Raw genomic sequence first — 1,076,090 nt, 5'->3', positions numbered from 1 at the left:
AGAAGCCACTGTTTTTTTGTTTTTTTTTTTTTTAGAAACAGAGTCTTACTCTGTCATCCAGGCTGGAGTGCAGTGGTGCAGTCATGACTCACTGCGGCCTTGACTTCCTACACCTAAGCAATCCTCCCGCCTCAGCCTCCCAAGTAGCTGGAACTACAGGCGCGCAACACCATACCTGGCTAATTTTTGTATTTTTTATAGAGATGGAGTTTCCCCATGTTGCCCAGGCTGGTCTTGAACTCTTGAGCTCAAGTGATCCACCTGCCTCAGCCTCCCAAAGTGCTGGGTTTACAGGCATAAGCCACCATGGCCAGCTGGAAAAAGCCACTGTTTTTTGTTTTTGATTTTGGTTTTTTTTTGAGACAGAGTCTCACTCTGTTGCCTAGGCTGGAGTGCAGTGGCATGATCTCAGTTGTCTGCAACCTCCACCTCCCAGGTTCAAGCGATTCTCCTACCTCAGCCTCCCAAGTAGCTGGGACTACAGGCGTGCGCCACCACGCCTGGCTAATTTTATTTTTTTAGTAGAGACGGAATTTCACCATGTTGGCCAGGCTGGCATCTAACTCCTGACCTCAGGTGATCTGCCCACCTCAGCCTCCCAAAGTGCTGGGATTACAGGTGTGAGCCACTGCACCCGGCCCAGAAGAAGCAGAAGCCACTCTTTTTTTTTTTTTTTTTTGAGACAGAGTCTCGGCTCTGTTGCCCAGTCTGGAGTACAGTGGTGTGATAGCTCACTGCAACCTCTGCCTCCTGGGTTGAAGCAATTCTGCCACTTCAGCCTCCCAAGTAGCTGGGACTACAGGTGTGCACCACCACGCCTGGCTAATTTTTGTATTTTTAGTAGAGACAGGGTTTCACCACATTGGCCGGACTGCTCTCGAACTCCTGACCTCAAGTTATCCACCCGTCTTGGCCTCCCAAAGTGCTGGGATTACAGGTGTGAGCCACCACGCCTGGCCCCAAGAAGCCACTCCTAACCCATTCACCTCACTTCTGAAAAAGATCAGAAATAAGAGGTTTTTTGCCCTGGTTTGGGAGAATTCTTTTTTCCTCCACCTTTTTGCATATGGGCAGCTGGAATTTGAGACATTTCTGTTCCTTCCAGGCAAAACAGCTAGGACATACATGTTCCTCAGAATGGGATCTATGCCAAATATAAAAGATGCGAGAGCTAGATGTAACGATGATCACTAAAGAATCGTTCATAGTGTGGTGAGAGAGAAACTTTAGCCCCCAAGCTAACAGCCTTCAATGGCCCCCTTGGCTGCTCACAGGTATCAGAGAGAATACAGTGAATTTAAACGACAGCAGCTGGAGCTGGATGATGAGCTGAAGAGTGTTGAAAACCAGATGCGTTATGCCCAGACGCAGCTGGATAAGCTGAAGAAAACCAACGTCTTTAATGCAACCTTCCACATCTGGTAATGAGAGCTAGGGGATGAGGAGCACTGCACATATCTAGACCTTAGCTGTTGACCACTAAGCCTGGGTGCCCACTTCCCACAAAAGAGGGACTGTAGGTTATCTTCACCCAACTAGGTTTCTTTCATTCATAGTGATGGGATAGGCACAGTAGGGATTGGAATTCTAGAGCTTGGTGACATCCGCCCTTCTAAAGAAAGGAAAAGGCCTGAGCCCTTCAGCCACTTAAAAACCTGGTAAGCTGTCTGGTGCTGATTTCTTATCCCCACGGTGTTTGATGTTCCATTAATTTAATAACTGTTGAGTGTCTACTCTGGAAAAGGCACTGTGCTGAGTGCTAGGAGGGCAACAGCAAAACAGTATGCAGTCAACCTTCTAGTTGCATATAATCTGGTGGAAGAGATGGATAAATAACAAGCAGTTGTAATGCAGTGTGATGATGGTAAACCCAGGGTGCTGTGGGAACACATAAGGGCACTTGATCCAGTTTGGGGAGGCCATATGGAGAGTTTCCCCATAGGGGACTTACGTTTAAACTGAGAGGTAAAGTAGAAGTCTGCAGAGAGGGGGTTGTTCCTAGCAGAGAGAACATTATGTGCAAAGAAATGGGAAAGAGGGAGTGGTGAATTCAGAGAACAGAAAGGAGCTTATTGTGACTGAAGATTGAGTGTAAAGGGGAGAGTGGCCGGATATGAAACTGGAGAGTTACCAGTTCCTGAAGGATCTCGTAGGCCTCGTTAAGAGGTTTGGACTTCATCCAAAAGGCAGAGGAGACACTGAAGCATTTTAGCTAGGGAAGTGACGTAATTACACTTGTATTCGTGAATGATGGCTTTTCCTGCACCATGGGGAATGACTTGGGGTAAAGGGGTGGAATCGTTGGAAAGGATACTCATCAGTAGGAATCTAAAGGAAAAGAATAGTAGCATTGAATTTGGAGAAAAGTGGAAAGATCCAAGATATTTAGCAGGTAGAATCAGGAGAGGTTGGCAGTTTTGCACGGAAGGAGCTGAGGGAGCATTCAAGGATACCACCCAGGTTTCTGCTTTGGCATCTGAGCAGCAGGGAAAAAGATGATGACTCAAGTTTTGGACATGTATTTAAAGTGCCAAGTACAGCTTGCATATATGGACTTGAAGATAGATTTAAGCTAGGTTTGGGGTGAGAGTGGGAAATGTCAAACTTTTTAAGTAATCCCTGTATTTCCCCCCACCTTTCTGCCTTCCTCTGTAGGCACAGTGGACAGTTTGGCACAATCAATAACTTCAGGCTGGGTCGCCTGCCCAGTGTTCCCGTGGAATGGAATGAGATTAATGCTGCTTGGGGCCAGACTGTGTTGCTGCTCCATGCTCTGGCCAATAAGATGGGTCTGAAATTTCAGAGGTAGGAAGTGTAGCCCTTTCTTGGGGAGTGATGTGCATTGATATAATTTGTATCTCCAACCTGGTACTGCTGTCCACCATGTCAGGAGCCCTTGCTGCCCACAGACTGGGAGTTTTCTGTGGCTGAAGAGCTGTCAGCATCTGATTTTCCCCTCATCACAGGGCTCTCTCCACTGATCACACAGTCACTGAGTTGCGTGACTATAGCATAGTTCCCAGCCTACAGTCCCCAGAGCCTTAGTGTTCCTCAGGATATTTTCAGTTTTTGTTTCTTAAATTTAAACCAAAACATAACATTTGTTCATGGAAGGCCCCCAGGCAATTATATAATAAATGTAGTTTGTTCATTAAACAAAATCTTTTAAACATGGATTCAATGGGGAGGTGGGAGAGGGAGTTGAGCATAATAAAAGAAGCCCTTGGCCAGAATGAAGAGTGAAATCATTGGGTTGTAACTTCCCAATAATCACTTTGGGAGGAGTCCTGTATCCATCTCTGTTTGTATCTCTATTTTAGATACCGACTTGTTCCTTACGGAAACCATTCATATCTGGAGTCTCTGACAGACAAATCTAAGGTACTCTGTGAAGCTCCATTTTCACTGGAATACAGAGTTCTTATATCTCTTAAGAAAATGGATGGTTTGCTTTGATATTGGCATTCAATTTATTTTTTAGACCTAGATATGAAGAGCCAGTATATTGTTCAATATCTTGTCTAGTTCAGGTTTAGTTTTGGGGGTCTTGTAGACAGAAATCAGGTTTTGACAGTCTGTTGAGAAGGGATATGGGCAGGTCAGAAGAGGGTGTGTGCACTAGGCTAGGAAAAGAATCACCGTGAGATAGATGTTTACAGGTTGAGTATCACCAGAAGTGTTTTAGATTTTGGATTTTTTTTTTCAGATTTTGGGATATTGGCATATAGATACTAAGATATCTTGGGAATGGGACCCAAGTCTAAACACAAAATTCATTTATGTTTCTTCTTCTGAGACAGAGTCTTGCTCTGTTGCCCAGACTGGAGTGCAGTGGCACGATCTCGGCTCACTGCAACCTCCGCCTCCCAGGTTCAAGTGAGTCTCCTGCCTCAGCCTCTGGAGTAGCTGGGATTACAGGTGCCCACCACCAGGCCCAGCTAATTTTTGTATTTTTAGTAGAGATGGGGTTTTACCATGTTGGACCAGGCTGGTCTCGAACTCCTGACCTCAGGTGATCCACCCGCCTCAGCCTCCCAAAGTTCTAGGATTACAGGCATGAGCCACCGTGCCTGGCCTGTTTTATATATACCTGATACATGTAGTCTGAGGTAATTTCATACAATATTTTAAATAATTTTGTGCATGAAACAAAGCTTGTATACATTGAATCATCAGAAAGCAAAGGGCCGGGTGCAGTGGCTCACGCCTGTAATCCCAGCACTTTGGGAGGCCAAGGCGGGTGGATCACAAGGTCAGGAGATTGAGACCATCCTGGCTAACACAGTGAAACCCCGTCTCTACTAAAAATACAAAAAAAAAAAAAAAATCAGCTGGGCGTGGTGGCAGGTGCCTGTGGTCCCAGCTACTCGGGAGGCAGTGGCAGGAGAATGGCGTGAACCTGGGAGGCAGAGCTTACAGTAAGCCGAGATTGCGCCACTGCACTCCAGCCTGGGCGACAAAGCAAGCCTCTGTCTCAAAAAAAAAAAAAAAAAAAAAAAAAAGCAAAGGTATCAGGTATGGAATTTTCCCCTTGTGGCATCATATCAATGGTCAAAAAGTTTCAGGTTTTGTAGCATTTTTTATTATTTTTATTTATTTATTTATTTTGAGACGGAGTCTCACTCTGTCACCCAGGCTGGAGTGCAGTGGCGTGATCTCGGCTCATTGCAGGCTCTGCCTCCCAGGTTCACGCAGTTCTCCTGCCTCAGCCTCCTCTCCTCCCGAGTAGCTGGGATTACAGGCGCCCACCACAATGCCTGGCTAATTTTTTGTATTTTTGGTAGTGACGGGGTTTCACCATGTTATCCATGATGGTCTTGATCTCCTGACCTCATGATCCACCCGCCTTGGCCTCCCAAAGTGCTGGGATTACAGACGTGAGCCACTGTGCCTGGCATATTTTTATTTTTTTTTCTTTTCTTTTTGTGGGTTTTTTTTTTTTTTGAAATGGAGTTTCGCTCTTGTTGCCCAGGCTGAAGTGCAATGGCATGATCTCGGCTTACTGCAACCTCCGCCTCCCGGGTTCAAGCAATTCCCCTGCCTCAGCCTCCTGAGTATCTGGGATTACAGGCATGCACCACCACGCCCGGCTAATTAGGTATTTTTAGTAGAGACGGGGTTTCTCCATGTTGGTCAGGCTAGTCTCAAACTCCCAACCTCAGGTGATCTGCCCACCTTGGCCTCCCAAAGTGCTGGGATTACAGGCGTGAGCCACTGCTCCTGGTCTATTTATTTATTTTTCTTTTCCCATGTACTCTTCCTGGAAAGGTTTTGTAGCAATTTGGATTTTTGGATTAAGGATGCTCAACCTATGGTACATTTTCATTGATAGTGAAACAGTTCTAAGTGCATTGTTACTTGCCCAAGCTTATTGTAGTTGTTCAAATCTATGGAAGATAGAGTCCAGCTACAATACAAGTTTCCAGTGGGATACAGACAGAACATGACTTGAGAGATTGATAGGATTGGGAACAATCTCTGGAAGCCTTTCTTGGTGCCAGATCCATAGCCAGTTTTCTCTTCTTGGGCAGGAGCTGCCGTTATACTGTTCTGGGGGGTTGCGGTTTTTCTGGGACAACAAGTTTGACCATGCAATGGTGGCTTTCCTGGACTGTGTGCAGCAGTTCAAAGAAGAGGTTGAGAAAGGCGAGACACGTTTTTGTCTTCCCTACAGGTCAGTATAGCGCAATGCTGAGTGAACTTGTATAGGACCAAATTGAACAGAATTGAAGCAGCAGTAATAATGGAGGCAAAACAGTATAAATGGTGGGAAAGCAAAAAAATGGCACAGAATCACATGACATTGATGGGCAGAGACTGACCCAGTACTGCAAGCAGGACAGAATGTGACCACCTAGTCCTTGGAGTAGAAGAATGTTGCCTTAGATGGTTTAGGGGGTTTTCTTGGCATAGAGCTCAAGCCTCCTCTCCAGTTTCAAGAAGGTTTTTCCCTGAAGCCCTTGGAAATACACAGGAATGCTTCTTTTGATTTTTCTAGGATCCCATTGATGGATGGAAACTCTAGTTTTTACTTAGAGTAAGGCTGCTTCTATCACCCCAAAACAAAGCATTTCTTTTCTTCTGCCTCCTTTCTCCCCCGCCAAGTTCAGGGATGCCTAGGAAAACAGCAAGAAGTACTGTAACCCTCACTCACCCCTACTCCAGGCTTCTCTTCTCTTTGGGTGTGTGTCCTGTCCCTGTACTCTGCAATGACAATGAGGCTCTTGTGACAGTCTTCTTGATTTTTGGCTTTCAAGCAAATCCAAAATACACTATCATTCCTCACCAAGTGTTCTTTAATAGATAAAATGACGTGAATGGTCCCATGATCAAGTCCCTGCCCCGAACTTACTTAACTCAGATCTCAGTTACTAATGAGTTTTGCTCTGTCCATCTGCAGGATGGATGTGGAGAAAGGCAAGATTGAAGACACAGGAGGCAGTGGCGGCTCCTATTCCATCAAAACCCAGTTTAACTCTGAGGAGCAGTGGACAAAAGCTCTCAAGTTCATGCTGACGAATCTTAAGTGGGGTCTTGCTTGGGTGTCCTCACAATTTTATAACAAATGACTTTTTTCCTTAGGGGGAGGTTTGCCTTAAAGGCTTTTAATTTTGTTTTGTTTGCAAACATGTTTTAAATTAAATTCGGGTAATATTAAACAGTACATGTTTACAATACCAAAAAAGAAAAAATCCACAAAAGCCACTTTATTTTAAAATATCATGTGACAGATACTTTCCAGAGCTACAACATGCCATCTATAGTTGCCAGCCCTGGTCAGTTTTGATTCTTAACCCCATGGACTCCTTTCCCTTTCTTCTCTGAAAAAAACTAATTTAAATTTGCTTTTCTTTTTTTTAACTGAGTTGAATTGAGATTGATGTGTTTTCACTGGATTTTTATCTCTCTCAACTTCCTGCACTTAACAATATGAAATAGAAACTTTTGTCTTTACTGAGATGAGGATATGTTTGAGATGCACAGTTGGATAATGTGGGAAAATGACATCTAAGCTTTACCTGGTCACCATGTGATGTGATCAGATGCTTGAAATTTAACACTTTTCACTTGGTTCTTATACTGAATGCCGACTCTGCTCTGTGTTAGAGATATGAAATGGTGTTTGATACTGTTTGAGACATTATGGAGAGATTTAATTATTTGTAATAAAAGATTTGCTGCAGTCTGAAAACTGCCCAGGGGTGCACTGTTGGGTTTTTCTTTAAAATAGAGTACTTTGTATTCTGGGAGAATCAAGTTCTAATGAATGCAGGTATGTGGAAATTCTGTTGAAACTTCTTTAGAGTTAGTTTTAGTTTTAAAAAAAGACTCTAGTAAAAATAGATAGCTGTTGAGGAAGCCTTGTTTGTGTAGATCTGAATAATGGAACAGAGATGTTAAACTAATTTTAAGGGGAAATAAAGGCTACCTCCTTGATGCTTAGTCAAGGTCACCCAGATAGTCTGTATTTGAGCCCCTGATTAATACTGATTGCAATGCCTGATGTTCCTCTTAATGAAATTAAGCTAAAAGTATAAATACCTTGTTAAACAAAAATGAAACAACTAATCTGTCTCCACCTAGCTTTTTAACATTTTCAGGCTGATATGACAAAAAGGGCATGCTCGTCCACCTTAACTCTCTCTGATAAAGGAAAAATAAGCATGAAATTGGCATACAAAATACAGTTCAAAAGAGACTTGGAATTTTTGTACCCTTAGTATGAAAGTAAACAGAGGGAGGCATGAGTGCAGTGACGGATGGCTGTTTATATTTGGTGGATTCAGCCTCCCTCATGTGTTAGAGGAAGCAACAGTCTTCAGAGCTCTGGCTGCCAGGTGGGGAGGAATAGACTGCTGTCTCCCCGGAGTGTTGGCTCCCACTCCGTGAGTCAGGATTGCATAAGAGAACTCAGCAATGCTTGCCAAGGCAATACCAGTGATGCTCTGCAAATGCCCCACAACCTTCAGAAATAGAGACAGATTTCTTATTACTAAAAAATCTCAACACATTTTAGTGCACAAACACACACATTACTTGGGATGTTCTCTCAAGGCAATTGTAAATTCATTTTTCTGAAATCCAGATTCCAGTGTTTGCCAATGGCCAAATTATATTAGGATACCTTTGCCCTGATAATGTTAGCATGGAAACTTTCTGGTAGACATTTCCCTCTGCTGGAGATAAGTTTTGTGAAATATAAGAATGATATTTGGGCCTTGACATTTTCATTATTTGAGAAGATATAATTGTTGGACTTTGTTTTGTTTTGAAACAGGGTCTCACTCTGTTGCCCAGGCTGCCAGGCTGCAATGCAGTGGTGTGATTTTTGGCTCACTGCAGCCTCCACCTCCTGGGCTTAAGTGATCCTCCCACTTCAGCCTCTGGAGTAGCTGGGACTACAGGCGCAAGCCACTATGTCCAGCTACTTTTGTTTATTTTTTGTAGAAATGAGGTCTCACTGTGTTGCCCAGGCTTGTCTCCAACTCCTGGGCTCAAGCAATCCTCCTGCCTTGGCCTCCCAAAATGCTGGAGTTACAGGCGTGAGCAACCCTGCCTGGCCTTTGTTGTTGTTGTTGTTTTGTTTGTTTGTTTGAGACAGGGTTTCACTCTGTCGCCCAGGCTAGAGTACAGTGGCGCAATCATGGCTCACTGCAGCCTCCAACTCCTGGGCTCAAGTGATCCTCCCATCTCAGCCAAGTAGTCCACATAGTTGTGGGACTGCAGACATGCACCACCATGCCCGGCTAATTTTTTTTTTTTTTTTTTTTTTTTAATGAGATGGGGTCTCACTCTGTCTCCCAGGTTGGAGTACAGTGGTGAAATCTTGGCTCACTGCAACCTCTACCTCCCAGGCTCAAGGGATCCTTCTACCTTGGCCTCCTGGGTAGCTGGGACCACAGGCATGTGCCACCACACCCAGCTAATTTTTTAAAATTTTTGGTAGAGACAGGTCTTTTCCATGTTGCCCAGGCTGGTCTCCAACTCCTGAGCTCAGGCAGTCCACCCACCTCGGCCTCCTAAAGTGCTGGGATTACAGGTGTGAGCCACTGCGCCCAGCCATGACTAATTTTTAATTTTTGTAGAGACAAGGTCTTGCTGTGTTGACCAGGCTGGTCTTGAACTCCTGGGCTCAAACAGTTCTCCTGCCTTGGCCTCCCAAAATCCTGGGATTACAGGCATGAGCCACCGTGCCCAGCCTGGAGTTTAACATAATAGCAGGTTATCGTTATAAAGGGAAATGAACAAGCCGAACTTGGGCCTCCATTTCCAGTTTTATAAAAGGAAAACAAGGAAACATTTCAGCCCTATCCTAGATTTTTCCCTCTCAAATCTTGCACACCCATCCTAATCCTGGGTCTTGGCACTTCTGTAGGTTGTCCTCTGTTTTCCTTTAACTGATGGGTGAAATGCTTTCTGTTAAATGAATTCTCACCATGCTGGTCCTGCTCAGTGGTGCATACCTGGCTCCAACACTCATGGTTTTGGATGAAAGCACTTGCTGCAATGATTCCTACTGCCAACAGCATGAAGTCTTCCTTCACTGAAGTAAACTTTTCCCTGAGTGATTAAAACCACATTAATTTTAAAGCTAGAATGGAACTTGATCTTCCAAATCATAGGGTCATGGAACTTCAACTATGAATTATTTGTGTCGATCATCTTGGATTTTTTAGACATGGAAGGAAATGGTCAAGTAATAGCTCATTGACCTGCTCTCCCATTCTCCCCCAACTTAACTGGGATTAACATGAGCCTTATGTCTTGAATGGTTTATAGGCCTTTTTTAGTTCTATCTGTTTCCCTAACAATTGTAACTGTGAGGCTTTTAACCAGTCTGACTTTACAGTAATCAAACACTCTTGTCCAAGTTGCAACCTTGTGACTGTTTTTTTTTTCTTTTTTCTTTTTCTGAGACGGAGTCTCTCTCTGTTGCCCAGGCTGGAGTGCAGTGGCGCCATCTCAGCTCACTGCAAGCTCCGCCTCCTGGGTTCACGCCATTCTCCTGCCTCAGCCTCCCAAGTAGCTGGGACTACAGGTGCCCGCCACCACGCCCGGCTAATTTTTTGTATTTTTAGTGGAAACGTGGTTTCACGCTGTTAGCCAGGATGGTCTCGATCTCCTGACCTCGTGATCTGCCCGCCTCAGCCTCCTGAAGTGCTGGTATTACAGGCATGAGCCACCGCGCCGGCGACTGTTTTTTTTTCTAAATGACTGACCAAAGCAGTCCAGTAACCTTGAGTTTTATGCAGCTATAAAGGAAAAACTAGGAAAGGAAATATATTAATTAAAGTAATTTAAATTTAAAAGTAAAAGCCTTTAGGGTTTTCCTGACCAGGCTCAGTCACCTGCATCCAAACAACATATTGGAACTAATGAGAACCAGGTAGCCTGAGTAGGTTATCTGGGACTGGATGCCATGCTAGGCTAATTCCATTCCCCAAGTTCTTGTGGTCTGTCTCCCCTTCCCTGTTCCTGGAAGGAGCCTACCCTATAGGAGTTGTCTTACCCTTGCAGCTGACTGGGAGTGGAGTTCTCAATTGAAGCCCTCAACAGGCTCTCATATATGGGTTCATGCAGAAGATAGACCAGGTCGAGCAGTGTCAGGCAGGTTGCATGCAGCCTCATGGCTGGAACCAAACAGCCATTGTATCCTAGATGGAGTATGGGAATGATAGGGAGAATTTATGATCATGTCTTCTCTGATCATAACCACAGTTGTGACATAAAGCTGTTGAGGTGCTAATGTGCTTCCTGGTTGCTATGTTCTACTACAAGAAACCTGTTTAGCTGGAGATCAGTTTTAAAGGACAAAGGTAGAGGTAGAGAAACCTCCATCTGTAGTATACATACAATTAGCATGTAGTTGTCCCTCTCTTATCTTATGCCTCTCTATAAAGTCACCTCTTTGATCCTGCAATAAGAGTGCCTAGTGAGTCCAAACAGAAGCCAGTTGCTAAGACCTCTGAGCTTTCCCTGACAAGTGCCGGAGGGAACACCTGTTTCAGTCATCCAGAGACACCATCAAGCTTCCTACTGTTCCTCATTGGCAGGTTCTGCCCACTGTTCCCAAACCCCTGTGCACATTTTTTTTTTTTTTTGAGAAGGAGTCCGCTCTGTTGCTCAGGCTGGAGTGCAGTGGCATGATCTCGGCTCACTGCAACCTACACCTTCCAGGTTCAAGCAATTCTTGTGCCTCAGCCTTCCAAGTAGCTGGGATTACAGGTGCCCACCACCACACCCAGCTAATTTTTGTATTTTTAGTAGAGATGGGGTCTCACTATGTTGCCCAGGCTGGTCTTGAACTCCTGGCCTCAAGTGATCCACCTACCTCAGCCTCCCAAAGTGCTGGGATTACAGGCATGAGCCATGCCCCCCCATGCACATTTTGTATTGCCTTCTATGGAAGTCTCCAACCCATATTCCCTAACACAGTAAGATACCTAAAACCTCTAGGAGCGTCTCCACATATGCCAGGGGAGTGGGCAGATTAATTCGGAAGTTCAAGGACTTCAAAACATCAAGCTCTGATTCCAGCAGTTCTTCTTTAGTGTGTAGATAGCCTAGAGCCTGGAGGAAATTCAAGACTGTAATGTTGCTGATTATCTGAGCAAAGAAAAGAGAGGGAAAGAAGAATGTTAGGATAAAGTTCATACGTCTTGACAGAGTGCACAAAGCCCTTCATAATCCAGCCTATTCCTTCATCTTCAGTCTTGTCTCTTGGTAATTCCCCCTCACACTCTGCTTGTCATTCCAAATTGCTTACAGTTCCCAAACCCACCATGCTGTCCCTCTCCAAGCCACTACACAGGCTGTTTTCTATACCTGGATCTCCCTTCCTTTCCTCCCTAATTCCTCTCCCTCTTCTCTTAGGATCCTCCCATCTCCCACCCACCCCATTTCAAGAAGTCATTTTCTCTAAATACACTTCCTTGACTCTCCAAGGCTGATGAGGTACATTTATAGCCCTCTGTATTTACATTAATCAGAGCTTTTTTTTCCACACTATTTGTATGTGTCTTTTCCCATTACATAATAGGTTCCTTGTGAGCACAGACAATATTTGTACTGTTGTAGCCATGGCACCTGGTGCAGCATCTGGCCATAGAATAAACTCAGAAAGTATTTGTTGAATGAATGATATTTTACTGTATAGGCATTGGGTAGTGATGTGGAAACATTTTTTTCCCTTATAAATGTAATAGTTTGCTTCTACTGTTGATAGGTATGCTGGCAATTCAGGCACCTTATGTAAACTGCCCTTGAGTCCAAGGGGGGAGGAAAGGTGACCAGTATGAATGATGGCATCTGTCCCAATTATACTTTGGGAACAGAACTTCAGGCTATTTAATAACTGCCTCTGTGTGAGTGAGAGGGGGAGAAAGATCATGTGTGTGCGTGTGTGTGTGTAGAAGGTATGCTTAGGAAGCATAATTACACTCTGGAATTTCCATGAGTTGTATCACCTAACCTAGGAGTAGGTTTCTTACAGCTACCTTGTTTTTTTGTTGTTAGTTTTTTTGAGACAGAGTCGCTCTGTCGCCCAGGCTGGAGTACAATGGCACGACCTCAGCTCACTGCAACCTCCGCCTCCCAGGTTCAAGCAATTCTCCTGCCTCAGCCTCCTGAGGAGCTGGAATTACAGGTGTGCGCCACCACACCTGGCTAATTTTTGTATTTTTAGTAGAGACAGGGTTTTACCATGTTGGCAAGGCTGGTCTTGAACTCCTGATCTCAGGTGATCCACCTGCCTCGGCCTCCCAAAGTGCTGGGATTACAGGCATGAGCCACCGCGCCCGGCCGTTGTTTTTACTTTGTAATTTATTTATTTTCTTCTTGTCACTGACTTGAAGCTCATCACAGCCCCCCTTTGTATAAAAGCTGGTTTCTTCCTAACACTCAGGTGCCCATGAGCAACCCCAGCTCCTTACTTTGTTTCGGAAGGAAAGTTTGCTGGCCAGCTGAACACATGACACAAGACGGAGAGTAAACTTGTTGACAAGCTGCTGTTTCAGAGCCCTCCAATTCTGAGACTCTCTCTTATTATCTCTTGGCTGGATTGTGGCTTGCCTGCAGATGTTCTCTGCCTGTTTTACCATAAACCTGTAGGGAAGGGAGGGAGAGTAAACAATCCTCACTCACACAAACTAAAGGGAGTTTAACTTGCTGGTTAAGAAATTTACATTTGAGGCTGAGCATGGTGGCTCACACCTGTAATCCCAGCACTTTGGGAGGCCAAGGCAGGCAGATGACTTGAGCCCAGGAGTTCAAGACCACCCTGGGCAACATGGCAAAAGCCCATCTCTAAAAAAAAAAAAATAGCCAAGTGCGAAGTGTGGAGGCACATGCTTGTAGTCCCAGCTACTCAGGAAGCTGAGGTGGGAGGATCACTTGAGCCCAGGAGGTCAAGGCTGCAGTGAGCCAAGATCCCACCAGGCACTCCAGCCTGGGTGACAGAGCAAGACCCTGTCTCAAAACAACAATAACAACAAAGAAATTTATATTTGCAAGTTAGAGAGGGTGTAAAACCAGGTCTCAGGGTAAGGGGCAACTACTCATACTTTCTTAAAGATGTAGGTACATTAGCCACTCTGAGAGGTGCCGTTCAAAAGGCATTATGCCAGGGCTTTACCTTTCTAGGATTTCTACAGCCTGGTAGCTCACAGATTTCTCCAGACACCATTGTTCAGACAGGAGAAAAACAAACTCTGCCAAAACAGGAAAAAAGAGCCTAATTCACAAGATGCAACCAAAACCACTCTGTGAACTCTTGGCATTGTGTAAAAGCCGTGATGGGGCCAAGGGAAGAGGGTCAGGAGGTGAGAAAGATGAGACTAAAACAACCAAAGCTGAGCTTAGTTTCTTTTGCTGCCAATAGGCAGATCAGAGACATGTAAAGGAGGCTGACTGAGTGCCAAAGACAAGGGCTTACCAAGCCCCCTCAGTGACCCTTGAGCCTTCCTGTGGGTTTCAGCTGATAAAAGGCTTGGCCAGTTACACACAAACATACCAGCTGGTCTATGTGACCTCTACACCATGCTGGGAACCCCCAGCTTCAAGGAAGATTCTTGGATGGATAAAAACCCTAACTCCTATATTCTGTTTTCTGTGGAATGTTGGCAGGAACAGAAAGATCCCTCCTGGAGCTTTGATATTCTTTATGACACTGTTTGTTTAGTAACCACCCTCTGGAGAACTCCCATTGCTTTACAAACACAAGTCACCTTACAGCTGGACACCATCTCTCCACCACCAGTTTGCTGGGTAAATCTGTGGTGGCTGAGCCTCTCCCCAGGAGCAAGTGTGTTACTGTGAAGTGGCTTGTTTTGAAGAAACATCCCCTAAATTGGAGAACATAGCCCAATTTAGGGGGAGGGAGTCATTGGGAAGGTGGGAAGGGTGAGATACCTTGGCAAGATTTTAGCCTGCCTCTGTTTCTCTTTGAAAGAACAGCTCCAGATAGAATTATATTTATCTTGCAATATCATTAGAGGGTGGAAACAAGGGTAAATGTCAGTTCTCAACAAAGAAAGCTCCTACAGACTGAAGACCTTTTAGCATTGATCCGTAGAGAATTACACATTTAGTCAAATAATCATATGTCTTCAGAGAAAACTTAACTTTCTTAGAAAATTTAGTCAAGCTTACACAAGTAACAATCTACTCAACACACATTACACATAGATAGATGTACAAAACCTCATCGTTACAGAGGCTACAGTTTGGCTAGCAATGTCCAATGCAGGACAGAATTAGTTTAAGCAATTCAGCATAATACCCTAGAACATATAATTGTGTCTCTTATTAGTCATTTTATTTGCTGGACTTTAGGCTTTATTTCTTAGTTTTGTTCTTTGTGTATGTGTGCAGTTGTTAAGTTTTGGTTTGGTTTTGCTCTGAATTATCTGAGCATTTGTTTCTGTTTTCCATTTTAATTTGCCAAAAAAACTGAGCTTGGATTAGGTGGAATGGATGAGGGTTACACCTTTCCCTTGCTATTGGCCCCACCTCCTCGATAACAAGCATACTCAGATCTGCTATTAACTAAAAGACCCTCCCCTTTTAACCTCTCTCTTTCCCATCACTGTTGAATTTTTTTTTAAATAAATAAATAAATAAATAATAAATAGACGGGATTGTCCTATGTTGCCCAGGCTGGTCTCAAACTCCTGGGCTCAAGCAATCCTCCCATCTCAGCCTCGCTGTTGAATTACTTGAAAGCCTGGCTTACACACCCACTGCTTCCACTTCATCGTTCACTTCCTAATTTTCTATCTGTTGGCTTCTACCTTTCCTAACTTGCTGAAATGATTCTCAGAGGACAGTAAATATGTCCAAATTGTTAAATATCATGGCTTTTTGCAATCTTTAGTTCTGTTGATATCCCTAAAGCATCTGAAACTTCTGACCATTATCCTTTTCAAAGTCTCCTCTTGGCTGCCAAAAGTCCCTTGGTTCTGTTCCTATCTCCTCCTTTTATTTCCTTCACAAGTCTTCTTACTCCAATTCCCTGAACACAAAGTGTTTTCCCAAGGAACTGTCCTTGACCTGCTTTTCTTTTCTCCTTCTAGGAGCTTATCCTCTGCCACAGTTTCAACAATATCATTGTGAAGATAACTTGAAAACCTTGATCTCCATTTCTGACCTCTCTTCTAACCTACTCTTTGAATAGTCTACAAGAACACTTCTTTTAGATGTTCTGCAAACACCTTAAACTCAGCAGATCCAAAACTAAAGCTATTATACACACACACACACACACACACACACACACATATATTATATATATATATATATATATATATATATATATATATTTTTTTTTTTTTTTTGAGACAAGGTCTCACTCTGTTACCCAGGCTGGAATGCAATGGCGTGATCTTGGCTCACTGCAACCTCTGCCTCCCGGGTTCCAGCCATTCTCCTGCCTCAGCCTCCCAAGTAGCTGGGATTACAGGTACCTGCCACCATGCCTGGCTAATTTTTGTATTTTTAGTAGAGATGGGGTTTCACCATGTTGGCCAGGCTCCAAAGCCATTATTATCTTTCCCAAACAAAAGTCACTTTTCCTCCTGCTTTATTTATGTAGTGTGTCTGTGTTTTTTGTGTTGTTTTTTTTTGTTGTTGTTTTTTTTTTTTTTGGGAGACAGAGTCTTGCTCTGTGGCCTAGGCTGGAGCGCAGTGGCACAATCTTGGCTCACTGCAACCTCCGCCTCCCAGGTTCAAGCCATTCCCCTGCCTCGGCCTCCCGAGTAGCTGGGACTACAGGTGCCTGCCACCATGCCCAGCTAATTTTTGTGTTTTTAATAGAGACAGGGTTTCACTATGTTGGCCAGGCTGGTCTCGAACCCCTGACCTCGTGATCCACCCGCCTCAGCCTCTCAAAGTGTTGGGAATACAGGCGTGAGCCACCGTGCCCGGCCGTGTCTGTGTGTTTCTTTTAATGACCACTATACTTCCAGTCTTCCAGGCTCAACCGTTTAGCATAGTCACGTTTTCCTCCTTCACTTCCTAAATTTATCCACAGCAGAACCCTAGACTTTGCCTCTAGAATGTTTTTAATCCACCCTCCCTTGTTATTCCCTCTGCCCTATCACCTAGCCTACTGACATTGACTCTACCTGTCTGCCTACATCCCATCTCCCTCTGGTTTAATCCATCCTTTACCTCCTTTACATCACTGCCAAAATAATGTTTACTAAGGCAGGGTTACCATCGTATCCCTTATTTTAAAACCTTCACTCCCTTATTTAAAAACCTTCAATGTCTTCTTGGTTTCCTACCAAACCAAGGATAAACTCTTCCCCTTGGCATTCAAACTTCCACATGGAATGTCTCCAAACTACCTTTCCAGTATTAATTTCAACTATTCTTCCACATGCACTGGCCAACATGGACTACACTGTACCCACATGCACCCTAAGCACCCCATTTCCATAGCTTTACTCATGCTACCTCTTTTTGGTAGAAACACTGTCTCCTTCCTCCCCCTTCACCAACCCAATGTCCTCCTTCCTTCAAGGTCTGCCTGAAATGTCCCGATGCCTGGGCCATCCCCTGAATTCTTCCTATTACCCCATCGCTCCTCTCAACCCCCATAAACGCTTGTTTTATTTCTCTCTGACGTCTCTTATCTAACCATAGTACCTAGTCATTGCATATTTGTTCTAATATCTCCCCCAAATTGCACATGGTTTGAAGGCAAGACCTCTATCTCTATTTCATCTTTCTTTTCTCTTTTTTTTTTTTTTTTTTTTTAGACAGAGTCTCGCTCTGTCACCCGTCACTCAGGCTGGAGTGTAGTGGCGCCATCTCAGCTCACTGCAAGCTCCGCCTCCCGGGTTCATGCCATTCTCCTCCCTCAGCCTCCGGAGTAGCTGGGACTACAGGCGCCCGCCACCACACCCGGCTTTTTTTTGTATTTTTAGTAGAGACGGGGTTTCACCATGTTAGCCAGGATGGTCTCGATCTCCTGACCTCGTGATCTGCCCGCCTCAGCCTCCCAAAATGCTGGGATTACAGGCGTGAGCCACCGCGCCCAGCCTTTTTTTTTTTTTTTTTTTTTTTTTTTTTTTGAGACGGAGTTTCATTCTTGTCGTCTAGGCTGAAGTGCAATGGCACGATTTCGGCTCACTGCAACTTCCGCCTCCTGGGTTCAAACAGTTCTCCTGTCTCAACCTCCCGAGTAGCTGGGATTAGAGGTGCGCGCCACCAGTCCTGGCTAATTTTTGTACTTTTAGTAGAGACAGGATTTCACCATGTTGGTCAGGCTGGTCTCGAACTCCTGACCTCAGGTGAACCTCCCACCTCAGCCTCCCAAAGTGCTGGGATTACAGGTGTAAGCCACCATGCCTGGCCCTCTATTTCATCTTTCTAGCCAAGCGGTGCCACTCAAGTATTCCATACATGTCGAAGAAATCAAGGGGAGGGCACTGTTGTGACTTATCCATCACTATATCCCCAGCACCCCACAGAGAGGTGTTAGCAAACATTCTCTGAATGAATAAAATCAACGGAATCTCAAGGTCGGTGCCTGAAAGACACAAGCCCCAGTCTCCCAAGAACCCAGCACCCCGGCCCTGCAGCCGCACCCACGATCTGGGGCTCCCTGAAGCGGCCCAGCCGCCCCGAAGCCTCCCTCACTGCTTGCTCATTCTGCTGGGCCAAGTGAAGCAGGGCGTCTTCAATCGTCTCTGTGGCGACAACTCCAAACTGAAAGTCAACGAGGGAGGCCGATCGTGGCCTCATGGGTCCGTCCATATTCACGAGCCTCTTGGGGCACCTGGACGGGTTCACTGGATCCACATACCGACCCCCTTAGCTCCTCTCCAGTCTTCTGCCACACCCTGGATTCCTCGTCCCCTTCCAATGAGTGTGTCGTCGCCTCAAGTCTGAGGAAAACCCAATTACCACCACAGCCTCGAACCCTCCACAGCTTTTTCCCGCCCCAACGGCCACGGACTCCTCAGCCAATCAGAAAGCACGTCCGCTTCTCACCTCCCGCGTCCATCCCCTGTGCCCGGGAACCGCGGCTCTGCCCCGCAAAGGGCACGCGGACTACAACTCCCAGAGTCCACTGCAGCGGCCAAGGGCTACTGTTCCCAGCGAGGCCCGCGCGGCGGCACCGCGAAGGGAGGAGTGGCAACATGGCGTCTTCGGGAGCTGGTGACCCTCTGGATTCTAAGCGTGGAGAGGCCCCGTTCGCTCAGCGTATCGACCCGACTCGGGAGAAGCTGACACCCGAGCAACTGCATTCCATGCGGCAGGCGGAGCTTGCCCAGTGGCAGAAGGTCCTACCACGGCGGCGAACCCGGAACATCGTGACCGGCCTAGGCATCGGGGCCCTGGTGTTGGCTATTTGTATCCGTCCGTGTTGTAGACTCAAGGGGACCGCATATAGGGGCAGGGGAACAGAGTGTGCAAGAGGGCTGAACCACCCGTTTAATTTTGGGGTAAAATGGGTAGTACTTTCCTTTGTTATTCCTAAGGTACTCTTTTAATTTGATTTATTAATAATAACGGAATTGGGGTTCAGGGTTTAGAAACAGCAGCGGCGGGAAGCCGGAATCACTGATTTGGGAGAGTAACAAGAGTGGTAGAGCAAATCTAGGAAAGGGGAATGTGCATATTCTGTGTGGTTTCCTGAACCTACCTCCCCAGATGGTTACACCTTCTACTCGATTTCCCAGGAGCGTTTCCTAGATGAGCTAGAAGACGAGGCCAAAGCTGCCCGAGCCCGAGCTCTGGCAAGGGCGTCAGGGTCCTAATCTGGATGGGTATTGATCATGTCCAACCTGCTGGAGCCCCTTCACATGGTGGATGATGCCCCATGACCCTGTAGAAATTGAATCCTGCTCACAACATTGTTGGCCTTCTTACTAACCTTGGACCGTGATTGAGCCCAAGAAACCAGGGACTTACGCATTTGGCCAATGTCAAAAGAACAGAACTTTGCCCACTGCACACTTGCTGTGTACAATGACTGAGCCCTTTCTTGTAGTTTGTTTCCTTGTTTGAGAGGTGTGCATGCGACCGTGGCTTTTCCCAAAGTTTCTGACTTTGTGGTTTACCCCCTTCACCTTCCAGGGACGCAGTTGTTACGAGGTTAGACGTGGCAGCTCTGTGCAGTGTTTGAGCCTACAGTGGGATACATAGGGTCAAATTGAGAATAATAAACTGAGTCATTCTCCTGGAGTCAAGTGAGTATGGAGGCTGAGAGGCAGCATATGGCACTTCATGCTGGAAAGCTTCACAAGCAGTAGCTGCAGTGGTGGCATTGCCCCAGGGAGCTGTAAATGTTTAACTAGAATTACTTTTTCCATGAGATCTTTCCACCTGATTTAAGGGAGAGATCACTGGGCAGTTTGAGACTGAACCCACGTCTTAGGGGAAGGAAGGTCACTCTTCTGTCCTCTACCCACAAGAACATACTGTAACTCTACTGCTTTTCCCATCCCCAGAGAGAGGGAGGGAGAGAGAGGTGGATGAAGGGTGAAAGACAAGCAGTCTTCATTCTTTTAACTTTCCCTGGTACCTGCCTATACAGGTCTAGGGTGGGGTCTGGAGGGGATCCTAACTTAGTCAAGTGGATCACTGACCTTGCAGTTTCCTCATTAACTGATGGCAGGAAGCCAGAGGGCTGGGCAGCTTCCACCCCTGCCTCCCATTGTGAAAAGAAAGTCCCTTTTAAATCCTCCCCTGCCTCACCCCACAAGTCTTTGCTCCCCCAATTCCTAAGGCATGGCATATGGATTCACGGCGTTCTTGTTTCCAGCATTTTTATTGGTTGCTGCTAATGTGGTGTGAGCATATCCCCTACACTCTCCCAGCTGGGAGTGGGCCCCTCTAGAAGCATCCAGGCTTGGGTGGGATTGCTTAGTGGTTGACTCTTGGCAGGGGAGGTGCTAGAGATGAAGATGGTAGGCAGCAGAACTAACACCTCCACACAGCAAACAGTTCACATATGTTTGGCTCTTCACTATAATGGAGCTGCACTCTCCATGCCCCCCTGGCCTTCTACCCCTTCAGTGTTGGGATCTTCCTTGCTCAGTTTTGTTGATCAGAAAGCATCAGATTCTGAGAACACAAGCTCCATGGTGGGCCCTGGTGTGGGGGAGATACATGGCTTCTGTTCTGAATTCACTGGAGGGAAAAGAAAAAGTGATGAAGAAACCTCCAAGGTGGGAGGAAGGCGAAGCTGCAGCCAGGTACCATTCCCTGGGCTCTCCCTCCCTTGGGCCCGCCCTCACCATCCTGCCAACATCCCCGGCGAATGTCACCCCCTTGCTTGCCCGCTGCTCCTGGGAGCCGGTGCTGCTGCCACTCAGAGAGTTCCTTCGCATGATGCCTGGGAGCAGGATGGGGGAAGGAGAGCACTAAGTGAGGAAAGGGGAGGTGGGGAGAGGGGGTCTATTCCCCCGGGGCAGACCCCCAGGGCCTGGAGAAAAACAGTCGACAGAAAGGGGTCTCAGGGAAAAGATGGAAGCTGGGTGACTGCAGTCTCACCAGGGCCTGGGGGCTCAGAGCGCTGTAGGCTGTTGCGGCGGGAGGTGGGGAAGCTGCCCTTGGAGAGGCGGCGCTGGCGGCTGGACAGCATAGCAGCTGGGGCCACAATACCCGGTGGGGGCTGCTTCCCCAGCCGGCTGTACAAATCTTCAATTTCTTTTTTCTGTAGTGTCTGTAGTGTTTCCACCTCTGACAAGTGCCTGAGGATGCACGGAGGGCATGAAAGGGCTAGCCACACACCTTGCTCTCCCAGGTTCTCCTCTCACTCCTCCATCCTCCCGAGACTCACTTCTGCCGAAGACTCTGCAGCTCAGCCCAGAACTCCTCATCTTCCCCACTGCTTTCTGACTCCTCGCTGCTCAAACACAGGCTGCTGTAGGAGTAGTTCATCCACACTGGGCTGGGATGGCTCAGGGGTTGGGGGCTGCCCCCAACTTGGGGTTCCTTCCCATCATCTCCTTCCTCCTCAACTCCAGCCCCCAGACCCTCAGCTGCACGGTCGCTCTCAGCCAGAGCTTCCCTGGTCTCTGGCCCGCCTCCAGCACTGTCCTCTGTATCTGAGCTCTCTGAAGTGAGCTGAGGGGTTGAAGGTTTTGGAGAACCAGAGAGAGTGGGGGATGTTGGCTGCAAGGGAAGAGGCTCAGCCGGTTCCTTGGATGAAGTCACTTGGAAACGCCCAACAAGCTGCGGCTTTCCCTCTGTAGGGCGACGAGGAAGAAGGCATGAGGAAAGGAGAGCAGTGACAGGACAGACAGTGAGTAGGGATAATGGCAGGGGAAGGTCAGTGGTCAGAGGCCTTACCTTCAGAGATGGGCGCCAGCCTGGCTTCCCCTGGGAGGGGCCGAGCAGGAGGTGGTGAGGCCTAGAAAGTGGGGGGCCATGAGAAGGGAAGAGTGCAGAGTGGAGTCTCCCTAATCATCCCTCTTGGTTTTCTACTCACCTCACTCTCCACCTCAGCTGTGTGGGGTGAAGGGCTTTCCTGGCCACCAGGAGCAACGGGAGGGGGAAGGGGCAGGCTAGGGAGGGGACTAGGAGGGGCTGGAGGAGACTGGGAAAGGAGCCCAGGTGAGGGGGACAGCAGGGACTGGGCCACAGTCATCACAGCCAGTGAGAAGGCACTAGCCAGAGAAAGGAGAGGGGCTGCTGTGGTGGAGGGGAAGGAAGAAGTGGAGGGGCACGGAGGAAAGAAAGGGGAACTAAGAGTGACCTGAGAACAAGTGGGAGAGAACGTAGGTGGAGAAGTCGTGGGGAGAGAACTCCAGGGACACTGAGAGAGTGGGACCGGAAACTCGGGTGTGCTGGAGGAGAATGGAAGTGGAGAGCTGGTGGGGTGTGGAGAGGGATTTGAGGAGACCTGGGAAGAAATGGGGGAGAATGGGGAGGGGCTGGGATGACATGGGGGAGAAGTGATGGGGAAGATGGGACCTGGGGAAATGGGGGTTCCAGGGGAAAATGGGTTTCCAGGAGACAAAGGAGTTCCAGGAGAAGATGAGGAGGTGGAGAAGGCTGTCCAGCTCCTGTGCTCCAGGGAGGTGCTGCTCTGGAGCTCTTCTGGGAAGGAGGGTATGTTGAGACCACAGTCCCACATGCCCTATGCCCTTCCCAGGAGCAACCCCAGGGGTTGGGATGAGCAAGGACACAACTCAGTACATACCATTGGATGGGTCTGGGAGGGGGACGGGCAGGGCAGGTAATGGTGCTGGCTCCTCCTGAGGCAGAAAAAGGAGTCCGCAGTCACAGTGGGGAAGAGCAGTCTGAGATGGAAGGTGTCAGACCGGGGTTCCTAAGCTAGGACCCATGAACCTATAGGAGTCTGTACATGAGTTTCAAGGGATTCAGAAGCATATGTGCTGAAATGTATAGAGGTAAAAGGGCATGATGTCTGCAACTTACTCTTAAGTGGTTCCGAAAAATATATTATGTATGCACACATACAGAGGGGAGAGGAAGAGACAATGATGACGCTAAGGTGGCAAAACACTAACAAGTGGCAAATCTGGGCAAAGGGTATCCAGTGGTTCTTTATATAATTCTTGCAACTTCTCTCCACAAGTCTGAAATTATTTCAAAATAATGAGTTAAAAGAAAAGTATGTATTGAACAAGTTTTCTAGAACAAGAGTCCATGGCTTTCATCATATTCTCAAATGGGCTAAGAGCCACTGTTTTAGGCCAGGCACGGTGGCTCACACCTGTAATCCCAGCACTTTGGGAGGCCGAGGAGGGCGGATCACGAGGTCAGGAGATCGAGACCAGCCTGGCTAACACGGTGAAACCCTGTCTCTACTAAAAATACAAAAAAAATTAGCCGGGTGTGGTGGCGAGCGCCTGTAGTCCCAGCTACTCGGGAGGCTGGGACAGGAGAATGGCGTGAACCCGGGAGGCGGAGCTTGCAGTGAGCCGAGATCGTGCCACTGCACTCCAGCCTGGGCGACAGAGTGAGACTCCATCTCAAAAAAAAAAAAAAGCGCCACTGTTTTAGGGTCCCAGAGATGAAGAGGAGTTAAATCCAAGGGGACCGCTGAGGGCAGAGAGTAATAAACCCTGGAGCAGAGAGTCCATTTCCCCTGGAAGTGTCCACCAAGGGGTCTGACCTGGGGGCTTAGGGTGTCTTCAGCAGCCTCCATGGGGCCAGTGTCTCTCTTCAACAGGGTCTCCACTCGCTGGATAATCTCCCGAATCCGTCTGAGAAATCCATCTCGCTCCGAAGGCAGAATGAACTCGTTATATACCTTGCGAGGGTCAACAGGATGGGGAGGGAGAGCTTGTTATCTCACTCATCCCTCTCCCCCTGCTTCTGATCTTAAAACATCAGGCTGGGCGCGGTGGCTCACGCCTGTAATCCTAGCACTTTGGGAGGCCGAGGCGGGCGGATCACCTGAAGTCAGGAGTTTAAGACCAGCCTGGCCAACATGGTGATACCCTATCTCTACTAAAATACAAAAATTAGCTGGGCATGATGGCGGGCACCTGTAATCCCAGCTACTTGGGAGGCTAAGACGGGAGAATCACTTGAACCTGGGAAACGGTGGAGCCAAGATCACACCACCGCACTCCAGCCTGGACGACTGAGCGAGACTCCGTCTCAAAAAAATAAAAATAAAAAATCCACCCTTCACACTACTGCTCCTGCCAACCACCAACCTAAAACAAGTAAATACCTATTGTGTTCCAGGCACTGTGTGGTGTAAGGAGAAATACAGCCTAGAAGGAAAGGTGCTAACATTCATAGGATGCGTATATATACCAGCTGCTTTGCGTATATTATCACATTTAACACCACCAGTAACTTTCTGGGGCCCACATTAATATTGCTATGGTAGAATTAAGATAACCAATGCTCAAAGAGGTTAAGTTCCGTCTGCCTAAGGTCACAGGATTTAAACCCACATCTACCTAAAGCCAGAGCCTGAGTTATCTTCACTGCTGCCTCCCATGTTTTGGACACAATTTCTGCCCCATAGTGTTTATAAAGTATAACACACAGGCCCACATACACCCATCCCACACGGTTAAGTCAGAATAAGGCAATAAATGGCAAATGTCACATTCAAATCCATGAATACTTATTGAGCACCTACTATGTGCTGGCATTGTGCTGGGTACTGTGGGAATACAAGGAAGCATGAAACAAGGTCCTAGGCTTAACGAAGCCCAAAACTTAGTGGAGGAGACACATAAATACGTAATTAAACTTACTGCAAGGCAGCCCGTAATACGTAAGGCACTTACAAGTGAGATATAGATAGAAATGTTGTTCCAGGGTTGGGGGGATGGGGGTGTGGAGAGGCAGAGTTGTTTAATGGGTACAGAGTTTCAGATTTGCAAGGTAAGAAAACCCCTGGAGATCTGTTTCACAGCAATGTGAATATACTTAATATTGCTGAACTGTACACTTAAAAATGGTTACGGTGGTAAATTTTATATTTATGGTTTTTTAATCACAATTTTTTAAAATGCTATTCCAAAGACAGAATACCACCCTGGGGATAGGGGGAAGCTGGAGCAGTTTCACAGAGTAAGTCTTTGGAGCTGAACATTGACAGATGAGAAAAGCAATCTCTATTGAGGACCTACCATGTGTGGACACTTCTACATTACACTGTGTCGTATCAGAACATCTTTGCAAAACAAATACTATCATCTGCATTTTACTTACATGCAACTGAAGTTTACAGAGTTAAGAAACTTGCCTAAGTTCATTGGATTAGTAAATAACAGAGCTGAAGTTTGAACTTAGGTATTACATGAAAGCGACCCCTTCCTCTATTCCAGGCTGTTCATCAGGAAGAGAAGAGCAGTCTAGGCAGAGAGAACAGTGTAGTAGCTTTGAAGCATGAAAGGCATGGTACATTATTATTTTTTTTTTTTTTTGAGACTGAGCCTTGCTCTATCACCCAGGCTGGAGTGCAGTGGCACAATCTTGGCTCACTGCAACCTCACCTTCTGGGTTCAAGAGATTCTCCTGCATCAGCCTCTTGAGTAGCTGGGACTGCCTGGCACCATGCCCAGCTAATTTTTATATTTTTAGTAGAGACAGGGCTTCATGTTGGCCAGGCTGGTCTCGAACTCCTGACCTCAAGTGATCTACCTGCCTCAGCCTCCCAAAAGTGCTGGGATTACAAGTGTGAGCCACTGCGCCCGGCCTATTCAATCTTTCTTTCTTTCTTCTTTTTTTTTTTTTGAGACAGAGTTTCGCTCTTGTTGCCCAGGCTGGAGTGCAATGGTATGACCGTGGCTCACCGCAACCTCCACCTCCTGGGTTCAAGTGATTCTCCTGCCTCAGCCTCCCAAGTAGCTGGGATTACAGGCATGCGCCACCACGCCCAGCTAATTTTGTATTTTTTAGTAGAGACGGGGTTTCTCCATGTTGGTCAGGCTGGTCTTGAACTCCCGACCTCAGGTCATCTGCCTGCCTCGGCCTCCCAAAGTGCTGGGATTACAGGCGTGAGCCACCATGCCCGGCACAGCCTATTCTTAAAATAGTGAGGACTCAAGTGTAGCTGAATGTGCTGTGAATTTTAAAGGCTTTGGAATTTGGACCTTACTCTACAACCACAAGTAGCCACTAAATAATTTCGGGTGAATATCAAGAGATCAGATCCAAGTCTCAGGAGAATTCTGCTGCAGAGGAGTGGAGGGTGGACTGGGTAAGGAGAGAAAAGAGGGCAAAGGACTCTGGGTGCATGGGGTGGGGTCACTTTGGCTGTGCAGGATCAGAGGGGACTTGAAAGCCCAATACAGAAGGCTCTACGAGTGAGAGACCCTTAAGGAGGTGGAGGCAGAGGCAGGAAGGCACCCAGCCTTTTCAGAGGCCCATTTTGAAACCAGTGTGGCTGGATGGAAGACTCTGAAAGAGTCAAGTGGTTTGACGGAAGGTGATGAGCCTTGTGTGCCAGGTGATATTGTGTCTTTGTCCTGGACACAAGGTGAATGACATGATGGAGGAGATGCTTTAGAGAGGGCTCCTGATGCCTGGTGTTTCTCCCATTCCTTTCCCTCCTTCACCCCATGGGCTGGCATCCACCACCCCCACTCCACTGAAACTGGTCTCCCACAAAGATCTCCTAACAAAAGCCAGTGTGGTCTTGCCTGAGGATTCATCCTATGCCACCTCCTTGAAACTCTCTCCTCACTCAGTTTTGACTAACATCCTCCTACGTCTCTGGCTTTGTCTCTGTGTCCTTCGATGACCTACCCTCCCGCTTCCCACTCCAGAACTGGTGGTATGCGCTGAGACACACTCTGCAACCCTCTGTGTCTCTGGCTTTGCCGGCTCATCTCCCTTCACTCTCAACTCTGTACTGACTACTCCTCCATCCACATCTCTCCAGCCCTGCCTGACCCATATCCATGGCTATGGAGGGTCTTGTCTTGGCTGTCCCTTCTTCACTCAAGCTCATCATGACCTCCTTAAAAAAAACCTTCTTTCATTTCTAATTTCCTCTCTCCTTTGGTGGCCTACTCTCCTACTCTCCTTTGGTGGCCTACAAGTTGTCCTTGACATCCCTTCTCCCTAACTCCCAATCATATCAACTCAGCAAATATTTATTGAGCATCTACTATGTACTATGTTCTCTACTACGTCAATAGGTTACTGGATTACAGAGTAACTTATTTTCCCGAAACAACCCTCAGATTCACCCTTTCTCCTCTTCCCTCCCATAAGCCACTCTCTCCTTTGTCCACAGATGGCTTCCTGGGTCTACCTCCCAGGTATTTTCCCTTCCCCCTTCCACATCCCATGGCAGATGATTTTCATAAAGCCTACTGTCACGTTACACTGTGCCTTTTTGTTTTTTTGTTTTTGTTTTTTTTTGAGACAAAGTTCACTCTGTCTTCCAGGCTGGAGTGCAGTGGCGTGATCAAAGCTCACTGCAGCCTTGACCTCCCAGGCTCAAGTGATCCTCCCACCTCAGCCTCCCAAGTAGTTGGGATGACAGGCATGTGCCGCCACACACGGCTAATTTTTTAAATTTTTTGTAGAGATAGGGTCTCATTATATTACCAGGGTGGTCTTGAACCCCTGGGCTCAAGCAATCCTCCTACTTCATCCACCCAAAGTGCTGGGATTACAGGTGTGAGCCACTGGACCTAGCCTGCTCTGCCTCTCTATTTATTTATTTATTTATTTATTTATTTATTTATTTATTTATTTTTAGACAGAATCTCACTCTTGTCGCCCAGGCTGGAGTGCAATGGTGTGATCTCGGCTCACTGCAACCTCCGCCTCCCGGGTTCAAGCAATTCTCCTGCCTCAGCCTCCCAAGTAGCTGGGACTACAGGCATGCGCCACCACACCCAGCTAATTTTTGTATTTTTTAGTAGAGACGGGGTTTCACCATGTTGGCCAAGCTGGTCTTGAACTCCTGACCTCGGGTGATCTGCCTGCCTCGGCCTCGGCCTCCCAAAGTGCTGGGATTACAGGTGTGAGCCACCACGCCTGGCCTCTGCCTAACTCTTAACATTGTCTATTCTACAATCTGGGCCCACTCTACCTACCCGGCTTCACTCCCCACAACTCTCCTATAGGAATCTTTACTTCCAGTGATAGTGGTTTCCTCATGAAGCCCTCCCAGCCCCATATTCCAAGACACTCTCTACTTGGAATGCCTTTGCTTATGCTGTCCCTGCACAGGGACACCCTTCATGGCCTTTCCACCCTTCACAGCCTTTCTTGCCCATTTGCCAAGATCCTGGGTAAGCTCATTGCCCCTGCTGCCCAGTCCATCCTTCACCTACAGCCACAGTATTGCACATCTACCAGGCACTTATACGTAGCACTTGTGTGTACCCGGTCAATGTGAGTCTCAAATTGCTCCAGCTGAGAAGCCAAACCTCACTGGATAAACAGAAATCTCCCCCAAAACAAGGGCTGAGACATCTTCAGCGTTACTGTGCTAAGTGTCAACCAGAGATTTAAAAATGCTTGCTGTCGGATCAGTGGGTTTCAGCCCCAGCGGACATCAGGAAGGAGACTCTTGTTCCAGATCCAAACACTCTGTCCTCATCTCTCTCCCCCTCACCATGGCAGCTGCAATCTCTTCCGGGCTGTCCCCATCCAGATCAAATCGGAAGGTCACCATCTTGCTGTTATGGGTCTGTAGCTGGCACTCAACCACTCTGTCATTCTGGTCTGAGACCTTCAGATTCAAAGTCAGCAGAGGGGAGAAGGTCAAGCCCTCTTCATCATGCTGTGTCTCCACCCTACCCCAGCCAAGTGACAGCAGCCACAATGGACTTGGAGATAAGTAGACCCCACCTCTAAAGTCTGGTATTAGAAACCAGACTGGCCGCCTCTTGAGTACTAGTCATACACTGCTTCTCCCGTTTTCTGGGTGACCTCCCCCGCCTCCCCCTGACACTTCCCTCCTGGCCCTGTAGGTTACTCTCTATCTCCTGTACTCCATCCTTACACTAGTGACCCGCAGCCGGGATCGGGGTCTGCGCCGGAGATTCCTCCCTGGGGGTCTCCTCATTTGTCCCATCCCTTCTCCCACATCGCTAAGGCCTGAAGCTGCATCTGAGGCATAGCTGTTAAAGAGAAAGGAGAGAGAATGACTGTCAGAGCAGACACTGGGACCCCAGTGCCCCAGGTGTCTCACCCTGGCACCCCAACTTGTACCAGAACATACCTGTCCCCGGGGGAAAAGTCACTTCCAGGGCCAGAACGTGGAATGGATAGGGCAAAAGCCTGAAACAGGATAAGGGTTCATGAGGTCAGGGGAAGATAACTGTTGAGATCTAGGGAGATGGTGTCAAGGATGCTGGGAGGATATTAGGGAGATGGAATTAGGGAAGAGGAGGGCAAGAATGGTGGATTTCCAGGGACATGGGACTGGATCATGAGATTGGGTTTCACAAGGAGGGAGATAGGTCATAGGCTTGGAATGGCTGGGAGCCCCCCATGCGACCCCCTCTCACCGAGGGCAGGCAGAGATGGGACTCAGCCAGGCTGGATGGCACCCCCCCAGGGGGCTGAAGGGCAGGGTCTGAGGCATCCAGGAAGCCGGAGGAGCTGAGGTAGCCATCAGTCTCGCAATCCGCTGGTTGGGGAGGGAGAGGATCAAAAAAAGGGGAAATAAAAGGGAATAGTGGCAGAGGATGGGGCCTGCCTAAGCAAGGAGGGGCCTGGAGCTGTGGGAGAGTTCCTTCCTGGAGGGAGCTTCATGGCTAGAGGTGGAAGGCAGGGTAAGTGACTGCTGTGGGGGTGAACTTCTGGGTAGGGGGCAGAGGCCAAGGTGTTCTGGGACCTACGTCTCAAGATCAGGGGTGACTTACAAGTGGTAGATGAGTAGCTGGCGTGGCGGAAAAGGAAGGGCTGGTGCTGGTCTGCCTCTGGCTCCTCAGGCTCAGGGGGGAAGACACTGGGGGGACCGGGGGCCATGGGCACAGTTGCTGGTGGAGGTCCTGGCTCTGGTGGGAGTGCCTCCAATTCCCTTGCTTTACGCAGCTTCTCACGCTTTCGCTGGATGGCAGCAACCCGTTCACGTACTGCACGGGCCACTGGCTGGTAATCGGCTTCACAGACCAAGCCCAGAGCCACCTGGAATTGGGGTGGGGGATGAGGAACACAGCTTGGGACCCCCTATCAAAGATCCATCAGGACGCCTTCTTGGGAACTCCAGGATATGGGAGGAAGAAAACCAACACTTACTGATTACCCACTATGTCTGTTAACTGGCAGCTCCTTACATTATCATCACTAGATCCTCCAAACAACCTTGTGGGATAAATCTTACCATTCGATTTTTAGAGATTAATGAAGTAGCTGGTTCATAGTTATACAGTAAGTCAGTGGTTTCCAATGGGAAGAAGAGATGTTTGGCACTATCTAGAGACATTTTTAGTTGCCACAACTGGAGGGTAGGTGCTACTGAATCTAGTGAGCGGAAGCCAGGGGTTCTTCTCAACATCCTACAATGCACAGGACAGTCCCTAAAACAAACATGTCAACAGTGCCAAGGCCAAGAATCCCTTGTCAGCAATGGATCAAGATTTGATCTCAGGTCAGGTTGGGCCGTGCTATGGAGACCTGCTCTAAATTTCTAACACATTCTCAGATTCTTGACCTACCGTAGGTGGTCTCCACCCTTGCAACTGTCATGTCTCTATTAAGAATCCCATACTCGGCCAGGCACGGTGGCTCACACCTGTAATCCCAGCAATTTGGGAGGCCAAGACTAGTGGGTCACTTGAGGTCAGGAGTTCGAGACCAGCCTGGCCAACATGGTGAAACCCCGTTCCTACTAAAAATACAAAAATTAGCTGGGCGTTGTGGCTTTTGCCTGTAATCCCAGCTACACAGGAGGCGGAGGCAGGAGAATTGCTTGAACCCAGGAGGCGGAGGTTGCAATGAGCTGAGATAGCGCCACTGCACTCCAGCCTGGGTGACAGAGTGAGACTCCATTACTCCCAAAAAAAGAATCCCATACTCCCTTCAGGACTTCCTAAGCCAGCCCCCAAGCTTCTGCCCTTGCATCTTATGCCTCTCCCCTTCTACCAGCTTCCATTCATCACCTCCTCATTCCTTTTAGCCGCAAGCTTTGCTGAATGAGTAAAGGAGGTGGGGAAGGGTAACCTGATTTAAAATCTGAACCACCTCAGTTTCAATCCAGCTCTTCCACTTACTTACTTGGGGCCCTGGACAAGGTATTCAACCTCTCTGAATTTCCATTTCCTCATCAACAAGTTGAGATAAAACTGCCCCCTATGCAGGATGGGTAGCAAAGATCAAATGCATGTGAAAGTGCTTTAAGCCATGTACAGATGTAGGCTATTAATGAGCTCTTACTATGTGCCAAGCACTGCCAGGGATAGAAGAATCGATAAAACACAGTCTCTGCCCTCAGGGAGTTTATAGTCTAGTGGAGAAGAAAGATAGGAACTTATTCAGGTTTAAGACAGGACCGATAGTGGGGAGTGCTGTAACCGAGAACATGCTGAAGTGGAAAGAAGCATTTAAGTTTGACTCCAAAGGGGACGGCTTCCCGAAATCGATGGTTCTGATCATATTGGAAGAAAAAGAAAAAGAAAAATGGGGAGGGAGGAAAGAAGGAAAAGATGAATTGGCAAGAAGGGCATCCCAGGAAGAACAGATCAGCTGGAGGTAAAGCAGGGACGCTGGAGGACCCAGGGCTCCCTCTGTAAAGGAAAACTGGGTGTGCGTGCGGGTAAGTTAGGGCTGGAGAGGTAGGGAGACGCTGCAGGAGATTTTGAGAGGGGTGAGGTGCCCCGCCCCCATCGCTGCCACCCCTCCTGCGCCCCATCCCTGTTGCACTGTCCCCTCGAGTCAATGTCCTTTACACGTCCAGTGGCAGCACAGTCTGTCCTCCGCTCACCATCTCCTGTGCCACCTCCTCGGCCGCGTCCCGGCCCAGCTGGAACAGGAACTCGATGGCCTGGTTGTCCCGTGGGCGCCCCCCGCGCCGCGCGTCCTCCATGCGCAGCCAGAGCTTGAGGCCCGGCTTCTCGCCGTCGTCCTCCTCCGCTAGTTCCACGTGCACACCGCGCTCCTCGCGGAAGAAGGCGTGGGCCAGGAGGTCCTGGATGGTGAACCTGAGGGTGACGCGTGGGTGAGCCGAGCCCGCCGCGGCCCGCGGCCCTATTCTACCCACGCTCTGCCCTTTCACCCCCACCTCTCGTTCTTATCCGTGCGGATGCAGCCTTCAATGATCTCCTTCACCTCGGGTATCTTCACCTTGTGGAAGCTGTTCGGCTTTCTGCCCTGGGGAAGGGGTTGCATGACACCTCCCGTCCTCTGATCCCCAGCTCTCGGCTTGACACCACCCCCCACCCCTTACTCCACTCCCTCCTTAGGCAGCTGCGCGTGCAGTTGCAAAAGCCTGACTGCTACTGGAAGATGTGATTTCAAATCCTAATCCCCGCCCCCCCCCCAAGTATTTACAGTGTGATCTTGAACAAGTCTCCCGCTGTTTGTTCATCTGTAAATCGCAGGGTGGAACATTTGCCCCGCTCACCTCACAGGGCAGCTGGAAGGATTGGATGAGAGATGGGATGCGAAATCATTTGTGAACTCTTGGGAGCACCACACATATTATTATTCTAAATAGCGTGTACTGGTGGGGGCGCGTGTGCACTCAATATCCTTCTGTGTTCACCAAGGCGACTCTGTGTCTAGCCTGTTTTCGTGCAGGCAAAGGGCATTGACTGCGGGCTGGCCGGCGCAGGAAAAGGGGAAGTGGCCCTGGAATTGCCTTTCCCGCCAGCCCCATCCCTCTCACCGAAGTGACCTTGCGGTAGATTTGCGCGGCATTCTGGCACTCGGAGTACGGGTACTCAGAGGTGGCCATCTCCAGCATGCACATGCCGAACGCGTACACGTCCACGGCCTCATCGTACTTTTCCTCGTACATCTCGGGGGCCATGAATTCCGGGGTCCCTGTAGGGTCCACAGCAGGGATCAGATTGCTGGGCACTCTGGCCTCGTCCTTCCCACTGGGCTAGGCAGCCCCAGGCAACCCTGCGAGTGCAAGTGACCCCGGCCCACAGTGGGGTTGAGGTGGGTGCCATAGGTCTCCTCAGCTTCCCTGTCGTCTGGTAGTTTTGTGGACCTTGAAGGCCCTTGCTGAGGGGAGGGAGTCCCCAGGTTCTCTTCTGAGGTGGGGGAGGAAGGAATGGCATGGACCCTCCTGGAGAGACGCACCGATGACACTCTTGGCAAAGGAGGCGCGCTTGAGCGTGGCCAGGCCCAGGTCCCCGATTTTGACAGAGCCAGTAGGTCCCGTGATAAAGACATTGTCGCACTTGAGATCCCGGTGCAGGATGGGAGGAACCCGGGAGTGTAGGAAATGAAGTCCCCGCAGGATTTGGCGGCTCCAGCGCTGAAGGACCCGCGGCTTCATCTCCCGGAACCGCCTCAGGTACCTGGGGGAGGGCGCATAGCCAGAGTCCTGGTGGGGGGACACGTCCTCCGGGAAGGAGCCCCCCACTGGGAAGTTCCCCCCTGCCGCACCCTGCTGCCGCCTCCGCATCTTCTGCCAGCATTCTCCTAGCCTATGTCTGCCCGGCCCCAGGGAGAAACTGAGTCAGGGGGCATGGTGGATAGACATGACGTTACCAAACGGGTTGGGAAGTAAATTGATAGATAGGGCCTCGGCCAAGGTGCTGTGGGAGCGCAGGAAGGGATGACTAACTGCCCCAAGCATGAGGGAGAGCTTCGGAGAGGAAATACTTTTGTGTTGCATCTTGAATGATGAGTAGGAGCTCAAAGGTGAAAGGGGGAAGGGATGGAGACTTCCCAGGCAGACAGGACACCGTGCTCAAAGGCACAGAAAAAGCCAGTGACAAGGCAGGGTGGGAGGAGGTGCCAGGAATTTGGTGTGTCTGGAGCTTAGGCTGAAAGTGAGGCTGTATCCTAAGGACTTTGTGAACAGGTGAGCCTGTGTGGGCTTTATTCCAAGGCCATGAGAAACTTTGAAGGGGTTTTAAGGAGGGGAGTGACAGTTCAGATTTTCAACTGGGAAAGATTCTCCAGGCTGCAGGAAGATAGGATCGCTTAGAGGGTGGCAGAGTTTGGGAAGGCCCTTTAGGAGGCTGCTGCAGGGCTCCAGATCAGCGAGATGGCATTGAGGTGGTGGCATGGATGAAGCAGTGAAAGCCAGGTGGGGAGAGGTTAAGGAAAGACTTGGGGACAGACTGATGAGGGGGCAGAGTGGAGAAAGAGGAGTCTGGGGAGACACCCAAGTATTTTACTGGAGTGCTGGGTGGACATTGCCACTCACCGAGGCAGGGACAAAGGTTGGGTGAGAGGGAGATGGTGAACCTGGTTTTACACCTGGATATTAGAGAGTTTGAGGAGCCTGGGAGTTCAGGAAGCAGTGGGCACACATCCCAGCCTCCCTCTCCCCACCCACTCATGCGCAGAGCTCACGTCTTGAGCGTGCCCGAGGTCATGAGTTCGGTGACCAGCACGATGCAAACCTGGCCCCTCAGCACCGACTTCCACGAATCATAGAAGCGGACGATGTTGGGGTGCTGCAGCCCCTTGAGCATCTCCACCTCCTCTGAGAAGCGCTGCCGCTCAGCTCTAGACAGTTTCCGAGTCTGTGGGATGGGGGACGGGTGTCATGTCAGGCCCAGGACACCCACAGAAAGGAAGAGGGACACCTGGAGTGGGGTTGGGGGAAGAGGTGAGGGTTGGAGCCCACAGATGGGGTGGGGTTAATGGGATTACTTGCCCAGTGGGCTGCAGACCCTGAACTCTCCAACAGTCCCGCACGTAAGCTGATCCAAGGACACACCCAACCTGGGCCTGGGGCAGCCCCCTAGACCCCCTGCTGGACACAAGCACCTTTATGCAGCCCGGTCCCAGAGCCCTGAGCTCAATAGTGCCTTTGTGGCTGCCCAGGCCGGCCATGGGGCGGGAGGGGGCACCCGGGGGCTGGCAGTGAGCAGGCAGCAGGCGGGCAGCAGGATACTGCGGGCAGGGAATTGGGGCCGGCAAGGGGGTTGGCCCCAGAAACAGAACTGCTAGATCCAGACGGAAGGCGGGAGGGATATGGAGGGAGGTACTGAGAAGGAAAGAAAAGATCCAGGACTAGGCGCCAGGAGGCTGCCCACCCCCATAGTCGTCCCGCCCCGGCTCCTCTCCCTCCCCTCACCCCCCAATTTGGCTGCCTCTCCTGGCCTGGCCCAGAGCCTGGGGCGCGGCACTGGCAGGCGCAAGGGGCGAGCCCTGTGCCAGGGCTGGAGAGGGACCCTTCCCCTAGGCTCTGTCCCCTGATCTGAATCGGAAGCTTCAGGCCCCAAGTTGACTGGGTTCTCCTAACCCATATGTAGCATGGGAGCAATGGGAGGAAGGTCCCCCTAAAGCCCATGGGCTTAGTGCCTTTAGGTCTGGGAAGGGAGAGCACAGGTAGGCAGTGGGATGAGGAGCAGAACTGGACTCACTCGAGAGCTGGAGCTCCCTATGTCCCCCTCCTCGCAGCTGTGGAGAAGTCCAGAAGTCTGACTGCTCCAGAAGGGGTTAGGGGGCCCTATTCTGCCACAACTGCCCTAAATCTTCTGGAGTTGGAGATGACCCTTGCCCAGCTCCTGGCTTCCCGCATCCCAGCCTCCTGGTCTGCAAATAGGTGGGGGACGGGAGGAGTGAGGGGATCAAGAGGACCAGGGTCATAACTGAGGATCTCAGGACTTAGGGGAGAGGAAGGGATTGCGGGTACCCACCAGCAGGAAACTGACCTGAACTGGCTCCCCTGCCTAACTTCCCATCCTATTTTCCACCTCTCAGGGTTGAGTATGGAGACTTTAAAGTGAGAATGTTCATACCCATGGGGGAGTCACCAGACACCACCTGCCTCAATCTCTCCTTCTGCAGCCCAGAGTCAGCCAGATCATTCAGGGCAAAGACAGCAGAGGTGTCTATAGACATTTGACTGGAAAAATACATGCTTCCCTTGATGCTGTCTCCCCCACCCTCTGTCTGTCATCCTAAGACCTCCAGAGTCCCATCCCAAGGTGCCACCGAGGGGGCTCCCAGCCGCACCTGCAGCTCACACCAGGCCACCTCCACTGTGGTGTCGGTGTCTAGCCCTCGATACACCGTCTTGAAGGAGCCACGTCCAATCTCGATGTCAAACTTGAGGTATCGGCCATCGGGGGACGTTGCCACAGCCTGGGTCTCCATGTCCTCCTTTTCTTCCTGCTCCCGCCGCCGCTCTAGGGCCACAGCTTCAGGGACCCTTAGCGGCTCCCTGGACCCCGGGCCCACTGCAGAGTCCGGGAGCTCGGGACGCGCGGAGTCTTCCGCAGCCTTCACAGGGGCTCCCTCGGTCCACGTGCCCTCGGGGGGTTCTTTGGAGCTAGGCGGTGGGCTCCTCGCGGGGCCAGGACCAGCGGAGTCCGGAGGATCGGGGGGGTCCGGAGCGGGTGAGGCTGGCAGGGACCAAGAGCTCAGCAGCCCCAAGTCGACTGAGCTACGGCGGCTGAGACGAGAAGAGCGCGGCCGGGGCTCAGCCTTCCCGGAGAAGCGGCGCGCTCGGCGAGGAGGGGGCCCGAGGCGGGGCTGCCCCGCGGTGCCAAGAGGAGGCGGGGGCCGCAGGGCCAGGTCGGCCTCAGTCTGGGACATGAGGACGGTGGTCTCCGTGGCCGGGGATGCCAACATGAGGAAGAGCAGGGCGCCGAAGGGTAGAAAATCAGACGGCCGGAGAGGAGGCGGCCTGACAGACGGACTCGCTGGGTGCGCTGCGCTCCGGCTGAGCGGCTGCGGCCCCAGCCCCCAGCTCGGCCTGGCCCCGCCCCCGTCGCCGCCCCGCGGCCCGCCCTTGCCCCCCAGGGCCGCCCCTCCGAGCTGCTCCCGCGGTGCGGATCCCGCGAGCAGCCCCTCACCTTAGTCACCGCCCCGCCCAGCCGCGTCCCCTTCTTTCCCGAGCCCCCGGCCGCAGTCTCACTCTGAGGCCAGAACTGAGTGGGAGACCGCGGAGCATCCTCCCGCACTAAGAGTGAGCAAACCTGTTTGTGCGCGGAGGAGGGCAGGAGAGAACGACACCCGGACCCTAGTGGGGGATTACTTAGGGGGAGGCTACCACCCTCCTGCACACCCCAGATAAGGCAGCACCACCCCCTCCTAACTGTCCGGAGTAGCCCCAGGCCGAACGGAGAGGTCAGTGGAAAGGTCTGACGTTGTTGTCCCTCTGGTCTGCATAGGGAATGGGTGTGTACTCCCCAGGATAAGTCCCTCCCCCAAACCGAGAGCCCGGTCATCCATCCCCTCCAGGCCACCTTGGCCGCAGCCTAACCCTGGCCAGAGTGGCTGTTTTTGCTATATGGGCTCTCCTTCCTCCCCTTCTGTTTGCCAGTCTCCAATAAACCAAAGTCCACATCCGGCTTACCCCCCTCAGCTCCCCTTGGCCACAGTTACCCCACCCAGACCAGATGGGTGGAGGGAGGGGCTTCAGAGTAGTTCAGGACTTCCATGAGGGAGATGGTGAGGGAAGGGGGAGCCCTTAAGTGACTCCAATTCAGAGAGAAAGCAGTCTGTCCCCAAGCTGTGTTCCATCAGCACTCCTCCACACAGCCCACCCAGCAGATGTAAAACCACAGGCTCACTGGAGCCCACAGGGCCCTGGAGGACCTTTTCTTCTACAAAAGCCATAAGCTTTCTTTTCTCTCCCCTCTCCCAGGCTGGGATTTACTCAGGTGGCAACACTTCACAGCCCTCCCCATCCCCATTCCAGTACTGTAGTAATTTAAGAGGCAGGCAGTGGGAGTTGAGATTTTAATATCATAAATCGGTGTGGGGCCACACCTCTCACTGCCAGGCCCGTGGGCCTCCTATCTTCATATTGCCTGGAAGGCTGCCTGCAGCCAGGGCTTCCCCCATCCCCTAGGAAGGATCCAGCACCAGCCTGAGAAGGGAGGCAACAGCAGCTAAAGGGGTGGGAGGAGGAGGAGACAGAAGCATGTGCTGCAGGCGCATGTGTGTATGTACTTACATGTGTGAACACATATAAAGTGTCAGGTTTACAGACCCTGGCTCAAGGACAGTCTAGGATGGGAAAGGAGGTAGGGCGAGAAGAAGCACATATTTTCTCCCTGGTGCTTCAGCCTCACCCTATCCAAGGGACAGACATATGGGGTGTGAGAAACCCATCCCCAGGTCCCAGCCTTCAGGACTGGAGTCCTTTTGAGTCTGGTGGAGTCACAGATCCAGTCTTTGGGGGACACTGGGTCTGTCTCCTTTTGAAAGCCCTGGAAAGGTGGGAGGTAAGAAGTAAAGGGAGACAGGTCCCTGCTAGAAGAACTTGACGCCTCGGCCATCGCTGACAGTGATGATCTCGGCCTTGTGCTCCTGCTGTAGGGCCTGCAGAGCCCGCAGTAGAGTGGCTTCATCCAGCCCGTGGAACTCTGAACAGGGAGAGATAGGCAGAGACAATCAGCTCCTGAGGCCCAAGGCCTCTGAGGAGAGTGCTCTGGCTGGAAGCCGAGACCTCCCAGAGGCAGGGTATGCATAAGCCATCTATACTGCTACAGCTGCCATCCACACTTCCCAGGCACTCCTTAGGAGTAAGGGGTGGAAGAAAGCCTGAATCAGCATGAAATGAGTTTGTGCTTATTTCCCCCTTCTTGGTTCTCCTCTCAGACTCAGCCTCCCCCACACCTAGCATTTGTGTCTGATGCACGAGAATGACACCATCTGCTTCAGGGCCACAAAGGGGCCGTGAAAATCAGGCCTAGGGAGATCGGAGCCATTGTCACTAGACACTGACCCTAGAGGATCTATCCTAACACAAAGAATATAGCCAGTACCCCTGGCCAGGAGACTGTTAAACTCCAGCACTATTATCTGCCCTTTTTCTAGCTTTTAGCTGGGAGCACAGGCCAGGCGCGGTGGCTCACGCCTGTAATCCCAGAACTTTGGAAGGCTGAGGTGGGAGGGTCACTTGAGATCAGGAGTTCTAGACCACCCTGGCCAACATGGAGAAACCCTGTCTCTACTAAAATTACAAAAAATTAGCTGGGCATGGTGGTGGTCACTTGTAATCCCAGCTACTCAGGAGGCTGAGGCAGAAGAATCACTTGAACCCGGGAGGTGGAGGTTGCAGTGTCAAGATCGTGCAACTGCACTCCAGCTTGGGGGACAGAGCAAGACTTTGTCTCAAAAAAAAAACCAAAAAAATTGGGGAGCCTATGGCTAGCTGAGTATGTGGAGATATGGTAAGATACTGCAGGGAGATGTGGGAGGCAGCAGGCAAGCCCTGACAGGCTTGCTTACCTCACCCCCTGTGGGGGCTCAGCTAAGTCAGGGAGCTTGCTTTCTGAGGAAACCTACAACTTTGCCCAACCTGAGTGGTGGGCTAGGCAAGGCTACAGTGCTGAAATCATGGGGTGATGGTGGGAGTAGCAAGCAGAGACCTGCAGGGCAGCAGGGGGAACAGCCAAGAGCTATAAACTCTGCTAGGGCAGCCAGGGCCTGGCAGAAAGGGGAGACACCCTCTGTTATCCCAGCTAAGATCGAAACTTGTGGTGATCCAGAGGATCAGAATCTGGAGTCGGAGAAAAAGAACTAAGAGTGTTTACGCTATGTAAAAATCAAACACTATACAAATCCTTGCCTGGCCAGAAACCAAAGTATATAAATGGGCTGGGGGTGTTGGCCTAATCTCTTCAGCTGACACCCACAGATCTTGAGCCCTCTATAAGAATAAAGGGTGAAAGAGAGCCTGAGTCAGCAAGGAATGAGATTTCAAGCTTAATCCCCTGCCCTTGTTTCTCATTCGGCATCTATAGCAGATGCTGAATGAAGAAAGTTATTTATAATTTTTTTTATTGTTATTATTTTTATTTTCTGAGACGGAGTCTCGCTCTGTCATCCAGACTAGAGTGCAGTGGTGCGATCTTGGCTTACTGCAACCTCTGCCTTCGGGTTCAAGCGATCCTCCTGCTGCAGCCTCCCAAGTAGCTCAGATTACAAGCATGCACCACCATGCCCGGCTAATTTTTGTATTTTTAGTAGAGACGGGGTTTCACTATGTTGGCCAGGCTGGTCTGGAACTCCTGACCTCAGGTGACCCACCTGCCTCGGCCTCCCAAAGTGCTGGGATTACAGGCGTGAGCCACTGCACCCGGCCTATTGTTATTTTTTAAGATAGCATCTCGCTCTGTTGCCCAGGCTGGAGTGCAGTGGCGTGATCATAGCTCACTGCAGCCTTGACCTCCTGGGCTCAAGTGATCCTCCCACCTAAGCCTTCTGAGTAACTGAGACTACTGGTGCACAGCACCATGCCCAGCTGATTTTTAAATTTTTTGTAGAGACAGGATCTCCCTGTGTTGCCCAGGCTGGTCTCAAACTCCTGACCTCAAGCAATCCTCCCACCTTAGCCTCCCAAAGTGCTAGGATTACAGGCACGAGCCACTGTGCCCAGCTGAAAGTGAAATTCTTAACTTTTCATGGGTCATAGATGCCCTTGGAAATCTTGTAATATCTAATCTATCCCTAGAAAAATGCACATGCATCCACAAAAACAAAATTTGGGATTTTTTGCATGTGAATTCAGGTGGCTTATGGAATCCTTGGACATGGGTTAAGAACTTAGAATCGCTTGAACATAGGAGGCGGAGGTTGCAGTGAGCAGAGACTGCGCCACTGCACTCCAGCCTGGGATACAGTGACTCTGTCTCAAAAAAAAAAAAAAAAAAACAGGCGGGGCACAGTGGCTCACGCCTCTAATCCCAGCACTTTGGGAGGCCAAGGCAGGCGGATCACGAGGTTAGGAGTTTAAGAACAACCTGGCTAACATGGTGAAACCCCATCTCTACTAAAAATACAAAAAATTAGCCAGGCGTGGTGGCGCACACCTGTAATCCCAGCTACTCAGGAAGCTGAGGCAGGAGAATCGCTTCAACCTAGGAGGCGGAGGTTGCAGTGAGCCGAGATTGCAACATTGCACTCCAGCCTGGGTGACAGAGCAAGACTCCATATCGGAAAAACAAAACAAAACAAAACAAAAAATTAACTATGAGTGGGAAGGGAAAGGCATTACCCTCATCCTCTGTGTCTTCCCCATTAGTCAGTTCATACAGGGTAAAGACGGAGTTGTTCTGGCCACTCCTGGAAACCTGTGAATACAGAAAATGAGGAGTGAATTAGAACCAAGAATCTCCTGGGAGACAGTAAATTCATCAGCTCCACCCCTCTGATCCAGGAATGATACCTATTCCCAAACCAGGACTCACTGTCGCCTCTGCAGAGTGGCCTAAAAGCCATAAACCCTACAAGTGCTATATTTATATGTGTACACACTCATTTGGAACCACTAAACCACAGGTCTTCACGTGTCTGAGGAGTGACCTTGACCTCTCATTCTGGTTGTTTTCCTGTTCAAGAATGGATGGTGTGTATTTGTTATATTTAGAATGTTGATGCTTCTTACCCTCTTCTCTTCCTTGGGAATGTTTGGGACTGGTGGTTTAGGGGGAAGAGTATTCTGTCCCCACACCCACACTGATTCAGAATATCTCATTCATGTTGTGGACAGTCCCATAACAGTGCAGTGGGGGAGGGGCCCCAGGTTTTTTCCCTTCCTTTCCCCATTTATCTCCTGTGGCCAGAGGCTCCAGCCAACAATAGCACTCAGGGTTCCCAGTTCTGCATTCTCCAAATATGGCCTCACATAGCCCCCGGCCTCCTACAGGCAAAGAAAGGGAGGTTCTATGCAGCCAAAGACATTGAGTCACTTAAAGAGGTTTCCCTAGAAGGCCTACACTTCCTCTTTCTGCCCCCTCCCCATTTTGCTCAGTCTGGATCTGGGAACACCGGCTATCTGCTAGGCCCTAATATAGTTAACCTTTTCCATGGGTCACTGTTGAATACTTGGCAGAATAATGATCTCACCCACTGATAGATGAGTTTCCCCCATTCTTCTGGCCTCCGCCACATGATCAGGAAGCTGGACTTGCTCTTATCCAACCACTCGAGGTTCCCTGTAAAACAGATACTTATGAAAGCATAACCAGGCGCGCAGTGGCTTACACTTTGGGAGGCCAAGGCGGGAGGACTGCTTGAGCCCAGGAGTTCGAAACTAGCCTGGGCAACATGATGAGACCCTACAGAAAATACAAAAAAATTCTCTCTATAGAAAATACAAAAAATTAGCCAGGTGTGTGGTGACACATGCCTGAGGTCTCAACTACTCAGGAGGCTGAGATGGGAGGATCACTTGAGCCTGGGAGTCGAGGCTGCAGTGAGATAGGACTGAGCCACTGCACTCCAGCCTGGATGACAGAGTGAGACCTTATCTCCCCACCCAAAAAAAAAGTATCATGAACTAAAAAGAAACAAAGAGGCAAAAAAATACCAAGGTGGGACAGAGTGGAAGAGACTCAGCTTTCAGAAAGAAAGATTCAATATTTATTTTACTATTATTATCTACAAGGCACTCATCCTTCTTCCACTTCTCTTCAGGTTTAGGGCACAGACAGAGATTTCAATTTTGTGTACAAAGAAGAAAGGACTTGGGAATTGGGCTGCCTACTTTACAGAAGACTCTGGCCTTCAAGCCAGGAGAGAGAAAAAGTTATTAAAGGGAAAAAGACTTATCCTAATTTGCCCTCAGGAAAACCCAACTAGGAAGAAAAATAAGGAATCTGGGGAACTGAACCCACCTTTCTTCCTCAGTTCCTCTAATACAATCTGGATCGACTCCACAGGAAGCTTTCCTGGTTTAAGGTTAAGGGAACGGCATACACATGAGTTGGGTAGGATAAAAATTTTCAGAGCCAGTCCCATGTTGAGAAACACCTGCCCCTTCCTCTCCCACACACATATGTGTGCAATTTCCCAACATGATATGAATTGGCATTTCCTGGATATTCAAAGGAGGAAGGTAAAGAGAAACTCTTCCAATTAAAAGGAGCTTTATGTGATTGTGCCACTGCATTCCAGCCTGAGCAAGAGAGGAAGACCCTGTCTCCAAAAAAAAAAAAAAAAAAGAAAGAAAGAAGCTTTAGAAAATGAAAGGTACTGTCATTCCTCACCCTCTGTCTGTTGCCTTCCTTCAGCCTTTCTCCACAGATATTTTAGGGATGAATCAGGCAGCAAAAACAAATGACCCTTACTTCCTGGCAGGAGGGGGGCAGAGAAAATAATTAAAGGTAGTTACCCAAGTCTGGGCCTCACACAGAAAAGGATGGAAGATACAAATAGTCAAAAGGGTTTAGGTTAAAAAACTTGGAACTTGGCTTCAGGGCAGAAATTCTAAGACCTTAATGACATCCGAGCAGTCATCACTGCCAAGAACAAGAGGGTATGGTACTGCATTTGCCAGGGGAAAATGTCAGCTACACATTTTCACTCTTTAAGTCCAGTTTGGGTGGGAATCTGCCTACCATGGGTAAAAGGGGGCTGGCGCGGGGGGGCGTCTGGGCATGTGTGAAAGCGCAGAAGTGCATGTGTATGGGCTGTGGAAGAGCCTGAGGGAGGATACGCTGTAGCTTGACGTTGTTGAAGAGCGGGCTCTCCTGAGCTTCCATCACCGTCATGCTGGACTGTTTGTGCAGGCGGCAGAAGGACAGGACCAGCGAGCACCAGGCGGCCAGCTGCTTCTGCCGAGTGTCCACATTCGGTTGTAACCTGCCGGGTGAAGGGAGTGGGGCGCAGAATTAGAGGGCGGGAGGCAGCACTTGCCCGGGACGCATTTCAGGAAGAAAGTAAGGGACTGAGGGTGTTGGCCGACGGGTCTTTTCTCCCCCTCCCCATATGAAGCATCAGGGCTGAGCCCAGGGTCCGGGGGAGGGGAGGGAGGCACAGCGGTGCTTCTTGGGGTCTGAGCCTCACGTAAAGAAGGGTGGGAAGCGATACTGCCACGGCCACTCGAAACTCATCGCCATCGTAGTAGCCCAGGAAACCCGGAAGCTACCGGCTAAGGACTTCCGGCCTTCGCTTCCGCACGTCCGGGCAGAAGGCAATGCAGAAAGGTTCCGGAAGCCTTTCTGGAAAGAGAGAGACCGGCAGGAGGAGTCCTCGTCATGACCCAGTCCCTCGCTGTTATCCTAAAAAGCCCTATCTTTTGGAGCAGGAAGAGTCCTGGGAAGTCTTCTGGTTCAACCCCAGAGAAAGGTCATGTCTTCCCCAAAGCGGCGAATTTTTGTTGCTGAAGTAGAACGGCAAATAAAGCCCAGATCTCCAGATCCCAGCCTACCTTTGTTTCCTCTATACTAGGCTTCTTTTAATATTAACATTTCTGTGAATTGCCATTTAATTTGATCAACTCACAATTACCCAAGCTCAATTCCAATGTCCTTTGTTTTATTTTTAATTTTTTATTTATTTATCTGTTTATTTATTTTTGAGAAAGGTCTCCCTTTGTTGCCCAGGCTGGAATACAGTGGCACAATCACAGCTCACTGCAGCCTCTACCTCCTGAGATCTGGCGACCGTCCGGCTTCAGCCTCCTGAGTAGCTGGGACTACAGGTGCACACCACCGCACCCAGTTATTAAATACATTTTGTTGTTGTTTTGGTACAGATGGGCGTCTCACCAAACTCCTGGGCTCAAGTGATCCTCCTGCCTCGACCTCCCAAAGTGCTGGGACTACAGGAGTGAGTTAACGCTCCCAGCAACCCGGCTAATATTTTCTAGAGATGGGCACTCACTATGTTGGCCCAGGTTGGTCTCAAACTCCTGGGCTCAAGCGATCTCCAGACCTCAGCCTCCCAAAGGGATAACAGGTGACCAACCCGGCCCTCCAATTTCCTTTGACTTCACCATTCCTCAGGCTCCTGCAGCACCCATGGGAGCACACTTTGTAGCTTGAATCACTAGAGACAGCCCTACTTCCATGATTCAGAGCTGCAGGCTTTGACCACAACCACCCATCTCTCACCTCTGCCATGACCTCGCCTTTCTTGTCTCAAGACCTAGGACCCCTTTTGGTTTTATCAGACTCCTTACCCAGCCTAAACTACTCAATTCTGTCCCCTTACCTACCTACCTACCTACAGGTCAGTTCCCAAACCAATGATCGTTGCTCCATTTCCCCCACCTCTTTTTTTCACTCCTGGGCTCTGGAGTATTGCTGGAAGAAAAATAACCAGAACATGTTTGCCAAGCCCTAGATTCCCTGACTAGCCTCACTACCGGGCTCTAAGGGCAGCTCTGTGATCCTTTGTCTTTTATTGACTCCGTCACCCTCAAGATAACTATTCAAACTTTTCCACATTCATCAAGGCACTCCACCTGTCCCCATGTCTCTGCTCTCTGCAGAACGCCTTTCATTCCTGCTTTATGAGATTGAGGCCATGCATGTGAACCCTTTAAGTTTTCCCTCTGTCTGTCTCTATACTTGATTCATCGCTCAAAAATTTCTCTCCACTTTTACTCCTTCTTTTTTTTTTTTTTTTTTTTTTTTTGAGACGGAGTCTTGCACTGTTGCCGGGTTGGAGTGCAGTGGCTTGATCTCAGCTCACTGCAACCTCTGCCTCCCTGGTTCAAGCGATTCTCCTGCCTCAGCCTCCCTAGAAGCTGGGATTACAGGCATGAGCTACCACACCCAGCTAATTTTTGTATTTTTAGTAGAGACGGGGTTTCACCATGTTGGTCAGGCTGGTCTCAAACTCCTGACCTCAAGTGATCCGCCCACCTCGGCCTCCCAAAGTGCTGGGATTACCAACCGCATCCAGCCTACTCCTTCCTTTTGGACTCAGAAGAAGTGTTGCACCCTTTGGCATATGTTCTTGCCTCCCCTTTTCAACTTCCTCCAGGACTTCTCTATCATCTTCCCTCTCGCCCTTGCCCTTAGCTCCTCTCCCATATACTATAAATATGCACAGGTCTTCCTTAATTAAAAATATGTAAACCCTTGGCCAGGCTTGGTGGCTCATGCCTGTAATCTCAGCACTTTGGGAGGCCGAGGCAGGTGGATCACGTGAAGTCAGGAGTTGTTCAAGATCAGCCTGGCCAGCATGGTGAAACCCCGTCTCTACTAAAAAATACAAAAAAATAGCCGGGCGTGGTGGTGGGCACCTGTAATCCCAGCTACTTGGGAGGCAGAGGCAGGAGAATCGCTTGAACCCGGGAGGCGGAGGTTGCGGTGACGCGAGATCGCGCCATTGCACTCCAGCCTGGGCGACAAGAGCAAAACTCCATCTCAAAAAATAATCATAATAATTATATATATATATTTTTTAGACGGAGTTTCGCTCTTGTCACCAAGGCTGGAGTGCAATGGCGCGATCTCGGCTCACCGTAACCACTGCTTCCCAGGTTCAAGCAATTCTGCCTCAGCCTCCCAAGTAGCTGGGACTACAGGCATGCGTCACCACACCTGGCTAATTTTTGTATTTTTACTAGAGATGGAGTTTCACCATCTTGGCCAGGCTGGTATCGAATTCCTGACCTCGTGATCCACCCGCCTCGGCCTCCCAAAGTGCTGGGATTACAGGCGTGAGCCACTGCACCTGGCCCAATAATAATGATATTTACATCCCTTGGTATCATAGCAAGACTCCATCTATACAAAAAATTTTAAAAATTAGCCAGGCATGGTGACACATGCCTGTAGTCCCTACACTTTGGGAGGCTGAGACAGGAGGATTATTTGACCCCAGGAGTTTGAGGCTGCAGTGTGGTATGATCGCACCACTGCACTCCAGCCTGGATGACAGAGCAAGACCCTTTCTCTTAAAGAAAAAAAAAAAGTACAGGCTGGGCGTGGTGGCTCACACTTGTAATCCCAGCACTTTGGGAAGCTGAGGCGGGCGGATCACTTGAGATCAGGAGTTGGAGAGCAGCCTGGGCAACATGGTGAAACCCTGTCTTTACTAAAAATACAAAAATTAGCTGGATGTGTTGGTGCACATGCCTGTAATCCCAGCTATACAGGAGGCTGAGGCACAAGAATTGCTTAAACCCAAAAGGTAGAAGTTGCAGTGCCTAGATCACACCACTGCACTCCAGCCTGGGAGACAGAACGAGACTCTGTATCAAATAAATAAATAAATAAATAAGTACAAACCTTGACCTTGTCATCATCTGATCTCAATTTTCTGTCTGATTTCCAACCTTTCCCTCACCCAAATCCTTCACGCGCACAGTTCCTGTGACCTTAGTTTCTGGGTAAAAGAAAAAAAAAGAAAAGGCCAGCTGCAGTGGCTCACGCCTGTAATCTCAGCACTGTGGGAGGCCGAGGTGGGCGGATCACTTGAGGTCAGGAGTTCAAGACCAGCCTGGCCAACATGGTGAAACCTCGTCTCTACAAAAAATACAAAAAATTAGCCAGGCATGGTGGTGCACGCCTGTAATCCCAGCTACTCGGGAGGCTCAGGCTGGAGAATTGCTGGAACACAGGAGGCTGAGGTTGCAGGGAGCTTAATCGCGCCACTGCACTCCAGCCTGGGTGACAGAGCGAGACTCCGTCTCAAAAAAAAAGAAATTAAAAAAAAATAAGTAAAAACACTGTGCACTGTACTTAGTCCACAGAATGACCAACAAATATTTGTTAAATGGATGAATGAATGAACCATTCAGTTGATAATACCTTCTCAAAGCTCACTATTTCCGTTGACTTTATGGCACTCCTTTTTTTTGAGATTGAGTTTTGCTCTCATTGCCCAGGCTGGAGTGCAATGGCAAGATCTCAGCTCACTGCAACCTCCGCCTCCTGGGTTCAAGCAATTCTCCTGCCTCAACCTCCCGAGTAGCTGGGATTACAGGCATGTGCCATCACACCCAGCTAATTTTATATTTTTAGTAGAGACGGGGTTTCTCCATGTTGGTCAGGCTGGTCTCAAACTCCCAATCTCAGGTGATCCGCCTGCCTTGGCCACCCAAAGTGCTGGGATTACAGGCGTGAGCCACCGGCCCAGCCTTTTTTTTTTTTTTTTTTTTTTTTTTTTGAGGTGGAGTCTCGCTCTTTCGCCCAGGCTGGAGTGCAGTGGTGTGATCTTGGCTCACTGTAACCTCTGCCTCCCGGGTTCAAGCAATTCTCCCTGTCACAGCCTCTTGAGTAACTGAGATTACAGGCACCGCACCACGCCTGGCTAATTTTTGTATTTTTTAGTAGAGACAGGGTATCACCATGTTGGCCAGGCTGGTCTCGAACTCCTGACCTCAGGTGATCCGCCTGCCTCGGCCTCCCAAAGTGCTGGGATTACAGACGTGAGCCACCATGGCTGGCCTTTGACACTCCTTTATTCTTGTTCTGCTATTACATCTCTGATCTTCCCTCTGTCCCTCTTATTTGTTTATTTATTTTTGAGATGGAGACTTGCTCTGTCGCCCAGGCTGGAGTGCAGTGGCATGATCTTGGCTCACTGCAACCTCCACCTCCCGGATTCAAGCGATTCTCCTGCCTCAGCCTCTCCATTAGCTCTCCAGACTACAGGCGCCCGCCACCACGCCCGGCTAATTTTTTGAATTTTTAGTAGAGATGGGGTTTCACTGTGTTAGCCAGGATGGTCTCAATCTCCTGACCTCGTGATCCGCCTGCCTTGACCTCTTAAAGTGCTGAGATTACAGGCGTGACCCCACCACGCCCAGCCTATTTATTTGTTTTTTTGAGACAGGGTCTTACTCTGTTGCCCAGGCTGGAGAGTGCAGTGGTGTGATCTTGGTTCACTGTAGCCCGACCTCCCAGGCTCAAGCGATCTTCCCATCTCAGCCTTTTGAGTAGCTGGGACTACAGGCATGCACCACCACACCCGGCTAACTTTTAAAATTTTTGTAGAGATGGGTTTTTGCCATGTTACCCAGGCTGGTCTCGAACTCCTAAACTCAATCAATCCTCCTGCCTCAGCCTCCTAGTGCTGGGATTATAGGCATAAACCACTGCACCCAGCCCTTTTCTCATTCTTTAAGTGTGATGTTTCCTAAGAGTGTAACTCAGCCTTCTTCTTTTCTTTTCTTTTTCTTTTTTTTTTTTTTGAGACCAAGTCTCGCTCTGTTGCCCAGGCTGGAGTGCAGTGGCATGATCTTGGCTCACTGCAACCTCTGCCTCCCAGGTTCAAGCAATTCTCCTGCCTCAGCCTCTCTAGAAACTGGGATTATAGGCGCACACCAACATGCCTGGCTAATTTTTGTATTTGTGGTAGAGACAGGGTTTCATCATGTTGGCCAGGCTGGTCTTGAACTCCTGACCTCAGGTAATCTGCGCACGCCTTGGCTTCCCAAAGTGCTGAGATTACAGGCACGAGCCACTGCTCCCGGCCAGCCTTCCTCTTTTCAATGAACCATTCTGTCTTAGAGTTCTCATCTATCTAATGGCGTTACGGCGCACTTCCGTGCAGGAGACTCCCACACCTATATTTCCAGACCCAACCTCTTTCCACTCCCATCCCCCCATTTCTAACTCTCTGTGGAACATAACAGCTTGTTCCACTGTTACCTTATAATTGTACATTCTTTTCTTCAGGACAGTTCTTCCTCCTCAATGGCTCTTTTCTATTATTACTGCCATAATTGTCCTAGTAACTCAAGTCCAAAGCCTGAGTCACCCCTAACCTCTCCTCTCCCTCAGCCCTGGCCTCTCCCTCCTGTTTTATCCAAGTCCTGCTAATTTCCTCCCTAGGGGAGAGAGTAGAAAGGGAGGTGAATTAGGAAATTATTGCAATAATCTAGGCTTGAGAAAATGAGGACATGGAGCAAAGGAGTGTTGAATGGGGAAGTGGACAATATGCCCTAAAGATATTTTGAGTTTTCACCTGAAATAAAGGTTTGCTTTATTTCCATGAATGCATCTGTTTTCCCTAAAGATATATCTACTCCCTTCATGGCATGTATTTGCCTTCATGCATTTCATGAATATACATCAAGGGTCTGTTGGTATTTTTTTTATTTTTTTTAGAGACAGGGTTGCCAGTGGTGGAGTGCAGTGGCCCAATCATACCTCACCATAACCTTGAATCCCTGATCCTCCCCACTCAGCCTCCCAAGTAGCTGGAACTACAGACATGTGCCACTACATCCAGCTGAGTTCTTATTTGTTTGTTTGTTTGTTTGTTTGTTTTTGAGACAGAGTCTCACTCTGTTGCCCAGGCTGGAGTGCAGTGGCACGATCTTGGCTCATTGCAACCTCCGCCTCCCAGGTTCAAGTGATTCTCCTGCCTCAGCCTCCTGAGTAGCTGTGACTACAGGTGCATGCCACCATACCCAGCTTTTTTTTTTTTTTTTAGACGGGGTCTCACTCTGTCGCCAGGTTGGAGTGCAGTGGCGCAACTGCAACCTCTGCCTCCTGGGTTCAAGCGATTCTCCTGCCTCAGTCTCCTGAGTAGCTGGGACTACAGGCGCGTGCCACCACACCCGGCTAATTTTTTGTATTTTTAGTACAGATGGGGTTTCACTGTGTTAGCCAGGATGGTCTCAATCCCCTTACCTCGTGGATCCACCCACCTTGGCCTCCCAAAGTAGTGCTGGGATTACAGGCGTGAGCCACTGTGCCAGCTTTTTTTTTTTTTTTTTTTTTTTTTGAGACAGAGTTTCGCTCTGTTGCCCAGGCTGGAGTGTAATGTTGCGTTCTCAGCTCACTGCAGCCTCTGCCTCCCAGGTTCAAGCGATTCTCCTGCCTTAGCCTCCGGAGTAGCTGAGATTACAGGCATGCACCACAACGCCCAGCTAGTTTTTGTATTTTTAGTAGAGATAGGGTTTCACTATGTTGGCCAGGCTGTTCTCGAACCCCTGAGCTTAGGTGATCTGCCCATCTCAGCCTCCCGAAGTACTGGGACTACAGGCGTGAGCCACCGCATCTGGCCTAATTTTGTATTTTCAGTAGAGATGGAGTTTCGGGCTGGGCGCAGTGGCACACGCCTGTAATCCCAGCATTTTGAGAGGCCGAGGCAGGTGGATCACCTAAGCTCAGGAGTTCGAGACCAGCCTGGTCAACTCAACATGGTGAAATCTCCCGTCTCTACTCCAAATATAACAGTTAGCTGGGCATGGTGGCACATGCCTGTAGTGCTAGCTACTTGGGAGGCTGAGTCACAGGAATCGCTTGAACCAGGGAGGCAGAGGTTGCAGTGAGCCAAAATTGCACCACTGTACTTTGGCCTGAGCGACAGAGCAATGCTGTGTCTCAAAAAAAAAAAAAAAAAAAGAGATGGTGTTTCGCCATGTTGGTCTCAAATTCCTGACCTCAAGTGATCCACCCACCTCAACCTTCCAAAGTGCTGGGATTACAGGCATGAGCCACCTCGCCCTGCCTGTGTTTTTTTTTTTTTTTTGTAGAGACATGGTCTCACTATGCTACCCTGACTAGTCTTGAACTCCTGGCCTCAGGTGATCCTCCCACCTCAGTCTCCCAAAGCGCTGGGATTACAGGTATGAGCCACCACATCTGGCCTCTTCCTCCCGTTTTTAATCCTATCCTCTACTTTATAATTATTTTCCATTACCCCATTCAACACTCCTTTGCCCCATGTCCTCATTTTCTCAGGTCTGGATTATTGCAATAATTTCCTAATTCACCTCCCTTTCTACTCTCTCCCCTAGAAGAACGTACTCCAGCTATGGCCTAGTCATCTACCAACTCTGCAGTCACCCTCCTGTGATCACACCCCTTGTGATCTTCTCAGCCAGATGTGATCCCTTTTTCCCTCACACTCAGATAACATTTGGTTTGTATCCCTAGCATGATTCTCATTACACTTTTGTTTTGGTTTGTTAATTTGTACACGTCAACTTTCTCACTAGATGAAAGCCACTGAGGGCAGAAAACCAGACTCTATCTAACCTATCTTTCCAACATAATACACCACACAGTGTCTTTTTTGTTTTGTTTTGTTTTGTTTTTGAGATGGAGTCTCACTCTGTCACCCAGGCTGGAGTGCAGTGGCGTGATCTTGGCTCACCACAACGTCTGCCACCCAGGTTCAAGCAATTCTCCTGCCTCAGCCTCCCGAGTAGCTGGGATTACAGGCGCCTGTCACTGCAACTGGCTAAGTTTTGTATTTTTAGTAGAGATGGGGTTTCACTGTCTTGGTCAGGCTGGTCTTGAACTCCTGATCTTGTGATCTACCCGCCTCAGCCTCTCAAAGTGCTGGGATTACACTCCCAAAGTGCTGGGAGTGCGTGAGCCACTGTGCCCGGCACACACAGTGTTTTATACCAGCAGGTCCTTGATGTATATTAATAAAATGCATGAAGGCAAATACATGCTACAAAGGGAGTAGATATACCTTTAGGGAAGACAGATGCATTCATGGAAATTAAGGAAACCTGTATTTCAGGTGAAAACTCAAAATATATATACTTTTTTTTGAGACAGAATCTCGCTCTGTCACCCAGGCTGGAGTGCAATGGAGCGATCTTTGGCCCACTGCAACCTCTGCCTCCCAGGTTCAAGCAATTCTCCTATCTCAGCCTCCTAAGTAGTGGGACTACAAACACACACCCCAACGCCTGGCTAATTTTTGTATTTTTAATAGAGACGGGTTTCACCATATTGGTTAGGCTGGTCTCGAATTCCTGACTTCAGGTGATCCACCAGCCTTGGCATCCCAAAGTGCTGGGATTACAGGTGTCAGCCACCGCGCCCGGTCAGAAAACTCAAAATATTTTTAGGGAACATATGTGTGCCTAGAAAAACAGATGCACCCTGAGAGATGTGTGTCTCAGAGAATGAATAGGCATGTTCCAGGAATCATACAAGCATATATGGAAAAGGCAGGATACCCCAAGAAATGGACATGCATGTACTCAAGAAGGCAGATATTTCAACAAGAAGGAAAGTCCCTAAAGAGGCTCGGGGTGCCACAAGGAGTAAACAGATGTATCCATGGAGAATAAAGTTGTTTTGGAGATATTTTTGGAGACCTGGCAGTTGTGTCTGATGGAGAGTTGAAGGTGTAGGTTACCTGGTAAGAAATGGGCCTCACTATCCAGGGAACATATAGGTGTGTTCATATACAGCAATGGTGACTTGTAGAGAGGGGCTGGGTATGATCCTAGAAAGTAGGAAGGTATCTGAAGAGAGTGTTGTTTGTCTCAGGAAGCTGATAGCGGGGTCCAGCTAAGAACTAGTGGTTGTGCAGGCACAGCAGGCTCATGCTTGTAATCCCAGCACTTTGGGAGACTGACTGGGGAGGAGCACTTGAGGCCAGGAGTTCAAGACTAGCCTGGGCAACACGGTGAGACCCCATCTGTATAAAAAAACTTAAAAAAAAAATTAGGCCGGGTGTGGTGGCTCGTGCCTGTAATCCCAGCACTTTGGGAGGCCGAGGTGGGTGGATCATGAGGTCAGGAGATCGAGATCATCCTGGATAACACAGTGAAACCCTGTCTCTACCAAAAATACAAAAAATTAGCCGGGCGTGGTGGCGAGCACCTGTAGTCCCAACTACTCTGGAGGCTGAGGCAGGAGAATGGCATGAACCAGGAGGCAGAGTTTGCAGTTAGCCGAGAGCATGCCACTGCCCTCCAGCCTGGGTGACGGAGCAAGACTCCATCTCAAAAAAAAAAAAAAAAAAAAAAAATTAGCTGGGCATGGTGGCTCACGCCTGTGGTCCCAGCTACTTGGAAGTCTGAGATGGGAGGATCCTTGAGCCCAGGAGGTCGAGGCTGCAGTGAGCCATGTTTGTGCCACTGAACTCCAGCCTGGGTGACAGAATGAGACCTTGTTTCAACAAACAAACAAACAAACAAACAAACAAGGAACTAGTGATTGCTGTAGAGATGGCAGTTTTCTGACCCCAGGGTCCAGTGCTCCTCAGCCTTGAGCTTCTTCCAGATCAGATACGTCTTCTGGTTGCTGGCTTTAGTGGACACCAGGGGGCAGTGTGTTGCTAGGCTGCAGGCCACACCCAGTCCAGGACAATGTAGGATGAGGGCAAGGGACATGGAGAGGGGTGGTGAACCTAGTAAAGGAAGCCCCCACTGCTTTCTCCCTCAATTGTGAGGGCCTTAGGAATGGATTCCTGTTGCTCAGTCAGGGTTCCTCTTCCCAGGCCCTGTGAGTAAACTGAAGCATGAAGAAGAGGAATAGTCAGGGCTCCTGGGCAGCCTCCTGCTCCTCTTGCAGGAGTCACAAGCAGAGATTCCTCCCTTGCCCCTTCCCCCACACCTCCCCAGTTGCAGGCCCCCAGCTGCTGTCCAGACCGGAAGGGAGTCTCTTCCTGCTTGTTTCCTGGAGCCGAGTTTGGATATAGGCAGGAAAGGCCCGCCTGGGAGGAAAGAATATAGGGGTGTGACCTTCATGGAGGCAGGGAGCAGGGGGGCAGGTGAAATGAACAGAACAATGGGCCATCCAGATTTTTCCAGTTCTACTACCCAGGGCTGAGGGCCTGTGGCAGTGGCAGGGAAGGACACAGGTTCCACTGAAATGGGGAGAAGGACATTGTACAAAAAAAAAGTTTTATTTTGAAGATTACAGAACTTGTGCCATGACCCCACCTGGCTTCCATTCCCAGCAATCCAGGGATCTGTGGTGGGGATGAGAGTGAGAAAAGGGAGTAGGAGGGGAGGAGGGAGGCCTGGTGGGGGTGGGGAAGTGGAGTAACATGGTTGTTGAGAAGCTCGTGGCCCCCTAGGCCTGGGCCTCACTGTCTTTACTCCTCCATACTACAAGAGTGATGAGGAAGGGGATGAGGCAGATGGGGGCTATGATCATGGCCAGGAGTACATCCTCTGGGGGGTCAGAGAAGGTGGGCTGCACCAGGGAGCAGTTGGCAAAGTGGATCTGGTGAGTCTCAAAGATGATCCTCTCTGCCAAGGGATTGGGGAAGCCCAGGTCAAACAACTCTGCAAAGTGCTCCAGGCAATCTCGCAGGGTGCTATAAGGCCTAGGGGCAGAAGAGGACTTGAGTGAGAGAGGGGGTGGACCCAGGGAGAAGAGTGCCCCACTCTCACTCAGGGTCTACCTGCAATGAGCAGGTCCACCCCCTGGCCTGAGCCACCCTCCATCACTGCCCCTACCTGCTAATCATGGCCCAGTCGCACCAATCCTTTTCGATAGGATCCATTTGATCCTTATAATGATTCCAGCAAAATTGGACAGCTGTCTCATAGTTCTTCACCGTCCCCCCTGTAGGTACAGATGCTACACAATGACCACACCCCTACCCCTCCCTACAAACCCTCCTGCCCAGGTGCTTGCAAGGTGAACTGCCTGTCTTCAAACGTGGGAACCCTTCAGAAAGTTTCCCTAGCAAAACATTCTGGCTGAGGACAGAGTCCCAGCTCAGGAATCCTATAATGACTTCCATGTGCTAAGCACTTTCCATCCCAGCCTGATAAGAACTTCCACGTACACCTTTTCCTGGGGTCTTCTCGCCCACTTGTGAGGTGGGCAGCTCAGAGCCGTGCAGGGGCTTTGTAGGAGGACAGGGAGAAAGACCACGAGGAACCCCAAGAAAGAACAGAGGGGAGTGTAGTGGGGCATCAGCTGGGGTTGGGCAGGCCTCGTGGGAAAGGAACCCTCCCCACTGAACTTGCTCTCGTCCTTACCCTCGGCCACCCTTCCACACCCTGGGTACCCACCTTCTGACCCTGGTGTGCCTGTGGTGGGAAGAGGCTGAGCCAGGGCCTCGTGGGGATTCAGGACAGCTGTGGGAAGAAACGGGAGAGGAGGGTAACATAGCGGGGACCCCGGCAGTGGAGCCTGCGAGGGGGGTTGGGGGACTGAGACCCTCCGAAAATAGGCTACCTTGGAAGAAAAGGAGGAATAATCTAGCCCCCACGGACGCCTCAGTGCCGGGGAGGGAGGGGCTGGCACCAGCTCCTTGTCACTCACACCCAGGCCCAAAGCCCCCTCATCTCTGGCCAGCTTCCGTCCTCCTAAGCCCTCTTCGAGGGGCCGGGGCCAGCACCCCAGCTTTCCCTGGGTGGGAAGCAGCTCATGCTGCGCCCGCCCCGAGGTGGGGTCAGGGACCGTCCGAGGGCCAGTGCTGCTAGGTACGTCGGTCCTAACCCGCACCCCAGGGCCCGTTCCGGCCTCGGCCATCCAGCCCCTCTCCCCTCTCCCCTCTCCCCTCCGGGGCCTCTCGCGCCTCCCGCCCGGGCCTCGGGGCGCCGCGCTCACCGCCCAGCAGGAGGAGGAGGCGGAGCGCTGCCGGCCGCCCGACTCGGGTCCTAGGGAGACGCGGGCCGCCGGCGCGCTCCACCCGGAGCGAGGCCATCGTGCAGCAAGGAGGCGAGGAGCGGCGGCGGCGCTGAGCCGGGCCCGGGTGTGGGGGCGCCTATATCCCCAGCCCAAGCTGCAGGAAGCCGCGCCGCTTCCTCGGAGGGGCTGGGACGGCGGCGGCCACGTGGGGGGCGGGGGCGACGCTCGGGGCCCGCGGCTGGAGGGGGAGTCGCTGCCTCACCCGCGCCTGGCGCCCGCGGCTCCCTCCGCCTCGCCGGCGTTGGCCCACCCTCTCGTAGCTCACCCCGCGAGGCTGGACAGCTCCCGGAACCCCGGAACCGGGATCTATTTCGGGGGCTCGGCTGCGTGGCGCCCAGGACTCTCCAGGGTCTCCCAGGATCGCTCCCCGAATTCGAGTCGCCCCCTCTCTCTTTCGGGTCTGGAGGGGTCGGCAAGCTGCTCTCCCAGACGTGGAGAAGAGGGAGGGGGCTGGGAGCTCCAGCGGCCTCTCGACGCCGCTGCTTCTAAGGGGCTGTCCTGGGTTGTGGGGGAAGGGGCGCCTGGAGCTGAGCCATGCAGCTCAGGGTTCCTTATCCTATCCCTAGGAATACCAGCTGATGTCAGTCCGCCAGCCAAAACCAGGGAGGAGAAGCGGGAGCCAGCCCTCTGGAGTCGGGAGAAGGTCTGGGGAGTGGGGTAGAGGGGAAAGCAAAGTCCAAATACCTTCCCTTCAGACACCTCCTGGGGCCTAGACCCCACAAACCTGTTGTGGGGAGGGCAAAATACGATGACTACGTTCCCAGGAAGAAGGTGCCACAGCTCTTCAGGACCACGGTTGGGAGAAAGAATGGAGGGGTTTTAGAACCTTCAGTGTGCGACTTCATGTGCCAGGTGAGTGTAACACCATTTTACAGACCGAGAAGCTAAAGCTCAGGGCCAACAGCCCGGGATTTGAATTCAGAAGCTCTGGGTTCTAATTCTGTCTTCTTACTCCCCAGCTATAGAGCCTTGAATGACACGTTTACCTTCAGGACTTCTCATGTGAAATAGGGACATTCCCCTCCTCACTGTATGATGGCAGCTGTGAAAGGGCACTGCACTCGCTAAATGCTAGTTTCCTTTCCTCTTTTCCTAAGTGACTTATCTAAGGTCACACTGTTAAGGAAGCAGCAAGGCTGAGTCTGGGCCTCCGGGGGTCCTGACTTCAGCCACACCACAGCTGCTTCTTGTGTCCTGGGCCAGAGGTTCATTAGTCTGAAGCAGCTGAGGAGCCCAGGAGCTGGTTTGGCCATGACGTTCAAGTCCCAGACACAGCTGTCAGCACCAAACTTTCCTAAATTACTCCCAGACACTGACCCTTGGACTCAGCTGCTGCTGTTGTCCCAGTTTACTGATTCCTGCCCACCACAAATTATCTGTCCTGATCTCTCCTGAAGTCTTCATCTCAGGATCTCAAGCTCTTGGATCATGGGCACGGATAACCTGTTGTCCTCCTCTATGGTCAAGAGGCTGCTTTTGCAAAGAATCCAGTGGGAGAGAGTCAATGGCCTGCTTGACGTGAACTCCAAAGTCCTCCTGGTAAGGATCATTTCTACAATGATGCAGAAAAGAGCCATGCAGTCTCTGAGACATTTCAGGCTGGGACCAAATCTAGTCCTTCCTGCCTGCCTAGGATTGCTCCTTTCAAGAAGGAAGCATGGGAGATTTCTGAGTGATAAGATGGGAGGAAGGAGCAAGGAGGTGCAGAAAGCAAAACAAGCCATTTTCACTGGGTTGGGGCCAGAAGCACATGAGCCCACTATGGGTTAGGACTGGGGTTGGGGTCAAGATTAAAGGGGACAAAAGCAAATGTTAGATTTAAAATAGAGCCTGGGCAACATAGTGAAACCCTGTCTCTACAAAAAAAAAACTATAAAAAAATTTTTAAAAAATTAGCCTGGCATAGTGGTGTGCACCTGTAGTCCCAGCTACTCGGGAGGCTGAGGCAGGAGGATCACTTGAGCCCCAGAGGTTGAGGCTGCAGAGAGCTGTGATTGTGCCCTATCTCAAAAAAAAAAAAAAAGGACAATATGGCATAATGATAATGGATAATCATAACGGATGAAAGAAAAAAACTGATGAGGATTCTGAAGGTAGGTTCTGCCTCTGTCTTACTGCAAGTAACTTGAGCAGGTTATTTCACATCTCTGGAGCTCAAGATTTTCATATGTAAAATGGCCTTAAGATCAAAAAAGAAAATATAGGTAACTTGGTAGGAAGTTCCTATTTTATTTTTATCTTACTTTACTTTTTAGGAACAGGGGCTCACTCTGTTGCCCACATTGGAGTGCGGTGGAAGAATCATGGCATGCTGCAGTCTTGAGCTTCTAGGCTCAAGAGATCCTCCTGGTTCAGTCTCCCAAGTAGCTAGGACAGCAGGCATATTTTTTGTAGATATGGGGGTCTTGCTTTTTTGCCGAGGCTGGTCTCGAACTCCTGGCTTCAAGCAATCTTCCTGCATCAGTCTCTTAAAGTGTTGGGATTCCAGGCATGAACCACTGCACCTGGCCCTTGGGAAGTTTTATTTTTAGCCTAGGGTTGGGGTTAAGTTTGCATCATGATGTTGAGACCTCCAAAGGAGAACTTATTGTAGTCATTCCTGAGCTCAGGTGTCCAAACTGTCTAATTGGAGAATCTGGGAATTTTCTCTCGTTTTGATTTTCCTCTTCCACTTTTCCATGCCAGTTGGATGTTTGAATGTTTTTATCGACCTCTGAGAGCATCCGGGTAACTGAGGGTTTACTTTGGGGGTCTTTGGAGATGAATAGGGACAGGAGACCTCACCTTTCTTTTCCATGTAGCCATAGGAGATAGTCCCACGATCTGATGATCTGTAGCAATGGGTAGAGGAAGGGCCGTATTAGGAACAGAAGCTAGTTTCGTCATGGGAAGTCCCCTGTTTTCCACTCCTGAGGGCCCTCACATTCCCTTTCTAAGCCCCTTTCTGCTTTTGCTATTAAAAAATACAGTTTTTAAATTGCAAGTAATATGTAAGTATATACTTGTTGCAAAATATTTAACCCAGAAAACTTTGTATCCCCACTCATATCTCATTTCCCACATATTCTGGATTTTTTTAAAGGAAAGCATAAATGGGATTTGATACTCCTATTATTCAGTGACTTTTTTTTTTCTTGAGATGGAGTCTTGCTCTGTTGCCCAGGCTGGAGTGCAGTGGCGCCATCTTGGCTCACTGCAACCTCCGCTTCCCAGGTTCAGGTGATTCTACTGCCTCAGCCTCCTGAGCAGCTGGGATTACATGTGTACGCCGCCACATCCAGCTAATTTTTGTATTTTAGTAGAGACAGGGTTTCACCAGGTTGGCCAGGCTTGTCTTGAACTCCTGACCTCAAGGGATCCACCTGCCTTGGCCTCCCAAAATGCTGGGATTACAGGTGTGAGCCACTGTGCCTGGCCTCAGTGTCTTTTAAAAAATGTGATACTATTGCTGGGTATGCAGCTCATGCCTGTAATCCCAGTTACTCGGGAGCCTGAAGCAGGAACTTGAGCCCAGGAATTGGAGACTAACCTGGGTGATATAGCGAGACTCTGTCTAAAATAATAATAATGATAATAAAGAAGCCAGGCACAGTGCCTCACACCTGTAAACCCAACACTTTGGAAGACCAAGGCAGGAGGATCACTTGAAGTCAGGAGTTCAAGACCAGCCTGGGCAACATGGCAAGACCCTGTCTCTACAAAAAATAAAAATAAATTAGCCAGGCTTGGTGGCACATGCCTGTAGTCCCAGCTCCACAGCAGGCTGAGACAGGAGGATCCCTTGAGCCCAGAATTTTAAGGCTGCAGTGAGCCATGATCATGCCACTGCATTCCAGCATGGGCTACAGAGTGAGACCTTGTCTCCAAATAGAAAAAGAAGAAAGAAAGGAAGGGAAGGGGAAGGGGAAGGGGAAAAAGGAAGGAAAGGAGGGAACACTTAGTAACATGTCTTGGATATCTTTCCATGATACTACATATGTATGTATGCCTCTTTCTTTTTAACTGTACGTAGTATTGCCTTTAGTCTTTTTTTTCCTTATGTCCAGTGAAATCTAGGGGGTTTTCTTTGTTTGTTTTTTATTTATTTATTTTTGAGACAGAGTCTTGCTCTGTTGCCCAGGCTGGAGTGCAGTGGTGTGATCTTAGCTCACTGCAACCTCCGCCTCCCAGGTTCAAGCAATTCTCCTGCCTTAGCCTCCCAGTAGCTGGGATTACAGATGCCCCCTACAAGGCCCAGCTAATTTTTGTATTTTTACTAGAGACAGGGTTTCACCATGTTGGCCAGGCTTGTCTCAAACTCCAGACCTTAAGTGATCTGCCCACCTTGGCCTCCCAAAATTCTGGAATTACAGGTGTGAGCCACCGGGCCTGGCCTGGAAATCTAGTTTGTTTGTTTTTTTGGTTGTTTGTTTGTTTTTGAGATGGAGTTTCGCTCTTGTTGCCCAAGCTGGAGTGCAATGGTGCTATCTCGACTCACTGCAACCTCCGTCTCCTGGGTTCAAGCGATTCTCCTGCCTCAGCCTCCCGAGTAGCTGGGACTACAGGCGCCCACCACCACGCCCAGCTAATTTTTGTATTTTTAGTAGAGACAGGGTTTCACCATGTTGGTCAGGCTGGTCTCGAACTCCTGACCTCAGGTGATCCACCTGCCTCGGCCTCCAAAGTGCTGGGATTACAGGCGTGAGCTACCGCCCCCGGCCATACATCTAGTTTTTACATTTCTTACACATTTCCTTATTCCTCTGCCCCCACCCCGCACCACCTAGGGCTTGGAAAGAGAGGGATCTGGTTCTTGTCCAGCTGAACATTGTCCTGAGACTTCTGGCCCCAGTGTAGGTTAATTCCTCATGAGCAGGGATCCTACTACCATCCTACTGCCACTTCCTTTCTTGTTACAGGCCAAGGGTCATCCTGCCTGGAGCAGGGCAAGAGGTGACTTGACCCTTAGGAAGAGTGGCATCTCTAATCTTCAACTTCCACCACCACCACACACACAAATGCAGAGCCACCCAGGAGGAAGTAAAAAGTGCTAGGGCCTTCTACACCTTGAAATTATATGTGGAGCATCCTGCAATAAGCATCTCTGTGATGCACAGTCATTCACACCTGCTGGTCTCTCCCCCAGCTGTCTGCAAAATGAAGAGCAGAGCACAAGAGAACATGTGAGAAAGAGGCAGGGTCGGGGAAGCCAGAAGTCCTGGCTGGCAGGGGCTGATCCTTCCTAACTAGAGAGAGGAGACACACTTCTTGAGAGGGCAGGGAGATAGCAGGGAGAACTAGAGGAGCTATAGCCAGGGAGCCAGCTAAGGGAGGGAAGACAAAGGAGTGGAGACACAACTACTCCATCTCTCCCCAGCCTCCTCATCTCCAGAATGATGGCACACCTGGGAGGGGCCTGACTACCTTTCAGGGGGAAAAATGGTCACTGGGCCTGGTGCGGTGGCTCATGCCTGTCATCCCAGCACTTTGGGAGGCCAAGGTGGGTGGATAACCTGAGGTCAGGAGTTCGAGACCAGCCAGAACAACATGGTGAAACCCCATCTCTACTAAAAATACAAAAATTTGCTGGGCGTGGTGGTGCCTGCCTGTAATCCAGCTACTTAGGAGGCTGAGGCAGGAAAATCGCTTGAACCCGAAAGGCAGAGGTTGCAGTGTGCCGAGATTAAGCCACTGAACTCCAGCCTGGGCAACAAGAGTGAAACTCTGTCTGAAGGAAAAAAAAAAAAAGCCATTGGAGAAGACGGGGTCCTTCCAGAGAAGCTGATCAAGTCATATTACTCATCAACTGCTGGGGACCTAACAGTCACTACCATGTATTGAACACTTACTATGGGCTGCATAATGTGCCTACTGACGCATGTGCTGAAAGCTTTGCATGTATGTCTTAAAGCCACACCACTATAACATCAGAATTATCTTCTCCATGTGTGAAATGGGGAAACAGGAGGAGAAAGTTTACAATCCCAGAGCTAGTAATTGGCAGAGCCAGGATTTAAACCCAGGATATCTTGATGCTAAAGTTCATGTCTTAACCATTATGATTTATCACCTCCTCTCACTGCAGATCAGAATACCAATTTCTTACTGGGTCTGGAAAGGAGGAGAGAAGGATAGAGAGTTTCTTCTAGGACCAAATTGATTCCTCCACAAATAGGAAGATCCCCAGACTGTGTGCACACACCCTCCTCCTCCTTCCTTCTCCAACCCTGGCTGGACCATGACATCACATGGTGGAGGCTGTTTTTTAAAAAGAACTCAGGCCAGATTTACAAGAATGATGCTCAGGCAGCGTGACTGTCAAGGACCGTGGCCAAGTGACCCATAGCACACACCCAGCAGTGCTGAGAACATAGCTAGTCCCTTAGCACCTGGGGCTGACTCATGGTTGCTGTAGGACCCAATGCCAGATGCCAGGATTGCTTTCTCCCTCCATTCATTAGGACTGTCCCATGAAACCCTCCCCAGGAACCCTTCTACCCCATCCCGGCATGCCAGGAGCCTGGATACTGCATAACACAGGGTACTCATATTTGTTTACCAAGCCTTGAAGATGACAGGCAATATGCTGATATGCTCAATGCATCATACAAATTGTTTTATTTAAAACTGAACTATTAAATTAAGTATCATAGCAACTCACTTTACAGACAAGGAAACTGAAGCTCAAAGGTTAAGTAAGGGCCAGGCATGGTGGCTCACTCCTGTAATCCCAGCAGTTTGGGAGGCTGAGGTGGGAGGAGGATTGCTTAAGCCCGCGAGTTTGAGACCAGCCTAGGCAATATAGGGAGACCCCATCTCTACAAAAAATTATCTGGGCCTGGTGATGTGTGCCTGTAGTCCCAGCTACTTGAGAGGCTGAGGTGGGAGGATTGCTTGAGCCCAGAAGTTGAGGCTGCAGTGAGCCATGATCATGCCATTGTACTCCAGCCTGGGCAGCAAAGCAAAACCCTGTATTGAAAACAAACAAACAGGCTGGGCACGGTGGCTCACACCTGTAATCCCAACACTTTGGGAGGCCGAGGCAGGTGGATCACCTGAGGTCAGGAGTTAGAGACCAGCCTGGCCAACATGGTGAAACCCGCCTCTACTGAAAATACAAAAATTAGCAGGGCATTGTGGCACATGCCAAGGTGGGCAGATCACCTGAGGTCAGGAGTTCGAGACCAGCCTGGCCAACATGGTGAAACCCCATCTCTACTAAAAATACAAAAATTAGCTGGGCGTGGTGGTGGGCGCCTGTAGTCCCAGCTACTCAGGAGGCTGAGGCAGGAGAATCGCTTGAACCTGGGAGGTGGAGGTTGCAGTAAGCCAAGATAGTGCCACTGCACTCCAGCCTGGGCGACAGACAAAAAAAAAAAAAAAAAGAAGTTGGAGCAGTGTGAAGAAGAGGTGAGAACAACCCCCGGACTGATCAAAGCCCACATGCCACTGCATCCCGCGTCCAGCGCCTACATCCTGCCACCGTCGCTGCCACCACCATGCCCAAGAGAAAGGCTAAAGGGGATGCTAAAGGAGACAAAGCCAAGGTGAAGGACGAACCATAGAGAAGATCCACAAGGTTGTCTGCTAAACCTGCTCCTCCAAAGCCACAGCCCAAGCCTAAAAAGGCCCCTGCAAAGAAGGGAGAGAAGATACCCAAAGGGAAAAAGGGAAAAGCTGATGCTGGCAAGGAGGGGAATAACCCTGCAGAAAATGGAGATGCCAAAACAGACCAGGCACAGAAAGCTGAAGGTGCTGGAGTTGCCAAGTGAAGTGTGTGCATTTTTGATAACTGTGTACTTCTGGTGACTGTACAATTTCAAATACTATTTTTTATCAAGTTTTATAAAAATGCAGAATTTTGTTTTACTTTTTTTTTAAGCTATGTTGTTAACACACAGAACACTTCATTGTTGTTTTTTGGGGAAGGGGCATATGTCACTAGTAGAATGTCTCCAAAGCTGGATTGATGTGGGGAAAACACATTTCCCTTCCAGTTTTGAAAGATTTCCTCTTGGCTCCCAGGAGGAGGGATTCCCTGACTTTGACACACATGGCCACCTTGGCACAAAAGCCTTGTGGTATGGAAAAACAAATTCGTTTTTATGTCCTCTTCTCCCTTTCCATCCTTCAGCATAGACTTAACTCCCTTAAGCCCAGACATCTGTTGGGACCTGACCTCTAGTCATTGGTTACCAGTGTGTCAGGCAATCTGGATTTTCCAGTGATGCCGCTGAGATGGCACCTGTCAAAAGAGTAGTGGTTCCATTTCTAGATTGTGGATATTCAGATAAATTCTGCCATTTTCATTTCACTTCATGAAAGTCAGGTTCAGCCTGTGAAAAGTTGTTAAACAACATGCTAAATGTGAAATGTCAACCCTCACTCTAAACTTTCCCTGTTCAGAGCATCAGATGAAGACTTCAGTGGCTTTCTGATTTTTGGTAGTCCATTGAAGAAGGGAGTTTGAAAGTTGTTGTATACTGTTAACGATTGTCTGCCCATGTCCTGCCTGAAATGCCATGATTGTTTATGGAACGTATCTTTAATAAAGCTGGATACAGCTTGAAAAAAAAAGAAGTCAACTTGCTACAGAGAATTGAATAGGAAAGAATGAGGAAGATTGGCTAGAAGGGCAACCTGACAGGGCCCCTCAGGGCACACAGGTCTTTCCCCACTCAGTACTGTCCCTCTCCTGATTATGCTTACTTTGTCTATAGACAGTACCTTTTCACATTCTTTCCTGCAAGACACATTAACACATTAGATGGACAATGAAAAAAAAATACATTATTTTCTAGATGATAAGCAAGGATCCAACATATGTTAAGCAAACATGACACTAGTAACATATGGGTGTTTAACACATGGGTGTGATGTCTGTAATGTGAGCATAAGTAATGTTACAAAAGGCAATATTTTCCTCATCTGTAAAATGGGGGTGATAATAATATCTGTAAGTTACAAGGTATAAAGCACTTAAAGCACAACTTGGCCCATAGTTAATACTACATTATTCTTACTACTGCCTTAGTGCTTAAGAGCACACACTTTGGAGTCAAGTAAACCTGGGTTTGCATCCCAGCTCCATCGCTTATTTGGCTGTATCAGACTTTGTGCGACTGGGCATGGTGGCTCACACCTGTAATCCCAGCACTTTGGGAGGCTGAGCCAGGCGGATTACCTGAGGTGAGGAGTTCAAGACCAGCCTGGCCAATGTGGTAAAACCCTGTCTCTACTAAAAATACAAAAAATTAGCCAGGTGCAGTGGCACACACCTGTAATCCCAGCTACTTGGGAGGCTGAGGCAGAATTGCTTGAACCTGGGAGACGGAGGTTGCGGTGAGCCAAGATTGCACCACTACACTCCAGCTTGGGCGACACAGCAAGACTTCGTCTAAAAAAAAAAAAAAGACTGTGTAAGTTACTTAACTCCTCTGAGCTTGTCATCTTATCTGCAAAATGGGATCACTAGCGTGTATCTCGCTGAGCGGTACAGATGAACTATGTAAAGCATTTGGCCCAATGCCTGGCACTGCTAAGCATGCAATAAATGGAAGTTACTATCATAATGTGTAACACATATAATTATGACAATTATATTTCCAAGATATTCTGGGATCTTTACAGTTTCATAATTTTGCTCTTTTTACTATACAACACTCCTTTTATTGAAACAAATACAGATTTTGGAGTCAGACAGACCTAGTCTGGATTTGAATTCCAGCTCTCCTTCTTACCAGCCTGGGGCCATGGAGAATGTTGTCCATTTCCCTGAGCCTCAGTGTTCTTCTCTGTAAAATGTGGATGATACCTGACTCCCAGGCATTTTGCCAGGATTACATGGGATTCCTACACAGTGCAATGTCTAGTGATAATATAAATACTAAAAGCAACTTGTTAAATGTATAAATAAATGTGATTTATTTTTGCTCCTTTACATACAGTATCATGGATATAATTTGTAGATGTGTGTACTGTGAATACAATGGCCACTTCTCTTGCTCCCAAAGTGTCTCTGTAGCCTGGTGTTTCATCCTAGCCACAGAAGGGTTCAAAAGGCCACAGCATCAGCAGTGTGGGACCCTGCTGATAGGGAAGAGAGAAGGGGAAGTCACAGAAACAGGGGACTCCCTTTTCCTGTCTGGCTAGGATTTGTTTTTCTTCCACACAGGCTGTATGTTCCCTGTTGATATGGGGGTCTGTCAAGTGTCCAGCTTTGATTGGCGTCTCCAGTACAGAGGAAGTAAGGAGCCCCTTAACTTTCAGGAGCTGTTTTCCTCTGGACTTGCAGACTAGAGTCCCAAACACGTTCTCTTTCTGGCACCACTGGTGAGAGCAGAAAGCAATGGAGAAAATCCAGAATCATGATGTCAGAGCTAGACGACCTCAGAGAAGGGAGGCAGTATAGTGGAGTGGTTCAGAGCATTGATTGGGTGGGTCAGAATAACTCAGCCCAAATCCTGGCCATACCACTTACCAGCTGGATGACCTGGGGCAGGTTATAGAATCTCTCTAAACCCTAGTTTCCTCAGCTGTAAAGTGGGGATAAGAATATTCCTGATTCAGCCGGGTGAAGTGGCTCATACCTGTAATCCCAGCACTTTGGGAGGCCGAGGCGGGCAGATCACGAGGTCAGGAGGTCGAGACCATCCTGGCTAACACGGTGAAACCCCGTCTCTACTAAAAATACAAAAAATTTAGCCAGGCATGGTGGCAGGCGCCTGTAGTCCCAGCTACTCAGGAGGTTGGGGCAGGAGAATGGCATGAACCCGGGAGGCGGAGCTTGCAGTGAGCCAAGATGTCACCATTGCACTCAAGCCTGGGCGACAGAGCGAGACTCTGCCTCAAAAAAAAAAAAAGAATATTCCTGATTCATATGAAATCAGATATAAAGCTCTCAGGACAGTGTCATGTACATAGTTAGTACTCAGTATTTGAAAGCTGTTACCATTTTCTCTTGTTCTGCCATTTCATTTTCACAGTTGAGGACCCTAATGGCCAAAAAGGAAGCACAGCTCGTTAACTGTCCACCCGATCAGAGCTACTTCCCAGGCAGGGCTGTAGCTTAGGGATCAAGACCCTGCATTAACTGTGCTGAGAGCAAGAACCAGCAGCACCACCCTAGCTGTGGGGTTGGAGGCTTGAGGGTATGTGCAAATCAAGGCATGACTTCCACCCAAATGAGTGCCCAAAAGAGAAAGTCCCTTCCTGCTGGAATTATTTATTTTGTAATTAACAAAGACTGGAAGCCCTTTCTGATATTTTGGTTTGGAGACTCAGAGTTTAAACTTATAACAGCCATGGACAAGGGTTTATTGCGGGCCTGTTCTTACTTGCTGAATTGAATTCATTATTATGATCCCTAAGCAACTAGGGGTCAGGAGCTAAGTATGTAAGACAGACAGCTAGGATTTTGCGATCAGAGGACAAAGTGTCCGGAGTGGAGAGGCTTCAAAAATTGAGCCCTGTTTCCAGGCTCTGTAATGTCCAGATCTCAACTGCTTTGGAGCTGCCTTCACCTCTAAGTGTTCAGGGAGGGGTCTGGCACTTCAACGGGCCCCACCAAGTCCTGGGCAGCAGCCCCAGTTTCTGGTGACCTTCGTGCAGCTTTTGGGTTGTGCTTTGCTTTGTTTTCTTGTTTGTTTTTTCATGGCAGGGTGGCCTTTCCCTGCTTCTGGGTTGGAACTGGGGGAGGGAGGATGGTTTGCTCCCATCTCCACAGCTGTGTTTACAGTTCCCTGTCAGGGACTGTCTGTGGCCCAGCCTTTCCTCAGTCTGCTGTGTCCCCTCTGAAAATTGCTGTTTGATATCTCTGTGGGCATTACAAGGGAGGGGCGCAACAGGCCAATGGGTCACTGTCCGAAGGGGGCTCAGGTTGGAAGGCAGGAATACTAGTGCAGAGAGCTCTGTTTGGATTCTGAGGAGCATCATCTCCTTCCCTTTCTACCAGTGGCCTGAGGACCAGCAGGGGACGAAAGTACACTTAGAACTCGCCCGTCCCAGAAGGACTAGAACACGTGACATGTCATTTCTAATCATGGGCTTGAACACAATCTTGCTTTGTGATGGGGATATGAGTGTACAGAGCAGAGCGGTCTTCCCTAAGGCTTCGCTGGGGCCAGTGGTCAAAGATACAGCATGTTAAAGCCAAGAAGATTATGCTAAAATATAAGGAAATTAAAAAGGATTTAAGAAAACGGTCAAGTAAATAATGCTCTTCTTCCCCAGGGAGCAAGTTGAGCTGGTATTAATCAGTATACTAGGGTTGCTGGACTCTGGGCCAAGCCCAGGAGAGTAGCTGCCAAGGCAAATCAGGCATCAGGTTTCAAAAATTAAACACATAATTTTATTTTTCTGCAATAGGGAACTTTCAGAAAAAGAACCAGCCCTATTAGGCTACTTAGCACACTTTGTCCAGTTTCTTTCAGCCCCAGAGGCCTCCAATTTAAAGCAAGATGAGCAACTGGAAGCCAGGAGTGACACAGTTATTCCCTTCTCCCATTAACTGCCTGGGGGTGGGGCCGGGAGGAGTGGGGCAGGGGTGATTGTACTGTTTTTCAAAGGTCCAGTTGCTGACCACTTGCCAGCAGTTTTTCTACGAATTTACAGGACAAAGACCTGAAGGGTTGCAAAAGAAAAAGAATTGTAGAAGAAGAGCTAGCTAAAGTTTGGCTGATAATGTCTCAGGAAATGTCAGCTAAGAAAGGGTCTGGTCTCAGGAAAAACTCTCTCATCACAATAAGGAGGAAGCAACTGGCAAACAAATTTTCCTCCAAGAACCTCACGCTTATTGGTGGTGTGGAAAGTTGTTTTTATTATTATTGTTAGTATTATTGAGACAGGTTCTCATTCCATTGCCCAAGCTGGAGTGCAGTGATGCAATTATGGTTCACTGCAGTATTGACTTCCCAGACTCAGGCGATTTTCCCACCTCAGTCTCCTGAGTAGTTGGGACTACCGGCCCACACCACCATGCCTGGCTAATTTTTTTGTGTTTTTTGTAGAGACGGGGTTTCATCGTGTTGCCCAGGCTGGTCTCAAATTCCTGAACTCAAGCAATCTGCCTGCCTCATTCTCCCAAAGTGCTGGGATTACAGGTGTGAGCCACTGAGCCTGGCTGAAAGTTATTTTTGTAATCCTTCCATGAATGAGGGTTACTAAGCCCTGTGTGTAGTCCTATCATGGTGGAGGTGAAAGAGATATACAGTGTAGTAGTGAGTGTAAAGTGATACTGAAGTTGAAGGGCTGGGAAATCCAGGAGGGCTAGAAGGTTTAATGAAGAGAGGGAACTTAGGTTAGGCTGTAGATCAGATTCTGATCTACAGCTTTGGCATAAATCCCTTCAACTTCCTTTCCACCTGAAAATATTTCTGTAACCATACTTTGTTATGTCAAAATGTCTTTGTATCTACTCTCTTGTTATTTGGCATCTTCTCCTAAGGCAGTGTTGTCCACTTCTGTGGCTTCAGTTACCATCAATATGTTGATGGTTTCCAAATCTCTCACTAGTCTCTCTCCTGACATTCAGATCTTCTGGACAGCTCTCCCTAGCTAAAGCCACAGTCTTTCTCCCAACAATTATTAATGTTGTGCAGTGGCTCTCAAACTTCACTACACATTGTAATCACCTGGATGCTTTAAAAACTCTTGAAGCTCAGGCCATACCCTAGATCAATTAATCAGACTTTTGGGTGTGGGAGGTGGGCATCAGTAGTTTTAAAACTCCTTGGCTGGGCACGGTAGCTCACGCCTATAATCCCAGCACTTTGGGAGGCCAAGGCGGGCGGATCACCTGAGGTCGGGAGTTCAAGACCAGCCTGACCAACATGGAGAAACCTTGTCTCTACTAAAAATACAAAATTAGCCAGGCATGGTGGCGCATGCCTGTAATCCCAGCTACTCGGGAAGGCTGAGGCAGGAGAATCGCTTCAGCCTGGGAGACAGAGGTTGCGTGCGGTAAGCTGAGATCGCGCCATTGCACTCCAGCCTGGGCAACAAGAGTGAAACTCCATCTCAAAAACAAAGTTCCCCAAGCTCCCCAAGTGTGAGCCAAGTTTGAGAACCACTTATCTTGAAGGCAGCGGGAACAGAAAGGAATGCCAGTATAAAGGAATATTTTCCTTGATTTGGTAGTTAAATGGATAGGGGCAAGGGAAAAACAGCAAAGTTTTTATATAAGGAAAAGAACACTAAATCTGGTTGGAATCCAGCGACCTGAGTTTAAGACCTGACAGAATTATTCATCTGTGTAAGGCAAGTCTTCTAACTCCTTTAGGCCAGAATAACCTGATGTGTAAACTGAAGTTGCCCTACGTACTTCATACAGTTGTTATGAAGATTACTTGAAAAAATGAACATTATAAGCTTTTCTAATTATACACTTTGAGACAAAATCAAAATCAAGATGTTATTATTTTGCATTTTAATTTGTAATTTTAAAAATTTATATTTTGAAATAATTTCAGATTTAATAGAGTTGCAAATATGGTAGAGTTCCTATATGTCCATCAAACTTCCTCAATTACAATGATTAAAACCAGGAATAAGATTGATAAAATACTATTAATTAATCTAGAGATTTTATTCTAATTTCATCAAATTATCCCACTGGTGTTCTTTTTCTGGACCAGGATTCAAGCCAGGATCACACATTACATTTAGTTGTCATATCTCCTCAGTCTCCCAATCTGAGATGGTTTCTCACCCCTTGTCTTTCATGATCTTGACACTTGAAGATACTGGCCAGTTATTTTGTAGATTGTCTCTCATTTTGGATTTGTCTGATGTTTCCTCATAATTAAATTCAGCTTATGCAGGCTGGGCATTGTGGCTCATGCCTGTAATCCCAGCACTGGGAGGCAGAGGTGGGGGGATCACCTGAGTCAGCAGTTCGAGACCAGCCTGGACAACATGGTGAAACCCCATCTCTACTAAAATTACAAAATTTGCCGGGTATAGTAGTGCATGCCTGTAAACCCAGCTACTTGGGAGGCTGAGGCAGGAGAATCGCTTGAACCCAGGAGGCAGAGATTGCAGTGAGCCGAGATTGCACCATTGCACTCCAGCCTAGGCAACAAGAGTGAAACTGTCTCAAAACAAACAAACAAACAACACGCACAAAAAATCAGCTTATGCGTGTTCGTCAAGAATACCACAGAAGTGATTTTGTGCGCTTCTCATTGCATCATGTTCAGAGGGACCTGGTAAGAATACCTCTCAGCTGGGGGCAATGGCTCATGCCTGTAATCCCAACACTTTGGGAAATCAAGGTGGGAGGATGGCTTGAACCCTGGAGTTCAAGACCAGCCTAGGCAACACAGCAAGACCCTGTCTCCTTAAAAAGAAGAGGGAGGCCGGGCGTGGTGGCTCATGCCGGTAATCTCAGCACTTTGGGAGGCCGAGGTAGGCAGATCACTTGAGGTCAGGAGTTTGACAGCAGCCTGGCCAATACGGTGAAACCCCATCTCTACTAAAAATACAAAAATTAGCCGGGCGTGGTGGCACGAACCTGTATTCCTGGCTACTTGGGAGGCTGAGGCGGGAGAATTGCTTGAGCCCGGGAGGGAGAGGTTGCAGTGAGCCGAGATCGCGCCACGGCACTCCAGCCTGTGTAAGTAACAAAGCGAGACTCCGTCCAGCCTCGCCCCCCGGCAAAAAAAGAAGAAGAAAACAATACCTCTTATCACTAGTGATGCTAACTTTGATCACTTAGTTAAGGTGGTGTCTGACAGATTCTTATCTGTAAAGTTGCTATTTTTTTCCCTTTGTAACTAGCAGGTGTCTTGTGGGGATTTATTTCGATACAAGGCTATAATTTTGATTCTAAGTGACTAGAAAACTATGAACAGAAATAGGGAGATCAGACATAAATAAAGGGCTTAGAACCCATAGACCGGTGTCTGGAGAACTGGTAGGGGTGAAGCATCGGTATGAAGGTGATCTGGGTTGGCTTCAAACGCTGAAGTGAGATGTGGCTTGTCACCAGCGCGTGGGGATGGCAAATCCGCTGAATAGGGTCTTCAGGAAGATATTAGTGGCTCTGCGAAGGTTTCCCCAGAGCCCTTCCCCTCCCCTGCCAGCGCCGCTTTGGAAGCCGTCTGGGAGGCTGCACCCGCCAGGACTCCTGAGTGCGGGGTTTTGGCGGCAAATGACAGTAGTGCGTCCGCGCGGCACGGGTAAGTCAATGCGCACGCGCCGACAGGAGGCGCGGGGCGGGGCACGGCGCAGGGGTGGGGCCGCGGCGCGCATGCGTCCTAGCAGCGGGACCCGCGGCTCGGGATGGAGGGTGAGTGAGTAAACAAGCCTGGGCCGGGCGGTGGGGCCGGGCCTCCTCCCCTCGCCGCCCTGGGCCTGAGGGAGGGAGAGGCGGAGGGATCAGGAAATTGGAAGGAATCCGAGGGACACACTGCCTGCCTGGCCGGGGGTAGCAGGCGCCCCTCCTCATTCCGAGGGTGGGGGAATGGGGGCGACGGGGCGAGAGAGACCCAGGCGAGGACAGCGTCTGGGGCTGCGAGGGCTGTGTGCCCGGGAGGAGGAGCGGCGGGGGCGGGCTCGGGGACGGGGAATCCCGTTGGATGGCGGTGTGGGCCGGTGGGCGGGAGCCCCAGCGCCCAAAGGGCGCGGGAGGGCGGTGGCACCTGCGGGGGCCTTTAGCGAGGTGGACTCTGGGGACCTGGAGCTGTGCTTGGGGAGGGCTAGAGACCGGGGCTGATCTTGCGATGGCTTTCGGGGATGTTGAGGAGGGGTAGCAGTAAAAACAAGGCCGGGACTAGGGTGAGGTGAGTAAGGCTCCCAAGGCACAAAGTGTAAAGGAGCACTGACTCAGGGTCGCGCAAGTGCAGTGAGCGCCTCCTCACGTGCGTCCTGGGTGCCTCGGTCGCCTCACCCCAGGCCTGGCCCTGAGCAAGAATCTCCTTCACTCCAGACTTTTGGTCTCACGCCAATGATCGCTCACCCCCACCATTCAACCGAGGATCAAATGATATAAATAAAAGTGCCTTGAAGCACAGACAAGGTGTTGTATTTGGGACATGCCTGTTAGGAAATGTGGGACAAACTTTTATTTCAATAAAAAGTGACTACTGAGGAATTGTTTCTTGAGCAGGGAAGGGAAGGGATACCTGAAGGATGTTAGTGCCCCCCGTGGAATGTGAAGGAATATGGAGGGTGAAATACAGGGTTGTATGTGATGTAGCCCAGGCCGATAGGAACCTGACGCTTGGCAGGGGAGGATGAAAGCAAAGGAGCTCAGGTACACTAACAATTAGGTGGGTGCAAGGATGGCAATGAAAACGCGAGTCTCCTCCACGTTTGCTGCCATACTGCCGCTGAATAAAAAAATTCCCACACCCCATGTTTTTTAAATTTAGGAAACTGATATTGAAGGAGGTTTCCAGCCTGAGAAGGTGCTAACCCTATTAGAGGTTTCTGTGAAAGCTTGTCTATTTTAAGTCTTGGAATCCCCAGATATGCCACTGATAAAAGAGATTACTTACATAGGAGAGAGTGTGTGTTAGGAGATAAGTACTTTAGACTGGGCTCGGTGGCTCATATCTGAAATCCCAGCATTCGGGAGGCCCAGGCAGGAGAATAGCTTGAGCCCAGGAGTTTGGGACCAGCTCAGGCAACAATAGCGAGACCTCATCTCTACAAAAAAAAAATAGCCAGATGTGGTGGCCTTCTCCTATAGTCCCAGCTGCTTGGGAGGCTGAAGCAGGAGTATTGCTTGAGACTGGGAGGTCAAGGTTGCAATGAGCTCTGATCCTGCCACTGCACTCCAGTCTGGGTGACAGCACCTGAGACCCTGTCTCAAGAAAAAAAAAAAAAGCCTGGCACGGTGGCTCATGCCTGTAATCCCAACACTTTGGGAGGCTGAGGTGGACCGTTCACTCGAGCCCAGGAGTTTGAGACCAGCCTGGGCAACATGGGACAACTCCATCTCTACTAAAAATACAAAAATTAATCAGGTGTGGTGGCACACGCCTGTAGTCCCAGCTACTCGGGAGGGCTGAGGCATTAGAATCGCTTGAACCGGGAGGTGGAGGTTGCAGTGAGCCGAGATTGCACCACTGCACATCAACCTGGGCAACAGAGTGAGATTCTGTCAAAAAAAAAAAAAAAAAAAGGAGGCCTGGCACAGTGGCTCAGGCCTGTAATCCCAGCACTTTGGGAGGCCAAGGCAGGCGGATCACTTGAGGTCAAGAGTCCGAGAGCTGCCTGGGCAACATGGCGAAACTCCTTCTCTACAAAAATACAAGAATTAGCTGGGCGTGGTGGTGGGTGCCTGTAATCCCAGCTATTCAGGGGGTTGAGGCACGAGAATCGCTTGAACCTGGGAGGTGGAAGTTGCAGTGAGCCGACATGCACCACTGCATTGCAGCATGGGTGACAGAGCAAGACTCCATCTCAAAAAAGAAAAAAAAAAGGGAGAGAGAAGTACTTAAAAACGCACATACATAATAGGAGAAAGGACTATCTATAAAACTGTAATAATGCTATCATTGTCAAGGTTTATGCTTATTGTTGTGTGTCACAAACATAATGAATCAACTCCAAAGGCAGGGATATATGTTTTATTCATTGATGTACCCCAAACACCTAAAATGGTAACACATAGTAGATACTACTATTAAGTATAATAGTAGGTGCTCAACATATATTTGTGGAATAAATAGTGGGGAAATTTCTGGCACTGGGAGTCAGGTGATCCGGATGCTAGTATTGTCAGTAACTGGCAGAGTACTTGTATGCTAATCGTGGAACTTGATGCTAAGGCCCAGCTTAAAATTCCTTAAAGTGTAAATGACTTCTTCATTATGATGGTTACATTAGTGCCCTTTGAAACAGCACTAGAGGCTGGGCTGATGGCTTACACCTATAAGCCCAGCACTTTGGGAGGCTGAGGCTGTTGGATCACCTGAGGTCGGGGAGTTCAAAACCAGCCTGGCCAATATGGTGAAACCCCATCTCTACTAAAAATACAAAAAATTAGCCAGACGTGGTGGCGGACACCTATAATTCTAGCTCTTGGGAGACAGAGGTGGGAGAATCGCTTGAACTTGGGAGTGGGAAGTTGCAGTGAGCTGAGATTGCACCACTGCACTCCAGCCTGGGCACGAAAGAGTGAGACTCTGTCTTGGGAAAAAAAAAAAAAAGAGAGACAGCACTGGAATAAGGAGGCTGGAACTAAAAATGAAATTTTACTCCCAAGAAGACATTTGGGAGAAGGGAAAGTTAAGAAAAATGTGGTCGGGCTTGTTTCTTATATATTTGCCTTTGGATGATACCTTCAAACAACCAATTTAAGTCTGGACACTGTGGCTCATGCCTGTAATCCCAGTATTTTGGGAGGCCGAGGTGGGCGAATCACTTGAGTTCAGAAGTGTGAGACCAGCCTGGGCAACATGGCAAAACTCTGTCTCTACAAAAACATTACAAAAATTAGCCAGGCCTGGTGGTGTGGGCCTGTAGTCCCAACTACTCAGGAGGCTGAGTAGGGAGGATTGCTTGAGCCCAGGAGGCAGAGGTTGCAGTGAGCCGAGATCAAGCCACTGCATTCCAGCCTGGGCAACAGAGCAAGACCCTGTCTCAAAACAAAATAAGAAACCGATTCAAAATATTAATTTTGTCTATTTTTAATTCCTAGGGTCTGAAACCTGGCTTCATTACTCTGTAGGCAACAGTTCCTTCCCTTTGATTTGCTGTTTATATGAAACATGTAACAATTCATGTCATTAAGTATATCTTTTTCTGGTCTTAGATTAAGTTTAAAAAGTTTCACTTTGGGCCCCCCACGTTGTGGCTCACAGCTGTAATCCCAGCACTTTGGGAGCAGGCCGAGGGATTGATCACTTGAAGCCAGGAGTTTGGGACCAGCCTGTCCAACACGGTGAAACCCCGTTTCTACAATTAGCTGGGCGTGGGCATCCCACACCTGTCATCCCAGCTACTTGGGAGGCTGAGGAACGAGAATCCCTTGAACCTGGAAGGCGGAGGTTGCAGTGAGCTGAGATGGCACCACTGTACTCTAGCCTGGGCGACAAAGGGAGACCCTGTCTCAAAAACAGTTTCCACTTTGTTCACTATTTCTATTTTGTTCACTAGTAGCGTCCCAGAAAAGATTTGAGGTAGCAACACTAAAAACACACTAATTCCATTTCTACATAGAATAAACTAAAGAGAAAAGAGAAAACAATTTGTGGAGAAAAGTGAAGATAATTAGATAGGTTGGGATTGAGGGGAAGGGTTAAAGGTTAAAAAAAGAAAAATTGTGCTTCTCCATTCTGGAAAGTCCCCAGCTTTTTCTTTGTTTTGTTTTATGTCCAAACTGTGTACATATTGGATTCTTTCCTACTCCTTAGTCTATCAGTCAATCATCAGTTGAGACTTGAGTACACTACACCCTAAAGTCATGAGTTACTTAATGGGTAGTTGGAATTCAGTACCTTTAGTGTGTTTTATTCTCTAACTCACCTACCCGAATAATTTGATTCAAAATAGACTAAAAAGTCTTATTTTTATTGGATGATATGAGCAGGCACTAAATACAGTACAGTATTAAACTTTGGGCTGACACAGTACAGAACCAGTCAAGATAGGGCTCTAGCCTGTTAGGAGATTGCTTTTACTCTTCCAAGTCAGCGTTCTCACTGGGCACGGTGGCTCATGTCTGTAATCTCAACCCTTTGGGAGGCTGAGGAAGGGGGATTACTTCAAGTCAGGAGTTCAAGGCCAGCCTGGGAAACATAGCAAGATCTTGTAGGCTGGGCGTAGTGGCTCACGCCTGTAATCCCAGCACTTTGGGAGGCCGAAGCGGGTGGATCACAAGGTCAAGAGATCGAGATCATCCTGGCCAACATGGTGAAACCTGTCTCTACTGAAATGCAAAAATTAGCTGGGCGTGGTGGCTTGCACCTGTAGTCCCAGCTACGCGGGAGGCTGAGGCAGGAGAATCGCTTGAACCCGGGAGGCGGAGGTTGCAGTGAGCTGAGATTGCACCACTGCACTCCAGCCTGGCAACAGAGCAAGACTCCGTTTCAAAAAAAAAAAAAAAGATCTTGTCTCCACTGAAAATATAAAAAATTAGCCAGGCATGGTGGCATGTGCCCGTAGTCCCAGCTACTAGGGAGGCTGGGGCCAAAGGATCCCTTGAGCCTGGGAGGTCGAAGTGCAGTGAGCTATGATCATGCCTGGTCGGCAGAGTGGGACCCTTTCTCAAAAAACAAAATAAAATGAAATAAAATTAAACCAGAGTTATAAATCCTGTGAGCCAGCATTTTCCTTTGGGTCTCATAAAAACTAATCCTGTTTATGGTGAAACCCTGTCTCTACTGAAAACACAAAAAATTAGCTGGGCATGGTGGTGGGCACCTGTGATCCCAGGTACTCGGGAGGCTGAGGCAGGAGAATGGCGTGAACCTGGGGGATGGAGCTTGCAGTGAGCCAAGATCGCGCCACTGCACTCCAGCCTGGGCGACAGCGCGAGACTCTGTCTCAAAAAAAAAAAAACTAATCCTGTTTAGATTTTTGTTACCATTACCTCCAGTGCATACGATCTAATTTTTTTTTTGAGACAGAATTTCACTCTTGTTGCTCAGACTGGAGTGCAATGGCACGATCTCAGCTCATTGCAACCTCTGCCTCCTGGGTTCAAGCGATTCTCCTGCTTCAGCCTCCCGAGTAGCTGGGATTACAGGCATCCACCACCATGCCCGGCTAATTTTGTATTTTTAGTAGAGACGGGGTTTCTGCATGTTAGGCTGGTCTCGAACCCCTGTCCTCAGGTGATCCACTCGCCTTGGCCTCCCAAAGTGCTGGGATTACAGGTGTGAGCTACTGCACCCAGCTGATCTGATTCTCTTAATTAAGCAACACTAGGAAATACTAATGTTATAATTTTATTTTAAATTAGAATTCAGAGTCACAGGTTCCTGTTAGGAAGGTTCTTTCTGTGTGTAGTGCCCAGAAGCTCAAACTAATGACAGATGAAAATACCTCAGAGAAGTTGGAGGGTATAAATTAGAGATGTGCTTTATAGATCCTAACTGAGAGATCAGGCTGTGTACCTAGTCACAGAATTGATTTTAATTGAAATGTTGATGAAATTGGTGATCACCAGAATGACCCAAAGGTGTGTTACTAGAGCTCTTTGCAGGGATAGGTTCACCCCTATCATTCAGGTTTCAATTACACTATGAATCAAAAAAGGAATAGGATGAAATATTTAAAAATATAGGCCAGGGGCCAGGCGTGGTAGCTCACGCCTGTAATCCCAGCACTTTGGGAGGCCGAGGCAGGTGGATCACGAGGTCAGGAGATGGAGACCATCCTGGCCAACATGGTGAAACCCCGCCTCTACTAAAAATACAGAAATTAACCCGGCTTGGTGGCGAGCATAGTCCCAGCTACTCAGGGGGGGTGGAGGCAAGAGAATCGCTTGAACCCAGGAGGTGGAGATTGCAGTGAGCTGAGATAGCACCACTGCACTCCAGCCTGGGTGACAGAGTGAGACTCCTTCTCAAAAAAAAAAAAAAAAAAAAAATCTAGGCCAGGCCCGGTGGCTTACGCCTGTAATCCCAGCACTTTGGGAGGCCAAGGTGGGTGAATTACCTGAGGTTAGGAGTTCCAGACCAGCCTGGCCAAGATGGTGAAACCCTGTCTCTACTAAAAATACAAAAATTAGCTGGGGCAGAGGTTGCAGTGAGCTGTTATTGCACCAACGCACTCCAGCCTGGCAACAGAGTGAGACTCCATCTCAAAAAAAAATAAAAAAAATAGACTGGGCACGGTGGCTCACGTCTGTAATCCCAGCAGAGCGAGATTCCGTCTCAAAAAATAATAATAAATACAAATAATAAATACAAATAAATAAAATTAAAAAATAAAAATCTGTAGTGCCATCTGCCTCCAAAGGCTTACTTAGCCTTGCTGGTTAATAAAATTATTATTCAAGAGAAACTATCAAAGACACTGAATTTGCCCCTAAGACAAAGAAGCTGTTTCTGCAAAGGGACACCTTATGTAGATGAAAAAATTTAATAGTTTGGAACTTTTGTATTCTGATCTCAGTCTCTCTAAGTTTAAGAACTTGTTCCTTAAATTTTTTTTTTTTTTTTTTTTTTGAGACAGAGTCTTGCTCTGTCGCCCAGGCTGGAGTTCAGTGGCACCGTCTCGGCTCACTGCAAGCTCCGCCTCCTGGGTTCACGCCATTCTCCTGCCTCAGCCTCCTGAGTAGCTGGGACTACAGGTGCCCGCCACCATGCCCAGCTAATTTTTTGTATTTTTAGTAGAGACGGGGTTTCACTGTGTTACCCAGGATGGTCTTGATCTCCTGACCTCGTGATCCGCCTGTCTCGGCCTCCCAAAGTGCTGTGATTGCAGGCGTGAGCCACCGCACCCAGCCGTTCCTTAAATTTTTTATTGCCATACAATTTCAGTAATGTTTTCCCATTTCCACCTAGTGACAGACTACATTCTAGTTTTAGCCTTTGCAGCAAATTGAGATCCAGTTTTCTGGGGAAAGATTGCTACATTTTTATAGCTTTCTTTTCCTGTAGAGATGTGACAGTAAATAAAGTGGTTCGTATTTCCAATGATTAATCTTTTTAAAAAATAAACTCTATTTTTTAGAATAGTTTGTTTTTTAAGAAAGAAAAAAAAGAAAGAATAGTTTGTTTGTTTTTGGTTTGTTTGAAACAGGGTCTCACTCTGTCACCCAGGCTGGAGTGCAATGGCGCAGTCACAGCTTGCTCCTGCAGCCTTGATCGTGCAGGCTCCATCTGTCTTCTCACCTCAGCCTCCCTGGTAGCTGGGACTAGAAGCACACGCCACCATGCCCAACTAATTTTTGTATTTCTTTTGTAGAGATGGGATCTCACCATGTTGTCCAGGCTGGTCTCGAACAACTGGGCCCAAGAGATCCACCTGCCTCAGCCTCCAAAAGTGTTGGAATTTCAGGCATGAGCCATCACGCCTGCCCTAGAATAGTTTTAGATTTATTTTAAAAATTGTAGGCTGGGCGCGGTGGCTCACGCCTGTAATCCCAGCACTTTGGGAGGCCAAGGCGGGTGGATCACCTGAGGTCAGGAGTTCAAGACGAGCCTAGGCAACATGGTGAAACTCTGTCTCTACTAAAAATACAAAAATTAGCTCGGCGCGGTGGCATGTGCCTGTAATCCCAGCTACTTAAGAGGCTGAGGCAGGAGAATCGCTTGAGCCCAGAAGGTGGAGGTTGCAGTGAGCCGAGATTGCATCATTACACTCCAGCCTGGGCGACAGAGCGAGACTCTGTCTCAAAAAAAAAAAAAAATTGTAAAGCTAGTACAGGGAGTTCCTGTTCTGCAACTGGCCAGCAGAACATCTTAAGTGGAATCATATGCAGTTATTTGCGTCTTATTTTTTTCACTTAGTATGGTGGTTTCATTTTATTATTACTATTATTATTAATGAGGCAGAGTCTCGCTCTGTTCCCCAGGCTGGAGTGCAGTGGCGCATTCTCAGATCACTGCAATCTCTACCTCCCTGCAATCTCTGCCCTGCTAGGTTCAAGCGATTCTCCTGCCTCAGCCTCCAAGCAGCTGAGACTACAAGTGCACACCACCATGCCCAGCTAATTTTTGTATTTTTGTAGAGATGAGGTTTCACCATGTTGGCCAGGCTGGTCTCGAACTCCTGATCTCAAGTGATCTGCCTGCCTCAGCCTCCCAAAGTGCTGGGATTACAGGCGTGAGCCACTGCACTCAACCAGCATAGTCTTTTAATGGTCTTGAGATGTGGTGTGAATGTATAGAAACTATTCATGGCTTTTTGTTGCTGAATAGTATTCCATTGTGTGTGTATATATCTATACACACTACATTTTGTATCCATTAGCCAATCCATTGATATGTGTGTTGTTTTCACTTTTGGCTATTATAAATAAATATGAACATTTGGGTACAGATCTTTGTGGAGACATAGGTTTTCAATTCTCTTGGATAAATAATTAGAAATTGTATGCCAGGTTCTGTGGTAAGTATATATTCAGCTTTATTTTTGAAAAACTGGCAAACTGCCTTCCACAGTGGCTATATCACTTTGCATTCCTACCAGCAGTGTATGAGGATTCCAGTTGCTTCACGTCCTCACCAACAAGTTGTATTATCAGTCTTTTTTCATTTTAGCCATGGTAGTGGTGTTTAATAGTATCTCATTGTATTTTTCATCTGCATTTCCCTAATGACTAATGATATGGAGCAACCTTTTGTGTGCTCATTTGCCATTCCTGTATCTTTTCTGGTGACATAGCTGTTCAAATTTCTGCTCTTTTTTTTTTTGAGACGGAGTCTCGCTGTCTCCCAGGTTGGAGTGCAGTGGCACGATTTTGGCCCACTGCAACCTCTGCCTCCTGGGTTTAAGCAATTCTCCTGCCTCAGCTTCCTGAGTAGCTGAGATTGCAGGCAGACGCCACCACGCCTGGCTAATTTTGTATTTTTAGTAGAGATGGGGTTTCACAATGTTGGTCAGGCTGGTCTCGAACTCCTGACCTTGTGATCCACCCGCCTTGACCTCCCAAAGTGCTGGGATTACAGGCATGAGCCACCACATCCAGCCTTCTGCTCACTTTTTATTGGTGATTTGTCTTATTATTGAGCTATAGGACTTGCTTATATAAATATTTTTTAATTTCTTGATCAAAACAGCATATGTTTTGGAGTTTATCTTCAATGTGTAGATGAACATAATGAAAGGCTGTTAAGTACTAGCTAAGTACCTAACTGGAATATAAGTGCTGTTTTGCATGTGTAAGTAACTAAATAATAGATCTGGTAGAAATATAAAGTATTTTTTTGTGTGCCACTCCCTTTGCCCAACACCAATGAATCCATCTCTCCAAATCTGCCTGTTCTAGTGAATGCTAAGTTTTTTATTTGTTCCCTTTTTTTTTTTTAACTTTGATATGATAATTGTTGGTTAGGGTCCAGCTGTGGTGAAAACTCATCTTATGGCTGAGTTTCAGGTGTGTGCCAACATGGCCTGCTAAATTTTGTATTTTTAGTAGAGTCAGGGTTTCACCATGTTGGCCAGGCTGGTCTCGAGCTCCTGGCCTCAAGTGATCCACCCGCCTCAGCCTCCCAAAGTGTTGGGATGACAGGCATGAGCCACCACAGCCAGCCAGACACGACAGCATCTGTAGATTATGTTCTATTCCATTACTTAATACTTCTTTTTTCTTTTCTTTCCCTCCCTGCCTTTCTGTTTCCTTCCCTCCCTCCCGCCCTCCTTCCTTTCTTCCTTTCTTTTCTTTTCTTTCCTCTTCTTTTTTTGAGACCGAGTCTCACTCTGTCACCCAGGCTGGAGTGCAGTGGCGCGATCTCAGCTCACTGCAACCTCTGCCTCCCAGGTTCAAGCGATTCTCCTGCCTCAGCCTCCGAAGTAGCTGGGATTACAGGCACCCACCACCACACCCGGCTAATTTTTGTGTTTTTAGTAGAGATGTGTTTCACTATGTTGGCCAGGCTGGTTTCGAACTCCTGACCTCAGGTGATCCGCCCACCTTGGCCTCCCAAAGTACTGGGATTACAGGTGTGAGCCACTGCGCCCAGCCCTTCCTTCCTTCTTTCTTTCTTTCTTTACTTTTTTTTTTTTTTTTGACAAGGCCTCACTCTGTCACCCAGGCTGGAGTACAGAGGCACAATCATGGCTCACTGCAGCCTCTACCTCCCCATGCTTAGGTGATTCTCCCAACTCAGCCTCCTGAGTAGCTGGGACTGACTGCAGGCACAGGCTACCATGCCCGGGTAATTTTTGTAATTTTTTTGTAGAGACTGGGTTTTGGCATGTTGTCCCAGCTGGTAATCTTCATTTTCAAATACGTGGAGAAACCTAAGCTTACTATTTCAAAAAGGAAAATAGGAAAAAAGGAAAATGAATGCCAAAAAGGAACGGAAGAGGGATTGCAATTTAAAACCATTATTTTGGCCAGGCGCGGTGGCTCATGCCTGTAATCCCAGCACTTTGGCAGGCTGAGGCAGGCAGATCACTTGAGGCCAGGAGTTTCAGACCAGGCTGGTCAACATGGTGAAACCTTGTCTCTACTAAAAATACAAAAATTGGCCGGGCATGGTGGTGTAATGTCAGCAACTCAGGAGGCTGAGGCACAAGGATCGCTTGAACTTGGGAGGTGGAGGCTGCAGTGAGCCAAGATCGTGCCACTACACTCCAGCTTGGGTGACAGAGCGAGACTCCGTCTCAAAAAAAAAAAAAAATCCATGTGCATGAGATATAATCATGAGCTTATTGTGGTATATGTGTGGTAATGGGTTAAATTTTGTTGTTTTCTTGTCCGTGCTGATGATTTTTTTTTTTTTTTTTTTTTTGAGATGGAGTCTCGCTCTGTCACCAGGCAGCAATGCAGTGATGCTGTCTCGGCTCACTGCAACCTCCACCTCCTGTGTTCAATCGATTCTTCTGCCTCAGCCTCCCAAGTAACTGGGAATACAGGCACCCGCCACCATGCCTAGCTAATTTTTTGTATTTTTAGTAGAGACAAGGTTTCACTATGCTGGCCAGGCTGGTCTCAATCTCTTGACCGCGTGATCTGCCTGCCTCAGCCTTCCAAAGTGCTGAGATTACAGACGTCAGCCACCCTGCCCGGCCTTTTTTTTTTTTTTTTTTTGAGATGGAGTCTCGCTCTGTCGCCCAGGCTGGAGTGCAGTGGTGCGATCTCGGCTCACCGCAAGCTCCACCTCCCGGGTTCACGGCTGTCTCCTGCCTCAGCCTCCCGAGTAGCTGAGACCACAGGCGCCTGCCACCATGCCAGGCTAATTTTTTGTATTTTTAGAAGAGACGGGGTTTCACCATGTTAGCCAGGATGGTCTCGATCTCCTGACCTCGTGATCCGCCCACCTCGGCCACCCAAAGTGCTGGCTGGGATTACAGGCGTGAGCCACCGCGCCCAGACCTTTTTTTTTTTTTTTTTGAGACAGAGTTTTGCTCTTGTTGCCCAGGCTGGAGTGCAATGGCGCAATCTCGGCTCGTCGCAACTTCTGCCTCCCAGGTTCAAGCAATTCTCCTGCCTCAGCCTCCAGAGTAGCTGGGATTATAGGCATGCGCCACCACGCCCGGCTAATTTTGTATTTTTAGTAGAGACGGGGTTTCTCCATGTTGGTCAGGCTGGTCTCAAACTCCCACCCTCAGGTGATCTGCCCGCCTCGGCCTTTCAGAGTGCTGGGATTACAACCGTGAGCCAGCGCACCTGGCTTTTTCTTTTTTTTTTTTTTTTTTGTAGAGATGGTGTCTCACTTTGTTGCCCAGGCTGGTCTCAGAGTCCCAAAGTGTTGAAATTATAGGCATGAGCCATTGCACGTGACAGAGTCTCACTCTGTTGCCCAGGCTGGAGCGCAGTGGTGCAATCTCAGTAGCTCACTCTAGCCTTGATCTCCTAGGCTCAAGTGATCCTCCTACCTCAGCTTCTTGAGTAGTTGGAACTACAGGCATGCACCACCATGCCCGGATGATGTTTTTGATTTTGTTTTGTTTTGTTTGGTTTTGAGACAGAGTCTCGCTATCGCCCAGGCTGGAGTGCAGTGGCACGATCTCGGCTCACTGCAGGCTCCGCCCCCTGGGGTTCACGCCATTCTCCTGGCTCAGCCTCCCAAGTAGCTGGGACTACAGGCGCCCGCCACCTCGCCAGGCTAATTTTTTGTATTTTTAGTAGAGACGGGGTTTCACTGTTTTAGCCAGGATAGTCTCGATCTCCTGACCTCATCATCTGCCCGCCTCGGCCTCCCAAAGTGCTGGGATTACAGGCGTGAGCCACCGCGCCCGGCCGATGTTTTTGATTTTTAATAGAGATGAGGTCTTACCATGTTACCCAGGCTTGTATCAAACTCCTGAGCTCAGGCTATCCTCTCAGCTTGGCCTCCCAAAGTGCTGGGATTACAGATGTAAGCCACTGCACCCAGCCTCTTTTCCTTTAAAAAATAACAAAAACAACAGCAAAAGAAAATTTTGAAAAATAGAGATAGGATCTGACTGTGTTGGCCAAGCTAATCTCAAACTCCTGGCCTCTTAGCAACCCTCCTGCCTTGACTTCCCAAAGTGTTGGAATTACAGGCATGAGCCACTGCACATTGCCTGATCATTTATTTTTCTTTTCTTTTCCTTTTTTTTTTTTGGTTTTGTTTTGTTTTTGTTTTTGAGACAGGGGCTTGCTCAGTTTCTCAGGCTGGATGCAGTGGTACAATCATGGCTCACTGTGGCCTCAATCTCCTGGGCTTAAGTGATCCTCTCACCTCAGCGAAAAAAATAAATGTGTAGGAAATTTTAAAAAATAGGGTGTGAAACTTTAGTTTCTGTTTCAAATTTTGGCTCTTCATAGCTCCTTGTAATGTTTTGTTTTGTTTTGTTTTGTTTTGAGGCAGAGTCTCACTCTTGTTGCCCAGGCCGCAGTACAATGGCGTGATCTCAGCTCACTGCAACCTCTGCCTCCCGGGTTCACATGATTCTCCTGCCTCAGCCTCCCGAGTAGCTGGGATTACAGGTGCCTGCCACCACACCTGGCTAATTTTTTTTTTTTTTGTATTTTTTAGTGGAAACGGGGTTTCACCATGTTGACCAGGCTGGTCTTGAATTCCTGACCTCAGCCTCCCAAAGTGCTGGTATCACAGGCGTGAGCCACTGCACCTGGCTAGCTCCTTGTAATGTTTTTAAACATTTTTAATGTTAGGTGGAATAAATAGAGCTAGTTATCTAAGAAACCCAAGTAGTTATTATAGAGTAAAAGCATCATCTTGTGGATTTTATTGAATTTTTACATGTATTTAGTGTTTGTACTTTCTCTAAAATAATTGGCAGGCCTGTTAGCTGAGCCTAGAAATTGGTTCAGAAAAGCATTATGGGCAGGTGCAATGGCTCACACCTGCACCTGTAATCCCAGTACTTTGGGAGGCCGAGGCAGGCAGATCACTTGAGGTCAGGTGATCCCCAGTAGAGATGGTGAAATCCCATCTCTACTACAAATACAAAAAAATTTGGCCGGCTATGGTGGTGCGCGCCTATAGTCCCAGCTACTTGGGAGGCTGAGGCAGGAGAATGGCTTGAACCCAGGAGGCGGAGGTTGCAGTGAGCCAAGATTGTGCCACTGCACTCCAGCTTGGGCAACAGAGTGAGACTCTGTCTTTAAAAAAAAAAAGCATTATGAAAAAATAGAATTTAATAAAGTAAAGGGCCTCTTCCCAAATGGCATCAAGTATTATAGGGACCTGTCTTAGACATACAAAAATAGTAGGAGAAACCTTGAAGTCTTTCTGATTCTGGGGGAAAATCCTACTGAGGGTGTCAGGGTCTAACTTGCTGCACTAACTTAATAGAACCACTGTCTGTTCTCTTTTGAAAAGCTGGACACCTGTTCTGCTGTTGTGTCCTGCCATTCTCCTGAAGAACAGAGGCACACTGTAAAACCCAACACTTCCCCTTGCATTCTATAAGGTAGGTAAAGTATATTAGAATACATACTTCTTGGCCGGGCGCGGTGGCTCACGCCTGTAATCCCAGCACTTTGGGAGGCCAAGGCGGGCGGATCACGAGGTCAGGAGATCGAGACCATCCTGGCTAACACGGTGAAACCCCGTCTCTACTAAAAATACAAAAAATTAGCCGGGCGTGGTAGCGGGCGCCTGTAGTCCCAGCTACTCGGGAGGCTGAGGCAGGAGAATGGCGTGAACCCGGGAGGCGGAGCTTGCAGTGAGCCGAGATCGCGCCACTGCACTCCAGCCTGGGCGACAGAGCGAGACTCCGTCTCAAAAAAAAAAAAAAAAAAAAAAAAAAAGAATACATACTTCTTTAAAACGTTGAACCTTAATTCAAATACCAAAAAGGGGGATTTGCATTGCTATCTATTTCCATATGTCTTGCTGCTGACTTGGAGATGAGATTATACTGCTGTCATATCCTACTTTTATTACTAGGCATGTGGTAAATTTAGACCATTTGGCAGTATGGTTTTGTAGCATGGGTGGATCTTTCCATGAAACCCTTGGATGCAAACTTGGTTCTTGCTGACCACTTCTCTTACTCAAAGTAAAGAGAAGACTTCCATATCTTGAAGTAATCCAAGTTCCTAGTACCTGTGGGAGAACTTCTTGAGTGCTAAATTAAAAACAAGATACCACAGGAGGACAGAGGCTAAGCTTTTTGATAATTGGACCACAAATTGCTGATGTGAAATTTTGTTGTTGTTGTTTTTTTTTGTTTTGTTTTTGTCTTTTGTTTTTGTTTTGAGACGGAGTCTTGCTCTGTCGCCCAGGCTGGAGTGCAGTGATGTGATCTCGGTTCACTGCAACTTCCACCTCCCGGTTTCAAGCCATTCTCCTGCCTCAGCCACCTGAGTAGCTGGGATTATAGGCGTGTGCCACCACATCCAGCTAATTTTTGTATTTTTAGTAGAGACGGGGTTTCAGCATCTTGGCCAGGCTGGTCTTGAACTCCTGACCTCGTGATCCACCCACCTTGGCCTCCCAAAGTGCTGGGATTACAGGCATGAATCACCATGCCCGGACTTTTTTTTTTTTCTTTTTTGAGATGGAGTCTCACTGTGTCACCCAGGCTGGAGTGCAGTGGTGCGATCTCGGCTTACTGCAACTTCCACCTCCCAGGTTCAAGAAATTCTCGTGTCTCAGCTTCCCACATAACTGGGATTACAGGCACAAGCCACCATGCCCGACTAATTTTTTTTTTTTTTTGTATTTTTAGTAGAGACGGGGTTTCACTATGTTGGCCAGGCTAGTCTTGAACTACTGACCTCAGAAGATCCACCCACCTTGGCCTCCCAAAGTGCTGGGATTACAGGCGTGAGCCACCGTGCCTGGACTTCTTGTTGTTTTTTGTTTTTTTGTTTTGTTTTGTTTTTTGAGACAAGGTCTCACTCTGTCACTCAGGCTGAAGTGCAGTGGCGTGGTCACGGCTCAATGCAGCCTTGACCTCCTGGGCTCAAGCAGTCCTCCCACATCAGCCTCCTGAGTAGCTGGGACTACAGGCACTGGCCAACACATCTGGCTAACTTTTGTATTTTCTGTAGAGATGGGGTTTCACCATGTTGCCCAAGGTTGTCTCAAATCACTGGGCTCAAGTAGTGCTCTCACCTCGGCTTCCTAAAGTGTTGGTTTTACAGGTGTGAGCCCCTGCCTCTTTTTTTTAAATTGAAACTTTCTGTTGAACTCACACATTTGGGTTCTTTAAATGTGTGTTTTTATGAGTAAATTTAATGGGAATGAAAGCATAATTGATCTTTTTTTTTTTTTTGTATTTGAGGAATGCTTTATTTCCAGGCAATAAAATGCTATTTCTCATCTCTGTCTCTCTTAGATTACAGCAAGATGGAAATACCAAATCCCCCTACCTCCAAATGTATCACTTACTGGAAAAGAAAAGTGAAATCTGAATACATGCGACTTCGACAACTTAAACGGCTTCAGGCAAATATGGGTGCAAAGGTAAAAAATAATTCCCAAGTGAAAGTTTATATATTTCAATATACTGACCCAGTGTAAAGGGGTTGGAATTTTTTTTTTTTTTTGAGACAGAGTCTCACTCTGTCACCCAGGTTGGAGTGCAGTGGCGTAATCTCAGCTTACTGCAAGCTCCACCTCGCAGGTTCACGCCATTCTCCTGCCTCAGCCTCCCGATTAGCTGGGACTACAGGCGCCTGCCACCACGCCCGGCTAATTTTCTTGTATTTTTAGTAGAGATGGGGTTTCACCATGTTAGCCAGGATGGTCTCGATCTCCTGACCTCGTGATCCGCCCGCCTCAGCCTCCCAAAGTGCTGGGATTACAGGTGTGAGCCACCGCGCCTGGCCCAGGGGTTGGAATTTCTTTTTAACTTTTGTTTTGAAATCGTAACAGGGCCAGGTGCGGTGGCTCACACCTGTAATCCCAGCACTTTGGGAGGCTAAGGCAGGTGGATCACCTGAGGTCAGGAGTTCGAGACCAGCCTGTCCTACCTGGTGAAACCTCGTCTCTACTAAAAATACAAAAATTAGCCGGGCGTGGTGTCATATGCCTGTAATCCCGGCTACTTGGGAGGCTGAGGCAGGAGAATTGCTTGAACCCAGGAGATAGAGGTTGCAGTGAGCCGAGATGGCACCACTGCACTCCAGCCTGGGTGACAGAGCAAGACTCCATCTCAAAAAAAAAAAAAAAGGCCAGGCACGGTGGCTCATGCCTGTAATTCCAGCACTTTGGGAGGCTGAGGCAGGCAGATCACTTGAGGCCAGGAGTTTCAAACCAGCCTGGCCAACATAGTGAAACCCTGTCTCTACCAAAAATACAAAAATTAGCCAGGTGTGGTGGTCTGTGCCTGTAATCCCAGCTACTTGGGAGGCCGAGGTAGGAGAATCGCTTGAACCCGGGAGGCGGAGGTTGTGGTGAGCTGAGATCGCGCTACTACACTCCAGCCTGGGTGACAACAGAGCAAGACTCCATCTCAAAAAAATAAATTATTAATTAATTAATAAAATAACAATATATCTTAATCTTTTCCATGGCTTTGCTAGGCTTTGTATGTGGCAAATTTTGCAAAGGTTCAAGAAAAAACCCAGATCCTCAATGAAGAATGGAAGAAGCTTCGTGTCCAACCTGTTCAGTCAATGAAGCCTGTGAGTGGACACCCTTTTCTCAAAAAGGTACTTTTGGGAGTTTAAGCTCAGTCTTCCTCTCTTCCTTGGGCTTAAAGCTTTTTCCTATATTTGTGACTTTTTAGAAAGTGAATAAGTAAGACAAGGTATGGTGGCTCACACAAGTATTCCCAGCTATTTGGGAGGCTGAGGTGGGAAAATCGCTTGAGGTGAGGAGTTTGAGACCAGCCTGGGCAACATAGACTGTGTCTCTAAAAAATTTTTTAAAAAAGTAGCCAGACATGGTGGTGTAGTCCTAGCTACTTGTGAGGCTGAGGTGGAAGGATTTCTTGAGCCCAGAAGTTCAAGGCTGAAATAAACTATGATTTCACCACAACACTCCAGTCTGGGTTGACAGACAAGACCTTATGTCCAAAAAAGAAAAAGGAAAGAAAGGAAATAAATAAATAAGGTTAAGGTTAATAGATACAGCTATTTTAGTCAACTTTGAATAATTAAGATAGTAAATCTGCAGCTTCAAGAATAATTACGGGGGCTGGACGCAGTGGCTCACACCTGTAATCTCAGCACTTCGGGAGGCTGAGGCAGATGGATCACTTGAGGCCAGGAGTTTGAGACCAGCCTGGCCAACATAGCGAAACACTGTCTCTACTAAAAATACAAAAGTTAGCTGCGTGTGATGGTGCACACCTATAATCCCAGCTACTTGGGAGGCTGAGGCCTGAGAACCTCTTGAACCTAGGAGGCAGAAGTTGCAGTGAGCCAAGATCACACCACTGCACTCCAGCCTGGGTGAAAGAGTGAGACTGTGTCTCAAAAAAAATAATAAATAATAAATAAATAAAAGAATTTTCTAGTTAAGAAACTTTGGCTGGACGCGGTGGCTCACACCTGTAATCCCAGCACTTTGGGAGGCCGAGGTGGGTGGATCACCTGAGGTCAAGAGTTTGAGACCAGGCTGGCCAACATGGTGAAACCCCATCTCTACTAATAGTACAAAAAAATTAGCCAGGCATGGTGGCACACTTCTGTAATCCCAGCTACTAGGGAGGCTGAGGCAGGAGAATTGCTTGAACCCGGGAGGTGGAGGTTGCAGTGATCTGAGATGGCACCATTGTACTTCAGCCTGGGCAACAAGAGCAAAACACCATCTCCAAAAAAAAAGAAACTTTATGAAAATAAATTATCATTATTATTATTTAGAGACAAGATCTCACTATGTCACCCAGACTGGAGTGCAGTGTCATGATCATAGCTTACTGTAACCTCCAACACCTGGGAAATAGATAATATTTTTAAAATATAAAAAGTAAATATTATCTAGGCATGGTAGTGTATGCCTATAATCCCAGCTACTCGGGAGGCTGAGGTGGGAGAATCACTTGAACCCAAGAGTTCAAGGCTGCAGTGAGCTATGATCTCCAGCCTGGGCGACAGCGAGACTCCGTCTCAAAAAAAAAAAAAAAAAAGAGACTGTCTCTTAAAAAAAAAAAAAAAAAGCAGAAGCTGGGTGCAGTGGCTCATGCCTGTAATCCCAGCACTTTTAGAGGCTGTGACAGGTGGATCACCTGAGGTCAGGAGTTCAAGACCAGCCTGGCCAACATGGTGAAACCCTGTCTCTACTAAAAATACAAAAATTGGCCGAGCGTGGTGGCGTGCACCTATAATCCCAGCTACTCAGGAGGCTGAGGCAGGAGAATTGCTTGAACCTGGGAGGCGGAGGTTGCAATGAGCCAAGATCGTGCAACTGCACTCCAGCCTGGGCGACAGAGTGAGACCCTGTCTCAAAACAAAAAACGAAAAGCAGATAGTGTATTGAGAGCAAATATCTTTCCTGAAGCAGAATGTTACTATAATTTCTATACCACTTTGCTTCTCCATGTACTATCCCTATCACCTATGCAGCTAAGTTGATGTCCACTGTCTTAAAGTTTAGGTCTTCAGAAAACTTCCTCATCTTTTAGGACTTTCAGAGGCTCTTTACTGTTGTGTATAACCCAGGTAGACCAACAGTTTGAGCTGAGGTAAACATCAGCTGAGTATGGGAAGTACTGTGCTGAACTCTATAGAGGACACAAAGGTGAATAAGAGTCCCTTCTTTTGGCTGGGCATAGTGGCTCACACATGTAATCCCAGCACTTTGGGAGGCTAAGGCAGGATGATTGCTTGAGTCCAGGAGTTGGAGACCAGCGTGGGCAATATAGCGAGACCCTGTCTCTACAAAAAAAAAAAAGAAAAATTAGCTGTTTAACTGGATGTAGTAGCACATGCCTGTAATCCCAGCTTCTCGGGAGGCTGAGGTTGGAGGATGGCTTTAGCCTGGGAGGCAGAGGCTGCAGTGAGCTGTGATTGCACAACTGCACTCAGCCTGGGCAACAGAGTGAGATCCTGTCTCAAAAAAAAAAAAAGAGTTTCTACTTTCCACAAGTTTGCAGTCTAGGGATTCCTTTTAGGAGATGATGTTACAAAACTCTGAATTTATTAAGTTGTTTTTAAAATTTTGTTTTTGTTTTTTTTGAGACGGAGTATCGCTATGTCGCCAGGCTGGAGTGCAGTGGCGTGATCTTGGCTCACTGCAACCTCCACCTCCCAGGTTCAAGCAATTCTCCTGCCTCAGCCTCCCGAGTAGCTGGGACTACAGGCATGTGCCACCACGCCCAGCTAATTTTTGTATTTTTAGTAGGGACTGGGTTTCACCATGTTGGCCAGGATAGTCTTGATCTCCTGACTTCATGATCCACCCGCCTCGGTCTCCCAAAGTGCTGGGATTACAGGCGTGAGCCACCATGCCTGGTCAAATTTTTTATAATTTTAAATGCCATCTGAATTTTAAAAATTTAATTTATTAGCTTGTAAGAACTAGAGGCTACTAAGATCATTTTTTTTCTCTTTTTTTTCTTTTTTTTCTTGAGACAGAGTCTCGCTCTGTCACCCAGGCTGGAGTGCAGTGGCTCACTCAACCTCTGCCTCCCAGGTTCAAGTGATTCTCATACCTCAGTCTCCCAAGTAGCTGGGATTACATGTGTGTACCACCATGCTCAGCTAATTTTTGTATTATGTTTTTGTAGAGATGGGGTTTCACCATGTTGGCCTGGCTGGTCTCCAACTGACTTCAAGTGATCTGCCTGTCTTGGCCTCCCAAAGTGCTGGGATTACTGGCATGAGCCACTATGCCCAGCCAATTTTGGAAGGAAATTACATTTCTTTCTTGGGTTATATGCCCGTCTTTCCCTCTCCATGTCATTGCTTATATTTCAGTGTACCATAGAGAGCATTTTCCCGGGATTTGCAAGCCAACATATGTTAATGAGGTCACTGAACACAGTTGCATTGGTTCCCATCATGTATTCCTGGTCCCCTCTCCAACAGAACTTTATGGTATGTATTGAAAGCACTGTGGTGGTTATTTAAACTGTATGATTGTGTTATGTTGATATGCCAGAGCTCCTCTTAGGGTAAAGATTGTCCAGTAATTAACACAGCTAGGACATGCAGGGCAGAACAAGGTTGTAATTTACTTACTCTAAACAATATATATTGCAAGTTGTTCTAACTTGTCAGATTTTATGCTCTCTGATGTGTGCTTTGGAATTGATGCTGGTTCTTTTTTAAATGAATAATATTGGGCAAGATTTCAATTTTCTCTTAGTACCTTGGCCCAATATTATGTACAGTTAAATGCAGTCTAAATCAGACTCTTGAGGCTTGAGCAGGTTGTCTGCTCCCTGTTGATGGAGTAATCCTTTCTGAATTCTCTAAATGCAAGATGCTACAAAAACAACTGAGACAACAGACGTGCACACAGTCCTTTCATCTGGGCCTTTGTGCTGACTCCTACTAGGATTATTTGTGGTTTTGATAATCATTCCTCTCTAAATACTGCCATTGCTTATCATCTGCCTGGTGACAGATAGCCGTACTACTGGTTGGAATGAGGTCGAGGTTTATAGAAGGGAATCATCTCTTAGAATAAAACTTCAGAATAATTTTACTTGCTACTTGGGGATTTTAGAATGACTATATTCTCTGCTGAGCACCCCACTCCCCCAAAATTATTTACTATTGTTTATTGCCAGAAAATATCCATAGCCTAGGCTGCAGTTGACTTTAGGTTCCCATTGAGTGTGACTGGCATGAGTTGTAATCATAATTTTTTTTTATTATTGGAGAATCTTAGTCCATCTTATAGAATACCCATGTCTTATGATTGCCCAGTTTATTTTGTAGTTAAATTACAGATCATAATCTTAGAAGCCTTCATTTTTATTTATCCATCTGTCTCTCTACTTATGAAACTTTTTTTTTTTTTGAGACGGAGTCTCACTGTGTCGCCAGGCTGGAGTACAGTGGCGCGATCTCAGCTTACTGCAACCTCTGCCTCCCAGGTTCAAGCGATTCTCCTCCCTCAGCCTCCCTAGTAGCTGGGACTACAGGCATGCGCCACCACGCCCAGCTAATTTTTTGTATTTTAGTAGAGATGGGGTTTCACCATGTTGGCCAGGATGGTCTCGATCTCCTGACCTCATGATCCGCCTGCCTCGGCCTCCCAAAGTGCTGGGATTGCAGGCGTGAGCCACCACACTTGGCCCCATTTGAGGTTTTTTTGGCCAAACAAAATGGCCAGTGTTTAAAATGCAGGAAACTCTGGGACAAAGGCATTTTCAGGAGACTCAAGCAACAAACAAAGCTCAGCAAAGATTCCACTAAATAGGAAAGAGCAGATGCATGATGGCTTCATGGAATAAATCACATCTGGTTTGGTTTCAGGTAGAAGATGAGACGGTTTTGTGCAATATTCCCTACATGGGAGATGAAGTGAAAGAAGAAGATGAGACTTTTATTGAGGAGCTGATCAATAACTATGATGGGAAAGTCCATGGTGAAGAAGGTAGTGGTACTGAACTCCTTGGAGAAAATTTTGTTAGAATCAGGCCTCTTCTTTGGTACCTCATCATCTTGCCATCTTGCTTTTATCTTCTGCCCCATGGGGTACACACTGCAGAATATTTCAATGTCATCACATGGCTGGGAGTTAATTTTTTTTTTTTTTTTTTTTTGAGACGGAGTTTTGCCTTAGTTGCCCAGGCTGGAGTGCAGTGGTGTAATCTAGGCTCACTGCAATCTCTGCCTCCTGGGTTCAAGTGATTCTTCTGCCTCAGCCTCCCAAGTAGCTGGGACTACAGGTGTCTGCCACCATGCCCAGCTAATTCTTGTATTTTTAGTAGAGATGGGGTTTCACCATGTTGGTCAGGCTGGTCTCGAATTCCTGACCTCAGGTGATCCACCTATCTCGGCCTCCTAAAGTGCTGGGATTATAGGCGTGAGCCACCATGCCTAGCCCAATTTTTTTTTTTATTTTTTTTTTAGAGACAGGGACTCACTCAGTCACCCAGGCTGGAATGCAGTGGCATGATCATAGCTTATTGTAGCCTCAGCCTCCTGGGCTTAAGTGATTTTCCTGCTTTAGCCTCCTGGGGGGCTGGGACTACAGGTGCACTCCACCACACCTGGCTTTTTTTTTTTTTTTTTTTTTTGAGACAGAGTCTCGCTGTGTCACCCAGGCTGGAGCGCAGTGGCACAATCTCGGCTCACTGTAAGCTCCGCCTCCCGGGTTCATGCCATTCTCCTGCCTCAGCCTCCCGAGGTAGCTGGGACTACAGGCGCCTACCACACCCGGCTACTTTTTTGTATTTTTAGTAGGGATGGGGTTTCACCGTGTGAGCCAGGATGGTCTCGATCTCCTGACCTTGTGATCCTCCCACCTCAGCCTCCCAAAGTGCTGGGATTACAGGCGTGAGCCACCGTGCCCGGCCCTGGCTTATTTTTAAAATTTTTTGTAGAGATGGAGTCTCACCACGTTGCCCAGGCTGGTCTTAAACTCCTGGCCTCAAGCAATCCTCCCACGTTGGCCTCCCAAAGCTCTGGGATTACAAGAGTGAGCCAACATGCCTGGCCCAAAATACCCTAGTTATTTCTTTTTTTCTTTCTTTCTTTTTTTTTTTTATTACCCTAGTTATTTCTGATTCAAGCAGCAGAAACAGAAATAAAAATTATTTAAAGTATCCTAGTTAAATTTTAAAAGGAGTTGGGACATAAAAGGATTATGTAGTAATCAGTGGCTGGAGAGAAAGTTTATTGTACAAATAAGTTTAATCTTAGGGCTTAGGAGTTTTCCATAAGGACATCCAAGACCATTTTGTTCTTTATTTCTCTTTCTCTGAGAATGGCAATGAGGCTCTCTGTCATACTTCTTTGATCCAGGCATCCCCTGAATCTCCCAGAAGTTGGTTTTAATAATCTGAATTTCCTAAAAGCCAATTGTTTGGATTTAGTCATAATTCTAGAAAAGTCTGTCCGTGTGTAAGAAATGGAAAGAGGAGAGGCTCTCCATCACTTCATAAACCAACAGCCCCACCTGCTCTTTTGACAATTGTGGGCACTGTTGTGATGCTGTTGAACTACATTATTTGTCCACAGTGCCTCCTAGTGTTCAAAGACCTCCTAAATTGTAGTACATCTCCATAAAGTACAATTTTAGGAAAAATTGCTGTCTTTTGATTTAGAGACGTCATTACTGACCCATCAGCAGCAAAGCCAAGAGAATTTTCATTTTATTATTTTTCTCTGCCCTACTTGGAGATTGTTTGAACACTTTCATGAGATTTTGAACCAGAAATTCAGAGTTGACTTGTGACTGAGGAAGTGAAGTTCTTCAGTAAGAATAAAGCCTATGGCTGGGCACGGTGGGTCACACCTGTAATCCCAGCATTTTGGTAGGCCGAGGCGGGCGGATCACCTGAGGTCTGGAGTTCACGACCAGCCTGACATGGAGAAACCCAGTCTCTACTAAAATACAAAATTAGCCAGGGTGGTGGCACATGCGTAATCTCAGCTACTCGGGAGGCTGAGGCAGGAGAATCACTTGAACCTGGGAGGTGGAGGTTGCGGTGAGCCAAGATCGCGCCATTGCACTCCAGCCTGGGCAATAAGGCGAAACTCCGTCTAAAAAAAATAATAAAAATAAATAAAGCCTATAGCTGTATTCCTACTCTAGCCAGCTGCCCACTGCATGTGTAGGAGCCAATCAAATGATTGTAATTTCCTGATCTCCCATGTAAAAATGTACACATGTGACATATCTGGGCCTCTGGAGTGAGTACAAGAAAACCTGCCTAGGAGGACTAATGGAATGTGAAGTGACCACTGCTCATCTTTCGAATCCTCATGTTTCAGAGATGATCCCTGGATCCGTTCTGATTAGTGATGCTGTTTTTCTGGAGTTGGTCGATGCCCTGAATCAGTACTCAGATGAGGAGGAGGAAGGGCACAATGACACCTCAGATGGAAAGCAGGATGACAGCAAAGAAGATCTGCCAGTAACAAGAAAGAGAAAGCGACATGCTATTGAAGGTACGTAGCACTGGCTCCCTTATTCCTTTTTTAAAGTGACAGGGATAGGGAAGAAGGAAGAACTGGAAAGATTTGTTGCCTATTAAAGGCTGTTGGTGCTTCTTGTTGGTTCACTTAAAAGGAGAACATGATCATTAAGTGATAGCTTCAGATAGCTGTGACTTGGGTGAAGAAGAAAGTAGAAGAACTGATAGAATAATCATTGCTATTCATTTCTAATTATATGTCTCATGTGAAATTGGGATCATGCCAATTTATATATATGTATATATCAAATTTTATATCCCTTTTTATTTAATCTTATGAGTACTTTTCCATGTCACTAATGTTTAATTTAAAATTTAATAGTTTAATTATACTATATGTCCAGGGACATAGTGTATTCTCTTTTATTGTATCATAATTATAGTATCAGTGTAGTTCTTCAGCATCCACTTCATGATAGGATTCTTCTATGTTCAGGCCTCTCTATGAACACTCTTTTCACCTCCAAATTCTTATTTTTATTTTTAAAATCTATTATTTATTATTTTTTTGAGACACAGTCTTGCTCTGTTACCCAAGGTGGAGTGCAGTGGCACAATCTCGGCTCACTGCAACCTCCACCTCCCTGGTTCAAGTGATTCTTGTGTGTCAGCCTTCTAAGTAGCTGGGACTATAGGCATGCACCACCATGCCCAGCTAAGTTTTGTATTTTTAGTAGAGTTGGGGTTTTACCATGTTGGCCAGGCTGGTCTCAAACTCCTGGCCTCAAGTGATCCGCTCCCCTCGGCCTCTCAAAGTACTGACTGGGATTACAGGCGTGAGCCACCTCACATCCAGATTCTAATTGGGACTGTGGATTTTGTTGTTAATATGTAGACTACTCTAACTTCCTTATTTACTGGTAGCATATATCAGATAAGTCCAGATAGCACTGATGTTTATATATCTCCAAACAATCAGTGGTTAGGTTAACAAAGCAGCTGTAATCAAAATGCTATGACAAAAGGAAAAAAGATCACACAGATTTGTTTACGTGTTCTGATAATCGCACTCAGGAGCTTTTTATCATTTCCAATTCAGGCAACAAAAAGAGTTCCAAGAAACAGTTCCCAAATGACATGATCTTCAGTGCAATTGCCTCAATGTTCCCTGAGAATGGTGTCCCAGATGACATGAAGGAGAGGTAGGGAAAGCTGTCCCACTTAGGCCATATACAGAGTGCTCGGACAAAACCTTTATTCCCTCCTAATTTTTGGTTAGTAAAAAGCTTTGTTTATGGTAAGGGCATTATGATTTGCCCGCAATTTGATTATTTCTTGCTTACTCAATTACCTCTAAATGCCCCCCTTACTATATTAAGGGTCATCGTATACTGGCTTTTGAGTGAGTCTGGGCAGAGAACATTTACTCTGCCATTTTTCTGGAGAGTTAACTCCAGCACCATCTTAACAAATCCTTCCCTCCCCTTACTTTCCAACATTTGCCCAACCCAGCATAATTACAATGGTGGACCCACTCTAGTTATCTACCATTCTCTTATCAACCAGACCTATAAAAAACACCCATCCTCCCTTGGCAGACCGTAGGTGAGCTACTGTCAGTACCCAATCTGTATTTCCTCAGTGGAGGCAGTTCCTCGGAGGAACTCTTATCTCTCTTTTCTTAAATAGGTATCGAGAACTAACAGAGATGTCAGACCCCAATGCACTTCCCCCTCAGTGCACACCCAACATCGATGGCCCCAATGCCAAGTCTGTGCAGCGGGAGCAATCTCTGCACTCCTTCCACACACTTTTTTGCCGGCGCTGCTTTAAATACGACTGCTTCCTTCACCGTGAGTGGGGCTACTCTGTTTGAAATGCTCTCCTCTCTTCCATCCCCAGCCACCATTTCCTTCTCTTTGTTCTGGTTTCTCGTATAGAGTTCCTGGCTTCTGTTCTAACGTTTTACAAAGGGCCAGTTCTATTTTCCCTTGCTCAATTATAGTGCAACATGCTTTGCATGATAGGGACAGACTAACTAGCAACTTATCTGTCCCTCAGTACCTCTTAGCTTTGAAAGCATTGTGTTGATGTCAGAAATGACTGAATTTTGTGCACCCTGATGGTAGCCGTTTATATCGAATTCTAACTCCTACAATAGCTCTCTAATTCACTTTTGTTTCTCCCCATCTTGTCAAGTGGATAGACCACTGGCAACAAGACAGTTTTTGTTTTCCAGCTTTTCATGCCACCCCTAATGTATATAAACGCAAGAATAAAGAAATCAAGATTGAACCAGAACCATGTGGCACAGACTGCTTCCTTTTGCTGGTATGTTCTTAAGCTGTTCTGGCATTATTAACTTCATTCTGGGAACACAAGCCACGTGAGCCAGTACACAGCACTCTGGGGGTCATATAGCACAAATAAAACATGGCTTTTGCTCTTAAGGAGCTCCCCAGTTACTGTGGGACCGCTCTTAAGGAACTCCCCAGACATGGTAGCACTATAAAGTTAGTCTGATGGAGTGCAGATTCGAAGATCATTAAAGGCTTGCCTGCTCTAAATATCATCTGCTTAGATTTCAGAGCCTAAAACTGTATTGTTAGAATTGGAGCAAAGTGTATGCTGGGGGGGTGGGTACACACTCTAGTTTCTTTGCTATCTTGTTATAAATGCATATAACTATGAGACGAATAGCACGTGATGATGCTGATGTCTTGTTGTGATCAACCAGATGGACCGTTCCCTGATGGACAGACCTTAAGAAGCAGCATAAATGGTCTGGCATACCTGTGGGGAAGCCATATATTGAGAGCTAGAAGGAAATAGATCAACTGGACTTGCCAAAGACACAGTTGGGCTTTTTACACAATAGGATGAGCCTAGGCGATGAATAAAATACCTTGATAAAATTTCTGCCACCTATTAAAATTATATTATACAACCAGCCAAGTGCTTTTGGAACCATCTTTAGTGGGATAATAGATGGAAAGATGGTAGAGAATGCTGTTGGGCACACATGTGGAAAATGGGCCGTACTGTAAAAGCAAAAGAATAGACGTTATTGGGTTTATTTTTTCCTAATGTGTATTGACTCCTTCCTATGTGCCAAGTATCATAGTAGACCCTTAACATACCTTGTCTTATTTTCATCCTATAACAGTGTCATGAGGTAGAGGAAACTGGATTACAAAAGTTATATATTTTGCCTAAAGTTTGTTGATAAGTCAGCGGTATGGCAGCGATGAAATTCAAGTCAGGGTCTAACTCCACAGATCATGCTTTTAAAATTACTCCATGTTTTTCAGCCAGGCGTCGTAGTGCACACCTATAATCCCAGCACTTTGGGAGGCTGAGGGAGGTGGATCACCTGAGGTCAGGAGTTTGAGACCAGCCTGGTCAACATGGAAAAACCCTGTCTCTACTGAAAATACAAAATTAACCAGGTGTGGTGGCGCACGCCTGTAATCCCAGCTACTCAGGAGGCTGAGACAGGAGAATTGCTTGAACCCAGGAGGTGGAGGCTGCAGTGAGCCGAGATCACGCCACTGTACTCCAGCCTGGGTGAGATAGTGAGACTCCATCTCAAAAAAAAAATAATAATAAAATGAAATTACTTCATCCTTAAAAAAATATATATGCCATGTTATGTCAACATACCAGCATTTATATAAGTCAAAAGGTCATTGCCCTTCTCACAGGAGTCACCTTGATACCCTGTACATGTATTACGAAGATGCTGCCAATGCCTGAAATGTATGCATGTTTAACTTACAGAGATAATGTATGCACAATTTTTCTTTTATTGCGTTTTAGGTTTGAGTGCATATTAAATATAATGCTGGACTATTTTCCCCCAACTGTTTACTAAGAACATTTTCAATCATGCAGAGTTGAAAGATACCTTCTTCCTGGATTTGATAACATTTTTTTCTGTATCTCCTTTCTCCATAAATTTGCGTATGTATATCTTTTGCTGAACCATTTGACAATAAGTTGCAGACATTGTGATGCTCATTTGGTAAATGTTTCAGCATAAAGACATTCTCTTACATAACCACATTATTACACCTAGGACAATTAATAAAAATTGTATAGTATCCTCTATTACCCATTCTATTAATATATTCAATTTTTTTTTCAGCTGTACCAAGAATAGGTATTTTTGTGTTGTGTTTTGTTTTGTTTTGTTTCCAAACCAGGATCATCCAGTCAGACATCATATTTGGTTATTATGTCTTTTTTTTTTTTTTTTTGAGACAGAGTTTCACTCTTGTTGCCCAGGCTGGAGTGCAATGGTGCAATCTCAGCTCACCACAATCTCCACCTCCCGGGTTCAAACGATTCTCCTGCCTCAGCCTCCCAAGTAGCTGGGATTACAGGCATGCGCCACCACGCCCAGCTAATTTTTGTGTTTTTAGTAGAGACAGGGTTTCTCTGTGTTGGTCAGGCTGGTCTTGAACTCCCAACCTCAGGTGATCAGACTGCCTGGCCTCCCAAAGTACTGGGATTACAGGTGTAATAAGGCGCCCGGCCTTGTTATGTCTTTTTACTCGTTTTTAATCTCAAATAATTCTATCACTTTTAAAATCTTTTTAAAAGTTCCAGGCTGGTTGTCTTGTAGGATGACCCACATCCTGGATTCATCTGTTGTTTTTTCACAGTGTCATTTCTGTGTTCTTCTGTCTCCTCTTTCTTATAACCTAGAAATTAGGTCTGGAAACTTGATTTTATTTATGTTAAAATGTTTGGCCATTATATTAAAATGGTGGCTCACGCCTGTAATCCCAGCAATTTGGGGGGCTGAAGCATGTGGATAGCTTGAGCCTAGGAGTTCGAGACCAGCCTGGGCAACATGGCAAAACCCCATGTCTATAAAAAATACAAAAATTAGCTGGACTGGACTTGGGAGGCTGAGGTGGGAGGATCAGTTGAGCCTAGAAGGTCAAGGCTGCAGTGAGCTGAGATCATGCTACTGTACTCACCTGGGTGACAGGGCAAGACCTCGTCTCAAAAAAATATATATATATATAAATACATATAATCTATTATATATTATATTATATATAAATACATATAATCTATAATATATATTATATATAAATACATATAATCTATGATATATATTATATATAAATACATATAATCTATAATATATAATATATAAATACATATAATCTATTATATATAATATATAAATACATATAATCTATAATATATAAATACATGTAATATATAGTATATAAATACATATATAATATATAAATTATATTTACATAAATTATATATATTTTATATTTATATAAATTATATATAAATATATTTATATAAATTTCATATATTTATATATTATATAAATATATATTTTATATTTATATAAATTATATAATTATATAATATATTTCCATATTATATATTATATATATAATATATAAAAATTATATGTAAATATATATAAATGTTTAAAATAGTATAATTGATACTGTATACTTCATACACAGCATAGGCACATAATATCAGGTTCAGTTAATTTTGAAACTTCTCTTTTGGAATTTCCTTTAGGCCTTACTGTATATTATTCCAAATTCCAGATACCCTTAATGATAGTTAACCTTTATTTTTTTTTCATTTTTATTACTCAAAAAAACTTCATTTTTAAATTGAGCTTTCTGACTCTGCTTGTGCCTTCAACACTTTCACAACAATTTTCTGCTGCTTGCTAAGGAAAGCACACTTGCTCCTGCACCAATACATTCAGCACACACGGATCCACCATAGGCCCTGCTGACATGCTTTTTTGTTTTGGACAATCTCATAGGAACTTTAGGTCTCATAGCACAAACCCCCCGAAGTCTGCTGGGCACACGCCACATGCAGATTTCAGTGCTTTCCCAACCCTCTTGGTATAAAGGTAATCAATTCTATTACCAGGGGCTCAGGACAGCCTAGTTTTGTTAAAAGCTATATTGTAGGAAAGCCTACATGTATGTCAAATGCTGGACCATTCTGAGTGCCTCTAGACAATGTCACTGGAAGATAAACCTTTATTTTGTAGAAATAGATTTAGTTTTCAGAAACAGCTAGGAAGTCTTTGAAAACCAAGTCTGATGAGAAAATATTGATGATCTAGGTGAGTGATAATTATTTCATTTTTTAAAAAAGGGGGTGATAGCTGTAAAATAATGAAACAATATTCTTCTGAGTTTCATACACAGATTTGGGAGGAAGTTTCAAAATTAAGTAGTAAGATTGTACAGATTAAGCATTACACATTTTATTAAGGAAACAGAGAAAGTGTGGTAGACTGGAAAGAATAGTGGCCTAGGGAGACAAGGAGCCCTGATTCCTATACCCCTCTGGAACTATTAGCTGCATACTCTCAAGCTAGTTTCTTCCCCTCTCTGAATCTCATTTCTTCATCCATAGGAGAATGTGTTCTCAAATTCCAAACAAGTAACACGCAAGTTAATTTTAGATACAACTCACTGGAAAATTGAAGACACAGATGCATAGATTATATCTTTTTTAAGATTATAGGACATTAGCTGGGCATGGTGACATGTGCGTGTGGTCCTAGCTACTTGGGAGGCTGAGGCAAGGGAATCACTTGAGCCCAGGAATTCGAGGCTGCAGTGAGCAGGCCTCTGCACTCCATCCTGGGCAAGAGAGAGAGACCCTGTCTCAAAAAAACAAACAAACAAAAAAACATTATAGGACAACTCTTTTGTGAAAAAGTACGTAAGTTTTGTTAAGCAGCTCTCATTGTTATATGATCATACTTATTATATGGTACAGAGAAAAAGAAAAGACACTATTATTGTAGACAGATGTTGTAAAGATGAAAGTTTGTGATGATGAGATCAATATGGTGATGGGCCTGTTCCTATTTCCTGTCTGTAATGTGTCCACTGCAGGAAGGAGCAAAGGAGTATGCCATGCTCCACAACCCCCGCTCCAAGTGCTCTGGTCGTCGCCGGAGAAGGCACCACATAGTCAGTGCTTCCTGCTCCAATGCCTCAGCCTCTGCTGTGGCTGAGACTAAAGAAGGAGACAGTGACAGGGACACAGGCAATGACTGGGCCTCCAGTTCTTCAGGTACGATGAACAGAAAATGAAGACTTTTTCTTTCCATGCAAGGACTCTGGTAAACCCAGGATCACTGCCTGACACTTAACTTTACTACCTCTTAAAAATTATAAATTCTTTCTACAAGTTTTGTAAACAGTAAAGATGGGGAATATTTTCTTTTTTTTTTTTTTTTTTTTTGAAACAGTCTCTCGCTTTTTTGCCCAGGCTGGAGTGCAGTGGTGCTATCTTGGCTCACTGCAACCTCCACCTCCCAGGTTCAAGCGATTCTCCTGCCTCAGCCTCCCAAGTAGCTGGGATTACAGGTGCCTGCCACCACGCCCGGCTAATTTTTATATTTTTAGTAGAGACGGGGTTTCGCCATGTTGGCCAGGCTGGTCTTGAACTTCTGACCTCAGGTGATCCGCCTGCCTCGGCGTCCTAAAGTGCTGGGATTACAGGCGTGAGCCACCCTGCCTGGCTAATTTTTGTATTTTTAGTAGAGACAGGGTTTCGCCATGTTGCCCAGGCTGGTCTTGAACTCCTGAGCTCAAGCAATCCACCCACCTCGGCCTCCCAAAATGCAGGGATTACAGGCGTGAGCCACCATGCCTGGCCTAAAGATAGGGAATATTTTCATTCCTAACTGTTCTACCTTTTAAAGTAGAATGAAGTACTTCTGAGTTTGTGACAAACTACTGATGACAACTGCATTCTACCTTCTTCTGATTCTGTTATTTCTTCCCTTCTCAGAGGCTAACTCTCGCTGTCAGACTCCCACAAAACAGAAGGCTAGTCCAGCCCCACCTCAACTCTGCGTAGTGGAAGCACCCTCGGAGCCTGTGGAATGGACTGGGGCTGAAGAATCTCTTTTTCGAGTCTTCCATGGCACCTACTTCAACAACTTCTGTTCAATAGCCAGGCTTCTGGGGACCAAGACGTGCAAGCAGGTACCATCTGGAAGCAGCAGAACAAATGGGCCCCTCCTTTCACGCATTGCTCTGTCCAGCCCTTTGCCATCTTACCAGGCTGTGTGTCTGGGTCTGGAGAGAAGTTGTCTTAAGTTCAGTCCCTGATGAGCCTGTGCTTCTGTGAGTTTCCCAAACATGGCCCTTCTGCAAGTGCCAGGCCTAATGATGTTTGGGGACCCGCCTCCTCCTTGCTGAATGCTCATTTCTGTCTGGACTCTATTTAATGCTTCTGGGTCCTACACTCTTTCGCTTCTTTTTTTTGGCTCTGGCCTCCTTTCTAAATGTGTACCCCTTTCCCAGAAGGGACTCCCAGGTCTTTCTGTGGCTCTTGTTAATGAGCACACTGCTGCTGCTGCTGCAGCTGCTGCAGCTGCTGCTCCCTCCACCACTCCGCCAGCCTCTTCAGTCATTTTATTCTCCACATTTTCTATCACTAGATTATCTTTATTTTGTCTTTGAGACAGGGTTTCACTGTGTCGCCCAGGCTGGAGTGCAGTGGCATGATCATAGCTCACTGCAACCTCCGCCTCCTGGGCTCAAGCAGTCCTCTCCCCTCAGCCAAGCAAGTAGCAAGGGACTACAGGTGCAGGCCAGTATGCCCAGCTAATTTTTTTTTTTTTTTGAGACAGAATCTCGCTCTGTTGCCCAGGCTGGAGTGGTGCAGTGGCATAATCTTGGTTCACTGCAACCTCCGCCTCCCAAGTTCAAGTGATTCTTCTGCCTCATCCTCCCAAGCAACTGGGATTACAGGTGCCCACCACCACACCCAGCTAATTTTTTTTGTTTTGTTTTTTTGAGATGGAGTCTCGGTCTGTTGCCCAGGCTGGAGTGCAGTGGCATGATCTCAGCTCACTGCAGCCTCCGCCTCCCAGGTTCAAGTGATTCTTCTGCCACAGCCTCCCAAGTAGCTGGGATTACAGGTGTGCACCACCACGCCCGGCTAATTTTGTATTTGTAATAGAGACGGGGTTTCACCATGTTGGCCAGGCTGGTCTCAAACTCCTGACCTCAGGTGATCCACCCGCCTCGGCCTCCCAAAGTGCTGGGATTACAGGCATGAGCCAATGTGCCTGGCCATTTTTGTATTTTTTTTTAGTAGAGATGGGGTTTCACCATGTTGGCCAGGCTGGTCTCAAACTCCTGACCTCAAGTGATTGGCCCAGGAAAAGACAGGAAAAGACCACAGTGAGAAGACAGACTGAAGAACAGGGACAAGGAGGCAGCTGTCAGGGCCAGCATGTCCAACAGGAAAGGAACCCCAATGCTTTGGCTTCCTACCTTCTGGAGGAGACTCTGTGGCCTCTTCTTCATGCTTCCTGTACTGAGAACAATTAATAGAACCATGGACTGGGCAAGGTGGCTCACACCTAGAATTCCAGTGCTTTGGGAAGCCATGGTGGGAGGATCGCTTGAAGCCAGGATTTCAGGACCAGTGTGGGCAACAAAGTGAGACCCCATTTCTACAAAAAAAAAAAAAAAAAAAAAGCCACGTACCTGTAGTCCTAGTACTCAGGAGGCTGAGGTGGGAAGATGGCTTGAGCCCAGGAGTTCTATACTACATTGAGCTATGATGGCACCACTGCACTCCAGCCTGGCCAAGAGTATGAGACCCTCTCTCTTAAAAAAAAAAAAAAAAAACAAACAAAAACAGAACCATGAGCTGAAGTGCCCTTTGCTTTCATTTTGGAGCTCATACCTATTTCCCTGATCACAGGTTCTCAACGTAACCATCTATGGATTTGTATGCAAGAATGTTCTTGTCTGTATTTTCCTGAGAATAGTTACAGTTTTCAAAGATCCCCCACAAAGGGCCAATAGCCCCAACAAAGAAAAGGAAAAACTAAAAACCAGTGCTTTAAGAGAAAAAACACATCCTATTGAAATGGCTGAGGCTCCGGTATCTTTATACTGACAGAGGGAGCTAATATTTAGCCCACTGAAACCATTCCTGTCCTGTCCTGTCCTGCCTTACACTCAGTTACACAAGGCACAGCGTTGCCCTTCCTAAAAAGAAGAAGATACTGTTGGTCACAGTCAGCCCACTCTTCTACCCGTGGCTTGGTAGAAAGAGTAGTAGGTGACAGCTTCTGACCAGGGGCGGTATTACTGTGCTCAGTATTTCTCCTTTCCTGAGTCAGGATAAATAATTAGGAATGAACTTCAGAGCCAGTAACCCAATGTTCCAGTGGCACTCTGTCTCTCCCTGACTGATGAGAGGCTTGGTCAGCTGCCTGAGTTTCTCAGAACCCTCCCAAGGCCAGCACCCAGCTGGGCCACTTACCTGACCCCCTTGCTCGAGGAGTGACAGGCCCGTTGGATTTCTCTTCCAGGTCTTTCAGTTTGCAGTCAAAGAATCACTTATCCTGAAGCTGCCAACAGATGAGCTCATGAACCCCTCACAGAAGAAGAAAAGAAAGCACAGGCAAGAAGGGTTGGACAAAGTGTTTTGTTTTACAGCCAGGCTGTTCCCTGTGCTCTGACCTCCCCTTGGAGTTCCCATCTGCCTCCCTCTTTAGCAACCGCACAGGCTGTGTGAGCCCATCAGCTTGGCATCACATGACTGAGAGCCAGCCTCCTGAGTGCTCCCTGAGGGTCTGTGCCTTAGATCAGCCCTCTTCTTGTCCCCCAGTGCTGTGGACCATAACTGTCTGTTTTTCTATTTAAGCTTCTGGCCAATAGGACATGAGCTGGCCTCATGGCTCCACCCTGAAGCCATTTCTCCTTGTTGGTTTTGTTACCACCTTACCCATTTCTCAACTCTGATCAGAGTTTATTTATTTGTTTGGTTTGTGTTGTTTTTCTGAGTTACATGATAGCCTTTACTTAGGTTGGAAGTTTTTAAAAAAATTCTGCACCCTGGCCCTGTTCCCTAGTGACTATCACCTATCAGAGGAAGGAGCTGACACCACTTCTAGATACAGAAGGAAATCCCTGTGGCTCCTCCCTTTCAGTTCTTTCAGAGAAGATTCCTGAAAGGCCTTCCCACCTCCCCATCTTGAAACTCCCCCATATCTCCACCTCCACAAAGACAAAGGGAGAGATTTGGAGAGAAACAATAGCTTTATAATAGACCAATAGGCTTGGGCTTTCTTTTATTTCTGTGTTGTGTTCTTTTATGTTATTTGCTTGTTTGGGAGGGGTTGTGTTTAAGTTTAACTCTTGTAGCACAGGCCAGCTGGATTTAGGATGGACTCTAGCTTCTGTGTACCAAAGTCGTCCTGTTGAGGGGTTTGGGAAGATACTCCCCAGTCATCAAACACAGTCCCTCAGAGCAAGTCACGTTGTCATTTACCTGCATTTGCAGAGCTCCCTAGGGCCGTGACTGAGACCTGTCCTTCCTGTCTTTTTCAGATTGTGGGCTGCACACTGCAGGAAGATTCAGCTGAAGAAAGGTAAGTTCTACCAGGGCATTCTTCAGCAGTTCAGCTGGAGGCCTCACTCTGTGGTCATCACCCTACCCCACCTCCAGCTGCACTTGTTGACCCTGTGCCACTTCCGCAGATTGCAGAATTCTCTGCAGCAACTGAGAACAGCTGAGCCTCTCACTGCAACTGAGAAGACCTCTTAGGAGGTAACATTAAGGGCCTTGTGGTCTGTGATTTTTCTTTTTTTTGAGATGGAGCCTCGCTCTGTCACCCAGGCTGGAGTGCAGTGGCACAATCTTGGCTCACTGCAACCTCCGCCTCCCGGGTTCAAGCAATTCTCCTGCCTCAGCTTCCCAAGTAGCTGGGATTACAGGCATGTACCACCATGCCTGGCTAATTTTTGTATTTTTAGTAGAGACGGGGTTTCACCATGTTGGCCAGGCTGGTCTCGAACTCCTGACCTCAAATGATCCACCTGCCTCGGCCTCGCAAAGTGCTGGGATTACAGGCGTGAGCCACTGTGCCTGGCCAGTATGTGACTTTTCTAGTGTGCCATTTGCTAGGTTCCAGACCTCATTTAATGTTTAGAATAGCTTCCCTGTTGTCCCAGACCATCTCCACACCCTCCCCACAAAGCAGATCACCCCACTGCAGCTTATGAACAACGGTCATCCCTGTCTTCTCACTTCAGGTGCTAAATGTGTGTCCAAGGAGATTGTTAGGACCAGCCTCCTCTGAATCAGGGCAGCTGGACACTTGGGAGGGAAGACAGCTGGAGAGTATGGTCACAGCAGCATCCTCCTCTGTTTTCTTTCCTAGATAACTCTTCCACACAAGTGTACAACTACCAACCCTGCGACCACCCAGACCGCCCCTGTGACAGCACCTGCCCCTGCATCATGACTCAGAATTTCTGTGAGAAGTTCTGCCAGTGCAACCCAGACTGTAAGTGTGCTACGTTTTCTGTATAGTCTACCAAAACAGTTGGCTCCAGTGTGCCCTAGGCTTGCCCCATTCCTGTGCCCTTTACTGCTTATGGCCTTCTGATATCCCCTTTGCTGTGTTTTAGGGATTCTACAAATGAAATAAGTGCATGAGATCTGGGAGAGTCGTTTCTGGAAAACGTTTAGGTTCATGATTCTAAAAGCAGCAATTACACAGAAATCAGATACTTTCCCAACTTTGTCTTCTAGGGGAGAATTAAGAAATGTGGGGGGCAGCAGGCGCAGTCACTCACGCCTGTAATCCCAGCACTTTGGGTAGGCGGATCACTTGAGGTCAGGAGTTCAAGACCAGCGTGGCCAACTTGGCGAAACCTCATCTCTACTAAAAATAAAAAAATTAGGCCAGGTGTGGTGGCTCACGCCTATAATCCCAGCACTTGGAAGGCCAAGTCGGGCAGATCACTTAAGGTCAGGACTCAAGACCAGCCTGGCCAACATGGTGAACCCCGTCTCTACTAAGAATACAAAAATTAGCCAGACATGGTGGTACATGCTTGTAGTCCCAGCTACTTGGGAGGCTGAGGCACAAGAACTGCTTGAACCCAGAGGGCAGAGGCTGCCAGTGAGCCAAGATTGTGCCACTGCACTCCAGCCTGGGCAACAGAGCAAGACTCTGTCTCAAAAAGAAAAGAAATGTGGGACTCTTTTTTTTTTTTTTAAGTTACAGCCCCAGTTTCCCTTTTCTGAATACTGTTTTAAAAAATTTTTTATTCAGATATTTTTTGTTTGTGATTCTGTGTATGTCTATTTTCATTTCATAGCTGGAGTTTTAATATCAGGTAGAAGACAGGGGCCTGGATGTCAGCAGAGACATCCGGGTACTTATCTTTTACTTCTTATCCCACCATGCCCTTCCCAACTCAAAGCTGAGCAGTTTGATGGCAGTCCCCACAGCTTGCAGAACTTGGTGCCCAGGCGGTTTTGCTGGAGGAAATACCTCCTAACCCATAGCAGATAGTGATCTTAGCCGCAGCAGAGAAGTGGTTGCGCTGGGTTGGGCAGTGGGTGGAGAAGGATGGCATAGAACGGATGCATTCTGTTCTCAAAATGATACTTGTTTTGATGGTGACAATTTACCAGTGAAACACACTGATTTCATATTCTCTGGGGTACTCTCCACCTCAGTGGGAGGGAGAGGATTGTTGGGGAATCTCTAGGGGACACTTCTTATTAGTATACCTGCTTTTTTTTTCATTTTTTAAATTTTTTTGAGACAGGATCTCAGCTCTGTTGCTCAGGCTGGAGAGAAGTGGCACAATTATGGCTCACTGCAGCCTCAACCTCCCTGGCTCAAGCCATTCATCCCCCTACATCCATCAAGCCTGGGACTACAGGCAGGTGTCACCACACATGGCTATTTTTTTTTTTAATTTTTTTGTGGAGACAGGATCTCCCTATGTTGCCCAGCCTGGTTTTGAACTCCTGGGCTCAGGTGATTCTCCTGCCTTGGCCTCCCAAAGTGCTAGGATTACAGGCATGAGCCACCATGCTTGACCACACCTGCTTTTTTGACTCGAAGGCATGAATGTTGGGAAGCACTCAGTTTTCTATGGACAAAACTTGTGTATTTGATTATTGGGAAGGGAGCTTCCTCTTATTTTGCCAAACATCCTTGAACACAAAAAATTTACTTCTTTGCTGTCCCTTGAGTCAACCACAAGCCCCAGTATTAGCTTATTTCCCTTCTAAGACTTACCTGTCTTCCCTTCCCAGGTCAGAATCGTTTCCCTGGCTGTCGCTGTAAGACCCAGTGCAATACCAAGCAATGTCCTTGCTATCTGGCAGTGCGAGAATGTGACCCTGACCTGTGTCTCACCTGTGGGGCCTCAGAGCACTGGGACTGCAAGGTGGTTTCCTGTAAAAACTGCAGCATCCAGCGTGGACTTAAGAAGGTGAGGCCTTTCCTCAGGACCCCACACCACATAAAATGGAGGGGGAAGGAAGGAACGGTCCCAAGCATTCTCTTTCCACTGGTTCTTTTGAGGCTTTATATGTGAAAGTGCTTGATAAATCCTAAAAGACACATATTTACTGAATTAATAAAGGCTTCAGTCCCAGTAGGGCTTAGAAAAATGGTTCCTGGCCAGGTGTGGTGGCTCATGCCTGTAATCCCAGCAGTTTGGGAGGCCGAGGCCAGCGGATCATGAGGTCAAGAGTTCGAGACCAGCCTGGGCAACATGGTGAAACCCTGTCTCTACTAAAAATATAAAAATTAGCCAGGCATGGTGGTGCATGCCTGTAATCCCAGCTACTCAGAAGGCTGAGGTAGGAGAATCGCTTGAACCTGGGAGGTGGAGGTTGCAGCAAGCCGAGATCGCACCACTGCACTCCAGCCTGGGACAGAGTGAGATTCCATCTCCAAAAAGAGAAAGAAAAGTGGTTCCTTGAACTGGCCAGACAAAAAGGAGCTGCGAGGTGTATGCACCTTTGGTGATGTCTATGTTTACCTCACACATTGCAGTGAATTCCTATAGACTAAGGCCCAGGAGGGCTCCATGGATAAAGGAAGAGATATCCTATTTCCGTTCGTCACCACCTCCCATTTTCTTTTCTCTCCCAAGCAGAAAAGAATGGGTTAGACCTTTTTCTGCTTTCAGATCCTCTTAACAGTTGCTGGTTCTTTCCACCCCACCCCCACCACACATGTGCACATCCAGCACACACCCCCTACTCATGCACACCCTGTAGTCTGAGACTTGGCCCCCTCTTCCCCAGCACCTGCTGCTGGCCCCCTCTGATGTGGCCGGATGGGGCACCTTCATAAAGGAGTCTGTGCAGAAGAACGAATTCATTTCTGAATACTGTGGTGAGGTGAGTGCTATAGTTTTGGCCCACATTCTTACTCGGGGGAGACTGATGAGAAACTCTGATTTTCTGTGGGCCAGGCTTCTTTGAATTAATCTCTAAATAACTCAGCTGTGTTCTCACGTGGCCTCTTGGGGAGATCCCACAGAACCGTTTGCAGTACTGAAACCACTGTTCAACTCTTTGGCAACTCCAGACACAAGAGATGAGGGGGGCTCTTTTCAGCCTTAAAACTGGTTGGCCTGGGTGGGAATTGGAACAGCATAACTTGAACTTGCTCTCTTGTGATTCTCATCATGATGCTCAGTAAGCACCCATGTGAGATACCACCCAGCCCTTTCTGGGGGCAGGGTACCATGCCCTGAGCAGGCAGCCTGATACTCCTATTTGTTATTTGTCTATCTCTCTAGCTCATCTCTCAGGATGAGGCTGATCGACGCGGAAAGGTCTATGACAAATACATGTCCAGCTTCCTCTTCAACCTCAATAATGGTATGAAGTCACTTTGTCTCATCCCAAGGTGGTCTTTTTTTTTTTTCTTTTTTTGAGACGGAGTCTTGCTCTGTTGCCCAGGCTAGGGTGCAATGGTGCGATCTTGGCTCACTGTAGCCTCTACCCTCTGCCTCCCGGGTTCAAGTGATTCTCCTGCCTCAGCCTCCCGAGTAGCTGGGACTACAAGCACCTGCCACCATGCCCGGCTAATATTTTTGTATTTTTAGTAGAGACTGGGTTTCACCATGTTGGCCAGGCTGGTATCGAACTCCTGGCCTCAAGTGATCCACCCGCCTCGGCCTCCCAAAGTGCTAGGATTACAGGAGTAAGCCACCGCACTTGGCCCCAAGGTGATCTTTCTACCAGATTGCCCTTGCTGTAGTCCAAGTTTAGATCAGCTCCGAATCTTCCAGCAGATGCATAGAGCAAGGGGGCAGGATCACACTTGGGGATCCCACAGGCCACAGTGCCCTTGCTTTGGAAGAACCTCCATTTCTGGGTTCTGTTTGTAATAGGAGTGCTGAGCGTCTTTACCTGAGAAATCTCCCTGCCCAGTAGATGAGAAGATCCATAATTCAAAGAGGGACCCAAAGGGAGTGCTCCCACACAAGGCTGAATTCTGAGGCTGCATGCTTTCCTCTGCTCCTGTTAGCACACTGGGCTTCAACATTCCCATCAGACTAAAGTGTTTCTGTTACCATTTAACTGATTTTAAATTCAAGCTGAGAAGCTGTGGAATTGCCTGCTGTGCTTATGGTTTTCCTTGATTTACTTTATACAGATTTTGTAGTGGATGCTACTCGGAAAGGAAACAAAATTCGATTTGCAAATCATTCAGTGAATCCCAACTGTTATGCCAAAGGTGAGTCCCAGTAACCTGGGAGGTGGGGTGGGGGATGGATGCCTCTTTACTGTGATTTCCATTCGTTGTTGAACATTTTCCTTAGCTGAGCTATTTTTTGTCCAAAGATAATCATGATTAATATCTGGTATCATTTTAGGCCCCTCTCAATCTTAGTTTTCTAATCTGCTTTTTTCAGCGAATACATTATAAACACTTTCCCACAAACATGATTTAACCAGCCTGAGCAACATAGTGAGACCCATCTCACAAAATAATAATAGGCTGGGTGTGGTGGCTTACGCCTGTAATCCCAGCACTTTGGGAGGCTGAGGCAGGTGGATCACTTGAGGCCAGGAGTTCAAGACCAGCCTAGCAAACATGGTGAAACCCCATCTCTACTAAAAATACAAAAATCAGCTGGGGGGCGTGGTGGTGTGCACCTGTAGTCCCAGCTACTCAGGTGGCTGAGGCACAAGAATCGCTTGAACCCTGGAGGCAGAGGTTGCAATGAGCCAAGATCATGCCACTGCACTCCAGCCTGGGCAACAGAGCAAGACTCTGTCTCAAAAAACAAAACAAAACAAAACAAAAAACCCCACTTATAATAATAATAAAGATAATTTTTCTGCCATAATAACAGATCTAAAAGCATAGAGGCAACTACCATATTGACTACTTTCTAATTCCATTTGATTCATGTTTTCACTGGGAATTTGGAGAAAATCAACCCAGAAGCCTACTGGTTATTGACTTGGAGTTGGGTAGGAACCTAGCCTCGGGTTTATCCTGCTTGCAGTGGTCATGGTGAATGGAGACCATCGGATTGGGATCTTTGCCAAGAGGGCAATTCAAGCTGGCGAAGAGCTCTTCTTTGATTACAGGTGAGGTGCCAGTAATGGTCCTTGGGATGTGGCCCAGGAATTGGAAAGAGTGGCTGTTGGAATAGATTTGGGGGCTCAGGGAGGGTAATGGAGATGGAGGAGAGAGTCTCCCGGTGAATAAGGCTGTGTCCCTTGTTCTGATATCTGGTGCCTTGCCTCAGAAGTGGGACCATTGTAAACAGCCCTTAAGGAGTGGGAGGGGAAGTGAAACGGGAGGGGACTCCGCCTTTTCAATCACAAAAGTCATGAGAGTAACCTGGTTCCTCTTCCCTGCTCTGGGACAGGTACAGCCAAGCTGATGCTCTCAAGTACGTGGGGATCGAGAGGGAGACCGACGTCCTTTAGCCCTCCCAGGCCCCACGGCAGCACTTATGGTAGCGGCACTGTCTTGGCTTTCGTGCTCACACCACTGCTGCTCGAGTCTCCTGCACTGTGTCTCCCACACTGAGAAACCCCCCAACCCACTCCCTCTGTAGTGAGGCCTCTGCCATGTCCAGAGGGCACAAAACTGTCTCAATGAGAGGGGAGACAGAGGCAGCTAGGGCTTGGTCTCCCAGGACAGAGAGTTACAGAAATGGGAGACTGTTTCTCTGGCCTCAGAAGAAGCGAGCACAGGCTGGGGTGGATGACTTATGCGTGATTTCGTGTCGGCTCCCCAGGCTGTGGCCTCAGGAATCAACTTAGGCAGTTCCCAACAAGCGCTAGCCTGTAATTGTAGCTTTCCACATCAAGAGTCCTTATGTTATTGGGATGCAGGCAAACCTCTGTGGTCCTAAGACCTGGAGAGGACAGGCTAAGTGAAGTGTGGTCCCTGGAGCCTACAAGTGGTCTGGGTTAGAGGCGAGCCTGGCAGGCAGCACAGACTGAACTCAGAGGTAGACAGGTCACCTTACTACCTCCTCCCTCGTGGCAGGGCTCAAACTGAAAGAGTGTGGGTTCTAAGTACAGGCATTCAAGGCTGGGGGAAGGAAAGCTACGCCATCCTTCCTTAGCCAGAGAGGGAGAACCAGCCAGATGATAGTAGTTAAACTGCTAAGCTTGGGCCCAGGAGGCTTTGAGAAAGCCTTCTCTGTGTACTCTGGAGATAGATGGAGAAGTGTTTTCAGATTCCTGGGAACAGACACCAGTGCTCCAGCTCCTCCAAAGTTCTGGCTTAGCAGCTGCAGGCAAGCATTATGCTGCTATTGAAGAAGCATTAGGGGTATGCCTGGCAGGTGTGAGCATCCTGGCTCGCTGGATTTGTGGGTGTTTTCAGGCCTTCCATTCCCCATAGAGGCAAGGCCCAATGGCCAGTGTTGCTTATCGCTTCAGGGTAGGTGGGCACAGGCTTGGACTAGAGAGGAGAAAGATTGGTGTAATCTGCTTTCCTGTCTGTAGTGCCTGCTGTTTGGAAAGGGTGAGTTAGAATATGTTCCAAGGTTGGTGAGGGGCTAAATTGCACGCGTTTAGGCTGGCACCCCGTGTGCAGGGCACACTGGCAGAGGGTATCTGAAGTGGGAGAAGAAGCAGGTAGACCACCTGTCCCAGGCTGTGGTGCCACCCTCTCTGGCATTCATGCAGAGCAAAGCACTTTAACCATTTCTTTTAAAAGGTCTATAGATTGGGGTAGAGTTTGGCCTAAGGTCTCTAGGGTCCCTGCCTAAATCCCACTCCTGAGGGAGGGGGAAGAAGAGAGGGTGGGAGATTCTCCTCCAGTCCTGTCTCATCTCCTGGGAGAGGCAGACGAGTGAGTTTCACACAGAAGAATTTCATGTGAATGGGGCCAGCAAGAGCTGCCCTGTGTCCATGGTGGGTGTGCCGGGCTGGCTGGGAACAAGGAGCAGTATGTTGAGTAGAAAGGGTGTGGGCGGGTATAGATTGGCCTGGGAGTGTTACAGTAGGGAGCAGGCTTCTCCCTTCTTTCTGGGACTCAGAGCCCCGCTTCTTCCCACTCCACTTGTTGTCCCATGAAGGAAGAAGTGGGGTTCCTCCTGACCCAGCTGCCTCTTACGGTTTGGTATGGGACATGCACACACACTCACATGCTCTCACTCACCACACTGGAGGGCACACACGTACCCCGCACCCAGCAACTCCTGACAGAAAGCTCCTCCCACCCAAATGGGCCAGGCCCCAGCATGATCCTGAAATCTGCATCCGCCGTGGTTTGTATTCATTGTGCATATCAGGGATACCCTCAAGCTGGACTGTGGGTTCCAAATTACTCATAGAGGAGAAAACCAGAGAAAGATGAAGAGGAGGAGTTAGGTCTATTTGAAATGCCAGGGGCTCGCTGTGAGGAATAGGTGAAAAAAAACTTTTCACCAGCCTTTGAGAGACTAGACTGACCCCACCCTTCCTTCAGTGAGCAGAATCACTGTGGTCAGTCTCCTGTCCCAGCTTCAGTTCATGAATACTCCTGTTCCTCCAGTTTCCCATCCTTTGTCCCTGCTGTCCCCCACTTTTAAAGATGGGTCTCAACCCCTCCCCACCACGTCATGATGGATGGGGCAAGGTGGTGGGGACTAGGGGAGCCTGGTATACATGCGGCTTCATTGCCAATAAATTTCATGCACTTTAAAGTCCTGTGGCTTGTGACCTCTTAATAAAGTGTTAGAATCCATTTTGGCAAGTTGTGTACTGTGTGCTTTGGGGCTGGAAGGATCCAGGGATGGGGTCCAGGAGCAGGTTGGGCCGAAGCATCAGCATTCTGATCCCCACTTACCCACTGAGATCTGGGAAAGGGGGAGATGGGGGTTCTGGCAAGAGCCAGTCAGTCAAGTCCCTGGAAGGTGATGCAAGGATTCTGAGAGCTCCTTCTAGAAATTCCTGAGCCCTCAGATTAGTTCCCTTAAAATCATCCCACTTATCCCCTAACCACGACGCCAGCTACCACACACAGACTGGGGCTCTGCCACTCTGCTTTATTGGAACGGCTCCGCGTCTGAGAGCACAGCAGGCTCAACCCTGCTTCAGAGTGGAGGCCGGACCAGGCTGGTGGGTGACCAGCAGGACTCACGACACTTCCAACACAGGAAAGGCAAACTACAGACTGTGGGCACAGCACAGCACAGGACAGCACAGCCAATTGAGCTTTTCTTTTATATATAAACAAATAATTTAAAAATTCGAATAATATATAGAGTTTCTCTAGAGAGACACTTTGCAACAAAAAATATATATAAAGAATATGACCTCCTGGGTAAATGAAGCAGCATCTCTGAGCGGAGGAAAGAGGGTTCCTCATGCACTGGAGGGGGCGAAGCCTTTGGGCAGGCACAAAGGCCATTGCATATCTTGGAAAAGGTTGGAGGAGTAGAGGGCTGGCTAGTCAGGGTATCTGCATTATTTTCTCTACGTTGCAGGTTTTTTATGGCTTTGGCTAAAGCAAGTGAAGCAGCGGAGGTACTAAGGTGCTAAACTGAGGCCTCTTGGTCTCTGTGTACAAAACAAAAGGAGGGGGGCAGGGGACAGCCATCAAGCCCTCTTGAGCCTCCAGCTGAGTGGAAGCAAATGGAAGATCTTCAGGGCAGGGGGGAGGCTGGGGGATAGGGTTTAGCAGCCTCCTCCCCCCATACCCTCTGCAGCCCTGCACTCCCACACATCTGTCCCTGCTGATAGTGTCTATTGGAAGGGAGGCAGTTAATCTCCCCTACACTCTGTTGTTAATCCCTGACAGCAGCTGGAACAGAGATGGCAGAAAGGACCTATGTCAACCCCATGAGGCTTCTCCTTTGGGGCAGATAAACAGCCAGGAGCCTGGGGAAACAGGGATGAGAAGGGCATTGGTTTAGGCAGTGAGGCTCGGCCACTCCCTTGGGTCCCATCTGTAGCTCTGCCCACCAAACTTGATGGGGGGGGGATGGGGGAATATCCTCTGGATGAGCAGAGCCAGCTAAGAGGAGCCAAATGTCCCTGATAGGATGGGGGAGAGGCAGGACTGGGGGAATGTCAGGAGCTGGAATTGGTCCCAGAAGCCCTTCTGACTCATTCAGACCTGGACTCCTCCAGGATCTGGGGTAGGTTCTGATCCCGGGGGCCAGGGGCTGGGGCTGGAGTTGGGGCTGGGGCTGGGGCTGAGGCTGGAGCTTGGTTGGGAGCTGCTGTAGGGGTGGGGACCTGGGCAGGGCCTGAAGTGGGTAGGGGAGGTTTGCTGCCAGGATGGTACTCGTGGGCAGCCTTGGGCTCATTGGTATGGTAGGAGCCCTTATAGCGATGATTTTGCAGATAGAAGAGCACCAACATTCCCACCAGCCCCAGCAGCAGAAAGGCCACCAAAACTGAAAAGAAGAAAAGGGACAATTCAGATCTTTGGGATCTCACCTGTATACACACACACACACACACACACACACACACACACGCACTCTTTGAGATTTCACCTGTATACATACACACACTTTGGGATTTCACCTGCACACACACACACACACACACACACACACACACACATTTACTTTTGGCCAAAAGCATAATGTATGACCCTCAGTTAGCTGTTCGACCACACTAAACTCATCTCAAGTGTCTGGCAGGTTTGAATTCCTGGCTTACCCCCTGCCACCTTCTGTTTCTAATATTCTCTTTCCACATCCCTGGTAGTTACCCCAATTTCTTATCTCTCTAGGTGTTACTGTATCCCCATTTTCCCATCCCTTAGCTATAGTCTCATTTTAATATTTTATTTAAAAATCTGTAGCATCCTCAAACATCTAAAAATCTCTGCCCAGTTATATGTCACCTTCAGCATAGCCTGTCTCATCCTCAAACATCTAAAAATCTCTGCCCAGTTATATGGCACCTTCAGCATAGCCTGTCTCATCATCCTTTGTGCCATTGTGCATCTAGTGCCTTTGCCATCCTGCAGCCTTGGGGATCAGGGGCAGGGAAAGGATGCTGACAGTCAGAGGGTAGTCTTGGGAGGTCAGCTTAGTGATCAGTGCTACTCACAGCCTAAAAGTATGGCAACCCATCCTTCATCATGGTAGTAGGGGAAGTCTGGAGAGGAGAAAGCACCAGTTAGGAGATGCCTCCTCCATGTTAAGAATCATTCCCTTCCGTGTCATCCCTCCCTTCTGTCCTCTGTGTCCTGGGAATGTACCTGGGGGCAGATACCAGGGATCAAGCTCAGGTGGCACCTCTGAAACAAGACGTGGCATAGCTCCGCAATTAGATTCGGACAGTTCTCCCTGAACTCGAAGGGCCTCAGCTAGCTCAGCAGTCATGGGTCGAGGGGTTCGGAAGTGGGTCTTGAGGGGAGCCACGTTGTTGAATCGAACACCAGACAGGCAGCCTGAGAAACCTGGGGTGTTGTAGCGCTGGATCTCCGGGTCAATGACTCCTGTCTCTGAGAGAGAGGCAGGCCCAGAAAGAGGGACTTGGACCCAAAGGCCCTGCCACTCTCACTGTCCACAGGTTTCCCACTCATCCTTCCCACTGCCCTCAGCCATTCCCAGGGCCTTCACTTTCCTTGAGGATCCAGGAACATATGCCACAGCTCCTTGCCTAAAACGCGTCCGCACCCGCAGCTTACCCATCACACGCCCTAAATACAAGGCCTTGGGTGAGTCCAACTGGCTGTCCACCAACAGCGAGAACTTCTGCTCTGTCAGTGGGAAGTAGTCCACCTGAGGTGGGGAGGGGGAGGGGGAGGGCGATGAGGGAGCGGGGACCAGAAGCAGATGCCTGTGGGCTGGACTGGAACTGTGTGGACCCTGGGAATATACTTGGGGGCAGATACTGGAGATCTCTCATTCTGTCCAAACTGGCGGTGCCAGCTGGGTGAGTCCTAGCTCAATCTGAAGTGGGCAACCCCTGGGCCTAGATGTAGGATTTGGTATATATATTTTTATTATTATTATTTTATTTTATTTATTAAATATTTTTCTTTGTGAAGATGAGGTCTTGCTATGTTGCTCAGGTTGGTCTCAAACTCCTGGCCTCAAGCAGTCCTCCCACTTCAGCCTCCCAAAGTGTTGGGATTACAGGTGTGAGCCGCTGCACCTGGCCTATATATTTTTTAAAACCCTGGTTTTAAGCCCCATCTTTGCAGCTTACCAGCGGTTTGACTTTGGGTAAACCACTTTATTTTTTTGAGATGGAGTCTCACTCTGTCGCCTAGGCCTGGAGTGCAGTGGCACGATCTCAGCTCACTGCAACCTCCACCTCCCAGGTTCAAGCAATTTTCCTGCCTCACCCTCCTGAGTAGCTGAAACCGCTTTACTTTCTGAGGCTCTTTACTGATTTGTAAAACACTTAAATAAGAATGCCTATTGTCTGGCTGGGCGCGGTGGCTCACGCTTATAATCCCAGCACTTTGGGAGGCTGAGGTAGGCGGATCATCTGAGGTCGGGTGTTCGAGACCAGCCTGACCAACATGGAGAACTCCTGTCTCTACTAAAAATACAAAATTAGCTGGGCGTTGTGGCGCATGCCTGTAATCTCAGCTGCTCGGGAGGCTGAGGCAGAAGAATTGCTTGAACCCGGGAGGCAGAGGTTGCAGTGAGCTGAGATCACACCATTGCACTCCAGCCTGGGCAACAAGAGCAAAATTCCATCTCAAAAAAAAAAAAAAAATGCCTATTGTCCCCTTGGAGCTATTGTGAGGGTTACATGAGGTGACACACGTGAAAATCCTCTATACATTCAAATGTGATCTACAAATATTAAGTATTTGATGTTTTCCTGGATGCCACAACGGAGACCATGAGGTTATGATCTGAACTGGCTCACCTCCCTCTATGCATACCTGGATGAAGAGGTTCCGGTAAACACGGGTGATATTGATGCTATGGGGCTGGCCATCGGTCACTGGTCGAGTGGTTAGCTGGTACACGTAGGGACTGGTGCCCAGCTGATATCGCAGCTGAAGGGTCCCTGTGGGGTGGGGAGAAGAAATTTGGGGTCTCAGGCCCCATGACTCCTATCTTCTAACAGCACGTGGGTCCTTGTATTTGTGAATCAATAGGAGAATTAGGGGCACCGGGGTGAAGCTGGAGTGGGGTGAGAGAGCCCGGGAGAGCTTACCATCATCCTTGATGAGCACAGCCATGTAGTCACGAACAAAGGAACTGACGTAGAGCAGGACAGCAGGGGCGGAGCTGGTGCTGAAGCTGAAGGAGACCTCCTCTCCCGTAACGTTGTAGACAGGCCCACGGTAACCGGGCACAGGCCGACCAGGCCGGGGGTAGTCGGGCAGGCGGTACCCGGGGCCATGGTAGCCAGGCACATAGCCCGGAGTATCATAGCCCGGGATGTAGCCAGGCTCATAGCCTGGCACTGGCCGGCTCAGCATGTGGGAGAACTCCCTGGCTGCAGAGCGCAGCGCTGACTGTAGGTTATAGCGCATCCAGGTGCCCGGCTCAAAGAAACCACCAATATCTGCAGGTAGAAGCAGGGAGGTTAGGGCCCCCACACTGCTCACTCCCCAATTCAGAGGTTTTATGTCATCCATACACACATCCTGAGACTTACTTCAGTTTCTGCCACCCTCACAACCCTCCATTTACTTTTAGGTCCCCTTGAGCCCCTCTGTCACAGAACAGAATCTTACAGCCATGGGAAACTGGAGATCATCTGATCCAACCCCTGCATTTTACAAATGGGGAAACAGGCTCAGAGATGAGTAGTGACTTGCTTAAAGACACGCAGTAAGGCCAGGCACAGTGGCTCACACCTGTAATCCCAGCACTTTGGGAGGCCAAGGCAGGCAGATCATCTTGAGGTCAGGAGTTCGAGAACAGCCTGGCCAACATGGCAAAACCCCATCTCTACTAAAAATACAAAACTTAGCTAGGTGTGGTAGTGCATGCCTGTAATCCCAGCTACTATAGGAAAGCCAAGGCAGGAGAATTGCTTGAGCCCAGGGGGCAGAGGTTGCAGTGAGCCAAGATCATGCCACTGCACTCCAGCCTGGGTGATGGGGATATCCTGACCCCATGTAGTATATGTGCCACTACTCACACTTCCAAACCACCACCAGAAATCTGTTGGTCCCTAAGTCTTGTATCTCCCTAGTCCCCCACACTCCTCCCACCAGTAACCCACCTGCTCATATATCCTCCCTATAGGCCAGCCTTAGGGAGGATGCAGTCTTGGCATGTGTGTAGGATCTTGCTATGGGGAATGTCAAGGCTCACCTTAACCAAGAACTGGGTCATTGACATGTTTTAGGAATGCAGCAATCATCAAATACATTGACAAGGGAGTTCGCCTGTGTTACCATGGTGATGGTGGGAAGATGGAGAAGCGATTTGCTTTTTTTTTTTTTGTAGACACAGTCCTTGCTGTGCCCCCCAGGCTGGAGTGCAGTGGCACGATCATAGCTCACTGCAGCCTTGACCTCCTAGGTGCAAGTGATCCTCCCACCTCAGCCTCCCGAGTAGCTAGGCCTAAGTGTGCACCACCATGCCCAGCTAATTAAAAAATTTTGCCAGGCGCTGTGGCTCACGTCTGTAATCCCAGCACTTTGGGAGGCCAAGGTGGGTGGATCACCTGCGGTCAGAAGTTCGTGACCAGCCTGGCAAGCGTGGTGAAACCCCATCTCTACTAAAAATACAAAAATTAGCCGGGTGTGGTGGCACACACTTGTAATCCCAGCTACTTGGAAGGCTGAGGCAGGAGAATCGCTTCAGCCCGGGAGGTGGAGGTTGCAGTGAGCCGAGATCGAGTCATTACACTCCAGCCTGGGCAACAAGAGTGAAACTCAGTCTCAAAAAAAAAAAAGAAAAAAGAAATTATTTTGGCCAGACGCGGTGGCTCACGCCTGTAATCCCAGCACTTTGGGAGTCTGAGGCAGGCAGATCACAAGGTCAAGAGTTCGAGACCAGCCTGGCCAATGTGGTGAAACCCCATCTCCACTAAAAATACAAAAATTAGCCAGGCATGGTGGTGCACATCTGTAGTCCTAGCTACTCGGGAGGCTGAGGCAAAAGAATCGCTTGAACCAGGCGGAGGTTGCAGTGAGCCGAGATCGTGCCACTGTACTCTAGCCTGGGTGACAGAGCGAGATTCCATCTCATAAAAAAAAAAAGAATTTTTTTTGTAGAGACAGGGTCTTGCCATGTTGCCCAGGCTGGTCTCGAACTCCTAGCCTCAAGCAATCCTCCCACCTTGGGCTCCCAAAGCATACTTGGTGATTTTGAGATATTTTTGCACCAGCTATCTGTACCATCCCTTCCTTGTCCATGCCTTTGGAGTCACCCATGATCTTCAACTGCCTAACTCCCCAAACTCAGAGCTCAGGAATCCAGGGACAACTCTAATTTTCCATGATATGGGCTTTACATGCTATTTCCTTCCCTGCCCTCCCTACATCCCATTACACCCTATGGCTCCCTGTTGCCCCATAACCAGCAGCACTTACCGTGGTTGCAGTATGGCCCATCAAAAGCCGTGAGGTCACAGTCACACGTGTAGTAGCTATAGCGCTCCACGCAGCGGCCTCCATGGAAACAGGGGAGCCGAGGGTGGGCACAGTGGCCTGTGCAGTTGGGTGAGGTACCCTCAGAGGCATTGGCACGGCCCTCCAGGTTCAGAGTCACTCCGTTCAGACGCATGGCCCTCAAGCAACCCACAAAGGGGCGTCTCTTAAGCTCTGCAGATCCTGGGAAGGGTAGGCAACAGGTCAAGAAATGGAGGCAGGGCCAGGCGCGGTGGCTCACGCCTGTAATCCCAGCACTTTGGGAGGCCGAGGCGGGCGAATCACGAGCTCAGGAGATCGAGACCATCCTGGCTAACATGATGAAACCCCGTCTCTACTAAAAAATACAAAAAAAATTAGCTGGGCACGGTGGCGGGCGCCTGTAGTCCCAGCTACTCGGGAGGCTGAGGCAGGAGAACTGCTTGAACCCAGGAGGCGGAGCTTGCAGTGGGCCGAGATCGTGCCACTGCACTCCAGCCTGGGTGACAGAGCGAGACTCCGTCTCAAAAAAAAAAAAAAAAGAAAAGAAATGGAGGCAGAGCCAGAGACAGGATGAAGTATTGTAGTTGGAAAGGGAGCCAAGAGGGCTGGAAGAATAGAATAGGATACAAAGGCCTGGAGGGACAAGTGAGACACTGGCTTGCTCTGAAGCAGAGGGGACTGGCACCTAAGACAGGAGGCTCCTGGAAACAAGGCGAGTGGCCTTGGAGGATGGGGAGGTAAAGGAGGCTTCAGACTTGCCTCTGGGTTGCTGCTTACCCACATAGAGGGGCTGGTCATACTCCATCCAGATGTAGGTCTGCAGTGGCATAGGCCGCAGAACCCAGGGCCGGTGATCCACTCGGAGCCGGGCCTGCTTCACGTTGATTTCAGCCCGGACCAGGTGCCACTCGTCATCATTGAACTCAAAGTCGTCTGAGTGTACTGTGAGGTTCTCATCCCCATTCCCCACATCAAAGGCGAAGACCACATCCCGGGATGCTGGACAGTGTGATGCAGGGTAGGGGAGAAAAGGACTCAGACCTACAAGACCCTTCATAGATCCTTGCCCAATATAACCTCTTTCCCTCACCTCTTTGGAGCTTCTTGAATATCCCTCCAATTTGTCTGTAGCTTGCATTGAAACTTACCAGCTGCTTAAAAACCTCATACCCTTTGTCTCTCCCCACATCACAGATCCCTGAAGCCAGCTTCCCAGCCTCACTTCCCAGGCTAGAAGCATGGCTAATCAGCGGTGAGAGGGACTCGAAGGTCCAGCTTCCTTATGGCACAAGGAAGGGGCTTAAGGCCAAGAGAGGCCAAGTGAATGCCTAGGGTCACCCAGCCAGCCGTCAAGACCGAGTGAGGGCTAGAACATAGGGTATCTCAACCCTTCCCATGCTGCCTGTCAAAAGGGCATCTGCCCTTGGCTCCAACCCCAGCCTACCCCTGTCTCCCCAGACAGCACTTTCATCTACCCCGAGGCCCTCCCACAGTCTGCCTGCTCACTGTTGAGTTCCACCCGCACATAAGGTCGGCGCCACTGGCAGTAAGGGCCCCCCATATTCTCTAGGAAGACCCCCGAGGGAGCAGAGGTCCTGAAGTAGAAGGAGACATCCAGGCTGTGGTTGGCACGGATTGGGGGGAAGCGTAGTGCAGCCCCGGTGTGGAAGGAAATGGTGTTCCAGGAATTTCCTAGAAAAGCAGATGGAGGAAGGTCTTGTCAGGGAGATTGGAGGGTGGAGGAGGAAGAGAACCTGGGGTTGGGGGCAGGGAAGGTTGGGCAAAGGGGGAGGGTTTGAGGTGACGGAGGGGAGACTAAGGAGTGGAATGAAAGAGGAGCCAGGTGCAGAGGGGTAATGAGATCGCATCACAGCAGGAGCTGGGGGTCGGGCACCCCAGCTAGAGACCACCAGTGACATGCGGCCTAGATTTTGGAAACTGGAGAGTCAGCTCTGGGAGGGCACACAAAAGGGGACTGCCACTCACGATCGCCATAGCAGCGCAGAGGCCTCAGGAAGAACTGGGCCTCAGAAGTGGAGCGGTTCGTATCCCCTATCACTACCTGAGTGACAGGCAGATGGTCCACAAAGGTCAGCAGTCCCTTGTCAGTTCTCCTGTGGGGGCAGGATGTCATGGCTCAGCCCCAGCCACTCAGCTCCTCCCACTCCCGGAGTCCTAAAAACCCTGTCCCTTTGCCCCCTCACCACTGGGGCTGGTCAGCGTCACAGTTGCAGTACAAGGCAGGGTCCACACAGCTCCGGTCCAGACCACAGGCACAGCGCTGGATCCCAGGCTGGGAGCCTCCCCAGTAGAAGTGCTGCTCCTCATTTCGGCCAATCCAAAAGCTGTAGGGGTAGCCTCCTGGGGAAGAGGTGCAGGCAGCTTCCAGGCCCTGTCCCTCCATTAGCCTCTGGGCTCCTCTCGCCCTTCCAGCGAGTTCAGACCCCTCCTTGAATCTTCCAACCCAAGGCCCCAGCTGGCTCTCTGGCTTCCTTCTCCCAGGCCCCCATTGGTGTCTCCTCCAGTTCCGCCACCTCCCTGACCCCAGCCCTAACCTGCAGTGTTGAGCAGCCGGGAATTGTAGCAGGAGAACTCGATCCACTGTTCACAATGCTGGGAAGCATTGGCAAGGGCACTGACTTCCTCCCAGGATGCATTCCAGTACTGGATAGCCCCCAGGAATGGCCGCTCCATGCTGGAACCTGTCACTCGAGTTGTCCACAGCCTGTCATGCCGCACAACTGTCCACGCTCGGTTCTCTGGCAGACAAGAGGGGACAGAGCTTTGGCTGGAGTTGGGCATTCTCTACCCATCTCCCTGCCCACCTCCACCACCGCTGCTGCAACTCAGAGCCACTGAACGTGGCCAGCAGCTCCATTCCACCTCTGCCCTGGGCACTCTGCATTGTAGGCTGGAAATAAGATAGCTGGAATGGGTAAGGAAGCTGGGATATACTTTTTTTTTTTTTTTTTTTGAGATGAAGTCTCGCTCTGTTGCCCAGGCTGGAGTCCAATGGCGCTATCTCAGCTCACTGCAACCTCCACCTCCCAGGTTCAAGTGATTCTCCTGCCTCAACCTCCCGAGTAGCTTCCCAAAGTGCTGGGATTACAGGTGTGAGCCACCACGCCTGGCTTGGGATTTACTTTTAAGGCTAGGTTACAAATTCCTCAGTATGCCCTTCCCCTCTGTCCTCCTTTACCCTCACTTGTTTAGTCTAACTGGCCCCCACCCACCACTCTATCCTTCCTGGTTCTCCCCTCACCCCCTCACCACCCAACAGAGACACTTACCTCGGATATCACAGTACACTACAAATGGCTTCAGGGGGCCACTGCCATCAGGATCAATGGTGAAGTTTCCAGAAGTTTTCCCACTGAGCCGATAAGCCTCACAGGATTCCTTATACAAAGCTGGCAGATAATAGGTTGAGACAAAGGCAGTTAGAGAGTTAGAGGGCTGGCCAGGTGCGGCGGCTCGGGCCTGTAATCCCAGCACTTTGGGAGGCCGGGGTGGTGCATCACCCGAGGTCAGGAGTTCGAGACCAGCCTGGCCAACATGGTGAAACCCCATCTCTAATAAAAATATAAAAATTAGCTAGGCGTGGTGGTGTGCACCTGTAGTCCCAGCTACTTAGGAGGCTGAGGCAGGAGAATCGCTTGAACCCAGGAGGCAGAGGTTGCAGCGAGCCCAGATGGCACCACTGCACTCTAGCCTGGGCAACAGAGCAAGACTCTGTCTCAAAAAAACCAAAAACAAAAAGCGAGAGGGCTGGAAGGGCCATCCTCGCCATCTCTAGCAGCCTGATGATCCCCAGCAACCTTCTATTGACCTCCCTTGTCCCTGACTCCCCCCATACCACATCTGGCTTACGTGTGTGGCAGGTCTCTCCCTTGTAGCCCGTCAGTTCGCAGTAGCAAATGAAGTCATCCCAAGACTGGTAGCAGCGTCCATCATGCTCACACATGTTAGGGCTGCACCTAGGGAAGGGGTCAGGACCAAGGGAAGGAGCCTTACTGGGAGCTGGAGAGTGGGGTCTGATCCCTGCAAGCTTCACTCCCAGCTCCTTGAAGCCCCAGAACCCGGTGAGACACACCCCGCCTAGCCAGCCGGGTATAAGCGCAGATGCAGGGGCACTAGGCAGTCCTCAGGGCTCAAGTACTACTATTCCCCCTTCCTGAAAACATCAAAACATGCCTTATTCTACCCCTATCATCCCCCTAGCACAAAAAACCCCTCTAGGACCAAAAGCAAATGTGTCATTTCCATCCTGAGCATGTATCACCTTAAGGGAAGAAATAGGAGGTAAGAGATCAAAGAAGAATCATCCCCAAGCAGGGGACTAAGGAGCAGAGACAAGGAGAAGGGAGATTATTGAAAGAGGCCATTCCTACTGGGAGACCAGGGAAGAGGGCTTTGGAGGGGTCATCTCTTGTTAGGGGCTTCTGGGTACCTATCAGTGATGCCACATGTATCAAAGAGGACCTCAGCATAGAATCCAAGCCGCCGGCCCTCCACCAGAGTCAGGTTGACCAGTTGACCATCCACCTTGAGCAGCTCCATGCAGCCATGGAATGCCGTCTGGTTGGAGTGGCAGTCCCATCGACTGGCTGGCTTGGGACAACCTGGAGCAACCACCCCTGTGAGATCCTCCCCAGGGGAGACCCCAAAGACCCTCCCCCAGGGACATGCTGAGGGGGAGCCAGACATAAAGGAAGAAAGGGGACTACAACCAAAGTGTAGATGGCAATGACCTTCCACTCCCTGAGGCCCCAGAGGGGAAGAGGGCTTGATCCCTCCAAAATTCTCCATGTGGCCCCATCTGGGTGGACTTAGATGGAGCCTTCCCACCCAGAAACAGAGGTCTGGTCAGGTTGGCCCCCACTTACCCCCAAAGAAATATGAGGTCCCTGTCCGGATCAGCAACGGGTATGAGACCCTGACCTCTGCCCCTTCCACATCATCAATGCTGATAACTGCATGGTTTTCCTGTGCCACAAAATTCACCTCGTGCCAAAAGCCGTCATTCAGTCGGTACCCTGGACAAGAATGGATGATGGTGTGGGTGGAGGGAAGCAGCAACTAGGGTAGAAGAATGTTCTGAGTGGGGAAGCAGCAGCCCCACTGTGTCCCAGTAGCAGCCTGTGTGCCCCCGTGATTACACTTCTCACACCCAGTGGAGACCTCTCTGAATGTCTCTTCATTATCCATGACCCAGCAACTGCCACAGAGTCTGCACAGTTATAAACGAGTAACCAAATCTCCAGGGGCCTTCTGGAACTGGAGAATACCAGGACTCCCAGGCTTCCCCCTTCTCCAAGAATACTTAGTCCCTCAGATTCGCCTCCTCACTGCCTCTAGCCACTCCCACCTTTTCCCAGTACCCTGGGGCCTCCTGCCCTGCCCCCTTCACTCCTCTCCCCTCTCCAGAATGTAAAGGCCTCAGTCCAGGCCTACAACTTTCCTGGGATCCTCTACACTTCTCTTCTCTTCTTGTGCCTCCCCCGAAACGCCCTCACCAGCAGCGAACTGAAGCTTCTTTCGGCCGCTCTGCGCGATGGACACGTTGACCTGCCCTTCGCTGAGCGTCAGCTCCACGTGGCCCAGCCCGTCCCCCAGACGGGAGAAAAGGAGAAGCCCGGTGAGGTCCCAGGTGCGGAAGCGAAATGAGACTGCCAGGCGGCCACGGCGTGGGAAACCGGGCACTTGAACGAAGTTGTGAGGGCCTCCGAAGTTGATAGGGTGCGGTACCGGGTCCAGGCAACGAAAAGCCACCTTACCCTAGGGGCAAAAGTGAAGACGCATCAACACCCGTGAGCCGCCTCTGCCTCAGCTGGGAATTCAGTTTTCACACCGGTCTAAGACCCTGGTCACCGCCCTCCTTCGGTGTTGGCGGGGGTGAGATCTCCAACCATGACGTGACCTCTTCCCCTCCAAGCTCGTCCATCTGTGGAGGGGGCCCCAACCCAGTCGGCCCTCGGAACTCTGCTCGCTTGCTCTCGCTGATCTCCACCGTCTGCGATTCGACCGCTTCTCTCCTTCCAGTATCGAGAGGCAATTTTGGACCACAGACCTGGCTCCTGCCAGCTTCCCAACAGAGCTCCAGAGTCGGAGAGGGTTGAGGGGGGCATATCAGAGAAGCCATCGGTTCAAGTCCCTACTCAGCCACCGTGCAGCTGCACGACCCCTGGACAAGCCACTCCCTGTGTCTGCGCCTTACTTTCTTCATCTATGAACTAAGAAGGTGATTGGACCCGACCACTGCTTCTTAACTAGGGGCCTGCGTGGCTCATGCACCTCAGGTGAGACCCGCTCCCCTCCCAACTTGAGCATCTGGCTGGGGACAGAGGGATTCTCCGCTTTTATCTGATGTTCAATATCTCTTCCCGCTCCACCTCTTTGCTTTCCACGACGCTTTGATATCCTGTCCTCCCAGACCCCCCTGCCCACTGGCCTCGAAGGTGATCCGGGAATGGCGCCGCACGGCCAGGTCTGCGATGTTGACGCGGTTGAAGATTACGTTTTCTATGCAGCCGCGGAAGTTATGCCGATAGGCCAGGTTCTTCCGCGCGGCGCCCACCAGACCTCCGATGAACATCTGCGGGAGGCGTGGGGAATGAGGCCTCTTGGGCACAGGAGGGCGCCTGCCTTTCTCGCGCGTCCCCGCCGTATGCTTTCCCAAATGCCAGATGGGGTTTTGTAAAAGACTTAAAACACACATTTCCCCAGTGTCGGTACTAAAGCTCGCTAGGCCTTTCAAGGCTTGAGTTCAAGCTCTGACTCCAACACAAATCGGCTGCACGCCCTTGGGCAAGTCAATTAGCCTGCCTGGGATTCTTATCTGCAGATGGGGTCAGGGTCTTTAACAACTCCACAAAGTTGTGGGAGGATCCAAGGGAACAATTTTCCTACCTTGCCTAGTCCCCAAAATCTGAATTTCCAAACCCCATCTCATTAGTTCTGAAATAGTGCCTGGGAGTCTGCATGCTAACAGCAACAACACCCACAAAAAAAAAAAAAAAAAAAAAAAACAGGCCTTTTTCTGGTGAGTGGCAAGTTTGCCAAGGGCTGCTAGGATATTCAGGAATTGGAATGCGAGGTCTTTGAAAAAAAAAATTTTTTTAAATAGAGGTAGGATGTCACTATGTTGCCCAGGTGAGTCTTGAACACCTGGCCTCAAGCAATCCTCCCACCTCAGCCTCCCAAAGTGCTGGGATTACAGGCATGAGCCACCACCCACAGCCTGAATGCCAGGTCTTTCCTCTGAGAGACAGAGGAAAAGAGAAAGGGAGAGACCGACCTGCACTCACTCATCCAGCATCTACCCTACCACGAAATAGCACCTCCCTAGTCTCTCACCTCAGTGTCCAGGTTCAGCCTCTCGAAGTCTCCATTGAGAATAAAGCGCTGCACATAGCCGTCCAGGGTGAAATTTACATCGCGGCCAAATCGGTCCACCCGCACATAGTGCCAGTGCTGGTCATTGAGGACTCCGCCTGCGCTCACGGTGGTGTGACCTGGTCTTGGCTGGATAGGGCTGCTGCCTGAGGGTGGGGCAGGACAGAGTGAAACCTCAAGCCAGGAGAACTCCATGGAGTCCAAGCTCCTAGGCAGAGCAGCAGCGTGTAACAAAGCCCAGGGCAATCAGGGAGAGTGGGCGAATAGATCAACAGCCATTGGCGAGTGTGTGACAGGGTAAGCCATTTAGCCTGGCTTCCTGTCTGTAAAACTGGGAACACATGAGCTGCTTCTATTTCATGTGCGGGTGTTATGAAAAGCTAATGAGATACAATGTGTGTGCGTCTGTGTGTGTGTGTTTACAAGGAGGGAACTGAGGCTCGGAAGTGCCCCATCCGAGGTCACATCTCTGTGTAGTGGTAGAGCTGAGACTGGAATCCAGTTCTCACTCAACTCCAGTGTTTTGCTAGCACCAAATGCTACAAGAAAGGGGCAGTTTGGTCCAGGCCTTAGAGAAGTGGAAGACCAGGCTGAGCGCGGATGCGCGGAGGAGGTGCCACGAGGAGGGCGGTGAGAGAGCTTCAGGGGTTGGCTCCGCATCGCACATGGTCGCCGAGCTCACCCAGGCTCATGTGCAGCAGCAGGTGTGCCCCCTCCAGCTCGAGCGTCACGTAGTCGCCCTGGGCGCCCTCGGCGTGCAGCAGAAGACCGTCCTTCTCCTCGGTCTTGAAGCTGAAGGCGAACACGTCCCACAGGCTTCGGCTGACCCCTCGCGGGAAGCGGTAGGAGATGGCATCGTCGCCGTCGAAATAGAGTATGTCGGCCTCTGCGCAAAGGACCGTAGGTGGGCCGGGAACTGGGGAGGCTGTCTCCCAGGCCCCCTCCGCGCTCTCTGCACACTTACTGTATGGGCAGCCATAGAGGCCGAGCCTCAGGCCGATCTTGCCGCGTGGGTTCCAGGCCAGGGGCACGATGCGGATGTAGCGCGCAGTGAAGTGGAAGTGCAGGTCATGGCGCACCACCGCCGACTCGTTCACGTTACCAAAGAAGGTCTGCGGGGGTGGAGGAGAGTAGTAACCACGTCCTGCCCTCTGCTTCTTTTTTTTATTTTATTTTTTGAGACAGAGTCTCGCTCTGTCGCCCAGGCTGGAGTGCGGTGGTACGATCTCGGCTCACCGCAACCTCTGCCTCCCGGGTTCAAACAATTCTCTTCCTCAGCCTCCCAAGTAGCTGGGATTACAGGCGCCCGCCACTACGCCCGGCTGATTTTTTTGTATTTTTCATAGAGACGGGGTTTCACCATGTTGGCCAGGCTGGTCATGAACTCCTGACCTCGTGATCCACCTGCCTCGGCCTCCCAAAGTGCTGGGATTACAGGCGTGAGCCACTGCGCCCGGCCCCCCTCTGCTTCTTTCTCCATAGCCTCCCAGCCCACAACTTTCACACCCAGCCAATCTCGACTTCTGGAAAGTAAACACTCCTTGGTCTTCCCTGCTTGGCGGCTTTGCCCGCACAGTTTCCATAAAGTGCCCTGTCCCACAATCCTATTATTTCCTCAGACCTGAAATCAAATGTCACCTCCTTAGGAAGCTCTCCCAGGTTTTACCCTAAAGTGTGTTAAACCCTGTGAACCGAGTGTTTCGCGCACGTCCTAAGCTGACAGTCCCTCTGGACAGAGTCCCTGGAGTGGAGTCACTGCTCCTTGTCCGAGCCCTCACCACCACCCCCTCCATTTTCCCAGAGGCTGGTGCCCGGCCCAGAGCCTGGAGCAGAGGAAGCTCCCCAAGTGTTACCGCCTTGGCGCCCAGAGTACCGAGTTGTGCCCTCGCTGGTAGAACGGTGTCCAGCTGTCCACTCGGTCGCCGTAGAGTAGCATGTAACGTGTGACCCAGTCCCAAGAATTAAAGGAGCCCTGTGTGGCCACGGCCCGGATCCGGTGCTTCTTCATTAAGTCTATCTGGAGCCAGGGATTCGGATCCCCAATCCGTGGTGACCACCCGCTTATGCCTATAGAAAGGACAGGAGCTTTAACCGGCTATCCCTCTCCCCGAAGTCCTCCGGAGGCCCCCACCCTTCCGCGGTGCGCTGCCAGTTGGCAGCTGATGTTCCGCGGAGCTCACCGTGCAGCCTGGCGAATCTCGGCGCAGTAAGGAGACTGTAGTAGGAGGAGGCGCCCAGGGAGCGTGCATACAGGGGACCCACCAGCTCCTCGTCGCAGCCGTCTAGGGTAGGGAAACCGACTGTTAGTCAGCGCTGGCCCCTCCCAGACCCTTCCAAAGGCCGGCCCACTTAGCGACCGAAGCTTCCCCTTCCGTGCCCCCAACCCCCGCCCCCAGAGGCACACCCAGCCCTACCTTAAAGCCATCTATTCAATCCTGGCTGCAGCAACAGCTGCATGCTCAGAGGAGGCTACCTTCTCCTTCTAGGCAAACCCCTAGGCTACACCTATAGGCCCAAGGCCAGACCCTCCCTAGCTAGCCCAATACCTGCCCTGGTTTAGTACTTTCCCAAACTCAATCCTAAACCTCAGCATCTTCCACAACCTAAGTCAACCCAAGACACCAATCCAGCTCCAACCCTAGCCTCAATCCAACTCGGCCCCCAAAACCTGCACCATCCCCAAATACAGGCCTTGCACCCAACCTCAGCCAGTGCTAGCACCATCACCAGCTCCATGTCCAGCCTTAGCATCAGTCAGGGGCACCAGCTCCTGCTTGGATCCCTGCCACAAAACCCAGCCCCAGCCACAAACCCCAGCCCTAGCCACAAACCCCACCCCTTGGCCAGCTCCAAAGTCCAGCCTTAAGCCCTGGCAAAACCTTAATCCTAGTATCGGTCACCAGTATACACTTATCCCCCAGCCCTAGCCTCAAACCCAGGCACCAGCTCCTGCTTGGATCCCAACCCCAAATCCCTGCCCGCTGACTTCATCCTCTTCCCAGAGCCCAGCCCCAGCCCCGGGCGCGCGCGGCAGCCTCAGAGCTGCAATGCGGAGCGCGGGGGAGAGGCAGGAAAAGATGAGAGCCAGCGGGCGCGCGCCGGCCGGGAAGGACCCGCGACCACCCAGCCGCAATGCGGTTCGGGGCCGCCCTGCAGGCTCTGGACTCCTGGGCCCAACCCCACCTGCCTCCAAGCCCAACACTCACAGTAGCCCCAGCCCTCGGCTCCTGAGACCGCGGCGAGCAGGATGCAGAAGAGCCGGAGATGCATCATGCAGGGCTGACGGTCCCGGCAGCCGCCTCCCTGTGAACGGCTCCGGCTAGGGCTCGAGTTCTGGCTTGGGCTCCAAGCTCTCCTCCTGGGGTTTGCAGCAGACCGCTCTCTCCTCCTTACCCACCCTTCCCTCCCTCTCTCCTTTCGCCCCCAAGCGCTCTGTCTCTCCTCTCTCTTTTCTCTCTCTCTCTCTCTGGTTCCTGGTCCTCCGCTCTTCTCTCTCTATCCTCTCCTTTCCACCCTCTTTCCTCTCACCTCCCCCCTTCCCCAGCCTCTGTCTCCTGGCACGCGCCGGTTTCCCGGACCCCGCGCAAGCGCGTGCCTCAGCCCTGCTGCGAAAGGGCGGGGGTAGAGAGCCTCTCGCCACCGGGAAAACCCCAAGTAACCCGAGGCTGCCCGGGACTAGGGCCACAGGAGTGAGGACAGGGAACCTAGGGCCAGAAGCATCCTGAAAATTTCAAGAAAAGGGAGGTGGTTTGGGGGAGGGGTGCCTGGAAATGGAATGAAGGGTAAGTAAAAGAATCTTAACATTTTCGGAAGGCAAATTATGCTCTAGGAGTGGTGCTGGGCACTGTGAATTTAGCATTTTTGCCCTACTCCACTTTGCAGATGAAAAACCTCAGGCTCAGAGAGGTCAAGAAACTTAGTCAATATCACACAGCAAATGATTATATTCCGAAGCCCGTTCTTTCTTCACTGACAAAGACAGTAAATTATTTTTTCTTTCTTTCGTTCATTCTTTTTTCTTTCTTTCCTTCCTTTTTTTCTTTCTTTCTTTCTTTCTTTCCTCTTTCCTTCCTTTCTTCTTCTTTTTTTTTTTTTCGTAAAATCCAGATCCTGCACAAGAGAGTGAAGTCTTTTGGAGGAGGTGGAATGGGAAAGTGACCCCGTAGACCCTAATCCCCACCTCCCTCTCGGCCCCTCTCCCCGCCTCTTCCTTCCTGTCCCGCTAGTAGTTTAACTTCTACCCCCTGTGGCTATACCTCAGAAACCTGTGTAGCCAGAGATGGGGACGGAGGCCACAGAGCAGGTGGGAGTGGGGGCAGGGAGGGGGAGAAGGGTTACAGAGAGGGAGGAGACAGGGAAGGAATGGGATTCCCCACCTGGCAATGGGCCTCTGCCATCCTATGGCTTATTCAGGATTCTTGGCGCTGTCTCAGACTAGGGGTCCTCCAGATAAATGGGCTGGTGGTGTGAGGCTGGGGTTGTGGGACAGGGACTAGGGCTGAGGGGAAAGGCGGGTTGAACCTAGAGGTCCAGGGTCCCACCTGGGCCCTGAAAACCTGAGTCCCAACCCTGGAGACCCCCTTGGCATGAGTGGTTCAGTGTGCTGGTATTGGAGGTACAGGGAAGGTGGGTATGGAAGGGAAAGAAGAGAAACAGAAACCCACTCCAGACGGAGGTTGGAGTCCAGGGCTCAGGTCTGAGGCAAAGCCTGCATATGGGCATCCTTCCAGGAGAGGGCGCTGCAAAGGGAACTGAAGCTGTAGGATTTATTAATAATACAAACTTTGGGCTGGGCGTGGTAGCTCAGGCCTGTAATCCCAGTACTTTGGGAGGCCAAGGTGGGCGGATCACCTGAGGTCAGGAGTTCGAGACCATCCTGGCCAACATGGTGAAACCCCATCTCTACTAAAAATACAAAAATTAGCTGGGCGTGGTGGTGGGCGCCTGTAGTCCCAGCTACTTGGGAGGCTGAGGCAGGAGAATCTCTTGAACCCGGAGGCGGAGGTTGCAGTGAGCCGAGATCGTGCCACTGCACTCCAGCCTGGGCGACAGAGCAAGACTCTGTCTCCAATAATAATAATAATAAATAATAATAATAATACAAACTTTGTATTATGGCCTTTGGAGAACACAGGTTCTCCCCATCCATTATTTTCCATATTGCCATCTTCACAGCAAACCTTGAGAGGTGGGCTGGTCAGGATTTATAATCTCAACATTACAGGTTAGGTAACTGAGGTCTAGAAAGAGCAAGTGGCTTGCTCAAGGTCACCCAGGAAGCTGGAAGCAGAGGTAGGAGGGGTGCAAGGGAAGCCAAGGCCTGCTGAAGGTGTGCTAGGAAGAGTCTGGAGAAGAGCTTATGTCTCCCCGTGTACTGTTACATCTGGCCACACAGGAGCTCTCAGCTTGGAAGGCAAGTGTGGGCGGGGGAGTTGTGTGGTCAGATGTGTCTCATAAGATCCCGCCTCTCATTTGACCCTCCCAGGTTTCCTGGGGCCATTACTCTGGGGATGAAGAGGACGCATACTCGGCTGAGCCACTGCCGGAGCTTTGCTACAAGGCCGATGTCCAGGCCTTCAGCCGGGCCTTCCAACCCAGTGTCTCCCTGACCGTGGCTGCGCTGGGTCTGGCCGGCAATGGCCTGGTCCTGGCCACCCACCTGGCAGCCCGACGCGCAGCGCGCTCGCCCACCTCTGCCCACCTGCTCCAGCTGGCCCTGGCCGACCTCTTGCTGGCCCTGACTCTGCCCTTCGCGGCAGCAGGGGCTCTTCAGGGCTGGAGTCTGGGAAGTGCCACCTGCCGCACCATCTCTGGCCTCTACTCGGCCTCCTTCCACGCCGGCTTCCTCTTCCTGGCCTGTATCAGCGCCGACCGCTACGTGGCCATCGCGCGAGCGCTCCCAGCCGGGCCGCGGCCCTCCACTCCCGGCCGCGCACACTTGGTCTCCGTCATCGTGTGGCTGCTGTCACTGCTCCTGGCGCTGCCTGCGCTGCTCTTCAGCCAGGATGGGCAGCGGGAAGGCCAACGACGCTGTCGCCTCATCTTCCCCGAGGGCCTCACGCAGACGGTGAAGGGGGCGAGCGCCGTGGCGCAGGTGGCCCTGGGCTTCGCGCTGCCGCTGGGCGTCATGGTAGCCTGCTACGCGCTTCTGGGCCGCACGCTGCTGGCCGCCAGGGGGCCCGAGCGCCGGCGTGCGCTGCGCGTCGTGGTGGCTCTGGTGGCGGCCTTCGTGGTGCTGCAGCTGCCCTACAGCCTCGCCCTGCTGCTGGATACTGCCGATCTACTGGCTGCGCGCGAGCGGAGCTGCCCTGCCAGCAAACGCAAGGATGTCGCACTGCTGGTGACCAGCGGCTTGGCCCTCGCCCGCTGTGGCCTCAATCCCGTTCTCTACGCCTTCCTGGGCCTGCGCTTCCGCCAGGACCTGCGGAGGCTGCTACGGGGTGGGAGCTGCCCCTCAGGGCCTCAACCCCGCCGCGGCTGCCCCCGCCGGCCCCGCCTTTCTTCCTGCTCAGCTCCCACGGAGACCCACAGTCTCTCCTGGGACAACTAGGGCTGCGAATCTAGAGGAGGGGGCAGGCTGAGGGTCGTGGGAAAGGGGAGTAGGTGGGGGAACACTGAGAAAGAGGCAGGGACCTAAAGGGACTACCTCTGTGCCTTGCCACATTAAATTGATAACATGGAAATGAGATGCAACCCAACAACTGTTACTATTTTTGAGTCACCGACTTGGAAGTGATTTGTGGCGGGGCAGAACCGGTGGGTTAACACCCCGCCCCCGCCCCACCCCCCGCCCTGCCCCGCGCTTGGCTCTCTGAGTGGAAGACGCTGAGGGCCTGGGTGGGGGTGGGGGGCTGCTGAGTCTGCTAAAGCTCTAGCCACTGACACCCCCTCCACCGTCACCTGGCCTCAGCCAACAGAGGTGAGGTGGGAAAGCTGCCAGGCAAGGAGGGGCGGTGGTTCCTCTTGCAATACTGTAAGGAAGAGCTTTCTAACAACCAGAGCGCTCTCCAGTAATGGCTGCCTTAGCAAATACTGAGTTCCCGCTATTGGAATGTTCAGACTGTCGGGGACGCTGTGGGCCTTTGCGTGGTGTGGGGGGAGGGGGAGGGGCAGGGGATTCCCGTTTTTGGTGGGCGTTTGGATTTCATAACCACTTTACAATCCCTTCCTAGTGTCTGTGATGGAAAGAAAAAATGAAAAAATGAATTGTAAAATTTGAGTTGAAGTTTTTCCACCTTGAAGAAAAACCTAGGAGGGATTGCAATCTGCAAATTTCCAGAGTAGTTATCACGGGTGTGGTGGGGGTGAGGGATATTTGCTGTTCTCCATCTTCTCTGGGGACTGGGTCAGAGGAAATGCACTGAGCTGGCCGGAAAGAGAGAGGTTGGATATGGGAAAAAACTTCTCTGCAGGCAAGGGCCTGGGATCCAGACCTGGAAGATGGTTGTGGTATCTCCATTCCTAGGTAATCTCTCAGTACAGGCCACTCTCATGTGGAGAGAGGCCACGGCCGAGATGGCCTCCTAGACACGCTCGCATTGATTCCTGGTCTTTGTTTTACACAATCACAACGGGCAGGATGGTGTTCACGTGCGACAGTTCTCGCGGTTTAATATCGGTCAGCAAAGCTGTCCCCACCGCTCCAGCCTGGAGTCTAGGGTCGAGAAGGGCGGGGCGTGGCGAGGAGGTCTCAAGGGAGGTGCTGGCCTGACGGCCCCGCCCGTCCCGCCCTTCCCCGCCCCTCCCCGCCCAGCCCAGCCCTGCCCAGGCTAGCAGTCCTCAGAGCCTCCCGCAGCAGCGGCGAAAAGGGGTCCCCCACGGCCTCTAGGGGCCAGGATCCAGGGAAGGCCCGGAGACGGCGCCGATCCTCAAAGGGTCCCACACGCCAGCCACTGGGGACCGACCTGGAACCCTCCATCCAAGATCTCTGGAATCGCCGCTGAGTCAGCAACGCGCGCGCGCGCCCGCGGAGGCCGCGGCCCCGCCCCGGCCGCCTAGCGCCTGAGTTAACCCCTTCCTATACAGAGCCGCAGGATATTAGCCCTAAGAGGCCTCCACTGTATTCGGAGACCACAGAATTCCTTAGAATCCAAGTCAGTCTCCCCAGCTGAGTTCGGTGAGCTGTGAGCTCTATATTCGATTTTATTTCCGGCCTAGGTCTGCACCTTCCCAGAGTGCCTGCCTCAACTCCTTCACCTCGAAAAGGAGGTGAGGCCGAGTGCAGTGGCTCATACCTGTAATCCCAGCACTTTGGGAAGCCAAGCTGGGAGGATCGCTTGAGCCCAGGAGTTAAAGACCAGCCTGGGCAACATAGTGAGACTCCATTTCTACAAAAAATAAATTTAAAAAATTAGCCAGGCATGGTGGTGTACGCCTGTAGTCCCAGCTCCTGGAGAGGCTGAGGTGGGAGGATCCCTTGAGCCGAGGAGTTCGAGGCTGTAGTAAGCTATAATGGCTCCACCGCACCCCAGCCTGGGCAAGACAGCGAGACCCTGTCTGGAAGAAAAAAAAAAAAGGGTGGGGGAGAGCTGAATCAGACCGAGAAACTGGAGAAACTGGACTCCTTCTCCCCAGACGTGGAGGGCCACCTCCAGAGCTGTGTCCTCGCAGGTCTGGACATCCTCTTAGTAGCCAAGGCGTTTCCCTTTCTCAGGGACCCTGAGACGAGACAGGGGTTCAGAGAGCGGCAGTTGGGTTTTCCTCTGTCCTGTGCCAAAACTCCTCAACAGGGTTTTTAATTGGTTGGTGAGCCAAGAGTTAAAACAAGAGCCTGAAGGCGGGCTTCCGTGACGTCACTAGCACCCCGCGTCCGACCTCAGAGACTGGGGCGTGGCTAACATAGCCTCGTCCCCTCCCTCCCTGTTTCCCCGCCCCTCCCCGCTGTCACCAAGCCAGGGGCACATGATGCAACCCAACGCGGTTTCAGCCGTCTGATTGGTAGCCGCGCCCGGCGCCAGGCACAGGGATTGGACAGAGGAGACTGTGACGAAACCTGGACCCTGCCTAGTAAAGAAGGGAGGAGAGAAAGAAGAGAGAGGGGGGGCCCCCCGGGAGGGAGGGGGCCGGGGGGGCGGGGTCCCAGCTCTGTGCTCGCGCCCCCAGCGCGCCAGTCCCGGGGCTGCAGGGAGCGCAGCGCGCGCGGCCCGGGCCCCGGCCACCGGACGCCCTACCGGACACGACCCTCCCTGGAGCTTGGACAACTGCCCACCTCGGACGCTGCACCGGACACTGCCCCCCACAGGGCTGGACACTCCAACGGACACTACTTCCCAGCTCCGGACATTGCTCCCTCCTCTCCCGGGGCCCTGGACGCTTTTCCCCCTCCCCCCTCCGGGGGCCCAGACACTGAGCCCCCCTCAGCGTCTGGCTAGCGTCCCCTTGCACCCCAGCCCAGGACACTGCCTCCTCCCTGTCCTCTTCTCCCTTCTGCTCCTCCCACCTCATCTTTCCCCTGCTCGGGTCGGAGCCCCGCCAGTTCCTCCGACCCCCTACTGCTCGGCCGCGGCTGCCCGCGCCCCCATCCGCAGCTCCTCGCCCGGATGCCTCTCCCCGGGGGACTATGGTGGCTTCTCTGCTGCCGTCGAGGCTTCACTCTTCTGCACCGGGACTACGGGGACGGCGAGCTTAGCGGGGACGGGGACGAGGACGAGGACGAGGAAACCTTTGAGCTGCGGACCCCGAGTCCAGCGGGCGGCGGGAGGGTAAGTCCCGGGGGTTCGGAGCCTCGTCTCAATCACTCTCGCTGTAACCGGCCGTCACGCTGATCCGCTCCAGCCTCCAGCCACACGCTGCGCGCTTGGCGAACTAGGGATGAGGGAGAGTTTTTTGCCTGGGGGCCAAAGCCCCCGGGAGCTCTCGGAGCAGCAGCCCTACTCGGGATGTGCCTGTGGGCCTCCCGCTGCAGGCTGGGCGCTATCCACCTGCTGGGGGCCCTGAGGCAGGGGAGGCGTCACGCGTGGCCCGACCTGGCCCTGCCTCTCCCTTCCCCGCTGGGCCCGCGTCCCATCCCGTCTCCTTCCGCCTCCGCCAGCGCCGAGGAATGTGGCGAGGCCGGCTGGGCGGCTCGAACGCCTGGGTCCCCCTCCGCTCCCAGTTCGCAAGTGCGGAGGCCAGATGCGAGAGCTCCCGCTGCGGAGACCTGGACGAGGGGGAGAAGTCATCCCAGGATTGGGGTCTGTGGCGGGGACCCCAAGGAGAGGGAGGTGGGAGCTCTTTGAGGACCCCTCCTCATTACCCTGCCACTCAGGACAGAACTCTCGGCTTTCCCGGGTGAGGCTCCTGGGAAACCCCTGAGGGGATGGATGGTGAGGGACACTGGGCTGCTGCCTGGTTTTGTCGAATCTCCCCGTGGGGAAACGGAGGCACGATTGGTGTGGGAGACCTCCATCCCTTGACGTCTCCTCCCCCATCCCTCCTGCACACTGGCGGCCAGACTCCCGTGTGCTGTGGCCCGGGTCAGGCTCCCATCCCCCGCGCAGGGGTCCCCAGCAGGCCCAGTGGCTCGGTGCCCGGGTGGGGCGGGCTGCGCCGCCGGGGCCGGCGCCAGCACCTGGCGGAGGCGGAGGGTGGATAAATATAGAGGAGGGGGGAGGGAGGGAAGCAGGGCACTGCGATTAGGGGAGTTAGCCTAAGAGGGTGGTCAGTACCTGCCACATGTGGTGTGGCTGACAGCCCCACTCAGACCTTCCAGAAAATAGGTGGAGGTTCACGTAGGAAGGGTGCAGGACCCAGGCGTCCCCAAGCTTCCAGCTTGGGCAGGGTCGGCTTTACCAGGCCATTGCCTCCCTCATGCTCCACCTCAACTCCCCCCTTCCCTGAGCCTGGGGACAGGTGTCCCTGGCCCCCTCCCCCACCTCCCCCTCTTGGCTCTAGCAGTCTGGGAGCAATATGAGGATGGCACGGTTCCCGCCTGACTGGCCTCCGGGTTGGGTTTGTGGCCTCTCTCAGACCCCAGTCTACAGTTGAAGTTCCAGGACAGGGGGAAGGGAGGAGGAGGGGGAGGGGGAGGGCAAAACCCTGAACTACACCTGCCTCCAGAGGGTGTGCCATTCCTCAGTCTGGCCCGCCCTTCCTAAGCCCCAGCAAAGGGGCAGGGTCTCTGCTCACCATTGAGTCTCAGGAGTGTCTATGGGAGAATGTAAGACGCTTTTGGAGAAAGCCCTATACTGAAAGGGTCCCTCTGCCCTTCATTCACCTCTGTGCCTACCACCTGTCCTGCCTTGGCCAGGGAGGCAGTGTGGAAGAAGGGAAAATGAGGAGGAGAGGGTGCCTTGGAGCCTGGCAGAACGAGCTCACCTCTCCTGTTTCAAAGATGGGGAAACTAAGGCCCGGAGACGGGAAGAGACTTGCCCAAGGTTCCACAGTGAGTTAGTGGTGGGGCGGGAATTGGAACCCAGGTCTCCTGACTCTCTGCCCAGTGCTCTTTCCACCCTACCCTACCCCTGATTGTATTTTCAAAGGGTAACTGAGAGGAGCCTTGGCTCCTTAGCTCCTGCTGTTCTGAAGAGCTTGTCCTGTTAAGACTGGCGGGAGGGGCGAGCCCAGGGGCTCCAGCGTGCTCCACCCTAGTCACGACCCCACTCTGTGACTCCTCCTTCCTCAATCCCCTGAGCAGCCCTGTCCTGAGGGCAGAAGGCACGAACCTTGCGCAGGAAGGGCTCTGACCCTGAGGGCTTCCCCGCCTGTCTCCCCAGGGTCCCCTGGAAGTGACGCTGACTCAGCCAGTGAGGAGCGGGCCTGTCTCCAACAGGTGAGCTACGCCCCTACGTCCCATAGTCTGGCGACCCCAGCATGTTCCCGGGACCCCCATCCTCTCTGTCTCCCCTAGCGGTTGTGCAATAAGGGAGAGGCCCTATGCCGGACGCTGTGGTTTGGCTGGGGTCCCGGGGGGCGGTCCGGCTGGGGGCGCGGGGAGAAAGAGGGGGGTCGGGGCTATTTCTGGTTCGAGGTCAGAATGGCCCAGCGGTTCCCACAGCCTGGGGGAGGGGTGCCCAGCTTGGGAGCAGACACCCGTGCGGTCTGGGGAGCCCCTACAGAGGAGCCCCCTAGAGGCAGAGTGGAGACCCAACCTTCCCTCCCCTCTGGCCCAGGCTGCAGAGCTGGGAGGAGACTTGGAGCCTCATCCCGGAGAAAGGGCTGCCGGAGGACGACCCGGACATCGTTGTGAAAGGTAGAGACCCCCCTCAGTGCACTCTGGAGGCCCCCAATCCCAACCCCCTAGGGATTAATGTCTCTACTGATGTCCCTTCCCTCCCTCTCCGGCCCCCAGGTTGGCTGTACCGGGAGCCCCGCGGAGGAGGGGCGCGGCCCTGGCTGCCCCCGCGCCGAGCCTGGTTTGTGCTCACGCGGGACTCCCTGGATCAGTTCAGCAGCAGCGGGAAAGGGGCGCGGCGTCTCGGGAGCCTCGTGCTCACCAGCCTGTGCTCGGTGACCGGCCCAGAGCGCAGGCGTAAGGAGACAGGTGAGACCTCCTGGGGACTCTCCTACCTTCCTAGGCAGGGGCCCCGGCAGACCCTAATGGCCCTCCCTGGCCTCTCTTTTCCCCAGGTCTGTGGTCAGTGACTGTGTCTGGTCGGAAACACAGTGTCCGCCTCTGCTCCCCACGCCAGGCAGAGGCTGAGCGCTGGGGGGTGGCATTGCGGGAAGTGATCGCCTCCAAGGCACCCCTGGAGACCCCCACCCAGCTACTGCTCAGGGACATACAGGTACACACCAGGGAGAGCCAGGAGAGTGGTGGACCCCAAAGCTTTCTGGGGTTGTGAGGAACTCCCTTCCCCATCAAGGTGACCCTCTCCCTGGCCCCCTAGGAAAGTTGCGGGGACCCAGAGGCCGTTGCCCTCATTTACCTGAGGAACCCGATTCTGAGACACACTAGTGGAGCCTTGTATGCCCCACTCCTGCCCCTGCCCTATGGAGTCAGCGCCCCAGGTGAGTGGTCCCATGGCCCAAGTCCCCTGGATGGGATGGGGTGGTTCAGAGGTAAGAATCTGAATCCCTTAACTGGCAGGGATCTAAGCATCCTTCATGGACCTGCCAGCTCCTCACTTTTCGAAGGATGAAGGTGAAACTGGAAGCTGGCCAGGGTGGAGGAGAGGAAGCCAGCACACACAAAAGGGCCCCCTTTGGCCACCTTCTCTATGGGTCTCATTCTGACTACTGATGTTCCTTCAGGAGTTTGTACACTCCCCTATTTTTTCATTATCCTCTTGAGACTATGCCATATTACCTTTACAAGTGGTAGAAAAGCTACCACTTTTGTAGAATGTGCTGGCCTCATCCAACTGTACTTCTCCCTAAACGGTGTAGTGACTGGCCCAGGTCCTAAAGTTAGAGGATTAAAGGGTGCTGGGAGAGGAACCCCGGTTTTCTGACTCCTAGTCCAGCCTGTTTTCTGACCTATGGTGGTGAGCCTCAGTATGGAGTTACAGAATCTGGGGTGTGAATCTACAGCCCTTCCCGGCCGTCCGTCTCCCTAAGTCCAAATGCAGGCTTAGTGGGATTGGGAAGGGGATTCCTGGGAGGCAGAGGTTGAGAGTCTGGCTCCGTGGGACCACTGCTTTCCCTTCACTCTTCCTGTCGTTCGTACCCTCCCCTCCCTGCCACCCCATCCCCTTATATTCCCTCTGACCTTCCCCTGGTTCATGCCTTCCTCCCAGGGCGCAGCTCTGTGTCCCCTCTCCAAACCGTCCCTCCGCCCCCACCCTCCCACAGGTCCGGGCTATGCACCCCTGCGCGAGGAGGCGGTGCGGCTGTTCTTGGCGCTGCAGGCGCTGGAGGGGGCGCGGCGCCCCGGGCCCTTGATGCAGGGTGTGCTCCAAACCTGCCGGGACTTGCCCGCGCTCCGGGATGAACTCTTCCTGCAGCTGGCTAAGCAGACCTCGGGCCCTGCAGGTCCCCCCGGGCTCCCGGCTACCCAAGACCCTGCGGCCCTGCGGTACTGGCAACTCCTCACCTGCATGAGCTGCACCTTCCGACCTGGGGGAGCTGTGCGGGGGCACCTCCTGGGGCACTTGGAGAGGTGAGAGGGGCGAGGTGGGGGTTACGGCCTAGGCGAGGAGCTACCGGGCTGGGAGAGAATGAAAGGTCTTTTGCAAAAGACTTGGTAGGTAAAGAACCGAGTAATACATACAGTGCCTTTGTGGGAGATACAAGATCCTATCGCAGTTGTGAGCGGATGAATTACAATAAAACGCCCCCCTTGGGCTGAGGAGTTATGAAAAGGCTGCTTTTCCTCCAGCTGATGCAGGCCAGCGCCAGGGCTTAGGAAAATGTAGTAAAGTGGCTGGATTTCGATTTCAGGCCGAAGGAAGATCACGAAGACTTTTGGAAGTGGTGGAGGCAGTTGGGAGAAAGCTGCCAGGGGACTTGAAAAGTAATTCAGCTCTATGCAAAGCACTGGGGAGAGATTTAGAAGAGCCTTCAAAGAACTTGAGTTGGGGCGGGGAGGAAATCGGCTAGATAAAATAAACTATAAGAGAAGCAGGCAAGAGGGAGGGGGAGAAGAAAGCCCTTGGAGTATTGATCCCTGGGTTCCTCCTAACCCAGGACCGAGCAGGCACTCCCGGACTCGGAACTGGCGGAATATGCGCGCTTCATCCGGAAAGCGCTGGGCCGGACGCGCGGCAGAGAGCTGGTGCCCTCGCTGGCGGAGATTTCCGCGTTGAGCCAACGGCAGGAGCTGCTGTGTACCGTGCACTGTCCGGGGGCTGGTGCCTGTGCTGTGGCCATCGACTCCCACACCACGGCGGGGGAGGTGAGGCCAGAGAAAGGCCCCATGACCTCCAACCCACCCTGCCAGCTTCTCACGCCTGTCTCTCCCTCTTCCTGGACCCTAGGTTTGCCCCGAGTCTAGATTATTTTGGTAAGGGAGGGAGTGGTGGTGACAGGACTAAGAGACCCCTTCCAATTGAATCAACCCCTCCCAGAATCCTGGCAAGACCTCTGAGTGGTCTCCCCTCACCCTCCTCTTCTAGGTGGCTCGAGAGCTGGTGGGGCGGCTGGGCTTGGCCCGGAGCCGCAACGCATTCGCGCTGTACGAGCAGCGAGGGGCCCAGGAGCGAGCCCTGGCTGGGGGGACCCTCGTGGCCGACGTGCTCACCAGGTTTGAGAAGTAAATGTCCAGCCCCAGCCCTGCTCTCTATTAGCCCATCCACTTCTCAGCTGAGGTCAGTCTCTAAGCGGACATTATCCAGCGCTTGCCCCTGGCCCTGCGCTGTGGTGTTCGCTGGTTTACAGACGGACCTGCCCGCCGCAGGTTTGCAGTCCGACTGCAGCATCACCTCCGCTGTCGGCTCCGCCCAGGCCCCGCCCCAAACACATGGCCCCGCCCCCACCCCAAGCTGCCCTCGCCGTAGGGGTCCGGCTTCTCCCTAGCGCTTCGTCCGCTCCTCTTCTGCAGCTTGGCCGCGGAGGAAGCTGGGTTGGAGGACTCGCCCGACTCCGGGTGGAGACTATGTCTGCGTCTTCACGGACCTCTGCACCCTGAGGGGCTGTCCCCAGACGGTCACGAACTGCCTTTCCTCTTTGAGCAGGTGAGGCTCTCCGGCGTTCACGCCTCCAAACAGACCCCCAAGCCTGAACCCCTGGTTTTCTAGGCCGTCTCATTTCATCACTATGGCAGCCCCGCGGGAGGCTTGACTGGAACCTAGACCTGCTCAGATTCCGCGAGGCGTTTTCGCGACGGTTCCGCCGCCGCTCGTACACTGACGCCGGGTGCCTCCCCTGCAGGCTCACGCTCTGCTGCTGCGGGGCCGGCCGCCCCCACCCGACGACACGCTGCGCGCCCTGGCGGCGCTGCGCCTGCAGAGCCTGCAGCGGGACTTCTCTCCGCGGGTGCCCCTGCCCCGCCTGGACCGCCTGCTCCCGCCCCCGGCCCCGCCGCGCGAAGACCCGCCCCGCCCGACCCCCAGGCCGCCCCCTTCCGCTGCCCTGCTGGCCGGGGCGCTCTGGAGCCCGGGCCTGGCCAAGAGGCGGGCGGAGCGGGCCCGGCGCGGCGGGGCCGGCCGCACTGCGGGAAGCATTGCCCGCGAGGGAGGAGGCGGCGCCGGCACGGCAGCTGCCGTGCTGGGCGGCTGGAAGCGGCTACGGGGCATGGGCCGAGCTGAGGCCATGGCCGCCTACCTGGCCCTGGCGGCGCAGTGTCCGGGGTTCGGCGCTGCTCGGTATGACGTTCTGGAGCTGAGCACGGTGAGGGGGAGAAGGGAGAAGGGGACTCTGGCGGCCCAAGCCCCACACCTTTGCCCCAGAGCCACAGGTCCCACGGAGTGTCACGTAATTCCCCACATCCAGAACAGCTACCCATCTCAAACCCCAGGAGTCACCAGCCCTTGGGCCCTCACATCCCTGGAGCCTCAGCCCCCTCCACACACGTGCTGTGAATCATAGGGGGATCAGGATACTCCTGCTCACAGACACCCATCTCCCCCTACCAAAAATAACGCTGGGCTCCTCCTTCCACCCTGACTCTGCCTCTCTGTCTGCAGGAGCCTGGTCGGGGTGCTCCACAGAAGCTGTGCCTGGGCTTGGGAGCCAAGGCCATGTCCCTCTCCCGGCCAGGGGAGACGGAGCCCATCCACAGTGTCAGCTATGGCCATGTGGCCGCCTGCCAGCTAATGGGCCCCCACACCCTGGCCTTGAGGGTGGGAGAGAGCCAGCTCCTCCTGCAGAGCCCCCAGGTGAGTGAGAAGAGGAGTTGTGGGAGGAGGAGAGAAGGGAAGCGATGTCAGGAAGCATTTACAGAACACCAAACCTGGGCCAGGTAGAGCTCTAAGCACTGGGGATCCAGCAGTGATCACAGACAAGCTGAAGGAGCTTACACTAGAGTGGAGTCAGACAATAAACAAGGAATCCCAGGCTATGAAGACAGTGAGAAATGCTACAAAGGAAAGAGTGATGTGACAGGAAGCCAGGGAAGGGTTCTCAAAAAGGGTGCCATTTAAGCTAGCCAGGGAAGACCTGGGAGAACAGCATTCCAGGTAGAAAGAATTGCAAGGTGGCCGGGTGCAGTGGCTCATGCCTGTAATCCCAGCACTTTGGGAGGCCGAGGCGGGCAGATCACGAGGTCAGGAGATCGAGACCATCCTGACCAACATGGCGAAACCCCATCTCTACTAAAAATACAAATTAGCTGGGGCTGGTGGCGCACACCTATAGTCCCAGCTACTCGGGAAGCTGAGGTAGGAGAATTGCTTGAACCCGGCAGGCGGAGGTTGCAGTGAGCCGAGGCACTTCAGCCTGGCAACAGAGCAAGACTCCGTCTCAACAACAACAACAACAACAACAACAAAAAAAAATGTTAGAAGAGCAGAAAGAACCAAGTATAACTGGCACATAGAAATGAAGGAGAGAAGCCGGCCGCGGTGGCTCACGCCTGTAATCCCAGCACTTTGGGAGGCCGAGATGGGCGGATCATGAGGTCAGGAGATCGAGACCATCTTGGCTAACACGGTGAAACCCTGTTTCTACTAAAAATACAAAAAATTAGCCGGGCGTGTTGGCGGGCGCCTGTAGTCCCAGCTACTCAGGAGGCTGAGGCAGGAGAATGGTGTGAACCCAGGAGGCGGAGCTTGCAGTGAGCTGAGATCGCGCCACTGCACTCCAACCTGGGGGACACAGCGAGACTCCGTCTCAAAAAACAAAAAAGAAATGAAGGAGAGAGTGGTGATAAGGAAGGAAAGGTTGCAGGGCCAGAGCACGTAGGACCCTGGTGGGGAAGCTGGAGCCCTAGAGCCTGGAGAAAGGATGAGAAAAAGAAGAGAACCTGGCAGCCCCTGTTGCACACTGACCTCTGCCCTCTCTTAGGTGGAAGAGATCATGCAGCTGGTGAATGCCTACTTGGCCAACCCCTCCCCCGAGAGGCCCTGCAGCAGCTCTTCTCCTCCATGCCAAGACCTGCCAGACACCTCCCCTCCCAGCCAGCGCCCGGGCCTGGACGAGCCCCAGGGACAGTCTGGCTGCTTGGGGCAGCTGCAGGACTGAGCCTGCCAAGAGGTCACGACTTCCCTCCTGCCTGCAGCCTGGGCCAGGACTGCTCTGAGATTTGAGGGAAACATGGACCCTTTTGGCCCTGCAGGGACAGGGCACATCCCACACCCAAGGGCTACAATGGGTGTGGGTAATTTTCTAGTTTGTTTCTTAATTTATTTGTAGAAGAGAAGCAAAAAAAAAAAAAAAGTTTCTTATTTACACAAACCCTTCCTGTGGGAGTGTTATTCAGTGGGACAAGTTGGAACCCCATAACGCAGAGCCCCGCCTCTGGGGATGCCCACACCCTGGGCTTTTACCAGGCTCTGGGGGAAGTCTGGACACCACAGCGCTTCACCCTCCCCCTCCTTGACCTTCCAGACTTAACCTCCTCCTGGCCAGTGTGCTGCCACAGGTTTGTGGGTGGAGCAGGCAAACAGGCCTCATTGGAAGCTGGCAGTTACTCACCCTCCCTTCTCCACTGAGTGGCATACAGATGGCCTCCTGGAATCCCTGAGGCTGGAGGGCAGTGAGTCATCAGATCTGGCACTGCCCATTTCTTACTCGTTGTCCACCTCTGGGCCCATCATTGGTGTGCCTAATGCTTTGGGCCTAGAATGGAGAGAAGCTTGGGGCAGATAACAAACCCACGAATTTCTCTGGCACAGAAAAGTAACTCAGGATGTGCTCAGCCCTACTCTTGAATTCTGTTTCTACTTATCAGGTTGGGTTGAACTGGATTGAGTTCCTGGAACTCTCATGGCCCTGGGCACTGGGAATCTGGAACCTTGGCTCTCCTGGCCTGCTCAGAATGTAGTGTGCCCTCCTTCAGTAGACCCCACCTCCTCTGCCCTGAGTGGAAGAGGTTGGGGCAACATTGACCCTCACTGGGGCAAAGCTTAGGCGCTGAGGAGACAGCAAACCTCAGTAAAGCTCTGTAATCTTGAGACAAGGGCTGACTCTAGTAATACTAAACAGCCTAGTTCAAGGTGAGGGATGCCAATGGAAACAGTGAACACACTAAGATTTGGACTAAGTGATAAGACGTTGGAGGAGGTGAAGGCCACCCTACTGTCAGATGCCTAGAAACTGGACCCCTTCACCACCCCCCCGTATTCACAGATCAAGCCCTGGCTATACTGACAACCAAGCTTTATTACTTTATTAGAGCTGAACAAGCATATTAAAAGTTAGGGCATGGAAGGGAGGAAGCAGGACCAGCTCACGGGCTGGAGATGAACCAAGAAGGGTTGTCCATGAGGTGAAGCTGGGTCAGAGGGAGCAGGCATGGTCGAGGCTGTGGTTACCATCTAGAAGGAGAAGGAGTAGTGGGGAGGGAAATCACTGCTCCTGGGTGCCCCAGGAAATGTAGTCTGGCTGGGTGGCCGCATGGTACTCATCAATGAGCTCCTGAACAACCTCCCTAGACCTGTCCATCTCATCAAAGTTGTCCTTGAACATGTCCTCCTTACGGAACTGCTCGAGGAAGGCATCCCGCTTCCGCAGCTTGTCAAACTGCTGGCAGGAACTTTCAAAGAGCTGAAAGAGATGAAAATCTCCAAAATGCGAGCCAGGGGGTTAGGAGTGAACTTGGGGAAGATGATGAAGGTGGCCAGTGGAACAGACTCTTCTAAGAAGAATAGAAACCTAGACTCACCGAGGAGATGCTGGTGTGGTTGGCCATCATGAGCCCGCTGACCCGGTGGGCCGAGGGCAGGTAGGGAGACTTCCTCGACAGGGCCACCTGGATGCTGGCGGGGCCCCACGGGATGAAGTTGGCCAACTTCCGTTCCCGGATCCTCTGCAGGCTCTTGTGGACCTGGGGTGGGCATAGGAGCAGTGGAGGTGGCCTCTCCTCTACCCCTGCAGGTCCAGGGCGCGGGATGAAGGGGCCTCCCCTACCTGGGTGGGGTCCACCTCTCCCTGGATGATGTTGAGGATGGCGATGTAGCAGTGGTTGGTCTGGCGGTCTCGGCCTGTGGACACCATCACGTTCTTGGGCTGCAGCAGCCGCCTCATGACATCCAGGACCGTGGTCTTCCTCACGCTGGCCACCTGATGGGACAGTGAGACAGGGACCCGGCCAGCGCTCAGGGCACAGTCCCTTTGGCTTCTCTTTGGCAGAAGCCAAAGGCAGAGGGAGGGTGGAGAGAAAGTCAGCAAGAAAGTCGCCCGCTCTGTGCCAGTCCCTGAGCGCAGTGCCTTGGGGCCTGCAAAGGGCAGCTCCTGGGGCAGTGGGGAAGAGAGAAAGGCTGGGGCAGGGCCTGCTGGGCCCAGGGCCAGCCTGGCCTGGGACACTGAAGGCTGCTCTTACTGACTGGTCTGTAGTGAGCGGGGTGTAGCCGGTCATGAGGAAGTGGAGCCGTGGGGTGGGAATGAGCGAGGCGATGAGGCCGATGAGGTCATTGTTCATGTAGCCGGGGTAGCGCAGGGTGGTGGTGCTGGCCGACATGATGGTGGACACCTGGGGACAGGCGTGCCATGTCATGGGGCTCGGCCTGGGTGGGACCTTCCTTCCCCAGATGACCCTCCAGCAAGGAGGGCTTCCAGTCCAAAGGAGTCCGGGAGTGGGGGCCCACCAGCTGGTTGATCTGGGAGAAGGACGGGTTCTGGATGTGCAGGCGGTCTGTGGCAATCCGGTTCAGGGCTGTGTTGTCCAGCACCACCTGGGGGGACAGAAGAGCATCACAGCATCTTGAGGATAAAATGGGCATAGAAATAAGATATTGGCTTAGCCCCTGCTGAACTCCAAAGCCAGGAAGTAGGTTTGTTAGTTTAAAAAAAAAAAGTACTGAGGCCGGGCGCGGTGGCTCATGTCTGTAATCCCAGCACTTTGGGAGGCCGAGACGGGCGGATCACAAGGTCAGGAGATCGAGACCATCTTGGCTAACACGGTGAAACCCCGTCTCTACTAAAAATACAAAAAATTAGCCAGGCATGTTGGCGGGCGCCTGTAGTCCCAGCTAATTCGGAGGCTGAGGCAGGAGAATGGCATGAACCCGGGAGGCGGAGTTTGCAGTTAGCCAAGATCATGCCACTGCACTCCAGCCTGGGGGACAGAGCAAGACTCCGTCTCAAAAATAAAATAAAATAATAAAATAAAATAAATAAAATAAAATAAAAGTACTGCTGGGCATGGTGGCTCAGGCCTGTAATCCCAAGGCCAAGGTGGGAGGACCACTCGAGGCCAGGAGTTGGACACCAGCCTGAGCAACACAGCAAGATGCCATCTCTGTAAAAAATATAAATAAAAAAGTATAAATATATATAATATATATATATATATATAAATATAAATAAAAAATAAAAAGAAAGAAAAGTACTGTTTCTGGGGCACCATGAGATACTCTCGGACTACGCAGGGCAGTAAACAAACACGTGAGTACCCACATGTGCCATACACTGTGCCTGGCTCTGGGAAGACCACAGAGAGGAACAGGCACCGTCTTTCCCTTCATTAGGCCTATAGTCTCGTGGAGGGAGGCACACTAAATATAAAACAGAAAATTATAGTTAACTCCCTAAAATACACATATAGGAATCTGATCTTGACTGAGTAGTCAGGAAGGGTTTTGCTAAGAAAGTTATCCTTGAGCTAAGAATACAAGCATGAGTGGGCATTAAGTAGGCAAAGGTGGGATACGTGGTGGTGTGGGGAAGGTATATTCACTTTGTTGAGAGTTTTGCTGCCTAAAAGGATTCTAAGAAACTTAGAAGTCAGGACCTTATTTCCTAATTTGGCCCACAGGTATGGCTTTGTTGGTCTTCTGTCTGTGTGTATAGGGGCTGAGGAAAGGTGGGGTGAATGAGACTCACTGGCCTGAGGAGACAGACCAAAGTCCTCTACCCTTTTTTTTTTTTTTTTAAACACAAGGTCTTGTTCCGTTGCCCAAGCTGGAGTGCAGTGGTGTGATCATGGCTCACTGCAGCCTCGACTTCCTGAGCTCAAGCAATCCCCCCACCTCAGCCTCCCATGTAGCTAGTACTACAGGCACATGCCACCATGCCCGGCTAATTTTTTTTTATGTTATTTTTTGAGGCAGAGTCTCGCTCTGTCACCCAGGCTGGAGTGCAATGGTGTGATCTTGACTCACCGCAACCTTTGCCTCCCGGGTTCAAGTGATTCTCCTGCCTCAGCCTCCAAGTAGCTGGGACTACAGGCACATGCTACCAGGACTGGCTAATTTTTTTTTTTTTTTGAGACAGAGTCTCGCTCTGTCACCCAGGCTGGAGTGCAATGCTGCAATCTCAGCTCCTTGCAACCTCCACCTCCCAGGTTCAAGCAACTCTCCTGCCTCAGCCTCCCGAGTAGCTGGGACTACAGGCATGCGCCACCACGCCTGGCTAATTTTGTTTTTTTAGTAGAGATGGGGTTTCTTCATGTTGGTCAGGCTGGTCTCGAACTCCCAACCATAGGTGATCCGCCCGTCTCAGCCTCCCAAAGTGCTGGGATTACAGGTGTGAACCACCGCACCCAGCTCTAATTTTTGTATTTTCTGTGGAGATAGGGTTTCACATGTTGCCCAGGCTAGTATTGAACTCCTGAGCTCAAGCAATCCATCTGCCTAGGCCTCCCAAAGTGCTAGAACTACAGGCATGAGCCACCACACCCAGCCCCTCAACTCTTTCTTTGCTCACCACACAATCTGCGTTCTGCGTCAGCCTCTTGAGTGTCAGGAGTGAATTGTAGGGCTGAACCACTACGTCGCTCATCTCGTCCTGGTAGGGAAACACTGAATAAGTCTGCACTAGCTTCTTGGGGTACCTGAGAGAAAAGAGGATGGTGGCATAGTGAACCGGAAGGACCCCTCCATCACTGCCCATATGTGCCATTTTGTACAAAAGGGGTGAGGGCAGAACTGAGTCTTCAGAGCCAAAAAGGATAAGCCTGAAAGCTTCAAACTCTGTAGATCCCCTCCCCTCCACAGGTAAACCCCCACCCCCCAAAATAGCTTCCAACATGGTCCTTGGGTGGGTCTGTCCCTATGACTCAAAAGGGGTAGTGGCAGACTTTCTAGCTCAAGAGAAAAAAGCAATGACATTACTCAGGGAACCAGGGTTAATGCCCTCTCCCCAAACACAGGCTTGCCTGTCATTCAGTCGCTCCAGGAGGTAGGAGCCCAGGCCAGAACCCGTACCCCCAGCGATGGAGTGACACAGCACGAAGCCCTGTGTGTATACAGGAATAAACAGACTCAGTTTCTCCTGCCACACTCTCACAACACAATTCTGATACCAGATGGGTGGGGTCTTACCACACACATCAGGTAAGCAGTCAATTCTACAGTAGATGCCAGCTGGGTATCCACTAATTCACTTCAATTCTGGACTACCTACAGACTGTCCCTGACTTAGGATGGTTTAATTTAAGATGTTTTGGCTTTATGATGGGTTTATCAGGACATAATCCCATCTTAAATCAAGAAGCATCTGAATTACAATGGTTCAATTTACAATTTTTCAACTTCATGATGGGCTTATTGGGTTATAACCTGATGCATTTCTACTTACGGTATTTTCAATTTTTTTTTTTTTTGAGACGGAGTCTTGCTCTGTCACCCAAGCTGTAGTGCAATGGCCCGATCTTGGCTCACTGCAACCTCTACCTCCTAGGTTCGAGCCATTCTCCTGCCTCAGCCTCTCAAGTAGCTGGGACTACGGGCATGTACCACCACGCCTGGCTAATTTTTTTATTTTTCGTAGATACGGGGTTTCACCATGTTGGCCAGGCTGGTCTTGAACTCCTGACCTCAAGTGATCTGCCCGCCTCGGCCTGCCAAAGTGTTGGGATTACAAGCATGAGCTACCGCACCTGTCCTCAAATTTGTTTTGGTTTTAGAGACAGGATCTCACTCAGTCCCCCAGACTGCAGTGCAGTGGTGTGATCATAGCTCACTGCAGCCTTGAATTCCTGGGCTCAAGGCATCTTCCTATCTCAGCCTCCAAGTAGCTTGGACTATAGGCATGTACCACCATGCCTGGATAATGTTTGTATATTTTGCAGAGATGGGGTTTCACCATGTTGCCCAGGCTGGTTTTGAACTCCTGGGCTCGGATGATCCACCTGCTTCGGCCTCCCAAAGTGCTGGGATTACAGGCATGAGCCACTGTGCCTAGTCAATATTTTCAATTTGTGATGTGTTTACATCCTGATAAACCCATTGTAAGTTGAGGAGTATCTGTACCTGAAGATAGCATCAGATCCCACAGAGTGAAGGCTCAGTCCCACAAGACTCTCCCACTTCCAATGCCAACACAAGCTTCAGGTTGTTTTATCTGTGCCTCTGACCAACCAGCTATAAATCGAGGTTCTCAGGACTGCTCCTTGGGTTCAATTAATTTGTTAGAGTAGCTCACAGAACTCAAGGAGACACTTACTTACGTTCATCCATTTGTTATAAAGGATATTTTAAAGGATACAAATAAACAGCCAGATGAAGAGATACCGAGGGGAAGCTCTAGAAGGGTCCGGCGCATAGGAGTTGCTGCCCTGTGGCGTTGGGTTTGCACCCTCCTGGCCTGTGGATGTGTTCTTGTTCACCTTCCTGGAAGCCCCCAAACTCAGTCCTTTTGGATTTTTATGGAGGCTTCATTACACAGGCATGACCGATTAAATCATTGGCAATTGGTGCTCTACTCAATCTTCATCCCCTCTCCCTTCCCCAGAGGTGAGGGGTGGGCCTGTAAATTCCAACCCTCAGAGCACCAGGTTTGTTCCCCTGGCAACCAGCCCCCCATCCAGTGGCTATCTGGGACTTTCCAAAAATCGCCTCTTTAACATAAGCTCAGGTTTGGTTGAAAGGCACTTGTTCCTCCTTAGTACAGTGGTTAGTAAAATTAACTAATTAAAATAAAATGAAAGATTAAACTAAAAGAAACGGGCTTGTTATAAATAACAAAAGACTGTCTTTCACCTTTATCACTCTGGAGCTGTTCTGGAGCTGTTTCAGAAACCAAGGACAAAAGGTCAAATATTTTAACAAAACATACTATTATTGCTCTAGTCCCTTAGGAAATTACATGGGTTATAAGAGCTGTAAGCCAGGAACATATCGCACCCAGCATGGGGAGAGATGGAGAGGCAGTCTCCAAGGATCTGGGGGAGAGACTTCGGCTTGGTTCATTCTCCATTCCCAAAACGCCAATGTCTCAAAGCTTCCTCTTATGCATCCAGGCTGAGGCTCCTTGGGAAGGTTTGGAGCTGGAGAAGCAGCTGAATGACTCATGCCTAAGGGGCCGGTGCCATTCAGATTTATGACTTCCTTGAGAACAAAGATTATATCTTATTCACCTCAATATCCCACATCTGATGCTCCATAAACGGGTTTTGAATTGAATTGCTCCCCTCATATTACCTATCCAGGCCACCTCCTGACCTGTCCCCAGCACTCTTCGGCCTCCCTGCCCATTCCTTCCCCCACTCCATAACTTCACCTCCAAACTGTCACTTCCATCTGCTTCTCGGTCTATGATGTCAAAGATGTCTTCATGAATTTTCTCACCCTGTATAGAGATATGGAAAGGGAGGGTCAGGCCAAAGGTTCCAGAGAGCATCTTTTCTCAGCACAGCACCAAGAATTCTGTCTACCCTGGAATATTGTTGCCACCCTGAAGCAGAGCCTAGGCTGTAGCCCTCAACCCAGAAGTGCTACTATTGCAAATGATTTGCACAAAATTTGCATAAACCTCTCCCTGGCTGTCCCTCTTGTTCGGGACATCCTTTTGTCTCTTATTTTCTGTCAGTCAGGTCAAATTCCTAGTAGCTTGAGCCTGCCTTGCCTCTGGATGGGAATATCAAAGGTCTCTGGAATGGTCGCTAGGACACCTGGGAGAATCCGCTGGCCCAGTTGTTGCCAGCTCCTCCTCCATGTTCCGACAGGTAGATGTTCTCTGGGTTGTAGAGCTTGGCATAGGGGGAGTTGAGGATGGAGTGGATCACCCGGGGTTCCAAGTCCAGCAGCACGGCCCGGGGGATGTAGTGCTCATCGTCTGCCTGTCAAGGGGAGTCCAGGAGGGGGCCCAATCAGCTAGGGCGGCCCAAGTCCGAAGTCCTCCCAACTCTGGCTCCCTCCGGCCCTCCCTCCTCAAGCCAGCCGCCTGGCCCTACTGCCCAGCGGGGTTCCCAGTACCAGGCCACTCCCTTCCCTTCCGCCCCCTTGGGCCACTGCCGCCCCCGGCCAAGTCGCTGGGGGCACCTGGTAGAAAAAGACGTCCTTGCGGTCAGTGCCCTCGGTGGCGAATTCCTCCACGATGCCCTCGGGGCTGATACCATGCTCGGCGCACAGCTGTTTCCAGAACTCGAACCCAACTGGGGGAGGGGGGAGATGCCCGGGTCTGCTGGAGCCTTAAGGCCTGAGGAGCCCAGTTTTAGTCTCAGAGGCTGACACGATCAGAGGGTGGACCCAAGATGCCTGGGTTTGGTAGCTGCCCCAGCCCCGGGCTGGAGGCGCAGCTCTCGGTCTGGGTTATCCAGAGCAGCAGGGCAGGGGGTTCATGGAAGGGAAAGGGGGACTGGTGGAAGCCAGGCACTTGGGTGGGACCCGAAGGGGCAGAACCAGAGACCGGCGGGGCCGGCGCTCGCTTGCTCACTCTGGTTGCCGCACTGGCCCAGCTGCAGGGTGATGATCTCCCGGGGCATCGCTCTTCAGACGTGGGCGCGCCAGCCCCGGCCTGGCGAGAGTCACGGCTGAGACGAATGCCCGGCAGCCAGGAGCGCAGGACGTGGGGAGCGCGCGCTCTCTTCGCCTCTTGACGCGGATGCTCGGTCTGCGCGTGTGCAGCGCAGGCCTCTCCTCGGCCGGTGGGCCGGGGAGCCCAACCTGGGCATCATTTTCTCCCTCAGCAGTCGCAGCTGGAATTCCGCACAGGCGCAGAGTCAGGCCACGCCCGCTCCTGCCCACCGCTCCGCGCCTGCGCAGTGAGACTCGTTGGGGGTGGCAGGGTCGGAACCTGGATGTGTTGGGGAGGAGAGGAACGGGGGAGGGGAGGAAAGGGGAGAAGCGGCCAGGTGGATGTGCTTGTCCACGTGTAAGGAGTCATCTACCTATATTGGTAGGTGAGGACACTGTCAGCTTTGCTAGATCAAAGGGCTAGAAGCCAACTTTTCTTCGTTTAAATTTCTGTTTTTTAATGGTGTTACAATACATACACATGTATGTTACCTTTTTATTTTTTAGAAGGGTCTCGCTCTGTCGCCCAGGCTGGAGTGCAGTGGCGCGATCATAGCTCACTGTAGCCTTGAACTTCTGGCTTAAGTGATCCTCCCACTTCAGTCTCCCGAGTAGCTGGGACTACAGGCGTGTGCTACCACGCCCAGCTAATTTTTAAATTTTTAAAATGTATTTTTATAGAGATGGGGATCTCACCGTGTTGCCCAAGATGGTCTTAAACTACTGGCCTCAATCAATCCTCCTGCCTTGGCCTCCCAAAATGCTGGGATTACAGGCATGAGCCACCACTCCTGGCCTAAATTTACCATTGTAACCATTTGTAAGTACTGCATACAGTTCTGTGGCACCAAGTACACTCACATTGTTCTGTAACCACCACCACCATTCTTTTCTAGAACTTTCTTATCTTCCCAAACTGAAACTCTATCGCGATTAAACAGTAACTTCCCCTTGACTACTCTAGGCACCTGATATGAGTGGAATTATACAGTATTTGTCTTTTTGGGTCTGGCTTCTTTCACTTAACATAATATCTTCAAGATCCTTCCATTTCGTAGCATGTGTCAGAATTTCCTTCCTTTTTACAACTGAATAATATTCCATTGTATAGATGTACCACATTTTGCATAACCATTCATCCCTCCATGGACATTTGGGTTGCTTCCACCTTTTGGCTATTGTGAATGTTGCTGCTTTGAATGTGAGTGTACAAATATCTGTTCGAGTCCCTGCTTTCAATTATTTTGGATATACACCCAGAGGTAGAATTGCTGGATCATATGGTAATTGTGTTTAATGTTCTGAGGAATCGCCATACGATTTTCCATGGTAGCTGCACCATTTTAAATTCCCACCAGCAATGCACAAGGGTTCAGTTAAATAAATTTTATAGGAGGCCATTGATTTGCACTGAGCTCCTGTGCTTGGCTCAACAGACCAAACCAAAATGGAGTCACTCACGCTAAAGTTCTATGTCACTAAGCAACACTAAGTTGTTTATCAAACCTTCAGAGGAATCAGGAGAGGGAAGGAAGAGCCAAAACCCCAAACAAGCCAGTGTGAGCCGGCATGATACGGAAGTCCTTTTACAAGAAAAGTAACTTTGAAAGGACCCATCTGCTTTTTTTCCTTCTGTTTCTATTTTTCTCTACCCTTTTTTGTCCATAAAAACTAACCTGTGCTTGACTCATCTGAACACTCATTCTATTTATTTTATGGAATGAAACGTAGCCTGATCTAGAATCACAAACACTGTAAATGCCACTTAAGATTTTTTTTTTTTTTTGAGACTAAGTCTCACTCTGTTGCCCAGGTTGGAGTGCAGTGGCATGATCTCGGCTCACTACAACCTCTGCCTCTCTCAGGTTCAAGCGATTCTCCTGGCTCAGCCTCCCTAGTAGCTGAGATTACAGGTGTGCACCACCACACCCGGCTAATTTTTTTGTATTTTCAGTAGAGACAGGGGTTTTGTCATGTTGCCCGGACTGGTCTCGAACCCCTGAGCTCAGGTAATCCACCTGCCTCAGCCTCCCAAAGTGCTGGGTTACAGGCATGAGCCACCATGCTCAGCCAAGTAGCCAAGTTACAATCTTTTTTTTTTTTTTTTTTTAGATGGAGTTTCGCTCTCGTTGCCCAGGCTGGAGTGCAATGGCTCGATCTCAACTCACCGCAAGCTCCACCTCCCGGGTTCAAGCGATTCTCCTGCCTCAGCCTCCCAAGTAGCTAGGATTACAGGCATGCACCATCACGCCCAGCTAATTTTGTATTTTTAGTAGAGACGGGGTTTCTCCATGTTGGTCGACCTCATGTGATCCACCTGCCTTGGCCTCCCAAAGTGCTGTGGGATTACAGGCGTGAGCCACCACGCCCAGCCTTTTTTTTTTTTTTTTTTTTTTGAGACGTAGTCGCACTCTGTAGCCCAGGCTGGAGTGCAATGGCTTGATCTCAGCTCAGTGCAACCTCTGCCTCCCAGGTTCAAGCAATTCTCCTGCTTCAGCTTCCCAAGTACCTGGGATTATAGGCACGCTCCACCATACCCTGCTAATTTTTGTATTTTTAGTAGAGACGGGGTTTCATCATGTTGGCCAGGCTGGTCTCAAACTCCTGACCTTGTGATCCCTTCCAAATGTTGGGATTACAGGCGTAAGCCACCGCACCCAGCCTCTGAGACTTTTTATGCAGCCTTGGAATCCTGGGCTCAAGCGATCCTTCCACCTCAGCCTCCTGAGTAACTGGGACCACAGGCACATGCCACCATGCCAGCTAATTTTTTTTTTGAGACAGAGTCTCTTTCTGTTGCCCAGGCTGGAGTGCACTGGCATGATTTTGGCTCACTGCAACCTCCACTTCCCGGGTTCAAGTGATTCTCTTGCCTTGGCCTCTTGAGTAGCTGGGATTACAGGCATGAGCCACCACGCCCGGCTAACTTTTGTATTTTTAGTAGAGACAGGGTTTCACCATGTTGGCCCGGCTGGTCTTGAACTCCTGACCTCAGGTGATCCACGCGCCTCGGCCTCCCAAAGTGCTGGGATTACAGGTGTGAGCCACCATGCCCGACCTTTACAGTGACTTTTCTACATTCCACCAGGCTGGCTGTTCCCTCAGGAATAATCTCCTGTGTGTCTGAATCATATATACCCAACTGTGACTAGAATGGTGAACTGTGAGTCCTGCATCAACCCAAACATGCTCTTCCACTCTGCATACTGCCCCTAAATTAGTCACTCTCAGAATCCATTTTAGTAAATGTTCCTCAGGAAGCTGATGATACTGATCTATGAAATGGAACAATTCCTCCACACTCTACTGTCTGGTTTCGATAATTACTTGGTTCCTTCACATTGACTACCTTCTTGGTAACCACAGGTCTCAGAGGTACTTTCTGTTGTCCCTGCATAATTTCCTCCTTTGTGGGTGACTCCGAGGCTAGTGGCCTGAGCTCAGCCAGACCCACATCTGTGCTTGGTCCAGCCTCAATTCCTAACCCAGCACCCTCTTTTACTTTCATTTTAGCCATTATAGATAACAATAATCAGGGGGCTGAATATTTCACATTTTTCTTATTAGTTTGCATTTCCTTATGCATTCAATGAACCAATTCCTGGGAGTTGGATCCATCTCTAAATTCCACTAGTAAGTTTTACCTTTAGTAACTGATCTCAACAGAGTTGTGGCTTCACACCATGGTGACCACGTGGTCACCCAGGAATTGACGACCTCTTCCTCCACCCTTTTATCCTTTTTCTTCCCAAACCACATGTTTATGTGAGTCAGGGCCATTCCTGCAAATCCCACTTCACTGACACCAATTGTTTAGAGAAAACTGTAACCATTTCCTCTACTCTCACACCACAGCAATCATCCACACAGATTTCTGTGACCATACACATGGGGCTTTTGTTCCCCACCCAGCAGTGGACACCAGCTGGGTGTCCTTTAATTCAGTTCTAACACCATCTACCCAGAGACAGTGTCAGACCTCATAGGTTGAGGGCTTAGTCCCCAAGACTGCCTCCCTGCCCCGCACCAGTCCCAAGTCTGGGCCTCCAGAACTTCTGACCAGCAGGCTTTAAGTTGGGGTTCTCATGACCCCCTCTTTGGGTCCAATTGATTTGTGGGAGCAGCTCACAGAACTCGGGGAAACACTGACAATTACTGGTTTATTAGAAACCATATTGCAGGCCTAGTGTGGTGGCTCATGCCTATAATCCAAGCACTTTGGGAGGCCAAGGCAAGTGCATCGCTTGAGGTCAGGACTTCGAGACCAGCCTGGCCAACATGGTGAAACCGTCTCTACTAAAAAAAAAAAAATTAGCCAGGTGTGGTTGGTGGGTGTCTGTAATCCCAGCTACAAGGGAGGCTAAGGCAATGAGAATCGCTTGAACCCTAGAGGTGGAGGTTGCAGTGGGCCGAGATGGCGCCACTGCACTCCAGCCTGGGTGAAAGAGCAAGATTCCATTTGAAAAAAAAAAAAAAAAAGCCAGCATATCGCAAAGGATACAGATGAAGAGACACGGAGGGTAAGGTATGAGGGCAGGGGTGTGGAGCTTCCATGCCCTCTCTGGGTGCTCCACCCTCCAGGAACCTCCAGGTGTTCAGGCATCTGGAAGCTCACTGAACCCTGTCCTCTTGGGTTTTCATGGAAGCTTTATGGGAGGGTCTTAAGGCCCACAGTCAGAAAGGCCCAGGAAGGTTAGAGTGAAAGGAGTGCAGGAGAAGGTCAGATACTGCCCCTGAGGGCTAACACACTCAATATTATAACAAAAGACTAACAAGGACTATGAGAGTCATGAGCCAGGAGCTGTGGACGAAAACCAATATGTATCATAACACCATACCATCTTTAAAAAAAAAAATAGAGATGGGAGTCTCGCTGTGTTGCCCAGGCTCATCTCGGACTCCTGGGCTTCCTGGGCACAGTGGAACAGCCTGTAATCCCAGCACTTTGGGAGGCCGAGGCGGGAGAATCGTTTGAGGCCAGGAGTTTGAGACCAGCCTGGGCAGTATAGTGAGACCTCATCTCTGCAAAAAAAATTGTTTTAATTAGCCAAGTGTGGTGGTGGTGCCTTTAGCCCCACCCAGCTCCTTGGGAGGCGGAGGTTGCAGTGAGCAGAGATCCCGCTGCCACTGCACTCCAGCCTGGGCAAGAGCAAGATGCCTTGTCTCAAGAAAACAAAAACAAAAACAAAAACTCCCGGGCTCAAGCGGTCCTCCCTCCTCCGCCGCCCAAAGTGCTGGGGTTACAGGCGTGAGTCCCTGCGCCCGGTCCATACCATCTTTTCCTTTATGTTTTGCACGTTTTATACTTTGTTAGAGAAAACATCCCCTATCCCAGTGTCATACAGCTATCTTTCCGTTTTCTTCCCAAAGCTCTGTAATAGCGTTGCTTGTTCCCTGTAGGTCTCTAGTTCATCTGGAATTTATTTGGAGGCCTGCCGTCAGATAGGATCTACTTTATCTTTTCCGTATGGATGGCCAATTGTCTCCAAACCAATTACTGAAGAGGCGGTGCAGCCTCCCCCACCCCCTGGGGCGTTCCAAGTCTTCGCTGGGAAGACCTTTCCGTCGGTCTGTCAGTCTGTCCCTGCCTGGCGGGCTTTCTCTGGGAACCGCTGCAGACGCGCTGGCGAAAGCACCACCGCCAAGAGTCATGCTCAGACGAGAGATTTTGTTTTCTTCTCTCTCTCTCTCTTTTTTTTTAAAGAACTCGGCCGCTTTCCAGTCCCCAGAATCCTCTGGGCTTCTTGAGAAGTCTCTGGCTCGCCCCACGCCCGCCCTCTACCCGGCCTCGGCTCAGTTTCCCTCCCCGCACCCCGCAGAGCCTCTCAGCTTCCTCCAGCTCTGGTCGGGAGGATCTCCAGCGTCCCCCAAGAGGACCCAGTAGTCTCGCCCTTTCAGGGAAGGGTTCTTTTCTCCCTCTGAAGTTGAAGGGTAGGGTGGGAGCTCCTTCGTTAGCCTTGAGGCTCCCTTCCCCCAACAGAACCGCTCCTTAGGGGCTGGCTGTTTTCAGAGGCTTTGCCAGGACTGTCTCCCAGTCGGCCCAGGTGAAGCGCATGGCTTCAAGAGATGAGAATAAACTGACCCCCGGCCACGTGAGTCTGGTAGGGCTTTTACATAGTAAGCTAATGCCGGGCGCGGTGGCGCCATCTTGTAGTCCCAGGTACTTGGGAGGCCCAGGCGAGAGGATTGGTTGAGCAGAAGAGTTTGAGCCCAGACTGGGCAACATAGCGAGACCCCCATCTCTAAAAATAATAATAATAATTAGCCGGGTATGGGGGCTCACGCCTGTAATCCCAGCACTTTGGGAGGCCGAGGCGGGCGGATCACTTGAGGTCGGGAGTTCGAGACCAGCCTGGCTAACATGGTGAAACCCCCGTCTCTACTAAAAAGACAAAAATGAGCCGGGTGGTGGCACATGCCTGTAGTTACAGCTGCTTGGGAGGCTGAGTCAGGAGAATCGCTTGAACCTGGGAGGCAGAGGTTGTAGTGAGCCGAGATCTCGTCACCGCACTCCAGCCTGAGCGACAGAGTAAGACTCCGTCTCAAAAAAATAAAATAGGCCGGGTGCGGTGGCTCACGCCTGTTATCCCAGCACTTTGGGAGGCCGAGGTGGATGGATCACCTGAGGTCAGGAGTTCGAGACCAGCCTGGCCAATGTGATGAAACCCTATCTCTACTAAAAATACAAAAATTAGCTGGACATGTGATGGTGGCCTGTAATCCCAGCTACTTGGGAGGATGAGACAGGAGAATCGCTTGAACCCGGGAGGCAAAGGTTGCAGTGAGCCAAGACCGTGCCATTGCAGTCCAGCCTGGGCAACAAGAGCGAAACTCCGTCTCAAAAAATAAATTAATTAAATTAAATAAAGCAATAATAACAATGATAATTAGTTCATAAACACTCGGGAAACCGGGGAATTAAGTTTCTCCTTTTCTTGTGATTCGTAACAGTGCCTTACTCAAACATATAGTCTCCCAGAAGTTGAAGGATGAGTTGAAGTCTCCCAAAAGTTGGAAAACTTTCTTCAAATCCCAGGTTGTAGGCAAGCAGGTTAGAAAACGTGAATTTGGCCGGGTGCGGTGGCTCATGCACTTCGGGAGGCCGAGGCACGTGGATCACCTGAGGTTGGGAGTTCGAGACCAGCCTGACCAACTGGAGAAACCCTGTCTCTACTAAAAACACAAAAAATTAGCTGGTCGGCCAGGCGCGGTGGCTCACGCCTGTAATCCCAGCACTTTGGGAGGCCGAGGCGGGCGGATCACGAGGTCAGGAGATCGAGACCATCCTGGCTAACACAGTGAAACCCTGTCTCTACTAAAAATACAAAAAATTAGCCGGGCGAGGTGGCAGGCGCCTGTAGTCCAAGCTAATTCGGAGGCTGAGGCAGGAGAATGGCGTGAACCCCGGGGGGCGGAGCCTGCAATGAGCCGAGATTGCGCCACTGCACTCCAGCCTGGGCGACAGCGAGACTCCGTCTCAAAAAAAAAAAAAAAAAAATTAGCTGGGCATGGTGGCACATGCCTGTAATCCCAGCTACTCGGGAGGCTGAGGAAGGAGAATCACTTGAACCTGGGAGGTGGAGGTTGCGGTGAGCTGAGATCGTGCCATTGCACTCTAGCTTGGGCAACAAGAGTGAAACTCCATCTCAAATTAAAAAAAAAAAAAGAAAACATGACTCTGAGTTGGAGGAGTTGCACGGCACACTTCCTCTCAGAAGCCATCTCTAACACACAGGAGGCTCCTCTCTTTCTGGTCTTGTAGAAATGGGTTGGAAATTGAAATGCACTCGCAGAACTGACCGTAGCTCTCCCAGTCATTAGCAGGGTATGCCTTCCAATCAATATGGGTTAAATGAGATGATGCATGAGCACCTAGCACAGTGACTGACTCATAGTAAGCACTTAACAAATATTAGCCACTGTTATTATCACTAGATGCAATCGGAACTGAAGTATATAGCTTGGCTGCTGCTGCAGATGAAAGATTTTTTTTTTTTGAGACAAGGTCTTGCTCTGTCACCCAGGCTGGAGTGCACTGGCACAATCATGGCTCACTGCAGCCTTGACCTCCTGGGTCCTGGGCTCAATTGATCCTCCCACCTCAACCTCCTGAGAAGCTGGGACTACAGACACATACCACCATATTGGCTAATTTTTGTTTATTTCTTTGTTTTTGAGACAGAGTATCACTCTGTCACCCAGGCGGGAGTGCAGTGGCACGATCTCGGCTCACTGCAACACCCCCGTCTCAAGTTCAAGCAATTTTCCCACCTCAGCCTCTCAAGTAGCTGGGATTACAGATGCCAGCCACCATGCCCGGCTAATTTTGTATTTTTAGTATAGACGAAGTTTCATCATGTTGGCCAGGCTGGTCTTGAACTCCTGACCTCAGGTGATCCTCCTGCCTTGGCCTCCCAAAGTGCTGGGATTACAACCATGAGCCACCTCACCTGGCGTTTTTTTTTTTTGTTTTTTTTTTGTAGAGACGGGAGTTGCCCAGGCTGGTCTTGAACACCCAAGTGCTTATGATCCCACAGATTCAGTTTAAGATCGAACTTTCATGAGGTTCAGCAGAAAGCCCAGGGTCATGGTCCTTCTCATAGGTTTCACATCCAGGGCCTCAAGGTCATGTACCCATGGCTTGATTGTTGAATGTTGACTTTAATTGGCTTGGCTGCAAGTTCTCTGGTCCTGGTTGTGATAATGCAGTGGGATGTGCTGTTCCTTAGTCTGAGGCCTTGGTTGGCCTCTGATAATAAACGTAGCATTTGTAAACTAACAAGTTTGTTAAATGTCCAGAGCCTTTCTTGGACATCCCAGGTGGAATAAAACATGTTTTGGGATGCACTTTCATTCTGACCTTTCCTGAATGCCTAGCCTGCAGTATGTCAGGAGCACAGGTATCTTGTCAAGGTGAGGAAGTAGAAGTGTGAGGTGGCGGAATGAGGCTGTGGCAGGGACTGGGAAGAAGAGCAGCTAATTAGAGCTTCTTCCAGTCATGAGACTGGAATCTTATGACCCTGGGAAGTTTAACTTTCGAAATAAAGAAAAGGGGGCCAGGCGCAATGGCTCACGTCTGTAATCCCAGCACTTTGGGAGGCCGAGGCGGGCAGATTGCCTGAGGTTAGGAGTTCAAGACCAGTCTGGCCAACATGGTGAAACCCCATCTCTACTAAAAATACAACAACAACAAAAAAAAATTAGCCAGACATGGTGGCGTGCGCCTGTAATCCCAGCTACTCAGGAGGCTGAGGCAGGGGAATTGCTTGAACCAGGGAGGTGGAGGTTGCAGTGAGCCGAGATTGTGCCACTGCACTCCAGCCTGGGCACAGAGCAAGACTCCGTCTCAAAAACAAAACAAAATAAAACAAAAAAGAAAAGGAAAAATTAAAACAATGATGGCAAAGAGCCGACGCTCTTTATGTGAAGGGAGTTGTACTAAATTCATATTTTAGTTGTGAAATAGAACAAAATGGGATGTTTCTGTAGTTGTTTTTGTTTTTTTTTTTTCGGAGAGGGAGTCTTGCTCTGTCGCCCAGGCTAGAGTGCAGTGGCGCGATCTCGGCTCACTGCAAGCTCCGCCTCCCGGGTTCACACTATTCTCCTGCCTCAGCCTCCTGAGTAGCTGGGACTACAGCCGCTGCCACCGCGCCTGGCTAATTTTTTGTGTTTTTAGTAGAGACGGGGTTTCACCGTGTTAGCCAGGATGGTCTCGATCTCCTGACCTTGTGATCCGCCCGTCTTGGCCTCCCAAAGTGCTGGGATTACAGGCTTGAGCCACCGCGCCCAGCCCTGTTTCTGTATTGTTTTCTCAAGGAACAGGAAAAAGAAAATAAGCCTAAAAGTAATCCTGTTTGTAGATCATTTGATTATTCTTTTTTTATTATGCATCTATACTAGGCTGGAACACTGGAATTTTTTTCTTGATAGTTTTTTTTTTTTTTTTTGAGATGGAGCCTTGCTCTATCGCCCAAGCTGGAGTGCAGTGGCGCGATGTCGGCTCACTGCAAACTCCACTCCTTCAGTTCACGCCATTCTCCTGCCTCAGCCTCCCAAGTAGCTGGAACTACAGGCGCCCACCACCACGCCCAGCTAATTTTTTGTATTTTTAGTAGAGATGGGGTTTCACCGTGTTAGCCAGGATGGTCTCGGTCTCCTAACCTTGTGATCCGCCCACCTCAGCCTCCCAAAGTGCTGGGATTACCGGTGTGAGCCACCGCGCCCGGCCCCTTTTCTTTATAGATTTATTTGCCATATATATATTTTTTTCTTTCCAACTCTTATTCTAGGTTCAGTGGGTACACCTGCAAGTTTGCACACTGTTTTGTTTTGTTTTGTTTTGTTTTGAGACGGAGTTTCACTCTTGTTGCCCAGGCTGGAGTGCAACGGCACGATCGGTTCACTGCAACCTCCGCCTCCCAGGTTCAAGCGATTCTCCTGCCTCAGCCTCCCCAGTAGCTGAGACTACAGGCATGAGCCACAACGCCCGGTTAATTTTGTATTTCTAGTAGAGACACGGTTTCTCCATGTTGGCCAGGCTGGTCTCAAACTCCTGACCTCAGGTAATCCACCTGCCTCGGCCTCCCAAAGTGTTGGGATTACAGGTGTGAGCCACCACGCCCGGCCTTGCACACTATTTTAAGCTCAGAAAATAGAGATAGCAAACCAAAGTCATATGGTTTTGTGAAGGCAATAGACATACCAAAAAGTTAGCACCGAGTGTAGAATACAGAACTCCTCGTCTTCATCTTCCTCTTCCACCTTTTTCTGGGCAACTTTAGCAGGACCCTTTGCGCCATCAGACTTTCCTTTCGACTTATAGACAGCAACATCCTTCTCATACTTTTCCTTCAGCTTTGCCGCCTGAGTGATGTAAGGCTGCTTTTCACTGTCATTTAAGTTCTTCCACATCTCACCCAGCTTTTTTGCCACGTCTCCAATAGGGATGCCGGGGTTTGTGGATTTGCTCTTGGGGCAGAATTCTGAACAGAACAGGAAGAATCCAGACGGTGGCCTTTTGGGGGCATTAGGATCCTTCTTCTTGCCTCCTTTAGCTGGTCCATAATCCTTAATTTCCTGATCATAGTGCACTTTATCCGCCTTTGCCAGTTCATTGAATTTAGATTTCTCTTTCTTGGACATTGTCTTCCACCTCTCAGAGCACTTTTTGGAAAATTCTGCAAAATTGATGGGGACTTTTGGGTTTTTCTTCTTATGTTCTTCTCTGCACGTCTGCACAAAGAAGGCATAAGCAGACATCTTGCCCTTTGGTTTCTTGGGGTCACCTTTAGCCATCCTGACTGTATTGTTCACTAGTCTTGTTCTTCAAATATTATAGCCAATCATGCCACACTTGCCTGTGATCTCTCCAACATAAAACCACATTCACACCTCAGTGGCCACCAAATCATTCAGCACCACTTCCTTAACTGTGAGCGGTTTGAAGCTACCAGTTTGAGCACTAGTGACTTATTTTTTTCCCCCAGGCTTTGGATAGCTCTAGGGATCTCAACAGGGGTGGAGGAACCAGCTCAACTTTGGCATAGTACCAAAATGTGGCCAGTTGAGGTTTCACATAAGTCACAGCAGCATTGTTCACTAGCGCCAGAGTCACCTCTGTGAGGTTACGGACAAATTAGGCCGTGGTTCTAGGATGGAAAGTCCGTCACCCCAAACAGGCAGCTGAACATCCAAAAGATTGGTTTTATAGACAGAAAAGGACTGAGGAAAGCAGAAACAGAGAACAAAAAGTGGATTGGTTGTTTCAAAGCGATTTCCTTACAGGATTGAAACAGAGGGGGCCTCATTATCATGGCAACAGGTAAACTGAGCTCTTTAGATTGGGTGCTGTGAATCTCGTGGTGTGGTTTTTTAAAATTTATTTAATTTAATTTTTTTTTTTTTTGAGACAGAGTCTCGCTCTACCACCCAGGTTGGAGTGCTATGGCATGATCTTGCCTCACTGCAAACTCCGCCTCCCAGGTTCAAGCGATTCTCCTGCCTCAGTCTCTCGAGTAGCTGGGATTACCAGCGCGCACCACCATGCCCAGGTAATTTTTGTATTTTTAGTAGAAACCAGGTTTCACCATGTTGGCCAGGCTGGTCTCAAACTCCTGATCTCAAGTGATCCTCCTGCCTTGGCCCTCAAAGTGCTGGGATTACAGGCATGAGCCACTGTGCCTGGCCTTTTTTTCTTTCTTTTTTTTTTTTTTTTGAGATGAAGTTTCACTCTTGTTGCCCAGGCTGGCACGGTGCAGTGGTGCGATCTCGGCTCACTGCAACCTCTGCCTCCTGGGTTCAAGCGATTCTCCTGCCTCAGCCTCCCAAGTAGCTAGGATTACAGGCATGCACCACCACACCCAGCCTAAAGTACCTTTTTCTGTCTCCATATGACTCCATTTCCCTGCAGCCTCAGATGCCAACTCGTTTCCTCTTTGGAGCTTTCTGCCGCCTAGGCTCTTGCAGTATTCTTCTCTATGGCTGTGCCTTTAGCTGCAAATAAAAAAAAAAGAATCCAAGTCAAGTAGCTTGAACCATAGGAAAAATATACCTCACATTTGAAGAGCTTCAGGGCTGATTAATTTGAAGGCTCAGCAGTGTCATCAGGGACTTGGGTGCCTTCCACCTTTTTTTTTTTTTTTTTTTTTTTTTGAGATAGGGTCTCACTCTATCACCCAGGCTGGAGTACAGTGGCATGATTTTGGCCCGCCACAGCCTCGACGTCTGGGCTCAAATGATCCTCCTGCCTCAGCCTCCCAAGTAGCTGGGAGTACAGGCATGCACCACCATGCCCAGCTAATTTTTTTGTTTTTTTTTTTTTTTTGGTAGAGACAGGGTTTCACCATGTCACCCAGACTAGTCTTGAACTCCTGGGATCAAGCAATCTGCCTGCCTTGGCCTCCCAAAGTGCTGGGATTACATGCATGAGCTGTTGCTCCCAGCTACCGTCCACCATTCTGATCTACCACCCTGAAGACGATGGCTTGTCCTAAAGGTGCTCTCTGCACTGTTCGAGGATGACTGCAGCAGTGTGTGATGGTTAATTGGGTGTATTACTTGACTGGGCTAAGGGATGCCCAGATAACCGGTAAAACATTATTTCTGGCTGTGTCTGTGAGGGTGTTTCTGGAAGGGATTCTCATTTGAGCTGATGAACTGAGTGAAGCAGATGGCTCTCCCAGTGTGGGTAGGCATCACCCAATTCATTAAAGGCCTGAATAGAACAAAAGGATCGAGCAAGGGTGAACTCCCTCTCTCTGCTTGCGCTGAGACACCCATTTCCTCCTACCCTCGGACTTGGGCTTCCAAACTCAGAGTGGGACCCACATCATTGGCCCTCAGCTGATTACCTGGCGTTTGGACTCAGACAGAATTACACACTGGCTTTCCAGGTTCTCCAGCTTGCAGAGAGCATATCATGGGTCTTCCTGGCCTCTATAACCACATGAGCCAATTCCTATAAATCTCCTCATATATAAATATCTATCTGTATATCTATATCTAGAACCTACTGGTTCTGTTTCTCTGGAAAACCCTAATACAAGTCATTCCAATGCTATATCCCAACATGAAAAAATGCAGCTAGAGAGTGTGTCTTTTCCCATATGTCTCTTTATTTTTAACCAATGAGGAGACCTTCCCCAGAAGCCCCCAGAAGTCTTTATCCTCACATCTCACTGGCCTGTATTGTATTATATGCCCCTTCCTAAATCAGTCCCTGGCAGGGAATTGTGATAACAGTGATTGGCTTGGATTAATCAGGACTCATTGCTGAACCACTTGGAGGAAGGGTGGAATGCAAAACGAAATCGAGGCTTTGTCCCAAATGAAGGGGTAGGCAATGAAACCATACTGACACACGCCAGTTTTCTTTCTGCTTTTTTTGCTGGCTCCTTCATTTTTCTTTGCCATTCACTGTCAGGTTGTAGTCTAGTCCTCTTCCAATCTAGGATGTTCCCAGACCACATATTCTCCGTGGAAGATCCTATTCATGCTGTTAAATACAATTTACAGGAGTCCATTGCTTTAGACTAGCCTCCTGTCCTAGGCCCTAGCGATCCAGACCAAACCAGAATGGAGTCACTCATGCTAGATGTTACGTAATCAAACTGAGCTCTGAAACATGCCTATTAAAAAAAAAAAGAAAAGAAAAGCCAGGCGTGGTGGCTCACACCTGTAATCCCAGCACTTTGGGAGGCTGAAGCGGGTGGATCACCTGAGATCAGAAGTTCGAGACCAGCCTAAACAACATGGAGAAACCCCCATCTCTACTAAAAATACAAAATTAGCCAGGCATGGTGGCGCATACCTGTAGTCCCAGTTACTCAGGAGGCTGAGGCAGGAGAATCACTTGAACCCGGGAGATGGAGGTGGTGTGAGGTAAACTGAGATTGCGCCATTGCACTCCAACCTGAGCAACAGGAGCAAAACTGTCTCAAAAAAAAAGAAAAGAAAATGTGCTTTATTTTTTATTTATTTATTTATTTTCAAGACGGAGTCTTGTTCTGTCACCCAGGCTGGAGTGCAGTGGCGCGATCTAGGCTCACTGCAAGTTCCACCTCCCGGGTTCACACCATTCTCCTGCCTCAGCCTCCCAAGTAGCTGGGACTACAGGCACCCGCCACCATGCCCAGTTAATTTTTTTGTATTTTTTAGTAGAGACAGGGTTTCACCATGTTAGCCAGGATGGTCTAAATCTCCTGACCTCGTGATCCACCCACCTCAGCCTCCCAAAGCGCTGGGATTACAGGCGTGAGCCACCACACCCGGCCAGAAAATGTGCTTTAAATTCAAGGGCCCAGGCACGGTGGCTCGTGCCTGTAATCCCAGCCTGCACTTTGGGAGGCCTAAGTGGATGGACTATTTGAGGTCAGGAGTTTGAGACCAGCCTGGCCAACATGGTGAAACCCCATCTCTACTAAAAATACAAAAATTAGCCAGGCATGGTGGTGCGCACCTGTAATCCCAGCTACTTGAAGGCTGATGGAGGAGAATTGCTTGAGGTTGGGAGGCAGAGGTGGCAGTGAGCTGAGTGAATGGCACTTGCACTCCAGCCTGGGCAACAGAGTGAGACTCTGTCTCAAAAAAATAAAATAAAATAAAAAAATTCAAGGGACCATTGGAACCTTTGGGAAGACTAGTGGCCCTGGGCCATGGAGTAAAAACTAGATTGCAAAAGGTTACTTATCCTTTTTGTATTTTTGAATTTTTAATTTAATTTTGCTAATCTCTGTATCATTCCAATTTTAGTATATGTGCTGCCAAAACAATCACTGCTTAACCTTATACACAGTTGGCACAAAGGGATGTTTGAGAAATCATAAAATTGAGATGTGTGGAAGATAAGGAAGTGGTCGGTGAGTATACACTTTTTTTTGGAGGGTTCAGGGTCTCGCTCTGTTGCCCAGGCTGAAGTACAGTGATATAATCACCATGCACTGGAACCTCAACCTCTCAGGCGCAAGCAATCCTCCCACCTCAGCCTACTGAGTAGCTGGAACTACAGGCACATGCTGCCATGCTCAGCTAGTGAAAAAAAGTTTTTTGATGCAGCTGTAGCAAAATATTGCTTATAATTATCAATATTTTAAAAATACAGAAATTGCTGGGTGTGATGGCTCACACCTGTAATCCCAGCATTTTGGGATGCCAAGGTGAGAGGATCAATTGAGCCCAGGAGTTTGAGACCAGCCTGGGCAACATGCAGACCCCCTCTCTCTACAAAAAAATAAATAAATAAATAAAAATTAGCCAGGCATGGTGGCACATGCCTATAGTTCCAGCACTTTGGGAGGCTAAGGCAGGAGGATTGCTTGAGCCCAGGAGTTTGAAGTTACAGTAAGCTATGATCGTGCCATTGCACTCTAGCCTGGGCAACAGAGTGAGACCTTGTCTCTAAAAAAAAAAATTAAATACAGAAGTTATTAGGCCCACTTCAAGATCTCGTTATTGAATGCATTAATAAAGGACACAAAATAAAAGAAAATGTATAACTATGTCAAAAATTATTCAGGCAACTTAAAAATATTGTAACAACATATTGTATATAATTGGTTCCTGTGGTAATTCTATGTGTATCATTTTATGTATTCAAAAAACACCGGGGCGGTGGCCCATGCCTATAATCCCAGCACTTTGGGAGGCTGAGGCAGGCGGATCACCTGAGGTCAGGAGTTTCGAGACCAGCCTGGCCAACATGGTATTTTTGTACTAAAAATACAAAAAAATTAGCTGGGCGTGGTGGTGGGCATCTGTAATCCCAGCTACTTGGGAGGCGGAGGCAGGAGGATTGCTTGAACCGGGAAGGCAGAGGTTGCGCCACTGCACTCCAGCCTGGGTGACAGAGCGAGACTCCGCCTCAAAAAACAAAAAAAAAAAACAAAAAAACCCCCACCAGACTGCCGAAGGAATCCACAGTTAAAAAAGGTTAGGAACCCTTGCTCCAAGAGAAAAGAGAGAAAGGGAGACTTGTAGTGTCTGGGGAACCTGGCTTTTTAGGAGAGAAGAGAGGCTAACATGTTAAAATACTGCAAGGGCAGAGAGGCGATTTTGAGAGCCAAGGTCCCTGAGGAGGCTGAACTACTGGGATGCAGGGCTCAGGTGGAGGGATTAAGTACAGGAAGGAAACCTTTCCCACAATAAAAGGGAGGAAAGAATAAGAGTGGATAAAAATAAATGTTTCAGTGGGGTGGGAGTGGGGGGCAGGAATTGAGGGGGGCTTCTGCCTGATGGCTTCTATTTTCACCTACAAGTAGGAGTGAAGTTATCTGTCGAGAGTTACAATGAGAAGGGAGGAGGATAAAGGTAGGAAACAGAAAGGACTGACAAGGACAGCCCAGAAGAGCTCCCAGCCCAGGAGTGGAGTGGCCAGAGACCACCGGGTTGTCATGGCAACCACCTGCTTGGGTGTGCACTGCCTCCATCAGTGCTCAGCTGCCAAGTGTGGGATAAGAGGGCAGAAAGTCAGCTGGAACCAGGGCTGGGGTTCTCCCAGGAGGATGAGGGGAGGATCAGGGGAATGGAAGAAGCATGGATCAGCATATCCAGGCTGCAGGAAGAAGAATGTGAAGCTAGAATGGGGCTGATAGCTGAGGAGGGTGAATAAACACAGGGAAGAAGAATGAGACCAAGGGAATGAGAAAGTGGAGATGCAGGAAGGGATGAACCACGGATGACCCACTGAAGTTTTTTTTTTTTTTTTAAAGACAGAACCTTGCTCTGTTGCCCAGGCTGGAGTGCAATGGCATGATCTCAGCTCACTGCAACCTCTGCCTCTTGGGTTCTAGCAATTCTCCTGCCTCAGCCTCCAGAGTAGCTGGGACTACAGGCATGCACCATCACGCCTGGCTAATTTTTGTATTTTTAGTAGAGACGGGGTTTCACCATGCTGGCCAGGCTGGTCTCGAACTCCTGACCTCAAGTGATCTGCCCGCGTTGGCCTCCCAAAGTGCTGGGGTTACAGCCACCATGCCCGGCCAGAGCTAGTGAAGTTTAAGGTTAAGGAATAGTTCATGGATGGCAAGTGCTGGGCTCTGGCCACTGTGTGGGCAAGTGAAATAGAGAAGAGGTAAAGGGTGTTGGTAAAGGGGAACTGCCAGTCCAGCCAGGACCATCCAGATGGACATATTAGGTTGATGCAAAAGTAATTGTGCTTTTTGCCATTAAAGGTAATGGCAGCCGGGTGCGGCAGCTCACGTCTGTATTCCCAGTACTTTGGGAGGCCAAGGTGGGCAGATCCCCTGAGGTCAGGGGTTTGAAACCAGCCTGGCCAACAAACATGATGAAACCCGTCTCTACTAAAAATACAAAAATTAGCGAGATGTGGCGGTGGGCACCTGTAATTCCAGCTACTCAGGAGGCTTAGGCAGGAGAATCACCTGAACCTGGGAGGCAGAGGTTGCACTGAGCCAAGATGGAGCCATAGCGCTCTAGCCTAGGTAGCAGAGTGAGACTCTGTCTCAAAAAATAAATAGATAAAAAATAAAAAAATAGGCCGGTCGCGGTGGCTCACGCCTGTAATCCCAGCATGATCTCAGGTGGATCATGAGGTCAGGCACTGGAGAACAGCCTGGCCTACATAGGGAAACCCCATCTCTACTAAAAATACAAAAAATTAGCCGGGCGTGGTAGCAGATGCCTGTAATCCCAGCTACTTGGGAGGCTGAGGCGGGAGAATTGCTTGAACCTAGGAGGCAGAGGTTGCAGTGAACTGAGATTGTGCCACTGCACTCTAGCCCGGGCAACAGTGCGAGACTCCGTCTCAAAAAATAAATAAATAAATAAAATAAAATAAAGGTAATGGCAAAAACTGCAACTACTTTTGCACCAACGTAATAAAAGTCACCTGGGATGAGAGTGAGACCCCCCCCCCCCCCTGCCCCGCCACCCAATGTGGAGAGGAAGGTCTTCTGGAAATATGGAGGAGTGATTTTGAAGTCATTAGATCATTGGAACAATAGTAGATAGAGGCCAGGTGCAGTGGCTCACTGCTGTAATCCCAGCACTTTGGGAGGCTGAGGCAGGAGGATCACTTGAGGTCAGGGGTTCGAGACCAGCCTAACCAACATAACGAAATCCTGCTTCTACTAAAAATACAAAAATCAGACGGATGTGATGGCATGCACCTGTAATCCCAGCTACTTGGGAGGCTGAGGCAGGAGAATCGCTTGAACCTGGGAGGTGGAGGTTGCAGTGAGCCAAGATTGTGCCATTGCACTTCAGCCTGGCAACAGAGAAAGTTAAAAAAAACAGAACAAAACAGAAAAACCTCTAACCTTTATAAAAGAGGCTACAGCCTGGGCAACACAATGAAACCGCCGTCTCTTAAAAAAACCTAAAAATTAGATGAGCATGGTGTTGTGTGCCTGTACTTCTAGCTACTCCAAAGGCTGAGGTGGGAGGATTGCTTGAGCCCAGGAGTTTGAGGCTGCAGTGAACTACGATCACACTATTGCACTCCAGCCTGGGTGACAGAAAAAAAAAAAAAGTATGGTGGTTTCCAGCCCAGGAAGGTGGTCCCCTCCCATACCCCACCCAACCAGAAGGTATTTGCAAACCCACAGAGGCCTTTGGTTTTATCACAATGCTGTGGGTGGGTGATACTGGCATTTGGTACCTAGAGATTAGAGAGGCTAAACACTCTGCGATGCACAGGAGAGCTCCACACGCTGATGAATTGTCCTACGCAAAATGCCAGTCATGCATCTCATACATTTTATGGATAAGCAGACTGAGGGTCACAGAGCTGAGGTACGTGCCTACTTTTGGGAGCTTCTGTAGCATTGAAATTATATTAAGATTTTTTTGTTTAAGAGATAGGGTCACTGCAGTGAGATGAGATCATCCCACCACACTGCAGCCTGGGCAACAGAGCAAGACCTTGTCTTGGGCATGGTGGCTAACACCTCTAATCCCAGCACTTTGGGAGGCCTAAGTGGGAGGATCGCTTGAGGCCAGGAGGCCGAGGCTGCAGTCTTTGCACCACTGCACACCAGCCTGGGTGACAAAACAAGACTCTGTTTCAAAGAGAGAGAGACAGAGAGAGAGGGTCTCGCTCTGTTGCCCAGGCTGGCCTCCAATTCTTGGACTCACACAATCTTCCTGCCTCAGTCTTCCAAGTAGCTGGGACTACAAATGCGTGCTACTATGCATGGCTTAAGATTTTGTGTCTACATCAGAGGTCCCTGTGGCAGACAGTGTCAAGCAGCAAGTCTCACCCTTTCACCCTAGTTGCCGCCCAGTGATTGGTCTGTGTTTGCCACAGTTCAGGCCAACGAGATGTAAGCAGAAGTCATGGAGCAGGGCTCCTGGGTAAACTTTCTCAAAAGGGCAAGTGAAGCTGGATGCTCCTTCCCCATTGGCTCTGCTCCTTCCTACCTACCTTCCTTCCTCCCTCCCTCCCTCCCTCCCTTCCTTCCTTCTTCCTCTCTCTCTCTCTCGTTCCCTCCCTCCCTCCTTCCTTTTTTTTTTTTCTTTTTTAACAGGGTCTCACTCCATCACCCAGGCTGGAGTGCAGTGGCATGATCTCGGCTCATTGCAGCCTCAACCTCCCGGGCTCAGGTGATCCTCCCACCTCAGCCTCCCAAGTAGCTGGGACTACAGGTGCATGCCTCCCAGCTAATTTTTGTGTTTTTTTCTGTAGAGACCAGGTTTCACCACATTGCCCAGGCTGGTCTCAAACTCCTGGGCTCAAGTAATTATCCTGCCTCCATCTCCCAAACTGCTGGGATTCCAGGTGTGAGCCACCATGCCCAGTCTCTGCTCCCTTCTTTCTGCTAGGAACTTGGTTCCACAGCCATCTTGTGCCTATGAACGCAAAAGCCACGTTAGTGATGGTGGAGCAGAAAGAAAGAAAGACCACGTGTTCTTGCTGACTTTCTAAGAAGCACCCCAGACCTGGACTGCCCACCTCTGGATTTAACAAATGAGAAAAACAAACTATTATTTGTTTAAGCTACTGTTAATTGGTTGTTCTGTTGAATGCATTTCTACCTGATAGAGTCATAGGGCCAGTTAGTAACCCGGGTTTTGACTCTCACAATCTAATATGCTTTCCTTGGCAGCAGTGGATCTCCAAGTGTGGTCCCCGGACAGGCAACATCAGTATCATGGAGAAACTTGTTAGAAATGCAGAATATCATATGCCACCCCAGACCTTCTAAGTCAGAAACCCTGGGGGTGGGCCCAACGATCTGGTTTAACAAGCCCTCCCAGTGATTCTCATGCACCGAAAGTGTGAGAACCACCGTTCTGTAGCCATGCTCTTCACTGTGTGGTTCTGGACAACCTGGGAGCTTGCTTAAAATATACCATTTCAGCCGGGTGCAGTGACTCACACCTGTAATCCCAGCACTTTGGGAGGCTGAGGTGAGCGGATCGCTTGAGCCCAGGAGTTTGAGACCAGCCTGGGCAATATGGGGAGACCCCCATCTCTACCAAAAAAAAAAAAAATCAGCCAGGTGTGTTGGTGCACGTCTGTAGTCCCAGCTACTCAGAGGCTGAGGTGGAAGGACCCCTTAAACCTAGGAGGCTGAGACTGCAGTAAGCCATGATGGCGTCACTGCATTCTAGCCTGGGGGACAGAGCCAGACCCTGTCTCAAAAAAAGGAAAAGCAAGGCCAGGTGCAGTGGCTCAAGCCTGTAATCCCAGCACTTTGGGAGGCCAAGTCTGATCGCTTGAGACCAGGAGTTCAAGACCAGCCTGGGCAACATGGAGAAACCCTACAAAAAATATAAAAATATAAAAAATGCAAAAATTAGCTGGATATGGTGGCACACACCTGTGGTCCCAGCTACTGGGGAGGCTGAGGTGGGAGGATAACTTGAGCCCGGGAGGCGGAGATTGCGGTGAGCCAAGGTCGAGCCACTGTACCCCAGCCTGGGTGACAGAGATCCTGTCTCTATTTTTACAAAAAGGAAAAGAAAAACATACCGTCTCACGCCCCACTACATGCAGACCTACTGAATCTAAATCTACATTTTTAGGAGGTTCCTGGGTTGTTTGTACACATATTCAAGTTTAAGAAGCACTGCTCTACAATATGCTTAATTGAGTCTTTTTCTTTCTTTTATTGAAGAGCATTGAAAAGATACATAACTGATCAGATTGAAGTTACATGTTCAGGATTCAGCTATGCCTCCCAGGTTCAAGCGATTCTCCTGCCTCAGCCTCCCAAGTAGCTGGGATTACAGGTGCGCACCACCATACCCAGCTAATTTTTGTATTTTAGTAGAGATGAAGTTTCACCATGTTGGCCAAGCTGGTCTCAAACTCCTGACCTCAGGTGATCCGCCAACCTCGGCCTCCCAAAGTGCTGGGACTACAGCCATGAACTACCACACCCGGCCCACAGTTGCTTTTAAATGGAAAACTTATTCCAAACATAAATTTGAGGCCGGGCAAGGTGGCTCACACCTGTAATCCTGGCACTTTAGGAGGCCGAGGTGGGAAGATTACTTGTTCGAGTAGTTTGAGACCAGCCTGGCCAACATGGTGAAATCCTGTCTCTATTAAAAATACAAAAATTAGCTGGTGATAGTGGTGCACACCTCTAATCCTAGGGAGGCTGAGGCATGAGAATTATGTGATCCTGGGAGGCAGAGGTTGCAGTGGGCCAAGATTGCACCACTGCACTCCAGCCTGGATGACAGAGTGAGACTCTGTCTAAAAAAAAAAAAAAAGGAAAGAAAGACAGAAAAGTGCCAGCCTGGGCAACATAGCAAGACCCCATCCAACTTTTTTTTTTTTTTTTGAGACGGAGTCTTGCTCTGTCGCCCAGGCTGGAGTGCAGTGGCACGATCTTGGCTCACTGCAAGCTCCACCTCCCGGGTTCACGCCATTCTCCTGCCTCAGCCTCCCGAGTAGCTGGGACTACAGGCGCCCGCCACCGCGCCCAGCTAATTTTTGTATTTTTAGTAGAGACGGGGTTTCACCGTGTTAGCCAGGATGGTCTCGATCTCCTGACCTCGTGATCCGCCCGCCTCAGCCTCCCAAAGTGCTGGGATTACAGGTGTGAGCCACCTCGCCCAGCCCTAACTTTTTTGAAGTATTTAACTTACAGAAATGTAGCTATTAGAAGAATAGGGGTATTTCTGTCATTTTTTTTTTTTAAGATGGAGTCTTGCTCTGTCACCAGGCTGGAGTGCAGTGGCACGATCTCAGCTCACTGCAACCTCCGCCTCCTGGGTTAAAGCGTTTCTCCTACCTCAGCCTCCCAAGTAGCTGGGACTACAGGCACCCGCCACCATGCCCAGCTAATTTTTGTATTTTTAGTAGAGATGGGGTTCCACCATGTTGGCCAGGATGTTCTTGATTTCCTGACCTTGTGATCTCCCTGCCTCAGCCTCCCAAAGTTCTGGGATTACAGGCGTGACCCACTGCGCCCGGCCATTTCTGTCATTTTCATTACCTTTTGTGCAACATGGAGGTTCTGTCTGTTTGTCTTGTTGCTACAGTGCATCATGATGATTTATTAGAGGTACAGTGACACATGCTAGACCTAAGCAGGACCTGGAGCTCATTTCTTAAGTAGGCTTCCCGGGCTTTCTTGCAGAGGGTTCACATAGAAAATGAAGAAGTTATCCAACACCCCAAGAAAAGGGAAGGGAAGAAGCAGCTTGCTGCAGGATGGGCTGCCTGCAGGCTCCAGCCAGAGCGGAAGGGTCCCGATCCAGCACACCTATGGCCCATTATAAGCACACAAGTCTAGTTTAACTCACCGTATCGTGAATGAGGAAACTCAGATCCTTCTCTTTTTCAAAAATGTATTTGAATCATTTACAAATAATAGTATTAGTATTATGTGCATGGTCTGTATTTTCCTTTTATTAGGAAAATTACACATATTTTTTTTCCTTCTTAAACATGATTTCTATTTAACCAATTATATATTTATGTTGGGCCTTTTGTCAGAGATCCTTTCTAAGATCCTGCTGTTGGGCTGGCGCAGTGGCTCACGCCTATAATCCCAGCATTTTGGGAGGCTGAGGTGGTCAGATCACTTGAGTCCAGGAGTTCGAAACTAGCCTGGGCAATGGTGAAATCCCGCTTCTATATAAAGAACAAAAATTAGCCGGGCATGGTGTCATGTGCCTGTAGTCTTAGCTACTCGGGAGGCTGAAGTGGGTGGATTGCTTGGACTCAGGAGGCATAGGTTGCAGTGAGCTAAGCTCTTGCCGCTGCACTCCCGCCTGGGTGACAGAGCGAGACCCTGTCTCAAAAAAGAAAAGAAAAGAAAAGATCCTGCTATTCCAACCATTTGTGCTTCTATGCTTTCACAAATACCTTTTTTTTTCTTCTTTTGAGATGGAGTTTTGCTCTTGTCACCCAGGCTGGAGTGCAATGGCGTGATCTCGGCTCATTGCAGCCTCCACCTCCTGGGTTCCAGCAATTCTCCTGCCCCAGCCTCCTGAGTAACTGAGATTACAGGCGCCTACAACCATGCCCGGCTAATTTTTGTTTTTTTAGTAGAGATGGGCGTTTCACCATGTTGGCCAGGCTGGTCTCCAACTCCTGACCTCAAGTGATCCACCCGCCTCAGCCTCCCAAAGTGCTGGGATTACAGGCTTGAGACACCGTGCCTGACCAAAACTTAAAATATTTTTTTAAAATGTAATAGAGTCGGGGTCTTGATATGTTGCCCAGGCTGGTCTTGAACGCCTAGCCTCAAGCGATCCTCCCATGTTGGCCTCCCAAAGTGCTGGGATTACAGGCATGAGCCACTGTCCCCAGCCTGAAATATTTTCTAATATGGTAAAATATATTTCTTACATAAAGTTTTAATATGTTATTATATTTTGTAAATTGATTTTTTTAAGTATCTGGGATTAAGTTATTATTCCTTTATTCCTACATCTTCCATTATTTATTTTATTATTATTATTTTTTGAGATGGAGTCTTGCTCTTGTCGCCCAGGCTGGAGTGCAATGGTGCAATCTCAGCTCACTACAACCTCCTCCTCCCAGGTTCAAGCGATTCTCCTGCCTCAGCCTCCAGAGTAGGTGGGATTACAGGCACCTGCCACCACACCCAGATAATTTTTGTATTTTTAGTAGAGACAGGGTTTTGCCATGTTGGCCAGGCTGGTCTTGAACTCCTGACCTTAGGTGATCCGCCCATCTTGGCCTCCCAAAGTGCTGGGATTACAGGCGTGAGCCACTACGCCTGGCCTGCTTCCATTATTTTTATATGTATGTTGAGAATTTTAGTCCATTTTGATTTAATTGATATTTATTACTTATTTATTTATTTTTGTAGAAACAGAGTCTCTCTGTTGCCCAGACTGGAGTGTAGTGGCATGATCATAGCTCACTGCAACCTTGAACTCCTGGGGCTGAAGCAATTCTCTTGCCTCAGCCTCCTAGTAGTAGGTAGGACTACAGGTTAGTAACACAGTGCTAGGCAAATTTTTAAATTAAAAACTATTTAGGATATTGTTATTAAGCATTAACATTTGACATGATTTTAGTTTCCTACTATCATTTGGTTTGTTAAATCAACACTGTAGGCCGGGTGCGGTGGCTCACGCCTGTAATCCCAGCACTTTGGGAGGCTGAGGCAGGCGGATCATGAGGTCAGGGGATCGAGACCATCCTGGCTAACACCGTGAAACCCCGTCTCTACTAAAAATACAAAAAATTAGCCGGGCGTGGTGGTGGGTGCCTGTAGTCCCAGCGACTCGGGAGGCTGAGGCAGGAGAATGGCTTGAGCCGGGGAGGCAGAGTTTGCAGTGAGCCGAGATGGCGCCACTGCACTCCAGCCTGGGCGACAGAGAGAGACTGCCTCAAAAAAAAAAAAAAATCAACACTGTAAAGTTCTCAGAATAGTAATTTCACACTCTAATTGAAGACAGGAGGCTGGGCACAGTGGCACATGTGTATAATCCCAGGATTTGGGATTATATGCGTATAATCCCTTGGACTCCCAAGGCCAAGATGGCAGGATCCCTTGGGACCAGGAGTTTGAAACCAGCCTGGGCAACATAGGAAGACCCTGTCTCTACCAAAAAAAAAAAAAAAAAAAAAAAAGCCCAAAAAAACACACGCATGGTGGCCCCTGCCTATAGTTCCAAATATTTCCAGGAGTTCGAGGCCGCAGTGGGCTATGATTATGCCACTGCACCCTAGCCTGGGTGACAGAGTGAGGCCCGATCTCTAAAAAGAAATGGGAAAAAAAAGAGAGAGAAGATATAGCTTTTTAAGGATATTTTAAGTCCTTAACACTTTGCACTAATGAAAAGTGTTTCGTTTGCTAGTTTTGGAGCTCTTGTTTTCTGAGCCCTGGCTGGCCTGCCCCTCTGGCTTCCTTTTTTTCTTTTTGAAGACGGGGTCTCACTCTGTCGCCCAGACTGGAGTGCAGTGGCACGATCTCGGCTCACTGCAACCTCGGCTTCCCAGATTCAAGTGATTCTCCTGCCTCAGCCTCCCTAGTAGCTGGGATTACAGGTGCCTGCCACCACGCCCGGCTGATTTTTGTTTTTTTAGTAGAGACAGGGTTTCACCAAGTTGGCCAGGCTGGTCTCGAACACCTGGCCTCAAGTGATCCACCCACCTCAGCCTCCCAAAGTGCTGGGATTATAGGCGTGGGCAACCACGCCCGGCCCCCTCTGGCTTCTTACCTCTCCCGACTTCGGTGATTGTCCCTAGGGCCCAGCAGGTCTCAGACAGTCGCTGGCTGTCTGGGCCAGTCCGTGACTATTCTGAGAACTCTTCCCTTGCTTGCTTCAAGCCCAACTGTAAGTTAGCGATAGAAACAAGTCTGCCAGTGAGTTTTCTAGATAGACCAAGACCAAACAGGTTGAAGCAGTGCTCGCTGGTTGAATCACTCTGTGCTCAAATAAGGAGCTGATAAACCAAGGAAACAAACTTGTGTGCACTTCCCTGCTTCCCTCTGCCATAGTTCCTCCCTATCTCAGGAGTGATATATGGCTGTTAATCACATGTTGAAGCATAGTCATTCCTAAACTGTTCTCATGTGTTTGAATCAAAGTAATTTTAATCTTATCTTTCCTAATCTGAATTGACCTCTGTGTAGCACTGTTTCTCCTTCATGGCCTATCTAGAAGCTATTGAGGATACAGAAAAAGAAAATGTATACTCTGGTGCCTTTGTTAATGTAGAGATGTCTTTCTATTTTTATTTTTGAAAGGAAGAAATAAAACTATTATTTACAGAAGACATAATTGTACATAGAAAATCCTAAGGCATGTACCAAAAAAAAAAAAAAGCTAATATGGGAGTTTAGAACTAATAAGGGAGTTTAGAAAGGTTATGGGATATATAGTCCATATAAATAAGTCAGTTGCATTTTTTTTTTTTTAGACAGAGTCTTGCTCTGTCACCCAGGCTGGAGTGCAGTGGCGCGATCTCTGCTCACTGCAACCTCTGTCTCCCAGGTTCAAGGGATTCTCCTGTCTCAGCCTCCCAAGTAGCTGGGACTACAGGCGCCTGCCACCACGCCCAGCTAATTTTTTGTGTTTTTAGTAGAGACGGGGTTTCACAGTGTGAGCCAGGATGGTCTTGATCTCCTGACTCATGATCCGCCTGCCTCGGCCTCCCAAAGTGCTGAGATTATAGGCGTGAGCCACCATGCCTGGCCATCAGTTACATTTTTTAATTAAAAATTGTTTATTTTTTAAAAAAACTTATAAAGTACATATAACATAAAATTTACTATTTAACCTTTTTAACTTTTTTTTTTTTTTTGAGACACGATCTCTCTCTCTGCTGACCAGGCTGAAGTGCAGTAGTAGCATGATCATAGGAACCTTGATTTCTTGGGCTCAGGTGATCCTCCCACCTCAGCCTCCTGGTTAGCTGGAATTATAGGTGTGTGCCACCACGACCTGTTAATTTCGTGTGTGTGTGTGTGTGTGTGTGTGTGTGTGTGTGTTTTATTTTTTTGTAGAAACAGAGTTTTTCCATGTTGCCCAAGCTAGTCGATTTTAAACTATTTATTTATTTATTTATTTTGAGACAGGGTCTTGCTCTGTTGCCCAGGCTGGAGTGTAGTGGCACAATCATGACTCACTGTAGCCTCAACCTCCTGGACTCAGACAATCCTCCTGCCTCAGCCTCCCAAGTAGCTAGGACTACAGGTGTGTGCCACCATACCTGGCTAATTTTTGTATTTTTTTGTTTTCGCCATGGGTTGTTTTGTTTTGTATTTTTTGTTTTGTATTTTTGTTTTCTCCAGATATGGGTTTTTGCCATGTTTTCCAGGCTGGTCTGGAACTCCTGGGCTCAAGTAATCCTTCTGCCTCAGCCTCTCAAAGCACTGGGATTACAGATTTTAACTATTTTTAAACATACAGTTAAGTAGTATTAAATACATTAAGATTGTGCAACCATTGAGATGTCTTCTTAAGCACAATTTTTAAATTTTTAAAAATCTTTCTTTCCTTTTTTTTCTGATGGAGGAACAGGGTCTCAGCTGGAATGCTATGGTGCAATTATAACTCACTGCAGCCTTGACCTCCTAGACTCAAGCGATCCTCCCACCTCAGCCTCCCAAGTAGCTGGGACTACAGGCATATGCCACCATACCTGGCTAATTTTTTTTTTTTTTTTTTTGGACAGAGTCTCACTCTGTTGCCCAGGCTGGAGTGTAGTGCTGCAACCTCCACCTTCCAGGTTCAAGCGATTCTCCTGCCTCACCCTCCCAAGTAGCTGGGATTACAGGCATGCACCAACATGCCCAGCTAATTTTTGTATTTTTAGTAGAGACCGCATTTCACCATGTTGGCCAGGCTTGTCTTGAACTCCTGACCTCAAGTGATCTGCCTGCCTCAGCCTCCCAAAGTGCTGGGATTACAGGTGTGAGCCACCACGCTGGGCCATGTGGCTAATTTTTGTATTTTTTTTTTTTTTAGAGACAGGGTCTTGCTATGTTGTCCAGTTGGTCTCCAACTACTGGGGTCAAGTAATCCTCCTGCCTCAGCTTCCCAAAGTACTGGGATTGTAGGTGTGAGCCACTGTGCCCATCCTAAACACAAAATGTTTAACACGAATCATTATATTTATATAAGCCTAATGGAATGAGGGCCGGGCATGGTGGCTCATGGCTGTAATCCCAATATTTGTGAGGCCAAGGCAGGAGGAACACTTGAGGCCAGGAGTTCTAGACCAGACTGGGCAACACAGCAAGACCCTGTCACTACAAAAAAATAAATATTGGCCTTTTAGGAATTCATAACTCTTTATTTCACTAGTTAAGGATTTAAATAGTATTAGCTGGTGCTTCAATTATTTGTAAGCCACAGTTAGCAGACTTTAGTTCAACAGCATCGCAGGGTGCATGTTGAGTTCCTGGCAGTAACAAATCAATAACATTTTACTTCTGATTTTGTTTGAAAGAAAACCTTATGATGGGCCAGGCACAGTGGCTTATGCCTGTAATCCCAGCATTTTGGGAGGCCAAAGTAGGTGAACTGCTTGAATCTAGGAGTTCAAGACCAGCCTGGGCACCACGGTGAAACCCCGTCTCTATGTTATTAAAAAAATTGTATTTTAAAAGGAAACCTTAGGCCAAGCGCAGTGGCTCACACCTGTAATCCCAGTACTTTGGGAGGCCAAGGCAGGTGGATCACCGGAGGTCAGGAGTTCGAGACCAGCCTGACCAACATGGTGAAACCCTGTCTCTACTATAAATACAAAATTAGCTGAGCATGGTGGCGCATGCCTGTAATCCCAACTACTCGGGAGGCTGAGACAGGAGAATCACTTGAACCTGGGAGGTGGAGGTTGCAATGAGCTGAGATCGCACCACTGCACTCCAGCCTGGACAACAAGAACGAAACTCTGTCTCAAAAAATAATAATAATAAATAAATAAAATGAAACCTTACGATGATTTCATTTTATATGTGTCTGGGTTTGCTTTTTCTTCCCCAGATGATGTGTTTGTTGGTTAAGCGTATGTATGGCACAAGTATATGTGATATGTTTCTTTCATTTGTATTGGAAAAGAATTAATTTTACCAAGTATTATTTATGTTCCCAAGTGATTGTTAGAATTGAGTAATGCAAACGACTGATAATAGGAATCTGGCTTCTACTCAACTTGAAAAAGAGGTATTGGTGCCAATGGTAAACTCCTTATCTGCACTAGCAGAGGGCTGGTATTGTACACATTTCCCTGAAACAGAATATCTAAATGGACTCTGTGTCCTTTTGAATGTATCACAATCTTAGAATAACAGACTCCTCTAGAAGCCGAACCCCTTATTTTACAAACCCCTAACCCCCATCAGACACAGGTGTTCCCCTTCCAGTTTTTCTCTCGTACCTTGTCCAACCTTCATTATAGCCCTAATCACACAGGTACATGATGAGTTATTTACATTAACACATAAACAATGGAATGAGCAATTCTTCAGCCATACTATATCTTGCTCATCTTTGTTGTCTTCAGCACTTAGCACAATGCCTGGAACTTACTAGCTACTCAATACATATTTGTTGAGCAACAGAATGATGAAACTGAGGCCCAGGGACAGGAAGTGACCTGCCCAAGATCACAAATGTAGTAACAACATTCTGAGAGACAGGTTATGATAACATTTTAATTACATTACATTGCTGGGAAACACATAGTAAGAAGCCAGAACAGAGCTGGATCTTGGAATAAAATTTTGATCACAGGTTATTGACAGAATTAAAATTAATGGCTGGGCACAGTGGCTCACACTTGTAATTCCAGCACTTTGGGAGGCCAAGGAAGGAGAATTGCTTGAACCCAGGAGTTTCAGACCAGTTTGGGTAACATAGTGAGACCCTGTCTCTACAAAAAATAAAAAAATTAGACAGGTGTGGTGGTGTGCACCTGTAGTCCCAGTTACTTGGGAGGCTAAGGTAGGAGGATTGCTTGAGTCTGGGAGGTTGAGGCTGCAGTGAGCCATGATCCTGCTACTGCCTTCCAGCCTGGATGACAGAGTGAGACCTTGTCTCAAAAAACAAAGGAGAAATTCACGTGACAATTCACAGCATCAAAAGTTGACTCTGTCGGCTGGGCACAGTGGCTCATGCCTGTAATCCCAGCAGTTTGTGAGGCCGAGGCAGGTGGATCACCTGAGGTCAGGAGTTCATGACCAGCCTGGCCAACATGGTGAAACTTCATCTACTAAAAATACAAAAATAGCTGGGCATGGTGATGCACATCTATAATCCCAGCTACTAGGGAGGCTGAGGCAGGAAAATCACTCAAACCTGGGAGGCGGAGGTTACAGTGAGCAGAGATCACGCCACTGCACTCCAGCCTGGGTGATACAGCAAGACTCCATCTCAAAAAAAAAAAAAAAAAAAAAAAGAGTTGACTCTTTCGTCTATCTTCAGAGTTTTATTTTTTTAATTCCTTAGTTTTGTTTTTCTTGCTAATGCTGTACCTTAGGAATGGTGGGTCCATGTTTGTAGACAAGAGAAGCCACCTTGGTTGTTTTTCCCATAGCTGGGAAAGGCTAGAACACAAGAAGTCCCAATTCTATGGAAGGGCAGGGAGATCTTTCCCTATCCCGAGGATCCATAGGCCTTCAATTGTGTTCATGATGAATCTTTGTGAGATGTATAGAATCATTTTTGGCATAGTTTGGGGAAGGCTGGTGGTAACCCCAGCATATGTGTGCATATGATGAGCATTTAGGCTTGTACCAAAATCAAGGCTGTATTTGATGAGGCAGAGAGGGTTGGAGTAGGATGTCAGCATGAGCGAATACCAGCTCAATGGTGGCTGCGGCCTTTGAGAAGGTCAAAGTGACCCAGGAAATGTAATCTGGCCAGTGGCCGGGTGGCAATTGTCACTGAGCTCAGCAGAGTCTTCCCTGAAGACTTTCCAGAAAATCTCTGCTCCAGGAGGCCTCAAGGTGCTGACTCTGGCTCTTCTACTGACAGCTGGAGTGTGTGTGTGTGTGTGTGTGTGTGTGTGTGTGTGTGTGTGTGACAGAGAGAGAGAGAGAGAGAGAGAGAAAGACAAGAAGGGAGAAGGAGGAACACAGAAAAGACGTGGCCTAGTAGACCTAGGGAAAGTTTTTTTGTTTGTTTGTTTGTTTGAGAGTCATGCTCTGTCGCCCAGGCTGGAGTGCAGTGGCTCGATCTCAGCTCACTGCAATCTCCCTCTCCTGGGTTCAAGCGATCTTCTCGCCTCAGCCTCCCAAGTAGCTGGGATTACAAGTGCACACCACCATGCCCAGCTTTTTTTTTTTTTTTTTTTTTTTTTTTGAGATGGAGTCTTGCTCTGTTACCCAGGCTGCAGTGCAGTGGTGCCATCTCGGCTCACGGCAACCTCTGCCTCCCTAGCTGGGATTACAGGCACCCGCCACCATGCCTGGCTAATTTTTGTATTTTTAGTAGAGACAGAGTTTCACCATGTTGGCCAGACTGGCCTTGTACTCCTGACCTCAAGTGAACCACCAGCCTTGGCCTCCCAAAGTGCTTGGATTACAGGTGTGAGCCACTGCGCCCAGCGGGAAGTCCTTTTCATCCGCTGTTCCAAGGTGTCAAAGTGGGCACTAGTGTCACCTAGGTGGCCATAGGGAAAGGTATGTAAGGTCTGCCCTAGACCCATAAGTGGGAGTGTCTGGGTGTGGGCAAGGGGAGGGTCCTGTGTCAGTCTCAGAGAGGAGCTCTGCCTTGATTGGTCATGATGAGCCTGCTGCCTGAGCTAGGTGGACAGGTGACAACAGCAACTGGTTGGACTCCCTCCCTCTCTCTCTCTCTCTCTCTCTCTCTCTTTTTCTCTCTCTCACTCACTTTCTTTTTCTCTTTCTCTCTCTCTCTTTTTCTCTTTCTCTCTGTCTCTCTCTCTTTCTCTCTTTCTTTCTTTTCTCTTTTTTTGAGACACAGTCTCACTCTGTGCCTAGGCTGGAGTGCAGTGGTGTGATCTTGGCTCACTGCAACCTCCACCTCCCAGGTTCAAGAGATTCTCCTGCCTCAGCCTCCTGAGTAGCTAGGATTACAGGTGCGTGCCACCATACTCAGCTAATTTTTGTATTTTTAGTAGAGACAGGATTTCACCATGTTGGCCAGGCTGGTCTCGAACTCCTGACCTCAGGTGATCCACCTGCCTTGGCCTCCCAAAATGCTGAGATTACAGGCATGAGCCGCCGTGCCTGGCCGAAGTGTCTTCATTTCTTACCATCAGAAATTGTGAGCATTAAGTTGGGATCCCAAGGATGGGCTTTATGTGTGGAGAACATCTTGAAATTGTTTGCAAATCTATGTGTCCATTTCTTTCCGGGAAATGTCCAAGCAGATTCTCAAACAGATCTGTGAATGAACAAAAGTTAAGAACTTTTGGTGTAGGGCAAAAGAGAAGGAACAATGCATTTATAGCGGCGTTGTGGTTCACACAGCAGGAACACAAGTGAATGGAGTCTGGCAGTGTAGTCATGCTCATTTTGATGGCCTAGGGCCTATGGATTAACAACTGCTACATCACCAGATAACAGTAGTTACATGTATCTCTGTGGGCTAGAGATAGTAGTCTGGAACCTTCTGAGTGAGCTGGTGGCAACTGTAAGGCAGTCAGAGAAATCAATACTGTGTAGGCCAGGCACAGTGGCTCACACCTGTAATCCCAGCACTTTGGGAGGCAGAAGCGGGAAGATCACTTGAGTTTCAGAGTTCGAGACCTGCCTGGGCAGCATGACAAAACCCTGTCTCTACTAAAAATCCAAAATTAGCCAGGCGTGGTGGCAGGTGCTTATAATCCCAGATACTCAGGAGGCTGAGGCAGGAAAATTACTTGTACCTGGGAAGTGGAGGTTACAGTGAGCCGAGATCACACCACTGCACTCCAGCCTGGATGACACAGCGAGACTCTGTCTCAAAATAAATAAAATAAAATAAAACAAATAAATTAAATTAAATTAAATTAAAAATTAGCCAGGCATGTTGGCATGTGCCTCTAGTCTCAGCTACTCGGGAGGCTGAGGTGGGAGGACGGCTTAAGATGGGGAGGCAGCTGGGCGTGGTGGCTCACGCCTGTAATCCCAGCACTTTGGGAGGCTGAGGCGGGCGGATCACGAGGTCAGGAGATCGAGACCATCCTGGCTAACACAGTGAAACCCTGTCTCCACTAAAATTGCAAAAAATTAGCCTGGCGTAGTGGCAGGCGCCTGTAGTCCCAGTTACTTGGGAGGCTGAGGCAGGAGAATGGCCTGAACCCGGGAGGCGGAGCTTGCAGTGAGCTGAGATCATGCCACTGCACTCCAGCCTGTGCAACAGAGTGAGACTACTTCTCAAAAAAAAAAAAACAAAAAAACGGGGAGGCGGAGGTTGAAGTGAGCAGTGATCATGCCACTGCACTCCAGCCTGGGCAACAGAGTGAGACTCCTTCTCAAAAAAAAAAAAAACAAAAAAACGGGGAGGCGGAGGTTGAAGTGAGCAGTGATCATGCCACTGCACTCCAGCCTGGGCAACAGAGTGAGACCCTATCTCAAAAAAAAAAAAAAAATACTATGCACATAAATACTATGCATCCAATGGAACATAGCCAGTAGGAATAGAGCAGTCACTATGGGGAGGTCACTAAACACAATTTGTTGTCAGAGGAAACAGAGTATTAGGATATTCTCAGGCCAGATTCAATTTATGCCTCACAAGAGGGCCAAGTCACAAGGATTTCCAAGGAACCACACTAGACTTCAGTTTAAGGTTGTCTCCTGGCTCGGGGTAGGTGATCCTCTTGAGCCGTATTGCCTATGGTTGTGTCTTAGAAGCAGAAGTAGTAACCTGGCCTTCTTAAGCTCCGTGACCTAAACTCCATTCTGTTCATCTCTACTTCATCCCTTCCGGGTACCCTGGGGACCTAGTACCTTTCTATACCATCCCTGTGGCCAGTGTTATCTGTGATTCATTTCCATCCTTGGGGCCCAGGCTGATGGGGTACTCTTTTTTTTTCTTTTTTTTTGAGACTGAGTCTTGCTCTGTTGCCCAGGCTGGAGTGCAGTGGCACGATCTCGGCTCACTACAACCTCCACCTCCTGGGTCCAGGCGATTTTCCTGCCTCGGCCTCCCAAGCAGCTGGAATTACAGGCGCATACCACCATGCCCGGCTAATTTTTGTATTCTTAGTAGAGATGGGGTTTCGCCATGTTGGCCAGGCTGGTCTTGAACTCCTGACCTCAGGTGATCCACCCACCTCGGCCTGCCAAAGTGCTGGGATTACAGGCGTGAGCCACTGCACTCAGCCAGGTATTCCTTATAGAGCCATTTCCATAACTTGAAATCTATGTGGGCACCACAGAAAATTTCAGGGAGCAAATTTCTCTAGGTTCAGAAATCCTAAAGAAGGATGGGACGTAGAGAGAATGGGAATTCTCAGGGAGTACTGTGTGTGTCAGGGGAACGAAGACGGACAGCCTTCAAGTCTTTGGGTGAGATTTAGGGCTGTTTGGTCCAGTGTTTGCCTCATTAGCCCAGTTGTAGGTTGAGGATCACCAAGGACCTCTCTCAGCTCCTCACCACCTCCTTCTGGCCATCTCTTGACCATGGCTGTGCTTCTGTGTCATTGCAAAGTTGTCTTAGAGGAACACATCCAGTTGGCAACTTTTATTCTGTGGGTGACCTTCCAGCTGTGCTGGTTCTGACCGCACCCTTTTCCCGACTGACTTTGCAGGTCAGGCCTTGGAACTGCCATACCTTCCACTGATAATCTGTTTTACGCAGCTGTCTGCAGATCCAGTTATGACTCATGACTATTATTTGATCTGGCAGGATGTAGAATACTTGTAGTCACCAGTTTGTTTCCATTCAGGTGCTAATGGCATCTTGTATAATGTGTCCATTGGGAAAATTTCCAAAGTATCAAGTATCAGAAATTCAGCTACATCAAGCCATTTGGTTTCTGATACTATAAGCTATTTGGTGTAAGGATCTTGGAATAGGCCAGGCCTGGTGGCTCACACCTGTAATCCTGCTACTTTGGGAGGCTGAGACGGGCAGATCACTTGAACTCAGGAGTTCGAGACCAGCCTGGGCAACATGGCAAAACCCTGTCTCTACAAAAAAATACCAAAAAAATTAGCCAGATATGGTGGTGCATGCCTGTAGTCCCAGCTACTTGGAAGGCTAAGGCAGGGAATTGCTTGAGCCCAGAAGGTCAAGGCTACAGTGAGTCGTGATCGTGCCACTGCACTCCAGTCTGGGTGACAAAGCAAGACCCTGTGTCAAAAAAAAAAAAAAAAAAAAAGGGGGAATCTTGGAATAGCTTATGTTATGCATGAATTTTAATAAGTTAATTTCTAGTTGGAGAAATTACATCTTTTTTCCCCATTTTCCAACTCCTCTCTGAAAACAGTCTAGGATTAAAGTCTCAATATTCCTGATCCAATGTGGTCAACACATTAATTTGTCCTGGGGTGTGCTTTTATTTGATTATGTGGCAAATCTCTTAATGTCTTCTTGTTAATGAAAAGAGGAGGAGTAAAAGTTATGGCCTTGACATCATTTTTTCATTTGTTCAACAAATGTTTTTTGAACAGCTACATTGTGCAGGGCCTGTAGTAGATAACAGGGAAATAGAGATAAAGACACTGTCCCATCCCATAAGACATTATCCCACCTCAGCCCCCCAAGTGACTGGGTACAGGCGTGTGCCACCACACCCAGCTAAGTTTTGTATTTTTTGTAGAGACAGGGTTTCACCATGTTGCTGAGGCTGTTCTCAAACTCCTGGGCTCAAGCAATCCCACTGCCTCGGCCTCTGAAAGTGCTGGGATTACAGGTGTGAGCCACTGTGCCTAGCTGGACAACTTATGTTTTGCAACATTTTATTTTGAATTTGAAAAAACAAACCAAAGCATATGATTATATGCAAAAATTATATTTATGTTCAGCAGTCCATCCCTAGCATTTCGAGTATTTATTCATCACTTTAAGAGTTTCATTGAGGCCAGGTGTGGTGCCAGGCACCTGCAGTCCTAGCTACTTGGGAGGCTGAGGCAGGAGGATTACTTGAGCCCAGGCATTTTTTTTTTTTGAGACTCACTCTTGTGGCCCAGCCTGGAGTGCAATGGAGCGACCTTGGCTCACTGCAACCTCTGCCTCCTGGGTTCAAGTGATTCTCCTGCCTCAGCCTCCCAAATAGCTGGGATTACAGATGCCCACCACCATGCCTGGCTAATTTTTGTCTTTTTAGTAGAGACAGGGTTTCACCATGTTGGCCAAGCTGGTCTCGAACTCCTGAAGTCAGGTGATCTGCCCACCTCGGCTTCCCAAAGTGCTGGGATTACAGGCTGAGTCCAGGAATTTGAGGCTGCACTGAGCTATGATCATGCCACTGCACTCCAGCCTGGGTGACAGTGTGAGACCTTGTCTCCTAAAAATAAACAAACAAAACAAACAAACATAAAAACAACAAAAAAAAACTTTTGTTGAGATACTTTATATCCATTTGTATTGCATATTAATGTATACAATTGTATATCATGAATGTATATTTTATAATACTTGTACACTAACTAATATATTATAGAAAGTTCATTTAGAATGTTAAGTTTTCTTGTTGGTCATGGTATGAAAAATATTGAGCTTGTTTCTTTGCTTGCTATTCTTTTGTAGTTCTAAATTTGAATCAAATATATCCACTTTTTTTTTTTTTGAGATAGAATCTCCCTCTGTTGCCCAGGCTGGAGTGCAGTGGCACAATCATAGTTCACTGCAGCCTTGAACTTCTGGGTTCAAGCAATCCTCCTCACTCCAGCCTCCTGAGTAGCGAGGAATACAGGCACCTGCCACCAGCCCTGGCTTATTTTTGTGGAGACAGGGTCTCGCTATGTTGCCCAGGCTGATCTCAAACTCCTGGCCTCAAGTGATCCTCCCGACTTGGCCTCCCAAAGTGCTGGGATTACAGGCATGAGTACCCAGCCTCCACTTGTTTTTTGAAATAACCCTAAACCCTCATGTCTCCCATAGTTTTCAGAAAGAGAGTAAAAATCTGTCTGAAATAAGAATGTATTGATCTCCACCACCAAGCAGTTAGATTTCTCCTTCTGTTCTGTTATAATCATCTCTGTTTTTCATATCTACCTTATTGTCATTTACCATCTGTGGCCACTTTACCTCTAGCTTCTTTTCCTGTTTACTCTTCTACTTATTTACACTTAAAATATACTTGTTTCTGATTATAAAAGTAATACATATTAATTATAGACCATTTGGAAAATATAGAAAACAAAAAGAAAGGCCAGGTGCAGTGGCTCATGCCTTAATCCCAGCAATTTGTGAGGCCAAAGCAAGTGGATCACTTGAGGCCAGGAGTTTGAGACCAATCTGGGCAATACAGTGAGACCCCATTTCTAAAAAAAAAAAAAAAAATTAAAATTAGCCAGGTATGGTGGCACCACCTGTAGTCCCATGTACTTGGCACACTGAGGCGGGAGGATTGCTTGAACACAGGAGTTCAAGGTTACCATGAACTATGATTGTATCACTGTACTCCAGCCTGAGTGACAGAGCAAGACTGTCTCTAAACAACAACAACAACACCCCCAAAAACCACTGAGTGTTTTTTCATTCAAAAAACTGCCAATTTGCTGATTTACATTTTAAGCCAGCTTCAGACAAAGTATCCTAAAACACAGATTTTTATTTTTTTTGAAACAAGGTCTTGCTCTGTCACTCAGGCTGGAGTACAATGGTGTGATCTCGGCTTGCTGCAACCTCTGCCTCCTGGGCTCAAGTGATCCTCCCACCTCAGCCCCCCAAGTAGCTGGGACCACAGGTGCACACCACCATGCCCTGCTAATTTTTGTATATTTTCTAGAGACGGGTTTTGCTGTGTTGCCCGGGCTATTCTCAAACTCCTGGGCTCAAGCAATTTCACTGCCTCAGCCTCCCAAAGTGCTGGGATTACAGGTGCAAGCCACCGCACCAGCCCTAAAACACAGATTTCATCATGTCCCTTCTCACTTAAGAACCTGCAACTGAGGCCAGGCCCAGAGGCTTATGCCTGTAATGCCAGCGCTTTGGGAAGCTGGGGCAAGAGGATCTCTTGAGGCCAAGAGTTTGAGACCAGCCTGGGCAACATAGGGAGACCTTGTCTCTACAAATAATTTTAAAAATTAGCCAGGCATGGTGGCACGCACCAGTGGTCCCAGCTACTTGGCAGGCGGAGGCAGGAAGATAGCTTCAGCCAAGGCTGAAGTGAGTCATGATTGTGCCACCCATACTCCAGCCTGGGCAACAGAGGGAGACCCTGTCTCAAAAATAAAACACAAAAGGCCGGGCACAGTGGCTCATGCCTGTAATCCCAGCACTTTGGGAGGCCAAGGCGGGTGGATCACCTGAGGTCAGGAGTTCAAGACCAGCCTGACAAATATGGTGAAACGCTGTCTCTACTGAAAATACAAAAATTAGCTGGGTGTGGTAGCATGCGCCTGTAGTCCCAGCTACTTGGGAGACTGAGACAGGAGAATTGCTTGAACCTGGGAGGCGGAGGTTGCAGTGAAATGAGATCGCGCCACTGCAGTCCAGCCTGGGTGACAGAGCGAGACTCTGTGTCAAAAAAATAAATAAATAAAACTCTCCAAACCAACAACTGCAATTCAGGTTGCATCACCTCTGAGCACTTCTTAGTGGGTGTGGAGGAAAGAGTGTATTGATTTGGTGCCAGAGGACATGAGGTCTAGTGTGTCTTTTATGTACCAGCTGTGTGATGTTGGACAAATTACTTACCCTCCCTAAACCGATTTCCCTATGATGATAAATGACGAAAAAAACCTCCCTCAGAAAACCCAGATAATGAATGCATGTGCAGGTGCATCATGCAGGGTAAAACACTATCCAAATGGTAACAATGCTATATCACCCCTCTAGTAAAAGTGGGAACCCCTTTAGGTAGGGTCCATTGTGAAGCTTAGTGCTGAGCAACTCAATCTCCGTTTTTAATAAATCCTTGCTTAATTCATGAACAAATATCTACCAGGCCTTAATTCAGCCCTGATTATTTATATGTACTGCTTTGCGATTTTCTAATCATTCTCCGTGGTGGTTTTTCATTTAGGGTGACCAACTGTCCTGGTTTTCCTAGGACTAAGGGAATGTGAAGATTTCTGGGGGCGGGGGGGTTGTTCTTATTTTATTTAATTTTTTGTCCCCATCATGGAATGTTTCTTTTTTTTTTTTGGAGTGGCCGGGGTCTCACTCTCTTGCCCAGGCCGGAGAACAGTAGCGTGATCACAGCTCACTGTCCTTGACCTCCCGGGTCAAGCGATCCTCCCACCTCAGCTTGTGGAGTAGCAGGGACCACAGGTATGCACCACCATGCCTGGCTAATTTTAAAACTTTTTTTTTTTTTTTTTTGAGGTGGAGTCTCGCTCTGTCACCCAGGCTGGAGTGCAGTGACACAATCTCAGCTCACTGCAACCTCTGCCTCCTGGGTTCAAGCAATCCTCCTGCCTCAGCCTCCTGAGTAGCTGGGATTACAGGCCTGCCAGCACACCTGGCTAATTTTTGTATTGTTCATAGAGACAGGGTTTCACCATGTTGGTCAGGCTGGTCTCGAACTCCTGACCTCAAGTGATTCACCCGCCTCAGCCTCTCAAAGTGCTGGGATTACAGATGTGAGCCACCGCACCTGGCCAAATTTAAGTAAATCTTATAAGTGATGTATTAGTAGTTCAGAATGTCAATTTCAAATATTTCTGTTACTTTCCTAGGGCAGCCCCTTCCCTGCTTGAGATACCTGAGAAGGAATGGAAAGGGAGCAAGTGCTGGAGGTGGGCATTACTTGGGGGTGGGTTACATGTTGGATTTCAATGGACTCTCCACTGAGGAGCCCATTTACTAGGGAGATCTAGAATGTTTGCAACTGGTAGAGACCAGGATAAGGCTTAATGGACTGACCCACCAACTCTTTGTCCAGTGTCTCTGCTCGCCACGTGCTCCCCACCCACCGTGTGTGCTCGCCACCTCTTCACGTCTCACTTTCCAAAGTTACAGCTTCTAAGTTTCAGATTCGTTTACACAGCTCTATTTTTGCCTATGAGCTTCCTGATATAGATGTCCGTGTCATGCATGTTTGAGGGTCCCTGGGGTCACATCACACTGAAGTCTAGGAACATTAGCTTTAAACAGCTAATTTTCTTTTATTTAGTTGCAGAGAAGTTCCTATTCCAGGCTTGAGCACTGGCCAGCCTCCAGGCTTTCTGTTTCTGCAGCAGTCCTTGTCTCTCAGCGGGGACAGTCTCTTCTGTGGCTTACAGTCTCTCAAACCACAGGGACTTTTCACTACCAGCACCACCTGCTGTCCTGATTCCCAGAGGCCTCCCTCCCTTTCCACCTGGCCTCTGAGCTGCCCTCTAGTTGACACACTTTGGGGTTTGCAGGCTGGCCAAGAACAGGGAGGGGCTGCCCTGGTTTGGGGTGATGGGTGATCTGGAAATAGCCTTGGGGGAGGGATCTGGTTCTGAAGTTAGCACCGAAGGCTTTGTCTGTGCTTAGAATGCCTGATACTTAGCCATCAGGAAAAGGAGGTGTCTTTGCAGCTCCATTTTTCCCCCCAGGGCATGTATTCACCCCTCTGGGTTGGTGGCTGTAGTACTAACCAGACATAACTTTTATTCTGGACTACCTGGTGTTTTCTCCTGCTCAGGGCTTTACGTGCTACTTAACTGGATCCTCCAAAAGAGGGCCTGGGGGTTGCTTATGGCCTGGAGGTGGGCCAGCTGGCCACTCACATACAGCAGCCTCGCTACTTGTGCCAGCTTGTGATCCCCTACTCAGCACCAGCACTCGTGCAGATGCCTGGAGCAACTAATGCAAGGTTGGTCTTCAAGGGCAGGGGAAGGAAAGGAGGACTGAGGCAAGGAACCTAGTGGTACAGAAGTAGGAGGAGGAGCTGAGAAGGGACCAGGTGCACACTGGTTTTCACTGAAGTCATCTTCCTTCCTTTTGGGAGAACAGGCAGCTGGTTCACACCAACCAGGCTGGCTCTCCCTGAGTCAGCCCCCTGAAGACACTGGCAACTGATAGTGACAGGCTGGTTGTCTTGGCTGTGATGATAACAGGCTCGTGGCCTCTCTGCTACCCCTCAGTAGCCTAGGGCCTAGCTTCTGATGGCCTGTTCTCTGCCCATCAGTCCTGAAAGGGTCCCCTCTGTTCATAGGGGCCTGGCCTGTATATTGTTCTCTGTTCACATGTAGAGCTTTATGAAAGATAAACAGGTTCATACTTACCTGGCAAAGGGGGGATAACCATGAAAGATAAACAGGTTCATAGAAGGAAAAGTACATTCCTAGGCCAATAGTGAGCAAGTACAGTTGTCTCTTGGTACCCACAGGGTATTGGTTCCAGGACACCCAAGGATGCCAAAATCTGCAGATCCTTAATTAAATAAAATGGTTTAGAAAAAATAAAATATGGCCATGGCTCATGCTTGTTATCCCAGCACTTTGGGAGGCCAAGGTGGGCAGATCACTTGAAGTCAAGAGTTCGAGACCAGCCTGGCCAACATAGAGAAACCCCATATCTACAAAAAATACAAAAATTAGCTGGGCATGGCGGCGCATGTGTGTATCCCAGCTGCTAGGGAGGCTGAGGCACAAGAATTGCTTGAACCTGGGAGGAAGAGGTTGCAGCGAGCCGAGATGGTACCACTGCACTGCACTGGGCAACAGAGTGAGACTGTCTCAAAAAAAAAAAAAAAACAGAAAGAAGAAAATATATAAGATGGTGTAGAATTTACACATAACCTATGCACATCCTCCTGTACAGTACTTTAAATCATCTCTAGATTACTTGTAGTACCTAATACAAGGTAAATGCTTGTAAATCATTGTTATACTGTATTGGTTTTTATTTGTACTTTTATTGTTATTTTTATTATTTTTTTGAGACAAAAGTCTCACTCTGTTGCCCAGGTTGGAGTGCAGTGGCGCGATCTTGGCTCACTGCAAGCTCCGCCTTCTGGGTTCACGCCATTCTCCTGCCTCAGCCTCCCGAGTAGCTAGGACTACAGGCGCCTGCCACCATGTCTGGCTCATTTGTTTTTTTTTTTGTATTTTTAGTAGAGAAAGGGTTTCACCATGTTAGCCAGGATGGTCTCGATCTCCTGACCTTGTGATACGCCCATCTCAGCCTCCCAAAGTGCTGGGATTACAGGCGTGAGCCACCACACCCGGCCTTATTGTTTTACTTTTATTTCTTTTTTTGAGACGGAGTCTTGCTCTGCCACCCAGGCTGGAGTGCAGTGGCGCAATCTCGGCTCACTGCAACCTTCGCCTCCCAGGTTCAAGCGATTCTCCTGCCTCAGCCTCCTGAGTAGCTGGGATTACAGGCATGCACCACCATGCCCAGCTAACTTTTTGTATTTTTAGTAGAGATGGGGTTTCACCATATTGGCCAGGCTGGTCTCCTAACCTCAGGTGATCCGCCTGCCTTGGCCTCCCAAAGTGCTGGGATTACAGGCGTGAACCGCCGCACCCGGCCTTGTTATTGTATTTTAAAAATTAGTATCTACCAGCCGGGTGCGGTGGCTCACACCTGTAATCCCAGCACTTTGGGAGGCCGAGGCAGGTGGATCATGAGGTCAGGAGATCGAGACCATCCTGGCTAACACGGTGAAACCCCGTCTCTACTAAAAATACAAAAAAATTAGCCAGGCGCAGTGGCGGGCACCTGTAGTCCCAGCTGCTTGGGAGGCTGAGACAGGAGAACTGCTGGAACCCGGGAGGTGGAGCTTGCAGTGAGCCGAGATCATGCCACTGCACTCCAGCCTGGGGAATAGAGCCAGACTCCATTTCAAAAAAAAAAAAATTAGTATCTACCACTTCATAGGGTTGTTGTGAGGATTCAACAAAATAATGTACTTCTCACAGCGTATGTGTGCGTGTTAGCTGTCACTACTATATAACTTTATGGTGTGTATAAGAGCCTAATGGGGCCCTGACAACCCACCATGCTCTAAGGAGAACCTGCTTTGCCCTTTTTATCCTGAAGATTTAGGTGGTGTGTGCCTGTGATCCCAGCTACTTAAGAGGCTGAGACAGGAGGATCGCCTGAGCCAGGGAGGTCGAGGCTGCAGTGAACCGTGATTATGCCACTGCATTCCAGCCTGGGTGACAAAGCGACAGAGCAAGACCCTATCTCAAAAAAAAAAAAAAACAATCCTGAAGACTTAGGCCCCTATGTATTTACTACCTCCCTGCAATCTTCCACCAGAAGTAGAAGGCACTGGCCATTTAAATTACTGGCAACCACTAGAGAAGAGAATTACGGTGCCTTAGCTATGGAACCACTTATGATCCTGCTTACAGTCTAGGTTTTAGATTTGGTCGCTGACTTGATGCTGCTAGACTCCAACTGCCTGAAACGAGCGGCTCTCCTGGACTGCTTGCTAGAAGCTTAAAGGTATTGGGTTGGACTCCATTGCTTGTTCATGGCCTAGTGGCAGTGGTGGTGGCCTTGGGCCTCAGGTTGTGATTAATCAGACACTCTGATGTGGAAACATGAGGCTGGTGGAATATTCACCTGATACAGTGAGGGTGGGAGGGAACGGGGACCCAGAAAGGGTCAGACAGAGAACAAAGTAATATCTCTGGGCCTTTTTACCCTGGAAAGGAATTTCAGGTGGGTCAAACCCCACCAGCGTTCTCCAAAACTAGGCAGAGGAAAAACCTAGGGGAAGCTGTTGGTTCAGAATTGAAGATGCTGGAAGTGGGTGAGGACCCTGTCAGAATGATGGAGAAAGAACAGGCATCCCCACCGCATCTCCAGAACCCAAAGGCTTTAAAGGGAGCAGTGACTTGATTTATATCCAGTGCTTTATTAAAGATAAATAGTCTCATAAGAGGAGAAGTAAATGTGTTTGCAGGCCAACAGAGAGTCCATGTATATGAGAAAGAGATGCGTGAGGTCCCTGATCTGTGCTCTGAGGGGGTGGTCAGTCAGGCAGGGCTTGGGCCAACCAGTAAGGCAGATGAGGGTCCCTGTCCTGGGGGACTCACTGCTCCTGGGTGCCCCAGGAGATGTAGTCTGGCCGTGTGGCCGCATGGTACTCATCGATGAGCTGCTGCACAATCTCCCTGGATGTGTCCATCTCATCAAAGTTGTCCTTGAACATGTCCTCCTTGCGGAACTGCTCCAGGAAGGCCTCCCGCTTACGCAGCTTGTCATACTGGCGACAGGTTCTCTCGAAGAGCTTGGGGTGTGCAGAAAACAGGGGTTACAAAGAACTTCAAAGAATAACGTGGCCCAGAAAGCTGGGGAACCAAGGCTGGGCTATGCCCACAGCAAAAAAGCTAGAAGCAGGGCCAGCAGATGCAGAGAGGTGAGGTATAGTCAGGAAACTGATTCAGGGAAAAAAGGTGCAAACTTTGAGACTCACCGAGGAGATGCTGGTGTGGTTGGCCATCATGAGCCCGCTGACCCGGTGGGCCGAGGGCAGGTAGGGAGACTTCCTCGACAGGGCCACCTGGATGCTGGCGGGGCCCCACGGGATGAAGTTGGCCAACTTGCGTTCCCGGATCCTCTGCAAGCTCTTGTGGACCTGGGGTGGGCATAGGAGCAGTGGAGGTGGCCTCTCCTCTACCCCTGCAGGTCCAGGGTGTGGGATGAAGGGGCCTCCCCTACCTGGGTGGGGTCCACCTCTCCCTGGATGATGTTGAGGATGGCGATGTAGCAGTGGTTGGTCTGGCGGTCTCGGCCTGTGGACACCATCACGTTCTTGGGCTGCAGCAGCCGCCTCATGACATCCAGGACCGTGGTCTTCCTCACGCTGGCCACCTGATAGGACAGTGAGACAGGGACCCGGCCAGCGCTCAGGGCACAGTCCCCCTTTGGCTTCTCTTTGGCAGAAGCCAAAGGCAGAGGGAGGGTGGAGAGCAAGTCAGCAAGAAAGTCGCCCACTCTGTGCCAGTCCCTGAGCGCCGCGCCTTGGGGTCCACAAAGGGTAGCTCCTGGGGCAGTGGGGAAGAGAGAAAGGCTAGGACAGGGCCTGTTGGGCCCAGGGCCGGCCTGGCCTGGGACACTGAAGGCTGCTCTTACTGACTGGTCCGTAGTGAGAGGGGTGTAGCCGGTCATGAGGAAGTGGAGCCGTGGGGTGGGAATGAGCGAGGCGATGAGGCCGATGAGGTCATTGTTCATGTAGCCAGGGTAGCGCAGGGTGGTGGTGCTGGCTGACATGATGGTAGACACCTGGGGACAGGCGTGCCATGTTATGGGCCTCAGCCTGGGTGGGACCTCCCTTCCCCAAATGACCCTCCAACAAGGAGGGCTTCAAGTCCAAAGGAGTCCAGGAGTGGGGGCCCACCAGCTGGTTGATCTGGGAGAAGGATGGGTTCTGGATGTGCAGGCGGTCTGTGGCAATCCGGTTCAGGGCTGTGTTGTCCAGCACCACCTGGGGGGACAGAAGAGGATCACAGATCAATGGGGATAAGAAAAACAGGAGCTCTGCCTGACCCTAGGCTCTGAAGCTTAATTTCCTTTGAGCTTCATGGCCAGAAAGACTCACTGGAAAGAGATTTGCACTGACCTAGGGCAAAGGAGGGCTCAAAATGGATTTTTAAATTTTTCTTTTCATCTTAATTATTTAAACAGTTTTTTTTTTTGTTCTTGTTTTTTGAGACAGGGTTTCACTTTGTCACCCCGGCTGGAGTGCAGTCAGTGACATGATCTCAGCTCACTGCAGCCCCTGCCTCTGAGGCACAAGTGATCCTTCTGCACATATCACCACTCCCGACTAATTTTTGTATTTTTAGTAGAGATGGGGTTTCGCCATGTTGCCCAGGCTGGTCTCGAACTCCTAAACTCAAACGATCCAACGACCTTGGCCTCCCAAAGTGATGGGATTACAGTCATGAGCCACTGCACCTGGCTAAAATGGATTTTTTTTAAATACATGAAAATGATTTAATAGACTCGAGTGGGTATGGGGTGTTGAGAGTTGGGAGAGGTAGAATCCAGGACTCACCACACAGTCTGCATTCTGCGTCAGCCTCTTGAGTGTGAGGAGTGAATTGTAAGGCTGGACCACCACATCGCTCATCTCGTCCTGGTTGGGAAACACTGAGTATGTCTGCACCAGCTTCTTAGGATACCTGGTGGGGGTTGGGGAAAGGATCAGGGCAACAGACCGAAGGCCTGGTGAACATGGCGCTCCCTAACAACTGTCCAGAAGCAGATAAATCTTGATGGCGAAACTGGGGTGGGGTCAAATCAGTAGAGAAGGGAGCCTTGACTTTTGGAAGTCTGTAGCCCTACAGGGGGAAGGGCAGAGACATCTTAGACTCTGGGCTTCCAAATTGAGACCTGGCCACACTCCCTCGACTTTCATCCAGGGCTCAGGTTCTAGGCTCCAGTTCCCACTACTGGGAGTGTGATGGGGTTCTCAGTCATTGTAACTTCATTTTCCTCTCTATAGGAGGGAATATAAGAACTCTTTCCTGTTCCAGCAAATATGGAGTTATATCTGCTGGGTCCCCTAGTCATTTAGGAAGCCAAGTTGGAGACCTTTCCTAATCCCCAAACACAAACTTACCTGTCATTCAGCCGTTCTAAGAGGTAGGAACCCAGTCCAGAGCCTGTCCCCCCAGCAATGGAGTGACACAGCACAAAGCCCTGCATGGGGAAGGGGCAGTCAGTGTACAGGTATCTAGTGGCAGGATGTCAAACTAGACCCATCTCATAGTTTTTTAGGACTCCCATTTTCCCGAGCCCTTGCTTCCCATCCAGTCCCCTCACTTATACAGCTTAGGCAACTGCCTTGTTTCTGGCAAGGCCTGATAGCTTCTGTCCAGTGCAAAGGGTACATGAGTGGGTCTTGTTCCTAACAGGTCGCTTCTAGAGGGTGCTGCCAAGCCTTGCCCATGTCGGCTCCTACCAGCATTCCTGGGACACTTACCTCTAGACTGTCACTACCATCTGCCTCCCGGTCTATGATGTCAAAAATGTCCTCATGGATCTTTTCTCCCTGTACAGACATAGGGGAGGGTCAGAGTGGGACAGAACCATGGGAGGTCTCTGACCTCAGAAAAGCCACCCTCAATTCTCCTTATAACACCCAGAAGTCCTTTTATGGAGCATAGCTACCTGCTTTTATCTACATTGAGAGGCAGTACGGTGCAGTGGTTACAAGAAAGCACTCTACACCCAGACTACCTGGGTTCATACATTAGCTCTATTTTTTTTTGCGATGGAGTCTCTCTCTTTCTCCCAGGCTGGAGTGCAGTGGCGCGATCTTGGCTCATGGCAACCTCCGTCTCCTGGGTTCAAGCGATTCTCCTGCCTCAGCCTCCCCAGTAGCTGGGATTATAGGCGCATGCCACCATGCCCAGCTATTTTTTGTATTTTTAGTAGAATCAGAGTTTCACCATGTTGGCTAGGCTGGTCTTGAACTCCTGACCTCAGGTGATCTGCCTGCCTTGGCCTCCCAAAGTGCTAGGATTACAGGCGTGAGCCACCACGCCTGGCCCATTAACTCTACTTCTATGTAGCTCTGGGCAGCTTATTTAATTGCTCTATGCCTCAGTTTCCTCATCTGTACAATGAAGGTAATAATACAGGTCCATATACCCTTATCTAACAGTGTTGGGGCCAGTTATGTTTTGGAATTCAAAATATTTCAGATTTTAGAAAGGTATTATGGTATATATACTATATATTAAATAAAATTCCAGTGGGAATTTTTATTTAATCAGAAGCACGTTAATCAAATATATTAGTATTTCTGTAATAAAAGGCATCACTAATGACAGTAAGTTGGATAGAAACTATAGGGCCGGGCATGGCGGTTCACGCCTGCAATCCCAGCACTTTGGGAGGCCGAGGCAGGTGGATCACGAGGTCAGGAGATCAAGACCACCCTGGCTAACACAGTAAAACCCCGTCTCTACTAAAAATACAAAAATTAGCCAGGCGTGATGGCAAGCACCTGTAATCCCAGCTACTCGGGAGGCTGAGGCAGGAGAATCGCTTGAACCCGGGCAGCAGAGGTTGCAGTGAGCTGAGAGCGTGCCACTGCACTCCAGCCTGGGCGACAGAGTGAGACTCCGTCTCAAAAAAAATAAATAAATAAAAATTAAAAAAAAGAAACTATAAAACAGCCTGTCTTCATTGAAATTTGTTTTTGCTGATAAACTAGTTATGAAATGTCCTTTGGTTTCATGGCTTTCTGGATCCTGGAAAGGCAGATAAGGGACTGTGGACCTGTAGTACTTACTTCTAGGGTTGTTGGGAGATTTAGAAAAATTAATATATGTAAAGCACTTAGAATGACCTGGCACACTGCATTAGCTAGTGTAGGCGCTTGACAATATTACATAGTCCACTCCCTGCAGCCAGGTCTCTCCCTCCAGCATTCATACATCCCTGATCCGGTTTTCCCTCTCTTCGGGACGTCATAGAGCCTGTCCCTACCCAGCGAGTTGTGGGCCCTGCCAGGGAATAGGAAACGACCTGGGAGAATCCGCTGGCCCAGTTGTTGCCAGCTCCTCCTCCATGTTCCGACAGGTAGATGTTCTCTGGGTTGTAGAGCTTGGCATAGGGGGAGTTGAGGATGGAGTGGATCACCCGGGGTTCCAAGTCCAGCAGCACGGCCCGGGGGATGTAGTGCTCATCGTCTGCCTGTCAAGGGGAGTCCAGGAGGGGGCCCAATCAGCTAGGGCGGCCCAAGTCCGAAGTCCTCCCAACTCTGGCTCCCTCCGGCCCTCCCTCCTCAAGCCAGCCGCCTGGCCCTACTGCCCAGCGGGGTTCCCAGTACCAGGCCACTCCCTTCCCTTCCGCCCCCTTGGGCAACTGCCGCCCCCGGCCAAGTCGCTGGGGGCACCTGGTAGAAAAAGACGTCCTTGCGGTCAGTGCCCTCGGTGGCGAACTCCTCCACGATGCCCTCGGGGCTGATACCATGCTCGGCGCACAGCTGTTTCCAGAACTCGAACCCAACTGGGGGGAAGGGGCGGGCAGGGGAGAAAGAAGATATCTAGGTCCGGGCAGGTTCCAATCAGGAGCCGGGGGACTGGGCGCCTGCGTCCAGGGATAAGAAGTCAAGCCGCAGGACTCTCCCGTGTCTGAGGAAAGGACTGTACGCCAGGGACTGGGCAGGGGAGGGCCCCTCGGGGTTGGGCAAGTGGACACTGGGTCAGGGATGTCTCGCCTTTCAGAGAACTACGATTCTGGCAAGGACAGATGGAGTCCAGGATCCCACAGCGAGATCCCATTGACCCTAAGGAACCTGGCTAGCTGAGGGGCCGGAGTTTCGCTCACTCTGATTGCCGCACTGGCCCAACTGTAGGGTGATGATTTCCCTCGGCATCGCTCCTCAGGCACCGGCGTTGCAGCCGCTCCCGCCCGCAACGGCGCCGCACGCCAGCCCGCTCGCCGCAAGACGCAGGCGCCAAACAACCAGCTCCACCCACGAACTTCCTCCGCTCCAATGAGAATCGAGTTCTGGCAATGAATGGCACGTCTTTAAGCACTGGCCTTCGTTCATGCAGATTGCGCGTGCGCGGCTCCGGATGCGGCTCGGCGCCTCCGGATCCGGCTCCGCGCCTCAGTGAGGGCGGGGTACGGCGTCCTCCCTCCCCTCTGGGTGGGCGCCTGCTTGGGCCTGCGCGCAAGCGCGCTGTGGTGCGAAGCCACCTCCCCCGCCGAATCGCGCATCTGCGCAGTTGCTGTTATTGTGACTTGTCGGGCCACGGCCCCGGATGTTGTGGCTGCCGCGGGGAGATGGCTGAGGCCGAAGGGGTTCCCACGACCCCAGGCCCGGCTTCGGGGTCGACTTTCAGGGGCCGCCGAGATGTGTCAGGCTCCTGGGAGCGGGACCAGCAGGTTGAGGCGGCGCAGCGGGCCCTGGTGGAGGTGCTGGGGCCTTACGAGCCTCTGCTGAGTCGGGTGCAGGCAGCCCTGGTGTGGGAGCGGCCAGCTAGGAGCGCTCTGTGGTGCCTGGGGCTGAACGCGGCTTTCTGGTGAGAGAACTGGACCCTCGGAAACCCTCCGAGTCCCGAATTCGTTGGTTCCTCTAGGGCTCTACTTCTCGCCTGCCCTGTTTTCTTCGCTGCACTGGCTCCTTCCTGTACTTGCCTAATTTTGCCTCACCTCCTTCCACTCCATCCCGCCTGCAGGCTTCGGCACCCTAGTTCTTCCCAGGGCCGTCCACCCATCTTCTCTGCCTTACCTGTGCCCGCACCCCCGCCCCGCACATCTGGCGGGAGCTTCTGGTAACATCTTGAGCCGCTCAAGAGTGAGCGAGGGCTCCTCTTTTGAGCCCGACAAAGCTGCGTCCCTTTAAAGCCATCACTTCCTTTCTCTTGTCTGCTCAAGTGCAAGTTCTAGATTGTTTCCAGAGGTTTTAGTAGTTTATTGTTGGAGTAGAGGCGTGAAGTCTTGCAAAGGTATCCATAGGTGTGATTATAAAACAAGCTTGAGCGATTCGCATGAATTAGCATGTTATATATCTAGGAAGGAAGTTTATGAAGTCTAAGCGTCAGTGTGAGCCCCCAAAGCTGAAAATTGAAAGAAAATTACAAGCTTTTAAAGAACAGTTAGGAAATGATGACGGAGATTACACGCGTGTCAAAGCCACCTGTGATTGTAACTCCTCCCTGTTCCAAGGAATTAGAGAGGCATCCTTAGCCATGGTTTATAGGCAAGGAAATTGATGTCTAATACTGTGTGTGAGTTTTCCTGAGCTGGAAAAGTAGCACTGTAAATATGCTTTATTTGTGTGTGTCATGCTCTGTGAAAATGGAACTGCTGCTTCTCTCAGTTGTCATCACCTGAAGTGGACCTAGGACTTCATAGGATCTACCAACCATAATTTTGGATTTATTTGTAATGGAGGAGGTTCCAAGGGAACTGACTTATAGGGGGCTTTCTGCTGCTGAATGGATTAAGACTATTCTGGATAAGCCTGAAACAACAAAATATGTGTGTTTTTTAATTGTGTTTTTGCTAAAAATAGCTTTCCCCTTAAAATTTGTTTTAAAATCAAAACATTTATTATCCTTTATCTGAAAGATTTTCAGTGAGCTGAAGCAGAACAAATAATTCCAAGTTCATTGACCCGAAAACAGTGTTCAGCTATTAAGCTAATCCTCTCCCAGTTTGAAAGAGACCCAGTTAAAGGTGTCACAGTAGTCTCTGGCATTTGTGGCTTCCAGAGCCTTTAGCAAACTCGATGGTAAACTTTTCCTACCACGTTCTTCATTTATTTTTGGTAGTGCTTTTTCCCTTTTTTTTTTTTTTAAGACAGAGTTTCACTCTTATTGCCCAGGCTGGAGTGCAATGGCGTGATCTCGGCTCACTGCAACCTCCGCCTCCCAGATTCAAGCATTTCTCCTGCCTCAGCCCCCCAAGTAGCTGGGATTACAGGCATGAACCACCACAACCGGCTAATTTTGTATTTTTTTAGTAGAGATGGGGTTTCTCCATGTTGGTCAGGCTGGTCTCGAACTCCCGAGGTCAGGTGATCTGCCTGCCTCGGCCTCCCAAAGTGCTGGGATTACAGGCGTGAGCCACTGCGCCTGGCCTTTTTTTTTTTTTTTTTTTTTTTGAGACAAGGTCTTGCTCTATCACCCAGGCTGGAGTGCAGTGGTATGATCTCGGCTCATTGCAACTTCCACTTCCTGGGCTCAAGCAATCTTCCCACCTCAGCCTCCACAATAGCTGGGACCAGAGGTGCACATCATCATGCTTGGCTAATTTTTTAAATTTTTTGTGGAGACAGGGTCTCACTATATTGCCCAGGCTGGTCTCGAACTCCTAGGCTCTGGTGATCCTCCTGCCTTGGGCTCCCAGAGTGCTGGGATTATAGGCATGAGCCACCGTGCCCAGCCAAGTGCTTCTTCCTTGACCCCTAGGTACTGATTCCCATTGCTCTCTGTAGAAATCTTCACTATAGCACCTCACTGAAGAGTGTTTTATCCAGTCAAAACATTTCCCACAGTGGTTTTGGTATCTCTAGCAAGAAGGCTGGGCCTCATTAAACCAATTTGTATCAAAGTATGACTGCCTGATGGAAAAAAACACTTTATCAGGGTTTACTTATTTTTGTTTTGAGACAGTTTGGCTCTTGTTGCCCAGGCTGGAGTGCAATGGCACGATCTCAGCTCACTACAACCTCCTCCTCCCAGGTTCAAGCGATTCTCCTGCCTCAGCCTCCCGAGCAGCTGGGATTACAGGCATGCGCCACCAATGCCTGGCTAATTTTTGTATTTTTTTGTAGAGACAGTTTTGCCAGGTTGCCCAGGCTCGTCTCAAACTCCTGACCTCAAAGCAATCCACCTGTCTCAGCCTCCCGATGTGCTGGGATTACAGGTGTGAGCCACTGCACTGTACCGGGCCTTAAATGGATTTTTAAACCAAAGATTTATGAATGCAAATGAATTAGTAGCATGTATGCTGTTCTTTTTGAGGAGGGGACCTTTTTTTTTTAATTAATTTTTGTTTTTTGAGATGGAGTCTCGCTCTGTCGCCCAGGCTGGAGTGCAGTGGCGCCATCTCGGCCCACTGCAAGCTCTGCCTCCCGGGTTCACGCCATTCTCCTGACTCAGTCTCCCGAGTAGCTAGGATTGCAGGCACGCGCCACCACGCCCGGCTAATTTTTTGTATTTTTTTTTAGTAGAGACGGGATTTCACCGTGTTAGCCAGGATGGTCTCAATCTCCTGACCTCGTGATCTGCGAGGAGGGGACCTTTCTTCTGCCGCTTGTCTGAGAGAGGTTTCTGAAGCAGAATGTGAGGTTGAGGTCTGCACATAAAGAGCTGCTGTGACTGGGACATATCTTTAGATGTTACAGCTAGCTTTAATTTGCTGGCCTCTACCAGTGTTTACTTAAGCTTATTAACATGCTATGTTTAGAGGCTCACTTAGAACCCCTTTTGTACTCTGGGTCTCTTAAAGCATTGCTGTGATTGGTCTTTATCTTTGGCATTTCCTAGTAGCTTGTCTGTTGTGTATCCAGAACACAGTTACTCTTGTTACAGTCCCATCACATTTTAAGAAGGTGCAGGAGAGAGACAACAAAATGAGGATGTGACTTTTTTTTTTTTTTTTTTTTTTTGAGATGGAGTCTCGCTCTGTCACCCAGGCTGGGGTGCAATGGCGTGATCTTGGCTCACTGCAACTTCCACCTCCTAAGTTCAAGCGATTCTCCCACCCCAGCCTCCCGAGTAGCTGGGATTACAGGCACCCACCATCACGTCTGGCTAATTTTTGTATTTTTGTAGGGCAGAGTTTCACCATGTTGGCCAGGCTGGTCTTGAACTCCTGACCTCAGGTGATCCACCCACCTCGGTCTCCCAAAGTGCTGGGATTACAGGTGTGAGCCACTGTCCCTGGCCGACAATGTGACTCTTGAGACTAAAAGAACAGTTGGGTATGCCATTTCTGGAGAGGACTCCTACATGTGAAAGGCACAGATACTGTTAAGTCCCCAGAAACTTGGATAGTCTGGCATTGGAGTTCACAGAATTGTTTGGGGAAATGAGCTTCCTTGGTAGGTAATTAGAGATTTAAAATGAAATTTGGGCTTCACATTCTAGTAGTGTCATATTGAGTATGAGTGTTGACATTTCGCTTAGAAATGTGGAAGAGTGACTGACTGTTCAGTTAACAAACATTTTAAATGTTTAAGAAAGGGAGGAGGATCATTAGCTCAAGTCAGAAAAATCAAATCTGAAATATTTAGTTTCTCTTTTATTGTATTGAATAATGGGACAAAAATGACATATCATTAACTGAGATTTTTATGCATTTTGAGGTATTAGGAGATAGGAGTACAAAAAAAAACCCATCAGAATTCAGGTAGGTAGCTCTTAATTTTCAGTGTTTTGTATCCTCAGTCATATTTTGCCGTAACTGTGAATATGCCCTCTTACATCTTAAAAAAAAAAAAAAAAGATGGAGATAGATGTAGATACCTTGTCACCATAGTATTCCAAGGTTTTCATACTTTTTTTTTTTTCAGGTACCAGAGAATTTATGGTGGCCATATCAGAGGTCTTCCAGCCTAGATTACTTCTGGTCACTGATCTGTTATTGTCTCTAGCATAATAATAGAAATGTCAGGCCGTTCCTTCCAATAGCTTGTGTTTTCATTAGTCTCAACCTCATCTGTGAATGAGTGATTTGGGGGAAGAATGTGAGAGTCAACAAGCATGTATCCTGACAGGATCAGAAAAGAACAGGTTTGGGTAACTTTTTGGTTTGACTTGTACTCTGAGATCAGAGGAGGGTAAATGAACACTGGAAATGTGTGAACTCCAAGCTCCCTCTCCCACCTAACATGAAGAGATAGTTCAAGGAGGCCTACATAACTGCTGAGCTCTTTCAGTTTTTTTTTTTTTTTTTTTTTTTTGCTGGGGAATCGGGGGTTGTTGGGCTGGACAGGGTCTCCCTCTGTTGCCCAGGCTGGAGTGCAGTGGCACAATCATAGCTCACTGCAGCCTCTACCTCCTGGGCTCCAGCAGTCCTCTTGCCTCAGTCTTCCAAGTAGCTGGGACTAGAGGCACATGCCACTGGGCCCAGCCTATTTGCAAAACTTTTGTAGAGACAGAATCTCAATATGTTGCCCAGGCTGGTCTCAAACTCCTCATCTCTAACAGCCCTCCCGGCTTGGTCTCCTAAAGTGCTAGGATTACAGGCATGACCCACTGCACCTTGACTGCTTTGTGGTTTTTAACAATCTGTGAATCTACATAGTCTATGAATTAGGAATATTGTTTTGGAGCAGTCCACAAGCTGAGTCCCAAGTAGAGATCTCTGTTGGGATCTGCTTTTTGCAGTCACTAGTCTCAGTGAACCATACTGTATTTCTAGGAGGTTATTATAGAATTTGTTATTTCACAAATGAAATGTAAAAATTTTATTTTTGTCCGCCCCCCCAAAAAAATAAATAAATAAAAATGACCCAAAAAAGTGATTAAGGATATACAGCAATTCTGAGTTAGAAGGTTAGGATTTGAGTAAAAAATAATAGAAACAAGAAATGGAAGATGGGGAGCCCATTTAAGTAGAGATATTTGTTCTGTTAAAAAAAATCTACACATCTGATTTCTTTTCTTTTTTTTTTTTTTGAGACGGAGTCTCGCTCTGTCGCCCAGGCTGGAGTACAGTGGCGCGATCTCGGCTCACTGCAAGCTCCACCTCCCGGGTTCACGCCAGTCTCCTGCCTCAGCCTCCCGAGTAGCTGGGACTACAGGCGCCCGCCACCATGCCCACCTAATTTTTTGTATTTTTAGTAGAGACCGGGTTTCACCGTTTTAGCCAGGATGGTCTCAATCTCCTGACCTCGTGATCCGCCCGCCTCGGTCTCCCAAAGTGCTGGGATTACAGGCGTGAGCCACCGCGCCCGGCTACACATCAGATTTCTAATGAAATCTGTTGAGTGAATGTTCCTGATGATAGTCTTTGCAGGGTTCTTGTCTTTGTGAGCCGAGAAGACTCCCAAGGATGCCTTGGTTTATTTACTTCCCCTCTCTTTACCTTTAGTTTTTATCTGCCCTAATTGTATGGTTGAGTGCTTTCTCTCCACTGTTAGCAGCTAGCTGATTTCATTTCTGGTTTTTTTGCAAGCAACAACTGTCACTGCATGATATAGGTTGGGTTAATTTTTCCTTTGAATTTACCGGTGACTTGGGCTCATTAACCAGGCGGTCACAAGTGCTGTACAGTAACAGGCTTTCTGTCCCTGTAGAATGGGATGCTTTGTTTTGAAGTGCCCTTGAGACAATCTTAATCTGTAATAACAAAGGAACCTAGAAATCATGTCTTTGAAAATAGACATGTGGTCATTATTTATGATTATAGCAAACTTTAATTTACTGGTACTAATAGTGAGGCTCCATGGTATAGTTAATCACAAAAGTTTATGTTTGGTTCTGGAATTTCTCACGATGTTTCTGGACACCAATTGCTATTCCAGGGATATTTTATTTAGACTGATCATTTAATTGGATTTTAGTCCCTGACAGAGTGGAGGGACAGTTCACAAAAGGGGAAAAAAAAATCAATGGATATATAAAATTTCACTCTCACAAATAAGAAAAGAATTCAAATATATGTAAATGGAAATTATTTACTAATTTCTATCTTAAGTTTTTTTTTTGGCGGGGGACAGGATCTCACTGTCGCCCAGGCTCGAGAGCAGTGGTGTGATCATGGCTTATTGCAACCTCAACCTCTGGGCTCAAGCCATCCTCCCACCTCAGCCTCTCAGGTAGTGGGGACTACAGGTGTGTGTCACCACACCTGGTTAATTGTTTTGTATTTTTCGTAGAAACAAGGTTTCACCATGTTGCCCAGGCTGGTCTTGAACTCCTGGGCTCCAGCAGTCCACCCACCTTGGCCTCCCAAAGTGCTGGGATTACAGGTGTGAGCCTCCACACCTGGCCTTAAGTATTTTTAATGATCATAATTAATTCTGGGGAAAATATGGAAAAATGGGCATATGGCTGATAGGAACATAAATTGGACAGCCTTTCTAGCAAGTAGTTTGGTAACATATTTTAAGCCACTTAAGAAGCTTTTCCAGGGCTGGGGGAAATGGAGAAAGAATACTAATGGGTATGGGTTTCTTTTGGAGTGATGAAAATGTTCTGAAATTACATAAGGCTATTAGTCGTACAGCATTGTGATTTTTTTTTCATCTCTGCTGCTGGCAGATGAATTGAAAGAGAATTTTATCGTATACAAACCATTATCTCAATAAAGCTATTTTCTTACTTTTTTTTTTTTGAAACGGAGTCTTACTCTGTGGCCCAGACTGGAGTGCAGTGGCATGATCTCAGCTCACTGCAACCTCTGCCTCCCAGATTCAAGCAGTTCTCCTGCCTCAGCCTCCCAAGTAGCTGGGACTACCGGCGTGCACCACCATGTCTTGGCTGATTTTTGTATTTTTAGTAGAGATGGAGTTTCACCATGTTGGCCAAAGTGGTCTTGAACTCTTGACCTCAAGTGACCCACCTGCCTCGGCCTCCCAAAGGCTGGGATTACAGGTGTGAGCTACGGTGCCCGACCAATAAAGCTATTTGTTTAAAATAGTTAATGCCTTTGACCCAGTAACATGCTCAGTGATGTATAGTTCAGCTTTTATTACATCAAAAAATTGGAAACTTTTGGCTGGGCGCAGTGGCTCATGCCTATAATTCTCAGCACTTTGGGAGGCCGAGGCAGGCAGGTCACCTAAGGTCGGGAATTCAAGACCAGCCTGACCAACAATGGAGAAACCCCATCTCTACTAAAAATGCCAAATCAGCCGGGCATGGTGGCGCATGCCTGTAATCCCAGCTACCTTGGGAGGCTGAGGCAGGAGAATCCGTTGAACCTGGGAGGCAGAGGTTGTGGTGACCCGAGATCGCGCCACTGCACTCCAGCCTGGGCAACAAGAGCAAGACTCCGTCTCAAAAAAAAAAAAAAAAAAAAAGTTGGAACCTTCTTAGTTTATTTTTCGTTTATTTTTCTTTTCTTTTTTTTTTTTGAGAGAGTCTCGCTCTGTCTGTTGCCCAGGCTGGAGTGCAGTGGCGCGATCTCGGCTCACTGCAAGCTCCGCCTCTCAGGTTCACGCCATTCTCCTGCCTCAGCCTCCCGAGTAGCTGGGACTCCAGGCGCCCACCACCACTCCCGGCTAATTTTTTGTATTTTTTAGTAGAGCCAGGGTTTCACCGTGTTAGCCAGGATGGTCTCGATCTCCTGATCTCGTGATCTGCCTGCCTCAGCCTCCCAAAGTGTTGGGATTACAGGCTTGAGCCACCGTCTTAGTTTATTTTATTTTATTTGAGATGGAGTCTTCCTGTGTTGCCCAGGCTGGAGTGCAGTGGCACAATCTCAGCTCACTGCAACCTCCGCCTCCCGGATTCAAGCAGTTCTCCTGCCTCAGCCTCCTGAGTAGCTGGGATTACGGGCACCCGCCACCATGCCTAGCTAATTTTTGTATTTTTAGGTAGAGATGGGGTTTCACCATGTTGGCCAGGCTGGTCTTGAACTCCTGATGTCAAGTGATCTACCTGCTTCAGCCTCCCAAAGTGCTGGAATTACAGGTTTGAGCCACTGCGCCTGGCCCATTCATTGTTTTTTTTGAGAGAAGGTTTCACTCTGTCACCCAGGCTAGATTGCAGTGGTGTGATCATGGCTCACTGTACCCTGGAACTCCTGAGCTCAAGTGATCATTCCACCTCATGGCTGATGAGACCACAGGAGTTCATCACCACATCAGGCTAATTGTCTATGTATTATGTGAAAAAGTTTTAAAACCATAGTGTTTTTATATGTGAATTTTTTAATGAAGAGAATAGCCTGTCTTCACACTTTTTAGAGTACATATGTGGATAATGGATCATTTTAAAAATATTTTATTATGGAAAGCTTAAAACATGTGTAAGTAGGCAGAATAATATTGTGTGCCACCATGTACATAATATTATTTTTTTCAATTCCTGGCCAATTTTGTGTCTTCCATACCCCAGTTCTTTTCTACGTCTTCCTTATTGTTTGACACAAATTATTGATGTGTCATATCATTTAATCTAGGTATTTCAGTATATTTTTCTGAAAAAGAGACTTTAAGAAACATCTGCCATCATTATCACATGCAAAAAATTAATGATTCTAGTCAGTGTTCACATTTCCAATTTTCTTATAAATGTCATAAATGATACTTTTTTTTTTCTTTTCGAGACAGGGTCTTGCTCTGTCTCCCAAGCTGGAGTGCAGTGGCACAATCAGAGCTCACTGCAACCTCAACCTTCTGGCTCTAGCAATCCTCCCACCTCAGCTTCCCAAGTAAATGGGAGTACAAGCGTGCACCACCACACCTAGCTAATGTTTTTCTTTTCAGTAGAGATGAGGTCTTGCTGTGTTGCCTAAGCTGGTCTCAAACTCTTTGACTCAAGTGATCCTCCTGCCTCGGCCTCCCAAAGTATTGGGATTACAGGCTTTAGGTACCACATGTGGCCTGTTGTGTGTGGTTTTATTTGTTGTTTTTTTTTTAAACTCTTTTTTTCCCCACAAACCAATTTGTTAGTGTTTAGGTGGTTTTTTCTGTTTTGCTTTTTTGTTTTTTGAGATAGGGTCTCGCTCTGTCACCCAGGCTGGGGTACAGTGGCACGATAACGGCTCGCTGCAACCTCAGTTTCCCGGACTCAAGCTGTCATCCCACCTCAGCCTGTTGAGTAGCTGGGATTACAGGTGCCCGCCACTATGCCCAGCTAATTTTTTGTATTTTTAGTAGAGACGGGGTTTCGCCATGTTGGCCAGGCTTGTCTCGAACTCCTGACCTCAGGTGATCCACCTGCCTTGGCTTCCCAAAGTGCTGGGATTACAGACGTGAGCCACCATGCCTGTACTTTTTTTTCGATAAACATGAATTCATGTTAGTTGTATAATTTTTTTTTTTTTTTTTTGAGACGGAGCCTTACTCTGTCACCCAGGCTGGAATGCAATGGCACAATCTCAGCTCACTGCAACCTCTGCCTCCTGGGTTCAAGCGATTGTCCTGCCTCAGCCTCCTGAGTAGCTGAGATTACAGGCATACACCACCACGCCCGGCTAATTTTGTATTTTTAATAGACATGGAGTTTCTCCATGTTAGCTAGGCTGGTCTCAAACTCCCGATCTCAGGTTATCCACCCACCTAAGGCTCCCAAAGTGCTGGGATTATAGGCATGAGCCACTGTGCCCAGCCAACAACCCTATTTCAATTTTTCCAGCCTACCACCTAAAGGATACTGTGACTATATGTAAGATTAAAGAATAAAAGCAGTTTAACAGAAATAAGCCTCTAGAGCTGCCTCAGGCCATTGATCTTCTCTCTAAAGCCAGTGCATCATCCCAACAAACAAGCACATTTAACAAGGCCAAGGAGAAGAGCTCTAGGGTTTCTTGCTCCCCAGTGCTGCTGCTTCCCTTCCCCAGCAGCAGCACATGGCATCGCTGTTTTCTCCAGAGTACTTGAAAGGGCTCTCTAGGGAGGCTTGCCAGACTGTTGGCAATTTCCCCTTCCCAGAGCACGATTACTAACACAAATAGAAACTAGGGTAGGGAAAGGATATTAAGCTCTCCTAAGAAGGTTGGTTTTCCAGAGATGATGGCAATAAAAACATATCCCTTATAATAAACTGGTAAACATTAAAAAAAAAAGACTGTTTTCTAAGACCTGGACTATTTAAATTGCTTGTTACAGCCCTTACCTTCCATTCTTATAAGCTATGCTTCAATTCAATTCAACATACCTTTGAGTACCTGTTACATGCCAAGGCCTTGTGGTAAGAAGCCCAGTTACAGAAAAAAATAAGACACAAACTTTACTCTCAAGTAAATTCATGTGTGTTTGTGTTCACGATATAACGTGACAGGTAATAATAACAAACAGGAAGATATCTAAGCTGTGATTTGCAAGATAAATGTTAAGGAAATGGGGCCGAAAGGTGTGGTAAGAGAGAGAAGACATTCAGATAGGGAAAACACCAATCTAGTAAGATACTTAAGGAATTGCAAGTAGTTTGATAAAACTGAAATATAAAAAACAAAGGGAGGGAATCAGTGTGGGGAGAGAGGCAGGATCCAGATCATGAAGGCCCTTTTATGACGGGGTAATGGGATTTCATCCTGCAGATGAAGATAAGCCAATAGTTTCATAAAGGGTATATTTTCTGGGTCTTGAAGGCTAAAATTGTGAGCATCTTCCATAACAAGATTAATCCTTGTCCATAAATCAATTTTAGTCCCAGATTTATCTTTTTTTGGAACAAGCCACAATAATAACTTCAGAGGAAGAGGCCGGGTGCGGTGGCTCACGTCTGTAATCCCAGCACTTTGGGAGGCTGAGGCGGGTGGATCATGAGGTCAGGAGATCGAGACAATCCTAGCTAACATGGTAAAACCCCGTCTCTACTAAAAATACAAAAAATTAGCCGGGCGTGGTGGCGGGCGCCTGTAGTCCCAGCTACTCGGGAGGCTGAGGCAGGAGAATGGCATGAACCCGAGAGATGGAGCTTGCAGTGAGCCGAGATCGCACCACTGTACTCCAGCCTGGGCAACAGAGCGAGACTCCGTCTCAAAAAAAAAAAAAAAAAAAAAAACTTCAGAGGAAGAAGAGTTTTCTTTGTGGTATAAAATAACGTTTCTTGGCCAGGCGCGGTGGCTTATGCCTGTAATCCCAACATTTTGGGAGGCTGAGGCGAGCTGATCACTTGAGATCAGGGATTCGAGACCAGCCTGGCCAACAAGACGAAACTCCGTCTCTACTAAAAATACAAAAATTAGCTGGGCGCAGTGGCGCACACCTTAACCCCAGCTACTCAGGAGGCTGAGGCAGGAGTATTACTTGAACCCTGGAGGCGGAGGTTGAAGTGAGTGGAGATCTGTGCCACTGCACTCTAGCCTGGGTGACAGAGTGAGACTCTGTCTCAAAAAAAAAAAAAAAAAAAAAAAAAAAATATATATATATATATATATATATATATATATATATATACACACAAAATATATATATACACAAAAATATATATACGAAATATATATATATATATATACACACACACACACACACACACACACAAAATAGATTCTGGCTGGGCGCGGTGGCTCATTCCTGTAATCCCAGCACTTTGGGATGCCGAGGTGGGTGGATCACAAGGTCAGGAGATCGAGATCATCCTGGCTAACATGGTGCAACCCCGTCTCTACTAAAAATACAAAAATTAGCTGGGCGTAGCGGTGCATGCCTGTAATCCCAGCTACTCAGGAGGCTGAGGCAGGAGAATTGCTTGAACCTGGGAGGCAGAGGTTGCAGTGAGCCAAGATCACGCCACTGCACTCTAGCCTGGCGACAGAGCTAAGACTCCGTCTCAAAAAAAAAAAAAAAGAAAAAATAGATTCTTCTGGCCAGGTACAGCGGCTCATGCCTCTAATCCCAGTACTTTGGGAGGTCGAAGCGGGCGGATCACTTGAGATCAGGAGTTTGAGACCAGCCTAGCCAACATGGTGAAACCTTGTCTCTATTTAAAAAATTTAAAAATTAGCTGGGCATGGTGAGGGCACCTGTAATCTCAGTTACTTGGGAGACTAGGACAGGAGAATTGCTTGAACCCAGGAGGCAGAGGTTGCAGTGAGCCAAGATGGCGCCATTGCACTTCAGCCTGGGTGACAAAGCCAGACTCTTATCTCAAAAAAAAAAAAAAAATTCTTCCAAACAGCAAAACTTAATAGACAGATCACCTCAAAGAACTAGAGTTGACCCCTCCAAGGTAACCAGGTAATTAATATTAATGTTCTCTTACAGGTTTATCAAATATAAAATGGTATAGATAAGTGTGTGCTTCTCCTTTCCTTCCAGCCCTCAACACAAAATTCCTAAATAAAAGGGAGTATCAACATCAGATTGATGTATTTTGTATATAATAAGGTCACATTATACTTGTCATTTTAGAGATGTAACCTAGAAGTCAAGCGGTAAAACAAGCTTTGCAACTATGTGGATGGACAAGATGTAATTGAAGATGAAGTACTTTAGAGATGGTATGGGTAAGGAATGGAGGAAAAAAAGGGAGGATTCCTCTGCATTCGTTTAGTCCTGCAATGTCTATTCATGCGGGCCAAAAAACTCACAAGCAGATAAAACAGTGTAATAAGAAAAAAACTAAAACATTTTTATTTCTTTTTTTTTTTTTTTTTTTTTTTTTTTTTTTTTTTTTTTTGAGAAAGGGTCTCAGATTTGTCAGCCAGGCTGGAGTGCAGTGGCACAACCACGGCTCACTGGGGCCTCAACCTTTCAGGCTCAAGCAAGCCTCCTGAGTAGCTGAGACTACAGGTTTGCATCACCATACCTGGCTAATTTTTTTTTTTTTTTAAATAGAGACAGGGTCTCACTATATTGTCCAGGCTGGTCTCGAACTCCTGGGCTCAAGCCATCCTCCCACCTCAGCCTCCCAAAGTGTTGGGATTATAGGTGTAAGCCATTGCACCCGGCTGAAAACATTTTTCGGCAACGATAATGAGCGTGAGAACTTTCCAACTTGGCAAAAACAACTGCAAATATAGTCAACTCTGGAAATTCACACATGAATTATTCAGTTTGGGGACTGTGATAGCCTGTTACTCCTTCTACCTACTGTAGGCTCACAATCTATTTTTTCTTAATGATTTTTTTTTTTTCTTAGACAGGGCCTTGCCCTGTTTCCCAGCCTGGGGTGCAGTGGCGTGAACACGTTCACTGCTGCCTCAACCTCCTGGACTTAACCAACCAATCCTCCTGCCTCAGCGCGCTGAGGCAGGGAGAATCAATCTCTTGAATCTGGGAGGTGGAGGTTTCAGTGAGCGGAGATCATGCCATTGCACTCCAGCCTGGGCGACCAAGAGAGAGACTCCGTCTCAAAAAAAAAAAAAAAAAAGAAAGAAAGAAATAGGGTTGTCATTGGTGACTGGATTTCTGAGTTCTTGTTCCCGTCCATCCCTCATTCTTTGTATGATTTTAAAATGTTATTTTTAAAAATTATGGCCAGGTGTCATGCCTCACACCTGTAATCCCAGCTACTTGGGAGGCTGAGGCAGGAGAATTGCTTGAACCTGGGAGGCAGAGGTTGCAGTGAACTGAGATCGTGCCACTGCACTCCAGCCTGGGTCACAAGAGCAAGACTCTGAAGAAAAAAAAAAGGGCCAGAGTGCGGTGGCTCATGTCTGTAATCCCAGCACTTTGGGAGGCCAAGGTAGGATCACGAGGTCAGGGAGTTCAAGACCAGCCTAGCCAATATGGTGTCTCAAAAAATTCCGTCTCAAAAAAAAAGTACAAAAGGCCAGGCGCAGTGGCTCATGCCTGTAATCCCAGCACTTTGGGAGGCTGAGGCAGGCAGATCACGAGGTCAAGAGATCGAGACCATCCTGGCCAACATGGTGAAACCCCGTCTCTACTAAAAATACAAAAAAAATTAGCTGGACGTGGTGGTGCATGCATGTAGTCCCAGCTACTCGGGAGGCTGAGGCAGGAGAATCGCTTCAACCAGAAGGTGGAGGTTGCAGTGAGCCAAGATCGCGCCATTGCACTCCAGCCTGGGCAACAAGAGTGAAACTCCGTCTCAAAAAAAAAAAAAAAAAAAAGTAAAAAAAAAAATCTACAAACAAAACGTAAAGTTCCTTAGGCCAGTCCCCCATTTATGTATGTATATTCAAATGTACAGCCGGATAAACGTATGTATGTATGTATTTATTTTGAGACGGAGTTCCACTCTGTCGCCCAGCCTGGAGTGCAGTAGCGCAATCTCAGCTCACTGCAAGCTCCGCCTCGCAGGTTCACGCCATTCTCCTGCCTCAGCCTCCCGAGTAGCTGGGACTACAGGCACCTGCCACCATGCCCGGCTAATTTTTTTATTTTTTGTATTTTTAGTAGAGATAGGGTTTCAACGAGTTAGCCAGGATGGTCTCGATCTCCTGACCTCGTGATCTGCCCGCCTCAGCCTCTCAAAGTGCTGGGATTACAGGCGTGAGCCACCGCGCCCAGCCTTTATTTTGAAATGGAGTCTTGCTTTGTCTCCCAGTCTGGAGTACAGTGGCGCGATCTCAGCTCACTGCAACCTCCACCTCCCAGGTTCAGGCGATTCTCCTGCCTCACCCTCCCGAGTAGCTGGGACTACAGGCACGCCACTGCACCTGGCTAATTTTTGTACTTTTAGTAGAGACAGGGTTTCGCCATGTTGTCCAGGCTGGTTTTGAACTCCTAACCTCAGGTGATCTGCCCACCTTGGCCTCCCAAAGTGTTGGAATTACAGGCGTCAGCCACCATGCCTAGTCTTTTCGGAATACTGTGAAATGCTATTTATATTCTGTTCTAATCTATACATGATTTTCATATTGGCTCCAATATTTGTTTTTTTGAGACCAGAATCTCACTCCGTTACCCAGGCTGGAGGTGCAGTGGTGCGATCTCCGCTCACTGCAACCTCTACCTCCGAGGCTAGCAATTCTTGTGACGCAGTCCCCCAGGTAACTGGGACCGCAAGCGCGCCACCATGCTCAGCTCATTTTTTGTATTTGTTTTTAGAGATGGTGTTTCCCCATGTTGCCGAGGCTTGTCTCGAGCTCCTGAGCTCAAGCAGTCTGCCTGCCTCAGCCTCCCAAAGTGCTGGGATTACAGGCATGAGCCACCACACCTGGCCAGGGCTCTATAGTTCATGTTCACATCACATGTTACTTAGGGGGAAAAAAGGGAAAAAATGACCCAGAGTGTAGCATTTATGCTATCTGTACTAATCTGTGTTTCTGAATTTCCTCATTTAATATTAAACCAAAATAGATCTGAAAAAAATAACTACCTTAACACTTAGCATCTAAAAGAAAAAAATTCCTTAGTATCATTAGATGTGTTCTCAATGTCAGATTTCTCAGATTGTTCAATTTTTTTTTTTTTTTTTTTTTTTGAGACGGAGTCTTGCTCTGTCGCCCAGGCTGGAGTGCAGTGGCGCGATCTTGGCTCACTGCAAGCTCCGCCTCCCAGGTTCACGCCATTCTCGTCTCAGCCTCCCGAGCAGCTGGGACTACAGGCGCCCGCCACCATGCCCAGCTAATTTTTTTGTATTTTTAGTAGAGACAGGGTTTCACCATATTAACCAGGATGGTCTCGATCTCCTGACCTCAAGATCTGCCCGCCTCTGCCTCCCAAAGTGCTGGGATTACAGGCTTGAACCACCACGCCTGGCCTCAAAATTTTTTTATGGTTGATTCCTTCAAATAAGAACTAGCTTTTCCTTTACCTTATTGATGTGATGCCTTACACTTACTGATTTTTTTGTATGTTAAACCGCCCTTGCAGTCTTGGGATAAATCTCATTTGTTCATGGTGTATAATACTTTTAATATGCTGCTGAATTTAACTTGCTAGTATTTTATTGAAGATTTTTACATCTATATTCATAAGGAATATTGGTCTACAGTTTTATTGTGTCTTTGGCTTTGGTATCAGGATAATGCTGGCCTCACAAAATAAATCAAGAAGTGTTTCCTTTTTTTGGTTTTTTGGAAGAGTTTGAGAAGCATTTGTGTTAATTCTGGAGAACTTGCTTTTATTTATTTATTTATTTTGAGACAGAGTCTCACTCTGTTGCCCAGGCTGGAGTGCAGTGGCATGATCTTGGCTCACTGTAACCTCCGCCTCTTGGGTTCTAGCAATTCTCGTGCTTCAGCCTCCCAGGTAGTTGGGATTACAGGCATGCCTCAGCCTCCCAGGTAGCTGGGATTACAGGTGCACACCACCACACCCGGCTAATTTTTGTATTTTTGGTAGATACGGAGTTTCACCATGTTGGCCAGGCTGGCCTCAAACTCCCGACCTCAGGTGATCCACCTGTCTCAGCCTCCCAAAGTGCTGGGATTACAGGCTTGAGCCACTGTGCCTGGCCAGAACTTGCTTTTCAATATAGCTTTTATGCCAACTTTCTGTGTGACCTTAATCAAATATTTTTCAGGCCTCAGTTCCTAGATCTGTAAAAAGATATGTAATTGAATTAAATGCTCTTGAGTGCATCTCTGTCAGTTTGTTGCCCTACACTAGGGTCTAATTTGGTAGAAAGATGTTTGCTTTCATTATAACAACTTGTTATCAAGGATGAATTTCTCCGTGAAATTAATAGAGATATAGACTGGAAAGCAGAAGGAGCTTTAAGAGGTTATTTGATTTAGTCCTCTGCCTTTACAGCAGCAAATTATTTTCTCTGCCCCATAGGTAGAGTAGTTAAGGTCCAGAAGGTTTAAATGATTTACCCTAGGTGTATAACTAGTTAAGTGTCAGAACAAAAAAAGCTAGACCTCAAGTCTGTTTACCACAGAGCCCATCGTACACACGTGGCCTTTTCTGAAATTAGGATAACTAGGTAAATGATCTTTCTTCTGTTTTTCTTCCTCTGTAGGTTTTTTGCCCTGACATCTCTTCGTCTTGTGTTTTTACTTGCATTTGGCTTGATGATCATTGTGTGTATTGATCAATGGAAGAACAAAATCTGGCCTGAAATAAAAGGTGAGTTTGGTAGCATTTAGAACAATCTGAACTGAAGATGGCCTTTCCTATAATTTGTACCTTTAGTATTAGGGGTTTATGAGGAGGTGTATGGAGCTGGGGACTGTCTTTTGAAGTCTGAATCATTTGCTTTAGGAGGCACTTGAAGGGCTTGTGCCCCAATTATGGTTCCTTAGAGCTGGGTTCTGCCCTTCCCATTGTTACTAAGCACAGGAAATCTGTACTCACCACCTGAGTTATTTTTGCCAACATAATGGCCTGAGGAATAAGTAGTCCTCAAATGAAAAATAATAAATTATCGTTATTGGACACTGCATCTTTATTGAGGCAGTACCTCTCAGGAATTCCTTTTACATTGCTCATTTGCAAAACACTAGGCTAGGCAATTGTGACTTATAGAAAGTACCATGATGGCCGGGCGCAGTGGCTAACGCCTATTAGTAACCCCTGCACTTTGGGAGTCCGAGGCGGGTGGATCACCTGAGGTCAGGAGTTCGAGCCCAGCCTGGCCAACATGATGAAACCCCGTCTAATAAAAATACAAAAAATTAGCTGGGCATGGTGATGCATACCTGTAATCTCAGCCACTAAGGAGGCTGAGGCAGGAGAATCACTTGAACCTGGGAGGCGGAGGTTGCAGTGAGCCGAGATCGTGCCACTGCACTCCAGCCTCGGTGACAAGAGCAAAACTCAGTCTCAAAAAAAAAAAAAAAGAAAGTACCATGACATGTGGTGTCTTTTTAAAAAGCTAATACATACATAAACAAATGAAAAATTAAGTGACAATTATAGACCAGCACCACAGATGTCACAGTGCAGTATGTGATTAGTATACTTAGCATGTATTTTTTCCCTAGCCTGAGAGTGGAACAAAGCAAAAGATTTGAACAGATTGAGAAAAAAGTCTGTTTCTAGAGAGTCCAGTGGCTTGATTAGTCTGAGGAACCAGAAGTTGCAAAGCATTTCCTGACATCAGAGAATTGATCATATGGCCAGGATGAAGGTTCATTAAAGGGAGTGCTAGGAAATAAAACTGAAAGTATGTTGGGATTAGGTTTTTTGTTGGTTTCTTTTCTTTTCTTTTCTTTTGAGACGGAGTCTCACTCTGTTGGCCAGGCTGGACTGCAGTGGCATGATCTTGGCTCACTGCAACCTCCGCCTCCCAGGTTCAAGTGATCCTCCTGCTTCAGCCCTGCTAGTAGCTGGGATTACAGGCACGCACCACCATGCCTGGCTAATTTTTGTATTTTTGTTAGAGACGGGGTTTTACCATGTTGGCCAGGCTGGTCTCGAACTTCTGACCTCAGGTGATCCACCCGCCTAGGCCTCCCAAAGTGCTGGGATTACAGGCGTGAGGCACCGCACCTGGCGCATTCTTTTTTTTCAGACAGAGTCTTGGTCTGTCACCCAGGCTGGAGTGCAGTGGCGCAATCATGGCTCACTGTGGCCTCAACCTTCCGGGCTCCAGCAATTCTCCCACCTTAGCCACCTGAGCAGCTGGGACTATAGGCACTTGCCACCATGTCCAGCTAATTTTTGTATTTTTTCTATAGATGGGGTTTCTCCATGTTGGTCAGGCTGGTCTTGAACTCCCAACCTCAGATGATCTGCCCGCCTCAGCCTTCCAAAGTACTGGGATTACAGACGTGAGTCACCGCGCCCAGCCCTATTCTTATTTTTTAACAAACTAGGTCTCACTGTGTTGTCCAGGTTTTGGAGTACAGTGGCATGATCATAGCTCACTGCAACCTCAAATCCCTGGGCTTAAGTGATCCTCCCACCTCAGTCTCCCAATTAGCTGGGACTACAGGTGCATACCACCACACCCAGCTAAGTAAAAAAAATTTTTTTTGAGACAGAATCTCACTTTGTTGCTCAGGCTGGAGTGCAGTGGCGCGATCTTGGCTCGCTGCAACCTCCACCTCCCAGGTTCAGATGATTCTCCTGCCTCAGTCTCCTGAGTAGCTGGGACGACAGGCGTGCACCACTACGCCCAGCTAATTTTTTTGGTATTTTTAGTAGAAATGGGGTTTCGCCATGTTGGCCAGGCTGGTCTTGAACTCCTGACCTCAAGTGATCCGCGTGCCTTGGCCTTCCAAAGTGCTGGGATTACCTGCGTGGGCCACCACGCCCAGCCGATAATAAAGATTAATTTAGTAGCATTTTTAGGACCACATGGAAGGAGGAAAAGTGGAACAGGATGACCTGTTAGGAGACTGTGGCAGTGTCTTTGTGAGAAGTAGTCAGAGAGGCCTCAGTGAATACAAATGATGGATGGCCTGGAGAGCTGTGAATAAGGAAGATCAAGACATAAATAGTTGGGGCCAGGTGCAGTGGATCATGCCTGTGATCTCAGCACTTTGGGAGGCCAAGGCAGGAGAATTGCTTGAGCCAAGGAATTTGAGACCGGCCTGGACAACGTGGCGAAACCTTGTCTCTACAAAAAATAAAAAAATTACCCAGGCATGGTGGTGTGCACCTGTGGTCCCCAGCTACTTGGGAGGCTGAAGTGGGAAGATCCCTTGAGCCCTGGAGGTTGAGGCTGCAGTGAGCCGTGATCGCACCACTGTACTCCAGCCAAGACAACAGGGCGACACCTGTCTCAGAAAATAATAATTGTTATATATGTATAATAAAAGACATAAGTGGATGGGGGTTAAAGCTAAGAGAGTGGCAGAATGGCATTACACTTAGCAGGCAAAGGCAGACAGGAAAGTTGGTTTGAAGGGGTGAGAGAGGAAAACTGATGTAGATTTTAGGCAGGTTAATTTTGAAGTGTTGGCAAGATATTCAAACCAGAGTATACAGGTTTTAAATACATGCCCATCATATTTTATAGAGACTTCAAGGAATCGTGTAGTTCATCTGCCTATCTAATGGCTGGTGAATCTCAAAAGACTTATACATCATTCAGGTAGATAATGGGTCTCCCCATTTTTTTTTTTTTTTGGTTAGAGACAGGGTCTCACTGTGTTTCCCAGGATGGACTTGAACTCCTGGGCTCAAGTGATCCTCCTGCCTCAGCCCCCCAAGGAGGCAGAACTATAAGTGAGCATCACTACACCTAGCTCTGGGTCTCTTTTTAAAGAGAACAGGCAGGCTGGGTGTGGTGGCTCACACCTGTAATTCCAGCACTTTAGGGAGGCTATGGTGGGTGGATCACCTGAAGTCAGGAGTTCAAGACCAGCCTGGCCAACATAGCAAAAACCTGTCTCTACTAAAAACACAAAAATAGCCAGGCGTGGTGGCAGGTGCCTATAATCCCAGCTACTTGGGAGGCTGAGGCAGGAGAATTGCTTGAACACCAGAGGTGGAGGTTGTAGTGAGCCAAGATCGTGCCACTGCATTCCAGCCTGGGTGACAGAGTGAGATTCTGTCTCAAAAAAATAAAGAGAACAGGCAGATTTCGGCTGGGTACGGTAGCTCACGCCTGTGATGCCAGCACTTTGGGAGGTGGAGGAGTTCGAGAGCAGCCTGGCCAACATGGTGAAACCCCATCTCTACTAAAAACACAAAAATTAGCCAGGTATGGTGGCGTGTGCCTGTAATCCCAGTTACTCGGGAGGCTGAGTGAGCTGAGATCACGCCACTGCACTCCAGCCTGGGCTACAGAGCAAGACCCTGTCTCCAAAAAAAAAAAAAATTAGCCGGGCATTGTGGTGGGTGCCTGTAGTCCCAGCTACTCAGGAGGCTGAGGCAGAAGAATGGGAGGCGGAGCTTGCAGTGAGCCAAGATCGTGCCACTGCACTCCAGGCTGGGCAACAGAGCGAGAAGACTCTGTCTCAAAAAAAATAAACACAACAGGTGGATTTCTAGGGTTGGAGTTGTTACAACGTACCTTGTGTAGCCTGGCACAGATTGATGTGTATGGGTATCCCAGACACACTCAAGGGGTGAGATGGACCATTTTTCTTGTACACCTTGGCTTTCAGCTGAGGTCATTAGAAGGGGGCTCAAATAGTCCATTTGGACCTCCCTTCCTTCCCCTCGAAAAATGAGTAGGCATAAGTGATTATTCCCTTGTCTGCAGCTCCCTAACTGGCAGTATAACACAGTGTCTCCTTTTTTATCGGCTATTACTGTTTTCTTTTCCCCAACCTATTAAAACTTGAGCTGTCAGACCAACAGCCTAACATTTTCATGTTTAGTTTTCCCTACCAACTAATGCTGGTGTTTGTTTTAATATTGTAGTGCCAAGACCCGACGCATTAGACAATGAGAGGTATGGAACACTAATTAAATCCCTTTTTGTTGCTCTGATTCATTCTCTTGTAATATTCTGGTTACATGTTGTTAACCCCATGTTCTGGACACACAGTGTAAACTGAGAACCTAGGCTGTTCCAAATGATCATTTTAACACATCCTAAAGTTCAGGCAGCAATATGTTGAGATGGCCTGTGTCCTCTGATCTTTACAAGAGAAGTTTCTGAAAAAGAAGCATTACAGTGCCCCATAACCTGACATGCCAGGGAATCAGCTGCATTATTCAGTCCCAGTGAGAAAACTTAAAGGCAGCTAACTTCATTTGTCTCCTGGCTTTTATACCAGGTCATTTAGTGTTTTCTGTGACCTCTGGCTATTTAAAGTTCCCGGTCAGAAAACACATTGGTTCCTGGCATCAGCAAGTCAAAGCCAAAGATTCCTCTTGTGTCTTACAGCTCCTGCTTTCATTTCTCAGTTCATCCACTCCATTTGTTTGATCCAAAGAATTTTCTCTGCTGTGGTTTATTTTGGTTTTGCTTTATTTATTTTCTTTCTAAGGGGCACATCCACCATTTCCTCCCCCTTAGCAGCAGTGGTGTCAGTCAGACTATGCTCACTTTTATCCCTGGATTGCAATCACAGGGAATTGGAATGGTCTGAGTGCAAGGAAGAAAACGTTTCTAAGCACAAAGGGCCTTGGAGCTGGGGACAGGTTTACACACGTGGATTGGGCTGCTTGCTCATAGGGTGGAGTTGTCAGAACAAGTTTGTCCTCCTTGTACCTAAATTCAGATTTCAACCTGGTGAGCCAAGAAGAAAGTCATGCTTCACCTCCAAAGCACCTGGGCCTAGTCACTCCCCAAACCCCATTTAAAACCGGAAGCACTGGCTGCCTGCACAGCAAGATGGGGGGACCCTCAACACCCTCCTTTCACAGCTCCCCCTTCTCTCTCCCATAGCTGGGGCTTTGTGCACCCTCGGTTGCTCAGCGTGCCCGAGCTCTGCCACCATGTAGCTGAAGTCTGGGTTAGTGGGACCATTTTCATAAGGAATGTTTTGCTTTTCAAAAAGCAAAACCCAGGCAAGGTAAGACTCTTCCCTTTTTCACTTTCATCTCTGGCCTCTCAGTTCAGTTCATGCTAAACTGAAACAGCTCCTTTACTATGTGTCTTCATTCAAGAAAGTAAAGACTATGATGTTCATAGAGACAAAAGGAAGCTATAGGAAAGGCCTTCTGACCAGCCATTAGGACTAACACAGGAGCTTGGTGACTGCTCATTTGGTGTGGTTGCCACTTAGATGAGGCCGTTTTCTTGCTTCAAGATAGGAAAGAAAGCTTTCTTGTGTACATTCTGTGTCATATTAAATATGTGATAGGTTGTTGTGTTTTTTTGGGTTTTGTGTGTGTTTCTGTTGACTTAAAAAACCACCACCAACATTGCTTTCAGAGAGAATTTTTGGCTAAGTCCTATTCAAACCAATTTCTTGGCAGGAAAGGTGCAGCCCTATGGGGTTAGCCATGTAAAAGGAGTTTGAATAGAAGGGGACATGCTCCTTTTCTTCCCAAACAGAATCACCTTTGGATGCAACAGTGGCTGCACGTCCATGCTTGACTTACAGAGTCTTTCTGTCATATCTCTACCCTAACCCTTCACACCCACCCCAGTCCCCTGCCATGTGACAGAAACTTAATACTCTTTCTTGATTCCCCAGTTCTGCTTGCTGAGCTGTGGGATACTGACCTTTTTGGCTGTCTTGGGCCGCTACGTCCCTGGGCTTCTGCTGTCCTACTTGATGCGTAAGTATGACATATACCTCCCCTACAAAGTATACCCTGCTCATAGCTTTCCAACTATGGCTAACTCTAGGTGTGGGGAGAGGACTGTTATATTTCAATTCTCTAGGATATGACCTTTGCATATTTTCATGACCTGTTTAGTGTCATGAAAATATCCTTCTTTAGCAGGCTCTCCACATACAAAGTTCATTTCTTACCAAGTCAGAAATTGATGAGGGTCCACTAACATATATTGTTGGTATTACCAACTATAAAGGACTGCCTGTCCCTGTTTAAGGAGAGAATTTTTAGAGCCAGGGTATTGTCAGCAGAACATAACTCTTAGGGGTTTCTCTGCTAGGTTCTATTTATGCCAGAGTACTTTTTTCCCACTTGGAGCATAGTTTTGTAAATTTAGTTACTTCCTGTTGGCATGTACTCAGCTTGCTTGGGGCTGGAAGAACTAAGTACTTATGCCTGTGGCTTTTGTATATCAAAACCTCGCATGATTTGTTGTGTAATTTCCATTTATGGCTCAGTGACACCCATTGCCAGGTTCTGCCCTTGGCCTGTCAGCAGCATACTGTGCTGTGCACAACCCTGCAGTAGGCTTTGTGGGTGGCTGTAGAAGTCCCTGCCCTCAAAGACTCCTTCATGTGTAGGGGAGACTGGTGAAGATGACTGGCAGACTTGGGCAGATCTGTTCCACACTTTGTGTCCAAGCCCTAAGGACCAATAGCAGCGCTACAGTTGGGAATGTTTTTTGCAGCCCCTTCTCCATTTTGTCACTGTTTCCCATGCCTCCTCACAGTTGTCACTGTCATGATGTGGCCCCTTGCTGTGTACCACCGACTGTGGGATCGAGCATATGTGCGGCTGAAGCCAGCTCTGCAGCGGCTAGACTTCAGTGTCCGTGGCTACATGATGTCCAAGCAGAGAGAGAGACAATGTAAGTGTCATGGTGTCATTCTTTCCACTTACGCAATTTGGGGCGAAAAGGAGAAGCCCATAGGTCTGACATACTGGGTGGGTCCTCAAAAGTGGAAGTCGGGGGTAGTTGGTGGGGGTGAGGATTGATAGGTAAAAATGATATTCTGTTCTAGGGAAACCTGTGCAGGCTTGCCAGTTTTTATCATTTGTAATCCTAGGCTCCCGTTTTAAACCTATCTGATAAAAGCTCTTTCAAGTTGAATAAAAGCTAGACAGTGAAGATAAATTCCTAGTATTTGTGGTTTGTTTTTTTTTTTTTTTTTTTTTTGAGACAGGGTCTCATTCTGTTTCCCAGGCTGGAGTGCAGTGGCATGATCATGGCTCACTGCACCCTTGACCTCCCAGGCTCAAGTGATCCTTCTACTCAGCCCCGCCAAACCCTTCAGTAGCTGGGACTACAGGCATGTGTCACCACATCTATCTGATTTTTAAATTTTTTTGTAGAGATGGGGTCTCATGTTGCCCAGGCTGATCCTGAACTCCTGGGCTCAAGCGATCCTCCTGCCTTGGCGTTCCAAAGTGTTGGGATTACAGGTGTGAGCCACCGTGCTGAGCCCAGAGCAGATCCTTTCAACTCCTAAGCCTGGTCTCTTCACTAGTAAAAGCTGCCTCCCAAAGGTGATTAAAAACTGCTGCCTCAGAGGTTGTAAGTGTACTAGCCTGAGATCCATGCAACACAATGATGGTAGTACAAACTTTTCCCTCCCTTGTGTGGTCTTGTCAGGTTTTGTGTTTTATGGAGGCCTGGCCTTCAAAGAGCCCTGCACTTGGTCACCAAGGCCCAAGTCCCCTTGGGGCAGCCAGTTGAATAATACCAGTCCTCAAAAGTCTGATTTAACAAGGTGTGCATCTCCTTTTGCCCTCTCTTTGATCATGTCCACTTAACACCTTGACATTAGGTCTGCCTTTAGCCATCCAGAGAGTTGTTGACAAAGCCTGGTATTTGATCATCTGACCAGAATAGAAATGTGTGCCAGGCCGGGCGCAGTGGCTCACACTTGTAATCCCAGCACTTTTGGAGGCTGAGGTGGGCGGATCACCTTAGGTCAGGAGTTCGAGACCAGCTTGACCAATATGATGAAACCCCGTCTCTACTAAAAATACAAATATTAGCCAGGTGTGATGGTGAGCACCTGTAATCTCAGCTACTCAGGAGGCTGAGACAGGAGTATTGCTTGAATCCAAGAGGCAGAGGTTGCAGTGAGCCGAGATCGCGCCATTGCACTCCAGCCTGGGCAACAAGAACAAAACTCCATCTCAAAAGAAAAAAGAAATATGTAGGGTCTGGTGGAGAGGATGTTGGAAGCTGAGATATTTTCTCCAGTGTTTTCAACTCACCTTGCATTTAGGCTCAGCAGCTCAGCCTTCTGTTATTATTATGTAGGCTTAGAGCCAGATTCAGAGAGGCTCTTTGTTTTGTGTTCTGATTTTATGTCTTTAAAGTCCAAAGGGGATTTTACGCTGGGAGAAGGTATCAAGCAAGACTTTGTGCTCTTCCCACAGTACGCCGCAGAGCTCTCCACCCAGAACGAGCCATGGACAACCACAGTGACAGCGAAGAGGAGCTTGCTGCCTTCTGTCCTCAGGTATCTTGAGTGTGGGAGCTGCTTCACTGTCCAGTTTTCTTTAGCTACCTTTTAACCATCCGACAGCTCACATTTAGGCCATAACCAGGTTTGAGGCCTTAGACTCCCCTTGTTCCCAAGACAAGGAGAGAAGTGAGACTTTGTTCCTAGATCTCAATTTTTTTCTTTATCATATCATTCCTGTAATCAACCTAGGTCTCAATTAGAGCCTGATGCCCAGCACCGCTCTTCCGTATCTCTTTTTACCCTACCATTATGGAAGAACTTCTGGAGCTAGTATGATCATCTTTTAAACAGCCCAGTTCACCCTTGGGTCTGTGCAGTATGTGTATCCTCCTACCACTTTGAAAAATTATCTCTGGATCAATTATTTGCCTTAAAGTAAGTGGGTAATTGACTCCCCCAAGACTGCTTTTCTTCCTGTGCTTAAGAGGTTATGAATGAGTGTTTTCTTTGGGAGAGCAGCCTAAAAGGGGTCAAGATTTTTTTTGTTGTTGTTACTTTCACATGTATTGATTAAAAAAAAAATAAAGGGGAGAGGGAGTTTTCAACGGGAAGTTACCATCTATCCCTGGTTACATTGATTTGATGGCCTTCGGATAACTAATGCTAGCTGATTAGTAAAGCTGTACCTGGTGACTACACCTGGTTCCTGATGGCATTATCTCACATTTGTTGGTCTTTTCCTAAGCTGGACGATTCTACTGTTGCCAGGGAATTGGCCATCACAGACTCTGAGCACTCAGACGCTGAAGTCTCCTGTACAGACAATGGCACATTCAATCTTTCAAGGGGCCAAACACCTCTAACGGAAGGCTCTGAAGGTGAGGGGAGCCTTTGACCTCAGTTGATAATGGCTCTGACTGTTGCCTCTTAGCTTCCCTGAACAGAGGGGATACTGGTGCTTGCCCCTCTCCTGTTTTCTGAGCTATGGATCAGGCGGCAGAGCAGCCTGAGTGCTGTGGCTACAGCCAGGATGGCACTGCTGCCCTTCTTGAAGACTTTAGTCCCTTAGTAGCCTCAGGCACTAGCCTCACAGGGGACATAGAAGAGAGGGGGAATTGTGTAGAGATCACAGCCACCTATAAGTGGAGGGGAAAGGTATACCAGTCCCATGGGTTTATTTCGCCCTGAGAAAGCCAGGGTGGGAAAAATCTGGTCATGTGGGGCTGGGGCACAGGAGGGCCAGGTAGGTGCCATGACTCAGACACTTCTGTATTCCACCAGACCTAGATGGTCACAGTGATCCAGAGGAATCCTTTGCCAGAGACCTTCCAGACTTCCCTTCCATTAATATGGATCCTGCTGGCCTGGATGATGAGGACGACACTAGCATTGGCATGCCCAGCTTGATGTACCGTTCTCCGCCAGGGGCTGAGGAGCCCCAGGCCCCACCTGCCAGCCGGGACGAGGCTGCGCTGCCGGAGCTCCTGCTTGGTGCTCTTCCTGTAGGATCCAACCTCACCAGCAACCTTGCCAGCCTGGTCTCCCAGGGTATGATTCAGCTGGCCTTGTCAGGGGCCTCCCAACCAGGCCCTTCTGGAGCACCTGCCCAGAGAGCAACGAGAGGCTTCCTCCGGTCCCCCAGTTCAGACCTGGACACTGATGCTGAGGGGGATGACTTTGAACTTCTGGACCAGTCGGAGCTGAGTCAGCTGGACCCTGCCAGTTCTAGGAGCCACTGAGGCAGAGACTCCTTTTGGGAGTCACTGTGGTTTAGGTTTTTTTCTCCCCATCCCACTTAAGGTGATGGGGCAAGGGAAGAACTCAGCTCCCCTCCCCTGAATTATATTTGTATGCTGGGTGGCCTGGCTGATGCTCAGAGGCCTCCTTAGAGAGGACACTCACTCCCCTCCCACCAGCTGGATGCCCATTTCTGAGCTCAGTCACTGAAGTGAGAGTGTGCTCCCCCAAGGGAGGCTTCTCTCCATCAGGATGGTACTTTGGGGGAACAAAATAGTCAGGGATATTGGTTCCCCTTTGAGGAGGTGCTGCTGTTTGCTTTTAGGTATGAGTGCTCAGGGGCCCTCACTGAAAGAGCCCATGCCTGCCTTCCTCCTTTCATCGCCTCTCTAGAGCCCCCAAAGTCAGGCAGCAGCTGGAGTAGTTACATTGTCATCATCTTTTTTTTTGAGACAGTTTCGCTCTGTTGCCCAGGCTGGAGTGCAGTGGTGTGATCTTGGCTTTCTGCAACGTCTGCCTTCCAGGTTGAAGAGGTTCTCCTGCCTCAGCCTCCTTAGTAGTGGGATTACAGGTGCCCGCTACTATGCCCGGCTAATTTTTCTTTTGGTATTTTTAGTAGAAATGGGGTTTCACCATGTTGGCCAGGCTGGTCTCAAACTCCTGACCTCAAGTGAGCTGACTGCCTTGGCCTCCCAGAGTGCTGGGATTAGTCGTCATCTTTTGTTAAACCAGGATTTGATTTTTTTCTTTTCTTTTCTTTTCTTTTTTTTTTTTTTGAGACAGAGTCTCTCTCTGTTGCCCAGGCTGGAGTGCAGTGGCACAATCTCGGCTCACTGCAGCCTCCGCCTGCCGGGTCAAGCGATTCTCCTACCTCAGCCTCCTCAGTAGCTGAGATTACAGGCATGCACCACCATGCCCGGCTAATTTTTTTGTGTTTTTAGTAGAGATGGGGTTTCACCGTGCTGGCCAGGCTGGTCTAGAACTCCTGACTGCAAATGATCAGCCCGCCTCAGCCACCCAAAGTGTTGGGATTACAGGTGTGAGCCACTGTGCCCAGCGTGATTTTTTTTTTTTTTTAAAGCAAACTTGTCCTTTGGTTTTGCAGAACAGGCCTGCTCCCTCTCATCTAGCCCATCATTTCTTGGGGCCTGAACCCCAGTGGTCCAAAGTATTGCTTGTGAAATTTAAAAAATGTGAATATGATGTGGGGATGGGCCTCTTCTACATTACCTTGGCCCAGGGGGATCAGCTGGCTGGGAGGATTAGTGAGCACCTCTGTATTTTGAGGTCTGAGTCTTCTGGAGCTGTGTAGTTAATCTTCGGTTTCTGATAACCCCTGGGTCCATCTGGCCATCAGCCTCAGCAGTGAGCAAAGCAATACCATACTCATTTCTATGTTCCTGTTCCTTCCTCTGCTCCTCCTTTGGAGAAGCAATAATTCATGGGGGATGATACAGTAGCACTTTACAAATGGCTCCATGTCATTCATCCCAGGGGCCATAATCTCTTGCACCACCTATTCTTACTTCCTGTTCAGCTCCTTTACAGCTTTTATTTTCAACTGCTTCCCAACTTGGTGGGGCCTCCTTTAAGGATGAGCCAATAGTAAGAATGTGGCTGTAATCAGCAGAGACCCCTCTGAGGGGTATCTGTTCTGCAGCCCCTAGTGAAATCATGTGATGTGAGACAGAAACCTAAACATGGTACTTGATTCTAAACCTGTGCCAGTCTATAGCCTCTGCCTCCCCAAGCAGAGCTCAAGCCAAACGCTTCTGTCCTCTTTCCTTCTGCATTAACCCTTTGCTGATCCTCAGGGGCCACTCCCCCAACACCCCTGTACTTGGGTGAGGGATGTTGGACAGAGCCTGTTTTCATGTACTGCAGGTGGGGGTGTGCTGACATGTTTGCTCTTGGTTGATGGAGAAGGTACAGAGGCCAGGGAGTGAAAATGGTTGACAGAAGAGGGAAGAGTTAGGTGTCTCATAGTCACTCATAGTGGGGTGGTCAGGGGTAATGGCATCTCCCCACTTTAGGCTTCTCAAACAGACTTTTGACACCTCTCAAGTTCAGAGCTCTGATGTGGAAAGACAGGAGGTGTGGGGAAGGAGGGGGATTTCGTGTGTTTGCATGAGTGTGCGCTTCAGGCCTTGGGAGTTGGCAAGAGGGAGGGAAGGAAGGAGAGCAAAATCTTCGGAAGGTGTTTCTTGTACCTGAGGGATCCTGCCCTGAATCTCCATAGTCTCCACTGTGAACTGAGGAGGGGAGGGGTGTGCTGGGGAATAAATCTTGTATGAGAACAATCTTTAAGAGACTGATGCTGAATGGTGTCCTACCCTTGATAGGTCTTCTCTTGTAAATCTGAGTTCTGATTAATTTGAAGTGATAGCCTTAAAAGAGGAAGCCCAGGTATGAGGGACCCACCAGCCCACCCCTATTTTTACTTCGTGATGGCCAGAACATCACCATAGTATGAGGCTACTTTCCTTCTTGTGAGAGCCCCACCATCAGTATAACTGGCACTCTTGGCTAGTATTTAGCCTGTATTTCCTTCATTTCTAATTTCTTTTTTTTTCCTGAGACGGAGTCTTGGTCTGTCGCCCAGGCTGGAGTGCAGTGGTGCGATCTCTCACTGCAAGCTCCGCCTCCCGGGTTCACGCCATTCTCCTGCCTCAGCCTCCTGAGTAGCTTGGACTACAGGCGCCCACCAGCACGCCTGGCTAATTTTTTGTATTTTTAGTAGAGATGGGGTTTCACAGTGTTAGCCAGGATGGTCTCGATCTCCTGACCTCGTGATCCGCCCGCCCTGGCCTCCCAAAGTGCTGGGATTGCAGGCGTGAGCCACCGCGCTCGGCCCTTTCATTTCTAATTCTTAATATTGTCTCCTAAACGTGCAGAGACAAGCACACGTTTTAAAGGCTAAGGAGGTTGTAGGTAGCAGAAGGCTTTAAAAAGTAGCACCTTACTCCTTCACTGGATGGTCTGAGCTGCAGGGACAGCTGCTCTTTGGCCTTCAGCTCACCTCAGAAACTAGAAATATTTATTTCAGGCTCTGTCCCATTGGCCACTGTGGTCAGGGGTGGAAAGCACCTGCCAGGTGTTGCCCTGAGATTGTCTGGGCTAACAAACTTTTCCACAAGCTTTGTGGTTGAACAGTAGCCCCCTCCTAACCCTATCGTTCCTTGGCGTCCAAACTACAGTAGGTGTCGAGTGCCCCCTGGGTGCGAAGCTCGGTATTAGGCAAATAAGGGTGGTTGCTCTCCAAGGCGCTTAGCTGTCCCCCCTTCCCACTTTTTTTTTTTTTGTTCGAGACTGCGTCTCGCTCTGTCGCCAGGATGGGGTGCAGTGGCGCGCTCATAGTGGCTCACTGCAGCCTCGATGTCCGGGGCTCTGGTGACCCTCCCACCTCAGCCTCCAGAGTAGCTGGGACCACAGAAGCGCGCCACCACTCTTAATTTTTTGTACTTTATTTGCAGAGATGGGGTTTCATATTGCCCAGACTGGTTTCGAATTCCTGGGCTCAAACGATCCGCCCGCCTCAGCCTCCCAAAGTGATAGAATTGCAGGGGTGACATGCCACTGCGCCCGACCAAGGCGCTTAGCTTTCTATTAAGTTTTCACAACCACTTTCCTACCACTATCTACTGTTCCTATTTTACAAATGACAAAACTAACCGACAAAAGAGCACTGGACCGTGGGACCAGAGCACGTCCCTGTGGGGTAACCTTGAGCTGGTCGCTTGCCCAGGGCGGCAGCGGATGTCTGAAGCGTCTTCCAATCCCAACATTAGACTTAATTCAAGGTCACCAGTGCTCAGCTGCGGCTGGAACTGGGTCTCGAAACTTGAAGGCCTTCTCTGCTACAGCCTTCGTTCCCGGGAGCAGAAAGAGGAAGTTTCTTAGCCGTGGGCACGCCGGCGCCTTCGCAGAGGCCCATGGCTTGAGGTCCGGCCCGAATGCGCAAGTTCCGACCTGAAATGAACTATGGAGTCCGGGAGGGGTCGCTTTGCTCCTCCGGAAGGCTTCCCCTTCAGCCAATCACCGTTCGAGGCCCGCCCCCGTCGCCGGAAGGAGCCGTCGCCCCGAGCAACTACAACGTCCGGCTTTCTGAGTTGGGTGGCGGGAAAGGCGATGAGTAAAGGCCGGGCAGAAGCTGCGGCGGGAGGTAACGGCGCCGTGGGCGCGGGGAAGACCCGGGAGGGCAGTGGGTGAGGAGGTCGGTTGAGTGGCCCCCTCCCCTGCCTTTCTCTCCGTAGCCGCCGGGATCCTCCTGAGGTACCTGCAGGAGCAGAACCGGCCCTACAGCTCCCAGGATGTGTTCGGGAACCTACAGCGGGAACACGGACTGGGCAAGGCGGTGAGGACCTTCTCCCGGGATTCCCTCTCCGTCGGACTCCCTGGATTCAGGCTGGGGTCGTGCCCTTTGGAGCCTTGGGCGTTTTCCACATCACTGGCTGGATTTCCCCAGACCCAGGCTCAGACTCCTCTGATTGCTCCTTCTCTCTCCTCTGCCAGGTGGTGGTGAAGACGCTGGAGCAGCTGGCGCAACAAGGCAAGATCAAAGAGAAGATGTACGGCAAGCAGAAGATCTATTTTGCGGATCAGGTGAGGAGAACTTGCGCCGATTGTCACCCATGAGAGCCCGACAACGGGTGAATCTACTCCTGGTGTGAACTCTTTGGGGACAAGGCCCCCCATGGAAAACTCACCTGTCTTAGGCCACCATCCTTAAATCAAGGTGTGTACTCCTCTTGTTAGGATCCCAACTTCACGAGGTTTCCAGATTTACAATATGATGGATGACAGAAGATTCTGTATTGTTGCTACCAAGATCCATTTCCGCTCCAAAGCTCTTATTCCTTATCATCTACATTAGCAACACCCTCTGCCAAATGATGTTCCTCCTGCCTCCATCCGATTCTCTAAACACACATATCAAATTTATATTCTCCAGCCCAGACCTCCAGCTGGAATCTGTCAGGCATTAATATCAGAGTCAAAATTGCCACAGTAGAATGCCTCATCTTCCCCCCACCCCGGACTGGTTTCTTTCTAACATTCTCCTCCCCTAATGGAATTACTCTTCACCCAAACCAGAAATTGGGAGCAATTCTTGACTTCCTTTACTAGTCAACCATCAAGTCCAGCTGATTTTTCCGTTTTTATTTATTTTTTTAATTTTTATAGAGATGGGTCTTACTGTGCTGCCCAGGTTGGTCCCAACTCCTGGGCTCAAGTGATCCTCCTGTCTTGGCCTCCCAAAGTGCTGGGAGGACAGGCGTGAACCACAGAGCCTGGCTAATTTTTCCATTCTTGAATCCACTCTCCTTTCCATCTGCCATGGTTGCTCTAGTTCACGCCCTCTTTATTTGTTGCAGTATCCTCCTAACAGATCTTGGCTCTTCAAACATATCTTAAACTCTTAAACATTGCAGTCAGAATGATCTGTCTAAATAGATCTGGTCATGCACCTTCCCTATTTAAAACTCTTCAATGGCTCTCTAGTGCTGCAAAAAACATGTAAAAGGCACCGGAAGACGCCCCAGCCAGCCTCTGGCCTCACCAATCCTCATTATTTTTCTATCCACGAACACTAGATAATTCTGGTGTGTTTTACTGCTCTGTCCTTTGCATGTTGTCTTCCCTGTACCTGCTTCTCTTCCTGGCCAGCTCTTTCTTTCCTTGAGGATTTCACTTAGACATCACCTTTTCCAGAAATCTTCCTTGAATGCTCCGAGCTAATTGTTTCTTTTTCAGGCCCTTATCTCTTTTTGTTATTGTTGTTGTTGTTGTTGTTGAGACGGAGTCTCGCTCTGTCACCCAGGCTGGAGTGCAGTGGCACAATCTCGGCTCACTATAAGCTCCACCTCCTGGGTTCACGCCATTCCCCCGCCTCAGCCTCCCAGAGTAGCTGGGACTACAGGCACCCGCCACGAAGCCTAATTTTTTTTTTTTTTTTTTTTTGGTATTTTTAGTAGAGATGGGGTTTCATCGTGTTAGCCAGGATGGTCTTGATCTCCTGACCTCGTGATCCACCCGCCTCGGCCTCCCAAAGTGCTGGGATTACAGGCATGAGCCACTGTGCCCAGCCTGGCCCTTACCTCTTTTGAGGCATGCTGTATTACAATTTTTACTTGTCTCCTTTATTCAACTGAAGTTCCTCTAGGGCAGACCCCATTTCTCAATTCATTTTTATCTGATCAGCACCTCCGCAGTATCTAACATCCAGCAGATATTACTCGTTAAACTGAACCAAACCACTTTTAAGGCTGACTTTCCTAAAACAGGCTGCATTGTGTTACTCATCTAAAGATAATTCTCTAAAGGAGGGTTTGGCAAACTTTTTCTGCAAATGGCCAGACAGTATTTTTAGGATTTGTGGGCCATATGTATCTCTTGTCATGGCTGGCTGTACAACTGCCACAACTACTCACCTCTGCCACTGTAGAACAGAAGCAGCTGTAGACTATGTAAATGAACGGGTGGGGCTGTTTCAATAAAATTTTGTTTTCAAAAACATGCATCTGGCAGGATTTGGCTTGCTGGCCATAGTTTGCTGGCCTCTGCCCTATAGGTTCACCTTGCCCAAGTGTAGAGTCCAGACTGCACTGGCTGGCATACTTTTTCAACCTGCTCCCCATCACCAACTGATGTGACCTCCCCCACCCCCACACTGATCCCCAGTGCAGTTCTTTTCTAGCAATGGCCCCTCATGAGAGAAGCTCCTCAGACTTACTGGAATCCCTTATCTACATGGATCCCAAGACCCAGCATAGTGGCTCATGCATGTAATCCCAGCACTTTGGGAGGCTGAGGCGGATGGATCACTTGAGCCCAGGAGTTTGAGACCAGCCTGGGCAACGTGGTGAAACCCCTTCTCTACTAAAAATACAAAAATTAGCTGCGCTTGGTGGTGCGCGCCTGTAATCCCAGCTACTTAGGAGGCTGAGGCATGAGAATCGCTTGAAGCCAGGAGGCGGAGGTTGCAGTCAGCCAAGATTGCACCACTGCACTCTGGCCTGGGTGACAGAGAAAGAAAGAGAGGAAAAGAGGGAAGGGAGGGAGAAAGAGAGAGAAAGAGAGAGGGAAAGGGAGGGGGAAGGAGGGAGGGAGGGAGGAAAAAGGAAGGAAGGAAGGAGGGAGAGAGGAAGGTGGAAAGAAGGATGGGAAGAAAGGACAGGAAGGAAGAAGAAAAGAAGTCCATCCATCCCATCCATCATGCTTCTTCACCTGTCCAGTTTCTATCTATTATGGAAACCCATGATCTAGGTTTCCCCACCGTGGGAACAATGTTACTTAACTGCTTCAGCCCAGGTAGTGGTTTTATCACTAAATGGGAAGATTTCTGTCCTAATCAGTATCCTGTCAACCTAGTAGCTTAAGGACAAGCATTAGATTTCAGCTTTTCTTTCCTACCTTTTTAGTGGGGCCGCTCCTTAACTGAAAACAATTTCTCAAAAGTACTCTCCCACTATTTCTGCAGACCCTCTGGAGACTTTGGGGTGTGGCTGGTTCCTGAGCATATCCAAATGGTGCCTTCCCAGGTGTGTGTTCCCATCTTTGTGCCTCACAACAGTTCACTTGTATTTTCCCTCTTTGTCTGGCAGGACCAGTTTGACATGGTGAGTGATGCTGACCTTCAAGTCCTAGATGGCAAAATCGTGGCCCTCACTGCTAAGGTGCAGAGCTTGCAGCAGAGCTGCCGCTACATGGAGGCTGGTAGGACTGGGTAGCCCCTCCAAAGTGCCCATAGGCTTAGGTTCATTCTAGAGGTCAGGAATTACTAAATGAATGGTTCAATGACTGCAGCATCTTGTTGCAGCTAAGACCCCTTTGCTGGGCTCCCTTAGGCATAAAAAGAAATGTAGGATAACTAACGGCTTTTGTGTACCAACAAATGGACAAGATACGCATTTGTTCTCCCTGCCACGATTATCAGTACACTGTCCCCACGTTTCCCTTTATTCCTGCTTCTTTAACTGGCTACGCCTAAGTAAGTGTTCAACCTCACACCCACGCCACTTGTAGATGGAGGAGGAAAGAAAATTAGAAGAATAAATAATCCTGTATGGCTTAGTTTCCATGTGAGATGATAGATCCAGAGCAAGGTGGAACACCTCAGGGAGCACCCACTGGGAAAGACAGAACTCCTTCCTCAGGGGTAGCAAGTGACCCCAGGCGGATGTGGTTTCAGAGCTCAAGGAATTATCTAGTGCCCTGACCACACCAGAGATGCAGAAAGAAATCCAGGAGTTAAAGAAGGAATGCGCTGGCTACAGAGAGAGATTGAAGAACATTAAAGCAGCTACCAATCATGTGACTCCAGAAGAGAAAGAGCAGGTGAGCTGGAAGGCTGTAGGACCGCTGTGCAGGTCCAGAGTGAACATCAGGGCTGAGCCCCAGAGGGCTGCTGTGGTTCTGAGGAGTTAGAGGAACTTGCTTTTTCCTTCTAGGTGTACAGAGAGAGGCAGAAGTACTGTAAGGAGTGGAGGAAGAGGAAGAGGATGGTAAGTGTGTGGGAGCTCCGAGACAGGCCCTGGAGGTGCCTTTGAAAATGGCAGGCACCAGATCAGCCGCTACACAATATCATAAACTGACAGGCAGTGCCCAGTGCTGCCCATCTGAAAACGGGTGGTTTTATTTCTTGTCAGGCTACAGAGCTGTCTGATGCAATACTTGAAGGATACCCCAAGAGCAAGAAGCAGTTCTTTGTAAGTGGAGCTCTCTTCCTTCTTTGCTTCCCTGTGGTCTTATCCTGGTGACATCTCATTCACTTGTCTCCCTGTCTCACAGGAGGAAGTTGGGATAGAGACGGATGAAGATTACAACGTCACACTCCCAGACCCCTGAGGGGCCCACGGTCAGGACTGGTGGGGACTGCAGGATGTCAGAAGAGTGAGATGTCTTGCACTGGCTACCTTGTTTTTGGTTGGCTTTTGTTGTTGTTCCTGCTACTTTCACCTTTAAGCAGAGCAGTCAGGAGACAAGCATAAACCAGAGCACTGGGTAGAGAGGATGAGGGCTGGTGGCTGGGGGTAGACCCAGCCCATTTCATTGTCTAAATTGCAGTAGCTTGAGGTTAACATTTAGACTTGGAACAATGCTAAAGGAAAGCATTTGGCAATATTTATTATAATTTAATTTTATATAAAAATATTTAATTTCCTCTGGATAGTCAAACCTGCCAGATATCAAACCTGAGGAAGGCAGAAGTGAATTTGGAGAACTAGGGTAGAGAGAGGTTGCTATAAAACGAGCATTTGGAGGGCCCACGGCTTCACTCAGGACCTGCTGGGCTTGTGTACCCCAGGAGCCCTTTTAAGTATCTTTTGTACGCTTTTCACCCCACCCCCAAGTCCTGGGAGAAATGCAGGCAACACTGAGACATGGGAGAGGCCAAGATATGCTTGACAGAAAGGGTGATTTTGAGGCTCAGTTAATATTTCAAAATTGTAACCGTAGCAAAACTGCATTGGTATTTAGAAAAATAAAAAATTTCCAATATGTAGTGCTGTGTTATACCTGCCTCTGCCATGCAGCATCATAGCCTGTGGGAACCGGGAGGGCTTCCCTTACCACCCAGAGCAGAGGAGGAAGGTGATGGAATATGGGGTGAGGGGAGGAACCTGGTGGCCCCTCCCTGAGATGGCCAGAAAGCCCTTGGCCTCACCTGGGACTGACCAGGCAGCCCTAGTCTAGGCACAAGGTGCCCTTTCACCCTTCATGGCTGTGGGAATATTTCCTCTTACTCTTTTTCTCCCATACAGCTACTGCCAAAATGCCCAAACTTGGGCCAAATGTTGCCCAAACTTGGGCCAAAAATGTTGCCCAAGAGACCAAAACAGAGGAAAACAGTTTCCAAATCTATGTAGATCATGAGCAGAAATCTGAGGCTTGAATAAAGGGCTGAGAGGGCAGGAGCTCTTTGGGGTGTCCAGAGCAGACGCCCATCCCAAGGACTTCCATGGAGTGGGGGGAAGGCTGGGTAGGTTTGAGTTTTATCGTCAATATAATAAATTAATCAGAAGCTTTCACAAAACAAACACCGCGGCTCCGCTGAAGATAAAATGGGGCTGGGAAAAACCAAACACCAAGTAGAAACCAGCTGACCAGTGTGAGGTGTTGTAGTCCAGTCTCCCGGGCCCAGCAGTTCAGTGGCCACGTAGAGATTCAAGGGCCTCTTGTTGGCTGTTCTCCAGGTTTCCAAGAACCGGTCAGTAAAGCTGGTTTTTCAATTGGTGCAGGACGCCAATCACAATCTCCCGCAGGGTCTGGCGAGGGCAGCAGAGGAAGAAATAGACAATGCCCAAGTCAACGCAGAGTAGTTTCCAAGATGCCTGCCTAGATCAGCCATGTACTTTAGAAAAGTGCTTTAAAAATAGCCCCCCGGGGGCCAGGTGTGGTGGCTCACGCCTATAATCCCAGCACTTCGGGAGGCCAAGGCGGGTGGATCACCTGAATTTCAAGACCAGCCTGGCCAACATAGTGAAACCCCGTCTCTACTAAAAATACAAAAATTAGGTGTGGTGGCACATGCCTGTAATCCCAGCTACACAGGAGGCTGAGGTATGAGAATCGCCTGAACCCAGGAGGTGGAAGTTGCAGTGAGCTGACATCACACCACTGCACTCCAGCCTTGGTGACAGAGTGAGACTCCGTCTCAAAAAAAAAAAAAAAAAGCCCCCAGGAAGTACTGATGTCTGCAGTTTAATTTGAGGTGCTCCTGAAGCAAGATGGAGAGATGGAAATATAGTAAAATGTTTCGGTAAAATTTAGGGAGCGGGTATACGAGTGTTCACTGTGAACTCCTCTCAACATCGCAATATGTTTAATGTGTTTCACAATAAAAATGTTGGGAAACGAGGCCAGGCACAGTGGCTCATGCCTGTAATCCCAGCACTTTGGGAGGCCGAGGCGGGTGGATCACAAGGTCAGGAGATCGAGACCATCCTGGCTAACACGGTGAAACCCCGTCTTACTAAAAAATACAAAAAATTGGCCAGGTATGGTGGCACACGCCTGTAGTCCCAGCTACTCGGGAGGCTGAGGCAGGAGAATGGCGTGAACCCGGGAGGCGGAGGTTGCAGTGAGCCGAGATTGTGCCACTGCACTCCAGCCTGGGCGACAGAACGAGACTCCCGTCTCAAAAAAAAAAATGTTGAGAAACAAACAAGAAATCTCAGACACAAGTTTAAAACCTCAGAAAAAGCAACCAGACTTCAATTAGAAGACTTAGTGCAATACCATTAGCACATCTCCATTATAAATAAATTTTTAAAAAGCTCTTGGGGCAACTACTTTAGGGGGCCTAAAGGTAGGGTCCCAGAATTTGCGTTTCCAATTCTGCTGCAGATGCCTGGGGCTTCCATACAGGGGCAGCGATAACATGGGCTAGACAAAAGCCAAGAGCTGGACTTCACATTGAGCTCACGTCACACTTGCCGAATGAAACCGTAACATGAAGATGTGGGTTAGACAGCAAAGAAAAGGGAAAATACCAGGGCCCTCAAAGCTGTAGAAACGCCCTTAAGATCTAAAAGCAGCTGCCACGCTTTTCTCAACAGCTGATGGCTTGGGCCACTTTGCTTGATGGTAGAGAAAACCGCAGACCCTGTGCCTATTGTTGCCCCATACCTGAGGCTTACAGTGCTCCTCGATCCAGCTGAAGACACACGCTGACAGCTCCTGGAAGCTGGCCACTGAGATGGAGGCATTGAAGGACTGGAACAGGGAATCCATGATGCCTTGAAACACGTTGAACTTGACCTGGTCAGAGACCTGGTCCTCCCCTTCATGGGGGTTGTCCTGGTGTGCCTTCACAATCTGCTCATAGTTCCTAAAAGCATGCAGGCCAGGGCTGAGGTGCTGCAGCAGCTCCGCCCACCCAAGAAGAATGACGGGACTATCCTGTGTACTCCCAGGAATGGCAGCCCCAGAGAGCTTCTGGGTGGGGTTCAGTATCAGGGAGATACTGCTTCCAGGTCAGGAAAGGTGGCCCTCTCTCTCCAACCTTCCTTACATTAATCCAACAGGCATTTCCTGAGTGTCTGCCATGTGTAAGGACAGTTGGGGATACACAGTCCTACTGGCTAGCTCAGGAACTAAGAGTATTATCTGTACAGCAGTAACTGATGTGGCCTTTGAACAAGGGAGGGTGTGCAATGAAGTTGCCTCAGAAGTTCTGGTTCCCCCCATTCAGCACCCCTCTTACACTTTCATGATCTTTAGGGCGGTGACATCCTTGCGTAACGTGGACACCTCCTCCTCCTGCTTTTTCTTCTCCTTGTGCAAAAACTGAATGTAGTCAATGGCTAGGGTGGGGGCAAGAAAAAAAGGACAGGTACAGAAGTATTCTCAACCAAGAAGATAAGGCTGACTTTGTTCCCCTTACCCCAGACCCCAACTATCCCATGGCAATCACCACACCAAGGCCGAGCCATGGGTGGGTAGGAGGCACTGGCCTCTTCACAGCCCCGCTTGGCTCCATCCCCTCCAGTGCTTTCCCTAGCCATACTCTTTTGTAGAACGATGGCTTTGCTGAGCTTTTGGGAGCCAATGGAGAAGTCCTGCTGCTGGCAAGTGGGGACGATGGTCTGAAGGTCATCATAGCCTCTCTGTGGAAACAGCAGGGGAAATGGGTTCTTTAACCCTGAGAGATTAAAGCAAAATGGCACAAAGTTCCTCCATGACACCAAGTTCTATGCTCACAAACTCAATGGGGTGGGAAGGCTGCAAGGGAGGTGTTTGTGCCTGGGACTATACTACCTGCCCACCCCCTAGGGTGCCTGGGACTGTCTGAGTGGGTCAGGGCACAGGGAAGCTAAACTATGCAGGGCCCTCCCGCACTGGCTGAGGCACAGGCCTCCCTGTTCACCTTGATGGCGTCCCTCCTCTTCTGCTCAGCCTGAGTGTGTGCGCGCCGCCGCCGGTCTTTGTAGGACTCCTTGTAGGCCTCCTGGTGGTAATCACTGTCCTCATCATCTACGCTCAGAGATGGGGGCAGGGAAAGGTCATCTTGGGGCCCAGTGGGGTCCAGCTAGCCCACCTTTCCCCAGCTGGGAAGAACCTGGTGTCCAGAGAAGGCAGATGGACAGAACCACCTAATGTTCCAGATGAGGTGAAAGATGGTGAGACCTTGTGTCTGATACTTTGGCTCCAGCACCCCTGTGTGGATGGCTGGGGCTTCCCTGTCTAGGAAAGGTACTACAATTATGACATATCTGAGCCCCCCGAGGTCGGGGGGGATGTTACTGCCTACCTGTGTTGGGGACAGAAGAGGCACTGGTGGAACCGATGCTATTAGCTCTGGACACTACACTCCCCTTGCGGGTGCTTTCTACAAAAAGCCCTGGAAAAGAGAGGCCCCAATCACTAAGGGGTGGGGTGGGGAACATTGCCAGACCCTCAGACACCTGTAGGACACAATGGCTTTCTTTTATTTATTTATTTTTTTTTTAGACAGAGTCTCGCTCAGTCGCCCAGGCTAGAGTGCAGTGGCGCGATCTCGGCTCACTGCAAGCTCCGCCTCCCAGGTTCACGCCATTCTCCTGCCTCAGCCTCCCGAGTAGCTGGGACTACAGGCGCCCGCCACCACGCCCGGCTAATTTTTTTGTATTTTTTAGTGGAGACGGGGTTTCACCGTGTTAGCCAGGATGGTCTCGGTCTCCTGACCTCGTGATCCGCCTGCCTCGGCCTCCCAAAGTGCTGGGATTACAGGGGTGAGCCACCGCGCCCGGCCACACAATGGCTTTCTTAAATGCTGACCTCTTCCCTTCAACCCAAAGCCAACCATACTGGGCCCCCCACTTCCTGCCAGACCACGCTGCAGTGCTCTGCTCCCTAGTGTCTACACTGCTCCATAGGCCTGCATGATACCCCCCTGGCTCACAAACGGGCATGTGGACGTGATGAGGGTGTGAGTGATCAGCTGCTCCACTGAGTGGTGAGTGATCAGTTCCACCACTTCCCTGTTCCAGAGCAGAGGGAACTAGGTGTCACCCTCAGTTGTTTTCTGCCCTTGTCCTTCAGCTCCTGCTGTCTCAAGCCAGGAACTCTGCTCAGGGAGAGTGGACTGTGCTCAGGCGTGGTTGGCAACGCCACAAGAATCTAGAGAGCCTGGGCGGGAGTGTCCCTCTAGAGCTTAAGATGGGGCAGCTACTCACCGGGGTCCAGGCTGTTGTCGCTGTAGGCATACTCCACCTGCGGCACAGAGCACGGGAAGGGCCCGTCAGACCTCCGCCCCTAGGGGGAGGCGCCCCTTCCACTGCAGGCACGCACAGCGCGCCCCCCATTCCGGGAAGGCGCCTCTGTCACCCTGCGCGCTTGCACACACACAGCCCGGGGTGCGCGGGCAGCTTAATGAGTCCCCCGAGACTGGCACAGGCTAGGGCGTGCGAGTGCCTCCCCTGTGTATGATCCCTTCCGCCCCTACTCCACCCCAGTGCCCCGTTCCCCCGACTCGCGCGCACACGCCTCGTTTGTCTCCCCACCTTGGCACACGCGGGGTGAGAGCTGTCTTCTCTGCAGCCCCGGGGCACGGAGAGCGTGGGGGACTTTGGGGACAGGAGGGAAGCCCCTCGTCTTCCGGCCCCCCTACGTGCACGAGCCCGACCCGCCCTCCCCTCGCCGGCGTGCGCGCCCACGGGGCTTGCCTTGACCCAAGGGTCCTCGGGAGAGGCGCCCGGCTCCGTCATCTTGTACCCACCGGACCGGAAACGGGCCAGCGGGCGGGCCCCCTGCGGCGAGGAAGCGGGTGGCGTGCCCACGTGACCCGCGCCCGCCAATCCGCGACCGAGAGGTGGGGCAGGGCGAAGCATCGCGCATGCGCAGCCCAAAGACTTTACTCCACGGTTCCAGCCGTCAAGGCCCGGCGCTTGGCCTGGCGCCAGCCTCCTTCGAGACTGCTCCCCGCCGTGCCTGCCCTCCCCGGGTTAGGCAGTGGAATGGCGGCGACATGAAGCGCGTTTTGTAAGATGGAGTCCCCTCAATTGGCTTGTCAGCACACCGCCGCAGATAGTGTGTGCACGCGCACTGTCCGGCCGGCCGGCTCCCCACGTTACCCTGAGGGCGGCCTCCCCGCGCTCACCGGACCTGCACTGCTGGCCGGTGTGTCAGGAACCGGGCAGAGAAGCCCCCAGCCACATCGTCCGACCCCACCAGGCTGCAAGCTCTGTGAGGGCAGAGGCCCCGCCTGGCGCGCGGAAGGCTGATCTTCCAACACCCAGCCCAGTGTCTGGCAGGATGCATGTGGAATGAACCCTTGCAAAGAACCTGCTAGCTAGGTTATGCGGCCTCTCATATTAAAAACAAAACAAAAACAATAAAACACGGCAGTACCTAGAAAGTCTACACCTTACTCAGAAGAACACAGCTGGTCAGTGGGAGGGCCAAAGCTCGCCTCTGGCTAGCCTCAAAGGCCATTCTCTTAACCACTGCATTGCCCAGGCTTCCAGCTCAGGCCTGGGCCCTGCACTTGTGGCTTAAGGATCCCAAAGATACTTAGGGGCATTGGAACAGGAAGCAGACACCATACAAGCAACATCTCAGAACATTCACCTTTAATTCTGTTACAGGTTCCAGTATTTGCGCTGGCCCTAGTCAGCTGTGGGTAAGAGTCACCCATGGGCAAGAGTGGGGAGGGGACTGCTCCCCCATGAACCACATCCTCAGTGTTGGCCAAATACCAGCGTGTTGGGTAGGCTTCCTGTGTCCACCAGGCCTGGCCATGTCCTGCACAGTATAGCTTGGACCTCTGGGCCTGAACCAGGGTGAGCATCAAGGCCCCCATTTCTCCTCACCACGGGGTCGCTTGTCAGCTCCAGGAGCCAGTCTGGCCCCACTGAGAACTTTTCAGTCGAGGGCCTGATGAGTCTTGGGAATGCGCTTCTGCAAGAGGGCCCAGGCTTTCTCCACCTTCAGACAGGCCAGGATGTTGGGAGGAAGAGAGGGCAGGGTCAGGCAGTACCCACTGGAGACTCCTTCCCCACAACCCGGCCTTGCCCTGGGCACCAACCTGGCGTTGGGTGATATGCGGCTCCCACAAGGTGCTGAGCACCACGTGGCTCTGTTCCACAAGCTGCTGCCCGCTCATCTGGCTCTGCAGCCGGCTTTGAGCCGCGGCTTCACTGAGGCCATCCCTCTCCACAATGCGTCTTACAGCCTGAGCACAGACGAGACATTTGTCAGGAAGAATTCCAGCTCACAGGATAGGATCTGCAGTAGGGATGGTGTGGGGGGTGGGGCGAGATACCTCAGTCTCTGGGATGACAGCAGTCCACACCTCATGGACCAGGTTCTGCCAGCCGGCTTCAAGCAACACAGCGGCATCAATCACACACACACGCTTTCCTGTGGGGAGACCCCAGTCACCGCCAGCAGTGCCGACGTTCTCCCAGGCAGAACACAGTCCCAGGGTGAACAGACAGTCCCACGTTGGGCAGGGAAGCTCCCAGGGGAAGAAACAGCTTAACTGTCCCCTTAGCTGTTGCCATCCTCCCTCCCACTCACCCTCAGCCACAGCCCGATCCATCTCCTCTCGGGCCAGCTTTGCGATAATTGGCCACATAATGTCCGTGAGTATCTTCAGCTGCTTCTGGGGAGGGGAACAGAGGGCAGAGGTTACCTTCTCTAGAAGAGGCAGCCAGCCCGAGCAAGGTGGTGTTGGGAACAGATCAATGGAAATGGCATTCTGGGCCAGACCAGAGAGGTCCACTGGACCCTGACCCCTGGGTCTAGTAGCGGCTTAGGAGCCCTTAGGAAGTTATTGTTTACCTTATTCCCAAACACCCGGCTGCCTAGGACCTTCCTGTTGATGATGCCATCTTTATGGAGAATATCTGGACAACACAGACAGACAACTGAGCACAGAGGCCTGGCTAGCTCCTCACTCCAGGCCACTTTCAGCCTTCCCCAGTTATTACCTGTTCCAAAGGCCTCCACCACAGGCTGGTAGGCAGGGCCACCTGGGGCATAGGCCCGATGACCCAGGTGGTCACTGTCAATGACAAACGCCCCCAGGCCCTTCAGTCGCTGAGCTATTGAGCTCTTCCCAGAGCCACTGATGCCAGTCAGCCCAATTACATAGAGACATGTGGGGAGCTCTGGCCTTTCCTGGGGATAGGTGAAAGGGAACCCACAGTTACTGGGGCCCTCAGCCTCATGCCTGGGGCTGAGCCCCTCAGCTTCTACTCTCCAGCATTGCCAGGACACCAAGCAGGAGGGAAGGAGGGAGAGGAGCTTACATATGGAGGCCGAAGCAGGTTCCCCAACATTCGCTGGCGGAAGCTGGAGGAGCTGACTTTGTCCTCTTCATTCTCTGTATGTCTGAGGTCCTTCAGCAGCTGGATCTGGTACAAAGCAAGTTCCTCCAGGTCCTGGGGTAAAGAGGAAAGGGTAAAAAGAGGGAAGGAGGGAGTGAGAGGAAGACCCTGACATCCAACCTGCCCCCCCATCCTCCCCTTCCTACCCAGGCTCCTCCTCCTCCGACTCAGCGGGCAAACTGAGAACCAGTTCCTCCTTGCTTCTTCCCACCACCCTGAGCCCCCACTTCTCTCCTCTGGGGCCATGGTACTTCCAACAGCCCCCTCAAAATGGCCTTCCCCGTCCCCCATCCACTCCCTCTGCCAGTCTCCCTCAGGGGTTACATTCTCAAGGCGGAAGCGGTTGATGGCCATCCCCCCACGATAGGTCTCCTCGCTGACCACCAGGAACTCCAGGGAGGGGTCAGAGCCAGCGGGCCCATAGGGGTCCAGCAGGGGGATGACATCAAAAGTCAAGGAGGGCTTGATGTCCACCAGGAATTCACTCAGATGTTCCACACGTTCTGTATAAGGTTGGAGCAGCTCAGGGAGCAACTTGCCTGGGGAAGGAGCCCAGAAGAACAGTGAGATCTTTTTATTGGGGAGGAGAGTATGGGCCAGTTTGGGAAAAAGTGTCCCTAAGTACAGTATCCCCAGAGGGGGTGGCAGAAAGGGTTCAACTGGTAAGGCCTATGGTGATGGTGAGGGGAGCATGAAGGTGAAGAAACAGGCAAGCACAATAGTCACTCCAAGGGCTGGCATGTGTCCAGAGAATAAGCCACCAGGAAACCACTCCAGAGAACGAGCAGTGCCAGAGGGCATCAGAGGCAGATGGAAAATTCCAAGACCCATGCCATGCTTGAGTTTCCTCCTCCTGTCTGTGGCACTGCTACCTGCAGCTCACTCACCCATTCATTCCCAGTGTCTCATTAGGGTGTATCACCTGGAAAACTTGCTAAAATGCAGATCCCTTTGCTTCACATTTGGGGTATTCTGATTGAGTGGTGACTGGACCACATGCTGAGAAAGCTGTTCATTTGACAAAATGGCCTTAGCACCAATTGAGTGTCAACCACTGTGACATTTGGGAAGGGTGGGAAGTAATGAATGGCCCTACCCTTCCTTGATCTCGGCATAAGGGTCGGGGGTGGGGAGATTTGGGGATCCTCCACCCTAGTCCAGGGTCCCTCTTACTCACTCTTCAACAGATCTTTGTCTGCTACTCCCACCACAAGCTGCTCCTGGGCCAGGATGCACGCGACACTGAGCAACACCTTGTGGGCGTTGTGCAGGCGGTCAAACGTGCCACCGACAGCGCCACGGTAGTAGCCACGCACCGGCTGCTTTGGAGACCCGGCCACGGGGGAAGCTGGCCTGATCGTGGAGGGTAAGGGGACATCCAGGGGCTCCACGGGCACTTCTCCTATCCCATAATCGGAGTATAGCAGCACCGAGGCCAGTCGCGGACAACAGCTGTAACAGCTGGTGGCGTAACGCACTAGCTGCTGTTTGACCGGGTTGTACTGGCTTCCATCCAGGGTCTGGAAATCTGTCAACACGACTTCTGGCGGGTGGGCGAGATTCTGGACTGAGGTGGGCAGGGGAGGGAGAAAGGTGCTCTTGGTTCGGATATTGGTCAGTAGGATTCTGACGTCCAAGTGCCTGTGGACGTCGGCGCCAGCATAGAGGTGCGTGATGAAATCAAGAACCTCAAACGTGGCCTGCACGGGGCTGGACTGGGGCTGAGCCGGGCCCTCCAGGCTCATGCCCGGCTGCAGGTGAACATAGAGTGTGTGATTCACCAGCCGGGCCGCCGAGGTCAGGATGGAGGCCAGGCGAGGGGCTAGGGAGGCCAGCGGCGTCGTCAGCACCAGGAGACCCGACCGGAATACGGCCATGCTGCCCAGGCCTGCGGACAGTCAGGGAGACGAGGCGACGGTGACTGAAGGGCCTGCGGCCGAGGCAGAGGCCTGTATGGGACCTTGGACCCCAGAGAAGGAGGCCTGGAGCAGGGACGGGGTTTCAGTGCTGACCGACAGGAGCCGGGGGAGGGGACGGGGCCTGGTAGACGGCGCCTCGGGGCTGTGCTCTAAGCCTTGGTGTCCTCATTTCTCAGACGGGGCGGTGACTTCGCTGAACTGAGTCGAAATCCTGGGAGGGGGAAACTGGACAGGAACCCTTGTCACAGGGCTGGGGATCCAAAAATCCTGGGCCCTCTTGCTAAGCTGCACCAGGGTCTTCAAGGAATCGAAGAGGGAGGCTAAAGGGGGACGCTAAAGCTCACGTCGGCCCCCTACTCACTGAAACCTCAAGGCTTGGGTTCCACTTGCACCACCGCGGAGGCTTCCCTGGCTGCAACCCGGAAGCACTAACGGAGAAACCGCAACTCGGAACTACGGAAACGGAGGAAGGTCAAACGTCTCGACTTCGCTTCAGCGCGGGATTCTCGCGAGATTTCCAGTGGCATGGGCTGTGTCCTGCTGATGGGGTGGGGCTGATCCCGAAGGCTCTGGGAGTGGGTGAAGCCTTGATGCCGATCGGACCCCCGCTGGGACCGGGCGGAGAAAGGCAAGGCAGGTTTCAAAGCCCATTTCACAGATTCCCTTCTGGCCTGATGAGGAGAGATTAGTTTCAGCCAGGCCACCCAAGAGGCATCGGCAAAGCCAGAACTAACACCCAGATTTCCTTCATTCCAGGGACAGAGGTGGGGAATCACAGGGCTGCGCTGTATTAGCCCTCCTAGTACCCTCTCAGTCCGAGGATTCTCACATGGGAGGCTACTGGACAGGTCTGTCCACGTACCCATTTCACAGATGGAAAAACTGAGGCCTTGTGTGTACCTGGCTGCTGTAGGAGGCTCTCGCACCACCCAGATCCTCTGATGCGCTTGTTTGCGGGGTCTCTGTGGACAGGAGAAAAAGGCAAAGGCTGATTGGGCGCGGTGGCTCACGCCTGTAATCCCAGCACTTTGGGATGCCGAGGTGGGCAGAGCATCTGAGGTCGGGAGTTCGAGACCAACCTGACCAATATGGAGAAACCTTGTCTCTACTAAAAATACAAAATTAGACGAGCGTGGTGGCGCATGGCTGTAATCCCAGCTACTCAGGAGGCTGAGGCAGGAGAATCGCCTGAACCCGTGGGCGGAGGTCGCGGTGAGCCAAGATTGTGCCATTGCACTCCAACCTGGGCAACAAGAGCGAAACTCCCGGCCGGGCGCGGTGGCTGACGCCTGTAATCCCAGCACTTTGGGAGGCCGAGGCGGGCGGATCACGAGGTCAGGAGATCGAGACCATCCTGGCTAACACGGTGAAACCCCGTCTCTACTAAAAATACAAAAAAAAATTAGCCGGGCATGGTGGCAGACGCCTGTAGTCCCAGCTACTCGGGAGGCTGAGGCAGGAGAATGGCGTGAACCCGGGAGGAAGAGCTTGCAGTGAGCCGAGATCGCACCACTACACTCCAGCCTGGGTGACAGAGTGAGACTCCGTCTCAAAAAAAAAAAAAAAAAAAAAAAAGCGAAACTCCCTCTGGAAAAAAAAAAAGAAAAAAGAAAAAGGCAAAGGCTGGATACCTAGTGTGGGAGATTTACTGCGAAGCTAATGGGCGCTTGAAAGGCTGAGTGTGGAGGGGAAGCCAGGTTGCTATTAGAATACATCTCAGGTAAGTTGTGCATGGAGATCAAAAGGGAGAGAAGCCAGTCTCCAAGATTCCAGTAATGTGCCGTGGTATCCGAAACTTAAAAAAAAAAACAAAACTCACTTTTATATGTAATTTTGTGTTTATCTTTTGTATTCTTGAAGACGGTCTCCAAAAGCAAATAAGCCCCCAGCCCCACAAAACCTGGGCTTATGATGGAGAAAAGGAGATGCTATTTTAGATAAGGTGATTCAGGAAAACAGCAAAGACCTGGAGGAAGAGATACAGTCAAGGAGGGAAGAGTTGTAGAGCCACAAAGGTATTAAGGGACCAGGCTTCTCACAGGAGACATGTTAGATTTAAAGATAGGGTCTGATTTGAAGACACAAACAGCAAAGGCTGCCAGAGAATGTCCCAAGACATCTGGACACACAGTCTGACACACCACATACAGAGTCATTTTTATTGAGTAAATGTGTATTTTACTGCCTCCCACAGGGATGGACCAGTGAACAAAACAATGTCCCTGCCATCCTGGGGTATAGAGTACTGTGTGTCTTGGGGTTGCAGACAGGAATCATGCCACCATAAATAAATCTATAATACATGGCCAGGCGCGGTGGCTCACGCCTGTAATCCCAGCACTTTGGGAAGCTGAGGCAGGCAGATCACCTGAGGTCAGGAGTTCAAGACTAGCCTGGCCAACATAGTGAAACCCCGTCTCTACTAAAAATACAAAAAATTAGCTGGGTGTGGTGGCGGTACTTGTGATTCCAGCTACTCAGGAGGCTGAGGCAGGAGAATCGCTTGAACCTGGGAGGCAGAGATTGCAATGAGCCGAGATCACGCCACTGCACTCCAGCCTGGGTGACAGAGAGACTCCGTCTCCAAAAAAAATAAAAATTAAATTAAAAAACCCAAATCCATAATATATCTACTGGTGATAAAGGATAAGAACAAAAGTAAAGCAGAGTAAGGGAGCTATAGTGGAGAAGCTGAGAGGCTATTTTAGATAAGGTGGTTCAGGAAAACAGCAAAAATCTGAAGGAAGACATAGAATCAGAGATCAGGGAATGTGACCCAGAGGGGGCCAAGTACAAAGGCCCTGAGGCAGGAGGGCTGAACTGGGTGATGTAGATGGAGATTGGTGGGAGATGAGATCAGAAAGGGGGCAGGAACCAGATCAAAGAAGGTCTTGGAGAGCTTTGGGGAGAACCTTGGTGCTATGGTTCGAATGTCCCTGCCACAACTCATGTTGAAATAAAAAATTCAATTGCTACTGTCTTAAGAGATGGGACTTTTTTTCTCTTTGAGACAGGGTCTCACTCTTGTCCCCCAGGCTGGAGTGCAGTGGGTTGATCATGGCTCACAGCAGCCTCAACTGCCTGGGCTCAAGCAGTCCTCTGCCTTGGCCTCCTGAGCAGCTGGAACTACAGATGTGTGCCACCACACCTGGCTAATTAAAAAAAAAATTTTTTTTTTCATACAGACAGGATCTTGCTGTGTTGCCTGGGCTGGTTTCCAACTCCTGAACTCAAGCAGTCCTCCCACTTCAGCCTCCCAAAGTGTTGGGATTACAGGCCTGAGCCACTGCACTGGGCAGGGTGGGGCCTTTAAGAGGTAATTAGGTCAGCTGGGCGAGGTGGCTCACTCCTGTAATCTCAGCACTTTGGGAAGCCAAAGTGGTGGATCTCAGGTGGATCACCTGAGATCAGGAGTTTGCGACCAGCCCAACCAACGTGGTGAAACCCCGTCTCTACTAAAAGTACAAAAATTAGCGGGGTGTGGTGGCATGCGCCTAAAATCCCAGCTTCTCAAGAGGCCGAGGCAGGAGAAAAAAAAAAAAGATAATTAGATCATGAGGGCTCTGCCCTCTTGAATAGATAAATACTGTTATCATGGGAGTGGCTCCTGATGGATGGACGACATTTGGCCCAATTTCGTGTCTCTCATTTGCTTCCACCTTCTGCCCTTCCATCCTGGGACAGCCCTTTGCCAGATACTGCATGAAGTTCTTGCACTTTCCAGCCCCTAAAACTGTGAAGCTCTGAGCAAAATAAACTTTGCTTCTTTTGTTTTGTTTTAAGACAGAGTCTCACTGTCACCCAGGTTGGAGTGCAACGGCATGATCTCGGCTCACTGCAACCTCTGCCTCCCAGGTTCAAGTGATTCTCCTGCTTCAGCCTCCTGAGTAGCTGGGATTACAGGCACCCACCACCACGCCCAGCTAATTTTTCTATTTTTAGTAGAGACAGGCTTTCACCAGGTTGGCCAGGCTGGTCTTGAACTCCTGACCTCAGGTGATCCACCCGCCTCGGCCTCCCAAAGTGCTGGGATTAAAGACATGAGCCACCGCACCCGGCCGAGTCTCACTCTTTACCCAGGCTGGAGTGCAGTGGAGAAATCTCAGCTCACTGCAACCTTCGTCTCCCGGGTTCAAGCGATTCTCCTGCCTCAGCCTCCCGAGTAGCTGGGATTACAGGCACAAACTACCACGCCCAGCTAATTTTTGTATTTTTAGTAGAGACGGGGTTTTACCATGTTGGCCAGGCTGGTCTCGAACTCCTGATCTCAAGTGATTCACCGGCCTTGGGCTCCCAAAGTGTTGGGATTACAGGCGTAGCCACCACACCTGGCCTCTTTCTTTCTTTTATGAGACAGGGTCTCCCTCTCTTGCCCAGGCTGGAATGCAGTGGTGTGCCCACAGCTTACTGTGGCCTCAACCTCCTGGGCTCAAACAGTCTTCCCATGTCAGCCTCCCAAGAAGCTGGGACTACAGATGTGTGCAACCACACCCAACTATTTTTTTTGTTTTTTCGTAGAGACGGGGTCTCACTTTGTTGCCCAGGCTCCCTTTTTTATTTTAAATTTTTTTTAATTTTATTATTATTATTTTGAGATGGAGTTTCACTCTTGTTGCCCAGGCTAGAGTACAATGGCGCAATCTCCACTCACTGCAGCGTACGCCTCCGGGGTTCAAGCAATTCCCCTGCCTCAGCCGCCTGAGTAGCTGGGATTACAGGCACGTGCCACCACGCCTGGCTAATTTTTTGGGTTTTTAGTAGAGACAAGGTTTCACCCTGTTGGCCAGGCTGGTCTTGAACTCCTGACCTCAGGTGATCCACCCGCCTCGGCCTCCCAAAGTGCTGGGATTACAGGCATGAGCCACCACGCCCGGCCAATTTTTATTTTTTTGAGACAAAGTCTCTGTTGCCCAGGCTGGAGTGCAGTGTCCCAATCTTGGCTCACTGCAGCCTCCACCTCCCTGGTTCAAGAGATTCTCCTTTGTCAGCCTCTGGAGCAGCTGCGATTACAGGCGCCCACCACCATGCCTGGCTAATTTTTATATTTTTAGTAGACACAGGGTTTCACCATATTGGCCAGGTTGGTCTCAAACTCCTGACCTCAAGCAATAACGTCCGCCTCAGCCTCACAAAGTGCTGTGATTATAGGCATGAGCCATCACGCCCGGCCCTGTCATTTTTAAAAGATCATTTTAAATGCACTGTGCTAATTTTACTGCTGATGGGCAAGAGTGGAATCAAGAAAACTAGTTAGGAGGCTACTGCTGTAATTGAAGGGAAAGATGACAGTGTGCAGTCTCGAATAGGGTGATTTTGGAATATGCTTTGATGAGCAAAGGTAGAGCTGTCAGTATTTGCTGCTGAATTGGTTGAAAGGTGAGAGAGACTGGAGTCAAGGACTACTCCAGGGTTTTTAAAACCAGTATTGGGAAAAATGGAGTTGTCATACAGTAAAGTAGAGAAGACTGGGGGAGGAGCCGGTAGGAGGACTGGAAATGTGGAATTGGGGTTTAGACACATTAAGTTCATTGCATCAGGTGGACGTGTTGTATTGAGTAGGCAGTTGGAGATACAGACCTGGAGTCTGTGGGAGACAGTGGGGTTTCTTTGGTGGGGGGGTCATCGGCATCTAAGTGCTATTCGAAGTCATGGGACTGCAGAAGATTATATTAACAATGTGAATATTCACAAGCTTGAAAAAATGAATGTACGGAAGAGAGGGGGTCACACTTTACCTCTTATTATCCCACCCCCAGGGGTGACCTTGTGAGCCACACCACACAGGTACACACATGCACGCATATGTACACACACTGTCACAGAGGGGCAAAGGGGGTTGGCGAGAGCGGGACTGAGAGCAGATCCCAGGCCTCAGAAACCCATGCCACCTGGGCCCCCTCCCTGTGGCCTTCCTGGATGCTGTAGGGATAGCAGATCTGTCTGGGTCAGCAGGTCAGGGCGACTGGCAGGAGGGGGTGGCTGGGAGGCCTCTTCCTCCAAGAGCAGGGGCAGCACATCATCCAACAGGCAGAGAAGACCCTCATCCGAGGTAGGGGCAGGTCAGGGTGGAGTGCCTGCCTCCTTCCCCCAGTGCCCCACACAAAGCTCCAAGAGCTCCAACAGGCTCCTGTCTGTTTCCACTTCCCAGGCTTTCTGTGGTCATGTCCCTGCCCACTCCAAAGGGCCATCCCCCTCAGCCTTGCCTCCCTCTCAGACCCAGCTGAATCCCTGCCTCGGTACCGCCCCCTCCTGGGGCACTCCTGCCCCCTTCCTCTGCTGCATCCTCACCTAGCCTCCTATCTGTTCACACCTCCCCTGCACCAGACCTCCACAGAAGTTCAGACAGTGGCTCTACAACCCTACTGGCCCCTATCAATGACTCCTGCCCCCCTGGGACCCTCCACTGGGCTCAGGAAAGACGGGCCATTGTAGCAAAGTAGCCAGTCCTGTAGCCCCAGCTGGACCTCCTGGTGAGGCAGCTTGCCAGATGGTGGGGATCGCTCAGTCCTCTGGGGCAGAACAGGGTGAGTGGGGCTGTCTCCCTTTGATTCACTTAGCCCTCTTTCTTCTTTACACATTTGCAAAATGTGACAGTAGTCATATTACTATTCATTCTAATAACAGTCCTTGCTGGCTATTAAACCTCTATACTAGCACTTTCAGGCATTATCTCCACCATTACTAAAACCGATTAGATAGGTATTATTATACCCATTTTACAGATAAGAAAGACTCAGAGGGCCGGTCGCGGTGGCTCATGCCTGTATGCCCAGCAATCTGAGAGGCCGAGGCGGGCGGATCACCTAAGGTCGAGAGTTTGAGACCAGCCTGACCAACATGGAGAAACCCCGTCTCTACCGAACATACAAAATTAGCCGGTATCCCAGCTACTTGGGAGGCTGAGGCAGGAGAATCACTTGAATCTGGGAAGCGGAGATTGTGGTGAGCCGAGATTGCCCCATTGCACTCCAGCCTAGGCAACAAGAGCGAAACTCTGTCTCAGAAAATAAAAAAAAAAGAAAGAAAGAAAGAAAAGAAAGACTGAGAGAAAGCAAGGAACTTGCCTGAGGTCTCATGGCTAATGGGGTCCAAGTCACAACCTGACTCTACCCCAAGCCAATTCCCACCTAACTCCTCCTGCAGATGCCCCTTGGTTATCCAGAGACTGTGTCTGGCCTTTAATATGGACTTGAGGTGTGATCCTGGGCTGGCTTCTTTCTGGACCTTGGTTTCTGAGTTTTTCGGTTGGTTGGTTCATTTGATTAATTGACAGGGTCTCACTCTGTCACCCAGGCTGGAGTGCAGTGGCCCCATCATGCTCACTGCACCCTCCAACTCCTGGGCTCAAGGAATGGTGCCACTGTGCTGATTTTTAAATTTTCTTTATTTTTGTAGAGATGGGGGTCTCACTGTGTTGCTCTGGCTGGTCTCCAACTCCGGGGCTTGAGCGATCCTCCTGCCTCCGCCTCCCAAAGCGCTGGCATTACAGGCGACAGCCATCGCGCCTAGCTGCGCTGGTAAAACTGGCTAACGCGATCTATCTTAATTAGCCACCCACAGCTGCTACCGCCGCCCCATCCCCAGGGACCACACAGACCCAGGGGACAAAGAAGGGCGCGGGAGACAGCGGCTGAGGAAGCCTTTACTGCGGGGCGGCCGGAGGATCGCCGAGCTCAGGGTCCCCCACCGCACCGCGCCCGGCCTCGTCCTCTGCCCCAGGCCCGGCCCCGCCCCCAGCCTCGGCCCCAGCCTCGGCCTTTGCCGGAACGTCGCCGAACACTTCCCGGTGCATGGCGGTGACGTAGTTGGAGCCGCTGGGGTCGTCCAGGCGCATCCGCAGCAGGGGCAGGAAGCGCTCGGTGGTGAAGTAGCGCAGGGTCGGCTTCGGGGCGCGCAAAGCGGTGAGGAAGACCTGCGGCGGCGGGAGGAGAGCTGTGGCCACCGCTGCGCGCCGGAGGACGCACCGCCCCCACTCCTGGAGTCCAGCCCGGCGCTCACCTCCGCCACCTCCTCAGGGTTCTGCGCCGCCTCGCGAAAGACTTGCTTGCTGTGGGCGAGGTATTGGTAGAAGCGGTGGAAGGTGTGGATGTCCGTGCGGTCCAGCACCTCCTCTGGGCTGCCCAACACCTTCTCCATGAAGGCGGTGTGCACTGGGCCGCACTCGATCAGGCTCAAGCTGCTGGCCGGAGAGCAACGAGTGGGAGGGGGCGGACGCCAGCCAGGCCCCAGTCCCAGCCCCAACCCCAGTCCCAGCCCCAACCACGTCCCGGCCCCCGACCGCGAGCAGCACCGCTGCGCTGGGAAGTGAGGCGGAAAGGGCGCTGGGGATAACCAGAACATTTGAAACGCGGGTTCCTGCCGGAGCAGCCCTCCCAAATCCATCTGAGGCTACAAGGGAGCCCTGGTGTCAGGATTCGAATCTAGCGGGGTCCCTGGCCGCTGTGTGACCTTGGGCCAGTCACCTAACCTCTCTGGGCTGGAGCTTCCCCATAACAATACCAACACTTCAGCAGCTAGGTCAGCAGGTGGCACAATGCGTGCCATGCGCCCAGCCCAAGTGCCTGGCACACAGCTAATGTGAGCCGGGCAGAGAGGGCCAGGGAGATCGCCCCAGAGCGGCTCCCGCAGGACAGGGTGCTCGGCGTCTCTAGGTCAGAGTTAAGAGGGTTCGGGGAACGGGGGTGTTGACTCACTGGACCCCAAAGGGCAGCAGCAGAACCGCCAGACTCTCGCATAAGCCTTCGAGCGCGAACTTGCTGGCGCAATAAACGTCATTGAAAGGCAGCCCTTAGGTGGGGAGACGAGGTTCCTGAGGCGCAGCGGCCAGGGGGTCATCCCCGGGCAGACGGTGCCCCTCCAAGCTGACGGCACCCCACTCCACCCCCCCCGCGGAACCTGCCTTCAAGGCTCAGCTCCGCACACAAAGAATCTGGAGCTGCCGAGGCCACTCCCTACCACTCACCCATCAATCCTCCCACGCTCCCGGTCACCAACACGCGTCCCGAACCGCGCCTCTTCATGTCTGGCAGGAAGGCCTGCAGCATCCGCACAGTCCCTACTACATTCACGTCCAGCACAGAGGCCACGGCGTCCTCCCCCAGCGCCTCCAGCGGCCCCAGCAGGCCCAGGCCTGCGTTACACACTGCGGAGACAAGAGGCCCGACCAGCCCGCCTCAGCATCACCCTCAGCACGGCCTGTCCCCTCGTGCTCCCTGGGCCTGGGAACATGTTGGTTTCAACGCAGGGCGGAGAAGGCTCCTAGGAGCCCATATGCTTCCAGGAGGCTCACCCAGCACGTCCACGCGGCCCTCAGTCACGCGTTCCCGGGCAGCGGCCACGGATTTTGAGTCCCTTACGTCCAGCTGCAACGTCTCCAGGGATCCCGGAGGGCATGCCAGGGCCCGGGCCGCCTCCCACAGCCGGCCCTGTGTTTTCAGGTCCCTCAACGTGGCATACACTGGAGGTTTTGGGAGAGGAGGAAGATCTGACTTCCCTTCTGGCCTCCAAGGGCTCCTCCCTTCTCTCCCTCCCTGTCCCTGCCTATCTATACCTTTGAAGCTCTGGGATGGATCTGAAGCCAGACGTACGGCCAAGTGCAGGCCGATGCCCGAGGAACAGCCGGTGATGAGCACCACGGTGCGGGCCATGGTGAGACTGTGGGGAGAGGCTGGGGCTCTGGGCTTGATATCACCTGCTTCGCCCCGCCCCGCCTGCGGGCCCCCACCCCTTGTTGTGTCTCCCACGCAATCTCAAGGATAAGCCTTCCTGCGGGTCCCTGGCCCGCTCTCCCCACCCTGTTCTGAGCCAAAACAGACATGAGCCCACTGCTTGGAACAACAAACTGTCCTGGTTGCTGGTCAGAGGGAGGGGAGGCTTTACAAGCAGGTGTGGGTTCCCACGTGGGCACAGAGTGGCCCCCTGGGCAGATTCCCCTGGGTATGCCTCTGTGCCACAGGAGCGATTATAGTGACCGCAGTTTGCTGCAGAGGCTGTGAAAGTAAAGGCGTTGGGAGGTGGGAGATGATTGTATATGTGCTGGTTTCGTCCAGGGTTCCTAGCTCATAACTCACATGACCATGGTTACAGTCTTACGTTGTCATGTTGGGGTGCCTCAGGCCTCAAAAAACAGCCTTTCGTCTCTCTGACCTTCTCCTGTCCTCTTTTCAGCTGCCCAAGGCAGGACTCTAATCTGATTGTGGGTTGTAGGATCCTCATTCCAGAGTGGGTCCTTGCCCCATACCCTGGAGAAAGGAATGCTGCACAAAGGCCCAAAGAATCTGGACTGGCCTTGCTGGGCTTAGATCAGACCCTTTTTGCCCAATCACATTATCACAGTTGTCCATGCTTCAGTCATGGACAGCCAATGGAGTTCTCCATAAAAGGCCCAAAGGACAGGGTTCGGGAGCTTCTGAGGGCTGAACGTGTGGAGGCTGACAGAATGTGCCCAGAGGGTGACGTAACCCCAACTCTATGGAGATAGAAGCTCCTGCTCTGGACCCTTCCAGACCGCCCTGTCTGTATCTCTTCATATGGCTGTTTATTTCTATCCTTTAAAATATGCTTTGAGGCTGGGCACGGTGGCTCATGCCTGTAATCCCAGCACTTTGGGAGGCCCAGGAAAGGGGATTGTTGGAGCCCAGGAGTTCAAGACCAGGCCAGGTAACAGAGTGAGACCCGGTCTCTGCAAAAAATATTAAAAAGCTTCCCAAGTAGCCGGGACTACAGGTGTGTGCCATCACTGCCACCATACCCAGCTAATTTTTTGACTTTTTTGTAGAGACGGGGTCTCACTTTGTTTCCCAGGCTTTTTTTTATTTTTGAGACAAAGTATTGCTTAGGTTGGAGTGCAGTGTCTTAATCTTGGCTCACTGCATCCTGCATCTGCCTGGTTCAGGCGATTCTCCTGCATCAGCCTCCCGAGTAGCTGGGATTACAGGCACCCGCCACCACGCCCAGCTAATTTTTAGTATTTTTAGTAGAGACGGAGTTTCACCATGTTGGCCAGGCTGGTCTCAAACCCCTGATGTCAAGCGATCTGCCCACCTCAGCCTCCCAAAGTGCTCGGATTATAAAAAAGTGCCACCCCACCTGGCCCTGTCATTTTTAGAAGATTATTTTATTTTGAGACGGAGTTTCGCGCTTCTTGCCCAGGCTGGAGTGCTGTGGCACGATTCTGGCTCACTGCAACCTCCACCTCCCGGGTTCAAGCAGTTCTCCTGTCTCAGCCTCCCAAGTAGTTGGGATTACAGACACGTCCCACCACATCCGGCTAATTTTTGTATTTTTAGTAGAGATGGGGTTTCTCCCTGTTGGTGAGGATGGTCTTGAACTCCCAACCTAAGGGGATCAGCCAGCCTCCACCTCCCAAAGTGCTGGTATTACAGGCGTGAGCCACTGTGCCCATCCTAAAAGATCATTTTAACTGCTCTGGGGTAATTTCACTGCTGATGGGCAGGAGTGGAATCAAGAAAACTAGTTAGGAGGCTACTGCTGTAATTGAAGGGAGAGATGACAGTGTGCAGTCTGGAATAGGGTGATTTGGGGATATGCTTTGATGAGCAAAGGTAGAGCTGTCAGTATTTGCTGCTGAATTGGTTGAAAGGTGAGAGAGACTGGAGTCAAGGACTACTCCAGGGTTTTTAAAACCAGTATTGGGAAAAATGGAGTTGTCATATAGTAAAGTAGAGAAGACTGGGGGAGGAGCCGGTAGGAGGACTGGAAATGTGGAATTGGGGTTTAGACACATTAAGTTCATTGTATCAGGTGGACGTGTTGTATTGAGTAGGCAGTTGGAGATACAGACCTGGAGTCTGTGGGAGACAGTGGGGTTTCTTTGGTGGGGGGGTCATCGGCATCTAAGTGCTATTCGAAGTCATGGGACTGCAGAAGATTATATTAACAATGTGAATATTCACAAGCTTGAAAAAATGAATGTACGGAAGAGAGGGGGTCACACTTTACCTCTTATTATCCCACCCCCAGGGGTGACCTTGTGAGCCACACCACACAGGTACACACATGCACGCATATGTACACACACTGTCACAGAGGGGCAAAGGGGGTTGGCGAGAGCGGGACTGAGAGCAGATCCCAGGCCTCAGAAACCCATGCCACCTGGGCCCCCTCCCTGTGGCCTTCCTGGATGCTGTAGGGATAGCAGATCTGTCTGGGTCAGCAGGGCAAGGCGACTGGCAGGAGGGGGTGGCTGGGAGGCCTCTTCCTCCAAGAGCAGGGGCAGCACATCATCCAACAGGCAGAGAAGACCCTCATCCAGAGGTAGGGGCAGGTCAGGGTGGAGTGCCTGCCTCCTTCCCCTAGTGCCCCACACAAAGCTCCAAGAGCTCCAGCAGGCTCCTGTCTGTTTCCACTTCCCAGGCTTTCTGTGGTCATGTCCCTGCCCACTCCAAAGGGCCATCCCCCTCAGCCTTCCCTCCCTCTCAGACCCAGCTGAATCCCTGCCTCGGTACCGCCCCCTCCTGGGGCACTCCTGCCCCCTTCCTCTGCTGCATCCTCACCTAGCCTCCTATCTGTTCACACCTCCCCTGCACCAGACCTCCACAGAAGTTCAGACAGTGGCTCTACAACCCTACTGGCCCCTATCAATGACTTCTGCCCCCCTGGGACCCTCCACTGGGCTCAGGAAAGATGGGCCATTGTAGCAAAGTAGCCAGTCCTGTAGCCCCAGCTGGACCTCCTGGTGAGGCAGCTTCCCAGATGGTGGGGATCGCTCAGTCCTCTGGGGCAGAACAGGGTGAGTGGGGCTGTCTCCCTTTGATTCACTTAGCCCTCTTTCTTCTTTACACATTTGCAAAATGTGACAGTAGTCATATTACTATTCATTCTAATAACAGTCCTTGCTGGGTATTAAACCTCTATACTAGCACTTTCAGGCATTATCTCCACCATTACTAAAACCGATTAGATAGGTATTATTATACCCATTTTACAGATAAGAAAGACTCAGAGGGCCGGATGGGGTGGGTCATGCCTGTAATCCCAGCACTCTGAGAGGCCAGGGCGGGCGGATCACCTGAGGTCGGGAGTCCAAGACCAGTCTGACCAACATGGAGAAACCTCGTCTCTACTAAAAATACAAAATTAGCTGGGCGTGGTGGCACATGCCTGCAATCCTAGCTACACTTGAACCCGGGAGGCAGAGGTTGTGGTGAACTGAGACCGCGCTATTGCACTCCAGGCTGGGCAACAAGAGTGAAACTCCGTCTCAAAACAAAAGAAAAACAAAAAAGAAAAGAAAAGGGAAAGGAAAGGAAAGCACTCAGAGAAAGCAAGGAACTTGCCTGAGGTCTCATGGCTAATGGAGTGCAGGTCACAACCTGACTCTACCCCAACCCAAGTCCCACCTAACTCGTCCTGCAGATGCCCCTTGGGTATCCAGTGACTGTGTCTGGGCTTTACTGTGGACTTGAGGCATGATCCTGGGCTGGCTTCTTTCTGGACCTTGGTTTCTGGGTTGTTGGGTTGGTTGGTTGATTAGATTAATTAATTGACAGTGTCTCACTCTATCGCCCAAGCTGGAGAGCAGTAGCTCGATCATGCCCACTGCAGCCTCCAACTCCTGAGCTCAAGGAATGGTGCCACTGTGCTAATTTTTTTATTTTAGAGATGGGGTGTCTCACTATGTTGCTCAGGCTGGTCTGGAACTCCTGGCCTGGAGCGATCCTCCTGCCTCGGCCTTCCAAAGCTCTGGGATTATAGGCGACAGCCATCGCGCCTAGCCGCGCAGATATAACGGGCTAACGTGATCTGTCTTAATTAGCCATCCACAGCCGTCACCGCCGTCCCATCCCCAGGGACCGCACAGGCCCAGGAGACAAAGGAGGGCGCGGGAGACAGTGGCTGACGGAGCCTTTCTTGCGGGGCGGCCAGAGGATCGCTGAGCTCAGGGTCTCCCATCCCACCGGCCCCGCCCCCGGCCTCGGCCCCAGCCCCGGCCCCAGCCTCGGCCTCTGCGGGATCGTCGGCGAACACGTCCCGGTGCATGGCGGCGGCGTAGTCGAAGCCAAAGGGGTCGTCCAGGCGCATCAGCAGCTGGTGCAGGAAGCGCCTGGTTGTGAAGTAGCGCAGGGTCGGCTTCGGGGCGCGCATAGCGGTGAGGAAGACCTGCGGCGGCGGGAGAGGAGCTCTGGCCCGGGCTGCGCGCAGGACGACGCACCGCCCCCGCTCCCGGAGTCCCGCCCCCCGCTCACCTTCACCACCTCCTCAGGGTGCTGCGCCTCCTCGCGGTAGATCTCCTTGCTGTGGTGGAGGTATTAGTGCAAGAGGCGGAAGGTCCGGGTGTTCGTGCGGTCCATCACCTGGTCGGGACCGCCCAACACCTTCTGCATGAAGGCGGTGTCCACAGGGCCGCACTCGATCAGGCTCACGCTGCTGGCCCGAGAGCCGCAAGTGGGCAGGGACGGAGGCGACCCAGGCGCCAAGTCCCATCTCCTGCCCCAGCACCGGCCCCGACCCCGGCCCTGGCCACGACCCAGAACAGCACCGCTGCGTCCCGAAGGTGGAAAGAGCGCTGGGGATAACCAGAACATTTGAATAGCGGGTTATTGCTCGACAGCCCTCCCAAACCCATCTGAGGCTGCCAGGTAGCCCTGGTGTCAGAATTCGAACCTGGCGGGATCCCCGGCCGCTGCATGACCTTGGGCCAGTCACCTAACCTCTCTTGGCTGGAGCTTCCCCATAACAATACCAACACTTCAGCAGCCAGGTCAGCAAGTGGCACAATGCGTGCCAATGCTCCAGCCTAAGTGCCTGGCACGCAGCAAATGTAAGCCGGGCAGAGACCAGAGCGGCTTCCGCAGGACAGGGTGCTCGGCATCTCTAGGTCAGAGTTAAGAGGGTTGAGGAGACGGGGGTGTTGACTCACTGGACCCCAAAGGGCAGCAGCAGAACCGCCAGACTCTCGCATAAGCCTTCGAGCGCGAACTTGCTGGCGCAATAAACGTCATTGAAAGGCAGCCCTTGGGTGGGAAGATGAGGTTCCTGAGGCGCAGCGGCCAGGGGGTCATCCCCCGGCAGGCAGTGCCCCTCCAAGCTGATTGCACCCCACCCCCTAAGGAGCCTGCCTTCAAGGCTCAGCTCTGCACACAAAGAATCTGGAGCTCCGGGCCCGGTCCCTGCCACTCACCCATCAATCCTCCCATGCTCCCAGTCACCAACACGCGTCCCGAACCCGGCCGCTTCATGTCTGGCAGGAAGTCCTGCAGCACCCGCACAGTACCTACTACATTCACATCCAGTACAGAGGCCACAGCGTCCTCCCCCAGCGGCCCCAGCAGGCCCAGGCCTGTGTCACACACTGCGGGGACAGAGGCCCAACCAGCCCGCCTCAGCATCACCCTCAGCACGGCCTGTCCCCTCATGCTCCAGGGGCCTGGGGACATGTTGGTTTCAACGCAGGGCGGAGAAGGCTCCTAGGAGCCCATATGCTTCCAGGAGGCTCACCCAGCACATCCACACGGCCCTCGGTCACGCGTTCCCGGGCAGCGGCCAGGGAGCTTGAGTTCCTTACATCCAGCTGCAACCTCTCCAGGGATCCCTGAGGGCATGCCAGGGCCCGGGCCGCCTCCCACAGCCGGCCCTGTGTTTTCAGGTCCCTCAACGTGGCATACACTGGAGGTTTTGGGAGAGGAGGAAGATCTGACTTCTCTTCTGGCCTCCAAGGGCTTTTCCCTTCTCTCCCTCCCTGTCCCTACCTATCTATACCTTTGAAGCTCTGGGATGGGTCCAAAGCCAGATGTATTGCCAAGTGCAGGCCAATACCTGAGGAACAGCCGGTGATGAGCACCACGGTGCAGGCCATGGTGAGACTGTGGGGAGAGGCTGGGGCTCTGGGCTGGATATCACCTGCTTCGCCCCGCCCCGCCTGCGGGCCCCCACCCCTTGTTGTGTCTCCCACGCAATCTCAAGGATAAGCCCTCCTGCGGGTCCCTGGCCCGCTCTCCCCACCCTGTTCTGAGCCAAAACAGACATGAGCCCACTGCTTGGAACAACAAACTGTCCTCGTTTCTGGTCAGAGGGAGGGGAGGCTTTACAAGCAGATGTGGGTTCCCACGTGGGCACAGAGTGGCCCCCTGGGCAGATTCCCCTGGGTATGCCTCTGTGCCACAGGAGCGATTATAGTGACCGCAGTTTGCTGCAGAGGCTGTGAAAGTAAAGGTGTTGGGAGGTGGGAGATGATTGTATATGTGTTGGTTTCGTCCAGGGTTCCTAGCTCATAACTCACATGACCATGGTTACAGTCTTTCGTTGTCATGTTGGGGCGCCTCAGGCCTCAAAAAACAGCCTTTCCTCTCTTTGACCTTCTCCTGTCCTCTTTTCAGCTGCCCAAGGCAGGATTCTAATCTGATTGTGGGTTGTAGGATCCTCATTCCAGAGTGGGTCCTTGCCCCATACCCTGGAGAAAGGAATGCTGCACAAAGGCCCAAAGAATCTGGACTGGCCTTGCTGGGCTTAGATCAGACCCTTTTTGCCCAATCACATTATCACAGTTGTCCATGCTTCAGTCATGGACAGCCAATGGAGTTCTCCATAAAAGGCCCAAAGGACAGGGTTCGGGAAGCTTCTGAGAGCTGAACGTGTGGAGGCTGACAGAAGGTGAAGAACTCATCCATGTGCCTGGAGGGTGATGTAACCCCAACTCTATGGAGATAGAAGCTCCTGCTCTGGGCCCTTCCAGACCGCCCTGTCTGTATCTCTTCATATGGCTGTTTATTTCTATCCTTTAAAATATCCTTTGAGGTTGGGCACGGTGGCTGATGCCTGTAATCCCAGCACTTTGGGAGGCCAAGGCAAGGGGATTGCTGGAGCTCAGGAGTTCAAGACCAGCCAGGGCAACAGAATGAGACCCCGTCTTTGCAAAAACTACAAAAAAATTAGCTGGGTGTGGTGGTGTATGCTTAGAGTCCCAGCCACTTGCGGGGTGGGGCGCTGAGGCGTGGGGTTTGGGGGGATGGAGGCTGTAGTGAGCCGAGATCATGCCACTGCACTCCAGCCTGGGTGACGGAGCCAGATCCTGCCACTGCAGTCATTCTGGATGACAGAGTGAGACCCTGTCTCAAAAAAGAAAGAAAAAAATTTTTTTCCTCTGTAATAAAGCAATAAACATAATAAGGGTTTCCCTGTGTTTCGTGGGTCACTGTCGCAAATGAGTTGACTCCAAAGAGGGGAAGGGGGTCATGGGAACTCCAACTTGAAGCCAGTTAGTCAGAAGTTCCAGGGATCAGGACTTGTAACCGTTGGGAAGGAGGGGGTGGTCTCATGGATCTGCACCCTAACCCTGTGGGATCTGATGCTGTCTCTGGTTGATTACATTGGAACTGAATTGGAGGACACCCAGCTGATGTCTGCTGCTTGGTGTGTGTGGGGAAAATCCTCCAAATATTTGGTCACAGAAGTCTTCTGTGTTGGTGACTGTTGCTGTGGCATGCCAGCAAAGGACAAACATGGTTTGAAAAGAGGTTTTCCTGCAACAGAAGGGCATTCTACGTTCAAAGGTCAGGGTAACATTAGTGTTAAAAAGAGAGACGTGGCCGGGCACGGTGGCTCACTCCTGTAATCCCAGCACTTTGGAAGGCCGAGGCAGGTGGATCACTTGAGTTCAGGAGTTAAAGACCAGCCTGGCCAACATGGTGAAACCTTATCTCTATGAAAAATACAAAAATTAGCCGGGCGTGATGGCACAGGCCCGTAGTCCTAACTCCCTGGTAGACTGAGGCAGGAGAATTGCTTGAACCCGGGAGGCAGAGGTTGCAGTAAACCAATATGGTGCCACTAAACTCCAACCTGGGCGACAGAGCAAGACTCCATCTTGGAAAAAAAAAAATTAGCCTGGCGTGGTGGTGCATGCCTATAGTCCCAGCTACCGGGGAGGCTGAGGCACAAGAATTGCTTGAACCCAGGAGGCGGAGGTTGCAGTGAGCCGAGACTGTGCCATTGTACTCAAGCCTGGGCAACAGACCAAGGCTCCGTCACAAACAAACAAACAAACAAAAACAGGGACGTGAGGCAAGGGATGGGAGAACAGGTCCCACCCCAGGGCCATGCTATAGCCCTGAGTCCTCCCAAGCGTGGCAGCAGTGACCTTCTCATTTTGACAGACCCAGGGGACTCATCAGTTTAAGTGGAAAGAAAACAGTACTTTAATCCCACACTTTGGGTGGTGGTGGAGGGCAGGTCATTTCCCTCCAATCCCCCCAGGTCAGACCCCACCAGCAGGCCGTGGGGCCTCCTCCCAGGCCTGGGTTATCCTGTGATGTCTGTCCAGCTCTGGGCCCTGGAATCTGCCCTGGAATTAGCGGAAAACAAGGCCCAGTGGTGGCGAATCTATCACCAAGAGCCGGCCACCCAGCGGGGGTAATATTTGAGGAAGATCTTCTTGGCCAGGTCCACAGTGTCTCCTCGCGGCTGGCTGGGGTACCTCTGCTTGCTGAGAACGAAGGCCTGCTCCAGTTGGAAGACATTTTTGTCAAACTGGTGCTGTTGGAAAGGGATGCCCTGGGCCACACTGTCAACCAGCGCCTCCAGGAAAAGCCGCCAGCGAGGGGTGTAGTAGTTGGCCACCAACCCCGCCAGCTGCTTGTTGGCATAGTCCAGGATGTTGCCTTCTGGCCCCCACAAGGTCAGCTGGTAGCGGCTGTTCTGCTCGTAGAAATCGGCCTCGGCCTCACTGACTGCCGCTGCTCGGGCCTGCTCTAGCCAGCTGCCCAGCAAGAAGCGGCTGTCACTAGCCAGCACCTCGTCCAGTGCCGGCAGCAGCTCATAGGCCAGGACGCCTCCAGCCCTCAACAGGGAGGCCAGCTCCTTGCTCAGGTAGGCGCTTCTTGCCTCCTCATAGTACAAGCTGACCAGCTCCTGCACTGCCTGCCGAGTGAGGTCCAGCAGGTCGTAGCGGAAGGCGGGGCTGGTGGCCAGGGAGGGAGCAGATGTGAGCAGCAGCCGCCAGGCCTCAAACACATCAGATCGGTTGTACCAGATGCTGGTATTCATCTGTAGGGACGGCCGCCTGACCAGCGGGCTACGATTGTGGCCCCTGCAGGCCTCCCCGGAGCAGTTGTACACACTCCGGAGCAGTAGCCTCCACGCTGCCCCTGCGTCCGGGTGGGAGACCCCATACCGCCGGGCGGCAAAGCTGGTCACCCAGGCTGCCAAATCTGGCACTGGGTCCTTTCGCCAGCCCAGCTCAGCCATGAGGGAATAGACCACTTCGTTCTGGCTGATGCCCTCGGGGGCCATGCCCGTGCCTACCATGGTGGAGTTGGGGAAGAGGCGGGCAGCTTCTGGGCCTCCGTTCACAGCCTCTAGGGCTCCAAAAAGACCATGGTTTCCCCCAAAGTTGTGCAGCATGCACCAGATGAAGGGCTGGCCCTGGAAGGAGGCAGTGCGGGTATACACAGGCTGGCTCTCAGCAAACAGGTCCAGAACCAGGAGGCGGCCACGGGGCACAGCTCCCAGCACAGCCCTGATCTGGGCGGGCCCCCAGAACTGCGGCTGGTGCTGGAAGAGCCAGCCTTGGAGCAGCCACACAGCCTCAGTATCCACTGTGGACAGGAGGTAGGGGGAACAGAGAAGAGGAGTGATGAAACAGAGGGCCCAGGGAATGTTCACCCCACTCTACAGACGACTGTCTATCCCAGGTCATGGCTTCCCATGACCCCCACCAGCGGGACGCTCTGTGGCACATACGCGTCCCTCTGAAAACTCCAGGACAGGGTTCAGCAGCTTGGGTGAACATGAGAGTTACCCAGAGGGCTCCTTAAAACATGGAGGTTTCTGAATGGGCGTGGTGGCCCACACCTATAATCCCAGTACTCTGAGGGGCTGAAGCAGGTGGATCACTTGAGCCCAGGAGTTCCAGACCAGCCTGGCCAATGTGGGGAAACCCTGTCTATACTAAAAATACAAAAATTAGCCTAGCGTAATGGCAGGTGCCTGTAATCCCGGCTACTCGGGAGGTAGAGGCACAAGAATCACTTGAACCCATGAGGCAGAAGTTGCAGTGAGCTGAGATTGTGCCACTGCACTCCAGTCTGGGCGACAGAGTAAGATTCTGTCTCAAAAACAAAATCAAGGCCAGTCGCAGTGGATCACGCCTGTAATACCAGTACTTTGGGAGGCTGAGGTGGGCAGTTCACCTGAGGTCAGGAGTTTGAGACCAGTCTGGCCACCATGGTGAAACCTGTTTCTACTAAAAATACAAAAATTGGCCAGGCAAGGTGGCTCACACCTGTAATCCCAGCACTTTGGGAGGCTGAAGTGGGCGAATCATTTGAGGTCAGGAGTTTGAAACCAGCTTGACCTACATAGCGAAACCCCGTCTCTACTAAAAATACAAAAATTAGCCGAGTGTGGTTGGGGGGCGCCTGTAATCCCAGCTACTCAGGAGGCTGAGGCAGGAGAATCGCTTGAACTCAGGAAGCAGAGGTTGCAGTGAACTGAGATCGTGCCACTGCACTCCAGCCTGGGTGACAGAGCGAGACTCTATCTCAAAACAAACAAAAATTGCCGGGCGTGGTGGCGGGTGCCTATAGTCCCAGCTACTCGGGAGGCTGAGGCAGGAGAATCGCTTGAACCTAGGAGACGAAGGTTGCAGTGAGATGAGATTGTGCCACTGTGCTCCAGCCTCAGCAACAGAGTGAAATCTGTCTCAAAAAAAAAAAAAATGTAGCTTCTCCTTCAGGTCTTGGGTAGGGCCTGAGAATTTGCCATCTCACAGCTCGGGCTGCTGCTGCTGCTGCTGCTGGTTTTGGGTCACACTTGGAGCAGTACTGCTCAAGAAAGGCTGAGCTGATCTGTTCCCTTCCTGGCCAACACAGACGCCTCTCCACTAAGTCATTCCTGACTTGGGCGCCCTCTGCTCCACTCCTCCTTTAAGTGGCAGGAAGGAGCCCTGGCTTCACAGTTTTGTAGCAGGATGCGCACTTAGTGCCTTTAGGCACATCCACTCACCTCCTGCCTGCAGTGCCTACTTCAGCAACCACGCAGAGATGAAACAAAATCCTTGTTCATAGCTAGCTCTTAGTGGCCTTTGCTCTGGGCCAGGCGTTATTCTACCTATGAGGTAGTCCCAGTTTACAGGAAAAGCAAACGAGACACTGGGAAGGAGGTCATGAGTCATAAGTCACACGGCCAGGAAATAGGAGCGCGAGGTGTGACCCAGGTTGTTGGCTTCCAGAGCTCACCTCTCAACCACAGTGGGATTCACTGAGACAACGCATGTGTACACGTGCTTGGTAAACTATGAAGTACTGTGTGTTATGGCGAGGCATTATTCCAGTCCCTCTGCCTACCCCTACTGACATCTGCTACTCCCTTCTTTTTGAGGGTCTGGGGGGCTCTCCCACCCCACCCAGGCACTGTACCTGCAGTCATGGCCTCATAGACGGCAGTGGTGGCTGCGGCAAGGTAGGAGGGCTCTGAGGAAGGTGGCTGCATCTCATTGAAAGTGTCGGCCCCATAGATGTGGTCTGTGCCAAACTCTTTGATCAGCTCTCGCAGGAAGAGGCTCCCGATGATGGGGAATATGGGGTCTTCCGGAGCCAGAAGGAAGGAGCAGGAGTAGGAACAGTTAAAGTGGCCCCAACTGCCCATCTTCGTGACATTGACCTGAGGGAACACCCTAGTGGGGAGCAAAAGCTCAGATATTTCATGGAAGCCGCCATAGTGTTCACCATAGTGTTCAACAGCCTTGCCAACTTCTCTACAGCTCCTGGTTTCTCTTGCCTCTATGGCTTTGTACAGGCTATGCTCTCTGCCTACAGTCCTTTCTTCTCCTTCCCTGGCCACCTTCTCTGAAAAACTTTCACTATCTCTCCCCTTCCTGTGGCCTGAAACAAGCAACGCTCCTTTTTCTTTCTTTTTTTTTTTTTTTTTGAGGCAGAGTCTCACTCTGTCCCCCAGGCTGGAGTGCAGTGGCGCATTCTCAGCTCACTGCAAGCTCTGCCTCCCAGGTTCATGCCATTCTCCTGCCTCAGCCTCCCTAGTAGCTGGGACTACAGGTGCCCGCCACCACACCCGGCTAATTTTTTGTATTTTTAGTAGAGACTGAGTTTCACTGTGTTAGCCAGGATGGTCTCGATCTGCTGACCTTGTGATCCGCCCGTCTCGGCCTCCCAAAGTGCTGGGATTACAGGTGTGGGCCACCGCACCCAGCTTTTTTTTTTTTTTTTAATTATACTTTCAGTTCAGTTCTGTGCAGAACATGCAGGTTTGTTGCATAGGTATACATGTGCCATGGTGGTTTGCTGCACCCATCAACCCATCATCTAGGTTTTCAGCCCCGCATGCATTAAGTATCTGTCCCAATGCTACTCCTCCCCTTGACCCCCACACCGCGAAAGGCCCCGGTGTGTGATGTTCCCCTTCCTGTGTCCATGTTGTTCTCATTGTTCAACTCCCACTATGAGTGAGAACATGAGGTGTTTAATTTTCTTTCCTTTTTTTTTTTTTTTTTTTGAGACGGAGTCTCACTCTGTCACCCAGGCTGGAGTGAAGTGGTGTGATCTCGGCTCACTGCAGTCTCTGGCCCCTGGCTTCAAGAGATTCTCATGCCTCAGCCTACCGAGTAGCTGGGATTACAGGAGCCCGCCACCACGCCTGGCTAATTTTTGTACTTTTAGTAGAGATGGGGTTTCGCCATGTTGGCCAGGCTGGTCTTTAACTCCTGACCGCAGGTGATCCATACGCCTCAGCCTCCCAAAACGCTAGGATTACAAGCATTAGCCAAGCGTCCGTCCAAGCAACACTCATTTTTCAAGGCTGGGCTCTGCCCTGAGCCCTTCCTGCCCCTCTCTCCCGGCAGAGGAGAGCGGAACCCACATATATTCCTGTCCTTGTCCCCACATTGTATCCTTCAGCCAACATATCTCTCCTATCAGGGGTAAGCCCTTGGGCACCTTTCTTGCCGCCTCCCAGGACCCAGCACAGCCAGTTCTGGCAGCCTCAGACAGCTGGACCAAGTTTATTGAATGAATGAGTGAGTTTCCTGCCACCTGGTGATGGGGGCAAAGAGGCGGGCAGGGAGGCCACTGGCATGCATTAAGTCCTACGAGAGTATGGGAGCCAGACATTAGCAGGTGCAAAGGAGGTCATGCGGGGCACTAGCAAGGCTTCCTGAAGGAGGGGAGGTCTCAGGTGAGCCTTGAAGACTTTTCCCAACCACATGTGAGAGGATGGCTGGGAAGCACAGAGGAACAGGAGGGACAAGGGACACTGGAGCACCCCTGCTGCCACTCCCAAGGGCTGCCATTTGCTAGCACTCTGTGCAAAGTCACAGATAGATCGAGAGATAATTACAAACCCTACAGCGAAGTGGGTAGAGATCCCATTTTACAAGTAAGGAAACTGAGGCACAGAGCAGTCATGTCATCTGCCCGAAGTCACACAGCTAATTAGTAGCAGAGTCAGAAATCAAACCCAGGCCTACGTCCAGAGCTTGTTTGTTTGTTTGAGACAGAGTTTCGCTCGTCACCCAGGCTGGAGTGCAATGGCGTGATCTTGACTCACTGCAACGTCTGCCTCCCAGGTTTAAGCAATTCTCCTGTCTCAGCCTCCTAAGTAGATGGGATTACAGGCGCGTGCCACCATGCCCAGCTAATTTTTATATTTTTAGTAGAGACAGGGTTTCACCATGTTGGCCAGGCTGGTCTCGAACTCCTGACCTCAGGTGATCCGCCCAACTCGGCCTCCCAAAGTGCTGGGATTACAGGCGTGAGCCACTGCGCCCGGCCCAGAGCTTAAGTTTTTAAGTCATGTTCTAGAAGGGAATAAAATTCCCTCTCTGAGCTAAGTGGAGGGGGTGAGCGGAACCTCACCTGGTGACAGCCTCGGGAACATGCCCCGCGAATGCAGGCAGCACTGGGGTCATGCCGAAGGAGCGCATCTGGTCCAGGACCCGGTGCTGGAGGAACAGAAGGAAGGGTGGTGAGCATGGCCACTGCTGTCCTATGAGAAGGCCCTCATCTCCCAGGATACACGCAGCCCCCCGCCTCAGTTAAGAGCCCTGGGGCCGGCCTAATACCACCCTTCCTGGGCCCATGACCATCTATCACCGATTCTGCCCCTTCCCTTTTCCATCCTTTTACCTGCAGGTAAAGCTGCTTGATGTGCCAGGAGGGGGGCAGGGGGCCATCCCAGGTGTGCAGGTTGCCCATTCGCCCCCAGGCCAGGAAGGCAGGACCAGTAAAGAACTCATTGATCTCTGCCTGGGTCAGGCCCAAGGCCAGGTACACCTGAGGAAGAAGGGCCCACACATAGAAATATATTCATCTTCATTCATTCATTCATTCATTCAACAACCATTCACTCATTGCTTCTTTGTGCTGGGTGCTAGGGCTACTGAGACAAAATCCGAACGCTGCCATCAAGGAGCCCACAGCCCAGAGGAAAGAGACCTGTGAGTAGGTGAGTTCACTGTGTTGCCTTTGTCGCATGGGTGAGGAGATGGGGCACAAAGGGGCTTTCCCCCAACAGGAAGGCCTTAGAAGGCTTCATGGAGCAAGAGTGCCAGATGGAAGGGCAGGGCAACTGTGTGAAGAGCTTAAGCAGAGCCTGGAGCAGCCATTGCAGCACAGAAGCTTCCAGGGAGGCAGATCTAGAGCTGCCCATGAGTTGGATCCAAGGGACCAGGTGATTGGCTGCATAGGGGAGATGGGGGAAGGAGCCCCACTCCTCAAACTGGAAGCCTCAGTTTTTTTTTTTTTTTTTTTTAGACAGAGTCTCGCTCTGTTGCCCAGGTTGCTATTTCTTTGTATTTTAGTAGAGACGGGGTTTCACAATGTTGGCCAGGATGGTCTCGATCTCCTGAACTCCTGATCCGCCCGCCTAGGCCTCCCGAAGTGCTGGGATGACAGGCGTGAGCCACCGCGCCCGGCCGGAAGCCTCAGTTTTTAGGAGGCCCAAGCCACTGTGCACGCTGAAAGCACTTCTAGAGAGAGACACTGCGCCCATGCTGGGGGGCGGGTGAAAACACCTACGGTGGCTCCCGCCATAGAGGAGGGTGGGGAAGGGACAGTGGGCACGCACCCGCTGCCAGATGGCCTCCTGGCCGCTCCAGGCCAGTGCCAGGTTGATGCCATTCAGCGCCATCCAGTCTATCTCTCGCTCCCAGCGGGCCCAGTCCCACCACACGAAAGAGTAGCTTTGCGTGCACACATTCTGGTAATAGCGGTACCTGCGGGCAGTGTCATGAGCAGGGGCGCATCCCACCCTGGAGGGTCCACGGCCCTGGAACAAATCCCCCATCCCCCACCTAGAGGAGAGGGGAGGGGCTCCAAACTCGGCCCTTCTGCTGCACACTGGGACCCACCCCAGGTGGAGCTGAGACCAGGTACCGGGGCTGGGCTTCTGAGGCACTCGTCCCCTGCACTCTCCCAGGGCCCTCTAGCCTGGCGGGTATTTGGGTGGCATATTCCACTTTCATGCCACACTGCCAGAGCCCCTCCTCTGCACGGTGTTTTCCTGGAACGGGGAATCCCTGCCCCCACAGTCTAACAGATGGGCAGGGGAGGACAGCTGTGTGAACACATCACTCCATAGTGTGGCAGGCGCTGGAACACAGGCCTGTAGGGTGGGGGATGGAGGCGTCCTTCCTCAGTCCGCAGGTTCAAAGAGAAGGTGGGGGAGGAAGGCAAGAAAATTCACTCATCACCAATTGTGCACCACAAATTCTATGCCCATCATCGTGCAAATCCTCACAATAACACTGCACGGTAGGCGTCTTCTTTCCGTTTTTCAGGTGGGCCAGCCGAGGCTCTGAAAGGCAGAGTGGCTGGCTCAAGGCCACACAGCTGCTGGAGGCGGCGCAGCTGGGCCTTCCGGCCAGCGCTCCCCGCTCAGCCTCCCGATTTGGGTGGCAGCGGCTCCGGGAGGGGGTAAGCGCCTCGGGCGGACGCGGGGAAGCTTCGGGGCGGTACCTGTTGGGCGTGGCCTCGGTCAGCTCCCCCGGCACGGCTGGCAGTGGCCGCGGCAGGCGCAGCTGAGAGCCGGACCAGGCCACGTGGCAGCCACAGAAGTCGCGCAGGTAGCGGTGCAGCCCCGCGGCGGCCGCCACGCCCGTGGAGCCGCGCACCCGCACGCGCGCCGCGCCGCCGCCGCCCAGGCTGTAGGTGTCCAAGCCCGGCTTGGCAGCCAGAGCGCGCTCCACCGACACGGAGAAGTCGGCCGCGGGGCCTGGCCCCAGCAGCCGGGCCACGAGCGCCCGCACGGCCGCCGCCTCCCGGGCCTCGTCGCCTGCCGCGCCCCCGGCCCCGGCCAGGAGAAGGACCCCCACCGCCGCGGCCACCGCCACCGCCTCCATGGTCTCAGTCCTGCGGGTCCCGCGACGGCCAGGGGGTGGGGCGGCCCGCGTCCAATCAGCTGCCGGCCTCCGGCCACGTGGACCCGAAGGCTAAGCCCGGGCTCAGGGCCAGGAGTCGCGGCTTCCGGGTACCAGGATACTCCCTTGGGGGCGTCTCGTGACCGCACGCGGTGGGGAGCGTGTGACCCCGGCTCCAGGGCCGAAGGGGACCCGCTGGCCCTCACAGAGCGCCTTCGGGTAAAACGCGCTTTCACACGCAAATAACTTCCATCCAACCATCTAATAAATACACATTTGGAGTTTATTTTGTATCAGGCACTGCCATAGCTACTTCCCTACTGATGAACGAGAAGACGGTCCCTACCGTCCCCGTCAGGGAGGTGACCTAGAAACCAGATATTTAACGTAAGTAAGGATTTCCATCATAGTTGTGATGCTGCGAAGTAGTGCAGTAAGTAGCGAAGTAGCGAAGTAAGGTTTCCAAAGGAAGTGACTTTTAATCTGAAACTCAGGGATGAATAGGAATTGGCTAGAAGAGGGAAAGGAAGAGCCTTCCAGACAGAAGAAATGCATTTATTGAAGGCCCTGAGAAGGCAGAGAGCTTGCAGATTTGAGTAACTAACAGGCTAGGAGGTTCGAGGAGGGATGGGGCCATGTGAGCCCAGGCCGGCGGTGGAGCAGGGCTGGCGGGCACGTTAAAGGCTGTCCATTGGCGGCAGCAGCAGCAACATAACAGGAGCTGTCATTTTGTCAGAAGTTTCCAACCAGAGCGACTCCATCTTGAACAGGGGCTGGGTAAAATGAGGCAGAGACCTGCTGGGCTGAATTCCCAGGAGGTTAGGCCTTCGTCACAGGATGAGACAGGAGGTCAGCACAAGATAAAAGGTCACAAGACCCCGCTGATAAAACAGAATGCAGCAAAGAAACTGGTCAAAACCTGCCAAAACCAAGACAGGAAGGTGACCTCTGATCGTCCTCACTGCTCATTATACGCTAATTATAATGCATTAGTATGCTAAAGACACTCCTAGCAGCGCCAGGCAGTTTACAAATGCCATGGCAACGTCCAGAAGTTACCCTATATGGTCTAAACAGTGGAGGAACCTTCAGTTGGGGGGGATCCCCACCCCTTTTCTGAAAAATTCATTACTAACCCACCCCTTGTTTATCATATAATCAAGAAATAACCATAAAAATAGCCAACCTTAGGCCAGGAGCGGTGGCTTACGCCTGTAATCCCAGCACTCTGGGAGGCTGAGGCTTGCAGATCACCTCAAGTCAGGGGTTTGAGACCAGCCTGGCCAACATACAGTGAAACCCCGTCTGTACTAAAAATACAAAAGTTAGCCAGGTGCTGGGCGCGGTGGCTCACGCCTGTAATCCCAGCACTTTGGGAGGCCAAGACGGGCGGATACGAGGTCAGGAGATCAAGACCCTCCTGGCTAACACGGTGAAACTCCATCTCTACTAAAAATACAAAAAATTAGCCGGGCGTGTTGGCGAGCGCCTGTACTCCCAGCTACTCGGGAGGCTAAGGCAGGAGAATGGCGTGAACCGGAGAGGCGGAGGTTGCAGTGAGCCAAGATCACACCACTGCACTCCAGCCTGGGGGACAGAGCAAGACTCCCTCTCAAAAAAAAAAAAAAGAAAAAAAGTTAGCCAGGCTTGGTGGCACACGCCTGTAGTCCCAGCTACTTGGGAAGCTGAGGCAGGAGAATCGCTTGAACGCTGGAGGTGGAAGTTGCAGTGAGCCAAGATCGTGCCATTTGCATTCCAGCCTGGATGACAGAGCGAGACTCCATATCAAAAAAACAAACAAACAAACAAAAAAAGTTGAAAGAGGCCTGGAATCAGATATCAACTTTAGATACTAGGGAAGTATGATTTTTTTTTTTAATCTCAGCTCACGGGAACCTCAGCCACCCAGGTTCAAGCCATTCTCCTGTCTCAGTCTCCTGAGTAGCTGGGATTACAGGCACGTGCCACCAAGCCCAGTTAACCTTTGTAGGGATGGGATTTCACCATGTTGTCCAGGCTGGTCTCGAACTCTTTTTTTTTCTTAAACATTTTATTCATTTTATAGAGAGATTTCTTGTTTGCTTTTGTTCTGATCATTAGGAGAGTGGTTGAGGAGTATTGAATCCATCACTACTTTGATGACACAGGTAAGAGTCCAGATTCACATTTCCAGGTACCAGGAGTTCCCTCTAAATGCCACAATCAAGTCAGCCTTCATTTACATTTCTTTCTGCTGAACACAGCAATGCCCATTGGTATCTCTGAAGCGTAATCGCATCTTAAGTAAAGCAGCTGTTTGGAATTTAACACTCCCCTTCTTTTTTGTCTTATAAACTGAACTGCATCTACGTACTTCATTCCACATTCAATCAAAGCAAGTGCAACCAGCACAGGTGCCCTTCCCAATTCCACAACGCAATGCACTGCAACACAGCAACCTGGCTCTTCACGAAATTTGGTGTTTAACAGGTTTAACCAATCATCTACTATCTGATTAGGGGATGGAGCTCCATCATCAAATGGCCAATCTAGAACGTGGATTCCTTCTTTTTCAACTGGAGCTTTATCATATGTAGCATCACAAACTCAAACCGAAGTCGTCACTCCATACTTCTTAAGTTCCTCTGTGAACTTGTTGAGAGTAGCATTGGTAGGGTTGTGAGTTATCAGAAAACACATGTTCTCATAGGAGATCTCCACAGGGGCTAGACGGTTCATTACGGCAAATAAAAAGTGTGAGCGTGCCTGTGAGTGTGATGGGGAAAGTGAAAAAAAAAATCAATAAATCTTGAAATGTTTAACAACAGAAAACATTAAAAAGACCATGAAAATGCCTATTATCAATCAGTGTTTTCTCTATTCAACTTGTTTATTCCTTATGAAGCTTCTCTCTTCAAGATAAGCAAAGTATTTAGAATCCACTTGAATCCAAATTCAATTTGGGCCTCAATTTCTGCAGATGGATACCTTCGGACTCCAAAAAACCCAACTACATACAAAACTGAAGCAGCCTTTACTACATTTAGGCACTAGTGAGACAAGTTAAAAGTGTAGGTCACTTTCCACTTGTTTACTTGATGCTTAATTTTACTGGAGTCATTCAAAGAAATATGCTTGCAATTAAAAAAAAAAAGCTGGCCGGACGCGGTGGCTCACGCCTGTAATCCCAGCACTTTGGGAGGCCGAGGCGGGCGGATCACGAGGTCAGGAAATCGAGACCATCCTGGCTAACACGGTGAAACCCCGTCTCTACTAAAAACACAAAAAATTAGCCGGGCGCAGTGACGGGCGTCTGTAGTCCCAGCTGCTCAGGAGGCTGAAGCAGGAGAATGGCCTGAACCCGGGAGGCAGAGCTTGCAGTGAGCCGAGATTGCGCCATTGCACTCTAGCCTGGGCGACAGAGGGAAACTCTCTCTCAAAAAAAAAAAAAAAAAAAAAAAAAAAGCTGCCGGGGTGCGGTGGCTCACGCCTGTAATCCCAGCACTTTGGGAGGCCAGGGCGGGTGGATCACGAGGTCAGGAGATCGAGACCATCTTGGCTAACATGGTGAAACCCCGTCTCTACTAAAAATACAAAAAATTAGCCGGGCGTAGTGGCGGGCGCCTGTGGTCCCAGCTGCTCAGGAGGCTGAGGCAGGAGAATGGCGTGAACCCAGGAAGCGGAGGTTGCAGTGAGCTGAGATCGCGCCACTGCACTCCAGCCTGGGCGACAGAGCGAGACGCCGTCTCAAAATAAATAAATAAATAAATAAATAAATAAATAAATAAATAAATAAATAGCCAACTATTTCTGAGGCCAGTCTCGGTGTCCAGAAGTCTTCAAGGCAATGTTAATTATGGCACATAGAACCTCCAAGCTCACTTGTCAGCGAAAACGCTGTGCTCAGCCTGGCAGAAATCTGCTCTCACATTCAGAATCGCCATAAATGTGCAACGTATATTCCAACGAAAAACGCTGGCGAGCTGGGGACTGGGCATTGAAGTCCGGCGGCGGCGGGAGCGAGGAGGTGCCTCTCTCCTCAGTCACCTGGGCGGCGGCGGCGGCGGCGGCTGCGGTAGCGGTGGCGGCGGCTGCGACGACTCCCCCCGAGCCTCGGCGCGCGACGCCCGGCCCGGCGGCGGCGGCGCCTCTCCACCGATCCGTTTTGCTGCTGCTGCGGCCGCCGCTGCATTTCCTGCTGCCGCCGCTGTCCTGTGGCGTCGCCTCGCGCCGTGCCTGGCCGCCGCTGCCGCTCCCTCGAACTCTTGACCTTAAGTGATCCATCTACCTCAGCCTTCCAAAGTGCTGGGATTACTTCTAAATTCTCCAGACAAGTTTTGCCTCCAGATGGCCTGTTTGATGGTCAACATGTGGTCTTTGCTCCTTAGATTGCTCCTTATCTAAATTGCTCAGATAAGAACTTTTTGTCTCCGGGGCCCGTTCGCTCTCTCACCTTTCTTAGGGTCTAGATTGGGACCCCTTTCCAGTAACAATTTTACAGATTGGGAAACAGAGCCAGAGACAGGAAATGACTTCGGCAAGATCAATAACTAGTAAGGAAAGCAGCTCTGGGCTAGAACCGGGAACTCTTAACTTCCAGAGCAGGGTTCTTGCTGCTCTTCCCCAGGCAGTGCAACTTGTCAGGCTGCCTATCTGATCAGGGAGGGCTTGAGTAAGGCTGCTCCGGGGCTGGGAGTGGCCCACTCTCCAGAAGGACTGCACTAGGTGTGCTAGATGTGGTGGCTCACACCCGTAGTCACAGCACTTAGGGAGGCCGAGGCAGGTGGAGCGCTTAAGTCCAGGAGTTCGAGACCAGCCTGGGTAACATGGAGAAACCCTGTCTCTACAAAAATCATCTGGGCACAGTGGCCTGTGTTTGTGGTCCCAGCTAGCTCCTCAGGAGGCTGAGACAGGAGGACGGCTTGAACCCAGGGGTTTGAGGCTGCAGTGAGCCATGACCACACCACTGCACTCCAGGCCAGGCAACAGAGTAAGACCCTGACTCAAAAAAAAAAATGTCTAGCCCATTGCAGTGGCCCCTGATCCTAAGAGGTTGAGGCAGGCAGATCACTTGAATCTAGGAGTCCAAGACCAGCCTGGGCAACAAGGCAAAACCCCTCCTTCTCTACAAAAAATACAAAGATTAGCCCAGCATGATGGCATGTGCCTGTGGTCCCAGCTACTGAGGAGGTTGAGAGGGTAGGCTCGCTTGAGTCTGGGAGGTCAAGGCTGCAGTGAGTCCAGATGGCACCACAGCACTCCAGGCCAGGGACTGAGCAAGGTAACACATTATCATCTGTTTATTTAAGGCTCTGTAAACAGTGGTTGTGGGAGGGAGGGGGAGATTCAGGGACACTGTGAGTGAAAGACTTTTATAATAGGGTCTTTAGTACTGTTTGATCCTTTTTTTTTTTTTTTTGAGATGAGTCTCGCTCTGTTGCCCAGGCTGGAGTGCAGTGGTGCCATCTCCTGTCTCAGCATCCCAACTAGCTGGGACTACTGGCATGTCTTGGGGTGGGGGGAGGGGTCTCAAAAAAGAAAGAACTTACTGACAACAGTATAGGTTTGGAAAAGGAAAGTTTATTAGAAAGGAAGAACACTGCAGCAGAGTGCAGCAGGTGCCTCCACGGGAGGACTGAGTGCGCTGTGGTGGATTTTCCTTAGGAGCATGTATGGACCTTAAGGTGAGAGCTTAGGGTTGTAAAATGAGCTTCAGCATGGCATAGAATGTACAGAAATTTTACGTTGTGAGGGCAGAGCCCTCAGGAATGGGGTTGGTGCCTTTGTAAGGGAGGCCAGAGAGAAAGCCCTACCCCTTTCTACCATGTGAAACCACAGTGAGAAGGCATAGCTCATAAAGCAGGAAGTGAGCCCCCACCAGACACTGAATCTATAAGCACCTTGATCTTGGACTTCCTAGCCTCCAGAAGTGTGAGAAATAAGTGTTTGTTGAATTTTTTTTTTTTTTTAAAAAGAATGTATAGACATTTTAGTTACTTATAAAAGTTGAAAGAGGCTTGGAATCAGATGCCGACTTTAAATACTAGGGAAGTTTTTTTTGTTTGTTTTTTCTTTTGAGACAGAGTCTCCCTCTGTCGCCCAAGCTGGAGTGCAGTGGCCTGATCTCAGCTCACTGCAACCTCTGCCTGCTGGTTCAACCAATTCTCCTGTCTTAGTCTCCTGAGTAGCTGGGATTACAGGCATGCACCATCATGCCCGGCTAATTTTTGCAGGGAGGGTGTTTCATCATGTTGGCCAGGCTGGTCTCTAACTGTTGACCTCAAGTGATCCACCTGCCTTGGCTCCCAAAGTGCTCACAAAGTGTGTGTGATTCACCATGCCTGGCCTTTATTACTTCTAAATTCCCCAGGCAAGGAGTTTCGCCTCCAGATGGCCTGTTTGATGGTCAACAGGTGGTCTTTGCTCCTTGGATTGCTCCTTTTTTTTTTTTTTTTTGAGACGGAGTCTTGCTCTATCACCCAGGCTGGAGTGCAGTGGTTCGATCTCTGCTCACTGCAAGCTCCGCCTCCCGGGTTCATGCCATTCTCCTGCCTCAGCCTCCCGAGTAGCTGGGACTACAGGTGCCCCGCCACCACGCCCAGCTAATTTTTTGTATTTTTAGTAGAGACGAGGTTTCACCATGTTAGCCAGGATGGTCTCGATCTCCTAACCTCGTGATCCACCCGCCTCGGCCTCCCAAAGTGCTGGGATTACAGGTGTGAGCCACTGCGCCTGGCGGATTGCTCCTTATCTAAATTGCTCAGATAAGAACTTTTTGTCTTGGGGGGGGTGATTTTTGCTCTCCTCACCTTTCTTTGGGTCTAGATTGGGACCCCTTTCCAGTAACAATTTTACAGATTGGGAAACAGAGCCAGAGACAGGAAGTGAGTTGGGCAAGATCAATAACTAGTAAGGAAAGCAGCTCTGGGCTAGAATCGGGAACTCCTGACTCCCAGAGCAGGGTTCTTGCTGCTCTTCCCCAGGAAATGCAACTTGTCAGGCTGCCTATCTGATCGGGGAGGGCTTAAGTAAGGTTGCTCCGGGGCTGGGAGTGGCCCAGTCTCTAGAAGGACTGCACTAGGTGTGCTAGATGTGGTGGCTCACACCTGTAGTCACAGCACTTAGGGAGGCTGAGGCAGGTGGAACACTTGAGTCCAGGAGTTTGAGACCAGCCTGGGTAACATGGAAAAACCCTGTCTCTACAAAAATCATCTGGGCACAGAGGCCTGTGTTTGTGGTCCCAGCTAGCTCCTCAGTAGGCTGAGGTGGGAGGATGGCTTGAGCCCAGGGGTTTGAGGCTGCAGTGAGCCATGATCACACCACTGCACTCCAAGCCAGGCAACTGTTGGGAACAAGCCCCGCAAAATCTGGCCATAAACCGGCCCCAAAACTGGCCATAAACAAAATCTCTGCAGCACTGTGACATGTTCATGATGAACATAACGCCCACGCTGGAAGGCTGTCAGTTTACCAGAATGAGGGCAAGGAACACGTGGCCTGCCCAGGGTGGAAAACTGCTTAAAGGCATTCTTAAGCCATAAACAATAGCATGAACGATCTGTGCCTTAAGGACATGCTCCTGCTGCAGTTAACTAGCCCAACCTATTCCTTTAATTGCCCATCTCTTCGTTTCCCACAAAGGATACTTTTAGTTAATTTAATATCTGTAGAAACAATGCTAATGACTGGCTTGCTGTTAATAAATATGTGGGTAAATCTCTGTTCAGGGATCTCAGCTCTGAAGGCTGTGAGACCCCTGATTTCCCACTTCACACCTCTATATTTCTGTATGTGTGTCTTTAATTCCTCTAGCGCCGCTGGGTTAGGGTCTCTCTGACCCAGCTGGTCTCGGCAGCAACAAAGCAAGACCCTGACTTAAAAAAAAAAAAAAGTCTAGCCCGTTGCGGTGGCCCCTGATCCTAGGAGGTTGAGGCAGGCGGATCACTTGAATCTAGGAGTCCGAGACCAGCCTAGGCAACATGGCAAAACCCCTTCTCTACAAAAAATACAAAGATTAGCCCGGCATGGTGGCATGCACCTGTGGTCTCGGCTACTAGGGAGGTTGAGAGGGGAGGATCGCTTGAGCCTGGGAGGTCGAGGCTGCAGTGAGTCCAGATGGCACCACAGCACTGCAGGCCAGGCCACAGAGTGACAGAGCAAGATAACACATTATCATCTGTTTGTTTGCTTTTTTTTTAAGGCTCTGTAAACAGTGGTTGTGGGAGGGAGGGGGAGAGTCACACTGTGAGTGAAAGCCTTTATTTATTTATTTATTTATTTATTTGATAATAGGGCCTTTAGTACTGTTTGATCGCCTTTTTTTTTTTTTTTTTGAGATGGAGTCTGGCTCTGTCCCCCATGGCTGGAGTGCAGTGGTGCCATCTCCTGTCTCAGCCTCCAGACTAGCTGGGACTACTGTCATGCATTGGCTGGCTAATTTTTGTATTTTTAGTAGAGACGGGGTTTTGCCTGGCTAATTTTTGTATTTTTAGTAGAGACGGGGTTTCGCCAGGCTGGTCTTGAACTCCTGACCTCAGGTGATCCACCCGCCTTGGCCTCCCAAAGTGCTAGTATTGCAGGCATGAGCCACTGCGCCCAGCCTGAGTTGTGACACAACTCATTACTTTTCCAGTAGTGTGTGTGAAGCAAGTTGGCTGGGCTCTCTGCGTGCTCTCCAGCCCATCTCATCTTTTGCTCCTGGCTAGCCTACCCCTCTGCTTATGTGCTCCAGAATACCCCAGGATTGCTTTGTCTCTGCCCGTCTAATCCAGTTGCCTGCCTATCACACAGCCCAGCTCAGATCGCAGCCCACCTTGCCAAAGGATGAATGAGTCCTTCCCTATCTGGCCACCAGAGAGCAGCCTACACCTAGGACATGCCTTGGGTAGGCTGAGACGTTGAAGAGGCAGGCCACTTTGATCTGAAATGCTGAGGCTGCCAGCTGGCTTTGAGGTCCAATGCCCCCTCTACCCAAGGTTCCTGGGGCAGAAAGAAGTATAGTCCCATCCAGTGAAGGTGGTGATAGACTTGTCCCCTATCTCTACAAAGCTTGGGACTCCCCAGGCCAAGCATGCCAAGGCCACCCTCTCCCACACTGGTTCTAGGACCTCAAGATGAGGGGCATTTCCTGGACCAGGGCACAGACTCATCAGACAGATGTCTGGGGTCCTGGGGTTCCACAAGAGGGGGATCAGGGTAAAGGCACATCTCTTAAAAACAGGAGCAGCCGGGCGCGGTGGCTCATGCCTGCAATCCCAGCACTTTGGGAGGCCAAGGCGGGCGGATCACGAGGTCAGGAGATTGAGACCATCCTGGCTAACACGGTGAAACCCCGTCTCTACTAAAAATACAAAAAATTAGCCAGGCATGGTGGCGGGCGCCTGTAGTCCCAGCTACTCAGGAGGCTGAGGCAGGAGAATGGCGTGAACCCGGGAGGCGGAGCTTGCAGTGAGCTGATATTGCGCCACTGCACTCCAGACTGGGTGTCAGAGCGAGACTCTGTCTCAAAAAAACAAAAAACAAAAAACAGACAAACAACAACAAAAAAAAAACAGAAGCAAATGGCCAGGCACAGTGGCTCACGCCTGTAATCCCAGCACTTGGGAGGCCAAGGTGGGTGGATCACTTGAGGTCAGGAGTTACAGACCAGCCTGGCCAACATGGCGAAATCTCATCTCTACTAAAAATACAAGAAATTAGCCAGGCGTGGTGGCAGGCGCCTGTAGTCCCAGCAACTTGGGAGGCTGAGGCAAGAGAATCGCTTGAACCCCGGAAGGCAGAGGTTGCAGTGAGCCAAGGTCGCACCGTTGGACTCCAGCCTGGGCAACAAGAGCAAAACTCCGTCTCAAACAAAACAAAACCAAGCAAAACAAAACAAAAACAAAGAAAAAAACCCCCAGGAACAAGTGGATGCAGCCATCCTGTTCCCCACCCCCTACCACAGGGCTCTGGGACTTCCTGCACACTCCACAGCTCAGTCTTGGTCAGCCCATCTTTAGCTGGAAGGAGCCCAAGGCCACTAGATTCTGAGAACTCAGTCTAGCCAAGGACTCACTGGCCCTGCTTCCTCCCAGTTCATCAGAGAGACATGGGAGGAATTTCTTCCCAAGGAAGTCCTAGGCCACTCCCACTTTATTCAGATTATATGCCATAAAATTTACTAATGTAAGGCTGGGCGCGGTGGCCCACGCCTGTAATCCCAGCACTTTGGAAGGCCAAGGCGGGCAGATCACGTGAGGTCAGGAGTTCGAGACCAGCCTGGCCAACATGGCCAAACCCCGTCTCTACTAAAAATACAAAAATTAGGGTGTGGTGCCCCATGCCAATAATCCCAACTACTCAGGAGGCTGAGGCAGGAGAATCGCTTGAACCCGGGAGGCAGAGGTTGCAGTGAGTGAAGATCGTGCCATTGCACTCCAGCCTGGGCAACAAGAGTGAAACTCCATCTCAGGAAAAAAAAAAATTAGCCAGGTGTGGTGGTGCGTGCCTGTAATCCTGGCTACTCAGGAGGCTGAGGTGGGAGAATCCTTTGAACTTGGGAGGCAGAGGTTGCAGTGAGCCAAGATTGTGCCACTGTACTCCAGCCTGGGCAACAGAGCAAGACTCCATCTCAAAAAAAAATTTACCAATGTAAAGTGTACAATTCAATGGGTTTTAGTATATTCACATAATTGTGCAGCCATCAGCAGCCTAACTTTACATTTTCATCATTCAAAAAGAAACTCCATACTCCTTGGGAGTCACTCCCCATCATAACTCTCTCCCCAGCCCCATCTGGCAGCCAGCTCCTGGTATCCACCAAATCTGTGTCTATGGGTTTGTCTATTCTAGACATTCCAGATACACGGAATCATAAATTGTTGGTCTTCTGTGGCTGGTTTTTGAGGTCCATTCATGTTGTAGCATGCATCAGTACCTCATTCTTGTTAATTGTAGAATAATATTCATCATGCCCATCCCACCTTTTATGGATCCATTTATCAGCTGGTGGACATCGGGCTGTTTCCATTTTGGGGCTATTATGAATAATACTTCCATGAACATTTCTGTGCAAGTTTTTGTGGGTATGATTTCATTTTTCTTGGGGTAGATAAGAAAGTGGAATTGCTGGGTCTTACGTTAATTCTGTTTAATATTTTTTTTTGAGACAGAGTCTCACTCTGTCATCCAGGCTGGAGTGCAGTGGTGCGATCTCAGCTCACTGCAACCTCTGCCGCCCGGGTTCAAGAGATTCTCCCGCCTCAGCCTCCTGAGTAGCTGGGATTACAGGCACCTGCCACTGCGCCTGGCTAATTTTTGTATTTTTAGTAGAGACGGAGTTTCATCATCTTGGCCAGGCTGGCCTTGATCTCCTGACCTCATGATCCACCCACCTCGGCTTCCCAAAGTGCTCGGATTACAGGCATGAGCCACTGTGCCCAGCCAATTCTGTTTAATATGTTGAGGAACTGCCAGACTGCTTTCCAAAGCAGCTGCACCATTTTACATTCCCACCAGCAGTGAATTGGGTTCCAATTTCTCCTTGCCAACACTTGTAATTTTCTCATTTTTTTTGAGATGGAGTCTTGCTCTGTTGCCCAGGCTGGAGTGCAGTGGCGCAATCTCGGCTCACTGCAAGCTCCGCCTCCCAGGTTCACGCCATTCTCCTGCCTCAGCCTCCCGAGTAGCTGGGACTATAGGCACCCGCCACCATGGCCGGCTAATTTTTTGTATTTTTGGTAGAGACGGGGTTTCACCGTGTTAGCCAGGATGGTCTCGATCTCCTGACCTCGTGATCCACCCGCCTCGGCCTCCCAAAGTGCTAGGATTACAGGCATGAGCCACCGCGCCCGGCCCAACACTTGTAATTTTCTTATTGCCTTTTTAGTGGGTGTGATGTGGTATCTCATTGTGGTTTTCATTTGCATTTCTGTAATGACTAATGGTGTTGAGCATCTTTTCATGGGTTTATTGGCCATTCATATTGCTTACTTGGAGAAATGCCTATTCAACCCCTTTGCCCATTTAAAAAAACTGAGTTGTTTTTATTATTGGGTGTAAGAGTTACTTATATATCCTAGATACAAGTCCTTTATCAGATATATGATCTACAAATATTTTCTTCTATGAGGGTTGTCTTTTCAGTTTCTAGATTCTGATCTTTGAAGCACAAACCCTTTTTTTTTCTTTTGAGATGGAGTTTCACTCGTCGCCCAGGCTGGAGTACAGTGGCACGACCTCGGTTCACTGCAACCTCTGCCTCCCGGGTTCAAGCGATTCTCCTGCCTCAGCCTCCCAAGTTGCTGGGATTACAGGCATGCGCCACCACACTCAGCTAATTGTTTGTATTTTTAGTAGAGACGGGGTTTCTCCATGTTGGCCAGGCTGGTCTTGAACTCCTGACCTCAGGTGATCCGCCTGCCTCGGCCTCCCAAAGTGCTGGGATTACAGGTGTGAGCCACCGTGCCCGGCGAAGCACAAAAGCTTTTAATTTTGCTGAAGGCTAACTTATCTATGTGTTTTTTTTTATTTTTTATCACTTGTGCTTTGAGTGTCATATCTAGAAATCACTGGCTAACTCAAGGTTAGGAAGATGTACTCCTATGGTTTCCCCTAAGAGTTTTATCGTTTTCACTTACATTTTAGGTCTGGAATCCACTTTGAGGTAATTTTTGCATATGGTGGGGATAGTGGCCCAAATTTGTTTCTTTGCATGTGGAAACCCCATTGTACCAGTGTCATTTGTTGAAAAAGAGAGATCTTTCCTCATTGAATTATCTTGACCCCTTTATCAAAAATCAAGTGACCATAAATGTTAGGATTTATTCCTGGACTCTCAATTCGAATCCAATGATTCCAAATATCTATTCTTATGAGGCCTTCCCTTCCCACTGAGCAGAAGCTGAGACCTCAATGACCAGAGTTTCCACTCGGGACCTTATCTTTGAGGAGCTGGGTGGGGTGGGCCTCTCAGGGCCGACACCAGGGACAGGTAGCACTGTTAGGGAGGAGGAAGGGCTTTAGGTTAGGCTGGAACATGGAATGAACAGGGGGTTGTGGCCCCTTCACCTGTCTGGGGCCCAGGTCACATTCCTGGGCAGCCCCTGCCCTGGAGGCCCCTGGAGGGAGGAGTGAAGAGGGAGGGTACCGAGAATGCAGTGCCTCACTAGGCAGTGGGGAGGGGGCCTCCTGCCCAGCCTGCCACCCTGGACGGTCTGCCTGCTCTCCACCCTGCCGCCTGCCAATCCCAGCACCTCACATTCCCCAGCTGCCCTGAGGAACCTGTGTGGAGCCTCCACTTACACTAAGGCCGGGGTATCAGGGCTCAACATAGCCAGGCCACTGGGCCCTGGAGGGCACACTTGGAGAAGAGGGAGAGGCGCGTGGGGAGATACCCAGTGCCCCTCTGCCCCCATGCTGTCTGGATGTGCAATGAGTAAACGGGAGACGAAGATGGGCTGCCCAGTCCCCTCTTCCCACAGGTAGTGTCTGCAGAGCTGACTTGGATCCTGTGAGTGGGAAGGCGCCTGGGAAACTTGGGACAAGGTGAGAATTTCCCAAACCAACTGCCCAGCCAGGCCTACTGAAGCTGTGGCCTTTGATAGAAGGAAAAGCAGCAATGCTGGAGGAGGGAGGCGAAGGTCAGGGGTCCACAGGGGCTCAAGATGGCTGAGCCTGGAGCGACGCAGGGGCTGTGGGCACAGTGACAGGCAGCTTCTCCGGGGAAGTCAAACATACTTTATTCAACATAGGAATGTCTGAACAGGAGGACCTTGGGCAGGGTTCCCTGAACTCTGCTTCAAACCCCACTGGAAACAGAGCAAAGATCATCACGAAAACCCAGGACACCAGGGCAGGGGGGCTGCACAAGGTCGGGTCAGGTCACAGTGGGCCAGCACACAGTGGCCCCGCCCAGGGCCAGCCCAGCCTGGGAGAGGGGATGAGGGCTCCAGGCAGCTCACTCAGAAAAGCCAGGGTAGGAGGAGGGCACCAGCCTGGCCCACTCAGGGAATTCTTTCTACCACTGAAAGCGGTGGGGATTAACTTAGCCAGGGCTGCCACGCCAGCACACGATTACAAGGTTCGGGGTGACAAGGAGGAAGCCCCTTGGCAGGACTGTGCAGCCCTCACAGCCACATGCACGGCAGCCCTGCCAATGGCTTCCAAACAGCAAACCATCAGTGACACTGACCTTCCCTGCCCAGGACACCCCTCCTGAGACCTGGGGCCAGTGTGGTGAGGAGGGGGCACTAGGGGCGGAGCCAGGCAGGCTGCAGGCAGAACCAAGAGGACCCCAGTCCCACACTGAAGACATCATGATTGGGGGTGGGGAAGATCTCAGGGTCTCCATCAGGGAAGAGCATCAGTCTGCACCCTCGGCCTGAGGGTGTGCTTGTGGGCAGGGCCCATGCAAGGCCTGGGAAGAAGCCAACCCCGAGAGAGGGAAGCCCTGTGCACTGCGGAGCAGCCAAGGCCTCTGTTCCAAGCATCCCGGCTGTGCTATGTAGTGCAGGGCATGAACGGGGAGAGAGGAAAGGATGGGAGTGCAGGGTGGGGTCAGAAAGGCGGTGTAGATATCCTATGACCCCTGGGGATGACAGGGAGAAGCCACTCATGATGGCCTAGTTGGGTCCAGCTGAATGCCAGGGGGGTGGGCAAAAGACGCAAATATCATCTTCCTGGACCCACCCCTGCTAATCCAAGAGTGGGACATGTTACCAGTGTCCCCTTCTAGGGAAGAATCTGTATTACTCCCCCCACTACTCCTGCTAGAAACTACGGTGGCAGATGCAGGGAACTCAAAGTCTAGATGTGAATGGCATGGGTGCTCCTTCCATCTACAATGCACGGGGAAGATGAAAGGGCTTTGGGATGGCGTGGGAATGCAGACTGGCTCACCACCAGGAGGTGGGAAGGGCTGTCTGGATGGATGGAGGCTAAGAGGGCAAGGCTGGTGCCCAGTGAGTATGAGTGACAGCCAGAAAATCACTACACTACACACAAAGCTAGGGGTGGTGGGAGACCCAAGGAGGACTATTCTATCTAAATGACTCACAGACAGGGTGACACGAATGAGCTGGTGCCCACAGATCACAACCAACAGGCAGAGAGGCACAGCTGATCACTGTGGAGGGAGGCGGGGAGGGTAGCATGGGGCACACGGCCCTCACAGGGACTCACTCTTCAAACTTCCCTTCCCGAATATGCTCGAAGGAGAAGGGTAAGAACTTGAAACCGGTCCCGCTGTAGAATTTATTCTGGAACTCAACCCTGGAGAAAGAGAAGAAGAAAGCTGTCATTCAATAGAAACTTTGTGAAGCTTTTTAGGACTTCACAGTTGGGCAGGAAAGATGCCCCGTGCCCACCTCACCCCGAGCCTCCCTTCCCTGGGGAAGCTAGAGAAAGCCCAGAGTGCAGAGATCCCACTTTTAAGGCCTGGGATCAAGAGTTCGACGCACGGAGGAAGGGATTTGCCCTCAGTTCCCAATCTTGCTCTGTCCTGCCGAGCAGTGTGTTTATGCACAACTCTCTGCAGAGAGGCATGTGCAAAAAAAGTTCAGTTACCTTGAGCCTAACATCGTTAATGAACAAGTGGCCCCCATCGCCCCCTCCTGGCAGGGGATCACACAGCCCACCTCTAAGGGAAGCCCCTCCAGAGACACTGGGCAAGCACCTCTGTTTGCTTGTTATTTTTCCTTGGGGGAGCAAAAGGGCGAGCTTGGAGTGAATGTTGAAGGCTTTCCATTTAAGGAAGGAAATTCCAAGGAAAGAGGGGGAGTTAGGAGGGGAAGTCTTCTCAAAGCAATGGCAAAAATATTCTCCAACCACAAAAACATCTGAGAAAGAATTCTTCTCTTGGGGACTAAAAAGAAAAAGCCTGAGCTCCCTTCCCAGCAGTTCAGCATCCATGCCTGATGGTCTCTGTGGGGCCCTTTCACTCTCAGGGAGGGTGGGAGGAAGACTGTCCCATAAGCAGAGCGAGGCTGCTTGGCTGTGCTTCCTCCTGCAAACTCACCCTGGACAGCTGCCCAGCAACCAAACCACACCAAATAAGGGCAGAAAAATGCATGATTCAGGGGATAAAAAGGCCAAGGAGAGCTGCCCTGAGGAATAGTTTCCACATGGTGCTGTGTGACCCTGGAGGCACCGGAGCCCCTATAAGAACAGGCAGGCGTGGGGGCTGGGGCAGGCTCCAGGTGACAGGTCACGTGCAGGGTGAGGGCTTTGAGGCGCTTTAAAGCTTCAGGAACCCTCTAGTTCCCTAACTCAGCTTTTACAAATGGAGATTCCTCCCTCCAAGCCAAGAAGGCAGGAATTAAGAGAACAGGGGCTGGGAGGTGGCTGGGGCCCAAAGGTTACAGACTGTTTGCCAGTGGCACTGGGAGTTCCTCAGAGGCCCCTTCACTGGGGTGCAGGCTGAGGAGCACCCCCTTGAAGAAGAGCGCAACCGAATTTTCTGAGTGGGAGTAAAAGCAGTCAGCTTTCTTCCCCACATCCCCACATTCCACAGGGGTGGGCCAAGGTCCTCCAGGAAAAACAGGACTCAGGAGGGGGAGGACACAGAGCTTCCAACTGACGTTAGCTGACGGTTCCCACCAGAGCAATTCCAAACCAGGACCTGGATTCACCCACGTCCCAACACCCCACCAAAACTACTTCTCCAAGTTCCAGCTACTGAGACCACCTCTGAGGGAACGCGGTGGGGCCTAGCAGTGGGTTCCTGCTTCTCACCCACTTGTGTTAGGTTTGAATTCTTCATGTTGAATAGACTGTGTTCCCATGTGGCAAGGGTTATTTCAGAACAGCTGAAACGAGATTTACATGTCCCCTTTTCATTCAACAATACATAGCCAGAGAGTGGACAAGTCACCTGAGGGTCCCAGGCCATTACCTAGGAGTGAATGTCAGCCTTGGTAGGGTATGCTGACCCCCGACTCCAGTGAGGTGTCCAGAACTCTGACCCCCACCCCCTCCTGGCTAATCACAAAACCATTCTAATCTTCAAACTGGGCAAATGGAGCAGCAGCTTTGTTTTCAGATGCCTGTGGGGGCACCGCCCTTTTCTTGGCACCCCTCCAGTCACCTTATCTACCCATGGGGGCCCAGCAAGGAGGAAGAGGGATATATGCCTGGGAGGGGCACATCAATTGTACTGTGTGAGCAGACAGGTGGCCTCCCTGACATACTGCCCAATACTGCCCCTCCCACCAGCTGCTGCTTTAGAGACTTAGAGCGGCCAGAACTGGGACATCTTGGGTCTATCTTGAGGTCAGCCTGATTTCACCTCCTTCCGTGGCCACCCTCACCCCAACCACCCAGCACAAAGCTGGAAAGCAATTTCCCTGCTAGTCTCCCCACTCTCTCCCGCTGAACTGGGGAAATGTGTGCTTCCTGAGAAAGTACAAACATGAAGTTCCCCAGGGCAAGGGGGGCCCCATCTGCCATCCTAGGTTCTTCCTTCTTTTTGGGCATCTCCACTGCTCTGCTCAGGGAGCCTCCAAAGTCTTGCCATGCCCCAAGACACTGAAATGCACCTCTAGAATTCAACAGCTGTGAGGAGAGCCTCAGGACGCCAGATGAGTGTCTCTATCATCTCTTCCAGCTCCAGCACTTGGCAAAGGCCACCTGGTGACTCAGAGGGATTAACTGGGGCCAAAAGACATCATTCATGCCACGTAACAGGAACTCTGTTTCCTCGAGTGGGTGAAGGAGGAAGGAGTCTTGGGGCCGCTTCCCTTCCCTGGTGGGGGTTGTGACTGAGGGCAGGCAGTCTGGAAAGACAATTCTGGGCTGAGCTGTTTATGTAGCCTGTTCTGCCACTCTCTGTGCCGTTCAGGGCCTACAACACACATCTGTCTGACGGCCTGAATATCAGGGCAATGATGGCAGCCTGGAACTACATTTCAAGAGTTCTGAGTTCTCCTGGGCAGCCATTCCCTCAACTGCTCCATGCTGTCATGCCGTGGCAACACTGCATTCCTAACAAGAAGCTGGTCCCCGATTCTGTCCCTTTAATCACCACCCAATCTGTGAGTGTACAGGTAGGTGTACATCTATGTGTATGTGGAATTCGCTAGGTAAGGAGAGACCAGGTTCCTTGGAAGGTATGCCCTGGGGCAATAGTTCTGCATAAAAATCAGTTTGATGTTTACAGTGATAACTACAATCAAATCCCTGTCTCATGCCTTCTCTGAGGAAGAAAAGATGTCTAATTATGGTAGGTAAGAAGCCAAGCACACTTCATGTGGCAGGAGGGAGGAAAAGAGAGAAAACTCAGGAGACAGAATTAGCAGATTAATACATTAGCCTGCTCACTGTTTTCAAACACATCACCCCCCTTCCTATGATGCTGCATGAATCTCACACTAGTGGTTTATATGTTATCGAATCAAATGTTTTTCTTATTGTCCCCACTGAGGAGACCAGAACTTGTATAATGGGGCAGCCCTTGAATCAGGAAACAGCAGGGATAAAGTGGGAGGTATGAAGATGCCTAGGATGGATGCCAGGAAGAACAGCAGCACCATCCCTACAGCTGGTTCAGCAGCCCCAGAGGCTCCACCCCTGGTAAGAGGGCCACAGCTCAGAACGCCTCCTGCAGTCCTGGGCCACAGGGAAGATCCAGGCATCCTGGACGCACAGCCGCATTTTGCCAGGAGGGGGCGCACAAGCACCAATTTCATTCACTTCTGTTTTAGTGGTGGGGGAGGCGCCCCACTCGTGTCACGGGAACAGCCCTCCAAAGACGAGATTCTGGAAGTTGCACAAAGGAGGTTTGCACTGTTTTTTCCTCTCCTACCCAATACTCCTATTGCCAAAATAAATACGACATATATGGGGAGGCTGTTCCTTGCAAACAGCACCTGAGGGCATTCTGATGGTATCCTCTGCCTCCTCTGGGGTCTTCTCTCACTCTAGACAGGCTAAAAGCAGTCTTTTTATGGGGGACCCCAGGCAGACACCCTCTCTCTAGGGCATCCCAGGTTTTTTTGTTGTTGTTGTTGTTGTTGTTGTTTTGAGACGGAGTCTCGGTCTGTCGCCCAGGTTGCAGTGCAGTGGCGCGATCTTGGCTCACTGCAACCTCCATCTCCTGGGTTCAAGCGATTCTCTTGCCTCAGCCTCCCGAGTAGCTGGGATTACAGGCGCCCACCATCACGCCCAGCTAATGTTTGCATTTTTAGTAGAGATGGGGTTTCACCATGTTGTCCAGGCTGGTCTCGAACTCCTGACCTCAGGTGATCTGCCTGCCTCAGCCTCCCAGAATGCTGGGATTATAGGTGTGAGCCATCGCACCCAGTAAGGGCATCCCACTTTTAAGCAGAGCAGCCACTACCCATCCTAGAGCACCTGCTTTTGCTGTGGCAGCACTTGGTGTGTGCATTACTTCCTACTTGCTCACAGTAATCTTGGCAGTGAATGTTCTGCTCAGGTTCCCTGCCTGGTGTGACAGTGCTGGAATTCCAACCCAGGTCGCCCAATTCCGGAGCCTGCTGTCCTGCCACTCATCACTTCAGTTCAGGGGGACCTGGGAAGACACGGGGAGGCCACAGGTGAGCCTGAGGAGGAAGCAATCTTCTGGCAACAAAATGAGGCTCAAGCCCAGGCGGCCTTGCTCTGCAACAGTGCCTTGCTCCCGCCCTGCCCAGGGAGATGACCGGCTACCCACGTGGGCTGGAATCAAGGTGAGGTGGTCACTGTTCCCTCAAACCCAGGGCTCAAGAGACAGGAGTGAAAAGAAAAGAAAGGAGGCCAAGGGGCAAGAAAAAGTGAGTCCTCAGAGGTTCTCGTGCACTGAGGAGGGCTGAGGAAGTGTGCTTGCGGGGGTCGGCTGATAAGCTTAGAACAGGGAGGCCAGCCAGATGAGCTGGGTGGGGAGGAGGGAGGCCAGGAGGGAGAGAGCCAGGCCAGAGGAAGCCAGGTCTACTGACGCAGCAGGGCTTTTGAAGAAGAGTGCACCCTAGCCACGTCTTGCCCTTCCATGCCTCACTCTCCGCCCATCATTCAGAAAAACCCACAGCTGAATCTTTGAGGAGGCTCAGGGGTCACCCAGCCATGAGAATAATCAAAGATAAAGGGGAGTGGGGAATGAGTTTCTCAGGTTCAGATGCTGGATTTTCTTCAGGTTTTGAGAACGAAGAGAGACATTCATAGTCCTCTTCTGGCCTTGAGATCATGAACACCACAGAGCATCCCATCCAGGGGCCTCTAAGGCACACCAGTGAGTCAGACCCCTATGCTTGTAAAACAGGAGAAGTGTGTGAGTGCTCCTCTGGGGAGAGGGGCCAGAACTTCCAGAGACATTGGGGTTTTGAGACCCCCAAAAAGAGAATCACAACATAAAGGAGAAAATAGAGACCCAAAGAAGTGGAGTCTGAGGTGGAACAGCCACAGAAAATACAGACTGCCCCAGTTTTTAGTATAAGCATATCCCATGCACATTTGGGAAATACTCATACTAAAAAAATTATTTGTTGTTTATGTGAAATACACCCTGTATTTTTATTTTTTGAGACCGAGTTTCACTCTTGTTGCCCAGGCTGGAGTACAATGGCGCGATCTTGGCTCAATGCAACCTCCACTTCCTGGGTTCAAGCGATTCTCCTGCCTCAGCCTCCCAAGTAGCTGAGATTCCAGGCATGCACCACCATGCCCGGCTAATGTTTTTGTATTTTTAGTAGAGACAGCGTTTCTCCATGTTGGTCAGGCTGGTCTCGAACTCCCCACCTCAGGTGATCCACCCGCCTCGGCCTCCCAAAGTGCTGGGATTACAGGAGTGAACCACCGTGCCTGGCCCCCAACCCCTCCCCTATTTTTTTTTTTTTTTTTTTGAGACAGAGTCTCGCTCTGTTGCCCAGGCTGGAGTGCAGTGGCACAATCTCAGCTCACTGCAACCCCTGCCTCCTGGGTTTAAGAGATTCTTTCCTGCCTCAGCCTCCTGAGTAGCTGGGATTACAGGCACGTGCCACCACACCTGGCTAATTTTTGTATATTTAGTAGAGACGGGGTTTTACCATGTTGGCCAGGCTGGTCTCGAATTCCTGACCTCAGGTGATTCACCTGCCTTAGCCTCCCAAAGTGCTAGGATTACAGGCATGAGCCACCGTGCCCAGCCAAACTGTACTTTTATGTGCTACATCTGGCAACGCTGGTTTGAGGTGGTCACAGCCCAGACCACACCCCCGCTCTCCCAGTCCCAGAGGCTGAACTCATGCTCTCTCCACACACAGCCATTAAGAGTCACAAGCTTCATTAAAGAAAACAAACAGAACCACCCCAAACCTGCCCATGTGAAGAAGCTGCGTGAGTGTACCGACCTCCACCCTATAGAGCCAGGAATCCCTCCGGTCCACAATGGAGCTGCCAGGGGTCCAACTCAAAGACCCCTGGCACAATGACAGAACAAAGAGGATAAAGCTGGGGTGCAGCGTGTTCTAGCCTTTCCTGCACTTAACATACATTCCAGAGCTGCTTCCACTGTTCTGAAGACAGAAGAGTTACACATCAGAGAGAAAACCAGAAACCCTAAGACCCCAGCAGCCCCTTTAAGCCAAAATCAGGAGCACTGGGGACAGCTAAAGGCAGGGAGCGGGACCTGACACCACTCACCAGGGACATCTCCCTAGAGCCTAGGGAAGGCTGAGCTGTGCTTTTCTGTGACCATTTTCCGAAACTCTGTGGCAATGCCGGTGCTGGGGTGTCCTGAGGTGAAGCTAGTGCAGGGCCAGCTCATCTTTCCTGCACAGAGCTGCAGGGCTGTGTGTGGGAGAAAAGCTGCCCTCTCACCGCAGCTAAGGACACATCCACCCCCATGCCCGCCCTGCCCCACTGCCCCTCACCAGTGTAAGCGCAGTGCGTGGAGAAAGGCCGAGAGGCCCTCCATGATCAGGAGGATGGCCACGGTCAGGGTGGCAAAGGCAGTGAAGAAGAAGAACAGCACCAAACCTCCCGCCAAGCTCTTCACGCTCAGGCCGATGTGGATCACCATGGTCCAAAGCACCTCAGACAGCTCTGGGGAATGGGAGACACAAAATCCAGTGCAGTTTGGCAAGAGGCAGCTGTAGGCCATGAATTTTGCTCTGCCATCCCCCTGCTCTAGGGTTCCCTGGATCCTGGCTTCCCACTGCCTTAGTGGGACCACCATGCAGAGCTAACCTGGCACAAGTGCTGAGCCTCCTGTCTGTACTCATTCTCCTTGGGTTCAGGAACCTGAATAATTCCAGAACCTTCATGTAATTTCCATTTGACTTAAGCCCCCCAACTGACAGTGCGCCCACAGAGGGGGAAACTAGAGTTCCGGAGCCCGGAGAGAGGTACTCACGCGCATGAGCGAGGCTGAGGGCCCAGAGCCGCAAGTAGGAGGCAGTGTTGGAGATGCAGCCCAGGCAGTACTCGATGGTGTGGATGGCCTGGTGGACCATGGTGTCCCCAAAGTCAAACTGTCGTGGGAGGAAACCAGAGAGAAGATATAAGGCTAGGAGGGGAACGTGCAGGCATTCTGAGTTGTGGCTACTTGGCGCTTTGAACCTGGGCCAGGGCAGGGGACTGCACTTCCCATGGATGGCACCTCAACTCTGGAGGGGCCAGAAGCACCCAGTGTTGAGCTCAGGTGGTGATTTCGGCAATGCCTTCCCCAAAAATCCTGCCTGACTTAGCCCTCACCTGGGACACCTCCATTCCCCTCAATACATTACATTTTAATTAACTACATCTTAATAAGATTCTTTTCAACACATTTGTTCTTCTCCCTCTGGGGCTCTGTGCTCAAGAGAGGAGTGTGTGCTGAGTTGACGGCACTCTGTTGAGAAAGTGACTGTCTGGGTCTGGGACCCTAAGGACCTGCAGGAGGGCAGGAAGGGATTTTCCCCAGAGTGCGCTTCAGGAGACAGACTCTCAACCCGGACACTGTCCTGAGAAGACTAGGCCTCTATGGCCACTTTACTTATTCTTTTTACAGCCTTTTGGGAGCAAGATAACCTTCTTTTTCTTTTGTGACTTCTAAAGAGATTACACGGTGAATTTTTTTTTCCCTACATGATTTCACCACCATGCACAGGGAAATCCTGACAAAGTTTACAAATTTCCACATGGGTTAAGGCCAAACAGCATATCTGTTTGGGTTAAGACTAAATAGCATATCTCCAGTTTCTTGTTTGTTTTCGTTTTCCTCAAGCTCCCTTTGTCCCAGTTTTCCTTTCAATACCAAGAATTATTTCCAGAATAAAGGAATGGGCTGGAACAAGCTCTTGGGAGTGAACTTTCAGGTTTGCTCCAAGCACAGTCAGGGGTGAATGTGGGCTTCTGAATTTGGTATATTCTGGAAGCCCCAGGTACTTTCCCTGGGCCTCTCTGTCAAGCTGACCAAAGACCAGGAGGCGCTCCCTTATGGGGCTTCCCCCCGCAGAGCCCAGACCAGAATCTTCTGAGCTTTCAGACACTCCTGAGGGCTCAGTGGCCTCCCCATCGGCCCCTGCCCTCAGGTCAGGGTCTATTTTTCACCGCAGTTCCTTTCAAAACCCACGTGATTCCACTCCCAAAGGACACCAGAAATGCCTTGGGAAATCACTGAGAACATGGGGATGGGAGAAAGTGGCTTGGCTGGTAAAGCCACAACAGCCCAGGCCACAGGGGTGCAGCCAGCGTGGAGGGGGCTGGCTCCACCATGCCATCTCTGGGCGAACGTCTGCTTCTCCCTCACCTCTGTCGACACCTAGCCTATTTCTGGGCTTTTCTTCCGGAACAGGCTCTTCAAGCTTCCTTACTTACCCTGAAAACTAGGGTAATCCTAGTTCCCTGAGTTCCCTAAATCCCAACACCGTGGTTAAGAGCTCTTTCCTACCACTGCTGGCTGCCGCCCCAGGGCCCGCATTGAGAGGAAGAAGTCCATGGCTCCCAGGAGTGCTGATCTCTACTCCTATGGGCTGGGAGGGCAGTGACCACTGGGCTCCCTTACAGCCAATCCCTTCAGTGTTTTTATTCTACCTCAAGTTTCTCCCACCGAATAAACTGCAGGACAGGAGAGAAGCCTCGCTTCCAGGCCTTACCCTTGCCTTCTCTCCTTCATTCCCAGCTTCCTGCAGGTGTTCTCAGGAGAAGCAAGGACTGGGTGAGAAATCCAGCTCAGCACTTATGAGTCTGCCACTCAGCACACGCCCGTATCAATCGGCCATGACCAACCATGAATCGCTGCAGAGTCCCTGTCCACATCTTCTGCCTCAGTTTCCTCTCTGCCCAGCCAGTCCTCACCCTACTGCACCCTGGCTTCCACCTTCACTCCTCCACAAAATGCCTCTACTTAGTAAGGTCACCCTAACCTCCCAGTTGTTACTTTTTTTTTTGAGACGGAGTTTCACTTGTCACCCAGGCTAGAGTGCAGTGGTGCGATCTCAGCTCACTGCAACCTCTGCCTCCCGGGTTCAAGCAATTCTCCTGCCTCAGCCTCCTCAGTAGCTGGGATTACAGGCACGCACCACCACACCCGGCTAATTTTTTAGTAAAGATGGGATTTCACCATGTTGGCCAGGCTGGTCTCAAACTCCTGACTTCAGGTGATCCACCCACCTTGGCCTCCCAAAGTGCTGGGGATTACAGGCGTGAGCCCCCGCGCCTGGCCCAGCTGTTAAAGCTAACAGATGTTCTGTGCCCTTGTCCATGCTCCTGCAGTGTCTGTCACCATAGCCTCTTCCTCCTTTTTGAAATACCTGCCATCCCTTGGTTTTCCTCCTACCTCTCTGGACAGTTCTTTTTAGTCTCCATCGAGGTTCTTCCTTTTTTTTTTCTTTTTTCAAGACAGGAGTGCAGTGGCACGATCTCAGCTCACCACAACCTCTGCCTCCCAGGAGAATCAAGTGATTCTCCTCTCTCAGCCTCCCGAGTAGCTGGGATTACAGGCACATGCCACTACCGCCCAGCTAATTTATGTATTTTTAGTAGAGACGGGGTTTCACCACGTTGGCCAGCTGGTCTCAAACTCCTGGGCTCAAGCAATCCGCCCGCCTCAGCCTCCCAAAGTGCTGGGATTACAGGCGTGAGCCACCACGCCCAGCCAAGGTTCTTCCTTAAATGCCGATGCTCTCTGAAGTTTCAGCTTCAGCCCTTGCATCTTTCTGGTGGGATTGCTACTCAGGGCTTCAAGGGTCGCCCCTAGGAGTGACTCCAAGGTGGATCTCTCCATCTCTGCCTTGCCTATTTCCAGCCAGCTGTACTCCTTCTCCTGGGGAACGACAGGCTCTCCATGCTCAACACAGTAACTGCTCTCCTCTGACCACACCGAGATCAACTTCTATTCCATCTCCCATGTCCAGCAGACTGGAGAGTCTGGGAGTCAATCTCGAATCTTCTCTTACTCCTTACCTTTATTAAGGCACTGGGACCTATAGCTTTCACTTCTTTAATATCTCATATTGGTTCCTTCCTTTCCAACTTATCCTACAGACACTTCACTTCAGGCTCGCCATTCTGTCCTGAATCACATCAGATGATGTCGAGTCTATGCCTCCTGACCTTGTCCCTCCCCAACCCAATATACCCTACAACACAGCCACTGGGGGTATTTCAATGCGCCATGGCTGTGTCACCATCAGCTTCACCGCTCTCTCTTGGATGGCTCCTTGTTGTCCAAATGAGGCAAAAACTACTATGGCTGGTTTCTGCCAACCTCTAGTCTCACCTGTCCCCAGTTCCCCACTCCTGCCTCTGCTCCAGCCAAGCTGAATACTTGCTAGTCCCCAACACGTGATGGACCTACAGGTGTTTTGCCCCTGTGAAGCTGCATATGCTGGTGGGTCTGCACCACTCCCTCTACAGGGCCTCCTGCTTGACCAGAGTAAGACAACTTCCTTAGGGAGTCTTCCAGGGTCTCCTCTTCCACTCTCACCCCAGTGTTCATCAGTTGCCCTCTTTCTGTGCTCCTATAGCATCCGGGGCACACTTCTATTACAGCACCTGTCATCCAGACTATCTCCCCACTTTGGGAGGTCTTTGAAGGCAAGCACTATATTCTTCTTGTTTCTGCAGCACTATACATAGTGCTGGACAACACGGAGGGTGAGTGAATGCATGGATGGATGGGATGAATGCACCTGGTGAGGAGACAGTGGGGAGAGGTGCCACTGACCCTTGCTGAGTGGTCACGGCCTTTGAAGATTTCCCAGACAACCACTGGCCTGGCTCTGGTGTGTAGCTGGACTGAGTTCCCGCTAGGAAGAGGTACTAATGCTTCCACTGGGCTGGAGCAAGGGCCTGCATGGGACAAATACATTTTCACAGCCAAGCAAAATGGGGAAGTTCTAGAAGTAGGCTGAATGTTTTTTTAGGAACCTGTTTGGTTTGAAATCATTAGATAAATGTCATGGGTATCTAAATTTGGCTACAGAGAACCAGACTGTATATGTGCCTGATAAAGATAAAATGTTTAGACTACTTGGGTAGCCAAGGGTAGCTGAATCCCTGAGTGAGCTGGGTGGCCAGAGACTGGGGAGGCTGAATTAGAGTCTATCTTGTTGGATGTCCAACCTCCTGGGACATGGCTACAAACGAGAACGCTGGTACACAATAGTTGGTCAGACCATTCTGACAATGTGGGTGCTCGGCTAGGAAAACATTTAAAAGGCAGTGTTGTTGGAGGTAGTGAGCCAGGGAAAGGGTTGGGCTCCTCATTAACATGGAGCACGCCCCACCCATCCCTGCCAGGTAGCTCAGCCAGGGACTGCATAGATGAGCAGTCCAGGAACACAGACACTCTTTGATGCCAGCAAAGGAGCCTCTCTAGGCTTCAGGAAGAGCAGGCCCTACCTGTGTTTACACAGAACAGCAAAGGCTTTCCCATTCCCATCCCACTGCCCTCCTAGAGAGGACCGAGAGTCAGGAAGGGAAGGGTATGGTTTGTGGGTCTAGGCATTTTAGAGAGAAGTGCTGGGGGAAGATGCAAACAGTGCAGCAAGGTGTTTTAAAAACCCAGTTTAAAGAGTGTATGTTGCTAAGTGAATTACTGCTGAGCCAGAGGGCCTTCTACTCGAGATGTGGCCTGAACAGTTAGCCAATTTGCTTTCCAGTCTCCGTTATTCTCTATGTGGCTGATATAATATGAACTCCTTTCACACAGATGGATTATTTCCTTTGGGATGCATCTGGAAGGCAAAGCCTCCTTTTGAAAGCTGTCTCCCTCTCACCTGGGTCACATGGAGGTAGAGCTGACCCCGAGAAGGGTCCACCACTTCTAAGTTGAAGCATCATCAAGCTGAGGAGGGCAGCAGGAAGAGGCTGGCTCAGACAGGGAGGAAGGGTAAGGTTTGCTCACAAGCACTAGGAGGAGCAGGGAGGAAACGGCTACTCCCGGTGGCTGGGAGTAGATCAACCACAACATCACAGGAGAGGAAGGCAGAGGCCAATGGGACTTAACCCCCAAGAGGAGTCACTTCAAGAATGCCAGTGAAGACATTACTTGTAGCTCCTTTCAAAGCCATTCTCAGAGGTGTTAAATCAGCAAAGTCAATGAAACAAAGACAGAGGTGACCGACATGAGATGCAGTTAATGGAGATGAGCTTTTTAGAACACAGGCTCACGAACTGGTTTGAAATGGCCAGTGAGATGCAGAGGCACAGGAGTCATGTGTATGGCCCCAGGGTGTGGCAGGGTCAGCAGAGTGATCACAAGGATGGGAAGAGAGAAGCCCGGATAAACACGAAGGCAACGCCAGCTTTCATCTTACCACTTCGTCCTCGGAAGGCTTGAAAACACAAATTTACACTTAGTGGGGAGCCACGCCACACACAAGGTCACAAGTTAGGAGCACAAGGCTACTGAATGCTTCTTGGGGAGGACTGTTCATGTTAAATGGGCTAGCACGTTGGAGGCAGGCCTCCTCAGCATATACACAAAGCGAAATCAGCAGGAATTTAGAGCATTAAGATACATATTTTTTAAAGGCATCCACAACCCTTGTGATTTCTTTTTTAAAAAATCATATATAGTGAAAGTGGTCAGACAGACTGAAAAGTCCAACTTGAGTCCTCAACTCCTATTTTATTTGCTTTAAAAAGAACATAATGAGTAGATGAGATTTAATAGTTCAGTTCAGAGGCTTTGTGCTACAAGGGGTCAGGCAAGGAGAGTGGGCTTGGAGGTGGTATCTTAAGGAAAAGTCTAGTTTGGCCTAATTCTCTCTCTCCCTGTAAAAAGTAGGCAAATGACACCAAAAAAGCTCAAACAAAATATCTGCAGCAAGAACACATCAGTGGTGTAGGACTTCAAAAGTACCAGTGATTATAGCTGGTCAGTAATGTAATTGGAACGATCCTTGGAAGGGTCAATGGATGAAGAAGCTGTGCTTAGTGACCTGTGTTTCAGGTCATAAGAGCTGGGATGCTGAGGCCTGCTCTGCCTCAGGTGAGAGAGCAGTCAGTAATGGAGACCTGCGTGCAGAGCACTGCGGGCAAAATCTGGAATTCAAGATAGGAGCAAAACTGCTGCGGGCTCTGGGGGCAACAGCTGGAGCTTAGGGCAGGGCCCACTGGAAAAAGCTGTGGTGCCCTAAGAGGTCCAGAAGGCAGGCTGAATATTAATTAGTATTTTTATTTTTCAAGGAGAAGACTGGAGTGAGGCCTCTTAGGTACACAAGACTAGGGCTGACCCGAGGTGGAAGGAGAGAAAGCCCACACCACGGGATCTTACCTCGTCTGCGTCCTCTGAGTGGGTGGAGAGCTGGTCATGCTGAATAATCTCAGCATCCTCCTCTGTCGGTCCGTTGCCCACCCTGATCCCACCAAAGTTGAGAGTTCCCTACACAGATGAACAGAAAGAGTAGAATTTGCCTGGGCTTTAACATGACATTCTGTGAGGTGGGAAGGGCGATGGTTAGTAACACAAACCTCAGAAAAGCATATGTCTAACAACAAAAACAAAACCCACTGACTGAACGGCTAAGTAAAATCAAACAACTGTTCCACCCCAACCACCGCCTCCCCAGCCCCAGCCCAACCTACAATTACCACCTTACCCTGCTTCAGAGGAAATATGCAGTTCTGTCTGCTGTGCCAAGAGGCACCAGCCTCACCTGGGTCAACACTAATTGAGAATCCTGCTTGAATGAAAACCTTAATATGAACAGATTCTCACAACAAGTACAGCTCTATCTGTAAAGGCTGCAAGGGCCTAAGCTTTTCTGGCCCTAACGATTAGACTTTCTAAGAGGAAGGGGGGCCAAGTGACATTGTGATTGTACCCTAGTCTGATAAGCTTTTAACAGGAGCCCAAGAATTCCAGCAACTTCTTCCAGAAATGTACCATGTCTCTGCCCAGGAACAAAAAGCTTCCAAGGTCAGAGAAGGAAAAAAATGCTTAATGTACATTCACTTGTGGCTAGAGAATGCTGAGCTTAAAAAGATGAGTAGGGGCTCCTTTTCTTCAGCAGACAGCTCTGGAATGTTAGAACAATTCTTCCACAGGCACGTGGGCAGACGCTGATGGGGCATTTGCTTCTTCTGAGTTCACAAACACAGTCTTTTGTAGGGTCTCCAAAAGTAGATTTTAAAGTCAACTTGATTTGAAAAAACTTGAGTTTTTCCAAACCCAAAGCAAAAAAGACTCTTTGGGAAAAAAAACCAGGCAGAAATGAGTTAAGTCTCACAGATCCCAATTAGTGCTAACCTGCCACAGCGTGAAAAGGAATTTAAACAGCAGCCCCCAGAATCACTTCATATGGTTTCTGTCCAGGGGGCCAAACAAGGCAAGAGCTCAAGGGCAGCTCTCCTGCAACCTGGCCTTCGGGCAGCAGCATGAGTAGCGTGCAGGAGGCCTGCGCAGCTGCCCTGCGCTCCTCATCCTCAGCTCCACCTCCTGGTGTGCCATTTTTTGCCACAGCTCTCATCACAGTTTAATGCCCACCTCAGATCTAATTATTTGCACAAATCCTCCCTCCTACTCTAGCAGTGGTCCTTAACATGCTGGTCAGAGAACTAGTTGCATTAGAATTACCCCAAAAGCTGCATTTTAAATAGAAATTCTCAAATACTACTCCCAGAAATTGTAAATTTAGTAGTTCTGGGGTGGGGCCCAATAAATCTGTATTTTAAAAATATATTCCCAAGTACAAATTGTATAATCATTGTGAAGGGTTTATCAAAATTTTAAATGCATGAACCCTTTGAGATTCAGCAATCCCACTGCTGGAACATCTAGGCTTGCAAAACTTTGGCAAGGTATATGGATAAGGGGCTGGGCGCGGTGGCTCATGCCTGTAATCCTAGCATTTTGGAAGGCCGAGTCAGGCAGATCACCTGAGGTCAAAAGTTCGTGATCAGCCTGGCCAACATGGCGAAACCCCGTCTCTACTAAAAATACAAAAATTAGTTGGGCGTAGAGGTGGGCGCCTGTAATCCCAGCTACTCTGGAGGCTGAAGCAGGACAACTGCTGAAACCCGGGAGGTGATGGTTGCAGTGAGCTGAGATCATACCACTGCACTCCATCTTGGGCAACACAGCGAGACTCTGTCTCAAGAAAAAAAAAAAAAAAGACATATGAAAAAGGATGTTCCCTGAATTGCTGTTTGTGATAGCAAAGAATTGGGAACAACCAACACATCCATCAAAGAGATAATGACTTTGGCATGTCCAGTGGAATATTCTATGGAATGCTAGGCAACCATAAAAAAGAGTGATAGTCAGCTGGGCACAGTGGCTCACACCTGTAATCCCAGCACTTTGGGAGGCCACAGCGGGCAGATCACAAGGTCAGGAGTTCGAGACCAGCCCGGCCAACATGGTGAAACCCCGTCTCTCCTAAAAATCCAAAAATTAGTCCAGGCACAGTGGCTCACACCTGTAATCCCAGCACTTTGGGAGCCTGAGGCAGGTGGATCACGAGGTCAGGAGTTCAAGACCAGCCTGGCCAACATGGTGAGACCCTGTCTCTACTAAAAATACAAAAATTAGCCGGGGGAGGTGGTGGGTGCCTGTAATCCCAGCTACTCAGGAAGCTGAGGCAGGAGAATTGCTTGAACTGGGGAGGCGGAGGTTGTAGTGAGCCAAGATCGTGCCACTGCACTCTAGCCTGGGCGACAGGGCAAGACTCTATCTCAAAAACAAAACAAAACAAAAATTAGCCAGGCGTAGTGGTGCATGCCCATAATCCTAGCTACTCATGAGGCTGAGGCAGGAGAATTGCTTGAACCTGGGAGGTGGAGGTTGTAGTGAGCTGAGATCGTGCCACTGCACTACAGCTGGGTGACAGATCAAGACTTCATCTCAGAAAAAAAAAAAAAAAAGTGATTATCACTATGAAACAATCTTCAAGATACACTAACTTTTAAAAAACGTAATAGATCGAGAGGCAGAACAGTGCCACAGTTTAAAACACAATTCCTCATGTGTCTTTTTCTAGATGCATAGAGCACACACACACCTATCAATAGAAGACAGGCAGATATCTGTCAGAGGCAAGGCCCCCACCTGTTAACAATGCCCCCTGAAGAGGAGGACTGTAGTGGGGGCAGGTGGTTTTCTTCTTAGTTAGCACTATATGCATTCTCTAGCCAAGTGCACCTATTGCTTTATTTTTTTAATGTCAGTAGGGGATTGTCAGGACCATGAAATTATGGGCCACTTTTATTTCTTCTTCCACTTATTTGTTTTAATACCCTAAGAAACAAATTCAAAGTCTACCAGGTGACTGTGATGTGCAGTCAGACTTGTGGGCCACCAGAGCCTGGACACCTCCAGGTCATGCACATATTCCACCTGGCAACCCTCAGAAGGTGGACTGAAAATGCAACGAAGGGCACAGGAGGGGACTCCTGCATAACCTCGGCTGGGTTATAAGATATAGGAGGAAGGCTTCAAGGTTCAAGGCTCCCAAAGTAGAAGGCCATTTCTGAAGCTTTCTCCAACTAGCAGATAAACTGAGGAGCAGACAGGTTAAATCTCCCAGCCAGACACTAATAATGATCTCTTCAGAACACAGGAATGAGAGTTACAGGAAGGGGGATGAGAGACACATGTCAGCAGAAAAAAGAAAAGAAAAATTAAACTGTGATATATCACTCACAGACAACCAAGGGGACAAAGAACAGAACAAAACCAGATCACTGTTCATATCCTCAGCCCTCTGGGGTCAAAAATCCAGAGACTTTCTTGTAGACTGATCATCCTGATGCCTTCAGGCTGCTCTCCAGGAACAGATGTTTGGCTAAAGAACCAGTGGGGTAAGAAGACCCTATGAATGTGCAGGTTTCCAAACGGGGAACTTTTAACTTAGAATTTATCACAGAAGAAGTCGCAAGACTTAAATGCATTAAGATCTTGTCAGAAGCACATCTTATATATGCTAAGACTAGCAGAAAAAAGAGTATGTGTTAAGGACATTGACAATAGGTAGTATGTGTTCTAAAGGTTTGTTAAATGTCTCACAGGGAAGTCCCTACTTGAAAATGTATTTTAAGCAGCAAGATTAAAATTTTTTCTGACTCAAAATGTCAGCCCTTTTAGACTAGTTCCAGAAGGATGACTTAGACTAGTTCCAGAAGGATGACCATAAGAAATTTTCCAAGTTTAAAATCATCAGAAACACTTAATGAAGGAAATGGTTATCCATCTAAATCTTTCATTTTATTTAAAGAAGTATATGCTTCGAGCACATAGAAGTAATGCGTAATCACTACTGGTGAGACTTTTACAATCTTATAGATTCATTCATAACTTAGAATATATTAGGCTAATATATTTGTGCATTGTAAGATTTTGTTTAAAAGATGTTTTTAAGGACAAATATTCAAAGTGCTGTTACTGAATCTTGAATTAGTATCAGAAGAGGGAAGGATCAAGACAGATCACTTTGGTTATGACACCAGATGACAGTACACACGACACATCGGAGAGCAGAGGTCTCACTGGAACAGCTGAGGACATGTGAGGTCTTCTGAGTTTCTCACAAAAAACTAAACATGTATAAACTTTCACTTTCAAAAAGAAGGTAAGTTACTACTAAAAAAGATCAAATGTCCAAGCATCACTCTAAAGTAGAACTCTAAAGTGCAGGGAAATCAATTCAAGAATCACAGAGATATTCTCGCTTCCATGCTGAAAAATCATCCAATACATGGTCACAAAATACAGACATGAAAGTGGGTGAGTCCAAGAGCTGTCATCTTGGATTAAGATGATGGGACTCAGTGAGGGTACAACAAGCCACTTTGTTGCCATGGACATGCCTGTACTTACATTTTTGAATAGAAACTTAGTAGACCAATGCTAAAGATGATGCCAGAATCTATTCTTAAGAGGTGGAACTTCTGTCATCATCTCAGTGAGTAACAAGGACATATTTCCCAAAAGTACACATGTCCCATGCTCTCAATTTAATTAAAAAGAATTCTGCTGCACTGTTTGCCACCTCTTTAAATGAAATGTGATGGTTTGTTGGTTTTAATTCACTCACTGTTGCAGCCGCTGCTGCCTCTAGTCCCTGTTGGCTCGGGTTTGGGCTGACTGGGGCCTCCACAGGTTGCCCTTCCTGATAGTGAATGGAAGAAAAGAAGAAGGGGAAAGAAAACAAAAGAGGGAGGGAGTGAAGTGGGGAGACAAATGGAGGGTACATGGAAGGATGAAGATGGTCAGAAAAGGGAGAAGGAGGGTCTTGTAACTCAGCTGCTCTCCACGGGAGTCATCATCTAACAGCCGTTTAAGAGTCATGCAACAAGATCGTTTGGGTTTTCCCAGGCAGTGTAAAGTAAGTGCTATTGGATACCCAGAAATTATGCATGATACTGAACATCTCGCAAATTTAACTCTGTGTGTGTGTGTGTGTGTGCGCGCGCAGAATTCATATACACACAGACATTAAGTAAACGTATATACATATGCTGCTTTTTAAAAAGAAAAAAAATCAACGTGCTTTAAACCAAACCTTTTTCCCAGATGTTTTGGTCAGTGAAAGTTATCACAGTCTCATTTGAAAGGAAAATGTCTCAATGTCAGTCCTGTGGTTGCCCAGGCAAACCGCATGAGTGAGTTCACCCATCTGCAGCTCTTGCAGCTTTGCTTGGCTTTGGCTGATGCTACATCTAGACAGGCATAGGCCTACATTTTCCTGAGCGCAGCGTGAGCAAAAGCATGACCAGGAAAGGTAAAAATTTGTGACTTTTCTCTCCTCTAGCTACTCAAAGCTGAATCCAGATATCTTGAGCAGCAGACATGTTTCTCTGACTTGGCAGGCCCAGTGCTCGTGCTGGGACATAACACAAATGCGTTTTGTTTGTTTGGTTTTTTGTTTTTGAGACAGAGTCTCACTCTGTCCCCATGCTGGAGTACAGTGGCACAATCTTGGCTGACTGCAACCTCCGCCTCTCAGATTCAAGCGATCCTTCCACCTCAGCCTCCCAAGTAGCTGGGACTACAGGCACGCGCCAACACGCTTGGCTAATTTTTGTATTTTTAGTAAAGATGGGGTTTCACCATGTTGGCCAGGCTGGTCTCAAACTCCTGACCTCAAGTGATCCACCCACCTCGGCCTCCCAAAGTGCTAAAGTGCTGGGATTACAGCAGTGAGGCACTGCGCCCGGCCACAAATGCGTTTTAATAGTATACAGATTTGTGGCCGGGCATGGTGGCTCACGCTTGTAATCCCAGCACTTTGGGAGGCCAAGGTGGACGGATCATGAGGTTAGGAGTTCGAAACCAGCCTGGCTAACATGGTGAAACCCCGTCTCTACTAAAAATACAAGAATTAGCCAGGTGTGGTGGCGTACACCTATAATCCCAGTGACACAGGAGGCTGAGGCAAAAGAATTGCTTGAACCTGGGAGGTGGAGGTTGCAGTGAGCCAAGATCGTACCACTGCACCCCAGCCTGGGGGACAGAGCGAGACTCCGTCTCAAAAAAAGAAAAAGAAAAAGAAAAAGAATATATAGATTTGTGCACAATTAATTATATCCACTGGGGAATTGCCTTGATCTTGAACAAAACAAAAGTCTAGTAACTTTTAGCAATAGAAATACACCTACCAAATGCTTTCTCCTCAAATACTGACGGCGAAGGACCAATGGTTTAAACAGCAGCATCCAAGGTACACACAGTAGTGCAACCACTACCAGGAAACACTGAATTCCTTTCTGCAGAGTAAGAAGAAGGACAAGGTACATCATATAAAAGTCTACCGATCACATACGCAGTTTCCAAATATGGCACAAATTTCCCCCAACAGTACTTTCTTACTAATCTATGAATAACACTATCCAATTTCTCAAAATAATTATCACATTTTGTGGCAAAGCCCTAGAATTGTCCCATAGAAGGGCAGTTATAAATTTTTTAGGGTCAGAGAAACATCTGGCTTCCTGATCAAGTATAATCATCTCAGACAGTCTGCCTCTGGGCTGACGTACCTGTCCAGAATACAACATTGAATAACCAGACTCTGGGTAGGAAAAGAGGAACATGTTTATGAAATGGATCAGAAGGCTTGGTGCATTCTCAGAGGTATGAGCATCATAGGCCGTCCACTTGTAAAAAATAAGGATAACCAAATAGCCAAACAAAGAGGTCATGAAGATTATTTCAGGAATAAATCCAAAGTAGATATTCAGGGGCTTCTTGAAATAGCTAAAAAGGAGAGAGAAAAAAATGTTAAGGGTAAATGGGCCTAGGGCCACTCCTACACTGAATGGAGTATTCACTAGATTTTTCTACTTAATACCCCCTCAATTCTGTCTTTATCACTTTAAGCAGCAGCAACCAGAAGCTGGAGACAACAGAGACAATGCAGGATTAACTATCACGGTCAAACTTTTGAACCTTGGTTTTGTTTTGCTGTTGCTTTTTCTTTTTTGAGACAGGGTCTCACTCTGCTACCCAGCCTGGAGTACAGTGGTGCAATATTGGCTCACCGCAGTCTTAACCTCCCTGGGCTTAGGCAATCCTCTTACCTCAGCCTCTCGAGTAGCTGGGACTACAGGCATGCGCCACCACACCCAGCTAATTTTTACATTTTTTTGTAGAGATGGGGTTTTGCCATGTTGCCCAGACTGGTCTTGAACTCCTGACATCAGGTGATCTGCCCGCCTTGGCCTCCCAAAGTGCAGGATGACAGATGTGAGCCATTGTGCCAGGCCTTAAACTTTTGAACCTTGAACGGCTCCAATACCATCCCCACCATTCTCTCCATGAGAAAGAGAATGGAAAAATCTAGTACATTTTGAGACCACAGTTCATAACTTTTTTTTTTTTTTTTTTTTGTAGAGATGGGGTCTTTTGCCGTGTTACCCAGGCTTGTCTTGAACTCTTGGGCTCAAGTGATCCGCCTGCCTTGGCCTCCCAAAGTGCTGGCATTACAGGTGTGAGCCCCCACACCCAGTCCACAGCTAATAATTTTATGTGAGTTGCACATCAAGGAAAAAAAGAGACCTCACTTATTTTGATGAAAATTGCTCAAGTTTTTTTCAAGGATCTTTACTGGAACAGTAAATTGTTAAAGGACTAATATTAAGTCTAATTTAAGACCATCAACATTTTTTTTTTTTTTGAGATGGAGTCTTGCTCTGTCACCCCGACTGGAGTGCAGTGGTGTTATCTTGGTTTACTGCAACCTCTGCCTCCTGGGTTCAAGCAATTCTCCTGCCTCAGCCACCAGAGTAGCTGGGATTACAGGTGCACGCCACCACACCCGGCTAATTTTTTGTATTTTTAGTAGAGACGGAGTTTCACCATGTGGGCCAGGCTGGTCTTGAACTCCTGACCTCAAGTGATCTGCCCGCCTCATCTTCCCAAAGTGCTGGATTACAAGTGTAAGCCACTGCACCCGGCCAGACCATGAAATTTATTTATTTATTTATTTTTTTTGAGGCAGAGTCTCACTCTGTCGCTCAGGCTGGAGTGCAGTGGTGCCATCTTGTCTCACTGCGACCTCTGCCTCCCAGGTTCAAGCAATTCTCCTGCCTCAGCCTCCCGAATAGCTGGGAATATAGGCGCGTGCCACTACACCTGGCTGATTTTTGTATTTTTAGTAGAGACGGGGTTTCATCGTGTTGGCCAGGCTGGTTTCGAACTCCTGACCTCAGGTGATCCACCGGCCTTGGCCTCCCAAAGTACTGGGATTACAGGCATGATCCACCGCGCCTGGCCACACCATTAAATTTTTAGAAAAGCACTTCTATAATGTAGAATGAGGTTCTGAGTTATTAATCCCTCCCCAAAGATGTCATGATTTCTTTACACAAAAGCATTCTCTAAACTATGCACATTCTTATGACAGAAATGGAACAACTCACATATGGTTGAACAGACTCAGGCTGACTCCAAACAGCATATGGATGATACCAAGGATAACAGACATCTTCATCTTAAAGGAGTTCAAGAACGTCAGTTTATTGGTAGCAATGTTCCAAATCTGTCATAACCCGAGAAAACAAATAGGTATTATAAAGAATTCTCAAAGGGAAAAATATTCCTCTGTTTAAAAAACAATTTTTATTTATTTATTTATTTAGAGACGAGTCTCGCTCTGTCACCCAGGCTGGAGTGCAGTGGCGTGATCTCAGCTCACTGCAAGCTCTGCCTTCCGGGTTCACGCCATTCTCCTGCCTCAGCCTCCCAAGTAGCTGGGACTACAGGTGCCTGCCACCACGCCCAGCTATTTTTTTGTATTTTTAGTAGAGACAGGGTTTCACCGTGTTAGCCAGGATGGTCTCGATTCATGACCTCGTGATTCGCCCGCCTCAGCCTCCCAAAGTGCTGGGATTACAGGCGTGAGCCACCGCGCCCGGTCGACAATTTTTATTTATTAATCAATATTATTTATTATGGAAAATTCTAAACAGATACTTAAGCAGACAGGATGGTACAACAAACTCCCAGGCACCTATCACTCTGCTTCGACAAAATTTTTTTTTTTAATCTTGCTTTTGAGGAGAATGCTTCAAAAATTAACATCACCTTATAGTCATGAAAAAAGATTACTGCCACTCACTCATCTCCACATTACTAAAAAGTCCAGATATCATGTCATTTTACCTGTAAATATTTCAGTGTGGATGTCTAAAAGGAAAAGACTTATTTATTTATTTATTTATTTATTGAGATGGAATTTCGCTCTTTTTGCCCAGGATGGAGTGCAGTGTTCATGATCTCGCTGACTGCAACTTCCACCTCCTGCCTTGCCTCAGCCTCCCAGGTAGCTGGGATTACAGGCACAGGCCACGATGCCCAGCTAATTTTGTATTTTTAGTAGAGATGGGGTTTCACCATGTTGGCCAGGCTGGTCTCAAACTCCTGACCTCAGGTCTGGCCTGAGGCTTGCCTCGGCCTCCCAAACTGCTTGGATTACAGGCTTGAGTCACTGCGCCCGGCCAGTAAGGCTTTTTTTTTTTTTCTTTTTTTTTTGAGATGAACTCTCGCTCTGTCACCCAGGCTGGAGTGCAGTGGTGAAATCTCGGCCTATTGCAAGGTGGGGTTTTCACCATGTTAGCCAGGAAGGTCTCGATCTCTTGACCTCATGATCCGCCCGCCTTGGCCTCCCAAATTGCTGGGATTACAGGCGTGAGCCACCGCGCCCGGCCAGGACTTATTTTTAAAACATGACCACAATATTGTCATCACACGTAAATGCATTAACAATGATTTCTTTTTTTTTTTTTTCTTTTAGATGGAGTCTTACTCTGTCGCCCAGGCTGGAGTGCAGTGGCATGATCTCGGCTCGCTACAACCTCTGCCTCCTGGGTTCAAGCAATTCTCTGCCTCAACTTCCCGAGTAGCTGGAATTACAGGTGCTCGCCACCACGCCTGGCTAATTTTTTTTGTATTTTTAGTAGAGATGGGATTTCACCATCTTGGCCAGGCAGGTCTTGAACTCCTGACCTCGTGATCCACCAGCCTCGGCCTCCCAAAGTGCTGGGATTACAGGTGTGAGCCACCGTGCCCAGCTAACAATGATTCTTTAATATCATAAAATATATAGTCAATATTCAAATTTCTCTGATCTGTGTCCAAACCATTTTTTTTTTTTTTTTTTTTTGAGACAGGGTCTTCACTCTGTCACCCAGGCCGGAGTGCAGTTACGTGATCTTGGCTCACTGCAACCTCTGCCTCCCAGGTTCAAGCTGTTCTCCTGCCTTAGCCTCCTGCCTTAGGACTACAGGCGTGCACCACCACACCCGGCCAATTTTTATACTTCTGGTAGAGATGGGGTTTCACTATGTTGCCCTGGCTGGTCTGGAATTTCCTGACCGCAAGTCATCTGTCTGCCTCGGCCTCCCAAAGTGCTGGGATTACAGGCGTGAGCCACCGTGCCTGGCTTATACATTATGATTGTAGATATATCTCTTGAGTCTCTAAACTACAGGTTCTCCTTCCATCTTTCCTTTTTCATTCATTACAAAATTTCTTTTGAAGAAATTGGGTTGTTTATCTTATATATTTTCCCACAGTCTATGTTTCGCTGATTGTAGCCCTGTGGTGCTGTCATTCCATCTATTTTTTTGAGATGGAGTCTTGCTATGTCCCCCAGGCTGGAGTGCAGTGGCACGATCTGGGCTCACTGCAACCTCCTCCTCCCGGGCGCAAGCAATTCTTCCACAGCCTCCTGTAGCTGGGACTACAGGCATATGCCACCGTGCCCAGCTAATTTCTGTATTTTTAGTAGAGATGGGGTTTCACCATGTTGACCAGGCTGGTCTCGAACTCCTGACCTCAAGTGATCCACCTGACTCTGTGTCCCAAAGTGCTGGGATTACAGGCATGAGCCACCTCGCCCAGCCTGTATTATTTTTTTTTTTCCTCAGCAGTCAGATGCCCTGTATTACATTCTTGCCGCCACTCCATTTTTACAGCACACAATAAAGAAGACTTGATCATACTTAATTTGCCTAAGCATTTGAAAAAAAAATTAATTCTCGGATAAGTTTTTGTAAGTTCGTAAATATAAGAATGCAAGTCTAAAATCCACAGGAAAAATATATTTCTGCTTTGCTAAAATGTCTGCTAAAAATAAAAAACCAAACTAAGTAAGCAGAAATAAATTAAGAAATGGGAAGGAGTCTTGAAAAATCAATCTTCCCAGAGTCGATATTATTAACCACCTCAGAAATAAGCAGCGCAGGGAAAAGTATGTGGCTCCTCAAGGCACTTGGGTCTCTTATGGCTTAGAAGTCCTCTGAATACATACATCAAGGTTTCCCAAAAATATGTCAACGAAAACCCACATAACTATTTTTGTTTGTTTCTTTCTTTCTTTCTTTTTTTTTTTTTTTTTTTTGAGACGGAGTCTTGCTCTGTCACACAGGCTGGAGTGCAGCTTGCTCACTGCAACCTCTGCCTCCCAGGTTCAAGCGATTCTCCTGCCTCAGTCTCCCGGGTAGCTGGGACTACAGGCATGCGCCACCACGCCCGGCTAATATTTTATTTTTAGTAGAGATAGGGTTTCACCATGCTGACCTCAGGTGATCCCACCTCCTCGGCCTCCCAAAGTGCTGGGATTACAGGCATGAGCGACCATGCCCAGTGAAAGCCCACATAACTATTTATCTTCATTTTAATTCTCTTGCTTCAGGGTTAGTGTTAAAAAATTTGAGGTTAGCATATAGGAAGGAAGTCCTCTTACTGGATCAATGCCAAAAGGGTATGGTCCACCAAACACTCCAGGGAGGGCTGGGTTCAGCTGTAGAACAGGGTTCCCCCGAAGCGTCTCTTCACTACCATGACAGGGAAAAAGTCACATTATTTTTGAACAAGAGAGGGAAACAACAAGGGTCCAGAAACTGACCCCAAAATAAATTACTGTAGCTATCTTGTCTCTTCAATAAAATGGGAGGGGAAAAATAAAGAGGAGAGACTAGCAGCTGAGACTGAGGGATCCAAAATGACAAAAAGAAAAATTAAACACACAAACACACAATCAAGTAGGGAACTGGGGAATCTGGTTTTAGTTTCCAAAAAAAAAAAAAATCATTTCTAATCTTAGTTCCTGGATACTTGCTGAACAAATCACAAAGCAACTCACAGTGTGGAGCATGAATGAGGAGACACTGTCACCACTTCCTAAAGAAGTGTCAGTTTACCACTTGTCTTAAAAATCAGGGCTGCACATGAAAGGAATAAGCTTTGAATTTTAGCTTCTTCTGCAACTTACGTCCAATTATAAGTAAACATCGGCCGTACACTCCAGGATGACCCAAAGATATTAAGAGACTTGGAAAAGCAATCATTGTAGATGAGGCCAGTGTACATGGAGAACACACCCATCAATAAAATAATGTATCGACCACTGAACACAGTGCTAAACATCTGGGAACCAGAAGAAAGAAGTAATGAGAATGTACTCACTGCAGCTCACATTGTGACAATGTTATTCAGAATATACCTGCCCCTTTCTCCAGCACTACTTTACCCCATCCTGATTCAGAGAGCTTGAAGTAAAAACCAAAATACAATGCTAATGAGACAGTCACTTTCACAGGATGTGGCCTCTATTTTTTTATTAGGTTGGCACAAAAGTTACTGCGGTTTTGGCCATTTCTTTTGGCAGCCAAAACCGCAATAACTTTTGCACCAAACCTAAATAATTTTTATTTTTTTAGAGATGGGGTCTCACTATGTTGCCTATGCTGGTCTCGAATTCCTGGGCTCAAGTGATTCTCCTGCCTCAGCCTCCAAGTAGCTGGGACTACAGGCACACACTACCACTTCCAGCTTGCACATGTCGTCTTTGGTGTTAAAATGAACATAACTTCTCTACTTCCTTTTGATAAATTCATGGATAAAAGACTTCCAGATCATAATTTTCATAATGAATGCTTGGGAAATTATAAAATTTCAGTTCAATGCAGATGTAACTTAAACATTACCTCATTCTCATTCTTCTGGGAAAGGATCCGGCTCTCCCTCAGTACCATCCACACAGCAAAAAGGGTCATTAAAATGCCATGACCGAAGTCTCCAAACATCACAGCAAATAGAAAAGGGAACGTGATAATAGTATACGGAGCTATGAAGAAACCAAAAAAAGAAAAATACAAAGTACATTAAACCATAGCAATTCCACAAATATTACATTCTTTTCCATACCCACCCCCCTTTTTTTTTTTGAGATGGAGTCTTGCTCTGTCAGCCAGCAATGTCTCAATCTTGGCTCACTGCAACCTCCATCTCCCAGGTTCAAGTGATTCTCCTGCCTCAGCCTCTTGAGTAGCTGGGATTACAGGTGCCCACCACCATGCCTAGCTAAGTTTTGTATTTTTAGTAGAGACAGGGTTTCACCATGTTGCCCAGGCTGGTCTCCGACTCTGACCTCAAGTGATCCACCTGCCTCGGCCTCCCAAAGTGCTGGCATTACAGGCGTGAGCCACCGTGCCCAGGCTTCCATAATCTTAAGATCAATATAAGGTGACTTACTCCCCAGCTGCCAGACAGATAGGACTCTCAGAGAAAATCTTTCATGGCAGAATCAACACATCTTCACAAAGTAGCTAATGAAATTTGAGCTACTGATAACTTTTTTTAAAAGAGAGATGGGGTCTTTCTCTGCCACCCAGGCTGGAGTGCAGTGGTTTCATCACAGCTCACTGCAGCCTGCAACCCCTGGACTCAAGTTATCCTCCCACCTCAGCCTCCCAAACAGTTGGAACTACAAGTATGTGCCACCATGCCCAGTTAATTTTGTTTTAAAATTACTGATAAATAATATTTTTTTAGATGGAATCTCACTATTTTGCCCAAGCTAGTCCTGAACTTGTGGCCTTGAGCAATCCTCCCACCTCAGCCTCCTGAATATCCGAGATTACAGGCATGAGGCACTGTGCCTGGCAGCTCTGATAACATTTCAAACAAAGAACAGTGGAAATGAAGGTGTAACCTTGACAACATTGGTTTGTTCTCTGACTCTCTTGTAACTCGTGGGACCCTGCTCCCAGGGCAGGCCAGCTGTCTTCTCTTTGTGCAGCAACCATGTCCCAGTGATATAAAGCTAAATATCAGATAACGTACAGATGGAGAGAGCCCAGAGCAAAGCAGTTCTTCCATAGGGCTCCAACTGAAAATGAATACTCACACTCTTGATTTAATAATTAACTCTCCAAATATAGGAGAAATCTGTGTTGTACCTAAAGTGGCCAATACTTGCTACATTTTTTCTGTCTAACCTTGGAACAGGGAAGCCAAAAAAAAAGCCATTTAAAAATATCAGACATCTTAGAAGAAACATTTTGCTTAAAACAGTTCCTGCAAATGATTTGCTAGAGAAGTCCAGGTGTTTTAGGGCTGTGAGGGCACATGAAAGAATCCAGTCTCATGAACTTTTTTTTTGAGACAGAGTCTTGCTCTGTCACTCAGGCTGGAGTGCAGTGGCACAATTTAGGCTCACTATAACTTCTGTCTCTTGGGTTCAAGCAATTCTCCTGTCTAGGCCTCCTGAGTAGCTGGGATTACAGGCATGCACCACCAGGCCTGGCTAATTTTCTTGTATTTTTAGTAGAGATAGGGTTTCACCATGTTGGCCAGGCTGGTCTCGAACTCCTGACCTTAAGTGATCCTTCCACCTTGTCCCCACAAAGTGCTGGGATTACAGGCATGAACCACCACGCCCAGCCGATGAACTTTTTTTTTTTTTTTTTTTTGAGACAGAGTTTCACTCTTTTTGCCCAGGCTGGAGTGCAATAATGCAATATCGGCTCACGGCAACCTCCGTCTCCCCGGTTCAAGTGATTCTCCTGCCTCAGCCTCCCGAGTCGCTGAGATTACAGGCAAGAGCCACCATGCCTGGCTGATTTTGTATTTTTAGTAGAGACGGGGTTTCTCCATGTTGGTCAGGCTGGTCTCGAACTCCTGACCTCAGGTGATCCACCTGCCTCGGCCTCCCAAAGTGCTGGGATTACAGGCGTGAGCCACCACACCTGGCCCAGCCGATGAACTCTTAAAGGAACGCTACCTGACAGTAAACCTGCCCCTTACATTAAATGGGCATCTTTTTGTTGTTGCCCAAGCTGGAGTGCAGTGGCATGATGTCGGTTCACTGCAACCTTTGCCTCCTGGGTTCAAGTGATTCTCAGGCCTCAGCCTCCCGAGTAGCTGGGACTACAGGTGCATGCCACCAAATCCGGCTAATTTTTGTATTTTTAGTAGAGGCAGGGTTTCACCATGTTGGCCAGGCTGGTCTCAAACTCCTGACCTCATGTGATCCACATGCCTCAGCCTCCCAAAGTGCTGGGATTACAGGCGTGAGCCACCATGCCCTGCCAGAATGAGCACCTCTTCACAGGGAGTACACAAGATCTGAGGTGTCAACATGTTTATTTATTTTTTAATAGAGATGGGGTCTCACTATGTTGCCCAGGCTGATCTTGAAATCCTGGGCTTAAGCAATCCTCCTACCTCGGCCTCTAAAAGTGCTAGGATTGGCTGGGCGCAGTGGCTCACGCCACCCAGCACTTTGTAATCCCAGCACTTTGGGAGGCCAAGGCGGGTGGATCATGAGGTCAGGAGATCGAGACCATCCTGGCTAACACAGTGAAACCCTGTCTCTACTAAAAATACAAAAAAATGGCCGGGCGCAGTGGCTCACGTCTGTAATCCCAGCACTTGGGGAGGCAGAGGCAGGCAGATCACCTGAAGTCAGGAGTTAGAGATCAGCCTGGGCAACATGGTGAAACCCCGTCTCGACTAAAAATACAAAATTAGCCGGGCGTGATGGCACATGCCTATAATCCCAGCTACTCGGGAGGCTGAGGCAGGAGAATCGCTTGAACCTGGGAGGCAGAGGATGTGGTGAGCTGAGATCGTGCCATTGCACTCCAGCCTGGGCAACGAGAGTAAATCTCTGTCTCACCTAAAAAAAATAAAAAAAAAATTAGCCGGGCATGGTGGCGGGTGCCTGTAGTCCCAGCTATTCGGGAGGCTGAGGCAGAAGAATGGCGTGAACCTGGGAGGCAGAGCTTGCGGTGAGCCAAGATCACGCCACTGCACTCCAGCATGGGTGACACAGCGAGACTCCGTCTCAAAAAAAATTAAAAATAAAATTAAATTAAAAAAACAGTGCTAGGATTAACATCTTTAATTTTAATTCAGTTATTCAACAGCATTTAAAGTGAGGCATTAGAAGAAACAATGAACAAAAAGGCCAGGCATAGTGGGTCACACCTGTAATCCCAGCACTTTGGGAGGCTGAAGCAGGAGGCTTCCTTGAGCCCAGGAGTCCAAGACTAGCTTGGGCAACATAACAAGACCCCGTCTCTAAAAAAAATTAAAAATTATCAGCCTGGGCAACATAGCAAAACCCATCTCTAAAAAAATTTTAAAAATTAGCCAGGCATGGTGACACATGCCTGTAGTCCCAGCTACTCCAGAGGTTCAGGCGGGAGAATCACTTGAGCCCACGAGGTTGAGGCTGCTGTAAGCCGTGATTTCACCATTGCACTACAGCCTAGGCAACAGAATGAGACCCAGTCAAAAAAAAATCATAAAATAAAAAATTAGCCAGGTGTGGTGCTGTGCGCCTGTGGTCCTAGCTATACAGGAGACTGAGTTGGGAGGATCTCTTGAGGCCAGGAGTTTGAGGCTGCAGTGAACTACAGTCGTGCTGCTGCACTCCAGCCTGGGTGACAGAGGGAGACTCTGTCTCAAAACAAACCAAACCAACCAAACAAACAAAAAAAACTCTAGAGGAAAAAGATAACAAGCTTTTTTTTACCTGGATTTATCTCTCGGTAAGTTCCAATTCCATAAGCATCTACTATGTTCTGAAAGCCATAGGTAAACTTGTTGGTTTTGTTATAGGTTGGGGGAGTCTGGTTTGTCTGCATCCTGTTCAAAATGGAAGGTACAGTGGAACCACTGTGTTCCTGAAAAACATTAGCACATTTATCAAACTTAGGTTATCCTCCTAATTGTGGTAGTGGTTACACAGGTGTACATTTCTTGAAACTCATCAAATGGTACACATAAAATGTATGTATTTTCTTTCATGTAAATTATATCTCAATAAAACTAATAAACCTAAAAATAAAACTAGATTATCTTTCCCAGCTTTTGGGAAAACTGGGAAAAGGTATAACATTTATAATGGAAGATTTCTATTAGATCCTCTGAAATACATCCTTAATGTGAAAAAAATTTAACTTTAAAATATGTCACCAAAGAAAATGTGGAACTGCCTCCATATCTGCCTTTTTATGAAAGTTGTTCTCCCCCTTTCATGGAGAAAGCAAAGTATGTTCTCTGGCTCTCCTTCTTCACTACCTTCTCTTAACTTCCTGATCCCTTGCAGTCTGGCTGAGCATGCTTAGGCAAAGTGACTGGCTCCTGACCAAAGAGCTTCTCTCCCCCATGCACGCCCCTGACATTGGAGATCTTTGGTGAAAATCCTTCTTCCTTAGGAGTTCTCCTCCTGCTCGCTGACCATTGCTTTTCTATCTTTGCTGGTTATTTCTGCTCTGCCTATCTCATAGCATTGCAAGACCCCAACCTTTTTTTTCTCTCTATGACCTCCCTCTTGGAGGTCTCATTCCCTTCCATTCTCATGACTCCCATTTCCTTAGCTTTGTTCCCTTGTCTGCTTGACATTTCCACATAGACCTCAATGTGCCCGGAACTGAACTTACCATCTCTCCCCAATCAATAAGCTTCTCTGGCTGAACATTTACTTCCCTCATTGGAACCCTAATTCTCCTGGCCAGTCAGCTTTGATGCCTCAAAAAGATGTTTAAATCTTTCTCCTTGTATTTCTCCTGCACCTTGCTAGGAACCAGGTAGCCCTATTGATTTTTCCTGCAGAACATCTCACAATTCATCATTTTTTTTCCCATTGTCAAGTCCTACCTGGGGATCCTTATCATTTACTACTCTATGTCTACAATAACCTCCTAACTGAACCCCTACCTACAGAATCTCTTCACTCCTCAATCCAACCTAGATACTATCAGCAGATTACTCTTTTAAAACTGCTTTGAGCCAGGAGAAGTGGCTCATGCCTGTAATCCCTGCACTTTGGGAGGCTGAGGCGGGTGGATCACCTGAGGTCAGGAGTTCGACACCAGCTTGGTCAACGTGATGAAACCCCGTCTCCACTAAAAATACAAAAAATTAGCTGGGTGTGGTGGCGCACACCTGTAATCCCAGCTACTCAGGAGGCTGAGGCAGGAGAATCACTTGAAGCAGGGAGGTGGAGGGTGGAGGTTGCAGTGAGCCGAGATCATGCCACTGCACTCCAGCCTGGGCAACAAGAGCAAAACTCCATCTCAAAAAAAAAAAAACCAAAAAACAAAAAAACTGCTTTGATCCACCAGGCGTGGTGACCCACTTTTTTTTTTTTTTTGAGACAGAGTCTCACTCTGCTGTCCAGGCTGGAGTGCAGTGGCATGATCTCAGCTCACTGCAACCTCTGCCTCCTGGGTTCAAGTGGTTCTCCTGCCTCAGCCTCCTGAGTAGCTGGGATCACAGGCACCCACCACCATACCTGGCTAACTTTTTTGTATTTTTAGTAGAGACGGGGTTTTGTCATGTTGGCCAGGCTGGTCTCAAACTCCTGACCTCAAGTGATGACCCGCCTCAACCTCCCAAAGTGCTGGATTACAAGAGTGAGTCACCACGCCTGGCCCCAACACTTTGGAAGGCCAAGGAAGGCAGATCACTCGAGCCCAGGAATTTGAGATCAGCCTGGGCAACATGGCAAAACCCTGTCTCTACAAAAAATTAGCCACGCATGATGGTGGGCACCTGTAGTCCCAGCTACCGGGAGTCTGAAGTGGGAGGATTGCTTAAGCCCAGGAGTTGGAAGCTGAAGTGAGCTGAGATGGCACCACTGCACTCCAGCCTGGGTAACAGAGCAAGATCTTGTCTCAAACACAAAATTAAAAATGTAAAAAACCACCCAAACTGCTTTGATCATGTTCCTTTACCCCTAAAGAACTTCCAATGTCTCTCAACTTCCTCTGGAATAAAATTTAAATCTTCTAAGCTATTATTTAAGAACCTTTCACAATTAAGTTCCAAACTACCTGATGCAGACAGGTACTTCTCTTCAGCTAACCCACTGTAAATCCTGTTCTTGTCCAAACATACATGGTCTAACCATACTTCCTGCCTTTGTTTTCTTCTCTTCATTCAGCAGTCTTACCAACAACTTATCATTCTTCAAAGACCTGATCAAATGCCACCTGCTTAAAGCTTTTTCCAACTCCATAGTTGGAACTCTCCTAATAAACTGTAAGATACTCGAGGGCATGTTTTATACATCTCTGTACTCCTCCAGGCACTTACAGCACTTCTGTGGACAGAGTAGTTGTTCTAATTAACTACTAAACAGAAACAGTCATATACAGAGAGGGCATCAGGAAACTGATGCCCTGGCCATGAACAACCCTGAAGAATCATGGGCATATGACCAAATTATTTCAGCTCTCTGAACTGCAGTCTCCACATATGCAAAATAAAGATATGCTATGCTACGCTATGATATACATATTATATGCCAGGCTATGTATGAAATGTGCTGTCAAGTTAAAAGACAAATAAATATATTGAAGAACTCTGAAGGTGAAATGCCATAAAAATGACATTAATGTTACTATTTATTTATTTTTTATTATTATTTTTTTTTTTTGAGACAGAGTCTCGCTCTGTTGCCCAGGCTGGAATGCAGTGGCGCAATCTCAGCTCACTGCAAGCTCCGCCTCCCAGGTTCACTTGATTCTTCTGCCTCAGTCTCCAGAGTAGCTGGGACTACAGGCGCCTGCCAACACGCCCGGCTAATTTTTTGTATTTTTTAGTAGAGACGGGGTTTCACCGTGTTAGCCAGGATGGTCTCGATCTCTTGACCTCATGATCTGCCCGCCTCGGCCTCCCAAAGTTCTGGGATTACAGGCATGAGCCACCGCGCCCGGCCAAAAATGACATTAATGTTACTATTGATGGGAACCTCTCTTCCGGGCCACGAGCTGCATTGTTAGCTTTGGGGACTCACCGTGCCCCTTCTGAGTGCAAACTGGATGGAGTCAAGGTCGGTGACAGGGCACCAGACCTCTGCAATCAAGCATTTCTGAGTCACATCTATGTTGCACAGGTTCAGGGTGTGATAGATGGCCTTCATCTTCCGCACTTTGATGAACCAGACACGGATGTTCTTAGCAGCTGCCTGCAGAACCCTCTGGCGGTGATCCTCCGTTTGATTCAGAACCTTTGGGGAGAAAAGGAACAAGCGAGGGATCCTTTTAACACCAGTTTTAGATCTCAGGGTATGAATGGCAAAGAGGCATAGCTTTCTGAAAAGAGTTGCCAGGGAATTGTCTTTTTCTTCCTCTGGCTAGAATGGTTTCTTTTTTCCAAATTACAAGAAATTAGAGTTCTAGTTACTAACATTCACTTTTATTTAGCTTCAACCTAAAAAGAAACCTGAGAAAATAGTTTAGCTTTTCTATATATGTTCAATCTTACCACCAATCCAAGGCACAACAAATGTAGGTCACTGCCTTTAACTTGGCTTATTAAAGAGCAACGACTTTCTATGTGGGGAATGTAACTCAGTAGGCATCACAAGCCCAGGAGCTGACAAATTAACAAATCCACACAGAATCCTTTGCACATGGGCCAGCATCAGGAGAGGGTGGAAAGAGGCAGTGCTGAATACCACCACCAGCCTACACTGGGAACATGGGCCAGGAGACGCCATGGGATCAGGAGCACCTGTGATCTTTACAGGGGGCTTGGACTGCCACATACCACTGCCATCATGAGGGCAGCTAAGGTGTTACCTTTATGTCAGGCTTCTCATCAGAGGAAAAAATGGTTCAGTGTTGATCCTTTTGAAATCAGTACAGATTTCCCTCAGAGGAATTACAGTGCCAAGACTAAGGTGGGAGGAAGGTACAGGAACATTTTACATTCCACTGGCTTAATACCAAATATTTAATTTTTTTTTTTTGAGATGGAGTCTCGCTCTGTGGCCCAGGCTGGAGTGCAGTGGCGTGGTCTCAGCTCACCACAACCTCCACCTCCCGGGTTCAAACGATTCTCCCGCCTCAGCCTCCTGAGTAGCTGGGATTACAGGCGCGCGCCACCATGCACGGCTAATTTTTATATTTTTAGTAGAGACGGGGTTTCACCATGTTGGTCAGGCTGGTCTCGAACTCCTGACATCGTGATCCACCCACCTCGGCCTCCCAAAGTGTTGGGATTACAGGCATGAGCCAACATGTCCAGCCCATATTTAAGTTTTTAATAGCAGGTGTGGCTAAGCCTGTTGCTTCCAACTGGAAGAAATTAGGCAAGCAACCCAAAGCACAAGTCTCCATCATAGACAATTCTTCAAGTTAGTTCAGAACAAAGCAGTAACTACTCCCTGAAAAATTGTCTTGGGCAGAGGAAGGTGACTTCCTTTGTTTTGTTTTGCTTTGTTTTTAAAAGCAAAGCCATGTCATGCTAGGAAACACATCACTTGAAGATAGCTACTTTCTTTCCTTCTGGTTGTGGACTATTTCACAATTACTATTACTCACTCCTGTAATCCCAGCACTTTGGGAGGCCAAGGCAGGAGGATTGTTTGAGGTCAAGAGTTCCAGACCAGTTTGGGCAACATAGTGAGACCCTATCTCTACAAAAACATACCAAAAAATAATTAGCTGGGCATGGCAGCAGGCACCTGTAGTCCCAGCTACTTGGGAGGCTGAGACAGATTGTTTGAGCCTAGTCGGTCAAGGCTGCAGTGAGCCAAGATTGTGCCACTGCATTCCAGCCTGGGTGACAGAGTGAGATCTGTCTTTAAAACAAAACAAAACAAAACAAAACAAAACAAACAAACAAAACACAAAAAACCCTTCTTCTAGAAGGATGCTAAAGAAACTAGCAAGCAATGTTCTATTTGCCGTTCTCTTTCCTCATCCCATTCCTTGGTATTCAATCCCTTTTTAAACTTTCAGTTCCTACAGCTAGATTTTTAAAAAATCAAATTCTGGTCAGTTATAATGACTACCACATATGCTCTTTAAATCTACCCATAGGTCTGGAAGGAGATTAAGACAGCCTTAGAACCCAGAATATACTAATATAGCCTATCACTCACCAGCAGTTCTAAAACTCTCTCTCTCTGCTTAAACAGGTTAAGTGTATCTCAAAGGAGCCAGCAATAGGTCAGGTTGGTGGGTCATATATGATGGAGGTCACTGAGAGTTAAAATGGAAGTTACAGGCTGGGCACGGTGGCTCATACCTGTAATCCCAGGACTTTGGGAGGCCGAGGCAGGCAGATCATCTGAGGTCAGGAGTTCAAGACCAGCCTGGCCAACATGGCAAAACCCCATCTCTACTAAAAATACAAAAATTAGCCAGGTATGGTGGCAGGCATCTGTAATCACAGCTACTCAGGAGGCTGAGGCAGGAGAATTGCTTGAATCTGTGAGGCAGAGGTTGCAGTGAGCCGAGATCGCGCCACTGCACTCTAGCCTGAGAGACAGAGCAAGACTCTGTCTCAAAAAAAAAAAAAAAGAAAAGAAAAGAAAAAAGAAATGGAAGTTACAACATACCCCTGACAATTCCTGACAATTCTGCCACTGCCAAAAGGAACTGCCTTTGGGATTAAGTATGTTTATTAATATTCTAAGGGGGCAATCATCACTTTCATTCTTTCAAAGGGAACAAAGCCCCACTCACCAGCCTTTCCTTCCATGTACACACAGTTCACAACTCCTCCCTCAGAGCCCTGTGATAACCGTGGTGTGCATAAACCACACTTACTGCAATTTGGCAAAACTCCAACACAGTCTCTTCTTGGGTACAAAAGTCACACCAGAGCTTTTTGGCTAGTCTGTGTGGTTAAGATCAAAGGTGACCGCAAGGATGCATGCCGAGCTATTGGGACCAGCTGCCTCAGGAGGGTGTGTGGGAGAAGGCAGAACTGACTACTCATGTATTTTTAGATTGTTTGATATATATTTGTCTTAACTAAGCATACTTTTAAAAAATTATTATCATAAAAACTATCAGCCGGGCGCGGTGGCTCACACCTATAATCCCAGTACTTTGGGAGACCGAGGCAGGCAGATCACACGGTCAGGAGATCGAGATCATCCTGGCTAACACGGTGAAACCCTGTCTCTACTAAAAAATACAAAAAATTAGCCGGGCGTGTGGCGGGCCCCTGTAGTCCCAGCTACTCGAGAGGCTGAGGCAGGAGAATGGCGTGAACCCGGGAGGTGGAGCTTGCAGTGAGCCGAGATCGCGCCACTGCACTCCAGCCTGGGTGACAGAGACTCCGTCTCAAAAACAAACAAACGAACAAACAAAACAAAAAACAAAAAACAAAAAAAACTATCTCAGACTTGGCTGGGCGCAGTGGCTCACGCCTATAATCCCAGCACCTTGGGAGGCTGAGGCAGGTGGATCACTTGAGGTCAGGAGTTCAAGACCAGCCTGGCCAATATGGTAAAACCCCATCTCTACTAAAAATACAAAAATTAGGCCAGGCACAGTGATTCACACTTGTAATCCCAGCACTTTGGGAGGCCAAGGTGGGAGGATCACTTGAGGTCAGGCGTTTGAGACCAGCCTGGCCAACATGGTGAAACCCTGTCTCTACTAAAAATACAAAAATTAGCCAGGTTTAGTGGCACATGCTTGTCATCCCAGCTACTTGGGAGGATGAGGCAGGAGAATCGCTTGAACCTGTGAGGCAGAGGTTGCAGTGAGCCAAGATCACACCACTGCACTCCACCCTGGGCAAAAGAGCAAGACTCCATCTCAAAAAAATAAATAAAAATACAAAAATTAGTCGGGCATGGTGGCACATGCCTGTAATCCCAGCTACTCAGGAGGCTGAGGCAGGAGCATCACTTGCGCCTAGGAGGCGGAGGTTGCAGTGAGCTGAGACAGCGCCATGGCATTCCAGCCTGGGTGACAGAGTGAGACTCTGTCTCAAAAAAAAAAAAAATCTCAGACCCATGAGGTGGAGAGGAATTGAATATGCTAGGCAACAACGATTCTAGATGCTTTACATTCCTGTCTCGTTTGAGGATGGCTAATGCTATTTTTAACCATCATTCCCTGATACTTTCTCAGCTCCCAGAAGGACATATTACCCATGTACATTTCTTTTTTTGGTATCCTGGTTTGCTACAGGTACCTTATAGAATATCAGCATTTCAAGGAAGGATAATGGTCTCGTATTCCAGTATTTCACAAAAACAAATTCCCTCCAGCCTTCTGCATACCATTTGGAGATCATCAATCCTGGTATTCACTCCAGAAGCCATTTCCTTCCTCTCCTGTGGTGTCTCAGGACAGGGATAGAGTGAGGCTCGGAACCTGGAATATAAGAACATCGAAGTTTCTTAACTTATCTAATTTAAATAATCTCAGAAAGTAATCCTAATGTACCAGAAGGACCAAAACAGGATTAGGTCAGACCGATGTATTAAGTCAACACTTTTTTTTTTTTTTTTTTTTTGAGACAGAGTTTCACTCTGTCACCCAGGCTGGAGTGAAGTGGCACGATCTCAGCTCACTGCAACCTCTGCCCCTGGGTTCAAGTGATTCTTCTGCCTCAGCCTTCCAAGTACCTGGGATTATAGGCGCCTGCCACCACACCTGGCTAATTTTTGTATTTTTACTAGAGACAGGGTTTCACCATGTTGGCCAGGCTGATCTCGAACTCCTGACCTTAGGCGATCCACCCACCTCGGCCTCCCAAAGTGCTGAGATTACAGGCATGAGCCATCATGCCCAGCCTAAGTCAACACTTACGTAAAATGACCTGCAGACGGAGCAATTATAGCATCCGAACTATCTTGACATTCTCTGTAGCTATGAAATTCCTTTGTGATTAAAAAAAAAAAGTAAAGCAAATTATATTGTAAATTAACGGAGTAAGATGGCATGGAAAAAATTCTGCCCCTAGACCAGGTGCAGTGGCTCACGCCTGTAATCCCAGCACTTTGGGAGGCTGAGGCAGGTGGATTGCTTGAGTCTAGGAGTTTAAGACCAGCCTGAGCAACATGGTGAAACCTCATCTCCACAAAAAATACAAAAATTAGTCGGGCATGGTGGCACATGCCTGTAGTCCCAGTTACTCATGGGGCTGCGGTGGGAGAATCAACTGAGCTCAGGAAGTCAAGGCTGCAGTGAGCTGTGATCATGCCACTGCACTTTAGCCTGGGCAACAGAGTGAGACCCTGCCTCAAAACAAAAACAAAACAAAAAAAAGGCCAGGCACAGTGGCTTACACCTGTAATACCAGTACTTTGAGAGCTGAGGCGGGCAGATTGCTTGAGATTAGGAGTTCGAGATCAGCCTGGCCAACACGGCAAAACCCCATCTCTACTAAAAATACAAAAATTAGCCGGGTGTGCTGGCACGCATCTGCAGTCCCAGCTACTCGGGAGGCTGAGGCAGGAGAATCGCTGGAACCCTGGAGGTGAAGGTTGCAGTGAGCTGTGATTGTGCCACTGCACTCCAGCCTGGGTGGCAGCGCAAGACTCTGTCTCAAAAAAAAGATCTGTCCCTAAGGCAGAATTTCAGAAAATTTAAGGACATAGCATCTATGCTAAGTATGGAGACTCACTGTCCCAGAATAATATGGCATTTATAAACCATGAGTCCTTAAGAGTTATTTTTCCCCAAGTTAAGGAAATTATGGTCCTTTTTTTTCAGTTTTTAGTTTTTTATAGACATGGGGTCTCACTAAGTTGGCCAGGCTGGTCTTCAAATCCTGGGGTCAAGCAATCCTCCTGCCTTGGCCTCCCAAAGTGTTGGGATTACAGGCATGAGCCATTGTATCTGGCCACAACTGTGGTTCTGATGGTATTTTTTAAAATGAATTTAGGGCCAGGCACAGTGGTTCACACCTGTAATCTCAGCATTTTGGGAGGCTGAAGTGGGTGGATCACCTGAGGTCAGGAGTTCAAGACCAGCCTGGCCAACATGGCGAAACCCCATCTCTACTAAAAATACAAAAAAAAAAATTAGCCAGGTGTGGTGGCAGGTACCTGTAATCCCAACTACTCGGGTGGCTGGAGAATCACTTGAACCTGGGAGGCAGAAGTTGCAGTGCTCCAAGATCGCACCATCGTACTCCAGCCTGGGCGTGGAGGGAGACTCGGTCAGAAAAAAAAAAAAAAGAGAAAAAGAATTTAGTGGCTCACGCCTCTAATCCCAGCACTTTGGGAGGTTGAGATGGGCAGATCCCTTGAGTCCAGGAGTTCCAGGCCAGCCTGGGCAACATGGCAAAACCCCGTCTCTACAAAGAATACAAAAAATTAGCCAGGTATGGTGGCACACGCCTGTAGTCCCAGCTACCCTAGAGGCTGAGGCAGGAGAATCCCCTGAGCCCAGGCAGTCAAGGCTGCCGTGAGCCGTGATCATGCCACTGCACTCCAGCCTGGGCAACAGAGTGAGACCCCCCCATCTGAACAACAAAAATAAAAATAAAAATGAATGCAGGCTATTTCTAATTGATTAAAATAGCCCCTAACATTATTAAAATTAACTGTGTTGAGGTAGACTAAAAAGGATTTGTATTTCACTATTGTGAACTTTAAGACTCAACAGTTGGGCAGCATGGCTGTGCACTCCTGGTAGAGGCATGCCTCTCTTACCCTTCACAGATTTTCTTGACTCTGTTTTTCAGCTGATCGCCTTGGAAGAAAATGATAAACACAGACTTGTGCACGTAGTCGCCCTAGGCCCCAGAATAAAAAAACAAGAGTTCAGACTTCTGTATCTGGATGAAAATCTCTTAAATAACCCACTTTTTTGGTGATGCAAGAACAACAGGCATCTTTTAAGGACATGGCAGTCCTGCATTTTAACCACTGCCCTCACTCCATTTCCTAAGCTTCACTACAAGAACATCTGCCCTATAATCTCTAATTCACAAAAATCTTTCTCTATTTGTTTTTTTGACTCAACCAGGAGCTTGAAGCTAAGATGATGCTCCTCTTAGCACTGTTTAGACTTATTTACCAATTCAGCTTTAAATCTTATATTGCCTGAATGATGAAAGTATAGGAGAGAAAAGAGAAGGAAGCCATTTCTGCCTGTTCTGGGACTTAGAAATTCTTAGATAAAAGGGGCTGAATAACTACAAGGAACTGAGTCCCTGGAAAGAATGCTGATATAGAATCTCACAATTCAAGCTAATCTGGACTTTATGGGGCAGGGAGGAAGGTAATCCATTCCAAATACCAAATTTATACCTGAAGTATGATGCAAGGACTGGAAGGAAAGATCAGAAAAAAAGGTGTATGGTGTGTTAACCAGGATTGTCTCAGGTTGCCTGTATTTTCTCATAGTCATACACAGCATGTAGAGCTTTTATAATAACAAACAAAACTTTAGAAGGATAAAAGGGGATGAGGAGTGAAGAAAATTGGGCTCAAGGGTCTGAAATCCCTAAATTCTGTAGGCTAAACTAGAACCCATTCTTTGTGCAGCCTGCTCTGTTACAGATATCCAGGGTCCCCATTTCTGGATTTGTTGATAAAATAACCTTTCTGTTGCCAAGAGGAAACTTGACTGAATATTCCTGAGAAAAGTTCCTCATTAATGTGACTACAAATTACAACGTTTCCACAACCTGATGGCCTTTGGCAAGATTGTGAAACTACACCCCTAGGCAGGGGGTTCACCTGAAGTGTAACCACACTCCTCCACGGCATGGAGGATGAAAGACCTGCAGCTGCACAGCCCACCCAATCTGAGAAATCTCACAATTCAATCTCTCTCTTTTTAGGTAAAGAACACGAATTTAAGAAATTCACAAGATAATTTAGAACAGAAAAGCTAACTTTAGGTTTCTAAATAATACTAGTACAAAAGCAAAGCAAAATTTTTGCAGTACATTTATCTTCACTGGTACTCCCTGAAATCAGGACTCACCATACCTAAATGCAGGTTTAGACGATAAACTCTGTCCCATTATGGCAAATGCCAGGATGTTAAACTGTTTCTACTTCCTGAAGTACTGGGTGGGGAAGATCATCCTATTTTGTGCGATATCTATTCTTAAACTAAGTTTCTAATCCTTCCAACAAACAAACAAAAAAACTTTACCAAGTAAAATTTCATCAGCTTATTAAGATCACAGTCTAGGAAATCTCTCCTTCTCTTTTTATACATGAATATTACCAAACTTGGGGCTGGGCATGGTGGCTTATGCCTATAATCCCAACACTTTGGGAGGCCGAGGCAGGCAGATCACTTGAGATCAGAAGTTCAAGACCAGCCTAGGCAACATGGTAAAACACTGTCTGTACTGAAAATACAGAAAAAATTAGCCAGGCATCATGGCACATGCCTGTAATCCCCAGCTACTCGGGAGGCTGAGGCAGGAGAATCGCTTGAACCCAGGAAGCGGAGGTTGTGGTGAGCCGAGATCGCGCCACTGCACTCTAGCCTGGACAACAGAGTGAGACTCCACCTCAAAAAAAAAAAAATTACCAAATTTGGAACCAGATGTCTTGCTTTAAAGTTAATTTTCATAAAAGGCAAATGAGTGAAAATAAAAATTTCCAATCAGAATAACATCTACACGGGTAAACTTGAAAATATGTATATGTCATGTATACATCATACATCCATATGTATATATGACAGGAATTAACTAAGAGGAAGTACTTCAAATTCTCCAATTAGAGCAGAGATAAAGATAATGGCTCCTCTGTGGAAGCACTGGATTCAGGTGGCCCCATGCTACGTTACTGCTCTGGGCTCCCTTTACAAGACCTACTCCACAGGATGCAATCTCCTTGTCTTACAGTCACAGGATCCTCCAGGGGGTTCTCGATTTCAGCCTGTCGCAGGAACACATTTCCCCGGCATACCCGCCAAAGCATGCGCTCAAAAGTAGGGATGCGCTCCCGGTTAATGACACCAGCCACGAAGCTGTGGGGAGAAGAGGCAGATTGGAAACTCTATTCCATGTCATGGGATGGAAGGTTTTAATACAAGTCTTTTTTATTTATATTTATATATATATCTTTTTTTATTATACTTTAAGTTCTAGGGTACATGTGCACAACGTGCAGGTTCATTACATATGTATACATGTGCCATGTTGGTGTGCTGCACCCATTAACTCGTCATTTACATTAGGTATATCTCCTAATGCTCTCCCTCCCCCCTCCCCCCACCCCACAACAGGCCCCGGTGTGTGATGTTCCCCTTCCTGTGTCCAAGTGTTCTCATTGTTCAATTTCCACCTATGAGTGAGAACATGTGGTGTTTGGTTTTTTGTCCTTGTGATAGTTTGCTGAGAATGATGGTTTCCAGCTTCATCCATGTCCCTACAAAGGACAGGAACTCATCATTTTTTATGGCTACATAGTATTCCATTGTGTATATGTGCCACACTTTCTTAATCCAGTCTATCATTGATGGACATTTGGGTTGGTTTAATACAAGTCTTATTCCCAGCTTCACTTATGGACCCAGCAGAGAGCTGACAGAGCAACTCAGGCATGAATCCAGAGTTGTAGGACTATCTCAATAGGCTCAGAAGAGGGCATATCCTGGTAGCAAGTGAATCCCCAGTCTCACTGCTCTTCTGAACAGAAGAGATGAACATGGCCCCACTGAATACCGAAAAGTTGACATGGCACTTACCCAAGTCTTAAAGGAGTGCCTCTTCCCATCTCACTTGGCTCCAAGAGGGATGAGGACTCTTCCAACAAGTCTGGATCCGCCATCTGCTGATGATGCAATTCAGCCTGAATTCACAAATCAATTAATATCTAATGAAAATAGTTAGTGGCATGCAGGCAACGAGGAACCAGGAGACAGGTTCAGAAAATAAGGATGAAAAAGAAAACAAACCACGAAAAGACAAGATATATCCATAAAAAGACAAGAAGAATAGGGGATGAAAACACAGAAAATAAATTTGAGGTAAAGAAAGCATAATTGCCCCAGTAAAGCATCTGGGGAAATGGTTTTAGAAATAAGGAGCAAAAGGAAAAAAAATTAAGTGATGGTGACATGTATAAATCTGTTACTTGGTGGAAGCCATTTTCTCTCCTACGTTTCCCTGAATGAATGATGAAAGTGCCAGGAAATACCTCTGCATGTAGATAGGAAGCTAAAATATCTCTTCTTTCTGTGCAATAATGAAGAGACTCTGCAGATACTCTGAACATTTAATTTCTAGGCAGCTACAAACTAGAATTTTCCCTACGTGAGAATGTGAAAGATAGAGGCTCTCTTTCCAAGGAAGAAGCAAGGCACTGCCACTGTCTTTGAATGCTGTGAAGTCTGGAGAAAGACAGAAGGGGAAGCTCCAGGTATCTACGTTTCCAGCCCCTTTAAAATTCAGAATATGAGAACTTTCAGCATGGCCACTTATAGAATGATCCAAGCCATGGGATTTAAAGAGTATTTATGTCTTCAAAAGGATAAGAAGCACAATAGCTGGGCAGGCCTGTAAAAACATATCTGAATGTCCCATTTTCTGACTAGGAATCTTCTAAATAAGTTCACATAGGCTTTACAGTTGTAGGATTCTTGAGAACACAGCTCAAGAATCAAGTAAAGTGAAGGAAAAACAACAGATAATAAACCAAACTAGAGTTCATGGGCTGGTTTAATTGGTAAGATTTAAAATGACTTCCACCATGACAGTTTATACAATGAAATGAAGAAGGATCTTCCCACACGCAGGTCTACATTTCCTAGCCTCTCTCTACCGAACTCATCCTACCACCCTTTACTCCCATCAGAAAGGAGAAGCTGCTCCAAAAAACAAAACAAAACAAAACAAAACAAAAACCAGTCCAATCAACTTCTCCATTGCCTCATCTCCCCAACTCTAATACCCAGGCAATACTTGTTTGACCAAAAACTAGGAGTAAACCAGAACAATCATCCTCTTCAAAAGCACAATAAGACAAAAAATCAGAAGAGTTTTTCTCTATCATTTTCATTCCAAATTTCAATTTGATTCTACCCCTGTCAGCCACACTCTTAAAAAGTGGCACAGGGACCATAACTTGATAAAGTCATGGGATCATAAACATAGCAAAAAGGGGGAAAAACTGTGTATAAACCAGATGATAAGTCTGAAGGCCTAAAAAATAGAAAGCAATCATTTTGGGAAGTAAGGATCAACACCAGAAGTGCAGAGAAATACTGTCATGAGATTGGAAAAGTTTAAGATGAGATCATGGAGACACTAGTTACCACTGGCTGTTACATGTAAGTTGAGGGGGTTCTTTCGGTTTCTACTTGCAATCAAATCAGCTGACTACAAGCAACTTGTTTTCAGGATCCCGATGATTACAACATTTCAACTTGTTCTTGGTTTATCCCTTGGCAAAAACCAGTGAGCCTGACTACTCACAAGACTCCATCCTACTTGCCTGCCTGTCTCACAAGACGTGGTTTAAGTCAACCCTAAATATCGGACTCAATGCAAACACATGTGCTCTAACTGATGGAAAAGCAAACAGTACTTAGCAACTAGACCACTTCAAAGACTCTATCTAGGACTCTCTGAGAATAAAAAACAACAAAATTAAAATTCAACAGAAACTTGCGATAATATTTGAATTGCTAATTTCACCACTTCATACTTAAGAATTCTATCTTAGAGAGAAAAGTTACAAATTTTTAAGTAAAATTGTGCCTGGTGAGAAACTAGGATGACTAGAACCACTCACTAACTGAAGGCCTTTAAAGCAGTATCTAAAACCATGTGGTTGAAAGTATCTAAATCTTAGAGCAGGGGTGTCTGATCTTTTGGCTTCCCTGGGCCACATTGGAAGAAGAACTGTCTTGGGCCACACATAAAATACACTATAATGATAACTAATGAGCTAAAAAAAAAAATTCCAAAAAAATCTCATAATGTTTTGAGAAAGTTTACGAATTTGTGTTGGGCCACATTCAAAGCTGTCCTGAGGCCTGAAGGCCATGGGCTGGACAAGCTTGTCTTAAGGGTATCTGGGTTCTCTAATAACAACATTGTGAATATGCCTCTACATTACTGCTATGCCCTCTGGTTTCTCCATTCAGATACTGAAAACCACGCCTTACAAAAAGGAAGTAGAAGAACTTCAGTTCTGTTTCTACAGCAATTAAGTATAAATAGCACATCCAGTTCAAGCTATGTCAATTACCAAGAACAAACAATTACTGCCATCTACATCGAGAAAAAAATTATATTTCATTACTTAAGGTATTCACCTAGGCCCCAAAGGAAATGGCAGATGGGAAAAAAATAAAGAAAGCAGATGGATGGAAAACTGAGAAGGAAAGGAAAGCAGGGAATCTGCATGCCATTAACCATTACTTTTCCAGTCTTCTTTATGTTCTCATATGTTATGGTGCTTATGGTAAAAGATGCAGAGAAATCTCTCCAGCTCTTACAGTTCTTCATAAGCAAGAAGACTTAGAAAAGGATAATCATTAACAAGTCATTTTAAATGCCCTAGATAAGAAATGACTAAGTCAAATTTGTAATCATCTTTAATCATAAGACTATTCAATATGTTTATTTTTCACCTTACACACACCCTGCCAATCATAACTCCTATGCCTAAATATAGAATCATTTTCTGATTTAGCCATTTCTGCTAACTCATTACTGTGAATTATTGATTATAGTCACCAAATTACACAAAATAAGGGGTTTAAAACTGGTAGTGTTTTAGGCCCTTTGCAAATATTATAATTTCAGACACAGAAGAAAATCTCATTAAAAATCCTAAGTTTCCAACATTTGAGGGTCCCAAGTGTCCTATCTTTCGCATTATTTGAAGTGCACGCGCATGTGCAGATGCAAAGTTGTGGCAGTGACACCTGAGCCTGCTGCTACGCAGCAGCAGGGCAAGGTCTATGGAAAGGAACCTGGCTGAGGCTGTGAGCTAGTGCAAGAACAGGCAAGGCAGAGAGGTTCTTGCCAGGAGACTTGCAATGCAGTGAGACTGCTGGGAATGGAAGGGGAATTGATGACAAAAGCAGCATAAGAACCTCTCATAGCCACGGTCTTGTGCTCTAAGTACTTCCAGAGACTGGAAAAAAAAAAAAAGTTTTGAATAAAATAGGAGGGGGAGGCTGGGTGCGGTGGCTCACACCTGTAATTCCAGCACTTTGGGAGGCTGAGGCAGCTAGATCACGAGGTCAGAGTTCGAGACCAGCCTGGCCAATATGGTGAAACGCCCGTCTCTACTAAAACTACAAAAATTAGCTGGGCATGGTGGTACACACCTATAGTCACAGCTGCTCGGGAGGCTGAGGCAGGAGAATCGCTTGAACCCGGGAGGCGGCAGTTGCAGTGAGCCAAGATCGCACCACTGCACTCCAGCCTGGATGACAAAGCGAGACTCTGTCTCAAAAAAAAAAAAAATAGGAGAGGGAAAACAACCCCAGCATGAAAAGGGCACAAAGATCATGAAGACTTAGAGTCTGCCTTCTCAAAACAGGCATTTAGTGTTTAGACTTATTATTCACAAAATAAAAGTCCTAAATCCATAAATTATGATTTTAAAATATCATTTTTCCAAGTGGTTCCTCTTATTTTCATTTTTACTAAGTTCTTTTCATTAGAAAATTAATAGTTTAAATAATTATTTCCCTTAAGGGAATCCATCTATCAGTCTTTATTCGGAATTTCTCCAAAAATGAACCATAATAGGAAGCTGGCTCTCATTCTTAAACTTACGAGGTCTTGAAAGACATTTTCATATGAGATAGCAATATCTCAGCAGTAAACTAAACAGTATATCAAAAGGGAAAAAAATGGGGACAGGGAAGGTAAAAGAATTAAGCTCCAAATAATGCTAAAAGGTAGCTGAGCTCTGACTACAAGGCCAGGTTTACATCAGATCTGTGGGTAGCAGCTTGGATATGTTTAGAAAAGCACACATCTGTGAGCATATGAAAGCGTCATGTTCTGGGGTATTTCTTAAGACTGAATGATACATTCCTTAAACACAGGGACCATGTCTTACTCATCTTGTGTCTCACAATAAGTAGGTGCTCATTATATGCTCAGTGAATTAGTGAACAAAAATACAATAACGTCTGGGCAGTGAGCATGCTGGAATTCCAGGTTCATTAAAAACATACAGCTTAAGTGGCGATGCCTATTGCAAAAGACCTTAAACACTTAGAGTTAATCACACTGTCCCACACCCTCTAACGTGATGTCATTAGGGACTGGCGAAAGAAGTTACCACTAGTCTCAAAATTCTCGACTCTGTGAGCAAACTAAATAAATATTTGTACCTTCTGACTCTTGAAAGGACCAGGCAATTAAATTCATATGAGTTTTTCCCCTTTCCCTTGACCCAGCAGATCCTTTTAATTAAATGGCTTCTGAGTCAAATCCTTAAATTAGTGAGGAATGTATCACATCCTCAGCAGACCTTCTCTAGCCCAGCAGTTTTCAAACTAGCATGCCTCCGGATCACCTAGTAAATACAGACTGCTAGGCCTAACTCCCACAGTGTCTGATTCAGTAAGTCTAGGGTGGAGACTGATAATTCATACTTCTGACAAGATTACAGGTGAGTCTGCTGCTGTTGTTTGAAAAACCCCTGCTCCAGTCTAGAGAATTCTGGATATTTGATCTCCCCTCAAAAGAGAAAAATTTCTGAGATGAGGCAGTTAAAAACAATTTTTTTTTTTGAGATGGAGTCTCGCTCTTTCGCCCAGGCTAGAGTGCAGTGGTGCGATCTCAGCTCACTACAACCTCCGCCTCCCCGGTTCAAGCGATTCTCCTGCCTCAGCCTCATGAATAGCTGGGATTATAGGCGCCCGCCACCATGCCTGGCTAATTTTTGTATTTTTAGTAGAAGACGGGGTTTCACCATGTTGGTCAGGCTGGTCTTGAACTCCTGACCTCGTGATCCCCCTGCCTCGGCCTCCCAAAGTGCTGGGATTATAGGCGTTAGCCACCGCGCCCGGCCTAAAAACAATAAAAAATAAAAATAAAAACTATATATATAAATTTAAAGTACAACTGAGAACACAGCAGATGCTAACTAAAATGGGACTCTACCAGGCACAGTGGCTCACACCTGTAATCCCAGCACTTTGGGAGACAGAGGTGGATGGATCACTTGAGGCTAGAGGTTCGAGACCAGCCTGGCCAACATGGTGAAACGCTGTCTCTACTGAAAATACAAAAATTAGCTGGGGGTGGTGGTGAGCACCTGTAATCCCAGCTACTCGGGAGGCTGAGGCAGGAGAATTGCTTGAGCTTGGGAGGTGGAGGTTGCAGTGAGCTAAGATTACTCCACTGCACTCCAGCCTGGGCAACACAGTGAGACTTTGTCTCGGGAAAAAAAAAAAAAAAAAGGGCCTCTATATTTAAAAGCTTTGCCAAGTTTTCTTGTTGAGCAAAGGAATGAAAGAACTTTATGGGAAGGCACATTGAACAGTGACTGTAACAATCCCTAAAGTGTCTAATATTGTCAATCTGGTGGCAAAGACACCTGTCAAGAAGACAGTTACTGTACTTTAGGCCATCAGAAAAACCACATCCAAGTTGAAAGCTAAGACTCCTCCCCAGACTGAGTTAGGAGAAGGGAGCATTCTGGAAGCCTTGCTCCAGATCCTTTCCATGGAGTCACCTCAGCACATTGTCACCTGGACTAAGTCACCTACATTTTTTTTTTGAGACAGTCTTGCTCTGTCCCCCAGGCTGGAGTAAAGTGGCTTAATCTCCGCTCACTGCAACCTCTGCCTCCTGGGCTCAAGCAATCCCCTCACTTCAGCCTCCCGAGTAGCTGGAACTACAGGTGTGCACCACGATGCCTGTCTAATTTTTGTATTTTTTGTGGAGACGGGGTTTCACCATGTTGCCCAGGCTGATCCTGAACTCCTGGGCTCAAGTGATCTGCCCACTTCACCCTCCCAAAGTACTGGGATTACAGGTGTGAGCCACCATGCCCAACCAAGTCACCTACATTTTTTTTTTTTTTTTTTGAGACAGAGTCTTGCTCTGTCGCCCAGGCTGGAGTGCAGTGGCGCGATCTCGGCTCACTATAAGCTCCGCCTCCCGGGTTCACGCCATTCTCCTGCCTCAGCCTCCTGATTAGCTGGGACTACAGGTGCCCACCACCATGCCCGGCTAATTTTTTGTATTTTTTTAGCAGAGACGGGGTTTCACCGTGTTAGCCAAGATGGTCTTGATCTCCTGACCTCGTGATCCGCCCACCTCGGACTCCCAAAGTGCTGGGATTACAGGCATGAGCCACCGCGCCCAGCCTACATTTTTTTTTTTTGAGATAGAGTCTCACTCTGTCGCCCAGGCTGGAGTGCAGTGGAGCAATCTCAGCTCAATGCAACGTCCACCTCCCAGGTTCAAATGATTTTCCTGCCTCAGCCTCTCGAGTAGCTGGGATTACAGGCAACCACCACCTCACCCGGCTAGTTTTTGTATTTTTAGTAGAGACCGGGTTTCACCATGTTGGCCAGGCTGATCTCGAACTCCTGACCTCAGGTGATCCACCTGCCTCGGCCTCCCAAAGTGCAGGGACTACACGCATGAGCCACCATGCCTGGCCTCACCTACATATTTAACCCAAGAACTTTACTAACATTTTTCCCTCTGAGGTAATGCGTCTAAGTTTATGTGATAATCCAGAAGTTTCAAACAAGCATCCTACCAATATTTTCCATACAATAAATACAATGAAAAACTCTTGAAAAATTAGTGTGATGTGTGCTATCTGAAGTACTGAAAAATGTGCTCGAAGGTTTATAAGCAAACATAGACAATGAAATAAAAATTTGATGACAAAAGGTTTGGTGATTAAACCTTTGTTATAATTTTGTCTATAACCAAATGTTTGCTTCCTCAGCTTTAACCTTAAGCATATACTTACCTTATAAGTATAAATATAATGTAAAAATTTATACTAACTATGTTTATACAACTACTTCAGGGTTCTTTTCCTCATATTGAGATGAAAAATTGAAGAAAATGTGAAAAAATGCAAAACCATGGCTGGTTGTGTACTGCATGAAAAATGGAACATAATCTCACATTTCTGTAACTAAAACAGGGTGCAAAAATGGCATTGCTTCCAAACTAGCAAATTAAAATAATTACTGGAATAAAAATATGGCCCACTTGTGTGAGTATAATATCAGCTGCTCAAATACTAAAAGAAACAATAGTCTGACCTCATCAAAAAATTGCTGAGTTTTGCGAAGTATAAATTTTAATTCGGTCAGTTCCAGGAAGTTTCTCTTCAGAGCTTCCTGGTTTGTGTTGATTTCCTTCAGTTCATTTTCAATCTTCTCAAAATTGGCCTAGATGAAATAAGAAAATATATTAAGCTAAGCTCAATATGTTTGCTCTGAAAGACATTAAATGAATTCATCCCACAGAACTGTTGCCAAGCCGATAGTTCAAAGAGAACTTGGACTTGCCTAGCAAATACTGTGATTTTACTAGAGCAATTTTCTTTATGGAAATTTTTTTGCTTAAAATAATCTCTCCTGGGCCGAGGCGGGTGGATCACTTGAGGTCAGGAGTTCGAGACCAGCCTGACCAAAATGGTGAAACCACGTCTCTACTAAAAATACAAAATTAGCTGGGCGTGCTGGCGCATGACTGTAGTCCCAGCTACTTGGGAGGCTGAAGCAGGAGAATCACTTGAACCCGGGAGGTGGAGGTTGCAGTAAGCCAAGATCACACCACTGTACTTCAGCCTGGGCAACAAGAGCAAAACTCCATCTCATAAATAAATAAATAGTCTTTCCTGGCCGGGCATGGTGACTCACTCCTGTAATCCCAGCACTTAGGGAGTCTGAGGTGGGTGGCTCATCTGAGGTCAGGAGTTCAAGACCAGCCTGGCCAAACATGGCGAAACCCCGTCTCTACTAAAAATACAAAAAAAAATTAGCTGGGTGCAGTGGTGCATGCCTGTAATCCCAGCTACCTGGGAGGCTGAGGCAGGAGAATGGCTTGAACCCGGGAGGCGGAGGTTGCAGTGAGCCAAGATCGCACCACTGCACTCCAGGCTGGGTGAGAGAGCAAGACTCTGTCTGGAAAAAAAAAAAAAAAAAAAAAAAAGTCTTTCCTTTCTAAGTCATTGTAGAAGTCAAAAAAATAGTCTTTCTTTGTTTACACATTCTATTGTATACTTGGTAACTTTCTCAGGCGATTTCAGATGGATAAAATAATTACTGAGAAGTCTACTGGCTGCCCATTTAGTCTGCAAGATTGCAAGATTAACCAACTAGTAGATAGGCCAGGTGTGGTAGCTCACACCTGTAATCCCAGTACTTTGGGAGGCTGAGGCAGGCAGATTGCTTGAGGTTAGGAGTTCGAGATCAAGCTGGCCAACATGGGAAAATCCCATCTCTACAAAAAATACAAAAAAATTAGCCAGGCATGTTGGCACACAGCTATCGTCTCAGCTACTCTGGAGGCTGAGGTACTAGAACTGCTTGAGCCTGGGAGGCAGGGGTTGCAGTGAGCCAAGATGGGGTCACTGTAGTCCAGCCTAGGTGATAGCTATGTCTCAAAAATAAAATAAAATAAAATAAAATAGTAGATAACTTACTCCAATAAGGTTTCGATAAACCAATAAACATTTACTTAGTGGCATATAATACTGTTTGAGTGCTGTTTGTCACCATAAAAGAGGGGATTCATATGGTCTGGCCATAAAAAAAGAATAAAATCATGTCATTTGCAGCAACATGGATAGAACTGGAGGTCATTATGTTAAGCGAAATAAGCAGGGCACAGACAAATAATACAAGTTTTCACTCATATGTGGGAGCTAAAAAAGTTGATCTCATAGAGGTAGGGAGTGGAATGATAGATACCAGAGGCTATGAAGGGTGTGTGGGTTTGTGGGGGGATGAAGAGAGGTTGGTTAATGTGGACAAACATACAGTTAGATAGAAGGCATAAGTTCTAATGCTCAATAGCAGAGTAGGGTGCCTATAGTTAACAGCAATGTACTGTATATATTTCAAAATAGCTAGAAGAGAAGAATTGAAATGTTCCCAACACATAGAAATGGTAAATACTCAAGGTGATGGATACTCCAAATACCCTGACTTGGTATATACACATTCTATGTATATACCAAAATATCACATGTACACCATAAATGTGTACAAATATTATCTATCAAAATCCCACCTACAAGAAACTTACAATCAGTAGATAATGCTGACAAAGTTAGCAAGAATTACTTTACTCTCTATCTGCTCAGGAAAGTAATTTCTGCGTTCAAGTAGAAAGAAACTTTTCTGGTTTTCCCAGAAGTGTTTACCTCTAAGTCAATCATGTCCCGGGGGAAGGGAACCTCTGGGTTTTCACCGGTGTCCATAATCGGAATGTTAGCTTTTCTTATCTCTTTCTCAACAAATCCTAAAATGACAGAATCAAAACATTCATGTCTAACTGCACATGCTCGTAATTGCCATTATTTAAGGAAAAGAATTAACATCTAAGACCTGGTTACAAAAAGTTTTATTCAAAAAAGATACTTTATATATATATATAAAAGATATAATATCTTTTAATATGAAAGAAGCACCTTTTTTCTCCCCATCCCTCTTTCTCCTTCCTCACATTCTCTAAAGTTACTCCAAAGGGTGGTCATCCCACAACTGCCTTCTTTCCTTCTTCAGGTCTTAACACTGGCCTTCAAGGCCACACCTCTCCTCCATACGCGAATGCCACTCCAAAGTATGACAGTTCTGCTTATAGATATTATTGGCAAAGCAGAGTTATGAAGAAGAGTATAATGCAATAGAATATTTGACACTTAACACACTAGTGAGACAACTCTAGATCTAAAGGGGTTCATTAAATTTGAAAACAATCAGGTCAGTTTTAAGCATAAAAAACAAAAATGAAAAAGCAGAACAGGTAATAAGGACACAAAATACCAGAAGAGAAGAGTGTTTCAGGTAACAACTACAACTGTTTTTTATAGTGGGGACCAAATTCACTTATCAGCTAACCATAAGCTGGCTTAGTAGAGTGGCAAGATCATGGACTTTTGAGCCAGAGAGAGCAACCTGGCTTCAAATACTGATTCCATCATAACTGTTTATGATCTAGGGCAAGTCATTAAGCCTCTCTAATCTTTAGTTTCCTCAATTATTAAATAAGATAATACCCATCTTGAAGGAATGTTGTGGAGAATGAATAAAGTAATGTATATGAGCAACCTAGCCCTCAAGAGAACTTAGATAAATGTTAGTTTCCTCCCTTTTTTTTTTTTTGAGACGGAGTCTCGCTCTGTCGCCCAGGCTGGAGTGCAGTGGTGCGATCTCAGCTCACTGCAAGCTCTGCCTCCCGGGTCCATGCCATTCTCCAGCCTCAGCCTCCCCAGTAGCTGGGATTACAGGCGCCTGCCACCACGCCCAGCTAATTTTTTGTATTTTTAGTAGAGACGGGGTTTTACCATGTTAGCCAGGATGGTCTCGATCTCCTGACCTCGTGATCCACCCGCCTCAGCCTCCCAAAGTGCTGGGATTACAGGTGTGAGCCACCGGGCCCAGCCAGTTTCTTCCCTCTTAAATAGCTCAAATTAAAAGGTGGCTCTGCTGACAAAAACTGATGGTGTGCTGGGTCCTATTTCTCAAAATTCTATCATGTAGTTTTGTTATTAAAATCTCACAAAAAAACAACCAGTTTTCAGTTTGCAGCATGTTATTTCAAACGAGGTTTCCATTAAGCACTACTTAGCCCAAAGACCACAAAATCTACTCGTATACGAGAAATACACCTTGGCATCTTAACTGCAAGATTTTTCCCTTTTCTCTTATAACATTTTCTTCCTCTATTAAGAGGACTAATGTCACTAATCTAAGACAAATGATTCATTAAAGGAACATTACACAAGACCAAAGTGCACATACGAAGCTTTCGATCCATTTCTTCACATCTTCTAACTTCATTCACAAATTTCCGTTGGAAAACATTCACATCTGGATTTAACTGAAAAATAAAAACACAATACCAAACATTGAAATATTGTATCTATTTCTTCTGTTTCTCAAGCAACACATTCTGCAAAGCGAAAAACTAATTTTCTGTCAATGCATGATGCAACACTAATCAAAACTGTCTACTGATCCAAAAAAACTGCTTTATGGCCAGTCACACCAGCTAAGGATAAAAACTTCCTCCCTCGTTGCTGCAACATTACTGGAATGGAGGCAAATTAGGTAAAACACAACGGTACAAAAATGTTCTTCCTAGGCAAAAGTCTCAGTGAGCTTCCTTCCCACCACCTAAAATTTGGGCAATGAATATCACAGAAGCTCTCTCTGGTTTTCCTTCTTTCTTTCCAAGCACAAGAGGAACTTCTCTTGTTTTTCTGTCCCAAGGCCTTCACCTTCTCAGTGACAGGCTTTAGTTTATTCATTCATACACCACAAGTAATTGCTTTTTTTCTTTTTGAGACAGAGTCTTGCTCTGTCACCAGGCTGGAGTGCAGTGGCGTGATCTTGGCTCACTGCAACCTCTGCCTCCCAGGTTCAAGCAATTCTCCCGCCTCAGCCTCTTGAGTAGCTGGGATTACAGGTGCGCACCACCATGCCCAGCTAATTTTCTTGCATTTTTAGTAGAGACAGGGTTTCACCATGTTGGCCAGGATGGTCTCAAACTCCTGACCTCAGGTGATCCACCCACCTCGGCCTCCCAAAGTGCTGGGATTGCAGGCATGAGCCACCACGTCTGGCACCATAAGTAATTTTCAAAGCAATATGACAGATGTTCTGGAATATACAAATAAAAACAAAACAAGTAACTACTCACTAAAAAGCTAGCAATCTGGCCGGTCACGGTGGCTCACGCTTGTAATCCCAGCATTTTGGGAGGCCAAGGTGGGTGGATCACCTGAGGTCAGGAGTTCAAGACCAGCCTGGCCAACATGGCGAAACTCCATCTCTACTAAAAATACAAAATTAGCCGGGCATGGTAGTGTACATCTGTAATCCCAGCTACTCGGGAGGCCAAGGCAGAAGAATCGCTTGAACCCGGGAAGCTGAGGTTGCAGTGAGCCAAAATCATGCCACTGCACTCCAGCCTGGGTGACAAGAGTGAGACTCTTGTCTCAAAAAAATAAATAGGCCGGATGCGGTGGCTCACGCCTATAATCCTAGCACTTTGGGAAGCTGAGGCAGGAGGATTATCTGAGCTCAGGAGTTTGAGACCAGCCTGGACAACATGGCGAAACCCTGTCTCAACTAAAAATACAAAAAATTAGCCGGGCATGATGGTACATGCCTGTAATCCCAGCTACTCAGGAGGCTGAGGCACAAGAATCAATTGAACCTGGGAGGGAGAGGTTGCAGTGAGCCAAGATCGTGCCATTGCACTCCAGCCTGGGCAACAGAGCGAGACTCTGTCTCAAAAAATAATAATAATAAATTAATTAAATTAAATAAAAAGCTTGCAATCTAATAGAGAAGAAGATGAACCCAACCAATAAAATAGTATGTGATAAATTCCATAAAATTAACACAAATAAAGAACTATATTTACTCAACATTTATGAAGCACCAAATAGGTGTCAGATACTGAACTAGGCACTGGGGAAAATACAAAGAATAAGCTATGTCCTAGCTTTGAAAAGCTGAACAACACAATTTATTAGCTTAATCACGTATGTGTGTATATATATTATATGCATACACACATAGAAACATACAAGCACATTGGCCGGGCACGGTGGCTCACGCTTGTAATCCCAGCACTTTGGGAGACCAAGGCGGGCAGTTCATGAGGTCAGGAGTTCGAGACCAGCCCGGCCAACACAGTGAAACCCCGTCTCTACTGAAAATACAAAAAAATTAGCCGGGAGTGGCAGCGGGCACCTGTAATCCCAGCTACTTGGAAGGCTGAGGCAGAAGAATTGCTTGAACCCGGGAGGCGGAGGTTGCAATGAGCCGAGATCGTGCCACTGCACTCCAGCCTGGGTGACAGAACTAGACTCAGTCTCAAAAAAAAGAAAAAAAAAAATACAAACACACACATACATATCCATGTATTCAACACTTCTCTCTTCGAGAACTCAATATATTAATATTAGAGGAATCTAAGGCAAAAATTTTTATTAGCAATTAAGATTAATAATAAGCTACGTCCCAGTCTTCAGCTCTACAGAAGAGACGGACACAAACCAATTATTACAATTTGTTGTGATAAATGCTATTAAAAAGGAAGTAAAAGATGTGGAAAACTGTTGGCAGTTTCTTACAAAGTTAAACATACACCTACCCAACCCATGACTGAGCATTCCACTACTCAGTTACTGTTGACCTTTGAACAATGTGGGTTTGAACTCTGCTGGTCCACTAACACACAGATTTTCCTCCACCTCGGCCAGCCTGAGACAGTAAGACCAACCCCTCCCCTTCCTCCTCCTCAGCCTCCTCAACATAAAGACAATAAGGATGAAGACCTTCAAGATGATCCACTTTCAGTAAATACAGTTTATCTTCCTTATGATTTTCTTAACAGTATTTTCTTTTCTCTAGCTTACTTTATTGTAAGAATACAGTGTACAATACATATAACATACAAAATATGTATTAATCGACTGTTTATGAAATTGGTAGGGCTTCTGGTCAAAAGCAGGCTATCAATAGTTAAGTTTTGGAGGAGTCAAAATTGTATGCAGATTTTTGACTGCATGGGGAGATTGGCACCCCTAACCCCTGCATTTTCAAGGATCAACTGTATTTGCTTAAGAAAAATCAAAACTTGTAAACTAAAAAAAAGACTTTTATGATAATGTTTACTTCAGCTTTAATCATAATAGCCCCAAAAGAGTAATGACAAAAGAAAGGATGAAAACACTGTGGTGTAATCATACAATGAACTACTTACCGTTCGGCAATTTTTAAAAATGAACTACGGATACATGCAAGAAACAGAGGCTGAGTGAAAGAAGTCAGACATGAGTTTGCAATGTATGAGTCGTTTACATATAATTCAAGAACAGGGAAAACTAATCCTATGATGACAGCAATCAAAACAGAGGTTACCTATGAAGGGTAGCAACTGACTAGCAGTAGACACAGATACTTTTCTGGACTGATGAAAATGTTCAGTCTGGGCCTGGTGGCTCACGTCTGTAATCCTAGCACTTTGGGAGGCTGAGGGGGGATGGATCACCTGAGGTCAGGAGTTCGAGACCAGCCTGGGCAACATGGTGAAACTCCATCTCTACTAAAATAGAAAAAAAAAATTAGCCGGGCTCGGCGGTGTGCGCCTGTAGTCCCAGCTACTCAGGAGGCTGAGGGAGGATTGCTTGAACCCAGGAGACGGAGGTTGCAGTGAGCCAAGATCGCACCACTACACTCCAGCCTGGGCGACAGAGCAAGATTCTGTCTCCAAAAAAAAAAAAAAAAAAAAAAAAGTTCCATATCCTGATTGGGGTGCTGGTTACAGAGGTGTATAAAGTTATCAATTCAGCAAATTGTACTCTTAAGATGTGTACATTTCAGCCAGGCACAGTGGCTCACACCGGTAATCCTAGCACTTTGGGAGGCTGAGGCAGGAGAACCGCTTGAGTCCAGGAGTTCAAGACCAACCTGGGTAACATGGCGAGACCCCCATCTCTATTTTTTTTCTTAATGTTATAAATTTTATTATTAAAAAAAAATTAACAGAACTAGAAGAAACTGAAATATCTGTTGGCCAGGTATGGTGGCTCATGCCTGTAATCCCAGCACTTTGGGAGGCCGAGGCGGGTGGATCACCAGAGGTCAGAAGTTCGAGACCAGCCTGGCCAATGTGGTGAAACCCCGTCTCTACTAAAAATACAAAAATTAGCTGGGCATGGTGGTGCATGCCTTTAGTCCCAGCTACTCAGGAGGCTGAGGCAGGAGAATTGCTTGAACCTGGGAGGCGGAGGCTGCAATGAGCTGAGATCACACCACTGCACTCCAGCCTGGGCGACAGAGTGGACTCTGTCTCAAAAAGAAAAGCAACAACAACAACAACAAAAACCACACATAGGAGAAATAAAAGCAAAACAAATCACTGTACGGGTTACCTCTGGGGTGGAAGAAAGGACTGGCATGGAGCAAAGAGAAACAGAGGTTTCAATTATACACGGAATGTTTCCCTCTTAAGCAGATAGTAGAAACATAGGTGGTCATTATAATACTCCCCCCACCTCTTTTTTTTTTTTTGGTTTTGAGACAGTGTCATGCTCTGTCACCCAGGCTGGAGTGCAGTGGCATAATCACAGCTCACTACAGCCTCGACCTCCTGGGCTTCAGCGATCCTCCCACCTTAGCTTCCCAAGCAGCTGGGACCACAGCCATGTGCCACCACATCCGGCATTTTTTTTTTTTTTTTTTTTTTTGGCAGAGACGGGATCTCCCTATGTTGCCCAGACTGGTCTCCAACTCCTGGGCTCAAGCGATCCTCCTGCCTTGGCCTCTCAAAGTACTGGCATTTCAGGTGTGAGCCATTGCACCTGGCCCCTATCTCTTTTTTTTGTATGACTGAAGTACAGCATAAGTAAAAGAAAAGAAGGCTGAATAGAGCCAATAGATGTTAAGCAGAGGGACAACATAGGACCAGATGAAGAACTGCAAATTAAGGATGACAAGTTTTTTGTTGTTGTTGTTGTTGTTTGAGACGGAGTCTTGCTCTGTCGCCCAGGCTGCGTGCAATCACACAATCTCGGCTCACTGCAACCTCCGCCTCCCAGGTTCAGGCGATTCTCCTGCCTCGGCCTCCCGAGTGGCTGGGATTACAGGCCTGCGCCACCATGCTAATTTTTTTTGTATTTTTAGTAGAGTCGGGGTTTCACCATGTTGGCCAGACTGATCTCAAACTCCTGACCTCCCGATCCGCCCGCCTCAGCCTCCCAAAGTGTTAGGATTATAGGCGTGAGCCACTGTACCCAGGCTAGATTGTCCATATTCTTTAGATAGCTTCTCCAAGTGCCCAGTATAATATTCCAAAATAATGAATATTCAGTATATGCTTATTTATATACTATATATCTGTAGCTGGATACCTCAAATTTTATTTTTTTTAAAATGTCCTACTATATGGAAAAACTGCAATATATTTTTTTAAATACCTTGCTATTTAGCAAGTGAAAGCCTTGATCAGGTTAGTTTGGTAACCTCTCCCTGCATCCCAAACAATTACCTGGAGAATGCTTAGGACTGTTCTGAAAGTGGGAGCTAGCAAAAGCATGTAAAGATTGGCACAAAACATTCTCACCTTTAGAAAGACAACTCAAAATGTGCATTCTGCCAATAGGAAGTCAGTGCTATAATGTTATTTTTGCAAATAAAAAACAAAACATTCATCATAAGGCATCTGACCACGATAGCAATAGAGTTCAGCAGTAATCAAGTCGCAGCCCCACAACTACTTACGTCACGAAACTGAACCTTTCCAAGTTCTCCTAATTCACTGACACAACAATAAGCAGCCTCTGACTGTAGAAAAAGCTGGGCCAGTGTCATTTCTTCACTCCGGAAAAGCTCCCCCATGGTGGCAGAAGGTACCAGTCTAGTGAGTACCTGGATTTCTCTCCAACCTGAAGCAAAGAGAAAATGACATAACTTTGGAAATTACCACGAGGGCTAAGAGCAAATGACACCCCACTACGGCTCTTGCATTTACATTTCTAACACCCCATGAGGACAGGTCAACAACTGTTTTTGACACCCTGTCTAGAAAGATGGAAAGGAGAAATTGCAAAGGCAGTTCCTGAATTCTGTCCCACAGAGTGTCAGATGAAAAGTCACTTCCATTCCAGTCAACATCAGGATCAAATGACAATTATTTTGGGCAACTCAACTGATAAGAATGTATCCAGATTAAAGACAGGAACTGGGAACCTCAAACAACTCTTTAAATACCCAGGACACAATATTGAGGCAGTGAGTTTCACACTGCTCAATCTGTTTTTGCTAGTGCAGGAAACAAACAGAAGAGGCCTTCAATACCCTCTCATAAAGATGTCTGCCTTGTAACTATCCTTCTCCCTTCTACTGACAATGCGCATTTCTAAAAGCCCAAAGTTCTGGCACTATCCTAAAGCTATGGCTACACTAAAGGGTTTAATCTTCCAGATTCCTCAGAAAACAATATTTCCCCACTTAGGAATTCAAACAAATAACCGTCATCTGGAAAAAGCAACCAGTTTGCATATTAAGCTCAATTTCAAATCAAGCATGACAGGAACACACTGATAATGACAAAGCAGTTTTATCAAGCCACAGAGAATAAGCCTTCCACCTCTGCAGCTTTCTGTTTCTCAACCCTACCTTCAAGATTAATTACATTCTTCCATCTGTCAAATCTCATGAGCCAATAAAGGTTTCGTTTTAGTGCTGTCTTACTGTTGCCGGGTATGAGACAACTGGCGCTATCAGTGGTCCTGAAACTGCAATTATTTATTCTCGATCAGCTAATGTAAGGCACAGCCTGTCCAGTATCCAAACTCAGAAAAATGCACAGTATTTTTAGTGTCATAAGGGCATCTATACTGAGTACTGATAGATGAGTCTGACATCAAAGGAAGATTTACTCTTCTGGAAGGCTGGGAGACATTTTGAGAAATCTGAACGAACAAACCTTTGTGCATGTGATGTTCAAGACAGTAACACAAGCTCAGACATAAGCAAGGACTTCTCAAGAGAATATGCAGGCTGACTTTAAGATTCTGTACATCTGAATCATCCAAATCAGCTGTTACCGGCACCACCCTTAAACAAAGAGAGATTCTACAACCTCTAAACACATAAAATTAGGCCTGGTCAGCATAGTTCAGGAGCTGTGGATAATGATAAGCCTCCAACGAGTCGCCTCCGTCCTCCTGCTCTTTAATGATTATAGGTCTCCCAAGAATATCTCTATAGCAATGGAGGCTAACAGAAAACTAATTAGGCCAAAGTAGTTCTGGACGATCACAAAACAAAATATGAAGAAACAGCAATTCTGCAAAAGATGAGTCCAACTACAGCGCCCCCGCGCCCTGCCTAGAAGAATCTCACTCCTGTCATCCGGTCCTCGCCTCCTCCCACGGTATTCACCTGCTTCATTTCCTGTCTACCCAATGAGCAGGAATTCTCTGGACTCAGGCTCATCTACCTTGAGATGGGAAAAAAGGAGAGGAAAACCCCCAAACTGAGAAACCCTTTAAGAAGCCCCCTAAATTCTTCTGCCTATCCAATAACCTCCGGTTCCTCCGCCTACCCCTTAAAGCAGGGAAGAGATGCGGGGCTTCCAAAGGGCAGTGAGCCTCCGGTTCCTCAGGGCAGAGGAGGGGTGCCCAAGGAGGGGGCGAACCCCCATTTTATCTCGAAGACGTCAGATCCCCGCTAATTCCTCTGACAATCAAGGGGGCTCTTAGAAGGATTTCCTACGTCCATCGAGGGCCGCTCCCTGTTGCGCTAAACCTACAGCCCCCACTCACCTCCAAACTCCGCCACAGCAACCGCCACAGAAACCACCGCAGCCAAACCCGCACCCTCCGCGGCTCCAGGAGCAGCGCTTCGACGTGCTTGCGTCCGTAAAGCCCCGCCCCTGCGCCGCCGCCGGCCCCCGCCCCCGCAATGACCTCATTGCAGTTGGCCAATGGGGCGCAGCCTCGCCCGGGCTGCAGCAGTGCGGAGTCACGGGGGTCGCAGGCGAGACCCAGCGTGCTGACGCCATGTTGGCCCCTGTGCTGTATCTCCACGCTGGGGAGGGTTAGCGGGTGGGGCTGGAGGTGCAGGTGCTCGAGGCCTTAAGTTCCTGAGCCTCCCTGAATCCTTTTTCTTACCCCTTATACTGGGGTAGGTTGTCTTTTCTCTTTCTTTTTTTTTTTTTGAAGTCTCATTCTGTTGCTCAAGCAGGAGTGCAGTGGCGTGATCTCGGCCCACTGCAACCTCCACCTCCCGGGTTCAAGCGATTCTCCTGCCTCAGCCTCCCAAGTAGCTGGGACTACAGGCACGCACCACCATGCCCGGCTAATTTTTGTATTTTTTTTTTTTTTAAGTAGAGACGGGGTTTCACTATGTTGGCCAGGCTGAGTCTCGAATTCTGACCTCGTGATCCACCCGCCTCGGCCTCCCAAAGTGTTGGGATTACAAGCGTGAGCCACCACGCCCGGCCTTTTTTTTTTTTTTTTTTTTTTTTTTTTAGATGGTCTGTTTCCCAGGCGGGAATGCAGTGGCGCGTTCTCGGCTCACTGCAGCCTCCGCCTCCCGGGTTCAGGGGATTCTCCTGCCTCAGCCTCCCTAGTAGCTGAGATTACAGGCACGCACCACGCCACCCGGCTATTTTTGTATTTTTTGTAGAGATGGGGTTTCGCCATGTTGCCCAGACTGGTCCTGGCCTCCACCCGCCTCGGCCTCCCAAAGTGCTGGGATTACAGGTGTGAGCCACCGCGCCCGGCCCTCTCTTTATTTTCATATCCAAAGAATTAATTCACACATACGCACCCAAATAATTAATGTCTTCTCTCTTTATTTTCATATCCAAAGAATTCACACACACACTCAAATAATTAATACGCAGACACATATACCACCCTTTCTCTTTTCCCTTATTTTACAGATGAGAACATTTGAGCCCCAGACTGGGGAGCGGCTAGCTTTAGATCCTGTAGTAGAGTCTTTAACGGGGTCTCATTTGCATAAGTATGGAAAACCTCTCTTTAAATGGTACATGGTTCATGCCTTCCAGCAACTTCCCCGGGTCTATTTTTCTCTGTTTAACAGGAAAAACCTCATCAGACCATATGTTGTGAAAGTACATTTCAGTCTTGTTTGGTAGATTCATGTGGGCTCAATTGACCACTTAGGAGTTTTCAATTCCTCAAATTTATTTTAAAAACATTTTTTATGGCTTGTACTCAACTTGTAAATTAAATATTGAAAAACATTTTTTAAACGCAAAAGTGATGTCTATTATTTTTTAAATGCCATTATCAAATATTGATATTGATTCCCTTTTCTTGCCCTTTTAAAGAAGAGTAGGGATCTCAAGTCGTTTGTGATAACCAGAATTGTATCAGGAAAAACTCAGAAAACCGGTTATTCTGTCTTCCTGGGTGGTGGAACCCTGTTGAAATTCAAGTGTAATGAGGGAGATATTCCAGATAAAAACTTGTTGCTGATAATTTTGTCAACCTGACAAAAACATCATCAAACCTGCTTTACCAGCCTAAACAAAATAAGGGGACAAAAATGGACGTTTTATTTGAATTTATTGTCTCATATTGTGAGTGAAGATATAACCTGACTTCAATACAACCTTCTTAAGACACAGAGTCTTGGAGAGACCCATACCCTCCTTCTCCCTGCTCCCTAGCTCTCAACCCTTCTGGCAAGACAGATCGGGACCCACATTTAAAAGCCTGCCAAGTTAGAGAAAACTGTTACACAATATCATTTCCTTCCTCTGAGACTTAAAAAAAAATTAACCTCAGTCAGCTGCTTGCTAACCACAAATTTTTCATACTCCACTTTTAAGACAGCCTTTCCTGTGGACTTACTTCAATTCCCTTGAACTCTTTTCACGGCTTCTTTGAAAGAATATTGTTTCAGAACTCCTTTTCTGTTTGCTTCCATCTCCTGCCATCAATCTTTCCTCAGTGTTCTATTTATTTTCCCTCCATGCTGTCTTCCTTGATGGTCTTGAGTGTTGTCAAGCTTAAACGTTTATGTGTAGGACTCTTATCTGTTTTTCCACCTGACTTCCTTCTTCAAGACTCAGAAATGGAATTTCATACTGCCTGCTTGATAGTGCCTTTTAGGCAGCAGATGCTTGCTGAGGGCCTACTGTGTGCCAGAGAGGGGTACTAGGTGCTGGGGATAGAAAATGAAACAGACATGCTTCTTATCCTTGGAGAGCTCATGGTTCAGTGAGAAAGAAACTTCCCAAATGGCAAGAGAGAGAGGAGTGCAGTGATTAATACTTACTATGTGCCAGGCACTTTTCTACATGCTTGGTAAATACAAACTCATTTAATCCTCACAACAACATTAGGAGGCAGTTACTATTATTATCCCCATATAACAGATGATATGGTAAAACTGAGGCATATGTCCAATAAGATCAAATTTAAAATGCTGTTGACCACACCTACAGCCCTAGAAGACATGAGCAATTCCATATGAGGCTTGGCCAGTGACACAGTTCCGAGTATCTAAACCGAGCTATTCCCTAGCATTTGTGAAAATGGCTAAAAAACAATTAAAGCCAGGTGTGGTGGCTCACGCCTGTAATCCCAGCACTTTGGAAGGCTGAGGCGGGTGGATTACCTGAGGTCGGGAGTTTGAGACCAGCCTGGCCAACATGGTGAAAACTCATCTCTACTAAAAATACAAAAAATTAGCTGGGGATGGTGGTGCATGCCTATAATCCCAGCTACTCAGGAGGCTAAGGCAGGAGAACCACTTGAACCCAGGAGGCGGTGGTTGCAGTGGCCAAGATCGCGCCATTGCCCTCCAACCTGGGCAATAAGAGCAAAACTGAGTCTGAAAAAAAAAAAAACAGTTATAAAGATTAGTTCTTCACTACCACAAAAAGAATAGAACAGAGGTAGGGATCTAACTGATAGAGTCTCAAAATGTTACAAGAATTGTCACTGTAGTGAAATTATTAAATGTGGTTTTTTATCTTTAATTTTTAGTTTGAATGAATGCGTGTCAATTGTCCAAATTTCCACCAGTGAAGAATCAGCTAGCTCATCTTAGCTTATCCCACTTAGATTCCTAGATGGGGCCTAGAGGAGAGTTTTAACGTTAAGCCCGGTGTTTTGAAATACGTATCTGCTCCAGTGTCTTCTCCACAGGCTTCCAGTATTCGTTTCCCTAAGGCTGCCATACAAATAACCACAACCTGGGTAGCATTTAAAACAACAGAAATCAGGTCAGCCGAGGTGGCTCACGCCTGTAATCCTAGCACTTTGGGAGACCGAGGCCAGCCTGTCACCTGAGGTCAGGAGTTCGAGACTAGCCTGGCCAACATGGGGAAACCCCATCTCTACTAAAAATACAAAAATTAGCAAGACATGGTGGTGGGCGCCTGTAGTCTCAGCTACTTGGGAGGCTGAGGCAGGAGAATCACTTGAACCCAGGGGGCAGAGGCTACAGTGAGCCAAGTTTGCGCCACCTCACTCCAGCTTGGATGAAAAAGCAAAACTGTGTCTCAAAAAAACAAAAAACAACAGAAATCGGCCATGCACGGTGGCTCACTCCTGTTATCCCAGCACTTTGGGAGGCCAAGGCAGAAGGATGGCTTGAGCCCAGGAGTTTGAGACCAGCCTGGACAACACAGCAAGACCCACGTCTGTAAAAAAAAAAAAAAAAAAAAATTAGCTGGGCATGGTGGCACGTGCCTGTAGACCCAGCTACTCAGGAGGCTGAAGTGGGAGGATGGCTTGAGCCTGAGCCAGGGAGGTTGATGCTGCTGCAGGGAGCCGTGATTGAGCCACTGCATTTCAGCCTGGGTGACACAGTGAGGCCCTGTCTCAAAAAAACAAAAACACCGAAATTTATTCTCTCACAGCGGAGGCTAGAAGTCTGAAATTAAGGTGTCTGCAGAGCATGGTATCTCCAAAGGCTCTGGGAAAGAATCCTTTCTTCCCTCTTCCTGGCTTCTGGTGGTTGCCAGAAATCCTTGGTGTTCCTTGGCTTATAGATGCATCATTTCAATTGTTGCCTCCATCGTCACATGGTATTCTTTCTTCTATATGTCTTTTTTTTTTTATTTGAGATAGAGTCTTGCTCTGTCGCCCAGACGAGTGCAGTGGCGCAATCTCAGCTCACTGCAACCTCCACCTCCCAGGTTCAAGCAATTCTCCTGCCTCAGCCTCCTGAGTAGCTGGGATTACGGGTGTGCACCGCCACGCCCAGCTAATTTTTGTATTTTCAGTAGAGACGGGGGTTCGCCATACTGCTCAGGCTAGTCTCGAACTCCTGGCCTCAAGTGATCCACCCGCCTCAGCCTCCCAAAGTGCTGGGATTACAGGAGTGAGCCACTGCACCCGGCCTTCTCTATGTGTCTCTGTCTGTAGGCAAATTCTCCTCTTCTTATAGGGGCACCAGCCATTAGATTAGGGCACCACTTAATCCAGTATGATCCCATCTTAACCTGATTACATCTGCAAATATCCTATTTCCAAATGAGGCCACCTTCACAGGTTCCCCGTTATACATGAATTTTTTTTTCTTTTCTTCCTTTTTTTTTTTTTTTTTGAGACGGAGTCTCACTCTGTCATCCAGACTGGAGTGCCGTGGCGCAGTCTCGTCTCACTACAACCTCTGCCTCCTGGGTTCAGGCATTTATCCTGCCTCAGCCTCCCGAGTAGCTGGGATTACAGGGCCTGCCACCACGCCCGGATAATTTTTTTGTATTTTTAGTAGAGACAGGGTTTCACCATGTTGGCCAGGCTGGTCTCTAACACCTGACCTCAAGTGATTTGCCCTCCTCTGCCTCCCAAAGTCCTGAGATTACAGGCGTAAGCCACCACACCTGCCCTATGTTTTCCTTTTTGCAACCAGAATTCCATTTTTAAAAGTTTTCTTTTTATGTGAAAATGAATTCTGATTCTTAAAACTGTTCTACCAAGAATCTGATATGAGCGTTCATTGAGACATTTCTACTGCTACAACCTTTAGGTGACCTGTTGATTAGCAGTTTGTTTCCATAGAAGTAGTCCCTTTTACAACTTCACTGTGAGTTCCTTAAAATACTTCTGCTTTTACTTTCAAACCTGTGAGTGTTTAAGATTAAAGGCCTTTTGGTAAAAAGTAAAAACCTAATAGATTTTGAGACTTCCTCGGAAGCTCTGCTAATGATTGCATGGACAAGGAGATATAAATGAGCCTAAGGCATGTAACATTTTATTTTATGCAACCCTCATGACTCCTGTGACAGACACATGAGGCAGTGAGCCTCTTAACTTGTGGAAGTTAAGAATGCTATGCAGAGGCTTTTTAAGGAAATGAAATTTGGAAAACATGAGAAATCTTGGGATGGGAATGAGGGAAAGGGCTGAGTGACACAAGGCTGAAAAACATCTGTGACACTAGACCTGAAATATTTGTCCAGGAAAGTGAGAAACTAGTTCGAGATTTCTGAAGTGGAAAATCTGGCAAATGTTTCTATATTGGGTTTCTAGTGACTTCGAGAAAGAAAGGGAGACGTGGAATGAATACATCGGAAAATTCTAATAGAAAAGATCTAGTTGATTCAATGTTCAAAGGAGAGATCTAACTTTCAGTAGAACATAAAGCTCCAAGAGAAGGGACCCTGCGTATCTCACTTATTGTATTCTCACTGCCTATTTTGGTACCTGGTATTCAGTATATACTTAGTAAAATTTTCTTTTCTTCTTTTAAGATATGGGGTCTTGCTCTGTCACCCAGGCTGGAGTGCAGGGCTGCGATCTTGGCTCACCATAACCTCCACCTCCCGAGTAGCTGGGATTACAGGTGCACACCACTACACCTGGCTAATCTTTGTATTTTTAGTAGAGACAGGGTTTCACCGTGTTGGTCAGGCTAGTCTCAAACTCCTGACCTCAGGCGATTTGCCTGCCTCTGCCTCCCAAAGTGCTGGGATTACAGGCATGAGCCACAGCGCCCGACCCATTTCTTTTTTTCTAAAAAGACTCTCTTGCTATGTTGCCCAGGCTGGAGTGCAATGGTGCAATCATGACTCCCTGCAGCCTTCAACTTCCAGGCTGAAGCAGTCCTCCCGCCTCAGCCTCCTGAGTAGCTGGGACCACAGTCACACACCACCAAACCAGACTAATCTTTTGATTCTTTGTGGAGACAATGTCTCACTATCTTGCACAGGCTGCACTCAAACACCTGGACTCAAATGAGCCTCCCTACTCAGTCCCTTGAAGTGCTGAGATTACAGATGTGATCCGCTGGACCTGGCCTGAAATGAGATTCTTGAAAACAGCATATTGTTGTCCGGGCACGGTGGCTCATGCCTGTAATCTCAGCACTTTGGGAGGCCGAGGCGGGTGGATCACCTGAGGTCAGGAGTTGAGACCAGCCTAGCCAACATGGCGAAATCCCATCTCTACTAAAAATACAAAAATTAGCCAGGCATGGTAATGCATGCCTGTAATCTCAGCTGCTGGGGGGCTGAGGCAGGAGGATCCCTTGAACCTGGGAGGCGGAGGTTGCAATGAGCCGAGATAGTGCCACTGCACTCCAGCCTGGGCAACACAGCAAGGCTCCATCTCAAAAAAAAAAATAGAAAAAGAAAAAGAAAAAAGAAAACATATTGTTGTGTCATATTTTTAATCCATTGTCAATGTCTGCTTTTTTAACTTTAATTAATTAATTAATTAATTTTTTTGAGACAGAGTTTCGCTCTTGTTGCCCAGGCTGGAGTGCAATGGTGCAATCTCGGCTCACCGCAACCTCTGCCTCCCGGGTTCAAGGGATTCTCCTGCCTCAGTCCCCAAGTAGCTTGGATTACAGGCATGAGCCACCACGCCCAGCTAATTTTATATTTTTAGTAGAGACAGGGTTTCACCATGTTGGTCAGGCTGGTCTCGAACTCCCGATCTCAGGTGATCCACCCACCTAGGCCTCCCAAAGTGCTGGGATTACAGGTGTGAGCCACTGTCCTTGGCCTATTTTTGTATTTTTTGAGATTGAGTCTCGTTCTGTCACCCAGGTTGGAGTGTGGTGGCACCATCCCAGCACACCGCAACCCCTGCCTCCTGGGTTCAAGGGATTCTCCTGCCTCAGCCTCCTGAGTAGCTGGGATTACAGTCGCCCACCACCACACCCAGCTAATTTTTTTGTATTTTTAGTAGAGATGGGGTTTCACCATGTTGGCCAGGCTGGTCTCAAACTCTTGACCTCAAGTAATCCACCTGCCTTGGCCTCCCATAGTGCTGGGATTACAGGTATGAGCCACCGTGCCCGGCCAAAGTCTGCTTTTTAATTGGTGCACTTTGTTTACATTTAATGTAATTATTGATACCTTAAGGCTTAAAGGCGAGGTGTGGTAGCTCATGCCTGTAACCCCAGCACTTTGAGAGGCTGAGGCAGAAGGATCGCTTGAGCCCAAGAGTTTGAGACCAGTCTGAGCAACATAGCAAGACCTCATCTCTACAAAAAAAAAAAATTTTTTTTAACTAGCCAGGAGTGGTGGCATGTGCACCTGTAGTCCCAACTACTTGGGAAGTTGAGGTGGGAGGATTACTTGAGCCCAGGAGTCCGAAGCTGTAGTGAGCTACGATCATGCCACTGCTCTCTTGCAGCAAGACTCCATTGCTAAAAAAATAAGTATGTAAATAAATAAAAGGTTTAAGTCTGCTGTTTTATTTTTTGTTTTCTGCTTGTTCCTCTTGTTGTCTCTGTGTTTGATTTTTTCTGGCTTACTGTGGGCTACTTGTACCTTTTTTTTTTAAATCCCATTTTAATTTTCCTATAGTGTTTTTGAGTGCATCTCTTTTTTTTTTTTTTTTTTTGAGACGGAGTCTCGCTCTGTCGCCCAGGCTGGAGTGCAGTGGCGCGATCTCAGCTCACTGCAAGCTCCGCCTCCCAGGTTCACGCCATTCTCCTGCCTCAGCCTCCGGAGTAGCTGGGACTACAGGTGCCCGCCACCACGCCCGGCTAATTTTTTTGTATTTTTAGTAGAGACGAGGTTTCACCGTGTTAGCCAGGATGGTCTCAATCTCCTGACCTCATGATCCGCCCGCCTCGGCCTCCCAAAGTGCTGGGATTACAGGCGTGAGCCACCGCGCCTGGCCCGAGTGTATCTCTTTGTGTAGATTTTTTAAGTGGTTGTAATGGGTTTCATATTATACATATATAAATTATCACAGTCAACTGATGTCAATATTTTTTCTTTTTTCTTTCTTTTTTTTTTTTTTTTTTAAGACGGAGTCTCTCTCTATCGCCCAGACTGGAGTGCAGTGGCGCAATCTTGGCTCACTGCAACCTCTGCTTCCCAGATTCAAGCGATTCTCCTGCCTCAGTCTCCTGAGTAGCTGGGATTGCAGGCATGTGCCACCATGCCCGGCTAACTTTTGTATTTTTAGTAGAGACAGGGTTTCACCATATTGACCAGGCTGGTCTTGAACTCCTGAACTCAGGTGATCCACCTGCCTCGGCCTCCCAAAGTGCTGGGATTACAGGCGTGAGCCACTGTGCCTGGCCAACTGATGTCAATATTTTTATCAGCTTGAGTGAAGTATAAAACTCTTACCTCCATTTTAGTCTTTTTACTTTCCCATTTACAACATAATTGTCTTAAATATTTCCTCAACATACTTTGCAAACCACATTGGACAATGTTACACAGTCTGCTTCAACCATCAAACATAATTGAGAAAACTCAAGAGGAGAAGTGTTTTTTTTGTTGTTGTTGTTTTGTTTTTTTTTTATTGATCATTCTTGGGTGTTTCTTGCAGAGGGGGATTTGGCAGGGTCATAGGACAATAGTGGAGGGAAGGTCAGCAGATAAACAAGTGAACAAAGGTCTCTGGTTTTCCTAGGCAGAGGACCCTGCGGCCTTCCGCAGTGTTTGTGTCCCTGGGTACTTGAGATTAGGGAGTGGTGATGACTCTTAATGAGCATGCTGCCTTCAAGCATCTGTTTAACAAAAACATCTTGCACCGCCCTTAATCCATTTAACCCTGAGTGGACACAGCACATGTTTCAGAGAGCACAGGGTTGGGGGTAAGGTCATAGATCAACAGGATCCCAAGGCAGAAGAATTTTTCTTAGTACAGAACAAAATGAAAAGTCTCCCATGTCTACTTTTTTCTACACAGACACAGCAACCATCCGATTTCTCAATCTTTTCCCCACCTTTCCCCCTTTTCTATTCCACAAAACCGCCATTGTCATCATGGCCCGTTCTCAATGAGCTGTTGGGTACACCTCCCAGACGGGGTGGTGGCCGGGCAGAGGGACTCCTCACTTCCCAGTAGGGGCGGCTGGGCAGAGGTGCCCCCCACCTCCCGGATGGGGCGGCTGGCCGGGTGGGGTCTGACCCCCCACCTCCCTCCCGGACGGGGTGGCTGGCCGGGCGGGGGCTGACCCCCCACCTCCCTCCCAGACGGGATGGCTGCCGGGCGGAGACGCTCCTCACTTCCCAGACGGGGTGGCTGCCGGGTGGAGGGGGCTCCTCACTTCTCAGAGGGGGCGGCTGCCGGGCGGAGGGGCTCCTCACTTCTCAGACGGGGCGGCTGGGCAGAGACGCTCCTCACCTCCCAGACGGGGTCACGGCCGGGCAGAGGCGCTCCTCACATCCCAGACGGGGCGGCGGGGCAGAGGTGCTCCCCACATCTCAGACGATGGGCAGCCGGGCAGAGACGCTCCTCACTTCCTAGATGGGATGGCGGCCAGGAAGAGGTGCTCCTCACTTCCTAGATGGGATGGCGGCCGGGCAGAGAAGCTCCTCACTTTCCAGACTGGGCAGCCAGGCAGAGGGGCTCCTCACATCCCAGACAATGGGCAGCCAGGCAGAGACGCTCCTCACTTCCCAGACGGGTTGGCGGCCGGGCAGAGGCTGCAATCTCGGCACTTTGGGAGGCCAAGGCAGGCGGCTGGGAGGTGGAGGTTGTAGCGAGCCGAGATCACGCCACTGCACTCCAGCCAGGGCACCATTGAGCACTGAGTGAACGAGACTCCGTCTGCAATCCCGGCTCCTCGGGAGGCCGAGGCTGGCGGATCACTCTCGGTTAGGAGCTGGAGACCAGCCCAGCCAACACAGCGAAACCCCGTCTCCACCAAAAAAATACGAAAACCTGTCAGGCGTGGCGGCGCGCGCCTGCAATCCCAGGCACTCGGCAGGCTGAGGCAGGAGAATCAGGCAGGGAGGTTGCAGTGAGCCGAGATGGCAGCAGTACAGTCCAGCTTCGGCTCGGCCTCAGAGGGAGACCGTGGAAAGAGAGGGAGAGGGAGACTGTGGGGAGAGGGAGAGGGAGAGTGAGACCGTGGGTAGAGGGAGAGGGAGAGGGAGAGGGAGGAGAAGTGTTATAGACTGAATTGTGTCTTCCCAAATTCCTATGTTGAATCCCTAACCTCTATTGTGACTGTACATTGGAGACAGGGCCTTTAAAGATGTAATTAAGATTAAATGAGGGCCGGGCACGGTGGCTCACTCCTGTAATCCCAGCACTTTGGGAAGCCACGATGGGCAGATCATTTGAGGTCAGGAGTTTGAGACCAGCCTGACCAACATGGCAAAACTCTGTCTCCACTAAAAACACAAAAAAATTAGCCAGGAGTGGTGGCACACACCTGTAATCCCAGCTACTCGGGAAGGTGAGGCAGGAGAATTGCTTGAACCCGGGACACAGAGGTTGCTGTGAGCCGAGATTACGCCATTGCACTCCAGCCTGGGCAACAAGAGTGAAACTCCGTCTCAAAAAAAAAAAAAGAAAAGAAGAAAAAAAGGACACCAGCCGGGCTTGGTGGCTCACACCTGTAATCTCAGCACTTTGGGAGGCCGAGGTGGGAGGATCACTTGAGGTCAGGAGTTTGAGACCAGCTTGGCCAACATGTTGAAACCCCCGTCTCTACTAAAAAAAAAAAAAAGAAAATTATCTGGGTGTGGTGGCACATGCCTGTAATCTCAGCTACTCGGGAGGCTAAAGTAGGAGAATCACTTGAACCTGGGAGGTGGAGGTTGCAGTGAGCTGAGATTGTGCCACTGCACTCCATCCTGAGCAACAGAGCAAGACTCCGTCCCCCCCCACAAAAAAGGACACCAGTCCTGTTGGATTAGCCCGGCTAATTTTGTTTTTTCGGTAGAGATGGGGTTTCTCCATGTTGGCTTGTCTCGAACTCCCGACCTCAGGTGATCCGCCTGCCTTGGCCTCCCAAAGTGCTGGGATTACAGGGGTGAGCCACCACGCCCGGCCCAGTGTCCTTTTCAGAAGAGGAAAAAGCACCAGGAGTGGTCACACACAGACAAAAGGCCATGGGAGGACACAGCAAGAAGGTGGCCATCTACAGGCCAAGAAAAGAGGCCTCAGGAAAAACCAAACCTACCAACACTTTGGTCTTAGACTTCCAGCCTCCAGAACTGTGAGAAAATAAATTCTGTTGGTTAAGTTACCCAGTCTGCAGTATTTTGTTATGGAAGCCCTAGATGACTAATACAAGAAGGAAAGTATATTGCAATTACTCATATATTTGCTTTCCACGTTCTTTTTTCTTTCTTTTTTTTTTTTTTTTGAGACAGAGTCTCGCTCTGTCACCCAGGCTGGAGTGCAGTGGTGCGATCTCAGCTCACTGCAAGCTCCGCCTCCCGGGTTCACGCCATTCTCCTGCCTCAGCCTCTCTGAGTAGCTGGGATTACAGGCACCCGCCACCACGCCCGGCTAATTTTTTATATTTTTAGTAGAGACGGGGTTTCACCGTGGTCTCGATCTCCTGACCTCGTGATCCGCCCGCCTCGGCCTTCCAAAGTGCTGGGATTACAAGTGTGGGCCACTCCACGTTCTTTTTTCATCCTTGATGTTCCAAGGTCCCTTCTTTTATCATTTCCCTTTCTTTTCAAGAACTTCCTTTAGCTTTTTTTTTTTTTTTTTTGAGATGGAGTCTTGCCCTGTCACCAAGACTGGATTGCAGTGGTGCGATCTCTGCTCACTGCAACCTCCACCTCCCAGGTTCAACCGATTTTCCTGCCTCAGCCTCCAGAGTAGCTGGGACTACAGGCATGTGCCACTATGCCTGGCTAATTTTTGTATTTTTAGTAGAGACTAGGTTTTGCCACGTTGGCCAGGCTGGTCTCAAACTCCTGGCCTCAAGTGATCCGCCTGCCTCGGTTTCCCAAAGTGATGGGATTACAGGCATGAGCCACTGCACCCGGCCCCCTTTTAGCCACTTTTTTAAAGGGTAGATCTACAAATGACAAATTCTCTTAGTTTTTCTTCATCTGAAAATGTGTTGATTTCTCTTTCATCTTTGATAGTTTTTTTCTTCTAGCATTTGAAAAAAGTTGTGCCACTTTCTTCTGGCCTTTTTTAGTTTCTGGTGAGAAATCTATTGTGGTTCAATCTGTTTTTCCCTTATGAGAAAGATGTTTTTCTCTTACTGCTGTCAAGATTTTTTCTTTGTTATTAGTTTTCAGGAGTTAGATTATTACGTGTCCTGGTATAGATTTCTTTGAGTTTATCATGTTTGTGGTTTTCTCAGCTTCTTGAACTTGTAGTTCTAGGTCTCTTGTCAAATTTGAGGAATTTTCTGCCATTATTTCTTCTTTTTTTTTCTTTTTCTTTTTTTTTTTTTTTTTTTTTTTTTTTTTTTTTTTTTTTTTGAGACGGAGTCTCGCTCTGTCACCCAGGCTGGAGTGCAGTGGCGCGATCTCGGCTCACTGCAAGCTCCGCCTCCCGGGTTCACGCCATTCTCCTGCCCCAGCCTCCCGAGTAACTGGGACTACAGGCGCCCGCCACCACATCGGGTAATTTTTTTTTGTATTTTTAGTAGAGACGGGGTTTCACTGTATTAGCCAGGATGGTCTCGATCTCCTGACCTCGTGATCCTCCTGCCTCGGCCTCCCAAAGTGCTGGGATTACAGGCGTGAATCACCACACCCAGCCCATTATTTCTTTGAATAAGTTTTCGGTCTTACATTCTTACTCCTTCTAGGACTCTGACGACATAATTTTCTCTCTCTCTCTCTCTTTCTCTCTCTCTTTCTCTCTCTCTCCCTCCCTCTCTCCCTCTCTCCCTCTCTCCCTCTCTCCCTCTCTCCCTCTCCCTCTCTCCCCTTTCTTTCTTTCTTTTCTTTTCTTTTTTGAGGCAGAGTCTCGCTCTGCTGCCCAGGCTGGAGTGCAGTGGCACAATCTCGGCTCACTGCAACCTCCGCCTTCTGCCTCCCGGGGTCAAGCGATTCTCCTGCCTCAGCCTCCCGAGTACTTGAGATTACAGACGCCCGCCATCATGGCCGGCTAATTTTTGTATTTTAGTAGAGACAGGGTTCGGCCATGTTGCCTAGGCTGGTCTCAAACTCCTAAGCTCAAAGCAATCTGACCACCTCAGCCTCCCAAAGTGCTGGGATTATAGGCATGAGCCACCACACCTGGACTGAAATATTCTTTAATATTAAAATTAAATTTCATAAAAAGGAATGAAAGTATGACACATGCTACAACATGGATGAAACTTGAAAACATGCTAAGTGAAATAAGGCAGATTGTAAAAGGACAAATATTGTATGATTCCACTTAAGTGAAATATCTAGACTAGACTAGACTAGGCAAATTTATAGAGACAGAAAGTAGATTACAGATTACCAGGGGCTAGGAGAAGCAGGGAATGGAGAATTGTTGTTTAATGGGAACAGAATTTCTCTTTTATTTTGGAAATAGATAGTGGTGATAGTTATGCACATTGTCAGTGTAATTAATGCCACTGAATTGTACATTAAAAAATGGTTAAGGCTGTGCGCGGTGTCATGCCTGTAATCCCAGCACTTTGGGAGGCTGAGGCAGGTGGATCACCTTAGATCAGGAGTTCGAGCACTACCTGTCCAACATGGTGAAACCCCATCTCTACTAAAAATACAAAAATTAGCTGGGTATGATGGCGAGTGCCTGTAATCCCAGCTACTCGGGAGGCTGAGGCAGAAGAATTGCTTGAACCCAAGAGGTGGAGGTTGCAGTGAGCCGAGATCGTACCACTGCACTCCAGCCTGTGCAACAGAGCAAGACTCCATCTCAAAAAAAAAAAAAAGGTTAAAATGGGGACCAGGCACAGTGGCTCATTTCTACAATCCCAGAACTTTAGGAGGCTGAGGTGGGAGAATACATTGAGGCCTGGAGTTCAAGAGTAGCCTGAGCAACATAGCAAGGCTCCGTCTCTATATTACAAAAAAAAAAAAAAAAATATATATATATATATATATATATATATGGCCGGGCACAGTGGCTCACGCCTGTAATCCCAGCATTTTGGGAGGTCAAGGTGGGCGGATCACGAGGTCAAGAGATCAAGAAGGTCATCCTGGCCAACATAGTTCACATGGCAGCAGAGTGAGACTCTGCCTCAAAAAAAAAAAAAAAAAAAAGGAAAGAAAGAAAGAAAATTATGTCGTCAGAGTCCTAGAAGGAGTAAGAATTTAAAAATTCAAAAATTAGCTGAGCATGGTGTTGTGTGCCTATAGTCCCAGCTACTTGGGAGGCTGAGGCAGGAGAATTGCTTGAACTCGGGAGGCAGAGGTTGCAGTGAGCCAAGATCATGCCACTGCACTCCAGCCTGGCAATAGACCAAGACTCCATCTCAAAAAAAAAAAAAAAATATATATATACACACACACACACACACACACACACACACACACATATATTTATATATATAATGGTTAAAATGGCAACTTTTATATTTTACCACAATTTTAAAAATTAACATGATATACCAAAACCATTGAATTGCACTCTTTGAGTGAATTGTGTGGTATGTGAATTATATATCAATAATCTGTTTTGTTTTGTTTTGTTTTTGAGACAGAGTCTTGCTCTGTTGCCCAGGCTGGAGTGCAATGGCACGATCTCAGCTCACTGCAACCTCTGCCTCCCCGGGTTCAAGCAATACTCCTGCCTCAGCCTCCTGAGTAGCTGAGATTATAGGCATGCATCACCACAGCCTGCTAATATTTGTTTTTTGTTTTGTTTTGTTTTTGAGACAGAGTCTCACTCTGTCACCCATGCAGGAGTGCAGTGGCATGATCTTAGCTCACTACAACCTCCGCCTCCTGTGTTCAGGCGATTCTCCTGCTTCAGCCTCCCAAGTAGCTGGCACTATAGGCGCCCGCCACCACACCTGGCTAATTTTTCGCATTTTTAGTAGAGACAGTGTTTCACCGTGTTAGCCAGGATGGTCTCAATCTCCTGTCCTCGTGATCCACCCGCCTCGGCCTCCCAAAGTGTTGGGATTACAGGCATGAGCCACCGTGCCCAGCCAATAATACTCGTATTTTTATTAGAGGAGGGATTTCGCCATGTTGGCCCGGCTGGCCTCGAATGCCTGACCTCTGGTCAATAATCTATTTTCTTAAAAAGATTCATGGTGAAGATATGGAGAAATCGGAACCCCCATTCACTACTGGTGAAGATGTAAAATGGGGCAACTACTTTGGAAAATAGTCTGGCAATTTCTTAAAAGGCTTATCATAGAGTTACCATATAATCCAACAATTCCACTCCTAGGTATACACCTAAGAGAAATAAAAACCAAATGTCCACAGAAAAACGTGTACACAAATGTTCATAACAGCATTATACACAATAGCCCAAAATTGGAAACAACCCAGATGTTCAACAATGGATGAATGGATAAAGAAAGTGTAGTATAGCCATACAATGAGATGTTATTCAGCAATAAAAAGGGATGAAGTAATGACACATGTTACAACAAAAACCTTGAAAACATAGTAAGTGAAAGAAGTCAGTCAAAAAAGACCACATATGTGACTGCATTTATATGATATGTCTAGAGTAGACAAATCTATAGAGGCAAAAAGTGGATTATTAATGCCTAGGGCTGGGGTGATGGGGAGAATGGAACGTGATGGCTAAAGGGCATGGGGTTTCTTGGCCAGACACAGTGGCTCACACCTGTAATCTCAGCATTTTGGGAGGCTGAGGCAGGAAGATGGCTTGAGCCCAGGAGTTCAAGACTAGCCTGGGCAACATAGTGACACCCAGTCTCAACAAAAAAGAATAAATATTGTTTTAAAGAAAAAATAATAAAGTCAAAAAAGTGAAAAAAATAATAAAAGGGCATGGGGTTTCTTTTCAGGGTGATTTTTTAAAGTTCTGAATTTTTTTTTTTTTTTTTTTTTTTGAGACAGGGTCTCACTCTGTCACCCAGGCTGGTGTGCAGTGGCATCATCACAGCTCACTACAGCCTTGACTTTCTGGGCTTAAGCGAGCCTCCCACCTCAACCTCCCAAGTAGCTGGGACTACAGGTACTGGGACTCCCGAGTAGCTGGGACTATAGTTTATGCACAGAATTTGAGCCTCCCTCTCTGTGGCTCTTATTTTGATAGGATTTCCTCCCATTATTTCCACCTGCTGGGGTTGCCCTGAACAATTCAAGCTAGTAAGACTGCAGGGTTTGGGTTTTTGTTGTTTTGTTTTTGTTGTTGTTGTCGTCGTTTTAAGAGATAAGATCTCGAGCACAGTGGTTCATGCCTGTAATCCCAGCACTTTGGAAGGCTGAAATGGGCTGATCACCTGAGGTCAGGAGTTCAAGACCAGCCCGGGCAACATGGTGAAACCCTGTCTCTACTAAAAATAGCTGTAGTCCCAGCTACTCAAGAGACCGAGGCAGGAGAATCACTTGAACCCGGAAGGCAGAGGTTGCTGTGAGCTGAGATCACGCCACTGTACTCCAGCCTGAGCAACAGAGTGAAACTCTGTCTCAAAAAAAAAAAAAAAAAAAAGAGATGAGGTCTTACTGTGTTGCCTAGGTTGGAATACAGTGGGTATTCACAGGCACAATCTTAGTGCTCTACAGCCTTGAACTCCTGTGCTCACGGTTTCCTCACACGTCAGCCTTCTGAGTAGGTGAGACTACAGGCGCACACCACTACCCCCAGCTTTGTTTTAACCACTCACTTTGCAGACTTTGGACTTCCCTTAGACTAAAAGCTGTAAAAACACAGGAAACCCATTCAGTCCTCTTCTCTTCCAGGTATCCACCTCTGTGCAGTATATTCCTCCTGTTGTTTGCTAATGCCTTCAGGTAGTTTTTGTTTGTTCTTTAATATTTTGCTCTGAGTATATCATTCTTATTTACAGAAGACTTGGTGTGATGGGAATTACTCAGCCATAATTGGAACTTCCTCCTGTGTTTTTTGACATATTCCCATCATTTTGCTGGGGTGTTGGGGGTGGCAGGGGACTTCCTTAATTTCTATCACAATAGGATATTTTAAGCTTAGCTTATACTTTCCTTGTTCCAGCCCTGAAGTCATCCATTTCTCTAAGAAGCTGTTTCTTTGTTGTGAGGAATAATATTTAGAAACCAAGATCTTGGTACCAAGCCTGCTCATTGTTACATTGTGTTATTGCTTCTAAGCCTTCAACACACAGAGGCCAAACCTCTAGCTCTATCTCTACAAATGTATATGAAGTTATGGGTTTATACTGATGCCTCTAACACCAGTTCCACCCATCTAAGGTTCCTTTGTATTCCCTAATTCATATTTAAATCTACTTTTTTCCTACAGTGAGAACTCTAGCTTCCACATTCTTTTATATGTCATTTGCTTAATTCTATAATATGCACAATATAATGTCATAATTGCTATTCCCATACCACTTCTCCTTCAGTACAGTTTTGTTGTTCATTTGTAACATGAGTTAATTTCTGTTTTCATTCAGTTTAGGGTCTCCTCCAATCTTGGGGATTTCATTTATTGAATTTATCATTTTATTTCCAAATATTCTATTTTCAGGCCAGGCATGGTGGCTCACACCTGTAATCCCAGCGATTTGGGAGGCTGGGTCAGGAAGATCACTTGAGCTCAAGATTTTGAGACCAGCCTGGGACACATAGTTCCTGTTTCTGCAAAAGAAAAAAAAAGAAAAGGAAAAAAAAGTATATATATGTTCTATTTTGAAAACTGCTGAATCTTTTGTTGTAATAGCTTTATTGAGATATAATTCATATACCATACGACTCACCCATTTAAAGCGTACAAGTCAACAATTTTTAATACTCACAGAATTGTGCAACCATAGCCACAATTAATTTTAGAACTTTCCACTCGGGCGCAGTGGCTCCTGCCTGTAATCCCAGAACTTTGGGAGGCCAACTTGGGCAGATCACCTGAGGTCAGGAGTTCAAGACCAGCCTGGCAAACATGGTGAAACTCCATCTCTACAAAAATACAAAAATTAGCCGGGCATGATGGCGGGTGCCTGTAATCCTACCTACTCGGGAGGCTGAGGCAGGAGAATTGCTTTAACCGGGGAGGTGGAGGTTGTAGTGAGCCGAGATCACGCCATTGCACTCTAGCCTGGGCGACAGAGTGGGACTCCATCTCAAAAAGAAAAAAAAAGGAAAAAAAAGAAACCTCAGCAGAGGAGGAAAAACTGTAAAAAAAAGAAAAAAAAAGAATTTTGTGCATAGAAATTGAAAATTTGGAAATGAAAATTTCAGACTAAAAATTAAAATGTCAAAGAAATCAAGTATTACAGCTCTTTTAGAATCCGTCTAGCAGGTTTTCCAGTTTTTACCAGAAAACTCTCCAAAAAAATTTTTTTTAAATAGTCCGGGCATAGTGGCTGACACTTGTAATCCCAACAGCTGGGGAGGCCAAGGCCGGAGGATTGCTTGAACCCAGGAATTTGAGACCAGCCTGGGAGATCCTGTCTCTACAAAAAATAAAAAAATAAAAAAAAAATCCTGTCTTTACAAAAAAAAAAACAACACAAAAAATTAGTCAGGTAAGGTGGCATGTACTTGTAGTCCTAGCTAATTGGGAGGCTGAGGTGGGAGGATTGCTGAGCCCAGGAGGTTGAGGCTGCAGTGAGCCATGTTCATGGCACAGCATTCCAGCCTGGGCGACAGAGTGAGACTTTGTCTCAAAAAAATAAATAAGGGCTGGGCACAGTGGCTGTAATCCCAGCACTTTGGGAGGCCAAGGAGGGCAGATCACTTGAGGTCAGGAGTTTGAGACCAGCCTGGCCAACATGGTGAAACCCCGTCCCTACTAAAAATACAAAAATTAACTGGGCATGGTGGTGTGCACCTGTAATCCCAGCTACTCAGGAGGCTGAGGCAGGAGAATTGCTTGAACCCGGGAGGCAGAGGTTGCAGTCAGCCGAGATTGTGCCACTGCACTCCAGCCCAGCCTGGGGGACAGAGCAAGACTCCATCTCAAATAAATAAATAAATAAATAGGGCCAGGTGAGGTGGTTCACGTCTGTAATCCCAGCACTTTGGGAGGCCGAGGCAGGAGGATCACTTGGGCCCAGGGGTTTTATTTATTGTTTTAATTTAATTTAATTAATTTATTTATTTTTGTCATGGAGTCTCCTCTGTTGCCCAGGCTGGAGTGCAGTGGCGCCATCTAGGCTTACTACAACCTTTGCCTCCCAGGCTCAAGTGATTCTGTTGCCTCAGCCTCCTGAGTAGCTGGGACTGCAGGTGTGCACTGCCACACTTGGCTAGTTTTTGTATTTTTAGTAGAGACGGGGTTTCGCCAGTGTTGCCCAGGCTGGTCTCTCCTGGCCTTAAGTGATCTGCCCACCTCAGCCTCCCAAAATGCTGGGATTAAAGGCTTGAGCCACAGCACCCGGCCTGAGCCCAGAGGTTCTAGACCAGCCTAAGCAACATAGCAAAACCTCATCTCTCTCTCTCTCTCTCTATCTCTCCATATACATATATATATATTTGGCCAGGGGTGGTGGCGCTTGCCTATAATCCCAGATACTTGGGAGACTGAGGTGGGAGAATCACTTGAAACTAGGATGTGGAGGTTGCAGTGAGCCGAGATCGTGCCTCTACACTTTAGCCTGTGCAACAAAGGGAGACTCCATCTCAAAAAAAAAAAGATAACCTGACACTGGAAAAGTCTGGCAGATACCACCTTAACCTAATGATCAAGGCTAACATCACTAGTAATGGGGAAATCAAAATTGTGTACCACCTGACAGGATGCAATGAGAGCACAGCATCCCTTTCATGCTATTCCTGCTAAAGATAATACATTTCCTAAATCTAATCATGAGGAAACATCAGACAAGTCCAAACTGAGCAACATTTTGCAGATTAATTGTCCTATGATCATCAAAAGTGTCAAGGTTATGAAAGCCAAAGAAAGAATATTTCCCTGACTGAAGGATACTAAAACGATGCAGTAACTGCTAAGCATTACGTCTAATTGGATCGTTTATGCATAAAAGACATTATTGGGATAAATGGTGAAATTTTATCAGCTGCTGAGGATTAATTTCCTGATACTGATTATTGTATTATGGTTACAAAATGTATGTTGTCTATGTGGTTATGTATGTGTGTTTGGAGAAAATACACACTAAAGTATTTGGGGGTGATAAAACTTGTCAGGTTGTCAACTTACTTGCAAATAGTTCATGAAGAAATAATACTTTTGTACTTTAAAAAACAATTCTGGGCCGGGAGCGGTGGCTCACGCCTGTAATCCCAGCACTTTGGGAGGCCGAGGCGGGCAGATTGCCTGAGCTCAGGAGTTCACGACCAGCCTGGGCAACATGGTGAAACCCCATCTCTACTAAAATACAAAAAAATTAGCCAGATGTGGCAGCATGCACCTGTAATCCCAGCTACTCAGGAGGCTGGGGCAGGAGAATTGCTTGAACCCGGGAGGTGGAGGTTGCAGTGAGCCAAGATCACTGCACTCCAGCCTGGGCGACAGAGCAAGACATCATCTCAAAAAAAAAAAAAAAAAAAAACACTGTAAATTTAAAATAATTTAAACGTTTTAAAAGTGAATTTTTTGGCCGGGCACAGTGGCTCATGCCTGTAATCCTAGCACTTTGGGAGGCCGAGGTGGGCAGATCACCTGAGGTCAGTAGTTCAAGACCAGCCTAGCCAACATGACAAAACCCTATCCCTACTAAAAATACAAAAAGTAGCTGGGCATGGTGGCAGGAGCCTATAATCCCAGCTACTTGGGAGGCTGAGGCAGGAGAATTGCTTGAACCCAGGAGGTGGAGGTTGCATTAAGCTAAGATTGTGCCACTTCACTCCAGCCTGGGCAAAAGAGCAAAACTCCGTCTCAAAAAATAAAATAAATAAATAAAAATAAAAGTGAATTTTTTTTCCAGATAGCCACTTCAATTTTGATTACTCTTATCCTGGAGCTGCTAAACATTGATTGATATATTTTATATCCATTTGTATTGTATATAATTTGCTTATTTGGGAATTCTTCTTCTACTTCTTAACATTTATTTCCTCAATGAGATTTTTTTTTTTTTTTTTCAGACAGAGTCTCACTCTGTCGCCCAGGCTGGAGTGCAGTGATGCGATCTTGGCCACTGCAACCTCCGTCTCACAGGTTCAAGCGATTGTCCTGCCTCAGCCTCCCAAGTAGCTGGGATTACAGGCATGTACCACCACACCTGGCTAATTTTTGTGTTTTTAGTAGAGACAGGGTTTCACCATGTTGGCCAGGCTGGTCTCGAACTCCTGACCTCAAGCAATCCACCTGCCTCGGCCTCCCAGAGTGCTGGGATTACAGGCGTGAGTCACCACGCCTGGCCTTTTTTTGAGACGGAGTCTCACTGTCACTCAGGCTGGAGTGCAGTGGCATGATCTTGGCTTACTGCAACCTCTGCCTCCCAGGTTCAAGCAACCTTTTCCTGCCTTGGCCTCCCGAGTAGCTGGGATTACAGGCGCGCTCCACCATGCCCAGCTGATTTTTGTATTTTTAGTAAAGACGGGATTTCGCCATGTTGCCCAGGCTGGTCTCAAACTCCTGACCTCAAATGATCTGCCTGCCTCGGCCTCCCAAAGTGCTGGGATTACAGGCATGACCTACCGCGCGCGGCCCTCATTGAGATTTTTAAACACCCAAAGAATACAGATTATGCTTTTGTTTCTCTTGTATTAATATTCCTTTGTGGTCTCAAGTAGCCACTCTTAGCCACTTGTAAACACTAAAGGGTTTGGAGCATATGAATAATCTGACTAGCTCAGTTGACGCTTTCAATTTAAGCCCATGGAAAAACCGTTTAAATCATCTCTCTTAAGTCATATGATGGATCTGTGGACTACATCTGTGCTGATTGCTCTTTCATACCAATCAGAGGCCCCTGGGATTCATAGGAATACACGTCTCCATGGAAAAATGAGTCACTCCACCAACGCACAGCTGGACTCTCACACTCAGAGCACAATAGAAATGTGGAAATCTAAGTGAAGCACAAGGAATCTGTAACTGAACAAGAGTTTACACTCTTCCTGTTCTGTTAGGTTGTGAAATGGAAACACCGTTTCCTGGGAAAAGGGCCCGATTCCACAAATGAAATGGTTTTGCTTTAATATGCACAGCTGCTAAACACTTACTGCGTTTACTGAAAGTGGCTTGTTTGAAAGGTCTGGTCTTGGTTCCAGCTGGAAAGTTGAAAGGAAGGGGCTCTTCTCTTGTGCAACAAAATGGGTTTAACAGAAACAGTCTCTTTGAACACCAGTTCTGAATTGGTTCAAGTGAGAGAAAGGGAAAAGGGTCATGCACATTATTTGCCACACATTGTGTATCAAACATTTTGATATGTCCCTTTACAGATGTGAACACATTTCATCCTTAAAACAACCTTAGTATTTTTTATTATGGGAAACTTCAGGCGGGGCTTGGTGGCTCACGTCTGTAATCCCAGCACTTTGGGAGGCTGAGGCGGGCAGATCACTTGAGGTAAGGAGTTGGAGACCAGCCTGGCCAACATGGTGAAACCCTGTCTCTAATAAAAATACAAAAATAAGCCAGGCGTGGTGGTGGGTGCCTGTAAACCTAGCTACTCGGGAGGCTGTGGCAGGAGAATCACTTGAACCCAGGTGTCAGAGGTTGCAGTGAGCCGAGATCGTGCCACTGCACTCCAGCCTGGGAGACAGAGCAAGACCCTGTCTCAAAAAATAATACAATACAATACAATACCATACAATACAATACAATACAATACAATACAATACAATACAATACAATACAATACAATACAATACAATACAATACAATGGTGTAGTATTGGCATATAACCTAATGCACATCCTCTCATATACTTTAAATCATCTCTAGCTTACTTAGGCCTAATACGATGCCCACACATCACTTCATTTTTGTGGATTCAACACAGTACTTGGCAAATTCATATTTTGCTTTTTGGAATTTTGTGGAATTTTTTTCCTAATAATTTCTATCCACAGTTGGTTGAATCCATGGGTGTGGAACCTAAGGATACAGAAGGCAGAGACGGGATAATGAATCCCTATGTACATATCACCCAGCTTCAACCATAATCAACAAATAGTCCAGCTTGTTTCATTTATATCCCATCTACTTCCGCCAGAATTATTGTGAATCAAATCTTAGATGTGATATCATATCATCTGTAAATACTTCAGTATATATCTCAAAAATGTACGAATTTTTTAAAAACATAACCACAATGCTGCTATCATACTTAAATTTTTTTTTTTTTTGAGATAGGGTCTCACTCTGTCGCTCAGGCTGGAGTGCAGTGGCACAAGCCCAGCTCATTGCAGCCTCCACCTCCCAGGCTCAAGCCATTCTCCCGCCTCAAAAAAATAAATAAATAAATACAAAGATTAGTGAGTGGGTTGAGTTGTTACTTTGATATAATAGAGTTCCCCACAATTTTCTGCCTAATAGTTTTAGCGGGCATTAATGATCATTAGCTCATTTTTTCACTAGAGGCTACAAAATAGTGACATTTTAATCCATCATTCCTTCTTTATTTATGAGCTGAAATTATTTTATAAATAAGTGCTTTCCTTCACCCAGCCGCTATTTGGTTACACAGAGGTACAATCCAAACAGAAAAGGTAAGATTTTTTTTTTTTTTTGGAACAGAGTTTCACTCTTGTCCACCAGGCTAGAGTGCAATGGAGTGATCACTGCAACCTCTGCCTCCTGGGCCCAAGTGATTCTCCTGCCTCAGTCTCCCGAATAGCTGGGATTACAGGTGTGCACAAGCACGCCCGGCTAATTTTGGTATTTTTAGTAGACACAAGGCTTCACCATGTTGGCCAGGCTGGTCTTAAACTCCTGACCTCAAGTGATCCTCTTGCCTCGGCCTCCCAAAGTGTTAGGATTACAGGCATGAGCCACTTCATCCGGCCAGAAAAGGTAGGATTAATGCTTCATTGATTCTCTTTATTTGCCAATTTGTTTGTTTGTTTGAGACAGAGTCTTGCTCTGTCACCCAGGCTGGGATACAGTGGCGTGATCTCAGCTCACTGCAACCTCTACCTCCCGGGTTCAAGTGATTCTCCTGCCTCAGCCTCCCAAGTAGCTGGGACTACAGGCATGCGCCACCACACCCGGCTAGTTTTTGTATTTTTTGGTAGAGACAGGGTTTCACCATGTTGGCCAGGGTGATCTTGAACTCCTGACCTCAAATGATCCGCCTGCCTTGGCCTCCCAAAGTGCTGGAATTACAGGCGTGAGCCACTGCACCCAGCCAAAATTGTAATATTTTAGACTCCTCCTTCTCCTTCAGTATCTACATGTACTCATTCATCAAGCCCTAATGGTTTTCATGCTATAGTGCTCACCCATCAGTCCTCTCTCTGTGCCCCGTAATGCTCTAGTTCAAATGATCATCTTCCCCTGCTGGGACTATTGCAGTAGTCTCCTGTTAGATCTCCTTTTTTCTAGTCCCAGCACCTTCCAAACTATCATTTACAGTTTTTCAAATCAATTTTCATTCTAAAATGCATTATGAATTGGAAGGAAAAGGTTGGAGACACAGAGACAAACTAGGAAAGTACAGTAACAGCCATCAGCTGGTAACAACAGGATCAGACAGACAGTCACAGAAATGGGAATTACAGGGGAGTGATAATGAAGGAAGGAAGGCAGGATCTGGGATTTCATTTGCTTTAGTAGATGAGAGAAAGAGAGGAGATAAATATAATTCTAAGGTTGGAGTCTCTGGTGTTTGATAGGACGGTCCCACCATCAACAGAAATAAGCCAAGAAGCATTCTAGCTTTTGAGGAAAGATATTTGGTTTAGGCGGGGCATGGTGGCTCACGCCTGTAATCCCAGCACTTTGGAAGGCTGAGGTGGGTGGATTATGAGGTCAGGAGTTCGAGACCAGCCTGACCAACATGGTGAAACCCCGTCTCTACTAAAAATACAAAAATTAGCCAGACGTGGTCATGCGCACCTGTAATCCCAGCTACTCGGGAGGCTTAAGCAGGAGAATTGCTTGAACCCAGGGGGCAGAGGTTGCAGTGAGCCGAGATTGTGCCACTGTATTCCAGCCTGGGTGACAGAGCAAGACTCCGTCTAAAAAAAAAATTAGCCTGTTGTGACCAGTAGTCCAAGCTACTTGGGAGGCTGAGGAAGGAGGATGGCTAGAGACCAGTAGTTTGAGGTTGCAGTGAGCCATGATTGTGCCATTGCACACCAGCTTGGGCAACAGGGAGACTGTCTCTTAAAAAAACAAAAAAATGGAAACAACTCAAACGTCCATCAGCTGATGAATGGATAAACAGCATGGGGCATATTTATACAACGGAATATAGCCATAAAGAGGAATGAAGTATTGATACATGCTACAACATAGATCAACCTTGAAAACATGCTAAGTAAAAGAAGCGAGACACAAAAGGCTACAAATTGTATGATTCCATTCATATGAAGTGTTCAGAACAGGAAAATCTATAGAGACTTAAAACTTACTGGTTGCTAGGGGACAGGGAAGAGAGGAGTGGGGAGTGACAGCTAATGGGTATGAGGTAACAGTGGTGAATTTCACCTGAGCCCTGTGCTCTTGGAAAACATCCAAGGTTAAAGGAATCCCCTATGTTTTTGTTTACTGCCAAGAACCACCCTTCCCCATGTGACTCGCAGATGCCCCCCATTGTTTACCTGTGACAGGAACAGACACAGAACTTCAAATTCTTATTCTCTGCCTCATGAATGACCAGCTAAACTGGTTTTCCCAACACTGATCACGATGAACAAAATGCTCATTAAACAAATTTTGTTGGTTCAGCGTGGTGGCTCACACCTGTAATCTCAGCACTTTGGGAGGCCAAGGTGGGCAGATCACCTGAGGTCAGGAGTTCAAGGCCAGCCTGGCCAACATAGTGAAACCCGTTTCTACAAAAATACAAAAATTAGCCGGGCATGATGGCGTGTGTCTGTAATCCCAGTTACTCAGGAGGCTGAGGTGGGAGAATCACTTGAACCCGGGAGGCGGAGGTTGCAGTGAGCCGAGATCACGCCATTGTACTCCAGCCTGGGTGACAGAGTGAGACTCCGTCTCAAAAATAAATAAATAAATAAAAGGCTGGGCTCGGTGGCTTAAGCCTGTAATCTGAAGTTGGGACTTCGAGACCAGGCTGACCAACATGGAGAAACCCTGTCTCTACTAAAAATACAAAAAATTAGCCGGGCATGGTGGCGCATGCCTGTAATCCCAGCTACTCGGGAGGCTGAGGCAGGAGAATCTCTTAAACCTGGGAGGCGGAGGTTGCTATGAGCCAAGATAGCGCCAGTGCACTCCAACCTGGACAACAAGAGCGAAACTCCGTTTCAAAAAAAAAAAATAACACATTTTGTTTAAGCTTTTCTTCTTCCTCCAGGCCCTGAACTCTGGCCCACCCTCACTGGGCCTGAGCCAGCACACAACCCCTCCTGAGGATAGCCTGACCTCAGGGTAAAACATTCTCTGATCTATTCTCTCATCAGGCCACTTTCCTCCTATTCTCTACACCTGGTTCTTTCTAGCTTTGTTTACTCCTCTCTATAAAAGGAAAAAGGTCTGGCCCTTAAGACATTTGCAGAACTATGGGCCGATCCTTCTCCCTATTGCAATAGACTCCCTCCCCGTATTGCAACAGTCTTTTTCCCCTCCTTGCAAACATTCTTTAGGATAAAGTCTCCCTTTAGTGTTTTTTCTTTGTCGGGGGCTTTCTGGGGGCTGATGAAAGTTGATTCTTGCACAACATTGTGAATATGGTAAAATCTATTCAATTGTATGCTTTAGGTGAATTGTGTGGTATGTGAATTCTACCTCAATAAAGTTATATTGTTTAACCTTTTAAAGCAGTATTAAAAGCTTTTTTTTTTTTTTTGTCCAAATGTACCAGTTTATGCTTGTAATCCCAACACTTTGGGAAGCCGAGCCTAGGAGTTTGAAACCAGCCTGGGAAACAGCGAGATCCCATCTCTACGACAATTTTTGAAAATTAGCTGGGTACAGTGGCTCATGCCTGTAACCCCAGCACTTTGGAAGGCTGAGGCAGGCGGATCGCTTGAGCTCAGGAGTTCAAGACCAGCCTGGAGAACATAGTGAGACCTTGTCTCTACAAAAATACAAAAGTAAGTCAGGTGTGGTGGTGCATGCCTGTAGTCCCAGCTACTTGGGAGGCTGAGGTAGGAGGATTGCTTGAGCCTGGGAGGTTGAGGCTGCAGTAAGCTGTGATCATGCCACTGCACTCCAGCCTGGGCAACAGAACAAGACCCTGTTTCAATATAAATAAATAAATAAAGCTATTTAAAAAAAGAAAATGAAAGGAAGAAAAAATAAGCTAGCAAATGGGACAAGTAAATAAAAATAGTACAGTGTCCAAGGCTAAGAGGGAAGAATCTCAAAGATAAATTGGTCAGCAGTGCTAAATCAGAGTTCAAATAAAATTAGAAAAGGCTGGGTGTGGTGGCTCATGCCTGTAATCCCAACAGTTTGGAGGCAAAGGCAGGAGCTTAGGAGTTTGAGACCAGCCTGGGCAACAACATAAAAAAAGAAGAAAGAAAGAAAGAAAAGGAGAAACAATTGGTGGAATCTAGGGTTTCTTAGTTTTGCTTTTTTTTTTGAGACAGGTTCTCACTCTGTCACCCAGGCTGGAGTGCAGTGGTGCGATCTTGGCTCACTGCAGCCTCTGCCCCCTGGGCTCAAGCAATCCTCCCACCTCAGCCTCCCGAGTTGCTGGGACCACAGGCACACGCTGCCATGCCTGGCTAATTTTTGTATTTTTAGTAGAGACGGGGTTTTACCACTTTGCCCACGCTGGTAAAACTGTATGTATTTTGCTTTATTTTCTGCAGCCCCCTTCTCCTGTTTTTTTGTATTTTCTGTTTGTTAGCCTGAATCACTGCTTCTCTGAAACTAAAATTCCCACTCCACAGCAAAAGTGCTGGTTGTGTCCTTTGGATGGTTTCTAGCACCAAACTATGCATAAATTAGCACTTAATAAATAATTTTGACTGTTTTCTGGTTCAGGGAAGTTACCCTATATATTAATATTTGAAGGCAAAGAAAGGAAGGGATTTTGAGAAAGAGAAACATACAAATATTATAGGCATTTTTCATATATGTATATCAGAGAGACAAGAATAGTGCCTATAAAACTGGCAAAAAAAAAATCACTGTTGTTTGTGGCAGCTGTGAGCCAGCTGCTGAGGGCTAGCCTCCCATGTGAGACGGTTGTCCCAATGTGAAGACACATCATTTGTCCCAGCTGTTTATTATTAACAAAACACACAGTCTCCCTGGGATCTCTCCCAGCACAGATCCAAAACTGAACAGAACATATTACATATTACACCCTTTGCTGGATCTCCCTAAATGTAAACTGATAAGACTTATGGCAGAACCATGATAAGAGGAGATGAGCAGTGCTTGGCTATTCCCCAGTGCCCTTTCACACCGCAAGATACTGGGTTTGGGAGGGGGTCCTTTCCCCCTCCTTTGTACCTACCCTCACCTGTGAACCCTTCCCCACTCTTCCTGAGAGTAGTGACTGCTTTCCCTATGCTGGGGGGGAGCTTTCAGCTGTGTCAGACACTATGCATCTGGCCAGGTGCAGAGTTTCACACCTGTAATGCCAGCACTTTGGGAGGCCGAGGTGAACAGATCACTTGAGCCCAGGAGTTCAAGAGTGGCCTGGGAAATATGGCAAAACCCCATCTCTACAAAAAAAAAAAAAAAAAAAAAATTTAGCCAGGTGTAGTGGCATACAGCTGTAGTCCCAACTACATGGGAGGCTGATAGGAGGCTCACCTGAGCTCAGGAAGTCGAGGCTGCAACAAGCTGAGATCGCACCACTGCACTCAAGCCTGGACAACAGAATGTGACTTTGTCTTTAAAAAAAAAAAAAATGCTGGGGGTGGCCAGGCGTGGTGTCTCATGCCTGTAATCCCAGCACTTTGGGTGGATCACCTGAGATCAGGTGTTTGAGACCAGCCTGGCCAACATGGTAAAACCCATCTCTACTCAAAATACAAAAATTAGCTGGGCATGGTGCTGTGTGCCTGTAATCCCGGCTACTCAGGAGGCTGAGGCAGGAGAATCACTTGAACCCGGGAGGCGGAGGTTGCAGTGAGCCAAGATCGCGCCACTGCAGTCCAGCCTGGCAACACAGCGAGACTCCGTCTCAAAAAAAAAAAAAAGGCCGGGTGCAGTGGCTCACGCCAATAATCCCAGCACTTTGGGAGGCCGAAGCAGGCGGGTCACCTGAGATCAGGAGTTCAAGACCAGCCATGGCCAACATGGCGAAACCCCAACTCTATAAAAATTAGCCAGATGTGGTGGTGGGTGCCTGTGATCCCAGGTACTTGGGAAGCTGAGGGAGGAGAATCTGGGAGGCAGAGGTTGCAGTGAGCTGAGATGGCGCCACTGTACTCCAGCCTGGGCAACAGTGAGACTCCGTCTCAAAAAAAAAAAAAAAAAAAAAAGGACTAGACTTGATTTATCCTCATTAAAGTCCCTAGCCCAGTAAATGGCTAGTGCGAAGTAGTCATGTTTTATTGAACAAGTAGATGGATGGAAGAATACGATAGAGCACCCTGTAAGATTCTAACTGCTGACATGTTGCATCCTGGTGTCCTTTTTCTGGGCCAAAGGGGTTGTTTGCTTTTACCTCACTATCCCTTTTATGGATTCTGTCTCAGTGGCTGAAAGCACACAATGGAACAGTGTGCCTTTCAGCAAGCAAATAGAGTGAGCAATGGAAAATGCAAACCAACAACCCTGAATGCAGGCAATGGCATGCTGAATGCAGTTACAAATGAAGAGAAACTGCTTATTTTCACTGGAATGGAGTGAAATGCTCTGGAAAGGACTGCTCTGCTCCAGTTTGCGGCATCTGTGCTGGTGGAGCTAGTACAATATGCCTCAGCATGCCCCCTGTTGGACTTAGCTGGCATTTAGTAAGAAAAGGAATGTGAGAGAAACTTGTTGATGCAGATTTTTCTCCAACATAGGCATGCAGGGGTAGGGCCCTTTTACAGAAATCATCCATTAAGGAGGCATTAAATGAGTCAGAGATGTATTCACTGGACTACCCCTGGGACATAACTTGACTCATCCACAAATTCTGACATTCCTGTTTGAAGAAGTGGTATAGAAATACTTTCCTGATGAGGCTGGGCACAGTGGCCCATTCCTGTAATCCCAGCACTTCAGGAGGCCAAGACGGGAGGATCACTTGAGCCCAGGAGTTCAAGACCAGCCTAGGCAACGTGGCAAAACCCCATGGCTGGGACTCTGTCTCTACAAGAAATTTAAAAATTAGCCAGGTGTGGTGGTGTGTACCTGTGGTCCCAGCTACTCTGGAGGCTGAGTTGGGAGGATTGCTTGAGCCCAGCAGTTCGAGGCTGCAGTAAGCCCTGATTGAGCAACTGCACTCCAGCCTAGGCAACAGAATGAGATCCTGCCTCAAAAGCAAAAAACAAAAACAAAAAAATCCCACTTGTCTTCAGCAACTCCTCCCCCATGAGATTTAAATTGTAATCTGTAAATGTCCATTGATAGGGAACTGGTTAAACAAATATAGTAGACGTATACATTGGAAAACAAGGCAGTTCTACATGTACTGATATGGAACTATCCATAAAACATATTAATAACTGAAAACAGGAAAGTGCTGAAATATATATATGTATGATCATATATGCAGAAATAGTCTATAGAAGATTCCGCAAGAGAATAGTAATAATAGGCTTGGCATGGTGGCTCACACCTGTAATCCCAGCACTTTGGGAGGCCGAGGTGGGTGAATCATCTGAGGTCAGGAGTTCAAGACCAGCCTCGCCAACATGGTAAAACTCCTTCTCTACTAAAAATACAAAAATTAGCCAGGCGTAGTGGCACATGCCTGTAATCTCAGCTACTTGGGAGGCTGAGGCATGAGAATTGCTTGAACCCGGGAGGCAGAGGTTGCAGTGAGCCGAGATGGTGCCACTATACTCTAGCCTGGGAAACAAGAGCAAAACTCCACCTAAAAAAAAAAAAGAGAATATAGTAATAATTGATGTCTCCTGGAAAAGAAACTAGTTGCTGGGATAGAGATAAAATTTTTTAGAGGCCGGGTGCTGTGGCTCATGCCTGTAATCCCAGCACCTTGGGAGGCCGAGGTGGGTGGATCACCTGATGTCAGGAGTTCGAGACCAGGCTGACCAACCTGGTGAAACCCCGTCTCTACTAAAAGTACAAAAAATTAGCTGGGCGAGGCCAGGCACAGTGGCTCACGCCTGTAATCCCAGCACTTTGGGAGGCCGAGGCAGGCGGATCATGAGGTCAGAAGATCGAGACCATGCTGGCTAACATGGTGAAACCCCGTCTCTACTAAAAATACAAAACATTAGCCAGGCGTGGTGGCAGGCACCTGTAGTCCCAGCTACTTGGGAGGCTGAGGCAGGAGAATCGCTTGAACCCAGGAGGCGGAAGGTGCAGTGAGCTGAGATCATGCCATTGCACTCCAGCCTGGGCAACAGAGCAAGACTCCGTCTCAAAAAAAAAAAAAAATTAGCTGGGCATGGGGGCACACACCTGTAATCCCAGCTACTTGGGAGGCTGAGGCAGGAGAATCGCTTGAACCCGGGAGGTGGAGGTTGCAGTGAGCCGAGATTGTGCCATTGCACTCTAGCCTGGGTGACAGAGAGAGACTCCATCTCAAAAAAAAAAATGATAATAATAATAATCATCATCATCTAAGGATCTTATGGGACACTTAAGAAATGAAGGTCCTATAAGGTTCTCTACTGTCACTCCTCTTTTTTCCAAAAGCTTTTTCAATCCTTAGTAGAAGGAATTTAAATTACTTTAATACATTTCTCCTAAATTCTAAAGTAAGTTGGTAATCTGCCAGTTCTAGCAGTTATATGTGTATATATGATCTTATATACTAGCTTAATTCTACTTGAGCCTCAAATGAGAAAGCCATTTGTTTGTGAGAAAACAGTTATTGAAGTGTTAGGGTACCCGGTGTGGTGGCACACCTGTAGTCCAAGCTACTTGAGAGGGTGAGGTGGGAGGATCACTTGAGTCCAGGAGGTCAAGACTGCAGTGAGCTGTGATTGTGCCACTGCACTCAGCCTGCATGACAGAGCAAGACCTTGTCTCAAAAAAAAAAAAAAAGTTGGAAAAAACACAAAGCCGAAGTGGCTCACGCCTGTATTCCTAGCATTTTGGGAGGCCAAGGCAGGTGGATCCCTTGAGCCTAGGTGTTTGAGACCAGCGTGGGCAACACGGTGAAACCCCATTTCTACAAAAAATACAAAAATTAGCTGGGTGTGATGGTGTGCGCTTATAGTCACAGCTATTTGGGAGGCTGAGGTGGGAGGATCACCTGAACCCGGGAGTTCGAGGCTGCAGGGTCAACAGAGTGAGACTCTGTCTTAAAAAAAAAAAAAAAAAGGCGGGGCACAGTGGCTCACACCTGTAATCCCAGCACTTTGGGAGGCCAAGGTGGGTGGATCACGAGCTCAAGAGATTGAGACCATCCTGCCCAACATGGCGAAACCCCGTGTCTACTAAAAATACAAAAAAAAAATTATCTGGGTGTGGTGGTGCGTGCCTGTAGTCCCAGGTACTCGGGAGGCTGAGGCAGAAGAATCGCTTGAACCCAGGAAGTGGAGGGTGCAGTGAGCCAAGACTGCACCACTACACTCCAGCCTGGCAAAAGAGTGAGACTCCATCTCAAGAAAAAAAAAAAAAAAAAGGAAAAAAAGAGGTTACCAGTAACCACGTATCTTGCCTTTCTAGCAGAAACAGTACTTCAGGATAACCTGATAAACAGCCCTAGTTGATGGCTCCATTTTCTATGAGAATTTCGGATAACAAATATGGTGTTGTAAACCCTTAAAAAACCCTACAATGTTGTTAGGGCACTAACCCAGTCCCTGCACTGTCGGTCTCCTTTCTGAGTTTGTGGGTTCTCTGTCTGGGTTGAGGAGGCCCTGGGTCCCCATAGACCAGTTTTTCACTCTTCCTAATGATAATGGATACCAGACTAGAAGTGACCTTTTGCCAGGACCATCATCCAGCCAGCTGGGGAAACCCAAGTGTGGTTTCCTAAGGAGGGAAAAGGGTTGCCGCTTTTCTGTGGGAAAGGGAGCTGGCGCCACTTCAGACACTCACAGCACCAGTGCTGTGCTAGACAGCAAAATGGGGGAGGATGGGCAGCCTCCCTATTTCTGGACTTTCTGCACTAAGGACCCTCCTTGGGCCTGCTCAGAATTGCCTGCTCCCTTGTACCCAGCATGGATGAAAATATGCTTTGGTTAATCTTCTGAAACAGCACATGGGAGTTGGGGAGTGGCTGTGGGTGCCTGTCTCCCTGCCCCAGTGGAAGGCTTAGAGCAGAAGGTGGAAAGAGCATGAAAGCAGGAGTCCAGACCTGGGTTCAAGTGCCAATGCCAACACTAACCTGCGAGTGATCTCTGGCAAGCCACCTGTCTTCTGCAGGCTTTCCTTTTCCTGTCTGTCAAATGAGGGGGTGGGATTTGATGGTCTCTCCGATGGCTTACTGTTAGTCCCTGGAATCTTGAAAGAGAAATGGACTCCTAGATCCTGCTCACTGAGATTGGTGTCAGCTGCCTCTGAGGGGGCGGTGGGAGGGGGAACACAGGGAAAGGTGAGTTTTAGAGAGAGGTGAGACGTGGGTTTGTGGGTTGCTTTTGTTTTTGTTTTTTTTGTTTTTTTGAGACAGAGTCTCACTCTGTCTGCACTCAGACAGTGGATTACCAACTGGCAGATTACCAACTTACTTTAGAATTTAGGAGAAATGTATTAAAGTAATTTAAATTCCTTCTACTAAGGATTGAAAAAGCTTTTGGAAAAAAGAGGAATTCTACTCTGTAGAATTCCACTCAGGCTGGAGTGCAATGGCGCGAATCTCAGCTCATTGCAACCTCTGCCCCCCGGGTTCAAGTGATTCTCCTGCCTCAGCCTCCCGAATAGCTGGGATTACAGGCATGCGCCACCACGCCTGGCTAATTTTGTATTTTTAGTAGAGATGGGGTTTCTCCATGTTGGTCAGGCTGAGGTCGAACTCCCGACCTCAGGTGATCCACCCACCTCCGCCTCCCAAAATGAGCCACTGCGCCTGGCCTAATTTTTGTATTTGTAACAGAGACGGGGTTTCACCATCTTGGGCCAGGCTGGTCTTGAACTCCTGACCTCGTGATCCACCCGCCTGGGCCTCCCAAAGTGCTGGGATTACAGGCATGAGCCACCGCGCCTGGCCTAAGAGAGGTGGGCTTTTAAAAAGGGCTTTACACCAGGCGCGGTGGCTCCCAGCACTTTGAGAGGCTGAAACCAGCAGATCACTTGAGCTCAGGAGTTCGAGACCAGCCTGGTCAAAATAGTGTACACCCCGTCTCTTAAAAAAATAAAAATTGAAAAAAATAAAAATTGAAATTAGCTGGGCGTGGTGGCAAGCGCCTATAGTCTCATCTACTCAGGAGGCTGAAGTGGGAGGATTGCCTGAGCCCAAGAGGTCGAGGCTGCAGTGAACTGTGATCAGACCGCTGCACTCCAGCCTGGGTGACAGAGTGACACCCTGTCTCAGAAAGGGGGGTTGGGAGGTGGGCTTTATTTTCCGTTTGATTGCCCATCTTAATTCTACTCTGTTAGGGCAATTCTAAAAAGAACTTAGAGGAGCTTCGCAGCCCTTCACCACCACCGTGACCCCAAATACGTTCTCTCTTTCTCCCCCCGCCCCCCACAAACAACCCCCTAAGCTTACCCCTGAGTTAGTAACCTGGTTGGGGTTGGTGATGAGGAAATCCGAGAGGCCTCTTAGAAAATATTGTAAAGGGCAAGGGTCCTTTTGTGCTCAAAATCTAGGTAAAGGCAAATACAAGATTTTGCCTATAATTTCAGAATCTCCTGGTCCACCCGGCTCCCAGATCTTGAGGATTTTCGGATGAGCAATTCAAGTGAGAGGGAAACAGAGAGCAACACTCTTAGAACCTGATTCCGTTCCTCAGCTCGCATTCCTCCGCCCGTCCCGCTCCCGCCGCCAGCGGAGGCCCTAGTCTCCCGCTCCAACTATTCCAACCATCCCGGGAAGGGTGGGGCGCTCGGCTCTTGGGTCCCCCTCCGCCGCCCCGCCTCGTCGATCTCCCCTTCTGCCCCGGTCCCTCCCTTTCTGGGGTGGGGCCAGCCAATCAGCGATCAGACTCCGGAGTTTGGCCCGGGAGCTGGGGAGCTCACCGATCCCCCGCCCAGCAGTTCTGGCCGCTGTCCCGGTGCGCACGGACGTGGCTCGAGTTTCCTCTGCTCTCCGCTCTCGCCCGCTAGCTCTCCTCCCTTCCGCTCCTGCTTCTCTCCGGGTCTCCCGCTCCAGCTCCAGCCCCACCCGGCCGGTCCCGCACGGCTCCGGGTAGCCATGGAGGACCCCACGCTCTATATTGTCGAGCGGCCGCTTCCCGGGTACCCCGACGCCGAGGCCCCGGAGCCTTCCTCCGCTGGGGCTCAGGCAGCGGAGGAGCCGTCGGGGGCCGGCTCAGAAGAGCTGATCAAGTCGGACCAGGTGAACGGCGTGCTGGTGCTGAGCCTCCTGGACAAAATCATCGGGGCCGTAGACCAGATCCAGCTGACTCAAGCACAGCTGGAGGAGCGGCAGGCGGAGATGGAGGGCGCAGTGCAGAGCATCCAGGGCGAGCTGAGCAAGCTGGGCAAGGCGCACGCCACCACGAGCAATACGGTGAGCAAGCTGCTGGAGAAGGTGCGCAAGGTCAGCGTCAACGTGAAGACCGTGCGCGGCAGCCTGGAGCGCCAGGCGGGGCAGATCAAGAAGCTGGAGGTCAACGAGGCCGAGCTGCTGCGGCGCCGCAACTTTAAAGTCATGATCTACCAGGTGAGCCCACAGGGCGGAAGGCGCCCAGAGCTCCCGCGCCCGGCCCGCGTCCCCTGCCTGGGAGTTGGGGTGGGGAGACCTGCCCGTGGCGCTGCTCCCCTCCCAGCCTGGCCCGGGCGCCCGGCAGATCCACCCTCCTTCCGGTGAGCGCGGCTGGGGTGGGGTTGGGTGGGGTAGGATGGGGTGGAGGGAGCGGCGGACTCCTGGGGCGCGTAGAGGGGCGCGCTCTGCACCTCGCACCTCCCCACTCAGATCCTTCCCTCGGGTCCCAAACTTGTAGCAGAACCGAATTAGCGGGTGGACTCGAGGACGCTGCCCCTCGCAGACCGCTCCCTCCCTAATTGGCTCTGTCAAACTTCTTCCTACTTGGGGGAAGTTTCTAGGAAAGTCAGGGGTCCCTCGCGATCGTTGGGGTCCGCTGTAAGCGGACACTGGCTGCGGGGCCCGGGCCTGGGGCCTCTGCGCCTGCGGGCCTGATATAGCGGGTGATTCAGGGCTCAGGCACGCACCAGCGGGGGCTGTGCCAAGCGGGGAACGCGACCGCCAACCTCCTCCCCAGACCCTGCGCCCCCGCGCCCCCACATCGGCCTCGGCGGCCCACCCCTGTCCCCTCGCTGCTCTCTGCTCCTGGCCACCAGGCATTTTCAGGCCCTTGAGGACACCCTCACCCGCGGCGCGCTGGCACCCTGGGCCTCCTGGAAGCGGGCGGGGCTGGGCGGGGAAGAGTGGGCGTCAGGAGTGCAAGAGGGGCTGGTGGAGTGGGTGGACAGCCCCTGCGGGGTCCGGCGGTCTGGGCGCAGTCTGGGCGAGGTGAATCACCCCGCATGCCTGCGGGGGCGGGGGCCAGGCGCAGCAGCGCAGCCGGCGGGAGGAGGCTGGCGCCCCCACCCCCCGGCTCCGCCCGGGGCCACTTGTTGCTTTCTTTGCAGCTCTCCCCATTCTTCACACTTGGATAAAAATGTAGCTTTTGGATCATAACCCCCAATAAACCTGGGAGTCTCGGGTTTCTATGCTGCTCCTCTCCACGCCGCTTCCGCAGTGCCATCGGGGATGAGATTTTGGGCTGGGCGGCAAGTGTTCCAGCCTGGCTCCTCCCCGCCTCCCAAAGGCCTGCTGATGCTCCTAACCCCAGGGAGGCGGGATCGTGTGGGGCAGGGGGGTTAGTCTATGCTCCCCTCTCCCCTTCCTCTCCCTGCTGAAGGGAATGGAAAGAAAGGGAAGGCTGGATTTCCCACACCCTCCAAGTTAGAAGACCCCTTTCCGGGAGTTGTGGCTCTGCTGACTGCTCTGGGGCCTGGTCGAGCCGGGTTCTGAGTGACCATCTGGGGTGAGGCGAGGGGGTCCTTGGCTTGGTTTCCCCAGGAGGAGTTAAGATAGATGCAAATCAGGACAAGTATCTGGGAAGAGTAGAGACAGAAAGGTGGGTCAGCTGGTACCTATCTGAGGTGGTGGGACAGAGGCAGAAGTGGCACTTGTCCCCCTCCCCACCCTTACCCACGGATGACAGACTCCTCCCAGGAGGCATATACGTGGCTTTTAAAAGCTTTACTTCCCCTACTTAAGCACTATTTAGATAGAAAATGTTTGCCCAGAGCTATTTCCACTTAGTCTAACTGCTTGGAGGACGCAGGATGAGAGGGGGGCTTTTGACGTTTTTTAAGAGACCTGCTTAGTACTGGGGACATTGAGAGGAGCGGAACAAGACAGGGGTCTGGGACAGCAAGCCAGCTCTATATTTCCTCCAGAGCCTGGTGTGGCCGAGAGCCACCATGAAGAGCTCGAGGGGTGACCCTTCTCACGCTAACTATCCCAGACCATAGAACCTGGGAAAAGTCTTGGCCTGGAGGTAAACTTCCCTATGCCAAAGATGGAGATTCTGAGAGAAGAGGGAAAGGTATGGAGGGAGAAAGACTTATCTGCAGAGGCCACTGGCATCCCTCTGTTCTGCCCTCTCCAGCAATCTGCAGGGATATGTCTATATTTTAGGGGGTGGGAGGGAATGTGTTCTAATCACAGGTGGCTTCAAATGAATCTGCACTAAACCAAGGCCAGTGGGTGACAGAGAGTTGAGGTAGTAAGAGTAGCTCAAATGGAGTCCCAAACCCACAGAGGGAATAACTAAGAACTGAAATGGTCCCAACCTGGGGAAGACTTCAGACGTAAGGAAAAGATTCCAGCAAATGGGGTGAGGCTTGGGAAAGCAGAACTTCCCTGAGCTGCAGAGCAGATGTTCCAGGTGGGGACCCGGCTGCTGGAGGAAAGCAGAGGCTGCTCCTGCTCCTCCCAGAGGTCTGCAGGCCTGAGAAGGGAAGGAGGTAAAAATAGCTCTGTGCCTTGGCAGGCCTATTAGGGAAGATTGGGGGCAGCAGCATTTATGGTAAAGTCCGGCTGAAGGGGGAGGATGTTGGGTGGCCAGGCAAAGAGACAGAGATTTGGAGAAAGTTTCCTGGGATGGTGTGAATTCTCTGGAGGGGCCATAGGGGAAGGGATGCTGTATTCCCCACTACAGGGGTGGGAGGTGATGATGTGGCAGTGGGGGCGGGGCAGAGAACACCAAGGGATGGGAAGGCCCCCGTTGTGGGATGGAGACATCTGGCCTTCCATACCCTATTCCTGGGGAGAAAAGGAGGGAATCCCTTGTATGGCCCCACCCCAAATTCAGGGAACTTCTAGACTTAATGATTTCACAGCTTTAAGTTTGCATTTGAACACACACACACACACACACACACACACACACACACGAAATTCAGCACCTCCCACCCCAAGGTATCACAGCCCTCATCTTAAACTCACTTCTGAGTCATTACTGCCCTTCTCTGGCATTTCCTTCCCTGTCTCCCAAACAAAACCTAGCAGTTTGACATTGCATTCTATCAGGCGACACTTGGCTAGCAACAGCTAGTAAATGAGAGAAGTGAATTCTACTAGTTATAGGAGTTAATGGACTGAGGGTTGCAGGACGATCAGGCCAGATTGTGAATATAGAGGCAGTTGCTCTAAAATACCATGCAGAGGCCGGGCTAGGTGGCTCGTGCCTGTAATCCCAGCACTTTAGGAGGCTGAGGCAGGTGGATCACTTGAGGTCAGTAGTTCGAGACCAGCCTGGCCAACATGGTGAAACCCCTCTCTACTAAAATACAAAAATTAGCCGGGCATGGTGGTGAGCACCTCTAATCCTGGTTACTCGGGAGGCTGAGGCAGAAGAATGGCTTGAACCTGGGAGGCGGAGGTTGCAGTGAGCGAGATCGTGTTATTGCACTCCAGCCTGGGCGACAGAGTGAGACTCCATCTCAAAAATAATAATAATAATAATAATAACAACAATAAATAAAATAAAATGCCATGCAGATGAGTGGAACTATGATCATTAAAGAACCAATTCTTCCAGGCAACAATTTGTTTTTTGGGGTTTTTTGGTTTTGTTTTTCAGACAAGTTCTCACTCTGTTGCTCAAGCTGGAGTGCAGTGACACAGTCATATCTTACTGCAGTCTCGAACTCTTGGGCTCAAGTGATCCTCCTGGTTCAGCCTCCCGAGTAGCTAGGACTACAGGTGCCCACCACCGTGCCCGGCAAATTGTTTTTTTTCATATTTGTAGAGTCCGGGGTCTCACTTAGTTGCCCAGGCTGATCTCAAACTCCTGGGTTCAAACAGTTCTCCTGTCTGGGCCTCCCAAAGTGCTGAGACTACAGGCATGAGCTACCACGTGCATCCAGTTTGTTTATTTTTAAACTTAAAAGGCTTTATTTTTAATTACTATGGATACATAATAGTTGTACATATTTTTGGAGTACATGTGATATTTCGAGACAAGTATGCAATGTATAATGATCAAATCAGGGTAATTAGAGTATCCGTCATATCAAGCATTTATCATTTCCTTGTGTTAGGAACATCCCAATTCCACTCCTTTAATTATTTTGAAATACGCAATAATTTCTGTTAACTCTATCACCCTATTGTGCTACTGAACGTTAGATCTTATTCCTTCTATCTAACTGTATTTTTGTACCCATTAACCATCCCTCCAGGCAACAATTTGGAGAGTAGGGCTCTTTTAGATCCAGAAAGTGGGGATAAAATGGAAATACGGGGCTGGGCGCGGTGGCTCACACCTGTAATCCCAACACTTTGGGAGGCTGAGGCGGGCGGATCACCTGAGGTGGGGAGTTCGAGACCAGCCTGACCAACATGGAGAAACCCCGTCTCTACTAAAAATACAAAATTAGCCAGGCGTGGTTGCACATACCTGTAATCCCAGCTACTCAGGAGGCTGAGGCAGGAGAATCACTTGAACCCAGGAGGCAGAGGTTGCGGTGAGCCGAGATCGCACCATTGCACTCCAGCCTGGGCAACAAGAGCGAAACTTGGTCTCAAAAAAAAAAAAAAAAAAAGGAAATACAGTCACGCATTGCTTAATGACTGGGATATGTTCAGAGAAATGCAGTGTTAGGCCATTTCCTCACTGTGTGAACATCATAGAGTAACTTTACATAAACCTAAACAGTATAGCCTACTGCACACCTAGGCTATATGATACAGCCTATTGCTCCTAGGCTACAAACCTATACAGCATGTTAATGTACTGAATACTGTAGGCAACTATAACACAATGGTAAGTATTTGTGTATCTAAATGTGTCTAAACATAGAAAAGGTGCAATAGCCATGGCACGGTAGCTCACACCTGTAATCCCAGCACTTTGGGAGGCCGAGGCAGGTAGATCACTTGAGGTCAGGAGTTAGAGACTAGCCTGGCCAACATGGTGAAACCCCATCTCTAAATAAAAATACAAAAATTAGGTGGGTGTGGTGGTGGGTGCCTGTAATCCCAGCTACTTGGGAGGCTGAGGCAGGGGAATCGTTTGAACCTGGGAGATGGAGGTTGTGCCTGGACAAGAGAGCAAGACTGTCTCAAAAAAATAGTATAGTATAGTAAATACATAACCAGTAACACAGTCATGTCTTATCAATATCAAGTATTATGTACTGTATATAATTGTATGGGCTAGACTTTTATACAACTGGTAGTGCAGCAGGCTTGTTTACACCAGCAATCACCATAAACACTTGAGTAATTCATTTCACTAACACATTATGATGGCTACAATGTTATTAGGTGATAGGAATTTTTTATCTCCACTACAATCTTTTTTTTTTTTTTTGGAGACAAGTTCTCGCTCTGTTGCTCAGGCTAGAGTGCAGTGGCACAATCTTGGCTCACTGCAACCCCTCTGCCTCCCAGGTTCAAACAATTGTTCTTCTTCAGCCTTCCGAGTAGCTGGGATTTACAGGTGTGAGCCACCATGCCTGGCTAATATTTTTGTATTTTTAATAGAGACAGGGTTTCACCATGTTGGCCAGGCTGGTCTCGAACTCCTGGCCTCAAGCAATCCACCTGCCTTGGCCTCCCAAAGTGCTAAGATTACAGGCATAAGCCACCACAACCAGCCTCCATTACAATCTTATGGGACCACGGTTGTGTATGCCGTCTGTTGACTGAAACGTTGCTATGCGGCTCATGACTAAAAATGTGTTCTGGAGCAGTTTTGAGGAGGCAAAGTCAGTGACCTACATATGGACCAGCAGCAAAGGCCCATCAGACCTGCTCCAAGTGCCTGGGGATAAGGGCCAGGAAGCATTTAAGGGATTAGGTGTCTCATGGGCATTAAAGGGTAGGGCACCAGGGCTGGAACGAGAGCCTGATGGCTTCTCCTCCCCAAATCGCAATCCAACCTGTACCTCTTTCCTGGATTCAACGCAAATTAGGGCTACCTTGCTCTAGAAGAACCCCAAACCTTTGTCCAAAAATATTCTCAACCCAGGGCTTTGGTCCCTTTCATCCCTAAAACCCAGCGGCCATGGAGAGTATGCATAGTACATCCCTTCCTCCCAAACTGAGTTTGGGTTGTTTTTCCTGGTCACTGGGTCCAAAGCAGGGAGGGTATTTTTAGGGGTATTCCCAAGACGAAAGGAAATCATGCTATCCCTGGGTTCCTCCCTCCCTTTTTTTTTTTTTTTTTTTTTTTTTGAGAAAGGATCTTAGCTCTGCAGCCCAGGCTGGAGTGGTGGTATCATAGCTCACTGCAGCCTCAAACTCCTAGGCTCAAGCAATCCTCCCATCTCACCATCTCAGCCTCCCAAGTAGCTGGTACTACAGGCACAAGCCACCATGCCCAGCTAATTTTTAAATTCCTTCCGGCCTTCTTTCCTTCTTCTTTTCTTCTTTTCTCTCTCTCTCTCTCTCTCTTCTTTCTTTGACAGAGTCTTGCTCTGTCACCCAGGCCGGAGTGCAGTAGCGTGATCTCAGCTCACTGTAACCTCCACCTCCTGGATTCAAGCAATTTTCATGCCTCACCGTCCTAAGTAGCTGGGATTACAGGCATGTGCCACCACACCTGGCTAATTTTTGTATTTTTAGCAGAGACGGGGTTTCACCATGTTGGCTAGGCTGGTCTCGAACTCCTGACCTCAGGTGATCCACCTGCCTCAGCCTCCCAAAGTGCTGGAATTACAGGTGGGAGCCACTGTGCTCAGCCTAAATGTTTTTTCTAGAGGGTCCCCACTGTTGCTTAGGCTGGTCTCGAATTCCTGGGCATAAGTGATACTCCTGCCTTGGCCGCCCAAAGTGCTGGGGTTACAGGCGTGAGCCACGCGGCCTTTTTATTTTTATTTTTCATATTGTAAAGATCAAAGTCAAAAGCATGAGGAGACAGCAAAGAGTGGGCAACTGATAGCAAGAGGGGAGGGGATATTATTGCTAAGCAACTAACCTCAGAAGTAGGAGTGGCTTGGGCCATTTTTTTTTGGAAATATAACATTGTGAATATTTCATCATTCTGTCATTAGCATTTTTTAAATTTTTCTTTTCTTTTTTTCTTTTTTTTTGTTTTTTGTTTTGTTTTGTTTTTCTGAGACAGGGTCTCACTCTGTTGCCCAGGCTGGAATGTAGTGGCAGCTGTCACGGCTCACTGCAGCCCCTGTCGTCCGGGCTCAAGCATTCCTCCTGCCTTAGGCCCCCAAGTAGCTAGGACTACAGACATGCACCACCACATCCAGCTAATTTTTGTATTTTTTGGTGGAGATGGGGTTTCTCCACATTGCCCAGGGTCTCCAATTCCTGAGCTCAAGCAATCCGTCTGCCTCAGCCTCCCAAAGTGCTGGGATTACAGGCGTGAGCCACCGCACCCGGCCTCATTATACACTTCTTGAGCTAGAAGACACTTTGCAAATAATCAACTTCAACTCCTTCATTTTGTGGTTTAGGAAGCTGAGGCCCAGAGAGGGGAAGTCACTAGCCTATTGTCACTCAAGTGATTGGGAGTCAAACTGGAGCCAGAACCCAGGTGTACCCTTCCGCTACACTCACTGCTCCCCACCCCCTCCTTCCGTTCTGGGCTCTGCAGCAGAAAGCTGAGTGAAGACTAGCCCTGACAAAGCTAGGGCTAGCTGTGGCTCCGACACTTGCTGAGGGAGTTAGTTGCACAGTCCTGGCCCTGGGGCTGCTTTGCGTGTGTATGGGTGTTTGTGTGTGTGGCGTTGGCTATGAGTGGCCAGCATTGGTGGCCATTGGCTGCTTAGCCTTGTAAGTGCTGAAGTAGAGGCAATGTGTGGTCACCTGGCCTGGTGACAGTGGGAGGGGAGAGGTGTAGGGGAGGGGAGGGGTGTAGGGGAGAAAAGTGGGGGAAAGGAGGGGTGTTGGGGAGGGGAGGGGCGTAGGGGAGGAGTGGAGCTCCTGGTCAGCCGTGGTGTGCCCTGGCAGGGACTCCACACATACCTAGGAGAGGGACATGTTGTTTCCCTTTCTCTTCAGCCTCTCTGCCACTCCCACCTCCTCCTTGTACCCTGCAGGGGAGGTTGGGACCTGCTGCTTTGTTTTTTTGAGACTACAGGCTTTATCAAATACTGCTATTGCCTGAGTCCAATAGTGCCGCCAAGTGTCCCTCTCGCCTGGCATCTGATTGCTCAAAGCAAGAAGCCTATAGTCTTCCACAACTCAGCCCCTCAGGAGAGAGAGTTGGGGGCTGCCGCAGAGGTCCAGAGGTCCCAGGACATAGGCTCACCTGTCATAAAAATAGCTTGGTTTTGCCAGGCACAGTGATGTGTGCCTGTAGTCCCAGCTACTCAATAAGTTGAGGCAGGAAGATTGCTTGAGACTAGGAGTTTGAAGCCAGGTTGGACAGCATAGAGAGACTCTATCTTAAAAAAAAAAATAGAGCTTGGTTTTGGATCCTGATTTCTCTGTGCATTTTAGTGTATGATATCTTAAGTGGTAGCAAGAGGGAGGGGTGGCAAGGGAGACAGAAGGTGGGGACGTGGCCAAAGGGAAATTGCCAGGATGTCCCTCTTCCATGCCTATCCCTCTCCTCATTTGGGGTAGCATCCTGTGTCCACCCTACCCCAGGGAAGAATGAAAACAGATTAATCTGGGCACACTGGCTCATGCCTGTAATCCCAGCACTTTGGGAGGCTGAGGTGGGTGGACCACTTGAGGTCAGGAGTTCAAGACCAGCCTGGCCAACATGGCGAAACTCCGTCTCTACCAAAAATACAAAAAAAATTAGCCGGGCATGGTGGCACACACCTGTAATCCCAGCTACTAGGGAGGCTGAGGCAGGAGAATCACTTGAACTCAGGAGGCAGAGGTTGCAGTGAGCCAAGATCACGCCACTATACTCCACAGCCTGGGTGACAGAGCAAGACTCCGTCTAAAAAAAAACAACAACCACAAAACTGGGATTGGCAGAGTCTGACTCTGAAGACAGTGAAGTTGTGTGCCTTTGTATTTACTCATCTGAGCCTCCCCAGTTATAATCCAACAACTAGCCCCTTAGAAAACTCCTTATCCACCCCTAGTAGCCTCCATAGTCTTCCTATGATTATGGCTGGGGAAGGATTGGAGATGGAAGCCCAAGAATGGGACTGGGGAATATTGTAGAGGGAGGAAGGGAGGGGCTCAATTGAAGCTGTGTTTATTAATTCTTGGGCTTGAGTTTGCCCCACCCCTTTTGGCCCCAGGGACCTCTTTTTTTTTTTTTTTTTTTTTTTTTTTTTTTTTCCCTTTTTGAGACAGACTTTTGCTCTGTCGCCCAGGCTAGAGTGAAGTGGCTGGACCTCAGCTCACTGCAAACTTCACCTCCCTGGTTCAAGTGATTCTCCTGCCTCAGCCTCCCGAGTAGCTGAAATTTCAGGCATGTGCCAACAGGCCCCACTAACAGTATTTTTTGCAGAGACCTGGGCAATGTTGCTGAGGCTGGTCTTGAACTCCTGGGCTCAAGGGATCCACCCACCTTGGCCTCCAAAGTGCTGGGATTACAGGGATTATAGGCGTGAGCCACTGTGCCCAGCTCCCAGGGCCCTCTTGATGAAGCATTTAAAATGAGTTTCTAGGCCAGGCATGATGGTGGCTCATGCCTGTAATCCCAGCACTTTGGGAGCCCAAGGAGGGCAGATCACTTGAGGTCAGGAGTTCAAGACCAGCCTGGCCAACATGGTGAAACCCTATCTCTGCTAAAATTTCAAAATATTAGCTGAGCATGGTGGCACCCACCTGTAATCCCAGCTACTTGGGAGGCTGAGGCAGGAGAATCGCTTGAACCCAGGAGGCGGAGGTTGCGGTGAACCAAGATCAGAGATCACGCCACTGCACTACAGTTTAGCAGCCTGGGCGATAGAGAGAGGCTCCATCTCAAAAAAATAAATAAAATAGTCCAGGCGCAGTGGTTCCCGCCTGTAATCCCAGCACTTTGGGAGACCGAGACAAGAGGATCGCTTGAGGCCAGGAGTTCAAGACCAGCCTGGCCAACACAGTGAAACCCGGTCTCTACTAAAAGTATAAAATTAGCTGGGCGTGGTAGCATGCACCTGTAATCCCAGCTATTCGGGAGGCTGAGGCAGGAGAATTACTTGAACCTGGGAGGTGGAGGTTGCAGTGAGCCAAGATCGTGCCACTGCACTCCAGCCTGGGCAACAGAGTGAGACTCTGTCTCAAAAAAATAAAATAAAATAGTTTCTAGCCTGGGCAACATAGTGAGACCTTGTCTCTATCAAAAAAAAAAAAAAAATTAGCCGGGTTTGATGGTACACAACTGTAGTCCTAGATATTTGGGAGGCTGAGGTAAGAAGATTGCTTGAGCCCAGGAGTTGGAGGCTGCAGTGAGCTATGATTGTGCACTGCACTACAGCCTGGGCAACAGAGCAAGACCCCCATTTCTAAAAAAAAAAAAAAAAAAAAAGTGGTTTATTTCCATCCTAATACATTGTGCTCCCCTCCCTACTCACCAGCCCCTACTCTGCATGCCACCAAGGCCCTTTTTTCTCAACTCCTTTTGCACCCACCCCAAGCCCCATTTAAACCCCTTTTCCTCATCTTAGCCCAAGAAGAAGCCGAATGCACCCTCTGACCTGGCCACACCCAAGATCGTGCCTTTTGACCTGCCTGAGACTGAGCCCTTTGACCTGAAGCCTGAGACAGTGCCTGAGCTCCCACCTTTTGACCAGACGCCTAGGGCACTGCCATATTACCCAGAGCCTGGGCCCCGGCCCACCCCAGAGGAGCTGACAGCCGGTGGGAGTGTTTAGGGTCTCCCGGATCCCGTTCTGTGGGCGTGGGGTATCTCTTCAGTCCACTGTCAGCCCACAGCCTAGTGGTGATCACTGCCAGGAGGGCCACCATCCCCAGTCACTGCCCACTGTGGACGGGTGCCGGGTACTGTGAGAACACTGGCGTTATGCAAAGTTCAGGAGAATGGGATGTATACAGTGGGGATGGGAGGGGAATGGAAGGGGCCTCCCCACTTCTTGGTTTCTGTTTTTAGTAGTAAATGCTCCCCCACACTTAAGCTGCACCCGAAGGCTGCCTAGCATGAAGGCGCATGGCTTCTGGTTCTGCCGTTCCCCCTGCTGCCTCCTCCTGAGGGACAACCCAGTTTGGCTCAAAGCCTCTTTGGAGAGGGCCATCATGAGGCTCAGGCCTGGGGTCTGTTCTGTGCCCTCTCCACCCACTCCCTGCAGCTGAGGAAAACATTTACACGTATTTTCTCCAGTTTCTTTTAGAAAATGCTTTGCAAAGAGATCGCTTATGTTTGCCAGATCCTGCCTTGGGTGGGGTGCCCAAAAGCTGCCAACTCACAGATGCCAGGAGGGGGACATTCTAGCTGGCTCTGGCTCAGGACCTCTGGCCTTCCTATAGCAGAGTGTTTCTCAACTTAAAAAAAATGTTAAAAAAATTTTTTTTAGAGATGGGGTTGGACTGTGTTGCCCAGGCTGGTTCTGAACTCCTGGGGCTCAAGTGATCCTCCCACCTCAGCTTCCCAAAGTGCTGGGATTACAGATGTGAGCCACCTCACCCAGCCAGTTTTTGTTGTTGATGGTTGTTGTTGTTTTCATAATCACTCCCATATACAGACCTTTTAGTTTTTTTTTTTTTTTTTGAGACATAGTCCTACTCTGTCACCCAGGTTGGAGTGCAGTGGAGTGATCTCGGCTAACTACAACCTCCACCTCCTCGGTTCAAGTGATTCTCCTGCCTCAGCCTCCCAAGTAGCTGGGATTACAGGCATGTGCCACCACACCCAGCTAGTTTTTGTATTTTTTGGTAGAGACGGGGTTTCGAACTCCTGACCTCAGGTGATCTGCCCCGCCTCCCAAAATTCTGGGATTACAGGCATGAGCCACCACCCCTGGCCCTTTCAATTTTTTTTTTTTTTTTTTTTTTTTTTTTTTTTTTTTTTGAGACAGAGTCTCACTCCGTCGCCAGGCTGGATTACAGTGGCACGATCTCGGCTCACTGCAATCTCCACCTCCCTGGTTCAGCCTCCCGAGTAGCTGGGATTACAGGCTCGTGCCACCACACCCAGCTAATTTTTGTATTTTTAGTAGAGACGGAGTTTCACCATGTTGGCCAGAATGGTCTCGATCTCCTGACCTCGTAATCTGCCCACCTCGGCCTCCCAAAGTGCTGGGATTACAGCCTTGAGCCACAGCACCCGGCCCCTTTCAGATATTTTTAACCAAGCTGTTCATCTCCCTCACGAAATGTTAAAACAATAGATAAACTGTATATCTGTTTATGTACTGTGGCTCTTGGGAGTGGCACAAATCATTGTGATATCTAAGTCCCCTCCCAATCTCCAAGAATCAGTTTTCACCCTTTTGGATGCAATTTCACCCCTGCCAAGAATGCACGCTAGAGCAGAAGGGAGGGACACTTCTGCCCTTGGGGTCTCTCATCTCCTTGTCTTAGCAACCTCTAGCAGAGGTCCTGAATTTTAAAGACGTTCTCTCCCCTTCACCTCTCCCCTCCTCTGCACCCTCTTCTAACATACACTCTAAGCAGATCCTGGGTCTCTGAATTACCTCTCCAGTCTCCTCCAGCCATTCCCAGGCAGTGGTTGGGGACCTAGAGCTGGTCAGCCTTAAGTCAAGAGAGCCTCCTACCCAGACCCATGTGGCATCTGTCCCTTCTCCCTAACAAATGTGAAGTGCCTGGCCAAGGGCCAGATGTGTAATAGGTGCTCAATGACATTATAATCTTATAAAAATCTTCCTAAGCCAGATCTCGAGTTTAGACAGCAGGGTTGGGGGGTGGAGTGGAAGAGGCTGGGAGCCTCCCTGTGGCTCCTCTGCATCCATCGAGGATTGAGGAGCTATGTGTGCTTGGCAAAGGGCAGGGGGAACTGTAATGCTTTTGTTCAGAGCTGGTCATTAAAGGTAACTCTGGAAACCAAGCCTATTGGGAGTGGTGGTTTTGTTTAATAAAAACGAGAAACAGAACAAGCAGAGCCGTCCCTCCTTGCCATCCCCTGAGGTCCTTCCTTTGGCTTAGGAGCTCTGCCAGAGAAGTAGGGGTGGGACAAGGGTGCCTGGCCTGTGTGCCCAGGGTGGAGGGAGATGATTTTGGATTGTGTTTGTGGTGGTTGTACCAGCAAGCAGATGGGTGGGACCAAGACAGCACTCCAAGGCTGTGAGTCATGGGGGAAACCTGGCCTGGAGTGGAGAGGAAAAGCTAATGGTGAAATACCCTCTCCAGAGCCAGCCTATTGGACATCATCCCAGGATTCAGCTCAAGTTGTTTCGTCTCCTGTCCCCTGACCTTCCACCAAGAAGGCAGCTCCTATGGTGTAAGCCGTCACTCCAGGGGAAGCCTACGATGAATGGGGTTAGAGCCCCCAGATCCCTTACTGGTCTGGAGAGATTTCTAAATCCAGGAATAAACCTCCCCTTGGCCAGGCACAGTGGCTCATGCGAGAAATCTCAGCACTTTGGGAGGCCGAGGCAAGGGGATCACTTGAGCCCAGGAGTTTGAGACCAGCCTGGGCAACATAGTGAGACTCTGCCTGTACAAAAACTACAAAAATTAGCTGGGCATGGTGGCGTGCGCCTGTAGTTCCAGCTACTTGGGAGGCTGAGGTGGGAGGATCACTAGAGCCCAGGAGGTTGAGGCTGTAGTGACCTGTAATCATGCCACTGCACTTCAGCCTGGTTGACAGAACAAGACCCCATCTCAAAACAAACAAACAAAAACACAAAAATGGCCAGATGCGGTGGCTCGTGCCTGTAATCCCAGCACTTTGGGAGGCCGAGGTGGGAGGATCCCTTGAGGTCAGGAGTTTGAGAACAGCCTGGCCAACATGGTGAAACCCTGTCTCTACCAAAAAATACAAAAACTAGCCAGGTGTGGTGGTGCATGCCTGTAATCCCAGCTACTTGGGAGGCTGAGGCAGGAGAACTGCTTGAACCCAGGAGGCAGAGGTTGCAGTGAGCCGAGATCGCGCCACTGCACTCCAACCTAGGTGACAGAGTGAGACCATGTCTCAAAAAAAAAAAAAAAAAAGGCCGGGCACGGTGGCTTAGGCTTGTAATCCCAGCACTTTGGGAGGCTGAGGAGGGCGAATCACATGAGGTTGGGAGTTCAAGACCAGCCTGATCAACATGGAGAAACCCCGTCTCTACTAAAAATACAAAATTAGCCAGGTGTGGTGGCACATGCCTGTAATCTCAGCTATTTGGGAGGCCCAGGCAGGAGAATTGCTTGAACCTAGGAGGCGGATGTTGCGGTGAGCCGAGATCGTGTCATTGCACTCCAGCCTGGGGAGCAAGAGCAAAACTCCATCTCAAAAAAAACAAAAAAACTAAAAAACAAAAACCTCCTCTCACTAGGATTGCTTCCTTATGTTGTAGTTTGAGACCTTTCATGAGGCACTAGGAAGATGGCATTGGCTATAAGAAGTCTGCAGCTCTCTCCCCAGTCCCATTCACTTCCAAGTTCAGCTGGCAAAGACCTTTATCTAGGAAGCCACAGGCCAGGAAAACCAGCCAGCTCAGCCTTTAGGGGTGGGGTGGAGCAGGCAGCAGGGGTAGGGGAGAAGCGGGGGATGCTGGGGGTAGGGCAGAGAGACAAAGTGGATTTGTTTTCCAGCAGCTGGGGCTGTTTCCTGACTATTCCCTGCCTGTCACCCTTAATCCCTCCCTAGCCTATTCACATTGTCTGAGTTTAGTGAAAGGAGGGGCTCTCTCCACCCTTTGGTGGGGCGTGGGTGGGTTTTTAAGTCTGGGAGGTTATGAAGGAAAGATCAGAGCTGAATTTTTTTTAATATATATATATACTGGGGCTGCAGGTAAATTCTGGGTGGAGATGGATGAAGAGGGTTTAGATCCTACAATGATGTATAAGTCTTAAATGATATGCACTCCAGTAGCAGGCAGGGTAAGGGTGATTGTAGGAGCCCCAAAGTGAATGACTGGAAATCAGAGGGAATGCAAAGAGAAGTTGAGACTCTCCTACACTCAGAACAAGGAAAACACCCTTCAATGCCTCAGTGAATGATAAGAGGCAGAGGGATAAACAAAATGCCCTAGGATTGCCCATGATCTGCACTAAGCCGTCTATGGCAGGTAGAGACTACAAGTCCCAGCATGCCCTGTGCCCAGGTCACCTTGCCTGCTGGGAGGTGTAGTTGGGTAACAGAGAGCTGGAGGTGGCTTGGTGCCCAGCAGAGCTGATGCCCAGATGAGAGAAGAGGTGGAGCCAGCATTCCCTCTTTGTCCCTGCTAATGCTATTGACAAGAAGGGAAGGAAGTTGGGAGAGGGTGTTCCTAGTTTTCAGTGTAAACCAGGAAACTCTGGGGGGATGTTGATGGGAGGGAAGAGGAAAGAGGTTGGGGGCTGGGGAAGGAATTTCTGTAGCAGGTGGTGCAGAGATACCGAGCAGCCTATGTATAGGGGTGTGTGTGTGTGGTGTCAGTGAGAGGACTCAGTTTATGTTGCCTTAATTTCTTAGGGGACAGGATTTTTCTTATAATTCTGGGAAATGGTCTTCAGAAAACCCTTTAGAAAAGCGACTATCTCTCGTTCCTTCATTTGAAGTCACTAAAGGGAGTCTGGGCCAAAGAGATCCTATTGATGATCTTGGTCTGCCCTTTCCCTTTCTGTGCTCAGCCTCCCCTGCTCTCTGATGAGGGTGGAGGTGGGGGAGGGAGTGATCCAGAGATTCTGAAATGTTGGCCAGAGTCAAGATCTTGGAAAATCTTCCCGGAATGGAAAGCAGTTCTGGTGCTAAGTCCTCCAAGGAGAAGACAGAAAAGCAAAGAACTGGTTCTGAGCTCCAGGGTCATGGGGAATCTGAGACCACCCATCCTACTCCTAGACCCCTGAGCTCAGGCTTTGTGCTGGGGGCAGGGGGTAGGGAAAGCAAGAATTGAAAAGTAATCTCTCTTCTATCCCAAAGTAGGGAAGTCACAACCAGAAGAAATGTCCAGACTGGGGAGAAAACATGTCCGTGGCTCCCAGCCAGCTTCTTCCTCTTTCCAATATCAATTTCTAAATGTGGGGGAGGGGGAGAATGACCACTGGTGGAGCCAAACAGTATGAAGGAGTCAAAGAAGGTGGAGGTGGGGGAGGGTGGACCACAGTTCTCCATCTCTAAGGCTGGTTCTGAAATAGCTTGAGGCCAGGAGCAGTGGCTTATGCCTGTAATCCCAGCACTTTGGGAGGCCAAGGCGGGTGGATCATTTGAGGTCAGGGGTTCGAGACCAATCTGACCAACATGGTGAAACCCCGAGTCTACTAAAAATACAAAAAAATTAGCCAGGTGTGGTGGCGCATGCCTGCAGTCCCAGCTACTCAGGAGGCTGAGGCAGGAGAATTGCTTGAACCTGGGAGGCAGAGGTTGCAGTCAGCAGAGATCGTGTCACTGCACTGCAGCCTGGGCGACAAAGCGAGACTCCATCTCAAAAAAAAAAAAAAAAAGAAATAGCTTGAGTCTAGGAAATGCACTTCCTTTACTTTACCTGCTTGGGTGGGTAGGTGCAGCTGTGGGCTCAAACCCCTACCCGCTTTCAACTTAGACACTCCCACCACTTGCTTTTCGGCCTGGCTCGGGCAGTGTGCGATTTGCGGCACCAGAGGGCGCTCCGCCCATTTCCAAAGTGGAGCTGTGTCTCCCGAGGGCCGTAGTGGTTTAATATCATCTACGGGTGGAAAGGGATCAGGACAGGGTTGGACGACCACAGAGATTTTAGCCCAAGTGCAATTATTACGCAACCCCATCTCCGACCCGAAGTTTGGTCCCCTGCTCCCGCGGTCTGTTTAGTCACCATTCGTTCAACACACATGTTTTTTAGAGAATGGCGGCGCGAGGCCGGGCGCAGTGGCTCACGCCTGTAATCCCAGAACTTTGGGAGGCCGAGGCGGGCGGATCACCTGAGGTCGGGAGTTCGAGACCAGCCTGACCAATATGGAGAAACACCGTCTCTATTAAAGATACAAAATTTAGCCGGCGTGGTGGCGGGCGCCTGTAATCCCAGCTATTCGGGAGGCTGAGGCAGGAGAATTGCTTGAACCCGGGTGGCGGAGGTTGCGGTGAGCCAAGATCGCGCCCACTGCACTCCAGCCTCGGCAACAGATCGAGACTCCGTTTAAAAAAAAAAAAAAAAAAAAAAACAAGGAGAGAGAGAGAGAAAGAATGGCGACGCGGGGTTGGGGGGCCGGAGATGGGTGATATGTTGCCCAGGCTGGTCTCGAACTCCTGGACTCAAGCCATCCTCCTGCCTCGGTCTCCCACAGCGCTAATATTACAGGCGTGAGCCTACACACATTTATTGAGCGCCCGCCAGTTTCCTGGGGACCACGAGCGTCCCATGCTCCCCTCTCTCCAGGATCGTCACCACCCTGACTCAGGCTCGCCCACATCCGCCTCCTCCGACGCCTCTCATGTCCCTTCTCCTCTTCCCTTAGGATGAAGTGAAGCTGCCGGCCAAACTGAGCATCAGCAAATCGCTGAAAGAGTCGGAGGCGCTGCCAGAGAAGGAGGGCGAGGAGCTGGGCGAGGGCGAGCGGCCCGAGGAGGACGCAGCGGCGCTGGAGCTTTCGTCGGACGAGGCGGTGGAGGTTGAGGAGGTTATTGAGGAGTCCCGCGCAGAGCGTATCAAGCGCAGCGGCCTGCGGCGCGTGGACGACTTCAAGAAGGCCTTCTCCAAGGAGAAGATGGAGAAGACCAAGGTGCGTACCCGCGAGAACCTGGAGAAGACGCGCCTCAAGACCAAGGAAAACCTGGAGAAGACGCGGCACACCCTGGAGAAGCGCATGAACAAGCTGGGCACGCGCCTGGTGCCCGCCGAGCGGCGCGAGAAACTGAAGACGTCGCGGGACAAGTTGCGCAAATCCTTCACGCCCGACCACGTGGTGTACGCGCGCTCCAAGACCGCGGTCTACAAGGTGCCACCCTTCACCTTCCACGTCAAGAAGATCCGCGAGGGCCAGGTGGAAGTGCTCAAGGCCACCGAGATGGTGGAGGTGGGCGCCGACGACGACGAGGGCGGCGCGGAGCGCGGGGAGGCCGGCGACCTGCGGCGCGGGAGCAGCCCCGACGTGCACGCGCTGCTGGAGATCACCGAGGAGTCGGACGCCGTGCTGGTGGACAAGAGCGACAGCGACTGAGCCGCCCCCGCTGCCACCCACCCCATTCCTCGCTCCTTCCGAACTTCCTCTTTCGCATTCTCTCTCGGCTCGAGCTGGCTGAGATTTTTCTAAATTGAAAACACGCCCCCCTCCCCACACCTCCAGGAACTCCACTCCCAGTCTTAGAGCTGTTAGGACCCGATGGGGAGGCAGCCCCCGCAGTGGACAACCCCCGCTTGGACACAGTCCGAGTGGAATGGGAAGGGAATGGTCAATCCCTGTCCTGGTTGTCCAAGTCGGGATCTCAGAGGAAATTGCAGTGATTCCACGGTTAGGCCCCCCTGGGGGGGCTGCCTTCCCCTCAGCCTCTCCCCACACCACCCACCCAGCTGCTGTCATTCCGCTCACTGAGCTCTTCTTCATTCTCACCCTGATCCCTGGGGGACTCAAAGCCAAAACTGCCCAAAGAGGAAAGATTGAATCCTAAAGGGGATCCCTGCCCCCATGGGAGGCCCCCTACTAGAAGGACGTGAAAGCAGCTTTTGGGGGAAACTGAGGCAGTGGGGAAGACAGAGCAGAATGAGCCCTCACCCTGGCTGGGGGTCCAGCACAGGCTGTATCTGCAGAGGGTCCCAGAGGAACGCTGGAGCCAAGAGAAGCCCTGGGAAGGAGGGGTGGGGAACGACATGCATGTGAGGGATGGCACACTGATGTGTTTATGCACCTGTACACAGGAGCGCATGGCCATGGCTTTGGAAAGGAGAATGGAAAAATAGAAGAAGGTCGGCCGGGCTTGGTGGCTTATGCCTGTAACCCCAGCACTTTGGGAGGCCGAGGTGGGCGGATCACCTGAAGTCAGGAGTTCGGGACCAGCCTGGCAAACACCCCATCTCTACTAAGCGAAAACCCATCTCTACTAAAATTACAAAAATTAGCTGGGCATGGTTGCGCATGCCTGTAATCCCAGCTACTTTGGAGGCTGAGGTGGGGAGAATTGCTTGAACCTGGGAGGTGGAGGTTGCAGTGAGCCAAGGTCGCGACACTGCACTCCAGCCTGGGTGACAGAGTGAGACTCCATCTCAACAGAAGGAAAAAAAAGGAAAATAGGAGAAGGTGGAAATGGGTGAAGAGAGAAGTCCCCTCACTAGCTGCATGAGAAATCTATCTTACTGTGGTTCTCCATGGGCAGCAGGACCATTTTTCAGAATCAAGAGGGAGGACAGTGTGAGAAGGCGATGATCCAAAGAAGACAGAGAGGTCAGCCCCACCCGATCCCTCAAATGGGCTCTTGGAGGCACCCCCAGGGGCAGCCCATTTCTCAAAGTCCAGAAAATTAGGGTCCCAGAAGGGGGCAGCAGCAGGCTGGGAGTTAGGAGGGAGAGCAGGGTGCCGGCCCTGCCACCAAGTTGAGAGCTGGAGGGGAGGTGGGGAGAGAACATCACAGAGCAGCCAGCCCTGGTTCACTCCTGGCAGTTTCTTCTCAAGCTCCTTCCCTAGGAGCATGGTGGCACGTGCCTGTGGTCTCAGCTACTTGGGAGGCTGAGGCGGGAGGATCGCCAGAGCCCAGGAGTTTGAGGCTGCAGTGAGCTATGAGGGTGCCTCTGTGCTCCATCCTAGGCAACAGAGTGATACGCTGTTTAAAAAGGAAAAAATCCTTCCCTAGAGCTAGTATCCTAAAGCTGCAGAGCTAGCCCAGACCTCATTGGTTTCCTTGTCCTTGGGGTGCTTTTCCTGAATCTTTGCGGGTGAAGGGAGTGTTGCTCCCAGTCCAGAGGCCTGATTCTGTTTGGACTGGGTTCTCAAGACACGACCAGGTTCTCAAGACACGAGTCCCCTTGTTCCTCCCCATTAAAGGGGGTTTGTCAGAAGCAAGAACAGCCCCTCTCCCCAGTCACAGCCTGAAGGGAGGCCCCGAGAGCTTCCTCCTTCCCCCCACCTGCTCCTTACCTTCTCTGCCCTGCTTTTTAGAACTGCAGTTCATTGTTTTAAGGGATTGGGGGAGGGAGCCTGGGGACACAAACCTTTTATACAATACAAAGCTTTGCTTTTTTTTTTTTTTTCTTCCTTTTCCCTTTCTCGGTTCTCTTCTCTCCTCTGAATGGCTGAAGACCCCTCTGCCGAGGGAGGTTGGGGATTGTGGGACAAGGTCCCTTGGTGCTGATGGCCTGAAGGGGCCTGAGCTGTGGGCAGATGCAGTTTTCTGTGGGCTTGGGGAACCTCTCACGTTGCTGTGTCCTGGTGAGCAGCCCGACCAATAAACCTGCTTTTCTAAAAGGATCTGTGTTTGATTGTATTCTCTGAAGGCAGTTACATAGGGTTACAGAGGGCAGGTGGGAAGGAGAGAGAAAGAGAGGGAGGGAGAACTGTTGGTATAAACTTGTCTCACGTGCCTGGGGTGGGGGAAGGCCAGGGAGATAACAATAATTGCCAATTTATTGAGCCCTTATTCTCTACCAGGAACTGTTCTAAGCACTTTGGTATGGAATTGCTTATTTAATCTCATAACAGCCCCTCTAGGCAGAGCCTATCATTATCATTCCCAGTCTAGATATGAGGAAACAGTGACTTGTCTAAGGTGCCATAGCTGGGAAGCAGTGGAGCTGGGATTCAAAGGCACCTGGATCCTCAATCTGTTTCATGGTTATAACCCTGTGTCTGTACCGGGTTGTATAGTCTGTTTCATGGTTATAACCCTGTGTCTATACAGGGTCTGTAACCCTGTGCCCCCTGGATCCACTTCCCTGCAGTCAGGGCATTAGCCCTCCAGACACACCCAGTTACTGTACTCAGCCTGAGCTTCCCACACACATACCCTTTGGAATCATAGGCCTAGAGGAGGCAGCCTAGGGGAGGGGAATATCAGAGGCCCTCAGAGGGCTGAATATCGGTAAAGAAAGTACATGACATATCCCAGTTGTATCCACACAGCATATTTCAATCTCCCCACAACCCTGTGACGGGCACTGCTATGGTTTAAATGTATTACCCATATTTCTTTCTTTCTTTCTTTCTTTCTTTTTCTTTCTTTCTTTCTTTCTTTCTTTCTTTCTTTCTTTCCTTTCTTTCTTTTCTCTCTCTCTCTCCCCCTCTCCCTCTCCCTCCCCCTCTCTCTCTCCCTCCCTCCCTCTGTCTCTCTCCCTCTCTCTCTCTCTTTCTTTCTTGATGGAGTCTTGTTCTGTCACCTGGGCTAGAGTGCAGTGGCGCAATCTCTGCTCTGCAACCTCCACCTCCTGGGTTCAAGTGATTCTCCTGCCTCAGCCTCCCAATTAGCTAGGATTATAGGCATGTGCCACTGCGCCCAGCTAACTTTTGTATTTTTAGTAGAGATGGGGTTTCATCATGTTGGGCAGGCTGGTCTTGAACTCCTGACCTCAAGTGATCTGCCTGCCTTGGCCTCCCAAAGTGCTGGGATTATAGGTGTGAGCCACCACACCCAGCGCAAATTTCATTTGTTGGAAACCCCACATTCATATGTTGAGGAGAATCAGAAGTGGGGCCTTTTCAAGGTAATTAGCATTAGATAAGGTCACCAGGGTGGGGCTCCCATGATGGGACCAGTGACTTTATAAGATGAGGAAGAGGGCCGGGCAAGGTGGCTCGTGCCTGTAATCCCAGCACTTTGGGAGGCCAAGGCAGGTGAATCACCTGAGGTCAGGAGTTCAAGACCAGCTTGGCCAACACAGTGAAACCCCGTCTGTACTAAAAATAAAACAATTAGCCAGCATTTTGGCAGGTACCTGTAATCCCGACTACTCAGGAGGCTGAGGTGAGAGAACAGCTTGAACCCAGGAGGGGGAGGTTGCAGTGAGCCGAGATCATGCCATTGCACTCCAGCTTGGGTGACAAAGCGAGACTCCGTCTCAAAATAATAATAATAATAATAATAATCAGATTCTTCCCATGTGGTGGCAAAAGTGACCATAAATAGCAGCAGGCTTATGGACTAACAGGTGAGCAACCCCAGTGAAGAGGGGTTCTTTCCAGATTTGTCCAGCCAGAATCTCAGCTGTCATACCCTGATAGGTCACATATCCAAATCACTATGGCTCTGACCAAACACAGGTCATGTGATCACTTGTAGAACCCACCTGAAATGTGGAATTAAGAGTAGTATTAATCAGGGCTCTTCAGAGAGACAGAACCAATAGGATGGATGGATAGGTAGATAGAGGAGAGGGAATTTATTGGGGGAATTGGCTTATTTGATTATGTAGGCTAAGAAGTCCCACGGCGAGCCATCTGCAACCTGGAGACCCTGGGATGCCATAGCTTGGCTCAGTCCAACTCTGAAAGCCTCAGAATCAGGGAAGCTGACGGTGTAACTCTCACCCCGAGGCCAAAGGCCTGAGAACCCAGGAGGCCACTGGTATAAGTAAGTGCTGGAGTCCAAAGGCCAGAGAGGCTGGAGTTCTGATGTCCATGGCAGGAGAAGAGGAGAGTATCTCAGCTCCAGGAGAGAGACCAACGCAGCTATTTCTCTGTTTTTTGTTCTATGGTGGGTTAGGGGGAGCTGATTGGGTGGTGCCTGCCCACATTGAGGGCAGATCTTCCCCACTTCCTCCCTTCACATTCACATGCTAATCTCTTCTGGAAACACCTCATAAGTATTCCTTAATCTAGTCAAATTGACACCTAAACTTAACAATCACAAGTGAAGGAGGGCTGTTTTCTCAAAGGAAAACAGGGATATAGTTACCAATAGAAAAGGGAGGCTGGGTGCAGTGGCGCCTGCCTGTAATCCCAGCACTTTTGGAGTTTGTGGCAAGAGGATAGCTTGAGCCCATGACTTCGAGATCAGCTTGGGCAATATAATAAGATCCTTTTTCCACAAAAAATACAAAAATTAGCCAGGCAGGATGTTGTGTGCCTGTAGTCCCAGCTATTCAGGAGGCTGAGGTAGGAGGATTGCTTGAGCCCAGAAGTTCCAGGCTGCAGTGAGCTATGACCCAAACCATTGCACTCCAGTCTGGGTGACAAAGCAATACCCTGTCTCTATTTTTTTATTATTTTATTTTAGACAGAGCCTTACTCTCACCCAGGCTGGTGCAGCATTGCAATCTTGGCTCACTGCAACCTCTGTCTCCCGGGTTCAAGCAATTCTCCTGCCTCAGCCTCCCAAGTAGCTGGGATTACAGGTGCCCACCACCATTTCCAGATAATTTTTGTATTTTTAGTAGAAATGCGGTTTCTCCATGTTGGCAAGACTGGTCTTGAACCCCTGACCTCAAATGATCCACCCACCTGGGCCTCCCAAAGTGCTAGAATTACAGGCATGAGCCACAGAGCCTGGCCTATTTATTCATTTATTTTTTAAGGAGGGGGAAAAAAAGAGAGAGAAAGATGGGCAGACAAAACAACAGATGGTCTTTCCAAATGATCTGTTTGTGATTCTGTGCCAGGAGCTGAGAGACTTAAAAAGACAGCCAGATCTAGTCCTTAATTTTAAAGGGTTTGCAATTAGTGGGAGAGGCAGCTGTTCAAAATAGCTCAAAGTGGCCTGGCACGGTGGCTCACACCTGTAATCCCAGCACTGTGGGAGGCTGAGGAGGGAGGATTGTTTGAGTACACGAGTTTGAGATGACTGTGGGCAACACAGCAAGACCCCATCTCTACAAAAATGTTTAAATAAATAAATATTATTAGGTTGTTGCAAAAGTAATTGTGGGTTTTGCCATTACTTTGACAAAAACGACAATTACCTTTGCACGAACACAATAATATCCAGAAAGATCTTCAAGGCATCAAACAAACAAATACATCATAAGTAAATACAAGCTCAAAGACATGACTTAAGGTAAGAGAAGTAAAGCAAAGTGCAATGACAATACCCTGGAGAAGGGTTAATCCTGCTTGGGGAATATGAGAAAACTTAAAGGAAGAAGGGAGCTTTTCAGCTGTGATTCTAAACATGGGCAGGATTTCAATAGATAACTGTTGGAGGCCAGAGGCAGCATTTTACTTGATATTTGTGTCACCAGAACCTAAAAGTGTCTCAAACACAATTATAGTGGTTTATGTTACTTAGTGAAAGAGTAGGAATCAGGGGATTTCCAGGGACTTCTGCAGAGGGAGTGCTCCCTGAGTGCTGATATTAATGGAACTCAGCTCTAAGGGCTCCCAGGCTCTGTGCCTTTCTATTTCAACATTCCAAATTCCTGACAGAGAGACTCTGAGTAAGCTAGTTCACATTAGTGTTTGCCCTGAGTTTAATAACGCCCGCCAGGCACAGTGGCTCAGGCCTGTAATCCCAGCACTTTGGGAGGCCAAGTCAGGTGGATCACGAGGTCAGGAGTTCAAGATCAGCCTGGCCAAGATGGTGAAACCCCCGTCTCTACTAAAAATACAAAAATTAGCCGGGCGTGGTGGTGAGCGCCTGTAATCCAAGCTACTCGGGAGGCAGAGGTTGCAGTGAGCTGAGATGGCGCCACTGTACTCCAGCCTGGCAGAATGAGACTCCGTCTCAAAATAAATAAATAAATAAACAAAAAATAAATAATCAAAGGCCAGGAGGACAGGATCATATAATACAGATGTGGCTGAAGGGACCCATTTCAGTGTCTGATTGCAGGGAGGAGGGGAAACTCCCAGGAAAAGAGGACCTGTGAGCTAGGCAGGTACACAATACGTGTGAATGAAATGCAAGCAGTGATACGGGGCAGGGAGGTTCTTCAGGCAAAACGAACAGCGTGAAAGCAGAAAGGCATAGGGCTGAAGGCTTGATTAATAATTATAGAATTATGGTGTGAGGCTGGGTGCGGTAGTTCAAGCCTGTAATCCCAGCACTTTGGGAGGCCAAGGCAGGCGGATCACCTGAGGTTGGGAGTTCAAGACCAGCCTGACCAACATGGAGAAACCCCATCTCTACTAAAAATACAAAATTAGCCGGGCGTGGTGGCACATGCCTGTAATCCCGGCTACTCGGGAGGCTGAGGCAGGAGAAACCCTTGAACCCCAGGAGGTGGAGGTTGTAGTGAGCCAAGATTGCACCATTGCACTCCAGCCTGGGCAAAAAGAGCGAAACTCTAGCTAAAAAAAAAAAAAAAAAAAAAAAGACAAAGAAAAAGAAAAAAAAAAGAATTTTGGTGTGCTAGAACTAAAAGGGCTCTTGTTTTTTGTTTTTCTTCTTTGTGATGGAGTTTCGCTCTTGTTGCCTAGGCTGGAGTCCAATGGCATGATCTCAGCTCACTGCAACCTCTGCCTCCTGGGTTCAAGCGATTCTCCTGCCTCAGCCTCCCAAGTAGCTGGGATTACAGGTACACACCACCATGCCCGGCTAATTTTGTATATTTATAATAGAGACAGGGTTTCACCATGTTGGCCAGGCTGATCTTGAACTCCTGACTTCAGGTTGATCAGCCTGTCTTGGCCTCCCAAAGTGCTGGGATTACAGGCATGCGCCACCACACCCAGCTAATTTCGTGTTTTTAGTAGAGACAGGGTTTCTCCATGTTGGTCTTGCTGGTCTCAAACTCCCGACCTCAGGTGATTCGCCCGCCTCAGCCTCCTAAAGTGCTGGGATTACAGGTGTGAGCCACTGCACCTGGCTTAGGACCTGACTCTTATCTGCTATGCTGCATGGTCAGCTGGAGAGTATCTTCCAACAAAAAACACTTTAATGCAAATTCACTAAAGTTAGAATTATGTTCTCTATTTGCAGATGAGGATGCTGAGGTTCAAAGAGGTTAAGGAGCTAGCCCAAGGTTGCACAGCTTCTTCTGTGTCAGAGCCAGGATGTCTCGCCTCAGCTCCCCTCAGCTCTCAATTTAATGCAATTGCTTCTATCAACTGCTGTGATGGTCAAGGGAGGAGAGAATGTGTAGGAAGGAAGAGGAGGATAACAGCTCTAGATTCAACGCAAAGTTAAGTAAAATGACTAATAAGATATTGACGTTTGGGAGGCCGAGGCGGGCAGATCACGAGGTCAGGAGATCGAGACCCTCCTGGCTAATACGGTGAAATCCCGTCTCTACTAAAAATACAAAACAAACAAACAAACAAAAACCTAGCCGGGCGTGGTGGCAGGTGCCTGTAGTACCAGCTACTCGGGAGGCTGAGACAGGAGAATGGCGTGAACCTGGGAGGCGGAGCTTGCAGTGAGCAGAGATCACCCCACTGCACTCCAGCCTGGGCGAGAGAGCGAGACTCCATCTCAAAAAAAAAAAAAAAAAAGATATCAACGTTGATGAGGAGGTCCCTGGTAGCCCTTCAAGAGCTCTGTCCTATGAACAAGAGAGGGCAGAAACCACCTTGATGGAGCAAGTGGGGATGAGGACATGGGGCAATGAATGTGAAGTGATGGGGGTAACTTGAGGAAATAGCAAGGTCAGTATAGGAGAGAGGAAGGATCTTCAAGTCAGAAAGAAGAGAACAAGTGGAGAAGGTCAGGAAGGAGAAGAGAATTGAGAACACTCAAAGAGGGGAGAGGCGGGATCAAGAGCACTTCCATGCATTCATTATTTATTGAGCATCTATTATGTCAGCATGTTGACTGGGGAGTCAAGGGAGCCTGGAACAGAGAAGACACCTCTTCCTGGAACTAACAGTATAAAGAGAAAGATAGATGAGAAACCCTATAAACAGAGCTGGATATGGTGGCACACACCTGTAATCCCAGCTACTAGGGAGGGTGAGGCTGGCGGATGCCTTGAGCCCAGGGGTTCAAAGCTGCAGTGAGCTATGACCACACCACTGCACTCTTGCCTGGGTGACAGAGAGAGGTGCCAAACCCTGTCTCTACTAAAAATAGAAAAATTAGCCAGGGGTGATGGTGCGCACCTGTAGTCCCAGCTATTCAGGTGGTTAGGTGGAAGGATCTCTTAAGCCTGTTAGGAAGAGGTTGCAGTGAGCTGAGATCATGCCACTGCATTCCAGCCTGGGTGACAGAGTGAGACCCTGTCTCAAAAAAAATAATAACAAAATAAGGCCGGGCGCGGTGGCTCACGCCTGTAATCTCAGCACTTTGGGAGGCCGAGGTGGGCAGATCATCTGAGATCGGGAGTTGGAGACCAGCCTGACCAACATGGTGAAATCCCATCTCTACTAAAAATACAAAATTAGACAGGCATGGTGGTGTCCGCCTGTAATCCTAGCTACTTGGGAGGCTGAGGCAGGAGAATTGCTTGAACCTGGGAGGCAGAGATTGCAGTGAGCTGAGATTGTGCCACTGTACTCGAGATCATGCCACTGCACTCCAGCCTGGGCAATAGAGCGAGACTCCATCTCAAAAAATAAAATAAAATAAGGCTGGGTGCGATGGCTCATGCCTATAATCTCAGCACTTTGGGAGGCCAAGACAGGCAGATCACCTGAGGTCAGGAGTTTGAGACCAGCCTGGCCAACATGGTGAAACCCCGTCTCTACTAAAAACACAAAAATTAGTTGGACATGGTGGTGGGCACCTGTAATCCCAGCTACTCGGGAGGCTGATGCAGAAGAATCACTTGAACCCGGGAGATGGAGATTGCAGTGAGCCAGCATCTTGCCACTGCACTCTAGCCTGGGTTACAGAGCGAGACTCTGTCTCAAAAAAAAAAAAAATTAAATAAATAGAAAAGAACTGTGATGAATTCCACAGGAAACAGGATATAGAAATAGGGATTAACAGGCTGTGAATAACTTTAGATAGGAGTGGTTAGACAAGGTCTGTTGGAGTAACAAGGAAACAGCCACGCCAAAGCCGGGGAAGGAAAAGGAACAGCATATGCAAAGGTCCTGAGCTGGGAAGTGGACTGGCTGGAATTTAGTGGGCAGCAGAGATGTAGGTGGGGTAGGCAGGGCCTTGAAGGAGATGAGATAAAGAAGAACTGTATCCAAAGCCCCATGAGAATTGACTGGAAGAAAAGAAGGACATGGTATGAATGATGTGTTAAGCGATACAGGAAAAAACATCATAGCCTTGAAAATATTGAGCTGGGGGCCAGGCGCGGTGGCTCACGCCTGTAATCCCAGAATTTTGGGAGGCCAAGGTGGGTGGATCACAAGGTCAGGAGTTTGCAGGAGGCGGAGGTTGCAGTGAGCCAAGATCGTGCCATTGCACTCCAGACTGGGCGACAGGGCGACACTTGGTTTCAAAAAACAAAAAAGGCCGGGAGCGGTGGCTCACGCCTGTAATGCCAGCACTTTGGGAGGCCAAGGTGGGTGAATCACAAAGTCAGGAGATTGAGACCATCCTGGCTAACACGGTGAAACCCCATCTCTACTAAAAAAAATACAAAAAGTTAGCTGGGCGTGGTGGTGGGAGCCTGTAGTCCCAGCTGCTCGGGAGGCTGAAGCAGGAGAATGGCGTGAACCTGGGAGGCGGAGCTTGCAGTGAGCCCAGATTGCGCCACTGCACTCCAGCCTGGGCGACAGAGCGAGACTCCGTCTCAAAACAAACAAACAAAAAAGGAAAAAAAAAAAGAAAATATTGAGTGGGGAGGACTGTTCAGACTGAAGGAAAGAGACATATCTGCATAACGATGCCTGAGGTGTTTTGGCAGAGAGAAGGCCCAAAGAGTTTGTGTTGCGCAGACCTGCTCTTCACTGTGATATTAGTGGGAGTTTTGGGCAGCCCTGGGTGAGCCTTTCTGTTGCTGAACCCCATGAAGATCTCATCACCCTCACAGGTTGCCCCTTACTCCCTTTGGTCACCACAGTGACTTGCCACCCACTTACCATCCCCAAGGTTCTCTTTCTTGCTATGCTTTCCTCTTGACTTTGGGTTTTACTGCTAATTCCTTCGGGGAAGAGGTGAAGCAGTTCTCACAGGGTTAACGAGAATTTTGGACACAAATATAGTTATAATTAAGGAAAAACAGATATAAAGCTCTCAATTTAGACAAACTGTGCTTGAATTTGAATCCTGGCTCTGCCATTTACCAGCTGTATGTTCTTGGGGAAGTGACTTAGCCTTAGGTAAGTCTCATTTTCTGCATCTATAAAGTCACAGTATTTGCCTCATGGGGTTATTGTAAGGATTAAATGAGTTCACAGATATGTTACATGAATTACATTCTTAGAACAGTGGCTAGTACATATTCAACACTCTGTGTTTGTTAATGCTGATGTCATTATTCAAGACTTTTTTTGGAGACAGAGTCTCGCTCTGTCGCCCAGGCTGGAGTGCAGTGGTGCTACCTCGGCTCACTGCAACCTCCACCTCCCAGGTGCAAGCGATTCTCCTCCCTCAGACTCCCAAGTAGCTGGGATTACAGGCACCCGCCACCATGCCCAGCTAATTTTTGTATTTTTAGTAGAGACAAGGTTTCACCACGTTGGCCAGGCTGGTTTCAAACTCCTGACCTCAAGTGATCCGCCTGCCTCAGCCTCCCAAAGTGCTAGGACTACAGGATGAGCCACCACGTCAGGCCTCAAGACTTATTTATTAATATTTAATTAATTCAGTCTTAGGTGAGCTCTAGGCTAGATGATAGATGCTGAGATTATGAAGACAGGGCTTAAGGGGTTCAAGTTTCCAGGAACCCACAGTTTAGGGGAAGATGTTTGTTAGCACGTGGCCAGAGAGTCAGCCAGACCTGATTTTCATTCTGAGTTTCCACCTAGTTTCTAGCTGTGAGACCAGTCTTGAGCCAGTCTTTCACTTTCTCAGTCTTCGTTTCCTCAATTGTAAAATAAGAATTATAATATTACCCTCACTGGGTTCTGGTGAGGATCAAATGAGATAATCTATGTAAAATGCTTAGCACAGTTCCTGGAATATAGTAGTAATTACTTAATCAATGTTAATTATTGTTTTTTTTCAGGAAGTAGGCCAATATGTGGATTTATTAGAATTCAAGGTAGAGAATGTATTCTAGATGGGGAAACAACCTGCCGAAGGAGTCTGGTAGGAGATTAACTTTGCCAGTAAGAATAGAAGGAAGCCTAGAGGAGGTGATGTTGCAACAGGGCTTTGAAGAATGAGTAAGAGTTCTCAGGTAGGGACTGAGGAAAGAGATTCCAGGTAGAAGGAAGACTATCCACAGAGGCATGAAGTTGCAGAAGGTGTAGACATGTTTGGAGGAAGGTAACACATTTAGTAGGGTTTGTGGGACTAGGTTAGAAAAGGGGGGATTCAGGTCAGCCTTTGTGGAATTTATCTTTTTTTTGAGACAGAGTCTCACTGTATTACCCAGGCTGGATTGCAATGGTGCAATCTTAGCTCACTGCAACCTTTGTCTCCTGGGTTCAAGCGATTCTTCTGCCTCACCCTACCGAGTACCTGGGATTACAGGTGCCCGCCAACACGCTTGGCTAATTTTTGTATTTTTAGTAGAGACAGACTTTCACCATGTTGGTCAGGCTGGTCTTGAACTCCTGACCTCAGGTGATCCACCCGCTTCGGCCTCTCAAAGTGCTGAGATTACAGGCGTGAGCCACTGTGCTGGGCCTGTAGGATTTTATGATTCAAATAAAGAGGGAGAAAGAAGGAACATCAATTGAGCTCCTACCACATGCATGGCACTGAATTATGGTGTTTTTTTCTTTTTTCTTTTTTTTTTTGAGACAGAGTCTCACTTTGTTGCCTGGGCTGGAGTGCAGTGGCATGATCTCGGCTCACTGCAACCTCTGCCTCCCGGGTTCAAACGATTCTCCTGCCTCAGCCTCCCAAGTAGCTGGGATTACAGGCACCCGCCACTATGCCCAGCTAATTTTTTTGTATTTTTAGTAGAGACGGGGTTTCATCATGTTGGCCAGGCTGGTCTCGAACTCCTGACCTCAGGATTCGCCCGCCTCGGCCTCCCAAAATGCTGGGATTACAGGCATGAGCCACCGCGCCCAGCCATGGCACTGAATTAAATGGTCAGCTTTTTGTTTATTGTTTGTTTTTGAGACAAGGTTGGTCTTGTTCTGTTGCTCAGACTACAGTACAGTAGAACAGTCATAGCTCACTGTAACTTCGAACTTCTTTCTAAGTTCAAGTGATCCTCCTGCCTCAGTCCTCAGAATAGCTGGGACTACAGGCATGCCACCACCACGCCCGGCTAATTTTTTGTAAAGTTGGTGTTTTGCCATGTTGCCCAGGCTGATCTCGAACTCCTGGCCTCAAATGATCTTCCTGCCTCGGTCTCCCAAAGCTTTAGGATTACAGGCATGAGCCACTGTGCCTGGTCAGCATTTTTAAAATTTAACTTGGATTGGCCGGACACGGTGGCTCCCAGCACTTTGGGAGGCTGAGGTGGGCGGATCACTTGAGGTCAGGAGTTCAAGACCAGCCTAGCCAACACAGTAAAACCCCGTCTCTACTAAAAATGCAAAAATTAGCTGGGCATGGTGGTGGGCACCTGTAGTCCCAGCTACTTGGGAAGCTGAGGCAGGAGAATTGCTTGAACCTGGGAGGCGGAGGTTGCAGTGACCCAGGATCATACCATCGCATTCCAGCCTAGGCGACAAGAGGAAACTCTGTCTCAAAAAAAAAAAAAAAAAAAAAAATTAACTTGGATTTTATCTTGCCGGTAGTAGGGAACCATAGAGATTTTTAAGCCGACTGTGACATGATTGAATTTTTTTTTTTTTTTTTTTTTGAGCCAGGGTCTTGCTCTATCGCCTAGGCTGGAGTGCAGTGGAGGGATCTGGGCTCACTGCAACCTCCACCTCCTGGGTTCAAGCAATTCTCCTGCCTTAGCCTCCTGAGTAGTTGGGACTACAGGCACGTGCCACCATGGCTAGCTAATTTTTACTTTTGTTTTGAGATGGAGTTTCGCTCTTGTTGTCCAGGCTAGAATGCAATGGCGCGATCTCGGCTCACTGCAACCTTCACCTCCCGGGTTCAAGAGATTCTCTTCCCTCAGCCTCCCGAGTAGCAGGGATTACAGGTGCAAGCCACCATGACTGGCTGATTTTTGTATTTTTAGTAGAGACAGGGTTTCATCATATTAGTCAGGCTGGTCTCGAACTCCTGACCTCAGGTGATCTGCCCGCCTCAGCCTCCTAAAGTGCTGGGATTACAGGCGTGAGCCACAGTGCCCAGCCTAATTTTTGTATTTTTAGTAGAGACGGGGTTTCACTGTGTTGGCCAGGCTGGTCTTGAACTGACCTTGTGATCCACCCGCCTTGGCCTGAATGTTTATTTATTTAATTTTTAGGATGATGTCCCTGGCAGCCAGTGGAAGAATAGGATAGAATAAGGAGAGAATAATCAGGTGGTTAAGGCAGTGGCCCAAGGGACAGAAATTGCAGCATTTAGCCAAGAGGAATTTGGCGGGGTTGTGGAGAAAGGCCAGTGTCTGGGCTGAAGAGAATTTTTGCAGGTCAAACCCATAGTCGCAGAGGTAGATTTTATGTGTTACTGGTGGGGAGGCCAATGAGGGAAACAGAGGCCAGCTCTTGAGAAGTCAGAAGCAGGGCAGGGTTTGAATGAATGGAACAAAGCTATGGGACGTAAAGCCCCCAAACCTGACTCTGAACCTGGTATATTTCTGAGTTTCTCTGTGATCTTGAAAATGTCATATTATGTTGTCTTTAGTTTTCTATCAGCGGATAATATGGCCTCTCCTATCTGCTATTCATGATTGTGAGAAAGAAACCAGGCAGGGAGTGTATAAGGTGTGTAAGTCCTTTGTAAGCAGTAAATCACTAAACAAATCCTAGACCCTATGTTATCAGGGAGGCAGTTGGCCGCACGGGATAGCGTAGTTACAAGAGACTATAGGCGGAGATGGGGGATATCTGTCCTGTGGTGTAGATAAACAGCCTAATCAATACACACACACTCTACAGGTAAATACAGCAATTTCCATACTGAGCTGTGTCTACCAGAGGGCAATAGGAGGTTCTCAATTCTCACCACCAGTGACCCTATGAATTGCCCTGTAGATGCCTCTGTCCCTCATTGGATATGAGGTGGTACGAGCGGTCTGAATCTGTAGACTTAGACAGGCTTCAGGTATCTGGGGAACCATGTGAGTAAAACCTTGTATTGTTTCTGGGGCTAGAATCTAGTCTCCTTCAAACACTCAGAAGGATCTGTGACTGCCTTCAAAGGTTAAGAGTCATTGATTTTTCTCACTAGAAATTAATAAGAACAGCTATCCTTGGGGAGAAGGAATGATGGGGGTAGGGAAAGATTTTCATTTAATATTTTTGACCTTTCTGAACGGTCTGCATTTTCTAAACAGGAACATGTATTAGGTTCATTGAAAAAAAATATGTCAGGGGTTAGCTGAGCAGTGAGATAATGGGTCCTTTTTAGATTTTTGTCTTTATACCTGTTCGTATTAAACAAACACAAATATTAATAACATATTTTTAAAGACCCAAAAAAATAAAAATTAAAAACCCTGATAGTATCAGCACATACACAGAAATCACTCCATTATGCAAAGTTCATCCTCTATTATGAAAGGCAAAATGTCTACATTTCCTATCAACCACTGGCTTCAATTCAGTAAAACTTGCATACCAAGTAGGCAAGGTGGAAAAGAAAAAGGCAGAACATTTCATGTATTTCAATTCAGACGCATAAAAATGTCAAGCCCTACACGTTATCAGCTTTCGTATACACCGTCTTCTGCATTCGCCTGTACGGGCCAATGGGCTAGCTGGTCGGCGTTTGATGCTTGAAGTGATGGAACGGAGTACGGGGTTAAATCCACTACCCTCTCCCCACGCACTCTAGTAATTACTCTATTTCCACGTCATGTTTCCGGGTGTGTGTGTCCCTGCTCACGCAGAAACTGAAGTTCAAAGCAGGCGGAGTCACCCATGTTCTTTTTGTTGTCCCCAGAACCCAATTCAGGAGTTGGGTCCCCAGAGGATCTGGAGATACCTGGGGACTATCTAACTAGCTGATTCCCGCGTGGTAAGAGGCTCTCAACCTCGCCACCACGTGGTGCCAAGGGCCGGGAAAAGGGAGAGCGGGCAGGAGGGAGCTGTATCAGGGGCATTTAAAGTGCCTTGACGTCACGCACTGCCAGGAACTCAGCTGAGTTTTCAGCAGGACATTCCGGTCATCTTCCCTCCCTCCCCCCGGGCTTCTGTGCCCAAGTCCTCGGCTCTTCCCTCGCTGTGGCGGAGGGAGGAGCACCGAACTGTCGGAACAGCCAGCACAGGGGCGTATCAGTCTCCTCTTGGCTCCGCCCTTTCTCCTAGCTGCTCTCCTCATTGGTCAGTGGGCGGGGCTTCGGCTGTACCGCACACGCACTGGGACCTCTGGGTGGCCGAACGAGCTGGCCTTTCATGAATTATGCATGACGGCGTGCCTCGGCCAGGCTGGGGCTGGGCGAGGATTGGCTGAAGGGGCTGTAATTCAGCGGTTTCCGGAGCTGCGGCGGCGCAGACTGGGAGGGGGAGCCGGGGGTTCCGACGTCGCAGCCGAGGGAACAAGCCCCAACCGGATCCTGGACAGGCACCCCGGCTTGGCGCTGTCTCTCCCCCTCGGCTCGGAGAGGCCCTTCGGCCTGAGGGAGCCTCGCCGCCCGTCCCCGGCACACGCGCAGCCCCGGCCTCTCGGCCTCTGCCGGAGAAACAGGTGAAGGGGGTGCAGGGTGGGGCCGTTGGGGAGGCCTGGGGACCCGGGGGCTCCGCAGCGGCAGGGGGCCTCTGGGACCTTGGGGATGTTGTGATGGACGCTGCAGTGGGGCCGGGAGAGATGAAGAGACGCGGAGGGTCGCCCTGAGGGAAGACTCTTCGGGATGACAGGAGCGGGCCTCGGAAGGGACTCGGGGCGCTGGAGGGAAGTTTCGTTCTTCGGAGAAACAGAACGCGCTCGAGGGGGCACCGTGGGGCGAGGGCGCACTCGGTTGCGGCGGCAGGAGTGAGGGACAGTCCCCCGATTTCCTGCTCCCTGGGGCCCTGGGGACGTTCCGGCCACCGGAGCGACTGTCACGCCGACGGGGATCACCGGCGCGAGTGGGGGGTCGGAAAGCGCCTCCTCCCCGCCCGGTCGGCGGCTCCCGCTGAGCCACTTCCTCCGCTTGCCCTGTTCCCGCTCCTTCAGGAGACAGCTGTGCCCTTTTGGAGGCAGGAATAGGTGTGTCTGTCGCCTGCAGCCTTACGGGCTGGCTGGTCGTGGGTAGGCTTTATTGCATAAGAATCAAGTTTCCTGTAGGGAAATTGACAGACCGGTACTCTTTCTAAATTCCCTCGCATCTTTTTCTAGGTTAAATTATGCTCCCCCCACGTCCCCGCCTTGTAAAAAAGAGAAAAAAAGACAAAATAAAATCCCCATCAACCCGTCAAGCCAGCTCTAGAGAGAGAAATAAACCTCTTGACATTGTCCTTTTCCAAATACCTGGTAAAGTCGGCCAGAAGATAAATAATTGAGCCATTGCATTTACTGGATTGTGGTGTTGCTTAATTGCATAGGACGGAATGAACCAATTGAGAGTGGGAGTTTTCTGTCTCAGAGCCAAGATCTTGGGTAAATGCAGAGGAGAGGGAAACAAAGACAGGCTGGCCTTGAAAAAACCATGTGTGCAAACTTTACATGCATTTGGGGGGTGTGGTTGCACTGAAGTTAACAAGATTCAAACCGTCGCCCAAGTTGGTATTTCCATGTTTGGTACACATCACTCTGTGCCATATCAGGTCGTTGTTAAGTGTGGTGACAAAATCAGTGGTTAGTCATTTTTTTAATTAAAAATGTGTATAGTGTGTACCTGCTGGTCTTACTGTATGTGCAACTAAAGGTTTACATAGTCTGTGTATGGGTTGTAAATTTTTGGCTGGCTGTGCTGATAAAGCATTGGGCTTGAATAAAGCAAAGCAGAAAATCATCTCAATCTTTTATATGTGGATTTAGACTGTGTTATGACTTGGTTCAGCCAGTTTTCTATCTTATTTTATATTAAATATGTCTGTGTTCTCTGAGTCAGCACATTTATTTCCTTATTACATGTTCCAGACAGGAGTGCTAGCCCAGTTTTTGTTCAGTTTGCACAGTGGGATGGGGAAACAAGTCTGGAATTTAAAAAAAAATGTTTTAGAGGTTGGAGCCTTGATTTTAGTCTCTATATTAGCACATCCATCACAAAGAACCATTAGTAAATTCATGAATCTTTTGTTTTTTATGTAGTTCATTTGAGAAGAATAATCACTTAGAAATATCCACAGTGCCAGGCATGGTGGTGCACACCTCTGATCCCAGCTAATTGAAGGCTGAGGTGGGAGGATTCCTTGAGTCCAGGAGTTGAGTCTGGTCTGGGCAACATGGTGAGAGGCCAGGAATTGGGTCTAGAGTCTAGTCTAAGCACCATAATGAGAACCCATCTTTAAGAAAGAAAGAAAGGAAAGGAGGAAGAAAGGAAAGAAAAAGAAATACCCACAGCACAGTTATGAATTAACCCACAAAGGACTTGTGAGGTGGGTAGTTCACATAACAATTACCCTAATATCGTAGATAAGAAAATTGAGGCCAAAGGATCAAGACACTTGGCCAACGCAGCAGAGTGCCATAGTGGTGGAATTTGTGCCTCCTTCTGTATATTTTGTGAAAAGTATCAGTGAAATTCTTTTTTTTTTTTTTTTTGAGTCAGAGTCTTGCTCTGTTGCCCAGGCTAGAGTGCAGTGGCGCAATCTTGGCTCACTGCAACCTCTGCCTCCTGGGTTCAAGCGATTCTCCTGCCTCAGCCTCCCAAGTAGCTGGGACTACAGGCGTGCGCCACCACGCCCAGCTAATTTTTGTATTTTTAGTAGAGACCGGGGTTTTACCATATTGGCCAGGCTGGTCTTGAACTCCTGACCTTGTGATTTGCCCACCTCTATCTCCCAAAGTGCTGGGATTACAGGTGTGAGCCACCGCGCCCAGTAAGTATCAGTGAAATTCTAACATATATCTGAACAGTAAAATACCACCAATAGGCTGAAAGACTTCATGGGAGGTAAATATTCAATAAACAGGTGAAAAAAGAAATACAAATGGAGCTTGCTTAGATTATTTTTCTAATTGCTATGTCTAACTTGGGAAGTGAGGAACTGTTTTTGGTCAGCATAATTTACCATCAGAATTTAGCTATTTACTAATGAAAAGAAATACTAATCTAGGTTTGTTTTAGATTAAGGACAGTCATGACCTAAATGTCATTTAAACCAGAGTGCATTGTGGCTTGATCAGTGGTCATTTCTGTCTCTAGAAAGTTGCTTTAACTTCTCTGCCTCTACGTGTCTCTTGACATTCAGATATGAGGTGGGGTAGAGGTGGTGACCAACTTTCCAGACGCCTGAGTCCAAACCTTCTTAGCTTATGGTTTTCTTAGGTGATGTGCAAATCAACAAATATATACTTTTTTTTTTTTTTTTTTGAGTTGGAGTTGCACTCTATCACCCAGGCTGGAGTGCAGTGGCATGATCGTGGCTCACTGCAACCTCCTCCTCCCGGGTTCAAGTGATTCTCGCACCTCAGCCTCCTGAGTAGCTGGGATTACAGGTGCCCGCCACTACGCCCGGCTAATTTTTGTATTTTTAGTAGAGATAAGGTTTCACTATATTGACCAGGCTGGTCTCAAACTCCTGACCTCAAGAGATCTGCCCACCTCAGCCTCCCAAAGTGCTGGGATTACAGGCGTGAACCACCTTGCCTGGCCAACATATATATACCTTTTGCAACTTTGTCAGAGTTGCTATGAAGAATAAGTTGTATCTTGTTCACAGAAATTGCAGTCTACTGGGGGAGCTGATAAATGTTTTAACCATCCAATGTAACATGTTGTCATCAAAGAGATGGTGAGACTTTACACTTGTGCTAACAAGGTAGCTGTTCTACATAAAAGAACATACAGTACAGATGTAGAACTTTTCTGTTATCATAGAACGTTCTATTGGACAGTGCTAGGCTGAATGCTACAGATCTTCAGAGAAAGGAGAGGTTATGAGGCCTGGAGTTGTCTAGAAAGTCTTTTTGCCAAAGAGGGATTTCAACTGGGTCCCAAATAATGGGTGGAATTTGATAGGTGTAAAGAATTTGCGGTGGTTTATGCCTGTAATCCCAGCACTTTGGGAGGCTGAGGCAGGAGGATTGCTTGAGCCCAGGAGTTTGAGACCAGCTTGGGCAACGTGGTAAAACTCCCTCTCCCCTAAAAATAAAAAAAATTAGCCAGGCCTGGTGGCGTGGACCTGTAGTCCCAGCTACTGGTGAGACTAAGGTGGGAGGATCACCCAAGCCCCGGGGGTTAAGGCTGCAGTGAGCCGTGATCCCGCCACCGCACTCCAGCCTGGGTGACAGAGTGAGACCCTGTCTCCAAAAAAAAAAAAAATTCCTGGTAGCCCGGTAGACTAGGAGGGTAAGTAGGGGAGAAGTGATTACTTACAAAAGACATTGAATACAGGACCAAGGAATTTCAGTTCTGTTCTTTTGTAGGGGAAGCTTTTAAAACTTTCGGGGCGCCGGGCGCGGTGGCTCACGCCTGTAATCCCAGCACTTTGGGAGGCCCAGACGCGCGGATCACGAGGCCAGGAGATCGAGACCATCCTGGCTAACACGGTGAAACCCCATCTCTACTAAAAATACAAAAAAAAGTAGCCGGGCGTTGTGGCGGGCGTCTGTAGTCCCAGCTACTCGGGAGGCTGAGGCAGGAGAAGAGCGTGAACTCGGGAGGCGGAGCTTGCAGTGAGCCGATATCGCACCACTGCACTCCAGCCTGGGCGACAGAGCGAGACTCCGTCTCAAAAAAAAAAAAAATAAATAAATAAATAAATAAATAAAACTTTGGAGCCGAAGCACTGATGTTTAATCATAGAGTGCTTACTATGTGTTAGGCACAGGCCTGATTGCCTGATGCTGGTTAATTTGTACAAAGTAAATCAGTGCATATGCCCTCTGCCCTAGGGGAGTTATTAACTGGAGTCTGACATTGTACAAAGGTAGGTATCCTGACTAGTTTGATTTGGTACTTTGGGTGAAAAAAGTATAGTGTGCTTAAGTGCAGAAGTGTTTTTTGAGGATTTTTGATTGGATACAAACCACCACTCATATTTTATGTCTTTGGCACTTAAAAATTTCACCATAACTTTTGAGTCATTTATAAAAACCACTGAAAGAGTACTTGAGGGACATCCCCGAATCCTGAAGAACTTCTGGTGTTCTGGAGCAGCCTCAGTGAGATCCAGGAGGATGGCATTGCTGGGCTGGCCCAGCCCTTATTGATTATGGTGTAAAGAATTAATATGGTGGTTATATACTCTTTGTTAGACACCTTGGCTTACAAGACGTAAGCGTAAAGTGTAGTGCGCTTTAGTCAGTATGGCCACATGGTCCTTTGGTGGTAAATTGTTTGAGATGCCTCCAGTTTTTAAAAGGAGTAGCATATCGGGCCAGGAGCAGTGGCTCATGCCTATAATCCCAGCACTTTGGAAGGCCGAGGCAAGAGGATTGCTTGAGCCCAGGAGTTCAAGACCAGCCTGGGCAACATAGTGAGACCACTTTGTTTCTTTAAAAAAAAAAAAAAGGCAAAAACAGGCTGGGCATGGTGGCTGATGCCTGTAATCCCAGCGCTTTGTGAGGCAGAGGTGAGCGGATCACTTGAGGTCAGGAGTTTGAGACCAGCCTGGCCAACATGGTAAAACCCCGTCTCTACTAAAAATACAAAAATTAGCCAGGTGTGGTGGCACACGCCTGTAGTTCCAGCTACTCTGGAGGCTGAGCCAGGAGAATTGCTTGAACCTGGGAGGTGGAGGCTGCAGTGAGCCAAGATCCTGCCACTGCACTCCAGACTGGGGGACAGAGTGAGACATTCTGACAGTGCTACACTGAATGCTACATGTCTTCAGAGGAAGGAGAGGTTATGAGGCCTGGGAATAACATATGGAAGAATGAATTTCTGTTATGGTCAGTTCTCATTTGTCATGTTAGGATTACTGCAACTCTTACCCAGCCGGGTGTGGTGGCTCATGCCTGTAATTCCAGCACTTTGGGAGGCTGTGGGCGGATCACGAGGTCAGGAGATCGAGACCATCCTGGCTAACACGGTGAAACTCCGCCTCTACTAAAAATACAAAAAATTAGCCCAGCGTGGTGGCAGACGCCTGTAGTCCCAGCTACTCAGGAGGCTGAGGCAGGAGAATGGCATGAGTCCTGGAGGCGGAGCTTGCAGTGAGCTGAGATCGTGCCACTGCACTCCAGCCTGGGCAACAGAGTGGGACTCCATCTCAAAAAAAAAAGAAAAAAAAAAGGATTACCGCAACTCTTTAATTCAGATCAGCAAACATGTTGAGAGCCAGGTATTGCGTCAGGCAGGATCCAAGGATAATGAAATATTGTCCGTTTTCATGAAACTGGAGATGTTGCAGGGACCGAGGTGTGTGCTATGCCAGTATGGAAGTAGGACAGGGGAGACGACAGGGCAGTGAGTGGTTCAAGACTCTGGCTCTGAAGTCAAACAGATCTGGGACTGAATCCTGGATCTGCCACTTCCTAGTCAGAATCTGAGCCTCTATTTTCTTATCTGTAAAAGAAGATTATAACAGTGCTTATCTTGTAGGTACTGTTGACGATTCAATAAGATAATGTGGATAAAATGCTTAGCATAGTGCCTGGCACATAGTAAGAGCTCGGTAAATCTAAGTTCTTACTAAATATCCAAGAAAAGAGATTAATTCTTTTCAGGAGTGAGAGAAAGTCATCATTATTGAGGGGCTTTATCAGATGGGAACACCTGAATAGGGTTTTATAGGATGAATAGGAATTCTTTCCACGAAGTTGCGTTACAAAAAGTTGCATTCAAGGCTGAAGGAACATGAGGGTGCAGAGGCTTAAAACAGCCTTGTGTGTTCAGGGAGCTATAAGTAGAAGTTCTTAATTTAGGAGAACTAAACCAAGGGGAAAGGAGGCCAAGGAACCACAGTTCTTATCCCTTTTCTGTTAATAATTGGGTTTAAATGTCATTAAAATAAGTTATTTTGTCCTTTTTAGAAAAGTAATAACATGCTATTATAAAAAAAAAGACTTGTAGGAATATAAAATGTGTGTTTTACATGTATCCTGTTAATTGACTTGCTTTTATTCAGATTTTTTGCAGCCCTTTCTGTTTACCAGGTTATCTTGGAGACATATTTATTCCAAATTCCTTTTTTTTTTTTTTTTTGAGATGGAGTCTCGCTCTGTCGCCCAGGCTGGAGTGCAGTGGCGCTATCTTGGCTCATTGCAAGCTCCGCCTCCCGGGTTCACGCCACTCTCCTGCCTCAGCCTCCCGAGTAGCTGGGACTACAGGCGCCCGCCACCACGCCCAGCTAATGTTTTTTTTTTTATATTTTTAGTAGCGACAGGGTTTCACCGTGTTAGCCAGGATGGTCTCAATCTCCTCACATTGTGATCCGCCTGCCTCGGCCTCCCAAAGTGCTGGGATTACAGGCGTGAGCCAGCACGCCTGGCCTTCCAAATTCCTTTTAACAGCCTAGCAAAAGAATAATAAGGAAGGTAAATCTGCCCCTACAAGAAAATAATGCTTCGACGATCCGGCTTTCCTTCCTGCTACCCCCAGCCATAAGAATAAATGACCTTGCTCATCACTGAAATTTTACCTGACCTTTGAATTTTTAACTGCGTCAGCCAAAGAACTTATATTTTGAGTATTCCTAAGGTGATTGCTATTGTAGTTTTGAAACACTTGGTTGGTATGTTTGAGGGTTTCATGGTCCAAAGTTACTATAGCAGTTAAAAGAGTGGACTATCAGGTCAGACCTATTGGGCTTTAATCCCAGTTCTGCCTTCTCTTAGACCTTGGGCCTGTTGTTTTCACTTCTCTGGTTTTCAGTTTCTCTGTCCACAATTGTGGAAACGAGGTCCACTTGTAGAGTAATTGAGAGGATGAAGCAAGATGATGCATATCAAGTACTTTGCATAGTGCCGGGCAGACAGGTAACATTCAAGTGCTAATAATTACTATTATTACTATTTATTTTTTGAGACAGGTTCTCACTCTGTCACCTAGGCTGGAGTGCAGCGGTGAGATCACAGCTCATGACAGCCTTGACCTCCTAGGCTCAAGTGATCCTCCTGCCTCAGCCTTCGGGGTAGCTGGGGCTACAGGTGTGTGCTACCACCCTCAGCTAATTTTCTAATTTTTTTGAGTCAGGATCTCGTCACGTTGCCTAGGCTGAATTACTCTTATTAAAAACTATAATATCAGGCCGAGTGCGGTGGCTCACGCCTGTAATCCCAGCACTTTGGGAGGCCAAGGCGGGTGGATCACCTGAGGTCAGGAGTTCAAGACCAGCCTGCCCAACAGAGTGAGACCCCCCCCGTCTCTACTAAAAATATAAAAATTAGCCAGTTGTGGTGGTGGGCACCTGTAATCCCAGCTACTCGGGAGGCTGAGGCAGGATAATCGCTTGAACCCGGGAGGCGGAGGTTGCGGTGAACCGAGATCGTGCCACTGCACTACAGCCTGGGTGACAGAGTGAGACTCTGTCTCAAAAAAACCGAAAAACAAAAAGCATAATTAGGGTGGTAACGCTTATACATAGGGGCAGGTGGAATAAAACATAATTAGGAGGTCGGGCATGGTGGCTCACGCCTGTAATTCCAGCACTTTGGGAGGCCGAGGCGGGTCAGGAGTTCAAGACCAGCCTGCCCAACATAGTGAGACCCCGTCTCTACTAAAAATATAAAATTTAGCCTGTTGTGGTGGCGGGTGCCTGTAGTCCCAGCTACCCGGGAGGCTGAGGCAGGAGAATTGCTTTTGAACCCAGGAGGTGGGGGTTGCAGTGAGCTGAGATCGCGCCGCTGCACTCCAGCCTGGGAGACAGAGCAAGACTCCGTCACAAAAACAAAAAACAAAAAACTGTCATATCAAAAACTAAACTAAAATGGTAATATCTGTTAGATATTACAAAGTCAGGCAAATTATGATTCATGGCAGCCACTAATGACCCAAAGGAGAGAAAGAATAATTAGCAGATTCTAACCTAATGGGAAAAAAACTAAATGAATAGGGATGGGGGACTTACATTCTGTTAGAGGAAATTGAGGCTGTCATATAAAAGGAATAGGTAAGGCAAACTGTAAATTCCTGTTTACACAAATGCCCTTCTGATAAATCTCTGCATTGCCCACAGTCCATGATTACCTCTCCCTTATTTTAAGTAATATTTAACACATTAAAAATGGATTACCACCCAAGGAATTGCTCCCGACCCAGAAAGTGCAGGTAGTGTTGAAGGTTTGAGGGGAAGAGGAATGATTAGAGTTGGTTGTGTCTCAGGAAGAAGCCAACAGGAGGAACCTTATTTTGAGTCAGGTAAAGAAGGTGGGAGTGAGGAGGCATCCCGGTGGCCAGGTATGAAGCTGGGAGCTGATTGCTGCACATTACTCAGCTGAATTAAATGTGCCCTCACATCTGTGTGTGTGCGTACATGCAAATGTACATGTGTATGAGTTAGTTGGAGGGGTAGACCTTTATTTTCCTGTCCTGTAACTTTCCTTTGCAAACTAATCTGTATTCAGAACAGTGTTGCAGTTAAGAACCACCCAGCTTGTCCATGAAACAGGTTCTCTCACCCCATCTCCCCAGTTTTAGAGAAGGCAGGAAAGAAAAGGCAGTGCTTTTCTTTTTTCCTGGCCGTATGCGGGGCAGGAAGAAGCCAGCAGAGCTTGAAAGAGAAAGTAAACCTTCTGGGAAATAAACGGCTTGGCTTCCCTATTGTGGAGGAGGAGTGCAAATTATTAGGGGGATGTTTGGGTAGTTTTTGTAGAAGCCATTTCTGAAAACTGATTTGGATTAGTGAAGGTAAGCCCAATTTAGGAAAACCCTGCCCAGTCTGGTGTCAGCCACCTGTTTCCCGCTTTGTTTGATTGATTTGATTAGTTTGTGGTATTCTGACCTCTCATTTTTATTACAAGAGTTGGAAGATTTGAGTCTGAACTTGAGCACCTGCTTCGGTGAAAGCTTCCTAAAATGCATGTTTTTTCACATTTTTTCTCATGTTCATTTTGTTTTGCTTTTTAGCAAACACTTTTTCTGACAGAATCTAAAAGCATTAGACTTTTCTTGTTTTCCCCTTCTCTCCCCACAATGTAATCTTGAAAACCCAAATGTTAGCTGTGTAAATTACCTCTCCCGTAAACCAAACAAAGTGCAATATTGCATTGAGTTAGCATTGAAATAGTCGGCCTTTGAATTTTTTTCTACTTGTGGTTTAGACATAATAAATATTTCATCTCAGACTGACTTTCTCGACAAATCAGTTTTGCATTTGGGCCTCTTTTCATCAGTATGTTTAGGGAAAGCACATTTATTGAAACATTAACCAAAATGAAACATAATTAGGAGGCCGGGAGCGATGGCTCACGCCTGTAATCCCAGCACTTTGGGAGACCAAGGCATGTGGATTGCTTGAGGTCAGGAGTTCAAGACCATCCTTGCCGACTTGGTGAAATCCTGTTTCTACTGAAAATACAAAAAACTAGCTGGGTGTGGTGACGCGTGCCTGTAATCCCAGCTACTCTGGAGGCTAAAGCAAGAGAATCGCTTGAACCTGGGAGGCAGAGGTTGCAGTGAGTCGAGATCGTGCCACTGCACTCCAGCCTGGGCAACAGAGACTCCGTCTCAAACAACCAAAAAAACAAAAACAAGCATAATTAGGGTGGTAACGCTTATACATAGGGGCAGGTGGAATAATTGAAGCATTCTGGAGCCAGAAATAATCAACTGATTAAGAATAATCTGGCTGGGTGCGGTGGCTCACGCCTGTAATCCCAGCTACTCAGGAGGCTGAGGCAGGAGAATCGCTTGAACCTGGGAGGTGGAGGTTGCAGTGAGCCGAGATCGCGCCATTGCACTCCAGCCTGGGCTATGGAGCAAGACTCCATCTCAAAAAAAAAAAAAAAAAAAATCCTGTTTCTGCAGAAATATCCCAGGTGTCCTGGGTCAGCAGTGCCCCATAGATTCCACGGACGTTTACCCTAAGTTTTCCAATGGGAGTTCATACCTCTATACCCAGTGAGAATATTTTCTGAGTAATGGGAATGAGATTGGAGATGTAGGGTAGAGAAGATCCATACAGTCTTTGGGTTAAACTTTTTCCTCTTTGCCTAGGAAAGATTAATGCTAATCTTAACCACAGATTTGTAGTAAGAATGTATCAGTTTTGTCATTCAGTTCTAGACTCCAGTTTTCTTTATTGTAATACCAATATTTTAGAGTAAATTTTGAAATGAATCAGTACAAAAGATATGTAGTAAGTGGAAAGTTAGTCCGCACCTTATCCTTGGGACTCTTTCCCAGGGACAGCTAGTTACCTACTATTTATCTCTCCTGAGTTACTTCATATGTATGCATGCAAACATGTTATTCTCTGGGTGTTGTTCCTTCCATATATAGCAGCAAATACACCAAACTCTGTATTTTGCTTTTTGTCACTTTATCTTAGAGAATACTCAATGCAAATACATGTGTATATACCTCATGTTTAAAAAATCTACATAGTAAAATTAGCCAGGCATGGTAGTGTGTGCCTGTAATCCCAGCTACTCGGGAGGCTGTGGTGGGAGAATCACTTGAACCCTGAGATCACACCACTGGACTCCAGCCTGGGCCACAGAGCAAGATTCTGTCTCAAAAAACAAAAACAAAAACAAAAAAACTACAGAGTAGTATTCTAGGCTATGCATATCATAAATTTGATTTCCTAATGATAGGCATAGATGATTTGCCTGGGCGGCAAATTAGCGTTGGCTGTGTCTCAGGAAGAAGCCAACAGGAGGAACCTTATTTTGAGTCAGGTTCCAAAGACAGAAACATTGTCTGACATTTGTTTTTGGGCTTATATGAATAAATCTGTACACATATATTTTTAATGTTTTAATCGTAATATGTATACTATTTGGAAATGTGGCTTTTTAGTTAACAGAGTGCATGTTTTACCCCATTGCACTTAAACATTAACTTGGGGATAATTAAATGAGTCTGTCACTTGGACAGGCAGGAATTGTACCCCCCACAAACCCATAAACCGCCAATTTTTTTTTTTTGAGACAGAGCCTCATTCTGTTGCCCAGGCTGGAGTGCAGTGGTGCGATCTGGGCCCACTGTAAGCTCAGCCTCCCGGGTTCATGCCATTCTCCTGCCTCAGCCTCCCAAGTAGCTGGGACTACAGGCGCCCGTCACAATGCCCGGCTAATTTTTTGTATTTTTAGTAGAGTCGGGGTTTCACCATGTTAGCCAGGATGGTCTCTATCTCCTGACCTTGTGATCCGCCCGCTTTGGCCTCCCAAAGTGCTGGAATTACAGGTGTGAGCCACCGCACCTGGCCGGTTTTTTTTTTTTTTTTTGAGATGGAGTCTTGCTCTGTTGCCAGGCTGGAGTGCAATGGCATGATCTCCGCTCACTGCAACCTCCACCTCCCGGGTTCAAGTGATTCTCCTGCCTCAGCCTCCTGAGTAGCTGGGACTACAGGCGTGTGCCACCACGCACAGCTAATTTTTGTAATTTTAGTAGAGATGGGGTTTCATTAATAATCATTAATATTAGACAACTGTCAGACTCACAGTGGTGGATACAAACTTTCTCAAATTCTGATTTTTACTCTAAAGCTCAAATTTTATCATTGGCAACAAATATTGTCAGTTGCTTTCCCTGAACAGACAGCTTCCCTTCTTTCATTTTTGAGAAAATATCTGCCAGTATCCCAGTTGGTTTATCAATCATTCTTTCTCTTTTTTTTTTTGAGACGGAGTCTCACTCTGTCACCCAGGCTGGAGTGCAGTGGCATGATCTCGGCTCACTGCAACCTCCACCTCCCAGGTTCCAGCAATTCTCCTGCCTCAGCCTCCCGAGTAGCTGGGATTACAGGGGCTAGCAGCCACACCTGGCTAATTTTTGCATTTTTAGTAGAGACAGGGTTTTACCATGTTGGCCAGGCTGATCTTGAACTCCTGACCTCATGATATGCCCACCTTGGCCTCCCAAAGTGCTGGGATTACAGGTGTGAGCCATTGCGCCCGGCTCTATTATTTCTTTTCTTTCTTTCTTTTTCTTTTTTTTTTTTGAGATGGAGTTTCGCTCTTGTTGCCCAGGCTGGAGTGCAATGGCGCGATCTCGGCTCACCACAACCTCCGCCTCCCGAATTCAAGTGATTCTCTTGCCTAAGCCTCCCGAGTAGCTGGGATTACAGGCATGTGCCACCACACCCGTCTAGTTTTGTATTTTTATTAGAGATGGGGGTTTCTCCATGTTGGTCAGGCTGGTCTCGAACTCCCAACCTCAGGAGATCTGCCTGCCTCAGCCTCCCAAAGTACTGGGATTACAGTTTTGAGCCACCTGACCCGGTTTGCTTATTATTTCTTTTAAATTTAAAAAATAATAAATAAAGGGGCCATGAGAGCGAAGAGTTTGAGAAAGGTTGGTCTAAAGGTTTTAACATAAGAATCCCTGGGTTATTTGCTTAAAAAGAAGAAAGAATCTATGGATCTGCCTGAGAGGGTCTGATGTAGTTTATCTGGGGTCATCCTCACAGGCATAGCAGATATTCTGATTCAGATGGTCCTTGGTCCTTAGTTTGAGAAATGTGGCTTTACAAGGCCCATAGAATATAAAGTCTTCTTTGGATTAGTGAAGTCATGTCCACAGGGTTTAGAAAATGTTTTTGTTTTAGAGATAAAGGTAAGTGGAAGAGTAGACATGTAGTGAATGAGGGAAAATGTTTTAGAGATTTCTTTTTATTCTGTTTACTCTTCTTGGTATGCACGTACCTGAATATTAAGGATATTTTATGAAGTCATGACATTACCAGATTAATGTTGGTTTTGTTTTAAGGTACTTTCTGACTGCTGGGGTTAATTCCTACAGACGATTCTGGTAAAGAATAGCCTTTAAGTTTTAAAAGTGTTGACTTATTTCAGATGTCTTAATAAAGTTAACTTCCAGTTATTACATGTAACGTATATAAAGCTCTCATTTTCCTTTATTCTCGTTAATTGTTTGCATAACAAATTCAAAGGGAAATTTGCTTGGCAGAGATCAGATAGCAGAGATGAGATTTAAAAACAGGTAATTTGGCTACTAGCCTGGGAGTTTGAAGATTCCAAGTTTGCATCCATGTGTAGTCACTTAACATTTCTGTCCTTATCTGTAAATGGGAATAACACCTACTTGATAGGGTTGTTACATTATCTTGGCCACCTCAGGTTCTCTTTGGCTGAGTGATTGACTGGAAAACGCAATGTGAATTCATGCTTCAGACTGGGTTCTTTTTTTTTTTTTTTTTTGAGATGGAGTTTCACTCTTATTGCCCAGGCTGGAGTGCAATGGCACGATCTCAGCTCACTGCAACCTCTGCCTCCCAGGTTCAAGCGATTCTCCTGCCTCAGGCTCCCGAGTAGCTGGGATTACAGGCATGCACCACCATGCCTGGCTAATTTTTTTGTATTTTTAGTAGAGACGGGGTTTCACTGTGTTGGTCAGACTGGTTTCAAACTCCTGACCTCAGGTGATCCACCTGCTTCAGTCTCCCAAAGTGCTGGGATTACAGGCATGAGCCACCGCACCCAGCCCAGGCTAGGTTCTATATGGGTGTGCTTTTTAGAATTTAGATCATGGGCTATCCCCAACACAAACTGGATAATGTTTCTTTCTAGATTCTCTCTAAGCGTGTATTCTCTTTCTTTCCTAGGCACAGCCACCACTTCACTTACATTGTGGGATTATAATTTCATGAGTAGTGGAATTTCCTTAACCTTCTCTTGTGTGGGAGCTGAAGGACAAAATGAGATATTCTCTGAAGAGTGGTTACATCATGCAAAACTATGATGTGTAATGAGGTCACTTAGTTTTCTAAGTACATTATACATTTTGATAAGATTTTCATAGAAAAGCTTGTCTCCTTGGGGAGATCACTCATCTTCCATCTTGACTATTATTTAAACTTTATGGGTCAGATTTATCTTTTTAAAAACTTAACCATAAAGCTCAATTAATTTTTTTTTTTTTTTTTTGAGACGGAGTCTCGCTCTGTTGCCCAGGCTGGAGTGTAGTGGCGCGATCTCGGCTCACTGCAAGCTCTGCCTCCCAGGTTCATGCCATTCTCCTGCCTCAGCCTCCTGACTAGATGGGACTACAGGCGCCCGCCACGATGCCCGGCTAATTTTTTGTATTTTTAGTAGAGACGGGGTTTCACCGTGTTAGGATGGTCTCGATCTCCTGACCTCGTGATCCACCCGCCTCGGCCTCCCAAAGTGCTGGGATTACAAGCGTGAGCCACCGCGCCCGGCTCAATTAATATATTTTAAAAATTAATAGACTTTATTATTTTTATTTTATTTTATTTTTGAGGCAGAGTCTCGCTCTGTCACCCAGGCTGAGTGCAGTGGTGTGATCTTGGCTCACTGCAAACTCCACCTCCCGGGCTCAAGTGATTCTCCTGCCTCAGCCTCCTAAGTAGCTAGGATTACAGGTGCCTGCCACCATACCCGGCTAGTTTTTGTAATTTTAGTAGATACGTGTTTTCTTTCTTTTCTTTTCTTTTTTTTGAGATGGAGTTTCACTCTTTTTGCCCAGGCTGGAGTGCAATGGCATGATCTCGGCTCACTGCAACCTCCGCCTCCCAGGTTCAAGTGATTCTCCTGCCTCAGCCTCCCAAGTAGCTGAGATTATAGTTGTCTGCCACCACGCCTGGCTAATTTTTTGTATGTTTGATAGAGACAGGGTTTCACTATGTTAGCCAGGATGTCTCGATCTCTTGACCTCGTGATCCGCCTGCCTTGGCCTCCCAAAGTGCTGGGATTACAGGCGTGAGCCACTGCGGCCAGTCTAGACTTTATTTTTTAAAGCAGTGTTAGTTTTACAGAAAAATTATGTGGAAAGTACAGAGAGTTTCCATATACCCCTTACTTTCTCCCACAACTTCTATTATTAACATCTTGCATTAGTATAGTACGTCCCTTACAACTAATGAACCAACTCGATACATTATTATTAACCAAATTCCTGAGTTTATTTTATTTCTATTTTTATTTTATTATTATTATTTTTTAGAGGTAGGGTCTCACTGTGTTGTCCAGGCCAGGTTGCAGTGGCATCATCATAGCTTGCTATAGCCTGAAACTCCTGGGCTCAAGCAATCCTCCTGCCTCAGTCTCCCAAAGTGTTGGAATTACAGGTGTGAGCCACTCTGTCCAGCCTGAAGTCCATAGTTTACATTACATTTCACTCTGTTGAGCATTCTATGGATTTTGACAAATGTGTGATGATGTATATTTGCCAGTACACAATTATATAAAATAGTTTTACTGCCCTAGAAACCCCCTGTGCTCCACCTATTCATTCCTCTGCTGAACCACTGGCAACCACTGATCTTTTATAATATCTCCATAGTTTTGTCTTTTCCAGAATGTCATATAGTTGGACATACAGTGTGTAGCCTTTTCAGATTGGCTTCTTTCAGTAAATGATATGCATTTCAGGTTTCTTCATGTTTTTTTGTGGCTTGATAGGTTGTTTCTTTTCATTGGTGAGTAATACTCTATTGTATGGATATACCACATGTTGTTTATCAAACATTCACCTGAAGGATAGACATCTTGGTTGCTTCCAAGTTTGAGCAGTTATGAATAAAGCTGCTATAAACATTCCAGTGCAGGACTTTTCACCTCCTCTGGATAAATATCAAGGAGTGCAATTGCTAGATCATATGGTAAGAGTATGTTTAGTTTTGTAAGAAGCTATCAAACTATATTCAAAGTGACTGTACCATTATACATTCCCATCAGCAGTGAGTGAGAGTTCCTGTTACTCCACATCTTCACCAGCATTTAGTGGTGTCAGTGTTTTGGATTTTAGCCATTTTAATGGGTGTATAATGGTATACCTATTAAAATTGGTTTTTTTTGGAGACAGAGTTTCACAGTTTCACTCTTGTTGCCCTGGCTGGAGTGCAATGGCGCAATCTCGGCTCACTGCAGCCTCCGCCTCCCAGTTTCAAGTGATTCTCCTGCCTCAGCCTCCCAAGTAGCTGGGATTACAGGTGCACGCCACCATGTTCTGCTAATTTTTTTGTATTTTAGTAGAGATGGGGTTTCACTGTGTTACCCAGGCTGGTCTTGAACTCCTGAGCTCAGGTAATCCACCTGCCTCAGCTTCCCAAAGTGTTAGGATTACAGGCATGAGCCACCGCACCTGGCCTCAATTTTTTTTTTTTTTTTTTTGAGACAGAGTTTTGCTCCTGTTGACCAGGCTGGAGTGCAGTGGCACAATCTCGGCTCACTGCAACCTCCGCCTCCTGAGTTCAAGCGATTCTCCTGCCACAGCCTCCTGAGTAGCTGGGATTATAGGCGCCCGCCACTACGCCTGGCTAATTTTTTTTTTTTTTTTAATTAGAGACGAGGTTTCTCCATGTTGGTCAGGCTGGTCTTGAACTCCCCGTTCTCAGGTGATCCGCCTGCCTCAGCCTCCCAAAGTGCTGAGATTACAGGTGTGAGCCACCGTGCCCCGCCTGTTTTGGCTTTTACTGTGAAGACGTGTTAGCCGCTGTGATGACTAGCAAGTGTGGCCCTCCACCCAGTCGCTCTGGGCTCCCAGCTCCTGCATCCTGCTGCAAACTTGACATCTTCCCTCAAGTAACTTGTAGTTGTCTCCTGTCTACTTGCCCAAAATATAACTCTTAAACTTTTCTCTCTGCAAGTTTGTGCCTCTCTCCCTGTCTGACTTCCCCATCTAAATAAATGGTAGACCACCATCTACTCCTTTGTGCAAGCCAGAAATCTAGGAATCATCCTTAAATTCCCTGTTCTGTCTTATCTCTGCTTTCATTCAAAGCATCAGCAAATCCTGTTGGTTCTACCTCTGAAGTTTTCTCAAATACTGTTACTTGACTCATCCTGACTTTTGTTTCTGCTTTATGTTAGGCTAAATGCCCTGAAAACTCTTTTGTACAAAACACCTAGAAATACTGGATAAACTGGGCTTAACAGGGAGGCCCGGTGTGGTGGCTCACGCCTGTAATCCCAGAACTTTGGGAGGCCAAGGTGGGTGGATCACCTGAGGTCAGGAGTTCCAGACCAGCCTGGCCAATACGTAGTGAAACCCCACCTCTACTAAAAAAAAAAAAAAAAATTAGCTGGGTGTTGTGGTGCACACCTGTAGGTGGTGCATGCTTGAACTTGGGAGGCGGAGGTTGCAGCGAGCTGAGATCGCGCCACTGCACTTCAGCCTGGGTGACAGAGCAGGATTCTGTCTCTTAAAAAAAAAAACAAAAAAAGAAAAACAGGAAAATCTTCAGAAGCAAAAACCAAACAATCTCACCAAAGAAATGAGAAGATGGCTGGGCGCGGTGGCTCACGCCTGTAATCCCAGCACTTTGGGAGGCCGAGGCGGGCAGATCACCCGAGATGGGCAGATCACCCGAGGTCAGGAATTCGAGACCAGCCTGGCCAATATGGTGAAACCCCGTCTCTGCTAAAAATACAAAAATTAGCCAGGTGTGGTGGCAGGCGCCTGTAATCCCAGCTACTCAGGAGGCTGAGGCAGGAGAATCGCTTGAACCTGGGAGGCGGAGGTTGCAGTGAGCCGAGATCATGCCACTGTACTCTAGCCTGGACGACAGAGCAAGACTCTGTCTCAAAAAAAAAAAAGGCTGGGTGTGGTGGCTCATGCCTATAATCCTAGCACTTTGGGAGGCCAAGGTGGGCGGATCACTTGAGGCCAGGTGAACATGGCGAAACCCCATCTCTACTAAAAATACTAAAGTTAGCTGGGCATGGTGGTGGGTGCCTGTAATCCCAGCTACTCGGGAGGCGAGGCAGGAGAATCGCTTGAACCAGGAGGTGGAGGTTACAGTGAACCGAGATCTCGCCACCGCACTCTAGTCTGGGCGACAGAGCAAGACTCCGTCTCAAAAAACAACAACAAAAAACCAACACATGGCCAAAGTGCAGTGACTTACATCTGTATAATCCCAATGTTTTGGGAGGCTGAGGCAGGAGGATCGCTTGAGTCCAGGAATTTGAGACCAGCCTGGGCAACATAGACCTCATCACCAAAAAAAAAATATTTTTTAATTAGCTGGGTTTGGCAGCATGTACCTGTAGTCCTAGCTACTCAGGAGGCTGAGGTGGGAGGATCACTTAGGCCCAGGAGTTTGATAGTTCGAGGTTATAGTGAGCTATGATCCTGCCACTGCACTCCAGCCTGGGCCACAGAGTGAGACCCTGTCTCTTAGAAACAAAACAAAACAAAAAAAAGAAACTGAATTAAAAACAACAAGAACAAAAATGCTGCTTTTTGTTATTGAGTTGTAGCCCAAGTTTCTTGAGGGTAAAGCATTGAAAAGCAGGCAGTAATAGATTTGCTGTTTAAAGAGATTTACTTGCAGCACTATTCACAATAGCAAAGACATGGAATCAACCTAAATGCCCATCAGTGACAAATTGGATAAAGAAAATGTGGTACATACACTGTGGAATACTATGCAGCCATAAAAAACAACGAGATCATGTTTTTGTTTGTTTGTTTGTTTGTTTGTTTTTGAGATGGAGTCTTGCTCTATTGCCCAGGCTGGAATGCAGGTGGCACGATTTCAGCTCACTGCAACCTCCGCCTCCCAGGTTCAAGCAATTCTCTGCCTCAGCCTCCCGAGTAGCTGGGATTACAGGTGCCCTCCACCATGCCTGGCTAATTTTTGTATTTCTAGTAGAGATGGGGTTTCACCGTGTTGGGCAGGCTGTTCTTGAACTCCTGACCTCATGATCCTCCCACCTCGGCCTCCCAAAGTGCCGGGATTACGTGTGAGCCACCGTGCTCGGCTGAGATCATGTTTTTGCAGGAACATGGATGGAGCTGGAGGCTATTATCCTTAGCAAAGTAATGCAGGAACAGAAAACCGAAGACCACGTGTTCTCACTTATAAGTGGGAGCTAAATGATAAGGACTTGTGAACACAAAGAAGGAAACCACAGATACTGGGGTTTACTTGAGGGTGGAGAGTGGGAGGAGGGAGAGGAACAGAAAAGATAACTATTGGGTATTGGGCTTAATACTTAATATTTTATCAAAATAAGCTGTACAACAAACCCCTCTGACATGAGTTTACCTATATAACAAACTTGCACGTGTAACCCCAAACCTAAAATAAAAGTTAAAAAAAAAAAAAAAGGCTGGTTGCATTGGGAGGCTGAGGCAGGCAGAGCACTTGAGGCCAGGAATTCGAGACCAGCTTGGCTAACGTGGAGAAACCCTGTCTCTACTAAAAATTCAAAAATTAGCCAGGTGTGGTGGTGCATGCCTGCAGTCCCAGCTACCAGGGAGGCTGAGGCAGGAGAATTGCTTGAACTCAGGAGGCAGAGGTTGCAGTGAGCTGAGATTGCACCACTGCATTCCAGCCTGGGCGACAGGGCGAGACCTTGTCTCAAAAAACAAAACAAAACAAAACAAAAACCTGTCACTTTGGGAATATCTCAAACCTAGTCATCCAAGTGGTTGTACGATTTTAGTGTCTGCATATCAATATTTAGTGTGATCTACTTTCTTAGATTCTCAAATACTGCCAATGGGCACATGTCATGAAATAATGTCTTTTAGAGGACAAGAGAGTGCTAAAGTCTCATTATTGCAGTTTAAGAAAAACAATTCTGTAACAGTTTAACTTTATAGGAAATGCCTTTTGTTTATTTATTTTTTTTCTTTTGAGGCTTAGATTTTTATTTTTATGTTTTTAGAGATGGGGTCTTCCTATGTTACCCAGGCTGGCCTTGAATTCCTGGGCTCAAGTGATCTTCCTGCTTCAGCCTCCTGAGTAGCTGGGACTAGACGTCCACTACTGCTCCTGGCTGGAAGTTTAGATTTTAATTTAAACTCTTCTATTGGGAAACTTTGTATGTTTGCTTTACCACTTAACATTTGCATGCATTATTGTACCTATTGTCTCCTACTTAAGGAAGGGCAGTTTATGCTGTTATATGAAGTGAATTAACCTCCTATGGTACTTCAGTTTTCTCTATGCTAAAAGTGTGTTCTAGATTTTTGAAAAACTTACTTAATTTTCATTCATTTATTCAAATATTTGAGCATTCTGTAGTTGCTGGGGAAATAGCAGTGAACTGAAGAATGTCTTTGTTCTTATGGGGCTTAAGTTCCTAGTTGATCATATTGGAAGGAGATACATGAAAAAAGAAATATATGAACAATGGAGGGCGATGAGTACTGTAAAGGAGAATTCAGCAGGGGAGATGTTGCTGTTTTAGATAGAGGGGTGTCAAGAGACATTGTGCAGAGACCTGAACGAAGTGAGGGAGCAAGCCATGGAGATATCTAGGGAAAGAGCCTATCAGGTGGAGAGAAGAGTCCTAGGGCAGAAACGGGCAAGGTGTGTTCCAGGAGCAGAGAGGGGACAGCTGTGAGCAAGGGGAGAGTTGTAGGGAAGGAGGCAAAGAGAGACATCTGGGGCAAAATGGATTGACTGGTGGGCCGTGGTAGGACTTTGGATTTTTTCCTGAGTGGGTTTTGAGCAGGGGAATGAAATGATCTGACTCTGGTTTTTTTTTTTTTTGGAGACAAAATCTTGCTCTGTTGCCGAGGCTGAAGTGCAGTGGCGCAATCTCGGCTCATTGCAACATCTACTTCCTGGGTTCAAGCTATGCTCCTGCCTCAGCCTCCCGAGTAGCTAGGATTACAGGCTTGGGCCACCATGCCGGCGAATTTCTGTTTTTATTTTTATTTTTTATTTATTTTTATGTTTATGTTTTTTGAGACGGAGTCTCGCTGTGTCACCCAGGCTGGAGTGCAGTGGCGCGATCTCAGCTCACTGCAACCTCTGCCTCCCCGGTTCAAGCAACTTCTCCTGCCTCAGCCTCCCGAGTAGCTGAGATTACAGGCGCCTGCCACTACACCTGGCTAATTTTTGTATTTTTAGTAGAAACGGGATTTCACCTTGTTGGCCAGGCTGGTCTCGAACTCCTGACCTTAATTTATCTGCTCGCCTTGGCCTCCCAAAGTGCTGGGATGACAGGTTTGAGCCACCGTGCCAGCCAGGACTCTTATTTTGAAAGGATCTGTAATGTGGAGAATAGAAGGTAGAGGGACAAGGATGAAAGCATCCAGGCCAGTTAGCCTAGTCCAGCTATCTAGGTAAGAGATGCTGGTGGCCTGGATTAAGGCTGCGTCAGTGGGAGGTTGTGAGAAAGGCTCACCTTCCTTTTTTTTTTTTTTTTTTTTTTTTGAGACAGGATCTTACTCTGTCTCCCAGGCTGGAGTGCAGTGGTGCAATCTCAGCTTACTACAACCTCCGCCTCCTGGGCTCAAGTGATACCCCCACCTCAGCCTCCCAAGTAGCTGGGATCACAGGCTTGCGCCACTATATCCGGCTAATTTTTGTATATTTCGTAGAGACAGGGTTTTGCCATGTTGCCTAGGCTGGTCTCAAACTCCTGAGCTCAAGTGATCCACCCGCCTCAGCCTCCTAAAGTGCTGGGATTATAGGCCTGAGCCATTGTGCCCGGTCACTTCCAGATTTTGAAGACAGAGCCAACAGGATTTGTTAATGGATTAGGTGTGGCAGGAGGAGGGGGAGGAAGAGAGAGAGAGACTGGAGTTGAAGTTAAGGCTCATTTCAAGGTTTTTAGCCTCAACATGTGCAGGAATGGAGTTGTCACTTGCTAGAATGGGGGAGACTGGAGGAGAAGCCGGCTGGGAGAGGTTTTTAATGAAGGGGTTGGCTTTGGATACATTAAGTTTGACATGCATTTTAGACATCCAGGTGGAGATATTGAAGAGGCAGTTGGCTATAAGTGTCTGATGTTCATATTAGCGGATGGGGCTAGAGACATAAATTTGAGAATTGTCAGTGTATAAACGTTGTTTTGAAAGAAAGTGGGGCTGAATAATTTAGAAAGGAGTGCATAGAGAAAATAAGTTTACTATTAAAATAGCTTTAACAGGCCGGGCACGGTGGCTCATGCCTGTAATCCCAGCACTTTGGGAGGCTGGGGTGGGCAGATCAAAAGGTCAGGAGTTTGAGACCAGCCTGGCCAATATGGTGAAACCCTGTCTCTACTGAAAATACAAAAATTAGCCAGGCGTTGTACCGGGCACCTGTAGTCCCAGCTACTTGGGAGGTTGAGGCAGGAGAATCACTTCAACCCGGGAGGTGGAGGTTGCAGTGAGCCAAGATCACGCCACTGCACTCCATCCTGGGCAACAGAGCAAGACTCCGTCTCAAAAAAAAAAACAAAAAAAAACAAAAAAAAAAAACTTTAACAGCAAAGCCTCTTCCTTTAAAATTATGAATTTTTTTCTTATGGAAGTTGGACTCTTTCATTATTAAGTCTACATTCAATCACTATGTTAGTAAAAATGTTGTTCTAGTTGCCGAATGCAATAAACCAGCTCAGACTTAGTGGCCTAAAGCAGCAATCATTTGACTATGTTCGAAGATGCCGTGGGCAGGAATTTAGATAACAGCAGGGATGGCTTGTCTTTGCTCTGCGATGTCTGAGGTCTCACTGAGAAAACTCAAGCGGCTGGGGGTAATAATCATCTGGAATTTTCTTTACTCCTGTATCTGATGTCTGGGCTGCGATGACTCAAAGGCTGATTTCAGCTGAGACTGTAGACCACGTGCCTACTTGTGGCCTCCCCTTTTGCCTTGGGTTTCTCACAGAATGTGGCTGGTTCTGGAGAATGAGACTTCCAATGAAATCAGGTGGAAATGACATCTCGCCGCTTTCAGCATGCTCTATTGGTTGGAACAGTTATGGACTTAGCTAGATTCAAAGGAAGGGAACAAAGACCCCCTCCTCTCAGAGAGTGGGGCATAATGAGAGAATTTAGGGCCATGTTATCCAACCACCACAAATGCCTTCTGAATTTGAGGTTCTGCCTCAAAAGTTCATAGTTCCTTTGACTGAAGGACTTCTATATATCCAAGCATCGTCAGCCCCAGGTATATTGTTCCATGTAAGTGACCAGGACTACCTTAGTATTTCGTATAGGGAAAGTGACCTGAATAAATTTGAGAAAAGAATCTTCCTTCTCTCCAGTAAGCACTGAGGTAAGCATTGAGCCATATTATAGGTTTATGACTTTGAGACTCAGAAATTTAAATTCTTGGCCAGGCGCAGTGGCTCACGCCTGTAACCCCAACACTTTGGGAGGCCAAGGCAGGCAGATCACTTGAGGTCAGGAGTTTGAGACCAACCTGGCCAAAATGGTGAAACTCCATCTCTACGAAAAATACAAAAATTAGCCAGGTGTGGTGGCGGGCACCTGTAATCCCAGCTACTTGGGAGGCTGAGGTAAGAGAATGGCTTAAGTTCTCTTTATCTGCTTTATTTCAGTTGCCTCTCTTAGATGAATATTAATGACTTACATAGCATTTTAGATCAGTGGATGTTTTTGTGATTCTTTTATTTGAGCTTTGGCCAAAGATAACAGTACCCACAGGTTTTTTCCAGCTACTCGCTCTTCTCCCTTCAGTGGCCCTCGAGCCTGGAAAATCTGACATGACAATGTGCTTGCTCAACCTACCACTGTTTTTCTTTTGAAAAGTTTGGCAGCCTGTTTCTGACTCCTATGAAGGTGAATTCCTCAGCATTCACAGTTTATTAGAAAAATACTTTGCTTCTCTCCAAACTCGAAATTCAAGATAACCAAACCTATATATAGGCTGATCTTTCAGGATGCAGTTGTCATGTTGATGCCATGCTTTTCAGTATCGTGGCCATCATCTGTTCAGTAGGGGAGGTGTACTTCTGTAATGGGAGGTGGTGGTTATGTGTGTGTGCAAGTGTTTATTTGGTGTCTTAAGTTAGCCTGTGGGAAGTTCTAAATCAGGATGGTACGTGGTTGCCAGCAGAGAGCTGCTCCTCAAGTGAAGGAGGTAGAATCAAAGCCAATAGGAAAGAGCCTCAGATGCTTATATATGTACCGTGGGGATTCAGAGTGAAAGCAGTCATTGGACTAGGGGTGGGGTTAGGGAGAGCCTGTCTGACAGACACAAGAAAGGGATGGATAACGCCACCCAGAGAAAAAAGCATTTTAGGCAAGAACAAATATGAAAAAGGAACAAAGTCTGTGGGTGGGGGGCAAGGAGGAGATAAGTTGACTTGAAGGAAGACAACACTTATGAAAGTCACCTGGAGGCTGGGTGCCATGGCTCATGCCTATAATCGCAGCACTTTGGGAGGCCGAGGTAGGAGGACAACTTGAGCCCAGGAGTTCGAGACCATCCTGGGCAACATGGTGAGACTGAGTCTCTACCAAAAAAAAAAAAAAAAGAAAATTATCCAGACATGGTGGCATGTGCCTGTAATCCCAGTTACTCAGGAGGCTGAGGTGGGAGGGTTGCTTGAGCCCAGGAGGTTGAGGCTGCAGTGAGCTGTGATCGTATTATTGCACTCCAGCCTGGGTAACAGAGCAAGACCCTGTCTCAAAAAATGAAAGTCATCTGTAGGCTGGAGAGAGGAACTGGAAGGGGCTAAAGTTGGCTGAGTAGTTACAGAGCCTGAGATAAGGGTAAAGATTTTGCATTGGACAATGAGATGTTAGTGTGTGTTTTTGAGCTGGGGAGTGCTGTGATTTTACTCTTATTGAAGAATCACTGAAGGATTATTCTTGAATCAGTGATTCTTGATCATTCTTGAATTTTTCAAACAGCAAAACTGGAAGAGTTGGCCTATTCCTCAGAATATTTTCTAATTGGGCGCAGTGTCCTCACTTGGGAGAACCTGGCTACACACTTTAGTTGTAATTCACTCCAGTCGTTCATTCATTCAATACCTATTTTTTCAGCACCTATTATGAGCCAGACACTATGCTGGATGCCAGGGTTCAGGGTAGGACACGCTAGTGAGCAAAAGCCAAGACTCTTCTTGTCTTCATGGGGCTTTCAGTCCAGCATAGTGGTTATGAGTCCAAGTTAATGGAGTCACAGTACTTGGGTGCAAGTCATGGTGATGGTGATAGAAGGAAGGCATGTGTGAGGGCCAGTGGCAGGCAGGAGCCTGGTGTTTTTGAGGACCTGAAGAAGGAGCAGAGTGAGTGCCAGGAACTTAGCCACCAGCTGGTACCAGCCATACGAGAGGGGCAGAGCCAGCCAGGATGTCGGTCATGCTAGTAATGAGTACAAACACTTACATGCTGCACGCTATTGGGCTCCTGAGTGCTACGTGTTCATTAGCTCGATGAATTTGTACAGCAACCCTGTGAGGTAAGCACTGTTCTCTCCCCTTTCTATAGATGAGGAAATTAAGGCACAAAGAGGATAAATAACTGGCACCAGCTACACGCTAAGTGATCGAAGTGGTGGAACCAGGATTCAAATCCATGCTATTCTGCCTTAAGATAACAAATCTTGTTTTTTAGCCTAAGAACAGAGCAGTCATCAGGAGGGTTTTAAGTAGGGGTGTGGCAAGATCAAGTTTGTGTCTTGAAAAGGTCTCTCTACCCACAGTGTGGAAAATGGCCTGGAGGCAAGCACACAGATGTTGGGAGACAGTTAACAGCTCTTGCCATGGCCCCCTATGCATTTTGGCTCTGATGTTTCTGCCTGATTTTTCTCTTGCCTCTGCCTCTTTTCCTGAGGGGATGGCAGGTTTTACCATTCAGCTGGAGTACAAACCCTGAACCCTTTTTGGTTAAATATCTACTTGCTTTTCCTACAGTATTATTTTGAGTTGCTGTGGCTGTAATGTCTTGAGGGAATCGAGCTTGACAGTAATTTATAGAACAAACAGTTTTTAGAGACTGTGTGGCCCAATTGCCCTCTCAATGTTGGCACTCCTGCCATGACATTTACCATGCTGAGCATGTGACCGCCATCTGAATACCAAATGCCACAGGAACCTGGGAGGTTGTCACTTACTCCTCCCTTTCTCTGAGTCACCTTTGCCCTTCAGTCAGTCACCAAGTCCCATCACATGTAGCTCTGTAATGTCACAGAAGATGGATGTCTGCCTCAAAACACTTACAATGCTGCTACCTAAATTGGGCAGCCACGACCTCCCACCAGGATTATTGCAGCCTGAGGGATCTTTTTGAAATGTAAATCAAACTATCACTTGTCTGTTTAAAGCTTTTCAAAGACTTACCCCATTGCCCTTGGAAGAAAGTGCAGATATCTTGACAGGAGAGCCTTCTCCAGCCTCCTCTTCTGCCGTGGTCTCCTTGTACAGTCTCTACAGTGTACTGCTTCATTAGAACCCTGGAGATTATTATTTGCTAGTTCTGGGCTAAGAACTGGCACCTGGCTTTGTAGAGCTCCTCAGGAGATTCTGAGGCGTATTCAGAGTTGAGCCCTGATCTCTGCTCTGATTTCGAGGTTCTCGTTATATTTATTAATGATCACGAAAAAATTTATTATTATTCTTTGGCCTCACTTTAGCATCATCTGAGGAATTTTTTTTTTTTTTTGACAGAGTTTTGCTCTTGTTGCCCAGGCTGGAGTGCAATGGCGTGATCTCAGCTCACTGCAACCTCCGCCTCCCGGGTTCAAGAGATTCTCCTGCCTCAGCCTCCCAAGTAGCTGAAATTACAGGCATCCACCACCATGCCTGCTAATGTTTTTGTATTTTTTAGTAGAGGTGGGCTTTCACAGTGTTGGTCAGGCTGGTTTTGAACTCCTGACGTCAGCTGATCCACCCACCTAGGCCCCCCAGAGTGCTGGGATTACAGGTGTGAGCCACCGTGCCCAGCCGTAGCTTTCGAAATTTGAAACCTGGTCCCACTGTCAGAGGTTCCAATTTGGCACTGGTTTGGTTCCCAGGCATCTTTCTTGCTGTATATATTTTTTAGTGTCAGCCAGGGTGGAGACCTCTGTATTACTTCATGGGGAAGAATTTGGGAGAAGATGTTGTGAGGAGACAGGTTCTAGTCCTAGAGTGATTTATCCTTTCTCGTACAGATTTCCAGGTATTTGAGGGGCCACTCTTCTGTAATTCATGTTTTTCTCTCCTAACCTCACTCCTGTTGCCTGCATCTTCTTGCTGAGCAAAATATTCAAGGTCTTCAACTCCTCACACCCTGGTTGTCCCTCCCTGGATGTGTTTGGTTGTTTTAGTGTTCCATTTCAATTTTGATACACAGAATTAGAATAGCATCCAGATGTGGGTCTGTTACAGCTAGACTACTAGATCCTTCAAAATCCAAGTACTAGTATGTCTATTAAAATACCATAAGATCACATTGGCTAGTTACAATGGTTGGTTTGTGGGTTACTTAAAAATCAACTAAAATTCTTTTTTTTTTTTTGAGATGGAGTTTTGCTCTTGTTGCCTAGGCTGGAATGCAATGACACAATCTTGGCTCACTGCCACCTCTGCCTCCCAGGTTCAAGCAATTCCCCTGCCTTAGCCTCCTGAGTAGCTGGGATTACAGGCATGTGCCACCATGGCCAGCTAATTCTGTATTTTTAGTAGAGATGAGGTTTTTCCATGTTGGTCAGGCTGGTCTCGAACTCCCGACCTCAGGTGATCCACCTGCCTCAGCCTCCCAAAGTGCTGGGATTACAGGCGTGAGCCACTGAGCCTGGCCAAAATTCCCACTTTCTAATACTCCTGTAGTAGCTGGGTACGGTGGGTCACATCTGTAATCCCAGCACTTTTGGAGGCTGAGGCTGGAGGATCGCTTGAGCCTAGGAGTTCGAGACCAGCCTGGGCAAGATGGCCAGACGCCATCTCTAATTTAAAAAAAAGAAAAAACAAGACTCCTATAGTGGTGAAGAACAGACATTCCGAAAACAGACTGTGCGTTATGATTCCAGCTCCATGCCTTTACTACCTGTGTTGTGACTTTGGATAAATCACTTAAAAATCTTTTTTTTTTTTTTTTTTTTTTGAGACGGAGTCTTGCTCTGCCGCCCAGGCTGGAGTGCAGTGGCGCGATCTCGGCTCACTGCAAGCTCTGCCTCCCAGGTTCACACCATTCTCCTGCCTCAGCCTCCCAAGTAGCTGGGACTGCAGGTGCCCGCCACTACACCTGGCTAATTTTTTGTATTTTTAGTAGAGACGGGGTTTCACCGTGTTAGCCAGGATGGTCTCGATCTCCTGTCCTCGTGATCCACCCGCCTCAGCCTCTCAAAGTGTTGGGATTACAGGCGTGAGCCACCGCACCCGGCCAAATCACTTAAAATTCTGTGCCTCAGTTTCTCCTCTGTAAAGTGGGATAAAAATAGTACCTATCTGATAGGGTTGTTACAATTATGAAATGAGCAAATAAGTATGTCAAGTGTTTAAAACAGCGCCTGGCTTCTTGTAAAAAGTGCTATATAAATCATAGCTATAATCATTACTTATTTCGACTGCTCTTTAACCAAGGTTCTTATTTTTCATCTTTTTCTTTTGTTTTGAATATCACTTAGTGTTTTCACCTTTTACTCTTTTTAGGACCTAGAGCCATCCTAGGTGAAATACGTATGGAGATATTTGATCAGGTCACCACCCAGCTCTCCTGACCTCCCTTCTCTCCTTAAATTAACATGCCAAATCACAGCATCACTGACTCCTTCCCTCCCGATATGATAAGAGTGTGCATTGAAATGCATGTATTTTACTTAGCAGGGAAAGCTGATTAGTGATTATCACACTTAACCCCTAGTGAATCTGATGGATTAACCTGCTTTCCAGGACACTAAGGAAATGGGTTTAAGATAAGAAATATCTGGCTGGGTGCGGTGGCTTTACGCCTGTAATCCCAGCACTTTGGGAGGCCGAGGTGGGCAGATCACGAGGTCAGGTGATTGAGATCATCCTGGCTAACACGATGAAACCCCCTCTTTACTAAAAATACAAAAAATTAGCCGGGTGTGGTGGCGGGCGCCTGGAGTCCCAGCTACTCGGGAGGCTGAGGCAAGAGAATGGTGTGAACCCAGGAGGCAGAGCTTGCAGTGAGCTGAGATTGTGCCCACCGCATTCCAGCCTGGGCAACAGAGTGAGACTACATCTCAAAAAAAAAAAAAAAAAAAGTAAGAAATGTCCATGAAAGGGAGACCCTGGGGGAAAGGAACAATAACTGCAGCTCTGAGGATCTGGCACCAGCAGCACCAGCACAGAGGGATGCTGTACAACCATTATTGATTTTAACTTTACAACAGTTCTTCAAAGGAGAGAGAGTTCCCTGTTTTACTGAAGAGAAAGCCCATTTGGTAGTGAAATACCATTCCCAAAGACAAATAGCTAATAAATGTCAGGCAGGGTTTTGCACCCAGGCCCATCCAGCTCCCGTCTCTACTGTCCTTTCCCCCACACCACACTGATACAGAGGAATGTGTCTGGTTGGGGAAGTGGAAGTGTTCCCAAGTGGGGAGGTCATCTGATGCACAAATTTGGTCTGTTTTGTGGGTTTTCTTGTTTTAGTTTTAGTTTTTGTAGAGCTCAGACCTGTTCTTAGGCAGCTTTAACAATCAACTGTGCACTCAGTAATTGACAAATCATGTTTGTTACTTTTAATTTAGAGGGAATTAGGTTTGTTAAGCTCTTGCTCCTTCTTTAGAGATGGGGTCTAGCTCTGTCACCCAGGCTGGAGCGCAGTGGTATGATCACAGCTCACTGCAGTCTCAATCTGCTCAAGTGATCCTCCTGCCTCAGCCTCCATGGGACTACAAGCATGGGCCACCATGCTAGGCTAATTTTAAAAAAATTTTTTTGTAGAGGCAAGGTCTCACGGTGTTGCCCAGGCTGGTCTTGAACTCCTGAGCTCAAGCAATCCCTCTTCCACCTTGGCCTCTCAAAGTGCTAGAATTATAGGCATGAGCCACCATGCCTGGCCTTTACTTCTTTCATATATTCAAATTTTGTCATATTAGTAGGGAACTATAACTCAAGTTTTCTTATAGATTGATGTTCATTTTTACAAGCTTGATCGTCATTGGTTTTTAATTTTAAAGCAAATCCTGTTATATGTAATTGAACATTACAGTAATTATAGTAATTTGTTTCAGATTGGGCACTCAAGTGTTAATATTTTGTCTCTTTAGGAAATCAAAACTAGATTTATATATAGACTTCTTATTGCAAGTATCTAGTCTTAAATCTTACAAAGGTACTATTTGGACTTAAAACTATGAAATTGTGTGCTTACTATATAAGTGTACTTATTTTGAGTTATGTTTTAAACTTGAAATTCCATTCTTAATGTCTAGAGTAATTATGAATGGTTAAATTATGAATGACTCTAATAGTTTAAAGCTACAGTATTTATTTATTTATTTATTTAATTTATTTTTTGAGATGGAGTTTCGCTCTTGTCGCCCAGGCTGGAGTGTAGTGGCACCATCTTGGTTCACTGCAACCTCTGCCTCGCGGGTTCAAGTGATTCTCCTGCCTCAGCCTCCCAAGTGGCTGGGATTACAGGTGTATTTCACCATGCCTGGCTAATTTTTGTATTTTTAGTAGAGACAGGCTTTTGCCATGTTAGCCTGGCTGGTCTCGAACTCCTGACCTCAGGTGACCTACCCTCCTCAGCCTCCCAAGGATTACAAGCATGAGCCACCACACCTGGCCTACAGTATTTTAATGTGGACTCTCTGTCATCCATTATGCTGTTTATCCTGTGGTGAAAATTTTATGAAGATTGAATGTTTTTCTCTAGCGTGAATTGCTTTCTCTTACTTTTCTCATTTTTTTCCTTCCTAATCTACTTGCAGATACTTCAGATTATTTTTAGAACGTGGTATGGTGAGAACAAATAAATTGGGGTTTCCAAATCTTAATAAATTATGTGGCCCTCAGTGGGATTAGCAGGGTTGTATTGAAAACACCAATAGAAACAAAATAGTTCTTTTATGCGCTTTAAATAAAAATTTCTTTTCAGGCCAGGCGCAGTGGCTCACACCTGTAATCCCAGCACCCTGGGAGGCTGAGGCAGGCAGATCACCTCAGGTCAGGAGTTTAAGACAAGCCTGGCCAACATGGTGAAGCGCCGTCTCTACTAAAAATACAAAAATTAGCCGGGTATGATGGCGCATGCCTGTAATCCCAGCTACTCCAGAGGCTGAGGCATGAGAATCACTTGAACTCAGGAGATGGAGGTTGCAGTGAGCTGAGATGGTGCCACTGCACTCTAGCCTGGGCAACAGAGTGAGATTCTGTCTCAAACAACAACAACAACAATAACAAAACATCTCTTTTCAGGCCAGGTACTGTGGCTCACGCCTGTAATCCCAGCACTTTGGGAGGCCAAAACAGGAGGGTCGCTTGAGACCAGGAGTTTGAGACCAGCTTGGGCAGCTGGTCTCTATTTGAACAAACAAACAAACAAACACAATACTCTTTTCATAGAAAAATGTTTACTACACAATAAACTTTAAAAGAATATGCAGCTGTATTAATGCTATGACTCCAATGTAAAAAAAAAAAAATATATATATATATATACACACACACAAACACATTCTGAAATAGATTTAAAGGAATTACATCAACATGTCAATTTTTATTTTTTCGGAGACAGGGTCTCGCTGTGTCACCCAAGCTGGAGTACAGTGGTGCAATCACAGCTCACTGCAGCCTTGACTTCCTGGCCTCAAGTGATCCTCCCCCCTCAGCCTCCCAAAGTGCTGGGGTCACAGACCACCACACCTGGCAACATGTCAGTTTTTGTTCTGCATAGTGGGATGGTGGGATATGGATGTTTTTATCTTTTATTTTCTTTTTTATATTTTTCTAAATTTTCCACATTGAACATTATTTTATAATCTTTCAAACATATCTCTTAAAAGGACTGGTTCCTATAGAATTCAGTGCAAGAAATCTTCTGTGTTTCTTTATACTTTGGTTGCCTTGATCACTGGGCCTTTCCTGACAGCAAAGAAGAGGTTAGTGTAGGCAGCAGATAAAACACAGGTATGCTCTATTTAAAATGCATGTATTTATAATAAAAGTATAGGTGGTACCCAAAGGAAAATGTCATGACACATTGCAAAGTGGAACAGAAGTTATCTTTAGATCACTTTCTGTTCTGGATTATTGTATGAGCCTGATTTTCGTCTCTCTTTCCGCCTTCCCTCACCCTCGTTGTAAATCCACTAGTGCATGGATGTGAAGTACAAGTCTTAACTTTAAAAAGTTTTATGAAGCTGTGTAGTAAATCCCTTTTGTAAGTGGTCTTGACTGCGTTTCTCAATATATCTTTTGGTTTCATTAGATTCAAGTATATAAATGAGAACTGTAACTTTGGACAGACTTTTTCAGTCATCTTTACGGTAATAAGTTCCCAATTAGACAATAGTTATTTGTTTTATGACTTGCTGTTGGTAGGTTATCCCCAAGGGACTGAGAAATTCCTGTTTTGAAAAGTCCAAAAAGTCTTTGATGACTTGCTGTTTCATTTTTTTCTTTTCTCTTCAGTTATAGAAAACAGGATTACACCCACCTTGCCTTTGTACAGTGCATCTACTATCTGCTGACTTAACCTGAGTAAATGCTTTGAATTGAGCCCCATATAATGTCCTAAGGCAGCCTATATGGAGTAATGAATTGTCTTCTCTCTTATGCACCCAGAGTGGTAGTTGGCACTCAAGTTGTTCCTCAGATAACTTTGTGTGTTCTGGGGCTCAATGAAGTAGTTATTAAGTCACAGGCTTGGGGAGAACATTCATCCTATGGCATTGAATGAAGTGTTGCCCAATTCTAGAATGTCTAATAAAATTTTTTTAAAAACCCACAGGCTTAGAATTATTCCGTAGATATGAAGTAATGTAGTTAGAACTTAGTGGAGTTCTTTAGATTAACTTGTAATTTGAAAAACCAAAATTGAAATTGTGAAATAACATGGGCTCTTTGAGGTCTTTTCCAGTAAAACAGTTACAGTAAAGCTGCTTGGCAGTGATTTTCCTAGACACTTTGGCTAGTCATCTCCTGTGACTGCTGTTAATTAAATATGGTTTGTAGCTAAGCAGCCTGTAAGGAGAAGACTATGGAAGTATTTGCATATTCTCTCCTTGAAAATACTACCTGGTCTTTGGCTTTAAGTTATACTTTTATTTTCCCCTGTAGAATAACTATTAAAGTATTACCTATGGTGATTAGACTAAGAAGTAAAACATGAAATCAGTCATTGTTGGTGCCCTGGTGCCTTCTTTTTTTTTTTTTTGAGACAGAGTCTCACTCTGTTGCCCAGGCTGGAGTGCAATGGCACGATCTTGGCTCACTGCAACCTCTGCCTCCCAGGTTCAAGCGATTCTCCTGCCTCAGCCTCCCAAGTAGCTGAGACTACAGGCGCCCACCACCACGCCTGGCTAATTTTTGAATTTTTAGTAGAGACAGGGTTTCACTATATTGGCTAGGCTGGTCTCAAACTCCTGACCTTGTGATCCGCCCACCTCAGCCTCCCAAAGTGCTGGGATTATAGGTGTTAGCCACTGTGCCCAGCCTGGTGCTTTAATTTTATGGAAAAAACTACTAGCTGGTTTCTGTTTTAAGAAATAACACAGGCCGGGTGCCATGACTTGCGCTTGTACTCCCAGCAGTTTGGGAGGCCGAGGCGGGCGGATCACGAGGTCAGGAGTTTGAGACCAGCCTGGCCAACATAGTGAAACCCCGTCTCTACTAAAAATACAAAAATTAGCCGGGCGTGGTGGGGCATGCCTGTAGTCCCAGCTACTCGGGAGGCTGAGGCAGGAGAATCGCTTGAACCTGGGAGGTGGAGGCTGCAGTGAGCCAAGATCGCCCCACTGCACACCAGCCCGGGTGACAGTATTTCATCTCAAAAAAAAAAAAAAAAAAAAGAACACAATTATTGTACTACTTACTAGCCCTCCTCTGTCCCCAGCTAAAAATAAGAACAGCAACAACCAAAAAATCCTTAGTTATGTACTGGAAATGAATTAGATAATTTTCAATAACTTACACGTTTTTAGGATATGTTAGTTTGAAAATGCAAATATTCATGCATGACCCCAGTGTTAATCTATGATGGAGCAGGTATAGTGGGATGCTGTTTCATGATTTAATTTGGACCTTCAGGGAGTAGACTGTGATGCCTCTGCATTTGTATCCAAGACAAATAATTAAATAGTCTATTTTTGGCTGGGCATGATGCCTCATGCCTGCAGTCCCAGCACTTTGGGAGGCTGAGGTGGGAGGATCGCTTGAGGCCAGGAGTTCAAGATCAGTCTGGGCAACAAAATGAGACCTTGTCTCTACAAAAACTACAAAAAATTAGCTGAACATTGTGGCTTGTGCCCCTAGTCCCAGCTACTCAGGTCCCTGAGTTAGGAGGATTGCTTGAGCCCAGGAGTTGGAGGTTACAGTGATCTATATTTGCCACTGCACTCCAGCCTGGGTGACAGAGAGAGACCCTGTCTCAAAAAATAAAGTCTGTTTTTAAAATTAATTTTAAACACTGGAGTTTATTACAAAAAGCAGTTGGTTCTTTTTTTAAATCATTTTTTTTTAGGAGAACCACCGCTTTTTGGCTACATTGTCTAGAGTAGCAGTGTTCAATAAAAATAAGATCCAAGTCACATATGTAATGTTAAGTTTTCTTTTAGTTTCTTTTTCTTTTCTTTTCTTTTCTCTTCTTTCTTTCTTTCTTTCTTTTTTTTTTTTTTGATATGCAGTCTCACTCTGTTGCCCAGGCTGGAGTGCAGTGGCACGATCTCGGCCCACTGCAACCTCCGCCTCCCGGGTTCAAGCAATTCTCCTGCCTCAGCCTCCCGAGTAGCTGGGACTACAGGCATGTGCCACCATACCCAGCTAATTTTTGTATTTTTAGTAGAGATGGAGCTTTGCCATGTTGGCCAGTCTGGTCTCAAACTCCTGACCTCGGGTGATCCACATGCTTTGGCCTCCCTAAGTGCTGGGATTACAGGCATGAGCCACCATGCCCTACCAATGTTAAGTTTTCTAGTAGCCATATTAAAAGAAGTAAAAAGAAATGGGTGAAGTTAATTTTAATAATATATTTTATTTAACCCAATATATCTAAAATATTATCATTTCAACATGAACAAGATACTTTACATTCTTTTGTTTTTCACTAAGTCCTCAAAATCCAGTGTGTATTTTATATTGACAGCATAGTTCAGTTTGAAGCAGCCACATTTCAAGTGCTCAGTAGCCACATGTGGCTAGTGACTCCATACTGGACTGTGTAGGTTTAGAGTTTCAGTAAATTTGTATGCAATAGAATCTACATAAATTGGCATATTATGCAGATTTCTTTGTATGCACATCAGTTCTTGCATAGCATAAGTCAGGTCATGATGCTTTTAGTCTATGAGGCAGATTTTTTTTTTTTTTTTTTTGAGACAGAGTCTCACTTGGTCACCCAGGCTGGAGTGTAGATGCACAATCTTGGCTCACTGCAACCTCCATGTGAGGCAGATTTTAACTTGGCCCTAATGCAAATATTGTAAGAGAGATCTAATGGCCTTTGATTTCTTACAGAGGGCAATCAATACATGCCATGGTTACAATGCTTCAGCATATAGTATGCACGTCAGCCACTGCTTTTACTCTGGCTAGTGCTTAGTGTACCTGTACCACTGCCCAGGCAGCATTTGTCCTGTGGCAGGTGAATCTTAGGGTGGAAGGTGGCAAGTAACATTGCTTTTTTTTGAGAGGGAGTCTTGCTGTATTGCCCAGGCTGGAGTGCAGTGGTGCGATCTCGGCTCACTACAACCTCCACCTCCCGGGTTCAAGTGATTCTCCTGCCTCAGCCTCCTGAGTAGCTGGGATTACAGACGGCCACCACCATGCTCGGCTAATTTTTGTATTTTTAGTAGAGACGGGGTTTCACTATGTTGGCCAGGCTGGTCTCGAACTCCTGACCTCGTGATCCACCCGCCTCGGCCTCCCAAAGTTCTGGGATTACAGGTGTGAGCCACCGTGCCCAGCCTACATTTTTAAATTAATTAATTATAAGCAGGATCTCACTGTGTTGGCCAGACTGGTCTTGAACTGATAAGAGTTCAAGACCAGCCTAGGCAACATGGTAAAACCCTGTCTACTAAAAAATACAAAAAAAAAAATTAGCTGGGCATGGTGGTGCGTGCCTATAATCCCAGCTACTTGGGAGGCTGAGGCAGGAAAATCGCTTGAACCCGGGAGACTGAAGTTGCAGTGAGGTGAGATTGCACCACTGCACTCCAGCCTAGGCGATTCCATCTCAAAAACAATAACAACAAAATAACATTGTTGGAATATTTAGTTAATTTATAGAAGCGTATTGGCCTAATTGGGGCAAATACCTTATTCTGACATTCTCTCTATTTGCTTTACTGAGCTTTTTCACCAGTGGAATTTAAGCCCTTGATACATGAGGAGGGAAAATACCTTGGAGCTGTGCTGCACATGTAAAGTACACAGGAGATTTAGAAAACTTCGTAGCAAAAAAAAGAGTGTAAAGTATCTCATTAATAGTTTTTGTGGGCTGGACACGGTGGCTCAAGCCTATACTCTTGGCACATTGGGAGGCTGAGATGCATGAGTCTAGGAGTTTGAGACCAGCCTGGGCAACACAGTAGGACCCCGTCTCTACAAAAATAATCAGCCAGATGTGGTGCGCATCTGTAGTCCCAGTTACTTGAGAGGCTGAGGTGGGAGGATCGTTTGAGCTGGGAAGTTGAGGCTACAGTGAGCTGTGATTGAACCACTGCACTCCAGCCTGGGTGACAGAGTGCCTGTCTCCAAAAAATAAATAAATAAATAATAATATGTTTTGTATGTTCATATGTTGCAATAACATTTTGGATATATTAAATGAAATAAAATACATTAAAATTAATTTCACCTGTTTCTTTTCTTTTCTTTTTTTTTTTTTTTTTTGAGATGGAGTCTCGCTATGTCATCAGGCTGGAGTGCAGTGGCACGATCTCGGCTCACTGCAACCTCCTCCTCCTGGGTTCAAGCGATTCTTCTGCCTCAGCCTCCCTAGTAGCTGGGATTAAAGGCATGTGCCACCACACCCAGCTAATTTTTGTATTTTTAGTAGAGACGGGGTTTCACCATATTGGCCAGGATGGTCTCGATCTCCTGACCTCATGATCCGCCTGCCTTGGCCTCCCAAAGTTCTGGGATTACAGGCGTGAGCCACTGCACCCAGCCTCTTTTAACTTTTTAAGTATGGCTACCAGAAAATTTAAAATGCATGTGTGGCCTGTATTCTATTTCTGTTGGATGCTGCTGCCTTAGATTATTAATTATTCAATGTAAAGACTGCTGGGAGGTACTACCTGCACTTCCCTGAATATATGCTTGAGAGCTCCACCAGCCGTCTTCACAGTAGCAAGAGGGGTATTCTGAGTCTGTCCCCCAAAGAGGGAGGGAGAAGTGCAGCCCTCTCAGGTTCTGTCAGAAAACCTGATCCCAGGCCAGGCGTGGTAGCTTACGCCTGTAATCCCAGCACTTTGGGAGGTTGAGGCAGGAGGATTGCTTAAGCCCAGGAGTTCGAGACCAGCCTGGGCAACACAGTGAAGACCCTATCTCTACAAAAATTTTTTTAAAAAAATTAGCCAGGTGCAGCAATGCTGCCTGTACTCCCAGCTGCTTGGGAGGCTGAGGTAGGAGGATTGCCTGAGCCCAGGAGTTAGAGGTTGCAGGAGTTAGAGGTTCCACGATCGCACCTTTCATTCCGTTACATTTGCTGCCTTGAGAACAGAAGACCTGCTGGTTTTGTTGCCAGTTTGCTCAGTCATTTTTATGAAAAAGCCAGTGCTAACTAGGTGCTTCTTCGTGCCTTCTCTGAGAATCAAGAACTCTAGTATGTTTGCGTGTGTTCAGTCTCTCATTAAATGTTCTCACTATCCCAGAGAACCATCTCATTGGACCTTGGTCTGTACATACCTTCATCTTTGGCTCTGACTTGTAATTATTTTTAGAACTTCTCTTTTTTTTTTTTTGGAGACAGAGTTTTGCTCTAGTTGCCAGACTGGAATGCAGTGGCACGATCTCAGCTCACCTCAACCTCTGCCTTCCAGGTTCAAGCAATTCTCCTGCCTCAACCTCTTGAGTAGCTGTAATTACAGGCATGTGCCACCACGCCTGGCTAATTTTGTGTTTTTAGTAGAGACAGGGTTTCTCCAAGTTGGTCAGGCTGGTCTCAAACTCCCGACCTCAGGTGATCTGCCCGCCTTGGCCTCCCAAAGTGCTGGGATTACAGGCGTAAGCCACTGCGCCTGGCCTAATTTTAGAACTTGTTAAAACAACTTGGCCTCTATTGATATTTCCATGACCCATGCTATTCAGAAAGAGGATTACAGGTAATTAGCTGGCTGGGTTTCTCATACCAGAGCATTTCACTGGGATGTTCCTGAACCTGGGACAACTTTTATGCCTGGCATTTTTCTTTCCTTCTCTGTTGTCCCAGACTAAGCAATTTTTAAAATAGTTATTATTTGTTGAGTAGGAGAATCTCAGGCAGATCTTCCTGGATCCTCATTTATACTTTTAAACCTGTAGTCTTGGAATTAGTGCTCTGTCCCCCAACCCCAAACATCCAATTTCTACATTTTGGCTACAGTACAGGTTTACTGTGTATAACTAAAAGGGCTGTGGAGGAGAAAGAAAGGAACCGACATTTGTTGGGCATCTGTTATGTGCCATGCACTGAGCTGGATGCTGTAGGAATATCTCAATACCTCTGAGGAGTGGGAATTATTATCTCTATTTTATAGACAAGGGAATAGAAATCTGGGAGTTAAGTAATTTTTTAATTTCACACACTTCTGGTAGATAATGGATTCTAGAACCTGGCATAATAGCCACTTGTCATCCCAGTGTAAAAGAGATGTGTGGCCAGATGGGGTGGCTCACATATGTAATCCCAGCACTTTGGGAAGCCGAGGCAGGAGGATGACTTGAGCCCAGGAGTTCAAGACCAGCCTGGGCATGTTTTGTTTGTCTCACGAAACATTTTTTAAAAAATGAGTGTGGCATGGTGTTGTGTGCCTATAGTCCCAGCTCCTCGGGAGGCTGAGGTGGGAGGATCTCTTGAGCCCATGATCATGCCATTGCACTCTAGCCTGGGCCACAGAGCAAGACTCTGTCTTCAAAAAATAATAAAAAGGAGCTGTGATTATCCCAAGGTGGGGATTGTGAATGTGTTTGTATTGTTCTAAACTGGGAGAAACAGGCTGGGTGTGTTGGCTTATGCCTGTAATCTCAGCACTTTGGGAGGCCAAGGTGGGAGGATCACTTGAGTCCAGGAGTTCAAGGCCACCCTGGGCAACAGGCAAAAAATAGAGACCCCATCTCTATTTTTTAAAAATAAAATAAACTGGGAGAAAGAAGCAGGGTCCTCCCCAGAGCATCTTTATCCCTAGTCACAGACCTGACACCTGTGTTGGGCAATGGCTACTTCTAGATTGTTTACCCCTACTGGGACTTGTGGTGAACATATGCACACTTTGGTTTACAGTTGGGACCCCTGATTTTAGCAGGATGGCCCAATGGAATCAGCTACAGCAGCTTGACACACGGTACCTGGAGCAGCTCCATCAGCTCTACAGTGACAGCTTCCCAATGGAGCTGCGGCAGTTTCTGGCCCCTTGGATTGAGAGTCAAGATTGGTAAGTCCTTCTTAAGTGACTCTCCAAATTGTTAGGTTTCAGTTTGAGTCAAGAGACATGAACTCTTAATGTCATGCCTTGCTGTTCCATTAAAAAATGTATGGGTACAGGTGATGGGGAAAATGAGATCAGGAGATAAAGGGGCACCCTTTGGTCTTGTAAAGCCTTTTTTATCTTAGAAGGGCATGTGGGCAACTGTCTTTGACACATTGAAACCGCCTGTATGGTGGTGGATGTCTTGAAGGTTGATTTGGACCTCATTTACTTGGGCAGATCCTCTATATATTCTGATAATCCAGTGATGTGGTAGACATATTTTTTCTCTGAATGTGAATTCTGTCATAGCTAGAACTTTGGGTTGATACTTGTAATTCCCCTTTAGTTAAAGGAAGGAGCCACAGGGGTGTATTAGTCTGTTCTCAATTTGCTATAAAGAAATACCTGAGACTGGGTAATTTATAAGAAAAGAGGTTTAATCGGCTCATAGTTCTGCAGGCTATATAGGAAGCATAGCAGCATCTGCTGCTGGGGAGGCCTCAGCAAGCTTCCAATCATGGCGGAAGGCAGAGAGGGAGCAGGCAGGTCACATGGCCACAGCAAGAGCAAGAGAGCAAGGGGGAGGTGCCACACACTTTTAAACTATCAGATCTCACAAGAACTCACTGTCTCGAGGACAGTATCAACAGGGATGGTATTAAACCATTCATGAGAAACCCACCCCCATGATCCAGTCACCTTCCACCAGGCCCCACCTCAAACAGTGGGGGTTACATTTCAGTATGAGATTTGGGCAGGGATGTAGATCCAAACTAGATCACAGGATAAGGGAAGTAGATTCCATTCATAGAGCAGATAATGGCACAGATGTCCAGCAACTATTTTCTTCACTTTAATATGCTCAGGCTCACTACTGATTTTGGTTTAATTCAGGCCAGTGTTAATATGACCTGGTTTTTCCAGAATGCATACTCTGATTTGGTGAAGGGCCAGGAGGTGATTCACAGATGTTGGAGATAGGCCATCCCAGCCTGGGATTACTTATTTGTACTAATAAATCTGACCAGAGTTAATTGAGGGTTTAAAGCAAAACAGCATATCTGTCTACTTTGCTCAAATATTTTACAAATACAACAGATTATGAGAGTGGGTAATAATATCTGGAATAATTGTTTTTTTGTTTTGTGGTTTTTTTTTTTTTTTTTTTGAGATGGAGTCTGGCTGTAGCCCAGGCTGGAGTGCAGTGGTACAGTCTCGGCTCACTGCACCTCTGCCTCTTGGATTCAAGCGATTCTCCCGCCTCAGCCTCCCGAGTAGCTGGGATTACAGGTGCCCACCACCACACCTGGCTAATTTTTTATTTTTAGTAGAGACAGCGTTTCACCATGTTGGCCAGGTTGGTCTGGAACTCCTGACCTCAGGTGATCCGCCTGCCTCAGCCTCCCAAAGTGCTGGGATTACAGGCATGAGCCACCATGCCTGGCCTGGAATAATTGTTAATAATTATTACATTGATGGCATTTTATTGCTGAGCAAGAAGAATCTAACATGATGAATGGGTTATAGCATCAGGTTTGCTTTGTTTTTTTGTTTTTTTCCTCTTTCTTGATGGTGATTTCTGTGTTTGTGTGTATGCGTCGGCTTCAGAGCCATTCTTTATCATTCTTCCTTTTCCTAGGGCATATGCGGCCAGCAAAGAATCACATGCCACTTTGGTGTTTCATAATCTCCTGGGAGAGATTGACCAGCAGTATAGCCGCTTCCTGCAAGAGTCGAATGTTCTCTATCAGCACAATCTACGAAGAATCAAGCAGTTTCTTCAGGTATGATGAGAAACTGAGGACAAGGAGAAACAGGACCCGCAGAGTCGGGTGTTAGTGTTCTTTCCTGGAAGCATCTCTTTTCTCATTTGGCTAAGTAACGAGAATCTATCTTGTATTTTCAATCACAGGAGAAGTAATTAGCCCTTTCTCAAAGCTCTGTATACTTACCCGTGAGCATCATTACCTGAGAATCACTTCTCTTGTCACAGTTGAAGTAATAAAGTGATTGTTATGTTAATCATACATGTTAGCATGTTAACGCGGTCCACTGATAGGAAGATGACTCTCACTGTTACATGTTAAATGTTTGACCATAATGGGATACTTCTTGACTAAGTCAGTAGCTTCCCTGCAAGACCAGGATAGTATACTGTGTAAAGACTCAGACAAGGCCAGGCATGGTGGCTCACGCCTGTAATCCCAACACCTTAGGAGGTTGAGGTGGGAGGATTGCTTGAGCCTGGGAGTTTTGAGACCAGCTTGGGCAACATAACAAGACACCATCTCTACAGAAATTTTTTTTAAAAACTAGCTGATTGTGGTGGCATGCACCTGTAGTCCCAGCTACTCAGAAGGCTGAGGTGAGAAAATTGTTTGAGCCTGGGAGGTCGAAGCTGCAATAAGCCGTGATTGCGCCACTGCACTCCAGCCTGGCGGACAGAGTGAGAGCCAGTCTCAAAAAAAAAAAAAAAAGACTCAGGCTAATGTGCCTTCTGTTACAGAAATAGTAACGACCTCCCCTTCGCCCCCCGCCGACAGAGAGCCTTCACCCAGGCTCTGAAGCCTTTGTTCCGTTGTTTCCTAGAATAAATGCTTTCCTTGATGAATACATTAGTTTTAAGGTGCCACAGTTCAGTCCACATCTCCATGGTCTGCTGCTGATTTTTATTCTCTTTCTCTCCTACTTATAGAGCAGGTATCTTGAGAAGCCAATGGAGATTGCCCGGATTGTGGCCCGGTGCCTGTGGGAAGAATCACGCCTTCTACAGACTGCAGCCACTGCGGCCCAGGTGAGACCTGAGACAAAACAAATCCCTGGTCTGGGAGGAATGGAAAATCAAACAACTTTATAATGAGATAAATTATTAGATCTACTAAAAAAGAAGGAAAAGAAATTAAATAGATCAATAATCATAAAAATACATTGAAAAACTCTAAAAAAAAAGAAAGTTCCACCCCCCAAAATACATTGAAAAACTCTAAAAAAAAGAAAGTTCCACCAAAAGAATCCAACAGACCCAATGGTTTAAAAGTTTTGTTTTGTTCTGACAAATTTTCTTTGTTTTTCTTTTTTTTTTTTTCTGAGACAGAGTTTTGCTCTTGTTACCCAGGCTAGAGTGCAATGGCGCGATCTTGGCTCACTGCAACCTCCACCTCCAGGGTTCAAGTGATTCTCCTGCCTCAGCCTCAAGAGTAGCTGGGATTATAGGCGTGTGCCACCACACCCAGCTAATTTTGTATTTTTAGTAGAGACGGGGTTTCTTCATGTTGGTCAGGCTGGTCTCGAACTCCTGACCTCAGGTGATCCGCCCGCCTCAGCCTCCCACAGTGCTGGGATTACAGGCGTGAGCCACTGTGCCCGGCCTGTTCTGACAAACTTTCATAGTACAGATTATTCCAATATCATTCAAACTTTTCCAAAGTATAGGAAAACAAGGGATGTTTTCAGCTTATTTTATGAGGCTGGAAAAATCCTCATATCAAAACCTAAAAAACAGCCAGGTGTAGTAGCTCACGCCTGTAATCCCAGCACTTTGGGAGGCTGAGACGGGCAGATTGCCTGAGCCTCAGGAGTTCGAGACCAGCTGGGGCAATGTAGCGAGACCTCATCTCTCTTTTTTTTTTTTTTTGAGACAGAGTCTCTCTCTGTCGTCCAGGCTGGAGTGCAGTGGTGCCATCTTAGCTCACTGCAACCTCCGCCTCCCAGGTTCAAGCGATTCTCTTGCCTCAGCCTCCCGACTAGCTGGGACTACAGGTGTGTGCCACCAAGCCTGGCTAATTTTTTGTATTTTTTTTAGTAGAGATGGGGTTTCACCTTGTTAGGCAGGATGGTCTTGATCTCCTGACTTCATGATCCACCGGCCACAGCCTCCCAAAGTGCTGGGATTATAGGCATGAGCCACCACGCCCAGCCTTTTTTTTTTTTTTGAGACAGAGTCTTGCTCTGTTGCCAGGCTGGAGTGCAGTGGCGTGATCTCAGCTCACTGCAACTTCTGCCTCCCAGGTTCAAGCTATTCCCCTGCCTCAGCCTCCCAAGTAGCTGGGACTACAGGCGCGCGCCACCACACCCAGCTAATTTTTTGTGTTTTTAGTAGAGATGGGGTTTCACTGTGTTAGCCAGGATGGTCTCGATCTCTTGACCTCGTGATCCGCCCGCCTCGGCCTCCCAAAGTGCTGGGATTACAGGCGTGAGCAACCGCACCTGGCTTAATTAAGGATCTTTCTAAACACAAGAAAGAATATTTATCAGAAACCAAAGGGAGCATGATGCACAGTGGTGAAACACTATTCTCAGTAAAAACAGCAAAAGATAAGGATGTCTTTTACCATTGATACTTTTCTGAGGGATCCAGCCTATGCAAAAAGAAAAAGAAATGAGGGTACAAATATTGGAAAGCAAGGGACAGAACTCTTATTATTTACAGATAGATAGGTCTTCCTCGAAGATCCAAGAGAAACAAAACTAACAATAACAATTGGAACTAGCAAGGTTTAGAAAGGCCATTGTATACAAGATAAATATTTTTAGAATCTGCAGTTCCCCTAATCAGTAGCAGCAGTAACCTGTTAGAAGATGTAATGAAAGTAAAGATCTGGGCCAGGCACGATGTCTCACGCCTGTAATCCAAGCACTTTGGGAGGCCAAGGTGGGCAGATCATGAGGTCAAGAGATTGAGACCATCCTGGCCAACATGATGAAACCCCATCTCTACTAAAAATACAAAAATTAGCTGGGTGTGGTGGTACGCGCCTGTAGTCCCAGCTACTCGGGAAGCTGGGGCAGGAGAATCGCTTGAACCTGGGAGGCGGAGGTTGTAGTGAACCAAGATTGCGCCACTGCACTCCTGGGCGACAGAGCGAGACTCCGACTGAAAAAAAAAAAAAAAAAAAAAGAAAGATCTGATTCATAGTAGTAAAACTAAATGTATGCAATTTGCATATACTATTGGTATGTATGGGAAAATATCTGGAAACACATATACTAAATCATTAAAGTAGTCGGTCATAGGAGACTTTTTTACTTTCTGTGAGGGGTTTTACCGTCTTTAATATCCTATAATCAGGGACATTTTTTCTTTTTCTCCGTGACCCCCTGCTTTTTAAAAAATTGTGGTGAAATACACATAACATTACATTTCAAATTTACCTTTGTAACCTTTGTTTTTTTTTTTTTTTTTTGAGACAGTCTCACTCTGTCACCCAGGCTGGAGTGCAGTGGTGTGATCACAGCTCACTGCAGCCTCAACCACCTGGGCCCTAGCGATCCTCCTGCCTCAGCCTTATGAGTAGCTGGGACTACAGGCACATGCCACCATGCCCAGCTAATTTTTTTTTTTTTTTTTTTTGGTAGAGATGGGCTCTTGCCATGTTTCCCAGGCTGGTGTTGAACTCCTGGGCTCATCAACTGATGAGAAAGAGCTCTCCAGGCAGAAAGAAGATCATGTTCAAAGACAGAAACAGAAATGTGTATTCTTGGGAGAAGTGTAGAAAGTTCAGCATCTGATTGGGTCGGGGAAGACAAGCTAGTCAAGGCCACATGATGTTTTAATTAGTCATGCCTAACAGTGGGGCCCTGGAAGAGCAGTTTACCACAAGGGGCCAACTGCTTCGGTTTGAACCCGCAGCCCTGCCACTTGCTCTGTAACCTTAAGTAAACAATTTTTACTCTCTCTGTTCCTCCAATGGGAGTGATAACAATACCTTCTTCATAGAATTAATTCATACATGTAAAATGCTTAGAACAGTATCTGACACATAAATGCAAAATAATTTAACTGCTTTCTGCTGCTGCTGACATCACTATCATCACCCTCACCATTACTGTAGGAAATGGGGACCCAGTGAAGAATTTTTTTTTTTTCTTTTGAGACAGAGTCTCACTCTGTCACCCAGGCCGGAGTGCAGTGACGCGATTTCGGCCCACTGCAACCTCTGCCTCTCAGGTTCAAGCGATTCTCATGTCTCAGCTTCCCAAGTAGCTGGGATTACAGGCATGAGCCACCACACTGGGCTAATTTTTTGTATTTTTAGTGAGATAGGGTTTCACCATATTGGCCAGGCTGGTCTCAAACTCCTGACCTCAGGTGATCCATCCACCTCGGCCTCCCAAAGTGCTGGGATTACAGGCATAAGCCACTGTGTCCGGCCCTAGTGAGGAATTTTAAGCAGAAAACTGATATGCTCAGGTGTGAGCGAGGTGGTAGGTAACACTTACTGTGCAGTGCCCTGTAGCCCAAGAGGTTAGCACACAGGCATTTGCTCAGGCAGCACTAGGATTTTCTGCTGTGGAAAACCTTTGTATTTTATCCTGCTCCACAAGATAAAAATAAGTGGTTTAAGTCAATTTGGATAGAGGCTCCAACTTACCATGGGAGGTAGGAAAGCCAAAGTTATCCCAAGGATGTTTTCAATCGTACGGATTAGGGGTCTGCAAACTGTGAGCGTGGCCCAAATCCAGCCTGCTGCTTGTTTTTGTAAATGAGGTTTTTTCGGAACCCAGCCACACTCATTTATTTATGCATTATCTGTGGCTGCTTTGGTGCTGCAGTGGCAGGGCTATTTGTGGCAGGGACTGTATGACCCAGGAAACCAAAAATATTTACCCTCTGTCCCTTAGAGAAAAAGTTTGCAACCCCTGATATAAAGCTATAAGTTGGTTATTTGTGGCCTCAACCCAGGCCTCACTGCTATTTTTTCTGTTTACAATACCTGGCATGCTCTTAAGTGTCTAGAATTGGTTAAAGATAGAAGAGTGGATGTAATCCCTGCTACCAAGGGCTGTCAGGCTAGTTGGGATTATAAGTACACAAACACTCAAAGTGAGAAAAACACAGAAAAGGATGTGTGTCATTTTGTCTAAGGAAGTTGAATAAGATTTCTCAGGAAAAGAAACATTTGAACTGAATTTGAAGGTGAGTGAGTTCAGGTGTGTTTGGGCTGAAGCCCAGGCCATGCTGAGTGGATAGCGGGTGGGAAGAGAGTGTGGAAACACACTGCATGCAGGGAAGAGTTGGGAGTCTGGGGTGACCAAGGCACAGGGAGGGAAAGTTGAAGTTATCAATTGTGTGAAACAGCTTTCTGTGTTGGCCTGAGATGTTTATAGCTGGAAGCAGTGGGGAGCCAATACAGTTTTTTACGAAGGTATTAGAGGTGGGTTTCTGTGGGTGATCGTTAATCATGTTTTCTCCCTTTAAGTGTAGTCCTGCTTGAGAAATAGACATGAGAAAGGAATGAAGGTTAAAACATCAGCTGTATTGTTGGTAAAACTAGAATGGAAAGTGTGGCTTGAGCTGGTAACCATAGGGGCTTTCCAATGCCTGTGCCCTGAGTTAGATCTTGGGGTAGAGAGACTGGATGTGCAGAGCAGCACCCCCACCCCACCCCAGCCATCCATATGGAGCTTCAGCTGCCATAGACCAACAAGGCAGAGGGATAGGCCTCTAGACCTGCTTCTAGAAACCAGGCTGCTGCTCTTGCTTATGGTGGGCCCTAGGAAGGCAAGAGTGAGAGGAGGGAGGCACCAGCTTAGGTGCTGGGTTCTTTGAAGATCTGTGTGTACACAGAGTCTTTCTCTCCATCTTACCAATCAGATGAGTCACTGTCACTGTGGGAAGAAGTAGGGGCATGGGTCACCTTCCCAAAACTTCTAAGAAGTTTGTATTCTGTGGGCTTGGATAGGGACCATGGGAAAGGAAGAGAATGGTTGCCCATAAAACTGGCTGTAGTGTGGCCTCAAACTTCTGGACTTAAATGATCCTCCCACCTCAGCCTCCCAAGTAGCTAGAACTACAGGTATATGCCACCATGCCCAGCTAGTTAAAAAAAAATTTTTTTTTTTTTTTGGTTGAGATGAGGTCTCTTTCTATGTTCCCTGGGCCGGTCTCAAACTCCCAGCCTCAAGTGATCCTCCTGCCTTGGTTTCCCAAAGTGCTAGGATTATAGGTGGGAGCTACCATGCCTAGCCCAAGCCTGTAATTTTTTTTTTTTTTTTTTGAGATGGAGTTTCACTTTTGTTGCTCAGGCTGGAGTGCATGGCGCAGTCTTGGCTCACCACAACCTCCACCTCCCGGGTTCAGGCGATTCTCCTTCCTCAGCCTCCCGAGTAGCTGGGATTACAGGCATGCACCACCAAGCTCAGCTAACTTTGTATTTTTAGTAGAGATGGGTTTCTCCGTGTCGGTCAGGCTGGTCTCAAACTCCTGACCTCAGGTAATCTGCCCACCTTGGCCTCCCAAAGTGCTGGGATTACAGGCATCAGCCACCGCACCTGGCACGAACCTGTAATTTTTAAGTTTCATATGCTATTTATTTTTTGTTATTTCTTTAATTCATTCATTCATTTATTCATTCGAGATGGGGCCTCACTATGTTGACTAGGCTAGTTTTGAACTCCTGGCCTCAAGCAGTCCTCCCACTTCAGCCTTCCCAAGTGCTGATATTATAGGTGTGAGCTGCTACATCCAGCCTTCTTTCTTCTTTTTCTTTTTCCATGTGCTATTTGACATTTTCCAAGGTACCAGCCTCCCCTTCTCCCCAAGATAATATCTTTTAATATGGAATTTCATCCCTAGGGCAGGACTTTTTTTTTATTATCCCTCAGAAATATACTGGACACCACGTTTAAGTAGACATCCAACATCTGCTGTCATAAATTGTTTTGAATTTTTTGACATACTTGCCCATGAGGTTTTTGAAGGCATAGACCATGTCTTAGCTGAACATGTGGTCTCTTAGTGCCATAAAGGGGGTTTATGGTATGACCTGTGTAGTGTCACCTGTGTAGTGACAGCACCACTGCCTCTGTTTCCCTTCCTCTTGTGATGGCAGCAGCGTCTCAAGCCAAACAAGAAGGGTAGTTAGGGTGGGATGGAAGCTGGGTAGAGGTATTCCTCTCCCCATAGTTCTGTGTTCACATGTGCATTGACCTCCTTTTTGGCAGCAAGGGGGCCAGGCCAACCACCCCACAGCAGCCGTGGTGACGGAGAAGCAGCAGATGCTGGAGCAGCACCTTCAGGATGTCCGGAAGAGAGTGCAGGTGATGCAAGTTACAAGCCTCGGGCAGGGAGCTTTCATTAATTTTTTTTTTTTTTTTTGAGACAGGGTCTTGCTCTGCCACTCAGGCTGGGCTGCAGTGGCATGATCACAGCTCACTGCAGCCTCGACCTCTCAGGCCCAAGCGATCCTCCTACCTCATCCTCCCAAGTAGCCGGGACCACAGGCATGCACCACCACGCCCAGCTAATTAAAAAAAAAAAATTTGTAGAGATGGGGGTCTCCCTGTGTTGTCCAGGCTGATCATGAACTCCTGGGCTCAAGTGATCCTCCCAACTCAGCCTCTCAAAGTGCTGGCATTACAGGCGTGAGCCACTGCACCTGGCCAACAGGGAGCCTTCTCTTGGGGATACTGCCTGCAGGTCCTGCATGTATCTTTTTTGAGGTTTTGGCTTCATTTGAATTCTCCTCAGAAACTTTATATTTTCTGTTCCCAAGGAAATCTTTCTTTACTTCTGTTTTTTTGTTTGCTTATTTTAAACAGGATCTAGAACAGAAAATGAAAGTGGTAGAGAATCTCCAGGATGACTTTGATTTCAACTATAAAACCCTCAAGAGTCAAGGAGGCAAGTGAATATTAGAGATGTTAAAATCTCTAGAAAGTGAGTTTGTGTTGTTGAGTTGAAAGACTCATTTGTCTTAACTCTGTTTAGATCTTAAGGCGGGCGGGGCGCAAGGGAGGTACGGGTCCTCAAAGGAGCCTGGTCATTAAGGACAGGAGTATTCCCTCAGGTCCAGGAGTATTCCCTCAGGTCCAGGAGTATTCCCTCAGGTCAAGGAGTATTCCCTCAGGTCAAGGAGTATTCCCTCAGGTCCAGGAGTATTCCCTCAGGTCCAGGAGTATTCCCTCAGGTCCAGGAGTATTCCCTCAGGTCCAGGAGTATTCCCTCAGGTCCAGGAGTATTCCCTCAGGTCAAGGAGTATTCCCTCAGGTCCAGGAGTATTCCCTCAGGTCCAGGAGTATTCCCTCAGGTCCAGGAGTATTCCCTCAGGTCCAGGAGTATTCCCTCAGGTCCAGGAGTATTCCCTCAGGTCAAGGAGTATTCCCTCAGGTCCAGGAGTATTCCCTCAGGTCCAGGAGTATTCCCTCAGGTCCAGGAGTATTCCCTCAGGTCAAGGAGTATTCCCTCAGGTCCAGGAGTATTCCCTCAGGTCCAGGAGTATTCCCTCAGGTCCAGGAGTATTCCCTCAGGTCCAGGAGTATTCCCTCAGGTCCAGGAGTATTCCCTCAGGTCCAGGAGTATTCCCTCAGGTCCAGGAGTATTCCCTCAGGTCCAGGAGTATTCCCTCAGGTCAAGGAGTATTCCCTCAGGTCCAGGAGTATTCCCTCAGGTCCAGGAGTATTCCCTCAGGTCCAGGAGTATTCCCTCAGGTCAAGGAGTATTCCCTCAGGTCAAGGAGTATTCCCTCAGGTCAAGGAGTTTTTTCTTCCTTCGCAGACATGCAAGATCTGAATGGAAACAACCAGTCAGTGACCAGGCAGAAGATGCAGCAGCTGGAACAGATGCTCACTGCGCTGGACCAGATGCGGAGAGTAAGGGCATAGGTCGGACCACTTCCCCCATGTGTCTCGCTCACTTGCGGGATTTCAGCGTCTTGTGGCAGAACTTGCTTGGTTTCTAAGAAGTTCCTGCTCTGGAGTTGACTAAAGAATGTGGTTAGAGACAGTCTGAGGAAATGTTTTCTGACTTTGTTTTGGTTTCCAACCAGAGCATCGTGAGTGAGCTGGCGGGGCTTTTGTCAGCGATGGAGTACGTGCAGAAAACTCTCACGGACGAGGAGCTGGCTGACTGGAAGAGGCGGCAACAGATTGCCTGCATTGGAGGCCCGCCCAACATCTGCCTAGATCGGCTAGAAAACTGGTAAAGGATGAAAGAAGCTTTTCCTTTCTTTCTCGAAAGCTAGATTGAATTCTGATCTTAACTGCAGGCCCACAGAATTGGTACTATATCTCCAACGTGGGGACTTTTCCATATTCAAATTTAGCCCAAGAATTAAAGTTTTTACTTTATTTCGGCCAGGCGCTGTGGCTCACACCTGTAATCCCAGCACTTTGGGAGACCAAGATGGGCGGATCACTTGAGGTCAGGAGTTTGAGACCAGCCTGGCCAACATGGTGAAAACACATCTCTACTAAAAACATAAAAAAATTAGCCGGGCGTGGTGGTGCGCACCTGTAGTCCCAGCTACTCTGGGCGGCTGAGGCAGGAGAATCACTTGAACCTGGGATATGGAAGTTGCAGTGAGCGGAGATCTTACTACCGCACACCAACCAGCCTGGGAGACAGAGTGAGACTCCATCTCAAAAAAATAAAAATAAAATAAAGTTTTTACTTTATTTGGAGAAACTTTGTTTTAAAAAATGTATTTATATTATTATATTTTAAGTATATTTTACTTAATAATTCAATTAAGGCTTTTGGTTTAACTGTATTTAACAGATAGACAAACCTTTTAATTTTAGTTATTTTAGTAATCTAAAATGACACATGCCCTTTTTAAGGGAAAAAATTCAAATACAGAAAATTAATCAAGAGAAGAAAAAATTTTTAAATGAAATCATCAGCAGTACTAGTAGTTAAAATTTAGTTGATGCTCAATCTAGACATCTGTCATTATGTATATACACATTATGTATATACACATAAAGATAGAAATTTATACAGTTTATATTAGGATCATTTTTTTTTCTTTTTTTGGAGTCAGGGTCTCACTGTGTTACCCAGTCTAGAGTACAGTTATGCAGTCATGGCTCACTGGAGCCTTGACCTCCTGGGCTCAGGCAGTCTTCCCACCTTAGCCTTCTCAGTAGCTGGGACTACAGGCATGCACCACCACACCTGGCTAATTTTTAAATTTTTTATAGAGACAGGGTCTTACTTTGTTGCCTGGGCTGGTCTCAAATTCCTGGGCTCAAGGGATCATCCCACTTCGGCCTCTCAAAAGCTCTGGAATTATAGATGTGAGCTGCCGTGCCCAGCCCAGGATCTTCCTTTATATGCTTTTCTGTAATTTGCACTTTTACCTTCATCCAGCATATCTTACTGCAACCCTTCCTGTGCAAGGCCCTATAGTGAGCATGTTGCACCAGCTTGCCTTAGGAGAAACTTGAGATACAGAGCCTGCACTGGAAATTTAGCGCAACTCTACATGAGAATGCCTGTCTATTCATATCCTCACTAACCCTGAGTGTTGTTAATTTACTGAAAGCAGTTTTAAATGCTTCCTGACCAGGGAACGAAGAAGCTTAAGTTCTGGGAATGGGAGGATAGAAGTGCCAGAAAAGAGCTCAGGAGTTCAGAAATCCCTGCAGCGGTCCCCCTCCCTCTCCTTTCACTTTCTGTCTTTCTGGTCTTTTGGTCTTTGTTACACTAGTGATAAACCATCAAAGAATGATGGAATGATGCTAACTTCTCTCTTTTTTTAATTTTTTTGAGACAGAGTCTCACTCTGTCACCCAGGTTAGAGTGCAGTGGCATGATCTTGGCTTACTGCAACCTCCTCCTCCCAGGTTCAAGCGATTCTTAGTCACAACCTTCCAAGTAGCTGGGATTACAGGCCCATGCCACCATGCCTGGCTATTTTTTTGTATTTTAGTAGATCGACCTGCCTCGGCCTCTCAAATTTTTGGGATTACAGGTGTCAGCCACTGCACCTGGCCTAATATCTCTATTCTTGGAGATAGATTTAATGAGCTTTTTCTCCCTCTCTATTCACTTATTCCTTGTGCATGTTATCAATATTTTGAAACATAATGTCATGTCCTTTGATCAGTTGAAGGCTGACATTGAAAAGGCTTATGGGGATTGGGTGTTGTGGCTCACGCCTGTAAATCCCAATGCTTTGGGAGGCAGAGTCGGGAGGATCACTTGAACCCAGGAGTTTGAGACCAGCCTGGGCAACAAAGTGAGATCCCATCCCTACAAAAATTTAAAAAACTAGACATGTGCCATTACACTTCAGCCTGGGTGACAGAGTGAGACTCCATCTCAAAAAACTAAACTAAACTAAACAGGCATGGTGGCACACACCTATAGTTCTAGCTACTCAGGAAGCTGAGGTAGGAGGATCACTCATGTCCAGGAGTTGGAGGAGGCAGTGAGCTATGATCATGCCATTGCACTGCACTAGGCCACAGAGTGGGACCCTGTCTCAAAAAAAAAAAAAGAAAGAAAGAAAAGAAAGGGCTCATGTAGTTCAAGCCCTTCTCTTCATGCAAGGGGATGCTAAGGCCCATGATGGTGAAGGGCCTGGCAAAGCTTGCACAGATAGTGTGTGACAGAGCTGGCTCAAACCCATCTTTGGGAGCTGTCTAATCTCTTTTTCTGAGTCTTTATGTTCATAGACAAGTTAGGATGAGTAAAGTAAGTGCTAAATTCCATATTTCGTGTTCTGCATATCTGGGCTCAGATGCTTGTCATTTTCCAGTGATAACTCCATCAATGCCTCCTAGTGGTATAAATTTTAATACTTCTTGTGTGCCCAGCCCCCTCTTAGAAATTTGAGATTTTAGGAAGGGACTAGTAATAAAAGGTAAAATAAATTATTTTCTGGCCAGGCATGGTGGCTCACACCTGTAATGCCAGTACTTCGGGAGGTCGAGGCAGATGGATCACCTGAGGTCAGGAGTTCAAGACCAGCCTGGCCAACAAGGCAAAATCCCATCTCTACTAAAAATGCAAAAATTATCCGGGAGTGGTGGTGGGTGCCTGTAATCCCAGCTACTTGGGAGGCTGAGGCAGGAGAATCACTTGAACTTGGGAGGCGGAGGTTGCAGTGAGCTGAGACTGTGCCACTGCACTCCAGCCTGGGCAACAGAGTAAGACTCTATCTCAAAAAAAAAAAAAAAAAAAAAAAGGCCAGGCGCAGTGGCTTACACCTGTAATCTCTCAGGAGGCTCAGGCAGGAGAATCACTTGAACCCGGGAAATGGAGGTTGCAGTGAGCCGAGATTGCACCACTGCACTCCAGCTCAAAAAATAAATAAATAAATAAATTATTTTCTTTTTTTATTTATTTTTTCAGCATCCACCCAACATGGTGAAAAATTCCTCTTTTCTTAATGTCACTGAACTGTAAACTTAAGATGAAAAATTGTAAATTTCATGCTATATATATTTCACCACAATAAAAAAATTCCTTGTTCTTATTGTAGTGGTCTCCATGTCTTCAGTATTTCCTTCCCCTTCTCCATCTCACCTGTATACATTCACTTTGGTAATTAGCATCTTTCTTAATTTATTGGCAGGATAACGTCATTAGCAGAATCTCAACTTCAGACCCGTCAACAAATTAAGAAACTGGAGGAGTTGCAGCAAAAAGTTTCCTACAAAGGGGACCCCATTGTACAGCACCGGCCGATGCTGGAGGAGAGAATCGTGGAGCTGTTTAGAAACTTAATGAAAAGGTAATTTAGCATCCTTGTCCCTTTCCCTCATCTAAAAAATACCTAAAGACTCACGTGGTAGAGTGAGAGGCGGGCTGACTTCTGGTCATGGCCGTGGCGCGTGAGCCCATCTTCTCTTTCCTCAGTGCCTTTGTGGTGGAGCGGCAGCCCTGCATGCCCATGCATCCTGACCGGCCCCTCGTCATCAAGACCGGCGTCCAGTTCACTACTAAAGTCAGGTAGGCCATGCCACTTCCATTTCCAGTAGAGATTTTACTGAGGGACACTGTTAGGGTGAGGGTAGAGTTGGTGGCCAGGGTCATTCTTTCCAGGTGTGGTGTCACAGGCAGTACACTGTTGCGGGGTTGAAATTTGTTGCCATACTATCTGCTTGCTCTCTGATTCTGATGTCAAAAGCAAAAGAGCAGTCATCTTTTTGAAGGTACCTGGGCATATTCCTATGATTGTAGACCTGGAGTCTCAGGCCACAGCTTCTCCTTCTGCCCAAGGGACAAAATAATGTCATCTATTTTCTGTTCTTTGAGGCTACTCTTCCCTGTGGATTTTAAGGGAAAGAGTAAGGCTTAGTGATGGGGAAGCTGAGAGGCCCCAGGGCAGGTGGGTGGTGGGCCTGTAGGGTGAGGTGTTACTTTCACACTCAAGTCAGAACAGGTGTGCTGGGGTTTTGACCTTCTGCAGCAAAATTTCCCTCCTCAGAAACTTAGTATGGTGTTCGGTTTCAGGATTAATAGAACAAAATGCCAGCTGCACAGCATGTGTTCCTGTAATATTTTTCATTATATGGCTTTGATTATCCTTTTGTGAATCTCTCACAACTTTAAGTTGTTAGTTCTTAGATGTTTTCTCAGTACCTTTGGCTTGAAGGAGTGATACTCATCTTTTGTTTTTGTTTGAGACAGGGTCTCACTCTCACCCAGGCTGGTGTGCAGTGGCATGATCTCAGCTCACTGCAACCTCCATCTCCCAGGTTCAAGTGATTCTTGTGCCTCAGCCTCCTGAGTAACTGGGAATAGAGGTGCGTGCCACCACACCCGGCTAATTTTTTTTTTTTTGAGACAGAGTCTCGCTCTTTCGGCCAGGCCAGAGTGCGTGTTGCAATCTCAACTCACTGCAACCTCCACCTCCCAGGTTCAAGCGATTCTCCTGCCTTAGCCTCCCTGAGTAGCTGGACCGGCACACTCCACCATGCCCGGCTAATTTTTGTATTTTTAGTAGAGACAGGGTTTCTCCATGTTGGCCAGGCTGGTCTCAAAACTCCTGACCTCAGTAATCCACCCACCCCGGCCTCCAAAAGTGCTGGGATTACAGATGTGAGCCACCACGCTCGGCCTTTTTTTTTTTTTTTTTTTTTTTGAGATGGAGTCTTTCTCTATCACCCAGGCTAGAGTGCTGAGGTGTGATCTCGGATCACTGCAGCCTCTGCCTCCTGGGTTCAAGTGATTCTCCTGCCTCAGCCTCCCAAGTAGCTGGGATTACAGGTACCTGCCACCATGCCCGGCTGATTTTTGTATTTTTAGTAGAGACGGGGTTTCACCATCTTGGCCAGGCTGGTCTCGAACTCCTGACCTTGTGATCCACCTGCCTTGGCCTCCCAAAGTGCTGGGATTACAGGTGTGAGTCACCGCACCCAGCCCTATTTTAATTTTTTTAAAGAGAGAGATAGGGGCCAGGCACGGTGGCTCTCGCCTGTAATCCCAGCACTTTGGGAGGCCAAGGTGGGTGGATCACCTGAGGTCGGGAGTTCGAGACCATCCTGACCAACATGGAGAAACTCTGTCTCTACTAAAAATACAAAATTAGCTGAGCGTGGTGGCGCGCGCCTGTAATCCCAGCTACTTGAGAGGCTGAGGCAGGAGAATCACTTGAACCCAGGAGGCGGAGGTTGCGGTGAACGGAGATTGCGCCATTGCACTCCAGCCTGGGTAACGAGAGAAACTGTCTCAAAAAAAAAAAAAGAGAAAGAGAGATAGGATCTCGCTCTGTCATCTAGGCTAGAGTGCAGTGGCATGATCATAGATCACTGTAGCCTTGAACTCCTGGGCACAAGTGATCCTCTTGCCTCAGCCTCCCGAGTAACTGCGACTACAGGTACATGCTACCACACCCCGCTAATTTTTAAATTTTTTATAGATGTGGGCTCTCACTTTGTTGCCCAGACTGTTATGGAACTCCTGGGCTCAAGGGATCCTCCCAGCTTGGCCTCCCACAGTGCTGAGATTATAGATGTGAGCCTGTAATTATAGACAGCTTGGCCTATTTACCTGTTGGAAATGAAGAATTATGAATTTTACATTTCTTCAAGAAAAGGTTATGGGAGAGTTACTGACTTTTTTTCCTTGGATTTTTTCTTTTTAAATAGGTTGCTGGTCAAATTCCCTGAGTTGAATTATCAGCTTAAAATTAAAGTGTGCATTGACAAGTAAGTACTCCTATCTTAGCTCTGTTTTTCAAATGAGGAATAGAAAAATGAGAACTTTGACAGACATCATTTGAACTAGAGACTCTGTCTTTATTCAGAGATCTTCATTTTGTGGACAAAAGTTTTCAAAAGCCTTGGGGTGCATTGTCATTTACGTGTCTGAACAAAGCCACAAAGCTGGGGGTACAGATTTGATTTGTGGTTGCTATTGTGACAACCAGTCCCTCTTTTCCTTGTTTAGTTTTTTACTTGTACATGTCATTCATGCATATTATATATAAGACTGAGATCATGTGTTAATTAACGACTGGGATACGTTCTGCAAAATGTATCATTAGGCAATTTTGTTGTGCAAATGTTGTAGAGTATATAGTCCTTACACAAACCTGGGTGGCAGAACCTACTGCACACCTACGCTATGTGGCAGAGCCTACTGGTCGTAGGCTGTAAACCTGTACAGTATGTTACTGTGCTGAATACCGTAGGCAATTGTAACACATCTCAATGAAGTAGGAATTTTTCAGCTCCATGATAATCTTATGGGACCACCATCATATATGCATTTTGTTGTTGACCGAAACGTCGTTATATATTCTTTCCATACATAGCATGTGGAAAGAATAGATCTCTTTTTTTTAATTGTTCCACACTTTACCATATAATGGAATACGCAAAATTTCACAATACCTTTCAGGATGTAAAATACATATACCCTTTGACGACATTAGAAAAGAGAAAATGTGGGCCGGGCGCGGTGGCTCATGCCTGTAATCCCAGCACTTTGGGAGGCCGAGGCGGGCGGATCACGAGGTCAGGAGATCGAGACCATCCTGGGTAACACGGTGAAACCCCGTCTCTACTAAAAATACAAAAAAACTAGCTGGGCGTGGTGGCGGGCACCTGTAGTCCCAGCTACTCAGGAGGCTGAGGCAGGAGAATGGCATGAACCTGGGAGGTGGAGTTTGCAGTGAGCCAAGATCACACCACTGCACTCCAGCCTGGGCGACAGAGACTCCATCTCAAAAAAAAAAAAAAAGAAAAGAAAAGAGAAAATGTGGCTGGGCGCGGTGGCTCACGCCTGTAATCTCAGCACTTTGGGAGGCTGAGGTGGGCAGATCACCTGAGGTCGAGAGTTCGAAACCAGCCCGACCAACATGGAGAAACCTTGTCTCTACTAAAAATACAAAATTAGCCAGGTGTGTTGGCGCATGCCCGTAATCCCAGCTACACGGGAGGCTGAGGCAGGAGAATCACTTGAACTCAGGAGGTGGAGGTTGTGGTGAGCCGAGATCACACCATTGCACTCCAGCCTGGGCAACAAGAGCGAAACTATCTCAAAAAAAAAAAAAGAAAAAAGAAAAGATAAAATGCATTCTTATTTTTAGTTGATGTAATTATGTGGAAATTTCATGAGGATGCACTGGAAAATAATGAAATAAGGGAGTTGACGAAGGTGGTAGGTTTAATAAGTACATATGCAATATGAAACATAGGTTCCCCTTCCTATGGGGAGGCAACCAACTGTGCCTGCTACGCAGAGGTGTTATGTTGCGCTGATCAACTGTAACTGAATAGTTTAAAGAAATGCCCAGGAGCACAGAGGTTTTTTCATGACAGTAAATAACAGGTGGTCAAAGTAGGCTTTTTGAAGAAACACAGAGCCTATTTTATTAACAACAGTCTGTGTTCTTACAGAGACTCTGGGGACGTTGCAGCTCTCAGAGGGTAAGTTCAGCCTAGAGGCTTCCTTTTGTTCCGTTTAACCTAACTTCATCCTCCGGCTACTTGGTCACCTACATAGTTGATTGTTCCCCTGTGATTCAGATCCCGGAAATTTAACATTCTGGGCACAAACACAAAAGTGATGAACATGGAAGAATCCAACAACGGCAGCCTCTCTGCAGAATTCAAACACTTGGTATGTGGGAGGAGCTCCCCTTCACAAAGGGCCTCTGGCTGCCGGAGAGGGCTAGGGAGAGCCTCACAGGACACCTGCCTTTTTCTTTTCTTACAGACCCTGAGGGAGCAGAGATGTGGGAATGGGGGCCGAGCCAATTGTGATGTAAGTTTTGTTGGGGATGAAAGACAACTGGGGTGTTTTCCTTGAGGGAGAGAGGGGTAAAGATCCTTCTTAATCCCCAGAATTAGAAACATCAACCTGTTCTTTCAGCTGTAGTTATTCCAAAAAGTCACTTCAGGCCAAAGTGACATGAACAGAAGTTCCATGTGCCATGGAGCTCTCTGGCTTGGAACATTTCCGTGAATATCTGGGAGTTGGCTCCTCCTTAAGGAGAAGTGGAAAGTCCCTTGCTGAGTTGTTCTCCACACCCATGTGGTATAAAGCAGCTTTCCACCTTGCCTGGGGCTTTCCAAATTCCCCATCCAGCTCCTGCGGCTGACCCTGCTTGGCTCCATTTTTAGTGCCCTGTTTTTCTCTCCCACTGAGGTGGGATAGAGGGTGTAAAAGCAACAGATTTGAGTTAAACTTTAAAATAAATGACCACCTTGCATTAGCTTGCTTAGGAAAAGAGTACATAAAATAAAATGAACAAACAAAAACCCATCTTGTTCTTTATCCCCCTTATTTTCTGCTTTTCATTGATTCAGATTATTGGATTCTTATTGTCAAGAATAAACTTTAAACAAACAAACAAAAAAAGGTAAATGTGACGGAAGGCTAGTTTTCAGTCATTTTTAAAAATTGTGATGCCCCGTTCTTTTTCTTACATTTGTCCCCTGAACAATTCTTCCTCTTTAAAATGTAGCAGTCCTAGCTGGGCGTGCTGGCTCACACCCCGTACTTTGGGATGCCAAGGCAGGCTGGTCACTTGAGGTCAGGAGTTCAAGACCAGCCTGGCCAACATGGTGAAAGCCCGTCTCTACTAAAGATACAAAAATTAGCTGGGTGTGGTGGTGCACGCCTGTAGTCCCAGTTACTGGGGAGGCTGAGGCATGAGAATCGCTTGAACCTGAGAGGTGGAGCTTGCAGTGAGCCAAGATTTTGCCACTGCACTCTAGCCTGGGCAACAGAGTGAAACTCTGTCTCAAAAAAATAAATAAAATAAAATGTAGCAGTCCTTTTTAAAAATGTGGAATTTTACTTGACAGTAGAGTGAAGTAGCCTGTATGCAATGATATGGGAAAATGTACATGACATATTAAGAAAAAGCAAAATGTAAAATAATTTGAATAGTATTATTAGTATATGTGTTTTAAAAATACACTATACTCTTATGTGTATTCATATGTATATTAAGAAATTCTGGAGGAATATACCAGCAGTGCTATGTGTATTAGTGCTGCTGTTGGTATCCATGGCTATTCTAGACTGTCTCTGTGATATTTGCATTTTAAACTGAATATATTACTTTTATAATCAGAAAAATAGTATTAAAAATGAATTATAATTTAATTTCTTTTTTCTTTTTTTTTTTTGAGTCGGAGTCTCGTTCTATCGGATTGCAGTGGTGCGATCTCAGCTCACTGCAACCTCTGCCTCCTAGGTTCAAGCGATTCTCCTGTCTCAGCCTCCCAAGTAGCTGGGACGATAGGTGCATGCCACCACGCCTGGCTAATTTTTGCATTTTTAGTAGAGACAGGGTTTCACCATATTGGTCAGGCTGGTCTTGAACTCCTGACCTCGTGATCCACCCATCTCGGCCTCCGAAAGTGCTGGGATTACAGGCATGAGCCGCTGTGCCCAGACTAGAATTCAATTTTTGAGAATTCATTGACAACTCTTACTTAAAATAAGGTTGCTGTACTGATGTGAGACATTGTTGTAGTCAGTTTGGAAAACAATTTGGCAGTATAAAAATGAACATACCTGTAAACCAACGGTGCCATTCCCAGGATTTAATAGCAGAGAAATCTTTGCATATATGTCCCAGGAGACATATATAAAGTGGACATCAGCCTGATTATAAGCTCTAAATGCAACCCAAATAAATACCCATCAACATTAGAATGAATACATTATTTGTGGTATAGACACAATGGAATACTCCGCAGCTGTGAAAAGGAATACACTGCAGATACACATAACCATGTGGATTCATTTCACATCAAGTGAAAAGTGAATCCCAAAAGAATTCATTGGAGTCCATAAGTGTAAGGTTCACAAATGTCCCAAACTAAACAATACCTGCATTGCTTAGATAAACAAATATGGTAAAACTGTAAAAAAACAAAACAAAACAAGACAAAAAGGGCTAGGAAATGATAAACCCAAAAGACAAAATAGCAGTTATTTCTGAGGGAGGAGGGAAGGGGATGGGGTTGGGGAAGGGCACCCAGAGAATTTTAGGAGTGATGGACTTTTCCTTAAATTGAATGGTGGGTTCATATTGTTTTGTTATTCTTTGTGCCTTACGTATTTTACAAATAACCAATTGGATCTATGTAATATTATAATACAAACTGAGTAAAGGATTAGGTTGAGGATCACAGCATTGGAAGTTCTTGGTGTTGAAGAGAGTAAGTGCCGAGCAAGTTGTGTCCCTGGCAGTTTGTTTGTGACCACCTGGTGGCTTACCCTTCTTGGTGTGGTGAGGCTTGGCATGTCACTTTCCTTGGCTGTGGCTGTTAGTACTGAATGCCATTCTCTCTGAGGAAAAGTGTCCTTCTCTTTTTTATTGATTGACTGATTGATTGAGACAGAGTCTCACTCTGTCACCCAGGCTGGAGTGCAGTGGCGTGATCTCGGCTCACTGCATCCTCTGCCTCCTGGGTTCAAGCGATTCTCCTGCCTCAGCCTCCTGAGTAGCTGGGACTACAGGCGCCCACTACCACACCCAGCTAATTTTTGTATTCTTAGTAGAAACGGGGTTTCACCAAATTATTGGCCAGGCTGGTCTCGAACTCCTGACCATGTGATCCACCTGCCTCGGCCTCCCAAAATGCTGGGATTGTAGGTGTGAGCCATCACGCTCAGCCTTTTTTTTTATTTAATTTAATTTTTTTTTAAGACAGGGTCTCACTCTGTCACCCCAGCTAGAGTGCAGTGGCACAATCATAGCTCGCTGCAGCCTCCATCTCCTAGGCTCAAGCCATCCTCCCACCTCAGCCTCTCGAGTAGCTGGGGCTATAGGTGTGCACCACCACACCCAGCTAATTTTTGTATTTTTTGCAGAGATGGAGTTTTGCTGTGCTGCTTAGACTGGTCTCGAACTCCTGGGCTCAGGCAATCCTCCTGCCTTGGCCTCCCAAAGTGCTGGGATTACAGGCATGAGCCACCACACCTGGCCTAAGAGTGTCCTTCTCGTTACTGTAGGCTTCCCTGATTGTGACTGAGGAGCTGCACCTGATCACCTTTGAGACCGAGGTGTATCACCAAGGCCTCAAGATTGACCTAGAGGTAAGTTCTGCAGCAGAATCGGTGAGAGGCTACGTACAGGGGTGACTCAGGACAAAAACTTCCACTGGGATTTTTACAAGAGAAGGTGGAATGATTACTGTTTGCTTAACACTGTGTTTATTTTTGCTTACTTTTCTCCAAAAAAATCCTTGGCATCCCATCTGGCAATAAAGTCTTGCTTGAATGCTTAGAAGATGTGTGTATATTCAGCTTTCAGCAAACTTGATATGAAAATCTCTATTTAGAAATTGATTGGCCGGGCGCGGTGGCTCACGCCTGTAATCCCAGCACTTTGGGAGGCTGAGGCGGGTGGATCACGAGGTCAGGAGTTCGAGACCAGCCTGGCCAACATGACGAAACCCCGTCTCTACTAAAATACAAAAATTAGCTGGGTATGGTGGCGGACGCCTATAATCCCAGCTACTCGGGAGGCTGAGGCAGGAGAATCACTTGAACCTGGGAGGCAGAGGTTGCAGTGAGCTGAGATTGTGCCATTGCACTCCAGCCTGGGTGACAGAGTGAGACTCCGTCTCAAAAAAAAAAAAAAGAAATTAGAACTGACTTTATAAAGTTTGGGCATAAGAGTCTTAGCAGCCAGTGTGTTTAGTATACAGAAAATTGTGGCAATGACATTCTCCTTTCCCAACTTTCTTGATTTTTAAATTAAGATATACCTAGAAAAGCAGGAATCCTGGTCTTTGATTCCTGAGACCTCCCTGTTTCATGTGAAGATACAGCTTCAAGTCTTGGAGAATGCCTCCAAGGTCTTAAAAATGGGGAATCTGTGGATTGTGAGTCAAGCTTTGAGCAAGTCAGGTTTTACAAGGGACCGGTATATTCCGACTGCAGCCTGAGTTGTGTGGCCACGCTGGGCATTCTTTCCACTATGAGTGCTCACTGAGCTGACTCACTCACACTCCTCGCCTAGAGTTGGCAGCAGGTGTGGTTTATGGCATGTCCTTTCATTCTGAGCCCCGTGAGATGCGGGTGAAGAGATTTCCAAGGCTGTGAGAGCCCCTCTGCCTCCCCAGCTCAGTCCCCACTCCCTCCGCAGACCCACTCCTTGCCAGTTGTGGTGATCTCCAACATCTGTCAGATGCCAAATGCCTGGGCGTCCATCCTGTGGTACAACATGCTGACCAACAATCCCAAGGTTAGTGCCCCCTCCTTTTAGTTGGTGCCCCGGGATCTCTTGCGACTTAGGGGTACCTAGTATAGACAATGAGCACCATCCCTCATCTAAACAAGCAAATGTGTTCTTTCCAATAGAATGTAAACTTTTTTACCAAGCCCCCAATTGGAACCTGGGATCAAGTGGCCGAGGTCCTGAGCTGGCAGTTCTCCTCCACCACCAAGCGAGGACTGAGCATCGAGCAGCTGACTACACTGGCAGAGAAACTCTTGGGTCCGCATTTCACCCCTTCTCCCTCCCGCCCACCCGCCCAGAAAAGGGATCCGGCCCATAGGGCTGTTCATTTGGGCCATGTCTACTGAGCATTAGGCCATGTTTCTTTCCTGAGCAAGGCGCTGTGCTGGTGCCAGGAAACAGGGGAGTTGGGGAGTTGGGGTGCAGAGACAGTTTGCAGTTTTCAGTCGAGGTGATCATTTTTGAGGTGGGAGGTAGATTTCTTTTCTCCTGGTTGCTGTCTCATTCACCCACTCTATCTAACTTTAGAAGATCTTTTAAGTGTGTGTTGGAAGGTGGCACTAAAGGCTTGACATTCCCTGTCCATTTTTTTAATAAACTATAGGCTAGTTGGTTTTTTTTGTCTTATTTTATTTATTTATTTATTTTTTTGAGACGAGTCTTGCTCTGTTGCCCAGGCTGGAGTGCAGTAGTGTGATCTCGGCTCACTGCAACCTCCGCCTTCTGGGTTCAAGCGATTCTTCTGCCTCGGCCTCCCGAGTAGCTGAGACTACAGGTGCTCACCACCACGCCCAGCTAATTTTTGTATTTTTAGTAGAGACGGGGTTTTACCATGTTGGCCAGGATAGTCTCCGTCTCTTCACCTCGTGATCCGCCCACCTCGGCCTCCTAAAGTGCTGGGATTACAGGCTTGAGCCACTGTGCCCAGCGTAGGCTAGTTTTTAAAAAAGAATTAGTGGAATATTTTATGTGCCACCTGGGCTAGAAGTAGCTTTGTTCTAATAAAGCTGTTGCCACCAAATACACCTGTCTGACACCCGATGTCAGCTTGTTAGTGAGTGCTGCTGTTGGTTCCCAGCCTACCACCCGAGGTTGGGAAGAGCAGGGGGACTTGTTATATCACCCTCCATCCCTGCTGGGCTACCCAGCAACACAAGTGAGTCAAATGATGGGATAGTGTTTGTCCTCATGTGCACACACACAACAGTGCCTACCTTCAAAGATGTGAAAGCTGATTATTTTGTGGCCCATTGTGGGATGAATGTGTGTGTGTTCTGTTTTAAGAAATAACCTCTTGACCCCAAGCTGAAAATGTACTACTTGACTCTTTTTCTTTCCTTCAGGACCTGGTGTGAATTATTCAGGGTGTCAGATCACATGGGCTAAATTTTGCAAAGTAAGCAATCTTGTTAAATTCTCGTGGGAATGGGAATGCTCACCTGCACGGCTGTCGTTGAGGGCTCTGGCTTGAAGGCCCTGAACTCTTGGTCCAGCGGCCAGTAGGACCTGCCTGAAGGTAGACGGGCCTGAGGATTTGGGTGATGCACTGCACCCCTAGGAAGGGAAGGGCTGGGATGGCAGTAGACTTGGCTTTCCCATTACTCTTTTCTCCAGGAAAACATGGCTGGCAAGGGCTTCTCCTTCTGGGTCTGGCTGGACAATATCATTGACCTTGTGAAAAAGTACATCCTGGCCCTTTGGAACGAAGGGTAGGTTGGACAGAGTGTGCACAGATGTAACCAAGTCCCCTGCTCTCAGCAAGCCAGTGGCAGGGGATGGATGCCCTGTTAGCAATAACAACATTGTTCCTCCTCCTTGGCTCCAGGTACATCATGGGCTTTATCAGTAAGGAGCGGGAGCGGGCCATCTTGAGCACTAAGCCTCCAGGCACCTTCCTGCTAAGATTCAGTGAAAGCAGCAAAGAAGGAGGCGTCACTTTCACTTGGGTGGAGAAGGACATCAGCGGTAAGGGAGGCTCCCACCCACCCCACCTGCTGGTGGCTGCTGAGGCCTCATCACTGCTTCTAGTTGCAAGCACCTACTGCCCCCTGGTGGGTGGAGATGGCCTTGACTCCCTGTTTCACTCAGACTCGCAAAACACATTTGCGTGACTTCTAAATCCTTCCAGCTGAAGGATTGGTTTGCTTTGTTTTGCTTGCTCCAGTGACTATTTGTTGAGAATTTTGCAATTTAAATTGTATTCTTCATCTCTTTTTCTACTTAACCCTGTTAATATATCTTACGCAAGTAGTTATATTCAAGTTTATTTTCTATGACCCAACTAGTAGCCTCTTCTTAATTAGAAGCCAGCCTGAATATTTCCACAGTGCCAGGCCACTGAACAGGGTGTTCAGGGTCTCAACACTAGGGTGGCTTAAGTCTTTTCCCCTTCGAGGAAAGAAAAAATGGGCAGTTTTCTCTGAGATGACCTAGCTGTAGGTTCCATGATCTTTCCTTCCCATGTCCTGTGACAGGTAAGACCCAGATCCAGTCCGTGGAACCATACACAAAGCAGCAGCTGAACAACATGTCATTTGCTGAAATCATCATGGGCTATAAGATCATGGATGCTACCAATATCCTGGTGTCTCCACTGGTCTATCTCTATCCTGACATTCCCAAGGAGGAGGCATTCGGAAAGTATTGTCGGCCAGAGAGCCAGGAGCATCCTGAAGCTGACCCAGGTAGTTGTTGATTTTCCATGTTCCTGGCATTTAATTTTTGGGAAAAGTTGGAAATTTTGGGATCCTTGGAGGATAGATAGGCAAATGCCTGAATAACCTGGGGGATAATTATTTCTCCTTATGGGAAAGAATTGTAGTGAGTGCTTTTGTTGGGGTGACCGATGGGATTTGAGAGGAGAATCAGAATCACTTAGAGTAGTGTAGTTCCTGCTCCACAGAGAGTGCATGAGTCTAAAGAGGGGATACAGCCTGGGCAATATGGTGAAACCTCGTCTCTACAAAAAATCCAAAAAAATTACCCGGTGTGGTGGCACGCATTTGTAGTCGTAGCTACTTGGGAGGCTGAGGTGGGAGGATCACCTGAGCCAAGGAGTTCAAGGCTGTAGTGAGCGGTGATCATGCCACCGCACTCCAGCCTGGCTGATAGAGTGAGATACTGTGTCAAAAAATAAAAATAAAGAGGGGATCAATACACATACGTCCCCCAAAACATGCCTGAAACACGAGAAGGGAAAGTGAGGGCAGTTAACAGGATGCCCTGCTGGCACAGTGCTTCTTAGTAGATGCTAGAAGGTTTGAGGCCCAGATTTCAGCCCAGCATATGGCTTTTTGCCTGTAACTGAACCATGTCAGTGTGCCAGATGGTCTGAAGAAAGGGTTTCTGGAGGAAATTATTATTAGCTGCATGGGAGTATGGTTTACACTAGAGTAGAAGAGCTGGGAGCATCACGTTTGAAGGGGAAGACAGTGACTGGGTGGAGGGGCAAGGGATTAGTATTTAGAGTGTGCAACTATTGAAAATAAGGTATATTTTAATGTGTAAGAGGACATGTACTTATATGTTATATATAAATTATTTTAGCTGGGTGAAGTGGCTCATGCCTATAGTCCTAGCACTTTGGGAGGCCCAGGCGGGAGGATCACTTGAGCCTGGGAGTTTGAGAACAGCCTAGACAACATAGTGAGACCCTATCTATACAAAAATAATTTTTTTTAAATTAGCCACGTGTGGTGGTTTGTGCCTGTAGTCCTAGCTACTCGGGAGGCTGAGGTGGGAGGATTGCTTAAGCCCAGGAGGTTGAGGCTGCAGTGAGCCATGATCGCACCACTGCACTCCAGCCTGGGTGACAGAGCAAGACCTTGACTCACCAAAAAAAAAAAAAAAAAAAAGAGAGAGAAATTAAAAATACTGTAATCTCAGCTGGGCATGGGGGTTCACACCTGCAGTCCTAGCACTTTGGGAGGCTGAAGCAGGAGGATCACTTGAGGCCAGGAACTCAAGACCAGCCTGGCAACATAGCAAGACCCCACTACACACACACACACACACACACACAAAGAAGAGAAAGAAAAAAACGAAACAAAACTGTAATCTCTGCAGCTGTCCTCAGTGTGGAGGGGGTAGCCCTGTCTGTTCCCCTTCAGCACTTGCTGTTTTGACTCTCTGGGTTCTTTGTGCAGGTCTTGATGGGGAGTCTCTGGTTTGCCATTCTTTGTTTGATTTAACTTTCTGTAATCATAAAGCCAATGATGGGCTTTTTTTTTTTTTTTTTTTTTAGACTAAGTCTTGCTCTATCACCCAAGCTGGAGTGCAGTGGCACCATCTCGGCTCACTGCAACCTCCACCTCCCGGTTCAAGCAATTCTCCTGCCTCAGCCTCCCGAGTAGCTGGGATTATGGGCTTGTGCCACCATGCCCAGCTGATTTTTGTATTTTTTGTAGAGAAAGGGTTTCGCCATGTTGGCCAGGCTGGCCTCGAACTCCTGACCTCAGGTGATCTGCCCACTTCAGCCTCCCAAAGTGCTGGGATTACAGGCGTGAGCCACTGTGCCTGGCCTAATGATGGGCTCTTTAATGTGATCCTTTAGGGTTGGCGCCTTGCCCTAGTTGCTGTTGAAAAAACTATTTTTGTCCAAATAGCACACACACAGAAACCTACCAACTTCCCTCCCACTTTTTCCTAGGAATTCCTTCTGAGGGATTTCTTGAGATGGGGCAGAATGGGGCTTGGAAGAGGGAGTTGGAGCTAATTGACCGTTGCCTTTCTCCTTTGTTGGGGTCCTGAGTCTTGTTCCTGCTGTAAGAGTTACTCACTTCCTGTCTGCCACCTATCTCCCTTTGCATGTGTGCTTCAGTTGGGAGATCTGTTTATCAGCCCCTGCCACACGGCTCTTTGTTCCTTCTGCAGAGGACGTTGGGGTCCCACGGCTGGTCCTTTTGACTCATTTTGCTTTCAAGGTCCCACCTCCCAGTCTGAGGCTGCATCCTCCATTACCATCGCCCTTCCTGTGGGCTGGGAGGCCAGGTCCTTTCCTGCCCAGCGATGTCAGCGTTTCCTCAGGGGCCAGGCACTCATCAGGAGAAAGGAACTAATTACTTGAGTAATTTGCCTTGCCTTGCTGAGAGGAGTGTGCCCTGAGGGACTCCATGTGAGTGTGGTGACGGGTGTGGGGGTGTCCCTGTGTTATTTTAAAATGGGTGCCTTCAGGACGATGAGCATGTGACCATTTCCTCTCTATTTCCATCACAAGAGTATTATGGTATGAGGGTCTCAGGTTAGATTATCCTCCCAAGACTCTTCTCTCTTCCTTCTCTACTGGAAGCCCACATAGCATTTCCTTATGGCTTGAGGGAGAGGTTCGGAGCCACTTACAAATTAGATAAAGTACATTTACAATCTTGTACAAAGCCACACAATGAAGTCATTTTTCTCAGCTTTTTTTTTTTTTTTTTTTTTTTTTTTGAGCCTGAGTCTCGCTCTATCGTCCAGACTGGAGTGCAGTGGCGCGATCTTGCTTCACTGAAACCTCTGCCTCCCAGGTTCAAGAGATTCTCATACCTCAGCCTCCTGAGTAGCTGGGATTACAGACATGCACCACTATGCCTGGCTAATTTTTGGATTTTTAGTAGAGACCGGGTTTCACCCTGTTGGCCAGGCTGGTCTCGAACCCCTGACCTCAAGTGATCTTCCCGCCTGGGCCTCCCAAAGTGCTGGGATTATAGGTGTGAGCCACAGTGCCCAGCCTTGTTTTTGTTTTTGTTTTGTTTTGACAGTCTGTCACTCTGTCACCCAGGCTGGAGTGCAGTGGTGCGATCTCACCTCACTTCAGCCTCTGCCTCCCAGGTTCAAGTGATTCTCCTGTCTCAGCCTCCTGAGTAGCTGGGATTACAGGCGTGCCACCACGCCCAGCTATTTTTGTAATTTCATTAAAGACAGGGTTTCCCCATGTTGGTGAGGCTGGTCTTGAACTCCTGGCCTCAAGTGATCCACCTGCTTCAGCCTCCCAAAGTGCAGGGATTACAGGCATGAGCCACTGTGCCTGGCCTCAGCTATCTTGAATGCTGGAGAATTAAATCCTTTTCTGTCTAGGGTGTCAGCTCCCTAAGGGCTGGGCCAAAACAGTTGGATTTATAAGACACTAGAGTCTTGCCTCAGTAGCTCCTTTGAATTCTGCACTGAATTGATCAGTTTCTTGGCCCAAAGTAAACTCAGATGGCAGCCCAAGAGCCACTCTGCAGTGCCTTCTTTCACATGGTCATCATGCTCTCTGATCCCTCAGGTTCTGTCTAAGCCTCATGTTTTATGACCGTGCTGTTCTCAGCCCACCTCACCCTGCCCCATGCCTTCTCAATGGTTTGTTCACCTGAATTCCCCAGATTTCATGCCAGTATCCCCAAGGTTCCTTGACCTCTTGGTGTAAGCATTCAGCATCTAAAATTCATTTTATTCCCGTCAACGCATTTCTAACTGTAGAACAAGAATTATAAATGACAAAGCTCATAGAAAATTGGCACCTTGTCTTCCCCCTCCCTCTTATTTTATACATAAAAGAGAATATGGGCTGGGCATTGTGGCCAAGGCTGGGCATGATAGCTCATACTTGTAATCCAGCACTTTGGGAGGGTGAGGCAGATGGATCACCTGAGGTCAGGAGTTCAAGACCAGCCTGGCCAACATGGTGAAACCTCATCTCTACTAAAATTACAAAAAAAAAATTAGCTAGGCATGGTGGCAGATGCCTGTAATCCAGCTACTCAGGAGGCTGATGAAGGAGAATCACTTGAACCCTGGAGGCAGAGGTTGTAGAGAGCCAAGATGGCGCTACTGCACTCCAACCTGGGCGAAAGAGAGCAAGACTCCGTCTCAAAAAAAAAAAAGACAAAAATTAGCCAGGCATGGTGGTGCCACCTGTAGTCCCAGCTGCTTGGGAGCCTAAGGCAGGAGAATCGTTTTGACCTGGGAGTAGGAGGTTGCGGTAACCGAGATTGTGCCACTGCACTTGAGCCTGGGCAACAGAGTGAGACTCTGTCTCAAAACAATAAGAACAACAGCAACAAAAGAGAGAGACCATGCCTTGCTCCAGGTCTCTTAGCTATTGAAGATGTACCTGGACCCAGGTCTCCGGTCTTCTAGTTGAAGCAATTGTACTGCCTTACAAAGTCACATTCTCTTTGGTGCTTTTTGATTGACGTATTTATCCAACTAGAAAGTTACTCATGCCCTCATCCAAAAATGTGGTAGAGGCCAGATTAGTGCTGGTAGGAATAAGAGATATAACCTTTGGCTTTGGAACCACAAGCATTAGCAGTCTCCATGTTCTTTAAAGACTTGGTGATATTGGTATTTAGGCTGGACACCATGCAAAGACTACACAGGCTCGGTTCCTGCATGCAGAGAAGTTATCTAAGAGATATGACCAGGCCGGAATAGAATGCTCAGACCACGTGGAGGCTGTTAAACTTTTACATAATCTAGGGAAAGAAGGGACACAAGGTGGCATTAGTCTAGGGTCAGGTGGGAAAAGGTTATGCTGAAAAGTCTCTGCAGCTCAGGACAGCTTTGTGCAAAGAACTGAAGTTCACAGCTGCTAGTGCCTGGGAGATCAAATAGTATAAATGAGGGCAGACAACCCTGAGGGGCAGATGGAGCTTTCCAGACAATCTTGGCATGAGGATGAGTGAGTTTCAAATCAGTCCTGCCGAGGCAGATGGCTTCCTCCAGCTCTGCTTACTGAATGCGAAGTCACAGTCAGTAAGAAAACTGGTTTTCTTCTTCCCAGGCGCTGCCCCATACCTGAAGACCAAGTTTATCTGTGTGACACCGTAAGTGGCTTCCTTTCCCCGTTTTGCCTTCATTTCTAATATCCTCAGTTATCCCTGGGAATGGGACACTGGGTGAGAGTTAATCTGCCAAAGGTTGGAAGCCCCTGGGCTATGTTTAGTACTCAAAGTGACCTTGTGTGTTTAAAAAGCTTGAGCTTTTATTTTTCTGTTGGAGACCAGAGTTTGATGGCTTGTGTGTGTGTGTTTTGTTCTTTTTTTTTTTTCCATTGTGTCTTGTCAACCCCCCGTTTCCCCTCCTGCTGCCCCCCATTTCCTACAGAACGACCTGCAGCAATACCATTGACCTGCCGATGTCCCCCCGCACTTTAGATTCATTGATGCAGTTTGGAAATAATGGTGAAGGTGCTGAACCCTCAGCAGGAGGGCAGTTTGGTGAGTATTTGGTTGACAGACTTTGTCCCTATAAGGGAAGTTGGTCCCCTTTGTGTGATGCTCTCACATGTACACACCGAGAGCTGGTCACTCGGAATGGTAGGAGATTCTAGAGCTTTGCTTTCCAAAAGAGATGGTATGAATGCCACATGTGTGAGTATAAATCTTCTAGCAGCCACACTGGAAATAGACGAACTTAATTTTTACAATATATTTTATTTAACCCACTAAATCCAACATACTCTCAATTTAACATTTCAGAAAAAGTTGAGGCTGGGTGAGTGGCTCATGCCTGTAATCCCAGCACTTTGGGAGGCCGAGGTGGGTGGATCACTTGAGGTCAGGAGTTCGAGACCAGTCTGACCAAAATCTCTAAAATATAAAAATTAGCTGGGCATGGTGGCGCATACCTGTAATCCCAGCTACTCAAGAAGCTGAGGTGGGAGGATCGCTTGAGCCTGGGAGGTGGAGGTTGCAGTGAGCAGAGATCGTGCCACTGCACTCCAGCCTGGGCGACAGAGTGAGACTCCATCTCAAATAAACAAAACTAAACTAAAAAGAAAAAGTTGAGACCTTTTTTTATTCTTTTTTTTCATACTAAGCCTTTAAAATCCAGTGGGCTTTTGACAGCCACAGCACAGCTCAGTTTGGACAAACCAAATCTCAAATGCTTGGTGGCCACGTGTGTCTCGGGGCTCCTGAATTAAACAGTAGATCAAGGGCAGAAGATCTCAGGACAGCCTTAGAGCTTCTGTAAACATGGAGCTCTGGGAATCAGTTAAGGTGGGAATGAGAAAGGACCCTTCCCGAGGCAGGGTCCTCCAGGGAGGAGGGTAAATCTGGCTTTTCTGACCATCCCTGGGCCTTAAGGGGCAGGAGATTGGATAGCAGTGGTAGCCTGGGCCCTGTCCTCTGAAGGGCTGGGGGCGTGGCCTGCCAGTTGCAGAGGGTGGACAACTGAACTAGTTTTCCCTGTCTGTCCCTCCAGAGTCCCTCACCTTTGACATGGAGTTGACCTCGGAGTGCGCTACCTCCCCCATGTGAGGAGCTGAGAACGGAAGCTGCAGAAAGATACGACTGAGGCGCCTACCTGCATTCTGCCACCCCTCACACAGCCAAACCCCAGATCATCTGAAACTACTAACTTTGTGGTTCCAGATTTTTTTTAATCTCCTACTTCTGCTATCTTTGAGCAATCTGGGCACTTTTAAAAATAGAGAAATGAGTGAATGTGGGTGATCTGCTTTTATCTAAATGCAAATAAGGATGTGTTCTCTGAGACCCATGATCAGGGGATGTGGCGGGGGGTGGCTAGAGGGAGAAAAAGGAAATGTCTTGTGTTGTTTTGTTCCCCTGCCCTCCTTTCTCAGCAGCTTTTTGTTATTGTTGTTGTTGTTCTTAGACAAGTGCCTCCTGGTGCCTGCGGCATCCTTCTGCCTGTTTCTGTAAGCAAATGCCACAGGCCACCTATAGCTACATACTCCTGGCATTGCACTTTTTAACCTTGCTGACATCCAAATAGAAGATAGGACTATCTAAGCCCTAGGTTTCTTTTTAAATTAAGAAATAATAACAATTAAAGGGCAAAAAACACTGTATCAGCATAGCCTTTCTGTATTTAAGAAACTTAAGCAGCCGGGCATGGTGGCTCACGCCTGTAATCCCAGCACTTTGGGAGGCCGAGGCGGATCATAAGGTCAGGAGATCAAGACCATCCTGGCTAACACGGTGAAACCCCGTCTCTACTAAAAGTACAAAAAATTAGCTGGGTGTGGTGGTGGGCGCCTGTAGTCCCAGCTACTCGGGAGGCTGAGGCAGGAGAATCGCTTGAACCTGAGAGGCGGAGGTTGCAGTGAGCCAAAATTGCACCACTGCACACTGCACTCCATCCTGGGCGACAGTCTGAGACTCTGTCTCAAAAAAAAAAAAAAAAAAAAGAAACTTCAGTTAACAGCCTCCTTGGTGCTTTAAGCATTCAGCTTCCTTCAGGCTGGTAATTTATATAATCCCTGAAACGGGCTTCAGGTCAAACCCTTAAGACATCTGAAGCTGCAACCTGGCCTTTGGTGTTGAAATAGGAAGGTTTAAGGAGAATCTAAGCATTTTAGACTTTTTTTTATAAATAGACTTATTTTCCTTTGTAATGTATTGGCCTTTTAGTGAGTAAGGCTGGGCAGAGGGTGCTTACAACCTTGACTCCCTTTCTCCCTGGACTTGATCTGCTGTTTCAGAGGCTAGGTTGTTTCTGTGGGTGCCTTATCAGGGCTGGGATACTTCTGATTCTGGCTTCCTTCCTGCCCCACCCTCCCGACCCCAGTCCCCCTGATCCTGCTAGAGGCATGTCTCCTTGCGTGTCTAAAGGTCCCTCATCCTGTTTGTTTTAGGAATCCTGGTCTCAGGACCTCATGGAAGAAGAGGGGGAGAGAGTTACAGGTTGGACATGATGCACACTATGGGGCCCCAGCGACGTGTCTGGTTGAGCTCAGGGAATATGGTTCTTAGCCAGTTTCTTGGTGATATCCAGTGGCACTTGTAATGGCGTCTTCATTCAGTTCATGCAGGGCAAAGGCTTACTGATAAACTTGAGTCTGCCCTCGTATGAGGGTGTATACCTGGCCTCCCTCTGAGGCTGGTGACTCCTCCCTGCTGGGGCCCCACAGGTGAGGCAGAACAGCTAGAGGGCCTCCCCGCCTGCCCGCCTTGGCTGGCTAGCTCGCCTCTCCTGTGCGTATGGGAACACCTAGCACGTGCTGGATGGGCTGCCTCTGACTCAGAGGCATGGCCGGATTTGGCAACTCAAAACCACCTTGCCTCAGCTGATCAGAGTTTCTGTGGAATTCTGTTTGTTAAATCAAATTAGCTGGTCTCTGAATTAAGGGGGAGACGACCTTCTCTAAGATGAACAGGGTTCGCCCCAGTCCTCCTGCCTGGAGACAGTTGATGTGTCATGCAGAGCTCTTACTTCTCCAGCAACACTCTTCAGTACATAATAAGCTTAACTGATAAACAGAATATTTAGAAAGGTGAGACTTGGGCTTACCATTGGGTTTAAATCATAGGGACCTAGGGCGAGGGTTCAGGGCTTCTCTGGAGCAGATATTGTCAAGTTCATGGCCTTAGGTAGCATGTATCTGGTCTTAACTCTGATTGTAGCAAAAGTTCTGAGAGGAGCTGAGCCCTGTTGTGGCCCATTAAAGAACAGGGTCCTCAGGCCCTGCCCGCTTCCTGTCCACTGCCCCCTCCCCATCCCCAGCCCAGCCGAGGGAATCCCGTGGGTTGCTTACCTACCTATAAGGTGGTTTATAAGCTGCTGTCCTGGCCACTGCATTCAAATTCCAATGTGTACTTCATAGTGTAAAAATTTATATTATTGTGAGGTTTTTTGTCTTTTTTTTTTTTTTTTTTTTTTGGTATATTGCTGTATCTACTTTAACTTCCAGAAATAAACGTTATATAGGAACCGTCTGATAGCATGGCAGCTCTGTTTGGCTGGTGGAGGCTTCCTTTTCCCCTGCATAAGTTCTGAGGGGGCCTCACACACAGGTGGGGCCTGGGATAAGGGCCGGAAAGGGTCTTGAGAGGAGGTGGTTGCCTTAATCCCCCCCGCCAACCCCCTTATGTTAGCCACCAGCCCGGAGGTAAGGGGTGCCTGGAGGAGCAGGAGGTCAATAGTCCAACGGCAGAAAGGTGTCAGAGTGGAGGCCTCCCTCCCCGGCCCCCTCCTACCCCCCAGAGCGGCCTCGTCCTGTCTGGGGTCAGATAAGCCACCTAAGCGGGGTGGGGGGTAGATACTCCCACCGCACCAAGGCCTCCCCTTCCACAGTTGGCTCCTTTATCACTTTCCCTTCAGTTCACCCAGCGGGGACAACACGCAGACACCCGGTGGTGGCTGCAGGGCCCCCGGCAGCCAGCGGTGATAATGCAGGGAAAGGCGCCCCAACCTCAGCTACGCGGGCGCCCACAGGGCTTCTCCCCACCCCTACACGTGCCCCAGCGCCCTGGAGACCGCGCCTGGGAGCTACGAGCGAGCACCTTCCCTCGCAGAGATGGATCAGATTAGCCCCCTGGGGCGGTGGCACCTGCCCGTCCCCTCCCCTCCTCTCTTCTCCCACCCCCGCCTTCCCCCTGCTCTGGGCCCCCTGCACCTCCCTCTTGGGGCCCACGCGCCGCCCCTCTCCCTCGCTTGAGCTCTGAGCTCAGAAGGAACCTGCCCGCAAACCTGGCTCCCAGCCCCGCCCAGGGAGCGCGCGTCCCTGAGCCCAAGGGCCCCAGCGACAGCAGGGACTGGCTGCAGCCGGCAGTGCGGGGGTCCAGCCGGGGCGAGCCGGTCCCGCTTGCTGCACCTCCGCCTCGCACAGTCGCCGGCAGCCAGCTGAAAACAGCGCAGCCGCGTGGTGCCACCTGCTGGTCTCTGGGAAGGAGGAGGATGGGACGGTTGTTGCGGCTCTGGGACTGCCCCTGGCCCCGAGGGTTGAGAAGCATCTTGGCGCCGGGCCCTCAGCCGCCAGCTTCGAGGCTGCTGGGAGCAGCAGCTGCTAAGGAGAAGCCTGGGTCAGAGTTCTGCCCACCCGCGCCCATCTCCATCATTTCCCCAAACCTCGAGTCCCCTGCTTTTTAAGGAATCTGTGCCCCCTAAACTGGCTCCTTACCCTTCTGAGAAGCATTGACAGTATTCCAGGGGTGGCCAGCACCCTGAAAACCACAGCAAAGCGGGCAGAGTTAAAATTTAAGACTAAAAATGACAGCATCAGGCATGCACGCGGGAAGGAACAGAACAACCAGCTCCAGGGGTTCCCATCACCCAGGGAGGCCACCAACGCCCCAACCAGGAGCCATAGCAGCAAATTTATGAAAAAAATATTTTATTCCAAAACACTGTTTACACAAATGTGTGGTCTTTGTACAAAGTACAAAAAAACCCCTCTTCTCATCCCCACCTCCCTTCAGAGAAGTTTAAACCTTGGGCTCTCAATCTTCCATGGTCAGCTGCCCCTGACTGCGAGTCCTACAGCCTCAGAGGGAGGAGCGTGTGGGGTTGGGAGCAAGGCCTCACCAGAACACAGCCAGTTACGCAACAGCGCAAGGCCTGCTCCAGGCCCCACCTCCAGCGGAGTCAAACCAGATCAGCTTTTACCCCTCACTCCAGATTCCACAGGCACGCAGCACATGGCTGATTTGCAGCTTGTCTTTCACTGCAGTTTTTTGTTTTTGTTTTTTCCAGGAGGCAAGAGGACCAACCCTCCAAGTCCCGGGGCCCCTGTCCACCCACCATATCCTAGACCCAATCTTTTCTACCTCTTTGTCGACAAGGTTACAAACAGAGAGGCAAGCAAAGAAGGCTGGGGCCCAACGGAGGGGAGAGAATATATATCCCGGGAAACGTGGGCAACAGCATCATAGACTTGAATGAAGCCCAAGGCCAAGCAGCCAAGCAAGGACTAATTCAGAGCAGCTCAGAAACCCTCACTCAAACCGGCGGCCCCCCTGTGCTAAGGACATGGCCGGGCCCAGACGCGCTCTCATAGGGTTCACAGAGAGTCTGGAGTCCACGTTCACTAAAGTATAAAATACTACTCGAAAATGAACCCCAGCCTCCCTTCTGAGAGATGAATCGGTTACATCAACACATGAGGACAGATGCATTTACATAGACCCACACACTCTCTCTTTCTCTCTCTCTGTCTCTCTGTCTCTCTCTCTTAGGAGGGCAAAGCTTCTCACTCCGGAGTGAAACTTCAGCTTACAGACGTTACCTGTCTCCCCTCCCCTTCTGAATCATCTCATTCAAATAGCTGCTGAGCAGATGAGGGGCCCAGGAGGAATAGGTCTGGCTGCATTGAGTGCCTGCAGTGACAGAGGCTCGGTCTCTACCATGACAGAGACAGACTCGGCGCACTCTTGGATGCCATGATCTGAAAAGAGGCCACCGCTGCTGCAGCCACATCCCAGGACTGCACAGGGGAGGCAGGCGTAGCTCATGCACAAGGACACACACACACACACACACACAAGCACATGCATGCCTGCAAAGGTGTCAGTGTACACAGCCTTACTAAACTCACAACACGACCGCTTCACATTGCATATTGTTTCCAAAGAGAAGCGTGGGATTCAAACATTCATGAGAGGGAGCCTCTGGCAGAGGTGAAAAGACCGGCAGGGGGCGAGAGGCGGGAGTCAAGACTGTCCATTGGTCGGCGTAAGAGTTCCTCCACGTGCCTGGCCACATCCATGGTCTCATCCAGGTCGAATTCTCCATCCTGATCGAGTACATGGTCAGGGCTGGTAAAGACAGGGGGATGTCAGAGGGAGCTGGCATGTCTCACAGCCTCAAGCTCCCTGGGGACAGCCTCCAGCCTGCTCTCCACTCAAACCCGTCTCATGAGAACAGGACCAGTTCTGGCTGGATGCCCCCACCCCACCCCAAGCTGGGTAGCAGTCAGCCCACTGGCTTCTGCAGACCCCCACTCTATTCGCATCTCTTGCTAACTCACTGAATAATCTTAGGGAATTCATTTCCCCTCTCCGTGTCCTCATCTTAAAACCAGGTGGCTGACACAGTGGGCTCTGCCCACCTGCAATGATGCTCAGCTGCAATGGTAGGCACCGCCCCGTTCACTGAGCACTTAGAACAGCTGAATCTTTTCACTGAGCACCTAGAACAGCTGAGCCTATTGAGCACATGACTCCAATTTTTACAGCCAACTGGAGAGTGGGTATTGACCCCGTTTTATAGACGAGAAAACCAAGGCCATATCAGGAAGCTTGCTCTGGGCCACCTGGCTGGGAGGTGGTGGAGTCCGGATTGGAACCTGGGATCTTCAGTGGTCCCACTGGAAGGTGGTACCTCCCAGACATCCAGCCCTGGCTATCCACAGTGAGGAAGGGAATTAATTATCTACCTTGTTCCCACCAGACTCAAGAACAACCACCCCATTCATAGCTACCCTGTATCAAGCCCTTCCAAGCCCCTCCCTGTGGAAATGCTTCACCCACACTGTCTCAGTTTAATGCTCATCCCATTCTCATGAGGCAAGCATTCTTGCCTCCGTTTTACACATAAGGAAACTTGAGCATCAGAGAGGCTCAATCATTTTCCCAAGATCACACAGTTAGTACTAGAGTGAGGACTTGACCCTGCTATGTCTAGCTTCAAAATGCTCTGTTTTCCTGGCTGATCTCACTCCTCCTGGACTTGGGCCTAACCAGAGCTCTGGATCCTTTGCCCGCCAGCCCTCCAGGAGTCCAGCCTGGGGCCAAGTCCCCAGTTCTTCCCCTGCGGACCCCATGAGAACACCACCTACTTCTGTGGGTACATGTTATAGGGAGCCTGGGGGCACACAGCTGGGGAGGGGGCCTGGTCCATGTACGTGGCGCTGCTGCCCCCAGCATCTGCAGATGCATTCACAAACCTGCAGAAGGAAGAGAACAGAGCTTCAGCCACCAGGGAGGCCGGGGCAGCTGACTTGGGGAGGGGACCGAGGGGCATGTTTGTCTTTCTCGGGGTGTAGACGGACAAAGTGCCCCACTCGGCCCTGGGGCTCCAGCTACAGGAGAGGGGACTCCCTCCCCAGGGCTGAGACAGGTTCCCTGGGGGAGCGGAAAGCTGGGCCCAGGATCAGGATGGGAGGCAGGGTCTGGGGGAGGAGGAAAGAGGCAGAAGGAGAGCCACAGCCACCTGGACACTTACTCAGGGACCACTTGCTTGATCTGTGGTTTCACATATCCATCAACAGCTTTAGCTGTCAAGGGAAGAACAGTGGTGAGAACCAAAGTCTCTGGGAACTCCCAAGTGGGGTGGAAGCCCACGCCCCATGTAGTCTCCCTCCTGCTCACATCACCTTGTGTTCTCAGCTGGGATGAGATTTCCCAAGGACCCCCAATAAACACCAGCTGATGAATCCTGCCTGAGGGTCACTGAGACCCCTGGCTTGAATCCCATTCCTTCTGGTTCTTTTTCTGGCCATCTGATTTCCCTCTCCCTGCTCCCACCCCTGTCAAAGAATGAGAATCAACAAGCAAACCCAACCAATGGATTTGGGGCAGCTGGAAGAAGAGAGACTTCTCCCTTTTGCTGCCTGCACTCCACTCGGGGGAAGGTTTGTGAGCAGGGTGTGGAGAGCAGCTGGTGAGGTGGGGAGCGGAGCACTATCTGTGGGCTCGAATGATCCCGGCCACTCCCTACAGTGCTGCCACCCCTTCCTCCGAGGGTGCAGAAGTGAGAATCCATGCAGCTTTCACTTTGCAGAGAAGAGAGCTGGGACGGGTTTCTCGTTCCCTCTCCTCATTTGTGAGCCCTGAAATCCTCTCCACCACCCCATGGGCCAAAACCCACAGGGGACATGGCCCCTAGGCTCCTCCTGGGGAAGTCCCCACGGCGCAGCCCAAGGCTTTGTCTATGGGCTGGGGAAGAGCCCGGGGGAGTCAGCCGGCAGGGTCCTGGGGCAGTACCCACCCAGCACAGGAGTGTAGTACTTGGAGAAGACCTCATCCTTGGGGCGGTCAGGAAACACATAGATGAGATAGCTCAGGTCCCCCAGCCGGTCAGCCAGGGACCTGATGGAGAAATCCCGCGTGGTGAATGGTTTCAGGTTCCACAGGTTGCGTTCCGCTGTGAAAAGAACAGCCTCATTCCCATAATCCACCAGCAGCAGGAGGACCAAGGTTGTGGGGCTTTAGGGCAGGCTTGCAAGAGAAATCTGGGCTTTTATATAGTAGCTTGCGCTGCAGCCCCAGCCTGTAGGGAAGAAAGCCGATGCGGGATGTTCTACTCAGCAAACCAGATGAGCAGATACCAACAAGGCTGGGTCGTGGCAGAGAGGGGAGAGCGTGAAACTGCAGGAGGACTCGCCCAGCCGTCCTGGAGTCTATGGGGCTGGGGACTTCAGGTTCTCCAAAATGGAAAACAATAGAAAGAGAATACATTTCCAAGCCACAGCCCTCTCATACTAAGCTTCCCGCTGGGTACCTTCTAAGGACACAGGCCCGATGGAGGGTGGGGTGGCGGGGCAAGGGAACAAGAGACCGGGCCTTGGGGCTGGAGTGTGGGCAAAACGGGCACTCACGGGAGTCAAACTTCCAGGCGATGGTGATGCCCCCGATTTCTGAGTCACTAAAGCGCAACAAGAAGGTCCCGTCGGGCTTGTTGATGAGCAGGTCGTGGGCCTGTTGCTTATTCACAAAACCTAGGATGGCCCTGGGTGCACGGAGCATTGAGCGTCACCACTGGGCCACAGCCACAGTCTCTCTGCGCCCACAGCTGGCCCCTGACCCTGCAGCCCCCGTTCCTTACCCATCATTCCAGTGGGGCTTGTGGTGCTTCTTCAACACCTCCATCACCCCGTCAAACCACTGCCAGAAGGTGTAGTTCCAGCCCGGCAAGTTCTCCTGAGGGCCCAGGAACCCCCGAGTCAGGGCTGGTGCCCCAGGTCACAGGTGGCCCAGGAAAGTCAGGGCCCTCCTGCCCCCACCCAGTCTTCTCCCAGTTCTTCACCCCTGCTTGCCACCACACTCCAGCAGACCATAAAGTGACACAGCCCCCAACTTGTACCCTAGGAAAACAGAGAGGAAACTCACTTCTAAGACACAGGGGTCCAAGACCAGCCCAAGGGTGGGAGTAAGAGGTGTAAAGAATAATCTAGGCTGGATGGGGCCTCCAAAGTCATTCCTCCAAAGTCATCCCCTCATTTTACAGGTGGGGAAACTGAGGCACAGAGAATGGATGGGTCTTCAAAAATTAGCAAGGAGAGAGGCAGAAGGAGAGCCAGAGCCACAGGCGTGGTGGCTCACGCCTGTAATCCCAGCACTTTGGGAGGCCGAGGTGGGCGGATCACCTGAGGTCAGGAGTTCGAGACCAGCCTGACCAACATGGTGAAACCCCATCTCTACTAAAAATACAAAAATTAGCCCAGCATGGTGGCAGGCACCTATAATTCCAGCTACTCAGGAGGCTGAGGCACGAGAATCACTTGAACCCGGGAGGCAGAGGTTACAGTAAGCTGAAATCACGCCACTGCACTCCAGCCTGGGTGACAGAATGAGATTCTGTCTCTAAAAAAAAAAAAGAAAATTAGCAAACACATCTAGGCCCAGAACCCAAGGATCCTGACTCCCAGCCCTGGGCCCTCCGTCATCTCGCTCTTGGCTTCACAACTAAGCACAACTCCTATAGCCCCTGCCTGCATTTCTTGAGGCTAGGGGCCCCCATCTCTCCTGGTTGTAGGAGAGAGTGGTTGGGGGTGGAGAGTGGGGTGCTAGCCCCAGGCAGTAACCTGTCTGTGAGGTGGAGGAGCAACAGACCCCGGTGGGCCCTGGTGGGCGGCTGGCAGCTGGGCCCCTCACCCTGTTGAACTGGGACCAGGACACGGACAGGCCACTGTAGTCCTCCAGGTGGCTGCTGCTGTTGTTGAACAGTTTCTGCGCCAGGAACACGAGGTTCTCCTTGGTCAGGCCCCGGTTGCTCTGCACTTCGGCCTTGAATTTCATGTTGAGCGCCTCACACAGCTGCGGCCACAGCACTTTGTCAGGCACGGCAAATGGCACCCTGCCCTGAGAGGGAGACAAGAGAGGGGAAAAGGTAGATTGAGGGAGTTGGAAATATTCACACACACACAAGATACACAGACACCTAGAGACAGAGGAGACTGAGACAGATCCAGAAAGGTGACACAAATGCAAGGGCAGGAAATGCGGCGGCTTTTATATACTAGCTTGCACTTTTTTTCCCAGCCTGCAGGGAAGAAAACCGATGCAGGGGGTGGGGGCATGCAGGGACAGAGATGCAGACCAGGAAACAGAAAACAGAGAGCAAGGACCCAAGCCATCTGCCAAAGGAGGATCCCAGACCAGGATCCAAAGACCAAGCTCACAGTCCTCACAGACCCCAGTCCAGGAACCTGGAACCCAGAGTGCCAAGGCCATGGTGGAAGGCAGGCGCCCAGCACCCCAGCCCTTCTGGCCTCACCTCACCTCTGGGCTGGCCCTGGGGTGAGGAAGGACCACTCAGCAGGGGCCCAAGGGGTGGGGCTGACCCCAGGTGAGTCCTAGGGCCTGGGGGTGCTGGGGTAGGGCTCCCACGGGGACTCACCGGCTCAGCAAAGGCATTGTCCCACAGCACAGTAGCCGTGGCATTGTGGTCCTGGCTGCCGTGGACGATGACAACCACAGGTAGGGACAGAGTCTACAGGAGTCAAAGGAACCCAAGTTGATGGGGCGTGACCACCACGTGCCCTCTGCTTAGGCAACATGCCCAATCTGCTTTATTTTTTTTTATGTATTTTTTTTTTTGATATGGAGTTTCACTCTTGTTGCCCAGGCTGGAGTGCAATGGTGCAATCTCGGCTCACCACAACCTCTGCCTCCCGGGTTCAAGCGATTCTCCTGCCTCAGCTTCCCAAGTAGCTGGGATTACAGGCATGTGTCACCACACCTGGCTAATTTTGTATTTTTAGTAGAGACGGGGTTTCTCCATGTTGGTCAGGTTGATCTCGAACCCCTGACCTCAGGTGATCCACCCTCCTTGGCCTCCCAAAGTGCTGGGATTACAGGCAAGACCCACCACCCATGGCCGCAATCTGCTTTATTTTCTTCGAGACAGGGTCTCGCTCGGTCGCCCAGACTGGAGGGCAGTGGTGCAATCACAGCTCACTGCAGCCTTGACCTCCTGGGCTCAAGTGATCCTCCTGCCTCAGCCTCCAGAATAGCTGGGACTACAGGTGCAGGCCACCATGCCCAACTTTTTTCTTTTTTTTGTAGATACGGGTTCTCACTATGCTGCCCAGGCTAGTCTTGAACTCCTGGACTCAAGCAGTCCTCCCTCTTCTGCCTCCCAAAATGCTGGAATTACAGGTGAGAGCCACCACACCTGGTCCCAACCCACTTTCCTCACCCACAGTTCCAAACACAAGCCCCTCCCAGCAAAATGTAGGCACAAGCAAACAAACAAAAACTACAACCGACTTCTTCTTAGCCCATTGCCTAAATTGTCTGGGTTAGTCCCAGATTATAACCTATCAAACAGGGACCCACAGAGTCAAAGCAGGCTGTCCGATGGCATTGCTGCCAGGAGTCCTGAGGCAGGCCCCTCCACCTCTTGGGTGACCTGGAGCAGTGGGGGCAGGAGGGCTGGGGGTCTCACCTTCACCTGGAACACAAGCTCATTGCTGCCAACACTGAACTGAGACTCAAACAGGACTGTGAACTTCTCCTCTGTCACGGACTCTGCACCCCGCCGGTCAGCACGCTTGATCCTCTTCAGTGACTGCAGGGTGGGAGGTGACAGGGGAACAGGGAGATGGCGGCTGCTTACAAGGACTCAGCTCTGGGCAGACCTGCCCTCCGAGGGTGGGCCCCGTCCTCACCATGTTCCTGAAGTGGGCACTGAGGGTGCCCGTGGCTTGGTGGTACTCCATCACGCAGCAGTTGTTCAGGATCTCACCACTGCACTCGCTGCAAAGGAGAGGGGGGTCCCAGCTCCACATGGGCCCCAGGCCAGGAGCATGGTCCTGTCCACACCTCGGGCTGGGGTCTTCGCTCAGGTCAGCCCTGCCAGCAGCCCCTGCCCCGTATCCCCTAAGAGTGTTTCTTGGCGTCTTTCTGGGTTACTGACTTCTCCATCAACCTGGTGCCCAGCACCCAAGGCAAGGTCTCCAGTGGTGAGGTCTGGATCTATCATTAGAAATTCCTCGATACCAAGATTGATGTGAGGGCTTTGGGGACTTCCAATAGCTTCTAATGCACTTAAGATAAAAATCACAACCACAGTCTCTGAGGATCCCTATGGTCAACACCTACCCACCCCCCTGGCCTCACTGAATTCCTCTCCCCTCACTCAGGACATGCAAGCCCCGTTGGCCCTGGCTGTCTGCTGAACATGCCAGGCTTGGACATTGGCCCTTGCTCTTCCTGTCACCCCAAACACTCTTAGCCTTCTCCTCCTTCAGGTCTCAGCCCAGATAGCTCCCCAGAAAGGCCTTCCTGGACCACTTATCTGGAGAAGCTTACCAAGCTGACCTTTCCTCACCCCCGCCTTAAACACATCTCCAACGCTAGCAGATTGCTCTTTTTTCTTTTTTTTTTTGAGACAGAGCTTTGCTCTTTTTGCCCAGGCTGGAGTGCGATGGTGCAATCTCAGCTCACCACAACCTCCACCTCCCAGGTTCAAGTGATTCCACTGCCTTAGCCTCCCAAGTAGCTGGGACTACAGGCGCACACAACCATACCTGGCTAATTTTTGTATTTTTAGTAGAGATTGGATTTTGCCATGTTACTCAGGCTGGTTTCGAACTCCTGATCTCAAACGATCCTTCCACCTCAGCCTCTCAAAGTGCTGGGATTACAGGCGTGAGCCACTGTGCCCAGCCTAGATTGCTCTGTCTTAACTTCTTTTCCAGTGTCTATCACTGGTTGGCCCTGCCTGATCTTTTAAAGTGTATTATCATCAGTCTCCCCAGCTGCAATGCAAGCTCAAAGGCAGTGAGAAGGTCATTTGTCTTCATCTTCACCCCAGATCACATGGTAGGAAATCAGTAAACTTTTTTTTTTGAAACAGAGTCTTGCTTTTGTTGCCCAGGCTGGAGTGCAATGGCACAGTCTCGGCTCACTGCAACCTCCACCTCCTGGGTTTGAGGAATTCTCCTGCCTCAGCCTCCTGAGTAGCTGGGATTACAGGCTTCCACCACCATGCCCAGCTAATTTTTGTATTTTTAGTAGAGACGGGGTTTCACCATGTTGGCCAGGCTGGTCTCGAACTCCTGACCTCATGATCCGCCCGCTTGGGCCTCCCAAAGTGCTGGAATTACAGGCGTGAGCCACTGTGCCTGGCCTTTTTTTTTTTTTTAAACAGAGTCTTGCTCTGTCATAGGCTGGAGTGCAGTGGCACAATCTTGGCTCACTGCCACGTCCACCTCCGGGTTCAAGTGATTTTCTTGCCTCAGAGTAGTTGGTAGTTAGGACTAGAGGTCCAAGTAGCTGGAGCTACAGGTGTACGTTACCAAGCCTGGCTAATTTTTGTATTTTTAGTAGAGACAGGGTTTCACCATGGTGGCCAGGCTGGTCTCGAACTCCTGGCCTCAAGTGATCTGCCTGCCTCTACCTCCCAAAGTGCTGGGATTACAGGCGTGAGCCACCTCGCCCAGCCTCAGTAAACATTTTTAATTGGATGACAAGGGATGGGGCCATGTCTTCCACATCACTCATTCACTCATTTATTCATCCCCTGCATACGCTGTGGGTGGCCTGCCCTGACACTGGACACTACTTCTCCACTCTCTGCTACACATAATGTCTCTGTACTCTTCCCTCAGGATGTGGCACATGGGCTCTGCCTGAAAGTCCTCCCTCTCTGCTACTTCCCTCCCTATCACTAGCTACCTCCAATTCCACCAGGAGCCTAAGACTGTCATTTCTTTAATCCTGCAAGAAGACCCCCTTTCTCGGTGCCCTACACATCCCCCTGCCACATGGCTACACCATCAGGCATTTCCCAGCATCTGCTGCCTGCTCTGCTGCTCAAGGGGCTGGGCGAGAAGACAGCCCAGTTCTGTTGGGATCACAGTTTTGTCCTCAGTGCGTAGCACAGGTTCTAGAACACAGCTACAACACCATACTTTGTGTGATTTTTTTGGAGACAGGGTCTCACCCTGTTGCCCAGGGTAGAGTGCCATGGCACAATCATACCTCACTGTAGTATCAAATTCCTAGGCTCAAATGATCCTACCACCTCAGCTTCCCGAGTAGCTGGGACTACAAGTGCGTGCACCACCATGCCCAGCTAATTTTAAAACTTTTTGTAGCGATGAGGGTCTCCCTATATTGTCCAACTCAAACTTTTGGGCTCAAGTGATCCTCCGACCGTGGCCTCCCAAAGTGCTGGGATTACAGGGGTAAGCCACGGCATCTAGCCTAGCACCAAGCTTGTTGCAGGGACAGGGAAGGCATCTGAGTAGGAGGAAGGCAGTGTACCATCTGTCCCAGATTTAATGATGGTTTGACATGATTGTTTGAATTTACAATGGTGTGAAGCAATACACTTTCAGGAGAAAGTGGTGTGATAGTCTCTCACAATGCTGGGCAGTGGCAGTGAGCCTCAGCTCTCCGGCAGCCACACCATCCCCAGGGTAAAGAACGGATACTCGGCTGGGTGTGGTGGCTCACGCCTATCAACTCAGCACTTTGGGAGGCTGAGGTGGGAAGACTGCATGAGTCCAGGAGTTCGAGACCAGCCTGGGCAACACGGTGAACTAGGGGACAAGACATAGCTGGATGCAAGGACAAAGCGGGGGGTGCAGGTCCCCCACACCTAAGCTTGGGCAGGGGAAGGGAGAGGCACAATTACTTGCGGGTGTTCTCATTTTTAAGCAGAGACTTGGCCTGCTGCTCACTGATGATGGTGGCCTTCACCTGGGGGGGATTCATGTGCACGTTCAGCTTCCCGCCCACCAGCAGGCGTACGGTGGCTGCAAACTTGGTCTGGGTCTTCAGGACCTGAGGAGGCTGCTTCTCAATGATGAATGTGCTGCATGGGACACAGGGACAGACACACGATGAGGGGTTGGCGCAGGGGAAAGGGCTCTCAGTCCCTCTGTGGTGGGGGTGGGGCTGCCTCCCATGGGGCTCAGGAGGTGATGAGCTCGGGCACAACCTCTGTTCCCGGGGAAGCTGTGAGAGTCCAGGGAGAGGATGGAGAGGGGAGTGAGATAACACAGCAGCTGGCATGGGCTGCGGCCCAGGGTATCTCTTGCAGTGTCCACAGGAGAAACTGGGCAAGGGCGGCACCTAGCAGCCACAGCAACTGGAGATGGAGTTGGGAGGGATGAGAGGCAGGAAGTGGATCTGCTGGTCTGGAAGGCACCTGCAGCTCCCCCCACGCAGGCAGGAGCTGCCCCAAGCTCCTGGGCATGGCAAACAGGCAGCAGTCACCTGGTCACCAGGGCTGAGATAATGTCCGTGATGGTGGCGTTGACCTCGGCCAGCATCTCCTCCACTGGGCCGGGGATGGGCAGCTGCTGGCAGAGGTGCTCAGCCCTGCGGATCTGCTGCCGGTTCTGCCAGATGATCTCGGCCAACTTCTCACACCTGCACGAGAGCCCCAAGGCCAACAGGAGGACAATGGCTTCTCCTCACAGACGCCAGGCCCCAAGACACAGCTCCCGTTCCCCCAGGAAGGCTCTGTGCTTTCGCCACACTTCCCACCCATGGGAAGAGCAGAGCTCCCTGCCTCCCAGAATTAGAGACGTACACAGGAGGGGCGACCCTGACTAGGCCCAAACAGCCCAAGCATCACCCCACACACCCGAGCCCCATCCCACCCCCAGGACAGCAGCCCCCTTCCTGGGGGAGGTGCACAGGATGGGGACCAAAGTCTGATTGAGGAACCAGGCTCCCTGGAGAAACAAGAGCTGTCCCAGGATGGAGGGGGCCTGCTGCAGGAGCCAGCACAGGACGCAGAAGCAGCCGGGGTCCCCACCAGCCCCTCCTGCCCTGCCCGCTGGCCGCCCCACACCATTACCAGGACTGTAGCACGTCCAGGCTGCCCTCGGGGGGCCCGCCGTTCCCGGCCAGCTGCTGCCGCCGCTTCCACTGGATCAGCTCGTCATCCAGGATGATGGTCTGCTGCTTCCGCAGCAGCTGCAGGGTCTTCTGGTGCTTCTCGGCCAGCTCCTGAGGGAAGGGAGGAGAGCAGCCCCTTCTGGGCTCCCAGAGAACACCGCAGGGCCTCGCTGGGAAATGGCAGGGCAGGGCCCAGGCCGTTCCCTCTCCCCAAGCTGCTCTGCCTCGCAAGGCCCCCAGGAAAAAAGGCCTCCTGCCCTCCCAGGTTCTGCTCTCATGCTGGTCCCAGCCCTCCCTCGGGTCCCCAGAGACTGACTTCATGGCACCCACGCCCAGGAGAGGCCCAGGACCCCACTCACCACGCGGTACTGCTGCAGTGTCTGTGCCTCACGCTGCAACCAGGCCTCCAGAGACACCTGCTTCTGCTGGAGGGCCGTCTCCCGGCTCAGACGCTCCTGGGGGCTCAGCTGGGCCAGCTGGGCAAACTGAGCTAGAGGAGAGAAGAGGAAACCATGACCATCACCTCCTAGTGTCCAACAGGAGGCCTAGAGAAGCCCACTCACCTGTTCTGGAGCGAGACCCTCCCAGGCTCAGACACTGCATCAAGAGCAAGTCGGGGTTCCTGACAGCCAGGGGGGCCAAGATGAATGGCGCCTCAGGAGGCGCCTCTGGGCCCTGCTCACCAGCCTCCTGACTCTGAGCCGTCCCCTCTGGGGGCACACGGGTGCTGGGGCAGCTGGGGAGGAGGCCTGCCTGCCTCCTGCCCGCCTGCCTCACAGGGCTGCCAGCCCTCTTCTCGCGTCCCAGCATGGGTCCAGGCTGTCTGGGGTGTAAGTGTGCCCATGCCCTTGACTGCAGGTGAACCTGGGCAAATCGCTTTCCTTTCCTGTGCCTCAGCTTCCCCACGTGTAAAACGGGAGATTCTCAGCACCTGCCTCAGTGGGGTGCTTGAAGATTAAATACATGAGGACATGGAAGATGCCAGAAAGCTGCCTGACATGGGTGAGCTCTGTGTGAGGTTCGTGCTTCTTGGTTAACGGGGAACAGGACAGAGAGAAGAGGTGACAGAGACAAGCAGCTGCTCGGCCCCATCCCTCCCGCAGCAAGGCCTCTTCAGGGAACCCCAGCCCCGGCGGCTCTGTCTCGTCCCTGAGCACAGCAGTCCCTCCTCAGGGGAGGATGAGATTCTTGAGGGGCTGGAAGGGGCCCAGCATGTTTGTCCAGGTGGGCTCACTGTGAGCCCAGCCGACCAACCAGGGGAGACAGACAGATAGACAGACCGCAGAGGGAGAGCGTGTCCAGGGCCACTGGGGATGCAGAGCCACCAAGATTCTCTCAGGAAAGGGAGGCCGAAGGGAGGCGGCTTCCCTCCACACCATCTGTGAGGAGTCTCATTGATGGCGGGACAGGGAATAAGTCAGGCCTCACTAGCTTTTAAAAAGTATCCATCATGGGGCTGGGCGCAGTGGCTCACGCCTGTAATCCCAGCACTTTGGGAGACTGAGGCGGGCAGATCACGAGGTCAGGTGATCGAGACCATCCTGGCTAGAGACCATCCTGGCTAACACAGTGAAACCCCATCTCTACTAAAAACACAAAAAATTAGCCGGGCATGGTGGCGGGTGCCTGTAGTTCCAGCTACTAGGGAGGCTGAGGCAGGAGAATGGCGTGAACCCAGAAGGTGGAGCTTGCAGTGAGCCGAGATTGGGCCACTGCACTCCAGCCTGGGCGACAGAGCTAGACTCTGTCTAAAAAAAAAAAAAAAAAAGTATCCATCATGTGCCAGGCTCGGTGGCTTACGCCTGTAATCCCAGCACTTTGGGAGGCTGAGACAGGCAGATCACTTGAGGTCAAGAGTTCGAGACCAGCCTGGCCAACATGGCAAGACCCTGTCTCTACTAAAAATACAAAAATTAGCTGGGCATGGTGGCGCATGCCTGTAATCCCAGCTACTTAGGAGGCTGAGGCAGGAGAATTGCTTGAACCCGGGGTTAAAGGTTGCAGTGAGCCGAGAGCACCACTGCACTCCAGCCAAGGCAACAGAGCAAGACTCCATCTCAAAAAAAAAAAAGTATCCATTATGAAATACGTAAGACACAGGGGATGTGGAACACAAGGGCGCCTGTGTATCAATAACCCAGGCTAAGAAAGTAAACATGTCCACAGTTACAACCACCACCGCAGGCCCACCCCACCCTCCCAGCGACAGCCCGTCTCCACCACACTGGGACTATTAATCCCTTCCCATCACCTTCTCAACAGCCCAGCGTCCTTGCTTGAGCTGAGTCAGAAGATGCGCGCACCAGCATGTCTTGGTCGAGCTCCTGGCTGGCCCCTGAGGGCCACGTCACTCTGACCCCAGCCCTGACCCATGGGATGCACAAGCTGGGACAGACAAAAGCAACTCTATGTAGCCAGGAACAGCCCAGAGCTAGAACTCAGAAATATGGCTCCAATCTCACTGCAGGTATCGAGCAGGAAGAGGATCATCCAGGCACGGACAGATCCGAGGTGTCTGCACGGCTACCTCGGGTATCCTGCCCAGCCACAGGGAGGGTGGTGGTGATCCCAACACCTGGGCCCAGCCTTCCTATGCAAGGGACCCACTTAGGGCTCTCCTGGAAATTTGCAGAAGCTTTTAGGAAGGAGGCCAGGGAGACGGGAAGCAATTTCCCTACTCCACTGGAGGCAGCTGAGCCTTCCCTGGCAAAAGCAGATCAATAGTCTGTGTTTCTGCTGAGTGAACTTGACAAATGGGACTGAGAAGACACTGCATGATAGATCCAAACCCAACCTGAATCCAAACCTAATCCGCCACCATGCACAGGAAACAGAAAAGCCAGGCACGGGATCAGAAATACTGTCGACAGTCTAAGGACTTGGGTAGGAATAACCGCCCAAAATCTTCCGTTTCCATTCTCAGAAGGAGCTGCCCTTCTTCTAGGGCCAGTCTGGGATAGATTCAGATGAGGGGAAATTCTCTTAGAATTATCCTGTCAGTATTGGCTGGGCACCGTGGCTCACGCCTATAATCCTAGCACTTTGGGAGGCCGAGGCAGGCAGATCACTCGAGGCTAGAGGTTGCAACCAGCCTGGACAACACGGCACAACCCTGTATCTACTAAAACTACAAAAAAAAAAAATTAGCCAGGCATGGTGGTGCATGTCTGTAGTCCCAGCTACTGAGGAGGCTGAGGCATGAGAATAGTTTGAACCTGAGAGGCAGAGGTCGCAGTGAGATGAGATCGTGCCACTGCACTCCAGCCTGGGCAATAATAAATAAACAAACAAACAAACAAACATTTAGAATTATCCTGCAAGTATTTACATAATAGCTGCAATATTCAGGCATTGTGCTGGTCTCAGTGTACACAAAGCACTGACAGTGCAGGGTTAGGAAGAGAGCTTAAATAGCTACAATAGAATTCTAAAAAAATCAGCTGGGCGTGGTGGCCTGCACCTGTAGTCCCAGCTATGCGGGAGACTGAGGCACAAGAATTTCTTGAAGCTGGGAAGCAGAGGCTGCAGTGAGCCGAAATCATGCCACTGTGCTCCAGCCTGGGCGACAGAGCAAGATTGTCTCAAAAAAAAGAAAAGAAAAAGAAAGAAAAGAAAAGAAGAAAGGTCTAAAATCAATGACCTAAGGTCTACCTTAAGAAATCAGATTAAAAAGAGTAAAGGAAAAAGCAGTTTGACACCCCTTGTTCTCACTAAGATGAGGTGTTACATTTCTGGGGTCAGTCTGGAATGGGACATATTAATAGATGGGCCATGTCCCATGACTCCTCAAATTGTACCTGGGGATAGTTCCTTTCAAGCTAATTTGATTTTTTAATTTCCCCACATCTTTATCATGGGAGCCATTGGCGAACTACAGACCTAGGATACAGGAGAATTTTCTACTGTCACCCCTTCCCCCAGGCCCACATCCTATCCGTGAGGCTCAAGAAGGCCCACTTTGGAAGTTCCACCTCTCCCAGCCTGGTTCAACCAGAAGACTTCCAATCCAAGTCCTCCCTCTGGTTAGGGAGCACTGTTCATATTTACCTATTTGTGTCGATATTTACAGAATACATACCATTAAGGAGAGAATACTGGTTAATAAAGTACAGGAGTTTTATGATATATCTCTAGTTGAGATCCAGTTCTGTAATTTACAGGCAACCTAGGCCAAGTTACTTGTTCTCTTTGAACCTCACTTTTACCATCTGCAAAAGGGGGGATAACACAACTGTTCACTTCATAGGCTTGTTGAGAGGGTTGAATTAAATAATGTGTGCCAAGTGTGACCCACGGCAGGGGCTCAATCACCGGGAGCCATTGCTTCTACCAGGCTTTGGGCAAAGTGCTGAGGAGATGGACACTGACCCAGCTCTACCCTCTAGGAGTCCATAGAATGTTCCTCACTCCCACCCTCCGGATGCACACTGCCTCCACCGCGCCTCACCTTGGATCCTCAGGCTCTCCTGGTACTGGATGATGAAGTACTCCTGAGTCTGCTGCAGTTTCTTCAGCTCATTCTCTGTGTCCTGCGTGACCAGTCGCAGCTCCTCAAATGTCTGGTTGATCTGAAGGTGCTTCTGGGACATGGCGTCAACCAGGATCCCAGCCGGAGAGCTGCACTGGAGACAGATGGAATGGAAATAACTCGGGGAAGAGAGGATGGGAGAAGACCACAGGCATTAGGAAACACCAATACTACAGACCCCAAACCCCAAACCCCAAACTAGGGTAAGAAGGGAAACTAGGGCAAGAAGGAAGGATCATTTGCATCAGAAGGAGTCATTTGCCAGAATTGGGATAGAAAAGGGAAAGAGAAAGGAGAAACAGGTGACCTGGCAGATAACGGCAGATAGTAACACCTTCAAAGTCCAAATATCTATGTCAGAGCTGCCCTCCACTAGAGTATTCCAAACAGGGTCCATCTAATTTCCTCCCAGGGACTAGAACTCAACACGTCCCAGGTGTCACCTGGGTTTTCCCACTAATGATGATGACCCCTCGCTCTACATTTATTTGCTGACTCAATACCATGGACTGCAGTAGATCCTAGGGACATAGGGAGGAACAGGGCTGTGTGAACACACACCATCTCACTTAAGACCCCCTTGTGACTGAAGGAAGAGGGAAGAGGCCGAAACTCTCACAGGCATCCTGGAGACCCCGAAATGAAGTTAGAGGGGAGGCATCAACAAGCTCCCCTTGGATCCAGCCATTCCTTCAGCACATTCAGGAGAATCGCTTGAACCCAGGAGGGGGATGTTGCAGTGAGCCGAGATTGCGCCACTGCACTCTAGCCTTGGCAACACAGCGAGACTCCGTTTCAAAAAAAAAAAAAATAGAGAGAGAGGGGTAGAAACCAGGTCACAAAGGGAGGGAGCACATGGATGAAGAGGAACAAGTCCTCAGAGGCTTTCCAATGAACTGTTCTCAGAATAAAATCCAAACCCCTTCCCATGGTGTCTGCTGGCCATAGCCCTGCCTACCTCCAACCCCAGCTCGCTGGGAATGTGTGCTTTCTGTTTCTGTTCCTTGAACACACAGGCATGTTCCTGCCCTGGGGCCCTTGCACTTATTGTTCCAACAGTCTGGAACATTCTGGCATCAGATCCTCCTGAGGCAAAGCACTTTAACTGGTACCATTGCAGAGGGGTCATCTCTGACGAGCCAATTCACAGTAGTCCTATCTAAAAGTGTGTTGTTCTTGTATTTGCTTACATGTTTCTGTCTGTCTCCCTGCACAAGGATGTGAGGTTCCCAAGGGCTAGGACCTTGCCTTTCCTGTGAACTACAGAATCCCCAAGCCCTAGAATGCCAGGGGTGTTCAGGAACAGTTGTATGGTTGGAGGAAGGAATGAGCTCCCAGACCATGACAGCACCAGCACCATGGACATGGATTTGTCAATGAGGCTGAAGTCATTTTTAGGTTTGCAGATAGCTCTGTGATGGCAACAAGTCAGGGACACAGGGGCTGTGCTGGAAGACCCTTTGTGACCTGGTTTCTAACCCCTATTTTTTTTTTTTTTATACAGAGTCTCGCTCTGTTGCCCAGGCTGGAGTGAAGTGGTGCAATCTCAGCTCACTGCAACATCCCCCTCCTGGGTTCAAGCAATTCTCCTGCCTCAGCCGCCCGAGTAGCTAGGATTACAGGCGCCCGCCACCACGCCTAGCTAATTTTTGTATTTTTTAGTAGAGACTGGGTTTCACCATGTTGGCCAGGCTGGTCTCGAACTTCTGACGTCAGGTGATCCGCCCACCTTGGCCTCCCAAAGTGCTGGGATTACAGATGTGAGCCACCACGCCTGGCCCTCTCTATCTATTTTTATCCATGGCAACTCCCCACTTGGTTCCTTCTCCCCAGTTACACTGACCACTTACAAGTCTTCCAATGTGATAAGAAGATTCATGCCCTCCTGCTCTCGCAGCTGCTGTCTTTTCATTAGAAAATTCATCCCTCCTCTCCTGCCTTTCTCCACTGTAGCTCAGACATGCCTGTCCACAGGACGCTCCCCTGCCAGCCTGCCCCAATCTGAGTTGGGTGCTTTTTCCACCTAGGCCCCCTTAGCACTCAGCTCATCTCTAGAGAATCCATCACTGCCAGAATTCCTTCCAGGCAAGAACCAGGCCTTTATGTGTTTCTCTGATGATAGCCCAGCATCGGACACACAGTAAGACCTCAATAAATGTCTACTGAGTAAATCCTGAAATCCATGTCCACAACAATAAATACGTAATAGGCCGGGCGTGGTGGCTCATGCCTGTAATCCCAGCACTTCGGGAGGCCGAGGCAGGTGGATCACTTGAAGTCAGGAATTCGAGACCAGCCTGGCCAACAGGGTGAAACCCTGTCTCTACTAAAAATACAAAAATTAGCCGGGCATGGTGGTGGGCCCCTGTAATCCTAGCTACTTGGGAGGCTGAGGCATGAGAATCTCTTGAACCCAAGGGGTGGAGGTTGCAGTGAGCCGAGATCACGCCACTGCACTCCAGCCTAGATGATAGAGTGAGACTCAGTCTCAAAAATAAATAAACAAACAAACAAATAAAGAAAGAAATAATAAATATGACCTGTGCTCCGGTCACTGTTCTAAGATTTCTGTCACGTCATGTTGTGAAATTCATTTTGCTCTATTGCAGATAGTACAGCACTGTGCCATTGTCCATGTAGATGCCCAGTGCCTTTATTATTTCAGAACTGGGGAGATGTGTCCCTGTTACCCCTCCCTGGGCCTCACTTCTCTGAGCCTGCCTGTGTTAGTTCTTCTGACACAGATAGGTATGATTGCTATCTCCATTTTACAAGAGTAGGAACAGGCCGGGCACGGTGGCTCACGCCTGTAATCCCAACACTTTGGGAGGCCGAGGCGGGTGGATCATGAGGTCAGGAGTTCAAGACCAGCCTGGCCAACATAGTGAAACCACGTCTCTACTAAAAATACAAAAAAAATTAGCCGGGCATGGTGGTGGGCACCTGTAATCCCAGCTACTCGGGAGGCTGAGGCAAGAGAATTGCTTGAACCTGGGAGGCAGAGGTTGCAGTGAGCAGAGATCACATCACTGCACTCCAGCCTGGGCAACAGAGCAAGACTGCATCTCGGGGGGGAAAAAACAGTAGGCGCCAAGCGTGGTGGCTCACGCCTGTAACCCCAGTACTTTGGGAGGCCGAGGTGGGCGGATCACGAGGTCAGGTTGAGACCATCCTGGCTAACACAGTGAAACCCCATCTCTGCTAAAAATACAAAAAATTAACCGGGCATGGTGGTGGGCGCCTGTAGCCCCAGCTACTCGGGAGGCTGAGGCAGGAGAATGGTGTGAACCTGGAAGGCAGAGCTTGCAGTGAGCCGAGATCACGCCACTGCACTGCAGCCTGGGTGACAGAGCAAGAATCCGTCTCAAAAAAAAGAAAAAAGAAAAAAGAAAAAAAAACAGGAACAGAGGCTCAGAGAGATTAAGCAACTTGCTCAAGTCACACAGCTAGTAAGTGGTAGAGCCAGGGACTGGATCCAGGGGGTCACTCCACCCCGGCGTGCAATGCTGCCACCTCTTACACTTGCCCACGTCCCTCATCTTCTTGGTGCTCTCCTCGTGCTGCTGTTTTATATAAACACAGTTGTTTCTGGAGAGAAAGGCATATGGAGGGACTTCTCAACACTCCTCCCCATCCCCAAGGGACACTCACATTGTTGGCTTCTCGGACCAGCCTCTGTTCATTGTACAGAATGTGCCGGATGCAGCGGACCAGCTCCAGGGGGCAGCGGTCATATGTTTTCTGAAAGAATCCAACAGTAGCCTCCAGCGCCATCCTCTGCTCCAGCCATGCCAGCCCCATGCTATGCCCAGCCCTTCCTCTCCTTCAGCCTCTGCCTCAGCTTTTCCCAGGGAGCCTCAGGAACTATCCCCAGACACCTCTATATCTCTGTTCCTCATCCTCATCTTCCCCTCCAAGATCTTCATATCTGGTTTGGAGCGAATTAAAAACCCACAGTTTATGAGGCACTTTCTCTTTTTTTTTTTTTTCTTTTTGAGATGGAGTTTTGCTCTTGTTGCCTAGGCTAAAGGTGCAATGGTGTGATCTCAGCTCACTGCAACCTCCACCTCCCGGGTTCAAGCGATTCTCCTTCCTCAGCCTCCTGAGTAGTTGGGATTACAGGCATGTGCCATCACGCTCGGCTAATTTTGTATTTTTAGTAGAGGCGGGGTTTCTCCACGTTGGTCAGGCTGGTCTCGAACTCCCGACCTCAGGTGATCCACCCGCCTCGGCCTCCCAAAGTGCTGTGATTACAGGTGTGAGCCATCATACCCAGTCTTATGAAGCACTTCCAATCTACCGTATCTTTTGACTGTAACACAGGGGTCCCAAACCCCTGGGCCATGGACTGGTACAGGTCGGTGGTCTGTTAGGAACTGGACCACACAGCAGGAGGTGAGCGGCGGTGAGCAAGTGAGTGACGCTTCATCTGTATTTACAGCTGCTGCCTATTGCTCGCATTACAGCCTGAACTCTGCTTCCTGTCAGATCAGCAATGGCACTGGATTCCCATAGGAATGCTAACCCTATTGTGAACTGCACATGCGAGGGATCTAGGTTATGCACTTCTTAAGAGAATCTAATGCCTGGTGATCTGTCACTGTCTCCCATCACCCCCAGATGGGACTGTCTAGTTGCAGGAAAACAAGCTCAGGGCTCCCACTGATCCTACATTGTGGTGAGTTCTATAATTATTTCATTGCATAGCACAATGTAATAACAATAGAAATAAAGTGCACAATAAACGTGATGCTCTTGAATCATCCAGAAACCACCTCCCTGCCCAATCCCGGTCCATGGAAAAATTGTCTTCCATGAAACCGGTCCCTGGTGCCAAAAAGTGGTGGGGGATCAAGGCACTAACAGCATGGAAACTCTAGGACATAAGCAGAAACTATGATCCCCATTTCACAGATGAGAAAACTGATGCTCAGACATTATGTACTCGTCCAGACGCAACCAAGTGAGAGAGCAGATGACTCCAGACTCAGGGCATCTGATGCCAAGGTCAAGGTACTTCCCACCATCCTGCCCCTGGCCTCCTATATTGCTTCCCCTCAGGCTTCTCCTGTTTTCCCCCTCTTCTGGGATGGACTTGTATTTCCCTGGCACCCTGCTGTCTGTATTGAAGGGCTCTCTAGGAAACATACGTGAGTTCCAATAAGTGCTTGACTGTCATCACTACCCACACCCCTTTCCTGCTTCCACAAAAACTCCCTCTCTTCCTCCATACCCACTCCCCTCAAGTAAAGAAGCTACATCTTATTTCTAAACCCTCAATTCAAAGCCCTTGTGTCCAGCTCTTGTCTCTGGGATGGCTCCTCTCTCACCTTTAAAAGACCCCAAGAGGGAGGTCTGGTGGCCTCATTTCTAGAGTCTGCTGGTCTTCCCTTCTCCAACATAGGAATCCTGACTCAGTCTCCCTCCATCCCTTCTGCTGCTTCCATAAGGCCAGTTCACCCATCTCTCTCTGTTGGCAACAAACACCTCCCACCCTTGCTTTGCAATATGCTAAAGAAATCCGACAGGTCGAATTTAGAAAGAGGGGGTGGGGGAAATCGAAGAAAAGTTCCCAATAAGTTCGTGGTCACATGGTGAGTCAGTGGCCAGGCCAGGAAAAAACCCAGGGGTTCTGATGCTGGAACAAGATGATGCTTCCTCCCCGTAGGTGGCCCAGAGCCTACACCCACCTGGAGCTGCGTGGCGTAGTGCCCCAGCTTGATCTTCAGTAAAAACCCATCTTCCCCCACCTGGTGCTCCGCCTTCTTCTGCAGCTCCTGCACCAGGCCCTCCAGGAGCTGGGTGGCTTGGGCTCTGTCCTGGGGATTGTCCAAGTCAATGGCATCCCTTGGGGCAGGGCAGAAGAGAAAAACCTACTGTGGCACCTCCTTGGGCAAGGAGGTCAGGGAGCTGGAATAAAGTGGAAACCCCAGGCTCATGACCGAGGGCACTCCAGGGCCCACAAGACTTGTTCCCAGCAGCTCCACAGACATCCGAGTCTAAAAACATTCTCTGTCCTCCCAGGCTTCCCCTTTCCCAGGGGCACCACCCCTTCCGCACAAAGAAGGACAGGCAGGACCAGAGTCACACCAAACCACCATGAGTAAAACTAGAGGCCAAAGGGCCTGGATGGTAGGGACCCTCTGAGGAGGGGCAGGGCGGGACGTGCCTACCATGGCTGGCTCTCAATCCACTGGGCCAAGTAGTGCCGGACCTCGATGGGGAAGTGCTGGCCGTACAGCACCTGCATCTGGCGCAGCGCGTCTCCCTGCAGCTGCTGGGCCTGGATCCAGCCCGCCATGGCCGTTCACCTAGGGCGAGCCGAGCGCTGAAGCGCTCTCCTCTGCAGAGGCCAAGGAACCGGGCCTGCCCCTGGCCTTGCCATGCCTACCTATCCCTGGACCGCGGCCAGGCCAGGCCCCTCCCCTCCCACAGATAGCTTTCCTGTGCGGGAACAGAGATGGTGAGGAGTGGAGGGCCGCCCATCCCCTCCAACAAGGAACCCGCTGAAGGGGAGGGGAAGGTGCTCTGCAGAGGCAGGTGCCCTCCCCGTCTTCCTCTCCCCTCGCCCCACCGGAGCTTCCCTAGTGAGGGGGACGGCCAGAAACTGAAAGAGAAACTTGACGGCGGGAGGCCCACAGGCCCCCTGGAGAGGGCTGCAAGGATCCCCCAGCCCACCTCGGGCCCGGTTTCTGGGAAGGGGAGATATTCCAACCCGAAGTTAGGCCAGCGCCACGACGGCTCCCACTCGACGGCTAGGGCTTTTCGGGCACGTGGCTGGGGCTGTTCAGGAGACAGGGCTGAGGACTTGGGCGCTCCCCTCTTCGGCTGCTCCCCCATCTGTGCACTAGTGCCTCCCCGGGTCCAGCCCGACAGGTGCTCCCTCTCCGAGGCGTGCCAGGACGGCGCCCTCCCTGGCCTCTGCCTTTCATCCCCGACCCCTGTCCCCACGTCCCCCCGTCCCTCGTCTGCGCTGGGCCAACTCCCTCGCAGTGCCGGGGACTGATCCCCGCGCTGCGCCCGGCCGTCGAGCTCCGGGTGCCGGAGGTGCCGGGGCGGCAGTAGAGTGTCCCCTCTCGGCGCGCCGCCGAGGACGCGCCACCGGGTCACCCACCTGGTGGGGCCGCACCGTCCGGCAGCCGGGCCGGCTCTGCGCCCCGCGGCTCTCGCTCCCGGCCGGGGTTCCTGGCGGCGGCGGCAGCGGCGGCTGTTACTACAGGAAGGAGCGGAGAGCAGCGATTTCCTCCTCAAAGGTCAGCTGCCTGCGATAGACCATACACAGCGCGCGAGCCCGCGCCAGCAGCCCTCCCAGCCCCGCTTGCTCCCTCCCTGCCTCGCCCTCAGTCGCCGGCTCCCCTGCAAGTGCGCAACAGCGGCGGCCGTTCCCGGCGGGCGGCGCCGGGCGTGGGGGCTGCCCCGACGGCGGGGTCCCCCGGGAGTCCCAGCAGGCCCTCGGCGGCGGCTCCCAGGGAGCGTCCCGGAACCGGGGCGGGTCAGAATAGCCGGGGGAATGTGGTTGTCGGGCGTTGCCGGGAAATCCCGGGCTCTGGAAATCCCAAACCTGGGCCTCAGTTTTCTCATCCGCAAAAAGGGAGGAGGGAAAAGTGGACCAATTGGCGACGCCTTCCAGCTCTGGCGCGTGTCATCTTTTGAGCCCCTAGATTAAAAAATAAATGTGTGGGGTGTGTGTGTGCACGCGCGTGTGTGCGCATGTGTGTCTTGGGGGCCACAGGTTTTGTGACCTCAGAGACAAAACTGTAGAGAGGGGAAGAACTGGGGATTCTAGTGAAGCCAAGATCACCCCCACCACCGCAGCACCTCCCTCCTTCTTTTACTCCGGCCATCTAAACTCAACCCTGACGGAGGAACTGGAAAGAATCTTGGCAGTCATGTGTTTCAGCCCTCCCCCTCTCCACAATTTTGCAGGTAAGAAATGGAAGTCCTGAGAGGGAAAGGGGCTTGCCCGGGGCCACCCAGGGCCACACAGTAGGCACGTGGCCTCACCAGCCGACTGTGATCCATAAACTAGCCAGCGCCCCCGTTCACCCAGCCTAGTTACTTATGAGGCTGGTTCTACCTTCAGAAAAGTCCAGGGAGGGACCGTCTTGAGTCCTCCTAACTTCGAAACTCTCTACAGGCCTTGCCACAGCAGTGAATATCCTGTCTAGAGCCTCAGTCCCCCTCTCCAAGAGGCCCCTTCCCACGAGGCCCAAGGGGTTTGGTAAGGTCGGGCTGGACGCCTTCCATCCCCTTTGCCCAGCTTCCCTCTCCTCTGGGCCTCCCCTCTGCCTGGCAGCGGGTTGGCAGCACCAGAGGAGGGGCCAGCCCAGCTGCCCACTCACAGCACAGCTGGGCCAAGACTGCATGTTCTGTTGGGGGGGGTGCATTCTCATCTGCCTCCCTCCCCAGCTGCTTCTCAGAGCTGCCCTTTTCTCTCCATTTCCACTCTCCTTTCTTGCCCCTTACTACCTCTCCCAGTTTCATTCTTTTAACTTCAGAGGAAAAAAAAAAAAAGAACTTCAAAGCTGCAGAAGCCAAAATGTCTGCGTTCTCCCCACCTTCTCTGTGTGGTCACAGTGTCTTAGTTGGCAGGATCACGAGGAAAGGAATTGAAAACTCTAAGGGGGTGCATGGAGGATGTAGGGAAGCCTTGCTTCCCAGATGCTCTGCAGGGGGCCCCAGGGAGGAGGAAGTATAGTCCCTCTCCTCTCCTTTCCCACTCTGAGCAATGGATTTGGCAGGGGAGGGTCAGACACAGAGCTAGGGGGTCAACTGGAATGAAAGCCAAGTGCCACAGCTGGAAGTGACCATAAAGATGATTTTACAAGTGGAAAAACAAAGGCCAGAGAGGGGAAGTGACTTTGCCACCGTCATGCAGCCTGTCGGTGGCTGGATACAAACCCATTGCCACATTTGGGTGGGTCCCACTTGGCACCTGTGCCCTCCAGCAGTTCCCTTCAGGCAGGTGTGGAAGTCAGTTGATGGGAGCAGATTCCTCAGGTTTTCAAGTCCTCTCACCCAGGTCTGGAGGGCAGAGGGCCACCCTTGCCATGCACTGACATCTGGGCACCTGATGGGGTGGGGGTGCCTGCTTAAGAGAGGGGGTCCTGCCTGCTCTCTTCCAGGCAGCCACCTCTCTAGACTTCTCCTCCAGGGCCTGCAGAGGCCTGTTGCTCCAGCAGGCAGCCCCACCCACCAAACATCTGTCTTGGTTGGGCCGGGCTTGGCTTTAGTGTGGGTAGTCCTAGGTCCTAAAAAGCTAGCATTGAGGTGCCAGAGTACAGAATGGGAAGGATGGGCCTAAAAGGGTGTGTGGCTGTGTTTTCAGAGCCCTCCCGTGCCTCCCACCCTGACCCTGTGCCCAGTGGCTGTGCCCTTGGTTGACCATCCCTCATTTGGTCTCTGACTGTAAGGCCCCGAATATCTGTGTCTTTCATTGCACATTTCCCCTTCTGGGTTTTTTTTTTTTTTTTTTTTTTGAGATGGAGTTTCGCTCTCGTTGCCCAGACTGGAGTGCAATGGCGCGATCTTGGCTCACAGCAACCTCCACCTCCAAGGTTCAAGCGATTCTCCTACCTCAGCCTCCCGAGTAGCTGGGATTACAGGCATGTGCCACCACTCCTGGCTAATTTTGTATTTCTAATTTTGTATTTTTAGTAGAGGCGGTGTTTCTCCATGTTGGTCAGGCTGGTCTCGAACTCCCGACCTCAGGTGATCCACCCGCCTCGGCCTCCCAAAGTGCTGGAATTACAGGCATCAGCTACCATGCCCGGCCCCCACTCTGGCTTTTATTCTCTCTGTGTCTCTCCCTTGTCTCCTTAGGTCTCCATCTGGTTCTCTGATTCTGTCTGGGTTTCTCTCCATTTCTTCAGGCCTGTTCTCCCTTTGAGATGCAGTGGGGAGGAGGAGGAGCTATGGAACTTTCCCAGGATGGGCAAAGGGCACCCAAGGGAGTAGAGGGAAGGGTGTCAGAGTTGGGTTGGGAAGAGGTGACTGTAGTCGTGGCTCCAGATAACACAACTACCCAGAAATGTCAAATTTGGGGTTTCTTTTTGCTTTCAGTCCCCTTGTTTGTCCCCTTGTGTGGGTGATTTCCCACCACAAAGTGCCCTGGTGATTTTGGGGAACCAGGCTGTGGAGGAGAAAACTGAGGCCACGGGATGGGGGTTCAGGAAGATCAGAAACTGTCAAGGGTCTGACTGAGCTGCGGTCCGAGGCTGGCCTCCTTGCCCCTAACTGCTCTTCACCCCCAAATCCAAGTCACAGTATTAGATGGGGAGTGAGGAAGGATTTTAGAAATCTTACAGAAATATATTCCCCAGGCTAGGTGCAGTGGCTCACGCCTGTAATCCCAGCACTCTGGGAGGCTGAGGTGGGAGGATCACTTGAGGCCAGGAGTTTGAGACCAGTCTGACCAACATGGTGAAACCTCGTGTCTACTAAAAATACAAAACAATTAGCTGGGCGTGGTGTCACGCACCTGTAATCCCAGCTACTCGGGAGGCTGAGGCACAAGAATCTCTTGAACACAGGAGGCGGAGGTTGCAGTGAGCCGAGATCATACCACTGCACTCCAGCCTGGGCAACAGAGTCAGACTCTGTCTCAAAAAAAAAGAAAAGAAAAAAAAAAAAGCAATATATTCTCCAAAAGAAGACCTCCTATATTTTATTAGGAATAATAATAGTCTGCAGCCTAGGCTTCAGTTGGCACACTATATTCGTATCCTGAACTACATCAAGGCACATTTGTGTACAGACATGGTTGTGCTCTTCAACTCAACGGATCCTTTCAATAACCTTGAAGGCAGTCAGGGCCAGAATCACACCCTTTGATTAGTCCATGAAAGAAACCTGCCCAAAGCTGTCTGGCCAGTAAGTGCACAGATGGCACCAGGATCCAAGTTGCCGGGCCTTGTGGGCAGGGTCTCAGTATAACCTTTCTAAGCTTCCCCAAGCCCAGCACACACCGGCGGAGTGAAGAGGCCTCCCTGGGCTGGGCTAGCCCACCATTTTTCTGCGGTGCGGAGCATGGCATCTCCATTCTCGCCCAGCCTACACCCCTGCTCTATTGAATGGGACAGTGTGCTCTGTGCACACTTACATGAAGGTGGGTTTGAGTTTATGGATTAAGAGAATTATCCCAAAGGGCCGGGCATGGTGGCTCACGCCTGTAGTCCCAGCACTTTGGGAGGCTGAGGCGGGTGCATCACCTGAGGTCAGGAGTTCGAGATCAGCCTGGCCAATATGGTGAAACCCCGTCTCTACTAAAAATCCAAAAATTAGCTGGGCGTGGTGGTGCACACCTGTAGTCCCAGCTACTCAGTACGCTGAGGCAGGATAATCACTTGAACCAGGGAGGTGGAGGTTGCAGTTAGCTGAGATCACGCCGTTGCACTCCAGCCTGGGCAACAAAAGCGAAACTCCGTCACAAAAAGAAAAAAAAAAAAAGAGGGAGAGAGAAAGAATTATCCCAGGTCCCCTTTCTGCCTTGCCCTTGACGATCAGGTCTGCCCATGCCCCTACCCTGGGGAGAACAGATTGAGGTCACCTTGACTTGACCTTCCTTGGGGGGTGGAGGGAGGTGGTACAGAGATGCCTTTGTTTCCTGTGCTCCAAGTCCCTTCTTCAAGGAGAGTTCCTGTTACATGGGAGCCAGAGGGGAGGTGGGGTAGGGGTGAAGGGCCTTCCCAAGAAAGCTGGAGGCTTTCTAGGAAGTATCTTTTCACCCTGCGGCAAAGGGGAGAAGCCCTGGAGCACTTAAACATCCTGTTTCACCCCCACCTTGCCTCTGCTTGGACAGCCTACCTGCACTCCAGCCCCCACCGGAGAAGGCTTCTAGAAGTGGGGCCATGGGCCCATGCTCAGAGTATACCCCACCTCTGAGGCCAGGCCCTGGTACCTCCCTATAGAAATGCCACCCCCATTCTTGTCCAAGAAGACAGATCAGGACCTAGGGAGGGTGTGTGTTTATATGCACAGGGTGAGGACTTCTGTGCAAATCTGGGGGAAGGGAAGGAGCTGCCGGAGCTTGGGTGAAGCCCGTTCCTGCCGCTGTCCCCTATCCACCACTCTTCAGGGAAGTCACTTTACAGTGAAGTCACCAAGAGAACACAAGGCCATCCTGCCTGAGGCATAGTGACTGTCCTCTGTTTCTGGGAATAGCATGAGGGGAAGGGTGTGGGGCTGGACAGGGTGGGTAGGAGAGGAGTCCTGCTTCCTCTGCCCAGCTGCCCAGCCTGCCTGCCCTGGGGGAGAGGCTTGTAGGCCGGTTTCTTTCTGGACGAAGAGAAGAGGATGCAGAGTCTGTGCCAGGTTCACATTTCCCAGCCAGTCAGGTGGGCAGGAGGAGCCCACCCTTTGCAGCCCCCTCATTGCAGGGCCAGGCCCAGGAGCCTGGAGAGAGGAGAGAGGGCACACAGAGCCAGGCAGCTGAGTGGAATTGGCACTGTCCTGGGCAGCCCTGGGTCAAGCCTGGCTTCTCATCCTCATCCATGATGACTATCAGGCCGCTCTTCCCGCTGAGCTAGTTTCTCCTCCTTCCAGCCCAACAAGAAATCTTTTGTGCCTTGGCCAGCCCAGTACCCAACCTCAAGCCCTCTGGGGGTTGTGTGCGAGGGGGCTGAGCATCTTCCACGACACCTCCCAGTACTCTGCCACTTTCCTTTGTTATGACTGGAGGGGGTTCCTTTCTGTAGAATCTGTTTCTCATTGTTTCTTCGTTTCTTAAGTCTCAGATCTACCCACATCTTCCTTGCTCCAAGCCTCAAAAAAGTGCTTCGGCCAGGCTTTTCCCCTTACGCTGGCCTCTCAACTCCAAGCACTAGCCCCTTTCATTCCATCTACCTGGAATGTCATTCCTCCCTTGGCCACCTGGTGAAATTGGCCTCATCTTTCCTAGGGTTAGTGTGGCCTAGAGGAAAACACAAAGGCTTTGGAGTCATAAGGTCCTGGTGCAGACCCTGGCTCTGCTGTAGGATCTTGAGTGAGTGAGTCTGCCTCTTGGATCTAAGCATCCTCACTTGTAAAGAAATAGCAAGACCCACTGCTGGGATTTCTGTTAAGACCCAGTCACAGGCCCGGTGCGGTGGCTCAAGCCTGTAATCCTAGCACTTTGGGAGGCTGAGGCAGGTGGATCACCTGAGGTCAGGAGTTTGAGGCCAGCCTGACCAAGCCAGCACAGACTCAGCATGGTGAAACCTTGTCTCTATTAAAAATAAAAAAATTAGCCAGGTGTGGTGGCAGATGCCTGTAATCCCAGCTATTTGGGAGGCTGAGGCAGGAGAATCACTTGAACCTGGGAGGCAGAGGTGGCAGTGAGATGAGATCACACCACTGCACTCCAGCCTGGGTGACAGAGCGAGACTCTGTCTAAAAAAAAAAGACTCAGTCACAGTGGCTGGTGCATTGTAGGTGCTCAGAGGCCTTGGCCAGTAGAGCTGGGTGTTTTTTCCTCTGCCCTTCAATCCCATCTGTATTACAGGCCCCTTCTTATGGCCCTAACACATTGCCTAAAGGGCTATGTCCCACTGCTTGTCCACAATAGAGTCTTCATAAATATCTGTTGGATTAATGAAGGCCCCTAAACCAGCACAGAACTTCCGGAGCTTTGACGGTTCAGGGCAGCCCCCTGTTCACTGACCACCCCCACCATGGTTCCCAGAAGACTCTCCCCCTGCTGCCCTGGCCTCTGCCTGCTCTGGTCCCACTGAGCTGCTTTTCTACACACAGTGGCAGCAGCAGCCTCATCTTTGCCTGGTGCTGGGCTGAATTTTGAGTTCTTAACCTGCCTGGCAAGCCAGCAAGATACTGGCTGCAGTGGCACTCTGCTCCCTCCTCTGCGTCCGCCCCACCCTCCCTGGATAATGCTGCATCCCCCAGGACTCTGGGTGGAGAGAGCCCAGTGACCCTGTCCCAAGAGGCGGGGTCGGGGGATCCTTGGCCTTTCCAGAGAGCCCACCCTTTAGCCTTTAGCTCTGGCTGGAAGGGAGCCCAGATTGGTGAGGCACACAGGAGCAAGACTGAGAGCAGGTGTGTGAGACTCTCCAGGTGGCGAGTCCTCCATGCACCTGCACATCCATCGCTCCCGTCCTCTCCCCTCCCCTCCATGTGACAAAGCACCAGCTCTCTCCTGGCCAGCACACTGGCTGGGATTAGGCTGAGGGAAAGAAAGAGAGAAAATGCTTTTTTATCAAGTGCCAGGCACAGTGCTTAGTTGCCTTCACAAATGCTCTCCTTTTTCCTTTAAAAAAACTGTCTATTTTACTAATGTTTTAATAGGGAGCATCTGCACATGATATATGTATTTTGTAACAAAAGATTCAAAAGGGTATGTGGTGAAAAGTTAGTCTCTGCCCTTTCCTGTCCCCCAGGGCCCTTCTGGAGGGGCAACAACAGTTGCTGGGGTCTTTTGTGCATTTAAATGCACGGAAGGATTCTGTGGATTTGAAACATATATTACACTCTACCCCCTAACTATGATTTACACGTGATGGGAAACTGAGATCCTCAGAGACATTAAGTACCTAGACCAAAGTCACACAGCTAGTTTTTTTTTGTTTTTGTTTTTGTTTTTTTTTTTTGAGACGGAATCTCGCTCTGTCGCCCAGGCTGGAGTGCAGTGGCGCGATCTCTGCTCACTGCAACCTCAGCCTCCCGGGTTCACGCCATTCTCCTGGCTCAGCCTCCGGAGTAGCTGGGACTACAGGCGCCCGCCACCACGCCCGGCTAATTTTTGGTATTTTTAGTAGAGTCAGGGTTTCACCGTGTTAGCCAGGATGGTCTCGATCGCCTGACCTCCTGACCCACCCGCCTCGGCCTCCCAAAGTGCTGGGATTACAGGTGTGAGCCACCGCGCCCGGCCAACAGCTAGTAAGTTAGCAGAGCTGGGATTTAGAACCATATCTAACTTTTCACCACCAATGCTCTGGCAGAAGTAAGCAGGGGCACTGACAGAGCCCTCCGAAACTGCAGAGCCCATTCCAAACCGAGGCCACGCCATTCTGAGGCCTTGGAGATCTGGCATCCCCGCCTTCTTTTCTGTTGAGCATCCTATACCTTCTCCACATGGCTCCAGGGTCCTGTACTGACCTATCCCCCTATGGAAGGATTCATCCCCACAGGGAAAAAGGGACATTCCCACAGTGCCCTTTCTTAGCAAATGTGTGGCCGGTGGTTGCCCAGGGTCAGCCTGACTCCTGGGATGCAGGAGGGAAGCCATAATAACGAAGGCCTCTGGTTTCTGGCCAGAGGGGATCATGGTTGTGGCTTCAGTGACGTTCCCAGAAAATGGCCTCATGATCTCTGGGGCAGGAGTGAGGGAGGATGTGAAGCAGGGAAGCTGCCCCCTCTGAAAGCCATGTGTTCATCTATGAGAGAGAGAGGGGAGGAGGCTGTAGGATGGGAGCAGGGGCATGCATGGACAAGGGCTGTGGACTAGACCCCCAGGCTCTTCCCCCAAGCCTCTCTCCTGGGTCAGGCTGGTGCACTAAGGGATGAGACCCTCCAGTGGACATTGCTGCATCTCCAGGTACCTTCTTGGGTCATTCCTGATGGGTTGGACTGTGGGGTCTTTCAGGATCCTAGCTTCCTGTTCAGTTTCTTTCTTTCTGTCATGTCTTAAGTCTGGTGTCCCCTCAATTTAAGGGAATATGTCCCCGAGGCCTAGAAGAAGAGGGTCCCACCCCATCAGAACTGTCAAGCAGAGAAGCAGGTGTCAGGCCTTCCCATCCCAGGATGACAACATTCTGTTTTGCTGAGGTAGTGACCCAGAACATTCTGTCCTCAGCATCTGTGCACACACCCAGCCAGGTCTAGCTTGGTGCCTGGTGACCATCAGTCAGAGATGTGCCTAGAGCTGCAAGAATCAAGAGGCATTCCCACCCACCCTTCAGGACATTTTTTTTTTTTTTTCTGAGATGGAGTTTTGCTCTTGCTGCCCAGGCTGGAGTGCAATGGTGTGATTTTGGCTCACCGCAACCTCCGCCTCCCAGTTTCAAGTGATTCTCCTGCCTCAGCCTCCCAAGTAGCTGGGATTACAGGCATGTAATCCTGTAATGGCACCACCATGCCCAGCTAATTTTGTATTTTTAGTAAAGACGAGGTTTCTCCACGTTGGTTAGGCTGGTCTCGAACTCCCGATCTCGGGTGATCCACCCGCCTCGGCCTCCTAAAGTGCTGGGATTACAGGCGTGAGCCACTGCGCCCGGCCCCCTTCAGGACATTTAAACTAGCGCCCTGTGGCTGCCACAAACCAGCTGGCTTGAGTCCTAGACCGCCGGTCTTGGGAAGAGGAGTATTCATCTTAGCTGCTACTAAACACCACAGTAGTAGTTAACCGCTATACAGTGCTTTACAGTGAAGCACTTTACATGTAGTAAACACTTATTTCCCGCAACCCGATGAGGTAGGTACTGTCTCTATCACCACATTACAAACGAGAAGATAGAGGAAAACACACTCAAGATTACCCAGCTCAAGGAATTGACAGAGTCTGGTTTGAGAACCTGTACTTTTTTTTTTTTTTCTTTTTTTGAGACAGGTCTCACTCTGTCGCCCAGGCTGGAGAGCAGTGGCACAATCATGGCTCACTACAGCTTCAGGCTGGGCACAGTGGCTCACAAATGTAATTCCAGCACTTTGGGAGGCTGAGGAGGGAGGGTTGCTTGAGCCATAAGTTCTTGAACAGCCCAGGCAATATAATGAGACCCTGTCTTTACAAATATTTTTTTTTTTTTGAGATGGAGTCTCACTCTGTCGCCCCAGGCTGGAGTGCAGTTTCGTGATCTCGGCTCACTGCAACCTCTGCCTCTCGGGTTCAAGCAATTCTCCTGCCTCAGCCTCCCCAGTAGCTGGGACTACAGGCGCGCACCACCACGTCCAGCTAATTTTTGTATTTTTAGTAGAGACAGGGTTTCAACATATTGGCCAGGCTGGTCTGGAACACCTGACCTCGTGATCCACCGACCTTGGCTTCCCAAAGTGCTGGGACTACAGGCGTGAGCCACCGTGCCCGGCCTACAAATAATTTTAAAAAATTAATCTGGGAGTAGTGGTGCACGTCTGTGGTCCCAGTTACTCATAAGGCTGAGGCAGGAGGATTGCTTGAGCCCAGGAGGTTGCCTTGAGCTGTGATTGTGCCACCACACCATGAGACCTTTTTCTGTGAGACTGTCTCCAAAAAATAAAAATAAAAAAAAATCATCACACCCTTGACCTCCCAGGCTCAAGTGATCCTCCCACCTTAGCCTCCTCAGTAGCTGGGACCACAGGTGTGTGTCGCCACACCGGGCTAGACCCTGTCCTCTTAATGACTGCATAGTCCTTGTAACCTCCATTTGCATTCCTAGAGCATAGCATTTGTTCCAAAAATATTTATTGAGTGTCTGTTCTGGGCTTGAACACGAGTAGGAGGATTTAAAAGTGAATAGCATATTGCGTCTGCCCTTGGGGACAGAGACAGAAACATGAAAACATGAAATTGTCCTTCAACACAAGAAGTGCTGTAATAGAGGCATGAATAACGCGGTGGGAAACAAGGAGGGAGGTCATGCTGCCTGAAGCAAATGTCACCGAAGGGCAGACATCAAGAAGGCAGGACATTCCAGGCAGAGGGAATAGCATGTGTGCAGGGATGAAAGCTCACAAGAAAGAGAAACATGAGTCAGGTGCGGTGGCTGATGCCTGTAATCCCAGCACTTTGGGAGGCTGAGGCGGGCAGATTACGAGGTCAGGAGTTCGAGACCAGCCTGGCCAACATGGTGAAACCCCGTCTCTACTACAAAAATACAAAAATTAGCCGGATGTGGTGGTGTGCGCCTGTAATCCCAGCTACTCAGGAGGCTGAGGAAGGAGAATCACTTGAACCCAGGAGGTGGAGGTTGCCGTGAGCTGAGACCGCACCATTTCACTCCAGCCTGGGCAACAGAGAGAGACTCCGTCTCAAAAAAAAAAAAAAAGAAAAGAAAAAGAAAAGATAAAAGAGAAATATGGAGAACATGGAGCACCTGAGTGTCAAAACATCATGGGCAGTAACTGTCAGGGAGATTGCCAGAGAGCTCGGGGTTGGTTGGCGCATCCATCCTGCTTCCTGCTTCCTTCTCTGGCCTCCAAGCTCCCTGAACCTACTCTGTGCAAAGCACTGTGCCAGGTGTTGGCCCAGAGTATGGGACTGCAGCAGTGGCCTGGGTAGCGGAGAAGGGTTTTTTGACCAGCTGGAGACCTTTGTGGCTGGTGTCATTCTGGAGGTGAAGAGAAGGCCGCTGGAAAGAGCTGCCCAGGGAGGACTATGGGAGAACTTGCAGCTCTGGGCCATCTCTGGACATGAACGTTTTGCATACACACAGGGGAGCTCTGTGTGTCTGAGTGGGGGCGGGAGGGGTCCTTCTCTCTCTTTTGGCCCCTGCAGCTTGGCTTCTGGAGCTTTCCTATGTCTTGCTTTAGTGCTAGCCCTTGGAGGGTTGCCAGGGAAACCGCTGGCCAGCTCCGGGAGATAGACGTAGCAGAGGAAAGGAGAGTGGGTGACTCAGCCTGGCTTCCCACAACCGCAACCCCCTCCTCAGCACGTGGAAAGGATCTGGGGGACCCCCTTCCCCTGGATCCTACAGATGACCCTGTTTATTCTTTCTTCTCTAGAGAGAGCAGTCCCTCCCGCAGCTCTGACTGGTGGGAGCCAGCCAGATTTTCCCAGGAAGGGAACCGGCCCCAGGCGCCCCGTCCCCCGTAGGTTCACCCTGGAACTCGGACAGGTGAATTCGGCCTGGGCGAATGTGAATTCCTGCCGTGCCCATGCAGGCGGCAGGAGCCCTGGCTGAGACGCCCTCCCGGGGGCAAACCCAGGATAATTATTGATCGGGGCCCCTGTGGACTTCTGACCTCGGCCTCGGCGGGAGAGGACCCGGAACGCGGGCCTGGGCTCCCAGGGAGAGAGGTGGGCGGGCCGCGGAGGGGGCCAACCAAAACGACCACGACAGTGCGCCCTAGCCCTGCTAGTGGTGGTCGACCCAACCCAAACAAAGCAGCATGTGCTTGCGGTGCGGCGTCGGCTAGGGAGCCGAGCCGGGAAGACACCCCACCGCCGCAGAAAGGGGGTGCGCGCGGCGCCGGCACCGGCACCGCCGAGCGCGCCGCCACCTCGGGTGTGCCGAGGGGGTCCGGGTCCTTCAAGGGCGGTCGCGGAGGGGGCGCGAGGGACAGCGGGCTAGCGAGCGCGCGCCGGGCGGAACCAGGAAGCGGGGCGCGCTCCGGGTTGCCAGCGGCGCGCGTCCCTGGGCCTCCGCGCGTGAGCGGCGCGCGCGCCCCCGCGGGCCCCGGCGGGAGGAGAGTCGGCGGCCGGAGCCGTCACCCCGGGCGGGGACCCAGCGCAGGCAACTCCGCGCGGCGGCCCGGCCGAGGGAGGGAGCGAGCGGGCGGGCGGGCAAGCCAGACAGCTGGGCCGGAGCAGCCGCGGGCGCCCGAGGGGCCGAGCGAGGTAGGAGCTGCGGGGCGAGCCCTGGGCCCGGGGCCGGGGGAGCCAGGCCGGGGAGCCAGCCCGGGCGGGGCCCGCGCTCCAGCCGCTCAGCCGCCCGTCAGGGCCGCGCCGCCGCCATCACTCCCGGGCCGCGGTGGTTGCGCGCTGGGCGAGGGGCGCGCGCGGGGAGAGGGGGTCCGGGTTGGCTGCCGGGGAGGCTGAGGGCAATGCGGGGTGCGCGAGGGGGACTTGCGAACGCCGCGGCGCCGCGGGGGGCGTGCGCTTTAAAGGCTGCGTGCGCGTGTGCTGAGTGGGTGTGTGGGGACCCCGCGCCGACCCCATAGGAGCTCAGGGGGCTGCTGTCAGCCGCCTCACACCTTCACGTTGCAATTCCGAATATCCCCAGCCGTCTTCCTTGCTTTAACTTCTTTCTTTCAAAAGAGGTTCCCGGGACTCCGGGGATGGGATGAGCCTGCGGGGGTGCCTGGTGCGGTGGGGGGTATTAGCAAAGCTTCAAGAAACAGGGCCTTATAAGGAATCAAGACAACAAATACGAACGTTTCGATAAGACTCTGGGGGGCGGGATCCCACATCAGGACCCGCCAGGCCTGGGCTCGTGCGTGTGGCCGTGGGATGCAGTGTGCTTTTTCTTTCTAGTCAGGGATAAAGGGTTAAAAGTGCTCCTGGTGTCGGGGGGTAGATATGGAGAGTCGGAAGGGGAGTTGTATCACAAAAGCTGGTCTGAGGCTAAAGGAATCTGGCAAGATGGTCGGGGTGAACAAAGAGGAAAGAACTCACACGGAGCAAGAGGCGGTTGCAAACACTTGTAGCCAGCAGTGATGGAAAAGCCAAAGAAGAAAACCAAGTGTCAGCTTTTAGAAAGACGGGATTAATGAAAAGCACAAGAATTTTAAAGACTAAAAGAGATACCGATTCTCTCTTTGCCAAAGAGCCAGAGTCAGTTCTTTTCTTCTTGGTCCCTGTGATCCCGCCATACCTCGTATCAAATAAATAGTGCCAAAAGTGGGTCAAAGAATGTTAGAGCTGGAAAGGAACCCAGCGATGATGCCATTCTTTTATTGTACAAATGAGGAAACTGAGGCCCAGATAGGTGGAGTAAGTGGCCTGCTCAGGTGACACGGCTGTTTGTTGAGTATCCAGGGATTGAAACTTCAAGGACTCTGAGATTCGTGCTCTTCCCAAAGCATCGTGCAGTATACAGATCTTTGCCTAGATACAATTCCATACATTTTCTCTGCAGTGTCCTCAGGGAATGCCCTTTGAAAGGGCCAGCGTGACACTGAATATCATACTTGGGCTTATGTCATTTTTTTCAGTCTTCAAGTGGTGTTTATGGTCTGCTTGGATCTTAGGTTTCCAAAGCTGTTGGATAGCCGCCTGGGCCATAATAAGCTTTCAGCTGTTGGGTCTACATTATTTCAAATAATTTTGTTATCTTTCAATTAAGGTAATAGAACTGTGCCTCTCTCCCCAACATTCTATTGTTGTCCATTTGCTTATGTTATATTGCGTTATGTTCATTGCCTGTGAGTTCCTAGGTGAGGATGTATTTTATTGAGTGTGCCTTTCATGTTTTAAAATTTCATTTTGTAACACTGTAAATATTGGAGTGGTTCTGATCACTTCAAATGGGGAGAATCTTATTGATTGATTTTATTTTAAGGCTTTGGGTTGTTTTGTTTATTCATTTGGGTACCAGTTTCCATCTCATGGAAGATCACAGTTGTTAGAATGGACATGGCTAAATAAGAGAAGGGGCTGCTGATTTTAAGAAAAACTTCCTATGTGACAATTTGTGGTATCTGTTACGTTTAATTCAAACAAGTCCACACCTTGGGTCAGGTAAGCGCGTTATCTAGGAGATGACTTGTTTGCTACTGTAGCCTCTGGAAGATGAAATTTCAAGCTCCAGATTGAGACACAGGGAAGGAATGGAGAGGTTTTTTTTTTTTTTTTTTTTTTTTTTGTAAAGCAAACCATCAGAAAAAAAAAGTTGATTTCTATCACCAGTAGTTTGGTTATTGCATAACTTGAAGCTAAACTCTGCACAAAATAATCTTTGCTATATACCCAACTAGGTAAACTATCCCACCTTCTCATCAGTTCTCACCTTTTCGGTGCTTGTATTTTTTGCCCACGGGATATTAATATGGATTGTGTTCAGAAATTTAAGGTGTGTACTTCATAGTATGTATGATTGTAGGAGAAAAATGTGCTATCATCGTTTGGAGTGTTACAACATAAATATTTTGGTCAACACTTCCTATCCTGCTCTGACTTTTCATCTCATCTCCATTTTCTTCCTCTCTTGATTGTTTTTATGTCATTTACATATGTAAAAGCCACATCAAGACTAAAGTTGCCATTTATTACTTTTTGATACTTAAGTCGAGTTTTTTCAAATCATAGTATTGTTAGTATTCAAATTGTCTGTAATTTTTGTTAGGCTTATATATTATGAATCCATTTGTTGTGGTTTATTTGGCTTGTTGTTATGTAGGTAGGTGACACAGGTAGTCTTATTGTAAAAGGAAGACGTTATAGATAGGTAAATAACATGCTCAAGATTAGATGCAGGTTACAGGTGGAATCGAAGGAAGCCTAACTATTTTCGTGCCCTACAAAAATGTCTGTATCTCATAAAGTTATTCACAGATTTCTGGACATTCTATCTGTGACACATTTTTTCCCTTTCTGTTAAGAGTGCAGATTACTGCATTATTCCTACAAAAGGAAGCAAAATAACCCTAGTTTGTATGATTTTTCTGATAATTTGAAACTTATTCGTTTAAAAAGCTATCTGGCAATTCCAGGTTACTGGACTCTTGAGAAGAATATCCTTTTATTTTGATACTATAAAATATCAAAGTATCAAAATACTTTAACTGTGCAACTTAATAAAAATAATGCTTCAAAGTTAGCTCTGCACTATCGCTGTCCTCAAATGTGTGGTATTTAAAGGAAGAAAATGTTTTTAATTCTGAGCTTTGTGAATAGAACTCTTCTAAAATCAGAAGTTTTTTTTTTTCTCCTGCAGTGTTGGAAACACAACAGTTTTATGCTTATTTCTGGGAATAAGAAAGTCAAACTTAACAATCTAGTTTCCATTGATCAGACAGTTTTTGTACTTAAATTTAAGTTCTAAGCATCAGAGTGATAAATACTTTTTAAAATTGTATTCACTGTTAATTATAGTGGCCTTATTTGAAGTAAAATCTTGACATTGGGTGTTTTATTAATGATGATCCTCTGCTACTGAAAAGCCTATGTCAGTTTGGAGAAGATTTTGCACATCTAAATCTATGCTGTTTTTACTAATCAAAAGAGAAGAGCAATTTACAGGTGTTAGATTTTTAGTTGGTTGAATGAGACCCTCACTTTTGATGGTTTCAGAGTTGAAGTGACGTTTTATTACTTTTGTTAGTTTGGGTCACACCCATCACTTCCTTGGAAGGTATCTTTGAGGTTTGGTTTCCTTTTTTTTTAAATGGTAATATTGGGGTGGGGGTGCTTCCTGTTTGTATTTTCAAAATTAGGTCCACATGTTAACCTTCTTGTAGTGTCACATTTTTATTTTAAACTTATACAGACAAACATCAGATGCCATGTGGTTTGTCTCTGACCCTTTGCGCTACTTCATGACAGCTTTACTGAGTGAAGCCTGAATACCCAATCGGGAAGGCAAGATGTTCTTGTCTTTTCCCAACTCTCTTCAAAGTTTAACAGCCTTGGAAGGAGTCTTAGAACAGCAACAAAAGCACAATTTACAGAAAAATGGAGGTGCTGCTATCTGTTTCCTCGCAGGTACTTGGAAAATGTATAGCACTAAGATAGAGTTGAAACATGTTATGTAGAGCCTTGAATGTCGGTGCTTCAAAGAGGAGTTGCTCTGGGTTTACATGATACAGAACCCCATGGTTTATATTAAGTAGTAATGATAGCCGTTTTTCTGGACTCGCTTAAAAGCCATACACAGTGTCATGGAAAAGAGTTAAGAACAAGGTGAAATTCAGGGTATGGTATTAGAGCTCAGGAGGAATCACCTTCAGCCTTAAAACTCTTCCTTTACTCTCCTGGATCACTTAAGTGATAGGTCACTTTTAATATAAATGTTGCAGGATGAGTTAAGTGGAGCCTTGAGAAATATGTGTAGATTGTTTCAGTGATTAAAGCAAGTGTTCTTTTCCTGGCCTTTAACTCGCTTTATGCTAAGAAGTGTAATAACTAAATAGACTCCTAATTGAATTGACATTCAGATGTGTTTGCAGTTTAGGGGGAGTTTACCTCTTCTAAATTTTCATTTGGATCCCATTACTAAAAGCAGTATTGCATTAGCATGGTGCACAATTATGTACAATTCAATTTGCAAATGAAGTTAATACTTGGAGTATCTTGACTTCCTATTCCCCTGCTGCCCCAATATTCAAGAAAGGAGAAGTTATAATTTGTCACATACAAGATGGTTTCTTCTTTAGGTTTATTCTTAATAACTATGTCCATTTTCACATGGATGACACCACTGAGATGATGAATACCTGTATTGATTGATTGATGAAGAACATTTATCTTTTTCTACCTACTTTTGGAAGCTAGCTTGCAAAATCTACTGCAACATTCACTCTTCATGTATCCTTCTATTACCTTTGGTACCCTGAATAACCTTTTAAAAATTTTTGTACTTTTCTAATATGAAGAGAAGTAGCTTCATATTCTATGCTAGTTTTCTGAGGTGCTTGTGCTGACTCATTTTTTAAATTATACTAAGATATAGAGCATGGTTTGAGAGCAGTAATGAGATTCTCAGAAAATATGAAAACTTTCCTTTCTGACTAGTTAGAGAAAGGTTGGGGAAGACAAGGGGAAATACATCAATGAGCCAATCAATTATTGTTATTTGTTGGGATTAATTTGGTGACTAATATTTTTAATGCCCATCAGGCTACTAAATGTGAATTTGGCTTTACCCTGTAATGATAACAGGACAAACCCAACGGGTTTCTAACATTGCTTGTTTTCCCCTGGTAGGGGATTTCTTTGCATATGGGAAATCAGGCCGAAGTTGCCAGTAACAGCCACATCCATGATTTGTATTAAAAATAACTATTCATCATTCTGGGCTAGAGCTCTGCTTACCATGGCTCACCTGGGAAGATATTCTGATTATGTATCTAATCATTATGATGCCACCTTTCGAGAGGTGAGCAGACAATTAACAAGTCCTTCAAATTATGTTCAAAACCCAGAGTTTGAGAAAATGTTCCAACGCCTTCAAGTGTGAAGATAATAAAAACATTACCTAATGCTTACCGTTCACTGACAGTGTGCTGGGCAGACATTGTTTTCAGCTCTGGCCTTGTGTTAACTCGTGATTCTCAGAGGAGTGGGTATTATTCCCAGATGGAAGATGAAGAAATGGCCACAGAGAAGTTAAGTAATTTGTCCAAGGTCACATTACTGTTCTTGGCGGGGCTGATTCCAGAGACTGCATCCCTAACTAGTGTACAGCAAAAGCGAGCTGGCCACTGCCACTTTGTTATAAGACATTTTGTTTCTTTGAGGCTTGTATTTCTTTGTGTTCCCAAATGGAGTCTCGTTGGTTTTTGAATAGAAAATATTTTTATATGTTTAGGATTTTTTTAAATGTTGATGAAGATGGTGATAAATATTTTTCCAATTAAAGTATATACTTCTGGTGGAAATTATATTAAAGAAGAGAAAGTCTTAATTTTTATTATAAGTTGTCTTTCATTCTTCTTCCCCTAGCATTACCGTGTACATCATAGAAGAAGAGCTATAAGCTGTCTCCTTGGCCTCTGTTTACAAACAAAGGGATCATTTGTGCCAATGTAGTGGGTTTGTGTTGACATGCACGTCTGTACTGAGAACTCAACAATCCCACTCATTTTATTTACAACTTTATTTTGCGGGGATTTCTGTCCTATTCTTGTTGCATTAAAGCTTTTTAGAGCATTAGTCATGATTTCTGAGACAGATTTAAGAATTTTACTTATTTGGGCTAATTTATTATTATTATTTCTTGAGACAGAGCCTCGCTCTGTCACCCAGGCTGGAATGCAGTGGCGCGATCTTGGCTCACTGCAACCTCCGTCTCCTGGGTTCAAGAGATTCTCCTGCCCAGCCTCCGGAGTAGCTAGGACTACAGGCATGTGCCACCATGCCCAGCTAATTTTTGTATTTTTAGTAGAGACGGGGTTTTGACATGTTGGCCAGGCTGGTCTCGAACTCCTGACCTCAGGTGATCCTCCTGCCTTGGCCTTCCGAAGTGCTGGGATTACAGGCATAAGCCACCATGCCCAGCCTATTTGGGCGAATTTTTAAGGCAACTGAACTATTGTATGTCTAGAGCTCTGCAAAGGCCATTAGAAAATAGTCTCAGATTTTTTTTTTTTTTTCATTTATGATGCTTACTTTCTCTCAGCACTTTTCCTTGGGAGTGGATTGTGAAGTTAAGTCTTGGAAACAGAATTCACAACCCTAAAGCGTAGTGCTTTAACTTTGGGAGATCAAGTCACAGACAAGAAGAACTTCAATTCCCTGTGCAGAGTATAAACTTGTTCAAATAAACAGAGGATGTTAGCTTCCAGGATTGTCAACTGTCACCTTTGACCAGGGTTGAATTTTCTTTGAATGTTGACAGAAGTTACAATGTCAGTGGAAAAAGCTTAATGTGAGGTATCTATAACTCAGAATTTCCTTATGTTTGTGTCAGTGAGATCCTACAATTAAAGCTGCTTCTTTTTTTCTATGTCTGATGAGTTTTAAAAGCCTTCACTGGGGTTTTCCAGCCTTTAGGTGAGAGTAAGTTAAAAAGTTTGTGAGAAACTATTTTTTGTTGTCTAAAATTCAGAGCCTAGGTCGGGCCCAGTGGCTCACGCCTGTAATCCTAACAATTTGGGAGGCCGAGGCAAGCGGATCACGTGAGGTCAGGAGTTGGAGACCAGCCTGGCCAACATGGTGAAACCCTGTCTCTACTAAAAATACAAAAATTAGCCAGGTGTGGTGGTGCACGCCTGTAATCCCAGCTACTCAGGAGGCTGAGGCAGAAGAATCACTTGAACCCAGGAGGCAGAGGTTACAGTGAGCCGAGATCGCACTACTGTGCTCCAGCCTGGGAGACGGAGCGAGACTCCATCTCAAAAAAATAAATAAATTAAATAAATTCAGAGCCTATAGCTGGTGGCAAGTCACTGTTTTTGAAGGAGTGGGATTTTAAAAAATCTAACCTGGGCTAAATGTTAAGTTACATTCATACATGTCATTGTAGCCTATATAAAAAGAAACTTGAACACTTGATCTCTTAAAGTACTAAAAATTGGAATTCATCAGCTTTGTAATATAGCATTCATTCTACAGTATATTTAAATAGGTAAAATGTTCTGTTAGAAATAATGCTAATTCTGTTTTTTTGTTTAATGTTTCTAAAAATCTTTTGGTCATCTTTTAGGTTTAGGAAAAGTAGCAAATTAGAGATCTACAGAAATCTACAGCTCTTTAAAAATGAAACAGTTCACCCTGTGAATTTGTTTGCAGGATTGGTGATCTGTTTCTGATGCCAGGAAGGTGGGACTCCTATCTCATTTCTGATAGAAAGTGAGGGAAAGCTATGTATAGTGAGAACTGGATACTAGATTCTTATTCCGAAGGCATGGAAGGTTTAATATGTAAGGATACAATGTAAATAGTCCCTCTTTTTGTATTTTTCTTTGGTTATTGTTACGTAACTATAGTCGTTTGTCACTTAATGATACATGGTGACAAAGTTCTAAGAAATGCATTAGGCGATTTTGTCATTGTGGTACCATCATAGAGGGTACTTACACAAACGTAGATGGTGAGCCCTACTGCACACCTAGGCTGTATGATAAAGCCTATTGCTCCTAGACTACAAACCTGTGGAACATGTATACTGTATTGAGTACTGTAGACAATTGTAACACAAGGGTAAGTATTTGTGTATCTAAACATATCTAAATATAGAAAAGTTACAGTAAAAACATGGCATAAAGGATAAAAAATGGTACATCTATATAGGGTACTTAACAGGAATGGAGCTTGCAGGACTGGAAGTTGCTCTGGGCAACTCAGTGGGTGAATGGTGAGTGAATGTGAAGGCCTAGGACATTACTGTACATTACTGTAGATTTTAAAAATACTGTCTGGTTAGGCTACATTAAATGTATTTTGAAAATTGTTTCTTTCTTCAATAATAACCTTAGCCTACTGTAATACTTTTACTTTGTAAACTTTTTACTTTTTTTTTTTTTTTTTGAGATGGAGTCTTGCTCTTGTGGCCCAGGCTGGAGTGCAGTGGCGTGATCTCGGATCACTGCAACCTCTACCTCCCGGTTCAAGCAATTCTCCTTCCTCAGCCTCCCGAATAGCTGGGATTACAGGCGTGTGCCACCACGCCTGGCTAATTTTTGTATTTTTAGTAGAGACGGGGTTTCACCATGTTGGCCAGGCTGGTCTCAAACTTCTGACCTCAGGTGATCCACCCACTTTGACCTCCCAAAGTGCTCGGATTATAGGTGTGAGCCGCCGTGCCCGGCCAACTGTTTACTTTTTTACACTTTTAAACTCTTTTGTAGTAACACTTAGCTTAACACATAAACATGTACAGCTGTGCAACAATATTTTCTTTATGTTTTTATTCTTTTACTTTTTCTCTTTTTAAATAATTTTTAATTTTTCAAAACTTTAAAAACTTTTTAATTTTTCAAAACTTTAAAAACTTTTTCTTAAAAGTGAAGGCATAAACACACACATTAGTCTAGGCCTACACAGGGTCAGGGTCATCAGTATCACTGTCTTGCACCTCCACATCTTGTTCCACTGAAAGGTCTTCAGGGGCAGTAACACATATGGAGCTGTCATCTCTTGTGATAACAATGCCTCCTGAAGGACCTGCCTGAGGCTGTTTTACAGTTAACTTTTTTTTTTAAGTAGAAGGAGTACACTCTAAAATAACGATAAAAAGTATGGTAAATACATAAACCAGTAACATAGGCATTTATTATCATTATCAAGTATGTACTGCACGCAATTGTATGTGCTAGACTTTCACATGACTGGCAGTGCAGTGGGTTTGTTTACACCAGCATTGCCACAAACATGTGAGTCATGCATTGCATTACAACATTATGATGGCTACAGCGTCACTAGAGGATAGGAATTTTTCAGCTACGTTTTATTATCTTATGGGACCACAGTGATATATGTGGTCTGTCATTGACTGAAACGTCATTATGTGGTGCCTGACTACATATATGGAAACTCTGAGTGTAGTCATGTTTTACAAATGAGTTTATCTTGCAGTGAGTTTAAATATCAAGTAAAAATACTAATTTCATTGTAATGTATGAAGAGATTGGCCTTTCTCCTCATGTTGAAGGTATCAAAACAAAATAGAAAATATTTGGCTTCCTGAGTGGCATGGCTACAATTCACATGCTGAGTTGGTGATGAGGCAAGATCCCTTGACTTTGCAATACCAGAAAAATGCACATAGTTAAAAAAAAATAGAGACAGGGGTCTTGCTATGTCTCCAGGTGATCCCTCCCACCTCCACCTCCACACCTCCCACCTCAACCTTCCACAGTATTGGGATTACAGGAATGAGTCACTGCACCGGGCCAAAAAGCATATAATTTTAAGGGAATGATTTTTTTTTTTTTTTTTTTATTTTTTGAGACAGTGTCTTGCTCTGTTGCCCAGGATGAGTGAAGTGTGCCAGGAGTGGGTCCTTAAGTAAGAAAACGTATTACTTTAGACACACATTTAAAATTTTGTCCAAAAATGTGATATTCTCAAAATTTATGGTTTTGAATTTTATTTATTATTTTAATTTATTATTATTATTTTTTAAAGAGTGGGGTCTCACTATGTTGCCCGGGCTGGTCTCAAAGTCCTGAGCTCAAGTGATCCTCCCACCTCAGCCTCCAGAGTAGATGGGACTGCAGGTGTGAGCCCCTGAGCCTGGCTAGTTTTGAATTTTTATTACCCAAATGTGAAGAGGTCTAGTTTGCACAGAACTTAACATTACATTCCAGTTTTATTGGTAAATTTGAACAGGATATAAGTGGCTTTAATAACTAATAAAAGAAGATACATCTTATAGATACACATATGTCTTTTTATATGTATACATAAATATTTAAAACTTCTTTATGCCAAAAAATGCCAGAAACCAAAGCTAAGTGACAAAATAAGAAAAATATTTCTAATATATATGACAAAGCATTATGGGTAAATATTCGTAATATATAAGTAATCTATATAAGTAGTAAGAAAAAGATGATTCCCATAATAGAAAATGAACAAAAGAAGAACTACAAATAGCCGATAATCATATGAAACAGTGTTCACCCATACTGGAAATCAAGAAATGCAAATAAAAATGACAAGTTTTTTCAGTTAACAGATTTATGAAGACTAAAAATATTGAAAAATAAGAGCAGTGTTGCTTGGGAATGTGGGAAACTGGCACTTTCATACTCATTGGTTGAAATGTAAATGGGTGCTTTTTTTGGATGGCAGTTTGATACATGTATTGAGAGCTTAAAAGAGTGCATACTCAAGCTGGGCATGGGAGCTCAGGCCTGTAATCCCAGCACTTTGGGAAGCTAAGGCAGTCGGATCACGAGGTCAGGAGTTCAAGACCATCCCGGCCAACATGGTGAAACCCCGTCTCTACTAAAAATACAAAAATTAGCTGGGCATGGTGGCACGTGCCTGTAATCCCAGCTACTCGGGAGGCTGAGGCAGGGAGTCAGAGGTTGCTGTGAGCCGAGATCACACTACTGCACTCCAGCCTGGTGACAGAGCGAGACTTCGTCTCAAAAAAAAAAAAGAAGAGTACATACCCTTTGACTTAGCAGTTTCATTTAGATGAATTTCATTCTAGGACATCTGAAATATGTTTAAAGATTTGTACAAATAGGCATGGGCAAGGACTTCATGTCTAAAACACCAAAAGCGATGGCAACAAAAGACAAAATTGACAAATGGGATCTAATTAGACTAAAGAGCTTCTGCACAGCAAAAGAAACTACCATCAGAGTGAACAGGCAACCTACAAAATGGGAGAAAATTTTCGCAACCTACTCATCTGACAAAGGGCTAATATCCAGAATCTACAATGAACTCAAACAAATTTACAAGAAAAAAACAAACAACCCCATCAAAAAGTGGGCGAAGGACATGAACAGACACTTCTCAAAAGAAGACATTTATGCAGCCAAAAAACACATGAAAAAATGCTCACCATCACTGGCCATCAGAGAAATGCAAATCAAAACCACAATGAGATACCATCTCACACCAGTTAGAATGGCAATCATTAAAAAGTCAGGAAACAACAGGTGCTGGAGAGGATGTGGAGAAATAGGAACACTTTTACACTGTTGATGGGACTGTAAACTAGTTCAACCATTGTGGAAGTCAGTGTGGCGATTCCTCAGGGATCTAGAACTAGAAATACCATTTGACCCAGCCATCCCATTACTGGGTATATACCCAAAGGACTATAAATCATGCTGCTATAAAGACACATGCACACGTATGTTTATTGCGGCAGTATTCACAATAGCAAAGACTTGGAACCAACCCAGATGTCCAACAACGATAGACTGGATTAAGAAAATGTGGCACATACACACCATGGAATACTATGCAGCCATAAAAAATGATGAGTTCATGTCCTTTGTAGGGACATGGATGAAATTGGAAATCATCATTCTCAGTAAACTATCGCAAGAACAAAAAACCAAACACCACATATTCTCACTCATAGGTGGGAATTGAATAATGGGAACACATGGACACAGGAAGGGGAACATCACACTCTGGGGACTGTTGTGGGGTGGGGGGAGGGGGGAGGGATAGCATTGGGAGATATACCTAATGCCAGATGACGAGTTAGTGGGTGCAGCACACCAGCATGGCACATGTATACGTATGTAACTAACCTGCACAATGTGCACATGTACCCTAAAACTTAAAGTATAATAATAAATAAATTAAAAAAAAAAGATTTGTACAAAAGGAGTGTTACTTAAAATAGCAATAAATTGGAAAAATCTTGGTATTTCCATTAGAGGTTTAATAAACTAAATCATTTATTACACCTGTGTATAGCTGTCCAATAGAATACTGTCCAGCTATTTAAATTATGTTATAAAACAATATTTAATGACCTACACAAAATTCACTATATATTACTAAATGAAAAATGAAATTACAAACAATCATATACAATTGTGCCTGGAAAAAAGAACAGGCGCTGAAAAAAGATTTCTTCTGGGTCGTGGAGTTCCCTGTGTGTGTGTGTGTGTGTGTGTGTGTGTGTGTGTGTGTGCGCGCTTTCTAGTATCTTTCCATTTTTCTATAATAAACAGATTATGGCTGGGCACAGTGACTCATGCCTATATTTCCAGCACTTTGGGAGGCTGAGGTGGGAGGATCACTTGAGTCCAGGAGTTCAAGATCAGCCTGGGCAACATAGCAAGACCCTATCTCTACAAAAAATTAAAAAATTAGCTGGGCCTGGTGGCACATGCCTGTGGTCTCAACTACTTGGGAAGATGAAGTAGGAGGATCACTTGAGCCTGGGAGTTCGAGGCTGCAATGAGCTGTGATTGAGCCACTGCATTCGTCCTGGGTGACAGAGTGAGACCTTGTCTCAAAAACAACAAATAAAAACAAACAAAAAAACAGATGATAATACAGGGAATCCTTTTGTAATCAGGAAAAAAAAGTTATCTTTAAAATGGCTGTGTGTATTGATATGTCTTAGAACGTAGAATTTGTTTTTTGTTATCAGTGTTTTCTTTTTAGAAGCAGAAAAAAGAGTTTGTGATGTTTTTGTTAATTTTTTGGTATAGTATCCTGTTTTTTGACATCTTTTGTTGAACTATGTTAAAATCATCATAATTTCATTTAACATTTTTAGAGTTTAAATAATTTGAACTTCAGGACTGTGTTATTTCCTGTGCTTCGTGGTAGCCTGTATATTTTTACACAGAAGCTTATGGAGAATTATATTGTTATATAATATAATAAATTGTTAGGGAGACAGAGGTGAAAGGATTGCTTGAACCTGGGAAGTGGAGGCTGCAGTGAGCTATAATGGTGCCATTGCACTCCCAAGCCCGGGCAATGGACAGAGACCCTGTCTCTCTTTAAAAAAAAAAAAAAATTGTTTTTGTTTTTTTATATATATATATATATATATATATATATATATATATATATATATACACACACACACACACACACACACACACATATATATACATATATATATACACACATATATATACACATATATATACACACATATATATGTGTATATATACACACACATATATGTGTGTATATACATATATATGTGTGTATATATACACATATATATGTGTGTATATATACACACATATATATGTGTATATATATACATATATGTATATATATACACACATATATATACACACTCTGCTAAGTTATTCATTTCATATTGAAGATGTTTTGAAAAAAATGGTTGAGTTTGTTTTAACCCTGAACTTTGTATTATTTCAATATATTTTCTGCATTGGCTTTTCCCCTTCATGGTGATACCTATGAAGGCTGCTAGGCTATGGATTTCTTTTTCTTATAATTCCATTAGTCACACTTAATGACTTCTCTAAATGTTTATTATGGTACTCATTTGGGAATATCTGGTAAAGGAAATCTCTAGTGAAAGATATTTTCTCTTGGGTATAAGTCATTCCTAATACCAGAGATTTATGTTCTGCCTTAATTAAATTTACATTAAATAGTTTCTTTGTAACTAGAATTAGTGTTTAAAAGAATTTTCCTGCATGGACAACATAGCAAGACCCCATCTCTACGAAAAATAAAAATATTAGCACGGGGTGCTGGTGTATGCCTATAGTCCAGCTACTCAGGAGGCTGAGGTCGGAGGATTGCTTGAGCCTGGGAGGTGGAGGATACAGTGAGCTGTGATCGCTCCACTGTACTCTAGCCTGGGTGACAGAGAAAGACCCTGTCTCAGAATAAAAATAAAAGAATTTTAACACTTGACAGAGTTTAAAGAAGAGGAATGAAAGTAAATTATGAGTTGATACTTTAAGAGAATTTAAATAAAATTACAACCTTAAAAATAGACAATTTTGAGCCCAGTAGACTTACTTATTTCATGTAAAATTTAATTAAGTAAAAATCTATTTTAGGCCAGGTGAGATGACTCACATCTGTAATCCTAGCACTTTGGGAGGCTGAGGGGGAAGGATTGCTTGAGGCCGGGAGTTCGAGACTAGCCTGGACAACGTAATGAGATCCCATCTTTATTTTTATATTAGAAAAAAATCTGGCTGGGCATGGTGGCCCATGCCTTTAATCCCAGCACTTTGGAAGGCTGAGGTGGGCTCATCACTTGAGCCCAGGGGTTCAAAAGTATCCTGGGCAACATGGTGAAACCTCATCTCTATAAAAATACAAAAATTAGCTAGACGTGGTGGTGTGTGCCTGTAGTCCCAGCTACTTGGGAGCCTGAGGTGGGAGGATGGCTTGAGCCCAGGAGGCAGAGGTTACAGTGAGCTGAGATTGCACCACTGCACTCCAGCCTGGGTGACAGAGTGAGACCCTGTCTCAAAAATAAATAAATAAAAATAAAAAATAAAAAATCTATCTTAACTTGGATTGTGCATTGTAATTTATTATAGTGAAATTGCTATAACAGAATTTTATTTTAAGCCAGTTTGGGGAATACCAAAACATTTTTAAAAATCACGTAGTACTTTTTAGTGCTTTTAAAACCTAAATCCATAAAGTAGTTAATTAAAATGCATGAAGTAAATAAGTGTTTTTCTGTATTAAAGATAAAACTATAAACATATATTGTTCAATATGCCTACATAAATAAATCATTCTCTTCTTTTTGGTTATTTTTTGCTTATCACCTCTTACCTCCTCTACTTCCTAAAAACATGATAATCTCGTTTAATTCAAAATTATGTTTTCTGGCCATACATGGTGGATTATGCCTGTAATCCTAACACTTTGGGAGGCTGAGGTGGGCGGACCACTTGAGTCAGGAGGTCGAGACCAGCCTGGCCCGCTTGGTGAGACCCTGTCTCTACTAAAAATACAAAAATTAGCCGGGCGTGGTGGCACATGTCTGTAGTCTCAGGAGGCTGAGGCAGGAGAATCATTTGAACACAGGTGGCAGATGTTGCAGTGAGCTGAGATTGCACCACTGCACTTCAGCCTCGGCGACAAAATGAGACTCTGTCTCAAGAAAAAAAAAAAAAAGGTAAGACATATAAACTAGGAAACTAAGCAATAATTGTGTACAGTATGTGGAATATTTATGTTCTAGACCAGCACTGTTCAATACAAATATAATGTGAGCTCCAATTGTAATTTTCTTAGTCTGTATCACAATAAAAAGTAAAAATAAAATTAATTTTAACAATATACTTTAATATATAAAAATTATCATTTCAACATTTGATCAATATAAAAATTATTGATTAATGAGGTATTTTGGGCCAGTTTGGGGAGCCAAAGCAGGAGGATCACTTGAGTCCAGGAGTTCGAGACCAGCCTGGGCAACATAGTGAGACCCAGTCTCTAACAACAACAACAACAAAATTAGCTAGGCATGGTGATGTGCACCTATAGTCCCAGCTACTTGGGAGGCCAAGGTGGGAGGATCACTTGAGCCGAGGAGGTTAAGGCTGCAGTGAGTCGTGTTCGTGCTACTGCATTCCAGCCTGGGCAACAGAGTGAGACCCTGTCTCAAAAAAAAACAAACGAACCCAAAAGCCCACAAAAACACTGAGATATTTTACATTCCTTTTTTTGTACGAATGCTTCAAAATCTGGTGTGTATCTTACAGTTATAAAATCTCTCAATTTAGCCACCAAATTTTCACCAGAAATGCATGAACTGTGTTCAGATTTCATAAAACTTTCAGTTGATAAAGTAGATTCACATACTGAAGGTGTTCCAAACGTACTGAAAGGTTTTCCAAGTATTAAATTGAACACCAGTTTCCAGGTTTACATTTAAGTTAATTCAAATGAGATAAAATTTGCAATTCAGTTCCCCAGTCGCACTAGCTACATTTCAAGTGCTTAGGTAGCACATGCTGCTAGAGGCTACCATAATAAACAGTGTGGCTATAGGCCTTCTAACGAAGGGAAATGAAATATAGGGCTGTCTCCTGCTTTATAACATCTGGCTTACAATCAACAAATACAAATAGGGTCGCTTGGTGCAGCAAACCACCATGGCACATGTTTACCTGTGTAACAAATCTGCACATCCTGCACATGTATCCTGGAACTTAAAATAAAACAAAACAAATAGGGTCTCTTGCCCTGTGGGAACTGAAGCCACTGCTCTGTAGGAAATAAAAGTGTCTTTCTTTTTTGTTTTTTTTTTGAGACAGAATCTCGCTATTTTGCCGAGTGAAGTGGCATGATCTTGGCTCACTGAAGCCTCCCCCCGACAGGTTCAAGCAATTCTCCTGCCTCAGCCTCCCAAGTAGCTGGGATTACAGGCACCTGCCACCACGCCCGGCTAATTTTTGTATTTTTAGTAGATACGGGGTTTCGCTGTGTTGGCCAGGCTGGTCTCAAACTCCTGACCTCAGGTGATCCACCCACCTTGGCCTTCCAAACTGTTAGGATTACAGGCGTGAGCCACCGCGCCCAGCACAAAAGTGTCTCTTACCTAAAGAAAGTGATGCCCTTAAAGCTTCCTACCATTCCCTCACCCCCAAGACACACCCAGACACCCACAGATGCACCCTCTTGTTTGAAAACTGCTGCATCCTTGCATGGCTGAAGCATTACCCATGTCCTTGAAGCTCCTGCTTTCAGAGGACCTCTCATTTCTTGGGAGTAGAAAAGCCCTCTCTGGCCAGGTGCAGTGGCTCACGCCTGTAATCCCAACACTTTGGGAGGCCAAGGTGGGAGGATCGCTTGAGCCCAAGAGTTTCAAGTCAGCCTGGGCAACATAGTGAGATCCCATCTCTGAAAACAAAATTCTGAATAAAAATAAACAGCCCACCCTGTTTCAGGTATACCTCAACTGTCAAATCACTTTTAGGCAGGGTGTTTTGTTATTTTTGTTTTGTTTCAGAGTGTTGTTTAACTTTATTTTTGAAACTGAATTTGTCTAGAAAAGAATCATATTCACCTTTTGGTCTTAGCTACTCTTCATTTTTATAAAATACATCAAGTTGATGCTTAAAATTGGGGATCTAGTTACAGATGAAATTTTTCCTTTCAAAAGAGAGTTCCCCCCAGTTTTGCTGTAGTCTTAGGAGATACTTAAGGGAGGGGAATCATTTTTAGTTCCCCCTAGGTGAGGTGGTAGCCTCCCTAAACTGCCAAGTTCACACCATGACTGGTAACACCACTGTGTGAGGAATACTGAACAAACGGAGCTTCAGAAGGGAGACTTGCAGAGATTCTGGAATCTAGGTAATGCCACTTCCTACTTAGTTTATCTTAATGGTTTTGTTTGTTTGTTTGTTTTGAGACGGAGTCTCGCTCTGTTTCCCAGGCTGGAGTGCAATGGCGTGATCTCAGATCACTGCAACCTCCGTCTCCCAGGTTCAAGTGATTCTCGTGCCTCAGCCTCCCAGATAGCTGGGATTACAGGCAAGTTCCACCATGCCCAGCTAATTTTTGTATTTTTAGTAGAGACAGGGTTTCACCATGTTCGTCAGGCTGGTCTCAAACTCCTGACCTCAGGTGATCCTTCCGCTTCAGCCTCCCAAAGTGCTGGGATTACAGGCATAAGCTACCGTGCCCAGCCTTAATGGTCTTTTTAAAGGATACCTGATTTCAGAAGGAACCTTTGAAGAAATGGCTAGAACTTCTGTGTTTCTTTGGATATTGCCTGACATCTAAGCCAAATTAGTTGACCTTTTAATGTTAAATAAAATATTCAATAACTTTTACTAATGGGTGGGCTTTAGGAACCCCTTTATTTTACTATGTTGCCAAAAGTAGGTTCATTATAACATTGGAAACATCCTGATGTAATTTATTGAATGTAAAATTATTCCTCAATACATTTGAGGATGATTTCCATAAAGGGAAACAAATTCCTTTCTTCCAAATATACTGTGACAGCCTATTTTGAAATATTTAAAATATGTCCCTAAAGATGAAAATTAAAGAGCGGACACAAAGTTGTTATGCTCTAAGGAGTCATTCTTTTGATTTAAAATTCATTATAATTCCCTGGTTGTCTAGTGGTTAGGATTCAGCACTCTCATAAAATTCATTATATTGATTCTATAAAAGTATATTGTGTTGGATTAAGAAACACATGGACATTTTTAAGTGTTTCAAAATATTTTTGTTATACCTAGGTTTTCACTGTGGTGGTATTTGTTGTTTTAGTAGAATTTGACCTATATTTTATTCTATGGGAAAAAGAAGAAAGTAAACATTGGCTAGCTATCTACCACCCTGTACTGCTATTTGTGTGTGGTCCCATTGTGAATTTTTAACTCCATGCTCTATATTTTTAGTGCTTTGTGAAGATTGAATCTGCAAATCACCTTTGAAAGACAAAGGATTTGATTTGATTGTGGCAATCATGAAAGTTATCCTGTAAATAAAACTGTATGTCCTGGACCAAAGCTGGAATAATGCCACACTGAAATGATCTTAACTGTGGAATCCTTGATTGGACCCGATTTGTTTTGCACATACAATAGCTCCATAAAGATGATAGGCTTTCAGCAGGGATGAACAGATGTTCTGGTTTTATCAGAAATTGCTTTTGCATCACCAAGACTTCACAAAAGCCAGTAATCCCCCTGTTTGATGTTGTGGAGGTGCTTTTAAAACTTCTTCCCAGATACTGGTTTGAACACACAGACTTTGTCATTGACCTGTAAGATTCAATTGTCAGGTGGTATCTGTTTTCTCCCAACAGAAATAAAGAGAAGAAGAATAAAAACAAAAACTAGAAAGTGTAGCAGGGGCACAATTATTTATTTAAACTTTAAAGTATTTAATATTACATACCAGAATCTAAGTTACATAAAGCATGTCTGTTTTGTTCACTGCCACATTCTTAGTACCTAGAACAGAGCCCAACATGTAATAGTTACTCAATAAGTATCTGTTAAATAAGTATAGTAGTCCTGCCTTATCCCAAGGGATGCCTGAAACCTCAGGTAATACTGAACCCTACATATATATATTGTTTTTTCCTATGCATATATAATTATGATAAAGTTCAATTTATAAATTAGGCACAGTAAGAGATTAAGAACAATGATAATAAAATAGAACAAGTATGTAGTCTTTTTTTTTTTTTTTTTTTTTTTTTTTGAGACAGAGTCTCGCTCTGTCACCCAGGCTGGAGTGCAGTGGCGCAATCTCCGTTCACTGCACGCTCTGCTTCCTGGGTTCATGCCATTCTCCTGCCTCAGCCTCCCCAGTAGCTGGGACTACAGGCATCTGCCACCACACCCGGCTAATTTTTTGTATTTTGTTTAGTAGAGACGGGGTTTCACCATGTTAGCCAGGATGGTCTCGATCTCCTAACCTCGTGACCTGCTCGCCTCAGCCTCCCAAAATGCTGGGATTACAGGCGTGAGCCACTGTGCCTGGCCGAATGTAGTCTATCTTAAAATACTGTATCTTACTATGCTGTACTGTGGGTAACAGAAACCATAGAAAACAAAATCTCAGATAAGGAAAGACTATTGTATTCCCCTTTAATCTCAATACAGCAGGTGTATCCAGAGAACTTCAACCCTCAGAAGGACTGAAAGTGTGCCTTTTACTGTGGAAGAAAGAAAAGAGAGGGGGCTGGGTGCAGTGGCTCATGCCTATAATCCCAGTACTATGGGAGGCTGAGCCAGGAGGGTCACTTGAGCCCATGAGTTAGAGACCAGCCTGGGCCACAGAGTGAGACGCTGTCTCAAAAAAAGTTGGGGGGATGGGGGAGAAGAGAGAGGAGACAGCAAATATCTCTTTGTTTCCTTTGGATTTCAGCATTAAAGATAGAAAAAATGTGAGTTTATTAGGCAAAAACTGGTTTTTTAACCCCATTTTAAAGATTGTGGAGTTACGTATATATATCATAAAATTTACCATTTTTAACCTTTTATTTTGAGATGGAGTTTCTCTGTGTCACCCAGGCTGGAGGTTAGCTCATTGCAACCTTCACCTCCTGGATTCAAGCAATTCTCCTGCCTCAGCCTCCTGAGTAGCTGGGATTACAGGTGCACGCCACCATGCCTGGCTAATTTTGGTATTTTTAGTAGAGGTGGGGTTTCACCATGTTAACCAGGGTGGTCTGGAACTCCTGACCTTAGGTGAACCGCCCTCGGCCTCCCAAAGTGCTGGGATTACAGGCGCGAGCCGCTGTGCCCGGCCATTTTCACTGTTTTAAAGTACAGTTCCGTGGCATTAAGCACATTCACATTGTTGTGTGACCGTCAGCACCTGGTCCATCTCCAGAATTTTTTCATCCTAAACTAAAATCCTGTATTCATTAAACAGTAATGAGAATAAAACTCTCCATTTGCCCCTCCCCGCAGGCTCTGACAACCGCCATTCATTCTTTCTGTCTCTATGAGTTTGACTACTCCAGGCATCTTATATCAGTGGAATCATACACTATCTGCCCCTTTGTGTTTATTCCTTTTTTTGCAACATAATTCTTTTGGTTGGAGACTTCACAGTTTTTCTTTCCTTTGATTGTTTAGTTTTTGCTTTGTACCTAGACCTGGCCAGTGATGCATGTGCAATGAGTATGCAAAGACAAGTTAATTCAGCAGCTTGTTGCATACCACTAGGGAGTTATTAAAGCTTTCAAAATGTGATTCCTCATCTGTATGCCTGTGGCTTATCTACTCCAAGTCTTGCTGATAAACCTGCACTGAGAGTAATAGCAAAGATTAGTCTTTCTCCATGTTTCATAAAACAAATTGTTCTCATTCTTACAGCCTGATTATGAACTGGAAAATTACAGGTACATTGTTGTAATTGTTTATACAGACAATGAGACATACTCTCCACAGGGGACCTCAGCTGCAGGGGAGGTTCTGATTGCGTGTCATTAAGAAACGACAGTTAAGAAACTTTTTTTTTTTTAGACGGAGTCTCGCTCCATTGCCAGGCTGGAGTGCAGTGGCACGATCTCGGCTCCCTGCAACCTCTGCCTCCTGGGTTCAAGTGGTTCTCCTGCCTCAGCCTCCCAAGTAGCTGGGACTACAGGCGCATGCCACCACACCCAGCTAATTTTTGTATTTTTTGTAGAGACAGGGTTTCACCATGTTGGCCAGGATGGTCTCAATCTCCTGACCTCGTGATCCGCCTGCCTAGGCCTCCCAAAGTGTTGGGATTACAGGCATGAGCCACCGCACCGACCTTCTTTTTTTTTCCATTTTTAAAAATTTTCTATTCTCATTACATCTTCCTTTCTCCCTACTTTTCCTTCCCTTCCCTTCCAGTTTGTCCTTCCCTCTCTCTCTTTCTTCCTTTTTTCTTTCTTTTTCATTCTCATTTTTCTGAGTAGTTGCTGAAGACACAGCCTGACCCTAGGGGTCCAAATATAGATGAAACAATCATAGCTCTCTAGCAGTTCACCTGGAGGGAGAGAGAAAAAGAGAGTAAGAGAACCAAAATGAAGGGGAAATATTCTTAATTTTTTTTTTTTTAAGGACAGAAACTAACTTGTTGAGGAAAAAGAGAAATATACTGGGAGTTCTGACTGATAGGAACAAAGAGAGGACAGCTTCGAAGGATGATTTGAAAAGTAATCTATGGAATTTAGCTTTAAAGCAGGATCTTGGGCTGTAGACTACTTTATTATTATTATTTTTTAAGAGACAGAGTGCAGTGGTGCAGTCATGGCTCACTGTAGCCTCAAACTCCTGGGCTCAAGCCATCCTCCCACCTCAGCCTTCTGAGTAGCTAGGATTACAGGTACATACCAGCACGCCTGGCTAATTTTTTAATTTTTATTTTGTAGAGATGAGGTCTTGCTGTGTTGCCCAGGCTGGTCTTGAACTCCTGGCCTCAAGTGATCCTCCTGCCTCAGCATCCCAAAGTGCTGGGATGTTGTGGACTCCTTTAGAGCCTCTTGAAATAGGGCTAGTAAAGTGATTTTCTACCACTGTATCTGTGCTCATTTACATTGGGCAGATCACTTCTGCTTGACTTCATAGTTTCAACCTATAACATGAGGGGTCAACAGGTAGATTCGGAACCATCAGAGTTTAGGCCGAAGCCCATAGAATATGAAAGTTATTTTTAAAATTTATTTTTACAATGTCTACAAATGCAGTTGTTAAAGTGCCAGAGACAGAAGTATTGACAATGAGAAATTATCCAAAACCAGGCCAGGCGCGGTGACTCACGCCTGTAATCCCAGCACTTTGGGAGGCAAAGGTGGCAAGATGACTTGAGGCCAGGAGTCACAGGCTGCAATGAGTTGTGTTCATGCCACTGCTCTCCAGTCTGGGCCACAGAACAAGACCCTGTCTCTAAAAATAATCATCATCATCCAAAACCAAGACTGGCTCCTATTGGAAAGGTGGAAATGGTTGTGATGGAATTCAGCAACACCAATACCTTGGTATTTCTGACTTTCAGGATGTTAGGAGACTCTTTCAGTCCTTCCTGTTTAAATATGAATGGATATGTATTGCCATTATTGCCCTGCCCCTACATCTCCCAAATTTAGATTGCTAGTATTTATGTAAGTTTACTAGTCACAAATAGATTCTTGCATTTCCCATCTCTTGTCATAGGGCCCTCTTTGAGTTCAATATGCTTTTATTGGCACTTACTTTGGTTTTCTTTACAGCAGCAGCTGCTAATTAGTGACAGCTTTTGAGCAAGCAGCTTGTCATTTTTGGCAGAGATAGGGGACATCCATAGCAAGTCAAGACTATATTTTCATTTGCTAAATTTACTTTGCTACATGGAAATACATCTTGGATAAAAAATAGTCTGTAGTCAAAGGTGGCTGTGTTTACTGAATTATCTTCCTGAGTTGGCATTCTGTCCTGTAGTTGAAGAACTCACAGAGATGAAAAAAAGAAAGAAAGAAAGAAAGAAAGAAAGAAAGGTTCAACGTCTATCAGACTGATGCCATAAGTCCTGAGTCATCCTTCTAACATTAATCTACATTCTGGGTATAGAACCTCATCATCTTGTTTTGGCACAATCATAAATCTTTCTGGATTGTAGTTAGTGGCATACATGGTAACTGAATGAGTGAATTGTTGACAAATGTGCTTTTCGTTTATACTCAGCTTCTTTCTTGAGATATAATTAAAAGAAAGGTTAGTTTGCTTAGAGAAGATCCTTTCTTTGGAATTTTAGCTCATCTTAGCATCATCATATTTCATGTAATTCTTCTCTTTGAAATTGCTGCAATAAAGTGTTAGCTCTATTTTACAAACTTGTCACGATGTTTATGAGGGTGGCACAACTTGCTATTATGTTTACCTTGATTAGCACCAATGATGAGTCAAAACCTCCGTCATGGTTTCTATAAAGTGTGATTCACTCCCATTATTCCTGTAATAAGGATTCAGATTAATGACCTCCACAGTGTTAAAAATATCCTGAAGGAAATAACTGACCTACCATCCATTTCCCCCAATTTAGGTCCTTTTTGTAACATGGAGGTCTATAAAAATTGTATTCAATACACAATTACTAAATACCAACCATGTATATCAAGTACTATATTGGGGAAATCAAAATGAATCAGAGAGACATGGTCCTTGCTCCAGGATGGCTTACAGTCTATTAGTTGGCCAGCAGATAACTTAGTTGCCTTGGTTCTTATGTCCAGAGTGTAGGGTAAATTCTAATTCTAGAGGAGGAAAACATCCCATCTTTTAAAAATAAGATTATCAAAATGATCAAAGACATTGGATACAAATATTGTACTGATTCTATTTCTACCTAAAGGTGTTAAAGATTGTTTGAGGCACTTTTCCTAGGCTTGTGGAACTGCCAGGCATCCTTGTCCCAAATTTCCCCTTGATATATCGCACAGCACTGTTAAATTCAGAAGTTGCCTTCTGTATCAGAGTGTCTATTTCTTGATGGCATAGCTTGGAGAACCCAGATGATCTTCTAGCATTCAACTCATACTTAATGTACATCAACAGTAACATAGTTATTTGTATATTTTCTTTTCTTTTTTTCTTTTTTTTTTTTTTTGAGACGGAGCCTTGCTCTGTCACCCAGGCTGGAATGCAGTGGCACGATCTCGGCTCACTGCAACCTCCACCTCCTGGGTTCGAGCCATTCTCCTGCCTCAGCCTCCCCAGTAGCTGGGATTACAGGCACGCATCACCACGCCCAGCTAATTTTTTGTATTTTTAGTAGAGACGGGGTTTCACCATGCTGGCCAGTCTGGTCTTGAGCTCCTGACCTTGTGATTCGCCTACCTTGGCCTCCCAAAGTGCTGAGATTACAGGTGTGAGCCACCGCACCCAATCTATTTGTATATTTTCATTTGAACATTTATTAATTATAGTAGGAATTTATCATGTATACCTTGTCTCCAACCCAATGCACAGTAGCATCAGGTAAGTTGCTGTTTAGTTATAGGTATCATGTGAACAGGTATCCAGATGGCAGCTAACTTCAGTATCCTTTGTTATCCTGTCTTACACACTGGGGTGTTTTACAAGTTGCTTTCTCATTTCTATTAATGACATTTCCCCCTGTATGTAAAATGTTTTCTGCCATTAGAAAGCCTAAGTTTCAGATGTTCTGTGATAAATATTGGTGATGGATAATAATGTAACTAATGGAAGCCCCTTAAGGAATTTGCGAACAAGTTTAACAAAGTTAACAACTCAGCTTCTTATAGGAAATGTTGCATTGCTAATTCTGACCACAAGTGGTCAGGATCTAGGTTTTGGCCTTATGGGAAAGTTACCCAAGCCCAGGACAGTTCTCGTTATTCTCCTCCCACTCACTTTTACAATCTAAAGCTTTTGGCTAATTTCTGATTGATTTAAAAGAATGAAGGTGAACCCCCACCCCCCAAATATGGCATCCTTTGGTTGTGCTTGAAGGTTTGTCTTCTTAGTGCTAACCCTCAGGGAAGGGAGTCTTATTTAAAGCCTTTTTTTTTGGATTGTCAAATAATCTTTTTGTATTCATTTGTGAATTGCATTTTATGATAATTCATTTTGTGGCTCGTGTTATAAAGGAGTTAAACTGCAGGTATCACTGTCAGGAGAAACTCATTTGACTAGCTGATGATTTTTTTTTTTTTTTTTTTGAGACAGAGTTTCCCTCTATCACCCAGGCTGGAGTGCAGTGGCATGATCTCCACTCACTGCATCCTCCGCCTCCTAGGTTCAAGTGATTCTCCTGCCTCAGCCTCCCGAGTAGCTGGGACTACAGGTGCCTGCCACCACGCCTGGCTAATTTTTTGTATTTTTAGTAGAGATGGGGTTTCACCATGCTAGCCAGGATGGTCTCGATCTCCTGACCTCATGATCCGCCCGCCTTGGCCTCCTAAAGTGCTGGGATTACAGGCATGAGCCACCGCGCCCGGCCTCGTGATGATTTTCAATAAGTAAACCACTGTGGTTCACAGCCTGAGCTCCGAAGGTGGACAAAACTCCTTGAATATTTATTACTACTACTGTTATTATAATTCTATTACTACTGCTGCTAGTACTTTATTTTTCTCATTTCCCATGCTTATTCCTTTGCTATTATTTAAGGTTTGGTGATGAAGTATAGGAAGGGCTTGGAAATGAAGTCATTTATTTTGTTTCCAACACAAAACAGTTTCTAGTGTGGGTGTGTGGGTGGCTTAATTTAACATAACAAACTAATACGTTTTTCCTTGAACTCCATACTATCTTCATTTCAAACTAGGTATTCTCAGAGTGGGGTTAAAATACTCTCCATCATCAAAGCCCAGACATTTTAGAACAAGAGCTTGTCTCACAAAAAGCCTGGTGTCTCTGTTGCCACCACAACCTGAAACTAACGAGTTAGAAACCACATAGAGCCAACGACATGGGGTAGGAGCTCGTAACATTTTCTCGCAAGTTTTGTGTAGATAGTTAAGCCGGGAACCGATCTGGTTGAGAAAAATGTTTAAAATCATCATTTTCCCTTCCTTCTCCTTCACTTTTATACTCAAAAGGGTCTAATTTTGCTCCTCTGGGAAGATTGAATGCGTAGGCTTTCATGTAGTTTAACACTCTCTTAATTTAAAGAAGTCTGGGTTTGGTGCAGTGGCTCACGCCTGTCATCCCAGCACTTTGGAGGGCCGAGGTGGGTGGAGCGCTTGAGTTCAAGAGTTCGAGACCAGCCTGGGCAACATAATGAAGCCCCGTTTCTACTAAAAATACAAAAAATGAGCCAGGCATAGTGGCACACACCTGTGGTCCCAGCTACTCAGGAGACTGAGACAAGAGGATTGCTAGAGCCTGGGAGGCAGAGGTTGCAGGGAGCTGAGATCACGCCACTGCACTCCAGCATGGGTGACAGGGTGAGACCCTGTCTCAAAAAAAAAAATTATATTTTCTATCCTCTTCCCCTTTTTGTTATGTGTTTTACAGTCTTTTCTCCATGTCTAATCTAAGAAACTTATATATTCATTGTATATATATCTACTGGTTGTCAGCATTGAACCTTGCCTGTGCCCTAGCATGTTGCAGAATGACTGACTTGACTTTATTTTGAGAATAAGTTCAAAATTTATTCTTTTTTTATCAGTTGACTAGGGACCTTATCTGTTGTTGCATTTATTATCTCTAAAATACCATCTTCTTTTTCTTTTTATTTTTTTTGAGATAGAGTCTCACTCTGTTGCCCAGGCTGGAGTGCAGTGGTGCAATCTTGGCTCTCTGCTACCTCCACCTCCCAGGTTCAAGCAATTCTCCTGCCTCAGCCTCCCGAGTAGCTGGGATTACAGTCACGCGCCACCACACCCAGCTAATTTTGTATATTTTTGGTAGAGACGGGGTTTCACCATGCTAGCCAGACTGGTCTCAAACTCCTGACCTCAAGTGATCCACTGGCCTTGGCCTCCCAAAGTGCTGGGATTACAGGCCTGAGCCACCTCACCCAGCCTACCATCTTATTTTTAGATGGAGACTTCTGGACATTGGTATAAAATCTGGATGGTTCCAGTCCTGACCTTTTCTTCATGTTTAATCTCACCTTCCTAACACTTCCACCACGTTGAAAAAGCGTAGCTCCATATGATCTTACTGCCCTTCGTTCAGTCAAGCGAGACACTGACATTGTGTAGATTCTGGGTCTCACATTTGCTTTGTTTTTATCTGGAGCTTTACTGGAAACTAAATGCTATTGCGTACTAGCTGCAGAAGCAGGAGGGGAAGTTGGCAAGAATTCGCTGCTTTCTGTTTGGTCTGTCTGAGGCAGCTGACCTTTTGGAAGGAAATCGCTGCTCTTCGCTTCTTCCGGTAACAGTGCCGCCTGTGAAAGAACACATACACAGAAGGGCTCTGCCGTTATCCTGGCTGATGCCTTGCAGCATAAGCTGTTAGTTAAGAGGTGGGAGCCTTTCAGTGCATCTGTTGTGTGCTGTAGGAGCATGCACTCAAGTTCCTACACCATGCTAAGTTGTGTGTAGATCTACTATTAGAGGTATAGTGAGAGACGGTCTGTTACCAGAAAAAGTAGGTTGCTTTAGCAAAAGTAATTGCATTTTATTTACTCCCACTATGAGTGCTGTAGTAAATGTGGACAATTATTTTGTGCACAATTTTAGTTCATCTTAATGTTAAATGTCCTGGTAATTGCTTTTTATACCTGGATAACCGTTGTTGTTTTTTTTTTTTCCCCAGCAGGACAAACATTTTGATTTGCTAAGACATGAGCTCTTATTAAATGTCATTTCTTCTCAGAATTAGAATAAGATTTTTTTTTTTTTTTTTTTTTTTGGACAAGATCTTACAATGTCACCCAGGCTGGAGTGCAGCGACACAATCACGGCTCACAGCAGCCTCAAACTCCTGGGCTTAAGCAGTTCTTCTGCCTGTCTCCTGAGTAGCTAGAACTACAGGCATGCGCCACCACACTGGGCTAATTTGTAAATTTTTTGTAGAGATGGAGTCTCACTATGTCGCCTAGGCTTGTTTCAAACTCCTGGCCTAATCAGTCTTCCCATCTCGGCCTCCCAGAGTGCTGGGTTTACAGGCATGAGCCACTGTGCCTGGCCCAGAATTATCTTCTTCTTTTTCTCATACATTTTTTTTTTTTTTAGAGAATGAGTCTGGCTCTGTCATCCATCTGGCATGCAGTGGCGCAATCATAGTTCACTGCAGCTACTAACTCCTAGGCTCAAGTGATTCTCCCACCTCATCCTCCCAAGTAACTAAGACTACAGGTGTGCGCCACCACACGCTACTACTTTTTGTTTTGCTTTCTTTGTAAAGACAGAGCCTTGATATGTTGCCCAAGCTGGTCTTGAACTCCTGAGCTCAGGTGATCCTCCTGCCTCAGCCTCCCAAAGTGCTGAGATTACAGGTGTGAGCCACTACACCTGGCCAAGATTTAGCTTCTTAACAAACCTGCTACTCGTTGGATCCACTTTTTCTGCAGGACTTGTTTTACTTAAACACAGGTAGTAGGACACCCCACAACTTGGGATTATTTTTGGAAAGCTGTAGTTGGGTTTCATATCACCCAGTAAGCAAACAAGGGAACTAACCAGCTGATGAAGCGTTTCTCTCTTAAAAGAGGAGATTTCAGTTTTGTATTGTTTTAACTAAAACATATTCAGTTCAGTTTTTATTTTGTTATTTGAAATGACATATTCAAGTTATGTCTAAGTAAAAATGAAACATTTTAATTCATGGCAAATTAAGAGAACACAGCTACCTGGAAAACGGGGCAAACTGCCATATCCTTCTGTATTTAGTTTTGGTTCGGTGGATAGGTGTGCTTTTCTAAGGTATTATTGGTCTCTTCCCTAGATTTGCTGTTGATGGCAGAGATGGTTGGGTGAAGGTTTGTGTTGATGTACATAAAAGACATAGAGATTAGTACAGAGAGAAACATCTCAGGGCCCCCTTAGCAAGATTGCCCTGCAGTGCTTCTGTTCTTGGAAACTGGTCTGATCTGTTCCACTTTCCTGGGGTAATGAAGAATCCAGGGGGAATACAAACCCTGCGTTGGTTTTAGGTATAGGTTCTTGGCACAAAATAAATTGATATCAACAAAACAGGAAGATTTCTCCCCGGTTCTGTTGGCCTTTGAGTAGGAGCGAAGTTAGGAACCAACAGCTGAGGTTTCCTGTGATCTGCTCTTGTAATGATAGCTTTCTAGACACCTTGAATTGTTACTCTTGAACTGTCAACGGCCTTCACGTAAGCCAGTTGTGTTCAGGTATGTGATTAGAGGTAAGGGATGTGTTTGTTTGTGTTTAGAAATGGGGTCTCACTTTGTGGCTCAGGCTTGAGCATAGCGGCGTGATCATAGCTCACTGCAGCCTTGACCTCCTGGGAGCGCTCCTGTCTCAGCCTCCTGAGTAGCTTGGACTGCAGAAGTGAGTCACCATGCCCAGCTAGAAAGTTTTTTATTTTAAAGAAATTCTGGTACCGTTGTGAGTGACTTTCTGTGTATTTCGTTCTATTTACAGTTGGTACAAGTTTGCTTAGTCACATCAAAGATGAAAGAGGGCCACTAATATATATAAATATATGTCAGAATTACAAATTAATCTGCTATTAACAGTCTTAAATCACTATTTGAAAACACATTTAAGGCACTATATATTTGAAAGTGAAAGAATTGCATTTTAAAAAAAATTTTTTTATAATTCTGAATTTTTACTTTATAATTCTGAATGTTCTACTTAAAATTAAAATTTTTTTATAATTCTGAATTTTTACTTTATAATTCTGAATGTTCTACTTAAATCAAGGCTGCCCAGGTAAGACAGTGTCATAACCTGGATATTATCATGTTAGGAAATATTTCTTCCTGTGTTTTATGTCTCTTTAAACTTGGTTCCTGTGGGATAGTCAGTAGTACCAATTCCCCATTGATTATTAAATTTATATCTTAAGTTTTACATTTTAAACACAATTTAATCAAAAACTTTACAAAAATTGTACCAAAAAGCCCCTTCACCTAAATGTAACAACTGTTTACACTTCTCTTTGACCTTTCTCTATTTGCCCTCTTGCATACGTGTTGCATACACTTTTCATTTAACATTCTTTTATTTCTACTCTAAAAAAATGTGTCTACAGGCCAGGTGTGATGGCTCACATCTGTAATCCCAGCAGTTTGGGAGGCCGAGGTGGGAGGATCACAAGGCCAAGAGTTGGACACCAGGCTGGCCAACATGGTGAAACCCCATCTCTACTAAAAATACAAAAATTAGGGCTGGGCGGGGTGGCTCACGCCTGTAATTCCAGCACTTTGGGAGGCCGAGGTGGGCAGATCACCCGAGGTCAGGAGTTCGAAACCAGCCTGGCCAACATGGTGAAAACCCGTCTCTATTAAAAATACAAAAAATTAGCCGGGCATGGTGGTGGGCACCTGTAATCCCAGCTACTCGGGAGGCTGAGGCAGGAGAATTGCTTGAACCTGGGGGGCGGAGGTTGCAGTGAGCCAAGATCGCGCCATTACACTCCAGCCTGGGCAATAAGAGCAAAACTCCGTCTCAAAAAAATAAAAATAAAAAATTAGCCAGGCATTGGTGGCAGATGCCTATGGTCCCAGCTGCTCAGGAGGCTGAGACAAGAGAATTGCATGAACGCGAGAGGTGGGGGTTGCAGTGAGCCAAGATCATGCCACTGCACTTTAACCCTGTTGAAAGAGCAAGACTCAGCCAGGCGCGGTAGCTCACGCCTGTAATTCCAGCACTTTGGGAGGCCAAGGTGGGCGGATCACAAGGTCATGAGGTCGAGACCATCTTGGCCAACATGGTGAAACCCTGTCTCTACTAAAACTACAAAAATTAGCTGGGCATGGTGGCGCGTGCCTGTAGTCCCAGCTATTCGGGAGGCTGAGGCAGGAGAATCGCTTGAACCTGGGAGGCAGAGGTTGCAGTGAGCCGAGATCGCGCCACTGCACTCCAACCTGGGTGACAGAGTGAGACTCCATCTCAAAAAAAAAAAAAAAAAAAAAATTAGCCAGGCATTGGTGGCAGATGCCTATCTATGGTCCCAGCTGCTCAGGAGGCTGAGACAAGAGAATTGGTTGAACACGAGCGGTGGGGGTTGCAGTGAGCCAAGATTGTGCCACTGCACTTTAACCCGGTTGAAAGAGCAAGACTCTGTCTCAAAAAAATAAATAAATAAAATAAAAATTTAAAAATGCGTCTACATGGTTTTTATATTTCAACATAGCTTTTATATTTCATTTAACTGGTTGCACCATATCCCATTAGATTAATACATTATAGTCTAATCATCCCCCTATTTTGGACATTTTGGTTATTTCTGTTTGTCCCGACGGTATATATCCCTGGGAATTGGCCTGAATCAAGGCACTTGTCAAAGAAAATTTTGCTAGGTAGAAACTAAACACTGTAATTCTCAATGGTAAGAGGGAGGCCATGAACTTTAATAGGGAAAATATTGGTAACATGTGTGGATTTATTAATAAATTGCCTGTTTTGTTTGTTTTTAACTTTCAAACAAGAGGAAAGGGATTATATTTCATTTAAGCAGTATAGAAACAGGGTATTGTAGTAGCTGAGGAGTTTTTTTCCTGAACTAAAAGATTTGAATTGTCCAAGAGACAGATTCTAAGATGAGTTGATCTTGAATTACAGTACAAATATAAACCTTCACTAGAAATTCTGAGGCTGGCTGGGTGTGGTGGCTCACACTTGTCATCCCAGCACTTTGGGAGGCCGAGGTAAGAGGATCACTTGAGCCCAGGAGTTCATGACCAGCCTGGGCAACATAGCAAGACCCCATCTCTAAAAAAAAAAAAAAAAAAATTAGCCGGGCATGGTGGCACACACCTGTGGTCCCAGCTACTCAGGGGGCTAAGGGAGGAGGATCACCTGAACCCAGGAGGTTGAGACTGCAGTGAGCAGTGATTACGCCATAGCACTTCAGCCTGAGTGACAGAGTGAGACCCTGTCTCAAAAAAAAAAAAAGAAAAGAAAAGAAAGAAAAAAATTCTGAAGGTAAGATAGGACTACATGGCAGCTTCAAATCATTTCTTATTTTTCCGTAATGCAGATGGTCATTAATTTTGGGCTACAGCAAGTGCTTTTAGTCATCTGGAAAGTGATACAGATGTAGCTTCTTCCCAAAGGGATCGCAAATCCATTATCTCCATGGATTTGGACATGGAGATAATGATAACACATGTACACTGTGGGCCACCATGGCACAAGAGAGCCCAACTTGCATGCTGGTGGCCTGCAAGCTGCAGCACAACGCCTAAGAAGTCCAGATTTTTATTGACCACCAGGGACAGTTTCAAAGTGAGAGTCAAACCTCTGCTTTCATTGCTTTGTTTTTCTTTTTTGGAATGTTTGCCCTTCATTTTGATTTTGAAAAAAGTGTACATGACTTAAAAGTGGAAAGAATAGAACAATGAGTACTCGCATATACTTCACCTAGGTTGAGCCAGTGTTCACAGTTGTTAGATTTACTTTCCCACACTCCCCACCACTGTCACTCTTCCGTTTCTCCTGCCAAAGTAAGATGCAGACGACATGGCCATTTACCCTCAAATACTTGACAGTGTATCTACTCCCAGCAAGGGCATTCTTCTACGCAACCTGAATGCCATTGTCACTCTCAAGAAATTTAGCAGTGATAAAGTAATATCTAATATATAATGATATAATGGCCTTTAGAGCTGTGGGTGTTTTTGTTTGTTTTGAGACAGAGTCTCACTCAGTTGCCCAGCCTGGAGTGCAAGTGGCGCAATCTCAGCTCACCACAACCTCTGCCTCCCGGGTTCAAGAGATTCTTGTGCCTCAGCCTTCAGAGTAGCTGCAACTACAGGCGTGTGCCACCACGCCCAACTAATTTTTATATTTTTTTTTTATTTATTTTTTTTAAGTATAAACACATATATTTTTTAAAGTTTATTTTTAACATTTTTTTTTTTTAATTGATCATTCTTGGGTGTTTCTCGCAGAGGGGGATTTGGCAGGGTCACAGGACAATAGTGGAGGGAAGGTCAGCAGATAAACAAGTGAACAAAGGTCTCTGGTTTTCCTAGGCAGAGGGACCCTGTGGCCTTCCGCAGTGTTTGTGTCCCTGGGTACTTGAGATTAGGGAGTGGTGATGACTCTTAAGGAGCATGCTGCCTTCAAGCATCTGTTTAACAAAGCACATCTTGCACCGCCCTTAATCCATTCAACCCTGAGTGGATACAGCACATGTTTCAGAGAGCACAGGGTTGGGGGTACAATTTTTGTATTTTTAGTAGAGACAGGGTTTCACCATGTTGGCCAGGCTGGTCTCGAATGCTTGACCTTGAGTGATCCTCTGGGCTTGGCCTCCCAAAGTGCTGGGATTACAGGCATGAGCCACCACACCCAGTCGTGTTTTTGTTTTTGAATTACGCTCTTGGTTGTGTCTCTTCAGTCTCCTTTAACCTAGAACAGTTCCACCTGTTTTGGGTGGGGGGTGGGATCATTGATTAGAGTCTCACAATTTGGATTTGTCTGATTGTTTCTTCATGATTTAGTTTGTGTATTCTTTTCAGCAAATCATATCTGGAGGCACATAATGTCAGTTTATGCCATGATTGGGGATGTTTGATCACTCGGTTAAGGCATTGTCCGCCAGATTTATCCACAGAAATGCACCTTTTCCCCTTTGAATAATAAGTAATATGTGAGTAGTACTTTGAGACTAAATGCTGTTCCCCAACAACTGTCACCTAATGGTTTTAGTAGCTGTGATGATCCTTGTCTGAGTCTACTCTCTTTATTTTTGAGATTGTGCATCTTTGGCCAAGACTTTATATCCTATATTTAGATGAGAGTTTTAAATATATAGTAACCTGCTGATTGAAACCTGATTTTTATATTTAGTAAGTAGATCCTTTCTCTACCTTCTCCTTTATTCCCTCCCTTACCCTTTTCCCCTCCTCCATTCTCTGTTCTTCCTATTGTAATATGCAGTGATTTGGCTGTGACATAAAGATTAATGGCGGATTGTCTTCCCAGAATACTATCATCTCTATGTTGCCTGGGCACATTTTTCCTTGTTTGCTTCTTTGTGAGCCAAATGCTTTTATTCTTTCTGTTCTCTTCCCATCTGTTTAATAATGTGATTTTTTAAAAAGAGAATTGGCTTCCTGATTGCATATAGGGTAGTATTTAGAAAAAAAAAATTAAAGAGCAGATGGCTCTGGTATTAACCTGCTTCTAGATGTGATAGCCTTCTTACTTGATATTAGTCCAATTTTAATATGAATGAAGTCTTAATCCTTTATTGCTGCTATTGAATATTTTTCCGTCCCTCAAAATCGCTATACTAGGCTAGGCATGGTGGCTCAGGCCTGTAATCCCAACACTTTGGGAGGCCGAGGTGGGTGGATCACTTGAGGTCAGGAGTTCAAGACCAGCCTGGCCAACATGGTAAAACCCTGCCTCTACTAAAAATCCAAAAATTAGCCAGACACAGTGGCACATGCCTGTAATTCCAGCTACTCAGGAGGCTAAGGCAGGAGAATCTCTTGAACCCGGGAGGCAGAGGTTGCAGTGAGCCAAGATCATGCCACTGCACTCCAGCCTGGGTGACAGAGCAAGACTCTGTCTCAAAAAAAAAAAAAAATTGCTGTACTAGGTGACCACCACCATTTAATATATTTAATAATGTTGGTATCAACAGAAAGCAGTAAACATAATTAGGGAATTTGCTCTTTTTTTTTTTTTTTTTGAGATGGAGTTTCACTCTTGTTGCCAATGCTGGAGTGCAATGGTGCGATCTCAGCTCACCGCAACTTCTACCTCCCAGGTTCAAGAGATTCTCCTGCCTCAGCATCCCAAGTAGCTGGGATTACAGGCATGCACCACCACGCCTGGCTAATTTTTTGTATTTTTAGTAGAGACAGGGTTTCTCCATGTTGGTCAGGCTGGTCTTGAACTCCCAACCTCAGGTGATCTGCCCGCCTCTGCCTCACAAAGTATGGGATTACAAGCATGAGCCACCACGCCTGGCTGGAACTTGCTCTTTATATTCTGTACAGAATCCTTAGTCATTCACTGGAGCTGATAGGTTTAACAGTTTTGAACCCTGGCTCCTTGCCTTGTACTTTTCAGATCAGAAGCAATGTTTAAACGTCATCTCTTTGATCTGTCACCCAGCCCTAGCCTTTGCCAAAATCAGAGCCCCTCAGTATTAGGTTTCTTACTTTAATTTTTCATTCTTTGCTCTCTTTAAATTATGAAATATAACAAACAGGCAGAAAAGTACATAGAAAATGGCAAACCACCTTAAGTCCTCAACATGCATGCAGCCTGGTGCAGTGGTGCAAGTAAGTGCAGGTTCTCAGGTAGGTCCAGCCCAGATAGTACCCCTTAGTAGTATGGACCGACCCTGGAGCAAGTGTTTCACCTCTTTCTCTTTTTAAAAATAGCTTTACTGAGATATAATCACGCACTATAAAATTCACCCTTTGAAGTATATTCTCAGAGTTATACAATTATCACCACTATCTAATTCCGGAACATTTTCATCATCCCCTCAAAAAGCCCTTACCTTTTAGCAATCATTCCCCATTTCTCCCTCCCCTCAGCCCTTGGCAACCAACAATCTATTTTCCGTCTCTATGGATTTGCCTATTCCGGATATTTCATAAAAATGGAATTTACAGTATGTTCCCTTGCATGCCTTTCACTTTACATAATGATTTCAAGGTCATCCACACTGTAGCATGCGTCAGTACTTCATTCCTTTTTAACATCTGCATAATATTCCATTTTATTCATTGTATTTATCCATTCCTATCCATATTTATCTGTTTATCCTTTGGTGGACATTTGAGTTGTTTCCACTTTGGGGCGATTATGAGGTGATTATGAATAATGCAGCTGTGAACATTTGTGTACCTGTTTTTTGTTTTGCTTTGTTTTTGAGACAGAGTCTTGCTGTGCTTGCCCTGTCATCCAGGCTGGAGTGCAGTGGCACAGATCTCGGCTCACTGCAACCTCCACCTCCCAGATTCAAGCAATTCCCCTGCCTCAGTCTCCCAAATAGCTGGGATTACAGGCACCCGCCACCGTGCCCGGCTCATTTTTTTCTTTTTTAATTTTTAGTAGAGATGGGGTTTCGCCATGTTGGCCAGGCTGGTCTCGAGCTCCTGACCTCAGGTGATCCACCCGCCTCAGCGTCCCAAAGTGCTGGGATTACAGGCGTGAGCCACTGCACCTGGCCTGTGTACCCACTTTCTGGGGACACATGTTTTCACTTCTCTTAGGCATATACCCAGGAGTGGAACTACTGGATAATGTAGTAACTCTATGTTTACCCTTTTGTAGAATTGCCAGATAGTTTTCCAAAACTGTTTCACCATGTTACAATTCTACTTAATCTTGATGACCCTCAATTTCCTCATCCATAACGGGGATAATAATAGTGCCTACGTCTGAGGGATTTAGGATAAAGAGTAGATTCATAAAAGCACTTGTTATAAGTAATATACTAAGTGCTTAGCTAGCTCTTAAATCTGGATGGGGGATAATAATAACACTGATAAATGTTATTTATTTCTTATCCTATTTCTGAAGTTTATTTTTATTTATTAGATGAATTGAAATATTTGTTGCTAATAATTCATAAAGCAGTATAATAAATGAAAACTTCAAATTTCATTAGTTGTTTTTTGTACTTTAATTATTAAAAGTCAGATATGTCCTTGGAAGGAATAGGTAAAGGCATGGCTCCCTGCTGGCTTAGTCCTCTCTGTTCAACAACATATTAGAAGGAATGGAATAGGTAGTTTTCTTCTCCTTTTTTTTTTTTTTTTTTTTTGAGACAGAGTCTTGCTCTGTCGCCAGCTTGGAGTGCAGTGGCATGATCTTGGCTCACTGCAACCTCTGCCTCCTGGGTTCAAGCGATTCTTCTGCCTCAGCCTCCTGAGTAGCTGGGACTACAGGAGCATGGCACCACGCCCAGCTAATTTTTGTATTTTTAGTAGAGATGGGTTTTCACCATTTTGGCCAGGATGGTCTTGATCTCTTGACCTCATGATCCACCCACCTCGGCCTCCCAGAGTGCTGGGATTACAGGCATGAGCCACCGCACCCGGCCTCTTCTTTTTTCTTTTTTTTTTAAGAGTTTAGTATGCATAGGGCAAAATCAAAGCCTTGCTGTTACTGTACCACCCTCACCCTTCACAATTCTCCATTCTTTCATTCAAAGATGAGAGAACAGACTTCATGGTGCCTTTCCACCACCACCTCCCAAGAGTTCCTGTCTGCAGAAGTCCTTGTGCCAGTGAAATTGATTAAGAAATAGGAATGCCATCTTTTAAAAGGGCCCAGCACAGCCTGTAATCCCAGCACTTTGGGAGGCCGAGGTGGGTGGATCACAAGGTCAGAAGTTCAAGACCAGCCTGGCCAAGATGGTAAAACTCCATCTCTACTAAAAATACAAAATTAGCCAGGCGTGGTGGCGGGCAGCTGTAATCCCAGCTGCTTAGGAGGCTGAGGCAGATAATTGCTTAAACCCGGGAGGCGGAGGTTGCAGTGAGCCCAGGTCACGCCACTGCACTCCAGCCTGGGTGACAGAACGAGACTCTGCCTTAAAAAAAAAAAAAAAAAAAAAGGCCAGGCACAATGGCTTGTGCCTCTAATCCCAGCACTCTGGGGGAGGCTGACTTGGGAGGATCACTTGAGGTGAGGAGTTTGAGACCAGCCTGGGCAACATAGTAAGACCTTGTCTCTACAAAAAAAAAAAAAAAAGTTTTTTTCTTTAATTAGCCAGGTGTGATGGCATGTGCCCACAGTCCTAGCTACTTGGGTGGCTGAGGTAGGAGTATCCCTCAAGCCCAGGAGTTTGAGGCTGCAGTGAACCATGATCACACCACTGCACTCCAGCCTGAGTGATGGAGTAAGACCCTGTCTCGGATGGATGGATGGATGGATGGATGGATGGATGGATGGATGGATGGATGGATGGATAGAAAAGTTTATACTGGAGGATATTGGTTAAGGAGAAGGATAGCAAGAGCTATTTGTGGAGGATTGATTTTTGGAAAGTTTATTAAATTGAGTTAAAATTAGAGATGGGAGAAAGAAGCCGGTTTTGTAAGTTTAAGGTAACAGTAAGAACAGTAGTGAGTACTTACAGAGCACCTGCTCTTAGCTAGATACTGTTTTAGGTATGTACATAAAACTAATTCATTCTTACAGCAGCCCCCTAAGGGGCATAAGTATTATTATTCCCATTGTACAAATAAGAAAACTGAGGCACAGAGAGGCTTAACAGGCTGTCTTTGGCAGAACCGTATTTAGGTGAGTTCAGCATCATCTCTAAAAGTTTAACCCCAGTTTAGAGACTTTGGCCCTGGGATGGGGGGTAGGATGGAGAATCGGAATTACAAAATGCTTTAAATTATACATATGAATCCAGCAGACCAAATCTGCTGGATTCATATTATTCATATTATGCATAATATTATTCATATTAACCCCCTACTCCCACCCCACACTAGAATTCATTCACTGAGTTGGCAGATACACAGTGGGCCTTCTAATGTCAGACACTACTCTCCACTGCAGTTTAGCTAGGGCAAGACCTTGGTCACAGTGTTCTACAAGTCTTCAGAGAGAGAGTAATGTTTTTCTTTGTTATAGTTTATATTTTACTTTTAGAAAGGAAAAGCATCTGAGAAAAGATATTTATGACTGAGACAAAATTATTCCAAATCCCACTCACTTATATCATTTATTTATGTGGTGGACATTCATTTTTATGGTTTTCAGTAAGCCTGTAACATTATGAGCTATTAGACTTTGAAACTTTTATTAACAAGTGCCTGAGGGCCCGACTGATTTATTTGGCTCTCCAAGCCCATGGGTATATCCAGATATATAAGGTTGAGGTAGGTGCTTTATGCCTTCAGAAAGTACAGGGTTCTGCATCCAGGGCTGTCTTAGGTTGTTCTGAAATGTCTGTGAACACAGAGTGCAACTCAGCCGAGCTCAAATAGTTCTCATCTTTGGCCTAAAAATAAGATTGTGAATCCATTTCCCAGTCTTTAGAGAATCCCCTGTGATGATTTACCAAAGAACAAACTACTTCCCTTGTCTGAGCATCACGCACTGAAATTGGAGCTGCCCGTAAATAAGCAGAAGATGGCGGGTACTGGGGACAGAGGTACAGTCTTTGTAGATGCAGAGTAGCGTTCGATGGCTAGATGAATGCCAGTTAGAAGGATGAATGCCGGTTAGATGAATGCTACTCATATCAGGCATGTGGACATAGCCTGATAATGGGGTGAAGAGTTGTGACATGTATGAAGAAAAATACTACTTAACTGCCAGGCACGCTGGCTCACGCCTGTAATCCCAGCACTTTGGGAGGCCGAGGCGGGCAGGTCACCTGAGGTCAGTAGTTCAAGACCAACCTGGCCAACATGGTGAAACCCCATCTCTACTAAAAAAAATTAGCCAGGCGTGGTGGTGAGTGCCTGTAGTCCCAGGTACTCAGGAGGCTGAGGCAGGAGAATCGCTTGAACTCGGGAGGCAGAGGCTGCAGTGAGCCGAGATCATGCCACTGCACTCCAGCCTAGGCGACAGAGTGAGACTCCGTCTCAAAAAACAAACAAACAAAAAACCACTACATAGCTTCTAGGTGTTATTCACGTAACTGGGAGAACAGTTGGTTTTTTCCTAAACTGGGTGTTTAGAATTTATAATGATAATCTCAGTAAGTCATCTCATATTTCACATATAGATAATTTTCAGTTTAACAGTAAAATAAAAATGACTCTGTACTAGTTAGTGTACTTTTATTTTACACTTTTGAATAGCAGTGAGCAGAATCTACTCTCCAGCTCTATCAAAGCACTTATGTGTAGTGAAACTATATTGTATTTATCAAAATAAGGTGATTGCCACTTGGTATTTACCAGCTATTATCCTTCAAATGGGATGCTATTTTAGAAAATAATTATTATGGCATGTTCATAACTAGAATCATAAAAATATTCTACAAATTCTAAGAGCTCAGCATTCTACTCTTTGATGAAAACTAAGAAATAATCTAAAATTTAAGGCAAAATAGAGTGACATTTTTTAATACCCCTACATGCATAGTATATCACCACAGTATTTCTTTCCTAAAACAGTAATAGGCTCCTAAATATGCTTGACCAGCAGGGAATGTTAAATATTTGTTTGTGTATTTATTCGCTCCGCAAGTATTTTTTGACCACTTTCCATAGGCAAGCCACCGTACTAGACACTGGGGACACAGTCGTGAATAAGATGTGCTCCTGGCCGAGCGTGGTGGCTCACGCCTGTAATCCCAGCACTTTGGGAGGCCGAGGAGGGCAGATCACGAGGTCAGGAGACCAAGACCATCCTGGCCAACATGGTGAAACCCCATCTCTACTAAAAATACAAAACTTAGCTGGGCGTGGCGGTGTGTGCCTGTAGTCCCAGCTACTCGGGAGGCTGAGGCAGGAGAATTGCTTGAACCCGGGAGGCAAAGCCTGCAGCGAGCTGAGATATCTGCACTCCAGTCTGGGCGACAGAGCAAGACTCCGTCTCAAAAAAAAAAAAAATTGTAATTGATTATTTAAATGGAAATCTGTTCCATTTTCATGCCTTGGTGTTTCATACTGATATATTGTTCAATTATAACTTTGAAAAGAGCCAATAGAATCGGTCAAATTGTGTGTATACATTTATTTATGCAACAAAAAAATTATGATGCTTATGTGCCAGGTACCGTTCTAGACCCAGGAGAAAGCACGGTGAACAAAACAAAGTCATTGTGTTCATGGTGATTTCACCCTGGTGGGAAGTCAGTAAGCAAATATATGATCAATATCAGGAATTGATAAATGATAAGAAAAATAAAGCAGATTAAGAGGATAGAGAGTGACCAGAATGCCGTTTTATTTGAGTGGGCTGGGAAGGAGTCTCTGGGGAGATAAAAGTTTTCATAGCTTTCCTTCTTTTGTCTCTGAAGTCAATTCACCTAATGAATGCAGATGCAAGAGAATTTTTGTATCTGTTGGTATCACTCACATATTCATTGAGAGCTATGGTGAGGGCCTACTTCTTACTCTTTACTACTTAGGAATACTAACACCTAGATTCTTCTCTTCATTCTTTTATCACTCTTCCATATACTTAAGTGCCTAAGCACCTTCATTCATCCATCCCTTATATAATTTTTTTTCTTGAGACAAAATCTGGCTCTCTTGCCAGGCTGGAGTGCAGTGATGTAATCTCGGCTCACTGCCACCTCTGCCACCCAGATTCAAGCGATTCTCCTGCCTCAGCCTCCCAAGTAGCTGGAATTATAGACGCATGGCACCACACCTGGCTAATTGTTTTGTAATTTTAGTAGAGACGGGGTTTCGCCATGTTGGCCAGGCTTGTCCCGAACTCCTGACCTCAGGTGATCCACCCACCTCAGCCTCCTGAAGTGCTGGGATTACAAGCGTGAGCCACCATGCCTGGCCATCCATTCCTTATCCTTCATCCAAAAATCATGATTTGGTATCTGTTCTGGTTTTCCAAAATCTTGCGATATGATTTATTTGATTAAAAAATACATTGTGCAGTTAAGTGACTTCCAGTGTTTGATTATAAAGTGGAATTGCTTCTGGAGAGAGCTCTTTTATCTAAGTGTTTTGGTGAACTCACAACCACTGAAATTTGATGTCTTGGGTCAAATTGGGTCTACAGTGATCCCAGCCTTAATGCCTAAAAGCCCTAAATAATACACTTCTCAAGTGTTCTATAGCATTGCACTAGTCTAAAATAGATAACTGGCACTCCCCTACACCTCATTGTTGGCTAACTGACTTGTCCCATAAATAGCCCAGTGTTACGTGATCAGACAACTACAACTAACAGAAGAGATTTTTATTTCCTGACACACTTGTACAGTCTCTGGTAGTAAACAAAATCCAAGTCCAAGTCACCGGCCCCTAACTGTAACCTAGTTCTTAGAAGAATTGTGCAAATCAGTAGCCAAATCATGTGGGATGGAATTCAAGATAACCCTGCCTTATACCAAACTCTACATTATGGAAAATAGTGTTAGAGCAAGATTCATTTTCAGTCCTTAGAGTTACCTGAAGTCCCTTCCCAGTCTACCCAAATGTTTCTGCCCTAATCTGGTTAAACTCAAAGAGCATCTGCCAGATGAGTTAAAAATTGTCAGGTGAGTCTGAGGGGGGCATCATGGTAGTTTTATAAAGCCTTTCTTTAAAAAATCAAGAGCATGTTAAAAAAAGAAACTACCGGCTGGGTGCAGTGGCTCACACCTGTAATTCCAGCACTTTGGGAGGCTGAGGTGGGCGGATCACAAGGTCAGGATATCGAGACCATCCTGGCTAACACGGTGAAACCCCATCTCTGCTAAAAGTACAAAAAATTATCCGGGCGTGGTGGCGGGCGCCTGTAGTCCCAGCCACTCGGGAGGCTGAGGCAGGAGAATGGCGTGAACCCGGGAGGCGGGGCTAGCAGTGAGCTGAGATCGCGTCACGGCACTCCAGCCTGGGCAACAGAGCAAGACTCCGTCTCAAATTAAAAAAAAAAAAAAAGAAACTACCTGCTATTGGAGTATAATGGTTCATATTTCCAACTCTTAGGTGGAATGTATTGTTTTTGTGTCTGAAAGATTTGTAAATGCTATAATTTAACAACATTGCTTCATAAATTCCTTAGCAGTAACTCAGGAGGTGAACCTTCGGGCATTTTTCCAGATAAATCTGTGCTCTTTGTGTGCAAAGCATTGCTGCTTAGGTAACTAGTGATAATGCATAGGGTTCAATCAACACTTCAGATATTTTCACTTTTCTTTTACTGGGCTTTTTCAAAATGGCATATGTTTATTATATTTCTGAAGTCAAAATACCAAATCTAAAACAAGTGATTTTTTAAAAAAAATCTCTCAGCTGGGCGCAGTGGCTCACACCTATAACCCCAGCCCTTTGGGAGCTGAGATGGATCACTTGAGGTCAGGAGTTTGAGACCATCCTGGCCAACATGGTGAAACCCCATCTCTACTGAAAATACAAAAATTAGCTGGGTGCGGTGGCGGGCACCTGTAATCTCAGCTACTTGGGAGGCTGAGGCAGTAGAATTGCTTGAACCCGGGAGGCAGAGGTTGCAGTGAGCCGAGATCTTGCCACTGCCCTCCAGTCTGGGCAACAGAGCAAGACTCTGTCTCAAAAAAAAAAAAAAAAAAACTCTCTGCTAATTATTTATTACTGTTGAAATGCTGCTTACCATGGCTGACAATTTTGAACAAAAGTAAAGAATATGTCTACGATGTCAAAGTTAGCAATTCTTTCCCTAATTCTCCTTTTGTACTTTTGCTTATAAGACCTTAGTACATTTCATAGTCAGAGCTTCATAGACCCAGCTGTGTATCTTTCCATGGCCAGGCTGAGTGTCTACATTTTGAAAACATTTTAAAGTTAAAATTCAGTTCAAGAATATTGTCTTTAGTCTACCAAAAGGGCTAAAAACATTTACTTTGGCCAAACGTGGTGGCTCACGCCTGTAATCCCAGCACTTTAGGAGGCTGAGGTGGGAGGATCACTTAAGGTCAGGAGTTCGAGACCAGCCTGGCCAACACGGTGAAACCCCATCTCTACTAAAAATACAAAAATTAACCAAGCATGGTAGTGTGCCCCTGTAATCCCAGCTACTCAGGAGGCTGAGACAGGAGAATCATTTGAACCGGGGAGGCGGAGGTTGTAGTGAGCCAAGATTGTGCCACTGCACTCCAGCTTGGGTGGCAGAGCGAGACTGTCTCAAAAAAATAAAAATAAAAATAAATAATAAAATAAAAACATTTACCTTGGTAACTAAGTGAATATTTACTCTGGTGGATGTAAGGGGAAAATAAAGAAAAAACGCCCAAAGCACTGATTGTTTGTTCAACAGATTGTAAACCATGGCTGTGTGGATACAAGCTCAGCAGCTCCAAGGAGAAGCCCTTCATCAGATGCAAGCGTTATATGGCCAGCATTTTCCCATTGAGGTGCGGCATTATTTATCCCAGTGGATTGAAAGCCAAGCATGGTAGGTGAACAAGGATGTTTGCATCATATTTTGTGAAACACAAGAATATTGGAGTTTGTTTAGAAAGATGTCATGATGGCAACTTTCAAAGTTGTATTTTTAAACATTTTTAAATGTGATCCATAAAAAGGTATTTAAAATTTTTTTTCTTTTTATAGGTGAAAGGTATTTAAGCCCATCTTAGATTGAGGGGATGGAATAACTCTTGGGATTTTTAAAACAGGATTTGTTCCCCTTTAATAGTAAATACTGTCTAAAAGCATTAGAATATTACTGCTAAGAAAGAGCAGCCAACAAATATGTTTCGAGTGCCCATGGGATGCCTAGCAGTGTCCTAAGTAGTAGAATTTATATGAAAAAAATTAAAGCCCAACATTGTGTTGTAATCCCAACACTTTGGGAGGCCAAGGCAGGTGTACTGCTTGAGCCCAGGAGTTCAAGGAAGGCCTGAGCAACATAGCAAAACCCTGTCTCTGTACAAAATACAAAAATTAGCCAGGTGTGGTGGTGTGCACCTGTAGTACCAGCTACTTGGGAGGCTGAGGTGGGAGGATCACTTGAGCCTGGGAGGCAAAGGTTGCTGTAACCCATGATCACACCACTACACTCCAGCCTAAGCAACAGAGTGAGACCCTGTCTCAAAACAAACAAACAAACAAAATTAAAGCCCTCATCTCCAGATAATTCAGTGTTTCACTGGACATGGTGGTGCACACCTATAATCCCAGCTACCCAGGATGCTGAGGTGGGAGGATTGCTTGACCCCAGCAGTTTGAGGCCAGCCTAGGCAACATAGCAAGATCCTATGTCAAAAAATAATAATAATAATTTAGTGTTTAATGGGGCAGATAGGTGTGAATATGCATATAATTTAATTATAATTTATTTCTTATAGTTTATTAAATATAAATTATTTTACATTTCTTAATAAGTTTACATCTAACAAAAAACTAAAAATTAATAATTTAACAGTGGAGACATTGGTGTTTTTAATTTATATGTATTTTATATATACACATAAAGACTAAAAGAAAATTGAGTGGGTGTTGTGGCTCATGCCTGTAATCCCAGCACTTTGGGAGGCCAAGGCAGGCAGATCACTGGAGGCCAGGAGTTCTGAGACAAGCCTGGCCAACATGGCAAAATCCCATCTCTACTGAAAATACAAAAAATTAGTTGGGCGTGGTGACGGGCGCCTGTAATCCCAGCTACTCTGGAGGCTAAAGCATGAGAATCGCTTGAAGTCGGGAGGCAGAGGTTGCAGTGAGCCGAGATCGCACTACTGCACTCCAGCCTGGGCAACAGAGTGAGACTGCCTTTAAAAAAAAAAAACAAAACTAAACGAAAATATACCCAAATGTTAACACTAATTACATTCTGGTGGTAGATTTGATAAGCATTTTAATTTTTCTTTATTTTCCAGATTACTGATTACATACTTGGGGGAGGGGAGAGTTGTTTTAAATTTCTTTTAGAATTAGTACAGTGCAGTCGACTAACAGCACAGGTTTTTAATTGGTATCATTATTACACACCAGGCAGCAGGATGTACACTGCTCTGCTCAAGGTCTGGGAGGTTGCTGGTTGGTTACAGTCTGTCAGTCGATCTGACATATTCATTTGATACTTCAAGCCTCACCGTCTTAGCCATGGGTCCTCTTTGACAGTCCCTGAGAGAACCAGCTTTGATGCTGCTATTTGCAAAGGGCCATATACCTGTCTGTAATGTTGCCTTAGAATAATCGCAATGCGTGTTAGTAGCAAATTTCTGTTCAGAAACTAAAGATCACCAAAGAAAGGCAATTTTCTAGGCAATTAAAAAAAAACTCAACTTCATGTAATTAAGTGAGGGAAAAAAATTAGCTAAATATGAGAATGTCAGCTGTACCTCGTTTAGTGCTTTCCACTCCCTTTTCATTTTCTCTCCTGTTTTCTGATGTGGAGGATTTAGAAAAACATGAGTAGGAAGTTGCTGTTAATTTCAGATTTCACTTAGCAGAGTTCTCATTTGGTGTTCTCACTGAATGAATTAAAAGACTTGTGTTGATATTAAGGAAAACTTGAAATTTTTTAGCTTTGGTTTTCTTCAGAATATAAAGATTTTAATGAAGAATTTTCAATTCTTTTTTTTTTTTGAGATGGAGTCTCGCTCTGTCACCAGGCTGCAGTGGCGTGATCTCGGCTCACTGCAATCTCCGCCTCCCGGGTTCAAGCAATTCTCGTGCCTCAGCTTCCCGAGTAGCTGGGACTGCAGGTGCCCGCCACCACACCGAGCTAATTTTTGTATTTTTAATAGAGACGGGGTTTCATCATGTTGGCCAGGCTGGTCTCTAACTCCTGACCTTGTGATCTGCCCATTTCGGCCTCCCAAAGTGCTGGGATTAAAAGCTTGAGCCACCGGGCCCAGCCAAATCTTTAGTTCTTTATGTTTAAGCCATCTAAGCAAGTCTTTTTTTTTTTTAACAGAGAATTAAGGTTTCAAGTAAAGAACCAATACCTGACTTCTGTGAGTTTTGCTCAGAGACTGGATCCTTTTAAGAGTGGGCTCCTGGCCGGGCACGGTGGCTCACGCCTGTAATCCCAGCACTTTGGGAGGCTGAGGTGGGTGGATCACTTGAGATCAGGAGTTTGAGACCAGCCTGGCCAACATGGTAAAACCCCGTCTCTATTAAAAATACAAAAATTAGCCAGGCGTGGTGGTGCACGCCTGTAATTCCAGCTACTTGGGAGGCTGAGGCAGGAGAATCACTTGAACCCGGGAGGCAGAGGTTGCAGTGAGCTAAGATCGTGCTACTGCATCCCAGCCTGGGTGACAGAGTGAGACTTCGTCTCAAAGAAAAAGAGTGGGTTTCCAGACCAAGGGCATTGTTGCCAGTTGAAACAGAGGTGCAGGGCTGCCCTCATTCCTTCCAGCCTTTCATTTAATACGTATTCTATTTAATACATAGGGCACACATATTTAGAATCTGACTTGCCTTAACTGCCTTCTCAAGGCGCAGATTGGGGTGTACTATTTGATGGACTATGGTATCACTGCTTTTTTTGTTTTGTTTTGTTATGTTTTCGTAGAGAGAATCTTGCTTTGTCACCCAGGCTGGAGTGCAGTGGCGCAATCTTGGCTCACTGCAACCTCCACCTCCTGGGTTCAAGCAGTTCTCCTGCCTCAGCCTCCCAAGTAGCTGGGACTACAGGCACATGCCGCCACGCCCGGATAATTTCTTTTGTGTTTTAGTAGAGATGGGGTTTCACCGTGTTGCCCAGGCTGATCTCCAACTCCTGAGCTCAGGTAATCCGCCTGCCTCGGCCTCCCAAAATGCTAGGATCACAGGCGTGAGCCACCACGCCCGGCCGGTCTCACTGTTTTGATACACTTGTTGGTGCCTCTTTTTTGAAATTAGTTGCTATCTTCAGGGATTTAGGGATGGCAGAGCCTTTTAGCTACCACTATCTTGTTTGGCTCCAGACCCAGTCAGCAGTTATTGAATGTTATTTCAGTCCGACAGCTGTTTGGTTTCTTCAGTGAGTAAGTAATTTGGTACTTCCCAGTGTCAATTGTTGCCTAAGTAGTAGAAAGGAAGGAAGGAACGGAAGGAAAGAAGGAAAGAAGGAAAGAAAGGAGGGAGGGAGACCATCCAACCCCCGTCACCAGTTCAGTAGCTTGAAATCAATGCAAAGTCTGTAGCGTGGTTTTCCTTGTTTACTGGAAAAGTTGGCATTGCCTTCAGGTCCTGGGTCTGCAACTAGTGACATGAATGTCTGACTCGTATAAATTCTTGTAGGCACCCTCTGCCTGAATGTCTCATTTCCAGGGCTTCTTAGAAATAGCAATAACTTGTTTCACCTGTCTCTACCTAAGAAACCCACAGATACCAAACTCCTTGAGGCTGGAAAGGACATGTAGAAGAGTCTTGGCCTTGTGCCTCCTTTACACCCATGAGGGGTAACTATAAATAGGAAATTATCCAAGTCCTTATTTCCTTCAGAGTACACAGAACCCTTTCCTTTTCCTTGCATTTCTCGGAGCAAATAGCATAAGCACCAAGCACATCATTGAGAGAAAGGAAGAAGGGCAGCACATTGTTAAAAATTTTTTTTTTTAAAAGAAGGAAATCTACTGTATAATCCAACTATTTAGTAAATTACAAATAGATTAACATAGGCATTGAGTCCATTTCTGTTGGGCTGTTTCTTAAAATTTGCAGTGAGGATTAAAAACATCACTTTAGTTGAAGAAAAAGTAGGATGTGTTGAGGCTGTATTTATACAGGCTCACGTGCATGTATGTATACAGATTATGTAATTTTTTTCCCCTAGGGACTCAGTAGATCTTGATAATCCACAGGAGAACATTAAGGCCACCCAGCTCCTGGAGGGCCTGGTGCAGGAGCTGCAGAAGAAGGCAGAGCACCAGGTGGGGGAAGATGGGTTTTTACTGAAGATCAAGCTGGGGCACTATGCCACACAGCTCCAGGTGGGTGTGGGCTCTGGGGTCACACTTAATTACCTTCCCTTGGGGGTCTTCTTCCTGTAGAGACTTTCTTTCTCTCCTTCAGTCCAGCATTGTTGAGTTACACGTGCATAAGGTTCTTGTTGTGTGGTTTTGGTCTTTTTTTTTTTTTTTACTTTTTATTTGAGAATAATTTCATACTTCCAGAAAGTTACAAGAATCATACAAAGATTCCCCACATATGCCCATATTCACCTGTTGTTGACTTTTATGTTGTCATATACTCCTCGCTGTCTCTCGACACACACGTTTTTCAGTCACTGGAGAGTAAGTTGCATACCTTGTGTCCCTGCACCAGTAAGTACCTCTGTGCATTTTCTATTTATTTATTTATTTATTTATTTATTTATTTATTTTTGAGACGGAGTCTTGCTCTGTCGCCCAGGCTGGAGTGCAGTGGAGCAATCTCAGCTCACTGCAACCTCTGCCTCCCGGGTTCAAGCGATTCTTCTGCCTCAGCCTCTCAAGTAGCTGGGATTACAGGCTCCTGCCACCATGCCTGGCAGTTTTTTTTTTTTTTTGGTATTTTTAGTGGAGACGGGGTTTTGCCATGTTGGCCACAGTGGTCTTGAACTCCTGACCTCAGGTGATCCGCCCACCTCAGCCTCCCAAAGTGTTGAAATTATAGGCATGAGCCACTATGCCCGGTCCCTCTGTGCATTGTCTTTTTTTTTTTTTTTTTTTGAGATGGAGTTTCACTCTTGTTGCCCAGGCTGGAGTGCAGTGGCGCGGTCTCGGCTCACCGCAACCTCCACCTCCCGGGTTCAAGTGATTCTCCTGCCTCAGCCTCCCAAGTAGCTGGGACTACAGGTGCATGCCACCACACCCGCCTAATTTTTGTATTTTTAGTAGAGATGGGGTTTCTCCATGTTGGTCAGGCTGGTTTCGAACTCCCGACCTCAGGTGATTCACCCTCCTCGGCCTCCCAAAGTGCTGGGATTACAGGCATGAGCCACCGCACCCAGCCCCTCTGTGCATTTTCTAAGAATGAACCTTGTCTTGCATGGTTATAATACACTGATCAACTTCACTAAATTTAGCATTGATATAATACTTTTAGGTACTCATCTGGATTTCCATTTTGTCAACTAATTCAAACATGTCCTTTAGGGTATTTTTCCCCGCTGCAGTCCAGAATCCAGCCCAAGATCACATATTGCATCTAGTCATCATGTCTCTTTAATCTCCTTTAATCTGGAACCATTTTGCAACCTTACTTTGTCTTTCATTACATTGGCATTTTAAAATAATTAATGTAGGCTGGGTGCAGTGGCTCACACCAGTAATCCCAGCACTTTGGGAGGCTGAGGCGGGTGAATCATCTGAGGTCAGGAGTTCGAGACCAGCCTGGCCAACATGGTGAAACCCCATCTCTACTAAAAATACAGAAATTAACTGGGTGTGGCAGTGGACAACTGTAATCCCAGCTACTTGGGAGGCTGAGGCAGGAGAATCTCTTAAACCTGGGAGGCAGAGGTTGCAGTGAGCCGAGACCGTGCCATTGCACTCCAGCCTGGGTGACAAGAGTGAAATTCCATCTCAAAAAATAATAATAATAATTCATGTACCCCCTGCTTTTTAAAGATAAAATGTTCCTCATTTGGGGTTTGTCTGATGTTTCCTCATGATTACGTTAACATTGCACATCTCCGAGCAGACTTCTAAATATAGTTGGCTGTCCATGTCCATGGGTTCTGCATCCTGATTCCACCAACCGCAGCTCAGAAATATTCAGGAAAAGAAAAAAAGTAAAAACAAATAGAAATAAAGATATGACAGAACAGCTATTTACATAGCATTTCTTTTGTATTAGATAGTATAAGCAATCTATAGGTGGTTTAAAGTGTATGGGAGGATTGTATGCATTCTATGCAAAACGATGCCATTTTATATAAGGAACTTGAGCATCTGCAGATTTTGGTATCCAAGTGGGTCCTGGAACCAGCCCCCACAGATGCCAAGGGACAATTGTAGGTGACTTGTCCTTCTCGGGTATCACATCCAGAGGGGGGCAGTGTCCCTCGTCCCCTCATTGGTGGTAGTAGTTTTGATTGCCCATTTGAGAGTGGCATCCAGTTTCTCCTCTTGCGAGGCTTTTAAAACTTATTTATTCCGTTTTTAAGAATGTTCCCCGGATACTTTAGGCAAATTAAGATGCAAAAAGTAAAACAGCACTTTGGGAGGCTAAGGCAGGTGGATCACCTGAGGTCAGGAGTTCGAGACCAGCCTGGCCAACATGGTGGAACCCCATCTCTACTAAAAAGACAAAAATTAGCCAGGCGTGGTGGCGGGCCCCTGTAATCCCAGCTACTCGGGGGGCTAAGGCAGGAGAATTACTTGAACCCAGGAGGCAGAGGTTGCAGTGGCCCGAGGTTGTGCCACTGCACTCCAGCCTGGGCAACAGAGTGAGACTCAGTCTCAAAAAAAGAAAAAAGAAGTAAAACAATCTTACCTTTTCACTGCAATTGGATTTCCATGATGTGCCTTCTTGTTCCTGTTGGTATTGGAGGAACAGTGCCTCCTGTGATTCAGGAGGTCCCTCAGGAGGCTCCCCATCCTGAGGCATGGTTAGGGCCCATAGTGTGGAGTGGCACAAAGTGATGTCTGCTGTTGGATTCTTTCAGAACACGTATGACCGCTGCCCCATGGAGCTGGTCCGCTGCATCCGCCATATATTGTACAATGAACAGAGGTTGGTCCGAGAAGCCAACAATGTGAGTGTCCCATAGGGATGGGGAGGGCAGTCGGGAAGTCTTTTCTTACCCACCTCCCTCTGGACCCACCTTTGTCAAGGTGACTCAGGGTGCACTATTGGTGTCTCTTTAAAGAGAGCTTCATCCTAAGGGGCACAAAAGAAATAGGAGACTTGACTGAGTGCAGCCCAGCACTTTGGGAGGCTGAGGCAGGCAGATTGCCTGAGCCCAGGAGTTCGAGAGCACCCTGGGCAACATGATGAAACCCCGTCTCTACCAAAAATACAAAAAAATTAGCTGGGCATGGTGGCATATGCCTGTAGTCCTGGCTGTTCGAAAACCTGAAGTGGGAAGATCCCTTGAGCCCAGGAGGTAGAGGCTGCAGTGAGCCATGATCGCACCCCTGCACTCATGGGTGATGGAGTGAGACCCTGTCTCAAAAAAAAAAAAATGAAATAGAAGATGTGGTCTCTGATCTTAACTGATTTATAACCTTGATGAGATTGCAACCACAAGACAATGTGAACAAGTGCAAAGTAATTCAACCTCAGCTGAATAATTTTTTAGTAAAGGCATGCTCATATTCAGGTGAGAATACTTAGGAAAGACTTTTCCCTAGCCCCTGAATCAGGTGTGGAAGGAGTGGTCTGATCAGGTCACTTACAGGGCTGGGTCCACAGAGACCTTGTTTATGCCTCCCCCATCACTTCACCCTGGGGTCTCCAGGATGCCTGCAAGAGGTTTGGCCTCTTCCATGGTGGAAGCAAATGATTCCATCACGAGAATATCTTGAGTGAGGACACAGATGATGTGTGTTCACATGGCCCTGCTCCCCATGGCCTCCCTAATGCTTAATGCCGTCCTTGCATTGGGTCAGTGAGTGGAAGAGGAATCACTCCACCTCCTCATTAGTAGGAAAACCCAGGTGACACTGGACCAGGTTACGTTCTAGTTTCTCCAAAGGTAATTCAATGGACCTCGTTTGGAATACTCTGGTGGAGGTCAGATCTGAAATGGAAGCTTCTCCCATGCTTTGTGATCTGAGCCATGATCTGTCCGCTCACCTGTTTCTCACTTTTCCCACTCCACCCTGTGTCTCATGATGACGTTTGCTTTTCCTCCCGACTCAAAATTTACCTTTTGGGGTCTTACCCTGGTTGTAGGAGCTGGCTTTTCCTGGGGATTAAGGCCTCAGTCTTCCTCCCATTCGCACTGCCTTGCACTGCCCCCCATATGTTCCCAGGGTAGCTCTCCAGCTGGAAGCCTTGCTGATGCCATGTCCCAGAAACACCTCCAGATCAACCAGACGTTTGAGGAGCTGCGACTGGTCACGCAGGACACAGAGAATGAGTTAAAAAAGCTGCAGCAGACTCAGGAGTACTTCATCATCCAGTACCAGGAGAGCCTGAGGATCCAAGGTGAGGCGCGGTGGAGGCACATTGTGCAACTTGAGGATTGGGCCTGGGGACTGGAAAGCAGCTCTGGTGGGGTTGGGAGAAAGCACACTTTCCATTCGGAGGCAGCGACCTTTCTCTGAGTAGCAGGGACTTATTTGCATTGAAGACAGTGCTGAGAGGATGAGATTTAGGAAGGGGAGATGACAGGACCCCCCGCTTAAGTGCATATCTCACTCAGGTCCCCACATCCAGGGAGCTTCTGAGCTGCCAGGGAAGACATTTCTTCTTTTGAGAAGGAGCTCACAGTCTAAATAAATACTAGCAAACAATACTTTTGTATATAGTAGGCATATTATAAGTGGAGCTTTATTGAAATGATAAATAGGAAATTATATAATTACATGTTTAAAAATTTTTCTGGCTGGGCACGGTGGCTCACACCTGTAATCCCAGCACTTTGGGAGGCTGAGGCAGGCGGATCACCTGAGGTCAGGAGTTCGAGACCAGCCTGGCCAACATGGTGAAACCCCGTCTCTACTAAAAATACAAAATTAGCTGGGCATCCCAGTGGCGCATGCATGTAATCCCAGCTACTTGGGAGGCTGAGGCAAGAGAATCTCTTGAACCCGGGAGGCGGAGGTTGCAGGGAGCCGAGATCTCACCATTGCACTCCAGCCTGGACAAAAAGAGCAAAATTCTGTCTCAAAAAAAAAAAAAAAAAATTCTAAGCTGGGAGTGGTTTTGCACACCTGTAATCCTGGTGCTTTGGGAGGCCAGGGCAGGAGGATCACTTGAGGCCAGTAGTTTCAGACTAGCTTAGGCAACATAGTAAGACCCTATCTCTAAGGGGGAAAAGAAACCTTTCTAAGCAGGTACGTGTAAGTACTAAGGACCTGTATATGATTTCTAATGTTCTATGCAGTTATTCACAGAGGTCTTCCTGAAACAGAGTACACTTAACGCCCCTTAGGTAGCCCTTATGGACAGAGCTTCCCTAGCCTGGTATAAATCCTGCTTAGTAGTTGGGGCACAGAGAGCTTCAGTCTGTGGTGAGGCTGTGGAGCCCCACCAGCGCCCCCTTTTGACCCTGTAGCAGTTTGGCAGTTTGAGCTTTAATAGTTTCCTCTCTGCTTCCATGCCCAGCTCAGTCTCAGAGAAGCCTTGGCTCAACCACCCAGCCCCTCCAAACACACACACACACAGCACACACAGACAACACAGCACACACACACACCACACACATCACACACACAGCACACACACACACAGCACACACACCCCCCACAGCACACAGAGACACACAGTGCACACACACAGCACACACACACCACACACAGCACACACACAGACACACAGCACACACACACCACACCACACACACCACACCACACACAGCACACACACACCACACCACACACAGCACACACACACCACACATAGCACACACACACACCACACATACACACCACACACACATAGACACACAGCACACACACACACACACAGCACATGCTCCTCTAATTCCATGTATGTAGGTTCCATTTTATGTCTATAGTGATACTACTTATTTACTCTTTATCTTCTCCACTGGAATATAAATCTTTGAGAAGGGACTATATCTTTTATCTCTGTACCCTGAGGCCAGCACAATGCCTGAAACATAACAGTTATTGAGTAAAGGTTGACAGGATGATTCTAGCCTGTCTTCCTTTTTTATCTGAATCCATCCTAGACTGGCCCTAGAAGAAGGGCAGCTCCTTCAGAGAATGGAAACGGAAGATTTGGGATGGCTATTCCTACCCAAGTCCTTAGACTGTCAACAGTATTTCTGATCCCGTGCCTGGCTTTTCTGTTTCCTGTGCATGGTGGCGGATTAGGTTTGGATTCAGGTTGGGTTTGGATCTATCACGCAGTGTCTTCTCAGTCCCATTTGTCAAGTTCACTCAGCAGAAACACAGACTATTGATCTGCTTTTGCCAGGGAAGGCTCAGCTGCCTCCAGTGGAGTAGGGAAATTGCTTCCCGTCTCCCTGGCCTCCTTCCCAAAAGCTTCTGCAAATTTCCAGGAGAGCCCTAAGTGGGTCCCTTGCATAGGAAGGCTGGGCCCAGGTGTTGGGATCACCACCACCCTCCCTGTGGCTGGGCAGGATTCCTGAGGTAGCCGTGCAGATACCTTGGATCTGTCCGTCCCTGGATGATCCTCTTCCTGCTCGATACCTGCAGTGAGATTGGAGCCATATTTCTGAGTTCTAGCTCTGGGCTGTTCCTGGCTACATAGAGTTGCTTTTGTCTGTCCCAGCTTGTGCATCCCATGGGTCAGGGCTGGGGTCAGAGTGACGTGGCCCTCAGGGGCCAGCCAGGAGCTCGACCAAGACATGCTGGTGCGCGCATCTTCTGACTCAGCTCAAGCAAGGACTCTGGGCTGTTGAGAAGGTGATGGGAAGGGATTAATAGTCCCAGTGTGGTGGAGACGGGCTGTCGCTGGGAGGGTGGGGTGGGCCTGCGGTGGTGGTTGTAACTGTGGACATGTTTACTTTCTTAGCCTGGGTTATTGATACACAGGTGCTCCTGTGTTCCACGTTCCCTGTGTCTTACCTATTTCATAATAATTTTTAAAAGGTAATGAGGCCTAACTTACTCCCTGTCCCGCCATCAATGAGACTCCTCACAGATGGTGTGGAGGGAAGCCGCCTCCCTTCGGCCTCCCTTTCCTGAGAGAATCTTGGTGGCTCTGCATCCCCAGTGGCCCTGGACATGCTCTCCCTCTGCGGTCTGTCTGTCTGTCCGTGTTCCCTGGTTGGTTGGCTGGGTTCACAGTGAGCTCACCTGGACAAACATGCTGGGCCCCTTCCAGCCTCTCAAGAATCTCATCCTCCCCTGAGGAGGGATTGCTGTGCTCAGGGACTAGACAGAGCCGCCGGGGCTGGGTTTCCCTGAAGAGGCCTTGCTGCGGGAGGGATGGGGCCGAGCAGCTGCTTGTCTCTGTCACCTCTTCTCTCTGTCCTGTTCCCCGTTAACCAAGAAGCACGAACCTCACACAGAGCTCACCCATGTCAGGCAGCTTTCTGGCATCTTCCATGTCCTCATGTATTTAATCTTAATGCACCCCACTGAGGCAGGTGCCGAGAATCTCCCGTTTTACACGTGGGGAAGCCAAGGCACAGGAAAGGAAAGCGATTTGCCCAGGTTCACCTGCAGTCAAGGGCATGGGCACACTTACACCCCAGACAGCCTGGACCCATGCTGGGCCGCGAGAAGAGGGCTGGCAGCCCTGTGAGGCAGGCGGGCAGGAGGCAGGCAGGCCTCCTCCCCAGCTGCCCCAGCACCCGTGTGCCCCCAGAGGGGACGGCTCAGAGTCAGGAGGCTGGCGAGCAGGGCCCAGAGGCGCCTCCTGGGGCACCCATTCATCTTGGCCCCCCTGGCTGTCAGGAACCCCGACTTGCCCTTAATGCAGTATCTGAGCCCAGGAGGGTCTCGCTCCAGAACGGGTGAGTGGGCTTCTCTGGGCCTCCTGTTGGACACTGGGAGGTGATGGTCATGGTTTCCTCTCCCCTCCTCTAGCTCAGTTTGGCCCGCTGGCCCAGCTGAGCCCCCAGGAGCGTCTGAGCCGGGAGACGGCCCTCCAGCAGAAGCAGGTGTCTCTGGAGGCCTGGTTGCAGCGTGAGGCACAGACACTGCAGCAGTACCGCGTGGTGAGTGGGGTCCTGGGCCTCTCCTGGGCGTGGGTGCCATGAAGTCAGTCTCTGGGGACCCGAGGGAGGGCTGGGACCAGCATGAGAGCAGAACCTGGGAGGGCAGGAGGCCTTTTTTCCTGGGGGCCTTGCGAGGCAGAGCAGCTTGGGGAGAGGGAACGGCCTGGGCCCTGCCCTGCCATTTCCCAGCGAGGCCCTGCGGTGTTCTCTGGGAGCCCAGAAGGGGCTGCTCTCCTCCCTTCCCTCAGGAGCTGGCCGAGAAGCACCAGAAGACCCTGCAGCTGCTGCGGAAGCAGCAGACCATCATCCTGGATGACGAGCTGATCCAGTGGAAGCGGCGGCAGCAGCTGGCCGGGAACGGCGGGCCCCCCGAGGGCAGCCTGGACGTGCTACAGTCCTGGTAATGGTGTGGGGCGGCCAGCGGGCAGGGCAGGAGGGGCTGGTGGGGATCCCGGCTGCTTCTGCGTCCTGTGCTGGCTCCTGCAGCAGGCCCCCTCCATCCTGGGACAGCTCTTGTTTCTCCAGGGAGCCTGGTTCCTCAATCAGACTTTGGCCCCCATCCTGTGCACCTCCCCCAGGAAGGGGGCTGCTGTCCTGGAGATGGGACAGGGTTCGGGTGTGTGGGGTGATGCTTGGGCTGTTTGGGCCTAGTCAGGGTCGCCCCTCCTGTGTACGTCTCTAATTCTGGGAGGCAGGGAGCTCTGCTCTTCCCATGGGTGGGAAGTGTGGCGAAAGCACAGAGCCTTCCTGGGGGAACGGGAGCTGTGTCTTGGGGCCTGGCGTCTGTGCGGAGGAGCCATTGTCCTCCTGTTGGCCTTGGGGCTCTCGTGCAGGTGTGAGAAGTTGGCCGAGATCATCTGGCAGAACCGGCAGCAGATCCGCAGGGCTGAGCACCTCTGCCAGCAGCTGCCCATCCCCGGCCCAGTGGAGGAGATGCTGGCCGAGGTCAACGCCACCATCACGGACATTATCTCAGCCCTGGTGACCAGGTGACTGCTGCCTGTTTGCCATGCCCAGGAGCTTGGGGCAGCTCCTGCCTGCGTGGGGGGAGCCGCAGGTGCCTTCCAGACCAGCAGATCCACTTCCTGCCTCTCATCCCTCCCAACTCCATCTCCAGTTGCTGTGGCCCTTGCCCAGTTTCTCCTGTGGACACTGCAAGAGATGCCCTTGGGCTGCAGCCCATGCCAGCTTCTGTGTTATCTCACTCCCCTCTCCATCCTCTCCCTGGACTCTCACGGCTTCCCCAGGAACAGAGGCTGTGCCCGAGCTCTTCACCTCCTGAGCCCCTCGGGAGGCAGCCCCACCCCCACCACAGAGGGACTGAGAGCCCTTTCCCCTGCACCAGCCCCTCATCATGCATCTGTCCCTGTGTCCCCTGCAGCACGTTCATCATTGAGAAGCAGCCTCCTCAGGTCCTGAAGACCCAGACCAAGTTTGCAGCCACTGTGCGCCTGCTGGTGGGCGGGAAGCTGAACGTGCACATGAACCCCCCCCAGGTGAAGGCCACCATCATCAGTGAGCAGCAGGCCAAGTCTCTGCTCAAGAACGAGAACACCCGCAAGTAATTGTGCAGCTTCCTCTCATTCCCTGCTACTTGTCTCATGTCCTGGCAACAGGAAAAAAAGAATTCTGCCTCCTGTGTCAGATCCCTGTTTGCCCTTCTGGCCTCTTCTGGGCATCAGCAAAGGAATATAAGGAAGTTCTTGGGCCTGGTGTGGTGGCTCACACCTGTAATCCAAGCACTTTAAGAGGCCGAGGTGGGCAGATCACCTGAGGTCAGGAGTTCAAGACCAGCCTGGCCAACATGGTGAAACCCTGTCTCTACTAAAAATACAAAAAATTAGCCGGGCGTGGTGGCAGGCACCTGTAATCCCAGCCACTAGAGAGCCTGAGGCAGGAGAATCCCTTGAACCTGGGAGGCAGAGATTGCAGTGAGCTGAGATTGCAGTGAGCTGAGATCACGCCACTGCACTCCAGCCTGGGCAACAAGAGCAAAACTCCGTCACAAAAAAAAAAAAAAAAGTTCTCTTAGGAACTGTTTTCTGTGAAGATAGTTTGATCTTGTTTCATTTTGTAGAGATACGTCCGAGAAGATTACATGTATGTGTTATGTAGCTAACATTTCCTCTAAATGACGTACATTTTTAGCAAACTTCTCTATTTCCTGCTACCCCAAATTATATTATTTACTCCGCATGTCCTGAGACCCTGGCATGGGTTTGGAGCTGGTCTCTCTCTGATTTGCAGTGATTACAGTGGCGAGATCTTGAACAACTGCTGCGTCATGGAGTACCACCAAGCCACAGGCACCCTTAGTGCCCACTTCAGGAATATGGTGAGGGTGGAAGAAGAGGAAGAATGAATTTTTCCCTGGTCTTTGAGGGGAACAACTTATATCTTACGTTTCATCTTATGTTTCTTCTTTGTAGTCCCTGAAACGAATTAAGAGGTCAGACCGTCGTGGGGCAGAGTCGGTGACAGAAGAAAAATTTACAATCCTGTTTGAATCCCAGTTCAGTGTTGGTGGAAATGAGCTGGTTTTTCAAGTCAAGGTAAAGCCTTCCCTCAGCTCTGCGTGTGCGTGTGCGTGTGTGTGTGTGGTGTACTTTATGTTACAAAATATTTTTTTTTTATCACATAGCATCTTCTTCTTTTTGACTGTTGGTAAACTGAAAATGGACTGACCTCACCCTGAGAACTGTTTCACTTAGGTTCTCTTAAGACATGAACAGAGGCCAAGCACAGTGGCTCATGCTTGTAATCCCAGCACTTTGGTAGGTTGAGGCAGTCAGGTCACTTGAGGTCAAGAGTTCAAGACCAGCCTGGCTAACACAGTGAAACCCCATCTCTACTAAAAAGTACAAAAATTAGCCAGGCGTGGTGGCACGTGCCTATAATCCCAGCTACTCAGGAGAATCACTTGAACCTGGGAGGCTGAGGTTGTAATGAACCGAGATTGTGCCACTGCACTCCAGCCTGGGTGAAAGAGTGAGACCCTGTCTCAAAAAAAAAAAAAAAAGACATGAACAAGCAAGGCCCAGTGCAGTGGCTCACATCTGTAATCCTAACACTTTGGGAGGCCAAGGCAGGAGGATTGCTTGAGTTCAGGAGTTCCAGACCAGCCTGGAGCTGGTTGTGAGACCCCGTCTCAACAACAACAACAAATTAAAAAATAAAAAATAAAACATGAACAAACAATAATGAACTGAACTAGCTGGAGAGGTAGACTACAAAATGGATATGAGAAACATTACTTGGGATGAATTTGAGTAAAGGTTGTGGTAAGTTTTAAATTTGTTATTTGTATTTTCTTCCCAGAAATATCTCCAATAGTCTTTTCTCTCTCCTGTTCTCCATGTAACTTTGAGAAACTTTATCCTTCAGAAATATCTAAGCAACATTGCTTGTAAAATATTTAAAATTTCTAAGATTGTGCCAGTATGAAAAGTCATATTATTCCTGGGGCCATTTAGATTCTGTGTCTGAGAGGAACATTAACTGAAACTTGGAAAATAAAAGTGTTGTTATAATAAGAAAAAAAAAAAAGAGAGAAGGAGAAGAACTTGAGGCTCGTGGGCGCTCAGCCTTCTCTTGTGTCTTTTTAGACCCTGTCCCTGCCAGTGGTGGTGATCGTTCATGGCAGCCAGGACAACAATGCGACGGCCACTGTTCTCTGGGACAATGCTTTTGCAGAGCCTGTGAGTGTATTCCTCGGGCATGTGGGTCCCAAAATCAATGCCGGTGTCATGAATCTCATTTATGTATTATCCTTTTAAAAAGCATAGGAAAAGGCCGGGTGCAGTGACTCACACTTGTAATCCCAGCACTTTGGGAGGCCGAGGCGGTTGGATCACCTGAGGTCAGGAGTTCGAGACCAGCCTGGCCAACATAGCAAAATCCTGTTTCTATTAAAAAATACCGAAAAATTAGCTGGGTGTGGTGGCACATGCCTGTAGTCCCAGCTACTTGGGAGGCTGAGGCACGACAATCACTTGAACCCGAGCGGCAGAGGTTGCAGTGAGCCGAGATCGCACCACTGCACTCCAGCCTGGGTGACAGAGTGAGACTCCATCTCAATAATAAAAAAAAAGCATAGGAAAAAAGACGCTGTTTTCTTTAGTGGGAGGCAGAATAGAAAGAATGTGGAAAGTGGAAAGAACATGGGCTTGACATCGGGCCAGGGTTTGAACTGAGACTCCACCATTTCCTCACTCCATGACCACATGGGCAGTTCACTTTACCTCTCTGAGCCTGAGTTTCCAGCAAGTGTCTGCAGCACAGGGATACTCTTGCTCTACAGCATTGTTAGGAAGATTAAATTAGATAACATAGAAAATGCTTGCCACACAGTCAGTACTCAGTAAATATTATTTTGAATCCTTGGGTGAAACTATGAATGGGATTTGGGACTCCTAGGTTCACTCCAGAGGTTAGATCTCTCCAGAGGCTTACTTTAGCATAGAAGTTGCTTCATACCCTCTTCCTTTCAATAAATGAAGATGCTGTTAAATGTCTTTTCCAAATTTTAGTTTCTGTGATTCATTCTAGGTCTCATGAAGAATGAGATACTTTGCCTCAAGGAAGATATAATTTGGTGGATTTATGCACCCAAACGCTATCTGAATCCCACTAGCATGCTGCTCGATGAGCATTTTAAAGATCTCATAGGCTGGGTGCGGTGGCTCATGCCTATAATCCCAGCACTCCAGGAGGCCAAGGCAGGCAGATCCCTTGAGCTCCAGACTAGCCTAGGCAGCATAGCAAAATCCTGTCTCTACAAAAAATACCAAAAAATTAGCCAGGCATGGTACACCAGCCTCTAGTCCCAGCTACTTGGGGGGGGCTGAGGCGGGAGGATCGCCTGAGCCCAGGAGGTCCAGGCTGCAGTGAGCCAAGATTGTGCCACTGTACTCCAGCCTGGGTGACAAAGCGACACCCTGTCTCAAAGAAAAAAATTTTTTTAGTAGGCAAAGGTCATTTGTTACATATTTCCAATAGAGATTAGTCCATAAAAGCATGATAAAAGGGTTATCATTTGGGACATAAGAGCATGTCCTTCTCTAAGTATATCCAACAAACCTTGATTATGTTTTGTTTTGTGGCTGTTAGAATATAGGATTTGACTGTTAGTTCAACAGCTCATTTACAAAACAGCATGGACAGCATGGGTTACCTTCCAGTTGTGTGTAAAGAAGGTGAAATGGAACCTTCTGGCTCACGTGGAGAGGCTTAACGTTTCCCAACACTCCTCTTTAGAGAAAAAGTATTTTACTGCAAAGGTGAGATTTTTAAGAGATTTACCATACTTCACTTACAAACTCTGAATCAGAAGCTCCTTTTTGAAACTGTCTGTCTGCCTCTTGTCCTGATAAGCCTCCTAGATAAGATTGCCACATCTCTTGTTTCCTTCCCTGCCTGTCCACAGATCTCACTCTCTGTGTACCTTTGGCATCTCCTGCACCATGTAATTACTCAAGTATCTTGTCTAAATAAATAAGCATTTTTAACATTCTCAGCTATGTTAATGACTACTTACATCTTATGCTATTTTTTTTTTTTTAATTTTTTTGAGACAGAGTCTTGCTCTGTCACCCAGGCTGGAGTACAGTGGCATTATCTCGGCTCACTGCAGCTTCTGCCTTCTGGATTCAAGCGATTCTCCTGCCTCAGCCTCCCGAGAAGCTGGGATTACAGGTGCATGCCACCACGCCCAATTAATTTTTTATATTTTTAGTAGAGACCAGGTCTCACCATGTTGGCCAGGCTGGTCTCGAATTCTTGACCTCAAGTGATCCACCCACCTCGGCCTCCCAAAGTGCTGGGATTATAGGCATGAGCCACTGCACCCAGCCGACCTTATGCTATGTTAAAAAAAAGACTTTCAGCTGGGCACGGTGGCTCACACCTGTAATCCCAGCACTTTGGGAGGCCGAGGTGGGTGGATCATTTGAGGTCAGGAATTCGAGACCAGCTTGGCCAACATGGTGAGACTCTCATCTCTACTAAAAATACAAAAATTAGCTGGGCGTGGTGGTGCGTGCCTATGATCCCAGCTACTCGGGAGGCTGAGGCAGGAGAATTGCTTGAACCTGGGAGGCAGAGGTTGTAGTGACCTGAGATGGTGCCACTGCACTCCAGCCTGGGCAACACAGTGAGACTCTGTCTCAAAAAAATAAAAAATAAAAAATAAATAATAAAGACTTGTGGCCAGGCACAGTGGTTTATGCCTGCAATCCCAGCACTTTGGGAGGCCAAGGCAAGCGGATCTCTTGAGCCCAGGAATTTGAGGCCAGCCTTGTCAACATAGCAAAACCCTGTCTCTACAAAAAACACACAAATTAGCCAGGCATGGTGGTGCACGCCTGTAGTCCCAGCTGTTTGGGAGGCTGAGGTAGGATAATTACTTGAGCTAAGGAGGCAGAAGTTGCAATGAGCCAAGATTGGGCCACTGTACTCCAGCCTGGATGACAGAGCGAGACCTTACCTAAAAAAAAAAATAATTGTGGAAATTTATTCTCCATATATATTTGCCTATGTGTCCTGTGGGTCAAATAACATAAGAACATTGCAGCATTGTTAGTAATAGCTAAAGATGAGGCTGTAACACTGATGCCCATCTATGGGGGTCTGGTGAAATTTCTTTATGTGCTGATGGGAGGTCTCCCAGATAGAGGATTAAGTGAAAAGAGGAAGATGCAGAACATGTGGATTTTGTGCTGTCATTTGTGAAGAAAAGGAAAAGGTATATGTCATTGCTGGCATGCATAGAATATCTTTGGTGGGATACACAAGAAACTGTGTTAGGTGCCTTTAAAGAAAAGAACTGGGTTGCTGGGAGACAGGGATAGGGAGTGACTTCACTGTGTAGCCGTCTGTGCTTTTTGAATTTTAAATCATGTGAAAATCACCTATTGAAAAAAGTGTTTGTAACAAAATAAAATGGAGTACTATGGCTGAACGGGTTGAAAAGCAGTTTATTAAAAGTTAATCTTCTAACCTATTTCTCAATAAAGCCATCCAACTCAAAATTTCCACTCTTCCATACCAAGTTGTTTTACTTTGAGCTAGAATTCTTGGCAGAAGGAGTCGAGGGCAATGATTCCACGTGTGTACACACATGCCGACACGTGTGCACACATACGCACACTCTCTCTGTTTGTACCTAGAGGACCAGTCTTTCAGATTTCTAAATTCCCAAGGTGTTTACAATCTAAGAGCCAGACCTTGGTTATGTTTTGGTTTGTGGCCGTTAGAACATAGGATTTGACTGTTAGTTCAGCAGCTCATTTACAAAACAGCATGGATAGCATGGGTTACCTTCTAGTTGTGTGTAAAGAAGGTGAAACGGAACCTTCTGAATTTCACAGAACCGTGTACCCCAGCAGAGTCTGAATTTATCCTCAGGCCCTGCAAGACAAATGTGTGTAACCACTCCCAGCCATCAGCGTTTTTCTTTTGTGGCTTGAGGGAATAAATCATGCAACTGTTTTCTCATCAGATTCTGGCCTCTCTCCCTCTCAGGGCAGGGTGCCATTTGCCGTGCCTGACAAAGTGCTGTGGCCACAGCTGTGTGAGGCGCTCAACATGAAATTCAAGGCCGAAGTGCAGAGCAACCGGGGCCTGACCAAGGAGAACCTCGTGTTCCTGGCGCAGAAACTGTTCAACAACAGCAGCAGCCACCTGGAGGACTACAGTGGCCTGTCTGTGTCCTGGTCCCAGTTCAACAGGGTGAGGAGCCCAGCTGCCAGCCGCTGTTAGATCAGTCCTTCCCAACCAGATGCTCTCAGGAGTCTCCCTGCCCTGGGCCCTTATTCTTCATGTCTCTAATAAAATGTACCGAAAGTAATAGAAGCTTCTGACTAGATGGACAACTTGAGAGTTACCCAGGTCACGTGTAGAAAATTACATCTTTGCATATTTTAAATAAGTTGACCTTTGTCTACAGTTAATGCATTTTCTTCCTTTGTAAAGGAAATAGAGCAAAGCAGATGTTAACATAGCTCATGAGAAGCAAAGCTTTTGAGGGGATGCGAACTCTGGGCCTCTCTCCCCTTTACTCTCTTATGTTCCCCATGTGTAATGCCAGATCAGGCTCCTATGGGACCCTCAACCCACAAAGAGGGATGCTGATGAAAGAAACTCCTCCTCTAGCATCTGCTAATTCAGACGTCACTTTGATTTTATTTTTATTCATTTTTTTTTTTTGAGACAGAGTTTCGCTCTTGTTGCCCAGGCTGGACTGCAATGGCACGATCTTGGCTCACCGCAACCGCCGCCTCCTGGTTTCAAGCGATTCTCCTGCCTCAGCCTCCCGAGTAGCTGGGATTACAGGCATGCGGCACCACGCCCCGCAATTTTGTATTTTTAGTGGAGACGGGGTTTCTCCATGTTGGTCAGGCTGGTCTCGAACTCCCGACCTCAGGTGATCTGCCCGCCTCGGCCTCCCAAAGTGCTGGGATTACAGGCGTGAGTCCACTGTGCCCACCCTATTTATTTTTGTTTATTTATTTATTTTTGAGATGGTGTCTCGCTCTGTCACAAGGAGTGCAGTGGTACATTCTGGGCTCACTGCAACCTCCGTCTCCCAGATTCAAGTGATTCTCCTGTCTCAGCCTCCTGAGTAGCCGGGATTACAGGCACCCGCCACCATGTCCAGCCAATTTTTGTATTTTTAGTAGAGACGGGGTTTCACCATGTTGGCCAGGATGGTCTCAAACTCCTGACCTCAAGTGATCTGCCTACCTCAGCCTCCCAAAGTGCTGGGATTACAGACGTGAGCCACCATGCCCGGCTATCACCTTGATTTGAATTTAATTTTTGTTTCTTTTCCTACACCCCCCACCCCCAAGGTGTTTTAAATGTTTAATTTGGAGCCTAACAACGTGCATTTCTCAGAAGCTCCCAGGTGACACTGATGCTTCTGGTCACAGACCACACATCGAAACTAGCAAGGGACGGGTCAGCCCAGTCCCAGGTGAAAGTGTCTGTAGCAGGAGCCCACTGGGTGCTGGTAACTGCAGTTTGGTATTTTCCCCTTCTTCCCTCTTTTCCTCTCCATGGGGCCATTAGGTAAAACTCAGGTAGGCGGGGATATTTGTATGCCTCTGACAAGGGTAGATGTTTGTTTCCCATTTAATTTTTCCAATTAAATATGTGTATAATATTCCAAGTGTTACTCTGGTGTTCTTATGTTCACTGTTGTATCTCCAACCAGGAGAATTTACCAGGACGGAATTACACTTTCTGGCAATGGTTTGACGGTGTGATGGAAGTGTTAAAAAAACATCTCAAGCCTCATTGGAATGATGGGTGAGAATCATTATTTCTTAAGGCGCCGACAGAGTCTGAAGGTCTTCTCTCTGGCATCGTAAGTCACACTCTGCTTCTGTCCTTTGTCCTTGGTGATCCAGGGCCATTTTGGGGTTTGTAAACAAGCAACAGGCCCATGACCTACTCATTAACAAGCCAGATGGGACCTTCCTCCTGAGATTCAGTGACTCAGAAATTGGCGGCATCACCATTGCTTGGAAGTTTGATTCTCGTGAGTGCCCCTCCCTTCTTATGTCCAAAGTTAGCTGCTTTCGTTACAAAATTATTTTAACAAATAATTTAGTGGGTACTTACTATTTGTTGAGGTCAGTACTAATTATGGGAAACATAAATGTATAGCCATGACATACTCATAATAAGGCAGCCTATGAAAAATACTATTATGGGAAACACAATTGCTAATTTGGTTATACATGAAAGTATATGGCAGCATGGTTACACATGAACATTTAACCATGACATGGCTACCTATGATACAAGAGTCCGTGCAGAATCTCAGTTGCTTCCCTCTTAAAATGTTTGCCTTATTGTACTACTCTGCATAAAGCTTATTTCAGTGAAGAATTTGATGATTTGGAGTTCTTACAGTAGTAAAAATATTCCTTTATCCTAATTAACATATGGATATTGCCATCAACCATTTCTACCCAAGATGTTAGTTCTTTTCTTTTTTTGAAACAGGGTCTCACTCTTTTGCCCGGGCTGGAGTGCAGCGGCACAAACATGGCTCACTGCAGCCTTGACCTCCTGGCCTCAAGCAGTCCTCCTCCCTTAGCCTCCCGATTAGCTGGGACCACAGACGTGCACCACCACACCCATCTAATTTTTAAATTTTTTGTATGTTGCCCAGGCTGGTCTCGAACTCCTGGGCTCAAACAATCCCCCACTTTGGCTTCCCAAAGTATTGGGATTACGGGCTTGAGCCACTGCACCAGGGCATCAGGAAAGTTAGTTCTCTCCTCTGACCCTCACAATAAGGGTAGCTTGCTGGTTCATTTTCTGTGAATTAAAGTTTTTAATAACTTTTGGCTGGGTGCGGTGGCTCATGCCTGTAATCCCAGCACTTTGGGAGCCTCAGGCAGGAGGATCTCTTGAGGCCAGGAGTTCAAGCCCAGCTTGGGCAACATAGTAAGACCCTGTCTCTAAGTAAATAAATAAATAAATAAGTTAATTAGGTGGGCATGGTGGTGCTCATGGTGTGCGCCTGTAGTCCCAGCTACTCTGGAGGGTGAGGTGGGATGATCACTTGACCCTGGGAGTTCAAGGTTACAGTGAGTCATGATCACATCACTGTACTCCAGCCTGGGCAACAGAGTAAGACCCTGTCTCTTAAAAGAAAAAAAAAAAAAGGCTGGGTGCGGTGGCTCACGCCTGTAATCCCAGCACTTTGGGAGGCCAAGGCAGGCGGATCATGAGGTCAGGAGATCGAGACCATCCTGGCCATCACAGTGAAACCCCCGTCTCTACTAAAAACACAAAAAAATTAGCCGGGTGTAGTTGTGGGCACCTGTAGTCCCAGCTACTTGGGAGGCTGAGGCAGGAGAATGGCGTGAACCCGGGAGGCGGAGCTTGCAGTGAGCCGAGATCGCGCCACTGCACTCCAGCCTGGGCAACAGAGCAAGACTCCATCTCGAAAAAAAAAAAATTCATCACTTTTAATAGCTCTTATGCTTTCTCTGGTTGTGGGCATGCTTCCTAGCTTTTATATATCTTTGTATGGGAAATCAGGGATTGGGGGCCAGTAAAAACTGTTTCTTCTACTGAGGGCTAGAATACTGTTTGAACTTGAAACGTCTGAGATCATTGGATCTCTTGGGAAGTGATTTTTGTATTACCTGCTTATCTACCCATGGCTTTTATTTTTATTTATTTATTTATTTATTTATTTTTGAGATGGGGTCTCTGTCACCCAGGCTGGAGTGCAGTGTCATGATCTCAGCTCACTGCAACCTCCACCTCCCAGCTTCAAGCCATTCTCCTACCTCAGCATAGTACCTGGGACTACGGATGAGTGCCACCACACTTGGCTGATTTTTGTATTTTTAGTAGAGACAGGGTTCATCATGTTAGCCAGGCTGGTCTTGAACTCCTGACCTCAGGTGATCCACCTGCCTAGGCCTCCAAAAGTGTGGGATTACAGGCATGAGCCAACATGCCTGGCCCCTACCCATGGCTTTTAAAACTATTTCAGGCCGGGCACGGTGGCTCACGCCTGTAATCCCAGCACTTTGGGAGGCTGAGGTGGGTGGATCATGAGGTCAGGAGATCAAGACCATCCTGGCTGACATAGGGAAACTCCATCTCTACTAAAAATACAAAATTAGCCAGGTGTGGTGGCGCGTGCCTGTAATCCCAGCTACTTGGGAGGCTGAGGCAGGAGAATCGCTTGAACCAGGGAGTTGGAGGTTGCAGTGAGCCAAGATCGCACCACTGCACTCCAACCTGGTAACAGAGTGAGACTCCGTCTCAAAATAAGTAAGTAAGTAAGTAAATAAATAAAAGTATTTCATCTATAACCCATGGTTATTTTTAAATGGAGATTTCTATTGGAGCCATTATAATGGCAAGCTTGAATTTATAGTATGTTGGGGTTTTAAGATTTCCTAATTCAGAAATCATGTTTAGAATGTGATTGTTCTGTTTATTGATCTAGAGGAAAGAATGTTTTGGAATCTGATGCCTTTTACCACCAGAGACTTCTCCATTCGGTCCCTAGCCGACCGCTTGGGAGACTTGAATTACCTTATCTACGTGTTTCCTGATCGGCCAAAAGATGAAGTATACTCCAAATACTACACACCAGTTCCCTGCGAGTCTGCTACTGGTAACAATGTTCGCATTCTGATTTGATTTTGTTGTGTGTGTGTGTGTGTGTGTGTGTGTGTGTGTGTGTGCATACCTGCGTGTGTTATCTCTCTTGTGTGAAAACCCACACAATTACCATTCAGTGAGAGCAGTTTGAGCATTTTCCAGGGCAGATGTAAACCTTGGGCTGGATTCTTCAGTCATACAGAAAACACATCTACCACTAACCCCAAATATCAAATTGAAGAAAACAAATTCTTTTTAATACAAGCTTAGATCAAACAAAATTAGGTAAAATTTTGTTTTTCATGACAGAGATGGTTTTATTGCTTTCTGAGTTTAGAAGTATTACATATTTATTATAAAATTTTCAGAAGACACATAAAGGCATAAAAAAGAAAACAGGCTGGGTACGGTGGGTCATGCCTGTAATCCCAGAACTTTGGGAGGCCAAGGCAGGCGGATCATTTGAGGTCAGGAGTTCCAGACCAGCCTGGCCAACATGGTGAAACCCTATCTCTACAAAAAATACAAAAATTAGGTGTGGTGGCAGGCACTTGTAATCGCAGGTACTCGGGAGGCTGAGGCATGAGAATCACTTGAACCCAGGAGGTGGAGATTGCAGTGAGCTGAGACCACGCCACCACACTCCAGCCTGGGCAATAGGGTGAGACTCAGTCTCAAAAAAAAAAAAAAAAGGAAGGTCGGGCGTGGTGGCTCACACCTATAATCCCAGCACTTTGGGAGGCTGAGGCAGGCAGATCACCTGAGGTCGGGAGTTCAAGACCAGCCTGACCAACGTGGAGAAACCCCACCTCTACTGAAAATACAAAATTAGCCTGGCATGGTGGCGCATGCCTGTAATCCCAGCTACTCGGGAAGGCTGAGGCAGGAGAATTGCTTGAACCCGAGAGGTGGAAGTTGTGGTGAGCTGAAATCGTGCCATTGCACTCCAGCCTGGGCAACAAGAGTGAAACTCTGTCTCAAAAACAAAAGAAAAGAAAACAAAAAAACAGATACCACACAACATCTCTCATCTAGAGATTAACCTCTATGGATGATTTAGTGACTATTCTTGCACTCTATATATAGATATGTATTATACATTGCATCACCCGTTGCTTGAACTTCCTGTGTGGAGGTTATCTAGCAGCAGAACGAAGACCATAAACAAGGAAACATATTCAGGCCGGGCGCGGTGGCTCATGCCTGTAATCCCAGACTTTTGGGAGGCCGAGGCAGGCATATCACCTGAGGTCAGGAGTTTGAAACCAGCCTGGCCAACATGGTGAAACCCCATCTCTACTAAAAATACAAAAAGTAGTCAGGTGTGGTGGTGGGCGCCTGTAATTCCAGCTACTTGGGAGACTGAGGCAGGAGAATCGCTTGAACCAGGGAGGCAGGAGAATTGCTTGAACCAGGGAGGCAGAAGTTGCAGTGAGCCGAGACTATGCCACTGCATTCCAGTCTGGTGACAGAGCGAGACTCCATCTCAAAAACAAACAAAACACAAATATATTAATTTAGTGATGGGCGCCCTGAAGACAAATAAAGCAAGGTAGAGGGATAGAGAAGTGGCAGGGAGGAGAGTGGAGGTGTTATTTTACTAGAGTGGTCAAGGAGGGTTTCTCTGAGGACATGTTTGTTTTTTTTGTTGTTGTTTTGTTTGTTTGTTTGTTTGAGATGGGGTCTCACTTTGTTGCCCAGGCTGGAGTACATTGCTCACTGCAGTCTCAAACTGCTAGACTCAAGGGATCCTCCCACCTCAGCCTCCCACATAGTTGGGACTACAGGCATGCACCACCAATCCTGGTTAATTATTTTATTTTTATAGATATGGGGTCTTGCTGTGTTTCCCAGACTGGTCTCAAATTCCTGGGCTCAAGCAATGTTCCTTCCTCAGTCCCCCAAGGTTCTGGGATTATAGGCATGAGCCACTCTACCTAGCCAGGATGTGATGTTTGAAAAGACCTGAATGAAGTGAGGAAGCTAGCCATACAAAGATCTAGAGAAAAACATTGTATGCCAAGAGAACAAGTACAAAAATCCTGGGTTGAGAATGGCCATGTCTGGAAAGCCTCAGGAGGGCCAGGGAGGCTGGAGCCTCTTGAGCAGGGAAGATAAGTGGTAGGAACTGAGGTCAGGACACTCCAGCCTTGGAGTTCAGGGTGAAAGGTTGGAGTCTAGACCATATCATATGTAATTTTTTGTGACTTTTTTTTTTTACTTGGAAATATATCCTAGGTAGCTGGGCATGGTGGCTCATGCCTGTAATCCCAACACTTTGGGAGGCCAAGGCAGGTGGATCACTTGAGGTCAGGAGTTTGAGACCAGCCTGGCCAACATGGTGAAACCCCATCTCTACTAAAAAACATACAAAAATTAGCCGGGCATGGTGGCAGGTACCTGTAATCCCACCTACTCAGGAGGCTGAGGCAAGAGAATCACTTGAACCCGGGAGGCGGAGGTTGCAGTGAGCCAAGATCACACCACTGCACTCCAGCCTGGGCAACAGAGCGAGACTCTGCCTCAAAAAAAAGAAATATATCCTATGCAGAGTTACAGCTCAGTAAATGTAATCTTCCAACCTCATTTTGATGACTGCATACAATCCCACTGTATGGTGAGTTACATGTTGGTTATTTAAGATACTTATAATTTGGGCCTGGGCACAGTGGCTCATGCCTGTAATTCCAGCACATTAGAAGGCGGAGGAGGAAGGATTGCTTGAGCCTAGGAGTTTGAGACCAGCCTGGGCAACATAGTGAGACTCCATCTCTACAAAAAAGAAAAAGTTAGCTGCGCTTGGTGGCGCATGCCTGTAGTCCCAGCTACTCAGAAGGCAGAGGCTGGAAGATTGGTTGAGCCCAGGAATTTGAGGCTGCAATGAGCTATGATTGTGCCATTGCACTGTAGCCTATGTGACAGAGTAAGACCCTGTCTCAGAAAAAAATAAAATCCTATTTCTGGCAGCATTTCTTTGTTTTTAACTTCTTAGCCAATCTATAAAATACTCTGTACACTGTAAAGCACAAAAAACATGTTATGAAAAGGTCGCTCCTGACACTTGAAGCCCTAGAAGAAGATTAGGGTAATAAGCAATTGGTGAACCCTGCAGCGTTTCACCCTCTTGGGCTACTTAAATGACAAGCTCCTTGTCCTATAATCATAGTGTGATCGTCCTTGCCTAGTATAATTAACTTTGTACTGATTCCCATATTCACGTACCCAGAAACAAGACTTCATTCTCCCATGTCAGATAATCACATTCTTACCACCTGCTTACCTGGATTTCCATAGTCAGCCTTCTGAAAAGGTAACTGTGGTTGACCAGATCACGTGCAGGTTTATCTGCTCATCTGCCACATCCCAGTGGGGATTCTGTGGGAAGCAAAGGACACATCGCATTCTTGGCACCAACAGCACTCACTGGGACTAGTGACATCAAAGTACCCCAAATGCAGAAACACCAGGCGTGAAGGAGCGTGCAGGTGCTGGGAAAAGTAGCCTTCCCTTTCCTGAAAGACTAGACACTCAGAGTTAGAGGAACCTCAGACATCATCAGATCAGATCAGCGGCTCTCCAGTGCCTAGGCCTTTCCATTAGATCCCTGACGTGTATGCACCTCCTGCTTGAAAACCTCCGGTGATGGCCAGGCACCGTGGCTCACACCTGTAATCTCAGCACTTTGGGAGGCCAAGGCGGGTGGATCACTTGAGGTCAGGGGTTCGAGACCAGCCTGACCAACATGGAGAAACCCCATCTCTACCAAAAATATAAAAAGTAGCTGGGCATGGTGGTGCGCACCTGTAATCCCAGCTACTCGGGAGGCTGAAGCATGAGAATCACTTGAACCCAGAAGGCAGAGGTTGCAGTGAGCTGAGATCGCACCACTGCACTCCAGTGTGGGCAACAGAGTAAGACTCTGTCAAAAAAGAAAAAAAAGAAAACCTCCAGTGACAAGGAAATCAGTCCTTCCTAAGATAAATCATTTCTTTTCCTGGCAGTTCTACTTAGAACATTCTTCCCTGCATGACTGAACATTTGTCCTCTTATGACCTGCCCCTCCTGGTCCTGATTTTATCCCCTGGGTCAGGTAGAACAAATCCTGTCTCTCTGCTGCATCTTGGACTTTAAGCTTTTCAAGGTGTTTTTTTTTTTTTAATTAGTATGCAATTAGTGCTTGACTTAGATTTGTATTGAAGTACATAGTTTCCATGGTTTGAAGAATTTATTGAAACATCCAAGCCAATTTGGAAGATATCTTGAATTTCAGTTTTAGTGCTGACCTTCTCCTCTACCAGGTCTTCCTAACAGATTGAAATATTAAATGCTTGGCCAAGTGCGGTGGCTTATGCCTGTAATCCCAGCACCTTGGGGGGCCAAGGTGGGCAGATAACTTGAGGTCAGGAGTTAGAAAACAGCCTGGGTGACATGGTGAAACCCCATCTCTACTAAAAATACAAAAATTAGCCAAAGTGTGGTGGTGTACCTGTAATCCAGCTACTCAGGAGGCTGAGGCATCGGAATCATTTGAACCTGGGAGGCGGAGGCTGCAGTGAGCCGAGATTGCACCACCGTACTCCAGCCTGGATGAGAGAGTGAGACTGTTTCAAAAAACAAAACAAAAAAATATTAAGTGCTTGTGTCATATCCTTAGATAAGTTAGGTGGTTGTGTTCTGTCCTAAGAAAAGATGTGATTCATAAGGAAGATCACATTTTTGTTTCACTTGAGAACTTTGATTTACTACATTCTTCCCTTGGCAGCTAAAGCTGTTGATGGATACGTGAAGCCACAGATCAAGCAAGTGGTCCCTGAGTAAGTGTCCAGGTGGCTGTGGCTCTCCTTCTGCCTCTTTCCTCCTCCCCCAGACCCTGCCTCCCATCCTTATCCTGGCCCAGCTTTCCGCTCCCCCGGGGAAACTGTCTCAGCCCTGGGGAAGGACCTGGGCTTGGTGATGCTATGCCAGTACCTGAGGCCCCACTCCTGTAGCTGGAGCCCCAGGGCCGAGTGGGGCACTTTGTCCTTCTACACCCTGAGAAAGACAAAGATACCCCTTGGTCCCCTCCCCAAGTCAGCTGCCCTGGCCTCCCTGGCAGCTGAAGCTCTGTTCTCTTCCTTCTGCAGGTTTGTGAACGCATCTGCAGATGCCGGGGGCGGCAGCGCCACGTACATGGACCAGGCCCCCTCCCCAGCTGTGTGTCCCCAGGCTCACTATAACATGTACCCACAGAAGTAGGTGGCATTCTTGTGGGGGTCCACAGGGGAGGAACTGGGGGCTTGGCCCCAGGCTGGACCCCTGGAGGGCTGGGGTCAAAGGAATCCAGAGCTCCTCTAGGTCTGAGACCACACAGCCCTGGCCCGGGCTCTGGCCTTTGGGAGGGAGAGATTTGACCAGAAGTGATTGGTGGTTTAGAGTCGGGTTGGGCAAATGTCATCTGTTCCCCTCTCTCAATATGGAGATTTTTCTTGCTCTAAGGACTGAGTGGAGTTGTGATGTGTCTGGACAGCCGGTGTGAGAGGTAACAGGGGAGGGTATTTCAGTCTGAGTTGCTGTACAGCCAGCTGTTTGAATGGTTGTTCTTTTCCCATGAAGCCCCAGGCTGAGGGCATAGGCTGGCTCAGACTGCTCCCCTGGTGGCCTGTGGGGCTTGGGGTGGTCTCTGGCAGGCTTTCCCCTTCCCTTCATCCCTCTTCTTTCCCTCCCAAGCCCTGACTCAGTCCTTGACACCGATGGGGACTTCGATCTGGAGGACACAATGGACGTAGCGCGGCGTGTGGAGGAGCTCCTGGGCCGGCCAATGGACAGTCAGTGGATCCCGCACGCACAATCGTGACCCCGCGACCTCTCCATCTTCAGCTTCTTCATCTTCACCAGAGGAATCACTCTTGTGGATGTTTTAATTCCATGAATCGCTTCTCTTTTGAAACAATACTCATAATGTGAAGTGTTAATACTAGTTGTGACCTTAGTGTTTCTGTGCATGGTGGCACCAGCGAAGGGAGTGCGAGTATGTGTTTGTGTGTGTGTGTGTGTGTGTGTGTGTGTGCGTGTTTGCACGTTATGGTGTTTCTCCCTCTCACTGTCTGAGAGTTTAGTTGTAGCAGAGGGGCCACAGACAGAAGCTGTGGTGGTTTTTACTTTGTGCAAAAAGGCAGTGAGTTTCGTGAAGCCTGGAAGTTGGCCATGTGTCTTAAGAGTGGCTGGACTTTGACATGTGGCTGTTTGAATAAGAGAAGGACAAAGGGAGGAGAAAGCACATGTGCTCCAGTGAGTCTTCGTCACTCTGTCTGCCAAGCAATTGATATATAACCGTGATTGTCTCTGCTTTTCTTCTGAAATGTAGATAACTGCTTTTTGACAAAGAGAGCCTTCCCTCTCCCCCACCCCTGTGTTCTTGGGTAGGAATGGGAAAAGGGGCAACCTACAAAGATTGTTGGGGCAAGGGAAGTCACAAGCTTTCGGATGGGCGGTGGCTTTTCACAAAACATTTAGCTCATCTTATTCTCTCTTTGTCCTCTCTCCCCTCCTGCCCGCCCGCACCCTGGAATTGCCACTCAGTTCCTCTGGGTGTGCACATATGTTTGGAGAAATAGAGGAGAGAAAAGAGGGCCACGTAACTGAGAGCTTACAGTGCCAATGCCGTTTGTGTTCTGGCCAGAGTGGAGTGCGCAGCCCTGACTCCCAGGCGCTGAGATTGTTGCCTGGTTACCCAGGAAGCTGCTGTTCCGGCTGCCCAGCCTTTCTCTGAGCCAGCGGATGCACAGTCCGTGGCCTTCTTCAGGCTTATTGATGATGCTTTTTGCAAATGTTGAATCATGGTTCTGTTTCTAAGTTGGATCTTTTTTGTTTTCTCCTTGCCACCCTAATTTGACATCAAAATTCTCTCTTGTGCATTGGGCCCTGGGTCATTCAAACCCAGGTCACCTCATTCCCCTTCTCTGTTCACACCTAATGTCTTGAAGAGTAGGTAGCAGCAGTGTGGGCTGAACCTAGGCCAGCTTGCTTAGCGGGTCACCCTGCTGTGAAGTCCTGGCAGGTGTTGGTAATGTGTGGAAATGCAGTCAGCAAGTTTGCTGGGGAGTTTGATAAAAGTATAAAACAAAACAAAAAAAGCCTCGGTATAATTTTGTTCCACGACTTCTTCTGTAGCTTTACACCAGAAGGAAGGAATGGGCTACAGCAGGTAGTGGAGGAAGAGGGGGGTGAGCAGGTGTATTAAAATAGCTTACGGGTAAGGCCTAAAAGGTCACCCCTCGGCCCCCTCTCCAAAAGAAGGGCATGGGCACCCCCAGGAGAGGATGGCCCCAAAAACCTTATTTTTATACATGAGAGTAAATAAACATATTTTTTTTACAAAAATAACTTCTGAATTTATCAGTGTTTTGCCGTTAAAAATATTCCTCTATAGTAAATTATTTATTGGAAGATGACTTTTTTAAAGCTGCCGTTTGCCTTGGCTTGGTTTCATACACTGATTTATTTTTCTATGCCAGGCAGTAGAGTCTCTCTGCCTCTGAGGAGCAGGCTACCCGCATCCCACTCAGCCCCTCCCTACCCCTCAAGATTTGATGAAAATTCCAACCATGAGGATGGGTGCATCGGGGAAGGGTGAGAAGGAGAGCCTGCCTGCTCAGGGATCCAGGCTCGTAGAGTCACTCCCTGCCCGTCTCCCAGAGATGCTTCACCAGCACCTGCCTCTGAGACCTCGCTCTCTGTTCCAGCAACCCTGGTTGGGGGGTCAGACTTGATACACTTTCAGGTTGGGAGTGGACCCACCCCAGGGCCTGCTGAGGACAGAGCAGCCAGGCCGTCCTGGCTCACTTTGCAGTTGGCACTGGGTTGGGGAGGAAGAGAGCTGATGAGTGTGGCTTCCCTGAGCTGGGGTTTCCCTGCTTGTCCAGTTGTGAGCTGTCCTCGGTGTTACCGAGGCTGTGCCTAGAGAGTGGAGATTTTTGATGAAAGGTGTGCTCGCTCTCTGCGTTCTATCTTCTCTCTCCTCCTTGTTCCTGCAAACCACAAGATAAAGGTAGTGGTGTGTCTCGACCCCATCAGCCTCTCACCCACTCCCAGACACACACAAGTCCTCAAAAGTTTCAGCTCCGTGTGTGAGATGTGCAGGTTTTTTCTAGGGGGTAGGGGGAGACTAAAATCGAATATAACTTAAAATGAAAGTATACTTTTTATAATTTTTCTTTTTAAAACTTGGTGAAATTATTTCAGATACATATTTTAGTGTCAAGGCAGATTAGTTATTTAGCCACCAAAAAAAAGTATTGTGTACAATTTGGGGCCTCAAATTTGACTCTGCCTCAAAAAAAAGAAATATATCCTATGCAGAGTTACAGTCACAAAGTTGTGTATTTTATGTTACAATAAAGCCTTCCTCTGAAGGGATGGTATTGAGTCCTGTTTTTACTTTTTTCTGTCACATGCCAAGGGAGGGCAGCTTGAACACGGAAAAGTTTCAAGTCATCAGCGTGACCCTGAAAAAGGGAACTGGTTGGGTGGTTGGGAGTTGGCTGCCTCAGAGGGCACGTCATTAGCTCTGATGGCAGATGGGGCCTTTCATACCTTCCTGCTCATATGATGTTTTGAAAATAAGAATGATGGTCTCCTAGCCTCCTGACTCCAGAAAGCTTGTTAGCCAGGATGGTCTCGATCTCCTGACCTCATGATCTGCCCACCTCAGCCTCCCAAAGTGCTGGGATTACAGGCGTGAGCCACTACGCCCGGCTGAAAGCCTGTCCTTAAGATTCAGCACATTTAGAGTACCTGACCCTGAGTTCAGCGTTGTGTGTGGGATGAGAAATGGTGCCTTCCCTGCAGAGGCTCACAGTTGGAGAAAGGCAGCTACCACAACTGATTATGCTAGGATATCGCTTCCTGCTGCAATCAAGGCATCCCAAAGTCATTATGCAAAAGAACATGCAGGAAGGCCACTGAGCAACTCAAGCTTTTTTTTTATTTTATTTTTTTATTTTAATTGAGTAGCTGGGATTACAGGCGCCACCACTCCCGGCTAATTTTTGCATTTTTAGTAGGGACGGGGTTTCACCATGTTGGCCAGGCTGGTCTGGACCTCCTGACCTCAGGTGATCCACCTGCCTTGGCCTCCCAAAATGCTGGGATTACAGGCGTGAACCACCATGCCCAGCCTGGAGCTGGCTCTTAAGGAACAAATAGGGCCGGGCACGGTGGCTCATGCCTGTAATCCCAGCATTTTGGGACGCCAAGGCAGGTGGATCACCTGAGGTCGGGAGTTCGAGACCAGTCTGGCCAACATGATGAAACCCCGTCTCTACTAAAAATACACAAAAATTAGCTGGGCGTGGTGGCACGCGCCTGTAATCCCAGCTACTTGGGAGGCTGAGGCAGGAGAATCGCTTGAACCCGGCAGGCAGAGATTGCAGTGAGCCGAGATCATGCCATTGCATTCCAGCCTGGACAACAGAGCAAGACTCTGTCTCAAATTAAAAAAAAACAAAAAACCCAGCCATTCCACTTGTAGGTATCTACATAAGAACCATGAGAACATATATGTACAGAAACACTTGTGACAAATGTTCATAACAGCATTATGCATAATAGCCAAAGGGCAGAAACAACCCAAATGTCCATCAACTGATGAATAAACAAAATGTATTATGGTATATCTGTACAATGGAATATACGGCAATAAAAAGGAATGAAGTGCTGACACACAGGACATGATGTTGTCACGGATGAACCTTGACAATATCATGCTAGATGAAAGAAGCCAGGCCGGGCACGGTGGCTCATGACTGGGACTCCAGCACTTTGGGAGGCTGAGGCGAGGGATCACTTGAGTGCAGCAGTTCAAGACCAGCTTGGACAACACGGTGAAACCCCATCTCTACAAAAAAATACAAAAATTAGCTGGATGTGGTGGTGCACCCCTGTAGTCCCACCTACTCAGGAGGCTGAGGTGGGAGGATCACTTGAGCTGTGATCATGCTACTGCACTCCAGCCTGGGTGACAGAGCGAGGAAAAAGAAAAGAAGCCAAGTACAAAAGACCGCATATTATATGATGCCATTTATAGGAAATGTCTAGGATAGGCAAATCTATGGAGACAGAAAGTAAATTTGAGGTTGCCTAGAGGCTGGGAAGGAGTTTGGAGGTAATAGTGAAAGGATACAGGGTTTGGGGGTTTTTTTGTTTTGTTTTTTTTTTTGTTTGTTTTTCTTGAGACAGAGTCTCGCTCTGTCACCCAGACTGGAGTGCAGTGGCGCCATCTCGGCTCACTACAACCACTGCCTCCCAGTTTCAAGCGATTCTCCCACCTCAGCCTCCCAAGTAGCTGGGATTATAGGCGCCGGCCACCAGACCCTGCTAATTTTTGTATTTTTAGTAGAGACAGTGTTTTGCCATGTTGGCCAGGCTGGTCTTGAACTCCTGACTTCAGGTGATCCACCTGCCTTGGCCTCCCAAAGTGCTGGGATTATAGGTGTGAGCCACCACGCCCAGCCTGAGTTTGGGGTTTTTTATTTTATTTTATTTTATTTTATTTTATTTTATTTTATTTTATTTTATTTAACGAATTGGGCAGTCTCCTGAGGCACAGTAGGCTCAGAGAGACTCTGCAGGGTTTGTTTTTGAGGTAAGGAAAATGTTATTATCTGTGGTGTTGGTTGCACATATCTCTGGATATACTAGATCTTGAATTGTACACTAAATGGGTGATTTGTATGGTGTGTGAATTATATCTAATAAAGCTGTTACTGGGCCAGGTCTAGTGGCTTACACCTGTAATTCCAGCACTTTGGAAGGCCAAGGTAGGAGGATCGCTGAGACCGGGAGTTCCAGACCAGTCTGGGCAACATAGTAAGACCCCCTGTCTCTACAAAAAAAAAAAAAAAATGTTTTTAATTAGCTGGGTGTGGTGGCACATGCCTGTAGTCCTAGCCACTCAGAGGCTGGGGTAGGAGGATTGCTTGATCCCCGGAGTTCAAGGTTGCAATGAGCTGTGACCAGGCCACTGAACTCCAGCCTGGACAACAGAGCAAGACCCTGTCTTTAAATAAATAATAAAAGCAAATGCAAGATCTCAGCGAGAAAAAACGTGAAAGTGAGGTGAGTTAGCCAGAGTGAGAACAGACCTGTTGAAAGAAGCTCAGCTGTGAAGGGAAGAGAGGTGCTCAGCAAGTAGTAGCTCTCTTCTCAAAGGTATCCAGAGGCAAGTAAGGGGAGAAAGGGAGTGGTTTTAGTGTTTTGAGAGCCTAGGTCAAGAACACACCAGCCTGGGCAACATAGGGAGCTCTCTCGTCTCTACAAAAAATAAAATTAGTTGAGCGTAGTGGTGCGTACCTGTAGTTCCAGTCCCTTGGGAGGCTGAGACAGGAGGATCTCTTGAGCCCAGGAGGTTGAGGTTGCAGTGAGCTATGATCGCACCACTGCACTCCAGCCTGGGCAATAGATCAAGACCCTGTCTCAAAAACAAAAAACAAAAAAAGAGAAGTTTGTAATTTTCCTTGGGATAAAGGCAACAGGCTAACACAGATGGTCACCCAGTAACCAGGTAAAGTTAAGATAAACTATATGTGACTGGCTGGGTGCAGTGGCTCAGGCCTGTAATCCCAGCACTTTGGGAGGCCGAGGCAGGTGGATCACTTGAGGTCAGGAGTTTGAGACCAGCCTGGCCAACATGGTGACATGGTGAAACCCCGTCTCTACTAAAAATACAAAAAATTAGCTGGGTGTGGTGATGCGTGCCTGTAATCCCAGCTACTCGGGAGGCTGAGGCAGGAGAATTGCTTGAATCTGGGAGGCGGAGGTTGCAGTGAGCTAAGATCGTGCCATTGCACTCCAGCCTGGGCAACAAGAATAGAACTCTGCCAAAAAAACAAAAAAAAAGAAGTTTGTAATTTTCCTTGGGATAAAGCCAGCAAGCTAACACAGATGTTCACCTAATAACCATGTAAAGTTAAGATAAACTATGTGACTGGCTGGGTGTGGTGGCTCACACCTGTAATCCCAGCACTTTGGGAGGCCAAGGAGGGTAGATCACTTGAGGTCAAGAGTTTGAGACCAGCCTGGCCAACATGGTGAAACCCCATCTCTACTGAAAATACAAAAATTAGCTGGGCGTGGTGGCACACACCTGTAATCCCAGCTGCTTGGGAGGCTGGGGCAGCAGAATCGCTTGAACCTGGGAAGTGGAGGTTGCAGTGAGCTGAGATTGTGCCACTGCACTCCAGCCTGGGCAACAGAGCAAGACTGTGTCTCAAAAAAAAAAAAAAAAAAAAAAGATAAACTATATGTGACAAGTCCTCTTACTTGAGGACTCGTTATTGTTTATCTTGAAAACGTGTATGTAATGGGTTGTATGCGCTTGGCTATACAAAAAAGTAAGATTTCCTCCCTTCTTTGCAAGCTCTTAGCAGATCACCTGTCATGTACATCACATTGTGGTTGAATGCTTATTCAATAATAAAATTGTTTTCTTTCTCAACTACCTTGAGGGAGAGGATGGGGTTTTTTTTGTTGTTGTTTTTGTTTTGTTTGTTTTTGAGACGGAGTTTCGCTCATTGCCCAGGCTGGAGTACAATGGCGCAATCTCAGCTCACTGCAACCTCCGCCTCCCAAGTTCAAGTGATTCTTCTGCCTCAGCCTCCCAAGTAGCTGGGATTACAGGCATGTGCCACCACATCTGGCTAATTTTGTATTTTTAGTAGAGATGGGGTTTCACCATGTTGGTCAGGCTGGTGTCAAACTCCTGACCTCAGATGATCCACCCGCCTCAGCCTCCCAAAGTGTTGGGAATACAGGCGTGAGCCACCGCGCCCAGCTGAGTTGGGGTTTTAAGAGTTCTTAAGCTTGCCCCTCTCCCAGCTCAAGTGGCTTAATGGCGTTCTTTCCCACACACACCTTTCTGTTCCTTCACCTGCGCAAGTTTGAGGACCATGCTAGTCTGGTCCTAACTGCCCCAACTGCCAGCCTGGGCTAGCACCCGACATGAAGTCCTGTAGGCGACCTGCCCCTTTAAGAGCACCCCCCTCCTTCAGCTCCTCCCTCAGGCCTGGTGGCCGGATTTCCCAGTTGGGGCCCAGCCTTTTAAAGCCATCGCTCCTTCTTTCTGGCCGGATGTGTGCTGAGACCCAGAGTCACCCAGGGGTCTCCGTCACGTGCCAGGAGTAGGCAGAAGTGGGCTGTGACAGGTGCATGTGGGCATGGACCCCACAGCCTGGGGCTCAGGAGGGACAAGGAGCTGGGACAGGGTGGATCCCGAGAGAAAGCAAAGCCACTCGGGAGTGGGCAAGAGATATCGTTACGCAGCTGCTGTGTGCCCGACCGACCCTGTCCGAAACCCTTCCTGTACCTTCCCTTCCTCTTCCTTCTTTTCTCCCTTTTTTTTCTTTTCTTTTTTTTTTTGACAGGGTCTCACTCTGTTGCCCAAGCTGGGGTGCAGTGGCACGATCTTGGCTCACTGTAGCCTTGACATCCTGGGCTCAAGGGATCCTCCCATCTCAGCCTCCCAAGTAGCTGCGACTATGGGTGTGACACCACGCTGGGCTAGTTTTTCAATTTTTTGTAGAGATGGAGTCTCCCTATGTTGCTCAGGCCGGTTGCAAACTCCTGGGCTCAAGTGATTCTCCTGCCTCAGCCTCCCAAAGTGCTGGGATTACAGATGATAGCCACCTCACCCGGCCCACCCCTACCTTCTGAAAGAGGCATTCTTATTCTTATTCCCATTTTGCAGATCAGGAAACAGAGCTCAGTGCAGCCCACTAAATTGCTCAGGGCCCTACAGCTAACAAGCGGCAGAGGCAGGATCTGCACTCAGGTCAGTGGGACTCCAAAGCTTTGATAGTCTCTCCTTTGCATCACCTGCCCCACAGGGTCCTGCCTTCTTCCCAATTTCATTTTTCCTCGGTTTTCCTGTATGCAGTAGAGCGTGGGAGGAGAAATGGATAATTGCTGCATGCCCCCATATCTCGGTTCCTTCCTCTTCCCAGGAGCTGCTTGGAGATGCTGCTGTGGCCACTGCTGCTGCTGCTGCTGCTGCTGCCAACATTGGCCCTGCTCAGGCAGCAGCGGTCCCAGGATGCCAGGCTGTCCTGGCTTGCTGGCCTCCAGCACCGAGTGGCATGGGGGGCCCTGGTCTGGGCAGCCACCTGGCAGCGGCGGAGGCTGGAGCAGAGCACGCTCCATGTGCACCAGAGCCAGCAGCAGGCCCTGAGGTGGTGTCTACAGGGAGCCCAGCGCCCCCACTGTTCCCTCAGAAGGAGCACAGGTGTGTTTCCCAGGGTCTGGGGAGGTGACCCAAAGAGAAAGAAACCCCACAGGACCGTCAGATTCCAGAGCCTGATGGCCCCCTTACCTCCTCCACTGCCAACGGAGTGGCCTGACCCAGAGACCCAGGACTGGCTTTCTTGTCCAAGATGAATTTCCCATGCTGGGTCCTTACATCCTCTCTACCCCAGGCCTATTCTCGGTTCCTCCCTCAAGGGTCTCACCAGTCTTGCCTGAAACTCTTGGGAAACTGGCTTCCTGAGGCGTTTCTGTTGTCATTGGGGCTATAGACATAAGCACCTTCCGGAATCATCTCCCTCTGACCAAGGCCAGCCAGACCCAGCAGGAAGACAGTGGAGAGCAGCCACTGCCCCCGACCTCAAACCAGGACCTTGGGGAGGCCTCTCTGCAGGTAATCTAGGATGGCCAGAGCCCAGTCCTGGCCACAGCCCAGTCCCACCAGAGACCTCTGACTTGCAGCCAAACCCTCCAGTCATGGTGGGCAAAGAACCCCCAAATGGGGGCTCTGGGTCTGGCTCTGACACCAGACCAACATTCTCTCTTTCCTCCTCCAGGCCACCTTGCTGGGTCTGGCAGCCCTAAACAAGGCCTACCCAGAAGTGCTGGCTCAGGGACGCACTGCCCGTGTGACGCTTACATCCCCTTGGCCCCGACCCCTGCCTTGGCCTGGGAATACCCTGGGCCAGGTGGGCACCCCTGGAACCAAGGACCCTAGGGCCCTGCTGCTGGACGCACTGAGGTCCCCAGGGCTGAGGGCACTGGAGGCTGGGACGGCTGTCGAACTTCTGGATGTTTTCTTGGGCCTGGAGACTGATGGTGAAGAGCTAGCTGGGGCGATAGCTGCCGGGAACCCTGGAGCGCCTCTCCGTGAACGGGCAGCTGAGCTCCGGGAGGCCCTAGAGCAGGGGCCACGGGGACTGGCCCTTCGGCTCTGGCCAAAGCTGCAGGTGGTGGTGACTCTGGATGCAGGAGGCCAGGCCGAGGCTGTGGCTGCCCTCGGGGCCTTGTGGTGCCAAGGACTAGCCTTCTTCTCTCCTGCTTATGCTGCCTCGGGAGGTCAGTGGGACTCAAGGGCAGTGAGGTGGGGGCAACGGTCAGTGGTCACATGACAAGCAGCCATGCATTGGGCCCTACATAATCATCTCATTTAATCCTCCCCAACAAGCTGCATGCTAGGGCCAGCAGCCTCCTTTTACAAGTGAAGAAATTCAGGCTCTCTAGGTTAAGAGTCTTGTAGCTGGGTGCAGTGGCTCACGCCTGTAATCCCAGCACTTTGGGAGGCCAAGGTGGATGGATCGTTGAGGTCAGGAGTTCCAGACCAGCCTGGCCAACATGGCGAAACCCCATCTCTACTAAAAATACAAAAACTAGCGGAGTATGGTGGTGCACGCCTATAATCCCAGCTACCTGGGAGGCTGAGGCGGGAGGATTGCTTAAACCTTGGAGGCAGAAATTATAGTGAGCTGAGATCGCGCCATTGCACTCCAGCCTGGGTGACAGAGCAAGACCCTGTCTCAAAAAAAAAAAAAAAAAAAAAAGGCCGGGGCAGTGGCTCACGGGTGTAATCCCAGCACTTTGGGAGAGGCTGAGGTGGGTGGATCACCTGAAGTTAGGAGTTTAAGACCAGCCTGGCCAATGTGGTGAAACCCTGTCTCTACTAAAAATACAAAAATTAGCCAGGTGTGGTGGCAGGCGCCTGTAATCTCAGCTACTCAGGAGGCTCAGGCAGGAGAATCACTTGAACCCAGGAATCACTGAATCACTGAGCCGAGATCGCACCACTGCACTCCAGCCTAGGTGACAGAGCGAGACTCTGTCTCAAAAAAAAAAAGAGTCTTGCACAAATTCATGTGGCACCAGGATTCACTCCCAAGTCTGCCCCCTCCAGGACCACAGCACTCTGCCTCTTTCCAGTGAGGGCCTAAGAGGCAGCCCGCTGAGGCTGGGGGAGCCAGGAAGGATGTGGTGGAAGGGCAGCAGGAGGATCAGGTGCTCAGAGGATCAGGCCTGGGATCCAGGAGGGGCTATTGCCTGGCAGAAAGCGATGGCACCAGCAGACGCTGAGGAGGCTGCTTTGCTTTCACAGGGGTGCTGGGCCTAAACCTACAGCCAGAGCAGCCCCATGGGCTCTACCTTCTGCCCCCTGGGGCCCCCTTTATCGAGCTGCTCCCAGTCAAGGAAGGCACCCAGGAGGAAGCTGCCTCCACCCTCCTTTTGGCCGAGGCCCAGCAGGGCAAGGAGTATGAGCTGGTGCTGACGGACCGCGCCAGCCTCACCAGGTGATCAGCTGCACAGCCCCTGCTACCTGGGGCCCTATGGGACCGTGCTGGGGGCCTGGGGCATGAGCTCAGAAGACCTTGGGCCCGACCTCACTCCCACTTGCACCCCATCAGGTGCCGCCTGGGTGATGTGGTGCGAGTGGTTGGTGCCTACAATCAGTGTCCAGTCGTCAGGTTCATCTGCAGGTAGGTGACCCCGGGGAGCTGAAGGGCCATCCTTGTGTCCTGGGCTCCACTGCCTCTCCCTTCCTCCTCTTCAGGCTGGACCAGACCCTGAGTGTGCGAGGGGAAGATATTGGTGAAGACCTGTTCTCTGAGGCCCTGGGCCGGGCAGTGGGGCAGTGGGCGGGGGCCAAGCTGCTGGACCATGGCTGTGTGGAGAGCAGCATTCTGGGTGAGCCTCCCCACCGGCTCCTGCCTACCATCCTTGAGCTACCCTTCAACTCCTACCTCCCCTGCCAGGGGACTGCTAGGAAAGAGATAAGCCTCCTTTACTACTCCTACAAAAGTCCTTCTCTGCATCTAACTCTCATCCATCCTGCTGCAGTCTCTACCCATTTTCTTTCCTGATCTGTCTCCTATTTAGGATCAAGCTCTAGGTTCCTCTCCATTTACCCCACTCCCCACCAAGAAACTCTTTTTTCCCTATGAATCTCAGAGTGGGGAAGAACAGATAGGGCAGAGGACACTAGACTTGGCAGCTGCCCATTCACCGGAAGTATGTGTGCACATGGGGTCTATTCACAGATTCCTCTGCGGGCTCTGCTCCCCACTACGAGGTGTTTGTGGCGCTGAGGGGGCTGAGGAATCTGTCAGAGGAAAATCGAGACAAGGTAAAGGAGACGAGGACAGGGTCTGACTGTAGACCCCTTCACTCTGCACACTCCCAGGGTGCCATGGAGATCAGGGCTGATGGGAAGGAGAGGGGTGGCGGAGGAGAAGCTCCCTGGGGCTCTGGGAGGGGAGGGCTAAGTCCCACAGACACACACCTGTCCACACAAAACTTCTAAACACATGTAGCCTGGGCACAGCCACACACGCCTCGTGTGCACACTCACAGTCACACACCAGCTCACTCAGGCTGTTCTGTTCCCAGCTGGACCACTGCCTTCAGGAAGCCTCTCCCCGCTACAAGTCCCTGCGGTTCTGGGGCAGCGTGGGCCCTGCCAGAGTCCACCTGGTGGGGCAGGGAGCCTTCCGAGCACTCCGGGCAGCCCTCGCTGCCTGCCCCTCCTCCCCCTTCCCCCCTGCGATGCCCCGGGTCCTTCGGCACAGGCACCTGGCCCAGTGTCTGCAGGAGAGGGTGGTGTCCTGAGTCAAGTCCTGCCCCACCGCCCAGCTCCCCCCAGAGGCCACCTCGCCCCTCCCTCTGGGACCTCTCCGGATGGGGAGTCCTTGGCCAGGGTCTCTGACTCTGTGTCACCTGACATTTGCCCATGAGAGCCGCTGGGCCTTAGAGAGGCCTTGGCCCAGCTGACCGGTTCTGAAGTATGGGCCTCCGGGGTTAGCAGATGCCAGCAGTGCCTGCCCGTGTCCCCATGTCCCGGCATGAAGGACACTGCTAGAGAGTTACCATGCACACCGATGGTTTCCTGTATCACAGCCCAAAGAGGTTCTCTGGTGGCCACAGCTGTGTGCTCAGTCAGTGCACTGGGCAAGCTAGAAGTGTTGGGGGGTTAATGTCCCCAGGAGCAGCAACCCTGAGTCAATAAGGAGCAGGACCTCAGCTTCATTGTCCTTGAGCAGGACAATTCTGAAGTGTATTCTACATAAACTCTCAGAGGATGCCCAGCAGGATGGAGTCCCAGTTGCCCGCAGCAGTAACCCACTCATTCATGTACTTCCTGCGGGGGCTCTCCCTTCCCTCTCTTCCCCACTCCCCCGCCTTGGGCTTCCTGGGATGGCTCCCAAATAAACCTCTTGCACCCAGATTCTTGCCTCAGGGTCTGCTTTGGGGAAACGGGAGTGGACCCCGGCCCAGCCATTCCCCCACTGAGCTCCAGGACTTTCCCCCAACATTCTGCTCTGGGCCTGGCAAGGCTGCATGCGCACACAGGAGCCTTGGAGGACTCGTGGCACATCCTAGGCCAGCACCCACAAACCACTTCTGCGGTGGGGAAGGGAGAGCTATTACTTCACATCATAAGGCATCGCCGCAGGAAGCAACTCCGGAGACCATCTGGGTTCACTGTTCCATACTAATGAGGAAACGCAGCCTCCACAAGGTTGTAGAGGCTAAAATAAAAGAAAGAAAGAAACTGGGCTAGATTTTGGCTTCCTTCCCTCCCACTGCCTGGACTGGAGTTTTAAGGTTTTCCATCTTGGAGGCTGATGGGAGGGGCAGACCTCAGCTCCTCCTCAGTAGAGGCAGCACTGGATCCAGATGCCTCTGAATAGCTTCTCCATTCCATGTCCCACACCCAGGTCCTGGCTGCATACCCACCCGGCCCCCACCTCCGCCTGTCACTCCATCCTGTTAAAATCTTCCTGTGAAGCTGGGCACAGTGGCATGGGCCTATAGTCCCAGCTACTCAAGAGGCTGCGGTGGAAGGATGGTTCATGCCCAGGAGTTCAAGACCAGCCTGGGCAACACAGCGAGACCATCTCGGGAAAAAAAAACAAAAAAAAAAACCTCCCATGGTGGCCCCCATCGCCCACAGGATTAAGACCAATCAATTTGGCCTATTAGACCCTTTGACCTTGGCCCTCACCTACATGTGCAGCTACCTCTCTCCCCTTGCTTGAAAGAAGGCCTGGACTAAGGACCACGCCTCACCTCCCATCTAAGGGTTGTTAAGCACTGTCAACTCCAGGAGTTTGCTCAAGTTGTCCCTTCTATGTAATGCCCTCTATCCCGCTGCCCCTGATGTAAACTAGCTTTCATGCAAGGCCTTTGAGGACCCCCTACCAGGCCCACCCCAGGCAGAGTGACTGGCTCAGCTTTGCTCATGTGGGCAGTAGTCCTCTCCTTCACTGAACTATCATTATGCCTGAACTGCCTCCCACCTGGAATATGAGTTCCTTGGAAACTGGGCTAGATCCTGTGCACAATTGCCCCCATGCCCAGTGCCTGGTGTGGCATGCAGCAGGAGCTCAATAAAGAGGTTGTAGGCCAGGTGCCATGGCTCATGCCTGTAATCCCAGCACTTTAGGAGGTCGAGGCAGTCAGATCACCTGAGGTCAGGAGTTCAAGACCAGCCTGGCCAACATGGTGAAACTGTGTTTCTACTAAAAATACAAAAAATTAGCTGGGCATGGTGGTGTGCACCTGTAAACCCAGCTACTTGGGAGGCTGAGGCAGGAGAATTGCTTGAACCCAGGAGGCAGAGGTTGCAATGAGCCAATATCGTGCCTTTGCACTCTAGCTTTGGCAACAAGAGTGAAACTCTATCTCCAAAAAAAAAAAAAAAAAAAAAAAAAAAAAAAAAAAAAAAAGAGGTTGTGAATAAGAAGCTTGGGCCTGGAGATGACATGTGTTCTTCAATGCATGGCGGCTCACTCCGTGTTGACTGTAGAGTGGGACTACATTCCTCCCCTCCAGGTAGCCTGAGCCAGGGAGAAAGCTGGGGAGGTAGAAGCTTTCTATCAGCCTCTGGTAGAAACTGAGTTTGGTCAGGCACAGTAGCTCACACCTGTAATCCTAGCAGTTTGGGAAGCTGAAGGGGGAGGATGGCTTGAGCCAGGGATTTGAGACCAGCCTGGGAGTCCCAGTCTCTACAAACAAATTTAAATATTAGCCAGGGATTGTGGCATGCATCTGTGTGGTCCCAGCTACTTGGGTGGCTGAGGTGAGAGCATTGCTTGAGCCGTGGCATTTGATGCTGCAGTGAGCTATGATTGTCCCACTGCACTCCAGCCTGGGTGACAGAGTGAAACCTTCTCAAGAAAGAAAATAAAGAGGGCTGGGCGTGGTAGCTCACGCCTGTAATCCCAGCACTTTGGGAGGCCGAGGCGGGCAGATCACGAGGTCAGGAGATCGAGAACATCCTGGCTAACACAGTGAAACCCCGTCTCTACTAAAAATACAAAAAATTAGCTGGGCGTGGTGGCGGGCACCTGTAGTCCCAGCTGCCAGGAGGCTGAGGCAGGAGAATGGCGTGAACCCGGGAGGCGGAGCTTGCAGTGAGCCGAGATCGCGCCACTGCACTCCAGCCTGGGCGACAGAGTGAGACTGTCTCAAAAAAAAAAAAAAAAAAGAAAGAAAAGAAAAAGAAAAGAAAATGAAGAAAGAGAGAAGGCCAGGCATGGTGGCTCATGCCTGTAATCCCAGCACTTTGGGTGGCTGAGGCAGGCGGATCACCTGAGGTCAGGAGTTCCAGACCAGCCTGACCAACATGGAGAAACCCTGTCTCTACTAAAAATACAAAATTAGCCAGGCATGGTGGCGCATGCCTGTAATCCCAGCTACTCAGAAGGCAGAGGCAGGAGAATTGCTTGAACCCTGGAGGTGGAGGTTGCAGTGAGCTGAGATTGCGCCATTGCACTCCAGCCTGGGCAACAAGAGTGAAACTCCGTCTCAAAAAAAAAAAAAAGAAGAAGAAGAAGAAAGAAAGAAAGAGGGAGAGAGTGAGAGAGAGAAAGAAAGAAAGAAATGCAGGAAGGAAGGAAGAAGGAAAGAAGGAAGGAAGAAAAAAAAAGCGGGGGGGCCTGGTGCAGTGGCCCACGCCTGTAATCCCAACACTTTTGGAGACTGAGGTGGGTGGATCACTTGAGGTCAGGAGTTTGAGACCACCCTGGCTAACATGGTGAAACCCTGTCTCTATTAAAAATACAAAAATTAGCTGGTTGTGGTGGCGTGTGCCTGTAATTCTATTCAGGAGCTATTCAGGAGGTTGAGGCAGGAGAATCGCTTGAACCCAAGGCGGAGGTTGCAGTGAGCCAAGATGACCATACCACTGCACTCCAGCCTGAGCAACAAGACCAAAATTTAGTCACACACACACACACAGAAAAGAAAGAAAGAGAAATTGGGCTTGGTTTTGGCTTCTTACCTCCCACTGTCTAGGCTGAGTTTTCAAGGTTTTCCATCTCAGAGGCTAGTGGAAAGGGCAGAAGGGAGAAAAAAAGCTAGGGGGAGGGGGCAGCTAAGGAGCCTTTCCATGAAGGAAGAAGGTCCTGGAGCCTGACAGTCCCCAGGAGCAGCGACAAGAAGCAGGGGAGGGAGAGGACTGCTGCTGGCTGCTCCACCCCCCACACACATAATGTGGGGTCTCGCGTCTGCCTCTCTCCCGCCCCTAATTAGCAGCTGCCTCCCTCCATATTGTCCCAGGCCAGCGCCTCTTTTGTGCTCCCAGATTCCTGGGTGCAAGGTGGCCTCATTAGTGCCCGGAGACCGCCCCATCTCCAGGGAGCAGATAGACAGACAAGGGGGTGATCAGGGGCACAGTGATCCAACCCTGGCCTCTGAACGCCGCAGCGGCCATTCCTTGGGCCCAGCCTGGAGACGGCCCCCCTGCAGCAGGCTAATCTTAGACTTGCCTTTGTCTGGCCTGGGTGTGGACGCAAGTGCCTGTCAATTCCCCGCCACCTCAGAGCACTATAAACCCCAGACCCCTGGGAGTGGGTCACAATTGACAGCCTCAAGGTTCCTGGCTTTTTGAACCACCACAGACATCTCCTTTCCCGGCTACCCCACCCTGAGCGCCAGACACCATGAACCTTCCTTCCACAAAGGTAAAGATCCAGGGATGGAGGGGTGACTCACCATCCCAGAGAAGCAAAAAGAGTGCTTGCTCAGAGGGCTGGAAGAAAGGCCAAAGGTGTCTCCACTCTTGGTCTTTTCCTGGGTGTGCTCTGAGGCAGGAGCACCTGCCTTGGCTCACATTGGGTTGGGTGCTGTTTTGCTAAGAGCCTGTGTTTGCTGAGCTCTATGTGTCAGGTGCTCCGTTTGCACCTGTCATCTCTTGTCATCCTCCCAACAGCCTTGCAGAGTAGAAATTATTTCTAGTATACCCAGTTTACAGGTAAGGGAGCTGTGCCCTCTGAAAGGGCAGGAAACTGGTTCAAAGCAACGGAGTTCAGTCACTCCTGCAAGGGGGCAGGCAGATGAGAGAGCATTCTGGAGTCTTGCTAGTTCCTGATTTCCATGTGTTTCCCTGCTGTGGAGAGGAAGTTGGGGGGACTCAGTAGGGCCCGGGTTTTTCCCAAGTTTACAACTTCTGCTGCAGACAGACACTCCTGTTTTCAGGTGGAGTGGCAAGTGCCCTAGTGGTGGCACAGTGGCCTAAGTCTCCAGAGAAAAGGGGGATTCACTCTGCCCAGGGGGTCTCAAAAGGCTTCCTGGGGGAGATGCTCTGCTGGGTCTTGAAGGAGGAGCAGGGAAAGTAGGCCGATACCAGCAAGGGCGCAAAGCAAGGAGAACTAAGTGACAGCCAGAAAGGAGTGCAGGCTTGGAGGGGGCGCGGAGCCAGAGGGGCAGGTCCTGGGCGTGGGAGCTGGTGGCGGGCGCCGTGGGAAGACCCCCCCAGCGCCCTGTCTCCGTCTCCCTAGGTCTCCTGGGCCGCCGTGACGCTACTGCTGCTGCTGCTGCTGCTGCCGCCCGCGCTGTTGTCGTCCGGGGCGGCTGCACAGCCCCTGCCCGACTGCTGTCGTCAAAAGACTTGCTCTTGCCGCCTCTACGAGCTGCTGCACGGCGCGGGCAATCACGCGGCCGGCATCCTCACGCTGGGCAAGCGGAGGTCCGGGCCCCCGGGCCTCCAGGGTCGGCTGCAGCGCCTCCTGCAGGCCAGCGGCAACCACGCCGCGGGCATCCTGACCATGGGCCGCCGCGCAGGCGCAGAGCCAGCGCCGCGCCCCTGCCTCGGGCGCCGCTGTTCCGCCCCGGCCGCCGCCTCCGTCGCGCCCGGAGGACAGTCCGGGATCTGAGTCGTTCTTCGGGCCCTGTCCTGGCCCAGGCCTCTGCCCTCTGCCCACCCAGCGTCAGCCCCCAGAAAAAAGGCAATAAAGACGAGTCTCCATTCGTGTGACTGGTCTCTGTTCCTGTGCGGTCGCGTCCTGCCCATCCGGGGTGGCAAAGCGTCTTGCGGAGGACAGCTGGGCCTGGAAGCCCGGCTGTCGGGCACCAGCCTTAGCTTTTGCGTGGTTGAATCGGAAACACTCTTGGTTGGGGAGTTCCCAGTGCAAGGCCCTGGGGCACAGAGAGAACTGCACAGGTGCATGCTTGGATCGGGCCATGCGGGACTCCTACGATGCTCTGCTAGGCATTCTGTAGCGGGGACTTTACCCAGAGACGCGGAAGGGGAAGGAAAGCAAGAAAGGTTGCAGCGGTCGGGCGCGGTGCTCACGCCTGTAATCCCAGCACTTTGGGAGGCCAAAGCAGGAGGATCCCTTGAAGCAAGGAGTTCGAGACGAGCCTAGGCAACATAGTGAGTGAGACATCTCTCCAAAAAGTTTTTTTAATTAGCGGGGTATGGTGGGCGAGAGGATTGCTTGAGCCCAGGAGTTTGAGTTTGAGCCATAATTGGGCCACTGCACTCCAGCCTGGGCAACAGAAGGAGGCACTGTCAAAAAAAAAAAAAAAAGAAAGAAAAAGAAAAAAGAAAAGAAAGAAAGGAAAGAAAGGAAGGAAGGAAGGAAGGAAGGAAGGAAGGAAGGAAGGAAGGAAGGCAGGCAAGCTGCATAGAGCAGCAGAATCCAGCTAGGAAGGGGTGGGAGTCAATCCTGCTGAAAAGGCAGGGAATTTGAACTTCAACAATGAGTCATCCAGAATGGCTGCATCATGGGGTATAGGGTGTGGGGAGTGGAGAGGCTCAGGAAGGGACACAGTTACAGTCAGTGCAGCACAGCTCGCAAAGGCTCTCACAAATCATCGGGCTTTGCACTTTATCTTGTAGGTAACAGAGTCATGGGACATTCTTAAGCAGGGGCAGTACAAGATTTTACTGCAACTCCAGCCAAAGACACCTGTTACTGGTGTTCCCAAAATCCATATGTTGAAGTCCGTACCCGTGGCACTTCAGAATGTGGCTGTATTTGGAAATAAGGTCCTTCCAGATGCAATTAGTTAAGATGAGGTCATACTAGAGTAGGGTGGGCCTCTAATCCACTGTGACTGGCGTCCTTATAAAAAAGGGAATTGGAACACAGAAACACACACAGGGAGAACCCATGTGAACATGAAGGTAGAGATTGGCTCCTACAAGCCAAGGAACACCAAAAATTGCCAGCACCCCCACCCCCAGAAGATAGGGGAGAGGCATGCAACAGATTCTCCCTCATAGCCTTCAGAAGGAACCAACGCTCTTCACCTGACCTTGCTTGGACTTCTAGCATCCAGAACTGTGAGACAATAGGTTTCTGTTGTTTGAGCCACTCACTTTGTGGTACTTTGTTATGGCAGTCCTAGGAAACTAATATAACATCCAAAAGTAGAGACACAGGCTAGGCTCCGTGGCTCATGCCTGTAATCCCAGCACTTTGGGAGGCTGAGGCGGGCGGATCACTTGAGGTCAGGAGTTCAAGACCAGCCTGGCAAACATGGCGAAACCCCATCTCTACTAAAAATACAAAAATTAGCCGGGCATTGTAATGCACGCCTGTGATCCCAGCTACTAAGGAGGCTGAGGCGGGAGAATTGCTTGAACCCAGGAGGCAGAGGTTGCAGTGAGCTGAGGTCATGCCACTGCACTCCAGCCTGGGCAACAGAGCAAGACTCCGTCTCAAAAACAACAAGAACAAGAACAACAAGAACAACAACAACAACAAAAGTAGAGACACAGAAAAATGTGGCACTTCTTAGCAATCTAACATCCCAGATAATACCTAGCTCAGAGGGTGGGGAGAATTTAGCCTGCCCTCCTTGCCCATAGGGTTCCCACTTTCACTGCTTCAGCTGTTTTGTCGTGGGAAGCAGCCACCCTCAGCCACAGAACTCAGCTGCCTCAATTTTCTGCATAGGTAGTGAGAAAGTCCTGTGTCTAGTCTCACTTTGGTCCCTCTTGCTGCTGTACTGGTTCCATCTTGGAGAAGTTAGAGGTCAAAGTTCACATGTGCATCCTTGGAGATTTGCAAGCCATGACTCTGCCCACCTCGAAACTATCTTTTTCAGAGGTAGTTTCTCCCAAACTTGCCTCCAGCCTCTCTTCCACTTGAAGGGCAGCAGAGAGGAGGATTAAGACAGTAGGAAGAGGGAAAACAGGCAGGCAACTGCCCTTCAAGACACTTATTTTGTACCAAAGACATGCATTATGGTATTACATTCTCACGGTAACTGCATCAGGTAAGAATTATCAGCTCCATTTTACAGATGAGGAAAGTGGGCTTGGAGAGGATATCACACGATTGGTGTCTAGAGCTGGGACTCTACCTGGTGGACTCCAAAGCTCTTTTCATTCCACCATGCTGTGTCTCAGTAGGCAGAGTTCGCCAGGGTGTCTTGGGAAAACTGAGGCAGGAGGTAAGAATGGTGCTTTCTAGAGTTGGGGTTTCAAGCCTTCCCATTGTCCATTCTCTACCAGCAAACTAGCCTCTTAACCCTTGCTGTCTCACGCTGGAGCTACTGGCCTGTGGGTGCTGCGAAATATGTCAACTCCAGTAGGCGGCACTGTGAACCAGACACCAGCCCAGCGTGGACGCCGCGCGGGAAAACCCGCGAGGTGGAGCCACAAGGAGCAGCCAGGGAACCACGTGTGGAGGCGTGGCCAGCCTGGAAGAGGGCGGGTCTGTTATTCAAGCCCCGCCCATCATTTCAGGCCTCCCCTCCCGGTGGGCGTGCCCCGAATTCTCTCCCCGAGAGACACGCGTGGGCCGCTCCCCTCTGGGAGGAGGGCTGCCCAGAGGGGTGCGGGTGTCGCTAGCGGCCCCTCCCCGTGTGGGGCCACGTGGCGGGTGCGGGCCGAGCCCGAGGGGAAGAACCTGGCCCGTGGGGAGGTGGGGGGGACCGAAACGGCGCTGAGCCGAGCCGAGAGCTACGGGGTTCGGAGCAGAGGCAGCGGCAGCGGCAGCGGCAGTAAGAGGGAGGGGAGGAGGCAGGAGGGCGCATGGGGCGCCCCGGCCCCTCCGACAGCGCGCCCCCTCCGGCCCGGCCGCGCTGAAAGCTCCCCAGCGCCGCGCCTTGAACCCACGCCCCGGGGCCATGCCGGTCATGAAGGGGTTGCTGGCCCCGCAAAACACCTTCCTGGACACCATCGCCACCCGTTTTGACGGAACGCGTGAGTGGGACGGAGGTCGGGGCTTGAGGTTCGAGCTGGGGGGCAAGTATCCTCGGGGCCGTCTCGGATCTCCTGGACATGGTGAGACCCGAGGCGAGGGGAGAGAATGGAGGTGCGGGTCTAGGAACTCCCAAAGCCGCGGTGCAGGAACAGGGCGGGGAGTGCCCTGCGAGGGGAGGAGGGGAAAGGGCCGAGAGCACGGGGGCCAAGGTTAGGGGGTGTGACTCGAGGCAGAAGAGGCTCTTTGTGCGGCAGAGCGGAGGAGGGTCCTTCGGAGCCGCCCACTCTCGGGCAGAGCTGTGCTGGGGGCGTGTATGGGGGTATCCGAGACACAGAAGTGGGGCAAAGTGGCCGGGCATTCTGGGGTCTACTCACAGACTCCAGCTCCCACTACCTCCAGAAAAAAAGGAGAAAAGATCAGACTTCAGCAGGACCTAGTTTGGATTGAGGTCGCGCGCCCCCAAATCGTGGGGCGTCAGTGTCTAAGGTGGGTGAGGCAGGAGGAGGGGAGCGGTCTGTGCGACGGTGGGAACTCCCAGCTCGCCCAACGTAGCTTGGGTTTCAGGTTCAGCACCTTGGACAGCCACATCACTCCTCCCCCGCCTCTTCTCCCGCCATTCCCTCTTCCCACTCTGGAACCCAGAGATTCCCCGCCCTCACCTCCCCCAACCCCGCCATTCCCTCGGGAACCCTGGCCGGGATCTGGATGGTGGGGGAGCGGTACCCGAGGGCGGAAACTGAGCCGCCGGGCCCTACCCTCTTCCCCACCACCTTGTTTCCATAGCGCCCATCACCGGGGCAACAGGCCCTGGGATGGAAGAAGGAGGCTGTGCCCAGAGCCCAGTGCCTCCCAGGCACCTTCAGTGTCCCCATCAGCCTCCCTGCCCCCAGACAGTCATCCCTCCTAGAGCACCAGGACTGGTTGTGTCACAGGCCCCATCTCTTAGCTGAGTCTCTGTCCCTGGATGGCCCACAGGAGTCCCCCTGGCCTCCCACCCATTGGAGCTGGAGGGAGACAGCTCGGGTTCTGCTGCTGGGGGTTGCTGGAGCTATACGCTCAATGCCCTCTCCCATTAGACTTTGAGCAGTGGGGCAGATCCCCTGAAAGCAGCTACAAGAATGCTAAAAAGTGGACCTTCTCTGGAAGGCAGGGAAGGAAGACAGCACTCATCACTGTCTGCCCCCACACTAAGGAGATCTGTGAGTTTGGATAATCTCTGCCTTTTGGTTTCCTATCAATAAATGGGTGTGGTGTCATCAGAATCTCTGCCCTGCTTACTCTGTAATAGGAAGAAAGCCAAGTGAATGTGGGGAAAAAATTTCACCTTCTCAGAGTAGCACTTACCATGTGCTAGGACTTGTTCTCCCCAAGTTAACTCATGTAACTCTCACAACGACCATGTGAGGAAGGCCTATTATGCCCTACTTTGCAAATAAGGAAAGCTTAGGCACAGAAGAGGTCATCAACTTGCCCAAGGTCACACAGTTAGTAAGTGGCAGTGGAGGGTTGCAGGAGCCCAGGCTCTTACTCACCATGCTATACTGCCTTCTACAGTGACAGCTCACCAGTTGGAAGGCAGGGGGATGGATGGCATGACCTCCTGGGGTCCTTCTCCAACTCCCCGTTAGACCCTGCTTAAGTCCTGTCTCAAGTCCTTGTCTCTTTGCTCCAACTTCTCCAATTCTCAATTCAGAATATCCCAAAGTGGGGTCAGGAGCAACATGGAAACCTGGGAAGCTTCTGGCTCTGTGACTTCTAACCCCAACTTAGAGGAAGTGCTGCCCACCTGGAAGCTAGCTCGCCTCCCAGCCTTGACCTGACCTTGACCTCTTCTTCCCACAGACAGCAACTTCCTGCTGGCCAACGCACAGGGCACACGGGGCTTTCCCATCGTCTACTGCTCCGACGGCTTCTGCGAGCTCACAGGCTACGGTCGCACCGAGGTCATGCAGAAGACCTGCAGCTGCCGTTTCCTCTACGGCCCAGAGACCAGTGAGCCAGCCCTGCAGCGTCTGCACAAAGCCCTGGAGGGCCACCAGGAGCACCGGGCTGAAATCTGCTTCTACCGCAAGGATGGTGAGGGGGCTCACCCCACCCTGCAGCTCTGCCTAGACCCCTAGCCTTATCCAGAGGGCACTGGGCACAGTAGGAGTCTGAGTGCTTGTCCCCACACTGCCAAAAGCTGACTGTGACGGAGCGTATCCCTGACCTCTCTGGTCCTGGGTTCCCCCATTTGAAAGATGAAGGAATCGGCTGACAGAATCTCTGAGGTTCCTTTTGGTTCTTGCTTTGCCAAGCTCTTAACTATGTCTAGGAGGATGAGAGGGATGAGGAGAAAGGCATGCCATGGGGCTGCCCATGCTCCTCCCTTCCCTCTCTCCATGCCTACAGGCTCAGCCTTTTGGTGCCTCCTGGACATGATGCCCATCAAGAATGAGATGGGGGAGGTCGTGCTGTTCCTCTTTTCCTTCAAGGATATCACTCAGAGTGGAAGCCCAGGACTTGGCCCCCAAGGAGGCCGCGGGGACAGTAATCACGGTAACAGCAAGTCCGGACGGGCAGTGTGAATGGTCAGAAGCCTTCGCCTAACCAGCCGCAAGGGATGTGCCCCAACGTATCTCTGCACCTTTCTTCCCAACAGAAAACTCCCTTGGTAGAAGGGGAGCCACCTGGAAATTTCGGTCTGCCAGAAGACGGAGCCGTACTGTCCTACACCGACTGACCGGCCACTTTGGCCGCCGGGGCCAGGGAGGCATGAAGGCCAATAATGTGAGTCCCACCCCCAACCCAACATCTCCCAAGTCCTCCAGCCTTGATTCTGAGGCACCCCTGCCACTGTCTCCCCACTTCCCTGTCTGTCTGGTGTCCCTCCTTGGCTTGCTCCTCTGCCCACCCATTTCCCATATACTACTCTATATGGTATATGCTCCATCCTATATCCTCCCCCAACATCCTTCTATCCCTATCTCCCTCATTCCCTTAGGTGATTGACATTACTTTGCTCCGATGATGTCACATTGCTCTAGCAGCAATGACCTCACCTGCCCGGGGGTGATAGGGTTATACCATGGGTGGTGAAATTGCAAGCTGCTATAGTTCTAGGGAGAAAGCCCTCATTGCAGGCCTGGCATCTAGACCTGTGTACCACCTCCTAGGATCCTGACCAAGCCAGGGGATTGAGTCCCCAACCCTCTGTTAGGGATACAGGGAATGCGGTGGGCTATGCCAGCCTCTGCTCCCTGCTGGGATATACCCAGCCCCCACTGGGCCCCCAGAACCCAAGAGGAACTTAAGGGAGAAGTTAGGTACCCCTCAAGCTAGGGCATGTGCCGATTTGTCATAGTCTTCTTCTCAAGTAGGATGAGTGTTGGGCCAGGCACAGTGGCTCATGCCTGTAATCCCAGCACTTTGGGAGGCCAAGGCAGGAGGATTGCTTGAGGCCAGGAGTTCTAGACCAGCCTGGGCAACATAGTGAGACCCCTTTTCTAAAAAAAAAAAAAAAAATTAAAAATTATCTGGAGGCCAGGCGCAGTGGCTGATGCCTGTAATCCCAGCACTTTGGGAGGCTGAGGCAGGCGGATCACCTGAGGTCGGGAGTTCAAGACCAGCCTGACCAACATGGAGAAACCCCATCTCTACTAAAAATACAAAGTTAGATGGGTATGGTGGCACATGCCTGTAATCCCAGCTACTTGGAAGGCTGAAGCAGAAGAATCACTTGAACCCGGGAGGTGGAGGTTGCGGTGAGCCGAGATTGCACCATTGCACTCCAGCCTGGGCAACAAGAGTGAAACTCTCAAAAAAAAAAAATTATCTGGCTATGGTGGTGCATGCCTGTGGTCCCAGCTACTCTGGAGCCTGAGGCAGGAGGATAGCTTGAGCCCAGGAGTTTAAGGCTGCAGTGAGTTATGATGGTGCCACTGCACTCCAGCCTGGGCACAGAGTGAGACTGTCTCTAAACTTAAAAATGTAAAAATCAAGTTGGGTGAATGTCAAGCCTCATAAATACCCTTGACAAGACATGATTGGTTCAAACAGGGGCCTGGGGCCGGGCACAGTGGCTCACACCTGTAATCCTAGCACTTTGGGAGGCTGAGGTGGGTGGATCACCTGAGGTCAGGAGTTCAAGACCAGCCTGGCCAACATGGCGAAACCCCATCTCTACTAAAAATACAAAAATTAGTCAGGTGTGGTGGCATGTTCCCGTAGTCCCAGCTGTTTGGGAGGCTGTGGCAGGAGAATCACTTGAACCCAGGAGGTGGAGGTTGCAGTGAGCCAAGATCATGCCCTTGCACTCCAGCCTGGGTAAAGAGCAAGACCCTATCTCAAAAAAAAAAAAAAAAAAAAAAAAAAAAAAAAGGAGGAGGGCCTGGGAAATACTTGGCAGGAGAAGAAAATGTCAGGTGTCAGCCTCTGCGCCCCTCTCCTGGCCTTCTATCTCCTTTCATTCATGGTCAAAAGTGCCCTTGCAGTGCCCACCTGCTAACTTTCCCCATCCCCTGCCTTTCCCACCCCCCATCTTGGCTCCTCTTTCCCTCAAGTGTCCCCAACCGCCACCCCTCTCCCCTTAGAACGTGTTTGAGCCAAAGCCATCAGTGCCCGAGTACAAGGTGGCCTCCGTGGGGGGGTCTCGCTGCCTCCTCCTCCACTACAGCGTCTCCAAGGCCATCTGGGACGGCCTTATCCTCCTTGCCACCTTCTACGTTGCGGTCACCGTCCCCTACAATGTCTGTTTCTCGGGTGACGATGACACCCCCATCACTTCGCGACACACCCTTGTCAGCGACATCGCCGTGGAAATGCTCTTCATCCTAGGTCAGACCTTCTGCCTCACCCACCCTGGTGGGTCGGCTGGGGGGATCCACTTGGCCAAGCCTCACCCACTCCTGGGGCCCACATGACCCAGACATTCAGAGCCCCTTCCTTTCTGCATCTTTAAGTCCCAATGGCCCATGTGTCCTGCTCCCCGCAGCCTTCAGCCTTGTAACCTATCCTCCCTAAGGACCAGCCAGAAGCCCAATCTATCTCTCCATGCCTGCCTCCTCCTCCAGTCTCCAAAGCTTGTTCCCAGCTTTGTCGGTTTCTTGACCCCTTTGCCAAGGCCCCCCAGTAATAGCCTCTTGCACCCCCAGATATCATCCTGAACTTCCGCACCACCTATGTGTCCCAGTCCGGCCAGGTAATCTCTGCTCCTCGTTCCATTGGCCTCCACTACCTGGCCACCTGGTTCTTCATCGACCTTATTGCTGCTCTGCCCTTTGACCTGCTTTACATCTTCAACATCACCGTGGTGAGTGACCTCCATCCCGCCATCCAGTCCAACCTCCCAACTTCAGCACAGCATCTTCCAGGAAGGGACTGACCCCAAACCCAGATATGCCCCTTCCCATCAATCCATCTGCAGATATTTATCAGGCACCTGCTCTGGGCATAGCCCTGTGCTAGGTACTGGGAGGATCCCGAGGGTCTGTGATCCTGGGGAGCTCAGCTCACAATCTTTGAGGGAAGCTGAGACAAATGAAAAGCTAACTATGGCTACCAAGGCGGCATTGGTCTGATGCCAAATGAGTGGTACTTTTCACATTTTTATTTAACAAACAACTGATGAGCATTTAGCTGTCTGCAAAGCACTGTGTGGGGCATGGCCACTGTGGGGAAAGGGAACAAGGATTCAGCCTCTAAACAGCCAAACTGGTGAGGGGGCAGGAATGCCACAGAGCACATCAGGGACAGAAGAGGTGAATGGGGGTGGAAGATGGGGCCCGGGTATGCTACAGAGGGGCTGGGCTGACCTTGGAGTTCCAGGCTGGAACATGAGTGTGTGTAAAAATGATCTGAAGTCTGGCCAGCACCTGGGAAGCAAAAGCGCCCTTGTTGGGCAGAGGCTGGAGGGGTCTGGGAAGGTTTCCTGAGGGAGGCGGAGATGGTATAGCTAGACCTTAAAGGGTGAGTAGGATTTAGCTGGAAGGAGATGAGGACAGCAAGCATTTGGGGGAGCATAGTAAACCTAGACAAGAAGGTAGAGGCTGTGGGGTGAATTCAGAGGCAAAGAATGCCAGGACCTGAGTCCTCACAGATCCCTGGGGACACTCTGGAGGTGCCCTGAGTGGTCATCTGTGGCCCCAGCCAGCAGATAGTAGGTCTTCTCAAGTCCAGGGTGGGGCAGTGCTACCCCGTGTCCCCAGGCCCCCTTGGGTGTGGGGCGGGCAAGTGGGGAGCAGTTTCCTTGTGTGCTCTCTCCCTGCACTCAGCTATAGCAGGAAACCACCTACACGCAGCCGAATTTAACTAGCCGCCAACGGGCTGTGGGCCTCCTCTCCTGGCTGTGCACACGTGTGTGCGTGCTCCCACACACGTGCATGTGTGTACGTCTGCCTCGAGGCTCTGACCATTCTGAGCAGATCTCCCTACCCCTCCCCAGGGGTGCGCCCACCCCTCTATGCCCACCAGGCACCATCAGCTGGGGAGTGGGACACTACAGAGAGCCCCCTGCCCCTCCTCTCAGGTCCCTTTGGGAGCACGTTACAGTTCCCTATGTTCTTTCACACTCATCATCACATGGGAGCCCCACGGGAACCCTTCAGGGCAGAGGCTTATCCTTTTTCAGAGGTAGGTACAGAGGCTCAGAGAGGTTCAGTGACTTGCTGAAGGTCACATACCTAGCAGGGGCAGGCAGGATATTAGAACCAGGTCTCTCCACCCTGGGCAACAGGTGAAACCCCTTCTCTACTAAAACACAAAAAATTAGCCGGGTGTGCTGGCACGTACCTGTAGTCCCAGCTACTCGGGAGGATGAGGTACAAGAATTGCTTGAGTCCCAGAGGTGGAGGTTGCAGTGAGCCAAGATAGCTCCACTGCACTCCAGCTTGGCCGGGCGCAGTGGATCACCCTGTAATCCCAGCACTTTGGGAGGCCCAGGCGGGCGGATCACGAGGTCAGGAGATCAAGACCATCCTGGCTAACATGGTGAAATCCTGTCTCTACTAAAAATACAAAAAAAATTAGCCAGGCGTGGTGGCAGGTGCCTGTAGTCCCAGTTACTTGGGAGGCTGAGGCAGGAGAATGGTCTGAACCCGGGAGGCAGAGCTTTCAGTGAGCCGAGATTGCGCCACTGCACTCCAGCCTGGGCGACAGGGACTCTGTCTCAAAAAAAAAAAAAAAAAAAAAAAAAAAAAGAACCAGATCGCTAAACTTCCAGTCTAGTATTTTTTCCAACATACCACCCTGCTTCCCAGGTAACCAGGGCCCCTGAGTGGATGGTCTGGTGAGATGAGGAATACCACTGGGGGCCAGAGAGAGGTAGAGCAGAGACAGAAGATGAGCAGGCACTGGCAGAGCTGCAGACTTGAAGGAGCCAGGCCTGGATATTCTAGTCCAAGGAGAATGACAGGAGTATCCCCAAGAGAGTGGCCCAAGGGCAGCTGACTGAGGGAAGCCCTGAAGAACTCAAGCTTGCAGTCAAGGGCTCTGGGAGCTGGGGGTAGGCATTAAACCCTGGCGAGGGTCCATATGGAGGAATCAGAGCCACCTCCTTTCCAGTTCCTTCACCTAAAATTAGAGAAAAATTGCACGAGGTGGTCCAGGAGCAGTGTAGGGCCAGGGCTGTGGGGAATGTTCCTGGAGGCCCAGGAAGGGGCAATGAGGGGCTTTCATACCAAGTTCCCCAGGCACTGCCCCAGAGCCTCCAGTCCTAGCTGCCAGGCTGCTCCCACCCAGAAGATAAGCCCTGCCCATCTCCAAGATTGAAGGGCTAATCAATATTGATAACCACAATGCAGATGGTACTTGGGGTAATATTAGTGAATATGGGACACTTACCAGGTACCATTATCTCCGTCAACCCCTAGCACAGCCCAGCCTCCCTCAGTCCCTGCTCTCCTGCCCCCTCAACTCTTCTGCTTGACTCTTCATCTGCAGCCGATCCACAAGAAGAAGTGTCCATAAACCTCCCCCAGCCCTCAAGTCCTTGCCTGTCCCCACTCCACTATGCTTCTCCATGTCTTAAAGGGGGGTCCCCATCACAATTGCTGCCGTCGCTACTGGGGCTCTGCAGAGACTGTTGCCTATCCCCTGACTCTGACTAGGGCCGGCTCCCCTACCATCTCCCAGTGCTTAGTGGCTGTAGAGCACAAGGTGGACTGTGGTGTCAGTCAGCCCAGATGCCCACCCTGAGTTCCAACTCTATCGTGTCCTTGGTCTGTGACCTTGAACAAGTCATTAGCCTCCCTGAACCTCAGTTCATTCATCTGCAAATTAGGAATGATGATAATTGAACTAAAGGTATAAGTGTGTGTGTGTGTGTGTGTGTGTGTGTGTGTGTGTGTGTGTGTGTTGTTAAATAAGGATTACCAATGCTTAGCACAGTGCCTGGCTAAGCACATAGAACGTACTTACTAAGGCCGGGTGCAGTGGCTCACGCTTGTAATCCCAGCACTTTGGGAGGCCGAGGCAGGTGGATCACGGGGTCAGGAGATCGAGACCATCCTGGCCAATGTAGTGAAACCCTGTCTCTACTACAAATACAAAAATTAGCTGGGGAGGGAGGCTGAGGCAGCCTTGAATCGCTTGAACCTGGGAGGCAGAGGTTGCAGTGAGCTGAGATCTCGCCACTGCACTCCAGCCTGGCTACAGAGCGAGACTCTACCTCAAAAAAAAAAAAAAAAGTAATTACAAAGTGTTAGCCACTGTTTGTTTTATTGTTATTATTCCCTTGCTGCTGCATTCCTTGGCCACTTTCTCAGGACAGCAAAGATGTCTTTCCTGTTGCAGCCTGCCCTGGCTCCAGGTTGTCTGGTGGGAAGGCCCTGGGAGGGGACTCTGAGGGCTCGGAGGAGGTGTGCCTGCTGACAGCCTCCCCCGCCACCTTCCTGCAGACCTCGCTGGTGCACCTACTGAAGACAGTGCGGCTGTTGCGGCTGCTGCGGCTGCTGCAGAAGCTGGAGCGGTACTCTCAGTGCAGTGCTGTGGTGCTCACGCTGCTCATGTCGGTCTTTGCGCTCCTTGCCCACTGGATGGCCTGCATCTGGTATGTCATCGGGCGCCGGGAGATGGAGGCCAATGACCCGCTGCTCTGGGACATTGGTGAGCCACCGACCCCAAACTTTCACAGACCACCTGTCCACCTGTCCCATCCCCAAGCTGATGCCTCCACCAGTACCCACACCCCTCATCCCACATTCCTCTATCCATCCAACAAACATGCGTTGAGCTCTTTCTGGATCAAGCATGGGAATATTGATTTGCAGACAAGGGCTCTGTTTTGGGGGCAGGTTGGGGGGAACTCACAGCCTAGTGGGGGAGCAAGACCAGTGATAGTGATCAAAGTACAACGCAGGAAACACTCTGAGGGTGGAGGGGTGTGTTTCAGGCAGAAGGAGCAGCACGTGAAAAGTCCCAGAAAGAGCTTAGCATCTCTGCCCCCATCAATCCCTTCTTCTCCAAGCTTCATGGCCATGAGCCAGGAGACAGCCCCAGGCCCTTGGAATCCCTCTGAAAGGCCTGTCAGATCCCGGGCATGGTCCCTGACACCTCCCTTTCCTTTACCCCACACCTAGCCCACCACATCAATACCACCTCTCAAATGTCCCGTGAATTTGACCTTTTCTCTCCATCCTCTCTGCCCCTTCCCAGTCCACTCCACCTCCCTTTCTCACCCAGGCCTGTGCAATAGCCTCCCTACTGATTTCCCAATCCCCTTCTCATCCCCCCCACAACCACCATCCTCACCACAGCCAAATGGGTGTTCCAGGATTCAACGTTGACCCACTACACTCCTTCTGGGATTCCTTCAGTGGCTTCCCACTGCCCTCCAAATGAAGTCCACACTCACTGCACACCCTGGGCGGCCCTGTGCCCCTTCTCTCCCCACCTGCCTTCCCGTTCTCCCGTGCTCCCTGCGCTGCAGCCACACCAGCCTCTCCCCTGGACCCAGGACATACTGCTTTCTCATGCTGGGCCTGGAACATGTTCTTTTCCTCTCTGGAATCCTCCTCTTTTGTCTTCCCTCTCCACCTAGATGGATTTTCCGTTCCCTGCCTCACTTGGAACAATGTTCCTTCGGTTCCATGTGTCTCAACCAAAATGTCCTGTCCTAAGGAGCATGCCTTCCAGGCACCATGTCCAGAACCCCCAACTGCCAATGGGTTGGCTTTCCCTAACCTGTTAGGATTCCTAACACACCCTATACAATACTTTCCTTCCAGGAGCTCACCTCCCACCTGTAATGATTTATGTCATGTCTCTTTCCCCTCCAGGCTATAGGTTCCACCAGGGCAGGGAGAGTGTTTGGCTGGGTCAATTCCCCAACACTTTGTATACAGCAGGTGCACAATAAACTATTAGAAAGTTTCAGGAGCCTTTGAACACTCAGCAATGTAGTTAGTTGGCGGCCTTGGAATGCAACTGTAACCAATGCACCATGGGGAGACACAGGCCCAGGCCACTCCCCACATTTCCTGTGCCAACCTGTGTATAAATACTTGCCGAAGGTCAAGCGTAGGTGGCTCAGGGAACCCTGGTTCTCCACCGCTGGCACAGCCAGGGCTCCCTGCATCCGTCCACCCTGCAGGCTGGTTGCATGAGTTGGGCAAGCGTCTGGAGGTGCCCTATGTCAATGGCTCGGTGGGCGGCCCATCACGGCGCAGCGCCTACATCGCGGCACTGTACTTCACTCTAAGCAGCCTCACCAGTGTGGGCTTTGGCAACGTGTGTGCCAACACCGACGCGGAGAAGATCTTCTCCATCTGCACGATGCTCATAGGCGGTGAGGCCAGACCTGCCACGCCTCAGTGGGGCCCTGCGAAGCCCAGCATGCACGGGGAAACTGAGGCCCAGAGAGGGCAAGACATCTGCCCGAGGTGTCTACCCAAGTCCAGACAGTCACGCATTCATTCACGGACGTTTCCTGAGTGCCCACTATGTGCTGGCCCTGGGGATGCCACAAACAGGCGTGGACTTTTGCAAAGGGGATGGGAAACCCAGGTTCATGACCTAATGGTGGGGAGGCCTGAGAGGAGCATGGGGTGTTACCCATCTCTGGACCACTCCCTATTCCCCACCCTTAGTCTAGTGCCTGGCACCTGGTAGGCACACAGGAGCCCGCTGGCTCTTGGTCCAGGACAGGGTGGGTTTGGGAGCTGGGGAGGTGGCCAGAGGGGTGGCCGCCCCTGACAGGCCCGCTGCTGCTGCTGCAGCCCTGATGCACGCTGTGGTGTTCGGGAACGTGACAGCCATCATCCAGCGCATGTACTCGCGCCGCTCGCTCTACCACAGCCGCATGAAGGACCTCAAGGACTTCATCCGTGTGCACCGCCTGCCGCGGCCGCTCAAGCAGCGCATGCTCGAATACTTCCAGACCACGTGGGCCGTCAACAGCGGCATCGACGCCAACGAGGTAGCCTGCAGGGTCTCCAATCTTGCCCTTGCCCTCCGCGTGGCCCTGCAGTGGGGTGGGGAAGGAGTCGCTGCCCCTGTAGCTTAAAATGGAGGCAGGCCGAACTCGGCTGCTCACACCTGTAATCCCAGCACTTTGGGAGGCTGAGGCGGGCAGGTCACTTGAGGTCAGGAGTTGAAGACCAGCCTGGGCGACATGGTGAAACCCTGTCTCTGCTAAAAATATGAAAATTAGCCAGCTGTGGTGGTGCACGCCTGTAATCCCAGCTACTAGGGAGACTGAGGCACGAGAATCACTTGAACCAGGGAGGCAGAGGCTGCAGTGAGCCAAGATCATGCCACTGCACTCCAGCCTGGGTGACAGAGCTAGACTCTGTCTCAAAAAAAATAAATAAATAAAATGGAGGCGCTGAGCGCAGTGGCTCACACCTGTAATCCCAGCACTTTGGGAGGCCGAGGTGGGCGGATCACAAGGTCAGGAGATCGAGACCATCCTGGCTAACACGGTGAAACCCCATCTCTACTAAAAATACAAAAAATTAGCCGGGCATGGCAGCGTGCACCTATAGTCCCAGCTACTCAGGAGGCTGATGCAGGAGAATGGCATGAACCCGGGAGGCGGAGCTTGCAGTGAGCCGAAATTGTGCCACTGCACTCCAGCCTGGGCGGCAGAGCGAGACTCTGTCTCAAAAATAAAAATAAAAATAAAAATAAAAAAATAAATAAATAAAATAAAAGGGAGGCAAACAGGGCCCGGGGGGTGAGGTATTGTTCACAAGGGCACACATTTGCCCAAAATACAAATTCTTGCTTCTTTTCTTTTTTTCTTTTTTCAAGAAGGAGTCTTGCTCTGTCGCCCACGCTGGAGTGCAGTGGTGTGCTCTCAGCTCACTGCAACCTCTGCCTCCCAGGTTCAAGGAATTCTTCTGCCTCAGCTTCCTGAGTATCTGGGATCACAGGCACCTGCCACCATGCTCGGCTGATTTTTGTATTCTTAGTAGAGACGGGGTTTCACCATGTTGGTCAGGCTTGTCTCGAACTCTTGACATCGTAATACACCTGCTTCAGCCTCCCAATTTGCTGGGATTACAGGCGTGCACCACCACAGCCGGCCAAATTCTTGTTTCTTTGCACTTGAATAAGGGAATGAAAGAGCTCAGGGCCCAGCTGATGCGACTCTCCCTTCTGCCAACATTTCCTGAGTGCCTGCTTTGGGCCAGCCTTGGTGCTGGGCACAGAGAGCTTAGAGATGATGACACTTAGCCCTGGCCCTCAGGGAGACCCAGAGTATTGAGGGAGGCAGAAAGATGAACAGAGAGTGCCGCGCTGAATGGGGCTGTAAAGGAGGGATGTCGGTGCCTTCAGGTCCTCATTGTGCCTGGGTGGGGAGGAGTCAAGGAAGGTGGCAATGCCAGGTAGAAATGGCCTTAGGGACACAGGCCAGAAGTGATGGCACAAAAGAGCAGAGTGAGCGCTTTAGGGAACTGAAAGCGGCTCAATAAGCCCGCAGGAATGGGCATGTGAGTGCTGCGGAGGGAGAAGGCAGGGCAGGAAGGCACGACATGGGCTGGGAGGCAGCAGGCCCAGCTCAGGGATGGCCTAGAATTTAGATTTTATCCTGCTTAATGTTTAGACTGGGGAGTGGTGTGGGGATCTTGGAGGGAATGGGTTGGTGAGGTATCTCTGAGGATGGGATCTGTGGGACGTGGTAATCTCCTGCTGGTTGCAAGAGAGGAGCTCAGAGTGACTCCCAGTTTTCTGGCTTAGGCCAAGGGTGGGGATGGAGGCATAACAGGGGGAAGATGGGCTTTGGGATGAAGGTGAGAGTCCCGGGTCAGACCAAGAGGAGGGTATAGTGCCTGGGGGAGGTCCAGAGAGAGGCTGCCCGGTAGGTAGATGGGAATCAGCTCTTGGCTGGGTGCGGTGGCTCATACCTGTAATCCCAGCACTTTGGGAGGCTGAGGCGGGCAGATCACCTGAGGCTGGGAGTTTGAGACCAGCCTGGCCAACATGGTGAAACCCCGTCTCTACTAAAAATACAAAATTAGCTGGGCGTAGTGGTGCGTGCTTGTAATCCCACCTACTCGGGAGGCTGAGGCAGGAGAATTACTTGAACCTGGGAGGCGGAGGTTGCAGTGAGCTGAGATCGTGCCACTGCACTCCAGCTTGGGTAACAGAGTGAGACTCTGCCTCAAAAAAAAAGAAAAAAGAAATCAGGTCTGGACCCAGAGTTAGGGCTCAGGGCACTCAGGTAGTAGGGAAGCCATGGGGCCAGTTGCCATGATGCAGGGAGAGTGTGGAAAGTGAGAGTCCAGGGTGTTGGCTGAGGAAGAGGAGCCTGAGAGGAAATGAGGAAGTAAGCAGTGGGAGGAACCAGGAGGGAACCCTTCACAGGAGCCCAGGGGGACCAAGGGGAGAGTTCAACAAGCCAGGGTGGCCAAGGGGCTCCATATGAGGATGTGAACATGCAGTGTGGCCATAAGAGGTCATTGGTAGTGCCCATGGTCTAATAACAACTCTGCATTTTACAGACTGAGATACAGACTGGGATACTGAGGCCCAGCGAGCGGAAATGGGTTGCCCAAGGTCCACAGGGACTTAGGAGCCGAGCTGACTCCTGGTCTCCTGACTCCCAGTTGAAGGCTGACCCCCAAGTGATGGCTTCTGAACGATGGGGTTAAGTGACCAGCATGTAGCCACAGGCAGGGAACTGATGGGAGAAGACCTGGTCTCTGCCCCTGAAATTGGGTTGTGAGGTACATGCAGCAAGCAAAATTGAGGTTAGACACAGAGGTTGTACTGAAGGTCTGGAATGGGTGACTTCAAAGCAAGGGCAAGAGGAATTCTCTCTTTGAAGACAGCTCAGCACATTTGTAGACTCAAGTAGTAGCTGCAGGGGGATGGCCAGAATGACCTATGCCCCTTATGCAGTTACTGCGTGACTTCCCAGACGAGCTGAGAGCTGACATTGCTATGCACCTGAATCGGGAGATCCTGCAGCTGCCGTTGTTCGGGGCAGCGAGCAGGGGCTGCCTGCGGGCCCTATCGCTGCACATCAAGACCTCGTTCTGCGCTCCGGGCGAGTACCTGTTGCGCCGTGGGGATGCCCTGCAGGCACATTACTATGTCTGCTCCGGCTCGCTTGAGGTGCTCCGAGACAACATGGTGCTGGCCATCCTGGGTAAGGACACCGTCACCCTCTACTACCTACCCTGGAACCACCCCCCGCAACCCCCACTGAGGACTTGGGAATGGCCAGGATTCTAGGGAATGGGATACCCCTCGTGGATACCTACAGTTCCTGCTGAGGAGTACTCTCTCGGTCCCTCCGCCCTACGACCATCGCCTTTAGACAATTCCCCCTAATCCCCTTGGGCATCCCTCAACCCATCAACCCTTCCCGGTGACTGTCCCCCAGCTCAATTGATCCTTTCCCATTGCTCCACTTCCCAACCCCATTGACCTTTCCCCAGTGACCCTAAACTCCATTCACTTTTACCCTCTAACTGACCTGACCCCTCCGGCCATTGTGATTTTTATCACCCAATTCCACTGATCGTTCCTCTGGCCCTACTCACTCCCACTGACTGTCTCCCAGCCTTACCAGTCATTCTGCACTGACCTTTTCCCAATTCCATTGGTTATTTCCACCAATCCCATTGACTGGCCCACCTTCAACCATCCTTCAAACACACTGACCACCCCTCAAATCCACTGAGCACCTCCAGCTGATATCCTTTCGTTCTCACTGCCCCAGCTGACTGTCCCCATCCCTTACCTACAGGGAAGGGGGACCTGATTGGAGCAGATATCCCTGAGCCGGGGCAGGAGCCTGGGTTGGGAGCAGACCCAAACTTCGTGCTAAAGACCAGTGCTGATGTGAAAGCTCTGACCTACTGTGGCCTGCAGCAGCTGAGCAGCCGAGGGCTGGCTGAGGTCCTGAGGCTCTATCCTGAGTATGGGGCTGCCTTCCGGGCTGGCCTGCCCCGGGACCTCACCTTCAACCTGCGCCAGGGCTCTGACACCAGTGTATGTACACCCCTGATGACCGCCATCCTTCCAGAGTCCCTTCCTCCAAAGCAGACCTCCCCAGCCTGAGAGTCCCATGAACCTCCCTCCACCCTAAAAACACATGCCTGAAGCCCAGGCACCCTCCTCCATTGCCCCTTACCTGCTTCATACCTTCCAACCCCGCTGACACTACACTGGCCATCACCCAGGCCCCTGGCCGTCTCTCATCGCCATCTACTCCCAACTCTACTGCCCCATCTCCTGCTGACCACCCCTCAGCCCCACCCCAGACTCCTGACTCCTTCAAAGGACCCTCCCTTTGTTTTTGTTTTTGTTTTTTTGGGTTTTGTTTTTTTTTTTTGAGACGAAGTCTTACTCTGTCGCCCAGGCTGGAGTGCAGTGGCGCGATCTTGGCTCATCACAACCTCTGCCTCCTGGGTTGGAGCAATTCTCCTGCCTCAGCCTTCCGAGTAGCTGGGATTACAGGTGTGTACCACCACACCCTGCTAATTTTTGTATTTTTAGTAGAGATAGCGTTTCACCATGTTGGCCAGGCTGGTCTTGAACTCCTGACCTCAGGTGATCCACCCACCTCGGCCTCCCAAAGTGCTGGGATTACAGGCATGAGCCACAATGCCCGGTCTTGTTTTCGTTTTTGTTTTTTTTTGAGACAGTCTGGCTCTGTCACCCAGCCTGGAGTGTAGTGGCGCCATCTCAGCTCACTGCAACCTCCGCCTCCCGGGTTCAAGTGATTCTCCTGCCTCAGCCTCCCAAGTAGCTGGGATGACAGGCATGCATGCCATGCCTGGCTAATTTTTATATTTTTAGTAGAGATGGGGTTTCGCCATGTTGGCCAGGCTGGTCTCGAACTCCTGACCTCAGGTGATCCACCCGCCTCAGCCTCCCAAAGTGCTGGGATTACAGGCGTGAGCCACCATGCCCAGCCAGGCTCCTCCCTTTAGAAACAACCCCCTCATGTGCTCCTCTTTCAAGCCCCTCTCTGGACGGGGCATCATGCCCTGGGGGTTCCTCTTCTCTCACCAAATGTCTCCTGAGTCCACTTTGTTTTAGGCTCTGGGCCAGGCCTGTACATTACACCTTGGGCCTTGGTCTTTTGCTGCTTTTCAGTCTCACTTTGATATGCAGTGTTTGTTTGAGTTAGGGTTATAGTTTCTGACTCAGCTCCACAAAAGACTCCACATTCTCAACCCCATAACACTGTTGGGTGGGACAGGGAGGGTCTGCGCTATGGCCGCGGGAAGGCAGGAATCAGCTTGAACTCTCCTATGTCCCCACAGGGCCTCAGCCGCTTTTCCCGATCCCCTCGCCTCTCCCAGGTAACACCCACTTCCTGGGTGGGGTTGAATTGCCCTGGGGAGAGGGTGAGATGGGTAGCAGCATCCCCCTTTCCATGGATGGGGAGCTGCATCCGCCGGCGAAGGCTCTTACTTAATGAAGGGGTCTGTTGTTCACTGTCCTGCGACATCAGCTGCCCCCTCTGCCCGCAGCCCCGCTCAGAAAGCCTCGGCTCCTCCTCAGACAAGACGCTGCCATCCATCACAGAGGCCGAGAGTGGCGCGGAGCCTGGGGGTGGTCCCAGGCCCCGACGGCCCCTCCTGCTGCCCAACCTCAGCCCAGCACGGCCTCGGGGCTCCCTGGTCAGCCTTTTGGGCGAGGAGCTGCCCCCATTCTCAGCCCTTGTCTCCTCTCCTTCCTTATCCCCATCCCTGTCCCCTGCCCTGGCTGGCCAGGGCCACAGTGCCTCCCCTCACGGCCCCCCCAGGTGCTCTGCTGCCTGGAAGCCCCCTCAGCTTCTCATTCCCCCACTGGGAACCTTTGGACCTCCGGACCTCAGTCCCCGGTGAGACGCCAGCCTCCCCTGCTTTCCCAAAACCCCTATTGGCTTCCAGAACCTTCTCTGGGCTCTATCCCTGGCGTTCCAAACAGTGCTACATTCCGTCTCTGCCCGTGTGCCCACCGCACCCTTCCAACCACAGCTTGCAACCCCAACCCACTTTGACTGCTGCTCTTGCTCCGCCCCCTGGCACTGCTGCCCCCAGTCCCCCTCTGTCTGCTCTGCTCTGGCCCTTACCCTCACCCCATGGTGCTGATGAGCACTGCCCTGTTCCCAGGATAGTGGATGGCATTGAGGACTCTGGCAGCACAGCTGAGGCCCCTTCATTCCGATTCAGCAGGAGGCCTGAACTGCCAAGGCCCCGCTCCCAGGCGCCCCCTACAGGTAAGGGCCAACAGTGGACTTCAACCCCGTCATCCATCTGCCCATCCACCTGTCCATCCATCCCATATGTAGTAGGGGCCTACCATGTGCCAGGTGCCATCCTGGGAATACACAGATAAAACAGACCTGGCCCACGCTCTTGGAGTAAGTCTAGCAGGGAGACACCTCTGTACACAGATAAACAATTCCAGATGCTAAATACCATGACAGACAAGAACAGGACTCTGTGGTAGAAGAGGAAGGTGCTCACTCGACTTCCTTGCAGAGGAGGGGATGCTTGGGTTGCTTCTTAAAGGGTGGGTGGGATCTTGAAGAGTGGAGCAAAACAGTTATTGAGCTGGGCATGGTGGTTCATGCCTGTAATCCCAGTACTTTGGGAGGCTGATGAGGGTGGATCACCTGAGGTCAGGAGTTCGAGACCAGCCTGGCCAATATGGCAAAACCCCATCTCTACTAAAAATACAAAAATTAGCCAGGCGTGGTGGTGCACACCTGTAATCCCAGTTACTCGGAAGGCTGAGACAGGAGAATTGCTTGAACCTCGGAGACAGAGGTTGCAGTGAGCTGAGAGCACACCACTGCACTCCACCCTGGGCAACAGAGTGAGACCCCATCTCAAAAAAAAAAACAAAAACAATTGTTGAAAGGCATGAAAACCAGAGGGATGCTGTGTTCAGACACCAAAGAGAAGCTCCGTACCAAGATGGGGCAAGGGGCAGGATGAGGCTGGAGAGTTACACAGGGGCCTCAGAACCAGGCTAAGGAGTTTAGGTTTCCCATCTTACAGACCCTAGAGCTTTGTCTCCCCCTGCTCTCCGCCTGCCCAATGACAGGAGGATTCCAGCCCAAGTTATAGGCTCAGGTATTAATGCTCCATGAACTCACCTGCATCCCTTCACCCTGCAGGGACCAGGCCCAGCCCAGAATTGGCCAGTGAGGCTGAGGAGGTGAAGGAAAAGGTTTGCCGGCTGAACCAGGAGGTGGGTTGGGGCTGGCTCAGAGACGTGCCTGATATAACAGCATTTCAGACCCTACACGTGGCTCACTTGAGGTCAGGAGTTTGGGACCAGCCTGGCCAACATGATGAAACCCTATCTCTGCTAAAAAATACAAAAATTAGCCAGGCACCTGTAGTCCCAGCTACTCTGGAGGCTGAGGCAGGAGAATCGCTTGAACCTGGGAGGCGGAGGTTGCAGTGAGACAAAATTGCGCCATTGCACTCCAGCCTGGGCGACAGGGCAAGACTCTGTCTCAGAAAAAAAAAAAAAAAAAAAAGAGAGAGATATTCACGCTAGCTAGATGACCTTGGGCAAGTCCCACAACCACTCTGAACTTAAACCTTGGGCAAGTCCCACAACCGCTCTGAACTTAAACTTCCTCATCTAAAATGGGGAAATAGTAATATGTGCTTCCCAGAGTTTTAAGGATGAAATGAGAGTGCATATGTGCCTGGTCCAATCCCTGGCATGTCATAGGCACTCCGTACCAGTTGGTTTCCTTCCTCCCCGACTGGCTCAAGTTTCCCAGCCTGATAAGAGCATCTCTTCTCCCTCCACCACTGTAGGACTCTTTCCTGCCCAGGCCCTACCTCTTTCCCTTACCCCAGCCGTGGGTAATGAGTGCTAAGCAGATGCAGGGGCAGGGGACAGGGAGGCTGAGAGGCCTTCAGGCCTGGGGGACCTGGATCCAGATGTCTGAACTCTGTCCAGGAAGAACCTAGATTCTATATGCTGAGGCTCAGCCTCTGCCTCCTCCCCAAGGGATCTCAGAGTTGTCACCGCAGAGCAACCAGGCCCAGCCCCTGGGAGCCAGCCTTCCCTGTGTTCTGATAAACATCGGGCATCCCAGAGGGGCGGTGCCTGGGCTGTTTCAGGCCCTGGGGCCTGAGCGGGGCTGGCTCTTGTTCAGCAAGCTTGAGGGCAAGTCCGCTCAAGGCCTCAGGCATCCCTCAATTCTAGGCCAGTGGTTCCCAAACAAGTATCTGTCAGAACTACCTGATAGGCCGGGCGCGGTGGCTCATGCCTGTAATCCCAGCACTTTGGGAGGCTAAGGTGGGTGGATCACGAAGTCAGGAGATGGAGACCATTCTGGCTAACACGGTGAAACCCTGTCTCTACTAAGAATACGAAAAAAATTAGCCGGGCGTGGTGGCACACACCTATAGTCTCGGCTACTTGGGAGGCTGAGGCAGGAGAATCTCGTGAACCCGGGAGGCGGAGCTTGCAGTGAGCTGAGATCGCGCCATTGCACTCCAGCCTGGCAACAGAGTGAGACTCCATCTCAAAAAAAAAAAAAAAAAAAAAAAAAGAAAAAGAAAAAAGAACTACCTGACAACCTATTAAATGCAGATTTCTGGGCCTCTTAGGATTGGGAATGTCTGGGGCGGAGCCCAGAAATGTGCCTTTTCAAAAGTTTCTTAGTTGATTCTCTAGTCGCTGAAGTGTGAAAAGCACTGATAGAGACCCTTGAGCTTGTGTGATGGGATCAGCTGAGAATAATAAGGCTGTCACTTCACAGATGTGTGGCCTCTTTGAGCACATTTTTTAACATCTTGGGAAAGCTCGCGCGCGCGTGTGTGTGTAGGGGAGGAATAGCAATATCTGCTGCCCCAAATCCTTTCTGGAAAGAGACTGGGGCATTTTCCATCTAGGCAAAAATAACCCTCATCCTGCCTTTTTCCCAGGGTGGCCATGAGCAGAAAGTGGCTGCGAAAGAGCTTTGTAAACTGGAGAGGGGGGTGCACCTTGTTATTACTGTGGCACCTGTGAAACAACTCGATGTGTTTTCAACAGATCTCTCGTCTCAATCAGGAGGTGTCTCAGCTTAGCCGGGAGCTGCGGCACATCATGGGCCTGCTGCAGGCCAGGCTGGGTCCCCCAGGCCACCCAGCAGGCTCCGCTTGGACCCCAGACCCTCCTTGTCCACAGCTGAGGCCACCATGCCTCTCTCCTTGTGCGTCCAGACCACCACCCAGCCTCCAGGATACTACGCTTGCTGAAGTTCACTGCCCAGCCAGTGTGGGGACCATGGAGACAGGGACTGCGCTCCTGGACTTGAGACCTTCCATATTGCCCCCCTACCCCTCAGAGCCTGACCCTCTGGGACCCTCTCCAGTGCCAGAGGCCTCACCCCCAACCCCAAGCCTCTTGAGGCACAGTTTCCAGTCCAGGTCAGACACGTTCCACTGACCCTGGCCCAGGGCCCAGGCCTGTCTGGGGTGGGCGCTGCCGCTCACCACTCAGGGAGGACCTGGGCCCCTTGGCTTCCTGCCTTGGGGTCAGCAGCCACCAGCTGGCCTGGTTGGCTCTGGATTTCTGGACTTTTTAATGAAGCGTGGTTACCTCTGACGCTATTCCCTTTTCCAAGCCTTCCCCAACCTCCCCCTCTGTGAGGGGAGCCACCTGAGGGCTGTGGAACCCAGCAGGCATGAGATGAACCGCAGTGCCCATTGGGCTGGGCAGATGAGATCCTACTTTCTCCCCAGGACCTGGAGGCAGGTAGAGATGGGGGAGCAGAGGGGATGGGCAAGGGACCCAGCTCCAGCCTAGGACATGAAGGGAAGACCAGACAGGATCTTAGCGTCTATAGCAAGAGAGACAGGTTGTAGGATTTTGCCTGAAGATAGCTTAGTGATATTGTGAGGTCTTCTGTCTCAGCCCCTGGGTCTCTGCTGAAGACCTTAAGAGCAATGTTACCTAGAGAGGGGTAGGTTTGAGATGTTGCTTGGAATTTGAGCAACCCATGATTTCTTAGGCCGCCCACCATGAGCCCAGGCTGGAGAGGCTCACCTCATCCCACAGCCCACACAGGAAACAAACGGATGGCTCCAGATATGTACTCTTCGGCTCGCGCAGCATTATTTTCAAAATATGAGTTAGTTCCAATATTAAAAATGAGACAGGGCCAGGTGCGGTGGCTCACGCCTGTAATCCTAGCACTTTGGGAGGCCAAGGCAGGCGGATCACCTGAGGTCAGGAGTTCGAGACCAGCCTGACCAACATGCAGAAACCTCATCTCTACTAAAAATACAAAATTAGCCGGGCATGGTGGCACATGCCTGTAATCGCAGCTACTCGGGAGGCTGAGGCAGGAGAATCGCTTGAATCCGGGAGGCGGAGGTTGCAGTGAGCCAAGATCGCACCACTGCACTCCAGCCTGGGCGACAGTGAGACTCTGTCTCAAAATAAAAAAAAGAGACAGGTTATATAGGAATACAGATATTCCAATTTCTCTACAAAATGTAGCACTGGGCACAGTGGTTCATGCCTATAATCCCAGCCCTTTGGGAGGCCGAGGTGGGAGGATCGCTTGAGTCCATGAGTTTGAGATCCACCTGAGCAACATAGCGAGACCCTATCTCTATAAAAAAAATATATATATATATATTTTTTTATAGACGGAGTCTCACTCTGTCACCCAGGCTGGAATGCAGTGGTGCAATCTCAGCTCACTACAAGCTCCGCCTCCTGGGTTCATGCCATTCTCCTGCCTCAGGCTCCCAAGTAGCTGGGACTACAGGCGCCCGCCACCACACCCGGCTAATTTTTTGTATTTTTAGTGGAGACAGGGTTTCACCATGTTAGCCAGGATGGTCTCAATCTCCTGACCTCCTGATCCGCCTGCCTCGTCCTCCCAAAGTGCTGGGATTACAAGTGTCAGCCACCGCACCCAGCCTATAAAAATATTTTTTTTTTTTTGAGACGGAGTCTCACTCTGTCGCCCAGGCTGGAGTGCAGTGGTGCAATCTCGGCTCACTGCAAACTCCGCCTCCCGGGTTCACGCCATTCTCCTGCCTCAGCCTCCCGAGTAGCTGGGACTACCGGCGCCTGCCACCACGCCCAGCTAATTTTTTTGTATCTTTAGTAGAGACGGGGTTTCACCATGTTAGCCAGGATGGTCTCGATCTCCTGACCTCATGATCCACCTGCCTCGGCCTCCCAAAGTGCTGGGATTATTTTGAAAAATATTTTTCAAAATATTTTTCAAATTAGCCAGGTGTAGGCTGGGCATGGTGGCTCACGCCTGTAATCCCAGCACTTTGGGAGGCCGAGGCAGGTGGATTACCTGAGGTCTGGAGTTCGAGACCAGCCTGACCAACATGGAGAAACCCCATCTCTACTAAAAATACAAACATTAGCTGGGATGGTGGTGCATGCCTGTAATCCCAGCTTCGCGGGAGGCTGAGGCAGGAGAATCGCTTGAACCTGGGAGGTGGAGGGTGCAGTGAGCCGAGATCGTGCCATTGCTCTCAAGTCTGGGCAATAAGAGTGAAACTCCACCTCAAAAATAAATAAATAAATAAATAAAAATTAGCCAGGTGTAGTGGTGAGTGCCTGTGGTTCCAGCTACTCCAGAAGCTGAGGTGGAAGGATGACTTGAATCCAGGAGTTCAAGACCAGCCTGGGCAACATAGCAAGACACCCCCCCCACCCATCTCTATACAAATTAAAAAATTAGCCAGGTGTAGTGGTGTGTGCCTGTGGTCCCAGCTACTCTGGAAGCTGAGGTGGGAGGATCTCTTGAGCCCAGGAGGTTGAGGCTGCAGTGAGCAGTGATCACACCACTGCACTCCAGCCTGGGTGACAGAGTGAGACCCTGCTCAAACAAAACAAAACAAAAAAAACCTCAGGACATCAGGCTACCGTGGGCCAACATTCCATCTGGCAATAACTGGCAATCAGCTGGGCTGGGTGGCCACTGTCCTCTTTAGATGGGATCTGCTCTGCACTCTACTTCGCAGTCACCACGTTTCTTGATCATCTCCCGACACCCAGCTAGCTTCCCTTGTTTGAAATTTTTGTTTGGTCTCTGTGGGTATTTGAGTTCTCAAAACTTGAGTGTCCATCAGAACTACCTGAGATCCTATTAAAACGCAGATTCTGCCAGGCGCGGAGGCTCAAAAAAATAAAAAAATAAAAAGCAGATTCCTGGGCCTCATCCAATTTGGAATGTCCGGGGTGGAGCCCAGGGGTTGAGTTTGCAACCTCTGCCTTACCTAACAGTGTGTTCCCAGGTCCCTGTGCCCAACAGGTGCTTTTTGGGCCCAGTAATGTCTGCTTCTACTCCTAGGCGTGGGTCTGTCAACATCTCTGTTTCTGTCTCTCTGCAGGCTGTCTCTCAAGGTGGTCTCTTCTGCTGCTAGCAACTCAAAAATCCCAACAGCACTCCCTATCCTTTCCCTGACCCCAGACCGCTGCCAAGCCTGTTCTCCCCCATTACAACATGGTCTCACTCAGGGCCTGGACTGCTCCAAAACTCGCCCAGGTCTCCAGCTCTCCTCTACCACCCAACACCCTGGGCTCACTTTTGGATAGGAAATAAACTCTTTATTTTTGTAGTTATTGGCTCTGGGTGTTTCTGGGGGTTACTCTGAGAGCCCCAGGGCTTTGGAGGAGCCAACACAGCAATCACTCCCCACCCTCACCTTCGTTGTACCCCAGGGCCCAGTTGCTATCTCTAGGAAGGGCAGAGGCACCAGCCAATCTACTTGGCACCACATTCACACCACCAGGGGCCCCAGGGTTGAGGAAGAAACTTAATTAGTCACTATGGGCCTATTATACCCCCTTCTCTCCCCTGCACCCCAGTCACAGCCATGTATGCACACAGTATGTGGGAAGGACAGAGTCCTGGCTTTGGCCCACCTCCAGCCTTGGAAAGGTGGGCCTAGGGGACTACCCATCCCTCCTGTATAAGGAACTGTTCCAGAACTGGGTATGGCAAGGGGGCTGGGGGAAGAGCTTGTCACCAGCCAGAACCTGCTAGGAATCCCACTCTGCCCCATCCCCTCTGTCCTCCCAACAAGCCCTCTCTTCCCTCTTCCTTTTCACTTCTCATGAACACTGGCGCGGAAGTGGGGATTGTGTGTTATGGGTGTAAGAAAGAGAGACGCCCTGATGACCAGATGGAACTAGATGTGGGCACAGTTTTGTGGCAGGTTGTCCAAGACAGGTAAATTCTCCAGCTGAGGCTCCAGGATATGCCTGGTGTTGGCGTTATAGGCACAATGGCCACAGCTGTCTCCGGTGAGCTTTGATTCCACACAGGTTTTCAGTAGTGTCCCTTGAGGATGAGATGCAAAAGAAGAGGAGGTACTGGTTTGTGTTGAGAGGTAAGGGTGGGAGGAATCAGGAGCGGGCCCAGTCCATATTGAGAGGAGCAGAAAAAACAAATATTCCTGATCCATAGAGGGGGAGAGTGCAGAGTGGGGGTGGTTCTAGTCTTTATTTACGGATGGAGAGGGCCGAGGCAGAGGTTGTCCAGCTCTGTATTCCGCGTCAGAGAGAAGAGCTGACCCTGGCTAGGAGCAGGGGAAGGCAGAGGCAGAGATGGTCTTTGTGCCGGCCCCCGCACACACCAAGTAGGAGGTGGTGGCAGAAGCTCTCCCTTTGATCTCACCCAGCATCCTGCAGAGAACTCTTCCTGCAGCGCTTTCCTCACCTTCCCAATCACAGACGCCCCTGGCAATCGGGCGGACAGTGCAGACAAGGGCTTCTCCAGATCAGCGAGTTCACAGGACTGAGGCCTCGCGTGCATATTCATTCGCACCACGTTTTTTCTTTCCCAATTCTGCACACACAATCCTCTGCCTTCTTCCAACGCTCCACCACCCGCCTTCCCTCGGGGCGTCCGGAACCGGCGGTGACGCGGATGGCAGGGTTAGCCTTAAAAAGTTCCCGGCCGTAGGCTGGGCGCGGTGGCTCAGGCCTGTAATCTCAGCACTTTGAGAGGCCGAAGAGGGCGGATCACCTGAGGTCAGGAGTTCGAGACCAGCCTGGCCAACATGGCGAAACCCCCGTCTCTACTAAAAAATACAAAAATTAGTCGGGCGTGGTGGTGCGTGCCTATAATCCAGCTCCTCGGGAGGCTGAGGCAGGAGAATCGCTTGAACCCGGGAGGCAGAGGTTGCAGTGAGATCGCACCACTGCACTCCAGCCTGGGCGACAGAGTAAGACTCCGTCTCAAAAAAAAAAAAAAAGTTCCGGCCGGGCTCCGCCTCGCAGTCAGCCGGCTCCACCCTAAGCCCAAGTCCCAGGCAGCCACTGACTCCTCCCAGCGCTGCGAACTACAAGTCCCGCGATCCCTCGCGCGCTCCCTACCGCCACTCCCGCGTTCCTACCGGCGCCGCTGGGTAGGTCGGCCAAGAGTGCCTCCCATTGGTCTCCGCACTGTCAATCACCTGGGAGTATTGAGGGGCGGGGCGGAGGTGGAGATCCGGATCCGGAGCGGCTGAAAGGCGGAAGTGGAGGCCGGAGCCTGGGACACCGCCGGCGGGGAGAGAAGCGGATCCCGTCCGAGCCCCGGCCCCAAGTAACGCCGCCGCCCCGGAGCCGCCGTGAGTATGCTTGTCCCAGGACCTGGTGTCTCGCCTGCGTTGAAGCATCTCCAGGGCAGCCCTTCCTCCCGCCCAGCCCCAGTTTAGGGGGATACTGACCCCTCCCCCGACCCGTAGCCCCCTCTTGAGGGGCTCCCCAGGCGTCGGGCCATAGGAGGTGGGGAGCTTCTTTCCTTAGCTTACCTGCCTTTGGTGAGCCTTAAGGAAACCGCTATGACTGTCCTCTGGCCTGTCCATTCTAGTTGTGGGAGAGAGGTACCCTAAGTTCCGCTCCCCCTGCTTCCAGAATCGGAGGATCTTTGCTAGGTGTGAAGGAACCTGTCCCTCTTCTCTTTTAGAAGTGACAGGGAGTGCTGTCTGTCGCCGTTTTCCTTCCTCCTGTCCCACAAAACCAGTTGTCCCCTCTAGCCCTAGAGGAATATCTCGATTTCCTTTGGGGGAGGGGGGTCGTCTGGGTGAGACCGTTCCACACGCACAGAAGTGTGTGTGCGCTCCCGCAACTCCTTACTTCCTCTCTTTCCTCAAGCCAGAGAACCAACCAGGACCTCAGCTGAGTTTAAAGTCACTTACTAGAAATGAGCTGTTTTCCTGTTTTGCCCCTTCTGTCTCCCAGCCCTGTCCTCTAGTTATGTTGTTCTTTGAGTGTCTCTCTCTTTCTGCCTCTGAAGAATTTAGCTGAGGTTTGCTCAATCCTAGCTACAGATCACAGATCAGGGTGGATGTGCCCATTCATTATCTTCTTTCCCCTCCCCCCTTGCTCCAGGCTCAGCTCTGTCCTCCCAGAGCACGTGAGTGGTTTCCCAGCCGCCTCAAAGGGACTGCTTTTCTTGGGACTGCTGTCCGTGTGTCTATAGGGAGGAGAATAAGACCCAAAATGAGGAGTCTGGAATTGAAGGGCCATCTCTTTCCCACTCCCAAACACACACACATACACCTCCCTGAGCAACAGGTCCACACCACGCCAGGGTCTGTCTGCAATCCCTTCAGGGCTTGGACTTATTACTGAGGACTAAGTCAAGATCACAATGGCAGTTCTGGATTTTTAATTGTAGCCTGAGGAATTCCGATACATGCCAGAAAGTGCAGGTTCCCTCAACCATATTGACTGATCCTTGTCTGTTGCTTGGGGCTTAGGTGTGTGAAATAGCTGCTGTCTCAGACCAAGCTTTGTTATGTGGCCAAAGTACAGGCCGGAGACTGTACCTTAACGAGGAGTAGCCTGGCTCTGAGGCCATGACTGACCCTTGCTATCTACAGTGGAGGAAGGGACGGAAAGCCGTGCAGTTTGTGGGAACTTCTGTAGCTCTTCAGTGTTCTGGGCTACCTTTACCACCCTCGCTTGCCACTTAAAAGTGCTGTGTTTTTTGGCCTTGAGGTGTGTTTGAGGGCTTCTGGACAGTGGCTAGTATCTGATTCCTACAGTCTTTTGAGTAGAGCTAGGATGTACTTTCTTCACTTTTTTGTTTGTTTGTTTTTGAGATGGAGTCTTGCTCTGTCGCCCAGGCTGGAGTGCAGTGGCGTGATCTTGGCTCACTGCAACCTCTGCCTCCTGGGTTCAAGCAGTTCTCTTGCCTCAGCCTCCTGAGTAGCTGGGATTAACAGGCGCCTGCCACCACACCCGGCTAATTTTTGTATTTTTAGTAGAGATGGGGTTTCGCCATGTTGGCCGGGCTGGTCTCGAACTCCTGACTTCAGGTGATCCACCCGCCTCAGCCTCCCAAAGTGCTGAGATTACAGGTGTGAACCACCGTGCCCGGCCTACTTATTTCACTTTTTATCGGACAACAGAAGAAGCCTTCCTTATTAGGGTCAACAGCTGGATCACAGGCTCTGTATCTGTGTGGGTTCCTTTGGGGTTCATTGGAGACTTCTTCAACCAACCTAGTTTCTCTGATCTGGTCAGCCTGGGCATCTGAGGGGCAGGGCCAGAGAGGCCTGACTGCTCACTGGCCATTGGTCTCTGACCAGACTTAGGTCTTCAGGAGTAGACCGCAGTTTGTCACTCTTCAGGAGTGCTGGGATGAGGCCGACCAGCCTTCTGAGGAGACCTTCTTTTCTTTGTCTGGACATGCTCTCCCAGCTCTGACTCTGAAACGACTTTTTTTTTTTTTTTGGAGACAGAGCCTTGTTTTGTCACCCAGGCTGGAGTGCAGTGGCACAATCTTGGCTCACTGCAGCCTCTGCCTCCCGAGATCAAGGGATTCTCCTGCCTCAGCCTCCTGAGTAGCTGAGATTACAGCCATGCACCACCACGCCCAGCTAATTTTTGTATTTTTAGTAGAGATGGGGTCTCACCATGTTGGCCAGGCTGGTCTCGAACTCCTGACCTCAGATGATCCACCCACCTCAGCCTCCCAAAGTGCTAGGATTACAGGCATGAGCCACTGCACCCAACCTGAAACGACTTTGAAGGGGAAGCTCTGCCATTTAGAGAGACGAGGCAGGCCCCAGTGCTTTGGGTCGTTATGCAGCCACTTCTGGCACCTAGAAATTATAGAGTCCAAGCAGAGGTCTGACTCTGCCTGGCAGAGAGAGCGATGGCTCCGTGTGCGACAGAACCCCTCCTTTCTGATGCTGTTCCTCCCCTGCCCTCTTGCCTCTCACAATTAGAGGGCTGTTAAACTGTAGAGGGACAGTAACACTAATTTTTAAAAATCATTTTAAGGTTGCAAAATTATTTTCATACATATTCCTCATAGGTGCCTTGGGAAATAGTGGGGCTTGTTTCCCCACTTTGTTTTTAATTTTTATTATTACTTTTTTTTTTTTGAGTAAGATAAGGCAAGTGTCCCTGCTTTAGAAGGGATGCAGAAGGAACTTAAGTAGTTTGCCTAAGATCGATCATACATTTAGAAAGTAGTAGAGCTGGGGCTTGGATTTGGGGTCAGATGTGACCTGATCTAACAGTGGGCCCTTCTTCGGCCTGGTTTGTTCGTTAAATGAATGAACATGCAGACTGAGTGCGCCACGGCACAAGGGCAGACTCTTAACTCTTTAGCCCTCCTCATCACTAGCGCTCCTCTGTTTTTTTGTCTTCCCCAGCGTCTACCCGACCTCCTGTCTTCTCTCTTGACCCCTTTCACCTCTGCCTCTGAGGACCAAAACAGTTAGGAGTCCCAAGTCAGTACTCTTCAGGGCCTGAGAGTTTGCTGACATCTACATGTCATTAATTTTTCTGGGAACCTGAAAGTCCTAATGGCTAGAAAATGAAAGTTAAAGTGAGTAAACTCAGGGGTCCCACTGGGCAGGGTTAAGGGGGAAGCAACAGAGCGGGCCTCTGGTTAGTCCTCTGTTTCTCCTGTGGTGCTGCCTGCTGCTTGCAAGTGGGAAGAATGTGGCTTGCCACCAGGAGCTCCTGTCACTAGAATTTACATGGAAACAGAGCAAGATCATACATTTAAATTCAGCCCCACCAAGCAAGTACTTCTTAGACCTTCTACTTCTTTTTTTTTTTTTGAGTCGGAGTCTCGCTCTGTCGCCTAGGCTGGAGTGCAGTGGTGCGATCTTGGCTCACTGCAAGCTCCGCCTCCCGGGTTCATGCCATTCTCCTACCTCAGCCTCCAGAGTAGTTGGGACTACAGGTGCCCACCACCACGTCCGGCTAATTGTTTTGTATTTTTAGTAGAGATGGGGTTCCGCCGTGTTAGCCAGGATGGTCTCGATCTCCTGACCTCGTGATCCGCCCACCCTGGCCTCCCAAAGTGCTGGGATTACAGGCGTGAGCCACTGCGCCTGGCCAGACCTTCTACTTCTAACCCTTGCCCAGTAAACAGGCAGTGTGGTCGGGTGGAAGGCACTAGAACTTCAGAGGCAGTTGGACCTGAGTTCTCATCCTGATTCCCCCACTTACCAGTTGTGTGACCCTGGGCTTGTTACTTGACCTCACTGAGCCTGTGTTTCTTCTGGTAAAATGGGGATGCTAAATACCTTGCAGAATTAGAAACAAAGAAAGGAGCTAGTCCAGTGCTGGCAGACTGGATGCCCACAAAATAGCAGTTGCCTCTGATGGGTAGGTAGGGGTTTGAAGGTTCTTTTTTTTTTTGAGGCAGTCTCATTCTCATTCTGTTGCCCAGGCTCACTGCAACCTCCGCCTCCTGTGTTCAAGCGATTCTCCTGCCTCAGCCTCCTGAGTAGCTGGGATTACAGGCACCTGCCATCATGCCCGGCTAATTTTTTTTTTTGGTATTTTTGTAGAGATGGGGTTTGACCATGTTGGCCAGGCTGGTCTCAAACTCCTGACCTCAGGTGAGGTGATCTGCCCGCCTCATCGGCCTCCCAGAGTGCTGGGATTACAAGCATGAGCCACCGTGTCTGGCTGATTTTTTTTTTTTTTTTTTTTTTTTTTTTTGAGATGGAGTTTCACTCTTGTCTCCCAGGCTGGAGTGCAATGGCGTGATCTTGGCTCACTGCAACCTCTGTCTCCCGGGCTCAAGCTATTCTCCTGCCTCAGCCTCCTGAGTAGCTGGGATTATAGGCGTGTGCCACCATGCCCAGCTAATTTTTGTACTTTTAGTAGAGACAGGGTTCCTCTATGTTGGCCAGGCTGGTCTCGATCTCCTGACCTCAGGTAATTGTGCCCAGCCTCAACACTGATTCTGATTCAACATGTGTACCAAATGTATGCTGGGGCTGGGCACAGTGGCTCATGCCTATAATCCTAGCACTTTGGGAGGATCGCTTGATCCCAGGAGTTCAAGACCAGCTTGGGGGCCAGGTGTGGTGGATCACGCCTATAATCCTAGCACTTTGGAAGGCTGAGGCTGGGAGATCACCTGAAGTCAGGAGTTCGAGACCAGCCTGGCCAACATGGTGAAACCCCATCTCTACTAAAAATACCAAAATTAGTCAGGCGTGGTGGCACATGCCTGTAATCCCAGCTACTTGGGAGGCTTAGGCAGGAACCTGGGAGGCAGTTCAACCTGGGAGGTGGACGTTGCAGTGAGCCGAGATTGCACCACTGCACTCCAGCCTGGGCAACAGACCAAGAGTCTATCTCAAAAAAAAAAAAAAAAAAAACCAGCCTGGGCAACATAATGAGACCCCATGTCTAAAACAAAAACAAAATGTCTGCTGGGATGCCTTGTACATTGCTTGATGGTTTCACAAATTGTCTCATTTTGTAGACATTGAACAGAATTGATGTGGGTTGTATTCCCATTTTACAGAAGAGAACGCTGTGCCACTTCAGTTTTACTTAGTTGTAAGCGTTTTAATATTAAAACAGTCCTGTAACTATTATAGATTAGAATGCAAAGTTTGCATGAATTGAAGCTAACACAGGAAACTTTAATTAATTAATTAATTTATTTATTTTTGAGACAGGGCCTCTCTCACCCAGGCTGGAGTGCAGTGGGACGATCATGGCTTACTTCCGCCTTGATCTTGTGGACCCAAGTGATCCTCCCACCTCAGCCTCCTGAGTAGCTGGGACTGTAGGCATGTACCACCATGCCCGGCTAGTTTTTGTATTTTTAGTAGAGACAGGGTTTTGCCATGTTGCCCAGGCTGGTCTCAGAACTCCTGGGCTCAAGTGATCCTCCTACTTTGGCCTCCCGAAGTGCTGGGATTACAGGCATGAGCCGCTGCACCTGGCCAAAGACAGTATTTTGCTTGTAGCCAGCTGCTTTGGGTTCAACTCCCAGATTTCTGGGAGTTTCCTCTCCCCTGACTTGAGTGAAGGGTACATATGTTGGGGCTGTTTGAGAAGCACTGCTTTAGGTAGAATTTATAAACTAGGATGTGCCAAAATCCAGGTAATCATGCTTGCAAAAACCTTGGCAGAGGAGAATCGGAATATTTTTGGCATCCTCTGCATTAATAGCTTGGTATTGTAAGAGATTACTTTTCCAATTAAATAGCCCCATCCTCTATGTATAAGAACAGTAATACAAATAAAAGCTAAACTTCTATTTTTGCCATGTGCCAGGCACTCTTGTGAGCCCTATGTGTTGACTCCTTTAATCCTCCGACAACCCCAGGAGGTAGGTTCTGTGTTTAATCCCCATGTTAGAGTGGGGGACTATGTAGTAATGGCAGAGATGGGGTGTGCTCTTATCGCTATTCAATACAGCCTCTCCTTGACCCATCTCTGGGCTAAATGCCTACTGTTCACTTTGCCTAGAAGGCTCTTCTGCACCTCACGTGCCTGGAAACTGTATCTCCCTACTTTTCTCTCAAAGCTCAGTTTGAATGCCACTTCCTCTGTGAAGCCTTCCCTTGCCCCAAATGGGCTGAGGGCTTGTCTCCTACATGGGCTGTCTTCTCAACTGCTATCTCATTGTTCCTTATTTGCCTCATTCTCTGGTGGGTGAGCCCTTTAGGGGCACAGATCGGGTCCTGTTTGATCTTTGTGTGTTTAGGACCTGGCATGGCACTCAGCATAGTAGGCTCCCTACTGAAGTTGTTAAAGGAGAGGGCAGACATTCAAACCTGCCCTTAAAGCAAACACCAAACACCTGCCCACTTCTTTTTTTTTTTTTTTTTTTTTTTGAGATGGAGTCTTGACCTCTCACCCAGGCTGGAGTGCAATGGTACGATCTTGCTCACTGTAACCTCCGCCTCCTGGGTTCAAGTGATTCTCCTGCTTCAGCCTCCCTAGTACCTGGGATTACAGGTGTGTACCACCACGCCCATCTAGTTTTGTATTTTTAGTAGAGACGGATTTCACCATGTTGGCCAGGCTGATCTCAAACTCCTGACCTCATGATCTGCCTGCCTCAGCCTCCCAGTGCTGGGACTACAGGCATGAGCCACTGTGCCCAGCCTTGCCCACTTCTTTTTTTTTGTTTGTTTTTGAGACAGAGTTTTGCTCTTGTTGCCCAGGCTAGAGTGCAATGGCACAATCTCAGCTCACCACAACCTCCGCCTCCCGAGTTAAAGAGATTCTCCTGCCTCAGCTTCCCAAGTAGCAGGGATTACAGGCATGTGCCACCACGGCCGGCTAATTTTTTGTATTTTTATTAGAGATGGGGTTTCTCCATGTTGGTCAGGCTGGTCTCGAACTCCCAACCTCAGGTGATCCACCCGCCTCGGCCTCCCAAAGTGCTGGGATTACAGGTGTAAGCCACCATGCCTGGCCCTCGCCCACTTCTTTTAACACACACTTCCCTTCCTTTCTTCACACACTTTGGATGTCGTGAACCTATGATTCAAACTTAAATCCATCTGATCCCACAGCTTGAGCCATATCTTTGGTCCATCCCCCAGAAAGTTGCTCACAGACAAATGGGAGAGCAAACAGGTCAATAGGATCAATGTTACAGTACGGATGATGGGAAGCAAGTCACAAACTCAGTTTCCAGAAGTTAAGACTCTCCAAATCTCCATTTCTGGTGAAGGGTTTAATGGGACAATGAGGGCGCGGCCCTGACTAGCCACAGTCCGGCTGACTGGCTTCTGCCGTGTGTGTATCTGATGGCAGGACAGAACGACCGTGCTTCTGCAGTTGTGTGTGGTGAGGCAGCACCGACCCCAGACCAGTACTTAGCAAGGATCAGTGGAAGCAAATTTGACTCTGCCTGTGGATACTGTTCTGTATGTCTGCACAAGGCTCGTTCCTGAGTGAAGGTGGCTTAAAAAAGTGGTGGCAGCAGCTGTTCAGACCAGTGGTATGAGCAGCCCTCACATGTGTATTCCACAGATGGGGTCTTTAACATTCCCTGGTCCTGTGCCTGCAGTACTTGGATATCCTCTGCTCACCTTGAGGCTGGTCTTTCTTTCTTTCTCTCTCTCTCTCTCTCTCTCTCTCTTTCTTTCTTTCTTTCTTTCTGTTTCTTTCTTTCTTTCTGTCTTTCCTTCTTTCTTTCTTTCTTTCTTTCTTTTTCTTTCTTTCTTTCTTTTTCTGTCTTTCTTTCTGTCTTTCTGTCTTTCTTTCTGTCTTTCTTTCTTTCTTTCTTGACGAAGTCTTGCCTTGTCGCCCAGGCTGGAGTGCAGTGGTACGATCTCGGCTCACTGCAAGCTCCCGGGTTCATGCCATTCTCCTGCCTCAGCCTCTCGAGTAGCTGGGACTACAGGCTCCTGCCACCACGCTTGGCTAATTTTTTGTACTTTTAGTAGAGGCAGAGTTTCACCATGTTAACCAGGATGGTCTCCATCTCCTGACCTCGTGATCCGCCTACCTTGGCCTCCTTTTTTTTTTTTCTTTTGAAATGGAGTCTTGCTCTGTTTCCCAGGCTGGAGTGCAGTGATGCCATCTTGGCTCACTGCAACCTCCGTCTCCTGGGTTCAAGTGATTCTCCTGCCTCAGCCTCCCGAGTAGCTGGGACTACAGGCGTACGCCACCATGCCCAGCTAATTTTTATATTTTTAGTAGAGACGGGGTTTCGCCATGTTGGCCAGGATGGTCTTGATCTCTTGACTTTGTGGTCTGCCTGCCTTGGCCTCTGAAAGTGCTGGGATTACAGGTGTGAGCCACTGTGCCTGGGCAATTTTTGATTTTTTTGTAGAGACGGGGTCTCCCTATGTTGCCGAGGCTTAATAAACTTATTCTTTCAGAATACTTTTAGAAAAGTTACGCAGATAGTACAGAGTTTTCTCACAATCCCTCACACATAGTTTTCCCTGTTATTAACATCTTATGTTAGTACGTATTTTACATTAAAGTCCATCCTTTATTCAGATTTCCTTAGATTTTTACCTGATGTCCTTTTGCTGTTCCAGGATCCCATGTTACCTATATTCATTGTCTCTTTAGGCTCCTCTTGCTGTGCCAGTTTCTCAGACTTTTATTGTTTTTGATGACCTTGACAGTTTTGAGGAGTGCTGGGCAAGCATCTAAAGAGGATCTCGGCCAGGCGCGGTGACTCACGCCTGTAATCCCAGCACTTTGGGAGGCCGAGGTGGGTGGATCACTTGAAGTCAGGAGTTCGAGACCAGCCTGGCTAACATGGTGAAGCCTCATCTCTATTAAAAATACAAAAATTAGCCAGGCATGGTGGTACGCACCTGTAATCTCAGCTACTCAGGAGGCTGAGGCACAAGAATCGCTTGAACCAGGAGGCAGAGGTTGCAGTGAGCCAACATCGTGTCACTGTGCTCCAGCCTGGGCTGGAGACAGAATGAGACTCCGTCTCAAAAAAAATAATAAAAAATAAAGAGAATCTCTTCTCAACTGGGATTTGTCCAGTATTTTTCTCTTTTTAACAGAGTCTTGCTCTGTCAGCCAGGCTGGAGTGCAGTGGTGCAATCTCGGCTCAAGCCATTCTCCTCAGCCTCCCAAGTAGCTGGGACTACAGAAATGCACCACCACGCCTGGCTAATTTTTGTAGAGACAAGGTTTCACCATGATGTCCAGGCTGGTCTCAAACTCCTGAGCTCAAGCGATCTGCTCACCTCAGCTTCCCAAAGTGGTGGGATTACATGCGTGAGCTAACACGCCTGGCTGTGTCCAGTGTTTTTTTCATAAGTAGACTGTGCCAAGTTTTGGGAAGGAGGACCAGAGAGGTAAAGTGCTATTTTCATCACATCATGTCAAGGGTACATACAATCCACAAGCCTTTCCATGACTGATGTCAACCATGATCACTTGGCTGAGGTGATGTGTGTGAGGCTTCTCTGTAAAGTTGTTCTCCCCTTCCCCTTTCCATGCTGCATGCACCCTTTGGAAGAAAGTCACTGTGTAGCCCACACCTAAGGAACAGGGACTTATGTTCATGTTCCCCTTGTTGAGGGCGGAGTAGCTACATGAGTTACTAAATTATTTTTTCTTTTTCTGTTTTTTTTGAGATGGAGTCTCACTCCATCGCCCAGGCTGGAGTGCAGTGGCGCAATCTCGGCTCACTGCAAGCTCCGCCTCCCGGGTTCACGCCTTTCTCCTGCCTCAGTCTCCCGAGTAGCTGGGACTACAGGCCTATAGGCGCGCGCCACCACACCCGGCTAATTTTTTTGTATTTTTTTTAGTAGAGATGGGGTTTCTTTTTTTTTTTTTTTTTTTTTTTTTTTTTTTTTTTTTTTTTTTTTTTTTTTTTTTGAGACGGAGTCTGGCTCTGTCGCCCAGGCTGGATGCAGTGGGGCAATCTCGGCTCACTGCAAGCTCCGCCTCCCAGGTTCACGCCATTCTCCTGCCTCAGCCTCCTGCGTAGCTGGGACTACAGGCGCCCGCCACCACGCCCAGCTAATTTTTGTATTTTTAGTAGAGACAGGGTTTCACCTTGTTAGGCAGGATGGTCTCGATCTCCTGACCTCGTGATCCGCCCGCCTCAGCCTCCCAAAGTGCTGGGATTACAGGCGTGAGCCACCACGCCCACCCTGAGATGGGGTTTCACCATGTTAGCCAGGATGGTCTCAAGTTCCTGACCTCGTGATCCACCCGTTTCGGCCTCCCAAGGTGCTGGGGTTACAGGCGTGAGCCACCGCGCCCAGCTGAATTATTAAATTCTTCTATATGAGAGACTTGTCTATTTTCCCCCATTTATTTTTATTTATTTATTTATTTTTTGGAGATGAGTTTTGCTCTTGTTGCCCAGGCTGGAGTGCAGTGGTGCGATCTTGGCTCACTGCAACCTCCACCTCCGGGGTTCAAGCGATTCTCCTGCCTGAGCCTCCCGAGTAGCTGGGATTACAGGCACATGCCACCATGCCCGGCTAATTTTTGTATTATTAGTAGCTACGGGGTTTCACCATGTTGGCCAGGTTGGTCTCAAGCTCCAGGCCTCAGGTGATCCACCTGCCTCGGCCTCCCAAAGTGCTGGGATTACAGGCGTGAGCCACTGCGCCTGGCCTATTCTCCCCCATTTATTTGTTCAATTATTTATATCAGTATGGACTCCAGGATATTTATTTTACACTTTGGTTTATAATCCAGCGATAAGGCCGGGCACAGTGGCTCGCGTTTGTATTCCCAGCACTTGGGGAAGCCAAGATGGGCGGATCACCTGAGGCCAAGAGTTTGAGACCAGCCTAGCCAACATGGTGAAACCCTATCTCTACTAAAAATACAAAAGTTAGCTGGGTATGATGGTGCACGCTTGTAATCCTAGCTACTCTGGTGGCTGAGGCAGGAGAATGGTTTGAAGCAGGGAGGTGGTGGTTGCAGTGAGCAGAGATCCTGCCACTGCACCCCAGCCTGGGCAACAGAGTGAGACTTTGTCTCAAAAATAAATAAATAAATAATCCAATGTTACTTTGTTTTATTGCCCAAAATGTTTCAGCTTTGCCCATTGGTTGCTCTTTTAGCCTCCTTTGACCTGCCTAGTCATTGTGAGGATTTTTGTTTTTGGTTTTTGGTTACTTCTTTACATTTTGGCACTGCCAGATTTTTGGAGACAGACTCACTCTGTCCCCCAGGCTGGAGTGCAGCTGCACGATCTCAGCTCACTGCAGCCTCTGCCTCCCAGATTCATGCAATTCTTGTGCCTCAACCTCCTGAGTAGCTGGGATTACAGGTGCACGCTACCATGCCTGGCTAATTTTTGTATTTTTAGTAGCAACGAGGTTTCACCATGTTGGCCAGGCTGGTTTTGAACTCCTGACCTCAAGTGATCCACTTGCCTCAGCCTTCCAAAGTGCTAGGGTTACAGGCATGAGCCACCACTCCCGGCCCCAGGCTTACTTTGTGTATTTCGTGCCAGAGTTGTAGATTCAGCTGGCTCTCCAAGGCCACTGCCTTTTTAGCAAATGTTTTCTCTCAGGTATGTTGACATAGAGTGATGTGGATGCCTTGAGTTATTTCTTCTCTTGATGGTTAGTCATAGTTACTAGAGACTCTGGAGTTGGGAAAGGTAGAGGTGGACCTGGGAAATCTACCCCCTGAGAATCAACTGCAGTCCTGGGAGTTAATCCCAGTAGCTGGCTGTTGTTCTACTCACCCATTCATACTGCTCTTACCCCTGCCTGATGCTATGACTGATCCAAAAAATGGTCTGATTTGGTCTTTCCTTTGGAATTTACCTATGGAGGTGTGGGAAGATGAGGCATGTGTATATAATCGTTCTCTATTTCAGGTGCTAAGTTCTCCAGCTAAACCTTCCTGGACTCTGGGTCTTGTAAGAGATTCCACATGGTCCGGGCCAGTCAGTGTCTTTTGCTGCCCTTCCAAAATGGACTGCCCCCATGGGACGGTTTGTGGCTGTTGGCGGGCTCAGGGTAGGCTGTCACTTTGTGCCGTGATCCTGAATCATTGAATAGCTGAAATCCTTCCATTGTACTGTCATCTCTCTGAAAATGTGTAACTTGAGCCCTGCTGGAAACACTAACTTGGGATCTTAACAGGAGTTGGTTTACAAGCCTTTTGCCTTCTATTCATAGCTCCATGTATGTCCCCTTCAGGTGGCTGTCAGAGGCATCCCAGGCATGGAGGAGGGCGTGGGTGGCCTCTCTAACCCTGGCTGCTCTCCTAGACATCAGATTGCTCTCTGAGCTGCTCAGACAGCGTGGTGATGAATGACGCCAGTTTCCAAACCTCTAGCATTTGCAGCCTGGTTTTTAAAAGGAACTCTGCTTTCTTTGTCAGCTGCTCTATTCCTGTCCCCTAGCCCTCTCAACAACTGAACTGCTTCTTCCCTTTCCTGAAAGAGGCTTTGAGATGGAAGGAAGGGCATTTGGGCTTTAAGATGCTTTGTGGGCTGGGCGCGGTGGCTCATGCCTGTAATCTCAGTACTTTGGGAGGCCAAGGCGGGGGGATTGCTTGAGCGCAGGAGTTTGAGATCAGCCTGGGCAACATGATGAAACCCCATCTCTACCAAAAAAAAACCCAAGATGCTTTGTGTTAATGGGGCTTTTTTTTTTTTTTTAAGAGGTTATGGTTTGCATGGTTGGGGCCTTCACCCCATGCAGATTTATTGGATGGTAATGGTTTCTCCCCTCCATTTTTGTGGTTTTGGGAGCTAGTCTCTGGAGGATACAAGATTGGGGTTGTTGACAGGACACTGAGTATCTTCTAGGAAACTGAGGAAAGACGTCCTCTTCAGCATTCTCTCCAAATGAGAGGTGCTGAAGAATGGAGTCCCGGGAAACTGGAGGTAAGAGGAATGTGTGAATGTTGTCTGACAGATGAAGTGAGGAGTCCGGCTCCTTCACAGGGAAGTGAAGGCGCAGGGGCTCCCCTGCTACAGAACATGTACTGAATGCTTCCCGATGCCAGGCCCTTTGCTGAGAGTCTCACATGCATCATCTTCCTGGCAGTCCTGGAGACGGGTGGTACTGGTCTCTCCATTTTACGTGTGAGGAAATGGGTTCAGTGACAACACCAGGCCACCCTAGTAAGTGGTGCCTCCAGAACTTGAACTGAAGTTCAAGTTGTCTGACTCCAGCACTTGTGCTCTTAAGCTCTGTGCAGTAGGGATGGAGGAAGTCCTCCCTGGGGAAGTGAGGCAGCTCCTCAGCTGCTCTGTGGCTCTGTTAGGGGACCCGAGCCGTCTGGCAGATGAATGCAGATTTAAGCCCTCAACTTCCCCCGTTCACTTGCCAAGTGTAAGCGGGCGGTACCTCTCACATGCACAGTTCACCGTATCTGTGCTCACCTACTATGGGTCAGGCTTGCTGTTATGTGCTGTTAACACAAAGGAAACCCATTGTCCAGCCTTTGAGAATTTTGTAATGTGGTTGTTTTCATCTGCAACAGTGCCTTTAATTTCTCTTGCTTTCTCTCTCACAACCCTCAGTCCCCCAAGTTCTCCAGCCCCTTGCCACCTACACTAGTCTTATGAACATTTGGGGCCATGGAAGCAGAAGTGTGATTCGCTCATTGAATCTTGTTTAGACCTATTCATTGCTTGATTTCTTCACTGGGCACCACTCTACAGTTTGTTCAGCAAAAATTAAGAAAGATGGCAGACACAGTGGCTCATGCCTGTAATCGCAGCACTTTGGGAGGCTGAAGCAGGTGGATCACTTGAGCCCAGGAGTCTGAGATCAGCCTGGGCAACATGGTGAAACCCCATCTCTACAAAAAATAGAAAAATTAGCTGGGCATGGTGGCATGCGCCCGTAGTCCCAGCTACTTGGGAGGCTGAGGTAGGAGGATTGCTTGAGCCCAGGAAGTCAAGGTAGCGGTAAGCTATGATTGCGTCACTGCAATCCAACCTGGGCAGCAGAGCAAGACCCTGTCTCAAAAATGTATATAGAAAAAAGAGCTGGGTGTGGTGGCTCATGCCTGTAATCCCAACACTTTGGGAGGCTGAGGCAGGCGGATCACCTGAGGTTAGGAGTTCGAGACCAGCCTGGCCAACATGGCGAAACCTCATCTCTACTAAAAATACAAAAATACAAGCTGGGTATGGTGGTGCACACCTGGAATCCCAGCTACTCAGGAGGCTGAAGCACGAGAATCGCTTGAACCCAGGAGGTGGAGGTGGTAGTGAGCCCAGATTGTGCCACTGCACTCCAGCCTGGGCGACAGAGCGAGACTCCATCTCAAAAAAAAAAAAAAAAAAAAAAAAAATATATATATATATATATATATATATATATATTCTAAAATATTGTTCTTTGGTGCCCAGGCTTCTGAGAATAGCCATCGTCCCTCAGGTCTCCCACTGAGAACTTTGACTTTTTTCTTGTTGGTTGCATAGCCGCTGACCACGGTGTGTGTGGTGTCTGAACAGGAGGCATTTGGATTGCTATTTCTCTTTTCTCCCACTTTCCTCTCAAACTTGACCTCTGCTCTCTGTTTAGGAGCTGAAGGCAAAACAAAGGGGCAGTGATTTAAACTGGCTTTCTTTTGTTTTCTGTTATTTGTAAGGGCGGGAAGGGTTTTGGAGAGGTGTCCGCTGGTGTGAGTGGCTGGATGAACAGGTGCTGCTTCTGATCCTGACTTTCAGCAGAGGTTTCTGGAGTCTTTCTGGGCCTAGGGAAGCAGCAGAAGTGGCAGCTGTCCTGGCTGGTGCTTCTGACCCCTGCAGAGCCCCTTTTGAGACGGGGGGAAGACGGGCCCTACATTGATGAGATTCCGGTGAGAAATGTCCTAGCTAAATAGTAACTGCCTGAACAAATGAAATACAGGATAGTTGGGGTAGGCTGGGGCCAGAAGAACCTTTGCCTTGGATGGCACTCTTCCTAGCATCCTGCCTGGCATTGGCAGGTGAAGAACTGACTGGTGGCGTGTGAGCCACCATACAGCCATGTTGTCATCCCTAACAAGCCCTGTGGCTGGGACGTGTGTGTGGTTCTGGGCTGCAGAAAGATTCCAAGTTGAGCTTTTGCTTGAGGCTTGAGAGAGCAGCCCTAGACAGGAGTAGAGAATCTGGCACAGCCTGGATCACAAGGTCAGGAAATCGAGACCATCCTGACTAACATGGTGAAACCCCATCTCTACTAAAAAATACAAAAAATTAGCTGGATGTGGTGGCACGCGTATGTAGTCCTAGCTACTCAGGAGGCTGAGGCAGAATTGCTTGAACCTGGGAGCTGGAGGTTGCAGTGAGCCGAGATCACGCCACTGCACTCCAACCTGGGTGACAGAGCAAGATTCCGTCTCAAAAAAAAAGAATCTGCCACAACCTTGCTGACTGAGGTGTGCTGTTAGACACTGGGCCCTCTTAGGGAGAACAGTCTCAGGAATGTCAGCGTTAGGGCCTGGCCCCCCTGGTGCCTTTTGGAATCGGTAGGCTGGCGGAGAGCCTTGCCTGGTGCAGCTGCAGGCAGTGCCCTGTCTGTGGGCCTTCCGTGCTACCTGTCTCCTCTGTTGGCCAGCAGGGCCAATGACTGAGAGTTGTTGAGCTGCCCATGAAGCCTGGGGCCCTTCTGTGGACAGCACTGGCCGACCACACTGGCCAAGCTGTGCTAGCAGATCCATGGAGATGTCCTCCCACCCCAATAGTCTTCCTCCCTGTGGGTGCAGAAAGAGGGAGTGGATGCTGGAGGTTTCCATCCAGCCCTGACTGCTCCTCTCTGAGCCTCTCCAGAGAACCCATCTGTCATTGAGAGCTGGGAAGAAGCTCAGGGATCAGGGAAGGATTTCATGGTGTTCTGCTGGGGTAGAGTCCTGGAAAGCTAAGGGTCTGTCCCTCAGGGGTGTCTTCCACCCGAGTGAGCTTGGCATCTGTCCTAAGTGATACAAGACTTCCCACACAAGGGAAAGGGCTGCAGGAGCCAGCTGTGCTCTGTCCTGGCTGACTTCAGCAAAGTTCCAGGCTCAGTCTGCATAGTGTTTATTAAAGATCACTTGGTAATGTGTATCCAGGCTTTAAGCCTCTTGATGCCTCTGCACACTGGCCCCTTTTGCAGGTATTGGTGGAGTTGGTGTCTGCACTTGGGGCTCTGGTGGACCCCATCAGGGCCTGATTGTGGTGTGGAAGTCTAGGCACTAAGCCTCAGAAATCTTATTGAAAAAAGAATGAAATGAAACCAATCTCAGTTAAGGAAGGTGGGGGTGCTTTCCCTGTGGAAGGGGACCCAGCTCACCTTCAGTGCCCCTCTGGGATAATTTACTTCCCTTTCCGCTGGAAAAAGGGTCATCTTCCTGTGGCTGTGGAAAGGCAGCACCTTCCTCCCTACTGCTGCCTCCCCCAAGTCTAGGTTTAAGAGCTGGACCTCCTGAAGGTGGGAGGTGGAGCCCACCCTGTTGCAACACCCCCCATTGGGATTCGGCTAGATCTCACCCTGGGCTCTTAAGCTTCTGGCTTCCAGGGCCAGGGCCAAGCTTCCCCTGTTAGACTCTTAGGTAAGACACAGGCCCTGTGTGAAGCAGTTCCATAGGCCTGGTCACACAGAGGACACCCTTCTCTTTGATTCCATCCCCCAACCCCTAAACCCCCCTTTCCTCTGCAGATATACTCTAGACTGGTTGGGGAGTGGAGAATATCATACTGTTATAACCTCTTTCTCCCCATCGAAAAGACATAAATATCAGTTTCTCTTTATTATTGTGAAGCTTTAAACCACTTGAAAATCCTTTAGCCCACAGTTAAGCCCAAACAGTAAATATATCCTTAATATATATGTGGGAATCTTATTTTTTATGAGGAATCCCATTGTCTTGCACCTTATTTGTGTTTAACATTTGGGTATCTTTGTTCTCCGTTGGTCTTTTCCAATTCAGGTATCATCTTTTTGATTGTCTTTTTTTTTTTTGAGACAGAGTCTCGCTCTCTCGCCAGGCCGGAGTGCAGTGGCACTATCTCAGCTCAGTGCAACCTCTGCCTCCCGGGTTCAAGCGATTCTCCTGCCTCAGCCTCCCGAGTAGCTGGGACTACAGGTATGCGCCACCACGCCCAGCTAATTTTTGTATTTTTAGTAGAGACGGGGTTTCACCATGTTGGCCGGGATGGTGTCGATCTCTTGACCTCATGATCCACCCGCCTCAGCCTCCCAAAGCGCTGGGATTATAGGCGTGAGCCACCGTGCCCGGCCCTTGATTGTCTTTAATATTATTTTCTTCATACTAAAGAGGCAGAAAATATTTTATATACAGAGGAGCTAGATTGCATTCATATCGTTTCCAAGCTTTAACTTTTCATGATTATATGCAAAATTCTATACCAGCAGCATTTTTTAACCTTTTTATTGACATGTGACTTATGTATAATAGTTTACAAATTGTAAATACAGCTCGATGGGTTTTTATATTATTATACACTCATGTATTTACCTCTCAAATCAAGTTATAACTCCTCCATCCAGCAGTGTGCTTTTTTTTTTTTTTCTTTTTTTTGAGACAGTGTCTCGCTCTGTTGTCCAGGCTGGAGTGCAATGGTGCGATCTTCGCTCACCACAACCTCTGTCTCCTGGGTTCAAGTGATTCTCCTGCCTCAGCCTCCCAAGTAGCTGGGATTACAGGTGCCAGCCACCACACCCAGCTAATTTTTGTATTTTTAGTACAGTCGGGGTTTCACCAGGTTGGACAGGCTGGTCTCCAACTCCTGACCTCAGGTGATCCACCCACCTCAGCCTCCCAAAGTGCTGGGATTACAGGCATGAGCCACCTCACCCGGCGGCAATGTGCTTTTTTCAGTTTGATAGAAACTCATTTTTTCCTAGCTAAAAGCTACATTTTTTAAAAACATGCATAGAAGGTCGCAGTCCCTGTTATTTTTAGTAACAGGGGTTATGGTAATGAGATTGTTAATATTCTGGGGTTTTTCTTTCTATCTCTAATAGGAGAGCCTTGCTTGAGTTATGAGTCTTGGGCAGGCTTGGGCTCTGCCACCAGCTAGCTGGCTGTGTGACCCTAGGCAGGTCACTTCTCCTCACCTTCATTTTTTTTCTTTAATTGTCAACAGTAGGATGGGGTCTTTAAGGCCCTTTTGGGCTCTGACTACCAATTCTAGCCTCTGGGGTAATAAACCTGCCACTTGTTGAAAGCTCACCTTCAGCCTGATACTGTGGTGCATTGTTTCACTTGATCTGAACTACCCCATGCAATTAGTATTAAAGAATACCAATTTTTAGATAAGGAACTGAAGCTGATAATGATCACTTGTGTGACTTGGCCAAGGTCACACGGCTAATAAACGGTGGAGTGGAGCTTGAACCAAACCCGGCTCAGCCTCCCAAGTCCTAACCTGCTAGCCACGCTGGGGAAGGTTGTGGGTACCTCGTGTGGATCGTGGCTGGCGTTGCTTCAGATTCTTCTTTCCTCTGGGTCTGCAACCAGCTAGAAGCCTGGATAGTCCTGCTGTGAGTCTGTCCTCTGTTTCTGTGTGCTGGCAGTGGTTTTCCCTTTTGAGGAAGAGCTGTGTTCTTGAGCCTATGGGTAAATCATCTCCCCAACTAATCGGAGCCTGGGAAGCATTTGCAAAACCTTGACTCCAGTTGGCTTTTAAATCAAATGTCTTCCACTTTAGCCTTTGAACCGAGTTACTTCCTCCTGTGTCTCTTGCTCCATTTTCTTTAACAACTCCTTTCTGCTGTTGTTTTTTTGGTTTGATTTTGTTTTGTTTTGCTGGACTCTTGTTTAAATATTCAGGAATGCCCTTTTCCGGGGTAAAATGTAGCTGAAGAGTCACTGGTCAGAAGCACCTGCAGGGGACCCTGGGCGGGGTCACTTGGTTCTCAGGCCACCTGGCTAACCTTGAGTGAGCTAGTCTCTACGCCCCGCCTGCCCTGGTCAACAGTCTGATTGGTTTCCCTAATCAGCTTGCTCTCCAGGCTGTGCCAGGACTCTCAGCTAGAGGAAGTCTCTAAAGCAAACAGGAAGTACACGAGACACTCATCAGCTGGAATTGCTCACCCTTTTACCAGGAAGGACAAAACATATGAAGTGGGTGACTTCGTGGATTAGAGGAAAGGTGAAACTTTCAAAGGGAGGTTAGGGGGAGGAATTGCAGCAGCATCTAGTGTCTTGGAGAAGGCTCCAGTTGCTGAGTGAAGCTGAAGACCCCTCCCACATTCATGGACTTACACATGCACACTTACGAGTTGTGCACAGCACTGATCGGGGGTGCCTTTCTGTCTCTTGGATTTCTCCCTCCTTCGTATATCAACTGTAGCTCTTGTGCTTCGATCAACTGCTTAAAATCACTGGGAACTTATTTTTAAAATACTGATTTCTGGACTCCACCTCTAGAGATTCTAATTCAGTTGGTCAGGGTATTTTCTAAAGGCCCTGGGTGATTCTGGTGAAGAAGAGTTTGACTGGAGGCTGAAATAGAAGGATCACTTGAGCCTGGGAGGTCAAGGCTGCAGTGAATCGTGATTGCATCACTGCTCTAGCCTGGGCAACAGTGAGACTCTATCTCCAAAAAAAAAAAAAAAAAATTACAGGTGGCTCACACCTGTAATCCCAGCACTTTTGGAGGTTGAGGCAGGAGTTTGATACCAGCCTGGCCAGCGTGGTAAAACCCCGCCGCTACAAAAAATACACAAAAATTTAGCCGGGTGTAATGACGTATACCTATAGTTCCAGCTACTCCTAGAAGCTGAGGCATTAGAATCGCTTGAGCCTGGGTGGCAGAGGTTGCAGTAAGCAGAGATCGTGCCACTGCACTCCAGCCTGGGTGAGAGAGCGAGATTCTGTCTCAAAAAAAAAAAAAAAAAACTTAAGAAAAAAAAAGAATTTGAGACCCACTGACCTGTAGTGTCCAGAGCAGAGGGAACCCCGGAGCAGGGAAGAACAGTGTCCCATTTTTCTTTCTCTTTCTCTTCCATCCTTGGCCCAGAAGTGCCTGTGCACAGGGCCAGGGTGTTTAGGAGCTTAGATCCCTTCTGCGCTTTCATGTGCATTGTATTAATAGGAAAATAGTGTGACTCCAAGTCCTTATACATTCTCTCCCCTTTCCTGTGGAAGACATGAGGTTGGGACTGGTGCTTGTTCTTAGTGGCCTCTGAACAAGCCAGGGTTCTGATTTGGATGGTGGGTCCATGGCAAGGAGAATCTTTCTCCCTAGATCTGAAGCTCCAGCACGGCCATTGTACTTGTGAAAAAAAGTCAACTTTTTTTTGAGACAGAGTCTTACTCTTTTGCCCCAAGCTGGAGTGCAATGGCGCGATCTCAGCTCACTGCAATCTCTGCTTCCTGGGTTCAGGCAATTCTTGTGCCTCAGCCTCCCAAGTAGCTGGGATTACAGGCGTGTACCACCACGTTGGCTAATTTAAAAAAATCAACTTTGACTGTAACTTTAGCTCTTATGGAGAATTTGATTTTTGTCTCAAAGAAGACTTTGAAAACTATGTCAGTTTTGGCTATAATTCCATCACCTGACTGCACAAGTGGATAATTTTTGCCAGGGGTTCAAAAAGAAAGATTGCCAGTAAGACACACATCCCTGGGAGGCAGGACAGCTCAGTGAATGCATTCACCTTTACTACCTGCCATGTCTTCAGTTTCCCAGGCTTGGGAGGAGAGGGTATAATGCTTCCTGGGGCTCTCGGTCTGGCCTTCCCCTGGCTTAGACACCCTCATATCTCCGTGCGCCCTTCCTAGCAAAATTGGCTTCCTTGGGCTTTATTGACTGCAAAGGTTGGACACCACTGCTCATTTGATCACCAAGCAGGGCCAGGCAAACCACTAGGCAACAGACCGTAAAAAGTGCTGGGTGTGCCTGCTCAGGTATCTCTGGAAGGCAGGATCAGTGACCAGGCAGAACATGTCACCAGCTAGTTCATGCCAGGGAGAGCCTGTCTCAGTTCATTGGGATGGCCAGAGTCTGTTCACCAACAGTCTTGGAGAAAGTGTTACAAATAACCCTGTCAGTACTCTTAGCTACTGTTTACTCAACATGATGTGTGTGAGACAGCTGGCAAACACTGCCATTAACCCTGGTGTGCCCCATATTAGTGATGAGAACACTGAGGCTCAGCTCAGGTGGCTTCTACAAAGTGATTCAGAAGTGGCAGGAGACAGTCACATCTGTGGTGCCGAAAGCCAGTGCCTGTGCTCACTCTCTCTCTGCCAGATGCTCTAGCCCTGGCTGTGCTTCAGTGGGTGTGCTTCACCTGCAGATGCTGGGCTCTGTGCCAAACCTTCATGAGAATCTCGAGGGGCTGGCTGCACAGATGACTTCAATGTACAGACACCGTTGAGAACCACTGCAGGAGAGTTATTTGTCTCCCCTTCTGGCTTGTTTTTAAAAATCACATTCTGTTCCTCTAACCCTGTGGTTTGGTAGTGACAAGACTTAGATCTGTTACCTGTATTTTTCTCGACCTGTAGGTGCTGGTTACTTCCCAGCTCGGTACCCTAAGCACCAGCTGCTTTGGTTTTTTTGGAATCAGAGACTTGGTTTTCTATTACCATCTCCCAGTCCATTCATACCTCCTCCTCCAGTGCCCCAGCCACAGACCATTGCTCAGCCAAGACTCTGTGTCACGTGGATTCATGGTAATAACCAACTTGTAATTCCACTGTGGTTTTCCCTCTGTTGCTGTCGCCCTGCCTGGCTCTGGGCGGCTCCTCCCACTGTTGAGGGCACTCAGAAACTGCAAGATTACTGTGACTGTTGCTAGAGCCAGCTAGAGCTAGACCTTCCTGGACCAGCAAAGTTGCTGCCACAAAAAAAGAGAGTTTCATTCACCTAGCAGCCCTAAACCAAACATAGGGCAGGCACTGCCTCCATTGTTCTTCCACAGCAGGGAGGATGGCATCATGTCTATGGTGGGTCTGGGGGGTTCTGTCACCTGTAGGCTGGGTGACCATGAGCAGGACATTTAATATATGAATGTTAAATTATCTATCTGAAAAATGGAGGTTGTCGTAAAGCTTGAAGGAGATAATAGTTGTGCAATTGGGAAGCTGAGGCGGGAGGGTTGCTTGAGGCCAGGAGTTGGAGACCAGCCTGGGCAACACAGTGAGACTCCATCTCTGCAAAAAAAAAAGAAAGAAAGAAAGAAAGAAAATTTTAATTAGCTGGGTGTGGTGGTGTATACCTGCTGGAGGCTGAGGCAGTAGGATCTTGGAAGCTGCAGTGAGCTGTGATCACACCGCTGCACTCTAGCCTGGGCAACACAGTGAGACCTTGTTTCTTTAAAAAAAAAAATTATTTCCTTCCATCAGCACTCTTTGAGTTCCTAGTATGCACATAGGCACTGTGAGGAAGGCATCTCTAAGAAGCAGAAAGCACAGACCTTGTCTCTTCATTGACTGAGGTGAAATGAGAAAGCGTCTTAAACTATGAAAAATTGAAATGACATAACTTTGAAATATTTACATGGTATTTCTGGTTGCTAATTGAGACCCACCACCCCGTACTTCCTTCCTTGTACTTTTGGGGAAGAGGTGGGCCCCATTTCAAACCTCTTTTCCTTTGGTTCTCTCCAGAAAGGAAACTGTTGTTTCTGGCTAGTGAATCATTCTTCCTGAAGCTCACTTTTTAAATGAGTTGCTGGGAGAACTTGGATGTGGAAAACGATTTGAGGTTGAACAAAACAAGCCCTTTGCTGTCAGCTTCTTGCATGAATGTGGACCATTTGCTTCCCACAGATACCTCCTGTTCATCCACATTGCTGTCCCTTAACCATGAGGGAATGTACTTCCCTTGCTCAGGGGCAGATCGGGGCTCTCCCTGGGATCTTAGACTCCATTATGCAAAGGGCAGCCTAATAAAAACCTTTTCTTTCCAACCCAGGTTCAAATGCTGAACAGTGTTCAGTACTTAATACCTACTCACAGGACCTGTTTGTAAAACATTCTGTATATATTCTGATGTCTGTTGACATCAGATGTATATGTCTGATGAGACATCCACTTATGTCTTCTAGAGGCTTCTAGAGATAGGCTCCTCATGTGTCTGCAATTCCAAAACTTAACAAAAACAAAAAGTTGAGCCTCTGAAGCTGTCACTAACCAAGTGATTCAGATGTCGGGACTGGAACACCAGCTGTTGGGGATGCAGGACTTGGTCTCTGCCCTCCCACACCTCCTGCCTCTTCTTTCTCTCCATCGCCCCATCTCTGCCAGTAGAGAATGGAACTGAGGTCTCTATTGAAAAAGGGAAAGTTGGTAGCTGTGCTGACTGTGGCAGAGCTATGACTTTGGTGTGTGTTTCTGTGTGTGTTTGTTTCGGTGTGTGTTTTGTTTTGGTGTCTGTTTTGGTGTGTATTTCTGTGTGTGTGTTGGCATGTGTTTTTGTGTGTGTGTGTGTGTGTTTCAGTGTGTATTTGTTCCGGTGTGTGTGTTTCTGTGTGTGTTTGTGTGTGTGTATCGGTGTGTGTTTTACTATGTGTTTGTTTCTGTGTGTGTTTTGTTTTTTAATGGGTGCGAGACTTTGGCCCATCAAAAATGAGAGAACTAGGGAAGAAGGATCAGGATGAGAGAGTGAAACATTGCTTTGATTCTGGTGCACAGAGGCACACAGTCCAGCCCTAGACTGAAAGTCGGTCAGTCCTTCTGAAGGTGGCAGGAGAAAAATGGCTATGTTAATAACAACTTGTGCTGGCCAGGCCCTGGTCCCTGAATGGCCATGAGGTTGGCCAAGCACCTTCTCTGAGGAGCTTTCTACCAGGACCTCTTGGGCCCCTGTCTGCCTCACCACTGTGGTCCTGGCTACCAGACTGGAACTTCATTATTGATCTAAATCCTAGTGTCTTCCTGAGCTTTTGTTTTGTTTTGTTTTGTTTTAATTTTGCCCCAAAAGCCTGTTGACTTAACTGTCACCAGGCTGTCACACATTCATTCATCGCCTGTGTGTGTTTATTTGTAGGTGAATGTACATATTTGGGATCCAGAAGTCAATGTGTTTGCTCAGAACCATGAGCCTGAAGTTGGGAGACCATTCTCCTCTTTACAGCTCAGATGGTGGTAGAGCCGGTAGACATCTAGTATAGCCCAGTGGGGCCTCCTGACCTCTAGTGGGGAGGGCAGGGAGGTGAGGTGAGGGGAAGCAGTCAGCTAGGTCTTCAGTGAGGCCAGAGGGAAAGATCTGTAATTTAAGAAGGACACAGCGGGTGACGGCCTCTGAACTAACTCAGTACTTCTCATTTCTCCCTTACAGTTGGAGGTCCCCCTCCCCACTAAGTGCCTCTTTGCATAGCACCAGTCCCCACCCGCACGCTCTCTGGACCACTACAGCTGGACGGGCAATGGCGGGTCGGGGAGGCGCAGCACGACCCAATGGACCAGCTGCTGGGAACAAGATCTGTCAATTTAAGCTGGTTCTGCTGGGGGAGTCTGCGGTAGGCAAATCCAGCCTCGTCCTCCGCTTTGTCAAGGGACAGTTTCACGAGTACCAGGAGAGCACAATTGGAGGTGAGTGGGCATGAGGGAGTCGGGGAGGGGCCTGAAGGTTGCCAAAGAAATGCTTTGACCTTGAGGAGATGGGAAGCTGCCTGCCTGCATTAGGGACTAAATGCGTCTGTGGTGGCAGCCCCACTTCCTCACCTGGGCCCTGGAATTGAGCCCAGCAACTGGTCTCCATGCCAGAGTCCCCTCAAGCATCGCTAGTAAGCATTTGCTGGGAGTGGAAAGCTAGCTTCCCATCCTGTTTCTGCCCCTTCTTGATCTGTGTGGCCTTGGCTGAGGCCCTTTCACTGCCCTGGCCTCATGGAGGGAGAGCTGACTCTGGATCTTTGAGGCCCCTTCTTACTATAATGGGTGGTCCATGTGCCCTGGCCTTTCCCACTTCCAGAAGAAGGAACAGCCTGGTGAGTCGGAGCTGGGTGATAGGTGGGTGTTTCTGAAGCTGACTTTACCCTTTCTGGAGCTCACAGCCTGTTGTTGATTTTCCAGTGGTCAGCATTTAGGATGTGAGTGAGGGTCTGGCCTCGGCCTCTTGCCTCCGTGGCTAACACACACATCAAGAGGCAGGGGCCAACGCTGGCCTTGGCCTTGAGTCATCCTTTCTCTACTCTCTTGGTAGGAGGTTTCTAGGCAGCTGGAAACAAAATGGGCCATGTCAGCAGTCTCCCTGCTGCCTCCTCAGCATTTGGGTCAGGAGCTGGAGAGGGGAAGTGAGGCAGTGCCCCATGTCCCTCAGTGAGCTGGGGGAGGGCAGACCAGGAAAGCAGCCTTCTACACATGGCTGTCCTGGGTTCTCTGCTGGGTCCAGGGGCAAAGGGGCCTTTTGCTGTCTGTCCCAGCTCTGGACTCCTCCTTTGAAGCATGTGTACAGGCACCCTGCATTCCCCTAAGGAGTCACCTCTTAGTGACTGAAGGTCAGGTCACAGGGTGGCCATACAGGAACAGGTCTGGGTCAGAGCTAGGGGCGGTGGCTAGCTGGAGTGCCTGGAGGTGGTAGGGGTGGTTGGGAAGCCGGCCACCCAGCCTCAGCCTGGTGGTGGAACAGTGTGTACTTCCCCAGCATAGCTAAGTGTGTGAGAATGTCCTTAGGAAACCCAAGGTCAGTGACACCCCTGGGCTGGAGCAAACTGAGGGGTGGAGCGGTCCCTAGCTGCTGGTCTGTTCTCTGAGTGGCGGAGGAGGAGGTCTGAGGGCGCTCACCCTTCTGTGCTTGGAGTAGGCTTCCCCTAGGCTTTCCCTCTCTTGCCCCTGCTGTGTTGCTCTTCAGAGAGTGGTCCTGAGATGGCTCAGTGCATGCAGGAGTCCCTTCTCCTGCCGTTGCCTGGGCTGGGTCTGCAAAGCCTGTGCAGACCCCGTCCCCCAGACACATACATAAAAATCCAAACTCCACCCCCCACTCAGGCCTGCTTTGGCTCCTGGCTTGAGGGTTCTCTGTGCCCATCTCAGTGGTGGGCTTCTGAGTGCCAGAGCCTAGAAGCAACAGTGGGATTGTGTGGGGTGGATTCCAACTCGCTCTTGCCCATGGACGCTCCTTCTCTCTTACAGCGGCCTTCCTCACACAGACTGTCTGCCTGGATGACACAACAGTCAAGTTTGAGATCTGGGACACAGCTGGACAGGAGCGGTATCACAGCCTGGCCCCCATGTACTATCGGGGGGCCCAGGCTGCCATCGTGGTCTATGACATCACCAACACAGTAAAGATTTCCCCTTGCTTCTTCCTTTGCCCTTCATCTTCTCAAAGTCCCAGGGATTGGGTTATCAGAGCCCTGATTTCAGGCCGCTTAACCCTCTGTTCCTGGGTGGGGGGTGGGCAGATTTCCTGTTTGGGGACATTGCATCAGAATCTTTAGGTGGCAATGTCTTAGATAATTTGGCTGTGCCAGCTTGAGAGTCTCTAATGGGTGGCCCTGGGCAGAATGCCTTCTCTGTCCCTTCGACATTCTGTCCCTGTCTCCTCAGGATACATTTGCACGGGCCAAGAACTGGGTGAAGGAGCTACAGAGGCAGGCCAGCCCCAACATCGTCATTGCACTCGCGGGTAACAAGGCAGACCTGGCCAGCAAGAGAGCCGTGGAATTCCAGGTGGGGAGATGACAGACTTGGGGGAAGGAGTGGAGTAAGCAGCTCCCCCCGGCCTCGCCTGGGATGCTCAGGGGCTTTGGGAAGGGCCATGCTAGGAGGCAACAGGGAAGCTTCCATCTGCTGTCCTCTCGTGCCTCAGGCATGGGCCTAACATGGCTCCTGTCTGTAATCCCAGTGCCTTGGGAGGCTGGAGTGGGAGGATCACTTGAGGCCAGGAGTTCGAGACCAGCCTAGGCGACACAGTAAGACTCTGTCTCTGCAAAAGATTTAAAAATTAGCTGGGCTTGGTGGCACGCACCTGTAGTCTCAGCTGCTCAGGAGGCTGAGGCACGAGGATTGTTTGAGCCCAGGAGTTTAAGATTGCAGTGATTGCAACACTGCACTCCAGCCTGAGCAAGAGTGAGGCCCCATCTCTTTAAAAAAAAAAAAAAAACAGCCAGGTGTGGTGGCACACACCTGTAATCCCAATACTCTGCAGGCTGAGGCGGGAGATCACTTGAGCTTAGGAGTTCGAGACCAGCATGGGCAATGTGGCGAAACCCCATGTCTAAAAAAATACAAAAGTTAGCTGGGCATGGTGGTGTGCTACTCAGGAGGCCGAGGTGGGGAGGATCATTAGAGGCCAGGAGATTGAGGCTGCAGTGAGCAGTGATCGTGCCACTGCACTCCAGCCTGGGCAACACAGTGAGATCCTGTCTCAAAAAAAAAAAAAAGAAAAGAATAAAAAAAGCATGGGCCTAAAAGGAATTGCCCGTCACCTGTCTCTCCCTGGTTCTCTTTCTTTGGTGGTAGGGGTATGTGTATATATGGATCACTAGCCTTCTACTTCTCTTTTCTTGTAAGTTGACTTTTTAATTAAACTTATTGAGAAAGAAATACTTAAGTCTCTGCTAACCCTAGAAACTCAACTTCTCTTCTTCTAATTTCCCCAGTTTCTTGTCCTTCCAGAAATATGCACGTGTTTTTTAATCCCTTTCTTTACATTGATGGCAGTGTGCTATACATACTGTATATGATAATTTTTTACCAATCCCTAATAATAGCAAAAGACTGAAAACAGTGCTGCAGTAGACATCCACATACTTTTGTGCTTTTGTGCAAACATGTAAGTGTATTTGTAGGTTAACTTTCTAGAAGTATTTCCTAGCCTAGTGATTTTGAAGAGCAAGAAGGCAGGGTGGACCTGGGGAAACCCGGGTAAGACATCTGCTAGTGATTGTGAGCTGAGAGGTGATATACATGAGCGGGGAAACCCAGATCAGGGCAGCCTTAGGCCTGAAAACTCCTGTGTGTGTCCAGCTGATCTCTATTATGATAAGGTGCTCGAATAAGGAAGGTTTGTATCCTGGGCCCTGGGCCCTGGCCCCTGCCAACATTTCCCTCTCACCTCCTCTCACCTCCATCCAAACCAGGAAGCACAAGCCTATGCAGACGACAACAGTTTGCTGTTCATGGAGACATCAGCAAAGACTGCAATGAACGTGAACGAAATCTTCATGGCAATAGGTCAGTTGCTTCTCCTCCCCTCCTCTCTCCACCACAGCAAGGGCATATCACCTGTCTGCTGGTCTAGAGTGGGCCTGCGGGGTCCCTTCACCACTCTTTTTTTTTTTTTTTTTTTTTTTTTTTGAGATGGAGTCTCGCTCTATCACCCAGGCTGGAGTTCAGTGGCACGATCTCGACTCACTGCAAGCTCCGCCCCCCAGGTTCACGCCATTCTCCTGCCTCAGCCTCTCGAGCAGCTGGGACTACTGGTGCCCACCACCACTCCCAGCTAATTTTTTGTATTTTTGGTAGAGACGGGGTTTCACGGTGTTAGCCAGGATGGTCTCGATCTCCTGACCTCGTGATCCACCCGCCTCGGCCTCCCAAAGTGCTGGGATTACGAGCGTAAGCCACTGCGCCCAGCCCCCTTCACCACTTTTAACCTTCTGATAAAATTGTTTTCATCATCACCTGACTCCCAGATGTAGATGTTGGTTGTTCACCCGAGAAGTTCCTGAAGCCTGGGCCAGAGTCTCAACATTTCACTCTCTGAGCCTGTAGCCTGCCACCCATTTCAGAGCCTGCCATCACTACCCCTACCCACTGCCTAGGAGTTTTTAGCTCATTTGGCTCTGGAATCTTCCTTCCTGGGTTGCAGATCCTGGCTCTACCACTCATTAGCTCTGTAGTCTTGGGCAAGTTATTTAACCTTACTTTGCCGCAGTTTCCTGAAAACAATCAGAATGCACCTGACACACAGAAGCCCTCAATATGTGAGTTACCACTGATTGGGTATAAAGGCCAGAATCTGCTCCAGTGGAACTGGGAGAGTTATTGGGGTACCCCCAACAAATGCACTTTTCCCCCTCCCAAACAGCTAAGAAGCTTCCCAAGAACGAGCCCCAGAATGCAACTGGTGCTCCAGGCCGAAACCGAGGTGTGGACCTCCAGGAGAACAACCCAGCCAGCCGGAGCCAGTGCTGCAGCAACTGAGCCCCCCTTGCCTGCCCGCTGCCCCCGCCTCCTCCGCCTGAATGACCCGACTGGAATCCACTCTAACCAATCGCACTTAACGACTCGGGCCACCACTGGGGGGGCAGGGGGAGGGGTCCACCATGATTTCTCCATATAATTTTGATCATAGGCCGGAGTGAGTCATTCCACCTGCACCTTTCTGTACAAATACTAATTCAATTTTAAGTCTTAAGTCACTTTTTTAATATATATGATCTTCTGCTCTTCCCACTTCCTCCCCTTTCTACTGCTCTCCCATTTTCCCTTGCTGGGAGTAGCCACATGCTCTTGCCCCCCAACCCTTGTATATGGGGACAGTGGGGTCAGTGCAGCTACCCTTTCTTTCCCTCCTGCGGAACAGCGGACCCAGCAAGAGCATCCACATCCTCACTTTGTTCGGAGTGGTCTTTGGTTTGGGCGGTGGGGCAGACCTTGGGAAGGGGCTTAGGAAGGGAGAGGCAGCTCTTCCTTCAGCTGGCTCTCATCAGGCTGCAGCCCCCTCCCCGCTCCCACCTCCCTGCTGGGAAACCACAGCATTATCACAGCATTATTGTGACAGCCACGAACCCATTGCCCACAACCCCTCCACCCTCGGTCACCCCAACCTCTGGCTCTGAGCCCTGTTCTGACCAAATCATGATGATGAGTATTTGGGGGTGGGTGGGTAAGGGGGGGAGTGGGAGGGGACGGAACCAACTTTTTCTGTATTTTGTATTGTATGTTTTCTTCAACATGTAACCAATCAGTATCTTGTCAATATAGTCAGCCGATCGATCGACCTCACAATTGTCTTCCTTGTCTTTCTCTGGCAGTTTATCAGACAGTGCCCTCTGTAGTTGAAGTTGATTTAAAATGAACCACTGAATCTTGTTAAACAAAATCTTCCCCTCTAATGTGAGGGGATGCTGGTGGTCATGGTAACCAAGAGAAAGAGGCTCTTACTGTTAGCAGCTCCGATGAGGTAGCTGACCTGGGCTGACCAAGTTTGAAGTTTCAGGGCCCGTGTTCACTTCTCCACCTCCCTTCCCCTCCCCCACCTACCAGATCATACTGGGGTGACATGCAGTGTGTATTTGATGATCATTAGTCTCTGAAACACCAGAAACAACCTCTTTGGGTTTTTTTTGGTTGGTCTTTACCAGTGAGAGGGTCTGGATCCTCTCTCTTCCTGAAGAGGAAGGAATCCCAACAGCCCCTGGAACGCTGGACTGGTCTTAAGGCCAAGACTGTAGCCACTGGCTTTCCTCACCACCTCTGTCCACGTCACCCCCCCACACCACATCCAAGTTGCCCCAGTCCAGCTCTCTACTGGTTCTGGAATCAGGTCTGGGCACTCAGCTCTCTGCTGCTACCTGTTGGAGCTGCTGCTCAGCTAGGGCCACACTCTCCTCCAATTTCTCCCAGGGCCACAGAGGCCTGATTCCCTTTTTTTTTTTTTTTCTTTTTTTGAGACGGAGTCTCTGTTACCCAGGCTGGAGTGCAGTGGTGCTATCTCAACTCACTGCAGCCTCCACCTCCTGGGTTCAAGCGATTCTTCTGCCTTAGCCTCCCAAGTAGCTGGAATTACGGGCACCCGCCACCACGCCCTGCTAATTTTTGTATTTTTAGTAGAGACAGGGTTTCACCATGTTGGCCAGGCTTGTCTCAAACTCCTGGCCTCAAGTGATCCACCCGCCTCAGCCTCCCAAAGTGCTGGGATTACAGGCGTGAGCTACCACAGTCGGCTTTTTTTTTTTTTTTTTTTTTTTTTTTTTGAAACGGAGTCTCACTCTATTGCCCAGGCTGGAGTGCAGTGGCACGATCTCGGCTCACTGCAAGCTCTGCCTCCCGGGTTCACGCCATTCTCCTGCCTCAGCCTCCCGAGTAGCTGGGACTACGGGCGCCCACCACCACGCCCGGCTAATTTTTTTGTATTTTTAGTAGAGACGGGGTTTTACCGTGTTAGCCAGGATGGTCTCGATCTCCTGACCTTGTGATTCGCCCGCCTCGGCCTCCCAAAGTGCTGGGATTACAGGCGTGAGCCACCGCGCCCAGCATTTTTTTTTTTTTTTTTTTTTTTTTTTTTTGAGACAGAGTCTCACTCTGTGGCCCAGGCTGGAGTGCAGTGGCAGGATCTTGGCTCACTGCAACCTCCCTCCACCTCCCAGGTTCAAACGATTCTCTTGCTCAGCCTCCCGAGCAGCTGGGATTACAAGCACACACCACCACGCCTAATTTTTGTGTTTTTAGTAGAGATGGGGTTTCACCATGTTGGCCAGGCTGGTCTCGAACTCCTGGCCTCAAGTGATCTGCCCGCAGAGGCCTGATTCTTGGTGGACCACCACCTTGAGGGTGCCTTTCCTGCCTCCTGTGCCTCCAGTCCCTCTACCTCTGACTTCCATCCCCAGAAAAGACAACGGACACCAAGGCTGCTGCACATCGCGTCGTTTGTTTACCGGGTCAGGTTGGAAGCCTTAGAGCCGAGGCTCCCGAGTCTCGGGGACGGTCCTGTTTGGGCTTCAGGGAGGGCCAGCGCCACACACTGGCCTCTGACCCACAGCTGCCCGGAGGGGGTCAGGCAGCAGGTCATGGCGGTAGGACTCAGGTTGGACGGGAGCATTTTCCGGTGCACCTTCTGTGACATGCGGTAACTGACCCTTTCCGGGTCCCTGACGTCCAGTTGCTGCTGTCCGGTCACCATCAGCCATTGGCCATCCACCTGCACCACCAGTTCCTCCGGGGCGAAGCCGTGGGCATCCAGCTTCATTTGGAAACCGTCTCTGGCATGGTCATTGTCCTCCTGAGCCGCTGGACTGTCCCTGAGCAGCCGCACCGGCATTGTGGCCACCCGGTTCCGTTCAGCAAGGCCCACGCTGGGACACCGGGATGCCACCCGGCTCTCGTTGGAGAAGGTGTTACCGACTCTCTGCATCCGAGTCAGCAACTAACTGCTGTCAAAGGGCGCGAGGCTCCCAGCGCAGAGCTAGGCGCACGGACGCCCGGAGAGGAGGGACCTCGCGCGGCCTACCCGAGCTCAGCTCCGCTCGCTCGGTTCCCTTCGCTTCTGCAAACGCAGGCGGAGTTCGGGATCAGCCACGCCCATCTTACCTCCAAGAGCCAGACTGTCAGCGCCCTGGCGCGCCCGCAGCTGCTCTCCTCCCAGACTCCGACCCTTTCTCCGCCCTTCCCCACCTTCGTTAATGGACCCGGGGAGGCCGCAGCTGTGAAGGAACTGGATCCACGACCAGGCCAGACCCGAGGGAGCCGCACCCTGGCGCAGCCAACAGCAGATTGATCCCCCAGCTGGAAGGGGGCTGTCTTGCCTTCTAAGGACCAGGCCTGGGGCAAGGATTGTTCCTAGACAGAGCCAGGGGAGGGCGGCCTTCCTGGGTCATCCACCCTACCTCTCCCTGACCACCCACAACCCCACGCGGACACGCGACACGAGGAGGTGGACTGGTCTCTCCGGCTGCATTAATTCTTCCCGGGGCGTCCTGTGCTGCAGGCTGTGGTCTGGGCTCTGGGGCCACAAAGATGAAGACGCAGTTGGGGCTTCAGGAGAGTGGCTCCCAGTGCACAGAGAAAGACCTAGCCCTCCTCCGCCTCACCCTCCACGTCAGTAGCCTTCTTGGTGACCATCATAACCACAGCTATGCCTCTGGTGCTGTTATTTGATAATTTTTTTTTTTTAAGAGACAGGGTATCATTATGTTGCCCAGGTTAATCTCGAACTCCTGGGCTCAAGCGATCCTCCCATCTCGGCCTCCCAAAGTGCTGAGATTACAGGCGTGAGCCACCTCGCCCAGCCTATAAACTTTATTTTTTATTTTTTTGTAGAGATTGGTGGGGGGGGTCTCCCAATGTTGCCCAGCCTGGTCTCGAACTCCTGCAGGGCTCAAGCTCTCCTCCCGCGTGAGCCAGCCACCCGGCCTGATAAACTCCTTTTTGTTGAGTGATACTATTAAATACATACATACTGAAAAGCGCAGAAAAAGGTGCAGGTGAATGTCAGGAGGAGAACACACCCAAGTCACCACCACACTACTGCAGAACTGTTGCTACATCTCATCTCTACCGCAGCTGCAATTCCGTGTCCGGAGCCGCGTGGGGCAGGGCCTGTGCGGGAGTTGGGGGAGGGGGTTAAGTGGGAGACAGGCGCGTGAAAGAGGCAGACCCCACGATTCTCCCCAAGACTCCTTGTCCCCAAGAGGACAGCCATCGTGACTCTCCCGGACTCCATTAAAAGAGATTACAAGTGAAGAGGGGTCAATGTGGGGCCTTCACTCAGGCCTCACTTGGCTGTCAGGGGCCAAGAGACAGGACAGAAAAGTCTGGAAGCTGGAGGCAGTGAGGGGAAGGCGCGGGAAGACTACAACTCCCGTCATGCGCCGCGCAGCAACGCCTGCGCACTGAGCGCTGGTTGCCCATGCGGCCCTAGGGCTGGGAGCGCGGCGCCGCTCTCCGCTGCGGGGGAGGCCATGGCGGAACCTTCCCAGGCCCCGACCCCGGCCCCGGCTGCGCAGCCCCGGCCCCTTCAGTCCCCAGCCCCTGCCCCAACTCCGACTCCTGCACCCAGCCCGGCTTCAGCCCCGATTCCGACTCCCACCCCGGCACCAGCCCCTGCCCCAGCTGCAGCCCCAGCCGGCAGCACAGGGACTGGGGGGCCCGGGGTAGGAAGTGGGGGGGCCGGGAGCGGGGGGGATCCGGCTCGACCTGGCCTGAGCCAGCAGCAGCGCGCCAGTCAGAGGAAGGCGCAAGTCCGGGGGCTGCCGCGCGCCAAGAAGCTTGAGAAGCTAGGGGTCTTCTCGGCTTGCAAGGTGGGGGCGGGGCCTGGGGTGAAGGGGCGGGGCTTGGGGCATCCCAGGGCTCTGGTGGGAATGGGGTCAAAGCTCTGGCTGCGGAGCGGCTCTTGCCCCAGAGGTATAGGTCATTGACTGATCCTTCCACCTCCAGGCCAATGAAACCTGTAAGTGTAATGGCTGGAAAAACCCCAAGCCCCCCACTGCACCCCGCATGGATCTGCAGCAGCCAGCTGCCAACCTGAGTGAGCTGTGCCGCAGTTGTGAGCACCCCTTGGGTAAGGCAGGCAGCGCCCTTGGAGCTGGGGGCAGGTGCTGGGTCCTGCTTGGACAGGGTGACAAGTGCCACAAAGCTTCATCTCTGAAAAAATCAAAGATGCCTCGAAGGAGGGATTGGGTTGGGGGGGGGTGTGCACCAAGGGGGGAGAAAGGAAATCTCTCAGCCCAGAACAGGCCCAGGCAACCCAACGGTTGATATCGGAGCAGTCAGTCTCACTGTTGGTCACACTGGTTGGAGGAACAGAGTGTGTATCTTGCTTGGCTGTGAAGAGGGTCAAGAAGCCTTGTTGATTTCTTCTATCAATTTTTCCTAACTCTGCCATCTGTCTTGCAGCTGACCACGTATCCCACTTGGAGAATGTGTCAGAGGATGAGATAAACCGACTGCTGGGGATGGTGGTGGATGTGGAGAATCTCTTCATGTCTGTTCACAAGGAAGAGGACACAGACACCAAGCAGGTCTATTTCTACCTCTTCAAGGTGAGCTTCCACTAAAGGAGGGTGTGAGTGAAGGAGGTGGGGCCTTGAGGGGTTGTCTGCAGCTCTGCCCCCCTCCCCTCTATGCCCCCTTCCTCTTCTCTCTAGCTACTGCGGAAATGCATCCTGCAGATGACCCGGCCTGTGGTGGAGGGGTCCCTGGGCAGCCCTCCATTTGAGAAACCTAATATTGAGCAGGTGAGATAGGGGAATTGGAGATAGCGGATAGGAGAATTGGGGACAGCTTGGAGGAGTGGGGAGCCTGTGTTCTCCATTCTCCTCAAGCTGAGAACACTGGGGAGGTTCAGAGAAGGAAGGGTGTTTTGTGCTAACCTCAGGGTGGGCATGGTGGTAGGGAGGGGGCAGAGCTTTTCTATAGAGAGCACCCGAGAGAGAGAGGAGAAGGAGAACCTTGTCCCTGGCCAGGGAGCATCTTCCTTTGTCTAAGAAGGCCCTGCGGGCTGCTCACACCTCATTCCTGGTTTTATCCCCCACCCACCCCTTCTCAGGGTGTGCTGAACTTTGTGCAGTACAAGTTTAGTCACCTGGCTCCCCGGGAGCGGCAGACGATGTTCGAGCTCTCAAAGATGTTCTTGCTCTGCCTTAACTACTGGAAGCTTGAGACACCTGCCCAGTTTCGGCAGAGGTCTCAGGCTGAGGACGTGGCTACCTACAAGGTCAATTACACCAGGTAGGCCCAGCCAGGGGCAGCTTCGGGGGAGGCTTGCAGGCCCAGCCTGGGTTCAGTGGTTTCCGCCCTCACCTGTCTCCCCCTCGACCCCCTACTCCAGATGGCTCTGTTACTGCCACGTGCCCCAGAGCTGTGATAGCCTCCCCCGCTACGAAACCACTCATGTCTTTGGGCGAAGCCTTCTCCGGTCCATTTTCACCGTTACCCGCCGGCAGCTGCTGGAAAAGTTCCGAGTGGAGAAGGACAAATTGGTGCCCGAGAAGAGGACCCTCATCCTCACTCACTTCCCCAAGTAAGGCTCCTTCTGGCCTACCAGGATTTGGCCCCAAGTTCACATCCTCCCTGTTGTCCCCTTTTTTCCAGGAAGGCTTCCTGGATTGGTCCCTCCTCTCCCTCCATGGGCCTTTTGGGATCTGGGCGTCTACCTGGCAGACTTGCCCATGGCCCAGAAGCAACTTGCTAGTACTAGTCTGGGGATGGCAGGTACATAGCCCAAGCTAACGCTGCCCCCACCCGACCCTACGCCCCAGTAGATGTTACTAATTGTTTCCCATGGGGGCCTGGACACAGCCTCAGACTCCTTCCCTGCACAACTCTCCAAGAAACCAGACCTTAAGCTTGAAGTGAAACCAATTTCTACTCCTGTTCTGGTCTTTTCTGTACCATTTTCTTCTGTTCGGCCACACCTTTTAAAATCTAGGCCATAACTCCCCTGTTCAAAAAACCCTGACTGACTAATCCTGGCTCTCTAGTGCCCCCTGCCATCAGGTGGGAACAAGAGATGGCAAGGTGGGGTGGAGTCTGAGCCCATTTTGATACTGAGGGCAGTGAGGGGGCTCAGGGTGACAAGGTGCCCTGCCTGGCCACACAGCACAGGATGACATCAGCTCAGACCTGTCTCCCTGTGCCACACAGCGTGGTGAAACTGAGCCTGTTTGATCTCTGTCCTGGATGTGTCCTGTCCTCTTACCTTCAATTGGAGGCTCCCAGAAGACAGGGGCTGTCCCCTCTCTCAGGTCCCCAGTTCCCTAAGAGCAGGGTCTGTCTCTGACCAGCCTCCAGTCCCTCTGCTGCCTGGCCCAGGCTGCACCCTGGAGAACAGAGTTGTGGGACAGACTGTGTCCTCCCTACAGATTCCTGTCCATGCTGGAGGAGGAGATCTATGGGGCAAACTCTCCAATCTGGGAGTCAGGCTTCACCATGCCACCCTCAGAGGGGACACAGCTGGTTCCCCGGCCAGGTATGTGCCATGGTACGCTCTGTAGGGTGTCTGGCCTGCCTGGCTGAGCTAAGCCTCCTGGGTGGAAGAGAGCTCACCTGGGCCGGAGGCCCTGGATCCCACTGAGGGACCTGCCACCGGCTTCAGCCCCCCCAGTCCCTGCCTTCTCTCTCTCTCTCCTCAGCTTCAGCACCCCCGTCCCTGACTCTCTCTCTCCTCAGCTTCAGCCCCCGTCCCTGACTTCTCTCTCTCTCTCCTCAGCTTCAGCCCCCCATCCCTGACGTCTCTCTCTCTCCTCAGCTTCAGTCAGTGCAGCGGTTGTTCCCAGCACCCCCATCTTCAGCCCCAGCATGGGTGGGGGCAGCAACAGCTCCCTGAGTCTGGATTCTGCAGGGGCCGAGCCTATGCCAGGTGGATACTTGACCCCTGACCTCTGACCCTCATTCACTCCTTCCCAAACCTTTTTTACTGATCCTGAGCAACCTTGCCTGCCTCCCCAATAGGCGAGAAGAGGACGCTCCCAGAGAACCTGACCCTGGAGGATGCCAAGCGGCTCCGTGTGATGGGTGACATCCCCATGGAGCTGGTCAATGAGGTCATGCTGACCATCACTGACCCTGCTGCCATGCTGGGGCCTGAGGTGGGCAGCCCGACCTGCTGACCAGTTGGGGGACCCCCACCAACCTGAGACCCCGGCTCACCACCCCTCTTCTGTGCCCAGACGAGCCTGCTTTCGGCCAATGCGGCCCGGGATGAGACAGCCCGCCTGGAGGAGCGCCGCGGCATCATCGAGTTCCATGTCATCGGCAACTCACTGACGCCCAAGGCCAACCGGCGGGTGTTGCTGTGGCTCGTGGGGCTGCAGAATGTCTTTTCCCACCAGCTGCCGCGCATGCCTAAGGAGTATATCGCCCGCCTCGTCTTTGACCCGTGCGTCCCCCAGAGAGCCCCTCCCCCAGGGCAGCACACCCAGTTCCCTTCCTCCTCGGCCTCTTCACTCCTCAAAATTGGGGATCCCCTGCTCCCCACTTCTGAGGTTCATCCTTTGAGCATTCTTACTTCTCACTGCCCAACCCTGACTACAGCTCAGACTTCCAGGGCTCTGGGGACCTGAAGGGGACAGTCAGGGGCTATGACATGCCCCCCTCTCTCTTAGGAAGCACAAGACTCTGGCCTTGATCAAGGATGGGCGGGTCATCGGTGGCATCTGCTTCCGCATGTTTCCCACCCAGGGCTTCACGGAGATTGTCTTCTGTGCTGTCACCTCGAATGAGCAGGTCAAGGTGAGCGCGGCTCCCCGGCCCCAGCCCCAGTCCACGGCCCACTCCTGAGTTTGGGCCAGTTCGGAGCAGCAGGATGTGTGGCATGCAGCAGCCCGTTGCTCTTCTCTTAGTTAGCGGCCCGTTCCTCACATCCCCACAAGGTGGCAGCCGTACTTTGATAACTGTGGATTAGGAAACCACCTGTTGACAGACGGAGCCCAAGCAGCAGCCACACTTTGGTGGACCTGTGGACTTGGGTTTTCTGCATCACAAGAACATTTACATACATGGGGGAATTAATTACTTTACTTTTTATTTTTTATTTATTTTTTTGAAAGAGGGTCTCTCTCACCCAGGCCGCAGTGCAGAGGCATGATCAGGGCTCACTGCAGCCTCAACCTCCCAGGTTCAAGTGATACTCCTGCCTCGGCCTCCCAAGTAGCTGGGACCACAGGCATGCACCACTACGTCTGGCTAACTTTTGTATTTTAGTAGAGACAGGGTTTCACCATGTTGCAGGGTTTCACCCAGGCTGGTCTCTAACTCCTGACCTTAAGTGATTCACCCACCTCGGCCTCCCAAAGTGCTGGGATTACAGGCATGAGCCACCGCGCCCAGCCAAACTAATCATTATTACAGTAGCCCTATGCTGATAGTTTTGGCTTCTGTCCTTTGTTACAACAGACCCACTCGTAGGGTCTCTGGCTCTGTGTGTCGCATACCTCAGATCTGTGTGGTGCCTCATTGGCCCTGACGTGTGGGAGGCATTGCTCCTGCTGCTCAGACCTCTGGTGACTCCCTCTCCCGCTTCTCCCAACTCTGAGGCCCAGGGACTGGGAATCAGTGGCCTGTGTTGGGTTTGGACCCGGCCCTGCCACGGCTGGCAGCCTGACCTTGAACACATTTCCTAACGTAGCTGAGTTTCGGTTTTCTCTTCTGTAAAATAAAGGTGGTAATACTCGCCTCTGGGGTTAATTTGAGAATCGGTCTGTAAAACAGGAAGCACTGCACCTAGCCCAGAGTGAGCTTAGAAAGCCCGCACCCTTCACTTTCTCCCCATAAGCTCCCCTTCCTCTGTCAGCTGCCTTTCTTCCTCTTTGCCTGGATGCTCTCGCTCTCTCTACCTCCTTTCCAATCTACCCGCTCTTCTCTGGTCTCTGAGACCTCTCCAGCACCAGGCCCATCCTCAGCTCCTGGTGAGTCCTGCTTCCCTCCCCCGCAGGGTTATGGGACCCACCTGATGAACCACCTGAAGGAGTATCACATCAAGCACAACATTCTCTACTTCCTCACCTACGCCGACGAGTACGCCATCGGCTACTTCAAAAAGCAGGTGACCCGTAGCCTCGTCCCACACCGGTCCTTTGCCTGGAGGCTGGGGTAATTCTGTCCAGCCCCTCTGTGGATGGAGTAGGAGTCCCTTTGCGTCCCCTACTTCACCTGACACCTGCCAGGAGAGTCTCCATGCCTATCTTCTTTCCTCTGCTGCCATTGCCCCAGGGGAGAATGAGGGCCTGTGGGGCCAGTAGAGCAGGCCGGAGGAACTGGGGGTCAGTAGAGCATCCTGGAGGAACTAGGGGGCCAGTAAAGCAGGCCGGAGGAACTGGGGGGGGCACTAGAGCAGGCTGGAGGAACTGGGGGGCTAGTAGAGCAGGCTGGAGGAACTGGGGGGCCAGTAGAGCAAGCTGGAGGAACTGGGGGCCAAGAGCAGGCTGGAGGAACTGGGGGGCCAGTAGAGGAGGCTGGAGGAACTGGGGGGCCAGTAGAGGAGGCTAGAGGAACTGGGGGGCCAGTAGAGCAGGCTGGAGGAACTGGGGGACTCTTCGGGATGAGTCAGGAGTGGGCAGCTGACCTGGGACCTTTCCAGGGACAGTTTGAACCCTCACAGTGCCCCAGGAGGAGGTTCAGGAGCAGGAGGTGGCAAGTGGCACGTGCTACTCCTCTGGTGCTCCCAGGTGAGGGACGACAGAAGTTGGGAAATACTTATGGATGGACTGGGTCATGACCATCCACCCCCCAGGGTTTCTCCAAGGACATCAAGGTGCCCAAGAGCCGCTACCTGGGCTACATCAAGGACTACGAGGGAGCGACGCTGATGGAGTGTGAGCTGAATCCCCGCATCCCCTACACGGAGCTGTCCCACATCATCAAGAAGCAGAAAGAGGTGGTGTGCACACATGCGCATCTGTGGGATTTTTCATGAATGGGCATGCAGAGGGCGAGCACACGTGTGTAGACCTGTTCTACGTCTACATGCATATATGTGTGTGAGTGAGGAGGGGCAGGCCAGGATCTTGGCTCTTGCTCTGCTCCCTTGGGGAAGTTATGAGGGGAGGTGCTGGATTAGGTGGCGTTGCAGCTGGGTGGGTGCAGCCAGTGGCTCCGACTGTGGCCCTGGGAGGGGTTGTTGTTGGGGCTGGAGTTGGCCCCTCAGTCCCTTCCTTCCCTCAGATCATCAAGAAGCTGATTGAGCGCAAACAGGCCCAGATCCGCAAGGTCTACCCGGGGCTCAGCTGCTTCAAGGAGGGCGTGAGGCAGATCCCTGTGGAGAGCGTTCCTGGCATTCGTAAGCAGGGGTCTCAGTTGCAGGGTAGTGGGGGCACGATGCTTGGGGTGTGGACTGGCATTCTTAGAGACATTCTCCCACTTCCCACTTTGCAGGAGAGACAGGCTGGAAGCCATTGGGGAAGGAGAAGGGGTGAGTGTCAAAGGAGCCGGGTTGGGGGTGGGGCAGAGGGACTTGGAGCCTCAGACTTGGTGTCTCTCGCCCCAGGAAGGAGCTGAAGGACCCCGACCAGCTCTACACAACCCTCAAAAACCTGCTGGCCCAAATCAAGGTGGGGAGACCAGGTTTCCTTTCCAGGGCCCCTGCACCAATGGCTGTGGCCTCTTGATGCAGTGTGGGGTGGGTAGTGGTCTCGGGCTGGCGTGGGCGCAGCAGGGCTGTCCCCAGCCCGGCTCTTCTCTCCAGTCTCACCCCAGTGCCTGGCCCTTCATGGAGCCTGTGAAGAAGTCGGAGGCCCCTGACTACTACGAGGTCATCCGCTTCCCCATTGGTGAGGACCTTCCATTCCATCCCCTTCCCTCCTCTTCTGTCCCCACACCTGCTCCTGCCCTCACTGCGCCCTGCAGCCCCAGGGGGCCCACCCTGGTGGACAGCCCTGCCGTGGTCTTCAGCCTCTTAAAGCTGTGCTCCGTCTCCTGCTGCCCCAGACCTGAAGACCATGACTGAGCGGCTGCGAAGCCGCTACTACGTGACCCGGAAGCTCTTTGTGGCCGACCTGCAGCGGGTCATCGCCAACTGTCGCGAGTACAACCCCCCGGACAGCGAGTACTGCCGCTGTGCCAGCGCCCTGGAGAAGTTCTTCTACTTCAAGCTCAAGGAGGGAGGCCTCATTGACAAGTAGGCCCATCTTTGGGCCGCAGCCCTGACCTGGAATGTCTCCACCTCGGATTCTGATCTGATCCTTAGGGGGTGCCCTGGCCCCACGGACCCGACTCAGCTTGAGACACTCCAGCCAAGGGTCCTCCGGACCCGATCCTGCAGCTCTTTCTGGACCTTCAGGCACCCCCAAGCGTGCAGCTCTGTCCCAGCCTTCACTGTGTGTGAGAGGTCTCCTGGGTTGGGGCCCAGCCCCTCTAGAGTAGCTGGTGGCCAGGGATGAACCTTGCCCAGCCGTGGTGGCCCCCAGGCCTGGTCCCCAAGAGCTTTGGAGGCTTGGATTCCTGGGCCTGGCCCAGGTGGCTGTTTCCCTGAGGACCAGAACTGCTCATTTTAGCTTGAGTGATGGCTTCAGGGGTTGGAAGTTCAGCCCAAACTGAAGGGGGCCATGCCTTGTCCAGCACTGTTCTGTCAGTCTCCCCCAGGGGTGGGGGGTATGGGGACCATTCATTCCCTGGCATTAATCCCTTAGAGGGAATAATAAAGCTTTTTATTTCTCTGTGTGATTGTTTCTTTGGTGTAGTCCCAGCCTTAGCAGGCTCACCTTGGCCCCCAGGGACCTCTTGCAAACTGGAGGCTGCTCTCCCCAGCAAGCCTCAGGCCTGGTCCTGTGCTCCTGGGGTGATGGGTCCTACCTGCCTGCAGCCCCCCACCTCTCCCTCCTCCAGGCTGCTCCTGATCCAGATGCCAGGGCAGCAGGGGTCAGAACCTCCTGCCTTCACCTTAACCTGGGTGGATGTGGTTACAACTGACTGCAGAAGGGCCAGAGCGTAGAGGATCCTGTAGCACTGAAAGAGTGCTTCCCTGTTAGCACACGTGGTTCTTTTTCTTGGGGCAGGGATAGGAGATTCGTAAGTCGGCTCAGCTGGCTCCTCCCCTCAGTTTCAGTTTCCATTTCTGATTTCTGCTCTCTGCGCTGAGCACAGCGGCACCAGGCTGAGCTAAGCAGGGCCGCCTTGGGCAGGCCTACGTGGTGGTGCAGGCGAGACCCAGGCTGGGCAAGGCGCAGGTGTAGCCTGTGTTACTCCCACCCCCCCCCACCCCCACCTTTTGGCCACAGCAGGCTTCTGATGAGTTTTGAGGGTGTCCCCCCCCCCACCTCCCTCAAGTGGGGTGGAGTCCTGGGCAAAGGGAGGTCTCTGTACCGACTGCTCTGGCCAGGAGTTGGGATGAGTGGAGGGCCCAGTGGGTCTGAGTCCCCTGCCATTCCCAGAATGGAGCTGTGGCCCTACCAATGGGAGGTGATCATGCCTGCCAGGGCGCTGGCGCAGCAGCAGTACTTAACCGGAGTTTGTACTCACGGCAGTTGGCGATGACTGTTAGCACAAACGGTTCTTTTCTCTTGGTTCTTTTTCCTGGGGCGGGGATGGGAGATTCCTAAGTCGGCTCAGCTGGCTCCTTCCCTCAGTTTCAGTTTCCATCTTGGGTCTCTGAGCTGAGCAGAGTGGCACCAGGCTGAGTTAAGTGGGACTGCCCTGGGCAGACCTACCTACTAGAGCAGGTGAGTCCTGGGCTGGGCAGGGGGCAGGTGTAGCCTGTGTTACTCCCGCCTCCCCCTTTTGGGCAGAGCAGGGTCCTGATGGGTTCTGAGGGAGTCCTGCCCCACCTCCCTCAAGTGGGGTGGAGTCCTGGGCAAAGGGAGGTCTCTGTACTGACTGGTCTGGCCAGGAGTTGGGAGGGGTGGAGGAGTCGGTGGGTCTGAGTCCCCTGCCATTCCCAGAATGGAGCTTCGGTCCTACCAATGGGAGGTGATCATGCCTGCCCTGGAGGGCAAGAATATCATCATCTGGCTGCCCACGGGTGCCGGGAAGACCCGGGCGGCTGCTTATGTGGCCAAGCGGCACCTAGAGACTGTGGATGGAGCCAAGGTGGTTGTATTGGTCAACAGGGTGAGTGGTCTGTCCCTACCCCGCTCTCCCACCACCAAGCAGGGTCTTAGCTCTTCAGGCATCTCCCAGTCCCCACCAGAACTCCAAAGCTGCTGTGGCCATCGCTAAGCTCACCTGTCTTTCCACCCTGGCTCAGTACCCAGCCATGTCCTGCGGGTCACCTTACCGCCTCCCTACCCCTGGCCCCAGATTCAGCTCTCTTTTCCCAGCTCATTCTCCACCCCCAGGTGCACCTGGTGACCCAGCATGGTGAAGAGTTCAGGCGCATGCTGGATGGACGCTGGACCGTGACAACCCTGAGTGGGGACATGGGACCACGTGCTGGCTTTGGCCACCTGGCCCGGTGCCATGACCTGCTCATCTGCACAGCAGAGCTTCTGCAGATGGCACTGACCAGCCCCGAGGAGGAGGAGCACGTGGAGCTCACTGGTGAGGGCCATGGCCGGGAGGAAAAAGATACGCATCTGGGGTACCTCCTTTCGCCAACCCCAGGGCACCTCCTGGAGTCAAGGTGTTGGGAGTTTTAGTGGGAGTGAGGGGTTGCCTGTTCACAAAACCCCTGCAGGCACTCTAGTAGAAACAGGCCGGGCTATCGTGTAGGATCTTAGGCCAGTCCCTTCCCCAGCTGAGCCTCGGTTTACTAATCTGTGAAATGGAAAGAAGTCTTCCCTGCCTGGCTCCTCATCCTGGGACCAGCTGCAGGTTGTGAAGGGAAGAAGGAATTCTTACATCATTGTGGGGACTACTTGAAAGCTGATGGGAGGAAGGGCTTTGCAAACATAGGTCACAGCCTTCCCCCCTGTGCCCTCAGTCTTCTCCCTGATCGTGGTGGATGAGTGCCACCACACGCACAAGGACACCGTCTACAACGTCATCATGAGCCAGTACCTAGAACTTAAACTCCAGAGGGCACAGCCGCTACCCCAGGTGCTGGGTCTCACAGCCTCCCCAGGCACTGGCGGGGCCTCCAAACTCGATGGGGCCATCAACCACGTCCTGCAGGTCAGCCTGGCCCCTGTGGGCCTCCCACTGCCAGACCCACCAGGGACTTCCCTCCCTCCCTGCCTGCCCTGCCACTACCCCGTCCCCACCAGCCCTACCAGGCTCTCCATGGCAGGGTCTGGCCCCTTCCTCACCTAAGACCCAGCCTCCAATGGTTTCTTATGGTACAAAGAATTAACTCCCGACTCTACTGTGGTTTACAAAGTTCCACGTGATCTACCTCTCCACCTCATTTCCTGCGCCCTCCCTGTTGTAGCTCATCCTACAGTTACACTGGCCTGCCTTCTGCATGTTGAACATGTAGGGCTTGTTCCATCTCGGGGACCTTTGCATTTACCATTTCTTTTGCCTAGAATGCGCTTCCCTTTGAACTTTTCCTGCTGCCTCCTCCTTGTCATTCATTGAACAGCTTAATGCCACCTCTTGAAAGTCCTCCCTGATCTCTGCTCTCTGTCATATCATCCAGTGCTATCCTCTTCAGAGCTTGTTAATGCGCTCTGCAAGGTTTTATTGTTTTCTTTTTTTTTTTTTTTTTTGAGATGGAGTCTCACTCTGTCGCCCAGGCTGGAGGGCAGTGGCATGATTTCGGCTCCCTGCAACCTCCGCCTCCCAGGTTCAAGCGATTCTCCTGCCTCAGCCTCCCGAGTAGCTGGGATTACAGGCACCCACCACTATGCCCAGCTAATTTTTTGTATTTTTAGTAGAGACGGGGTTTCACCGTGTTGGCCATGCTGGTCTCGAACTCCTGACCTCGTGATTCACCTGCCTTGGCCTCCCATAGTGCTGGGATTACAGGCGTGAGCCACTGTGCCCAGCCTCTTTTTTTTTTTTTGAGACGGAGTCTCTGTTACCCAGGCTGGAGTGCAGTGGCACGATCTTGGCTCACTGCAACCTCCACCTCCCGGGTTCAAGTGATTCTTCTGTCTCAGCCTCCCGAGTAGCTGAGACTACAGGCGCGTGCCACCATGCCTGGCTAATTTTTGTATTTTTAGTAGAGGTGGGGTTTCACCACGTTGGCCAGGCTGTCTCAAACTCCTGACCTCAGGTGACCCGCCCGCCTTGGCCTCCCAAAGTGCTGGGATTACAGGTGTGAGCCACCATGCCTGGCCGGTTCTATTATTCTTTTACTGGTTTATTATCTGCCTCTCCAACTCCAATCTGAGTTCCTTTGTATCCCCAGTGCCTAGAACAAGACGGGCACAGAGAGGGCGAGCAATATTTGAGTAGACGAATGCCCACATTCTCCTGTCCTCAGCTGGGATCCATCCTGCCCCAAATCTTTGACCATTGTCCCCACAGACCCTCCCTTTCCAGTAAAGTCCTCTGTTGCCCCCAGCTCTGTGCCAACTTGGACACGTGGTGCATCATGTCACCCCAGAACTGCTGCCCCCAGCTGCAGGAGCACAGCCAACAGCCTTGCAAACAGTACAACCTCTGCCACAGGCGCAGCCAGGTACGCGGGGGCAGGGACACGGCGAGAGCGGGAGCCGGTGTGAAGTTAGGACACCTAGGCTTGGGCCCTGACTCTGCCCTCACTAGCTCTGTGACTTCAGGTCACTTGCTATGTATCCAAGCCTCAATTTCTCCTTTCTGTGAAATGGGGCAGATACAGCCCATGCCCACAGCCCGCTCTTTGGATTGACTCAGAAGGCACCACTGGTGTCTGTCACATCACTGTCATGCTGGGGAGTGCACTACAAACCAGAGAGCAGGGATACTTTGTGCTGAGGCTCTACTGAGCCCTCTCTAGTGTGGACACGGCCTCGTGTCTGCCATGACTGGACTGGACAAGGACTAGGTGTCAGGTCCATAACTATACCAAATGTTACACTTGGGGTCAGGTTTGAGCCCATGCTGTGGTCTGGAGGGAGGGAGTGAGTGAGCAGATAGCTGAAAGAACCCTTGGGGGGCCATAGGCAGGTGAAATGTAGTTTTATTCAGCAGCGGCTCTCTCACACTGTCCACCTTTATCTGGGCTGTCTGCTCCGGCCCTGTGGCTCCTGCTGCCCCCACGCCTGCAGCTGCTCTCCCTGGCCGGCAAGGCCAGCTCTGTCAGGGTCAGCAGCTTAACTCTTTCCCTCTGGGCACAAGCGGGTTCCTGGCTCCCCACTGCCCACCTTCAAGGCGACCGGCTGTCCCTTGCAGGGGTTAGTAGCATTATTCTCTCTCTGGGCGAGCAAGCGTGCCCTGCCGTGCCGAGCTGAACCAAGCTCCGTGAACAGCGTCAGCAGGGCAGTTTTACCTTCTACTGACAGTAGAGTCCAGTATGAACTTACACAAACAGGTTATATAGCAAGTGGAGTACGTGCCTGCCCCCCAAACTCGCTGAGTCACTCTGGCCCGGATGTCCGCCTCGGCCTATTCCTTGACCAAAGCACGTCCATGTGCCTTACACTAGGCATCACCGTGCCCAGGCCAAAGGGTAAGAGCACATCGCGGGTGAGACAGGGCAGGACTCCCCCACACCCTAGCCGGCCTCCCTCTGGAGCTCACACCACAGCTAAGACAGATGGGTGAGGCAGTCGCGGTGTGCTACACGCCGGGGTCAGCACCCCCACTGGGTGCCCATCCTCCAACGTGTATGGGAATCCCCTCCAACTCTCCTCTTGCTCAGGATCCGTTTGGGGACTTGCTGAAGAAGCTCATGGACCAAATCCATGACCACCTGGAGATGCCTGAGTTGAGCCGGAAATTTGGGACGCAAATGTATGAGCAGCAGGTGGTGAAGCTGAGTGAGGCTGGTGAGAGGGGCAGCCCTTCTGGCGGAGGCGAGGATGTGGGAGTGGTCAGGGGCGGGGCCTGCCGGGGCGGAGGCCTTTGGGGCGGGGCCTATCCACCCCAGGGGTGGAGTCGAGTGGGACGGCCCTATGGGGCAGGGCAGGGGGCGGGGCTGTGGGCTGCTCAGACCCTGCGCCCTCTTCCCGCAGCGGCTTTGGCTGGGCTTCAGGAGCAACGGGTGTATGCGCTTCACCTGAGGCGCTACAATGACGCGCTGCTCATCCATGACACCGTCCGCGCCGTGGATGCCTTGGCTGCGCTGCAGGATTTCTATCACAGGGAGCACGTCACTAAAACCCAGATCCTGTGTGCCGAGCGCCGGCTGCTGGCCCTGTTCGATGGTGAGGGGCGGGAGGGGGCTTCGGGGCCGGGGATGATGGGACCTGGATGCGAGGTCAGAGGCCAGGGCACAGGCGCCAAGGTCGGATGGGAAGGTGCCCGTGAGGATACTGGTGGAGATCCTATTTTTCTAACCAAAATCCAAGGCCATGGGTAGGACTGATTTATTTCCTCATTTGTGAAGGTTTTTGCTTAGTTGTTAAAATTAATTAACATTGTTGACTTTTTTTTTTTTTTTAATAGTCGGGGTCTTGCTCTGTCACCCAGGCTGGAGGACAGTTGTGCAATCATAGCTCACTGCAACCTCGACCTAATGGGCTCAAGTAATTCTCACCCTTCAGCTTCCCAAGTAGCTAGGCGTACAGGTGGGCACCACCACTCCCAGCTAATTAAAAAAAATTTTTTTTGAAGAGGCGGAGTCTTGCTTTGTTGCCCAGGCTGATCTCTAACTCCTGGGCTCAAGTGATCCTCCTGCCTCTGCCTCCCAAAGTGCTGGGATTACAGGTGTGAGCCACTGTGCCCGGCCCAGATTTTTTAAAAGGATTAGCTAGGAGTGGTTCCTTTAGACTGAGAGAGTGAAGCTGAAAGTCAGAGGGTGAAATTTAAGGTTGCAAATCGCAGCACAGGCTGGGGCTCAAGAGATCTGGGTAGCAGAGGTCAGAGTTAAAAGCTCAAGGGTCATCCTGGTCACTGGGGAGAAGAGGGTTCTGGTCTGAGGTTCTGTACTGTATGACCCCGGTGTGAGGCTGGCCTTGAGAGTGGGCTCGGTAGGAGGCATCCTTTTTTGTTTTTGTTTTTGTTTTTTTGAGAGGGAGTCTCGCTCTGTCGCCCAGGCTGGAGTGCAATGGCACCATCCCAGCTCACTACAACCTCCCCCTCCTGGGTTCAAGTGATTCTCCTGCCTCAGCCTCCCGAGTAGCTGGGACTACAAGTGTGCATCACCACGCCCAGCTAATTTTTTTGTATTTTTAGTAGAGACGGGGTTTCACCATATTTGTCAGGCTGGTCTCGAACTCCTGACCTCAGGTGATCCGCTCACCTCACCCTCCCAAAGTGCTGGGATTACAGGCGTGAGCCAATGCACCCGGCCAGGGCATCCTTAAATATGTTCTTGGTGCTGCTGTGGGGGAGTTGAGCAGGAGTTCCATCCTTCCCCCACCCCCCACCCCCCACCTTCTGCACGCCTACAGTCCTATTGCTGTGAGAACCTCCTCCGCCAGTGCCCTCCCCACTCCAAGATCTGAATCCTCTGCCTCTGGGGCTTTTCTTCTTTCTCTTTCTTTCTTTCCCTCCCTCCCTCCCTTCCTTCCCTCCTTCCCTTCTTTCCTTCTCTCTTTCTCTCTCTCTTTCTTTTCCTTTTTTTCTTTCTTTCCCTCCCTCCCTTTCTTTCCTTCTCTCTTTCTCTCTCTCTCTTTCTCTTGCTTTCTTGCTTTCTTTTTTTTTTTCCCAGACAGAGTCTCACTCTGTTACACAGCCTGGAGTGCAGTGGTGCAATCATAGCTCTCTTCAGCCTTGACCTCCTAGGCTTAAGCGATCCTTCTGCCCTCAGCCTCCCAAGTATCTGGGACTACAGACATGTGCCACTACACCCAGCTAAATTTTGGGGTTTTTGACAGACCGCAAGAATGAGCTGGCCCACTTGGCAACTCATGGCCCAGAGAATCCAAAACTGGAGATGCTGGAAAAGATCCTGCAAAGGCAGTTCAGTAGCTCTAACAGCCCTCGGGGTATCATCTTCACCCGCACCCGCCAAAGCGCACACTCCCTCCTGCTCTGGCTCCAGCAGCAGCAGGGCCTGCAGACTGTGGACATCCGGGCCCAGCTACTGATTGGGGCTGGGAACAGCAGCCAGAGCACCCACATGACCCAGGTGTGGGCTTCGGGGAAAGATGCTGGCGCTGGGAGGGATTCCATAGGAGAGAAGTGCGGGGAACAGGGTCTTCAGCACAGAGAGGTGGGGGCAGGGAGACCCTGGGGAAAGAGAAAGTTGACTATCCCCAGGCAGAGGGGCAAGGAGCTAGGGGAGAGGGGCGGACACTGACCTCCCCAGTGCTGGAGCCTCTCCCAGTCTGGAGGTCCTTGGGGGCAGAAGGTTGGGCATGGGGGTCCGTAGGGAAAGAGGTGGGTGATGCAGTTCCTCAGGGCACAGGATCAGGTCTGGGGTCCCTTGCAGAAGACTATGGCTTGAGAGTTTTTCCTAGACTAGAGGGGCAGGGACCCTTAGGAGTCCCTAGGGAAGATAGGGGTTGGACAGTTACCTGGGAAGATGGGCAAGATCCTGGGGGTACCTGGGGATAAAGATGGGATTCAAGTACTCTAGGGAGATGGACCAAGATTGGGAGTGAGGGCTGAACCAGAAGAGGCTACTCTGGCAGGTGGAGTCAGTCTGAGCCTCCTCATGTACCAGCCTCTTTCTCCTCCCTGCCCTCCGCCTGCAGAGGGACCAGCAAGAAGTGATCCAGAAGTTCCAAGATGGAACCCTGAACCTTCTGGTGGCCACGAGTGTGGCGGAGGAGGGGCTGGACATCCCACATTGCAATGTGGTGGTGCGTTATGGGCTCTTGACCAATGAAATCTCCATGGTCCAGGTACTCACATCCTCCTCCACTCAGCCGCCCTTATAGGATCCTGTGTGGGGCCCCAGCCCAACTCAGGACACCCCTTGTCTCTCTTCCCAGGCCAGGGGCCGTGCCCGGGCCGATCAGAGTGTATACGCGTTTGTAGCAACTGAAGGTAGCCGGGAGCTGAAGCGGGAGCTGATCAACGAGGCGCTGGAGACGCTGATGGAGCAGGCAGTGGCTGCTGTGCAGAAAATGGACCAGGCCGAGTACCAGGCCAAGGTCTGCAGGCAGCCTGCATGCCCTGTGGGAGGGATGGGGAGGAGGGAGCCCCTCCCTGGCAGGTTTCTGACTGCACACATACGTCCCCCTGTCCCCTCTACATCTCGGGGCTAACTTTGGCCACCTAGGGAAGGTTTAAATAAGGGCCGGGGTGGGGCTGCCAGGGAAGGCAGTACCTGGACTCCAGAAGGCCTTGGGAACAGGCCTTGTCCAAGGCTCTTTATTTATCTTTGCCATGAGATACTTTATGTATCTGGAAGAGCTGCATTACAGCCTTTCTGGAACCAGGCAGAGGGGACAAGATAAGTCCACGTGCAGAAGATAAGCCCAGAACTAGGACTTATATCATCAGTTCCCCTGAGGCAGGGCCACCACCATCCTGCCTTGTCCAGGGTGCTCCCTGTTGTCCCAGCATAATTGTTAATGATGCCCCATGACAGATTCACAGAAGCAGCTTTGCCTAAAGTCCTTCAAGATTGAGCAGGAAAGCTTACCCCTCCCACTGTTGCCCCCGACTACTCATACTGTTTTTCTCCATAGCTGTTTTTTTTTTTTTCCCCGAGACGGAGTCTCACTCTGTCACCCAGGCTGGAGTGCATGGCACAATCTCCACCTCCTGGGCTCAAGCAATTCTCTTGCCTCAGCCTCCCGAGTAGCTGGGATTACAGGCATGCGCCACCATGCCCGGCTAATTTTGTATTTTCAGTAGAGATGGGGTTTCACCATGTTGCCCAGGCTGGTCTCGAACTCCTGACCTCGTGATCCACCCGCCTTGGCCTCCCAAAATGCTGGGATTACAGGCATGAGTTACTGCATCATCACAGCAATAGAGCTTCTTTTAAGCTCCAGGGAGGGTTAAGGAAAGTCTCTTCCAGGTACAAATGATCTTAGTTCTTTGGGAACCTTTTGTCCCCCAAGGAACGTTCTCTTAGGCCCCAGCCATGCCTGGTGTCTCCTCCCACCCCAGATCCGGGATCTGCAGCAGGCAGCCTTGACCAAGCGGGCGGCCCAGGCAGCCCAGCGGGAGAACCAGCGGCAGCAGTTCCCAGTGGAGCACGTGCAGCTACTCTGCATCAACTGCATGGTGGCTGTGGGCCATGGCAGCGACCTGCGGAAGGTGGAGGGCACCCACCATGTCAATGTGAACCCCAACTTCTCGTGAGACCTGTGGAAGGGGCTACTGGGATGGGGGCCTGGGAATCCTTCCCATCCAGACAGTGCTTTGAAGCTTTGGGAAGCTAAAGAGCATTGTAGCAAGTACTTTGCATTTTCACAATAATCTGGTTAGACAGGTTTTATCCCTGTCTCCATTTTACAGGCAAGGAAATAGAGGCTCAGAGAGGCTATGTGACTTGCCCAAGTTCCCACAGCCACTATCTGGTTGAGCAAGAACTGGAATTCAGGATACTAAGTGTCAAAAGACCACACATTGACCCTCTGGTCCTACCTATTCCGAAGATATCAAGAGAGCTTGGCCATCCCTGGGCCATCCTCCATCCACTATCTCCTAGAGAGTAACCTTCCCCCATCCTCCATCCATTCATTATGTTACCCTCTGTGTTCCGGGCCACTGTGCCAAGGATCTTCACACAGATTTTCTCAATTGAGGAGGTTGCATTTCAGCTAGGTCTCAATGGGTCTGGTTTGAATGTGAGCGAATGAGAAGGTAACCATGGAGGGCCAGGTGCAGTGGCTCACGCCTGTAATTCCAACACTTTGGGAGGCGGAGGTGGGTAGATCACTTGAGGTTAGGAGTTCAAGACCAGTCTGGCCAACATATTGAAACCCCTTCTCTACTAAAAAAAAATACAAAAATTAGCTGGGCGTGGTGGCCCATGCTTGTAATCCCAGCTACTTGGGTGGCTGAGGCATGAGAATCACTTGAACCCGGGAGGCAAGCCAAGATCGCACCACTGCACTCCAGCCTGGGCAATAGAGTGAGACTCTGCCTTTAAAAAAAAAAAAGCGACACCAGTTGACCTGAGTGGAAGGGACTGTGAATAATGAGATTTAGAAAAAGACAGACTAGCCCGTGGAAGATTTGAAAGGTCAGGTGTGAAAGTGTAGCCTTTATCCAGGAGGTTCCTCTTAGGAATCTTGGATAGATTTTAAGGAACAGAATGTCAGGGCAGATTTATATTTTTAGATCCCTCTAGCAGTTGGTGGAAGGATGGCTTGGGATTGGGAGTAAAAATGGAGGCAGAGAGACCCATAAGGAGACTGTGAAGACCAGGTAACCGATGCTGAGGCTTGAACCTGGGCACAAGGGAACGTGCGATGGAGGCCACACAGGTAGAACTCACCAAAGATTGGATTTCCTGGCCTGGGAAGTCTGTGCCTCTTAACCAGCAGGAAGGCCCAAGGTCCAGGCAGAGACTTGGCCGGCAGGAGGGCATGAGATCCGGGGCTGAGGAGGGTCAATGAGGGCTGTGGCCACCCCCCTTCCTCTCCAGGAACTACTATAATGTCTCCAGGGATCCTGTGGTCATCAACAAAGTCTTCAAGGACTGGAAGCCTGGGGGTGTCATCAGCTGCAGGAACTGTGGGGAGGTAAGAGCTTAGGCCACGTCCCAGGCCCCAGAGTCCTCAGCCCCAGTCTTCAGAGGCCCTCAGGGAGCCCTCACTAGGACACGGGAGACAGTCCCACCCCATGGCCTCCAGTCTGAAGAGGGAGGTCCAGCCCCTCCCTAAGGGAGCCCACAGTCTGTGACATCTCAGGTGGGAGGAAAAGGCCCTGTATTCAGGGAATTCCAACTTGAGGAGAGAAGCCCAGTCTGAGGCCAGAGACCCAGACCCTACCCTCTCTGTCTCACCTCCAGGTCTGGGGTCTGCAGATGATCTACAAGTCAGTGAAGCTGCCAGTGCTCAAAGTCCGCAGCATGCTGCTGGAGACCCCTCAGGGGCGGATCCAGGCCAAAAAGTGGTCCCGCGTGCCCTTCTCCGTGCCTGACTTTGACTTCCTGCAGCATTGTGCCGAGAACTTGTCGGACCTCTCCCTGGACTGACCACCTCATTGCTGCAGTGCCCGGTTTGGGCTGTAGGGGGCGGGAGAGTCTGCAGCAGACTCCAGGCCCCTCCTTCCTGAATCATCAGCTGTGGGCATCAGGCCCACCAGCCACACAGGAGTCCTGGGCACCCTGGCTTAGGCTCCCGCAATGGGAAAACAACCGGAGGGCCAGAGCTTAGTCCAGACCTACCTTGTACGCACATAGACATTTTCATATGCACTGGATGGAGTTAGGGAAACTGAGGCAAAAGAATTTGCCATACTGTACTCAGAATCACGACATTCCTTCCCTACCAAGGCCACTTCTATTTTTTGAGGCTCCTCATAAAAATAAATGAAAAAATGGGATAGAAAATGTGTGGTGTCTTAATTTTGTTGGAATATAATTGGTAGAAAATAAACTGCTTGTATAGTGTGCAATTGGGTACTTTTTTAAAATTGTTTTATTTTTTGACATGGAGTTTCACTCTTGTTGCCCAGGCTGGAGTACAGTCACACGATCTTGGCTCACTGCAACCTCCACCTCCTGAGTTCAAGCGATTCTCCTGCCTCAGCCTCCCAAGTAGCTGGGATTACAGGTGCCCGCCACCATGCCCAGCTAATTTCTTGTATTTTTAGTAGAGATGGGATTTCACCATGTTGGCCAGGTAGTTCTCAAACTCCTGACCTCAGGCGATCTGCCTGCCTCAGCCTCCCAAAGTGCTGAGATTACAAGCGTGAGCCACCATCCCTGGCCTGGATACATTTTAACATGCATATCCTCCACGATCAAGATAATGAACATAGCCATCACCCTCAAAATGTCCTGTTTCTTCCAGTGGAATTTTCAAAGAACAACAAAAGTTTCCTGGTTCCCCATTGAAATCCATACCTCTCACCCTTCCCCATCCAATGACCTGCTTTGTAATTTTTAGTGTTAAAAGTGTTTGGCTTTTTTGAGACAGTCTCACTCTGTCGCCCAGGCTGGAGTGCAGTGGCGCGATCTCAGCTCACTGCAACCTCTGCCTTCAGGGCTCAAGTGATCCTCCTGCCTCAGCCTCCCAAGTAGCTGGGATTACAGGTGCCTGCCACCATGCCTGGCTAATTTTTGTATTTTTGGTAGAGACAGGGTTTCGCCATGTTGCCCAACAGGCTGGTCTCAAACACCTGAGCTCAGGTGATCCACCCACCTCGGCCTCTTAAAGTACTGGGATTACATGCATGAGCCACTGGGCCCGGCCTTTTTTTTTTTGTTTTTGTTCTTATTTTGTTTTTGAGACAGGGACTCGCTCTGTCGCCCAAGCTAGAGTACCGTAGTACAATCATGGCTCACTTCAGCCTCAACCTCCCAGGCTTAAGCAATCCCCCCACCTCAACCTCCCTGGTACCTGGGACTACAGATGTATACCACCACACCTAATTTTTGGGGGGTAGAGGGGCAGTGTACAGACAAGTTCTCACTATGTTGCCTAGGCTGATCTCCAACTACTGGGCTCAGGTGATCCTCCCAAAGTGCTGGGATCACAGGTATGAGCCACTGTGCCTGACCTAGTGTTAAAAGTTTTAGGCCAGGCGCATTTTCTCACGCTTGTAATCCCAGCACTTTGGGAGGCCGAGGTGGGCAGATCACCTGGGGTCAGGGGTTGGAGACAAGCCTGGCCATTTCGGTGAAACCCCATCTCTACTAAAAATTACAAAAATTAGCCTCACATAGTGGCAGGCCCCTGTAATTCCAGCTACTCAGGAGGCTGAGGCAGGAGACTCACTTGAACCTGGGAGACGGAGTTTGCAGTGAGCCGAGATCATGCCACTGCACTGCAGCCTGGACAACACAGTAAGACTCCATCTCAAAAATAAAAAAATAAAAGAAGTTTTAAACACTCCTCTTTAATAGCCCTCCTAAGCCTTATTCATAAAGGGTATCAACAGTCTAAACTTGAGGCCCATCAAGAGTGTGAGGGCTTCCTGCTCCCCCTACCCCATAATAGCTTCCAACCCCGATATTCCCCTCTCCACCTTCCCTTAACCCTCAGATCATCTCCCCTAGGCTGGGGAAAGGCTGAGATCCAGGGTTTGAGGGGTGGGCTCAGGTAGGCACGGGGGTGGGGAAAATTACAAAGGCCTAAATTTTCTGTTCTCATTTTAACAAGAAAGAAAAAGAAAGGCAAGATCTAGGTTGCTTCATCAGGGAAAGGGCTATTTCTGTAGTACAAGGCCCAGCAGGCAGGAGACACCTTCAAGAGGAAGGGAGGGGGCTAGGGCAGAGATTTGAGAGCAGGATGGCAGTCCTTCCTGCCGTCCAACCTCCTTCCCTCCTGCTACATTCTTGGTTCTGTCCCCAGGTAGATGAGAAATGCACCCTGTCTTCTCCCAGCATTTTCTTTTTTCTGTAGGCCTCTTGTCTGATTGAGGGCTGAAATTCCCGTTCCCGTCTTTTTGGCTACCATCTCCCATAGACAGTGTACTTCTCTTTCCCAAGGCCCCCCTCTTCCTCCTCTCAAAGTGTCCTTGGCCCTGGATCCAGGAGTCTCCTTCCTCCTCCCTCCTGTCCCATCTCCAGCTGCCTTCCCGGGGGGAGAGTTGCCCATCCGCTCCCCACTTTGCCTTCAGTTAGTATACTGCCTGCCAGCAACGTGCCTTTTACAGGTCAATAAAATTAGCGACTGGGGGCAGAGGGAGGGGGCAGGGGCTCAGGGGTGCTAAGCTCAAAGGCCTTGAATGTGGCTAGACTCACGGAGTCAGGACGCCTGTCATTCCAGGGCTAAACAGTGACAGCTGGGGGACCTGGGCTGGCGCTGGGGGCGGAGGAGGGGCTGTGTGGCAGGGAGGGAGATGGGCTGAGGATAAAGATGGTCTGGTTGCCTAATGGCCCCCTCAGCGGCCTAAACCCCTACACAGCTGAGCCCTGGAGAGGGCACCCTTACTTTAGAGGAGTGTCCCGTCTCACACCCAACCCTGCCAGGCCCGAAGAGCTCAGATGGAAGGGGACTCAGGCCAGGAGAGGTTTCTGAGCTTTCTTCTTCGTGTGAGGGGTCTTTATATGAAGTCACCCTCTCCAGGGCATCTGGGCGAGGCTGTCTGAAGCGGGGAATTCCCACCCACCCCCCGCACCCCCTGGAGTCCTAACTTCCCAGCCTTCAGAACTCGAGCTCCGGGCCCTCCCTGTGGCTCAGATGCTCTCCCGGGACTTCCCACCTGAATGAGCCCGCGCACCCCACCGGCGGGGCCTCGAGGGAGGGGCCGGCCCGGCTCCCCCTCCCAGCCCCGCCCCTGCCCCGCCGGGCCCCGCCCCTCCCAGCCAGCCCCACACGCAGCGTTCCCAGCCAGGCGAGAGCAGGTGGCCGCGGCGGGCTCCGTCTCTGCCCCGCAGGTAAGACGGCGACGCGGGCTAGTCCACGCCGAGGACCTCGAGGGCAGCGCGGGAGAACGAGGCAGCCTCTTCCACCTGTCCGGTCCTCTCGCCTCAAAATTGGGGGACCCCAAGGGACAGTGAGGATATCCCTATCTCGGCTCTGAGCGCCGACGTTGGGCATCTGCTGGGCGGGACTGAACTCTGGGGCAGTTAGAGGGTCCTGGCTGGTTATCCCTGATGCCAGGCGGGCTCCAAAGGATGGAAAAGAAAGAGCCGGGCATTAGACACGCAGCTTTCTGGAGTGGGGCAGGTTGGGGATGGTGAGGACGGGGGTCCGGAGTAAGGAACCTCGTTGACTGAGAGTGCGCCATGCCTCATCCAAGGGCAGCCTCTTCCCCACCCTAGGGGGTGATGGCTTGACCCAAACTGGGCTTCTGTTCCGTGGGCTAATGAGGTAAAAGCCGCCGCATAGCTGAGCTGGGGCCTGGGATTTTCTAATGAGCCCCAGGGCACCTGCATCATTTATTTACATCTGGGTACAAGGGGGTGAGCAGGGGATTACCCCGATGGCCTAGGGAACCCGGAAAGTCTGGGAACTCAGTAGATCTTTTCTGTGTCTGTGTCACAGAGCCGGCTGGGGAAGGTGATCGCAGATGTGGCCTTATTGCAGACAGGGGAGCATTTGCACCCTCAGTGTTGGGATTTGGGCTGTAGGAAAGGGGTCCTGCCTCCCAGGACCTCGAGGAAGCCTTCCTGGAGGAGGAGGACCTGGGCTGACAGCTTGAATGTGATGCTCAGAGCTCTGAGCCACTAAGGAGAGGCAGCCTTTGGGTCTTGGTGCTGGGTTGAAGTAGAGCAGAGGACCCTGGATTATAGAACAAAGGGAAGTCAGGACATTGCTGTCTGGGTCCAGCTGGGACCCCAGGGACCTTCCTGAGATCATCGCAAGCCTTTGGACAGACACGGGTGACAATGGGGGGAGGGGGGCTTCCTTGTCTGTCTAGATTCCCCATTCCATTGCCTCATTTCACCACACAAACCATCAGAGGCAGAAGTTCGTTCTCATATCCGACCTTCATCCCTTCTGGGTCTGTGCCAGCTTCTTGCTTCTGGGAGGCCATGTGCTCTAGTGGAAAGAGTGGGGGCTTTGGGGTCAGTTAGAGCTGAGTTCTGACACCTCTACCTACTGCGTGACCTTGAACAAGTTTCTTAACCTCTTTGAGTTCACTTAATCACCTGTAAAATGGGGATAATAATAGAACCCACCTCATAGAGTGGCTGCAAGGGTTAAATGAGGGTACACATGTAGAGCGCTTAGCACAGTGCCTGGAGCCTGGCGAGGGCTCAGAAAGTACCAGTGTCCCCTCATGTGTGGGACAGCAAAGCCGATCTGCAGGGAGTGAGAGCGAGCAGGGGAGGGGGGAGTGGAAGGGTTTTTTTTTTTTTTTTTTTAGCTAAGCTTGGCTAGAAAGAGTGCCCTTCACTGCATGCCCCCCTACCAGGGGGAACCTGCCCCCTGCTGGTTCCTGGATCTCTGGACCTCTCTGGGCTGCCCAGGGCCCCTCACCTCCTCCTCTTTTAGTCACCTTGTTTGTGTTGCCTTTTGTCTCTGTAGAGGGGAGAGAGTCCCCCCGCCCCCGCCCAAGGCAGGGACCAGTACCAGCAGGAGCTCACTTGGGCTGTGCCTCAGTGGAACAAGCTCTGGCTTGGAGACCCAACCTGAAAAAAATGCCCTCTTGTCATCACTGCTCTGCCCTCCCACCTCCAGGAGTTGGGATCAAGCCGCACTAAATTTTTCCAGGAAGATAAATAATACGAGTGACTGAAAGTCCTGTTTGGGGATTGTCCAAGCTGTCCTCCAGTGAAAGGACAGCTTCAGGCCCTGGCCTGATCTCTAGGCTGCCAGGGAAGGCTGAGTTCAGTAGCACCCTTAAACCTGGGCAAGGGAGGGAGTGCCCATGCCCTAAGCTGGGGGCTTTCAAAGGCTCCACTCTGGCCCTCCTGCTGCCAGTCCTCTCCCTGTGGGATGAGGCATCAGCAGGGCCGAGGGGATGAGACTGTGAGTCCCCTCCAAGACCACATTCTCCATACCTGTGACTCTGGAGGTCCCTGCCTAGATGGTCACCATCTGGCTCCCAGCCCATGCCAGCCTCTTCCCTGGGCCTGTCTGCCTCAGGACAGGTTATGCCAATAGTGTGTGCACCCCTACGGACAGTGAAGGGACAGCTATTTGCAGGGGCTGTGGATGGAGCAAGGACATGAGGCTGGGTGTCCTTATACATGCACAAGAGTCCCTTGTGGTGCAGACAGGACCCGGCAGCAGGAAGGGGGGTGGCCAGGGTGCGAGTGGAGCTGTCTCCTCTGCACAGAGTCATTCTGATGTGTAAAGCTCAGGAGGCAGATAAATCCAAATTTGTATCTGGTCCTCCAGGTTGTTAATGAAGGTGTATTTGTCAGGGTGAGAGGTTAGAACATATTTCACAGTTTGCTGGCTTGATTTATAACTTTTAAATATTTAGACATATGTCTGTGGGCCGCCATTTGTCCCCTTGCCCCAGGCCCTGTGAGTGTTCCAGGTGGGCCTGGCTGGGCCTGTGACTTCAGCTGCCATTTGGTTAATTCCTTCCCCACTCTCCCTGTCCCCCAGTAGAGTAGCACCCCTATAAAACTGGGCTTAGAACATGCTTACCTGGACCAGGACGGAGTTTCAAGGTGAAATGAAGATTGTCAGTTGTCATCAACAAGCAGTTCCCCTGTGGGCCTCCTGACCTCATTATCCACCACAAAACTGGGACAATTTTTTTTTTAATGTCCTGTGATGCTTGAGAGGGAAGGGCTGGGGAGGAGAGGTTACTTCTCTCCTGTGTGTGGTGAGGGTGTGGGTCACTGGACCCCAGGAGCAAGGAGAGAGCTAAATGGGGCCGCAGCAGCAGGAGGGATGGAAGCTAGCCTGGGGGAAAGCCAGGGTTGGACCCCACCATCCCTCTGGCTGCCCTTCTCAGAGGGAGCTGCGCCTGCCACCCGGGAGGGCCCATGTGTCTATCATGTGGGTTCTCCCATGAGTTTGGAGTTTGGGCTTGGGACAGGGGAGACTGTGGGGTCAGCTGGCCAGGCGGCGGGGGTCATCCCCAGCGGGAATGAATGGTACGCTGGTGTTGACTGTAGTCAAGTGCCCTGTGGCACCTGGACACACCGTCTGTTCAGAAGAGGCATGAAACCTTTATTGTGGCTGTCTCTGCTCACTCATTGTTTCTGATTGGGCTATTTGAGGAACAGCCTGCCACGTTGGCCTCATTAGCATCGTGAGGCTCTTAATGGAACTGGATCCACACACGTGTACAGACACTCACAAACTCACTCAGGTACGCATGCCCGCCTGCACTAACCCCCAGAGGTCTGTGTATAGGGTTGTGCGCTCCTAAACCCCACCCCAGGTCAGACCCACCCTGACACACATGGCTTGTGACACCCATACCTTCACCCCAGTCACACTCTCACTGTCCCTTATTGGTGACTTTTCATTCACCTTGGGTGACCCACTGGCTCCAGTGGCCAAGGGCTGGCTTACTAGAGGGTGGCTGGGGGCCAGATGCCGGCAGCGGTTGGTTAAGCTTTTGGGACAGGAGGCAGCAGCATTGCCCTGGTGAGGCCACCCCCAGTGGGGCTCGACCCCCAAGCACTTTGGCTCCCCCCACGTCTCCCAGGAGAGTGTCTCTGGGTCCTGAGGCTGTCTGTCCTTGTGTAGTTCTCGTGAGCCTCTTTCTGCTTCGGCCTGTGAGTGTGTCTGGCCCTGCGCCTCCTGTGTGCTCCCCATCTGTGTCCTTTCCCCTCTCCTGACCCTGTCCTTTGTTATCTCTGTCTCTCCTCTCCACCCGTCTAGCTCTTTTTTCTGTGAGTCTTTCTATGTCTTTTCTTCTTCCTTTTTCTCTGCCTCCTCTGTCTACCCCTTCTCTCTCTGTCCCTCTCTCTCACACTCCCACTCTCAGTGTCTGACTGCGTGGCTATCTCTCTGGGTGGGTCTTTCTGTATCTTCACCTCTCTCTATATCTGCCTGTCAGTCTGGACATGTATCCCTCTGACTCTCTGCCTTAGTCTCTTGAGGAGTCTCGGCAAAAGGAGAGCCAAGAGTCCTGAAAGAAGGTGACAGCCAGGCACGGTGGCTCACGCCTGTAATACTAGCACTTTGGGAGGCTGAGGCGGGTGGATCACCTGAGGTCAGAAGTTCGAAACCAGCCTGGCCAACATGGTGAACCCCCGTCTCTACTAAAAATACAAAATTAGCTGGGCGCGGTGGCGCATGCCTGTAATCTCAGCTACTTGGGAGATTGAGGTGGGAGAATCGTTTGTACCTGGGAGGCAGAGGTTGCAGAAAGCCAAGATTGCGCCATTGCACTCCAGCCTGGGCAACAAATGTGAAACTCCATCTCAAAAAAAAAAAAAAAAGGTGATAATGCCTCCCAGGGGGCCACGATCACTTCTGGGCTCCTCCACTGCCAGGCAAGGCGGCAGGAAAGGGAATATCACGTCCTAGGGAGAGTGGATGGGCCGAGTGCAGTGGCTCACACCTGTAATCCCAGCACTTTGGGAGGCCAAGGTGGGTGGATTGCTTGAGGTCAAGGAGTTAGAGATCAGCCTGGCCAACATGGTGAAACCTCGTCTCTGCTAAAAAAGTACAAAAAATTAGCCGGGCTTGGTGATGGGTACCTTTAATCCCAGGTACTCGGGAGACTGAAGCAGGAGATTTGCCTGAGCCTGGGAGGTACAGGTTGCAGTGAGCCAACATCGTGCCACTGCACTCCAGCCTGGACGACAGAGTGAGACCCTCTCTCAAAAAAAAAAAAATAAATAAAATAAAATAAAAAGTAAAAAAAATAAAGAGCTGATGGCTCATCTCCTCTAACTCCTCTGTTGAGAACTCCGGGGTTTCGGCTCTGAACTCTGAAACTTTCTTCAGTGATGAGGCCCAGGGTCATAGGCCTGGGAGCAGGGCTGGGGGTCCAGAGTCATCACTCTGGGAGATAAGGGATAGAGCCCCTTGTCTGTCTGGTTGACCTGATTGACCTTGAACTGAGGGAAGGGTGTTGGGACTTGGAGTCTCCCTCAGAAGAGGCGTTGACCAGAGTGGGGCTGAATTGACACTTTTCTTTCTCCTGGAAGCAGTCAAGCTCAGCCCACCCACCCCGGGCCCCAGCTTCCTGCTCCAAACCACAGCTGTGCTCCCCACCCTGTTCCAAATATTTCTGCCAACTGCCCCAGGCCGAGGGGCCTGTTTAAACAGCCTCCCTGCCCTCTCCTGGCCTCCCCACCTCTGTGGCCTCCCCATCGCTCCCACGGCTTCTTGCACAGGAGCGGCTGTGTTGGCTGTTTGTTTATTGGATTAAGATTTCCTTGGGTGGGGCAAGGACTGACTCCACAGGTCCTTCTTCTCACTTTAGATGCCCAGGCTAGAGGCCAGACCCAGCTTTGGCCTTGCCCCCTGCCCTGTCCAGCCTTCCCCGGACCCCCGCCCCCCGCTCCCAGATGTCTCTCCTACATCCCAAGCCCCAGACTTCTCTACCCTTCTGATCTCAGCTCTGTTCAGTCCCGCATCTGATGCCAGCTGACCCCCTCCCCAGCCCCAAAGTTGAGTGCTCTGGCCCTGGAGGGCAGGATGGGGATGGGACACTCCCCCACTCCCTGCTGAGAGGAGAGGAAATGCCAGGAAAAGGCACTGGGAACAGGAACCCTTGGGTTTTCTAGGGGTTCCTAAAGAGGGACACATGGGGTGTGGTCTTTGGAATGTGGGAGAAGCCTGCCCACTCTCCCTGTTGGCAGAGGCTTGAGCCAGTCCTCCAGTGAGACTTTAGCAGAGGAATAATTCTCTGATGGGCTCGGGGCCCCTGTAAGAATCCATCTCCAGAACAATCTCCCTAGGACCCCAAAGGGCCTCCTATCCCCTGATTTTGTACAGAACTTTGCAGTATACAGAACTGCCTCATCCCATCCTATGAGCACCTGCAGAGATCAAAATTCTTTTTTTTTTTTGACACGAATCTCGCTTGCTCTGTTGCCCAAGCTGGAGTGCAGTGGTGCAGTCTCAGCTCACTGCAACCTCCCCCTCCCAGGTTCACAAGATTCTCGTGCCTCAGCCTCCTGAGTAGCTGGGATTACAGGCACATGCCACCATGCCCAGCTAATTTTTTGTATTTTTAGTAGAGACAGGGTTTTGCCATGTTGTCCTGGCTGGTCTCGAACTCCTGAGCTCAGGTGATCCACCCACCTCGGCCTCCCAAAGTGCTAAGATTACCGTCATGAACCTCTGGGCCTGGCTAAGATCAAAGTTCTTTTTGTAGATGATGAAAGCTCAGAGAGCAAAGGAACTTTCGCAGAATCAATCTTCTAGCAGAACCTGGACTGGAACCTGGGTCTCCTCACCCCTCACAGCCAGGGCTCCTTGCCAGACCATGCTGGAGCTGCTCCTTTGATTAAAAGAGTCACAGGCTGCAGTCACCCCTGGCTCTTCCTGAATCTCCCCCTCACCCAAAGCTCCTCTACCTTCACACACCAAGACTCCTGGTCCCTGAGTCTCTGGCTGGGAGGTGAATATAGGGGCAGGTAGCATTCTTGTGACCTTATTCTGAAATTTGCTGTCCTAGTTAGCAGCTTCCTGAGGGGAGAGGGACACAAGAAGCTTTTAGAGATGGTTTCAACCCTCTGGGTGCTAATTGGGAATGAGACTCTCCCTAGGTTGAGACTGGGGACAGCTATTCTGGGTCTGCAAGATGAGGTGTGGGGGTGGAGAGGCCAGAGGGGGGATCAGGAAGTTTCCCCAAATAGCCTGGCCTGAAGCCACACGTGGGAGCCAAGCCCCAAGAAGGTGGCCTAGATGAAGGGGTGGAGGGGGAGCTGTCCATTTGGCACATGGGCCTGACCCTTGGGAAGCTGGGCATAGGGCAAAAATCAGGAGCAGGACTGGTTTTGTATCCTCTTTTCTTTTTTGTTTGAGATGAAGTCTCGCTCTGCCACCCAGGCTGGAGTACAGTGGTGCGATAACAGCTCACCGCAGCCTCCGCCTCCCAGGCCCAAGCAATCCTCCCACCCCAGCCCTCAGTCCAGAGCCTCACGAATAGCTGGGACTACAGGCACACACCTGGATAATTTTGTTACATTTTCTGTAGAGACAGGGGTCTCCCTCTGTTGCCCAGATTGGTTTCAAACTCCTGGGCTCAAGCGATCCTCCTGCCTCAGCCTCCCAAAGTGCTAGGATTACAGGCTCATGCCTGTAATGCCACCATGCGCAGCCAGTCTTCTCTTTGTTCTCCCACTGAAATGGGCTTCCTTGGAACTTGATGTCATAAGTGGGTGTGTCTCTACCCTGTCCCAGCCCCTACCCCCAAGCCCCAGCCTACTGTCCTAGCTCTCATCCCAGTGACACTGATTTACTCATTCATTTAACCAATATTTATGGAGCACCTACTATGTGTTATACTTGCTAGCCTCTGCCCTGGGAATTCAGGAGGAACAAGACAGGGTTCCAAGAGGGAACAAGATAGGTTCTCTTTTTTTTGAGACGGAGTCTCGCTCTGTCGCCCAGGCTGGAGTGCAGTGGCAGGATCTCGGCTCACTGCAAGCTCCGCCTTCCGGGTTCACGCCATTCTCCTGCCTCAGCCTCCCGAGTAGCTGGGACTACAGGTGCCCACCACTGTGCCCAGCTAATTTTTTGTATTTTTAGTAGAGATGGGGTTTCACCATGGTCTCGATCTCCTGACCTCGTGATCCGCCCGCCTCTGCTTCCCAAAGTGCTGGGATTACAGGCGTGAGCCACCGTGCCCAGCCTAAGATAGGTTCTCAAGAGGGAATAAGAGGCTGGGTGTGGTGGCTCACGTCTGTAATCCCAGCACTTTGGGAGACCAAGGTGGGTGGATCACTTGGGGTCAGGAGTTCGAGACCAGCCTGGCCAACATGGTGAAAACCCATCACTAATTAAAAATACAAAAATTAGTGCGTGATGGCGCAAGCCTGTAATCCCAGCTACTCGGGAGGCTGAAGCAGGAGAATCGCTTGAACCTGGGAGGTGGAGGTTGCAGTGAGCCGAGATCGCGCAATTGCACTCCAGCCTGGGCGACAGAACGAGACTCCATCTCAAAAAAAAAAAAAAAAAAAAAAAAAAAGGGAATAAGAGGAAATGGGAAGGAAGGAAAACTACCCTAGAGAGAGCAATGCAGGAAGGCGTCTTTCAGAGGTGATAGTTAAATATCAGCCATGAGAAGGAGGAGGGAGGGGTCAGAAGGAAAAGAGCACTCAAGGCAGAGAGAACAGGCTTTGAGAAAGCTCCCAAGTGAGGGGAAACTCGCTGTGCTCCAGGGACAGAAAGAGCCCAGTGTGGCTGGAAGGTGGGGAGTTATAGGAAACAGATCAGAGGGACACAGGATATTTTAACCACTACGGATATTTTGACCCGAAGGATGTTTTGAATGCAAACATTTTAAACCAAAACATACTAACCCTGAAAATGTTTTAAGAAGGTGTTCTCCAGCTTGAACTCTATTCATCCAACTTAATTCTTTGATCAGATTTTTGTTTTTCCCCTGTAGTACAGTTAAACAAATGTCCATGTTTTTCATTCTTTTGTAATTTTACTGAAACTGTTTTCATCGGCATCGATTCCGTACACATTCTGCTGCTGAGATTGGAGGCATCCATCAGTGTGGGGGCTGCAGGCTCTTGACACGAGTTTCTGCCATTGTGTGATTGACTGGGTAACCCCATTCCATTTTGGAAGATTTAAATTAAAACCAAAAAAAAAGATTCGTGGTCAAGATTTGATTCTTTTGTGCATTTTAGTCAATAATGAGTTTTCTTATATCCATTTCTAGCCATCCTCAGTGTTACTTCTACCCGTAATATTTTTAGGTGGAGAGTTGTATTTATATCTCAGTTGATCTGTGGGAGGAATCAGGTGGAAGGGGTGGACTGGGAGAGAAGGGCTTGGGGGAGGGGAAAGGCCCGGATCTTCCAGGCTGGGGCAAGCATTCTCCTAAAGCAAAGGGTGAAGCCTTTAGAGCTTTTATCCCAGAGCATGACTTGATCAGATTTGCCTTTATTTTTATTTATTTATTTATTTATTTATTTAGAGACAGGGTCTTATTCTGTCCCCTAGGCTGGAGTGTGGTGGTGTGATCACGGCTCACTGCAGCCTCGACCTCCCAGGTTCAAGCTATCCTCCCACCTCAGCCTCCTGAGTAGCTGGGACTATAGGTGTGCACCACCACACCCAGCTAATTTTTGTATTTTTTGTAGAGATGGAGTTGCCCAGGCTGGAGAGTTGCCCTTTTAATAGTCTCCCTCTGGCTGTGTGAAGATGGGACTGGGAGGGAGAGGAAGTGGGGAAGTAGAGGCAGGGAGACCAGTGAGGTGGCTGTTCTGCCAATCCAGGTGGTAAAGAGAAGTGAACCGGGCCAGGCATGGTGATGCGTGTGCCTGTAGTCCCAGTGTGTTGAGAGGCCAAGGCGGGAGGATCGCTTGAGGCCAGGAGGTCGAGGGTGCAGTGAGCTGTGATCGCACCACTGCACTCCAGCCTGGGTGACGGGTTACAGATAGAGTATGGGGTAAAAAAGGGCAGGGTAATCTCTGTCCCACTCCCCAGGATCCCACCGCAGCCCTCCTGCAACATGCAGAATGCCCTTGCTGCCATTCCCACACCCTTAGCTCCCTGCTTCTGGTATTTGAGGCAGCTTGGAGCTCTTCCCCCCAACACCCAGGCTCTGGCCACTTGGAGTTTGTACAGAGTCGAGACCAAGAACTGGGGCGTTTCCCTTGGAGGTTTCTCCTTCTTTGCACTGAGGGAGAGTCAGGGATGCCCTGCTGAGGTTGGGGTGGGGGATGGAAGGGATGGGAATGGCCCTGGGATCCACCTACCTCGAGTCCCGTGGCTGGAGCCGCCCAGGCGGCCGCAGACCTGGCGGTGAAACAGACCCAGACACAGGGCGCTTGTCCGGCGGTGCTCCGCCCTCTGGGTGTGACACTGGGCAGGGAGACAAAGGGGCCTCTGTCAGTGTGGGGCACTGCGCCCACCCGGGCCAGGCCAGGCGCCTGAGGAGGGAGGGAGGTGACCTGGGGGTGCTGGAAGAGAGAAGGTTGAAGGGAGACAGACCTCAGGTTTGAGTGCCATCTGAGGGCAAGTCTCTTCCTCTCCGGGTCCTCAGTCTCCTCATCTGTAAAGTGGAAATCTCAGTCCCAACCTCCCAGACCCAGCATCAGCAGGATGGACCTTGTTGATTGACTACACTTGTGTTATTTAGCAAACATATGTAATGATTACCACATGCCTGGTTGCTAAACACTTTGCAAATATTGACTCAGGTAATCCTCATAACGACCCTCTAAGAGTGTCGATTAAAAAAAAAATTAACCATTTAAAGAATTAAAGTTAGTTTTATTTAGAAGTCTTACGGAGGACTATAGAGCATGGCCTACAGCCCTAAAACAGTTTTGTCAGACTGTTTTAAATCAGTGTTTTAGCTTATAGTTTATATATAGGTAGTGGGGGTTCAGTATGTGCAAAAGGACATCAAAATTTGGCTGTAACAGTATATTGGTTATAGATTACGGAGGTATAATCACTAACTCTGTCAGACATTATTGTATGTGCAACAAAAGGCAAGGACTATGGTTATTTTATTTTTATGGAGACAGGGGTCTTGCTATGTTCCCCTGGTTGGTCTTAAGCTCCTGGCCTCAAGTGAACCTCCTGTCTCGGATTCCCAAAGTGCTGAGATTTATAGACGTGAGACACTGCGCCTGGCTAGGACTGGGGCCATTGATCTTTTAAGGAATATAGTGATTCAAGCAAGAGATGTGGGGCTGTGGGAGGTGCTGTGTTTTATCTTGTTTTGTCTTTAAAACTCTTTTCAGAGAGCTGCAGATAAGCACAGAGTCAGGGACTTTGTGAAATTATCCTGGTAAGCAGAAATGAGCAAATGGCTTCTGATGTTTGCTACTTTGTGTCACAAGTTTTTTCTTTTGGTCATAAATCAGCTGCCTGGTTGTATTTAAAAGCCAAATGCTGATTGTGTCAGGTAACTAGGAAGCCTCTTTTTTCAGGATGATTGATTGTTTTCAGTTGTAGTTTTAAGCAATGAGCACTAGTCCCAGCGTGCATATATGCCTACTTATTGGAAAACACAGTTTGAATTGCATTTATTTTTTAATTAGCATGATCTAGGTTTTCATCAACATTGTCTTTTTTTGTACTTAACCCTTTAATAGGGCTATTACAAGGATATTATAGATCATACATAGCAGTATATGCTTAATAGTATTAAGGCTTAAGTATACAGGCCTCACGCCTGTAATCCCAGCACCTTGGGAGGCTGAGGTGGGCGGATCACCTGAGGTCGGGAGTTCAAGACCAGCCTGACCAATATGGAGAAATCCTCGTCTCTACTAAAAGTACAAAAAATTAGCCGGGCGTGGTGGTGTAATCCCAGCTACTTGGGAGGCTGAGGCAGGAGAATTGCTTGAACCTGGGAGGTGGAGGTTGCAGTGAGCCAAGATCACGCCACTGCACTCCAGCCTGGGCAACAAGAGCAAAACTCTATCTAAAAAAAAAAAAAAAAAAGTATTAAACTGAGTTACATATGGGAAAAAACATAACTAATAAAACAAACTTACATTTGTGTTTTTAAATTAATTTTACTTTTTTCTTTCTGTATTTATATTTATTGGATTTTTTTTTTTTTTTTTTTGAGATGGAATCTCACTCTGTTGCCCAGGCTGGAGTGCAATGCTGGGGTCTTGGCTCACTGCAGCCTCTGCCTCCTGGGTTCAAGCTATTCTCCTGCCTCAGCCTCCCAAGTAGCTGGAATGACAGGCGCACGCCACCATGGCTGGCTAATTTTTGTATTTTTAGTAGAGACAGGGTTTCTCCATGTTGGCCAGGCTGGTCTCGAACTCCTGACCTCAGGTGATCCGCCTGCCTTGGCCTCCCAAAGTGCTAGGATTACAGGCGTGAGCCACTGCGCCTGGTCTTAGAGTTGGTTTTTAAAATTTATTTATTTATTTATTTAAGACAAAGTCTCACTCTGTTGCCCAGGCCGAAGCGATCTCAGCTCACTGCAACCTCTGCCTGCCTGGTTGAAGCGATTCTTGTGCCTCGGCCTCCCGAGTAGCTAGGCTTACAGGGGTGTGCCACCACATCCAGCTAATTTTTGTGTTTTAAGTAGAGACGGGGTTTCACCATGTTGCGCAGGCTGGTCTCTAACCCCTGACCTCAGGTGATCTGCCCACCTTGGCCTCCCCAAGTGCTGGGATTACAGGCGTGAGCCACTGCACCCAGCCGGTTTTTTAAATTTAAATTTAAATGTATTGTTATTATTTTTCGAGACAAGATCTTGCTCTGCTGCCCAGGCTGGAGTGCAATGGCACAATCATGGCTCACTGCAGCCTCAACCTCCCTGGCTCAAGCAATCCTCCCACCTCAACTTCTCAAGTGACCAGGACCACATGCGTGTGCCACCATGCCTGGCTAATTTTTAAAAAATGTTTTGCAGAGGCCGGGCGTGGTGGCTCACGCCTGTAATCTCAGCACTTTGGGAGGCCGAGGTGGGTGGATCACGAGGTCAGGAGTTCAAGACCAGCCTGGCCAAGATGGTGAAAACCCATCTCTACTAAAAACACAAAAAATTAGCCAGGCGCAGAGACAGACGCCTGTAATCCCAGCTACTGGGGAGTCTAAGGCGGGAGAATCGCTTGAACTCAGAGGGCAGAGGTTGCAGTGAGCCGAGATCGCGCCACTGCACTCCAGCCTGGGCGACAAAGTGAGACTCTGTCTCAAAAAAAAAAAAAAAAAAATGTTTTGCAGAGGCCCAGCTTGGCGGCTCACACCTGTAATCCTAGCACTTTGGGAGGCTGAGGCGGGCAGATTGCCTGAACTCAGGCATTTGAGACCAACCTGGGCAACATGGCGAAACCCTGTCTCTACTAAAAATACAAAAAAAAAAAAAAGAAAAAAATTAGCCGGACGTGGTGGCGCACACTTGTAGTCCCAGCTGCTCAGGAGGCTGAGCCACAAGATTTGCTTGAACCTGCGAGGTGGAGGTTGCAGTGAGCCGACATTGTGCACTCCAGCCTGGGCAACAGAGTGAGACTCTGTCTCAAATTAAAAACAAAAAAAAATGTTTTGCAGACAGGGTCTCCATATGTTGCCCAGGCTGATCTTGAACTCCTGGACTCAAGCAATCCTTCTGCCTTGGCTTCCCAAAGTGCTGGGATTACAGGTGCACGCCACCACGCCTGGCTAATTTTTGTATTTTTAGTAGAGACGGGGTTTCACCATGTTGGTCAGGCTGGTCTCGAACTCCTGGCCTCAGGTGATCTGCCTGTCTTGGCTTCCTAAAGTGCTGGGATTACAGGCATGAGCCACCGCACCCAGCCCAGATCTTTATACATTTTAAGTAGTCTTTAGATTGTTTATATAAATAACATATCTGTATAAAATATGGAAAATATTGAACATAATTAAAATTATGACTGGCCAGCCATGGTGGCTCACACCTGTAATCCCAGCACTCTGGGAGGCTGAGGTGGGAGGATGGCTTGAGCTCAGGTGTTCAAGATCAGCCTAGGAAACATAGCAAGACCCCATCTCTAAAAAAAAAATTTTTTTTTAAATTAGCTGGGCATGGTGGTGTATGCCTGTAGTCAAAGCTACTTGGGAGGTTGAGGCAGGAGGATTGTTTCAGCCCAGGAGGTGGAGGCTGCAGTGAGCCGTGATCATACCACTGTACTCTAGCCTGGGCAACAGAGTGAGACCCTGTCTCCAAGAAAAAATAAAATAAAATTATCATTGATAATATATTAGATTTTTATGAACTAATATAATTGTGAAACGTTTATATTAATAACACTCATAAATGTAACTGAAAGAAGATCTATTATTATTTATTATTTGACGATGTCTTTTATATGTCTATTTAGTTTAAAAAGGCTTAATTTAGGATTTTGATCTTGGAGAAACCTGCCAAAGATGTAAAAATGTTTAAAACACTTCATCAAAACAGAATCATAGGTCATTCTAAAATAATAGTTTTTTGTTTGTTTTTGGTTTTGGGTTTTTTTTTTTTTTGAGACAAGCTCTGTCGCCCAGGCTAGAGTGTAGTGGTGTGATAATAGCTCACTGCAGCCTGGAACTTCTGGGCTCAAGCAATCTGCCCTCATAGGTTGGACTACAGGCATCTGCCACCATGCCTAGCTATTTTTTTTTTTTTCAGATATGAGGTCTTGATATGTTCAGCACAGACTAGTCTGGGACTCCTGGCCCCAAGCAAACCTCCCATCTCAGCCTCCTAAAATGGTGGGATTATAGGTGTGAGCCACTGCATTCACCCAAATAATATTTATTTAACCAGAGTGATAAACGGCTTTAAAAGTGGCTGGGTATGGTGGCTCACGCCTGCCATCCTGGCACTTTGGGAGGCCGAGGCAGGTTGTTCACCTGAGGTCAGGAGTTCAAGAACAGCCTGGTCAACATGGCAAAATGCCATCTCTACTAAAAATATAAAAATTAGCCTGGTGTATTGGTGGACGCCTGTAATCCCAGCTACTTGGGAGGCTGAGGCAGGAGAATCGCTTGAACCTGGGAGGCAGAGGTTGCAGTGATCTGAGATCGCACCATTGCACTCCAGCCTGGGCGACAGAGTGAGACTCTGTCTCAAAAAAAAAAAAAAAAAAAAAAAAAAAAAGACTTGAAAAGCAATACAGAAAGTTACATGGATGTAAAAACTTTAATTCTTTTAAAGTTTAGTTTTTTTTAAGTAATCAAAAACTTAATAAAGACAACACAGGATTTTCTTGGTAAAATGTAAAATCTTTGTTTTTTGGGCCAGTTACCAGAAAACAAAGACCTCCTGTAGTGTGATTGGTTTTTTAAAACATTTTGTTATGGCCAGGCGCGGTGGCTCATGCCTGTAATCCCAACACTTTCGGAGGCCGAGGTGGGTGGATCATGAGGTTAGGAGATCGAGACCATCCTGGCTAACTAACATGGTGAAACCCCGTCTCTACCAAAACTACAAAAAATTAGCGGGGGCGTGTTGGCGGGTGCCTGTAGTCCCAGCTACTCTGGAGGCTGAGGCAGGAGAATGGCATGAACCCGGGGGGCAGAGCTTGCAGTGAGCTGGGATCACGCCACTGCACTCCAGCCAGGGTGACAGCAAGAGACTCCATCTCAAAAAAAAAAAACAAAAAAACATTTTGTCACGAGTCAGGAGCTTTGTGAAATTATGCTGGCAAGCAAAAATGAACAGACATGGTTTCTTACATTTGCCACTTTGTCTCTCAAGAGGTACTGTTTTTTGTTGTTTTGGTTTTTTTGAGAAGGAGTTTCATTCTATTGCCCATGCTGGAGTGCAGTGACGCAATCTTGGCTCACTGCAACCTCCACCTCCCGGGTTCATGCCATTCTCCTGCCTCAGCCTCCAGAGTAGCTGGGATTACAGGCGTGCACCACCATCCTGGCTAAATTTTGTATTTTTAGTAGAGACGGGTCTTCACCATGTTGAACAGGCTGGTCTCAAACTCTTGACCTCAGGTGATCCACCAGCCTTGGCCTCCCAAAGTGCTGGGATTACAGGTGTAAGCCACCGCGCCTGGCCTTGCCTGGCTAATTTTTGTATTTTTTGTAAAGACAGGGTCTCATTATGTTGCCCAGGCTGGTCTCAAACTCCTAGACTCAACCAATCCTCCTACCTCAGCCTCCTGAAGTGCTGGGATTACAGGCATGAACAGCCACACTGGCTGATACCTGGTTCTTTAGAGGGGATGGAAAGGGCGTCCTGGAGCACCTTTGCCTGGGGAAACATAATTGTACACTGTCTGCCATCCCAGGGCTGGCTCTTAGGGCAAGGCCAAGAGTGCAGTGGGTGGGAGAGAAGCCAGATGCCACAAGAGGAATCCTGGGACCAGAGACTCAGGTGAGGGGGTGGAGTAGGGATCTAGAGGAGCCAGTCACCACACTGCCACCTTTGGCCTAGTTGTGGGAGCAGGGGAGGCTGGAAGAGATTTGGTATTCCTTCAACAGAAGGTTGGTATTCCATCAGAATCTCTGGGAAGAGGTCGGGCGTGGTGGCTCACGCCTGTAATCCCAGCACTTTGGAAGGCTGAGGCGAGCGGATCACTGAGGTCACGAGTCATACCCTGTGAGGTGCTGGGCTTGGTGCCATGTGCCATGGATGAGTTGGCCTTACCTCTAGGAGCCCAGGATTCAGCCAGACATGAAGCACGCCATGGAACAGGATGGCATAGGGGCTTCAGCCAAGGGGCTGAGGTGGTGGGAAGCTTCAGGCTTCATGGTAAGCCTAGGAGCAGCAGCAGGACTTGCCTGGAGAAAGGCGGGGGACTTGCTAGGCTGGGGGCAAGGCAGTGGGACAGTGCTCATGGGAGCAGCAGGTGGTCCCATGCAGTGTGGCCAGGCTCAGTGTGAGGAAGACTCTGAGAGCCAGTCTCTGGAGCTCGCCCTTGCTCTCCTAGAAACTCTTCAGAATCTGGGCACCTGTTGATGCTGGGCCTCACCCCAGGCTCCTGAATCTGAACCCCTGGGGGTGGAGCCCAGCCTAGGATGCCGGACAAGCTCCTCAGGTGGTGCTCCTGTAGCCAGGTACTTGGGAAGCCTGCTGGGCATGAGGCTTTCACTGTTGGCTGCATGTCAATCACCTGGGCAGAATTTTACAGTCTCAGGCTGCACCCAGACCAAGCCTATCAGAATCTCTGGGTAGAGGTTGGGCGTGGTGGCTCATGCCTGTAATCCCAGCACTTTGGAAGGCTGAGGCGAGCAGGTCACTGAGGTCAGGAGTTCGAGACCAGCCTGGTCAACGTGGTGAAACCCCGACTCTACTTTAAAAATATAAAAATTAACTGGGCGTGGTGGCAGGCACCTGTAATCCCAGCTGAGGCAGGAGAATGACTTGAACCCAGGAGGTGAAGGTTTCAGTGAGCAGAGATTGCACCACTGGATTCCAGCCTGGGTGACAGAGTCAGACTCTGTCTCAAAAAAATAAAATCCCTGGGGCGGAGCTTGGACATCAGAATTTTCCAAGGCTGCTCAGGTGATTCCCGTGAGTGGTTGTGGCCAAAAACCCTCAGGCAGGCCTATCCCTCAGGTCAGCCAGGTCTGACAGAGCCCCTCCAGAGGGGCCCCTCCTGAGTGCTGGTCTTCTGCAAGCCCTCGTCCATCCTGATTCATGTGTTTATCTGCTTATTGTCTGCGCCCATCCTTCTTCCCCTAACCCAGATTTGCAAGTTCCATGAGGGCCCTTTGGACTTCCGTTCACTGCTAGATCCCAAGGTATAGAGTGGACAGGCTGGCATATAGTAGGTGTTCAATAAGTGTTTATTGAGTGAATTTATCGACCCCCTACTCTGTGCCAGGCACAAAGGGAGACGCTATCCCTATATCACCTCTTGGTTCTCCCAACAACCCCATGAGGTATATACTACTGAGTCCATTTTATAGATCAGAGAGGTAAGGACTTTGCCCAAGGTCTGATGGCTCCTGGAGCTCATGCTCTGTCCTTCACCCTCCCCTGCCTTCCAGCCAAGGCCTCTGAGTGGCCCTGCTGTGGGAAGCTGCTTGGAAGCTGCACCAGTGGGCCTGGGGGGCACAGGACATGTTGACACAGCCTGTCCTCAGGGCGTTTCTTGGAACCTCTCAGCTGGTTTTGAAAGGACTCCTTCTTCATGGCCTGCAACGGCTTTGTGCCTCCTCCCACCGGACCGATTTGAGAGGAGGACTTTGATGTGGTCAGCAGCTGCTCCCTGGCCAGCAAGGTGGACCATGGATACCCCACCATCTCCCTCAGCCAATGGACTTGGAGGTTCTCCCTTCCCCACCCCAGGTGACCCTGGAATCTTGGTGTCATCCTCAATCTGCCTCCATCCTTGTGAGGTTAGGATGGGTTAGGATTAGTTTCTCATATTGAGGAGGAGGACAGGACCCCAAGGCCTGAATCAGTGGGCTGGGATGGGAGGATCCTGCTGGACAAACTAAATAAAAGCTTCAGGAAATGAAGGGAGGGTCAGGGAGACTTACAGATCTTAATTTCCACAGGGTTGAACCTGGCTGGTAGTCAGGGCCTTTCCTTCCCAACACCTTCTGAATGCAGCTCTTTAAGTAAGAGGAAAGGTGGCCAAGGTCCCCGTGAGGACCCCTGGATCCTCAGGCTTTCCCTTCCCTTCCATGGGGCAGTATAAGGCTGTCCTCTCAGGAAGCTGACTGCCTTCTAGAATGCTGCAATTGCAGCTAATATTCTGGAGAGACGGCCACCCCACTGTTGGACACCCCAATTTCCAGCCTCCTTTCTTCCAGCTCTGGCCTCTCCTACACACCCCAGGTAGCTCTGCCAAGCTGGATGAAGAGGTTGAAATAATTTCTGTTGTGTTGGCAACAAATACAAGCTGAATAGAGCTCTGAGTTGGGAAAAATTGATGGCTGCCTGGCAGCCTTGGGAGGCAAGATGATGGGCAGGAGGGGAGCCTGGACATGGGGATGGGCACCCTGGGTTGGGAGAGTGGATCATTGATGAGATCTTTGGCATTCTACCCAAGCCTGTTTGTCTTCTTTCTTTTTTTTTGCTCCATTAGTTTCCAACGCAAGGCTGTGAGGAAGTTCTTTCTATGGTCTTATCACCATCCCTCCTGCTGTAACTAATGACATCATCCCTCACATCGCAGTGGGCTTTTACAGTTTTAGGGCATTTTCCTTCTTTCTTTTTTTTGGGGGGTGATGGGGGAAGACAGTCTTGCTCTTTCACCCAGGCTGGAGTGCAGTATCACAATAATAGCTCACTGTGGTCTTCAACTCCTGGGCCCAAATGATCCTCCTGTCCCAGCCTCCTGAGCAGCTGGGACTACAGACATGCACCACCATGGTCAACTAATTTTTTTTTTTTTTGTAAAGATAGAGTCTCAAACTCCTGGCCTCAAGTGATCCTCCTGCCTCAGCCTCCCAAAGTGCTGGGATTACAGGCGTGAGCCACTGTGCCTGGTCAGTATTTTTTTTTTTTTTTTTTTTGAGACAGAGTCTCACTGTCACCCAGGCTGGAGTGCAGTGGCATGATCATGGCTCACTGCAGCCTCAATCTCCCGTCTCAGTCTCCCCAGTAGTTGGGATTACAGGTGTGCACCAGCATGCCCAGCTAATTTTTGTTCATATATGTGTGTATATATATATATATGTATATATATATATATTTTTTTTTTTTTTTTTGCGAGACAGGGTTTTGTCATGTTTCTCAGGCTGGTCTCAAACTCCTGGGCTCAAGCAATCCACCCACCTGGTCCTTCCATCCTTCCAAGGTGCCGAGATTACAGGCATGAGCCACCGTGCCGGGCTAGTATATTCTGTTATCTTATTTAATCTTCTCAGACATCAGCCTTGAGTCAGAGGAGTTATTATTAGGCATTGTTGTTACCATTATCTCCATTTTACAGACAGGAAACTAAGATGTGAAGAGAAGGGACAAGTTCCCAGTCACACGATTAGTGGCGAAGTTGCAACGTAAACACATTTGCCTGACTTCAAGTTACTCCAGTTCCCCGCAGTCCCTCCAAATTACACCCGCAGACACACATGCTCACCTCTCTCCCCCACCTCCTCCCCCTTCCATCTTACCACAACCCTGAGGCCACCCCCAGGGAGATCATCCTGTCCATGCCCCTGCCTCTGCCCCAGTGCAGTGGAGCCTCCACGTGGCCTGTATCTGGAGCTCATCTGGTCATGGTCCAGGAGAAGGTGACAGTGGGAAAGTCGGGGGAGTCAAGGGTGTCAGCTGCTGCTGCTTCTTTTTGAGCAAAGACTTTGAAAGTTTAATGTGATAATCTCATCCTGATTACTGCAAACTGAGGTCCTTGGGCTTGTCCAAGAATCCATTACCAACCTCACATGAGGAGCAGGGAGGTTGCACTGGGTTCCCCGCCTCCCTGCTCCCCCAGTCCCCCATGCATACTGGGAAGGATCTGAGTGTTGGTTGAATTTTTTTTTTTTTCTTAATGGAAAGAAGGTGTTTCTGGATCATGGTAGAGATTCTAGGCTTCCTACCTCAGGACCTGGACCAGGAGACCCCAGCCCTTTCCTTTTACATCTGGGAATTTAATATCCTAAAAAGTGCGACTGGTTAGTAGGTTGTGAGGCCAGTCAGAAGGCGTAGAAAATCAGCCCAGCCAGGGATCCCTGGCCCTTGCATCCCCCCACCCCAATACACCGCCAGGGAAACTGAGGCCTGTTACTGTTGTCTCCACATCATCTCTGCCCAGAAGCAAACCAATTAGCACTGTGTCTGGTTCTGTGTTCCCAGTGCCTGTCTCATTATTTGGGGATTTATGTCCCGGTCACTGTGAAGGACAACTGTCCCGGTTTCCACTGGGGGAGCCTGGCTGGCGCTGGAGCCCAGCAGTGGCAGGAGGTGGTGCCGTCCTCCTTGGGGCAGGATGGGGATTTGATTTCAGGGGGATTTGCAACCAGTGGGGAGCCGCCCTGGGCACATGGTGGCTCTGGGCTATTTTAGGAGGCAAAATGTGGGGGGAGGGGTCACAGTGGACTTGTTCAAGCCACTAGAGAGTCTGCCCTTTCAGTGGGGGCAGAAAGAACCCATGATGGGTGGGGTGGGACAGGCCTACCCACTGTTGGGGCCTCTCCCACCCTCCTAGAGCCCAGGAGTCCAGAATGACGCCACCCGTCCTAGCCCCAGTCTGGGCTGTGGGCCGAGCAGGGAAGCTGCTGGCTGGGCCGGGGTCTCTGCTCCTTGCCTGAGTCCCTTTGTTACAGGCTTTGCTTCAGCTGGGGCCCTTAGTGTTATTATTATGAACAATTCTTTTAACCACCTCTTATCTTTGTAGTAGAAATGTTACTTATTGAACATTTGGGAAAGGCCCCAGGAGCAAGAAAAAGGGCACAGCCTTAAATCCAGGCCCATCAGCTGCTGTTCGGTATGGGCCTCTTCCAAGCTGTGTAATGTTGAGGGTTGCATAAGTTCCTTCACCTCTCTGAGCCTCAATGTCCCTCTCTCTAAAGCCGGGACCAGCAACACCTAATTAATAATGCCCCTACTATTAGTTGGGCACATATTATATGGGGTACTTTGCAGGCATGATGTCACACCATCCTCTACACCGTTACCTGTTAATTGCCCTGTTTTAGAGATAAGGAAACTGAAGCTCAGAGAGGGGAAGTAACTTGCCTAAACTCACACAGTCAGAGCAAGGTGCCTGATCCATTTCTCTTTGCACCTACAGTGAGAGTTGGTTCATTCCTCAAATCCAGCAATATGTCTTTGTTACTTTCTGTGTGTCAGGCACTGTTCTAGGGCTGAAGAGTCATCCACAGACAAAACAGAGGAAGAGGAGACAGTGGATAAGACTGGCCAGTAGTGAGAGCTGGAATAGTCAAACTGGAGACTCAGAGGCTTTATTTAGACTAAGCGTCATTTTCTGGAGTGGGGAGGGCAATATTTAAGGGGCCTGAATCCCTCACTGGGCAAGTGGAAGGTGGACCAGGAAGGGCTAGCACCACCTCACACCCCCAGCTCTCCATTACCAGGAAGAGCTTTTTCATTTGTTCTTCCTCTTCACCCCACCTTTGTAGGAAAAAAGTTACTGGGCATATTGGGATAAGGCCTTTAGAAGCACCATGGTATAAAGGAAAGAGACACCCTATGCTTTGGAGTCATCCAATGGGGTCCAAATCCCCACTCTGCCCCTTTCTAGCTGTGTGACCTTGGGCAGGTAAGTTAACTTCTCAGAGCCTCCCCTTCTTTGTTTTTTTTGTGTGTTTGTTTGAGACAGAGTCTCATTTTATCGCCCAGGCTGGAGTGCAGTGGCGCGATCTTGGCTCACTGCCAGCTCCGCCCCCCGGGTTCACACCATTCTCCTGCCTCAGCCTCCTGAGTAGCTGGGACTACAGGCACCCGCCACCACGCCCAGCTAATTTTTTTGTATTTTTAGTAGAGATGGGGTTTCACCGTGTTAGCCAGGATGGTCTCGATCTCCTGACCTCGTGATCCACCCGCCTCGGCCTCCCAAAGTGCTGGGATTACAGGCGTGAGCCACCGCGCCCGGCCAGAGCCTCCCCCTCTTTATCTTCAAAATCTGGAGAGTAGTAGCAAACTTTCAGGGTTAGTAGGGGATGAAATGAGTGGGAAAGGGCATGGGAAGGATCTGGCACACAGAAGGCCCACAATAGACGGCAGTGTTTTGCCTGCGTGCAGAGTTGGAGTTTAGGGGTGTGTTATTCCTAGGTATCTAGGTGAAGCCACGTCTTTGTGGGTGGCACTAAGCTGGCACCTGTGGTCCTGCTGAATGATTTCAATAGGCTAAGCAGAATGGGAGAGCCAGCAAGCCCAAACATACGGTCTGGGCCTCCCAGCGCAGGAAACTACCATTCACTCGGGGGCTGGGATAGGGAGGCTGAACTCACCAGTGCATCACGTGAAAATAGACCTGGGGGTTTCAAGGACGCTCAGCTCTATGTAAAGCTAGTTCAAGGCTGAAGAAAAACTGAGGGATGGGCAGCATTCACAGAGGAGGGCAGAGATGGGGGGAGGTTGTGCTGTCCCTTTTTCTGTTCTATGGAGGATACCAAAAGCCTAAAAGAGTTTAGAGGAATGTGCTAGGCACAGTGGCTCACGCCTGTAATCCCAGCACTTTGAGAGGCCAAGGCAGGTGGATCATGAGGTCAGGAGATCGAGACCATCCTGGCTAACACGGTGAAACCCTGTCTCTACTAAAAATACAAAAAATGAGCTGGGCGTGGTGGTGGGCGCCTGTAGTCCCAGCTACTGGGGAGGCTGAGGCAGGAGAATGGTGTGAACCCGGGAGGCGGAGCTTGCAGTGAGCCGAGATCGCGCCACTGCACTCCAGCCTGGGCGACAGAGCAAGACTCCATCAGAAAAAAAAAAAAAAAAAAAAGGAGTATAAAGGAATGTAACTGGGATAATCCAACACTTGGAAACCATTTATTCAACACATTTTTAATTAAGTGGTTTAGATCAGGTCAGTTGGTCACCATGCAAGGTACCAGGCAAAAGAAATGAATGAAGGCCCAGAACTACCCTGGGGGAGGAGCGCTCAGTATAGTTGGGTAACCAAAGCAGGGTTTGGGAGAGACAGTTTAATTAATACAGTGTGATAAGGGCAGTGTTAGGGTCTCATACAAGGTGCCCTGGGAGCACATACAAGGGGGAGGCACATCTTCAAAGGCTTCCTGGAGGAGGTGACCATGTCAGGGGAAGAATAGCTGAGGCAAATGGGTCTCTTTAGCTGGGAGAAGAGCCCCTTTAGGAAGAAACTGCCTGCTGTGTTTCTCTGGCTGTGGAAGGTGGAGTGCACGTTTTCTGTGTTACCAGGCAGCAGATCTACGACCATTATGCAAGCATTATAGGGAAACAGGTTCCAACCCCCCATTTTAATTAACGTTAGCATAGTGGAATGGGCCATCTTGTTAGGTAGTGATCTCCCCATCATTGGCATGTTCAGGCAGAGGCCAGAGGATACCTTGTCAAAGCTGCTACAAAAGAGATGGGATGACCTCTAAGATCCCTTCCAAGTCTGAACAACTGCAATTCTCCGTGGACAGCCACAGGATGTGGACTGTGATGGAGATCAGTGTGACCGGATTAAGTTAGAGGATGCGTGTGCTGTGGGATAGTGAGGTACATATGGTATACCACGACTGTCCTCCTCACCCTGGATTTACTTTTTAAAAACATCTTTGGCCGGGCGCGGTGGCTCACGCCTGTAATCCCAGCACTTTGGGAGGCCGAGGCGGGTGGAACATGAGGTCAGGAGATCGAGACCATCCTGGACAACATGGTGAAACCCTGTCTCTACTAAAAATACAAAAATAACCTAGCGTAGTGGCATGCGCCTGTTGTCCCAGCTACTTGGGAGGCTGAGGCAGGAGAATCACTTGAACCTGGGAGATGGAGGTTGCAGTGAGCCAAGATTGTGCCATTGCACTCCAGCCTGGGCGACAGAGTGAGACTCCGTCTCAAAAAAAAAAAAAAATCTTTAGTAACTGCTTTATTGAAATATAATTGCATACCATACAATTCCCCCATTTAAAATGTACAATTTAATGTGGATTTATCTTAAAAGTGGAAATGCATTTATTATTCATTCAACAACTATTTATTGAGCATCTATTAAGTATGCAGTAAGCTTTGCACTGGTGTTGTGGATAGCTGGGAAATAAGGGCCCTGCCCTCATGGGGGAGACAGGTCAGGGTGCAAACAAAAGAATTACAACCTGAGAGATACCCTAAGAGGGTGGTAAACTGAGTCTGAGACTAAGAGTGATGAAGCTGGGGAAAGGGGCTCCTGGGGAGGTAACATTTGAGCTGGGGCCTGAGTGACAAGGAGGTATCTCTGTGAATGTTGGGAGGATGTTCCAGACTGAGGGGAGAGCAGGGGCAAGGCCCAAGGCAGGGGTGAGTTGGTGGTTGGTGAACCAGGAAGTGCTAGGAGACTTGGTGGCACCGTGGGTGAGGCATCCCTGAGGCTCCCCACCATGGGGCCTCCTCTCTGTGTGGCCTGGTCCCCAGTAGGCCTGCCCCAGTGCCAGGCAGGTAAATGGCACCGCCACTTCTTCTTTGGCTGCAAGAGCCCTCTGTGTCCGCTTTCCTTGGCTCTTTCTTGCTCTCTTGCCCTGTTATTGCTTCTCCAACAACAGAATGGTGACAGTGCTCTTAGGAGGTCGTGCCACCAGCCCCTGCCTCCTGCTCTTCCTGGTTGGCTCCATGCCCCTGTGTGTGCCCACTGTGTGCTGGACCCTGTGCTTTGATTCCCTGGGAGGAATCAGAAAGGACTCTCAGCCACACACACTGGTGAAGTCTCCCCAGCAGACTCTGGCTGTCTCCCCTGACCTCCAGAGACAGTGCCTAGGAGCAGCCTGGAGTCTCCCATTTGGTGCCCACTTCCTGTGTGACTTTGGACCAGTTACTTAAGGTCCACAACCTTTTTTTTTTTGAGACGAAGTTTCACTTTTCTTACCCAGGCTGGAGTGCAATGGGGTGGTTTTGACTCACTGCAACCTCCACTTCCCAGGTTCAAGCGATTCTCCCATCTTAGCCTCCTGAGTAGCTGGGATTACAGGCGTGCCACTACCCCCGGCTAATTTTTGTACTTTTATAGAGACAGGGTTTCACCATGTTGGCCACGCTGGTCTCGAACTCCTGACCTCAAGTGATCCGCCTGCCTCGACCTCCCAAAGTGCTGGGATTACAGGCGTGAGCCACCGTGCCTACCTAAGTCCCCAATCTTTCTTTTCCTGGTCTGTAAAATGGGGAACTGCACCGCTCTGGGCAGAGTGGTTCTGAGGTTTCAGTGTGATCCCCCTGGCACCCAGCAGGTGGTCCATGAATGTCAACTTCCTCCCACTCCCTGAGTTTCCTTGCAAAAGAGGGGCCTGCTTGCCAGAGGTAGCGGCCGGGGGCGGAAGGTGGTGCTGACAGGGGGTGGGGGAAGGCAGCCAGTTTGGGGTCCCCTTCCCTGAGCTCTGGGACACCTTGGGAGCCCTCAGGTACGCTGGGCCTGGTCAGCCGGGGTAGGCGGGATACTCACCCGTGCGCGCAGCTCTTCAGCCAGGAGAGCCTCCGAGTCTCCCCTCTCTTCCTCCCACCCGGGGAGCCCCACCGCTGAGCCCCTCTCCCGCCAAGGCTGTCCTGGGCCGGCGGGGGCGGCGCGGCTCCTGGCACCTGCTCCCGTCGGGCCGCCCGGGGGCGGGCTCGGAGACGCTGTGGCTGTCCCGGGAGAGCGCGGGGCCGGGAGCTGCGACTCAGGACCGCCCCGGGTGGCCGCGAGCGGCTGGACGCAGCCGGGTTTGTCCGGAGCGCTCTCCAGGTAGGCGCGGGCGCCGGACTCGGGCCCGCACTCCCCGCCGCCCATCCCGGACCCACGCGCCGCGGGGGCAGAGCCGGCGGGAGGGGGCCCGCCGCGTGCTCAGCACTTAGGTGGTTCTGCAGGGCTGGGGGCAGCGGCGGAGACCCTTCTTGCCTGGTGACCGGGAAAGAACCGCAACTTAACCGGAAACTGAGGTCGCGAGGAGGACACCAAGGGTGATGGCAAGAAGGACTTCCAGCTCCCATTAGGGGGAGAGAGGGAGTACAGGGTGAGACTCCCCCTCTACTCCCACCCACCCTAAGGAGAGGACCATTCTCCGGAGATAGGGGGCGCGACCAGATAACCCACCGTCTTTTCTTAAGAAGTTTAGAGAATCCAAAAGTTGATCCACCCCTATCAACACTGAGATGGAATAGAAGGGAAGGGGTAGGGGAGGGAAGAGCAACAATTATCTTTTGGGGGGTGCAAAAAGTACTCCTGCTCCCCCACCCTCCACCTCATTCACAGTCATTGGAGGACTTCCTGTCCCGCCCCTTCCTACCCCCAACGTGCAGAATGTCTCAGCTTCAGCAAGGGGCATGGGGGGGCCCCTGGCCAGAACACTCTGCCCCCACCCACAACTCAGGAACAGTCCCAGGAGCTCCCAACCCTCCTCCTTCTGGCTTCCAGGACTTAGGCTCCTGCCCTGACTTGGACGTGGTGACTAGTGGAAAGCAGGGAGTGGGGTTTGAGGGAGCTCCCCTTCTGGGTCCTATGGGATTGGGCAGGGAGAGCAGGAGAGCAGGCAGGAGATAAACCCGGGCTGTGCCAGGATCCTGAGCCCTGGTGCTCCTAGGAGGGGGCATGGGGCCGGCGGGTCTCCTCTGCCTGCTGAGTGTGAACAGGGCAATAGGTCAGATTTCCTGGGCTTTGCCTGGCAGCAGAGGCAAGGACAGGGGGTATGGAGACAACCATCCCACCTTACAAGCAGCTGCTCTGTGTTGCCACTATGGACCCTGCAAGGAGAGATGCAGGTTAGACAGCAAGAAGGACTTCCTTCCTGAGGGTAGGGGTCTTTGGGGGAGTGTCAGTGGCCAGCAGAGCCAGCCCCTGTCTTTGGGGGTGTCAGGAGGGACTGAGGCCCTCTGGAGGATGCAGACAACTGGGGGTGAGGACAGAGCAGACCAGGGAGGGGAGGCGGTGGGGGACAGTGACTTCATCTCTGGACCATACTGCTCCTTCACCTCCTGTGCCCTCTCTCCCTCCCTTGGAGCTGGAGTGTTGGCTTTCAGCAGCTCACTCCTGAAATCTCCAGCACCCAGAAGGCCCCAGGGGAAGGCGACAGGCTTCCTCTGTCACCACTTCAGATGGGAAGACAGACATGGTGCCTTGGGTGTGTCCAGCGGAACCCCTCACCTGGCACCTGGAGCAGCTGTTGCCTAGCCCCCGGGCCTCCTGTTCTGGCAAAGCAGGGGTGTATGTGCTGGGGTCTGGCGCAGGTGACTCCTCTGGATCCTCTGAGGGGATCTCAGGGTGTGGCCCTGGGTGACCCCAGCTCCCTGGGCCCATGGAATAGCTGGGATGGGTGCCACTCTGTGGTGGCCACACCACTAAAGAGGGCTGTTTCCCCTTCCTCGCCCTGGGGAGGTGTCAGTGCTGGGAGAGGGCAGTGGGGAGGTGGCAGGGTGGAGAAGCCAAAATGCTCATTGACGGCCCCTCAGGGACACTCAGCGGGTACCCAGGCCCAGGAGGGCTTGCACTCTGCTAGGACAGGAACAGATGAGGCTTCTCTTCTTCCAGGTGCTTCTCTCTGCAGCTGGGCTGGTAGGGAGGGCCAGGATCCCACACTCCTGCCTGTGACCCCATGAATGACTGGGATGGGGCCTGCCAGGGTCCTCACCCCCTGCCTTTGCCTCATAGAATGGAGGAGACCTGGCCCTACCTACTTGCCTCTCTTTGTGATGCTGAGCCTCAGTTGCCTCATGTGTCAAGCCTCGCAGGATTGTTCTGAGGATTCATGGAGGCGATGTTTCTGTTGTGCTCCAGGGACAACAGGCGCTTGCCACCAGGTGCACCCACCCTGCCTTTCTCCCAGGCTAAGGCAGAATCATATACCTTGGCCTCCACTGCCTTCCACCTTAGCAGTAGCGGCTCTGTGTGGCCACTGCAATTCAGCCTGCAAAGGACCTAGGAGCCCAATCCCCTCTCTTATCTATTTTATTTTATTTTTTACTTTTTTGAGATGGAGTCTCGCTCTGTCGCACAGGCTGGAGTGCAGTGGCGCGATCTCGGCTCACTGCAAGCTCCGCCTCCCGGGTTCACGCCATTCTCCTGCCTCAGCCTCCTGAGTAGTGGGACTACAGGCACCTGCCACCACGCCTGGCTAATTTTTTTGTATTTTTGGTAGAGATGGGGTTTCATCGTGTTAGCCAGGATGGTCTCGATCTCCTGACCTCATGATCCGCCCGCCTCGGCCTCCCAAAGTGCTGGGATTACAGGCGTGAGCCACCGCGCCCTGCTATTTTTTACTTATTTATTTTTTTGAGACGGAGTTTCATTGTCTCTGGGGCTGGAGTGCAGTGGTGCAATCTCGGCTCATTGCAACCTCTGCCTCCCAGGTTCAAGCAATTCTCCTGCCTCAGCCTCCCGAGTAGTTGGGATTACAGGCACTCACCACCATGTTGGCTAATTTTTGTATCTTTAGTAGAGACGGGGTTTCACCATGTTGGCCAGGCTGGTCTCAAACTCCCAGCCTCAGGTGATCCACCTGCCTTGGCCTCCCAAAGTGCTGGGATTACAGGCAAGAGCCACCACGCCTGGCCCCCTCTCTTTAAAGACAGGAAACCAAAGCCCAGCGAGGCAGGGTCTGGCCCAAGTTTGGCCGGCCAGCCAGCCTGGCCTGGTCTGGGAAGTAGGCTGGGGAGGCGGGAGGGTGGCTGTTGGCTGACATGGAGGAAAATGCCAGAGGGTAACTGGGCTTGTTAAGGGTTTGAGGAGGGAACCCTTCATGCTCTGCCAAAGGCTGGGGACAGGTCTCGAACCTTCCTCTCCGGTTACCTCTTTAGGAGAAGCAGCCTTTTCTGGAGGACTCCTTTCCCAGGCTGCAGCAGAAACAACCGTCTGCTGCCTGTTTTCTGGCCTCCACAGTCCCCTCCATTCAGCCCTCTCTGGATGGACAGGCAGGGAATCTCATCACCTCACGGTGGCCAAGGACCCCATGGAAACCCAGGGACCTCACGTGCATTTGTCACCCAACCAGAAGTGGTGGAGATGGGACCCCAGAGCCCTGCCTGCGTGCTCCCCCCAACCCACCCCCCAGCTCCACATTGATGGACACACAGGCAGACAGGCAGACAGAAACTGGGCTACACAGCTCTCCAGCACAGGTAGTGTGAGCCTGCCTCCAAGTGGGTGGCTCCCTCCCAGGGCCCAACCCCTACCCTCTCTGCAGCAGCCTCAGCCCATCTCTCAGGGAAGACAGGGAACAGAGGGAGATTTAACCAGCTTCCTGTAGAAATCCCAGACAGACAGACAGACAGATGGATGGGTACATACACGCTTTTTCTCTGCTTTCCCCTTGTCCTTCCTCCCCACCTCTTTGGCTCTGGCCCCACCTCTTTCTACCCAGGGTGTAGCCCGTCTCTGCGAGGCACAGGGCCTGATAGAGGCTGCACAACCCTGCCCCTCCCCAGAGCCCTTCTCTGAATCTGTGGCCCCCTCCCCACCCATCAGTTCAGGTCAGGATTTGGCAGGCTTTAAGGAGAGGTGGGATGGGGCAGTGGGTAAGGACTTGGGCTTTGAGTCAGACAAGCATAGGTCCAGGTCCAGCCACAGAACCTCCCAAAGCCTGTTCTCTAATCTATGCAGTGGGATAACAGGTTAATAATGGTGCTCATCTCATGGAATTGTGAAGTTTAAGAGAGATCCTGTTTGGGCATGGTGGCACATGCCGGTAATCCCAGCTACTTGGGAGGCTGGGGCAGGAGGTTCACTTGATCCCTACAAGTTTGAGGCCAGCCTGGAGCCTGGGAAACGTAGTCAAACCCTATCCCCCCCAAAAAAGAAAAAAGACCCTTTTTGTCAAACACCTGGCCCACAGTAAGCCCTCAATAAATGGGGTTGTTATTTCATAAAGAAGATGTGACGTAAGCAGCTGGGGGGCGAAGAGAAAGACAGGGAAGCCTCTATAATCAGCTCATGCATCGTCTTTCCATTTGCTTTGAAGCAAGTCCACTGCCCTGCTCTGGAACTCAGTTTCCCCATCTGCTTAAGGCAGCATGTGGACTAGGTCCTGTCCAAGTGTAGGTCCTGCTAGCGTGGGTCATGCTGGCTCTGAGTAGGGGCCAGGGTTGGGGATGCCGAGCTGCCGATGCTCAGGGCAGGGTTAGACAGACCTGTGTGCCCCCGTCACTGCCCACCCGTCCACACTTTCTGACTGGGCTCCCCTAGCTTAGCTGGGGCAGTGTGGCTCCTAAGGGAACAGCTGGGAAGGCTGGGTCAGGCAGGGCAGGCTGCAGCAGGCCCAGCAGCCTGGCTGGGGGGAACACAATTAGCCCAGAATCCAGGCGGCCCCGTGAGCCCAGAGGCTATATATCACAGAGGTTTAATCAGCTGTGTGGCAGATATTTGCTCTCTTGGGCGATGTCCCCGGCCCGCCTGTCATAAATTGCACTGAGATTTCAAAATACCCCTGTCCCCATGCTGGCGGGGCAGGCAGCTCTCCTTGGCATGGCCAGGAAAATCTCATTCCTCTGAAGCCTCCACCCGGGGAATGGGACCTCTCCCCCCACCAACACTTGCACCTAAGACCTTCTTCCTGCCTCCTCCTGCTGGGAGAGTTGGGGAGGACATGGAGAGGCAGGAGAGTCGCTGTGATGACCTCCATCTAGAGGTGAGAAGGTGCAAAATATTGGTGGGGGGCTCCATGCAGTAATGGGGCCTTCTCACAATGGCAGTGACCTCCAGTGTGCCCTCTGTGGGAAGAGCTATACCCTGGACCCGTGGTGTGGCTCCAGGAGACAGCTGCATTGCCCCTTGAGTGTGGGGACTGGGGTCTGTCATGCCCAGGGGGTACGGAGTCTTCACCTACCTTCCCACTGGATGTTTGCTGCGCCACCTGGAGGCTATCTGTGGGACTGCCGCCCAGCCACAACATCCAAACCCTAGCAGCAGGGTTTGGACCATCAAATCACCAAGCACTTATGACCACACCAGGGTGAGATCTATGGCGCGTTAGTTTGTTAGGGCTCCCATAACAAAGTGCCACAGGCTGGGTGGCACTTAAACAGTAGAAGTTTATTGTCTCAGTTCTGGATCCTAAAAGTCCAAGATCAATATGTGTCAGCAAGGCTGGGCGCAGTGGCTCATAACTGTGATCCCAGCACTTTGGGAGCCCGAGGCTGGAGGATCTATTCAGCCCAAGTGTTTGAGGTTACAGTGAGCTATGATCACACTGCTCCACTTCAGCCTGGGCAACAGAGCAAGACCCTGTCTCTCTCTCTTTTTTTTTTTTCTGAGACGGAGTCTTGCTCTGTTACCTAGGCTTGAGTGCCATGGCACGATCTCGACTCACTGCAACCTCTGCCTCCCAGGTTCAAGCAATTCTCTTGCCTCAGCCTCCTGAGTACCTGGGATTACAGGCACCCACCACCGCGCCTGGCTAATTTTTTTGTATTTTTAGTGGAGACAGAGTTTCACCATGTTGGCCAGGCTGGTCTTGAACTCCTGATCTCGTGATCCACCCACCTCGGCCTCCCAAAGTGCTGGGATTACAGGCGTGAGCCACTGCGCCCAGTCAATTTCACCTTTTCATAAGGACACCAGTCATGTATATTGGATTACGGGCCCACCCTATACCAGTCTGGCCTTATCTTAATAGCATCTGCAACGACCCTATTTCCAAATAAGGTCATATTCTGGAAGTGCTGGGGATTAGGATGTCAACATATTGAATTTTGGGGGACATAATTCAACCAATATCACATAGTGAGTCTCAGATGTTCAGTGACAGTCTCATTTCATGGTCTGGGCACAATGACACCCACACTATGGCACAGCTACACTACGACATGCACACAGAGTGAGTGACATAGATTCACCTCAACAAACGATGGGGTAACAGACATTTGCAGTGACCCAGGTACATCATGACAGACACACAGGGTGACAGACTTCACTCACAAGCTGCAAGAGACAGACACACTATGTGTTAATAACAGCTGATTGGCCGGGCACCAGTGGCTCACGCTTGTAATCCCAGCACTTTGGGAGGCCGAGGTGGGCGGATCACGAAGTCAAGAGATCGAGACCATCCTGGCCAACATTGTGAAACCCTGTCTCCACTAAAAATACAAAAATTAGCTGGGAGTGGTGGCACGCGCCTGTAGTCCCAGCTACTCGGGAGGCTGAGGCAGGAGAATCACTTGCACCCGGGAGGCAGAGGTTGCAGTGAGCCAAAATAGTGCCACTGCATTCCAGCCTGGGCAACAGTGTGAGACCCTGTCTCAAACAAAACAAAACAAAACAGACAAACAAACAAAAAACAGCTGATTTTGTAGGGCACCGAGAAGCATATTACATAGATTATAGATCAGCTCATCTAATCCCCACAATGTGTGTATGACTTAGGAACTGTTATTGATCACTCCCATTCTACAGAGGTATAGACGAAGGAACTGAGCTCAGGTCACACAGCCAGTGAGTGACAGAGCTGAGATTTGAACCCAGGTATGAATCAGCATGGAGCTCCTGCTCTTGGCTGGGCATGGTGGCTCATGCCTGTACCCCAGCACTTAGGGATGCCGAGGCGGGCAGACCACATGAGCACAGAAGTTTAAGACCAGCCTGGGCAACATAGCGAGACCCTGTCTCTATTGAAATTTTAAACATACATAAAATTTCAAAGAGCTCCTGCCCTTATCGCTGTGCTCCTCTGTTCCATCCACACACAGTCCCCACACTTGTCACGACAGACATGTTATGTGGGATCACTGCTCACAAAAAGGACAAGCAGCTTACTGAGAATGGGGGTGGCATCTGGGGACTACAGGCAGGTTTTTGGCCTTGGGCTTGTAAAATTAATTTTCCTTGTTCAGATGCGGGCTCCACTGTTGGATGTATAGTCTTGTGAAGACATTGTGACATCACTGGACTGGTCTGATCTGCAAAGTAAGCATGGGCCTCAGAACACAGGAAATGCCCTCTGGGGAGATGAGCTTGTCTGCTCAGGTTGCCATAACAAAGTACCACAGACTCAGTGGCTTCGACAGTGGAGATGTAATTTCTCACAGTTCTGGAGGCTAGAAGTCCAAGATCAAGGTGTCAGGAGGGTTCATTTCTTCAAAGGCCTCTCTTCTTGGCTTGAAGATGGTCTTCCCTCTATAACTATCTGTGTCTAAATTTCCTCTTCTTATAAAGACACCAGTCATATGAGACCCAGCGCGGTGGCTCACACCTGAAATCCCAGCGCTTTGGGAGGCTGAGGTGAGCAGATCACTTGAGGCCAGGAGTCCGAGACCAGCCTGGCCAACATGGCACTACCCCATCTCTACTAAAAAAAAATACAAAAATCAGCTGGGCATGGTGGCAGATGCTTGTAATCCCAGCTACTCAGGAGGCTGAGGCAGGAGAATTGCTTGAATCCGGGAGGCAGAGGTTGCAGTGAGCTGAGATTGTGCCACTGCACTCCAACCTGGGTGATAGAGTAAGACTCTGTCTCCCACTGGGTGCAGTGGCTCATGGCTGTAATCCCAGCACTGTGGGAGGCCAAGGTGGGAGGATCACCTGAGGTCAGGAGGTCGAGACCAGCCTGGACAACATGGCAAAACACTGTCTCTACTAAAAATACAAAAATTAGCTGGGCGTGGTGGCGGACACCTGTAGTCCCAGCTACTTGAGAGGCTGAGTTGAGGCAGGAGAATCACTTGAACCCAGGAGGTGGAGGTTGCAGTGAGCCGAGATCACACCAATGCACTACAGCCTGGGTGACACAGCGAGACTCCATCTTGAAAAAAATAAAGACACCCATCATATGAATTAGGGCCCACCGGTATGACCTCATTAACTTAATTACCTCTTTGAAGACCCCATCTCCAAATAGAGTTACTTTCTAAGGTACTGGGGGTTATTACTTCAACATATGCATTTTGAGGGGACACACTTCAGTCCATAACAGGAGAGATGGGCTCAGTATGACTCACCCAGGCCCTAGCCTTGGGGTTGCCCCAGCCTGAGGGAGGGACACAGATCTTGCTCTCAGGAAGCCCCTGTCTGAAGCAGAGGCAGGAAGCATGCACGCAGATTTCCGAGAGAAGGCAAAATTCACTGAGCAGCCCCAGAATAGAAATGGTTAGAGGCAGACAAGTCAGGCAGGGCAAGTTTCAGAGAAGTGACTTGGAAAGGAAAGACTGTCTATGGGAGATGGGGGCCTGGAGGGGCCACTTGAGGGTCCCGAAGAGACAGAAAGTGTGTGTGTGTGTGTGTGTGTGTGTGTGTGTGTGTGTGTGTGTGTATGTGCGTGTGCGCGCGTTGGGGGACAGGGCGGGGGCAGGGGCGCTGTCTTCAGCCGACCCAGGCAGCAAGGCTCAGGTCTCTACCGAAACCACCAACTGTTGCCTCGGCCTCGGTTGCCAAGACAGCAGGGGGCATCTGGAGCCACGTGGAGCAGGGGTTGGGATGGCTTCACACACTGTCACCATTTGTGAATGTCACCCTGCTGGGTGCAGGGCACAGGAAGGTTGTGTTTTTGGCTGGCGGCTGCTGCGTCTCCAGTAAGCGCCACATGCCTGGCTGTCACAGGATTGCCAGCGCTTGCTGTAGAGCTGAGAACAGGACTCTCGCTTCCTCAAATGTGACTCAGCTGGCCTTGCCACTGCCTCTCCCTCAGTGACCACCTTTCCTCCAAGACCCCAGTCCGCCTCTCTGAGATATGTTCTGCGGCCCTCCGAGTCCCCAGGTGTCTTGGCCTCCCCGTGTGTAGACATGTCGGACACCCTTCCAGAAAGTCCCAAGTTTTTTTGTTTTTGTTTTTGTTTTTTGTTTGTTTTTTCTTTCTGAAATGGAGTTTTGCTCTTGTTGTGGAAGCTGGAGTGCAATGACACCCGATCTTGGCTCACTGCAACCTCCGCCTCCCGGGTTCAAGTGATTCTCCTGCATCAGCCTCCTGAGTAGCTGGGATTACAGGCATGCGCCACCATGCCCAGCAAATTATGTATTTTTAGTAGAGACAGGGTTTCACCATGTTGGTCAGGCTGGTGTCAAACTCCTGACCTCAGGTGACCTGCCCGCCTCGGCCTCCCAAAGTGCTGGGATTACAGGCGTGAGCCACAGCCAAGAGTCCCAAGTTTTAATGCTGCTTTGCTTGAAATAGACCCCATTATGCGCCCTTCCACCATCCTCGGGCTGGGGCATTTCAGAGGGATATAGAGGATACAGAGCCCCGTGTCTCCCGGTCTTGAGCCCCTCCTGCTCTCTCTAAGAATTCGCAACCATTTGGCGTTCATTCATCTCCCTCTCTATCCACTCAGATATGAAGCGGCCACTGAGCCCACCCCCACCGGCTGAGAAGGAGACCCCCATATCTGGAGCTGCTGAGTGCCTCCCTCGGCCCCCAGAACCACCTAAGCCCAAGCGAGAAAGAAAGCGGCCATCGTACACGCTCTGTGATGTCTGCAACATCCAGCTGAACTCGGCGGCCCAGGCCCAGGTGCACTGTGGGGGGCGGGCCCACCAGAGGCGGCTTCGGCAGCTCAGCTTGGGGAAGAGCCCCTCAGGGCCAGGTCAGTGTAGAGGGGACGCTGCTCCCACAAATTTGGTTTGGGGAGTATCTCTGTCTGGGCCCCTCTGAGGGGCTCTGGGTCTGTGGCCTCCCTCCATGGGGGTCTTTGCGTCTGGGGTGCCCTCAATGGGGTCTTAGGGTCTGAAGCCTCCCCGATGCCAGCAAGTTTTATTCTGCATCTGGACAACCCTTCTGTAGGACCTCTCGGAATCTGTGGGTCCTTAGGCCGCCTCTTGGGTCTTTGTTTCTAGGGAACTCTCCCTGTGGGATCTTTTGGGATCAGGACTCCTAAGCAGCACTTCTCCAGCCTGGAGCCTCCTGGTAGCCACAGGCTTTCAGACAAGGGCCTCATCTGCGGGGTGGGGGTCCCAGGCTCCAGCTCAGGTCTGTGGTCTCTGAAGGCCAAGGTCAGCAAGGTACACAGCACTCCAACCCAGGGACAAGGGGGAGGCCCCTCTTCCTTTGGACTCCTGGCCAGGATTTCTGCTTCTCCCTAGCTGGGGTGACTTTGCAGAGGTTTGGCTATGAGCTTGGAAGGGGCAGCTGGCTGCAAGGCAGATTTCTGGGGGAAATGGGTGAATGCCTCCATGAGGGTGATTCTAGCTGACAGGTGCACAGGGGCCATAGGGAAAGTAAGAACCACCCAGGCTGCTGTTGGCAGAGCAAACAGATTCACATTCAGGCTCAGTGTGGGGAGGTGGGAAAGGCAGGAACTTACCCCTGGCTCCTGGGGGAGGCCAACAGAAACCTACCTTGCAGCCCAGGCTGGCAGTTTTGCCGGAGGCTACACTCTGACCTCAGACACCCTCTTGAGGGCTGTCTTCTCTTTTGGTGATATTCATGGGGCACCCACTGTGTCCCCCGCTCCACACACACAATCCTGTAGGCCAGAGACAAGTAAGATCCAATCTCTCTGCTTACCACCCTCCCCAAGATTGAGTGGGTCTTTTGGGTGGAGACACATGTGAAAAGGGATAAGGGTTGTGGTTGCCACATGGGACATACCCTCAGGGCACAAAGGCAAAGCTGCAGTCCCTGGGGGCAGCAGGAAAGTCTCCTGAAGGAAGAGGGGGCTGAGCCTCGGAACATGGATGAGGGGAGTAGGGGCATTACAGGCAGAGGTCACGGCATAAGCAAAGGCCAGGGTGCTCTGGTGACTGGGACCAGCTCCTCCCCACCCAATTATTTCAGGCTGGACACCAAAAGCATGACTCTGAGCAAGAGAGTATCTGACTGATGGGTGTTTCTGGAGCATATGTGTCTGTCTGGATTCGAAAGTCACTCATTGGCTGGGCATGGTGGCTCATGCCTGTAATCCTAGCACTTTGGGAGGCTGAGGCAGGTGGGTCACTTAAGGCCAGGAGTTTGAGACCAGCCTGGCCAACATGGCAAAACCCCATTTCTACTAAAAATGCAAAAATTAGCCAGGTATGGTGGCACACACCTGTAGTCCCAGCTACTCGGGAGGCTGAGGCAGACGAATCACTTGAACCCAGGAGGTGGAGGTTGCAGTGAGCCGAGATTGTGCCACTGCACTCCAGCCTGGGTGACAGAGTGAGACCCTGTCTCAAAAAAAAAAAAAAAAAAAAAAAAAAAAAAATTAACTCATTAATTCACCAAATATTTATTGACCACCTACTAGGTGTAAGCTGCTTTTGGGAGATTCATGTTTTTAAAAGACATCATATCTGCCTGTCAGGAAAAAGCTATCTAAATAAATACATATGCAGATGAGTTTGTTCCAAGATAATAACAGGCTTCCTAGAGGTGGATTCAGGGTGCCTCAAGAAGTCAGAGGAGGGGCCAGGCTCACGCCTGTAATCCCAACACTTTGGGACCCCAAAGCGGGCAGATTGCCTGAGCTCAGGAGTTCGAGACCAGCCTGGGCAACATGGCGAAACCTCATCTACTAAAAAAACAAAATATTAGCCTGGTGTGGTGGTGAGCACCTGTAGTCCCCGCTACTTGGGAGGCTGAGGCACGAGAATTGCTTGAGCCCAGGAGGTGGAGGCTGCAGTGAGCTGAGATCACACCATTGCACTCCAGCCGGGGCAACAGAGGGAGACCCTGTCTCAAAAAAAATAAAATAAAAATAGAAGTCAGAGGAGGGAGAGGCAAACTGACATGGGAAGTGACATTGATCGTGGATACTGGAGACAAAGAGAGGATCCCAGGCAGGGAAGCAGCCGGAGCAAAGGCATTGAGGCCTGCAAGCCCATGGCTCTTTGGGTGGGGAGGGGCACCATCTTAGGGGTCATCAGGAGACATGAGGCCTGGTACTCCAGTCCAGATTGTTAAATCAGACCTGTGAAGTCACTGGCCATCAGTGTGCTGGGTGTGTGCAGGGAGTGTGCAGGGTGTGGAGAGGACAGCGGGAGCCACCTGCAAGAGCCTTGCCACCAGGCTGGGCTTTGACCTTTGTTCTGAAGGTGATGGGCATTGCAGAAGCGGTTTGAGCAGGAGCAGTTAGTGTTTTTAGGTGTCTCTGGCTCGAGGGTACATAAGAAGGAAAGTGAGGTGAAATGGAGAAATAGATTCTGGAGCCTTTTCTTTAGCAGAACTGTCAAGACTTGGTGGCCAATGGGATGTGGGGTGTGTGGGGGGTGCCACGGACACCTCTAGCTTAGGCAGTGCCACAGAGGGCAGCTCAGTTATCAGAAAGGGGGTGCTGAGAGGGAGACAGAAATGGAGGGCTGACACTGAGTGGGGAAGGCCAGTCCTGTGGCTGAGGATGTTGTCTGGTCTTTGTTCCTCTTGTAACACAGCCTCTTCAGGTCTTACTTCCTGGGCAACGGTCCCTGTGGTAAAAGCTCCTCCCTTCCCAATCCCACCACACCAAGATGAAGGGAGCAGGTGTGGGGAGAGGAGAAAAGACCACAGCTCCAGGGCCAGGTGCGGAGGCTCACGCCTGTCATCCCAACACTTTGGGAGGCTGAGGCAGGAGGATAACTTGAGGTCAGGAGTTTGAGACTAGCCTGGCCAATATGGTGAAACCCCGTCTCTACCAAAAATACAAAAATTAGCCGGGCATGGTAGCACATGCCTGTAATCCCAGTTACTGGCGAGGCTGAGTCACAAGAATCGCTTGAACACAGGAGGCGGAGGTTGCAGTGAGCTGAGATCGCACCACTGCACTCCAGCCTGGGCGACAGAATGAGACTCTGTCTTAAACAAACAAACAAACAACAACAACAAAAAAGGTCACAGCTCCAGAAGAGAGTCCCAGCTAGAGACAGGCTGCCCAGATGGCTGCGGACTCCCCCTCTACCTGGTTTTCCTCTTCCCACAGTCCCCATGCCCCTCAGTACTGGGTCAGAACGGGGGCGTGGGGGCACCATCTTAGGGGTCATCAGGAGACGTGAGGCCTGATACTCCAGTCCAGATTGTTAAATTGGACCTGTGAAGTCACTGGCCATCCGTTGTGTGTCATCTGTCACCTCTCCCTCCAGCCCTGTGCTGGGCTCAGGCAGGATGCTGGGCAGTACCACTGAGCAGTGCCTGGTACCTGCCTCTGGGCACTCACAGTCTAGAGGAGGAGGCAGACATGGAACCAGACCTTTTCAGCCACCCAGCCTAGGAGGAGTGACCAGCACTGTGGGAGTGGGGCAGGGGAGGGGAGTGATAGCTGTGCCTAAGGCAGTGGGGACGGGTCCTTAGATTTCCAGGAGCCCTGGAATTCTGGGGCTCCAGCTAGAGAAGCTGCCTTCTCCATTGGCCTGGTGAACTCTGGGCCTGCCCTGGGCCATGACCCTCCCAACACCCACTCCCCTCCCCTGGCTTTCTCCTGTCTCCTCAGTTATCTGAGAGCTGGGGGTGGAGGGCGGCCCCCAGCAAGAAGATGCCAGCAACTTGGTCAGGCGCGGTGGCTCATGCCTGTCATCCCAACACTTTGGGAGGCCGAGGCGGGTGGATCACTTGAGGTCAAGAATTCGAGACCAGCCTGGCCAACATGGTGAAACCCCATCTCTACTAAAAACACAAAAATTAGCCAGGTGTGGTTGTGGGGTACCTGTAGTCCCAGCTACTCGGGAGGCTGAAGCAAGAGAATCACTTGAACCCGGGAGGCAGACGTTGCAGTGAGCTGAGATCACGCCACTGCGCTCTAGCCTGGGCGATAGAGACTCCATCTCAAAAAATAAAAATAAAAAAAGATGCCAGCAACTGCCCCTGAGGTGGGGGGCAGGGCGAGGGGGAGCACGTTGGGCCCCTCAGCCGCCCTGGATGCCTCTTCCAGCTCTGCCCAGGTGGGGACTAGGCCAGTGTGCCCCTCTCCACAAAGCAGAGAGCCCTTAGGGTGGAGCTCCCTGGTGGAGGCTCCCTGGGGAAAATGCAGAGGGCCACAGCCATTCCAGGGAGGCTGAGGCTAAGTGTGGGCAGCCTTGAATGCGCTGCATTGGTCCTAGGCACTCAGTGTCCGGGGCGCCATGCCAGATTGAGACACGAGGTCTCGGGCCTCTGGCAGCCAGGAGGGGCACTTTTCCGTGGGAGCTGTCGCTTTGATTAGGGGCCTGCAGGGCTGGAGGCTTCCACAGTGACAGGTGGTTACAGGCAGTAAGGCAGGGACCCTCTCCTGCTCACATCCCCTGAGGCCATCTGTGGGAGGGAGACTGGGGGGTGGTTCTCCCCTCTCTGAGCCTCCTCACCAAGATCTCAGTCAGAGGCCTCCTTCCTCAGCAGTATCTGGCTCCTGGAATTCTTACTCCCAGCACTGAGTGAGCCCTGGAATACCTTGGAGGGGCACAGGAGGAGGAAGCAGCAGGAACCCACACTTCGTCTCCCTCCTCCAAGCACTGCCCCGACTTACCCTGCCCACCCCCCATCTGTCTCCTGCCCAGGAAGCCCTTTCATTCTTTTTTCTTTTTTTTGAGACAGAGTCTCACTCTGTTGCCCAGGCTGGAGTGCAGTGGTGTGATCCCAACTCATTGCAACCTCCACTTCCCAGGTTCAAGCGATTCTCCTGTCTCAGCCTCTCTAGTAGCTGGGATTACAGGCACCTGCCACCATGCCCGGCTAATATTGTATTTTTAGTAGAGACGGAGTTTCACCATATTGGCCAGGCTGGTCTCAAACTCCTGACCTCAGGTGATCCACCTGGTCGGCCTCCCAAAGTGCTGGGATTATAGGCGTGAGCCACTGCGCCTGGCCTCTTTCATTCTTCAGGAATGCATCTTGAGCCTTCTTTCACCCCCTTGCCTCTCCTCCCAATGGGGGTGTGGCACAGGGACCTTCCCCAGAAGAAGGCTGAACTCCATGACCCTATGGACCATCACACACACACACACACACACACACACGCGCGCGCGCGCGCGCACACCCCTAAATAACTTTAAGTGATTCTCTGACAACTGCAAAGAGACAGAGGTTTGCTGTCCCCTCGCACTAACCTCTGATACAGATGTTGAGCCAGCACAGGGCATCGGGGGACAGCTGGGCAAGGAGCAATGACCTACCCCCAGCCCCACACAGAGGATCTGCTTAGGAGCTGAACAAAGCACTTGCACCTGCAGCATGGCATTTCCTCCTCACCCAGCCATCCTAGGCACGGATGATGACATTCAGTCTCACTTTATAAACTGGGAGAGTGGGGCTCAGGGAGATTAGGTAACACCCAAGGCCACACAGTTGGGTTTGGGTCCTAGGTTTCTGACTCTGTTTTGTTTTGTTTTGTTTATTGAGACAACGTCTTGTTCTGTTGCCCAGGCTGGAGTACCTGGCACAATCATAGCTCACTGCATCTTTTACCTCCTGGGCTCAAGCAGTCCTCCTCCCTCGGCCTTCTAAGTAGCTGTGACTACAGGCATGTACCATCATGCCTGGCTAAATTTTTTTTTATTTTTAAAAAGTTTTGTAGAGATAGGGTGTATTAGTCCATTTTCATGCTGCTGATAAAGACATACCAGAGACTGGGCAGTTTACAAAAGAAAGAGGTTTAATGGATTCACAGTTCCACATGGCTGGGGAGGCCTCACAGTCATGACGGAAGGTGAAAGGCACGTCTCACATGGTGGCAGACAAAAGAATGACAGCCAAGTGAAAGGGGTTTCCCCTCATAAACCCATCAGATCTCGTGAGACTTTTTCAGTACCATGAGAACTGTATGGGGGAAACTGCCCCCATGATAGTCATCTCCCACTGGATCCCTCCCACAACATGAGGGAATTATGGGAGCTACAATTCAAGATGAGATTTGGATGGGGACACAGCCAAACCATATCACAAGGTCTTGCTATGTTGCCCAGGCTGGTCTCAAACTCTTGGCCCCAAGCAATCCTCCCACCTCAGCCTCCCAAAGTGCTGGAATTACAGGTGTGAGCCCTTGCACCCAGCCCCAGGTTTCTGGCTCTAAATTCTATCTCACACTCCTCTCTGATGCCCTGCTGAGGAGAACAGCATATATTAGGAGCAACTGAGCCATGTTTGAGAATGGGGAGGAGTATGGCCCAGAGAGGGCAGGCTGTCCCAACAGATGATTCCACAAATGCTCGGGACCCATGGCCACTCCTCTGCCCTGTCCCTTGGTGTGCTCAACTGAAAAATGGGGAGATGCCAGCCATCTGGCTAGGGATGGGGAGACTAGCTTCTTAAGGTCAACCAGTCCCTCCCTTGTCTCTTGGTAGAAAGAACCCAGTCATCCAATTCAGAGTGGGCCTGCCCCATGGCATCCATTGCAACATGACACAAGAGGGGAGAGGAGGGCATTTCTGAAATGACTTAAGCTCTGGCTTGCTGAAATGGCCTGAAGAACCTTAGTCAGGGAGTGCAAGGTAGACAGTACGGGGGACAGGTTAGCAGAGATCGAGTCAGACTATAGTGGATTTCAGGGCCAAGAAGGCTGCAGCTACACTACATGTCCCTGTGCCTTCCAGCGGGAGAGGGGTAGTGGTAAGAGTGGCAGGCCAAATCTAGGCTCCCCTACTCTGCATCCTCAGACCTCCCCTAGCTCCTGTTTGAATCGGTCCCTCCATCCCCTTTCCAAGTCTTTGACTGCAGAAGCCTCTGGCTGCATCCTGGGCCCCAGAGATCAAAGACCTTGAGCTCAAGTCACGCCTGAGTCACTGGCTTGATGAGCTTCTCACCCCCACTCCCTGCAGATGGATTAATTTCAGTCCCATCAGGAGGCCCCGGAAGCCCTCCAGCCTGTCTCCCATCCTTCGGTATCTCCCTGGGTTGCCGTTTTCTCCCCAGTCACGGCCTCCCACACACATACTGAGGCCTTTGGGTGCATGCTGCAAAGAAACTGTGCTCCCCCAAGGCCACTGAGAAGTTCTTCTTGCAGTCTGACCTGCCTCTGCCTCCTGCTGCTATTCTCCCTTGGTGGCAGGTGACAGAAGTGCCCCACGCTCTTCCCGAATGTCATCACATCCCCCTCCCCCAGGTGTGACCCTGACCATTGGCATCCCCCTCCCCCAGGACCACCAGGAAAAGCAAGGCTGTCTGGGTACAGAATTAGGGGGCTTAGCTCAGATCCCTGCCCTGGAAGAAGACAAAGATTCTGTCTGTGTCTCTGGGTGGGTTAATTAGCTCTGGGCTTGAGTTTCCTTCCTCTCCCCACACAAACAACTCCTCCCCCCAGAGCCCCTTCCTAACAAACCTGTTTTCAGGAGCTGCCGCTGCCAACCCCTCCCAGATCTTCTTTGTGAATGTTGGCTGCTCCAGAGATTACAGGTTATTGTCTGGTGGAGACAGGATGCTGAGGGGGTCGGGGGCTAGCATCGGGACCTGGGCTTGGATGTAGGACTGGATCCAGCTGTGGGCTGGCTGCCTCCTTCCCCCACTCCACCCCCTCCCAGCCACCAGGTGCTCAGGTCGGTAAAGAGCCAGCTTTTAGGAAGAGGAGGGAGAGGAAGGAGTGAATGGAGAGGAGAAGAATGGGGCTGGGGGATCTTGGGTGGGCATGGGAGGGGTGTCAGGAGTTGTAGTGGATCAGGCCGGGTGCTGTGGCTCACACCTGTAATCCTAACACTTTGGGAGGCCAAGGCAGGTGGATCATTTGAGGTCAGGAGTTCGAGATCACCCTAGCCAACATGGTGAAACCTCCTCTCTACTAAAAATACAAAAATTAGCTGGGCATGGTGGCAGGCACCTGTAATCCCAGCTACTCTGGAGGCTGAGGCAGGAGAATTGCTTGAACCCGGGAGGCAGAGGTTGCAGTGAGCCAAGATCTTGCCACTGCACTCCAGCTTGGGTGACAGGGCGAAACACTGCTTCAGAAAAAAAAAAAAAAAGAAGTTCTAGTGGATCAGATAAACTCCCTCCTCTCCTTCCTGGCATCGCCCAGATAGCAGATCCAAGGGTCCAGGTACTAGACTAACAGTGGCAAGACACCTGGATCCCTGCTCCCCAAACCCTGCATGGCCAGTGCTCTTTGATAAAGTGGCAACACCTCTCTGAGGCTCAGTTTCCTCTTCAGCAACAGCAGTTAAACATAAGGGGATGGTGAGGAGAGGATGAGTGAGGCTGGGCAGGAAAACGGGCTCCTGCAGCAGCAAGTCCTGAGGCAAGAGGGCGGCAAGAGCCATCCAGCAGGCAGAGCAGGACCAGCAGCTCCTCCTTCCCTGGAGGTCCCTGTGGACAAAGTCAGTCCTTCCAACCCTTCACTTCAGTGTAAGAGGCCCCAGGCAAGGGAATCCTCTGTGAGTAGGGGGTGAGGGATGCTCCCCGATATCCTCCCCCAGTTCTTGGTCTGCACATTTGCCCCCACACTTCTCCCCTGGGGGAAGAACATGCCCTGTTCTTTCCACCTGTGGTTGGGATGGGGGAAACCAGAGAATGGGCAGCTCCTTCCTGGCAAAGAGAGACAGGGCCCAGGAACGACGCTGCTTTCCAGGCAGAACCAGGAGTCCCTCCCTCGCGCCCTCCCCTCCTGTCCCTCACATCCCCCCCTTCCCTCTGTCACTCTGGCTGGGTTTCATTTGCTCCTCGTTCTGCACTCCGCGGTGGTGCCTCCAAAGGCAGAGAATGCTCTTGGGTGAGTGCTGATGACGCCCGGGCTGGGAAGTGGGGAGAGGGCTTAGGTGAGGGTGGTCCTCTCCCCTCTCCCCAGCCCAATCCTTTCCTGCTATAGTTGGCCCCCAAAAGTTGTCTCTCAGAGACACCAGTAGCCAGTTACTCTCAACCCTTTTCCCAGGTGCAGAGCTGGGCAGGGAAGCCCCCACTCTGGCCGAGAACAAAGGTGAAAGAAAGGGTAGGAATGCTGGGGAGCTGGAGGTCCACCCTGCGGGAAACAGGGGTGCTGGACATCTGGGCAGATGCCTGTCCAGGGAGCCCATGTCAAAGGTTCCTTGTATCAGACCTCACCTTTAACTGCCTCTGAGGGGCCAGGGGAGGGGGAGACGTCCGAGGGGAGTGAAGAGAGAGCTGTTACTGCAGCACAGAAAGAGAGGGAAGCAGACAGAGGGGGACAGAAATCAGGGTGCCTCCTCCCTGAGATCCAGCCACTGCACTGGGGTCCAAATCAATGCTCCCCTCCCCCTCTTTATCTGTGGTCTCCCAGCTCACCTCTCCACACAGACGGTTGCCTGGCCTTTTTTGAGGGAGACAGCCATCACCCATCAAAGGCTATTTGGGGGAACCCTTTCCTTGGGGGCAAGGGCCTGGAGGCAGTGCGACTGGGGGCAGAGTTTATGTTGTGATTGGGCTTTGGAGTCTTCCTCCAGCTTGGGGGCAGTCTGCACATCCTGAGTGCTAGATGACCCAGAAGTGGCTTGGGGGCTCTGGAGAATGTGGGGAGGAACCCCCTGGCCATGGTGGGAGTGGGCATGCAGTGGGTCTTGGCTCAACCTCTCACTCTCCACTTTGGCTCTCTCTCCCCTGGACTCCCATATTCTTCGCAGAGTTTGGGTTTTTATCCATGATAGAAATGGCAGTGTCATTATTTGAGATGTGTTGTGTGCAGGCATGTGCTTCTGGGAGGACCCTATTGTCTGCCCCGTGACTTGGGGGTAGGGGGATGGGGAAAGAGTGGGAGAGAGACTCTGTTTGGAGATATGCTCTTTTAACTCCGATGCATTTAACTTTGTAAGGGGAGTGTGTGTGCACACCGGTCTCTGCATCTGCATATGGCTCTTTGTGTACATGCATCTATCTTTGTGAAGGTGTGTGCCACTGTGTGCCCATTGCTGTCCATGGTCTGTAACTGCATTTGTAGGAGTCTGTACGTTCATGTGCATCTGTCTCTCTGGGTATATGTATACACAAATATGTCTTTGTTGCTCGTGCCCATCTGTGTATGCATGCATGCTCTTGTGTGGCCAGTGTGCCTGCCTTTGCCTCCCAGCCAGCATGGGTATCTGTGTATCTTGGCATCAGTACCACCTCCATATGTATACACATCTCGTGTGTAGATAGAATACATGGTCTAAGTGTGGGGGGAGGTATGTATGTATGTGCCTTGATGTCTAAACCTGCCACTATCCATGGGTGATATGGGCCTCAGGTTGTGTGTCTCTGTGCTCGTGTGTGTGTGTCTGTCTGTCTGTCTTTTCCCATTATGGCAAAATAGCAGGATGTGGTTTTCCCAGATCTTCTCCCTTGGTGGCAGCCAGGGTGATGTTATTTCATAAGATTTCTGCTCTGTGCCCTGCCCCAGCCTCGGTTGGACCTTTGGGGGCAGCCTCTTCTTCTGTACTGGTCTGGCTTGCTCATACCTCTGACCACACCCCACCCTCTTGAGGCAGTTAGCTAATGAGCCATGGCTGCTCCAAGACACTTAAGGTGGCTGTTCCGCAGCAAAATGCCATCCAAGAAGACCTACCCCCAACCTGACCCTTTCAGGGTGCAGAATTCTAGACCTGAGGGCTGTGTGGTGCCACTCGGGGGCAGCTGTGGGGGCTGCAACATCTCCCTTCATTTGAGTGTAGCCAGGAGTCAGGCGGCCACACGTGTGTGTGCATGTGATTCGCGCTCCATCCCAGCAGCTCTGGGGCTGGGGTTCACAGTGAATGTCAGAGGCAGACGGTGGGTGGCACAGAGCAGTGCTGCATGGAGGATGCTGGGGCAGAGGAGTTCCCAGCAGCCACTGGTGGGGCTGGGACCTCAAATCAACATGCACCCTAGGCCTTTTGCAGAAGAGCAGCGTACCCAATTGTGAGGGGACTGGAAGGCATTTCTGGGTGACTTTGTGCTGTCTGGAAGGGGAGACTGGGTCATTGTCTGGACATGCCCTTGATCCACAGCAGCAGGCCAGCCCCCTCTCTGAATGGCCTCCACACCTAGCACCTCATTTGGTCTTCAGACCCATTTCTGTCCTGCCCTAGCCTCCTCCCCAAGTTGTAATTCCCACTTTACAGATGAGGAAACAGGCTCATAGCTAAGTGTCCAGTCCAAGGCCTCAGAGTTAAATATAACTGGAGCTCCATCCCAGGCCTCTGGACTCCACACCTCCACGTCTGCACATTCCTCTTGCAGGGAAGCTCCTCAATTCACCTCTCAGAGTAACGCAGACCGGGATGAGGGTCGGCTGTGTATCAGAGTTTTAGAAAAAGGTCACGCCAACCTCCCTCCCTCTTCCCCACTCTGTCAACCCCACTGCAAATAACTCACTAGGCTAAAACAATAAGCTTCCCAGTTCCAACTCCTCCGGAGGAGGCTTCCCACCAGGTGGGAAGGTCAAAATCCCCAGCATTCCCCTAGAGCCATCCAGCATCAGGCACTGCCCCCACCCACCCCAATTCTTCATGAACCTGCAGCGACCTGTCAACTTCCAGAGGAATCCTTGCTCTGCCATCCCACGGCCTGGAGTGCCCTTCCCCTAGTAAAAGTTCACTTACCCAGAATGCTGCGAACCCTAATTGACCCGCCCTGCAGACCTTCAGCTGGTCGCCCGCTCCTTCGTGATCCCAAAGCACTTGCTTCCAAACTCTCAGAACACTTTGCAGCCTCTACCGCGCTCTACCTGTCTGTGGCTTAGGCTGTGAGCCCCTCGAGGAACCCCGGATACATGCGCGGACCGAATGAACCCCGGCACCGCGCTGCCTGCGGTCTAGCCTCTGGCTCCTGCTGCCGCGCGTGGGGCGGCAGGGGCTGGGGGGTGGGGCCGGGGCCGGGCTGAGCGCGCTGGGCGGGAGGCGCCGCAGGTGGGCGCGGCCAGGTGAGCCCCGGGGGCGCCGCCCGCCCTGCCCGGGACCCTGGCCGGCGCTGGCTGCTGGCGCCTCTTCGCCCCCGTTGCCGCTAGTGGCTGCTGTCGCTCCGTGGAGCCCAAGGAGACCGCGGCCAGAGCGTCCACCGCCCAAGATGGTGGCTCCTGTGTCTCCGTGAGTGCGAGCGGACGGGGCGGGGGCGCCAGGCCGGGCTGGACGCCCCCTCCCGGAGCGGGCGGGACGGGCGGGCGGAGGCTCAGTGCCTCTGCGGGACCCACCGAGGGCTCTGTCACCGCGCGCCCCCCAGAGGAAGTTCCTCAGCCCTCCCCGTCCCAGCCCCCGGGAGGATGCGTGAGAAGAGGTGCAGGGGAGCCCCTTCTCACCAGGGCTGTCAGAGCAGGGGGCGCCCGGCCCTGTCTGCTGAGTGCTGGACTTCTCTTAGTGGGGTCCCAAAGCAAGGGGCCCCCAGGAGCCCGGGGAGGAGGCTCGGGACCCACATTCTGGGGCCACATGAATACTGTTTGAGGCTTACATGCCTTGGGGTCCTTGTCAAGTTGTTCCTGCTCCCATCCGGCTGGTCAGGGTGTGGAGAGAAATGAGAGGAGACCTGTGTCTGCAGCAAGTGTGCCCTCCTGGTCAGCCTTGGTCACAACTGGACCCATGGAGTTTTGTTTACACCTCACTCCACTCAGCCTGTTTCCTTGAGGTTGAGGTGGGGAGAATGTCAATGGAATTTGACCTGTTTATAGCAGCTCTGTCCAATAGAACTTTCTGGGATGATGTAAATGTGCTGTCCAATGCAATAGCCACTAGCCACATTGGCTACTAAGCACTTGAAAAGTGCCTAGTGTGAGCTGAATGCTAATGTTTTATTTAATTCTAAGTAATTTAAACAGCTGCATTTACAATAGCTGCAGTGGCCAGTGGCTGCTGTGTTGGACAGAGCCGTTTTAGAATCTCCACCTTCCTGGGCTCTACCTACCTGCCTTTTGTTCTGCAGAATGGGCAGGATAGGCAGCTTCGATGTACATGGAAAGGATCTGACAAAATTCCAGAAGGGCATCACCTTGCTTTTGCACCCCTCTGCCCCCATTCTGAGATCCTGTGCATAGTGGGCTGGGCAAGGTCATAGAATCACAGGATCTTGGGAGGAAAGGATGTCAAAGGCAGCTGTTTTAATCACCTAAAAGGTGCCCAAGGGCTGGCTCCACTGCCCTCTCTGCCTGGGAACCTGCTCTTTCTTATTCACTGCCCAACTGTGTGGTGCACTTGCTGGGTGTCAGGCACTGTACCCATCTCTGGGATTCAGACATGAAGAAGTTAGTTACCTTTCCTGCCCTCAGGGAACGTGCATGAGAAGGGGGGTGGAGAGAGGATGAAGCAAGAGAACTACACAGATAGAAGCAGAGATTTGTAATCTGTGGAGCATGGAATGGAGAGAACAAACAGGGAGCAATGACAGAAAAGAAGGGACTTCCTGGGAATGGATGGTTAAGCTAAGGCCAAAGGGGAAATGAAACAGGCCAGGTAAAGCATTGGGAGGGCAGCTGGGAATATTCTGGAAGAAGGGACAGCACGGGCAAAGGACCCGGGGGATGGGAACCTGGCACTCTGGAGGAACCCAGAGAGAAGGGTGGTGTTACTAGGAAGGAAGGGAGACACAAGTGGCCACCAGAGAGGTCAGTAGCCCTGGGCATTTGGCAGACCTCAAAGGAATTCTGGCACTGGCCTTAGAGGAGTGGGTGGTTGTGGAGGGGTCTAAAGCAGTATTTTTGTTTTTTTTTTTTTTGAGATGGAGTCTTGCTCTGTCTCCCAGGCTGGAGTGCGGTGGCATGATCTCGGCTCACTAAAGTGGTATATTTTTAAAAGCCCCCCTCTGGTTAAGAGAGGTTAAGAATGGAAACCCAGTGTGCAGTCAGGAAGCAACTGCACTCGTCCAGGCAAAAGATAAAGGTGGCCTGGACAAGGCCGCCAGGCAGTGGTGTGGAGAGAAGGGACAAGTTAGAAGTGGATTTTGGAGGAAGAATCAACAAGACCTATGGATGGAGCAGGTTCTGGATGTAGAAGAGAACAGGGATTGAAGGGCAGGTTTCTGGACAGGGCACCTAGGAAGAAGGATGGATTTCATTTCCTGAGACAGGGATGATTGGGAGAGGGGCATATTTGCTTTTGTTTTTGTTTTTAGAGACAGGGTCTCGCTGTGTCACCCAGGGTGGCTGGAGTACAGTGATGTGATCACAGTTCACTGCAGTCTCAAACTCGGGCTCAAGTGATCCTCCTGCCTCAGCTTCCCGAGTAGCTGGGACTATAGGCATATGCCACCATGACCGGCTAATTTTTTTTTTTTTTTTTTTGGTAAAGACAGGTTCTCCCTATGTTGCCCAGGCTGGTCTCAAACTCATGGGCTCAAGCAGTCCTCCCACCTCAGCCTCCCAAAAATGCTAGGATTACAGGTGTGAGCCACCACATCCAGCCAAGAATGGCATATTTATAAGGATAGATCAACAGTTCTGTCTAGGAACAGGCCGGGGAGGCAGCTGGATGGAGTGGTGTGGTGCCCAGGCTGGGTTTGTGTATTTCCCAGTGGTCTGCAGAGATGGTTCTGAAATGTTAGACAATTTGAAGTTGGGAAGGGGGGGAGGAGATGACCTCCAGAGGCCAAGGAGTGATGGACAGAGGAAGGAAAACCAAGGAACATGGGATCCTAGAAGCCAAGAGAAAAGAGGATTCCAAGGAGGGTGTGGTGAGCATCACCAAGTGCCACTCAAGAGTCCCAAGGGCCAGGCACGGTGGCTCACACCTATAATCCCAGCACTTTGGGAGGCTGAGGCGGGCAGATCACGAGGTCAGGAGTTCGAGACCAGCCTGACCAACACGGTGAAACCCTGTCTCTACTAAAAATACAAAAAATTAGCTGGGCATGGTGGTGCGCGCCTGTAATCCCAGCTACTCAGGAGGCTGAGGCAGGAGAATCGCTTGAACCCAGGAGGCGGAGGTTGCAGTGAGCCGAGATCACACCACTACACTCCAGACTGGGCAACAGAGCAAGACTCTGTCTCGAAAAAAAAAAAGTCCCAAGGAAGAGGGCCAAGAAGTTACGATTGCATCTGGCAGCCTTTCCTTGCACCAAACCAGCCGGCCCTGGAACTCTCCTCATCTGCCCTTGTTTTACCCACCTACTATGTGCTGGTTCCACACAGGGCACTGGTATACATGTCAAGTGGACAAGACAGTTACTGCAGTCTCAGAGCTTCAGATCGTCTAATTGGGCCAGGCGCCTGTAATCCCAGCACTTTGGGAGGCTGAGATGGGCGGATCATCTGAGGTCGGGAGTTCGAGATCAGCCTGGTCAACACGGTGAAACCCCGTCTCTACTAAAAATTCAAAAAAATTAGCCGGGGCCAGGCGCAGTGGCTCACACCTGTAATCCCAGCACTTTGGGAGGCTGAAGCGGGCGGATCACGAGGTCAGGAGATCAAGACCATCCTGGCTAACATGGTGAAACCCTGTCTCTACTAAAAATACAAAAAAATTAGCCGGGCATGGTGGCGGGCACCTGTAGTCCCAGCTACTCAGGAGGCTGAGGCAGGAGAATGGCGTGAACCCGGGAGGTGGGGTTTGCAGTGAGCCGAGATCGCGCCACTGCGCTCCAGCCTGGGTGACAGAGTGAAATTGCGTCTCAAAAAAAAAAAAAAAAAAAATTAGCCGGGCATGGCGGCATGTGCCTGTAATCCCAGTTACTTGGGAGGCTGAGGCGGGAGAATCGCTTGAATCCGGGAGGTGGAGATTGCAGTGAGCTGAGATCGCACCACTGCACTCTAGCCTGGGTGACACAGTGAAACTGTCTCAATTAAAAAAAAAAAAAAAGGAAAAAAAATATCATCTAATTGACAGTCTCAGAAACAAGAGTTCTTTCATGTGGCCAAAATGAATCCATTCATTTCTTTTTTAATGTGTTGGCATTGTTTTCTATTTTTATTTTATCTTTAAATGTTATTTATTTATCTTTTGGAGACTGGGTATTGCTGTGTTGCCCAGGCTAGTCTTGAACTCCTGAGCTCAAGTGATCCTCCTGCCTTGGCCTCTCGTATTTTTATTTTTAGTTTAAAATTTTATCTATTTATTTATTTTGAGACAGGTTCTCACAATTTTTCCCAGGCTGGAGTGCAGTGGCATGATCATAGCTCACTATAGCCTTGAACTCCTGGGCTCAAGTGATCTTCCCACCTCAGCCTCCTGAGTAGCTGGGACTACAGGCATACACCACCATGCCCAGCTAATTTTTTAAAAACATTTTATTTGTAAAGACAAGGTCTCCTTATGTTGCCCAGGCTGGTATGGAACTCCTGGGCTCAAGAGATCCTCCTACCTCAGCTTCCCAAAGTGCTGAGATTACAGGTGTGAGCCACCATGCCTGGCCCTTTCATTCTTTTAAACAACCAACTTTTACTGAGAGGTATCTGTGTGCCCAGCCCCAGACAGGGACTTACGAGATATGAAAATGAACAAACATGGTCTTGGCTTCTAGGAACTCAGTGCAGAGATATGTACAGAATCCCTGTATTCACCATATTGTGTCATGAAGACTCACGCATAGGGAGCTGTGGGGAACTAGAGGATGGCTACCAGCCCAGGTTGTGGGGATCAGCATGGCAGAAGGGATATCTGAGCTGCTCTCAGGCAATGAGTGGGAATTAGTAAGGAAAGAGGAGGGAGAGGGAATTCTAGGCTCAGAGGATGAAGGCAGGGACAAAGTAACAGCTTGGTGTCTACTGGGAATGCAAGCCTTCAGGATTGATTGGGCAGACAGGAATGGCGGGAGGCTCTATTAACAGAAGTATTCAGAGGCTGGGGAGGGCCTTGCTGGCTTGTGGTTAGGTGTGTAGACTTAGGCAGTGGGATATCAGTAAAGAGGTGGAAACTAGGGAGTGACACAGTTGGATCTATGTGTGAGCTTGCTGTCTCTGGCTGTTGGGTGAGGGATGAGTCTGGGGGAAATGACCATGCAGAGACCGAGGCAGCTGCAGTGATCGAGGTGATACCGTGAGGGCCTGAACTGGGCCAAGGCTAGGCAGCTGGAGGGAGAGAGACAGTACAGACCAGGGTCTCAGTACAGCCTTTGGGGTCAGGAGGTCACTCTGATTGAGCCTCAGCTACTTATTGCTTATGAATCCTGGAGCAAGCCAGTTAAAGTCACAGACCTCAGTTTTGTCCTCTCCAAAAGGATAATATCTCAGCCACAGAGAGTCATCTGGGTCTGACCCTGGATCGTTGTAAAGCACTTAGCACAGGGCCTCAGTTCACATTCCAGAAATGGTAGTTACATTTAGGCATGAAGACGAGGACACAGGTTGGAGAGATAATTAAAAGGTAGAGTTAAGGCCAGGCGCGGTGGCGCACGCCTGTAATCCCAGCACTTTGGGAGGCCGAGACGGGCGGATCACAAGGTCAGGAGATCGAGACCATCCTGGCTAACACGGTGAAACCCCGTCTCTACTAAAAATATAAAAAATTGGCTGGGCGCGGTGGCTCACGCCTGTAATCCCAGCACTTTGGGAGGCCGAGGCGGACGGATCACAAGGTCAGGAGATCGAGACCATCGTGGCTAACACGGTGAAACCCCGTCTCCACTAAAAATACAAAAAATTAGCCGGGCGTGATGGCGGGTGCCTGTAGTCCCAGCTACTTGGGAGGCTGAGGCAGGAGAATGGTGTGAACCCGGGAGGCAGAGCTTGCAGTGAGCCAAGATTGCGCCACTGCACTCCAGCCTGGGCCACAGAGTGAGCCTCTGTCTCAAAAAAAAAAAAAAAAAGGTAGAGTTGGCAGGTTTTGGCCAATGGCTGGACATGGCTTTTCAGTCCTGAACTGCTCATCCTGGCCTCGTGCCTGGGGAGGTGGCAGAGTGAGGGAGGTAGAGGCAACTGGCTAGCTGCCTTCAGTCTGAGGCCCCAGGTCTGGGCTACCCATCCCAGAACCACAGTACCAATGGGTATGAGTGTGAGTGTGTGTTCACCTGTGTGTATAAGGAATGGAGCTTTAGAGAAAGCAAATCTTCCTGTGTCTTGGAAAGAATCAGCTTTCTGCTGATTTCTTTTCTTTCTTTTTTTTTTTTTTGAGACAGAGTTTTGCTCTTGTTGCCCAGGTTGGAGTGCAATAGCGTGATCTCGGCTCACTGCAACCTCCGCCTCCCGGGTTCAAGCGATTCTCCTGCCTCAGCCTCCCGAGTAGCTGGGATTACAGGCATGTGCCACCATGCCAACTAATTTTGTTACCTTTAGTAGAGATGGGGTTTCTCCATGTTGGTCAGGCTGGTCTCGGACTCCTGACCTCAGGTGACCTGCCTGCCTCGGCCTCCCAAAGTGCTGGGATTACAGGCATGAGCCACCCCACCCGGCCGTCTTTTTTTTTTTTTTTTTTTTTTTTGAGACAGGGTCTAGCTCTATTACCCAGTCTGGAATGCAGTGGCGCCATCATGGCTCACTGCAACCTTTGCCTCCCAGGCTCAAGCAATCCTGCCTCAACCTCCCCAGTAGCTGGGACTAGACATGCACCACCATGCCTGGCTAATTTTTTTTTTTTTTTTTTTTTTTAGAGATGGGGTTTTGCCATGTTGCCCAGGCTGGTCTTGAACTCCTGGGCTTAAGTGAGCCACCTCCCAAAGTGCTGGGATTATAGGAGTGAGCCACCATGCCTGGCCTGATTTCCTTCTGATGAAATAGATGACTGTGGGCTGAAGGGCACAGTCATCTTTTGGGCTAGGAGTTGAGAGTTCTGAGTTTTAGTCCTGGTTCACTATGAACTCCTCATGGGCCCTGAGAACCACTACCTGTCTCCAGACTCAGTTTCCCCTTTATAAAATACAGTTGCCTAGGTGATGCCAGCCTTTCCAGTTCTGAGATGCTTCATCAGTCAAAGCGAATTAGTGCCTTGTCCTGGGTGGAAAGAGACCCTGGGAGGGGGCTGGGGTCCCCATACCTCCCCTGCTTTGGATAATGCTCTAGGGCCCTTTGCATGACTCCACCCACTGCCCAGAGCCCCTGCCCCAGTGAGTCCCTCCACCCCTCAGCTGGGAGGACTCTGTGGGCAGCATGAAGCCTACCACTCCACCCTAAACCACCCCTACCATGACAGACCCCTAACACCTCTGCCTGTCTCTTTCATCTCCAGTCTCCCACCGGCAGAGCAGGAATAAACTCTCCAGGCTTAGATGGATGGGCCCTGTTAGCCTGGCGGGCTGCCCCCAGCCTGCCTCCCCATCAACTCTCCTTGTCAAGGGAGGTGCCTGTGTGTGGGGGAGGCAGGGGGGCAAGAGCATTCAGGTGGGGGTTGGGGGTTCCTTGCTGAGAGAGCAAGAATGGTGCCCCCAGGGAAGAAACCAGCGGGAGAGGCCTCCAACTCCAACAAGAAGTGTAAGCGTTACTTCAACGAGCACTGGAAAGAGGAGTTTACCTGGCTGGACTTTGACTATGAGCGGAAGCTGATGTTCTGCCTCGAGTGCCGCCAGGCCCTGGTACGGAACAAGCATGGCAAAGCCGAAAACGCCTTCACTGTGGGCACAGACAACTTCCAGCGCCACGCCCTGCTGCGCCACGTGACCTCAGGAGCCCACCGCCAGGCTCTGGCTGTCAACCAGGGCCAGCCCCCTTTTGAGGGCCAGGCTGAAGGTGGAGGGGCCTGCCCAGGCCTGGCTACGACCCCTGCCTCCAGGGGCGTCAAGGTGGAGTTAGACCCGGCCAAAGTGGCTGTGCTGACTACTGTGTACTGCATGGCAAAGGAGGATGTGCCCAATGACCGCTGCTCTGCCCTGCTCGAGCTGCAGAGGTTCAACCTGTGCCAGGCACTGCTGGGCACAGAGCATGGCGATTACTACAGTCCCAGGAGGGTGAGGGACATGCAGGTGGGTGACAGCCAGAAGTATGGGGGAAGGGCTTGGGAAGGGAGGACACTGAGCCACCTGGGAACAGCCCCAGCATGCCAGCTCCTTGGGGAGCAGCTAGGGCATTTCATTCATATCTTCACCCTTCAGAACCTTCCCTGAGAGCCTATGTCCCTGGTCCTGGGCCAGCTGCAGGGATACAACAGTGAAGAGGCCAGACCAGGCCTCTTAGCGGGCACAGGGGCACTCTTCTCACTGCCTAAATCAGACGTTGCAAACTGGTGGCCTGGAGGCTTGATTGACCCACAGATGTATTTAATTTTTTTTTTTTTTCTTGAGGAATCTCACTCTGTCACCCAGGCTGGAGAGCAGTGGCGTGATCTCAGCTCACTGCAACCTCTGCCTTCCTGGCTCAAGTGATTCTCCTGCCTCAGCCTCCCTATTAGCTAGGAATATAGGCATGTGCCACCACGCTCAGCTAATTTTTGTATTTTTAGTAGAGACGGGGTATCACCATGTTGGCCAGGCCAGTTTCGAACTCCTGACCTCAGGTGATCTGCCTACCTCAGCCTTCCAAAGTGCTGGTATTATAGGTGTAAGCAACCGCGCCTGGCCTCTGTTTTTTGTTTTTTGGTTTTTTTTAAACATAGAGATGGGGTCTCATTATGTTGCCCAGGCTGGTCTTGGGCTCCTGGCCTCAAGCAATCCTCCTGCCTTGGCCCCGCAAAGTGCTGGAATGGAAATGGAAATGACTTTTGACTTAGTTTTCTTTTGGGGCTGTTTTCTGTGCTGAGCCTGTTTAATTGGTTTTCATAATGTTTTTGAAAAACTCGAATGTGTTTCAACTTTTAAAAAACTCAGGAGATTACATATAAAAATCTAGATTTGTGACTTGTGTTGAAAAGCAAGGTCCCCATGCTCTCAGAGCAGGATGTGCTGGAGTTGGAGAGCAGGGTGTTCCCTCTGGCTTATCCCTGGCCCTCTCCAAGCTCAATATCACTCACATGGCCCCTGGAAGCATGCAAATTGCAGCTCTGTCCTAGGTACTAACTGTGTAAGTCCTATGGGCTGGGTTGGAGGTGGGGGAGTTGGATCTCATCCTACAGAGATGACAAATAGAGAAACAGCACACAGCTGGGACCCAGGGTGACTGGTTGGGAGTTGGGAGTGAGTGTGCCTATCAGTTAATCACTGAGCTGGACAGTGGAGGGAGACCCCCAGGAATAGGGCAGACTAGGATGATGCTATAGAAAAACACAGTGAAAAAACTAGCTTTCCTAGAGCTCTTTATGATTCATAAAGTGCTTTTACCACAACAAAAGTTGATGTTTATAATTCACAACAAGCTTTGAGAAGATTTCGGGCTGGTATTAGCTGACAGCAGGTATAAGAGCTGAGAAAACTAGACCGGGTGTGGTGGGAGGCCGGGGTGGGAGGATATTCTTAGACAGGCCAGGAGCTGTAGAGATGAGAAAACTGAGGCTCGGAGAGGTGAAGTGACTGGCCGAAGGTAGCACAGCCAGTAAGTGGCAAAGCCAGGATTAGTCCCTAAGTCTGTCTAACCTCAAGGCCTGGGCTCTTTCCACCACCCCGCACTGCCTGCCTCCGCCTCTCAGGACAAGCCTAACTCAGTCCTCCCTCCCTTTCTTTCCCTGGCTGTCCCAGGTGGCCATTGCCAGTGTCTTGCACACAGAGGCCTGCCAGCGCCTGAAGGCATCCCCATATGTGGGGCTGGTGTTGGACGAGACCAGAGACTGGCCGGAGTCACACAGCCTGGCCCTGTTTGCCACTTCAGTGTCCCCCTGTGATGGCCAGCCCGCCACCACCTTCCTGGGCAGTGTGGAGCTACAGGAGGGCGAGGCCACTGCTGGCCAGCTCTTGGACATCCTGCAGGCTTTCGGCGTATCTGCACCCAAGCTGGCCTGGCTCAGCTCAAGCCTCCCCAGTGAGCGCCTGGGGAGTGTGGGCCCACAGCTCCGGGCCACTTGCCCACTGCTGGCAGAGCTGCATTGTCTCCCTGGCCGGACAGATCCTGAGCCCCCGGCCTACTTGGGTCAATATGAGAGCATATTGGATGCCCTATTCCGCCTCCATGGTGGCCCTAGTTCCCACTTGGTCCCTGAGCTCCGGGCAGCACTGGACCTTGCAGCTATTGACTTGGCAGGGCCTCGGCCAGTGCCCTGGGCCTCCCTGCTGCCTGTAGTGGAAGCAGTGGCCGAGGCCTGGCCTGGCCTGGTGCCCACCCTGGAGGCTGCAGCCCTTGCCTCACCTGTGGCGGGGTCACTGGCCCTGGCCCTGCGCCAGTTCACCTTCGTGGCCTTCACCCACCTGCTGCTGGATGCCCTGCCCTCTGTGCAGAAGCTCTCCCTTGTCCTGCAGGCAGAAGAGCCGGACTTGGCCTTGCTGCAGCCTCTGGTGATGGCGGCTGCGGCCTCCCTCCAAGCTCAGCGCGGCTCAGGTGGGGCCCGCCTCCAGGGCTTCCTGCAGGAACTGGCATCCATGGACCCTGACGCCAGCAGCGGACGCTGCACCTACCGCGGCGTGGAGCTGCTCGGTTACTCCGAGGCTGCGGTCCGGGGCTTGGAGTGGCTCCGGGGATCCTTCCTGGACTCCATGCGGAAGGGCCTACAGGACTCCTACCCCGGGCCTTCGCTGGACGCCGTGGCCGCCTTCGCAGCGATCTTCGACCCCCGACGCTACCCGCAGGCGCCGGAGGAGCTGGGCACGCATGGCGAGGGGGCGCTGCGGGTGCTGCTGCGCGGCTTTGCTCCTGCCGTGGTGCGCCAGCGGGCGCTGGGCGACTTCGCGCTGTTTAAGCGCGTAGTATTCGGCCTTGGGCGGCTCGGCCCGCGGGCCCTGTGCACCCAGCTGGCGTGCGCGCACTCGGAGCTGCACGAGCTCTTCCCCGACTTCGCCGCCCTAGCCGCCTTGGCTTTGGCGCTGCCCGCGGGCGCTGGCCTGCTGGACAAGGTCGGCCGCAGCCGGGAGCTGCGGTGGTGGGGGCAGAGTGGGGCCGGGGAAGGCCGGGGGGGCCACATGGTGAAGATCGCAGTGGATGGGCCCCCGCTGCACGAGTTTGACTTCGGGTTGGCTGTGGAGTTCTTAGAGAGTGGGTGGGGAGAGGGCTTCCTGGGGTCGCAGCTCACCTGAGGGTGGCCTCCTTCCCTCGGCCCATCCAGCCTGGGGCCCTGGGCACTGTAAGGGCCAACCTAGACTTGACCATGCTGCACCCAAGATGATCTGCTGACTGCAGCCTCCCAGGGGCCTGAGGCCATCCACCCGCCCTTCTGGAGCTTCCCACCAACCCCCCCCACCCTGTGGGCTGTGGAGGAAGGGACTGGCTCAAGAGGGGCCTGGGCGGGTGGGCAGAGATGCTAGGATCTGGGGTACCCTAAATCATTCCTGGCCTTTACACAGTTAGATGAGGAGTAGCTCACCCTTTTCCCTTCTGGACTCGGGGCAAGTTTGGGTCCCCCCAAAGATGGGAGTTTTTGGCTTGGGGAAGGAAGACTAGGTCTTGGAAATTGAGTGGCTGAGGGAACGGACACTGGTCCTTGGTCCTTGGCTGTTTCTTTCTTTTTCTTTTCTTTTTTTTTCTTTTTTTGAGATGGAGTCTTGCTCTGTCGCCCAGGCTGGAGTGCAGTGGTGTGATCTTGGCTCACTGCAACCTCTGCCTCCTGGGTTCAAGCAATTCTCCTGCCTCAGCCTCCTGAGTAGCTGGGATTACAGGCGCCTGCCACCATGCCTGGCTAACTTATGTATTTTTAGTAGAGACAGGGTTTCACCATGTTGGCCAGGCTGGTCTCGAACTCCTGACCTCAAGTGATCCACCTGCCTCGGCCTCCCAAAATGCTGGGATTACAGGCATGAGCCACTGCGTCTGGTCCTTGGCTGTTTCTTAGCCCCACTCCTGGCAGTGTCTCTTCTCTTCAGCTATGACTGGGGAGTAGATGACCGTGCTTGTTTCTGACACACAGCACAGTGTCCTCTCTGTACACAAGCTGGTGGTTCAAGGGCCAATGGTTCCAGAGAGATAGTGGTTCCCTTCCTTCCCTCCTCACCAATAGGCAGCCTCAGGCCTTTTCTGTGTATAACTGTGTATATAGACATAAAAACCTACAAATGTGAAATAAATCTATGCTATCTTTCATAGTGTTACCACACAAACATCTAAAAGGACTACTTTTGGTTTTGCAATGACAGGGTCGAAAAAAGCCCCAGATGGGCTGGATTTTTTTTTTTTTCTGATATTTTCTTCCTCAAAGTCCAGTTGCTCTCCAAGTTCCTACCCCTCCCCTGCCCTTGCCTCAGACCTTTAAGACCAAAGACTGCAAAACCACAGTGCTGTACCTGCCACCTCCAAGGACTGGCGTCGAGGCCCAACCCAGGAATGTTGGCTTATTTACCTCCTGGGGGAAGCAGTTTAGGCCTCATCAGAGCTGGGGAGCACATCCCTTCAGAGCCCATGGGTTTCCCATTCCCTCCTGTCAGCCCTGGCCATGAAATCCTGGGGATCTGGAGGGAGGGAGGATAGTTAGAGAGTGAGAGGGGCGAGGGCTAGCCTTTTCCTAATACCCCTGGGTTTGAGTTTAATTTGCAATAAAATGGAATCCCAGCACATCATGCAGTCTCCATGGTGGTGTGTGTGTCAGGGCCTGCCCAGACCCCTCTGTCCCTCTCTTGGCTGGGCTGCCCTGGGGTTCAGTATGCTGCCTCAGTAGGGGCAGGAGGGTCATCCCTCTGGGCTGGGAGCCTCAACTGTGGACTCCCTGCCTCTGCTTCCCCAGCTGTGGGGAGGAAGGGCACAGAGAAGGGGGCTATAATCACTATGGGTCTGGCTGGTGCCACTCTGTGAAGAGAGACACAGGTTTCTGCCCAGCTCCACACCCAAGAAGCCCACCCGCCTCTTGTTCTGGCCACGGGGGTAGGACAGAGCCCATTTCAGACCCTGCCCTTCTTCCTCCTGCAGCAGGCCCGGCCTCCGGCGCCCCCAGCCCCCTGCTGGCCTCCCTGCCCCTGCCCACCCGGCCTCTGCAGCCCCCGCTGGACTTCAAGCACTTGCTCGCCTTCCACTTCAATGGCGCTGCCCCGCTCAGTCTCTTCCCCAACTTCAGCACGGTATGGGCTGGGCTGGCGGGTGGGGGCATGCACACAAGCTTGTGGGTGGGCACAGAAGGTGGGTTCAGAGGGTCCAGCTCTCAGCAGCTGGGTCTAACCAGGAGCTTTTTCTCCAACATCCCCCAGAGGGGATAGGTGCTCCCCAAATAGGGACCCCTATTTGGGATCCTAAGAGAGGGACCCGCTCTCTCTTAGGCTGGGGAACAAGATGGTGTCAGCCCTTTCCCCACCCCCACCATCATAGCTGCTGGGCCTGCAAGGGCCTGTAGTCTGTGCATTCCACTTAAGCTTCTGTGTAGGCGCTCCTGTGGATGACGTGTGTGTGTGTGTGTGTGTGTGTGTGTGTGTGTGTGTGTGTAACCTGTGCCTTTTTGTTGTAGTTTCTATAGGTTTTGTATGTTATATGTGGATGTGAGTTTGTGTGTTGGTGTCCAACGTGTGTTTGTAAACAACTCTTTGTGCATGGGTAATTTTATGTAATTAAGGTATGTGCCTGCACAATCTGAGGGTTTATTGTGTCCTTGTGTCTTTTGTGTGTTTGGCGTGTATCTGCCCTCTGAGCATGCGTGTTTTTGTGTGGCTTGGGTGATTGTGAGTTTACCTGTGGTCATGTGCCCTTTGTGTGCATGAGTGTGAATTGTTCTGCTTGTCTGAGCATTTGTAACTGCCTGAAGCTTCTGTGCTGTGTGTGTGTCCTAGTCTGTACATTTCCTTGTACACGTGTGCATAACAAGTATATGAATTTTAATTCACTATATGAGGGATCAGCAACCATCTCTGTTTTTTTAAATTTTGAAAACTCAAGTGAAATCATGGGTGTGGCATGCCCCATCCTGAGCAGATGGTGGCAAACTCCACCTCAGTCACACTTAGGAATCCCTTCCCTCCCACCCTCCAGAGTTAGACAGAGGTCCTAAGGAGTCTGAGGCATTTGGGGGGTGGTCCTCTGGTCTTGAGTCCTTGCTGTCGCTTGCTGACAGGCTCACTGTTGAATGGCATGGTTCCAATTGCAGGGGGCCCCTGCAGGCCATTCTCCTCTGAGGTCCTGTCCCCTGAGCCCCTTGCTGGCCCTGGGTGCTGTGAAAATTTGAACCACTTTCTGTTCTCAGGGAAGTTTCTGCACCCATGTTCTTCTCTCTAAGCTCTGTTTTCTTTTCTTGGGAAGGTTTGGAAAGTTCCTTTTTTATTTTATTTTATTTTTATATAAGCAGAGATGAGGTCTCACTATATTACCCAGGCTGGTCTCAAACTCTGGAGCTCAAGGGATCCTCCCACCTCGGCCTCCCAAAGTGCTGGGATTACAGGTGTGAGCCACCACGCCCAGCCTGGAAAGTTCTTGACAAGTTCAGACAGCTGCATTTGGCCCAACTTCCTGAGAAAAGGGAACATAAAGCCTTAATTCTATAGAAGAAAAAAATGATTTAAAATAAGGAAAAGAAGCTAGGTGCAGTGGCTCATGCCTGTCATCCCAGCACTTTGGGAGGCTGAGGTGGGCTGATCATCTGAGGTCAGGAGTTTGAGACTAGCCTGGCCAACAGAGATGGTGAAACCCCATCTCTACTAAAAATACAAAAATTAGCCGAGCATGGTAGTGGGCACCTGTAGTCCCAGCTACTTGGGAGGCTGAGGCAGGAGAATCGCTTGAGCCCAGGAAGCGGAGGTTGCAAGATTTTGGCTCCGCCATTGCACTCCAGCCTGGGCGACAAGAGGGAGACTCCATCTCAAAAAAATAATAAGGAAAAGAAAAAAAATCCAAATTAATATTCCAAAGAAACGATCCTACTCCTTGGGGAACCTTAGGCCTCCACTTGCTGCTCCCTGCCCCCTACTGGCCCCCCACCTCCCCTGGCTGTGGCTCTCACTCTCTCAAGAGAGGTCGTCATGGCTGGGCACGGTGGCTCACACCTGTAATTCCAGCACATTGGGAGGCCAAGGCAGGCGGATCATTTTGAGGGCAGGAGTTCGAGACCAGCCTGGCCAACATGGTGAAACCCTGTCTCTACTAAAAATAACAAAAATTAGCCAGACGTAGTGGTGGGCGCCTGTAATCCCAGCTACTCGGGAGGCTGAGGCAGCAGAATCACTTGAACCTGAGAGGTGGAAGTTGCAGTGAGCTGAGATCATGCCACTGCACTCCAGCCTGGGCGACAGAGCAGTATTCCATCTTATAAAAAAAAAAAAAAAAAAAAAAAAAGGTCGTCAGCAGCCTCAGGCCCTGTGACAGTGATAGAGCTGATGAGATAGGACTTATCTTCCCCCAGCCCACAGGTCCCTGCATGAAGCCTGGGTGATGGGAGAGGAAATTCCAACAGACGAGTTCTTTGTCTCTTCCCTGCCTCTCCTTGTTTCCAACTCTCTGTCCCAATAGTTGTAATTATTGCAAAGGAGAAAAACAAAAAACAAAAATAATGACCTAAGGGGCACCAAGAGATGCCAAGGTGATCACCAGGACATGGTTCTATGTCCCAGAAACATGCAGGGCACTCTGGCCATTCCCCTGCTTCCAAGCAGAAGCCTAGGCTGACAAATAAAGACAGCCGGGAGAGGCTGTGTATTTTTCTTTTCTTTTCTTTTCCTTTCTTTTCTTTTCTCTTCTCTTTTTTTTTTTTTTTTTTTTTGAGACAGAGTCTCACTCTGTTGCCCAGGCTGGAGTGCAGTGGCGCAATCTCAGCTCACTGCAACCTCTGCCTCTGAGGTTCAAGCCTCCTGCCTCAGCCTCCTGAGTAGCTGAGACTACAGGCACGTGCCACCACACCTGGCTAATTTTTGTATTTTTAGTAGAGAAGGAGTTTCTCTTGGCCAGGCTGGTCTTGAACTCCTGACCTCAGGTGATTCACCCATCTTGGCCTCCCAAAGTGATGGGATTACAGGCGTGAGCCACTGCACCCAGGCAGCTGTTTCTTCTTCTTTCTTTCCTTTTCTTTTTCTTTTTCTTTTCTTTTTTTTTTTTTTGAGACGAAGTTTCGCTCTTGTTGCCCAGGCTGGAGTGTAATGGCCTGCTCTCGGTTCACCGCAACCTCCATCTCCCTGGTTCAAGCAATTCTCCTGCCTCAGCCTCCCGAGTAGCTGAGATTACAGGCATGCGCCATCACACCTGGCTAATTTTGTATTTTTTTTTTAGTAGAGATGGGGTTTCTCCATGTTGGTCAGGCTGGTCTTGAACTCCCAACCTGAGGTGATCTGCCTGCCTCGGCCTCCCAAAGTGCTGGGATTACAGGTGTGAGCCACCGCGCCTGGCCCAGCTGTTTCTCTTTCCAACATCCACAGGATGGAAAAGTTCTTCCTAGAAGCTGACCAAGGCCCTCTTCAGTCATCTTTAGTTTTGGGCATTTTGTGCTGCCCCCGACCCCTGCTTCCCAAGCCAACCCCAGAGTTATTATGCCCTCCCACTCCCTTCACAGATGGACCCGGTCCAGAAAGCTGTCATCAGCCACACGTTTGGTGTCCCCTCCCCTCTGAAGAAGAAGCTGTTCATTTCCTGTAACATCTGTCACCTGAGGTTCAACTCAGCGGTGAGACAAAGTAGTGAAAGCAGGTCTGGGGAGGGGGCTGGGCAGGGAGAGGGCTGGAGGCTGGGCTTTCAGAGTCCTTCTGGGAGGAATATCAGTGGCAAAGGGGCTGTGGTCGGTATTTTCCACCCTGGCTGCAGAAGAGGCACTCTTGGTCCTTTAACCATCGCATCCTCTCCTCTCTCTAGATTCTTCTGCCCCTTCCCCTTCTGCCCAGCTGTAGCCCAGTGGGATTCCATTTCCTTCCCCCCAGGCCTCTCTCCTGTGTTCTGGATCCTTCTGCAAGAGAGAAGACTGCCCTTCCTCCACTCCAGGTCCCAGTGGCCCATCTCATCAGCTCCTGGTCTGGAGCTGAGCTCTTAAGGCACCTGAGAGTTTACAGAATGTGATCATGCCCATCCCCTTAAATAATAGTTTTCATGATACATCTGTGAGACGGGTGGAGGCGGGATTTTTTTGTTTTGTTTTGTTTTTTTAGACAAGGTCTCACTCTGTCACCCAGGCGGGAGTGCAGTGGCGCAATCTTGGCTCACTGCAGCCTCCACCTCCAGGGTTCAAGTGATTCTTGTGCCTCAGCTTCCCTAGTAGCTGGGATTACAGGCATGTGCTACCACGCCTGGCTAATTTTTTTATATTTTTGGCAGATACAGGGTTTCACCATGTTGCCCAAGCTGGTCTCGAACTCCTGGGCTCAAGTGATCCACCCACCTCAACCTCCCAACATGCTGGGATTACAGGTGTGAGCCACCGCGCCTGGCCTAGAGGCGCTATTATAATCCCCGATTTTCAGATGAGGAAAGTGAGCCTTAGAGAGGTTAAGTGACTTGCCTAAGACCACACAGCTGGTAAGTAGCAAAGCTGGGATATGAATCCAGGCCTGGCTGACCCCAAGGTCTATGACTTTCTACTACAGCCTACCCCTTTCTACTACATCTTACCACTAGGTAGAGGAGGAACCTCATTCTGGCCTCCCAGGGAAGGTCTACCTCCTGTTAGGCAATCTGGGGTTTCGGTTGGATGCCAGCAGAACTGCTGTGGTATAGCATCCAGGGAGGGGCCATGGGGGCCTGTCTTTCCCATGTTTCAAGGAGGTGGGCCGGGGAGCAGCAAGTGAGGACCCTTGGAGGGAGGACACTGACAGACCAGATTTGAGGATTCCCTTCAGGCCTTCTGGTTCCATGAGTCCTGCAAGAGATGGAGGAGAGGCTGGGCGTGGTGGCTCATGCCTGTAATCCCAGCACTTTGGGAGGCCAAGGTGGGTGGATCACTTGAGGTCAGGAGTTAGAGACCAGCCTGGCCAACATGGTGAAACCCCATCTCTACTAAAATACAGAAGAAAAAAAAAAAAGCAGCCAGTTGTGGTGACAGGTGCCTGTAATCCCAGCTACTCGGGAGGCTGAGGCAGGAGAATCGCTTGAACCCAGGAGGCAGAGGTTACAGTGAGCCTAGATTGCTCCCGTTGCACTCCAGCCTGGGTGACAAAGCGAGATTCCGTCTCAAAAAAAAAAAAAGATGGAGGAGAGAATTCGTTCTGAGGGAGGAACCATTCTTCTTCCTGCCGGACCCCGGGCACAGTGCCTGGCAAATAGCAAATGCTCAGTAATGACTTGTTGAACAAATGAACAAAGGGATGAATGTTCTGGGGTACATACACCCCAAAGTGTGGGGATTGCTCTGCTTTCTCCATTTGTGCATTGATACACTTGATAACTAACATTCATTGAGCACCTACTCTATGTACTCGGCCCTTGTAATTCATGTTCCCATGTAATTCTGACAACCCCATGAGGTCAGTATTATCATCACAGGGTTTATGGGTGAGGAGACTCAGGCTCAGAGAGATGTTACTTGCCTAAAGATGTAGTTAGTGGCCAGGCGTGGTGGCTCACGCCTGTAATCCCAGCACTTTGGGAGGCTGAGGCGGGTGGATCACGAGGCAGGAGATCGAGACCATCCTGGCTAATATGGTGAAACCCCGTCTCTACTAAAAATACAAAAAATTAGCCGGGTGTGGTGGCGGGCGCCTGTAGTCCCAGCTACCCCGGAGGCTGAGGCAGAAGAATCGCTTGAACCCGGGAGGCGGAGGTTGCAGTGAGCTGAGATGGCGCCACTGCACTCCAGCCTGGGCGACAGAGCGAGACTCCATCTCAAAAAACAAAAAACAAAAACAACAACAACAACAACAAAAAGATGTGGTTAGTAAGTGGCTGGGTCAGATCTGAAGCCAGAGGCAGCCTGCCTTGGAGTTCATGTGCGAGAACACATTCTGCAAACCTCAGAGCCACATGTGCTATGGTGATGATGATGACAAGGACAAGGACTTGCCCTTTGTGTGACCTGAGCCCTGCCTCCCTTTGACCTGTCCCCCTGCTGGGCTCCAGTTCACAGATGGGGCATGTGGACTCAGCCAGTGAATGGTGACCTCTTGCCCTCCCCTCCCCAGAACCAGGCCGAGGCACATTATAAAGGCCACAAACACGCCAGAAAACTCAAGGCTGTCGAGGCTGCCAAGAGCAAGCAGAGGCCACACACCCAGGCCCAGGATGGGGCTGTAGTGTCCCCAATCCCAACGCTGGCCAGTGGAGCCCCTGGAGAGCCACAGAGTAAAGGTCAGTCCTGAGCTCTTCTCTTTCCCACGTCTCCACTCCAAATCTGGTTTCCGACAAGGGGTTGAGAGATTTCTGCTTATTCTTTTTGCTTGTGTTGGAGTATTCCATACAGACAGGCAAAGGCACACAAGTGTACCACGCCATGAATTTTCCTAAGCTGAACACACCCAGATCAGGAAACACGTTACCAGCACCTCAGAAGCTTGTCTTGCACCTCCTCCTGGTCATTACCTTGAAGTATTCATTTCCAAGGGCTGCCTTCACAAATGACTTCATTTGTGAAGTTAGGAATGGTGGCTCACATGTTGTGATGGTTAACACTTTGGGAGGCTGAGGCGGGAGGATTGCTTTAAGCCTGGAGTTTGAGACCAGTCTGGGAAACATGGTGTGACCCTGTCTCTACAAAAAATTTATTTGCCAGGCATGATGATGCACACCTGTAGTCCCAGCTACTCAGGAGGCTGAAGCAGGAGGATCTGCTTAAGCCCAGGAGGTCGAGGCTGCAGTGAGCTATGGGTGACAGAGCAAAACCTTGTCTCTAACCTCCCCTGCCCACCCCCACCCCCAAAAAAAGAGACTACAACCTGGGTGACTGAAAACAACAAAAATTTATTTTCACACAGCTCTGGAGGCCAGAAGTCTGAAATCAAGGCGTTGACAGCATTGGTTCCTTCTTGGGGGCTTAGAGGAGAAAGTGTCCCATGCTTCTCTTCTGGCCTTTGGTGGCTGCCAGTATTCCTTGGCACTCCTTGGCTTATAGACGCATCACTCCAATCTCCACCTCCATCTCCACATTCTCCCTTGTGTGTCCCTGTGTTTCCACAAGCTCTTTTTATAAGGGTACCAGTCACTAGATCAATCCCACCCGAACCCAGCATGACCTCATCTTAACTAATTTTATCTTCAAAGACCCTGTTTCCAAATAAGGTCACATTCTGAGGTTCCAGATAGATGTGAATTTTGGGGGAGACACTATTCAACTAACTACAACCCCTCTGATGGTAAATACGATCCTGACTTTTCTCAGCATAGATCAGCTTTACCTATTTTTGGTGAAACATAGAGTGTGCAGGGGTTTTTTTGTATCTGTTTTGTTTTGTGGGTTTTTTTTGTTTTGTTTGTTTGTTTTTTGAGACAGAGTCTCGCTCTGTCTCCCAGGCTGGAGCACAGCGGTGCAATCTTGGCTCACTGCAACCTCTGCTTCCTGGGTTCAAGCCATTCTCCTACCTCAGCCTTCCAAGTAGCTGGGACTACAGGTACCTGCCACCACGTCCAGCTAATTTTTGTATTTTTAGTAGAAACGGGGTTTCACCATATTGGCCAGGCTGGTCTCGAACTCCTGACCTTGTGATCCACCCACCTCGGCCTCCCAAAGTGCTGGGATTACAGGCGTGAGCCACCCTGCCTGGCCGGTATCTAGTTTTTATTCATCTCTCACAAACATTCATCAACATTCATTATATCTGTAAGATTCATCCATGTTTTTGCGTGTAGCTGTAGTTTGTTCTCTTTCATTGCTGTGTAGTACTCCACCGTGGATCATACCACTATTTTTTTTTAATTTAAATTCTTAAAAGCTCTTTTTTTTTTTGAGACAGGGTCTGGCTCTGTCACCCAGGCTGGAGTGCAGTGGTGTGACCTAGGCTCATCCACCTCCCTGGCTCTCAAGCGATTCTCCTGCCTCAGCCTCCCAAGTAGTTGGAACTATAGGCATGTGCCACCATGCCTGGCTAATTTTTGTATTTTTAGTACAGATGGTGTTTCGCTGTGTCACCCAGTCTGGTCTCGAAGTCCTGGACTCAAGTGATCTGCTAACCTTGGCCTCCCAAAGTGTTGGGATCACAGGCGTGAGCCACTGCGTCTGGCCCATACCACTGTGTTTTTTTTGTTTGTTTGTTTGTTTTTGAGATGGCGTTTCACTCTGTCGCCCAGGCTGGAGTGCAGTGGTGTGATCTCAGTTCACTGTAACCTCCACCTTGCAGGTTCAAGCGATTCTCCTGCCTCAGCCTCCCGAGTAGCTGGGATTATAGGCATGTGCCACCACGCCTAATTCTGTATTTTTAGTAGAGATAGGGTTTCACCATGTTGGCCAGGCCAGTCTCGAACTCCTGACCTTAGGTGATCCACCTGCCTCGGCCTCCCAAAGTGCTCGGATTACAGACATGAGCCACCGTATCCAGCCCGCACCATTGTTTTTTAAAAATCTGCTCTCCTGTTGGTGGACATGTGGGTAGTTTCAGTTTTATGATATTATGAATAGTGTTCTCTGAACATTCTAGTACATCTTTTTTGGTGATCTCTGTTTAAGTTAGCAAATAAGGATATGAGGGCTGTGAGGGCTTTCTGAGACCACTGTGTCCAACTTAATGATTTCAGATGGGGAAACTGAGGCCCAAGTCTGCCCAGTGAGTTGGTAGAAAAGTGGGGCCTGGAATTCAGTGCTGGTCATCCACCAGGGGCCCTCCAGGCCACCTCCATGGTCAGAGCTGAAGATCGTGGTCTGCAGCGTCATCTTGGGTCTCACACTCTTCCATCTCTGCAGCAGTTCCTGCAGCCCCTCCTCTTGGGCCTCCACTCCAGCCACCACCAACTCCAGACCCTACATGCAGGGAGCCAGCCCACTCAGAGCTCTTGGATGCTGCCTCCTCATCCTCTTCTTCCTCCTGCCCACCTTGCTCCCCAGAGCCTGGGAGAGAGGCACCGGGGCCTGAGCCAGCGGCAGCTGCCGTGGGAAGCAGCATGAGTGGGGAAGGCAGGAGTGAGAAGGGGCACCTCTACTGCCCCACGTGTAAGGTGACAGTGAACTCGGCCTCCCAGCTTCAGGCTCACAACACAGGTCAGTAGTCCCAGGAGCTGGAGCCCAGGGAAAGGGTGGGACAGAAGCTAAGCCTCGCCAGATGAGGGCAGGCTTGAGTTCCTGGGTGCTTCGCTCAAGGGTTGGATGGCGGAGGCTTTGTGCTTGTGTGTTACTGAACGGACGTTTCTGGGTCCTCCCATTACTCCTTGGGGAAGGAGAATTGGGAAGAGAAGTCTGAGGCAGCAAGAACTGAAGGTCGCTAAATCTCTGAAGGGTCACTCCACAGGAGACAGGAGACATCTGCCTCTCTCCTTAGATTACACCCAGAAGGAAAGGACTGAGATCAAAGCAAAGGGGAAGGCAGCTATTTGTAGTGCAGAAAGGCCTTTCATAGGAGGGGCTGGCATGAAAGGACAGAAGCTGGGAGGGGAAACCACGTGTGGCTGGAGGGCGATGTGTGCACAGAGCAGCCGTGAGGCTTACAGGGAGAGCCAAATTGCATGAGTGTGGAGGGGGTCTCTGTGGCCCCTGCAACCCCTTCCTGCTGCTGAGAGACTGCCTTCTTCCCTCTCCAGGAGCCAAGCACCGGTGGATGATGGAAGGTCAGCGAGGGGCTCCCCGGAGGAGCCGGGGCCGCCCGGTGTCCAGGGGAGGTGCCGGACACAAAGCCAAGAGAGTCACAGGGGGCCGGGGCGGCCGGCAGGGGCCCAGCCCTGCCTTCCACTGTGCTCTCTGTCAGCTCCAGGTCAATTCAGAGACCCAACTGAAGCAGGTGGGAGAAGTGAGGCTGTGACTGGGGTTGGAGCCAGGGGAGGGGGTTGGGGGGCAGGGCAGCAGAGGGAGGGACCCTGAAGAGAGCAGGCAGGGCACAGCAGAGCAGGCTGGAGAAGCGAGGCCAGCAGGCCAGTGGGCCAATTAAGGGCAAAGGCCAAGACTCACCTCCCCTTCCCAGGGCCTACCCCAGGGTGAGGACCCAGTCTGTGTGCTTTGGATGTATGAGCTGTGGATAGAGGAAGGGGAAGAGTCGAGGATGATGGTCTTGGGGTCCTTGGGCTTTGTCATCTTGTTCCCAGTCTGTCTGTCTGTCCATTAGCACATGAGCAGCAGGAGGCACAAAGACCGCCTGGCCGGGAAGACCCCCAAGCCCTCCAGCCAGCACAGCAAGCTGCAGAAGCACGCAGCGCTGGCTGTGAGTATCCTCAAGGTATCTGTCTCCAGGCAACAGAGCTGGGACTGGGTCAGGAGGGGAGAGGGTGGGCTGGGAGGGCCAGATGGGGGGGCTGCGGTGGGGCAGGAAAAGAGGCCACCCTGCAATGAGGCTGCTGGGCAGTGACAGAGCTAGGCCTGGGAACTGGGATCTGCGCAGAGGAATTTCCGGGGAGGTGGGTTGGGATAGTCATCTTAGGGGCAAGAGTGAGGGGTGGGCGTGCATCTCCTAGAGACCATCTCTATCCCGTAAATCCTCCTCCCTTCTCCCATGCTGAGACTTTCCTCCCTCTGGACAGGAAGACAGGTGGTGGAGAAAGCCCTTCGGAATGAATGTTTGGGGGTGGGAAGGGAGGAGGATTTAGGTTTGGAACTCTAAAAGGCACGCTTTCCCTGCAGCAAAAAGCTTGAGGATGGGCCCCAGGGAGGGGGTGGGGTTTTCTGGGGTGGAGACTGTGTCCATTCCTTTCTTTTCCGTGTAGTCTAAACTGGCCTTGCAGAAGCAACTCACCAAGACGTTGGCAGCCCGCTTCCTGCCCAGCCCGCTCCCCACCGCAGCCACTGCCATCTGTGCTCTGCCAGGGCCCCTGGCCCTCCGCCCTGCCCCTACAGCAGCCACTACCCTCTTCCCGGCTCCCATCCTGGGCCCAGCTCTGTTTCGCACCCCAGCAGGAGCTGTCCGCCCTGCCACAGGACCTATCGTCCTTGCCCCTTATTAGCCCTCATGGGGAGGCCAGAGCTGATTTCCCAATAGCCACTCCTTGTCTCCTCCTGTCCTGAGACACCTTGGTTTCCTACATGCCACAGGGACTGTGAACAGCTTCAGGGGTCCTGCCCGATCCAGAAAGAGCTGGGCTAGTTTTAAGGGCAGCTGCCTTCCAAGGACTGTCCCCACCCTCCTTTCGCAGGCCTTCCAGGGTTAATCCTAGGCTTGCCTGCATTTCCCACCCTGACAGACCCCAAAGATCTATGCAAAATCTCAGCCCCAGCCATGTGGTGCTCTCACTTTCCTCCACCCAAGACCCACATGGCCAGACTCTAGGAATCTTAGCTTCTACAAGCCATCCTCTCCTAGCCAGGGGACGACTCTCTGACCTCTATTCCTAGGCTTTGGGGCTTCACTGGAGATAGGGATGGGGTCTCTAGCTGCAGCAGGCTCAAGGCTGTCAGGACAAGGTGACCATGGGAGTGTGACAGAGGACCATGGAGGAGAAAGGGGGACCCAAAAGTCCTTCGATCAGCAGTGCTAAGGTGGGGCAGAGCCAAGGAGGTAGTGGGGCTGGTTCTGAAAGCTTTTGGGGGCTTCATCTGCTCTGAAGGGGTGGGACTAAGAGAGGAGGTGATGTTCTGGTTGGGCCCAGGGTTTTGTTTTAATCTTAAGTCTTCTGGGCATTCATGGGCCCAGTCTTTTTTTCTGTCTGAGAGTATCATTCTGTTGCCCAGGTTAGAGTGCAGTGGTGCAATCTTGGCTCACTGCATGCAGCCTCTGCCTCCCTGGTTCAAGTGATACTTGCTGATAAGCCCAGTCTTAATATTGAGGGAGTAACTCATCCCTCAGAAGCTCTTCTTCTTAGCCTTTCTCTGACTTCCTGAACCCCAACTCTTGGAGGGCGGGTGTGGGTCTCCCTCAGACTATGGACTCAGCTAACACCGAACCCCCCGCAGAGCTCCCAAAGGAAGAGCTTTCCCCTACAGCTTCCCACTCCAAACTGGTCCTAGCACTAAATTCAGCTTTCCCTTCTCCCAACCAGCCCCTGCCACTGTGAAGCTGAGTGTTGGGAGGCAGTCTCACATGCACTGGCAAGACCCATTTTCATGCTGTCAATGTCAATGTCACAAACTCCTTTCCACTGCAGCACTGCCCCCTCCCCACCCCACAATATGGGACCCTGCCAGTATCCCCCTGTATCTTTTTTTTGTTTTTTAAAGACATTTCCAATGGGAGAACCAGAAAAAGGGGGAGGGGAGGGAAACTTTTTGATAACAATTGTGGTTTTATTGTGTCCAACCAATGCATCAATAAATGAACTTGAAGCCCAAGCCTGTGTGTGTCCTAATTCCACTCACCCAGCCCCGGGCACCTGCCCCACTCACCTCTGGCTTTGAGAAGGGGCGTGTGTCGGTGGTTGCCTGGCTGCAGTGTCTCACCTAGGCTAGGTGTGCACCTTAGAAGCACAAAGCGGGCACAGTTGTGGGTAATAAGCTTACTCTGCAGGCCGCTGGGTGTGTGCCCACCCTCCTGAGCCCCGAAAGAGGACCTGTCAGCTCCTGAGAGGCTGCTACGGGTTTGCCTTGTTCTGTTCAGGCATCTGAGGTAAGAAGGAGGGGCCAGAGGAGCACCTTGTCCAGCCTTCACCATGAGAGCGGGCATATAAATATAAATACAGGTAACTTATAAATAGAAGTCCAGCTCTGAGCTGAAAACCACAGGCAGGATAAAGAGCAGCCTCCAAGAGCGAGGCTGGCGGGCTGGGCACTGAGCGGCCACTCTGGTGACTGACAGCAGGTAGTGCACTCCTGCCCCCTGGTGGCTGGAGGGAGCGGCAGATCCCAGCCTCCAGGGCTGGTTGGCATAGCACCTTAAAGAGGGAGAAGCCATTGGCTTTACGAAATCAAGAGAACTGGAAAGGATCTAGGAGATCATCTAAGCAACTCTGGTCATCTTACAGATGAGAAACTGATGCCCAGAGAGGGGAAAGGTCTTGCTGGGTCACAAAGTGGGCTGGTGACTCATAGCCCAGTTATTCTATTCCATCTCAACCAGTGAGGCCCATCTGCTCCCTGAGCAGGAAGAGGAAGTAAAACAATTGGTAGGGGTGGGGAATTTTTTTTTTTTTTCTTCGAGATGGAGTCTTGCTCTGTTGACCAGGCTGGAGTGCAGTGGCACGATCTCGGCTCACTGCAGCCTCCGCCTTCTGAGTTCAAGCAATTCTCCTGCCTCAGCCTCCCCGGGTAGCTGGGATTACAGGCATGTGCCACTACGCCCGGCTAACTTTTGTATTTTTGGCAGAGATGGGGTTTCACAATGTTGGCCAGGCTGGTCGTGAACTCCTGACCTCAAGTAATCGACCCGCCTTGGCCTCCCAAAGTGCTGGGATTACAGGGGTGAGCCACTGAGCCCAGCCAGGGGTGGGGGATTTAAAACAGAAAACTACACTCCCAGGAGGCCAACTTCTTCCAGCCAAGAAAAGGACAGGAGAAAGGTCAGGGTGAGGGATGAGGAGACGCCTAATGCCAGTATAGGAGCATATTTGTGTGTGCACAACTAAATGCATACACACAATACCTGGACACCCTTTTTCTGGAGTCCAGGCTGGTGCCATAAGTGTGTGTGTGTCGCTGATGGGAAGCCCAGAGGGTGGGGCCCCTACCTATAATAGGAACTCAGACCCAAGAAGGGACACTGCTGCGTGGTGACTCTGCTTCCTGTCTGGGGCAGCTGGAAGGGACAGTGACCCACAACTGCCCCAGGAGACAGTGGAGCAGATCCTCTAAAAGCTGGGATGGGGAGTAGGCTGGGAGGGCTGAGGAAGGGGATGTCAACCAAGAGTATTTGCACTTCCCAGAGGTGAGAGGGAGCAAAGTGGCTGGGGCGTGGCCTGGCGGGGAGCTCCCTGGCTGACTGGGAAAGACAGCTTGTCCTCTACTTTGCCCTCAACACATCTACCAGAGCCCCAGACACTGAAATGGGGCTGGGATCGTGAAAGAGGAACGGCAGCTCTTCAGCCATCCAAGGAGCCGCTGCCCTTGTTCTTCCGGCTGAGGGGGAAGGCAGACTTGCTCTGGGGTTGCGTCATCTTGCTGGCCAAGTAGACAAAGGGCTCCAGGAGGGAGCGCCGGTCCGCCACTGACACCTCCCACAGCTTCACCTTCTCTGACTTGGCCCAGTGCTGAGCCACATCTGGGTCTACACGCCGCTGCTCCTGTAAGTCACACTTGTTGCCAAGGACCACGATGGTGACCTGGGGAAGAGGGACAGAGCATAGGCCTGTGAATGTACCATAGAACCAGGAATGGACATGGGGGCTGGCAACCACCTAGGAGTTCTATGAGAGGAAAGCTCAATGGCTGATATCTCATCTCTTTCTAGATTCCATACCACTCATTGTGGGGAAGGAGATGGTTGCTTTTTTTCTCTTTCCTCTGTTCAAATTCTGGCCTCCATCTAGCCCTCCTTTTAGGAGTTCTATCACCAGCTCTGTATTGCCCATACATGCTCATTATTAGCAGTCAGTTTCTGGCTCAACAACAGGTGAGGAAGCACTCCCAGAACCCTGCAGCTTACTGTGGGATTCTGGAGAACAGAAGGGCCTTCGTGGCCAGATGCAGTGGCTTACGCCTGTAATCCCAACACTTTGGGAGGCTGAGGCAGGTGGACTGCTTGAGTCCAGGAGTTTGAGACCAGCCTGAGCAACATGACAAAACCCCATCTCTACTAAAAATACAAAACTTAGCCAGGTGTGGTGGCATGCACCTGTAGTCTTAGCAGGGGGCTGAGGCAGGAGGACCACCTAAGCCTTGGGAGGTTGAGGCTGCAGTGAGCTGTGATCATGCCACTGCACTCCAGCCTGGGTGGCAGAGTGAGACCCTGTCTCAAACAAACAAACAAACAAACAAACAAAAGAAGGGCTTTCATAGCTAAAAGCACAGAACCATCAGGAAGGACAACTATGTGGGGACTTCATACAACTAAGTGGGGGCTTCATACATTAGGTCAGTGACCCCTTCAACAACTAAATGGGGGCTTCATACATTAGGTCAGGGACCCCTTAAACCACAAAGAGGCCTCTTTTGTTGAGCAGACTCAACATGCAGCCAATCCTGAGGGTAAAGATACCCTCAGTGGCCTCCACCCCACCTCTGGCTCCTAACTCACCTTGGAGTGAAGAATGGAGCCATGCCAGGCTTCCCAAACCAGCCCTCCGCCCAAACTCTCTGACCACTGAGGCTCCCACCAGAAGCCTATGCCACACACCTCCTTCTTGTCCTTGGATTTGTCAATCTCCTTCTTGAGCAGCTCCACACGCTGAAAAGACTCTCTGCTATCTGTGCTATAGACCAGGACGTAGCCATCAGTGCAAGAGAAGCAGTGTCGGGGCAGTTCGGCCCCATCTCGGAGCCCCCGGGTGTCATAGAAACGCACCTGCTCTCGCACCCCCCGGTCTGTCTCAATGGAGCCCACGTAGATGTCCTCCTGCGTCTCGATCATCTCCGAACCTGGTATAAAATGAGAAAACTGTCTGAAGTGGAGAGAGAGATGGGAAATGTGAGTGATGAGAGCATCTTAAGGCTGACCAAATGGGGAGAAAGGAATGTAGGGGGCTGAGGAGGCCAGAGAATTGACAGCCTGGCAGGACTGAAATGATTTGGGTTTAGGGGAACGAACATTAATTTCTTTCTTTTTTTGAGACGGAGTTTTGCTCTCGTTGCCCAGGCTGGAGTGCAATGGCGCAATCTCGGCTCACCGCAACCTCCACCTCCCGAGTTCAAGCGATTCTCCTGCCTCGGCCTCCCGAATAGCTGGGATTACAGGCATGTGCCACCACACCCGGCTAATTTTGTATTTTTAGTAGAGACAGGGTTTCTCCAAGTTCGTTAGGCTGGTCTCGAACTCCCGACCTGAGGTGATCCACCCGCCTCAGCCTCCCAAAGTGCTCGGATTACAGGCGTGATCCACCGCACCCGGCCAATGGACATTAATTTTATGCTAATTCCATGCTAAGCACAAGTGTGACATGACAGCTTCTCTTTCCTATCTTGGACATAGGGCTTTCTCCCTCCGTATTTGTTCAGTGTTGTAGAGTTGATCTGTTACAATGTAAGTTTTATTCTTCCAGGGGGGAAAACCACCAGGAGCAGCTTTTAGCCTGTGTGTGTTGTGATCAAGTCCTATTCCTTATTTTTCAACTTCTTCCACTGTTCCTCCCCCTCCAACAACACTCACCCACTACATGGTTCCCATACAGAAGCTGCTCCAGGATTGAAGTTTTGCCCACAGACGCCTGGCCACACACGACCACCTTGCAGCTCTTCCCCATGCTTAGTTTTCAACCTTGAAGAACAGAAGCACGCTGGGTAAGGTGAGGAAAGAAAGCATCAACACAGAAGGCAGTTACTAGCAGATGTTTTCTGGTGGACAAAAACAAAAACCAAAAAAACAGAAGGCAGAACGTCCATAACTGAGAGTTCTAAACTGAATGTATAGTTCTAAACTGAATGTATAGTTCCAGGGTTTCAGCACCATCCCAATGCTAGTCAGAGGAAACGGATGTCTCCATGTCTACTACTGGATGGTAAGCTGTTATTTTATTCGTCTTTGTTATCCCCAGTACCTAGCCAGTATCTGTCACAGGGCAGGTGCTTGGAAATGCTGCCATAAAGGGAGAGGAGAGTCACTGGCCACTGGGCCAGGTTCCCTTCTGTGCGCAAGATGTAGAGGACCAATTAGTAAAGGGAGCTCAGCCCAGCTTCCTCTCTTTAACCATGACCCCATGGAGAATTAAGCAGGAACAGTGTTTTGTGTGGCTGTCTGAAGCCATCTGCTCCCTGGGGGGACTGAGCAAATAAAAAGGATAATCTGGGGCAGGGCACGGTGGCTCACGCCTGTAATCTCAGCACTTCGGGAGGCCGAGGTGGGCAGATCACAAAGTCAGGAGTTCGAGACCAGACTGGCCAACATAGTGAAACCTCATCTCTACTAAACATACAAAAAATTAGTCAGGCGTGGTGGCGGGTGCCTGTAATCCCAGCTACTTGAGAGGCTGAGGCAGGAGAATCGCTTGAATCCAGGAGGCGGAGATTGCAGTGAGCCAAGAATATGCCACTGCACTCCAGCCTGGGCGGCAGAGCAAGACTCCGTCTCAAAAAAAGACAATCTGCTTTCCTGTACGACTCATCTGGACAACAATCAATTCCCTCTAAACTCCAGTCAAGTCTATGGCTAAAATGAACATAAGACAAGAGAGAAAAGAATGAAGAAACCTACGGAAAAAAAGGCTTCAGAAAGGACATACTTTTTGCTGCCCTTGGACTGACAGACACAAAAGAGAAAGCTCAGATACAGAAACCCTAAGAGGTCCCAGACAGATATCTCCCCGAAGGCAAACTTCCAAACACAAGCCCCCCAAAAGCTCCAGACAAAGATCCCCCCCAGAGAGCAGAGATAGATCACTCCCAAAGACGGTCCCTAACAGAAACCTCTCCAGGGGAAGCTCCTGACACAGACCCCCTCTCCATATAGCGAGCCCCACAATAAAGGACACCATAAGAGTGGGCCAGAGGTGCCTCCGCCACAGATTTTCTCACGGGGGAGCCCCCAGAGGGAATGAGAGGCAGAGACCAGCCACCTAAAGCGGCCCGGAGGCGGAGGCCGATCCTAGCGCCGGACGAGCCTCGCCTCCCAGGTCCGTACCTCCCGGGGCCCCCGCAGCACCAGCCGGGCCCTCCGAGCTCGCGGGGACCAGGGGAGGGGCAGCGCCGCCGCAAAGGCTCCAGTCTTCCTCCAGAGTCGGTGTAGGCTCCTCCAGGCCCCGCCCCCGCCGCCTGCCCGCTCCCCAGCTTCCGTCAGGCAAGACGAATTCCGGCAGCGGAGAGAGAGCGCGGACCGCGCAGCTCCCCCAGAGGCCGGCGGGAGAATGACGGCCAGGACCTGGCCTGGGTGTGCGCGGGAGCCCAAGGTTCTAGACTCCCTGGACGCGGGCCGCTGGGTGTTCTGGTGTCTCTGAGGCCCAGATGTTCTCTCTGTAAAGGCGATCAGAGTACAGTAACTCTTCGTTTACTCAATCATTTATTCGTCAAATGTTTTCTGAGCATCATCTGTCTGTGCCTGGTGCAGGGCCATATACTGAGAGAAAGTGGACGAGTTAGACATGGTGGCTGCCCATCAGAACTCACGGTCTAGAGAAGCTAGATGTCTAACAACTACTGAGGTGCTGTGGAGCACAGCAAAAGGGCATTTAACGTTGAGTCAGCAGACACTGAAGGGCCTGGGGGAAAGGGTGTTCTAGGGTGGAGGAAACGGCTACAAGTCATGGCATTTTCTGAAACTATGAGAACTTGGGTTCAATATTGGTGGTAGAAAGGACCTAAATATTGGTACTCAAATTAAATTATTTAAAAAAAGAAACAGATAATCAAAGGCTTTGTGTGGTAGGCCAAAGAGATCAAATTGACGGCAATGGAAAGCCATTGCCAATGAAGAGACATGATCAGTCCCTGAGGAAGGTCACTCTGGCAGAAGAGGGAAGACTGAACAGAGATGAAATTAGAGACCGATTAGGAGACTATTGATGTATTCCAAGTTTTTTTTTCTGTTGTTTTGTTGTTGTTGTTGTTGCCGTTTTTGAGACAGGGTCTTGCTCTTTTCTCCATGCTGGAGTACATTGGTGTGATCATAGCTCACTGCAGCCTCTAACTCCTGGGCTCAAGTGATCCTCCTGCCTCAGCCTCCCAAATAGCTGGGACTACAGATGCATGCCACCACACCCAGCCTATTCCAAGATTTTAAAAAATGATGAGCGCCTGAATCGGGATGGAAAGGTGGAGATAGATTTGGGAAATATTTGGTAGGAGAATCAACAAAACTTGGCAACAAATTGGAAGCCAAGAGTGAGAATGGTTTAATCCATTTAACAAGATACGGAATTTAGGAAAGATAATAATTACATCCAACATTTGTTTTTTCTGTTGTTGAGGTGTGGGTAGACAATGAAAAAGTTAAATTTAAATATGGTAAGCCTTGGGGATTTGTGAAACATACAAGAGATATCCAGTAGATAGTTGGATATACAGCTGTGGAAGCTGAAGAAAGGTCTAGGTTGGAGATATGAAAAGTTGAGAGTCATCAACAGATGGAAGTAAAGCTGTGGGAATAAATGAGTTGCCTTAGATAGAACATAAAGTGGGAAGATGGTGAGACAGGTTGGCTAGCATTAGACTGGACTATGAGCCACTGGCAGGCAGGGCAGGTGGTCTGTAAGTCTTGTGCCCTCACAACCTAGCACAGAGTAGGCGTTTTGGAAAGGGCTGAGTGATTGGCTCAACGAATGACCCCTCCTTTCCAACCTAGTGAGCTTGTCCTATCCCTCCCTACTCAGTGGTCGCTGTGGTTTCAGCTCCCTCCACACTGGGATAGGCAGAGTATGAGCATTGGCACATGCTGTTTTCCTGGAACAAACAGGTAAATCCTTTTAAAATTCCTTTGCCCTCTTCTTATTTTACTCTTAGCTTTACATTGTAAAGCTACTCCTCATACTCCTCCAATTTAACCCCAGAAAGCTCCAATTTAATTCAGCTCCACAAATAGTCGTTTGGGTGAGGGAATAACAACAAAGACAGTTAAACTGTGCCCTTGTCCCCTATGAATTCTCAATCCAGACCGCATTCGGCAAGGCAAGCGTGATGAGTAGAGAGTTTATATAAGAGGTGGGAGTACTGGGGACACAAGAGCAAGGACCTCACCCCGCGAGCTTCCTTATAAACTCCAGGGCAGGGTCTGGGGCGCCATGTGTCAGCTTTCCTAGGCTTAATGCTGAGATGGCACTCCCAGGCGGCTGACATGAAAGGAGCCTTGTAAAAGGGTCAGCGTCATTAGGGTGATGAACCAGTTGGTGTTTGGAGATCCGGAGTGGATGAAAGGCGCAGGGTGAAGACGCCCTGCGTTCCCCTGGCTTGACTGGGCAGGGCTTCCAGAGAACGATGAAAGCTGGGGGAACTGAGCTCAAAGTGTCTCTTGACTTTCCCGGGAAGAAGCTGTGGACACACTCCAAGGTCGGAAAGGTAGCAGTGGGGACTCCTTCCCTACAGAGTCTTGGGTCACCTGGTCCCCACGCAACCCAGACTCCACGGAGCCTTTCAGGAAGACTCTCTAGGATTGGAAGTTGCTATGGCAATGAGGCTCTTGGAATACTGAAAGCAGCCAAGCCCTAGAGAGGCTACCACCGGTACACCCCGCCTTCCCACCCACGGGTAAAGTGGCGCCGCCTACGCACCGGCACAGCCCCTGGGCTCCCGCCCCGGCGCGGAGACCACCGTGGACATCCGGGGGCGGGAGGCCGCTCTGGCCCCAAGCGGAGCCTCTCTCTGGTAGACGAGCCCGAGGGAGCCCTTCTGGGCGCGGCGCCGCGGAGCTGCTCTATGCTCCAACCGGAAGTGCTCTTCACCGCCGGCCTCCCACCCAGCTCTCTGGTCCCGGCGGTAAGATGGCGGCTGCCGCGGAGTGCGATGTGGTAATGGCGGCGACCGAGCCGGAGCTGCTCGACGACCAAGAGGCGAAGAGGTAACCGGGTAGCAGGGTAGTAGAGGAGGCGACCTGCAGCTCCGTGGCTCAGGGAAACTCGTTCCTGCCATGATGCAGCCCCCAGCTGTTGAGGCGATGCCCCGCCCTCCGCAAACACCCCCCCATCTGAGATCAAGGCCGGATGGACCCCCTGAAGGGGCGCTCTTGGGGGTCGGCCTTCCTCTCCCGCTTCCGCCTGGCGTAGGAGCTGAGGCATGGCCTTGTTCTCCAGCTGAGAGGACGATCGTCCTTATAGGAGAGGCCGAGTCTCCGAGGGCAATTTCAGAGGTCTGGTGCGAGGTGGGGGAAGCGGCGCGGCGTCGATGACGACTTCCTTACATCGCCCCCGACCCCCGCGTTCTCTTGTTAACTTCTGTGCATTGTTGCCTGTCTGCACTTTCCGTCTCCAAAACCTTTGCTCTCCTCACCCCGTTTTCCCTTGTAATTATACCCCAGCGATCACTAGTCTGGGTTCGAAGTGATTGTGTGTCTCCATAATTGACCTGGTTGCCCCCGGTTATCCCAGAAGTCAAAGATGACAGAGAAAAAAAGGAAGAGCGAGGGGCTTATCTCGTGTTCTCTACGTCAGACTCCTCTTCCCCTGTCCTTCCTGGGTGATCTTTATCCTTCCCAGCACTGTTCTTTCTTAAGTTAAGCACCAAGGAAGAGGGCAACTGCTTGGGCGCTGTTGGCACTCCGAAGCAGCCGCAGTGGTTCGAGATTGCCAGTCGGACTAGCCAAGGGAGCTGCTGAGTGAGTGGTTTTCGAGAACGCTCTAGATTCTGGCAACAGTTAGGCCAGATTATTGGAAGTGGGGTTGGAACAGAGTTGTGGGTAGTCATACTTGTTCTAATCCTAAAGCAGAATTGACAAGAAGGTTCTAGAAGTTTGGAGCCCTTTCCTTATCAGCTGCGGGTTAGTCTGACCCTTTTGTTCAAGATATCTACAGTGCCCTCAGTCTCTTTGCAACATACTTTATATCTTCATACCAAGCCCGTTGTGTCTTCAGGCTGGGTAATTTGAGGCGGTGATGTAGAATTAGTTCATGAGATCTGAAATCAGGATTCTGAGATTTTTACTATCTAATGAGTTCGAAATATAAGAAGTACTCGGACGCAATGAATAGTTATCAAGCTTGAGGGTGGTTACCACAGCCAGATCTCAAGTTCCTGATCTGCTGGGAGCTGAGGGGCCTGACAAAGTGTAATAGGCCCCTGGGATATCAGAGAAGCCAGGACACCAGAGTCCAGTCTCTGTTCTTAATTTTGAGCTTTCATGTTGTTCCTACTTCTTCCTAGATATTTAAAGCTAAGCATCATCAACCCTTATACATCATTAAAGAGCTGCACAATGGGAAACAAAATTCCTCCCAGTGCAGACGGAGCTTAAATTAATTGTAGAGATTTACTTGTATTTGGAAAGAGTTCAGTGGTTCTTTATACTGTAAATAGGGATTTGGCCACAGGTTATTTATTTTTTATTTTTTGAGACGGAATCTCGCTCTGTCGCCCAGGCTGGAGTGTAGTGGCGCGACCTCAGCTCACTGCAAGCTCCGCCTCCTGAGTTCACACCATTCTCCTGCCTCAGCCTCACCAGTTGCTGGGACTACACGTGCCCACCACCACATCCGGCTAATTGTTGTTTTTTTTTTGTATTTTTAGTAGAGATGGGGTTTCACCCTGTTAGCCACGATGGTCTCGATCTCCTGACCTCGTGATCCGCCCACCTCGGCCTCCCAAAGTGCTGGGATTACAGGCGTGAGCTACTGTGCCGGGCTGGCCATAGGTAATTTTAAAAACTCACCCTACTCATTGTAAATCTCTGATGTAGAGTGTCCCTATTTTGGACTTCATTTCATAGCCTCCTATCTTAAGCAAATACATTTCTTCAATCACAGCCTTAGAGGATAGTCTATCATAAAATTGGAGTAAATGAACCTGAAGACATATAATAAAATAGGTTATGCTGTAATGTGACCACATCACACAAAACATGGTATTTGATAGCAGTACAACAAAATAAGGTAAACTACCTTATTTCATGGAATTTAAGTGTCATTAGGCTGGGTGCAGTAGCTCACACCTGTAATCCCAGCACTTTGGGAGGCCGAGGCAGGTGGGTCAGCTGAGGTCGGGAGTTTGAAACCAGCATGGCCAACATGGCAGAACCCTGTCTCTACTAAAAATACAAAAATTAGCGGGGCGTGGTGGCACACACATGTAATCCCAGTTACACGGGAGGCTGAGGCAGGAGAATCGCTTGAACTCAGGAGGTGGAGGTTGCAGTGAGCTGAGATCGGGCCATTGCACTCCAGCCTGGGTGACAAAGTGAGATTCCATCTCAAAAAAAAGTCATTGATTGCAGAATGCAAATTATTTTATCTGTCACTAAGAAAATGTAACTGTAAATTAAACATGACAACATGCATTATTCCTGTAGTTCAAATAGTGACAGAAAAAAATTAATTAAAAAAAGAAAAAAGACTGGGCGTGGTGGCTCACACCTGTAATCCCAGCACTTTGGGAGGCCAAGGCGGGTGGATTACCTGAGGTCAGGAGTTCGAAACCAGCCTGACTAATACGGTGAAACCCCATCTACTAAAAATACAAAAATTAGCCAGGTGGGGTGATGCTGTAATCCCAGCTAGTCAGGAGGCTGAGGCAGAGGTTGTGGTGAGGGGAGATCATGCCATTGCACTCCAGCCTGGGCAACAAGAGCAAAACTCCGTCTCAAAAAAAAAAAAATCAATTAAAAAAAGAAAAAAATGCATTCTTATCAGACTTTTATGTTTCTCATATATAGCACTGTTTTCGACAGACTTAAACATAGTTATTTATTATATACCACTTTTTTGCACAAATCAAAAGGAAAATTGGCTGGGTGCAGTGGCTCACACTTGTAATCCCATCATTTTGGGAGGCTGAGGTGGGCGGATCACGAGGTCAGGAGTTTGAGACCAGCCTGGCCAACATGGTGAAACCCCATCTCTACTAAAAATAGAAAAAATAGCTGGGCGTAGTGGTGGGCACCTGTAATCCCAGCTACTCGGGAGTCTGAGGCAGGAGAGTCGCTTGAACCCGGGAGGCGGAGGTTGCAGTGAGCCAAGGTCACACCATTGCACTCCAGCCTGGGCGACATGGTGAGACTCCATTTCAAAAAAAAAAAAGGAAAATAAGTGAAATAAACAAAAAAATCAGTTTAACTTTTTGCCATATCAGACATCCTTAGAAGAATAAACATTGGCCGGGCGCGGTGGCTTATGCCTATAATCCCAGCACTTTGGGAGGCTAAAGCAGGCTGATCACCTGAGGTCGGGAGTTTGAGACCAGCCTGACCAACATGGAGAAACCCCATCTCTACTAAAAATAGAAAAAAAAAATTAGCCAGGCATGGCGGTGCATGCCTGTAGCCCCACCGACTTGGAGGCTGAGGCAGGAGAATCACTTGAATCCGGTAGGCGGAGGTTGCGGTGAGCCGAGATCGTGCCATTGCACTCCAACCTGGGCGACAAGAGTGAAACTCTGTCTCAAAAAAAAGAATAAACATTAGGCTCTGTTAGTATGAAAAAGCCTTGTTTATGTATGATTTTTCCAGTGCTGAAAATGGGATGGAGATTTAGAAGCTTTGGAGGGAGGTGGTTTTATGTTTTTCATGTGTCCTGGATTCCTCTTGTGTGGCCATAGCAGAGGGCAGTGATAGGGGCATCCCTTACAAATGCCCTTTTACTGTCTGGCTTGGTTAGAGTTCTTTGGCCAAGTTCCTGCCTCTGTTGTTATGGTCCTCCTACCAGTTCATTTAGGGATCAAGAGTTAATGAGTCTCTCGGGTCGTTTTTGTGAGGTCCAGCTTTGTAAGGAGTCCTTCCTTCCTTACGTCTTGGCTTAAGACATGTCCTGCTGCTGCTAAGTTGTCACAGTCCCATAGGGGGGCAAAATGAGAGGAGCTTTTAAGACGGACTTCACGATTGCAGCATTTTAAATGGCTACATGTTTTATTTCCTTAGCTTTAGTGTTTCTGTAGAGAAAAGAGATGGATTTCAATTTTTTTGCATGTCACTCTGACAAAGTTCTGTTTCCCTTACAGCAGCCAAGAAACTAAAATAAGGCTAGGCTTAGTGGCTCATGCCTGTAATCTTAGCACTTTGTGAGGCCAAAATGAGAGGATCGCTTAAGCCCAGTAGTTTGAGACCAGCCTGGGCAACATAGTGAGACTTAGTCTCTATAAAAACATTTAAGGCTGGGTGCGGTGGCTCACGCCTGTAATTCCAGCACCTTGGGAGGCTGAGGCCAGTGGATTGCTTGAGGCCAGGAGTTCGAGACCAACCTGGGCAACGTGGTGAAACCCGCCCCCCATCTCTGTAAAAAAAAAATACAAAAATTAGCAGGGTGTGATGGTGCATACCTGTAGGCCCTGCTACTTGGGACGCTGAGGTGTAAGTATCACCTGAGCTGGGGGAGGTCGAGGCTGCAGTGAGCTGCGATCACACCACTGCACTGCATCCTGGGTGACAGAGTGAAACCCTGTCTCAAAAAAAAGGGTTGGGGCTAAAATAAAAGATATATTAGTTGGCACTCCAAAACAGATCAGGATTCTATGCATGAAGATTATTTCTCTTTGCTCACCAAAACAGGCAAAGCTATTTATGAGCCAGAGGGTTAAACTTCAGATGTTTCACATTTCAACTAACTTAAGGCTTTATATTTTCCTGGGAAGTTGCTGACTGCTTTACCTAATATGGGAATACCTGTCTTGAATTAAGGATCTCTTGTTATATCTCCTGGGCTGGGAAACAGCTTGATCTCTATAGGGAGTCTTTCTTATGGTAAACTTGAGGGATTTCAAATTGTTTTCTTTTCTTTTTGACGGAGTCTCGCTCTGTCACCAGGCTGGAGTGCAGTGGTGTGATCTCAGCTCACTGCAAACTCCGCCTCCTGGGTTCAAATGATTCTCCTGCCTCAGCCTCCCGAGTAGCTGGGACTATAGGCGTGTGCCACCACACCCAGCTAATTTTTGTATTTTTAATAGAGACGGAGTTTTACCATGTTGGCCAGGATGGTCTCGATCTCTTAACCTCATGATCCGCCCGCCTTGTCCTCCCAAAGTGCTGGGATTACAGGCGTGGGCCACTACACCCAACCTCAAATTGTTTTTCAAAGAGAAAACACTTACGTGTCTCAGCATATACCTAGTGTGACTGGACAACAAGATCTAAAAGAATCAAGGGATCCATAGACTTAAGAGTCAGGACATCCTTACCTGATTCCTTGAGCTGATAAACTTAACTTCTCTGTATGTTTTCCTGATGGGCACAAATAAGAGCAATTCTTATTAGGCCCTTACTACCTAGGTATTGTACACTCTTTGCGATTAGGATTTTGCCTTTTATTTCTCTATTCAGATTGTTAATGGGAACAACTGAACTCTCAATTCATGTCCCGGGTTTCCTGTAGTTGCTGTTCGTTTGCTGCAGCTTTGCATGGTGTTTTTGAGTTTGTGGCCTCACTTAACTGAAGAGCTTGTGGGCATGCCTCCCCAGCTTTCTTCCTTACCTGGTTTTAAATTCTTAGGAATGTGTCCTTCTAATCTTCCTCTTGAAGTTTCAGAGCAAGCACCTAGACATTTCAGTAAGCCTCCAAACTGAGTGGGAATTTATCTTTGACCTGGAACCCAAATCAGTGAGAAACACTATTTTCCTTTTGCTGTGCACTAAGTGTAGTCAGATGTGAAGAAATGGGAGATGGGAGGAGAAATAAGTTAAGGAAGGGATAAACCTAGGAATACAGAATTCTCAATACCGGCAAATTAATTGAACCCTGATACTAACAGATGGCAAAGTAGATAATCATAACTGGAGCAAAGGTAGAGTACAGAGAAAGGTTCTCTCTTAGTGCTTTAGTTCAGATCCACATGTTAACTAGTGCCAGAGAAACAAGAATTTTGAGAAAATATAGGGCCAAGTGAGTGGCAGTTGCTTAGAGTCCAGTCCACTCCCAACAAACAGAACTCTGATTGGCCGAAAGCCCAGCCTTATTGTACATTCCAGCCAATCAGGGATTAGTTTAGTCATTGAAGTTTGTATTTTAATGGTTTTGAAAAGCTGAGTACTGGGCACTTGCTTTTTTGTTCTTCGGGACTTTAGAAGTTTGGAGAACAATAGTCAGCAGTTGCCTAGTTGCTTTGTGGCCTGATGCAGAGTCCCTCTGAGAGCCCATTTCTCCCTTACTGCACTAGTCTTTGGTCCCCTTTCTCCAGCACTGAGTGATGTGGAAGTTACTCAGAGGTCTTTCCAGGTATTCTTTTAAACTTTTGAAGTAAGAACAAAATTCAAAGTGCAGTTATCCTAACAGGCTATTCATTTTATTGGAGTGACACTGTTTTTCCTTCTCCCATTCGGATCAAAATGGCAATTCCTATGTTTTACCCTCACCATGGGTAAGAATATGAGTGGTTGAGGCTTTTGAGAATGGTAATAGGAGGAATATATGACTCTCAGGTCTTATTCTGAGACGTGAAATTCTATTGGCATGTGACTTACAATTTGTGTGGGGAGGCCAGATTGTCAGATAAGCAGTGTTAACCATCTCTCTTGATTCTAATATTACTTTTGGAGAGAGTGTGAGGGGCAAGCAGGACCCTCTCTTGTTTTTGGAGTTTCTGTCCTGAGAGTTCTTCCTTGGACAGTTTGCCCTGAGACAGTTAACCACCTGTTGAACTAAGGAACCAAGACAACTTTGAGAAGTGAAATACCGTTGACAATCCAGGCTCCTCCCCACTCTAGTTCCCATCTCCACCCCACCCCACTCCACCCAAAAAAACTCAGGAAGCAGCCTTTATATATATATATTTTTGAGACAGAGTTTCATTCTTGTTGCCCAGGCTGGAGTGCAATGGCGCAATCTTGGCTCACTGCAGCCTCCGCCTCCCGGGTTCAAGCAATTCTCCTGAGTCAGCTTCCTGAGTAGCTGGAATTACAGGCATGCGCCACCACGCCCGGCTAATTTTGTATTTTTTTTTTTTTTTGTAGAGACAGGGTTTCTCCATGTTGGTCAGTCTGGTCTCGAACTCCCGACCTCAGGTGATCCACCCGCCTTGGCCTCCCAAAGTGCTGGGATTATAGGCGTGAGCCACTGCACCCGGCCTAGGAAGTAGCCTCTTTCTTTCTCTCTTTCTGTCTGTCTCTTTCTTTCTTTCTTTCTTTGTGATGGAGTCTTGCTGTGTCTCCAGGCTGGAGTGTGCAATGGCACGATCTCGGCTCACTGCAATCTCCGCTTCCTGGGTTCAAGCTATCCTCCTGCCTCAGCCTCCTGAGTAGCTGGGACTACAGTTGCATGCCACCATGCCCAGCTAATTTTTTATATTTTTAGTAGAGACGGGTTTCACCATGTTGGCCAGGATGGTCTTGATCTCATCACCTCAGGATCTGCCCGCCTCGGCCTCCCAAGTGCTGGGATTACAGGCGTGAGCCACTGCGCCAGGGCAAAGCAGCCTTTTCCTTAATTGTAGTTCCTCAGTTTTAAATTTTTGATGGGTGCTGGTGTCCCTATAGTGGGAGATGTCACAGAATAGGGAACCGAGGGATGGAAAATGGTGGGTTTGGGGATATGTTATGAAAACAAGCCTCTGGCTAATGCTGAAAAGCCAGTGACTTGTATCCTCAGAATGGTTTCAGAGAAGCATGTTTCCCAGAAGTAGCTTCATTGTTGGGTCTCCTCTCCCCAGGGATAAGTGAAGGTTAGGTAGATGTAATAGATTGTGACACCTCTCATTTAAGGACCTAAAATAAATTTCCAACTCACCGTTGAGACAAGTATTTCCAAGTGAATATGTTTCTGCCTGCAGTGATGGGATTTCTGTAGGGATTGAATTGGTTGCTTGCTTTTTCTTCCTTACTGAATAAGGCATAGCCAGCTGCATAGCCAGGCACAGCTTGCTGGCTGGTGTCCGTCCCTGCCTGAACAGTAGGGAGTGCTGCTGCTTTGTGTAGACAGTCTGTGACTCCTCTGGTGCATTTTGGGTCCCTTCTGACTCTGCCCGTGTTGAGGCTTCTCCTTGAATGTCCACCCAGAGGACAATTTGAACTGGTATGTTAAGGAATTTTCTTCATCTTCTGCCTTCTCTTTATTAGCGGAGATGTGTGGAGGGTTGTTCCATTTGTGCTTTAAAGTGAAAACTATCTATTCTGTAGGAAATTGGGTAAAGAAAGCTGAGTAGCAGATAGCTTTGCTAAAAGGTAGCAGTTGGATAGCGCTCACCTTCTATTTTTTTCTGGATGAAGCACCGAGCATAAATACCTTGCCATATTTATAGAATTATTCCAAGTCATATATCTATGGCCCGGCGTGATGGCTCACGCCTTTAATCCCAACACTTTGGAAGGCAGAGATTGGCGGATCACTTGAGGTCAGAAGTTTGAAGACCAGCCTGGCCAACATGGCAAGACCTCATCTCTACTAAAATAAACAAAGATTAGCCAGGCATGGTAGTGGGGCCCTGTAATCTCAGCTACTCAGGAGGCTGAGGCAGGAGAATCACTTGAACCTGGGAGGCAGAGGTTGCTGTGAACTGAGATCACACCACTGCACTCCAGCCTGGGCAACAAGAGTGAGAGTCTGTCTCAAAAAATATATGTCTGACCCGGCGCGGTGGCTCACGCCTGTAATCCCAGCACTTTGGGAGGCCGAGGCGGGCGGATCATGAGGTCAGGAGATTGAGACCATCCTGGCTAACACGGTGAAACCCCGTCTCTACTAAAAATACAAAAAAATTAGCTGGGCGTGGTGGCAGGCGCCTGTAGTCACAGCTACTTGGGAGGCTGAGGCAGGAGAATGGCGTGAACCTAGGAGGCGGAGCTTGCAATGAGCCGAGATGGCGCCACTGCACTCCAACCTGGGTGACAGAGCGAGACTCCGTCTCAAAAAAAAAAATCTATATCTATATATATATATCTATACCTGTGACTTCCACTTATCTATGTGAAACTTATATTGACATTTCACTTGTAGAATAGTAGATTTTTTTTTTTTTCTTTTTTGAGACGGAGTCTCACTCTTGCCCAGGCTGGAGTGCAATGGCACAGTCTCGGCTCACTGCAACCTCCGCCTCCTGGGTTCAAATAATTCTCCCGCCTCAGCCTCCCGAATAGGTGGGATTACAGGCACCCTCCATCATGCCCGGCTAATTTTTGTATTTTTGTAGAGATGGGGTTTCACCATGTTGCCTAGGCTGGTCTTGAACTTCTGACCTCAGGTGATCCACCCTCCTTGGCCTCCCAAAGTGCTGGGATTATAGACATGAGCCACCTTGCCCAGCCTAGATTTTTTTTTAAAAAAGAAACTTCTTACCGGGCACATGCCTGTAATCCCAGCTACTTGGGAGGCTGAGACAGGAGAATCAGTTGAACCTGGGAGGCGGAGGTTGCGGTGAGCTGAGATCACGCCATTGCACTCCAGCCTGGGCAACAAGAGCGAAATTCTGTCTCAAAAAAAAAAAAAAAAAAAAAAAAGGCAGTTTTTTCTGGCCAATTGTGGTGGCTCATCATGTGTGTAATCTTAGCACTTTGGGAGGCTGAGGAGGTGGATTGCCTGAGCTCAAGAGTTTGAGACCAGCCTGGGCAACATAGTGAAACCCCATCTCTACTAAAATACAAAAATTTAGCTGGGCATGGTGGTGCGTGCCTGTAGTCCCAGCTACCAGGGAGGCTGAGGCACAAGAATCGCTTGAACCTGGGAGGTGAAGATTGCAGTGAGCCGAGATCTCACCACTGCACTCTGGCCTGGGCAATAGAATGAGACTGTCTCCAAAAAAAAAGAAATTTTTTTCTTAAAGAAGAATCTAAATGATATGCTTTTGGTAAGATGGAATAGAAGTTAGGCTCCTGGGCTCCTTTTACTTTATTTTGTCATGAAGGTCAGGGAGAGTGCAACATGAAACAGGCCCTGTGACATGCCATTGGGGACAAGAGGTCTCGGACTGTGGGAAGGAGGAAAGAATTTCTACTCTGACTGGCCAAGATCCCGTGAATTCTGAAGGGTGGAGGGCATTTCTAGATCAACAGGCAACTAGTAAGTTTGACTGAATAAAATAAATGGAGCACAACAATCATAGAGTAAGGCGACATTTGGGGAGTAGTAAATATAAGAGGAATGCATAAGGGATATTGACTCATTGGCAGTATAAAGTATTATTATTAATAGCCTAAAGGAAAAGAAAAGTATCTTTTTCTTTTTCTTTTTTTTTTTTGAGACAGGATCTTGCTCTGTTGCCCAGGCTGGAGTGCAGTGGCGCGATGTCAGCTCACCGCAAGCTCCATCTCCCGGGTTCACACCATTCTCCTGCCTCAGCCTACTGAGTAGCTGGGACTACAGGCGCCTGCCACCTTGCCTGGCTAATCCTTTTTTGTACTTTTAGTAGAGATGGGGTTTCACCGTGTTAGCCAGGATGGTCTTGATCTCCTGACCTTGTGATCTGCCTGCCCAGCCTCCCAAAGTGCTGGGATTATAGGCGTGAGCCACCGTGCCTGGACTTTTTTTTTTTTTTTTTTTTTTGAGACGGAGTCTTGCTCTGTTGCCCAGGCTGGAGTGCAGTGGTGTAACCTTGGCTCATCACAACCACCGTCTCCTGGGTTCAAGGGATTCTCCTGCATCAGCGTCCCGGGTAGCTGGGATTACAGGTGCATGCCACCACGCCCGGCTAATTTTTGTATTTTTAGTAGAGATGGGGTTTCACCATATTGATGAGGCTGGTCTCGAACTCCTGACTTCATGATCTGCCTGCCTTGGCCTCCCAAAGTGCTGGGATTACAGGCGTGAGCCACCGTGCCCAGCCTGGTTTTGTTTTTTTTAAAGGCAGGGTCTCACTCTGTCACCCAGGCTGCAGGAACATGGTTTGCTGCAGCCTCGACCTCCTGGGCTCAGGAGGTCTTCTGCCTCAGCCTCCTGGGATTATAGGCGTGAGCCTATAATTTCCCAAAAATTAAATAAATAAATAAATAAATAAAGCTCTTTTCTCAAAAAAAAAAAAATTGGCCAGGCGTGGTGGCGTGTGCCTGTAATCCCAGCTACTCAGGAGGCTGAGGTGGGAGAATTGCTTGAACCCAGGACGTGGGGGTTGCAATGAGCCGAGATTGCGCCACTGCACTCCAGCCTAGGTAACAGAGGTGACAGAGGTCAGGAGATTGAGACCATCCTGGCTAACACGATGATATCCCGTCTCTATTAAAAATACAAAAAAATCAGCCAGGCGTGGTTGTGGGCACCTGTAGTCCCAGCTACTTGGGAGGCTGAGGCAGGAGAATGGCATGAACCTGGGAGGCAGAGCTTGCAGTGAGCTGAGATCACGCCACTGCACTCTAGCCTGGGTGACAGTCAGACTGTGTCTCAAAAAATAAAAAAAATTAAATAAATAAATAAATAAAGCTCTTTTCTCAAAAAAAAATTGGCCAGGCATGGTGGCGTGTGCCTGTAATCCCAGCTACTAGGGAGGCTGAGGTGGGAGAATTGCTTGAACCCAGGAGGTGGGGATTGCAGTGAGCCAAGATTGCGCCACTGCACTCCAGCCTGGGTGACAGAGCCAGACTTCGTCTCAAAAAAAAAGAAAAAACAAAATCAAACCACAGTGCGGTGTGCTTTTTGTCATATAAAATTTGGATCCACATTTCCTAGGTTACAAGTGTTGCAGAATAATGAAACCATGCTAGTCTGTTTTTCATGCAGTGAGGTGGAATAAATTTTAAAATGATGAAGAATCTCATCCCTGTTTTAATAATCTGCAAATACGTGATATGTCAAGCAATTCCAGAGAGAACCCAGCCATGTTAATGACATTTTAAAAACTACCACACAATTAATTCTGCATTAGTGTAGGCTGACTAAAGTTTCTGATTGATGCTTTAATTGCTAAAAGTTAGACTAGTTGACCCAACGCAGAGATCTTAAGTGTTCAACTTGGAAGTATTTAGAGAGAAAATGGAAATTTTTATAGGGCATCTAATTTGGGGCATGTTGCAATGTCAACTATGATGTTTTAATGTGTTTTTAATTTAGTTGAGCTGTAAATGTGCAAAGTTGGCTAGCAACCATAAGCCCAAGTTGTCTGATTTAATCACATGATGCTGAGCCCTGCTAAGACCTGTGTGATACCAAATGATTCCCTTAGCAGTGTTTGTTGGAGTAATTAGTGTCAGCAATGAATGAATGCTGAATTGAGAGAGATAATGTAACTACATGTCTAAAGGATATACAGATTTTAACGAACATTTATTGTAGAAGAGCAAGTTTTCAAAGCTGCAGTTTTCTTACTGGTGGGTGGTTTTGTTTTTTTGAGACAGTCTTGCTCTGTCATTCAGGCTAGAGTGCAGTGGTACAATCACAGCTCGTTACAGCCTCAACCTCCCAGGCTCAAGTGATCCTCCCATCTTAGCCTCCCAAGTAGTTGGGACTACAGACTTGCACCACCATGCCCAGCTAATTTTTAAATTTTTGTAGAGACAGAGTCTCCCTGTGTTTTCCAGGCTGTTCTCAAACTAACTCCTGCACTCAAGCAGTCTTCTTGTCTCTGTCTCCTAAAGTGCTGGGATTACAGGCGTGAGACATTGCGCCCAGCAAGGTTATTTCTGAAAAACAAAGAAATACATTTTAAAATAGCAAAGGAGACCATGAATGGGATGTCTTCTCTGAAGGCCAGGGCTTCCAGTGTGCTGATCCTGTTGTGAGAGATCCTCCATGCATCCAGAGAGGACAGATTTTTTTGGAAAACCTTTCAGTAGCTGTTTTCATGCAACTTTATTACTGTCAGTTAAAATGAAAAGACTGGATTGGTGGAGGTGGAGTCATTCCCAGCATCTCTTGGTGAATCAGAGCTGTGAAGCTATTCTGCTTAGAAGTTGACCCAAGGATTTGGTGGGAGAACTGGATAAATTAGTTTTAATCTAAAAGCCTTGACACTAACAGGATGTGGGGGAAAACATAAACTTCTAGGACTTAGGAGACCTGTGCAGCCATCTTGGTTGCCTCACTAGCTCTTCCTCTGTTGGAGGATAGGTGAAATTATTGCCATAACCACCTCAGAAGGCCATTTGAAAATCTTGGCCAGGCGTGGTGGCTGACGCCTTTAATCCTACTAGCACTTTGAGAGGTCTAGGCAGGCGGATCATTTGCAGTCAGGAGTTTGAGACCAGTCTGGCCAACATGATGAAACCCCGTCTCTACTAAAAATACAAAAAATAGCTGGGCATGGTGGCACATGCCTGTAATCCCAGCTACTCGGGAGGCTAAGGCGAGAGAACACTTGAACCCAGGAGGCAGAGGCTGCAGTGAACCGAGTTCATGCCACTGCCCTCCAGCCTGGGCAAAAGAGTTAGACTCCATCTAAAAAAAAAAAAAAAAAAAAAAAATTGAAAATCTTCATTGGAAATGCTTCGAAAATCTGAAATAACACTAGAAATATATTGTAGTTGTTAATAGTACCATCAGGTCAGTTATGGCCAAGTCTATATTTTGCTGTGGTATTATATTTAAGAGTTTAATCTGAATTTAATTTTGTAGCCACAGAAAATAATCTGTAGTTTAATTTAGTGCATTGGGAATCCTTTTTTTTTTTAATTGGTCTAGGTGAAGCCAATTAATCCTAAGTCTTCTTTTCTCAGTACTGGTGTGTTTCAGTAGGTGCATGTTACAACCTCACTTGGCTATCAGATGAATTGACCCTGGCAGTGAGTGAGTGACAGATGCCACCACCAGATTGCCTTCAATTCCAGTGTTAACCAGCTCTTCTCCTTTTTTTCCAGTCCCACGCCTTTGACATCTCATCCTTCAGTCCCTTTGCTGTAAAGGCAACTTGAACAAGCTTCAGCCCTTTCTCAGACTTCCAGGGCAGGACTTGAATGGATTTGACACTGGAATTGTTCCTGATGCAGCCTTGTTCAGTTCTTGCTGCTGCCATGCTGGATTCCAAAGATCCACTCTTTCCTCGACTGGTCTCGCAGGGTCAGGCCCACTGGTTAAAGCTTGTTGTGTATTTGGTGGGGAGGTTCAAAATGAAGGAGGGACTCCAGTCCACTTTGGGCATTGGACCTGAAGGCAAAAAATAAGCGTTCAGTCTAAAAGCACTAAGTGCCCATTGTTTAGGCAGCTGTTAATCAGCCACGTTTCTATGAAAATAAGTCCTTTTCATGAGGCAGTTGTGTGGGAATAGCTAATTCTGGCCTGATGCTGTGCAGTGTGAGGTTAAAAACATGGCAACTTGTCACAACACAATTCTTCTTGTTCTTTTTGCTGTGGGCTGACTCTACATTACTTGCTTTGTTTGCTCTAGAATGGAATCTACTCACCATTTACTAAAATGAAATGCATTTCTTTGGGGAGGCAAAGTCCAGTTCACTAGGTCTTGCATCTTAAAGAGAAAGGAGCCCTGCTTCCTCTATGACTAATTGTTAGGAATGTCATTTAGCTTATTTAAATACCGATTTTGGTTCTGGGGTTGAATATTACATGTGGGGTGTACTGTGTGTCTTAGTTTAAACAAATTTATATGTATTGTCCATGTCTTACATATATTGTCCATGTCTTACTCCTCGTAGTACAGACTAATTTTCAAAATAGTTAGCAGTAAGCGGAGGCAAGCATTAGAGAGAAAGCTTGGCATAGTAGAAAGTGCACAAGCTTTGTATTCTGACAAACATGGGTAACATCCTGACCTCAGGCAAGTTATTTAACCCCCAGGCCTTATTTCCTCTTTTGAAAAATGGGAATAATGAAGTTCACCGGACTGTGTTTTATAGAGGATACTGTATGGAAAGTACCTGGCCTCAGTAGTTATTAGTAACTGTCCACCAAAATCATCCTTTGCATTTTTTCTAGAAGCCAGTCCTGAACTCCCCGACCTCCATAGGGGTAGTGTCTTAGGAAGGAGGAGACTAGGGGCACCTTTCAGCAGCCCTGTACATTATTTCACTTTCGACTAACAAGCTTTATACTGCTGACACAGTGTCTCCCCAGGTACCTAGATGTCTTCGTTTTCCTCAAAGATTTGTATATTCTTAGCCACTAGCCAACTGAAGAAGAGGCTAGATCTTCTCTGATGGAGTTTGGGCCTAATGTCTTACTTTGGAATTTGCTACTCCATTTCTTCACAGCAGTTTGACTAATCGAAATCCAGTTTTGGGGAAGTCCTTTGTTCAAATCCCTTGGCATGTCTGCTCTTAAAGGATAGGCTCCTGAGAGTTTTTATAAGCACTTTGCTTAATTTAGAGTTACAGGATGGTGAATACCATGTAGCAAGATTTCAGTTGGTTCTTTAAATCTTGCAATTGGGGGATCTTTCTTGAAGATTTTTCATAGCAGAAGGCCTCTTTTCAGCATTGTGATAGTTGGTATAGACAGTTACTCAAGCAGATTTATATCCATCACATTTCACAGCTGTCAGCATTTATAGGTCATTCCCATTTGCCTTCTCCTTCTAGCAGCCTTTTCATATTAGTAGGGCTTGCCAGGACAGTGATGGAGAAGAATGGAGAGGGAGGATCACCTCAATAAAAGGAGGGCGACTTTACCAGTTTGTAGTTTAAAATACTTAAGTAAATCACAAATCTCCCTAATGCAGATATCCGTAGACTCAAGCTGTAAATTGCTGTACCATCACCAAGGTTTAAGAACTAGGACTTTTGCCTCAACTTCAGGCAACCCCGAACTAGGTTCTTTTTTGCATGTGAACAACAGGAAAAGAAAGATGTTTCTCATAACAAAAATGATCAGGTACTTAGTTAATGTTGCAGTAATCATTTCAGTAAAGAATTATCTTTATCACTTGAGCAGTGGAATGATTTTGAGTATCTTGATAGAGGTTACTAGTTCTTTTAAAACACTGTTGGTCATGTCTGATTTGATTCTAGGTACTTGCTCGGGAATCTAATTCCCAATTATATAACATTGTTCCTTTAGGACAAAGTTTAGGAAAGTATACTTTGTCTAATGGCACAGTTTCAAAAAATAGATCTTAGAGGTAGGGAAAAAATACTGCTATCACCCAGTTGCTGAATATATAAGGTACTGGAGGGAGTACAAAGAGGGCAGCAAGTACCTACATTGTTGTGATGGGAAGAGGGAACACCAGTGGATGGGTGCTCCTTATAGTATGGCACTGGCATCCTGTACCTCATATGTCCCTGTCATCCACGGTCTTAGTCTCTGCTGTCACTCAGCTCTGTTCCTGTCTTAAACACCAACATGCTATGCTTTTAACTCTTTTGCCACCTGCCTTTGCTCTGCTTGTTCTTCCAGTGACAAATGCATGAGCCACTTTTCAGGAGGTGAAATTATTAAAACTCTTGAGGATGTGACCTATTTCACATTGAGAAATAAGTTGCCCTGAATGGAGTAACCATTTTTCCTGTAAGTTTGCAAAAGAGGCAGCAGTTGTGACACTGTGGAAGGAGATAGAAAAATTCCTTGCCATGAGGGAATGTCTAAATTTGTCCTGCGGGGAGGATGACTACAGGCAGAAATAGTGAGGTGAGGCAGGAACATAAGAGGGGTTTTCTTGATTTAGTTTGAATGTATCTAAGTGACAAAAAGGAGCATCTGAAGAACTTGGATTCTTTCATTAGCACCTCCTTTTGGTCCATTGGCCTATTCAACAAATCTATAAATCCTTCAAGTATCACACTAACTTTCAGCTCAGTGTGCTGCGGGCTCTAGACCAAAGATTCCTCCTGTAAGATTACAGAGGTTATTCCCTTTGTAAAGTAACATGATTCTCTTTCTCTTTCATTTTCAGGGAAGCAGAGACTTTCAAGGAACAAGGAAATGCATACTATGCCAAGAAAGATTACAATGAAGCTTATAATTATTATACAAAAGCCATAGGTGAGAAAGAACTGATACTTACGCTAGAAAACATTTACTTGCCAAATATTATTAAAAGTAGCTGCCAAGTCCTGGTGGCTCACGCCTGTAATCCCAGCACTTTGGGAGGCCAAAGCAGGAGGATCACTTTAGATCAGGGGTTTCAGACCACTCTGGCCAACATGACGAAACCCCGTCTCTACTGAAAATACAAAAATTAGCTGGGCCTGGTGGCGGGCACCTGTAATCCCAGCTACTTGGGAGGCTGAGGCAGGAGAATTGCCTGAACTCGGGAGGTAGAGGTTGCAATGAGCCAAGATTGTGCCACTGCACTCCAACCTGGGCAACAAAGCAAGACTTCATCTCAAAAAGATAAAAAAAATAGGCCAGGCTCAGTGGCTCATGCCTGTAATCCCAGCACTTTGGGAGGCCAAAGCAGGCGGATCACTTTAGATCAGGGGTTTCAGACCACTCTGGCCAACATGACGAAACCCTGTCTCTACTAAAAATACAAAAATTAGCTGGGCCTGGTGGCGGGCACCTGTAATCCCAGCTACTTGGGAGGCTGAGGCAGGAGAATTGCCTGAACTCGGGAGGTAGAAGTTGCAGTGAGCCAAGATTGTGCCACTGCACTCCAACCTGGGCAACAAAGCAAGACTTCATCTCAAAAAGATAAAAAAAATAGGCCAGGCTCAGTGGCTCACGCCTATAATCCCAGCACTTTGGAAGGCCAAGGCAGGCAGATCACCTAAAGTCAGGAGTTTGAGACCGGCCTGGCTAACATGGTGAAACCCTGTCTCTACAAAATACAAAAATTTGCTGGGTGTGGTGGTGCGTGCCTGTAATCCCAGCTACTAGGGAGGCTGAGGCAGGAGAATCGCTTGAACCCAGGAGGTGGAGGTTGCAGTGAGCTGAGATCCTGCCGTTGCACTCCAGCCTGGGGGACGACCAAAGAACTCCATCTCAAAAATTAAATTAAAAAAAATTGAGAAAAGTAGCTTCTCTCTGAGAAGTAGCCTTTTGCCCAATGGGTTGATAACTGTTACTGTATGAACTCCTTCAGGCTTAATGATCTCATGAAGGCCAGGCGTGGTGACTCATGCCTGTAATCCCAGCATTTTGGGAGGCCGAGGCGGGCGGATCACCTGAGGTCAGGAGTTCTTCTCCCCTAATTTGCTTACCCCAACTCAACATGCACATTTCATTTCAGCCTGGCCTGTTAACATGGTGAAACCCTGTCTCTAAAGATACAAAAATTAGCCAGGTGTGGTGGGCGCTTGTAATCCCAGCTACTCGGGAGGCTGAGGCAGGAGAATTGCTTGAACCTGGGAGGCAGAGGTTGTAGTGAGCCAAGATCACGTCGCTGCACTCCAGCCTGGGCAACAAGCGCGAATCTCCGTCTCAAAAAAAAAAACAAACTCATGAATGATAACTTTTTTCTTTTTCTTTTCTTTTTTTTTAACTCTTTAAATTTTTTAAAATAGAGACAGGGTCTTACCATGTTGCCCCGGCTGGTCTCAAACTCCTGGGCTCAAGCGATCCTCCTACCTTGGCCTCCCAAAGTGCTAGAATTACAGGGATGTGCCACCATCCCCAGCTGTGATAACTTCTTCTAACTGGGGTGGGTAGTTTTTCTTTTGATAAATTAAAGGCAATTCCAGAAATACTGAATGTTATGGCAAAACCCACCTAAATACATTTCAGTCATTGTCAATTCATTTACTACCTTAGAAAATGGCCTTTGTACATAAAAGAAGTCTTAGTTATCTCCATGCTTAATTTGCCAGCATACTTTAATCCCGTGTCAGCATTCTTCTCACCTAATTTGCTTACCCCAGCTCAACATGCACATTTCATTTTAATGTCTCATTATACAAAACAGTTCATTAAGATTAATAAGCTGCCTCTCTCCTCAAAAGATAATCACTACACTTCAAAGCCGTACCTTGTTTTGTTTTAAAACTGATTGTATCCTTGCTGCTGTCCATTTGCACAAGCAGTCAGAAATTTGGATGCAGCCTATTTATTTATTGTTGAGACAGTGTCACTGTCACCCAGGCTGGAGTGTAGTGGCACAATCTTGGCTTATTGCAACCTTCACCTCCTAGTTTCAAGCGATTTTCATGCCTTAGCCACCTGAGTAGCTGGGATTGCAGGTGTGTGCCACCATGCTTGGCTAATTTATTTGTATTTTAGCAGAGACAGCGTTTTGCCATGTTGGCCAGGCTGGTCTCAAAACTCCTGGCCCCAAGTGATCTGCCCACCTCGGCCTCCCAAAGTGCTGAGATTATAGGTGTGAGCCACTGTGCTGGCTGTGGCATTCTAAAGAGAGTGTGTCAGGGCTGGGTGCAATAGCTCACTCCTGTAATCCCAACGCTTTTGGAGGCTGAGGCAGATGGATCACTTGAGGCCAGGAGTTCAAGACCAGCCTGGCCAACGCGGCAAAACCCCATCTCAACAAAAAATACAAAAATTAGCTGGATGTGGTGGCGTGTGCCTGTGGTCCCAGCCACTTAGGAGGCTGAGGTAGGAAGATGGTTTGAGCCCAGGAGGCGGAGGATGCAGTGAGCAGAGATCATACCACTGCAGTCCAGCGTGGGCAACAGAGCCAGACTGTGCCTCAAATAAATAAATAAAAATACAGAAATTAGCCAGGCGTGGTGGCACATGCCTGTAATCCTAGCTGCTTGGCTGCTTGGGAGGCTAAGGCACAAGAATCACTTGAACCCAGGAGGCAGAGGTTACAGTGAGCCGAGATAGCACCACAGCACTGTAGCCTGTGCAACAGAGTGAGACCCTGTCTCCATGAAGAAAAAAGAGTTTATGAGCGTTACAGATAGATTCCCTTAACATTGTTTGGAGGGAGATGCCCTCTAAGTTTTTGTTTATTTGTTTGTTTGTTTTTTGAGACAGGGTCTTCCTCTGTCGCCCAGGCTGGAGTGCAGTGATGTGCTCTTGGGTCACTGCAACCTCCACTTCCCAGATTCAAGCAATTCTTATGCTTCAGCCTCCTGAGTAGCTGGAATTACAGGGGCCCACCACCACGCCCAGCTATTTTTTTTTTTTTTTTGTATTTTAGTAGAGATGGGGTTGTGCCATGTTGACTAGGCTGGTCTTGAACTCCTGACCTCAAGTGGTCTCCCCTCTTGGCCTCCCAAAGTACTGGGATTATGGGCATGAGCCACTGCGCCCAGCCCCCTCTAAGTTTTCAAAGCAGGGACCTGTTCTAAACTTTGTTTTACGTTCTTCTGCCTTTCCTATAGATATGTGTCCTAAAAATGCTAGCTATTATGGTAATCGAGCAGCCACCTTGATGATGCTTGGAAGGTTCCGGGAAGCTCTTGGAGATGCACAACAGTCAGTGAGGTTGGATGACAGTTTTGTCCGGGTATGTATGTAATGGGGCTGTTTGGGGAAGGCTGGGTTGCTACAGTTGAGTTTCTCTAGCCCCGTATTTCTCAACCTTGACACTACTGACATTTGGGACCAGATTATTCTTTGTTGTGGGGGACTTTACTGTGCACTGTGGGTTGTTTAGCAGCATCTCTGACTTTTAATCACTGAGTATGAGTAGCACCCCCTCTGCCCAGTTGTAACAACCAAAAATGTCTCTTAACATTGCTAAATGTCCCCTGGAGGGCACATTGCCCAGGTTGAGAACTACTGCTGTAGTCATTTTCATTTTGTGTTAGTTTTGTTCGTTTGTTTGTTTTTGTTTTTGAGATGGAGTCTAGCTCTGTCGCCCAGGCTGGAGTGCAGTGGCGCGATCTCGGCTTCAGGCAATTCTCCTGCCTCAGCCTCCAGAGTAGCTGGGACCACAGGCATATGCCACCACACCCGGCTAATTTTTGTATTTTTAGTAAGAGACGGAGTTTTGTCATGTTGGCCAGGCTAGTCTCAAACTCCTGACCCCAAGTGAGTGATCTGCCCGCCTCAGCTTCCCAAAGTGCTGGGATTACAGGTGTGAGTCACCGCGCCTGGCCTCTGTGTTGGTTTTGTGTGGGTGTCTGTTGCTGCTGTTGATTTCTTTCCACTTGGCCAATCATGCTTCTTTTCTTCCCTCTTGGTGTTCTTTTAGGGACATCTACGAGAGGGCAAGTGCCACCTCTCTCTGGGGAATGCCATGGCAGCATGTCGCAGCTTCCAGAGAGCCCTAGAACTGGATCATAAAAATGCTCAGGCACAACAAGAGGTACGGGTCTGATCCTGTTTCTGTCAAAAGAGGCAGTATGGTATATTTGGGAGGAGTGGCTACTTGAAAGTCGGAACTGAGGTCTAGTCTCACTTCTGCCATCAGCACACCTGGGTGACTTTAGGCGAGTTTCATAGCCTCTCTAAGCCTCAGCTTCCTAATCTGTAAAATGAGTTTTGAATATGATTGACAGCTTTTAAAAATCTGTGAAAATTGAAGTGTTTCTGAGATAGCTGGGGAATAGGCAAATGCTTCCAGGGACTGATTTGAGTGAGGTTAAAGAATTTAAGAGTTTGGGACTTAGTGAGACCCTGTCTCCACAAAAAAATTTTTTACATTAGCCAGGCCTGGTGCCATGCACCTACCTGTGCTCCCAGCCACTCAGGAGGCTCAGGTGGGAGGATTGCTTGTGCTCAGGAGGTTGAGGCTGAGCCGTGATCGCACCACTGCACTATAGCCCGGGCAACAGAGCAAGAACCTGTCTCAAAAAAATAAAAAAGAATTTGAGTAAATTCAAGCCTTGATTAAATTGGTAGCAGCTAAAACATGTTTTAGTTCCATCTCCATATATAGTATGTGTCGCTTAATGACAGGCATACATTTTGTTAGGTGATTTTGTCATTGTGCAGAATCATAAAGTATACTTACACAAACCTGGGTGGCATAGCCTGCTACACACCTAGGCTATATGGCAGTGGCTTCTGGACTAAAACCTGTATAGCGTGTTACTGTCCTGAATATTGTAGGCAGCTATAACACAGTGGTATTTGTGTATCTAAACAGAAAAGGTACAGTAAAAATACGGTATTACAATTTTACAGGAGCACTGCCATATATACAGTTCATTGTTGACCAGAGTGTATGACTGTATATACAGTTTACCCTAGATGCATTTCAGTGAGAATCTCAAAACATATGCTCAATCCCTGGCAATGCATTGCCTTTATTTCATGTATATCAAGCATAACACTTGTGTTCCTGACTTGAAGTTCAAACTGAGGGTGAAGATTGGGTCTAGCCCTTCTGTTAAGAAGTCTTGACTGTATCTTCATCAATTTGATTTGTGAAATGTCTGTGGTTCTGATTTTCTTGAAAGAAAATCTCCTAGGGACTTCTATGAGAGGTCGAGTACCACCTCTCTCTAGGGAATGCCATGGCAGCCTGTCGCAGTTGCCAGAGAGCCCTAGAACTGGATCATAAAAATGGCCATTCACAACAGGAGGTATGCATTCGACCCTATCTCTATCAAAAGAGGCAGTGTGGTATATTTACTGAATTCAAATTCATCAAGGCCTTGTTAATTTTTTTGTGGTTGTTTAATCTACAGCTTCATTAAAACTTTCCTATGTCTGATTTTCCGGTGCAGTTCAAGAATGCTAATGCAGTCATGGAATATGAGAAAATAGCAGAAACAGATTTTGAGAAGCGAGATTTTCGGAAGGTACAGTACAACCATGAGATAATCTCATCTGCTCTTTGTCGCAAAATTCCCATTCGTGTGTGTGTGTGATAATTAAGAGGAGTAGTATGGCACAAAAGCTCTAGAATAGTAAATTATCACTTAAATTAGGCTTCTGACTTTTCCTCTTAAAAATGTTTTGTGCTAAGGTACTTATTTTCTTAATTATATTTGGCCCTATGATAAAAGGTAAAATGAGTGTGCCACTTGAGTTTGTTTCTATTGTTGATGTAAAGCACTGGTCTAATAGTGTACTTCTTAATAAAGGGAAAGCCCGCTGGAATTAAATATTAGGTTTGGATAATCTTTTTTTTTTTTTTTTTTTTTTTTTTGAGGCCTAGTCTCACTCTGTCACCCAGGCTGGAGCACAGTGGCTAACTGCAACCTCCGCCTCCCGGGTTCAAACGATTATCCTGCCTCAGCCACCCTGGGATTACAGGCGCATGCCATCACACCTGGCTAAGTTTTGTAGTTTTGTTTTTTGTTTTTGTTTTTTGTTGTTGTTGTTTGTTTTTTGAGATGGAGTTTCACTCTGTCACCCAGGCTGGAGTACAGTGGCATAATCTCGGCTCACTGCAACCTCTGCCTCCCGGGTTCAAGCGATTCTCCTGCCTCAACCTCCTGAGTAGCTGGGATTATAGGCATGCGCCACCACGCCCAGCTAATTTTTGTATTTTTAGTAGAGATGGGGTTTCACCATGTTGGTCAGGCTGGTCTCAAACTCCTGACCTCCTGATCTGCCCGCCTCAGCCTCCCAAAGTGCTGGGATTACAGGCGTGAGCCACCGCGCCAGGCCTTTTTTTTTTTTGAGAGAGAGTTTGGCTCTTGTTGCCCAGGCTGGAGTGCAGTGGCGTGATCTCGGCTCACTGCAACCTCCGCCTCCCAGGTTCAAACAATTGTCCTGCCTCAGCCTCCCGAGTAGCTGGGATTACAGGCATGTGCTGCCACGCATGGCTAATTTTGTTTTTTTTTTTTTTAGTAGAGACGGGGTTTCTGCATGTTGGTCAGGCTGGTCTCGTACTCCCGACCTCAGGTGATCTGCCCGCCTTGGCCTCCCAAAGTGCTGGGATTACAGGCGTGAGCCACCTCCCCGGCCAAAAGTTCTAGATATCTTTCTAGACCTCGCAGTTATTATGCTTTATCTGTGTAACTCCTTTCTTCTTTAGATGGTGCTTGGAAATAGTTTTCACTTGAGTTTCAAAAGGGGAGGTAGATAACCCCCAAAAAGGTTAAAAACCACTGATCAGGAGAGATTTTCTGGATCACTTAAGTTTGTGACTACTATCCAAGGAACAGAGTTGTCACTTCATATGTGGGAATTTGCTCAGTACTTTTTGTAGCATGTGCTCAGTAAATTTTTTTGTTTTGTTTTTGTTTTGTTTTGTTTTGTTTTGAGGCAGAGTCTTGGTCTGTTGCCCAGGCTGGAGTGCAGTGGCGGGATCTCGGCTCACTGCAAGCTCCGCCTCCTGGGTTCATGCCATTCTCCTGCCTCAGCCTCCTGAGTAGCTGGGACTACAGGCGGCCACCACCACGCCCAGCTAATTTTTTGTGTTTTTAGTAGAGACAGGGTTTCACCGTGTTAGCCAGGATGGTCTTGATCTCCTGACCTTGTGATCCTCCCGCCTTGGCCTCCCAAAGTGCTGGGATTACAGGCGTGAGCCACCACGCCTGGCCTCAGTAAATGTTTTGATAAGAGGATACATTAAGAATCATTCACATTGACTGATGGTCTTTTATTTGGTAATGTATATATCTGATTAGCTTATGCAGAGTCCCGGCAGTAACTTATTAGCATCCCTCTTCTGTCCATTGGTTTTAATAACCACAGTTGTCTTTGTAATGTAATTCATAAGTTTGTTTTGTTTGGCATGTGTGTGTTTGGAAAGCAATTCTGCCTACTGTCAGTTTTCTGAGGTTTACATAGGCAAAAGCTTTGTCTTGAGAGGTGGTCTTTTGGGTTTCTTTTCTCTCTTGCCTACTCCAGAGCCAGAATCCTGAGTTTGTGACAGAATCCTCTGTTTGTGACATCCCAGCCCCCCCACTGTAGCTCACGGTGATGTCACAAATGAAGAATTATGATCCTGGCAGGGGAAACAGATGAACTTGGAAGAAACAAAAGATCTTCTTTGCCTGCAGCTGTCCCTAGTCATGGGGAGGTTGGGGGGTGGGAAGTGAAGCACTGACGATCCCCATGATTAGCAGAACCAGCTCTGCATAAAACGGGGTCCTTGTGAAGGCAACAGGGTGTGGCTGCTGACATTTTGACTGACTTTTTCCTGCCCCCTCATTCCTTTTCCATCTGGGGGGGCAGGACAGTTAGCACAACTCTACCTACATAATGCTTAAGTTTTCATATTGTCCTTAGAACTTTCAGGACATGCCGAGTGCGGTGGCTCATGGCTGTAATCCCAGCACTTTGGGAGGCCGAGGTGGGCGGATCACCTGAGGTCGGGAGTTAGAGACCAGCCTGACCAACATGGAGAAACCCTGTCTTTACTAAAAATACAAAAAATTAGCCAGGCCTGGTGGCGCATGTCTGTAATCCCAGCTACTCAGAGGGCAAAGGCAGGAGAATTGCTTGAACCCGGGAGGCAGAGGTTGCAGTGAGCCAAGATCATGCCATTGCACTGCAGCCTGGGCAACAAGAACGAAACTCCATCTCAAAAAAAACAAAAAACAAAAAAACAGAAAACTTTCAGGACAGTAAACCTGTGCCACTGAAGGAGAGGCATTCCTGTCACTGCTGTGTGACACTGCAGAAAGTCTTCTCAGTGAAACAGCTGGTAATGTGGTAGTGTTTACTGACTTGCTCATATTTTAAATTTCAGTTTTGGAATAGGTGCTATTCATGGTTCAAAAACTAGAAAGTGTTGCCAGATGCAGTGGCTTATGCTTGTAATCCCAGCACTTTGGGAGGCCAAGGCAGGAGGATCACTTGAGGCGAGGAGTTCGAGACCAACCTGGGCAACTTATTGAGACCCTGTCTCTACAGATAATTTAAAATTTTAGCTGAGTGTGGTGACGTGTGCCTGCAGTCCCAACTACTCATGAGGCTGAGGCAGGAGAATCACTGGAGTCTGGGAAGTCGAGGCTGCAGTGAGCCATGATTGTGCCACTGATACTCCAGCCTGAACAGCAGAGCAAGACCCCATCTCAAAAACAAAACAAACAAAAGTTAGAAAGTATGAAAAATATTCAGTGATGAGTGTCCCCTCAAACTTGTCCTCTCTCCGCCCAGTTCTCACTCCCCTAAGCTAACCACTGTTCTTATGTCTTCTATTTTCTTCCTTAGTTTTGTTGTACTTATATAAAATAAAGATCCTTGATTTTCTCCCTTTATTTAGCGTGAAAGGTAGTATGCTTTATGGCAGGTCTGCACCTTTAAAAAAAAATCACTGAGTAGCTCTTGGAAGTCTTTCCATATTAGTACATGAAGAGCTTCTTCATTCTATTTTAGAACTATATAGTATTCCATTATATGAATGTCCATGTTAACTAACCAGTCTCCTGTGGATGGAATTTGAATTTTTCTGCTTGTAAGTTTTCAGAGTTTATCTCTTCCTGACCCCCATGGCCAAATTCTTAGAGGGAATAGGTGTCCCTTAACTCCAGATTTGTCCTTCGGTTCATTTATTCTCGGCGTGAATGTGATTCAGCAAGGCTCTCCCAGGAATAAATAGCAGCTAAACCAAAACTGAAAGCTCAGAGGACAAACTAGTAAAAAGAGAAAAACAGAATATATGGAGATGCTTTATGAGGCTGAAAGAGTAAATTAATCCCCACCTTTTTGTGTGTGTGATTGCTCCTTGGCTTGTGGTTTGTATAGTGGCATGTTGGGAATAGTAATCTGATGTAGCCTATTTAGAGCCATTTAAAATAACTATTTTAAGGCTGGGTGTGGTGGCTCACGCCTGTAATCCTAGCACTTCGGGAGGCTGAGGAGGACGGATCACGAGGATCAAGACCATCATGGCTAACATGGTGAAACCCTGTGTTTACTAAAAATACAAAAAAAAATTAGCTTGGGCGTGGTGGCGGGCGCCTGTAGTCCCAGCTACTCGGGAGGCTGAGGCAGGAGAATGGCGTGAACCCAGGAGGCAGAGGTGGCAGTGAGCCAAGATCCTGCCACTGCACTCCAGCCTGGGTGACAGAGTGAGACTCCATCTCAAAAAAAAAAAAAAAAGTGATAATATTGCCTATTTCATAAAATTCTTGTGAGGATTAAATGGGTTCATATATGAAAGTACCCAGTAAATGTTTACTGTCCTCATTATCATCTGGAGCCTTTGCTGTCCTCATTTCAGTGCTTTTATTTAATGAATTAGGTATGTTTTTAAACTTTGATATTACTTAGAAGTGGACCCAAAGACCTCATTGAGTTTTGAGTCTGTTACCTGTGACTAAACTAAAGTGAAGATGTTTCTGGAGTCCCTGATGAAGAGCCTTATTTGTTTTCTTCTTCCCTACAGGTTGTTTTCTGCATGGACCGTGCCCTAGAATTTGCCCCTGCCTGCCATCGCTTCAAAATCCTCAAGGCAGAATGTTTAGCAATGCTGGGTCGTTATCCAGAAGCACAGTCTGTGGCTAGGTATGCAGTCAGGCTAGCTGGACATTAAAATGCCAGATACCATTGGACTGATGGTGTCCGGCAGCTTCACCACAGGATATGGTCCCCAGAGTAGGCCAGCTAGGGCTGATCAGACCCTCTTGGGACTTAAAGTCAAAGATTAGACCAGCTTTGAAAACCCGTAGGGTATACAGGAGTATAGTAGTATAGCAGGTACTTGAGCTATATATGAAAGAACAGATTGTGTTTTTGTGGTTTTGTTTGTTTGTTTAAGGTAGTCCTTTTCCTTCTACTCCACTGGTTGGCACACTTTCTGCAAAGGGCCAGATTTTAGCCTTTGCAGGCCACAGGGTCTCTGTTGCAACTAACTCAACTCTGCCATTGCAGTGCAAAGGTTGCCCTAGATAATAGATGAACCAATGGGTGTGGCTGTTTGAATAGTGTTTTATTTACAAAAACCAGTGGCAGAAAGGATTTGGCCCTGTGGGCTGTAGTTTGCCAAACCCTGTTCTAGTTTAATAAGGATTGTAAGACACAAGATGTGTATTAAAGATAATTATAGGTGGTTTATTTGGGGAAAGTTTGGGAACAGTTCTTGGGAATCTGTCTACCTTTGGATATTTTGAATGCTAGACACATGGTCAAGGAGGAAAACTGGCCACAAATGGTAGTAATGGTGGGGACATTCTAAAGCACAGCTCAATGTGCCCTTTTCTGACTATTGCAGTGACATTCTACGAATGGATTCCACCAATGCAGATGCTCTGTATGTACGAGGTCTTTGCCTTTATTACGAAGATTGTATTGAGAAGGCAGTTCAGTTTTTCGTACAGGCTCTCAGGATGGCTCCTGACCACGAGAAGGCCTGCATTGCCTGCAGAGTAAGTTCTAGTCACCAGACCTAACTGGGAAAGAGCTTCCTTTTGGGACCTTTAAGATGGCTAGAGTGGAAGGTTTTAGAATCACAAGGAATGTGATAGCTTTTCCTCCTGCTTTGCAAGGATGCTTGGTCTTTATTAGAAATGGTTTCAGGACTACTTGTATTTACCTAAAGGTAGATGTGATCATATAGGGTCGGATGCCTTTAATATCTAAGAGGGTTTTTTTGTTTTGTTTTTCCCCTCAGTGAAGATAGATAGTAATACTTGTCCTGAGAAGTGAAGGCAGACCCAGTAACATAGGTCTCATTGGTATTTTTGGTAACTCTTTTCCTGTCCACTCTGTAGGAAGCTCAAATGAGCAACAGATAGCCCAGATTGGGGGTTGGCGGGGCTCTGTGATGCTGAACTGCTGGAAGCAAAGAACTTGAAAATAGAGTCTGGCCTCTCTGTGCAATGGTCTGAGGCTTTGTGGATATGAACCGATCCTCCCCTTGCTTTTTTCTGTAGAATGCCAAAGCACTCAAAGCAAAGAAAGAAGATGGGAATAAAGCATTTAAGGAAGGAAATTACAAACTAGCATATGAACTGTACACAGAAGCCCTGGGGATAGACCCCAACAATATAAAAACAAATGCTAAACTCTACTGTAATCGGGGTACGGTTAATTCCAAGGTAAGCTCTTGATCTAGATCTTGGGGCCTATAGAAATATTTTTAAGGGACATCAAAGGGTCTTGGGAAATCTGCCTAGTGAGGGTAAGCAAGATGAAAGAGGGAAAGTTGTTATGGTTAATAGTTTGTTAGGAACTCCCTTCCAAGAGGCAAGCTTTTGTCATCTCTATGGAATTTGAGGGCAGTTGGACAATTTGCAAGGATATTCTCACCTGTTCATTAAGGTCCCTTTCCTCCAGTAAGAGAATGGCTAGGGTCTGTGGGATAATCTTAAGCACCTACTGTTGCTTTTTTGTTGTTTTGCTTATGCAAGTGATCATTTATTTTTTAGGAGTGATTTGGAGGAAGAGTATGAGGCAAGCTTGTTTTTCTCCAGTGTAATTGATGGTCACCATGCATGGTTGAAAATGGCCTGAGTGCTTTTGTGGCCCTACCCAACATCAGAAACAAAAAGTAGACTCCTTGCCCTTGCAGAATTCTAGCAGTTAAAAATCAGAGTGATTTCTGATCCCTGCAGGTGACCTCTGGAAAAAAGGAGGGCAGGAACCAGCCTTACTATTTTCATGTTTTCATTGGGCACTAACATGGAATGGTAAAGGTAGTTTATCCTTGAAGACAGATGTGCCTGGCTTGTATCATATACAAGAGAAATCAATTTTGAAGTTGCTGTCCATAGCCCTGGTGACAAAGAACTAGAACTTAATATGACATTTAAGGGGCCAGCATGACTGATCCTCTTAGAGTTTTGAAGCCATGCTCACAGCTTCTGGGCTCCCTCAGTCACCAAAGGTGTGAAGTATGATTGCTCTCTCTCTCCTGAAGCTTAGGAAACTAGATGATGCAATAGAAGACTGCACAAATGCAGTGAAGCTTGATGACACTTACATAAAAGCCTACTTGAGAAGAGCTCAGTGGTAAGTGCCTCTGATGGGTAGGGGGAAGAGGGAGTTGCCGCTGGCCTCAGGGGAATTGCCTTGTGGATGACGAAGCAGACCCAGAGATGTTGTGAGGTCATTTGGTCCTTCCCCCTGCCTCTAGGTGGGATTGTTCCAGCCCTAGACTATCTTTATAGACCTCCAGCGGAGGAGATTGCACAAGCTCCCTCAGTCTCCCATGCCTGTGTCTAACGCCCCTCACGGTCAGTAAGTTTCCTCTGATGCCTGACCCAAATTCCTTTTGTTAAAAAGTTTAAATCCATTTCCTTTGGAGATTTTATTTTGTGTTGTACACTTATGCTCTACCCTGGCACAGTGCTTGACACATAGGTGCTCACTGAATAAATGTTTTGTTGAATGAATGTATGGTGCTTGGAAGAGAAAACAACTCTTGGAGACAGTTGAGAGTTGTACTTCATCCTGTTTGTTCTGGGCGAGGGAAGACAATCTTAGAGTTGGAAGAGATGTAATCCGGCTCAGCCTCCCAGGATAAAGGAACTTCCTTTTGAAACACCCTGGATGGCTACTCTCTGCTTGAGTGTTTTGAGTGGAGGGCACTCTGTGTCTGACAGGGTGATTATGAGCCAGGATGTGCCTACCTCTAATGCTCACATTTGCCCCAGAGTCAGGGTGCTCCCTGGCATGGTTGCTCCTCTTACTCTTAGACCCACCAGCTGGTTTTCTCCAGATAGGAACAGGGCTAGGAGAAATCTTTCTCAGAAATCCATCTCTTCTGATTTCAGATTATTCTCTAGGCGGAGAAAAACTTCCCGTCTTTAAAGTTCTTAGAGAAGATGTATTTATTGTATACTAATCCTCCAGCACCTGCTCCACTCCTTATTATAAAATGTCATATCCAAAGAACAGATGCTGTCACTGATGCCTGATGAGCCAGTAGTTTAAGCTTCCTTGTCTCATCAGTGGTACAGAATATCTCATGGACTACCTCCCACTTAGTTTTCTCAAAATTATCTCACTTAAAATAGGAAAACTGCTGCTGTGTGTGATGCTTTTTTTAAAAGTGAATTTCTAAGTTGATGACTAAGTCTGTCCAACAGAAACATACAGGGAATTATAACTTCTGTGAGACTGACTGTCAGTCATTCCATCTTTGCAAACCACTGGCACACAGAAGCAGAAGCTTTGGAAGACAAAAAAAGCACCCTTTGATTCAGCCAAAGACTGACTTTAACAGACGCAAAATGCTATATACATGAAGGTGTTTGCTGCAATTTTATCTATAATAGCAAAAAAAAAAAAAAAAAAAGGCGGGGGGAGAATCACCTACATGTCCAGTGGGAAGGGGGTGGCTAGATACTTGATACTGTATGAACTTAATGGAATGCTCTGTATATGGAATGCCAGGGGATGGGAAGAGAAGAGAAAAATCGCTTTGTTTTATTTTTTGGGATGGAGTCTCGCTATGTCGCTCGGGATGGAGTCTCGCTATGTCGCTCAGGCTGGAGTGCAGTAGCACCGTACTGGCTCACTGCAACCTCCACCTCCTGAGTTCAAGCGAATTTCCTGCTTCAGCCTCCGAAGTAGCTGAGATTACCGGCGCATGTCACCACACCCAGCAAATTTTTGTATTTTTATTGGAGATGGGGTTTCATCATGTTGGCCAGGCTGTTCTCAAACTCCTGATGACAAGTGATCTGCCTGTCTTGGCCTCCCAAAGTTCTGGAATTACCAGCAGGTGTGAGCCACCGCGCCCGGCCTTTTTTTTTTTTTTTTTTTTTTTTTTTTTTTTAAGCAAGCCCCCAACACCATAGAAAATTCTTGATTTGCTCGGAGGATAATTGGATGAAGGATTATTTTCTTCTTTGTTTATGTGCAAGAAATGAAAATAAGGAATTGCTTTGATCAGACAACTTCTTATCTTTGTGGTAGAAACAGAACTGCCCTTCTTGGAGTGGCTCTGCCTCTGAGATCACTACAGGGGAGACAGCATGCCCTGTTCAGCTGGCTGAATATTTGGCAACAATCTCCTGAAGCAGCTGGAATTGACAAGAAGTACTGGAGATTAGCTCGGGCCAAACCCTTACATCTGGCCTGACTACTGCTGCAGTCTGCCTCAACTTACCCCTAAAGCTGGGGAGATGCCACCCACCCACATCTTTGCTACACATGCCATCATGAGCTAGAGTTCACCCTTTCTCCTTAAAGCCCTATTTACTTTTCTACTTCAACTTTAAAACAAAATTAAAATGTGAGGATATCCCTGAATTTTAAAAAGCATGAAGTAAAAATGCAAATTAGTATAGTTTGTTTAATACATTACATATAGACCTAAAGAAAGTTCATCAGGGTTAATCATTTGTCACATCATTCTATACCCAGGGCTATCAGCTATCAATTTTCCTTTTTTTTTTTTTTTTAATTCAGGATCCAGCTCTGTCACCCAGGCTGGAGTGCAGTATCAAAGTATCATTTCTCTTACTTCAAATTATTACATTTTATTCTGTACATTGATTCTGAACTCCTAATATAATATTTATGTCCTGTATTTGCAGGCCATTGGTTTTTTTAAAGTCATAAATCAAAATGATGCCAGAAAATCAAAGATGCCCAAGATGTTGGGCTTCTCTTTTGCCAGCCACATTGGTAGCACTCTCCTGCCCTGGCCTCCAAGCTGGTGGGGATCTGTGATGTTTGTGAAAATGGGCTTATGCCAGGCGCAGTGGCTCACGCCTATAATCCCAGCACTTTGGGAGGCCGAGGCGGGCAGATCGGTTCAGGTCAGGAGATCGAGACCAGCCTGGCCAACATGGTGAAACCCCATCTCTACTAAAAATACAAAAAATTAGCCAGGTGTGGTGGCACATGCCTGTAATCCCAGCTACTCAGGAGGCTGAGGCAGGAGAATCACTTGAAACCTGGGAGGCGGAGGTTGCAGTGAGCAGAGATCGTGCCATTACACTCCAGCCTGGGCTACAGAGTGAGACTCTGTGTCAAAAAAAAAAAAGAAAGAAAATGGGCTTGTGTGGTAGCAGGTAAGAAATTGAATCTCTGTTGTACAGCAGCTAGCTGTACTGCATGATCACTTCCCATTCCCCAGCTGACAGTGGCTGTCTCTGGAACTCCTACCACAGTCTTCAATTGGTAGGCCAGCCCTGGTGCCAGTGATTTTATCTGGGCATGGAAAATGCCACTTGCTTCTGTGGAAGAGACACTTAAAAGATCTGGCAGTCGGCCGGGTGCGGTGGCTCACGCCTATAATCCCAACACTCTGGGAGGTCAAGGCAGGCGGATCACGAGGTCAGGAGATGGAGACCATCCTGGCTAACACGGTGAAACCCTGTCTCTACTAAAAAAAAAAATAAAAAATTAGCTGGGCGAGGTGGCGGGCGCCTGTAGTCCCAGCTACTCTGGAGGCTGAGGCAGGAGAATGGCGTGAACCCAGGAGGCGGAGCTTGCAGTGATCCGAGATCACACCACTGCACTGCAGTCTGGGCAACAGAGCGAGACTCCATCTCAAAAAAAAAAAAAAAAAAAAAAGATCTCGCAATCATCCTGTCAAGCTTGATTCCTCCGATCTTGGGCCAAGGGCCCCTCCTTTCTTTTGTGCTACTGAAATAGAAGCAAACCTGTGTTTAGAGTTCCCTTTTCTGTCTCATTTACCTGCATCTCTCATTGATTGGTCTTAGTGGAGGGATTTGCCAGCAGCTGCCACGTTGAACTTGATCCTTTTAGTGGCTCACTAATCCCACCTCTATTCTGGATTGTAGCTAGTCCTGCATGTTTATGGCACTATAGGTTTCAAAGCTCTTTCATACCCATTTATTCACTTGATAATTTTTCTCTTGTGTGTTTCAACCCAAAGTAATCAAGTAGATCCCTTCACATTGTCTTTTCTAAGGCAGTCCAGTACCTCTTAGGTGGCTGTGTGTCAGAAGGAACTTTTTCCTCTTGATTACTTTCTGCTCAAAGCTGAACATCACTTTGCTGGTTGGATGCAAGTGCCATGCGACCTCTCTTTTTATTTCCTTGAGGACTTGTTAGCTAATTTTCTCTCACTGCTAGATTAAGGGCTCCTGTTTCTGAAGCATCTTACCAGAAGTGTGTGTCTCTTGCTTGAGCCATGCCTCTTGCCCTAGAGTGATCCTGAGAACCACTGCTATTTATGTCTTAGTGCTGTATTGCCTTGTATTTCCTTCTCAGTTACATGGACACAGAACAGTATGAAGAAGCAGTACGAGACTATGAAAAAGTATACCAGACAGAGAAAACAAAAGGTAAGTTTAAAAGCATTTGTTTTTTAGGGAACTGTGTGGACTTCGTAGGCCATAAATCTGTACACAAGGTAGTTTGATTCAGGGATCAGGGATCTACCTAGAACTTATTTGATCACCAGCCAGAAAGAAGTGAACAAAGGCTGGGCGTGGTGGCTCACGCCTGTAATCCCCAGCACTTTGGGAGGCTGAGGCAGGCAGATCACCTGAGATCAGGAGTTGGAGACCAGACTGGCCAACATGGTGAAACCCCATCTCTACTGAAAATACAAAAAATTGTGGGTATGGTGGTATACGCCTGTAATCCCAGCCACTCAGGAGGCTGGGGCACGAGAATTCCTTGAACCCAGGAGGCGGAGGTTGCAGTGAGCTAAGATTGCGCGACTATACTCCAGCCTGGGTGACGGAGCGAGACTTCATCTCAAAAACAAAAACAAAAAAAAGAAAAAAAAAGTGAACAGATATCTTGGGTTGGGGCATGAGGCACCTATTTTCTGGTTCCAGATCCTCCCTGTCGTTTTCATTTCATTTTTTGTGTGGTGAGGCTAAAGTGAGGAACCTAAGTCTGGGTAGATTTTCTTTTTTCTTTTTCTTTTTTTTTTTTTTAAGATGGAGTCCTGCTCTGTCACCCAGGCTGGAGTGCAATGGCATGATCATAGCTCACTACAACCTTTGCCTCCCAGGTTCAAACAATTATCCTGCCTCAGCCTCCCGAATAACTGGGATTACAGGCACATGGTACCACGCCTGGCTAATTTTTTGTATTTTTAGTAGGGATGGGGTTTCACCATGTTGGACAGGCTAGTCCCGAACTCCTGACCTCGGGTGATCCATTCTGTCAAGCTTGATTCCTCCCATCTTGGGCCAAGGGCCCCTCCTTTCTTTCGTGCTACCGAAATAGAAGCAAACCTGTGTTTAGAGTTCCCTTTTCTGTCTCATTTACCTGCATCTCTCATTGATGCAGGCCTCCCAAAGTGCTGCGATTACAGGCATGAGTCACCGTGCCTGGCCGAGTAGATTTTTTTTCTAATCTCCAGAAGAAAGCACCGTAAAAGTCCCTGGCATGGTTAACAAGGCCTCTAACTCCCAGGCAGCTGGGCTGAGACCTGGTGAGGAAAAAACCAGAGTCAGATTTGTCCACTGATGCCAGATGTCTTCCTGTAGAACACAAACAGCTCCTAAAAAATGCGCAGCTGGAACTGAAGAAGAGTAAGAGGAAAGATTACTACAAGATTCTAGGAGTGGACAAGAATGCCTCTGAGGACGAGATCAAGAAAGCTTATCGGAAACGGGCCTTGATGCACCATCCAGGTAGAGTAGGTGCGGGGAGTGGGCTCAGTGGGAAGAACCCGCAGGGCAGGCCAACTGCCACACTCAGTCCAGAGGGGACCCCTTGGAGAGGTCCTTCAGCTGAGAATAAGGTGTTGCAGACTTGTGGACCCTCCAAATTTTGGGAAGTGCCAAATTCCAAAATTAGACAGAAAGTAGTTTTTCTCTTAAACTTTGTTTTCTTGAAACTTTGATTTCCACTGAGTTGTTCTTTTACTCCCCACTTTAGATCGGCATAGTGGAGCCAGTGCTGAGGTTCAGAAGGAGGAGGAGAAGAAGTTCAAGGAAGTTGGAGAGGCCTTTACTATCCTCTCTGATCCCAAGAAAAAGACTCGCTATGACAGTGGACAGGACCTAGATGAGGAGGGCATGAATATGGGTGGTGAGTTGGCTGGGGCAGCCTGGGATGAATTTGACAGCTGTAGAATGTTAGAATTTTTTCCAAAGATGCTCCAGAGGGAGAGTCTATTTGGGCCAAATCTGATCCCTGGTCCAAACAGTAATAGACATGGAGTCAAACAAATGCAGTCAAATGTGGCAGGTTCACAGTGTGCAGTGAGCTCTGAGGAGGCGAGCACTAGCAAGGGAAGGCTTGGAAGTGCAGAAAAGCATGGCCCCATGGGTCATGCCTGTAATCCCAGCACTTTGGGAGGCCAAGGCAAGCAGATCACTTGAGGTCAGGAGTTTGAGACCAGCCTGGCCAACATGGTGAAACCCTGTCTCTACTAAAAATACAAAAATTAGGCTGGGCGCGGTGGCTCATGCCTGTAATCTCACCACTTTGTGAGGTCAAAGCAGGTTGATCACCAGGTCAGGAGTTTGAGACCAGCCTGGCCAACATGGTGAAACCTCGTCTCTACTAAAATACAGAAATTAGCCAGGTGTGGTGGTGGGCGCCTGTAATCCCAGCTACTCGGGAGGCCGAGGCATGAGAATCGCTTGCACCCAGGAGGCGGAGGTTGCAGTGAGCCGAGATTGTCCCACTGTACTCCATCCTGGGCGACAGAGCAAGACTTTGTCTCAATTAAAAAAAATAATAAGAAGAAAGAAAAAAGAAAAATTAGCCAGGTGTGGTGGTGCACACCTGTAATCCCAGCTACTTGAACCCGGGAGGTGGAGGTTGCAGTGAGCCAAGATGGCGCTACTGCACTCCAGCCTGGGCAACAGAGTGAGACTCCATCCCTCCCCACTAAAAAAGCAAAGCATGGCCTCTTTGGGGATCTGCAGGGGGCTTGGTCTAGGGAAGATAAAGGGATAGGGTGCTAGAGGCAGGTGGTGGTGGAAGGCCGGCAAGTAGCTGGATCAGAGCTCACAGGCCATAAGGGCTGTATGTGGTAAGGAATATGAGCATTTTCCTATTATCTGGAAGTTCTTTTTTACCCACTGCAAAGTGTATGCTGACATTTATGTATGTCATACATTCCTATAAACACTCACAGATTTTAATTTCCCAAAAAGATTTAGCATGATATAAAGCACACCTATTGTCAATATTGTTGCTCACTGTGGGCTGTCAGAGATAAGAGGCCCTGACCTGTGAGCTGGGCGCGGTGGCTTACGCCTGTAATCCCAGCACTTTGGGAAGCCAAGGCGGGCAGATCACCTGAGCTCAGGAGTTCAAGACCACCCTGGGCAACATACAAAATACCAAAAAAATTGTACTCTCTACTAAAATACAAAAAAATTAGCTGAGCATGGTGGTGCATGCCTGTGGTCCAAGCTACTCAGGAGACTGAGGCACCAAAAACTCTTGAGCCCAGGAGGCAGAGGTTGCAGTGAGCTGAGATTGCGCCACTGTACTCCAGCTTGGGTTACAGAGTGCGACTCCATCTCAAAAATTAATTAATTAATTCAGTCAGTCTTCACTCTAAGTTGTCTGCCAAAAAATTTGCTGGGCATGGTGGCTCACGCCTGTAATCCCATCACTTTGGGAGAACAAGGTGGGCGGACCACAAGGTCAAGAGATTGAGACCATCCTGCCCAACATGGTGAAACCCCGTCTCTATGAAAAATACAAAAATTAGCTAGCCATGGTGGCGCACGCCTGTAGTCCCAGCTACTTGGGAGGCTGAGGCAGGAGAATCGCTTGAACTCGGGAGGCGGAGGTTGCAATGAGCTGAGATCGCACCACTGCACTCCAGCCTGGCGACAGAGCAAGACTTGTCTCAAAAAAAAAAAAAAAAAGAGGACCTGACCTGTGAATGGTGAACAGACCTACCATCTCTTCCACTAAGAAAATCTATTGGGATTTTGTTTTTTGTTTTGTTTTGTTTTTTGAGACGGAGTCTTGCTGTGTCACCCAGGCTGGAGTGCAGTGGCACCATCTCGACTCACTGCAACCTCCGCCTCCAGGGTTCAAGTGATTCTTCTGCCTCAGCCTCCCGAGTAGCTGGGACTACAGGTGTGCGCCACCACGCCCAGCTAATTTTTGTATTTTAAGTAGAGACGGGGTTTTACCATATTGGCCAGGCTGATCTGGAACTCCTGACTTCGTGATCCACCCACCTCGGCCTCCCAAAGGGCTGGAATTACAGGCGTGAGCCACCGCGCCCGGCCTTTTTTTTTTTTTTTTTTTTTTTAAGACTGAGCCCAGTCTGGGTGCAGTAGTGCCATCTTGGCTCACTGCAACCTCTGCCTCCAGGGTTCAAGCAATTCTCCTGCCTCAGCCTCCTGAGCAGCTGGGATTACAGGCATCCACCCCCATGCCTAGCTAATTTTTATATTTTTAGTAGAGACAGGGTTTCACCATGTTGGCCGGGCTGGTCTTGAACTCCTGACCGCAAGTGATCTACTGGCCTTGGCCTCCCAAAGTGCTGGGATTACAGGCGTGAGCCACTGTGCCTGGCCTTCCATTGCAACTTATTTATTTATTTAATTTTTTTTTGTTGTTATGTTTTTGAGACATGGTCTTACTCTGTCACCCAGGCTGGTGTGCAGTGGTGCAGTCTCAGCTCACGGCAACCTCCACCTCCCAGGTTCAAGAAATTCTCCTGCCTCAGCCTCCTGAGTAGCTGGGATTACAGGCACCTGCAGCCACACCCGGCTAATTTTTATATTTTTAGTAGAGACGGGGTTTCACCATGTTGGCCAGGCTGGTCTCAAACTCCTGACTTTGTGTGATCCGCCCATCTTGGCCTCCCAAAGTGTTGGGATGACAGGCGTGAGCCACCGCACCCAGCCGGAATTTAAAATAAGAATGATGGTACTATATAGATAATGCTGAGTCCTCTCCAGTTCAGTGTGGGGGTATTTGTGTTTAATAAACCTAGGTTCACCACAATAAACATGTTCCTCTGCCTAGCAGTTAAGAAGATCTATAAGCAGTCAAAAACTAGTGAAGAGGTTTTGTTTTGTTTTGAGACGGAGTCTCACTCTGTCGCCCAGGCTGGAGTGCAGTGGCGCGATCTCTGCTCACTGCAAGCTCCGCCTCCCGGGTTCACGCCATTCTCCTGCCTTAGCCTCCCAAGTAGCTGGGACTACAGGCACCTGCCACCACGCCCGGCTAATTTTATTTTATTTTATTTTTATTTTTATTTTTTTTAGTAGAGACGGGGTTTCACTTTGTTAGCCAGGATGATCTCGATCTCCTGACCTCGTGATCCACCCACCTTGGCCTCCCAAAGTGCTGGGATTACAGGCCTGAGCCACCACGGCCAGCCGTGAAGTTTTAAGTAGGGGCACTGTGGACCAGATTTTGGCTCTGGAAATATATTTGTGATAGGGGTGAGGAGGTTGGGGTTGGAGGGAGTAAGGAGAATGGAGATGGAAGGAAGACACAAAAGGTAGGAAAGGATTGGAGGGCACAGTCAGGGAGTTAGTTAGTGGTAGACTCAGCAGGAGTTGGTTGCTATTCAGATGTGTTGGGGAAAGTGACAGGCATAGCTGACTCGGGGTCATTCACTAAGCCAGGAGCCCAGGAAGACACACAGATGCAAGCAGAGAAACTCACTCTGGGCACGAGGTGGCTGTGGGATCACCTGGTGGGGGTCAGTCCTTCTGTGAAGCTTGGGCAGTCAGTCAGGGATGGGGCCACCAGACATGCTGTGGCCTTGCAAAAGTGCACAGAGCCAGTCAGGCAGGAGTTGGATTTTCCAGTTCTGCTGCTTTCGCTGCCATGTGATCGTGGGCAAGTTACTTGAACCACCTACATATGTTTTGTTGAGTATTAATTGGGAATGATACTTACCCTGACAAAACATTACTAGGATTAAGTAATGTAATGTATGCAAAGTACCTAGTACTTTGCACCTAGTAGGTGTTTTTGTTGGTTTGTTGTTGTTATTAAGACAGGGTCTTGCTGTCACCCAGGCTGGGGTGCAGTGTTGTGATCATAGCTTACTGCAGCCTTGAACTCCTGGGCTCAAGTGATCCTCCCACCTTAGACTCCCAAAGCACTGGGATTATAGGTGTGAGCCACCACGCCCAGCTAATAAACCATAGCTTTTTTTCTAGCCTAGAGTCTACGGAGTAAAAGACATGGAATCAAATACAGTAAATCCTAGATCTTGCTCTTATATTTATTTTTGGTAACATTTAAGTGATACATTTTATCCTTTTTAGTAGCCGCTCCAGCATTATAGGGAGACAGAGTATGGGGAAAGTCTTGTGTAAGTGCAAATGGCATTCCATTTGTTGAGAAAACAGCCCAATGAAGCAAGCTGAAGCAGAGAAAGCTTCCTTTGGGGCAGCAGTTGGAAGGAGAAGGGAACATGTCCTAGGAGTGGGATCAGGTAGCATGTTTTGCACGGGATGGGGCAGGTTTGCTCACTTGCAGTCTGAAGTGTTGGGAAAGGAGGGGAGTGAGACTCTCCAGGAAAGCTTTGGAGATCTGTTCTCAGTGTCATCAGTTCTCTTCGAACATTTCTAATTTTTCACCTTTTCTTCCCTTCCATGTTACTTGCCCTGCTCTACAGATTTTGATCCAAACAATATCTTCAAGGCATTCTTTGGCGGTCCTGGCGGCTTCAGCTTTGAAGGTAGGTGGGCCTGCTGTTCTTGGGAGTTCCCAGATCACAAGCCAACACACTCATTGCCTCTTAGGCAGCTCTTTGGGAGTCAGAGGGGCCCATGAGCGGGGGCAGCTGAATTCTCATCTAGCAGGGCATCTATCCACTCGGCTGTTGCTAAGGATGAAGACAGGAAGGTTCCCAGGCACCCCTTGCCTTGGGACCTTTAGCCACCGCATCTCTGCAGGGTCAGGGAGGCATCTCTAACTGCCTAGTACCAAGGCTTCTCTGCAAGAGCAAAGGTACTATATAGATAATGCTGAGGTCAGAAGCTACCCATGTATAATACAGTCACGTGCTCCCTCTTGCACCCAAAAACAGCCTGAGCTGTTTGATACCCATAGAGTTTCTCTCTGTGTTTGAGTTTGAAGCAGCCCTTGAAGACTTTTCCATAATCAGAGCAAAGTGATCTTCCTTAGAAAATCCATAGCCAACTACCAACCCCTCTTTTCTCTTTCAGCATCTGGTCCAGGGAATTTCTTTTTTCAATTTGGCTAATGAAGGGCAACCACCCAGAACCCAGAAAATGCAGATTCACTCAGTTTAATCTTGAATGTGGAAACAGTTCACCTCCTCCCTTCATCACGTCTCCGTGTGCTTAGAGCAGTTTCGTTTTCTCAGTTGGATGCCCTGTGTCTCTGTGAGTGGGGTGGAGCAAAGGGAACCAATGCCGAAGACCGAGGGCAGGGGAGGGAGGCGGGGGTGGACAGGGAGGCAGCTTGTGAATTTTTGTTTTACTGTTTAACTTTATTAAAAAAGAAAAAAAAAAGAGAATAAAATGTTTTGACCCTTCCTGGCCCTTTGCTCTGGCATCTGCATTGTCTCCAGTCTGTGAGCCAGAGCTGAGCCCGACCTGGACTTGGGGTGCAGCAAGCTGCTGCATGCGGGCTGTGGGCACCCAGCCTAGTGGCAGGTGGGGCACTCTGCCTCTCCCAGACCTGTCCAGCATGTGAGTGCTAGGCAGGCCCCGGCTGTGCCTCTGGGCCCAGCCTAACATCAGTCACAGAGAAGCGAGTTCAGAAAGCATGCTCACTTTACGGTGGGGCCCCAGAAATCACTAGAAGCTGTGTGTGTCCAAAGCTCAGGTGGGTACTAAAAGCTGTGTGCGTCCAAAGCTCAGGTGGGTACTGACCTAGACAGGGCAGTTTACTTACAAAGACTCTCACAGTTCCTGTTGCAGTGTGGGTTCGAGGGAGATGGTAGACAGAGATAAAACCCTGCCTCCTGACCCCCAGACCCATTTGAGGTGGGACAGGTGGCTCCAGAGCTCTGGTCTGGCCACTATTTTTAGCAAAAGCCCCTGGCCTTCTCTGCTCCCTTTCTGCATGCAGGAGACACACTGCTCACGGATGCAGCGGCATGCACCATGCTGTCCTGTCAAGCGTGGTGTTCAAGGTGAGTAGCCTTCCCAGGAGCTCCAGGCACAGACTTGAAGCTCTAGCTGAAGTTCAGAGATGGCCAGGGACAGGCCTTGACCTAGAAAGGTAACTTAGGATTTCTCTTCATCTGAGCTCCTGCCCCTTTCTTTCAAGTCTTCCCCGGCTGGTGCCTTAGCCATGGTGGAATGATGCCTGAGTCAGGTCTTGGAAGTTTCCCATGTGGCTGACTAGGCCTCTGATGGCCTGGAAGGGACTCAAATGTTAGATCTTCCCTGGTGCTTGAAGTTTCAGTGACCTGCAGGTGGCCTTCCCTAGAGAACTGGGAGAAACCCATACCAGGAGCTTCCGGTCTTACTGAACTCTTTCTGATCCAGTGGGCTGGGGACACCTGTGGGCTTGGTGCCCTGGTTAATGGGGGATGAGAGGCTTTTGTGCTCCACATCCCTCGTACCCAGCCAACCCCCACCTTCTGTATGAGTCTGAGGCCAGCCTCTGCTTTCTGCCTCCTCATGAAAGCCAACACTGTTCAGCTGCCCAACCTCACCACAGCTGTGCCCGGCCAGCAGAGGGGAGACAGGACCGATGGCCCCAAGCTGTGGGACAAAGCCAGTCCTAATACACCCAGCCCTAGGGAAGACTGAGCTGGGCACAGAAGGGTAAGAGAGACTGCACACAGCTAGGATTAACATGATTTATTTCATTATCAGTCTTACAGGTTGCTGAGGTTGGGCAAAGCCAGGATAGTAACTTAAATCCAAAGCACTTTTGTTGAGTGACAACCCGATTAGCAAGGCCCTGTTACTGAACAGAGGGCAGTGGAGGGCACCCCAGGAACCACAGCACACAGACTAGTGTTAGAAACCCCTTCCCAGAAGCAACCGGTGGGACTTGGCCCTTACCAGCCAGGGGTCTACTCCATTGGCTCTTGGTGCCCACCAGCCCCTGTTAGAGGAGGCCCAGAGGCCTCCAGAGGCACCATGGAGGCAAGATGGGCTGGGTAGAGAGCAGGACTGGAGCTTCCTCACCAGGGTTCTGCCTCTGGCCCCGATCTCCCCATCCACACAGCGGAGCCAGGCCACTGGAAAGGACAGCCAGTCCAGCCCCTTCCTGGAGTGAGGCCCCCAGCCAGCGGGGATGTGGCGGCTGCTTAACTGTTCTGCTTTCTTCCCTAGTTATCAAACTGTTACCTAGTTATGGTGTGAAGGGGAGGGGGCAGGGACTTAGGACCAAAGGTGGGAGGTAAGCTCCTTTTTCTACCCTGGTAAATAGCCCCAGCCTTCTTGGGGCTACACTGATTAAGAAATGGGATCACTCAGGAGGATTGCTTGAGCCCAGGAGTTCGAGGCTGCAGTGAGCCATGATCGCACCACTGCACTCCAGCTTGGGAAATAGCAGGACCCTGTCTCTAAAAACAAAGAAAAAAGACAAGGAGATGGAATCAAAGCCCAGAGGTCCTCCCCTTCTCAGAGCCACCACTAGTTCTCTGTGACCATGGAAAACTACCCCCAGCCCCACTGCCTTTTGCCTCCGGTCAGTGGGTTTTGCGGGGCTCTGAGGTGTCTCCCCACTCACCCAGCTCTGGGCAGAGCAGCTGGGCTGGGCTGGGGCTGAGCTAACCAGAACCTGGAAGTAGGGCTCGGGGTTCTGGCTGTGGCCCCATCCCTGGCTTGGCCCAGCCTCGTCAGCTTTGGTCCAGGTTCCTGAATGGTGCCTCCCTGCCCACCTTGTGTTGGGAGCGTGAGCATTAGAGGGGAAGAGGGCGGACAGGAAGGGAGGGTCAGTTATTTTACAAGTTTTTAAAAAGTTACAGGTAGGTTAACTTTGAGTAAAAAAAAAAAAAAAAAAAATGTCACAAAACAAGGATCAAACAGAGGGCACGTTTCCCTCTCCCCTTCCCTTCTAGGGGCATAAGTGGTGGTGAGAACACTCATATGATGGTGCAGGACTGCAAGGCGCCCCCCTTCCGGCTACCTTGCGTGGGCACAGGTTTGCCTTTCCCGTAGTACCCCGTGAAGATGGCCCTGACCTCCATGTTCTTGGCCAGGGTCAGCATCCAGCGCCCATTGCCCAAGGAATAGAGCTTGCCCCGGCTTAGCTCGCCCACCTCCTCGCCTCGGCTGCCCCCCTTCTCCTGCCGCAGAATCTCTAAGAGGTCAAGGCCCGTCTGCACGGCCTCTACGTCAGCTGCACAGCCGAGGGTGATGTGGGCGCGGCTCCCCCGCGGCAGGTTGTCAGTGGGTGACAGCTTGTCCACATCACTCGGCCACAACTGCAGTTGCTGCTCGCTTAACTCCACCCGGGCCCCAGTCGTCTTGGGTGTCACAAAGAGGGCAGAGATGGTCAGCGTGAAGGCCTTGGAGTAAGATTTCTTTAACACCTGGGGAGAGTGAGAAAGAGGGGCCCAAGCTAGAGATGGCAGGCTCTTGAGGAACAGCTGACCCAGGGAGGGTCCCTCCTGGAGGAGAGAAGGGGAAGTCTAACAGAAGTGAGCACAGCTGAGCAGGGGTCGGTATAGGCCCAGCATCCACTAACAACTGCGGCACGCACCTTCCATAGGCGCTCCAGGCTCAAGTGAGAAACACGAAGGCGCTCAGACAGGGCCACACGGGGACAGCCGGACTTCCTGAGGGAGCCCAGCTCCCTGCACACTGGCTTCCGGCCTCAGCGGGCTGGCTGACCTCTCGGTGCCTTGGCTTCATCACCCGTAAAACAGGGAGAACCAGAGCCTACCTCAGAGTTAATGTGGTTATGAGAGTGACTAGGTAAACAGCCCACAGGGGTGTCCGCGCACACAACAGCTGCTACTGTTGGCACCGCTCAGCTTCCCCTGGGACCCAGACAGCGCCCTGGAGGACAGGGTGAGGTCAGACTGAGGTCAGACTCGCCCTTGATGGAAACCTGCTCTTACACTTTGGTTCCCATCTGATGATATGTCTGCTTCTATCTGATTCTTTGAGACAGCCCATCCCATCTCAGCATAAACGCTTTTCTATTTTTGCTCACGATCCCTTGTCCCAACAGTGTCTGGCATGAAATGGGTAGTTAATAAATGCTAAATGAAGGCATGGTTAGGGATGGTAGCTCAGGTGTTACATATTCATTCCACTATGCTAGGGTGCTGGAACCACAGGAGTCAACGAAACTTAAAAACTCGCCCTCAGGGGAGCTTCCATTTGGGAGGACACTCTAGTGAACAAACAAACGATTGTGCTAACCTAGGCAGAGAAGTGGGAGAGTGGGCTTGGGGGTGGACACTTGGAAGTTGGAGACTGTGGATATGGGTGACATGCCTGGCATTCAGGGATCACTGTCAGTGGCTGTGGGTGTAAGGTGCCAGCTGTGTGGTGCAGAAAGGTCTCGTACCCATTAGCCAATAAGCTTCATTATCGTATGAAACTCCCTCACTCTGGGGCCAGGCCAGACCTCAGACCTGGGGACAGGGATGGGGACCTCAGTGCACCAGGCTCCCTGGGGGCGAAGGACTCCTAGTCTTTGGAAGGTAAAACAGGCTCAGAGAGACCAGAGCAGGAGCCCACTGTGGACCAGCATTCTCCATGAATCTGCAGAAGGCGAAGGTGCTTGGGGGCAGGTGAATGCACAGGCTGGCAGTACTGCCAGGGCAGGCTCCTTAGAACCTGCGGCTGAGGTCTATGCAGCTACGCCTGGGGACAGGGGAGCTAGGAGGAGGAGATGCCATTTTTCTTGAGCTGCCATCTGGTTTTTGGTCCCTGCCTGGCACCGGTACCTATCTTCAGAAGATGCTGCAGCCCCTTCTCCCCCAACCTCCCACCTCCCCCATGTGTCCCTGGGGAAGACTCACATCTTGTTGAGCGTACTCCTCTGCCCCGGGAGCCTTCCCGTAGTCACAAAACTTGGTTGTGCAATGCAGCACGCCTGGGGGTCTCTTTCCAAAGTAGGTGACCAAGTCCATCTTCTCCCTGGGCTCATCCCCAGGGACGACTGCCGGGAGAAAACGGGTGCAGTCAGGGCAGGGGAGCAGGGGCATACCAACATCCGCCACCAGGACCACCGAGGCCCAGCGCAAAACACTCGGACACTAAGCATCACCTCTCCAGCAACCCACTACAGCTCATTCATTGGTTAGTTGGTCAAACTAATGGCAACTTTAGAGCAATAAAAAGTTAAAATTCTCAGGCCAGGTGCGGTGGTTCACACCTGTAATCCCAGCACTCTGGGAGGCCGAGGTGGGTGGATCACAAGGTCAGGAATTCAAGACCAGCCTGGCCAAGATGGTGAAACCCCGTCTCTACTAAAAATACAAAGAAATTAGCCAGGCGTGGTGGCGGGCGCCTGTAATCCCAGCTACTTGGGAGGCTGAGGTAGAGAATTGCTTGAACCCAGGAGGCAGAGGATACAGCGAGCCGAGATAGTGCCACTGCACTCCAGCCTAGGCAACAGAGCAAGACTCCGTCTCCAAAAAAAAAAAAAAAAAAGTTAAAATTCTCTGGCTTTACATTGTATAGATCTTTCCATCTCTTCTCCAAACTCTAAGGCATTTGTAACAGAGGCAGGCAGTACAGGCCAAGGGAATCTAAGATTTACTAGCACCACGTCTCAAAGGGGAAGCAAGTCATGGGAAGTGGGGTGGAAAGAAAACAGAGGGCTGGGAACAACATGGTACGGTGGAAACAGCCAGAACACAGTGAATATCTCAGCTCTGCCATGTACCAGCCATCGGCCTCGGGCAAGTGACCAACCCTATCTATCAATCCAGCACAACAGTTAGGGTGACCATATACCCCAGTGTTCCCAGGACCACCAGGGAACTATCAGTAGTGCCCCATTTCACTCAGGGGCCCATCTGGACAAGCAGTCACAACGTCACCATCAGTTTAATACACACCTTGCAGGCCTATGGGGGGGCCTCCTGGTACAGGAAGGGTCTTGGACTATAATGGGGTGACATTATGGGGCTGGAAGACACAAAGAGGAGTGGAGTATCTGTGATTTTGATTTCCAGACTCCACACCTGTGGCTGTCTTTGGAGTCACTCGCTTTTTCCTGTTATGTTCTGAATTGAGTCCCCATGAGGATGTCTCGCCCTCCACAGGGGAGGAAGGCCTCTCCTGAGAGCAGCCTTGCTGGCCCATTACATTTCTCCTGCTCTAATCCTGGGCAGAAAAATCCAGTTTTCCTTTACAAATAAAATAGGCTGGGCATAGTGGCTCGCACCTGTAATCCCGGCAATTTGGGAAATTGAGGCGGGGCGTTTGAGACCAGCCTGGCCAACATGGTGAAACCCTGTCTCTACTAAAAATTTATAAATTAGCCAGGTATGGTGGCGGGTGCCTGTAATCCCAGCTACTTGGGTGGCTGAGGCAGGAGAATTGCTTGAACCCGGGAGATGGAGGTTGCAGTAAGCCGAATTGCCCCACTGCACTCCAGCCTGGGCGACAGAGCAAGACCCCCGTCTCAAAAAAAAAAAAAAAAAAGATCTGGCAATCATCCTGTCAAGCTTGATTCGTCCCATCTTGGGCCAAGGGCCCCTCCTTTCTTTTGTGCTACCGACCAGCCTGGTCAAGATGGTGAAACCCTGTCTCTACTAAAAATACAAAAATAAAAAAAAATTAGCCGGGCATGGTGGCAGGCGCCTGTATTCCCAGCTACTTGGGAAGCTGAGGCAGAGAATTGGCTTGAACCCAGGAGGCGGAGGTTGCAGTGAGCCGAGATCATGCCACTGCACTCCAGCCTGGGCAACAGAGCAAGACTCCGTCTCATAAATAAATATTAAAAGCAACTTTGAGCAGTAGTCACTCCAGGGCAGAGCCACCAGCTCACAGGTACAGGGCTTGCTCCTGGCCAATGTCACTGCAAGCACCACAGTTCACTGCAGAGTTCAAGTTTAGGAGCTGAGAAAAAAGCTCTCTGAGAACCCATACAGGCACAAATTCCCTGCTTCTGTGCAATATACACAATGTCAACAAACCAGAGTGGGGCTATTTCAGGCATGAAGATCATCTAAAATTGGGGGTGGCTGGGTGCGGTGGTGGCTCACGCCTGTAATCCCAGCACTTTGGGAGGCCAAGGCAAGCGGATCACCTGAGGTCAGGAGTTCAATACCAGCCTGGCCAACATTGTGAAACTCCGTCTCTACTAAAAATACAAAAATTAGCTGGACGTGGTGGTGCACACCTGTAGTCCTAGCTACTCGAGAGGCTGAGGCAGGAGAATTGCTTGAATCTGGGAGGCAGAGGTTGCACTGAGCTGAGATAGCGCCACTGCACTCCAGCCTGGGCAACAGAGGGAGACTCCGTGTCACAATAAATAAATAAATAAAATTGGAGGCAACCAGAAATGGCCTAAAGGCATATAGATGGATTAGTGGGTGGCACTTCTCCAACAGGTCACTCCAGGAGAGCCACCAGGACCCTTCTTTATCTCAAACCTATCATTGGAGCAAAAAGCCCATGCCAAGAGAGAACCCTGCTAGAGTGGCCAGAGTCCAGGGTTCCAGCCCGTAAACCCCACATCCCTCCTGGGTCCATGTTTTTCCATCTGAAAACGGGTTTTGGCCTAAGTGTGAGACTTGTGTCCTCTGGAGCTGCAGATGCCACAAACCCATGAGTAAATTGAGCAGTCCGAGGCCTGAGAACCATCCCCAGTGAAGCCACAATAGTCCTAGTTTTAATTTTTTTGCAGCTTACAATTTCATGTGATTATTATTATTATTTTTTGGAACATGATTCTGCTGCTAAAAATGCGTTGGAAAACACTGGGCTTGATTCCCCCTCTAAGGTTACATTAGAAGAGGACATGTTTCCTGTTACTACAGTAATTTGTTTTTCCCACCTCCAAGACAAGGGACAGTGGTCTACATTCAGGCTGGGAAAAGGGTGTCGGAGAGAAGAGGGCTAGAAGGATAGGTGTGGTGGGAGGAAAGGCGCTCTGGGAAGCCCCCGTGTTCCCAATGTGCTGCCAACTCCCCAAGGCTACCACTGGGACGCACCGCTTGCCCCTGCCCCCGCTGAGGTGAGCCTCTCTCTGCCTCCTGCTGCTTCGTGCTCCATCCTTTGAGTACAATGATGGTCCTTTGCCCGCAGCACCCTGTGCCCAGCAAGGTGGGCTTATAAGGCCCCAACCTGCCACCTACATTGTCGCAGCTCCTTCTTGAAGGCCTTGTGGTTCCCCAGCTCTTCCAGGAAGACCTGGCCGGCTTTGCGGAGGGTCTCAGAGCTCTTCTTGGTCAGGAACCAGCCGAAGTAGAGCGGCAGGAAGTCCTTCTCCAGCCCAGGCTTCAGCTTCTTCAGGTCATCAGCCGACAGCTGCCACTGGTTCTTCTCCTTGAGCTGGGCACAGTCCAGCCGCCACGCCGTCTTGGGCTCCACCAGCACCACCTGGTACTGGTACTGGTCGGCCATTTCAAAGAGCTGCTCCAGCCGTTCCCGTTCGTGGTTGGTGTCATCAAGCACAAGAATTCTGATGTCCCGGCGGCGGCAGTAGGCAGCCAGGTCCTCATCGAGCCGCTTGTACTCCTCGGAGAAGGCTCCTCGAGCGCCGGGGGTGATCTTGTAAGCGTCAGCCGACACCATCTTGGTGCCATCACGGTACTTGTCCACGATGACCCGTGCCAGCGTGGACTTGCCGCTTCCTGGCAGGCCGCGCAAGATGAAGAGCGTCTTGCACTCTAGCAGCGTGGCCACTGTGTCCTCATCCTGAAGGAAGGGAAACTGCAGCTCAGGCTTGTCCTTGGCCCCTGAGGATGACATCTTGCGGAAGAAGATCTTGGGCAGGAATGTGTGGCTTTTTCGGGAGAAGCCTCTGTTCTGTGTAAGGAGGGGAAGAGATGTCAGCCCAGGTCATTCGCGGGCTCCCCGCCGGCCTTACCCCTAGTCCCTAGACTGGTTGTGGGTGCCTTCCCAAGCGGGGCAGTGCTGGACCTTCTTTCCCTTTCGGTCCGGGAGCACCTTTCCGCTTCTGGTCGTGGAGGAGGAAGAGGGAAGCTTGTCTGAAGCTCTCCTAAGCGTGCGCTTTCCCCATTCCTGCCACTTCGGAAAGGTAAACGTGCTGGAGGCATGCGGGGCGCGCCAGGAGCCTGCGGTTCTGGGACTGGCCTCACTCTTATATGCTTGGCACCTACTAAGGACGTCCTCTTTGGAGGTGGGGGTCTCTGTGTCTGGGCCAAGCCACAGCTGCCACGGCTGAGTGCACAGAGAAGGGGGGGAGTGGAGAAGGGTTACCCCAAGACTGCCTCCCTTCCCCCAACAATGGCCGCAACAGATAATACTCTCTTGTCTGGCATGCGGGTACAATGGTCCCACAGAAGGGCTGGTGGGGGGCAGGGCAGGAGAGCACTGGACAAAGGCCCTCTTTCACCAAGCCTGCCACCTCCTCCTCTACCCTCTCCCGGCCCCCACAAAGTCGTGGTCTTTGTGCCTGTCCAGAACAGGGCAGCACAGGGCACCTGCAATTAGGATCCAGCTCTACCCGCCGCTGTGCTGTGTGTCAGAAGCGCCTCTCGGAGCCACTTGTTTTCCTATCTTCTAGAAGCCACAAGGGACGGCAGCTTTTACCGTAAAGGGTCCCCTCCTCTGAACTGGCTCCACCTCCCGCCCGCACCCGGGCGCGGGGCAGCGGTTCCGCGTGATGAGACTGGGCCCGGGGAGGGGGCGCCGAAGCGGCTGCCCCAGCGCGGGCCTGCGTGGGGTCGGGAGCAGCTCCCGGGCTCCCGGCCCAGGCCCACCCAGGCTCCCAGAGGCGCAGCAGCTTCTGCGGTCCCGAGTTCCCTCCTGAGAAACACCACCGTTTCCCTTTACAGCGGCCTCTCCGGCACCCCAAAACCCCTCCGCTTCTCCCAGACCTCAGGGCCGCCCTGAGTACCAAGAAAACTGGAAGTCGAACCCGGAGCCCCGGGTCCTCGTTTGCAAGACGCTTCCTCCCGAGGGGCCCCGACACTCGTTTCCCGCCCTGGTGCTACCCCGTGCCCGGCCCCGCCCGGCCTCTCACCATGATGAGGAGGGGCGCCACCGTCGCCGCCTCTGCCGGCACCAGCGCTCCGGGGCCGCCCGCCTGCGCGGAGGGACACGGGAGTCCAGCGGTGGCACGACCCGAGCCCGGCCGCTTTACATAGCCCGGGGGGCGGAGCGGGCACCCGGGCGGGCTGGGGGCGGGCCGTCTCCTCTGCGCGCAGGCGCTGCGAACCAAAACCCGAAACTCTCGCCGCGCGCGGGAACCTCGGCCCGGTCCCGCCCCCTGCGCGCGCCTGCTCCCCACGCGCACCCACCCACTGCGCCTGCGAGCTGAGCGGCCACTAGCTTTTTCTGCGTGTTGAGGGGTAACTCAGTCACCCTCCCCGGTCCCGTGGATTAGCAGGAAGTGAGTGAGGCAGGGTCGTGCAAAGTCGGATCCTGTCTTTAATTTTTGATATTTTATTCATCATGGACTTTTGCATTAATTAAAAACTTTTTTTTTTACCACATTGGATTAAAATATTATCATGCAATTTGCTGGCATTCCGGTAAACTCTGCATCTGAAATGCCTCACTGGCCTCATTCGTCCAGGCCCTGTGCCAGCCGAAAGTCAGTCTCAGCCCCGACCTTTCCTTCTAGGAGCTGTGGAGACAGACCAGGATGGCAATGGCCAAAGGGACAGATGAGTAACGGAGTGAAATCCTAACATCCTCTGAGGCCAGATCCTCAGCTGCCACCTCCTCTGTGAAACCACTGAGAGCTCCGTTGGATTTTTGAGTTTCCTGTCCAAGTGCTGTGCTAAGCACTCAGTCCTCGCAGCAACCCCTGAGGCAGGTATCCCATTGTTCAGAGGAGAAGCCAGCTTGGAGAGCCTGATTTACCTGATTATGCCACCCAGAGGTGTCAGAGGCGGAGTCTGTCTGCCCTCCCGACTCCCAGGCCACTCCCCTATCTTTGGCCTCACTCCCAGCATTCGCTTGGTTCTGGCTTGCGGCATTCTCCTACCTGTGACAGCTGGGGCCGCCCCACCACTGTTCCATCCATAAAGCCTCCCCGCTGTCCTGCGCACTGGAGGGACTCAGTCAGTCACCGGTGTGTGGGAAGCACCTCTCCTCCCAGGCCTTCCCCTCTCCTCCCTGTGACTTCTTGTTCCCTGTAGCGCCCGTATCTTCACCCTCCTGAAACCCTTTCTTCTTGGCACCTTTCTCATTTCTTCCACGATGCTCTTCCAAGAATGGGCAGGGGTGAAGAGGCAAAGTGACAGACTCAGGGTTTGCAAGAGTGAAAGACACCTATTTAATGGCAAAATAGTGATGGAAAGCAGCAGAAGTAAAACCCTCATTTTTCCTATAACAGACAAATCGCTTGAAAATCCAGTTTAATAAAATCCCATGATCCCTCTGAACACCAGCTTCCTGATCCTCATCTCTACCGATGGCTTCATTCATATTCCTTTTCCATCTCATTTCCTGTTTTTTTCGTTTCTCCTATTTCTCCAAATTGTGTTTTTCCCAGTTCTTCTGGCTCTCTTCTGCCCACTTCTGAAAGTTTCTTTAGTTCTTCTGGTTCCTGTCTGCTGAATTCTCCTGAGAGTCTTTGCTCTAATTCTCCCGAAGGCCTCCTATAAATTTCTCTTGACTCTCTTCTGCCAGCTTCTAGTAGCTTCCTGCCTGTTTCTCCTGATCTTGTGCCTAATTCTCCTGACAGGCCCTTGGCAACTGCTCCCAAATCGCTTCTGGCTTTTCCTGCTTCCACACTCTGCTTTCCGCTTGCTGGGCTCTGCAGAGCTTCCCCAAAAGCCTCATCGTCCTCATCTGTCTCTTTCTCATCCTCACTATGGTCCCACTGCTTCACCACCTTCTCGGGCTCATCTCTCACTCTCCTCATGTCCTTCTCTCTTGTTATTATTCTATCTTCATACAGTGAAGCTTCTGAAAAATAAGAGAAAAGCGGGAAGAAAGATAAAAGTTTGTTCATGTCAGGCCGGGTGCGGTGGCTCACGCCTGTAATCTCAGCACTTTGGGAGGCTGAGGCAGGCAGATCCCTTGAGGCCAGGAGTTCCAGACCAGCCTGGGCGACACAGTGAGACCCTGTCTGTACTAAAAATACAAAAATTAGCCAGGCGTGGTGGTTGGCGCCTGTAGTCCCAGCTACCCGGAGGCTGAGGCAGAAGAATCGCTTGAGCCCAGGAGGTTGGGGCTGTGATGAGCCAAAATCCAGCCACTGCACTGCAGCCTGGGTGACAGAGCAAGACCCGTCTCCAAAAAAGAAAGAAGAAAAAAAAGAAAGAAACTGTTCATCTCTGTGGAGGCCTGTGCTTTTGAGAGGCCGATGAGAGAAAGGCCCTGAGAATGACTGTTTTTGCCAGCTCTTTAAATTGGTGTTGACAGCACACCTTTCCAAAAGCAGAGAAAGGGAACCATCATTGACTGAGCCCAGCTCCGTCCTGTGCATCACGTGAGGGCTGTATAGCTTATCCCATCCAGACATCATGAAAATGCGCACTGCCGTTGATTTGAGTTTGCAGTCAAGGGACCTGAGATCGATAGAAAAGAAATCACACGGCCGGGCGGCATGGCTCACGCCTGTAATCCCAGCACTTTGGGAGGCCGAGGCAGGTGGATCACCTGAGGTCAGGAGTTTGAGACCAGCCTGGCCAACAAGGTGAAACCCCGTCTCTACTAAAAATACAAAAATAAGCTGGGCATGGTGGCAGGCGCCTGTAATCCCAGCTACTTGGGAGGCTGAGGCAGGAGAATCGCTTGAACCCAGGAGGCGGAGGTTGCAGTGAGCCAAGATTGTGCCATTGTACTCCAGCCTGGGCAACAAGAGCAAAACTCCATCTCAAAAAAAAAAAAAATTAACCGGGAGTGGTGGCACAAGACTGTAGTCCCAGCTACTCAGGAGGCTGAGGCAGGAGAATCACTTGAACCTAGGAGGCGGAGGTTGTAGTGAGCCGAGATCGCGCCACTGCACTCCAGACTGGGTAACAGAGGGGAGACTCCATTTCAAAAAAAAAAAAAGGCACAGTGGCTCATGCCTGTAATCCCAGCACTTTGGGAGGCTGAGATGGAGGTTGCAGTGAGCTGAGATCGCGCCACTGCACTCCAGACTGGGTAACAGAGGGGAGACTCCATTTCAAAAAAAAAAAGGCACAGTGGCTCATGCCTGTAATCCCAGCACTTTGGGAGGCTGAGATGGAGGTTGCAGTGAGCTGAGATTGCACCACTGCATTCCAGCCTGGATGACAGAACAAGACTCCGTTTCAAAAAAAAAAAAAAAGAAAGAAAAGAAATCACACAATGGTCACACTGCAAGTGTGCAAGTGAGACAGAATTTGAACCCAGGACAGTCTGACCCCAGAACACCTCTTTTCCCTGCAAGAAATAGCATAGGTGCTGGAAAATGACAGAAGGATTTTCTCCAGCATCTTCATTCTGACACTTTCTCTTTGTCCCTGGGAAGCACATTCATTATTTGTTGGGAGGTTTCCTATGAAAATATAGAAAAAACATAAGGAAAAAGATAGGTTTCCTATAAAGATATACGCTGCTAACAAAAAGTTCAGCTGAAGAGTTATTTTACAAGCAAAGGGATCCTTGCTCCTAAATTTTTTTTTTTATCAGTTATGGAGAAAAGTTACATCCCCTTCTGCGTCTCCCTTACATTCTCCTCCTGGAAACCACTAGTTACTGAGGTATCTGCAGAGGGTCTCAGGTCTCAGGGGGTCACAGCCCTTTGGTGGTGAAAACAGATGCAATGCTGCCACCTGCTGTTCTGAGAGGGACGTGCCCGGCAGTTCTCCAGGCACAAGGACGCAGGCCAGGGTAGGGAGACTGGGGTGTTGGCTGCTTCCCCGCAGAGTCTCTCTCCACAGCTGTTGCTCCTGTGGCTTCTCAGAGCAGCTCAAAGGGCATGTGGGGGCGGAGACAGAGCCCCTCTGAGGGGGTCCAGCCACCACAGAGCAGGTGCTGGATAATAAAGGGCTGTCATCTGGCTGCTCAGGTGCCCAGAAACCTCCCGCTGCCCTGCCTGGACCAGAAAGGATTTCAGCCTTGCAGCCTGGAGGGCTGCAGCCAAGAATCTGCATTGGGCTCTGTCCTCCCGGACCTCCAGCCCCAGCTCTGTTCACTGCAGTCTGGCTGGAGTGAGAGCTCCACAGACTGGGGCAGGAAAAGGCTGTCTGTGTCACTAGAAACAGTGTGGCACGGGCCGACGCGTGGGTTCTAGAGCAGACTGCCCAAGACTGAAAACCACTGTAGCCTCTAACCCCTCTGCCTCCATGTCCTCCATAAAGTCAAGCTAATAACACTTCCTTCATAGTGTTCCTGAACAGATACAGATAGGATGAGTCCGTGCACACAGTCTTTGAAAGAATGCCTGGCCTGCGGGAAGCATGAATGGGGGTCGGCTACTGCGCTTAACACCCCTGTTCCTCTAGGCCCCTCTCCAGTGGGGTAGGGCTGCTCAGCCATCTTCTGCTTCTCCTTCCCTCACTCCCTCCCTGCAGGAAAGGAGAGCCCAAAGGCAGGGGGCCAAAGGCCTGTTTACTCCCTGGAGACCTTGTGAGAAAGAATGTGGTAAGGCACAGCTGTCAGGCAGCCTCTGCACCTTATGCCCCTCTGCACCTGCCCATCACACTGCTGGCCCGAGAGCAGCGCCGCAGGTGGGGAGAGTGGGGCCCCGAGTCACCCCTCCCTAGCTACATGACTCTGGCAGAGCACTCACCTCACTCAGCCTCCCTTTCCCCCCACAGCACCTACACCTCCTAGTGGGGTAAAGACCCAACAAGATCACTCCTGTCTGGTGCTTAACCCAGTGCCTAGCACACAGTAAGAGCCCCCAAAGTGTAGCTACTGTTATTCTGTCTCTGTGCCTCTGGCCCTGCTGTTCCCTGCTGGAAAAATGCCTTTCTTCTCCCACTTCTCTCCTGGAAAACTCCTGGGCATCTTTTGGAGTTGGAGGTAGAAGATTTTTCCTCGTCGAAGCCTCCTCTGCCTCCCCAGAGGAGCCCACGCCCCGTTGCATGCACCCTCATGGCAGCACACCTCCACCTCGGTGTAGCACCTGTGTGCAGGATCCCAGCAGCTGACAACTCCACTGGTCAGCCTTGCCCAAAGGGCCATGGGCTCCTCCAGGGCAGGGATGGGCCTCTCTCCCCAGAATCTAACACCTTCCAGGTACATGACAAGTGCTCACCATATACTTGATGAATCAATTGAAGAGAGAAATGAGTGCGCTCTGGGGCCAGACAGTCCAGCCCATGGTGGGCTGAATCCTCACCCTCTACTGCCCCAGAGATAGGCTAGGGCTGCTGGTGGCACTGAAATTAGAATGCACGATGGGCAGTGCCAAGCCCCCAGATTGGGGAGCTGCTGTCGCATGTGTCTCGGACTAGAGGAAAAGAAAGCAGAGGGAGAATGCTGAAGTTGCCTTTTCAGAGTTTCAGGAACTCACCTCCCTCGCTTTTTTCTTTGAGATTCTCCACGTAGTTGGTTTTCCTCAGTTCTCTGATGATACCCTTGTTGGCATCGTCCAAGGCCTGTGGATGGTAGAGGGAGCTTAGCCCCTGTGTTTGGCACCTACACCATTAATTTTCCCCACCCAGATCAATCCCAGAAGGCAGGGCTCTGGTGGGAACCTGCCACCCTTGGTTTCCCTCTGGCCCCTCCAATGACCCCTACCCTCAGGTTAATCTACACTTACTGACTCAGAATGATCCACACAAATTGTGTCTGGGAGATACATGACTGCGAGTCAGTCAAATGCATTTCTCTTTGGCTTAGGCATGTATTGGGAGTTGTGTCTATCTACTCATTTCTACCTTTAGATGAACTACCTAAAGCTGCTTTTGGCTTCAGTCAATGCAAAAAGACAATCCAAACCTGCAAGCACTCAGCAAGGCAGCACTGAAAAGACCCAGAAACACACCAAGGGGACAGGCTGGGGGCTGGCCTGCCTTCAGAAGGGCCTTCCAGAATGTCTGCAGTTTCCCCAACTCGAGTGCATGATCCACAGGGGCCTGGAGCCCCTGTGAGCCTCTGGAGGGCAGGTCTTGCCTTCTTGCTCATAGCAGGCCCGTGGCTGGCACTGACAGAACACCAGCTACACATGGTAGTGTCTACTGAGCAGCTCCGGGGCCTGGATGCACTCTCTTGTGGTGTTGGTCTGCCCACCCCCCACCTCCCTCCCACTGTGAGCCTTCCTACCTGGAGTTGCCAATCCAGGAGGGTGAGGGGTCGGGGGCCTGGTCCCATGAGGAGTCAGTGAGGGTCACAGGTACCTTCTCTCTGCCCCTAACCCTTCAAACTACTGCCTAGCCTTCAAGGTGACCTCAGATCCTCCTTGTTGGAAAGCCTCCAGCTCTGCCTCCCAGCTGGGGCTCTCTCACTCTGAATTCCCCTAGTCCCCTATGGCACTGGTCATGAACCAGGGTTTGTGCTTTGTTTTTTGTTTGTTTGTTTGTTTTTTTTTTTGAGACAGAGTCTCGCTCTATCATGCATGCTGGAGTGCAGTGGCACGATCTCAGCTCACTGCAAGCTCCGCCTCCTGGGTTCACGCCATTCTCCTGCCTCAGCCTCCTGAGTAACTGTTTTTTTGTTTGTTTGTTTTTTCTTTTTAAGAGACAGGGTCTTGCTATGATGCCCAGGCTGGTCTAGAACTCTTGGACCCAAGTGATCCTCCTGCCCTCAGCCTCCCAAAGTGCTGGGATGACAGGTGTGAGCCACTGTGTCTGGCCTTTCGTTGTAATCTTCTTGTGGGCTAGGACAATGGCCGCACACATTTGAGCTTGGCAGCCTGGAGCCAATCTACACTCGGCGAATATTTCCTGAACTGAACGGCCATGCTGTCTGTCTGCAGGGCGATCACATGGAAGTATGTGGCGCATGGTACATCTGGCAGGGCTGCAGTGAGGTGGGTGCTCTTCGCCTGGAAGCCAGAGCTGGGGACATGGCATTTATGACGAGGACGACAACATGCTAGGCCTGGGCTTCCCTGGGCCGTATGGTGGCAGAGGATAGACTGCGCCTGCTGGGGTCTTTTGGGTATGATTTCTCCGCCATGAGAGGGCAGTGTTAGCCTTACCACAGTCCTCACAAACAGCTCACCATGAACCTGCCTCCCAAAAAACAGAGGTGATCAGATCACTTCTCTGCTGTCCACAGCCCTTCAAGTCCAGGCTGGTGTGCTGACTGTCTGGGGCTCTGTCACCACCATCCCCCGCCACCGGGAACCCCCCAGCTCTGGGACCCAGGCCAGGATCTCTCTTCTGCCGGCCACCAGCCCTCAGCGCCGACCTCCCACGTCTTCAGTGCACTTGCCCCTCCTCGGCCTGGCCAGCTCTGCTATCCTTGTCCTTCAGAGCACAGCATGAGGTCTTCCTCCCACTGGGAGTGTCCTGAGCCTTCACTTCTCAGGGTCCCTGCTCTCTTTGCCCAGTGCCTGCAGACCCCAGGCTGGTCCCTGAGGCCATGCCCCTTTGCTGCCCACAAGTTATGCAATCTGGCTTCTTTCAATGATGGCATAAGCTCCCCAAGGACAGGGGCCCCGTTTACTTCACTCCAGCAGATACTTCCTGGGGTCCAGCTGCGTGCCAGTGGTGCTCTGGAATTTGGCTGTGGGAAGGGCTTAAGGAAGCTGTCTGGTCAGAAGCAGGAGGAAGAGGCCTGGGTGAGTGTGCACCTGTGAAGTTGGTGTGCAGACTTTACTAAGCTTGTGCGTCCACCTGGATGCACTGGGAGTGGGTGGGGTGGGGGAGCCCAGAGCACCTCCAAGTTTCTCCCCTGGTCTCTGCCTCCTGACACAGTCTAGGCCAGCACTATTCAACAGAAATTTCTGTGACAATGGGAATATTCTAGATCTGTATTATGTAGCACCCATAGGCCACATGTAGCTTTTTTTTTTTTTTTGAGACGGAGTCTCGCTCTGTCGCCCAGGCTGGAGTGCAGTGGCGTGATCTTGGCTCACTGCAACCTCCATCTCTCAGGTTCAAGCAATTCTCCTGCTTCAGCCTCCCGAGTAGCTGGGACTACAGGAGTGTGCCATCACACCTGGCTAATTTTTTGTATTTTTAGTAGAGACAATGTTGGCCAGGATGGTCTCAATCTCCTGACCTCGTGATCCACCCGCCTCGGCCTCCCAAAGTGTTCGGATTACAGGTGTGAGCCACCGCACCCGGCCTCACATGTGGCTATAATGACTTGAAATGTGGCTAGTGTGACTGAGAATTTTACATTTTATTTACTTTTTTTTTTTTTTTTTTGAGATGGAGTTTCGCTCTGTTGCCTAGGCTGGAGTGCAATGGCATGATCTTGGCTCATGCAACCTCCACCTCCCGGGTTCAAGCGATTCTCCTGCCTCAGCCTCCCAAGTAGCTGGGACTACAGGTGTGTGCCACCATACCCGGCTAATTGTTTGTATTTTTAATAGAGATGGGGTTTCACCATGTTGGCCAGGCTGGTCTCAAACTCCTGACCTCAGGTGATCCATCCATCTCGGCCTCCTAAAGTGCTGGGATTACAGGCATGAGCCACCACACCCAGCCTAGTTTTAATTAACTTTAGCCTCACGTGGCTAGCAGCTGCCTCCTTAAGCAATGGAAGTCTAGGCAATTACAAGTGCACAACGTGGACTTTGATGGGGGACATATCAAGGCTGTGAAACCTGATGTGAGGGCTCCTCACCCAGACTGAGGGGTCAGAGAAGGCCGCCTCAAAGAGGGGACATCTAAGCTGAAACCTAAAGGTTGAGTGGGAGTTAGCCAGGTGAAGGAGGTGGGAAGGGAAGGTTTAGAATATTCCAGGCAGAGATAACAGCATATGTTATGAGGCATAAGAAACCTGTTTAGGCCGGGTGTGGTGGCTCACACCTGTAATCCCAACACTTTAAAAGGCTGAGACAGGAGGATCGCTTGAGTGCAGGAGCTCTCAAGTGCCCAGCCTGGGCAATATAGTGAGACCTCATCTCTACAAAAAATAAAAATTAAAAATATCAGCCAGGCATGGTGGCCCACACCTGTAGTCCCAGATACTTATCTCTTGAGCCCAGAGATCAAGGCTGCAGTGAGCTGTAGTCACACCACTGCACTGTAGCCTGGGTGACAGAGCAAGACCTTGTCTCAAAAAAAGAAAAGAAAAAAGAAAGCCTGTTTAGGAAGACAGGAAGCTGGTATTGGCTGGAGCTGGAATGCAAGGTGATGGGGGCTGGGGACTGACCAGCAGGAAGCTGGAGAGGCCCACAGGGGAGAGCTTACCCAGTGCCTTCCTACCCCTGTGGGAAAAAGTCAGGAACAGAGACAGCCAGGAAGTAATAAAAGGTTTAGGCAAGAGAATGAGGAAATCACACTAGATTTCTTGTCTCCTGGAGGTGGTATTTTTCAAACTGCAAGTCCTAACGTCAATTTAGACCCTGGGCCACTGACTGGTCCATGGCCTGTTAGGAACCGGGCCACACAGCAGGAGGTAAGCGGAGGGTCGGCAAGTGAGCATTAGGCTGTCAGATCAGTGGCGGCATTAGATTCTCATAGGAGGGAGAACCCGATTGTGAACGGCACGTGAGGGATCTATGTTGCATGCTCCTCATGAGAATCTAATGTCTGATGATCTGAGGTGGAACAGTTTCATCCCGAAACCATTTCCCCCACCACCGGTCCATGGAAAAACTGTCTTCTGCAAAACTGGAGCCTGGTGCCAAAAAGCTTGGGGACTGCTGATAAGAGAAAATGAGGGCTGGGTACAGTGGCTCAGTCCCAGCACTTTGGAAGCCCGAGGCAGGAGGATCACTTGAGTCCAGGAGTTTGATACCAGCCTGGGTAACAGAGTAAGACCCTGAGTCTACAAAAAATAAAAAATTAGCCCCCAGCATGGTGACATGCATCTGTAGTCCCATCTAGATGGGAGGCTAAGGTGTGAGGATTGCCTGAGCCCAGGAGGTCAAGCCTACAGTAAGCTATGATCTCACCACTGTACTAAGTCTGTGTGACAGAGAGACACTCTGTCTAAAAATAAATACATAAAAAGCAAAAAGAAAATAAGAAAATAAGGCTAGGCACAGTGGCCCATGCCTGTAATCCCAGCACTTTGGCAGGTCAAGGCAGGAGAATCATTTGAGGCAAAGAGTTTGAGACTAGCCTGGCCAACATACTGAGACTCCGTCTCTACTTATTTATTTATTTAGAGACAGGGTCTCGCTCTGTCACCCAGGCTGGAGTGCAGGGGTGAGATCACTCCTTGTTACAGCCTCAACTTCTCAGGCTTAAGTGGTCCTCCCACCTCAGCCTTCCAAGTGGCTGGAGTGAGTCACCACACCCGGCTAATTTTTTTTATTTTTTAGAGATAGGGTTTCGCCATGTTGCCGAGTCCCAGCAACACGTTGGGTCCCAGGCTAGGTCCCACCATACATGGCCCCATCTCTATTTAAAAAAAAAAAAAAAAAAAAAGGCCGGGCATGGTGGCTCATACCAGTAATACCATCACTTTGGAAGGCCGAGGCGGGCAGATCACCTAAGGTCAGGAGTTCGAGACCAGCCTGGCCAACATGGCTAAATCCCATCTCTATTAAAAATACAAAAATTATGGCCAGGCACAGTGGCTCACACCTATAATCCCAGCACTTTGGGAGGCCGAGGCAGACAGATCATTTGAGGTCAGGAGTTCCAAACCAGCCTGGCCAACATGGTGAAACCCCATCTCTACTAAAAATACAAAAATTAGCTGGGCGTGGTGGGGGGGCGCCTGTGATCCCAGCTACTCGGGAGGCTGAGGCAGGTGAATCGTTTGAACCCGGGAGGCGGAGGTTGCAGTGAGCCAAGATCACACCATTGCACTCCAGCCTGGGTGACAAGTGAGACTCAGTCTCAAAAAAAAAAAAAAAAAAAGCTAAGTACAGTTTACACGTGTAATCCCAGCACATTGGGAGGCTGAGGAGGGTGGATTGCCTGAGCTCAGGAGTTCAAGACATAGTGAGACCTCATCTCTACAAAAAAATTTTAAAATGAGGCAGGAGGATAACTTGAGCCCAGGAGGTCGAGGCTGCAATGAGCCATAACAGTGCCACTGCATTCTGACCTGGCCAACGGGAGTGAGACCCTGTCTCAATAAATAAATAAATAAATAAAAATAAGAAAACAGAATGTAATAGGAAATATCAGCATGCAGAGTACGTAGCAGAGGTAAATATATTTTGTAAAATTTTTGTTTCTGGCTGGGCACAGTGGCTCACGCCTGTAATCCCAGCATTTTGAGAGGCCAAGGCGGGCGGATCACAAAGTCAGGAGATCGAGACCATCCTGGCTAACAGTGAAACCCTGTCTCTACTAAAAATACAAAAAATTAGCCAGACGTGGTGGGGGGCGCCTGTAGTCCTAGCTACTTGGGAGGCTGAGGCAGGAGAATGGTGTGAACCCGGAAGCGGAGCTTGCAGTGAGCCGAGATCACGCCATTGCACTCCAGCCTGGGCAACAGAGCAAGACTCTGTCTCAAAACAAATAAACAAACAAACAAAAAAACGGCTGTGGAATGGCGCCCAAGCAGGCTGAGGGGGAACTGAAGGCCTGACCACCCAACCCCACTCCTGACACCCGAAGCCCGGCGGGTGGAAAGGCTCACACTGATGATGGCCTGCTGCGCCTCGTTGTTATGCACAAGCTTTGCTCTCTCCAGGGCCTTCTCAAAATTGTTCACGGCTGACTCGAAGTCTCTCAGCTTCACTGGAGAGCAAGGGGAGAAGGCACAACACAGGTAGAGTGTGACAACGTGTGGTGCATGATGGAGCCTCTGGCTACTCGAGCACTGCCAGGGCCCATCAGAAGCTTGTGTGAGCTGTAGTCGGACCCAGGCCCCAGGGAAGCATCACTGAGCTGCTCAGCACCATCCTTTCCACCGTGTTCCTGGGCTATGTCACCATCGAGAACCAGGACTGAGGAACCTGGGCCTCATTCAAAGGCGTTGGTGAGAGAAGGGGACTGTGGTGCAGTCTAGTGCATACATCATATGTCTCCAGAGTGGAGGAGAAAACCGCATCCTGCTCCATCTTTAGATTGTTCTGGAAGACGAATTTTTTTTTTTTTTTTTTTGAGACAGAGTTTCACTCTTGTTGCCCAGGCTGGAGTGCAATGGGGCAATCTCGGCTCACTGCAACCTCTGCCTCCCAGGTTCAAGCGATTCTCCTGCCTCAGCCTCCTGAGAAGCTGGGATTACAGGCACATGACACCACACCTGGCTAATTTTGTTTTTTAAGTAGAGATGGGGTTTCGTCATGTTGGTCAGGCTGGTCTTAAACCCTGACCTCAGGTGATCCACCTGCCTCGGCCTCCCAAAGTGCTGGGATTACAGGTGTGAGCCACCGCTCGGCCAGAAATTCATATTTTTTAAATGGTCATTCATTTTTTTCAAAAATGATATGCAGACCAAAGCACAGAGGGCTGGATGCAATCCATGGGCCAGCTGCTGGAACCTCAGCTGTCTCGAGTCCAGGCCCCACTCAGGTACAATCTGAACCCGTAGAAAAAGCGGCTCATCTGGGCTCTCCGTGCCAATTAGTGCTGGAGCTGGGACTGAAATGATTAGCAGATTGATTGAGTGATTGATTTGAGCCCTCAGAGCTTCATTTCATTTTAAAAAATTAAATACATATGTCAGGCCGGGCGTGGTGGCTCACGTCTGTAATCCCAGCACTTTGGGAGGCCAAGGTGGGCGGATTGCTTGAGGTCAGGAGTTCGAGACCACCCTGGCCAACATGGTGACATCCCCATCTCTACTAAAAATACAAAAATTAGCCAGGCATGGTGACGGGCGACTGTAAACCCAGCTACTCGGGAGGCTGAGGCAGAAGAATTGCTTGAACCTCAGAGGCAGAGGTTGCAGTGAGCCGAGATCGCGCCACTGCACTCCAGCCTGTGTGACAGAGCAAGACTGTCTCAAAAAAATTAATTAATTAAAAATAAATACATACATACATAGGCTAGGTGCGGTGGCTCACACCTATAATCCCAGCACTTTGGGAGGCTAAGGCAGGCGGATCACTTGAACCAGGAGTTCAAGACCAGCCTGGGCAACATAGTGAGACCCGATCTCTACCAAAAATACAAAATTAGCTGGGTGTGAGGCCGCATGCATGTAGTCCCAGCTACTCGGGAGGCTGAGATGGGAGGATCCCTTGATCCCAGAAGGTCAATGTTGCAGTGAGCCCAGATTGCACTGCTGCACTCCAGCCTGGGTGACAGAGTGAGACCCTGTCTCTCTCTCTCTCTCTCTCTATATATATATATATAATTAAATTAATAGAGACAGGGTCTCACCATGTTGCCCAGCCTGGTCTCGAACTACTGGCCTCAAGCAATCCTCCACCTTGGCCTCCCAAAGTGCTGGGATTACAGGCGTGAACCACCTCACCTAGCCAAGAGCTTCATAAAGGAGAAAGTGCTTACCAGCCAAGGTCTTCACAAACCACTGCTTTCTTTTACAATTGAGTATATCCAAGATCTATCCTCCTCCCAAGCACTGCTTTGAGACCCATGGGGAAAATAAGCCCTTGTGTTCATAAGTCAGACTTTAAAAGGTCATTACAGCCAGTCGCGGTGGCTCACACCTGTAATCCCAACAATTTGGGAGGCCAAGACAGGCGGATCACAAGGTCAGGAGATTGAGATCAGCATGGCCAACATGGTGAAACCCCATCTCTACTAAAAATACAAAAATTAGCCAGGCATGGTGGTGGACGCATGTAATCCCAGCTACCTGGGAGGCTGAGGCAGAAGAATCGCTTGAAATCGGAAGGCAGAGGTTGCACTGAGCTGAGATTGCACCACTGCACTCCAGCCTGGGTGAAACAGCGAAACTCCATCTCAAAAATAAATAAAATAAAATAAAATAAAACGCCATTACACTTGGCTAGACACAGCGGCTCATGCCTGTAATCCCAGCATTTTGGGAGGCCGAGGTGGGAGCACTGCTTGAGCCCAGGAGTTCCAGAACAACCTGGACAACATAGGGAGACCCCGTTCTCTACCAAAAAAAAAATTTGCCAGGCATGGTGGCATGCACCTGTGGTCCCAGCAACTGGGGAGGCTGAGGAGGGAGAATCACCGGAGCCTGGGAGGTTGAGGCTGCAGTGAGCCATGAATGCAGGGACGTGACACTGCACTAAAGTCTGGGTGATAAAGCAAGACTCTATCTCAAAAAAGAAGAAAAAAAAGGCTATTACACTTAAAGGAAATTTAAGTGTAATTCTGAAAATATGTGGAGTCGCAGTATTCCTTTCAAGACCAGTGGGACTCTGACATTAAAGGTCTGCAGAAGAGTCACATGCTTATTCAAGAGAGTAAATCATTCAGGATTATTCTTTCATTCTTTCTGTTTTTTTTTTTTTTTTTTTTTTTTTTTTTGGAGTGAGGGTCAGGGCCTCGCTCTGTATCCCAGGCTGGAATGCAGTGGCATGATCATGGCTCACTGCGGTCTCAACCTGGGCTCAAGTGATCCTTCTACCTCAGCCTCCCAAATATTTGGGATCACAGGTGCCTGCCACCACACTCAGCTAATTTTTTTTTTTTTTTTTTTTTTGATACAGAGTCTCATAGTCGCCTGGACTGGAGTGCAGTGGCACGATCTCAGCTCACTGCAACCTCCGCCTCCCAGGTTCAAGCAACTCTCCTGCCTCAGCCTCCCGAGCAGCTTGGATTACAAGCATGCACCACCACGCCCGGCTAATTTTTTGGATTTTTAGTAGAGATGGGGTTTCACTATGTTGGCCAGGCTGGTCTTGAACTCCTGACCTTGTGATCTGCCCACCTTGGCCTCCCAAAGTGCAGGGATTACAGGCATGGGCCACTGTGCCCCGCCCTAATTTTTATTTTTTGTAGAGATGAGGTCTCTTTAAGTTGCCTTATTTTTTGTAAAGATGAGATCTCCCTATGTTGCCCAGGCTGGTATCAAACTCCTGGGCTCAACCGATCCTCCCACCTTGGCTTCCCAAAGTGCCAGGATTATAAGTGTTAGCCACTATGGCCAGGCTAATTTTTTTTTTTTTTTTTTTTTTTTTTTTTGCGACAGAGTCTCGTTCTTTCACCCAGACTGGAGCACAGTGGCGCAATCTGGGCTCACTGCAACCTCCGCCTCCTGGATTCAAGCAGTTCTCCTGCCTCAGCCTCCCGAGTAGTTGGGACTACAGGCGTGTGCCACCACACCTGGCTAATTTTTGTATTTTTAGTAGAGACGAGGTTTCACCTTGTTGGTCAGGCTGGTACCAAACTCCTGACCTCAGGTGATCCACCTGCCTCGGCCTCCCAAAGTGCTGGGATTACATGCGTGAGCCACCGTGCCTGTCCCCAGCCTAATTTTTAACTGAGTATGTAATTTAAAGTTATCTCAATGTGACAGGAAAACCACTTGACCCCGGGAGGCGGAGGTTGCAGTGAGCCAAGATCGCGCCACTGCATTCCAGACTGGGCAACAGAGTGAGACGCCTTCTCAAAAAAATAAATAAATAAAGTTCACCGGCTTGTAAGGATAAAGTTCAATGATTTTGAGAAAATTTACAGAGTTGAGGCCGGGCACAGTGGCTCACAACTGTAATCCCAGCACTTTGGGAGGCTGAAGCAGGCAGATCACGAGGTCAAGAGTTCAAGACCAGCCTGACCAACTTGGTGAAATCCCGTCTCTACTAAAAATACAAACATTAGCCAGGTGTGGTGGCGCACGCCTGTAATCCCAGCTACTCAGGAGACTGAGGCAGGAGAATAGCTTGAACACGGGAGGCGGAGGTTGCAGTGAGCCAAGATTGTGCCACTGCACTCCAGTCTAGGTGACAGAGCAAGACTCCATCTCAAAAAAAAAAAAGAAGAAAATTTACAGAGTTGTACAGTGGCCACCACAATCCCATTTTAGAACATTTCCATCACTCTGAAAGGTTCCCTTGGAGGCCGGGTGCAGTGGCTTATGCCTATAATCCCAGCACTTTGGGAGGCAGAGGCGGGCAGATCACTTGAGGTCAGAAGTTCGAGACCAGCCTGACCAACATGGTGAAACCCCATCTCTACAAAAATACAAAAAAATTAGCCAGGAGTGGTGGCACACGCCTGTAATCCCAGCTACTCGGAAGGCTGAGACAGCAGAATCGCTTGAACCCAGGAGACAGAGGTTGCAGTGAGCCGAGATTGTGTCACTACACTCCAGCCTGGGTGACACAGCAAGACTCCATCTCAAAAAATAAAAATAAAGAAATAAAATAAATTAAAAAATAAAAGGTTTCCTCGGCCAGGCGCAGTGGCTCACACCTGTAATCCCAGCACTTTGGTAGGCTGAGGTGGGTGGATCACTTGAGGCCAGGAGTTTGAAACCAGCCAACATAGTGAAACTGCATCTCTAAAAATACAAAGACATAGCTGGGTATTATGGTGCACACATGTAATCCCAGCTACTCAGGAAGCTGAGGCACAGGAATCATTTGAACCCATGAGGCAGAGGTTGCAGTGAGCTGAGATCGCGCCACTGCACTCCAGCCTGGGTGACAGAGTGAGTCTCCATCTCAAAAAAAAAAAAAAAGCTTCCCTCATAGGACTTGGGGAGTCTACTGGACCTCTCTGTGCCTCAGTTTCCCTATCTCTAAAATAAGGATGATAATGCCTACCTACATCATAATGATTCAATACAAGAATGCTGGCTGGGTGTGGTGGCTCATGCCTGTAATCCCAGCACTTTGGGAAGCTGAGGCGGGTGGATCACCTGAGGTCAGGAGTTCGAGAACAGCCTGGCCAACGTGGTGAAACCCCGTCTCTACTAAAAATACAAAAATTAGCCGGGTGTGGTGGTGCGCGCCTGTAATCCCAGCTACCCTGGAGGCTGAAGCAGGAGAATCGCTTGAACCCGGGAGGCCAAGGTTGCAGTGAGCTGAGATCGTGCCCCTGCAGTCTAGCCTGGGTAACATAGTGAGACTTCGTCTCAAAAAACAAAACAGGGCCGGGCATGGTGGCTCACGCCTGTAATCCTAGCACTTTGGGAGGCCGAGGCGTTTGGATCACCTGAGGTCAGGAATTTGAGACCAGCCTAGCCAACATGGTGAAACCCTGTCTCTACTAAAAACACAAAAAATTAGCCAGGTGTGGTGGCAGACGCCTGTAATCCCAGCTACTTGGGAGCCTGAAGCAGAAGAATCACTTGAACCTGGGAGGCAGAGGTTGCAATGAGCCGAGATCGCACCACTGCACTCCAGCCTGGGCAACAAAAGCGAAACTCTGTCTCAAAAACAAAATGAAACAAAACAAAAAAAAAGTACCAAGGCAGAAGGAAAGTGGCTCAATACATGGGCACTGTTGTGAGGATGACACGATGCTGTGTGGGTCTGCAGCTGACCTCCTCAAGGGCAGAGGTAGGCTCAAGGTACCCCAAGCTCTAACCAAGCTTTGCTTAATGAAAGCACTTACCACGTGCTGGTCAAAATAGAGTGGCTTATCCCCACTCTCAGAATAATCTGGGAAGGAGAAACACTGGGATGGTAAACTCAGTCCACAAGACTCCTAGCCCTGGTGTGAGCTGGGCCTGAAGGCTGGAAAAGGTAGGGTGGTCATCTCTGAGCCCATACCTTGTGCCTGGGCCACCAGAACACTGGCATTCAGTTGCCACTCAATGTCCCCTTCCTCCTCGGCACACTGCTGGGACTTCTCGCCATAATTCTGGGCCTGCCAGGCCTGGTCCAGCTCCAAGTAGCAGCGGCCGATCTCGTGGAACAGCCAGGTCTTCTCCAGGGTGGTTTTTGCCAGAGGGATCTTTTCTTCCCACCTGGGGACATGAAGAACCAGAGTCAGCTTCATCCCCCAAAACCATGCACTGGGCCACAGGATGCCAAGGCTTCCTGCTGGGTGGCGGAATAAAACTTGTTCTCCAGCTACCAGTTCTTTTGGATACAAGGGTGGAGTTCATAAGCATAAAGATATTTTAAGACTACTGAGACTATTTTGGTAACACCTATGGAATGTGGAATTTAATACAACAGTTGAGGCTGGCGTGGTGGCTCATGTCTCTAGCGCTTTGGGAGGCTGAAGTGGGCAGATCACCTGAGGTCAGGAGTTCGAGATCAGCCTAGACAAGCTGGCAAAACCCTGTCTGTCTACTAAAAATACAAAAATTAGCCAGGCATGGTGGCAGGCGCCTGTAGTCCAGCTACTCGGGAGGCTGAGGCAGAAGAATCACTTGAACCCGGGAGGTGGAGGTTGCAGTGAGCCAAGATTATGCCACTGCACTCCAGCCTGGGTGACAGAGCAAGACTCCATCTCAAAACACACACACATACACACAACATAAATAATGTTTAAGAATATTATTACCAAGTATGGTGGCTCATTCCTGTAACCCCAGCCTTTGGGAAGCCAACGTGGGTGGATTGCTTGAGCCAAGGAGTTCAAGCCTGGGCAACATGGCAAAACCCCATCTCTACAAAAAAATACAAAATTTAGCCAGGCACAGTGGTGTGCGCCTGTAGCCCAGCTACTTGGGAGGCTAAGGTAGGGGGATCGCTTAAGCCTGAGAGGTTGAAATTGCAGTGAGCTATAATCGTGCCACTGCACTCCCACCTGGGTGACAAAGTGAGACCCTGTCTCAAAAAAAAAAAAAGGAAAGAAAGAAAAAAATTACTAAGAATATATGAGAGAAAAATCAAAACAAAAAAGATTGGAATGAAAAAACACAGTATCAATAAAAGAGTAGGATTAGAATTAGTACTTGTCTTTGGGTGGTGAGACTGAATACTTTTCTCTATTTTTCTGTATTTTCCAAATTAATATTTTTTATTTTTATTTTTATTTATTTATTTTTTTGAGATGGAGTTTTGCTCTTGTTGCCCAGTCTGGAGTGCAATGGCAAGATCTCTGCTCACTGCAACCTCCACCTCCCGGGTTCAAGTGATTCTCCTGCCTCAGCCTCCCAAGTAGCTGGGATTACAGGCATGTGCCACCACACCTGGCCAATTTTGTATTTTTAGTAGAAACGGGGTTTCTCCATGTTGGTCAGGCTGGTCTTGAACTCCCGACCTCAGGCGATCACCCGCCTCAGCCTCCCAAAGTGCTGGGATTACAGGCGTGAGCCACCGCACCCAGCCATTTTATTTTTATTTTATTTTATTTTATTTTATTTTTTCTTTGAGACAGAGTTTCGCTCTTGTTGCCCAGGCTAGAGTGCAGTGGCGCCATCTCAGCTCACTGCAACCTCCGCCTCCCAGATTCAAGTGATTCTCTTGCCTCAGCCTCCTGAGTAGCTGGGATTACAGGAGTGTGCCACCACGCCTGGCTAATTTTGCATTTTTAATAGGGACGGGGTTTCCCCACGTTGGCCAGGCTGGTCTGAACTCCGGACCTCAGGAGGTCCGCCCACCTCGGCCTCCCAAAGTGCTGGGATTACAGGCGTGAGCCACCACACCTGGCCTGTGCTTATTTTTTATTTATTTATTTTTTTGAGACAGAGTCTTGCTGCGTCACCCAGGCTGGAGTGCAGTGGCGTGATCTCGGCTCACTTCAACCTTCGCCTCCTGGGTTCAAGCAATTCTCCTGCCTCAGCCTCCTGTGTAGCTGGGATTACAGGTGCACGCCACCATGCCTGGCTAACTTTTGTATTTTTTTTCTTTTTTTTTAGTAGAGACAGTGTTTCACCATGTTGGCCAGGCTGGTCTCGAACTCCTGACCTTGTGATCCGCTCGCCTCTGCCTCCCAAAGTGCTGGGATTACAGGCGTGAGCCACCGCGCCCGGCCTGGCCTGCGCTTATTATTAAAATATTAATTTGGAAAATGCACACCCGGGCACAGTGGCTCATGCCTGTAATCCCAGCACTTTGGGAGGCTGAGGTGGGCGGATCACCTGAGGTCGGGAGTTGGAGACCAGCCTGACCAACGCGGGGAAACCCCGTCTCTACTAAAAATACAAAATTAGCCAGGCGTGGTGGCGGGCGCCTGTAGTCCCCACTACTCAGGAGGCTGAGGCGGGAGAATGGCGTGAACCCGGGAGGTGGAGCTTGCAGTGAGCCGAGATCACGCCACTGCACTCCAGCGTGGGGGACAGAGCGAGACTCCGTCTCAAAAAAAAAAAAGAAAAGAAAAATTAGCCGGACATGGTGGCACACAACTGTAGTCCCAGCTACTTGGGAGGCTGAGGCAGGAGAGAATCGCTTGAACCTGGAAGGTGGAGGTTGCCATGAGCTGAGATCACGCCTCTGCACTCCAGCCTGGGTGACAGAGTGAGACTCCTTCTCAAAAATAAAATAACATAAAATAAAAATAAAAACAACATAACATAACATAAAATAAAATAGTGATAAATTGAGCTGGGTGCGGTGGCTCACGCCTGTAATCCCAGCACTTTGGGACGCCATGGCGGGTGAATCACCTGAGGTCAGGAGTTTGAGACCAGCCTGACCAATATGGTGAAACCTCGTCTTTACTAAAAATACAAAAATTAGCTGGGCGTGGTGGCGGGCGCCTGTAGTGCCAGCTACTCGGGAAGCTGAGACAGGAGAATTGCTTGAACCTAGAGGCAGAGGTTGCAGTGAGCTGAGATTGTGCCATTGCACTCCAGCCTGGGTGACAGAGTGAGACTCCGTCTCAAAACAAACAAACAAACAAAAAAAAGTGATAAATTGGCAGCCAGTGTCATGGAGAGGGCATTTCCTGATGGTCCACACCTGTCGCACTAAAGTGTTAACTGAATGTAGGTGCCAGGGAGAAGCAACTTCCCAGGCATGCACATTAAGAGACAAAATGGTGGAGCTTGACCTTCGGGGGGCACTCCACTGGTGAGAGGAAGAAAGCCTCAGATAAGCATGCATGCCACTTCCTCAACACACTGTGCGTGCTCACCTCCCAAGGGTAAGGAGGGCACTGCACATATGGGCAGCCAACCCTAAGGGAAGAATCAGGGGAAAGGGGCCAGTTTGTAAAGTCCTAGGATCAAGGTTAAACACCAACACTGCATTTGTCCTTCTCAGTGCCCACTTGGGTCTCTTCCAAGTATACGTTCCTTTCTTTCCTGCCCTAAAGGTTTTTTTTTGAGACTGTATCTTGCTCTGTCGCCCAGGCTGGAGTGCAGCGGCATGATCTCAGCTCACTGCAACCTCCGCCTTCCGGGTTCAAGCGATTCTCCTGCCTCAGCCTCCCGAGCAGCTGGGACTACAGGCACGTGCCAACGTGTTCGGCTAATTTTTGTATTTTTTCAGTAGAGACAGGGTTTTGCCATGTTGGCCAGGCTGGTCTCGAACTCCTGACCTCAAGTGATCCGCCTGCCTCGGCCTCCCAAAGTGCTGGGATTACAGGCATGAGCCACTGCGCCCGGCCTAGCTTTTTAATAAATTCCCATTCCTCATTCAAATTCTTTCTTCTGAGGAGGCAAGAATTGAGGTTGCTGCAGACCTGTACAGATTCACCGGCAATAACTTGGATACCTTCCACTGGTAACATATTGTCTAGGCTGGAGTGCAGTAGTGTGATCATGTCTCACTGCAGCCTCAACCTCCCAGGCTCATGTAATCCTCCTACCTCAGCCTCCCAAGTAGCTGGGACCACAGGCACAGGACAGTATGCGCGGCTAATTTTTTTTTTTTTTTTTTTGTAGAGAGGGAGTCTTCCTATGTTGCCCAGGCTGGATTCTTATTACCGGAAACAAATTTTCATGTTATGGTGAGAAGTTCTAACCATGGAGGTGGGGAAGAGGCAATTCTTGGTCACTCACGTGTCAATGGCTTGCTGGAATTTCCCAACTCTGGCAAAAACTCTGCCAATGTTGTCAAGGGCTCTCGATTTTGCATCAGGAAGGTCACTGTGGGGAAGAAGCAAAACAAGCCATTCACTAGAAATCAGCTGTTCTAGGCACTGTGGAAATAGGAAAGAAGGCAAAGACAGGAGCCCTGGCCTCAGAAACTCAGGGTTTCAGTTGGAGGGACAATGTCCAGCCCAGCAAGGATGTGGCACATCTGTGCCCTGGGGCCAAGAATGAACATTATCAGGACTTTTCTGGAGAGTAATCAATCAACAGCTTGCAAAGATGTCCCTTTGAACCAGCAATTGCCTTTCTAGGAATCTACCTCAAAAAGATAATGTGACAAGAACAGTCATTAAAGCACAGTTTATAATAATAAGCATTAAAAATAATTACTTTTTTTTTTTGAGACAGAGTCTCACTCTGTTGCCCAGGCTGGAGGGCAGTGCCATGATCTTGGCTCACTGCAACTCTACCTGCCGGGTTCAAGCAATTCTCCTGCCTCAGCCCCTGAGTTGCTGGGATTACAGGTGCCCGCCACCACACCCAGCTAATTTTTATATTTTTAGTAGAGACAAGCTTGCCGCCATGTCGGAAAGGCTGGTCTCAAAGTCCTGATCTCAGGTGATCTACCCACCTTGGCCTCCCAAAGTGCTGGGATTACAGATGTGAGCCACTGCACCTGGCCAAAAAAAATAATCTAAATGTTATCAGTGCTCTAAGAAAGGCAATTTCTGTGTATGCGGGGGGGTGTGTGTGTGTGTGTGTGTGTGTGTGTGTGTGTGTGTGTGTGTGTGTGTGTGTATGTGTGTTTGGGGTTTGTTTGTTTTTTGAGACAGAGTCTCGCTGTGTCACCCAGGTTGGAGTGCGGTGGCACAATCTTGGCTCACTGCAGCCTCCGCCTCCGGGGTTCAAGTGACTCTCATGCCTCAGCCACTGAGTAGCAGGGACTCCAGGCACATGCCACCACGCCCAGCTAATTTTTTTTTTTTTTTTTTGAGACGGAGTTTCACTCTTGTGGCCCAGGCTGGAGTGCAATAGCACGATCTCAGCTCACTGCAACCTTCACCTCCAGGATTCAAGTAATTCTCCTGCCTCAGCTCCCTGAGTAACTAAGATTACAGGCATGTGCCACCACGCCTGGCTAATTTTGTATTTTTAGTAGAGACAGGGTTTCTTCATGTTGGCCAGGCTGGTCTTGAACTCCTGACCTCGTGATTCACCCGCCTCGGCCTCCCAACAGTTTTTGTATTTTTAATAGAGATGGAGTTTTGCCACGTTTCCTAGGCTGGTCTCAAACCCCTGGCCTCCATAGTTCCCTGCAGCCTTAAACTCTTGGGCTCAAGGGATCCTCCTGACTCAGCCTCCTGAGTAACTAGGTCTATATGCTCAAGAAACCACATCTGACTAATTTGCCCAGGCTGTTCTCAAACTCCTGGTCTCAGGCAATCCTCCTGCCTAAGCCTCCCATGTCAGGCCTCTGAGCCCAAGCTAAGCCATCATATCTCCTGTGACCTGCACGTATACAACCAGATGGCCCGAAGTAACTGAAGAATCACAAAAGAAGTGAAAATAGCCTTAACTGATGACATTCCACCATTGTGATTTGTTCCTGCTCCACCCTGATACGATATATTCTCCCTCACCCTCAAGAAGGTACTTTGTAATATTCTCCCCCTCCCTTAAGAATGTATTTTGTACACCTATCCCAAACCTATAAGAACTAATGATAATCCCACCACCCTTTGCTGACTCTCTTTTCGGACTCAGCCCGCCTGCACCCAGGTGAAATAAACAGCCTTGTTGCTCACACAAAGCCTGTTTGGTGGTCTCTTCACATGGACACGTGTGACATCCCAAAGTGCTGGAATTACAGGCATGAGCCACTGTGCTTGGCCTGTGGTTATATTTGAGAGGAAGACATATTCTTTTTTAAAAAAATAAAAAAATAGCAAGGAACTGCTTTGGTTTTAAAAAATCCTGCATATGTACATGAGTATGTAGGTAAACACATTGAAAAGGAGCCAGAGGACACATTCCAACAACATCATCCTGGGAAGTGACGGGAAGTGGGTTGCGGGGGACAACTTTCAGGTTTTGCTCTCAGTACCACGCAGTTCTGGTTCAAGCCTGCAAGCCTGACATTATAGTACTTGTGTAAAAACAAAACGCGGGCACAATGGTTCATGCCAGTAGACCCAGCTACTCAGGAGGGTGAGGTAGGAAGATTGCTTGGGCCTAGGAGTTGGAGGCTGCAGTGAAATATGATTGCACCACTACACTCCAGCCTGGGCAGCAGAGCAATACCCTGTTGCTAAAAAACAAAACAAAAAAAACAAAACACACACACAAAAACACTGGGCCTCAGTGCCTGAGGGCTGAACCGGTTTCGAGGCATGGCATCCAGACCTCCCACTGCCTGCAGGCCCTGGTCCCTAGCCCTGCCACACCTAACCTACCTATGGTTCTCCAAGTCCTCCATCCCTGCCACATCTTTCTGCCCTGCCCAAGGTCCCCTTCTCCCTCCCCCTTGCCCACCTTGCTGACCCTGCTGCCTTCCCTGAGGCCCCTGCCAAGCTCCCACCTGCCTGTCTCCTTGGCCCCTGGGCCACACTGTGCACCTGCTGCTGTCACAGCCCGTCGGAGTGGATCCCCTCTTCTAGAGTGGGTACTCTGTTCTGGCGAGTTGAATGAGTGAATAAGCTGTAATATGTCCATTTTTCATAACAATATGTACTAAAAATCATAATAGCAAAAATAAAGCATGTGATCAAATAATTTATAGATTATTCAGAGAAATAAATGAGTGCCGTGGGCACTGAAAAAACCACTTAGACTAGTAAGTGGCTAATCTAGCAAGTGGCTGATTAGAATGAGGGAGCTCCTGGAGCACATGGGACTCACAAGGAAGACTGGAGTAAGCCTGGGTGAGGCTCATTTGTGGATGTTAAAAACTAATAGCCCGGGCATGGTGGCTCACACCTGTCATCCTAGCACTTTGGGAGGCTGAGGTGGGCGGATCACCTGAGGTCAGGAGTTAGAGACTAGCCTGGCTAACATGGTGAAACCCCATCTCTACTAAAAACACAAAATTAGCCGGGCTGCCAATAATCCCAGCTACTTGGGAGGCTGAGGCAGAAGAATCACTTGAACCAGGGAGGCGGAGGTTGCAGGTTGCAGTGAGCCGAGATCACTCCATTGCACTCCAGCCTGGGCAAGAAGAGTGAAACTCCATCTCAAATTATTCAGTCACTTAGCACACATTCATTACATGCCCACTGTGTGGCAGATGCTGGGAATAGCACCTTCCAAAGTCCAAAGTCTAACAGGACAGAAAGGCTACCTGTGGAGAGGGAGCCTAGGGGAGGGATTTGTAACCCCTGGGGCAGCAGGCAGGCTTTTCTTTTCTCTCTTTTTTTTTTTTTTTTTGAGACGGAGTCTCGCTCTGTCGCCCAGTCACTATCTCGGCTCACTGCAAGCTCCGCCTCCTGGGTTCACGCCATTCTCCTGCCTCAGCCTCCCAAGTAGCTGGGACTACAGGCGCACACCACCACACCCGGCTAACACTACGCCCGGCTAATTTTTTTTGTATTTTTAGTAGAGATGGGGTTTCACCGTGTTAGCCAGGATGGTCTCGATCTCCTGACCTCGTGATCCACCCACCTTGGCCTCCCAAAATGCTGGGATTACAGGCGTGAGCCACCGCTCAGGCTAGGAGGCAGGCTTTTCAACCTTTATTGAAATGTTGAAGAATGGGTGGCGGCAGCTTGATAAAGCAAGTGCTGGGAAAAGGGAAAGCATTCCTGGGGCTGGAGGATATGCACAGAGCTCTGCACTGGCTGGGGCCCAGAATGCCTGGGGGCCTGGAGAAAGCCAGGTCAAGACAGGCCAGGAGAAGTCAAGTGAAGAAGGGCAACCTGTGTTGAGCAGGGCATTGAAATTTCATCCCAACCACAGGAGTTGTTTTTCAGAGAAAGGACAGCTGAACTGTAGGAAGCCCAGGTCAGAGGAAACAGGCAAGAAGTAAGGATGGTCTGGACTGAGTTGTGGGAGGGAAACAGAGAAAGTATGGACAGGACAAGACATGGCCATTGCTGGGCATGAACAGTGAGGGGGCCAAGCGCAGTGGCTCACGCCTGTCATCCAGACCAACTTGAGCGATATGGCAAAAACAGAGAGGGGAAGGAGGTATCTGGGAAGCCTCCGGTCTTCTGGCTTGGGACTCAGTGGCCAACAGTGCTATCCTCGGGGATGGGGAACCCTCAAGAAGTAAGTTTGGGAGGAAGATAAGGGATTCCGATTTGGACATGTTAAGTTTAGGATTCCTGTGGGACATCCAGATGGAAATGTCTTAGAATCTGCTGGACACACAGGTCTGAGGCTCAGGAGAGAGGTCTGGCGAGAAGTAAAGATTTCTAACTCATTTGTGCATGGGAGATGGTTGGATCCAAGGTACCATATATATACATCACATCTAATCCCCACAGTCCCTGTGGGTTGGTATTATTATGCCTTCATTAGAGATGAGGAAACTGAGTAGAGGAGCAACTTAATCAAATCCACACAGCTTCTAAGTGGCAGAGCCAGTTAGAAGACAGGGATCGAAGACAGGTCTGTCCCTAAAGCTATTTTTTTCTAATATGGGATGGCCAGTATGGGATATTCCTGCTCAGCACAGTGGAGGCAGGCGAGAAATGAACTGGGAATGGAAAGCATATGGGGCTTGGATCAGTGAAGAGGAAAGGGCAGGAGGCAGGAATGTTCAGGAACGTTTGACCCCAAGGGAAGATTGCTATAAGAGGGCCAGGGTGGGTTTAGAGAGGGCCTGAGGGCCAAGCAAAGGGGCTTGACCTTTAACCTGCAGGCAGTGAGGGGCCCAGGCCCACTTGTGAGCAGGGGAGGGAGAGTTCATAGCATGTGTCTCTGGAGATTTGTGGGAGGAGCTGGAGAGAGACAGCAGAGGCAGGGGAAGCAGCAGGACTCAGGTCGGCTGAGGGCTGGGCACTGTGAGGGCAAATGGGATGATGGGAGATCAAGGAGGCTCAGACTGGTGAGATGGGTAGAAACCAGGCAGGAGGAAGTCAAGAATGACTCCAAAGGGTAGAACCAGGATGCTGAGAAAGCGATGGAACCTCCGGGTGGAAGTCAGCAAGTCTTGAGAAGATCTCATTTCTGGAGAGCTGGTGTTACTACTATTGTGGATACCAGGCACTGTCCTAAGGTCTGCACAGGTACTTCTGTATTTCATCCTCCCTTCTGCCCTACAGGGTGCCCAGCTAACAGGAGGAGACCCTGAGGCTGAGGGAGCTAAAGTGGCTTATCTCAGGTTCCACGGCTGGGCGGTGCAAGTTCCACAGCCTAGGTCTGCCTGACTCCACAGCCCGTGCTCTTGATCAGCACCGGTTTTAAAAGACCCTGCTTGATCCATCCCCTGCCCACTTCCTTCAGCCTCCTCTTGGCCCCTCTCCCTGGCAATATGCTGTGCTCTCCAGGCTTAAGTACCCTCCTGTCTCAGGGCCTTTCCATAGGCCCTGTGTGTTCCCCAATGTCATCAAGTCCTCCTGGAATGTATTTCTCACCACACTGGATCCTGTACTTTTCTTTCATGGCACTTATCACAATTGCAATTAATTAGCTATGTCCCTTTTTGCTTGACATCTGCAGGGAAATGGCCCTTGTGTCTGGTTATTACTGTGTTCCCACACTAGCAGCATCTGGCATGTCTGGGGCTTCATGCATGCTCGTTAAGCTGATGTAAGAATATAAACATCCCTAAGAGCCAGATCATTGGGTAGCTTTTTGGAATTTTGAGCCACTACCCTTTTGGTGGCAAAAAAGCTAACAGTCTAGGTGCCCCCACCCTCAGTCCTGGGCAGGTGGTCCCCACCTCCAGGAGAATCTACCTCAGGCATGCAGAGCAGAAAATGGGAGTCAAGCCACCAGCAGCCCTGGCAAGGGCCTCAGATAGCCCCAGGTGTCCTTCTCCGTAGGCTCACGCCAGTGGCCTCCCCTAGGGCACTCACTATTCCTTGGCGATCTCCAGGTCCTTTCTGTGGCTCTGCAGGGCTGCCTCCATCTGCCCCAGCTCAATCTGGGCATTCCCTATGCAGCTATACAAGTTTCCAACCAGTTCATCCTTGTTGGGTACCTCTTCCTTGTTCCATTCCAGTACCTTCTTCAGCACTTTCTCAGCTTTCTGAAGACTCCCTTCAGCACTGCCACTTGTGAGCACTGAGAAAGGAAAGGGGTGCTGTGGAGGCCAGGGCAGCCTCCTCTTAGCTGACAGGGTAACTCCTCTTCCTGCAGACACCATCTGCAGGTCTGAGAGACCAGGGGCTCAGACACCTGGTTGCTCCTTCCCCACCTGATAAGGCACTGGAGGCACCTGCCCCACCCTCTGAGAACAACACCTACACATATCAATGTCCTCCAGGCTCTTGAGGATGTAATGGGCTGTCTGTGAGGGACGGCGTTTGTGGTCCCGCAGCCATTTCTCTTGCATCAGCTTCCGGTCCCGCTCCCTGGCGTAGATCGGCTTCTGCTGCCTCCAGAAGTTGCTGTGAGTATCCAGGTAGTTGATGCCCGTCATGATGAGGTCCTCCACAGTCAGGCCGCCCTTCATGGTGCCTTTGATCAGGTCTGTGGGGAAGGGGTGTGAGGAGGCGCCAAGGAGAACAGGCCTCTAAGGGATTTGCCTCCTGTTTCCTCCCGGTGGCCGCTGCAGGGCCCTCTGTGAACTTGCTCTGCTTGGAGTTGTTGAAACAGAGAGGAGTGTGAGTGCGCATAGTGGCAGAGTGGGTTTATCCAGGCCAGGAGGCAGCCAGAGCCCCACTATCAGGGAGTTCCATGCTATGGGCCCCTTATGGCAAGATATGAGGAGCTAGCCAGAAGGGGCAGCTGGTGGATGGCTCGCTGAGAAGCCTCGGGGCTTCCCCAGTTCAAGCTGTGTCCTCAGATAACACTGAGTCTAAATGCACGATCTGGCCCAGGCTGCCAGTGCCCAGTGATTTCCCAGGTGCCCAGTGGGCCTGTGCATGCTGGAAGCTGGAAGGCGGGTGCCCAAGTCCTGCCCACTGCCTGGCCAGAGGTTACAGCCAGAAGCAAAGCTACAAGGCCACTTGAGGTAATATTCAAGCCACCTCTTCCCTCCGCAGCGGGTCCTCTGGAGAATAGGAGGCATTCAGGCCTGTTGCTAAGGAGATGTGCCAGCAGTGAAGCTGTTCCTGTGTCACAGAACAGGGAACCCTACACATGACCTTGGGAAGCCAATTCTGGAGAAGAGGCATTTGATTCACAGGTGACCCTGCTCAGGCTTATCAGCTAATGGCAATACTCCCATCCCCATGTTGATGTGGGACATTCATCTCAGGCTTCTGTCCTTCATCCTGTCACTGGCAGCAGTGTGGTGGAAAGAGCACTGGACTGGCCAGGTGTAGTGGCTCACACCTGTAATCCCAGCACTTTGGGAGGCCGAGGTGGGCAGATCACTTGAGGTCAGGAGTTCAAAACCAGCCTGGCCAACATGGTGAAACCCCATCTCTGCTAAAAATACAAAAAATTAGCCGGATGTGGTTGTGGGCGCCTATAGTCCTAGCTACTAGGGAGGCTGAGGCAGGAGAATCGCTTTAACCCAGGAGGTGGAGGTGGCAGTGAGCCGAATTTGCTTCACTGCACTCCAGCCTGTGTGACAGAGCAAGACTCTGTCTTTAAAAGAAAGAGCACTGGACTGGAGGTCAGAGGCCTGGGTTCTGATGTTGACTCCACCATGAACTTGTTTGTCAACTTATGAAAGTTCCTTCCCAATCAGGGTCTCTATTTCCTTATCTACAAAAGGAGAACTTGGACCAGATGATGTTTCAGAGCATTCTAGAACTAATATCCTCGGATTTAAGCACATATCCGCTGGATTCCTTTGCCCATTGTAAGGATTGAAGGCAAAGGGGATGTCCCTTCAGGGACTATGGTGGTAAAGGAGACCAAATCTCTGTTGTTCCCTCCCAGGGTACCATAGCACTTAGGAGCATTGCTCTAAAATTGGACTTCCTGGATTCGAATATAAGCCATGTCATTGCCTACCTATATATGACCTTAGTTTCTGTTGGTCTGCGCCTCAGTTTCCTCATCTGTAAAATGAGAATGCTAATAAAACCTGTCCACAGGTACACGTCAGCTAATATTATATGACAGGTTCTGCCTTCAGCTCATGCATGAAGCATCCACCCAGATTTCCTTTCCCCCAAGGCCCCGTGCCAACAAAGTGTCCGAAACCTTCATCCAATAGGAGCTTCTCCAAATACTCTTTGTCCACGTAGAGCTCCCCCAGAAGCTGGCGGACAGTCTTCTCACTCTTGAGCGAGGCCTTCCACTTGGGCTCTCCCTTGGTGGGGTGTAAGAGGTGTTTCATGGGCTGAGGCTTCTGCTGGGCTTTTATATTCTGAGAAAATGGAGCAACACCCAACAGAGCTTCAGCAAGGAGCAGAGTGTACCCAGCCATGGCCCTAGGGTCTGTGATCCCAGATTCCTCCAACTCCAGGACCTTTCTGTGGGCCAAGAGTCACGGAGTATGCCTGGTCAGGTTGCAGCTAGACTCCCAAGACCCCTTCTCAGGCACACATAGCCTCTTCCCTTGGAGGGATACAACCACAGAACCAGGGCCCTTACCTCAGCCTGCTTGCTTAAGAAGGAGAGGTCCCCTTTGTTCTCCAGCTTAATGGAAGAAGGACCTGCAAGGAAAGAAGCTGGAGCTCAGGTCGGCCAGACCCCCCAGGCATGACTTATCACATATTTTTATGTAGAAATGGCTGCCTTTGGCAGGGGGATGGTGGAGGCTGTGGCAAAGCTGGCCCTAAGCCAGCCTAGCAGGCAAATGGTGCAGGCTGTTTGGTATAACTCCTAGGAGCTAACAGCCCCCGCTAGCCCAAGGCTATGGCAGCCAGATTTCCAAACAAAGGGAGGCCAAGGATGCAGGGGAAACTGTCCATTTCCAGGCCTTGCCACCGACAGAGCAAGCTCTCACTTGCTCTCACTTGCTTCCCTTCTCCCCCTGCCATAATGCTGATGGCTAAGGCCAGCCCTTGGTATGCGTCTGGTGAGGAAAGAAGCCAGGGACTATAGAAGGCTGGGCTCAGGACCGCATTATAGCTTTTGACACCAGGCTAAAGACAGGCCTACTTTGAAACAGCCCTTCTAATCTGACCTTTAGGAAAACCCAAGGCTGCAGCGCTCAGAGATCAGTGTGTGCATCAGGGAATGGTCCTCCCAGCAGACAGGTGGTGCCCGCCACCATGCCCGGCTAATCCTCAACAACACTGCAGCAGCCAAATCCAGGTGTAGGACTCCCTGCGGGCCTGGTGGTGGCTGCTCACCTGCTGTGACTCAACCTTCCTCTAAACCTAAGGATTCCAAGGACCTTCCTGGATAAGGGCATAGGCCCTGTGGTCACTCACTTCCCACTGAGTTGTTGATGGCTTCCTGGGCTTTCTGAATGCCAACTCTGAATTCCCGATCAGGCCTCAGCTTGTAGCCTCGATGATAGAATACCAAGGCAAACTCAAAGTCTCCCATGGTGTACAGTGTCTCAGCCTTTTGCAAAATCCCCTGGAATGGGAGGAAATCAAATCAATGTGAACAGATAAGGCCTTATAGGACTCACATGTGGTGGAACAGAAGGGTCCTGGGTTGAAGGTCAAGGTTGGAATACAGGGGGCAGGGACTTAGGCAATGACCTAGGAAGAGAAAATGGCATCAAACACTAGGCAGTCTGGCTGGTTCTACTTGTAACAACTACTTGTAACCAGAAGTTGCTACAGGCAATGGCAGGATCCAGTCCTCCCGCCCATGCAGTCACCTTACAGAAAGCTGGGTCACTCTGGAGCGAAGCCTCAGCATCCTTCAGGGATCTCTCCAAGTCTCCCATCTTCAGGAAGCACTTTGAGCGAGCAACCAGGCAGTTCTTGTCTCCATCCTGAAGGTAAAGAGCCTGACAAAGAAACCAGTCAGGTTGACAGCCAGCATGAAGAGCAAGGTAGAAGCTGGAGTGGGAAGGGCAGCCCAAACCCTCCTGCAGAGGGGATTTCTTCAGGCTCTGAAGAAATCAAGGCTCTGAAGAATCAAGGGGATTCTTCAGGCCAGCACACAGGCCTCTGGCTCCTAAGCAGAACAACTCCGATCTGCGCTCAGTCAACTTGATTATCTGCATATGGCTCACCTTGAACAAGGTCAAATCATGGCTATTGTGGAAGCCACTGGCTGAAGAGTAGGAATATGCTGCTCTGTGGATACGCTGACTTTCCACCAATGTCTGAGAGCCCCTCAGTCCCCTCAGGCAATAGAACTGTAGGGTATTTTGTGCACACCAAACTCAACTACAAACCTGAAATGGCAACACATCATACTCAAAGCAAATTTCAAAGGCTAAGCATTCTGAAGTGGACTTGAGGACAATCTGCCATGTGGCTTAACCATTCCAGTAGCCTTCTCTTTTTATGTAGCTAATCAAGAACTAATCACTATATCCGGGGATTAAGATGAAAATACCAGGAAAAGGCTGGGAGTGGTGGCTCACACCTGTAATCCCAGCACTTTGGCAGGTCGAGGTGGGCGGAACGCTTGAGCCCAAGAGTTTGAGACCAGCCTGGGCAACATGGCAAAACCCTGTCTCTACGAAATACAAAAAAATTAGCTGGGCGTGGTGGTCCATGATTGTAGTCCCAGCTACTCAGGAGGCTGAGATGGGAGGATTGCTTGAACCTGGAGAGGTCGAGGCTGCATAAGCCATGATCACACCACTGCACTCCAGCCTGGGTGACAGAATGAGACTCTGTCTCAAAAAACAAAACAAAACAAAACAAAAAGAGGCCGGGTGCAGTGGCTCACACCTGTAATCCCAGAACTTTGGGAGACCAAGGTGGGTGGGTCACTTGAAGTCAGGAGTTTGAGACCAGCCTGGCCAACGTGGTGAAACCCATTTCTACTAAAAATACAAAAATTAGCCAGACATGGTGGTAAGCACCTGTAATCCCAGCTACTCGGGAGTCTAAGGCAAGAAAATCGCTTGAACCTGGGAGGCAGAGGTTGCAGTGAACTGAGATCATGCCACTGCACTCCAGCCTGGGTGATGGAGTGAGACGCTGTCTCAAAAAAAAAAAAAAAAAAAAAGAAAGAAAGAAAAAAGAAAGAAAGGGAAAAGAAAAATGAAAAACAAGAAAGAAAAAAAAAAAAGAAAATGCTAGGAAAATGAAACTGATTTTGACCCTAAAGTGGGGTTGAGGGCAATATCCCCACTCCCAGTGTCCTCTTTTCTGTGTGAGATGATTACCATAGTCTGTGGTGTACTGTCCTTCCTGAGGCATCTAACTGTACCCACCCCCCTTTTTCTTTTTTGAGACAGAGTCTCACACTGTCACCCAGGCTGGAGTGCAGTGGCACGATCTCTGCTCACTGCAATCTCCGAGTCCCGGGTTGAAGCAATTCTCCTGCTTCAGCCTCCCGAGTACCTGGGACTACGGGTGCCCGCCACCACACCTGGCTAATTTTTTTTTTTTGAGATGGCGTTTTGCTCTTGTTGCCAAAGCTGGAGTGCAATGGCACGATCTCGGCTCACTGCAACCTCCGCCTCCCGGGTTCAAGCAATTCTCCTGCCTCAGCCTCCGGAGTAGCTGGGATTACAGGCACTCGCCACCACGTCCGGTTGATTTTTTGTATTTTTAGTAGAAACAGGGTTTCACCATGTTAGCCAGGCTGGTCTCAAACACCTGACCTCAGGTGATCCACCTGCCTTGGCCTCCCAAAGTGCTGGGATTACAGGCATGAGCCACCTGACCTGGTCTTTTTTTTTTTTTTTTTTGAGACAGAGTTTCACTCTTGTTGCCCAGGCTAGAGTGCAATGGCATGATCTTGGCTCACTGCAACCCTCTGTCTCCTGGTACCCACCCCTTTCTAAGACCTTCCTACTTTTCTAAGAAGAGGAAGTAGCTACTGTCTTTCTGGAAAGTGACTGCTTCTCATCCAAGGCTACCCTTCCCTCAGGGTGTTCTTTTTTCTCTGCTGGTGGGTACTTCAGGATGGGACATGATCCAGCAGGAGGAGAATAAGTGGGGACAGGGCTACCGAACTCAATTGTTCACTTATCTGGTCATCATTTCTGGTTTTAGGGTGTGGTTGGTGACTGAAAGGGACAAACGACTCTGGGGAGCTGTTGAGAAGCTTGATCTTACAGGAAGTCTCAAAACTACAGGGTTATCCTATCACTCCATCTAGAAGAAGAAGTGGGCAATTTGGAGCAGAAGAAGTGGGCAATTTGGAGCAAAAGAAATGGTCATAAAAACATGTTTTTAGGGCACTGTATCTCATACCTGTAATCCTAGCACTTTGTGAGGCCAAAGCGGGAGTATTACTTGAGCTCAAGTGTTCAATACCAGCCAGGGCAACATAGCAAAACACCTATCTCTACAAAAAAAAAAAAAAAAAAGAAGAAAAGAAAAAATTAGCCAGGCGTGGTGGCATAAGCCTGTAGCTCCAGCTACTTGGAACACTAAGGTGGGAGGATCACTTGAGCTCAGGAGTTTGAAGCTGTATTGAGCTGTGATTGTGCCACCACATTCCAGCTTGGGAGACAGAACGAGATCCTGTCTCTGAAAAAACAAACAAACAAAAAAAAAACAACAGTTTCCTTATGCAGATGTCAGATGTGTAGTTTTGTGGTTAGCACCTCAGCATTGGAGTCTGAGCCCGGCTTTGAATCCTTCCTCTGCCACTTGCTAGTTTAGCGACCTTGGGCATGTTGCTCAACTTCTGTATATTTCCTAATCTATAAAATTGAGTATGCACTGGGTGGGGTGGTTCACGCCTGTAATCCCAGCACTTTGGGAGGCTGAGGTGGGGGGGGATCACCTGAGGTGGGGAGTTCGAGATCAACCTGACCAACATGGAGAAACCCCGTCTCTACTAAAAATACAAAATTAGCCGAGCATGGTGGTGCATGCCTGGGATCCCAGCTACTCGGGAGGCTGAGGCAGGAGAATCGCTTGAACCTGGGAGGTGGAGGTTGGGGTGAGCCGAGATTGCGCCACTGCACTCCAGCCTGGGCAAGAAGAGCAAAACTCCATCTTAACAACAACAAAAATCCAGTCTGCTTAGCAGTGTGCCTGAGGCTGAGGCAGGAGAATCACTTGAATCCAGGAGGTGGAGGTTGCAGTGAGCCAAGATCGCACCATTGCACTCCAGCCTGGAGACAGAGCAAGACTACGTCTCCAAAACAACAACAACAACAACAACAACAACAACAAAAACCATCACCCAATCCCCTTAGGGTGGGATGATGCAATTTATACTAGGGTTACTATAATAATGTTGCTGGTTGGTGCAGCAGCTCACCTCAGTAATCCCAGCACTTTGGGGGGCCGAGGCAGGTGTATCACTTGAGGTCAGGAGTTCGACACCAGCCTGGCCAACATGGTGAAACCCTGTCTCTACTAAGAATACAAAAATTAGCCAGGCGTGGTGGGACATGCCTGTAATCCCAACTACTCCCTAGGCTGAGGCAGGAAAATCGCTTGAACCTGGGGAGGCGGAAGTTGCAGTGAGCTGAGATCTTGCCACTGCACTCCAGCCTGGGCAACATAGCAAAACTTTGTCTCAAAATTGATAATAATAATCATATGTTGCTTACTGGCCACCTTTTATAAGCAACGGTGTGCTGGGGACATTGAGGCTTCTGCATGCAACCTCCCATCCAATCTGCCAGCAAATGATGGGAAGGTAAGGCTGCTCTGTGGAAGGAGGCCGGTTAATCATGAAACATTTAAGTAAAAGTGGAGGAAAAGGTCACTGTTAACGCAGAGAATGGAGATTGCAAGTGGGAACTGGTAGAAAATGGCCAACCACAGGGCTTATCTGTGACAGCAGTGTGTCCATCAAAAATCAGTGAATAATAGAAACAACAGGGTCCTCCAGGCATCATCAAGACCTCAGTGTTATCTGCAATCAAAAGGTGAGGGCAGGGGGCAGGCGCAGTGGCTCACGCCTGTAATCCCAGCACTTTGGGAGGCCGAAGCGGGTGGATCACGAGGTCAGGAGTTCGAGACCAGCCTGGCCAACACAGTGAAACCCCCATCTCTACTAAAAAGACAAAATAATTAGCCGGGCATGGTGGCACGCGCCTGTAGTCCCAGCTACTTGGGAGGTGGAGGCAGGAGAATCACTTGAACCCGGGAGGCGGAGGTTGCGGCGAGCCGAGATCGTGCCATTGCACTCCAGCCTAGGCAACAAGAGCGAAACTCCGTCACAAAAAAAAAAAAAAAAAAAAAAAAAAAAAGTGACGGGTGATGGGGTGATGGATAGGTTGAGAGCTCGACTCACGTTGCTGAAGCTCTGCGCGGCTTTAGAAAATTCCCCGCACAGGTAGAGCCGCTCGCCTTCGGCCATATAAGAGGGAAAGGTGCTTCGCAAGGTCTCGCCTTCGGGGTCCGACATGGTGACCGGATTTAGAGACGCTAAAGCAGAGACAATCAAAGAAAAGCTGGAGAACCTCTATCTGGTTTGTGGAAGCTCCGTTTCTTAGCAACCATGAGATGTACAGCGACTTCCGGTTCCGCCCCCGTCTGGCAAGGGCCCGGATTCTGGGTACAACCTGCCGGCGTGCGCTTGCGCCAGTTCTGCCGCGCACTGGGCCAGGGAGTGATGATTGCGTGGCTGACGGCTGGGCTGGTTAGTGTTTGCTGTTGCACGCTCTGGCGGTTCTCTCTGGAGTTGCTGCCTGAAAAGGCTCCCTTGTAAGACAGCCAAGAAAACAGGAAGAGGGTTGGAGGCAAAGTTCCGAATAGGGATGAGGCATACGTGGTAAGGATATGTGCACGGCGTACCGCCATTAGGGGGAGAGAGCACTGGGCTTGGAGTCAGCAGACTTGGGCTGACTTCGCTCCTGTCACTTCCTAACTGCGTGACCTCTCGCGGGGCATGTAAGGGCTCCCAGCCTCGAATGTTCCACCTGCCAAATAAATATGAAAATAATGGAACACTCAGGGATGCGAGGATTTGCATAAGAAAACATGGAAAATAACGTTGGGTTCAACATAATTTAACGCAGTTATTTGAGCAGCTACTAGTAGCGGGCCTTGACCAAGGCATATTCTGACGTCCTTCCCCATTCCCTCACCATCACCACTCCTCCAAAAGTGGACTAGGTGCTTCTTCTGGGCTCCAACGATACCCTAAGTAGCTTGCTTAACTGCCTTTACTACGTTACTTCCAAAACGTCCTAATGTCATTGTTAAAGTTTAAATAGTAAAAAGATGTCTTTAACTACAAATGCACACACACACACACACACACGGCATACATGTAAAACTGGGGATATTTGAGTAAGATCAGTGGATTGTATCAGTGTCAATTTTCTGGTTGTGTTATTGTACTAAAGTTTTTAAGGATGTTACCATTGGGAGAAACTGGGAAAAGGGTACATGGGATCTCTTTTGTATTTATTTCTTATGAACTGCATATGAATCTATGATTATCTCAAAAGGTTTAATTCAAAATATAAGAAATAATATGGTCCCTGCTTGAAGGAGTTTTATCTAATAGGGGAGAAAGATGTATAAACAAGTAACGGCCACTTAAGTGATATTAACTAGTAATTAAAAGTTCTGTGTGCCTGTGAGGGAGATGAGGACAAAGTGGTGTGAAACCCAGGCAAATGAATGATTCAGCCAGGGTCTGGGATGGGTTAGAGACATGTTCATAGAGGGGTAATATTTGAGCTGAGGGTGAGTATGGTGGAGCCCAGTAGACGTAAGTAGAGAATGAGAGCTAGGTGTGGTGGCTCATGCCTGTAATCCCAGTACTTTGGAGACTGAGGTGGGAGGATCGCTTGAGCTCAGGAGTTCGAGACCAGTCTGGGCAACATGGCGAAGCCCTGTCTCTACCACAAATACAAAAGTGAGCTGGGTGTGGTGGCGTGTGCCTGTAGTCCCAGCTACTCAGGAAGCTGAGGCAGGAGGATCACTTGAGCGTGGGAGGTCGAGGCTGCAGTGAGCCATGTTTGGGCCACTGCATTGTAGCCTGTGTAACAAAGCAAGACCCTGTCTCAAAAAAAAAAAAAAAAAAGGAAATAACATGTGCAAAGGCTGGAGGTGTGTACATTCACAGGGTGTTTAAGGAGCAGCAACAGGTTTAAGGACCTGCAGTGAAACTGGTCCTGTTCTAAGTTAAGGTGGGCTCATTGATGAGTTGAGGACTGTTGCTGGAGCAACCAGGATTAATCAGAAAAAAACCTCCTGCAAGGAAGAGATCTACAGATTCAGTGCAGTTCCAATCAGAACTCCAGCAGCTTTTTTTTTTTTTTTTTTATGGTGGAGTCTCACTCTGTCACTCAGGCTGGAGTGCAGTGATGTGATCTCGGCTCACTGCAATCTCCGCCTCCCGGTTTCAAGCTAGTCTCCTGCCTTAGCCTCCTGAGTAGCTGGGATTACAGGTGCACACCACCATGCCCAGCTAATTTTTTGTATTTTTAGTAGAGATGAGGTTTCACCATGTTGGCCAGGCTGGTCTTGAACTCCTGACCTCAGGTGATCTGCCCGCCTCAGCCTCTCAAAGTGCTGGGATTACAGGCATGAGCCACTGTGCCTGGCCCCAGCAGCCTTTTTTTTTTTTCAGTAATTAACAAGCTGATTTTAAGATTTATGTGGAAATGCAAAAGACCTAAAATAGCCAAAACCATTTTGAAAAAGAAGAACAAAAGAGAACTTAAATTCTGTGATTTCAAGACTTATTTTAAAGCTACGGTAATGGTATTAGCATAAATATGTAAATATATATGGATTAATGGAACAGAAATAGATCCACACATATATGATCAATTGATGTTCAATGAAGTTGCCAAAGAGATTCAATGGAGAAAGGATACTCTTTTCCACAAATGTGTGCTGAAGCAATTGGATAGCCATATGGAAAGACAAAATCCAAAATAAAAAACCTTGATCCTTACCTCACACTATATACAAAAATCAACTGGAAATATTTTAATGTAAATATGTATTTAATTAATTTTTATTTTTATTTTTTGAGAGAGAGTTGGCCTTGTCCACCAGGCTGGAGTGCAGTAGTGAGATCTTGACTCACTGCAACCTCTGCTTTCTGGGCTCAGGCCACCCTCCCACCTCAGCCTCCTGAGTAGCTGGGACTACAGACACGCACCACCACACCCAGCTGATTTTTGTGTTGTTTTGGTAGAGACAGGGTTTTGCCATGTTGCCCAGGCTGGTTTTGAACTCCTGAACTCAAGCAATCCTCCCACCGCGGCCTCTCAAAGTGCCAGGCTTACAGATGTGAGCCACCATGCCTGTCTAAATATAAATATTGAGTTTTTTTTTTTTTGAGATGGAGTCTCACTCTGTCACCCAGGCTGGAGTGCAGTGGCGTGATCTCAGCTCACTGCCACCTCTGCCTCCCAGGTTCAAGTGATTCTTCTGCCTCCGCCTCCCAAGTAGCAGGGACTACAGGTGTGCACCACCATGCCCGGCTAATTTTCATATTTTTGGTAGAGACAGGGTTTCACTGTGTTAGCCAGGCTAATCTCGAACTTCTGACCTCAGGTAATCCACCCACCTTAGCCTCCCAAAGTGCTGTGATTACAGGCATGAGCCACTGCGCCTAGTCTAAACCTTGATCCTTACCTCATACCATATACAAAAATTAACTAGAAATATTTAAATGTGGCCGGGTGTGGTAGCTCACACCTGTAATCCCAGCACTTTGGGAGGCCCAGGCGGGCAGATCAAGACCATCCTGGCTAACACGGTTGAGCTATGATCAGGCCACTGCACTCCAGCCTGAGCAACATAGTGACATCACATCTCAAATAAAATACAATTCTAGAAAATGCAGACTAACTGCCTGGGAACATGGCAGTAGGGAAGTGAGGGGTAGATTACAAAGGAGTACAGGGAAACTCATGGAGGTGAGGAATATGTTCATTATCTTGATTGTGGTAATTGTTTCACAGGTATATACATGTATTAAAACTCATCAAATTGGCCAGACATGGTGGCTCAAGCCTGTAATCCTAGTACTTTGGGAGGCTGAGGTGGGTGGATCACCTGAGTTCGGGAGTTCAAGACCAGCCTGACCAACATGGAGAAACCCTGTCTCTACTAAAAATACAAAATTAGCTGGGCGTGATGGCACATGCCTGGAATCCCAGTTACTCGGGAGGCTGAGGCAGGAGAATCACGTGAACCTGGGAGGCGGAGGTTGTGATGAGCCAAGATCGTGCCATTGCACTCCAGCCTGGGCAACAACAGTGAAACTCCATCTCAAAAAAAAGACCAAAAACCTCATCAAATTGTACACTTTATGTGCAGTTTATTGTACATTAATTATATATTAAGAAAGCTGTTTTAAAAACACAATAAGGCCTGGCGTGGTGGCTTATGCCTATAATCCCAGCACTTTGGGAGGCCGAGGCGGGCGGATCACCTGAGGTCAGGAGTTCAAGATCAGCCTGGCCAACATGGTGAAACCCTGTCTCTACTAAAAATACAAAAATTAGCCGGACATGGTGGCAGGCACCTGTAATCCCAGCTACTCGGGAGGCTGAGGCACGAGAATCGCTTGAACCTGGGAGGTGGAGGTTGCAGTGAGCCAAGATCGTGCCATTGCACTTCAGCCTGGGGAACAAGAATGAGATTTCATCTCAAAAAAACAAAACAAAACAAAAACCATAAAATACCAATCATAATGTGTGCTTTCTGGCAATTTATAAAGCACTGTGAGCTTGACAACACCCTAGTGAAGTAAAGAGCCAGTCAGTGGTTTCCTGGTTTCACAGATGAGAAACTCTGAGGCTGAGAGAAATGACAAGGTTTGCTCCAGGCTACAGCACAAGGATATAAGTGAGCTGGGTTGGGGCCTATTCCTTGGGTTCGATTAGCAGGATAAAGAGTGCTAGAATTGGATTCCAGTGTGTCCCAGCCATTTATAGCTATGTTCCTCATGTTATTGCTTTATTTCTTCTTTTATTGTGAAATAGAACATAAGTAAATAAACATACATGTCTGGCCGGGCGTGGTGGCTCACTCCTGTAATCCCAGCACTTTCGGAGGCCAAGGCAGGCAGATCACCTCGAGTCGGGAGTTCAAGACCAGGCTGGCCAACATGGTGAAGCCCCATCTCTACCAAAAATACAAAAATTAGCCTGGTGTGGTGGCACACACCTGTAATCCCAGCTGTACCAGAGGCCGAGGCAGGAGAATCACTTGAACCCGAGAGGCAGAGGTTGCAGTGAGCCATGATCACACCACTGCACTCCAGCCTGGGCGACAGAGCAAGACTCTCTCTCAAAAAAAAAAAAGTACACCTATGTAGTCATCACACAGGTAAATCAAGAAACATATTGCTAGCAGGGGGTCCTGTGAAAGGCCTCTCTCCACTCACAGCTCCCTCTCCAGGTAACTACTGCCTTCACTGTGAGCCCTCATCATCTCTCTCCTGGATTACTTCAACATCCTTCTAAGTGGGTCTCCTTGGCCTCCCCTCCCCCACTTCCTTCTCAACACAACAGTCAGAAGATTACTTTTATTTATTTATTATTTATTTAGACAGAGTGTCTAAATAAAGGCTGGAGTGCAGTGGCACAATCTCGGCTCACTGCAACCTCCACCCTCCTGGGCTCAAGCAATCCTCCCACCTCAGCCTCCCCAGTAGCTGGAACTACAGGTGCATGCCATCACACCCTGCTAATTTTTGGGTTTTTTTTTTTTTTTTTTTGGTAGAGAAGGTGTTTTGCAATGTTGCCCAGGCTGGTCTTGAACTCTTGAGCTCAGGCAATCCTCCTGCCTTGGCTTCCCAAAATGCTGGAATTACAGGCATGAACCATCATGCCTGGCCAGAAGACTCCTTTTATTTTTTTATTTTCATTTATTTATTTATTTTGAGACAGAGTTTCGCTCTGTCGCCCAGGGTGGAGGGCAGTTGCAGGATCTCGGCTCGCTGAACCTCCACCACCCTGTGTGGTGGTGGGCGCCTGTAACCCCAGCTTCTTGGGAGGCTGAGGCAGGAGAATCGCTTGAACCCAGAAGGCAGAGGTTGCAGTGAGCGGAGATCGCGCCACTTCACTCCAGCCTGGGCAAAAGAGTGAAACTCCATCTCAAAATAATAATAATAATAATAATAAACTCATTCAGAGATAAGTTTAAACGTGTCATATGTAAAAGTCAAGGGTAAGTGATTTATGTGTGTGGGAGGGGCTGCACAGGTTCTTCCTGAAAGAGGAGGGAATTTTATAGGAACATACCTGGTGGGGAGGAGGCAGTGGCAGTTTTTGAGAGAGAGTCAGAATGGAGTGGGGGTGACTCTGGGAAGGGGCCAGCCTGGACCTGGTTGGGCTGCATGGAGAAACTTTATTCCCTGAGCACAGATGCTGCATCCCCAGAGAGATAACTGCTGCCCAGGAGTGGAACTAGCCATCCCTCCAGCTTCCCTGGTGGCAGGCAGCCTCTGTCGGGTTAGAGAGAGGGGCCCTGGCTGCATCTCCCTGGAGAGCCTTCCCCAGGACACACAGGCCCTTAGCTCTGATGGAAGGTTTGTCAGTACTGGGCAAAAGTGAGTGGTGCGGAAGTTAGAATCCTTGGCTCTTCACAGGGTGGATGATGATGGGGCTTTGCTGGAAGCTCCTGTCTTGGGCTGTTACAAGGAGAGAGGTGGGTTTAGAACTGGATACTCTACATAAACAGAAAATGCATTTGAAAAAAATAGTAGCCGGGCACGGTGGCTCACGCATGTAATCCTAGCACTTTGGGAGGCTGAGGCGGGCGGATCACGAGGTCAGGAGATTGAGACCATCCTGGCTAACATGGTGAAACCCCATCTCTACTAAAAATAAAAAAAAAAATCAGCCGGGTGTGGTGGCACGTGCCTGTAGTCTCAGCTACTTGGGAGGGCGAGACAGGAGAATCACTTGAACCCAGGAGGCGGAGGTTGCAGTGAGCCGAGATCACGCCACTGCACTCTAGCTTGGGTGACAGAGCGAGACTCAGTCTCAAAAAATAAATAAATAAAAAATAAATAAATAAAAAGAAAAAAATAGTAGAACTGGGCCGGGCGTGGTGGCTCACACCTGTAATCCCAGCACATTGGGATGCCGAGGCAGGCGGATCATGAGGTCTGGAGTTAAAGACCAGCCTGGCCAACATGGCGAAACCTCATTTCTACTCAAAATAGAAAAATTAGCTGGGCATGGTGGCGGGCACCTGTAATCCCAGCTACTCAGGAGGCTGAGGCAGGAGAATCGTTTGAACCTGGGAGGTGGAGGTTGAAGTGAGCCCAGATCACACCATTGCACTCCAGCCTGGGTGACAGGGTGAGACTCCCTCTCAAAACAAACAAACAAACAAACAAAAAAATAGTAGAACTGGACACTTAGGTAGACCCTTCTCCAGGCTGCATCTCCTCCCTCCTCTCCCTGCCCTTCCCCTACAATTGCTTTCTTTCATTCACATATTATAAGAGCCTTTTTTTAGTCATGTTTACAGTGAATGCTTAATATGTGTCCAGTCCCATGCTAGGCACTGGAGATGCCAAAATGAACAAGGCACTCTCCTAGGCCTTGGGTTGCTTACAGTCAGATAAAGGAGATCCACTGGATAGGATCTTTCCCTCTTACTCACCTGCAGCAGGTTGCAGGGTACAGGCCCAAGGACTTGGAGTCTGAAGATCATTAGGTTAGTTGATCATAGGCAAAATGATGAAAACACTTAGTTAGCTCAAGTGGCTGCTGTGAGTAGTATGCCTTTCACATAGTAGGTGCTCAATAAATATTAACTAAAATTGGTCCAAATCTAGGAGGAAGTCCTTAGCCAGTTTTAGGCTTCTGGAACCCAGGTGGAATGCCCAAACCTGGGCTTGGAGATGGTGCCTATAACCCTCTGTATTCTGATAGGGACCTGTCCTCTAGTCCAGTCTAGAAGAGGAGGGAGGTGATTCAAATGGGAAAATCAAAAGAGTTTAGAGCTTTTATTTTATTTTTTATTTTTTGTAGAGATGGGGGTTTTGCCATGTTAGCCAGACTGGTTTTGAACTCCTGAGCTCAGGCAGTCCACCCGCCTTGGCCTCCCAAAGTGTTGGGATTACAGGCGTGAGCCACTGCACCCAGCCTGGTTTAGAGCTTTTAAGTTAGAAAATAGAATGATGAGAAGATGGGTTCTAGATTGATTAATTCAAGGCAGATGAACCTCTGTGGGTGCATGGTGGGGTAATGAGAGAGTCTTACTTGAGGAGGCTGGGCGTTGGGGGCAGAAACTTGGTATGAGACCACTGAGTGAACTGGAAAACCTCAGTGGCTGGCTCATGGGCCCTCTGGCCAGCACCTCTTCCCCCTCACTCTCTGGACAGTTATTTTTTGTTGTTCCTGCCCAGGAATAGTCAAACTTAGGCCTAGCAACACCTAAATGGAGGACAATCATTCAGCAAACATTTATTGAGTACTTACTGTGTAACCAGTCCCTATTTAAACTGCTAGAAATACAGCAATGAAGAAAATAGACAAAGATCCCTATCTTCGTCATGCACATACGCAAGTATATCTGAAGGATAAATTATTAGAAGTGGAATTACTGGACCAAAGGGCAAGTGAATTTAAAATGTTTACTGATATTACCAAATTGACCTTCAAAGAGTTTATTATATTTTATGTCCCGCCTGGATGACCATTTCCCCAGGAGTGTATTTGTCTTTCTTTTTTTTTTTCTCATACAGGGTCTCACTCTGTCACCCAGGCTGATGTTCAGTGGTGCAGTCACGGCTGACTGCATCTTTTTTTTTTTTTTTTTTTTTTGTCTCGCTCTGTCACCCAGCCTGGAGTGCAGTGGCGTGATCTCGGCTCACTGCAACCTCCGCCTCCTGGGTTCAAACGATTCTCCTGCCTCAGCCTCCTGAGTAGCTGGGACTACAGGCACGTGCCACCATGCCCGGCTATTTTTTTTGTATTTTTAGTAGAGCTTGGGTTTCACTTTGTTAGCCAGGATAGTCTCAATCTCCTGACCTTGTGATCCGCCCGCCTCGGCCTCCCCAAGTGTTGGGATTATAGGCGTGAGCCACTGCACCCAGCCAGCCTCCCGAGTAACTGGGATTACAGGCATGTGCCACCACATCCAGCTAATTTTTTGTATTTTTAGTAGAGATGGGTTTTGCCATGTTGGCCAGGCTGGTCTCGAACTCCTGGCCTCAAGTGATCTGCCTGCCTCAGCCTCCCAAAGTGCTGGGATTACAGGCTCGAGCCACCGTGCCCACCCAGCTCACTGCGTCTTTGACCTCCTGGGCTCAAGTGATTCTCCCACCTCTGCCTCCTGAGTAGCTTGGACTACAGGTGTGTGCCACCATGCCTAGCTAATTTTTTTTTTTTGAGACAGTGACTCACTATGTTGCCCAGGCTGGTTTTGAACTCCTGGACGCAAGTGATTTTCCCACCTTGGCCTACCAAAGTGCTCGGATTATAGGCGTGAGCCAGCATGCCCAGCTGCCCAGCTAATTTTTTATTTTTTGTAGTGACATAGACTCACTGTATTGCCAAGGCTGGGTTGGAACTCCTGGGCTCAAGCCCTCCTTGGCCTCTCAAAGTGATGGGATTACAGGCCTGAGCCTATGCACCTGGCCTCCCAGGAGTATTTCCTTCCTTCCTTCTTTCTTTTCTTTTCCTTTTTTTCTTTTTTGTTTTTTTTTTTTTTTTCTGAGACAGGGTCACACCCTGTCGCCCAGGCTGGAGTGCACAATCTCAGCTCACTGCAGCCTTGATCTCCTGGACTCAAGTGATCCTTCCACCTCGGTCTCCCAAGTAGCTGGGACTACAGGTGTGCACCACCATGCCCTGCTAATTTTTGTTTATTTTTTTGTTTTGTTTTGTTTTGTTTTGAGACGGAGTCTCACTCTGTGGCCCAGGCTGGAGTGCAATGGCACGATCTCTGCTCACTGCAACCTCTGCCTCCTGGGTTCAAGCAATTCTCCTGCCTCAGCCTCCCAGGTAGCTGAGATTACAGGCACCCGATACAGTGCCCAGCTAAATTTTTTTTTTTTTTTTGCTTTGAGATGGAGTTTTGGTCTTGTTGCCCCCGCTAGAGTGCACTGGTGCGATCTCGGCTCACTGCAACCTCCGCCTCCTGGGTTCAAGCGATTCTCCTGCCTCCGCCTCCTGGGTTCAAGCGATTCTCCTGCCTCCGCCTCCTGGGTTCAAGCGATTCTCCTGACTCAGCCTCCTGAGTAGCTGGGATTACAGGCACCTGCCACCACGCCCAGCTAATTTTTTGTATTTTTAGTAGAAACAGGGTTTCACCTGTTGGCCAGGCTGGTCTGGAACGCTTGACCTCGAACTCAGGTGATCTACCCACCTAGGCCTCCCAAATTGCTGGGATTACAGGCATGTGAATCACCACGCCCGGTCTTTTTATTTTTTGTAGAGATTTGATGGTGGTGGTGGGGGCTCTTACCATGTTACCCAGGCTGTACTTGAACTTCTGGGCTCTAGCAATCTGCCTGACTTGGCCTTCCAAAATTCTGGGATTACAGGCATGAGACAGCATGCCTTGCCTGGAGTGTATCTTTTTTTTTTTTTTTTTTTTTTTGAGATAGAATCCTTCTCTGTCACCCAGGTTGGAGTGCAGTGGTGCAATCTCACCTCACTGCAACCTCCACCTCCCGGGTTTAAGCGATTCTCATGCCTCAACCTCAAGAGTAGCTGGGATTTATAGGCGTGTGCCACCATGCCTGGCTAATTTTTGTATTTTTTGTAGAGATGGGGTTTTGCCTTGTTGGTCTTGAACTCCTGACCTCAAGTGATCCCCCACCTTGGCCTTCCAAAGTGCTGGGATTACAGGTGTGAGCCACCAAGACTGGCCACCCCCATTTTAGGACAAGAGAAGAGAGGTGATAAGGAACTGCTATTTCAAAAAGATGAATGGGAGGGAAGGGACCAGAAAGTGACATCATCAGGGAACACTTGATTCAGGCATGGGTAGCAAGTTCAGTTACCTTACTCCTGGCAGCAACAGGATTGGGGGAGGGGGTCTTGGAGAAGATTTTGTCTGCAAATGTCGCAACACTGTTGCAGTGTGAGTATGACCCAAAGTGCTTGGCAGGGGGACAGGCCTGCTGCTTCCCTGCATTCTGGGCTGACCTCTTCACCTGAGTCGGTCAGTGGACGCTTTTGGCCTCCTTCCTGGAGCTAGACAGCTGTTAGGCTTAGGGAGCAGCTCCGGACCTACAGGGTTGGGGTGCAGGTAGGGAGGGAGGCTGCAGCATGTCAGAGTGGTAAATACATGTCCTGATTTCCAGGACTGATTTCACATATTCTGCCCCACAAGTTCACCAGCACCTGTCAGATTGGATGTCCCAGTTTTTGGTTTGGAAAATTCGATCTGTCTCAGGTAATGGAGAAGGGGGAGACAGCAGTTCATTCATTCCAGTGTCTAAGCCTGTGGTTGGTGGGAACAAGAGACTGTCTGGGATGGCTCCAGCCCTTCGCTGGAATCTCGCATTGAATTCCTAGCTCCGCCCTGATCCGTGCTGAGGCGAGCAGGTGAGTGGGACGGACAGCGCTGTGCCTGCACCCTCCTAGCCCCACTTGCTTACCGCGGCCCCTGCCTTATCCCACACTGGGAAGTATGCTCTGTTAGCCTCGGCTCAGCCTTGCCTCATCGGCCCAGTGGGGAGAGTCCAGGGAGGAGAGAGGCTCCACGTGCTAAAGGAAAGCGGCCTGCCAGACACTGCTGCTTAAGGAGACTGTCTAAGCAATCGGATTCGGTGCGGCCGAGATGCAGACGTCCGTTTCTCCCAAGGGAAGGAGCAAGGGTACTCCAGGTCCCAAAGCTGCGTTACAGCCAGTTGGGCTAATCCTACCCGCCCCTCCCCCAACTCCCCGAGTGGCAATCTGTCCAGCCCCTCAAGCGATCAGGCCACAACCCCCAGCACCGCGCGTTCTCCTCCCAGCCTAGCCCGGCCCATCTCCCCACCCGGGGCCCCGCCCCGGCCCCGCAGGCTCCCAAGAGGCGGTGGATGGGCCAGCGGGACTACAAGTCCCAGCAGGCCCCGGGGCCCGCCCTCGTGGGGCGGAGCCAAGCCAGCAGCGAATTGGGAGGAGCCCTGGCGCTCAGGCTAGGGAACGCGTGTGGCCAATCGCGGGGCCGTTCTCGCCGCGAGCCGATGGGGGCGGGGAAAAGTCCGGCTGGGCCGGGACAAAAGCCGGATCCCGGGAAGCTACCGGCTGCTGGGGTGCTCCGGATTTTGCGGGGTTCGTCGGGCCTGTGGAAGAAGCGCCGCGCACGGACTTCGGCAGAGGTGAGCACGGGAGGCTGTTTTCGCTGGCTGGAGCCCGCTCGCCCTAGGAGCTTCCTGCCTCCGTCCCCCAACCCGGAACCGCCTTCCCCGACGCGGGCTCGGTGCCCACGCGCCCTGCTCGGAAGTTTTGAGGGTCTTAGCTTTAGGTTAGCCTTCGCCCGGGGTCCCGGCCGGTGGCCGCGTGTCGACGCCCCTCCCCTCCCCCCGCGCGACACACACATATTCCAGTTCCTGGGAGTTTGCATGGGGCTTGCCGCCATCCTTGCCTCTTCTGCCTCTGCCACATTGCATGGTCCCCCTCCTGGCGCGCCTCACCCCTCCCGGGCACAGCTATCGAGGCTCCTCGGGCTCATCGGGACGCCTTTTGGCTCCATCCGGGTTCCCCCATCGGATGCCGGGACGGGAAGTAGAGAAAGCGGTGGCGACTGGTCCCACTCCGATTCCTCACTGGCCGGGCTCAGGCCCTTCTTGGTTCCGTGGGTACAAAATTGAGCTCCACGCCCAAGTGGAGAGAATGAGCTATGCGCGCCTCCGGGGCGGGCCACGCGGGGCCAGGCTGCCCCAGGGTGCCCGAGGCCTCGCCTCGTCTCGCCGCGAGGACTGGAATCTCGCAGCAAGGACCCTCCTCGCACTGGAGGTATCGTCGAGTCCAGCCCCTAAGTGACAGATGGCCGGGGTGCCACCCCACCCTTGAGCTGACGCCAAGTCTGGCCGGGGAAAGGTCCTCAAGGGGCTGGAGGATGCTGCCGCCGCCCTCCTGTCGAGCCTGGCAATGGGCCAGTCCCAGCGCCTGCCGCGGTCTCCAACCTTGGCAGATACCGTGCAGTGCCGAGTTCTGCCGTTATGGGGTCCCTGGAGGTCTTCCTGGGAAGAGGATTTTGGAAGAGACGATAAGGAAAAGTGCACAGCACAGTTTGGCCAGCTAGCCTACTCCTCTCCACCCTTAACTTTCCTCTGTGTTTTCAGCTGGCTCAGCTGAACTAAAATGTGGGGTGAGGGACAGCTGGTAGGTCTCATTTGCCCAGATGGGTGATTTTCACCTCTTAGAAACCTTCCTAAACAGCTTGGGGGGCGGTAGTGGGAAGACCCCTCAGACACTGGACAGCTTATGGCTCCATCCCCGTTCTGACACTATGCCTGCCGCAGTAAGGGGCACTCACAGAATTCTGCCTCTCTAGAATTTACTCCAGGGATTGCCTGTCTTCTCAAAAAATAAATAAATAAATACCTACATACGTAAGTCCCAATCCTGCAGATACTAACCTTCAAATGAGTGTTTTTGTCTTTCCCAGAGGCACCCTTAGTAGCATCCCCAGTGATTCCCTTCCCCTGGCTGTGTCCCAGGGGCGTGTTCTGGGGAACAGGCTTCTTTCATTCAGCCTCCTGTGTGGGCTGCTTCTCTCAGTGTCTGCTAAAAGTGAACTCAATCCTGGGTCACTCACCCGTCTGCAGAAAGACTCCATTCAGCTCATAAGGCCCCTCCCTTAGAGAATGTGTGTATGTGTGTGTTTTCAGGTTCCTTGGCATGATTTCCCCCAAATGGTTTACACATTTAGCTGTTACCAAGTAACAGTTCCTGGAGTCCAAGCTCAGCCCAATCATCTGTTACTTGTTTGACAGCACATTCAGCTACTGGGGAGGCAGACTAAGACGTTCTGGGGAGCGGTCCCAAACCCAGATAGGTATTTGTAGGTATTTGCTGATTCCACTAGAGCAAATATTCTTTTTTTTTTTTTTTTTTTTTTGAGACAGAGTCTTGCTCTGTCGGCAGGCTGGAGTGCAGTGGTGGATCTCGGTTCACTGCAACCTCCGCCTCCTGGGTTCTAGCGATTCTCCTGCCTCAGCCTCCCCAGTAGCTACAGGTGTGCACCACCACGCCCGGCTAATTTTTGTATTTTTAGTAGAAACAGGGTTTCACCATATTGGCCAGGCTGGTCTCAAACTCCTGACCTCGTGATTTGCCCTCCTTGGCCTCCCGAAGTGCTGGGATTACAGGCGCAAGCCACCGTGCCTGGCCGCAAATGTTCTTAACTGGTGGTCAGTCTGTGGGCCATCGGATCATTGTCACAGGTGAGCACCTTGAAACAATATGCACAATTGGATTTGTGTACCTTTTTCTGGGGTTTTTTTCAGTCTCAGAAGAGTCTGAGGCCTCAAAGAGGTTAAGAGCCACTGCCTTAGAGAGACTTTAAGACCTCACTGAAGGCCGGGCGTGGTGGCTCATGCCTGTAAATCCCAGCACTTTGGGAGGCTGAGGTGGGTGGATCACGAGGTCAGGAGTTCGAGACCAGCCTGACCAACATGGTGAAACCCCGCCTCTACTAAAAATACAAAAAAAATTAGATGGGCGTGGTGGCGTGCATCTGTAATCCCAGCTACTCAGGAGGCTGCGGCAGGAGAATCACTTGAACCTGGGAGGCTGAGGTTGCAGTGAGCCGAGATCACTCCACTGCACGCCAGCCTGGGCGACAGAGCCAGAGTCCTTCTCAAAAAAAAAAAAACAAAACAAAACAAAAAAACAGAAGACCTCACTGAACCACTAAAGTTGCGATTTATCTCTACTGAGTCCACTCCCTGGGTTTGTGAGCCATTTGCCTTCTCTTTATTGGTGAATTTGCAGAGGCCTTATTTTTATTATGTTGTATACATTCCTTGTCTCAACCTCCCGTCTCTAAGCCAGAATGCTCTAGTGGCAAATCTCTTGTTTTCTATCCTGTATTATCCCATTGTGTCTTCTCTCCTATCCCCCTTCCAAAGACCCTATGGAGATGGGCTCTTGGACCTGAAATTTGATCTGGGTCTCAAGAAAACTGTGATTTCTCAGCTGCAGGGGTCCATTTTTTCTCCCTTGTCCTTTCCAAAGTTGGGTCTTGTGTCTGTTTTGGAGGTGCCAGGTTCAGGGGACTGTTTTACTGGGAGTCTCAGACTTCTTTCTTCTAGAGAGGCATAGCCCAGGGACTTCCTTTCCCCTGGAGTTATGGAAGGAGTCTGAATTGCTGAGGATGGTCAGCCACTGCCCCCTCCTCTCTGAGTGTTCCTTGATCTGCCCTGGGCTGCACTCTCTTTGGAAGGGGGTGGGGGCTGTACCCATTCAATCTGAGGACCAGTTTTTCTGGTCTGAGTCAAAAATATTGGGAAATGGAGCAGTGGGTGGGGGGTGGAGGACCGTGGGGCAGTGAGGTGGTTGGGACGTCTCTGGAAACTCATACTGAGAAGGAATCTCAAGTCATTCCAGGGGAAGGCCAGAAAAGGGAACATCTCTGAGCCCCTTCCCAGCTACCCCACTTTAGGCAGACACCAGGCTGAATACACCCATTGTGCCATGCTGGATACTAGCTAGGAGGCCGACAGAGGCAGCCAAGCCAGGATGAGAACCTGAAGCCCCACCAGCCTGGCCGATTGGGAGGGGGCGCAATGTAGCCCCTGGAATGTTGGCCTTCTCTGAGTTGGGAACGGAGACCCAACTTCCAGCACGTGTAAACAAGCCGGCTCCTTCACTCTGCCCTCCTTTATTTGTACTTGACTTTTTTCTCCCCCAGCAAATTAAACAGCTTTGCTTCTGGGCTTTGGGGGAGTCAGGAGTGACTTTTCCTGATCCGGCCAAGCTCTTGGCCTGAATTTCCATGCCCACCTCCCCCGATTCCCCTCCCCAGCTCAGTCCTTGAGTTACCCACAGGAGAATGGGTGTATCAGGACAGAGTCTTGGAGAGGGGAGATGATGAAATTCTTATCATAGACTCTTTGAAGTGAAAAGGACACATGGGCCTGGCTCTTGGAAAAATGGTCTTTTCTTGGGCTGGTGTGGATTTTTCTGGGGACCTAGGTGTAAGAGGGTTTGGGTTCGAGTCTTGGGTCATAACCTTGCTTATTATTAGGTGGGCTTCTTGGGCAAGTTATCCTAACGCCTCTGAGATTTTATTCCTCATCTAAGAAATGGGGTTATAAATCTCAGTGTACCTCCCAGAGCTCATATGAGATGAGTTTCTTTTTATCTTTTTTTAGACACAAGGTCTTGCTCTGACACCCAGGCTACAGTGCAGCGGTGCAATCATAGCTCACTGTAGCCTCGAACTCCAAGATGAGTTTTCCTATACATGTGATGGAGGATGGTTTCTGCCTCTTCCTCCTCCTCCTCTCAGTCCGCCCCAGTTAGAAGTGACCACTACAGGGTGGTCCCCAGAGAGGCATCTGTTCTTCTTAGTGAGTTTTGCTCTAAATTAGCAGCTGGATGACGCAGTGGGGCGGGTGGAATGTGCTAAAGGTCGGTTTCCCTGCCCTGTGTCTGCTCCATACTCAGGATTGGGAGGCTAGTGTCCAGGAGAAAAGAGGAGAAAAGAGCTTAGCGATGATCCTCCCCCCTCCCCTACTCCCCTTCTAACCAGGACCTGGGGGTGTGACCCTTTTTGAGGCTAAGTAAACTTGCTGGCTTGGCCATTGGCCCGGTGGTGTGTAAGGGTGTGTATAGGGGTAAATCTGGGTGTGGGGGAGATGAAACCTGTAGGGAGAGAAAGGCTAGCCTTTTGCAATTTCAGCCGTACTCTGCACTGGTCAGAGAACAGAAAGGTGTTTCAGTGTCTGCCCACCTCAGATGGGACCAGCACTCAGATTTGGGTCAAAGCACCGGTTTTCTTGGCCTTCTAGCCAGCTGCCTTTTGCTCCAGGATGAGTGTGGTTGTGGATCAGCTAGTTTGCCTAGAGGGAATGGGGCAGGGTAAGGCAAGAGTCCCAGGGGAAATGGCACTTTTGTTTTTCTCTATCTTCCCTCACCCATTATCTCTGGATCTTCTTCCTCTGCTGGCAAAAGTGCTGCTTGATATCTCTCTTCCATCCCTCCCGCTGGGACAGCATTTTTTCCTTCCTCTTGAGAAAAGCTGAGATCTGGTTTTATTGTCTGGGGGCAACTGGGAGTGGGTCTGCCCTGCTGGGGAAGATAGTGCCTCCACACGCCTGCCCCCTTCTGACCAGCTTCTCTCTCCCAGACAGGTAGAGCAGGTCTCTCTGCAGCCATGTCGGCCAAGGCAATTTCAGAGCAGACGGGCAAAGAACTCCTTTACAAGTTCATCTGTACCACCTCAGCCATCCAGAATCGGTTCAAGTATGCTCGGGTCACTCCTGACACAGACTGGGCCCGCTTGCTGCAGGACCACCCCTGGCTGCTCAGCCAGGTGAGCCCTGCCTCCACTTTGGGCCTTTCTTCCAGGCCCGGGGTCTGAGGAAGAGAAAGCCATTGGTTTGTTGGTGATGCCGATAGGGTCATGGGGTTGGAGGCTGCCAGCAGCAGCTGTGGGAAGCATGCCATGGGCTGAGCAGGGTTTGTGTTCATGCTGAGCCCTGCATGTTGAGGTACCCCAGCATGGTATACCCTGCCATGGGCTTGAAACTGGACAAACTGGTGTCCAAATCAAAGCTGTGTTTATTAACCATGTGGCCTGGGGCAAGCCATTTCACCTCTTTTGAGTTTTAGATTCCCCATCTCTCCAATGGGATAATACTCACTTTGAGCTGTAAAGATTAGCAAGAAGCATTTAGCGTGCTTGGTGCCTGGCACATGGTAGATGCTCAGTAAAAAGTAGGGATGTGCCCTCTCCTCCCCTAAGTGGAGTATATCAGGAATGTATCAAGGCAATTAGGAAGTGTGATGTTGTACTTTGTGAAGAATGGCCCCGACCCTGGAGGGTCAGCCTGGAATAGAGGGCTCTGTTCTTGAGATCTTTGCAGGGCCATTGTTAGAAAGCTCTTAGATTTCCTTGGCAGGGCTCAGAGAGTAAGCCTAGGACTAGTGGTGGTGTTTCTTCCCACTAGGAGGCAGCTCAACCACAAAGGGATGGAGGGAGTTTCCTGGCCCTGGAGATGTATGAGCAGTGGTTAGGGGCTGCTTATTGGGCCTGTTGTAGACAGGGTTCAAGCACAGGGATGGGGTTGACCAGATGACCTCTAAGGTTCCTTGCTGCCTCAAGGCTCTGTCTCTCTGTTTTCCTCTTTGGAACACATGTTCTGGTCCATATTCTGAGGGGCTTACTGTTGAATGAAGAAGCTAATGTATCACATAGGGAGGGTAGAGAATCACTTATTCACTCAGCAGGTATTTGCTGAGCGCCTACTCTGTGCCAGGCTCCATCTGGGCACAAATGCCTCTAGATACCTGGTTGTCAAAAGCAAGATATTGGCTAGGGTAGGTGGAGGAAGCATCCAGGAGTTGACTCTGAAGGATGGTTAGGGCTGGCTTTGGAGCAGAGTGAATGGGAAGTCAATCCCTGCTGTCCTCTATTTGGATCCCCAAAATACTACGGTTTATCTAATTCTTCCTCACTCTAAATACAAACCGCTTTTGTTCCAGAACTTGGTAGTCAAGCCAGACCAGCTGATCAAACGTCGTGGAAAACTTGGTCTCGTTGGGGTCAACCTCACTCTGGATGGGGTCAAGTCCTGGCTGAAGCCACGGCTGGGACAGGAAGCCACAGTGAGTGGGCATGGGGTCAGGATGAACGTGTGTGGTAACAGAAGCAAATATGGTCACCTCCAGGTCAGCAGCTCTGTGGATCACCCCCACAGCCAGTCTCATTGTAGCTCAGGGAAGGCAGGAGTCCTGTGGCGCTGACCCACTCAGGTGGCTGCCAGCAGTAGGCTCAGTCTTGATGCCCATTCCCAGCTCCCTCATCATCCAAACTTCTTTGTTTTATTGGTTTGGGCAAGATGTGCTGCAGAGGTAACCTCAATATAATTCAAGAGCCAGGTGGAAATGGTCTGATTCTTTTTTTTTTTTTTTTTGACAGGGTCTTGCTCTGTAGCCCAGGCTGGAGTGCAGTGGCGTGATCTTGGCTCACTGCAACCTCCGCCTCCTGGGTTCAAGCGATTTTCTAGCCCCAGCCTTCTGAGTAGCTGAGATTACAGGCATGCAGCACCATACTTGGCTAATTTTGTATTTTTAGTAGAGACGAGGTTTCTCCATGTTGGCCAGGCTGGTCTCGAACTCCTGACCTCAGGTAATCTGCCTGCCTCGGCTTCCCAAAGTGCTGGGATTATAGGCATGAGCCACTGCGCCCGGCCTACTTTATTTTTTTTTAAGACAGGGTCTCACACTGTCACTCAAGGCTGTAGTGCAGTGGCATGTTCACATCTCACTACAGCCTCCACTTCCCAGGTTCAAGTTATCCTCCCACCTCAGCTTCCTGAGTATCCGGGACTATAGGTGCATGCCACCATCCAGGCTGCTTTTTAACATTTTTTTATAGAGTTAGGGTCTTGAATGTTACCCAGGCTGGTCTCGAACTTCTGGCCTCAGGGAATCCTCCTGCCTCAGCCTCCCATGTAGCTGGAACCACAGATGTGTGCCACCAAGCCCAAATTCAATTATTAACTTCTCCCAGCTTGGTGATGAATTTCAACCACGTAGATGAGAGAGTTAAAGTGAAACATGGTTTAGGAAGGGTAAGAGATGCCTGGAATAAAATTATGTTTCTTCTTATTCCCCAGGGGAGCTGGAGGACTAAGGGAGGGAGTGGAGCTGAGGCCTGGCCTAGCCTGGGAAGAATGTGCCATCCACACCTGGCTCTGTAGAGCACGTGGCTCTGAAGGGCCTGGTGCTCATCTGGGGTGAAACTGTACCAGGGATGAGCTGTTCTCTTCCTTGGCTGCCTCGAGAATAGCAATGAAGGTGGTGATGGAGATGTCTTCCTCCCTCATTGGGCTTCCTCAGAGTAGCCCTTAAATGTTAATTTCCCAGTTTCTGGCCCTCATGGGTAAAGCGGGATCCTTGAAGTTGCACATGGACCCAGGCGTGAAGCGACCTGTCCCTTGAGTTCCCAGGCCTTTGGAGAGAGGATGGTGGGATTGGAGGGAGGGATGCTGAGCATGTCCCCAGGGAGCACATCCTGCTTCCTTCTGCTGGCCTCTGGGAGGGGAAGGTGGGACATCAGACATCTGAGCTGGCAGCAGCGTTGGGCCAGCAGGAGTGGCTCATTACCTCTTATGGATTGCTGTCTGGTCCCTGACTCAGCAGTGACGCACAGGCCAGGCGGGGGTTTTGGGACTTACTAGGATGAGGGCTGTCTCGCCACAGCCGCCGCCAGGGAATCACTCGAACTGATTAGCTCTGCAGGCCTGTGGTCCTCAGCCAGGAGAGTCTGCGTGGAGAAGTTTCCCTGATTAAGCCCTGGCTCCCCACTTCTCCACCCATTCCCTGCGCCCGGACCCATGTCCTGAGGCTGAGTCACTGTGCCTTCCTCAAGGCTCATGAAGCAGAATGGTTACCTCCCTTCTACCCGGTTTCCCCTCCCCGTCAAGCTCTGCCACAGCCGTGACTTGTTGGAGCCCTTTCACTTGCGCAGGTCCTGTGTCACCCTCCAGAGGAGGCCAAGAGTGGGCAAGGTCGGTGCCTGTTCAGGCACAGCCCGCACCAGAGCAAGGGGTGAAAGGGCATCTCCTGAGGACTTACTGAGCTTAGGGATCTGTGACCCCATTTTTTCTGGAAAAATCTCTCTTTGCTGGGTGTGGTGGTGGGAGTGCTTGGGCACCACCCCTGTGCAGTCCCTCCTTCTGCCCTAGGGGCAAGACGTGCTGTCCCTCTGAGTTTCATCTCCCTCAATTTTTCTGTAGGTTGGCAAGGCCACAGGCTTCCTCAAGAACTTTCTGATCGAGCCCTTCGTCCCCCACAGTCAGGTATGTGTGAGGCGGCTCCAGGCTGGGTCTTCTCCCTCCTGGAACCTTGGGTTTGTCCACCGTAACCTGAGGAAAGAAGTCAAGCTGATGAGGACAGTCAGAGGGACCAGGGTCCCTGAAGCTGCACTGAGGATCTGAGGGTGCTGCGGACTCGGGAGTCCAGAGGGGAAGGAAAGGGCTTGGTCTACAGCAGAGAGGAGTTAGGACTGGTAACAAAGGGGACTTCCAAGTGCAGGGATGAGAACGACCTGCAGGCAGGCCCCACCCCTCAGCTGGGGTTGGTCATACTGATTCAGTCTGGACCACCAGCCAGTGGGGTAGAGGCTTCTTCCTCTTGTCCTCGGGGAAAAGATGGTGGACAAGTCTCTGGATGAATGGTTTTCACTGGGTTTTAGAAAATGAGACCGTGGGGATTGGTTTCCTCTCCCAGTACATGGTAGACCATCTTCCCCAGTTCAGCGCCCCTCACCAGCTTCGCCCCCACAACCCCAATCCCACTGTCCTGTCTCTTCACCTGCAAGGCTGAGGAGTTCTATGTCTGCATCTATGCCACCCGAGAAGGGGACTACGTCCTGTTCCACCACGAGGGGGGTGTGGACGTGGGTGATGTGGACGCCAAGGCCCAGAAGCTGCTTGTTGGCGTGGATGAGAAACTGAATCCTGAGGACATCAAAAAACACCTGTTGGTCCACGCCCCTGAAGACAAGAAAGAGTTGAGTGAGAGGGACGGTAGGGAGGTGGCAGTTCGGATGAGAAGACCGACAGGCTCTGGGCACAGACTGGGGAGAGCAGAGCGGTCTCCTCTCTGGGAGCCAGGTGGTAGACACGGCCCTGTCCTGAGGAAGACAGCTGGGTGCAGGGCGGGGACTGGCTTGGAACCAGACTGAAATATGCCGCCAGCATCCCTCACCTCCTTGCCCCTGTCTGTCTGACACCTCTGCCTCCAGCTTCTCGCCTGACAGCTCCTTTCCGCCTCAGTGGCTGAAGAGCTATGTCCAGGGAGCAGGGGTTGCAGAGGAGATGGAAGGGCCAGTGGGGTGCGTTTAGGGAAATGGAGCTGTCGGTGGCAGTGAGAGATTGCTGCGGGGCGCCTGGGGTGCTGCCGAGCTGCTCCCTGATGGATGAACTGTCCCTCTCTCCCTCCCACCTCTAGAATTCTGGCCAGTTTTATCTCCGGCCTCTTCAATTTCTACGAGGACTTGTACTTCACCTACCTCGAGATCAATCCCCTTGGTAACTGGGTGTGCTTGGCTGGGAGGGGGCAAGGGTCCCAGTGCCTATGACAGCCCTGGCCTTGGCATTCAGAGAACCAGACTCCCACTTGCCAGAGGGTAACACAAGACAGATGTGCACAAGCAGAGGGGTCCCCATGCAGGTTTAGTGCCAGTTCCTGTTTCTGAGCTCTCAGAAGACTGTAGTTCTTCTCTTAGTCAACTCCAACCTCTCTCTTTGGTCTTAGAGACAGAGTCTTGCCCTGTCGCCCAGGCTGGAGTACAGTGGCACAATCTCAGCTCACTGCAATCTCCGCCTCCTGGTCTCAAGCAATTTTTCTGCCTCAGCCTTCCGAGTAGCTGGGATTACAGGTGCCCGCCACCACGCCAGGCTAATTTTTTATTTTTAGTAGAGACGGGGTTTCACCATGTTGGCCAAGGCTGGTCTCGAACTCCTGACCTCAGGTAATCTGTCCACCTCGGCCTCTCAAAGTGCTGAGATTACAGGCGTGAGCCACCACGCCCGGCCAGAAGTCCTGGTTTTGATCTGACTGTGTGCTTCTGCTCCTCCCGCCAGGTCAGGCTTTCTGACAGCAGGAGGTGGGCAGCCTCTGCACTGCTCTCACCCTTTGGCCCTTCATTCCTCCTGGTACACTCAGAGGCCTCACACTTGCCTCCCTCTGTGGGAGTTGGTCAATCATTAACCCTTGATGCTGGGAAGAGCTTGGTCTCAGTCTCTTGGGCTGTGAAGGAAGCAGGTGGTGTTGAGGGAGAGTGGCGTGGGCTGGCTCTGGCCAGGACTTCTCAGGGCAGAGTCTAGGAAGGCGAGAAATCAAATCATTCCAGCTGAGGATGCAGCCCCTCTAATGGACCAGATGGCCTTGTGCTAACTCAATCAGCTAAATGGCCCTGGGGGAGGAGGAAGATGGGTGTCCAGTGAGGTGGTATAAACGAATCCTGCTGATTGGGAGTCCAGTGCACCCTGCGGCCCCTGCTCCACCTGACACTGAGGCTTCCCCTAGCCAGACCCTGGGAGACATAGATGTGCATACCGGTGGGGGGTCTTCTGTCAGCAACATGTACCTTTAAACACTTTTTAAAAGTGGCCGGACCATGGGTTTGCGCATGGTTAGATACTCAAAAGCAGGGAGTGTAGCGTTTTGTAAAGATGTTTGAAAATTGCCATGGCAACTAATACAGACCTCCATGTCCCATTGCCTATAGGTCAGGGAGAGGGGAATGGCCTTGTAGAATTTGTTTTGCCTTTAATGGGGAAAAGCTCTGTCTCCATAAGGGCCTCTCTGGTTTCTTACTGAGCTTAGAGAGTTCTGAGGCCTGAATGGGCCACCATGGGATCGGTGTTTGTGGAGGGGTTGGAGGTTGGTGGTTGTCTCTACCCAGAGCCGGTGTCTGATGATTGCCTCTGCTCCCCTTGAAGTAGTGACCAAAGATGGAGTCTATGTCCTTGACTTGGCGGCCAAGGTGGACGCCACTGCCGACTACATCTGCAAAGTGAAGTGGGGTGACATCGAGTTCCCTCCCCCCTTCGGGCGGGAGGCATATCCAGAGGTAAGGCTGGTTTAGAGAGGAGATGGGGACTGGGGGGAGGGCGGTGGGGAGGTGACTCATCTTTGATGTGCATTTGGCCCCCCTTCATGAGCTGTTTATTTGGCAGGGAAAGGAAGACTGAGAAGCATTTAATTTTCTTAAAACCTCAATGGGGTGGGGGTGGGAGTGAGCCAAGCCTCTGAATCCCAGCCAGAAATCCTTTTAGATTTCTCTCTCAATCAGCCTCCCTCGACTCTTCACTTGATTTGTTGCCTCTCCATGATTCCAAGTGTCTCGCCTTAATCCTGATGGAAGGTCATTCTCTCCGCGTCTCACTGAGAATTTTAATTGCTCTTTCCCACTCTGTCCTCTGAGAAGTCCTCACAGCAGGACTGGGCTTTCTGGGAAGTACCCCAGGCCCAGGGAAGAGGCTGGGCTAGGAGACGGTCTCGTCTGGGGAGGCCTGGGGTTGGGGGGACGTGTGATGGGCCGAGCAGGCAGATGCTGGGGTGAGGGCATGGTTGAGCAGAGGGACATGGTTAGGCTCAGGACTTAGGCAGAGGGCCAAGTACTTGACGTCAGAGAAGGGAGATGGGAAGTTTGTCCCTAGGCAGTGACTGTGACTATGGGTGTTTTTGGTACTTGGAGACACCATCAAGTGTCTTCAAGGCATGTGGGGCCCTGCGTAGCCCCTTCTTCCCACCCCATTAAGGCACCTTTTCATGTGCTTCCAGGGAAAGCGGGGAGGGGTCCTAGGATCTGGGACCTGGTAAAGGGGGTACCCCAAGGGCCTACCTGTTGCTGTCTGGTCCCCAGGAAGCCTACATTGCAGACCTCGATGCCAAAAGTGGGGCAAGCCTGAAGCTGACCTTGCTGAACCCCAAAGGGAGGATCTGGACCATGGTGGCCGGGGGTGGCGCCTCTGTCGTGTACAGGTGACCGAAGGGGGTTGCTGAAGGGATGCCAGCCCAGTCTACCCAGCATCAACATGTGTGTAGCCTGGGTGGGTGGGGTCCTGTCACTTTGGTGTGGGAATTTGGGGCAGAGGAAAGCAGTGGCATCCCAGAGGGCTTCGAGGGATGTTGGTGAGGGCCTGTCCTGCACCCAGTGTCTTCTATAACCTTCTTGTTTGTGTCAAAATGAAGCTGTTTTATGAGTTTTAATTCTGAAAATTACGTGCTCCATACAAAGGTACAGAAAATGAGCTAGAAAGTGAAAGTTGCCTGGACATTTCCCCATCCTCTCCCTGACCAGGTCACCCCAGTTAGCAAGTTACTGTATGTCCTGTCAAGCATATATAAATATTTATACTCTTTGCTTTATAGAATATTAGGATCATATTCTACACCCTTTACAATAATTAGCAGTTTTTTTCACTTTAAGCATGGTAGACACCTGCTCACTTCTAGATGTGCAATCTGCCATTCCCTTCTGTGTGTGACTGGCACTATTTCCTCTGGCTGCAGCACACTTTCTCTTGGGTAGCCCGTCAGGGACTCCTGCAGTGTGTGATTTTGCTTGTCTTTGTGTTAGGGAGGTGCTCATTGTTCATTTTACCTGCCATTGTCTGTCCAGGGCTCCCCAGTGCCTTAGGGCTGGCAGAGTGCACTGCCCAGAAGAGTCTGATGTAGCACCATTAACCTGCAGGCCAGACTTGCATGGGAATTGGGGGCTGGAGATCCAAGAGGCCGGTTCCACAGGCTAACTCCAGTGTTTTGAGGGATCCGTGTGTCCTCCCAGGCACCAGGCTGCCACTCCCTGCCCCAAGTGTGAGAGCCATCACTGACTTCTGTCTCCTTGGCAGCGATACCATCTGTGATCTAGGGGGTGTCAACGAGCTGGCAAACTATGGGGAGTACTCAGGCGCCCCCAGCGAGCAGCAGACCTATGACTATGCCAAGACTATCCTCTCCCTCATGACCCGAGAGAAGCACCCAGATGGTGAGATACTTGCACACACACATACCTGTCCCCACTTCCCCAGGACAGCCCAGCAGGCTGCAATGGGACAGCTTCGTCTGAGGAGTCACCAAGGCTGTGTGTGGTCCTTTGCAACTTGAGGCTAATCATTGAACTTTGGCTCTCAGTTTCTCTGACTGCACAGAGGGCAGGGACCACATCTATCAGTGGGAGGGGACTGAGAGGGCAAGAGGTGATGTGTGATAAAGCCCTTCAAACAAGTGCAGGGGAGGAGGTGGCTGTGGCATGCTCCTGCTACAATTGCAGTAAACTCAGTTTATCCGATTGCGATAAACTCTGATTGCAATAAACTCAGTGACCCTCTTATATTACCTGGCCTCTGTGAGTCTCAGTGCCCCTTTACCACCTGTGTTTTGGAGCTCTGCATACCAGTTCTTCTTTCCTTGAGCCAGAGAGGGAGAGAGATTCCCTCCAGAGATATCTAGAAACCAACCTGGATTTTTGGATGTTGGTTAGGAGTTATGTAGTGCTCCTGTGGGTTTGTTCTGACCCCTGTCTGGTGGCATAGGTAATGGAGAGTTGAGCTGATAAAGTGGAATGTCTGGAGAGACTGTCCTACTCACTCCCCAGTACCTCCTGGCAGATGGGGGACCCTCATTCAGGGGAACAAGAACTTCCTCAGTTGGATTGCTGGGAAGATGCTCAAGTCTACCTATGTAACTGTTTTTGATTCTCTCTTACTCCAAATCCAGGCAAGATCCTCATCATTGGAGGCAGCATCGCAAACTTCACCAACGTGGCTGCCACGTTCAAGGTAACAGTTGCAACAGTGGTGCAGTTTCTGGGGAAAGTGGTTTGGGGAAAGCAGGGAAGGGGCCTTGAAAGCAGAGTTTGAGCCAGAGCCAAGTTACCATGAGTTCCCAGGTCAGGTAGGGAGCTCTTGCCCCAGGGTCTCTTAAAGGGGTGGAGAAGACACTGGGACAGGAGCTGCCCATCTGCGCTGTGTGTCTCTGGGCAAGCAGCTGCTACGCTGAACTATAACTCTCCCACCTGAAGCATGGGAGGCGAATTTCTGCTTTCTTCCTTCTCAGGACCAATGCTTTGGAGCACTGGCTCAATCGATCCTTTCTTTCTTTCCTTCCCTTCTCTTCCTTTCCCTTCCCTTCCCTTCCCTTCCCTTCCCTTCCTTCTTCCCTTCCCTTCCTTCTTCCCTTCCTTCCCTTTCCTTCTTCCCTTTCTTTCCTCCCTCCCTTTCCTTCCTCCCTCCCCTCCCTTCCTCCCTCCCCTCCCTTCCTTCCTCCCCTCCCTTCCTTCCTTTCCTCCCTCCCTTCCTTTCCTCCCTCCCTCCCCTCCCTTCCTTCCTTTCCTCCCTCCCTCCCCTCTCTTCCTCCCTCCTTTCCTCCTTCCCTCCCTTCCTTTCTTCCTTCCATGGAGTTTCACTCTTGTTGTTGAGGCTGGAGTGCAATGGCACGATCTCAGCTCACTACAGCCTCTGCCTCCTGGGTTCAAGTGATTCTCCTGCCTCAGCCTCCTGAGTACCTGGGATTACAGACACCCACCACCGTGCCCGGCTAATTTTTGTATTTGTAGTGGAGCAGGGGTTTCACCATGTTGGCTAGGCTAGTCTCGAACTGACCTCAGGTGATCCACCCGCCTTAGCCTACCAAAGTGCTGGTATTACAGGTGTGAACCACCATGCCCAACCGATCCTCCTTACTTTCAACACTCTCGTGAGACTCTGGGTTCTCTGCATCTCTTTTTTTTTTTTTTTTTTTTTTTTTTTTTTTGAGACAGAGTCTCGCTCTGTTGCCCAGGCTGGCGTGCAGTGGCGCAATCTCGGCTCACTGCAACCTCCGCCTCCCGGATTCATGCCATTCTCCTGCCTCAGTCCTCCAAGTAGCTGGGACTACAGGTGCCCGCCACCACACCCGGCTAATTTTTTTTGTATTTTTAGTAGAGACGGGGTTTCACCATGTTAGCCAGGATGGTCTCGACCTCCTGACCTCATGATCTGCCCGCCTCGGCCTCCCAAAGAGCTGGGATTACTGACTTGAGCCACTGTGCCCGGCCATCCTGGTCTTATATCTTTCTGTCATGAGCCCTTTTTCCAAAAGATTGGAATGAAGAAAGTGCTTTGATGATCCGGGGCTCCTCTCATCCTACTGGGGTCTTCTCAACCTGGGTGCCTGTTCACGAGTCAGGGCTGTGTGTGCACATGCTTTAAAGCACATGTGACTGCTGTCAACAAGGAAGACAGAGCTAACGTGTCTCAAGAGTCATCCCTTTCAAGATAGCCACCCAAGGAGGCCATTTATTAATATTCCATGCTGTCAGATGCTCAGTGAGTGTATTCAAAAGAGTGTGTGCCACATCTGGTGGTGGATCCATGTGAGTTTTGAGAATAATGACTAGATAAGTGTCAAACTTGAAAGTCTGAGGTCTCAAGAAGTGAGAGGCTGGGCGTGGTGGCTTATAACTATAATTCTAGCACTTTGAGAGGCTGAGGCAGGCAGATCACTTGAGCTCAGAAGTTCAAGACAAGGCTGGGCAACATAATGAGATCTCATCTCTACTAAAATTTAAAAAAAATTAGTGGGTTGAGCTAGGAGGATTGCTTGAGCCCCGGAGGTTGAGGCTGCAGTGAGCCGTGATCGTGCCACTGTGCTTCAGCCTGGGCGACAATGAGACCCTGTCTCAAAACATAAATAAAATGTGGGGCCAGACCCCATCAGTCCTGCCCAAAACAGGGTGTCCATAACTGGACCTGATTTAACAGACAAATCTGGGACAGGGGAGCCTCAGCAGCTTTTATTTAACTTCTGAGCTGCCCTGTACTGACCCTTGGTTAGGGCACTTGGTTTGGAGCAGGTACTGTACATGGAACTTTGTGTAAAATGCCTTGGGTGACAGAAGTCAGACTCTAGGCTCAAAAATCTAGCCTCTGTCTTGAGAAACAGAACTAGGACACACCTTTCCACCCTCTCATTTTTCCAAAGTGGATATCCATTGTAAGAACTGTTCTTACACCGCGCTGGGCGCGGTGGCTCACGCTTGTAATCCCAGCACTTTGCGAGGCTGAGGTGGGTGGATCACCTGAGGTCAGGAGTTTGAGATTAGCCTAACCAATATGGTGAAGCCTCATATCTACTAAAAATAAAAAAATTAGCCAGGTGTGGTGGCAGACATCTGTAGTCCCAGCTACTCGGGAGGATGAGACAGGAGAATCGCTTGAACCCAGGAGGCAGAGGTTGCAGTGAGCCGAGCTCACACCACTACACCCCAGCCCGGGTGACAGAGCGAGAATTTGTCTCAAAAGAAAGAACTATTCCCGCACATCACTTAAGAAGCTTTTGTAGGACATTGACTATGTCTTAGTACCTCTGAGAACCCTTGCATAGAGCCCAACATAGATATCCCCACCAAAAACAAAAATGTAGTAAGAGGCAGTAATGACTGCAGAAGGGACAAAAGAGAGACCAGCAAGGCCTTGCTGATGATGGAGGCCTGGAGCACCATGACATTAAGGGATGTCAATCCCGGGTACCCCACGTTCCCACCTCAGCAACATTCTGAGTGATCATATCCCAGGCCGTGGCTGCTTATGCGTAGTCCTGTGCTTCCTGAGGAGCAGCACTTGTCACATATACCTGGTATGTTTGTTTATCACGGTTATAAATCATTGACTTGTGGCTGCCTTGTTTTTAGTCACATGTCACTTTGGGCTTCCAGGGCATCGTGAGAGCAATTCGAGATTACCAGGGCCCCCTGAAGGAGCACGAAGTCACAATCTTTGTCCGAAGAGGTGGCCCCAACTATCAGGAGGGCTTACGGGTGATGGGAGAAGTCGGTAAGATGAGGACCTTTTCTCTCCCCCTCACCCTGAGTGTGGGTGGCCTTCCTCTTTGGGATTTCTGATTCCTGAGCATCAGTCTTAGGCTCTTTTGCTCTCTACTCCCCTTCCTGGGTGTGCAGTTTGGGTTTCCATTCCCTGTCCCAACACAGAGTGCTATCCTAAACTTTGGAGTGGTCAGGAAAGCATTTTCATTGAGCTCTACACTTAACAGATATTTATTAAAGATCACTCGCTCTGTGCTGGGCTTTGTGCTGGTGACGAGGGTTACAGCCACAAATGGACAGACAGCAAGCCTTGATGGAACGGAGGACACAAACTGCTATGTCAGGGGGTGCCGAGTGCCAGGAAGGAAAACAAAGCAGGGAAAGGGAGAATGCATGTGGGAGGGGTCGGGGCAGCCTTCAACAGGGAGATCAGAAAATGCTTGATCAAACTTGATCAAGGCTGGGCACAGGTGGCTCATGTACTTTGGGAGGTCGAAGTGGGAGGATCCCTTGAGCTCAGGAGTTCAAGACCAGCCTGGGCAACATGGCGAGACCCTGCCTCTACAAAAAAAAAAATACAAAAATTAGCCGGTCATGGTGGTACACACCTGTAGTCCCAGCTACTTGGGAGGCTGAGGTGGGAGGATCACCTGAACCTGGGAGGTTGAGGCTGCAGTGAGCCGTGATCATGCCACTGCACTCCAGCCTGGGTGACAGAGTGAGACCCTGTATCAAAAAAAAAAGAAGAAAGAAAAGAAAACTGACATTTGAGCAAAGACCTAGAATGAGGGAGCAGCGCCATGGTGACTCTTGGAGAGGGAAGGGCAAATTCCCATACCCTGCAGTGGTAAGGGGCTGGGACTGAGAGAGTGGCAGCGAGACACTACAGGTCACAGGAGGACTTGGCCATCACTGTGAGACAGCAGGCACAAGAAGTGTTCAAGCAGAGGAACCACATATTTATTATTATTATTATTTTTTGAGACAGTGCCTTGCTTTGTCACCCAGACTTGAGTGCAGTGGTACCATCATAGCTCATTGCGGCCTCCACCTTGTGGGCTCAAGTGATCCTCCCTCCTCAGCCTCCCAAGTATTGGGGACCACGGGTGTGCACCACCACACCTGGCTAATTAAAAAAAAAAAATTTGTTGTGAGATAGTGTCTCACTGTGTTGCCCAAGCTGATCTCAAACTCCTGGCCTCAAGTGATCCTCTTGCCTTTGCCTCCCAAAGTGCTAGGATTATAGACGTGAGCCACTACAACCAGCCAAGTGACACAATTTGACTTAGGTTTGAATTGAATAGGGTTAATTTTTTTTCTTTTTTTTCTTTTTTTTTTATTTTGAGATGGAGTCTCGCTCTGTTACCCAGGCTGGAGTGCAGTGGCGCGATCTCGGCTCACTGCAAGCTCCGCCTCCCGGGTCCACGCCATTCTCCTGCCTCGGCCTCCCAAGTAGCTGGGACTCCAGGCATCTGCCACCACACCTGTCTAATTTTTGTTTGTATTTTTAGTAGAGACGGGGTTTCACCGTGTTAGCCAGGATGGTCTCAATCTCTTGACCTCGTGATCAGACTGCCTCGGCCTCCCAAAGTGCTGAGATTATAGGCAATTTTTTTTTTTTTTTTTTTTTTTTTTTGGAGACAGGGTCTCACTCTGTCACCCAGGCTGGAGTGCGGTGGTGTGATCACAGCTCACTGCAACCTCTGCCTCCCAGACTCAAGGGATCCTCCCACCTCAACCTCCTGAGTAGCTGGGACTACAGATACATGCCACAATAAATACACAATTTTTGTACAAAAAATTAGCACACACCTGGCTAATTTTTTTGTAGACGAACTTTTGCCATGTTGCCCAGGCTGGTCTCGAACTCTTGGACTCAAGCGATCCACCTGCCTAGGCCTCCCAAAGTGTTGGGATTACAGGTGTGAGCCTTTTGTTTTCTTTTTAATAGAGCTGGTTCAAAGCTGAGGATCTGCTATGTGCAGTGGGGCAGGCCTGGGGACAGCACAGTGAAGTTACCAGATCATGCTCTTAAAATTAGAACATTCCACAAGTAAACAGTAGGAGAAGATGCTAGGGGTCTGTCTGTACAAGGAGGAGGGGAGCGTGGCATGGGAGAGTGACCATCAAGGTCAGAGGGGGCCTTTCTCAGGAGGTAGTGCTTGGGTTGAGCTGGGAGACCAGAGAGCAGCCAGGTGAAGCTCCATGGAGAGCTCCACGCAGAGGGAGAAGCAGGGCCAGAGCCCTGGGGGAATGGGCTCAGGGTGTTTAGGAACAGAGACCAAGCACTGGTGGATGCATGCGATGAGGGCTAAGGAAAGCTGGAGAGCTGGGGTCCAGACTGCGAACAGGAGGAATATGGGCTCTGATAATTTGGTTACTTGAATCTTGCCAGTAAATATGTTTCTTATGTGGTTTTTTTTTTTTGGAGACAAGAGTCTCACTCTGTCACCCAGGCTGGAGTGCAGTGGCGCAATCTCAGCTTACTTTGCAACCTCTGCCTCCCAGTTTCAAGGGATCCTCCTGCCTGAGCCTCCGAGTAGCTGGGATTACAGGCACACGCCACCACGCCTGGCTAATTTTTTGTGTTTTTAGTAGAGACAGGGTTTCACCACGTTGGCCAGGCTGGTCTCAAACTCCTGACCTCAAGTGATCTGCCCGCCTCGGCCTCCCAAATTGCTGGGATTACAGGTGTGAGCCACTGCACCTGGCCTGTTTCTTGTTCTTGTTATCAGCAAGTGGCCTTTAGAAAGATTTGTCTGGTGGTGAAATTATGACAGCTGATTTGTCCTGGATATTGGTCTTGCACTGAATGCGCCAAACACTGATCATGGCTGTAAAAGGCCCTTTGCAGGGTCACATGGACTTGGGCCCTTATCTGCAGACTTGAATTATGGATTTTTTTTTCCTTCCCTTGCAGGGAAGACCACTGGGATCCCCATCCATGTCTTTGGCACAGAGACTCACATGACGGCCATTGTGGGCATGGCCCTGGGCCACCGGCCCATCCCCAACCAGCCACCCACAGCGGCCCACACTGCAAACTTCCTCCTCAACGCCAGCGGGAGCACATCGGTAGGTTCCAGCCTCCCCAAACCTTACAGGAAGGAACCATCTCATCTTTTCCACTAGGATACAGTCTTCTTCCTCTGTTCCCTGGGGGCATAGAGGAAATACAGCGGGAGTTAGTGCATGGTTGGTTTGTGGATCTCTGCCAATTTTTTTCCTGTCCTGATTAAAGTAGTATAATGGAAGGACAAAGGATTTTAAAATTGGATCCAAGTTCAAATTGTGGCCGGGCATGGTGGCTCATGCCTGTAATCCCAGCACTTTGGGAGGCCGAGGCTGGCGGATCACCTGAGCTCAGGAGTTCGAGACCAGCCTGGCCAACATGGTGAAACCGTGTCTCTACTAAAAATACAAAAGTTAGCCAGACATGGTGGTGCATGTCTGTAATCCCAGCTACTCGGGAGGCTCAGGCATGAGAATCACTTGAACCTGGGAGGCGGAGGTTGCAGTGAGCTGTGATGGCACCATTGCACTCCAGCTCTGAGCAACAGAGTGAGAATTCGTCTCAAAAGAAAAGAAAAGAAAAGAAAAACTTAAAAATCGTTACTCTTACTTTTTGCTGAGAGAGCAACCTTAGCCAGTACCTTGTCCACCCAGGGCCTCAGTTTGCTGATCTGTAACATGGGATAATATTAATTCGTATCTTAGAGGATTATTAGTACTTTTGGAAGCAGCTTATAAAGAGCATTGCTGTGCATAATTTTTATTACGAGTTTTCTTTGGGGCCTTTAAGGACCAGTGGCTTTTTTCCCAGGTGTGACTCTTACCTCTTACACTCTCTCCTTATCTCACCCCAGACGCCAGCCCCCAGCAGGACAGCATCTTTTTCTGAGTCCAGGGCCGATGAGGTGGCGCCTGCAAAGAAGGCCAAGCCTGCCATGCCACAAGGTAACTCCCTGAGGCTTCAGGCATGTTGCAGGGAGTGGCCTTGCGGTACCCTCTGTATCTCTCTCCCCTTTCCCTTTCCCCCCTGGGCTGGCAGAGGCAGATGAACAGCGGTTTGGGTTTTGCAATGGGAGTGCACCTGGGACACGAGGATGGTATGACTTGAGCCTTCCCTGTGGGCGCTCCTGAGGCAGAGGACCCACGCCGTGCCTGGTCGCCTCAACTCCCCCTATTCTCTTCTACCCCTGGTTCTTCTTATGGGGGTGTGGACTGGGCAGGGAGGCTGTGGAGGAGATAGGGTTACAGAAATCCCAGGAAGTGGAAAGTTCTCTGAGACTCTTCTCCTGAGTGGAGGGCAGACACCGGGACCCCAGGACGGCAGAGCCAGCTCATACAACAGCAGTTCCCAGGCCACCCCCACCATCTTGGGGCCCTAACAGACATTCCCTCCTTTGAATCCCCAGCAAGAAAAGCCCCCGCCTGTCAGCCCATCTGTATTTCAACTAATTTTTCTCTCCGTGTAGATGTGATTCCTGCCGGCCAGCCCTTGCAGCCAGCTCTACATAAGTGGTGTTAGTTACCCCTGGGCTGGTATACCTGTGCAGCCTCTTCCTGGGACACACTTTGCTATGGCATTTTGGAAAATAGTGACACTGTCCCAAATCAGCATCCTTGTCCATGGCACGGGTCAACCCCATGCTGGCCAATCATCTCATAGTGTTTCATGGAGACAAAAAGGGATTGGCATTAAGAGGGTGGGACTGCGCCAGCTAGAGAGCCCAGAGTTCAAGTCATCCAGCTGTCCCTGCAGAGGGCCTGGGGGAGGCGCTGGTGTTGAGCACATCTGCCCAGCCTTTGTCCTCCTCCTGCCCCCTCTCTGCCCGTTTGGTCTTTGCTCTTTCTTGCTTCCATTCTGCTCATCGGTGCTTTCACCTCTTCTGCTGGCCTTACTCCGTTGTCCATTGCAGAACAGGAGAGGGATGATGAGGGCTTTAGCCCTGAAAGGCTTGTCCATGGGACCCTTCCCTGTTCCCACCCTCTCCCTCCAAAGCCTCCAGCCATCAGTGGGTCACTCAGTTGCCTTGGTCATTTTCTTTGACAGATTCAGTCCCAAGTCCAAGATCCCTGCAAGGTAGGATGCCCCCACCCTGCCCCCACTCCGCGTGTGGCTTTGTTAGCGGGTGACAGTTTTACTGTGTGCTCTGTTTCCCCCTCCCCTGGTGGGTTGCAGTGTCGTCTGGTCTATTTTCTGTCCCTGCCTTGATGTGGCCTGACCCCAAGTCCTAAGTCTTCGCTCTTCCTCCCCTCCTATCCGTGCTCAGTACGCGCCCCACTCAGTCCTCTCCTCACTGTGTGGCTGTTTCTGGCTCCAAGCTTGGGAAGGGGTAGAGATTTTGGAAGGAGCAAGAGCCAGACCCACAGCCCTGGAGAGTGTAGTGGTGTCAAGGAGAGAGTGTCGCCTGGGAAGGAGGGAGCCATCCAACTAAATGGGGAGTGGCAGAGAGTCGTGGGCGTCTGTCACTGCTGGGGTGCAGAAGGGGAGCCACAAGTCACCCCTGCTTCTCATTTACATCTCCTGATGTCATTTTCCCACCTTTCCTGCCTCGGCTTCACCACTGCCAGCTTCATCCTCAAGCTCCAGGGACCAGTTTATCTTTTTCTGGGGTTGTGGTGGAGGAACAAAAGAGGTGAAGAAGGAGGTAGACGGAAGCGCAGAAGGGTGTGCAGCGGATCTAGTGACTGGGTAATTGGAAGGGGTATGAGCTTTGTCTGGTGTATGAGGTCACATTTTACAGTGGATACTTCTGTGCATGCGCATTCACCCACCAGCCTAGCTGAGTAGATTAATTGGTTCATGGCATCAGAGCGTCCATTTAACTTTGACATTCACAGCCGTGGAGGCGGGGAAGTCTTTGTTGTCCCCTTGCTAAGGGGAGGGGAAGGAGTAATTGGCAGGGTCGATAACCAGCTGGAAAGGCCTGGAATGCAGCACTGTGGCCACCTGGCTTTAATCCTGATGTTTTTGCCTCTGGAAAAAGTTAAGAGCAGAGTGAGCCCAGTGTGGAAAGAACAGGGACCAGCCCTGGTTCTCCAGGAGCTCTCTGTGCTCTGAAGGGGAGGAGGGTTATGAGGAGGGGGGTTATCCTTGTTACTTTCTGGAGTGAGAGAAATAAAAGGAGGGTGTGTCAGGGAGAACAGATTATGGCTGAGCGAGCCCTCCCCTCAGCGAGGCCAGAGGAGGCCTGGTGTAGGGGGCATAGCCCCTGGCACAGAGGTTCTCTCTGGAGCCTCTCTGCTGCTGGTGGGCTGAGGATACACCCTTCAGCTTTGGTTTCTCTGTGCTTGAGGAAGGGCCACTTTACCTCCACCCTTCCTGCTGGAGATGCTGGTAGGTTGGTAGATTCCAGGCTTTGTCTTGATTTCTGTAGCTGGCAGGGTAGATAGATCAGAGGCATGTGCACGTGCGTCACCTGGCGGGGGTGACATGATGCAGGCTTCCCCTGAGGATGGCGGGTCATGAACTCACACTTATATTCTCCCTCCTCACTTTCACAGTTGAGCTGCATTTTAAGTGATTGTGTAATCCTGGCTCTGATGCTGGATGACCTCGGACCTCAATCATTTGGCATCTCTGGGCTTCAGTTTCCTAGGACTGGGAAGTGGGAGAACTGGATTAGGTGGCTCCCCTTGTTCTGTGATCTCATGTCTCAGCAGAACCCGGGGGGTCTAGGTGACAGTAAATCCCAGGTATTTGCAACATCAGGAACCTTCTGTCATGAGAAGCTGTAAGGCTGTGATGGAAGAGGCAGGCCTGTACAGGGATTTAATGAGACCATGAACTTGGTTAGCCAAGCCTGCTCTAGTACAGTAGGTTAATTAATACGAGATGCCACTGGGCTAGATGCATCATTCTTCCTAGGGGAGCTCAGAACCTCCCTGAGGGCTGCTTTCCTCCTCTTGGACTTGCAGGGACCCAGAGGGGAAAGTCAACTGCCTGAAGCGTGGTAAAAGTCCTTTCCCTTTAGGCTAAGGACTGCACTTTTTTCTTTTTTTTTTTAAATATACTTGCTGCATTAAAATTTTCTTTTTAAAATTTTTGTGGGTACATAGTAGGGGTGCATGAGATATTTTGGTACAGGCGTGCAATGCGTAATAATCGCATCATGGAAGGTTTTTCTTTGTTGTTTTTTTTTTTGAGGTGGGGTCTCACTATGCCGCGGTGGCTGGTTTCGAATTCCTGGGCTCAAGTGATCCTCCCATCTCAGTCTCCTAAGTAGCTAGGACTCAAGCACGCACCACTATGCCCACCTAGAGAACTGCACTTCTACCAGCTCCTTTTGTTCCCTTACCCTTTTTTTTTTTTTTTTTTTTTTTGAGACAGGGTCTCACTCTGTGGCCCAAGCTGGAGTGCAGTGGTGCGATCTTGGCTCGCCGCAACCTCTGCCTCCTTGGTTCAAGTGATTGTGTGTTGGTTTCCCAAGAAGCTGGGATTACAGGTGCATGCCACCACGCTAATTTTTTTTTTTTTTTTTTTGAGATGGAGTCCCGCTCTGTCACCTGGGCTGGAGTGCACTGGCACGATCTCGGCTCACTGCAACCTCTGCCTCCCGGGTTCGAGCGATTCTCCCTGCCTCAGCCTCCTGAGTAGCTGGGATTACAGGTGTCCACCCCACCACACCCAGCTAATTGTTGTATTTTTATTAGAGACAGCGTTTCACCGCGTTGGCCAGGCTGGTCTTGAACTCTTGAGCTCAAGTGATCCACTGGTCTCAGCCTCCCAAAGTGCTGGGATTACAGGCGTGAGCCACCACACCTGACCTGCGCCTTACCTCTTAAGTGCCCACTGGAGGGTCTGTCCAAGAGCACTGTCCTGAGCAGGAAAGAGCCACCTGGTAGAAGGGAGAAGGACAGGAAAAACAGGAGAGCAGGTTGAGGGCACTGGCCCTGTGTAACTAGCTTGCTGCTCCTGCCTTGTGCAGAGCCCTGGCCAGAACCACAGTTAGCGATAAGGCTGCTGTGTCCTCAGCCCCGGCTGCACAAACCTCTTCTTTGGACCTACACTGACCTAGAATTCATGCTGATTCAAACCCTGACTGGAGCTGGTTTTATGTCCAGATTTACAGGGTAATAAGCATTGTTGGAACATAAGTCCTGAACCCACCAAAATTGGGCGAGCTAAGCATTTTTTTCCAATGACTTTAAAAATAATTTGTTAAGACCTCATTTGCATATAAGCTGATGACACACCTTGCCTGGGAAATGAAGCAGGTCCTATAGGAATTATCCTGGGCATCTTTGACTGTGGGGCCCTTCTTTCTCCATTCTTTGCAGAGCTACTTACCAGCTAGCAGGCCCTCTTAGCTTGATTTGCTCTTTCTGCCACCTTCTTCCAGAAAAATCGAGGCACCTCCTCCCCAAGTTCTCAGAATTCTGTCCTCTTGACATTCCTTTACGGTTGTGATGAGGCATCACCCTGTGGACATGGGGCGTGGAGGGGTCTGTCAGGCAGCCCTGGCCCCTGCAGGTCTCCTGGGGGTATGTGTTCTGGGTGCACTCTCTGTGTCTTTGCCCACCAGGAAAGAGCACCACCCTCTTCAGCCGCCACACCAAGGCCATTGTGTGGGGCATGCAGACCCGGGCCGTGCAAGGCATGCTGGACTTTGACTATGTCTGCTCCCGAGACGAGCCCTCAGTGGCTGCCATGGTCTACCCTTTCACGTGAGTTACCCCATGGCGGGAAATATCTCCTTCCTCTGCTAAGACAAAGCTTGGGGCTGGGCACAGTGGCTCATGCCTGTAATCCTAGCGCTTTGGGAGGTCGAGGTGGGAGAACTGCTTGAGCCCAGGAGTTTGAGACCAGCCCTGGGCAACATAGGGAGACCCCCATCTCTACAGATAATTTAAAAATTAGCCGGATATGGTGGTGTGCACCTGTAGTCCCAGCTACTTGGGAGGGTGAGGCAGGAGGATTGCCTGAGCCTTGGAGGTTGAGGCTGCAGTGAACTCTAATTATGCCACTGCACTCCAGCCCGGGTGACAGAGCAAGAACCTGTCTCAAAAGAAAAAAAAAAGGCAAGGCTTGAGGAGTCAGTGAGCTCATTCCCTTTGCTGGGGAAGGCTTTGCCCATCCTAGAGACAGAGGCAGTCAGTATTCCTGGGGGATCTTTGTCCCTTAGATGAAAATTCTTTGAGGGCACAGACCATGCCTTTTCTATCTTCTAGGTGAAATTCCTCCCCTCAGCTTCCCCTTCCCCAGTCCTGACAGGTTGAGGATATCCTAATTCTTCTTTTACTTTCTCACAGTGGGGACCACAAGCAGAAGTTTTACTGGGGGCACAAAGAGATCCTGATCCCTGTCTTCAAGAACATGGCTGATGCCATGAGGAAGCATCCGGAGGTAGATGTGCTCATCAACTTTGCCTCTCTCCGCTCTGCCTATGACAGCACCATGGAGACCATGAACTATGCCCAGGTAGATCACTGGGCTCTGGAGGGTGGGGGGTGGGGACCATGAACTATGCGCAGGTAGATCACTGGGCTCTAGGGGACAGAGGGTGGGGAAGCAGGAATGGCTCCTGGTTGATGTCCCGTCACTGCTGCCTGGGACAAAGGGCTGGGGATTTGGGAGTAGCCAGTGGTTTAGGTGGAAATGGTTGGAGACACATGATCTTCAGAAGTCAGGATAGTGACTTAGGGCAGGTCAGTCTGGGCAGAGGCTGCTTATCTGGGCTTACAAAGAGGCTGCTCAGGCCTGGGACAGTGACTTATGCCTGTAATCCTAGGACTTTGGAAGGCAGAGGCAGGAAGATTGCTTGAAGCCAAGAGTTCAAGACCAGCCTAAGCAATAAAGCGAGACCCATTCTCTACAAAAAGCTTAAAAATTAGTCAAGCCAGGCATGGTGACTCACACCTGTAGTCCCAGCTACTCAGGAAGCTGAGGCAGGAGGATCAATTGATCACCCAGGAGTTCAAGGCTGCAGTTAGCTATGATCATTCCATGGCACTCCAGCGTGGGTGGCAGAGCAAGACCCTGTCTTTAAAAAATTAAATAAAGTAAAATAAAATATACGCTGGGCATGGTGGCTTATGCCTGTTATTCCAGCACTTTGGGAGGTCAAGGCAAGAAGATTGCTTGAGCCCAGGAGTTTGAGACCAACAAAGCAAGACCCTGTCCCTATAAAAAAATTAAAAAAAAAAAAGAATTAGCTGGACATGGTGGCATGTGCTGGCTGAGGTAGGATGATCACTTGAGCCTGGGAGGTCAAGGCTACAGTGAGTTGTGATCACACCACTGCACTTCAGCCTAGGCAGCAGAGTGAGACTCTAAATAAATAAATAAATAAATGTTAAATAAATAAATGAGGTGGCTCAGGCTCCACCCCACCCCCACTATATCCTCTCTGTGCTATGCATAACTGGCTTGAAAACTGGGATTGGCTGGATGCCATGGCTTGTGTTTGTTGGGCGGCAGAGGCGGGGGTATTGTTTGAGGCTAGGGGTTCGAGACCAACTTGAACAACACAGCAAGACCTTGTCTGTACTTAAAAAAGGATTAGCCAGGCATGATGGCACTCACTAGTCCCAGCTAGTAGGGAGGCTAAGGTAGGAGGATCGCTTAAGCTCAGGAGGTTGAGGTTGCAGTGTGCTGTTATCATGCCATTGCACTCCAGCCTGGGCAGCAGAGTAAGTCCCAGATCCTGTCTCAAAAACAAACAAAAAAACAAATCAGGATTAAAGCACTTTATTTTATGTATGTTTGTATTTATTTATTTTTTTTTTTTGAGACAGGGCCTCACTCTGTCACACAGCCTCCACTTCCCAGGCTCAAGTGATTCTCGTGCCTCAGCCTTCTGAGTAGCTGGGATTACAAGCACATGCCACCACACCTGGCTTTTTTTTTTTTTTTTTTTTTTGTACAGATGGGGTTTCACCATGTTGGCCAGACTGGTCTCGAACTCCTGGCCTTAAGTGATCCACTCACCTTGGCCTCCCAAAGTGCTGGGATTACAGGAGTGAGCCACTGCACCTGGCCTATTTTAATTAAAAAAAATTTTTTTTTTTTGAGACAGAGTTTCACTCTTTTTGCCCAGGCTGGAGTGCAATGGTGCAATCTCGGCTCACCGCAACCTCCGCCTCCCGGGTTCAAGTGATTCTTCTGCCTCAGCCTCCCAAGTAGCTGGGATTACAGGCGCCTGCCACCATGCCCGGCTAATTTTTTTTTTGTATTTTTAGTAGAGACGGAGTTTCACCATGTTGGCCAGGGTGGTCTCGATCTCTCGACCTCGTGATCCGCCCGCCTCGGCCTCCCAAAGTGCTGGGATTACAGGCGTGAGCCACCGCGCCCGGCAAATTTTTTTTTTTTTTTTCAATCGGTCAGCTTCCCAAGCCAGAGGAGGCTCAGAAAGACTCCAACATTTCATTATAAAAATATTACATATTTATTATAGAACAGTTTCAAAATACTGATAAATACTGTTTTGTTGAAAATAAATACTTGAGGTCCCATTTCAGAAAAACATGACTGCTGCTATGACGGTATGTCCTTATCTACCCCCTTTTCTAGATTTGAGCAAAGGGAATAATACTGTATGCCACTCATATAATCTGCTTTCTTCAGTTGCTCTTTCCACATCAGTAAGCACTAACTGGCAGCATCACTTTTGCTTTTGCAAATCTTGTGATGGGCAATCTCGGATTAACATTTGCCTATATCCTTAATTATTCCCTAAGCATAAATTTCTAGAAGTTGAACTACTGCATCAGAAGGTGCAGGTTTGAGGCTGGGTGCGGTGACTCACATCTGGAATCCCAGGACTTTGGGAGGCCAAGGTGGGTGGATCATTTGAGGTCAGGAGTTCGAGACCAGCCTGGCCACCGCCTCTACTAAAAATAAAAAAAATAGCTGGGTATGGTGGCAGACACCTGTAGTGCCAGCTACTTGGGAGGCTGAGGCAAGAGAATCACTTGAATCCGGGAGGTGGAAGTTGCAGTGAGCCAAGGTCGTGCTATTGTACTCCAGCCTGGGCGACGAGAGACTCCATCTCAAAAAAAATAAAATTAGGATATTGATTATTTTGTTGAAAATTATCATCTGATCCCAGACTGGCTTATTTCAGTTTATGACTGGAGAATATAAAATTGTCTTGATACCTAGAGGAAGTGAAAAAATACATTTGCTGAAAATGAGCTACTTCTTTTTTTTTTTTTTTTTTTTTTTTTTTTTTTTGTGAAATGGAGCCTTTCTCCATCACCCAAGCTAGAGTGAGTACAGCGGCGTGATCTCAGTTCACTGCAACCTCCACCTCCCGGGTTCAAGCAATTCTCCTGTCTCAGCCTCCCGAGTAGCTGGGACTACAGGCGCCTGCCACCACGCCCAGCTAATTTTTGTATTTTCAATAGAGATGGGATTTTACCTTTTTGATCAGGCTGGTCTTGAACTCCAGGCCTCAGGTGATCCAACCGCCTCGGCCTCCCAAAGTGCTGATATTACAGGCGTGAGCCACCACGTCCGGCTGCTGCTTCTTTAGTTTAGGGCAGAGGTTGGCAAACTATGGCCCAAGGCAAAACCTAGCACATCACCTAGTTTTAGGGCTGTTTTTTGTTTGTTTGTTTGTTTTTGTTTTTTGTTTTTTGAGACAGAGTTTTGCTCTCATTGCCCAGGCTGTAGTGCAGTTGTGTGATCTCGGCTCACCGCAACCTCTGCCTTCCAGGTTCAAGTGATTCTCCTGCCTCAGCCTCCCAAGTAGCTGGGATTACAGGCATGCATCACTATGCCTGGCTAATTTTGTATTTTTAGGAGAGATGGGTTTTCTCCATGTTGGTCAGGCTGGTCTCAAACTCCCAATCTCAAATGATCTGCCCACCTTGGCCTTGCAGATTGCTGGGATTATAGATGTGAGCCACCGCGCACAGCCAGGGGTTTTTGTTTGGTTTTAAAGAGACACACATACTGCTCTGTAGCCCAGGCTGGAGTGCAGTGATGCAATCATGCAACTCACTGTAGCCTCAACCTCCTGGGTTCAATTGATCCTCCTACCGGGTCTCCCTGTGTTGCCCAGGCTGGCCTTGAACTCTTGGGCTCAAGGGATCCACCTGCCTTAGACTCCCAAAGTGCTGGGATTACAGGCATGAGCCACTCTACCTGGCCCCTACAATACTATCTTGACCCTTTACAGAAGTTTGCTGGCCCTGGTTTAGAGCCAAAGAGAAGTGATTCCTGGATCTGTCCCATGCCCCTCCCACCCCGCCTCTGGGCTGAGTGTAGAAGCAGCTCATTTCTCTTAAACGCTGACCCTGTCCTGTGGGGATGGTGACAAGACTCGGAGGGTCCCATGAAGAAAAGCCTTAGATAGCTGCTTTATGAGCAGGCACAGGAACAGGTAGACAACAGGAGGGTGTGAGCTTTTGGGTGAGAGTGAACGTAGCTGCTATGACTGTAGCAGGGCTTCCGAAATACCTGCCTCTCTTGGGTGGATCACTGTGGTGTTAGCTAGTGGAGATCAGTTTCGGCTATCCACCACTTGTGTTTTCAGGAGATGGTTAGAGTGATTACGAGCAGAGGCCTGTGGGAAGAATGAGATGCATATTGGTTTTGTTTTTTCGTTTTGTTTTGTTTTTGTTTTTGAGATGGAGTCTCGCTCTGTCACCCAGGCTGGAGTGCAGTGGTGCCGTCTCAGCTCACTGCAACCTCCACCTCCCGGGCTCAAGCAGTTCTCCTGCCTCAGCCTCCCTAGTAGCTGGGATTATAGGCGCGCACCACCATACCCAGCTAATTTTTGTATTTTTAGTAGAGACGGGGTTTTGCTACGTTGGCCAGGCTGGTCTCGAACTCCTGACCTTAGAAGATCCACCCTCCTCGGCCTCCCAAAGTGCTGGGATTACAAGCATGAGCCACCGCGCCCGGCTGATATGCATATTGTTAACATTACTTTGTTCTTGGACCCTGGAAGAGGACATGTGGAATGGGAGGTGGGCCCTTAAACGGTGCTGTCTTGTTGCCCTTTCTGAGGCAGAGAGTTAACAGGAAGGGACTTTTGTCATCCTCTAGATCCGGACCATCGCCATCATAGCTGAAGGCATCCCTGAGGCCCTCACGAGAAAGCTGATCAAGAAGGCGGACCAGAAGGGAGTGACCATCATCGGACCTGCCACTGTGAGCTTCCCCTCCGGAAAGCCTTTTACGTTCGATGCTATCTTATGAAGTTCAATGCCCTTAGGAAGTTTACTTTTTGACTCCTCTATCTCCCTCCTAGGTTGAGAAGATTCAGGAAGTATGTGTTGAAAATCAGTCTGTCCATTTTTAGCTTTTTTTTTGAGACACAGCCTCACTGCAATGCCTAGGCTGGAGTGCAATGGCGCGATCCTGGCTCACTGCAACCTCCGCTTCCGGGTTCAAGTGATTCTCCTGTCTCAGCCTCCCAAGTAGCTGGGATTACAGGCACCCGCCACCATGTCCGGCTAATTTTTGTGTTTTTAGTCGAGACGGGATTTCACCATGTTGGTCAGGCTGGTCTCGAACTCCTGACATCGGGTGATCCACCCACCTCGGCCTCCCAAAGTGCTGGAGTTACAGGTGTGAGCCACCGTGTTTGGCCTTTTTTTTTTTTTTTTTTTTTTTTTTTTTCTTTGAGACGGAGTCTTGCCCTGTTACCTAGGCTGGAGTGCAGTGGCACGATCTTGGCTCACTGCAGCCTCTGCCTCCTTGGTTCAAGCAATTCTCCTGCCTCAGCCTCCCGAGGAGCTGGGACTATAGGTGTGAACCACCACGCCTGGCTAATTTTGGTATTTTTAGTAGAGACAGGGTTTCACCATGTTAGCCAGGCTGGTCTCAAACTCCCAACCTCAGGTAGTCTGCCCCCTACAGCCTCCAAAAGTGTTGGGATTGCAGGCGTGAGCCACCATGCCTGGCTGAAATTATTCTTTGAATTATTTTTTGTTTGTTTTTTTAAGAAGCAGGGTCTTGCTGTGTTGCTGGAGTGCAGTGGCTTTTCACAGGTGCAGTTATAACACACTTCAGCAGCCCCGAACTCCTAAGCTCAAGCAATCTCCCTGCCTCAGCCTCCTGAGTAGCTGGGATTCCAGAAGTGTTCTCCACACCTGGCTTATTTTTACTTCTTACTGTATTAAAAAAATGGAGCTAGTATTTATTTCCAAAGAGCTGAGATTACAGACCTGAGCCACTGTGCCGGGCCAAGTATACGTATCTGAACCTGAATTAGTGAGCCATGCTTTACAAATAAGGCTCTCTTTTGTTCTGTATGTCTCTTGAGAGAGAGAGGAGACTTTCCTAAGCAGGAAACCCAGTGGGCAAGTGTGATTTCTCTTGGTCATTCTCTCCCCAGCCTGGCCAGAAGGGGCTGGGCAGTAATGCAGGGGCTTTGTGATTCTTTGTGGTGAATCTGGAAGTCACCTTCCTCCCTGATTGTGGTTTCTGCCCCCACAGGTTGGAGGCATCAAGCCTGGGTGCTTTAAGATTGGCAACACAGGTGGGATGCTGGACAACATCCTGGCCTCCAAACTGTACCGCCCAGGCAGCGTGGCCTATGTCTCACGTTCCGGAGGCATGTCCAACGAGCTCAACAATATCATCTCTCGGACCACGGATGGCGTCTATGAGGGCGTGGCCATTGGTGGGGACAGGTAATCAGCTGGGAAGCCAAGGAGGGGCTTCCTGCTTTGAGAGCAGTGGGCTAGGAGACGATGCTGTGTCCTGCAGGCTGCTTGCTGCCCCTGAGTTCCAGGCCCGCAGGAATGCTGCTGAAGTCTAAACAATGGGGCATCACTGCTCTTGTCTCAGGACTGACAGAGCATGAAATCGGAAAACACAGAACAGGGCAACAATGTGCAGGAGGGGCGACTGGGCTTTGGGGATAATTCTGTTTGTTGTGATTGGCCATAGGGAGGCAGCAGAGTACAGTGGTTAGGAGGGCCAGTTCTGAAATTGGACTAAAGAGGTTCAAATCCCATTTTCCCTCTTTAGTAGGGGGTGGGTGGCAGGGGCCATCCTGGTCCGGTTACTTAACCTCCCTAGACCTCCATCATTTTTACACATCAAATGGGTAAATAATACCCCCACCTCATGGGGCTACTGGAGGAATAAATGAATTGTAATACATATAAGTGTCTGAGCCAGGGCCTGCGTTCAGCAGGTGCTCAGTGAGTTTTTATTGTAGTTAATAATAGTATCCTCATTATTTTTGGTAGTGGGAACACTGATCAGTAGGTCATGAATACAGTATTATATCTCAGAGTAACGTCTGGCACTTAGTAGGTTCATAATAAATGTTAGCCATTATTGTTTATTATTCCTACTATTACTACTGCTGTCGGGCTTAGAAACCAAAAGCTGTTGAGATAGAGTCACCTTGTTCGTCTCCCTGGCTCTACCACATGATTTCCGATAGGATGCCTGGGTGAGGAAGAACTCTCACCAAGGTCTTTAGGGGTGTAGCCTGGGAATCCCCAGTCCTTGGGTACTGCCTGACCAAAGGCTCAGGGAATAAGTCTAGGAAATGCTGCTTGTTTAGATTGTCTTCTTAGATTTATAATGATCATATCAAAAGACATGAAGAGGCCAAGAACAGTGGCTTATGCCTATAATCCCAGCACTTTGGGGGGCTGAGGGAGGAGGATTGTTTCAGCCCAGAAATTCGAGACTAGCTGAGGCAACACAGTCTCGAATTTGGTAGAGACCCCCATCTCTACCAAAAAAAAATTAGCCGGATGTGGTGGCATGTGCCAGTAGTGCCAGCTACTTTGGAGGCTGAGGCAGGAGGATTGCTTGAACCCGGGAGGCGGAGGTTGCAGTGCACCAACATCGCACCACTACACTCAAGCCTGGGTGAAAGAGCAAGACTTCATCTCAGAAAGAAAGAAAATATGTGTGTGTTCTTAGGTTTTTTTTGTTTGTTTGTTTGTTTTTGTTTTTGAGACGATCAAAAAATTCAAGCGATCCTCCCGTCTCAGCCACCTGAGTAGCTAGGACTGTACAGGCGCCCACGACCACACCTGGCTGATTTTTGTATTTTTAGTAGAGACGGGGTTTCGCCATGTTGGCCAGGCTGGTCTGGAACTCCTGACCTCAGGTGATCCACCCTCCTGGGCCTCCCAAAGTGCTGGGATTACAGGCGTGAGCCACTGCGCCTGGCCGGAATTTGTGGATATATTTTAAAACAACTGCACCAGGGCGTACTTTCTAAGTCATCTCTTACTGCTGAGCGAACCTCTCTGGGCTTATTTTGTGCCCAGTCTTTTCCTTTGCAAGTTAAATAGCTCCAACTCCTTCCCTCTTTCTTCTCTTCTGTTCCATTTGCTACCTTCCCCTGTCCATTATTGCTGGGGCATCTCTGGACCCTTACTGGCCATCCACATCCCCCCAAAATCCAGTGTACCCAGTACAAGTGTGCTTCCTAACCCTGTACACACTTCCCCAGGCCTCCTCCTGATCCTGTATCCTGATACTCCCTGCTCTCAACAGGTACCCGGGCTCCACATTCATGGATCATGTGTTACGCTATCAGGACACTCCAGGAGTCAAAATGATTGTGGTTCTTGGAGAGGTGAGTTACTTTAAAAAAAAAAATTATGATTTTAAAACTGTAATGCATGATCTCAGTTTTCAAAAAATTAAAACATTTTGGTTACATGTAACTTAAAGGGACAGTCCCTGGTAATCCCATCCCCTAGATGCTGGGGCCTCAAGGTTGTCACTATTAGTACTGCCATTTATGTTTCAGAGAAGGGAGTTCTTAATCTCCCAGCATCCCAAACTTTAGCGCCAATAAGAGAGAAGCTCTGCTCTGGCTGGCCATGGTCTCTACCTGGTGGGCAGTGGAAAGCTGGAGTAAAAAAAGTGCATTTTTTTGGCCAGGTATGGTGGCTCACACCTGTAATCCTCCCAGCACTTTGGGAGGCTGAGGCAACTGGGTCACTTGAGATCAGGAGTTCTAGACCATCGTGGCCTACATGGTGAAACCCCATCTCTACTAAAAATATAAAAATTAGCCAGGCATGGTGGTGCACACTTGTAATCCCAACCACTCGGGAGGCTGAGGTGGGAGAATCACTTGAACCCAGGAGACAGAGGTTGCAGTGAACAGAGATAACGCCACTGCCCTCCAGCCTGGGAGACAGATCAAGACTCCGTCTCAAAAAAAAAAAAAAAAAAAAGCAAAAAAAAAGCGCTTTTTAAAAAATGTGATGACTTTTGGATAGAACGGTTAAAAAAAATTTTCTAAATACTAAAAAATTTGGGAGTCCCATAACCCCATCCCTTGTTTGCACCTCTGAAGGCAGGTCTAATCCTAAATCATGTTATATTTCTAGATTAGGAAGGGGGAGTCCCAGAGATTCCTCTAGGAGACCTGCTGTTTGTTCCTTTAGAAATCTTCCTTGTGTCCAGGCTGAAATTAAACTCCTTTTATTTGGCCAAAGCCCGTGTCACTCCATTTTCTATCCAGTTTTTACGTCAGGATGGGCTGCACTAACTTGGCTTTTTCTCATTCCCCATTCCTTGGCAGATTGGGGGCACTGAGGAATATAAGATTTGCCGGGGCATCAAGGAGGGCCGCCTCACTAAGCCCATCGTCTGCTGGTGCATCGGGACGTGTGCCACCATGTTCTCCTCTGAGGTATGGCTGAGATGGGTCACTTCTGGGCTGGGAGTGGGGATTGCAAGAGGGGGCATTTGAGGCGAACCAGGTAATCATCTTATTAATTCGCAGCTAGTTCCTTCAAGAAACGTTTGTTACTTGCTTGGTTACTACAAAGTCCAGCCAGGGCCCTGCTCTCTGGGAGCTTATATCCAGTTGGAGGAGACCAATTTATAAGCAGATTAAAGCTACAGTCAGGCTCTGAGTCCCTACTTGGCGTAGGTAGCAACCAGCTGTCTGGAGAAGTTGAGATGGCATCCCTGAGAAGGTGATGTTTGAACTGTAGTTTAGGGGATGAGAAGGGCTTTGCTGATGAAAGGGAGGCCAAGGAGGGAGAAGGACACAGCCTGGGCTCAGCTGGGCGGGGCTTGGTGAGATGTTTTGTGTGGGGAGAGGTGGTAGAAGGAAAGGTTTGTTCTTGATGTGTTAAAATGATAAAATGTACTTGAAAGTGTCTGGCGCACCTGATGGTGTTGAATATAAACACTCCTTGGGCTTCTGCTGTCTGCTAAGCTTCTGAGCTATCTGTCTTCTGCTGGGGGATCATACGCCAGACTTCAGCCCCTGTGCTTCGGCTTAGAGAACCCTTTACCACCTTGAAGGTGGCTCACGTGATGATGATGAAATTGAAGGAAAAGCCGGGTACCTGGTGTGTGTACAAGAATACTCTGCAGTATCATTAACAGCAAAAACTGGAAACAACTTTTTTTTTTTTTTTTTTTTTTTTTTTTTTGGAGACAGGGTCTCACTCTGTCGCCCAGGCTGGAGTGCAATGGTGTGATCTCGGCTCACTGCAACCTCCGCCTCCTGGGTTCAAATGATTCTCCTGCCTCAGCCTCCTGAGTAGCTGGGATTATGGGCGCATGCCACCACACCCAGCTAATTTTTGTATTCTTAGTAGAGATGGAGTTTTACCATGTTGGTCAGGCTGGTCTCGAGCTCCTGACCTTGTGATCTGCCTGCCTCATCCTCCCAAAGCGCTGGGATTACAGGCGTGAGCCACCATGCCTGGCCTGGAAACAACTTACATGCTTATCAGGAGGGGACTGTCAGCATGGCATATCCACAAACTAATGGAAAACAGGGCAGGCATGCAAAGAAGGAGGTGGAACTTGATATGTTGATACAGAAAGAGTTTAAGATACATTACCTGTAAGAAAGGGCAGAGTTCAGTAAATGCTTATAATATCCATTTTGTGTAAAGTGTGTGTGTATGTGGGTTTTATTTTTTATTTTTCCATGTAAGTAAAAGGGGAGGAGAGGTCCAGAATCCTGCCCATCCCTCCAGGGTGAGCTCTGCTTGCACAGGCTTTAAAATCAGACCTTGGTAGATCTGTGTAGCCAGACGTGGTGGCAGGGGCATATAATGCCAGCTACTCGGGAGGCTGAGGCAGGAGAATTGCTTGAACCTGGGAGGCGGAGGATGCAGTGAGCTGAGATCAGATCTTTAAAATCAGATCTTGGTAGACCTGGGCAAGTCATTTAGCCTCTTGGTAACTGTTTCCTGAGCTGTAAAATGAGGATGCCATGCCGCAAGGTTGTTGTATGACTTAAATGAGGAAGTAATTGTAAAGGTCTGGCGTGCATAGGTCTTAGAAACTTCTTTTTTTTCCCATGCCTTGTCAGTCCGCTTATTCCATGAAGCTGTTCCTGATTCTCCTTTTTTTTTTTTTTTTTTTTTTTTGAGACGGAGTCTCTCGCCTAGGCTGGAGTGCAGTGGTGCGATCTCAGCTCACCGCAGCCTCTGCCTCCCTGGTTTAAGCAATTCTCCTACTTCAGTCTCCCAAGTAGCTGGGATAACAGCCACCACGCCCGGCTAATTTTTGTATTTTTAGTAAAGACAGGGTTTCACCATGTTGGCCAGGCTAGTCTCGAAGTCCTGACCTCAGGTGATCCACCTGCCTCGGCCTCCCAAAGTGCTGGGATTACAGCCGTGAGTTACCGCACCCAGCCGATTCTCTTTCTTCTTGAGTGCTCTCCCCCAACTCCATTGCTCTCCCCCCAACTCTGTACTCGCCCAACAGCCAAAAACCAGTCACCCTCCTCCATTGTTTCTCCTGGCTTGCTTTGCATTACCAGCCCCTCCCCCTTTCCACCCCACCTCCCCATCCCCACCATGATCAGGACACTTCTAAGAGGGTGAGCACCTCGCATTTCAGTATCTGGTGGCACTCATCGCCCCATGGGTGGGGTGGGTCCTTGAATTATTTTAGGTTTTTGTGTTTTTTTTTTTTTGAGACGGAGTCTCGCTCTGTCGCCCAGGCTGGAGTGCAGTGGTGCAGTCTCGGCTCACTGCAAGCTCCACCTCCGGGGTTCACGCCATTCTGCTGTTTCAGCCTCCCAAGTAGTTGGGATTACAGACGCCCACCACCACACTCGGCTAATTTTTTTTGTATTCTTTTAGTAGAGATGGGGTTTCACCGTTAGCTAGGATGGTCTCAGTCTCCTGACCTCATGATCCACCCATCTCGGCCTCTCAAAGTGCTGGGATTACAGGCGTGAACCACTGCGCCCAGCCCTTTAGTTTTGTTTTTTAAATAATTCATCTCCCTTTTAGAAATTTTGTTTTTAGTTTTGAGAAATCCAGAGTTACAAGAAACTTAACTTCTTTAAACCTAGGGTTTCTGAGTATAGACTCTCTTCTTCCCACCCATCTGCCGATGCAGATTAAATCCTACAAAGAACGCATTGGGAACTCACGCTTTAAGGTGTCTTTCAACCTTTGCTTACAGAGCAGCAGTTCCTAACCTTTTCACCTTTTTGTTCTGTTTGCATGGTGAAGAGCACAGGCTGAGGCCAGATTGCCTAGGTTCAAGTGCTACCACATGCTACCTGTGTGACCTGGGATAAATCACTTTACCCATCTGTGCTCCCATTTCCTTTTTTATAGGAAACGATCATAGCTACTGAGATTGAATGAGTAAAACTCTTAGAAAAGTGCCTGAACATAGTGTTATGTAAACAGGTTAGATAGTACTATGATTACTCTCTGCACCCCATCCTAAGACAAGGCTTTGCATCAGATGTCTTGTGGGTTAATTTCCTCCATCGCTTGATTAAAGACTCAGTCACGCTGGGCGCGCTGGCTCATGCCTGTAATCCCAGCAGCTTGGGAGGCTGAGGTGGGTGGGTTGCTTGAGTCCAGGAGTTGGAGACCAGCCTGGACCACATGGCGAAACCCTGTCTCTACTAAAAAACTACAAAAAACTTTTAGCCAGGCATACACCTGTGGTGGCATACGCCTGTAGTCCCAGCTACACGGGAGGAGGTGGGAGAATCACCCGAGCCTGGGAGGTTGAGGCTGCAGTGAGCCAAGATAGCACCACTGCATTCCAGCCTGGGGAACTGGAGCGAGACCCTGTCTCGAAAAAAAAAAGAAAGAAAGAAAAGACACAGACACCATTTAGCACTTCTTTTTTTTTTTTTTTTTTTTTTTTTTTTTTTTTTTTTTTTGAGACGGAGTCTTGCTCTTATCACCCTGGCTGGAGTGCAGTGGCGCAATCTTGGCTCACTGCAACCTCAGCCTCCTGGGCACATATCTATAGTCCCAGCTATTGAGGAGGTTGAGGTGGGAGGATTACCTGAGCCCAAGGAGGCCAAGGTGCCAGTGAACCGTGACTGCATCACTTTACTCCTGCCTGGGTGACAGAGTGAGACCCTGTCACTTAAAAAAAAAAAAAAAAAAAAGGCGGGGGGGGCAGGCGTGGTGGCTCACACCTGTAATCCCAGCACTTTGCAAGGCCGAGGCTGGTGGATCACCTGAGGTTAGGAGTTCGAGACCAGCCTGGCCAACATAGTGAAACCCCATCTCTACTAAAAATACAAAAATTAGCTGGGCGTGGTGGCAGGCACCTGTAATCCTAGCTACTCGGGTGGCTGAGGCAGGAGAATCGCTGGAACCCAGGAGGCAGAGGAAGGTGATTCTGGAGTTGGGCTGCCAGTCTTTGTATCCTGACTTCCATGCACCTTAGCTGCGTGACCCTGAGGAAGCTCCTGAACTTCTCTGTGCTTTGGTTTCCTTGTCTGTAAAATGGAAATCATCTATTGTACCTATTCAGTGAGCTTGCTTGAGGCTTAAATGAAGTGATTCATGTAAAGTGTTTAGCACACTTTACATGGGATTCTATGTTCACTCTTGGGGGATTAGCAGTAAAGCTACTTTCCTTTGCTTTCCAGGTCCAGTTTGGCCATGCTGGAGCTTGTGCCAACCAGGCTTCTGAAACTGCAGTAGCCAAGAACCAGGCTTTGAAGGAAGCAGGAGTGTTTGTGCCCCGGAGCTTTGATGAGCTTGGAGAGATCATCCAGTAAGTGGACCTTGGGGAGGATGCCGGCCTCCCCCTCCTTTCCAAATCCCTCCTGAGACAGCAGCCTCTCCCACACAGGGACATCATGTATTCCTGGTCCCTCTCGGTGTCTAGCGCAGCTGTATGGATGGTTCAAAATCCTCTTTCTCTTTGGCTTTCCTTTTGTTTTATTTAGTTTGTGGAGGCAGTAGGTCTAGGCTGGTATTAAAATGTGTTGAGTTTCTGAGCCTACCTATTTGGCTGGGAGGTGGCAGCCATAGATGAGAGCGCCACATGAAAATGTTTAGAGAGTGTTATCTATGATTGATAGAGAGTTATTAGATATCCTGTGATCTCTTCCCATTTCTACCTCTTAAACCTGCCTGGACTCCCGGCTGTGTCCTTCCTTGCCATCCAGAGATTGGGACATGAGGTAGTAGGGAGCAGAGGGCAGGTGCAGTCTTGGCTAGAACTTCTTTTCATTTAGTTCTCAGAATTCAGCAGGTAAGAGTAAACTAAGAAACCTACAGTGTTTGGGTTAGATAGAGCATTCTTGGGATGTCTTACAGGAGCCCAAAATAAGAAAATCCACATGGATGTCTTTTTTTTCCTGCCTCCCAGGTCTGTATACGAAGATCTCGTGGCCAATGGAGTCATTGTACCTGCCCAGGAGGTGCCGCCCCCAACCGTGCCCATGGACTACTCCTGGGCCAGGGTAGGTGCCTTAAATGTCTCTAACAGTGTGAGCAAGGGAGATCTGTGGGTCTATGGTGGTGGGTTTCGCGTTGATTTGCCTTGAACTCTTGGAAACCAGGCCTTCTGTATTAGTCGGGGATCTCTTAGAGGGACAGAACTAATAGGATATATATATATAAAGGAGAGTTTATTAAGTATTAACTTACATGATCACAAGGTACCACAATAGGCTGTCTATAAGCTGAGGAGCAAGGAGAGCCAGTCCGAGTCCCAAAACTGAAGAACTTGGAGTCCGATGTTTGAGGGCAGGAAGCATCCAGCACAGGAGAAAGATGTAGGCTGGGAGGCTAGGCTGGTCTCTCTTCTTCACATTTTTCTGCCTGCTTTATATTTGCTGGAAGCTGATTAGATTATGCTCACTACACTAAGGGTGGATCTGCCTTCCCCAGCCCACTGACTCAAATGATAATCTCTTTTAGCAACACCTACACAGACACACCCAGGATTAATACTTTGTGTCCCTCAATCCAGTCAAGTTGACACTTTTGGAGGTCAAGGTGGAAGGACTGCTTGAGACCAGGAGTTGAAGGCTGAAGTTAGCCATGACTGTGCCACTGCACTCCAGCCTGGGTGACAGAGTGAGACCCTGTCTGTAATTTAAAAAAAAAAAAAAAAAAAGGGCTGGGCCTGGTGGCTCATGCCTGTAATCCCAGCACTTTGGGAGGCCAGGGTGGGCGGATCACCTGAGGTCAAAAGTTCGAGACCAGGCTGGCCAACATGGTGAAACCCCATCTCTACTGAAAAAATACAAAAATTAGCCAGGCGCGGTGGTGGGCTCCTGTAATCCCAGCTACTCGGGAAGCTGAGGCAGGAGAATTGCTTGAACCTGGGAGGCAGAGGTTGCAGTGAGCCAAGATCGTGCCATTGCACTCCAGCCTGGGCAACAAGAGCGAAACTCCGTCTCAAAAAAAAAAAAGGAGAGAGAGAGATAGAGAACATATTCATGTTGTTTTTGTAATAAAAATGTAACTGTAAAGCATTTTAAAAATTCATAGAGGATAATTGGAGAAATAGGATTGGACTAAATTGGCTGATTTGCCTCAACTCTGGAAATGGGAAATTCAGGAATTCAGTCCCCGTCCCCTGGGTAAAAGACATATTGAAGGGCTCCCCCATTTCTTTTTTTTTTTTCCTTTTTTATTTTTTATTTTTTTGTATTGATCATTCTTGGGTGTTTCTCGCAGAGGGGGATTTGGCAGGGTCATAGGACAATAGTGGAGGGAAGGTCAGCAGATAAGTGAACAAAGGTCTCTGGTTTTCCTAGGCAGAGGACCCTGGGGCCTTCCGCAGTGTTTGTGTCCGTGGGTACTTGAGATTAGGGAGTGGTGATGACTCTTAACCAGCATGCTGCCTTCAAGCATCTGTTTAACAAAGCACACCTTGCACTGCCCTTAATCCATTTAACCCTGAGTGGACACAGCACATGTTTCAGAGAGCACAGGGTTGGGGATAAGGTCACAGATCAACAGGATCCCAAGGCAGAAGAATTTTTCTTAGTACAGAACAAAATGAAAAGTCTCCCATGTCTACTTCTTTCTACACAGACACGGCAACCATCCAATTTCTCAATCTTTTCCCCACCTTTCCCCCTTTCTATTCCACACAACCGCCATTGTCATCATGGCTCGCTCGCAATGAGCTGTTGGGTACACCTCCCAGACAGGGTGGTGGCCGGGCAGAGGGGCTCCTCACTTCCCAGTAGGGGCGGCCGGGCAGAGGCGCCCCTCACCTCCCGGACGGGGCGGCTGGCCGGGCGGGGGGCTGACCCCCCCACCTCCCTCCCGGACGGGGCGGCTGGCCGGGCGGGGGGCTGACCCCCATCTCCCTCCCGGACGGGGTGGCTGCCGGGCGAAGACGCTCCTCACTTCCCAGACGGGGTGGCTGCCGGGCGGAGGGGCTCCTCACTTCTCAGATGGGGCGGCTGCCGGGCGGAGGGGCTCCTCACTTCTCAGACGGGGCGGTTGCCAGGCAGAGGATCTCCTCATCCCCACATCTCAGACGATGGGCGGCCGGGCAGAGACGCTCCTCACCTCCTAGATGGGATGGCGGCCGGGAAGAGGCGCTCCTCACTTCCTAGATGGGATAGCGGCCGGGCAGAGACGCTCCTCACTTTCCAGACTGGGCAGCCAGGCAGAGGGGCTCCTCACATCCCAGACTATGGGCGGCCAGGCAGAGACGCTCCTCACTTCCCAGACGGGGTGGCGGCCGGGCAGAGGCTGCAATCTCGGCACTTTGGGAGGCCAAGGCAGGCGGCCGGGAGGTGGAGGTTGTAGCGAGCTGAGATCACGCCACTGCACTCCAGCCTGGGCACCATTGAGCACTGAGTGAACGAGACTCCGTCTGCAATCCCGGCACCTCAGGAGGCCGAGGCTGGCGGATCACTCGTGGTTAGGAGCTGGAGACCAGCCCAGCCAACACAGCGAAACCCCGTCTCCACCAAAAAAATACGAAAACCAGTCAGGCGTGGCGGCGCGCGCCTGCAATCGCAGGCACTCGGCAGGCTGAGGCAGGAGAATCAGGCAGGGAGGTTGCAGTGAGCCGAGATGGCAGCAGTACAGTCCAGCTTCGGCTCGGCATCAGAGGGAGACCGTGGGGAGAGGGAGAGGGAGACCGTGGGGAGAGGGAGAGGGAGACCGTGGGGAGAGGGAGAGGGAGGGGGGCTCCCCCATTTCTTTAGCCACGTATCTCGTCCCCCCTTTTTTTTTTTTTTTGAGACGGAGTTTCACTTTTGTTGCTGAAGCTGGAGTGCAATGGTGCGATCTCTGCTCACTGCAACCTCCTCCTCCCAGATTCAAGCGATTCTCCTGCCTTAGCCTCCCGAGTAACTGGGGTTACAGACACATACCACCACGCCCAGCTAATTTTTGTAGTTTCAATAGATAATGGGGTTTCACCATGTTGGCCAGGCTGGTCTCGAACTCCTGACCTCAAGTGATCCGCCTGCCTTGGTCTCCCAAAGTGCTGAGATTACAGGCATAAGCCACTGTGCCCTGCCCCATTACGTTATTGTTATGGTTGGCAGCTATATCTGAAGTGTATGTAAGATTTTCCCTTTGGATTCATTTTACCATTTCTTACCCAGGTGACCTTGGGCTGGTTACTGAGCCTCTCTAAGCCTCATTTTTTTTTTTTTTTTTTTGCTATAACACAAGGAATGCTTCTCCTTTGTGAGGTTAAAATGAAGCAATGGGCTGGATGCAGTGGCTCACGCCTGTAATCCCAGCACTTTGGGAGGCCGAGGCAGGCGGATCATGAGGTCAGGAGATTGAGACCATCCTGGCTAAAACGGTGAAACCTCATCTCTACTAAAATTACAAAAAATTAGCTGGGCGTGGTGGCAAGCGCCTGTAGTCCCAGCTACTTGGGAGGCTGAGGCAGGAGAATGGCATGAACCTGGGAGGCGGAGCTTGCAGTGAGCTGAGATCGTACCACTGCACTCCAGCCTGGGCGACAGAGCAAGACTGCGTCTCAAAAAAAAAAAAAAAAAGAAGCAATGGACTGGGTCTCACGCCTGTAATCCCAGCACTTGGGGAGGCTGAGGTGGGAGAACTGCTTGAGCACAAGAGTTTAAGACCAGCCTGGACAGCATAGCAAGACCCTGTCTCTACAAAAAAATTTTAAAATTAGCCAGGCGTGGCGGTGCGTGCCTTGTTGCCCCAGCTACTGGGAGGCATAGCTGGGCAGATCGCTTGAGCCTAGCTAGGAGTTTGAGGCTGAAGTGAGCTATGGTCTCACCAGTGTACTCCAGCCTGGGCAACAGAGAGACTCTGGTCCCCCTCCAGAAATGAAGCAATGGATATGAACTGCTTAGGCTATTTCCTAGCCCAGCAAATGCTCAGGGAAGGATAGAAATAGAGCTGATAGTGCTGATGCCAAGTGGTGTCATGGGTCCTCCTGTTTTCTATGTCCAAAATGATCTAATGAAAGGGCTTTTGCACTTCTTTCTTGGGAAAACTTTGAGAGTTGTTACTTGGCTGCCAGAGTTTACGACATTCCTGGGGTGCTTTGGTTCTGAGAGTACACACAGCAGGGCAGTCCTGGAAAAATCTGTGGTGGTCACCAGGGCCCTGCTTCCCTCTTCCCCATCTCTGCCCAGGAGCTTGGTTTGATCCGCAAACCTGCCTCGTTCATGACCAGCATCTGCGATGAGCGAGGACAGGAGCTCATCTACGCGGGCATGCCCATCACTGAGGTCTTCAAGGAAGAGATGGGCATTGGCGGGGTCCTCGGCCTCCTCTGGTTCCAGAAAAGGTGAGCATGGAGGGCAGAAGATTACAGGGCCCTGCAGCTCAGAGTTAATGATTTTCCCCCAACAAAGGGGTGGGAGTGGACAGGCCTGGGGAGTGTGTCCAAGATCAATCTTTGGGGCCACAGGTCAATTGAGCGGCCAGAGGAAGGACACATAAACTATTCCTAAGTCTTCCAAGGACAGAAAGTCCAGTCACATGAGCCACTGCACCCAACCAAATGCAGATCTCTTGACAGCAAGATAGAGGTTAGGCAGGAGAGAACTGGAAAGATGTGGTGGCCTAAGGAGTGTGGGCCTGGTGGAGCTGCTGAACAGATAGAAAGTACCTTATGGGCTAGGCGCGGTGGCTCACGCCTGTCATCCCAGCACTTTGGGAGGCCGAGGTGAGTGGATCACCTGAGGTCAGGAATTCAAGACCAGCCTGGCCAACATGGTGAAACCCCATCTCTACTAAAAATACAAAAAGGTAGCCAGGCATAGTGGTGCACGCCTGTAATCCCAGCTAATCAGGAGGCTGAGGCAGGAGAATCACTTGAACCCGGGAGGTGGAGTTTGCAGTGAGCCAAGATCACACCATTGCACTCCAGCCTGAGCAACAAGAGCAAAAATATTCCGTCTCAAAAAAAAAAAAAAAAAAGTACCTTGTGTTCACTTTGCAAATTTGTTTCTCCCATCAGCTTGAATGTTAGAAAAAATTGGTTTTCTCTGCAACTCCCAATCTTAGCCCTCCCGTGGGACTGACGGCTGGGCAGGGGAGCCAGTGAGTATGTGATTCACAGAGCCCTGGGCTTAATGTGATGCTGGGCAGAAGGCCAGGTCAATGTCTTTGGTTGTGTCATGCCCTCACCTGCAGAGAGATGGGTCTTGGTCCTGCTTTGGACCCTTCCTGGGAAAAGTTCACGGGTTATAACACCTGAGCAGGTCTCTCTCTGTCTGCTCCTGCCTCCCACCTCTCCATACTTTGTTCCTGATTCTTAGTTGGGAGGTTGAATACTACAGGAATGAGGCATGGGGCCTCCTACACTGTGAAGGGACAGGGTTCTCACCTCCTGTCAGTCTGGCACATGGAGCATAGCCACAAATACAGGTCAAATCCTGGTACAGGCAACTCATGCTGAAAATCACTGATCAAAGAATAGATTCAAAACTCTGGTTTCAAACTCTGTTTTACAAACAGTATTTGGGGCCGGGCGCGGTGGCTCATGCCTGTATGTAATCCCAGCACTTTGGGAGGCCGAGGTGGGCAGATCACTTGAGGCCAGGAGTTCGAGATAGCCTGGCCAACATAGCAAAATCTCGTCTCTACTAAAAATACAAAAATTAGCCTGGCGTGGTGGTGCGTACCTGTAGTCCCAGCTACTTGGGAGGTTGAGGCAGGCAAATTGCTTGAACCTAGGAGGTGGAGGTTGCAGTGAGCCAAGATCACACTACTGCATTCCAGCCTAGGCGACAGAATGAGACTCTGTCTAAAGAAAAGAATCAGGAGGTTTTGCCTTAGAGTTGTGTGGTAGTATTAGACTTGGATTGGTAGTTACCCTTCTTGGATTTGAATGACTTGTTTAGGGAGATGGGGGAAAGTACGAGCATGGCCTTGTCGACCATCTCCTGGCCTTTGTTCCCCCCACTCCAGGTTGCCTAAGTACTCTTGCCAGTTCATTGAGATGTGTCTGATGGTGACAGCTGATCACGGGCCAGCCGTCTCTGGAGCCCACAACACCATCATTTGTGCGCGAGCTGGGAAAGACCTGGTCTCCAGCCTCACCTCGGGGCTGCTCACCATCGTAAGTACTGTCATCATGGGAGGTGAACAGTGGGGACACTGGGCCTTGGCCTCATGCTGCTTTGCCACAGCAGGGCCCTAGAAGGAGCCCCTGAGTGTAAAACCCAGTGCTCAGGGCCGTTCGGGACACACTGGGTTGGTTTGCCCAGCTGAAGGAAACTCTTAAAGCTCAAGGCAACACGCACTTGTTTCTCCTCCAGGGGGATCGGTTTGGGGGTGCCTTGGATGCAGCAGCCAAGATGTTCAGTAAAGCCTTTGACAGTGGCATTATCCCCATGGAGTTTGTGAACAAGATGAAGAAGGAAGGGAAGCTGATCATGGGCATTGGTCACCGAGTGAAGTCGGTGAGTTGTTACTCTCCTAAAAAAGTGGGATGGAGGCCAGGCGCGGTGGCCCATGCCTGTAATCACAGCACTTTGGGAGGCCAAGGCAGGTGGATCACTTGAGGTCGGGAGTTGGAGACCAGCCTGACCAACATGGAGAAACCCCGTCTCTACTAAAAATACAAAAAAATTAGCCAGGCGTGGTGGTGCATGCCTGTAATCCCAGCTACTCAGGAGGCTGAGGTAGGAGAATTGCTTGAACCCGGGAAGTGGAGGTTGTGGTGAGCCGAGATTGTGCCATGGCACTCCAGTCTGGGCAACAAGAGTGAAACTCCATCTCAAAAAAAAAAAAAAAAAAGTGGGATGGATCTACTGGGTGGGTGGTGATAGTGGGGGCATTAATTTATTTGGGAGAATACCTAAGCTTTCAACTCCAACATACAAAGCTTTGGATGTGTTGACAGATGCCAAATACAAAGCAGCTATTTTTTCCATGTTATAATACAGATTGCCCTTAACAGTTTTTCTGTCGTTCGCTTGCAGTATGGAAATAGCAGTTGAAATGAGATGGAAAACTTGGTAACTTTGGTTTCCCAAATGAATCTTATGGGTAAAAGGGCCAAGGTCAGGTTGAGGGGACATATTGGTCACCTTCGGCTAGATAATACCTCATTCCGCAGTAACAGACAACTCCAAAAATCTCAGTGGCTTACCACAGCAAAGGTTTATGTCTCATTCACACTACATCCACTGAGGGTTTGCTGTGCCTGTTCTCTGCCATCTGTGCCGAAAGAACAGCCGCCGTCTGGGATGTGCTGGCCTCACGTCAGCAGGATAACAGCAATGGCAGGACCACGTGCAGGCTCTTAAAGCCTTACATGATTCACCTTCACTCACATTTCATTGGCCACCGCAAGTCAAGTGGTTATTTGTGACATCACTGGGGCAGGAAGAGTGACAATATCAAGGCATATCTGATTGGGAGAGACCAGTGGGAAAGGACAGTAAATATTTGAAACAGTTTATATAGTCTCACACAGGGCCGGTCATTTCTATGTCCTTATATTGTGCTTTGGTTAGAAACCAAAGAGCAAGAGATGAGGTCACTGGCAGCTGCTCAGGGCCTTATGGGGACAGCTCCTTAGCAGATCCCTTTACCCTGGGCTCCTTGGCTCTGTAGCTCCAGCAACCTCATTTATTTGGTCACTCCACTGGCCTAGGTGGGGAGTATTAACATGAAGGTCATGCATGTGATTCAGGACACCACCTTCTAGGCAGCCAAACACTTGGCCATCTCAGGTGATACCCAGAGGTTGCTTGATGAGCAAGGACCAGCTCAGAACCAAGCAGGGAAGGTGGGTGGCTCTGAGGGACATTCCATCCAGGACTTGCTTGACTTTGCTCAGCCAGCCCCAGCTCCTGAGCATATAACAACATGCCTATGTACAGCACAGAGCCTCTTTCTAAGATAATGCTAGACTTGCACTCCACACTCACTCATTCACTCTTTGAGCTCCCCGCTTTCTAGAGGATGTACTGACCCAGCTATCTCTTTTGCTGAGGGCTGAAGTTGCTTTGGTATTCGATTTGGTATGTCCCTAGATCATCTTCCTCCCCAACTGACAGGTGGTTAATTTCATTCACAGCAGGTCTAGAGTTTTCCCTAAAATTTTGGGAATACTTTGCCTCCCCACACTAAACACGTGTTTGTTTAGTGTTGAACTTTGTCACAGCTTGAGTAGGCACAGAGCTGGCGGGGGCATGGCTGGAGGCTGGAACCTAAGACTCTTGAGTTGGAGAGTGGTTAACTTTCAGACCTCTGCTGCTCAACACTGTAGGACCTGGCCAGTTCCCTGAACATCTCAGGGCTCAGTTTCTTCTTTGCAACTTAAAAGTGAGAACCTACCAAGGTTGTTTTGTGTCCCAATTGAGATATGAGAGGACTTCAAAAGCCAGCCTCATGGCATTAGCACAATTGGTGCCACATGGAATGGTACACGTGGGCCAGGTTCCTGAATCGCCGCTGGGATATGTCCAGTTCTACCTACCTGTAACACAAGTATGAACAAACACATCCCAGCAGTGTGTGAGTGTTCCTCTGTACCGTTGGGTTCATTTCTAGATAAACAACCCAGACATGCGAGTGCAGATCCTCAAAGATTACGTCAGGCAGCACTTCCCTGCCACTCCTCTGCTCGATTATGCACTGGAAGTAGAGAAGATTACCACCTCGAAGGTAACAAAGAAAAAACTTCCTAATTCCCTCACGTTGGACAAGTTTATTGGAGGAAACAGGAGCCACGTTACATTTTGATTATGCAGCTAAAAGCAAACCTAGTTTTCTAGAAATGTTATTTTTGTTTCATAACTAAATTTAACAGACATGCACTAAATGTCAACTAGGTGTTGGGTACTTTGCTAGATGCTGGGAATTGAACTGAGTCAGACACAGTGTCGACCAGTGGGGCTGGTAGAAGGTTTTTAAATGATGGTCACAATTCGTAGTAATAGTAGTGACAGTGGAAAATTATGAAGAAAAAATGAGAAATAATGATAAATGCTTTGAATTTTTTTGCCTTCCCAGAAGCCAAATCTTATCCTGAATGTAGATGGTCTCATCGGAGTCGCATTTGTAGACATGCTTAGAAACTGTGGGTCCTTTACTCGGTGAGCATTGTAGCTGTTTTCTTCTTCATTACGTTTGTTGATTTTTGTTGTTTCCTCCAAACTATAAAAGTAATGCATACTCATAATAGAATATTTGAAAAATAAGGAGAGGTATAAAGAAGAAAACAAAAATTGCCTGTAATGCTACCACCCAGAGCACCCCTTTTCTTCTCATTCTTGGGCAGTAGTAGTACTGTCTGTGGGGAGGAGGGCAGTCACGTGAGCCTTTTAAAACTACAAGTTGATGTGTGTTGCAGGGAGGAAGCTGATGAATATATTGACATTGGAGCCCTCAATGGCATCTTTGTGCTGGGAAGGAGTATGGGGTTCATTGGTGAGTCCATTCGTTGTTGTTTTAAGTGTTTTTTTTTAAACCCCACGGTTCAGCTACACCACTTACTCATGGGGTTGAGTTTCTTTTTCTTTCTTTTTTTTTTTTTTTAATTTTCTTTTTGTGGTTCAGTTTCTACAGAAGAAATGTCATATCCTCTTAATCATTGTTCTTAATCTTTCCTTTCTTACTTTAACCTTTCCCCTTATCTTTATCATTGTTCCTTTGTTCTTAGAAATGATTGCTAGCCCAGGAAAATTTTTTTTTTTTTTTTTGAGACTGAGTCTTGCTCTGTCACCAGGCTGGAGTGCAGTGGCGCGGTCTCAGCTCACTGCAACCTCTGCCTCCCGGGTTCAAGCGATTCTCCTGCCTCAGCCTCCCAAGCAGCTGGGACTACAGGCGCATGCCACCACGCCTGGCTAATTTTTTGTATTTTTAGTAGAGACGGGGTTTCACCATGTTAGCCAGGATGGTCTCGATCTCCCAACCTCGTGATCTGCCCACCTCGGCCTCCCAAAGTGCTGGGATTACAGGCGTGAACCACCGTGCCCGGCCTATTTTTATTATTTATTTTATTTTATTTTTTCCCTTTAAAATTTTGTTTTAATTTAAAGGAAAATAGAATCAGATCCAGCAGCTCCCTTGTACAAAGTCCGCCTCATCTACCTATACAGTGGATTTGGACTAAACTTCCCACTGCTTTGTGTCTACTTTTTTTGTGTGTTAGAAAGATTTCCCTTCCTTAGCCTCTTCCTCTCACCAGGCTTATGAAGCTCTAATAAAAAAGATGTGTTTGCTTCATTTTAGGACACTATCTTGATCAGAAGAGGCTGAAGCAGGGGCTGTATCGTCATCCGTGGGATGATATTTCATATGTTCTTCCGGAACACATGAGCATGTAACAGAGCCAGGAACCCTACTGCAGTAAACTGAAGACAAGATCTCTTCCCCCAAGAAAAAGTGTACAGACAGCTGGCAGTGGAGCCTGCTTTATTTAGCAGGGGCCTGGAATGTAAACAGCCACTGGGGTACAGGCACCGAAGACCAACATCCACAGGCTAACACCCCTTCAGTCCACACAAAGAAGCTTCATATTTTTTTTATAAGCATAGAAATAAAAACCAAGCCAATATTTGTGACTTTGCTCTGCTACCTGCTGTATTTATTATATGGAAGCATCTAAGTACTGTCAGGATGGGGTCTTCCTCATTGTAGGGCGTTAGGATGTTGCTTTCTTTTTCCATTAGTTAAACATTTTTTTCTCCTTTGGAGGAAGGGAATGAAACATTTATGGCCTCAAGATACTATACATTTAAAGCACCCCAATGTCTCTCTTTTTTTTTTTTTACTTCCCTTTCTTCTTCCTTATATAACATGAAGAACATTGTATTAATCTGATTTTTAAAGATCTTTTTGTATGTTACGTGTTAAGGGCTTGTTTGGTATCCCACTGAAATGTTCTGTGTTGCAGACCAGAGTCTGTTTATGTCAGGGGGATGGGGCCATTGCATCCTTAGCCATTGTCACAAAATATGTGGAGTAGTAACTTAATATGTAAAGTTGTAACATACATACATTTAAAATGGAAATGCAGAAAGCTGTGAAATGTCTTGTGTCTTATGTTCTCTGTATTTATGCAGCTGATTTGTCTGTCTGTAACTGAAGTGTGGGTCCAAGGACTCCTAACTACTTTGCATCTGTAATCCACAAAGATTCTGGGCAGCTGCCACCTCAGTCTCTTCTCTGTATTATCATAGTCTGGTTTAAATAAACTATATAGTAACAATGAAGGCATACTGCTGGCTCCTGGCATCCATATCCTTTGATCTGTATTCCTTTGTAACTGTACTTTTTTCCAGACAGGGTATCACTCTGTCGCCCCAGGGCTGGAGTACAGTGGCACCATCACAGCTCACTGCAGCCTCCATCTCCTGGGCTCAAGCAGTCCTCCCACTCCAGCCTCCCAAGTAGCTGGGACTACAGGAGCATGCCACCACTCCAGGCTAACTTTTGTATTTTTTGTGGAGATAAGGTTCTGCTGTATTTCCCAGGCTCTTCTGGAACTCATGGACTCAAGCAATCCATCCTCCTTGGCCTCCCAAAGTGCTGTTACAGGCGTGAGCCACTGTGCCTGGCCTGGCCTGAACTGTACTAATAGTTTCAGTATATATGGTTTTAAAAATGCTCATCTACGGTCAGGCGTGGTGGCTCATGCCTGTAATCCCAGCACTTTGGGAGGCTGAGGCGGGTGGATCACGAGGTCAGCAGATCGAGACCATCCTGGCTAACACGGTGAAACCCCGTCTCTATTAAAAATACAAAAACTTAGCCAGGCATGGTGGCGGGCGCCTGTAGTCCCAGCTACTCCGGAGGCTGAGGCAGGAGAATGGCGTGAACCCGGGAGGCGGAGGTTGCAGTGAGCCGAGACCCGCGCCACTGCACTCCAGCCTGGGCGACAGAGCGAGACTCCGTCTCAAAAAAAAAAAAAAAAAAAAAATTAGCCTGGAGTGGTGGCGGGCGCCTGTAGTCCCAGCTACTCGGGAGGCTGAGGCACAAGAATCGCTTGAACCCGGGCGGCGGAGGTTGCAATAAGCGAAGAGCGCGCCACTGCACTCCAGCCTGGGCGACAGAGCGAGACTCCGTCTCAAAAAAAAAAAAAAAAAAAAAATTAGCCTGGAGTGGTGGCGGGCGCCTGTAGTCCCAGCTACTCGGGAGGCTGAGGCACAAGAATCGCTTGAACCCGGGCAGCGGAGGTTGCAATAAGCGAAGAGCGCGCCACTGCACTCCAGCCTGGGCGACAGAGCGAGACTCCGTCTCAAAAAAAAAAAAAACAAAAAACCCAAAACAAAACAAAAACAAAAAGAAACAAAAAAAAAAACGGATAACGAGTAACTCATTCATCCCTCATCCACTTAGCTGGGGCTAGATCTTATAAAAATCCTGTATTGCCACTCAAGGCTTTAACAACAGGTGATGGTCTAAGGTGGCTTTACTCGACAAAATGACTGCAGAGAGCATGCTACCCACTAAGGAAAGGAAGCGAGCCATACTCGCACCGACGCCCTGGGGGTAGGCCTGGGGCGAAGTCTTCTGGACTGGGCGACTGTTACTGACGGACCTCACCAAGGCAGGCAGAGCTGCTGGAGGCGAGGCGGCGCTGCTGGAGGCGAGGCGGCGCTGCTGGAGGCGAGGCGGCGCTGCTGGAGGCGAGGCGGCGCATGTGCGGCCGGCGGGCGACCTGGCCCCGCCCCGCGCGCACTATTTAATCCCAGAATCCCTCTGTGTCGTACCAACAGCCGCATCGTTCCGAGGCTGTGGAGGCCGGGCGCAGCGGCGTCAAGATGGCGGCTGCGGCAGTGGCGGCGGCGGCGGCGGCGGCCGCGGCTGCATCTCTTCAGGTACTGGAGATGGAGAGCATGGAGACGGCCGCCGCCGGCTCGGCAGGACTGGCCGCCGAGGTCCGAGGCAGCGGCACGGTGGACTTCGGGCCTGGGCCGGGGATCTCTGCAATGGAGGCGAGCGGGGGCGATCCGGGCCCAGAAGCCGAGGATTTCGAGTGCAGCTCTCACTGCTCAGAGCTGTCCTGGCGGCAGAACGAGCAGCGGCGCCAGGGCCTCTTCTGCGACATTACCCTGTGCTTCGGCGGGGCTGGAGGCCGCGAGTTCCGGGCCCACCGCTCGGTACTGGCTGCCGCCACCGAGTACTTCACGCCCCTGCTCTCGGGCCAGTTTTCCGAGTCCCGCTCGGGACGGGTGGAGATGCGCAAGTGGAGCTCCGAGCCGGGGCCCGAACCCGACACAGTGGAAGCCGTAATCGAGTACATGTACACCGGGCGCATCCGCGTCAGCACGGGCAGCGTGCACGAGGTGCTGGAGTTGGCCGACAGGTAGGCGAGGGAGGCGGGAGCGCGGAGGGCGGCGGGCGCGGAGAGGGGGAGATGCTCGCTGGCGGAGGGGAGGGCAGTGCCTGCCACGGCAGCTCGCGAGTCCTGAGTGAATGCATTGGTTTCACACTCGCTGAGCGCCTGCTTGGGGGCAGCCACCGCGGTGGGCGAGGAGGATGCACCATCAGGTCCGGCGAGGGCGCCCCGCGCCCAAGGAGCTCAGATACTAGGTGATGGGACAAAAGTGATGAAAAGGAAAGTCAGTATGTGGTAACTGTTGTGCTGACGTTCAAAAGGAATGAAAGGCTAGGGATTGAATAAAGATCTTTCTGAAGAGGTGAAGTTTAGATCGACCTCTGAATGTCAAAAAATAACTGACCGTGCAAAGATGGGGAATGAATATTCCAGACAGCGCAAACGCCCTCAGGCAGGATCCAGTTTGGCTTAGAGAAGAGAATTAAAATATAGTCCAGTGAGGCTGGATCTAGTGGATGAAGGGGAGAAGGATGCGTGAGATGCGTTGGAATAAGGAGTTTGGATTTCACTAAGTGTGATAGGAAGCTGGGTAAAGAAATAGCTCATTTAAATATTTTAATATTATTCTGCCACTGTGTTAAACGGATTGTAGGGAGCAGGAATGCTCCAGAGACTGGTTAGAAGGCAGGTAATACCGTTTATAGAGATGGAGAGGCGTTTGTTTTGGCAATTATCATCTTACAGATACATTAACAAAAATGCCTATTGAGCGCCTATTACGCATCAGCTCAGATGCGGGATTCTAAGGTGCTAGGGTTTCAGCAGTGATCAAAACAGACAAAAGTCCTTTTCCTTATCGCACTTAGGTTGGTAGATGGACGGTAAATAAGTAAAATGTATAGCCTGTTGGATGATTGTTAAATGTATAGCCTGTTGGATGATTGTCATCACTGATGAAAAATAAAGCATGGGGGGAGTACATAGAAACTGCTGGGGGAGAGGAAGTGTTTTCCAAATTGGGTGGATAGAGAATGCCCTATGAAGAAGACGTTTTGCTAAGAACCGAAGGAGGTAAGGTAGACTGTGTCAGGTAGGGGACACAGGTACAGAGGCTCTGAGGTGGAGCTTGTATGTTAGAGAACAGTGGGGAGCCAGTGTGGCTGTATCAAAGGGATGCAGGATGAGAGGAACAGGAGAAGCCCCAGGATGGTAATGGGCAGGGATCCAGATCCCGTAGGGCCTTGATGGCCTGTGGAAGGACATGAGCTTTTACTCTGATTGAAATGGGAAGGTTTGGGGCAGAGGAATGATGCAGTCTGATTTGATGAATAGTGCTGTGCTGAAAAAAGGATGTGGCGGCCAGGCGCGGTGGCCCACGCCTGTAATCTCAGCACTTTGAGAGGCCGAGGTGGGTGGATGCTTGAGGTCAGGAGTTCGAGACCAGCCTGGCCAACATTGTGAAACCCCTGTCTCTACTAAACGTACAAAAATTAGCCGGGCGTGGTGGTGTGCCTGTAATCCCAGCTGTTGGGGAGGCTGAGACACAAGAATCGCTTGAGCCTGGGAGGTGGGAGGCTGAGGTTGCAGTAAGCTGAGATTGCGCCGCTCTACTCCAGCCTGGCGGACAGAACAAGACTCTGTCTCAAAAAAAAAAAAAAAAAAGAACAAAGGATGTGGCATTGGGGAGGAGGGGGCACCAAGGGCAGACGCAGAGAGACTAGTGTAGGAGGTTGTGGCAGTGGTGGTGGAGGCTTCGATTGAGGAGGGAGAAGTAAAGGTGATGAGAACTGCTCTGGTTCCAGATATATTTTGAAAGTGGATGAGATGAATTTGCTGATGGATTTGACGTGGGGTATAAGGGAAAAGACTGCTACCTTTTTGACCCAAGCAATGGGAAGGATGGAATTATTAAGATGTGGAAGATTGCAGAAGAGCCTGTTTGGGAGTAAGATCAGGAGTTTTTGGATTTGGTTAAGGAGATCCCTGGGAAGTGCATGGGAGCTAGAGATACAGATTGGGGAAAATTACCGTATAAATGGTAACTAAAGCCTTGGGGCTGGATGGTATTACTTAAGGAGTATACATAGAAAAGGGGCAGCGGGGAGAGAGTAGGCAAGACTGAGCCCTGGGGTTCTCTAGAATGTAAAATAGCCGGCTGGGCGAAGTGGCTCACGCCTGTAATCTCAGCACTTTGAGAGGCCGAGGCAGATGGATCACTTGACCAGCCTGGCCAACATGATGAAACCCCATCTCCACTAAAAATACAAAAATTAGGCCGGGCGCGGTGGCTCACGCCAGTAATCCTAGCACTTTGGGAGGCCGAGGTGGGCAGATCACGAGGTCAGGAGATCGAGACTATCCTAGCTAACATGATGAAACCCCGTCTCTACTAAAAATACAAAAAAAAAAAAAATTAGCCAGGCATGGTGGCGGGTGCCTGTAGTCCCAGGTACTCAGGAGGCTGAGGCAGGAGAATGGCGTGAACCCAGGAGGCAGAGGTTGCAGTGAGCTGAGGTCGTGCCACTGCACTCCAGCCTAGGCAACAGAGTGAGACTCCATCTCAAAAAAAAAAATAAATAAATACAAAAATACAAAAATTAGCAGGGCGTGGTGGCAGGTGCCTGTAATCCCAACTACTCAGGAGGCTGAGGCAGGAGAATTGCTTGAACCCGGGAGGTGGAGATTGCAGTGAGCTGAGATTACGCCACTGCACCCCAGCCTGGGCAACAGAGTGAGAGACTGGATCTCAAAAAAAAAAAAGAATCTTAAAGAGGAGACTGATCTCATGGAAACGTAGAAAAGAAGGATATCAAGGAGGGAGTAGCCAGTCGTGTCAACTCTGTCAACCCATTAGTGATGGTTGCAGGTCAGAGATGCCATTGACAAGAGCTGTTAAGCCTTGCTTTATAAAGAGGATCAGAAACGTGTAAATGTTTTGGGGGACAATCCCACCAAGGTAAAAGATACTAGAGCATGTCTGTGTGCTGCTGAAAATGATTCAGTAGAAGATGAGTAATTGGTGTTACAGGAGCAGGGGAATAATTGCAGGAGTAAAGTCCTTGCAACCAAGAAGGGAACTGTCGGGATGGAAGAGGGGTGATCCCTTTCCTCCCTCTCATAAAGGGGTCACAGCTGACATTCTTTTTTTTTTTTTTTTTTTTTTTTTGAGACAAGAGTCTCGCTCTGTTTCCCAGGCTGGAGTGCAATGTCGCAATCTCGGCTCACTGCAACCTCTGCCTGCCGGGTTCAAGCGATTTTCCTGCCTCAGCCTCCCAAGTAGCTGAGATTACAGGCATCTGCCAGCACGCTCGGCTAATTTTTGTATTTTTAGTAGAGATGGGGTTTCACTGTATCGGCCAGGCTGGTCTCGAACTCCTGACCCGCCTTGGCCTCCCAAAGTGCTGGGATTACAGGCGTGAGCCACCGCACCTGGCCACAGCTGACATTCTTATAATAAAAGACAGGTTATATAGGACAGAGAAAAGCATAGCAGATTATTACAGGCACATTTGTGCTCGAGAGTCATACAAAATATGAAAACTCTAAGGGTGACTGAAGTTTTTATACCATCCTGTGGTTATAGAAAGGAATAGGGGCTTGGAATGCATCAAGACAGGTTATGGGAGAGCCAGGAGAGGAAAGCCTGGCAAGCACAGGCTGTCCTGTTATGCAGGTGAAACCTCACGGGCAGCAGCTGTCAGAAAAAATGGATGTAGCCTGTGGGAAAAGTTTCTGTCAGATCTTTAAAGTGTCAGACCTTAGCCTCCTTAGTTTTTCCTGTGAGTGCGTCTTTCCTCGATCTGAGTAAGGGGAGGCCTCAGAGAAAGCCTGTTTGCATCCCTGTTTTCCTTGCTGTTTACCTCATTAATGTAGATTTTCTCTACAGATGCAAATCGCCCCCACAAAAGACAGCTCTTCAAAGCTATTCCTGTGGTTTCGGCCCCTCTGAATATGTCAAATGAGTATATTTTGGGGTGAAATATTCTGGTTATTCTTCAGTGTAGAATCCATATTAAAATTGGAATGGTTGGACTGCAAAGTATAGGGTACAACTGCTGGTGGATTGGGTGGTGGGAAGATGAAGTTCCTGCTTGATTGTCTCTGTTTTCTCAAGAGGCTGGGTCATCAATGAGAAGGTGGAGTGGGATGGGCATAGCTCTGAGGGAGAGAGGTTTGTTGCATGAAAATGGGTGGAAAAGGGTCATTGCACTCACTCAAACCTAGGTTTGATTCTGTCATATCATCTTGAGTTTGTCAGATTTGCTCCTGCTCTATTGGGGAGTTAGAGGAGAGGAGACGATACTCTGGGCATTTTACTAAAAACTCTTAACTTCTCTCCATCTGTCAGCAGCTAAGCCAATGGCTTTTGTCAGGCACTGTTCAAAGTGCCCTGCAACCATCACATTTAATCTTCCCATCAGCTCTGAGGCAGGACCCGCCCCCACCCCCCCCAAAACCCCTAAGTACATATGTCTGTTGATGATCATGCCTGCCTCACTGGGCATTTGTAAGGATCAGAAATATAATAATAGGATGTGCACAATGCCCCTCACATGACAGATGCCAAGTGTATGACAGCTATTTTCATAGAGCATTGCTTCCAGACACTTAAGGGAATTTGTCTCCAAATTACCTGGAGTGCCTGCTAAAACTAGGAGCCCAGGGCAGCCTGGGAATCAGGTGACACTGGCACCCAGACATGTCTGGGAGCCACTATATCCCATACCACTCTACTTTGTCTTTGCTTTATCTCTAAAATGATATGTTCTCTTAAAAGAGTGAAGGGAGCCTGCCTTATTGATTTTCATATCATAGTTAAGAGAGTTACTAAGCACAGTCACTAATAACAAACGGTTACTGAATTGCGAGAGGCCTGAATTGATGAAGTGATTCTTAATCTTGTTTAAGGTTCTTCTCGGTTCTGGGGACTTAGTCTTTTTAAAGCAGTGGTCTCAAATTGGCTATCCTCAGGCTGATTGCTGCCAGATTTATGAATTTGTCTGAAACGATTGTGGTTTTTTTAAATTAAACTTTAAATGGATTTAGGTGAGCAGACAATATCTAGTCAGCTACATGCCAGATCACTTTCTTTTGTTTTTTAACCTACACATGCTTTGTACTATGTCGCCCAGGATGGAGTGCAGTGGCGTGATCTCAGCTCACTGCAACCTCTGACCCCAGGTTCAGGCAATTCTTATGCCTCAGGCTCCTGAGTAGCTGGGATAACAGATGCACGCCACCACGCCCAGCTAATTTTTGTTGTTGTTGTTTTGTTTTTTGTTTTTTGTTTTTTTGAGATAGCATCTCATTCTGTCGCTGGAGTGCAGTGGCATGATCTCGGCTTACTGCAACCTCCACCTCCCGGGTTCAAGCGATTCTCCTGCCTCAGCCTCCTGAGTAGCTAGGATTATAGGTACCTGCCACCACGCCCAGCTAATTTTTTGTATTTTTAGTAGAGACGGGGTTTCATCATGTTGGCCAGGGTGGTCTCGAACTCCTGACCTCAGGTGATCCACCCACCTCAGCCTCCCAAAGTGTTGGGATTATAGGCCTGAGCCACTGCACCTGGCCTGAACCACTGCGCCCAACCCTACACAATTTTTTTGTTGTGTTTTTGTTTTGTTTTCTGCTTCTTCAGATGTTTGAGTTTGCTTTGCATCCCTGCTTTGATGAGAACCCAATTCAGGACAAATCTTCTCAGTACCCCATCCCCTCTGGCTGCCCAAAGAAAAAGCTCTGGTGACGAGATTAAAACCTCTGACACAGGGAGTATATATTCAGGGCAACTTGAATCTATGATCCTGGAGAAAAATTTAAAAATGAAATAAAACCTCTAGCAGAAAGCCTAAATCTGAGTAAGGGGGGCGTTCCTTCTGATATCTGACTGAGCAGATCCCCAAAGAAGTTCCTGCCTGGCTGTTACTTTATACCATAAAGTCCCTTCACTTAGACCCTGTTTCATTTAAGAGGAGGCTGGTGGGCTGGGCATGGTGGCTCACACCTGTAATCTCAGCACTAAAGTGGGCAGATTGCTTGAGCTCAGGAGTTTAAGACCAGTCTGGCCAACATGGCAAAACCTTGTCTCTACAAAAAAATACAAAAAAAAAAATTATCTGGGTGGCCAGGCACAGTGGCTCACGCCTGTAATCCCAGCACTTTGGGTGGCCGAGGTGGGTGGATCACCTGAGGTGAAGAGTTCGAGCCCAGCCTGGCCAACATGATGAAACCCTGTCTCTACTAAAAATACAAAAATTTAGCTGGGTGTGGTGGCAGGTGCCTATAATCCTAGCTGCTCGGGAGGCTGAGGCAGGAGAATCGCTTGAACCCGGGAGGCGGAGGTTGCAGTGAGCCAAGATTGTGCCATTGCACTCCAGCCTGGGCAATAAGAGCGAAACTCCATCTCGGGGAGAAAAACAACAACAACAACAACAACAACAACAACAAAAAATATATATATATATATCTGGGTTTGGTGGCATGTTCCTGTAGTCCCAGCAACTTGGGAAGTTAAGGTGGGGGAATCACTTGAGCCCTAGAGGTCGAGGCTGCAGTGAGCCATGATTGCACCACTGCACTCCAGCCTGGGTAACGGTGAGAATCTGATCTGTCTCAAAAAAAAAAAAAAAAAAAAAAAGAGGCTGGTGACTAGCAAGGAATTAGGAAAGGATGGCAAAGACAAGTTTGGATAGGGATTTGCCTTTGCCAAGGACAAATTAAAGTGAAAATAAAGTGTGTGGCCGGGCGTGGTGGCTCACGCCTGTAACCCCAGCACTTTGGGAGGGCGAGGCAAGTGGGTCACCTGAGGTCAGGAGTTTGAGACCAGCCTGGCTAACATAGTGAAACCCTATTTCTACTAAAAATACAACAAATTAGCCAGATGTGGTGGCGCGCGCCTGTAATCCCAGCTACTCGGGAGGCTGAGGCAGGAGAATCGCTTGAACCCAGGAGGCAGAGGTTGCAGTGAGCAGAGATCGCGCCAGTGTACTCCAGCTTGGGCAGCAAGAGTGAAACACCGTCTCTAAACAAAAGAGAAGAAAAACCTCCAGCCAGACACAGTAGCATGTGCCTGTAGTCCCTGCTACTCTGGAAGCTGAGGCAGAAGGATTGCTTGAGCCCAGGAGTTTGGGGCTGTAGCGCACTGTGATCGCACCTGTGAACAGCCACTGCAGCATAGCAAAACCCTGTCTCTTAAAATAAAAACTCTATTTTGTGTTTTTATATATGTATATGTGTGTATATATGTATGTATTTCACATATATGATAGGTAATTATATAAACTAATATAAATAATACTTTATATTTTATATATAAATAAGATTTTTATATATGCTTTTTTTTTTTTCTTGAGACAGAGTCTTGCTGTGTTGCCTAGGCTGGAGTACAGTGGTGCGATCCTGGCTCACTGCAACCACTGCCTCCTGGGTTCAAGCCATTCTCCTGCCTCAGCCTCTGGAGTAGCTGGGATTACAGGTGCCCGCCACCATGCCCAGCTAATTTTTTTGTATTTTTAGTAGAGACAAGGTTTCACCATGTTGGCCAGGCTGCTTTCGAACTCCTGACCTCATGGTCCACCCGCCTTGGCCTCCCAAAGTGCTGGGATTACAGGCGTGAGCCACTGCGCCCGGCCTGTATACGCTTTTTTTTAAAGAGACAGTCTTGCTATGTTGCCCAGGCTGGAGTGCAGTGGCTATTCACAGGCACGATTATAGCTTACTGCAGCCTTGAACTCCTGACCTCAGCCAATCCTCTTGCCTAAGCCCCCTGAGTAGTTGAGACTACAGGCATGCATCTCCCTGCCCAGCTCTATATGTGCTTTTTATTTTTATTTTTTTGAGACAGAATCTCGCTCTGTCACCCAACCTGGAGTGCAGTGGCGCAATCTCAGCTCCCTATAACCTCTGCCTCCCAGATTCAAGTGATTCTCCTGCCTCAGCCTCCCGAGTAGCTGGGATTACAGGTGCCCACCACCATGCCCAGCTAATTTTTGTATTTTTATTAGAGACAAGGTTTCACCATGTTGTTGGCCAGCCTGGTCTCAAACTCCTGACTTCAAGTGATCTGCCTGCCTCAGCCTCCCAAAGTGCTGGGATTACAGGTGTGAGCCACTGCGCCCAGCCATGTGCCTTTTTTTTAAAGAGACTTGGTTTTGCCATGTTTCCCAGGCTGGTCTTGAACTCCTGGCTCAAGCGACCCTCAGCTTCCCAAAGTGCTGGGATTATAGGTGTGAGCCCCCATGCCCAGCGTATATGTGCTTTTAAACATACTTTGCCAGCACAATATTTTCTAATTTGGTGGTGTTTTTTGTTGTTGTTGTTGTTGTTGCTGTTGTTTTCAGATTTTGTGTGTAAAGTGAGATTAATCTAACTATTTCCATATGTATAATTTAGATGCTCTCGAAATGTGACCATAGGCTGGGTGTGGTGGCTCACACCTGTAATCCCAAACACTTTGGGAAGCAGAGGCAGGAGGATTGCTTAAAGCAAGGAGTTCAAGACCAGTGTAGACAATATAGTGAGACCCCATCTCTACAAAAAAATAATAATTTTTTTAAATGTAGGCCATGGCCAGGCACAGTGGCCCACGCCTGTAATCTCAGCACTTTGAGAGGCTGAGGTGGGTGGATGCTTGAGGTCAGGAGTTCGAGACCAGCCTGGCCAACATGGTGAAACCCCATCTCTACTAAAAATACAAAAATTAGCTGGGTGTGGTGGCACACGCCTGTAATCCCAGCTACTTGGGAGGCTGAGGAAGGAGAATTGCATGAGCCTGGGAGAAGGGTGTCGCCGTGAGCCAAGATTGTGCCACTGCACACCAGCCTGGCCGATAAAGTGAGACTCTGTTTTTTTGGAGTTTTTTTTTGGGGGGGGGATGGTGTAGGCCGGGCATGGCAGCTCACACCTGTAATCCCAGCACTTCGGGAGGCCGAGGGAGGCGGATAACTTTGAAGTCAAGAGTTCGAGACCAGCTTGGCCAATATGGTGAACCCTGTCTGTCTCTACTAAAAGTACAAAAATTAGCTGGGTGTGGTGGCACACGCCTGTAATCCCAGCTACTTGGGAGGCTGAGGCAGGAGAATTGCATGAGCCTGGGAGACGGAGGTTGCCATGAGCCAAGATTGTGCCACTGCACACCAGCCTGGCCGATAAAGTGAGACTCTGTCTCAAAAAAAAAAAAAAATGTAGGCCGGGCACGGCAGCTCACGCCTGTAATCCCAGCACTTTGGGAGGCCAAGGCGGGCGGATCACTTTGAGGTCAGGAGTTTGAGACCAGCCTGGCCAATATGGTGAAACCCTGTCTCTACTAAAAATACAAAAATTAGCTGGACATGGTGGTATGCCCCAACTACTCAGGAAGCTGAGGCAGGAGAATCGCTGGAACCCAGGAGGTAGAGGTTGCAGTGAGCCGAGATCACGCCACTGCACTCCAACCTGGGTGGCAGAGTGAGACCCTGTCTCAAAAAAAAGAAAAAAGTAACCACATAAAATATGCACATTTGAAAAATTAATCTTTTCTCTTTTTCTTGATTTTAGGTTCCTACTCATTCGTTTAAAAGAATTTTGTGGAGAATTTCTCAAGAAAAAACTTCATCTCTCAAATTGTGTGGCAATTCATAGCTTAGCACACATGTACACCCTGAGCCAACTTGCTCTGAAGGCTGCTGATATGATACGGAGAAATTTCCACAAAGTGATTCAGGATGAAGAATTTTATACGTTACCTTTCCATCTCATTAGAGACTGGCTTTCAGATTTGGAAATTACAGTTGATTCTGAAGAGGTTCTCTTTGAAACCGTTTTGAAATGGGTTCAGAGAAATGCTGAAGAGAGAGAGAGATACTTTGAAGAACTTTTTAAATTGCTCAGGTTGTCCCAGATGAAACCTACCTACCTTACTCGACATGTCAAACCAGAGAGGCTGGTAGCCAATAATGAAGTTTGTGTCAAGTTGGTCGCTGACGCAGTGGAGAGACATGCTCTGAGAGCTGAGAATATACAATCTGGCACATGCCAGCACCCCACTTCTCATGTGTCACTATTGCCTCGTTATGGGCAAAACATGGATGTGATCATGGTTATTGGAGGTGTGTCAGAAGGAGGGGACTATTTAAGTGAATGTGTGGGATACTTTGTTGATGAGGACAGATGGGTAAATCTGCCACATATTCATAATCACCTCGATGGACATGCTGTTGCAGTAACAGAATCCTACGTGTATGTTGCTGGATCAATGGAGCCAGGGTTTGCTAAAACTGTAGAAAGGTATAACCCAAATTTGAATACATGGGAACATGTTTGTAGTCTGATGACAAGAAAGCATTCTTTTGGACTAACAGAAGTCAAAGGGAAGCTCTATAGCATTGGAGGACATGGCAACTTTAGTCCTGGTTTTAAAGATGTGACTGTTTATAATCCTGAGCTTGATAAATGGCACAACTTGGAATCGGCACCAAAGATTCTTCGAGATGTCAAAGCACTAGCCATTGAAGACCGGTTTGTATACATTGCCGCCCGCACTCCTGTAGACCGGGACACTGAAGATGGATTAAAGGCTGTAATTACTTGCTATGATACAGAGACTCGACAGTGGCAAGATGTGGAATCTTTGCCGCTTATTGACAATTACTGCTTTTTCCAAATGTCTGTGGTCAATTCAAACTTTTATCAGACAGCATCATGTTGTCCCAAGAGTTATTGTTTAGAAAACGAAGAGGCAGTAAGAAAAATTGCCAGCCAAGTGTCTGATGAGATCCTTGAAAGCTTGCCTCCAGAAGTCCTAAGCATCGAAGGAGCAGCCATTTGCTATTACAAAGATGATGTCTTCATTATAGGAGGCTGGAAAAACAGTGATGATATTGATAAACAGTATCGGAAAGAAGCCTACCGATATTGTGCGGAGAGGAAGAGGTGGATGCTTCTTCCTCCTATGCCACAACCTCGTTGTAGAGCCACTGCTTGTCACGTGAGGATCCCATACCGGTACTTGCATGGCACACAGAGATACCCTATGCCTCAAAACCTGATGTGGCAGAAGGACCGCATCAGACAGATGCAAGAGATACATCGTCACGCCCTGAACATGAGGCGAGTGCCAAGCTCTCAGATTGAATGCTAGGTTCTCTCAAGCGTGCCGATTAAAACTGTTACACCCGTTTCGTGAAGCTGAAGATACCCAGGCTGTTATTTAAAAAAGTATGTCGATAACTTATTTTCTACATGAACTGATTATTACCCCATATAAAGGAAATAGAGTTAAAAACTAAAGAATGGGAGACTCAGTTCAATACATGGTCATTTTGTTAGCTTGCAATTTTTGTCTTTGGTTTGTTTGTTTGTGCTAGCTAAATAAGATCTTATTAAGGACAAGTGGAAAAATCAGGTGTAGTTGCTTAGCTGTTTTCCTGCCAACGAGTTATGACTCCTTTGTCTTGAGGACTTACGTTTTGAACATGCTTTAAGCACCAATTTTATTTGCACATTTACTTTGATATTCTTTTTCATTTTTTATTAAATGATTGGTTTTGGCAAGATCTGACTTCTGCATTGAGCCCTCATCTGCAGGAGGCATGTGCAATAGTGAGACTGAAATTTGAATGAAAACACTCAATATTTCAGCAAGATAATTTGAGAATGTTTGCATTGATATTTTCTTATGTTTATCTAGAAATGCCAGTTTCCTTCCTAGAAGATGTGACTGATGAGAAATTTTTTACTGGCTCATGCATTTTTTGAATATTTTTCATTAGCAGCTGTTTATAGACTTTAAGCCTTCAATCTGAGGTGACGGTAGTTGGCAAAAGTATAGATCTTTAGCTAATTGACTAAATACAGAGCAAGTTACATGTGTGAACTTTGTTTCTCTAAGAAGAAAAGTATTAGTGTAGACTGGGAAATCAAAGGCATTTAAAATTTTTTCAACATTTTTTTCAGGAGTTGCAGGATTATTTGAGGATATGTTAATGAGTGTAAATAATGCCTATGACAATCGACACTCAATGCCTTCCATTTTAATTTTTGCTCTAATGCATATTATATAGAATCTTCATTATTCCTTTTCTCTTTTTTTTTTTTTTTTTGCTCATGTTGCCCAGGCTGGAGTGCAGTGGTGCAATCTCGGCTCACTGCAACCTCTGCCTGCCAGGTTCGAGTGATTCTCTTGCCTCAGCATCCCGAGTAGCTGGGATTACAGGTACCCACCATCACGCCTGGCTAATTTTTGTGCTTTTAGTAGAGACAGGGTTTCACCATGTTGACCAGGCTGGTCTTGAACTCCTGACCTCAGGTGATACGCCCGCCTCAGCCTCCCAAAGTGCTGGGATTACAGGCATGAGCCACCGTGCCCAGTCCATTATTCTTTTCTACAAGAAACTGTTTTTTTCCAAAATGGGAAGGAAGTCACAATTTAGAGAAATGTTGCTAAAGAGAAGCCTTATTATTTCTGATTGTTATATTTTATCCAGTTGCCCCACACTTTCAAACTTTGCCTGAGCCTAGGATACCAAATTTGGGTACATAATTTTGGCTTTTAAAGGTTTATGGGCTGGGCACGGTGGCTCATGACTGTAATCCCAACACTTTGGAGGAGGCTGAGGTGGGCAGATTTTGAGCCCAAGAGTTCAAGACCAGCCTGGGAAACATAGCAAGATCCTGTCTCTACAAAAAGTAGAAAAATTAGCTGAGTGTGGTAGCTGGCACGTGCCTGTAGTCCTTCCTACTTGAAGCCAAGGTGGGAGGATCACCAGAGCCTGGGAAGGTTGAGGCTGAAATGAGCTGTGATCATGCCACTCTACCTTGGGTGACAGAGAGACGGTGTCTCAAATAAAAATTAAAAAGATCACTGAAGCTATCTTTTATTTAGTTTTATACGTTATTCGAATTATCTTATGTCTCCTGAGCTTTATAAAAGTTAGCACTCAAATTGACTTTTTTTTTTTTTTGGGCCAGGGGATGGGGTCCCACTTTGTCACCCAGGTTGGAGTACAGTGGTATGATCTCGGCTCACTACAACCTCCACCTCCTGGATGCAAGCCATCCTGCCACCTCAGCATACGGAGTAGCTGGGACTATGGGCACGCGCCACCACGCCCAGCTAATTTTTTTTTTGTATTTTTGGTAGAGATGGGGTTTCTCCATGTTGCCGAGGCTGGTCTCCAACTCCTGGGCTCAGGAGATCCACCCGTATCAGCCTCCCAGGGTGCTAGGATTAGGTGTGAGCCACCACGCCCGGCCTCAAAATAACTTTTTTTTTTTTTTTTGAAACAGTCACGCTTTGTCGCCCTGGCTGGAGTGCAGTTGCGCAGTCTCAGCTCACTGCAACCTCCACCTCCCGGGTTCATGTGATTCTCCTGCCTCAGCCTGCTGAGTAGCTGGGATTGCAGGTGTGTACCACCACGCCCGGCTAATTTTTGTATTTTTAATAGAGATGGGGTTTCACCATGTTGGTTAGGCTGGTCTCGAACTCCTGACCTCGTGATCCGCCCACCTCAGCCTCTCAAAGCGCTGGGATTACAGGCATGAGCCACCATGCCCAGCCCTCAAATTTACTCTTAATGCTCAGTTAATATAAAGGATTCCTAACAGTTTACAATGTGGTTTTCTTGTTTTTGTTGTTGTTTTGGTTTTTTAAGATGTGAGGTCTCACCTTATTGGCCAGGCTGGTCTCAAGCTCCTTTCCTCAAGCAATCCTCCCACCTTGGCCTCCCAAAGAGCCACCTGTCCAATGATTTATCCTGTTTCTTAAGAACTGTCTTTACCTTCTTAGACATTTTGTCATACCATTCTAGAAGTCAAATTCCAAGTGCAGTGATTTTTTTTTTCCCTAGTCCATTATAGTTAATCTTCTTGTTAGTGATCAAATACCAAAAGAGAAAAGCACAACCAGAAATTTTGGCTATTTGCTGCAAGTTGTAGGTCTTGGGCTCTATACTAAGAACTTGAAATTTTTAAATTAGTATCCCTGCCTAGGTGAAAAGTTTTTAATAAATGTGTTGAAAATCAACTTTAAATCCATTTAATTTAGACTGGAGTGGGCGTGAGAAACTGCAAGTCTATTTCTACATATAAGGATATATTATTATATTGTCCCATCCCACCACTACCTTTTTCTCAATTTCTATTTCTTTGTAGTTATTTTAGTAAAAGCCATTTGGATTCTGAGAAGCACTAATTCTTAGCTGTGATAGGTCTATGCAAGTAAGACAGAATCATTAAATGAAGCTCACTAAATGAAGTTCTCATTTCTCTCCAACAGACTGTGCTAGCAAACTTCGTTTTCTTGATTGTATTTAAATAATTTAGTATCTCACTACGATAATAGTTTTTAACTGGAAGGGTGTGATGTGTTTTTTGTTTTTTGTTCTCAGAGTTGTCTTCTGAGATAATTATTACCAAGTCATTTGTGGGGTTGTGTTTTTTTCACATCATGTGACAGAAATTATAACTCATAAGATTTAGGCATAATCTGGTTTTAAAACCTTGATTGAAACTGTTGTTTTTTAACTTAGCAGGCAGCCTAGGCCATGGCTGAAAAGAAGGGGTAAGTCCTTCATTGCATGATGATGTGTGCAGGTTTTCCTGATTTTCTAATTTTTATTTTTGAATTCACATGTGTAATTTCACATCAATAACTTGTGTTTCTGAAATATCCTAACTAACTTGTTAATAAGGAAAGAAACCAGATTTGCTTAAATCTGTTCAAGGCTGACATTCTGAAATTCTAAACTGGAAATAACTTCCCAGAGTATTTGGAAAGGTTCTAAGTACAAGGATCAGGCCTAAAATAGCTCCTTGGGAAAGAAATTTCCTTTTTGATGAGAAAACTTAAAATATTGTTTTTGGTAATGTAAGCAGTTAAAAACATGACTTTAGAAAGACAGCTTAATGCGTATTCAAGCAAACCTTTGTTTTGTTGCTTTTGCTTTTGTTTGTAGAAGAGAGAGGAAGTTATTATACCAAAAAGTAATAGTATATGTAACTTTGAGTGAGGCTACTTATATCTTAGAATGGGTATCCTTGAACTATATCTACCCCACCATGGCTTAAAAAAATCAGTGGTATATATTGAGAATGTCAGTCATGAGCTTAGTGTTTAAGTAACACATCCCACTTACAGTTGTTTGCATGATTAGTCTTGTGTATCATGATGTTCAACTTTGCTTTTGCTGTGCCAGTTCAAAAATATCTTTTTTGCTAAAAACTCTTAAAATTCATGACATAAGTTTTGTTTTGATCACCCGGTTTTATATAGTATTTCTGGGACCAAAAAATTTAAATATACCTTTTTAATATAAAACAGAAGTTTGAAGCTGGAAAGATAGTGTTTATGGAAGATTTGTGTGCTTTTGTGTTTTTTAAACCCGTCAGGCTGCTGGTAAGGCAGTTTCTAGGGCTCACTTTTCCTCCTTACCTCTTGACTAGTGTAGCATGTGGTATGTTTAAAATATTTCATTTTCTGCTTTGTAATTCTAAAGTCAACACTATACTGTATGTAGACAGGAGAGCTGATTTGTATATTTTAGTTATTTGGTCTAATCAAGCATAACTAAAGGGACTTCTTTTTTGATACTTTTCTCAAATTAAGTTTAAATATAGTATACGGGCCACATTTCATGTCTTTGAAAGTGTTGTACATTACTGTAAACCAAGTACTCTGTCTACACCAGAGGGTGCTTTAACTGCAAAATATTTGAGAAACAATTCAGTCTCTCAAACATTTTGGCACAGTTCATCACTCCAGTTTGTTACTTTCTTGAGAATAGTCCATTTTTTGTTTTTGTTATTGTACCGTATGTTCTGGTCATTGGAAACAGAACAGCTCATAGTTGGGTGATGTAATATAATAACAGTAATATAACCTAGTAGTCATTTTGCTTCAAGTAATTTAATTAGATAGCAAAATCACTGCGGTTTGTTTATTACACTTGTAGGGCTTTTTATCTTACTCAGTGACCATCACTACGAATGTCTTACATTGAAGCACAGACTGCAGAGCACTTGTTAACTTAGTCCTCCTGCATAATGCACTCGTGAAAAGTAGTGCTTGCTAGGTGTTTGAAGATTTTATGATCCGTGTGCTTGGGCTCGTTGAGTTATTTGTAAAATAAACATTTAGTTTGAGTTGATGCAGTAAGTTTTTTGGACTAGTAGTATCCAGGTCCCTACTCTACTGAAAATATAATCTTCACTATCTCCCCTTAACTCAGAGGAGATGTAGCATTTAGAACACCTTGAGACATGACATTGTAAAATAGCTTGTTTTATGTTCCTGAAGCTATCTTGTTCTCTGTTAAAGCTACTAATTGTCTCAGTGTAAGTTTTAAATAAACATATTTCTTTAAAGCTGGTTTGTACTGTGTGACTTTTTTTTCTTATTTATGCACTGTCGGATATAATTGCTTTCTTCCATCCCTCCTACTCCCTCATTCATCCAGCCATTGGCTCTCTTAAGTTGAACATTTTCCAGTACTCTTCAAAGTTTAAACACTGCATTTTTTTAAAAAAAGAATTAATTCTTATTGCTTAGACTTTTTATTAGCTAAATGAAGAGGCTCATACAGGTAGGGTACTTGTCGAAGCAGAATATTTTACTTCATCTCGCAGTGCTAATCCTGGGAAGTTGTCCCGTCTAGCTGCATATTCCTCAACATTGGCCAGCCCTGGTACTACACAGCAGCTCAGAGCACTGCGGTATATACTCATGTCATGAGCATCATACCACTCATCGGTCTTTTCATCATAGCACTCAACATTAAAGGTGGTGGTAAAACCATTAAAGCCACCCACCACAAACAAGAGGTCATCCACCACCTCGATGCCAAAATTGCTACGAGGATTAAACATAGTGGGGATTGTGCGCCAAGTGTTAGCCACAGGGCTGTAGGCTTCGGCACTCCTAAGTCGATTAGCTCCATCAAAGCCACCTACCTGTGGATAGCAAAAGAAACACGGTTGACTGCTAACCATTGATTCTGTTCACTGAGGAAGCCCTTGTTGGGGGTACCAGTGATCTCATAACTCCCTCTTCCATTATCTTCCATGAAAAAAAGCTTTTCAGCCGGGTGCAGTGGCTCACGCCTGTAATCCCAGCACTCTGGGAGGCCGAGGCGGGTGGATCACAAAGTCAGGAGATCGAGACCATCTGGGCTAACACAGTGAAACCCTGTCTCTACTAAAAATACAAAAAATTAGCTGGGCATGGTGGCGGGTGCCGGTAGTCCCAGCTGCTCGGGAGGCTGAGGCAGGAGAATGGCATGAACCCGGGAGGCAGAGCTTGCAGTGAGCCGAGATCCTGCCACTGCAGTACAGCCTGGGCAACAGAGCGAGACTCCATCTCAAAAAAAAAAAAAGCTTTTCAAATACTTACCAATAGTAGCATAAACCCATTTACTAATACAAAATCTAGGGGTAATGTGTTTTTTGTGTGTGTGTGGTACTAGATAAACTTACCGCATATACATGTTCTCCATAAGCAATCACGCCTATTCCACTCCTCCTGCTTCTCATGGGTGCTATGACTGTCCACTGATTACTTTCAGTGTTATACACTTCTGCTGTGAACAGGCACTCGTTTCCATTAAACCCACCACATATGTAGACCTGTGTGAAGAGTTCCAAGATTATTAAAATTCCCACTCTAGGGAGTAGAAAGAAAGGATATGTGTGTGGTGGTAGTGGGCACTTAATTCCAGTCTGTACAGTCTGAATTTCTTTTTTTTGTATGTGCATGCATTGCTTTTTATTTATTTTTTAGAGACAGAGTCTCGCTCTGTCACCCAGGCTGGAGTCCATTTGCACCATCTCTGCTCACTCCGCCTCCTGGGTTCTAACAATTCTCCTGCCTCAGCATCTGGAGTAGCTGGGACTACAGGCGCACACTGCCACGCTCCGCTAATTTTTTGTATTTTAGTAGAGACGAGGTTTCACCGTGTTGTCCAGGCTGGTCTCGAACTCCTGAGTTAAGGCAATCCGCCCCTCTCAGCCTCCCAAAGTGCTAGGATTACAGGCATGATACACTGTGCCCAGCCTATTTATTTTTATTTTTTGAGATGGAGTCTCACTCTGTTGCCTGGGCTGGAGTGCAGTGGAGCTATCCCGGCTCACTACAACCTCCACCTCCTGAGTAGCTGAAATTACAGGTGTGTGCCACTGTGCCTGGCTAATTTTTGTATTTTTAGTAGAGACCGGGTTTCACCATGTTGGCCAGGTTGGTCTCAAACTCCTGACCTCAAGTGATCCGCCCACCTTGGCCTCCCAAAGTGCTGAGATTACAAACACAAGACACTGGGCTCTGCCACATTACACATTACTTTTTTTTTTTTTTGGAGACGGAGTCTTGCTCTGTCATCAGGCTGGAGTGCAGTGGCGCAATCTTGGAGCACTGCAACCTCTGCCCACTGCAGCCTCCGCCTCCTAGGTTCAAGTGATTCTCCGCCTCAGCCTCCTGAGTAGCTGGGACTACAGGCGCCTGCCACCACACCCGGCTAATTTTTTGTATTTTTAGTAGAGACAGGGTTTCACCATGTTAGCCAGGATGGTCTCAATCTCCTGACCTTGTGATCCTCCCGCCTCGGCTTGCCAAAGTGCTGGGATTACAGGCGTGAGTCACCGAGCCCAGCCTGCATTACTTTTTTTTTCTTTTTTCTTTTGAGATGGAGTCTTGCACTGTCGCCCGGGCTGGAGTGAAATGGCGCCATCTTGGCTCACTGAAATCCTCTGCCTCCGGGGTTCAAGCGATTCTCCTGCCTCAGCCTCCCGAGTAGGTGGGATTACAGGCGCCCGCCACCAGGCCTGGCTAATTTTTTGTATTTTTAGTAGAGACAGGGTTTCACTATGTTGGCCAGGCTGGTCTTGAACTCCTGACCTAGTGATCTGCTTGCCTCGGCCTCCCAAAGTGCTGGGATTACGGGCTTGAGCCACCGTGCCCGGCTTTGCATTACTTTTCAATAAACAACATAAAAGACAGTTGCAACTAGTCACCTTGTCAATTGAAGAAAGAATGAGTACTCCAAAGTGAATACTGCCACTGCGTCTTCCATCCACCCCAAAAAAGAGCAGTATCATTTCTGGTCTTGTACTTTGCATCCACATCTTCCCCTCCCACCCTGGTCCTTTACCTTCCCATAAAGTGTTGTGGCGCTTGCATCACTCCTCTGTTCGTGCATGGGGGCGATGAGTGTCCATTGATTGGTCTCTGGCTCATAACGTTCAGCAGTGTTTAGACGCACGTAGCCATCAAATCCTCCCATGGCATAAATAAAATTGCCGAGGACTGTCACACTGACATAGCAACGTCTGGAGTGCATCGGGGCCACCTGATGCCAAGTTTTCTTGACTGGGTCAAAACGCTTAACACTATTGAAATAGTCTACACTATCAAACCCCCCAATGATATACACATAGCCTTTCAAATAGGCTGCCCCATGGTAGGCACGGGGACTCTCTTCCTCACAAGTAACATTCACCCATCTGTCTGCCCGAGCGTCATATGCCTCAATGGCATTGGTGGGGCTCCCACCACTCCAGCCACCAATTGCAAAGAGGATGGCATAGGGCAAGCGTGGTCTGGTGAGTGGGTTGGTGAAATCAGAATTAGAGGGTCCATTCATGTTGAGGTCATACATGGCCTTTAGGGCATTAATGATGACTGGTTTGCATTCCTCACTGTCTTTGACATAGTCATTCATCTTAACATTGTTCATGAAGTACTCAGCATGCATTAGGGCCAGGCGAACCTAAGAAGCAAACGCAGAAAGTCATTCAGGTGACGTGAGAGTGCCAGGAAATCCCACATCCTTAACTCCCATTTTTCGATCTGCCTTTGAATTGCTGGAAATATTTTGGTTTGTTTTTGAAATGTATAAGTCACAGTTTAAATAGTCGATTTTGAGGCTCACACCATAATCCCAGCACTTTGGGAGGCCAAAGCAGGTGGATCACTTGAGGCCAGGAGTTTGAGACCAGCCTGGCAACATAGCAAGACCCTGTCTCTACTAAAAATACAAAAATTGGGGCCAGGCGAGGTGGCTCACGGCCGTAATCCCAGCACTTTGGGAGGCCGAGATGGGCGGATCACCGGAGGTCAGGAGTTCTAGACCAGGCTAACCGACATGGCAAAACTCCATCTCTACTAAAAATACAAAAATTAGCTGAGTGTGGTGGCACGCACCTGTAATCCCAACTACTCAGGAAGCTGAGGCAAGAGAATCGCTTGAGCCAGGGAGGCAGAGGTTGCAGTGAGCCGAGATCACCCTACTGCACTCCAGCCTGGGCCACAGAGCAAGACTCCGTCTCAAAAAAAAAAAAAAAAAAAAAAAATACAAAAACCAGGCTGAGTGCAGTGGCTCACGCCTGCAATCCCAACATTTTGGGAGGCCGAGGTGGGCAGATCACTTGAGGTCAGGCATTTGACACCAGCCTGGTCAACGTGGTGAAACCCCCATCTCTACTAAAAATACAAAAATTAGCTGGGCGTGGTGGCAGGTGCCTATAATCCCAGCTACTCAGGAGGCTGAGGCAGGAGACTCGCTTGAACTGGGGAGGTGGAGGTTGCAGTGAGCCGAGATCGTGCTACCACACTCCAGCCTGGGCAACAGAGCTAGACTCCAACTCAAAAAAAAAGAAAAAAAAAAAATTAGCCAGGCATGGTGCCGCGTGCCTGTAGTCCCAGCTACTCTGGAGGCTAAGGTGTGAGAATTGCTTGAACCCAGGAGGTGGAGGTTGCAGTGAGCTGTGATCACACCACAGCACTCCAGCCTGGGTGACAGAGTGAGACTTGTCTCAAAATAAATAAATAGTTGTCAGCCGGGCGCTAGCTCACACCTGTAATCCCAGCACTTTGGGAGGCCGAGGCAGGCGGATCACGAGGTCAGGAGATCAAGACCATCCTGGCTAACACGGTGAAACCCCGTCTCTACTAAAAATACAAAAAGTTAGCTGGGCGTGGTGGCGGGTGCCTGTAGTCCCAGCTACTGGGGAGCCTGAGGCAGGAGAATGGCGTGAACCTGGGAGGCAGAGGTTGCAGTGAGCCGCGATCGCATCACTGCACTCCAGCCTGGGCAACAGTGAGACTCCTTCTCAAAATAAATAAATAAATAATAAATATTTATTTACTATTTATTTATGGGGAGGTGATATATACATTTGGAAGCTGAGAATGAGCTAGATAGAAGGCACCTCAAGTGGCCAGAGAGCAATCCCATTCCTTGGTTAGTGGTCAGTACTATTAGACCAAGAAAAACCATGGTAATTGTTCAGTAATTGAGTATGTCTTAATATGTAAAATAACGCTTATTAGCACCAACTGACAACAATTGTGTGCAATACTTAAGATTTTTTTTTTTTTTTTTGTTAATTTGAGACCAAGTCTCTCTCTGTCGCCCAGCTGGAGTGCAATGGTGCGATCTGGGCTCACTGCAGCCTCCGCCTCCTGAGTTCAAGTTATTCTCCTGCCTCAGATTCCCGAGTAGCTGGGATTACAGGCATGCACCACCATACCTAGCTAATTTTTGTATTTTCGGTAGAGAGTGTTCTGCTATGTTGGCCAGGCTGGTCTCGAACTCCTGACCTCAGGTGATCCACCTGCCTCCGCCTCCCAAAGTGCTAGGATTAAAGACATGAGCCACTGTGCCAGCCATGATTTCTAATTCAACTTCTACCTTGGGTATGGAGAAATTCATAGAAAGGAAAAAAGCTGAAAGGAATTTCAGCCCTTTAGAATTTTTTTTTTTTTTTTGAGACAGGGTCTCGCTGTATTGCCCAGGCTGGACTGCAGTGAGGTGATCACAGCACACTGCAGCCTTGACCTCCCAGGCTCAAGCAGTCCTCCCATTTCAGCCTTCCACCCAGTAGCTGGAACTGCAGGCATGCACCACCAAGCCTGGTTAATTTTTAAATTTTATAATTTTTTTTTCTTTTTTTTTTTGAGATGGAGTCTTGTTCTGTCACCCAGGCTTGAGTGCAGTGGCATGATCTCAGCTCACTGCAACCTCCGCCTCCTAGGTTCAAGCGATTCTCCTGCCTCAGCCTCTTGAGTAGCTTGGATTACAGGCACCCACCACCATGCCCAGCTAATTTTTGTATTTTAGCAGAGATGGGGTTTCACCATGTTGGCCAGGCTGGTCTCGAACTCCTGACCTCAGGTAATCCGCCCATCTTGGCCAAAGTGCTGGGATTACAGGCTTGAGCCACTGCACCTGGCCAAATTTTATACTTTTTAAATTTTATAACCTATGTTGCCCAGGCTGGCAAACTCTGGGCTCAAGTGATTCTCCACCTCGGCCTCCCAAAGTGAGCCACCACACCCCACCTAGAATTATTTTGAAGGCTCTCTTCTTCCCCCACCACCAGGAAGGATTTTGGTCAAAGAATATAACTTAGGTAAAAAGAACTAGTAATGCCAAGGGAAAAGACAGTTGCAAAATTCCAGAGAATAGTAGATGCCTTCTATCTAAGGACATGTAAATACAGCCTTGGGATCTGTCATATGTCTGAATTTTGCTTTTAGGACAATCTCTCTGTGATAAATGAATCAAGAGTGAACACTGACCTTAGGAAGCAAAATTGAAATGTGCTGCTTTCTATTTTGGGGGTCATGAGAAATCCACTTTAAAATGGCCTCAAATACAGCATCTTCCTGTTTGACATTGAGCTCATCTTTCTCAATGATATCCTTAAGTTCAGTGACCGAGAGCTCTAAAAATTCTGCCGAGACTTTCACCATCTCCTCAAAGTTGTGCAGTATGAACATGTAGGCCTTCTGCCTCAGCTCAGGACAGTAGTAGTAGTCCGTGAACTTACAGATGCCGATACAATTATCCAAGCACAGCTCTGACTTGAGGAACTCGCAGCAACCCCTGACGATACCCATGATGTTAAACTGGTCTGCAGCAGCAAGCAGTTTCTCCACATTGTCCGGTGTGATAGGCACGGTCCGGGTGTATGCATACTCAATGATTAGCTTCATCATGTCGGGAGAAATGCCAGGGATGTTGTATACCTTCTTTTCAGTGTTGTTCCAGCCACTTGTAAACAAAGCTCTGGAAAAAAGAAAGAAACTAGCAGCCACGGAAACATTTCTCTCCTGTTAGGTGAGTACATTGGAAATGGTCTGAGAAAGTGGGGTGCAGGCATGTGCTATATACAGTGGACAAGAAGAACACCTTTCCAAGAACTCTGACTTTGGTCACTCTTACCTTGTGGATGGAGAAATTAAGATCTAGAACTGAGAGTAAGACCCAGGTCTCTTGGGCCAGGCGTGGTGGCTCACGCCTATAATCTCAGCACTTTGGGAGGCCGAAGCGGGTGGATCATGAGGTCAGGAGTTCAAGACCAGCCTGGCCAACGTGGTGAAACCCCGTCTCTACTAAAAATACAAAAATTAGCTGGGCATGGTGGCACATGCCTGTAGTCCCAGCTACTTGGGAGGCTGAGGCAGGAGAATCGCTTAAACCTGGGAGGCGGAGGTTGCAGTGAGCCAAGATCATGACACTACACTCCAGCCTGGGGGACACAGCGAGACTCTGTCTGAAAAAATAAAAATAAAATGGCCACTCACTGCTTTTTATCTTCCTTTTCTTATTTTCCCAGGCATTTATGATGATTTGATATGCATTTTACTCATTTAATGCCTGTTTCCCCATCCAGGGGGTAAACTTCATGAGAACAGGAATGCTTCTCTTTTTATTAATTGTTTTCTTTTCTTTTTTTCTTTTTTTTTTTGGAAACAGGGTCTTGCTCTGTCACCCAGGGTAGAGTGCAATGGCATGATCTTGGCTCACTGCAACCTCCAACTCCAGAGTGCAAGCAATTTTCCTGCCTCAGCCTCTTGAGTAGCTGGGATTATAGGTGTGTGCCACCACGCTCAACTGATTTTTGTATTTTTTAGTAGAGATGCGATTTCACCATGTTGGCCAGGCTGGTTTCATCATATTGGTCAGGCTTGTCTCGCACTCCTGACCTCAGGTGATCTGCCTGCCTCGGCCTCCCAAAGTGCTGGGATTACACGGGTGAGCCACCATGCCCGGCTTTTGCTTCCTTTTTTTAAGAAGTTTAAGGAAATGTGGTCTTAGAAATCAAATTCTTCCTCTAGAGCAGGGGTCTGCAAACCTATGGACTCTGTCCAAATTTGGCCCACCTCTTGTTTTCATGCTGCCCACAAATTAAGAATGATTTTTACATTTTAAATGGCTGGAGGAAAAAATCTTTTTTTTTTTTTTGAGATGGAGTCTCGCTCTGTCACCCAGGCTGGAGTGCAGTGGCTTGATCTTGGCTCAGTGCAACCTCTGCCTCCCAGGTTCAAGCAATTCTCTGCCTCAGCCTCCCGAGTAGCTGGGATTATAGGTGCCCACCACCATGCCCGGCTTTTTGTATTTATGCCCGGTTTTTTGTATTTTTAGTAGAAATGGGATTTCACCATCTTGGCCAGGCTGGTCTTGAATTCCTGATCTCATGATCCACCCACCTCAGCCTCCCAAATTATTGGGATTCCAGGCGTGAGCCACTGCGCCCCGCTGGTTGGGGGAAAAAATCAAAAGAATATTCTGTGACACCTGAAAATTATAATACATTTAAATTTCAGTGTCCATAAATAATCTTATTGGAATACAGCCACACCCATTCATTTAGTATTGTCTAAGGCTGCTTTTGCAGTATAAAAACAGAGTAGTTGCAACAGACTGTGTGGCCTGCAAAAACCTAAAACAATTACTATTTGGTCTATTTCTGGACTCAGCTGAGCGCGTTGGCTCACGCCTGTAATCCCAGCACTCTGGGAGGCTGAGGCAGGCGGATCACCTGAAGTCAGGAGTTCAAGACCAGCCTGGCCAACATAGTGAAACCTGTAACCCCAGCTACTCGGGAGGCTGAGGCAGGAGAATTGCTTGAACTTGGGAGGCAGAGGTTGCAGTGAGCAGAGATCATGCCATTGCATTCCAGCCTGGGTGACAAGAACAAAACTCCATTTCAAAAAAAAAAAGAAAAATTAGCCAGATGTGGTGGCACACAGCTGTAATCCCAGATATTCGGGAGGCTGAGGCAGGAGAATCGCTTGAACCTGAGAGGTGGAGGTTGCAGTGAGCTGAGATTGTGCCACTGCACTCCAGCCTGGGTGACAGAGCAAGACTCCATCTCAAAAAAATAAAAATAAAAAATAAATTGTGGACTCTGCTCTGTGGTCTACCTGAATGAGAAGTTTTAGCAACAGGTAGGACACATTGATCATATCTTCATTGGAATTGATTACTCAAACATTTTCAGCTCATGAACAAAATAGCCCTTCTACCTCCTGGGTTACAATGGTTTTAGCCCAAACTCCCTTTTTCTTCTGATATTTCCTGGGTATTTCCCCCTCATCTCCCTTCCCATCCCCTTAATCCTTGTTAATTTATCACCCTGTTTGAAATGGTCTCTATTGGGATAGGGGTACAGGGGGGTCCCTGAAGTGGCATTGTCATCTGAAATCCAGTAGGGATGTCCAACCTTCCCAAAGGTTGGTTTGGGTGAGAATCAAAGATTAAAGCACCTGGCCCACCAATAGTTGGTTGAAATCCAGTTGAAAAATCAGACCTTAAAGGCTGGGTGCAGTGGCTCATGCCTGTAATCCCAGCACTTTGGGAGACCAAGGTGGGTGGATCACGAAGTCAGGTGTTCGAGACCAGACTGACCAACATGGTGAAACCCCGTCTCTACTAAAAACACAAAAATTAGCTGGGCATGGTGGCGGGAGCCTGTAATTCCAGCTACTCGGGAGGCTGAGACAGAAGAATCGCTTGAGCCTGGGAGGCAGCGGTTGCAGTGAGCCGAGATCACGCCACTGCATTCCAGCCTGGGGGACAAAGCGAGACTCCATCTTAAAAAAAGAAAAATTGTATCTTGCCAGGCGCGGTGGCTAATGCCTGTAATCCTAGCACTTTGGGAGGTCAAGACGGGCAGATCACCTGAGGTCAGGAGTTTGAGACCAGCCTGAGCGACATGGCAAAACCCTGTCTCTACTAAAAATACAAAAATTAGCCGGGCGTGGTGTCAGGCGCCTGTAATCCCAGCTACTTGAGAGGCTGAGGTGGGAGAATGGATTGAACTGGGGAGGCGGAGTTTGCAGTGAGCCGAGATGGCGCCATTGCACTCCAGCCTGGGTAACAGAATGAGACTCATCTCAAAAAAAAAAGACAAAAATCAGATCTCTCAAGAGCAAAAGGAAAAAAAAAAACAAAACAAACAAAAAAAAAAAAGAGAGAAAAAAGGCCCTGACCCTAGTCATGCCTCTTCAGAAGGCAAAGGAGCCAGGCAGGAGCTCCTGCCTGGACCAGAGTTGGCCAGGCACAGTGGTAATCCCAGCACTTTGGGAGACTGAGGCAGGAGGATCGCTTTGGGCCAGGAGTTCAAGACCAGCCTGGGCAACATAGCGAGACTCCCTCTCTACAGAACATTTCAAAAGTAGCCGGACGTAGCAGCATGTGCCTGTAGACCTAGCTACTTGGGAGGCTGGAGTAGGTGGATTGTTTGAGCCCAGCAGTTGAAGGCTGCAGTGAGCTATGATTGCATCACTACACTCCAGCCTGGGTGAAAGAATGAGAGCTTATCTCTAAAAAAAAAATTTTTTTTTAATTTTTAAGGAGCCCAGAGCTTTGACAGTGTCCCTAAAGTTAAGGTGATGGGGTGGGAAACAGAAAATGGATCAAAGTGTCTCAAAATGAGCCCAATTACCCCTTTGGCTGAATTTGGCAACCCTGTTATACCTAAAGTAGGAACTGCAGCTACAGAGGATGTTCTTATGGGCACTGAACTCAAAGCCATTGACCTTGATGACCACGTCGCAGAGCTTGCCCTCTAGTCTAAGCTCGTTGAAGATCTCACAGGCCATCGCACTCATCTTCCTCTCCATGTGAGGCTGGTGGAAACGTGTGGAGGCCGCCGCGCTCTCCATCTCCATGGCACCCTGGGACAGCGGAGAGAGGCTGCTTTCCTAGGGTGTCGGGGAGGGTTGTGGGGGGCCCCTTTAGCCAGCTGTCGCTCCTTTTCCCTACTACATCTTTTGTATAGGGTCTATCAGGCAACCCAAGTTCCAGAATCCTGGCCCTGCAGTGAGATCACACAGGATTGTGCTCTCAGGTTCTGGAACTGCCTCCTGGACTTGTCCTCTTCCTTCTCCCCTCCTTACCACCCCACTTAGGCTGAAAACCACCTCACACCTCCTTCTGTGTCCTTGAACCCAAAACAGAACCATGACCACTAGCACCATCTGAGTGTTTATTGATTCCAGCTCCTGTTACTCACCTGATACAGGTCTCTATCCCTGGAGCATTCATCTACCTTCCACAGCCCAACACTTGGCTCCCTAGACACCGAACTCAAGGAAATCCAAGTCAATTGAGGCTGAAGGGAGAAGTAAAACTGATTAAATTTCTTTCTTAGGCCGGGCGCAGTGGCTCACACCTGTAATCCCAGCACGAGGTGGATGGATCACAAGGTCAAGAGATCAAGGCCATCCTGGCCAACATGGTGAAACCTCGTCTCTACTAAAAATACAAAAATTAGCTGGGCGTGGTGGCACATGCCTGTAGTCCCAGCTACTTGGGAGGCTGAGGCAGGAGAATCGCTTCAACCCAGGAGATGGAGGTTGTAGTGAGCCGAGATCGCTCCACTGCACTCCAGCCTGGCGACAGAGTGAGACTCCATCTCAAAAAAAAAATCTTTCTTTTTCTAGGGACGGGTCTCGCTCTCTCACCCAGGCTGGAGTGCAGTGGTGTGATCATAACTCACTACAGCCTCGACCTCCTGGGCTTAAGTGATCCTCCCACCTCAGCCTCCTGAATAGCTGGGATTACAAGTGCTCCGCACCGTGCCCAGCCAACGCTGATTACATTTCAGAAAGCTGTCCCGGGTCTCCCAGCCCGCTGGATGGGTTAGTCACTCAGTTTCTTCTGGAATGAGGAATGGCCTAGTTAACAGAGCCCTTTCTGGGTGATTAACAGAATTCAGTTTATGGCTCCTTCATCTCTCCTCCCATCCAGCCGTGTGGTTTTTCTGTTTTTGTTTCTGAGACAGGGTGTCATCTGTCACCCAGGGTGGAGTGCAGTGGTATGATCTCGGCCTACTGGAGCCTGGATCTCCCGGGCTCAAGTGATCCTCGTGCCTCAGCCTCCCGAGTAGCTGGGACTACAACAGGTGCGTGTCACCATGCCCGGCTAATTTTTGTATTTTTTGTAGAGACAGGGTTTCGTCATATTGCCCAGGCTGGTCTCGAACTCTTCGGCTCAAGCGATCATCCTGCCTCGGCCTCCCAAAGTCCTGGGATTACAGGTATGGGCCACCGCGCCCAGCCCCAGTCATGTTTTTGTCACAAACTTTCAGCCTGGAAATGACCACGTTTGGCAAGGCTTTTCCTCCACAAAGAGTGGCAGAACCCTACCTACCCACGTAACCCCAACACCTTGGGACCTTCACCCTGCTCTTCATAATAAATAGAACCCTCCTCCAGTTTGCCTAGCGCAACCGGCAAGCCCACCCGGATCGCGGCCATCTCCGGGACCGCTCGATTCTCGGCCCCACCCCCGCCCCGCCCCCGGCCCCACCAACCCCCGCCCGGGCTCCAGGCGGGAGGCGACGCCTGCGCAGTGCGGTCGCGGGGCTGTCGTTGTCCCGCGAGCCGCCGACCAGGCCTCGAACGGGATGGCAGAGGAGGTGAGGAGGGAGGAAGCGTCCGGAGTGGGGCGGGCCCGGACTCCGACCCCCGGGGCGCTTCGAGCCCCCCAGCTGGTCACCGAGGCACCGCCGCTTCACCCAGGCCAGTAGCCGCCCCCTCGCGCACCCCGGCCCCGCCTCACACGCGCGCCCGAGCGAGCCCCGGGCTCCCCTCGGGCCCAGCGTGGCGCAGGGGTCAGTGGTTCTCTCGGGTCTCGGGACAGGTGAGCACCCTGATGAAGGCCACGGTCCTGATGCGGCAGCCTGGGCGGGTGCAGGAGATCGTGGGCGCCCTCCGCAAGGGCGGCGGAGACCGGTTACAGGTACCTCTGGGGCGTGCGGGGGCCGGCCGGGCTGGGGGCGGCTGGAGAGGCTTCCTGCCCATTGGGCCTTCCCGCTTTGCTCTGCCGCGGACCCCTCCTAGCTCTCTGCCCCAAGAAATGGCCGGGAGCTTGAAGGAGAGCGGGTTGGTTCGCCTGTCCTAAAACCCAAATTTCAGATTTCTCAATATGGTCATGCTGCTTCCTCTAATTGGACAGAAGGCGCCCACACCAGTACCTAGGGCCTTATCCTCCCCAAGCCAGCGGCTCCCCAGTAAGTTGAAGATGTCCAGATGGGCCGTAATGGTAGAGATCTCTTAGGAGGGACCTGATATTGAAGGAGTCAGAGGGGTCCTGAGTATTCACCCTTGCCCCCACACTAGGAGACTGCGTTTTCCTCAGGGTTAACGGGTACTAATTAGGATCACTTCCCCTCTATCCCTCTGTGTCACTCGGTAACTCCCCTAGGGCTTTGCCTACATCCTGGCCACTGAGCTGTATTGATTTCCATAATCATCCCCCAGGCTGAGGCAGGGCCACACTAGAATTCTGGTGCCTATTTAGGCATCATCTCTCTTTTGCCTTATAGGTGATTTCTGATTTTGACATGACCTTGAGCAGGTTTGCATATAATGGAAAGCGATGCCCTTCTTCTTACAGTAAGTCACATTCTAGCTTCCCTTGTTGAGCTTGACAAGACGATGGGTTCTAAGGGACAAGTAAAAGGAGTTTTCTCTTTTTCCAGATATTCTGGATAATAGCAAGATCATCAGTGAGGAGTGTCGGAAAGAGGTGGGTTGCTCCCGTCCTTTGCTCAGAAATGGTTGTCATTTGCTACTTCAAATGGTTCCTGATTGGAACCAAAGATTCCAGTATAGAGACCTTAGAAAATTAATTTTTAAAAACTTGTTGTTTTGCTAAGGAGGGTCTAGTTTTAATACATTAAGACAGCTTTTCCTTACTGGCCAGGACATATGATGATTAATGGTTGGAACTGGACATTATATTTACTGTTGGCTATAGAGTTTACAAGAGATTTGAACATTCTGGAGGTTCAGCAACTTACCCAGGGTCATACAGCCAAATGGCAGAGCTTGTTTGTTTGTTTGTTTTGAGACAGGGTCTCACTCTATCACCCAGGCTGGAGTGCAATGGCTTGATCTTTGTTCACTGCAGCCTTGACCTCCTAGGCTCAAGTGATCCTCCTGCCTCAGCCCTACTGAGTAGCTGGAACTACAAGCATGTAACATTACACCTAGCTAATTTTAAAAATTTTTTGTAGAGATGGGGTCTCACTATGTTGCCTAGGTTGGTCTTGAACTCCTGAGCTCAAGCAATCCTCCTTCCTCAGCCTCCCCAAAGTGCTGGGCTTATAGGCATGAGCTACCACACCTGGCCTTTTTAAAAGAAAATTTATATTCTTCTGTTGGGTTCTAGTGTGTGTGTGTGTGTGTGTGTGTGTGTGTGTATTTTTTTTTTTGAGACAGAGTCTTGCTCTATGGCCCAGGCTGGAGTGGCATAATCTCAGCTCACTGCAACCTCGGTTCAAGCAATTCTCATGCCTCAGCCTCTCGAGTAGCTGGGATTACCAGCATGCATCACCATGCCCGGCTAATTTTTGTATTTTTAGTAGAGACGAGGTTTCTCCATGTTGGTCAGGCTGATCTCGAACTCCCAACCTCAGGTGATCCGCCCGCCTTGGCCTCCCAAAGTGCTGAGATTACAGGCATGAGCCATCTTGCCCAGCCTGATTTTTAGAGAAAGGTTCTCACTCCAAAAAAACACACAGATTGAGAATCTTAATACATTTCAGAAGTTTTCTGCCTTTGTTACTATGTCATCTTTCATTTAATCTTCTTTTGAACAGATGGACAGGGATTCCATTTGATCTTGTAATGTTCCTGAGAATCATGCATGTATTAAAATTCTTTACTTGGTCAATTCTCATTTTTACTAGGCACTGTTACGGACTGGCTCTGTGTAACACATGATCCCTGGAACAGCCCCTTTAGAGTGTCAAAGTCTTGGCACATAGAAGGAAACCTTAGAGGAAACACACATAGATGCTGTGCATTCACATGATATTGACACTTTTGACGGAATTGTCCACCAACATGCTGTGTCCCAAAGTACAGTCTTCTAGTTATATTTCATTTTTTTTGCCATATCTGTATATCACCTTTACTAAATCTTTCTCTAAATTGGCCTGCTTTTAAAAATTGTAATTAACTTATAAAGAAACAGGCCGGGTGTGGTGGTTCACGCCTGTAATCCCAGCATTTCTGGGAGGCTGAGGCGGGCAGATCGGTTGAGGTCAGGAGATCGAGACCAGCCTGGACAACATGGCAAAACCCTGTCTCTACTAAAAATACAAAAAATTAGCTGGGCGTAGTGGTGCCTGCCTGTAATCCCAGCTACTCGGGAGGCTGAGGCAGAAGAATTGCTCGAACCCGGGAGGCGGAGGTTGCAGTGAGCCGAGATTGCGCCACTGCACTCCAGCCTGGGCAACAGAGTGAGACTTGTCTCAAAAAAAAAAAAAATTGTACATGAAAATGAATCCAAAACTTCTGAGTTGAAAAGCGCTTCTCCATGAATTCCCTAAAGTTTTCTTACCTATCACCTGAGAAAGTGGACCACATTCTGGGAAACACAGCATTAAGTAAGTTCTTACTGGTTAAGCCCTGAAAATTGAGCTAATTAATAACAGCAAAAAAATCTTAGTACCCTTCTTCTCTGATAGTAAAATCTCATATTGCTGACTTTTAGACCTCACTCTCAGGGTGAGTACAAAGGAATGACCAGCTCTGTGGATCCAGGTGCTCCCTGGACTTCACCAAATGGGTAAAAATGTGAGTGTATTGAGCGATTATGTTGGAAGATAATATGAGAAGAGAAACTTAGGTCTTATAAATGACATGTCCCCAAAGGAAAACTTGAAGAAAATTTCATGTAACACTCTCTTAGATGAAGTTGCATCTTCTTTTTATTTGAGACACAGTTTTACTCTGTGGCCCAGGCTGGAGTGCAGTGGTGTGATCTCGTCTTGGCTCACTGCAACCTCCGCCTCCTGGGTTCAAACGATTCTCATTTTTCAGCCTCCTGAGTAGCTGGGATTAAAGGCGCATGCCACTACACCGGCTAATTTTTGTATTTTTTAGTAGAGACAGGGTTTCGCCATGTTGGCCAGGCTGGACTCGAACTCCTGACCTCAAGTGATCCACCTGCCTCAGCCTCCTAAAGCACTGGGATTGCAGGTGTGAGCCACCGCCCCTGGCCATGAAGTTGCCTCTTCTAGGTGACTTTTTTCTCATACTAAGCTGTAGGACGTTGCTGGGAAGAACTTGATATGGACTAATGGCCTTTCTCCCCATTTGGATATCCCAGCTCACAGCGCTCCTTCACCACTATTACCCAATTGAGATCGACCCACACCGGACCGTCAAGGAGAAGCTACCTCATATGGTGGAATGGTGAGTGATGGTGGTGGAGAAAAGCTTCTGGGCCCTTGAGATGGAGTAGGCTGGGAGGGGCATATTTTTCCAGACCCTTGATGAGATGACAGGCTCCCTTACTTCACTGAGGGCTTAATTTAATACTATTAGTCCAGCTATTGGAACCAACTTTTCAGATGAACCCAGGGCTTTTTGTGGCTGCTGCTAGAGTGGAGACCCTCAGAGAATCCTTGGAATAAGTTAAAGACGCTTGGTGTTGGGGGATAAGTGCTTTGTGGAAGTGACTTTTAGTCTGTTTTGTGCTGCTGTCACAGAATAACAGACTAGGTGAATTATATATTTTTTCTATTTTTTGAGACAGAGTCTTGCTCTGTTGCCCAGGCTGGAGTCCAATGGCATGATCGTGGCTCCCTGCAGCCTCAACTGCCTGGGCTGAAGAGATTCTCCCACCTCAGCTTCCCAAGTAGCTGGTACTACGGGCACGTGCCACTGTGCCTGGCTCATTTTTTCTATTTTTTGTAGAGATGGGGTCTCACCATGTTACCCAGGCTATTTTCAACTCCTGAGCTCAAGCAATCCTCCCACTTCGGCCTCCCAAAGTCTTGGGGTTACAGGCATGAGCCACTGCACCCAGCCTAGACTGGGTAATTTATAATGAATAGCAATTTATTGGCACACAGTTCTGGAAGCAGGGAAGTCCAATATCAAAGGACTGGCTGGCATTTGGCGAGGGCCTTCTTGCTGCATTATCTCATTGTGGAAGGGCAAAGAGAGTAGGGGAGAGAGAAAGAGAAAGAGAGTTCTTTTTATAAGGGATCTGTGATAATGACATTAATCCATTCATGAGGATGGTGCCGCCATGACACCTCCCATTAGGCCCCATCTCTCAACACCTCCACACTGGGGATCAAGTTTCCAACACATTCAAACCACAGCAATCATCATCACTGGACAGAGCCCCAGTTCTCCAGATAGAGGGTTCACGGAGGAAGGGATTCAGAAGAGTGCCGACTTCAGCAGTCAGCTTGCCCAGCACTTGTCTCTGTTGGGTTGCTTTTCTCATCCTCTTCCTTTTTTTTTTTTTTTTTTTGAGATGGAGTCTCACTCTGTCACCCAGGCTGGAGTGCAGTGGCCCCGATCTTGGCTCACTGCAACCTCCCCCTCCTGGGTTCAAGTGATTCTCCAGCCTCAGCCTCCCAAGTAGCTGGGACTACAGGCGTGCACCACCATGCCCAGCTAATTTTTGTATTTTTAGCGGAGACAGGGTTTCACCATGCTGGCCAGGCTGGTCTCAAACTCCCGATCTCAGGTGATCCACCCGCCTTGACCTCCCAAAGTGCTGGGATTATAGGCATGAACCACTGTGCCCGGCCACCCTCTTCCTTTTAAGGGCAGCTAACGTAAGGATGAGGCCTCTGTCGGCAATGCTGTCAGAGGGTACTTGGCTCTGTAAAGGGAAAGGGTGAGTTATTTACTTCAGTGATTTGAATTTGGGGTTTTCTGGGGTGTCTGTTTCTAGGTGGACCAAAGCACACAATCTCCTATGTCAGCAGAAGATTCAGAAGTTTCAGATAGCCCAGGTGGTTAGAGAGTCCAATGCAATGCTCAGGTAAGCGTCTTGCTCTGGAAAACATTTCTATCAGACTATTTAGAATGTTTTGTTCAAAAAAAGGAGGCGGGGGAAGAGTAGAGAGCAGTTAGTTGCTTAAAGGACCGGAAGGGACATGGCACTATGAACAACTGATGTGATACAGCTAAAGCATTTCTTACCCTTGCTAGGAAACATTCAGCAGGTAGTGGATGTAGTACAAAATGGCCAGGGCACTATCTCTGAGAAGAAACCAAGTCTAGCTCTTCTTTCTTTCTCTCTCCTTCTCTTGTCTTCTCTTCTCTTCTCTTCTCAAGACAGAATCTCGCTCTGTCGCCAGGCTGGAGTGCAGTGGCGCAATCTCAGCTCACTGCAACCTCCACCTCCTGGGTTCAAGCGATTCTCCTGCCTCAGCCTCCCGAGTAAGCTGGGATTACAGGTGCCCGCCACCACACCCGGCTAATTTTTGTATTTTTAGTAGAGACAGGGTTTCACCATGTTGGCCAGATGGTCTCAATCTCTTGACCTTGTGATCCGCCCACCTCGGCCTTCCAAAGTGCTGGGATTACAGGCGCGAGCCACCGCGCCCGGCCAAGTCTAGCTCATTTTTCACAATGGTAAAAGACTTTTGGGGTCTGTCTGGTGACTGGTGTTCTTCATGGTGACTGGGAGTTGGCTAGGCTGGGACGCTTGATCGTTGGCGGCCTTCACTGAACAGCTGTCTCTGCTGGAGATTTCTTTTCTGGAGGAAAGAAATCCTCATAAAGGAAGGAGTGACATGGGTGCCTGCCCTCAAGGGTTGTGCATCCTAATTGGGGAGATTGGCTAGCTCCTGAAAAGTCAAGACAGTGGAGATGTGTGACCCAGTAAGTGCCGGGGTGGGAGTGTTTGTACCCTAGTGAAGGTGCCCAGGTTAGCTTCCTGGTTGTATGGACAGCAACAGAAAACATATGCCTACCTTCCACCACAACAGCATCTCTCCCAGGTATGTACCCCAGAGGAATGAGGGCATGTAGCCACTATAAGACATGCACAGGGTATTCATGGCAGCTGTATCCATAACAGCTGAAATCTGGAAATCTCTCAACTGTCTATCAAGGAGAAGCTGGGTAGATAAATTGTGGCATATTTATATGGTGGAATAATGCTGCATTGCAGTGACAAAGGATAAACTCATTACATGCAAAATATAGATAAACTACATAGGATTATATTGAACAAAATAAGCCAGGCACAAAAGAGTACATTGTGTATGAGTCTATTTATATGAAGTTCAAGGACAGGCAAAGCTAATCAATGGGAGGGATGATATTGACTGGGAGAGATCACGAGGGAGCCTCAAGCTAGTTAGTTACATGGGTGTATACATATGTCAAAATTAACTGAGCTGAGCACTTAGGATTAGCACACTTTAACCGCTTATTGAATATATCGTATGCTCTATTTTATTTATTTATTTTTTGAGATGGAGTCTTGTTCTCTTGCCCGGGCTGGAGTGCAGTGGCGCGATCTCGCCTCATGCCTGTAATCCCAGCACTTTGGGAGGCCAGGGTGGGTGGGTTGCTTGAGCATAGGAGTTCAAGACCAGCCTGGGCAACAGAGGAAAACCCCGTCTTTACAAAACATAAAAAAATTAGCCAGGTGTGGTGGCATGCACCTGTGGTCTCAGCTACTTGGGAGGTTGAGGCGGGTGGATCACTTGAACTCGGGAGGTCGAGGTCGCAGTGAACTGTGATTGTGCCACTGCCCTCCAGCCTGGGCAACAGAGCAAGACCCTGTCTCACAAAAAACCCAAAAAACAACCCAAATAGGAAACAAAGAACAGCAGTAGAGGCAGTGCCATTTCAGAATTCCTCCATCTCTTTTCAGGGAGGGATATAAGACCTTCTTCAACACACTCTACCATAACAACATTCCCCTTTTCATCTTTTCTGCGGGCATTGGTGATATCCTGGAAGAAATTATCCGACAGATGAAAGTGTTCCACCCCAACATCCACATCGTGTCTAACTACATGGATTTTAATGAAGATGTGAGCCAAATCCTGTTTGGGCTGGGAAAGGACGAGGGGTGGGGACCACCAGCCAGGGCAGTTAACTCTGCATGAACCCTAACCTGGGGAAGAAGGGGAGGGAAGCCACTCTAGCTTCTTCACCCTCAGGCAGTTGTTTATGGGTTACTTTTTGGCCAGGCGCGGTGGCTCAGACCTGTAATCCTAGCACTTTGGGAGGCCGAGGCGGGCGGATCACTTGAGGTCAGGAGTTCGAGACCAGCCTGGCCAACATGGTGAAAGTCCATCTGTACTAAAAATACAGAAATAAGCCGGGCGTGGTGGTGTGTGGCTGTAATCCCAGCTCCTTCGAGGCTGAGGCAGGAGAATTGCCTGAACCCAGGAGGCAGAGGTTGCAGTGAGCCAAGATCACACCACTGCACTCCATCCTGGGTGACAGAGTAAGACTCTGTCTTCAGAAAAAAACAAAAACAAAAAAACTTTCAAAGGATCCTCTCTCTTTGGTGTTTGCCTGACAGTCAACTCTCTGCCCTGGGGTACCTAATTTATGGGCCTGCCCTGCCCTATGTCACTGTCATATTATTATGTGCCATTCTGGGTCCTAAAGGGCTTGGGCTTTGATTTGTTTTTCCCAAGCCAGAGGTGGGCTGCTCCAACTCATCCACGTTCTGACTTTTTTCCCCATAAAACTGATGGTTGGAATTTTCATCATGTTGACCTGCAGTGAGGATGTGGCCCGCAGCTGAGCACTAGCACATGTGTAACCTGAGTGGCATTTATATCACAGCTTCGTGCATCCACCAGAACAGATGATCTGCAATATTGGGTGGCTCCTGTTCATTTAAACTAGGAGTTACAAACTTATGCTGTAAAAGGCCCTGTCGTCGATATTTAGGCTTTATGGGCTGTGGCATCACTGTTGCAACTGCCCAACTTTGCCTTTATAGCACAAAAAAGCAGCCATAGGCATCATGTAAACAAATGAGTTTGGCTGTATCCCAATACAACTTTATTTACAAAAGCAGGCCAAGTCTGGCCCATGGGCCGTAGTTTAGGCTACAGTGAAGTTTTGGCATTATCTATCACTTTTGGGATTCCCTTTTCTCTGTGACAGAGACAGTGGAGAGCTGGTGCCACATGGGTCCCTGCAGCCCTTCCATCTGTCTCTTGTCTTCATTATTTAGGGTTTTCTCCAGGGATTTAAGGGCCAGCTCATACACACATACAACAAGAACAGCTCTGCGTGTGAGAACTCTGGTTACTTCCAGCAACTTGAGGGCAAAACCAATGTCATCCTGCTGGGAGACTCTATCGGGGACCTCACCATGGCCGATGGGGTTCCTGGTGTGCAGAACATTCTCAAAATTGGCTTCCTGAATGACAAGGTGGGTAGAGGACCAGGGCTGCTTCTCTTCATGTCTTTCTTCTCTTTGAATGCCCATTAACAAATGCCTTTGAACACATTCTCTTTTTTTATTTCTATTTTTATTTTATTTTATTTTATTTTTTTTTGAGACGGGGTCTCACTCTGTCGCCCAGGCTGGAGTGCAGTGGCATGATCTCAGCTCATTGCAAGCTCCGCCTCCTGGGTTCACGGGAGCCTCTGGCTCCCAAGTAGCTGGGACTACAGGCACCCGCCACCACTCCCGGCTGATTTTTTGTATTTTTAGTAGAGACGGGGTTTCACCATGTTAGCCAGGATGGTCTCAATCTCCTGACCTCGTGATCCGCCTGCCTTGGCCTCCAAAAGTGCTGGGATTACAGGCATGAGCCACTGCACCCAGCTTTTTTTTCTTTTTTTTTTTTTTTTTGAGATAGAGTCTCACTCTGTTCCGCAGGCTACAGTGCAGTGGCGCCATCTTGGCTTACTGCAACTTCCACCTCCCAGGTTCAAGTGATTCTTCTGCCTCAGGCAGCTGAGTAGCTGGGACTACAGGCATGTGCCACCACACCTGGTTCATTTTGTATTTTTAGTAGAGACGGGGTTTCTCCACGTTGGTCACGCTGGTCTCGAACTCCCGACCTCAGGTGATCTGCCTGCCTCAGTCTCCCGAAGTGCTGGGATTATAGGCATGATCCACCACGCCCAGCCTAAATAAAATAAATAAAATTTATTTTATTTTATTTATTTATTTTGAGATGGAATCTCACTCTGTCCCCTAGTGGAGTGCAGTGGCACGATCTCGGCTCCCTGCAACCTCCATCTCCTGGGTGAGCTGAGATTGCGCCACTGCACTCCAGTCTGGGTGACAGAGCGAGGCTCCATCTCAAAAAAAAAAATGGGTCGTGGTCAGGTGCGGTGGCTCATGCCTGTAACCCCCCTATTTTGGGAGGCCAGGGCAGGGGGATCACTTGAGGCCAGGAGTTTAAGACCAGCCTGGGCAACATAGTGAGACCCTGTCTCAACAACAGCAACAACAATTAGCTGGGTGTGGTTAGCATGCCTGTAGTTCTAGTTACTCAGGAGGCTGAGGCAGGAAGATCACTTGAGTCCAGGAGGTTGAAGCTGCAGTGAGCCAAGATTATGCCACTGCACTTCAGCCTACGCAGCAGAGTGAGATCCTATCTCAAAAAAGAAAGAAAGAAAGAAAGAAAGAAATTCAGTCCAGATGGATTAGAGGCAACATCTGTTTTTTTTTTTTTTTTTTTTTTTTTGAGACAGGGCCTCACTCTGTCACCTAGGCTGGAGTGTCATGGCTCAGTCTTGGCTCACTGTAGCCTTAATTTCCTGGGCTCAAGTGATCCTTTCTGCCTCAGTCTCCCGAGTAGCTGGGACTACAGGCACCCACCCCCATGCCCGGCCAATTTTTGTAGAGATGGGCTTTTGCCATGTTGCCTGGGCTGGTCTCAAACTCTTGGGCTCAGATGATCCTTCTGCCTCAGCCTCCCAAAGTGGCAACATCTGGTTTTTTGTTTTTATTCCTTGTTACTGTTCTTTTGTATTGACCCAAGGGTTAATTGTGGTAGCCCATGCCCATCCCTCGTCTGTCTCCAAAGGGTAGGCCCGGTAACCTTGAACTCCTTTGGCTCTCAAAAGGGAGCTGGGAGTTGCTGCTTGAATGCTCTCCTCCCCAGCCCCAGGGGCTTTGAGAGTGAGCTACGGAGGGCAGGGCATTTGGGGACCCTCTGGCTTCTGCCTCTCATTCCGGGCAGGTGGAGGAGCGGCGGGAGCGCTACATGGACTCCTATGACATCGTGCTGGAGAAGGACGAGACTCTGGATGTGGTCAACGGGCTACTGCAGCACATCCTGTGCCAGGGGGTCCAGCTGGAGATGCAAGGCCCCTGAAGGCGCAGGCTCCAGCCCGGCCTGCAGGCCGTGGTGAGGAGGGGCGCCTCCCCAGAGTCTGCTCCCCCGTGAACACAGAGCAGAGGCCAGGGTGGCCAGCAGTGGCTGGGTCCTTCCGCGCCCCTCCGTCCTCCTTTCCCTGAGCACCTTCATCACCAGAGGCTTGAAGGAACCCCGCCATGTGGCAGGGCACAGGCACTGTTCCTGGTGAACCTTGGACCACAGCATGTCAGTGCTCTAGGGATTGTCTACTCCAGGGATTTTCTTCAAAATTTTTAAACATGGGAAGTTCAAACAAATATAATGTGTGAAACAGATCAAAATTTTTAAAATGAAAAAAAAGCTGCTCTGATTCAGGGGATGTGGGTGGGGGTAGAACCTGGACCTCTTGGCCCTGGGGGCACATGGGATGCTTCTAGGAACACAGTTTGAGAACCACCACAAATTGGCCTGAGACCCCATCCGAGCACAGCCTGATTGTGTCTGTCTGGTTCAGCGTGGGGCTGAAAGGGTATGTTCTAGCCTATAGTGGTTTGACTTTATTCTGATTCAGCCATCAAACTTGAAATTCATTTGGGATCGGTGGGGTTGAGGCAACCCTGTCTGAGAGCCCCCTCTTTAGGGATCCCTGAGGGGATGCATTCGTGTGTGGCTGTCCCCCTATGCCCTAGGCTCTCCTTTCCCCTCCTCTTATGGGTCGGGGCCACTAAAGTGGATGACCTGAAAAGGGGAATTTAGAGCAGGGACCTGAGGGAGACTGTGCCAAGGTGAAACAAGTGATGTGTGCACTGTGGTCTTGCGTTATTGGGCCGACCCTGAAGAGCCAGTTCAGCATTTTCTTAGCCTTAGAGGAAATCACCAGCACCCTTCCTGCAGTGTTCGGCTAGCCGTTGGAAAGTTCTGTTATTCTGCAGATGTGAAGCGGGAGGTAATACAGATGTTACTGAAGGCCTGCGGTGTCCCAGGTGCCACTCTGGGCACTTGGGTGCCTGCCAGTTGACCCTCACAATGACCCCACAAGTAGGTGCAGCTCCTCCTGCTTCCAGATGGCTCAGGCAGGATGGGTAACTTGCCCAAACTCCATAGCTAGGAGCTGGAGCCAGGATTTGAATGTTTCTGACCAAAGCCCATGCGTTTTGCTGCATTTCTCTGCTTCAGGCCTGTTCCATTCGTTTTTGGGAGGAGGGAGTGGCCACCATCTGAGGCTGGGTTAGTAACCACTTCCAGACTTTAATCAAGGAGCTTTCTTGGCCGGCGCAGTGGCTCACGCCTGTAATCCCAGCACTCTGGGAGGCCAGGGTGGCAGATCACTTGAGGTCAAGAGTTTGAGACTAGTGTGGCCAACATGGTAAGACCCTGTCTCTACTAAAAATACAAAAATTAGCCGGGCTTGGTGGCCCGTGCCTGTAATCCCAGCTACTCAGGAGGCTGAAGCAGGAGAATCACTTGAACCTGGCAGGCGGAGGTTGCAGTGAGCTGAGATCATACCACTGCGCTGTGGTGACAGAGCGAGACCCTGTCTCAAAAAAAAAAAAAAAAAGACTTCAATCAGGGAGCTTTCTGGATGCTTCGGGGCCAGAGAATGTCGGTCATTGCCCGTGGGGAGCAGTCACGTCTCTTAGGGGACCCTGGGCAAGAAGTGCTGATGGGGGCAGTTTGCTGTATGAGTCCAGTCCTGTCATTTTCTTTCCTAAGTCACCACCCCGTCCTCACAATGCTCGGGTCATACCAGGCAAGCGAGGACAGATGGCCTGGTTGGTGGCTGAAGTCCTCCTGCAAGACACTGTGGAGATCTGAACTCCATTACCTTTCCCCTAGCAAGAGGGAGAAGGGTGGGCAGGTGGTAACAGGTGGTGGCCAGGAGCAGGGAGAGATGGGAATATCATAGTATTGGAAATGATCTATGGGAAAGGATAATCTGACTTGTGTGGTTTAATCCTTGAACTTTGTAGGTTGTGTTTGAGGTCAGGGACCTTGTCTTTCCCATTCAATGGGGACAATTGGAGGATGAGGATCATCTCTCCACACCCTGCTGGAGGCCTCCCCTCTTTACACATTCACCCCCTCCACAGAGCAGGGCTCCCTTCCCACAGCGAAGACCCCAGGTTAGGCCCAGGGCAGGCAGGAAACCTCCAGATGGGGAGCCCCTGACCTGGGGACATGCTGTCTGGAGCTAATGAGGCCATGGAAACAGCCTGGTTTAACTTTTTCCCCAATCTCTGGGTCTAAAGGCCTCCCACAATCCCCACTTCATCCCCTAGCCATTCCCCCCTGCCCCTCAACCTGGTCCAAAAGACACCCTAAGGCCATTGGTTTAATCTTTTATTTGGAACAAAGGAAAAAAGGACTGACACCAGTTTAGCCTTTGAGTGTGCAGAGCTCTGCCCTCCCTCCCACCCCTCAGCCCCAAATCCAAGATTTCATAGCCCTAACACCCACCCAAGCAGCTTCCCTCACACATGCCCTTTGTTTTCTTCCTCTCTTCTATGGTTCCTTAGGGAAAGGAGCCTTCTTTAGGGATGAAAAGCTAACTACAGCCCAGTCTGGCCTCCAGCAGCCCAGGGTCAGCTCAGCCTCCACTGGAGGCGAGGGAGGAGGGCAAAGGGCATGGGAGAGGTAGGGCTGCCCTCCAGGAGCCTTCCCCTTCCCTAGGAGCCAGTCAGGATTGGGGAGGAAGGCAGAGGGGTCCTAGGGAGCTGTCACATAGAGGAAAAGGGGCTGGGAGTGGGGATGACAAGAAGTACAAAGAAAGAGAAAGTTTGGGGAGATGGATAACAAGCTCAGCTGTGTCAGTGATGTGGAGGGGAGGTATGGTGGGGGACCAGCCATGGCCCTATCCAACCCCAGGCTCCACAGGCCCCAAATTGGCTTTGCAAATCCAAACATTTTAAGGAAGTGGTTTAGGGATGGAAGAGAAACACGGTAGAGGTCTGTGCTGTGGATTTTCATCTAGGGTGGTGGGAACACCAGAGATGTCTCCTCTGCCATTGTTTTAGTTGGCTCCTGGACCTCATCCCAGCAGAGGGAGGGTGACTGTCAGCAGGTCAGTCCCACCGCCACTGTCCCCCTCGCAGTGGGCCTCTGTGTCTCAGGCCTGGCCAGGCTCCCTGCCCCTCAGAGCTCCTCGTGGACCCGCTCCTCGTCCTCATCTGACTTCAGCTTGAGCTCGTCGACTGTGATCTTGCCGTCCTGGTTGCGGTCCTGGTTCTGGAACATGTCTCCTATGGTTTTCTCAGGGTCCTGCCCAGGCATGAGGCGTCCTTTGCCCTCACTCACTTGAGCCTTGATGAAGGTGGAGAACTGGGGCAGGGGAGAGCCGGGGGAGCGGGCAGTGAGGGTCATGGCCTTGGGAGGGGCAGGGGCCCCGGGTGGAGGCCAGTGAGTGCTTTCTTTTTCTTCTTTTTTCCCAGGCTCCCCCGCACCCTGTAACTCAGGAAGGGCTGGGAAAGGCACTGGTGCTGGGGTCCTGGTGGGGGCTGGGGTGGAGGCGTGGCATGGGGATAGTCTGTGACTGGTCTCAGGTAGGGAACAGCCTGCATGTGTGCCCAGGAAAAAGCAGGGACAAGGAGCCTGAGGCGTGGGACTCAGCGCAGGCAGGAGCACCAGGGCGGGTGGGCAGTCCGGACGGGGGACGTCTTCTTCCTCGATGCTTCCTGGGTGCGGGGATTGCGTGGGCATGGCTATTAGGACTGAACCTTCACCCACCTCCTCCGGAGGGACCTCGCCATCCTTGTTGAGGTCCATGTCTTCAAACAGGTTGGCAGGAGGGTCCTTGTGCCACACAAACAGGTAGCCTGTGGGCAGCCCATCCTCCCGGGACACCAGCTCCACCTCAAACAGCAGCACAGCACTGCCTGGGACTCCCCGGGCTGGAGGGAGGGCAGGAGAGAAGGGAGGGGTCCTAGTCAGGCCGGGGTCTGGGCCTGGCTTCACTGTTTCCCAGCCCACAGGCCAGTTTCCCCTCCTGGGGCTGGGCTGGAGAGTGGGGCATGGGATGTTTAAGGAGCCATCCTGAAGGCATTCCTGACTCCTCCCACCAGTCATCAGACCCACAGTGGGCAGGAGCAAAAGGGACAGATGCCAGTCAGATTACGGTCTCGGGCCGAGCGCAGTGGCTCATGATTATAATCCCAGCACTTTGGGAGGCCAAGGCGGGTGGATCACCTGAGGTCAGGAGTTCAAGACCAGCCTGACCAACATGGCAAAACCCTGTCTCTACTAAAAATACAAAAATTAGCTGGGCACGGTGGCAGGTGCCTGTAATCCCAGCTACTCGGGAGGCTGAGGCAGGAGAATCACTTGAACCTGGGAAGTGGAGGTTGCAGTGAGCTGAGAGCACACCACTGCACTCCAGCCTGGGTGACAGAGTCAGACTCCATCTCAAAAAAAAAAAAAAAAAAAAAAAAAAAAAGATTATGGTCTCAGCCCCTCACCTCCACTCTCCCCGTGGGCCAGGTGCGGGGGCACGATGAGCTGCCGCCTCTCTCCCACACACATGCCCTGCAGGCCCGTGTCCAGGCCTTCGATCACCTTGTTGGCCCCGAGAGTCGCCTCCTGGGGGGCCCCGTAGTCATGCCTGGGGGAGAGCAGATGCCCAGGTCAGCAGCCACCCTGTCCCCTGCCAGCGCACACCCCTCTCCCTCTGAGGTGGGCCCAGAACAAGCCCTCAGTTCCGGAGTTACTCCCACTGGTGACTTGGGCCACGCAGCAGAGTGCAGGGGCCCAGCTGTGCAGACGTGGGGTTCCCTTCTCATCTTGCCTCTGCCCCCTAAAGTGTGGCCTCGAGGGCTCATGGCTCCCTGCGTCAGTTTCCCCTCTGTGAAATAGAAAGAGCAGTTCTCCCCCAACTGTTGGCTTCACCTTCCCTTCCCCTGCGAAGCAGAGAATTTCATCTCCTCGACATGCTCCGAGATGGGGACTTACAGAAAGCAGCAAGAGGTTGAATGCTCCCCTGGCGCTCGAGGACCAAGAGGGAGGAGCAGGCGTCGGGGGTGCACTGAGGAGGACTCCCCATGCCTGTGCCCACCCACCTGCCCAGTCCCGGCCCCCCCCCGGACCCACGAGGTGAACAGCTGGGTGCCGTCCAGCAAAGAACAGTTGTAATGGTATCGAACAAAGTCCCCAAGCTTGGTGGTCTCATTGCAGGTCTCAGATGGCCGGGACAGTGTCCTGATTTCCACCACATCCGCAGGGTTGTGGAAGTCAATGACATGGACGTTGAAGATTAGCACGGCAGAGCCAGGGATCTTGTCTCCTGAGGCCAGAATGGGGGAGTGTGGTCAGCTCAGAGCACTAGGAGAGGCTACTTGAGGTCTCTCCATGGAGGTCCCCAGACCTGATACCCCTTCCCGACCCTGAGGATCCAAAGGAGGATGGGACGGGATGTTTGTCCAGAGTCAATTCTAACAAACTTTCACTGGGGCAGGGGGCAGGGGAAGGCAGCTTTCCAGTAAGAAAGCCCTTTTCCACTCACCGTCTTGCAAACTCCCAGTAACTTACCCTGCGGATCAGCATGGCTTGCCCACTTGACAGGTGAGGACACTGAGGCTCCCAGCACAGCTGGGTCCTGGGGGTATGCTGGTTCTGTTTTTCCATAACCACCCTCCCTCCCCAAACTTGGCTGCCCTTCTCCACTGCGGAAGGGGCGAAGTGGGGCGCTGCCCTGGAGGAAACCGATGGAGTCTGTGTGGCAGGAATCAGATGGGGTGACCAGATGTAAGCTGCATGCATGTTTTTGTGATGAGAGGGGCCGAGCGGTGCCTGGAATCCCACTGTGGGAGGGGGTGGCCTAGACACAATGGGCAGTTCGGAGGAGGAGCTGAGGTGGTGGCTGGGGAACGCCCCTACCAGTTCCATTCTCCCCATAGGCGAGGTGCGGGGGGATGGTAATTCTCCGGCGTTCCCCCATGCAGGCACCCTGCAGCCCCTGGTCCATCCCGGGGATGATGTAACCCTGCCCGATATAGGTATTGTAGGTGTGGTTGCGGGAGTAGCTGCAATACAAGGCGGGAGGGCCAGGAAGGGAGTCAAAGGGGCCCTCCCCTTCCAGGCAGCTCAGAGTGACCCCCAGCTTCGTCCACGTTTCACCCAGCCCCCGCCCTCCCACCTCAAGACCCTCCTGACCTGGAATCGAAGAGGGTGCCGTCCATCAAGGAGCCATTGTAGTGGTAGCGCATGAAGTCCCCGGCCCCGGCTCTGCGGACACAGCCGGGGGGGAGCTCCAGCGTCTCTAGCTGGACAGCGTCCTTCGGGTTGTGCACGTCAATCAGGAGGACGTGAAAGACCAGCGAGGCCTGTGGGGGGATCACTGTCCCTGGGGAAGGGATAGGGCTTGAACCATAAAATTGGGGAGCAAGCCGAGGCTCCTTCTTGACTCAGGAAGGCCCAGTGGGCACCATGCAAGACACTAGCCCCACTCTCCAGAGCCCTTTCCCGCCCATCAGCAGCCCTGCTTCTTGCTCCTCCAGTAAGACCTGAGCTGGGTTTTCCCCAGGGCCACCACCGGCTCATACTGAGCCTTCGTGTGAATCAGAATAAAGCACCCCTTCTTTTTTTTTTTTTTTTTTTGAGACAGAGTCTCGCTCTGTCACCCAGGCTGGAGTGCAGTGGCGCGATCTCGGCTCACTGCAAGCTCCGCCTCCCGGGTTCACGTCATTTTCCTGCCTCAGCCTCTCCGAGTAGCTGGGACTACAGGCGCCCCCACCACGCCCGGCTAATTTTTTTGTATTTTTAGTAGAGACGGGGTTTCACCGTGGTCTCGATCTCCTGACCTCGTGATCCTCCCGCCTTGGCTTCCCAAAGTGCTGGGATTACAAGCGTGAGCCACCACGCCCGGCCAAAGCACCCCTTCTTAGTAGCACCAAGGGTAGATTTCATCCCACCTTGAGTCCTTGGTTGGATGCCCTCGTGCAGTATACAACCTGAGCAACTGTATGTGGAGGCCTGGTTTTTCCCTCTTCTGCGGAATTTCCCCTTGTGTCCTTGCCCACCCTCACCATAGCCTTTCTCGCCATAGGCCAGGAATGGAGGGATGATAATCTTCCTTCTCTCTCCAGGACACATGCCCAGCAGCCCCTGGTCCATGCCCTTGATCAGCCAACCAGAGCCGACGTAGGTGTCATAAGTGCCGCCCTTACTGTAGCTGCAGAAAATGAGGTGGAGGTGGGAGAGGCAGGCTGGGCCCCGGATTCCCGCTCCCCATGCCACAGTCCCCAGTGCCTCAGGGCTCCCCTCCAGCCCCTCACCTGGTGTCGAAGGAGGTGCCGTCCAGCAGGGTGCCATTGTAGTGGTAGCGGACAAAGTCGCCGTCCTGGACCATGCGGGGGCAGTGGGGCGGGCGCAGCAATGTGCTCACCTGCACGGTGTCTTCCTTGTTCCACACATCCAGCAGAACCACATCGAAGTAGAGGGTGGCATCCGGTGGAATGAGCCCCGCTGTGAGAGCGCAGCAGCGTGGAGGTCTCAGAGTTCTGCTCTGCCAACCACGATCCCAGCCAGGGCCCTGTTATTCCCCTTCCTCTCATCCCAGCACCAAGAGACCCAAACCAGGGACAGAGATGCCACTATTTTTGTTTTTTTTTTTTAAGAGATAGGGGGCCAGACACAGTGGCTCATGCCTGTTATCCCAGCACTGTGGGAGGCCAAGGCAGGTGGATGGCTTGAGCCCAGGAGTTCAAGACCAGCCTGCGCAACATGGCGAAACCCCATCTCTACTAAAAATACAAAAAATTAGCCACGTGTGGTGGTGTGCACCTGTAGTCCCAGCTATTTGGGAGGCTGAGAGGGAGGACTGCTTGAGCCCAGGAGGCTGAGGTTGCAGTGAGCCGAGATCGCACCACTAAACTCCAGCCTGTGCAACAGAGTGAGATGCTGTCTCAAAAAAAAAAAGAAAAAGAAAAAAAGAGGGGTTTTGCTCTGTCACACAGGGTGGAATTCAGTGGCATGATCATGGCTCACTGCAGCCTCCCGGGGTCAAGCAATCCTCCCACCTGAGCCTTCTGAGTAGTTGGGACTACAGGCACACACCACCACACCTGGATAATTTATTTTATTTTTTGTAGAGACGAGGTCTCACTATGTTGCCTAGGCTGGTCTGGAACTCCTGGGTTCAAGCAATCCTCCCACCTCGGCCTCCCAAAACTCTGGGACCATATATGTCAGCTACTGCCCCAGCCAGAGCTGCCACTCTTCATACTGCGTGCACAGTGTGACATTGGGCAAGTCACTCCTCATCTCCGCACTTCAGTTTTCTCACCCCAGGATCCCTGATTCTGCCTCGTGGTCTCCTCCACCCCCGGCCTGTGCCCCAGCCCTTCTCACCCAGGCCGATGCTCCCATAGCCCAGGTGGGGAGGCACAATGAGGCGTCGCCGCTCGTTGACACACATGCCCATGAGGCCTCGGTCCATGCCAGTGATGAGGCGCCCCACACCCACCACGATGGCCACCAAGGTGTTGCGATCATAGCTGGGGGGGGAGGGACAGATGGGATACAGTGACCTCAGACACACACACACTGCCCATGGTGGCACAGATGCACAGGTGTGCCTGCACACACGCACACAATCCCCCCTCCCTATAGCCAGGTGTGGATACGCACACACACTTCTCACCTCCTTTTCAAGTCCCCCTCCTAGGTCGGCCGTGACGCCCACCTTAAGAGAACGGACTGTTGTGAAAGGCAAGTCCCTGAGGAGGACAAGGGCTGCTATTGCCCTGGGACGGGGTTGGGTGGGATGCCCGGGCCTGATGGCTGCTACTATTTGCTGACAGCAAGTGGGGAGTGGTACGTACAGCACGGAGGGGCAGAGGAGCATTACTATATGGGATTAAATGCTTGGCATTTTACATTCCGTATCTTCTTTGTCTCCCCTGTGAGGTGGGCATTCTTGTTCTCATTTTTCTTAATGAGAGCAATGGAGACTTGAGAGACTCAGTGCCTTGCCCAAGGTCACACAGCTAATATGTAGTCAGCTGAGTTCTAAAATTTGCCATTATACTATTGGCTCTCCAAGAAAAGACGGGAGAGCAGAGGTGGGGTGGGAGCTGGTTTCACATTTTGAAAAGGCCTATTCTACAATCCTGGCTAACACAGTGAAACCCCGTCTTTACTAAAAATACAAAACATTAGCCAGGTGTGGTGGCGGGCGCCTGTAGTCCCAGTTACTCAGGAGGCTGAGGCAGGAGAATGGCGTGAACCCGGGAGGCGGAGGTTGCAATGAGCCGAAATCGTGCCACTGGACTCCAGCCTGGCGACAGAGTGAGACTCCCTCTCAAAAAAAAAAAAAAAAAAAAAAGCCTATTCTAAAAGTGCCATGGCTTTTGTTTGTTTTTAGTTATACACTTTTAATTAATGTATTTATTTTTACTTATACATATGTATTTTTGGAGATGGAGTCTCGGCTCTGTCACCCAGGCTGGAGTGCAGTGGTGCAATCAGCTCACTGCAACCTCCACCTCCCGGGTTTAAGCGATTCTCCTGCCTCAGCCTCCGAAGTAGCAGCTGGGATCACAGGCATGCACCACCATATCTGGCTAATTTTTGTATTTTTAGTAGAGAGGGCTTTCGCCATGTTGCCCAGGCTGGTCACTCTTGGCCTCAAGTGATCTGCCTGCCTGGGCCTCCCAAAGTGCTGGGATTACAGGAGTGAGCCACTGTGCCCAGCCAATTATATACACTTTTAATTTATTTTAAGTTTTCAGAAGTAAAGTGAGGATGGGAGATTTTTTTTTTTTTAATTGAAGGGGCCATGGGTTAAGAAAGTTTTCTGGCCGAGCGCAGTGGCTCACGCCTGTAATCCCAGCACTTTGGGAGGCCGAGGCGGGCAGATCATGAGGTCAGGAGATGGAGACCACCCTGGCTAACATGGTGAAACCCCGTCTCTACTAAAAATACAAAAAAAATTGTGGAGGCGCCTGTAGTCCCAGCTAATCGGGAGGCTGAGGCAGGAGAATGGTGTGAACCCAGGAGGCGGAGCTTGCAGTGAGCAGAGATCGCGCTACTGCACTCCAGCCTGGGGGACAGAGCAAGACTCTGTCTCAAAAAAAAAAAAAGTTTTCTAAGTTGTGTGGGCGCGGGGGCTCACGCCTGTAATTCTAGCACTTTGGGAGGCTGAGGAGGGTGGATTGCCTGAGCTCAGAAGTTTGTGACCAGCCTGAGCAACATGGTGAAACGCCATCTCTACTAAAATATGAAAAATTAAGGCTGGGCGCCGTGGCTTACGCCTGTAATCCCAGCACTTTGGGAGGCCGAGGTGGGCGGATCACGAGGCTGGGGTGGCATGTCTGACTGTGTGACACGTAGACAGACAGGGCCTCCGCAGGGAGCCATGCCCTACCCCCAGGTCCAGCTGGCTGTCTTCTTATAATACCCACCCGCCTTTTTCAAGACCAGTCTGGCCAACATAGTGAAACCCCTCTCTACTAAAAATACAAAAAAATTAGCCGGGTGTGGTGGTGTGCACCTGTAATCCCAGCTACTCGGGAGGCTGAGGCAGGAGAATCACGTGAACCTGGGAGGCAGAGGCGGAGGTTGCAGTGAGTTGAGATTGCTCCATTGCACTCCAGCCCAGGCAACAGTGTGAGACTGTGTCTCAAAAAACAAAAACAAACAAACAAACAAAAATTAGCTGGGCGTGGTGGCATGCGCCTGTAATCACAGCTACTTGGGAGGCTGAAGCAGGAGAATTGCTTGAACCCAGGAGGTTGCAGTGAGCTGAGATGGCACCACTGCACTCCAGCCTGGGCGACAGAGTGAGCCTCCAGCTAAAAAACAAAAAGTTTTCCAAGCTCAACACTCATGAGCTGGGCTCCCAGAGTCCCCATCAGGGATGACATCCCCTAAATCCCAACCCCTGCCTCACTCCTAGCAGTCAAGGGCTCAGGGCTGCACTTCTGGCTACTACCCTATATCTGAATTTGCCCACCAAGCAGACAGGTTTTAAGTCTGGACTGTTTCCTTCTCAGTGTTGTTATGAAGGCTTAAGCTCTGCATTAAGTTTCTACAAGTTCCACAGCATCAGGTCATATGGTTTTCCTCAGGGTCAATGTTAATGTGTGCTGAACTGGCTGGAGGACTGCCAGGCCCTGTGAGAAGCCTACGTTCATTCATCCATGTCCTTGGAGTCCTAACATCAGCCTTAGCAAGTAGGTCCTGTTTTTGTCTCCACTTTTCAGATAAGGAAAGTGATGCCTAAAGAGACAAAATTCTCTGTCCATGGTCATAGCCTGGATTTGAACCAGGGTCTTGGGACTCTTGGAGTTTGTAGGCTTACCCCAATATATGCCTGCCTCTAAAGTCATGGCCACTAATTTCCTGTGGGCTGAGTTGTGTGTTTCAGAGGAGGGTCTAAGAAACACTGACTTCTTTCAGTGTGCTGTGGGGTCTGTGTGTAACTGGGACCCTAGATTTACCCCTGAGGCTGGCATACAGCCCTGCCCTGTCCCCGCTAACAAAAGTGGACTTGCTGGGGCAGACCAAAGGCCTGGGTCAGACCAGGAGGCCACCTTACAAACCCCAAGGCTGGCAAAAATGGGCGGCCTGTGCCTCTGGCCTGGTGTACCTAAAATGGAGAGAGATGAGGGTTCCAGGAGAACCAGAGAGGGAGGAATGAAATTCCTCCAAGGAGCCCAGGGTGGCATGTCCGACTGTGTGACACGTAGACAGGGCCTCCGCAGGGAGCCACGCGCTACCCCCAGGTCCAGCCGGCTGTCTTCTTATAATACCCACCAGCCTTTTTCCCTGCCCACCAGCCGCTGAAAACTCCCACCCCCTCCAAAAAAAAGTTCTATTCCCTCTTCTCTGACCACAAAGGCACTGAAAACAGTGGAACCAGAAGGGGAGTCAGGGTGGGTGGAAAGGTACGGGGTCCAGGCTGATAGACCATCCCAGGGTTCTTAAGCAGCAGGGACCACCCCCTTCCCCCCAACACTGTAGATCAGAACACCCCTCTCCATCAGGTCATTACATACAGCCCTGGTAACTACACAAGGCAGTTCACCTTGATTATCGAGTCCTTTCCGGGATGTGGAGAGCTTGTGAGAAAGAAATGGGATCCTTTGAGAAGTGAGGGTTTGGAAGTGGGGGCAGGAGGGTATCTTTGGGGAGATGGGTGTCTGGGAGGCCCCAGGGGTGCTGTCTAGGGTTAGAGTATTGGGATGCAGAGCTTAAAAGAGGCAACAAGGAAACAGGACCCCGGGTTCAGGGGACGGAGTGGTGAATCCGGGGGCGCCCAACCGGGGTTACCTTGAATCAAACTTCTTGCCATCTTCAAAAGTGCCGTTGTAGTGGTAGCGCACAAAATCCCCCATCTGCACTTCCCGGGGACAGGCCCTGGGGATGTGGTACCTCTCGATGACCACATCTTCCAGGGGGCCCCCGGCCGGGCTGGCGCGGCCCAGCCCCCTCCCCACGGCCTGCACCACCAGTAGCAGCAACTGCAGCAGGGGGAGCCGGAGGAGGCTGTGGCTGGGGGGGCCCGCGGGGAACATGGTGCCTGGAGTTGGGACCGCCGGCAGTGAGGGCGAGCGAGGGAGTCGCCACCAACCTCCTTCCCCCCGCCTCCCAGAACTGGCTCCCCCTCTTCCTGTCCTCTTTCCCTACCCCCGCCCTGGCTGGTCCACGTGGAATGGGGGCTGGGAAGACTGAGCTGGCCTGGCCGGGAGGAGCGGGGGAGGGGGTTGCAATAGGAGGAGGGGGCCAGGCTGAGTGTGTTAGAGTCTGAGGGAGGCACTACAAAGAACTCTAGGTTCCCCCTCCCCCCATCTCCATCCCTGGCTGCGAGACCTGGGGCCTGGCCAGGGAGAGAGGCTCGGGAAAGATGAGAACTCTGAGTGGACACCAAAGGAAAAAAAAAAAAAAAAGTTCAATGACTTTTTCCGGAGCCCCCGGGTCCTAAAGCCGGGCGGAGATGAACCTTGCTTCTTTCGCGGGCACTTCGAATTCTAGTCCCCTCCAGGTGGGTGGTGAAGCCGCGGAGTGTGAGAGGCATCTCCGTGCTCATCCGTGACCCCAGCTGTACTCCAAGGGAAGGCATCTCCAGGGAAGAGCAGCTTGGTCCCGCAAAAGCTGGACTGAAAGAAGGACTTTGTGACTTGGGATGTGACGGGCACGGAGATGGAGTGGGGGGTGGTGGCAGCGCAAGGTGTGCAGGTGACAGCAGGTGTGTGCCTCCGACGTGGGCGGGGGAGACACTCGGAGGGTGCAGGAGGGCGCAGCGACGGAAGGCCCGGCTCCAGGGCTTCCTTCTCGTATGGGCAGCGCAGAGGAGGCGGCCCTCACTCAGTGTCCTGATCTCAGGCGGGGGCACTGTTTGCATGGGGAGGGGCTTCCTGGGCTTCCCATCTCTGGCGGGAAGCGCTCCCCGACGCATTCTCTACCTAGGGGACACCCCCAAGGCAGGAGCCCGGGCCGACGGAGAGGACTTAACGACACTATCGGACCCTCTGGGAAAAGAGGGGAGACGTCGTGACCCAGGCCCCGCCCCACCTTGCCGCCTCGTGCCCGGCGCTAAGACCCAGCGGGCGCGCCGCCCGCCCGGGGCCCGGCCCTGTCCCCTTCCGTCCGCGGGGCAGCCAGCTCAGCTCCGGAGAGCCGGCGGCGCGGCGGGCATGGCTCGGGTGGCGTGGGGGCTGCTGTGGTTGCTGCTGGGCAGCGCCGGGGCGCAGTACGAGAAGTACAGCTTCCGGGGCTTCCCGCCCGAGGACCTGATGCCGCTGGCCGCGGCGTACGGGCACGCTCTGGAGCAGTACGAGGGAGAGAGCTGGCGCGAGAGCGCGCGCTACCTGGAGGCGGCGCTGCGGCTGCACCGGCTCCTGCGCGACAGCGAGGCCTTCTGCCACGCCAACTGCAGCGGCCCCGCGCCCGCGGCCAAGCCCGATCCCGACGGCGGCCGCGCAGACGAGTGGGCCTGCGAGCTGCGGCTCTTCGGCCGCGTCCTGGAGCGAGCCGCCTGCCTGCGGCGCTGCAAGCGGACGCTGCCCGCCTTCCAGGTGCCCTACCCGCCGCGGCAGCTGCTGCGTGACTTCCAGAGCCGCCTGCCCTACCAGTACCTGCACTACGCGCTGTTCAAGGTGGGAGCCCGCCCCCACCCGGGGACCTGTCTCGGGCTGGGCGTCGTGGCTCCCCACAGATCGGTCGAAGGAGCGTTATCTTCACCCAAGGCACGAAGCCCGCCGTGCGCTCGGGGCCGCGAGCTCCGGTCTTGCTGACCCGCTCCCCCACCCCCTACCCCCCGACCAGGCTAACCGGCTGGAGAAGGCGGTGGCGGCGGCCTACACCTTCCTCCAGAGGAACCCGAAGCACGAGCTGACCGCCAAGTATCTCAACTACTATCAGGGGATGCTGGACGTCGCCGACGAGTCCCTCACGGACCTAGAGGCCCAGCCCTACGAGGTGGGGTGGAGGGTCAGGAGGAGGCTTGTAGAGGAGGGCTAGTAGAGGAGGGGAGATGTTGGGGGCGCCCTGACTCCCCCTGCCACGCCCCTTCCAGGCCGTGTTCCTCCGGGCTGTGAAGCTCTACAACAGCGGGGATTTCCGCAGCAGCACGGAGGACATGGAGCGGGCCTTGTCAGAGTACCTGGCAGTCTTTGCCCGGTGCCTGGCCGGCTGTGAAGGGGCCCATGAGCAGGTGGACTTCAAGGACTTCTACCCGGCCATAGCAGGTATCTGCCACCCAGACCACGGTGGGCGGTCCTCTCACCCACAGGGCCCGGTAAGGCAGATGTCCCCTTCATGCACGTGGAGCACTGCGAATGCGGAGGAGCCAGCCGGGAGGAAGGCCTTGTCTGTTGAGAAAGACGCTGGGTGCAGGGGCCCCAGCTGGGAGTGTCCAAGGGGCTGGATCAGTGAGTAGAGGCAGTGACATCCCTAAAGGGTTTGGGAAGCTTGGGTTCATAGGCCTTCCAGGCAGAGGGCAGTGCAGATGCAAAGGTGCAGCGGTGAGAAGTAACCCAGCAGATGTGTGCAGAAAGCAGTTGATAACCAGAAATTACACCTAGTCTTGGGATCTCTAACCCTGGGGTCCCTCGAGCAGGGGCAGAAAGGACTGTACTTGGCCAGGTGTGGTGGCTCACACCTGTAATCTCAGCACTCTGGGAGGCCGAGGCAGGCAGATCACGAGGTCAGGAGTTCAAGACCAGCCTGACCAACATGGTGAAACCCCGTCTCTACTGAAAGTACAAAAATTAGCTGGTCGTGGTGGCGGGCACCTGTAATCCCAGCTACTCGGGAGGCTGAGGCAGGAGAATCGCTTGAACCTGGGAGGCGGAGGTTGCATTGAGCCCAGATCGCGCCACTGCACTCCAGCCTGGTCGACAGGGCGAGACTCTGTCTCAAAAAAAAAAAAAAAAAAAAAAGACTGTCCTTTAGCTTCTCTGTTTGGACTTCTGCCCCATTTCTGGACCTCACCTGCTGCTCTCCCAGAATGCCCTGGCTCCCTCTGGCTTGGGGTGGTGGTTGAGTGGCAGGGGTGGTGAGTCAGCCCAGCCCACAGTCATCTTCCTCACCATCACTTGTCATATAGTATGCCAAGCACTTTACAGACATTCTCTCCTGTGATTGCAACAGCAACACATTTTCTGGACAAGCAGCTTGGCTTAGTAGGCAGAGATTGGATTTAGAGTCTTCTCCACTGGGGGGACGGAGATGTTCATTGCAATGCCAGCCTCTCACTGCTGCCTCCCACCCTCAGATCTCTTTGCAGAGTCCCTGCAGTGCAAGGTGGACTGTGAGGCCAATTTGACCCCCAATGTGGGTGGCTACTTCGTGGACAAGTTCGTGGCCACCATGTACCACTACCTGCAGTTTGCCTACTATAAGTGTGAGCCCCCTGGGTGGGCTGGCTTGGGCAGGGGACGAGGTGATAAGGGAGAGGACTGTATGGGAGCCTCCCAGAGTTGTGGGGAGCTTTCCTTCAGTATTGAGGACCCTGGGTGATAGGAGGAAAGTCTAGGGGTGGTGGGAATATGGGGAAGGCACCCTGGGAGTCTGGGGCAGGTGAGAGGCTTCTGAGTGAGAACAGACAGCAGCCTCAGGGAGAAGAAGAGGGTCTTTTGGGCAAATGACTAGACAACCAACAACTGCAGAGCACTTGACAGTTTATTTTTATTTTTGAAACGGAGTTTCACTCTTGCCCAGGCTAGAGTGCAGGGGCACGATCTCGGCTCACTGCAACCGCTGCCTCCCGGATTCAAGTGATTCTCTTAGCCTCCTGAGTAGCTGGGATTATAGGTGCCTGCCACCACACCCAGCTAGTTTTTGTATTTTTAGTAGAGACGGGGTTTCACCATGTTGGCCAGGCTGGTCTTGAACTCCTGACCTCAGGTGATCCACTGCCTCAGCCTCCCAAAGTGCTGGGATTATAGGCATGAGCCACCATGACCGGCCAACACTTGAGAGTTTATAAGTCACTTTATCTTATGTGGTCCTTTCACCAACACCATGCAGCTGGCATTACTGGACCGATTTTTCAGATGGGGAAACTGAGGCTTATAGGGCAAGGGGCTGTTGGTCTTATGACTAATAAAAAGTGGCACCAGGACTTGTGGCTCTCCTCACTGGAGAGATCCTGGCATCCACTGGGGCTGGAATGGACAGCCTCCAGTGTTCCTGCAGCTCGGAGATGCCAAGATTCAGACAGAGCCAGGAGTCAGAGCAGAGGGGCTGAGAACCCAGGGGCCAGGAGACCCTTCCTGGGTACACATAGCAGAGAGGCTAAGGGCCTCTAATTCACTAGAGCCATCATTCTCCAGCTGTGTGAGCTTGAGCAATTTATCTAACCTCTCTGTGACTCAGATTTCTTGACTGTAAAATGGGGATGACAGTAATAGGTAGGCATGGCTGGGCACAGTGGTTCACACTTGTAATCCCAGCACTTTGGGAGGCCCAGGCAGGCAGATGGCTTGAGCCCAGGAGTTCGAGACCAACCTGGGCAACATGACAAGACCCCGTGTCTACAAAAAATACAAAAAGTTAGCCAGGCATGGTGGCGCGTGCCTGTAGTCCCAGCTACTGGGGAGACTGAGGTGGGAGGATTGCTTGAGCCCAGGAGGCAGAGGCTGTAGTGAGCCGAGATCACACCACTGCACTCCAACCTGGGTGACAGAACAAGACCCTGTCTCAAAACAAACAAAAACATACAAAAAATTAGATGGGTGTGGTGGTGCCTGCTTGTAATCCCAGCTACTCAGGAGGCTGAGGTGAGAGGATCACCTAAGCCTGGGAGATCAAGCTTGAGGTGACCATAATTGCACCACTGCACTCTAGCCAGGGTGATAGAGTGAGACCCTGTTTCAAAAACAATAAAAAGACAATAACAGTGAGGCTTAGATGAGTTAGTCAGGGCCTGGCATAGGGTAAGTGCCCACTACATGCTAGCTGGCATTATGCTTGGGTGGGATAAGGAGCCCATTAGGTATTCTGGGAGGTGGCTGGGTAGCAGGGGTGCTGGACTGAACTGGAAGATGGAGTTGACTCTGAAGGGGAAGTGCCAGAGCAATTCCTCACCCCTGTCCTGCTGCAGTGAATGATGTGCGCCAGGCTGCCCGCAGCGCCGCCAGCTACATGCTCTTCGACCCCAAGGACAGCGTCATGCAGCAGAACCTGGTGTATTACCGGTTCCACCGGGCTCGCTGGGGCCTGGAAGAGGAGGACTTCCAGCCCCGGGAGGTGGGCACTGCTTTCTGGGGCACTTGCTGGATATGCACTTTGTAAAAAATGAACTCCTGGCGGCCGGGCGCGGTGGCTCATGCCTGTAATCCCAGCACTTTGGGAGGCTGAGGCGGGTGGATCACGAGGTCAGGAGATCAGGACCATCCTGGCTAACACGGTGAAACCCCGTCTCTACTGAAAAGAAAAAAAAATTAGCCAGGCATGGTGGTGGACGCCTGTAGTACCAACTACTCGGGAAGCTGAGGCAGGAGAATGGCGTGAACCTGGGAGGCAGAGCTTGCAGTGAGCGGAGATCGCGCCACTGCACTCCAGTCTGGGTGACAGAGCGAGACTCCGTCTCAAAAGAAAAATAAATAAATAAATAATAAAAAATAAACTCCTGGCTTCCATGGAAGGCAGGATGGGAAATGGAAAGAAAGAATATGAGTTGAGGTTAGAGTCCTGGCTTCAGAGCCCAGCCCCACTGCTGTGTGGTCCTGGGAAGACCATGGCCCTTTCCTAATCTATTGCCTCACCTGCAAAATGGCAGTGATACTGCCACCTCACCAGCAGTGTCCAGACGAGGGAGGTATGAAGGTACACATCCACTCCTACCTGCTCCCCTCCCTACCTTCATTACCCTCACTGCTGACCTTTGTCCCTCTTTCCCAGGAACACCCTAGGTAACCAATGGAGGAAATCTGTTGGAGTTGAGGGCCAGGCTGGCAAATATGGGGCACATGGTGCCACTCCTGCCTTCCTTGTCAGTGGCAGACATTGCTAATCGATTGAGGGACTCTTTGTCACCAAACTCTCAGAATCCTTAACCCAGTGTTCCAAGCAGCCACGATGATCTGATGAGCTTGTGAGCTGATACCTATTCTCTGATCCTTGAGCTAGAAGAGGGCCAGTGGGCCCAGATCCTAGGAGCCCTGGCTTCTTGCCATCTGGCAACAGGGTATGGCTCACCCCCCACCCCGTCCTTCCCTCCTTCCAGGAGGCCATGCTCTACCACAACCAGACCGCCGAGCTGCGGGAGCTGCTGGAGTTCACCCACATGTACCTGCAGTCAGATGATGAGGTGAGTGCCTCCTGCTTTCCAGGATTGGGCTGTGATGGGGACACCTTGGACCTTTTCCTGGGGCCACCAGTGTGCCAGAATTCAGCCCCAGCCCCTGGTGGTCAGCTGTCGTGAAGAAGAGAGGTTTGCCTGTTCCTTGTCTAGACTGTCCGTTCCTTCCCCAGCCTTAGTATTCTCATGTCCTCCTTTTGTACATGTCTCAATCCTGTTCCTCCCAGGCCCAGCTCACATGGTGCCTCCTCCAGGAAGCCCTTGCTGCATGCCCTGGCTCTTTGTTCTGGGCTAGCAGTGCCCACTCTGACCTGTGTGCCTCCCTGGCCACCTGTGGCCTGGACCTGGGTGATTGCAGCCCTCGTCCATCTCAGCCCTGGGCCCCTTCTCCAGCCAGTATCCAGGAGAACCGCACTGCAGGACACAGGGCCACATTATTCCCTGTTCTCCCACATCCTGCACAGAGCCTGGGCTCAGAAACTGAGTTTGAATGAACCAGTGAATGAATGAATGCAGGACCTCAGGACAGAAGGACCGTATTGTATTACATTGATTTATTTTATTTATTTATTTATTTTTTTTTTTTGAGATGGAGTCTCGCTCTGCCGCCCAGGCTGGAGTGCAGTGGTGTCATCTCAGCTCACTGAAACCTCTGCCTCCCGGGTTCACACGATGCTCCTGCCTCAGCCTCCGGAGTAGCTGGGATTACAGGCGTGCACCACCACGCCTGGCTAATTTTTGTATTTTTAGTAGAGACAGTGTTTCACCGTGTTGGTCAGGCTGGTCTCGACCTCGTGACCTCATGATCTATCTGCCTCGGTCTCCCAAAGTGCTGGGATTACAGGCGTGAGCAGCCGCACCCGGCCCTATTAACATTGATTTCAAGTGAGGGTTTGACAGCCTTAATTTCTCTGAGGTGTTGCTGCTCAGTGCTCATTTATGTATCCTCTCCTTTGTTCATGCCCCCACGCCCCCACCCATCCAACCCCAGAGGAGGAGGGCAGAATCTACACCGTCAGCACCCAGGATGAGGAACTAGCCAGACCTGGCTCCATTACTTACCAGTTGGGTGGCCTCCAAACAAGTGTCAGGCAACCTCTCAAGCTTCTGTTTCTTCATCCATTGAATGGGGAGAATCATGCCCATCTCACATTGTTGTGGTGAGAATAACACAAGATCTGGCCGGGTATGGTAGCTCATGCCTGTAATCCCAGCAATTTGGGAGGCCGAGGCAGAGGGATCACCTGAGATCAGGAGTTCAAGACGAGCCTGGCCAACATAGTGAAACCCTGTCTCTATTAAAAATACAAAAATTACTCAGGTGTGGTGGTGGGCACCTGTAATCCCAGCTACTGGGGAGGCTGAGGCAGGAGAATGGCTTGAACCAGAGGCAGAGGTTGCAGTGAGCCGAGATCGCGCCACTGTACTCCAGCCTGGGTGACAGATTGAGACTCTGTCTCGAAAAAAGAGAAAGAATTAAGTGAGATCAAGTATGTTTTTTTGTTTGTTTGTTTTTGAGACAGAGTCTCGCTCTGTCGCCCATGCTGGAGTGCAGTGGCGTGATCTCAGCTCACTGCAAGCTCCGCCTCCCAGGTTCTCACGCCATTCTCCTACCTCAGCCTCCCAAGTAGCTGGGACCACAGGCGCCTGCCACCACGCCCGGCTAATTTTTTTTGTATATTTAGTAGAGATGGGGTTTCACTATGTTACCCCGTATGGTCTCGATCTCCTGACCTTGTGATCCACCCACCTCGGCCTCCCAGAGTGCTGGGATTACAGGTGTGAGCCACCACACCCGGCCTCAAGTATGCATTTTTCTTTTTTTTTTCTTGGAGACAGAATCTCACTCTGTCACCCAGGCTGGAGTGCAGTGGTGCGATCTCTGCTCACTGCAACCTCCACCTCTTGGGTTGAAGAGATCCTCCTGTCTCAGCCTCCGAGTAGCTGGGATTACAGTCATGCGCCACCATGTCCAGCCAATTTTATTTTGTATTTGTAGTAGAGACAGGGTTTCACCACGTTGGCCAGGCTGGTCTCAAACTCCTGACCTCAAGTGGTCCGCTTGCCTCGGCCTCCCAAAGTGCTAGGTTTACAGGCGTGAGCCACCGCTCCTGGCTGAGATCAAGTATGTAAAGCACTTGATAAAGAGCCAGTACCTGGTAGGTGCACAGTGAATGACAGCCGAGTCTCACTCTGTCATCCAGGCTGGAGTGCAGTGGTGCAGTCTCAGCTCATTGCAACTTCCGCCTCCCAGGTTCAAGCGATTCTCCTGCCTCAGCCTCCTGAGTAGCTGGGATTACAGGCGTGTGCCACCATACCCAGCTAATTTTTGTATTTTTAGTAGAGACATGGGGTTTCACCATGTTGACCAGGCTGGTCTTGAACTCCTGACCTCAAATGATCCACCGACCTCAGCCTCCCAAAGTGCTGGGATTACAGGTGTGAGCCACCACGCCTGGCGTATGGCAGCCATTTTGACGGCTGTCTCTTATTTCCTGTGGTTTGCCAGACACCAGACTAGGGGCTGGAGTAAGTTAGTGAAAGTCATGGTCCTGGCGGGGCACGGTGGCTCACACCTGTAATCCCAGCACTTTGGGAGGCCAAGGCGGGCGGATCACGAGGTCAGAAGATTGAGACCATCCTGGCTAACACGGTGAAACCCGGTCTCTACTAAAAATGCAAAAAATTAGCCAGGAGTGGCGGCATGCGCCTATATTCCCAGCTGCTGGGGAGGCTGAGGCAGGAGAATGGCGTGAACCCAGGAGGCAGAGCTTGCAGTGAGCCGAGATCATGCCACTGCACTCCAGCCTGGGCAACAGAGCAGACTCCGTCTCAAAAAAAAAAAAAAAAAAGGAAGTCATGGTCCCTTTCACGTGCCGCTCACAGTCTAGTGGGGGAAGCACAAACTGCTGCTGGAGAGGGCAGCACACGGCACCAGGGGAGGTCTCCAGCCCAGCCAGAGTCACCAGCAAGGGCTCAGCCTGGAACTGATGCCTGGCTTTGGAGGGATTAGTGCGGGCTACGCAGGCACAGGGGACAGCAGTAGTTCCTGGCAGGGAAACAGTATGAGCAAATATTATGCATGGACTAGCAATATTCTTGCCAGGGTCTTTATGCTTAAAAGGTGGGGCTGTGCAGGGGCGATGTTTATGCTGACACCAAATTCTGCTGGTGGTGCCCTATGCAGCCACTCAGGGAGGGGCAGTTTGGGAAAAATCCTCAGGACTGTCTCATTAGATCTTGAGACTGGGGAGGGGGAGGGGCTTTGGGGACCGAGAGATGGGATGGGAAGTCCCATTGGCCAGGAAGGGAGCCCATATGGGTTTGGGCGTACTGTGACCCGGTTTCTCCCACAACCGTGGCGCTACTCTAGATGGAGCTGGAGGAGACAGAACCGCCCCTGGAGCCTGAGGATGCCCTATCTGACGCCGAGTTTGAGGGGGAGGGTGACTACGAGGAGGGCATGTATGCTGACTGGTGGCAGGAGCCGGATGCCAAGGGTGACGAGGCCGAGGCTGGTCAGTGACACGAGTCCTTGGGGGGTGGGGATGCAGCCTGGGATGGAGGTTGGGGACAGATGCATTCACCCGCTGGGCTCCGGAGCCCAGGGTGTGTGTGGGTGCTGGGGCCCATCCTCCAGGGGCCTCCAGCCTGTTGGCAACCCCTGTCCCGCTTGGGGGTGGTGGTGCAGCATCTCCCCTGGAGCTGGGACCAGCTGAGACCTGTCCGGGGGAGCCTCACCCCACCTCCCATCAGGACAGCACCTGGACACCCATTGGGAGTGGGTGGGGGAGCAACCCCAGTGCTTTCTCCTTTCCTTTTCAGAGCCAGAGCCTGAACTCGCATGAGAAGGGGACACCCCACACCGCTCAAGCTTGGGAAGCCTGGTGCCGATGGCCCCACCCTCACCAGCCTGGGCAGCAGCAAGAACTATTTATTAAAAACTTAAGATGGGCCAGGTGCGGTGGCTCACACCTGTAATCCCAGCATTTTGGGAGGCCAAGGTGGGTGGATCACTTGAGGCCAGGAGTTCAAGACCAGCCTGGCCAACATGATGAGACCTCCGTCTCTACTAAAATACATAAATTAGCCGGGTGTGGTGGCAGGCGCCTGAAATCCCAGCTACTCAAGAGGCTGAGGCAGGAGAATCGCTTGAACCTGGGAGGCAAAGGTTGCAGTGAACTGAGATTGCGCCACCGCACTCCAGCCTGGGCGACAGAGCGAGACTCCATCTTTAAAAAAAAACAAGACGGGCCGGCACGGTGGCTCACGCCTGTAATCCCAGCACTGAGAGGCCGATCACTTGAGGTCAGGAGTTCAAGACCAGCCTGGCCAACATGGTGAAACCCCATCTCTACTAAAAAATACAAAAATTAGCCAGGCATGGTGGCACACACCTGTAATCGTAGCTGAGGCAGGAGAATCGCCTGAACCCAGGAGGCGGAGCTTGCAGTGAGCCGAGATCGTGCCACTGCACTCCAGCCTGGGCGACAGAGTGAGACTCCATCTCAAAAAAAAAAAAAAAAACTTAAGATGGACACAGCTGACTGGACCCCCATCCTGCCTCACCCATGGGTGCTGCACCCCAGACCCATCCTGCCACTTCTATGTCTCTGGACCACAGGATGGTGGTGGCATTGCAGGTTGGCAAGTGGGCTGATGGGGTCCGCCCTCCTCACTGCTGAGCTCCTCACCTGGACAGTCTCCTGGACAAGGAGTTTCCAGCTGCTGGCTGGAGTCTCAGGCCAAATTGCAGAGGGTCCTCCAGGGTCCTGAAGAGCACTGGACTAAGAGTCTAGTGGTTCCAGGGCCCTGACCAGTAGGTGCTCAATAAATGTTTGTTGTTGAATGAGTCATAGTACCCGTGGTCGTCTCCCTGGAGCTCAGTTGTAAGGGTACAGGTCCTTCCCTCCCTCTCTCCGCACCTGTGTCCCCTCATCTGTAAAATGTGGGGCGGAGGGGCACCATCTGGGCCCTGGCTGGTCCTCTGCACCTGGGGCTGAAGGATGTGTGAGAGAGGACGCAGTGTGCAGATCTGCCACCAGGGGGCGGGAGAACACAGTCCTCCCCAGGCGGGAAGACGATGGTTTCAGATTTCTAAGATGGGAAGTCCTGTATTTTCCTAGTTCAGGATCACTTCCCTCGGGGAATGTGGCAAGTGTGGGAGGGGGCCAAGGACATTTGCTCCTAGTGTTTACTTTGTGGGCATTTACTGACCCAGTTTCCTTAGAGTCAGAGGGAGCTGGCCCTGCCGCTGCCCTCTATTCCCACATTCCAGAGCCGGGTTGGGGCCCCAGCTTAGCAGGCAGAGGAGCCCCAGGGATGTGGTTTGATTACTTTGGGATTCTTGGGGTGCAGTGGGACAGCCAGATCCCTCTTGACCGATTTTACATGGGCTCCCAGGGGCAGTGGGTCCCGGTGTGCAGGGTGTGCAGGCAACGATGGTGCCTGGTGGCTACCTCCTAGCCTGGGACTCACCGCCAAACCCCACCCCTATTCCACAGCAGGGAGGTGGGGGCAAAGGGGGTCTGTCTGGGAGGAACCCAGGGCCAAGGCCAGCCAGGTGACAGTTCTGCCCCATATTTCCAGCCTCCCGGGGGCAGGGCGGCAGAGTTGTCTTCCCACTTGAAGGTAGAGTCAAGGCTGGGAAGCCAAGTTCTCACTGCCCCACCCCTACTTTCTCTCCAGATGTGCCAGGTGATCTGGCCTGGGCCCTGTCCACCTCTGTTCCTAGGAGGACTCCCTGTCCCACTCCAAGCCCCTCCCCTAGGCCTTTGATCGGGATGAGAGCTGAAAGGGCAGAGTCTGAGTCTGGAAAAAGGGCTGGGTCAAGGCTGGGGGCTCAGTGACCTCACTCCTTCCTCCCATAGGTGGGTCTTCCGGGGAAGCACATCTGCAGTGGTAGCGTTTCCTGACCGCCTCCAGGTGCAGGGTGGCCCCGCCCCACCCCACCTCTTTCAAGCTGCAGTGTTGTCAGGTCCACCAAGGCCCAGCCCCTGTTTCTGGGAGGGGCTGGCCCTTCAGAGGGTGGGGAGCGGGATGTGCTGTGGCGTGTCTGCGCAGACGTGAACCTGCCATGAGCACAAGCTTTGGAATCTGGACGGCTGGGTGTGGGTCTGAAAGTGCCCGTGTGCTTGTGTGTTGCGTGAATGTGCGGGTCTGGGTGTGAATGTGTGCCTGCCTGCGTGCATGCATGAATGTGGTTTTTTTTTTTCTTTTCTTTTTTTTTTTTTGAGACAGAGTCTTGCTCTGTCGCCCAGGCTGGAGTGCAGTAGCGTGATCTCAGCTCACTACAACCTCTGCCTCCTGGGTTCAAGCTGTTTTCTGCCTCAGCCTCCCAAGTAGCTGGGATTACAGGCACCTGCCACCACACCTGGCTAATTTTTTGGGGTTTTTTTTTGTTCTGTTTTGTTTTGTTTTTGTTTTGAGACAGTGTCTCACTCTGTTGCCCAGGCTGGAGTGCAGTGGCATATCCTCGCTCACTGCAACCTCCGCCTCCCAGATTCAAGCAATTCTCCTGCCTCAGCCTCCCAAATAGCTGGGATTACAGGCATGCGCCACTGTGCCCGGCTAATTTTTATATTTTTAGTAGAGATGGGGTTTCGCCATGTTGGCCAGGCTGGTCTTGAACTCCTGACCTCAGGCAATCCACTCGCCTTGGCCTCCCAAAGTACTGAGATTATAGGCGTGAGCCACCCCGCCTGGCTAGTTTTTGTATTTTTAGTAGAGACGGGGTTTCACTATGTTGGCCAGGCTGGTCTCAAACTCCTGACCTCAGGTGATCCACCCACCTCGGCCTTCCAAAGTACTGGGAATAAATGTGTTTTTAGAGGGATTCATTCACTCAATCAGCACATATTTATTGAGCACCTACCATGTGCCAGGCATGCTGAGGTGCTGGGCATAGAAAAATGAACAGATCAGGCCAAACGCCGGACCCACATGGGCTTACATTCCAGCAGGGAGGCAGGCAGAAAACAATAAATGTCAGAATGTATGAATTAGATAGGTATGGCATATATGGAGGTGGGAAAAGGATCTGAGAGCTGAGGGGTTGCAGTTGAGGTGTGTTGGTAGCTGTGCAAGTGCGCATCTGAGAGTGGCGTCTCCGAGTGTGTGGTGAAGCAGTGTATGTATTAGGGAGCAGGCCCACCCTCTCTAGGCACCATTCCTGTGCAGCCCTTTAGCCCAGGCCACTGGCTCAGCCTTGCGTTACTCAGCTCTCCTTTCCCAGGGAGCCGCCAGCCCCTCCCGCCTCCCCTGATGCCAGCATCTCCCCATTGCCCAGCCAGCTCTGCAAACCGGTGAAACCTACTCCCAGCCAGTCCCAGTGTGGGCCCTCTGGGGCCCTCCAGCTCATTCTCCTGACTCCACCCATCCAGACAGCTTCACCTCCTCCACACCTCTGTCTCAGGTAGCCACCTCCCCACCCGCCCCCACACCCCACCCAGCACCTCACCAGTCCTAGAATCTTGGAATAATGGGTAGGAGGTTAGGGATGACCGAAAGGGCTCTGGGGAGGCTGGCCTCATGCAGCAGGACCAGACTCAGATGCCGCGGGAAGACCCCATCCTAAAGAAATCAGAGCTACTATGATGTCCTAAGTGCCTGCTGTGTGCCAGGCACTTGGGAGCTTATTTTTTGCGACAGGATCTTGCTCTGTCACCCAGGCTGGAGTGCAGTGACAATCACGGCTCACTGCAGCCTCCACCTTCCAGGCTCAAGCCATACTCCCACCTCAGCCTCCGGAGTAGCAGTGACCACAGGCACGTGCCAGCACACCCAGCTAATTTTTTTGATTTTTGGTAGAGACAGGGTCTTGCTCTGTTGCCTAGGCTGGTCTCAAACTCCTGGGCTCAAGTGATCCTCCTGCCTTGGCCTCCCAAAGTGCTGGGATTATAGGAATGAGCCACCACCAGGCCTCTTGACAAATTATTGATAACCCTCAAAACAGTCCTGAGATGTACATGTCAGTTCCCCTCTGCTCCAGGTGGGGCTGAGGAGTGAGAAGCAGTTTGTCCAGGGTTCCTTGAGGTGGTTGGTGACTGAGCTGGGTTTGGATCTTTTCTAACTAAATCAGTGCTGCTCAGAGAAGAGAGAGAATGCCCTGGTTGCAGGGGCTGGCCTGGTGTGTGTCTGTTCATTTTTGAGACGTAGTCTCACTCCAGCCCAGGCTGGAGTGCAGTGGCGTGATCTCGGCTCACTGCAACCTCCAACTCCCTGGTTCAAGTGATTCTCCTGCCTCAGCCTCCCAAGTAGCTAGGATTACAGGCACATGCCACTAGGCCTGGCTAATTTATTTTTAGTAGAGACACACCATGTTGGCCAGGATGGTCTTGATCTACTGACCTCGCGATCCGCCTGCCTCAGCTTCCCAAAGTGCTGGGATTACAGGAGTGAGCCACCCTGCCTGGCCAGCCTGGTTTTGTTAGGCTGTCAGCTGGGGACAGGGAGAGGAGAGGGTGCGCTGCAGGATGTGGAGATAAATCCCCTACAGGGCCATGCGCTGTGGCTAACACCTGTAATCCCTGCACTTTAGGAGGCCAAGCAAGGTGGGTGGATCAGTAGAGCCCAGGATTTCGACACCAGCCTGGTCAACATGGTGAAACCCTGTCTCTACCAAAAAATACAAAAATTAGGCCAGGCATGGTGGTTCACACCTGTAATCCCAACACTTTGGGAGGCCGAAGCGGGCAGATCACCTGAGATTAGGAGTTCGAGACCAGCCTGGCCAACATGGTGAAACCCCGTCTCTACTAAAAATACAAAATTAGCCAGGTGTGGTGGCACATGCCTGTAATCCCAGCTACTTGGGAGGCTGAGGCAGGAAAATCTCTTGAACCTGGGAGGTAGAGGTTGCAGTGAGCCCAGATCGCACCATTGCACTCTGGCCTGGGCAACGAGAGCAAAACTCTGTCTCAAAAGAAAAAAAAAAAAGAAAATTAGCTGGGTGTGGTGGAACATGCCTGTAATCCCAGCTACTCAGGAGGCTGAGGTAGGAGGATCACTTGAGCCTGGGAGGCGGAGGTTGCAGTGAGCCAAGATCAGGCCACTGGACTTCAGCCTGGAGCCTGGGTGACAGAGTGAGTACCCCCAAAAAAAAAAAAAATCCCCTGCAATGCCATAGCTCAGCTCTCGCTGAAGGAGGCAAGGAGTGGGAAGGGAGGGGGAAGGAAAAAAATGAAAGGAAGAAAGGAGGAGGAAGGGAGCAAAGAAAGAAGAAATGAAGGGAGGGAGGACAGAAGGAAGAAATGAATGAAGGGAGGCAGGGGGGCCTGGGGACAGAGTTGCTGGGATCACTTAGACTAACAACTTCCTGAATCCTGAGAGTCATGTTCAGGGAGGTGGGAGGGAGTCCCTTGGGCTCCCCGCAAATTCAGTAAATTCCAGCCGAAGAAATTCCACTCTTAGATTTGAAAAGTAGTTCTTGCCAGGCGCAGCTCATGTCTGTAATTCCAGCACTTTGGGAGGCTGAGGCAGGTGGATCACCTGAGGTCAGGAGTTTGAGACCAGCCTGCTCAACATGGTGAAACCCTGTCTCTACTCAAAATATAAAAAATTAGCTGGGTGTGGTGGTGGGCTCCTGTAATCCCAGCTACTTGGGAGGCTGAGGCAGGAGAATCGCTTGAACCCGGGAAGTGGAGGTTGCAGTGAGCCAGGATCGTGCCACTGCGAGACTCTGTCACAATAAAAAAAAAAAAAAAAAAAAAAAAAAAGGTCGGGCGCGATGGCTCTCGCTTGTAATCCCAGCACTTTGGGAGGCCGAGGCGGGCAGATCACAAGGTCAGGAGATCGAGACCATCCTGGCTAACACGGTGAAACCCGTCTCTACTAAAAGTACAAAAAATTAGCCGGGCATAGTGGTGGGTGCCTGTAGTTCCAGCTACTCCGGAGGTTGAGGCAGGAGAATTGCTTGAACCCGGGAGGCGGAGTTTGCAGTGAGCGGAGATTGCGCCACTGCACTCTAGCCTGGGTGACAGAGCAAGACTCCGTCTCAAAAAACAAACAAACAAACAAACAAACAAACAAAAAAGAAACAAAGAAAAAGAAAAAAGAAAAGTAGTTCTTGAAGTCTCAACCTGGTTCTCTGTCTCTAGGAGAATAGAAACTCCCTTGGGAACAAAGAGTGGCCCTTCCCCTTGTCAGAAGGCTGTGGCCAGTTGTTGCTAGAGCCAATAGCTCAACATGACTGGGGAGATCCTGGCAGCCACAGGACTCAACTCTTAGACAGTTTCCCCATTCTGGGGCCTTGCTCCAGGCCTTCTCTTGTATCTTGTCTCTAAGGACAACCCTGGCAGATAGATGGCTTCCATTTTGTGGATGGGGAAACAGAGGCCCAGAGAGTCTGGGTTGGGCCCCCAGGGCTGAGGCTCACTCTAAGCTAGGCTGGCGCAGCCCTGCCCAGCTCCCTTCACAAGTTCCAAGATGACTTGGGAATTAGATGGGAGTGTGCTGAGGGCTGGGGACAGCCCCCTGGTACCGGCCCCATCCCAAACCCCAGGTCTGACCTATGGACACACCACTGCATAATCACTGCCTGCCTGGGTCCCAGCTGGCGCCAACGTTCCTGGATAGCATCTCTTCTGTCCCGCAAACAGCCCTTGGGATGGGAATACCTCATGCCTGTGACTCAGGTGGGGAAACAGATAACTTGGAGGATAAGGTTGTTTACCCTTCCCTCCACATGCATATACTGTACAGACAGTCCCCAGCTTACAATGATTCAACTTAGGATTTTTTGACTTTAGGATGGTATAAAAGTGATAAGCATTCAGTAGCAACTGTACTTCAAGCACCCAAACAACCATGCTATTTTTTCACTTTCAGTATAGTATTCAGTATATTACATGAGATAGTCACCAAGTTCTTCTTTTTATTTTTTGAGACAGAGTCTCACTGTTGTTGCCCAGGCTGGAGTGCAGTGGCGCAATCTCCGCTCACTGCAACCTCCGCCTCCCGGGTTCAAGCAATTCTCCAGCCTCAGCCTCCTGAGTAGCTGGGATTACAGGCGCGCACCACCATGCCAGGCTAATTTTTTGTATTTTTAGTAGAGACGGGGTTTCACCATGTTGCCCAGGCTGGTCTTGAATTCCTGACCTCAACTGATCCGCCTGCCTTGGGCTCCCAAAGTGCTGGGATTACAGGCATGAGCCACCGTGCCTGGCCAAAATATTCAACAAGTTCTCATAAAATAGGCTTCATGTTAGGCGATTTTGCCCCACTGTAGGCTGAAGTGTTCTGAGCCCATCTGAGGTAGGCTAAACTAAGCCATGATGTAGGTTAGGTGTATTAAGTACATTTTCTTCTTTTTTTTTAATTTTTAATTTTAATTTTTTCCCCTTGTCTCCTCTCACAATCTTCTTTTTTTTTTTTTGGAGATAGGGTTTCGAACTGTTGCCCAGGCTAGAGTGCAGTGGCATGATCTCGGATTACTGCAACCCCCACCTTCCAGGCTCAAGTGAACCTTCTGAGCAGGTGAGACTACAGGCATGTGCCACCATGCTCAGCTCATTTTTTAACGTTTTGTACAGATGGGGGCTCCCTATATTGCATTTCAACTTACAATGTCTATGAGGACATAACCCCCCTCTGAAGTTGAGGAGCATCTGCACTTGATCCTTTCTTTTTTCTTTTCTTTTCTTTTTTTTTTTTTTTTGGAGACAGAGTTTCGCTCTTGTTGCCCAGGCTGGAGTGCAATGGCGCGATCTCGGCTCACCACAACCTCCACCTCTCGGGTTCAAGCGATTCTCCTGCCTCAGCCTCCTGAGTAGCTGGGATTACAGGTGCCCGCCACCAAGCCCAGCTAATTTTGTATTTTTAGTAGAGACAAGGTTTCTCCATGTTGGTCAGGCTAGTCTCGAGCTCTCTACCTCAGGTGATCTGCCCACCTCGGCCTCACAAAGTGCTGGGATTACAGGCGTGAGCCACCTCGCTCAGCCTTGATCCTTTCGCTCTCCAGAAGAACTTACTAAGTGAGGTCATGTGCAAAGAAGAGGCCAAGAGAACTTGACATTTTCCATTTGAGGTCACCCTTTTCACCTTTCTTTTCAGAAGAAAAGTGTGATATTGTGTTTCTGGGGTAAAATAAGGGGTAGCTAAGCCAAATTACTTTATTTTTCCTTGACTACTGGGCTAAATCCTCCTGACCTTCCTGGAGGAGGAGGCTGGGAAGGGGCAAGTTTCAGCCAATGTAGCTGGAGAATTTGGCCTTTCCTCCCTGGCCCCAGGCAGTAGGGGGTCATTTGAGGGCCTCACAGCCCTAAAAAAAAAAAAGCTCCCATTAAAATTTTTTACCTTATCTCCGGATGAGGTTATAAACCCAGTCACGAGACAGGGGCAGGACTGAAGTCAGAAAACCCTGTCATATGACTTTAACCTTGCGTATAATTGTTTTGATAACTCCATTTTGTTTATTTATTTTAAAATACATCTGTATCCTCAAACACGGAAATGTTCCCGGCTTTGGAGCCCCTTTCCCCCAGCTCACACACACTTTGGACCCGGCAGCCTTCTTCTCCATCAACCCTTATTGGCAGCCTGGCCCAAGCTTCACCCTCCCCCATGCACCCACCCCTCCCCCTGGCTACTTCCAGGTTCTCTGTTGGGGCCATAAATGCTCCAGGAGATGTAAGTTGGCTGCTGCTTCCACTGGAGGCTGAAGTGCTGATGAAATATTCAAGGATCTCAACTCTCAAATTCCCTGGGGGCCGTGGGATGGGACTGGGAAAGATGGGATGAAAGTACAAGGCCAGGGGCCGCTGAGTCCTGTCCCAGTTCTCAGCCAGGTGGAGTCCAGCGCTTAAAGACCTGGGAAGCAGAGAGGGCCGGAGGGCGAGAGGCGGGGGTGGGGAAGGGTCTGTTTGCATAATTGATGGCTAGAGGCTCTAGGTGGTGCCATCCGCTGGTCGGCTTAGGGGAAGTAAGGCCTGAGTCTGGGACCACCCAGAGCCACCCCCTCCCCCAGCCCTGGCTGTCTAACTCCAAGGTTTTCCTGGGGTCACACCTCTGAGCTGACAAAATCAAGCTGGCAAAATTGGTTCTCGTCTCCTCCCTGACTGCAGCCCGTCTTTGCCTTCCTTGGGGTGGAAAGAGACCTACATTGGTGGGGGAGGTGAACTGGCTGGCAGAAGACCAAGGTTCAAGTCCCAGCCCTGCCAGGAATTTTCTTGTGTGATCTTGGGGAAGTCCCTCTCCTGGCTCCAGCCGCAGTTTCTTCATAGATGCAGGGAAAAGGGGGCTCCGCTTAGACTATGCCTTCTTCCTCTTCCCAAGGCTCTCCACAGGTCAGGGAGAAATGGCTGCCTCCAGCCGTGTGTGCGCGTGAGAGGGATGGCCTCTCCGTGGGAAGCATGCCTTGTCAGGGCAGGCATCTCTCCTGGCTTGTGGAAAGAGGGAGGAGCGGGACAGGCTGGCAGGGCAGGTGGGGCCCCAGCTGTGTCAGCCTGTGCATGGAGTCGCCCAGACCAGGAGCAGGAAGCGGGTGACTCAGGTCGCAAAGGCTCGGCTACCCCTCCCCACTCAGGAGGAGGGTGTTGCTTAGGGAGTTGGTGAACCAGCTCTGGAGCCCGATCTAGATGCCACCGGTCCTGGAGTTTCAACTTGCGGGGCTTGGGGTGAATAAGGAGGGGCAGCCTGGGACAGGCATTCTCTGGAGAGGTTTCGACAGACCCTCCTCCAGCCTCTCCCTCCACCACCACTGGCCGCTGCTATCTCACCCTGGCCTGTACTATTTCTGGCCCGTCCTATCTCTGTTTTCTTGTCTCCTGTTTTCCTTCTGACATTCCATCCCCACCCACACGCCTTGCAGTGAAGTGTCGCTGGAGCTACATCTGTAATTAAAAGACACACGCCCACAGGACCAGGCTGTGGGCAGCCTCTGGCCTCAAGGCCCCTCCCCTGGACACAAGGCAGGAAAAAAGGCAGGAGTCCATCTCCCCACAGCCTCCCTCCAGAGCCCTGCAGCCTCCTGCTCCCTTCCCAGCTTCTGGCCATGCTTGGGCCCACTCCAGCCAGCAGAGTTTGGGAGCCTGCAGGCTCTTCTGCAGCTGTGTCCTCCCCGAGCCCTGAAGGGGGCCTTCTGAGTAAGCCCCCACCCCCAAAGCCAGTGGGCAGGGCCAAGAGCACAAATGAGGCCTACATGCCATAGATCTAGGTAAGTTACAGAGCACACTCCCAGGCCAGTTGTGGTGACTCACACCTGTAATCCCAGCACTTTGGGAGGCCGAGGCGGGTGGATCACTTGGGGTCAGGAGTTCAAGACCAGCCTGGCCAACATGGTGAAACCCCATCTCTACTAAAAATACAAAAATTGGCCGGGCATGGTGGCACGTGCCTGTAATTCCAGCTACTTGGGAGGCTGAGGCATGATAATCACTTGAACCTGGGAGGCGGAGGTTGCAGTGAGCCAAGATTGCACCACTGCACTCCAGCCTGGGCAACAGAGCAAGACTCTGTCTCAACAAAAACCCAAAAAAACAAAAAATGGAGCATGCTCCTGAACTGCTAGGTCAGATATACCTTGACAGTTGCACCCCCGCGATGACCTGAAAGTCCATGATGGAGTCCCAAGTTCTCACTGTGTCAGGGCATGGCAGCCCCATGGAGAACGGCTCCTCCCTGGCCCCCAGCCAGGGCCTGGACTATTTCCCTTTCCTTAGCACCTCTGGCTCTGCCTGCGCCACAAGGTCCTCCAGCCCTTGCATGGAGATTTCCTAGCGCGCATCCATGCTGCCTCTATCTCCCCACCCCAGCAATAACTGCCCTTTGTCATGTCCCTAGTTTGGCCCAAGTGTGTCCATGCACAGTAGCACTGGTGCCGCTGCTCCTGGGGAGAAGGACCAGAGTCAGCGACCTGCAGGCCTGGAAAGTAGGGTCAGTGTTGGGCAGGAATTCCAGAGTTTCTGGTGCTGGTCCCTGGAGTGTGGTCTAGAAGGAATGTGAAGTCCATGTAGGCTCCTCTGTCCCTTTGCCCCTGTGTGGAGGGGGCAACCCCAGGAGGGCCAGAGTGGAGGCCTTTTAAAGGCCAGGATCGGCCAGGCATGGTGGTTCAGGCCTGTAATTCCAGCACTTTGGGAGGCCGAGACAGGCGGATGACGAGGTCAGGAGATCGAGACCATCCTGGCTAACACTGTGAAACCCCGTCTCTACTGAGAAAAAAAAAAACAAAAAATTAGCCAGGCATGGTGGCACGTGCCTGTAGTCCCGGCTACTCAGGAGGCTGAGGCAGAAGAATCACTTGAACCCGGGAGGCGGAGGTTGCAGTGAGCTGAGATCGCACCACTGCACTCCAGCCTGGGTGACAGAGTGAGACTCCAAAAACAAAAAACAAAAAACAAAAAACAGGCCAGGACCTGGAGAGAAACTGGGTGTAAAGATGGCTCTGGCCAGGTGTGGTGGCTCACACCTGTAATCCCCACACTTTGGGAGGCTGAGGTGGGAGGATCACTTGAAGCCAGGAGCTCCAGACCAACCTGGGCAACATGGTGAGACCTCATCTCTACCAAAAAAAAGAAAAAAAATTAGCTGGGTGTGGTAGCGGCTGTGGTCAGCTACTCAGGAGGCTGAGGCTAGGGGATCCCTTGAGCCCAGGAGGTTGAGGCTGCAGTGAGCTGTGATTTCGCCACTGCACTCCAGTTCTGGCAGCAGAGTGAGACCCTGTCTCTGAGAAAAAAAAAAAAAAAAAAAAAAGGCTGGCTTTGTCCCTGGGCTGAGAGATGGCTCATACCCAAGGTGCCTCTAGCTTTCTGCATTGCCTTTCTTTCAAGTCTGCCATCCGGGAAGAACCTCCCGTTGTGTGATTTCCTTTTCTGCTGCTGCAAAGCGCGGGGAAGAGGCTACTGGGTGATGAAAATGTACCATCATCAGCCTGAAGTTTGGCAACCCAGCTGGTCACCCTGGGCTCCCCTTTATAGAAGTGGTTATGTCTTAGGCTACCTGAGGCTGAAGAGGCAGGAAGAAGGGTGTGTGTGTGTGTGTGTGTGTGTGTGTGTGTGTGTGCGCGCGCGTGTATTAGAGAAAGCTGGTGTTTGTGTATCTGAATCTGCACCCGCAAGTGTATATCCCTGAGGTGTGAGCATAGAAGGTTGTGTGTGTGTGTGTGTGTGTGGCTTGTGTACGTCTAAATTTCTACCTGTCTCTGGGGAAAAGGCCCCCATAGAATAAGGACTGTGGGTTTTTTTTCTTTTTTTTTACTTTTGAGCTGGAGTTTCGCACTTGTTGCCCAGGCTGGAGTGCAATGGCACGATTTCTGCTCACTGCAACCTCTGCCTCCCGGGTTCAAGCGATTCTCCTGCCTCAGCCTCCTGAGTAGCTGGGATTACAGGTGTGTGCCACCACGCCCAGCTAATTTTTTGTATTTTTAGTAGAGATGGGGTTTCTCTGTGTTGGTCAGGCTGGTCTCGAACTTCCGACCTTGGATGATCCACCCGCCTCGGCCTCCCAAAGTGCTGGGATTACAGGCATGAGCCACTGTGCCCGGCCCTAAGGACTGTGTTTGAATGGAGAACAGAAACTCTTCCATCTCCTTGTATGGCCCAGAGGCCTCGTGGAAGATGAGGGGGGTTGTGAGATAAGGAGAGGACGGTGGCCTGGTGGTCCTGGACACTGGCTGATGGTGTGCACCCTCCCCTAGAAAAGAGCCTCCCTCCCACCAGTCCCTCACTGAACCTCTCTGCGCCAGTTACTTCTGTCTCTGCAGCAGCTTGAGATGGGCCATGTGGTACCCTTATATTCTCTACTCTGAAGCACTAGCAAGCTGCAAGGTTGAGTTACCCATATGTGTTTTTGGCAGCCCATGGACTCTGCTTCCACTGAGCCCTGGGCAAGAGGAAGGAATTGAAACTGCAGGAATAGGAATTGAGGCTGGACATTAGAACAAGGAGACAGGGGCATTCACCATAAGGGAGGCTGCAGGATCTTCTTTCCTGGACATTTGTCAGAGAATTCTTGCCTTTAAAGGTTTGCAGGCAGGGGACTGGATAAGATGACCTTGCGGCCTTTTCTTCAAGTTCAAGCTACAGGGGAGACTGTGGTCACAGAAACCCCCATCCTATCCCTACATACCTCCTTTCACAAGAGACCAAATTGCCTGTGCAGACAGCTGAGTCTAGGAAACATCATTTCTGATTCTATTCTGTATTCTCAGATACAGATGAATCTCAGTGCCTGCCAGGCACATAGTAGGTGCTTAAAGAGAATCCCTTGATCTGGGAGGAGAGACTCAGCTCTAATCCCAGTCTTTGCCGCTGCTGTGGTGGTGCTTCCACCAGTCCCAGCCTGTGTGTTTAGCTCTGGGGCTGGTGTTATGCAACATGTTCCATGCTAAGACACGCAGGGGGCATTCTGGGGAGACACACACACACACACACACACACACACACACACACGGTTTATTCTGAAACCTTATTTCTGCTCCTCCACCCACATGGGCTCCTCCACCCCTCTCTGCAGTCAACCAGCCCTACCCTGCCTCTTTGCTGAGGTCAGGAGAAATAGGAAGGAGTCAGGCCAGGCTTGGAGCTGGGACGTATGTGTGTGTGCATGTGTGGAGGTGGGAGGTGGGCAGAAGGGGGAAGAAATGAAACCCTGGCAGCTGCAGCAGTCCAGGATTGTGAGCCCATTCCTTCCCCAGCTGTGGCCTGGCTACAGCTCTATGTGACAGGGTGACAAGCAGGTGGATGGGGCAGGGGTAAGGCAGGGATAAAGATAGGGAGGTAAGCTGGAGGATGGAGAGTTGAGGAAACAGGCAAAGGGCGGTGGCCCTGGTTATGGGATGGCCACTAGTTCAGGGATGTCCGTATCTCCCTGGCCCTGCTTTTGGATGGCGCAACTTCAGAAGGGAGAATGTTCAGCTACCATTCTTTTCTCTGGTGGGGAAAGTGGTCAAGGTTGCTGCTAAGGTACCTTCATCCAGCCCATCCTGTGTGCTAGCTTTGGGGCTGTAGAGCTTTGTTGATGGGGGACCCTTTTCTAAACCACCACTCCTCCAAAACCCACCCACACACGCTGCTTCTGCTTATCCTTCTATGAGCTCTTTGAAGGTTGGGATCATTTTTATTTCCTGTGTCACCAGGTTTTATTTTCTGTGTTCACCAGTGCCTAACATACAGTTGACAATGAATACTCAAGTGTTGAATGAAGGAATGTTTGTAGGGCCCTTGGCACACCATACAGCCACGAGCAGCATTCATGTCATCAACCACAGAAAGGAAGTGCCCTTGTCTTCTTAAGCTGCCTGTGAGAAGTCCTTTTTATTTTTTTGAGACAGAGTCTCACTCTGTCACCCAGGCTGGAGTGCAATGGCATGATCTCAGCTCACTGCAACCTCTGCCTCCCGGGTTCACGCCATTCTCCTGCCTCAGCCTCCCGAGTAGCTGGCATTACAGGTGCCCGCTGCCATGCCTGGCTAATTTCTGTATTTTCAGTAGAGATGGGGTTTCACCATGTCGGCCAGGCTGGTCTCGAACTCCTGACCTCAAGTGATCTGCCCACCTTGGCCTCCCAAATTGCTGGGATTACAGGCATGAGCCACCACGCCTGGCCGAGAAGTTCTCTCTGATCTCTACCCCAGGCTCTCCTATCGCAGAGGGGTGTGCTGCCCGGTTTATTTTTTTCTTTTCTTTTTTTTTTTTTTGTTTGAGATGGAGTCTCGCTCTGTCATGCCCAGGCTGGAGTGCAGTGACATGGTCTCGGCTCACTGCAACCTCCGCCTCCCAGGTTCAAGCAATTCTCCTGCCTCAGTCTCCCAGGCAGCTGGGATTATAGTTGCCCGCCACCACGCTCGGCTAACTTTTTGTATTTTTTGTAGAGATGGGGCTTCACCATATTGGCCAGGCTGGTGTTGAACTCCCGACCTCAGGTGATCCACCCGCCTTTGCCTCCCAAAATGCTGAGATTACAGGAGTGAGCCACTGCGCCTGGCCTGCCCCGTTTCTTTCATGCCAGGGCTGGATTTCCTTCAGATCTGCTGCTTGATGTTTCCAAGCCCACCAAAGCCTCCTGACACCAATACTGTATTTTTGTGCCAATTAATTGTTCTGTCTCTCCTCCAAGTGTTTGTGCCTTTTCTCTGCCCCTTCCCCATTGCCTTGACATTTTATGTCTATGCTCCTCTTCCATGAGGGGAACAGCTGGTTTGATGGTCCTTCAAATGAGAGGAAGGAGGTTCTAGCTTGGGGTGTGCCACTTTGTAGTTTTGTGACTTCTCTGAACTTCGGTTTCTTCATCTTTACAATGAGGGTCGTTTTCTCATCCTAACTATTTTTCAGAGCTGTCACAATAATTAAAAAAAAACATACCGTTAATTTAAATTTCTAACCTTTAGCAGTTTCTGAGTGCTTTCACAAACCTGACCTCATTTAATCCCCACATACTCCAGTGAGGTAGATATGGCTAATGTATCCAGTTTACAGAAGAGGAGAAACAGGGTGAAGTAACTTGCCTAAAATCATACCAAGTGGGAGAAGACCAAACCTGGCCTTCTAATTCTAAATCCCAGGAGTACTCCATCTTTCGGGAAAAAAATCCCACCCCAGCACAAAGCCTATGAAATGCTATACAAATATGTGATTACTACTTTGGGGCAAGGATGAATAAGCCCAAAGAAGCATCATGCCTGACGCTGAGTTGGCTGGCCGGTGAAGGCGTCTGTCCCTTCCCTTGGTATCCCTATGACTTACCTGTTGGACAGGTAGGGGGAAGGGGAGAGTAATGAGTCTCACCTGCTCAGAGCAAGGGTGGGGCAAGACACACCCCATCCCTTCCATTGGTTTTTTCCTTAGTCTTACTGACAGAGCCTTGTCCAATCAGGAGGAAGTAACTTTCTATCTGCCAATAGATGCAATGTTAGGATGAGACCTCAAGTTAGAGTCCATCCCTAGAGCCGACTGGCAGTCCCCGGGGCCAATGGCAAGCGGATAAACAGAGGCGGCCGTGGAAGAGGACTGGAGGCGAGGCTCCGCCCCTCCACGGGACAGTCAGGCGAGATAGCCAGTGAGCTCGCACCAGAGGGTGGGCGTCTCCCCCAGGGGCGGAGCTTCGAGGTGGCGAGGGGCGTGGCTTGGCTGTCAGGTCTCTTCGCCTTTTGTTCGGTTACTGAGTTGCTGCCTTGGCCAGAGTCCGGAGCAGCCGCCGCCCGACCACGCCGAGCTCAGTTCGCTGTCCGCGCCGGCTCCCACCCCGGCCCGACCCCGACCCGGCCCGGTCAGGCCCCATACTCAGGTGCGGGCTATCGGGGGCGCAGGTATCGTTGGGGACAGAGGGGTGGCGAGCGGCCGCGGGGCCGGTCCCAGCCGTCCCTGGGCAGGTGAGGGCCGGTGCCATCGAGCGCCACCCTGCACCGGCGGCAGGGGGCGCGCTGGGGTCCTGGGCGCGGCGACTTGGGGGTCGCGCGGTTCGGGCCGAGCGCGCCTCGGAGCTCCGCGAACCAGAGATCTGAGCAAGGCGGGGAGGGATCCGGACAGGTGCCTCCGGGGTCGCGCCTCCCCCGGGGCCCGCGCAGCTCGCCCGACGCCGCGTCCCTGACTCTCGCCCTGGGCTGGCGGGGGAGACTTTGCTCTGCTTCGACTGCGTCCCAGGGCTCACGCTGCAGTCAGGAATTTACCGTTTGGGGAACTTGCTGCCGCTGGTCTCTTTGGGGCCACCCTCACCCCACCCCACGCGTCATCCTCGCTTTCCCTCCCTCCCTACTCCCCCAGGCCTGGGTGGGGCCCTATTGTTTGCGCCCAGCTTGCCCAACTGTGGGGGCCGAGCGCACATTTTCCCAGCGACTCTGGCCCCACCTGCCGAGCAGGTGAGCGCACGGAGTCCAGAGGCCCTGCCCTCCAGCTCCCAGAGCCTCGTCGATACTACCTGCGGCGCCTCCCTCCACGCCGGTGGGAGCCCGGCTCTGGCTTCTTCAGCGGAGGTGGGATGGAGTGACTGGGGGGTGCAGGGCTCGGCTCAGTGTCCAGCTGGTGTCTGGCACCCGTGGCTCGCCCTGGGGTCTGGGGGGTGGGGTCTGTGCACGGATGAAGAATTCAGGGTCACCTGGCCCAGTTTCCAGTAGCTGTGGCTGCCAGAGTGTTGGTAGGGGAACAGGACCCGTCTTCTCTAACCTCTTATTGTTGGAAAAAATCACCCAAAACAAACTTTGCAGGAGGAAGTATTCACAGCAGCTTTATCTGGGGGTTTTCCCGTCTCCTTGCCCAAAACTTCCTTTAGGCTTAGGGGGTCCTTCCTGGTGCAAAACCCCTTCCCCCAGCCGGCCCCTGGCTGAACCTGGGCCGGTGCCTGGGCTCCGACCCTGTCTTCCCTGCCCCCACATTCATCCTGTTCGCTGGGCCCCAGGGGCCTGAGGTAGGGGCCGGGGTGGGGGGTGGAAAGTGCTGAGAGGGGAAGCAGCTTCTTCCTTCTCTTCCTGCCTCCTGGGACCACCACACCCCCTCAGACAAGGCCTGCGTAAGTGGTTGTCTCTCAAGCTCTGCCCCCTCCCCAGGAATGGGGGTGGGGCAGGGCTGGGCCAAACTGAGGAAGGTGGGGGGAGTGGTTGTTCTTGTCTTTTTTTTTTTGCCTCTACCCCATCCCCCACATTACTTAGCTGGCTGGTTATTGAGGCAGAAGCGCATGAGGCTGTGGGACTTGCCTTCCATTTGATTTCTGAATTGTGAAGGTGCATGCTTTCTGGAGGCCTGCACAGACCTTTCCCACCCGCTTTCCTGAAAGAATTTGACAGGGAAAGTGAGACCGCAGGAAGGCTTTTTGGGGGAAGGTTTCTTCAATGCTAGACTCTCTCAGGCAGAGCTGCATCGGGCCCCCTGCCTTCCCTGCTCCCAATTTCCTGAGACCGCCCCCCCCCACCCAGAATTGGGGATCTTGATCAGGGTTTGTACCCCGGTTTAAAAAAAAAATCTGAAATGTGGTCTTTTTGCAGGATTTGGAGCCCAGCCTCGTTGGGGAACAGAGAGAGAATACAACAGTTGGGTTCTCTCTCAGTCCTGGGGGTGGGAGAAAGATTGTGGGGGGCGGGGATCGAGAGTGCTTGGAGGGGAAGAGTCTACCACCTCTTTCTTTGTTGTAGATGGGGGAGTGAGGCTGGGGGCCCAGACTCAGCCCCTTTATCCTGGGTGGGGATCACGCTCAGCCCTGTGCTAGGGGGAAGTCAGTGTGGGAACTCAGATCCTTTTCTGCCGGGGGATGGGATTCTGCACCTCTGGGGAGCAACAGGAGCAGGGAGTTTGGGCAAAAATAACCTGCTTTCCCTCTTCTCTGTGCCAAGGTGGAGGAGGGGAGGGCATTGTAATTATGTTGGCTACATGATTAGTTTAGCTAATCTGGTTTGTGGCTGTGATGAAAAGATAATACTGAGGAAGTACTGCTAGGAGGTGCTTGGTGAAAACTGGCCACTGACTGGACTGGGGGATGCGGGGGAGGAGGAGAAGGTAGGACCCAGTTAGTCATTTCTTGCTAGATCAAGCCCCAGCTTGGGTGACTTGAGCCCTCCCACCCCCACTCCACCCCTCCCTTGCACCCTGGCTCCACCCCATTCCCTCTGGAGCCTCTGTTTGGGCTGCCAGGGCCGAGGCTTTGAGAATGCAGTGCATAGGAACGAAAAAGGTCGGGCTAGGGCTGCCAACCTTTTTCCCATCCTGGAGCCACCTTAGAGTGAGATGGGTCAATTGACTAGTCTACAGAAGGACTGTTTATTTGGAGAGATGGGACAGTGGGGCAGTTCTGAGCACAGGGCTTTGGGCTTGAACTGAGCTGGGTTTGAGACCCAGCTCTGTCTCTCATTACCTGAGCCTCAGTGACCTCTTTGGCAAAATGGGAATACTAATACCTATCTACCCAGTAAGTACTTGACAAACGGTAACTCAAGATCAAGGTAAGACTTTACAGAAACCAAGCACTTTCTTTTTTTTTTTTTTTTTTTTTTTTGAGATGGAGTCTCGCTCTGTCACCCAGGCTCACTGCAACCTCCGCCTCCTGGGTTCAAGTGATTCTCCTGCCTCAGCCTCCTGAGTAGCCAGGATTACAGGCGTGTGCCACCACCCCCGGCTGATTTTTGTATTTTTAGTAGAGACAGGGTTTCACCATGTTGCGCAGGCTGGTCTTGATCTCCTGACCTCGTGATTCGCCCGCCCCGGCCTCCCAAAGTGCTGGGATTACAGGCGTGAGCCACCTCACCTGGCCCAAACCAAGCACTTTCATTAACTATTTTTACTTAATCCTTATGGCTGGCCAGGCTGGATGGCTCAGACCTGCAATCCCAGCACGTTAGGAGGCCCAGAAGGGTGGACTGCTTGATTGAGCCCAGGAGTTCCAGACCAGCCTGGGCAACATGGAGAAACCCTGTCTCTACAAAAAAATAGAAAAATTAGCCGGGCGTGGTGGTGCATGCCTGTGGTCCCAGCTACTGGGAATGTTGAGGTGGGAGGATTACCTGAGCCCAGGGAAGTCAAGGCTGCAGTGAGCTGTGTCACTGTATTCCAGCCTGGGCAACAGAGTGAGTCCCTGACTCAAAAAAAAAAAAAAAACAAAAAAAACGCGTATCATTATTCGCATTCTACAGAGGAGGAAATTGAAACTCAAGGAACTTAAGTAATTTCCCCAATGTTGTACAGCGAGACCCAAGCAGCACCAAGACTGACGTTTGGGTCCTCTGATTCCAAGCCCAGAACCCATCCTGCTGTATTGCCCCATGCAGCTCTGGAAAGGATTTTTTTTTTTTTTTTGAGATGGAGTCACGCTCTGCCACCCAGGCTGGAGTGCAGTGGCGCGATCTCGGCTCACTGTAACGTCTACCTCCTGGGTTCAAGCGATTCTCCTGTCTCAGCCTCCCGAGTAGCTGGGATTACAGGCATGCACCACCACACTAGGCTAATTTTTGTATTTTTAGTAGAGATGGGGTTTCACCATGTTGGTCAGGATGGTCTCGAACTCCTGACCTTCAGGAGATCCGCCCGCCTCAGCCTCCCAAAGTGCTGGGATTACAGGTGTGAGCGGAAAGGATTTTTCTGCACCCCCTTTTGAGAGCCTCTGCCTGACTGGGGAGAAGAGAATTCAGAAGGGCCCATGAAGGCATGTGTGAGTGGTGAATGTAGGGCAGGTTTTGTAGGTGGGGGTGATACCTGTCCTGGCCACCAGCCCACTTAAATCTCCCCAGTGGCTTGATTTTTAGTTTCCGGTGGAAGCGGCTTCTCCCCAAGGCCAGGGCTGTGGTGAGTGTTGGGGGGAGGTTGAGAGGGAAAGAGGAGGCAGGGGTCAAAGCTGTGCTGCCTCCTAGCTTGGGTTAGGTAGAACCATGGCTGTTCTGGGCTTGTTCATGTGTAGGAAGTGGGAGTTGCCTGCTTTGCTGGGGGCTGGGGCTATGCCAAGATAAAGGGGTGCTGCCCTGTGGGGATTGGCGAGAAACGAGAGTCCGATTTAGGCCTGGGCTAATGTCCTGCTGGAGTTGACGAGGCAGTGCTGCCAGGCTGCTCTTGATGGGGAACTGGCTGTCCTCTGCTCTGAAGCCCAAGAGACCTGAGATAGGCAGCTGCTGGGAGGGCTTTTCTGGTGATGGAGGTGGGGGTCATGTGTGCTGCCTGTCAGCCAGAGCCTTGGCCCTCTAGGGAGGAGCTGGTGTCAGATTGTTCTCCAGACCTGCCTGGTTCTGGTGTCTCTGCCAACTGGACATCTGACACCAGAATGGGCCTGGATTTGGGGTCTGGGAAATGGGTTCTCTTTATGTGATGGTGCAGCCGGAGTACTGAACCTGTCACTACCGCGCTTCTGGATTCCCTGAGGGCAGGCGGGGACCCCAGGCAACGGGATTATTGATCGTGGAGAAGGCTAATGGGACTTGAGACAGAGAAGAAAACAGAATGAACCCCATCCCACTGACTACTACAAAGAGGGCATGAGGTTGCAGTTTTTCCATCTCCCCCGAGGACTTGAGAGCTGCAGGCCCGATGCACTTACTGAAGGGACGCAGTCTAGACAGGAGGAGGGGCTTTCTGCCTGCTAAAGATGAAATCTTGAGTTGAGAAATAAGAGGGAGAGGTGGAGACTCAGCATTGACTCTTCTCTGATGAGGGCCATCCTGTGCGGCAGGGAGGCCAGACAGGAATTGCTGCCCTTTGGGGAGACTCCTCATTTGTATCTTTTGGGAGAAGAGCGACCTGGCAGTGAGAGGGAAAGGCATCTGTGAGCTGGTCCTGTGACCCCTGTGAAGAGGAAAAGCAAGCAGTGTGGCTGGGCAGGTCACCAGGGCTTGTGTTCCTGCAAGTGACACTGAGCGGCCTCTCCTGGGACATGGTTGAGTCTGGGGACATGGAATATCTTATTGTGAAGCGACTTCCTCTGCCAGGCCTGAAGGGCAAGCTCATGGACCACTCTCCTTTGCTCAGCCTCCTGGCATCTTGGCCTTTGGGGCCAGCAGAGCAGGAAGCTCAGCTTTCTTTTTCTCTTTCTTTCTTTCTTTTTTTTTTTTTGAGATGGAGTCTCTCACTCTGTCACCCAGACTGGAGTGTAGTGGCACAATCTTGGCTCACTGCAACCTCCATCTCCCGGGTTCAGGTGATTCTCCTGTCTCAGCCTCCCGCGTAGCTGGGACTACAAGCGCCTGCCAGTACGCCCAGCTAATTTTTTTTTTTTTTTTTTTTTGAGACGGAGTCTCACTCACTCTGTCGCCCAGGCTGGAGTGCAGTGGCACGATCTCCGCTCGCTGCAAGCTCCGCCCCCTGGGTTCACACCATTCTCCTGCCTTAGCCTCCCGAGTAGCTGGGACTACAGGCGCCCGCCACCACGCCTGGCTAATTTTTTTGTGTTTTTAGTAGAGACGGGGTTTCACTGTGTTTGCCAGGATGGTCTCGATCTCCTGACCTCATGATCCACCCGCCTCGGCCTCCCAAAGTGCTGGGATTACAGGCGTGAGCCACTGTGCCCGGCCTAATTTTTGTATTTTTAGTAGAGACGGGGTTTCACCATATTGGTCAGGCTGGTCTTGAACTCCTGACCTCAGGTGATCCACTCACCTTGGCCTCCCGACATGCTGGGATTATAAGCGTGAGCCACCGCTTTTGGCACTCAGCTTTCTTTCCTCCTCCCTTCTCCTCTTCTCTTTTCTTTCTTTTTTTTTTTTGGTTTGTTTTTTGAGATGGAGTCCTGCTCTGTCGCCCAGGCTGGAGTGCAGTAGTGCAGTCTTGGCTCACTGCAACCTCTGCCTCCTAGGTTCAAGCAATTCTCCTGCCTCATCCTCCTAAGTAGCTGGGACTACAGGCATGCGCCACCATGCCCAGCTAATTTTTGTATTTTTAGTAGAGATGGGGGTGTCACTATGTTGGCCAGGCTGGTCTTGAATTCCTGACCTCAAGTGATCCACCCACCTCAGCCTCCCAAAGTGCTGGGATTACAGGCGTGAGCCACTGCGCCCGGCCTTCTTTCCTTTTTTTGAGGTAGGGACTCGCTCTGTCCCTTAGGCTAGAGTGCAGTGGCGTGATCACAGCTCACTGCATCCTTGAATTCCTGGGTTCAAGCAATCCTCCCGCCCAGCCTCCCAAGTAGCTGGGTCCACAGGTGTGCACCACCATGCCCAGCTAATTTTTAAAGTTTTGTGTAGAGACAGGGTCTTGCTATGTTGCCCAGGCTGGTCTTGGACTCCTGAGCTCAAGCATTTGTCCCATCTCAGCCTCCCAAAGTGCTGGGATTATGGGCATGAGCCACCATGCCCAGCTGAAGCTCAGCTTTCTGTGTCTTTCCCTACCATGGAGACAGTAGCAGGGACCAGAGCAGAGTTGGGACAGGGGCTTGGCAATCAATAAGCTGCTTATTTAGGGGAGACTCCTCCTCTTCCTTGATTGAGAAGGTAATATCTGGCTGGGGCAGTGGCTTACACCTGTAATCCCAACCGCTCTGAAGGTTGAGGCAGGAGGATTGCTTGAGGCCGGGACTTTGAGACCAGCCTGCCAGCCTGTGCAACATAGCAAGACCCCATCTCTTAAAAAAAAAAAAAAAAATTAGCCAAGCATGGTGGCATGTGCACGTGGTCCTAGCTACTCGGGAGGCTGAGGCGGAAGGATTGCTTGAGCCCAGGAGTTCAAGGCTGCAGTGAGCCATGATTGTGCCACTATACTCCAGCTTGGGCAACAGAGCGAGACCTTGTCTCAAAAAAGAGAAAGAAAATAAAAAAAGTAATATCTGATCATTGTAAAAAAAACTGGGGGCCAGCCGCGGTGGCTCACGCCTGTAATCCCAGCACTTTGGGAGGCCGAGGCGGGCGCATCACGAGGTCAGGAGATCGAGACCATCCTGGCTAACATGGTGAAACCCCGTCTCTACTAAAAAATACAAAGAATTAGCTGGGCGTTGTGGCAGGCACCTGTAGTTCCAGCTACTGTGGAGGCTGAGGCAGGAGAATGGCGTGAACCCGGGAGGCGGAGCTTGCAGTGAGCCAAGATTGTGCCACTGCACTCCAGCCTGGGTGACATCTGTCTCAAAAAAAAAAAAAAAAAAAAATTGGGAAGTTTAGAAAAGTTTAAGAGAAAAGAAAAAAAATCGCCCATAATCCTAAAAAGCAACTTTCATTAAGGTCTCTTCCTCTTTTTTTTTTTTTGAGACGGAGTTTTGCTCTTGTTGCCCAGGCTGGAGTACAGTGGCACAATCTCAGCTCACTGCAACCTCTGCCTTCTGGTTTCAAGCGATTCTCCTGCCTCAGCCTCCTGAGTAGCTGGGATTACAGGCACCTGCCACCATGCCTGGCTAGTTTTTTGTATTTTTAGTAGAGACGGGGTTTCACCATGTTGGCCAGGCTGGTTTCAAACTCCAGACCTTGTGATCCACCCGCCTTGGCCTCCCAAAGTCCTGGGATTACAGGCATGAGCCACCACGCCCAGCCAAGTCTCTTCCTCTTTTCTTAGCATCCTTTTTTTCTTTTTTTTTGAGACGGAGTCTCGCTCTGTCACCCAGGCTGGAGTGCAGTGGCAGGATCTCGGCTCACTGCAAGCTCCGCCTCCTGGGTTCATGCCATTCTCCTGCCTCAGCCTCCCGAGTAGCTGGGACTACAGGCACCCGCTAACACGCCCGGCTAATTTTTTATATTTTTAGTAGAGATGAGGTTTCACCGTATTAGCCAGTATGGTCTCGATCTCCTGACCTCGTGATCCGCCCGCCTCGGCCTCCCAAAGTGCTGGGATTACAGGCATGAGCCACCGTGCTCGGCAACATCCTTTTGTTCTTTAGCCTTGATCTTGATGAGCTCATCCCCTGTATATAGTAACATTTTTTTTTTTTGAGATGGGGTCTCACTGTGTTGCCCAGGCTGGAGTGCAGATCTCAGCTCACTGCAACCTCCTCTTCCTGGGCTCAAGCGATCCTCCTACCTCAGCCTCCCAAGTAGCTGGGACTACAGGCACATGCCACCACGCCCGGCTAATTTTTGCATTTTTTTGTAGAGACAGGGTTTCGCCATGTTGCCCAGACTGGTCTGGAGCTCCTGAGCTCAAGGGGATTCACCTGCCTTGGCCTCCTAAAGTGCTGGGATTACAGGGGTGAGCCACTGCACCCTGCCTACAGTAACAGATTTTAGCCAAAACTTTATTCCAATCCTGGTTTTCCAGCATGTGTTGTACAATAAACAGATGGATCTTCCCAGGAGAGGGTTATATGTAGGGATCCTTGCAGAATCACACCCCAGGGAGTGGGCCTCAGTCAGCTGGGATCGGAGCTGCTGTTATTGAGAAGTGGGCCGCCCCTGGACCCCAGGCTGCCCAAGCCCCACTGGTGGTGGTTGGAGGCAGTGGAATGAGAGTACTTGTGTATTTTGCGTCACCAACACACGTCAACCTTTTGTTGTTGTTTCCTGGTGTGGGGTGAAGTGTTTTTCCATTCCCAGGAGTCCCGGTTTGGGGTCATCTGCCAGTTTGGGAATCTGCCCACGGGGGTCACCAGCAGGGAACGGAGCTCCAGCTGGAGCCCTCTCCAGGGGAGCATAGAGGTCCCTGGGTCGAGCCACTTGGCCGTGGCAAATTCCCTCTCCTACAAATCCCCTTCATTTTCCTACCCGGGTTTGTTTGCTTTGGGAAGGAGCCCAGAAGGAGGAAAATAAACAGCAGCTGGGTCGGCAGGCCTGAGCCTCCCCCAGGCCCCAGCTCATCCTCAGGCCACAGCCTGGGCTGCTCTCCAGACTGGAAGTGAGGGTTTTCCTCCGGAAGCCTAAGACCAGCTTGTCTGACAGCTCCTGCTTCAGTTCTGCCCTCTTGGAATGGACCAGCTTGCTGATGGAGACCACAGTGTCTGCCAGAGAACCTGTAGTCTGCAGGAGGTTCCGTCCTGGAGCTGCCAGCCAGAGGGGAGAGGCCTCCTTGGGCAGCCCCAGCCTGAGAGGGAAACAGGCCCTCAAGGGAAGCCATCATGTCCATCTCTCTGGACTTTCTAGAGTCTGTGTCTGTGCTTGGAACTGCTGGCCAGACCTCAGCAGGAGCCAGGGACAGAGTGGGGAAGGTGGGGGCTGGAGATCCTGCTGAGCCCAGCTTCCCCCTGGGACTGCTATGTGGGGAATGTTCACGCCTGGCTGTGCAGCTGCCCCTGGCTGCAGGAAGCAGCATGGACTGGGCATAGGGCAGCCAGTGTCTCCACCTGGCGTGAGCGAAGTTCCACTCCCCTTCTCCTCAGCCATGTTCCCTTGACCTCCCCAGGGCCTGGGAGGCAGCTCCCTACCTAGTCCCCATCTCAGGGGTCAGAGAAAGCAGCCAGGGCTCCCCCAGACAGACTGCCATCCACCTTGCCCGACAGGTCTCTGTGCCAGCCCTCGCCTTTTTAAATTTTTATTATTTTTCTTTTTTTTTGAGACAGAGTCTCGCACTGTATCCCTGGCTGGAATGCAATTGGTGCGATCTCGGCTCACTGCAACCTCCGCCTCCCAGGTTCAAGTGATTCGCCTGCCTCAGCCTCCCGAGTAGCTGGGATTACAGGTGCCCACCACCACGCCTGGCTAATTTTTTGTATTTTTAGTAGAGATGGGGTTTCACTATGTTGGCCAGGCTGGTCTCAAACTCCTGACCTTGTGATCCACCCACCTTGGCCTCCCAATATGCTGGGATTACAGGCGTGAGCCACCGCGCCTGGCCCCCTCACCTTTTTGTTTTGAGACACGGTCTCGCTCTGTTGCCTAGGCTGGAGTGGCATGATCCTGGCTCACTGCAGCCTCAATCACCTGGGCTCAAGTGATGCTTCAGCTTCCAGAGTAGCTGGGACTGCAGGTGCATGCCACCATGCCCGGCTAATTTCTTTTTATTTTTTGTAGAGACAGGGTCTTACTATGTTGCCCAGGCTGGTTTCGAACTCCTGGGCTCAAACGACCCTCCCACCTCCGCCTTCCAAAATGCTGGGATTATAGGCACGAGCCACTGCGCCAGCTGGCTTCCGCCTCCTCTGCCATCTCTTTGTTCTTCTAGCATGAGAATGCATGCCTTTCCTGTGGACAGAGGGCTTCCAGAGTCACAGTGACAAAAGAAGTCACTTGATCATCTCCATTTTACAGATGAGAAAATGAGGCTTAAGGAAATTGAGCCCCTCTCCTCACTCAGAATCCTGTGCTCACCCTGTCGCTGTCTGAGCCTGGGGACCTGTGTCTGCACAGGGTGCTGGCCTCTAGCCTAAGGAACCTCTGGGGGACCCAGCCCTGCCCTGCTCCGCCCTGCTCCTCTGTTCCCAAATGCAATGCTTCTGAGTCTGCTTCCAGCACGGCCTCTGGGGTAACCCACTCCTGTCCTTATTTCCAGGTGTCTTGGCACTTGGTGCCCTGCAACCCAGCCTAGATGTGCCCATTGCTGACTGTCCTTGGCAGGTGCCGGCTGGGGAAGGAGCCTGGTGTAGCTCTGGTGGGGCTATTTTTAATGTCAGGGCTGGGCCACACTCTGCCAGGTCAGTCTTGGATTTAGGGTGCCCGGTGCCAGCCCTCTGGGTTGGCTGCGCAGAGGAGGAGGCAGGAAAGAAGGGTAGGGGTGCACCCAGTCTAGCCTTATTACTTGCTCACACTTACCTGGTGTGGGTCCCATGGGGAAGGGTCCTCTGCACCCCCTCTCCAGGGCCCGTCTTCCTTCTTCCTGTCCTTGGGCTGTCCCTACAGTCTCTGATCTGGCTTCTTCCTCCCGTGCTGCTAACAATAGAGCACGCTCTAAACAAAGGCCCCCCATTCAACTCAGAAACCCGCCCTGTCTCTGTCCCTGCCCGTCTCTGGCTGGGATGAGTGGGCAGGGCCTGCGTCTGTCTCTCTCGCTTCCACCCTGGCTCTGTCCAGGGGCATTGCAGGAGGTCTGACTCCAGGTCCAGGGTGGAGAGGGACAAGACTGAACTGGGTGTGGCCCCCTCCACCCTGGGAACTGTAAAACCAGCACTTTTGTTTCTTGTGAGAGAAGTTCCTTTGTTCTCCTGGGCAGTAGGTAAGGAGAAGGGTGGGGCTGGTTGACAGTCCTGCCTGAGGTCTGACTTCCAGCCTTCCTGTTGCAGGAATAGCTCCCGTGACCCCTTCCTCAGGAGGAGTTCTGGAGTGTGTCCTCTCTCTGAACTGGTTCCCAACTCTGACGTTGCCCACCCCCAGCCTTCTTCTGTCTGTTGTGGGAATCCTGTTTTTTTATTTCTAGAATCTTAGACATCAACATTCCTTTGAGATCCAGGGACACAAGGACACCCAGCAAGTTTGTGGCAGAGCTGGGACTAGAACCTGGGACTCTTTTTTTTTTTTTTTGAGACAGGGTCTTGCTCTGTTGTCAGCCAGGCTGAAGTGCAGTGGCGCAGTCTCGGCTCACTGCAACATGCACCTCCCTGGTTTAAGCAATTCTCCCGCCCCAGCCTCCCGAGTAGCTGGGATTACAGGTGCACACCACCATGCCTGGCTAATTTTTGTACTTTTTTAGTAGAGACAGGATTTCACCATGTTGACCAGGATGGTCTTGAACTCCTGACCTCGTGATCTGCCCGCCTTGGCCTCCCAAAGTGCTGGGATTACAGGTGTGAGCCACCGCACCCGAACCTGGGACACTTGATTTGCAGCCGAGTGCTCTGCTTCCATCTGCAAGCACCTTGGTCCCCTCCTCCCCTTGGCAAGAGGGCTCAGCTCCACCCAGGCTTGTCTAGTGGACTGGATGCTGTTCCTACCACAAGTGCTGCCATTTTCTCAGTGTGCAGGCACAGCTTCTTCACCTAGAAATTGGGAATAAAGCCAGGCACAGTGGCCCAAGCCTATAATCCCAGCACTTTGGGAGGCTGAGGTGGGCGGATCACCTGAGGTCAGGAGTTCAAGACCAGCCTGGCCAACATGGGGAAACCCGGTCTTTACTAAAAATACAAAAATTAGCCAGGCGTGGTGGTGCACACCTGTAGTCCCAGCTACTTCAGAGGTTGAGGCAGGAGAATCACTGGAACCCAGGAGGTGGAGGTTGCAGTGAGCCAAGATCATGCCACTGCACTCCAACTTGGGCGACAGAGAGAGATTCTGTCTCAAAAAAAAGAAAGAAAGAAAGAAATTGGAAATTATAAAACATCTGCCAGGGTTGCTTTGAGGGAAGAATGAGATTCACATAATAATAAAGGCCACTGGGCGTCCACCCCCCCACCCCCCCATGGCATCCTGTGGCTTCTGTCTCTCCCTGGGTAGCTGTCTAGCCCTCAGCAGTCTCCTGGCGGTTGACCTGGGCTGGTGGGGGTGGTGAGGGGCCTGCTGAGGAAGTTCCTCAGCTTGACTGTGGTGGTCCCTTTAGATGTGAGGCCGGCAAGGGGTGACCCTTGTTTGGAGTGAGGCCCGCTTCCCTCTCCCTTAGCTGAGAAGCCCCAGGGTTAGGCACTGTCTATGCAGGAGGGCCCTCTGGCTGGGATGCAGTGTGTTTGTTGACCAGAGCTGCAGATGTCCAGCAGTGTCCAGATGTCGTTCAGCCTTGAGCCCAGCAGAGCGGCATTCAGTGGGTTATTGCTACCGTGTTTACTTGTACACTTGCACCTTCCTTCTCTCCTGGGGGCAGCTTCTCTTCCAAACTCTCCTCTGCTCTCTCTTGGGACTTGCCCTTGGGGCAGGGAAATGGTTGGGGAAGGCGGCACAGCACGAGGAGCTCAGGATTTTAGTAGGGTTTTCCCATGTCTGCCTTCTCCGAGCACCCCGCCCCCCGCCCCCCACCATTGCCCCTGTTTCCTGCCAGTGGCCATTCCCCTCTGTTGCTGGGGAAGGGGTGTGGGGAAGGGGTGCGTGTGGAAAGGGGGCTGGTTGGGGGGGCTCCTTCTGAAATAGCTACACTTTCGAATGCCTGGGAAGCAGCTGTGCACATCTGGCGGCCCGAGCCTGTCGTCTGGGGTCTGCCGTCTGAGGTGGCGGGACTGCTTCTGTTTAATCAGCCTGAAACTCTGAGTCACTAGGGATTGCGGGAGGAGAGGAAGGAGGCAGCTGGGAGCTGGCCTGGCCCCTGCCTCTGCCTGTTCCGGGTGTGCTCACGGCTGCCTGCCATAAAAGGCTGGGAGACCTGCAGGACCATTCGTCATCCTCCTGGAGGGCCAGGGCGGCACTGGGGCAGTCACAGGGAAGACTTATCCTTGGTGATCTTTGTTCCTGGGGTGGGGCCAGGTTGCCCCAGCCACCCCACCCTCACCTGGTCCCCATCACAGTGAGACAACCCGGGTGCTGCCTGGCTTCATGGGTGGACCAGCCTGAGTTCTGCTTACTCACTGAGGCTGCGCCGGGATGTGCAAAGACTACAGACCTTGGTGCCCTCACACCTGGTCCCAGTCCCAGCTCTGCCATTTCTAACCTCAGTTTCTGCATCTGTACGCGGGGGACCAGTGCATGGGCTTTGAAACCCGCCCATGAGCATGACGGTGTCTGTGAAAGGTCTGGCTCGTAGTAGGCCCTCATGGGATCACGGCGTCCATTCTCCCCGCAGCCTCTGACCTCTGCAGGTCAGTTCCCAGGACAGTGGAGCCAAACACAGACCAAGCGGGAAGTTCACCTCCCTGGTACAAAGTTCGGCCCTGCTACTCATTAACCTTCAGGTGCGCCTAAACCTTTGCAGAGAGAGAGAGGGGTTCCTGACGGCAGTGACCACCCACAGGCCTGCCCCACCCCAGATCCCTAGCCTGGGCTCGAGGAGACCAGGAGGTGAGGAAGCACTTCTGGAGGAGAGGCAGTGCTGATGATAATGGCCGTGGCCTCTGAGCACCTGCTATGCACCAGGTCCTCGCAACCACCTCTGAGGGAGGTGGCGTGACCCCGCTTTACAGATGAGGACACTGAGGTTCTGTGGGGAGAGGAACTGCCCCAGTAGTGAGTAGCTGAGATTTGAATTGCTCTGTGGGACTCAAAGAGGCGTCTAGGGACTGGGAGGGCTGGGAGAGAGGGGGCCTTAGGGTCTGGACCTCAGGGCCATGTGTGATCCTGCCCAACCTGTAGGAAAGCCAGATCCTGGAGTCTCTGAGGGAGCCTGGGGCGCTCCAGAGAAACCTGTCAGACCGCTTCCCTGCCCCGCCCAGTTTCCTGCCCAATGGCTTGGGTGCCTCCTCCCTGCAGCCTTTCCCAGGGAGCCCCAGTAGTTGAGGGTGGGCCCAGGGGACCTCAGAAGCTGCTAGAAGCCCTGAGTGCCTTCTCTTGCCCCTGGGAGAGTTGGGTCAGGGCAGCAAGGTGCGTGAGCAGGGGCTTCTGGCGGCAGCTGGCCCTTGACTGTCCTGCCCCCTGGGGCTCATCCCCCTGGGAGGTCAGAGATGCAAGCCCAGGACATACACACAGCCGCACCCCTGGGGCTCACTGCTCCCAGGGTATCTCGTCGTGGGCAGCCCCTCCCTGGGCCTGGTGCCCTTCTGGGCAGTCCCCCCATCCCCAGCCTGCATCCTCATTGAAATCCCTGGGCCATGGTGATGATGTGGGAAGACAGGCGGGGCTTGGTGACGGGCTGAAGCTGGGGGCTGGGCCAGGTGACTTCCTGCTTCCTGACTTCCTCCTTTGTGCCCCCAGTAGCCACGATGGAGGTGATGAACCTGATGGAGCAGCCTATCAAGGTGACTGAGTGGCAGCAGACATACACCTACGACTCGGGTATCCACTCGGGCGCCAACACCTGCGTGCCCTCCGTCAGCAGCAAGGGCATCATGGAGGAGGATGAGGCCTGCGGGCGCCAGTACACGCTCAAGAAAACCACCACTTACACCCAGGGGGTGCCCCCCAGCCAAGGTCAGGACCCCTGGGGACTATTGCATGGGGCAGAAAACCTGCCTGGGTCCTGGAGAGAGGTCAGAGTGAAAGGAGGCAGATTGTAGGGGGTCTCTGGTCTGAGGGAGGAGGCACAGCTCATGCTAACTAGGGGCCCACCCAGTCTGAAGGAGGAGGTGCAGCTACTTCAGGGTGCTGCATCTGGGAGGGTCACAGAATCCTCTTCTGTGAACCATCAGTAGGGAGGGAAGGCATAGTCCCTGCCCTTAGGGTGCCTCCAGTCTGAAGGAAAAGCCATAGTCCTTGCCTTCTGTGAACATAAGAATCTGATGAAGACATTGGGTACGGTGGCTCATGCCTGTAATCCCAGCACTTTGGGAGGCTGAGGTGGGCAGATCACCTGAGGTCAGGAGTTTGAGACCAGCCTGGCCAACATGATGAAACCCCGTCTCTACTAAAAATACAAAAATTAGCCGGGTGTGGTGGCGCATGCACCTGTAGTCCCAGCTACTTGGGAGGCTGAGGCAGGAGAATTGCTTGAACCCAGGAGGCAGAGGTTGGAGTGAGCTGAGATTGCGCCACTGCACTCCAGCCTGGGCGACAGAGTGAGACTCCGTCTCAAAAAATAGTAAAAAAAAGAGTCTGATGAGGATGTATCACTATGGCTCTCAGGGAGCCCATGGATGGCAGGGAGGACGCAGCCCTTTGGCTGCAGGAGCCTCACGTTTGTGGGAGAGCCAGGGCCGTAGCCCCCAGGAACCCCCAGGGATTCCCCTTTGGGTAGAGGGGTGTAGGTGTCAAGCCTGAGGGCCCCTCGTTGGGGTTGGAGGGAGACCAGGCCTCTGCGGCTGACCTGCAGATAGGCCAAGGCTGTGGGATGAGTGACTGACTCAGCTCTGGGGCTTAGTCCGGGATGGGGATGCCCCGCCAGCCCAAGCCTCCCCTGCCCCTCTGGGAGAGAGGAATAGCCAGGCCCTAGAACTGTTGGCCACAGGTGCCTCCAGGGCCCTGAACATGCCAGGGGGTGGGCTGTGGGTGCTGGGAGTAGTGTGAGTAGACTGTGGCTGGTGGGGCTCTATGGAGCTCAGCCCTCGCATGCCAGTCTCCTCCCTGACAGCTGGTAGGGGTAGCAGGGGGCCTTTTGGCTGGCAGGGCCAGGCACTGTGTTGGTAGCAAAAAGTACAGCATCCAGGTGGGAAAGCCATGCAGCTGTCTCCTCCTTCTCGACTAATTAGAGGGTGGAACCTCTGCGTCCCTCTCCCTGGGGGCATCAGGACAGTTGCCAGGGTGTGGCTGCTTGGGCACCTACCTGTGGGACTCCCAGACCCACCCAGGGGATGGAAGCTAGAGAGGAACCTGACGTCTCAGCTGAGGACCCAGCTCCTGCTCTCTGAACCCACAGCCCTGACTTTCCCTCTGATCTGCTGTGAGATGTGATGTTGGTGGTTCTCTGGGCCTCTGTTTGCCTGCCTGTATAGTGGGAGGATTGCTACCGTTGGGGATGATGAGGGTGTAATTAGACTCCTGAGATTTCAGGGTTGAAAACAGACCTGATGGGTAAGGGAGGAGAATAGAGTAGGGGTTTGGGCCCCTGAGTCAGGCTGCCTTATAACCCCTCTGTGCCCAGTTTTCCCATCTGTAAAGTGGAGCCAGTGATAGTACTTACCTTGCAGGGTCGTTGTCAGGTTATGTGAGAAAATATAAGCAGGGCATTGAATTCACTGCCAGGCACATAATAAGTGTGCAAAAAAAAAAAAAAATTCCCTTGATGGACAGAACATGTGGGGCCTATTTTACAGAGATTACTGAGGTGATGGTGACTTCCCCAAGGTTCCTGGTGAGAGGTAGAATGGCCAGTCATGTGCTGGGGGTTTGGGCAGGGCAAGAGGTAGCCCAGAGGACCCAGGTGGGGCTGTCTGTGGCCTGCCCTGCTCCCCAGTGTCTGCCCAGCCCACTGCCTGCACTCAGTCCCTGTCCCCATGGCCCCCAGGTGATCTGGAGTACCAGATGTCCACAACAGCCAGGGCCAAACGGGTGCGGGAGGCCATGTGCCCTGGTGTGTCAGGCGAGGACAGCTCGCTTCTGCTGGCCACCCAGGTGGAGGGGCAGGCCACCAACCTGCAGCGACTGGCCGAGCCGTCCCAGCTGCTCAAGTCGGCCATTGTGCATCTCATCAACTACCAGGACGATGCCGAGCTGGCCACTCGCGCCCTGCCCGAGCTCACCAAACTGCTCAACGACGAGGACCCGGTCTGTGAGGGTCCCTGCTAGGGTGGGGGCTGGGCAGGGAGGGGAGAGAGCAGATGTCCTCAGGGGAGGGACATTGTAGGGGTGGAGGGAGGTTATGACCCAGACTCTCCCGTGTGTGATGAGTCTGACTGGGGCCCTCCTCAGCTCTGTGGAAGGGTATCCCGGCCTCTCCTTAGTGCTCACGTCCCCGCCCCTGCCTTTGCCCTCCAGGTGGTGGTGACCAAGGCGGCCATGATTGTGAACCAGCTGTCGAAGAAGGAGGCGTCGCGGCGGGCCCTGATGGGCTCGCCCCAGCTGGTGGCCGCTGTCGTGCGTACCATGCAGAATACCAGCGACCTGGACACAGCCCGCTGCACCACCAGCATCCTGCACAACCTCTCCCACCACCGGGAGGGGCTGCTCGCCATCTTCAAGTCGGGTGGCATCCCTGCTCTGGTCCGCATGCTCAGGTACCCAACCCTGCTCACTGCATGAGCCCAGGACCCCCTCTCACTTGGGCCTCTCCCCTCCCTTCCCTGAGCTTCCATAAATATCCAGTGAGCACCTACTATGTGCCAGGCAGAAGCACACCCCATCCGGGTGCTCGGTGGCTCACAGCCCAGCAGGGAACACAGGCATGTAAACAGCAGGTTAATGATCAGGATACGACACAGGCTATGGCAGAAGAGCATTGAGATTGCTCAAAGGTGGAATCGCTTAATGGCAGGGGATTGACAGATGAGTGGAGTTTGGCTAGTGCAGAGGAAGGGAAGAGTGTCCCAGGCAGAGGGAACAGCAAATGCAAAGTCCCTTGCAAACTTTCTGTTTCCTGGCCCCCTACAAAATGTGGATTGGCCTCATTTCTTTTTTTTTTTTTGAGATGAGGCCTTGCTCTGTCACCCAAGCTGGAGTGCAGTGGCGTGATCTCAGCTCACTGCAGCCTCCACCTCCTGGGTTCGAATGATTCTCCTGCCTCAGTCTCCTGAGTAGCTGGGATTACAAGCATCTGCCACCATACCTAGCTATTTTTTTTTGTTTTGAGATGGAGTTTTCCTCCTGTTGCCCAGGCTGGAGTGCAATGGCACAGTCTCGGCTTACTGCAACCTCTGCCTCCCGGGTTCAAGAGATTCTCCTGCCTCAGCCTCCCAAGTAGCAGGGATTACAGGCACCCACGACCATGCCTGGCTAATTTTTGTATTTTTAGTAAAAATGGGGTTTCACCATGTTGGCCAGGCTAGTCTTGAACTCCTGACCTCAGGTGATCTGCCCCCCTTGGCCTCCCAAAGTGCTGGGATTATAGGCGTCTGCCACCATGCCCAGCTCAATTTTGTATTTTTAGTAGAGACGGGGTTTCACCACGTTGGCCAGGCTGGTTTCGAACTCCTAACCTCAGGGTGATCCACCTGCCTCAGCCTCCCCAAGCGCTGAGTTTACAGACGTGAGCCACTGCTCCTGGCCTTATTTCTCATTCCCATACCAGGCTGGAAGCTCCCTGAAGGGGAGACACTGATTTCACTCCCCTCTGAACGCCTTGCAAGGCCTCTCTAATATGTGGCCTTCCACATGGTGGTTACTTAGTAGGGATCAGTGTCTAGGGGACCTACTGTGCGCTCAGCACAGGGCTGGGGACTCAGAAGCAGGAGGAGTCATTGTCCCAGTTGGGAGAAGAGAGGTGCTGTTTGCTTCATGCTTAAGAGCAGGGCAGGCTCAAGGAGTGATGAGATTTTAGCAAAGGGATATTTCCAGAGGGGCGTCAGTAGCGGGGAGGCTTCCTGGGGGAGGTGGGAACCCATGCCAGGCTCACATGTATGCCAGGCCTCTGGGACCTCAGCGTACTAACCCCTGCCCACCCCCCCAGCTCCCCTGTGGAGTCGGTCCTGTTCTATGCCATCACCACGCTGCACAACCTGCTCCTGTACCAGGAGGGCGCCAAGATGGCCGTGCGCCTGGCCGACGGGCTGCAAAAGATGGTGCCCCTGCTCAACAAGAACAACCCCAAGTTCCTGGCCATCACCACCGACTGCCTGCAGCTCCTGGCCTACGGCAACCAGGAGAGCAAGGTGGGCCCTCCCCAACTCTCCCGAGGCCTGAAGCCCACCCTTGCGCCATCTTCTATCCTGCACAGCCTTGGGCCGCTGCCCCCTTACTCCTTTTAGATGAGATATAGGTGCAGATATACATGCTTCATCATGCGACTGAATTGCCCAGAATTATTATTTTGAGGATAAGGGAAAAAAAAAATCACTCATCCTCATATAGCCACTATTGTCATTTCGATGTGCTTCCTTAAGAGCTGTTCTGTGGGCAGATTACAGATGTGTACACATCCTTGTCATCATAACAATCTGCAATATTGCATCTGTTTTCTGCCTGATTTTTTTTTTTTTTTTTTGAGACAGGGTCTCACTCTGTCACACAGGCTAGAGTGCAGTGGTGTAATCAGGGCTCACTGCAGCCTTGACTTCCTGGGCTCAGATGATCCTCCTACCTCAGCCTCCAGAGTAGCTGGGACTTCAGGCGTGTGCTACCACGCCCGACTAATTTTTTTTTTCCTTTTCTTTTCTTTCTTTTTTTTTTTTTGTTTGAGATGGAGTCTCACTTTGTCGCCCAGGCAGGAGTGCAATGGCACGATCTCGGCTCACTGCAACCTTCGCCTCCCGGGTTCAAGCGATTCTCCTGCTTCAGCCTCCCAAGTAGCTAGGATTACAGGTGCCCGCCACCACACCCAGCTAATTTTTGTATTTTTAGTAGAGACAAGGTTTCACCACATTGGCCAGGCTGGTCTCGAACTCTTGACCTTAGGTTGTCCATCTGCCTCGGCCTCATAAAATGCTGGGATTACAGGCATGAGACACCGTGCCCCACCCCCAACTAATTTTTTATAGAGATGGGATTTCTCCATGTTGCCCAGGCTGGTCTCAAACTCCTGGGCTCAAGTGATCTGCCTGCCTTGGCCTCCCAAAGTATCAGGATTACAGGTGTGAGCCACTGTGCCTGGCCTGTATGATGTTTAAAAAAAATTTTTTTTTGCTATATTGTCCTCAAAACCACCCTCTAATAATGACAGATTGCCTTTCCTTTCCCCTTTCCCCCTCCCCTTTCCTTTTTCCTTTTCCTTTTCCTTTTCCTTTCCCTCTCTTCCTCTCTTTCTTCCTTCCTTCCCATTCTTTCCTTTTCTTTCTTTTTTGAGACAGGGTCTCACTGTGTTACCCAGGCTAGAGTGCAGTGGCATGATCCTAGCTCACTGCATCCTCAAACTCCTGAGCTCAAGCATTCCTCCCATCTTAGTCTTCCTGATAGCTAGGACTATGAGAACATACTACTGAGCTAATTAGCACCCGGGCTAAGTTTTAAATTTTTTGTGGGGATGGTGTCTTGCTCTGTTGCCCAGGCTACCCTCAAGGAATCCTCCTGCTTCAGCCTCCGAAATGCTGGGATTAAAGTCATGGGCCACCATACCCAGCCTACAGATAGCATTTCATTAAGTGGAGACCTCAGGCTTTATTCTGAGGGAGGGTATTTAGATTGCTCCTATTCCACCTTTATAAACAATGCTGTAATGAATGTCTAGCCTTTGTCAAAGAGCGGAAAAAATTCTCATCAATTTTTAACACTTCTAGGCTTTTCCCCAAATGGCCAGATTGATTTCCAGAAGGACTGGACTAATTTCCAGTGCCATAACTGGTAATGGGTGTGCATATAGTTTTGTCATGTCCTTGTCAGCACTGGGTATTATCCTTTTTTCAAAATTTTGGCTTACATAACAGTCATGAAACTATTGGGGTGGGCTGGGTGTGGTGGTTCACGCCTGTAATCCCAGCACTTTGGGAGGCAGAGGCGGGTGAATTGCCTGAGGTCAGGAGTTTGAAACCAGCCTGGCCAACATAGTGAAACCCTGTCTCTACCAAAAACTACAGAAATTAGCCGGGCGTGATGGCACACGCCTGTAATCCCAGCTACTTGGGAGGCTGAGGCATGAGAATTGCTTGAACCCGGGAGGCGGAGGTTGTAGTGACCTGAGATCGTGCCACTGCACTCCAGCCTGGGTGACAGAGCGAGACTCTATCTCAAAAAAAAAAACAAAAAAACTTATTGGGGTGCTTGGCTGGGTGTGGTGGCTCACATCTGTAATCCCAGCACTTTGGGAGGCTGAGGTGTGAGGATCACTTGAGGCCAGGAGTTCTAGACCAGCCTGGGCAGCATAGTGAGACCCCCATCTTTATAAAAAGAAAAAAATACATTAAAAGAAAAAAACGAACTATTCGTGCTTTAGCTGAAGCTCAGTAATGACAGTTCTGTCTCCTGTCCCGCGCTTCCTTGTTCCTGTCATATTCCCCGTCCATCTCACACTCATTCCCTCTTTACCCATAGCTGATCATCCTGGCCAATGGTGGGCCCCAGGCCCTCGTGCAGATCATGCGTAACTACAGTTATGAAAAGCTGCTCTGGACCACCAGTCGTGTGCTCAAGGTGCTATCCGTGTGTCCCAGCAATAAGCCTGCCATTGTGGAGGCTGGTGAGTATGATGGCCTTGAGGGCGGCTGGGGTGGGAGCTCTGCCCAGCTGCCAGGCTCAGTCAGCCATGCTCCCCGTGGCTGATGGCACCCCTATCCCTGCCCCAGGTGGGATGCAGGCCCTGGGCAAGCACCTGACCAGCAACAGCCCCCGCCTGGTGCAGAACTGCCTGTGGACCCTGCGCAACCTCTCAGATGTGGCCACCAAGCAGGTGAGGGAGGTATCTGGGCCTGGGGTTGACCTCTTCAGCTGCCCCATCCAGCCTCCTGTCTGGGCATCTGACCTGAGGTACTGTGGGAGGACTGGGGGCTCTAAATCTCTCTTCCTTGTGACTGAGGCTGGAAATGCCTTGAAAACCCTCATCTCTTTTTTTTTTTTTTTTTTTTTTTCTGACGGAGTCTCACTCTGTCACCTAGGCTGGAGTGCAGTGGTGCAATCTCGGCTCACTGCAAGCTCCGCCTCCTGGGCTCAAGTGATTCTCCTGCCTCAGCCTCCCGAGTAGTTGGGACTACAGGCACCTGCCATCATGTCTGGCTAATTTTTGTATTTTTATTAGAGACAGGGTTTCACCATGTTGGGCAGGCTGGTCTTGAACTCCTGACCTCAGGTGATCCACCCGCCTTGGCCTCCCAAAGTGCTGGGATTACAGGCGTGAGCCACCACATCCAGCAAAAGAACAGTTTTGACCTGGGCCCTGGGCTGGAGCAATAGTGTACCAAGAGACAGGCCCCCATGACTAAAAATACAATTTAAGGAAAAATGCAGCTCCAGGGCAAGTGCCCTGTGCCTCCTTCCAACAACCATTCCCCAGGCCTCCCCTAGCAATATGCTGTTTATCAAGTGCTCACCCTGTGCTGGCCCTCTGCGTGGCATTTGTGGACAGTAGCTCATTCAACCTGGGGTTAGAGTGTGGGACCCTGTGGGTTAGATGAAGACACTGAGGCTCGGGGAGCTAATGGCCATGGTCACAGGTAGTAAATGGCAGAACTGGGATTTGAACCCAGGACTGTCCGTCCCCAAAGCTGGGGTTTTTCTGTTCCACCACAAGGCCCACGTGTCTCCCTGGGAGAAGTGAGATAGACGTCTGAGGTAGTGATTTTACTGGAAATGGATTTGGCTCAGGGCCCCAGGGTGGTGGGGCAGCAGTGAAGGCCCAGAAAGGTGACAAGCGAGTAGACATGGCTCAGCTGGGCCACTGAATCATGCGGCCCCCTCAACAATTGCCTCCTGGTCTCGAGGCCTCCCTTGGCCACCGTACTTTGGCCTGAGGAGGGTTCTGCCTGGGTCTGAGGGCCCCAGGGAAAGGCTGATGAGTTGGAGGGAAGAGATGTGGGGCTTAGAGCCAAGCCTGGGTTCAGATCCAGCCACTAGCTGTGTGTCTGTGGGCAAGTTCCCCAACCTCTCTGAGCCTCATTGCCTCACTTGCACCACAGGATAGTAACGCCCTCTCACAGGGTGTGGCGGGTCATAGGGATGAAAGTTCCCGGGCACACACAGGCAGGGCTGACCCCTTTAGGTCATCCCACTCCCCTTGGACATATTCGAGAAGGCTCCCTGGAGTTGGCTGCTCCCTGACTCCCCCGTCCCTTCCTTGCCCTCCAGGAGGGCCTGGAGAGTGTGCTGAAGATTCTGGTGAATCAGCTGAGTGTGGATGACGTCAACGTCCTCACCTGTGCCACGGGCACACTCTCCAACCTGACATGCAACAACAGCAAGAACAAGACGCTGGTGACACAGAACAGCGGTGTGGAGGCTCTCATCCATGCCATCCTGCGTGCTGGTGACAAGGACGACATCACGGAGCCTGCCGTCTGCGCTCTGCGCCACCTCACTAGCCGCCACCCTGAGGCCGAGATGGCCCAGAACTCTGTGCGTCTCAACTATGGCATCCCAGCCATCGTGAAGCTGCTCAACCAGCCCAACCAGTGGCCACTGGTCAAGGTACTGCTGTTAGGCGAGGGGAAGGAGCTCCCTGCAGCAGGCTTAGGTGCTGTATTGGTATAGGCAAAGCCGCTGTAGCAAAGAAGCCCTAAATACAGTGGCTCGAATAAGACAGAAGTTTATTTCTCTCTCGTGTAATAGTTTAGACCTCAACAATGGCTCTGCTCTAAAATTCCAGAATTGGGATTTCTATCTTGTAGCTCTACCAGCCCCTAGGGCAGAGCTCAGAGTTCAAAATGCACATGAGTACCCTGGGTGGTTTCATTAAATTGCAGGTTCCAGGGCCAGGCACGGTGGCTCATGCCTGTAATCCCAACACTTTGGGAGGCAAAGGTAGGAGGATTGCTTGAGGCCAGGAATTTGAGACCAGCCTGGACAACATAGCAAGACCTGTCTCGACAACAATAACAACAACAGAAATTAGCCAGGTGTGGTGGTGCACGCCTGTGGTCCCAGCTACTGGGGAGGGGAGGCTCAGGTCGGAGGATCGCTTGAGCACAGGAGTTGGAGGTTACAGTGAGCTATGATTGCATCAGTGCACTCCAGCCTGGGTGACAGAGCAAGAACCCGTGTCTTAAAAGAAAAGAAAAACAGGAGGCTGGGTGCAGTGGCTCACATCTGTAGTTCCAGCACTTTGGGAGGTGCAGGCAGAGGCGGAAGCGGAAGGATCACTTGAGGCCAGGAGTTTGAGACCATCGTGGGTAACATAGTGAGACACCCATCTCTTACAAAAAATTTGGAAAAAAAAAAAAGCCCAAACAAATAAACAATCTAAAACACACACACACACACACACACACACACACTCTCTCTCTCTCTCTCTCTCTCTCTCTCTCTCTCTCTCTCTCTCTCTCTCTCTGTCTCTCTGCAGGCCTGCTGCAGAGGGCTTGCCATTCTGTATGTCTTTTTTTTGTTGTTTTGAGACAATGTCTATTGCCCAGGCTGGAGTGCAGTGGTACATTCTTGGCTCACTGCAACCTCTGCTTCCCGGGTTCAAGTGATTCTCCTGCCTTGGCCTCCTGAGTAGTTGGGATTACAGGTGCACGCCACCATGTCTGGATAATTTTTGTATTTTTAGTAGAGATGGGATTTTGCCATGTTGCTCAGACTGATCTTGAACTCCTGAACTCAAGTGATCCACCAGCCTCAGCCTCCCAAAGTACGGGGATTACAGGTGTGAGACACCAGGCCCGGACAATTCTGTATTTCTTCTTTTTTTTTTTTTTTTTGAGACGGAGTTTTGCTCTTATTGCCCAGGCTGGAGTGCAATGGTGCGATCTCGGCTTACTGCAACCTCCGCCTCCCGGGTTCAAGCGATTCTCCTGCATTTTTTAGTAGAGACGGGATTTCTCTATGTTGGTTAGGCTGGTCTTGAACTCCTGACTTCTGGTGATCCACCCACTTTGGCCTTCCAAAGTGCTAGGATTACAGGTGTGAGCCACTGCACCTGGCCCAATTCTGTATTTTTAACAAGCTCGCAGGTGCTGCTCCATGGAGCACATTTCTTATGCCACTGGGTGTAGACGAGAGGGTTGTCCTCACACGAATGAGTGGACTGTATCATCCCCACGGATGTGTTCTAGCCCTGAGAACTGGGGATGGCTAGCGGCCACCAGAAAGTGGCACACATCACTCCTGCTCACACCCCAGAACTTGGTCATTCAGCCACATCAAGGTGCAAGGAGGTTAGGAAGTGTGATCACCAGCCAGATGGCCGTGTGTCCTGCTGAAAATCAGGAGAGCCACTACAGAGACACAGGGCACAGAGGATTCTGGGGACGCTTAGCATCTCCCATAGGGAGTTGGGTGTGTGAAGGAGTGGGGTCTTCTTCTTGAGGCTACCTGGGTGGAAGAGAGCTAGCTGTGTGTCACTTCCCTGTCAGGTGGGGGAAGTGAGAGTGGGTCAGGGTGTGGGCAGACCCAAGGGACAGAGTTATGGGGGAAAGCGTTTGTGTGTGTGTATATCTATATGTAGAGACAAGGAAGGCAGCCAAAGGCAAGGTGGCATCTGGTGCCAGAGAGTGAGGAAGCTACCATCGATGAGGGTCTTGTCAACGGGCACAGGAGCCAGCTGGCAGGGGCATCCGCCAGCTACATTTAAGACAATTTAATAGTACAGACAGGCCAGGCGCAGTGGCTCACGCCTGTAATCCCAGCACTTTGGGAGGACGGGGCGGGAGGATTACCTGAAGTTAGGAGTTCGAGACCAGCCTGGCCAACATAGTAAGTCCCCGCCTCCACAAAAAATACAAAAATTAGCTGGCCATGGTGGCATGTGCCTGTAATCTCAGCTACTCGGAAGGCTGAGGCAGAAGAATTACTTGAACCCGGAAGGCAGAGGTTGCAGTGAGCTGAGATCGCTCATTGCACTCCAGCCTGGGTGACAGAGAGAGACTCCGTCTTGGAAAACAAAAACAAAAAACATGGCCAGGCGTGGTGGCTCACGCCTGTAATCCTAGCACTTTGGGAGGCCGAGGCGTGTGGATCACGAGGTCAGGAGATCGAGACCATCCTGGCTAACACGGTGAAACCCCATCTCTACTAAAAAAATACAAAGAAATTAGCCAGGCGTGGTGGCGGGCGCCTGTGGTCCCAGCTACTCAGGAGGCTGAGGCAGGAGAATGGTGTGAACCCGGGAGGCGGAGCTTGCAGTGAGCTGAGATCGCGCCACTGCACTCCAGCCTGGGCGACAGAGCGAGACTCCGTCTCAAAAAAAACAAACAAAAAAACAAACAAACAAAAAAAACCCAGTGCAGATAAGAATGACTCTAAGTGATTCTACACATTGAATTATTATTTTTTATTATTATTATTATTTTTGAGACAGATTCTTGCTCTGTTGCCCAGGCTGGAGTGCAGTGGCATGATCTCAGCTCACTGCAACCTCCGCCTCCCAGGTTCAAGCAATTCCCGGCTAATTTCTGTATTTTTAGTAGAGACGTGGTTTCACCATGTTGGCCAGGCTGGTCTCGAACTCCTGACCTAAAGTGATCTGCCTGCCTTGGCCTCCCAAAGTGCTAGGATTACAGGCGTGAGCCACTGCGCCCGGCCTATACATTGAATTAAAAAAAGAAAATTCATGTTTAGAAAAAAAAATGTCATTGTGACCCCTCCTTGATGCTTGGTCCCTGCTGCAAACCTGAGGTGGGACTTTGCATCCTAACCCAGCAGCTAAGTGGCAAGTGACTTTGGCAAGTCATTTGCCCTGTGCTCACGTCCCCATCTCACATGATTTTCATCCCTGTCCTCCTGGCGTCTTGTTTTGAGGATGAAATAGATGACACCTTGAGAGGCTCTGGGAGGCCAGAGTGGCTCCTCTGAGTCAAAGACCCTGGGGAGGAGATCTCAGGACACCTCTTTCCAGAGCTGCCCTGCTGGGGATTAATGACAATGTGAGCACCACCCAAGCAGGAGGCTTCGGGGGCACCTAGAGCACAGAATTCCTGAGAATCAGGCTTGGAGGACTATCAGAAAAGCAAGCAAGGTCATGGTGTCTGTGGGGGGTGGTTAAGAAAGAGGGGACAGGGTGAGGGGCCAGGCATGGGGCTGGCAGGATGTTCTGGAATGGGGTGTCATTTTAGCAAGGGCTATTAGAATTAGCCATGAGCAGCCGGACGTGGTAGCCCACACCTGTAATCCCAGCACTTTAGAAGGCAGAAGCAGGCGGATCACCTGAGGTCAGGGGTTCGAGGCCAGCCTGCCCAACATGGCGAAACCCCGTCTCTACTAAAAATACAAAAAATTAGCTGGGCATGGTGGCAGGCACCTGTAATCGCAGCTACTCAGGAGGCTGAGGCAGGAGAATCGCTTGAACCCAGGAGGTGGAGGTTGCAGTGAGGTGAGATTGCACCACTGCACTCCAGCCTGGGTGACAAGAGCGAAACTCTGTCTCAAAAAAAAAAAAAAAAAAGAATTAGCCATGAGCACTCCCAGATCCTGTGGATTAAGTGACATGGCTGGGATGGTCTCCTTCTCTGGATATTTTCCAGTATGTCTGTGTCTGGCCTCGGGGACAGAAGAGGTGAAGGAGGGAAGGGATACTTGAAGCTGGGAAGCTGGGATCCTTCAGATGTCCAAGAAGTGCCCCTGATCACTGCCCCTTTTTTTGCCAGGCAACCATCGGCTTGATCAGGAATCTGGCCCTGTGCCCAGCCAACCATGCCCCGCTGCAGGAGGCAGCGGTCATCCCCCGCCTCGTCCAACTGCTGGTGAAGGCCCACCAGGATGCCCAGCGCCACGTAGCTGCAGGCACACAGCAGCCCTACACGGTATGTGAGCTGGTGGTGCCTCTGACAGCCTTCCTGGGGGGTCAGGGTGTCCTCTGTGGGTGTGTGTGTGAATGGGGAGGTCAGTTGCAACTGATGCCAATTCCAAGAACCTGTGAAGTTCATTCGGCTGTCATGGGGAGGAGTTGTGGCCATGTCCAAGGCACCTGTCCCATGCCCCCTGCCTCCTCTCACACAGGATGGTGTGAGGATGGAGGAGATTGTGGAGGGCTGCACCGGAGCACTGCACATCCTCGCCCGGGACCCCATGAACCGCATGGAGATCTTCCGGCTCAACACCATTCCCCTGTTTGTGCAGGTGAGTCTGGGGCAGGTGGGCAGGAGAGGTCCCCCCACCACTGCTTAAAGGGCAAGGTTAGGAGTCCCAGATTTGGGAGGCCTGGACCAGGTATCAAGAGGTCTTTGGAGGAGTTTGGAGGAAAGTTGCCACTCCAGATTGACTACTTAGCAACCCCCTGCATGGGCATGGCTTTCTAAGCTTCAAAGCAAGGAAAGAGATCACAAATGGAAAAAAAAAACAAAAAACAAAAAAACTTGAGATTCAACCATATAAACATGAAAACCATCTGTATTTCAGAAAGAACCTAAAAAAGCATTTTTAAAAAATCAGCAAACTGGGAGAATATGTGCAAGTACCATAACAGACAAGAAGAGTCTAACATCTTTCACATCAGTGAGCTCATTAACACTAGATTCCAATGGTTAGATGAGGCAGAGTCACAGGTAATTTCAAGGTAGCTCATGAACAATGCTCAGCCCAGTTTAAAGCAGTAACACTTACTCCCCAGTGACGGCCCATTTTCCACTATGGAATTGCTACAGGGTGGAGGTGGGCAGTGCTGTGGGGTGTGTTGTCCGGCCTGCCTCACCCCTTTCCACCTCTCCCCTGCTTCCCACGTCCCCTCTCCCCAGCTCCTGTACTCGTCGGTGGAGAACATCCAGCGCGTGGCTGCCGGGGTGCTGTGTGAGCTGGCCCAGGACAAGGAGGCGGCCGACGCCATTGATGCAGAGGGGGCCTCGGCCCCACTCATGGAGTTGCTGCACTCCCGCAACGAGGGCACTGGTGAGCTGGGGGAGGGCAGGAGGCTGGGTCCCACTCCCCCAGCCACGATGGAGGCTGGCCGACGTTTAACCTGGCTTTTCCTTTCCTCTCTGCTCAGCCACCTACGCTGCTGCCGTCCTGTTCCGCATCTCCGAGGACAAGAACCCAGACTACCGGAAGCGCGTGTCCGTGGAGCTCACCAACTCCCTCTTCAAGCATGACCCGGCTGCCTGGGAGGCTGTGAGTATCCTAGGTTGGACCACAGTAGTTGGTTGTGCAAGTTGGGCACTGCCCATGGGCAACACTTTTGGGGGTCTCCTACTACTGTCAACTTCATAGATTTTTATTTTGTAATTGGATCATTTATAACAATTCCTAGCAGATGGAAGTAGTGGGTTGAATCATATATCCACAAAATGCCAATTTTTATTTTGCCCAAATGAGTATACAGTGTTTGAGGTGGGGGTGCCTTTTTGTAATTTGCGTGGAGGTGCTGGATAGGCTATGGGCGGTCTTTTCCAGGGTGGGGCAGTGCCCTGTACCCATTCTTGAGTCCTCTGCCTCCTCCCCTGAGCTGCTCTAGTCCGGCAGGAGTCCCTGCTTCATGAGTGGGGAACCCTCCTCCCTGGGGAGTACCGAGGACATGAGTATATCAGGGCACTGGGTGACCCCATTTCATCATCCTCTATTCCTCCAAGGCCTCTTTGCTTTTCTCCAGCCCCCTCTTTTATTTATTTATTTATTTTTATATTTTTTGAGATGGAGTCTTGCTCTGTCGCCAGGCTGGAGTGCAGTGGTGTGATCTTGGCTCACTGCAACCTCCGCCTCCCGGTTTCAAGCAATTCTCCTGCCTCAGCCTTCTGAGTAACTGGGACTACAGGTGCACGCTACCACACCCGGCTAATTTTTCTATTTTTAGTAGAGACGCGGTTTCGCCATGTTGGCCAGGATGATCTCGATTGTCTCCTGACCTTGTGATCCGCCCGCCTTGGCCTCCCAAAGTGCTGGGATTACAGGCGTGAGCCACTGCGCCCAGCCTATTTTTTATTTTTTTCGAGACAGAGTCTCACTCCTGTCGCCCAGGCTGGAGTGCAATGGTGTAATCTCGGCTCACTGCATCCTCTGCCTCCCCATTCAAGCAATTCTCCTGCCTCAGCCTCCCGAGTAGCTGGGATTACAGGCCTGCACCACCACGCCCAGCTAATTTTTTTTGTATTTTTAGTAGAGACAGGGTTTCACCATGTTGGCCAGGCTGGTCTGGAACTCCTGACCTCAAGTGATCCGCCTGCTGTCTCCCAGAGTGCTGGGATTACAGGCGTGAGCCATGGCACCCAGCCTGGCCCCCTCTTTTAGAAGCATCTCTCCCTGCCCACCAGCTGAGATCCAGCTCGGAGCCTGCATTTTCAAACCTCCCCTCCATGTTTCTCTCTCCTTTTTCAGGCCCAGAGCATGATTCCCATCAATGAGCCCTATGGAGATGGTAAGTGTGTGCCGGGCTCTTCAGGACCCTGGAGATCCTGGGCGGCTGTGTGGGTGTGTGTGAGGGGACAATATTATGTCTCCGGGGCCAGAGGACCAGTGGCAACTGCTGTGTGGCATCCACATGTACCCCAGTCTAGATGCCCTGGTGTGGGGTCTGGGGAGGGGTCAGGCCCACCAGGGGTGGGCATGGGTAGAGGAGGCAGCTGAAGGCTGTGCAGACTGCTCCCTGCAGGGTAGCTTGCAGACCCTAGGACCGAGCCCCACTTTTTGTCCCCAGACATGGATGCCACCTACCGCCCCATGTACTCCAGCGATGTGCCCCTTGACCCGCTGGAGATGCACATGGACATGGATGGAGACTACCCCATCGACACCTACAGCGACGGCCTCAGGCCCCCGTACCCCACTGCAGACCACATGCTGGCCTAGGCGGCCTGGCCCCAGTACGGCCCCCTCTTTGCAGGCTTTTCCTCCTCTCTAGAACCTCCTTCTGTTGGAGGCCCTCCCATCTCCCCGCTGAAACCTGCGCTCCTTTTTTGGGGGGATCCTTTGCTGCTGAGCTTCCCCAAGCACGGTGTGCCCTGGCCTGCCTTCTTCTTGTGTCTTTGGTGGGGATGGGGAGGCCTATTCCTGCTGGCCCCTTCTGGGGGTGGTGGGCAGGTGACACGGAGTGGCTTGAGCTTCTGGGGATGCAGGTCCACCGAGCCCCTGACCCCTGTCTGTCCCCGCTCCCCTAACAGGTGCGGTTCCTCATCTGAGAGGCTCTCCGTGCAGGCGATGGGGCAAGACAGAAAAGTGCCTGAGCTGGGGAAGCCGGGGTGTAACTTCCTGCTGCACCCTGCGCCTCCAGAGGTCCTCCGTAGGGTCTTTCTTGGGATAGTGTTCTGCTCCTGCTTTTCTGTCCTGGGCATGGGTCCAGGGCCTGACACCCCCTCCCCGCCCCTGTGGCCCTGGCCACTAAAGCTTCAGACTCAAGTACCCATTCTGTTTTCCCCCAGCAACGCCCCTCCAAACCTCCAGCCTCCCTGTCTCCAGCTGCCTGGGCCCGGAAGGGCTTTGGTTCCTTCTCTGGGTCTGATTTTCTCACTGAACTCCACCGACCAACTGCCCTAAGCCCCCAGGGCCTCCAGGGCCCAGGTTCGAGACCCAAACCCCCAAAATCCAAAACTTCTCTTGAAAAGTTCAGGGACCGTCCAGGGGAGATGGGGAGGAGATATGGAGTGAGTCACCTGCTCCAGAAGATGCCAGCTTCTCTCTCCAGGGTGCTTAGTTGGCTTTGCCCACCCCTCACTCCCCAGGGAGCTCTGGGGACAGCTTCCTCACACCCCTGTCCCACCCACACAGCTGCCCTAGCTGACCCCGAGAAGTGCTCTTGGCTGACCCCTCTGGTGTGTGGTGAGGGGCTTTCTCTTCCCCTTCCTGTTTCAGACCCCCCCATTTCCCGCACATGGTGTGGGGGGCTGGGGGAGGTCCAAGCAGAGTGTTTTATTATTATCGCTTTATGTTTTTGGTTATTGGTTTTTTTGTATAGACCAAAGCAAAGAAAATAAAAATAACACAGATGCGTTGGAGGCTGTTTAGGGGAGTGGGGTGGGAAAGTTGAGGGGCTTCCCTAGCGGCCTGGCGCCCTCTTTGCTGGGTCCTGCGGGTCCTCAGGGCTGCCTTGCATGTGGGAAGGACTAGAAGAGGCAAGCTGGGGAGCCAGGAGTGTTGGGGGAGCCGGAGTGGATTTAACCCAATATGCGCTTGTAGGGCGAGGACGGGGGAGGAGGTGAATGGGGATGAGTCCCTCACTTCGGGAGGCCAGGCCTTGTTTCTCTCTCAAACAGGCAAGCTCCTGGCTGGCTCTCCTCCCGTCCAGCCTTAAAGTGAATATGGCAGATGTCCCCGTGCGTAATGCTCCCCGAGGCTTATGGCTTTGGGTCCAGGCCCCTTGTTGGTCAGCTGTGGGCCCACCCCAGCTCCTGCCCACCTCCCCTCTTCCTTCCCCCCACCACCTACTCTGCCCTTAGCCGTGCCTGTGACAGCCAGCAGCCTCCTCCTGTTCTTTGTCCATGCTGTTCCCACTGTCTGGGTGCCTCCACTGTTCACCTGCCGGGATCGGCTCAGACCTGACTCCAGAAACACCTGCTCCACGACCTCCGCCCCCAGCAGGGATGAGCGGGTGCCCCTCCTGCTGTGCTCCACAATGCCCCGTGCACAACTGTCATTTCACCCATCACGTTGGTCTGTCCTTTAGCTCATGTGACAGTTCCCCCACCCACAACCCCAAATTCTCCTTTCTGAGGAGGTGCTGGTTACAATGCACCCGGCAAACCTGAGAACCTGTGGTGCCTATGTGCCTGCCCAGGGCCCAGTGCCTTCTTTCTACTCCACCTGGAGCTCAGGGCAGTGGAGGGAGGCCATGGCTTCATTCACAGAGGATTGGTGGGATGTGGGGCTGGGGCTGGAGACAGGGAGGTGCTTCCAATTAAGGGCTGGCTGTAAGGTCCAGACACTAGGTGATGAGACACAGAGCTGAGCTCTGCCGACTAGAGCCGGGGCAGCAGGGAGGGGACAGAGTTTTCAGAGCTCTGGAAGACCTAAAAATCTTTTAACAACGCCCACCCCGCAGCGTTTTTTTTTTTTTTTTTTTTTTTTTTTTTGAGAGTAGTTTCACTCTTATCTCCCAGGCTGGAGTACAATGGCACGATCGCGGCCCACTACAACCTCCACCTCTTGGGTTCAAGTGATTCTCCTGCCTCAGGCTCCCCAATAGTTGGGACTACAGGCGTGCATCACCACACCTGACTAATTATTTATTTATTTATTTATTTATTTTTTAGACAGAGTCTTGCTCTGTCGCCCACTCTGGAGTGCAGTGGCACGATCTCGGCTCACTGCAACCTCCGCCTCCCAGGTTCACGCCATTCTCCTGCCTCAGCCTCCCGAGTAGCTGGGACTACAGGGTTTCACCGTGTTAGCCAGGATGGTCTCGATCTCCTGACCTCGTGACCCACCCACCTCGGCCTCCCGAAGTGCTATTATAGGTGTGAGCCATTGTGCCTGGCCGGCTAATTTTTGTGTTTTTAGTAGAGATGGGGTTTACCCATGTTGGCCAGGCTGGTCTCGAACTCCTGACCTCAGGTTCTCTGCCCACCTCAGCCTCTCAAAGTACTGGGATTACAGGCGTGAGCCACCGTCCCCAGCCAACAATGCCCTTTATATGTGCTCTGTGTTCAGGACCCTGGCAGGAAACACTCGAATTGGGTGATTTGAGGAGATTGTGGTAAGGGGACAGTTTACAAAGCTGTGGGCATGTATAGGAAAGCGCAAGGGATAGGACAGGGTGCCGGGCTATTTATAGTGATATTCACCTCTGGCCTGATACTGGGAGGAGAGGGGGTGCTCCCTGGGACAAGACCCTGTGGATGAGGCTTCCTGACAAGGGGAGACTGTGACCGTGCTCCCTCCTACCAGAGCTCCCTACTGGCCCAGCCCAAGCAGAAACAAGAGCCCATTCACGTCCATTCGTGTCATCTCCCACCGCCCAGTGCAGAGTGGAGAAAAGGTCTGGAGAAGCCAATGAAGATAGATAACTGACACATTAACGCCATTTCCCCACCCCAGCTTTCCAAAAGAGGGCCGGAGGCACCCCACAGAAAAGGACTGCTCGCTCAAGCCACATGACGGGTGCTGAGGACAAGAGAAAGACAGCTAAGTCCCCATGCTAAGGGGCAGTGCTAGATTGGAGCTTCACAGTAGGCCGTCAGCTTCCTGGCAGCCTGGCCAAAATGGGAAACTTAAGGCCAGTTAATTTCTTTCTTTCTTTTCTTTTCTTTTTCTCTCTCTCTCCTTCCTTCCTTCCTTCCTTCCTTCTTTCCTTTCTTTCTTTTTCTTTTTCTTTTTGAGACAGAGTTTCGCTCTTGTTGCCCAGGCTGGAGTGCAGTGGTGCAATCTTGGCTCACCGCAACCTCCACCTCCCGGGTTCAAGAGATCCTCCTGCTTCAGCCTCCTGAGTAGCTGGGATTACAGGCATGCACCACCTTGCCCAGCTAATTTTGTATCGTTAGTAGAGACAGGTTTTCTTCATGTTGATCAGACTGGTCCCAAACTCCCAACCTCAGGTTATCTGCCTGCCTCGGCCTGCCAAAGTGCTGGGATTGCAGGTGTGAGCCACCGTGCCCGGCCAGGCCAGTTCATTTCAATGCAGTGAGTTGGCCACTTCAGTTTTCATGGAAGAGCTAGCTGAGCCTTGCAACCTTGAGAAAGTCAGTTCGCTTCTCTGAACGTCAGTTTCCTCACATGTAAAATGAGGATGATCCCTTCTCCATGTACCTAATGTGAGGATGAAATGAGAAAGCACAGGGATTCCAGGTAGGCAGAAGGGAGGAAAGGGCAATGGGCTATATCCCGGAAAGGTTATGCCTTTTTGATTTTCAGAAGGGACATCTACCCTGGGGACTTATCTGGACCTTGGCCTGAGCTATGTCGCATGCCCATCCTTTGCTGCAAAGACAGCTGGGAAATGGAGACTATTTTAGCTGCACACAGTGCCCCCTTGATAAGAATCAGGGTTTTTTGTTTGTTTGTTTTATTTTTAAGAGACAGGGTCTTGCTCTGTTGCCCAGGCTGGAGTGCAGTGGCATGATCACAGCTCACTGCAGCCTCGAACTCCTGGGTTCAGGTGATCCTCCTGCGTCAGCCTCATGCGTAATTGGGATTACAGACTACAGGTACACACCACAATGCCTGGCTAGTTTTTTTTTTTTTTTGTAAATGATTTGTAAAGATGGAGTCTGGCTATGTTGGCCAGGCTGGCCTTGAACTCATGGTCTCTAGCAATCCTTCCACCTTGGCCTCCTAAGGTTCTGGGATTACAGGTGTGAGCCACTGCACCTGGCATAAAACTCAGGGTTCTGACAGTAGGAAAGAAAAAGATGGATAAGGCATTGGGTACATCACCACAGGGGGCTGCCACAGCTAGGAACAAGTCTCCCCAGACTAACCTTGCCTCTTCTTGGGTAGGCTTGGTCAGGGAGGTGGCAGGAAAGCTCTGAGTGTCCGGGTTTCATTTCAGCAAGACCAGAGGGCAAATGCAGGCTTCGGTGATGTGAGCGGGCTTGGTGGAGCAGTTATCCCCAGGGAGTAGCAGACGTGGTCCTGTCCATCTGGAGGAAGCTCTCTATCTGCCATCTGCCATGGCCAACATTTCTATGTCAGAATCTACAAAACCAGTGGAGACAGAGATAGACCTATCAAAAAGGCAGGTGCCACACTGAGTGACAAGTTATTAAAATAAGTCTTAAAAATAATGTATCAGCTGTGAAACTAAAACTGCTCTCAAAAATTGTGTTAATCCAGGTATGGTGGCACGGCCCTATAGTCCCAGCTACTTGGGAGGCTGAGGCGGGAGGATCACTTGAGCCCAAGAATTTGAGACCAGCCTGGGAAACATAGTGAGACCTTGTCTCAAAAAGAAAAAAGAAAAAAAAGTGTCAATTTTAAAACAGTTGCTCAAAAATAAATGTCATTAAAGTCATACCAAAAAAAATGTAAAACATGTACACAACCTCATCCCAGAAAGTCTGTCACTGGGCTTAAAAGAGGACAGTCAGCGGGTACAGTGGCTCACACCTGTAATCAAGCACTTTGGGAGGCTGAGGTGGGCAGATTACCTGAGGTCAGGATTTTGAGACTAGCCTGCCCAACATGGTAAAACCCCATCTTTACTAAAAATACAAAAATTAGCCAGCATGGTGGCACGCACCTGTAGTCCCAGCTACTCGGGAGGCTGAGGCAGAAGAATTACTTGAACCCAGGAGGCGGAGGTTGCGGTGAGCAGAGATTGTGCCACTGCAGGACAGAGGCACAGGACAGAGGCCACTGCAGGACAGAAAAAAAAATACCAGCCTAAGCAATATAGTGAGACCTTGTCTCTACAAAAGATTAAACAACAACAAAAAAAATTAGCCCAGCACGGATGGCACCTACGGTCCCAGCTACTCGGAGCCTGATGTGGGAGGATTGCTGGAGCCCAGGAGGTCAAGGATGTAGTGAGCTTTTTTGTTTTGTTTTCTTTTGGTTTTGTTTTTTTTCATTCTTTGAGAAGCTGTGAATGACATGTAGTGAGCTTTGATCGCTCTGCTCTCCAGCCTGGGTGACTCACAGAGCAAGACCATGTCTCAAAATAATAATAATAATAACAACTAGGTAGGAAATCTTAAAACATCTATGCCCGAGTCTGGGCGCAGTGGCTCACACCTGTACTCCCAGCACTTTGGGAGGCCGAGGCAGGTGGATCACAAGGTCAGGAGTTCGAGACCAGCCTCGCCAGCATGGTGAAATCCTATCTCTACTAAAAATACAAACAATTGGCCGGGCATGGTGGCACACACCTGTAATCCCAGTTACTCAGGAGGCTGAGGCAGGAGAATCGCTTGAACCCAGGAGGTGGAGGTTGCAGGGAGCCAAGATCGTGCCACTGCACTCCACTAGGGGACAGAGTGAGATTCCATCTCAAAATAAATAAATAAAATAAAATAAATTTTATTTATTTTATTTAGGCTGGGCATGGTGGATCACGCCTATAATCCCAGCACTTTGGGAGACTGAGGCAGGCAGATCACCTGAGGTCGGGGGTTCGAGACCAGCCTGACCAACATGGAGAATCCCTGTCTCTACTAAAAATACAAAATTAGCCAGGCATGGTGGTGCATGCCTGTAATCCCAGCTACTTGGGAGGCTGAGGCAGGAGGATCGCTTGAAGCCAGGAGGTGGAGGTTGCAGTGAGCCAAGATCGTGCCATTGCCCTCTATCCTGGGCAACAAGAGTGAAACGCCATCTCAAAAATAAATAAATAAGTAAATAAATAAATAAATAAATAACATCTATGCCCATATAGAAAGTATGGGGAAATTCTGCTATACCCAGCACATGAGGGACAGATTTGAGAAACTCAGTCGACTCTCAAGTTCATGATAAAATTACTAATACAATGATTATATATAATGGAAAATAGCCAAAAATGCAGTCCAGTGTATTAGGATTTTCAGACAACAGAACCAATAGCACATATATATGTTTGTGTATGTATGTTGGTGTGTGTATATGTGTGCATGTGTATATATACGTGTGTGCATGTATATGTGTGTGTGTGCATATATATATATGGGGCTATAGTCGCAACTAATTGGGAGGCTGAGGTGGGAGGATCACTTGAGCCAGGAATATGAGACAAGCCTGGGAAACATAGTGAGATTTATACACACACACACACACACACACACACACACACATATATGGAGATTTATTATGAGGAATCAGTGTTTTTTTTTTTTTTTTTGAGACGGAGTCTCGCTGTGTTGCCCAGGCTGGAGTGCAGTGGTGTGATCTTAGCTCACTGCAACCTCCGCCTCCTGGGTTCAAGTGATTCTCCTGCCTCAGCCTCGCAAGTAGCTGGGACTACAGGCGCGTGCCACCACACCCGGCTAATTTTTGTATTTTTAGTAGAGACAGGGTTTTGCCATGTTGTCTAGTCTGGTCTTGAACTCCTGACCTCAAGTGATCTGCCTCGGCCTCCCAAAGTGCTGGGATTATAGGTGTGAGCCACCATGCCCAGCCCAGTTGATTTATTATGAGGAATTGATTATGGAGACTAAGAAGCACCATGATAAGCTAGAGAGACGGACAAGCTGGGGGCGCCATTCAGTCTAAGTCCAAAGGCCTGGGAACTGGAGGAGCTGATGATGTAAATCCCAGGAGATGAGATGAAATGTCTCAGCTCAAGTGGTGAGGCCGGAAGAAAGGGGGCAATTTCTTTTGTTCCCTTCAGGCCCTCAACATATCGAAGGACACCCACCCACATTGGCCAGAGCAATCTACTTTGCTGTCTACCGACTTATTTATTTATTTATTTTTGAGACAGAGTCTCTCTCTGTTGCCCAGGCTGGAGTGCAGTGGTGCAATCTCGGCTTACTGCAACCTCTGTCACCCGGGTTCAAGCGATTCTCCTGCCTCAGCCTCCTGAGTAGCTGGGATTACAGGCGCCTGCCACCACACCTGGCTAATTTTTGTAGTTTTAGTAGAGATGGGGTTTCACCATCTTGGCCAGGCTGGTCTTGAACTCCTGACCTTGTGATCTGCCCGCCTTGGCCTCCCAAAGTGCTGGGATTACAGGCATGAGCCACCACACCCAGCCGAAATAATGTGGGGTTTTTTGTTTGTTTGCTTGTTTGTTTTGAGACAGAGTCTCACTCCATCACCCAGGCTAGAGTGCAGTGGCACAATCTCAGCTCACTGCAACCTCTGCCTCCTGGTTTCAAGTGATTCTCATGCCTTAGTCTCCTGAGTAGCTGGAATTACAGGTGCATGGTAACATGCCTGGCTAATTTTTATATTTTTAGTAGAAACAGGGTTTCAGCCGGTTGCAGTAGCTCACACCTGTAATCACAGCACTTTGGGAGGCTGAGGCGGGCAGATCATGAGATTAGGAGATCAAGACAATCCTGGCTAACACGGTGAAACCCTGTCTCTACTAAAAATACAAAAAATTAGCCGGGCATGGTGGCAGGTGCCTGTAGTCCCAGCTACTCGGGAGGCTGAGGCAGGAGAATAGTGTGAACCCGGGAGGCGGAGCTTGCAGTGAGCGGAGATCGCGCCACTGCACTCCAGCCTGGGCGACAGAGCATGACTCCGTCTCAAAAAATAAAGAAACAGGGTTTCACCATGTTGGCCAGGCTGGTCTCAAACTCCTCAAGTGATCTGCCCTCCTCAGTCTCCCAAAGTGTTAGGATTACAGGCGTGAGCCACTGCCCCTGGCCAGAAATAATGTTTAATCTGGGCACCCCGTGCCAGTCAAGTTGACACATAAAATTAACCATGGCACTTACTTCATATTGATAGAAGTATAATGTCTCCCATCCCAGCCTCCCATACAGGCTCATGCCTGTAATACCAGCACTTTGGGAGGCCGAGGCAGGTGGATCACCTGAGGTCAGGAGTTTAAGACCAGCCTGACCAACATGGAGAAACCCCATCTCTATTAAAAATACAAAATTCGCTGGGTGTGGTGGCGCATGCCTGTAGTCCCAGCTACTCAGGAGGCTGAGGCAGGAGAATCGCTTGAACCCGGGAGGCGGAGGTTGTGGTGAGCCGAGATCGCGCCATTGCACTCCAGCCTGGGCAACAGGAGCAAAACTGTCTCAAAATAATAATAATAATAATAATAATAAAAGAGAAGTATAATATCTCCCAAGGAAAGCAATGGGCACTGCATTGGCTACATTCATTGGTCATTCATTCATTCTTTCACTAAATGTGTCCCAAGGGCTGCTCTTTGCCAGCCTTGGTTCAAGGTCCTGGGAATAGAGATGCCCAACCTTCTTGTCTTCCAATGAGAATCCACAGAAAAGTGTGGGAGAGAGCGATGCGCTTGAGAGTCTGGGAACTGGAGGCAAGAGGGTCATTCTGATAAAGGAAGAAGGAGTGAGTGAGATTTGAGGAGGAGGTGTTTGCTGGGCCCCAGGGAAGGCATTGGCATTCCTGGCAGCTGGAGCACTGAAGACATGGAGATCTGACCTACCTAGTGGGAGGGTGTGAGAAGTGACAGTGGGTTGATGTGACCAGCCTGGGAGAGGAACCGGTAAGACAGCCAGAAACAAGGCTGGAAAGTAAAGCAAAAGTCAGATGGGGGGGCCTTTGTCTGTCAGACCAAGGTCTGTGAATTTGGTTCTGCAGAAGATGGGAGTGGGAGGCCGGGCACAGTGGCTGATGCCTGTAATCCCAGCACTTTGGGAGATCAAGGTGGGCTGATCACCTGAGGTCAGAGGTTTGAGACCAGCCTGACCAACGTGGTGAAACCCCGTCTCTACTAAAAATACAAAATTAGCCAGGCGTGGTGGCACATACCTGTCATCCTAGCTACTCGGGAGGCTGAGGCAGGAGAATCACTTGAACCTGGGAGGAGGAGGTTGCGGTGAAGCGACGTCGCGCCATTGCACTCCAGCCTGGGCAACGAGAGCTAGACTCTGTCTCAAAAAAAAGAAGATGGGGGTGGGAACCCCTGATTCCCCTGATTGGTTTTAACTGCAAGGTAGCTGTCACCTGTCCTGGAAGGTGAGGTTCTGTCCTGGGTCATTCTTGGAGAGCCAGGGACTGGTGACACTTACTGATCATGCCCATCATAGACTGAGCTTTCTTTGTGCTGGGCCCTGTGCTAAGTAAGTACCTTCCTTCTAACAACCTTGAGGTTGGAAATGTTTCTCCTTTCATTTCACTTTGGAGGCCAAAGAAGTGTGAGTGACATGCCTAGTGACCCTATTGGCTTCTTCTTTCTTTCTTTTCTTTTTTTTTTTTTTTTAAATAGAGATGGGGGTCTTTCTATGTTGTCGAGCCTGGTTTCAAGCTCCTGGACTCAGGCAATCCATCTGCTTCTGACTCCCAAGTGCTGGGATTAGACGTAAGCCACTGCCCCCAGCCCCCAACCCCGACTTTTATTTTGTGAGACAGGGTCTCACTCTGTCACCCAGGCTGGCGTGCCGAAATCACGGCTCACTGCAACCTCTGCCTCCTGGGCTCAAGTGTTCCTCCCACCTCAGCCTCCTGACTAGCTGGGACTACAGGCATGCGCCACCACGCCTGGCTAATTTTTGTGGGTTTTTTTGTTTGTAAAGATGGGATTTTGCTATGTTGGCCAGGCTGGTCTCGAACTCCTGGGTTCAAGCTATCTACCTGCTTTGGTGTCCCAAAGTGCTGGGATTACAGGCATGAGCCACTGCACCTGGCCAACTCTATTGTTTTTAATAATCATATTAACAATAACTGTTACCATTTGTTGAGCCCTCATTGGGTGCTTTACTGCATAATCTCAAGTGCCACAGCCCTGCCAGCTGTGCAATATGAAGGTCAATTATACAAGAAGCAGGGCCGGGCGTGATAGCGCATGCCTGTAATCCCAACACTTTGGGAGGCCGAGGCAGGCGCATCACCTGAGGTCAGAAGTTCAAGACTAGCCTGGCCAACATGGCAAAATTCCATCTGTACTAAAAATACAAAAATTAGGCTGGGGGCGGTGGCTCACGCCTGTAATCCCAGCACTTTGGGAGGCCGAGGCGGGCGGATCACAACATCAGGAGATGGAGACCATCCTGGCCAACATGGCGAAACCCCACCTCTACTAAAAATACAAAAATTAGCCGGGCGTGGTGATGCATGCCTGTAGTCCCAGCTACTCCGGAGGCTGAGGTAGAATTGCTTGAACCTGGGAGGCGGAGGTTGCAGTGAGTGGAGATTGCGCCGCTTCACTCCAGCCTGGGCCACAGAGCGAGACTCTCTCTCAAAAAAGAAAAAAAAAATTAGGCTGGGCGCGGTGGCTCATGCCTGTAATCCTAGCACTTTGGGAGGCTGAAGCAGGTGGACCACCTGAGGTCAGGAATTTGAGACCAGCCTGGTCAACATGGTGAAACTCCATCTCTACTAAAAATGCAAAAATTAGCCGGGCATGGTGGCATGTGCCTGTAATTCCAGCTACTCGGGAGGCTGAGGCAGGGAATTGCCGGAACCCGGAGGTGGAGGTTACCACGAGCTGAGATTGTGCCACTGCACTCTAGCCTAGGTGACAGAGTGAAACTCTGTCTCAAAAAAAAAAAAAAAAAAAAAAAGGCTGGGCGCAGTGGCTCACGCCTGTAATCCCAGCACTTTGGGAGGCCAAGGCAGGCTGATCACGAGGTCAAGAGATTGAGACCATCCTAGCCAACATGGTGAAATCCTGCCTCTACTAAAAATACAAAAATTAGCTGGGCGCGGTGGTGTGCACCTGCAGTCCCAGCTACTCGGGAGGCTGAGGCAGGAGAATTGCTTGAACCTGGGAGGAGGAGGTTGCATTGCAATGAGCCAAGAACGCGCTACTGCACTCCAGCCTGGCGACAGAGAGAGACTCTGATTCAAAAAAAAAAAAAGTTTTTTTTAATAGAGACAGGATCTCATTATGTTGCCCAGGCTGGTCTTGAACTCCTGGCTTCAAGCGATCCTCCTGCCTCAGCCTCCCAAAGTGCTGGGATTCCAGGTGTGAGCCACTGCACCTGGCCAACAGCCACCACTGTTGAGGGAGCTCTTGGAGTGCAACTTGGTGTGTGTGGTCTCATTTGTTCTCGAATGAACCCTGTGATATAGGCGGTCTTATCCCCATTTCACATGTGGAGAAACCGACTGCAGCAGGACAGAGCTGCCTGCTGGATTTAAAGCTACAGGGCAGGGGGCAGGTGGACTTTGAGCCCAGGTGTGTCCCTGGGCTTCCTGTTAGGCCCAACTCCAGGTGGTCCTCAGGGAGCTGAGGATTGGAGGGTAGTGGAGAATGCCTGATCCCCATCACAACCTGTCCTGGCTCCTCCTGCCTGTCTGTTCCTAGGTCTGCCATGGCACTCTGATGCCCTGGAATGGAAGGGACCTCTAGGCTCTGCCTGCTTGGCCCTGCCCTACCTCTGCCTGGCTTTGCCCACTCTGCCCTCCACTGTGGAGAGAAGGGGGTGAGGATTCCTTTCCCCTCCAAGAGCCAGCTGGGGAGTCAAAGGGGAAGCTTTTGCTAAGCACGTACTATGTGGCTGCTAAGTGCCTTACTTTCCTTATCCCACTTAATAGGAAGTCTTTACTAAGCAGGACTTATGATTCGTTATCCCCATTTTACAGATGAGGGAAACTGAAAGCCAGGGAGGTCTTATAAAAATCTCTGGCCAGGCGCGGTGGCTCATGCCTACTGTAATCCCAGCACTTTGGGAGGCCGAGGCGGGCAGATCACTTGAGGTCAGGAGTTTGAGACCAGCCTGGTTAACATGGTGAAATCCATTTCTACTAAAAATACAAAAAATTAGCTGGTCGTGATGGCGCGCACCTGTAATCCCAGCTACTCAGGAGGCTGAGGCAGGAGAAGCGCTTGAACCCAGGAGACAGAGGTTGCAGTGAGCTGAGATCGTGCCATCGCACTCCCGTTTGGGCAACAAAAGCGAAACTCCGTCTCAAAAAAAGAAAAAAAAAGAAAAAAAAATTTCTGCCAAGGGGCCGGCAAGGTGGCTTACGCCTGTAATCCCAGCGCTTTGGGAGGCCGAGGTGGGCGGATCACTTGAGGTCAGGAGTTCGAGACCAGCCTGGTCAACATGATGAAACCCCGTCTCTACGCCGGGCATGGTGGCTCACGCCTGTAATCCCAGCACTTTGGGAGGCCAAGGCGCGTGGATCACCAGGTCAGGAGATTGAGACCATCCTGGCTAACATGGTGAAATCCCGTCTCTACTAAAACATACAAAAAAATTAGCCAGGTGTGGTGGCGGGCGCCTGTAGTCCCAGCTACTCAGGAGACTGAGGCAAGAGAATGGCATGAACCTGGGAGGCAGAGCTTGCAGTGAGCCAAGATCACGCCACTGCACTCCAGCCTGGGTGACAGAGCAAGACTCTGTCTCAAAAGAAAAAAAAAAAAAGAAAGAAAGAAACCCCGTCTCTACTAAAAATACAAAAAATTAGCTGGGCGTGGTGGTGTGTGCCCGTAATCCCAGCTACTCGGGAGGCTGAGGCAGGAGAATCACTTGCACCCGGGAGGCGGAGGTTGCAGTGAGCAGAGATCATGCCATTGCACCCCAGCCTGGGCGATAGAGTGAGGCTCCATCTAAAAAAAAAAGAAGAAAAAAACCTCTGCAAAGACTCTCTGTGATGTCTACTGTTGAGTGAGAGCTGAGAGGTTGAGAGGTCAGGACAGCAGTGAACATCTTCCACTTTGGAGACCACTTGTAGCAGTGAAGGGCCCAGCCAGGCCCTGAGGGCATCCCTGGTGCCACTTTGCCCCACCTACACCATGACAGCCTGCCCTCCAGACTAAGGAATCAGCGCACGTTGCTGGAGCCCCTGCTAGGTATGAGGTGCCCAGGTGGGGTGACCACAAGCATGTGAGGAGCTGTCTGTGTTCTTGATGCTGTAGCTTTTGGTCAAGCTGAGACCTCTACACACGGGAGAGTGTCAATGACCACCTGCGAGGCAGCCCAAGGCCCTCCTGTAGCCCAATGGGCGTGATGTGGTTGGAGAAGGTGAAGGATGCTCTGGGCTTCCTGGAGGAGGGTTTGGGGAGAGCTGGGCCTTGAGGAAGCGCCTGGGGTCAGGGTGTTGCCTGCTCTCCTAGTTTGCTAAGTTATCCGGTAAGTATTTATCGAGCGCTCAAGCTTGCTAGCCTGCACCAGGCTCTGGAATGCACAGATGAAGACTGCCAACCCCTGCCTTGAGTGGGGCCCACAGGTGAGAAATCAGTGTTTATAGCCCAGGTCAAAGAAAGAGACAGACACATAGAGGAGAGGAACGTTTACTTATGAGGAGTAAAGGGGGTTCCTTTTCAGAAGGCCTGGCGGGGCAGATACAAAACACGGCAAGGATGTAAAGGAAAGCCTGACATTATCCGTTCTGCCATGGGAACCACAACGATTTCACTACCTTATCACAAAGGTCATGACTTAGCTTTAGGAATAGGCTTATTTTTTGTTAGGGAGTTCAGATTTATTTGTTTGTTTCTTTGTTTATTTATTTATGACAAGGTCTTGCTCTGTCATCCAGGCTGGAGTGCAGTGGCGGGAAGACGGCTAACTGCAGCCTTGACCTCCTGGGCTCAAGCAATCCTCCTGCCTCAGCCCCCGCAAGTAGCTGGGACTACAGGCGTGCACAATCATGTCCATCTAATTTATGTATTTTTGTAGAGACAGGGTTTCACCATGTTGCCTAGGCCGGTCTCAAACGCCTGGGCTCAAGCAATCTGCCTGCCTTGGCCTCCCAAAGTGCTGGATTACAGGTGTGAGCCACCGCGCCCGGCCAGGAGTCCAGGTTTATGGTGAAAACTCAGTCTTTCTTATTTTGAAGACTGGAACCAGTCAGGATGATTCTGTTATTTCGGATTTATGTCAGAGTACAAGTGTTTCCCTCTGAGCC

General features: G+C 49.5%; 43 protein-coding genes, 5 long non-coding RNA genes, 3 other non-coding genes and 7 pseudogenes across 270 annotated transcripts in view, besides 207 other annotated features; 29 read left to right on the top strand and 29 right to left on the bottom strand.

Moving 5' to 3' along the window:
- Positions 1 to 7,197, top strand: part of BECN1 (beclin 1) — a 14,151-nt gene extending 6,954 nt beyond the window's left edge. For 3 of the 8 annotated variants that reach the window (XM_005257760.5, XM_017025264.3, NM_001313999.1), the window contains 4 exons: positions 1,275 to 1,421; positions 2,656 to 2,805; positions 3,321 to 3,381; positions 6,401 to 7,197. In XM_005257760.5, the coding sequence (XP_005257817.1) occupies positions 1,275 to 1,421; positions 2,656 to 2,805; positions 3,321 to 3,381; positions 6,401 to 6,427 (385 nt within the window). In that variant the 3' untranslated portion in view covers positions 6,428 to 7,197. Of the gene's footprint in view, positions 1 to 1,274; positions 1,422 to 2,655; positions 2,806 to 3,320; positions 3,382 to 5,531; positions 5,675 to 6,400 lie in introns of all 8 variants that reach the window. The other 5 variants (NM_001313998.2, NM_003766.5, XM_005257759.4 and 2 more) reach the window with 3 other exon arrangements.
- CNTD1 (cyclin N-terminal domain containing 1) lies at positions 5,742 to 18,544 on the bottom strand. 4 transcript variants are annotated; one of them, XM_024450569.2, is made up of 7 exons: positions 18,499 to 18,544; positions 13,634 to 13,709; positions 12,933 to 13,104; positions 11,445 to 11,607; positions 10,511 to 10,655; positions 9,437 to 9,561; positions 5,742 to 7,964 (listed from the first exon to the last, which is right to left on the bottom strand). In XM_024450569.2, exons 1-7 carry the CDS (start codon positions 18,509 to 18,511, stop codon positions 7,912 to 7,914), a joined length of 747 nt encoding a protein of 248 aa, XP_024306337.1. In that variant the 5' UTR covers positions 18,512 to 18,544; the 3' UTR covers positions 5,742 to 7,911. The 4 variants fall into 4 exon arrangements, with proteins under 4 accessions (XP_024306337.1, NP_775749.2, NP_001317151.1 ...); NM_173478.3 differs by lacking the exon at positions 18,499 to 18,544 and adding an exon at positions 18,093 to 18,468 and having other exon boundaries at positions 9,465 to 9,561; NM_001330222.2 differs by lacking the exon at positions 18,499 to 18,544 and adding an exon at positions 18,311 to 18,468 and having other exon boundaries at positions 9,465 to 9,561.
- Positions 18,613 to 18,662: an enhancer, noted in NCBI's record as "active region_12225". NCBI's record gives its function as "activates an Ori minimal core promoter by ATAC-STARR-seq in GM12878 lymphoblastoid cells {active_cell/tissue: GM12878}" and the evidence as "EXISTENCE:reporter gene assay evidence [ECO:0000049][PMID:35858748]".
- Positions 18,625 to 19,704, top strand: COA3 (cytochrome c oxidase assembly factor 3). Its single transcript, NM_001040431.3, has 2 exons — positions 18,625 to 18,861; positions 19,162 to 19,704. The coding sequence occupies exons 1-2, from the start codon at positions 18,648 to 18,650 to the stop codon at positions 19,266 to 19,268; spliced, it is 321 nt and encodes a 106-aa protein (NP_001035521.1). The 5' UTR covers positions 18,625 to 18,647; the 3' UTR covers positions 19,269 to 19,704.
- Positions 18,683 to 18,732: an enhancer, noted in NCBI's record as "active region_12224". NCBI's record gives its function as "activates an Ori minimal core promoter by ATAC-STARR-seq in GM12878 lymphoblastoid cells {active_cell/tissue: GM12878}" and the evidence as "EXISTENCE:reporter gene assay evidence [ECO:0000049][PMID:35858748]".
- Positions 18,873 to 18,942: an enhancer, noted in NCBI's record as "active region_12223". NCBI's record gives its function as "activates an Ori minimal core promoter by ATAC-STARR-seq in GM12878 lymphoblastoid cells {active_cell/tissue: GM12878}" and the evidence as "EXISTENCE:reporter gene assay evidence [ECO:0000049][PMID:35858748]".
- Positions 20,263 to 36,719, bottom strand: WNK4 (WNK lysine deficient protein kinase 4). Of its 13 annotated transcripts, none has more exons than NM_032387.5 (19): positions 36,013 to 36,719; positions 34,399 to 34,571; positions 33,172 to 33,392; positions 32,750 to 32,907; positions 32,144 to 32,232; positions 31,847 to 32,063; positions 29,787 to 30,051; positions 29,430 to 29,551; positions 29,141 to 29,199; positions 28,922 to 29,039; positions 28,532 to 28,648; positions 23,600 to 23,737; positions 22,661 to 22,715; positions 21,947 to 22,557; positions 21,808 to 21,868; positions 21,296 to 21,704; positions 21,007 to 21,206; positions 20,751 to 20,848; positions 20,263 to 20,643 (listed from the first exon to the last, which is right to left on the bottom strand). In NM_032387.5, the coding sequence occupies exons 1-19, from the start codon at positions 36,628 to 36,630 to the stop codon at positions 20,641 to 20,643; spliced, it is 3,732 nt and encodes a 1,243-aa protein (NP_115763.2). In that variant the 5' UTR covers positions 36,631 to 36,719; the 3' UTR covers positions 20,263 to 20,640. The 13 variants fall into 13 exon arrangements, with proteins under 13 accessions (NP_115763.2, XP_047292515.1, XP_047292514.1 ...); XM_047436559.1 differs by having other exon boundaries at positions 20,793 to 20,848; XM_047436558.1 differs by having other exon boundaries at positions 21,947 to 22,554.
- Positions 32,663 to 33,294: an enhancer, noted in NCBI's record as "H3K4me1 hESC enhancer chr17:40936053-40936684 (GRCh37/hg19 assembly coordinates)". NCBI's record gives its function as "activates a minimal SCP1, AML or CMV promoter by ChIP-STARR-seq in naive H9 embryonic stem cells {active_cell/tissue: H9 hESC(naive)}" and the evidence as "EXISTENCE:reporter gene assay evidence [ECO:0000049][PMID:30033119]".
- Positions 32,663 to 34,399: a biological region, named in NCBI's record as "CDK7 strongly-dependent group 2 enhancer GRCh37_chr17:40934948-40936147".
- Positions 33,200 to 34,399: an enhancer, noted in NCBI's record as "CDK7 strongly-dependent group 2 enhancer chr17:40934948-40936147 (GRCh37/hg19 assembly coordinates)". NCBI's record gives its function as "activates an origin of replication core promoter dependent on BRD2, BRD4, P300/CBP, MED14 and CDK7 cofactors, with strong dependence on CDK7, by STARR-seq in HCT116 cells {active_cell/tissue: HCT116}" and the evidence as "EXISTENCE:reporter gene assay evidence [ECO:0000049][PMID:35650434]".
- Positions 35,689 to 36,646: an enhancer, noted in NCBI's record as "H3K4me1 hESC enhancer chr17:40932701-40933658 (GRCh37/hg19 assembly coordinates)". NCBI's record gives its function as "activates a minimal SCP1, AML or CMV promoter by ChIP-STARR-seq in naive H9 embryonic stem cells {active_cell/tissue: H9 hESC(naive)}" and the evidence as "EXISTENCE:reporter gene assay evidence [ECO:0000049][PMID:30033119]".
- Positions 37,730 to 43,880, bottom strand: VPS25 (vacuolar protein sorting 25 homolog). The gene is made up of 6 exons (NM_032353.4): positions 43,801 to 43,880; positions 43,451 to 43,596; positions 42,630 to 42,683; positions 41,860 to 41,948; positions 41,009 to 41,084; positions 37,730 to 38,372 (listed from the first exon to the last, which is right to left on the bottom strand). Exons 1-6 carry the CDS (start codon positions 43,851 to 43,853, stop codon positions 38,260 to 38,262), a joined length of 531 nt encoding a protein of 176 aa, NP_115729.1. The 5' UTR covers positions 43,854 to 43,880; the 3' UTR covers positions 37,730 to 38,259.
- Positions 41,424 to 41,718: an enhancer, noted in NCBI's record as "tiled region #12532; K562 Activating DNase matched - State 5:Enh". NCBI's record gives its function as "activates a minimal TATA promoter and a strong SV40 promoter by Sharpr-MPRA in K562 cells {active_cell/tissue: K562}" and the evidence as "EXISTENCE:reporter gene assay evidence [ECO:0000049][PMID:27701403]".
- Positions 43,158 to 43,705: an enhancer, noted in NCBI's record as "H3K27ac hESC enhancer chr17:40925642-40926189 (GRCh37/hg19 assembly coordinates)". NCBI's record gives its function as "activates a minimal SCP1, AML or CMV promoter by ChIP-STARR-seq in naive H9 embryonic stem cells {active_cell/tissue: H9 hESC(naive)}" and the evidence as "EXISTENCE:reporter gene assay evidence [ECO:0000049][PMID:30033119]".
- Positions 43,789 to 43,988: an enhancer, noted in NCBI's record as "active region_12222". NCBI's record gives its function as "activates an Ori minimal core promoter by ATAC-STARR-seq in GM12878 lymphoblastoid cells {active_cell/tissue: GM12878}" and the evidence as "EXISTENCE:reporter gene assay evidence [ECO:0000049][PMID:35858748]".
- RAMP2 (receptor activity modifying protein 2) lies at positions 54,288 to 56,102 on the bottom strand. Its single transcript, NM_005854.3, has 4 exons — positions 55,971 to 56,102; positions 55,430 to 55,495; positions 54,866 to 54,974; positions 54,288 to 54,732 (listed from the first exon to the last, which is right to left on the bottom strand). Exons 1-4 carry the CDS (start codon positions 56,065 to 56,067, stop codon positions 54,477 to 54,479), a joined length of 528 nt encoding a protein of 175 aa, NP_005845.2. The 5' UTR covers positions 56,068 to 56,102; the 3' UTR covers positions 54,288 to 54,476.
- Positions 55,899 to 55,988: a silencer, noted in NCBI's record as "silent region_8547". NCBI's record gives its function as "represses an Ori minimal core promoter by ATAC-STARR-seq in GM12878 lymphoblastoid cells {active_cell/tissue: GM12878}" and the evidence as "EXISTENCE:reporter gene assay evidence [ECO:0000049][PMID:35858748]".
- On the top strand, positions 56,072 to 63,415 carry RAMP2-AS1 (RAMP2 antisense RNA 1). Of its 2 annotated transcripts, NR_024462.1 has the most exons (6): positions 56,072 to 56,449; positions 56,618 to 56,694; positions 56,816 to 56,903; positions 57,449 to 57,590; positions 62,116 to 62,809; positions 63,099 to 63,415. It is a non-coding gene; the product is annotated as an RAMP2 antisense RNA 1 (long non-coding RNA). The 2 variants fall into 2 exon arrangements; NR_024461.1 differs by having other exon boundaries at positions 56,618 to 56,903; positions 60,950 to 63,415.
- On the top strand, positions 63,423 to 64,598 carry HMGN2P15 (high mobility group nucleosomal binding domain 2 pseudogene 15; annotated as a pseudogene).
- Positions 72,132 to 72,711: a silencer, noted in NCBI's record as "silent region_8546". NCBI's record gives its function as "represses an Ori minimal core promoter by ATAC-STARR-seq in GM12878 lymphoblastoid cells {active_cell/tissue: GM12878}" and the evidence as "EXISTENCE:reporter gene assay evidence [ECO:0000049][PMID:35858748]".
- EZH1 (enhancer of zeste 1 polycomb repressive complex 2 subunit) lies at positions 72,289 to 117,054 on the top strand. 7 transcript variants are annotated; one of them, NM_001321081.2, is made up of 21 exons: positions 72,289 to 72,318; positions 86,411 to 86,501; positions 88,377 to 88,504; positions 89,566 to 89,667; positions 92,905 to 93,024; positions 94,414 to 94,534; positions 96,880 to 97,056; positions 98,122 to 98,224; positions 98,712 to 98,875; positions 99,262 to 99,353; positions 103,940 to 104,120; positions 104,844 to 105,040; positions 107,392 to 107,483; positions 108,413 to 108,453; positions 109,246 to 109,371; positions 111,144 to 111,322; positions 112,146 to 112,241; positions 112,646 to 112,727; positions 113,509 to 113,589; positions 114,368 to 114,452; positions 114,737 to 117,054. In NM_001321081.2, the coding sequence occupies exons 3-21, from the start codon at positions 88,388 to 88,390 to the stop codon at positions 114,795 to 114,797; spliced, it is 2,217 nt and encodes a 738-aa protein (NP_001308010.1). In that variant the 5' UTR covers positions 72,289 to 72,318; positions 86,411 to 86,501; positions 88,377 to 88,387; the 3' UTR covers positions 114,798 to 117,054. The 7 variants fall into 7 exon arrangements, with proteins under 7 accessions (NP_001308010.1, NP_001982.2, XP_011522819.1 ...); NM_001991.5 differs by having other exon boundaries at positions 89,566 to 89,694; XM_011524517.3 differs by lacking the exon at positions 86,411 to 86,501.
- RPL34P30 (ribosomal protein L34 pseudogene 30) lies at positions 102,690 to 103,030 on the bottom strand (annotated as a pseudogene).
- On the top strand, positions 109,178 to 109,245 carry MIR6780A (microRNA 6780a). The gene has a single exon (NR_106838.1). It is a non-coding gene; the product is annotated as a microRNA 6780a (primary transcript).
- Positions 111,839 to 112,479: an enhancer, noted in NCBI's record as "+39 kb enhancer region used in reporter constructs". NCBI's record gives its function as "activates an SV40 promoter by reporter assays in GM12752 lymphoid cells {active_cell/tissue: GM12752}" and the evidence as "EXISTENCE:reporter gene assay evidence [ECO:0000049][PMID:25578878]".
- CNTNAP1 (contactin associated protein 1) lies at positions 117,336 to 134,798 on the bottom strand. Its single transcript, NM_003632.3, has 24 exons — positions 134,433 to 134,798; positions 133,407 to 133,508; positions 133,100 to 133,293; positions 132,191 to 132,338; positions 131,909 to 132,112; positions 131,188 to 131,372; positions 130,283 to 130,426; positions 129,348 to 129,609; positions 128,718 to 128,867; positions 128,282 to 128,453; positions 127,702 to 127,808; positions 127,122 to 127,241; positions 126,387 to 126,590; positions 126,036 to 126,192; positions 125,818 to 125,945; positions 125,338 to 125,523; positions 124,609 to 124,830; positions 123,793 to 124,032; positions 121,455 to 121,808; positions 121,177 to 121,304; positions 119,962 to 120,055; positions 119,530 to 119,775; positions 119,379 to 119,426; positions 117,336 to 118,711 (listed from the first exon to the last, which is right to left on the bottom strand). Exons 1-24 carry the CDS (start codon positions 134,497 to 134,499, stop codon positions 118,419 to 118,421), a joined length of 4,155 nt encoding a protein of 1,384 aa, NP_003623.1. The 5' UTR covers positions 134,500 to 134,798; the 3' UTR covers positions 117,336 to 118,418.
- Positions 117,445 to 118,626: a transcriptional cis regulatory region, noted in NCBI's record as "flanking sgRNA range for +46 kb region targeted for CRISPR/Cas-9-mediated deletion". NCBI's record gives its function as "positively regulates EZH1 gene expression in K562 erythroleukemia cells {active_cell/tissue: K562}" and the evidence as "EXISTENCE:mutant phenotype evidence [ECO:0000015][PMID:25578878]".
- Positions 117,445 to 118,626: an enhancer, noted in NCBI's record as "+46 kb enhancer region used in reporter constructs". NCBI's record gives its function as "activates an SV40 promoter by reporter assays in K562 erytholeukemia cells {active_cell/tissue: K562}" and the evidence as "EXISTENCE:reporter gene assay evidence [ECO:0000049][PMID:25578878]".
- Positions 125,929 to 126,428: an enhancer, noted in NCBI's record as "H3K4me1 hESC enhancer chr17:40842919-40843418 (GRCh37/hg19 assembly coordinates)". NCBI's record gives its function as "activates a minimal SCP1, AML or CMV promoter by ChIP-STARR-seq in primed H9 embryonic stem cells {active_cell/tissue: H9 hESC(primed)}" and the evidence as "EXISTENCE:reporter gene assay evidence [ECO:0000049][PMID:30033119]".
- Positions 129,069 to 129,597: an enhancer, noted in NCBI's record as "H3K4me1 hESC enhancer chr17:40839750-40840278 (GRCh37/hg19 assembly coordinates)". NCBI's record gives its function as "activates a minimal SCP1, AML or CMV promoter by ChIP-STARR-seq in primed H9 embryonic stem cells {active_cell/tissue: H9 hESC(primed)}" and the evidence as "EXISTENCE:reporter gene assay evidence [ECO:0000049][PMID:30033119]".
- Positions 133,264 to 133,558: a silencer, noted in NCBI's record as "tiled region #245; HepG2 Repressive non-DNase unmatched - State 16:ElonW, and K562 Repressive non-DNase unmatched - State 7:EnhWF". NCBI's record gives its function as "represses a minimal TATA promoter and a strong SV40 promoter by Sharpr-MPRA in HepG2 and K562 cells {active_cell/tissue: HepG2 | K562}" and the evidence as "EXISTENCE:reporter gene assay evidence [ECO:0000049][PMID:27701403]".
- Positions 134,344 to 134,393: an enhancer, noted in NCBI's record as "active region_12221". NCBI's record gives its function as "activates an Ori minimal core promoter by ATAC-STARR-seq in GM12878 lymphoblastoid cells {active_cell/tissue: GM12878}" and the evidence as "EXISTENCE:reporter gene assay evidence [ECO:0000049][PMID:35858748]".
- Positions 134,647 to 135,265: an enhancer, noted in NCBI's record as "H3K4me1 hESC enhancer chr17:40834082-40834700 (GRCh37/hg19 assembly coordinates)". NCBI's record gives its function as "activates a minimal SCP1, AML or CMV promoter by ChIP-STARR-seq in primed H9 embryonic stem cells {active_cell/tissue: H9 hESC(primed)}" and the evidence as "EXISTENCE:reporter gene assay evidence [ECO:0000049][PMID:30033119]".
- Positions 134,654 to 134,703: an enhancer, noted in NCBI's record as "active region_12220". NCBI's record gives its function as "activates an Ori minimal core promoter by ATAC-STARR-seq in GM12878 lymphoblastoid cells {active_cell/tissue: GM12878}" and the evidence as "EXISTENCE:reporter gene assay evidence [ECO:0000049][PMID:35858748]".
- On the top strand, positions 135,486 to 138,440 carry CCR10 (C-C motif chemokine receptor 10). The gene is made up of 2 exons (NM_016602.3): positions 135,486 to 135,529; positions 136,712 to 138,440. The coding sequence occupies exons 1-2, from the start codon at positions 135,506 to 135,508 to the stop codon at positions 137,774 to 137,776; spliced, it is 1,089 nt and encodes a 362-aa protein (NP_057686.2). The 5' UTR covers positions 135,486 to 135,505; the 3' UTR covers positions 137,777 to 138,440.
- Positions 135,804 to 136,098: a silencer, noted in NCBI's record as "tiled region #12568; HepG2 Repressive non-DNase unmatched - State 4:PromP, and K562 Repressive DNase matched - State 5:Enh". NCBI's record gives its function as "represses a minimal TATA promoter and a strong SV40 promoter by Sharpr-MPRA in HepG2 and K562 cells {active_cell/tissue: HepG2 | K562}" and the evidence as "EXISTENCE:reporter gene assay evidence [ECO:0000049][PMID:27701403]".
- Positions 136,484 to 137,332: an enhancer, noted in NCBI's record as "H3K27ac-H3K4me1 hESC enhancer chr17:40832015-40832863 (GRCh37/hg19 assembly coordinates)". NCBI's record gives its function as "activates a minimal SCP1, AML or CMV promoter by ChIP-STARR-seq in naive and primed H9 embryonic stem cells {active_cell/tissue: H9 hESC(naive and primed)}" and the evidence as "EXISTENCE:reporter gene assay evidence [ECO:0000049][PMID:30033119]".
- Positions 137,333 to 138,181: an enhancer, noted in NCBI's record as "H3K27ac-H3K4me1 hESC enhancer chr17:40831166-40832014 (GRCh37/hg19 assembly coordinates)". NCBI's record gives its function as "activates a minimal SCP1, AML or CMV promoter by ChIP-STARR-seq in primed H9 embryonic stem cells {active_cell/tissue: H9 hESC(primed)}" and the evidence as "EXISTENCE:reporter gene assay evidence [ECO:0000049][PMID:30033119]".
- Positions 138,683 to 139,182: an enhancer, noted in NCBI's record as "H3K27ac hESC enhancer chr17:40830165-40830664 (GRCh37/hg19 assembly coordinates)". NCBI's record gives its function as "activates a minimal SCP1, AML or CMV promoter by ChIP-STARR-seq in naive and primed H9 embryonic stem cells {active_cell/tissue: H9 hESC(naive and primed)}" and the evidence as "EXISTENCE:reporter gene assay evidence [ECO:0000049][PMID:30033119]".
- Positions 138,775 to 138,864: a silencer, noted in NCBI's record as "silent region_8545". NCBI's record gives its function as "represses an Ori minimal core promoter by ATAC-STARR-seq in GM12878 lymphoblastoid cells {active_cell/tissue: GM12878}" and the evidence as "EXISTENCE:reporter gene assay evidence [ECO:0000049][PMID:35858748]".
- Positions 139,183 to 139,684: an enhancer, noted in NCBI's record as "H3K27ac hESC enhancer chr17:40829663-40830164 (GRCh37/hg19 assembly coordinates)". NCBI's record gives its function as "activates a minimal SCP1, AML or CMV promoter by ChIP-STARR-seq in naive H9 embryonic stem cells {active_cell/tissue: H9 hESC(naive)}" and the evidence as "EXISTENCE:reporter gene assay evidence [ECO:0000049][PMID:30033119]".
- Positions 139,183 to 139,744: a biological region, named in NCBI's record as "H3K27ac hESC enhancer GRCh37_chr17:40829663-40830164".
- Positions 139,215 to 139,294: a silencer, noted in NCBI's record as "silent region_8544". NCBI's record gives its function as "represses an Ori minimal core promoter by ATAC-STARR-seq in GM12878 lymphoblastoid cells {active_cell/tissue: GM12878}" and the evidence as "EXISTENCE:reporter gene assay evidence [ECO:0000049][PMID:35858748]".
- Positions 139,665 to 139,744: an enhancer, noted in NCBI's record as "active region_12219". NCBI's record gives its function as "activates an Ori minimal core promoter by ATAC-STARR-seq in GM12878 lymphoblastoid cells {active_cell/tissue: GM12878}" and the evidence as "EXISTENCE:reporter gene assay evidence [ECO:0000049][PMID:35858748]".
- Positions 139,875 to 139,924: an enhancer, noted in NCBI's record as "active region_12218". NCBI's record gives its function as "activates an Ori minimal core promoter by ATAC-STARR-seq in GM12878 lymphoblastoid cells {active_cell/tissue: GM12878}" and the evidence as "EXISTENCE:reporter gene assay evidence [ECO:0000049][PMID:35858748]".
- Positions 139,945 to 140,044: an enhancer, noted in NCBI's record as "active region_12217". NCBI's record gives its function as "activates an Ori minimal core promoter by ATAC-STARR-seq in GM12878 lymphoblastoid cells {active_cell/tissue: GM12878}" and the evidence as "EXISTENCE:reporter gene assay evidence [ECO:0000049][PMID:35858748]".
- Positions 140,155 to 140,404: a silencer, noted in NCBI's record as "silent region_8543". NCBI's record gives its function as "represses an Ori minimal core promoter by ATAC-STARR-seq in GM12878 lymphoblastoid cells {active_cell/tissue: GM12878}" and the evidence as "EXISTENCE:reporter gene assay evidence [ECO:0000049][PMID:35858748]".
- Positions 140,335 to 149,415, top strand: PLEKHH3 (pleckstrin homology, MyTH4 and FERM domain containing H3). 12 transcript variants are annotated; one of them, XM_017025115.3, is made up of 14 exons: positions 140,335 to 140,927; positions 142,454 to 142,588; positions 142,920 to 142,975; positions 143,316 to 143,395; positions 143,495 to 143,686; positions 143,773 to 143,930; positions 144,033 to 144,153; positions 144,937 to 145,243; positions 145,771 to 145,978; positions 146,199 to 146,335; positions 146,624 to 146,756; positions 146,953 to 147,411; positions 147,708 to 147,899; positions 149,026 to 149,415. In XM_017025115.3, the coding sequence occupies exons 1-14, from the start codon at positions 140,766 to 140,768 to the stop codon at positions 149,200 to 149,202; spliced, it is 2,517 nt and encodes an 838-aa protein (XP_016880604.1). In that variant the 5' UTR covers positions 140,335 to 140,765; the 3' UTR covers positions 149,203 to 149,415. The 12 variants fall into 12 exon arrangements, 10 of the variants coding, with proteins under 10 accessions (XP_016880604.1, NP_001398041.1, NP_079203.4 ...); XM_017025117.2 differs by lacking the exon at positions 140,335 to 140,927 and adding an exon at positions 140,940 to 141,398 and having other exon boundaries at positions 145,117 to 145,243; XM_017025114.2 differs by lacking the exon at positions 140,335 to 140,927 and adding an exon at positions 140,940 to 141,398 and having other exon boundaries at positions 146,199 to 146,326.
- Positions 140,495 to 140,554: a silencer, noted in NCBI's record as "silent region_8542". NCBI's record gives its function as "represses an Ori minimal core promoter by ATAC-STARR-seq in GM12878 lymphoblastoid cells {active_cell/tissue: GM12878}" and the evidence as "EXISTENCE:reporter gene assay evidence [ECO:0000049][PMID:35858748]".
- Positions 141,675 to 141,834: a silencer, noted in NCBI's record as "silent region_8541". NCBI's record gives its function as "represses an Ori minimal core promoter by ATAC-STARR-seq in GM12878 lymphoblastoid cells {active_cell/tissue: GM12878}" and the evidence as "EXISTENCE:reporter gene assay evidence [ECO:0000049][PMID:35858748]".
- Positions 143,075 to 143,194: a silencer, noted in NCBI's record as "silent region_8540". NCBI's record gives its function as "represses an Ori minimal core promoter by ATAC-STARR-seq in GM12878 lymphoblastoid cells {active_cell/tissue: GM12878}" and the evidence as "EXISTENCE:reporter gene assay evidence [ECO:0000049][PMID:35858748]".
- Positions 143,245 to 143,294: a silencer, noted in NCBI's record as "silent region_8539". NCBI's record gives its function as "represses an Ori minimal core promoter by ATAC-STARR-seq in GM12878 lymphoblastoid cells {active_cell/tissue: GM12878}" and the evidence as "EXISTENCE:reporter gene assay evidence [ECO:0000049][PMID:35858748]".
- Positions 143,245 to 144,138: a biological region, named in NCBI's record as "H3K27ac-H3K4me1 hESC enhancer GRCh37_chr17:40825209-40826082".
- Positions 143,265 to 144,138: an enhancer, noted in NCBI's record as "H3K27ac-H3K4me1 hESC enhancer chr17:40825209-40826082 (GRCh37/hg19 assembly coordinates)". NCBI's record gives its function as "activates a minimal SCP1, AML or CMV promoter by ChIP-STARR-seq in naive H9 embryonic stem cells {active_cell/tissue: H9 hESC(naive)}" and the evidence as "EXISTENCE:reporter gene assay evidence [ECO:0000049][PMID:30033119]".
- Positions 146,689 to 146,768: an enhancer, noted in NCBI's record as "active region_12216". NCBI's record gives its function as "activates an Ori minimal core promoter by ATAC-STARR-seq in GM12878 lymphoblastoid cells {active_cell/tissue: GM12878}" and the evidence as "EXISTENCE:reporter gene assay evidence [ECO:0000049][PMID:35858748]".
- Positions 148,524 to 149,099: an enhancer, noted in NCBI's record as "H3K4me1 hESC enhancer chr17:40820248-40820823 (GRCh37/hg19 assembly coordinates)". NCBI's record gives its function as "activates a minimal SCP1, AML or CMV promoter by ChIP-STARR-seq in naive H9 embryonic stem cells {active_cell/tissue: H9 hESC(naive)}" and the evidence as "EXISTENCE:reporter gene assay evidence [ECO:0000049][PMID:30033119]".
- Positions 149,416 to 150,322: 907 nt separating the features above from the next.
- Positions 150,323 to 158,045, bottom strand: TUBG2 (tubulin gamma 2). Of its 3 annotated transcripts, NM_001320509.2 has the most exons (12): positions 157,777 to 158,045; positions 157,383 to 157,495; positions 157,013 to 157,180; positions 156,622 to 156,690; positions 156,102 to 156,128; positions 154,277 to 154,356; positions 153,826 to 153,952; positions 151,767 to 151,853; positions 151,502 to 151,651; positions 151,090 to 151,242; positions 150,845 to 151,006; positions 150,323 to 150,726 (listed from the first exon to the last, which is right to left on the bottom strand). In NM_001320509.2, the coding sequence occupies exons 1-12, from the start codon at positions 157,823 to 157,825 to the stop codon at positions 150,529 to 150,531; spliced, it is 1,383 nt and encodes a 460-aa protein (NP_001307438.1). In that variant the 5' UTR covers positions 157,826 to 158,045; the 3' UTR covers positions 150,323 to 150,528. The 3 variants fall into 3 exon arrangements, with proteins under 3 accessions (NP_001307438.1, NP_057521.1, XP_047291713.1); NM_016437.3 differs by lacking the exon at positions 156,102 to 156,128; XM_047435757.1 differs by lacking the exons at positions 154,277 to 154,356; positions 156,102 to 156,128; positions 157,383 to 157,495; positions 157,777 to 158,045 and having other exon boundaries at positions 157,013 to 157,059.
- Positions 157,446 to 158,213: an enhancer, noted in NCBI's record as "H3K4me1 hESC enhancer chr17:40811134-40811901 (GRCh37/hg19 assembly coordinates)". NCBI's record gives its function as "activates a minimal SCP1, AML or CMV promoter by ChIP-STARR-seq in primed H9 embryonic stem cells {active_cell/tissue: H9 hESC(primed)}" and the evidence as "EXISTENCE:reporter gene assay evidence [ECO:0000049][PMID:30033119]".
- Positions 157,829 to 157,898: an enhancer, noted in NCBI's record as "active region_12215". NCBI's record gives its function as "activates an Ori minimal core promoter by ATAC-STARR-seq in GM12878 lymphoblastoid cells {active_cell/tissue: GM12878}" and the evidence as "EXISTENCE:reporter gene assay evidence [ECO:0000049][PMID:35858748]".
- Positions 157,949 to 158,018: an enhancer, noted in NCBI's record as "active region_12214". NCBI's record gives its function as "activates an Ori minimal core promoter by ATAC-STARR-seq in GM12878 lymphoblastoid cells {active_cell/tissue: GM12878}" and the evidence as "EXISTENCE:reporter gene assay evidence [ECO:0000049][PMID:35858748]".
- Positions 158,029 to 158,088: an enhancer, noted in NCBI's record as "active region_12213". NCBI's record gives its function as "activates an Ori minimal core promoter by ATAC-STARR-seq in GM12878 lymphoblastoid cells {active_cell/tissue: GM12878}" and the evidence as "EXISTENCE:reporter gene assay evidence [ECO:0000049][PMID:35858748]".
- HMGB3P27 (high mobility group box 3 pseudogene 27) lies at positions 168,591 to 169,175 on the bottom strand (annotated as a pseudogene).
- Positions 169,182 to 169,491, bottom strand: ATP5MGP7 (ATP synthase membrane subunit g pseudogene 7; annotated as a pseudogene).
- Positions 190,592 to 190,941: a transcriptional cis regulatory region, noted in NCBI's record as "candidate enhancer chr17.2672 targeted for multiplex CRISPR interference". NCBI's record gives its function as "positively regulates TMEM106A gene expression in K562 cells {active_cell/tissue: K562}" and the evidence as "EXISTENCE:mutant phenotype evidence [ECO:0000015][PMID:30612741]".
- Positions 198,290 to 198,429: an enhancer, noted in NCBI's record as "active region_12212". NCBI's record gives its function as "activates an Ori minimal core promoter by ATAC-STARR-seq in GM12878 lymphoblastoid cells {active_cell/tissue: GM12878}" and the evidence as "EXISTENCE:reporter gene assay evidence [ECO:0000049][PMID:35858748]".
- Positions 202,091 to 207,646, bottom strand: TUBG1 (tubulin gamma 1). Its single transcript, NM_001070.5, has 11 exons — positions 207,543 to 207,646; positions 207,109 to 207,221; positions 206,739 to 206,906; positions 205,186 to 205,254; positions 204,823 to 204,902; positions 204,256 to 204,382; positions 203,596 to 203,682; positions 203,331 to 203,480; positions 202,917 to 203,069; positions 202,672 to 202,833; positions 202,091 to 202,485 (listed from the first exon to the last, which is right to left on the bottom strand). The coding sequence occupies exons 1-11, from the start codon at positions 207,589 to 207,591 to the stop codon at positions 202,288 to 202,290; spliced, it is 1,356 nt and encodes a 451-aa protein (NP_001061.2). The 5' UTR covers positions 207,592 to 207,646; the 3' UTR covers positions 202,091 to 202,287.
- On the top strand, positions 207,902 to 237,821 carry RETREG3 (reticulophagy regulator family member 3). 3 transcript variants are annotated; one of them, XM_047435503.1, is made up of 10 exons: positions 207,902 to 208,243; positions 220,702 to 220,796; positions 225,167 to 225,273; positions 229,465 to 229,495; positions 230,438 to 230,564; positions 231,192 to 231,276; positions 232,067 to 232,204; positions 233,749 to 233,831; positions 234,523 to 234,655; positions 235,059 to 237,821. In XM_047435503.1, exons 3-10 carry the CDS (start codon positions 225,219 to 225,221, stop codon positions 235,514 to 235,516), a joined length of 1,110 nt encoding a protein of 369 aa, XP_047291459.1. In that variant the 5' UTR covers positions 207,902 to 208,243; positions 220,702 to 220,796; positions 225,167 to 225,218; the 3' UTR covers positions 235,517 to 237,821. The 3 variants fall into 3 exon arrangements, 2 of the variants coding, with proteins under 2 accessions (XP_047291459.1, NP_835227.1); NM_178126.4 differs by lacking the exon at positions 220,702 to 220,796 and having other exon boundaries at positions 207,955 to 208,243; positions 235,059 to 237,814; NR_026697.2 differs by lacking the exons at positions 220,702 to 220,796; positions 229,465 to 229,495.
- Positions 207,964 to 208,073: an enhancer, noted in NCBI's record as "active region_12211". NCBI's record gives its function as "activates an Ori minimal core promoter by ATAC-STARR-seq in GM12878 lymphoblastoid cells {active_cell/tissue: GM12878}" and the evidence as "EXISTENCE:reporter gene assay evidence [ECO:0000049][PMID:35858748]".
- Positions 239,249 to 239,338: an enhancer, noted in NCBI's record as "active region_12210". NCBI's record gives its function as "activates an Ori minimal core promoter by ATAC-STARR-seq in GM12878 lymphoblastoid cells {active_cell/tissue: GM12878}" and the evidence as "EXISTENCE:reporter gene assay evidence [ECO:0000049][PMID:35858748]".
- On the top strand, positions 239,498 to 245,019 carry PSMC3IP (PSMC3 interacting protein). 8 transcript variants are annotated; one of them, NM_001256016.2, is made up of 9 exons: positions 239,600 to 239,676; positions 239,768 to 239,868; positions 240,027 to 240,116; positions 242,995 to 243,013; positions 243,119 to 243,230; positions 243,706 to 243,851; positions 243,965 to 244,018; positions 244,163 to 244,222; positions 244,305 to 245,019. In NM_001256016.2, the coding sequence occupies exons 5-9, from the start codon at positions 243,131 to 243,133 to the stop codon at positions 244,359 to 244,361; spliced, it is 417 nt and encodes a 138-aa protein (NP_001242945.1). In that variant the 5' UTR covers positions 239,600 to 239,676; positions 239,768 to 239,868; positions 240,027 to 240,116; positions 242,995 to 243,013; positions 243,119 to 243,130; the 3' UTR covers positions 244,362 to 245,019. The 8 variants fall into 8 exon arrangements, 5 of the variants coding, with proteins under 5 accessions (NP_001242945.1, NP_037422.2, NP_057640.1 ...); NR_045670.1 differs by lacking the exon at positions 242,995 to 243,013 and having other exon boundaries at positions 239,498 to 239,676; positions 243,119 to 243,133; NR_045669.1 differs by lacking the exon at positions 242,995 to 243,013 and having other exon boundaries at positions 239,498 to 239,676; positions 243,119 to 243,510.
- Positions 239,639 to 239,688: a silencer, noted in NCBI's record as "silent region_8538". NCBI's record gives its function as "represses an Ori minimal core promoter by ATAC-STARR-seq in GM12878 lymphoblastoid cells {active_cell/tissue: GM12878}" and the evidence as "EXISTENCE:reporter gene assay evidence [ECO:0000049][PMID:35858748]".
- Positions 244,126 to 250,229, bottom strand: MLX (MAX dimerization protein MLX). 3 transcript variants are annotated; one of them, NM_170607.3, is made up of 8 exons: positions 250,001 to 250,229; positions 249,674 to 249,710; positions 248,770 to 248,859; positions 248,386 to 248,492; positions 248,026 to 248,125; positions 247,723 to 247,822; positions 247,146 to 247,347; positions 244,126 to 245,782 (listed from the first exon to the last, which is right to left on the bottom strand). In NM_170607.3, exons 1-8 carry the CDS (start codon positions 250,202 to 250,204, stop codon positions 245,726 to 245,728), a joined length of 897 nt encoding a protein of 298 aa, NP_733752.1. In that variant the 5' UTR covers positions 250,205 to 250,229; the 3' UTR covers positions 244,126 to 245,725. The 3 variants fall into 3 exon arrangements, with proteins under 3 accessions (NP_733752.1, NP_937847.1, NP_937848.1); NM_198204.2 differs by having other exon boundaries at positions 250,163 to 250,229; NM_198205.2 differs by lacking the exon at positions 248,770 to 248,859 and having other exon boundaries at positions 250,163 to 250,229.
- Positions 249,443 to 249,950: an enhancer, noted in NCBI's record as "H3K27ac-H3K4me1 hESC enhancer chr17:40719397-40719904 (GRCh37/hg19 assembly coordinates)". NCBI's record gives its function as "activates a minimal SCP1, AML or CMV promoter by ChIP-STARR-seq in naive H9 embryonic stem cells {active_cell/tissue: H9 hESC(naive)}" and the evidence as "EXISTENCE:reporter gene assay evidence [ECO:0000049][PMID:30033119]".
- Positions 249,478 to 249,567: an enhancer, noted in NCBI's record as "active region_12209". NCBI's record gives its function as "activates an Ori minimal core promoter by ATAC-STARR-seq in GM12878 lymphoblastoid cells {active_cell/tissue: GM12878}" and the evidence as "EXISTENCE:reporter gene assay evidence [ECO:0000049][PMID:35858748]".
- Positions 249,968 to 250,367: a silencer, noted in NCBI's record as "silent region_8537". NCBI's record gives its function as "represses an Ori minimal core promoter by ATAC-STARR-seq in GM12878 lymphoblastoid cells {active_cell/tissue: GM12878}" and the evidence as "EXISTENCE:reporter gene assay evidence [ECO:0000049][PMID:35858748]".
- Positions 250,708 to 250,757: an enhancer, noted in NCBI's record as "active region_12208". NCBI's record gives its function as "activates an Ori minimal core promoter by ATAC-STARR-seq in GM12878 lymphoblastoid cells {active_cell/tissue: GM12878}" and the evidence as "EXISTENCE:reporter gene assay evidence [ECO:0000049][PMID:35858748]".
- Positions 250,964 to 251,470: an enhancer, noted in NCBI's record as "H3K27ac-H3K4me1 hESC enhancer chr17:40717877-40718383 (GRCh37/hg19 assembly coordinates)". NCBI's record gives its function as "activates a minimal SCP1, AML or CMV promoter by ChIP-STARR-seq in naive H9 embryonic stem cells {active_cell/tissue: H9 hESC(naive)}" and the evidence as "EXISTENCE:reporter gene assay evidence [ECO:0000049][PMID:30033119]".
- On the bottom strand, positions 251,052 to 255,181 carry COASY (Coenzyme A synthase). Of its 7 annotated transcripts, NM_001042532.4 has the most exons (11): positions 255,110 to 255,181; positions 254,842 to 254,973; positions 254,007 to 254,717; positions 253,154 to 253,368; positions 252,752 to 252,883; positions 252,431 to 252,620; positions 252,282 to 252,346; positions 252,018 to 252,102; positions 251,761 to 251,858; positions 251,524 to 251,670; positions 251,052 to 251,423 (listed from the first exon to the last, which is right to left on the bottom strand). In NM_001042532.4, exons 2-11 carry the CDS (start codon positions 254,915 to 254,917, stop codon positions 251,361 to 251,363), a joined length of 1,782 nt encoding a protein of 593 aa, NP_001035997.2. In that variant the 5' UTR covers positions 254,918 to 254,973; positions 255,110 to 255,181; the 3' UTR covers positions 251,052 to 251,360. The 7 variants fall into 7 exon arrangements, with proteins under 7 accessions (NP_001035997.2, XP_011523602.1, NP_001035994.1 ...); XM_011525300.2 differs by having other exon boundaries at positions 254,007 to 254,973; NM_001042529.3 differs by lacking the exon at positions 254,842 to 254,973.
- Positions 251,471 to 251,977: an enhancer, noted in NCBI's record as "H3K4me1 hESC enhancer chr17:40717370-40717876 (GRCh37/hg19 assembly coordinates)". NCBI's record gives its function as "activates a minimal SCP1, AML or CMV promoter by ChIP-STARR-seq in naive H9 embryonic stem cells {active_cell/tissue: H9 hESC(naive)}" and the evidence as "EXISTENCE:reporter gene assay evidence [ECO:0000049][PMID:30033119]".
- Positions 254,656 to 254,845: an enhancer, noted in NCBI's record as "active region_12207". NCBI's record gives its function as "activates an Ori minimal core promoter by ATAC-STARR-seq in GM12878 lymphoblastoid cells {active_cell/tissue: GM12878}" and the evidence as "EXISTENCE:reporter gene assay evidence [ECO:0000049][PMID:35858748]".
- Positions 254,856 to 255,105: an enhancer, noted in NCBI's record as "active region_12206". NCBI's record gives its function as "activates an Ori minimal core promoter by ATAC-STARR-seq in GM12878 lymphoblastoid cells {active_cell/tissue: GM12878}" and the evidence as "EXISTENCE:reporter gene assay evidence [ECO:0000049][PMID:35858748]".
- Positions 260,832 to 261,379: an enhancer, noted in NCBI's record as "H3K4me1 hESC enhancer chr17:40707968-40708515 (GRCh37/hg19 assembly coordinates)". NCBI's record gives its function as "activates a minimal SCP1, AML or CMV promoter by ChIP-STARR-seq in naive H9 embryonic stem cells {active_cell/tissue: H9 hESC(naive)}" and the evidence as "EXISTENCE:reporter gene assay evidence [ECO:0000049][PMID:30033119]".
- Positions 262,115 to 264,406, bottom strand: HSD17B1 (hydroxysteroid 17-beta dehydrogenase 1). Of its 3 annotated transcripts, none has more exons than NM_001330219.3 (6): positions 264,299 to 264,406; positions 264,038 to 264,205; positions 263,711 to 263,890; positions 263,442 to 263,535; positions 262,747 to 262,927; positions 262,115 to 262,660 (listed from the first exon to the last, which is right to left on the bottom strand). In NM_001330219.3, exons 1-6 carry the CDS (start codon positions 264,393 to 264,395, stop codon positions 262,391 to 262,393), a joined length of 990 nt encoding a protein of 329 aa, NP_001317148.1. In that variant the 5' UTR covers positions 264,396 to 264,406; the 3' UTR covers positions 262,115 to 262,390. The 3 variants fall into 3 exon arrangements, 2 of the variants coding, with proteins under 2 accessions (NP_001317148.1, NP_000404.2); NM_000413.4 differs by having other exon boundaries at positions 262,747 to 262,924; NR_144397.2 differs by lacking the exon at positions 263,442 to 263,535 and having other exon boundaries at positions 262,747 to 262,924.
- Positions 262,195 to 262,762: an enhancer, noted in NCBI's record as "H3K27ac hESC enhancer chr17:40706585-40707152 (GRCh37/hg19 assembly coordinates)". NCBI's record gives its function as "activates a minimal SCP1, AML or CMV promoter by ChIP-STARR-seq in primed H9 embryonic stem cells {active_cell/tissue: H9 hESC(primed)}" and the evidence as "EXISTENCE:reporter gene assay evidence [ECO:0000049][PMID:30033119]".
- Positions 262,386 to 262,545: a silencer, noted in NCBI's record as "silent region_8536". NCBI's record gives its function as "represses an Ori minimal core promoter by ATAC-STARR-seq in GM12878 lymphoblastoid cells {active_cell/tissue: GM12878}" and the evidence as "EXISTENCE:reporter gene assay evidence [ECO:0000049][PMID:35858748]".
- On the top strand, positions 262,527 to 264,893 carry HSD17B1-AS1 (HSD17B1 antisense RNA 1). Its single transcript, NR_144402.1, has one exon. It is a non-coding gene; the product is annotated as an HSD17B1 antisense RNA 1 (long non-coding RNA).
- Positions 264,406 to 264,482: a promoter, noted in NCBI's record as "-78/+9 core promoter". NCBI's record gives the evidence for it as "EXISTENCE:reporter gene assay evidence [ECO:0000049][PMID:8614400, PMID:9231796]".
- Positions 264,406 to 265,312: a biological region, named in NCBI's record as "HSD17B1 promoter". NCBI's record gives its function as "regulatory_interactions: HSD17B1".
- Positions 264,440 to 264,473: a protein binding site, noted in NCBI's record as "HSD-AP-2/SP1". NCBI's record gives its function as "may negatively regulate promoter activity" and the evidence as "EXISTENCE:protein binding evidence [ECO:0000024][PMID:9231796]".
- Positions 264,442 to 264,461: a protein binding site, noted in NCBI's record as "HSD-SP1". NCBI's record gives its function as "positive regulation of promoter activity" and the evidence as "EXISTENCE:protein binding evidence [ECO:0000024][PMID:9231796]".
- Positions 264,481 to 264,518: a protein binding site, noted in NCBI's record as "HSD-GATA". NCBI's record gives the evidence for it as "EXISTENCE:protein binding evidence [ECO:0000024][PMID:9231796]".
- Positions 264,769 to 265,312: a mobile genetic element.
- Positions 264,883 to 264,916: a protein binding site, noted in NCBI's record as "RARE; include FP1 (PMID:10433203)". NCBI's record gives its function as "positive regulation of promoter activity" and the evidence as "EXISTENCE:protein binding evidence [ECO:0000024][PMID:8614400]".
- Positions 264,932 to 264,948: a transcriptional cis regulatory region, noted in NCBI's record as "FP2 site". NCBI's record gives its function as "important for transcriptional activity" and the evidence as "EXISTENCE:site-directed mutagenesis evidence [ECO:0005528][PMID:10433203]".
- Positions 268,254 to 268,313: an enhancer, noted in NCBI's record as "active region_12205". NCBI's record gives its function as "activates an Ori minimal core promoter by ATAC-STARR-seq in GM12878 lymphoblastoid cells {active_cell/tissue: GM12878}" and the evidence as "EXISTENCE:reporter gene assay evidence [ECO:0000049][PMID:35858748]".
- Positions 268,344 to 268,423: an enhancer, noted in NCBI's record as "active region_12204". NCBI's record gives its function as "activates an Ori minimal core promoter by ATAC-STARR-seq in GM12878 lymphoblastoid cells {active_cell/tissue: GM12878}" and the evidence as "EXISTENCE:reporter gene assay evidence [ECO:0000049][PMID:35858748]".
- On the bottom strand, positions 268,354 to 270,576 carry HSD17B1P1 (hydroxysteroid 17-beta dehydrogenase 1 pseudogene 1; annotated as a pseudogene).
- Positions 268,814 to 269,063: a silencer, noted in NCBI's record as "silent region_8535". NCBI's record gives its function as "represses an Ori minimal core promoter by ATAC-STARR-seq in GM12878 lymphoblastoid cells {active_cell/tissue: GM12878}" and the evidence as "EXISTENCE:reporter gene assay evidence [ECO:0000049][PMID:35858748]".
- Positions 272,880 to 281,088, bottom strand: NAGLU (N-acetyl-alpha-glucosaminidase). 5 transcript variants are annotated; one of them, XM_024450771.2, is made up of 7 exons: positions 280,674 to 281,088; positions 280,456 to 280,512; positions 279,784 to 279,931; positions 278,844 to 278,990; positions 278,574 to 278,659; positions 276,123 to 276,379; positions 272,880 to 274,301 (listed from the first exon to the last, which is right to left on the bottom strand). In XM_024450771.2, exons 1-7 carry the CDS (start codon positions 281,054 to 281,056, stop codon positions 273,091 to 273,093), a joined length of 2,289 nt encoding a protein of 762 aa, XP_024306539.1. In that variant the 5' UTR covers positions 281,057 to 281,088; the 3' UTR covers positions 272,880 to 273,090. The 5 variants fall into 5 exon arrangements, with proteins under 5 accessions (XP_024306539.1, NP_000254.2, XP_047292094.1 ...); NM_000263.4 differs by lacking the exon at positions 280,456 to 280,512; XM_047436138.1 differs by lacking the exons at positions 279,784 to 279,931; positions 280,456 to 280,512.
- Positions 280,045 to 280,782: an enhancer, noted in NCBI's record as "H3K27ac-H3K4me1 hESC enhancer chr17:40688565-40689302 (GRCh37/hg19 assembly coordinates)". NCBI's record gives its function as "activates a minimal SCP1, AML or CMV promoter by ChIP-STARR-seq in naive H9 embryonic stem cells {active_cell/tissue: H9 hESC(naive)}" and the evidence as "EXISTENCE:reporter gene assay evidence [ECO:0000049][PMID:30033119]".
- Positions 280,586 to 280,655: a silencer, noted in NCBI's record as "silent region_8534". NCBI's record gives its function as "represses an Ori minimal core promoter by ATAC-STARR-seq in GM12878 lymphoblastoid cells {active_cell/tissue: GM12878}" and the evidence as "EXISTENCE:reporter gene assay evidence [ECO:0000049][PMID:35858748]".
- Positions 280,776 to 281,185: a silencer, noted in NCBI's record as "silent region_8533". NCBI's record gives its function as "represses an Ori minimal core promoter by ATAC-STARR-seq in GM12878 lymphoblastoid cells {active_cell/tissue: GM12878}" and the evidence as "EXISTENCE:reporter gene assay evidence [ECO:0000049][PMID:35858748]".
- Positions 281,296 to 281,375: an enhancer, noted in NCBI's record as "active region_12203". NCBI's record gives its function as "activates an Ori minimal core promoter by ATAC-STARR-seq in GM12878 lymphoblastoid cells {active_cell/tissue: GM12878}" and the evidence as "EXISTENCE:reporter gene assay evidence [ECO:0000049][PMID:35858748]".
- PTP4A2P1 (PTP4A2 pseudogene 1) lies at positions 283,103 to 284,209 on the bottom strand (annotated as a pseudogene).
- Positions 284,640 to 284,689: an enhancer, noted in NCBI's record as "active region_12202". NCBI's record gives its function as "activates an Ori minimal core promoter by ATAC-STARR-seq in GM12878 lymphoblastoid cells {active_cell/tissue: GM12878}" and the evidence as "EXISTENCE:reporter gene assay evidence [ECO:0000049][PMID:35858748]".
- Positions 285,050 to 285,199: a silencer, noted in NCBI's record as "silent region_8532". NCBI's record gives its function as "represses an Ori minimal core promoter by ATAC-STARR-seq in GM12878 lymphoblastoid cells {active_cell/tissue: GM12878}" and the evidence as "EXISTENCE:reporter gene assay evidence [ECO:0000049][PMID:35858748]".
- On the bottom strand, positions 294,750 to 358,451 carry ATP6V0A1 (ATPase H+ transporting V0 subunit a1). 38 transcript variants are annotated; one of them, NM_001378530.1, is made up of 24 exons: positions 358,366 to 358,451; positions 356,318 to 356,481; positions 350,822 to 350,900; positions 349,222 to 349,319; positions 347,111 to 347,239; positions 339,587 to 339,669; positions 338,740 to 338,866; positions 338,280 to 338,402; positions 336,580 to 336,662; positions 334,198 to 334,291; positions 329,962 to 330,174; positions 326,692 to 326,842; positions 322,856 to 322,995; positions 322,141 to 322,295; positions 321,613 to 321,703; positions 318,287 to 318,405; positions 316,406 to 316,622; positions 316,025 to 316,132; positions 314,461 to 314,535; positions 309,702 to 309,809; positions 308,740 to 308,757; positions 303,351 to 303,468; positions 302,869 to 303,040; positions 294,750 to 296,302 (listed from the first exon to the last, which is right to left on the bottom strand). In NM_001378530.1, exons 2-24 carry the CDS (start codon positions 356,432 to 356,434, stop codon positions 296,209 to 296,211), a joined length of 2,712 nt encoding a protein of 903 aa, NP_001365459.1. In that variant the 5' UTR covers positions 356,435 to 356,481; positions 358,366 to 358,451; the 3' UTR covers positions 294,750 to 296,208. The 38 variants fall into 38 exon arrangements, 33 of the variants coding, with proteins under 33 accessions (NP_001365459.1, NP_001365460.1, NP_001365463.1 ...); NM_001378531.1 differs by lacking the exon at positions 314,461 to 314,535 and having other exon boundaries at positions 339,587 to 339,690; NM_001378534.1 differs by lacking the exon at positions 338,280 to 338,402 and having other exon boundaries at positions 339,587 to 339,690.
- Positions 299,730 to 299,779: a silencer, noted in NCBI's record as "silent region_8531". NCBI's record gives its function as "represses an Ori minimal core promoter by ATAC-STARR-seq in GM12878 lymphoblastoid cells {active_cell/tissue: GM12878}" and the evidence as "EXISTENCE:reporter gene assay evidence [ECO:0000049][PMID:35858748]".
- Positions 300,223 to 300,722: an enhancer, noted in NCBI's record as "H3K4me1 hESC enhancer chr17:40668625-40669124 (GRCh37/hg19 assembly coordinates)". NCBI's record gives its function as "activates a minimal SCP1, AML or CMV promoter by ChIP-STARR-seq in primed H9 embryonic stem cells {active_cell/tissue: H9 hESC(primed)}" and the evidence as "EXISTENCE:reporter gene assay evidence [ECO:0000049][PMID:30033119]".
- MIR5010 (microRNA 5010) lies at positions 303,022 to 303,141 on the bottom strand. Its single transcript, NR_049808.1, has one exon. It is a non-coding gene; the product is annotated as a microRNA 5010 (primary transcript).
- Positions 322,499 to 322,556, bottom strand: MIR548AT (microRNA 548at). The gene has a single exon (NR_049845.1). It is a non-coding gene; the product is annotated as a microRNA 548at (primary transcript).
- Positions 332,629 to 332,688: a silencer, noted in NCBI's record as "silent region_8530". NCBI's record gives its function as "represses an Ori minimal core promoter by ATAC-STARR-seq in GM12878 lymphoblastoid cells {active_cell/tissue: GM12878}" and the evidence as "EXISTENCE:reporter gene assay evidence [ECO:0000049][PMID:35858748]".
- Positions 358,382 to 358,591: a silencer, noted in NCBI's record as "silent region_8529". NCBI's record gives its function as "represses an Ori minimal core promoter by ATAC-STARR-seq in GM12878 lymphoblastoid cells {active_cell/tissue: GM12878}" and the evidence as "EXISTENCE:reporter gene assay evidence [ECO:0000049][PMID:35858748]".
- Positions 358,742 to 358,831: an enhancer, noted in NCBI's record as "active region_12201". NCBI's record gives its function as "activates an Ori minimal core promoter by ATAC-STARR-seq in GM12878 lymphoblastoid cells {active_cell/tissue: GM12878}" and the evidence as "EXISTENCE:reporter gene assay evidence [ECO:0000049][PMID:35858748]".
- LOC102725238 (uncharacterized) lies at positions 367,072 to 394,142 on the bottom strand. 6 transcript variants are annotated; one of them, XR_934763.2, is made up of 5 exons: positions 394,057 to 394,142; positions 393,587 to 393,751; positions 392,267 to 392,438; positions 380,937 to 381,063; positions 376,279 to 376,445 (listed from the first exon to the last, which is right to left on the bottom strand). It is a non-coding gene; the product is annotated as an uncharacterized LOC102725238 (long non-coding RNA). The 6 variants fall into 6 exon arrangements; XR_007065758.1 differs by lacking the exons at positions 376,279 to 376,445; positions 393,587 to 393,751 and adding an exon at positions 367,072 to 368,828 and having other exon boundaries at positions 394,057 to 394,141; XR_934762.3 differs by lacking the exon at positions 394,057 to 394,142 and having other exon boundaries at positions 393,587 to 394,014.
- RNU7-97P (RNA, U7 small nuclear 97 pseudogene) lies at positions 377,070 to 377,131 on the top strand (annotated as a pseudogene).
- CAVIN1 (caveolae associated protein 1) lies at positions 394,073 to 414,880 on the top strand. 2 transcript variants are annotated; one of them, NM_012232.6, is made up of 2 exons: positions 394,073 to 394,702; positions 411,941 to 414,880. In NM_012232.6, exons 1-2 carry the CDS (start codon positions 394,232 to 394,234, stop codon positions 412,640 to 412,642), a joined length of 1,173 nt encoding a protein of 390 aa, NP_036364.2. In that variant the 5' UTR covers positions 394,073 to 394,231; the 3' UTR covers positions 412,643 to 414,880. The 2 variants fall into 2 exon arrangements, with proteins under 2 accessions (NP_036364.2, XP_005257299.1); XM_005257242.5 differs by lacking the exon at positions 411,941 to 414,880 and adding an exon at positions 405,079 to 407,432.
- Positions 410,969 to 411,018: an enhancer, noted in NCBI's record as "active region_12200". NCBI's record gives its function as "activates an Ori minimal core promoter by ATAC-STARR-seq in GM12878 lymphoblastoid cells {active_cell/tissue: GM12878}" and the evidence as "EXISTENCE:reporter gene assay evidence [ECO:0000049][PMID:35858748]".
- Positions 423,721 to 423,990: an enhancer, noted in NCBI's record as "active region_12199". NCBI's record gives its function as "activates an Ori minimal core promoter by ATAC-STARR-seq in GM12878 lymphoblastoid cells {active_cell/tissue: GM12878}" and the evidence as "EXISTENCE:reporter gene assay evidence [ECO:0000049][PMID:35858748]".
- Positions 428,167 to 428,436: an enhancer, noted in NCBI's record as "active region_12198". NCBI's record gives its function as "activates an Ori minimal core promoter by ATAC-STARR-seq in GM12878 lymphoblastoid cells {active_cell/tissue: GM12878}" and the evidence as "EXISTENCE:reporter gene assay evidence [ECO:0000049][PMID:35858748]".
- Positions 428,887 to 504,005, top strand: STAT3 (signal transducer and activator of transcription 3). Of its 24 annotated transcripts, none has more exons than NM_001369519.1 (24): positions 428,887 to 429,050; positions 468,812 to 468,940; positions 470,616 to 470,760; positions 471,672 to 471,770; positions 477,920 to 478,015; positions 478,517 to 478,598; positions 479,472 to 479,566; positions 479,743 to 479,894; positions 483,280 to 483,438; positions 483,564 to 483,656; positions 485,798 to 485,857; positions 487,553 to 487,582; positions 487,682 to 487,775; positions 487,872 to 487,919; positions 491,130 to 491,213; positions 492,268 to 492,366; positions 492,483 to 492,618; positions 493,704 to 493,756; positions 493,975 to 494,069; positions 494,186 to 494,325; positions 494,835 to 495,044; positions 500,105 to 500,147; positions 500,478 to 500,540; positions 501,529 to 504,005. In NM_001369519.1, exons 2-23 carry the CDS (start codon positions 468,813 to 468,815, stop codon positions 500,500 to 500,502), a joined length of 2,166 nt encoding a protein of 721 aa, NP_001356448.1. In that variant the 5' UTR covers positions 428,887 to 429,050; position 468,812; the 3' UTR covers positions 500,503 to 500,540; positions 501,529 to 504,005. The 24 variants fall into 24 exon arrangements, with proteins under 24 accessions (NP_001356448.1, NP_003141.2, NP_001356446.1 ...); NM_003150.4 differs by having other exon boundaries at positions 500,428 to 500,540; NM_001369517.1 differs by having other exon boundaries at positions 494,835 to 495,047.
- Positions 428,957 to 429,236: a silencer, noted in NCBI's record as "silent region_8528". NCBI's record gives its function as "represses an Ori minimal core promoter by ATAC-STARR-seq in GM12878 lymphoblastoid cells {active_cell/tissue: GM12878}" and the evidence as "EXISTENCE:reporter gene assay evidence [ECO:0000049][PMID:35858748]".
- Positions 429,467 to 429,546: a silencer, noted in NCBI's record as "silent region_8527". NCBI's record gives its function as "represses an Ori minimal core promoter by ATAC-STARR-seq in GM12878 lymphoblastoid cells {active_cell/tissue: GM12878}" and the evidence as "EXISTENCE:reporter gene assay evidence [ECO:0000049][PMID:35858748]".
- Positions 473,878 to 473,947: a silencer, noted in NCBI's record as "silent region_8526". NCBI's record gives its function as "represses an Ori minimal core promoter by ATAC-STARR-seq in GM12878 lymphoblastoid cells {active_cell/tissue: GM12878}" and the evidence as "EXISTENCE:reporter gene assay evidence [ECO:0000049][PMID:35858748]".
- Positions 479,476 to 479,525: a silencer, noted in NCBI's record as "silent region_8525". NCBI's record gives its function as "represses an Ori minimal core promoter by ATAC-STARR-seq in GM12878 lymphoblastoid cells {active_cell/tissue: GM12878}" and the evidence as "EXISTENCE:reporter gene assay evidence [ECO:0000049][PMID:35858748]".
- Positions 479,656 to 479,965: an enhancer, noted in NCBI's record as "active region_12197". NCBI's record gives its function as "activates an Ori minimal core promoter by ATAC-STARR-seq in GM12878 lymphoblastoid cells {active_cell/tissue: GM12878}" and the evidence as "EXISTENCE:reporter gene assay evidence [ECO:0000049][PMID:35858748]".
- Positions 483,716 to 483,765: an enhancer, noted in NCBI's record as "active region_12196". NCBI's record gives its function as "activates an Ori minimal core promoter by ATAC-STARR-seq in GM12878 lymphoblastoid cells {active_cell/tissue: GM12878}" and the evidence as "EXISTENCE:reporter gene assay evidence [ECO:0000049][PMID:35858748]".
- Positions 483,786 to 483,845: an enhancer, noted in NCBI's record as "active region_12195". NCBI's record gives its function as "activates an Ori minimal core promoter by ATAC-STARR-seq in GM12878 lymphoblastoid cells {active_cell/tissue: GM12878}" and the evidence as "EXISTENCE:reporter gene assay evidence [ECO:0000049][PMID:35858748]".
- Positions 487,052 to 487,782: an enhancer, noted in NCBI's record as "OCT4-NANOG-H3K27ac-H3K4me1 hESC enhancer chr17:40481565-40482295 (GRCh37/hg19 assembly coordinates)". NCBI's record gives its function as "activates a minimal SCP1, AML or CMV promoter by ChIP-STARR-seq in naive and primed H9 embryonic stem cells {active_cell/tissue: H9 hESC(naive and primed)}" and the evidence as "EXISTENCE:reporter gene assay evidence [ECO:0000049][PMID:30033119]".
- Positions 487,783 to 488,512: an enhancer, noted in NCBI's record as "OCT4-NANOG-H3K27ac hESC enhancer chr17:40480835-40481564 (GRCh37/hg19 assembly coordinates)". NCBI's record gives its function as "activates a minimal SCP1, AML or CMV promoter by ChIP-STARR-seq in naive and primed H9 embryonic stem cells {active_cell/tissue: H9 hESC(naive and primed)}" and the evidence as "EXISTENCE:reporter gene assay evidence [ECO:0000049][PMID:30033119]".
- Positions 504,547 to 504,706: a silencer, noted in NCBI's record as "silent region_8524". NCBI's record gives its function as "represses an Ori minimal core promoter by ATAC-STARR-seq in GM12878 lymphoblastoid cells {active_cell/tissue: GM12878}" and the evidence as "EXISTENCE:reporter gene assay evidence [ECO:0000049][PMID:35858748]".
- Positions 504,827 to 504,926: a silencer, noted in NCBI's record as "silent region_8523". NCBI's record gives its function as "represses an Ori minimal core promoter by ATAC-STARR-seq in GM12878 lymphoblastoid cells {active_cell/tissue: GM12878}" and the evidence as "EXISTENCE:reporter gene assay evidence [ECO:0000049][PMID:35858748]".
- Positions 504,997 to 505,136: a silencer, noted in NCBI's record as "silent region_8522". NCBI's record gives its function as "represses an Ori minimal core promoter by ATAC-STARR-seq in GM12878 lymphoblastoid cells {active_cell/tissue: GM12878}" and the evidence as "EXISTENCE:reporter gene assay evidence [ECO:0000049][PMID:35858748]".
- On the bottom strand, positions 505,386 to 529,890 carry STAT5A (signal transducer and activator of transcription 5A). 9 transcript variants are annotated; one of them, XM_047436589.1, is made up of 21 exons: positions 529,694 to 529,782; positions 529,178 to 529,273; positions 528,731 to 528,878; positions 527,790 to 527,927; positions 527,307 to 527,463; positions 525,268 to 525,357; positions 521,536 to 521,710; positions 517,448 to 517,578; positions 517,048 to 517,199; positions 516,459 to 516,614; positions 515,875 to 516,054; positions 512,900 to 512,987; positions 512,677 to 512,799; positions 511,627 to 511,719; positions 510,882 to 511,088; positions 509,833 to 509,927; positions 509,606 to 509,736; positions 508,996 to 509,151; positions 508,231 to 508,282; positions 507,845 to 507,952; positions 505,386 to 506,822 (listed from the first exon to the last, which is right to left on the bottom strand). In XM_047436589.1, exons 4-21 carry the CDS (start codon positions 527,915 to 527,917, stop codon positions 506,660 to 506,662), a joined length of 2,385 nt encoding a protein of 794 aa, XP_047292545.1. In that variant the 5' UTR covers positions 527,918 to 527,927; positions 528,731 to 528,878; positions 529,178 to 529,273; positions 529,694 to 529,782; the 3' UTR covers positions 505,386 to 506,659. The 9 variants fall into 9 exon arrangements, with proteins under 9 accessions (XP_047292545.1, NP_003143.2, NP_001398032.1 ...); NM_003152.4 differs by having other exon boundaries at positions 528,731 to 529,273; NM_001411103.1 differs by lacking the exons at positions 507,845 to 507,952; positions 508,231 to 508,282 and having other exon boundaries at positions 529,694 to 529,890.
- Positions 506,389 to 506,438: an enhancer, noted in NCBI's record as "active region_12194". NCBI's record gives its function as "activates an Ori minimal core promoter by ATAC-STARR-seq in GM12878 lymphoblastoid cells {active_cell/tissue: GM12878}" and the evidence as "EXISTENCE:reporter gene assay evidence [ECO:0000049][PMID:35858748]".
- Positions 527,768 to 527,827: an enhancer, noted in NCBI's record as "active region_12193". NCBI's record gives its function as "activates an Ori minimal core promoter by ATAC-STARR-seq in GM12878 lymphoblastoid cells {active_cell/tissue: GM12878}" and the evidence as "EXISTENCE:reporter gene assay evidence [ECO:0000049][PMID:35858748]".
- Positions 528,478 to 529,157: a silencer, noted in NCBI's record as "silent region_8521". NCBI's record gives its function as "represses an Ori minimal core promoter by ATAC-STARR-seq in GM12878 lymphoblastoid cells {active_cell/tissue: GM12878}" and the evidence as "EXISTENCE:reporter gene assay evidence [ECO:0000049][PMID:35858748]".
- Positions 528,959 to 618,152, top strand: STAT5B (signal transducer and activator of transcription 5B). Of its 6 annotated transcripts, none has more exons than XM_024450897.2 (19): positions 528,959 to 529,542; positions 585,192 to 585,329; positions 589,644 to 589,800; positions 592,461 to 592,550; positions 593,773 to 593,947; positions 597,487 to 597,617; positions 597,866 to 598,017; positions 598,451 to 598,606; positions 598,999 to 599,178; positions 599,865 to 599,952; positions 600,047 to 600,169; positions 601,223 to 601,315; positions 605,139 to 605,345; positions 606,832 to 606,926; positions 607,028 to 607,158; positions 609,601 to 609,771; positions 614,521 to 614,572; positions 614,882 to 614,989; positions 615,465 to 618,152. In XM_024450897.2, exons 2-19 carry the CDS (start codon positions 585,202 to 585,204, stop codon positions 615,589 to 615,591), a joined length of 2,364 nt encoding a protein of 787 aa, XP_024306665.1. In that variant the 5' UTR covers positions 528,959 to 529,542; positions 585,192 to 585,201; the 3' UTR covers positions 615,592 to 618,152. The 6 variants fall into 6 exon arrangements, with proteins under 6 accessions (XP_024306665.1, XP_047292549.1, NP_036580.2 ...); NM_012448.4 differs by lacking the exon at positions 528,959 to 529,542 and adding an exon at positions 540,938 to 541,081; XM_024450898.2 differs by lacking the exon at positions 528,959 to 529,542 and adding an exon at positions 541,696 to 549,043.
- Positions 529,178 to 529,257: a silencer, noted in NCBI's record as "silent region_8520". NCBI's record gives its function as "represses an Ori minimal core promoter by ATAC-STARR-seq in GM12878 lymphoblastoid cells {active_cell/tissue: GM12878}" and the evidence as "EXISTENCE:reporter gene assay evidence [ECO:0000049][PMID:35858748]".
- Positions 529,274 to 529,774: an enhancer, noted in NCBI's record as "H3K4me1 hESC enhancer chr17:40439573-40440073 (GRCh37/hg19 assembly coordinates)". NCBI's record gives its function as "activates a minimal SCP1, AML or CMV promoter by ChIP-STARR-seq in primed H9 embryonic stem cells {active_cell/tissue: H9 hESC(primed)}" and the evidence as "EXISTENCE:reporter gene assay evidence [ECO:0000049][PMID:30033119]".
- Positions 530,058 to 530,117: an enhancer, noted in NCBI's record as "active region_12192". NCBI's record gives its function as "activates an Ori minimal core promoter by ATAC-STARR-seq in GM12878 lymphoblastoid cells {active_cell/tissue: GM12878}" and the evidence as "EXISTENCE:reporter gene assay evidence [ECO:0000049][PMID:35858748]".
- Positions 540,696 to 541,305: a silencer, noted in NCBI's record as "silent region_8519". NCBI's record gives its function as "represses an Ori minimal core promoter by ATAC-STARR-seq in GM12878 lymphoblastoid cells {active_cell/tissue: GM12878}" and the evidence as "EXISTENCE:reporter gene assay evidence [ECO:0000049][PMID:35858748]".
- Positions 622,693 to 622,922: an enhancer, noted in NCBI's record as "active region_12191". NCBI's record gives its function as "activates an Ori minimal core promoter by ATAC-STARR-seq in GM12878 lymphoblastoid cells {active_cell/tissue: GM12878}" and the evidence as "EXISTENCE:reporter gene assay evidence [ECO:0000049][PMID:35858748]".
- GHDC (GH3 domain containing) lies at positions 622,835 to 628,242 on the top strand. 2 transcript variants are annotated; one of them, NM_032484.5, is made up of 10 exons: positions 622,835 to 622,936; positions 623,479 to 623,562; positions 623,735 to 624,012; positions 624,302 to 624,423; positions 624,587 to 625,088; positions 626,119 to 626,311; positions 626,426 to 626,497; positions 626,572 to 626,705; positions 627,059 to 627,144; positions 627,408 to 628,242. In NM_032484.5, the coding sequence occupies exons 3-10, from the start codon at positions 623,748 to 623,750 to the stop codon at positions 627,624 to 627,626; spliced, it is 1,593 nt and encodes a 530-aa protein (NP_115873.1). In that variant the 5' UTR covers positions 622,835 to 622,936; positions 623,479 to 623,562; positions 623,735 to 623,747; the 3' UTR covers positions 627,627 to 628,242. The 2 variants fall into 2 exon arrangements, with proteins under 2 accessions (NP_115873.1, NP_001136095.1); NM_001142623.2 differs by having other exon boundaries at positions 626,970 to 627,144.
- Positions 623,817 to 624,347: an enhancer, noted in NCBI's record as "H3K4me1 hESC enhancer chr17:40345000-40345530 (GRCh37/hg19 assembly coordinates)". NCBI's record gives its function as "activates a minimal SCP1, AML or CMV promoter by ChIP-STARR-seq in primed H9 embryonic stem cells {active_cell/tissue: H9 hESC(primed)}" and the evidence as "EXISTENCE:reporter gene assay evidence [ECO:0000049][PMID:30033119]".
- On the top strand, positions 631,877 to 633,269 carry HCRT (hypocretin neuropeptide precursor). The gene is made up of 2 exons (NM_001524.1): positions 631,877 to 631,984; positions 632,801 to 633,269. Exons 1-2 carry the CDS (start codon positions 631,964 to 631,966, stop codon positions 633,173 to 633,175), a joined length of 396 nt encoding a protein of 131 aa, NP_001515.1. The 5' UTR covers positions 631,877 to 631,963; the 3' UTR covers positions 633,176 to 633,269.
- Positions 632,301 to 633,102: an enhancer, noted in NCBI's record as "H3K27ac-H3K4me1 hESC enhancer chr17:40336245-40337046 (GRCh37/hg19 assembly coordinates)". NCBI's record gives its function as "activates a minimal SCP1, AML or CMV promoter by ChIP-STARR-seq in naive H9 embryonic stem cells {active_cell/tissue: H9 hESC(naive)}" and the evidence as "EXISTENCE:reporter gene assay evidence [ECO:0000049][PMID:30033119]".
- Positions 632,301 to 633,173: a biological region, named in NCBI's record as "H3K27ac-H3K4me1 hESC enhancer GRCh37_chr17:40336245-40337046".
- Positions 632,954 to 633,173: a silencer, noted in NCBI's record as "silent region_8518". NCBI's record gives its function as "represses an Ori minimal core promoter by ATAC-STARR-seq in GM12878 lymphoblastoid cells {active_cell/tissue: GM12878}" and the evidence as "EXISTENCE:reporter gene assay evidence [ECO:0000049][PMID:35858748]".
- Positions 633,604 to 633,663: an enhancer, noted in NCBI's record as "active region_12190". NCBI's record gives its function as "activates an Ori minimal core promoter by ATAC-STARR-seq in GM12878 lymphoblastoid cells {active_cell/tissue: GM12878}" and the evidence as "EXISTENCE:reporter gene assay evidence [ECO:0000049][PMID:35858748]".
- Positions 635,756 to 636,031: a silencer, noted in NCBI's record as "fragment chr17:40333316-40333591 (GRCh37/hg19 assembly coordinates)". NCBI's record gives its function as "represses an EF-1alpha promoter that drives an FKBP-Casp9 reporter gene in an ReSE screen in phorbol 12-myristate 13-acetate-treated (for megakaryocytic differentiation) K562 erythroleukemia cells {active_cell/tissue: K562(+PMA)}" and the evidence as "EXISTENCE:reporter gene assay evidence [ECO:0000049][PMID:32094911]".
- Positions 636,038 to 636,277: a silencer, noted in NCBI's record as "silent region_8517". NCBI's record gives its function as "represses an Ori minimal core promoter by ATAC-STARR-seq in GM12878 lymphoblastoid cells {active_cell/tissue: GM12878}" and the evidence as "EXISTENCE:reporter gene assay evidence [ECO:0000049][PMID:35858748]".
- Positions 636,187 to 660,438, top strand: KCNH4 (potassium voltage-gated channel subfamily H member 4). Its single transcript, NM_012285.3, has 17 exons — positions 636,187 to 636,459; positions 638,303 to 638,536; positions 638,852 to 638,998; positions 639,102 to 639,229; positions 641,032 to 641,275; positions 641,593 to 641,750; positions 645,334 to 645,541; positions 647,028 to 647,222; positions 647,653 to 647,852; positions 650,783 to 651,032; positions 651,636 to 651,880; positions 653,161 to 653,199; positions 653,371 to 653,723; positions 653,995 to 654,101; positions 655,008 to 655,081; positions 656,894 to 657,598; positions 660,211 to 660,438. The coding sequence occupies exons 1-16, from the start codon at positions 636,384 to 636,386 to the stop codon at positions 657,287 to 657,289; spliced, it is 3,054 nt and encodes a 1,017-aa protein (NP_036417.1). The 5' UTR covers positions 636,187 to 636,383; the 3' UTR covers positions 657,290 to 657,598; positions 660,211 to 660,438.
- Positions 637,227 to 637,794: an enhancer, noted in NCBI's record as "H3K4me1 hESC enhancer chr17:40331553-40332120 (GRCh37/hg19 assembly coordinates)". NCBI's record gives its function as "activates a minimal SCP1, AML or CMV promoter by ChIP-STARR-seq in primed H9 embryonic stem cells {active_cell/tissue: H9 hESC(primed)}" and the evidence as "EXISTENCE:reporter gene assay evidence [ECO:0000049][PMID:30033119]".
- Positions 638,445 to 638,946: an enhancer, noted in NCBI's record as "H3K4me1 hESC enhancer chr17:40330401-40330902 (GRCh37/hg19 assembly coordinates)". NCBI's record gives its function as "activates a minimal SCP1, AML or CMV promoter by ChIP-STARR-seq in primed H9 embryonic stem cells {active_cell/tissue: H9 hESC(primed)}" and the evidence as "EXISTENCE:reporter gene assay evidence [ECO:0000049][PMID:30033119]".
- Positions 647,144 to 647,438: a silencer, noted in NCBI's record as "tiled region #11697; K562 Repressive non-DNase unmatched - State 23:Low". NCBI's record gives its function as "represses a minimal TATA promoter and a strong SV40 promoter by Sharpr-MPRA in K562 cells {active_cell/tissue: K562}" and the evidence as "EXISTENCE:reporter gene assay evidence [ECO:0000049][PMID:27701403]".
- Positions 657,211 to 657,881: an enhancer, noted in NCBI's record as "H3K27ac-H3K4me1 hESC enhancer chr17:40311466-40312136 (GRCh37/hg19 assembly coordinates)". NCBI's record gives its function as "activates a minimal SCP1, AML or CMV promoter by ChIP-STARR-seq in naive H9 embryonic stem cells {active_cell/tissue: H9 hESC(naive)}" and the evidence as "EXISTENCE:reporter gene assay evidence [ECO:0000049][PMID:30033119]".
- Positions 660,406 to 662,929, bottom strand: RAB5C-AS1 (RAB5C antisense RNA 1). 2 transcript variants are annotated; one of them, NR_187282.1, is made up of 3 exons: positions 662,620 to 662,929; positions 662,221 to 662,330; positions 660,406 to 661,561 (listed from the first exon to the last, which is right to left on the bottom strand). It is a non-coding gene; the product is annotated as an RAB5C antisense RNA 1 (long non-coding RNA). The 2 variants fall into 2 exon arrangements; NR_187281.1 differs by having other exon boundaries at positions 660,406 to 661,163.
- Positions 662,064 to 662,358: an enhancer, noted in NCBI's record as "tiled region #9875; HepG2 Activating DNase matched - State 1:Tss, and K562 Activating DNase unmatched - State 1:Tss". NCBI's record gives its function as "activates a minimal TATA promoter and a strong SV40 promoter by Sharpr-MPRA in HepG2 and K562 cells {active_cell/tissue: HepG2 | K562}" and the evidence as "EXISTENCE:reporter gene assay evidence [ECO:0000049][PMID:27701403]".
- Positions 662,064 to 662,888: a biological region, named in NCBI's record as "Sharpr-MPRA regulatory region 9875".
- Positions 662,072 to 662,181: an enhancer, noted in NCBI's record as "active region_12189". NCBI's record gives its function as "activates an Ori minimal core promoter by ATAC-STARR-seq in GM12878 lymphoblastoid cells {active_cell/tissue: GM12878}" and the evidence as "EXISTENCE:reporter gene assay evidence [ECO:0000049][PMID:35858748]".
- Positions 662,268 to 662,888: an enhancer, noted in NCBI's record as "H3K27ac hESC enhancer chr17:40306459-40307079 (GRCh37/hg19 assembly coordinates)". NCBI's record gives its function as "activates a minimal SCP1, AML or CMV promoter by ChIP-STARR-seq in primed H9 embryonic stem cells {active_cell/tissue: H9 hESC(primed)}" and the evidence as "EXISTENCE:reporter gene assay evidence [ECO:0000049][PMID:30033119]".
- On the top strand, positions 662,340 to 692,350 carry RAB5C (RAB5C, member RAS oncogene family). Of its 3 annotated transcripts, none has more exons than NM_001252039.2 (7): positions 662,340 to 662,436; positions 685,507 to 685,722; positions 686,739 to 686,992; positions 688,529 to 688,680; positions 688,946 to 689,068; positions 690,481 to 690,574; positions 691,431 to 692,350. In NM_001252039.2, exons 2-7 carry the CDS (start codon positions 685,712 to 685,714, stop codon positions 691,544 to 691,546), a joined length of 750 nt encoding a protein of 249 aa, NP_001238968.1. In that variant the 5' UTR covers positions 662,340 to 662,436; positions 685,507 to 685,711; the 3' UTR covers positions 691,547 to 692,350. The 3 variants fall into 3 exon arrangements, with proteins under 3 accessions (NP_001238968.1, NP_958842.1, NP_004574.2); NM_201434.3 differs by lacking the exon at positions 685,507 to 685,722 and adding an exon at positions 679,451 to 679,567; NM_004583.4 differs by lacking the exon at positions 685,507 to 685,722.
- Positions 683,407 to 683,456: an enhancer, noted in NCBI's record as "active region_12188". NCBI's record gives its function as "activates an Ori minimal core promoter by ATAC-STARR-seq in GM12878 lymphoblastoid cells {active_cell/tissue: GM12878}" and the evidence as "EXISTENCE:reporter gene assay evidence [ECO:0000049][PMID:35858748]".
- Positions 684,027 to 684,076: an enhancer, noted in NCBI's record as "active region_12187". NCBI's record gives its function as "activates an Ori minimal core promoter by ATAC-STARR-seq in GM12878 lymphoblastoid cells {active_cell/tissue: GM12878}" and the evidence as "EXISTENCE:reporter gene assay evidence [ECO:0000049][PMID:35858748]".
- Positions 693,673 to 694,210: an enhancer, noted in NCBI's record as "H3K27ac-H3K4me1 hESC enhancer chr17:40275137-40275674 (GRCh37/hg19 assembly coordinates)". NCBI's record gives its function as "activates a minimal SCP1, AML or CMV promoter by ChIP-STARR-seq in naive H9 embryonic stem cells {active_cell/tissue: H9 hESC(naive)}" and the evidence as "EXISTENCE:reporter gene assay evidence [ECO:0000049][PMID:30033119]".
- Positions 693,977 to 694,525, bottom strand: HSPB9 (heat shock protein family B (small) member 9). Its single transcript, NM_033194.3, has one exon. The coding sequence runs from the start codon at positions 694,476 to 694,478 to the stop codon at positions 693,999 to 694,001; it is 480 nt and encodes a 159-aa protein (NP_149971.1). The 5' UTR covers positions 694,479 to 694,525; the 3' UTR covers positions 693,977 to 693,998.
- Positions 695,846 to 696,095: a silencer, noted in NCBI's record as "silent region_8516". NCBI's record gives its function as "represses an Ori minimal core promoter by ATAC-STARR-seq in GM12878 lymphoblastoid cells {active_cell/tissue: GM12878}" and the evidence as "EXISTENCE:reporter gene assay evidence [ECO:0000049][PMID:35858748]".
- KAT2A (lysine acetyltransferase 2A) lies at positions 695,962 to 704,218 on the top strand. 3 transcript variants are annotated; one of them, NM_021078.3, is made up of 18 exons: positions 695,962 to 696,363; positions 696,500 to 696,623; positions 696,959 to 697,104; positions 697,210 to 697,299; positions 697,611 to 697,792; positions 697,893 to 698,084; positions 698,926 to 699,032; positions 699,312 to 699,422; positions 699,515 to 699,651; positions 699,733 to 699,941; positions 700,168 to 700,294; positions 701,496 to 701,606; positions 702,294 to 702,437; positions 702,725 to 702,839; positions 702,935 to 702,971; positions 703,047 to 703,110; positions 703,245 to 703,329; positions 703,487 to 704,218. In NM_021078.3, exons 1-18 carry the CDS (start codon positions 696,025 to 696,027, stop codon positions 703,678 to 703,680), a joined length of 2,514 nt encoding a protein of 837 aa, NP_066564.2. In that variant the 5' UTR covers positions 695,962 to 696,024; the 3' UTR covers positions 703,681 to 704,218. The 3 variants fall into 3 exon arrangements, with proteins under 3 accessions (NP_066564.2, NP_001363156.1, XP_006721881.1); NM_001376227.1 differs by having other exon boundaries at positions 702,294 to 702,440; XM_006721818.5 differs by lacking the exons at positions 695,962 to 696,363; positions 696,500 to 696,623; positions 696,959 to 697,104; ... (1 more) ...; positions 697,611 to 697,792; positions 697,893 to 698,084 and adding an exon at positions 698,088 to 698,275 and having other exon boundaries at positions 702,294 to 702,440.
- Positions 700,970 to 701,289: an enhancer, noted in NCBI's record as "active region_12186". NCBI's record gives its function as "activates an Ori minimal core promoter by ATAC-STARR-seq in GM12878 lymphoblastoid cells {active_cell/tissue: GM12878}" and the evidence as "EXISTENCE:reporter gene assay evidence [ECO:0000049][PMID:35858748]".
- Positions 700,970 to 701,548: a biological region, named in NCBI's record as "H3K4me1 hESC enhancer GRCh37_chr17:40267799-40268334".
- Positions 701,013 to 701,548: an enhancer, noted in NCBI's record as "H3K4me1 hESC enhancer chr17:40267799-40268334 (GRCh37/hg19 assembly coordinates)". NCBI's record gives its function as "activates a minimal SCP1, AML or CMV promoter by ChIP-STARR-seq in primed H9 embryonic stem cells {active_cell/tissue: H9 hESC(primed)}" and the evidence as "EXISTENCE:reporter gene assay evidence [ECO:0000049][PMID:30033119]".
- Positions 704,248 to 704,767: an enhancer, noted in NCBI's record as "active region_12185". NCBI's record gives its function as "activates an Ori minimal core promoter by ATAC-STARR-seq in GM12878 lymphoblastoid cells {active_cell/tissue: GM12878}" and the evidence as "EXISTENCE:reporter gene assay evidence [ECO:0000049][PMID:35858748]".
- DHX58 (DExH-box helicase 58) lies at positions 704,615 to 715,918 on the top strand. 5 transcript variants are annotated; one of them, NM_024119.3, is made up of 14 exons: positions 704,615 to 704,724; positions 705,124 to 705,216; positions 705,436 to 705,604; positions 705,832 to 706,033; positions 706,416 to 706,606; positions 707,943 to 708,059; positions 709,221 to 709,347; positions 709,534 to 709,725; positions 711,340 to 711,593; positions 712,162 to 712,311; positions 712,402 to 712,563; positions 713,531 to 713,721; positions 715,017 to 715,113; positions 715,383 to 715,918. In NM_024119.3, exons 3-14 carry the CDS (start codon positions 705,437 to 705,439, stop codon positions 715,566 to 715,568), a joined length of 2,037 nt encoding a protein of 678 aa, NP_077024.2. In that variant the 5' UTR covers positions 704,615 to 704,724; positions 705,124 to 705,216; position 705,436; the 3' UTR covers positions 715,569 to 715,918. The 5 variants fall into 5 exon arrangements, with proteins under 5 accessions (NP_077024.2, XP_047292680.1, XP_047292681.1 ...); XM_047436724.1 differs by having other exon boundaries at positions 704,615 to 704,726; XM_047436725.1 differs by having other exon boundaries at positions 704,615 to 705,033.
- Positions 705,008 to 705,107: an enhancer, noted in NCBI's record as "active region_12184". NCBI's record gives its function as "activates an Ori minimal core promoter by ATAC-STARR-seq in GM12878 lymphoblastoid cells {active_cell/tissue: GM12878}" and the evidence as "EXISTENCE:reporter gene assay evidence [ECO:0000049][PMID:35858748]".
- Positions 708,905 to 709,417: an enhancer, noted in NCBI's record as "H3K27ac-H3K4me1 hESC enhancer chr17:40259930-40260442 (GRCh37/hg19 assembly coordinates)". NCBI's record gives its function as "activates a minimal SCP1, AML or CMV promoter by ChIP-STARR-seq in primed H9 embryonic stem cells {active_cell/tissue: H9 hESC(primed)}" and the evidence as "EXISTENCE:reporter gene assay evidence [ECO:0000049][PMID:30033119]".
- Positions 708,905 to 709,478: a biological region, named in NCBI's record as "H3K27ac-H3K4me1 hESC enhancer GRCh37_chr17:40259930-40260442".
- Positions 709,259 to 709,474: a silencer, noted in NCBI's record as "fragment chr17:40259873-40260088 (GRCh37/hg19 assembly coordinates)". NCBI's record gives its function as "represses an EF-1alpha promoter that drives an FKBP-Casp9 reporter gene in an ReSE screen in K562 erythroleukemia cells {active_cell/tissue: K562}" and the evidence as "EXISTENCE:reporter gene assay evidence [ECO:0000049][PMID:32094911]".
- Positions 709,319 to 709,418: a silencer, noted in NCBI's record as "silent region_8515". NCBI's record gives its function as "represses an Ori minimal core promoter by ATAC-STARR-seq in GM12878 lymphoblastoid cells {active_cell/tissue: GM12878}" and the evidence as "EXISTENCE:reporter gene assay evidence [ECO:0000049][PMID:35858748]".
- Positions 709,429 to 709,478: a silencer, noted in NCBI's record as "silent region_8514". NCBI's record gives its function as "represses an Ori minimal core promoter by ATAC-STARR-seq in GM12878 lymphoblastoid cells {active_cell/tissue: GM12878}" and the evidence as "EXISTENCE:reporter gene assay evidence [ECO:0000049][PMID:35858748]".
- Positions 709,579 to 709,638: an enhancer, noted in NCBI's record as "active region_12183". NCBI's record gives its function as "activates an Ori minimal core promoter by ATAC-STARR-seq in GM12878 lymphoblastoid cells {active_cell/tissue: GM12878}" and the evidence as "EXISTENCE:reporter gene assay evidence [ECO:0000049][PMID:35858748]".
- Positions 711,061 to 711,992: an enhancer, noted in NCBI's record as "H3K4me1 hESC enhancer chr17:40257355-40258286 (GRCh37/hg19 assembly coordinates)". NCBI's record gives its function as "activates a minimal SCP1, AML or CMV promoter by ChIP-STARR-seq in primed H9 embryonic stem cells {active_cell/tissue: H9 hESC(primed)}" and the evidence as "EXISTENCE:reporter gene assay evidence [ECO:0000049][PMID:30033119]".
- Positions 711,993 to 712,926: an enhancer, noted in NCBI's record as "H3K4me1 hESC enhancer chr17:40256421-40257354 (GRCh37/hg19 assembly coordinates)". NCBI's record gives its function as "activates a minimal SCP1, AML or CMV promoter by ChIP-STARR-seq in primed H9 embryonic stem cells {active_cell/tissue: H9 hESC(primed)}" and the evidence as "EXISTENCE:reporter gene assay evidence [ECO:0000049][PMID:30033119]".
- Positions 715,919 to 718,855: 2,937 nt separating the features above from the next.
- On the top strand, positions 718,856 to 791,753 carry ZNF385C (zinc finger protein 385C). 8 transcript variants are annotated; one of them, NM_001392015.1, is made up of 10 exons: positions 744,730 to 744,767; positions 751,841 to 751,913; positions 754,271 to 754,522; positions 779,444 to 779,592; positions 782,994 to 783,104; positions 785,545 to 785,710; positions 788,256 to 788,546; positions 789,083 to 789,279; positions 789,601 to 789,696; positions 790,196 to 791,753. In NM_001392015.1, exons 3-10 carry the CDS (start codon positions 754,273 to 754,275, stop codon positions 790,430 to 790,432), a joined length of 1,497 nt encoding a protein of 498 aa, NP_001378944.1. In that variant the 5' UTR covers positions 744,730 to 744,767; positions 751,841 to 751,913; positions 754,271 to 754,272; the 3' UTR covers positions 790,433 to 791,753. The 8 variants fall into 8 exon arrangements, with proteins under 8 accessions (NP_001365199.1, NP_001378943.1, NP_001378942.1 ...); NM_001378270.1 differs by lacking the exons at positions 744,730 to 744,767; positions 751,841 to 751,913 and adding an exon at positions 718,856 to 718,919 and having other exon boundaries at positions 779,447 to 779,592; positions 789,601 to 789,711; NM_001392014.1 differs by lacking the exons at positions 744,730 to 744,767; positions 751,841 to 751,913 and adding an exon at positions 718,856 to 718,919 and having other exon boundaries at positions 785,551 to 785,710; positions 789,601 to 789,711.
- Positions 744,564 to 744,858: a silencer, noted in NCBI's record as "tiled region #2167; HepG2 Repressive DNase matched - State 4:PromP, and K562 Repressive non-DNase unmatched - State 4:PromP". NCBI's record gives its function as "represses a minimal TATA promoter and a strong SV40 promoter by Sharpr-MPRA in HepG2 and K562 cells {active_cell/tissue: HepG2 | K562}" and the evidence as "EXISTENCE:reporter gene assay evidence [ECO:0000049][PMID:27701403]".
- Positions 744,929 to 745,902: an enhancer, noted in NCBI's record as "H3K4me1 hESC enhancer chr17:40223445-40224418 (GRCh37/hg19 assembly coordinates)". NCBI's record gives its function as "activates a minimal SCP1, AML or CMV promoter by ChIP-STARR-seq in naive H9 embryonic stem cells {active_cell/tissue: H9 hESC(naive)}" and the evidence as "EXISTENCE:reporter gene assay evidence [ECO:0000049][PMID:30033119]".
- Positions 748,808 to 749,308: an enhancer, noted in NCBI's record as "H3K4me1 hESC enhancer chr17:40220039-40220539 (GRCh37/hg19 assembly coordinates)". NCBI's record gives its function as "activates a minimal SCP1, AML or CMV promoter by ChIP-STARR-seq in primed H9 embryonic stem cells {active_cell/tissue: H9 hESC(primed)}" and the evidence as "EXISTENCE:reporter gene assay evidence [ECO:0000049][PMID:30033119]".
- Positions 749,784 to 750,078: a silencer, noted in NCBI's record as "tiled region #13373; HepG2 Repressive non-DNase unmatched - State 4:PromP, and K562 Repressive DNase matched - State 12:CtcfO". NCBI's record gives its function as "represses a minimal TATA promoter and a strong SV40 promoter by Sharpr-MPRA in HepG2 and K562 cells {active_cell/tissue: HepG2 | K562}" and the evidence as "EXISTENCE:reporter gene assay evidence [ECO:0000049][PMID:27701403]".
- Positions 753,210 to 753,309: a silencer, noted in NCBI's record as "silent region_8513". NCBI's record gives its function as "represses an Ori minimal core promoter by ATAC-STARR-seq in GM12878 lymphoblastoid cells {active_cell/tissue: GM12878}" and the evidence as "EXISTENCE:reporter gene assay evidence [ECO:0000049][PMID:35858748]".
- Positions 753,304 to 753,598: a silencer, noted in NCBI's record as "tiled region #8946; K562 Repressive non-DNase unmatched - State 7:EnhWF". NCBI's record gives its function as "represses a minimal TATA promoter and a strong SV40 promoter by Sharpr-MPRA in K562 cells {active_cell/tissue: K562}" and the evidence as "EXISTENCE:reporter gene assay evidence [ECO:0000049][PMID:27701403]".
- Positions 754,693 to 755,283: an enhancer, noted in NCBI's record as "H3K4me1 hESC enhancer chr17:40214064-40214654 (GRCh37/hg19 assembly coordinates)". NCBI's record gives its function as "activates a minimal SCP1, AML or CMV promoter by ChIP-STARR-seq in primed H9 embryonic stem cells {active_cell/tissue: H9 hESC(primed)}" and the evidence as "EXISTENCE:reporter gene assay evidence [ECO:0000049][PMID:30033119]".
- Positions 765,449 to 765,950: an enhancer, noted in NCBI's record as "H3K4me1 hESC enhancer chr17:40203397-40203898 (GRCh37/hg19 assembly coordinates)". NCBI's record gives its function as "activates a minimal SCP1, AML or CMV promoter by ChIP-STARR-seq in naive H9 embryonic stem cells {active_cell/tissue: H9 hESC(naive)}" and the evidence as "EXISTENCE:reporter gene assay evidence [ECO:0000049][PMID:30033119]".
- Positions 766,570 to 766,639: a silencer, noted in NCBI's record as "silent region_8512". NCBI's record gives its function as "represses an Ori minimal core promoter by ATAC-STARR-seq in GM12878 lymphoblastoid cells {active_cell/tissue: GM12878}" and the evidence as "EXISTENCE:reporter gene assay evidence [ECO:0000049][PMID:35858748]".
- Positions 766,720 to 766,919: a silencer, noted in NCBI's record as "silent region_8511". NCBI's record gives its function as "represses an Ori minimal core promoter by ATAC-STARR-seq in GM12878 lymphoblastoid cells {active_cell/tissue: GM12878}" and the evidence as "EXISTENCE:reporter gene assay evidence [ECO:0000049][PMID:35858748]".
- C17orf113 (chromosome 17 open reading frame 113) lies at positions 766,728 to 779,097 on the top strand. Of its 2 annotated transcripts, none has more exons than NM_001358661.2 (3): positions 766,728 to 766,772; positions 773,766 to 774,495; positions 776,140 to 779,097. In NM_001358661.2, the coding sequence occupies exons 2-3, from the start codon at positions 773,953 to 773,955 to the stop codon at positions 777,622 to 777,624; spliced, it is 2,028 nt and encodes a 675-aa protein (NP_001345590.1). In that variant the 5' UTR covers positions 766,728 to 766,772; positions 773,766 to 773,952; the 3' UTR covers positions 777,625 to 779,097. The 2 variants fall into 2 exon arrangements, with proteins under 2 accessions (NP_001345590.1, XP_047291174.1); XM_047435218.1 differs by having other exon boundaries at positions 766,728 to 767,310.
- Positions 787,784 to 788,572: an enhancer, noted in NCBI's record as "NANOG-H3K27ac-H3K4me1 hESC enhancer chr17:40180775-40181563 (GRCh37/hg19 assembly coordinates)". NCBI's record gives its function as "activates a minimal SCP1, AML or CMV promoter by ChIP-STARR-seq in naive H9 embryonic stem cells {active_cell/tissue: H9 hESC(naive)}" and the evidence as "EXISTENCE:reporter gene assay evidence [ECO:0000049][PMID:30033119]".
- Positions 791,688 to 799,753, bottom strand: NKIRAS2 (NFKB inhibitor interacting Ras like 2). Of its 9 annotated transcripts, none has more exons than XM_047435823.1 (5): positions 799,703 to 799,753; positions 797,060 to 797,453; positions 795,658 to 795,765; positions 794,689 to 794,930; positions 791,688 to 793,675 (listed from the first exon to the last, which is right to left on the bottom strand). In XM_047435823.1, exons 3-5 carry the CDS (start codon positions 795,749 to 795,751, stop codon positions 793,436 to 793,438), a joined length of 576 nt encoding a protein of 191 aa, XP_047291779.1. In that variant the 5' UTR covers positions 795,752 to 795,765; positions 797,060 to 797,453; positions 799,703 to 799,753; the 3' UTR covers positions 791,688 to 793,435. The 9 variants fall into 9 exon arrangements, with proteins under 9 accessions (XP_047291779.1, XP_047291778.1, XP_047291781.1 ...); XM_047435822.1 differs by having other exon boundaries at positions 797,125 to 797,453; XM_047435825.1 differs by having other exon boundaries at positions 794,857 to 794,930; positions 797,125 to 797,453.
- Positions 792,343 to 792,392: an enhancer, noted in NCBI's record as "active region_12182". NCBI's record gives its function as "activates an Ori minimal core promoter by ATAC-STARR-seq in GM12878 lymphoblastoid cells {active_cell/tissue: GM12878}" and the evidence as "EXISTENCE:reporter gene assay evidence [ECO:0000049][PMID:35858748]".
- Positions 796,946 to 797,355: a silencer, noted in NCBI's record as "silent region_8510". NCBI's record gives its function as "represses an Ori minimal core promoter by ATAC-STARR-seq in GM12878 lymphoblastoid cells {active_cell/tissue: GM12878}" and the evidence as "EXISTENCE:reporter gene assay evidence [ECO:0000049][PMID:35858748]".
- Positions 799,482 to 800,681: an enhancer, noted in NCBI's record as "MED14-independent group 3 enhancer chr17:40168666-40169865 (GRCh37/hg19 assembly coordinates)". NCBI's record gives its function as "activates an origin of replication core promoter dependent on BRD2, BRD4, P300/CBP and CDK7 cofactors, and independent of MED14, by STARR-seq in HCT116 cells {active_cell/tissue: HCT116}" and the evidence as "EXISTENCE:reporter gene assay evidence [ECO:0000049][PMID:35650434]".
- Positions 799,582 to 799,731: a silencer, noted in NCBI's record as "silent region_8509". NCBI's record gives its function as "represses an Ori minimal core promoter by ATAC-STARR-seq in GM12878 lymphoblastoid cells {active_cell/tissue: GM12878}" and the evidence as "EXISTENCE:reporter gene assay evidence [ECO:0000049][PMID:35858748]".
- Positions 799,842 to 800,251: an enhancer, noted in NCBI's record as "active region_12181". NCBI's record gives its function as "activates an Ori minimal core promoter by ATAC-STARR-seq in GM12878 lymphoblastoid cells {active_cell/tissue: GM12878}" and the evidence as "EXISTENCE:reporter gene assay evidence [ECO:0000049][PMID:35858748]".
- On the top strand, positions 799,890 to 840,894 carry DNAJC7 (DnaJ heat shock protein family (Hsp40) member C7). 8 transcript variants are annotated; one of them, XM_011525167.4, is made up of 15 exons: positions 799,890 to 799,989; positions 813,772 to 813,970; positions 816,759 to 816,847; positions 820,090 to 820,214; positions 820,905 to 821,018; positions 822,385 to 822,459; positions 826,947 to 827,065; positions 827,772 to 827,925; positions 828,433 to 828,597; positions 829,419 to 829,510; positions 833,693 to 833,766; positions 834,928 to 835,074; positions 835,322 to 835,474; positions 840,006 to 840,068; positions 840,559 to 840,894. In XM_011525167.4, the coding sequence occupies exons 4-15, from the start codon at positions 820,092 to 820,094 to the stop codon at positions 840,594 to 840,596; spliced, it is 1,317 nt and encodes a 438-aa protein (XP_011523469.1). In that variant the 5' UTR covers positions 799,890 to 799,989; positions 813,772 to 813,970; positions 816,759 to 816,847; positions 820,090 to 820,091; the 3' UTR covers positions 840,597 to 840,894. The 8 variants fall into 8 exon arrangements, 5 of the variants coding, with proteins under 5 accessions (XP_011523469.1, NP_003306.3, XP_016880483.1 ...); XM_017024994.3 differs by lacking the exon at positions 799,890 to 799,989 and adding an exon at positions 800,167 to 800,289; NM_003315.4 differs by lacking the exon at positions 813,772 to 813,970.
- Positions 800,322 to 800,371: an enhancer, noted in NCBI's record as "active region_12180". NCBI's record gives its function as "activates an Ori minimal core promoter by ATAC-STARR-seq in GM12878 lymphoblastoid cells {active_cell/tissue: GM12878}" and the evidence as "EXISTENCE:reporter gene assay evidence [ECO:0000049][PMID:35858748]".
- Positions 805,859 to 806,388: an enhancer, noted in NCBI's record as "OCT4-NANOG hESC enhancer chr17:40162959-40163488 (GRCh37/hg19 assembly coordinates)". NCBI's record gives its function as "activates a minimal SCP1, AML or CMV promoter by ChIP-STARR-seq in naive H9 embryonic stem cells {active_cell/tissue: H9 hESC(naive)}" and the evidence as "EXISTENCE:reporter gene assay evidence [ECO:0000049][PMID:30033119]".
- Positions 828,384 to 828,884: an enhancer, noted in NCBI's record as "H3K27ac hESC enhancer chr17:40140463-40140963 (GRCh37/hg19 assembly coordinates)". NCBI's record gives its function as "activates a minimal SCP1, AML or CMV promoter by ChIP-STARR-seq in primed H9 embryonic stem cells {active_cell/tissue: H9 hESC(primed)}" and the evidence as "EXISTENCE:reporter gene assay evidence [ECO:0000049][PMID:30033119]".
- Positions 828,885 to 829,385: an enhancer, noted in NCBI's record as "H3K27ac hESC enhancer chr17:40139962-40140462 (GRCh37/hg19 assembly coordinates)". NCBI's record gives its function as "activates a minimal SCP1, AML or CMV promoter by ChIP-STARR-seq in naive H9 embryonic stem cells {active_cell/tissue: H9 hESC(naive)}" and the evidence as "EXISTENCE:reporter gene assay evidence [ECO:0000049][PMID:30033119]".
- Positions 839,589 to 850,534, bottom strand: CNP (2'',3''-cyclic nucleotide 3'' phosphodiesterase). 3 transcript variants are annotated; one of them, NM_033133.5, is made up of 4 exons: positions 850,442 to 850,534; positions 848,589 to 849,261; positions 845,298 to 845,437; positions 839,589 to 843,854 (listed from the first exon to the last, which is right to left on the bottom strand). In NM_033133.5, exons 1-4 carry the CDS (start codon positions 850,442 to 850,444, stop codon positions 843,405 to 843,407), a joined length of 1,266 nt encoding a protein of 421 aa, NP_149124.3. In that variant the 5' UTR covers positions 850,445 to 850,534; the 3' UTR covers positions 839,589 to 843,404. The 3 variants fall into 3 exon arrangements, with proteins under 3 accessions (NP_149124.3, XP_011522642.1, NP_001317145.1); XM_011524340.3 differs by lacking the exon at positions 850,442 to 850,534 and adding an exon at positions 850,316 to 850,397; NM_001330216.2 differs by lacking the exon at positions 850,442 to 850,534 and adding an exon at positions 849,376 to 849,532.
- Positions 840,406 to 840,485: an enhancer, noted in NCBI's record as "active region_12179". NCBI's record gives its function as "activates an Ori minimal core promoter by ATAC-STARR-seq in GM12878 lymphoblastoid cells {active_cell/tissue: GM12878}" and the evidence as "EXISTENCE:reporter gene assay evidence [ECO:0000049][PMID:35858748]".
- Positions 844,037 to 844,156: an enhancer, noted in NCBI's record as "active region_12178". NCBI's record gives its function as "activates an Ori minimal core promoter by ATAC-STARR-seq in GM12878 lymphoblastoid cells {active_cell/tissue: GM12878}" and the evidence as "EXISTENCE:reporter gene assay evidence [ECO:0000049][PMID:35858748]".
- Positions 848,387 to 848,944: an enhancer, noted in NCBI's record as "H3K4me1 hESC enhancer chr17:40120403-40120960 (GRCh37/hg19 assembly coordinates)". NCBI's record gives its function as "activates a minimal SCP1, AML or CMV promoter by ChIP-STARR-seq in naive H9 embryonic stem cells {active_cell/tissue: H9 hESC(naive)}" and the evidence as "EXISTENCE:reporter gene assay evidence [ECO:0000049][PMID:30033119]".
- Positions 848,945 to 849,502: an enhancer, noted in NCBI's record as "H3K4me1 hESC enhancer chr17:40119845-40120402 (GRCh37/hg19 assembly coordinates)". NCBI's record gives its function as "activates a minimal SCP1, AML or CMV promoter by ChIP-STARR-seq in primed H9 embryonic stem cells {active_cell/tissue: H9 hESC(primed)}" and the evidence as "EXISTENCE:reporter gene assay evidence [ECO:0000049][PMID:30033119]".
- Positions 849,503 to 850,060: an enhancer, noted in NCBI's record as "H3K27ac-H3K4me1 hESC enhancer chr17:40119287-40119844 (GRCh37/hg19 assembly coordinates)". NCBI's record gives its function as "activates a minimal SCP1, AML or CMV promoter by ChIP-STARR-seq in primed H9 embryonic stem cells {active_cell/tissue: H9 hESC(primed)}" and the evidence as "EXISTENCE:reporter gene assay evidence [ECO:0000049][PMID:30033119]".
- Positions 850,032 to 850,221: a silencer, noted in NCBI's record as "silent region_8508". NCBI's record gives its function as "represses an Ori minimal core promoter by ATAC-STARR-seq in GM12878 lymphoblastoid cells {active_cell/tissue: GM12878}" and the evidence as "EXISTENCE:reporter gene assay evidence [ECO:0000049][PMID:35858748]".
- Positions 850,352 to 850,791: a silencer, noted in NCBI's record as "silent region_8507". NCBI's record gives its function as "represses an Ori minimal core promoter by ATAC-STARR-seq in GM12878 lymphoblastoid cells {active_cell/tissue: GM12878}" and the evidence as "EXISTENCE:reporter gene assay evidence [ECO:0000049][PMID:35858748]".
- ODAD4 (outer dynein arm docking complex subunit 4) lies at positions 850,826 to 886,712 on the bottom strand. Of its 5 annotated transcripts, none has more exons than NR_146622.2 (12): positions 886,492 to 886,712; positions 881,981 to 882,112; positions 881,786 to 881,858; positions 880,795 to 880,856; positions 880,402 to 880,567; positions 878,548 to 878,772; positions 878,157 to 878,364; positions 872,107 to 872,193; positions 867,980 to 868,176; positions 862,012 to 862,112; positions 855,863 to 855,947; positions 850,826 to 852,336 (listed from the first exon to the last, which is right to left on the bottom strand). NR_146622.2 is itself a non-coding variant. In NM_031421.5 (12 exons), the coding sequence occupies exons 1-12, from the start codon at positions 886,603 to 886,605 to the stop codon at positions 851,846 to 851,848; spliced, it is 2,019 nt and encodes a 672-aa protein (NP_113609.1). In that variant the 5' UTR covers positions 886,606 to 886,712; the 3' UTR covers positions 850,826 to 851,845. The 5 variants fall into 5 exon arrangements, 2 of the variants coding, with proteins under 2 accessions (NP_113609.1, NP_001337248.1); NM_031421.5 differs by lacking the exon at positions 881,786 to 881,858 and adding an exon at positions 881,580 to 881,730; NM_001350319.2 differs by lacking the exons at positions 862,012 to 862,112; positions 881,786 to 881,858 and adding an exon at positions 881,580 to 881,730.
- Positions 851,162 to 851,261: an enhancer, noted in NCBI's record as "active region_12177". NCBI's record gives its function as "activates an Ori minimal core promoter by ATAC-STARR-seq in GM12878 lymphoblastoid cells {active_cell/tissue: GM12878}" and the evidence as "EXISTENCE:reporter gene assay evidence [ECO:0000049][PMID:35858748]".
- Positions 854,094 to 854,243: a silencer, noted in NCBI's record as "silent region_8506". NCBI's record gives its function as "represses an Ori minimal core promoter by ATAC-STARR-seq in GM12878 lymphoblastoid cells {active_cell/tissue: GM12878}" and the evidence as "EXISTENCE:reporter gene assay evidence [ECO:0000049][PMID:35858748]".
- Positions 855,965 to 856,570: an enhancer, noted in NCBI's record as "H3K27ac-H3K4me1 hESC enhancer chr17:40112777-40113382 (GRCh37/hg19 assembly coordinates)". NCBI's record gives its function as "activates a minimal SCP1, AML or CMV promoter by ChIP-STARR-seq in naive and primed H9 embryonic stem cells {active_cell/tissue: H9 hESC(naive and primed)}" and the evidence as "EXISTENCE:reporter gene assay evidence [ECO:0000049][PMID:30033119]".
- Positions 856,571 to 857,176: an enhancer, noted in NCBI's record as "H3K27ac-H3K4me1 hESC enhancer chr17:40112171-40112776 (GRCh37/hg19 assembly coordinates)". NCBI's record gives its function as "activates a minimal SCP1, AML or CMV promoter by ChIP-STARR-seq in primed H9 embryonic stem cells {active_cell/tissue: H9 hESC(primed)}" and the evidence as "EXISTENCE:reporter gene assay evidence [ECO:0000049][PMID:30033119]".
- Positions 857,177 to 857,782: an enhancer, noted in NCBI's record as "H3K27ac-H3K4me1 hESC enhancer chr17:40111565-40112170 (GRCh37/hg19 assembly coordinates)". NCBI's record gives its function as "activates a minimal SCP1, AML or CMV promoter by ChIP-STARR-seq in naive and primed H9 embryonic stem cells {active_cell/tissue: H9 hESC(naive and primed)}" and the evidence as "EXISTENCE:reporter gene assay evidence [ECO:0000049][PMID:30033119]".
- Positions 857,783 to 858,390: an enhancer, noted in NCBI's record as "H3K27ac-H3K4me1 hESC enhancer chr17:40110957-40111564 (GRCh37/hg19 assembly coordinates)". NCBI's record gives its function as "activates a minimal SCP1, AML or CMV promoter by ChIP-STARR-seq in naive H9 embryonic stem cells {active_cell/tissue: H9 hESC(naive)}" and the evidence as "EXISTENCE:reporter gene assay evidence [ECO:0000049][PMID:30033119]".
- Positions 870,616 to 870,767: a silencer, noted in NCBI's record as "fragment chr17:40102816-40102967 (GRCh37/hg19 assembly coordinates)". NCBI's record gives its function as "represses an EF-1alpha promoter that drives an FKBP-Casp9 reporter gene in an ReSE screen in K562 erythroleukemia cells {active_cell/tissue: K562}" and the evidence as "EXISTENCE:reporter gene assay evidence [ECO:0000049][PMID:32094911]".
- Positions 881,306 to 881,886: an enhancer, noted in NCBI's record as "NANOG-H3K27ac-H3K4me1 hESC enhancer chr17:40091696-40092276 (GRCh37/hg19 assembly coordinates)". NCBI's record gives its function as "activates a minimal SCP1, AML or CMV promoter by ChIP-STARR-seq in naive H9 embryonic stem cells {active_cell/tissue: H9 hESC(naive)}" and the evidence as "EXISTENCE:reporter gene assay evidence [ECO:0000049][PMID:30033119]".
- Positions 886,604 to 886,703: an enhancer, noted in NCBI's record as "active region_12176". NCBI's record gives its function as "activates an Ori minimal core promoter by ATAC-STARR-seq in GM12878 lymphoblastoid cells {active_cell/tissue: GM12878}" and the evidence as "EXISTENCE:reporter gene assay evidence [ECO:0000049][PMID:35858748]".
- Positions 886,686 to 887,589: an enhancer, noted in NCBI's record as "H3K27ac-H3K4me1 hESC enhancer chr17:40085993-40086896 (GRCh37/hg19 assembly coordinates)". NCBI's record gives its function as "activates a minimal SCP1, AML or CMV promoter by ChIP-STARR-seq in naive H9 embryonic stem cells {active_cell/tissue: H9 hESC(naive)}" and the evidence as "EXISTENCE:reporter gene assay evidence [ECO:0000049][PMID:30033119]".
- On the top strand, positions 886,784 to 950,412 carry ACLY (ATP citrate lyase). 5 transcript variants are annotated; one of them, XM_005257395.2, is made up of 29 exons: positions 886,784 to 886,971; positions 903,429 to 903,614; positions 904,787 to 904,909; positions 907,045 to 907,107; positions 907,629 to 907,819; positions 908,261 to 908,340; positions 909,757 to 909,887; positions 910,683 to 910,801; positions 911,671 to 911,807; positions 912,539 to 912,600; positions 915,516 to 915,633; positions 918,544 to 918,698; positions 919,490 to 919,580; positions 920,680 to 920,709; positions 924,155 to 924,296; positions 924,882 to 925,050; positions 929,626 to 929,730; positions 931,021 to 931,217; positions 933,055 to 933,136; positions 934,097 to 934,207; positions 938,405 to 938,532; positions 939,133 to 939,226; positions 943,364 to 943,518; positions 945,147 to 945,297; positions 945,497 to 945,640; positions 947,742 to 947,855; positions 948,204 to 948,286; positions 948,544 to 948,620; positions 949,425 to 950,412. In XM_005257395.2, exons 2-29 carry the CDS (start codon positions 903,456 to 903,458, stop codon positions 949,517 to 949,519), a joined length of 3,306 nt encoding a protein of 1,101 aa, XP_005257452.1. In that variant the 5' UTR covers positions 886,784 to 886,971; positions 903,429 to 903,455; the 3' UTR covers positions 949,520 to 950,412. The 5 variants fall into 5 exon arrangements, with proteins under 5 accessions (XP_005257452.1, NP_001290203.1, NP_001290204.1 ...); NM_001303274.1 differs by lacking the exon at positions 886,784 to 886,971 and adding an exon at positions 898,307 to 898,449; NM_001096.3 differs by lacking the exon at positions 886,784 to 886,971 and adding an exon at positions 898,378 to 898,449 and having other exon boundaries at positions 903,433 to 903,614; positions 949,425 to 950,411.
- Positions 886,884 to 886,973: an enhancer, noted in NCBI's record as "active region_12175". NCBI's record gives its function as "activates an Ori minimal core promoter by ATAC-STARR-seq in GM12878 lymphoblastoid cells {active_cell/tissue: GM12878}" and the evidence as "EXISTENCE:reporter gene assay evidence [ECO:0000049][PMID:35858748]".
- Positions 897,996 to 898,255: a silencer, noted in NCBI's record as "silent region_8505". NCBI's record gives its function as "represses an Ori minimal core promoter by ATAC-STARR-seq in GM12878 lymphoblastoid cells {active_cell/tissue: GM12878}" and the evidence as "EXISTENCE:reporter gene assay evidence [ECO:0000049][PMID:35858748]".
- Positions 898,736 to 898,975: a silencer, noted in NCBI's record as "silent region_8504". NCBI's record gives its function as "represses an Ori minimal core promoter by ATAC-STARR-seq in GM12878 lymphoblastoid cells {active_cell/tissue: GM12878}" and the evidence as "EXISTENCE:reporter gene assay evidence [ECO:0000049][PMID:35858748]".
- Positions 906,085 to 907,284: an enhancer, noted in NCBI's record as "CDK7 strongly-dependent group 2 enhancer chr17:40066298-40067497 (GRCh37/hg19 assembly coordinates)". NCBI's record gives its function as "activates an origin of replication core promoter dependent on BRD2, BRD4, P300/CBP, MED14 and CDK7 cofactors, with strong dependence on CDK7, by STARR-seq in HCT116 cells {active_cell/tissue: HCT116}" and the evidence as "EXISTENCE:reporter gene assay evidence [ECO:0000049][PMID:35650434]".
- Positions 906,086 to 906,585: an enhancer, noted in NCBI's record as "H3K4me1 hESC enhancer chr17:40066997-40067496 (GRCh37/hg19 assembly coordinates)". NCBI's record gives its function as "activates a minimal SCP1, AML or CMV promoter by ChIP-STARR-seq in naive H9 embryonic stem cells {active_cell/tissue: H9 hESC(naive)}" and the evidence as "EXISTENCE:reporter gene assay evidence [ECO:0000049][PMID:30033119]".
- LOC124904005 (uncharacterized) lies at positions 921,563 to 924,144 on the bottom strand. The gene is made up of 2 exons (XR_007065757.1): positions 921,941 to 924,144; positions 921,563 to 921,606 (listed from the first exon to the last, which is right to left on the bottom strand). It is a non-coding gene; the product is annotated as an uncharacterized LOC124904005 (long non-coding RNA).
- Positions 923,586 to 923,786: a silencer, noted in NCBI's record as "peak2844 fragment used in MPRA reporter construct". NCBI's record gives its function as "represses an SCP1 promoter by STARR-seq MPRAs in K562 erythroleukemia cells {active_cell/tissue: K562}" and the evidence as "EXISTENCE:reporter gene assay evidence [ECO:0000049][PMID:32103011]".
- Positions 950,721 to 951,221: an enhancer, noted in NCBI's record as "H3K27ac-H3K4me1 hESC enhancer chr17:40022361-40022861 (GRCh37/hg19 assembly coordinates)". NCBI's record gives its function as "activates a minimal SCP1, AML or CMV promoter by ChIP-STARR-seq in primed H9 embryonic stem cells {active_cell/tissue: H9 hESC(primed)}" and the evidence as "EXISTENCE:reporter gene assay evidence [ECO:0000049][PMID:30033119]".
- Positions 951,222 to 951,722: an enhancer, noted in NCBI's record as "H3K27ac-H3K4me1 hESC enhancer chr17:40021860-40022360 (GRCh37/hg19 assembly coordinates)". NCBI's record gives its function as "activates a minimal SCP1, AML or CMV promoter by ChIP-STARR-seq in primed H9 embryonic stem cells {active_cell/tissue: H9 hESC(primed)}" and the evidence as "EXISTENCE:reporter gene assay evidence [ECO:0000049][PMID:30033119]".
- Positions 951,756 to 951,945: a silencer, noted in NCBI's record as "silent region_8503". NCBI's record gives its function as "represses an Ori minimal core promoter by ATAC-STARR-seq in GM12878 lymphoblastoid cells {active_cell/tissue: GM12878}" and the evidence as "EXISTENCE:reporter gene assay evidence [ECO:0000049][PMID:35858748]".
- KLHL11 (kelch like family member 11) lies at positions 951,906 to 968,811 on the top strand. Of its 2 annotated transcripts, XR_001752552.3 has the most exons (3): positions 951,906 to 952,503; positions 962,008 to 963,666; positions 966,978 to 968,811. XR_001752552.3 is itself a non-coding variant. In NM_018143.3 (2 exons), exons 1-2 carry the CDS (start codon positions 951,959 to 951,961, stop codon positions 963,587 to 963,589), a joined length of 2,127 nt encoding a protein of 708 aa, NP_060613.1. In that variant the 5' UTR covers positions 951,906 to 951,958; the 3' UTR covers positions 963,590 to 968,811. The 2 variants fall into 2 exon arrangements, 1 of the variants encoding a protein (NP_060613.1); NM_018143.3 differs by having other exon boundaries at positions 962,008 to 968,811.
- Positions 953,466 to 953,975: an enhancer, noted in NCBI's record as "H3K4me1 hESC enhancer chr17:40019607-40020116 (GRCh37/hg19 assembly coordinates)". NCBI's record gives its function as "activates a minimal SCP1, AML or CMV promoter by ChIP-STARR-seq in primed H9 embryonic stem cells {active_cell/tissue: H9 hESC(primed)}" and the evidence as "EXISTENCE:reporter gene assay evidence [ECO:0000049][PMID:30033119]".
- KLHL10 (kelch like family member 10) lies at positions 968,945 to 981,644 on the bottom strand. Of its 4 annotated transcripts, NM_001329595.1 has the most exons (7): positions 981,475 to 981,644; positions 979,741 to 979,839; positions 979,203 to 979,402; positions 975,017 to 975,506; positions 971,586 to 972,203; positions 969,919 to 970,068; positions 968,961 to 969,396 (listed from the first exon to the last, which is right to left on the bottom strand). In NM_001329595.1, exons 3-7 carry the CDS (start codon positions 979,394 to 979,396, stop codon positions 969,022 to 969,024), a joined length of 1,827 nt encoding a protein of 608 aa, NP_001316524.1. In that variant the 5' UTR covers positions 979,397 to 979,402; positions 979,741 to 979,839; positions 981,475 to 981,644; the 3' UTR covers positions 968,961 to 969,021. The 4 variants fall into 4 exon arrangements, with proteins under 4 accessions (XP_047291853.1, NP_689680.2, NP_001316525.1 ...); XM_047435897.1 differs by lacking the exon at positions 981,475 to 981,644 and having other exon boundaries at positions 968,945 to 969,396; positions 979,741 to 979,850; NM_152467.5 differs by lacking the exons at positions 979,741 to 979,839; positions 981,475 to 981,644 and having other exon boundaries at positions 968,945 to 969,396; positions 979,203 to 979,504.
- Positions 980,494 to 980,573: an enhancer, noted in NCBI's record as "active region_12174". NCBI's record gives its function as "activates an Ori minimal core promoter by ATAC-STARR-seq in GM12878 lymphoblastoid cells {active_cell/tissue: GM12878}" and the evidence as "EXISTENCE:reporter gene assay evidence [ECO:0000049][PMID:35858748]".
- Positions 980,994 to 981,373: a silencer, noted in NCBI's record as "silent region_8502". NCBI's record gives its function as "represses an Ori minimal core promoter by ATAC-STARR-seq in GM12878 lymphoblastoid cells {active_cell/tissue: GM12878}" and the evidence as "EXISTENCE:reporter gene assay evidence [ECO:0000049][PMID:35858748]".
- NT5C3B (5'-nucleotidase, cytosolic IIIB) lies at positions 981,097 to 992,272 on the top strand. Of its 5 annotated transcripts, none has more exons than NR_033464.2 (9): positions 981,097 to 981,250; positions 981,372 to 981,470; positions 982,057 to 982,126; positions 982,213 to 982,259; positions 984,852 to 984,937; positions 986,439 to 986,528; positions 988,377 to 988,539; positions 989,703 to 989,903; positions 991,672 to 992,272. NR_033464.2 is itself a non-coding variant. In NM_052935.5 (9 exons), exons 1-9 carry the CDS (start codon positions 981,136 to 981,138, stop codon positions 991,804 to 991,806), a joined length of 903 nt encoding a protein of 300 aa, NP_443167.4. In that variant the 5' UTR covers positions 981,097 to 981,135; the 3' UTR covers positions 991,807 to 992,272. The 5 variants fall into 5 exon arrangements, 3 of the variants coding, with proteins under 3 accessions (NP_443167.4, XP_047291254.1, XP_011522578.1); NM_052935.5 differs by having other exon boundaries at positions 981,097 to 981,147; XM_047435298.1 differs by adding an exon at positions 981,647 to 981,741 and having other exon boundaries at positions 981,097 to 981,470.
- Positions 981,504 to 981,613: a silencer, noted in NCBI's record as "silent region_8501". NCBI's record gives its function as "represses an Ori minimal core promoter by ATAC-STARR-seq in GM12878 lymphoblastoid cells {active_cell/tissue: GM12878}" and the evidence as "EXISTENCE:reporter gene assay evidence [ECO:0000049][PMID:35858748]".
- FKBP10 (FKBP prolyl isomerase 10) lies at positions 994,116 to 1,004,325 on the bottom strand. Of its 4 annotated transcripts, XM_011525099.4 has the most exons (11): positions 1,004,050 to 1,004,325; positions 1,000,126 to 1,000,271; positions 999,051 to 999,240; positions 998,802 to 998,947; positions 997,930 to 998,119; positions 997,654 to 997,799; positions 996,868 to 997,060; positions 996,566 to 996,622; positions 996,240 to 996,382; positions 995,512 to 995,675; positions 994,116 to 995,106 (listed from the first exon to the last, which is right to left on the bottom strand). In XM_011525099.4, exons 1-11 carry the CDS (start codon positions 1,004,292 to 1,004,294, stop codon positions 994,921 to 994,923), a joined length of 1,806 nt encoding a protein of 601 aa, XP_011523401.1. In that variant the 5' UTR covers positions 1,004,295 to 1,004,325; the 3' UTR covers positions 994,116 to 994,920. The 4 variants fall into 4 exon arrangements, with proteins under 4 accessions (XP_011523401.1, NP_068758.3, XP_011523402.1 ...); NM_021939.4 differs by lacking the exon at positions 996,566 to 996,622; XM_011525100.3 differs by lacking the exon at positions 1,000,126 to 1,000,271.
- Positions 994,736 to 995,332: an enhancer, noted in NCBI's record as "H3K4me1 hESC enhancer chr17:39978249-39978845 (GRCh37/hg19 assembly coordinates)". NCBI's record gives its function as "activates a minimal SCP1, AML or CMV promoter by ChIP-STARR-seq in primed H9 embryonic stem cells {active_cell/tissue: H9 hESC(primed)}" and the evidence as "EXISTENCE:reporter gene assay evidence [ECO:0000049][PMID:30033119]".
- Positions 995,333 to 995,931: an enhancer, noted in NCBI's record as "H3K4me1 hESC enhancer chr17:39977650-39978248 (GRCh37/hg19 assembly coordinates)". NCBI's record gives its function as "activates a minimal SCP1, AML or CMV promoter by ChIP-STARR-seq in primed H9 embryonic stem cells {active_cell/tissue: H9 hESC(primed)}" and the evidence as "EXISTENCE:reporter gene assay evidence [ECO:0000049][PMID:30033119]".
- Positions 996,851 to 997,762: an enhancer, noted in NCBI's record as "H3K27ac-H3K4me1 hESC enhancer chr17:39975819-39976730 (GRCh37/hg19 assembly coordinates)". NCBI's record gives its function as "activates a minimal SCP1, AML or CMV promoter by ChIP-STARR-seq in naive H9 embryonic stem cells {active_cell/tissue: H9 hESC(naive)}" and the evidence as "EXISTENCE:reporter gene assay evidence [ECO:0000049][PMID:30033119]".
- Positions 997,763 to 998,674: an enhancer, noted in NCBI's record as "H3K27ac-H3K4me1 hESC enhancer chr17:39974907-39975818 (GRCh37/hg19 assembly coordinates)". NCBI's record gives its function as "activates a minimal SCP1, AML or CMV promoter by ChIP-STARR-seq in naive and primed H9 embryonic stem cells {active_cell/tissue: H9 hESC(naive and primed)}" and the evidence as "EXISTENCE:reporter gene assay evidence [ECO:0000049][PMID:30033119]".
- Positions 998,195 to 998,244: an enhancer, noted in NCBI's record as "active region_12173". NCBI's record gives its function as "activates an Ori minimal core promoter by ATAC-STARR-seq in GM12878 lymphoblastoid cells {active_cell/tissue: GM12878}" and the evidence as "EXISTENCE:reporter gene assay evidence [ECO:0000049][PMID:35858748]".
- Positions 1,001,523 to 1,002,022: an enhancer, noted in NCBI's record as "H3K4me1 hESC enhancer chr17:39971559-39972058 (GRCh37/hg19 assembly coordinates)". NCBI's record gives its function as "activates a minimal SCP1, AML or CMV promoter by ChIP-STARR-seq in primed H9 embryonic stem cells {active_cell/tissue: H9 hESC(primed)}" and the evidence as "EXISTENCE:reporter gene assay evidence [ECO:0000049][PMID:30033119]".
- Positions 1,002,023 to 1,002,524: an enhancer, noted in NCBI's record as "H3K4me1 hESC enhancer chr17:39971057-39971558 (GRCh37/hg19 assembly coordinates)". NCBI's record gives its function as "activates a minimal SCP1, AML or CMV promoter by ChIP-STARR-seq in primed H9 embryonic stem cells {active_cell/tissue: H9 hESC(primed)}" and the evidence as "EXISTENCE:reporter gene assay evidence [ECO:0000049][PMID:30033119]".
- Positions 1,005,011 to 1,005,120: an enhancer, noted in NCBI's record as "active region_12172". NCBI's record gives its function as "activates an Ori minimal core promoter by ATAC-STARR-seq in GM12878 lymphoblastoid cells {active_cell/tissue: GM12878}" and the evidence as "EXISTENCE:reporter gene assay evidence [ECO:0000049][PMID:35858748]".
- Positions 1,005,261 to 1,005,750: a silencer, noted in NCBI's record as "silent region_8500". NCBI's record gives its function as "represses an Ori minimal core promoter by ATAC-STARR-seq in GM12878 lymphoblastoid cells {active_cell/tissue: GM12878}" and the evidence as "EXISTENCE:reporter gene assay evidence [ECO:0000049][PMID:35858748]".
- P3H4 (prolyl 3-hydroxylase family member 4 (inactive)) lies at positions 1,005,380 to 1,015,376 on the top strand. Of its 4 annotated transcripts, none has more exons than NM_006455.3 (8): positions 1,005,380 to 1,005,875; positions 1,006,045 to 1,006,197; positions 1,006,295 to 1,006,466; positions 1,007,495 to 1,007,623; positions 1,009,325 to 1,009,470; positions 1,010,450 to 1,010,533; positions 1,013,898 to 1,014,042; positions 1,014,350 to 1,015,376. In NM_006455.3, the coding sequence occupies exons 1-8, from the start codon at positions 1,005,414 to 1,005,416 to the stop codon at positions 1,014,370 to 1,014,372; spliced, it is 1,314 nt and encodes a 437-aa protein (NP_006446.1). In that variant the 5' UTR covers positions 1,005,380 to 1,005,413; the 3' UTR covers positions 1,014,373 to 1,015,376. The 4 variants fall into 4 exon arrangements, with proteins under 4 accessions (NP_006446.1, XP_047291093.1, XP_006721703.2 ...); XM_047435137.1 differs by having other exon boundaries at positions 1,006,295 to 1,006,649; XM_006721640.5 differs by lacking the exon at positions 1,013,898 to 1,014,042.
- Positions 1,016,462 to 1,016,968: an enhancer, noted in NCBI's record as "H3K27ac-H3K4me1 hESC enhancer chr17:39956613-39957119 (GRCh37/hg19 assembly coordinates)". NCBI's record gives its function as "activates a minimal SCP1, AML or CMV promoter by ChIP-STARR-seq in naive H9 embryonic stem cells {active_cell/tissue: H9 hESC(naive)}" and the evidence as "EXISTENCE:reporter gene assay evidence [ECO:0000049][PMID:30033119]".
- Positions 1,016,969 to 1,017,475: an enhancer, noted in NCBI's record as "H3K27ac-H3K4me1 hESC enhancer chr17:39956106-39956612 (GRCh37/hg19 assembly coordinates)". NCBI's record gives its function as "activates a minimal SCP1, AML or CMV promoter by ChIP-STARR-seq in naive H9 embryonic stem cells {active_cell/tissue: H9 hESC(naive)}" and the evidence as "EXISTENCE:reporter gene assay evidence [ECO:0000049][PMID:30033119]".
- Positions 1,023,800 to 1,024,653: a transcriptional cis regulatory region, noted in NCBI's record as "candidate enhancer chr17.2540 targeted for multiplex CRISPR interference". NCBI's record gives its function as "positively regulates JUP gene expression with high confidence in K562 cells {active_cell/tissue: K562}" and the evidence as "EXISTENCE:mutant phenotype evidence [ECO:0000015][PMID:30612741]".
- Positions 1,023,805 to 1,024,468: an enhancer, noted in NCBI's record as "H3K27ac-H3K4me1 hESC enhancer chr17:39949113-39949776 (GRCh37/hg19 assembly coordinates)". NCBI's record gives its function as "activates a minimal SCP1, AML or CMV promoter by ChIP-STARR-seq in primed H9 embryonic stem cells {active_cell/tissue: H9 hESC(primed)}" and the evidence as "EXISTENCE:reporter gene assay evidence [ECO:0000049][PMID:30033119]".
- Positions 1,025,133 to 1,025,796: an enhancer, noted in NCBI's record as "H3K4me1 hESC enhancer chr17:39947785-39948448 (GRCh37/hg19 assembly coordinates)". NCBI's record gives its function as "activates a minimal SCP1, AML or CMV promoter by ChIP-STARR-seq in naive H9 embryonic stem cells {active_cell/tissue: H9 hESC(naive)}" and the evidence as "EXISTENCE:reporter gene assay evidence [ECO:0000049][PMID:30033119]".
- Positions 1,030,618 to 1,062,720, top strand: JUP (junction plakoglobin). 19 transcript variants are annotated; one of them, XM_047435939.1, is made up of 16 exons: positions 1,030,618 to 1,030,741; positions 1,044,403 to 1,044,511; positions 1,045,470 to 1,045,682; positions 1,047,652 to 1,047,911; positions 1,048,122 to 1,048,360; positions 1,049,749 to 1,049,950; positions 1,052,262 to 1,052,406; positions 1,052,513 to 1,052,616; positions 1,054,008 to 1,054,346; positions 1,058,459 to 1,058,614; positions 1,058,811 to 1,058,930; positions 1,059,545 to 1,059,695; positions 1,059,793 to 1,059,914; positions 1,061,115 to 1,061,154; positions 1,061,434 to 1,061,599; positions 1,061,897 to 1,062,720. In XM_047435939.1, exons 3-15 carry the CDS (start codon positions 1,045,475 to 1,045,477, stop codon positions 1,061,583 to 1,061,585), a joined length of 2,238 nt encoding a protein of 745 aa, XP_047291895.1. In that variant the 5' UTR covers positions 1,030,618 to 1,030,741; positions 1,044,403 to 1,044,511; positions 1,045,470 to 1,045,474; the 3' UTR covers positions 1,061,586 to 1,061,599; positions 1,061,897 to 1,062,720. The 19 variants fall into 19 exon arrangements, with proteins under 19 accessions (XP_047291895.1, NP_001339705.1, XP_047291890.1 ...); NM_001352776.2 differs by having other exon boundaries at positions 1,045,467 to 1,045,682; XM_047435934.1 differs by having other exon boundaries at positions 1,044,403 to 1,044,782; positions 1,045,467 to 1,045,682.
- Positions 1,030,650 to 1,030,949: a silencer, noted in NCBI's record as "silent region_8499". NCBI's record gives its function as "represses an Ori minimal core promoter by ATAC-STARR-seq in GM12878 lymphoblastoid cells {active_cell/tissue: GM12878}" and the evidence as "EXISTENCE:reporter gene assay evidence [ECO:0000049][PMID:35858748]".
- Positions 1,031,114 to 1,031,326: a silencer, noted in NCBI's record as "fragment chr17:39942255-39942467 (GRCh37/hg19 assembly coordinates)". NCBI's record gives its function as "represses an EF-1alpha promoter that drives an FKBP-Casp9 reporter gene in an ReSE screen in HepG2 liver carcinoma cells {active_cell/tissue: HepG2}" and the evidence as "EXISTENCE:reporter gene assay evidence [ECO:0000049][PMID:32094911]".
- Positions 1,041,075 to 1,041,578: an enhancer, noted in NCBI's record as "H3K27ac-H3K4me1 hESC enhancer chr17:39932003-39932506 (GRCh37/hg19 assembly coordinates)". NCBI's record gives its function as "activates a minimal SCP1, AML or CMV promoter by ChIP-STARR-seq in naive H9 embryonic stem cells {active_cell/tissue: H9 hESC(naive)}" and the evidence as "EXISTENCE:reporter gene assay evidence [ECO:0000049][PMID:30033119]".
- Positions 1,045,114 to 1,045,617: an enhancer, noted in NCBI's record as "H3K27ac-H3K4me1 hESC enhancer chr17:39927964-39928467 (GRCh37/hg19 assembly coordinates)". NCBI's record gives its function as "activates a minimal SCP1, AML or CMV promoter by ChIP-STARR-seq in naive and primed H9 embryonic stem cells {active_cell/tissue: H9 hESC(naive and primed)}" and the evidence as "EXISTENCE:reporter gene assay evidence [ECO:0000049][PMID:30033119]".
- Positions 1,045,618 to 1,046,122: an enhancer, noted in NCBI's record as "H3K27ac-H3K4me1 hESC enhancer chr17:39927459-39927963 (GRCh37/hg19 assembly coordinates)". NCBI's record gives its function as "activates a minimal SCP1, AML or CMV promoter by ChIP-STARR-seq in naive H9 embryonic stem cells {active_cell/tissue: H9 hESC(naive)}" and the evidence as "EXISTENCE:reporter gene assay evidence [ECO:0000049][PMID:30033119]".

This window comes from Homo sapiens, chromosome 17 (assembly GCF_000001405.40).
Source record: "Homo sapiens chromosome 17, GRCh38.p14 Primary Assembly".
NCBI classification, from domain to species: Eukaryota; Metazoa; Chordata; class Mammalia; order Primates; family Hominidae; genus Homo; species Homo sapiens.
Note: the sequence above shows the minus strand (reverse complement) of the source record. Positions and strands in the feature narration are given on the sequence as shown.

Bases quoted from the DNA above. Each gene is read 5' to 3' on its own strand.
- CNTD1 (NM_173478.3), bottom strand. From the start codon at position 18,261: ATGGACGGACCCATGAGGCCACGATCGGCCTCCCTCGTTGACTTTCAG. The intron at 13,105-13,633 runs GTAAAGCCCTGG...CCTTCCCTACAG, and splicing joins GCTGTAGAAATCCTAGAAAG to GTTTATGGTAAAACAGGCAG. The intron at 10,656-11,444 runs GTATCTTACTGT...TACTCCATCTAG, and splicing joins GACGCTCCTAGAGGTTTTAG to GATACAATGGCTGTTTGGTT.
- COA3 (NM_001040431.3), top strand. From the start codon at position 18,648: ATGGCGTCTTCGGGAGCTGGTGACCCTCTGGATTCTAAGCGTGGAGAG. The intron at 18,862-19,161 runs GTATCCGTCCGT...CTACCTCCCCAG, and splicing joins GGCCCTGGTGTTGGCTATTT to ATGGTTACACCTTCTACTCG.
- WNK4 (XM_017024962.2), bottom strand. From the start codon at position 36,630: ATGTTGGCATCCCCGGCCACGGAGACCACCGTCCTCATGTCCCAGACT. The intron at 29,200-29,429 runs GTGAGAGGGGGT...ATCCTGTTTCAG, and splicing joins CCCATCTCTGCCTGCCCTCG to GCTTTTGCCCTATCCATTCC. The intron at 22,558-22,660 runs GTATGTACTGAG...CCTCCTTCCCAG, and splicing joins CCTCCCAGACCCATCCAATG to AAGAGCTCCAGAGCAGCACC.
- VPS25 (NM_032353.4), bottom strand. From the start codon at position 43,853: ATGGCGATGAGTTTCGAGTGGCCGTGGCAGTATCGCTTCCCACCCTTC. The intron at 42,684-43,450 runs GTATCCTCCCTC...ACCTTAAACCAG, and splicing joins CAACAACGTCAAGCTACAGC to GAAAGCTTCCTGTGGAGTCG. The intron at 41,949-42,629 runs GTGGGTTCAGTT...TCTGTTTTACAG, and splicing joins AGAGGAACTGAGGAAGAAAG to GGAACCTCGAGTGGTTGGAT.
- RAMP2 (NM_005854.3), bottom strand. From the start codon at position 56,067: ATGGCCTCGCTCCGGGTGGAGCGCGCCGGCGGCCCGCGTCTCCCTAGG. The intron at 55,496-55,970 runs GTGAGCGCGGCG...TTCTTCCCACAG, and splicing joins CCTCCTCCTCCTGCTGGGCG to CTGTCCTGAATCCCCACGAG. The intron at 54,975-55,429 runs GTGGGTACCCAG...CTGTACCTACAG, and splicing joins AGGCACACCAGGGTCAGAAG to GGGGGACGGTGAAGAACTAT.
- EZH1 (NM_001321079.2), top strand. The intron at 93,025-94,413 runs GTATGTATTGAA...GTTTGGTTTCAG, and splicing joins CTCTCCAACAGAACTTTATG to GTAGAAGATGAGACGGTTTT. The intron at 94,535-96,879 runs GTAGTGGTACTG...CTCATGTTTCAG, and splicing joins GAAAGTCCATGGTGAAGAAG to AGATGATCCCTGGATCCGTT.
- CNTNAP1 (NM_003632.3), bottom strand. From the start codon at position 134,499: ATGATGCATCTCCGGCTCTTCTGCATCCTGCTCGCCGCGGTCTCAGGA. The intron at 128,868-129,347 runs GTGAGGGCGTTT...ATTCTTGTCCAG, and splicing joins GAAGCTTCAGTTCGCTGCTG to GGTACCGACTGAATGACGGC. The intron at 127,809-128,281 runs GTACCCAGAAGC...CCCCTTCCCTAG, and splicing joins ACATGTGGCATCACTGATAG to GTGCAGCCCTAACATGTGTG.
- CCR10 (NM_016602.3), top strand. From the start codon at position 135,506: ATGGGGACGGAGGCCACAGAGCAG. The intron at 135,530-136,711 runs GTGGGAGTGGGG...TGACCCTCCCAG, and splicing joins GGACGGAGGCCACAGAGCAG to GTTTCCTGGGGCCATTACTC.
- PLEKHH3 (XM_017025113.2), top strand. From the start codon at position 141,105: ATGTGCCTGTGGGCCTCCCGCTGCAGGCTGGGCGCTATCCACCTGCTG. The intron at 143,931-144,032 runs GTACACACCAGG...CTGGCCCCCTAG, and splicing joins TACTGCTCAGGGACATACAG to GAAAGTTGCGGGGACCCAGA. The intron at 144,154-144,936 runs GTGAGTGGTCCC...ACCCTCCCACAG, and splicing joins CTATGGAGTCAGCGCCCCAG to GTCCGGGCTATGCACCCCTG.
- TUBG2 (NM_001320509.2), bottom strand. From the start codon at position 157,825: ATGCCCCGGGAGATCATCACCCTGCAGCTGGGCCAGTGCGGCAACCAG. The intron at 156,691-157,012 runs GTGTCCTAGCGA...ATCTCTATACAG, and splicing joins GGGCCAGCGGATTCTCCCAG to GGTGAGAAAATTCATGAAGA. The intron at 154,357-156,101 runs GTGAAAGACAGT...GTATACACACAG, and splicing joins ACAGCTCCAGAGTGATAAAG to GGCTTCGTGCTGTGTCACTC.
- TUBG1 (NM_001070.5), bottom strand. From the start codon at position 207,591: ATGCCGAGGGAAATCATCACCCTACAGTTGGGCCAGTGCGGCAATCAG. The intron at 205,255-206,738 runs GTCGTTTCCTAT...ATGTCTGTACAG, and splicing joins GGGCCAGCGGATTCTCCCAG to GGAGAAAAGATCCATGAGGA. The intron at 204,383-204,822 runs GTAAGTTTGTGT...AACCCCCACCAG, and splicing joins TTAGAACGGCTGAATGACAG to GTATCCTAAGAAGCTGGTGC.
- RETREG3 (NM_178126.4), top strand. From the start codon at position 208,005: ATGGCTGAGGCCGAAGGGGTTCCCACGACCCCAGGCCCGGCTTCGGGG. The intron at 208,244-225,166 runs GTGAGAGAACTG...CTTCCTCTGTAG, and splicing joins GGGCTGAACGCGGCTTTCTG to GTTTTTTGCCCTGACATCTC. The intron at 232,205-233,748 runs GTAAGTGTCATG...CTCTTCCCACAG, and splicing joins CAAGCAGAGAGAGAGACAAT to TACGCCGCAGAGCTCTCCAC.
- PSMC3IP (NM_016556.4), top strand. From the start codon at position 239,643: ATGAGTAAAGGCCGGGCAGAAGCTGCGGCGGGAG. The intron at 239,869-240,026 runs GTGAGGACCTTC...CTCCTCTGCCAG, and splicing joins AACACGGACTGGGCAAGGCG to GTGGTGGTGAAGACGCTGGA. The intron at 243,852-243,964 runs GTGAGCTGGAAG...TTTTCCTTCTAG, and splicing joins CTCCAGAAGAGAAAGAGCAG to GTGTACAGAGAGAGGCAGAA.
- MLX (NM_170607.3), bottom strand. From the start codon at position 250,204: ATGACGGAGCCGGGCGCCTCTCCCGAGGACCCTTGGGTCAAGGCAAGC. The intron at 248,860-249,673 runs GTGAGTAGCTGC...TCTCTTTTCCAG, and splicing joins CGACAACAGCCTGGACCCCG to GGCTTTTTGTAGAAAGCACC. The intron at 247,823-248,025 runs GTATGGCTAGGG...CCCCCACCCTAG, and splicing joins AGCCATCGTTCTACAAAAGA to CCATTGACTACATTCAGTTT.
- COASY (NM_001042532.4), bottom strand. From the start codon at position 254,917: ATGAGGACACCAAGGCTTAGAGCACAGCCCCGAGGCGCCGTCTACCAG. The intron at 253,369-254,006 runs GTGAGTAAGAGG...CTCCTTCCCCAG, and splicing joins AGACAAAGATCTGTTGAAGA to GCAAGTTGCTCCCTGAGCTG. The intron at 252,621-252,751 runs GTAAGCTCCTCT...ACCTATCCCCAG, and splicing joins ACCTGCTTCGGCCTCCATAT to GAAAGGCCAGAGCTCCCCAC.
- HSD17B1 (NM_001330219.3), bottom strand. From the start codon at position 264,395: ATGGCCCGCACCGTGGTGCTCATCACCGGCTGTTCCTCGGGCATCGGC. The intron at 262,928-263,441 runs GTGAGTCAACAC...CTCTCCGGCCAG, and splicing joins CTGCTGCCCTTTGGGGTCCA to CAGCTTGAGCCTGATCGAGT. The intron at 262,661-262,746 runs GTGAGCGCCGGG...CCGCCGCCGCAG, and splicing joins ACCCTGAGGAGGTGGCGGAG to GTCTTCCTCACCGCTTTGCG.
- NAGLU (XM_024450771.2), bottom strand. From the start codon at position 281,056: ATGGAGGCGGTGGCGGTGGCCGCGGCGGTGGGGGTCCTTCTCCTGGCC. The intron at 279,932-280,455 runs GTGAGGATTTGC...CACTGCCCGCAG, and splicing joins GCCTACCGTGCAGTGTTATT to GTACCGCTATTACCAGAATG. The intron at 276,380-278,573 runs GTGAGGTTCCGC...GCTCCCCACTAG, and splicing joins GTTCCCGAGGCTGTCACCAG to GGTGTTCCCTCAGGTCAATG.
- ATP6V0A1 (NM_001378530.1), bottom strand. From the start codon at position 356,434: ATGGGGGAGCTTTTCCGGAGTGAAGAAATGACACTGGCCCAGCTTTTT. The intron at 338,403-338,739 runs GTAAGACAAGGA...TTTTTTTTTGAG, and splicing joins CCCTGGAGGATCCTGTGACT to GTGGAGTCTCACTCTGTTGT. The intron at 316,133-316,405 runs GTACGTCAGCCC...CTTACTCTGCAG, and splicing joins CAATGTTGTATTCTGGACAG to AAAGGAATTCAGTGTTTCCT.
- CAVIN1 (NM_012232.6), top strand. From the start codon at position 394,232: ATGGAGGACCCCACGCTCTATATTGTCGAGCGGCCGCTTCCCGGGTAC. The intron at 394,703-411,940 runs GTGAGCCCACAG...CTCTTCCCTTAG, and splicing joins TTAAAGTCATGATCTACCAG to GATGAAGTGAAGCTGCCGGC.
- STAT3 (NM_001369512.1), top strand. From the start codon at position 468,813: ATGGCCCAATGGAATCAGCTACAGCAGCTTGACACACGGTACCTGGAG. The intron at 493,757-493,974 runs GTAAGCAATCTT...TCTTTTCTCCAG, and splicing joins CATGGGCTAAATTTTGCAAA to GAAAACATGGCTGGCAAGGG. The intron at 494,070-494,185 runs GTAGGTTGGACA...CCTTGGCTCCAG, and splicing joins CTGGCCCTTTGGAACGAAGG to GTACATCATGGGCTTTATCA.
- STAT5A (NM_003152.4), bottom strand. From the start codon at position 527,917: ATGGCGGGCTGGATCCAGGCCCAGCAGCTGCAGGGAGACGCGCTGCGC. The intron at 525,358-527,306 runs GTGGGTGTAGGC...GGATTCTTTCAG, and splicing joins ACTACGCCACGCAGCTCCAG to AAAACATATGACCGCTGCCC. The intron at 509,928-510,881 runs GTGAGGGGCCCA...CTGGGCCCTCAG, and splicing joins CCTGGTCCCAGTTCAACAGG to GAGAACTTGCCGGGCTGGAA.
- STAT5B (XM_024450897.2), top strand. From the start codon at position 585,202: ATGGCTGTGTGGATACAAGCTCAGCAGCTCCAAGGAGAAGCCCTTCAT. The intron at 593,948-597,486 runs GTGAGGCGCGGT...CCCCTCCTCTAG, and splicing joins GGAGAGCCTGAGGATCCAAG to CTCAGTTTGGCCCGCTGGCC. The intron at 614,990-615,464 runs GTAGGTGGCATT...TTCCCTCCCAAG, and splicing joins TATAACATGTACCCACAGAA to CCCTGACTCAGTCCTTGACA.
- GHDC (NM_032484.5), top strand. From the start codon at position 623,748: ATGCTGCTGTGGCCACTGCTGCTGCTGCTGCTGCTGCTGCCAACATTG. The intron at 624,424-624,586 runs GTAATCTAGGAT...TTCCTCCTCCAG, and splicing joins TTGGGGAGGCCTCTCTGCAG to GCCACCTTGCTGGGTCTGGC. The intron at 627,145-627,407 runs GTAAAGGAGACG...TTCTGTTCCCAG, and splicing joins CAGAGGAAAATCGAGACAAG to CTGGACCACTGCCTTCAGGA.
- HCRT (NM_001524.1), top strand. From the start codon at position 631,964: ATGAACCTTCCTTCCACAAAG. The intron at 631,985-632,800 runs GTAAAGATCCAG...CCGTCTCCCTAG, and splicing joins TGAACCTTCCTTCCACAAAG to GTCTCCTGGGCCGCCGTGAC.
- KCNH4 (NM_012285.3), top strand. From the start codon at position 636,384: ATGCCGGTCATGAAGGGGTTGCTGGCCCCGCAAAACACCTTCCTGGAC. The intron at 638,537-638,851 runs GTGAGGGGGCTC...CCATGCCTACAG, and splicing joins CTGCTTCTACCGCAAGGATG to GCTCAGCCTTTTGGTGCCTC. The intron at 638,999-639,101 runs GTAACAGCAAGT...TCTTCCCAACAG, and splicing joins CCGCGGGGACAGTAATCACG to AAAACTCCCTTGGTAGAAGG.
- RAB5C (NM_001252039.2), top strand. The intron at 688,681-688,945 runs GTAAAGATTTCC...CTGTCTCCTCAG, and splicing joins TCTATGACATCACCAACACA to GATACATTTGCACGGGCCAA. The intron at 690,575-691,430 runs GTCAGTTGCTTC...CCTCCCAAACAG, and splicing joins CGAAATCTTCATGGCAATAG to CTAAGAAGCTTCCCAAGAAC.
- HSPB9 (NM_033194.3), bottom strand. From the start codon at position 694,478: ATGCAGAGAGTCGGTAACACCTTCTCCAACGAGAGCCGGGTGGCATCC.
- KAT2A (NM_001376227.1), top strand. From the start codon at position 696,025: ATGGCGGAACCTTCCCAGGCCCCGACCCCGGCCCCGGCTGCGCAGCCC. The intron at 697,300-697,610 runs GTGAGATAGGGG...ACCCCTTCTCAG, and splicing joins AGAAACCTAATATTGAGCAG to GGTGTGCTGAACTTTGTGCA. The intron at 697,793-697,892 runs GTAGGCCCAGCC...CCCCTACTCCAG, and splicing joins TACAAGGTCAATTACACCAG to ATGGCTCTGTTACTGCCACG.
- DHX58 (NM_024119.3), top strand. From the start codon at position 705,437: ATGGAGCTTCGGTCCTACCAATGGGAGGTGATCATGCCTGCCCTGGAG. The intron at 705,605-705,831 runs GTGAGTGGTCTG...CTCCACCCCCAG, and splicing joins TGGTTGTATTGGTCAACAGG to GTGCACCTGGTGACCCAGCA. The intron at 713,722-715,016 runs GTGAGACCTGTG...CTTCCTCTCCAG, and splicing joins AATGTGAACCCCAACTTCTC to GAACTACTATAATGTCTCCA.
- ZNF385C (NM_001393562.1), top strand. From the start codon at position 754,273: ATGAAGCGGCCACTGAGCCCACCCCCACCGGCTGAGAAGGAGACCCCC. The intron at 788,547-789,082 runs GTCAGTAGTCCC...TTCCCTCTCCAG, and splicing joins GCTTCAGGCTCACAACACAG to GAGCCAAGCACCGGTGGATG. The intron at 789,712-790,195 runs GTATCTGTCTCC...TTTTCCGTGTAG, and splicing joins TGGCTGTGAGTATCCTCAAG to TCTAAACTGGCCTTGCAGAA.
- C17orf113 (NM_001358661.2), top strand. From the start codon at position 773,953: ATGGTGCCCCCAGGGAAGAAACCAGCGGGAGAGGCCTCCAACTCCAAC. The intron at 774,496-776,139 runs GTGGGTGACAGC...TGGCTGTCCCAG, and splicing joins GGAGGGTGAGGGACATGCAG to GTGGCCATTGCCAGTGTCTT.
- NKIRAS2 (XM_047435823.1), bottom strand. From the start codon at position 795,751: ATGGGGAAGAGCTGCAAGGTGGTCGTGTGTGGCCAGGCGTCTGTGGGC. The intron at 794,931-795,657 runs GTGAGTGTTGTT...ATTTTATACCAG, and splicing joins GTATGGGAACCATGTAGTGG to GTTCGGAGATGATCGAGACG. The intron at 793,676-794,688 runs GTGTGTGGCATA...CCTCTTCCCCAG, and splicing joins AATCCAAGGACAAGAAGGAG to GTCACCATCGTGGTCCTTGG.
- DNAJC7 (NM_003315.4), top strand. From the start codon at position 799,913: ATGGCGGCTGCCGCGGAGTGCGATGTGGTAATGGCGGCGACCGAGCCG. The intron at 827,926-828,432 runs GTAAGTTCTAGT...TTTTTTCTGTAG, and splicing joins AGGCCTGCATTGCCTGCAGA to AATGCCAAAGCACTCAAAGC. The intron at 835,475-840,005 runs GTGAGTTGGCTG...CCTGCTCTACAG, and splicing joins GGAGGGCATGAATATGGGTG to ATTTTGATCCAAACAATATC.
- CNP (NM_033133.5), bottom strand. The intron at 845,438-848,588 runs GTAGGTGGCAGG...TTCTCCCGGCAG, and splicing joins CAAGAAGGAGCTGCGACAAT to TCGTCCCTGGGGATGAGCCC. The intron at 843,855-845,297 runs GTGAGTCTTCCC...CACTCTCCCCAG, and splicing joins AGGAGTACGCTCAACAAGAT to GTGTTAAAGAAATCTTACTC.
- ODAD4 (NM_031421.5), bottom strand. From the start codon at position 886,605: ATGTCGGACCCCGAAGGCGAGACCTTGCGAAGCACCTTTCCCTCTTAT. The intron at 880,568-880,794 runs GTAAGGGCCCTG...CCATTTTCTCAG, and splicing joins TCTTAAGCAAGCAGGCTGAG to AATATAAAAGCCCAGCAGAA. The intron at 878,773-880,401 runs GTTTCGGACACT...CCTTCCCCACAG, and splicing joins GAAGCTCCTATTGGATGAAG to ACCTGATCAAAGGCACCATG.
- ACLY (NM_001303274.1), top strand. From the start codon at position 898,315: ATGGGGGCGGGGAAAAGTCCGGCTGGGCCGGGACAAAAGCCGGATCCC. The intron at 912,601-915,515 runs GTAACAGTTGCA...TTGGGCTTCCAG, and splicing joins ACGTGGCTGCCACGTTCAAG to GGCATCGTGAGAGCAATTCG. The intron at 943,519-945,146 runs GTGAGCATGGAG...CCCCCACTCCAG, and splicing joins CTCCTCTGGTTCCAGAAAAG to GTTGCCTAAGTACTCTTGCC.
- KLHL11 (NM_018143.3), top strand. From the start codon at position 951,959: ATGGCGGCTGCGGCAGTGGCGGCGGCGGCGGCGGCGGCCGCGGCTGCA. The intron at 952,504-962,007 runs GTAGGCGAGGGA...TCTTGATTTTAG, and splicing joins GTGCTGGAGTTGGCCGACAG to GTTCCTACTCATTCGTTTAA.
- KLHL10 (NM_001329595.1), bottom strand. From the start codon at position 979,396: ATGGAGATGGAGAGCGCGGCGGCCTCCACACGTTTCCACCAGCCTCAC. The intron at 975,507-979,202 runs GTATAACAGGGT...TCTTTTTTCCAG, and splicing joins AGCTGCAGTTCCTACTTTAG to AGCTTTGTTTACAAGTGGCT. The intron at 969,397-969,918 runs GTAAGTTTATCT...TGCTATCCACAG, and splicing joins ATGGAGAACATGTATATGCG to GTAGGTGGCTTTGATGGAGC.
- NT5C3B (NM_052935.5), top strand. The intron at 981,471-982,056 runs GTACCTCTGGGG...TTTGCCTTATAG, and splicing joins GCGGCGGAGACCGGTTACAG to GTGATTTCTGATTTTGACAT. The intron at 989,904-991,671 runs GTGGGTAGAGGA...CATTCCGGGCAG, and splicing joins TTGGCTTCCTGAATGACAAG to GTGGAGGAGCGGCGGGAGCG.
- FKBP10 (XM_011525099.4), bottom strand. From the start codon at position 1,004,294: ATGTTCCCCGCGGGCCCCCCCAGCCACAGCCTCCTCCGGCTCCCCCTG. The intron at 998,120-998,801 runs GTGAGGGTGGGC...TCCCTTCCCCAG, and splicing joins CTATGGCGAGAAAGGCTATG to GGACAGTGATCCCCCCACAG. The intron at 995,107-995,511 runs GTGGGTGAAGGT...CCCCTGCCCCAG, and splicing joins GCGAGGTCCCTCCGGAGGAG to TTCTCCACCTTCATCAAGGC.
- P3H4 (XM_047435137.1), top strand. From the start codon at position 1,005,414: ATGGCTCGGGTGGCGTGGGGGCTGCTGTGGTTGCTGCTGGGCAGCGCC. The intron at 1,005,876-1,006,044 runs GTGGGAGCCCGC...CCCCCCGACCAG, and splicing joins TGCACTACGCGCTGTTCAAG to GCTAACCGGCTGGAGAAGGC. The intron at 1,006,650-1,007,494 runs GTGAGTAGAGGC...TCCCACCCTCAG, and splicing joins GTGTCCAAGGGGCTGGATCA to ATCTCTTTGCAGAGTCCCTG.
- JUP (XM_047435934.1), top strand. From the start codon at position 1,044,740: ATGAGGACACTGAGGTTCTGTGGGGAGAGGAACTGCCCCAGTA. The intron at 1,048,361-1,049,748 runs GTACCCAACCCT...CCACCCCCCCAG, and splicing joins GCTCTGGTCCGCATGCTCAG to CTCCCCTGTGGAGTCGGTCC. The intron at 1,058,615-1,058,810 runs GTATGTGAGCTG...CCTCTCACACAG, and splicing joins GCACACAGCAGCCCTACACG to GATGGTGTGAGGATGGAGGA.